Source organism: Bos indicus, chromosome 26 (genome assembly GCF_029378745.1).
Source record: "Bos indicus isolate NIAB-ARS_2022 breed Sahiwal x Tharparkar chromosome 26, NIAB-ARS_B.indTharparkar_mat_pri_1.0, whole genome shotgun sequence".
Classification (NCBI taxonomy): domain Eukaryota; kingdom Metazoa; phylum Chordata; class Mammalia; order Artiodactyla; family Bovidae; genus Bos; species Bos indicus.
Window position 1 is genome coordinate 24,923,238 of NC_091785.1, and position 1,153,433 is coordinate 26,076,670.

The 1,153,433-nt window shown below is 41.7% G+C and overlaps 1 protein-coding gene, 1 long non-coding RNA gene and 1 other non-coding gene across 9 annotated transcripts; 2 read left to right on the forward strand and 1 right to left on the reverse strand.

Moving 5' to 3' along the window:
• Window positions 1–8,239: 8,239 nt before the first annotated feature.
• LOC139179975 (uncharacterized) lies at window positions 8,240–115,058 on the forward strand. Of its 5 annotated transcripts, none has more exons than XR_011564276.1 (4): window positions 8,240–12,880; window positions 25,097–73,021; window positions 75,262–109,704; window positions 111,517–115,058. It is a non-coding gene; the product is annotated as an uncharacterized lncRNA (long non-coding RNA). The 5 variants fall into 5 exon arrangements; XR_011564277.1 differs by having other exon boundaries at window positions 75,262–88,959; XR_011564278.1 differs by having other exon boundaries at window positions 75,262–78,960; window positions 109,609–115,058.
• Window positions 115,059–143,147: 28,089 nt separating this feature from the next.
• Window positions 143,148–775,980, forward strand: SORCS3 (sortilin related VPS10 domain containing receptor 3). 3 transcript variants are annotated; one of them, XM_019953194.2, is made up of 27 exons: window positions 143,150–144,490; window positions 338,127–338,194; window positions 423,655–423,754; window positions 474,074–474,232; window positions 549,730–549,803; window positions 600,164–600,228; window positions 616,154–616,272; window positions 650,746–650,835; window positions 660,674–660,853; window positions 672,975–673,121; window positions 675,024–675,126; window positions 681,289–681,365; window positions 684,378–684,469; window positions 692,366–692,473; window positions 718,779–718,896; window positions 719,865–719,998; window positions 731,781–731,894; window positions 735,533–735,704; window positions 738,129–738,315; window positions 744,579–744,712; window positions 756,139–756,262; window positions 757,881–757,993; window positions 762,371–762,502; window positions 764,229–764,328; window positions 765,279–765,384; window positions 774,760–774,920; window positions 775,703–775,980. In XM_019953194.2, the coding sequence occupies exons 1-27, from the start codon at window positions 143,864–143,866 to the stop codon at window positions 775,765–775,767; spliced, it is 3,669 nt and encodes a 1,222-aa protein (XP_019808753.2). In that variant the 5' UTR covers window positions 143,150–143,863; the 3' UTR covers window positions 775,768–775,980. The 3 variants fall into 3 exon arrangements, with proteins under 3 accessions (XP_070636899.1, XP_070636900.1, XP_019808753.2); XM_070780798.1 differs by lacking the exon at window positions 474,074–474,232 and having other exon boundaries at window positions 143,148–144,490; XM_070780799.1 differs by lacking the exons at window positions 718,779–718,896; window positions 719,865–719,998 and having other exon boundaries at window positions 143,149–144,490.
• A 285,283-nt stretch (window positions 775,981–1,061,263) lies between these two features.
• On the reverse strand, window positions 1,061,264–1,061,335 carry TRNAA-AGC (transfer RNA alanine (anticodon AGC)). Its single transcript has one exon. It is a non-coding gene; the product is annotated as a tRNA-Ala (tRNA).
• Between the last annotated feature and the right edge of the window lie 92,098 nt (window positions 1,061,336–1,153,433).

Sequence of the window (1,153,433 nt, forward strand, 5' to 3'; positions counted from 1 at the left end):
CCCTCCATTCCAGGTTGCCACATAACATTGAGCAGAATTCCCTGAGCTATACAGTATGTCCTTGTTGAAAAAACCTACTTTTAATATAAAAACACGTGTATATTAAAAATAAATGGATGGAGAAAAACAGACCTGGCTAACACTAATCTTAAGAAAGCAAGAGTAGTTATTTTAATCTCAGAGCAGCTTTCAAACTAAGGAAACTTAGCAGGGTTGAAGAAGGACATTATATAATAATTAAAAAGTGGATTCTCCAAAAAGAATTAGCATTCCTTAACAACTGCTTCATAACTTAATAGAGCATCAACCCACATGAGGCCTAACCCAATAAGTATTGCAAAGAGAAATAGATGACTCCACTATCAAAGCTAGAGACTTCAACACTTCTCTATAAGAAATGGACAGATCCAGTAGGCAGAAAACCAGTAAGGACAGAGTTGATCTCAACAGCACGTTCAATCAACTGGAGAGGAAATATATATACTACTTCATCCAACAACAGCAGAATACAGATTCTTTTCAAGCTCACACAGAACAGTCACCAGACAGACCATATTCTGGGCCATAAAACAAACCTTGACACATTTAAAAGAATAAAAACCACACAATGTCTACCTTCAGACCACACTGGCTTTAAACTAGAAATCAATAACAGAAAGATACACAGAAGTACATGGAGACTAAATACCAACTTCTAAGTAACACAGGGTCATAGTAGAAGTCTAAACAGAAACTTAAAAATCTTTTCAACCAAATGAAAATGAGAACATAGCCCTAACAAAATTTGTGGAATTCAATGAAAGAAGTACCTAGAGAGATATTTATAGAATTGAGTGCATATATTAGAAAAGACGAAAAAGTAAAATCTATCAGCTATGTGATTCTAGGAAACCTATGAACTTCTAAGAACCTGGAAAAAGCAGAGAACCTTAAATCCAAAGTAAGCAGAAGAAAGAATAAGAATTAGAGCAGAAGTCAATGGAATGGAAAACAGGAAATCAATGCAGAAAATCAATGAAATCAAAAGCTGGTTCTTTGAAACAATCAATAAAATTGATAAACCTCTAGCCAGGCTAACTAAGAAAAAAAGAGGACAGAAATTACTAGCATCAGAAATGAAAAAGGGAATATTAATATACATCCCAGGACATTAAAAAGAATAGCAAAGCAATACTATAAGCAATTCAAGTGCCCCCAAATTTGATAACTTAGATAAAATGAACCAATTCCAAGGGAGGCGCAATTTGCCAAAATTCACAAGGAAGAAATAGACAGTCTGAACAGGCTTGCATCTATTAAATCACTTGAACCGATAATTAATAACCTTCCAAAACAGAAGCACTGGCTCAGATGGGTTCACCTAAGGATGGAATTGTACCGCTTCTCTACAGTCTCTGTCAGAGGAGAAGCAGAGGTGACAGTTCCTAACTCATTCTGGGAGGTGCTGTTCAGTCGCTCAGTTGTGTCCGACACTGCGACCCATGGACTGCAGCACACCAGGCTTCCATGTCCTTCACTATCTCCCAGAGTTTATTCAAACTCGTGTCCATTGAGTCGGTGATGCCATCCAACCATCTTGTCTTGTCATCCCCTTCTCCTATTGCCTTCAATCTTTCCCAGCATCAGGGTCTTTTCCAGTGAGTTGGCTTTTTGCATCAGGTGGCCAAAGTATTGGAGCTTCATTTAGCATCAGTCCTTCCAATGAATATTCAGGGTTGATTTCTTTTAGGACTGACTATTTTGATCTTCTTGCTGTCCAAGGGACTCTCAAGAGTTCTCCAACACCACAGCTCAAAAGCACCAATTCTATGGCACTCAGCTTCCTTTATGGTCCAACTCTCATATCCATACATGACTACTAGAAAAAGAATAGCTTTGACTATATGGACCTTTGTTGACCAAGTAATGTCTCTGCTTTTTAATACACTGTATAGGTTTGTCATAGCTTTTCTTCTAAGGAGCAAGTGTCTTTTAATTTCATGGCTACAGTCACCATTCACAGTGATTTTGGAGCCCAAGAAAATAAAGTCTGTCTCTGTTTCCATTGTTTCCCCATCTATTTGCCATGAAATGATGGGACCAGATGTCATGATTTTAGTTTTCTGAATACTGAGTTTTAAGCCAGCTTTTTCACTCTCCTCTTTCACTTTCATCAAAAGACTCTTTAGTTCTTCACTTTCTGCCATAAGGGTGTCATCTGCACATCTGCAATAGTCTGAGGTTATTGATATTTCTCCTGGCAATCTTGATTCCAGCTTGTGCTTCATCCAGCCCAGCATTTCACACACATGTCACAGGTACTCTGCACAGAAGTTAAATAAGCACGGTGACAATACACAGCCTAGATGTACTCCTTTTCCAGTTTGGAAGAAGTATGTTGTTCCATGTCTGGTTCTAAATGTTGCTTCTTGACCTGCATACGTGTTTCTCAGGGGACAGGTCAGGTGGTCTGGTATTCCCATCTCTTTAAGAATTTTCCACAGTTTTTGTCATTCACACAGTCAAAGGCATTAGTGTAGTAAATGAAGCAGAAATATATGTTTTTCTGGAATTCTCTTGCTTTATCTATGATCTGATGGTGATCTCTGGTTCCTCTGCCTTTTCTAAATATAACTTGAGCATATGGAAATTCTTGTTTCAAGTACTGTTGGAAGATTTTTAACATGACCTTGCTAGCTTGTGAAATAAGTGCAATTGTGTGGTAGTTTGAACATTCTTTGGCGTTGCCTTTTGAAAGTGAAGTAGCTCAGTCATGTCTGACTCTTTGTGACCGCATGGACTGCAGCCCACCAGGCTCCTCCGTCCATGGGATTTTCCAGGCAAGAGTACTGGAGTGGGGTGCCATCGCCTTCTTCGTTCTTTGGGATTAGAATGAAAACTGACCTTTTGCAGTCCTATGGCCACTGCTGAGTTTTTTAAATTTGCTGGCATACTGAGTGCAGCACTTTAACAGCATCATCTTTTAGGATTTGAAATAGCTCAGCTGGAATTCCATCACCTGCACTAGCTTTGTTTGTAGTGATTCTTCTTAAGGCCCACTTGACTTCTCAATCCAGGATGTCAGGCTTGAGGTGAGTGATCACACCATCGTGATTATTAGGTCATTAAGACCTTTTTTGTATAGTTCTTCTGTGTATTCTTGCCACGTCTTCTTAATAACTTCTGCTTCTGTTAGGTCCATACCATTTCTGTCCTTTATTGTGCCCATCTTTGCATGAAATGTTCCCTTGGTAGCTCTAATTTTCTTGAAGATATCTCTAGTCTTTTCCATTCTATTGTTTTCCTCTATTTCTTTGCATTATTCACTTAGGAAAGCTTTCTTCTCTCTCCTTGCTATTCTTTGTATCTCTGCATTCAGATGGGTATATCTTTTTTTTTCTATTTTGCCCTTTGTTTCTCTTTCTATCTCAGCTATTTGTGAGGCCCCCTCAGTCAACCATTTTGCCTTTTTGCATTTCTTTTTCTTGGGAATGATTTTGATCACTGCCTCCTGTACAGTGTTACGAACCTCCATCCATAGTTCTTCAGGCACTCTGTCCATCAGATCTAGTCCTTGAATCTATTTGTCACTTCCACTGTATAATCGTAAGGGATTTGATTTAGGTCATACCTGAATCTGTGAGATGGTGATCGCCCTAGTTACAAAACTAGACAAAGACATTACAGGGAAAGAAAACTACAGAACATTATTTCTCATCAACATAGATGCAAATATCTTCAACAAAATAGTAGCCAAGAGAATCCGACAATGTTTAGAAAGAATTATACATTGTGATCATGTAGGAAAAAGTATTTTCAAATGACACCTCTGACCAAGGACCTTTATCTGAAATATGCAAAGAACTCTTAAAACTCAGTAATAAGAAAAGAAATGAACTGGTTTTAAAGCAATTCAAAGATCTTAACAGACAGATACCTTATCCAAAAGATATATACAGATGGCAAATAAACATATGAAAAGATATCCCACTGCATGTCATCAGAGAAATACAAAATAAAACAACTAAGAAATACCACTCTACACCTATTAGCATGGCAAAAATTTACATTGATAATACCAAATGCTGGCAAGGATGTAGAGCAACAGGAATTCTCATTCTTTGATAGTGGGAATATGACATCGTATAGCAACTTTAGATGACAGTTTGATGGTTTCTTATAAAACTGAACATACTGTTAGCACATTATCCAACAACTATGCTTTTTGGTAATTTACCCAAAGGAGGTAAACATTTACGTTCACACAGAATTCTGCATACAGTTGTTTATAGCAGCTGTATTCACAATTGCCAAACTTTCAAGCAACCAAGATGACCTTTAGTAGGTAAATGAATAAGTATACTGTGGGACATCCAGAAATGAGCTATCAAGCCATGAAGGGATGTGGAGGAAACTTGAATGCATATTACTAAGTGAAAGAAATCAACCTGAAAAGGCTACATCCTGTATGATTCCAAGTGTAGGACATTCTGGAAAAGGCAAAATTACGGAGACTATCAAAAGTTCAGCGGCTGCCAGGAGGGACATAGGAGGAGTGCATAGGTGGAGCACAGAGAATTTTTCAGGCAGTGAAAATCCTCTGTATGACATCATAATGATGGATACTTGTCATCATACATCTGTCCAGACCTATTGAATACACAACACTATGAATGGACCATAGCGTAAACTATGGACTTTGGGGGATGATGATGTGTCAATATAGGCTCATCCTGTGTGACAAATGATATACCTCTCTAGTAGGAGCTGTTCATCGTGAGAGGGGCTATGCATGCGTGGGTTCAGAGGGTCCGTGGGGAATCTGTACCTTCCCTTCAATTTTGCCAAGAACCTTAAAGTGCTCTAAAAAATAAATGTCTTAATACAAGAAATATTAGGGACACTATCATTGACTAATTCATAAGAATCTCAGGGATAAGCTTGGGGAATTCTTTTTTCAAAAATGTTGCCTGAGTGATTATAAAATACAGTCAGGAGAATATCACTGGTCTTTAAAAAATCTGAATTTGCTTTAATTTTCCTTGATTATATTGATTTCCTTATGTAAACCAATGAACTTCCAAGGGTTTGGTTTTCCTAAACTTCTAGTTATTGTAAGAAGACTATCTAAATAGGAACTTACAGGTCGGTATCTTCTAATTGGTTTGTCTTATTAGTTAGAAATATGTTGGGTTTTCTAATTTCTTACTGAGAAAGGAAAATGAGATGAGTGGTAGGAAGAGTCCTCACCATTGGCCAGTCTCTTGCTGAGTATCCAATGTCTGTGACCTCCATTAATTATCACAAGAACCCTTTGAAGTGGGCCCTATTGTGAGGATAGATGTTAGTTATAGATAGAAGAACACGTGGTGAAGTAAGTCTCCAGACGTTGGCAGAAATGCTGGGAGCGGTGTGGTTGAGAGGCAGACTCCTATGGCTCAGACAGAGCCTGGTAGGTAGGGAAGGGATGGAGCCACCTTTTAGGAGCCCAGGGGGTGTTTGCTCAGCCCTCCAGATTCCCATCCAGAGTCCCATCCAGGTGTGAGGAGAGCACAGTTGGCTAATTAAGCTGAAAGTAGCATTGAGGAGTCCAGGGAGGAAATCAAGACATCTGTTCCCCACAGCTCATCAACTCGCTCCTTTGTGTTGCATTTTTGTAAGGATGAGCCCCCCTCCTCCCAGTTGATGGTCAGCACTGGGGGCTGAGTGAGGACAGTTAGCAAGGAGCTGTGAACTTTTTACTTTTACTTTTTACTTAACATCTACCTTGGTGGAGCCGGTCCCATTTCGATTTGTGAACAGCGTCCATAACCGATTTTCTCTGAACCCAGTGGACACAATTTACAGCATCTTCCTCACCCCTACCCTGCCTTCCTCCCTGCTTTATTTGTTTATTTTTATCCTGTAAGGAGAGGGACTCCTACTGCCCCATCCAGAGGGAAATCAAGGCCATGATCTGGGCTATCAAGGGTGATGAACAAAGTGAAATGCTAATGAAACCCCTGCATGTGGCCTCAGGTGCCTGGATAATGGATGCAGGCATCATTCAGCTCTTCTAAGGGACAGCTGGTGCAAAAACCAAAGGGAGTTCAACATCATTGGTTTCTTTGGTTTGCAGTAAAGTCACTTTGATGCATATATTCACTAACATTCAGTGTGTTCCTAGCCCCCTTCTGTCACCTGTTTGGGGCCCGAGAGAGGAGGCCAGAGAACAGGTAACTAACTTTTGTATAGTGAACATATAGAAAATACTATTCAGTGAACAATAAGTTCTATATCTTCTTATTTGTGTTATTGTTCTTAATAAAAGCTAGTATTTACAGAGTGCTTCTATCTTCCAGGCACTAATCTAAGTACCTTTTAATTCTCATTTATTTAAAAAAAATTTAAGTATAGTTGATATATATTATTATAAGTTATAGGTGTACACTATAGTGATTCACATTTTAAAGGTTATACTCTACTGTTATTATAAGATACTGTCTATATTCCTTATGTTGTACAATATATCCTTGCAGCTTATTTTACTCACCCAAGAGTCTGAATTTGCATCAGTTCTGTTATTCCAGAAAATGTTTAGCAGTCCCAGTGCCTAGAACAGTTGCCCGGCTGGTTAATTGTCTGTTGGATGGTGAATTTCTGCTCTTCTGCTCAACTATAACCTTTAGGCAGGGCTGTCCAGGCAGGAAGGTGGTGCAGCCTCCAGGGGGCCGTCTGCCCATGTCTGCCCCAGCATCCCTGTGCCCTGTGAGACTCTCCCTCGGGCAGGTTCCAGACCTGACTTTTCTTGCCTGTAGTATATCTTTCAATGTGGAAGATGTGCAAGGAAATAAGGATATGTAAATGAAATAAAAGCTCACCCAAGCTTTGTGAATGTTAATCTTCAAAAATACTTGGAATCCACTATAATTTAATGTTTCCAACAAGGTCCAGAAAGGGTACAAATATATTTATTAAAACTAAATCAGTTTTTCACAATCAGTAGGCTTCTGTGACGTCCTGAATCACGACACTTTTTTTTTTCTAATTTTATTTTATTTTTAAACTTTACATAATTGTATTAGTTTTGCCAAATATCAAAATGAATCTGCCACAGGTATACATGTGTTCCCCATCCTGAACAAGAAAGAAACATTGAAGGAAATGAAAAAGAAACCTTTAATTCTTTGTGTAACCCAGTGTCCATCACACCTGATCATTAGGGGAGCAGACAATTTTTGTTTGTTTCAGGGCTTCCTTAAGCTCTGTGGTTGGCTGTTCAGATATCCCCATCCTGTTTGGACCTGCTCCTCTCTGAGTCTGTCTACCGTCTTTTTCTGGACATCATCTCCCTCTGCCTGCCTGGGTTCCCTTGGTGCTCCCTGGGAAAACCAAGGAAGAACTGAGGAGCCTAAGTGCTCTCCTACTAGTATGAACAGTGACTTGTGTTCTCCCAGCTGTCTTCTTGAATGGAATGGTGGAATCAGAAACCCTTAGTTTATACTTGTAGCTCAGTCATGAGCTGGGTGAGCTTGGGCAAGGCGTTAAGCCATTATTAGTATTGTTGTTAAAGGTTTTTAAAATATTTAGAATTTTAAAAATTTCTTAAAAGTTATCATGTGCATAATAGGAAATCAAAAACAACACAAGAAGCAAAACACGAAGTCATTTGTAATCACACTTTACTGTCTGATGTGTCCTTCTAGGTCTCATTTGTGTACTTTCACAACTAAGCATGCATTTGTATATAGTTAAGATCACACAGCTATTGTTTTTAATTTAAGGAAGAAATTCTGAAATCTAACCTTCAGAGTTGCTTTACGAGGGCCGAGTCCACTGACATACCCTCGCTGACAACATGCCCCAGGAGGGTCTGGGAGTACAGCTCTAATTTTAAAATCGTCTCTTTATTTTAAACATTTCTGCAGGGTTTCACTATATTCTAGTCTATTCATGCCTGTTTTGCTATCCACTGAGCATCTCTGCCCCACACTTCTTTAGACAGAGAGCTGACATTCCAGGATGATGGTATATTGTGCACACGCTGCAAAGCCCTGTGACGTTTGCCATCAGCCGCCTGTCCCCACCACCCACTCCCCTTTCAAAGGCATGGCTGTCCGAGGCAGCACAAGCACAGGGCCTGGTGCTTGGTAAGGCTTCCGTGATATTGCTTGAAAACAACCTCTGGAATTCAGGCTGAAGAGATCAGCAGGTAAAGGGCTCTTGGGAGAGCGCCCGTTTGCCCTTCTCCTGCCCGGGGACCTGCTGCCCTCTGCTCCTTCACGTGGCCAGCCTCCCACTCCCCCTGGAGCCTAACACTGGCTGCTTATTGAGTCTGTCAGCATTTCCTCCGTGGAGCTCAGACTGACTAATTAGTCTTCCCCTCCTGATGACTGAAGCCACAGGGCATAGACAGGCCAGCACTTCTCCACAAGGCATCTGCTGAGGAAAGGCACGGCCGAGCCCTTAGGCTGGTCTTGTCAACTCTGCGTCTACGGGTAGGTCTTTTGTATGGGTGCCTGTGAACCTACGTGTCGGTGAATGTGGGAATATACTCCCATGGCTTGAGGGCTATGGAGTGTGAGTTCTGCTCATGGAGCCAGTAGATATTTCCCTGGACAGTCAGGGCTGATTGGCACTCTTGGAAAGACTTTAAGTCAATGATTCTCATCAACATGGAGGATAATTTAGGGTGAAGCTGGCACTGGGTAACTGAAACTATTACCCTCATTTTGATGCAAATTTTATTATTATTATTTTTTTGCCATCTCACTTGGGCTTTTGGTTTCAAAGAAGTCATGATCATTTCAAAAAAAAAAAAAAAAAGGTCAGGATGGATATCAGATGGTTCTTTCTCTTCACATGCATTTAATGTGAGTTTCCTCAGGCCATTGCAGCCTAAGGTTTAAAGTGGGTCAGGTCATCAGTAATCCTCTATGCTTTCCTAGCTCTCACCCTCTCCTGCTAGTGCAGAAACCTGATCCTTGCCAAAAGCCCCTCTGGTGTTCCTGGTGTGTGCAGGGGGTGCTCTGTGAGAGCTCACAGGGGAGCTTGGTCAGCTGCTGCAGGCTTCTGCTGTGCGCTGCTGCCTCTGGCCAACTGTGTGTATCTGTCTTTGCTGGATGTCACCACATCCACAGGGCACTGACCCTGCTCCCCACCTCTGCCTCATTCCCCACGGAGAGCCTCTGCGTCCCTCTGCGAACACATGCCCCCGCCCCCCACGGTGTCACTAAGGCTGCAGGGAACTTTGGAGGTGCTCATGCATGGCGGTCCGGGCACAGTTGGAGGGAATTGCTGTCTCCACTCTGTGCTTCCCCCAAACCATCCTGCCCACAGCTGCTGCTTAAAGAGTGGTCAGGCATCAAACATTTCAATGTTTATTTAAGGTCCTCTCTTCCGAGGGAATCAGGATAGCGTGAGGTTAGAATCTGGGCAATGGGTTCAGACTGACTGGAGTTTAAAACCTGACTCTCCAGTTCAGAAGCCGTCCATACTAGAAACATTTCTTTCCTTCTTTGAGCTTCAACACCTCCATCTGTGCAACAGAAACAGAGCAAGACCTGGTGGCTCAGCTGGTAAAGAATCTGCCTGCAATGCGGGAGACCTGGGTTCAATCCTTGGGTCTGGAGGATCTCCTGGAGGAGGAAATGGCAATCCACTCCCGTGTTCTTCCCTGGGAAATCCCATGGACAGAGCAGCCTACAGGCTACAGTCCATAGGGTCACAAAACAGTCAGGTGTGACTGAGTGATTGGGCACACAGCTCCTGACTTGGGACTGTTTAAAGGCTGAATAAGATAATGCATGCAGAATTCAGTGTATGTAGTGATGCTTGTAATGTTAGCAGATCAGTTCAGTTCAGTCACTCAGTCATGTCCAACTCTTTGTGACCCCATGGACTGCAGCACACCAGGCCTCCCTGTCTATCACCAACTCCCGGAGTTTACTCAAACTCATGTCCATTGAGTTGGTAATGCCATCCAACCATCTCATCTGTCATCCCCTTCTCCTCCTGCCTTCAATCTTTCCCAGGATCAGGGTCTTTTCAAATGAGTCAGTTCTTCACATCAGGTGGCCAAAGTATTGGAGTTTCAGCTTCAGCATTAGTCCTTCCAATGAATATTCAGGACTGATTTCCTTTAGGAAGGACTGGTTGGATCTCCTTGCAGTCCAAGGGACTCTCAAGAGTCTTCTCCAACACCACAGTTCAAAACCATCCATTCTTCAGCTCTCAGCTTTCTTATGGTCCAAATCTCACATCCATACATGACTACTGAAAAAACCATAGCTTTGACTGGATGGACCTTTGCTGGCAAAGTAATATCTCTGCTTTTTAATATGCTGTCTAGGTTGGTCATAACTTCTCTTCCGAGGAGTAAGCATCTTTTAATTTTATGGCTGCAGTCACCATCTGCAGTGATTTTGGAGCCCCCAAAAGCAAAGTCTGTCACTGTTTCCATTGTTTCCCCATCTATTTGCCATAAAGTGATGGGACCAGATGCCATGATCTTAGTTTTCTGAATGTTGAGTTTTAAGCCAACTTTTTCACTTTCCTCTTTCACTTTCCTCAAGAGGCTTTTTAGTTCTTCTTTGCTTTCTGCCATAAGGGGGTCATCTGCATATCTGAGGTGATTGATATTTCTCCTGACAATCTTGATTCCAACTTGTGCTTCATCCAGTCCAGCATTTCTCATGACGTACTCTGCATATAAGTTAAATAAGCAGGGTGACAATATACAGCCTTGATGTACTCCTTTTCCTATTTGGAACCAGTCTGTTGTTCCATGTCCAGTTCTAACTGTTGCTTCCTGACCTGTATACAGATTTCTCAAGAAGCAGGTCAGGTGGTCTGGTATTCCCATCTTTTTAAGAATTTTCCACAGTTTATTGTGATCCACACAGTCAAAGGCTTTGGCATAATCAGTAAAGTAGAAATAGATGTTTTTCTGGAACTTTTTTGCTTTTTCAATAATCCAACAGCTGTTGGCAATTTGATCTCTGGTTCCTCTGCCTTTTCTAAAACCAGCTTGAGCATCTGGAAGTTCATGGTTCACATACTGTTGAAGCCTGGCTTGGAGAATTTTGAGCATTACTAGTGTGTGAGATGAGTGCAATTGTGCGGTAGTTGAACATTCTTTGACATTGCCTTTCTTTGGGATTGGAATGAAAACTGACCTTTTCCAGGTATAAATTAGCTAATAGGCCCAAAGGAAACAACACAAGGGTTGGGCAAGAACAGGGCCCAGTGACAGCTTCTATGTTATCAGCAGAATCAGGCCTCAACTCTCATCTTGAGGGTTTGCTATGGGGTGATTTTTCCTTCTCTCCCTCTTCCTTTGGGAAATTTGCTGCCAGGAATCTTTCTCAGTCTTTATGTGGTGCGTGTGTCCTCAGTGACGTCCAATTCTTTTGTGACCCCTTGGATGGTAGCCCGCCAGGCTCCTCTGTTCATGGGATTCTCCAGGCGAGAATACTGGAGGGGGTTGTCATTTCCTTCTCCAGGGATCTTCCCAACCCAGGGATTGAACCTGCGTCTCTTATGTTTCCTGCATTGGCAGGTGGGTTCTTTACCACTAGTGCCACCTGGGAAGCCATCTATCTATGCGCCTTAGCAACTATATATTATAAGTAGCTGTTTGTTGTATGTATGTGTGTGTAGAGCTATTTGCTGTATATATATGTCTTTATGTGCTGTGCTGTGCTTAGTCTCTCAGTCATATCCAACTCATTGTGACCCCATGGATTGTAGCCCACCAGGCTCCTCTGTCCATGGGGTTTCTCCAGGCAAGAATATTGGAGTGGGTTGCCATTCTCTCCTCCAGGGGATCTTTCCAACCCGGGGGTCGAACCCAGGTCTCCCACATTGCAGGCAGATTCTTTACCATCTGAGCTACCAGGGAAGCCCAAGAATACTGGAGTGGGTAGCCTATCCCTTCTCCAGGGGATCTTCCTGACCTAGGAATCGAACCGGAGTCTCCTGCATTTCGGTGGATTCTTTACCAGCTGAGCTACCAAGGAAGCCTCATATATGTATATATACATACATATTTGTGTGTGTATTCCAACATACATGTACACACACATATAATTGCAGCTACTGAGTGCTTTGACTCTGTAGTTTAAAAATCTCCCCTGTGAGCAGGTATGTAGCACACTCTGTGAGAAGATACTGATGAAGGACTTGGTTCCCCAGGCTCAGGAAGACTTAGCTAAATGGGGCATTAGTGAACATGAACTTAGAAGATCTAGTCTGAGAATAAAAGCATAATCTAGTTTATCATGGAGGAGAGAGGTTTTCCAGAACAATCTGTGAGAGCCAGTGCAAATATACTGATGTTCCCTGAAAGCAGGAGTCTCCAGCAGACCCATTTTGGCTTCAAGTTTCCTGTCAATGAGCACGGTTTTATTCTGTTTACTTCCCCAGTACCTCTGCCAAATGGCAGAACTTTATATCATTTAAATGACCTATGATGTTAATTTAAGGAATTCACTGGCTCAGGTTAATAGCAAACCAGACGAGACAGGACTTTGGTTTGGGGTGTGGGATTTTGGTATCTGCTGGGGTTACTGGTGTTTTGGAGTCTTACGGAGACTAGGTTATGGGATATAAAGACGACCTATGTCTCTTCCTACATTTTATTCTGCCTTTGCCTGAAGCTCAGCTGCTGACTTACTTGTGGAGGTTGACAGTTCTGACTGAGGTCTGGTCCAAGTTGAGAATGGTCCAGAGACATGCGTGTGTCTTCTAAACCCATTTCCCCGCACCAGACTGACGCCGCCTGGCTGCTTGCCGCTCTCCTGTAGGCATGCTAGATGAGACAGGCCGTGGTGTATATGGCATATATGCCATGCTGTATATGCATGTCCTTTGGTTCTACGTGCAGTTCCATTCCTTCTCTCTTATTCAAGGAAGTATGTGGGTAAGTGTTCTGAAGAATCCTTGAGAAAATTCTATGAAGGACTTTAAATCCCTGGCAATGGCCATGTGATGGGTTTTTCCTTTCTAAAGGGTACAGAGGATACTAATAAATTATGACCACTGTTCTTAATCGAGATAACCTGAGGCTACTGCATCCTAAAATTTATATGCCTGTCTGCTTCGTTGAGGGAGAATGGAAAATCTATACACATCCTAAGCTTGGGTTTCATGTTTCAGCAAAATTTTACACATGCACATATATGGGCACATGTGCTCACATACACGTATCTTTGAATAGATTAAGAAAAAGTAGCCCCTTTGTACTTTGATTTATTAAAAATTTTTTTCACTGTTTTATTTTACTTTTATTTATGGATGTGAACAATTATTTTATTTTTAAATTTACTTTTAATCGAAGGATAATCGCTTTACAATATTGTGTTGGTTTCTGCCATCAGTTCAGTTCAATCACTCAGCCATGTCTGACTCTTTGCAACCCCATGGACTGCAGCACACTAGGCTTCCCTGTCCATCACCAACTCCCAGAGCTTGCTCAAACTCATTCCATCAAATCAGTTATACCATCCAACCATCTCATTCTCTGTTGTTCCCTTCCCCTTCTGCCTTCAACCTTTCCCAGTATCAGGGTCTTTTCCAATGAGTCAGTTCTTCCCATCAGGTGGCCAAAGTATTGGAGCTTCAGCTTCAGCATCAGTCCTTCCAATGAATATTCAGGACTGATTTCCTTTAGGATTGACTAGTTTAATCTCCTTTCAGTCCAAGGGACTCTCGAGAGTCTTCTCCAACAACACAGTTCAAAAGCATCAATTCTTCAGTGCTTAGCTTTCTTTATGGTCCAACTCTCACATCCATACATGACTACTGGAAAACCATAGCTTTAACTAGATGGACCTTTGTTGGCAAAGTAATGTCTCTGCTTTTTAATATGCTGTCTAGGTTTGTCGTAGTTTTTCTTCCAAGGAGCACGTGTCTTTTAATTTCATGGCTGCAGTCACCATCTGCAGTGGTTTTGGAGCCCCCCAAAATAAAGCCTGTCACTGTTTCCATTGTTTCCCCATCTATTTGCCATGAAGTGATGGGACTGGATGCCATGATCTTCACTTTCTGGATGTTGAGTTTTAAGCCAACTTTTTCACTCTTGTCTTTCACTTTCCTCAGGAGGCTCTTTAGTTCTTTGCTTTCTGCCCTAAGGGTGGTGTCATCTGCATATCTGAGGTTATTGACATTTCTCCTGGCAATTTTGATTCCAGCTTGTGCTTCATCCAGCCTGGAATTTCACTTGATGTAGTCTGCATATAAGTTAAATAACATAAATAAATTCGTGTCGATGTACGGTTTCTGCCATGCATCAACATGACTAAAGCAGAATGTTGTACTATAAGCTCACCATGGAGGGTGCTTTCCTTTAGAGGCCCATAATCTTTTCCTGGGAGCCCCAGTTTGACTGTCCACAGGAGCTGTAGAGAGGACTGTTGTGTGAGCCAGACTGTGATAAGACACTGGAGTACAGTACACATTGCATGTCTAAAGGCAGTAAAAGTCAAATGGTAAAAAACCCGCTGGCCCATATGGATGGCTTCTTCTGAACAGGAAGCCACCAGGCTCTCAGCCCCTGCCTTGCCCTACTGCTGGGCACCCCTGGCCTCTTCTCCCCTGTTCTCTCCCTCCTCTACTCCAAAGCTGGATGTTTGCAGGGTTCTGATTCTTTCAGAAGTACAGTTGCTCTGCTCAGTTAGGCTTTGACCTCTTCAAATGCTGGGGCAGACAGATGTGGACTTAAATTTCACCTCCACCGATTCCTGGCCATGTGGCTTGGCTATGAAATCTGAACGTCAGGCTCCTGATATGTAAAACTGGAATGTAGTATTGGGTTGGCCAAACGCTTCATTTACGTTTTTCTGTAAGCTGCTATGGAAAAACCTGAATGAACTTTTGGGCCAACCCAATATCTTCTTCATGGGTTGTTTAAGAAAACAATGATAATATAATTCATTTAACACAGTGTCTGGCATATTACAGGGCTTCCCAGGTGGCGCTAGTTGTAAAGAACCCACCTCCCAATGTAGGAGATGTAAGAGACGCAGATTTGATCCCTGGGTTGGTAAGACCCCTTGGAGAAGAAATTGGTGACTCACTCCAGTATTCTTGCCTGGAGAATTCCATGGACAGAGGAGCCTGGTGGGCTAGAGTCCATGGGATCACAAACAGTTGGATATGACTGAAGTGACTTAGCATGCATGCCTGCTGACATATTACATGGGTTTAATAAATGCTGGTTATTATTGCTGTTATTAATATTTACCATTCATTCATTCATCACACATGGTCCTCTGTGTCCGTCCATCCCTGTTCACTGACTAACAGCGTATGTGAACAGAATGAATCTAGTGAAAGGGAACAAATTCCTCCTGAGGTCTTGGGACATGCTATGAATTAGCACTCATCTACCTGGGTCAGAGGGAGGATCAGGCTTGGAGTGTCCAGGAGGGAGCTGGGGTTTGGGGAGCAGGTATCAGGTAGGGTTAGCTAGCAGGGGACTGGGCTCACTTGGGTCCTTGACTTCATTCTCAGCTCCCCCATGGGCTACTCTCAGATCACAGAGGACTCTTTATATCCATGCATGGGCAGGGTCACCTCTGCACACCTCTGTGCCTGCAGGGGGGCTGTCACTTAACCCTGAGCCTAGGTTTTGGAAGACAGAGATGGTGGCCATTTAAATGCTCTGAGGGTTTTCAACCTGTTGTCTACGCTCGTGGAACCCCCAGGTGGACTGGGGCCGGCCAGCTCTCGTGTCTTCTGTTGTGTCTCTCACTCCCCTGCAGAGACCCCCCCAGAACTGACTCCAGTGGCAGTGCCCGCCTCCTTCTGAGCAGCCTTCTCTTGGCAGCTCGATACCTCTATCTTTACCCTTCCCTCCTTTTTCTTTCTCCACTAATGATTTTTGTAGTTAATGAGATTTCCACCCCTGTACTCTAATTACATGACTCTGGGGTCAGTTCAGTAACCATCCAGCTCTTTGTTTATATACCACTGGGCTTCTCAGCTCTTCCTCCCAAAGTCCCTCCATGACCCCTTTATTTTTCACTGCTGCAGCAAACAAAGTATGTCTCAAAGTAGATGGTTATTTTCCTAATAAGGTGTCTCCGTAAGTGAAGAGACACTGCTGTCAAATGTGAATAATTAATAAAAATATTGTTGGGATCCTTGGCCTTAAAAGCAAGTATTTGGCAGCTCAGTTAATGCTCATCTGAAGAGGTCTAATATTCTGTGGGGCTTTCTCACTGTTAAAATGGAACCTAACAGTGACAATGGCTGCTAGGAATAGTCCCTTCTTGTCAATCATATTGATCACTCACACTGCATGTCAATCAATTGATTAAGTCCTTCTCGAACATTTGTTGAACTCAGTAGTGTGCTGTTTTCTCTAGGGAAGTGACTAGGGGAGCTCTAAAAGAATAGATGCTTACTCCATCCCAGGGTCTCTGAGCATCCAAGGTTACCCACCAGACTCTGCTGATATGCAGACACGGTTGAGAACCATAACTCTGGGAAAAGAAAGGAGACTGTGTTTTCCTCACCTTCTGGAAGCTTAATGGTATTCAGAGAGTTTCTGTTGTGTGCTCCGCAGTGCTGGGCACTCTTACAACTATTATTTCACCTTCTTAGTTCTTTATCTGGACTGATCTCTCTAAATTCTAAGCACAGATGCAGATTCTGAGGCTCAGCATCAAAGTTAGACAGTCAGGGAGTGGCAGGAATAGCCTCAAGCCTAAATCTCTCTGGCTACAAACCTCATAACTTTTGCACCCTCTCAAGCTATTTATACCAGGAAAAGACACAAGGCCATGTATAATAAATGCCACATCCTTGATTCTGGTTCATTTAGAAGAAGAAGAGGGGGAGATGAGTACAGTTTGGAGAATTCAGCCATGATTTTGCTGAGGAGGAGAGATTAAAGCGGGACTTGACAGATCCCTGTGATGAACTTGGAAAAATAAACAATGCTTCTTTCGTTCCTGAGCACAATGAGAGCAATTTCCTAGGTCTTTCTTTTGTTTCATTATAAACAGGTGTGTGATGTGGGGAAGACGGTGGAGGGAGTGGACAACTTACAACCCAGGCTGGGCCTCCTCGCATCTGTGATCCTCTAGGGGGTTGCCTTCGTCCTGGTCTTGCAGGTTTAAAACTTTCTGTATGGGCCAAGCATTGAGATTAGGCGATATGAATTTGCTGTGGGTTCGAGACCTGTGATGGAGTGTGATGTGGATATTTACAGCAGAGGGCCCCTCCAGCTTCATGTACCTGCAAGGGATATTGCCTCCTGGGGTGGGTGGGGAGCAGTGCTTGAGAAAGCCCCTACCATAAATCTGAATATTGCCTGGGGACTCCAGAAGAGAAGCAAAGGGAGTCGTATATTCACCAGGAATATTGCCTCCTATTTAACCTGAAGATACTTTGGCTTCATTCAGAAGTGTCTATTGTTAGAATGAGAGCAGGCACTCAGCTGGGCAGGGATACCTCAAAGTATGATTTCTTTTTTTTTTTTTTTTAAAGCATGATTTCTTTTGCCTTTCTGAACTTCATCTGATACGTTATGACAGCTTAGTCAAGGCCATATGTAATGAAGCTTATCTCCTTCATTTTTTAAATCTCCTTAGTAGGTTTTTATTTTTATTGTGGTAAAATTAACCTGACACCGACTTACGATTTTAACCATTGTTAAGTGTACAGTTCCGTGACTTTAAGTGCATTCACATTGTTCTGCAGCCATTACCATCATCCATCTGCAGAATTTTTTCATTTTCCCCAGCTTAAACTCTGTACCCTTGACATGCTAACTGTTGGTTTCCCCCTTTTACTGGATTTGAGATACCTGAGGAAATATCTCAAGTATATAGAAAGCTGACTTGGGAGGGTATTTAAATAGAATCCTAGACCTCCCCTTCATAGATTTTGACCCTGCAGGTCTAGAGGGAGATCTGTGAGCCTGAGTTCCTGTGATTCTGATACAGGAGGCCTGTGGATCTTAAAGTCTGAGGATGTTCAATTAATCCTGATCCATCCACTGACACCCCCCAGCCCTAAGAACCCCCTTCCACCTAACACTCTTCCTTGATTAGTGAGTAATCCCTTCCTGGGCAAGGGATCCAGGGTTATGATTCCTCTCTCTTCTCTCTAGACGCTCCTTGGTTTCTTTCTGGACACATAAGGAATGTCAACTTCTGAAGCTGTGAAATATTTATCCTCTCTTCTCTCTCCTTTACAACCACTTTGCTGCAAGGCTGTCTTTTTGACAGCCCCTGGAGAGCTGTAGTATGGGATAACTTAAGAGGACTTAAGTATTTCTATTGACTAAAATTTGGGATAATTCTAGGAAAACCGGAGCTCCTTGAGTACACGTGTATGGATACAGATGTTCACATTTATATATCTACTCTGTTCAGTCACTGGTTCTCAGAGTGGGGTCCCTGGCCCAGCAGCTTGAGTGTCACCTAGGAGACTGCTGCAAGTGCAAGTTCTTGGGCCTCATGCCTGACCTACTGAAACACTGGCATGAAACCTGGAAACCTATGTTTGAACCAGTCCTCCAAATGGCTCTGATGTGTGAGAACTGCTGCTTTAAATGCATTGTCTAATTGAACCCTCACAAGAACATAGAGAGAACCTCTACCCAAGAAAAGACAAGGAAACTTAGCAAGGCTAAAGATAAGAGGGTTGACTATATCCCCTCAAAAATCCCGGTGCCAGCAGATCTGGAGACTCTGGGGGTCCTGGGAAGGGTACTCTTTTACAGCTCCTTGCATTTCTAGCCAGCAACTGCTACCTAGAGAGAAAGGATCCCAGGCTTTTGCAAATACAAAGGACAAAGAGGGCAGAGCTTGCAGATGGGAGTAAAAGGCTTGGTGTCAGGGGGCTGTCTGTGCAAAAAGCAGCCAGGAAGCATCTTTGCACACAATTTCCCCTGTCCCGCATTTAGCCGACTGGCCCACTCCAGAGGGAAACCTTGGCTTCCTTTGGCGTCAGCAGCTGGCTGTGCTCTGCAGGAGGTGGGGAAGTGTCATCACTCAGGGCAGCGTGAGGGGGGCACAGGAGGCCAGCTGTTGGCTCTGGACCTGCAAAGATTGGTGCCATTTGGTCTCGGCTGTTGCTTCCCATGACCCCAGGGAACTGCTGCACTCGCAGCTTGTAAGCCAGCTGTTTGGGGCGCCTCTGAACAAGCATAACGTCCTCAATAGCTGTTTTTCTTATTCCTTTAAAGTTTGCTTTGATTAGCATGAAGTTTGCTAATGGAAAATCAACGTGTCTTTCTGACTCTGGATCTGGCAGCAAGGCTGCAGGCATTGGACTGTTGTCTTCCATTTTCTCCTGGTCCAACCTGAGGTTCAGATGAGCAGGGATGAACTCACCCACCAATTCTCAGGGGCTTCTGCTCTAGGCTGGGTAAGGTTCTACGGGGTAGGGACACAGTATGCAGACAGATCCTCCCCTCATGGAACTTGCCTTCTAGAGGCAGAGACTTCCTTGTTTATTTGTGATAGATGGTATGAAGATAGTGAGACAGAGAGATATGGTATCATGTGTCCATTGCTGTGTGATGTGTCATCCTAAGACTCTGGTTTAGAGCAATACTTATTCAGGTGAAAGCGTTAGTTGCTCAGTCATGTCTGACTCTTTGAGATCCTGTGGACTATAGCCTATCAGGGTCCTCTGTCCATGGAATTCTCCAGGCAAGAATACTGGAGTGGGTAGCTATTCGCTTTTCTAGGGGATCTTCCCAACCTAAGGATCAGACCTGGGTCTTTTGCATTGAAGGCAGACTCTTTACTGTCTGAGCTATTAGGGAAGCCCTATCAGGACTGAACTCATCAGGGTGGCTCTTTTGCTTAGCTTACTGATAGTCCCTGTGTGTGACTGCATTTGGTTGACAGGTTGGCCATGTCTGGCATTAGCTAGATCAGCTGCCTGCTCGCCCGCTCACCATGTGGCTTCAGGCCATCTCCTGCCTGTGGCTTCTCCATCTAGGATATCTAGGAAGAGGCCTGGATTTCTTACACAGGGGCTCCAGCCTTCCACGAGCACAGAAGCAGAAGCTGTCAGGCCCTCTTAAGGCACAGCATCACCTCTGCCACATTCTTTGGTTAAAACAAGTCACAGGACCAGCCTAGATTGAAGGGAATATGACTGTAGAAGGTACAGGTACCTGGAGGCATGGTGGACTGGGAACCATCATTTAAAGGGCTATCCCAGAGACCGAGATGAGATGGTGTGGGGGTCACACAGATGAGGTGCACGTGGGGATGGTAGGTGGGCTGGTGGGGGCAGCCCTCTCTGAAGAAGAGAGCTTTGGACTGAGGCAAAGGTCTGAGGGATGAGCATTCTGGTCAGCACAGTATGACTTTCTCTACCATAAAAGTGCCCTCCTCACCTTATGCTCCCCAAATGGAGCTGTGTGAAGACCCCCTTTATTGACAGGGATGGGAAAACGGATGGAAGGAACTGGAGGGAGGAAAATGAGGTGCTTCACAGTCATGGAGCCAGTCATGAGTCAGCCAGGGGGGACCAGGAGACTAGGACTGAGGGAACGGCCTGGGGACAACATCCCAGCTGGCTTCCTGAGCGCTTCTAGAACGGATGAATGGAACATGGGGCGTCGGCTCTGAAGAAGTTCTCTGCATTCTTTTGGAGGCACCAATGTTGTGGCAGCAGCTGTTGCTTTGCTTCTTGGGAGGGGAGACCTCTGTGGAAGGTTTGGGAATCGTTTTCAAATGTCAAGTGTCTTGACAGGTGTCTGAAAACAGCTCTTAGGGCTTTTTTTTTTTTTTTTTTTGTAATAGTACAGATAGAATGAAAAAGGATTGAACCAGTTTTTCTCTGAGTATGATCCACAGACCAGCTGCCCCAGAATCCCTGGTGAGCTTGTTAAAATGCAAATTCTCAGTCCCAATTTCAGACAGATTGATCAGAATCTGTGGGAGATAGACCCTAGGACTGCACGTTTTATAGACAACTCCCCCCACCCACAATGATTCACATGTCCATAAAGGCTCAAGAAGCACTGCTTTAAACTTCCATGACCACAGACAGTTACAAGTGAATCGCTTGGAAATGACATAGAGAATCATTCTTTGAACTCCAGCTCAAACGTTACCTCCTCCAAGAAGCCTTTCCCAAATTCCTTGAGATGAACCTGCTCGCACGGGTACTGGGGTGCTTAGTGCGCATCTTTGAGATGGTCTGGTGGCCCATCCTTTACTCTTGGCAAATCAAGAGCTCTTGTTGGTGGGAACAAAAGTTAGAAGGCTACAGGGGGGGTTGTCCTAATTTGTTAAGAAAAGGCCTCCTTCCCTACTCATGAAAGTGGGTCTTACAAGCAATTTCCTGGGCTCTACCTCCTGGTTCAGTTGGTCCTGGGAAGGAGTCCAAGAACTTCGTGCACTAGAGAATACTTCGTGCAATCCACTCCATCTATGAATGAAGACTTGAGTACCTAAGAGGCAAGGTGACTAACTCAAGGGCTCAAGGCCAGCTCGGAGTGGTACCCAGGTTTTCAGAGTCCCCGTCCAGTGCTTATTCTTCACATCCCAAGCTGACTTCTTCCTTCAGGTAATGGACATTTTGGTTTCATTTAGAAATTAAACCCTGACCATTTTCCTGCTCTCCTCCCATCTCACTGTGCGGTGTGGAAGGAAATTCGCACCTGAAGCAGCTCTTCCTTTGCTGTCCTCACTCAGGCCAAGCTGGGCGCAGAGGCAGGGCTTCTGCTGGAAGTGTCCTGAAGAGCACCTGGTCCCCCAGCTCCAGCAGGGACAGGCTTCCTCTGCCCCAGACCACCCCACTTCATTTTTCAGCCTGCAAATCCCATTTGGTGAACATCCCCTGGGGCTCCTTGCAATGAAGGTCAATGGCTGCTAAGGGTGCCTCCCTCTTCTTTGTGGGCAGCAAAGGGCTTGGGGTGGGATTTGCATATTGCTAATTACCTTTGATTCCAACTTCGGAGAAAAATCATTGATCCGTTTCTAACTTACAGTAATTTGCAAAGCAATTACCTTCTGGCATCTTCTTTCTTGCTAAAAATGTGTCATTATTTTTTTCTTTGAGAGAAAACTGATCTGGGTGTTATCCACGAAGGACCAGGCTCTCTGGTGCCTGAAAATCCTGCCAGGCTGGAACCTCATAATCTTTAAATCTCATTGGGCACCCACACATAGTAGGTGTGCAATCAGTCACTGGCTGAAAGAAGTGATTAGAAACACTGTGGGGATCTGCCGGACCATAGGACCTTCCTGTCTCCTCTGATGGGTGGTGCAGCGGGGCAGGATAGAGCCCCTGGGAGCAGACTGTCCAGGTTGGAATCCCGTCTCTCCTCTTCACTGCCTTTGTGACTTTGGACAGACATAGCTTTCTGTACTGGGCATTTCTTGAAATGGAAAGGCTAGCACTACCTTGCTCCCTAGATTTGACATAAAGATCGAATGAGATGATGTGGGTAGTGTACCCGGTCCATGGTAAATGTTAAATTAATGTTAGTGATGACCTTTTCTTGGTTTGACGAGTTGTTCGTTCTGATTCGATAGGTGAATTGTCATTTTCCGACTGGACACCCAGCAGACAAAAGAAAGGCTCTCTGGTGTGGACCGAGGGTGTTGGCAGACAGAGGGCAGTGAAGTTTTCTGCATGCATGGTGGGAGGCTCTCATGGTGGGGGATAGGCTCTGCCAACCTGCCTGAAGGAATCTGAGTGGTGGGAAAACAGGGGTACCAGAGGGTGTGAATCTGGGGAAATGGGACTTAGTGGAAAGAGTCATAGATGTGGGAGTCAAAAGTCCTGTGTTTGAGTGATGGTTTTGCACTTACTTTGTGATCTTGGGCAAATCACTCCACATCTCTGAGCCTCAGAGGGAAGATAAGCATCCCAGTGCCAGTCTTACAACCAGGGCCAGGATTAGAGTAAGGAGAGTCAGGTTTGTACCTTGGGTGCAAAATTTAAGCAGGAAGGGCACCAAAACCTCAGTAATCAAGATGAATAATATTTTAATGTAACATTAAAAAAAAAACTCTAACCTGGGAAGAGACAGTCTTGCTTGAACTCATCAAATAATGGAAAAAGAATATCCATCTCCAAATGTGGCACTCCACCAGAGACTGCATGGTCCCTTACTCATCTGACAAGGGTGGTGTGGCGAGCAGAGCAGGGACACAGACCCAGGTGTCCCTGGGTCTGAAATCCACAATACTGTGACAGTGCTTCCCTCCTTTCATCATCCTACTCGTTATGCAAGAGAATTGAGTGTAACATGTTTCTTCTGATAAACCACCTGGAGGGGGGACGTCTCTCTAACTATTCAACACTTTGCATCACTCTCAGCACCGAGCAATGTCTTGCATATGGCACATACTAAATAAGAACAAATCAATGAATCCTCCTTCTAATTTTGAACTCTTTGGTCTGCTTGACTAATTCCATCTTATTCACTCATCTTAATAAATTTAATAAAGATAAAGGGAACCCAACCAGTGCATCCCATTCTGCTCATTTAGACAGCCCTGAGTGGGCAGGGGGAACATGATCCTCTCTTGAGCCTCCCTGTGTGGAAAGTGAAAGTCAAGTCGCTCAGTTGTGTCTGACTCTTTGCGAGCCTGTGGACTGTAGCCCGCCAGGCTCCTCTGTCCATGGGATTCTCCAGGCAAAAATACTGGAGTGGGTTGCCATTTCCTTTTCCAGGGGATCTTCCCAACCCAGGGATTGAACCTGGGTCTCCTGCATTGCAGGCAGACGCGTCATCCTCTGAGCCACCAGGGAAGAACTTCTATCTAGAGAAGTAGTTCTCACAGCATGGCTGGCACCCAAGGGCAGCATTAGTGCCACCTGAGAAAGTTCTTGGGCCCCATCTCAGGGTCTACTGAACCAGGAGGTAGGGCCCAGGAAATTATGAGTGAGATCCACTTTCATGAGTTGGGAAGGAGGCCTTTTCTCTCCAGATTAGGTCAACATCCCTGTAGCCTTCTGATGCTTTTGGTTTGTAGGGAAAGTGTCTATTTTCTAAGGATTTACAAATGACTCCCTCTATCTTTCTGGCCTCTTGGACACCTCCCGCCCTTCCCACCCTAGTTAGTGTGTAGAATTTGTAACTTGCTTTTCTTTTTTCTTATCTTGATAGTATGGACATCCTTCCAAGTCAGTATTTATAGATTGATCTCATTCTTTTATTTTTAACAATTCATATAATTAAGATTCATACAATTTTCACACAACAGTAGGATGCAAATTCTATTCAAGTCCCCATAGACTATAAACTAGGAGACAATGGAACACATCCAGGGACATAAAACAAGGTGCAAACATTTCATGGTCTAAAGGTATTGAAATCATACAGAATCTGTTCTCTTATCACCATGGAATTATGTTAGAAATCAGTATCAAAAGATATTTGAAAATAGCCCATATATTTTCAAGTGCGATGTGATGTTTACCAAGAGAGATCTTTGACTTAGCCATTGAAAACCTCAGTAAAGTTGGAAGACTGAAAAAACAGAGGGTGATTGCAGAGAAAAAAACATTAAATGAGAAATTAATATCAAAGATAGTTAAAAAGCCCCATGTATTTGGAAATTAAATGTCCACTGTTAAATGATGGGTGTATCTAAGAAGCCATAACAAGGTACATATTTGTAATGGAATGAAAACGAACAGAGAATCTACCAGAATTTGTTGCATTTGAAGCTGCTCAATGCAGCTGAATACAATGTGGAATCTTGAATAAGGTATGAAAACAAATAACTGACACGCATAAAATTTTGTGAAATTTGAGCAAAATCTGTACTTTAGTTAATACTGTTGTTGTTCATAGCTCAGTCGTGTCCAGCTCTTTGTGACCCCATGTACTGCAGCATGCCAGGTTTCCATGTCTTTCACCATCTCCCAGAGTTTGCTCAAACTAGTGTTCATTGAGTCAGTGATGCCATCCAACAATCTCATCCTCTGTCATTCCCTTCTCCTCCTGCCTTCAGTCTTTCCCAACATCAAGATCTTTTCCAATGAGTTGGATGTTTGCATCAGGTGGCCAAAAAGTATTGGAGCTTCAACTTCAGCATCAGTCATTCCAAAATAGTAATAAAACAATGAATATGACTAATACTGTATCACATGTTAATTTTCTGTTTTTTATAATCTTTTAAAAATTTATGTATTTATTTAGCTTTGCAGGATGTGGATTTTGGATGAGCTGGAAATAGAACCATTTCCTTCTAGCTCGGAGTTGCAGGGAGAGAAGGTATGATACAAAAGAATTTTCTCTGTTTCTCCAGGCTTAATGCTGTGCTCAATTGTCTTTAATTTTCTTGTCAGAACAGACAGGTTAAATATCATATCTCCTTCGCCCTCTGCCAGCATCTCCTGGCCTGCTAAGCTTGGGCTGTAGTTAAATACATTTTAGCAGCAGCTTTTTTGTTTCTTTTCTTTTAAAAGAGCCAAGTAAAGAGTAAACATGTTGTTTCTTTGCTTTCCCATTTAAGTAAATCTCTCTCTTTTTCATTTCTAAAAGTCTCTTCGCTCTAGTGGATTTGGTGCTTACATGAATCTCATCAACTCTTAATGCATGCATTTTTGGAAGAAGCATTAGAAAATAATCCCTCTGCCTCTTTCACTCTGCCTGAGCCCCCAGCTAGTCTAGCTAAAAAGCCATTTCTGCATAAAAATGCCATCATCCTTTGGTCAAACACATAGCTGAGAGAGTGTTCCGTGGTTAACTTGTAATTGGTTAATTTGTATTATGCGAGTTCCATTCCTCTCTCTGTTGACAAAGGCAGCTTTGTCTACCAGTAGCACTGCCCCATGGATGGAAATGTCCTGCATCCCTGGTGTCCAGTATGCAGCCGCTGGCCACAAGGTGAGCGCTTGAAATATATGCCTTGTGCAACTGAAGAACCATTTTCAGCTTTATTTAATCTTAATTCATTGAAATGAGAAAAAGCCATATGTGGCTTTTGTGGACGTGCAGGTCTATGAACAAGATCGCTCTTGATTAGAAGGGAATAACTCCTGCCCTCTCCCCCGTGTGCTGCTCTACAGACCACCTTGAACGCCTGGCGAGGGCCCCCTGAGGGGAGTGGGGTGGGGTGGTTGGCTTCCTGAACTGCTCCGGACTCCTCTTCCACCAAGCACACCACTGCTGTCAGCTCTCAGTGGTCCCGGAGTACATCTGGAAATAGGGGGGATGGTAGGTCCCACAGCAGTGGCAGAGCCTGAGCTACAGGTGGGGAGCTCTTAGACTGTCAGTTCAAGTCCTGAGACCACAAGACCCTTGAGCTCCTTCCTTAGCCGCTTGGGGTCATTGGTCCCTCTTCTGGAGCACAGGTCCACTGAGGAACTGCACAAAGAGCAATGGACCAGAGATGCTTTGCCTCCTAGGCTTGAGATGCTGACATAACCACAGGAGCTGGTGTCAGGAGACAGGGTTCAACAAGGAAAACAGACTCTGTGAGTTTTTACAATGCTGGACAGTGTAATGCGATGGAAAAGTCTAAGCTGAAAGGGATGGTGAGGCAACCCAGAGATTAGCAACCACAGGATGTAGTTGCCCCCACCCGCCACCACACACAACCCCCCATCAGGCTGGAGGATCAAGCTGTGTCTCCTTCCTCCCACCCTCCAGTCTCCTACTAATGTTTCCCATTGGGCCAACCCAGTCGGAAGGCAATTCACACAGGAGTCTGGGAAAGGTTCCCCCAAGTATGCTATTACAGAGGACAGAGCAGGAGAAGGGTGAGGACTGGCCCAGAGTCTACGTGAGTGTGTTTAAAATATGAGCCCTTACTGTTTCCCCCAGTGCACAGTCATGGGGGGCAAGAACCATTCCCCTGCTTCCTGCCCAGGCTTCCCCTCCCCTGGCGCCCCCTCCCAGTTCACAGCGCACTTTGGAAGGACTGACACTGAAGCTGAAGCTCCAATACTTTGGCCACCTGATGCGAAGAGCCAACTCATTGGAAAAGACCCTGATGCTGGGAAAGGCAGGAGGAGGAGGGGACGACAGATGAAATGATTGGATGGTATCACTGACTCGATGGACAGGAGTTTGAGCAAACTCTGGGAGATAGTGAAGGACAGGGAAGCCCGGTGTGCTTCAGTCCATGGGGTTGCAAAGAGTTGGACACGACTGAGAGACTGAATAACAACGCAGCACGCCTAGATGGAGTGTCAGGGGTGTTGATGGACTAGTCCTCTTAGAAAGGATGCTGTAGAGTGGGGTTAAACAATGGTGGTGATTCGGGCTTGAACTACATTAAAACATTTTTTTTGAGTTACTTTTAATTAAATTTTTAAAACTTGATCACAGTTAAAAAAATCACATAACATAAAATTTACCACTTTAGCCTTTTTTCTAAAGTTCAGAGGCATTAAATTTATCCACACTGTTGTACAACCAATTTCCAGAGCTCTCTTCATCTCACAAAACCCATCCGTTCTCCCCCAGCTCCTGACAACCACCATGGAGCTTTCTGTCCTTATGAATTTGACTGCTCTAGACACCGCTGAACTGAATTATTTTTGAAGTGGCTGCCAACCTGGAGATTCTGTGGTTCAGGCTCAAAAGTCTGTGTAGTACAATGTCCCTGTGATTTAAAAACAAAATGAAAAAGAGCATCTGGGTGAGATTGGCGGGGGTGGATTCTTCCCTCAGAAAAAGACAGACAGAAATTCAGAAAGGCCTGATGCTGGCAGGGTAGGCTCCTTCTGTGTGGAGTTCTCCTGGTGGGTGAGCTTCATTCCTGTGAGATCTAAGTCTATTAGATTGCTGCCTTTAACCATTAATAATCCATTAGCCAGGATTATTGACCAGAAGAGTGGGAGAGTGCCCAAGGTACCTAGTGATTATCTGGAGTTCCAGACATAATTTCTCTAGCCCTTGGTGAAGCAGCCACCCAGTCTCCCTTTGGATCAGTCCCCTTCCCCGGCTCAGTCGCCCCAGCCCACCCACGCTTGAGCCCCCTTTTCTGCCTGCTGGTTCAGCAGTGTGACAGGTGGTTCTGCCTCACTGACTGTGTCTGTGACTGAGGTTTAGGACACGAGAGTGAATCTATCCCAGGTCCACCTGGTTTGAACGTGTGTAAAATGCTTGGTTTTGTTACTGTTGGTTGGTTGCACAGTATTCATAGCAGCTTTATTTGGAACAGTCAGAAACTCTGTAGGAAGAATTCTAAGATTCCTGGCCCTTAGGATATATGTGCCTTTCCCTAATTATTCAAGAACTAATCTTGCTATGCCTGTGAAGTGACTTTGCAAATGTTAGGAAGGTCTCAAATCAGTTGAGTTTAACATAGGGAGATGATCAGCTGTAGTTTTGACCCGAAGCACACAAGCCCTTTAAATTTGGATCTAGAAGTCGGAGACTGGAGACGTCAGAGATTTGAAAGGTGAGGTAGGAGATTCAAGCATGAGAGTTTTTCCACTGTTGGCTTAAAGATGGAGGGAGCCATGTGACAAGGAATGAAGGCAACCTCTGGGGGCCGAGAACAGCCCCTAACTGATAGCCAGCAAGGAAACCTAACTTGAGTCCTACAACTTCAAGGAGCTATTTGACAATGGATTTGTTCTCAGAGACACCAAAAAGGAATGCGTTATGGCTGACACCTTGACTGCAACCTGCGTTTCTCAGAGCAGAGAAACCCGGCCACCTGGGCCCGGCCTTCAGGCCTGCGGAACTAAAAACAAACAGATAGATACTGTTTGCAGTAGGTAAGGTGGCAGTAATTTGTTATGCCTAAAATGTTTAGTTTTCAATTAAAGTAAGAGACTGGATTTAGCATAAAGTTCAGCTCTCTTTAAGTAGAAAGGGCTGTTGTCTACTACCTAACTGAGTTCTTAAATCATCATTACAGGTTATGCAGTTTGGATATGGATACAATTAATTACATAGTTAATTGTAGAATTAAAACTAATTCAATCTATGAGGAAATTGAGTCCCAGTGAGGATGATTGACAAGCCCAAAGCCCCCATCTTATTAGTGCCTAAGTGGGGGCTGGAGTCTAGAAGTCTCCTGAACTCAAGCCTGATGCTCTAGTTACACGCCCACATTCCTTTAAAACTATTTTGAAGTTTCAGGAGTCCATAGGAAGGGCAAGGTATGGCTGTCCCTTCCTGGGCTTTTTCTAGAGGCATTAGATGCAGCTAGAAGGCAAGCAGGGCCTTTGGCCTGTCTGTATGGGGAGCCTGGTTATCTTGACTCCATTCCTTGGTGGGGAAGCCACCACCAGCTGCAGCTAAGGAGGCTCTGGGCAGGTGTCTGCAGGAGATGTCGTGAAGGGATCAGGTGCTGCTCCAGCTGGCACCTGCTACCTTTATTTCTAAGCCCGACAATCAAGGTGCTCACTGGCAGAAATGGGTGGAGGCCCAAACAAGGGATCCTTGAGGGAGCATCTTCAAGACATCTGTTCTCATCTGTTTTATTCAAAGAAATTCCTACACTAGACTGTCCCTGTTCCAGGTGATTACGGGGGACCTGAAATCAGCCCCAGGCCGTGACTTAGATCTGGGCCCTGGAGTCTCAGAGATGGTGGAAGTAGGGCTTTGAGGATTTAAGCTGCGATTATTGAGAGTGAAAAGATGAAGGCTGGGCTCCCTCCTCGGACACCAGTCCACAAGTTCCCCCATTGCAGGTTCTGACCCAGGTAGTGTTGCTCCTTGGGGGCTCCCTTTATGTGCCTCAAGAGCCCTGGAGTGCTCCAGCTGGAAAGGACCCAAGAGATGGATTAGTCCAACCCTCTCACTGTGCAGGGGGAAACTGAGGGTGCTGTGGGCGGGTTGGTGGAGTGGGGCCAAGGTCACCAGATGGCAGAGTCAGGACCCGAACCTAGTGTCCTGGCAGATGGAAGACAAGCCATCTGTTGGGGAGAAGCTGCACTTCTGAAAGCTGTGGGCAGCCCTGTCTCTGTTAGTCTGGAGACAGACTTTTAGACATGCCTGTCTATTTTGACCTACTTACTGAGAATCTGCAGAGTTTTGAACATGGAACCCACAGACCTTGTTGAGAAACAGGTTGAAATCAGTAACATAGACCTATAGATAGTTAACACAAGGAGAATGCATTTGCCTAGAGTAGATTTGGCGTCAGACTAAACTACCTGGATTAAAATCGAACTCCACCAGTTACTAGCATATGACTTTGACCTATAGTCTTACTGGGCTCTATTCTCCTCATCTATAAATTGGGGATTTTAACAATTATAACTATCTGCTACTTAGAATTGTTAAATGAAGTCATTTAACAACACCTGGCATATTAGGAACACAATGCACTGAGTGTTAAGTATGACGAGTCTTATTTATGAGTATTAAGTATGAGTGTCTTATTTGTGCGGGTCAGCTAATTGTGAATTTGCAGTGATCTGCCTCATTTAACTTATCAGAGTCATTTGATTTCTTTGTGGAAAATACTTATTATAGTTAAATGCAAAACTGGGCAGCGTTCACCATCCCCTCTTACCTCCAAAGCTTTCTGAGGTAGTGAGATATTTTAAACAATTATCAAGTAATTTATTAAGCACCATTACCGAAACTTCAGGAGGTAGTAAGGGACAGGGAGGCCTGGCGCGCTGCAGTCCACGGGGTTGCAAAGAGTCGGACACGACTGGGTGACTGAACAACAACAGCGTGCTTGGCTCTGGGTTAAAGTCTATCCATGGAGTAGAGAAAGGGAAGACCTGGTCCTTTCCTTAAGAAACTTGAACTTGCTGGGGGCACTCACTGCATGGCGGCACGAGACATATCTGAATATGTTCTACCCTGCGAGAGGTATGTGCTGCTGTTTCAGGGGTGGGGTGGGGTTTGGGACCCAAGTATTTCTATTAGCTTTTTTTTTTTCCCTTTTTTTTTAAATTTTATTTTTAAACTTTACAAATTGTATTAGTTTTGCCAAATATCGAAATGAATCCGCCACAGGTATACATGTGTTCCCCATCCTGAACCCTCCTCCCTCCCCATACCTTCCCTCTGGGTCATCCCAGTGCACTAGCCCCAAGCATCCAGTATCTATTAGCTTTTTAAAAATACACTTTTAATTCTTAGACCACTTTTAGACCTACAGAAAAATTTCAAAGATAGTAATACTCCTCACCCAGTTTGACCTATTATTAAAGTCTTACATTAGTACAGTATGTTTGCCCTATGCAATGAAACAATATTTATTATTAAAACCGAAGTGCATGCTTTATTCAGATTTCCTTAGCTTTTTGCCTAACGTCCTTTTTCTGATTCAGGATTCCATCCAAGGTGCCTCATTTAGTCCTCATGTCTGTTTAGCCCTTCTTGGTTGTGACAGCTTCTGACTTTCGTTGTTCTGATGACCTTGACAGTTTCAAGGAGAACTGGACAGATGTTTTGTAGAATGTCCTTTGGGGAGAAACTAACACAAGATGCCTTTTGCTGATGGACTGAGATTGAAACATGAGGCTGCTGGAAAGAGACAGTTTCTCCTTCCCACATAGTAGACGGAAGGATGTAGACGTTGGAGGAGAGTTGACTGATGAGGGCTGTGGAATCAGGGGTGAAACTTGGGTGGGGTAGACTTAAGGTTTGGGAAGGAAACTCTAGACCAGTGGCCCCCAACCTTTATGGCACCAGGGAAAGATTTCATGGAAGACAGCTTTTCATGGACCCAGGGGATGCAAGTGATGGGGAACAGCTGTAAATAAAGATGAAATTTTGCTCACTTGCCTGCCACTCACCTCTTGCCACATGGCCCAATTCCTAACAGGCCACGGACTGGTACTGATCTGTGGCCTGGGGGTTGGGGACCCCTGCACTAGAGGGACCATCCTGGCATTTCCTCAAAGACATAGCCTATTTCCTGATATGGCATTGGTAACCACATTTTGGAGAATGTGATGGCAATGGATTGCCTCACACTGAAATGTGTGAAATGTGTGTGTTTCTAGGGTGGGCAGGACAGGAGGTCACTAGCTGGGGCTCAGAGCAGGCTGCACGGGGCTTGGCATGACCTGTGGGGGCAACTCAGAGGGACAAGTTGCTGAGGGCCTGCAGGCAATGGCATTAATTAGGAGGCTGACGGCTGTGGCCTCCTAATGTTTGGGGTGTGGCACTGGTTGTCTTTACATTATTTACTTTGGTATCTCAGTCAGTAAAGAATCTGCCTACGGTGCAGGAGACGTGGGTTTGATTCCTGGGTCAGGAAGATCCCCTGGAGAAGGAAATGGCAACCCACTCTAGTATTTTTGCCTGGAAAATCCTGTGGACAGAGGAGCCTGGCAGGCTCCATAGGTTCTCAAGAGTAGGACACGACTTAGTGACTAAACCACATAACATAAGCAAGCGAGAAAACTAATCAACCTGCCCCTCTAGACTTTGGGTTCAGCTTGGCTGGAATAACTGAGCTTGTGAAGGAGGAAGGAAAGTCAAGATTCAGGGTTAGTTTGAAGGGACTAAGGAGCCAGAGAAATCTCAGGATTAGGCAATTCTATCTGTATCCACCCATCCATCCATCTACCCATCCCTCCCTCCATCCATCCTTGGTCTGTGTGTGTGGGCAATGGGCAGGCCGTGGTTTCAGCATACAGGGAGACAGTCTTTACCTGGCCAGTCCAGCAGGTGAGTTTTCTCACCCACAGGCCCCTTCTGCCTCTACAGTGAGCCAGTCAAACACCTCTTGTTTGAGTTTTCACCCTGTACCAGTCTTGAGCCAGATCCCAGAAGGGATCCACAAGAAGATTAAAGACAGTCCTGTTCTTGTAATTACAGAAGAAACTGTCCCTGTAACTGAGAAGAGAGCACGTCCACTCTGAAAACAGAAGGTGCGGTTGGTATACAAAAATATTCAGTGACCCGTCTGTAACACTTGTCCTTTTCCAGCAAAGGAGGAGATGGGAGTGAGGTGGGGGTACTTGGGATATGATTATTTCTATTGCTGAGAATAAGCAGTGACCGTTAAAAGACTGTCTTCAATCCCAGCTGAGTCTACTGCAGGCTCCATGAGAGCGTCTCTAGGATGTCTGTCCTGACACGGTACCCTGGTTTCATCCTTACATGAACTGAGACTTCCTGAGATTGTTTCTCTGGTTGTTGCATGAGCCCAGACCTTCTCTTGGTCTGACACCTCCTGGGGCAAATCCCTTGTGAACCAGGGTCTCTGAGGACTTCCCCGTGGCCCCAGAGTGCTGTAGCAGCCCTGCCAAGCAAGGCCTCCCTGGGTTTTCTTGGGTTCCCATGAGAAGCCCAGTCTGACCCCTGAAGGGAGCATGTACTTCTGCCGTGTTCGTGACTTAAAATAATGAGGCAGTTGTCTTAGCAAGAGGAGGCAAATAAATCACTTGGAAGGGTTTTTCACAGGTCAGCAGGTTTGGGACTCGGATACATTAAGATGGAAAATTGCTTTTCCTTCTGAGAGGGGGGCTGGGGATGGGTGGGGTATGACTTGCGCTTCCCTGTCTAAGTCACTTTGTCCCACTTCCCAGAGCCCTTCCTTGGGACAAGTGGGGAGTCAAAGGCTCAGCACACCCGGTCACTCTTGACCCTGAAGTCTGTCACACACTAACTCTGAGACCTCCTGCCACTCCTTACTGCCCACTGCAGGGGCTTTCTCTAGCTCACCACTCAGGGTCTACTGGTCTTTTCACTCTTCCGTCTGCTCCTTCCATTCATGTCCCCATTTCTGTCCTCTGAAGAGTCTCTCATCTCAGCTCACCTCCTCCCAGAAGCCCTCAGGGATCCCTCTTCTATAGGCATCGACACTTGCCTTCACCCCTCACTGTGGACCTTCTCCCTGGGCTCCTCAGATGGTTTTGGTAGCTGTCCTGTCCCTCAAATGAGGCCAGACTTCCCTGAAGACATGGAACTTGCCTTAATGCCCAAGAGCCACTGGATCTGGGGTTAGACATGTCTGCCTTGTGCTTTTATGACAGTTCTTTTCACTTTCTGCCTTGTGGGGTGGGGCAGGATCCTATTAGGCACAGAGAATGAGATTTGGAGTCTGGATCTGGGCAGCTCTGAGTTCTGTCACTTTCTGCTTCAGGAACTTGGAGAGGGCACTGAACCACGCTGAGGCTCCTTCTCCATCCATACAAGGGGAACAAGTTCAGTATTATCTCATCAGATAGCTGTGAGGACAAAGTGCTAGGATGCCTGTCAAGTACTTAGGACAGCTCCTGGCGTCTTCCTCTGCACACCTTCCCGGCTGGCACAGTTCTACTTCAGCTGATTAGTTAAACCAACTGATATACTCACAGGCCTTTGTGAATGAGTCCCTCCTGTTGGAAGAACTGAAGTCTGGGTCTTCCAGGGCCGCCTGTGGGTGAAGCATCTCCATGTCGGGGTGGGACTCCTGGCCTCACAGGCATGAAGCTACCTTGTGGCTCTTAAATTCTCCTTCCAGGAGTCTGCACAGTTGAGGCAAGGCTAGATTTTCAAGTAATACCTTCCCAAGTTCTCAGGGTGTCAACAAGATGAAGAGAACTGAATAGTGATGGAAAACAGCAGAGGGTTTGAGTTTGATGCCCATGGCACTGGTATGCTGCCCCCAGCTCTTTCCCTACTGGGTGGAGGGACCCAGACCATCCGGGGTCAAAGCCGGGCTCGGCTCTGTGTAAGCTGTAGGCGCTCAGGCAGGAGGCTATGACGTGCAGTCTCTTCACGTGCACGCTGGGGACCCCACAGCGTGTGCCTCAGAGGGCGTGTGCCTCAGAGGGCGTGTGCCTGTGGCCACAGTGAGACAAGGCAGGCTTGGTGCTCGCTCAGCACAGACAGTGCATGCTCATGAATCAGTCCCTTGTTATTAACAAACGAGATCTGGTTTCCTCACCTTCAGCTGTGGCTTCCCACACTGGGACCTCTCAGCTCCTGCTTTCCCTCTTCAAGAACCCCTTCCCAAGACAGCTCTGCCTTCAGGAGCTGAGACTGAAGAAATCTAGGCTTCCCATCCTCAGGTTGATACCCAAGAAGACTTTCCCCAACCCCAGGGGCCACTCATACCTCCTACTCCAGCCCAGCCTCCTCCACAGGTCCCCTCAGGATAAGCCCTCAGGAATGCCACATGGTAATCCCGTATCCCTGTGTTCCTTCGGGGGGATGGCTTGAGGTGAGGAAAAGGAAGGAAGAAAGAGGGGTGTAAAATCATTCTGTTATAATGTCAACAGCCTCTCCTGCCATCTGGACCCCAAACAACACCCCTTATTGCAGAAATGTATCAATCTCTGGGCTTTTTGAAAGAGCAGAGGCACTTAGAACAATGTGCTGTGAGCTGTAACCACAGGGGGAGGGGCCCACTGATGGCGCCTCCTCACAGCTACCCGCGCTTCTGAGCGAGGCAGTGTTTATCCTCACAACTCCAAGGGTGAGTGCTGCCATCATTCCTGTTCCTCGGGTGAGAGAACCAAGGCATGAGAGGACCTAACCCTTAAGAACATCATTCCTCTGCATTGCTTTCAGGATGGTTACCTATACCCTATTTGAAAGGAAGGGAAATCACAGTTCAGAGACTCAAAGACACCTGCCCAAGGACACACAGTTAAAAATGAACAGAGCTGTGTTAGGATGCTGGCTGCCTAGCTCTAGCCTACCCTGGTTCTGTTTCAGAGTCAGGATGGTCTGCTCGAGCCCCTGAGCCCTGAGGCAGGTGAGTTGGGTGGGTTGGGGGTGGGGCGCTCTGGTCTGGTTCTCCCGCAGGGTCTGCAGGGAGATGCTGATGCTGGCAGCCTCGGCTGCTGCGGCTGAAGATGAAGAGGATGTGATACGGGGCCAGCCCCAGCCTGGGCGTCCTGCCAGGGCTGCTGACACTAAGTTGCATTTTGTCGTCTGCTCCCTCTGCCTGATTTAATACAACCTTAAATAATAATGGGGCCGGGGGAAGGGGGAGCAAGGGAGAAACAACCCAGCCAAGATTCTGTGTAACAATCTCATCAGGCCTGGCGTTTTCCCTTTGCTACTGGAAGAGCAATTTCTCCTCTGATGTAAACATTTTTTTTTGATGATGATTCCAGGCTGAGCGGCACCAGGAGCTGCTGCTCGATGCTTTCCTCCAGCTCCCTCTGGTCCTCAAATGGAGGCAGAATGGGGCCTGTAACCATGGCAATTCTCTAATGTTCTTCTTCCGTAAACTGTAAACATAGGGGAGTCTTCATTATGGCTTCTTCAAGGAGAAAACAAAGCTTTCCCTGACTGGGGCAAGGCAAGGTGGCAGGCAGAGGGGAGGAGAGGAGAAGAGACATCTTAGATTTTTTGTTTTCTTTTGCCACAGAGATGAATTGCCTCAAATTGGCTCAGTCCAATGCATGGTTCCAGCAATTAAAAAAAGATGCAGCCCCAGAGCCGGGCACAAAGGAGGTGCTTCTTAAATGTCTGTTGCAAGCTGGAAGGGAGGGAGACAGGGACAGAGTAGTGTGGGTGAGGGGACAGGATTTGAGGAATCCGAAGGAATAAGTTGGGTGACCAGATGGGCCCATATTTTGAAAGGGTTTCAAGTTTTGCTGACCTATCTAATAGGTTTCTTGAAAGAGCAAGATGATGTATGGATTGTCCTCCCTGAAGGCTGGCACGGCATCTTATCTTGCTTGTATTCCCTGGGCTAGGTACCTGGTCTCTGAATTGTCAGCATCAGTGTTTGTTGAATAAATGAAGGAGTGGGCCAAATTTTTAGACTTTTTTTTGAAGGTGTACTGAGGATTCTACTGAGGATAATTGTACTGAGGATATAGATTGATGAAAGCTATGAATTCTTACTCCAAAATTGTAGTCATGAAAGCACGCATTTTATTGGTTATTTCAGGGTGCTTACAGACTTACTCATCACCATCCTTAGACTTCACAGTGAGAATTCCTGGCTGCATTAACCTCTAGATGACCTTGAGCATTTGTTAGTTTGGATCATCAGCAAGAGAAGGGTCTACTATGCTGCCTTGGTTTCCCCAAAGTAATTGAGAACAGATGGATCTGAAGAGATAATCTTGCTCCTAATTTCCAAGTTTTGGGGAGACAATCATGTTTCACCCAAACTCTTTGGAGCTCAGGGGCTTCACAAGAAATTCTACTCCAGACACTTACAGAGAATTCAGATCCTCTTCCAGGGAAATGTACAAAGTGTAGACCTTGACCTGAAGCCTCTTAGCAAATTTCCATTGTCCTTGAAGCTGCCACATTAGTGCTGTCCTTGTGGTTTTGTGTTTCATGTGGTTTTGGTGTTGCAAACTGGTTCTATTAATTTCCCACAATCATAAGCCACACACCTGCACACGTGCAAACATCTCTTATCTATTCTGAGAGTCTTAAAGACTGCCTGATCTTTAAGGCAGGGTACTGTGTCTTGTTCATCTTTGGATCCCCAGGGCTTAGTAGAGTTTGGGGGTGCTGATGCAGGTCTTAGTTTAGGTGACTTCTAGAATTCTCTTCAGCCTGATCAAGTTGGGAACCCAACACCCCCTGCACCCTTAGTATCCAGTACTATGAAAGCAGTTTACAGTATAAAAGAACACATTAGGCATTGTCTTTGATCTTGGATTTCTTGTTCTTGATTGGAGAGCTAAGAGTCCTTGTTTTTAAATCCATCAAAATCATTCTTGTACCTAAGATATTTCCTCTCCTACAAAGTATTTCTTGACTTTCACAGACAGAATATGTCACTGCCACCCCAAGTTCTTTGCTTCATATTCCAGTGTTAACCTCTTTATGGACTTACTTCTTTTTTTTTTTTTTTTTTTATTAGGTTGTAAATTTCTGGAGGGAAGACTGAATGGAGTTCAACTAGGTATTCCATGGTGCCTTGCATATGGTAGAAACTCAGCAAATGTGGGGCTTGGTGAATAGCAGATACTTTACTTATTATGGGGAGGGGATTACCCCTCTCTATATCTGTTCCCCATGCTGTGTCACTTTGCAGTCCCTCTCACAAAGGTGGATTACATGTCCCTGCTCTTCAATGTTGGGCTTGGCCTTTGGACTTGCTTTGGCCAATAGGATACTAGGGGGAATGATGCAAGCAGAGGCTTGGGATGTGCTGATGCAATTGACTTGCACTCTTGTGCTGTGACCATTGCTTGACTCACCCCAACCCCAGGATAAGAATGAGAAACACGTGAAGCAGCACTGCCCAGCCAACCTGCTGAGTGACACATAAGTGCCTATTGTTGGGTGCCCATGGGATCGGGGTGGGGGGGTGGTTCATTCCTCAACAACAGTTGTTTAACACAACTGCTAACCTAAAATATAGATTGAGAAACATGGAAGGCTTTGAGGTGAGTTGTTTTTAATCTTTTAGAAAGAATGAAACATTGAAAAGTGACTTGAAGTGGTTGGTTGTTCCCCAAATGTAAGACTGAATGGAGGTGGAGGAGGTGTAAAAATTTTCTCAAACATCTTCCTTTCTTTACTGAGTCTGTTGCTATTAAGACCTGAATGATGACAGCTCTTGTGGGAGGAAGAAAGAAACTGAGCTTCTCTGAAGAGCAGTACTTTCCCCCAGAGTTACAAAAGGTGTTGTTTCCCACCCCTGACTTCCGTGAGCAACTCTGCAGCATAAGATAATGTGTGTGTGCATGTGAGAGTGTGTGGATCTCCAATAAAGTCTGACTTCGGTGCTTTTTAGAAAATCGGACTTCCCCATCATTCTGTCATGGGGTTTCCCAGTCAGCTCACTGCATTACTAGCGGCAGAAGGGATGATGGGACACAGGAGGTGAGGGAGCCTAATTGGGTTTCCTTGCTTGTCTGTGACTTGAGGGTTTTCACACCGTGCACTCTCTTCTTCTGGAGCATCGTGATGGCCATGCCTCTCATCCACTTCTAATGCACAACCGTTCTTCTAGGTACTGGCCTCCCTGAGCGCCTGCTGGTCCCCCGGAAGCTTTCACACTGTTGTGTCTTTTCTCTCACTGCTTCAGTCACCCAGAGTTTCCTTTCTCAGTGCCGGCTGTAGGCATCCTTCTCACCTTTCATGTTCCAACTCAAATACGATCTTTATTGGGAAGACTTCCTTAAATAATCTGTGGGATAGCATGTTGTTTCTGTGTTACAGTCCATGTCTCTGCACTTATTTTCTTGGCTGTTTTTCTTTCTAGGTTGAGTTTGGTGTCTTGCAGTGTCTTTCTATCTGAGGTCTCCCGTAAGTAGTTACTGCTGTCCCAACTATAGGCAAGAGAACGTGGGGTTCTTACATGGAAGGTGCTAATTGTCTGGATGAGGAAACCACAGACAGGTGCATAAAATGCCACGAAGAACAATCAGCAGTGATAGAGACGCGAAATGGTGCAGAGACAGTGGAAAAGCAATATGGTGGTTCCTCAAAAAATGAAACATGGAATTATCGTGTGCCCCAGAATCCCACTGCTGGGTGTATATCCAAAATCATTGAAAGCAGGAAATCAGACAAGTATTATACACCCACGTTCATAGCAAGATTATTCACAATAGTCAAAATGTGGGAACAACCTGTGTCCATCTATGAATGAATGCATAAACAAGATATGCTTATACATGCAATGAAATATGTCTCTAAAAAAGAAGGAAATTCTGATACATGCTACCAGATGTGTGAACCTTGAGGACATTATGCTAAGTGAAATAAGCCAGTCACAAAAGGACAAATATTGTATGATTCCACTTATGAGGTATCTAGAGTCATTAAGGAGAAGGCAATGGCAACCCACTCTAGTACTCTCGCCTTGAAAATCCCATGGATGGAGGAGCCTGGTAGGCTGCAGTCCATGGGGTCGCTAAGAGTTGGGCATGACTGAGTGATTTCACTTTCACTTTTCACTTTCTTGCATTGGAGAAGGAAATGGCAACCCACTCCAGTGTTCTTGCCTGGAGAGTCCCAGGGACAGAGGAGCCTAGTGGGCTGCCGTCTATGGGGTCGCACAGAGTCAGACACGACTGAAGTGACTTAGCAGCAGCAGCAGCAGAATCATCAAGCTCATTGAGGCAGAAAGTAGCATAGTGGTTACCAGCAGCTAGAGGGAAGGGTTATTGTTTAATAGGTATGGAGTTCAGTGTAGAGTGATGACAAACTTCTAGTGATAGATAGTGGTGTGGTTGTCCAACCATGTCAAGGTACTTAATGCCCCTGAAGGATGCACTGAAAACTAATTAAAATGGTAAATTTTATGTAATCTGTATTTTATCACAATGAAAAAATGAAAACAATAGCAATGACAAAAATTTAGCATGTACAAATAATGGTCTGTATACAAATTGGTTTCAGGCTTAAACGTTTTTGGCAGGGAATGCTGAGGTGGGTTTAAAGAGTGGGGGTTCCAGCAGGAATGTATGAGCTCTTTGGATTCTACCTTTGGGAGAAATGGGTGAAGGGTCTTCTGACATCGTGTCTCCTTGATTGGAGGTTCCTTACTTGAGTCCCAGAGGCTGACCACTAAGGACCACTCAGCTGGAGTCCTCCATTTCCCAGGTGCGTCTGGCCAGTGTGAAGGGCCAGCAGGTGGGAGGAGAGCAACAGGTCGATGAGGTCAGGGACTCTCCTGCCAACGTGGCAGTGACTTTGGTCCTTTACTGCCGTCACATCTGTGTATGAGCAGCAAATGGGAAGAAGGAAAGAAAAGGAAGGTTTCCTATACGTTTTTCACATATTTCTGCTCCATTTCATGTGGTCAGAACCCAGCTGCCTGGGGAGAGCAGGGCATATAGGCTTTATTCCTAGAGATAGTTTGTGGGAATAGGTGTCAGAATTCTGTTTCTAAGGAAGAAAGCAGGATGGACACTGGAGTGCCCTGGCTGGCTCTGCCATGGAGCTGACCAGAGCCCACTCATGACTGGGGTGGACAGGGTCAATGTGCCTTCTTTCCTCTCCCACTGTTGGGTATCTAGGCTTTGTCTGCTGGCAGAGTCTTAGCCAACTTGGGCCCCTTCTCTGTGCTGCATGTAGAGAAGGTACCATGTGCCCTGCCTCACAGGGAGAAGTTAAAGAACCAGAACAGATCCATGGACAAGCATTTTAGACCAGGAAGCTGTAAGTCCAGTTTGCACGCTTGTTTCTCCCATCTCTCAGTCATCATGGGACATAGGTTGCTATGGTGACAAGATGAGGGAGGGTCTGCTTTCACTTATACATAAAACTTCATAAAGTTTCCTCTGAGGAGCTGGACTCCAGATAAGGCAAAGCCTGCCCCTGGGTGCCAGAGGGCTCGAAAAGTTTTCCCAGATTTCTGTTCACCAAATGGATCTTGCAGGAAGCCAATGCTATAAACTGAGTCCAGAAACATCCCAGGAAGAGGAACGATTTAGTGCAAATCCTAAAGAACTGGAACAAGCTGAAAGAGCGCTTCTGCTTTGGAGTTGAGAGTGGGCACAAGGAGAGAGGTGGTCAGGACTGCAGCCTAGGAACCATTTCCCACCCCTCTTCTATCCCTGCCCCTCACCCCATATCTGGCCATCTGCACTCAGCATCGGAGTGCTGGTGGGGGTGTAGGCTCTGGCATCTCCTGGGCTTGAGTCCTTCTCCATCAATTTCTAGTTATATGACCTTGGGATAATTTCTTTCACTTTCTGAGCCTCTGCTTCCTCATCTGTAATAAGTAGGTAGCACCAGATTCAGAGGGGATTCCATGAGGGAATGCACACAACATGCTTAGCACAATGTCAGACTGGTGGCTATTTTAACTGGTATTTCCAGATGAGGCTTCCCAGGTGATACTAGTGGTAAAGAACCCACCTGCCAATGCAGGAGATGTAAGACAGGGGTTCATCTACGGCCATACCACCCTGAACACACCTGATCTCGTCTGATCTCGGAAGCTAAGCAGGGTTGGGCCTGGTTAGTACTTGGATGGAAGACACGGGTTCAAACCCTGGGTCGAGAAGATCCCTTGGAGAAGGACATGGCAACCCACTCAAGTTTTCTTGCCTGGAGAATCCCATGGACAGAGGAGCATGGCAGGTTATAATCTACAGGGTGGTAAAGACAGACATCACTGAAGCAACTTAGCACACGTGCACCCATTTCCAGGTGACCAAATTTCTGAGCGCTTCAGTGTGCAGAGATTTACAGTCTTTGGGGTAGAATTAAAAAGCACCCCGGGAGTGAGGAAGGGGTCAGGTTGGAGGAGGAGTGCTGTGGCAAGCAGAAAAGGGGACTCCTTTGTTCCTGAATTATTCATAGAAATAGGCTTTGAATAATTGGAGGCCATTTTTCATTATCATTATTTTCCAGAGAAATGACTCCATTGCTAAAATCTCAGGTGAGGAGGTACACTCAATTCGGCTTAGATTGCTTTCTTAAAAACTGCTTAGGGATGGCCCCAAACCAGAGGCTCATGTGGGGAGGTATGAATGCAAGGGTGGATAATCCCTGCCTTTTTGATTACTTCCCAAAGTGAAAGAGGAGGGGGGAGAGGGAGAGAGAGGGAGAGGGGAGGGAGGGGTACGAGGTAAAGAGGGAGTGGATTGAAAGGCAGGCTCTAGAATGTGTTCAGTCGCTCAGTCATGTCCAACTTTTTGGGACACCATAGACTGCAGCACGCCAGGCTTCCCTGTCCTTCACTATCTCCTGGAGTATGCTCAAACTCATGTCCAGTGAGTCGATGATGCCATCCAGCCATCTCATCCTCTGCCATCTTCTTCTCTTTTTGCCCTCAGTCTTTCCCAGGATCAGGATCTTCTCCAGTGAGTTGGCTGTTCGCATCGGGTGGCCTCAGAGGGAGTAGGGTTGAGAGGCAGACTCTAGAAGGATCTGACAGATGTGGGGTCAGCCTGGATCAGGGAGTGGTTCTGTGAGTATGTGCCTGGTGGGGCTCTGAGGAGCATGTCTTCCCATCTGTCCCCAACCTCCCTGCGATATTTTGTCCCCATCCAGGTATAGGGTATTGAAAAGGGGCAGAGCTGTTCCACCATGGGATGACCTTGGGCAAGCCCTGTTCCTGCCTCCACGCCCCAGTTTCCCTTTCTGAGAAATGAGGCTGGGAATGTGTCTTTTGCAGAATTGTTATGAGGGTTGAATGATGTAATGGATGTGATTTACCCAGCACTGTGTGTGAGTTACAGGAGGTTTATAACAGCTGTTAGAAAACCCATCTCCCTATCATTGAGTACTTCCTGTTAGAGACCTAGTCCTAGGGGTTCAGCATTGATCGCCCCTTTTCAAATGCAGAGGCAGATGCCCTTGGTGAGGGGCATGCCTTTAATCACAATAAATTACTTATCTCTGGGGCTGGAAAGGCCACTGGTTCTTAAGTGCGTTGTGGGTGGGCAGAGAGGAGGCAAGGGGAGGGGAGGCAGAGAGTGCCGAGGGAACAGGGAGAAGGTTGGCAAAGGCCAGTCTGAAGAGGCACACGCACACGCACACTCAAGCGCGTGCACACATCTGCCTGCTCTGAGTGTCACGAAGCCTTCTTGAACCCCTCACCTCTACCTGCCTGCTCTAGCCCGGCTGAACCTGCTCAAGGCAGATGCATTCATATTGGGTGGATGAGACATAAGTAGAAGTGTCACATGTCAGTATCTGGGAGCCTTCCTTAAGACAAGTGGCACATGCCCTTGGTTGTAATTTAATTGCCATCTGGGAGGTTTGTGGGGATTGCATCCGCCTGTCTAATGAGTTAGAAGCTCTCAGCAAAAGAAATACTTCTTCTGTGTCACGGTTCCCCCACTCCCGCCCCACCCATCTTGCCCAGGGTCAAGCACAGGGCTCTGGGTGTCATTAGCCTGCAATGCCCCACAAGCTGTTGATTGATGGCTGGCTGGATGTAAGCTGATACCACCTAGTGACACGTTTTGAACCTAACTGAGAATCCATCTGGGGGACCAATCTGAGTGGAGAGAGCCTAGTGCTGAGGAGAATAAATGAACCAAATTTGACAAAGGAAGATAAGCAGGGGGCCCCCTGTCGCCCCACTGGCAGAAGAAGCCCTGTACCTGGGGATCAGTTTCCCTGTCTATGTCAGTTCTCTTCATTCCATTCCGTGTGATAACTTCTTTTCGAAGAAGAAGAAGAAGAAAGTGCCGTATGTGTAGTAACACTGGTCTTGGCCATTTGGTGTTGTTCCTAGAGGGCAAAGCCTCAGGCAGCAGGATGGATACGAGGGAGGCAATAACCTCCTTAGGTCCTTTCTGGAGCCCCTGCTCTAGAAAATCACACAAGGGCCTCTGTGCTTGTGGTTTGTCTGGTGTGGGGACAGAGGGCAGCTCTGACTCGGCCCAATGAGTGCTAGCCCTGGCACCTGTGAGCTCCAGACCTGCAGTAAAGCTGCTTATTGGGGAGGGGAGTAACACTCACTTCAGTGATGTTCCTGGGTAACCCTGAGGAAGCCCGTGACAAGGCTCTCCACTGCGGAGGGACCCAATCCAGACAGCCAGCTAAGATGGTTCATCAAACCAAGTGGACATCTGAGCCTACTGGACCATTCCTGTGCAGGGTAAGCAAAGATTCTTATGAATCCATTCATTCCATCTGTGCAGATTTTCTTCCCTGTGATTTGCTTGCTGGCTTTGGCCAGTAATTTCCAGATATGCCTCATTCAGGGACAGAGATAGAGAGATAGGAGATGAGAAGAGGGAGATGAAGAGAGGAGATTATGTGAGTGTATTTGCTGTGTGGAGTGACTGTGGAAGAAGGCTGGAGAAGGCATGGCAGGGACTGCAGAGAGCCGCTGAAAGAGCGCATGAATCCTGTCATTGTAAGTGAAGATTAAACAGTGGAGAGAATGGGGCTTCACTGCAGCCACTGGATTAACAGCTTGTAGATTTCAATAATCAGTTTAAAGTTGAGTTTATCACTCATGCCAGGAAATGTAGCTCTTTAAGATGAGCTATGCTGTTGCTGCTGGAAATGGTTGAAAGTCAGGGAGGCAATTTGCAGCCTGAAGATGCTGCCTCTCAGAGAAGAATCACCCACCCCTGCAGCAGCAGCCCACTGGAACGAGAGATCCTGTCAATTCCTTAAGATCGTGAATTCGAGTTGAGATGCCCTGAGAGCAGGTAGATGCTATTTCTAAAGGTGACTGGGATCAACTGGCTCAAGAAGCCACTGCAGTGCCCCAAGGCCAAAATGTAAAGCTCTAAACCTTTGGCCAGAAGACTCAGCCTTTGCTTGGGGCCTCCTGAACCCATTTATGGCCCCTTCCTAGGTGCTCCTTCTCATAGGCCTGTCCTAAATCCCAGCCCCCATAATTCTTGATCAGCCTTCCTACCCAAAACATTCATTCTTTTCCACCTGTCTAAACTAGCCCACTCACCAACTCCAAATAGAAAATAGATGCCTCCACAGAAAGGTCTCTGAAGCCCTCCTCTCTCCCCAGGTGGGAAGACATGCCCCTGCTCCTGTAGGCCCCAGCACATTTTCCTTGTTATAATAGATAGGTCGTTGGAACATGGCCCCTGGCAGGTTGTAAGCTCCAGAGGCACACAGCTCATCTGGGCTTCTCCATGTGTCCTGTGGCTTGTACTCTGCTTGGCAGAGTAACTTGCCCATGGCTATCACATCAGATCCTATCTATTTATCGTGACTTTCCCATTACATTCTTTCACCTGCCGTAGCCAACTCACTGTCCCACAATGTACTGTGAAATTTCACACTTCTGGGCCATTCACTGATTCATTCATTCATACCTTCTTCCTTTCATCATGTATTTTTTGAATGCCTACTCTGTGCCAGACTACTCTACTTCCAAGACCCAGGGGTGAGTGCAAGACCCAGGCCTGGCCAATCAGCATTCCCTTTTCTTAGCCACAGGAATGGTTACAGATGGGCAAGTGCCAGGGTCCAGCCCCGGCTGATCCAGGATATTCGAAGGGGAGACGGCTTCGGTGACTATTTAAATATTCATCAAAGATATAAAGAGTAATAGAATGAGGATAGCTCAGTAGGAAAATTCAGTGGAGAAAAGAGGCTGAGTAGCTTGATTTACGCGGGAGACCAATAAAACTTCAAGACCAGAAGCTTGCACCACTTACGTAGGCCGCAGGCGTCCTTCCGTTCTCCCAAAGGAGAGGAGACACTGAGGCCTCCCCGGCGGATCTTAGAAGCCCAGGCATAATTAGTAAGCATGGCGGGTTCCGTGCTCCTGATGGAGACTCAGCCAGAGTGAGAGAGAAAGCGACATGGGGAGACCAGTATTTCGAGGAACTGATCCCAATTCTTTATTTTCCAGAGTCTGTTTTTATACACTGAGATGTTATACAAAAGTCACGTGGGGACAGCAGTCCTGACTTCTATTAAAGTCAGGTGCTTCATACAAATGTATACAGAGGTCTTAGGGGTGTTACATCATCTTCTGGCCAGGGGGGCCTGCTGACAATTTATGACCCTCTCCTTGTGACAGTGGTCAGTCAACCAGAACACTTTTTTCTCCAAGGGTGATTATTCTTAAAACAGATGCTACCCAAATAAAGTTACATTCCTATAGGGTGAGGGTGTAGTGGGTTTTAGTTAAGGAAAGAATTTACTTAGCCTAAGGTCTAATGTGATTTATATCAAAGGTTAATACTTATTTCTTCTATATATTCATTAATGTGTGTAAGGGCAGGGGATGTGGAGACTTAGCAGTAAACATTGGCTCAACAAATGAAAAACCCTTCACCAATACAATTTCTAATCAGCCCACTATACTTATACTAATAATTTTCTAACTTCTCTAAAGAACCTGTTTTTAGAAGGTTTAAAGCATCTCATACCTCTCACGGTTGGGAGGCTGTGAGCAATCACATGTGGCCAGACAAGCCTGTCAGGCAGGCTAAAGAACCTTCAGAAGAGTTTGTAGGTTGAAACACTCCTATCATGCCCAGGAATTATTATTAACTAGAGCTCTAAGTTAACCCCTTCTCTGAAAGAGGTGGTGGAGGCCAGCCCCCCGTAAAGTCAGAGGTGTAGGGGAGAGCACAAAGTAGTAAAGTAGGCAGGCTCTGGTTATGGGGGTAGATGCTCAAGAATTTCCAGGGGGACTCCTGAGGCTCGATCCCGTCTTTGTGTATGTCGAGCCTCCTTCCTCATGACCTTTGTCATGGGCGGAGTGCCTCACGCCGGCCCCCAACAGGCAAGTGACACAGGTCATCCCACTGAGACTCAAATCTAAGACTCCTTCGGGAACTTTCATGTACTTTCCTCTGGAGTTGCCTAATAGCAGGTATCAGCCTGGAGCTGCTGGGGACCACTCATGAATAGTGAGAAGATAGTCCCACCAAGGAAAGCAGATCTGGGAGGCAGAGAGTTAGAGATTCCTGGGGACCTAGATCAGTCATGCCTGACCCACCCCTGGACTTCAGTTACATGAGTCAGTCAGTCAGTCCCCTTTTCTGCTTAAGCCTGTTTAATTTTGACTTCCGTAACATTCAATCAGTGTTCTCACTAAACTAAAGGTAGAACATGGGCCTTTAAGGATAGGAAAACCAGTTCTTTGTTTTCCTGGCTGTTCTATACCTGGGTTTAGACTGTCTTTGCTTTCTTGCTGCCAATAAAGTGGGTGGGTGGGTGGTGGGTGATGGTAGAGGAGTTGTTGGCTTGTCTGTTGTCATCTATGCCTGGCCTTAAGGCCCCACTTGGTTGTAACTTCCTGCTCTGTCTAGAAACGAGCCTGAGATTCTTGCCTTAAGAATACTTTGGCCACCTGATGCGAAGAAGACTGGTTGGAAAAGACACTGATGCTGGGAAAGAGTGAAGGCAGGAAGAGAAGGGGATGACAGAGGATGAGATGGTTGGATGGCGTCACCAACTTGATGGACATGAGTTTGAGCAAGATCCAGGAGTCGGTGATGGACAGGGAGGCCTGGTGTGCTGCAGTCCACAGGGTTGCAAAGAGACGGACATGACTGAGCGACTGAACTTAACTGAGCCTGAGATTGGTCTCCTCTCACATTTCCTGGAGTTCATGCATTAATAGCACACACAGATTGAATGATAGGTGCTGGATGATGGAAGAGAACGGGGACAGAGGTCACAGTTCACCCTTGTTCAGCTTGATTAATAGTTAGGTGTTGCTGCTGCTACTGCTGCTAAGTCACTTCAGTCATGTCCGACTCTGTGCGACCCCATAGACCGCAGCCCACCAGGCTCCCCCGTCCCTGGGATTCTCCAGGCAAGAACACTGGAGTTAGTAGTAGGTCAAATTAGGATTTGAATATGAACAGAGTTTTTTGGTATCAGATATCTATATTTGTCATTCCTGTTGTTGTTTTTATATTGAATTTTACTTTAGCTGCCATTTCACTTGTGCCCCTTGAGATCCTGAGGTCCCGTCATTGCCCCAGGGACTGAGAATGTTCCTGCACATTTAACGAAGTCAGCAACGGGTATATTTTTAGTTGGCTTGTTTGCATCTGTTCTCTCCCTGTTCCTTGCCTGATTGACACCCACTGGATGAGAGTCACAGGAGCATAGTTTTGCCATGGGAGCTACAGGTTACAGCAGCTGGCTCCATGGCACCCTCTGATTGTGTCTAGCCTGCACAGAGGCATGGAGAGTTCCATTTCTCTTAGCTTGCTTGATTCCTCTCTTCAAATGACCATCAAGGAGGTGAGCTGGCCTTATGGACCACCTTTCCATGGCTAGTGCATAAGAGACCCAGGATGCTCAGCTGTGCCCATTACTGTACCCCCCAGTGCCCGGTTCAGGCTGGACAGCCTGCCTGAGAGAGGTGTTTCCAGACTGTGCCTGTCTCTGGCTTGGAGTGGCTTCTCAAAATGTTTGTTGTTGTTGTTCAGTCACTCAGTCACGTCCGACTCTTTGAGACCCCAGGGACTGCAGCACGCCCGGCTTCCCAGTCCTTTGCTCTCTCTCTCAGAGTTTGCTCAGACTCATGTCCATTGAGTTGATGATGCCATCCAACCATCCCATCCTCTGTCACCCCCTTCTTGTCCTGCCCTCAGTCTTTCCCAGCATCAGGGTCTTTTCCAACATGGGTGATATTCAATACAGCCCTGCTGTCTTCTGGAGCTCCCTGGAGCCCTTTGCCAGTGGCAGAACCAGGGGAGCAGTTCAGGGTCCTGGCATGAAACAGATGGTACCTTCATGGGGGGTATAGAAGAGAGTTTAATAAAGGGACTGTTCACAAGTGTAGGCATGTTTGAGGGAACCATTCAAGGATGGGAAATACCTCTGAATTAGTAACAGCAAGAAACTTACCACACTCGCCCCCCACCAAGACATGAAGCACTTACGCACTCCAAGAAGACTGAAGAAGGGGCACCCAGCAGAGCAGTGGTTTTTCAGCAAAGGAACACAGCTATCACAAGCCTGGGGCTGGGCTATGAGGGAGCTGGAGGAATGAGGAGCCTGACCCCTCTCTCCTCCCACCCTCTGGTGACTTGATCCTTCTGTTGGCTGAACCCAACTAGTAAGGGAGTCTGATTTGCTGTACATGGATGCCAGCCTCCTGGGGGCACTGTCTAGTTTTCAAGTGCTGTCTGCTGTTTCAGGCGGGGGTCCCTGGGACAGAAGGAACAAAGCCACCCATGGTTCCTTCAAGGAGAAGTGAGCAGGCAGGGCACTGTTTAAGATGCCCAGGGAGGCTGTGCATGGGTGCCACATGGGATGGCAGGAGACAGATGATCTGCCAGGCCCCTCCCCATGCCACGCTTGGCCTTAAGCCTCATGGGAAAGAGATGATGCTGTCAGGACTAGAGCACAGTCTAACACAGCTGGACTTCGCATTATTTGTAACACTTACAGACGCCCCCTCCGAGTACAAAGTAAGGCATGTTCGTTGCAGCCAAAGGACACAGAGACCTGCAACGGAAAAGCCAACTCCCTCCCCCAACCCCACCCCCCAGATAAACATTAGCAGTTTGGTGTATGTTATTCCTTCCTTTTCTCTGTGCTCACTCCAAACATATTTAAATGTTTATAAAATATAAATTTTTTTTCTTCAAAAATAAGATCATAGGATGTGCATAACCTACAACAGTTTTTTCCACTAAAAGTATAATATCACCCTAGGTCAATCAATATATATGGCCCCAACTCATCGTTTTTAATTGCTTCCTATAGTACTCGTGCCTGGAAAATCCCATGGACGGAGGAGCCTGGTAGGCTGCAGTCCATGGGGTCGTGAAGAGTCGGACACGACTAAATGACTTCACTTTCACCTTTCACTTTCATGCATTGGAGGGGGAAATGGCAACCCACTCCAGTGTTCTTGCCTGGAGAATCCCAGGGACGGGTGAGCCTGGTGGGCTGCCATCTATGGGGTCACACAGAGTCGGACACGACTCAAGTGACTTAGCATGTCATAGTATCCTTATATAAAGATTTTTTGAGGAAATCACACTTCCCTTTCAATTAGCCAACACAGAATTCTTGGTGACCTACAAAGTCAAATTACTATAAAGATTGTCTTTTGGTCTCTAAGTATTAATACTCCTGGTCTAGTTAGGGTTGTAACTTCTGGACATGTGACAGAACTTATATTTCAAGATAACCCATAAATGGCACCTAGGTGACTTAGACTCTGGACACTTTAGAGAAAGTTGTTGGACTGAGAAGTCCTCGAGGGTCTCATGCGGGAGCAGGAGAGGGGTGACGTGAGCTGGACTTTAAAAGAAGGAGACAGTCACTATCACAATTTTAAGCACAGGTGGCAACACCAATTGGGGCTTCCCTGGTGGCTCAGTGGTAAGGAATCCACCTGCCAATTCAAGAGACACAAATTCAATCCCTGGGTCAGAAAGATGCCTTGGAGTGGGAAATGACAACCTACTCCAGTATTCTTGCCTGGAAAGTCCCATAGACAGAAGAACCTGGCGGGCTACAGTCCATGGGTCATGAAAGAGTTGGATACAACTTAGCGACTAAACACCACCACCAGCCACCACCACCAATTGGTGGCTGACAGAAGTGTTATGTGGCAGAGTCTGTCGGTCCTCTGAAGTAGGGAGACAGCTGTCACGCATAAGTGACACTGTTGAGATGCAGACAGAGGCGCTCGTGTCATTCCAAGTTCTTGAAATCTGGTTGCTTTTCTCCAAATAGGTTAATCATCCCTCTAGCCCAGAATTCTTTCACACTCTTGATTTGCAGAACACACTCTTTTTATTGAAAGCTCGCATGTCAGTTCGAGTCTTGTCTGTGTCTGCACGATCATGAGTTTGAAATAGGGCATGTTTCTGTTAATGAGATTTGACGTGATGCCTGTTAGCCAGTGAACAGCATGGGGCTCCGCGGTTCTGTATCAGACCTCAGGGGCCTCTTGGTCCAGGTTGCCATAAGCTTCCTGCAGAGGGAGAAGGAGCCCCTACTCTCTGGGTGGAGCAGGAGGGCAGCTGGGAAGAGCAGCTCCCCTCCTTCTGGTCCCACACCAGGGACATTTGCCTTTGTGCTTGCCTCCCTCAAGTGCTATTCCCTGATCTTGGCCATTGCCTCCTTTCTCTCCCCTCTCCCAAATCTCTGAAGGCATCTCCTGGGCTTCCAGGTGGCCAAGCATCCTCTCTGGCTCCCCAGTTGGGCCCCTCCCCCAGGCACCCCGGGAGCGTCTTCTCTATACTTTCTCTTAAGTTTCTGGCCACCTCATAGGGACATGGCCCCCGAAGGTGCTTGTCTAGGGCAGCCACATTTTGATCTGGCCTCCATTCATTTCCCAGAGCTCACAACTTAAGGACACAAGCTTTCCCATCAGACCCCTGCCCCAGCTCATTTACTCCTTGAACACCCTGTAATTCCTCACCCTTTTACCTCTCTGTTGCTGTAGCTTTGGACTCTTCCAAGGTTTGGGGTGTAACTATTCACCGTTCATCTCCAGGGCAAACTTAGTGCTTTAAGACTCTTCATTCAAAAGATTTGAGGAATCATTACAAACCCCAGTGAGGAAGAAAGAGACACACAACTTGATACTATCCCCTTTAAATGGGAGAAACTCCCAGTTATGAACCATATGGGGAGGCAGATTCTCACCTTGAAGAAGTGGTGCTGGGAATTGCTTTTCCTCTTCCAGCACTCTCCGAGCTGCTGAAATATCTCCCCTCATTATTGGGAGCCTATATGAAATCTGGTAAACTTTTATTGCAGGCATATTATAGCTTGACTTTAAAACATTCCCCCCACCCGCCCCTACACTTGGTAGCACTGAGGGATGGATTTCATATGAAATTTGCAACGGTCATTCAGGCCCTCTTTGACCAGGGATGGCAGTGGGGGATAAGTCTGGGAGCCCCCAGGGCCTCAGACAGCCTCCTCTGCCCCCAGGCCCATTCCCCTCGGTGTCTATTGCTGAGCCTTGCCCTCTCCAGGGGACTTAATGAAGGTCACAGAATTACCTGCACAGAAGGGATAGAGAAGGTCTTCAGGATGAGAGAGTGGTTCCCAGTCATTCCCCATTTGGGTAGCTGCATAGAAGGCTCTGGAGAGAGCTGAGACTGGCCAGGATGGCCCGGTTGAAATGGGAAGGTGTTGAAGAGGAAAGGGTCCACCCTCTGGACTTGGAGCCTCACAGAAATGAGCCCTCGATCCCCTTAAGTGACTCAGGGTTTGGAATCTAAGGCAAATGGGAAGTAGGGGAGGGGCAAGTGTGGGCTCTGATGTTAAATTCTTCTCGGTTGTCATCTTGGTGTCCACACTCATCAGCTGCATCTCCCTGGGCAAGTGACATCATTTCTCTGCCCTGAGACCTCTAATGTTTTAGTATAAGTAATATTCTATTGGAGAGGAGTGATGAAGACTAAACACAATCACATTTGCAAAACTCCCAGTGCTGGTCCTAGCTTAAAGTAAATGCCTTATTGATGTCGAGCCTCTCCTTGTATTTGATTCAAGCTGCTTCTACTGCAGTCATGGTTTCCCTCTGTCGTTAAGTTCTCAGTGGTCCAATCTTGTTGTTTTCTATGGAAATATGTCTATCAATTGAAGTGTTATGTCTCTTGCAAGGCCAACTCTAAGACTCCATATGTCCATAGTTCTCTACTAACTTTTCATAACTGTTCAACTTCTTTCTTTTCCTTTTGCCTTTTCTTGATCTTTTCTACGTTCTCTAGCTAGGACTACCCAAGCTCTCTCCCGAAGGGTTATCTGAAATAAAGGCCAAAGTTGAGGTTCAGGATAATGAAAGGATGATTCACATGTCTTAAATATCCCTTATATCCAACAAATTTGTGTGCATGATGGTAAAGCATTACCCAGTCCTGCCTAAAATGATTCAAACTGGCTCTCTAGATCAGAGGTCAGTAAACCACAGCCTATGGGAAAAATCCATCCCATCAACTTTTCTTATAAATAAAATTTTATTAGAACACGGTCACACTCATTTGTTTAGAAATTGACTATGGATGCTTTTGCATTATGGGTCTTCCAGGTGGCTCAGTGGTAAAAAAAAAATCTGCCTACCAAGGCAAGAAATGTGGGTTTGATCCCTGGGTTGGGAAGATCCCCTGGGGAAGGAAATGGTAACCCACTCCAGTATTCTTGCCTGGAGAATCCCATTAGAGGAGCCTGGTGGGCTACAGTCTATGGGGTCACAAAGAGTCAGACGTGACTGAGCAACTGAGCGTGCATGCCTTTGCATTACCACGACAGAGTTGAGCAGTTGCAACAGAAATTGTATGGCCTGCAAAGTGTAGAATACTATCTGACCCTCACAGAATTTTGCTGACCTCTGCTCTAGGTCATCTTCTGTTGATGTGTTCCATGGCTCCTGCCTCAGCTTCAAGGGGGCATTGAGGAATTAACTCTGCCATCCATTAGGTAAGCTCACCTGCTGAGCTACTCATTTATGAAGAAACGTTGCATATATATTGCATGACTCATATGTTGAGTAAGCATTTTAGGCAGTTTGGGCCTATCCTGACAAATGAATCTTAAGATTTATTTCAAGGATAAGGCCAATCCTGGATGTGCCTAGGAGGGTGAGAAAGATCTGAAAGGCAGTTAACTCAGCTGTCATCTGTCTCTGATGCTGATCACAAGCACTACTTGGGTCCAATACCTTAATAAATAACATCTTATGTTTATTAAACATGTAACTGTTTCAATAAAGGTCCATATAGTCAAAGCTATGGTTTTTCCAGTAGTCATGTACAGATGTGAGAGTTGAACCATAAAGAAGGCTGAGTACCAAAGAACTGATGCTTTCAAATTTTGGTGCTGGAGAAGACTCTTGAGAGTCCCTTGGACTGCACAGAGATCAAACCAGTCAATCCTAAAGGAAATCAATCCTGGATACTCATTGAAAGGACTAAAGCTGAAGTTAAAGCTCTAATACTTTGGCCACCTGATGCGAAGAGCCAACTCATTGGAAAAGACCCTGATGGTGGGAAAGATAGAAGGCAAAAGGAGAAGGGAGCAGCAGAGGATGAGATAGTTAGATAACATCACTGACTCAATGGACATGAATTTGAGCAAACTCTGGGAGATAGTGAAGGACAGAGGAGCCTAGCATGCTGCAGTCTGTGGGTTGCAAAGAGCCGGATGTGACTAAGTGACTGAAAAACAACAACAATCATTGTTTCATAGGACTCTAATATATGTATATATGTTTTTTTCCACTTGATTCTACTACCATTTTTGAGAGGTATACTCTGTTTTGTATATGTTAAAGGCAAGACCTGAAAGTGTTTCAGGACTCTTTTTACGCACCATGATTTATCTGTATTTTCACAATTACAGCCTTATTTTCAACCTCTCATTAAGCCTCATTCTGCTTTGCGTGTAGATCTGGACAGACAGCCTTTGAGGAAATGACAAGATCTTTGGCTTTATTCTGGCATTCATCTTGCCCAGATCTACGCTTGACTCAAACTCATTAAGTTTTAGGCCAGACTCTCTGCTACTTTCTTTCCCCTGTCTGCCATCCCTGTGAGAATTTGCCTTCTCGTGCTCAACTTCTTGCCATTCACTCAACATTGGACAACTCGCCTTCTAGGTAATATACTCTCCAGACAGTAATGAAAGTCTCCAGGTAATTTGTAAATGTTCATCTTCTTTTATAATAGATAGTTGGGAGGTTAAGGATATTTTGAAGAGAAGCAATGTGGTCTTTAAAGTCCCATGGAACTCAGCTCCTGACTTTCCATTTTGAAAGATACTTCAGGGTCTTTGGACAAAGGTAGGCATGCCATTTTTGCTTCGTTCACCATCTAGCTAAAGCCATAGCCTCACTCCCAGGCCCTTGACTAATTCTTCTTTTGATAGTCGCATGTAATGTTCTGCCACACGCAAGTGCCCAGGTGTGGAGCAACACATGATTATATTGCTTCCTTTAATAAAACCAGCTGTACCCTAGTGATGGGGCTATAGCTGTCTCATAGAGTGCCAATAAACAGTTACTCAGCATAACAGATTGAGGTAGGTGTGGGGAGAAGACAGGAAAACCAATCAGCAGATCCAGTAACCAGAATCTTCCTTGAGTTATAAAGAAGTGAAAGGGTCTTTAGTGATCACATACCTAAGTTCTCCATTTTAATAGTGAGAGAGCTGAGGCTCTGAGAGCAGAAGTAACTTGTCCAAGGTCTTTCTGGGAGTTAGTGGAATAACAGATATTAGAATTTAAGGCTTCCAATTTATCTTATGCAGGTAGTTTTCTAAGGGTTCAGAGACAGTGTCTCAAGAGACCCTTCAGGAGGGAAGGGGATGATGGGACCAATTTTATCTGTTTGATTTATTTTAATGGGAGTATTTTGCTCCCTAAAATGATTTGAAAGTCACAGTAGCAAAACATGCTGACTCTTGCTTGGAGGAGATTGAAAATCCTTAAAAGAAAACTGAAAAGTCATTATACAATTTGCTTCCATTGACTGTCTATTGTGTTCCATGTACTTGATGCTCAGTGGTTCACTTAATCTTAATAATATTCCTAGGAGGTAAAAGCTATGACCTATTTTAAGTGGGGAGACTGAATGTCATGCAGTTTAAGAAACTTGTCCAAGATTCATATTTGAAAGTAAGTGGAGTAACTGGAATTCAAACTGAGGTCCTTCTGATTTTTTAAAAAAATTTTATCTGAATATAATTGATTTCAGTTCAGTTCAGTCGCTCGGTTGTGTCTGACTCTTTGCGACCCCATGAATCTCAGCACGCCAGGCCTCCCTGTCCATCACCAACTCCCGGAGTTCACTGAGACTCACGTCCATCAAGTCAGTGATGCCATCCAGCCATCTCATCCTCTGTCGTCCCCTTCTCCTCCTGCCCCAATCCCTCCCAGCATCAGTCTTTTCCAGTGAGTCAACTCTTTGCACGAGGTGGCCAAAGTACTGGAGTTTCAGCTTTAGCATCATTCCTTCCAAAGAAATCCCAGGGCCAATCTCCTTCAGAATGGACTGGTTGGATCTCCTTGCAGTCCAAGGGACTCTCAAGAGTCTTCTCCAGCACCACAGTTCAAAAGCATCCATTCTTCGGTGCTCAGCCTTCTTCACAGTCCAACTCTCACATCCATTCATGACCACTGGAAAAACCATAGCCTTGACTAGATGGACCTTTGTTGGCAAAGTAATGTCTCTGCTTTTCAATATGCTATCTAGGTGGGCATAACTTTTCTTCCAAGGAGTAAGCGTCTCTTAATTTCATGGCTGCAGTCACCATCTGCAGTGATTTTGGAGCCCAAAACAATAAAGTCTGACACTGTTTCCACTGTTTCCCCATCTATTTCCCATGAAGTGGTGGAACCAGATGCCATGATCTTCATTTTCTGAATGTTGAGCTTTAAGCCAACTTTTTCACTCTCCACTTTCACTTTCATCAAGAGGCTTTCGAGTTCCTCTTCACTTTCTGCCATAAAGGTGGTGTCATCTGCATATCTGAGGTTATTGGTATTTCTCCCAGCAATCTTGATTCTAGCTTGTGCTTCTTCCAGTCCAGCGTTTCTCATGATGTACTCTGCATATAAGTTAAAAAAGCAGGGTGACAATATACAGCCTTGATGTACTCCTTTTCCTATTTGGAACCAGTCTGTTGTTCCATGTCCAGTTCTAACCGTTGCTTACTGACCTTCATACAGATTTCTCAAAAGCAGGTCAGGTGGTCTGGTATTCCCATCTCTTTCAAAATTTTCCAGAGTTTATTGTGATCCACACAGTCAAAGGCTTTGGCATAGTCAATAAAGCAGAAATGGATGTTTTTCTGGAACTCTCTTGCTTTTTTGATGATCCAGCAGATGTTGGCAATTTGACCTCTGGTTCCTCTGCCTTTTCTAAAACCAGCTTGAACATCAGGAAGTTCACGGTTCACATATTCTGAGGTCTGGCTTGGAGAATTTTGAGCATTACTTTACTAGCATGTGAGATGAGTGCAATTGTGCAGTAGTTTGAGCATTCTTTGGCATTGCCTTTCTTTGGGATTGGAATGAAAACTGACCTTTTCCAGTCCTGTGGCCACTGCTGAGTTTTCCAAATTTGCTAGCATATTGAGTGCAGCACTTTCACAGCGTCATCTTTCAGGATTTGAAATAGCTCAACTGGGATTCCATCACCTCCACTAGCTTTGTTCATAGTGATGCTTTCTAAGGCCCACTTGACTTCACATTCCAGGATGTCTGGCTCTAGGTGAGTGATCACACCATCGTGATTATCTTGTTCATGAAGATCTTTTTTGTACAGTTCTTCTGTGTATTCTTGCCACCTCTTCTTAATATCTTCTGCTTCTGTTAGGTCCATGCCATTTCTGTCCTTTATTGAGCCCATCTTTGCATGAAATATTCCCTTGGTATCTCTAATTTTCTTGTAGAGATCTCTAGTCTTTCCCATTCTATTGTTTTCCTCTATATAATTGATTTACAATGTTGTATTAGTTTCCACTGTACAGCAAAGTAAATCAGTTATACATATACATACATCCACTCTCTTTTTAGATCCTTTTCCTTTATAGGTCATTACACAGAGCATTGAGAAGAATTCCTGTGCTAAACAGTAGGTCCTTATTAGTTATCTAGTATATTTTATTCTTATTTTAAAATGCATTCTTTCTTTTTAGATTAAATTAGAGTATCAAATACCTTCAAGTTTATTGAGAATATACCCTAAGGGACCACAGACTCAGCAGTGGCCACAGGACTGGAAAAGGTCGGTTTTCATTTCAATCCCAAAGAAAGTCAATGCCGAAGAATGCTCAAACTACCACATAATTGCACTCATTCACATGCTAGTAAGGTAATGCTCAAAATTCTCCAAGCCAGTTCAACAATGTGTGAACCATGAACCAGATGTTCAAGCTGGTTTTAGAAAAGGCAGAGGAACCAGAGATCAATTTGCCAACATCTGCTGGATCATCAAAAAAGCAAGAGAATTCCAGAAAAGCATCTATTTCTGCTTTATTGACTATGCCAAAGCCTTTGACTGTGTGGATCAAAATAAACTCTGGAAAATTTTGGAAGAGATGGGAATACCAGACCACCTGACCTGCCTCTTGAGAAATCTGTATGCAGGTCAGGAAGCAACAGTTAGAACTGGACATGGAACAACAGACTGGTTCCAAATAGGAAAAGGAGTACGTCAAGGCTATATATTGTCACCCTGTTTGTTTAATTATATGCAGAGTACATCATGAGAAACGCTGGACTGGAAGAAGCACAAGCTAGAATCAAGATTGCTGGGAGAAATATCAATAACCTCAGATATGCAGATGACACCACCCTTATGGCAGAAAGTGAAGAGGAACTCAGAAGCCTCTTGATGAAAGTGAAAGTGGAGAGTGAAAAAGTTGGCTTAAAGCTCAACATTCAGAAAACGAAGATCATGGCATCTGGTTCCATCATTTCATGGGAAATAGATGGGGAAACAGTGTCAGACTTATTGTTTTGGGCTCCAAAATCACTGCAGATGGTGACTGCAGCCATGAAATTAAAAGACACTTACTTCTTGGAAGAAAATTTATGACCATCATAGATAGCATATTGAAAATCAGAGACATTACTTTACCAACAAAGGTCCGTCTAGTCAAGGCTATGGTTTTTCCAGTGGTCAAGTGTGGATGTGAGAGTTGGACTGTGAAGAAAGCTGAGCACCGAAGAATGGATGCTTTTGAACTGTGGTGTTGGAGAAGACTCTTGAGAGTCCTTTGGACTGCAAAGAGATCCAACCAGTCCATTCTGAAGGAGATCAGCCCTGGGATTTCTTTGGAAGGAATGATGCTGAAGCTGAAACTCCAATACTTTGGCCACCTCATGCGAAGAGTTGACTCATTGGAAAAGACTCTGATGCTGGGAGGAATTGGGGGCAGGAGGAGAAGGGGATGACAGAGGATGAGATGGCTGGATGGCATAACTGATACGATGGGTATGAGTCTGAGTGAACTCCGGGAGTTGGTGATGGACAGGGAGGCCTGGCATGCTGCAGTTCATGGGGTGGCAAAGAGTTGGACACGACTGAGTGACTGAACTGAACTGAACTAATGCTGGGAAAGATTGAAGGTGGGAGGAGAAGGGAACGACAGAGGATGATGGTTGGGTGGCATCACTGACTCAATGGACATGAGTTTGAGTAAATTCCAGGAGTTAGTGATGGACAGGGAGGCCTGGCTTGCTGCAGTCCATGGGGTCGCAAAGAGTCGGACACAACTGAGCTACTGAATTGAATTGAACTGAACTCTAAGGGAATAATTGGTGTAAAGAGTCAAGTATCAGAGGGTATTGCTTTCTTTGAAACATGAGGTGCTACCTTAGACCAGGCCTAGATGATGTCCGTGGGACAAACTGGACATGCAGGGGTCACGTTCACTGAGTGGGCGCAGGGGAGACATGTGTAATGAGATGGGTCTAGAAGGAAGGGGCAGGGCAGGAGCCAAAGGCAGAAACTAATCACTAACTTTTATTGAATATGTAGTGTGTACTGGTGGCTTAGATGGTGCCTGCAATGTGGGAGACCCAGGTTCAATCCCTGGGTCAAAAGATCCCCTGGAGAAGGGAATGGCAACCCATTTCAGTATTCTTGTCTGGAGAATTCCATGGACAGAGAAGCCTGGTGAGCTACAGTCTATGCGGGTCTCAAATAGCTGGACATGACTGAGCGATTGACACTTTCACTTTTTCACCAAGAACTCACTTATGCATTAGCTCTTCTAATCCCAAGACACCCTTGTGGTATAGGCATTATTATTACTATCTCCCTTTTATTGATAAGGATCTTGTGGTATAGAGAAGTTAAATAGCTTGCTTTAGTTATCTAGTTAAATAGCTGAAAAGTGCCAGAGTTAGGATCTAAACACAGGTAGTATCACCCCAGAGCCTGCATTCTCCATTTTTTTTTTTTTTTTTTTGGTAGAGTTTACAAAAGCAGGACTGTGAAATAATAAATATATGGAAAATATCCATGACTCTAAAGCTCTATTTGAGGCTTTCTCATCATACAGGATGATATAACACTTTATACTGCACATCTCTTTACTCTCTGCAGAGTATATTAACTTTATTGGATGGGCTGGAGGTGGATAGGGTCTGTGGATTGGCTGGCCAGAGCCTTTGGAGGGTGCTATATGAGAGGGAACATCTTGACTATGGAAACCAACCCTGCAGAGTGTTAGCCCTGCTCCATAAAGCTTCAGGCAGGGGTCCCACCCCATATCTTTAAGCCTTATTTTCTGCTTCTCTCCCTCTGTGGTTTAGCATTGAATGTTGGGACCACAGAATTTTCTTCCAGAATAAAGGGGCCCCAACGTACTCACAGCCAAACCAGACCTAAGTGAGGGTTTTGTTTCTAGAGAAAGTTTTCTAAAGTCATAGTCTGATAATTTGGGGTACCAGCCTAGTCTCACTTGGTCAATCTGGGGAAGTGAGTATGGACCTCCATTATGGATCTGGGGTCTGTGTTGTTACAGGCCTGGCTTCAGTCCTTCCTTGTTCATTTGGTCAATCATTTATTTTTTTTTTTAAAGGGTTGGAGTGTTCCTTCTGAGCCTGGTCCTGTGTGAACGTATGCAGGAGATGGGGCAGGGGAAAGATCCGTCTCTGGCTTCAAGAAGCTTCCAAGTCCATTGAGAAGAGAAGGCTCCCACTAGAAACAGTTGATCTACATCTGGAGCTTTGGAAAAGGAGAGGGTGAGAGGAGAGGGCACGGTGAGCTACTGTATAGCACAGGGAACTCTGCTCAGTGTTAGGTAACAACCTAAATGGGAAAAGAATTTGAAGAAGAGATACATGTACATGGATAACTGATTTACTTTGCTATATGCCTGAAACTAATGCGACACCATTAATCAACTATACTCCAATATAAAATAAAAAGTTAAAAAAAAAAAAAGTGAGGGGCGAGCTGCCCAAGAGTGACAGGACCCTAGCTGCCTATGCAAACTCCATCCATCCTGTGTCACTCAGCCCAAAGCCTCTCTTCTCTCTGAAACCTTCTGTGCTTTTGTGGTTATGTATATCTCTCCCCTCTGTGGGCTCAGCAGCATTTTTTTTGTTCTCTTATAAGACTTAGCATTGTTCTTTTTTTGACTTTTTTTTTGGCATTCCTCATCTGGCCTGTGGCAGAGCCCACTCTTATTCCCATCTTCTCTACTCCCTAACAGTACTTTAAAAAATTCATTGTGGAGCTGAAGCCCCAGAGAACTTGTTAAAATGCAGATCTGAATCCAGTTACTCTTGTGTGGATCCCAAGATTCTGCATTTCTAACAAGCTCCCAGTTTGTCAGATGCTGAACCCAATGGTCGTGGACCCTCGTTTGAGTAGCAAGGTTCTACAGTGTTAGACACAGACAGTACCTATTAAGTGAACTTGGTGATGTATTGAAGTGGTTAATGGGGGCATGTTATAATGGGGGCTTCCTTTCTCTAGGTCTCTCTTTACCTATAATCCAGAAAAGGAACTTTTTAGGCTTGACAGATGCTAAGGCTTCTGTACCCCCATTTTCCTCTCCTGTATCCTTAGCTGATATTGAAGTTAAAGATGGTATTCTTTCCCACTGAACTTGGAAATGTCCTCTTGAGAAGGATTTTCTCAATATAGTGCCCCAAAGATTCACTTTTGGTCCGACAGAGTTGGCTTGAGGATGAATCCTACCTGCTACTCTGGCCAAGATGTGCCTTAAAGGCGTCTTCTAATGGAATGATTTGGAATGTGTGGGGAAGCTGGGTGCTACACAGAGATGCTCCAGAATACAGTGTCCACTCTGGGAGATGAAGACTTTGCTACCTTCAGAGCCTCTCATGCTAGAGAAGCCCCACAGTCTGGGTTTGGGAAGTGAGAAGAGGGGCAGGAAGATGGAGAAGAGGTGATGGATGGGAATGATGAAGTCAATGGTTCTCCCTTCTTACACTGTTGGTGGGAATGTAAATTGGTGCAATCTCCATGGAAAACAGTATAGATTTTCCTTTAAAAACTAAGAATAGAATTACCACATGATCCAGCAATTCCACTGCTGGGCATATACCTGGACAAAATTCTAATTTAAAAAGATAAATGCACCCCAGTGTTCATAGCAGCTCTATTTACAATAACCAAGACATGGAAGCAACCATCAACAGATGAATGAATAAGGAAGATGTGGTATATATACAATAGAATATTATTCAGCCACAAAAAAGAAAGAAATAATGTCATTTGCAGCAACTTGTATGATGGAGAAATTATTATACTAAGTAAAGTAAGCTAGACAGAGAAAGACAAATATATGATTCCATATCTAAGTGGGATTGAAAAAAAAATGATACAAATGAACTTATTTGCAAAGCAGAAGTAGGCTCACTGACAAAAAACAAACTTACTGTTAACAAAGGGGATGAGGAAGGGGAGAGAGATAAATTAGGAGTCTGAAATTAACATAGGCACAAGTTTGGAATTAACATAGACACATTACTATATATAAAACAGATAGCAAGGACCTACTGTATAGCCCAGGGAACTATATTCAATATCTTATAATAAGCTATAATGGGAAAGAATCTGAGAAAGAATATACATATCTATATCTGAACTGCTTTGCTGTATACCAGAAACTAACACAACACTGTAAATTAACTATACTTCAATTTTAAAAAACGATTATAAAAAAAAGTCTGGTTCTCAGCCGAGATTGCATATTAGTAATAGAATCATGAGAAAGCTGTAACACGTAGTGATGCCTGGAGCCACTCCTAGATACTACATTTAATTGGTCTGGGATAAGACCTGGGCATCAACATTGAAAAATCTCCCAGGTGAATCTAATGTGCAATCAGGGCTGAGAACCACTGATTAAGCCCATATGTTCGTGCTCAGCAAGTGGCAAGGGATCAAGGAGCTGGGCTCACTTTCAATCCTGAGCTCCAGGAGAAGCAGAGTCCTGACCTCCCTCCCCTAACTCACCACTCCAGGGCTGGGACCAGTAAGCTCTTGGAAGCAGCTCCAGTTCAGAGAGCCTTGTGGTTAGAACTGACCCTGTCTCCAGAGGCCGCACCAAAGGTCAAGGGTTTGAGGAAAGATAGTGCCTTCCAGCCACCTTTTTTTGCTTAAAATGGATCCATCCTCAACAAAATGAGGTAAGGGAACGCCTTCTCAGGTGCCATATTTTCATGAGGGCATGTTGCTGTTATTACTGCTATTGGCTCTAGGTTGGCTTTTCTCCATGTTTGAGTTTTCTGCGGGGACCTCTTCTCCTTCCTGGTTGAGGGCTGGGGGGTAGAAGGCCGCCCTAGTCATCCTTGTCCTCCCTTGAACCCCACCCTTGAGTGTTGCCCTTCTCTTCTCACTTTCCTCCAGACACACACACCCTGTCTCCTCCATCTCCCAATCCTGTCGGCTCAACTGTTTGTTCCGATGAGAGACTGAATCACTGTTAACCTACCAAGATGTAGACGACTGATCCCTGCTCTCTTGGATTTGAAGAGTCTGCTCACTGTCCTAAAATGCTTTTAATTTGTGGGATTGCAGATCATGAATGAGGAGAACAGGAAGCATTTTCACAACTAGCATTAGGGGAGATTGGGGGGCTTTTGGGGGTGGGGTGTGGATGGCATTCCTATACTCTTCTGTGTAGATGTTTCCTTCAAAGGTGAGAACGGGGCATTGCTTGAGAACAAGCCAGATACCTGAGGAGGAGCAGTTTGTGCCTCTTCCCTCTTTGAAAAAAAATGACAAAAAGGGGTCTGCTTTAGGCAGCTTCAGCATATTTCTAATTTTAGTGCCCATTTGTAACCAAGACTTTGGCCTTCCAAGAAGACTTGATTACTACATTCATAATTCATTGGCAGCCCGTCTAGTCCTGATTCAATGATTTCTCCAGTCAGGGACAGAATCTTGATCCTTTAAAAACTGATTTTTCACTTTAGAAGAGCAAAAGCAATTAGTTTTATTTTTAGCTCAGTTAAGCAAGAGCTCTAATGAAGCTGAAAGGAGGTTTTTTCTTTTCTCTCTTCCCCCTGAGGTGCTTTGTAGGATTCAACCTAGATGTTGGCCTGCTGCTGCTGCTGGGTCTGGGTGAGATGCTTGTGGCTGGTGGAGGAAACCTGGAGTGCGGAGTTTGTGAGGGTGGAGGGTGGTTTTCAGAACTTTGTACTTGGCCATGTGTTTCCCGAGGCCGAGACTCCTACCTCGACTCTCGTCATGAAGAAGGGGGTGGAAGTGTGTGCAGGGCGAGCTTGGCAGCCTTAGTCCCTAAACTCTATGTTGTATCTGGAGTTCTTGGCATGAAAAGCGGAGAATAATAGTACTTGGCATTCAGGTCCTTTGTTCCAACAGTACTGGCTCAACTTGCCATTCCCAGGCTTGCCTCCCACCAGCTCCCCTGCACAGGCCCCCAGTCTGGCCAGAACGGTTTACACATGGGCCCCAAGCAGGACCACACACGTCTCCCACCTTTCCTTCACCATACACCCTGCCCCCTCCACCTTTCCCAACATTCTGAACTCCCTTTCCTCTGAATTCCTGGGAGTCTACTTGTAACTGTAAGTGTGAATTCCTAGATAGTGTTGGGCATGTGCAGTCATTATAAGCCACAAGTGAATCTGCTCAGGCTTATTAACCCATTCAGATGGCTCCAGGGTCTGGAGGGGAGAGGGGTGGTTGGCTTAAAAGAGAAAAGCTGACTGCAGTGTGAACTGTGCTGACCTGCAGAGCACAGGCCCAGTCTAAAGGCTGGAGCCATTCTTCAGCTACAAAAGATGGCTTTCATGCTGAGCTTCTGGTCTGGTGTTGTCAGATTTCCTATTTTTCAAGAGCAGCTGGAAATCCAGAGTTTAAAATGTAAAATCTCTTAATTTTTCAATGTTGGAAATTTGAGTTTCTTTAGTACCTGTGTGGACCAAATCCCCATGTCTGGGATCACCATTTTGATTCCTCAGCTTTAGGTTTTAAGAGCAGAACCTATAGACCCCAGCTGAGAGCCACCATTTTAAAACATCTTTGAGCCCCCTCTGCCTCACAGTCTTATAGATCAGGCAGAAGAGCCGGCCCTACATGCAACAGGCTGAGTGGTCCAGGGGGTTCCCAGTTACCACAGGGACCTTCACAGGTCCTTCGGGCAAAGCCAGCATTAACTTGTGGCCTCCAGCACAGAATTCTTTCCATCAGTTTCACACAGAATGTGTGGTGTGGGGTCAATTTTTGTAGCATCTTTACTGTTGAATCTTAATGGTAAATGAGGAAAACGCTCTTCCCTTGGAACGAATTAGATGAGAGAAAAGAATATAAGACTTCATTCCTGTTGAATTCTATGTCATTTTTTGCAGGAAAGATGCTACTAAAATTGAGCATTGAAAAGTGCCATTGAGGCTGTGCTGTGTGCCGGGCACTGTGAAACTACAGGGCAGAGTGAGCCACTCCCAGACCTAGTCTCTGTCCTTGGCAGGCTTAGAGTCGCAGGCTCTGGTCCACAGAGCTCCTAGAGCAGAGACTTGGCCGCAGTCAGCTGTACGTGTCTCCCAACCCTCAGCCCTCTGCCCAGCACATCAGAGGGACTTAGCAAATTAAAGACATGGCAACCCAAGTGAGGGACAGAAGAGAGAGGCAAAATAAGGCTTCCAACTAAAATACAAGACTGCTTCATCTTGATCTGAGGATGTTCCTTCTCGTAGGAATCAGATTTTGGCATCCTTTTCTCTTGGCGAACAACTGCTTGTTGTGACAGACTAGTGTCTTGAATTGATAACTGAATGATATACAATTATTCCAAGTGACATTCCCTGGAAAACCTGAGATGTGGCTGGGGGAGGGAGGGCAGGTGCTCTAAGGGTTAAAGGCTATGGTTCATGCACTTCTTCCAGGTCTTTCTCTCCTTTCCCCATCTTCTTACTCTATCCTGACTGCAGCCCCTAAGATATTCCCAAGGAAAAACGGAGCATTGCTACAGGTTCCCTATGTCCAGCGCCTGAAAAATTGCCTGCCATTCTCAGGGAGAAGGTGTACAAATTGGACCCCTGTGGAGGCCAGCTCAGGGTATTAGATGAGCCTCCGACAGAGGATGTGAATCTTGGCCCCGGATCTCTGTGAAGGATGGTGGGGCTGACAAGCCAACATCAAACACGCCTCTGTTCTGGGGGAGCCATCACTCACCCCCTGCGCTCTGGCGGCACATGCTAATGAGGGCCAGCTCGTATACCATCCCTGCCAGAGGCTGGGGGTGGGAGGGGTGCAGCCTCCTAGCAGATTGGAAAGGGAGCCCTTGGGGTTGGGAAGGAGACGGCAGTTAGCTCTACCCCCTCTCCTTTCTGGTAGTCCCCATCTGTAGCAGCCCTTCTGTTGTCTGCCCCTGCCTCAGTTTCCTAGTCACCCATCCTTCCTGAGGCATGGACTGCTTTCTCAAAGCCTGAAGAATTGCGTGTGTGAGTCATTCTCGGTGGCTTTTCTGTTTTCAGGAGGACCCCAGGCATAGGACAGATTCTTAACCTCAGGACCAAGTGACTGACTAGCCACTTCAGGCACCTGCTAGGAGAGGGTCTTGAGAGAGCCCTTGTGAAAACAGGTTCCCTTTTTATCAAGGTGGTCCTGCCAGCTCAGGGGGCACTGAGGACGGATGATGACAATGAGGATGACACAGTGGCTTCTCTGGTGGCTCAGACAGTAAAGAATCTGCCTGCAACGCAGGAAACCCAGGTTTGATCCCTGGGTTGGGAAGATCCCCTGGAGAAGGGAATGGCAACCCACTCCAGTATTCTTGTCTGGAGAATTCCAATGACAGAGGAACCTGGTGAGCTACAGTCCATGGGGTTGCAAAGAGTCAGACACGACTAAGTGACTAACACACACAAGTGCTTGCCGTGTGACAGAACTATTAAGAGCTTTGCACGTGTAAGCTCACTTAATTCCTCCCATGAGCTCTGTGGTAGGCACTATTGTTATTCAGAAAGTGAAGAAACTGGGGCTCAGAGAAGTTAAAAAGAACTCACCTTTGTAGCTAAGAAACATTCTTGGGACATGACCCAGAAATCCTGCCTTTCTGTAATAACGAATGTGGGGGCTTAGTCTGCTCTCATGCTACTTCCTGTGTGAAGCAACTGCCAGTCCCTGCCAGTTCCCCAGCGGTGCAGAATTGAAGGGAAATGACCTAAGGCTTGACTTTGAATTCCCATCTTGGACACTTAGAAGCGGCGTGATCTCAGGCAAATTTTATAACTTTTCTGAGATTGCGTCCCTCTGAGGTTGATGGGAACAACGTCATTTGGATAGCTGTGTGGGTTAAGTGTGTGGAGCCCATTTAACTGGCTTAGCCGTGCTACTTGAGCCCCCAGTACAGGTCTGCCCGTCCTTGGCACATGGTGCTACCCCTTCTCTTACAGGCAGCCTACCTCCTCCATCTTGCTATTTTATGCATATGCGTGTCTTCCCCATAAGGCTGAGTATCTGGGGGCAAATTCCATGTGTTATTCATCTTTGAAAATACTTCCCTTGGAACTTGACTTAGTTGACTAGAATTGGAATAATAATAGCAACCAACTTTTATGAAGTGCACACCTCATGTTATGCTTCATTCTAAGTCCTTCCAACCGCCTTGCTGTGTGGTCCTGTTGTGATGCTCATCTCTGTATCAATAATTGGAGGAATTATGACCCAGATAACTCAGATCTCTGACTTGGGATCCCACCATCAGCAGGTGGTGGAAGCTGGAAGTGGACCCAGGTGGTCTGAATCACAAGCCCTTAATCACTCGCCTGTGAGACCTTATCCTTTCCTCCAATCCCCATTCCTTTTAAATAAAAAGTTTCAAATGAGTGGAAACTCGAGGCTCCCAGAGGGTGAGCTGCTCAAGCTACGTCACAGGGCTAATTCGGTAGCCGGGCTGGGGCTGGAGTGAGCTCTCCCCACTGCCAGCCCAGTGTTCGTCCTCAGAGGTATGCCCTGTCATATGGTGCTGTGATTAATTGGGAGAGAAGCTGTAGGTGGTTGACATTTTCCCAGCCTCATCTGCGTTTGCTGCCCACACGCCAGGCCTTGAATGTCAAAGCCCCCCACGCTGCTTTGCCCGGTGGGGGGAGGAGGGAAGCCCACTCACTATTATTAAGCAATTAAAAATAAGGGCTGAGCAGATGTGGGGCGGCCGCCTCTCCTGACGTGTCGGGCAACAATTTAGCTGGCTCCTCTCACTCACGCTGAGAGACATTTAAGCAGCTGCTCTGAGCATTCAGGGGAGGCGGCTCTGAGCACTGCTGACTCAGTACCTTTCCAGCACAGCCTCCCCAGCAGCCTGCCGCTGGGGTGGGGTGGACCCTGGGAGAAGCCGGGGCTCAGGACTGTGGTCAGTAGTCTCCAAAACACCGTGGTTATATCATTATATCCATAAAGAGAGACAGGGTCTGAAAACTTTCTCTGGGTCCTTGGGTCTGTTCCCAAGGCTGATGCATTCCTTACTCCACTCCCCTACAGCAGTCTGGAACCTCAACAGTCAAGTTCATGTCAGGTTGGGCCCAAATCATTTCCTATTTTTCATTTCCACCTGTAAGGATGAGCCCAGGACCTAATCTGTTAGAAGAGGAAATGGGGACTGAGGTGGGTCAATCAATACCATGGTCTGATTGTTTAAAAATTTTTATGTTGCAATCCTCACCCCAAGGTGATGGTATTAGAGGGTGGGGCCTCTAGGAGGTGATTAGGTCATTAGGGCAGAGCCCCGATGAATGGGATTTGTGGCCTGATAGGAGAAGGCAATGGCACCCCACTCCAGTACTATTGCCTGGAAAATCCCATGAACGGAGGAGCCTGGTAGGCTGCAGTCCATGGGGTCTCGAAGAGCCGGACACGACTGAGTGACTTCCCTTTCACTTTTCACTTTCATGCATTGGAGAAGGAAATGGCAACCTGCTCCAGTGTTCTTGCCTGGAGAATCCCAGGGACGGGGGAGCCTGGTGGGCTGCTGTCTATGGGGTCGCACAGAGTCAGACACGACTGAAGCGACTTAGCAGCAGCAGCAGGAGAGGCCTGAGACATCTCCCCTACCCGCTCTGCCAAGTGAAGTTACATGGGGAAGATGGCTGTTTATGTATCAGGAAGGAGGCCCTCGGCAGATATAGAACCTGACCATGTCAGCACCCTGACACCAGACTTCCAGCCTCCAAAACTGTGAGAGACATTTCTGTTGTTTAGAAGACACCCAGTCTGTGTTAGTCCAAGGGCTTCCCTAGTGGTTCAGACAGTAAAGAATCTGCCTGCAGTGCAGGAAACTGGAGTTTGATCCCTGGGTCAGGATGATCCCTTGGACAAGTGAATGTCAACCCACTCCAGTATTCTTGCCTGGTGAATCCCGTGGACGGAGGTCCCTGGGTTGCAAAGAGTTGAGCCTGACTGAGCAGCTAACTCTTTCAGTCCATGTTAGTTTGGTTATAGCAGGTGGTGGTTATAACCCATTTGTCTGAATAGGTTGACAGTTGGGGAAAAAGGCTTCCTTTGTGTGAGACCTAATGCTCTTGATAGAATCTGGCCTTGGTACTCAGAAATGAGAGCAGAGGACGGTCTCCACAATTCTTTGCTTTTAGATACTTCCGTATCTGATGAATTGCCTTTTTCCATTCCTTTAAAATGTCTGTCATCGATCCTGACCTTTGCTTTCTGCATGTCTATGGCTGGATACACATCTCGTGGATGGAGAAGAAGCTAGGTCTCCAGGTGAGTCATGGGAGGGGGTTCAGGCCCTTCCAAGAAGGTTCACTTACTCTATGTTGTAGAAGGAAGACTGTAAGTGAGTCGCTCCCCACTGCTCCACAGTGCGTGATGCTGGGGTTTCCAATACATATCTACTGAATGAATGAGACACTTATAGACGGGGTTTGTGGGAAGTCCTTTATTTTTTGCTACCTGCAATTGATAATGACAAGATTTCAACTTCACTAATACTACAGAAATATTGAGTATGGCTTGATGGTTTGACATTTATATAGTGTAAGTGGAAAAATCACTTGTTTTAGAGTCAACATATACACATGCACACACTCATACACACACAACTTGGAGCACACCACTGCCATCTAAAGTGATGGAAAAAAATGTTAAGCACAAGTTGGGTCAGAGTTGGAGTGAGGACATGGAAGGGGGAATAAATCCTCTGAAATGCTTACCCCTGCATGTCGGGCCCCAGCAAACAGAAGGGATAAGTGGGTGGTTAGGCAGATTAAGGGAGAGTAAGGCCTCCCAAGTGGGTTAAGCATTTGACCAATGAGACTAGTCCTGCAGGTTCCTGTGTCAGGACATAGTTAAGTCTATGGGAACAAAAATTTCAGCAAACTACGGGCTTCCCAGGTGGTAAAGAACTATGGGCTAGTGGTAAAGAACCTGTCTGCCAATGCAGGAGACATAAAAGACACAGGTTCCAGCCCTGGGTCAGGAAGATACCCTGGAGGAGGCACAGCAACCCATTCCAGTATCCTTGCCTGGAGATCCCATGGACAGGAGCCTGGGGGGCTACAGTCCACAGGGTTGCACAGAATCAGACATGACTGAAGTGACTTAGCACGCATGCGTCCAAGATGGAATATCTTGGAATTTCAGCAAGAGCCCGCCCTCCACTGGTCATTCACCTCTGAGCCCAGAAGCTATTGGCAGCCATCTAGGTCTCCTTTGGGTTGGGCTTGGGTGTTCCTACCTTTGTATCTCTAAAGGAGCTTGAAAGATGTATCTTTCCCTCTCTCTCTTTCCAGATAAATAGAGGTGAGGAGAATAAGGAACAGCCAACACATCTTTTTAAATCTTTTATATTGAATTTTAGGCTTACAGAAAAAGTTGCAAAATGGTACAGTGTGTCCATGGCGAAGGAAATGGCAGCCCACTCTAGTATTCTTGCCTGGGGAATCCCATGGATGTAGGAGCCTGGCAGGCTGCAGTTCATGGGGTTGTAAAGAGTCAGACGTGACTGAAGCGACTCAGTATGCACACACAGTGTCTCCACGTACCAGTTTCCGAACATCCCCTAACATTAATGACTTCATAACCTCGGTGCAATGATCGAGACTAAGACATCAACCTTAGCACAGAACCATCTCTGCTGATATCCTTCTTGGGTTCCGGGGTCCTATCCAGGCCTCCACATTGCATTTGGTTGTTTTCCTGTTCATTTTCTGTACTCCCTAACAATTCCTTAGTCGTTCCTTGCCTCTTAAGACCTTGACACTGACAGAGTGTTGTGCTGAGGGCACATCTTCACTTCTGTGCAAAAATACGACTTGTGCATTTTTGCCAAAAATGCATAGCCTCAGTCTGATCATGAGAAAACACCAGACAAACCCAAACTGAAAGACAGTCAACAAAACGCTGGCCAACCAATACTACTTGAAAAAACCTTGAGCCTCTGTTTTGTAGTCTATTGGTCCCCAAATAGGGACCAGTGCTTGCTCTGGTAGAAAAATAGGACACTGAACTGGAATTTTAAACACGACCTCATGAGGGAGAGGGCGTGCTTCCGTGCGGCTCTGGCGATAGTCCTGAGCGGTTGGAGCTGGGGATTCTGATGTCAGTTCCCTCGTGTCACTCAGAAGCCTCCCAGATGCCTTTCTAAGACGTGGCGCTACCTCCTCTGCCTCTCCCAAAGGCTGGACTAAAGACTCAGTGAGATTATGTAGAGGGGCTTATCAGTTCTCTTGGGATGATTCCCAAGAAGGGACTGTTATTTCTAAACTTCACTGGGGACACAGAGAAATGAGAAACTGGTAGCTCCAGGCAGGCTAGAACCTTGTCAACTGGTCAACTCCCAACTCTTCCCGTGTGTGTGTGTGTGTGTGTGTGTGTGTGTGTGTGTTAGTTGCTCAGTTGTGTCCAACTCTTTGTGACCCCATAGACTGTAGCTCACCAGGCTCCTCTGTCCATGGAATTCTCCAGGCAAGAAAACTGGAGTGCATTGCCATTCCCTTCTCCAGGGGATATTCCCGACCCAGGGGTGGAACCACTTTCCCTTATTTAGCTGTAATCTTCCTGGGGAACCACGACGGAGAGGAAATATACCAAATTTATACCCCTAACTTTTTCTAGAGGGAGGTGACCTTTACAAGAGGTCCGAAAAGGGGAGATCTTGTAGAACTTTATATATGATATATTCTCATATGATCACCTATTATGTACTGGCCAGTATTCTGGATGCTGGACTTATGTCAATGAACAGAGCAGGCTAAAATCTCTGCCCTGTGGACGTAACATGCTGGAGGCGCAAGGGGCAGACACTAAGAAAAATAAGTAAATACAGCTATGCTTTGATATCCACGAGGATTGATTCTAGGACCCTGGTAGATATCAAAATCAGTGGATGCTGAAATTCCTTGTATAAAATAGTGTAGCGTTTGCATATAACCTATGCACATCCTCGTGTACTTTAGACCATTTAAAATGTACATAGTTGCCAGGTTATGGCAAATTAAAGCTTTGCTCTTTGGAACTTTCTGGATGTTTTTCCCGCCAAATACTTTAGAGCAGTGGTTGGTTGAGTCAGCAGATGCAAAACCTGAAGATAGAGAGGGTTGATTGTAAATAAGTAAATGTTTGGAGGTGATGGAATGCTATCTGTGAATTAAAAATTAAGTCAAAATAATCCTGGATAAAATTTATGTTGGGAGGTAGACAGTCTCTGCTAATAGGCAGGGGTGGTTATAAAGTAACGAATAGCATATATTAGGGGAGGGAAAATGGGTGTTGCCAAATGTCTCAACTGCCTAAGTGTTCTCATTTAAAGTTTCAAATCGGACTCCTCCTTTCTGTAATTAGGCAGTGCATGGAGCTGTTGAAATTCATACCTTTGACCTGGGAAGATGCCTCCTTATCATTCTCTCCTGATCCCCGGCATCCGGGGGAGGAGATGGACGAACAGAAGATCACAGGAGTAATTCGCTCTTGGAATACTAATACCAAGATGATAACTGAGATATGAGTTGCACACATCATTTCATGAAGAAAACTTGTAAGTGTAAAATACACACAAGACTGTTAATTAATAGCCGGAACCGGTGTTTGTGAGAGTGCAGAGGCCGCAGTGCTGAAGTGTGGGGTGAGCAGGTGGTGGAAAGGCTTTGCATACTTTGGTTGTTGGCTTGTAGAAACCAGTGAGTATTGCTCTTGTGGTTGGAAAAAGAAAATCTAAGGAAACACTTAAACAAATGAAGAAAGCAAGGAGGATATTAGGGAATTTCTAAGTCTCCATAGTTTATGTATATATTTTCTTCAGATTATTTATTCATTCAGGCAAACATTGATTCTTGTCTTCGTGCGACAGATAGTGCTAAATATCAAGGGGTGAGGGCACATAAAGGTGAGTGAGATTCGATTTCTACCTTCCAGTAGCTTTGTTTTTTAATAAACTATTAAAAATTCAAAAATTGATTTATCTGGTTTACTTTTTCTTTTTAACTGAGCTGAAATGTACACAAGATAAAAATGAACCATTTTAAAGTGAAGGATTCAGCGGAATTTAGTACCTTTACAATGTTGTGTCTTTACCACCTGTTTGTCATTCTACAATAGTTTTATCACCTCCAAAAGGCAGTTAACCTCCATTTCCCTGTCCCCTCCAGTCCCTGACAACAAAGAATCTGCCTTCTGTTTCTTTGGATTGAACTATTCTGGATATTTCATATCAATGGAATCATACAAGATGTAATATTTTGTGTCTGGCTTCTTTGGCTCAGTATAATGTTCTCTGGGTTCATCCTGGTTGTAGCATAAATCAGTACTTCATTCCTCTATATGGCTCAATAATATTTCATTGTCTACATATGTCACAATTTTGTATGCATTCATCCAGTGAAGAACATCTGGGCTTCTACCTTTTAATGGCACTGTTATGAACATGGGTATACAGATATTTGTTTCAGTACTTGTTTTCAATTATTTTGGATCTGTATCAAATATCCATATCCAAATTTGAAGGGACTTACTTATTTACATTGTAGCTCTAATTAACTTTTTGAGTAACCACCAAACGGTTTTCCACAGCAGCTGAATGCTTTACATTCCCACCAGCAACATACAAGGGTTCCCGTTTTTCCATATCTTCACCAACATTTGTGATTTTGTGTGTATGTGTGTGTTTTTTTTTTTTTAATAACTACCCTAGTGGGTGTGAAATGGTATCTCATTGTGGGTTTTGTTTATAATTCCTTAATGACTAATGATGTTGATTACCACTTCATGTGTGTGTTGCTGCTCATTTCTATATATTCTTAGAGAAATGTCTACTCAAGTCTTTTGCCCACTTTTTAATTGAGTTGTTTGTCTTTGAAAGCTATTGGATAAATAATCTACAAATACTCTTTCCTGTTCTGTAGGTTGCCTTTTCACTTTCTTGATGATGCACTTTGAGGCACAGAGTTGTAAAGTTTTGAAGTCCAATCTATTTTTTTCTTTTTTGTTCATACTTGCACTGTCATATATAGGGATCTATTTCTAAATTCAGGGTCTTTAAGATTTATCCCTAAATTTTCTTCTAAGTATTTTAGGTTGTTGACACATTTTGATAATATTTGTATATGACGTGAGGCAGAGGCCCAAACTCATTCTTTTGCCTTTGGATATCATGTTGTCCCAGCATGATTAAAAAAATATATTGAAGTATATAGTTGATTTACAATGTTGTGTTAATTTCTGCTGTATAGCAAAGTGATTCAATTAAATATATATATATATATATAGTCTTTTGTGATTTATCACAAAGTATTGAATATAGTTCCCTATACTGTATAGTAGAGCCTTGTTTATCCATTCTACAATATATACAATAGTTTGCATTTGCTAATGTCAAACTTCCAGTCCTTCTCTTCCCAACCCTGCTCCCCCTCGGCAACCACACATCTATTCTCTACGTCTGAGTATATTTCTCTTTCGTGGATACGTTCACTTGTGTTGTATTTTAGATTCCACATGTAAGTAATTTCATATGGTATTTGACTTTCTCTTTCTGACTTACTTAGCTTATGCGGTAATCTCTAGGTCATTCATGTTGCTGCAGATGGAATTATTTCAATCGTTTTTATTGCTGTGTTGTAGTCCAACGTGTATATATGTATATATGTGGCACATCTTCTTTATTCATTCATCTGTTGATGAACACTTAGGTTGCTTCCGTGACTTGGGTATTGTAAGTAGTCATGCTGAGAACATTGGTGTGCGTGTATCTTTCTGAATTAGAATTTTCGTCTTTTCCAGGTGTACGCCCAGGAGTGAGATTGTGGGATCATATGGTAGCTCTATTTTTAGTTTTTTAAGGAACCTCCATATTGGTCTTCACAGTAGCTGCATCAATTTACATTCCCACCAATAGTGTAGGAGGGTTCCCTTTTCTCCATACCCTTTCTAGCACTTATTATTTGTAGACTTTTTTGATGATGGCCATTCTGACTCGGTTTTAGAAAAGGCAGAGGAACCAGAGATCAGATTGCCAACATTTATTGGATCATTGAAAAGGCAAGAGAGTTCCAGAAAAACATCGACTTCTGCTTTATTGACATTAACAAAACCCTTGACTGTGTGGATCACAACAAACTGTGGAAAATTCTGAAAGAGATGGGAATACCAGACCACCTGACCTGCTTCTTGAGAAATCTGTATGAAGGTCAGGAAGCAACAGTTAGAACAGAACATGGAACAACAGACTGGTTCCAAGTAGGAAAAGGAGTACGTCAAGGCTGTATATTGTCACCCTGCTTTTTTAACTTATATGTAGAGTACATCATGAGAAACACTGGGCTGGAAGAAACACAAGCTGGAATCAAGATTGCCGGGAGAAATATCAATAACCTCAGATATGCAGATAATGCCACCCTTATGGCAGAAAGCGAAGAAGAACTGAAGAGCCTCTTGATGAAAATGAAAGAGGAGAGTGAAAAAGTTGGCTTAAAGCTCAACATTCAGAAAACGAAGATAATGGCATCTGGTCCCATCACTTTATGGCAAATACATGGGGAAACAGTGGAAACAGTGACAGATTTTAGTGTTTGGGGCTCCAAAATCACTGCAGATGGTGACTGTGGCCATGAAATTAAAAGACACTTACTCCTTGGAAGGAAAGTTATGACCAACATAGACAGCATATTAAAAAGCAGAGACATTACTTTGCCAACAAATGTTCATCTAGTCAAGGCTATGGTTTTTCCAGTAGTCATGTATGGATGTGAGAGTTGAACTATATAAAGGAAGCTAAGCGCTGAAGAATTGATGCTTTTTTTTTTATTTCTAATATAATTTTATTTTTTATTTTTTAAAAAATATATAAATTTATTTATTTTAATTGGAGGTTAATTACTTTACAGTATTGTATTGGTTTTGCCATACATCAACATGAATCCGCCACAGGTATACACGTGTTCCCCATCCTGAACACCCCTCCCTCCTCCCTCCCCGTAGTACCATCCCTCTGGGTCATCTCAGTGCACCAGCCCCAAGAATTCAGGTTCGATGCAGGATACAGAATTGATGCTTTTGAACTGTGGTGTTGGAGAAGACCCTTGAGAGTCCTTTGGACTGCAAGGAGATCCAACCAGTCCATCCTAAAAGAGATCAGTCCTGGGTGTTCATTGGAAGGACTGATGTTGAAACTGAAACTCCAATACTTTGGCCACCTGATGCGAACAGCTGACTCATTTGAAAAGGCCCTGATGCTGGAAAAGATTGAGGGCAGGAGGAGAAGGGGATGGCAGAGGATGAGATGGTTGGATGGCATTACCGACTCAATGGGCATGAGTTTGGGTAAACTCCAGGAGTTGATGATGGACAGGGGGGCCTGGTGTGCTGCAGTCCATGGGGTCACAAAGAGTTGGATATGACTGAGCGACTGAACTGATTCTGACTTGTGTGAGGCAGTACTTCATTTTAGTTTTGATTTTCACTTCTCTAATAGTTAGCAATGTTGAGCATCTTTTTATGTGCCTATTGGCCAGCTGTCCTTTTTTTTTTTTTTAATTGACCTGTTTGTATAGTTTGGAGATTAAGCTCTTGTTGGTCTCATCGTTTGCAAACATTTTCTCCCATGCCATAGATCGTCTTTTTGTTTCATTTGTGGTTTCGTTTCCTGTGCAGAAGCCTTTAAGTTCGATTAGGCTGCATTTGTTTCTTTTTGCTTTTATTTCCTTTTGGCTTGGGAGACTGACCTAAGAGAACATTGCCCTGATTTATGTCAGAGAATGTTTTGCCTATGATCTCTTCTAGGAGTTTTATGATGTCATGGCTTATATTTAAGTCTTTAGCTATTTTATTTTTGTGTATGGTGTGAGGGTGTATTCTAATTTTATTGCTTTTCATGTGACTCCAGTTTTCCAACACCATTTGCTAAAGAGATTGTCTTTTCTCCATTGTGTTTTCTTATCTCCTTTGTTGAAGACTGATTGACTATAGGTGTGTGGGGTTATTTCAGAGCTGTCTATTCTGTTCCACAGATTCATAGTTCTGTTTTTGTGCCCAAAATATATGCTGTTTTGATTGTGTATGTTGTTACACTTATGTTTTCCACAGATTTGTTAGGTTCTGTTCATTTTTCTTCATTATTTTTTCCCTACTCCTCAGACTAGATAATTTCAGTTTACCTATGTTCAAGTTCACTGATTTCTTTCTTTTCTTTTTTTTTTTTTACTAAAATCTATGATTAAAACCCTGTAGTAAGTTTTTGGTTTCAGTTATATTATCAGTTCCAGAATTTGCTCGGCACCTTTCTGTGATGTCTGTCTGTTCCTTTTGAAACCTACCTGTACGGAGTGTCATGGACAATAAGAATGCACACAGCTCATGGTTGCTTTTGAATTTTGATAAATGCACACGGCATTGGTACTCTCTTTTGAATGGCGACCACAGTCCAAATGGATGTGACCTCTGTGGCCCTGATGTGATACAGCCTGAAGGACAGCTAGGTGCCCCCTGACCTCCGGTGGGATGAGCATCCATCTAAAATTACAGCCAAGCCTTTGCTAGTGTCTCAGGAAGAAGCACCTCTTTATAGCTGGTCATGAGCCTTTAATATATTACCCTTAAATCATTTAAAACTGGACTAGCCTGAGCAGCAGTGAATATGCCAGTGCAGCTGGGAGCAATCTCGGGCAGGCCCAGCGAGATGGCCGAGATGATCTAATAGATCTTGCTTCCTTCCAACAGCCTATCACCCCGCCTCTCTCCTCCTTATTAAACCAAAGCTCCCCACTCACAGGAAATAAAACGGCTACCCGATATTTATATATCTTCAGAGTGTAGTGTAATTCAGAAACCAGGGAGAATGGTTTAAAACTATTTATTGAAAAGGAGACTGTTTCTTGCATGAAATAATCTTATTGGAAAAGTTACCTTTTCACATCCACGGCACTCGGAAAATCTAGATCATTTGTAAAGCAAAGGGCACAACAGAAATTGATTTTTGTTGGCATGAGGTTGGTCTTTGTACTTTGATTAGTGGCTTGAAGCTGGTGAGTCATGTGATGTTCTGATATTTTGGGGGAGGGTATTCAGACTGAGATCATAAGCCTTTTTGACCTTGACTTTGAGCAGAGTATTGCGGGAAGTCTTATGTCACCCCTAAGTCTCTGGCTGTTTGCAACCTTATGCTATCTTTTGGATTAATCTCTTGCATTAAGCAGGCCTCTTCCCTCCCTCACTGTGACATTCCTAGACTCTACAGTTTTGGATGGTTTTGTAACATCTACAGGGGAAAGCCCACATCCGTCATTCTAGCCTTCTTGCTCCTCTAAGCTCTAACTGGATCTGACTTCACTTTCAGCCTTCTTGCTCTCTTGCCTCCATGGTGTGAACCCTCTGCTACCTTCACCCTCTCTCGCTGCTCAGCATAACTCTGGGCACATCTCACCTACTTCAGGATTCAAGCTTCTGTGTGGCCTGTGTGCTCTGAGATATCTACTCCTTTTCCAGGTATGTGTCCAAGGTGGTCTCAGAAGCTCCACCCTACCCCCTGTTGCCTACCAGTGGAGCTTCTCAGCTCTCTACAAGCTCAGTATCCTCTGAAATTGACATTGTACCTGCCATCAACTCAGCATAGATCAAGTACCCGAAATATCTCATGTTGATGGTGTGTACATTGACCTCATGGAAATTCAGTTTTACCTGCTGGAGAGAGGGAGAAGAGGAGAAGGATGGGAAGAAAGGTTTTGTGTGTGTTAGTTGCTTAGTTGTGTCTGACTCTTTGCAAACCCATAGACTTTAGCCTGCCAGGCTCCTCTGTCCATGGGATTTCTCAGGCAAGAATACTGGAGTGGGTTGCCATTTCCTTTTCCAGGAAAGAGTTTACTTACCCCCAAATTTATATATTGAGGCCCTAACCACAACACCTTAGAATTTGACTGTATTTGGAGATAGGGCCTTTAAAGAAATGATTAAGATAAAACGAGGCTGTTTAGGTGGGCTTAATCCAGTCTGACTGGTGTCCTTACAAGAAGAGGTAATTAGGCAGACATCTGTAAGCTAAGGAGAGAGGCCTCGGGAGAAACCAAATCTGCCAACACCTTGATTGTGAATTTCCAGCCTCCAGAACTTTGAGAAAATAAATTTCTATTATTTAATCCACCCAATCTGTAGCATTTTGTTCCAGCAGCCTGAGCAGACTAGTACACTCACTGCCCTCTCTAAATTAGTTCTCCCAAAGCAGAACCATCTCCTACTCATCCAGGTTTCCCAGGGAGTTCAAATGCAGAAGCTGTCTCTGGCTTCTGTGGTCACTTGAGATATGGTCATCCAGGGAAAGAGGGGAGAACCAGAGAGAAGAGGCTTGGAGAAGAGGTTGCATCCTCCATTTACATGGATGGAGGAAGGGAGCAAAGCCAGAGAGGCTGAAGAAGAACCAGGAGAAAGGTCTCAGAAGCTAAGGAAAGGGTTTCAAGAACAACAGGGAGATCATCAACGCCAAGTGCTGCAAAAGGTCAAGCTGGACAAGACATGAGAAAAGGCTTCGGGATAGGTAGGTAGATGGCAGGTGGGTGAACCCAGGGAAGCAGGGCTGGTTTGGTTGCCAGAGGTGAAAAGAGAGTGAATGGTGAGAGAATGTTGAAATGGCTGTAGACCAGATTCTTAGTCTTGACCCTACTGACATGTTGGACTGGGTAACACTTAGTTGTGGGGGGCTGTCCTGGCTATGGTGGATGTTTATCAGTATCCATGGCCTCAGATCATCAGATGTCATTAGCAACCCGCCCACCTCCAGCTGTGACAATCCCAAAGGTCTGCAAACATTGCACAATGTTCCCTGGGGGCAACATTGCCCCTCAGGGAGAGGTTGAGAATCACTCTGTACACCGGCCTTCTTCCAAATTAGTTGCCCTGGAGATGCTCCTGTGAAAAAAGGCTGCATGGTCATTGTCAAACACAGGTGGACAATGCTGGCGGAAACAGGTGCATCCGCTGTAGGAACACTCAGAGCCTTATGACACCAAGATGCACTGTAGCTCTCTTTCACACTGTGAAAGACTAGCTTGGAAGCAGGGATACCTGAACATTTTTATAGGACAGTGTTACATGGACCGCAAGGAGTGTTCTGGCGAGTATACTTTGGGAGACACTACTACAGACAGTGTTTAGGGGAAGAAGTGACCTAACGTGCCCACCGTCACTCAGGTAGTCAGCCCTGGAGGGCAGAGCGGGGCCTAGACTGTTTCTGCGGTCAATCCCAGTGCTTCCCTCTCCACTTTCACTAGGAGCTCACAACCCCTGCCGGCCCCATCTCGCAGCACAGGGCACATTCACCCCTGACTCCGCATGGGCCAAAGCTGAGATGGTTTCCCTTCACCTCTTCTCAGGCACTCAGAGGGCCTCAGGCTCTCCACAGGCGGGTTACATTCAGGGGTCTCTCCAGCTCATCGAGCCAGGGTGACACTTAGGAGCGGGTTCCAGCGAAACCTGTAGGCTCAAAGGACGGAGCATCTGAGCAGGAAGGCTGCGTCCCCACAGGGCTCTCGTTTGGACGGGGCACCGTCGGGGACTCACGGCATGCTCTGCGACAGGGCTGTTCTGTTTGCCACCGAACCAACGTTTACTGAAAGCCTTCTCTGTGGGGTCTCCCTAATTCTCTGCCTTTCGATTCTCTCTTCTAGCAAAGAAAAGGGTTCATGTAAGAATCTGTCAGACTCTGCCCAGCAGCAACTTCTGTTTTGTTCTTCCCTCTGCAAGGGCCAGGCGAAGCCCCATCAAGGCAGTGATGTCAGGGAACAGGCACTGACAATGAATGAATGAGTTCTAACCAAAAGTTCTGAAAGAAGAGGGGGATCCAGCCTGGATTTTTCTCTCTCTTATCTTATGGGTTGGCTTTTAATGAGGGATTGCTTATTTGCTCTTTGGGAACTTTATTTATTATGAGTTCTGTGTGGCAAGCACTTTTTGAGGACAGTGGGGAAAGCAGTGAGGATGAGGGTTGAGGGTGAGGCAAGGGAAAGTCGAGGTCTTTTGAAAGCATAGATTACTTCTCAGCAGCTCGCAGGGATGAGCCCTCGGAGAGCCAGGGTTCACTGCTGTAACTTCCCTCCATTATGGACTGAGAGTCCTCTCAAGGCCTCCGCTCTGTGTAGGGGCACCCCAGGGTGACCAGCTCAGAGCACCTGCTTGACTCTGGGTGATGCAGTCAAGGTGAGTGCCACTCTGCCTTCTGAGGCAGCACCTCCAGGTTCCTGGCCTGCAGATCAGAGCATCCTGCAGGGAGTCCTAAAACAGGCCTTCTCCCCAGTGTCTCTGTCAGACACAGAGAGGCAGCTTGACAATTCTCCCATCCATCTGTGACAAGCCATTGGTACCCTGTGCCTGGGGTGGACTTCTGATCTCAGCATGGGGCTTACTGATGATCCGAAGTCTGCCGTTCTCACCAAGAGCCAGCGGGACACGGTCAGATCACTGTTTGAACATGACAAAGGGATGATCTGTGCTCATGCTTATCCCGTGGTTTCAAAGGCAGCCGTCTAATGTGTAAGAGCGCAGAGACATTACAGAGAACAAACGATCTGGTGGAGACTAGAAGTGATGGGCACCACCATGATTTGCTACCTAGTAGACAGACTTTATTTTTTATGGCTCAGGTGCATAGCTTTAAAAGACTCCGAAACTGTAGGTAAGATTTGGAAAGTCTCAACTGTGCTCCACATTTGTGAAGTAGTCCCCTATGCTGGTGACATTTTTGTAAGAAGATGGTCTCCTTGTCATCACCAGATTGTCCCTTAAATTAGTTGAGGCCTGGGGGCCTTAAATTAAAAGCAAGAAATTACAACGCAGCAGATTGAATTTAGGTTCATGTGCTGTGTTTGAAATACATGAGCGGCTGTTGAAAACATAATTTTAAATGAATAGTGGGTTCCTTATGCAGCACCCCCCAAATGTCAGATTATTTGCATTGCAAGCCCAGTTTCCACCCAGTTAGTGCTGTGAAAAGAAGGTCTTTCCGTCCCTTAACCATTACCATGGCTCTCTGTCCAAGCCAGCTGGACCTGGCAGGGCCACCCTGGAGCCTGTGCTGATGCCAGTCCACCTGCTGGAAACTATTCCTAAATTCCTAAGTCAGACAAGGCAGATCTAGCCCTTTGGGGTCCCATCCCCCTCTTGGCCATCAGCAAGAGAGGTGCTCAAGGAGGAGTGAGAACTGGAAATCTTTACCAGCCTAGGGCTCAGGATCCTCCCTTTCTTCCTGGTCCGAGTCTCAGGGTGCTTGGAAGGCAACATTAAAGCCTACCGCTTCATCCTGCATTGTCAGTGAGGCTGTGCTTTCTGGGCAAGGGTCCACTCCTTCATGCAGCAATTTTTAACCCTGGATGCATATCAGGGGGCTTCCTGGGTGGTGCCAGTGCACGAGAAAAAGAGATGTGGGTTCAGTCCCTGGGTTGGGAAGATCCCTTGGAGGAGGGCATGGCAACCCACTCCAGTATTCTTGCCTGGAGAATCCTAAGGACAGAGGAGCCTGTGAGCTGCAGTCCATAGCGTGGCAAAGAGTCAGACACGACTGAAATGACTTAGCATGCACACATGTATATTGGGAGCTTTGGAAAAATACTGATGCCCAGGCCCTTACCCCTAGAAAGTTCAATGTAATAGCTCTGGGATGGGTCCTGAGGACTGATTGTGTGTGTATGTTTGTGTGTGTGTATGTGTGCATAAGCTTCTCAGTTTATTCTAATGTCCAACCAGAGTTAAGAACTGTTGGTTTGAGGGAAAAGGTTATCCATTTTCACTGTTGGAAGCAGGCATGTTTTCTTTATTCAGTTTAAGCAATGTGATGGGCAGACAATGCAAAATTAGCTGTGCACAGAGGGATTTCAAGACTCTAGGCACTTACGACAAAGTGAGCCATGACCTTTTCCCACTGTAGTCAAAATAAGAGAGATGAAAAAGCTCAGGCTTACAGAGGACAAGAATAGGGTCTTCAGGGGCTTGGGCAGGACTAGAAAGTAAGCAGCTTCAGAGCTAGAGGCTTGTAGAGTTGCACACATTTCCTCAAAATCAAATTCACTTATTCCTTCAAATTCACTCACTCTCAGTCATGCACTGCCTATTTCTTAAGTACCTGTTGGTGTCCAACAGTTTAATAAGTTCCAGGGGTGCAAAGAGGAATATTTTAAAGTTAGGGGCTCTAGACGTATTGGAAACACAGGAGATTAGGGTTAGTTTTCTTAATCACAGATTCTTGGCTTTTCATCTGGGCAAATGCCAGAACCCAACATCTGCCCTTGAATTTCCCCAGGACGGTGACAACACCACCCGCCCCCGCCCCCCGCCCCCAACCACCACGACCTTTCTGCTTCACCACTTGCAACAGCTTGCTGCTGACGTTTTCTCCAGGACGTTTCTGTATGACGATGAATGGCATATGGGCACCTCTTTGTCAGACACACATCACCCCCAATCCATCCTCCTCCCCATCCTGCCTGACTCATTCGGTGATTCCAGAAAACTCGTATGAATAGCAAGGGTGTGGGGACAGGAGAAACGTTTAGAATGTATCAAGGTTGAATGCTGGAATATATACACACACACACACACACACACACACACACGCATACATACATATATTCAGTAGATCCAGTACTCAGTCTCCATCTCATGGTTACTTCACACTTACTTGGGTGGTTGGGCTGGAGTTATTACCCTTATTTTAGGAAACAGGAATCTGAGACTCAGATGCTGGCTGGAAAGGATTTTGATCTGGATTCCTCCCCCTGTGGATGGTGGATATATATATATCCACCATAGAGATCTATCTATCTATCTATATCTATCTATCTATCTATCTATATCTATCTATATCTATCTATCTATCTATCTATCTATCTATCTATCTATCTATCTATCTATCTAGGATTGGTACCTGAAAGTACTTCCCTCCCCAGCTTGAAGCTCCCCATTGTAGAGACCCCAGAGCAGCCTTCTCCTTCTCCAAAAGCAACAGAAAAGCCTACCTTCTTATGGGCACATCTCAGCCGGCTAACTAGCTGTGACCACAAGAGGGCACCAAAGAGTTTCCATTACTTCCGCCTGCCTTACTTTTCTGCTGCGTAGTGAATAGGGACACGGTTAGAAAATACCGTGAATTTAGAAAAAGGGATGATGTTGGGAGGTAAGGCTTAAGCCCCAGGTAGAAAACGTGACTAGAGAGCAGAGATGATGCACTTAGTTTCTGCTTTGGTTGGAGAAGTGGGCAAGTGCTACTGGGCAGTGTAGATGTCTGATCACTATCAGGACGACTGTGAGCACGCGCCCGGGGAATGCTTCCATTCTTCCTTAAGAAGCACAGGAAGTTGGAGAGTAACATACAATATATGAAGGAGGCATTTGTTCATGGAGAGTGTGGTAGGACGTTAAGCATGTAGGGTGAGCTGAGGATTAGCAGGACTACGTGGATCACAGGAGGGAGTCCGGATTTTATTTCAAGTGCTGGGAGAGTCACTGGGGACATCAAGCCAGGGAGGGAGTGGTGTACTTGTTCCACTGTCTCCTCTGGAGGACGGGAAGCTGGGGCCATGGGCATGGACACATCAGAGAGGCTGATTCCGGAGACACTGGGGTGGGGAAGAGAGCACGTGCACGCGGGACCTCTGTGGGAGTCAGAATCTGCAGGATTCACTGGTGGATGGTCAGGGGGATGAGCGAGCGCAGGGCGTCAAAGATGACGCTGCCGCCTGGGTCTGGATCTGGATCTGTGCCCTGGCTGGGTGGGTACTTAGTCCCTCAGTCGTGGCCAACTCTTTGCGACCCTATGGACTGTAGCCTAGGCTCCTCTGTGCATGGGATTCTCCAGGCAAGAATACTGAAGTGGATTGCCATGCCCTCCTGAAGGGGATCTTCCAAACCCAGGGATCAAACCCAGGTCTCCCGCATTGCAAGCAGGTTCTTTACTGACTGAGCTACTAGAGAAGCCCTGGCTGGGTGGGGATGAGATTTATTGTGGAGAAGGGCTGTGGGAGGGTGAAGCTGGGCAGAATGTGGGGCTTATGGCTGACCCCTGGGGTTGCAGACAGGGCTGCCAGGTCCTCTGATCAGAGGGTTCTGGGTGGTTCTGGGTGCAGGGAATGGGGGCTGGAGTGTGAGTAAAGGCAGGACAGAAGGTCTGAGGGGCTCATTAGCGGCTAAATGTGGTCATGAGCTGAGGATCAAGAGGCTGAGCGAGGGGTCTTATTGAGAGGAGAGACCTAGCTGGAGGGAGGAGAGGGGTGCAGACAGAGTGAGGCAGGTGGCTATAGATTGACAGGGAGGTCTCCCCAAGGATAGATGGGGAACCTAGGGAAACCTTCCTGGGGCCCTTTCGATGGGCAGTGTTCTCTGTCCTCCTCCCAGACTGGCCCTTCTGGGGCAGAATAATCTCACATGTAAGCACTTGAAGGGGGGTCTGGAAGCGAAGCTTTGCATCTGCATCTGATTTGTTCTGGATGACCAACCAGGCAGCTTTGGACAGAGCAGGGATCCTCTTGGATGGTGATGAATTCTAACTCAAGTAGGTGCTAAAATGCTGAACCTGCTTATACTTCAGAAAAACAGGGTGTGAGAACAGGAGGCCTAAAAGGAGGAAGCCAGAAGTTATTTCTGGGCCCTGAGATTTGCAGAGTAGCTTCAGAAAAAGGAAGGCACAGGGTTGTTCTGTTCAGACAGAAAAAAAAGCCTAAAAAGAAAATAGGATGGGAGATTATGTGGAGATGGGCGTGTTAGGGCCTCCTTAAACCAGACCCTGCTAAAACCTGTCCAGTCAGCAGGAAGGACACATCCACGGGCTGCCCAGGCTCACCCTGTGTGTCTGGTGGAGTCTCTGTTACTCTCCATTCTGCAGAAGTCTGCTGGCCTTTGTTCCTTAATGTCTGTGGGTGAGGAATAAAATCAAGGTCCCCATCAGAGCCTGGGCCCTGAATGGCCCTCTGAGCACTTAGCTATCTTGATCCCCTGAGTCAGTGGTGCTGGCCCTACCACTGCAAGGGTGATTTCAATCTGCCCATCTCAGCTCCTTTCTTGGGTGGTTATGGGGCTGCTCCTTGTGTTCTTCCTTTGCCTTACCTTAAATCTGTTGGGGAAAACCACAGTCAGAAATTGGTGACTCAGGCAAGTAAAGAGTCTGTGTGTAATGTAAGAGTCATGGGTTTGATCCCTGGAGGGGAAGATCCTCTGGAAAAGGGAATGGCTACCCACTCCAGTATTCTTGCCTGGAGAATCGCAAGGACAGAGGATCCTGGCAGGCCATAGTCCATAGGATCACAAAGAGTTGGACATGACTGAGCGATTAACACTTTGACTTATCCTGAGAACACTTGGTAAGATGTGAGCAGGAAGCAGACCCCTGGGAAGTGGGAAGTGGATTTAAGGTGCTGTTTCAAGCAGGGAACAGGGACTGGGATAGGGGCTCCAGAGGAGAAAGCAGAGCCACCGGCAGCTTCCTAAGGGGTCAAAAAGCTGGGGTGTCCTCTGTAGGTACCTGGGAGGGCTGTCCTCTCCCTCCTACTAAGGTCACCTTGAAGCAGGCTGTGTTTTGCCCACCTGAGTGGGACAGAGATGGAGAATGAAGAAGGACAGAGGCATTTTGCACCCGAAGGATGCCCCAGGGACTCTAAATAGCCATCCTGTAGTGATGTCGGCTGCTCCCAAAATAACGGAGTGCACACATCACTGCAAAAGACGTTTTTCAGGAGAATGTCATCTCCGTTCAAGCTAGCTAGGGCCATTGTGTACCCAGAGAGGAAGCAAGATAGATAAATATTTGGGGGAATGAGTGTGTGGGAGAGATGAGCTGTCAGGGCGAGTGAACATTAGGTAGAATGGATTGCGTTTTCTTTCAGCTTTCCCCTAGCTCAGTAACAAGATCGCTCCTGGGTCTGGGTTTCCTGGTACGCATCTCCCCAGTGCCATTCATATTCATTGAGTTCCTTCCAATCATTGTCACTTGGGGAAGGAAAGGTGGGCAGAGAGCAGGGGAGCACATTTCCTCTGGGGAAGCGGGGAGAGGAGGTGGGTCTTGCCTTAAAGACTCATGATCTGTCAGTTGTCCCAACATTAGACACAGAGCAGACAGGTGAAGGGAAAGAGTGTGCAAGTCAGTGAAAGTTTCAGCTGCCCAGTCATGTCCGACTCTTTGCGACCCCGTGGACTGTAGCTCTCCAGGCTCCTCTGTCCATGGGATTCTCCAGACAAGCATGCTGGAGTGGGTAGCCAATCCCTTCTCCAGGAGATCTTCCTGACCCAGGGATCAAACCTGGATCTCCCATGTCGTAGGCAGATTCTTTACCGTCTGAGTCACCAGGGAACCCCCGTGTATGTCAGGTGCTCCTTTTATTTAAAGGGCACGAGGAGTCGAGAATGTTTGAGTCAGATCGTAAGTCTCAGACACATGGGGGATTTCAAACCATTTGTTAATCTTTGTCAGGTAACCTTTTGGATCCTTGCTAACTTTCCTGGCCTGGTTATTTATTTTCTTGTTGCTGGTGTTTGGTCATTAAGTTGTGTCTGACTCTTCCAAGTGCACCCCGTGGACTGCAGCACACCAGGCTCCTCTCTCCATGGGATTTCCCAGGCAAGAGTACTGGAGTGGTTTCCACTTCCTTCTCCATTGTTTATTTTTATTGATGTCTAATTCACACACCATAAAATTCACCCACTGTGCATGTACAATTCAATGAGTTTTAGTAAATGTAGAGCGTTGTACAGCTACCCCTGCAAACCTGTTTCAACACAATGTTGTTTTCATCATCTTGTTTCTCTGAATGATTACCTCCCCAGATTATTAAAGGAGATTGTAAGGTTTGGGACAAAGCTGCACAGCCATTCTTAGGAGAAGAGTGAACCTAAGCCATGGAGGTGGTGGAGCAACATGGATGGAAATGTTCCCTCTGGGAAGGAACAATGTGTTTGAACCTTATCACAGGAATCATCACATCAGCAGTAACTCAGTGAGCTGGGTGGCCTTGTTATTCCCGTTTTACAGATGGAGAAAACGGAAGAGGCTGAGTCGCTTGTACAAAGTGTCACTGCCAGGGAGTGGCTGAGCTGGGATTTGAACCCGTACCTGTCTGCCTGCAGAGTCTGCATGTTCAAACTGCTATAGTGGGGGGCATTGAAGACTCCAGTCTAGAGCATAGACTGAACTGTAAGATGATGACCTAAAATGCATCAGATCCTGACTGCACACTCAAAACCTCTAATTCTGTGACTCTTATCCAAGTTGTGTCTATTAAAGAGGAAAATGAGCTTCTGCCCCTAATTGATTCTAATTCTCCCCCACCCCCGGGTTCACTGTCATTTTGGCCACACTTGGAAAGATGAACACTAACCACTAGAATTTGCTCTCTGAGGATCCTGCTCTGACTCTCAAGCGGGAGAAGGCACCCGATGTCTGGTTCCTTCGCCTGCGCTGAGGAATAAAGGAACCTGAAAATACACTGCCATTTCAAAAAGAGCCTGCCTGCCACAAAGGTAATAGTGTTTGATGATGCCACTATCTTTCTTTCTCCCTTTCAAAATCAATCTTTAGATGGTCGGCCTGAAAACCAAGAGCCACCATCTTCTAAAGGTATGCCAGGGGTCAGAAACAGGATGCTACACAACACTTAGCATGTGAAATATGAGTTATCTGTGCGGGCATATATGAAAAGAAAGGAAAACCTAACAACAGCCGTCCTGTTGAGTTTTGAAATGTAAATGTTTGCTAATGGTTTGCCGAAGAAGACAGCTTCACTTGGGCTGAGAGCTGTGTGTAAAGAAGCATTAAAATGCATCATTTGCTCAGGGCTAAAAGTCATCAGCTTGTGATATTAATGCCCTTTAAAAAATAATTTGTCGGCATGAAATCAGAGCATGCCTTGTGCAAAGCATTGGCTCTTGTCAATTTCCTCATGGATCTACTGAATTGTAATTGCATTTAGATCTTGCCCAGAATGAAAGAGTTCTCTCTCTCTCTTTTTATTTTTAATCTCCACCTCTTTGTGTGTGCGTGTATGTGTGTGTGTCTGCTGGAAGACAGCCAAGGAGGTTAACTAATTTCATCTAGGGTAAAGGACCCCTGCCCTGCAGGCTGGAAACGTGCTGGGCAATAGATGGTCACAGGTTTTTACTGCTGCTCCTTCTCCATCCTCAGCTCTCAGTTTCCCAGTAGGGCTTATGGGGGTGATTGCTGGGAAACGATAAAGGCTTAGGGGCTCCTGTGACGGCATCCACACAGATCGGCTATCTTTATTAAGGCTGCTCTGGCTACAAGTGACAAAAACCTTCCTCAAACTGGCTGAGGCAGCAAAAGAGGACATAGGAGTGTGACTCACGGCGGCCAGGGACCCAGGGACAGGAGGTGAAAGTTTATCACACCTGGAAACAGGCTCAGTGGTACCAAGACTCTTATCTCTCTGGGGAGTGTCTGGATTGGGCTGTGGCCTCAGACTGCTCCTGGTATGGGGGCTGCATGGTGGTGGGGGGGTGGAAGGGGAAATAGAGGGGCAGATGAAGAGGTTGATTCTATGGAGCACCGCCTCATCTGAAGCAGCCCCACTTCTCCTGTGGCATGCCATCTGAGATAACGATTCTGTTATGAAGAAAGAAATTGAAGATGACTGGGGCAGTTAATTCCTTGGCCTCCTCACTGATGCTATGGTTTTGATGCATCAGCCTGCAGGAGACATCCGTGAAAAGCATTCCAGTGACATAATATGAGCAGCAGACACCTGCCCCACCAGACAGTCACCTCTCCACTGTGTGGTCGTTCGTGCAGCTGCCCCGAGCACCTCTGAGGTGCTGACCTCCCGTGAAGTGCTAGGGTAACACAGATGAGTCACAGCACCGGCCATCACGGTGCTTCTTATCTAGTGATTCTGGAAGCCTGCGTGTTCCTAGGGGTGAGGTTTATCACCTAGGGCAGCTAGGCTTTTCTGTTTTCTTTCTTAATTTTTTTTTTTATCAGGTTCCTTAAAATATACCCCTGAGTCAGGGAAGATCCCCTGGAGAAGGGAATGGCTACCCATTCTGGTATTCTTGCCTGGAGAATTCCATGGATAGAGGAGCCTGGCGGGCTACAGTCCATGGGGTCGCAAAGAGACACGATTAAGCAACTAACATTTCACTTTCAAGATATGTATACACATGCATTTATTTGATTCATTCTCTTAACACATGTTTATTGAGTGCCTACCAGAAGTTCTCCTATCTGTGGATGGAGCAGTGAACAAAATAGAATCCAAGCCTGCCCTCATGGAACGTGTGATCTTGCTGGGGAGATGGTAGTGACTGCTCTGCTTTTGGTCCCATTGGGGGGACAATAGGAAGTCTGCAGAATCAGCCTTGGAAAAACAATATGTCCAGGAAAACGAGGAGACCTGTGGTTTCCAGCAGCCTGGGGAGGACAGAGCCATGTGTGCTGGGCACAGGTGGACATGGGGTTTACCCTGCTGCTGGAGACTGGAGTCCCACTGCCATTCTGGAGTCCTTGCGTCCCCAGGTCCTGGGTGAGGTCTGGTGTGGGTGCATCTCCTGATGGAGCTGGGGTCACCTGTGCAAGGTCCTGTAGCCTGGAGCCTAGTGGAGTGTGCATGACTCCAGGTTCCTGTAGAGGAAATGGTGCTTTCTTATCCAAGAATGCAGTGTAGAAAGTGATGGGCAGCCAAAACGTCTGACCATTTCCCTTCAGCAGAGCATGTTTCCAAGATTCTGTTTGTTTCCAGAGCGTGTTCCTGGGGCTCTGGGTACCCTCTCTAGACCCTGAGCAGTAGAGGAGTTGTAGATCAGGGCAGTCGTGTGTTACCAATTCTGGTTCCATCTCCCAGGCACTTCTGTCTTTAAGCCTTGGTGGTTTAGGGTTGTCGTCTGTGTGTGTGTGTGTGTGTGTGTGTGTGTGTGTGTGAGTGAGTGTGACTGGATGACAAGCAAGGTGCATGGAATACAGAAAAAGGCAAGGAGAGTCTTTTACACTCTTGGGTCTGCCTTCTTTCCTAGGTGAGGAGTGGGGAGGAAGCTTAGTATAGTGCAGGAATTTGGAGCTATTTCTAGAAAGAGCAGACTAGGGTCCCAGTCTTGGGTCTGAGCTTTGCTTCCCTAGAGTTTCTGGGTAGGAACCAGGTAGTCACGTCAGGGAGCCCTGAGAGGCAGAAGGGAGACAGAAGAGCTTGCTGGACCAGGGCTCTTCATCCACTTAGCAAAGTAGGCATGTTCTATGCCAGTGGTCCCCAACCTTGTTGGCACCAGGGACCAGTGTCATGGAAGAAAATTTTTCCACGGACTGGGCCGGGTGGGGTGAGGTTGGGATAGTTTGGGGATGGTTCAAGTGCATTACATTTGTTGTGTACTTCTCTTATTATTACATTGTGATAGATAATGAAATAATGATGCAATTCATCATAATGCAGAATCAGTGGGAGCCCTGAGCTTGTTTTCGGGCAGCTAGACGGTCCCATCTGGGGTGATGGGAGACAGTGACACCTGAAGTGTGTTGCTATGTCCAGGCTACTCTGTAATCTCATTGCTGTCACTGCAGAAAGCCCTGCTTCACAAAAATCGGATGTTGGAAGTGGAAGCACGCTTTTCAGTGCTTTTGTGGCAAGCTCAGGATATTCCGCTTTGACTTTAATCTGTGGAGATTTGAAGCTGTCTCAAACACACCCTAAACCTAACCCTAATCTGCTGTGTGACTCGGTTCCTAACAGGCCACCAACTGATATTGGTCCATGGCCTGGGGGTTGGGAACCCCTGTTCCATGCAGCTGTCTCCACAATGCTCTCTCTCATCTAGTTTTTCTGGTTCAGAGCAACAGGTAGGCCTATGGAGGGGTAGGAAGAATTTGCACGTGGCTTGAGATGTAATGAGCTGTAAGACTCTCCCTTTACTGCCACCTGCCAGAGCTTTCCAGCTGCTGCTGCTGCTGCTGCTGCTGCTAAGTCGCTTCAGTCGTGTCCGACTCTGTGCGACGCCATAGACGGCAGCCCACCAGGCTCCCCAGTCCTTGGGATTCTCCAGGCAAGAACACTGGAGTGGGTTGCCATTTCCTTCTCCAATGCATGGAAGTGAAAAGTAAAAGTGAAGTCGCTCAGTCGTGTCCGACTCTTCACGACCCCATGGACTGCAGACTACCAGGCTCCTCCGTCCATGGGATTTTCCAGGCAAGAGTACTGGAGTGGGGTGCCATTGAGCTTTCCAGGGCCAGTGCTAAATCCCTTGTGGTGATCAGGGAGCTTGGGGTGACCCATTTGTTAGAGTTGGTGATCACGGCGGTTGGAGGTGGGCAGGAAGGTGCACCCCCCCTCCTACTAGGAAAAGGCAGTTACTAATAGAAGTCCCAGAAGAAAATCATGGATGAGAGGGTCTCATGGGTGCTGGAACTGGGGGACAGACAGCTCTCAATCAGAGTAGCAAGGCTGTGGGCTACTAGAGGGTGGGCACCTTATCTGACTTATCTGACTGCTTCTCTGACACATGGCAGAGTGCCTCACAGGGTGAATGATGGATGAATGGATGGCCACAGCATACAGGGCACCCGCCCAGTCAGGCTTCTGGCTCCTGCTTCCCCTCCCAGGACCCTCTCCCTCACCCAGTGAACTTACGCTAATAATACCTGGTGTTCAACCTGCAGGAAATTGCCTACTTAACCAGGGCGCCCATGAAGAGGTCCTGCTGAATGTATTCTTTTTCTCAAGGGGGTTTGAGTTTTTAAAGATGATAGTGAAGAGAGGGCAATGCTTTATCCAGGTTGGTAATTTTCTAATGCAATTTTCTCTACCTGTTTCCTCAAGATTTTAACTAATGTTCTGTAAAACTTTTGATTAAATCTTTTGTCAAGTGAATTTGAAAAACCTTGGCCATATCTGCAGCTCTTTCCTGAAGATTGAAAATGTACCAAAGGCTCTGAAACATCTTGTGGTTTAAGAATAACCCGTTTAATTGAAAAAAAAAAAAAAAAAAAAACAACAACAGTATTCTTGAAGTAGGGTTTACATGCAATAAAATTTGGTCATTTTAAGAGTGCAGTTGAATGAGTTTTGAATATATATACTTACTAACCAGTAGCACAATCAAGATATAGGACATTTCCATCAGTCGCCGAAGGTCACTCATAACCCTTTGTAGTCAATCTGTTTCCCCAGCTCCCAACCCTTGGCAACCAGTGGTTTATTTTTCTTTAACTATAGCTTTGCCTTTTCTAGAGATTCACATAAATAGAATTGACAGTAAGTAGTCTTTTGTGTCTTTGGTTTCCTCCCCTTAGCATAATGCTTTTTGAGGTTCAATCCTGTTGTGTGTGTTGGAAATTTGTTTACTGCCAAGTAGCAGTCCATTGTACGGATGTATCTTTGTTAATCCACCCAGCAGCTGATGGACGTTTGGGTTATTTCCAGTTTTAGGTGGTAAAAAAGAAAAATGCTGTGGATATTTGTGTACAAGGGCTCCTGTGGACATACATTTGTTTCTCTTAGGTAAACACCTAGGAGTGGAATTGTTTCATTTTATTTGCTCTTCTAAGAGCAAACTCAGCCCCTCCCCATCTCTGTCATCTCTGGTCTGCCCACAGCTGGCGAGCAGCGACTCTGGTCTGGAGCCAGGCTCTGAGTGCCCTCTCGCTGCTTCAGAGCCCAGACGGGACGGAGCCTCTGTCGCTGCTGTCACGAACGCCATCGTTGTCATCAGCAGATGGTGGAGGAGAGAGGCTAATTGAGAACTCCCGTAGCATAAAAAACAAAAACCAGCCAAAGGAACCCGCAAGGGAAATGATAGCATTATCAGGCAAAGTAAAGGAAGTAGCACCTGTCCCTGCCAGAACCCGAGCTGGGCTGCTGGGGAGGTGGCAGCTCCCAGGGGCGAACCTTGTGGGGAGGCGTTCTTCACCCCGCTCCGAGGGAGCTGACAGCTCGTCACAGGCTCCCACCGACCTCACCTGGAGAGAAGACTGCAAGCGTTGGACCAGGGCTAGACTTTGAATGCTTAGGGAGCGACCCAACTTCCTTTTGTTTACTGCTGTCAGATTATCATTACAGACTCTTGTGATCAAGCTTGTTGACCAACAGAGTAGGAAAAGGCACGCCCCGTATCCCACCCCCTGCTTTGTGTGGGGCAGGCACCACCTGGGATAAGCGTATGTGGGCGGCCAGCTTCTCTGATGTGAGGACTTGGGCTGCGGGAGGCACATGCCATTTGTAGTCAGAACCAAGAATTTAGACTCCTTCCCTCCCACTTAGCTCCACTTGGCTCTTAGGCCACGTTAACATCTGGAGAAGAACAGGGAAGAGACAGCTGAGTTTTGTAGCTGCCTTTCATGGGCATTCTGGGGTTTTGTGAAGAGAGCACAGATTTCTGAAATCAGACAGACCCAGGTTCCTGTCCTGGCCCTGTCACTGGCCGGCTGAGGTCAGGCCTCTCTCCTGTGACTTAGTTTCTTTGTCTTTAGAGTGGTGTTGGGTGGGGAGTATGCCTGCTTCTGTGGTGTTGAGAGCGGTTTGTAAGACACAGCATTTCCTGTGGATAAATGAGTGCCCAGGGGATATCAGGTGGAAATAGGAGATTGTAATCCTGAACTCCTGGGCCCACTCCCGTACATCCTCCCCCCAGCAACAGTGTATACCTGGCCAGAAGGCAAGAGAAAGAGGGGAAGGAGGAGAGTGTTTGGGGGAAAAGAACCTGTGGTGAACCCCCTCTTCCAAACACCACACTCAGAATCTTGGAATCCGAAAACCCCAGGCTAAGAAGTTGCCTCAAAGGTCCTTTAGTCACCTGTCCACTCCATGCTGGAAGTGGTTTTTCAAAGTCCGTGCTGAATGGCCCTATGACTTTCCCTGGACCGTCTTCAAAACAGAGCAGTGGGTGAGACCAAGGTCTCCATCACTTTCTCATCCTCGGCCTTGGGCTAGGTCCTTGCCCCCTGCCTGCCTGGGTTTCCTCATCTGTAAAATAGGAACGCTGACAGTACAGACTTAGGCTGCTCTGAGGATGAGGTGGTCTGTATAAAGGGCCAGAAGTGGCCCTTGGTGAGAGGACCCCCTCAAAACACATCACCTTTAAAGACTTGCCTTACTGTGTATGATGTTTTCGGGGATGAAGACTTGATATGGCCAGTGATACCCACACTGCCCCCTGGCACCTCAGGGTAGCTTTTGGTCCAGGAAGGGAAGGTCTCCCTGTTCTACTTGAAATTTCCACTTCAGAGAATCTATTTATTATCCTCCTCCTCAGGCTTTCAGTTTTTCGTTTTTGTTTTTTCCTCCCTTAGAGAGCGATTATCTGTCCTCAGGGTCTTTTCCTTGGTTACAAGGAACACCTTATACCCAAGAGATTATTATTCAGTTCAGTTCAGTCGTGTCTGACTCGTTGTAACTCCATGGACTGCAGCATGCCAGGCTTCCCTGTCCATCACCAACTCCCAGAGCTTGTTCAAATTCATGTCCATCAGGTCAGTGATGCCATCCAACCATCTCATTCTCTGTTGTCCCCTTCTCCTTCTGCCTTCAATCTTCATCAGGGTCTTTTCAAATGAGTCAGCTCTTCACATCAGGTAGCCAAAGTATTGGAGCTTCAGCTTCAGCATCAGTTCTTCCAATGAATATTCAGAACTGATTTCCTTGAGGATTGACTGGTTTGATCTCCTTGCAGTCCAAGGGACTCTCAAGACTCCAGTTCAAAGGCATTCATTCTTCGGTGCCCAGCTTTCTTTACGGTCCAACTATCACATCCATACATGACTACTGGAAAAATCATAGCCTTGACTAGACGGACCTTTTCTGGCAAAGTAATGTCTCTGCTTTTTAATATGCTGTCTAGGTTGGTCATAGCGTTTCTTCTAAGAAGCAAGTGTCTTTTAATTTCATGGCTGCAGTCACCATCTGCAGTGATTTTGGAGCCCAAGAAAATAAAGTCTGTCACTGTTTCCGTTGTTTCCCCATCTATTTGCCATGAAGTGATGGGACCAGATGCCATGATCTTAGTTTTTTGAATGTTGAGTTTTAAAGCCAACTTTTCCACTTTTCCTCTTTCACTTTCATCAAGAGGTCTTTTAATTCCTCTTTGCTTTCTGCCATAAGGGTGGTGTCATCTGCATATCTGAATTTATTGATATTTCTCCTGGTATCTGGATTTCAGCTTGTGCTTCATCTAGCTCAACATTTCACATGCATATTATTAGCTCAAAACATATGAAATTGCCATTTTGTATTTCAAGAGCTCCTGAATGTCAGCAAGTTCATATGGTCTCACCTAACATAAAGTTGGTCTTCCCTGGTGGCTCAGTTAGTAAAGAATCTCCTGCAATGCAGGAGACCTGGGTTCAATCCCTGGGTTGGGAACATCCCCTGGAGGAGAGCATGGCAACCCACTCCAGTATTCTTGCCTGGAGAATCCTCATGGACAGAGGATCCTGGAGGGCCACCGTCTATGGGGTTGCAAAGAGTTGAACATTACTAAGCAACTAAGCACTGCTGCTGCTACTGCTAAGTCACTTCAGTCGTGTCCGACTCTGTGTGACCCCATAGATGCCAGCCCACCAGGCTCCCCCATCCCTGGGATTCTCCAGGCAAGAACACTGGAGTGGGTTGCCATTTCCTTCTCCAATGCATGAAAGAGAAAAGTGAAAGTGAAGTCGCTCAGTCATGTCCGACTCTTAGTGACCCCATGGACTGCAGCCTACCAGGCTCCTCTGTCCATGGGATTTTCCAGGCAAGAGTACTGGAGTGGGGTGCCATTGCCTTCTCCGAACTAAGCACTGCACAACATCAAGTCACAGAAGCAGCACTGCTTTTGGGATTTCCTAGTCACTTTGGGCACCTGATTCTGGGCCCTATCCCAGATCTGAGTGGGTGCCCAGGAATCTGCTTTCCTAATGGTCCACTGATACAGTGGAAAAGATCCTGGCCTGGGAAACAGGACAGCCAGGTTCAAGGAGCCATCCTATGTCTGGCTGGTCATGCAACCTTGGGCAGGTCACTTTATGTCTCTTGGTCTCAGCTCTATTACCTCCACACAGAAATCTCCAGAGGGTGATCTCTAAGATCACTCCCAACCCTGACCTTCTATGGTTTGTGAAATATTTACTGGGTGTCCACTAGGATTCAAAGGTCACCAAAAATTACATTCCAAACCTGCAAGGGGTTTACACTGGTTGGGGAGATCCAAGGCCATGAGATGGAGTAATATCACATGGAATATAATACAGTATGATGATGGAGGTGATGTCACTCTTCAATCAAGGGTGAACCATAAATGTCCATTACTGATATAGAAACTCATAGGAGGATGGGGCAGGCTTCCTAAAGGAAAGGTGGAGGGACTTTGGCAAGGGTTTGGGCTGAGAAGGAAGATCACCTTAATTTCATTTCTCTGGGTATTCCCAGCTCACCAGCTCCTAAAATTTCCGTAGCCTTGAGTTACTTCATTTTTTCCTTTACTTATTCATTCATCTGTTCATTCACTGTATCCATAGATACATGTTGGGTGCTTACGTATACTGAACAAGATAAATCAGTTGTGGCCTTTATGGAACCTAACCGTGTAACGGAAGGACCCAACAAAAATGAACACAGCTCAAAGCAGGAGATGCGGCATGAGTGAAGATAATGGAACTAGATGAAACAATAGTGAGCGTGGTATCTTGGGCTGGGGGAGGTCAGAAAAGGCTCTCTGAGGACATGACACTGAAGCTGAGATCTGCAAGTCAAGAAGGAGCCGGCAGGATCTTCCAGAGAACAGAGTGCCCTAGCTAGAGAGAACTGCTAATGCAAAGGGTCCGTGGTGGGGATTAACTGGAAGAAAGAAAAGCCCGGTAGTGCAGGAGGAGTGAGGGGGGAGATGGGCGGGTGGTACAGATATATCTGGTGACGCAGGCAGCGTCAGAATGTAAAGGGTTTCATAAAAAAGGATGAGGATTTTATGGTTTATTCTAAGTGCAACAGGGAGCCACTGAATGGCTCTAAGTAGAGGAACATAATTTGACTTATATTTTTGAGAGCTCTCTCCAGCTACAGGATGAAGAATGATGGGAAGGAGGCAACAACGAGAATAGGAGGCTGGGTGAGGTTGGTGGTCCAGAGGAGTGATGGCGATGTGTAGACTAGAGCAATAGCTGGAGAGTGGGGTGCGGGTGTTAAATACTCAGGGCAGGGAGAGTGGGGTGAGAGATGCCAGGAGGTAGGGGAAGGTCTCAGTCTTTACAGCAGTATTTCTCAAAGTCTTCTTCCTGTCCTCGAGGGCGATGTTGTGTATATGCATCAAGAATGTAAACACGGTGTCGGTTCAGAAGTGATTCTCGTCTTGGTTTCCCTTGGAAAGTGAACTGCACATTGTTGCTGGAGGAATGTGGGGTACATGCTCTCCTCTACCGATGGACACAGGATTTTTGTGTCCTGATTATTCTACAAATCCTGACTGTGAGGGAGGGTGGCTGCCCAAGTGATAGGCACCATGTATAACTACAGCCCAATGTGACCTACTGAATGCTCATTCTTGCTATTTTGACCCCCTAAGGACATTTTGATTCCATGTTTATAAATAAGATCATTTTAATTGGAATTTTAAAAAAAACTATTTTTCTCCACACTCTGTGTCTCATATAATCTTAGTTCCATCATCAGAGATCAAACCCAGGCCCTTGACACTGAGAGCGTGGAGTCCTAACTACTGGACTGCTAGGAAATTCCCCAAATTTAGCTTCTTGATCATCTTTCGCTATCCGATAATATCTGAAAATTTCCAATAATTTGGCTTTCATTTCCATTTCATTATGAGAAGTTCTATTCCCTATACATTGTACAATAAATACATATTTGATTTATTAGGCAGGGTTTTTTTTGGACCATTTCAAATGTTCTTGCCATAATAATTTTATTCTTTTCAGGTCCAGTTTTCTCAGGGCCAATTTTGTAAATCTAAATTTGGTCAAGGAGATAAGACTCTTCAGTTGTATTTTAATTATAAGGAAATTTATCACGTGCAGCTTGAGCTGCTGTCTGTTTTACTTTCTGCTCTTTTTCCCCCAGTTCTAGTCACTATAAACTGAGGAGAGTTAATAGTTGTATTTGTATTCTAGCTCGTCTACGAGGATCTTGCCGGCTATTGTCTCAGGTATACCAGAATTGTTCTTGTACCTCAGCAGTCCCGGTGGGCCACGCGTATCCAGGCCCTGGAGATAGGCTGACCGGTTACAAGCCCCAGCTTCACCACCTTCAAGCTGGGTGGCCCTGGGCCTAGTTTTGTCACCTAAAAATGGGAGTGATGGTGGGAGTGTCCACCATCTAGGTTTCTGCTGCGGTGAGATTCGAAATGTGAATGTGCAGCAAGCACCTGTCACTCTGCATCAATCAATGAACCCCATTCATTGTTCTGGTGAAGGCAGGATCTAACCATGTGTCAGGAAGGCCAGAGTGGGTGCAGGGTACGTCAGCTGCCCATGTCCCCTTGGTATCATTTTCCTCTATTTTACTGTCAGTTTCCATCACCCTCAGAAGCCTCTTGGGCTCTCATTCCCACTGGGTTTTTCCAAATGGGATCTACAACCTGCAACAGAGTCAAGTGGAAAGTCTTTAAAGTGCAGATTTCTGTTGAGCTAGAATCTTTTATTTCTAGCCCATAAATCTGCATTTTAACATAGTCCCAGGTGTTTCTGATGCACACTGGGATATGCAAGAGATTTAGACCCTTATCCCTAGACATCCTCTATGGCTGAAGAGTAATCTGCTCTGCCTGTCAGACCAGGTGTCCACCTTCAAGGTAACCCTGAATTGCTCTCCGCCTAAGGTTTTTAGCAATAGCTTCTAACTTGGAAGCACTCAAGAAAGGCCAGAAGAACTTGACTACCTTTCCACGGCTCCTAGGGTCTGAAAGCTACCATCTGTGTCAGATCCATAGGCTTCATCTTACCCATAATTTTAATTGCTGCCGAATAGAAGCAATTCTATCATTGTTAGCATTCTAAGGTACAGTCCAACAAAATTATCAATGAGTGTTCTGGTTTCACATCAATGGTAGTTTATTGAATGGAAAACAAATCAATGTACCCATATCCAGTATGAATATATCTGAGGTTCACCCTCTCGATTTGCAACCAGTCAAATTTATAGTGCTTACAACACAGGAGTTTCTGGTCCCATGACCCACAAAGGACAATGTGGATTCTTTAGAAGGTCAAGTTGGCAGACAGGGAGAGAAAATGTTTGACAAGGTGCTATGTTCTCCTTTGCCTCCATGTAAGGCTGACACTGCTAATCCATTACTGCCCAGTTCCCATGAACCTGATGGACAGCCAGAGCTGATACTTTATATATAATACTTTACCTGTAATCATACTTTATATGTAATCATCTTCTGCGTCAGTTGGTAAATAGTTGCTGCTGGAGGAAAAGGGGACGACAGAGGATGAGATGGCTGGATGGCATCACTGACTCCATTGACGTGAATTTGAGTGAACTCCAGGAGATGGTGATGGACAGAGAAGCCTGTCGTGCTGCGATTTATGGGGTCGCAAAGAGTTGGACATGACTGAGCGACTGAACTGAACTGAACTGAGATTATTTGCTTGGACCTCCCATAACTGACCTAGCAACTGAAGAGTTAACATCCAAACTATCAAGGGGCCAAAAAGAGCTGATTGGTGGGTTGTTAAATATTTTGAATACCCCCCTGGGGAACAGTTTTAGACTCTTTCTCGGTAGAATACTCCAGGCAGTCATTACCAATTGATCAAAGTTGGTAGTTAAGATAAAATTTATTTACCATCCAGGGATTACGGTCTTATCTCCCCCCAGGGTATTTGGTTTTATACAGTGTGCTCTGGAAGTTAAAGAACAAGGCTTCCAGGACTGGACCTCTAATGCTGTAACTTCAAGAGCTGGACGTGAATGGACCTGGGGGCTGACAGCCTCACGTTTCCTTCTCTGACCTAGACTGGTTTTGACCCTTGAGCGTGAGATAGGGCTATAGAATGTACCTCAAACCCTCAGCCCTACCAAGGCTTCCAGCAGAGCAGAGACATCTCTTCCAGGTCTGCATTCAGACTCAGCATGCTCCAGTGTAGAAGCCAGGACATCAGCAGTTTCTCTGAAACACATTTTGATTTTTAGGGGAATGAAGGGACCTGTGCTGCCTACAGATGGCAAAGGTAGCTTAACATCTAAACAGTGTAACTTGTGCCCTTAAAAATCCTTAGTAAAAATAATTCTGCCATATTACATCATTTTTCTTTTCCATAAGTAGCAAAGTGCCCCTTGGTTTTAAGATGAATATGGTCATGTTATCCCCAGTGACAATCTGTGAAGAAAAGAACTCTTAGGGATATTAGCAGAGAGGACATGAGACGGGACCTTTGGCATAAATGACCATATCTGAATTAGATGGTCCATGGGAAGAACCCCATGAAGGCTGCTGGTGCTGTTGGAGTGGGATGGGTGGGAATAGTTACTCTCTCCAGGACCTCTTTGTTTGCATGAAAGACTTACACTCGACACAACCCTCATTTCATCAGTGAGATGACTGAAGTCCAGAGGGGTTCACTGACTTTTCCAAGATCACACTGCCTGGCCAAGACAGATGCAGAATCAATAGCGTCCTGACCGTGCATTCCGTTCACTTAGACAACATGGCAGTAATTTATCCTTTTCTTGATAACCCAGAGGTATCATTAGGAACACTAATTACCATATAACATTGCAATATAGGACTGACTGGGGTATGTGGCTCTGGTTGCTTCTATACTAAGGGGGCTTATTTGGTGCTATTTTGGGGTCTTGGTACTTTTTGTGTCTGTCTTCATCATCATCAATCTCTCATTGTGGCTACTTCAAACAAATCATCTAAAGTCTACCCCCCCTCCCCAACATTGTTGATTGCAAAAGTACAACAGCAATTTAATTTTACATAATAACACTCCCAGCATGGCTGTTGGCGATTTCCCCAGTTCAGTTTGCATTCTTCACGTTCTCAGCACCTCTCTCGGGCACTGCAGTGTTCTTGGAGGAAGCCTTTCAGAATTAGGGAAAGAGCAGGGTTCAATCCCGCAACTAGCAGTGCGACTGTGGGAAAGTTTCTCAGCTTCACGAGCCCTGGATACTCCCTTGGTCTTTCAGGAAGAATGTGAGGTTCGAATACCTGCATAGAGTTGTCTTTTAGCAAAGACTAGTTTCCTTTCTTCATTAGAGGCATGTTCTGCCTTTGCCTTTTATTAAGGTTGGTTATGGGCATATCTAGAGAAGGCAATGGCACCCCACTCCAGAACTGTTGCCTGGAAAATCCCATGGAATGAGGAGCCTGGTGGGCTGCAGTCCATGGGGTTGCTAAGAGTTGGACACGACTGAGCAACTTCACTTTCATGCATTGGAGAAGGAAAAGGCTACCCACTCCAGTGTTCTTGCCTGGAGAATCCCAGGGATGGCAGAGCCTGGTGGGCTTCCATCTATGGGGTTGCACAGAGTCAGGCATGACTGAAGTGACTTAGCAGCAGTAGCATGGGCATATCTGTCCTCTTTGGTAGAATTCAGGATCCTTGAGGTTGGTGACCTTGTTTCCTAAATCTGGGTTCCCCCCTTCCCTGCCTCTCCCACCACCATGCTTGCTAGGCTTGGTTGCTGTTTTTGTTGGTTCAGTTGCTAAGTAATGTCTGACTCTTTGCAACCCCATGAATTGCAGCACACCAGTCTTCCTATCCTTCACTATCTTCCAGAGTTTGCTTGGACTCATGCCCATTGAGTTGGTGATGCCATCCAACCAACTTATCCTCTGCTACCCTCTCTTCCTTTTGCCTTCAATCTTTCCTGCATCACTGTCTTTTCCAATGAGTTGGCTCTTTGCATCAGGTGGCCAAGGTATTTGAGCTTCAGCTTCAGTCCCTCCAATGAATATTCAGAGTTGATTTATTTTAAGATTGACTGGTTTGATCTCCTTGCTATCCAAACAACTCTCAAGAGTTTGCTGTAGGCTCTCCATTAATGCTGGTAGAGAATATTGTAGGTCAGTAAGTTCTGTGGAATGGCTGTGTTGTCTCCTGCAGGCTCAGGGATACAGGCCCTGGGGAGGCCTTTTCCTCTTTTCTGTGTCCTGGGAGGTATAGTTCCTGGAGCTCTGACCTCCACATATGTGGGACGTCTCTGAAAGTTTTGATGAGAAAATTTGACCTCTGTGTACTGGTGCCAAGTCAAATCTTAGAAACAGAGTTTTGGATCAAATAGAAAGGAATAGCTTTGTTGCTTTTCCAGGTAAAGGGGAAAACAATGGGGTCATGCCCTCAAAAACTGTGTGCCAACCCAGGAGGATTTGGTGAGAAGTTTTATAGCAGTGGTTCAAGGGTAGGGTTGCGAATGGGGATCAGGGTGCGTATGGAGCCTGTGTCCCTTTAATCTGGTTTCAGGCATTCTGAGGAATGTCTGTGATTCTCAGAATTATCAAACTGTGACCTTCTCTCTGGAATGTAGAATACTTACTCAAATATTTAACATCATCCATTTGTTGGGGGTTTTAGTTCTGCAGAAGAGCTCAAAGACATTGTTATGTGTATCCCTTGAAGTGGAACCAGGATCTTGTCCTAAGGCTTCTCTATTATCAGATATGCAGATGATACCACTCCTATGGCAGAAAGGAAAGAACTAAAGAGCCTCTTGATAAAAGTGAAAGAAGAGAGTGAAAAAGTTGGCTTAAAAGTCAACATTCAGAAAACTAAGATCATGGCATCTGGTCCCATCACTTCATGGCAAATAGATGGGGAAAGAGTGGAAACAGTGACAGACTTTATTTTTTTGGGCTCCAAAATCACTGCAGATGGTGACTGCAGCCTTGAAATTAAAAGATGGCTGCTCCTTGGGGGAAAAAAAAAAGTTATGACCAACCTAGACAGCATATTAAAAAGCAGAGACATTACTTTGCTAATAAATGTCCATCTAGTCAAAGCTATGGTTTTTCCAGTAGTCACGAATGGATGTGAGAGTTGGACTGTAAAAAAAGCTGAGCACCAAAGAATGGATGCTTTTGAACTGTGGTATTGGAGAAGACTCTTGAGAGTCCCTTGCACAGCAAGGAAATACAACCAGTTCATCCTAAAGGAAATCGGTCCTGAATATTCATTGGAAGGACTGATGGTGAAGCTGAAACTCCAATCCTTTGGCCACCTGATGCAAAGAACTGACTCATTTGAAAAGACCCCGATGCTGGGAAAGATTGAAGGAGGGTGGAGAAGGGGACAGCAGAGGATGAGATGGTTGGATGGCATCACCGACTCAATGGACGTGAGTTTGAGTAAACTCTGGGAGTTGGTGATGGAAAGGGAAGCCTGGCGTGCTGCAGTCCATGCAGTTGCAAAGAGCTGGACACGACTGACTGAGCGACTGAACTGAACTGATTGTCTCTTGACTGCCCCTCCCTTGTTTTGGCATCTCCTCCCTTCCGTGATTGGCAACTGTTTGAAACTGCCCTTTGGAACTCTGGAAGGTCTTGGGGACTGAAGCCTATTTCCTACAATCAAGAAACAGGGGATACAGAAAAGTGTCCATGCCCAGGATCCCCACAGGGTCCTGCTTGGTTTTTTATGATCTCTCTTTGGAAAGTGGCCCCCTTGCAGAGAGTCCTTCTCCTCAGGGAGAATCAGACTCAGAGGACCAATTTCAAAGCCTTTGTAAAATAAGCCAGGCTGCTCCTTCCCTGGGGGCACAGCAAATGGGGCACGGAAGTCTCCAAGGCAGTTAGTCCGTTCTTCGGAGGTAATGACTTTGAGGACTCTGCGAGTTTCTTAGGCTTCAGCCAGTCTCTTCATTCCTTAGCAGCAGGTTTAGTAGCCTAATAGAGAGCCCTGCCCATTCTATGCAGTGCTGGTTGTGCAGATGCAGAGGGGGCTGGTGGAGGGACTGAGATGAGGTAAGAGAAGCCTCAGAAGAGAGTTGAGAGAGCAAGACTGGGGGCATTCCAGAGAGACGGAGAGATAGGAGTCTGCCGTTCTCCCTGAACCTGGGTTCCTCAAGATGCTGCTCTTGACAGCAAACCTCTCTCCTCCAGTCATTTCCAGTGGGCTTTCAGTTGAGTTCAGTCACTTGGTTGTGTCCTATTCTTTGCAACCCCAAGGACTGCAGCATGCCAGGCCTCCCTGTTCATCACCAACTCTCGGAGTTCACCCAAACTCATGTCCATTGAGTCGGTGATGCCATCCAACCATCTCATCCTCTGTCGTCCCCTTCTCCTCCCACTTTCAATCTTTCCCAGCATCGGGGTCTTTTCTAATGAGTCAGTTCTTCGCATCAGGTGGCCAAAGTATTGGAGTTTCAGCTTCAGCATCAGTCCTTCAAATGAACATTCAGGACTGATCTCCTTTAGGATGGACTGGTTTGATCTCCTTGTGGTGCAAGGGACTCTCAAGAGTCTTCTTCAACACCACAGTTCAAAAGCATCCATTCTTCAATGCTCAGCTTTCTTTATAGTCCAACTCTCACATCCATATATGACTACTGGAAAAACCATAGCTTTGACAAGACGGACCTTTTTCAGCAAACTAATGTCTCTGCTTTTTAATATGCTGTCTGGGTTGGTCATAGCTTTTCTTCCAAGGAGCAAGGGTCTTTTAATTTCAGGGTGCAGTCACCATCTGCAGTGATTTTGGAGCCTCCCAAAATAAAGTCTGTCACTGTTTCCGTGGTTTCCCCATCTATTTGCCATGAAGTGATGGGATCAGATACCATGATCTTAGGTTTCTGAATGTTGAGTTTAAGCTAGCTTTTTCACTCTCCTCTTTCACTTTCATCAAGAGGCTCTTTAGTTCTTCTTCACTTTCTGCCATAAGGGTGGTGTCATCTGCGTATCTGAGGTTATTGATATTTCTCCCAGCAATTTTGATCCAGCTTGTGCTTCATCCAGCCTGGCATTTTGCATGATGTACTCTGTATATAAGTTAAATAAGCAGGGTGACAATATACAGACTTGATGTACTCCTTTCCCAGTTTGGAACCAGTCTGTTGTTCCATGTCTGGTTTTAACTGTTTTTTCTTAACCTGCATGCAGATTTCTCAGGAGGCAGGTATGGTGAACTGGTATTCCCATCTCTTGAAGAATTCTCCACAGTTGTGATCTACAGAGTCAAAGGCTTTCAGGACCCATTATAAACAGACCCCAGCTAATTTCTTCTTTGAATAACCTATGGGTCATGTGGCAGATTTCCCCACTTGTGCACACTACAGGGTGGGGCAAGGAAGAGATGCTGGAGGGCTAGTAGGTGATGTTTAATGACTGATGAGCTTGGGTGGCACCAGACTGGGCATGGAGATAGTGTTTGCCCACAGAAATGACAATACTGCTTGGACATTTTAGGGACAAAAAGCCTGTATATGTGTATATTTATGAGTCTGGTCCCTTAAACATATCATTTGACATAGTTTGCAGTGGTTTTGCAAAGGAAAATCCATTTGAATACAGTATTCTCAGATTGCCCTGTTCACTTAGTAATTAAGGTATATTACCCTTGTAGATTACTTGAGCCTTATAGTTTTTGGGTTTTCAGCTCTCTCCAAAGCTCCTTGAGACCCCTGCCAGGGAGATGTGTGGGGAAGGTTGTAAATGCCTTTGCTGCATCTTTCTGCCTAAGTATTTGCAGCAGATTTTATGGAGCTTGTAAATAGGAACTGATTTTCTTTTACATATGTGAGTCAGCCTTATTTGGGTCTAAAGTGGACTTTATGAACCTGCACGGATTAGAATAAACACTGTGCCCAGCAATCAGTTCTATATTTAGTTCTTAAATAGGCTAGGCTTTTTTGTAAGTGTGTATATGTGTATGTGTATATGAGAACTGAATATTAAGAAAAAAATCAAGTGTGAATACTGCTGGCTTGTGTGAAGCTGACTGATCTGAGGATGGGCCTGGGAGAATTCCTGGCCAAGTGGAGCCACAGCCAACAGCTAAGGGATCTTTTTTTCCCCTGGAAGTCATTGTTTGTTTACCTATTAAATGGATAGCATGGGTCTCCACAAAACCCTAGGATGGTTGTGCAGATCAAAGAAAGCAGGAAAGCACAAGGATCTAGCAAAGTGCTGGTGTCTAGCTGGGACTCGGTAAATACCTACTACTTATGAAATCTCAGCCTGGAAGGGACTGGAAGTTTCTGGAGGAGGAAGACTTGTGTTTTCTGCTGTGTCCCTGACAGTCTCCAGGAAGTCCAGGGTCAAAGAAATAATAATAGGTTTTTACATTGAATGAAAGCATCAAAGTCCTGCTAAAGAAAAGCTCCCATTCAAAACTGTTATTCTGGATCATGATCAGTAATAGAGGAGTGAGATGGGGAGATAGGAGGGATGGTAGAGGACAGGGCCTCTCAAGCCAGACTGCTTGGGTTTGTGTCTCAGCGCAGGCACTTGAGGAGCTGTGTGACCCTGGACATGTCATTTAGCCTCTCTGTTCCTCAATCTCTTCACCTGTAGGATGGGTATAATCAATACCAATGTTCTAGCGATAGTGTATGGACATGTATTATAGTTACAGATGTAACATGCTTAGTGTGCCTGACACACAGTGTTTGTTATTATTATCATTATCTTTATCTGTATTAATAGTGGTTAAAAAAGGGGATTTTGTTGGTAGACGTGGACTTGAGTCTTAGCATTGCCACTTATCAGCTCCGTGACCTTGGATAATTATTCAACCTTTCTAAGTCTCTGTTCCCTCATCTGTTATTTGGGATGTCTCTTCTCCTGGGGTTATTAGGAGCATCAAATGAGATAAGATGTTTAAAGTATTGAGCCTTGTGCCTGTCATAGAAAAAGCACTTAATCAATGTTATCTATTTTATTATCTCAAGAACTACTTGAATTTAATACCATTCATTCAACAAATACCGATGAAGCTGGTGTGGAGTGTAGGCCTGGTATGGAATGAGGTTTCTTCCTTCTCTAATGAGGGAACATGGACATCGTTTCTGTTTTGGATGAATATTTGCTTCTTCCATTGTAGTTAGAACATTGTAAGATTGCACGAAAAAATCTGGAGAAGAGACTAAAGGTGGGGCAACTTGAAGCCTCAAAAGGCAGTTTGGCTCTGAGAATTAGTGCTCTCATGGGGAGACCCAGGAACGAAGCAGTTGCACGTCAGGAACCTGGGACTTCCAGGGTGACCACCCGTCCTCGTCTTTGCCACTTACTGGTAACTGTGTCCCCTTTCACTTGAAAACTCCTAGGTTAGATGTTAAATTATCCGATTCCTCATACTTGAGCTACTTAAGAGAAACATCCCCCTGTATCTCAAAGGGGTGTGGCTGGAAGCACCAAGAGGCCCTGTCTGACTTTGGGAAGGCAGCCTGGCATTTTGTTGGGTCGAGAGGGTGAGGGGGCTTCTCAGGCGTGGCAGGGGAGGCCACAGGAGGGGAGACCGTGGAGAACCCATTTCCTTCCCTCACCTGGAAGCATATGGATGTTTCCTTTTTCCTCTCTTTTTCCAGGCCAGCACACATTATGGGAACTTTGTCATCTTCCTAGATTCTGAAAGTGAGTGGCTACTTGCCAGAGGGAGAGTGGTGCAGAGAGGACAAATGAAAATGACAACAGAACAACAAAAACCCACATAAAATAAATAAGCCACTAGCTCCAAGGAAGAAACTTCTGGGCTTAATTTGCATCCTGTTCTCTCCTGATTGTTTGTTGCCAAGGTTGTCATTGGGGGAGGGAAAGTGGTTGCTGGAGGGGTGCTCGCCTGCCCAGCTCTTGAGTTCTCACTTCTGCTTTTCAGCTCAGTGATGAGGACAGCCTGGATGGAGGGGGATGGGACCACGGGAGAGGAGGCATTGGCTAAATATTTTAAAGTAGTGCTCACTGAGACTCTTGTTAAAAAATAATTACATATAAATAGCAAACTAGAGATCCCCCAAGATTTCTGCAGTGCTGATGTGTTACTTTTAGTAGCAGGACAAAAAAAAAAAAATAGTTTTTGAAGACTAATAAGATCCCCTGGAGGAGGACAGGGCAACCCATTCCAGTATTCTTGCCTGGAGAATCCCATGGACAGAGGAGCCTGGTGGGCTACATTCCATAGGGTTGCAGTCGGACACGACTGAAGAGACTTAGCATGCATGCAAGATTAATAGTAAAGCTTATATAATGATAACAGTGTGCCGGATTTTCATCAGAGTATTTCACATGTGTTTACTTCTCTAATCCTCACAGCAAACCTCCAAGTTGGCCATATCATCATCCTCTGTTTCCAGATGTGGACCCTGAGGCACAGAGAACTTCAGTAACTTGCCCTAAGTCATATGTCTGGTCAGTGGCAGAGATTCTACCTGGGCAGCCAGTCTCCAGAGCTAAGTTCTTAAGCAAACTCTGTATCACCTTCTCGGAGAAGGCAATGGCACCCCACTCCAGTACTCTTGCCTGGAAAATCCCATGGACGGAGGAGCCTGGTGGGCTGCAGTCCATGGGGTCGCACAGAGTCAGACACGACTGAAGTGACTTAGCAGTAGCAGTATTACCTTCTGGGCTAAAAGTCAGGCTGAGAACTGGAAACTGAGGCACAGAAAGGTGAGGCTTAAGTTACACAGCTAGGAGGTGGGAGCAGGACCGAAGCTCAGCTGTGCCATGCTCCAGAGTTGTTAATGCTTAGCAGTTATTAATGCTTTTTCTCTTTCTCATTGGGTTCCCCAAAGGATTGTTGTGAAGGTCAAGTGAGACACAGCACGTGGTACGTAGGTGTGTTTGTGTGTTAAGCTGCTTAGTCGTGTTCGACTCTGTGCGACCCAATGGACTGCAGCCCACCAGGCTCCTCTGTCCATGGAGATTCTCCAGGCAAGAATACTGGAGTGGGTTGCCCTGCCCTTCTCCAGGGGATCTTCCCAACCCAGGGATTGAATCCAGGTCTCCCACATTGCAGGAGGATTCTTTACCGACTGAGCCCCCAAGGAAGTCAGTTGTAAAGTACCAAACAAGCTGTCATTCAGATACTAGATCTGAAGACAGGGGGGAAGACACTTTCCTTGTGTCCAGGGATGGCTTAGGCAGAGGCTGGTGGAGAGAAACGTGCACATTGGCAGCAAGTGGATCCAGCAGTGGAGATATAAGGTGTGAAGGAAAATCGGGTGGGGTCCTAAAACCAGGCAGACTGGAGGAGGGGAGTGTTCCTCTTCTAATGCTAGATGATGGAGCCAAGAGATCCAGCCCTCTCTCATCTGTGCCCGTGGCTCAGAGAACCCAGGGATAATAAAGCAGCATCACCATCGGGGACAATGACAGCAACTTTCTTTTAGCCAAAGACATTTGGTCTCCTCCCTCTCACCAAACTGTCCTTTCTTCAGGCTGTTTCCAAGCCTCTCCCCAGGTTATGAGCTCTTTGCAGACACCTCTGCAGTGGGGTCCTAATTTGCATCTTATATGGACATCTTTATCTTGAGCTACAGGGCTCCTCTGAGATGCAATCTGCCTACAGAAACACACTTACTGTGGATCTTGAAAGTGGCACAGAGACTGATGGCTCCTTCCCTCCTCCCTTCCAACCTTTCCACCCCCCCCACCCCCACCCCTAGTTTTCCCAAATCCTGGCGCCTGCTAAAGGCTCAGTTGTTTCCCAGGGGGGCACATACGCCTGTCTTTCTCTTCAGGCTGACTTACTGTACATGCCTTTCATCTGCTCAGAATCTGATTTAAATATGAATCCATAGAGCCCGAACACCCAGCCCTTAGAAGAGCTGTAACTTTGTTATATTTTATTTTGCCCAATCACAGCAGTTATCTTATTCTCCTCTGCAAGGTCCTGTCAAAAGGGACTAAATGACAACCTTTGGGAAGAGAGCAACCTTAATCACGTGAAAGTAATTTATTTTTAATCCACCACACTGCAGCTGTCCCCTAGTTATTTGTGAATATGTATCAAGCCCAAACTTTGAAATTTTGATAATTGGCTTCTTGCCGCTTCATTATTTCTCCTTCTCTTCTGGGTCTGATATGTGTGAAAAGTTTCCCAAGAATATATCCAGTAAATGCATCCTAGACTGAAAGATAGGCACAGTAAAGTGCAGTATAGTAAAGCCTCTGTTATTCACCTATTTAATGAATGTTATTTGAACGTCTTCATTGTTTCAGGTACTGGATGAGGTGCTGGTGACGCAGTAATAAGGAAGGTCAGCGTCTCTGGCCTCACAAACATACTGGCTAGTGGAGCAGAAGTCAATGGAAGAGCAAATAAAGGCATTTTACACATTGTGATAAATTCTGGGAGTGCAGCAAGTGGAGATATTATGACACAATATGGCTGTCCCAGTACAGAGCATGGTGAACTGATCAATGTCTCGTTTCCAGAAAATATAATTCTCTGAATGCAGCCTAAAACTGCATTTGTGTTGTTTCTTTTTTTATTAGCCACCTTACACTTTTTATCTGTATTGAGCCAAAATAAAATTTTTATTATACAAAGTATTTTCAGTAAATACTTATTATACAAAGTGACTGCAGCAAATGTGTGAAACAGAAAGAAGAAGGTGACCTGTATTATCACCACTGAGAGTTACTGCTTGCTACCTTTTGGATCTTCTTCCTATTAATAACTATGTTTATGTATGTGTCTTATAATTTTATAAACTGGTTTGATCCACTTACGAAAATGTTACATGTTATTTTCCCCCACGTCAGGAAGTATCCTATATTATCATCCATCGTGGTGACATGATACTGCACTGTGTGGTCAAGCGAAACACCTCATCACTTTTGGATGCGAAGCAGTTAAACCAGGTCTTCCTCCTTCTGTACTTGTGTAATGTTTTTTTTCTAACCTAAATGTAGGACTTTACATTTTTATTAAAAAATCGTATTGTTGCTTTTAAGATAAATTATTAGTCTGTTATGATCTTTTAAGTCATGATTTCATTAACCAATCTCTCCCAGGTTGATACGATTTTAAAATCAGTAAGGATCAAAATCACTGATACATCATTTTAAGTAGGATAGAGCCTCATAGCATTCCCTTGGAAACCCCCCTACAGTTACTCCATTGATCAAACACTGTTTAGTTCTGATCAATTAATACTTTTAGCTGTACTATCCTGTGGCTTGTTTCTCCATTGGAAAATAAGAACTTTCAAAAACAAGAAAAAATACTGCCAATCACTTTACCATTTGGATTCGTTATGTCTGTCATATTCCCTTTTATGCTCATCTTATAATTTTATTAATAACAGAAGATTGGTTTGGTACTCCTTGTTCTTTTTGAACTCATGCTGTTGTTCTGGAGAAAAAGAAATTGGTCAAATACTAAAATCCAATTCAAATTCCTTGTCATTCTTGAATGTATAGATTGGGCTTAAAGGTCTTAATCTTGACACATTCCTCAATTTGGAGATTAAAACTATTTTTTTCAGACTAAGGTGTTTGTTATTGTTGTTTCTCTTGTTATATACAATTGCTGGTGAAAAAAATGGGCTAATTAGTTCCTTTAAAAAATATTTAATTTAAGAAATGAACACATTTTTCTAATGTGTTAAAAAACCAACTGTTTAATTTTTCCAAGGATTAAATACAACTCACTGGACTGTAAATAATAAAATTCATTAAAAAATCCAGACAATTTTTCAATTCCTCACAGTCCTTCAGAGAGCATTCCCTGTGGCTTGGCATTCTTTAAGGCCTGTAAGCACACTTCAGTGTAGCTCAGGTGAGCCAAGCAATGTGGACTCACTCAAGGCAGTGGAGAGCTGTCTTCCACCTCCTCATTTATCTCAGATTTCTGAGCCCTGACAAAACATTTGTTCTACCCTCTCCATACGATGTTTACTTTTCTTGAAATGATAGAGGCAAAATACAAGTGGAATAATTAGTTGTGCTTTTCTACTTCCTCTTCCAATAATATCATCAGCTTCAAATATGGAACCATTTATTTCCTCTCTCAATTGAGAGAGAGGAATTTGCTCATCTTGAGATTCTCCATGGTGCCCAACACAACGTCTAACTTGTTATGGGTGTATTAGGTAGAACCTTTTTGGGTGCAAAGGATAGAAATCCAATACAAACTTTCTTAAACCAAAACATAGAAACACACACAAACGTGTGTGTGTGTGTGTGTGTGTGTGTGTGTGTGTGTGTGTAGGGGGGTTGTTTTCAATGAGGTCTAAATGCTGTGTTTAAAGCAAGGGCTTAGAGTACAGAAATTCTATCATGGAGGTGCTGAACACAGAAAGTTCTACGACATGTTGGGAGTTACGAGCAAAAGAAGTATTAAACTGAATCCCCAAAGTATAAAATGTAGCCAGGTCTAGACACCATGTTGTATCTGAGTAATTTTTGTGCCAATAAATGATATCAGGATTTAAAAAAAAATTAGAGTGTTTGTTCGATATATATATATGTATTGAATTGGCCAAAAAGTTTTTGCCATCCCAATGTATTTCAACAGCGCATTAACTTAACAGTAACTGGATAAACAGATGCAAATTATAGCATCAGGACCTGGATTCTCTCTCTCCGTTTTTCCTCAGTGCATTTCTCTTTGATTTTACTCAGAGTTTCCCTCCAAGTGGAAATTCCAGGCTTGCATCTTCACACCTCTAAGCTGTGAGAAAAACAAATTCTTTTTTGATTGCTCAAAAGTCCCAGGATTAGCTCTATTTGACCTGATTGGCTTCAGTTCAGTTCAGTTCAGTCGCTCAGTCATGTCTGACTCTTTGCGACCCCATGAATCGCAGCACGTTGGCTTGGATTAGATCATATGCCCATTTGTCAGTCAATCAGTCATCATGGCCACGAGCATTGATGCTGATTGGCCTGACCTGAGTCACATGACTCCCCAGGGTACTTGGGATATAATCTGCTCTATATAAAGGGCAGGCTTCCCAGGTGGCAGAGTGATAAAGAATCCTCCTGCTAATGTAGGAGATGTAGGCTAGGTGGGTTCAATCCCTGAGTCAGGAAGATCCCTTGGAGAAAGAAATGGCAACCCACTCCAGTGTTCTTGCCTGAAAAATCCTATAGACAAAGGAGCCCAGCAGGCTACAGTCCAGTGGGGTCACAAGGAATCAGAACTGAGCACTCACACAGGCATATAAAGGGCAGTGGGAGAGTGAGGCACTGGCTTCCTCCAGAGGAAAATCTGAGTATCATTGTCAGAAGAATTAAGGAAGGATGAAGGGTAGGTAAAAAATAACACAGAATCATGACAAGTTTTTCAATTAGATACTTTTTGAAGTAGCTAATTAGTCTTATTTTTTTCTACCAATGATTGTACATGACAAAGAGAAATAACAACAAAAAACTTTGTCTAAAAGAAGGTTAGTTTTAATCTCCAAGTGGAAGAATAATAATGAGATATCAGGATTAAGACCTTTAGGTCCAACCTATATATTCACGAATCATAAGAAATTTGAATTGAGTTTTGTATTTGACAAATTATTTTTTAGTATCTGACCAATTTTTTTTTCCAGAATATATGAATTCATTTTTCACTTTATGAATTTCCTGGAAGCAAATGCAATACTTCCTGCTGCTGCTGCTAAGTTGCCTCAGTCGTGTCTGACTCTGTGCGACCCCATAGACAGAAGCCCAACAGGCTGCGCTGTCCCTGGGATTCTCCAGGCGAGAACACTGGAGTGGGTTGCCATTTCCTTCTCCAATGCATGAAAGTGAAAAGTGAAAGTGAAGTCACTCAGTGGTGTTCGACTCTTAGTGACCCCATGGACTGCAGCCTACCAGGCTCCTCTGCCCATGGGATTTTCCAGGCAAGAGTACTGGAGTGGGGTGCCATTGCCTTCTCCACAATACTTCCTACTATCTGCCATTTAAATAAAAGATTTCTTTTAACTAAAAGAAAATTTGTTACAAGACTACTGTATACATGGCATCACCAACTCGAGTGAACTCTGGGAGTTGGTGATGGACAGGGAGGCCTGGCATGCTGCGATTCATGGGGTCGCAAAGAGTCGGACACGACTCAGCAACTGAACTGAACTGAACTGTATACATCAGAAAAGATAGTCTCCCTAGCTTGTGGTGGCCTTGGTAGAGAGTTGGGGGGTCTCAAGGACATTATCATATTAATGCATTGCTCCATAGTTTGATACTACCCTCTATGGTGCAATCAAGAAAAGGAGGCTGGTGCTCTGATGATGAGGTCATCTGAGACAGCCAGTATCCAGTCAGAGAAACAGAGTACATACTAATACTCTGTACAGTTAGTCAACAGAAGGAATTAAATATGAAGGATAGATTATAAAGGTGTTGGGAGAGTTGAAGAGTCAAACAGGACCATGAGGCAACCCAGAGATAAACAGAAGCAAGAAACCTCTACAAACTTTAAGATATAGCCAGTAAAGGGAGAAGATGGTATGACCAGAGTCAGAGAGCTGGAGTTCAAACTATTCAGCAGGGTCTGGGTCTACAGTAGACTGCCTGATGGGAGCTGGGACCACAGAGGAAATGCTAATCAAAGCAGAAAGAAGGGGGAGGAATACTCTGACTTCTCCCTCTTTTCTGCCCAGCAATCTCCCAACATTTTCTCTCATTGGCTAACCCAGAAGGCAGCCTGCAAGGAAGTCAGAGAAATGCATTTTTCCTGGGCAAAGGATAGGAATGCATCTGAGACAAAAGGGAAAAATGGGTGACACATGACCTGGAGCAAGATATGAAGCTTGAGGCCGTTTTCACGTGGAAAATTAACAGCTTTATTCTTGGTTCATTTCTTTTCTGTAGTAAGAGGATTTGAAGCCTTTCTGCTTAGAGGAAAGAGAAACTCATATCTGCTGACTCTGGGCAAAGGACAACCATGGACAATGAGGACCAAAGAATAGAAGAAGTGGGGATTTTTCAGAGGAAAGAATTAAAAGAAAATGAAGTGATTCACTGTAGGCAAAATCTTGGTGAAGCAGTGGGGAGGATGGAGACTCTCCTTCACAGAGAAAATGTAGGGGGAGAAAGAGAAGAGAGTGTTGTCTATGGCATCCGGATCAGATGGGTCCTGCTTGTTACTTCCCAACATTGCTAAAAAGTGTGTGATGTATCTGGACTGTTGAAACCACAGACTGCCTTGCAAAAGGCCCCTGAGCCCCAGGCATAGCATGAGACTGAAAGAAGACCATTAAGAGGGTCATATTTGGAGGGACCAGGAGTCATTCTCAAAGGGCAGATAATGATAGCTGACCCTTCTCTGGTTCTGTGGAAGATTTCATTGGTTGGCTCCTCACCTGCCTAGGGAGAAGTGCTCAGTAGAATCACTAGATCCTGCTCTCCTCTCCACCTACCAAGTGTGGGCATAGCCACCGCCCAAGAAAATGAGGCTGCAGCTCTGAGTACTTAGTGTGGGTACCGAGTTTGTACACTGTGAGTTTAGATACTGAGTTCAGATAACATGAATACCGAATTGCCTAAATCTTGTGAGCTTCTGGGCATGGATAACAAGAGTTGAGATAGTGGTAGAATCCTAGTATTTCAGTATTTTAACAGCTGGCACACTCGTGTGTCCTAATTGAAGAGCACCTCTGCCTATAGTCCTCTCTTCTCTAGGAAGACCTGGGGGATTATGGTCACTCATAGACATTCTTCCGGATCCCAGGTTGCTCCGTAACACAGTTAGGGCAGAATTCCTTATTGAGATTTCAATTTGTCCTTTTTATTGTAGTTATAACCCACAACACAGCTTCCAAGAACACAAAACATAGACAAAAATTTGAGTTCCTTTGCCTCAGGAGCTTTTGTGCCTGCCAAACTACAGCAGACTTTTCCTTTGTGTTTGAAATCTCAGGCTTTCTGAGACCATTTGTGTCTTACACAACTCGTCCAGGGCTGAAACCAGTGAAGAGCTATGTCCCATATGCCCTGAGCAGTATCATTGTGTATATGTATCGCGTGTGTGCGTGCACACACATGCATGCTCAGTCATGTCCAACTCTTTGTGACCCCATGGATTGTAGCCCGCCAGGCTCCTCTGTCCATGGAACTTTCCAGGCAAGCATACTGGAGTGGGTTGCCATTTCCTACTGCAGGGGATCTTCCCAACCCAGGGATTAAACCTACATCTCCTGCATCTCTTGCATTGGCATTTTAAATCTGACTGTTTTTAAATTTTTTAAATGAAGAAATTCTGTATACAAACCCAGATTTTAAGATTTTCCCAGAATATTAAGTGCCCAGTCCATACTGGCTCTGCATTTTAAGGGCCAGCAGTGACCTTGTCTGCTTTAGAACACCTGGCTGGTTAGCTACAATCCCTATAACTCTGTCTTGTCTTCCTCACCGAGACTTGAGAGTCAGTTGCCATTTTATAATCTCCCAGCTGGTAGATACCACTCATTTGTCCAGGTACCTGCTGGTCATCTTAGGTATTTAAGTTTCTGACTTGAGCTGGAGCAGGGCTTTTGCAGGAGAGAGACAGAGACAGCTGGAGGGGAAGTGGAGTTGAGATTCTTCAAGGTTAGGTGATGACTGACTTTCATGGGTTCTGTGAGGGGAGGAGACTGGCTTCCCACTTTGGGGTGATTGTGAGGTGAGTTTGCAGATGCTTGGAAGTTGAATACTGTGGCTTTGGTCACTGGGTTGGGAGATTTCTGGACTCTGCCTCGAATCTACCACCTCAGATGACCAGACTAGCTTAAACCAGGATCACCTTGTTGTAGCCACGGGGACTGGAGACAGGATTTTCCTTTGAACATTTAGAAGGTACAAGAACCCTGGGACTTCTGAACAGCACTAAAAGGAAGCCCCACAGGATTATAGAACTGAACATCCTCTGGTGACGTGGGAGAGAGTTCAGAGCAGAGTACTGATTGAGTGACAGACATCAGCAGTTTTGTATCAGCTTTGGGGAGTGTGGCTGTCCCCTCACGTCTCCCTGTACTGAGAGCTGTGATGAATCCCATTCTCCTCTCTGCAGGGCTGGATTAGTGTGGTTTGCTTCCGTGCTCTCACAAGGAGGGCCTTCTCTTTGTTTTGTCATTGTGTGAAGTTGCACATCTGAAATGATGTGGTGATGATTTTTCAAAGAGCTCCAAGCACAGAGCTCAGTATTTTTTTTTTTTCCTTTAAGGCAGCTGTTCTAATAGTCTGTCTCCTGTTTCATGGAATATGAAGGAGATGACTGAGCCATCACAGATTTCTGAGCATCAGTTAATCTTCCTGTGGGATATTCTGCTGTTATTCAGTCACCCAGTTGTGCCCGACTCCTTGAGACCCTATGGACTGCAGCCCACCAGTCCTTCCCTGTCCTTCACCATCTCCCTTGTCTAGTAACTTCCTAAGCAGTCTCCCACATTCTGCTTTCCCTGTTGACTCCATCCACTAGCTTCAGGGTCCTTTTCCCAGCTCCTGGGGCTATTCTGGCTACACTCACTCTTTCACAGTCCATTTCTGCATCCCAACCCACTCCAGTGTTCTTGCCTGGAGAATCCCAGGGACGGAGGAGCCTTGTGGGCTGCCGTCTATGGGGTTGCACAGAGTCAGACACGACTGATGGGACTTAGCAGCAGCAGCAGCAGCAGCACCATACCTTCATCTGGTGCCACAGTGGTAAAGAATTCCACCTGTCAGTGCAGGAGACTCAAGAGATGTGGGTTCGATCCCTGGGTTAGGAAGATCCCCTGGAGTAGGAAATGGCAAACCACTTTAGTATATTTGCCTGGAAAATTCCATGGACAGAGGAGCCTGGTGGGCTACAGTCCATGGGGTCCCCAAAGAGGCAGACATGACTGAGCATGCATGCACACACACACACACACACTCACTCTTTAATATGGCTTTCTAGACTCTTCCTGCATATTCAGCTTCATCCCTCCACCATCATGTGCTCCTCCCAACTTCCCGAATACTCTGTTCTCTGCTCCTCTCTAGACCTCTTGCATATTCTGGTCACTTAGCCTGAAGTGCCCCACCCCCCACTTTTTTTTTCAACTTTGCTTCTTAAACTTGTGTCAAACTCTTGTATTCAAAGCTCCCCTTAAATGCTGCTGCCCCCTTCCAAAGTTATTTCTGGCATTTCCAGAAGCATCACAACATTTTGGATCTCTGTCCCAGCACTGTCCCTAAATTACAGTGTTCATGGCCCCCTTCACCCCTCTAGTCCAGAACTCCATAAGGGCAGAAGTCCAGTACCCTTAAAGAGAATTTGGACATAAGGGAAATGAGGTAAGTCTTCTGAGAGTTAAGTAATAAAATCAGTCTATTAGGCCAGAAAAGTCAGATAGAAAGACAACTTAAGTAGTCAGAATGATTTCTGGTTCAGAATGTGATTTGATGGAAACGATCTTGAAAACAGCATTCAACAAACTGTGATCTGGGGGTTGGTGCGGACAGAATTCATTGTCTTATTGTATCTTCCTCTGGGTGGTTTGCATCATGATTTGCAAAGTCAATGTTCTGGGAAGTCCTGTAGTAATGAACCCCTTTAAATTTTGCTGAATCTAGTATTTTTGAATTAACACGGCTCTTTTATTTTTCATAGAACATTATGAAACGTAATTTCTTTATAGAACATTATTAATATCTGCTGGGCTAAAGAAATACTGTGCCAATCACAAGGAGAATTGTCTGTATTAAATATGGAAAAGGGACTATCAGATGGCCGGATGCCATCAGTGTCCATCCAAAGGCCACATGAAGGGGCTGATATCTTGGCTCAAGGTCTGGGCTGTTGGGTTCTGGCAACTGGTGGGTAGTTTCCAGGGAGGTGAAGGCAGTGTGCTCCCTTGACCTGATACCATCAGATCATTTGAGTCAGGTAATTACTTTCCTTTATTCTCACTTTACACTCACAAGATACCTGATTATACTTTATTTTCCAAAGTAAATTTCTTACATGGAGGAAATAATCTGGTCTGAGGACAGAATGTTTAACCACTTTGCAGTTTTATTGTGATAGTAAATTGTCATTCTGGCTTGCACATCAGTCCTTTGTGACCTCGATCAGTGAGAGAGTCCATCCCCGATTTACTGAGTCATTCTTAGTGGAATAAAACAAAACCACATTTTAGAACCTGAGAGGCTGTGGATGATATCCTAGCAAAGTCAAGACCTAGCATTCATGAAGCACCATTTCAGTTACCTGTTGTAATAAATCATTACTTCGTGGCTTGAGTCAAGAACAATCATTTTACTGTTTCATACTGTTTCTGTGGATCAGAAATCTGGAAAGATTCAGCTGAACAGTTCTGGCCTGGATTGTATTTGAACAATGACCAGAGAAATTCGGGGTTGACTGGCATTTCTCTCTTTTCATATCAATTCAGGACCTCCCCACACATTCTCTCCATGTGAACAGCTCAAGGCTTCCTCATAATATGTTGTTCCCAGGGCTCCAAAAGCAAGGTTCTCAGTGAACCAGGTGGAAGCTCTAACAACTTAAAATTTTTTTTATTTATTTAGTTTTTTAAATTGAAGCATAGTTGATCTGATGTAACCTCGAAAGTCACGTCACCTCCAATTGCCTGCCATTTGTTATAAGAGAGTCAGAGGTTCACCTAGATTCAAAGGCAGGGGAAATAGACTCCCTCCTTTGATAAGAAAATGCCAAGTGCAGTGGGAAGTAATATTGTGCCTTTATTTGAGAAAATACAACTTGCCACAAGCACTTACTGTATTCAATGCCACTGCTAAATATCCCACCCCCAACACACACACGTATTTATTCCTCACAATAAATCCACGAGATAGTTCTTACAATTCCACATTTTTATAAATGATGAAACTGAGTCTTACTGATGTTAAGTAATCTATCCAGGGACTTGTCGTTGGTTAGCTGTAGGGTTGCATTCTTAAACAATATGCTCCCCACTTCCTGAGGCACCAAGGTAAATGCTACCTGGAGAGGTTCCTGGCAGCCTGGCAGCCAGCCTTCCCAGTGACTCCCACCTTGCTGTGCATGCTGAGTGTGGTGGGAGAATAGTTCAAAGTGACTTCTCCCCTAACCGCATTTCTCGACTTGAGCCCTGAGGGTCTTTTCCTCAGTGGAAACCTAATCTACTTCCTACCACCTCTGCTGCTGCTGCTGCTGCTAAGTCGCGTCAGTCGTGTCCAACTCTGTGCGACCCCGTAGACGGCAACCCACCTCTGGTCACCCCTTTATGAAACCAGAAAATGAAGGCTACAGAGACTTGTCTATAAAGTTTCCAAGCTGCTTGTTGACTAGATAAAAATGTCCTAGTGTTACTGACAGTGTTGGTGCTCTGCTCGGATGTCTTCGGATCCCCTTTTACCATTTGTGAAAGTGAAAGTGTTAGTCGCCCAGTCACGTCTGACTCTTCGTGATCCCATGGACTGACTCACCAGGTTCCTCTGTCCATGGGATTATCCAGGCAAGAATACTGGAGTGGGTTCCATGCCCTTCTCCAGGGAATCTTCCTGACCTAGGGATTAAACCTGGGTCTCCCACATTGCATGCAGATTCTTCACCATCTGAGCCACCAGGTAAGCCCTTTCACCATTTATGGTCCCCCCCCCCCCCCCCCCCCCCGCCCCCCACCCCTTGTCCTTTAGCTCCCAATAGATCCTGTGGCTCCTTTTCAAAGACCTGCCCTTGGCCACCTGGCACTCATTCTGCTCAATCATATGAGAAGGTAGAAGGGCCTGGGAACTTATGTGCCACCAGCGCATCCTGAGCCAGTGACTGCAGGCTGACACTATGAAATCCTAGCCCCCATCCTCTGGTTGGGATAAGTCCCAGCGGTGACTTACACTCAGGAGCATCCCTCCGGGATCATGATGAAGCTACCTCCCATGGGATTTTTCATGAAATTGTGCCCTTTTTTGGCTTATTCCCTGTTCTTCTCCTGTCTCTTCCACTTCTCTGGGAGGATCACCTATAAAAATCACTCAAAAAGTCAGCTTCTAGAGAACCTGAGCTAAGTCACCTAGGTTGGGAAAGGAGAGAGGGGGGAGGAACTAGAGGAACTTCTTTAATACAAGCCCTGTGTCTCTCAAGATGCTACAGGGAAGCTGGGCCAGCCTGGCCTTTCTCATTGTCCTTCAGAAAGTACACCGGCCTTCGCCCCCAGGCCAAATGACAGCAACTGGCTAGGCTGCCAGTCACAAGCGCATGTTCTGGACTGGAGCCTCTCCTTAGCTCTCCACCTAACTTGCCTTCTCTCACCCTGTTCAATGGGACAAGTCCCTCTGGAATGGAGCTTGAAGGGTGGTCATCTAAGGAAAGTTGTTCCTAACACCCTCTCCCTCATACCTGACCAAGGTGATACTTGATGGGACTTGTTCAAAACCTGCCACCAATCCAGGGTTGGAACCACATTGAACTGTGAGTTAGAATGATTGAACTCTAGTCCTAGCTCAGCCCCAAACCAGCTCTGTGACCGGTGTTTTCCCATCTGCAATGTTGTCTCTGAGATCCCTCCAGTTCTAAATGTCTGTTCGCTCAGTATGACACGTTCGATGCCTCCCAAGAGTTTATAATCTTGTTAGGGAGACCTGACACAATTAGAGGGCTGTATATGACAGACAGTAGTACAAAGCTGAAATCAGTCCAATTAAGGAGGAAAATGTCTGGTGTAGAGAACAAGTGCAGCTGATTAGTATGGGAGGGTTTCTGTGGGGCAGAGTCTTTAGGAAACGGTTGAAGGAAGAGGTTGAGAAGGGCCTTAGAGGTTGACAGTGACTTGGATGGGGTTAAGGGGAAAAGAAGCCACCATAGTCCTACGCATGTGATTGTTACCTGGCTGTGAAATGAGGATAGAGGCGAGGGAGGGCAGAGAATGCGATCCTGGTTATCATTTAATTGCTATTCCAACTCAAAGTGATTACAATACACACACTGCTCCAGTTATAATATGCTAGTTATTTACAAGACTGTATTTCTATTCTCCCAGGCTTAACAAACATCATTGGAAAGCTGACATTCAGAATTGCCTTTTCCGACCCCCTAAATTTTAATTAAAGTAATTATGTTACTAACAGAAGCTGTAATTTATCTTTTCCTTGCGTTTACAAAGAGGAGAGAGGCAACTTTGGCCAAACACATTTCCTCTGTATATTTTGTCTGATTTGTTCCTTTTGTTGGTGGGGATCAGGAGTGGGTGTGTCTCTGGTCTGGGTGGTCCAGAGACTATATTGCTCATTGCTATCTCCTCACTGCTATATAGAGGGCCCTGTTCAGGCTGTTTGGAGTAACTTTGCCACTGAGAGCCTTAAAATGGGTTGATCTGTGTCATTCGGAAGCAGCATCTGAACTAAAGGACAAACCTATCTTCTGACAAAACCCTTTTAGCACAGGACTCTGTGTGTGTGTGTGTGTGTGTGTGTGTGTGTGTGTGTGTGTGTGTGTGTGTAGGTATGTGTTTTAGGCACTGGTGGGAATAAAGACACTCTGATTTAGCTGAGAACTTTCCATGCAATTAATTTCCTCCAGACTACAGCAGGTGCTGATGGGAATCACTGGGCAGGTCTGCTTAGTAAGGACCCATCCCCAGATGTAAAGCAATTCAATGGAAATAATTACACCAGGTCAATTAAGCAGAACTCAGACCTCCTCCTGTTAGCCTGTTAGAATTTTTTATTTCTGTGAGCCAGGTTTGCTCAGGATGTAAGCTGCTTTATACCTCTGGAAAAGGCGACCTCTGGGCAAACATCAATGGTTTGTGTGGTGGTTGTTATTGCTAAAGTAGATGGTCCCACTTCTCAGGGAAGAGTTCTTGGCCTCATTCAGGCCTGGGCTGGAATGCTGGCCCCAGTACCTAGGAGCTCTGTGACCTTAGGCAAGTTACATAACTCTCTAAACCTTAGTTTTCTCATTTGATAAGGGGGTGTGAGAGGGCCTATAACCCCATTCTTTCATAAGGATTAATTGAGAAAATGTTGGTAAAGTTCTGAAAAAGGGGCCTGAGTATAATAAATGCCCCATGAGCTGCAGCTACTGTTATTACGATGAATTATTATCAATGGGAAAAAATAGGTATTATTATAACTGTGCCACCCAGGATGATCCAATGGAAAATCTCTATAAAGTTCAGCATGTGAGCACAAGAATTAATTACGTTCAACTTCCAACATACAGAATTCAAAGAAACCAATATGTGAGTCTAGAAAATGGAACAATTAGGGGGTGATGTAAGGGCTTGACAAAAGAAGGAACACCAGAATTCAATGAATTCTAAAGACCTTTGGCTGCACTGACCACCAGTCCATTTATAGATTACCGATGGCCTGTCACAAAGGCTGAGAGGGAGGCTGAGAAACTAAGCTTTGGGGACAATTGTCAGGTTGAAAATGAATCAGAAATGAAATGACATCACCTTTAAAATGATAAGGAGAATCAGTGAGAAATGCAATCTAACTGACAAAAATTCAGGGTATTTTTTTTTGCCCAGTAATAGTATTTATTGAGAGCTTACAATTTGACAGAAGCATTTTTCAGTGCTTTGTGTGGATTTCTTATTTAATCCCTACCATAACCTGGAAGGTTGGTTCTATGATTATCTCAATTTTACAGATATATAACCCTTCAGGGATGTACTTGCTAAAGAAAATGGAAGGCCACCTACTTCTTGGAGGCCCCTTTATAGCCTGGGCAAGCATGGACCCACAGAAAAGCTCACATGTAGGATGAAGGGCTTACTTAAACACTGGCGAATTTGGATTTGGTTGTATACATACGTTCATTGAAGATCTATTACTCTGTGCCAGGAACTGAGTTTGGTGTTGAACATATGAGTACAGTCACTCAGTTGTGTCCAACTCTTTGTAACCCCATGGAATGTAGCCCCCTAGGTTAGGGTCCTCTCTCCATGGATTTTTTCTAGGCAAGAATATCGGAGCAGGTTGCCATTTCCTACTCCAGGTATCCTCTCAACTTGGGGATCGAACATGCATCTCTTGGGTCTTTTGCATTGGCAGGTGGATTCTCTACCATTAGCATCACCTGGGAAGCCTGTTGAACATATGATGATGAATAAAAGTAGGTGTGATCAGCTTCTGGGAAGACGAAGTAGCTGTACTTTTCTTATGCTTCCTGCTATGTATTAATACAACAAACCACGTGATATTATATCTAAAATAAATATAATAAGACTCTGAAATATGGAAATAAGGCAGATCAGCCAGGGACCTGAGACTCAAGGAATGATGGGGTGAGATCCCTGGATCTTCTTGCCTTATGTGTCCCAGACTTGGAGATGAAGAAACAAGAAACCTGGAGATACCAACAGGCAAAGACAATAAAAAAAATCCTCCTCTTTCTAGCCAAAGGACCAGGAAAGATGAAGCTTGGCAAGACAAAGAACTTTTAGACAATGATAAGTCTACTGTGTCCAAATACCACTAAAGAAACTGTGGCTTCACTTCCATCTAGACTTGCAAAGGCTGACTGAAGATCCTAGACTTGCACCCTTTTGTGGTTTTAATATGGTGCTCCAAGCCCCTGCTACAGTTATGTTAGAGGAAGGCCAAGTATAACAGGAAGCCAAAACTTTGATCTACTCCAGGCGGTAATGAGGCTTCCCCCATCCCTATCTGTGATGTCAGTAGAAGCCATTTCTGCCCTGACCCTGCTGGAGTGGTGTCAGAGTATGCCTAGTGGACAGTCAGGACTTTAACCTCTGCCCAGGGGTAATGAAGTCGTATCTCACCTCCACATTTTTGTGTTAATGGAGGCCACAGTGAAGCAGTAATGAGCTACAGTCCTACTCCTCCTAGCCAGAGAAGTATCAGTGGAGGTTAGCTGGGGATAGGGAACTCAACCTTTGCCCAGCCTCACACCCCACTAGGTGTCAATGGAGGCCAAGTAGGGAATGTAGACTCATACCCTTACCTGGCAGTAACAAAATGATATCCCTTCCCCTTCTGCCAGAGCTATATCAGAAGAAGCCAGTTAAGACAGGGGTTCAAATAAAATTCAGCCTCATATATAATATTCATAATTCCAGATTTCAGTGAAAAAAACCACTTGTCACACTAAGAATCAGGAAGTCTCAGATTGAATGTAAGAACACAATCAGTAGACGCCAGCACTGAGATGATGGGGAAGTTGAGATTCTCTGACAAAGATTGAAAAGCAGTTGTAAAATACTTCAACAAGTAATAATAAATATGTTTGAAAGAAATAAAAACGTAGAAAGTTTCAGCAAGGAAATAGAAGATATAATGAAGAAACAAATGGAAATTTTAGAACTGGAAAGCATAATAATTGAAAAAAAAAAAACTTCCTCAAAGGATAAATTCAATAGCACAGTAGAGTGGACCGAGAGAAGAATCGCTGAACTTAAAGGTAGAACAGTAGAAATTATCCAACCTGACCAGCAGGGAGAAAATTGAAAGAAAAATGAACAAAATCTCAGGGTCCTGTGGGGCTGTAACAAAAGATCTAACATTCATGTCCTGGGACTTAAAGAAGGAAGAGAAGGAAAAGAAGGAAGATAGAAGGAAAAAAGAGGAGGATAGAAAAGTACTTGCAGAGATAATGGCTGAAAGCTTCTTGAATTTGGCAAAGGACATACCTACATATTCAAGAAGCTGAGTGAACAGTCAGAAAAACAACACAAAGAAATTCACAGCAAAATACATCACAATCAAACGTCTAAAAACTGAAGACAAAGAAAAGTCTTGAAAGCAGCAAGTGAACTACATTAGCTATAGGGGAAAAACACAATTCAAATGACAATAGATTTCTTATCAAAAATCATAGACATCAGAAAGAAATGACATGGCATTTTTTCAAGTGCTGAAAGTGAAGAAATGTCAACCCAGAAACCCATAGCCAGTGAAACTATCCTTAAAGAATGAAAGGAAAATGAAGTCATTCTCAGGTGAAGAAACGCTAATAGGATTTATTATTAGCAAACCTACCCTAAATGAATTACTATAGGAAGTACTTTATTTTAACGTTTAAAGAATTAAGACCAATTCTCCATAATGTTTTCCAGAAAACAGAAGAAGAGGGAACATTTCCCAATTCATTTTATTAAGTTAGTATTATCCTGATACTAAAATCAAACAGTAACAAAAAAGGGAGGGGGAGAACCACAGACCAATATTATTCATGGAGACAGACACAAAAATGTTTAGCAAAATATTAGCAAATAGAATTCAGCAATATACAAAATGAATTATATACTATGATCAAGTGGGGTTTATTGCAGGCTTCTAAGACTGCTTTAATATGAGGATATCAATCAATATCAATAAATTAAAGAAGAAAAATCAACTGATCATACCAATCAATTCAGAAAAAGCATTTAACATGTGAATTCCTATCTGCCAAAAAATGAAAAAGCATTTAACAAAATTTAACACCTATTTGTGATTAAAAACTCAGAATGTTAGGAACAGAGGAGACCTTTCTCTTTGGTAAAGAGTACTACAAAAAGACAACAGGTGAAATTGTACTTAATGGTGAAATACTGAATGCTTTCCCCCTAAGTTCAGAAACAAGGGAAGGATGTATACTCTTACCACTTTTATTTAGCACAGTTCTACAAGTTTAATCCTGTGCAATAAAGTAAGAAACAAAAATAAAAGGCATTATAGACTCAGTTCAGTTCAGTTGCTCAGTCATGTCCGACTCTTTGGGACCCCATGAACCACAGCATGGCAGGCCTCCCTGTCCATCACCAGCTCCTGGAGTTCACCCAAACTCATGTCCATTGAGTCGTTGATGCCATCCAACCATCTCATCCTCTGTCGTCCCCTTCTCCTCCTGCTCTCAATCTTTCCCAGCATCAGGGTCTTTTCAAATGAGTCAGCTCTTTGCATCAGGTGGCCAAAGTATTGGAATTTCAGCTTCAACATCAGTCCTTCCAATGAACACCGAGGACTGATCTTTAGGATGGACTAGTTGGATCTCCTTTCAGTCCAAGGGACTCTGAAGAGTCTTCTCCAACACCGTAGTTCTAAAGTATCAATTCTTCGGCGCTCAGCTTTCTTTATAGTCCAAATCTCACATCCATACACGACTACTGGAAAAACCATAGCCTTGACTAGATGAACCTTTGTTGGCAAAGTAATGTCTCTGCTTTTTAATATGCTGTCTAGGTTGGTCATAACTTTCCTTCCAAGGAGTAAGCGTCTTTTAATTTCATGGCTGCAATCACCATCTGCATCGATTTTGGAGCCCCCCCAAAATAAAGTCTGACACTGTTTCCCCATCTATTTGCCATGAAGTGATAGGACCAGATGCCATGATCTTATTTTTTTGAATATTGAGCTTTAAGCCAACTTTTTCACTCTCCTCTTTCACTTTCATCAAGAGGCTCTTTAGTTCTTCTTCACTTTCTGCCATAAGAAATAAAGCTATCTCTATTTGCAATATGACATGATTATTTACTTAGAAAATCCAAAGGTATCTATAAAAGTAATCCTGGAATAAACAAGTTCAGCAAGGTGACAGGATTCAAGTAAAGATAGAAAAATTAATTGAATTTCTATATGCTAGCAATGAACTCATGGGCACCAAACTTTAAAAATAAATGCTATTTAGGGAGTTCCCTGGAAGTCCAGTGTTTAGGACTTGGCACTTTCATAGCCACTGACGGGGTTCAATCCCTGTTCCAGGAACTAAGATCCCACAGGTTACACGGAATGGTCAAACACCCACACCCACACCCACACACACATTAAATATTGTTTGCTGCTGCTGCTGCTACTAAGTCGCTTCAGTCGCGTCTGACTCTGTGTGACCCCATGGACACCAGACTCCTCTGTCCATGGGATTTTCCAAGCAAAAAATGGAGTGGGTTGCCATTGCCTTCTCCGAAATATTGTTTATAGTGATTCAAAAAAGAAATATTTAGGTGTAAGTGTAACAAGACATGTGCTAGAATTTTATGCTAAGAGCTACAAAACGCTGATAAGAAAAAGCAAAGGAGATATAAGTAATTGAAGAGACATACTGTGTCCATGAATGGGAAGACTCAATAATTAATATTAAAGAAATCTGTTCTTCCTAAAGTGGTATACAGTTTTAATATCAATTCAAAATCCCAGCAAGATTTTTTTATAAATATGCACAAGATTATTCTAAAGTTTATATTAAAGATAACAGTTTACATCAAAAGTATTAAAATAGGTAAAACAATTTTGAAAAGAGGAATAAAGTGGAAGATATCAGTCTATCTGATTTGAAGATAATATATAGCTGCAATAATGAACTCTGTGTGGTACTGGCAGAAGAATAGGCAGATTTGATTGATCAGTTGAATAGAACAGAGAACTCAGCCCCACACAAACCTGCCCCACTTATTTTTGATGGAGGTACAAAAGTAATTCAGTGGCGGAAAGATAGCTTTTCAACAATTAATGCTGGAGCAGTTGGATATCTATAGCTATACAAATGAACCTCAAACTATCTCATACCTTATACAAAAGCTAAATAAAAATGAATCATGACACTTACGTGAGGAATGTAAAATATGATGCAGGTGCACTTATCTATAAAACAGAGGGCAGGCTTGTAGTTGGCACAGGGAAGAAGAGGTGCCATAGGGATGGACTGGGAGTTTGGGATTAGCAGACAGAAACCATTCTATGTGGAACAGATAAGCAACAGTGTCCTACGGTATAGCAGAGGGAATTATAGTCAATATCTTGCAACAAACCATAATGGAAAAGAACATGAAAAAGCATGTTCAGTTCAGTTGAGTTTCTTAGTCATGTCTGGCTCTTTGTGACCCCATAGGCTGTAGCATGCCAGGCTTCCCTGCCCATCACCAACTCCTGTAGCTTGCTTACGCTCATGGCCATCGAGGCGGTGATGCCATCCACCCATCTCATCCTCTGTCGTCTCCTTCTCCTCCTGCCTTCAATCTTTCCCAGCATCAAGGTCTTTCCCAGTGAATCAGAAAAAGCATGTGCACATATGTAAAACTGAATCACTTTGCTGTACAGCAGAAACTAATATAACATTGTAAATCAACTGTACTTGAATAAAATAAATTTTAAAATGGATCATGAACTTAAATGTAAAATGTAAACTGTAAAACGTTTAGAAAAAATCATAGTAGAAAATCTTCAAAATCTAAGGCTAGGCAAAAAGTACTAATGACATTAAAACTATGATCCATAAAAGAAAAAGTGATAAATTGGACTCCATTACAGTTGAAAAGTTCTGCTCTGTGGAAGATCCTGTTAAGAGGATGAGAAGGCAAGCCATAGACTGGAAGAAAACATTTTCAAACGACATATCCAGCAAGAGCAATCAAGAATACATACAGAACTTTCAAACCTCAACAGGCAAACAAACTAATCCAATCAGAAAATGGGCAAAAGATATGAAGAGACATTTCACCTGAGTGAACATGCAGATGATAAACAGGACATCAAAAGATGTTCAACAGCATTGCCATTAGGGAAATGCAAATTAAAGCCACAAAGTGATTGCCTTAGCCACCCACCAGCATGGCTAAAATGAGAGAAACTAGGGAGAATACTAAATGCTGGAGAATATTCTGAGAAACTGGATCCCTCACCCATTGCTGGTGGGGATGTAAAACAGTACAGCCACCCTGGAAAACACTTTGGCAGTTTGTTTAAAAAAAATAGGAAAAAAATCCCCCCAAAACTAAATATGCAACCACCATGCTGCTGCTGCTGCCGCTAAGTCACTTCAGTTGTGTCCGACTCTGTGTGACCCCATAGATGGCAGCTTACCAGGCTCCCCCATCTCTGGGATTCTCCAGGCAAGAACAATGGAGTGGGTTGCCATTTCCTTCTCCAACGCATGAAAGTGAAAAGTGAAAGTGAAGTCGCTTAGTAGTGTCTGACTCTTAGCGAGAGTCATGGACTGCAGCCCACCAGACTCCAGGCAAGAGTACTGGAGTGGGGTGCCATTGCTGTCTCCAACACATGAAAGTGAAAAGTCAAAGTGAAGTCGCTTAGTCGTGTCTGACTCTTAGCGACTCCATGGACTGCAGCCTACCAGGCTCCAGGCAAGAGTACTGGAGTGGGGTGCCATTGCCTTCTCCGATGCAATCACCATAGGACTGAGCAATTGTACTTTAGGCATTTATTCCAGAGAAAAGAAAAATTAACTTTCACAGAAAAACCTGTACATGAATATTTATGGAAGCTTTGACCTTATAACCCAAATCTGGAGAAAACTCAAATGTCCTTCAATAGGTTAAACAGATTATGAAACATCCATTCCATAGAGTACAACCCAGCTATATAAAAGAATAAACTACTGACAAAAACAAATAACAAATTGCATGAAGCTCCAGAGAATTAGGCTAAGTGAGAAAAGCCAATCCCAGTATGATTCCATGTATATAGCATTCTTGAAATGACAAATCTACAGTATTGAGAACAGTTTAATGGTTGCCAGGGGTTAAGGAGAGATTGGAGACAGGATGGAAATGGGTGTGGCTCTCAGATGGCAACTTGAGGGCCCTGTGGTGATGGAAATATTCTGCAGCTTGACTGTTTCAGCATCAACATGTTGGTGATGTTACAATGTACTTCGGTAAGATGTTACCTTTGGGGGGACCTGGGATCCCTTTCTGTTATTTCTTACAACTTCATGGAATTCTACAGTTATCTCAAAATTAGAAGTGTAACTAAAAATGTGTATGATCCTTTTGCTGATGGGGTTTACAGTATTCTGGAAGAGAAAAGCATTAATTTAATCTCTATACAAACACAGCAGAAATTCAACTATGCCTGCCTGCTCAGTTGCTTGCGGTAGTGTCCGACTCTCTGCGACTCTGTGGACTATGGCCTGCCAGGCTCCTCTGTCCATGGGATTCTCCAGGCAAGAATACTGGAGTGGGTTGCCATGCCCTCCTCCAGGGGATCTTCCCAACCCAGGGATGGAACCCAGATCTCTTGCATTACAGGCAAATTCTTTGCCACTGAACCACCAGCAGAGCCCAAATTCAACTATAATAATGCTTTAAAGAAGAGGCAGATAGTTCTAGGAAAGCCTGTAATAGGCAGGGTGGGTGACCACATAATTTATTGCTCAAACTGGGACACTTCTGAGAGTAAACAGGGGTACTATTACTAATTAGGCTGGGAAAGTGGCCTGAGCTGGGGCATGTGGTCACGCTAAGGAGAGGGGAAGGGGCTCCTGAGGTCAGGGGAAGCTCCCTGAAGGAGGTGAAGGTTGACCTAGGATCTGAAGGAAGATGGAGAGCATACTAGGTGGACAGGGAAGGGATGAGCAGTGCCAGCAGAGAACCTGCGGCAGAGTGAGCCTGGGCCCCTGGGCACAGGAGCAGCTCGGGGAACACCCTGCGTGGTCCTCAGTGGGGGAATCTCACCTGGACTCTGGTTTCTGTGACCTCCCCTGTGGTCTCTGCTGGGCTGTAAACCACATGTTTGTTTTGAGGCTGTATTTATTTTCAGCTCTGCTCTCTCTGCCACACTTGAACAATTTCCTCAGAACTGCCAGCTCTCTTAGGGCTCAGGCTGGCTCCTGATTCTGGCTCTGGGATGAGTGAAAGGGTCATGACCCCTGAGTGTGGGGCGGGAGGACCGCAAGCCATCCGCCGTACATCTCCTTCTGGTCTCATCATCGATTCTCAAACGGCCTCAGGTCATCCTTGAGGGTTTCCTGTCCTTCTGGGTGATGCTTCTGAGCTGCAGCTTCGTCTCTCTTTCACTGTTCAAACTCTGGGGGGGCCCTTCCCCCTTGGTTTCTCCACCCAGACCACTCTTTCTTGCTTCTCTTGGACCCAAATTTGCTCTAAGAGAAAATCTCCCAGTCCTCCCTCTTCTTAGCTTTGGAGGGTGGGTTTAAGTTCTCTGAGCGTTGGGGGTCTGGATCTGACCACCTCCCAGGACTCTGGGAGGAGGTGGGGTGCACGCCATTGTTCAGAGTCACAGCATGGAGGTAGCCCCTGAGGCCTTTTGTAAGAGGTGATTTGCCCTCTAATTCTGCAATCTCATCATGGGAATAAAAGCTTTGACTTCTCAAGAAAGAAATGATCATTGGGCAGATGGAACATATGTTTTGGGGGGGATGAAGAGGGGAATTAGAGAGGGGAGTTAAAGAGGGTCTAATAGTAATTTATAAAGTTCTACTTATGTGTCAGGCACTATTTAGGCATTGTCTCATTGGATCCTCAAAAACTCATTGAGATAGGAACTATTGACATCTACAGATGGAGAAACTCAGTGTCACACAGCTAGAAAGGCAGAACTCGGATTTGAACTTGTTTGGATCCAGAATCCTTGCTTGCCCACTGGACTCTCCCAGGAAATCATGTCCCATCTCCAGGACCTGAAAGCTTATCTGTTTAGTCTTTTTCTCCCCAATATTCCCACTACCACCATCCAGGGACCTCGTCTCTCTCTCCTTTTCTCACCCTTCTCTTGTCTCCTCTTTGCTTTTCCATTTCACCTCCAGTCCTATTTTCTTCCCTGCTCTCTGGGCCTGAACCCAACAGTGGTCTCGCTGGGGGACAGGACAGCTCTGCTGGGATCTCACTGTCACTGCTGCCTGGATTTCACCTGGTGGTCTATTCCCCTTGTTAAACTTGGTAAGCATCTGCTGGTGTCTTTTTAAAGGCAAATATCACACTCCCTAGAGAAGGCAATGGCGCCCCACTCCAGTACTCTTGCCTGGAAAATCCCATGGATGGAGGAGCCTTGTAGGCTGCAGTCCATGGGGTCGAAGAGTTGGACACGACTGAGCGACTTCACTTTCACTTTTCACTTCTATGCATTGGAGAAGGAAATGGCAACCCACTCCAGTGTTCTTGCCTGGAGAATCCAGGGACCGGGGAGCCTGGTTGGCTGCCGTCTATGGGGTCGCACAGAGTCGGACACGACTGAAGCGACTTAGCAGTAGCAGTAGCAATTATACACCCAGGAAGGGGACAATTAAGACATCAACATTGAAGGATGAATTAGATGCTCTTTCTGTATAAAATTCTTTGGAGAGCACAGAACTATAAGTCATGGGAAAAGAAAGGGAGGCTGAATGCCACAAAGACTTTCTGTAAGCAAATACTGGAGAAGGCAATGGCACCCCACTCCATACTCTTGCCTGGAAAATCCCATGGATGGAGGAGCCTGGTAGGCTGCAGTCCATGGGGTCGATAAGGGTCGGACACGACTGAGTGACTTCACTTTCACTTTTCACTTTCATGCATTGGAGAAGGAAATGGCAACCCACTCCAATGTTCTTGCGTGGAGAATCCCAGCGATGGGGGAGCCTGGTGGGCTGCTGTCTATGGGGTCACACAGAGTCGGACACGACTGAGGTGACTTAGCAGCAGTAGCAGCAGCAGCAAGCAAATACTGGATTCTAGAAATCTGAAATGGGGGTTGTCTTGGATCCAGTCTAAAGAGATGAGCTCTGTAAGTACGTGGATGTCACCTACAACAGCAGGCCACACCTTTCCTTTTATGTCGCTCTGTAAGTTTGCTTGTTGCTTCCTTGTATGTTCTTTCCTTTAATCCTCAAATTCAGTGAAGTGGATTTTCTTTCCTCTGTCATAACCAGGAGACTTGTTAAAATTTTCTCAGCTAGCACTGGGAAAGCCAAGACTACATTTTAAATCCTTTCATAGCCTCATCTCCACCTCTCCTAGAAAATTCCCTGCCTTTCTACTGTGAGATATTCTACTTCAATTACTCAGATCTCCTGTTTGTCTTCTGTTCATTCATTCAATTACTCTTTTATTCATTTTACAAGCATTTAAGAAGAGCCTGTTAGGTTCATTAGGCACTAGGTTAAGCTTTTACATATATCATTCAAGGACTTCTCAAAACCACCCTGTGGGGATAATGTTAGAATACCTTCTTTTAGAATGAAAAGCTGAATAATGCCTAATTGACCAATGCCCCAGCAGTGGCGCTCTAAAATCCATGACCACATTAGTGCCCAAGCTGTGTTTCCCAGAGGCCGCTCCAAGCCAGGGCCAGGTGTGGCATGGGTACCATGGCAGGCCTGCTTCTGGGAGCTAGAGAACTCCTCAAGGAGTGACTCCGACTTGAGACTCCCCTCTGTCTTGCCACACTTTCTAAGGATGCACAGTAACCAAGATTCTTTCACCCAACTTTCCTTCTTCCCTTCCCTCTTTCCTCCATGCATCTTGGGCTGGTGGCTTTCTCAGCCACTGCTCCTGGCTCCCTCTCGTTTCCCCTTACAGGGCTTGCAGGTCTAATCCTGTTGTGTCATCTGCTTCTTGTAATACCTAGATCAACACACTTGCCTTAAAAAATACATGTCTGGTCTTTGTGGCTAAGGTCAGAACTTGGGTCAGGAGGCTGCGGTGGAAGCAGGTGTCCTCCTCCTGGTCCCCTTGTCTAGGATGGTATTTGAGATCCAGCAGGATGCAGTCTGTTCTGAGCTTGGGGGCTTGTGAACTGACCCAGGAGCACTTGGTAACACAGCCCACTCTTTATAAAACACTCATTTCCCTTGCTTCATGATGCCATGCTCTATGGATTCCCCTCCAACCTCTCAAACTGTGCTTTCTCAGCTTCATATGCTTATTCTTCTGGCTCATCCTCTCACCAGTGCCAAGGGTCTCAGTTGGAAGCTTTCATTTTCCATGTTGTTTTACAGAGACCACCTTTTCTTTAAGAAAGACAGCATTACTTTTAGAGCAATGGGGAGAATAAAAAAAAAACACCTTTTTTCCTTCAAATCTTCTTTCCCAATTGCATTCACCTCCTTAGATTTTTGCCCTTTTGCTCTTTTCTTTTGGAGGCATGACATTGGGGAAAATGTTGACAAAGTTGCTGATGACTTTCTGTAGCTTAATGGGTATGTGCTTTCCTGGATGTTGTTCATTTCCCACTGTTGACTTGACTTCTTCAAACCTGAACTCGCTACTTGAATGCACGCCTGGAATTCACTGACTACCATAATCACTTCCTTACTAGGGGGTGCCATTTAAAGACAAGAACACTACCAACCAAATCACTAGCCTCTTCTTAAATTGCTAGGCATGTTATAGGAGCCATATGCTCAGTGAGTATCAGCTACCAGGTTAGTCCTCATGGTGTGTGCTTGGGTGGGAAGACAGGTGATGCAGCAGAAAGAGCACAAAGCTTTGGAGCCAAATAGACCTGAATACAAATATTTTCTAGGGCATGTTATGTGATCTTCCTGGGGTAGGAAGACAGTAGAGACCACTGTGCAAGAGCTTAGCCCTTATGTCAAACAGATCCGGATTCAAACCCCTAGTTCTGTCGCTCACAAGGTATGCTACCCAACCTGTCTGAATCAAAGTTTCCTCATCTGTAAAATGGGCATAAAATACTGGCCTTCACAGACTATTAACAAGAGTAAGGACATTTATAGCCAGACTTAATAAAGCACTGTATTGGTACCACACCTTGTTTAACTGCTTAATGTTTAATGTATGTACATTAATTCATTTAATGTTCACTACGGTTCCAAACAGGAAAAGGAGCACGTCAAGGCTGTATATTTTCACCCTGCTTATTTAACTATCATGAGAACTGTTGGGCTGGAAGAAGCACAAGCTGGAATCAAGATTGCTGGGAGAAATATCAATAACCTCAGATATGCAGATAACACCACCCTTATGGCAGAAAGTGAAGAGGAACTAAAGACCCTCTTGATGAAAGTGAAAGAGGAGAATGAAAAAGTTGGCTTAAAGCTCAACATTCAGAAAACTAAGATCATGGCATCCGGTCCCATCACTTCATGGCAAATAGATCGGGAAACAGTGGAAACAGTGTCAGACTTTATTTTTTTGGGCTCCAAAATCACTGCAGATGGTGATTGCAGCCATGAAATTAAAAGACGTTTATTCCTTGGAAGGAAAGTTATGACCAACCTAGATAGCATATTAAAAAGCAGAGACATTACTTTGCCAACAAAGGTCTGTTTAGTCAAGACTGTGGTTTTTCCAGTGGTCATGAATGGATGTGAGAGTTGTACTGTGAAGAAAGCTGAGTGCCGAAGAATGGATGCTTTTGAACTGTGGTGTTGGAGAAGACTCTTGAGAGTCCCTTGGACTGCAAGGAGATCCAACCAGTCCATCCTAAGGGAGATCAGTCCTGGGTGTTCATTGGAAGGACTGATGTTGAAGCTGAAACTCCAGTACTTTGGCCACCTCATGCGAAGAGTTGACTCATTGGAAAAGACACTGATGCTGGGAGGGATTGGGGGCAGGAGGAGAAGGGGACGACAGAGGATGAGATGGCTGGATGGCATCACTGACTTGATGGACATGAGTTTGAGTAAATTCTGGGAGTTGGTGATGGACAGGGAGGCCTGGTGTGCTGCGATGCATGGGGTCGCAAAGAGTCAGACACGACTGAGCGACTGAACTGAACTGAACTGAAGATTCTATCAGTAAGAATTTTCACTATCCCTATTTGCAGATGAGCGACTGAACAACAATAGAGGTGCAAAGAGGTTAAGTCATTTGTTTAAAATCACACCACTGGTGTTTGGCATGGTGGAATGTGAACACAGAAATTTAGCTCCAAAGTCTGAACTCTTAAATCACTCTGCTGGAATGCTGATGGGTCCTTACCACACATCTGGTTCAGAGTTATCTCATCATATGTTAATGCTCATCATTACCATCACCATGACCACTTCTCATCACTGCTTCACCTGTATACATTTTTGCTTCTCAGTCTGTTGATTGGAACTGAGAAAAATGACTTTGTCAGAATTAAATGAAGCAGTGGGCATAGAAGACCTAGAGCCTGATGTAAAGAAAGCCTGGGCTAAATGTCGGTTTTCAGGTTGTTCTTTCCTGCCTTCTTTCCTCTGCTTTTCTTCTTTCTTTTCCACTTTCCCTCATCATAAAATTTTTGGTGCCTTTTGAGGCAAGATTCCTAATGTACTACCTACACCTGTGACTGCTGGGCAGATGGTCACCTGTGGTAGGGAACAGTGTTAGTCAAATCTCCGAGTTTTTGCTTCTTTAGAAAGTATGCATATGCTAAAAGCAAAAGATCTGTAGTTGCAGCAGAAGTGTTATTATTGACATTCACCTGTTTTATCTTTTATTGCACATTTATTGAGGGTCAGTGCTTTGCCAGGTATTGGGCCAGGTGCTTGAAGATAGAGCATTAAGCAAAACAGACAGTTCTTGTTTTCTGCACAGTTCTTCCTACTATTGTGTGAAGTCCTGATTTCAGTGGTCTAACTGCTTTCATCTGCATTTCAGGTTTTGCTTTATAATCATTTCCTCTGTAGAACTCCAGAGTCACAATGTGGACTGTTGTTTTGATGTTAATCAATTAATTAATTTCCTATTTAGTTCTTAAAAGGATATGAAGTGGCTTATCAACAATGCGCAAATATAGTATGACCAAAGGATATCAAACAATAAAAACAAACAGTATTTCATAAAAGGGGAGCAGAGGATAAAGATCTTGTTCTGAAGACTGTTAGAGCAAGAAAACATGATACTCAGCCTGCCTAGTGGGACAAGAGGACAGAGTGAGAAGACAAAGCCATTTTAAGAAAGCCTTTAGGAGATGTTGGTATGTCAGCTTCACAGGAGAAATCCAATTTTTTCCTGGCTCTGAGTTTTATGAGGAATTTGTCTTTAGATCCTCAAATGAGTGCTGAACATGTTGTAAAGTATGAGAAATACGCATAATTGCGACGCTTCCCTATATGTGCCAGCTGTGGGTGCTGGTGGCAAGATATTTGTTAGATTATTAAGGGGTTGGAAGACTGTGTGTGAGCGTGTGCACGTGTGTACATTTGTGATGGGAGAGAAAGTGCAATTTCCCTGAGTGTTATTGCACTGTGATGGTTAAAAAAAACAAAACAAAACAAAAAAACCCCTGAAAGAAGCCATATTAGGGTGACGTTTAAGGTACTCTCATGGATAACTTATAGCAAACACTTTATTTTCTCCAGTTGTTTGTAACAGGCTAGAAACCCAGAGGGAAAATGTATTCCTCATGAGGGCTTCTTTGCTGTCCCCACTGGGACTGGGTGAGGGCTAATCTTAGCTCCCAACCTGCCTTTCTCAGCTGCAGTAGGGATTATGCCAGCAAAGGACATAGGAGCCCTCTCTTTTAAATTCCAGATAAATATTTAACAACTCCCATCTTAGAGCAGGAAGACAAAGAATTTGGTGATGATGACGATGAAGATGATGCATTAATGATAATAATGGATACAGTATGAGGCATTATGGGATAGTGGGGGCTGGGTTCATGGAAGAGTTGGCATTTAAACCAAACCAGAACAGAAACTGTGGCAGAGGACAGATTACAGGCTTAAGAAAGACAATAATCAAGTTCCTGGAGGTGAGGGAATGCCTGGACTGTTGGGCACCATTCTAAAAAGTTTGGACTTTGTGGACAATAGTCGACAATCAATTTTTGAGGACAGCAATCTATGACATCATCTTCCTTCTGTTTAAGAGTGTATTTCCGCCAACAGCATGGAGCTTGGAACTGTGCTGTCTAAAACAACAGCCATTAGTCACATGTGGTTACCGAGTACTTGAAATGTAGCTAGTCTGAGCTGGGATGTGCTATAAGTATAAAACGGGACTTACCTTGTGACTTAGCTGGTAAAGAATCCATGTGCAATGCAGGAGACCTGGGTTTGATCCTTGGGTTGGGAAGATCCCCTGGAGAAGGGAAAAAGCTACCCACTCCAGTATTCTGGCCTGGAGAATTCCATGGACTGTATAGTCCATGAAGTTGCAAAGAGTTGGACATGACTGATAGACTTTCACTTTCATAAGTGTAAAATACACACTGGATTTTTGAAGACTTAGTACAAAAATATGTAAACATACTTCAATACTTTTTCTGTTGATTATAAGTTTAAATGAAAATATTTTGGATATATTTAGCTCATTGAAATATATCATTAATATGAATCTCATTAGTTTCTTCTTACTTTTTAAAATGAGGCTACCAGAAAATTTTAAATTACCTTTGTGGCTCACATGTTTATACTGGACAGCACAGATGGACAGTGGAGAGGTTGGCTTGGAGAAACAAAGTGCTGAAGAGCAGGAAAAGACAGGAAACTATAGCAAAGTCCTACAAGAGATGATGAAGTTCAGATCTAAGGCAGTGACCCTGGGAACAGAAAAGGACAGGTAAAAAGGTTTTTTAAATAGGACTTTGCAGTGATTCTCCTGGATGTGGGGATTAAAAGAGGGAAGAGCTAAGGTTACATGTTAAATGTCTTGTCTGCATAACTGAGGTACTGGGGATGGTTTTTAGAAATTGATGTGGATGGTTTTCAATGTGGACATGCAAAAGGGAATTTGGATAGGAAGCTCACAGGAGAGGACGGAGTAGGGTTGTATATTCAGGAGTTAATGCACTGGTGATTGTTAAAGAAGCACAGAAATGGATGAGAACGTGGGGCTTACTCATGGAGAGAAGGTGGAATGAGAACCAGGTACAGAGAATTAGGGAGATGATGGAGATTGAGGCTCCACATTTAAGACGTATAAGGAAGAAGAGAGGCTGGCAAACTTGACTAAGGTTGGTCAGAGAGAACCCAGAAGGACCTGGGTACCATGTAGACCAAGGGAGATCTTTCCAAACGGAACACATTTGCAAATGCGCGAAGCAGAGGCTGCTGGGCCCGCTGTCTCAGGGAGCCACTGGCGGTGTATGTTGGGATAGGGCTTTGATGAGTCACCTGCAGGCAGATGTCAGGTTGTAGAAAGTCCAGCAGAGAGAGGTTGGTGAGGAAGGAGAGACCTGCAGAGGTCTGGACACTAGAGAAGGCTGATGGGAAATGAGCGGCTGCAGAGGGAGGGGCAGCACAGCGCAGAGGGCAAGGATTGTTAGGCAAGGGGTGAAGTAGGGAGAGACAGAAGATAGGAGAGGCTGTGCTAATGAATGGAGGAAGCCAAGAGGAGGGACTGGTGCAGGAAAAGACATGAAAATGTTGCATCTGGAGTCTATTATCCATTTTTTCCCAAACAAATATTTCAAAGCCACGTATCCACAAGTCCACCTTGAGGATGGGACCTTTCTGTGGGCTGCATCTGGGTGGGAGAGAAAGATGAGAGACACCAGCTTTGCTCTTGCAGACAACTGCCCTCCACGGGGGACCGCAGGAGGCTTGGACAGCCCACCTCCCCTCTGGGCCTGGGGCTTGGAAGGCCGGACCCTCCCTGGGTTATGTGCGTCTCTGGTCCGGCAGTCCTATCTAACAGTCCAGACCCAGCTCTTTCACTCTGACATCTACCAGCTTTGCTCAGAGCCCAAGCAGAAGGGAGGCTTCCCATCCCCCCGCAAGTCCAGAGCTTCGGCTCCCGCTGCAGTGCCAGGCCTTTCCCGGCAGGGGCGCTGGGAACCTGCGGATTGCCGGCTCGGGTCCAGCGCCTGATTCTGAGCCCATCTCAGCCTTCAGTGCCGGAACTTTTCTTGGGGCTGCGGATCGCCGTGGTCTTTGGAAACCCACAGACTCCAAGGACCAGTCTCATTCTGAGTGGGACGTACGTGGTCATCGGTGTGGTTCTCTGGCCTAGCCTCCTCGGTTCCCAATTTCCATTTCAGCTCCTGGCGGACGGGCGTTAAAGCAAGTTCACAAGGGGTCTGGTGGTGGCTCCTGGGAACCGCAGGTTGTCTCTATCCTTGGCAGGCTCTGATCCCAGGCGCCTCTGTCTTCCGCATCCCTCTTGACTCTCCTGTGGCTCTCTTTTGCCTCTTCTTTGCTCTCCCCTTTCTTTTTGCAGCAGTATTTCGCCTTCTCTCCACCACTTCGTCACCTCCCCGCTGTCTCCGTCTTTGTCTGCAACCCCCCTGCCCCTCCGCCCTTTTTAAAGCTTTCCTTCCACCTTTCTTTCCTTCCCTGTCCTTGCAGCCCCCTCACCCCCGCTTTAACCGTCTCCCACAAGAGAACTCTTCTATCGATTCCAGAAGACTCCCTCCATCCTACTCCTTTCTTAATAGCCCCTCCTCCCGTTCCACGCATCTAGGTCTTTTCAACCCCTAGAAATTCCCGGAGCTCCTCGCAGCAGCCGCTGCTATACTTCTGGCCCCAGGGCCTGTAAACTACATCTTCAGGTTATCTTTGGGTCTAGCTTCCTCTCTCCAGCTCACCCCGAGTCTCCCCTTTCCTTCGGTCGGGAAGAGTCCCAGCCCAGGCTGAGTTCCACGCGGCCCGGCTGTGCTTCTGCAGCTGGGGACAGTGGGGACTGATCCCCAGGCCTGCGCGGCGCTGGCCGGGACCCTCTAATTGGCAGCCCGACACTTTGAGAGAACAACCGAGCCCTTTTAGTAATGAATCTGGGGAGATGAGGGAGCAATCTCATAATTGCAGGCGGAAAGATGGGCTCTCGTCCTCCGGGTAGGAGCAACCGTTCTGGACGGCTGTCTTTCCCCAGCTCCAGCTGGGATCCTGGGAAGAAGAGCTGGCGAATCGGGGAGGAGCTGGCAACCCCCAGACCGGGCTGCCAGCGCCTCCTAGTTCTCTCTTCCAACCCTCCCGGAGGTTCTAGCAACAATCAGCTTACGTCCACAGGCGATGGGGGCCTATGGGTGAGCGGGGCGCCTTGGAGGAACGGGCGGTCCAGAACCGCCCGCCTTACTCTCAATATTGCCTTTCTGACGACTCACAGGTTCATGGAAATGCAAACACAGCCCGTGCCTGATCCACACGTGCCCACAGCCCGAGCGCACCCCTCCCTGCCCCCACACTCCATTGCTCACACTAACACGCACAGATACGCGTGCAAACGCGCACGCACAGAGTCGCACGCCCCCGCACACCCAGGCACCCCTGGTTCAGCCAGGTACCCCCACCCGGGTGCCCGCCCGCCAGCCTCGGGCGCACCCCTAGCCTCCCCTCACGCACGCGCACGCACGCACTCCCCGCGCCCCTGCACCGGGCGGAGGCACTGGGTAGAAGTGGGGGTGGCGGGAAGGATAGGCTGGGGAGCCCGGAGCGGAGTCCCCAGTCCATCCCGCGCTCGGCTTCCGCAAGCTGCCTCTCTGCACGGACTCCGGGCTCCCCTTAGGCTCCCCAACCTGAACAGTTGGCGCTGAAAACACTTTACTCCTCCTCCTCCCGCGAGAACCTCCCCCAACCTTCCCTGCGCGCCATCTCCCGCCCCCACAGCATGCCCGAAGAGTAACCCCCCTAAACGCGGCCAGAAGCGGCTCCCAACTCTTCACCGAGAGCAGGTTGGAGGCTGGGTTTCAGAGAGACTCCGGACTGGGGTCCGTCGCCAGCCTCTCCTCCTGGATTGGGGTTGCTTTTCATATTTTAAAAGAGGATTTTCTTATTACCTTTGAATACTCCTTTTGACAAAATTTCTGGAGCAGCTCAGCGGGGAAGATTTTGGGGGAATCTTGTTTTAAGAAAATGAAAAAGCACCTACGGGGTATTTATTAATTTTTCTCGGGTTTTGGAATCACCCTGTGGAGGAGAGAGCCAGCTATCGAGAGCCAGGAGCGAAGAGTGGAGAGGACCAGCAAGGCGCACCAGGCCGAGCCACCTCCTTCCCGGCCGCCCCCTCCCCACTCCCCCGACACACACTCATTTTGCTCGCTCGCCGGCGCGCGCAGCGCACACCCCCCCGCGCCGGACCCGCACCTCGGCGGGCGCCACACACTTGCCAGCCCGAGCCGCGGCAGCCGCAGCGGGATGGAGGCGGCGCGCACCGAGCGCGCTGCAGGCTGGCCCGGGGCGCCCCTCGCCCGGACCGGGCTCCTGCTTCTGTCGACGTGGGTCCTGGCCGGCGCCGAGATCACTTGGGACACCACGGGCGGTCCCGGGCGCCTAGCGGCTCTGGCTTCGCGGTCCCCCGCGCTGCCTCGTCTCTCACCGCTGGCAGTGGCAAGCCAGTGGCCGGAGGAGCTGGCGACTGTACGGAGAGGCGCCGCACTGGAGCGCCGGCCGGGACCAGAGCCGCTGCCCCAGCCAAGCAGTGGCAGCGGCGGAAAGAAGCAAGGAGAAGCCGGAGGGCTGTCTCCAGCAAGCTCGCGGTGGGGACCGGGCATCTCGACTCCTGGCAAGCCTAGCGGCGTGAGGAGGAGTCGTCGGGCGCAGCCCCCCAGTGCCCTGGAACACGGGGATGCCCGGGCTACTGTCTTAGCCGATGGTTCCAAAGGAAGCCGCCCTCTGGCCAAGGGTCTCCGGGAGGAGGTGAAGGCACCACGGACCGCGGGTTCAGCGGCTGAAGAGCTCCGGTTACCCAGCACCTCGTTCGCGCTGACCGGGGACTCGGCTCACAACCAAGCCATGGTGCACTGGTCGGGACACAACAGCAGTGTGAGTATCCACCCGGCTGCGGAGCTCACTGTCTCCCGACAGCAAAGGAAAATGGGGGGTGGGCTGAGGTGGGGTGGGGGGGGGCTGGAAGGAGGGGCAGATAGTTGACCTGGGTTGAGGTGAAGGCAGGAGCAGGGGGCTCCTCGGCTTTTAGTCTGGTGCATCCCGCTTTCCCCACGCCCCCAACAGGTTAGCGGAGTTTGTTGTAAGACTGTGTGAATTTGTTTACCTAAGACCCTTCCAAGACTCTAAGATTGGGGCTGTCTGGAGGGAAGAGGGGAAAAGAGGTGCCTTATCGGGATCAGTGATCACTTTCTCTGGTGCTCGGCTTGGGGAATCAGTTGTCCTGTGAGGTGTGGGTGTGCGCGTGAATTTTTGGGCGGGGAAGTATACCGATTTGGGGAAAGAACCGCTGGACAGGCTGGCTGACTCCTGCGACTGCCCGGGGTTCCCCTCTCTCCTCCAACCACAGGAAAGAACCAGGAGATGGTGCCATTCGGACTACTCCTGCCCGCCCCACTTAGGATGCTGCCCTGGGCCCCAGGCACACTTTGTCCCAGTCTTAGCGGGAGGCTGGGCCAAGTTGGCCCAAGTCTGGGCCTTTCTTGACATCAGCTTTCCCCTTCAAAACCCAGGCAGCTGCCCTGCAAAGCTATAGGAGAGGCAGGGAAAAAAAAGTTTAAAGTGTGAAGTGAAATTCAACACCCGTCCCGCACCCCTTGTTCTCACGCAAGCAGAAGCACACATAAGTCACTGAGCACATAGTCGCCCCTGCCGCTGCGTCCTGCCACTGCACACTGGCCGAGTCGAGTTGCCTCCCCGGGCTTTCTACGCGCCTCTCCACGCCTTTCTCTCGGCTGCCAGGTTACCCTGGGAAGCTGCTGTACCGACAGGTGGCGCCCTGGAGTCCACTCCGGCGGCTCCAGACGCTCCGGGCGCCCGCGGCGGGCCTTAGGGCGCAGAATACAGTCTGCCCCGGCAGCTGCTGCAGCCTCAGCGCGTGCCCGGAGGGGCTCCCCACCCCGCCCCCAGCTGGCCGCCAGCGCTAGCAGTCCAGCCCAGGAACCCTGCGGGATGGCTCCGACCATTTACCCCACTCCCCTGCCTTCCTCGGGCCCAACTTCAGCCAATCCTGCAAAAACCCTTTCCTCGTCTCTGGCTTATAGCATCAAATCAGAACCGGGGCTCTGGGCAGAATCTGGAGGATGGTGGATGTCCCTACCTGCAGCTTTGGGGAACTCACTCGATGGGAAAGCACTGCCTCCACTCCCTTTGTATTTCTCTTCGTGACTGACATTAAAGATTTCCCTAGGAAATTCTCGCCTTATTTTAACGGCGCCTGGGGGGTGTCGCAGGGGTGACTAGTGAGTAACAGGAAACCGAGGAGTGCATACCGAGCACAGATTTCCTGATTCTTATAGACATACAGCACCAAGCAGGCAGCCCAACCTGGGTTGGAAGCATTTGGGCAGAGCAGCTCCTCAGCAGCGCGGTGGTGGCTTCATCTCAGCGAGGGCCCCCCACACCTTCAGAGTGGTCAGCTCTGGGCTTAGGGGGTGGACAGGTAGGAGGGATGGGTGATCGAGGACTTGCAGGTGCTGGGAGGATTGTGTGTGTGTGTGGCAGGGGGAGGTGGAGAGAGAGACAGGGCGACTTGTAATTCTCTGACAGCAGGGTTTTTGATTCTCAACTTCTCTTGGTTTGAGAATGAGCAATCGCGTGTATGTGCGTTATTTTGTTCATGTTCTTACTCAGTGAGGAGGATGGACTGGATGTGTGGAAGCAAATGTATCCCTAGGAGGAGGAGGAGGAGGAAGATGAGGAGGAGGAGGAGGAGGAGGAGGAGGTGATGTCCTTCGATTTTAGCGTGCCACACTGGGACGATATAAATTCACTCTGTCGAAAGAGTTCTTTTATGTTTCTGCTTTTAAGGATGATTTCTGTGTGTTGATAAATTCCCTGAAGATGGGACGTTGGAGCATGCTTTCTGCAGATGGTAGTTACATGTGCATGGCCTTCTCTGACCATCTTCAAGGAAGTTGTACAGCAGAGGAAGTGAGGGGGCAAGTCTAGCCCTGGGAAATGGCTCTCCAGTTAAAAAGATGAGTCCAAAGGGCCTGAGGAGCGGACCAGTTGGCCTTGGAGTTCTTAGCGACAGCGATGAGATTTGGGCAGTCTAGGAATACCGCCTCGGGGGTTCATTGGTTGTGCTCCTGGCCAGACTTACTGTCTGAGCAAAGGACATGGCAGCACAGGTGAGTGTGGGGACCCCATGTGTCTCCTCTCTCTGCTCCAGAGAAGGACTGCCTCTTTAGACCATGCTTCACAGGCACTTCCAGTGGAAAAGCCTTCCTCAAGGGTCCGTCTGTTTTGCCCTGAGGAAAATGAGCAAACAAGCTAACCCAGTCCTGCCTCTGGGAGACTTCAAGGAAACAACCCCTGGCGGGGAGTAGCTAGAAAACCAGTTTCTGCAACATTACCCAATCAGTTTCTTTCTTTCTTTCTTTTTTTAAATCTAATCAATTGCTTTCTCCCCTCCTCCTTTCCTGTTAGGAAAAAAAAAAAAAAAAAGCCAGGGTAAAGAGTGATGGAGAGGATGTTCCTTCTGGAAGGTCCCTTCATCATTGGTTGGAGAAGTCCTCAAGACAGAGAACATGGATCTTTGTTTCAAGCTCTTTTGGCACGAAAAGAAAGTTCCATCTTCCCTTCTGACTTGAGTGTTAACTATGTCCTTCTCCAGGAAGGCCACCAGTTAACACACTGTGGGGTTTGCTGGTCTCCCTCAACTGCCTCTGGTGAACCACATTCCTCCTGTGAGTTCCTTTTGGAGGAGAGTTTCCAGTTACTCCATATATCTGAAAATTGAACTCTACTGTGGCCATTTGTGGTCAGGCATGAGGAGATGGCGGAGAAGGCGATGGCACCCCACTCCAGTACTCTTGCCTGGAAAATCCCATGGACGGAGGAGCCTGGTAGGCTGCAGTCCATGGGGTCGAAAAGAGTCAGACACGACTGAGCGACTTCACTTTCACTTTTCACTCTCCTGCATTGGAGAAGGAAATGGCAACCCGCTCCAGTGTTCTTGCCTGGAGAATCCCAGGGACGGGGGAGCCTGGTGGGCTGCCGTCTATGGGGTCGCACAGAGTCGGACACGACTGAAGCGACTTAGCAGCAGCAGCAGCAGCATGAGGAGATGGGGCTTCCCAGGTGGCTCAATGAGTAAGGAATCTGCCTGCAATGCAAGAGACGCATGAGATGTGGGTTAAGTCCTTGGGTTGGGAAGGTCCCCTGGAGGAGGGCATGGCAACCCACTCCAATATCCTTGCCTGGAGAATCCCATGGACAGAGGAGCCTGGTGGGCTACAGTCCACAGGGTTGCAGAGAGTCAGACAAGACTGAAGCAACTGAGCGCATATGCACGCACATGAGGAGATGGATATGCAAGTGAAGGGTCTCCACTCCCTTCCCCACGTGCCCAGCATGTGCCCAGGGGCTGAGAGTCTCATTCCAGGCTTGAGTCACATATTCACTTTGGTCCCAGGAGGGGCTGGCAAGACTTGGTGGGCAACAGAGGAAGTGCCCAGCAGGTTTGAGTCAGGAGGAAATGGTGTCTGGGTTCCCCTCTGGCCTTTCTTGTCCTGCCACGTATTTCAGCGGAGGGGAGAGGAGAGTGAGCTTGGGCTTGAAGCCTGTACTCTGGAAGAGTGATTTGCCTTTCTCTTTGGTTGTCTCCAGCTGGGATTCTGGTGATTAATGGGCTAGAAAGTGTTTCACAAACACCCAGAGGGAGTCCAGACCCTGGGGCTTACAGGGATACAGAAAATCACATCAGCCTGCTCTTCTCTTTTGAAAGAAGAAATACGCCTTCCTGCTTGGTTAGTGAGTTGGCAAATGACTCTGGAGATTGGGAGGCTGTGAAGACAACAGCGCACTTTCCAGGCCCCCTGAGCATTATAAAGCCTTGATGGGGGAATCCCTCGTTTGTTCATGGTGCTGAGATGCGAGAATGCTGCCTCCTCCCGTAAATTGATCCCCATGCCTTTCCTGCGGTTCAGTCAGTGTGCTGCCCTGCAGTGTGTCTGGTTGGGATGCCTTGCCAGATAGTCTTTAATTCGTGTGCCCAATGCTGCACCTTGGTGAAGAAAAACGAGAAGATGCTGATAACTCGAGGTCCCTATCCTGCCCTGAGCACACCAGCAGGTGGAACACCCAGATGCTCCCAGGCATGGTTTCGTGCTCTTAACTAATTCAGCTGGACAATGCTCTAAAATATTTACTCCTAATGTGCAAAATAGTGACAGATTTGATCAGATTAATTGTGTCTCACTCACTGGAGCATCTAATTGTGGCTCCCAAACAGATTTTTCAAATAGCTTTTGGCTGGGATGTCTAGCCTTCTCGTCCCCGCTCACTGTACCCGTGTCACAATATCTTAATGCATTTTGTCTTCTCAGAGGCTTAATAAAGAAGCCTGCCACTGGAGCCATTCTTCAGGGGTTTGCCAAAAAGAATCTGTTTTTAATTAATATTACAAGGGAAGCCATCTCAGTGGAGACAGAGCTGAGAAATGCAGGGGGACAGAGCAGCACTAATTGCTCCCGGTCACTTACTGTCAGCCTGGGGGCGGGAGGGGGGAGTGGAGTGGCCACACACAGGCTGTTTGTCTGCTCTGCGTTTTCTCTGATGGCCCAGTTGGTTGGTTACAGGGCGTGATTTGCTTCTCAGATCCTGCAGTGATTTCCAAGGTGAGCAGAAGTTGCAAACTCCTTAATTGGGAGGCCTGATTTAATGATTGCAGAAATGCAGCGGTTGGAACTCGCTTTGTAGTTGGCAGAGAAGGCACACAGGAAGTGGCTTCTCTGACTGTGTTGGATTTAAGGGGAGGGGATGGTGACAAGAAGGCTCAGGGGGCAGAAGGGAGAACTGCTTCTTCCTCTGGCTGGGTAAATCTCTTACTGTAACTGGGGGGACTTTGGAACTGGATTCTCTGTGGGCCCTGAGTCATCCTACAGGGTGCAGAGAGGTGTGACAAAGCTGGATGCTGAAATAGGAGGTTGTGTCTGAAGGGTTTATCCAAGGCCAGGTACTCCAGGGCCTGGGGGCTTGATTTAACTGTTGATTTCCTGCTTCCTTTGACCTCTTGGCTCACTTGAAGTGTTAGTTGCTCAGCCGTGTCTGATTCTTTGTGATCCCATGGACTGTAGCCCACCAAGCTCCTCCATCCTTGGAATTTTCCAAACAAGATTACTGGATTGGGTTGCCATTTTCTTCTCCAGGGGATCTTCCCTATCCAGGGGTTGAATCCAGGTCTCCCGCGTTGCAGGTAGACTTTACCATCTGAGCCACCAGGGAAGCTCCTGGCTGGCTTGAGACACCTCCTTATGAGAAGATGTCAGAGGATTAGTTTGCAGCAAGTCTAGGGGGAAGCGGTCTTGTGAAGTTGGAAAGTGTAGCATGCCAGTGCCTGGTGGGCCACTTTGGGTAAGTATCACTGGTACTGTGGGATAGATGGCCTTCAGCTAACCTTGGTCATTCCTCTGGGTGGTGGGTTACTGAAAGGTCTGGATGCTGCCCTGACTTCATTGGTAGAGAGTGGAGACAAGAGATCTCTGCCTTGTGTGCAGTAGAGAAACTCAACTGGGTTTGACTAAGTCAGTGACTGAGTGAGTCCCAAGTCTCACTGAGCAGAGGCTATGAAGGAATTGGAAATCCTTGTCCCTTGGGATAGCAATAATTTTCTCAGGTTGTTCATAACTTGACAGCTGCTATATCCAGGAGCATTTCATCCAGTAGGTCTCCATTCTAGCTTGAGAGCCTTTAGCTTCTTGAATTTGCATTTAAAGTCCTTTAGCCTGGCTTTCAAGGCCCCTCACTGCATACGTCCTGGGCCTGCTTCTTCAGCTCTGCATCTGACTGTTCCCTGATAGACCCCTTCACTCTAGCAAGGCAGTGCTTCATTGTCCCCATCCCTTTCTTCACTCCAAGCCTTTGCTCTTGAGGTCTTCTCCACTCAGGATACCCCTCTTCCTCTATGGAGACACACACATTACTTATGGTTCAGTTTAAGATCCAAACATGATTAGAACCTTTCCTAGGTTCATTTATTTTCCTGTTTATAGGATTTACAGAGTGTACCACACTCTTGATTATGTTTAGGTTATCACTTGGTTATTTTATGAGTGTTTCGAAGGTGAGGGATGAGGGCTGAAATACTTGCTGCGGCACCCCACGTCCCACACCTACTGTGAGTTCTGCTTTTCTCACGTGTTCTTTGTGGTCCAGTGCTTGGCACATAGCTCAGTCCGTACTTGCTGAACTGACCCTGGGAACTGGACAGTGCCCTAGCTGGTCGGGGAGGACAGCTGACACTGTTTCTTAACAGTGCTGAGTTTACGCACTTGGTTTATTATTTTATATATGACTTTTAACAGAAGATGTAGAGACGTCTCTACCCCACTTAATGAGAGGATGGAAATAGGTACTAGTCAACAATCCTGGCTTTTTCTGTATGTACTTGAGAGATCAGATGGACTCACGTAAGATAGTCAACCATTTGCCTAGTGTTCACTGGGAGTGTGGCATGGTTCTGGGGACTGAGGAGTTGGTAGGACTGTGATGGAGAGACAAAGAAGGATAAGACGGCATTTGCCTCAGGGTCCTTCTAATATGCTTTGGGTATGAGGCTGCTCTTCTGTAAAGTTTAATAACACATGGCAACAAAACAGATGCCACGGGGTGATGTTTGATTATTTGTCAAGTGATCGTTTCAGGCTGTGAGCTCAGAGGAGGTGCTGTGGGCACCTTAGATCAACAGGATGTCAAGGCTGGCTGTGCTCTTGGGAACGGTCTTCATCACATCATTCAGCAGTGAGATGAAGGGTATGAGGCTCAGATAGAAACGTGGCACCCTACAGGGTGGACTCTCTCCTGGTCTTTCCTTCTATAGCTGTCCTCCGCACACTCCTGCTTCTCTCTCTCTCTCTCTTTTTTTTTTGTTTTTTGCTTTTACAGACCATTTTCTGTTATATTCACTCAAGTGAGGTAGGGTGCTGCCCATTTTATAGGTTGGATAGAGTGAGGTGTAGGATGAGTACACACAAGGCTAGCCGGAGAGACTGAGGAATAGATTCCTCCCTCTTGCTCCCTGGCTGTATCCTGTGGCCACCCTGCCTACCCACCGCAGTGACTGCAGACAGTATGGACCAGCTCCTTACTGGGAAGTCTGTGTCTTACTAACCATTGTTAATGGGGACCTCTTGTGAGACACCTCATCATTTGAGTTAGTGAGTGAACCAAGTCTGGTTGCATCACCAGGAATATTTTGCTCGTTTGTTTTGATCAGTGTAGTTTGGGTTTAATTATTTATGGAGATGCTGTTCTTTATAGTATGCTAATGAATGTGCTATAGTAAATTTCCAAAAAGTAATGGAGTCTGAGAACTTCAGGATTGCACAAGTAGCTTCCTGGTATGAACTCCTTGCTGGGGAGCAGAGGAAACCATCCCTACTAGGTTGGGGTGAGAGGACCCGGAGCACAGTAGGGCCAGCTGTTCAGGGCTGTTGGTGACCAAATCTGTGCCCTTTGGTAAGCAGGGGCCTGGTACTTGACCTGTGCTGGAAGAAACCTACCTTAGGGGAAAAGCTGACCATAGTTATATAGGATCATCAAGGCTCCTGTTAGGTTGTAGGTTATTTAGCCTGGATATGACTGTGTGACTTGTGTGAATGCATACTTGAGAGTTTTCATCATGAATGCAGTCAAGATTATACTTTTCAGTATATACTAGGAATAGAAATAAACTAGGAGCAAGAAACAGCCATATAGGAAACAGGAGCATAAGCTCTGAAGCCAGATGCCTAGCTTTGAATCCTGTCTTTGTTTCTCTCTCTTTCTTGGGTTAAGTTTAACTTACTCTCTTTAAAAATTAGTCTACAGTTGCTGTACAGTATTATATAAGTTACAGGTATACAATATAGTGATTCACAATTTTTAAAGGTTACTTTCCATTTATAGTTATTATAAAATATTGGCTATCTTCCCTGTGTTGTATAGTATATCCTTATAGCTTATTTTATATCTAATAGCTTGTCTCTCTTACTCCCCTACCCCTATCCTCCTCCTTCCCACTTCCCTCTCCTTATTGGTAGCCACTCGTTTGCTCTCTGTATCTGTGAGTCTGGTTCTTTTTTGTTAGAGTTACTAGTTTATTATATATTTTTATTTTTTTTATATATTTTAAAATCCTACATATAAGTGACATCATACACTATTAGTCTTTCTCTGACTTATTTCGTTCAGCATAATGCCCTCTAAGTCCACCTCTGTTTCTGCAAATGGCAAAATTTCCTTCTTTTTTATGGCTGAGTAGTATTCCATCGTGTATATACACATACAGACACACACCACCATCACCTGTTCTTTATCCATTCATCTGCTGATGAACAGTTAGGCTGCTTCCACTTCTTAGCAATTGTAAATAATGCTGCTATGGACATTGGAGTGCATGTATCTTTTTGAATTAATTTTTTGTTTGGCTTTTGATATATGCCCACGAGTGGAACTGTTGGGTCAGAAGATGGTTCTATTTTCAGTTTTTTGAGAAACCTCCGTGTTGTTTTCTGGAGCGGCTGTACCGATGTACATTCCCACCAGAAGTGTAAGAGGAGCCCCTTTTCTTCACATATTGCCAACACCTACTTCTGTTCTTTTTGATGATAGGCCTTCTGATAGGTGCGAGGTGATATCTCACTGCAGTTTTGATTTGCATTTCCCTGATAATTAGTGGTGTTGAGCATCTTTTCACGTGCCCATTAGCCATCTGTCTGTCTTCTTTGAAGAAATGTCTGTTCAGTTCTGCCCATTTTTAAGTTGGGCTGTCTACCTCTGTCTCTTAATAGCTGTGTGATGTTAAGTTGTCACCCTCTCTTGTCTATTTGTTAAATCCATAGAAGGAGTGATAAAATAGTACCTCTCACAGTGGGCTGTTTTAAGAATTAAATAAGATGCTGTGCTTAGCAAAGTGTTGAAAAGAAGCACCTGACCTGTAGTTAGTCCTCCAGATATTTAATTGGTTTAATTGTTACTCTTATATTGGATGGGGCTTTCTCTTCATTTTCAGAAGGAAACATGGAAGCAGAGAAAGGAGGTAGATGCCCAGTTCCCAGTGAGCTGATCCCTAAGCCTCGGCTAGAACCTAGTTCTCACTGAGGCACTTGTTCAACTGCCAGCCCTAGTCCACGTCCCGACTCAGACAAGTCAGTGTTATCTGCCTTCTGTGTCATACTGAAGGAGACAGTGAGAGAGAGAGAGAGAGAGAGAGAGAGAGAGAGACTGGCTGAGGACTTGGCTGCTTGAAGCTCATACTCAGAATTTTCTTAGAAATGATTGTAATCAGATGGGTAGGGTCAACTTAACGATTGCACTAATAGATAACTAACAAGTAGAACATTTATTTCAGGGCTTTCATTGAGTGGAGTTTTGAGAAAGGCATCCAGAAAGATGCAGAGTAGCTTCTCTTGGCTTGGGCATCCATGATTGTACCTTGCAGCTAATTATGGAAGACTTCCTGAAGGAAGTGAGTGAAACGTGTAGCTTTAAGAAAAGAGGACGCAGGGCTACTGGAACTGGCAGACAAGGAGAGTCTAGAGTGCCACTCATTCCATCCAAGTCATGGGGTGGACCTTGATGCTCTGGGTTTGTTTTTCCTCTCTGTCTTCTCCTATCTCTGCTCTGTGCCTGGCATGAGATGGGAATATCTGTGGCTGGAACTTGTTGCAGAATATCTGTAGCTTCTTTCTCAGAATTATCATATTGGCCAAACCCATGAATAGTTTGTGGTGATCCACACCCATCGAGGTGCAGGCTTGAATTCCCTTTTTTGTCTGCACCCTGTGCAGCAGGAATGGGACCTGAGATCCCTACACAGACACTAGAGGGAGTGTTGCCCTGGGAAAGAAGTGAAAATAAGTAGAATGAAATAATAAAACAAATACTGCATGAGGAATTGTTTCAAAGGAGTGAGGAAGAGCCGTAGTAACCTGCGAGTTCATTGTGGGAGGGCTTGACCCGTAGATAAACATTTCATTAACAACCAAGGAATTGAGTCCTGGGGGGCTGATCATTCAGTCCCTTCCTGCAGAAAAAAGGGTATGGATGTTTTGTAAAATGTATCCATTCTGCAGTCCATTCAACCCATAAATGACTCAACTAAAACTCTAGATATAAATTAATCCAGAAGTGATGCTCAGGCTTGGTTCCCCCATCTCTTCTGCATTTTCTGACTTGGTGCCCCTCACTTTCTTGTGTATGGTGGTCAGTTAATAGAAGCTTACTGAGCTGAATGACATGAATCAATTCTTAAATACGTAAAACTACCTGGGTAAAGAATGACTGTCTTGGGAATAGGGAAGAGTCTGATTTCTTCTTGCTGCCTCCAGGCACAGGATCTACCCCCTGAGGCCATCACAGTCCTCTCCCCTTGGTTGTCAGGCCCCACACACCTGACTCAGTCCTCTTAAAGCCTTCTTGGCGTCTATGGTAAGGGAGGCGGTTTTTCTTCCAGATGGTTAGAATCAGGTTAAAGATCACACTGCTGCATAAGAAATGAACTTTTTCCTTTTAAAATCTGTTCTCAGTGGGAAATGGAGAACAATTACAGAGTTGAACATTTTTTTTTTTTTTTTTTTTTGCAGTACTCAAGCTGCTGTATCTGAATGTGATTACACGTATGGAGGGAGCTTGTTACAATTTGGAGGCGGTGGTACTGGAGATGCAGAGAAGCTTGTGTTCTAGGCTAGTGGCAGGTAGAGGAAAGAATCTTTAGAGGCAAAAGAGTTACTTACATCACTATGTTGTTTTCAATGTTATTCATGCTTGAAAGAAAACTTTTCACTGGACGATTTCTCAAAACTCAGATTTTTTTTTTTCCTCTTATGAGAAGGTACCCAAGCAGCAGTGATTCCAAGTAAGTCTCTGAACCTTAGTTTCACTGGCTGTAAGATGGGGATAATCCTGAACTTATAGGGATGTTGTGAATCTTATAGGTAATACTGTGAAGGGGTAGTGTTATAGATATTACACTGGTTAAAGATGTTAGCTCTCATTATCACTTAGGCAGGAGATGGGGTGGATTGAGTGTCTGTCCTTTTGTAGCAGATCTGTTGGTACCCTGCTCTCTGCACCTGCCATTGGTCTTCGAATGGGACTGACTTCTGACCACCAGCACCAGGGACTGTGTGCTGCCTGGAGCTTCGATCACACAGGCCCAGGTTGGAAGCAGGGGGTTGATTTCTATCAAGAAGTAGGGAGCTGCTGCTGCTGCTAAGTCACTTCAGTCGTGTCCGACTCTGTGCAACCCCATAGACGGCAGCCCATCAGGCTCCCCCATCCCTGGGATTCTCCAGGCAAGAACACTGGAGGGGGTTGCCATTTCCTTCTCCAATGCATGAAAGCGAAAGGTGAAAGTGAAGTCACTCAGTTGTGTCTGACTCTTAGCGACCCCACGGGCTGCAGCCTACCAGGCTCCTCTGTCCATGGGATTTTCCAGGCAAGAGTACTGGACTGGGGTGCCATTGCCTTCTCCAGAAGTAGGGAGCAGCCACCTGATAATGACTACTGGAAGTTGGTGGATAAATACCCCAGCTCCCTTTCCCTTTGTGGTGGGGTAACTCTGAAGCTTGTTTCCTACACTATCTCCCAGAAGCCATCACTGGGATTAAGTGCCAGATGCTCGAGGTGGTAATTTGCTTGCCTTTTATTGGCAACCTTCCCATTGCGCTCTGCTGTCTCTAGCTCAATCAGTATTTCCTCGCATCACCTCCCAAATAAGTTACATTTGACCCTTCAGTAATGTGGGGATTAGGAGCATGGCTCTCCATGCAGTTACAAATCTATGTATAACTTTACAGTTGTCCCTCCGGTATTCAAAACTCCATGTCTGTGGATTCAACCAAGCACACAGATCCTGTAGTGTATGTTTACTGAGAAAAATCCAAGTATAAGTGAACCCATGCTGTTAAAACCTATATTGTTCAAGGGTCAACTGTACTTGAACTCAAGGCTTTGTTTCAGAGTATGTTTCTGGAGGAAAAGGAACTAATACCTTTAGTTATTTCTGAGTGTGTTAGCCTGGGTCTTCAGTGAAACAGAACCAATAGGATATATTATCTCTCTCAAAGTAAACCTTTTTATATATTTGTATATATATCTGAGAGATTTAAGTAAGGAATTGGCTGATACTGTCATGGAAGATGAGAGTCCACAGCCAGCATTAGCAGCTGGAAATCCAGGAGAGCTGATCCTGTAATTCCCATCTGAGTCCCTGTCTGAAGGCAGGAGGAGGCTGGTGTCCCAAATTAAAGACAGACAAGGAGAAAGAATCTCTTCTTACTCAGCCTTTTCATTCTATTCAGGCCTAGAGGGGGTTGAATGAGGCCCACCCTCGCTGGGAGGGCAATCTGCTTTACTTAGTATACCAATTCATATGCTAAGCTCCTCCAGGAACCCCTTCAGTTCAGTTCAGTTCAGTTGCTCAGTTGTGTCCGACACTTTGTGACCCCATGGACTGCAGCATGCCAGGCCTCCCTGTCTATCACCAACTCCCAGAGTTTACTCAAACTCATGTCCATTGAGTCGGTGATGCCATCCAGCCATCTCATCCTTTGTCATCCCCTTCTCCTCCCGCCTTCAATCTTTCCCAGCATCAGGGTCTTTTCAAATGAGTCTCCTTCACAGGCACGTTAATATTTTGTTGTTGTTTTTGTTCACTTGCTCAGTCCTGTCTGACTTTTTGTGACCCCATGGACGGCAGCATGCCACACTTCCATGTCCTTCACCATCATTTGGAGCTTGCTCAAACTCATGTCCATTGAGTTGGTGATGCCATCCAACCACCTCATCCTCTGTCATCCCCTTATCTTCCTGCTTTCAGTCTTTCCCAGCATCAGGGTCTTTTCTAAGGAATCGGCTCTTTGCATCACGTGGCCACATACTGGTGCTTCAGCTTCAGCATCAGTTCTTCTAATGAATATTCAGAGTTGATTTCCTTTAGGATTGACTGTTTTGATCTTGCAGTCCAAGGGACTCTCAAGAGTTTTCTCCAGTGCCACAGTTCAAAAGCATCAATTCTTTGACAGTCAGCCTTTTTTATGGTCCAACTCTCACATCCATTCTTGACTACTGAAAAAACCACAGCTTTGACTGGATGGACTTTCAGTATATTGTTTGTCAAATATCTGGACACCCCACAGCACTGTCAGGTTGACACTTAAGATTATCCTCAAGTGTTTCCCTTACCCTTTTAAAGTTCTGCATCCAGCTCCACCATGGTACCGACTCGGTACCGAGAGGGAGATGGAGGCACTGATCGTGGTTCTGAGAGGGTCTTCCTTTTGGGCTGGCTCCTTCCACAGGGAAGAAGCCCAGGTTATACTGAGTGGCAAGAATATGGTGTTGGGGGTTTGAGGAGGGGATGCATACCTCCAAATTAGCTTTCACTGTTACTTCTCAGAGCTAAGGAGCCCCACCCCAGCCCAGGGCATAGGTTGCTGCTGCTGCTGCTTCTTTTTTTAATAACAATGTTGTGATAGTATCGGGTGAATAGTGAAGGGACTCAGCCATACATATACCTGTATGCCATGGACTTGTTCTTCATGATGTGTTGTTGTTCCGTCACCCAGTCGTATCTGACTCTGTGACCTCATGGACTGTAGCCTGCCAGGCTGCTCTCCCTCATATTTGGACCCGTACCTGCTGGTGCATGATCTCTGGCCTAGGAATAAGAAGTGATTCTTTTTTCTTGGACTTTGTCAAGATTTTGGCAGGAAGCAGCTGAGCTTACAGTTGGTATCTCCCCATCTGAGATATCCTTAGTGTGGGGCGTCTTGAGAGTCTGGAAAGAACACTGGCCTGGGAGTTGGGATGTGTGGCTGCCTTCTGGTTTACATTTACTCTGTTCTGCAAGTCACCTGTTTTTTAGGTGTAAGAGAATGAAGACCCTTCCAGGTGTAGTAGCTTATTTATCTGTGAATAAAACAAATTTTAATGGGTATATTAGTAAGGAAAGGGTCTAGAACTATGATTTAAAAAAATTGGAAGATGCTTTTTTAAACATGTATAAATTTGGTCTTATCCACAACAGATATACTTTCATTCATTCATCCATTCAATAACTTGTTTGCTTAGTGTGATGCTAATTAAGTTACTTGCTTATTCTGGGATCTGGTTTTCTTATCTATAAATGAAAGAGTTATGCAACTCTTGATGCAGACCCATATCACCACAAGCTAGATGTAGTATCAGGTCAGTCACTTCTTTATGTGTGAAATGGGGACAATGCTATTTGCTCTGCTTATGTCACAGTTAAATAATGAGCTACTGCAGCCTTTTGAAAAGAGTACTTTTCAAAGCGCTGTTAACAGGGGCAATGTGATCTCATGGTGTTAGTTCACATCACCTCTCCTTCATTCTTTGAGTAGCTGGAGGTCCTTATGCAGCAGATTTGAAACCACACATTTCTTTTGCCTTCTCCCATATCTCCCAGCACAAATGAAACACTTTCATTAGCATGCATACCATGCTGCTAAACAAAAACAAAAACCTTGAGATTCTTATTCCAGGCACGATGTACAATTTATTTCAAGTCACATCTGATACCATAAAATTCTCAGATAGGAGTGTAATTTGATGTCTTTGAAAAAAACAGCATTTGTTCCAGGACTTGACCTGTATTGATTGCTTTATACTTTTCAGATAATATGAAGTGTTTGGGAGGGTGTCTACTATAGACCTAGTGATGCAGGATGTGCAGAAAAGTGTATGATGCCGACTGGATACCCCACAAGTTTATGGTCTTGTGTGTGGGACTCACATATTAGACAGATATTGCAAAGAAATATGTGAGCTCATGTAAAATCTGTGCTAAATTTGAGCATTCTTAGGAAATACACTGAATGTAATCAAGACCGCAGTAAATGGAAACTCATAAAATGTTTAAAATATTATGATTGTTTTATTATCTACAAAAAGTTCAGTAGCATGATTAGAAATAGATATAATCCTAATGACTAAATCTGTGTCCCTCGATGAGAATGTTCCTCATAGGAAGACAAAAGAAACATCTATTTTTTCACCATAGTGCTAAGATAGTCCAGCTTCTTAATTGTATCATTAATGGATATTCTAATTTGAACTGATTTCTTTCTAGGCCTGCCTCCTTGTTGTCATCTTGATATTTCTATTTATTTCTACTCCTGGATTGGTGCCTCTGTTTCTTGAATTCCATTCCTCTTTTTTTTTGGATTACATTTCATTTTTCTGTGGTAGATCTTCAAGTGTTCTTTCTCAGAGAATGCAGAGGAATGTCCTGACTTGTTCCTGTGTCCTGACATATATATTACTAGGTTCCTTTTAACTCTCAAATGATCCCACCTCGGATGGTATATTATATAGTCACCCAGTGCTTGAGTGATACTTTTATATTCATTGTGGATATGTCTAAAATTTATTTTTATCTCACATGGCTTTGATGGCTCATCTGGACATAGAAATGTAAGATAAAAAAAAATTCCCCCTGGGTCTTTGACATTCTTAGGGTACTTGCTGATTCTGCATAGTTTGCTGTTTTTGGATGATGTGTGTTTTCCCCCTCAGGGAGCTGATGAGCATGGGGAAAGGGGATGCCTAACATGGGACATCATGGCTTTGTTCCTATTGTTGAGGCCCAACTGTTTAAGGGAACCTCATGCATTAAAACCACATTTATACAAATCAGCAGTGTGGTGTGGGGAAATTAAATTCTCTTTGAAGCAATTTGCCATAGACACATTATCTGAATGTCTTTAGTGTATAGCACAACCAGATGAGGTAGTCTTCAGTTCAGTTCAGTTGCTCAGTTGTATCCAACTCTTTGTGACTCTATGAACTGAAGCACACCAGGCCTTCCTGTCTATCACCAACTCCCGGAGTTTACTCAGACTCATGTCCGTTGAGTCAGTGATGCCATCCAACCATCTCATCCTCTGTTGCCCCCTTCTCCTCCTGCCTTCAATCTTTCCCAGCATCGAGTCTTTCAAATGAAAGTTCAAATGAAGTTCTTTGCATCAGGTGGCCAAAGGATTGGAGTTTCAGATTCAGCATCAGTCCTTCCAAAGAATATTCAGTAGTAGTATATATTCAGATATATATCAGCCAGTATTCCTTTAGGATGGACTGGTTGGATCTCCCTGCTGTCCAAGGGACTCTTAAGAGTCCTCTCCAACAGCACAGTTCAAAGCATCAATTCTTCAGCGCTCAGCTTTGTTTATAGTCCAACTCTTATAGCCATACATGACTACTGGAAAAACCATAGCCTTGACTAGAAGGACCTTTGTTGGCAAAGTAACGTCTCTGCTTTTTAATATGCTGTCTAAGATTGGTCATAACTTTTCTTCCAAGGAGCAAATGTCTTTTAATTTCATGGCTGCAGTCACCATCTGCAGCCATCTTTTATTTAAAAATAATTAAAATAGTTTTAAGAAATGTTGTTGATATTCAACAGATATTTGTGGTGTGCCATCTATGTGCCAGGTGCTGCTGGGCTCTAAGTACATAATGGTGAGCTCTGAAGGAGAGGTTCATCATACTGTCACAGGTTCACCAATGACGTTTACCTGGGAGAGGGCAGAGAGGCAGAAGCAGATGAGCACAATCAGTTAGATGAAGAGGAATGGGCAGAGTGTCTTGGATACCCAGCTTCTGTGGCATGAGGGACTGGGGTTTCTGAAAGGAACATGAAGGACAGAGTGACTGGAGCAGAGGGCTTGTGGGCTAGGGGCTGGTGGGAGATGAATTGAGAAAGACAGGCATGGGTTGGACCAAGAAAGACGATATAGGCTCAGTGGGAGGAGTTTATTCTTTATCCTAAGAGCAAAGGGGTAAGCCTTGGGAATGTTCAAAGTAGGAGAGTCATATAATTAAATTTGACCACCCTGTGGGTTGAGTTTCCGAGGTGGTTCAAATGGTAAAGAATCTGCCTACCAGTGCAGGAGATACAGGTGGGAGATGCAGATTCATCCCTGGGTCGTAAAGATACCTTGGAGGAGGAAATGGCAACCCACTTCAGTATTATTTCTTGGAAGATCACATGGACAGAGGGGCCTGGCAGGCTACAGTCCATGGGGATGCAAAGAGTAGGACATGTCTTACCAACTGACTGGCTGACTGAGGGATTGGAGGGAGAAAAGGCTGGATTCGAGGAGACCAGAGTGTTGCAATGGCTAAAGAGGATGGTGGCTTGGGTGGTGGCAGCGTAAGTGGTGAGAAGAAACCAACTGAAGAACTATTTAGCAAGCGTGATTGATTGTGTTGTTGGCTTCTCTCTCTAATTCTTCACTCTCTCTCTAACTCCCTTAGTGTTGGGCTTTTGCATTGCCCTTTCTCTATGGGTGGGACCTTCTTCCTCATCTCCTAACCTTGAGTTTGGCCTTGTGACTTGCTTTGGCCAATAGAAGTACTGCTAGTTCTAAGCTTAGTTATCAGAAGGTATTGTATATCTACCTGCTGTCTTGTACCTCTGCAGTAGCCATGAGAAAAACATGTCCAGGTTGGCCCACCAGTCCTGGGTAGAGAACAGGAGACAAGTCGTCTGTAGCTACTTCCATCCAAGCCCAGCCTAGATCAGCCCAGCCCTGCCCTGCCCAGCCCAGCCATGGGCAGGAAGACTGCCCAGCCAAGCCCCAGCTGCCCTGTATACTTATGAGAATAAATGACTGTTGTGAGAATAAATGATTGATTGATTGATTTATTTTTGGAAAAAGATGGAGATTTGAGTGATTTGTTCTGCAGCACTTTTGCAGCAAAAGCTGATACAGCAGATAAAATCAAGAACTTGATAGACTGGATGCAGCAAACACGTGGGACCATGACTACAGGGTTAAAGGGAGGCTTGCTTGTATTTCGAGACCATGAGCCTCATACATGTTCAAGGCTATATTTTAAGTGTGTCTTTTTGGTGGTTTCCTGCTACTCACCTCTCTTTATAGTTCATGGCTTCTTTTCCTGGAGCTGAATGAAGTAGGTCAGATTCATGGTTCAAAAGAATTCATCTTCCACTCTTTTTCTTTCTCCTTTCTCACTCTTTTTCCAACAGCTTGGCCAGATTCCAGCAGAGTGTGTGAGCTGAGCAGTCCTCAGGTCCTTCCATGAGGGCCTTCCAGCCTTGACACTCAGTGTGTATTCTGGATAGAGTCAAAGTCAATTTCTCCTCTAGCCAGAGAGATGGGGTTTCACTTAAACAGGGGAGTAATGTGGGGCCAGGGATTTTCTTGGTCTTGATGGATTATTTAAAATATATTCTGATAAAATATTTAGCTTTTAAACAACAAATTTAATACAGGGAATTGTGTTTTATTTATTAATGGCAGTTGCAAGGAGATTGGTAGGAGTTGTGCTAAAGTACACTGTTGTGATTTTGCAAAGTATAGTAATTACTGTAATATTTTGTTGAATTATTAATACCTACTATGCCTGCAGGAACATATGCTTCTTCAGTCGAATGGATTTCAAGATTGCCTTTTCCCTCTTCTGGTTTTGTTTTGTGTTTTTCTTTTCTTTTTTTGCACACTTATGAATTTTTAAAGAAACGGAGTTGGGGCAGAGCTGATGATATGGTATGAAACACCACCATGACAACCATGTAACTGAACATAGGCAGGCAGTAGAGAAGCATTGTTGCTCCTTGACGATCCCCGGCCTCAGCCAGCCTCTTCACAGTTTGGACTGAGGGATACTGAAAGAATCATGTCTGGGATAAAATACTTCTCAGTGGGCCTTTTCAGGAGTAGAGGTAAGGAGAGAAAATTGTGGGGAGGTCATGCGTGTGTACATGTGAGTGTTAATGTGCACATGCCTTTAAACAGAGCTGATCTGACCTGGAGATGGAGTTGGCAGATTTTTAGGTGGTACTAGCATCCTTTATTAGTTATTTCAACAACTATTACTTAGTGTCTATTATGGCCTCAAAAGAGATTAATGGGGATGATGATGGTCATAGCTTAGTGGTTGTGTGAACAGGCTCAGGCTGCAAGAGGACTCTGGATCCAAGTACAGGGTACCCTCAGGAGCATCCCTTTTGCTTGTGACTAAACTGGAACTGGAAAGCCAGTCTCCATATCATCTTCTACCAGCTTTATGAAATGGTCCAAATCAGTCAACATCAGACTCATTTTCTCATCTGTGTAATAGTTGGAGGGATCAAAATGAAATCATATGTTTGAAAGGGCATTATAAACTATACACTTCCAGACATGTGTGAGAGAGTTCTGTGGCTACCAAATCATAAAAAAAGTTGCTCATACTTGTGATGTGACTTTGGGAGGCAGAAGAAAGGATTCTGTGCTCAATGATTTTTTTTTTGATGGGGGCAGAAACTTGACAATTCGAGTCATTCCTTTGGGTTAAACATGGTCCTCTCCAAGATTCTCTAAGAATATAAATAGTTCAGAGGTCATATTTTAAAGCTAGAAAGAACACTTAATGATATAACCATGTCCTTTTCCAGGTATGAAAAATATGGCTAAGAGAAACTGCTGCTGCTAAGTTACTTCAGTCGTGTCCGACTCTGTGTGACCCCATAGACGGCAGCCCACCAGGCTCCCCCGTCCCTGGGATTCTCCAGGCAAGAACACTGGAGTGGGTTGCCATTTCCTTCTCCAAATAGAAACTGCAGAGTGTTTAAATTCACCAAGATAGTGGAGGAACCCATACTAATGTCTGTCTAGCTGATTCCTAATCCACTGATCTTTTTTGGCACCTTGAGGTTCTTGTTTCCCATTAAGTTCTTAGTACAGTCTCGGGCTTTTTTATTCCAGTAGGATGGAATGAATAAATTAGATGACTTATGGGGAGACAGAAGCTGGGGTGTTTTAGGTGGCAGAGTCATGCTTAGGTAGATGGACCTCACCTTGATTCTTAGCTCCATCACTGACCAGCTCTGTGACTTTGGGCAGTTTCTTTTCTGAAACCTAGTTGTCTCTTTTATTTAGCTGAATTATAATCCTTATTTTGCACACCAATGTGGGGGTTTGGTGAATGTGAAATGTTTGACAAGGTGTGTGCTTGAAAATGGGGGTGATTATTAGGTGATAAGAGGTCCTGAAGATTAGCTTGGTCTGCCTCCTGGTTGGGGCTTGCTGGGTGGCTCAGGTGGTAAAGAATCCACCTATAGTGCAGGAGACCTGGGTTCAATCTCTGGGTCAGGAGGATCCCCTGGAGAAGGGAATAGATATCCACTCCAGGATTCTTGCCTAGAGGATTCCATGGGCAGAAGAGCCTGGCGGACTACAATCCATGGAGTCACAAAAAGTAGGACACAACTGAGCGACTAACACTTTCACTTTCACCTCCCGGTAGATCTGCCTCCTGGGAGCCGTTTTTGCCACTGTACAGATGTGTGTTTTAAGGGGAGGAGAAAGATGCCACTTCCCTTCCTCAGGGTTGGGGGAGGAGGGACTCATGAAATGCTCCAGCAGAGAAAAGCCCTGCACAGTGGGAAATGATCTTGTAATGGCTACAGGGGTGAACTAGGACTTATCAATAGCCTTCTCTTTCTCTTTAATCTCAGATTCAACCCTATTTAAATTTCTCCTGAAGGGAGTGGAAATGGTAAGAGTGTAGAGATAAGTGTCTTTAAAGAACGGCAGGTGACCCTGAGGATGAAACACTTGTATCCACCTGCTGCACAGCTGTTTGGTGGAACTCTGTCTTATAGCCCCCTCTTCTTGTTTTAAATTTAAGTGGCTTCCTAAAAACAGGCTTTTAGAATTTATCCTGCTTTTAACAAGTCTATCCTGAATCCTTTGTGAATGGATAGGACCCATTGTAACGTGTGAATTTTAATATTTAAAGTGGGGTCAACCCCAATGGCACCCCACTCCAGTACTCTTGCCTGGAAAATCCCATGGATGGAGGAGCCTGGTAGGCTGCAGTCCATGGGGTCGCTAAAAGTCAGACACGACTGAGCGACTTCACTTTCACTTTTCGCTTTCATGCAATGGAGAAGGAAATGGCAACCCACTCCAGTGTTCTTGCCTGGAGAATCCCAGGGGCGGGGGAGCCTGATGGGCTGCCATCTATGGGGTCGCACAGAGTCGGACACGACTGAAGCGACTTAGCAGCAGCAGCAGCACCCTATGGGTTAGCACTTGAGTAGAGGATGAAATTTCCAGGGGCAGGAGGAGATCTCAAATGCCCCAGAAAGTGAAGTTGCTTAGTTGTGTCCTATTCTTTGTGATCCCATGGGCTGTAGCCTACTAGGCTCCTCCATCCATGGAATTTTCCAGGCAAAAGTACTGGAGTGGGTTGCCATTTCCTTCTCCAGGGGATCTTCCCGACCCAGAGCCCCTGTCAGTCTCTCAGGCCTGGGGGCTGGACCAGTGTTTATTAAAGAGAAATAAGAAAAGAAAGTGATGCTGGGAAAACCACCCTGGCTCTTACCCTCTCCTCTGCCCAGCACTCTCCATGTTCCTCACTCTTCCTGCTCTGAGAGAACCTTCTGATACTAGTCCTTTATTCTTCCCTTCATTTTCCTGAGATATGTGCATTTTATTTGATTTTCCCCCAGCTGGAGGTATAATTGACAAATAAAGATTGTACATACTTAAGGTGTGCAGTGTGATGTTTTGATGCACATGTACATTGTGAAATGATTACTAGGATCAAGCTAATGAACAAATCCATCACTTCACATAGTTACTCTTTCTATGCTGCTAGCAAATTTCAAGTTTACACTACAGTATCGTTAACTGTCCTCACCATGTGGTACATTAGAACTCTTAACTGAAACTTTGTATTCTGGCCAACATCTACCCATTTATCCCACCTCCTAGCCCTCGGCAACTACCATTCTACCCTCTGCTTCCGTGAGTTTGACTTTTTGAGAGTCCACATATAAGACAGAGCATACGGTCTTTGTTTTTCTCCGCCTGCCTTATTTCACTTAGAAAAAAATGTCCTCCAGGTTGCAGATGGTAGGATTTACTCTTTTTTTAAGGCTGAAAAATTTTTTGTTATATATAAATACTACATTTTCTTTATCCACTCATCAGTTGACACTTAAACTGATTATCTTCTCTGAATTCACTTTGGTATCTGAGCAAGTAGGCTTCCCTGGTGGCTCAATGGTAAAGAATTCGCCTGCAATGCAGGAGGAGTCTCAGGAGATGTAGGTTCAGTCCCTGAGTTGGGAAGATACCCTGGAGGAGGGCATGGCAACCCATTCCAGTATTCTTGCTGGGAGAATCCCATGGACAGAGGAGCCTGGCTGGCTACAGTCCATAGGGTTGGCAAAGAGTCAGGCATGACTGAAGCGACTTAGCATGCATGCATGCATCTGAGCAAGTGTTGAGACTTGCAGTTTGTTTCTCTCTTCCGCTTTCTCCTACCCCATCCCTAACTCTTCTTTCCTCTCCTCTCACTGCAGGGGCCAGTGGAGCTGAGAGATGGGCTCTGGCAGCTGCTGGCCACCCTCCCTCCTTGCCCTGGGTCTGTTCTCTTTCCACCAGCAGGACCTCTTGCCTGCGCCCTCCTCTCTACTGTGAGCTCTGTGCAGGAGCGGCCTCTCCATCATTAGAGGAAGCAGTGGGGTTCTGCTGTAATTAAAGCAAGCCAATGGGAGGAAGCAAAGCAGAGCAGGGAAAAAGCAGCCACCAACAAAACATCTCATTTCCCACACAAACTCCTCAACAACTGCTGTCTATTGGCTTTCATGGGAACCTGCTTCCTTTAAACACAGCAAAACGAAACCCCACAGGATGGTGTGGGAAAAAAGTTATCCTCAGGCTGCTAGAGTGGAGGTTTAGTCCTTTCCCCCACTCCCTACCCTGCAGAGCAAAACGATCAAATGTTAGAGTCGAAAGAGACCTCAAAAGTTATTTAGTTCAACTTCTTCCCCAAGCCTGGGGTTACCTTCATCACCTGCTCCTCCTAAGATAGCATCTCTGACGCATTGTTCCCTGCCTCCCACTCTTCCCAGCTCCCTGAATTTGCTGGACCAAAGCAGAGACAAAGATCGAAGGTACTTTACTAGCAGAAAACTGGCCACCCAAGCCTGTCGTCATTTATGGCACTGGCTCCGGAAATGTCTAATTAATTCATTTATCCAATTAGCCCCTTGCTCTCTGAAATGCTTTTTCTTGGTTGCTGGGCAACTGGGATAGACTTTCAACACATGCATGCTGCTGGTGAATGAACCATCAGTTTTTTCCTTCACCCTGGCACCCCCACTTTTCTTTCTCCTTTTATTTGTCTAATGCACAGTAATGAAGAACATCTCCACCAATCTCCAGTTTTCTCACCTTCCCCAGGCCTCTGGATATACTTGCTGTCTGCCTTAACACATTTCTGAAGGTAATTTTTATGCCAGACATTTGTCATGGACGAGGAGAGTGACAGAACATACAGGTACACAGAGATGTGTTTGCAAAATAATGGAATTAGCCCTGCTCACGCAAGACTTGAGGAGAGCTTGGCTGGTGCCTGGGACCTGGCCAAGGTTATGCTCAGAAGTGTTTGGGCAGGGTGGGGAGACTCTCTTCTGGTGATGTGGCATTAACAAGGGCAGTGGTTCCATTTGTCTTTATGGCCTGCCCTTCCTGGGGAATTGTCATCCGTCTCCAGCCTACAGTGTATTGTGAGCACTAACTAGGAGGCAGGACTTTAAGAGAGACTGAAAGAGACATCAGGAGGGCAGTACAGTGCCTTGAGGAATCATCCTTGAAACATAACATGCTCTCGTTGCAGGATGTGGAAGTGCCACATGCTGCTTCAGGGAGTTAAAGTGTTAGAACTGGACTTTGAGCTGAGGCTTCCACCCTTTTCTGTCTTTACAGATGAGAAATTGGAGGATAAACCTTCCGGAGGATATACCATTTGCTTGGTGTCTCAGAACCAGAGTTTGGGGTTCCAGAGTCCCAGACCTTCTCATTGGACTACCCTGCTCCTCTTTGATCTTATGGAACTTTGTCCATAAAATTAGTCACTGGAATCACCAAAACTCGATTTTAAAAATCGACTTTATTTCGAAGTTGGCAGTGAAGATTTGCAGAACTCAAGGGTCTTGGTTCTTGTTCCCCCATCCACCTGGGCATACGTCTATTGCAGAGGCTGGAGCATGTTTTCAGTATGAATAAGGAATGGTTCTTGCTCTCAAGAGCCCCTGCTTGTAGGAGAGGAGATGGCAGTGAAGGAGGGAGGGACTCCTTCTTGGAAGGAAACATTCAGAAAGGAGGATCTGGGCTGTTTGACTAGAACACAGATCTTATATTTGAGGGGGCTGTGAGGGAGGAATGGGGGTGAGGGACATTCTTTGGCCAAGAGGGCAGCATGGGCCAAGCTTTGCAGGCACGAGAGATTATGTTTGGGGACTGGAGAGTGGCCTGGAAATAGGGCCCTCAGGCCACTTGACTTTCTCTGAGACAAGATAACTGGCTCGTTGCTGCCCTTACTGACATCTGGAAAGCATGGCCTCCTCCTATCCAGAATAATAAGCAAGCAGAGTTATCTGAACTACATGCATACGTGGGTATAGGAAAGCATATGTCAAGTTTCCTGGATGGATATGACTTCCCTTTGAATTTAATTCATAAATAATGATGAAGGTCATAAAAGTACATGCTCACGACACATGTATTTAGCTACTGCTGTGGACCCAACTTGCCAGGTGCACAGCATTCAGGAGAACCAGCTGCCTAGAGAAGGAAAAGGGGACTCTGCAGTGGCTAAAAGCACTGGCTCCCAGAGCCTACTGTGGGACCAAGGGAAACCTTTAATTGAGAAGAGCCCTTTCCTTGGCACTTACAGTTGTGTCAGTCACTCAATCTGTAATTTCAAGGGATATGCACAGAGGGACCTGGCCTTGACAATGAGCACCCTGACCACGTCTTTCCAATGCGACCAGTGCTTCTGTACTTGCAAGCGTTGCTCTTCTGGGTAAAGGTCTCCTTCTTTCAGCTGTGCAGACAAGACGGGGCTTACTTTTGCAGAACCTAGAGATGGCATTACAGAATGTTCCTTTGAATAAAATCTCCTCTGAGAATTTTCTTAATAAGATGATTTGAGTTCCTCTTAGGAATTAAGCTGACGTTGGCTGCTGTTTTTCTGGTAAGACTTTTTACTTTCAGAATGCGTGCTGGGCTGACGATCACCATGGTCTGGTTTTGGAGCAGTCAGACTCACATGACAGTCGAAGGTTCTGGCAGGGAAGAGTTGGTAGCTTTTTACTCAATAAACAGTGTGGTGGGCTTTGGTGGATGCAGCCTCGTGAGCTTGGGTCTTCCTAGACCAGAAGGTGGAGTCTCCGGTAGTTGCTGCTTCTTGTTCGTTCCTTTTTTCTTTGGCGAAACACGATTCTTGTCTTAGTGAGTTCTGTTAAATCCATTCTTTTCCAAATGGGGCTGCTATTGTGTGGAAGGGATTGGAACTTTCTCTCCCTCTGGTCATCCCTTGCCATCCCTCGGGTGATTCGGTTTCCCATTTTCTGAGATGTGTCCACGGGCTTGTCCCCCACCCCCGCTTATATAAGGAGGCAGGGTGCATCTGGTGCCAGATTTCATTCAGCCCTGTAACAATCCCCCCTTTATGACATCACTGCTCATCACCATGGAAACAGTCCCGAGTCACAGAGACTGGATTGTAGCATCATAGCATCAGACAGGACGAGGGGGAGAGGAGAGGAGGGAATTGAGACTGTCTGGAGAGATGAAATTCCAATAAAATACCATGTGATGGCAGGATGTGGGATTTTTCTGTTTGGATTCCTGCACAGAAAGTCTAGCCATGGGTTGCCAGAGTAAACCTCATCTAGGATAAGGAGGAAGAGCTGTTGTGGCATGTGGACTCTGGACTCTTTGTTCTTGCTCGGTAATAGGTGAAGTTGATTAAATTTAATGAGTGCTCTGCTGTATTTTATATGTATTTCTCATTTGAGCCTCACAAAAATCTCCATGCACTACTGGATCAGAGAGGTTCAGTAACATGACTCAGATTACTTAACTGGAAAAGGCAGAGCTGAGATTTAGAGGCAGAAGTTGTGGTCTGTGCTCTCATGAAGCTTACAGATTGTGTGTGTGTGTGCATATGTGTGTGTGTATTGGAGACAGTTATTAAGTAAATAAAATAGAAAGAGTTAAAATTGTGCTACAGGTAACATGAATGCATGGTGCTTCAGTGAGGTGGTTTTGGCGAGTGAGTAGAAACGGACTTATGTTCATGTATTATGAGATTTGGAAACATGGTTCTGCGTATAAGAGAAAGTGAAAGTCACTCAGTCATGTCTGACTCTTTGTGACGCCATGAACTGTAGCCTACCAGGCTCCTCTGTCCATGGAATTCTCTAGGCAAGAATACTGGAGTGGGTTGCCATTTCCTTTCTCCAGGGGATCTTCCCGACCCAGGAGAGAAAAGACATTCTCCTCTAATATAAAACATCCCTGGCTTGCCCAAGGATCAGGCTAGAGTATCTCCTGACCATAAAGGAGTAGTGGCCTTTTTTTATAGGAGAAATAAATAATGGCTAGATTTTGCATGATTAAAAAATATTCTATTTTAGACGTGTTAAACTCTGGCTGATAAATGAATGAACAAGTAACAAATGAACATTAAAAGGGGAAATCCCCCAAGGAAATGGTCAGTCATGTTTAATTCAACAGCTTGTTTCTTGTTGTGGTTTGCATGGTTCCCAACAATTGCGATTGCCTGTTGTAGTCATGTGGTCTGGCCATATATTCTCTTAGTGAAATTGGTTCAAGTCTGTAGGACTGATTAGCTAAGTCCTTCTCAGTGTTCCAAGGGCTTTGAGGCCTTCATTACGGATCACTTCTGGGTGCTGATGTCTTGGTGCACCCCTCCCCCCGGCAGATGGATGGGTCTAAGGAAGCCCATTCCTCTGCATTCCCGCCACCCTGCTGAGCTGTCAGGAGTGTTGGTGCCCTTCATTGCACCCTGGGACTTAGAGTGGACAGCTCTCTCTTTGGTCTCCTGAGTTGAGGTTGCCCATCTCGGCTGAGCACCTTACTGGTTGGAGCTCTGCTATTATAATTTTGCAGTGGCAGGCCTCTGCGTGTGTGGCTGTGCATGTGTACAGATTTTAATTAGTAAGCCAAATGAAGTGCAATTTACAATCCAAGCTTGTTCTTTGTAAGACCTAGAGGATGCCAGTCTAACTGCTTACGTGGCCCTTCTGGACCTATGCTGTTGATTCTCTCTGAACCATTTATGACTGACTGGCACATACAGAACTAAGTGGCTTTTTTAAAAGTCATGCATGAAGAGTCATATAATGAATTAATTAAGATCACAGACTTGGAAAAGACTCTGATTCTGGGAAAGATTGAGAGCAAGAGAAGAAGAGGGTGGCAGAGGATGAGATGGTTAGATAGCATCATTGACTCAATGGATATGAGTTTGAGCAAACTCCGGGAGATGGTGAAGGATAAGGAAACCTGGCGTGCTGCAGTTCATGGGGTTGCCAAGAGTCGGATATGACTTAGTGACTGAACAATGATAGATTTGGGAGCAGCATACATAGCAGTTTGGCCTCACTTAGTTGGGCCTCTTACTAGCCAGATAATCTTGGGCCATTTACTTATATTCTTTACATATAATGTCTTCATTTACAATGTCGGTGTGAATCTTAGTTCCTACTTCAGAGTGTTGGGGTTCAGATTCAGTGAGATGTATCTCTAACATCTGATTATGATGTCATTCTCATCAAAATCAACTGTAATTAAGTGTGCCAAATGTACCCTTTATGTTTTCCCCCAATAACTTGTTAAACACTTTTTGAGCTCAGCGCAAAACTTGGGCTGTTACCCAGATCACATCTAGATTTTCTCAGATTTTGAGTTTGAAAGATCAGAATAATTGGCATTTTTATTGTTCATCATTTTCAGGCACCATAGGTGAAGAGGGCCCAGGAAGTGTTACTCCTGGTATGGAACTGATTTCTGAGAACTTTGTCAAATAACAGAGAGACTTTCTGGAGTGTAACCTTGACCTTAGTGCTGGAGGAGCACATTACACAGGTATAGCCTCTGCCTCTAATTGCGAACAGTTCTCTTCACATGGAACTGCCAGAGGGAGAATCCAGCCAGCGGCATGTGTAAGGTAACATGCACACACTGACCATATGAGAGAGGCTAACCAGGGTTAACCACTCAAAACTAGCTCTCTGACCTCAGGAACTCAGATCATCTTTTTATATCCTCAGATATAGAAGGAAGAAGATAGTGGCTACTAGATCCTTTAATTTTTTTATTGGTGTGTAATATACATGCACTAGAGTGCACAGATTTGAATAGTACATCTCAGTGAATTTTTTTTTATGTGTGATTACACTGATGTTACCCCACCATGTAAGTGAGATCAAGATATAGAACATCTTTAGCATCCCAGACAGCTCCTTCATTTCTCCTTCTCATCAATAGCCTCTCCCCATGGAAATAATCAATATTTTGATTTCTATCAAGATGTGTCTGTTCCTGAAATTCACGTACATGCAATAATGTGTGGCAGGCAGCCTCTCAGAGGGTTCCCAATCATCTCTGCCTCTTGATAATCATGCCTTTGTGTGATGTCCTCCCTTGGATGTGGGCTGGACCCCGAAGCCTGCTTCTGATGAATAGGATATGGCAGGAGTGATGGGATAGCACTTCCAAGATTAGGTTCCTCAAGGCTGTGACTTGCATTTTGCTTGTACTCTCTCTGGTTCTTCTAGTTTGCTCTGACAAAACCAGCTACCATGTTGTGAGCTGCCCTCTGGACAACAGCTGGTGAAGAACTGAGGCACGTGGCCCAACAGCCGTAGAAGTGAGCCTGGAAGCAGATATTCCCCAAGATGAGGCTTGAGATCACCATAGTCTGACTGATACCCTGATCAGAGCCTTGTGAGCAGCCCTGAGCTGGAGGACTCAGATAAGCTGCACCTGGATTCCCAACCCACAGAGTGGATACAATAAATATCTGTTATTTTAAGCCACTGAGTTTTGGCCTAATCCATTACATAGCAGCACATATGTGATATGTGTAGTATGTTCTGGTTTTTTTCCACTTAACTTTATGTCTGAAATCTATCCCTATTTGACGTATATACCATTATTATTTAAAAAAAAGTTGTCTAGTATTACAATGTAGAAATGCACCCAATTTATTTACTCATTCTATAATTGATGGACATCTGGTTGTTTCTTTTTTTTTTTTTTTGATTGTATGAACATTCTTGTACATCTTTTTGGTGGATACATACACTCATTTCTCTTGAGCGTATGCCCGGGACTGGAATAATTGGATCATAGAATTCAGTTCAGTTCAGTCGCTCAGTCATGTCCGACTCTTTGTGACCCCATGAACTGCAGCATGCCAGGCCTCCCTGTCCATCACCAACTCCTGGAGTCCATCCAAACCCATGTCCATAGAGTCAATGATGCCATCCAACCATCTCATCCTCTGTCATCCCCTTTTTCTCCTGCCCTCAATCTTTCCCAGCATCAGGGTCTTTTCCAGTGAGTTAGCTCTTCGCATCAGGTGACCAAAGTATTGGAGTTTCAGCTTCAGCATCAGTCCTTCCAATGAACACTCAAGACTGATCTCCCTTAGGATGGACTGGTTGGATCTCCTTGCAGTCCAAGGGACTCTCAAGAGTCTTCTCCAACACCACAGTTCAAAAGCATCAATTCTTCGGCACTCAGCCTTCTTCACAGTCTAACTCTCACATCCATACGTGACTACTGGAAAAACCACAGCCTTGACTAGACAGACCTTTGTTGGCAAAGTAATGTCTCTGCTTTTGAATATGCTATCTAGGTTGGTCATAACTTTCCTTCCAAAGAGTAGAATAGACTTTAGTAGATACTATCAGACGACTTCCCAAAGTTATGCCAACTATACTCCTTTGAGCAATGTTTGATTTGCATTTGTGCCACTTCCTTGCAGAGGCTTATGTGGTGATATTAACATATCTCATGTGGTTTTAAATTTGATAACTGATGGATGTTGATCATTTTTTTATATGTAGCATGGCCATTGGATATCCTTTTCAGTGAAATGCCTGTTCAAATCTTTTGTCCATTTTATGTTAAATTCTGTATTTTAAAAATGGAGTTATGGGAGCTCTTCATATTCTGGATTTAAGTTCTTTGTCAGATGTATTTATTGTAGAATATCTCCTTCCAGTTTGTAGCGTCAGGTGTGTTTATTGTAGAATATCTTCTTTCAGTTTGTAGGCTGCTTTGTTATTCTGTTAATGGTGCACTTTTTATAAAGGGATGCTCTTAATCTTAACGAAGTACAATTTATCAGTGTTTTTAAGCTTATAAAATCTTTGCCTGTTCCTGTATCAGGAAGGTTTTAGTCTATGTTTTGTTTTTATTTTAATTTAATTTTATTTTTAAACTTTACAATATTGTATTAGTTTTGCCAAATATCGAAATGAATCCGCCACAGGTATACATATGTTCCCCATCCTGAACCCTCCTCCCTCCTCCCTCCCCATACCCTCCCTTTGGGTCGTCCCAGTGCACCAGCCCCAAGCATCCAGTATCATGCATCGAACCTGGGCTGGCGACTCGTTTCATACATGATATTATACATGTTTCAGTGCTATTCTCCCAAATCTTTTACACGTTTTACTGTTTTAACATTCACCTTTAGGCCCATAGTCCATCTGGAATTTCTTTCTTTCTTTCTTTTTAATGTGCAGAATTCTGAATAAGGAGGTCAAATTCATTTCCTTTTCTCATATGGAATTTCAAGTGACCTAACACCATTTACTGAAAATATATCTTTGTTGCAAATCAAGTGTCTTTGTGAATTTTCTGTTTGGTTCTGTTGGCCTCTTTTTCTATCCTAACACCAATGCCACACTGTCTTAATACTGTAGGTTTGTAATCCATCATATTATTTGGTAATTCAATTTTGTTAACATTTTGTGTTTTCTTCTTGGCTCTCAGCTCTTTGCATTCCCATGTATATTTTAGAATCAACTTGCCAATTTCCACCAAAAAAGCCTGCTAGGATTTTTGGCTAGGGTTATATCAGTTGGTCATTTGGATGAAAATTGATGTTATTTGGTTTTCCTTAATTTCTTTCAGCAGTGTTCCACAGTTTTCTGTGAAATTGTCTTGAAAATCTTCAAATAGATTTATTCCCAGGAGTTTGATGCTGTATGATGCTATTTTAAGTGGAAATTTTAAAAACTTTCATTTTCTAATAGCTGATTGGTAGTATTTAGATTCTTTTGTCTTTTTTTTTAATTTTATTTTATTTTTAAAATTTACATAATTGTATTAGTTTTGCCAAATATCAAAATGAATCCGCCACAGGTATACATGTGTTCCCCATCCTGAACCCTCCTCCTTCCTCCCTCCCCATACCATCCCTCTGGGTCGTCCCAGTGCACTAGCCCTAAGCATCCAGTATTGTGCATCGAACCTCTTTTGGATTTTCTTTTCACACCATTATATCATTTGTGAATGGGTGTTTTGTTTCTTTTATTTACATCCTTTAATTCACTTTTTTGTCTTATTAACCAAATTATAACCTCCCAAAAGTATTGAATAGAAGTGGTAATAGCTGACATCTTTCTCTTATTTCTGAATATAGGGGAAAAGCTTTCAATATTTCACAGTGAATCACTGTGTTTGCTGTAGGTGGTTATATATACTTTTTATCGTATTAGGGGTAAAAAAATCTTTTTCAAGTGTAACGTTTTATGATTGTTTTTGAATGCATCACTTTTTAGTAAAAACTAATATATAGAAGGGAATGATAATGATGATAATATGAGTAAGAATAAGAGAGACAAGAGAGAGGAGGAGATGAAGAAGTATGCTAAAAAGGAGAGGAAGAATTTCCTGGATGCTTCCTGTGTACCAGGCACTCTGAGGGTTGTAGGAAGTTATGATCAACAGGTCACATGGCTAATCAAGGCTGGGGCTGAGTGAGAATCCAGTTCTCCTGGGAAGCAGGAGAGAGTGCAAATAAAAAGGAAGACCTGTGAGGAAGAGAGCAGTCATTGCAGTCCTCCTAGGGCCTCTGTCTTTACTGTGTCTCTTTGTATCTGATTTTTTTCTGTCTCTTTTTCAATCGTTATCTTAAAAAAATATTTATTTATTTTGGTTATGCTGAGTCTTCATTGCTGTCCTGGCTTTCTCTAGTTCGGGCGAGCAGGGACTATTTTTCGTGGCAGTGCACTGGTTTCTCATGGCGGCGGCTGCTCTTGTTGTGGAGCACAGGCTCTGGGGTGCATGGGTTTCAGCAGTTGCAATCTGGGGGCTCTAGAGAGCGGGCTCATTAGTTGCGACGCACAAGCTTAGCTGCTCTGTGGCATGTGGAATCCTCTCGGATCAGGGATTGAACTTGTGTCCCCTGCATTGGCAGGCAGAGTCTTAGCCACTGTACCACCAGGGAAGTCCGATCTATCTCAGCCTTGATCTTAATCTTGGGCTCAAGCTCAATCTCCTTCTTCTTCAGTGGAGAATGGTGGTGGGTACCTCCTTTCCTCCTCCATCAGGTGATGTGAAATCCCTTTTTCTAGACTCCTTATTTTAATTCAGTTTTGAGATGCCCATAACATAATACCAGCTTACCTGAGTCACTCAGATTACAGTGTCTGGGGCAGGAGATGAATGGGCATGGCTGGTGCCTCCTTGGTGTCTCAGTGTCAGCTCTCTGCGAATAATGGCCATCCAACAGTTAGTGGTACACACAGAGAGAGATGGCCACGATTCAGGCTGAAGTAAAGCTGCAACCACCCTCCTCATCCCAGACAAGCCCAACTCCTGTGGCGACAAGCCAAGCTCATCTCCTGTGGGCTGAGGTCTTTGTCTCAGACTGACCTAGGGATGTCTGTATGCCATGAAGTGCTGTGTTGCCTGAGCCCTCTGCAGCTGGCCTGGTTCTCCTGTGGGTTTTGCTTTCTCTTTTGCAAAGTCTATCCTGAGGCTATTGTTTGGTTTTCTGGTCCTGACTGAATTAGGATGGTTTCATTTATGGTGAAAACAATAGAAAACAATCACAAAAAAGCGCTGAAGAAGAAACAGAATACAGAGCGTTTTTTTTACTCTTTGAAGGATGAATGCAAACCTGTTTTGCAGTGTTTTAATACGCTCAAGATGCTCCCTCTCACGTTAGCCAACCTCTCCCCACCTACCCGGGGAAAGCTGGTGTGTTTGTCATGTATGTGTGTTACTTGTTGAGTTGTGTTCAACTCTTTTGGACCCCACAGATGGTAGCCCATCAGACTCCTCTGTCCATGGGATTCTCCAGGCAAGAATACTGGAGTGGGTTGCCATTTCCTTCTCCAGAGGATCTTTCCAACCCAGGGATTGAACCCAAGTCTCCCACGTTGCAGGCAGATTCTTTACCATCTGAGCCACTAAGGAAGCCTGATTGTGGTGTGGCAGGAGTTTACTGGGGGAAGAGGCTGAGTTTTGGGCTAAGCAGTTGCCTGCGTGAGGGCATCATCATTTCACCATCACTGAAACTTGAAATACCACTGGTCCCAGGGATGGTCATGAGGGCTTGGTGCAGGGGTGAAGTGTGGTGGGAGTGAGACCATTGTTATCACCTTGCTTGGTACAGCGACCCCAGGGCTACAGCCAGTTTCCTAAGAGTGGCCAGTTGTCTCTAAGCATGACTTCTGGGGAAAGTGTGGCTCGTTTGATACCATCCGTTCCCCATTCCTGAAAACAAACCATGCAGTGCGTGTGTATTTAGCAAAAAGGACCACTGAAATTGCTTTCATTGCTGAGATTTTCTACTTTTTTCTCTCTTACACAACATTTTCAAGAGGGATGGTTCATGACCAGGCATTTGTTTAGAGCAATAGGCACTCTTATGTCCTAGGAACATTCTAGGAGCAATAGAATTGATGTCAATGGTAGACACAACACGTGCATGGTCTGAAAATAGAAAATCGTGAAGATGCCAAAATTAAATCTCTTAACTGAGGATAGAGCCCTTGAGAATAGATACTTTGAGAGTAAACAAGGAGGAACCTCAGCATTTCATGTCTTCTGCCTCCTGCCTTCAGGTGGTGGTGTGCTTCAATGACCTGCTGCTAAGTCACTTCAGTCGTGTCTGACTCTGTGTGACCCCATAGATGGCAGCCCACCAGGCTCCCCTGTCCCTGGGATTCTCCAGGCAAGAACACTGGAGTGGGTTGCCATTTCCTTCTCCAACAATGACCTGAGGCTTTAGTAATAAGCCTTGTTAAAGTGAGGTGACACCTCATATTTGGAGTTGATTAGTTGGGTGGCCTAGACCTAGTGCACACAAGTTATTTCCCGAGGCAGAGAGCAGAGCTGCAAAGGCAGTTACTAAGTGAATTCACAGGTGCATAGGAAGTATTCCATCAATGTTAGTGTGTACAGTTATTATTGCTGGGCCATGTCTACAGTGATGCCTTCAGGTCTGGATGCCCAAGATAAATGAGAATATCATTTGCTGAGAGAGAACAGGATGGGGGAAGGATATTGGAATCCTCTTGTAAAAGAAACCGTGGAAAATATTAGCTTTGTTTAACCTGGGAAAGTGATGACTTGGGGGATGGGAGCACCAAATATTTGAAGGAATTCTATGCAGAGAAGGAAAAGAATTGTTCTTTAGAACCTTAGAGGGTAGAAAGTAGACTGGAGATGAGAAATTGCAAGGAGGCTGATTTTGTGGCACTTTGAGGAGGAACTTTGCCTGGGGGGAGACATAGGTGGAGCCTAAGGCAGCTGCAGAGGGGTGTGTGGAGGACTTTGGAATGTATCTTCCAATTTCCTTCCAAGGTATAAATGAAATGAGATGAAACTGGGTTCTCTTGCTTGTGGAGAAGGAAGGAAAAGCTGTTGGAGTGGCCCATGTGGGCCAGCCGTGGCTGGTGAGAACTTTATCCATCTTGAAAGAGAAAGGAAGGATCCATCATTTATTGAGCACTATGTATCAGGAGCATTGCCAGGTTCTTTTCTTTCTCCCCTTTCCTTTCTTTATTCCTTCATTCCATTATAGGCTATTGTAAGATGTTGGGTATAATTCTCTGTGCATGCTAAGTTGCTTCAGCTGCGTCTGACTCTTTGTGACCCTTTGGACTGTCGCCCACCAGGCTTCTCTGTCCATGGGGCTCTCCAGGCAAGAACACTGGAGTGGGTAGCCATGCCCTCCTCCCTGAAGGCGATCCAAGCCGAGTCTCTTATGGTTCCTGCATTGGCAGGCAGGTTCTTAACCTCTAGTACCAATTCCCTACACAGTAAATCCTGTTTTATGTGTAGCAGTTTGTATCTGTTAATCCCATACCTCCAATTTGTCCCTCCTTCTTTTCCCTGTGGTGACCATAAGTTTGTTTTCTAGGTCTGTGAGTTTGTTTCTGTTTAGTATATACATCCATTTGTATTATTTTTTAGATTCCATTTATAAATGATATAGCATTTGTCTGTGACTAATTTCACTAAGGATAATATTCTCTAGGTCCATCCACATTGCTGTGAATGGCAATATTTCACTTTTTAATGGCTGAATAATATACAGTGTGTGTGTCTGTGTGTATCATGTCTTAATCTCACTGTCTGTTGATAGGCACTCGGATTGCTTTCATATCTTGGTTGTTGTATATAGTGCTGATATGAACATTGGGGTGCTTGTATCTTTTTAAATTAGGTTTTTGGTTTTTCCATATATATACCCAGTAGTGGAATTTCTGGATCATATAGTAGCTCTGATTTTAGGTTTTTAAGGAACGTTCATATTATTTTCCATAGTGGCTGAACTAATTTACATTCCCACCACAGTGCCCAGGGGCGCCCTTTTGCCAGATGCATTCTTTACATGACTGACTTGTCTCAGAACACCTTCAGTTCAGTTCAGTTCAGTTGCTCAGTTGTGTCCGACTCTTTGCGACCCCATGAACTGCAGCATGCCAGGGCTCCCTGTCCATCACCAACTCCTGGAGTCCACCCAAACCTATGCCCATTGAATTGGTGATGCCATCCAACCATCTAATCCTCTGTCATCCCCTTCTCCTCCTGACCACAATCTTTCCCAGCATCAGGGTCTTTTCCAGTGAGTCAGCTCTTTGCATCAGGTGGCCAAAGTATTGGAGTTTCAGCTTCAGCATCAGTCCTTCCAATGAACACCCAGGACTGATCTCCCTTAGGATGGACTGGTTGGATCTCTTTGCCATCCAAGGGACTCTCAAGAGTCTTCTCCAACCCCACAGTTCAAAAGCATCCATTCTTTGGTGCTCAGCTTTCTTTATAGTCCAACTCTCACATCCTTACATGACTACTGGAAAAACCATAGCTTTGACTAGACAGACCTTTGTTGGCAAAGTAATGTCTCTGCTTTTTAATATGCTGTCTAGGTTGGTCATAACTTTTCTTCCAAGGAGTAAGCGTCTTTTAATTTCATGGCTGAAGTCACCATCTGCAGTGATTTTGGAGCCCAGAAAGATAAAGTCAACCACTGTTTCCACTGTTTCTCCATCTATTTGCCATGAAGTGATGGGACCAGATGCCATGATCTTAGTTTTCTGAATATTGAGCTTTAAGCCAACTTTTTCACTCTCCTCTTTCACTTTCATCAAGAGGCTCTTTAGTTCTTCTTCACTTTCTACCATAAGGGTGGTGTCATCTGTATATCTGAGGTTATTGATATTTCTACCGGCAATCTTGATTCCAGCTTGTGCTTCCTCCAGCCCAGAACACCTTCAGGCGAGCAGTAAAGAAGGAAGAAACACTCAGGCAGCTGAAGTGACAGTGCCTTTCTTCATCTTCTCCTGAAACTCTGTGCTCTCAGTTGGGTCCTTTCACACCAAGTCCACTTTTTCCTCATCTAAATAGATGACTTCTGGGTAGAACAGCCCTATTTTAAACCCTTTTGGAACTTTCTCTGGGGGCTGGGATGGCCCTCTAAGCACACACTTTTGCCTTGTCAGCTGAGATTCCTGCAGAGTCCTCACCCAGGGCTCCCGATCACAGTGTCTATTCTTCCCCTTCCCTTGGGAGAGAATTCCAAAAAGCTTTCTGTTGACCTTCTTTTTTTTTGTTGTTGTTGACCTTCTTTTAATTGCCAATAGTTATCAATAACCTAAGATATGCAGATGATACCACCTTTATTGCAGAAAGTGAAGAAGAACTAAAGAGCCTCTTGATGAAAGTGAAAGAAGAGAATGAAAAAGTTGGCTTAAAGCTCAACATTCAGAAAACTAAGATCATGGCATCTGGTCCCATCACTTCATGGCAAATAGATGGATAAACAGTGGAAACAGTGGCAGACTTTACTTTTTTGGGGCTCCAAAATCACTGCAGATGGTGATTGCAGCCATGAAATTAAAAGATGCTTACTCCTTGGGAGAAAAGTTATGACCAACCTAGACAGCATATTAAAAAGCAGAGACATTACTTTGTCAACAAAAGTCTGTCTAGTCAAGGCTATGGTTTTTCCAGTGGTCATGTATGGAAGTGAGAGTTGGACTATAAAGAAAGCTGAGTGCCAGAGAATTGATTCTTTTGAACTGTGGTGTTGGAGAAGACTCTTGAGAGTCCCTTGGACTGCAAGGAGATCCAATCAGTCCATCCTAAAGGAGATCAGTCCTGGCTGTTCATTGGAAGGACTGATGCTGAAGCTGAAACTCCAATACTTTGGCCCCTGATGCGAAGAGCTGACTCACTGGAAAAGACCCTGATGCTGGGAAAGATTGAAGGTGAGAGGAGAAGGGGATGACAGAGGATGAGATTGTTGGATGACATCACTGATTCAATGGACATGAGTTTGAGTAAACTCCGGGAGTTGGTGATGGACAGGGAGGCCTGAAGTGCTGCAGTCCATGGGGTTGCAAAAGTCCGACATGACTGAGCGACTGAACTGAACTGATTCAATTTATATAGCCCAGAGTGATAAATATTCATGCATAGCACAGTACATCCAACATTTTAGCCTTTTTGTTTTTGTTCAGTATCTAAGTCGTGTTCGAGTCTTTGTGACCCCATGGACTGCTGCATGCCAGGCTTCCTTGTTCTTCACTATCTCCATGAGTTTGCTTAAAGTCATGTCCATTGAGTCGGTAATGCCATCCAACCATCTCATCCTCTGTCGGCCCCCTTTCCTGTCTTCCATCTTTCTCAGCATCAGGGTCTTTTCCAATAGGTCTTTAACCTGTTGTGTTTTTTAAATTAAACGGAAACATTCAGTTAAATTCAATAAAAGGGAAAAAAGGGAGAGCATCTATATGTAGCTATTTTAGTCTTGCTGTGGGACTGGGTGGGAGGCAAATAGGAAATGACCCAAGTGTCATAATATTCTATCTGAAAGTTCCCTAAGGAGACACCTGAAACATCTGGACCTGCCCACCCTTGTTCATTTGTGCTCTCGTCTACTTATTAACTCCCTCAGCACAGAGTGCCTTTCCATGGGATGCGAATAGACTAAACAGAGCTTCTGCAGCTCACAGCCTAGTCCCGGATGAGACAGACACATGATCAGATGTGCCAGGGTCACCAGGGAAGTGTAAGGAACGTGTGAATTCTGGCGTTCCCAGAGGAGCACAGAGGACTTGCTGGCACAGAGATGGGACCCCCATCAGGACCATATCGTTTCCTGGTCCTGCCTCCAAGGCATCTATTCTCAGTGAAGTGAGTCTGACCTTGGGGCCGGTCCTTGAAGGACTCGAGTCAGACTGCTGCGGTTCATATCCCAGCTCTGGCTCTTACCATGAATGAACATGATCCTGAGTGAGTCATGTAACCTCCCCATGCCTCAGTTTCCTTATCTGTATAGTGGGGATAATCATAGACCCATGCCTCAGTTTCCTTATCTGTATAGTGGGGATAATCACAGACCACACCTCGGAGTTGTTGTGACGGCTGCACTAGTGTGTACCCGTGAGGTGAGGAGACACGGCTGAGCTGAACTGCATGACCTTGGCTGCTGTTGCTGCTTGCTCAGAGGCCCTGATCTGTGAATTCCTGGGGCTTCCTTGTGCTGTCAACCTCTGGGTTCTCAAAATGTTCTTGTGAAGTTTTGCAGTGTGAGGAGGCAGGCACACCATGGGGGTGCTTGGTTTCGAGAACTGAACCCTCCTGAGAACCTACTTGAGAGCCTTCAGGACACCTTCCAGAAGCCAGCACGCAGGTCAGGGAGGCCAGTAGGGCAGGCACCTTGGCAGTGGAAAGGGAAAATAGCAAACCTTCCTGTGACATCCCTGCCTCTAATGGATTCCCTCTTTTGTGGGAGGAAACCTGCTCACACGTAGGTGTGACAGTGTGACACATACTGCACCCCGTGGGTGTGTCCCTGCTTTACAGTGGGAACTAGGAGCTCTTCCTGTGTAGTGCACACGTGAGGAGATGCTCCTGAGCCCGGTAGGGATTTTCTCCAATAGAGCCCCTTTCCGGAGAGGGTTTTTATTTTATTTTTTTAATAGCCGAGGAGAGAGAAAGCTCACCGTCACCAGAGGTTCCTAGCACCTGGCTCCCTGTCTCTTCCCATTTGAGCCACCAGGGAAGCCCGTAGCCCTGTGTGGCTTTTAACAAATCACCGGCCTGAGTCTAGTTGTGTCATCCATCATGAAGGGATTGATCAGATTCAAGACGCCATGACTGGTCCTTGTCACTGCCCTCACTTCGTGCTTGCTTCCTTGCTTCACTTGACCCAGCAAACACTGAGTTCTCTGCTCCCCAACACATGAGCAGAGCTCCTGCCTCAGGGCCTTTGCACTGACTCTTCTGCTCTCTGGAAAGTGCTGTCTCCAGCTCGCTGCATGGGTCACTGTCTTATCTCCTTCTGGTTTTTGCTTAAAGTTACTTTTGACTGAGGACTACCCTTGCCACCCACTCTAAAATTACGCATCTGTCTGATTCAGCTTCCTTCCCTGCTCTAGTTGTCCTCCTTGTAACTGTCTTGCATATTATGTGTTTTACAAATTCATCTGATTTATTGTCTCTCTCGTCATGAGAATGCAGGCTCCCTGAAAACAGTTTTGCCTGTTTTGTTTCCAGCTCCCACACAGTGCAGGGGAGGAGGATCCTCGAGGTGGGGAAGCTTAGCAAAGCAAGGTGGGAGAAACACTGTGATTGCAAGCTCTCCGGCTCCCCTTTATCTCCTGAGCTGTGAAAAGAAATGGCCTCTCCAGAAGGCAGTTTGTTTACTTGGAAGAAATTCTATCTGGTGCCTAATAGATATTTGCTGAATGAATGAATCCGAGGCCAGGCCCTGGGGCTGTATGGCCTAGACTCCTCCACTTAGCAGCTCTCTGAACTTGGGCCTGTTCCTTAGCCTCCCTGACTTTGGTTTCCTTTCTTGTATAAAGGGGATAATGGTGTAATTACCTTGTAGGGTTGTTGTGAGGAATCCATGTGAGGCTGAAGAATGATTGAATCTAGTGAGTGTTCAACAGGCCAGTGGTTATTTTTTTAATGTACTTTCAGGTCTGATATTTTAATTGCAGGCATAGGAACCCCTCCTTGATGGAACTTGGGTCAAGCATTCAAGAAATGACTCTGTAGACATGGGTAAGGTGGAGGCCTCCTGCCTCCAGTCTGCCCTGGGAAGGAGGGTGGGGGTTACTGGACAGGTTTCACGGGGAAAACTGCATCCTGTGTTTTTATGTTTCTTTTGTCTGCCGCCTCCAGCCCTGGCCCACCTTCCACACCTCTGAGCCCTTCTAGAAACGTCCCAATGCCTGGCAGTTCGGTGTGGCACTAAGCAATATTTTAAAAATAGGGGACACATTGGCTTTGGTGGGCAGGGAAAACGTTCTTTCTAGTACCAGACTGTCATGGGCATGGCCGGACTTAGCGTCCCTGCTTCCAGTCCGTCAGGTCAGTGTCGTTAGTGTTCTCCCTTCTGGGTCCTCGTGTCTTCTAAGAGATGGCACCACCCCCCGTGAGACTCACTGGAGTTGAGGTGGAGAAACTTTGTTGATGTTTCTGCCTCTCTGGGATTGGCTGACCCTTCTCTTGGCTGACCTTTTGCTGCTTATGGTCAGGGGTCAGTGAGGCCCAGCAGCCCTGGGGTGAGGAGGGGGGAAGTACAGGGAACTCGGGAAGGCAATGCATACGGAGGGAAGCGAGGTAAGAGCAGGCAGGGCAGGGGCGCAGGATCTCTCTTCAGGGGCCGTGGGCTCTGATTTCTCTTGTAGACCCTTGTTAGCTTCTCAGTAGTGAGCGGAGTCAGGCAGGAGGCACCGCTGTCTGTATGGAAGGCAGGCTCTGAGCAGCGTCTGGCTTCTCCAGGCGCAGGCAGACAGGGGCTCTGTAGGCATGCTCTCTGGGTCTCAGCTGTTTTAGGGGCATCAGTAGCAGTAGTGAGTCCCTTGGGGCTGGCAATGGGAGTTCAGGTGAAAGAGCTGCCAACTGCTGCAGACTCAGACTGCAGCGATGGCAGCCTTACTCACCCCCTGCACCAGCCTCCTGGATGAATAAAGTGACGAGTAACCAATCCTCGTGAGCTCTAGAACACCCACACTCAGTAAATTGCAGAGATGAAAAGCTGAGGTCCCCACGGGGACATCTGTACCTTGGTATAACAGCCTGGAAGGTTCAGGAAGCTTGTGAGGGAGCCAGTTGAATTCAAAATGCCACCCACCTTTTCCTTCTCCCCTATGCTTTCATTCCCCACTTCCTCCCTCCTTACCCCTTCCTAGCTAGCCTGTCTTTTTCCCTTTCTCCTCTCTCCTTGTGTTTAATCCTTTCACTGTACATTATGGAAAAGACCCAGGCTCCCAGGAGGAGCCCCATGCGGTCAGTGGTCTAAGAATCACAAACCCACCTCCCTCAGTTCTGCATACATTCAAACATCCATCCACCTGTTCATCCATCTGCCCACCCATCCATCCATCCTTCATATACCCACCCACCCATGTATCATCCATCTACCCATGTATCAATCCATCTATCCGCCAGTCTACTCACCCATTCCTCCATTCCTTCAGTCTCCATCCATCCTCCAGTTTCCCACTTACCTGTACTCATTCATCCATTCATCCATCCAACCAGCCTTGCCAAAAATCTTCCATCCATCATGAGAGTTTTTTCTCCCCAGCTGGACAGTAAGCTCTCTCAATTAGAGCATGACACTCAAACTTATAAAAAATCATCCAGCCAGTCTGGGCTGGAGGATAAGGTACTTCCCGAGACACTTGGAATGTCTCTGGGTCCCTTGCCTCTTCCTGCTGCCTCCAGATAGGGTTTGGCTGGGTGAATGGGAAACCCCTTTCCCAATACCAAATACCAGTGATTGAGCTTCCTTTCATGGTGAAGATCTTTATTATTAATGCTTAACAGAGATGACTCTAAGTTCAAATGTCTGGTAGAGGTCACAGCATATGTAAGTGCACACTAAGTGTGAATGACTGCTGGAGTTCTTCCCTGAGTGTGGCTGTGCACTGAGAGCAAGGGCCAGGAGGGAGCCCGGGGCTGTGGGTGGGTGGGTACCACATAGTAGAGCGTGGAAGGAGAAGTCTCTTGGGATTCTCTGGCTAAGTGATTTCAAACCAAGGTGTAATAACTGAGCAGCTGAGCACACAAGAACTCTTTGGCTCACTGATACCTCCTGTGTGTCTCAAGATGTTGGTGGGGAGCTTAGGGCATAGGCTCTGAAGTTTGACTCTGATGTGTCCAATCTTAGCTCCCACTTTTCTGGCTGTGTAGGCTCAAGCAAGATCTAAGTCTCAGCTTCTTCATCTGAAAAATGGGGATAATAATCATACTGATCTCATAGGGTTGCTGTGAGAATTTGATGAAATAAGACATGTACTTCTTTTTGCACGGTGCCTAGTACCTAACAGCTCAAAAATGTTAGCTGTCATCACTGACGTCATTGGCATCATCGTCATCATTTGTTGTTTCAGAGAAGAATTTGGAGCAAAAGGAAGAGGAGTTTGCCTACCTGAACCATCAGTCATTGCATTGCCAGATTTAGCAAATATAAGTCCAAATCAATGTGTTGTTTATCTGAAATTCATATTTAACTGGTGTATTTTATCTTTAGATCTTAACCAATTGAACCTTTTAGAAGCAGGATCTGGATCCCCTAGGTCAGTCCCAGAAATAGGGAGTTCTTGGAAGACATGGGGGCCAGGGAGACAAGAGGACCTGTCCAGGCAGAGGCTGTGTGTGTGTGTCTGTTTATGTGTATATGCGTGTGTATATCTATGCATGTGTGTGCATATGTGTATATGTCTCTGTGTATATATATGTGTGTATATGTGTGCACGTGTGTGCATGTGTATGTATATGTGAGTATGTGTGTATAGGTTTGTGTGTATGTGTGCGTGTGTAGGGGGCACTTGGGGGAGGACGCAGATGTGTCACAGAAGCTGCATGCTTGGTGGATGTGGAGGGTCTTGTGAATCAGAGCGCGCAGACTGGGCACCTGCCAGCAGGCCGTGGGCAGGGAGAGTGGCAGCCTGCGTGGAGAGACCACGCTGTAGTTCCCAGCACTGGGGACGCAGCGCAGGGGACCGCTTCTGTTTTCTTCTTGAGAGAAACAGCCAGGGCACTTGGAGCTCTCCCAGCCCGGGGGGTGTGTAGCCCCTGCTCCAAGCCCTCCTGTTCCTGCTCTTTTCGCCTCCTCCCTGTCTTCTCTCCTTTCTCTCTTGTTCTCCTTCTCTCCTGAATCCCCCGCTTACCAGCCTTTCTGAGAGAGCTGGTGTGGGTGGGGCTCTGACGCATCCTTATCCTTGGGTACCTGCTGTTCCACACCCACGGGCTTCTGCCCTGCCACGTGCTGACCTGTCACCTCCCCAGCAAGGCGGGCCTTTGGCAGCAGGGCCCTAGATCCCCTGCAGTGAGGAAGTGCCCCATTCTGAGTGTGGCTGGGAGTGACCTGTTACCCAGTGTACATTTTCTTGCTCCATCTATTGAGGAGTCTCCTCCTCCTTCCTTCTCCTTGCCTTGGCACACAAGACTCTTCATGATTTAAACCCTTGGATCTGTTTTTTTTTTTTTTTTTTTTTTAAAATGTGGACTGTTTTTAGACTCTTTATTGAGTTTGTTCCAGTATTGCTACTGTTTTATGTTTTGGTTTTTTTGGCCCCGAGGCATATGGGATCTTATCTCCCTGACCAGGGATCGAACTTGCGTTGAAAGGTGAAGTCTTAACCACTGGACTGCCAGGGAAGTCCTCTTTATCTGTTTCTTGCTTCACCTGTCATCACTCCTTTCCTACCACCTGAGGCTCCAGGAGCTGCTTGTGGTGCAGGGAAGCTCTGTGTCCCTCACCCCTCCAGCTCTCTGTACATTGTGTTTCTCCTGCCTTGGCAAAATCCACTCATTTCTCAAGATTCAGATCATGTACCTCCTCCTCCAGGAAGCCCTCCTGACCAGCCAGTGCCTCGCCACCTTGGCTTTCAGGGGCTCCTTCCCTTCTCATTTTGGTTCTGCTCACTTTGTTCTCTGTTATCTTATGAACTCATGGTTGGTTGTTTGCATATCTGTCTCTTCATCCAGATAGGAAGTTCCTTGAATTATTTGTTTTTGCCTTAGGCCCTTCGCACATGCTGTTGGTGCATCATGAACACTGACACCCTCTCACTGTTCGTGAGACTGACCCCACGTCATCCTTTACATGTCACCTTAAATGTCACTTCATCAGAGACACCTGCCCTGACTCTCCTTCCCCTTAGAGGATTATTCTGTTTAATACCCTGTTTCCTCTCACAAGAGTTTATTACAACTTGGAATTTAATTTCTTTCTCTTTCATTAGTCTTCACCACTGGGTGATAACTCTTGTGAGGCAGGGGCCTTGTTGCTGGTTCTCCGTTGCCCCCCACTTCCCAGCCCAGGGCCATTTGTGGATAGGCTGCAGAGTGAGGTGTGTGGAAACAGTGAAGGCCTGGAGCAAAGGAATTATGGATCAGGACTCCCTAGATGTGTTTAACAGAGAAGGGCTGTGGGGGCAGATTCTGCTGTAAACCCTACCTTGCCAGCTTGCATATGGCTGTACTGGTTAAATTTGGAGCAGATACTTCCACTCTTTGACATCGTCACATTCCCTTCTTTTGCGTGTTTTAGTTTTCAAGTGAGTTTCCTTGGAATTCTTCAGTTTGGTTGCTGTGTGGCCAGTGGAAGGGATCTTTGAACAGTATGTGTATGTTTGACAGGAGCAGCTACAGTGCCTGGGTCAGCTCTGAGTTCCCACCCTCCAAGGAGGGGCTGGAGTAGCTCTTATCCTTTGCCTGCAGGTGGGAGAGTCCTTTATAAATGCCTCTGCCCGGGGGTGGCAGTACTACAAAGGCCTGATCTTAGTGGTGAAGCCCTTTGCTGGCCTTGGGACTCCTTGGGGCAGGGGATGGGACATGAATTCGAGGATCCAGTCCTCTGTAGCCTGGTTTCTGCTGCTTTGCTTCTCTGAGGAGGGTAGACTCAGAAGTCCCATCCCAGGAGCCCCCATTAATAGTGAAGTCTGGCCACTTGGGTGGGGCCCAGGGAGATGATCTGCTCAGGACTAAAATTCATGGAGAAGAAATTCTTTGCCCAAATCACAGGGTTGAGGCAGGATTAGAAACCAGGTCTTGTCTGGGGTGCTTTGCCGTCATCAGAGGTGGATGGACCCTCACATAACCCGTGTTAATTCAGAGGTGTGTGCATCTGTGCAACAGGAAGTTTATTTTTGTTCTCACTGTACAGAGATGAGTCTTTTCTTCTTTTATGTCCCTCCTTCTCCCACTTCTCACCTTCCTGAGAACACTGAATGAAGGCCAGGTCTTGGGTTCCAGGATAGAGGGTGGGCAATAGCTGTTTCCGAGTGATCTGTGATCCAGACAGTTTACTGCCCACCCTGGGTGTGCCTGTAAGGGCCAGGCAAGATTTGTGCTAAGAGTTCCACCCTGTTATGGATGACTCCATGGTTCCTTTACGAAACAGAGCTCCACATGTGTTCAGAGCACTTTTTTTTTTTTTTTTCAGATACAGATCTTAAAAGGCTGTTTCTATGTAGCTAATCTTTTGAGGGGTTTCCTGGAAAACTCTTCTGCAGGGTGCAGGTGTGTGATTGCCGCTGGCTCTGACCACTGGGTCCTTTAGAACTATGTCCAGGGAGATGGGCTTGGCCAGCAGCCTGTGGGCAGTTATCCTTCAGTGCTGTGCCACTCTGACATGCAGTGAAGGATGGAGAAGGAAGGATTCCATGGTAACAAGGCTGGAAAGTCCTAGCTCCATAGTGTCATAGCAACCAAATGGAGGAATTCCATCCACATAGTGACGGGGGACCCCTGGACCTGTCAGACTCGGGCTGGCCCACTGCATTAGCAACCAGGCTGTGATGTAGTGGTGGTGGGTGGAGAGTGAAAATGACTAGGGTGGGAGGGTTGGAAGTTGTTTTGTGTGGGTTTAGAAAACTAAAAAAATAAAAAGAAACAGAAATAGGGAAGGCTCTGCTGGATCAGTACCAATAAAAGAGAAAAAAAATCACATCCCCTAGGATGTATTTCCTGATTCATCCCCCTCCCCACTTGGGCTGTTTAGTTTTCCTATTGCTTGTCTGGTCTGGAGCAGTTGACCTCCGGCTTTGGGACAACACTCACCTATGGTTTTCCTCTTCTCTCTTATAACTTCTTTGTTTCTTTCTGCTTACTTCAGATATGGAGTAAATGCTACAGTAACAATCGTTGACTGCTCTTTTCCTCACCCTGTATGTCTTCATTGCGTGCCTTATGATGTTATCTCATGGGTCCACTTTGCAAATTAAATGGTCTGTGGTGTGTGTGTTGGATTTCACCTTTATACTTGACCTCCCATTTTGGACAAGTGTGTGATTTCTCACCCTGCAGTGTGGACACATGATGACATTTGTGAGCTGACTGTGATTTGATTTAAGGGCAGGTGCTTGGCTCTTGCGGCTGGTGTCTTTTAGTAACCTGGCAATCTTTATGAGGTGGGACCACCTCTATATGGGGCTGGAGGAGGAGTTGAGTCTTCATCCACCTTTCTCATCATTTGGGGAAGAGCAGGGGAATGGAGGATATGGGAGGCCTTAAGGAGAAAGAAGAGAAGGAGGGATGGATGGCAGAGGAAGGTCTGTGTCTGCAGCAGCAGAGAAAAGAAATCTGGACATTGGCCTTCTAGAACCAGGTCTGGATGAAAGGTGCTTCAGGGGTCAAGGGCAGCTTTAGATGCAGAGTGTCTCTGAAGCCTTAGGCCACAAGGTGGCTGGAGTTGGATGTGTATTCACAATGAGCTCCTGAAAGGTTGGCCCATGGCTAGACCTCTCTATATCCTGTGGCACCTGAACATGGATGGGCACCCATGTTTGGATGCCCCATATTTATTGAATGAGTCCTCATTCTTATTCTTGTCAAAATTGCACTCTACCTGAGATAACAGAACCTCTCTCCATGGATTGCTGATCCCCAGGGACATCAATAGACCACATTTCCAAGTATAATAATGGTTTGCTGACTGCTGAGTGACTATTTAGGACATATGGAGCCAGGGAATGAGGAAATTAAAAAGAAAAGTCATGATGATGTAGACTGTAAAGTATAACTGTATTTTAGCGGCCTTCAAACTTTCAGTTCAGTTCAGTTGCTCAGTCATGTCCGACTCTTTGCGACCCCATGGACTGCAGCACGCCAGGCCTCCCTGTCCATCACCAACTCCCAGAGTTGACTCAGACTCATGTCCATTGAGTTGGTGATGCCATCCAACCATCTCATCCTCTGTCGTCCCCTTCTCCTCCTGCCCTCAATTTTCCCCAGCATCAGGGTCTTTTCAAATGAGTCAGTTCTTCATATCAGGTGGCCAGAGTATTGGAGTTTCAGCTTCAGCATCAGTCCTTCCAGTGAATATTCAGGACTGATTTCCTTTAGGATGGACTGGTTGGATCTCCTTGCAGTCCAAGGGACTCTCAAGAATCTTCTCCAGCACCACAGTTCAAAATCATCAGTTGTTCGGTGTTCAGCTTTCCAGTCCAATTCTTACATGCAAACATGACTACTGCAAAAACCATAGCCTTGACTAGAAGGAACTTTGTTGGCAAAGTAATGTCTCTGCTTTTTAATATGCTATCTATGTTGGTCATAGCTTTTCTTCCAAGGAGTAAGCATCTTTTAATTTCATGGCTGCAGTCACCATCTGCAGTGATTTTGGAGCCCCCCAAAATAAAGTCTGTCACTGTTTCCACTGTTTACCCGTCTATTTACCATTAAGTGATGGGACCAGATGCCATGATCTTAGTTTTCTGAATGTTGAGCTTTAAGCCAACTTTTTTACTCTCCTCTTTCACTTTCATCAAGAGACTCTTTAGTTCTTCTTCACTTTCTGCCATAAGGGTGGTGTCATCTGCATATCTGAGGTTATTGATATTTCTACTGGCAATCTTGATTCCAGCTTGTGCTTCATCCAGCCCAGCATTTCTCATGATGTACTCTGTGTATAAATTGAATAAGCATGGTGACAATATACAGCCTTGACATACTCCTTTTCCTATTTGGAACCAGTCTGTTGTTCCATGTCCAGTTCTAACTGTTGCTCCCTGACTTGCATACAGATTTCTCAAGACGCAGGTCAGGTGGTCTGGTATTCTCATCTCTTTCAGAATTTTCCACAGTTTATTGTGATCCACATAGTCAGAGGCTTTGGCATAGTCAATAAAGCAGAAATAGATGTTTTTCTGAAACTCTCTTGCTTTTTCAATGATCCATTGGATGTTAGCAATTTGATCTCTGATTCATCTTCCTTTTCTAAAACCAGCTAGAACATCTGGAATTTCACGATTCACGTATTGTTGAAGCCTGGCTTGGAGAATTTTGAGCATTACTTTGCTAGTGTGTGACATGAGTGCAATTGTGTGGTAGTTTGAGTATTCTTTGGCATTGCCTTTCTTTGGGATTGGAATGAAAGCTGACCATTTCCAGTCCTGTGGCCACTGCTGAGTTTTCCAAATTTGCTGGGATATTGAGTGCAGCACTTTCACAGCATCATCTTTTAGGATCTGAATCATCTTGAAATCTGTTTAAATATGCAGCTTCTCATCTAAACCCTAGAGATTCTGACTCAACAGTCTTGGAAATCTGCTTTTTAAAAATTATTTTTATTTGAGTGTAATTGATTTACAGTGTGTGTTAGTTTTAGGTGTACAGCAAAGTGAATCAGTTATACATGTACACACTCTTTTTTAGATTCCTTTCTCATATAGACCATTACAGAGTGTTGAGTAGAGTTCTTTGTACTATATCAGCGCAGTTCAGTTCAGTTCAGTCGCTCAGTCATGTCCGACTCTTTGAGACCCCATGCATCACAGCACGCCAGGCCTCCCTGTCCATCACCAACTCCCAGAGTTCACTCAAACTCACGTCCATTGAGTCGGTGATGCCATCCAGCCATCTCATCCTCTGTCGTCCCCTTTTCCTCATGCCCCCAATCCCTCCCAGCATCAGAGTCTTTTCCAATGAGTCAACTCTTTGCATGAGGTGGCCAAAGTACTGGAGTTTCAGCTTTAGCATCATTCCTTCCAAAGAACACCCAGGGCTGATCTCCTTTAGAATGGACTGGTTGGATCTCCTTGCAGTCCAAGGGACTCTCAAGAGTCTTCTCCAACACCACAGTTCAAAAGCATCAATTCTTTGGTGCTCAGCTTTCTTCACAGTCCAACTCTCATATCCATACATGATCACTGGAAAAGCCATAGCCTTGACTAGACGGACTTTTGTTGGCAAAATAATGTCTCTTCTTTTCAATATGCTATCTAGGTTTGTCGTAACTTTTCTTCCAAGGAGTAAGCGTCTATATAGTAGACCGTTATCAGTTATCTATTTTGTACATAGTAGTGCGTTTATGTCTATGCCAATATCCCAGTTTTTCCCTCCCCACCCTGTACCCCTGGTAACCATAAGTCTTTTTTTTTTCCTATATTTGTAACTCCGAGAATGAAAACCTGCATTTTAAGCAGGTTACCTGCATTTGTGACAGGTGTCTCTGGCTTGGTAGATTCCTTTTATCACTGAATTCAAGAATTCTTTTCTTCCCTTCGTTTTGGTGGGAAATGGCTGTTCTTACTGCACAAAAGATCAAATTTGAATGGTGAGCTGCAGACCAGAAACTACCTTTCTCTGAGACAGAGGCTCCAGGTGGGTAGATGCTTGGTTTGGGGAGGCAGCATGGCATTTGTTCAGTTGCTCAGTCACGTCCGACTTTTTGTGACCCCATGGGCTGCAGCACGCCAGGCTTCCCTGTCCTTCATTGTCTCCTGGAGTTTGCTCAAACTTGTGTCCATTGAGTCGATGATGCCATCCAACTCTCTCATCCTCTGTCGCCGCCATTAGGGAAGGAGTTTTGGAGGAAGGAATGCCACGTTGCCACCCAAAACCATGTCTTGCACTGGTGATTTGATTTCTGTTGCCACACCCTCATTTCTGGAATGTGGATTTTATCATAGCTTGTGTAGTAGATGCTGGGCTGCATTGTGAAGACGTGCCCTTTCAGGATGAGTCTTCATCCCCCCAGCTTCTGGGAGTGTTGGCAGCTGAGTCCTTCTTAGAAATGGCCCTCAGCCTGAGAGCTGCCTAATCCAAGGTCATGCCTGCTCCCTTGAGGTAGGCTGTGTCCATGTCAAAGGTGTAAAGGTCTGCCGTCCTGATGCAAGGGGCGATAACTCCAGAGCTCCTGGGGCAAGCTGAGGGAGGCCTCTGTCGTGGCTGCATCATCGTACTTTTCATGGAGAAGGGACTTGATTTCCCTCTGCCGAGTCCTGCAGCCTTCCCTTCCCCACGGGTGTTCATCTTGAGCTTCCCCTTAACTACCCCCTGCCCCCCAAACCCTCCCGCATGCAAATCTTAGTTTGTAGAGACCTAGGGTCTCAACCTAAGAACACCTGTCTTGCAATAATTACTTGAGATCATTGATATAAGTGCTTAGTGGAATGCTTGAAAAACAGTAGGTCCTCTGTAAATGTAGCTTTCATTTTATTAGCTTTAAAACTTTATAAAATATATAGCTATAAAATTTCAAGGAAGTTTTCTGTATTTGGGGAACATATTGACTACACAGTCATGATTGGGGCTCAATAAATTTCAGTGGAAGTAGGAATGCTTTGAGCTATGAAGGAAGCCCTCCTGGTGATTCATGTCAAACTTCGTTATAAGATGTGGTCTGTGCTATTCAGATCTGCTTTGTTTCCTGGAATTTTATCATTGCAGGTCTTTAAAGTTTTGCTGGAAATCATAGGCTCTCTCTCACAGACTCAGAGAATGAATTTATAGTTGCCAGGGGGTGGGGGAAGGATAGGGTGAAGGGATATTTTGGGAGTTTGGGATAGACATGTACACGCTGCTATGTTTAAAATGCACTACCAACAAAGACCTACTGTATAGCACAGGGAACTCTGCTCACTGTTATGTGGCAGCCTGGATGAGAGGGGTGTTTTGGGGAAAATGGATACATGTATGTGTATGGCTGAGTCCCTTTAGTGTTCACCTGAAACTATCACATTTTTACTTGGCTATCGGTTCAGTTCAGTTCAGTTCAGTTGCTCAGTCGTGTCCGACTCTTTGTGACCCCGTGAATCGCAGCACGCCAGGCCTCCTTGTCCATCACCAACTCCCGGAGTTCACTCAAACTCACATCCATCGAGTCGGTGATGCCATCCAGCCATCTCATCCTCTGTCGTCCCCTTCTCCTCCTGCCCTCAATCTTTCCCAGCATCAGGGTCTTTTCAAATGAGTCAGCTCTTCGTACCCGGTGGCCAAAGTATCGGAGTTTCAGCTTCAACGTCAGTCTTTCCAGTCAGACCCAGGACTGATCTCCTTTAGGATGGACTGGTTGGATCTCCTTGCTGTCCAAGGGACTCTCAAGAGTCTTCTCCAACACCTATACCCCAATACAAAATAAAAAGTTAAAAAAAAAAAAGGAAAGAAATCATATGTTCTGTGGAGGACCTTCACAAAGATATTTTCACATTTAGGAAGAACTTAAACTCAATGTTTTAGTGAGGAATTAATGAGGAAAAGAAGTGTTGTAAATCTAGTAGAAGGAAGAGGGAATGTATTATCCTTCAAGCCGGGTCTTTCAGTCTTCCAAATTGTGTGTGTGTGTGTGAGTGTGTGTGTGTGTGTGTGTGTGTGTGCCCGCACATGTGTGTGTGTACCTAAGAGTGTATTTGTGGTTTCTTAGTGTTGGAGTTAAGGAGCTTAGGTGATGGTTACCAGTGGGAATGGTTATGCTGCTAGAGAAAACAGTTTAGTACACCATTTAAAAAATTGAAATACAATTGACACATAACATTACACTGACCCTCGAACAGTGAGGGTTTGAACTTTCCTGGGTTCACTTATCTGTGGATATTTTTCAGTACTTTAATACTATACAGTTATGTGATTGATTGAATCTGCAGATGCAGGGTAACCATGGATACAGAGTGAAAAGTGAAAGTGTTAGTCACTCAATCATATCTGACTCTTTTCAACCCCATGGACTGTAGCCCATCAGGCTCCTCTGTCTATGGAGTTCTTCAGGCAAGAATACAGAGGACTGACTATAAATTATATTCAGATTAACCCCTGCATTCTTCAAAGGTTAACTGTATATTAGTTTCAGGTGTACAACATAATGATTTGTTACTTGAGTATATTGTAGGATGATCACTACAATAAGTCTAGTTAATAGTGACTAAGCACAGCACAGCACATACATAGTTACAAGTTTTTAGTATACCATTTTAAAATAACATCTTTGTTGGATAATTATAACAGAAGTATAAAAGGAATGGAAAGAAATTCAACATTACTGAAATGTATAATATAAAAAGTGAAAGGCTCTTCTCCATCTCTGGCTCTCAACACAAATTTGATTCCTCCAGGGTAACCACTATCACACATTTAGGACATGTAGCCCTCTACTTTGCTGTATACATGTATGATCATATGTATACAGATTTATAGCAACATATGTGTGTGTATATGCATGTATATATACTGAATAAGTAAGATCCTATTATTGAAATGCTGGGCTGGATGAAGCACAAGCTGGAATCTAGATTGCTGGGAGAAATAACAATAATCTCAGATACACAGATGACACCATCCTTATGGTAGAAAGCAAAGAAGAACTAAAGAGCCTCTTGATGAAAGTGAAAGAGGAGAGTGAAAAAGTTGGCTTAAAACTCAACATTTAGAAAACTCAGATCATGGCATCTTTTTCCATCACTAATGGCAAATAGATGGGGAAACAGTGGAAACAGTGAGAAACTTTATTTTTTTGGGCTCCAAAATCACTGCAGATGGTGACTGTAGCCATGAAATTAAAAGACTTTTGGTCCTTGGAAGAAAAGCTATGACCAACCTAGACAGCATATTAAAAAGCAGAAGCATTACTATACCAACAAAGGTCCATCTAGTCAAAGCTGTGGTTTTTTCCAGCAATCATGTATAGATGTGAGAGTTGGACTATAAGGAAAGCTGAACACTGAAGAATGGATACTTTTGAACTATGGTGTTGGAGAAGACTCTTGAGAGTCCCTTTGACTGCAAGGAGATCCAACCAGTCCATCCTAAAGGAAATCAGTCCTGAACATTTGTTGGAAGGACTGATGCTGAAGCTGAAACTCTACTACTACTTTGGCCACCTAATGTGAAGAACCGACTCCTTGGAAAAGATCCTGATGCTGGGAAAGATTGAAGGTGGGAGGAGAATGGACGACAGAGGATGAGATGGTTGGATGGCATCACTGGCGTGATGGACATGAGTTTGAGTAAGCTCCTGGAGTTGGTGATGGACAGGGAAGCCTGTCATGCTGCAGTCCCTGGGGTCACAAAGAGTAGGACATGACTGAGAGACTGAACTGATTATTAATTCTACTGTGTATTGCCTTTTTTCACTTACTGTAGTTGAGTATCTTTTCAGATCTGCACATATAAATCTACTTCATTCTTTTCTGCTTGTGCATAATACTCTCCTGGCTTCCCAGGTGGCGCCAGTGGTAAAGAACCTGCCTTCCAATGCCAGAGATGCAAGAGATGTGAGTTCGATCCCTAGGTTGGGAAGATCCCCTGGAGAAGGAAATGACAACCCACTCTAGTATTCTTGTCTGGGAAATCCTATAGACAGAGGAGCCTAGTGGGCTATAGTCCATGGGGTTGCAAAGAGTCAGCTGTACATGTACACAATACTCTACGGATGGTTGCAGTAAAATTTATTTTATGATTGGTGGATATCTGTGTTGTTTCAAGATTTTCAATATAGTAAGTAAAACTTCAGTGAATAGCCTTTGTTCAAGCACCCATTATACCATTTAAACATATGATCCTCAACTTGCACCAGTTTGAGTACACAATAGGGGCTGAGTCATCAATGGCTGAATGGAACTGAAGGCAAAGTATAGCTTGATGAGAGATTATAGGTGCATGACTCTCCTTGGCACACAATTCGGCACTGATTTTTCAGAAGATATTGAACATCATGAATACATTTGGACAAGGATTCTCTGCTGTCCTTCTTGGTGAAAGTTTGTTCTGGCCAGATTGTCTGGGTCCTGCTGGCCATTCCTTTTTATGTCACAGAGAACTTTTCCTGGTGGTGTGCTTTGCCTGTGTGCTGAAGATAGGGTAATCCTTTTCTTCCTTTGTAGTTTTAGGGTATGGACTTTAATCTGAGCCCATTTGCAGATTATCACAGGGCTGCTGCCCAAGTCTGTTAAAATGTTCACAGGTGTTTCAGGCTTCACACAACAAGGGGGCTATTCAAAGAGAACAGGTGCCTCACGGGGTGCTAAGCATCCAACATGTAAGTAAGCATCAGAAAGGATCCTCTGTGAAGAGTTAATTTTCAGATGCAGCCAGGACACTCTCAATGATGTAGTAGATGATCTAGCTCTATTAGTGTATCTAGTGAAGGGTCTAGTTAAATGATGCTGTTCAGTGTGTTCACAGTCCTGTCTGTGGTTTAATTCCTTCACCCAGAAGTCTGAGCGAGCCCGGTGTCTCCAGTGTGTTCTAAGGAAGGTCAACTTTTAAAGGGTTTTGTGCACTATGTTGCCTGGAGTTCAGGGGACCTTGAGTTCATGAGGACCATTAACTGGAGCAACCCATGGGTGATGCAGTTGTGGAGCAGGGCAGGCACTAGTAGCCCCATTTTAAAGATGGAAATCTGAGGGTTGGAGTTTCCTGGCTTATGCAAAGTCATGCTGGACCAATGATCAGACCAGGATCTAGACTTCTTGTTTTGTATGAAATTTCCTTTCAGTCTCTTTCTACGAATAACCACAGGATATCTCAAAATTGTGTCCACACAGTCTGTGTGCGCTTACATACATCACTTTGAGCACCAAACTAAATCTGTATGTGCTAATTCCTGGGTGATATTTTTTAGGATTTTGTTTTGCTTTTGATTGTCAACAGGCCTTGACTGTGTCTCCACCATCACAGTGAACCATCGTCACTCCCGTGGTTCAGCCTATTGTTGGTCATTCTCTTTAGCAGAGGTACCCGTATACCCTCCTTTGTGTCAGCTTTCCCAAATTAGCTACAAGCCTTTTAGGAAGGAAAAGGAGTAGTTTCAGTATAAGGCAACGTAATTAGACTTCTCATTGAAAAAATGTCTATTGAATGCTTACCTTGTGTGACTCTGGACTGGACAAAGGGAAGGATACCAAGCTATGGAAGGAATTGTCCCTGCCTTGGGGAACCTGCAGTCTAGTTGAGAAGATGGGAAGACAATTAAATAACACAGGGAAGCATGTCATTGGTTATCCATCATGGGCCATGAAAGTTCTCCTTTCAGTATGATTTTGGAGAAAGTGGGGTCACTGAGGTATGGGGAGACAAGGAAACAGCATGGGTCTTTTTATTCTCACAACAGAAGGGTTTTGGAGGCTGGGTAGCACTTGGATGAAGGGAATGGGAAAAGGAACAGTCTTCTGGGATCTTTTGAACTCCAAGTGTTTGAGGTTCAGTGAGAACTGTTGGGTCATTGTAAGCAAATGTGATCCATCTTGCTGCTTTGAGTCCTGTTTATTAGTTTCTAGAATGCTGAAATCACTGGTTACTGGGACCCCTTTGCATAGGAAAGACCCAAGGGTTTGGGTATAAAAGGATAAAAGCCTGGACTCCCAAATTATCTCATAGGTGGATCATTTGGGCTTTAGCTTTGGTCTCTGATTACCTGGTCATCACGCCTACGTCTTCATCATCATTATCACCACTGGACATGTGTGCAGAGCTCTTGAGGGAAGGTCTTGGTGGTGTGGAGGGAAGACTTGTACTCAGGAGCCTCCTCAAGACTGTAGAACTAATTATGCATATGGATCACTGTTCTACCAGATATCTATAAATGTCAGCTAGCAGTCAGGTACACACTCAGAGATGAGAGAGTTAACTGGGCTAGGATGTCTAGTACTGTTTCAAAGATGACATAAGACCCAACTGACTCTTGAAGAGAAGCTAATCTTGGGATCTCTAGATGAATGAGTGGAAGGTGAATGGATCAAGAGAATTGTCTGTTCAGATTCAAAGCAGCAGGAATGTAATTGTCTGTCTGGGATAAAGTGGACTGGTTTTTCTGGAAGGCAGGGTGCTTATGGATATCAGGTAGAGGGAGCAGAAAGGGGCTTTAATATGGGAGTCTTTCATATCAGTTTAAAGGCTTTAAGAATTTGGGTGCAAAGTATTAAGAAATTATAATCAAGAAAGGCAAATAATAAAGATAATCAGGAAATTCATGATTATCAGAAAAAAGTAAGAGCTAATAGATTTTTAAAAACATAATTAAAAAATAATTTTAATTGGAGGATAATTACTTTACAATATTGTGGTGGTTTCTGCCATACATCAACATGAATCGTCCACAGGTATACGCATGCCCCCTCCCTCTTAAAGGATGAGTGTTTTACTCATTAGGGTAATTTTATCTGAATGCAGTATGAGCTTTATTCTAGAACTAATGTATTCTGAGATACTTACAAATTATTTTCTCACTCAGTTCTAAATGAAAGTGTAATAAATACCCATTCAAGCGGCTGTTGACAGATTGCAAACATAACATGCCATGAAACAGAACGAAGTGAAAGTACTGCTTTAGGTGATTTCAGGGGTGGGATGGTTTGCCTGAGCCACCCACAGCCTATCCCTTGATCCCTTTGTGAAGGTAAATGAGGTGACTTGAAATGTACATTCACCATACTGGTCAGGAAGCTTTGGGTGGAAGCTACATAAACTAAAGTCAAAATTAGTTTAATCCAAAGTGTTTAACCAGACTAAAAACTTAACCTTAATTAAGGGCTCTGGAGTGGATGTGGCTTTCAACTGAGGTTAGATCTAGTGGTTCAGCGTGGTTGAGTCTGTCTTTTCTTCTCTCTTCTTCCAAGTCTGGTTTCCTCATTCTCAGCTTCTTTGTTTTGTAGGAGGCACTCTCCGTGAGGTAGGAAAGATGGAATTTTAGAGCTTGCGGTGACTAAAGGAGAGAGCGCCTCTCTGTTCCTTCCCCTCTTGGTTCTCTTCTCCTTTTCTTTATTTTTGTCTATGAAAAAGTTGCTGTTTGGTTCATGTATCCCACCCACTTGAAGAGTCAGACTCTCTGATGGACCTCCTTATCAAAATAAAATAGAACGAGAGGAACAGTTTTAAAATGGAAGGGGTGTTGGCCAGACCAGAGAGAGATATAGAGAGACTGGGAGAGGGTGAGGGAGAGGGAGAGGTTCAGATCAAGGTAGTACCAGATGATGCTGGCATCTTGAGGTGGGACTCTCTGATCCTATGGCCTTAGATGTTCTCTGCTCCACACTGTCAGCCATGGATTTCATCTTGGCCTGGACTGCAGCAAAGGATGTGGCCATCAGAGACAGGGACCTATTGGATCTCACAGTCAACCACAACCCTAGCCCTTTAAGGCTGGAGAAAGTGACTTAACCCTTTGAATTTCCATCCCAATTTCCAGAAAAAGTTATTCATCCTGGTAGAAAGCAACAATTGCTTAGCCTTTGGAAGATGAAGATGCTGAAGTTCCTTTCTTAGAATTTACCAGAAAGTTTTCTTCTTGCATTCCCATGCTTGGAGTAAGGTGGGAGATGAGTTGCTAGGTCATTTGCCCTTTAATCTCTGGCATTTGTTCTACTGCATCATGTTTGCATTTGCTTAGTTCCACCTCCCTGAAAAACAACCTGGGCTTGGAGAGCACACACGTAGCAGCTGTTTAGCATTTACCTGAGAAAGTCTTTTAAAAAGCTCATAATGAATGCTGTCTTATGCATCCTTTCTGAACTGCTGGTTAGGAGGAGGCAGATAAGGGGTAGAAGATGGATATGATCTTCTTCATTTAATAGTTGTAGGAAAGAAAGGCATAGGGAGGGTTAAGTGGTTTACAAGGGAATATCAGTGGCAAAGTCTAAAGATAGAAAATCAGTTCAGTTCAATCACTCATCATGTCCAACTCTTTGCGACCCCATGGACTGCAGCACACCAGGCTTCCCTGTCCATCAGCAACTCCCAGAGTTCACTCAAACTCATGTCCATCGAATCGGTGATGCCATCCAACCATCTCATCCTGTCGTCCCCTTCTCCTCCTGCCTTCAATCTTTCCCAGAATCAGGGTCTTTTCAAATGAGTCAGTTCTTTGCATCAGGTGGCCAAAGTATTGGAGTTTCAGCTTCAGCATCAGTCCTTCCAATGAATATTCAGGACTTATTTCTTTTAGGATTGACTGGTTTGACCTCCCTGCAGTCCAAGTTACTCTCAAGAGTTTTCTCCAACACCATAGTTCAAAAGCATCAATTTTTTGGTGAATTTAAAATCAGTCTTCCTAACAATTGGTCTTCATCATTTATGGTTCCAATATGCTATTTCCTTTCAAAAGAGTAGCATCTTAAACATTCCACTTTCACTGGAGAATCCATTCAGATCCATTGGTGAGCACAAAGGATAATAGCCAAGAAATCATTTAATGAGATCTAGAGCATTTTACAAGGCATGCTGAGTTTCCATTTATTAAAGCATTGCATTCAACATGCACTTTTCTTATTTTTTTCTTTTAAAATACAGTAAAAAAGTTTGCTTCCTAAGCTTCTCCACTGATTGCTGATCCTAAATATAGTCAAACTGAAGGGAGTAGGTGTCTGGTTCAAAAGCTCAGGCAAGAGTAGATGTTATTGACAAAAGGCTTCTAAGTATCAAGGATGTGAGAATGTGGATTTTATTTTTTGGTGTCGGGTAGAAAAATGATGCTTCCAGCTCTTTGAACATCAGTAATATTTTATTTCATTTCTTCTGCTGCTGTTGATTCTCATGTTGCTATCTCATGAGTCTATACCAGGAGCTGGCAAACTTTTTCTGTAACAAGGCAGATAGTAAAGATTTTTGGTTTTGTGGGATATAGGATAGACTACTTGACTTTGCTGTTGTAATGTGAAAGCCCCCATTTACAATATGTACATGAATGGGCAAGCCTTTGTTCCAATAAAAATGTATTTACAAAAACAGATACCCACTCCAGTATTCTTGCCTGGAGAATCCCATGGACAGAGGAGCTGGGCAGGTTACAGGCTATGGGGTCGCAAGAATCAGACACGACTGAGCGACTAAGCACACACACACACATACACACACACACACACAGAGGGAGGGAAGTTGTTTGCAGATTCTTTGTGTACACAGTCTGCTGGAGTCTATGTGGACTCCTCTGCCTGACACAGCTGAAACACACTGTACTTTCAGTATTTCTAGAGCCTCCATCATGATCCATTTCCTTTTCCGGCAGAGTTCTGTTACAGGATTCAGTTTTAAGTGGTATTTCCAAAAACCCCTTTTCCAGTGTCTTAATTTCCATCTTAAGAGCAGTGGATCTTGGACTGGACTTAGGGGCCTGATTTCAGCTCTGCAGAAGCAAAAATCTTCCTGTTCTATTGGTGGAACATGCTGGAATATGGTCTAGTAAAATGGCACCAGACACATGTTGATGGAGTCCTCGAAGAAGGGAGCCTAAGCAAATTGCTTCACCTGAATGAGTCTATCCTCAACTGGGAGAACATCCACCTTGCTCATCCTGCAGAATGGCTTTGAGGATTACCATTCATTCAGTTTCTCTGTACTGAGCACCGGCTTCTCACTGTATCTTTTGCTTGGCATTGGAGATGTACTGGGCTTCCCTGGTCGCTCAGGGATGGTAAAGATGGTGAACAATCCACCTGCAATGCAGGAGACCTGGGTTTGATCCCTGGGTTGGGAAGATCCCTTGGAAGAGGGCATAGCAACCCACTCCAGTATTCTTGCTTGGAGGATTCTTGTGGATAGAGGAGCCTGGTGGGCTATAGTCTATGGGGTTGCAAAGAGTCGGACACAACTGAGTGACAAGTGCAGCACAGGGGATGTACTGGTAAACCAAATGCTTACCAAGTTTATCTTCAAGTGATCCAATTCATTAGCTCCAATACTTTGGCCGCCCGATGTGAAGAGCCGACTCATTAGAAAAGACCCTAATGCTGGGAAAGATCGAGGGCAAGAGGAGAAGGGGGTGACAGAGGATGAGATGGCTGGATGGCATCACTGACTCAATGGATGTAGTTTGAGCAAACTCAGGGAGATAGTGAAGGGCTGGCATGCTGCAGTTCATTGAGTTGCAAAGAGTCGGACACGATTTAGGAACTGAGCAACCACATAGAGAAAACTTCGTGTTGATTGATTTTACACGAGTTTAGATTTTGCTGACCTTTTAAAACAAAGATTGTCCCAAAGACCGAGGGGAAATTTGGTCTCTTTATTTAGAAGCTGAACTCTCAAGAAAGCCAGTGGAATAGTAGCTTAGATCAAATGATAAAGGGTGAGGGCAGGCAGAGAATGAAAACAGAATGTTTAAGAGTAGCCTGATGAAGCTGCTTTCTACCAAACCTCACTTCTGAAGGAAATCAAAGAGATTTTCTGCTCCATCTGGGCTATAAACCTTACAATTAAAGTCAGCTAGTTGAGGGTAAAAATAAGAGTGTAGGAGGATTCATTTTGAAACGTTGTCAGCAACCAACTGGAAAAAAATAGCAGCTACTCTGATTACTAGGAAAGTTCTTGGAGGGTGTAGAGGTGTATCACATAATCTAATCTCCCACCTATTTCAGTGGCTTTTGGGTGGTTGGATAAGCATTACAGTTTAGAAGGAAATAGCACCAGCGGAAAAGAAAATAAGACAGTTATTTGCAATTCTGGCTCCTGTTGGCCAGTGTGAATTTATTGTTGGTCAGATGTGATAGCCTGTCCAGGTTCATTTTGATGGTATTTGCTGAGGAATAAGTTTATGCTCTGCATTGCCTTGGAAGTCAGAGGTGGGGTAGAGGTGTGTGTGTGTGTGTGTGGTGGTGAGAGGGGGGTGAATGGGACCGAAAGCAGAGGCAGACCCAGTTCTAACCTTCTGAGGATCAGATTTCTGGAGCGTGTACATAAAAAAGCTTTGTGCAGTGTGAGGGATCCACGTCTTCATAGAGCGACAAGATGGTATGTTCTACGAGTGCAGATCTTAGTACGGTGCCTGGCAAACAGCAAGTGTGGAAGGAATCACCTTTGCTGCCACATGTTCAGTGTTCCAACCAAACCAACTCACCTGGAGTCCCACACATGCAGCACATGCCTTACGGGTGCTGCTCTGTGCGCTTGGAATACCTTTCGCCTCCACTTTGCCTTCCGAGCTCTTCTTCAAGACTATACACACAGGTTCCTTCTCCCTGAAGGTGTTTCCTTTTCCTCTTTCCTTCTTCCCACCATAAGCCTGGTTGAGATTCTCCATCTTCTCCCCTCCCTCTCCTACTCCGCATGCCTCTCTTAAAGCCCACACTCACTGGATTGTGGTTGTTTGTATCTTACAATGGAGACCAGTTGCTAGTAATTGAAACATTTGTCTGGCATTTTGAGGAAATCACAAAAAATAAAGTTCATATATCGGCTGAATATATTATTTTAACTGAAAACTGAGAGCTGTATGTTCATTGATCCATTATTTGATATAGGCAGGCTCTGTCTTAGAGTCCTAAATCATGTTTCTCTTTAAAATCATACCTCTAATACATGATCTATAATTTCTAGTTTCTAATTTTTGTTTTTCATGATGTGTGAAGACTCTGGGAAAGCCATTCAAACATACTAGGTTCTTCCCCACATCCAGTATTTTTATTCTTCTCCTCCTCACATGTAATTAATCTGTATTTTTTAGTGACTCACCTTTATCAAATCTTTGCAAAACATTCAAATAAGTATTTATGGAGACATGGATTTTGGGGTACTCTTTTCTGTTGATTTACATACTATTAATTAAATAATATAATAACAAGTATGACAGCTATACAGTTTTGAGAACAAGCACAGTTAGCTGTTGCAAACACATATATTGGCTGGTGGGAGAAGCAATGGTTGAGTGATAACATGTGACTCACTTATTAGGTGGGCATCGCAGAATGGAGAATGGCAGTTAATCCAGCAGGTTGGTTAAGAAAAACTCAGTTGAGGGAGCATATACTTGGCATATACTTGGTTGCGGAGAAGGCAATGGCATCCCACTCCAGTACTCTTGCCTGGAAAATCCCATGGACGGAGGAGCCTGGTAGGCTGCAGTCCATGGGGTCGCTAAGAGTCAGACACGACTGAATGACTTCACTTTCACTTTTCACTTTCATGCATTAGAGAAGGAAATGGCAACCCACTCCAGTGTTCTTGCCTGGAGAATCCCAGGGACAAAGGAGCCTGGTAGGAGGCTGTCTATGGGGTCGCACAGAGTCAGACACAACTGAAGCGACTTAGCAGCAGCAGCAGCATACTTGGTTGAGCTGGTCCAGTGGCTGATCAAACATATGTTGAATAATTTGTTAAATGGATGTGTGAACAATCCAGTAAGAGGAGAGAATTTTGATGGATATGAATTTTTCAGGATCACTGATGCTTGAACTCATAGTTGGGCATCTCCTCTATAGGGAAAAGTGTGTTAGTTGCTTAGTTGTGTCTGACTCTTTGCCACTTCGTGGACTGTGGCCCCCCAGGTTCATCTTTCCATGGGATTTTCCAGGCAAGAATACTGTAATGGGTTGCCATTCCCTTCTCCAGGGGATCTTCCCAACCCAGGGATCAAACCCGGGCCTCCTGCATTGCAGGCAGATTCTTTACTGTCTGAGCCACCAGGATAAACTAGCTATAGGGATGCTGGGCCAAATCAAAGGGCTGGAACTTTCTCTACTGTTTGCAGAATATAACTGTGAAGAGATATCTCTCTCCAATGAACAGGGCACAGATTTCTGGATAAGCCTGCCAGCTGGCTCCCCAAACCCCTGCCCTACCTTCTGACACAGCTGCTGTCTTGCTGATGAGCAAACGATAAAATGTCTCCTGCACTCCCTTAGGGACCCTCCTTGCCATTGCTTCTTATTTCAGCCGCTTCTACTTTGGCTCTGAAACCTGTGAAATGTTCAGGGACTAGAGTTTCTAGAGAGATAGACCACTGAAGGACGTCATTTGTATTAAAATTCTGTATATGTAAATCCCTTTAATGAATCTGGCTTCACTGCAGCATATGGTACGTCAGCTGGTAAGGGGTGTGGTGTATACATCAGGGCCCCATCTCTGGTGTAGTCTCTTTTCCCTGTAGAGAATTTTACCTTACCTGTATGGAGACAGTAACAAGAAACTGACGCACATGCATACGAATGTGCACTTTATTTTTATATATACATTATGTGTATATATATATTTACTGTATGTATTTACTATATACCTTGTATATAAAGTGATTTTTTTCCCCCTAAACATGAGACAGATTAGTGCGGGCACATGGAAAATTGCTGTGGATATAGGGTCAGCTATTGCAAAGGAAGGATTATGGAGAGAGAGAAAGAGAAAGACTAAAGCTGTGTGTGTGTGTGTGTGTGTAGTGATTAATGAATTAATAGAAGGAAGATCTGTCTGACCCATGGCACCAAGACAGGCCACTCAGGGGCTTATCCACTAAGTGATGCAGTCTGAGGTTGGATCGAAGAAGCAGAAAATTTGCATGATGCGGTGGCTAAGAGCATATATCCTAGTTGCAGATAGGTTTTGGGTTCAAGTCCTGGCCCTGGTACTTAACTCACTGTGTGTTCAGGGAATGTACCCTCTTGCTTCCTTTTTAGTTCTTAATAAAAGAGTGATAGGACTGCCTTCACTGAGCTGGTGGGATGATTAGATTTTTATTTGGAAAGTAATTCACACAGTGCCTGCCAAATGGTAAAACACTTTAAAAATGTGATCTTCTCATAAATATTCATTGTACTTCAGGACAGCACAATCTTGTCCTGCTATGGGGGTGTTTCTTTGGGTTATTTGGGATCAGAAGGCCTTTATTGAACCAGACTCTTGCTGATTAACACTGGGTGGTACAAAGTGTAGTGCTGGGTACTTTGGGGGTGGGAGGATCGAAAGAGTAGATTTCAAGATTGCTGTGATAGAGGTTTGTAATATAATAGGAGAGAGAGGCCTAACATCCCCAGAGGAAGACAGAGTCACAGTCAGAGAAAACATACATGACTGTCACTGATGAGCTTCCGTCCTGAGCAAGGATCGAGATGCTTTGGCCAGTTTGTTTCCTCTGCTTTTAATCATTGAGATTCTTAACACTCAGGGGCTGAGAGCTGCTGAAGATGTAGCCGCTTCATGTTGATTTCAGAAACCAGACTAGAACGCCTGTTGCTTCCCCTCCCCCCTGCCCAACCCAATGCAAACTTGTTCTGCTTTATCCCTTCTATTAGGAAGGATTCATCTATGACAGTCCTGAGACCTAACATCAGGCGCACTTGGGATGCTGTTCTTTTATTGCTGACAAGGTTGTGACTTTCCACGTGAGAGGGGGTTGAGACGAATGAGTTTCCACTGTATTTATAGAAACTCAGTGCAATATCTCCCAAGGTATAAATAGAACAATGAAGTGTTGACAAAAGGGCTGGTTTTTCTGTAACTGTGGAAACCCTGCAATTATTCCTAGAACTATACTTATTGTTTATCTGCATCTAAATTTTAATAAACAGGGCTCTTGCTGCTTATTCATGAATTTTCAAATGGAAATATATCTCCCATTATTATCCCGTGAGTCAGGCCCCAACTTGCAAATTTGCAGCTGAGTAAATAGAGGGATCATTAGCAGCAATTAGATAATTGGTGCCCTGGATAAACCCGCCCACAGCTGTGAATGAATATGGACCCAGCCAGTGTCACCTGGTGCGGTCTTTGCGTCCCACCATAGCCTTTGCACTTGAGCATAGAAGTTTACCAGCCCAAGTCCTGGCCCCTCCTCTTCCCAAGAGGCTCAAGGGAGCAAAGTAAGGGAGTTTCCCTATAGTTCACGTGAGCCATTGTGCAGTAAAAGATGTATGGCTAGAGAATTTAGTAAAAAGGGGAGAGTGAGTCCACTTATCTTTGCTCCACTGGTTGCTAATTTGCTTATGATAACTTGTTTGGTGCATACAGCCAGCAAAAACTAATGCTTGGATTCTGAGCTGGGGAAAAGGTTTGGTTCTGACTTATGCTTTTTGGTAAATCCCTCCTGCCCAGCCCAAACTTGCTAGCTTTGAGATGACCATTTTTTAAAGTCCATCATCAGTTTTCCTCCCCACCTCTGAATGACTTGGGTTTCCTTTAGTCACCATATTTTCAGTGGTTCCCAACCTTTTTGGCACCAGGGGCTGGTTTCATGGAAGACAGTTTTTCCACAGACTGGGGGGCAGAGAATGGTTTTGGGATGATTGAAGCACGTTACATTTCTGGTACACTTTGTTTCTGTTATTATTGTGTTATATATAATGGAATAAATATGCAATTCATCATAATGCAGAATCAGGGGAAGCCCTGAGCTTGTTTTCGGGCAGTTAGATGGTCCCATCTGGGGTGATGGGAGACAGTGACACCTGAAGTGTGTTGCTATGCCCAGTCTATTCTGTAATCTCATTGCTGTCACTGCAGAAAGCCCTGCTTCACAAAGATAGGATGTTGGAAAAGGAAGCAGGCTTTCAGTGCTTTTGCCGCCATCTCAGAATATACGTCAAGGCTGTATATTGTCATTCTGCTTATTTAACTTATACGCAAAGTACATCATGAGAAATGCTGGGCCAGAGAAAGCACAAGCTGGAATCAAGATTGCCGGGAGAAATAACAATAATCTCAGATATGCAGATGACACCACCCTCATGGCAGAAAGTGAAGGAGAACTAAAGAGCCTCCTGATGAAAGGGAAAGAGGAGAGTGAAAAAGTTGGCTTAAAGCTCAACATTCAGAAAACGAAGATCATGGCATCTGGTCCCATCACTTCATGGAAAATAGATGGGGAAACAGTGACTGACTTTATTTTCTGGGCTCCAAAATCACTGCAGATGGTGACTGCAGCCATGAAATTAAAAGACGCTTACTCCTTGGAAGAAATGTTATGACCAACCTAGACAGCATATTAAAAAGCAGAGACATTACTTTGTCAACAAAGTTCCATCTAGTCAAGGCTATGGTTTTTCCTGTGGTTATGTATGGATGTGAGAGTTGGACTATAAAGAAAGCTGAGCACCAAAGAATTGATACTTTAGAACTGTGGTGTTGGAGAAGATTCTTGAGAGTCCCTTGGACAGCAAGGAGGTCCAACCAGTCCATTCTAAAGGAGACCAGTCCTGGGTGTTCATTGGAAGGACTGACATTGAAGCTGAAACTCCAATACTTTGGCCACCTGATGCGAAGAGCTGACTCATCTGAAAAGACCCTGATGCTGGGAAAGATTGCGGGCAGGAGGAGAAGGGGATGACAGAGGATGAGATGGTTGGATGGCATCACCGAGTCAATGGAGATGTTTGGGTAGACTCTGGCAGTTGGTGATGGACAGGGAGGCCTGGCGTGCTGCAGTTCATGGATTGCAAAGAGTTGGACACAACTGAGCAACTGAACTGAACTGAACAGAATATTGTGCTTTGACTTTAATCCAGAATGTGTGGAGATTTGAAGCTGTTTCAAATACATCCTAAGCCTAACCCTGACTACCTGCTGTGTGGCTTGGGGGTTGAGGACCCCTCCCTGTTTTAATTTTTCTTTATTTGGGAGGATTATATTTCTCCTGGATGGAATAGGATGCCTTTTCCAGCTCATTCCTTACTCCTGTCCCTCAGGCAATCATGAAGCCCTTTAATTGCTGGTGACTCCAGGGAAACAGAGTAAAATCACAGAGGGAGAGTGACAAGAGGACTTGCCCATCCCTTTGAATCACCACGATGGGGACACGTTGGAGTGCAGTGGGCTCACCCACCCGTCCTCCCCCTCTGTCCCACCCTGTCTGGCCTGGGTCCTCACTTTTACTTTGGGGCTGAGAGCAGTTCTGTCTAGACCTCGAGTCTCTCACTCCTGTCTCCCTGGATGCTTTCCTAAGTCCCTTCTTTCTTTCTTTCTTTTTTTTTAATTGCGTACACCTTCTGTGGGTTTGGAAGGAGGGGGATGGGGTGGGAATGGGGTGTAACAAGAGTGGGGAGGTTTGGGTTGGGTGTGTGGGTCACTGAATGAGTCACGTGGAATCCATTAGTCTCTTAGGGATCACTCCAGGCCATCTCACTGTGTCCCCCTTAGAACAGGAATGTCACAGTGGGTCTTGAACAGAAAGGCTCTAGGAAAGCTCAAAGAGAACTATAGGCCCTGATGAGATTTCTTGCCAGATCTATTCTGTGTTTTGATATGTACCATCCCCATTTATAAACTTGAGAAAAATTACTTTTATGTTTATTATTGATATCATTATTTTTTTCTGGTATTAATGGTATTGATATAATGATAAAAGTGTATTTTACATTTTGAGCACCTACTTTGCTTTATGTATCTGTATACATGCTAAATTGCTTCAGTAGTGTCTGACTCTGTGTGACCCTTAGCCCACCAGGCTCCTCTGTCTGTGGGATTCTCTAGGCAAGAATACTGGAGTGGGTTGCAGTGCCCTCCTCCAGGGGATTTTCCCAACCCAGGGATGGAACCCGAGTCTCTTACATCTCCTGTATTGGCAGGTGGGTTCTTTACCATTTGCCTCACCTGGGAATCTTCATGTACAATTATACATTATTTAACAATCCAGGAGATTAAGTTTATTATCCATATTTTATAGGTGAGGAACTCAAGGATCAGACAAGTTAGTATATATCCCAAGGCCACACTGATAGTAAGAGGCTTATCTAATTGTAAAACCCATATTCTCAAATACCATGCTAAAATGGTACAACTCAAGTCATTTGGGGTAACAATTAATGTCTGAATTCTGGTCTTGAGAATGAGATGTTAACTGGATAGCCTGCATTTTAGGTCCTTAAGTCATAATCATTTGCACATTTTGGAGAAGACATTACAAACACAGACTTGGGTGGCAGTGGTTGCTGTTGTTGCTTTTGGTGGTGGTGGTGGTGTATTTTTAGTTTTCCTTATTTTTTTTTTTTACCTTTCCTAAATCTTCCCTTCCAGCTAGAAACTAGTTTTCCCAATGCTTCCCTCTTGGTTCTCACTGCTGCCAACACATCAAATGTATCAACCACCTGAAACTGGGCTGCAGGGGTAGAATTTGTTTGCAGATATTTTAATTTCCCTGGTGATAAGAAATTAATTTTGTTGCAACTCTTTAACTTTCTAAGTGAATGATGGAATGTCACGGCGTGTGTTTTCCAGATGAAGGCAGTCAGAGTCTTCCTGTCCACCTGAAAGAACTGAGTTGGGACCTGGGTTTGCAGGTTCCCTTTGCCCTACAACCCAGCCCAGCCCATCCTTCTGGGCTTGAGAAAAGTCATTTGGCAGAAGGGTGTCAACTCTGCAGTCCTGCCTGGAATACTGGTGGTTATGTCTGCCAGGAGAGGACCTCTCCTTCTTTCATTCACTGAGCAAATATTTCTTGAGCACCTCCTGTGTGTGTGTCAGGCACTGTTCTAGGCTCAGCAGAGAACAAAACAGGTGAGTATCCCTGCCTTTCCCTTGGGGAGGAGGCAGACGAGAAATTAATGAGCAACTGTCATGTAAAATTCTATGAAGAAAAGCAAAGCAGGATAATGGATGCAGAATGTTGGAGGATTTAATTCAGAGGGTGTCTCTTGGGAGGTGACAGCTGAGAAAAGCCTGGATGAAGTTGGAAGATAATTGAGCCGGAGGGAACAGCAGACCCATGAGTTTTATCTTTGGACCAAACTACTTCACTCACACCCCATTTAGAGCAATGAGTTGACCCGACTCGGATCTTCTGTGGCTGCTTTTTCTTGTGCTCATGCAGCTTCCTCCAGACCAGGTCCTTTGGAGACTGCTTGTGACAGCGGGTTCTCCCTTTCACAAGAAGTTGATGAAGAAGTCAGTATCAACACCAAAAGGCAGCATGTGAAGCGCAAGGTGACAGCACCATGTCTGCCTCCATTGACTTCAGTTCAGTTCAGTCGCTCAGTCGTGTCTGACTCTTTGTGACCCCATGGACTGCAGCACTCCAGGCTTCCCTGTCCAACACCCAGGACTGATCTCCTTTAGGATGGACTGGTTGGATCTCCTTGCAGTCCAAGGGACTTGCAAGAGCCTTCTCCAAAACCACAGTTCAAAAGCATCAATTCTTTGGCGCTCAGCCTTCTTCACAGTCCAACTCTCGCATCCATATATGACCACTGGAAAAACCATAGCCTTGACTAGACAGACCTTTGTTGACAAAGTAATGTCTCTGCTTTTTAATATGCTGTCTAGGTTGGTCATAACATTTCTTCCAAGGAGTAAGCATCTTTTTATTTCATGACTGCAGTCACCATCTACAGTGATTTTGGAACCCCCCAAAATAAAATCAGCCTCTATTTCCACTATTTTGCCATCTATTTTCCATGAAGTGATGGGACTGATGCCATGATCTTAGTTTTCTGAATGTTGAGCTTTAAGCCAACTTTTTCACTTTCATCAAGAGGCTCTTTAGTTCTTCACGTTCTGCCATAAGGATAGTGTCATGTGCATATCTGAGGCTATTGGTATTTCTCCTGTCAGTCTTGATTCCAGCTTGTGCTTTATCCAGCCCAGCATTTTTCATGATGTACTCTGCATATAAGTTAAATAAGCAGGATGACAACATACAGCCTTGATGTGCTCCTTTCCCAATATGGAACCAGTCCATTGTTCCATGTCCAGTTCTAACTGTTGCTTCCTGACCTGCATACAGATTTCTCAAGACGCAGGTCAGGTGGTCTGGTATTCCCATCTCTTGAAGAATTTTCCACAGTTTATTGTGATCCACACAGTCAAAGGCTTTGGCATAGTCAATAAAACAGAAATAGATATTTTTCTGGAACTCTCTTTTTCTGTGATCTAGCAGATTTTGGCAATTTGATCTCTGGTTCCTCTGTCTTTTCTAAAACCAGCTTGAACATCAGGAAGTTCATGGTTCACGTATTGCTGAAGCCTGGCTTGGAGAATTTTGAGTGTTACTTTGCTAGTGTGTGAGATGAGTGCAATTGTGCAGTAGTTTGAGCATTCTTTGGCATTGCCTTTCTTTGGCATTGGAATGAAAACTGACCTTTTCCAGTCCTGTGGCCACTGCTGACTTTTCCAAATTTGCTGGCATATTGAGTGCAGCACTTTCACAGCATCATCTTTCAGGGTTTGAAATAGCTCAACTGGAATTCCATTATCTCCACTAGCCATTGGCCTATAGACAGATTTTATGAGTAGATGGAACACACCAATGTGGGGAGATTAGAAGTCCCCTGAATCATTCCCTGAAAATGTTGACTAATTTCCTATTATGTGCTAGTGCATGCGTGCATGCTAAGTTGCTTCAGTAGTGTCTGCCTCTTTGCGATCCAATGGACTGTAGCCCTCCGGGCTCCTCTGTCCATGGGATTCTCTAGACAAGAATACTGGAGTGGGTTGCCCTGCCCTTCTGCAGAGGATCTTCCCGATCCAGGAATGAACCTGCACCTCTTACATCTCATGCATTGGCAGGAGGGTTCTTTACCACTAGTGCCAGTATGGGCTAAGGCAGGACTGTTTTGGGTTTTAAACACCATCAGCAGTCATTTACTACTATTATTATTTATTTTTATTAAGCAAATATTAGCTATTACAATTGAGTACTTACAGTGTGCCGGACTCTGTTCTAAGCACTTTACATGGATTAATTACATTAATCCTCACAACATACCTAAGAAATAGATTCTTTTATTGTTCATATTTGATTGAGAAAACACAAACACAGAGAAATTGATAATTGATATATCCTCTGAGTGTCCTATGGATGTGAGAGTTGGACTGTGAAGAAGGCTGAGTGCCAAAGAATTGATGCTTTTGAACTGTGGTGTTGGAGAAGACTCTTGAGAGTCCCTTGGACTGCAAGGAGATCCAACCAGTCCATTCTAAAGGAGATCAGCCCTGGGATTTCTTTGGAAGGAATGATGCTAAAGCTGAAACTCCAGTACTTTGGCCACCTCATGTGAAGAGATGACTCATTGGAAAAGACTGTGATGCTGGGAGGGATTGGGGGCAAGAGGAGAAGGGGATGACAGAGGATGAGATGGCTGGATGGCATCACTGACTCAATGGACATGAGTCTGAGTGAACTCCAGGAGTTGGTGATGGACAGGGAGGCCTGGAGTGCTGCGATTCATGGGGTCACAAAGAGTCGGACACGACTAAGCAACTGATCTGATCTGATCTGATCTGAGTGTCCTGTCTGGGTTTGGAACCTGGGCAGTCTTTGAGTAAACACATACAGTTTACCATGACATGGGACAGGCACCATGGGATGAGTTACAAGCAAAGGGCTCTTGCCCATCCTCATAGGAGAAAGCAGAGGCTGAGAGCCAAGCCTCTAATTCAAGGTGACATAATTGGGCAGCTGTGCAGAGGCCAGAATTTAACACGGGTATCTCTGACCTGAAATCTGTGTTTCTCACGGCTCTTCTAGGCTGGCCCTCACATGGCAGCCCAACTCAGGCCACACCCACTGTGTAGGGTGCAGCCGTAACCTAGGCCAGTGGCAACCTCGGACAGGTCTCCAGCATCGAGCTGTGCCTCCTCTTCACCCCAGCAATCCTCCAGAAATTGGGATCCCAGGTTAAGACTGTCCTTGGGGATGACCGTGGACTTGTACTGGAAGCGTTTTGGAAGCATCATGGGCTTCTGAGCTCAGAGAATCTCTCTCAAGTCCGGGTGCCCAGGTCTGGCTCTGGGATACCTGATGGTTCAGAGATGAGGGTGTTTGAGCCAGGGCGCTGCCTTGTGAGTTCTGGGCTTAGAGGAGATGAGAAGGGAAGTGGGAGGGAGCAGATCTTTGTGTTTCATCTGCTTTCCCAGGCTTGTTGTGATGGGCCTGTCATGCAGTTCAAATTGCCAAGTGACCATTCATGGCTAGGTTTTTGATCTCCCTGCATCTCCTATACTTAAATTCCCCCTCATTCTTTATTCTTGTGGCTCTTCCCAATAATAACAATCATAAAATAGTAACAAATCAATTTGGGGAGTGCTTCCCATGTCACAAAGCACTTTTCATATGCATCATGTCCTTAAAACCAGATAACAGGCTTGTGAGATAGCATTATTTTACTCCTCTATTAAAGATGAGGACGTGGAAGGTTCAGAGAGGTTGTTTGTCCTGCCAGATGCCACACAGCAAGTACTGTATAACTGTGCCAGAATCCAGTCCTAGTCGCTTGACTCTCCCCCTCCACTGTGCTTCACCACCTCTTCAAACAACTTCCTGGTTAGTGTGTTTAATGGCTGTCTGTCAGTCTAGCTTTGGGTGGCTCAGAAGGTAAAGCATCTGCCTGCAATGCAGGAAACCCGGGTTTGATTCCTGGGTTGGGAAGATCCCCTGGATAAGGAAATAGCAACCCACTCCAGTACCCTTGCCTGAAAAATCCCATGGACAGAGAAGCCTGGTAGGCTACAGTCCATGGGGTCGCAAAGAGTCGGACATGATTGAGCGACTTCACCACTTCACCACAAAGACAAGCTTCAGTGAAATCAAATGATTTTGCTGCTGAATGAAAACATTTGCAAAATGCAGTTTTCTAGGCCACCCTCATATATGGTTCTTTGAGCTCAGTAAGCCCGGTTGGGAAGGGCTATAGAGGCTGAGGAGGGAGAGGCTGTCTCCTTGTCCCAGGTGAATTGGTAGCAATCCCAGAGCCTGGTGGCATGCTCCTTGCAGGACGAGTGAGTTTAGGGGTGCAGGAGACAAAGGAAGCATCTATTGTGCCATAGGAAACCTTCCTCTCTGAGAAGATGCCCACAGCTGCAAGATGACTGCTGCCCTGCTGTGTTCAACCCAACACTTTCACAGTGTTCTTGGCCCCTGAGTAACCTAAAATCCCTGGAGGCCCAAATTGATTCATTCATTCAGTGAAATCAAGCACCATGTGGTGACAATATAACAGTTATTAAAACAGCAAAAACCCTGGCCCCATGGAGTTTCCTCTCTAGTGGATGATAGTCAGCTAGAAAGTATATTCATCGTACAGCATGTTAGAAAGGGACAAGGGCTGTGGAGCAAAAACAGAGAAAGGGTGTGGGATGTGTGATGGGTGGGTCTCCAGGGAAGGGTTTTATCATCTCAGCTCCCTTTCCAGCACTGCATGTCAATTATCGTGTTATCATTTCAACATATAATCAATATAAAATATTAATGTTTTTATATTGTTTTCTTCCATACTAAGTCTTTGAAATCTGGTGTGTATTTAACACCTGCAGCCCATCTCAGTGCTGACTAGACACATTTCTTGTGTTCAGTTAACACACATGGCTATTGTATTGAACAGCTCAGATCTAGAAGAGTATCTTTCTCTAAATCCCCATTCTTTAATTTCTTCATTGATAAAAGTGTCACTTGGTTTTGTGTGCCCTTTGTACTTGAGTGTTTAGTGTATATGTGCCCACATGTGGGCTGGTTAATTTAGGTTTTAGGTTTTTTCAGTGTGGTGGAATGTAAGTAATTTGAGGCTGGACCTGCATCCCTTTACTTCTGTAAAGGTAAGCTTGTTGGCAGCAAGAAACCGTGGGAATTATACTCATATTGAGATTGGAGGAGTGTGTTTGCATGTGTGTTGGGGTGAGGGAAACACATGAAATTGAATCTTAATGTCCTTAGGGCTGGGGAAGTCATGTCTCACAAAAGATCTCTCTTTTCCCCTCTTGTGCGTAAGACGGTGTCAGAAAGATAATCAACCAGCTGAGCTCTCTGCACAGAGAGGTTTTTAGAGTAGCCAAGCCTGGCAGTTCAAGCCAGCAGAGGCCAGTTTACCTCCCTCAGCGCTCAGTGGTTCCCAGTTCCAGGAACTCCTGCAGTGTGGAGAGTGCCTTCCTCTTGGGGACTCTTAGAGCACCACCTGGTCTGGTCCTCTCCCGAGCACTTGTGCCTGGTGTTTCTTCATGACTGTGAAGGCACTTGCTGGCAAACAGAGTTTTACTTTCTTAGACAGTCTGTTTTTGCTGGGAATAAAAACACTTATTCATCCAGACTCTTGCTTTCTGCAAATGTGAGGTGGTGGAGGCCGGGCGTGGTTTGAGAATGACAGCTGACATGTGCATTAGAAACTGTGGAATCTGATGTAACTTAGAGCAACTATTTTCCATGTTTTGCATATAAATGGCCTTAGTACCATCCTGCCACACACTTCCCCTAAGACGGACTCTCCCTTGGGCACCTTTCTGAGAACTCACCTTGATTCCTTCTCTCCTCTAGTTTGCCAGGTGGACTCCTGCCCAATTATTATTCCCAAATTGCTACTCCTCTGGTTGCCAGATGGACTTAACGTCCATCTCCTCTGACTAGACTTTGGAGTCATCTGAAGCTTGGCTTCTATTCACCTTTCCTCTAGGTGGGCTGCCTTCCCTCTACTGAGAAAGCTTTGCCTGACCCCTTTCTCCTGCAGAGAGCATTTCCCATTGCGGGTTACCAGTTGTCTCAATTCTCCTGGGCTGTGGGACTTTTAGTGCTCAAGCTGGTGAAGTCTTGGTGAACCAGGATGGGTTGGTCATCCACCCCCTACACCATCTCCATCTGTTGGAATTCAGCCCATTTTAAGGGTGCTGCCCAGTTCCCTCCTGGGTCTGTGAGCACCAGTATTTGTCTGTATATTCATGTGGCACTGATGTTTATAGTGTCTTTTGTTATAGGTGTTTGTGTTCACTATTGTTTCTTCAGCAACAATAGTTGAATAATTGGAGACAAGGGTCATGTCTTATTCCTTTGATCGTTTGGGGACAGGGCCTTTTGCAAGGTAGGTGTTTGGATCTCATTTGCTGAATGAATGAATGGAGAATGAATTATATCCTTGAAGTGAGAGGATATGTCATAATTATGCTGGTGGGTTTTTATTAATTTCAAAGTAATAAACGTCCATTTTGTTTTTACAGAAAAATGTGTAAAAAATAGAAAGGCAACACTCATGTTCTTGAAAACCCACTATCCAGAAATAGCTACTATTAATATACTTTTTGCCTGTCCCTCCAATGTCTCCTCTTCCTCCTTTCCATCTGTCTCTCCAGTCATCTTCTTTCTGTCTATATATTGCTTTAAGATCTTATGTACATATTATTTTGTAATCTGATATTTCCCTTTACAATATATCATGAACATTTTTCTCATGCAATCAAATATGCTATGATCAGAATCCTTAAAGGTTATATCCTTATATATCATATTTATCCTTATATATCATCTGTCTATCTACATCATTCCATTTGTGGCTGTACGAATAGTTGTATTTTTTTTAATCAATCCCCCATTCTTGAACATGTAGATGTTCTTGAAACAAAATTTGTTTCATAAATTTTGTTCATGTGGCTTTGTCTTTTTTTTTTAACCATCTTTGATTATTTCCTTGAAATCCTTAGGAATAGAACTTCTGAGCCAAAGGCTTCTGAGTGATTTTAAAAGTCAGGGTGCAGCTTGTAGTTCTCAGGTTACCTCTGAAAGAGAAAGTGAACAGTAGAGGTTAAACCTTGCTTAGATCTCAACTTTAGCCATGACCTCGTGCTTCTAGTGGTTTTCTTAGACTTGAACAATGAAAGTTTGAGAGGACTGAGTTCTGTTGCAGGACTGAGAAAACCCAGGCAAGGCAGAGAATTCACTGTTTATGGTGGATCTGGATGTTGGGAGCATGTGTACCTGAGATGATAATATGAAGATGGCTGGAACCAGAAAAGGATTTGGGAGACAGGTTAGAGCAGTGTGAGGAGTCAGACTAGGTCAAATCAGGTCACAGACCCTTGAATTTGGGATTATGTTACACTGCACATGAGGACCTTCATACAGTGAGAAATACTACCCCAGGCAGGAAGCCTTTTACACCTGTCCTACCAGAAGTCAAGGACTGGCTTCTGTGATGGGGCTCTCTTGAGGCCTGTAGGCTCAAAGAATGTCTCAATATAAGCCCTGGAGAATCCTAGTATCTGGCTGATCTTTCCTAGCTCCAGCTTGTCTGAGCTTAGCAAGTGACAGCAGAAGTCCAGGCTCAATGGAAGACAAGTCCTGTGGGTCACAAGCCTGGGGTAGATCAGGACTGTTAAGAGTAGGCCACCAGCCCTGGTGATTCGATTAGAATAAAGCTCCATCTGCTTAAAATGAGCTCAAGTCTCTTGATCTCAAAAAATCCTATCCCAGGTTAGATGTCAAATTTTGGTATAATACAATATTGCTGGTGATATTTGAGGAAATCATTGCAGAGTGGGAATGTTCCAGAAGGAGACAAGCAGTTATTCATATTTTCAAAATGGTCTGTATAAGGTAGTTTACAAATTCATGTGCTAGTTGAAAGTCCTGGGCAAGATTCTAAAATTGAGTATTTAAAAGAGGGATTGTGTAACCTTGGAAAAACAAATAGTAATCTCTAGGAATAATCATGTGCTAACTGAGGATTGAGTCTTTTTTAGCTAACCTCTTTCCTTCTTTGCAGTAGGCATGGTATGTCCTGATTTCAGTAAGGCATTGGGAAGCCACTCAAGGTACCTTGAGCTCAAGGCAGAGGGCTTTGGGCTGGATCAGTTATTCATGGAATAGTACGCTCAGAGTATGTTTTTTTTTTTTTTTTAATTTAGTTTTTTAAATGGAAATATAGTTGATTTACAGTGTTGTCCTAATTTCTGCTGTATAGCAAAGTGATTCAGTTGTACATGTATATACATTCTTTTTAAAAATATTCTTTCTATTATGGTTATATGTGGAATCTAACACGTGGCACAAATCAACCTATTTACAAAACAGAAATAGACCTGGAGACATAGAGAACAGACTTGTGGTTACTAAGACGGAGGGGGAGGAAGAGGGATGGACTGGGGTTTTGGATTAGTGGATGCAAATTGTTAGCATTTGGAATGGATAAACAAGGTCCTACTGTATAGCATAGGGAGCTGTATCCAATCTCGGGAATACTTTTTAATGAAGCAATTCTTAAGCCAGAGGCAGGTTTCTAGAGTCAGGAGGTTCTAGTCTTTATCCTGTGTTGTTAACATTTCCTTTAATCAATGACAAAGAAAGATGGGAGAGATAATAGATATGTTTGATGGAAAAATTCAGATCTAAAATGATCAGGTTTGGAAAAGTGAACCTGATTTAACTTAAAATGATGGTTAATAGGGTCATATGCTGGGTTTTAACCTTGCATTAAAAAAAGTGAAACAGCTGCGCAAGGCCAGGATAGGGAGGTTTGACTACTCATATTTCAGAAGATATAATTTCAAGTTCAATATGTGTCAAGTGGCATGAATGGAACTACAGAACCTGTGATGAAGCTGGAAAAAGTCCTTCCCTGTCACTGGCTCTGTAACACTTGGAATGAGGTGGCTCCTTCTGGGCACAGCACTTTTGAGAGAGAAGAAGGGCTGATGGCATGCTAGAGGGCAAAGGACGTGGTGACTTCCCAATCCGCCAGTGACAGGCTATGTGGACCTTGGGGAATGTGTTAATCTCACTGAACCTCAGTTTCCTTATCTGTAAAATGGAGCAATAAATGGCTATCTCTATCACATTTTGTGAGAACAGTATACTTCATGAACATCAGTTAGAACAGGTCTTCATTCAGACTTACTGCTTGGCACATCTTGGACTTCTTTTTGTTGTCCTTGCTATAGGAGAGTGGTCAAGATTCTAAGAGTTGAAATTCATGTCAAGCCCAGATTTGCAGTCTGGAGAAGAGTAGACTTGGAGGCATGAGAGATGAACAGGTACTATCTGCCAGATATTGTTCAGAGGGCTTTACTTGGATTATCTTATTTGCCCTTAGCCCTGTGAAGGAGGCAACATTTTTTTGGCATTTCACAGATCAGGAAACTGAGGCTTAAGGAAATGTGTTTAGACCAAGGCTCCATAGCTAGGAAGGGATGGAGTTGATCTGGAACCTGACCTTCTGCTTCCCTGTCTAGACTGCCATGTTGCATCTCTTGCATTCTAGAGTACTGATACTTGGCAGGGTGTCAGGGGGGCATGCTTTGGGGTCAGTGGAGAAATCCATCTGAACTGGGTGCCAGGAGAGTCTGAGTCCAAGACCAGCTGCAGACAAGCTAGGTCTTATCTCTAGGCACCTCATCGGCCTCCCAGTTTGCTCAGCAGTTTTCCTCAGCAGCTCTTTATTGACTGTCTGCTGGACAGTCAATAATATCCTTTCCAGATAGGAAAAAAAAAAAAAAAAAGTGGTGAGTCCAGCTATCTGTTCTACCCAGTAAAAGGGTGATCCCAGGGTCAAGGGGCCAAGACTGAGTTGGATGTGGTATGTTTTCATCATGATTGGGATGGCAGTGACTAGATGGGCTTTGAGTGAGTGAGTGCATTCCCAAGGCAGCTGGGTGCTGTCTGGTTGTCTGGTAGAGCACCCCCTTTATCCTCCTCATTCCTTGGCTCCTGCTGAGCTGACTGCATGGGAAAGAGGCCTGGAGGGGGCTTGGAGAAACATCATCACAATCCACATATTCATTTCTGCCACCATAATAAGTGGTCCATGGGAGCATCATGGCAACCTTTTCAAAGGGTTTTCTTGGGTCCCAGCCAGAGACGGAGATGCTGATTGATGTATCTTCTTAGTCCGTGTCTTCATTTACTGAGTATTGTTTATTTTGGGAGAAGGAGCAGGGCTTGGGGTCTAATCCTAAACCATCTCCTTCCCAGGAGTCACTGCTCAGGATTTTTCCAGAAAAGGCCACCTAGTCCCCGAGTCTTTCTCAACTCTGGCACTAGGAGCCTCAGTTTCCCTGTCACCTTTCATCTATGAACATTCCAGCCTCTAGGACTTGGCTCCCACTGTTTCTCCCACTGTGATCCCTTACACCTTTGTAGTTTTCCAAGTCTTACCCTGGAGTCTTCCCTCTTCTGTGGACCTGCCCGGGTCACTAAGCCTGTACAGATTGGCTGAACTGAGTAACTGAAGGGCAGGGACATTGCTTCCTGTATCCAGAATGTGGCTGGCACTCTGAAGATGCTCAGTAGATATTGTAAAAGAATGAATGAGAACAAATGAAGGGATGAATGCTGGCTAGCACCTTTTAGCCCTTCAGAATTCCCTGGTTGCTTCATGTTGGTGCTTTACTGATGCTGTCTTCAGGATGTGGGCTCAGAAGTCAGAGGCCGAATTCAAATCTTAGCCCTTCCACTAACTTGGGTACATTAGTTAAATTCTCTAAAACAGTTTCTTCAACATTGGGGAATGTCTCATAGGGTTTTAAGGAGATTTAAATGAGAGAATGAACGTAACACTCTCAACTAGTTGCAACAAGCGCTCGAGAATCCTAGCTTACACTAGTGTATATATCTGGAGGGCAGGACCCTGACTTATATTACTACTGCTGATTTGGTGTTGCCTTGCCCCTTGGTGAATCCATCTTGATTGCTTACTGGATAAGGACCCTAGGGGTCAGAGACAAAGAGAGCAAGAAGGGACTCTGCATAGGGGTCTGATACACTTGCAATAAAATAGGATATTGTTTTGCTTTAACGGTATTGTGCTAGCTCAGAGGCTTAATAGCAGGCGTTATGGCTACAGAGAGACCCAGAGGAACATGACGTCAGGGCCATTGTTACATCAGTGTTCTCTGTTGTCTCTGAACACAGTGTTCCTAAACGGTGGCACTTGTGTTTGAAAGGCGAATCATTCACTCCAGGAAGACACTGCTTTTAAAGATGGTGTTAGATGCCTGTGAGACAGGAACGCAGAGAACCAGCTCCACTGCAGGAAGTTAAACACGCCTAGTGCCAAGTATCTCTGCGGGGGCCCGGAGGAAAGAGGGTATCAAATTACTAGAAAGATCAACTCCAGCCTCAGTCTCCTTAACTTCGGATCAACCTCTGCTTTTGCACACATGCTGCTGTTGGCTGCTGTTTAGATTTTATTTTGGGCTAAAATGTCATATTGTAGAGCAGAGATATTTCTCCGCTTCCCTGAGAATAATAGCTGTGGAATGAGCAGGACACACAAGGAAGAAGGGTTACGGCAGCACTTTGACACCCAAAGGAGCTGTCAAGCTGGGAAGCTTTGTGTAGGCATTCTGCGCACAGCCTGGTGTAATCAGAATGGAGGTGGGTAAGGGGTCGGGGTGATGGACCCCATGCAGGCGGGGCCTACAGGGGAGAAGAAGAGGCCCCTCCAAGCCCTATTTCTGGCTCTAGTGTCTGAAGGTTGAGGGGCTGAGCAGCAAACAGCAGAGGAGAGAGCCCCGGAGCCAGAGTGGGAGCAAGTCAGGCTACCATCAGCCTGCAGTAAACAGGCTGATTAATCAGGGATGAATTCAATTTCCCTACAAGAGCAGCTATGGACTGGCATGGGAATCTGCAAAAGAATAATAACAGCCCTTGAACTTACAGAATGCTTTATGCTTCTGAAAATGCTCTGGAGTCCATGAACTCCTCTGCTGCTCCCAGGGGTCCTGACAGGTGGGGAGGGCTGACACTGCTGCCCACTCAGCAGAGATGTGGAGGGCAGAAGGGCTTGCTTAAGGCCACACAACTATACCCTAAAGAACTGAACCCAGTGCCTCCCTGATTTCTATAATTCATTCATTCATTCAGCAAATCTCTTGCACATTTCTGGTGTCAGGCATTGATTTAGGTTTAATAAATATGGAGATCTGAGACTTGCCTGCAGATAATCCCAATAGTTTATGCATTTCAATAAAGCAGCTTTGCAGTGTGTCCCCATCAGTTTCTCTTGGGAGGCACCAGACTTGGTGCTTTGCTGTAATGTCCAAAGGTTTCGATTTTTTCAATCCCTGTTTTGTAGTGGGGGAGGAAGAGAGGAGCCCCCTCTTTTGAGAGAGCTTGCAAAGCTAACACCATTTACATGGGCCTGCTCTTTGTTTTTAGCATCTCCTCAAAACCAAAGGGGGCTTCCCTGATGGCTCAGTGGGTAAAGAATCTGTCTGCAATGCAGGAGACACAGGAGACATGAGTTCAATCCCTGGGTCAGGAAGATCCACTGGAGTAGGAAATGGAAGCCCACTCCAGTATTCTTGCCTGGAAAAGTCCATGGACAGAGAAGCCTGGCCGGCTAGAGTCCACGGGGTCGCAAAGAGTCAGATGTGACTGAGCGACTAAGCACACAAAACCAAAGGACTGGGGCTGTGATGTCCCCTCAGTGATGCCTAGATGAACGTCTGTCCCCAGACAGATTATAAATTTCTTAAGGATCCTAGTATCTTGCTCATCTTGGTAGCCTACTTTCATGGCTCTCACTACAACAGTATGCTCTCAGCATATACTAACTGGATTGAGTTGGAGTACAAACATTACTGTATTTAAGTTCATGTCTCTCTGTGTGCCTGTGCACATGTGTGTGTCTGTATGAATATGCATGTGTTAGGTTTGCTTAATCTGAAGTGTGGAAAAAAAAATGTTTACTGCTGTAGTTTGTTTTTATGGATGCTAGAAAGATCTCTCCCCTAGAAATGTATTTTTTTTCCTAGTCCAGCATGCAATGATAATTTTTATCATTAGAAATATACTTGTTTATTATGAGGATGAACATCTGCAGTTCTGTGCACTTGATGTGAGTTAGTCAGTGGTCTTTTCTTTTAGCTCTAGGAGCAATCACAGCAGTGAGCATATCCTGCAGCCCTTGAAGGTGAAGAGGAGACACGAGAAGGCTAAGAGCAGAGAAAGTGGAGAAAGTTGAGGCACAAACGGCAGGCTGGTTTTTCGTAGTTCAGTTAAGAGCTGACTGTGGTCCTATCTTCCCAGGTAGATTGAAAGAGCTTCAGAGGCAGAGTATGCATTTCTTCCTAAGAAGCAAAATTATTAAGAAGCCAGAGCAAAAGAGACCCCGTGCCTGTGCACAGGGCCCCAGGAAGATCTATTGTTCAGTGTGTGGGTTGCACCCTCATGCAGGCAATGATGTTCTTAGCAACCATCACTGTGAGAATGACACCTGAGGATTCACATGTGGGCAGAAGGGTTCACCTCTGTTGACTCTCTCCATCGCCTCTACTGATCCCACTCAGGACCCTTTGACAGGAGAGATGACATTCTTCAATGGAAAGTACATCCATAGGCTTTGAATGAAGCTGCTGCTGCTGCTGCTAAGTCGCTTCAGTTGTGTCCGACTCTGTGTGACCCCATAGCCGGCAGCCCACCAGGCTTCCCCGTCCCTGGGATTCTCCAGGCAAGAACACTGGAGTGGGTTGCCATTTCCTTCTCCAGTGCATGAAAGTGAAGTTGCTCTGTCATGTCTGACTCTTAGTGACCCCATGGACTGCAGCCTACCAGGCTCCTTCGTCCATAGGATTTTCCAGGCAAGAGTACTGGAGTGGGGTGCCATGAATGGAGCTAGCCGGGTTTAATCCCAACACAGGTACTTTTGAAGCTTCCCAAGTGGTGTTTGTGGTAAAGAACCTGCCTGCCAATGCAGGTAGATGTAAGAGATGTGAGTTTGATCCCTGGGTTGGGAAGATCCCCTTGAGGAGGGCACAGCAACCCACTCCAGTATTCTTGCTTGGAGAATCCCATGGACAGAGGAGCCTGGTGGGCTGTGGTCCATAGCGTCGTAAAGAGTCGGACGCAACTGAAGCAACTTAGAACACATGCACACAGGTATTTTTGAGCTTTATGACCTTGACTGAATGATTTAACCTCTCATCATCAGAGATAAAAACAACAGTGACCTTGTACATGTGATAGGAGTGTTAAGTGACATAACATATATGCAGGGTCTGTTACTAACTTATTAATATGCCTGGCAAGTTAGATTTCTCTTTCTTGAGACTTTTTTTTTTTAATATATATAGTTAGTAGAAGAATCTGCCCCTTTAAGGTTGTCAGTTTTAAAAAAGTCTTTCCCCAGAAAGGGTGGAGTACAAATTTAAGAGTTGGTGAAGAACATCAGGAAAGAGCAGGGCTCCCAGAGGGGGCTGTCCCCCTGCAGGTTGCCTTTCACTTGGCCCTCCTGCCTGGTGAATGTCTGCGGCGGGCAGGGGGCCCGGCAGCTCTGGTGGAAGCTGTGCCACTGCATTGTTCTTGGCACTTATGCCAGCCATTCAGGGCTCTCAAAAAATTGGCTTAGGAAATAGTTTGAAAGTTATTGCTCGGGATTCGGGAAACTCCAGGTGGTTTTTGAGAGCTGCCCCCGAATGCAGCTGGAGATGTATCCTCAGCTGTTCATTTTCAGGACTTTCATTATTTTTCATGTTTATTTCTGGCTGGAGCCAGAGCTGGGGTATTCATGAGCTCTCACTGTCTGCTTTTTTTTTAAACCCATCCCTTTGTTTCTTTGGGAGAGAATGAAGCTTGCTCCCCAAGCCCCTCTGCCCCACTGCAGGGTTCAAGGAAACTGGCCCTTATAATTGTAAATTACCTATAAAAAAGACAAAGCCTTCAGCTCTCTCCCTGACTAAAGCTTCAGAGATCAGTGGTGATGGTGGAAATTGATGAAAGCCACAGCTGAGTTTCTGGCCTGTTGATGACTGCTGAGATGAAAAGACAGCAATTGAAGCTGGCTTTGGGGATGAGCATCCCAGTAAGGATTTCTTTTTGGGACGCAATTATTACATGTGCTACAGACTCCAGCTAGGCCCCAAGTTTCTTGAAACCATTTCTGATTTGCTCCCTAATAATGTTTTCTTTTCTTTCGAAGTGTGGCCTCTAATCTGACCACCCCCTCCCTCAAGGAAAAATACAGTCTTTGAAACACAATACAGTCGTAGCTCAAAGTCAAGTCAAATACGTCTTGCTTTCTCTGTTTCTTCTCTTTAATAGCAGAATGAGGCTTGGTTGAACTCCTTTTCTTTTTCATCTTGGCTTATCCCCTTGGGCTGGTGTTAAACAGCTGTCATACTTGGGCTGCCCAGGAATCCACTTATGAAACAAACCAGTCAGCCTTCCTAATTGTCCTCCTGTGACTGGACTAAATTGTCATCTTAATTTTTCAATGCTTGAGTTCCTGGGCCTCGGGCCTGTGAGTGTCATCTCTGAACATGGCCAGTCATTTGCCCCCAGCCAGACCCTCCTGTGAATTGATAGGGTGGAGCTGAGACAGCCTGGAGTTGGGGGTCTGACTTCAAATGAAGAAGGAGGAAAAGGAATAAGGCCACGGGAGCGGGGTGAGCTTGTGGAAAACAAAGCTATTTCTTGTTCGTGTGGAAGGGTTGTTTTCTTTATAATGTTCCGTATCTTCCTAAGAGAAGTTAACGCCCAGGTGTAAAGAACACCCTCTAAGTGGGACATGCCTGTGCCCGGGAAGACACATCCTGGCACCTGTACACAGGTATTTGGTTGCAAGTGAGGGCTTCATTCTAGAGAGCACACTGAGGCTTCATTATTCTGTCAAGATTTAGAAACATATTTTAAATTGACTTTGATGAATTCAGCATTCATGTTTTTGGTTATTATTGGCAGCATCCTGAAAGAGCTTTGGCATTATAGTAATTTTTATGACCTTGGTGATTTTGTAGTTTATTCTGTTAAATAGTTGTTATATTCTCTTTTGGGGAATGAGTCCTTCTGAAGACTGTTTCCCTTTTGAAGACTGTTTGCAAGGGAAATTTTTCTTTTAAAATGTTCCCCTCTCTTAGTCTTCTTTTGACTTTTTAAATTGGAAACTTGCTTTACTATTGGTTGTCTTTCTTGCTTGGTGTTCAGGCTTTTAATGTGATGACTTTCTCTTTGTTCACAACTCATCCACACATCTATAACTCATCCCTGCGTCTGTAACCTTTGACAGCGTTTCAGCCCAGGCGCTCTCCAGAAGCAGGTTCATCCACCCTACTTGCACTGACAGTCATCCTCGTATCTACTGACTGCATTGTGCATTTCTGGTTTGCAGGCTGGGCAGTATCCTTGTGATTGCTTTTCTCCTGTGCTCCATTCTGGTGGTTTGGTGGCTCCATTCTTATTTTCCAAGTTTCCTTCTTTGATCACTTTTTATTTTCTGTTTCAAGAGCTTCCTTTAGTCCTTCTTTTGTAGTAGGTCTACTGGTAAAAAAATTTTTTTAGTTTTCTTTTCTTGGAGAATGTTTTCAATTACCCTTTCATTCCTAAAAGATATTTTTGTTGGATAGAGACTTTGGGGTTGACAGTATTTTATTCTTTCAGCTCTTAGAAAATGTCATGCCACGTTTCCTGGTGTCACTTCTCATGAAAAATTCACTGTCATTTAAACGGTTTTTTCCTTGTAGGTAAGGTGTTTCTCTTGCAACTTTCTAGAATTTTTTTTCCCTTTATCTTTAGGTTTCAGAAGTTTGTGATATGTCTTGGTATGTGTTTCTTTGGGTTTATCCTATTTGGAGTTTGCTAAGTTTTTTGAATCTTTGCTGCTGCAGCTGCTAAGTCACTTCAGTCATGTCCGACTCTGTGCGACCCCATGGACTGCAGCCTATCAGGCTCCTCCATCCATGGGATTTTCCGGGCAACAGTACTGGAGTGGAGTCCCATTGCCTTCTCCCTTTTAGGTTTGTGTCTTTTTGCCAAATTTGGGAAAATTTTAGTCCTTATCATTTTTGTGGTTAAAATATATTTAGATTAAAAAATCAAATGATTATAAAGCAAATATTAATAATCCCCACTACCCTCATCCACTACATATATACTCCTATCCAATCCCACCTTCCTTTGGTAACCAGTAGTAGCATTTTGGTAAGTTTCTTTTTTTTCCCATCTTTACTGAAGTGTATGTAATTGGTATATGAAACACTGCACATAATTAGTTTATACAGTTTGGTGAGTTTGGGCATATGTATATACTTATGGTACATCACCACAATCTGGGAAATAAACATATTCATCACCTCCAAAGGTTTTCTTGCATCTCCTTGTTTTGTGATAAGCATACAGCATGAGATCTGCCCTCTTAACACATCTGTAAGTGCACAGCACCATGTTGCTGACTATAGGTACTGTGTTGCACAGTAGAACTCTGGACCTTGTTCCTCTTGTGTAACTGTAACTTTATACTCATTGAGGTACAGCTCCCCACGTCATCTTCCCCCATCCATGGGTAACCGCCTTCTATTGTCAGCTTCTCTGTTGCACTATTTGAGGTGACTCGTGTAAGAGGAACCGTGCAGTGTTTCTCCTTCTGTGACTGACCTATTTCACTTAGCTTCATGTCTTTCCAGCGCATTCCTGCTGTTGCAAATGGTAGGATTTCCTTCTTTTCTAAGGCCCAATTCCATTCCACTGTGTGTATAAACCACATTTTCTTTATCTCTTCACTGTCATTGGACCCGTGAGTTGTTTCCAAATCTTGGCTGTTGTGAATAATGCTGTCATGAATATGGGAGTGCAGATATCAGTTTATAAGATCCTCATTTCTTTTGGATACAGACTTGGAAGTGGGATTTTCTGGGTTGTACAGTAGTTTTATTTTAATTAGTTTAATTAATTTTAATTTTTTGAGGAATCTCTGTACTATTTACCACAGCAGCTGTACCACTTTACGTCCCCACTAACAGTGTACAAGTGTTCCAGTTCTTTTTCACAACCTCACCAACCCTTGCAATCTTTTGATATTTTTTAATTTTTAAAATTAAGCATCTGCCATATGCCCATAATCAAGGTTGGGTATGGAAAAGCCTTTTTTCTTCAAATGGCCTCTCCACTCAAGGGTGTCCTGCTCTGGGGTGAGGGGGAGGTTAAGCTTAAAGTTTCAATGATGTAGTTGGAGGCAAGGCAGCAGATGTATTGTGAGGCATTCACCTTGTTCTGGGTTTCTTGACCAGGTGCCTCACCACGGGGATGGGGAATCCAGCAGGAGTTGGGTGCCTTATAACCTGTGTCCAAGATGTTCTCTTCAGTACATCAGTATTACTGAGAATGGGCTCTCAGGAAGTGGTGGATTCGATTCTCACTTCCTGAGAGGGGATGCGTTTGTTCTGAGGTGTCTCTGTGCTGTCCTAAGTCCCTTTGAACTCATGAGCCTGCTTTGGTGAGGTAGCAGGCTAGGGCTGAAAACCACAGGAAGTCTGCCAGGGGTGTACAGATGTAGAAGTGGAGGCTTGGAAGAGAGGTTAGGAACAGGACAGTGAGAAGCATCCTTTATTCAGGCAGAAAGGCTAGGGCTCCAAGAAAAGGATCTCAGAATGGGCTTGCCTAAACCTTCATTCATTCATGGTGATGATAATGATGCCAATAATAATAGTAATAAAATCTGATCATGATGCTTTCAACATTACCCGTTTCATCACCTCATTTGATCCTCACAGCACTGTGAGACAGATATTATCATCTCCATATTACAAATGAAGAAACCAGCTCTTAAAAGCTTGATGGACTTGTGCATGGTGGCTGGCAGAGAGTTATGGGGCAACCTCCTCATGCCAGTGAAAAGTGAAGAGAAAGTGAAGTTGCTCAGTCATGTCCTACTTTTTGTGACCCCATGGACTATAGCCCACCAGGCTTTTCTGTCCATGGGGATTCTTCAGACAAGAATACTGGACTGGGTTGCCATTTCCTTCAGTGCTCCCCTTTGCCCATTTCCACCCTGAGCTCTAAACTCAAACCCTAAAACAGTTTTATTCAAAAAACCCCCCAAACAAAAACTGAAAACAGTCAGAGTTATCTTTGCATTCCCTTCCCTATTTCACTTTTAGACCTCTGACATACTGGACATGCCTGGAGGATATTTATTTATGCTGGTGCTTCCTGTCGAATGAGATTCCTAGCTGTAATAGCAAATTTTCTATTATAATTATGGTGATTGTTATCAATTATAATAACACTGCTTTTCTATTAAAGCACAAACCATTTGCTGAGAATAGTGAAGTATTTACTTTTTCTTATTAATCCTTACAACTATCCTATGTTATCTCCACTGTTACAGATGAAGGAGCTGAACATTAGGGAGATTGATTGACTTGCCTAAAACAATACACCAGCTAATAAGGGGCAAAACTGGGGCTTCCTTGGTGGTCAGGTGGTAAAGAATCTACCTGCAATGTGAGAGACCCAAGTTCAATCCCTGGGTCGGGAAGATCCCCTGGAGAAGGGAATGGCAACCTGTTCCAGTACTCTTGCCTGGAGAATTCTATGGACAGAGGAGCCTCTTGGGCTGCAGTCCATGGGGTCACAAAGAGTTGGACACGACTGAGCAGCTAACATTTTCAAGGGGCAAAGCTAGGATTTGAAACCAGATCAGATTCCAAGCCCAGTCTTTAACCCCCAAATTCAATTTTCTCCCACATTGATGTGTTCTAATGATGCTGGGAGGGATTGGGGGCAGGAGGAGAAGGGGACGACAGAGGATGAGATGGTTGGATGGCATCATTGACTCGATGGACATGAGTCTGAATGAACTCCACGAGTTAGTGATGGCCAGGGAGGCCTGGCGTGCTGCGATTCATGGGGTCGCAAAGAGTCGGACATGACTGAGTGACTGAACTGAACTGAACTGAACTGAATGCTATGTTTGGAGAACTTGAACTCTGCCTGCACCCCGAGAATGCATCATTCTGAGAAGGGAAAGACACTTAGAATCTTCTTCCTGCAATGCCTCTCTTGACTTTTGCTTTCAGCAGGCTGCTACTTTGCCTGGGACCCCTTTTTAAGGCTGTGCTGTCTCAAGATGTGAGTGGTGTATTAAAACTGAAGACTCCTTGTTCACTTCACAGGCGTTAATCAATGGCAAATTAGAATGGAATTGATATATGCATATGACATGCACATTAATTCCAAATGTGTTTATCGTAATTAGTGCTATTACAATGAATGCCAAAGGAATCAGGAAATGATTAGCTACACTTAGTATTTGTTACGGTTTGTTTAAAAAAGTTAAACATAAAATTAGTTGTGGTTTGAGGACTGATGTTTCATTTGCTCAGTGAACATGGCTACAAGCCTTTGGTTTTTGTGACGAGAGGTTTCAAGGGGTCTTCCCATGCAAGATTTTACAGTAAAATAAATTAATGAGTCTATCATCCTCAATTAATGATGTGGTTTTTCTTTTTAATCATTGCTGTCTCCTAGCTGTTCCCTATTGTCACCCTTGCATTGAAAAGTCTACTAACTCAGAAAGATGAAAACGAAGGAGATAGAAAAGTAGATCATAAAACATCTAGAAGGATCATTGTATACTTTTAAAAGATATGTTGTATTCACTTGGGGTGGGCTATTCATATTTATTGATCTCTACTGTGTTCCGGCACTTTCATTTGTGTGATACCCATTTAATCCTCAAGATGATTCCCTAAAGTGAGTATTCAAGTGAGAAGATCAAGGCTCAGAGAAGTTTGCTTGTTCACAGTCACCCGTGTGCTGGGCGGAGATGCAGGGTTCACCTCTACGTCTGATGCTTGCTCTGCTGAGTGGGGCACTTCACCCTAAGTGACTGAAGACCTAAACTTGTGAAGCTAATGCTGTGAGTGTGATTCACCGGGAACCTTGCTCCGTGGTCCTGTGGCTCAGCTGCACCAGGCATCTGGCTGGCCACGTCCCAGTGGGGAAAGTCATCAGAAAGAAGACAGGAGGAAAGAGAACAACTGGTTTAGAACAAGCTCAACTCTGCCAAAGGACCAGCTGCTCAGAGCGCTTGTCCTGACATGACTTTTGTTTCCAAAGGATGGCCTTCTAGAGAGGTACTAGGTCACCCTGAGGAGTCCATTCATACAACAAACATTTGTTGAGCACCTCCATATGCTGGGAATTTTTCCCAGCGCTAGTGAGGCAGGTGAATAGCACAGTCATATGTGTAAATAGCTTATATTGTAGTGGGCTGAACAGACACACAGATATTTCCAAAGCACTTTGGGAAATCTGTGATAGAGACACAAGGTCCCTAGAGAATTCATGAGGGGTGCTAACATACCTGGAGATTGTAAGAAGGCGAGAAATGCTTCCCATGTGTTGAGCATAGGTTATTTCTCGAAGATTAGTGAATGCATACTTAGTAAAAGGTATTGCACTGAATATACTGTGCCCGTAAATAGACTGTGCAGACATGTTATGACTCTGTGTGTATGTGTGTGTACATGCTTGGTCATGTCAGACTCTTTGTGACCCCATAGACTGTAGCCCCCCAGGCTCCTCTGTCCATGGAATTTTCCAGGTAAGAATATTAGAGTGGGCTGCCATTTCCTCTTCCAGGGGATTTTCCCCACCCAGGTATCGAACCCATGCCTCTTGTGTCTCTGGCATTGGCAGGTGAATTCTTTACCACTGCACCACCTGGGGAGTCCTGTAACCCTGGGCACCATGTTTTATAAGGGAGGTGTCACTGGGACTGTTCTCAGCACCCAGCACAGTGCCTGGCATGTAGGGAGCATCAGGAAAAACCTGCTGAGTGAATGAACAAGTTCACATGGATAATGTCAGACAACTCCTGCCAGAGAGTTTCCTCTTTTTGCCTTTACATTTCCGCACCAAAAATGCCAGCATCAGCAAGAATGCAGTCAGCTTGCAAGATGGCCCACTGCCATCGTTAAGAGCACTGGGTTTGAAACCTCCATCTGCTACTTTTTAGTCATGAAACCTTGGGAACATCCTTTACCTCTCAATCCCTGAGTTTCCTTCTCTTTAGTAGCTCCATGTCACAGAGTTGTCATGGGGGTGAGTTTACGCACATAAAACCACGTGGGGCAGTGGCTAGCATATAGGAAGCACTCAGCCAGCGTTGGCCCTTATTTTGCCACATAATTTTGATTAATCTTCTAAGAAAAATATCTCTCTTGGAAAATTCTGGCTTTTTTCTGATTTTATGTGATCTGAGTCTAAAGTCTACATCTCTTATGGATCTTGAAGATACATTTCACTACCATGATTCCATAATCTCTTTCCTAAGTTCCATTCATTCTGTTCTAACACATTAGTAAACTATTAGATCTTGTTTTGGTTGTTTGTATCCATCAAAAGCATCTGTAGCCATAGGCAAGGCCAGGCTGATGGTGGAACTGGCATTCTTTCTCTTCATTTTCCTCAGTGTGTTGGTTCTGTTTTCATTTTTAAACTAAAGGCAACAGAAGCCATCTGGAATTCACTTAAGCGAGAAAATGAAATTCACTGGAAAGATACTGTAGTACTATAGGCATTTCAGGGAATGACCAGACTTGAAAAAAAGGGTGGGGATTAAGCAAATCCAAGGCTTCAGAGCCAGGGGTTTGCAGGCCCTCCTTCCATATCTCCACCAAGAGTGTAAATAAATTCCTAACAGACCCTCAGGAGAGAGAAGCCAGTTTTTACATCTGTCCACTCATGGTGGCCAGGTGTCCACCATGAAACCTGTCTGCTGTGGTCAAAGGGGCAGGGTTATGCAGCAAAAACATGACTGCAGGGAGACCACCTCATGATGTGGGCGAGGTAGTTCCCAGGGAAAGGGAACCTGGGTATATAGCTTGTCTACTACAGTTGGAAAGCAAGGAAATCAAACCAGTCAATATTAAAAGAAATCAACCCTGAATACTCTGAAGAAAGACTGATGCTGAAGCTGAAGCTCCAATACTTTGGCCACCTGATGCAAACAGCTGACTCATTGGAAAAGACCCTGATGCTGGGTAAGATTGAAGGCAGAAGAAGAGGGTGACAGAGGATGAGATGTTTGGATGGCATCACTGATTCAGTGGGCATAAACTTGGGTAAACTTCAGGAGATGGTGAAGGACAGGGAGGCCTGGCGTGCTGCAGTCCATGGGGTCACAAAGAGTCAAGACACGACTTGGTGATTCAACAACAGCTGCAGTTGATTTGTGTGTAGCCTGAAGTGTTGTAAATTTACGTCTTGTTTTCCGACTCTGAGGAGCTCACTGCTCAGTCAAGCATGGTTACTTAGCACTTGCCATGCCCCTCACTCTGTGCAAGATATGGCTGTGTATGTGTGTGTGCATGCACGTGCATGCATGGTGGTCACAGAGAAATGTATTTCAGGGACCTTGTCCTTTAGGAAGTTATAGTGCAAGGCCAGAACCAGACAGATATGACCTTATTAATTTGAACATGATTGTGTTTTCTGTGTCAGCTGTTTTCCTAGTTTCTTTTCTCCTAAGCTATTTATATCTACCTCATATTTCATGCTCCTTAAAAAAATGGGGCATCTTTGGCTCAAGTAGTCAATATTAAAAGTGGGTTTTAAATGGGACCGTATAATATACTGTGCAGTTAGTGAGTGCTTGTTGTATGTCAATAACTGAACAAATCGATTATTTCCTCTTTTTCACTGACTCCTCCAAGCCCCTTAAGTGGGAGGCACAAAGATTATCCATATCTCACAAATGAGGAAGATAGGGTCTTGAAGAAGTAAGTATCTCAAGATTACACACTTAGTGTGAACAGAACCAAAGCAGTTGAACTCAGCTTTGTTAACCCCCAAACCAATGCTCTTAAGTATTGATGCTGTGGTATCTTAAGTAAATTATAAATTATTTTGCTGATTTTTATATATTTGATACTGTCTGTTTTCTTTCTTTGATTTCCACATGGAAAGATTTTTATTGTGTTTTAAAACATATCTTCATTGGTATTTCCTGAGCCTGAACTAATTATAGGTCCCTTGCAAAGAAATGAGAATGAATATTGTTCTTTGGAAATCAGCAAATGACAAAAATTACATTAGTATGTGGCCATATAACTTTATTTTGTCTTGATCAGCATCAGACATAGATTTTAAGCAATATGTTTGAAAATGTGTTCAAAGGCCAAGTGTGTGTAATATATACACGAGTGGGTGACACTGACCTAAAATAATCATTTAGAAGGCCAAATTTTAGAATATTTTATAGTTAAAAAATACACAAGGGCAAGAGTGAGATTTTTGTAAATATTAGGGCAGAGATATTAAGGAAGTTATGGATGCCAGGGAGAAAGCAGAGCACATCAGTTTCCACTTTAATTTTGCCTTCTGGGTCAAGGTAAATGTCTGGACTCAGTGGTGTAGAATGAACATGTGTAAATTAACAGGGAAAAATGAGAAAAGCCATGTAAGGTATGTGAAGAGACTGGTAAAATATTATATTGATTTAAATAAATCCAAGTCTTCTATCATGGAGCATTTTTATGCCAGTGCTCTGAAAAACATTACCTTGGAGATCACTGTTAAAGACTGACTAATTTCAAGCATGAGCTAGACAAATGTCAGATGATGGATGTCACACTCTGGAGCAGTGGGCCTGAAAATGACCACAAGCAAGATTTAGAAGGTTATATTAAAATAATGAGGAGGATTTGATGATAACCAGGATGCTGTGAGGGTCTGATGCAAACAGTCAGTTTTGCTTCTTTTGTAAGGGTCAATAATCTATTACGTGAGGAAAAAAATAACATGAGCAGAAAAGATCTCAGGAACATATTTGAACAACCTCCTTGTGATATTTTTGTGATTAATACAGATTTTTAAAATTTTTTTACTTATTTTAATTGGAGGATAATTGCTTTACAATGTTGTGTTGGTTTCTGCCATATAACACCACCAGTCATCAGTTCAGTTCAGTTGCTCAGTCGTGTCTGACTCTTTTCAACCCCATGAACCGCAGCACGCCAGGCCTCCCTGTCCATCACCAACTCCCAGAGTTTACCCAAACTCATGTCCACTGAGTCAGTGATGCCATCGAACCATCTCATCCTCTGTCGTCCCCTTCTCCTCCTGCCTTCAATGTTTCGAACATCAGGGTCTTTTCAAATGAGTCAGCTCTTCACATCAGGTGGCCAAAATATTGGAGTTTCAGCTTCACCATCAGTCCCTCCAATGAACACCCAGGACTGGTCTCCTTTAGGATGGACTGGCTGGATCTCCTTGCAGTCCAAGGGACTCTCAAGAGTCTTCTCCAACACCACAGTTCAAAAGCATCAATTCTTCAGCGCTCAGCTTTCTTTATAGTCCAACTCTCACATCCATATGTGACTACTGGAAAAACCATAGCCTTGATCATAACTGTATATACACACACACACCCTCCCTTTTCATCCTCTCTTCCACCACCCCACCCATCTCACACCTCTAGGTCATCACAGAACACCAGGCTGGGCTCTTTGTGTTATATAGCAGCTTCTCACTAGTCATCTATTTTACATATGGCATTGTATATATGTCAATGCTACTTTCTCAGTTTGTCCCACTCTCTCCTTACACCACTGTGTCCACAGTCCGTTGTCTATATCAGCATCTCTATTCTTGCTGCAAGTAGTTTCATCAGTACCATTTTTCTAGATTCCATGGGTGCGTGCATGCTAATTAACTACCCTTCAGTCATGTCCAACTATGCGACCCCATGGACTGTAGCCCGCCAGGCTCTTTTGTCCATGGGATTCTCCAGGCAAGAATACTGGAATGGGTTGCCATGCCTTCTTCAAGGAGATCTGACCTGAGATCAAACCCACATCTCATATATCTCAAACCCACATCTCATATGTCTTCTGCACTGCAGGTGGGTTCTTTACCACTAGTGCCACCTGGGAAGCCCCTAGATCCCACATAGATGCATTAATATACATATTTTTTCTCTTTTATGGATTTATATTTGTATCTAATGGAAATTCTTCAAGCAGTTGTTCTCAAGGGATATTGACCATGGTTGTAAGTTAACCTGGAGATCACCCAGTAGCGGGCTGTAAGCTGCTGTCCTTGGTCCTGCCCTCTACTCTGCCTGACATGCAGGCATCATTTCCCTCAGCTTGGGGAAGATACTGGTGGCAAATTCATCCAATGTGCAAATAATACAAAGGCAGGAGAGACAGTGAATACTAAGACAGAAACAGGATATAAAATGATATTTATAGACCAGAGATCTGGGCCAACTCTAACAGAACAAAATGTAGCAGGGATAAATGTAAAGTTCTACAAATCCCAAAATTAAACTGCACAAAATCGGATGAGGGAGATGTTTCACAGAATTAGTAGCACGAGTAAAATATTATCAAGTGGCTTGAAAAACAGTAAGCTTATGGTTCACTATGAGTCAACTCTGATATAATAAGCCAGAAAGCTCATGAAACCTTAATCTCTGTTATAGATGTATAATCTACAGTGAGAATAGGGGTGATTTCTTTGTACTGTGCACATTTACGTTTGGAATATCGTGTTTGTAATGGTTCCATTTAGAATAATTTTCCTATTTTGGTGGATACATAATAGGACATGGACAAATTAGAGGACGTGTAGGAGGAAAACCCTATGTCCAAACTTCAAACCCATCATATAGGGGATGTTTGAAGAAACAGGGGATTATTAATATAGAAAAGAGAAAGAGAAGGCAAAGAAGAGCTATGATAGCAGCCCTCAGATGTTGTAAGAGTATCAAATACAAGAGCTATTAGGATTGTTTAATATGGTATCAAATTGCAGAATTCATGCTAATCTCTGGTAGCCATAGGGAGACAGATTTGGGTTCAAAATAATGAATACATTCCAAATAGAAATGCCTGGTCATGAGATGAGTTTTCTTGGGAGGTTACGGAATTTCTGTTATGGGAAGTTACCAATCCTGGGTTGGAAGGCCACATGGGGTGAATCTCAAAAGACATTACTGTAAGATTACTGGTGTGTCCTGCAATGTGGGGACTAAGCATTCAAGTGACAGGGACTCTTAACACCCTGTAAGAGGTATGCTACCATGCAATCAGGGAGACTAATTAGGAGGCTATTTCTAATTTTCCAGGTGATACAAAACGCGGCAACTGAATGTAAAGGTTAAGTAGATGCAGAAGAAGTAGGATATATCTATTTCTCCAAAGCCCATATAAAGCAGAAAGTAAATAAGATGACTGTAGCTTTCTGTGTGATCTAGGGCAGATCATTAAATGGCTGTGGTCTTTAGCTTCCTCAGCTGTGAAATGAGAGGCAAGAATCAGGATCTCTTTCATTCATTATATCCCTGGGTGAGAACAAGCTACAGTAATCCCGTTTTAGGTAAAGTGCATTTTCACTTCTTTGACTTCCCTCTTAAATAACGTGAGATGAGGAGGGACCTGAAGGTGGCTCCTTCACAGGTAAATTCACTCAAATTCTGGAGTGACTTTATACAAAAATTGGAATCTCATCCTTCACGTTTTATTCCATTGAACTAAGTCCTCATCCTCTTTCTTTAAAAATGTTCTCATAAAAATGCTAATGGAAGGTCCCCATGTTAAACTTCAATTGATAGAGAATTAGGTTTTTCATTAATTTCCTATACAAGTTCCAGCTAAACACAGGATTCTAAGAAATTGTTGGTGTTAAGGAAAGGAAAGATCATTTTCGAGCATGAGGATGTTGGGTTGCAAAGTTGAGTAAAGTTCAATAGTTGGCAAATGTAGGGGGATGAAGAATCACCCTAAGCCTTGTTTTTTTTTTTTTAAAGTTGAAGGACCTCAAGGACACATTTAAATTGTTTCGCTGTGCTGTGGCCTGGGCGTGCTCGCTGGAAGGATCACAGATTCATTTAGTTACCTTTTCCATTTTTTTTTCCCTTTTCCATTTCTTTGAGAATAAGATCTCAATGGTATTAGGTGTGTTCCATTGTGATTATTCTTATATCTGTTCAGTGATTGAAATATACTTTCCTTTCACTAGTACTTGATTCCTTTGCTGCAGCTGCTAAGTTGCTTCAGTCGTGTCCGACTCTGTTCGACCCCATAGACAGCAGCCCAGCAGGCCCGTCCCTGGGATTCTCCAGGCAAGAACACTGGAGTGGGTTGCCATTTCCTTCTCCAATGCATGAAAGTGAAAAGTGAAAGTGAAGTCGCTCAGTCGTGTCCGACTCTGAGCGACCCCATGGACTGCAGCCTACCAGGCTCCTCCGTCCATGGGATTTTCCAGGCAAGAGTACTGGAGTGGGGTGCCATTGCCTTCTCCGACTTGATTCCTTTAGATGGAATTAATTACTCGCATTTGAATATTTCATGTTAAAAATAAAAGCTCATAACGTGGAATGGGGCAGGATATAATAATGAAGTTTCTCTTGGGTTTCTGATAGTTACTGTGGACTTTAGAGAGGTTATATATTTTCCATTGATCTTGAATGCCTATACTGTTCAAGGGGTTCTCAAGGCAAGAATACTGAAGAGGTTTGCTCTTCCAACAACACAAGAGAAGACGCTACACATGGACATCACAAGATGGTCAATACCCAAGTCAGACTGATTATACTCTTTGCAGCCAAAGATGGAGAAGCTCTATACAGTCAGCAAAAACAAGACCAGGAGCTGACTGTGGCTCAGACCATGAACTCCTTATTGCCAAATTCAGACTTAAATTGAAGAAAGTAGGGAAAACCACTAGACCATTCAGGTATGACCTAAATCAAATCCCTTACAGTTATACAGTGAAAGTGAAAAATAGATTCAAGGGATTAGATCTGATAGACAGAGTGCCTGAAGAACTATGGACAGAGGTTCCTGACATTGTACAGGAGACAGGGATCAAGACCATCCTCAAAAAAAGAAATGCAAAAAAGCAAAATTGCTGTCTGAGGAGGCCTTACAAATAGTTGTGAAAAGAAGAGAAGCAAAAAGCAAAGGAGAAAAGGAAAGATACACCCAAAGAATAGCAAGGAGAGACAAGAAAGCCTTCCTCAGTGATCAGTGCAGAGAAATAGAGGAAAACAATAGAATGGGAAAGACTAGAGATCTCTTTAAGAAAATTAGAGATACCAAGGGAACATTTCATGCAAAGATGGGCACAATAAAGGACAGAAATGGTATGGATCTAACAGAAACAGAAGACATTTAGAAGAGGTGGTAAAAATACACGGAAGAACTATACAAAAAAGATCTTCATGACCAAGATAATCACAATGATGTGATCACTCACCTAGAGCCAGACATCCTGGAATTCGAAGTCAAGTGAACCTTAGGAAGCATCACTACGAACAAAACTAGTGGAGGTGATGTAATTCCAGTTGAGCTATTTCAAATCCTGAAAGATGATGCTGTGAAAGTGCTGCACTCAATATGCCAGCAAATTTGGAAAATTCAGCAGTGGCCACAGGACTGGTGGCCACTGGTCACCAGGTCAGTTTTCATACCAATCCCAAAGAAAGGCAATGCTAAAGAATGCTCAAACTACTGTACAACTACACTCATCTCACACACTAGTAATGTAATGCTCAAAATTCTCCAAGCCAGGCTTCAACAGCATGTGAACTGAGAACTTCCAGATGTTTAAGTTGGATTTAGAAAAGGCAGAGGAAGCAGAGATCAAATTGACAACATCTGCTGAATCATTGAAAAAGCAAAAGAGTTCCAGAAAAACATCTATTTCTGCTTTATTGACAATGCCAAAGCCTTTAACTGTGTGGATCACAAGAAACTGTGGAAAATTCTGAAAGAGATGGGAATACCAGACCACCTGACCTGCCTCTTGAGAACCTATATGCAGGTCAGGAAGCAACAGTTAGGAGTGGACATGGAACAACAGACTGGTTCCAAATCGGGAAAGGAGTACATCAAGGCTGTATATTGTCACCCTGCTTGTTTAACTTATATGCAGAGTACATTATGAGAAACGCTGGGCTGGAAGAAGCACAAGCTGGAATGAAGATTGCTGGGAGAAATATCAATAACCTCAGATATGCAGATGACACCACCCTTATGGCAGAAAGTGAAGAAGAACTAAAGAGCCTCTTGATAAAAGTGAAAGAGGAGAGTGAAAAAGTTGGCTCAAAGCTCAACATTCAGAGAACTAAGATCATGGCATCTGGTCCCATCACTTCATGGCCAATAGATGGGAAACAGTGGAAACAGGGACAGACTTTATTTTTCTGGGCTCCAAAATCACTACAGATGGTGACTGCAGCCATGAAATTAAAAGACGCTTGCCCCTTGGAAGGAAAGTTATGACCAACCTAGGCAGCATATTGGAGAAGGCAATGGCACCCCACTCCAGTACTCTTGCCTGGAAAATCCCATGGACAGAGGAGCCTGGTGGGCTGCAGTCCATGGGGTCGCTAGGAGTTGGACACGACTGATCGATTTCACTTTCACTTTTCACTTTCATGCACTGGAGAAGGAAATGGCAACCCACTCCAGTGTTCTTGCCTGGAGAATCCCAGGGACGGGGGAGCCTGCTGGGCTGCCGTCTATGGGGTCGCACAGGGTCGGACACGACTGAAGTGACTTACCATAGCATAGACAGCATATTAAAAAGCAGAAGCATTGTTTTGCCAACAAATGTCCATCTAGTCAAAGCCATGGTTTTTCCAGTAGTCATGTAGAGGTGTGAGAGTTGGACTGTAAAGAAAGCTGAGCGCCGAAGAATTGATGTTTTTGAACTGTGGTGTTAGAGAAGACTCTTGAGAGTCCCTTGGACTGCAAGAAGATCTAACCAGTCCATCCTAAAGGAAATCTGTCTTGAATATTCATTGGAAGGACTGATGCTGAAGCTCCAATACTTTGGCCACATGATGTGAAGAGTTGACTCATTTGAAAAGACTCTGATGTTGCGAAAGACTGAAGGCAGGAGAAGGGGACAACAGAGGATGAGATGGTTAGATGGCATCACAGACTCAATGGACATGAGTTTGAGTAAACTCCAGAGTTGGTGCTGGACAGGGAGGCCTGATGTGCTGCAGTCCATGGGGTCAAAAAGAGTTGGACATGATTGAGCAACTGAACTGAACTGAACTGAATGCCTACAGACAGCTGTTTGATTATTAATCAATCTTGGAAACATCTTGCTGGTGGGATTCAGTGAGGGTTTTTTCCTTTAAACCTTCATGGAAACAGGGAGTTTGACTCCAAAAATAGTTTATTAAACTCTTTCTAGCAATTAAATGCTCAAGCAAGAGTATGTCCACTCCACTGACTGACCTTCCTTTAATTAAATGCTGTACCTGGCTAGGTATCTTTTAAGAATCTGGCATGGACTATAGACAACCATGGGGAATCTATCCAAATATGATTTGCTTGGTTCTCTCCCACAGAAAAAGGTTTAGGGCACCTTCTAATATTTTAAATTAAGAGTGAGGAATCTATTTGATGGATGGAACCAGGGCCACCTTCACTGTTTGAGAAAGGTTAAATGATATTTACCAGCAAATTTTCTTGCCAAGAAATAAGTGATCTACATTCATGTAGAGTGACTGGGTTGAGTTATGTCAAGAGGAAAAATTAAATGCTGAAGTCTTTCACACCTTTCCTTTAAGGCCAAATTCTGAAAGGTACTGTGAATACTGAATGTATGTAAAAAGCAAGAACAGAAAGAGTACAAGCGCTTGCTGAAGGAATGCAAGTGTTTGCTGATAGCAACACTTAGTTTTAGTGAAGAACCCATTTCCTAATACTATACAGATGATTAACCGTGATAATACAAGTATAAGAACCATTGTAATGTGCAACTTTGTTGATCTTTTGGTCTTTATCCCCTCTGTTCCCTTTGCTACTGCTGCTGCTAAGTCACTTCAGTCGTGCCAACTCTGTGTGACCCCATAGACAGCAGCCCACCAGGCTCCCCCGTCCCTGGGATTCCCCAGGCAAGAATGCTGGAGTGGGTTGCCATTTCCTTCTCCAATGCATGAAAGTGAAAAGTGAAAGTGAAGTTGCTGAGTCGTGTCCGACTCCTAGCGACCCCATGGACTGTAGCCTACCAGGCTCCTCCGCCCATGGGATTTTCCAGGCAAGAGTACTGGAGTGGGGTGCCATTGCCTTCTCTGTCTGTTCCCTCTAAATGTGGCTTTTAAAGATACTAACTTTTATTACTCTGTTGTAGACATTTTGAAGGACTTTCTTGCACGATCTTATTTTCAAGTATGACATTGTCCTTGGAGTTTATGTTATGGTCTCATGTTATGAATGAGGCTGCATCATTATGACATTCTTCAGAGATCAATGATCTAAAAGTCCAAGGCTGTAGCAGTGGAATTCTGTGCTAGCATTATGGTGACTATATTTTAAAAAACCCCAACTGTACTTTATTCTCATTGAGAATGTATGTATGTGAAATGATTAAATCATACTTACATCCTGATACAGAGCTTTAATTTGATAGACCTAATATGATTTAGTGACATTTGGACTGACCAGACTGTCTGACTCTCTTTGTGGGCAGTTTCTATTTACAAAAGTTCTGCCACAGGTGCGGCTCTACACTGCTAGTTTTGGGAGTGTTTTGTGCTTAAAAGCCTACAGCAGCTTTCTGAAGAAACTTCTCTTACCCAGAAGTTAATTAACTTCTGCCCCACTTTGCAGTATATGGTAGAGGTGAGACTTCATCCTAGACCTGCCTGACTCAAAATCACATTACACAGTGTTTCCATGTGTTTACCAGTCTATCTAATAGGTTGGTTACTTTAGAGCCATCTGGGGGCTCTTGTTAAACTTCAGATTGTCAGACTCTACCCGAGACCCGCTGAGTCAGAATCTCTATAGCTGTTGTAAGCTCTCCAGGTGATTTGAACGTGTGGCCAGGTTTGGGTCCTCTGTGCATTATTGCCTGCCTTGGATGTAACCCTGTAGAGCAACGGTCCCCAGCCTTTTTGGCATCCAGCATCAGTTTCACGAAAGACAAATTTTTCTGTGGGTTTGGGATGGTGGGGATGGCTTCAGGATGATTCAAACACATCACATTTATTGTGCACTTTATTTCTATTATTATTACATCAGCTCCACCTCAGATCATCAAACATTAGAGCTCGGAGATGGGAGACCCCCTACTGTAGAGAGAAGGACTTTTTCTGTCTTATAGCTATCAGCATATTTTAGAGATAGAGTTCAAAATAGTGGGGTAAAACTCTTTTCTTGTGGCATTTCTGGTTTTAGGTGCTGTAAAGGGAGAAGTCAAGAGACACTGTAAGATAGATAAGCTTCCCTGGGCTTGGTGGTGAGAGCAGTGTTTGGGCTCATGGCCTTGTTCCTATACATGAAAATTTACCCAGAAACGGTTCCCATCCAGACCACTTGTAACTTGGGTTATTCAGAGAGGAGTGAAACTGATTACAGAAATCAGTCTCTGCTGGGGCCCCACCAGGCTGGACCCTGACCTCCATGCCCATGTACTGCCATCTTGTTTATTAGCATCAATAAAGATTTATTCCACTCATTAGAGGATGGCAATTTGAACCACTGAATTATACTCTTTTCCTGCCAGCTCATTTACTCATTTTCTCCTTTTCCCCAAGCACTAAAACGAATCCAGATGGAGTCAGGGCAGGATGGAGGGGGATGCCAAAGAAAAAATTAAATTAGAAGAGGTGCTATTGAAATAATCTGGCTGATCTTAGCAAAGATCTGTGGCTAATGCATTCTAGGTGAACTCATTCTGGTTGACCCAAAAGAGTATCATGCCTCCCTGAGTTAGTGTATAATGGGGAGGCGAGAAGAGCAAGAGGATAGATTTATTTGGAATTCTTGACAAATAACTGAAACCTGACTAGTTATAGGACACATTTATTTGCTTGCGCCTTTATTCTGCAAGGAGATATGCTGATTTCTTGCTGTGTATCTGAGAGTTGCCCATATGTGAATTTTCTTCAGAAGAGAACTTGAGACCTACTATTAAGGACTTTTGAAAATTTAGGTCAGTATTAAGATTGCATGAGAGTTAAGTAAGGACGTAAGAATTGGACAGGAAATACTATCGAGACAAAGCAAGTGCTGCAAAAAGGAAGTGGTAAGGTAGTTAAGGAGGGCCTGGATGAAAAGACTAATCCTAAAGGTTTAGGATTCAATTTGAAGCTTGGGTTTCTGAGATGTATTAAATTTACAGGGGAAGTGAGGACATTTAGGATGAGGAGGGTGGGATGGAAGGAAACCTAGAAGCAGAGGTGTGCTGGGGACTTTGGCAGATAGTCAAGCCATTCAGCCTGTGTTCACAGGGAACATACTGCTGAGCTGAGAGACATATGGAGTTTCATTTAAGAATCTAGAATGATACTCCTTTGCCTTTTCTCTGTCATCTCACTTTGTCACATGGAGTCATAATAATCTGGGTTCCTGTCTGTCTTCCTCCTTAGATTGAAAGTCAAGAGCAAGGACTGTCTTTTTTTGACTTTCAAGTACTGTTACTTTACACACAGCTGGGAAATAGCATGTACCCTGGTAGTGTGTGGGGACTGAGCAGAGATCTCTCTGGATGAAGGTGAGGAACCAATCTCTCCTCCCTGTCTTGTTGCCTGCTGCCTTTAGGACAACAGCCAAAGTGGCTTGCTCTTCTATAAAGTTATTAGGTTGTTATGTAGCTCCTCATCAGTGGGTTAGAGGAAGCCAAGGTCACTCTGAACCCCATAGTACTCTTACTGGAGTTAGGTCATCAGTGCATCACAGAGGAAAAGGACCAGTGGTGGGCAGACATTTATTAAGGATCTACTTCCACGTATTCTTATGTTAAATGCTCTGTGGTTATATAAAAGATGAATGTATAGGATAATGTAAGAGCTTTGTCTTTAAGATAAATAATAGCGTATTAGACCCATGAGATTCCCATACATGAATCCAAAATTAACAAAAGGATGTCTAGATTAGCTAGGTTACCTGCTGGGGGTTTGGTTGGTTTATTTAATTATTTTAATTTTGTTTTTCTTTTTTGATTGTGATATAGTTGATATACAAGGCTTTAGTTTATTTTTATCTATAAATTTGGACTGGATGATTCTAAATACCCTTTGGGCTTGGAATTGACTGAGGGCTCAAAGAGTTCAGCAGGTAACTCACTGTGAAGGGCTGCTGCTGCTAAGTTGCTTCAGTCATGTCCGACTCTGTGCGACCCCATAGACCGCAGCCCACCAGGCTCCCCCGTCCCTGGGATTCTCCAGGCAAGAACACTGGAGTGGGTTGCCATTTCCTTCTCCAATGCATGAAAGTGAAAAGTGAAAGTGAAGTCACTCAGTTGTGTCCGACTCCTAGCGACCCCATGGACCCACCAGCCCACCAGGCCCCTCCGTCCATGGGATTTTCCAGGCAAGAGTACTGGAGTGGGGTGCCATCGCCTTCTCCGACTGTGAAGGGCAGGTGATGCTTGTTCAGCGTCTTCTTCATAAACAGGGTTTGCTGGTGCATAAGCAGGGTGGGGAGGGAAATGAGATGGAACTTAGAAGGTACCAGGAGGGGTTTGACTGGAAGAGGAGGAAGCATTCCAAGAGTGGAGAGCACCAGTGAAGAGTTGGAGGCTGGAGATAGCAGGCAGAATGGAGCATGCTGTGAGTCAGAGTGGACCTCACCTGGCACCAACCCTCTGAGAGTGGGCAGAGTGATACTTTTAAGGCAGATCCCTTAGGAGCTTAAGCACCTCAGTTTCCCAAGTGGTTGGCAGTGCATTGGCTGAGCCAGGATGTTCATGTCCTGTGCTGGTACCTGGGGAATCCTTCCCAACTTTCAGGTTAGTGATATCTGGAACTCAGTGCTGAGGACTGGACCTCCTAATAGTTCCACCTGCTTTCAGGATTCTTCCTGAGATAGTCTCTTGGCTTCTAAAGCTGGAAGGTTTGAATCCAAGTTCAAGAACAACTTTTATACCTTCACACCTCTCACTCACTCCAGCACTGAACAGCTGCTGTTGTCCAGGGTGAGGTGTTGGAGCCCAATGACAGTTCACAATAGTCTGTGCCTGCTCTGTCCAGGTGGGTCTGCCAGAGGCCCAAATGGTTTGTCCCCACATCACGTGGCAGCAGAGCCCGATTACAAGTGACCAGGGGAGCGACAGACTTAATTTTATGCGGTTAACACCTAACCCTTGGTTTTCTTGGCAAAGCAAAGGCGTTGGCCTTTTGGCCTCTGCTGGTCTGCTCAGCAATTACCCAGTTATTAAAACTCAATAATTGTCATTAGCTCTCGTCCTCTGGGCCTGCAGAGTCCCACTGCAGGCTGCTTTGCATCTCATTTGCAAATCTCTCTGAGGCAGGACTGGGCACGCTTGTCCTTCAGACCCCAGGCAGGTGCAGCAACAGAGCTGGCTTCCGGGGCCCACTTTCTCTGGCCGCTTTTGCTCTTAGAGATTGCGCCTCTTGTTTGCACTTCAGCTCTGGCTGCACTGCCTATGTGTCTGTGTTCCTGTGTGTTTGGAGGGCTGCAGCTCATTTTCAGGAGAATCGACTTTCCTCTTGCTTTTTCTGAGCTGGCTTTTGCTTTGTGGTGGTGGTTTGAAATTCAATTTGGCGGGATGCGTGGACTCTCTCCATTTCTTTCTCTTTCCCTTTTTTCTTTCGCGTTTCTCATCTCTGAAGAGATTTCTCCTCTTAAACTCTGGCATTAAAGGGAGGCACTTTCATTTTCTGTGGGCAAGGTCTCTCCATACAGGTGTCTGCCTGCTCTCTTTACTGGCAGTTGTTTTTTTCCTGCCACCTTGATGCTGATCGCAGTTGTCTGAAGTACAAAGGGAAAGTTAAGATTACAGGTTGTCCTTCTCTTTGAATGTATTCTTGGCTGTGCCTTCTCAGTCCTTTGCGGGAAGAACTCACATTAGGCTGGGATGTGGAAGCAGGAGAATTCTTGGCCCCAGAAATAATATAATTACTTCTTGGACTGGATTGTTTGGGAACCTCAGCACTAATGAATGGATTGAGACTAAGCCCCTGGAACAGACGGGTCCTGGTTGGGGATAAAAGGTCTGAGATCTGTGTTTTGAGGCAAAGAAAATTCTGGCTAGACCTATGTGTATATGTATTCAGAAGTCTAATTAGACCCTGGGTGTGATTGCACTGCTCCGTTGCAGTGGCTACGATATTATTTGATTTTTAACTACTTCCAGAGGGCAATGATCTTTACCCCAGATTTGTTTCTGGTCCTTTCTTTTTTATTTGATTGAGGTTAACCACTGATGGTTGTTGCACCTTATCCTTATCGTCTTGCCTCTGGACTCATTCATTTATTCCTTCTGTCATTCAGCTCTTTGATAAATGTTCATCAAGGGCTGCCAGGTATAAAGTACACTACAGCCTGGAACCATCGACCAAGACAGCAAGAAGGGTCCAACCTTACACTTCGTGTCTATTTCCTCATCTGTACAGCCTGTGTCCAAGGTCCAGGCTCTGGGACCTCTTATCTCCTGAGTGTCCTGGACCTCATCACTTTAAAATGACAGCTCGGACCTCAAGGGGCTTTTAAGCTGTTAAGAGAAACAGCCTGGTACTCAGGGGACTGTGGGTGTGAACAGAGCTCACATCCATCCTCCAGGTCTTCCCCCGGGTGGCTCCTCAAAGCCAGGGGCCTGTTGGCTTTGTGCTCCCTGCTTAGTGGCTTTGATGGCGCTAGTGGTAAAGAATCTGCAGGAGACACAAGAGATGTGAGTTCGATCCCTTGATTGGGAAGATGCCCTGAAAAAGGAAATGGTCATTCACTCCAGTATCCTTGCCTGGAAAATCCCATGGACAGAGGAGCCTGGTGGGCTAAGAACCTTAGGATCACAAAGAGTTGGACATGACTGAGCATATGTGTGCGTGTGTGTGCAATCACACACACGCACACACACACTCTCACACTCTTAGTGGCCTGACAAGGCTAATATGCCTCCATAGGGTCCCCGGTTGGATCCCAGACACGTCTTCATCCTACAGAAGCAGACCCTGCTAGGGAAGCTGGTTTCCAATCTGAGGTTCTGCCGTGGGTTGAATTGTATCCTCCTAAAATATATATATGTTGAAGCCTGAATGCCCAGCACCTTAGAATGTGACCTTATTTGGAAATAGGGTCATTGCCAATATGATTAGTTAATGTAAGGTCATATTGGAGAAGGGTGGGCACCTAACCCAGGATGACTGGTGTCCTTATTGAAAGGCAGCTTTGGACATAGAGAGAACTCCAAGTGAAGATGAAGGCAGAGATCAGAATGACGAAGCCCAGGAACACCCAAGGTTGCCAGCAAACCACCAGAAGTGAGGGGAGAGGCATGGGACAGATTCTCCCTCCCAGCCCTCAGACGGAATCAATCGTGTCCACACCTTGATCTTGGTCTTCTAGCCTCTGGAACTGTGAGACAATATATTTCTATTGTGTAACCATGCAGTCTATGGGACTTCGTTCTGGCACCCTGAGCTGACTAATCCAGGCTCCATGTGCAGAGTGTGTGTGTGTCTGTTTGTGTGTGTGTGTGTGTGTGTGTGCTCGCTCCACTTTGAGAAGGGAATGCATCACCCAGAGGGAGATGGTGGTGGAGGGGCTTCATTTTCCTTATTGCCCATCCAGCAGTGTGGAGGAGTTTGGGGCAATATTTAAATCATTAGCCTGAGATTTTGTGGAGGGGTTATCTTAATATATATTTTTAGTACGTTTATTACATATATTCTTTTTATTTAAAAAAAACTTTTTATTTTGTATTGGGGTATAGGTGATTAACAAAGTGATAGTTTCAGGTGAACAGCAAGGGGACTCAGCCAAACATGTTCTTGTATCTATTCTCCCCCAAATTCCCTCCCATCCAGGCTGCCGCATAACATTGAGCAGGGTTCCCAGTGCTATGCGGTAGGTCTTTGCTGGTTATGCCTTTATTGCATGTGTCCTTTGGTCCGGAATACCCTCAGGCCAACTCAGATATCACCTTGAGTTGTCTTTTCCTCCTTCCAGGCTCGGGTGGGTATTCTCTGCTCTCCTTTTCCAGAACTTACCCTGCTGTCGTTTAACCATTTGTGCTGCTTTGCTGGGTCACCAGGTGCTCCGCAGAGGGCCTGGTGCTATCCTGGGGAGCCTGGGCTGCTGGCTGACACCGCGGAGGCCCTTGTGCTGGGGACACTTGTGCAGAAGTGGGCCAGGTAGACACACAGGATGTTACTGGATGGGATCATGTCAGATCATGGAGGGTTCTATGAAGAAGATTGTTTTTGTTGTTTATTCACTAAGTTGTGTCCCCATGTCCCCAATTCACTAAGTTGTGACCCCATGGACTGCGGTATGGCTGGTTTCCCTGTCCTTCACCATCTCCTGGAGTTTGCTCAAGTTTGTGTCCATTGAATTCATGATGCTATCCAATCACCTCATCCTCTGCCGCTCTCTTTTCTTCCTGCCTTCAATCTTTCCCAGCATGAGGGTCTTCTCCAAAGACACGGTTGTTTGCATCTTCTTTGTGAAGAAGATAAAACCCAGTAATGTACTAGAAGGGGGCGAGAGGCAGTTGGAGATGGGACTGTCAGGGAGGCCTCTCAGGTAGAGTGATTGCTGAGTGAGACCTGTGAGCACAGGAGGAGTCAGCTATGCAAAGACCTGTGGGAAGAGAGTCCCAGGGGAGGAAAAAGAAAAGTCTGGAGACCCTCAGGAGGGAACGAACAGTCCTGGTGTGTTCAAGCTGCAGTGGTTGGAGAATGGCTGCTGAGTAGGAGAGTGTGGATGGGGTTGACAAGGAGTAGACTCCTACTAGACTGAGCTCACGTGGAGAGGATTCTGTACCTTTGTCGAGACCATATCTAGCACACAGTCAGTGCTTTATACACACACATACACACACACACATGCTGAAGGAATGACTAAACACCTGTATGTACACATGCTAATAAAAAAAAATCTCTAAACAGTAACACGTTTATCTAAACAGTAACACGTTTATCTAAGTATTGCTTCTCAGGCAAATGCTACTATCCAGGCTGCATCAGGAAGCAATAAATAAATAATCGTGGTTCATCAGATCAGATCAGATCAGTCACTCAGTCGTGTCCGACTCTTTGCGACCCCATGAATCGCAGCATGCCAGGCCTCCCTGGCCATCACCAACTCCCGGAGTTCACCCAGACTCACGTCCATCGAGTCAGTGATGCCATCCAGCCATCTCATCCTCTGTCATCCCCTTCTCCTCTTGCCCCCAATCCCTCCCAGCATCAGAGTCTTTTCCAATGAGTCAGCTCTTCACATGAGGTGGCCAAAGTACTGGAGTTTCAACTTTAGCATCATTCCTTCCAAAGAAATCCCAGGGCTGATCTCCTTCAGAATGGACTGGTTGGATCTCCTTGCAGTCCAAGGGACTCTCAAGAGTCTACTCCAACACCACAGTTCAAAAGCATCAATTCTTTGGCGCTCAGCTTTCTTCATAGTCCAACTCTTACATCCATACAAGACCACAGGAAAAACCATAGCCTTGACTAGACGAACCTTTGTTGGCAAAGTAATGTCTCTGCTTTTTAATATGCCATCTAGGTTGGTCATAACTTTCCTTCCAAGGGGTAAGCGTCTTTTAATTTCATGGCTGCAGTCACCATCTGCAGTGATTTTGGAGCCCAGAAAAATAAAGTCTGACACTGTTTCCACTGTTTCCCCATCTGTTTCCCATGAAGTGATGGGACCGGATGCCATGATCTTTGTTTTCTGAATGTTGAGCTTTAAGCCAACTTTTTCACTCTCCACTTTCACTTTCATCAAGAGGCTTTTGAGTTCCTCTTCACTTTCTGCCATAAGGGTGGTGTCATCTGCATATCTGAGGTTATTGATATTTCTCCTGGCAATCTTGATTCCAGCTTGTGTTTCTTCCAGTCCAGCGTTTCTCATGATGTACTCTGCATATAAGTTAAACAAACAGGGTGACAATATACAGCCTTGACGAACTCCTTTTCCTATTTGGAACCAGTCTGTTGTTCCATGTCCAGTTCTAACTGTTGCTTCCTGACCATAGATGTCATACATCTATGAGCTCAAGGTCATACAACTTACACAGCCAACACTGCCTTTGGCCCTCGCTTGGAGCCTATGAACTCTCTTTTTACATACTATTGTAATGATGTTGGTTGTTAAGTTTCCCAATTCCTAGCAAATTTAGAGCAATGAATTATCTGGGAAGCAAGTAGGGGTGGGGAATTGACACTGAAGGCAAACAGAACTCATCGGTGTGAAGCAGTTATTTTGGGGGCAAGCAGCCCTAAGTGTGACGGTAAGCTGGCATCATGTATTAGAGCAGGGTGAAAGTACAAGCTGTTTACAATGAGGATTCTGGAGTACATTTTGCTTCATGTATTTTGTCTGAGAAAACAGGGAAGTAGGTACCATTCTGAAATTATTTGCATTTGAAATGGTTAAAATTCAAAAACAAATCCAATGCTTAAGGATAAGCTTCATTTATCTGGAAAAAATGTACATCTATGGAATTCTACCTCCTTGAATGATGCCCCATAAATGAAAATGTGATTGTTTAGCCCTTTGATCTTCAAAAGCCTTAGTACAAGTGGTAGATGATTTCCTGCAACCTCCCAATCAGAGCCAGGAATTATTATTTCTGTTTTTTTCCCTCCCTAAGAGTCAGGTAGAAAATGACGAGCAAACAATGACATTATTGCAGTGGCACTTTAATGGGTGTTCAGGGTTTAAAAAGTCAGCTGAGGCACCATATGAAATATTCATGAGTATTTTTCCTTTTTCTCACCTTTCCCTTCTCCATCACCGCAGTGAAAACATCCTGGACAGAAGTTCTGAGTACAGGAATCCTGCAGAAATGGCTCCTGCAGGATTGTCCCTGACCTTTTGCGGGAGGGATGGATAGACAAAGCTCTTCCCCTTCCAGTTCCAACGTTATCCTGTCCCTTATTGGAGATACTAAATTTTGGCCCACACCCCAGACCTACTGGATGAGCAATGAGGAGGAGGAGAGTTAGACCAGCAAACTGTGGTTTAATAAGCCCTCCAGGTGATTCTGATGCATGTTAACTGTGAGAGCCTCTGTTGTATGTCTCCTGAATCTTTATTAGAACTATAGACAGTTATAGGCACACAGCTGCACCCAATCAACACTTGTTGATTAAAATCTATTAAGGAGTACATTTTCATGAAGCAGGCTATTTTTTCCCCTTTTTGTGACAGGATTCAGTGCAGAGTACCTTAAAATAGAGTTTCTTCTTGCACACTGAGTCATGTGGCTCACAAATATTCAAGGATCTAACACTTAATGTTCATTCAGCTGTGCAGAAATGTACCATTATATGAAAGAAAAGCACAATGACATTCATTCAGTTGTTCATTCAACAGATATGTATCACTGGCTAGAACCTCATGCTAGGTGTGAATAATGTTTTATTAGTCTGTCTTTCCTTGTGATGGTGGTCAGCATCGCGAAAAGCACAGACATGGACATTTGTGCTTAGTCTGTCACTTATGAGCTGGGTCATCTTGTGGAAGACCCAACTTCTCTAGACTTTAATTTCTCATAGTTAATTAATATTTACATCAAGATTTCTGCTTTAACTGATACAGGATAGCTGTCAAAAACTTCTAATAAGCATCATAAAGTGTTAGTTGCTCAGTTGTGTCCAACTCTTTGCAATCCCATGGACTGTAGCTCACTAGGCTTCTCTGTCCATGGAATTCTCCAGACAAGAATACTGGAGTAAGTTGCCATTTCCTTACTCCAGGGGATCTTCCCAACCCGGGGATCAAACCTGAGTCTCTGGCATTGTGGGTGGATTCTTTACCATCTGAATAGATACCTTCTCATTACAATCCGAGCAAAAATAAGGAAAGCTTTTACAATTTCTGTTTTTTTAGTAGGTGGTAGTGCAATGCTTGGAGAAGGCAATGGCACCCCACTCCAGTACTCTTGCCTGGAAAATCCCATGGATGGAGGAGCCTGGTGGGCTGCAGTCCATGGGCTCGCTAAGAGTCGGGCACGGCTGAGCGACTTCACTTTCACTTTTCACTTTCATGCATTGGAGAAGGAAATGGCAACCCACTCCAGTGTTCTTGCCTGGAGAATCCCAGGGACAGTGGAGCCTGGTGGGCTGCGGTCTATGGGGTCTCACAGAGTTGGACACGACTGAAGTGACTTAGCCGCAGTGCAATGCTTGGGCTTCCCAGCTGGCGCTAGTGGTAAAGAACCCCTTGCAATGGAGGAGACATAACGAGACACTGGTTTGATCCCTGGGTCAGGAAGATCCCCTGGGAGCGGGGCATGGCAATCCACCCCAGTATTTTTGCCTGGAGAACCCCATGGACAGAGGAGCCTCGCAGGCTACAGTCCATAGGGTCACAAAGAGTTGGACGTGACTGAGATGACTTAGCAGGCCCAGAGCAATGTTTCTCTCATTTTAATGTGCATGTGAATCACCTGAGGATCATGTTAAGTGCAGATTCTGAGAATTTTAAGATGGAGCCTAAGATTTTGCCTTTTCAGCCAGCTTCCAGGGGAGGCCAGTGCTGCTGGTTCATAGGCCATACATTGAGTAGTGAGGCTCCGAGAGTCTGGCTGGTGCAACAAAATAGGAAAAAGAAAGGAGGGGCATGAAACTTGTAAAGGAAATCACTTGCAAAAATGATTTCCTACTTAAAAAATTTATGAACCACTAAAACTGCTAAGAATTTAATGCTTTATGCATTTACAAGGTGCCCAGCTGTCTGGTGAGGTAGTTTTGTGAGTAAAGTGATGCTGCTTTGTAAATCATAAAACATTCTAGAAGTTTAAGCTAAAAAAGCAAGGACTTACTAGTTTCTCGGAGCACAGCTAATTGGGCCTGCATTGCCTGGCCCCATGGGGTGGGGTGGTCTTTTTTTTCTGTCCAGAATTTTTAACCACGTTCATCCAGCAGGTTCTAGGAATGTATATTTTCACTTGCTTCCTCTGTCCTTGTCATTTCCTTAAGTAGATTGTCCACACTTTAAAGACAGGGGACTTCTTTGACTTCTTTTGGCAGCATGGTGAATAGAAGGAATGACAAATAGATTTTATCTAGCAGTCAACTCTGATTGATTGGCAGGGCTTCCTGGAATCTGAAGGCTGAAACTCTTTCCAGGCCTAAAGGCATGAGTGCTGTGATCGATTATTGATGTCTGCCTTTGACAGAGGACAGGGTAAGTGGTGGGCTGGTCCTTAAAGCCAGATTGACTGAAGTTTGAATCTCTACCAAGAATCAGAGACCTTGCCAGAAATTCCTCTCATGGAGCTCTGGGTCTTCTTTCTAGGCTCCCCAACTCCACCTCTCTTTCCTTATGGCCCCATGGAGCCTAGTCCTTTCTCTCTACCTTAGTGACACTTCCTCCATCTTCTGCGATTTCTTTCTCTATAGATTTGGACAGAGAGGAGGGCAGTCTCCCCACCTCCACTCTTCCTTAGAAACCCCATTCTCTTGTGGACCCAGCTCCTAATCTTCCTGTGGAAATAGAGGAACAAGGACATGAAGCAGTTAAGAGGTTTATGGACCCTTACAAAACCAGAGAGTCATGGAGCTAGTCTCTAGTTCCTAAATAGGTCAGAGGGATTTCTGAACCTCTGTCTCCTGATCTGTGAAACTGAGGAGAATGATTTTGATGTCTCAAGGCTGTTGGGAGATTGAGTGGTGTATAATGAATGTATGTGGGAATACCCACCCCAGTGGGTGGTGCACAGCTGGCATTTAGTCAATGCTGGCTCCTTCTAGCTGACACTTTGCATGCAATACATATTTCTTTTTTTTAACAGTGTTGACATAGCACGAGGGTTATGTCTGGACTTAACATGGAGTCTCCGATAACCTTCATACATGCTATTGGATGGGGAGAAAGAAGGTCTTTTTTAACGAAAACTTCCAAGACTCTTTCTCTGTGCCAGCTGTAATTCAAAGTGTATTATAGATATCAATTCACTTAATTTTCATAATAACATTGTGAATTAAGTACTGTTTCCCAGATAAAGAAGTAACCACTGAGATACTAAGTATGTTGCCCAAGATCCTCCAGCTGGTGAGTATCAGAGCTGGGGTTCCCACCTAGTGAGGATGGCTGTGCAGTCTGTGTTTCAGCCACCACTCCAAGCTGCTTCGTCTAGCCCTGCGAGGGGGGACACCCTAGTATCCACAGCCATTAACTTCCCATTTGAGTTCATAGGTGTTAGAGATTTGCTTTGTTTCCTGGAGGATTCCTTGTCTTCTAGAATTTCTGGAAGCAGTACTTCTTGATTCTGGTGTCATCCTGCTGATTTCAGGAGAAATGACCCAGGAAATAGTCCAGATGGGAGAGAGGTGAGTGAGATGAAGCCTGGGGGAGGACCCCCTAATGCTGTAAAATCAGACCAGAGAGAATCTCGAAGGTGAGATGTGGTCTGATTGTCGTGGCATCCATGAGTGGAGCTGAGGGTGGTCAGGAGAGTGCTGCTGGAGTAGATACTCTCCCCAAATCTGGTCAATATTTGCCTCCTTAACACAACTCTCGTGTGTGGAGTGGTGCTTTGGGGCAGTGAGTGAAGCAGGGCTTTACAGGCCTCTGTTCTAGTACATTGCATTCACAATGCTCGTTCACTTGTCTGTGTCCTGTCTGAGCCATGTGGGAGGAGCTGGGGCTGTATCATCTTGTCCCCTCTTGCATGTCAAGCACTGGAATAGGGCAGGACATGTAGCTGCTATATGAACCATGAATGAATGAATGATTGCAGGAAGGGCCCTTCATACTGCTGACTGTTGGAGGAGGCTTTCCTCCTTCATGGTGGCAAGTTGAGTGCTCACCTTGACTTTCTCTTGCTGCTGCTGTAAGGACCATGATGGAGTCAGGATCTGGGGAGGTCAATGGTAGAAGGAGGAGTAGATGCTGCACAATGGGATCAAGAAGTTGTGGGGCCGTAGTATATAAAGAACATAACTCTGCATTGTGACTTGAATTATTTGCTGGAAGGTGGCTACTTCCTTTCTGTACTTTCCTCAAAGGAGTGTCTTTGCTTTTTGTGACATGTTCTCTCATTATTCCATCTACCATGACTGCCTGCATGGGTTTGATGTAATGTCAGTCAGTCAGTCAGTTCAGTCGCTCAGTCATGTCCGACTCTTTGCGACCCCATGAATCACAGCACACCAGGCCTCCCTGTCCATCGCCAGCTCTCGGAGTTCACTGAGACTCACGTCCATCGAGTCAGTGATGCCATCCAGCCATCTCATCCTCTGTCGTCCCCTTCTCCTTCTGCCCCCAACCCCTCCCAGCATCAGAGTCTTTTCCATGTAATGGAAAAAGCGTCAGAGTCTTTCTGATGTAATGTAAATACTCCCTATACTCCAGTATTATGGGTAAGACCCATTATTTCCTAGGTAATGACTATCAGGTTTCTAGTTTTTCTGGGTTTAGAGGAAAAATGCAAAAAGTGGCCATTCCTTGGATTCATGTTCTTCAGTATTTTTGGAGAATAGTGTCCCTGGGTCCTCCCTGACCACTGATTAAATGTGATTCTGACTCTCAACATCTTATTTCCCAACTTAAGTGTAAGTCTGCAGAGAGCTGGTTCCATGCCTTGTTCTGACACAACCCAGGATTTTTACAGAGGAAATGATGCGTAAATACTTGCTGAGTTAATGGGCAATATTTGTATACTTCCTCTGCTCTGGAGCAGCTAAGAAAATGACCTTCCCCAGAGGCTGACAGGGTTTGCTTTCTGAATCACTGGGTAAATGAAAAACTCTGAGGAGCTTCGGGATCTCAGGCCTACACCCTTGGCATGCTTGATGAAATCCCACCTTGAGATACAGGTGAAACCCCATCTGCCAGCCCTGAGGAAATAACACCCTTTGTAATGCTGTGTCCAGAGGACTGGCCTGTGGCCAGCTTTTAGGTTCTGCTCTGAAAGTTGAGTGTCACTACTTCTCTTTAGAATTGTGGCCCTAGGGGCGGTCCTAAGATGGCGGAGGAATAGGACAGAGAGACCACTTTCTCCCCCACAAATTCACTGAAAGAACATTTGAACACCGAGCAAATTCCACAAAACAACTTCTGAATGCTGTCAGAGGACATCAGGCACCCAGAAAGGCAGCCCATTGTCTTCGACAGGAGGTAGGATAAAATACAAAAGATGAAAAGAGGGCCAAAAGTGGTAGGGACGGAGATCTGTCCTGGGAAGGGAGTCTTAAACAAGAGAGACGTTTCCAAACACCAGGAAACACTCTCCTGGCGGTTCTGTGGTGAGCCTTGGAATCTCAAGGGGGCAAAATAACCAGGAGGAAAAATAAATAAATAATTAACCCCCACAGATTACGTGCCTAACAGCAACTCCCAGTGGAGCAGCAGCCCGGACGCTCGCATTACCCACTACGGGGAGTGGGGACAGGGAGGTGCAGGCTGCTTTGCTTAGGGTAAGGACTGGGCCTGATTGCCCCGAGGGCAATCTGAGGGAACTAGCTTGAGATAGCAATCCAGACTGTGGGATAGCTATCCCGCGAAAAGCCCTAACCTAAGACACTGCCAGGCCCACTCACAGAACAAAGGACTGAGCAGAGCTAGCCAGCTGTGGACGGGCACATCATGCAGGCAAGGGCAGCCAGAGCTGGAAATGGACAACCGCGGCCCCAGAGAGGCATCCTATACCAAACTGCAAGCAGGCTTCGTTGCTAACCAAGACTTCCTGGGATTCTGTATGGTCGACATCTGCCAGGAGGGCCACAGCCAGAGATCAGCTCCCCAGAAGAGACACACGGCACACCTGAGAAGGCGCACCCGTTGTACACCCAGAAAACCAAGCAGCTGGGACGGGGGAGGCGATAAGTCGCAGCCTTCAACTGGGGGCGACAGCACTCGCCGAGCACCTGGTCACCTGAGCTCCCTGGACCTGGGAAGGACACAAAACGCAGGCCCAGCCAAGTCTGCGCCTTTGTGGAGTACCCGAGAACCTGAACCTGAGCGGCTTAGACCTGGGGAGTGCATGCAACCGGGGGCCAGCATCAGACAGTTCCCGGCAGAGCAACCTAGAGCCTGAGCAGTGTAGACAGGGAAAGCACACACACTGTGAGCGGGGGCAAACCCAGTGTGGCCGAGACGCTGCGAGCACACGCCAGTGTTATTTGTTTGCAGTGTCCCCCCTCCCCACAGCACGACTGAACAAGTGAGCCTAAAAAAGTGTCCACCACCGCCCCCTTGTGTCAGGGCGGAAATTAGACACTGAAGAGACCAGCAAATAGAATTGTGGCCCTCTCCTCTTTCATTTTTAAAAATTATTTACAATAGTAGAACTTGGCTGTAATATAAAAGATGGTCAGTAGACACCGCCCTCTGAGTCATTTTATTACTCATGACGAGCCCATCAAAGCGCTTGGCATTCCAGGGCAGGACAGATTCAGGGAGCTAGCACCGAGGGGTTAAACTAGATGAAGCAGAATTAGCACTTACATCAAATGTTTTCTGAAAATAAACGTCTAAATATGTTCTCCTTGACCTGGCTCGGAACTGTTATTTGAGGAGAGCTTCTCCAGGTGTGACTCAGAGAATTGCCTCAGAATTACCTGCCTTTTTGTTATAATTATGGTTCCCTGAGCTCAGAAGCAGAAGCATAGAATCTGAGTCTGTTGGGAAGGCACTCTGAATCCATACTGTTTTACAACCTCCCCAGTTGATTCTTATGTGCATTAAAGTTTGAGAGTCATTTAGTGCAGGCTCTCTTCCTTCTTCTAGGGGAGGGAAGTAGGCACGCTGGATTGGAGTTAAGTAGTGAGGAGGTGGAGAACAGGCAGTTTTTGAGAACTCTGAGAGTGTTATATTAAAAAGCTCAGCAGCCTACTTTTTCTGTTGGTAAATTATATTTTATAATGCAAAGAATATTTAAAGAGAAGTTGTGCTTGAGATGGGGCTAGGGGAAGTGAAAGGAGAGGAGCTCTTGATACATAGGAAGGAAAAAAAAATCTTTTTGCTTATTTAATTTTCTATTTTGTTCGACAGTGTGGTCTCCATGGCCACCAAACAGCATCTATATAATAAGTCATTGGGGCGCTTGAAGGCGATGGTGTTTAGTTCTCTTGTGGTGTTTGTTAGCCATTCAGTGCTTGTTGAAGCTTCTGGTGATGGAGAATTTGCTATTCAGGAGCTTCATGAATCAGGAGTCACCTCTTGCTCCCTCCAATCCAATTTTCTATGCAAGAAGCATCTTCTTCTCTGCCTAATTGGAGGCTCTCCGGCTCCTGAGTGACACTGGAGTGACCTGACGTGGAGGCAAAATATAAGTGCACAAAGCATGTAGATAAGTGTGTAAGGACTTGGGCATAGAGGAGGTGAGGGCCGAGGGCAGCTCGTAGATTCCTACTGACTGTGCAAACAGAATCCACACATCTTGAGAGAGTGTCTCAGCCTAAGGAGACACTCAAGTGTGGAACCATGACCCTGGGCTTCACTTTGTCACTTCCTTGCTGCCGCATCTCCTGCCTCTCTCCCTGCCCAGCTTCCAAGCCTCCCCGCTCTCCCGTTTTCCTGAGTGACAGGAGGGTCAGAGAACCACTAATTTACTTGCAGTTAAGGAAGTGGATCTCTCCGGGGGCGTGAGAAACATTGTGGGTTCACCAGGAATGAGGCAGTCATCAGCTGCAGGCTTTTTACTACTCCACCAGGAAGAACAGAGAGAGTGGGAGCAGTGACACTCTGGGGGTCTCTCCATTGCCACCAGCATATAGCTAGAGGGAAAGCCGGGGTGAAGCCAGTTCACAGAACTGGCTCCAGAGGCCTCCCTGGGCACTGTGCCCACAGGGTTGCTGCCGGCTATCTCTACTTTTGGAAAGATTTTTAGAACATTAAGTGTCTGGTGGGGTATTTGGAGTGCTGCCATGGACATTCCTACCCCAAGGAATGATGCCGGCTGTGGCCCTTGCGCTGGGGAGTGTGCCCAGGTGTGGTGAGATGCCTGCTGAGGAGCTGGGGCTGGCTGTAAGGTTCAGCACCTGATGGGAGAGACTGGCAGGCATTACTGGGGTTCCGGTCTGGTGCCTAAAGGGAGCGGGGGCAGAGGGAAGGGTGGCGTGGTCCTCCAAGACAACTTGCCAGAACTGAGGGAGGTCCACCAGGAATTGGAGCCAGCCTCCAGCAGGGCTGGGGTCTCTGGTCAGAGCCAGAGGGGTGTTGGCTGCAGGGGTCTGAGGCAGGGCTGCGAGAAGTAACCACTGATTCCAAGTCTGATTCTGTCTGTGTGTGTGACTTAGGATAGGATTGCCCTTCTGCCGTCTCAGTTCCTTATCTGAAAGATGAAGGGATTGAGCTTGGAGAGCCCTCAGTCCTCTAGATTTTAAGAGGTACCGTTTGGTCAGATGGCTTTTCTTTGGGGGGCCATTTGGGATAATGATAATGCTGGTATTATCACCAATTGGGGTAAGGATTGTTACAAGAGTATTAGCTGCCCCATAGTGAAGCTGGCTGCCTTATAAGGTGATGAGCTTCTTATTTTTAGGGGTAATCAAGCAGCAGTCAAAGGATTCTTTCTGGTGATTCCAAGGTAATGTCATAAGAACCATCTGATTATTAAAAAATTGATTCCTGGATCCTACTTCCAGAAACTCTAATTTGACAGGCTTGGGATGGGACCTGGGAGTTTACCTGAGAAGTCTGAAGCCATGTACTTCTGTAGAGAGAGCAAGTAAGTCTGGGAAATACTGCACACCAGACCCTTTGTTCTCAAGTGGGTCTTGTGACGTTCACAAAGCAGAGGAGCCAAATAAAGGTTCTGGGGAATCTGATGGAGAAGGAAGCAGTTTGATTTTGATTAACTTAGTGTTTCCAGTGGAGAAGGCAATGTCAACCCACTCCAGTACTCTTGCCTGCAAAATCCTGTGGACGGAGGAGCCTGGTAGGCTGCAGTCCATGGGGTCGCTAAGAGTCGGGCACGACTGAGCGACTTCACTTTCACTTTTCACTTTCATGCATTGGAGAAGGAAATGGCAACCCACTCCAGTGTTCTTGCCTGGAGAATCCCAGGGACGGGGGAGCCTGGTGGGCTGCCATCTGTGGGGTTGCACAGAGTCGGACATGACTGAAGTGACGAAGCAGCAGCAGCAGCAGCAGCAGTGTTTCCAGAGTGGAGTGTGGGACTTTATTGGATATGGGAGGAGAGGAGTACACTCCTCTGATGAAGCCGCAGAAGCACTTCCATGGATGCAGTTTCCTAGTAATTACGTTTAGAATAGTAAAAAATGGGTGAAATTATTTTTAATAATTTATTTTACTTAACCTAATCTATCCAAAATATTATTGTAACGTGTAATCAGCATAAAGTTATTGAGATATTTTTTGTCCTTTTTTCCTACTAAGCCTTCAAACTCTGGTACAGATTTTGGACTGGCCACAGTCCAGACGTAGCTGGCGGGGGCCCTTTTGGACAGTGCACATCTCTGAGATCTGTGTCACGCCACGGATGGTCCAAAGGCCAGCAGCATCAGCGGCACCTGGGAGCCTGATAGAAATGCAGAATCTCACACCTGAGCTATGAATCGGAATCTGCGTTGAGTTATTGGAAAGAGGATATCCCCTATTCCTATTTATTAATCCCCTATTTCTGGGGATTCTGTACACCTTAAAGTTTGAGAAGCTGTGTTAGGTGACTTGCCTTCTAATTCGAAGATTTCCTGTTTCTCAAATTCTGTGAGTATACAGTTAGCTAATAAGCACTGCTAATGTGAGAAGTGGGGACCCCGTGTGCAAACGTGGATGCAGTTTGGCTCAGGCCCCTGACCTCTTGGGGCCCTTGGCTGGGGGCCCTGGGATCCCTGGGTGGAGGGCAGACACATCATATCATAATGAACGGGTTGTAGTTTGAATCATGGTGCTGTCGGAGTGCTTTCCAGGGAGACCTGGTGTCAGGCAAGGCTTTCTTGAAGAAGCAATGTTTAGAATGAGAATTGAAGGGGCTGCGGGCTAATCAGTAAAACAGCATAGTTGTGAGCCTGGAGGCTTCTGGAAGGAGGTGAGGCTGGAGAGGTGGCAGGGGTCAAGTCCTGCCAGTCCATGGAGGCATAGCTTTTCGCCCCAGCACACCTCTCTCCTGCACAGCATCGTGTGTGTTAATCTGTCCACATCCTCCTGATCGGGCCGTGGGCTCCTTGCAGGCAGGAGCTGCACCCGGACACCTCTGATTCCTCCTCAGCAGCAGTGGTAGCTGGTGCCGAGTGGCTTTGGGAGCTGAAAGTTACATTTTGGGAAATTTTGTGAGCTGGTTAATGCACATGGATGGTTTGAAATTGGCCACGATGACAATATTTACACTATGAAAATTGGTGAATGCTATATAAATCAGGGTTCTTATTTTTCCTCTCAGTGAGCCTGTGTTTAAACATTTCCCAGCACACCCCTGCCAGCTGACTCAGGGTTGGGCATAGGCATACAGAGCAGGAGGCAGCAGCGGGGGAGAAGCTGGAACTCAGAATTGGGAGATGGACACCAGCTGTGTGTCACCAGTCAAGTAACTTAGTCTCTCTGAGCTCAGTTTCCTTATTGGTCAGATGGAAATTCTGAGACAGATTTGAGAGGCTGGCTACCAGAAATGTGTCCCACGAAGCATCCTTGGTTCAGGGCAGACAAACCAAACCAGGCTGGTTTCTCCTATCTCTCAACAACTGGAAATACCTACTCTCTTTTCCTTTTGCATTGTTTTTGATTGTTCTTTAAACTTTTTTTTTTTTTTTTTTTACTTTGTAATATGATATTCTCTGTGGTGGTTAATTTCACAAGCCATCTCCCACCCTTTCGAAAGAAAGTGGGATGTATACCTTCCTGTACAGGGTAAACTCCAGGAATAATTGTTCTGTTGGCTTATGTCATCCCTCCCCCTCCCCACCCTGGCTCTCAGTGCTCTCAGTTGGAGATCATTCTTCCCTTTTGACTAGACAGACTGGCCCAGCTTCTCCATCACAGCAGGACAAGGGCTGTCCTTCTCCTTGGAGGCTCTCTGAAACTGATGACTGGATCTTGGAGGCTGCACTGTTACCCCCTGGCCTCTGAGTGGGTGGCAGTGAGCAGCAGCCCCTTCTTTCTCTGCAAGCTGTGCTGATATCAGCGTATCCTCGGGAAAAGAGGAAGACAGTCTTGTGCCTTGAAGGGTATCTGCTGTGTGTTGATTATTTGAGGATAATATTTCTGGCCATGGGGCAAACGATGTGGGAAATGGCTTTTGCGGGTGATTAAATGCTGGGGTGATGTGGCAGCTTCCATCTGTGGCTGTGAGTCCCAGTTACCTGACCACAGAGAGAAATCTGGCCAAGAGTCCATCAGCAAGCCTGGATTCTGAGGGTGGTAGGCAGTGAGCAGTCACACTCAGGATATTTAAAACTTCCCTATGACTTAGACGGTAAAGTATCTGCCTGCAATGTGGGAGACCCAGTTTTGATCCCTGGGTCCCCGCTCCAGTAATCTTGCCTGGAGAATTCCATGGACAGAAGAGCCTTGCAGGCTACAGTCTGTGAGGTCACAAAGAGTCAGACACCACTGAGGCATGAACACATTCATTCCCAGGGCATAAAGGGAGCCACGAGGGACCATTCAGAATTCTGGTTCTGTCATTGCTTCACCTTGACATGCTATGACATTGAGCCAGTCATTTTCCATCTCTGCCTCCGTGTACCTTTCTTTAAAAGAAGGGTGGGCTTGAACTAGGTGATCTTCTAGCTGAGGTCCCCCTCAGCTCTGAGGTTCTGTGATTTTATGAACTTCATCAACAAGCAGAGGCATTCCTATTGAGGCTTGTTTTATGTTCTAATTCCCAAGGACGTATTTCTAATGGACTGTACTCCAGGGACTCTAATTATTTCTTGTTAGCCAAGAATAATTTTAACAAGCAGCATAAGCTGTGAGGAGCCTGGTCTGCGTGTGTGTTCCATTTTAGAGTGTTCTGGGAATTGAGTTTAACTCAACAAGCATTTATTGAACGTCCTTTCTTGGGATGAAGTATGGTACACTGGAAGCAACATAGGAATTTGAGTTGGAAACCTGGATTTTAATCTGCGATTTGCTGTTTGTTAGCTCTGGCCTTGGGCATGTACTTAAACTCTCTGTGTCTCAGTTTCTCCACCTATAAAATGAGGAAATAAAGAGTTCCTTCTTCTTTGAGGAATACATGAGAGAATGAGTCTAGAGCCTATAACATATCATGCTTGAGACACAGAAATGCCGATAAACGTGCCTCCTTTCGCTGTTAGGTGCCAGGCTTTGATTAGGTATTAGGAACAAAAAGATACATGCAGGTCAGGGGTTTCTTGCCTGCAAGACACTGTCTGAGCTTCAGGCAGACAGACACCCAGTCTGTGATGGGGCATCCATCAGCACTTGGGATACGAATGCAGTGATCAGGACCTCAGAGTAAACGTATTCAACTTCTGGAGTCACGAACACTAGCCAATGGCCAGTGTGCTCCTGGTGATAAGAAATAGAGCACAATGCAGCCAGACCAGCTCCGCAAATGCAGGATGATAGGCTTCAGTGCTTCCTCGGGCTTGGGCGTGGCATTAGGCCATCTCTGTCTTGGCAGCACTGAACTTGAAGTCTTTCGGACAGAACAGCGTCAGTGTCCATGTTTCCAGTGCTGGGCTGGCACCAAGGTGGTGTGGTGGGCTTCTTTCTACAGGTGAGAATATACAGCCCCTGAAGCCAGGAGTCGCTGCTTAACTGGGAGACAAGGTATGCTCACCTGAATAGCAAGAACCTAGAGGCAGAGACACACCATGGCTTTTCCGACCCCAGCAAGTGCACGGTCATGTAGCCCTTTCCCTCCTGGCAGTCTTTCCTTCCTGTTCTTTCGTAGAGTAATTAGACATCGAACACTTGCTAGTGTTGTATGCTATGGGTCTTTGAGCGACTGAACCTGGTTCTTGCCTCTGGAAGCTTCTAGTCTGAAGGGGAGGCAGACATATAAGCTACTGTGCTCAGCAAAGTGTTGTAGGTACTAAAGATGCTGAGACAGAGTATGGAAGCCAGGGTCGGGGGGTACGAGGTGACAGCATGCCTGGATATGCAGGGCATGGGCTGCACCAAGATGTATGAAGGAGTTCATGGAAGTCCATGGTGGTCGGGGGAGGTTTTCTGGAGGAAGAGAGCTCTGTGCTATTTCTTCAAGTCTTCTTTCAGGCCATAGAGTACCAACACTCCCCAAGGTTGGGGAATTCTCCTGTCTATTTTGAATTCTTTCTGTTCATCCTGCTCGAATGTTGCCGGACAATGCAAGGATAGTTGCTGTTGGCATGAAGCCCTCATCTAAAAGTCAATTGCATTTGCCTTTTGAAAATCACACATTTTTGCTTAATAATTTGGGTATTTTTGTTGTTGGCTGCTTTTTAAAAACTTTTCTTTCTTTTTCAGGTCACACTCTGCTCATGAAATATTAATTTGAAATGGAATTAACTGTGTTCCATGCAGGACACTCTTGCCAAAAACTTATATCAAATGTAGTTTGCAGGGAACGTTGTCTTTTTATCTTTTCTTAAAGGGCAGTCCAGGATCCAAACACATACCCGCCTCTAGAACCAGCCTGTTCTTAGGTCTTTCTACAAGATTGCTGTCTCAGCTCACCCCTCTTTGAGATCCTGGAGCAGGCAAAACTGTAATAATCTTACATCTCAGGCCTCAGAACTTTTCTGTATGGTCTTTGCTGGAGGTATCAACTATAATAAAAATAAAAGTACCTGGGCTTATTCCATAGCAAAGGGAAAAAAAAAAAGAGTAAAGCCTTGCAAAGCCCTGCATTGTTCCTCTTTGTTATATGGCAGTAGAGACAGAGAGTCAGAGAGAAAGACCTACAAGGTCGGAGAGAAATGGGGGTGGTGGGGAGTGGGGCTGTTTCTGGTTCATTGCACGTGCCCAGGTCACAGTGATGAGCCCTGGGTGGGTCGGTGGGATGAGAATTGTACACTTGTGATGCCCAGGTGCTGCACTTCCCAGTGCCTCGTCCTCACTTGAGCTGACCAGAGACCCCACATCTCTGCAGGCAGTGACTTTGCTGTCATAACCATTCTTTTTGCCATCACCCTTGCCCTCATCACAGTGGTTTTCAACCAGAGGCAATTTTGCCTCCCAGGGGACTTTCAGAAATGTCTGGAGACATTTGTCGTAACCGAGGGGAGAGGGTTGCTGGTATCTAGTGGGTAGAGGCCAAGAATGCTGTTGGGTATCCAGCAGTGCACAGGACAAAATCCCAGAAGAAAGAATTATCTGGCCCCAAACATCGGTCATGCTGTTGGTGAGAAACTCTGTGTATCTAATTTTGTGTGTAAGTGTGTGTGTGTGGCAAGGAGTTGTATTTAAAAGAGATGACAGTTTCACTGTGACTGCACGGAGGACACTGATATTATTTTGGGGGTAAACAGTTATTGTTTAGTTGCTAAGTCATATATGACTCTTTTGCAACCGCATGGACTGTAGCCCACCAGGCTTCTCTGTCCATGGGGTTTTCCAGGCAAGAGTACTGGAGTGGGTTGCCCTTTCCTTCTCCAGGGGATCTTCCCGACCCAGGGATCAAACCCACATCACCTGCACTGGCAGGTGAATTCTTTACCATTCAGTCACCATGATTAGGCTCCTGTTTCACAAATTTGCCCAAGCATCTAAATTATACATCTAGTTTGTTAAAAGATATATTCTAGGCCCCACTCAATGTAGACTTAGTCAGAATCTCCAGGATTGGAAATTTTATTGCTACTCTGTTTCAAAGGTGATTCTGACCCAGAACCCATTTCGATACATAGTGGGTTAAGTAACAGTATTGGTCAAATATTTATTTTTGCCCATTCAGATAAATCTGAATCTTAACCTCAGCTCTGCATTTGTCAGCTGTGTGACCCTGGACATGTCACTTCCTCTCTGAGCTGGTATTATCTCATCCTCTGAGGAGGGGCGACCACATCCATCTCAGGGTTTGCAGTGAGCATGAGTGAGATGAGGTGTGTCAAAGCTCATGGGGGACAGTGGGTGTTCGGACCTGTCTGACGCATAGACTGTGTTGGATAATAAGAAGACCTAACAGTCAACAGCTGCTTACCATCCAGACATCATGTTCAATGCTCTTATCATATCTTTTCCATGTAGCTTCATAGAAACCTCTTTTTTTTTTTTTTTAAAATAGCTGGGGCACTTTCTAGGTACTCTAAGGATGGTAGGCTGAATACTAGCTTCCCTCCCAAGATGTTCATATCCTTATCTCTGGAACCTTGTAACATTACCCTACATGGTGAAAGGGATTGTTGTTGGTGTAACTGGGTAAGGATCATGAGGTAGGGAAATTATTCTGGATCGTCTCAGGGAGGGTGATATCACAAGAAAGCAAGAGATGAGAGGAAGTAGGAGACGGGACTCTGGAAGCCAGAGGTTGGAGTGATTTGAGGAAGGGTCATGGACTGAGGAGTGCTGCCATCCTGAAGCTGAAATAGGCAGGGAAGTGGTTTCTCCCCTGGAGCCCCCAGGAACCAGCCCTGCGAGACCCACGTCAGGCTCCTGGCTTTCAGAACCTTAAGAGAATACATCTGTGTTATTTTTAAGACTCGAAATGTGTGGTCATTTGTTAGAGCAACCATAGGACAGTTATATACTCAGCATGATCTTCTATCCAGAAATTCTTAAAATTTTTTTATTAAAATAAATTTTTGTTAAATTAAAGTTCATTTACCATTTTATACTAGCTTTGAGTGTGCAACATAGCCATTCAATAGTTTTATGGGTTGTACTCCATTCAACAGAGAAGGCAATGGCACCCCACTGCAGTACTCTTGCCTGGAAGATCCCATGGATGGAGGAGCCTGGTAGGCTGCAGTCCATGGGGTCGCTAAGAGTCGGGCACGACTGAGCGACTTCACTTTCACTTTTCACTTTCATGCATTGGAGAAGGAAATGGCAACCCTCTCCAGTGTTCTTGCCTGGAGAATCCCAGGGACGGGGGAGCCTGGTGGGCTTCCGTCTATGGGGTCGCACAGAATCAGACATGACGGAAGCGACTTAGCAGCAGCAGCAGCAGCAGCAGCTCCATTCAAAGTTATTACAGATAATGGCTGTATTTCTCTGAGCTCTATCTATACGCTACGCTACGCTAAGTCACTTCAGTCGTGTCCGACTCTGAGCGACCCCATGGACTGCAGCCTACCAGGCTCCTCCATCCATGGGATCTTCCAGGCAAGAGTACTGGAGTGGGGTGCCATTGCCTTCTCCAGAGCTCTGTCTATAATATATCCTTATTGCTTGCTTATTAATATTTTCTACATAGTAGTTTGAATGTCTTATCTTAATCCCATATCCCTGTCCCCATCTGATAACCATCAGTTTGTTCTGTGAGTTTGGTTCTGTTTTGCTATATACATTTGTTTTATTTTTTAGGTTCCAGCTGTAAGTGATAGCATAGAGTATTTGTGTTTCTCTGCCTGGCTTATTTCACTAAACATTACTCTTCAGGTCCATCCACATTGTTTCAAATGTAGAAATTGAGTGGTAAAAGGGAGGTCAGACGTCTGACGTCTAACTGGTTAGAAGAGAAAAATGCACAACTGAAAAAGGAGGGGGATTTGCATCAAGGAGCAAATACTAACATTGGAGAGAAACAGTTGAGAATAAGAGGTTCCTTCCCATCTGGTCCTGGTACTCTGGGGGAACCCCCAGGAGGAAGCGGGAAGGCGGCTGCGCCCTTGACATGCGTGTGCATCTGATGTCTTGTAAAGACGTTGTGGTATCTTGGAAAGAAAACCATCTCTCTTGCCCAGTGATCCTTTGACCCTTAGGCACTGAGTCTTCCATCTGATCTCCTGCCTTCTCCTCTTCCCACATGTCACAGTGGCTCCTGCTGCTGGCTTCTGTCTCCCCCGTGACTCTGATTAGATAGGATGGCATGTGAGGTCCCTCTTCATTTCCCGTCTGTGCCATGCAAGCCTCCACTCTCCCCAGCCTCCACCTGCACTACCCCACATCAACTGATGGGCTGTGTAAGTGCTGACTAACATGGTTATTAGAAGTATGAATTATTTAAGGAGATGTGCACATCATTAACCTGTTGTTCATTGGAGGAAGTCTTGACAGGCATATTAACCTTAAGCACAGTGCAGTTTTACTTGTGGGAAGGAGGAGGGAGGCAGGGTGGTACAGAGAATTGGCTGTATTGTGCAGCATTGGAAAGAGTTGCCCTGAGGAAAGAGGCAGATTAAAAAAAAAAAAGAGCTGAACGTCTTCTGAGAACGGAGTATTTTTGGCTCTGGGACACTATGAATTGGAAATGCAGGAGAATTAGCACGTCACACGTTCAGAGGCATCTGTGAGCGTATGTACCAATATGATCACTGTAATTATAATAATAATAAATGTTCTGTCGTGCTGTGACTTATGGAGGTCACCCTGAAATGAGAGAGAGAGAGAGAAGAGGAGGGATGGAAGAGAGGGAAGTTATTAATAAATCTTAGGCCCAGCCCCTCATGTTCTCACCTCTTTCCCACACTGAACCCTTCCCTGAATAGTCCCCTCATCCAGACTGGTGACATGAGCCTGCTTGGTTTAGAGACATGAGCCCTCGCTCACTGACCTTCTTTCCAAAGGGGCCATTTCATTAGATGAGGAGTCCTCTTCTGCTTCTGGTCCCTGTTTGGATCTGGAAGGGCTTCTGAGCCCAAAGCAGATTTTCCTTTTGTGGGGTAAGGAGATTTGAAACTGGATTTCTGGGTGTGATGGAGATGAGAACCATCTCTGCTGGAATCTGCTGTGCTCAGGCTCTGAAACCAGTTTCCTTTACGGGGAGGCCAGGCCAGAGCCTGCTGAGATGGCGTCAACCAGGGTTGCCTGTGGCTTTTGTCAGTCATCAGACAATTGCTAAATGTCTGCTGGGTGATCCTCATCTTTTGGGGACACAGAAATGTCAAATAAAGCTTCTGTTCAGGAGCTCACTACCTTCTTAGAGAGGGAATAATAACACATTATAGAATATAGAATATTCTAGCTATAGACTACTGCTGTTACCAATGCTGCTAGGAAATATATTGTTCTCTAACATCATAGAGCAGTTTATAATTTTTATGAGATAAATTACATTACATAGCTTTTTCTTATGTGCCTACCACTGTTAGCTGGACTTTCCTGATGGCTCAGTGGTGAAGAATCCTCCTGCCAATGCAGGAGACTTGGGTTCGATCCTTGGGTCAGGAAGAAACCCTGGAGAATGAAATGGCAACCCACTCCAGTATTCTTGCCTGGAAAAATCCTATGGACAGAGGAGACTGGCAGGCTCTAGTCCATGGGATTGCAAGAATTGGGCACGACTTAGCAACTGAACAGCAGTAACAACCACTATTAGTAGCAATGAATGGAGAGCACTCTTATACCAGTGAGATATATTTTGGACATAGAATGAGTACCACTGGGGATTACAGAGCAGAGAGCTCTAGAAGCAGCTGTGGTAATACTAACATCTAACATCAGGATGTTTTATAGTTCATGGGTGTTCAGCTGCTCAGTTGTATCCCGACTCTTTGTGACCCCATGAACTCTAGCCAGCCAGGCTCCTCTGTCCAAGGAGTTTTCCAGGCAAGAATACTGGAGTGGGTTGGGTTGCCATTTCCTACTCCAGGGCATCTTCCTGACCCAGGGATTGAACCTGAGTCTCTTGCGTCTCCTGCATTGACAGGCAGATTCTCTGCCACTGCACCACCTGGGGAGCCCATCTTTATATCTCACGTGAACTTCACAATGGTCAAGTGCATCCCGAAGAAGTTAACTGGCTTGCTTATATCACAGCTGGTAAGTAGAAGAGCTGGGGTTTGAACCCCTTGTGATGCTGAGACCAGGACTGTCCCCACCCACCACAGCTGCCTGCCCCGTGGAATCGTGTGTATTCCTGTGCTTCCCCGTGCCTTATACTTCAGAGTCCTTCCACATCAGTCACCTCCTTTGATCCTCACAGAAAGGCAGCATGTGAGGAAGAGCTGGGTTTATTCTGGGCCTTTCAGAGGCACCAGCTTGTTGGAGGACATAGCTTTGAGTGACTTGTCAGCTTATGTGTGAGGAGGGTATCGTGACTCCTGGAGAAAATGCAAAAGTCACACACACACACACACACATACACACACACACTCGTACACACACCAAAATGAAAAGATGAAAAACATATGGAGCAAACAAGATAATAATAGAAAGTGCAAACCTGAGGAACTTCTGGCTGTCACTGTGCCTCCCTCGTTGCCAAATATCAGACGTCCTTTCCTGCATTCCCAAAAGGCTGAAGCTGAAGCTCCAGTACTTTGGCCTCCTGATGCAACGAGCCGACTCATTAGACGATATCTTGATGCTGGGAAAGATTGAGGGCAGGAGAAGAAGGGGGAGACAGAGGAGGAGATGGTTGGATGGTACCATCGACTCAATGGACATGAGTTTGAACAAACTCCAGGAGATAGTGAAGGATAGGGAAGCCTGGCATGCTGCAATCCACAGGGTCACAAAAAGTCAGACGTGATTGAGCAACTGAACAACAATAACATATCCTTTCCTAGATTCCAGAAAAGCAATAGAAAATGCTGACAGGTTCACTGGGTGCCCCTGTTTCCTCCTGCTAATCATCAGGCCCAGGTTGGCCATCTATAGCTATGCCATGCTTTGGCATCAATCAGGGCGGGTCTTCCTGCCTCTTTCCTGGCCCACTGGGTCTATCTCACTTCTCCACCATCACTTGTCTCCTTCAGGTAGAAGAACTGAGTTGGAATAAGGATACAGTTACTGAGTTTTGCAGACACAGTGCCAGCTTTGTTTCTCTGTGTATTGTGAGGTGCAGGTGTGTGTTTGTGCCTGTGGACTCACACACACACACTCACAGGGATGCCTCCACACTCAGTAATCTGGAGCAGGGTCTGCCATCGTGTGCATGGATCATTCGTATTAGCAGTTCCGAGGCAGCTTTATTATTTTAAACCTCTTTTATGATATTTCCTGTGATTGACAGTCGCTGTCATATTTCTGCCTGATACACACTGAGCCTGGAGTTGTTGACTTGGTTTTGGGATGTGTCACCTGGCTGTCTAGCATCGCTCACCCACGCCGAGCCCCACACTGTTCACTCCAGCTGGCCTGCTTCCATCAAGAGGAGGCAGGAGCTTGGGAGCCAGATGGGATGGGCAGTGATTGTGGTCACTCTTTTCTCTGGGGCTGTGTCTCTTCTCTAAGAACAGGCTTCCCCACGCACCCTGCTGCTAATGACAGGGAGGACAGGGCAGTGCTAGTGAGACTTTAAGAAGAGATTGCAAAGATGTCTAATTCATCTTTCACATGAAAGATTCGCAGTGACCTTACAAATGGTCATCAGCTATTCTTGGATACTTGCAGAAATGAGGTGATCACTGCATTCCAAGGCAGCTTGTTCTCTATTAGCACCCACCTCAGCATGCAGGGAGACGGGAGGCGTGCTGAGCTCACCCAGGTGTGAACCTGGGTTCCGCTCCTGACTCTCTTACCCGGAAGCTGGGACCTCGGGCAAGTGTCATTGTCTATCTGGGTCTCAGTTTCCTCTGGTTGTGAAGTGGGAGGGGGAGGGACTGTGTTTCAGATGGTGCACCAAGCAGCTTGGGGTTTCTGGAAGGTTCTTCAGGGGCTGCAAAGAAGGTTGAAATGGGGGTTAAGTGTTGGCAGGGACACAGTCATGCTAAAAGAGAATTGTTATGATTTTGCATTTTGTGTTTTTGGCTTTGAATAAATGACTTTTATAGATAAACACATTAAAAAAATAGAAATAGAGGATTCAAGGTTCTTTCTAGCTCTAATTTTTTATGGTCATGGAAATCTGTAAAAATTACCATGAGGTCTGTTTAGTAAAATAATACTATTGTAAATCTGTTTTACAAAAACAGTTCAAACCCCTCTTACAAGATAACCTTCCTACTGTCTCCCATCTTTTTAAAGTCCACAAGAGCACGTTGTGATTATTGCATCAGAGAGAGCCCTGGCCAGAACAGTGAACTGAAAGAGGTTTGTTCTGATGTCCTCTTTCCTTCCTTTCTTTCCTATGTTACTTTCTTTTCTACTCTGAGTCCCTCTGTGGTTTCCCATTCTCCACAGACCATTGGACCCAGCCAGCTCTTACCATTGGGAAATTCTCTGATAATCTTACCCTGCTTATGAAGCATTAGCTGAGGATGTTTTAATAGCTTCCAAAATATTTGGCACTTTTGAAGCCTGAAAATCCAAACCTGTTCTCCAAAAAAAAAAATGAATGTCTAATGATGGAGTCTGGGGTTCTAAGATAAATTGCATCCCGGAAGTCATGGTTTGTGCACAGCCTGCTCTCTCCATCTTCAGCTTCCCCACCTCCTCCTCTGGGTGTGTTTGCCTTAGAGGTATATTTCCAATTTTGCCTTACAGAAGTGTTTCCAAAAGTAAATCCCCCAGAATACTAATCCTGAAGGCTCCGAGATAAAAGGATTCTGCAGCCAAATGCCTTTGGGAGAATGCTGGGTATTATGTTTCTCTCTTATAGATTCACGGTGCACCCTGATCTATTTCAGACTCTGAGAAATCCATCATGGAGGAGTCCCGGTTTATCTTCGTTTAATCCAGTGTTTCCCAGACTGTTTGACCACAGTATCCTGTTTTCCTCTAAGTAACAGCTGTTAACATCCCTCAGATCTGATGTTCCCCAGGACCCAGTGGGAGCACCGGTTCTCACTGTGGGTGATGTTGCTCCCTGGGGGACTTTTGATAAAGTCTGGAGACGTTTGGGGCTGTTACAGCTAGTGGGCAAAATGCTTCTGGCATCTACTGAGTAAATACCAGGGATGTTGCTGTTATACATCCTAAATGCACAGGCCAGTCACCGCAATAAAGAGATATCTGGACTCAAATGTCCATAGGGCCGAGGTGGAGAAACTCTGTTCTAGAGATTGGCAAGGATCAGGTCTGTTTAAATGCAGGGCAAGATGCTGTAAAATCTGATATTCAGCCAGGCATTTTATGATGAGGGATGTTTACTGGACAATGCAGAAGGAGATGCACCCAGGTAATATTTCCCTAACACCACCGAACAAATCCAGAGCTGAGCACTCCTCCATGCCCAGAGGAAGCACTCAGCTCCCCCAGTTCCCCCGTGTGGGCAGAGATGAAAGACGCCTTCTCACTGCTGAGCTTCTGGGATCTGAGCTGACAGGGCGCATCACCTGTTCTTGTCCTGCCTTCCAGAATCGAGCGATTTAGCACCATTATAGGATGAGCCTATTTTCCCAGCTTGCAGATTGTGGTTTATTTATTTCTTTAATCTTGCTCCAAGTTTCTTTTCTTTTTCTTGAACCGACAGGGCTTGGCTGCACTTTTTGGAGATGTTGACTTGGTGGAAGAAAATGTGCTTGCTGTCAAGCACAAGAGCATTCCTGGGACTGAGCTTCTTTAAGTCCTGGTGATTTATGTGTTTCCATAAAGCAGAGCAATGATGCTTGTTAGTCAGCAGAACTCACACCTGCAGCCTCCCCTGCTCCATTTCCCCCCCCCACCCCCCTCCACATCAGGCGGGGCAGAAGACTGCTCCGTGCTTTCTGATTCTGTAAGTCAGTGAACAGCAAGCACTTTGGGGATATGGATCCCGTTGAGAATCTAATGGAAACAAAGGAACTTCTTGCAGAAAAATGCATACAGATGCATATATACAATTTTGCATGTGATTTGAGGTGGTGCATGGTGGTCTGTGTTTACAAACTCAGAATTGGACATGCTTCATTTTGGGGACACTCCTTAGAGATGGTGGCTACTTTTGTGGGTCTGCACTGAGCCTCATCACTGAGGTGTACAAGGACAGGAGCACTTCAATTCCTCAGCTCAGAGAGCTGCTATTCTTAAGGAATCATAATTTAACCGAGTAAGTTAGTAACGCCTATTGTTTTAGCTCATTCATTCATTCAACACGTATTTATTTTGTTTCCGAGGAACTAAATACCACCTACTGGGAATTCAAAGATGAGAAAAAACGCTCTTCTTTCTCTCAGCAATAGGGTACATAGGAAAGGTCACTGGTCTAAGGTCCAGCTGCTGGGATGGAAGAATTGTGCAGGGTTGGCAGGGTCTGCTTGATGCCTGGTATTTTATTCTGGACTCACGCTTGACCTGAGAAGCACTTTAAGAAACTGCCCCCAATCTTCCAGGGCCCCAGGGCAGCACTGTCCATTTTCCCTTTTCAGTGTCCTCTGCTGAGTTGAATCCACTTGAGTGACTTCCCGTAGTTGTTATAGGCAAAGAACAGAGGACAAGGGTCTCACTTTGAAGTTTTAGAAATTGGCTCACTGGTTATAGTCCACAGCCCCACAGCTCCTACCAATATATTTGGTAGGGGTTGAGGCTGTCTTTTCTGATCACATGTCCTTATTGATGGAGTCACTGATGTGTGAGTCTTTGTAGAGGGAGAACTTTGCAGAAAGATGAACATCTTTGCAGTGAATCATGTTAATGCCAGTTACCTCTGTTTCCTGTATCGTTTGGGTTCCATAATGAATCTAATAAAATGCTTAGCTTCCTTCTTTCTGGCTAGGGCATGTACTCTAGGCATCCTGGGAGGAAGAGGAGTTGATCTGTTTGTTTGAGCCAGTGAGTGCTTTGAACTCAGCTATGATGCAGCCTAGCCATCTGACGCTCTCACAGGACAGGCAGGTGGGGTTTCTTTTTCCAGAAACAATGTGTCTGCACAAGGTTGTGATATTCTCACCTGAAGAGGAGCAGTGAAGGCCACAGCAGTTGAATTCAAAAGAAGAAATCGCTTTTCCATAATTGGTACCTTTTCATTCTCTTTTTCAAAATGCCCAGCACCACTGCTGCAGCTCTGAATTCCCAGTGAACCACAGGGTAGGGGAAAAGACCACACGGAAATTGCAGTTGTAAGCAGGTAATGAGAAGCAGCTACAAGCAGGCAGCTCTGCCTGTGAGAGTAGGGGTTACAATTACAGATTCATATGGCTCCATTTTCTGCTTTCAGAGTAGCTGTTGAGATCTCAAACTGAGAAGCCCATTGCTGCAGCCTGGGCAACTTCCTTGCAGCTCTTGTGTCAAGAGAGATTTATTATTCTTACAGGTTCTCCTCATAGCAACTCCCTCCAGATGGGTCTTTGGAGGGAAGATTTCATTTTGCTAAGAACCACAGCTCTGCAGAGACTTTGTTCTGTCTCTCGGGTGAGGCTCCTGAATCTGGGTGAAGAAGGTAGAGAAGTTGAATTGGGCAGTAGCTGCATTGAAAGAAATGAAAATGGAGCCAAAAGACCATTTATTGCTGTACTGTGGGAACAGAAGACTGGAACAATAACCATAATGTCCATCAGTTGGTAAATGGCTGAATCATTTATGGTCCATCCATAAAATAGAATAGTATGCAGCTGTTAAAAGGAATGAGGAAGATTTGTTTCCACTGATAAGGACTGGTCTCCATGATACAGTTTTTTAAAAAAGTTTCAATACATTGTAGATAGCATGCTACCATTTGTATAAGAGTGATCTCTAAATATGTACCTTACATCTACAAGGGTGATTTCTGAGATGACTTATAAGAAATTTATAATAATTTTTTCCACTAGGGAAGGATTTTATTGAGAGACAGGGGAAGCAAGAAAGCTGGTTGTAGAAAATCCTTTTGTGCTTCTGGATCCCACCCCCCCCCCCCACCATATGCATGTATTACTTTCTCAAAAATCACTTAAAGCTAAAAAATGATTTTCAAATCTAATAATGCTTAGCAAGGTTTGCTTTGGGAAGGATGAGCAAATTGTGGTTTGAATGTGACTAACCAAAGCTACCCAGAAATGAAAAGTTGTCTCCAGGAATTCCCATTATTGTGTGGGATTTATCACTGCTAATGATAAGTAAGAACTAGAACCTGTCAGGTGAGGTACGATTTTACCTTCATTTATGGGAATGAATTGAGTACATTATGGTCCACATAAATTGCATTTATACCACACCAATTTGTTATGTGCCATTTATTAGAAGCTCAAGCTTCCTTCCTAATGACATCATTGTTTCCACCACCCAGGCTCACTGCCTCTTCTGTCCTGCTGTTTTTCAGCAGGTGTAGGGTGGGTGGTCTATTTCTTGGGAGCTCTCAGAGTTTCTTTCCTGTGAATCAGGGGTCAAAGAGGTAATACAAATGTTTGGAATGGCCAAGTCGGAGGCGGTAGAAGTGGCTAGGTCTTTGGCAACCAAAGTGGCATGCCCCTCTTGGATCAAATTCAGCTTGAAAAAATCTGCAGGTCGTATCTTTTCAAGGTCTGGGGGATTCTTCATTCCCTTTGCTAATGATTGACAGAAGCCTTTCTAGTCAGAAAGCATACTCCTGGGTGTTGGTGTAGAGTCCATAGAGGAAGATTGACCAGACAGCCAAGAAACAATCTGATTTCTGCCTGTCTGTGCATTCTGCCCCAAGTTGTTGAAGAGGCATCTTGTTCTTGTATTGGACACCAGATTCCTAGAGATTGAGGACTTACTCACCTTTTAATCAGGGCAGAGATGAACATATCTTGCCCTGGGCTGTTCTTCAAAAACTTACATCATGCAGGGTTTTACTGGTTTAAAACATTGCAACTGGGAGGCTTTCTTCTCAGGGTGTATTTCTGTGACAGGAAAAGTGAAAACTAGAACAAGATTGCTGAGAAAATGAAATTAACAAAGGAAATCATTCTTAGTACAGTGTGTATTCAGAATAAGAACTTGATAATCATTAAGAGCATGATGACTGCCCTTTGAAAGTGTAGTTGTAAGTGGAAGTGAGTACTTTAGATGGTCCCACTCTGAGCCTTCTGCTGCCTCCTCCATGTAATGAATATCTGGTTCTGTGGCTTTTGGGGTGATGTTTCTTCTGTCTGGCTTCCTTTGACTAGTGGGAACCTTGGCTGTCCCAGTGGTCAACTTTGTCAGATAATTCAGGACTTTCTCCCTTATCCTGTCTCTTCTTAATGGTTTGGCGTGACTCAAGGGATTCTGTGCCAATGCTGCCATAACTCTCCTTGGTAGCTCACCCATACAGGAGCTTTTCCCTCAGAACAGGAGATCAAGAGTCCGTCCAAGTTCCATATAATACTGCTTCTCCCTCCCGCAGAAGACCAGTGTGCAGACTAAACCCGAGAACCACATGCAGTACTAAATAACACAATGCAGCAGGCAGCAGGTGCTATAAATTACTGAGAACAATGCTGAAAAGACAGTAAGGTGCATAAATTTAAGTGTTTAGCCAGAAGCCCATTAACTTAGGGTGGACAAGAAGAAAATTAACAAACCACTTCCCAGTAGGAGTTTGCAGTGGGTGGGGAAATAGGAGAGGGTAGCAGAAAATAGGTCATACTGGAAAGAAGTCCAGAGAAAAGGAAAAGAAAAAAAGGACATAGATCCTTTTCAGGACTGTGAGAGAAAACCCTAAGGTCTTGAGTTGTAATCCCCAGGTAGACTGATTACCATCGGAGGATCCACCCATTGCCTTATTGGCACAGCTCTTCCCTATCTTTGCAGTCTAATGGTTTACTCATTCAGTGGCTCATATGCCACCTCCTCCCTGAAGCCTTCCCTGATGTTCCAGACGAAAACAGCTTTTTCTCTTAGGATGTAACTCTGTTTCAGTACTCATCTCTTAGTTCTGACCTTTTATGGTGCTTATTTGTGTCCATGTTTATATAAGATCTCAGAAGGAAGGGATTATGACTTGCTGAGCAACAGTTTAGCAACTGTTTTACTGAATGTTTATTATATACCACTCCCAGTGCTAGTGGGGAATACTTTACATAAGAAAAATATGGTCTTAGCACTAAGGCAATTACCTTTAGGAGAATCATGTGTGGGTCTTTGCACTATGTATGTGCAATCCCTATTGAGTGAACGAGACTGAACCCTCTCTGACCTGTTCTAAGGATTAGGAAATTGAGGTCCATGACTACTTGACCTTCATAAGATGACATTCCTAGTTTGCATAAAGATTGAAACTCAGGCAACTGTTTTATTGCTTGGTTTTATAGTCTACAAACAACATCATTCCCTTGGCCAGTCATCTCATAGATGAATAAGTAGGGTTTGGAGAGTCTGGCAGTAGCCCTGGCCCCTCAACATTGGGTATGGAACTCCTACGGTGCACTGAGAACTAAAGAAAGAACATGCACGAGCTATTCAAAGCAAGGCCAGTGGAATGGTAGGTATGTCTGAGAAAGGCTAAGGAAATATTGAACCTGTGGAAGGAAGGAGGAAGCCCATGGTAGAGTGAGAGAAATGAGACTTGGGCTAGGTAGATCTTTTTTAACTGGTTACTTTGCATTTGGAAATGGTCACTGGAGGCAGCATGGACTCAGAGCCCCGCAAACAAATCTATGGGCATCCCAAATTAGTTTAAATTGGTCCCTTGTCAAACTTGAAAGCCAGCCTTTGCTTTTCTTGGTTGCGAAGCTGGTGAGTTAGAACTAGAATGTATGTCAAGAAGCTATCTGATCCAGTCCCTTGCCTTCATGCCAGTAGGATATTAGCTCCATTTCAGTTCAGTTCAGTTGCTGAGTTGTGTCTCACTCTTTGCAACCCCATGGACACTAGCACACCAAGCCTCCCTATCCATCACCAGCTCCCAGAGTTTACTCAAACTTGTATCCATTGAGTTGGTGATGCCATCCAACCATCTCATCCTCTGTCGTCCCCTTCTCTTCCTGCCTTCAATCTTTCCCAGCATCAGGGTCTTTTCAAATGAGTCAGTTCTTCACATCAGGTAGTCAAAGTATCAGAGTTTCAGCTTCAGCATCAGTCCTTCCAATGAATATTCAGGACTGATTGGATCTCCTTGCAGTCCAAGGAACTCTCAAGAGTCTTCTCCAACACCGCAGTTCAAAAGCATCAATTCTTCGGCGCTCAGCTTTCTTTATAGTCCCACCTCTCACATCTATACATGACTACTGGAAAAACCATAGCTTTGACTAGATAGACCTTTGTTGGCAAAGTAATTGTCTCTGCTTTTAAATATGCTGTCTAGGTTGGTTATAACTTTTCTTCAAAGGGGCAAGTGTCTTTTAATTTCATGGCTCTACACATGGACATCATCAGATGGTCAATACCAAAATCAGATTGATTATATTCTTTGCAGCCAAAGATGGAGAAGCTCTATACAGTCAGCAAAAACAAGACCAGGAGCTGACTGTGGCTCAGATCATGAACTCATTTGCCAAATTCAGATTTAAATTGAAGAAAGTAGGGAAAAACCACTATACCATTCAGGTGTGACCTAAATAAGATCCTTTATGATTATACAATGGAAGTGAGAAATAGATTCAAGGGATTAGATCTGATAGAGTGCCTGAAAAACTATGGATGGAGGTTTGTGACATTGTACAGGAGTCAGGGATCAAGACCATCCCCAAGAGAAAGAAATGCAAAAAAGCAAAATGGCTGTCTGAGGAGGCCTTACAAATAGCTGTGAAAAGAAAAGTGAAAGGCAAAGGAGAAAAGGAAAGATATCTCCATTTTTCCGGTGACTTAAGTGAGGCTCAGAGGGGCTTAAGGGTCTAAAACCGCTCAGAAGAGATCGCTGCTTGATGGGAGCCCAGCGGTGATCCTCAATGTGCAGAGTGACCATTTCATGAACATTCTTTCTGATGAAGGCGCTTCATTCAGTTGAAACTCAGGTCCTCAGGGACTGACTCTAAAGCTACTCCTTTGGCCTTCAACTTGGAGCATGGGAATGTTGGTGGCTAAGCCTCTGAATTCTGGCTGCTATGCTTGGGTAATGCAGGAGGACTTTGAGGGGGGTGCCCATGCTGGTCTGAGAGGGTCTGAGGCTGGAGCAACCACAGACGCACAGACTCCAGAGTGTCTCCTTAGGCCTTCTGTCTTTATTCATAACACATGAACTCTTCTGTTGATAACTGATGGATCATCCAGAGTTCTCTAAAACTCTGGGAAAACTGAAGATCTTTTTGAATTGGGAGTCTTTTGGTGGCTGTGGTCAGAACAGATATTTATATTTTTCACACCTTGTTTCCATAATACAACCAATGATGAAAATATTTTGTTGAGGCCAGAGTGTTATATTTCTGTTTGAGAATCAAATAAAAAAGAAGGGAGGGAAATAGATCAGAGGCATAAGTATAGAGGGAAGCCTGGACTAGTGTCTACATTCCCTGTAAAAAAAAAGCTCATGTATGGGGACTGGTTCTGATGTGAATTCGAAACTCAGGGATCCAGAAAGTCTGAGTTATCCTAAAACATCATGGGCCTGTCCTCTTAGAGTTATCTGGGCAATATGGCTCAGTGGGAAAAAGAGAATGTGTGATGGAACCTCCATACTCACACTCCTGGGGCTGCCTATTTATCCAGTGTAGCTTGATGTTATTTATAGTCTCATCTTCCTGTGGCATGTGGTTAGTTCTTCTTCTCAAATGCATCCCATTCTGCTTTGCTTCACTGGTTAAGCAGGTTAATTACTTTGTAAGACCGTTTGGTCCTTGAAGGCATTGAGTATTTTATTTCCCTTGGATTGCATATAGCATTTATGCTGTTCCTGGCAGTTAGAAGAAATGCAATGGATGTTTAATACTATGGTTTTTGCAACAATTCTTGCTTTGGAAAGTGAACTTCTAAATATTCTTGGTATCAGAATGGCTACAGTTCTTCAGTTCAGTTCAGTTCAGTCGCTCAGTCATGTCCAACTCTTTGCAACCCCATGACTGCAGCATGCCAGGCCTCCCTGTCCATCACCAACTCCTGAAGCTTGCTCAAACTCATGTCCATCAAGTCAGTGATGCCATCCAACCATCTCATCTTCTGTTGTCCCCTTCTCTTCCTACCTTCAATCTTTCCCAGCATCAGGGTCTTTTATAATTAGTCAATTCTTCACATCAGGTGGCTAAAATATTGGAGCTTCAGCTTCAGCATCAGTCCTTCCAATGAATATTCAGGACTGAATTCCTTTAGGATTGACTGGTTTGATCTCCTTACAGTCCAAGGGACTCTTAAGATTCTTCTCCAACACCATAGTTGAAAAGCATCTATTCTTTGGTGCTCAGCTTTCTTTATGGTCCAACTCTACATCCATACATGACTACTGGAAAAACCATAGTTTTGACTAGATGGACATTTATTAGCAAAGTAATATCTCTGCTTTTTAATATGCCATCCAAGTTGTTCACAGCTTTTCTTCCAAGGAGTAAGTGCCTTTTAATTTCATGTCTGCAATCACCATCTGCAGTGATTTTGGAGCCCAAGAAAATAAAGTTTCTCACTGTTTCCACTGTTTCCCCATCTATTGGCCATGAAGTGATGGGATGGACCAGATGCCATGATCTTAGTTTATTGAATATTGAGTTTTAATCCAACTTTTTCACTCTCCTCTTTCACTTTCATCCAGAGGTTCTTTAGTTCTTCTTTGCTTTCTGCCATAAGGGTGGTATCATCTACATATCTGAGGTTATTGATATTTCTCCCGGCAATCTTGATTCCAGATTGTGCTCCATGCAGCCCAATGTTTCTCATGATGTACTCTGCATATCAGTTAATAAGCAGGGTGACAATATACAGCCTTGACATACTTCTTTCCCAATTTGGAACCAGTCTGTTATTCTATGTCCGGTTTCTAACTATTGCTTTTTGACCTGCATACAGATTTCTCAGGAGGCAGGTAAGGTCACCTGGTATTCACATCTCTTTAAAAATTTTCCACAGTTTATTGTGATCCACACAGTCAAAGGCTTTAGCATAGTCAATGAAGAAAAAGTAGATGCTTTTCTGGAATTCTCTTGCTTTTTCTATGATCCAACAGCTGTTGGCAATTTGATCTCTGGTTCCTCTGCCTTTTCTAAATCTAGCTTGAACATCTGGAAGTTTCTCAGTTCACATACTGTTGAAACCTGGCTTGGAGAATTTTGAGCATTACTTTGCTAGTGTGTGAGATGAGTGCAATTGTGCAGCAGTTTGAACATTCTTTGGCATTGCCTTTCTTTAGGATTGGAATGAAAACTGACTTTTTCCAATCCTGTGGCCACTGTTGAGTTTTCCAAATCTGCTGGCATATTGAGTGCAGTTCTTTCTCAGCATAATCTTTTAGGATCTGAAATAGCTCAGCTGGAATTCCATCACCTCCACTAGTTTTGTTTGTAGTGATGCTTCCTTCTCTAAACTCCTACAGTTTGTAGGTTGTGCATTATCCTTTTTTTTTTTTTTTCCATTTCTTCTAGCTTTAGTAGAATGTGGGATCCTTGGGTCTTCCACAAGGGCTGTGTCCCTACTTTGGGACTGCATGATTTTTGGATGACTTAAATCCCAAGTTTTATATCTTAAGAAGGAGTTTCAGGGCTTCCTTAGTGGTCCAATGGTTAAGAATCCACCTTGCGATGCAAGGGACACCAGTTCAATCCCTGGCCTGGGAAGATCCTACATGCCATGCAGCAACTAAGCCTGTGCGCCATAATCACTTAATCCTGTGTGCCTAGAGCCTGTGCTCTGCAACAAGAGAAGCCACCACAATGAGAAGCCCGAGCACCTGAAGGAAGAGTAGCCCCTCCCACTTGCCGCAACTAGAGAAAGCCCACACTCAGCAATGAAGACCCAGCACAGCCAAAAATAAAGTAAAGAGATAAATCTTTCTTAAAACAAAAAAAGCGTTTCATGGTATCAGTATCTTGTTGGGGCAGATGAGGAGAGGAGCCTTGGAACTTCTGCTCTAATATAGATAGATAGATATAAAATGTATATGCGCATATGATATATGTTTACATAAATGCATATGCATATGAGCATATATGTTTATGAATATATGAACAAATGTGTTATATGATATATATACTCTGCATATATATTTTTTTTCTCTTTTAGTCCTTAAAACAGATTTATAATAACATTGCTAATATCTGTTTTTAAGAGAAAAGAGATTCCTATCACTTTAGAAGCGAGTTGCTTTGAATGTCAGACAACATAACCCCATCACATATGGGTGAATTTTTTTTTTTTTACCTCAAGTAGATGAATAGGAAGTTGAGCTCTATGTACAATAAACACAGGCTGTACAGTTAGAATAATTAAAATAATGAGTCTGCACTCTCATTCTTGCCCAAGGTCACAGAGCCAGTAATCTGTGAACCTGTTATTTAATCTCAGATCTGCCTGATTCAAGTGCTTCTAGTTCTTCCTGATTGAAAGGGAACAATAATGGAAGGCTGTGTTTAGGAATTTGGATTCTGTACCACAGGTGACCTTTGAATGCTTGATGAGGGCCCAAGTGTGAGATTTGACAATATGTTTTATTAGGACATTCTTGTTGGAAGGTTGAGAGATGGGTGGGAGGCTGTGAGAAGGAAGTAGAATCAGTTAAAATCCATGCTATTACAGTATTCCAGGTAAAAGATGATAACAATCAGGATGGAAATTGTGGGAACACAGAGGATGTGATAACAAATTATTATTGCCAAGGTAGTGTTGTTAGGACTTAGCAATGATTAAGTAACTTTGGGGAACAATTCAATCAGTAATATGACTTTAAGGTTCCTGCTGACACTGTTAACCCAAACATGAATGCAGATAGAGGAACAGGAATTTTCTTTAGCAAAGGTGAGGGAAGCAGAACGTGTATGATTTTAACATGTTATGATTGAAGAACCAGTGGTTCACCAGGGCTTCCCTGGTGACTCAGTTGGTAAAGAATCTGCCTACAATGAATGAAACTGCCTGCAATGCAGGAGACCCAGGTTCAATGCCTGAGTCAGGAAGATCCCCTGGAGAAGGAATTGGCAACCCATTCCAGTATTCTTGCATGGAGAATCCCATGGACAGAGCAGCCTGGCCGGCTACAGTCCATGGAGTTGCAAAGAGTTGGACATGACTTAGCAACTAAACCACCCCTAGTCGTTCAAAAGTTTGGAGGTTTCAGGAAGGCAATTGGGTTATAGGACCAAGGAGCAGGAGGGCGCTGTGGATGAAAGAGGGAGTTTTTGGATTCATTGGAAGTTAGGTGGTAATGAAGCAGAGTGGATTCAATTTCCCAGGAATAGAGTATGGAGAGAAAGGGATGGTTGAAGATGGGACTCTGGCAGTGACAATTTAAGGGGGTGGAGCGAGGCAGGTCAGCAGTGACAAAGCTGGAGCAGTTGCCCACAGAGTGTTAGAAATGCAAGGACTGGGCCTTTGGCTCATCTCAGTTTCCTGGCCAGAGAAAAGTAATATGCAGTTCTGTCTAAAAACTTCTGAGACTTCCCTGTCAGGATCACTCATCCCTGAATTTCTGAAACAGTCACGATTCCAGATTCTTTGTTCTGTTGTCAGAATTCATGCCCATATTTTTGTCAGAATTTGTGTCCAGGTTTTTGGTCTGGAAAATGTTGTACATGTATTGCTCATCAGCTCTATGGAGTGAAGCATATGATATTCTCCAGTGCCCTGACTTTCCTTCAGAGGTTGATGGTTGGGACATTTTCTTTCACAAAGCCAAAGTGGTAAAGAGCCAAGTGGCTGCTGTAGATGGGAAGGACAAATAGAAATACAGGGAGTTCTGGGGCTCAGAGTAGATGCCTGTGGTTTGAGGTGGAGAGTCTTTTAGAAACCCAGAGGGGAAATAGCTACAGGAATCTAAGGGGAAGTTGACATGAAGAGCCTCCATCAGAATGACTTAAGCAAAAGTTTAAGGAGGGATGTCAAGGTAGATTGTGTGTGTGTGTGTAAGAGAGAGAGGTAAAGAGGTGGGAGGGGGCAGAAATTGATTAATTATTATCCAGCATAGCTGAAGAGGAAAAGATTTGGAAAGTTACTTCAATAGACAATACATACCTACATATCTTATTCAGGTTTTGCTGCCAAGACAAGGAGAGTCCTGGGGTAACAAGAGGATTCAGGAGGGACCACTCTGATGCTGAATTCCCTGGCAAATACACTGTCCTGGATGTCATAGCTCAACACCCACTTTGGGCTTAGAGAGGATTAAGAGCTTGCTTTTCTCTACCCTCAGGAAGGCTCTTGATGGGCTCAGTGGGGGACATGGAGATGCTTAAAACACACCGCGGTGGGCCCGATGTCTGAGAACAACATTCTCAGGCATATCAGACCTAATTTCCCTTTTTGTAAAAAATATTTTGAAATCCTCGCTTTACAGTACTGAAATGAAATTCAGAGAAAATATAACCTGCCTACCCACATAATTAAAATCAACATAATGCCCTAACTGTAATATAAAGGAGAAATAGATGGATAGAGATTTATAACAAAACAGTGTGTGTTTCACTAATTCCTGAGGTATGACTATGCTGGAAAGTTTAATGATATCATCACAGAATCACCACGAATAATACAGCTACAAAAGCAGTCTGACACAGGTGTGTGGTATTGGAAATTCAAACACTATAAATGGTGTTTCCATTTATTATGATGATTTAAAAAAAGATGCATAATTTGGGTAAGTTCTTTATGAAACAAAAGGCTATCTTCCCTCAACCTATAATGTAGTTATATACCTAGAGAATTTAGTCTATTGATACTGTACAAAAATATTTTCTTCTTATAGACGAAAAGAATTTAGGCTCTGGACTTGGTTAATAACCAACAGAGTCTTCTCTTCAAGAATGTCCAGTGACTGTTTTCTATTCAGGGATATGGTATAATTTTTCCATGGTACAGAACAGTGTAGAGTGATTAGCTTTTGTGCCTCTGTCCACTAAATCCAGTATTGCCCATCTCCCACAAAATTTTCAAAATACCTCCTAAGGGTCAGTAGCTTTTCTATTGGAATCATTATTTTAGACTTGGTGGGATCCAGAAAAGACTCCCATTTCTGCTGGGAACTGAAGAACTCCAGTTATTCTGTATGATTAATGCTTGGTACCACCGAGAAGCTGTCCATGGTCCTGCTTAGTCTTTGATTACTATGAAGTGAAGTGTTGGTTCCTTTGTGGCCCCATGGACTGTAGCCCACCAGGCTCCTCTGTCCACGGACTTCTCCAGGCAAGAATACTGGAGTGGGTTGCCATTCCTACTCCAGGGAATCTTCCTGACCCAGGGATTGAACCTGTGTCTCCTGCCCTGGCAGGTGGATTCTTTACCACTGACCCACTAAGGAAACCCTGATTACTATGAATTTGGTTAATTTCAAGTCATATTTCCACTATGACCCTTGTTTCATTATGGATTCCTGATCCAAGGCTCTAGTTACCAAGTTTAGTTTTACCTGCAATAAGAATTATGTCTGCAACAGCCAGGCCGACAGCTAGATCTGGCCCTGCTTTGAACTGAGAACCATCCTGATCAGTGGTATTGCTTTGGCTGAACCTTATTGGTGTTATAAAAAGGGAGGCAGGATATTTACTTCTAAGATGTTTCACTGGAAAGTCATTGAAGAAGGATTTCACTAGTTGTCCACCTTTTAGCTGGGTAGAATGCAGATATTTTCTCAGATTTGGATTTAGTAGGGTCTGTGATTTCCATAGCTGGTTCTGTATTTGTGAAAAGCCTGTCAGTGTGATGCTTTCTGTAGCCAAAGTGCTTAACAGTATTTCCCAAAATGTGATACTTGTAGGGGTTCATTTGGTACATGGATGTTGCAGTAAGTAGCATTGGCTCATTTGGTAAGATAATTAATCCTTTCTCAATTTGCTTTCAATCCCTTTAGGATATCAAGAAGAAAATCTCAGTTTGGGGCTGGTGTGTCTTTAACACCTTTCTAACACTTGATAATCTCTTATTTTAACAAAGAAAGGGCAGGCTTCAGGCTCAGAGCCCACAGCAGGGGACAGTATTGACTAGACTTTAATGGCCATGTTTTCTCTGCTTTGTAATTATTTTCATGATTACTCCACATTTATGGAAGGTAATCCTGAATTTCCATTTTGGTAGTAATACCAAATTTTCTTTCAAAATCCATTAATTTTAGTAAAAAAGAAGGACCAGTTTAAAGAAGTACATTTAGCACAGGTGTTACACAGATGTAGTTTGAAAAGAAGGTGGTGTGTGTAGAATTGAATTTTAGGAGGTATTGCCATCTTGTATCAGTTGAGGGGCTGGTGCCTGGGTGTAAACCAAGTTCAGGAGCAGAGGCAAGCCATACTCTCAGGATATTGGCTGGTTGTCAGTCCATTAAATTACTGGTTTCTTCCACAGACTCACTCCAGATTATTTACTATTCTTGTTGCTGTCTTTGTCTCTGGGTAGGGAAGCAGCATGTTAATGCCTCATATAATCGGTGATGGATGGCCCCAGCCTGTCAGTCTCTGACACTTTGAGTGTTCAGTAATTTCATTATCTCCCCATTTCTCTACTCTTTGCAGCCTAGCACTTATGACAGGGTGGCATCCATCCCTAATGACATGGGATGGGCTGAGATTCCCAAGAATCATTCTGGCTTAGAAGAGGTAAATTTCCATGAAAGAAGGCATTTCCCATTCCACACCCACTCCCCCCCCACCCCAAGCCCCGGTCTAGAACAAAGCAAGAAGCTGGACCAAGAGTATTTGCTTCTGTAAAAAATAAGAAGAGAAAAATAAGTAGCCTAAGTAAGAAGTCTGTAAATTGAAACCTTTAGTGACTAATGACAATGATTGAGGTAAATGTTTTCTAACTCAGAATGAAGCTAAAAGTGTTTTTTCCACCAAATATGTTTTTGTAAAACAACAAATCTCAATGTAGATCAGATGCCCACCAAATAAATAAAATCAAAGGAGCTGCATTTGCCATTGGTTTGATGGAGCCAAGCTGTTTGCTAAGCCAACCTTTGCCAACTTTTCTTTTCTGAGAAAGCTCTGAATCAAACCTGATTTAAAAAAATATAGAGAGAGAATCTGAAAATGTGTTGGCTGTAAACATTTGACTAATTTCTATGTGCCATATGCATTTATCTCACCTAGTCTAAATAACAAACTGTAACTTCAGAGAGCTTAAGCCTCTGAGAGTTTAAGGTTAATGGCTCGAAATCACACAGCAAGCAAGGTGAGACAAGGATTGGAATTTCATATCTCCAGCTGTTGTCTCTACATCCAAAGTCAATGCATTTTGGACTTAGTTGCCTTTTTCTAGCCTGTGTGTAAATATCCCCTTCTCCCTTTAACTGTAAAATTCTCTCAAAGACAAGAGAAGATTGTCACTTGGGAGATTGCAAAAAAAAATCATCTTAGGTATTTTTTAAAAAAATAAGAGAATGAACATACACAGGTTTCTGAGTCCCAACTCAGATCTACTGAATCAGCATTTCTAAAGGTCAGGCTTTATCTTTTTTTTTTTTTTTAATTTTATTTTATTTTTAAACTTTACATAATTGTATTAGTTTTGCCAAATATCAAAATGAATCCATCACAGGTATACATGTGCTCCCCATCCTGAACCCTCCTCCCTCCTCCCTCCCCATACCATCCCTCTGGGTCGTCCCAGTGCACTAGCCCCAAGCATCCAGTATCGTGCATTGAACCTGGACTGGCATCTCGTTTCATACATGATATTTTACATGTTTCAATGCCATGGCCTTATCTTTTAAACAAACTCAGCTAGTGCTTATAGTCATCAGGAATGCTTGGGAAGCAGTGCATAATCTCATGGGACAATCCCGTGGCTGATATTAGTTGATATTAAAAATATTCAGTGACCAGGGAAAGGCTGTGCTCTGCCTAATCAGAAAGGACCTTTGCTATAGCTGAAGTGGAATCTTAGAGATCCTCTCATGCCAAGCCTTAGTGACTTAGTTATAGGATGTGAGTAAAGCTGAAAGGTCTAAGCAGCATGTCTGGATGGTAGCTTGGAGCAAAAGCTTTTTAACTAATGGGGCTGAGAGTATGTCAATATTTTAACAGGTGTGGCTATACCAGTGAGTTCCTGTTGAGTAGCAGCCCTGGTAACCTTCATATAAGAAAGTATAAGCAAATGGTAAGGGCTTCTTTTTCTATAAATTCTGTATTTCTCAAAACGTTGAGCCATCTGCATGTGAATCACAGGGAAGCTCTTTTTAAAATGCAACTTTGAAACCACTACACACCTATGAGAATGGCAGAAATCCAACGGGCTGACAACAGCAAATGCTGGTGAGGATGTGGAGCAACAGGAACTCTCGCTCATGGCTGGTGGGGATGCAAAGTGCTACAGCCACTTTGGAAGACAGGTTGGCAGCTTCTTATGAAGCTAAACATACTCTCACCGTATGATCCAGCAATCATGCTTCTTGGTACTTAACCAAATGAGTTCAAAGCATATGTCTACACAAAACCCTGCATATGCACATTTATAGCAGCTTTGTTCGTAATTGCCAAAACTTGGAAGCAACCACGATGTCCTTTAGGAGGTAAATGGATCAACAAACTGTGGTACATCCATACAATGGAATACTATTTGGCATTAAGAAGAAATGAACTACCAAGCTATGAAAAGACATAGAGGAACCTAAAATGCATATTACTAAGTGAAAGAACCCAGTCTCAAAAGACTACATACTGTATGATTCCAACTATATGACGATTTGGAAAAGACAAAACCGTAGAGACAATAAATAGATTGGTGGTTGCCAGAGGTTAAGGGGAAGGGAAGAAGAAAAGATTTTTAGGGCAGTGAAAGAATTCTGCATGATATTATCATGGTGGGTACAGATCATTACACATTTTTCAAAACCCAGTGAATGTATAAAACTAAGAGTAATGACAAGCTATGGTTTTGAGGTTAAACTGAGTCAATCGCTGAAGGAACCTGAGTATGTAAATTTCCTTCATCACTTCTGGTTCCCCTCATGGCTGTGTTAATCATCCCCTCATGCCTTTACTATGAAGCCTTCCCTGATTCAGCTAGCCAGGACTGACTTCTCCCCTAATTTTAGAAATTAGTGACTCTTTTATTACCTCCCTTCACCTCGTATTCATGTCTTTTCACTTCCTTTAGCATACAGAGGCAGCTTTAATGAGGCGGTGAGGGGCACGGTCAGATGGCCTGGGTTCAAATTCAAATTTCATTTCAACCACTTGTTGGTGTCAGCTTGGGAAATCACTCAGCCTGTCTTCTTCATCCCAGGCTTCCTCATCTGTAAACATGGGGGTATTAAGAGGGACTGTCTCATATGGAGCTTTAATTAGGGCAGATCAGCTTGTATTATTCTTTTTCCACTTTCCCTGCTCCCTTGGAAGAAGATAGAGTAGGACAGAGGATAGGCTGTGAAACTTTGAGGACCTTTGATTTTGATCTTAGAAAAATTAACCTTTTCAAATCGTAATTTTCTCATTTGTAAAATGAAAGAAAAAAGGCCTACTTTGTCATGTAATTCTGAGGGTGAAAAATACCACCCCTGGCTCTGCCAGCACAATTTTTCCTTTTCTGTTGTCACTCATGCTGCCATAAACATGCCTGTGTGAATGAGTGAATTACGTATTGCCGTGCAGCACAGAGGGAATCTTTGAGGGTAAGATACAAATCTGTTGTGAACATAATTTTTACATCTTGGAACTTTCCTCTGGTCATGTTTGTTTTGAAGCAGAGCCTGAAAGGAGCACCTAAAACGTTAAGGGATGCAGTTAGTTCTAATAGCAAAATTGTACATGAATTTACAAATATGTAGAAGTTTACAGAGTCAGTGTGGTATATGTCAAGGGCAAGCTTCAGACACACTTAAAAAATTCAAAAGTTTTACCACTTCTGACGGTCTTAAGTTTAAACACTGATAAGAATAGACTTTACAATGATTTTGAAAGATCCTGGCTGCTTTGATGCTAAAATGGGAATTGTATTCTCTGAGATCTACTTCCCATTGCCAGCTCACTAAAGTAATTGCTCACATTCTCTCTTTTCACTCTATTATATTTTAAGACATTTTAAATATTTGGGTGAATCATTCTTCTTGGTAATTAGATGTAGTATTAGAATAGCTCTTATATTCCAATGTATTACATTTCCTTTATATACCTCAACATCATCATTTTCAGTAATGACCTAGTATTTAATGGTGATTTCACAAAGATTATGGATTCCTGAAGCCAAGAGAGGGTGTTGGAGGACCTCACATCTCCTTATTCTGCCTTTGCTTTACAATTGGATCATCCAAGAGGAGAAAATAGGAAAGAAGAAAACGAAAACAGCCTCAGCAGAGATAAAACCTTATGGGGTTTCTCAACATCCTGTAATAGTTCTTAGAATTGAGATGGCACTTTTCAGTCTGAGCTGATAGATCACTTTGGGATTTAAAGAACTAGATACTAGGCTGTGGTTTCCCTCAGGATGTAATAGCTCATCCTGAGAATAGCCTGGAAGCAGCAGTGTCAGGAAATGGAGAGTGAGCAGGACTGTGAAATCCTGGTTCCAGTTCTGAGGAGCTGAGTGAAAGCAAAGGCGGGAAAGGAAGTCTGTGCTGTCATAGCCCGGTCTAAGGATCCTGTTGGGATCTGTTGTGTATTTTCAGAATATTTTTCCCTGAATAATGAAGCATAAGCAGAATCTGCTACCATTTAAAGCTGCTGACAACTTCTGAAGGTCAAAGAGGTAACCATTTTGGTTTTAGGGCTGGGAATCATGTGCTCAGAGAAGATCTTGGAGGTGGATAGGAGGCACCAAATTGAGTTTTTGGTGCCTGGACCTGGTTAGGTCTTGCAGACCTGGTTAGTTAGATCATTGGCACCTGTTACCATGGTACCCAGAGTACTGAGGCTCGAACAAGATGGAGATTTCTCTCCCATGTCCAGGAGTTTGGTGGTTCAGGGAGGGGAGACGACTCTGACCACAAAGTCATAGATACCCAGACTTTTCCCATCTCGTTGCTTTACTGGCCTCTCTGTCTTTCCCACATGCTTGAAGTTAGCTACTACTATGTCCGTATTGGTGGTGAAGAAGAGAGCTGTCCACTTGTTTTTGAGGAACTAACTCAGAAATTGCACATGTTACTTCCACTCTCATTCCCTTGGCAAAAAAAAGAAAAAACTTAGTCTCGTGATCACTTCTAGTTGCAAGGGAAGCTGGAAAATAAAGTTTCTAGCAGGATAAAGGCTAAAATGTGGAGGAGGGTCTCCAGTACTAAAAGGAAGAAAGGGAAGCACGTTGGTGGTGGTGTTACAGATCTCGTCCCTTATTCAGTTAGTGGCCATCTAATTCTGCTGTCACATCTCTCAGGGTTCCTCACATTCCTCACAGAAGCTACCTAAAGGGGAACAGAGAAGCTGTGGGATTGAACCTTCAGGCTCCAAACCCCTCCTCAAATGCCTCATCTTGATTTTACTTTTTTTTTATGCTTTGGATTTTCACATCAGTTTCCTTTAAAGAGAGATTTCCTAGGCTAAAATATTTCTGAAAACCTCTACAGTAAGCACTTTTCATAACCCTCTGTACTACCCATCACTAGCAATTTTTCCCCTCTACCTCATCACCTCTCTCCCTTTCTGGGTGTCTCTGGGTTGCTGTTTGTGAAGAATGCATTTCTGTTCCCCTGTGAGTCCCCAGGCTCATTTACTCACTCAGGCACTTACTGCAGGTGAGTGACCCCATTTTTGCTTCTGGATTTTCTTGAAAAGCAGTATTTTTCTTCCCCATTAATCCTTTTCTCCTCCAGCTCTTCCTTGGAGGGTCCTCTGCCTCCTTCAGGACTCAAGGTCTCCCTCCTTGACTAAATTTACTGCTGTCACAGAGGTCTTCTCTAACTCCTGGCTAAAGCCTGTTTTAAACTCCAGGGAAAGAGCCATTATATCATTATTTACCACCCAATGCTAGGACCCAAATCAATGCCAAGAAATTGCTTTGGGATGTCAGTCCCCAAGTTGCTGGGTATACATCACCCATTTATTTCTAGTTATCTGGCTACCTTGTAAGGGTAAAGTGTTTTTCTATTTTGGTAATGATACTTTGAAATTGCTTAGTGCTTTCCAATTTCCACAGCTTTATTTTTTTCTCCCCACGTGAAGTATCTCGTGTGATTCTAACAAGCACCTGGAAGGTAGGATTTTCATCATCCTCAGTTTAAAGATGACTACAGGTGGTAATCAAAGGTCAAGGGACCTGGCCCAAGGCCTCAAAACTGCTAAGTGGCAGAATCAAGATTTGAATTCAGTTCTTTCAATCTCACCCTTCATGTATATGAACTCTTGGTAATATGGATTATAGAAAGGATAAAACAGCATGTTGAAAGTTTCTTTCATGATCCTTGCTCCAAAGGAAGAGCTCAAAGTAAATTTTAGTTTCCCTCCTCTATTATTATACCTGATGCTTTTGTAAAGTGACCTCGCCTACATTATTTCATATACTGTTATAGCCCTGGCAGTGGACAGGGGTGGATACAGCTCTGGATACAGAGGCTAAAATAGATGAAGTGACTCTACTGTTGTCATATAATTAACAACAAAATCTGAAGCTTAGTGCACTCCCTTTCCATGAACTGCATCATGGAAGGCGGCACATTAATGCATATCTTTTCAATGTTGACGTTCAGTCTTCAGATTGTAACGGAGATCCAATCTTCTCTCTACTGGAGATCCCGGTAGAGATAGGATACGATTTGAACACTGATATCATTTCCTGAAGCCAGAATAGAGGCCAAATCATATGAACTGGGCAAATTTATTTGATTTCTACCAGAAATGGGCAGAAGGGTAGGTGTGAGCTTCTTGTGTGCCTTAGGAAAGGTCTGAGTCTAGACACTCTGCAGTTTCATCCTTTCATTTGTACAATGATTTATTCATTATTCATTCATATAAGTAGGGTTTAGATAAGTAGAGAGATAGGGAGAAACAAACCCTGAGTATCACCCTTAGCTGGTTCTCAGGTGCTATGTGGAACTGTTTTCCAGGAAGTCCACCCAGATGTAATAAGCACCTACTCTGTGAGTGATCAGGGGGCTACAAACTTTGGTCCTTGCACTTCAGTTTCTTACCCTTGAATATAAGGAAAGTGACACGTATACACAGAACTAATACAACTAGAATGTGATTTCTTTATAGAAGAAGCAGAAATGAAATTGTGCCAAAGCATGGAGGACAATGAGATTAATTCCAGTGAGAAGGTCAGGGGGAGGCTTTCTGGAATAGGAGCGATATCAAGAGGGAACACGAGCAAGGCTCAAAAGAGGAAAATGCAAGGAATAGTCAGAAAAATCTCAATTTTCCCAATGTTGTTTCAGAGTGGTTTTGGCTAGAAGACATTGGTACCAAAGATGAGTTGGGGTCCATTTCAGGAATTTTGAAGTGGGCTGAAGAGTTACCCTAAGTGGGTAGGGCTTCTCTTGGAGCAGTAGGGAGTAAGGGGTAATGGGAGGTGAGAAGGCTCTAAGATTGAAGCCAGTCACAATCACTTTCTTCTGGAGGGTGGAATTTGGGTCAGGGAGTACACAGAAAGGACCTAACATGATGGATGAGCACAATGCCCTTCCTTCTAGCTGACACTCCTTTCCCATCGCCTTCCACCCTCCACATGGCCATCATCCTTCAGTTTTTGCAGCCCAGGGCACCCCCCTCTCTCCATGCCCTCTGCACCCTCACCCCAAACTTCTCTCTCTTCCTCCTGGTCCCTCTTCCCTCTCACCATTCAACCTTTTCTTCCTCTCTCTTTTTCATGAGTAAACGTCAGACTTTTTCTTTTAAGCCTCTGTCTCAGATACCCTGCTTGTCTTACTGCAGATGATCTCAGTCTTTATTGTAAAGGCCATCGAATGAGGGTGGTAGTTGGGAAAAAAAGTTATGAACATTTGCAGAAGAATATGATAAATATTTTTTTTATCACTTTTAAACTTCCTGTAAATTAGGTCAAGTTGTCTTTAGCTTCTGGGTGAGGGAACTGAGGCATAGAGAGGCCAAGAATCCTTGCTAAGATTGCGCAGCTAGTTATTAGTAGCATTAGGAATCTAAGCAAAATATTTGTGACTCAATCTCATGCTAGGTGTTTCTTCCATTTTAGGCTGTTTCCTCTGAGTCAATTTCCTATGTGCCCAGAGGGTAAGTCTAGGCATAGAGAGGTGGGAAGCTTAGTTACAAGTGAGACAGTAAGATTATGAATAATAACCTCAAATAACTGCAGCATGATGTCTCTGACTGGCTAACGGTGCTGTCAGCTCTAGAGCCCTCTTCAGTAACAGTGAAACTGGAATGGTCTTGCCGGTAAAACTGTAAATCAAACCAAGTATTTTGGAAAGCAGCATGGTAGGGTATACCCAAAGCTATAACATGAATAATGACCTTTGATTATGATTAAGTAATATCACGCATTGGAATTTATCCTAAGGACTTGTCTGACAGTGAAAAGATGCTAAATGCATGAAAAAAATCACGTTTTTTAAAAAAGGCAACATACTAAGGTATGTTCCCTGAAAATAATAGTGATCATTATGAAGACTTTAGGGTTTCCCTGGTGGCTCAGATGGTAAAGACTCCATCTGCAATGCAGCAGACCTGGATTTGATCCCTGATCGGGAAGATTCCCTGGAGAAGGGCATGGCAATCCGCTCCAGTATTCTTGCCTGGAAAATCCCATGAACAGAGGAATCTGCTGGGCTACAGTTCATGGAGTCACCAAGAATTAGACACGACTGAGCAGCTAACACACACATGAAGACTTTGGTTAGGGCAAAGTGGGAGTATGACAGGTTAGGTGAAAATGCAAAGATAGCTGAAAATGCCATGTGTACTTGACCACAAGTCAGTGCAAAGGTGTACATCTCATCTTACCAGAAGAGAACATAGGGATAGAAATAGGAAGGGGCTAGTGGGCTTATGTGGAGAAGGCAATGGCACCCCACTCCAGTACTTTTGCCTGGAAAATCCCATGGGCAGAGGAGCCTGGTAAGCTGCAGTCCATGGGGTCGTGAAGAGTCGGACACGGCTGAGCGACTTCACTTTCACTTTTCACTTTCATGCATTGGAGAAGGAAATGGCAACCCACTTCAGTGTTGTTGCCTGGAGAATCCCAGGGACGGGGGAGCCTGGTGGGCTGCCGTCTATGGGGTTGCACAGAGTCGGACACGACTGAAGCGACTTAGCAGCAGCAGCAGTAGCTGTGTGCTTATGATGCTGGGAAAGATTGAAGGTGGGAGGAGAAAGGGATGACAGAGGATGAGATGCTTGGATGGCATCACCAAGTCGATGGACATGAGTTTGAGTAAGCTCCAGGTGTTGGTGATGGACAGGGAAGCCTGGCTTGCTGCAGACCATGGGGTCGCAAAGAGTCAGACATGATGGAGCGACTGTACTGAAGTATGCTTATGGATATTTTTTTTCTTCCTGAAATTGTCATTGGTGTGCTGTGGTTTTCATAATGAAACATATGGAAGAAAACTAAGGGTTTAGGGTTTGCTCAGAGCTGTTGAGATGAGCTTAGGTCTCCCTTTCTATGTTGGATGTTGACAAACACTGGAAAAGTCCTCTAAACCTCAGGAGCTTTTGGGACAGATCCACGTTCCACACAGCTGACATCCTACACCTTTTATTCTTCTTGCATTCTGAACACCTCTGTGAAAATCTCATATCATATGCATTCCCAGGAAGCATTTTCAGACACTCTGAATTGTTGCCCTTGAGAAACTATCTCCCACTAATAACCTTTTAGCTAAGTTTCCTCCACAAAGAGTGTGTATGTGTGAAAGAGAGAAAGTGAGATGTGTGTGTGTGTGTGTGTGTGTGTGTGTGTGTGTGTGTTATGTGTTTGTTGCTCTGTTTGGTGTTTGGAGACTTCATTCTACCACTATTTATTCCTTCAGCCTCAGCTGATGGCTAACATAGAACAAATTCTTTTTTCAAGTTACTTGGTCCATAGAGAGGCTTTAGGGAATTCACAAATATCCTATTATTGAGTAGAAACTTTTATGTGAAGTGAAGAAAATATTTATCATTTAATCATTTTCTCTAAAAGCTCCTCTTTGAGGCTTTAAATTTAAGAGAACTGAATTGAAGTCATCATGGCAAGGACAGAAAGAGCTGCCTAGACCAGAAGGAGGAGGGCAATGAGTAACCTTCTGAAAGTTCAAGAATCACATGTTGGGAGCATCTCCAGTTGTTTTGGTGGGAAGCAGTCCCTGTCCTCCAAATGCTTTCTCCATTTCTTCTCTCTCTCACTCATTTTTTCACTTGAGGTTGATTTTTATAGCTGAACTTTTTGAATATGAGGGTGACAGCCCACAAGTTAAAAACATTCTGTGGCTCCCAACACTTGCTGCTCTCCCAGCTTGTAACAGATGGATTTATAGCTATTATTCCATAGAATATGATGCATGATGAGATTGTCCTCACACAAGAAAAAAAAGCTTTCATAATTTACCTTCAAATCGGAGTTTGAGTGAGTGCTGGGAGGCACAGCTCTGCCATGGTGTGAAATGGATTCCTGGGAAAGGGTATGGCTCAGTTGTCTGACCTTTACAGAATATTTAAATACATATTCTGGTGTTTAGGGTAGTAAATAATGCAGCTAAGGTTATGTGCAGAGGAGAGCGGAGGGAAACATTTGCAGCAAAGCTGTGGGCTGCCCTGGCAGGGAGACAGGCAGTTGGCTTTGAACTGGATTTTGGAATCTGGGTGGGGGAGTGACAGCAAATATTTTCCACATGGATGCCAGCTACTTTGGCACTGAAAGGACTAAGAATCCCGAGGCAGAAGTTGGTTCTGTTGATTCAGGGTAGGTTTTGCCTTTGTGAGCTGGTGGCAAGAGTATGAGTGGATTTTCATTTATTTGTTCATCCATTCAACAAGCATTTATTTAGCACCCACTGTGTTGTTATTGTTCAGATTGCTCAATTGTCTGATTCTTTGTGATCCCATGGATAGCAGCACCACGTCAGTCTTCCCAATCCTTCACTATCTCCCAGAGTTTGCTCAAACTCAAGTCCATTGAGTCGATGATGTTATCTAATCATCTTATCCACTGTCACCACCTTCTCCTCCTGCCCTCAATCTTTCCCAGCATCAGTGTTTTAACATATTGTATATTGGGTACTGTCTTACGTGCTGAGGATGTGAAGACCTTGCCCTCTGCCTTGAACTAGCTTACAGTAAAGATGGGTGGGAATGAGTAAGTTATGATAATGTACAATTCAGTAGAAGCATGTATGGAACACAGAGATAACATATAAGAGGGACTGATTAGAGGGACTGACTAACTCTACTAAGGGCTCAGGGAAAGCTGAAAGTATGGGGGTAAAATATGGCTTGGGTTTTAAAGGATGGATAGGAGTTCACCCGTGATAGATGGTGGGGTAGGACATTCCAGAAAAAGGGAAAAGCATGTGTAAAGGCCTGGAAGGAATAGAATAATTAGACACGGGTGAAGATGGTTTGCTGTTGCCTTCATGTAAGTAAGATGGTGGGAACGGTCAGTAGATAAGACGACTGAGGCCCTTTATAAATGGGCACTGTATGATATATTATTAAGGAAAATAAACATTTACTGAACACTTACATTATCCTAGGTTTTCTTTTAAGTACCTAGATAATCTCACTTAATCCACACAGCAGCCTCTGAAGTAGGTGGTAGCATTATTTTCATTTTATAGTCAAGGAACAAAGGCTCAGAACAGTAAAGTGACTTGTCAAAGCCACACAGAAATGAACTGATGGTAACTTGAAAAAGTGTTAATAATAAAGACCGAGAGAAATAAATGGATTTGAGAGGTATTTAGGTGGGAAAATCAACAGAACTTAATGATCAGTTGGATATAGAAGAATGTGGAGGAGGACAAGGAGGGATTTGAGGATGATTTATAGATTTTCATCACTTGTAATGAGAAGGCTAGTCATGACATTCAGAGAGTACTAGAGGTCCTGGGAGAAAGAACGTGAATTATTTAAGAATGCGTACCTTTAAGGTACATAAATGTAGAGATTTAAAAGCAGAAATGAAAGTCCATTTGTCATTCATCTCCTGACACTTCATAGCTTAAGAGAACATTTAATTGCTTTAGGATTCTGTGAGTTGGCAGGCTGGGCTGGGCCAGGTTGTTCTGGTCTTGGCTGAGCTGGGTGGCTCTGTTCCTGATGGGCGGCTGGCCCTGAGTCCCGTCCCCAGGTAACCCAGGGTGTCCTCAGGGGCCAGGCAGTGTTCTTAAGGAGCATGCAACGTCTGGAGACCTGGGCCCAGAACTGGAACACTCTTCTTCTGCCATAGTCTTCTTGGGCACGCAAATCACAAGCCACCCCGGATCCAAAGGCCGGAGGGGTAGACCCTGACTTGTGACGGGAGAAGCTGCAGGTCACAACTGGAAGTGAGCCTGGGTACCGGCAGGTGTGACAGTTGCGTCTCTTGCTGCAGGCGTTTGGCCACAAATGTGTCCTCCAGGGTAGCAGGTCTACTTTATAGTCTCAGATTGCATCTCCACTCCTCCACCTTCCAGCGTTCACTCTTGTCTTGCTCATCCTTGTGTAACAAGCGTTATCCGGTGGTCTGTTGCGGAGGCTGCCACTCTGCTGGCTGCTGTGAATACAGAAGTGAATGAAGCATACTCCCAGCTTAACTTGAGGTTAAAGGAAGTTGTGGTTCTTTTAGTGGTGAAGTTACTGCACACGTCCCCAACCCTGCCTGGTGTTCTTCATCTGACATCGTCCTGATGTAACGACTGTTGAAGCCTTAGTCCTCTGGGACAGAGGCTGCTTCCTGTAGGTGTGCAGAGAATGTGTCACCCACCAGTGGGATGGGCTATTTCTGAACACGCTTCAGAGAGAAAGCACGTTTTCCTGTAAGCACAGCCATATGCCACATCTTGAATGTTAAAATTTAGCCACCGCTGAATCATCTAGAGATGAAATAAAGGTTATGAGTTTTTTTAAAGCAGAAATAAAGGCCTTTCAGCTCTATTTTTATAACTTCCTTCTGATTATAAAAGAAATAAGAGTATCTATTATAACAAATTTTAAAATCTGAAATGTATGATGAAGGAAATAAAAATCACCTATTGCTCATGAATGGTTATATCAACATAGTTGTGCATTAATTTTGTAAAATATGCTTGACACTTTATATAAAAAATTTTAATTTAACATTGTCATTATATACACTGTACACATATGCATATATTTAAAAAACATTTGTTAGTATTATGTATTATTTTATAGAGTGTATTTTGTACTTAACACTATACAGTGACATACTGTATACAATATCATAAAATAATGTTATGGAGATGTGATTTTATCTTATATGGAAATATCACAGCTTAATTAACCTTTCTGTATTGTGCAGTATATACAGTGTTTCAGATGGTTTGCTACTATAAATAATGCTGATATGTCCTTCCTGTGGGCATCTGATTATTTACTCTGGACATAGTCTTAGAAGTAGAAATACTGGGCTGGAGGGTATAAGCACTTTTTAAAAGATTTGTAATAGATACTAAGAAATAGTTTGCAGAAAAGTGCCATAGCAGTTGTAACCTCATTTTCTGAATTTTCTTTGATTCAAAACCTATCTGGGTGGCAATTATGGAAACTTTCCCAGCAAGCATTTGTTCATTGTTTCCTTGACTCAGTGATTCATTCATTTATTCAGCAAACATTTCTAGAGAGATAAAGTACCCAGGAGGAATAGGAGGAATAAAAATGTTTAAGGTACTTAACACAACTTTATGCATTTGTCAAAACTCATAGAACTGTGCACCAAAATAAGTTAATTCTGCTGTATGTAAATTAAAAAAAATAACTTTTAAAAAATGACTAAGACATGCCCATAGCTCCAAGGAACTTAAAATTCAGTGAAAAAGATAAGACATGCATATGATAATTACAGCACAAGACAGCATATTAAGATACCATAGAGGAAGGGAAAATATGTATCGGCATGTTTTATGCCCTAGGAGCTGGGCCAAGTGTTTTACACATTCTTTCCTTTGTTTATTTCCTGGGAATACAAAGATGAAGAGCCAGAGTGCCTTTTCTCTAAGAGACCCCAGCAGCACGAGAGTCAGACCTGCAGTTACCACCAACATGGTAATTATTGTAACATGCATACTTAAGAGGAAAGTGTCTGCCTGGGGGAGTTGAGGTTAAGAGAGAGTTTGATGTAAGACATGAAAGAAAAATAGCCTCATTTACTCCTCACAAGTGCCTGGAAAGGCAGGGGCTTCTTGCTTGGTCTACGGGGGTGGAAAAAATTGAGACTTTCAGAGGTTCGGAAAGTGGCCTGAGGTTATCCAGCTTAGAAGTGGAGTCACAGCATCCATTTGGATCTGTGCTCACTCTCCCAGTCACTGGATGTCTGGAGAGGCACTGGAAGTTGGGATGAGCCTTATGGAGTGAGGAGAAGGGAGAGCTGGAATGACCGAACCACAGCATTTCCTGGGAAGAGCTTTGGAAGCGAGCTTTGGGTAGGAGACCTGATGTTCATTTGGGGAGTGATGCAGGGAGGTGACGGAGCCAGATGTCAGAGGGCCCTGTGTTCTAACCTCAGGGCTCCAGGCCTTAGTTGGCTGGTAGAGAAGCCATTGATATTTTGAGAACAAGGGAGTTGCCTGCTGGGAGGTGTGCGTCAGAAAGGATTAATCCCAAAGTGACACCTTCAATGATTAGATGAGGGGTAGGTGGAGACCCCGTTCCCCCTGGAGAGCTCTCCTGCTTCCAAAGATGGCATTTCCATGTGAAAGGAAGGAAGCTGGTGCAGATAGCCCGGTGCTCAGTTCTTGACTCATTAGGCCCATTCCTAGTTATTCCAGGGTTTTGTTGGCTCTAGCAATTCTTTGGTCGATTCAGTCACAATAGTAGAAAAAACTCTGACCTAGATTTTGTTATATTCTTTCAGTTAAAATAGCAGATAAACAAAACCTCTCTGACTCAAATATTATTTCCTTTCTACATTCTATCTCTACTCTCAGTTTGCAATTCCAAAAATAAAAGGTTTGTTTTCTTAAATAATAACAGCACTCAATGTTGAAATAGTCCAGTGAGTGATGTAGTAGTACTAGTACCGTGAGGATGGGAAAGAAGGGGACCTGAGAGGCCCAGCCCCCAGCCAAGGCTGTGCTGGTGGGAAACAGCTTTCCCTCTTTGATGGTCTAGCTGCAGCTCAGGCCCGTAGGTGGCTTGTGGGCAGGGGTCGGGTGAGGTGGTAGCAGGGAGCACTTCGGAGCTCCCTGCGAATCAGCTGGGAAAGGGGAGCTTGTAGAGCCTCCCAGAGGATGAACAGAGTGGTATTTGGGGGAGGTATGGGCCAGTTCAACTTCCATTTCCTTTTGATGAGGGTGTTATAGGTGGGTGGTGGATATCTGAATTTTATGTCTCTATCTGTCTATCTGGCAACAGAAGGAAGAGCCCATCTCTTTCTTTCCTACAGAACCATGATTATATTCACCTCTAACTCCAAGACACCGATCCTTGGTCTTTAGCTCCAAAATCATCCTTAGGATAGTTTTCTTTTTCCGTGTCCTACACGGCCTCTGCCTGCCTCACCACCTTCTTAACTCCAGCTCACACTTAACTGCCATGCTCCAGCCTTGATGACTTCCTTTTTGATTCTTATCCCAAGGCATTGAGTGTTTTGAGCCTGAGTCTTCACCACCAGTGTTCCGTGTGAGTTCAGTGATTTCCCTTCTTTCCTTCTTCAGATGGCTAGCTACTTCTCATGATTCATTCACTGTTTAGAAAGAACATTTCTGACCTCACAATGTGAAAGATATAAAGATAAATGTTTATTTTATAATTCAGAGAACATCATTATAATTTGTGATTACACATTCATTTCTTTGACAAAGGCAGTGTATTTTTTATATATATTAATTGTATATATTTATATAGACATATTTATGCTCCCCTGGTAGCTCAGTTGGTAAAGAATCTGCTTGCAATGTGGGAGACCCCAGTTTGATTCCTAGGTCAGGAAGATATGCTGGAGAAGGGATAGTCTACTCACTCCAGTATTCTTGGGCTTCCCTGGTGGCTCATCTGGTAAAGAATTTGCCTGCAATGTGGGAGACCTGGGTTTGAACCTTGGATTGGGAAGATCCCCTGGAGAAGGGAAAGGATACCCACTCTAGTATTCTGGCCTGGAGAATTCCATGGACTGTATATTCCCCAATTCCATGGGTTCACAAAGAGTTGTACATGACTGAGCCACTTTCACTTTCACATGTATTTATATATGTGTGCTCAGTTGCTTCAGTCGTGTCTGACTCTTTGGACTCTATGGACTGTGGTCTGCTAGGCTCCTCTGTTAATTGGATTTTCTAGGCAAGAACATTGGAGTGGGTTGCCAAGCCCTCCTCCAGGGGATCCTCCTGACCCAGGGATCTAACCTATATCTCCTGCATTGCATGCAGTTTCTTTACTGCTGAGCCCCTTGGGGAAGCCTACATATATTTATATGTATATACATATATATACATATATATATATATATATATATAATACACATCTGACTCAGGGGCTGGAACATAGAAGAGGGTTCATTAATATTTACTGAATGGTCAAACCTGAGGTGTCCCATTTCTGTGGCCTCATCAACACGTTTCCAGGGTGAATTGGGTGTGAGCACACCACATATCCTGGGGGTAGGGAAGCTTTCTTCTCTTCAGGGTTGACTGTGTCAGTCCTTTCTATAATCCTTGGCTCTTTCCATGAGTCGAACTGATGGCCCCAAATGAGAATATTCCACTGATGATGCTCTGGGTAGGAAGAAATTTCATTAAAGATAAATAATTCATCTCTGAAACAAAATGAGTAATCAGGACAACAGCATTTTGATGGGTTTGCTGAGAAGATAATTTTCTTCTATCATTGTCACAAACATTTTAGAAATCTTAAGTTATTTCTTTGTACAGGAAAATTCTCTCACTGATAAAGTATATTTGGGGGAGTCAATTTTTTTATTTTTTTGGTTTCTAGAATTAATTTAAGAAAACTTAAGATTATTTTTCACTGTGTTCCAGAGTAACTTTGCAACTTACCAGGTAGAAATTTGTATATGTTCTCTCCCATCTTAATCATGTAACACTCCACTAGAACATCTCGTATCTGAATGGCTTCTGAGTTGCTAGTTCTTCACTGCAGTGGGAGTGGCAGGGTTTTGAGTGTCCCAGCATGTTGGGGAAGTGGAATCTAGTTTCCTTTAGATTGGAGATGGGGTTCAGAAAGTTCTCTTTCTGCCTAGCTGCAGTGAGGTGTGTCACTTGCTGTATTCCTTCCTTTCCATCTTTCTGCTCTCCTTTCCCATTCCTAGGACACATACTACCCCAAATAATCAAGCAAGACCCTTCTCAAAAGCCAGGCTTTTGTAGTGACGCAACCTCAGCTGCCCTAGACTCAGACCCTGTGTTTGAGATCGATTTGTTCTTAATCGTCATGCCTCTGCCTTGGCAGGCATTCTTCACTTTGCCTGGAATTCTGCGCTCATCCTATTCTTCCACCACCCTCCTCCCTTCCATATCTCCCTCTCCTTAATCATCCTCTGGAACTCAACCCAGATATCACTTCTCCTCCTCCTGGATGCCTGACCTGATCGCCCTTCTCTGTTCACTGACAGCTCCTCATGCTGCTGCTGCTGCTAAGTTGCTTCAGTCGTGTCTGACTCTGTGCGACCCCACAGACGGCAGCCCACCAGGCTCCCCGTCCCTGGGATTCTCCAACAAGAACACTGGAGTGGGTTGCCATTTCCTTCTCCAATGCATGAAAGTGAAAAGTGAAAGTGAAAAGTCGTGTCCGACTCTTAGCAACCCCATGGACTGCAGCCTACCAGGCTCCTCTGCCCATGGGATTTTCCAGGCAAGAGTACTGGCTAAATAACCTCTATTAAAGACATCCTCTTTTGATTACTATTTTGTGTTCATGTATCTAACTCACTAGTTGTGAAATACTCTGGAGGAGGGCAGGACTGGGTCTAATTTATCTTTGCATCACTAGGGAATACTAGATGCTGCTTATTAATTAATGGATATAGAAAGCATTTTATTTGTTTCAAGTCCTATGCCAAAATAAAACACAGCAAGTTGCTTATTTGTAGTGAGATCCTATTTTTAAGTCTCTAACAGTATTATAGCTTTAAATACAGCTGATAATTATGGTTCTTCCTTTTCTCTTCCTCTTCATCATTGAATTCTAACTGATAATCCAGTCTGTGAATGAGAACTTCAAAGATGCTCTCTATGGATACACTTGGAAGAAGAGAGAAGACACAATCCTTATTTATCAAAAGCCTGCAGTCTGAAGGAGGAGGCAGGACAGACAAACAATATTAACAGACGAAGGATACGTGTACACAGTTATTGCTGGTGCGTCTGCTAAGCCTCAGGGATTAATAATAACTAACCACAGTAGCAAACAATAATTTAGAAGTCGGTCATTGGGTATCCTGGAACATAACATACTTGAATACACTAAGCTATAAATAAATAAAGGTTTCAAATTAAGATTCAAAGTACAGTCATCTTGATCCTAATGATCAAGATGTTATTCTGATTATCACTTCTGGCCATGTATAAAGGAAATATATTAGCATTTCCCCAGTTACATGTTAGTTAGATCTCAAGCAAATCAATGCATAAAACAGAAACAAATTTTCAGTACATATATGTGCGTGCATGCTAAGTTGCTTTAGTCATGTCTGACTCTGTGTGACCTTATGGACTGTAGCCCACCAGGCTCCTCTGTCCTGGGATTCTCCAGGCAAGAATACTGGAATGGGTTGCCATTTCTTCTCCAGGGGATCTTCCTGACCCTGAGATCAATTCTGTGTCTCTCATATCTCCTGCATTGGAAGTGAGTTCTTTACCACTAGCGCCACCTGGGAAGCCCATATATATAAATGTGTGTGTGTGTGTGTGTGTGTGTGTGTGTGTGTGTGTGTGTATGTGTGTGTGTATGCCTTTATAGAATGTAATCTCATTGATACCAAACACCGGCTTATCAGTGGATATACATATCTGCATATAGCTCTAATAACCCTGAATGCACTCTTTGGTCTAATTTGTAATTTTAAGTATGTTTCTACCTTTTCCACCTGTTTTAAAATAGACCATGTAGCTTTAGTTTTTAATTTGTAATAGCAATGTGGAATCCATCATAGAATATGCTACTAATTGCTTGAATACGTCTGTGCTATTGGGTATTTAGGTTAATTGTTGTGTGTATTTTTGTTTCTTTTTTCCTGTGATGGAGAGCAGTGTTGTGAACATTTCCATACAAATAGCTTTTTTTCTTTTTCTTCCTGAATGCGTTCCTTGGAATATAAGAGTATATTACCCGAAGTGGAATTAGCTGGTTAATTGCATAAATAGCTTTGTCATTTGGCTAGAACGCTCTCTAGCAGGCTGGGCCAGCATCCCCAGGAGAGTTTGTGTGCTCAGTCATGTCCTACTCTTTGCTACCCTGTGGACTGTAGCCCATTAGGCTCCTCTGTCCATGGGATTTCCCAGGCAAGAATACTGGACTGGGTTGCTATTTCCTCCTCCAAGCCATCTTCTTGACCCAAGTATTGAGCCTGCATCTCCCGCATATCCTGAGTTTGCAGAGACGACGAGACGGCACCTAGCGTGCTGAGTAGCTCTAGGCCCACCCATTCTCTCAGCTTACTTACAAAGGCCACTCCCAGGGCCTTTAGCCCATCTTCCGGGAGAGCAGGGTGGGTGCTGGAACCCACCTACCCAGACCCTGCTCCAGCACTGCTTGTCCGAGTGGCCCTCAAGTAAGCGACTCAACCACCTCTCAGCTTCCATTTCCAAATCTGTATGATGGGGGAATGATAACTAACTCATCCTAAAAGGTTCTTGTGCATTAACTCATTCCAAGTGCTGAGGCCGACCCAGACAGAGACAACTCAGTACTGCCACCGTCAACTGTTATCACTCAGGTTGGTGTGTGCTGAATTTTGTCTTCTGGGTTCAGGAGGATATTCTTATACTTTGTAAATTCAGAATTAATTTTCGCTAATTCAAGTGGTACCCCAGCTTTTCAGAAGTGAGTTAATTTGCTCTTCTAGAAATCTGCTGAAGATGGTCTGCTGGGCACTTGCTTTTCTTCCCTTCTAAACTACCTGTTCTGTGCTTTCAGGCATCTCTGTCTCTCCCTGGTATCCATAAGCATGACTTCCAGTCTTGGACCAGCAGATGGTTATCCTTTCCAATATAAGGAGAAACAACCAAACTTCCTCACTGTACTAGTCGTTTTCCTTGTTCCTCTATTTGCTCTTTCCCTGACAGCTTGTTTTCACATTATAGGAATGACAGCTAATTGAAGGCAGGGAATTGGTAAGTTCAGTGGATTCCCAACTGTGCCCAGGGGGCCAGGCAGGACCTGGTTCTCCTCAGGTCATCTTCTAGACCCACCAGAGATTTTTAAAAAACACACTGAGGAAAGATCAATGGCCTTGAGGTCCCACCTGGACTTGAGTCTTGACTCTGCACTGTGTAGCCTGGGGAGATTTCTTAGCTTCTCTGAGCCTGAGCTTCCTCAGCTGGATGATGGGGAGAACAGTCCTGAACTTGGAGGGTTTCTCTGGAATATCTTCTCTCCTCTACCTCTTAAGAGAACTGGGACTTTCTGGAGCTACTTCTAATGCCAGCTAACATTGCCTAACTTCCTTCTATGTGTTAGATGCTAGGTTCTGATCGACAGTTTTCTTCTTTATTCCTCACAGCAGCCCTATGAAGGCTGTGTGCCTGTGTGCAGAGGCAGAAAGGGAGGCTCTGGGGATTAAATAACTTGCTCAAGGATATGCAGGAAGTGGTGGTGCTGGATGTAACCCAGGATGTAAGCAAACCCAAGGGTGTTTACTTTCTGTGATTTAGGGCTTGACTACTATACACTATACTTTCTGTGATTTAGGGCTTGACTACTATACACTTTAGGCAATGGCACCCCACTCCAGTACTCTCGCCTGGAAAATCCCATGGACAGAGGAGCCTGGTAGGCTGTATGTAGTCCATGGGGTCGCTAAGAGTCGGACACGACTGAGCGACTTCACTTTCACTTTTCACTTTCCTGCATTGGAGAAGGAAATGGCAACCCACTCCAGCGTTCTTGCCTGGAGAATCCCAGGGACAGGGGAGCCTAGTGGGCTGCCGCCTATGGGGTCGCACAGAATCGGACACGACTGAAGCGACTTAGCAGCAGCAGCACTACACATTGGGGCTTCCCTGGTGGCTCAGATGGTAAAGCATCTGTGTGAGGTGCAGGAGACCTGGGTTTGATCCCTGGGTTGGGAAGATCCCCTGGAGAAGGAAATGGCAGCTCACTCCAGTACTCTTGCCTGGAAAGTCCCACGGACAGAGGAGCCTGGTAGGCTACAGTTCATGGGGTTGCAAAGAGTTGGACAGGACTGAGTGACTTCACTTTCACTTTTCATTTTCTACTATACTTTAGTTTCTTGGGTAATTCTTCTCTGTTAAATAATATCTATCCCAGGAGCTCATTAACCACCTGTGACTTTGCTCCTGCCTTCATTCAGCCAACTTGTTTGTTGAGTATCTCTTTCATGCCAGTCCCTGGTCCAGGAGCCAGGGTACAGCTGTGTCGTGATGACGGGCTTACCTCCTCCAGACTGGCTGTGGGAGAGCCTAGGACTTAATCCTGAGAACTCTGTCCTCCTCAGCATGCAGGGGGCCTCTGCAGGCCTTGGCTGCATGGTGGGAGTGAGCTCCTTTGGTGGGGCCATCCACTCTCAGCACAGGATGTATCATCAGTGGTGGCTTGTAGGTGTCCCGTGGCTGCGTCCTGCCATACTGGTTATCTGATGTGACATTTCCGCTGCTCAGGGCTGGATTAATTAGAGGTTACTGGAGAATTTGAGTGAGGCTCATATATGTGAGAAGGGAAGCTCCTGGCTGAACCAGAGATCTTGACTGCATAAAGGCCATTAAAAGGGGGATTCATCTTCCTTGTTCTGGGCCCATTGGGAATAAACATTAAAGTCATTATAAGACTCCCATCACCTTGGCCCTACTCTGGTATTTCCCATATCTCCCAGCCCCAGTATCTTCTGGAAGGGCTGTTCATGTATTAATAATTCTTGATTGTCTTGAGTTACTATAGGTCTAGGAACAAATCCAGTTTCCCCAGAGGCAGTTGTGTCCTCTGGCCTCTGGAGGCTCCTGCAGACAGTTAGGTCTGTGTGGGAACAGAGCCCTGTAACAGCCTGCAGCATAGATAGTTGCTGAGGAAAGGCCTCCCCCAGGCACAGGTCAGCCCTAGAGGCACTCAGCTGTCAGAGTTGCAGAGCGGTCAAGCCTTCAGCTTGGGTACCAAGATGTCACATTGCCCAGATTGCAGGTGAGCATCTCTGTATGCACCTTCATGGACCCGTTTCCCTGCCTTTGGGTGCAGCGTGTGTCCATTGCCCCCAAGCCCAGAGGAGGTTTGTTATTTCTGCAAGAGTCAGTCCGCTGCTGCCTTGGCTACAGACATGGCCTGTGAAAGGCAGATGACCAGTCCCAGCTCTCAGAGATGTTACTCGGTGTAGAAAGGGTGGGATCCAGAATCTGTATATTTGTAAGTTGCTCAGATAAGTCTGATTCATATGGTCCCCAAGAAGACCCCAAGTCTCTAATGGTCCCCTTAGAGACCACTCATATGGTCTCTAAGCCACACTTAGAGAGGTTCTTACATGTTATGTGTTGTACACAGGTGTGCACACACACACATATGTACACCTGCTTCTCTCTTTCTTTCTGACCCTCTCCTGCACATTCTCCCATCCCCAGCCTTCCACTCGCTCACCTGTGTTAGTGCGCTCTCTGCCTCATAGGCCTACAATACCTGAGAAGCTTGTGGCATGTTTTAGGTATTGGGCACCTGCCAGCTGGTTGAATGATATCTCCGCTGTGATTCTGGGTTAATTTCTGCTTGAAGCGGAGCTGCACACCGTCCACCTGGACCCTTCAGAGTCCTGTACAGTGATAATAGGCACACCCCTTCCCTTTCCCCAGGTCACCTCCTACTCACAGGGAACCTATTCTCTTGAGTCAACGTTCCAACTTTAGAAGAAAAACCAGAGCCTGAGCCCGGGTAGGTGGCCTGGAGGAAGAACCTGAGCATGGGGTGTGAAGCAAAGTTTAGGGTGGAGCTTAGGTTTCAGGAGAGTGGAGAGGTGGCCAGAACTGTGGAAGGAGTGTCAAGTTCTCACTCCTGAAGAGCTGAGCTTGCTCAAACAGCTCTGGAAGCCCACTTGCCAGTTCCTGTGTCTTCCTTAAGCACTGAACTTGGAATTAAGAGTTGGCTTGAGGTTGACTTTGTGGCCCTCTCTTGAGGATTTCATTGGGTTTACTTTGAACTTAGTCTTGCAGAGATTCAGCCAAGGTTCGAATGTACCCCAGCCACCTTGGGAACTTTAGTGGCACTGATATTGCTGAGTTAATTGATGCTCTTAATCAGGAAGGAGGTGGAATATAAAACATTGGGAGGGAACAGGGCTAGATTTTTCAGAGGAAAGAATATACCGGCACTACCATTTATGTATTGTGGGACTTTACTTAGTTATTTAATCTTTTAAAGACTCTGGTTCAGGACTACCCTGGCAGTCCAGTGGTTAAGATATCACCTTCCAGTGCCAGGGCTATGCATTCAACCCTTGCTCATGGAGCCAAAATACCACGTGCCTCATGGCCAAAAAACAAAAACATAAAACAGAAGCTACATTGTAACAAATTCAATGACTACTTTTAAAAAAACTCTGGTTCATCCCTGAAAAAAATTGGCAATAGGGGTAGTCGCATTTCATAGGGTTTTGAATATTAAAGGTGAAAATGGGTGTGAATATTGACTTCTATTTCTATTATTATTATTAATTGAAATTTGTCAGTTGACTACTATTTGTCCTATATTTACTTGTTAACAGACATTTTAAGCATCTATTATGTATCAGGTAGGGTTATGTTAGGGTTTAGTTAGTTAGTTTAGTTTATTTATTTATAATACTGATTAAGAGGCTCAAAACTTGCTCTCACATGTTTCATAATATAGAAAGAAAATAAAATATCAGTAATACAATTCAGTGAAACATTGATGTAATATTAGGATGCACTGAGGGACATATAAAAGAATGAGTAGCAGAGTCTGCTGAAAGAGTCATGGTAGGCTTTATGCAAAAGATAACTTTGATTTGAGGCTTAAAATACGAGAGTAGTGTTTCAAGTATAATAGTTAACAAAATATGTGGGCTGAAACAAAAGGAAGATTTATTGACTGATGTAACATAAAACGCTAGAGGTCAACAGCTTCAGGTCAGGCTTGATCCAGCAGCTCAAATGATATTATCAAGGAATTAGGTTCCCTTAGTATTTTTACTCAGAGAAGGTGATGGCACCCCCACTCCAGTACCCTTGCCTGGAAAATCCCATGGACAGAGGAGCCTGGAAGGCTGCAGTCCATTGGGGTCGAGAAGAGTTGGACATGACTGAGCAACTTCACTTTCACTTTTCACTTTCATGCATTGGAGAAGGAAATGGCAACCCACTCCAGTGTTCTTGCCTGGAGAATCCCAGGGACGGGGGAGCCTAGTGGGCGGCCATCTATGGGGTCGCACAGAGTCGGACACAACTGAAGCGACTTAGCAGCAGCAGCAGCAGTATTTCTACTGGGTTGTGCATTGTTGGCTGATTTTACTTTGTCTTCCTTCAGCAACTTCAGAAACTCCCTTCAAGACAGCAAAATGGTTGTAGTTATTCTAGAACTCATTTCTTTATTCAATGTTATCAAAAGAAGTGGGGTTGTTAGGATGTTTCCTGAAAGAGAAGTCCCAGCAAGACTCAAGCTGAATTTTGTTTCATTCTAGTTAGGTAACATATTTTTTTTCCCCCTAAGCCAACCACTGTGCCATAGGAGTGGAATAGAGCCAAACAGAGCCTACTCCTTAAACTTAGGATGGGTCAGTGCATGGTCCATACCATCTGAACCACATGTCTTATCATGGGGAGACTTGCTTCCCCAAAGTGATATTGTTCCCATGAGGAGAGAGCATGGATTCTGGGCAGCATAGAGAATCTTACTGTTGCTTAGTCGCCAAGTCGTGTCTGACTCTTTTGAAACCCCATGAACTGTAGCTGTCCAGGCTCCTCTGCCTTGGGATTTTCCAGGCAAGAATACTGGAGTGGGTTGCCATTCATTTCTCCAGGGGCTCTTCCCGACCCAAAGATCGAACCCACATCTCCTGCACTGGCAAGTGGTTTCTTTACCTCTGAGCCACTGGGGAAGCCCACAGAGAATCTGGCTATCTATTGTATCAGTAATTTGGACGAGAAAAAAAGTGGGGGGCAAGTGAGAACAGAGTATAGTTGAAGAACAATTCTTAGCTGAGAATCTCTAGAGCTTTGTGCAATGATGGAGATATTCTGTAATCCACTATTTGCAGTATGGTAGCCACTGGCCACGTGTGACTGTGGAGTGCTTGAAATGTGGCTAGTGTGACTGAAGAACGGAATTAGTAATAGTTACTTTTAAACTTTATGTGATTGCTATGTAGCTAATGCCTATAGTGCTAATTGGAAAGCACAGATCAAGAGTCTAGATAGGGTTGTGAAAGACGATTGAGAGAGAGAGACAGAGAGAGAAACAGAGAGAGATAGAAATAAATGAAGCCAGAATGCCCTGGTTATGTATTATTTTGGGGGGATAATTGAAAAAGTTTCAGAAATAGTTTTCTCCATTCTGTGGTTCAGAGTAATGCAGAGAGTAGAAACCAAAGTAAAGAGCTGGTGACAAAAAATGAGGATAGAGACCTAGGCTGGGCAAGGTTGAGAAGGCCTTTGTGCCATGCTGGTCACTTTACATTCTACCCTGTAGGCAGTAGGGAGTCACCGAGGATTTGTAGAAATGACACGGTCTTACCTGCTTGTTGGGAAGGCAGCCTGGCACCTTGTGGAAGAAGGACTTGTGCAACTAGAGACAGGGATACCAGTAAGGAGGCAGATAAAACAGAGCTCATGAGAGAGGATGAGAATTTGAACTGGGGAAGGAGTGGTAGCCACGCATGGAAGAGTGAGATACAAAGAGTAGGGGAAGAGTAATGGAGTGGGTTTGCATGTGGTGTGCAGAAATATATAGCAGGATTCCTGGACTTTTGGCCTGGACAACAGAATGGGTGATCATGCCCTCTCTGAGATGTGGCATTCCCAAAGGAGGGGGCAAGTCTGAGTGGTTCTTGATGAACATGTTTTAGGGCAGGTGGTATTTAGTGTACCCATTGGAAGTTGGCTGATAGGGTCTTAATCTGTTCTCTTAAGGAGTTTACATTCTATCTATGGAAATTAGATCTACATAACTTAAGTCATTAGAAAACTAATTCCACATGCATAATGACTGGAAGCCTTAAATGCTGCACGTGGTTTATGCATGTGTTCCAGGCACTTTTTCTGCATGAAAAACCACCCCAAAATTTAGTAGTGCAAAAGGAAAATATGTTCATGAACAGACTACGTTCATGATTCTGTGGGTCAAGGGTTTTGACAGGGCACTAGGTAAACCTTGTCTGAAACCTCCACTGGAAGGAGCCAGAACTGAGGCTGGCCCAAAAGGGGAGGTTGCAGGCTCTGAAGATGTCCCCGCTCAGAGCTGGTGGCCGATGCCTGCTCTTGGAGGTCACTTAGCACCACTTCCCCTCTACTCTGTTGGTTAAGGTAATAACAAAGATAGGTCTGCTTTCAAGGGAGGGACATGAACTCCCTCTACCACTCAATAGGAATGTCGAGGTCAAATTGTAAGATAAACATGTAGGATGGGAGATCCCGGGAAATATGTTGACCATTGATGGAGAGATGAGTGGGGACTGGGGTAAGGAGGGATGGCTCTCTGCTGGGGGTGAGGTTGGAGCTGACACTTGAGGGTAGGTAAGGGGATGCTGGCAGGGAGAGAAGGATACATGCATGTTGTTGGTGACAGCAGAAAGGATTTCTGTTTCTTTTGGGGCTACGCAGGGACAGAGGAGCCTGTTGGGCTGCCGTCTATGGGGTCGCACAGAGTCGGACATGACTGACGCGACTTAGCAGCAGCAGCAGCAGCAGTCAGTGTTATTAATGCTGAGGGCAGCTGAATAGGCTGAAGAAGAAATCCTACAATGAGATAAAGCCATCTGTAGCAAATGGCTTCCTTCTAGATATCCATTCAACATATTCCACTTCAAGTTTAAAGATCCCTGTGTCCACACAGGTTGCTCAATCTTGTTAAAATGCATGCCATTTCTCTTTATTTTTCCCAGGATTTTTTGTTGTATTCTGGAGTAAGAAGAGCCACTGCACCATGGAATTATGAGTCACAGAATTTTTTGAGTTAGTGCAATAAGTAGTACACTAGAAATCACATTAAATAAAATGCTTACTTGCCTTTTTACCCCCTTCCACTAGATTGAGAGTCTCTGGAGGAAAAACAAACAAACAAACAAACAAACAACTGTGTGTAACCTATTCCAGCTTGTGGAGCAGAACCAGGCACATAGTAGGTGCTTAGCAAAACATCATTTGGAAGGAATAATCTTCCAAAGCAGGGGCTTCCCTGGTGTCTCAGTCAATAAAGAATCCACCTGCAATGCAGGAGACTGGGGTTTGATCCTTGGGCCAGGAAGATCCCCTCAAGAAGAAAATGGCAACCCACTCCAGTATTTTGCCCTGGGCAATCCCATGGACAGAGGAGCCTGGAGGGCCACAGTCCATGGGGTTGCAAAAGAGTTGGACATGAGCAACTAAACCACCACCACAAGATTATTTGGATGAATAACCTTCATTCAAGCTTATGCGAAAGTAGTGCTGAATATCTGGGCACTTTCATGCTGCCTGAGTCTCACATGGGGTCCAGACTTGTTTCTGCTCCTTATTTTGCATTCTTTCTCTTTGTCTCAAGGTCCAACCCATTCCTCTGTGCTCCTTGTGCTTCTAGAGCAATAATCTGATCTGGCACTGATATCTGTTTGTGTATCTGATGGTCCCTGTCCCAGAACTGAAGCTTTAATTTTCAAGCACACCTTGTGTGTGGGAGGAAGATTGTTTAGAACAGGGTCAGCACACAAGGAGGCTGCTGGCTCCTTTTTCGCTTTTCCTTGGCAAGCCTCTCTGACCTGACTCTTCTGCTGTAGCTAAGATATGTGAGGAACTTATTTTTTTACAGAGATATTTTGTGAAAGATAAATTTCTCAGGACTGTGGCCATGGATTCTTAGCCAAAGGAATGACAAGGAGATATGATCAAATGTGTGCTGGTGAATCAATACAAATAAATTGTGTGTTCTTTGTTATTATGTCCTAGGCTACACACAAGAGGGCTCTTAAATCATCCACCATCAGCCGTTGGAGGTTCTGCTCCTTTCCAAGGTGTTATATGGAGACGAAGTCCAGGCTGGTGTTATTTTAGGCAATCCAGATAACTTTCTAGTGGGAATATTGGTTTGGCTGCTAGAGGAATGTTGACCACTACAGGAGACTGGAAGAGAACAATTCTTCTCTGGGTCTGGCATGGCCCTGATTATACCCTAAATATTTTTTACCTCTAATGTCTGGGATTTATGAGCATTCTCTTTCCTGAGTGGATGGTCCTTTTACTATATGATTTAGAATGCTGGGGTTTTGATCAAGTGCTTGTCCAGGAGCTTGAACAGATTAAAATCAACACCCCCTCCTCATTTCCCACCTCACAAATGCTACAGTGTTAGGTCTTGGTATTTGACTGCTGTGGTCCATTCTCTTGACAACCCATGGGTAAGATCCAGGCAAGCAGTCTGCCAAAGAAGCTCAAGAGGTAACCAGCTGTGTGAGTGAGGCCAGGAAATGTTAATTGAGGGAAGAAGATTCTCAGAAGCTCGGGCATTGAGCAGATAGTAATGAACAAACATGCCCTTCAGTCCCCTAGGCAGATGAGCAAGAAAAAGGTGAGGCAGAAGGAACAAATTGGTCATAAACTTGTTTCCAACAAAGAGAGAATGCATAGGTGCAGGGAACTAAGCTGAAAACCCATTCAACCAAGCAGGGGCATGAGAGGGTTAGGCCGTGGGAACATATTAGATGGTCCTCCTGAAAGTGCTGGAGCTGGATTTCAAGCCCAAGCCTTTGAATTAAAATGAAGCACATTAACTTCTTGAAAACATCAGAGGTATCTATGACTCGATGCTTTTTTATTGTGCTCTGTTTGCAATTTTTAGCAACAATTTTCCTAGGGCTCCCACCCACTACTTTCCCTCTTTCCTTTTCTATCACCATTGTCTTAGTTCAATTCTCTTATCTCTTATATTGTGATATCCTTCTCACCTGACTTTCTGTTTTTCATCTTCACTGATTTACCCTTCATATTCCTGACTGTTTGGTTTCCAAAATGCAGGTGCCGACTGATTTTTTCACCTGCTCAAGCACAGTAGACATTTGTGTGTTATTTCCTGAGAAGAGTTGGAACTCTTTAACCTGATGTACTAGGCAGAATAGTGTCCTCCCAAAAGATATCCATATCTTAATCCCTGGGACCTTGGATTACATAGCAAAGGGGAGTTAGGACAGTAGATGGAAATACGGCTGTAATCAGTTGAGTAAAAGATGAAGTGAGTATCCTGGGTTATCTGGTTGGGTCTAATGTAATCAGAAGGATCCTTCAATGGGGAGAAGGAGGAAGAAGAGTCAGAGTGAGAGTGATGCAATGTGAGACTCAACCAGTCATTGCTGCCTTTGAAGATGGACGGGGACCAGGAGCCAAGGAACACATATAACCTCCAGAACCTGGAAAAGGCAAGAAAACAGATTCTCCCTTAGAACCTCCAGAAGGGATATAGGAATACAGCCCTGCCAACACCTTGGTTTTAGTCATTGAAACCCATTTTGGACTTCTGATTTCCCAAGCTGTAAGATAATACATTTATGTTGTGACTCTTTAGAGTCCCTTGGACTGCAAGGAGATCCAACCAGTCCATTCTGAAGGAGATCAGCCCTGGGATTTCTTTGGAAGGAATGATGCTAAAGCTGAAACTTCAGTACTTTGGCTGCCTCATGCGAAGAGTTGACTCATTGGAAAAGACTCTGATGCTGGGAGGGATTGGGGGCAGGAGGAGAAGGGGACGACAGAGGATGAGATGGCTGGATGGCATCACTGACTCGATGGACGTGAGTCTGAGTGAACTCCGGGAGTTGGTGATGGACAGGGAGGCCTGGCGTGCTGCGATTCACGGGGTCGCAAAGAGTCAGACACAACTGAGCGACTGAACTGAACTGAACTGAAGTTACTTTGTTTGTAATAATGTGTTACATCCAATTGGAAACTTACATACCTAGTAGTTAAAAGAATTGTTGTCTGACTCCAACCTGGGTCTCCATCTTCTTCTCCACACACCTGAGGCCCTAACCTCAGCAGACCCCCTGCCCTGCAAATTCCCACCCCAAGCCTGGAACATGACAGGAAATTTCAGCCCAATTGAATCTTCCCATGCTTATCCTTGGCCTGAAAAGCTCATTGCCTTCTTCACCTACTAAATTAAGCCAGTCCAAATAGTATTCTTGTAAAAATTTTCACACAGGATAATCCTCTACATCATCCCTGTTAGGAAATCACTCATTTCTATCACATATCAACCTTGCAGGTTTAGTGTGAGACTCCCATGAGACAAAAGGTGAAATGACTTAAAACCAGGTGCAAGTCAGAGTGGTTGCAACTTTCACTGAAGGTGGTTGTATAAATGTGTATCTCCTGTTGCACTAAAAGTGTCAGGAACATTGTGTCCTTCATCCCTACATCCTCCACAGCATTTAGTATGGTACACTGACCATAAGAGGGCTTCCCAAGTGGTAAAGAATCTGCCTGCCAATGCAGAAGCCACAGGAGGTGCAAGTTTGATCTCTGGGTTGGGAAGATCCCCTGAAGGAGGAAAATGGCAACCCACTCCAGTATTCTTCCTGGATAATCCCATGGACAGAGGAGTCTGGAGGGCTACAGTTCCTGGGATCACAAAGTGTTGGACACAACTGAGCAACTGCACATGCACACATTGACCATGAGAGACTATGTAGTGATGTGTCAGGTTGAGTAGGAGATAGGTTGTGAGAAATATCAGATATGGGATTAGATGGTAGGTCATTCATTCCACCCTTCTATATGGGGAATCTGGGACGTGTCAGGTACTGTCCCAGTGCTGAAGATATTGTGAAAAATAGGACAGACCATTGTGTTGCCCTGAGGCATTTTACAGTCTAGTCAAGTCCCTACTCTGGGTCTCTTGGGCTGTTAGCTACTTCCAATCTGGGGACTTTCTTATCCCTTGAAAATCCCCTTGGTTCAGCAGCTACAATGGTTTGGCTGAAAGCTCTTTCAGTTCCTGAGCTCTAAGAGGGAATGATGCCCCTTGACAGGAATGGTGGGAGGAAGGGGAGTGTGCATTCCTGTAGGCAGGAAAAGCAGAGACAGACTCTGAAATGGAAAGTGACAAGTGGGTAGGATCACACAGTAGGCAAAATGGACTTGATGGGCCTGTGATCTTCCCATTGCTGAGGCTTTCAATGCATGTCCACTCAAAGTAAGCACCAGCACCCAGGGAGTGCTCCAGGCTTTCATCTCTACATCAGTGAGAGGCCTGGTGAAATTGCTCTTTATTTTCTGAGCTTCAAGTTGTCATCACTAAAGAAGTGACATGTTCCATTTTGGGGCATGCCATTTTCCTACTCGGGTGGGCAAATGACCTGGTTTGCTCAGAGATGAACCTAATGTGTACTGAGGCCTGACCATGTGCCTGGAACATAATTCTAATCCTCACATCAATCCAGTGAAGGGAATGATACTGGCTTCATTGTCCAGATAAGGACACTGAGACTCCATGGGGCAAGCTACTTGCCTTAGGTCACACAGAGAGTAAATGGCAGAGCCTGAACACTACACTAAGACTGTCTGGGTCAGAGCTTTTGGTCTATTACCAAGGTAACAGATTGCTTATATTTTCCTCTGTATTCACGCCAATGGCTTTGGAGCCATGGTTTCATCTTTCGTCTGTTTACACCTGTTGCTGCCCTTGGCTTCCTCATGAGAGTGGTGCTGGTGGTGGTTGGATGGAAGGAGTGATGGACATGTAGGAAGGTGTGAGCTCAGAGTCCTAGTTAATGTTACACTTTGAGCTAATGAACTCTAGTTCTGGTGATCTCTCATCATGAAATACGGACATTGGCAGAGAATTCTGGGGTCATTTTGCCCCACCCCCTTACTGGGCTGCATGCTACCTAAATCATTTCTAAGAGATGGCTGTCTCCTTCCTTTTCAGTGTCTCTTAGGAAATGAAAGTGAATGGATTTTTAATTCATTTTTAATGGCTCGTTACACAAAACCAGGACAACCTCCCACTACTCAACAGCCATTTTTCACAAGCTCCTAGTTTCAACAACGCTGCATTCTGCTTCCTTGATCTGCCACTTGCCTTGTTCAGCTGCCACATGCTGCAAAGTGCTTTCTTAACAATGGTCCCATTTTAATTAGGGATGACTAATGCTAAGTCTCGTCAGTCATGTCCGACTCTGTGTGACCCCATAGACAGCAGCTCACCAGGCTCCCCTGTCCCTGGGATTCTCCAAGCAAGAACACTGGAGTGGGTTGCCATTGCCTTCTCCAATGCGTGAAAGTGAAGTCACTCAGTCGTGTCTGACTCTTCTCGACCCCATGGACTGTAACCTACCAGGTTCCTCTGTCCATGGGATTTCCCAGGTGAGAGTACTGGAGTGGGGTGCCATTGCCTTCTCCCAATGTCTATTAATTTCTCTATCTTGTATCCCTTTCTTGGATCATATAGGAATAGACAAACCTGTGTTTGGGTGCTGACTCCTACCTCTCCCTGGCAGCATGGTCTGGACAGTTTCTTCATCTGGACTATGTGGATGGTGATATCTGCTCTTCACTGTGGTTATGCTTATTACCTGTGTAATGCACACAGAACACAAGCACAGCGCTTGGCATTTTGTAGGTGCGCAGGATATACTAGCATTGCCACTGCTACCTTTCCTGTGTTTGTTCTTCTTTTGTCTAAATCACTCAGTCATGTTTCTGGCTGTAGACATACTGTTTTCTTTCATTTACATCCAGTCAGGTATAGGTATGTATCTTTGTCATCTTTAGAAATCCCTAGAGAGTAAAATCGCACTAAAACTTAATTTAGTCACAGGGATATCCCTGGTGGTCCACTGGTTAAGACTTTGTCTTCCAATGCAGGAGGTTCGTCTTCGATTCCTAGTTCAGGGGTTAAGATCCCATATGACTCATGACCAAAAAAACCAAACCATAAAACAGAAGAAATATTGTAACAAATTCAATAAAGATTTTTTAATGGTCCACATCAAAAAAGTCTAAAAAAAAAAACCAAACAACTTCATGCAGCCATATAGGAAGGTTGCTTTCACAATCTTCCCTCCTTGGCTTTGTGTTCCTTCTGTTTTATCCTCTGGACCTTCTTGAAGTTCTTTCACAGTCGCTTTGAATTCTTCCTTTTGGGGAGACTTGGCAGACTAATTTATCCAGGAAAAAGATACCTTTGAAAAACTACATGAGATACTCTAGAAAGAAGACATCTGGGAATGTCCACTTCCACTCATCTATTATGACCTTACTTATGCCTCTCATCCGTTATGAGGACATCTTGATCACCCCAGTCCAGACTCATTTACTCCTCCTTTGAATGCCTATGGCAACACTTTGAATTCACTGAATGCATCATATCTCTGTTGGCTAATAGGCAGCATGCTAATGAAGAGTGTGATAATACTCTTGTAGTACAATGATGAGAAAAACGATGTCTGTCCTCAAGGAGCACATACCCTTATGGTGGAGATACCTATGCAAATAGACAATTATAACCCACTGTGAGGAGCATAGTTGAAAGTATGTGCAACAAGACAAAGGAGCATGGATGGGAGCAGAGATCTGTTCTGTCTTGCAGGACAGGTAAGACATCAGAGTGTTGATGGTATTTGAGCTAGGCCTTGAAGAAAAAGATCCTCAGGTGAAGAGTGAGAGAAGAGCTTTCAGAAGACGGAAAAGAGCTTGTGTGAATGTGTGGGAGCATGGAACAGGGAGAAACATGGGTATTCTGATGTGGCTAGAAGTTAGATGTTGTTTTGGGAAAGTGGCTCTAGAGGGGGGTTACAATGTCAATTGGGGCCAAGTTGAGAAAGACCTTTTATGCTGTGCTGGGGAATTTGATCTGAAAGGCGGCCTGGAGCCACTATAGATCGTTTGACAATGTATAGGCAATGGAATTCAGCCTCTACTTTAGAAAGGTCATTCTGGTGTAAGGATGTAAGAAGGGGGAGAACTTAAGTCAACTAGTTATTTTGAAGGCCCCTGAAGTCAACTAGTAGCTAATCCAGTGGTTCATCTTCCTTGCACATGAGGTGTCAGCAGCATTTCACATGGCCGATCACTCCTTCCTTCTTGAAACCCATTCTTTGCATGGCTTCCAGAACACACACTCCCCTGAGTTTCCTCTAAGCTCGAAGCCCATTCTGTGTCAGTGAGGGTCCCTGACTCTAGGTATTTCTAGAGAGAAGTCATCAAATACAGGAATTAATTGCAAGTGTACCAGCAAGACTGGAGGAGCAAGAAGGAGAAAATGTAGTTGCTCAACTCTGCAGAAACTATTAACCCCCCTGCCCGGGAGGAAGAAGAGCAGTACAGAAGGCCAAGGGTCTCTCCCACTGAGATTCCTGTGGGTATGCTGAGCTGCACAAGGAGGGCCCAGGAACCTGCCTCACATGTCACTGGGACCCAGTGTTGCTGCTGGTGTCCTGTTGCCTACAGAAGTGTGCAGGGAGTAGCTTCTCCTTTGTCTGCATGTCCGCGCAAGTACCCCTAGCCCCATGGCAGAATCAGAAGCCACATGACAGGAGGGTCTTAGAAATACAGTTCTCAGGGTCCTGGTTATGTTCTATAATTAGGCAGGAAAGTGGGCTGAGCCGAGAGGAAGCAGCAGCACAGTTCACGCCTTTAGCTACTGTAAGTGTGCATCTTCATCCCGTTTGTAAGTAGCCTCCTCTTTTCCTGTTGGTTCACTGGTAGCACGTGAAGCTCAAAGTTGCTGAGTATTCAGTTCAGCTTCCAGTTCAATGGGACAGGTGTTCTCTGTTAACTTATTGACAGAGCCAAAAGTTGTGGGGACATGAATAAAACATGCTGTGATGGTTTATGTCGAGGAACAATGAGAGGAACACTCCCACTTTTGTCCCTTGGTTCTCAAACCTTTGTATCCGAATTTTGGTTTATTTTCTAGTTACATTCACATCCTAGAAGATAGCGCCACAACCTCACACAGTGCTGGCTTCCAGCTAGGACTTGCTGTTGAATCTTTGAAAGTCCATTCAATCCGTGTATCAGGTCAGCTGCTTCTGGCTGATGAAATTTGCAGGAAGACCAGCAGATTCCATCAACATGTCCATGACCACACTTCATTTGCTGGGAAATGCGTTCCTTTGTTAGATGCAATTGTGTGGGAATCCATGAGAGTGAGTAAGGTGCTCAGAAATTTAAAAATTTTGATCTAGTATATTCGCTGCAGGCAAAGAAAAGCAAGTTCAAGGAGAAGAAATTGCTTCCTCTATGTGATAGGAGTGAGACGGTGCAGTCAACTTGCCACCAGGTGCCATATTGAGTGTTGGTTTCTGAGGTTGTCAGGTTGGGGACTCAGCAGTAGTGATGCCTGTGTCAGCTTTGGCGAGGGGAAAGTGAAGTGAAAGTTGCTCAGGTGTGTCCGACTCTTTGTGACCCCATGTACTGTAGCCTGCCAGACTTCTCTGTCCATGGAATTCTCCAGGCAAGAATACTGGAGTGGGTAGCTGTTCCCCTCTCCAGGGGATCTTCCCAACCTTGATATGGAACCCAGGCCTCCCAGATGGCAGGCAGATTCTTTACTGTCTGAGCCACCAGTACATGGCAAATGTAGGCAAAGGTTCTGTCTCTGCCACAGTAGCCACTGTACACAAGAGCCCATGGAGCAGATGGGGGCATTTTGGAGAGAAAGGCTTACTGGCTTCAACAGAAGCCCATCTTGTTCCATCTACTTATTGAGAGATTCTTCTGTAGTAAGTTCCATTTGGTGAATATTCATACAGGACACAGATACTCACTGTGCCAATTTCAAAAGGTTTAAAGCACATACTGGTTTCCCTTCTTCATTTCCCTAATCTCTAAATGCTGAAATGCCCCAACTTTCAATCTTCATCTCTCTATTCAAACTCCATGTCCTGGCAATCTAACCTAGTCTCATGTCTTTAAATACCATCTAATCACTGACAACCGAGTTATGACCAACCTAGACAGCATATTATAAAGCAGAGACATTACTTTGCCAGCAAAGGTCCGTCTAGTCAAAGCTATGTTTTTTCCAGTAGTCATATATGGATGTGAGAGTTGGACTATAAAGAAAGCTGAGGGCCAAAGAATTGATGCTTTTGAACTGTGGTGTTGGAGAAGACTCTTGAGAGTCCCTTGGACCGCAAGGAGATCCAACCAGTCCATCCTAAAGGAGATCAGTACTGAATATTCATTGGAGGGACTGATGCTGAAGCTGAAACTCCAATACTTTGGCCACCTAATGCGAAGAACTGACTCATTGGAAAAGACCCTGATGCTGGGAAAGATTGAAGGTGGGAGGAGAAGGGGAAAACAGAGGATGAGATGGCTGGATGGCATCACTGACTCGATGGACATGAGTTTGAGTAAACTCCGGGAGTTGGTGATGGACAGGGAGGCCTGACGTGCTGCAGTCCATGGGGTCGCAAAGAGTTTGGACACGACTGAGCAACTGAACTGAACTGAACTGAATCACTGACAACTCCCATATTGATATTTTTAGCCTGGACTCTCTGCCCTGAACTCCAGACTCATTAATCCAGCTATTTGACTCATCCACTTGAATTCTCTTAGGCATCTCAAACTTAATGTCCAAAACTAAACATCTCAACTTTCCTTCCAACCTCCTTCTGCTGTAGTCTTCATCTCATAAAATGGCACCTCTATGCTTCCAGTTACTTAGTCCCAAATCTGAAGGTCATTTTGGACTCTTCTCTTTTATTCACACCCCATATCCAAATTTTCACCAAATCTTCCTGGCTTTACCTTCAAAGTATGTTCACACCATGTTTCTTTTCCTGTCCATGCTTGCTTGGGCCATTTTCACCTGGATGGTTACAACACAATCCAAATTCGCATTTTCCCCCACCCTGCCTTTCTTAACACCACAACCGGAGCCACCCTGTGAACACTGAAGTCCTCTGACATAATCCTCCAGTAGCTCCTCGTCTCACTCAGTAAGAGCCAGGATCTTCACAGTCCTTCACAAGTCCCAGCAAGATCTAAGCCTCCCCAGATCTCCCGGACTTCATCTCCTTCTGCTCTCCCTTGTCTCTCAGCTCCATCCTCATTGGTCCTCTTGATGTTGATTGAATATGAAAGGCCTCAGCATCTTTGCGTTTGTTGTCTCTTACATGGCTTCATCCCTCATCTCATTCAGGATTTTGCTCGAGTGTCAGTTTTTCATAGTTTTCCTGGGCTCCTTTTATTCTGCTGCAGCTGCATAGCCCTGAACTACCCTGCATGTTAGGACTTGCTCTTCTCCTTTTGTTTATCTGCCTGCCCCTCCCCACCCCCACCTCTTAACACTCACCATCATCTGACTACTGTGTTACTTACCTACCTGTTTGTTTATCTTCCTTGCCAGAATGTAAGCTCTCTGAGGGCAGAGAAGCTGGTTTGTTTTCCTCACTGCTGAACCCATAGCCCTTGGCCAGTGGGAAACATTCCATGCATATTTGCTTAGTGGGTGAATGAAAAAATTATGAGAATCAGAAATTGGATGATTCAGTGGACTATCATACATTTCAGAAGATTTTGTGTTTGTTTGCTGTATGTGGGATGAGGGTGGGATCAGGGGTCATGCTGAGGTTCTTTCTTTTTTTTTTTTTTTCATTTTTTTTCTTTCTTTTCTTTTTTTTTTCATTTTTTTCCTTTTAAAAAAATTTTTTTAACTTTACAATATTGTATTGGTTTTGCCATATATCAACATGAATCCGCCACAGGTATACACGTGTTCCCCATCCTGAACTCTCCTCCCTCCTCCCTCCCCGTACCATCCATCTGAGTCATCCCAGTGCACCAGCCCCAAGCATCCAGTATCGTGCGTCAAACCTGCACTGTTCAAACACATGTCCATTGAGTCAATGATGCCATCCAACCATCTCATCCTCTGTCACCCTCTTTGCCTCCTGCCCTCAATCTTTCCCAGCATCAGCTGTGGACTACAAATACTCAATTTCTGTTCCCTGCAGGGAGTGCCCCATGAATTGGGATGAGGACTCCAGGATTTAGACACTGCTGAAACTGAAAAATATACTCTTGTGTACAGTCCCTGAGGAGTATGTTTTAGCATCCTTACTACATTACCACTGTCGATCACTTTCACTAAAGGTCATGGTCCCTATTTTAATTGGCTGGAAACAAAGAACTATCAGGTAGGGGCAGGAATGTGGTGGTGAGACATGAGGGGAACTTCAGGGGGCATGTATAGAACCTGATGGATTTAAAGACACCAAGGTTTCAGGAAGGTTTAATGAACTAAAGTAATTTTCCTTCAGAGTAAAATTTTACAGGCATTAAAGGTCCTCACTTCACTGAATGTGCTCACGGGCGAGAGCGTCCCAGTGATTTATGAATTTGCAGATTATGCATTATCCTTTCAGAGGACAGGACTCCCCCAGGGCTTCCTGCCTTCCTTCTGAAGCTGAAGCTGAAGCTGAAGCTGAGTAGAGGAGCCCAGAGAACACACCACGTCTGATTTGTAGCCTCCTGTATCACAACTGGGGTCTAGAATGTGTGGGTATTTTTCAGAGGGAGCTTAGCAACTCTAGTGTCTGAATCCTCCTTCTCCCCCATCAAATAAGGATAACTTGGAAGCCTTGCCTCCTGAAGAATAATTATCATACTAATAACTCATATTTGCATAGTACAGCTTCTAAAGCAGGTCAACTTTCCTTATTTGATTTGATTCAAAAACCCTGTGAGGTTGGCAGGGGAAGGAGAATCATTATCCCCATTTTAGGAAATTGGAACAGATTCTGAAAACGTAAATAAGTTGCTCAGGCTCGCCCAGTAGCATATGGTGAGACTGGGTGTTGAGTGCAGCCCTCTAGTTGTAAGTGCTCTTTCCACGCTGCCAGGAGAGCCCCATCCAGGAGGCAGACGGCTGGACCCAGTGGGTCCTGGCTTCATGAAATATGTGATCTTACGAAAGGAAGAGCCATTTCTCTTCTGATCACTTTATCACCAAGAATCTTATGTTGTGTTTGGCATAGTTAGGAATAGAAGAATGGGGAGAGGGGATGTGACAAATAAAGACATTAGTTACTGGCACTCTGTGTATCCAAAGACCAAGTAGTTGGCTGAGGGCTGGTCTGAGCATCTGGGGGCAGTAGAAGTCATTAGATTCCTAGAGACAAGAAGATGGGGGGTGGATGGTCAGCAAGGGCAGCACCAACTGATTTTGTCAGAGGCAAGCCATGTTCCTTATGGTCAACTAATTATATGAGTCTCAGTATTTTTGCCTGGAGAATCCCATGGGCAGAGGAGCCTGGCAGGCTGCGGTTCACAGGGTCACAAAGAGTTGGACATGACTTAGTGACTAAACAACAGCAACATATATGTATGTATATATATATGTGTATATATAATATGTGTATATATAATATGTGTATACATATACACACACATACACAGTAAGTCTCTTGTTATACTTTAGTCATCTAATATACATTATATATTAATATTATATATGTTATGTGTTTATACATAGTAAGTCTTGTTATAGTATAGTCCCTCTATGTAAACACCCTCTTCATTTTTATCAAACTTTATCAACCCATAGTTGGTGGTAGGTTGGACTTCCTCTGTCCCTCATGCATGATTCTATCATCCTTTGTCCCATCTTTCCCACCTTTGTGCAGCTTGACTGTGTCTCCAAGTGGCTGGTGCCCCCCTAACATTGCACTCAACACATGACTGCTCTTGCCTCTAATGGCCCATTCAGCTCTACCTTCATGCTGTCTTTTCCACTAAGCAGGGTTAAAATGGCACCTTACCACCCTGCTTTCTTCTATCTACTGCTGTCCAATTAAAACATGAAGGAAAGAAAGAGAGGGATGGGGAAATAGAGAGGCCAGACAAGCAAGGGAGTGAGCTTCATTTCTCTATATCCAAATTCTTGATACTTCGAGTTCATATAATCTTTAATCTAAGATTAGATTAAATCATATAATCTTTCCCTCATGAAGACTTTGCTGACCACATTTTCTGATTTAATTGCTTCCTCCTTTCAACTCTTATAGCACATTATCTGTACCTCTCAGATACATTTATCTTCTCATCCCTCCTTTTATTGTCATTCATTTATAATTCATTTGCCGGACCTTGGATAGCACCTGCCATGTGTCAGGTGGTATGCTAGGCGTTGGGGGTGCAAAATTGAATGAGACCTGACTTGTGACCTCAAAGAGGTCACAATCTAACAGATGAGACATATGGAGATGTCACATTAATCCAAATTGATAAAAACTATAAGAGATGTATGAGCAAATGTTCTTCCGGAGATTGTGTCTGATGCTAATTTAAGGTTATATGTGCCTGTACACAGGAGCTTTTATTTAGGTGGCTTTACTACTCTGTGTGTGTCTGTATGTGTGTGGCTTATATTAAGAGAGAGGTGCTATTTACTCATGAATAATTCCAATTTATTTGAATTTCTCCTCTGTCTAAAATGCCCCTAGCATTGTAGCCTGTTGGTCACAAAGGACATTTTTTTTAAATTTATTTTTTTATTGAAGGATAATTGCTTTATAGAATTTTGTTGTTTTCTGTCAAACCTCAACATGAATCAGCCATAGGTATACATATGTCCCCTCCCTTGACAAAGCATATTTGACAAACCTGGGTCTCTCAACAATTTGTCTTGTCATTTCATTACACATCTCTGTTTCCTATTTCTTTCTCCAAAAGCAAAGAAAACAAGTTACTTTCATCTGTGGGCCTTGAGCTCTGGATCTTTCTCTGATTCCCTGAGTTCAGCAGGTGTCTAATTCACATGAGAGGAGCTCAGTAAATATTTGTGGAATTCATGATTGAGTGATAAACTCTTTGAGGGCAGGAATGTGTTTTTCTCCGTTCACTTTGCCTGCTCATTGCCTTGCACACAAAAAGCTCACATAAACATTTGCTAAATGGAGGATGCATTGTATTAGAGCAGAACAAGCATGGATGGCAGAGTCTCATAGTCCTGGGTGGGAATGCTGACTTGGTCTCTTGCTAGCTGTGCACATTGGGGAGCAGACTGCTTAACTCTTAGGACTCACTTTCCTCATCTGTAAAATGGAGTGCTAACTATATTATATCTTCTCAGTCTCGACAGTTTGTTGTGAGAATTGAGAAGCACCCAGTGTAATATTTAGCACATAGTAATGGTTCAGTTAATCTTTGGTCCCTGCTTTTTCTTCTTTGAATTGGACTGGCACCGCTCATCTGGGGACATCTGCTGGAGAGGAGTCAAGTCAAGCTTTGCTGTGGACCCCAGGCTAGCTCCTCCATCCTTCTTCATCTATCCACTGGTGATTCTTTGGTCACACTCACTTCTTTCTGATCTGAGTCCTCTCCCAGGTACCCTGGGGCTTGTTAGTGGGTTTTCTGCCATCTGCTTTCAGTTTTCTTCCCTGATAATTCCCTTCTCAGAGCCTTTGGAAGGCTTTGATTGGTGAGAGAAGCAAGGGTTTGGTGGGCTTTCTTTCAGTCTTGGTTTTCTTTGCTAGGCACAGGATATCTTGGGCTAAAGGCTACATTATCATCTCTTGGTAACTTGATTCTTGTCCTTCTATGCCGGCTCCAGGGGAAAGGAAGCTTCTGGTCCTAATTCTCTGTTTGGACCTTTCCTCTGAAGGAATGCCTGGGTGATTTTGTTGGGAAGCATCCTCCTCATGCATCTCCTATGACCTGTTTTCTTTGTAAAATTCAGCTCAGTTTAAAGGCAGGAATGCTTTTCTAGATCAGGAATCCACCACACTGGAAGGAAATGTCACTGCAGCCCAAACTTGGGAGAGGAATCATGGTGTGATGGAGTCTTTCTCAAAGCTTGGTCCTCTAATAGCCACAGGAAGATTTCTGGGTCCTCCCCAAGACTCACCAAGTCACACTTGCAGGGAATCTTCATTTAGCAGGCTCCCCAGTGACAGTTAGGCTCCAACTTTTCTCATAATGTGGGAGGAACAGTGCCCTGGGCCCTTGACCAAGGCCACACATTGTTGGAACTTTAACTTGAGTCATTTTGTCTCTCTTTGTCTGTTTCCTCATCTGTAAAACAGGGATAATAGACTGGATTGACACCATCCCCTTCTGAAGACTATGCTTTACAGCTAAGACACCATTATCTTCCACTGACTCAAAAATAATGATCTTTGGGAACCTTGATGTACTGAGCCTGTCTCTTTGGAGATAGGAGTAGAAAACGTGAAGCCTGCCTCACAGTGTTCAGAATCGAGCTGAGAAGGCAGATCCTGTGACATCCAGAAGCTATCTAGATAGTGTTTAACTTTGTGGCAAATTATGTAATGCAATTTTGAATGTAATAGGACTTCAGGCTACTTGAGGGAGATGGATCCTGAGCTGTTTCTTGAACAAAGGTAGACACATTCAGGCAGTAATGAAAGGACTGTTCACAGGCAATGACACCACAGGACAGCTGGAAAGAACGAAAGCAGAGACGTGAGAATGGATTTCCTTACCTGCAGCACCTTGGGAACTTGGATTGTTAAAGCAGAGGGCAGTTTCTTGATATCCATGGAAAAGTGCCTGGAGACAGTATGTGGGTCAGACTATGGGGTGCCTTACATACCAGGTAAGGAATCTGGATTTCATCCTTAGGCAGAGGATCCAGTAAAGGCTTCTAACCAAAAATGTATGTGTATTAAGAGCAAAATTGAAACTATCTATTATGAAGGCAGAAGTAAAATTCATGGAGTTGTGGAAGGATGTATTTATTTGGATCCTCCGAGAAGCAGACACCAAAAAGAAATTAGATATGTAAGAAACATAATAAAGACTGAGAAGATGGAGGGAGGGAAGGAGAGTGGTCTAGTTCAATTCAGTTCAGTCGCTCAGTCGTGTCCGACTCTTTGCGACCCCATGAATTGCAGCACGCCACGCCTCCCTGTCCATCACCAACTCCTGGAGTTCACTCAGACTCACGTTCATCGAGTCAGTGATGCCATCCAGTCATCTCATCCTCTGTTGTCCCCTTCTCCTCCTGCCCCAAATCCCTCCCAGCATCAGAGTCTTTTCCAATGAGTCAACTCTTCGCATGAAGTGGCCAAAGTACTGGAGTTTCAGCTTTAGCATCATTCCTTCCAAAGAAATCCCAGGGCTCATCTCCTTCAGAATGGACTGGTTGGATCTCCTTGCAGTCCAGGGAACTCTCTAGAGTCTTCTCCAACACCACAGTTCAAAAGCATCAATTCTTTGGTGCTCAGCTTTATTCACACTCCAACTCTCACATCCATACATGACCACTGGAAAAACCATAGCCTTGACTAGACGGACCTTTGTTGGCAAAGTAATGTCTCTGCTTTTGAATATGCTATCTAGGTTGGTCATAACTTTCCTTCCAAGGAGTAAGCGTCTTTTAATTTCATGGCTGCAGTCACCATCTGCAGTGATTTTGGAGTCCCCCAAAATAAAGTCTGACACTGTGGTCTAAGCACTGGGTAAAAATGCTGATAGAATGAGAACAGCTCTGGGTTCTTAGAAGGGTTCTCAGATCCAGTTGTTTGTTAGACCTTGTATTAAGTAGTAGGACTCTAACCCTCAACATCTCTTTTTTCTCCCCTTATGGGCTTTGCACTTTTTGGAAATTGCTTATGCTAAGTCACTTCAGTCGTGTCCGACTCTGTGCGACCCCATAGACGGCAGCCCACCAGGCTTCCCTGTCCCTGGGACTCTCCAGGCAAGAACACTGGAGTGGGTTGCCATTTCCTTCTCCAATGCATGAAAGTGAAAAGTGAAAGTGAAGTCACTCAGTCGTGTCCGACCCTCAGCGACCCCATGGACTGCAGCCTTCTAGGCTCCTCCATCCATGGGATTTTCCAGGCAAGAGTAGTGGAGTGGGGTGCCATTGCCTTCTCCGGGAAATTGCTTGGTGCCCCAGAAAGCTTGATATCGGAAGACACTAAAGTAGTCTGACTTGCTCCGGCAGACACTAAAGGGGGCTCTGACCTGTTTCTAGAAGAACGTAGTTTTGAGTTTCTCCAGAATTTGGGATGGTCTACACATAGCCACTCATGTTTTTACCTAGTGACTGTGAAAGAATGATTTAGTCAATGAAAGCAGTAAAATGAAGAGAAATCTGGTGTGTATGCATTTGAATTGATTTAACAAATAGGAATTATTGGCACATTGCTAGGCATTTGGTTGGAGAAGGTTTGGACAAGTCCTGTCTCCATTAGCCCCTGAATTTAACAAATGAGGAAGCAAACGGGAAAGGCATGGAGTGCAATACTTTGCATAGGATACATGCTCCTTGCTTTTGTGCTGTGCTAATAGTGTAATAGAGTGGGGGCGTGTGCGGCCCTTAGCACATGGCTGCTTCTGGTTGCCATTACCTCAAGACACATTACCAGGCAACGGTTAGTTATCTAATTACCAGAAGACCTGTGGGAGCTTAGAGTGGCAATTAGAGGTCCCGCTTAGCCATTGGTCAGCACCGCAGTTTGCCCCTCCCCCAAGCAAGCAACTGTCAATGAGCGACTCTTGGTGGTTCTACTCAGCCATTGGTTAGCACCACAGTGGGCCCCACCCACAAGTGGCCAGTTGTCAGTGAGTGACTGTTAGTGGGTCATTCAGCCAACTGTCAGTGGAATGGTGGTTGTCAGGTGGAGAGTGAGGTAAGAGTTGGATCCAGCCTTCTCCGTTAGTGCCTGCCAGCGCTCCTGGTTGGGGGTCAGCAGGGAAGCTGGGGGGTCCCAGGGAACAGCCTGGGAGCTGTGTCCCACAGGGCTCCAGAGCCCTCGCTGGGGACACCCATTGGCCTCATCCCAGGCCTTGAGGTGACCATGAACCCTCTCCCCCATCTCCACCTCTGCGACCTAATGGCAGCAGCTGTCCACATTGGATGCAGTCTAGGACCTGCCCCCGCTGTTGGGGTTGCCTGAGGAGCTAGACGACCAGTTGGGTTATGGGTGCCTGGCTCCCTCAGCAATGAAAGCTGGGCAGGGTCTGGTGACCTGGCCCTGAGGGCGTCGCTAACTGAGATCTGCCTCTTAGCCAGGACTGGGACCTCAGGGGGCAAAAGCTGTGCCGTTTCTTGTCAGAATAGAGAATAACATTCGGTAGAGATTTACAGGAACATCGTTACCTGACCATGACCTGACGTCAAGAACAAAGGATCTAACACCAGAAAGTTTGCCACAACTAACCACACCCTTTCTTCACCTTTGCCAGAAAAGCTAGGCTTTGCTGAAAGCTTTTAGCGAGTTCAGAGTTTTTAGGGCATAAGCCACCTGTCTCCTTGCACGGCCCAGCAGTAAACCTTTCTCTGCTCCAAACTCTGGTATTTTAGTATGTTTGGCCCCATTGTGCGTCGACCACATAAACTTGCATTTTTGGTACCAATAGGTCAGGTGGTTTGGTAGATTCTACTATTCTTAAAATAGTTGTGTCTTTGATGTTCTTCTTGGCTTGGCTGTTTCTTTCCAACCTACGACTCCTCATCACAGGACAAAATCTGGGAAGAGACCTAAAGAACCCTCTAGTCATAACCTTGCAGAGAAGTTGAAGGTTCCAAGTCAGGTTTTTCAGGGACTCTCTCTGACCCATAATGGGGTCATATCCTTGCCTCTAATTTTTTCTTAGTTTACATAAAAGAGATGGAAACGGTGCTGACCGACCCCATGGGGTGCTGGATGAGAATAAATCTCAAAATGAGTGTCTTGTAGTTGGTTAAATGCCATAAAAATGTTCAATATAATGGCTGATTATTTTTCTTTAATCTTAAATGGATACCTAGCATGCAAAAGTCCTATCTTGGTAGCAGAAATCCATTATCTTGGAAAGAGTTTAATGGCTGCTGTGCAAATGAACTGAAGGAAGTTAAATTGTGAAATGGGAAGGAGTTGAGAAAAGTGAAATGAGTTGTGCATTAAATTTAGATAAACACAATTATCTGTAACTGGATTATCACGTGTGCAGGCAAGGCAGGCGCTGTATATTAGGCACCTGTGTTTTGATTAAAATAGATTCAGGTGCATGTACTTTGCATCCTTGTAGATATGGGATTGTGCCTTAGCCATTGTCCAGGTGCATGAGGGGGCAGCAGGGAAATGGCTGAGATCCAAGTCCTCAGCTGTAAAAGTTTAAGGGGACTGGGAGTAGTCTGGCCAATGGATGTTCATTTCAGAAAACTGCTGACCCTATTATGGGCTGTCCAGCTGTTTTTCATGTGCAGCTTTCTTCTGGGTTTCTTTTAACTGGAGTCAGGAAAGTGGTCCTGGAGTCCGGTGGAGTCTAATGTCTGCTTTCTCCATGGATGGGACACAGAGAAAGACAGATGACATCAGAGAGCGTTGGCAGCTGGGCTTGCCTGTTGTTCAAGATTTTATGGTTGTGAGGTGCTAGCGGTGGGGTGGGAACATGAAATCTCTTTGAACCCCTCTGTAGACAGACAGAATCAGGCCCAGTTCTTTCTTACCCTTTTAGGTCCATGTCCGTAAGTCAGAGTCATCTCTAGATCAAAGGCAAGCCCGTCCTCTGATCTCTGGGTGGCCATCTGAGTGAACAGAGCTAGCCAGCCTGTGCCTGACCTTGAAGGAGGACAGATGTGGGGAAACAAGTGTAGATATCCAGTTAATCCCTGTTGCCACGTTTTATTTCAAGTGCAAAGCACTGTCAGGATTAAAATAAATGCTACCAGTTATGAGGTAGCATTAAATTAATAATTTTTCCCCCATGCTTGATCCTATAATACCCCTCAACTCAATGGATAAATTCTAAGTCCTCCTCTGGGTGATTTGAGATGCAGTGAATATTGTTGCACAAACTAAAGTTGACTTCCTCTTTTTTTTCCCCCTCTCATTCCTCTCCTGTGCCCTTCTCCACATCCCTCTCTCAGGTTATACTTATCCTGACGAAGCTGTATGACTTCAACCTGGGGAGCGTGACGGAGAGCTCACTTTGGAGGTAAGTGGATTAGAGGTCCTTCACTAGCTTCTCTGGTTGGGCTCACGTGAGAAGCACCAACTGAGCAGCTGGAGAGCATGTTTTGAAAGGAGCAGAAGATGCTCCTCTTCCTGGATGCCCACTTTAATGCCCCGGTGGCAATGATGGTCTCTATCTGTGAATTCCTTAGCACTCTGCTGATCTTGCTTGGGGCCCATCACACATTCTCCTTGGCATTGTGGTTGCTTCTGCATTCATGCTGTGTCTCCTTTGGCTCGACAAATGTGAATGAAAGATAGAGAGATCAGAGCATGTCTGATGCAAGAGGAGACTGTGGATAAGGGAGCCTGATATATGAAGGATGCTAGCCTTGGCGTGAGTCTCAGCCTAAGGACTGTTTCTCATTGTCCTTTGCTGTGACTCTTGAGAAGCCTGTGCTTCTGGGCACAGACACACATGAGAATTGGATCTGTGTGATGACTTCTGAGGTCCCTAGCCTTCCTGGACTCCTTCTTTCATAAAATAATATTAAAAATATACTTTACAACTACATTGGAGTAAAAACAAATATATTAATATTGTATATTAAAACTTGTTTTCAGCCTAACATGTTCATTCTTTGGTTTTGACTTTAAAAGAAATGACAGCATTTTTGTGAACCCTAGGCTCTATGTCTCTGTACCTGCTGAATAAATCAGCCCTGACAAGGAGCTGGGATGGGGAGAAGGATGTGAGTGGGTTAAGCCAGAGAGGGCTTTAAGGAAGCCACGAACTGACAGTTTCTCTGGACAGGAGACACCACACACTCACTCTTGCATATATCTCCTCACATGCAAGTTCACTATTCCAGCCATGCTGCGGGCAGTCACACAGGGCCCCAGTGAGTTTCATCAGCCTCTCTGAGTCGGCACTTCATGCTCTGCTTATTGCATCCGTGGGCTTCAAGAGGGCTGTGTGTCTATCCTGTTTACTCTGTCATTTGTAAACACTGGAGAGAACACGGTCACAAAAGGCCATTCACTTGGTGGTGTCTTTCATCTCAGCGCCTGTCCTGAGGGTCTCTGGAGTCTTGGAGCAGAGGGCTCTGGGGCATGAGTATCTGTGAACCTGGCTGCTTCTTTATCTGACCTGTTTGCAGAGGACCAGCCAGAGCCTCTCTCCTGGAAGGGGAGCAGTCACAGCATCTATTAAATATTTAGGGGTTAATTGCTCATATCTGCGGGGCTTGCCTTCATTTGCACAGGATGTCCAAAACCTAATTTGGTGCTCAGTGGAAATTGGCAGAGGTATAAGTAACCAGGCTGCCTCTTGTAGATGAAAGCGTGCCTCTTTCCACTCACACAGGACTCCTGGGGAACGAGAGGCTCAGAAGCCATCCCCTCAGGCCCTATCACAGTGATGCTGTGGTGATCCTTTAAGCCTGACTCCAGTGCTGTCTGCTTGGTGCAAATAATGAAATAAGCCAGAGAATCCTGTCCTTATAATGAGAGACAGCTATACCTGGCAGCCTATATCAAATTTCAGGAAAGGTTTGGTAGTTCTAAGGGTGAACCAGGCAAAGCCAGGGAGCCAAGGCCAGATGCTTAATGCTGGAGGCCCAGTAAGTGATAGAGTGTGTGCTCCATGGACATAAGAGTCAGTATATTCACTAGTGTGTGTCAAGGACAGCAGATGGCCGAATGGCCCTAAGGGCACCCTGATGTCCCATTGCTAGGATTCAAAATCTAGCTTGTCCACCCAAAGAGCTCTGTGGCTTTGGGCGCTTTATCTAACTTCTCTGGATCAGCTTTTGGGGATGCTGGAATCAAGGACCACAGATTGAGTGGCTGCAAACTGCAGAAATGTGTTCTCTTCCAGTCTGAAGGCCAGAAGTCTGAAATCGAGGTGTCTTTGGGGCCCTCTCCCTCTGGAGGCTCTAGAGAGAATCCTTCCTCACCTCCTTCAGCTTCTGGTGTCTGTCAGCATTCCCGGGGCTCCATTACTGCTCTCTCTGTCTTCTCCTCTTCTCTCCCTTAGAAGGACGCTTGCCAGTGGACTTAGGGGCCAGCCCCATAATCCAGGATGCTCTCATTTTCAGATTCTTAGTTTAATTACATCTGCAGAGATGCTCTTTCAAGGATAATTCCGTTGTGGGTTCTGGGGGTTAGGACATGTTTTGATAGGGGCAGTGCCATTCAACCGACTTCGCTCTCATAAATCTCAGTTTCTCTGAATGTAAATTGGAGACAGTACAAATCCGACTTTTGTTCCAGCCACATTGTCCTTGCTGTTCTTCGCACAAGCCAGCATCTTCCTCAGGACCCTTACACTTGGCTTTTTCTTGGGTCTGAGCTTCTTCCTCTCTGCTCACCTCATCAGTGAGGCCTTTGTCTCAGGACTTGGCATTTCATTACTGGGCTGCATTTTCCTCCCTGGAACCTGTCACCCTCTAGCTGTTAAATATTTACTTATTGATTTATTTATGTTCAATCTACATCCACTAACATCTAAGCTTGTAAAGATAGAAATTTTTTTTTTTCCATTTTGCTTCAGTGCTGTATCCTCAATACCTCAAATAGTATCTGGCACACAGGAGGTACTTAATAAATGTTTGCTTGATGAATAAATTCATGGATGGACTGTAAGGACTAAATTAAATATTAAATGTGCAAACATTTACGACAGTTACATGTGGAGAGTGCTCAGTTAATTGTAATAATTAATGATTATTGTAACCCTGTGTATTTGTGTAGTTTTGTTTGTAAGAATCCACTAAGGCAGGGATCCATGGGATGGAAACTGTAAGTGCATGCAAAGGGTTGTATTCCGTGCTGTCTAGGAATTACCACAGACCTTCCGGGGTGTTGGCAAGGGGATAGGGAGGGGAGAACAGTGATTTATGATGTTGTTCCTCATGCTGACTGGGCAGGGGGAATTGGAATAGCAGTTTCTACCTAGTTGGAGACGTTATTTTGTAAGAAAGATTCTCTGAATGGCTGTTGGAGTGATGGGTGAGCTACAGTTTGGCAAATGGAAGGTGGAAAAATGTCCCTCGCACAGGGCAAAGGCCAGGCAAGGCAAGGCTGTAGGAGATAAGGGGACAAGGAAGGAGGTAGGGAGAGCAGCTGGGTGCTGGATTAGGTAGGGAGGAGGGTGGGAGGACTCATCAGGTTCACAGGAGGGGCCAAACCAATGGGGGTTACTTAGCATAGACTGTAGATAACAGAGTATATATGGTGTGACCCTTCAGGGATTTGAAACAAGCTGGTAGATGTTATAGGCATTCCCTATGGATACGCGTTATGTGAATATGTATTTGTGTTATCCGGAGGGTTCACAGGTCAGATAAAGCCCAGCTTAGGAACCCCTGCAGAGGGGGCAGTTGAGAAAAGGGACTGATCCTAAACTTTGTGGAGACTTTCCAACTTCCTGGGCCCTCACCGTGTGTCTTCTGACTTCTTATTGTTATCTTTATCCCTAAGGATCCGTGCCCCTATCCTCTTTTCTCTGCTGTTAGTGATGTATTTTACAGTTAGAGCCTAGAGCACTATGATCTTCCTTACTAATACAGTGAGCACAGAAAAGAAACTAAATTAAACACACACCTTTTCATTTCTGTGATTTGGTCCAACATGCTTAACTAAGTTGAAATTGAATTTGGTGATTCTTCTTCAATTTTCTGTACAGCAGAGGCGCCTGGAGCAGCAGCTGTCATGACAAGATGATGCGCCCTGCCAGGTTGCAGTATGACATAATTATTTGTCTCACTGAATTAATAATTCAGAAGCCATCTACTTCTAAATAGACAAAAGGCTGTTTAAAAGCAGTCTGTAGCATGGCGGTAGTGTGTGTCCTTGGTGACACTCTTTCTGGAACTCCTAGGTGCCATTATACTGGGGGTGGTCAAAATATTTTCTCTCCACCAGCACAAGAATGGGTGCACAAATTGGTCATTTAGCACAACCATCTGTTGGCATCCTTTAGTCAAAGGACATTTTACATATGGAGTGTCAAGCCTGTAGAATTAATGAGGCTGGGGAGTGACTTTTTAAAAAGACCCAGGGATTTGTTTTTAGGGTGTTTTCAGTCCATAGTGTGTCAAGCCTGGAGGTTGTCCATATGTCAGGAGTGATACTAGAGATCGACTCTATCAGACTTTATAGAGGCCAGACCCAAGGAGGAGCAATGAGTCCAGATCAGGAGGCTCAGATCTAATCAGCTTCCTCCTCATCAAGGTAATTAAAAGTGAAGCTCTGGGACTGATGGCCTGGTTACAAGTCCACATTCCTCCCCTGAGCCACTGAGTCATCTTGAACACGTTCCTTCACCTCGCTGTGCCTCTGTTTTCTTATCTGTACCAGGAAGGTTATATCCACACCTACCACATAAAGTTGTTTTGAAATTTCATTGAAATGAACTATGTCAACTGCCTTGAAAAATACCTGCCCTGCAGCACCTATGCATGGGAGGTGCTCGGAGAGAGTTAGTTGTCATCGTATGATCTGCAACTTGAGCTGCTTCTGTCTATGAGTTCCTATACCTAAGCTGTCTTGTTCTATCTTTTGTGAGAAAGTTGAGAGTCGGGTATCACTGGGCTCAATTTACAGATGGGAACATTGAGCATTGCAGAGGTTAAACAATATGCCCCAGATTGTGAAACTAAGAAGTGGGGGGAATCCTACTGAACCCTGAGCCTGTGCTTAGTCCACCCTGTGTGCTGGCCCTGATGCTGGGCAAGAGTGGACTCATGGAATCTTCCAGAATAAGATAATTTTTAATGAGTAGAAGATTGGGATGATATGGAAAGTGGAAGAGGGAGAAGTTCTCAGAGTGGGAAAATTGCCCTCGAGTGGTTGGACTGGGATTTCAACTTCTAGAAATATTCCTTCTGTAATTGAGATGGATGTTCTCTAATCCAGCACTGTCTGATTAGAAATATATAGGAGCCACATAATTTCCCAGCAGTCAATAATGTGAAAAGAAACAGTGGAGATTAATTTTATTAATAAATTTTCTTTAACCTAGTTATATAGAACTATCATTTCAATAGACAATCAATAAAATTATTAATGGGCAATTTTGCATTAGATTTTTGTAGTAAGTCTTTGAAACTGAATGTGTATCTCACACTTAAGGGCATATCTCAAGTTTACATACAAAATGCAGCCACAGTTTGTTTAATAGTTAAATATGGCTGTTGGATACTATAGTGCCCAGTAGAGGTCTAGTAATCTCTCTTTCAAATATTATCAGTTCATTGGGTGAGGTGGGGGTGGGGAGCAGGAAACTTTTTTCACCATAGAAATGCATGTCTGTTTCATCAAAGGACAAAATGTAAAAAATTCCACCTGTTCTGGAAGGAAATTATTTTATAATGTTATGCTAGTTGGAATATGGGCAATGTCAAGGGCTAACCTGATCCATATTAAAACTCTGGTCGTCTAAAATGAAACGAGGGCTGTGGAAATCTGTCCACAGAAATGGAAAAGTCGTCACCAGAACTCCTAGGTCTTTGAACTGTGATTCTTGGTAATTCTGAAATAATCATGGCTATTGACCCTAGAGTCGAAGAGACTTGGGGTGAGAAAGGATCATAGCAAACATTCTCCTTGAGCCCCGGCATCTTTTCATTTCAAAGATAAGGACGTGAGTTCAGGGAGAGGAAGACACTTTGGCTGAGTTTCTTGGATAAGAAGTCTAAAAGTGTTGCCTGGCTCCTCTATTACGCAGAGTGAAGTAAGTCAGGAAGAAAAACACCAATACAGTATATTAACACATATATATGGAATTTAGAAAGATGTTAACGATGACCCTATATGTGAGACAGCAAAAGAGACACAGATGTATAGACAGTCTTTTGGACTTTGTGGGAGAAGGCAAGGATGGGATGATTTGAGAGAATAGCATTGAAAGGTATGTATTATCATACGTGAAATAAACCTCCAGACCAGGTTCGATGCATGCGACAGGGTGCTCAGGGCTGGTGCACTGTGATGAACCTGAGGAATGGGATGGGGAGGGAGGTAGGAGGGAGGGTCAGGATGGGGGACACATGTACACCCATGGCTGATTCATGTGAATGCAAGGCAAAAACCACCACAATATTTTAATTAGCCTCCAATTAAAAATAAAGAGGGTTCCCTGGCTCCTGATCTCCTTCCATGAACACACACATCCCCTAAATGGAAACCCTGGAACTGGATAGACAGCCCTCTTCTTTTTTCTTTCTTTTTTTTAATTGAAGTATAGTTGATTTATAATGTCGGGTTAATTTCTAATGTGTAACAAAGTGACTTGGTTTTATGTATATATGTGTATATATATCTCCTTTTTCACACTCTTTTTCATTATGGTTTGTCAAAGGATATTGAATATAATTCCCCGTGCTATACATATGACTTGTTTATTCTATGTATAATAATTTACATCTGCTAACCTGAAATCCCACTCCATCACCCTCCTCCCTCCTTTTTCTACCCCTTGGCAACCACAAGGTTGTTCTCTCAAGTTTGTGGGTCTGTTCGGAGAGTCTTCACATCTCCTCCATTGTCAACTGAGAATAGACCATTGTTGCATGGTGTGCAGGCATCATACATTCAGAGACTGGTCATATTCTCACTTATTCCTATGACAGTGGCATGTAGCACATGCTTTGGTGTCTTCTTCATGCCCCTCTGCTGAGCTTGGTGGCATTCCTGGTCCTTGATTTGGGAGCAAGGGGCCACTTTTCTTTGAAAGTGGTCCCTGTGAACAGACTGATTAAGCCACTGCTTGAGGTTTTGAGTCTTTAGTTTTGAATATAAGTCATGGTAGGGATTTATGTTTCGGACTGGCAAATTGCTTCTTGGACTCAGTTCTCCATGTCCTAAACATTAACACTTGGATTGATAAACACATTGCCCTCTCCTCCAAAAATTTGTTTTTAAGGTCCCATTTTATGGAGGTAGATGAGCTAGCATGCAATCCCCCAGCTTCCGTCGGTCCGTCCCAAGCACTAGTCTCTGGCAAAGGTCTGTGAGTGGCCAGCTTCTGATTGGGTGTGAGGTCCCCACACGAGCTTTCATCTTGAATTCCTATTGGATTAGGGGTCCTCACAGAGCTAAACAAATTTGAAGTTTTCTGGGCATAAGAGGAACCAGGAATCCTTTGCAGTGGATGGTCCTCCGGTTTGCTACTTCCCCTCAGTTTCCTCTTCCCTTCTCGCTCCATTTCATCCACCCCCAGCCCGGCAGTGTGAGAATCAATATGCTCTTGGAAAAGCAACAAGTATTCTCAGCCCTTCCTGCTATGTGTTTGGTCTCAGGGCCCACACAACAAGGGGACTTCAGATGAAGGGGCCCCTGGTTAGGGTGTTTATGCGCCCACTTCCTGGGCACATCCTCCTGGACACCTTCCTACACCTTCCTGGATACCTTCCCTCTCCTTCCTCCCTGGGCCGGGTGCCTCTCCTCTGCTTCCCACTAATGTCTCATCCTTACATTGTGTTCCCAGCCTGGAAGCCCAGAACAGGGACCAGTGCCCTTTCTGTTTCTGGATCTACAATGTCAGCACTTGGGCTACACTAAGTAAAAGCTGAAAGATTTGAACTGACGTTCCAATTGCCCCAAACCAATCCCAGCCCCAGCCTTGCCTTGTCCTGTTGCTCTCCTTGTATTGAGTTGTCTTATCCCCCTGCCACTGGGGAATCCTGTGACTTTTCATCTGCTTTGCAAGCTGTTGTCTGGACCATTTATTTTCTCCTCTAATTGTTCTGTCACTGACCTTTCTGGGGGATGCTGTTTTTTTTAATAGAAAGTGGAGACCTTTGAATTTATTAATTTTTTTGTTTGCCAAGAAAACCCTGATAATAATTGCCAAGACTTCCCAGAAGTTATTAGTTTACAAATTTTAATGACACTCATGATTTATTTATGTACTTCCCTCCCTCTACAGCTGTTCATCCCAATTCCTTAGTGGAATTCCTGCTGAATCTGAGTGAATTAATGGAAACAAAACTGCAGAGTGGAATGACTTTTTTCTGGCTAGGCTGTTAATTAAAAGCTTTCCATCCTATTCGCTAGGCTCTTCATATGTGAGGTCCTGAAGACTGGGTGGATATAGGCTGTGAAATCCTCCCTCTAGAACTGGGGTCTTTTTCTGTTTGTTTTCAGTGGTAATGAATCTGGTGAAAACTCCTGTATTGGTCACAGAGCATTCAACTGAACAGATATTAATTGAGCATTCATTATGTAAGCATCCCTGTGCTCATTGCTGGGGGATGCAGAATAAGTATGTCATGATTGCTATCTTCAAGGAATATTTAGTTTGGTTGAAAGATAAGATTAATGCATACAGGGAACAGCGTCAGGCATATACAAGTATATATAGGTACATGCAAAACACAATGTATTCTGTGATGAGTGGCCCTACTGTAGAAGTACTTATATTTTTATTATTATCACACCTCACTCTATGAGGATGTAAAGCAGTTCTAGGAATGAATTAGAGGGATGATCAATGCGGTTCATATATTTTGTTTTGCTGTTTAATATAAAACGTCTTATTTCTCCATTCAGTTCAGTTCAGTTCAGTCGCTCAGCAGTGTCTCACTCTTTGCGACTTCATGAACCGCAGCACGCCAGGCCTCTCTGTCCATCACCAACTCCTGGAGTCCTCCCAAACCCATGTCCATTGAGTCGGTGATGCCATCCAACCATGTCATCCTCTGTCGTCCCCTTCTTCTCCTGCCCTCAATCTTTCCAAGCATCAGAGTCTTTTCAAATTAGTCAGTTCTTTGCATCAGGTGGCCAAAATATTGGAGTTTCAGCTTCAACATCAGTCCTTCCAATGAACACCCAGGACTGATCTCCTTTAGGATGGACTGGTTGGATCTCCTTGCAATCTAAGGGACTCTCAAGAGTCTTCTCTGACACGACAGTTCAAAAGCATCAATTCTTCGGTGCTCAGCCTTCTTCACAGTCCAACTCTCACATCCATACATGACCACAGGAAAAACCATAGCCTTGACTAGATGGACCTTTGTGGACAAAGTAATGTCTCTGCTTTTTTAATATGCTGTCTAGGTTGGTCATAACTTCCAAGGAGTAAGTGTGTTTTAATTTCATGGCTGCAATCACCATCTACAGTGATTTTGGAGCCCATAAAAATAAAGTCAGCCACTGTTTCCACTGTTTCCCCATCTGTTTGCCATGAAGTGATGGGACTGGATGCCATGATCTTAGTTTTCTGAATGTTGAGCTTTAAGCCAACTTTTTCACTCTCCTCTTTCACTTTCATCAAGAGGTTCTTTAGTTCTTCTTCACTTTCAATGAAACTAAATTTCTCCATTAGGATACGAAATTTTAAGAGGAAAGACTGCTTCATATGAGAACTAGTAGTTCCCATAGTTCTCAGAAACCCCTGGTCACAGATGGGATAGTGCATGTGTAGTGGTTAAAGGTTCTGATTTCAAATTGCCTGGGTATAAATTTGAGATCTACTGCTTGCTAACTGTACCACCTTAAGCAATGTCTTCATTTCTCTATGTCTAGGTCTACTTATCTATATAGTAAGATGACAGTAAGACAGATCTCATGGAAGCTTTGTGAGGATTCAGTGAGATAATGCATGGAATGCAAAAATACGTACTATTTAGTTAGTACTTTATGTAATAATTATTGTTTGTTCGTAGGCCCATATCCTCCTAGCCCAGCAGCTTCTACCAGCTCCAGAAGACAGTTGTGCTAATACTTTTTAGGAGGTTGGGGTGCAGGACATACCTAGAATCCTAAGCATGTGGTGCCTGGAAATGTTACATTTCTTTTGAGAGAATGTTCTGGAGTCTTTTCCTTCAGATATTCATCTGTGCTTGGCACAAGGGGGAAGGTTAATATATTTATTGGTTTTTCTACATCAACTATTGCTGCTGATTTGGGGTGTAGGATGCAAAGCACAATCTGATTTAAGTTCCCTTAACATAGTGTTGAGTTAACTCATCCGTTGCTGGTTATTTTCTTTTTACTGCAACTATTAGGGGAGGTAAGCCTCTTGAAGAGCTTTCTTACCTCCTACGTAATTAATATGGAAGGCATTTTGGGGTCATCCGTGTTTCTCAAATTTGGTGTATCCTCAGAATTACTTGTAGACTGTGTTAAAAATCTAGATTCTTGGCCCCTAACCAAGGGATTCCAGTTTGGTAAAGCTGGAGGTTACTCAGGATGTATACTTTTAAAAGCCCCATGATTGTTTTTGATTTTCAGGTAGGACTGGGAGCCACTGGGCTCAGAGGAAGCATGGGTTCTAGGCCTGTCTCAGTTGCTAATTAATCATCTGCTAATTAATCAATTCATGCCATCTTCTATTTCCTCATAAATAAAGATATTAGATGAAATGATCTCAAGTCCCTTTCCACTCCAGGTCCACAGATGCTGTCAACCTGGGAAGTCAAACAAGAAACACACACAGGATTTATGATGGCCAACAGGTACCTTTTAGGGAGAAGGCAATGGCACCCCACTCCAGTACTGTTGTAATCCCATGGATGGAGGAGCCTGGTGGGCTGCAGTCCATGGGGTCACTAAGAGTCAGACACGATTGAGTGACTTCACTTTCACTTTCCACTTTCATGCATTGGAGAAGGAAATGGCAACCCACTCCAGTGTTCTTGCCTGGAGAATCTCATGGACGGAGAAGCCTAGTAGGCTGCAGTCCATGGGGTTGGACTGCAGAGTTGGACACGACTGAAGCGACTTGGCAGCAGGCAGCAGGTACCTTTTATGAGCTAACATTGTGAGCACAGCCATCCCCCTTAAGGAAAACTAATGTGCTGTTCATGGACAGATAGTAGCCAGGGGGCAGGTGTTAGCCAGAACACCTGCTCTAACTACTGTACTTAAATTCATTAAACATAAAGAGCATCATCCAAGCTATAAACTCTTTGCTCCCCCAAAAAACATGAAAAAAGAGTTTGCCCTGAATATTGAAACCTTAGACATCTTAACTTTGCTGGAGAATAGGGCAGTGTGAACACTGGAGAAACAGATCTGGTTTACTGATTTAATATTTTCCTATTTATTATGGGAAAAAGGTTTCTTTTTACGGCCTAGTCTTTTTTCTTGCATCTTGACATGTGTAAATCTTGATTTTTGTCCAGTGGCTGAGAGAACGCAATCCTTTCGTACGGATTGTGCCTGTTGATCGTTGTTTTCCGTTGTTTTCCCTTCCTTCCAAATGTGGTGCTGTTTTATCACAATCATAAATAACCTCACCATTGGGAGAAGGGGTGTGAAATTCTGCCCGTCCCTCTCCTCACCCTGAGCTCCCTCTCATTTTCTCAGCAGTAGATTCATTAGCCTTCTAATGAAGTTAATAAGTAAACAGGATCAGACAGTTCCTTCTAAAATAACATTTATAAATGGATTTTTTTCTCCAACTCTCTCAGGTAGTACCTTAATTTTTTTCCTGCCAGATGTCCACATGTGTAAAGCTATGATGGGTGGGCCCTTGGGATGTGATTTGAAGCCCGCCCCCCCCACCCCGCCAATAAAGGGAAAAATTTCAATTCACACAAAGCCTATCTATTTTCAAGTTTATAGGAGAGTGAATTTTTATATACTCCATTCCTGCTTATATATTGATATATAATGACTATAAAGATTAGGTCGTCAAGCTTTCATAGTTACTTTCTCATCCTTTGGAAGCCAATTACTTTATTGGACATGGACTGTAAATGTCATTAGGAGGCTTCTGGCAACTTCTCCCATGAAGACCACTATCCTAGACTTTATTTGGGGAGCCATAAACTGGTTAAAAAGACCTCTTCTTTATGTTATGTGTCTGTGAGCTTTCTTTTCAGAAATCGCTGAACTTATAAGGGAAACATTTCACTGCTTACTTTTGCTTCCAAATGGTTTGTGCCAAAATTAAAGCTAAAATTTGAAGTCAGAAGGAGAAAGACAAATATCTTATATTAATACATTTATATGGAATCTAGAAAGATGGTGCTGATGAAACTATCTGCAGGGCAGCAGTGGGGACATAAACAGAGAACAGACTTGTGGGCAAGGAGGGGAAGTAGAGGGTAGAATGAATTGAGAGAGTAGCATTGAAACATATACATTACTGTATGCAAAATTAGATAACCAGTGGAAATTTACTGTATGATGCAGGGAGCTCAAATGTGGTGCCCTGTGATAACCTAGGGGTGAGATGGGGTGGGAAGTGGAAGAGAGTTTCAAGAGGGAGGGGACATACATATATCTATGACTAATTCATGGTGATGTATGGCAGAAAGCAATACAATATTGTAAAGCAATTATCCTCCAACTAAAGACAAATTAAAAAAAATAAGGCAATACATAGTTATCTTTTAAAAGATCTCCTTTTCAATGGCTCTAATATCTTAAATTGGTATAATATTTGTAGTCATTGCCCACATGAATACATAGCATGTCTCATGTTTCTAGGAGGAATGGGAGGCCTGTGTAATTTTACAGATGGATTAACTCAATTTCTTGAGTAGGTTGGTGGTCAGTGATTGCAAATCTGGTACCCAGATCTAGGTCTCCCAGTTCTCAGCAGCCTCATGATCTTGCTCTTTCATTAATAATCACTCTTTCCTGGCCCTTCCAGCTCAGCAACCATTCACATTTCATAAGAGAGCTATGACCAAGGGACTACTTTGGGGACCAGAAATGGGTTTCCTTGGACACTTGTCTCAGTGATTTTCATTTCTGGTTGTTCATGAGAATCACCAGGGAAATATAAGAATGTCCAGTTTCCTGGGCCTTATTCCAAACCTACTGAATCAATTTCTGGGATCAAGATCTAAGAACTTATGGTTTTAAAGAGCTCACCACTTGATTTTGATATGACCACTGACCTAAGAGACTCCATAGCTATTTTTATTTCTTAAATGCTTATGAAGACTTATTTTTCAGAATCTTCTCCCCAGCCCTCTTGCCCTCTTACCCATTTTTCCTTCTGGCTGGCTCAGAATGACAAACGCAATCATTCATGCAAAAATACATAGTTGTGCCCTCATCTTCATAGATGACAACCATAAAGGTTAGTAATGGGAATGAGCCTTGGCACTTACTAGTTAGCTCACATTCTGTCAGCATCAGGCTTCTTAATTGGGCGCTCGTTTCAGAGATTGGTGCTATAGGAGAATGGTTATAAGGTGCTGCTCTCCATGGAGTTGCATTGAGATAAATCTCTAAGGGTGAGTTGGCAGCTACAAGTCTAGGCTTTCTGAGGATCAAAAAGTGCAGCAAATGGGGGATGGTTTTCAGGCAACTTTGCAGTAGAAATCATCACTGGCTTTGGGCCACATATAGGATTTATAGGAAGCATACTGGTATAGCTCAACATTTGGAGGAAGAAATAACAACAAAACCACAGGAACAGCAAAATCCTAGGCATCTCCAGGGACCATAGGATATCATGGATCTGTACATTTCCAGGCACCATGACAACTGGTTTTAGCCATTCCAGTAGATGGTCTGCTGCTGCTAAGTTGCTTCAGTTGTGTCCGACTCTGTGTGACCCCATAGATGGCAGCCCACCAGGCTTCTCCATCCCTGGGATTCTCCAGGCAAGAATACTGGAGCGGGTTGCCATTTCCTTCTCCAGTGCATGCATGCATGCTAAGTCACTTCAGTCGTGTCTGACTCTGTACGACCCTATGCACAGCAGCCCACCAGGCTCCTCTCCTCACAGGATTCTCCAGGCAAGAATACTGGAGTGGGTTCCCATTTCCTTCTCCGAATAGATGGGCAATAATAGCTTTTTATAGTTTTAATTTGCATTTCCCTGATAGCTAACGATGTTGTACAAGTTTTCATGTGCTTTTTTCCCCATCTGTATATTCTCTTTGGTGAAATATCTGTCTTTTGCCTTTTTTTTTTTAACACATGAGGAAATATGATTGAAAATAGACATATTTAATGTATACAACTTGATGAGTTTGGAAATAAGTGTATATCCACAAAGCCATCTCCATAATCTATGCCATAAACATATAGATGACCTCTGAAATTTTCCTATACTGCCCTCTTTATTTTTATTTTCTGTGATGACAACATTTAACATAAGATATACCCTATGCCTTCCTCAGTGATCAATGCAAATAAATAGAAGAAAACAATAGAATGGGAAAGACTAGAGATCTCTACAAGAAAATTAGAGATACCAAGGGAACATTTCATGCAAAGATAGGCTCAATAAAGGACAGAAATGGTAGGGACCTAACAGAAGCAGAAGATATTAAGAAGAGGTGGCAAGAATACACAGAAGAACTGTACAAAAAAGATCTTCATGACCAAGATAATCATGATGGTGTGATCACTCAACTAGAGCCAGATATCCTAGAGTGTGAAGTCAAATGGGCTTTAGGAAGCATCACTACAAACAAAGCTAGTGGAGGTGATGGAATTCCAGTTGAGCTATTTCAAATCCTGAAAGATGATGCTGTGCAAGTGCTGCCCTTAATATGCCAGCAAATTTGGAAAACTCAGCAGTGGCCACAGGACTGGAAAAGGTCAGTTTTCATTCTAATCCCAAAGAAAGGCAATGCCAAAGAATGCTCAAATTACCGCACAATTGCACTCATCTCACAAACTAGTAAAGTGATGCTTAAAATTCTCCAAGCCAAGCTTCAGCAATACGTGAACCGTGAACTTCCAGATGTTCAAGCTGGTTTTAGAAAAGGCAGAGGAACCAGAGATCAAATTGCCAACATCCGCTGGATCACAGAAAAAGCAAGAGAGTTCCAGAGAAACATCTATTTCTGCTTTATTGACTATGCCAAAGCCTTTGACTGTGTGGATCATAATAAACTGTGGAAACTTCTGAAAGAGATAGGAATACCAGACTACCTGACCTGCCTCTTGAGAAACCTGTATGCAGGTCAGGAAGCAACAGTTAGAATTGGATGTGGAACAACAGACTGGTTCCAAATAGGAAAAGGAGTATGTCAAGGCTGTATATTGTCACCCTGCTTATTTAAGTTATATGCAGAGTGCATCATGAGAAACACTGGGCTGGAGGAAGCACAAGCTGGAATCAAGATTGCTGGGAGAAATATCAATAACTTCAAGTATGCAGATGACACCACCCTTATGGCAGAAAGTGAAGAAGAACTAAAGAGCCTCTTGATGAAAGTGAAAGAGGAAAGTGAAAAAGTTGGCTTAAAACTCAACATTCAGAAAACAAAGATCATGGCATCCAGTCCCATCACTTCATGGCAAATAGATGGGGAAACAGTGGAAATGGTGGCTGACTTTATTTTTCTGGGCTCCAAAATCACTGCAGATGGTGATTGCAGCCATGAAATTAAATGACACTCCTAGGAAGGAAAGTTATGACCAACCTAGATAGCATATTAAAAAGCAGAGACATTACTTTGTCCACAAAGGTCCATTTAGTCAAAGCTATGGTTTTTCCAGTGGTCATGTATGGATTTGAGAGTTAGATTATAAAGAAAGCTGAGCACTGAAGAATTGATGCTTATGAACTGCGGTGTTGGAGAAGACTCTTGAGAGTCCCTTGTACTGCAAGGAGATCCAACCAGTCCATCCTAAAGGAAATCAGTCCTGAATATTCATCGGAAGGACTGATGCTGAAGTTGAAACTCCCAATACTTTGGCCACCTGATATGAAGAAGTGAGTCATTTGAAAAGACCCTGATGCTGGGAACGATTGAGGGCAGGAGGAGAAGGGGATGACAGAGAATGAGATGGTTGTATGGCATCACTGACTCAATGGACATGGGTTTGGGTGAACTCCGGGAATTGGTGATGGACAGGGAGGCCTGGTGTGCTGCAGTTTCTGGGGTCACAAAGAGTCAGACACAACTGAGTGACTGAACTGAACTACCCTTTTAGCAAAAATTTAAGTATACAGTATAGTATTGTTAGCTATAGCTCTGTGCTGTAGAGTAGATTTCTTTGACATAATCATCTTGTAAAATTGAAACTTTAAACCCTTTAATACCTCCCCATTTCCCATCTCCACCAATAACCCTTGACAGTCACCAATATACTCTCTGCTTCTATGAGTCTCACTATTTAGATTCCTCATGTAAGTTGTATTAATACTATGTAGTATTTATCCTTCTGTGTTTAGCTTATGTCATATAGCATGACATCCTTCAGTCTCATTCAGTTTAAGGCTGGATAATATTTCATTGTATAAAGGGTATAAAGTTTCACATTTTTAAAACCCATTCTTTTGTTGATGGACAATTAGGTTGCATCCACATCTTCATGGTTGTGAATAATGCTACAATGAACTTGCGAGTACAGATACCTCTCTGATCCTTTCAATTCCTTTGGATATATACCCAGAAGTGGTATTGTTGAGTATATGGTAGTTCCATTTTTAATTTTTCGAGGAACCTTGTTGCTCTTCTCCAAAGTGGCCCTAGCAGTTTACATTCCAACCAACAATTTGAGTGTTCCCTTTTCTCTACATTCTCACAAGCATTTGTTTTCTCTTGTCTTTTGGTAACAGCCATCCTAACAGTGTGAGGTGCTATTTCATTTTGATTCATATTTCCCTGATAATTTGTGATGTTGAGCATATTTCCATGTATAATGTTGTATATCCTCTTTGGGGAAATATCTATTCAATTCCTTTGCCCATTAAAAAATTTTTTTTGCTCTTGAATTGTAGAAGTTCCTTATCTTTTGAATATTAAGGCTTTATCATTCTGATATATGTTTTTAAAGTACTTTCTACCATTCTGTAGGTTGCCTTTTCATTTTGTTGATTGTTTTGCGGTGAAGAAGGTTTTTGATTTGATGTAATCCTGCTTATCTATTTTTGCTTTTGTTGCTTATGCTTTGGTGCCATATGCAAGAAATCATTGCCAAGGCCAACCTCAAGAAGTTTTTCCCCTTTTTTCTTCTAGGAGTTTATAGTGGTCTTACATATAGGTCTTTAATCCATTTTGAGTCTTTTTGTGTGTGTGTGTGTGTTCTTCTGCATGTGATATCTAGTTTTTGCAACACTATTTGTTGGAGAGACTGTCATTTCCTCATTGTGTGTTTTTGGCACCTTTGTTAAAGGTCAGTTGACTGTGTTTGTGTGGGTTTATTTCTGGACTCTCTATTCTAATTCCACTGGTCTTGTGTTCAGTCGCCAAGTTGTGTCTGACTTTTTGCAGCCCTGTGGACTGCAGCACGCCAGGTGCCCCTGCCCTTCACCATCTCCTGGAATTGGCCCAAATTCATGTCCACTGAATCAGTGATGCCATCCAACCATTTCATCTTGTCACCCTCTTACCCTTCTGCCTTCACTCTTTCCCAGCATCAGGGTCTTTTCCAATGATTTGGCTCTTCGCATCAGGTGGCCAAAGTATTGGAGCTTTAGCTTCAGCATCAGTCTTTCCAATGAGTATTTAGGGTTAATACATGCCTGTTTTTTTGCCAGTACCTATTGTTTTGAATACTGTAGCTTTGTAATATATTTAGAAATCAGAAAGTGTGATTCTTCCAACTTTGTTCTTTTTGTTCAAAATTTCATTGGCCTTTCATTGGCTTTTCAGGGTCTTTTATGGTTTTGTATGAACTTTAGAATTTTTTTCTATTTCTATGTAAAATGCCTTTGGGGGTTTGATAGGGACTGCATCAGGTCTGTAGATCATTTTGAGTAGTATGAACATTAACAAAATTTGGGGTTATAGAAATATAACCCCAAATGGGGTTAGAAAGATATGTTTAGAAAATATAATTTAGTTGGGAAAAAAGTATAGGCAAGGATGGTCTATTCTGAGACTGCTGTGACATTCTTATTGCTTTTTACCTCCATCCATCCATCCATACACACATTTGCTTCTGTGCTTATTTATTTGCTTACCTTTATAGAATGCCCAATGATCTAATGGTATTTATGGATCAGGAATGAGGAAGGCAGAAAACTGAAATTTAAAATCCCTTTGCCTGAAGGAAACCAGAAACTTTCTCTTCATCCCCCTGAGTGTCTGACTGGCTTTAAGCTATATAAACATAAGTTCTATACAATTGAAGTTAGAATCCAATGACTGGCTTATCAAGTTCAACCTGATGAAGGGCCATCAGGAGCTAGGCATGCCTTACTGGCTTCCTGTACTCAGACAAAGTTCAAACTTTTGCATTCTGGAAGCATGGGGCAGAGGACAAAGGAAGTGATTGACTGCCTAAGATTATTATTCCATTTCATAACTTACTGTTGGGGATATGGAAGACTGGATAGTAACAATGCAAACTGCAAAGAATTTAGAATTGGACCAAATTCTGATTTACTCTGGTGCCTTATATTGGCATTCTCTTTTAAAACATCTGCCTGAATTCTCTAGGACTTGAGTATAGAATTGTTATACAAGATTTTGTGTGTGGCCAACAAGGAAGAAACAATAAGCCTCCTAAGCTTCTATTTTTTAAAAAATAGTTTTTACATATTTAAATTTTCATGCAATAATTTCACTAATAAAATATTTTTCAAAACTTAAAAATGAAGAGTACTATAAAAATACTATATACAATCCTGTTTACAACCATTGTTAAGTTTTAGCATATATACTTGGCCATTTTTAACCTATACAATTTTATATAATTGTGATTTTCTTGTATAAACAGGTTTGTTTCTAATTTTCATATAACATTTGACTAAGCATTTTTCTATGTTATTCAAAATGGTTTGCAAACATAATTTTAATGTTTACATAATAGTGTATTATATTGCTTTTTTGTAATTTACTTAACTATATTCATTTCTCTATTTCTAGAGATTTAGATTGTCTTATAGTTCTTCACTATTTAAAAATGTTGCCATGAATATCTAGATACATAAAGCTTTGCTTTTGTCTGCATTTTAGATGATTTTCTTAGGGTAGACTTCTAGAGGAGAAATTATAAGTTTTAGCACACTTGAGTTGTATTCAGAAAAAGGTGTATTTCTGACACTCTTATGCTGAAAAAGAAGCCTCTGAAATTTAAAGAGAAAAGTTAACACAGTTACAGGGTGCATATATATGTATGTAATATATGAATATTGCATATATGTGTTTACTTGCCTTAGGTAATTAGTGTGCCTAAATTATTGTAAAATTATTGGAATAAGACTGGGTAGTAAGATCCTGGGAAGCAATGTATCCCAGTCTCCAAGAAGAATATACATGTCCCTTGCTCACTGAGCGTATTCAGGCCCATCTGCATTGATAAGATGAAAATAGCAACCACAATAAGTAGCTACTCATTCTTAGCACTATGTGTCAGGTACTGATTGAAGTGCTTTACATATGTTTAACTCAGCCTTATAAAAATTTGGTTAGGTAAAGAGTGTTCTCATCCCCATTTTACAGCTCAAGGCCAGAGAATTTAAATGACTTTCCCAAGTCATGCACTTAGCAGATGGTAGAGCTGGGATTTGGATCCAAATGCTTGGATGCTAGAGCCTGTGCACTTCATCCTAGTCTAGACAGCCACTAAGGATGACCTGACTGAGGCTGGAAGTTGTTATAGAGGTTCCAACCAGTCTAAGATTTATAATGTTCTTAATGCAAGATCTTGGTGCAAGATTCATGTGGAAGAGGGAGACTACAGGGAGTTCCAACTGGATTTTACCTACAGCTCCTCCAATTCAGGGTGTGATCTGGGATGGAATCATCAAGGGTGGGAACACTGGAGGGCCTAGTCTCTTCCTTTCTGTAAAGGTTTGAAATAGGTCTCAACTCCACAATTTTCTTAATAACCCTTTAGGGACTTGCTGAGCAGAAACTTGTATGTTCTGTTCTGTCTTTCCTATTATCTGTACCTGCTTACCTATATGTTCTTGAGAATCACTGTACGCAGAGGTTGAGAGCACAGACTAGTGCATACTGCCAAGGTCCACGTCTCAGCTCTTTCTAGCTGTGAGCTTCGGGCAGTAACTTCTCTGGGCCCCACTTCTGGGCCCCACTTCATCATTTCTGAAGTAGGAGTGACGACGGTACCTACCTCACTGGGCAGCCGAGAGCCACCATGAGTTACTCGTGGTGAAGTGTTTGGAAGAACACTGGCTCACAGCACATGCCCTCTGTGCGTGTTCAGTCTTGGACCACTCTGCCTTTTGTCCTCATCCCTCAATCCAGTCTCCTGCCTGCCAGGGCTTATTTGCGTGTTTCCCAGGCAGTCAGCAGATACGTGTGGGGTGCGCCACATGCACGATTCCATGGGTGGAAAGGGAGCAGAGTGGCCTGCTGCCTGCTCCTTTCCTGCTTTCCTCCAGTGTGGAGGCAGACAGTGACCCAGGATTCTCCAGAGGGTGAGAGAAAGCACGGGCTCCCTGAGGCACTGCAATGGCAGGAGCTGCTCCAGGGGGAAGGATCGTGGAGGGCTTTCCTAGGGCCGCTGTAACAAATATCACAAAGTAGGTGATTTAAACCCCAGAAATCTATGCCTCATAATTCTGGAGGCTGGAAGTCTGAGAACAAGGTATTGGCAGGGATGGTTCCCTCTGAGGTCTGTGCGAGAGGCTCTGTTCCATGCCTCTCCCCTACTTTCTGTGATTTTCTGGCAGTCTTTTGAGCTCTGTGGCTTGTGAAAGCATTACCACCCCATCCCTTCCATCATGCTTACACGGCCTTCTCCCTATGTGCATGTCTGCATCCAAATTTCCCCTTTTTATAAGAATACCAGTCATATTGGATTAGTCCCTCTCCCCTACTCTAATTTGACCTCATCTTAACTAATGACACCAGCAACAAACTTGTTTCTAAATCAGGTCACATTCTGAGCTACTGGGGAGAGGACATGAATGTGTGCATCTTTGTGGGGGATATAAGTCAACCCATAACATCTGGGAGGTGCCCATAGCTGGGGCTGAAAGATGAGGCAGAATTAACCAGGAGCTGAGGGGTTGGAGAGGAGAGAGGGGAAACATTCCAGGCAGCCCTGTGCAAAGATTCTGTAGTGGTTGGGGGCTTCCCTTTTCAAGAAGCCAAAGCAAGCCAGTGAATGAGTGAGGAGTGGCCTATAAAATGCAAGGAGGTGACAGGAGGCACACCTGTGGTGTCTGGTCAGCTGTTTAAAAGCACAGGTTTTACTTTGGGCATACGGAAGATACCTAGAAGGCTTTAAGCAGGAGTGTGCCATCATTTAATGAATACTTTGTGTGTGCGCTCAGTTTCTAAGTCATGTCCAACTCTTTGCTACCCCATGGACTGTAACCCACCAGGCTCCTCTGTCCATAGGATTTTCCAGACTGGAATACTGGAGTGAGTAGCCATTTCTTTCTTCAAGGGATCTTCCCGACCCAGGGATTGAACCCAGGTCTCCTGCACTGCAGGTGGATTCTTTACCACTGAGCCACCAGCGAAGCCCTAATGAATACTATTATTATTGGAATTTTGTTTAATTTTTTTTTATTACTGATTCTGTATTATTATTATGAGTGGAAGTTTTTCTTTGTTTTGTTGTTCACTTGTAATCCCTTATGCATTTTTCTTTTTATGCATTTTGTGTGTTTATCTATTGGTGGATTGTTTGCCTTATCCTTTATACATCTTTTAATACAATATATAAATGGAAAACATTGTTGAATCTTATGCCAATATTTCCCCCATCCTGTTTTTTCCTGTTATCATAGTTTTGCTTTTCATGAACAAGTTTTACATTTTGTAAATAATCAAATCTGCTAATCTTTATTAAAAAATCACATTCCTTCTTACTTTTATTAAGATTGAAGAGCTCTTACCTTTTTAATCTATTCTTATGAAAGAGCACATCCATCTCTTATTTAGGAAATGTGTGCTAAAAATGGTTGAATAAGCTGTGACATTCTGTTGGGGAAACATCTGCTTGTTTTGTGCTCAATTATCTCATCCAGTCCTTCACCAAAATTTATGAATTAGGGACTATTATTACTTTTCTTTTTTGAAGGTGGGGAAACTGAGTTTTTAATAAAATGAGTAATCTGCTTAAGTTCACACAGGTGATTTTCACTTTTAACCAAGAAGAACAGACTCATGACTTATTCATAACTAAGTTTTTCCACTACAAGCTTCGAGTGGTATCTTGGGTGGCCTTCACCCTATCACTTCAGAGCTTAGTACCCACTTCACAGATGGAAACTAGGAAATTCCCAGCAGAGAAAATGCTTCCATGGATTTTGTTCTAGCCAGGTTACCACCTCATTTCCCAACAGCCCTGCCTTTATTTACGCCCCGTCTGTTCTGGAATTCCCTTTTCTCTCCTGCTAACCACTTTCAGGATGTATGCTCTGTTTTGTTGAGCACCCTAGCCCGGCATTCTCTTCTGTCTTGAGTCCCTTAGAATCTACTTTTCTACCCACTTACCTGCTACTTGGTCTTACCATGTATGGCTTCCTAAGACTACCCACAGCACGTGGCTGTGTGCTCTGAGTGTCTGTGTGCTGAACAGATGTCTTTTGGGTAGTCAGAGGACCAGGGTCCACCTGGGTGTACTTGATATTAATATGGGTCTTTTGAAAACCTGGCTGCGTCCAGTAGCCTCAGGTCCTGCAGCGACTCCCAGTGCCAGGCAGCCCCTGGCAGATATTAGGTTCTTGGTGCGTCTTCTACTGTCATCACCGGCTTTGTAGTAGCAGTGTTTTCTGCTCTGGAGCCTGTCCTTTGTCAGTTAGGTGCTGTGGGATGGGATAAATGGATATTTTGGAGTGACAGCATGTGTTGGAAGCCAGCCAGCTGAAAACTGAGCATGCCACACACAGCAGGCCACAGTTATAAAAATTCACTGGCCCTTTTGAGGCAGTTTCCAGATTGTTTCATCGGGCTTGACAAAAGGAAAGTTTCCAAGAGAGTGGGGGATTCAGTGGGGACGGCGTATGTTTAGGGGCTGTTTTCATATATGTTAAGATATCTGAAGGCTGCTGTGCACCAGGAATAGGTACTTTCTGATATTGTTTACAATCTAAACATCTTGATGGCAGGATGTGTAGAGAGGTGCGGGGTGTAGTATGAGCTGAGCAGGATGCTCTGTGTGTATGGGAATGGAGTTCTGGGTTTGCTATCCTGCTCAGAGATGTCAGGAATTATCACATGTTTATAAAAGTCTTAAGTTTAAAATTTTTAAAAAAGATTTTCCCCTGCTAGGAATCTGCAGGAGTTGGGAAGCGCTTAGTGTTTACTGCAGCCACGGCCTCAGAGCCCGAGCAAGCATGGCCTCCACTGGCTGGATGCAGCACAGAGGGGCCTGTCCAGTCTTGGGTACCTAAGCAAACCCCAGTGGCGTTTCATACACACTGGTACCAAAGCCACATTCAGTCCCTTCAGGGTTCAGCTCACTCCCGTGGCCAAGACATCCTGGAACGGTGAAACATCCAGGAAGTTTGTTGATAAGGATCTCTCTGGGCTGTACTATCTTTCATGCCCTTTGGTGTATGTTATGATGGGCAGCCTCAGCCTGTGAGGGCTGGACCAGGGTCCTCCCAACATCTTTGCATCAGAGATATTATTGGACCTATCATTTTGCTCCTCATTGTCCACTGTTACAGCATCAGTGATAAAATATGAATGCACCAAGTTTTTCTAGACCTTAAGAGCAATTAGTGAAGTGATAGTGAACACCGCCCCATCTCACCACAGGCAAGCTGGTGCTTTCTCAGATACTTTAGAACAAAGCATCCTTCTTCCTGCCTGGGGAGTTCACATCTGTCTGGAAAATACTGTCATTTTCCTTCTGCTTCCAGTTACATTTTTTGCAAGGTCTAGTTCTTCTTCACCTTTTATTTATTCAATCTGAGCATCTCTTCTCCAGAGAGATGTTACTCGGCCATCCTCTAAAACAGGTTTCCGATCTGGCCCGTCTCTATTATACAACTTCATTTTGTACAACATAATTTGATTTTATGTCTTATGTAGCGGCAATTATTTTACTTTTGTGCTACCTTTCACACTGAACAGAGGTTCACTGAGAGCAGGAGTGTGTTTGTATCATACCACATTCTCTCTCACTTCCAAGCGTTGTGCTTGGCATGTGATGGGAACCATGTGAAAGGAGGGAAGCAAGAAGGCAGACGGGAGGCAGAAGCCAAGGCAGACAGGTTGACATGAGATTCTCAGCTCCCTGGATGGCAGTTCTTGATATAACTCCTCATAGATCTCTTCCTTTATACATTCTCTCAACTAGATTGCTGATACTTCCTGTAGGAGAAAAATATCTCGTTAAGCCTTCCCTCCTGAATGTGAGGTTCAGAGAAAGGAAGTGACTTACTTCATGTCACTTGGTTGGAGCAAGACACTGGACCAAAGCTGAAACCAGCACACTGTCAGGAAGGCAGACAACCCTGTAAGGTCTTAGGAGTCCAGTCTTTAGGGGTTTGTGACTAAACCCTTTGCTTTTGGATAGAAGTGGGAAACTGAAGACATGGAGGTAATCAAATGCTGGGGCTTTCACCCAGGAGGAATCTGTGGGTCTGAAAGGCCTTTCTCTGAGAGCATCTTGGCTTTTTTTCTTTTCCCTGAAGTGAAGCTACAAGCTGAGCACACTGCTCCTAACAATGAGAAAGTCAGGCTCTGTCTTGGAATTGACCAGGTTGCAAGGCTCCTGCATCTTGCACCTTCTCTGCGGGCCTGTGCTCACACTTAGAGGCTGACTGCACTGCTCCTGTCCTTGGTCACGAGTCTTCGTGGAAGGCAGATGTGTAGCATGAGTGCATGCTTAGTTACTCAGTCCCGTCCTACTCTTTGTGACCCCATGGACTGTAGCCCGCTAGGCTCCTCTGTCCATGGGATTTTCCAGGCAAGAATACTGGAGTGGGTTGCCATGCCCTCCTCCAGGGAATCTTCCCGACCCAGGGACTGAACCCTTATCTCCTGCACTGCAGACGGATTCTTTACCACTGAGCCACCTGGGAAGCCAACAGATGGGTAGGGATCAAACAATAGTTCTCTGCTCACTTTTGACATTCATCAGCTTGTGGTTGACACCTCATATGTATTATCCCTGAAATTTAAAAAGGGAAGGAGCAAGAAAATACATGTAAAATACAGCTAAAACAGTGAACAGTGAATTTGAAAAGAAGTCTGAGAAGGAAAAGGGACACAGTTGTTAGTGTTTTCTTTTGAGGGAGTTTGACCTAACTTCATGGTTACCTAACTTCATGGTTACACAGTTGTTAGTGTTTTCTTTTGAGGGAGTTTGACCTAACTTCATGGTTACTTACTTAAGGCAGAGAGCTCTGATCAAGAAGAAACAGATACAGATTAAGGCAAGGGAGACTTATATAGTAGAAGTTCATGGAAATTATGGTGGAAAGCAACAGATATTTAAAACATGTAAAAATATATATACTTCCAAAAATTTTTATATCTCATCATGCCGACTGCTCTTTCAGGATTGGATTTATTGATCCAGGAATTCTTTAGAATAACCAGAGTTAGGAACAGTCATGACCAGCTGTGTGTGTATACTAAGTTGCTTCATTCCTGTCCAACTCTTTGTGACCCAGTGGACTGTAAACCTTCCAGGCTTCTCTGTCCATGGGATTCTCCAGGCAAGAATACTAGAATGGGTTGTTATGCCCTCCTCCAGCGAATCTTACAGACCCAGGCATCAAACCCATGTCTCTTACATCTCCTGACTTAGGAGGCTGGTTCTTTACCACTAGGGCCACCTGGGAAGCCCATGACCAGCAGAATTTGTTATGTTTACACCTTGAGTCCTTGAAGTTAGATCAATCTACATGCTTTTTGCAGCCATGTGAAAGAATAATTTTGGGAACCTGAATCTGAACACTGCACCTCAGTTATTCTCTGTAAAATCATGGACAGATTATGTAACCTCTTTAATCTTCATATTCATGTCCTTATCTGGAAAATGGGAACAAAGTTTATTTCACAGGGCTAGTGGAGGTGATGGAATTCCAGTTGAGCTATTCCAAATCCTGAAAGATGATGCTGTGAAAGTGCTGCATTCAATATGCCAGCAAATTTGGAAAACTCAGCAGTGGCCACAGGACTGGAAAATGTCAGTGTTCATTCCAATCCCAAAGAAAGGCAATGCCAAAGAATGCTCAAACTACCACACAATTGCACTCATCTCACACGCTAGTAAAGTAATGCTCAAAATTCTCCAAGCCAGGCTTCAGCAGTATGTGAACCGTGAACTTCCTGATGTTCAAGCTGGTTTTAGAAAAGGCAGAGGAACCAGAGATCAAATTGCCAACATCCGCTGGATCACGGAAAAAGCAAGAGAGTTCCAGAGAAACATCTATTTCTGCTTTATTGACTATGCCAAAGCATTTGACTGTGTGGATCACAATAAACTGTGGAAAATTCTGAAAGAGATGGGAATACCAGAACACCTGATCTGCCTCTTGAGAAATCTGTATGCAGGTCAGGAAGCAACAGTTAGAACTGGACATGGAACAACAGACTAGTTCCAAATAGGAAAAGGAGTTCGTCAAGGCTGTATATTGTCACCCTGTTTATTTAACTTATATGCAGAGTACATCATGAGAAATGCTGGACTGGAAGAAACACACTGGAATCAAGATTGCTGGGAGAAATATCAATAACCTCAGATATGCAGATGACACCACCCTTATGGCAGAAAGTGAAGAGGAACTCAAAAGCCTCTTGATGAAAGTGAAAGTGGAGAGTGAAAAAGTTGGCTTAAAGCCCAACATTCAGAAAATGAAGATCATGGCATCCGGTCCCACCACTTCATGGGAAATAGATGGGGAAACAGTGGAAACAGTGTCAGACTTTATTTTGGGGGACTCCAAAATCACTGCAGATGGTGACTGCAGCCATGAAATTAAAAGACGCTTACTCCTTGGAAGGAAAGTTATGACCAACCTAGATGGCATATTCAAAAGCAGAGACATTACTTTGCCAACAAAGGTTCGTCTAGTCAAGGCTATGGTTTTCCCTGTGGTCATGTATGGATGTGAGAGTTGGACTGTGAAGAAGGCTGAGCACTGAAGAATTGATGCTTTTGAAGTGTGGTGTTGGAGAAGACTCTTGAGAGTCCCTTGGACTGCAAGGTGATCCAACCAGTCCATTCTGAAGGAGATCAGCCCTGGGATTTCTTTGGAAGAAATGATGCTAAAGCTGAAACTCCAGTGCTTTGGCCACCTCATGCGAAGAGTTGACTCATTGGAAAAGACTCTGATGCTGGGAGGGATTGAGGGCAGGAGGAGAAGGGGACAACAGAGGATGAGATGGCTGGATGGCATCACTGACTCGATGAACGTGAGTCTGAGTGAACTCCGGGAGTTGGTGATGGACAGGGAGGCCTGGCGTGCTGCGATCCATGGGGTCCGCAAAGAGTCGGACTCGACTGAGCGACTAATCTGATCTGATCTGAATGTGAGCATTAATTGAAATAATCTTGAAGTACTTATTATAAGTGACTGTTCATTGATTATTTTCTTTCCTGTCAACATTTTGGGAAAATGTGACTCTAATGCTTGGGGAGTTCATATTTTCTGAATTGCTCTTTACTAACTCAGGTGCTTCTCCCACCCTAAGTCTCTCTTGGAGTATTTCAATTTTGTACATGGACCCACACCACTAGTTCCTTCTGTAAACTTTAATATGAGAAGAAAAAAAAAAGGATTTAGGAGGGTTTTGTTGGGTTGTCTAGAGTCATTGGATACCATTCTCTTGGGAGGTTTTAACATTCTTGTTTTATTCCCATTTAGCACATACATTCCCAGCAACCTCCTTACAATGTGCTGGACACAGCGAGGCAATAGGGACTCCTGGCAGGGGTAGAGAAGACAGATATACCATGTCCTTGCTCTCATGGAGTGGACACAAGAGTGGGGACAATAGGAAGTAGATGCATAGCAGTGATAACTGAATACGGTGAGTGCCACAGGGGTGTGTGGTCAGTGGGTAGAGGGGAGGAGTAGTGAGGGGACCAACTAAAGAATGTTACTCACCATCAGCTTCTATGAGAAGTAGTTGCTAGTGACTGCATCAGTGACCTTTAACACACCCTGAAAGAAGATCAGGGTGGAGGTCAGGAATGAGATACTCTGTGTTCTGGAAAAAACTGGCAGGATAGGCCTTCAGATAGTTATTAATACTTTCAGGAGAAAATTTTATGAATGCAATTTCATGCATCTCATACCTAGAATATCTCTAAGATCAGTCACAGAGACATCTGCTCCTCGTAACTAGCAGTAACCTTCTACCATGATGTGTGCTTGGTTGCATGTATCCTCTTCACTAAACTCATATATATTGGCCTCCCCTCTTACCTCTTTGGAGCACTTCCTCAGAGCTATCTGAGAGGCTGTCTCCCAGGCTGTAGTCCTCAGTAAGCCCCAAATAAAACTGAACTCACAGCTGTCATGGTGTGTGTGTGTTTTCAGTCAACAAGGGGCACTTTTATTAGAATGGTCAGAGATGACCTCACCTATAAGAGGGGCTGGGACTAGGATGAGACAGAAGAGGCAGGTGAGGTGCCCAGGGAGCATTATTTAAGGAGGAATTCACTTTTAGGGTCCTGCATGGGCCTCCTTACATTTTGTGCCCTAGACACCCTGCTTGCCTATCTCCTGCTGGTCCCGGCCCTGCGTAGGGGTTGACATTTGAGCTAAGACCTAAAAGCTAACGAGCAGGCAAGCTTTCAAAAAGCTGCATGCTCATCAGCTAAGCATGTGAGTGAAGATTGCTTTTGCTGTGGCTTATTTCAGTGTGGTGCAAAGATAGCCGCGTAAATCCTATAATTGCCAAAATTGACCCATCAATGTTAAAGACCCTTTTTAAGTGGATCATTTTCTTCCTTTTACACAGCCATCAAATGCAGCACTAATGAGGGGTGGTATTCATCTTGTTTTACAACCCAAGCTTCTCTGAATTCATTAGCTCTCAGGGATCTGGCCCTATGTGGTTCTTAGAAACACCACCCCGCTGCCCCCACCCCATCCTAGTCTCCTCTTTTCATATATGGTTGCTTTTAATTGCTGAGGAGCCTTGTGGTTCAGCTTAGGTGGTTCCATTCATTTTCCCTTTACTCTAACTTCAGAATGCTCCAGGGGCTTGTTCTCTGACTGAAGGAAAATGTCTTGGCTGCTTTCTTGGAGAAATATCTCTTTATAAATAACATGTGCAGCTAGAGATCATTAATTAAAAGCATACCAGTGATATTAACACATCATTGAGAAATGCCACATTGCAGTATTCTAAAACTACGAGGAAAAAGTTCTAACTCCTGAGCTCTGTCTGATGTCTTACTCTGTCTGATGTGGACTCTGTAGGAGTTCATCCCCCAGTAGACTCTCCTGCTGTTGTAGAGCTGTTTTCTCATGGGACTGCCCACCTCCCATGCTTCATGCAGTTTGCCAGGGATGCTCACTTGCATCTTTCACTTCATATAGAGGTCCCTTTAACCTGGCTAGTCCATGGCCATGGCTTCCAGGACAGATTTTGCCCAAACAGTCCAGCGATCTTTCTCCTGCCTCTGATTTCCTGATGAATCTCTCAGGCCCTTCTAGGCAGTGCTACCCGCAGTCTGTCCTCAAACCCGAAGCAGAACATACCATGTGTCATGTTTGAATGTGTTAGATTGAATGTCTGAACTCAGAACTGAGTTGGGATATCAGGAAGCATGATCACCGCACATATTGCGTAGTGCTGACTGCCGCAGTGCTCTTGCTTGGCCTCATTATTAGCTGCATATCCTTTCCCATTGTTGGATTTTTGTGTCCTCATCTGCAGAATGGGCATAATGATAAATGCATCAACTACATAGAGCTGTTTTCTGAAGTAAATAGGGAGTTCTTGTTAATACTGCCTGGCACATCAAAAGAGCTCTAGTAATGCTATAGATTCTTGTCATTGTTATCGTTGTTGTTAATGTTCCTATTATTATTACTGTTGATGCATAGTAGATGCATGTTCTAAGTCTCAATAACTCTCAAAGGATGGCATAAATTTTACCCTATTTTTATCTTTCAGATAAAATATGTATAAACAAAAGCACTCAAATCAATTACTATTTATTTTTTTCCATATTAATCCTATCATCTGCAACTCTCCTTCTTGGCCAATCTAAATCCTTGGGAAAGAGAAGCACTGAGCCACCTTTAGTAAGTGGCAGTGAATGGGAGCCATTCATTCATTCACTCATTCATGCATTTATTGAACACATATTTGTTAAACCCCACTATGTGCCAGGCTCTGTGCTATCTCCTTGATGAAACGGATGGATCATTATTATATTTAATAAATATTTTTGTTCTTCTTTAAGACGATATTAATTCAAAGAAAAGTAATACCTATAATTGCTGTCATCTCCTGGGACCTCAGCATGAGGGAAAGTTTTGAGGCCCTTCCCCACTACTCTGGGGAAGGTGTGAGGATTCAGGCTACCTTTGTCCTGGGGATAGCAAAGGGCATAGGACAGCTGGCTGAGAGGGCAGACCTCAGAGTGACCAGAGGAGCAGAGGAGGAAACAAGTTCACTGTGGGGAGGGTTAAGCTGGCCATAGTGGAGATGGTGTCTGCCATGTTGAGAGTGGCCTGCAGGGCTGTGCCCAGCTTGATTTGGATGAGGCATGCCTGTCCCACACCCATCTTCTCTAGCCACTGCTCCTCTTACCTCCCCTGGATGTCTGACTTGGAAGGAATCTTGCAAGGAGCCCACCTCTAAGGCATCCTTTTAACTGTATTGCTGGCCTGTCTTCTGAGCAGCTTATATAGTGACAGGCCAAAGAATTTAAGGCTGCTAACCTTCAAGGAGCCTAGAGACCAACACAAAGCACAGGAGTGAGCAGAGATCAAAGTCAGCAAAAACAGCCCTGCATGCTCAAGGGATCCTCTGTGTTCTTAGGGACAGGAGTAGTCAGAAGAAGTGAGCCAGTGTTGGCCAGAGGAGTAAGAGGATAAAGCAATAGTTGCATCTATTGAGAGATGACTATGTGCCATGTGCTGTTCAAAAATTACATGTAGATTAAGTTCTCACAACAGTCTGAGGAGATGACTACTCTCATGATCCACATTCTGCAGATAAAGAGATAAAGGCACAGAGATGGCTTCACAGAGAACCCAGCTCCAGTGTGGATTAGGCCTTGCTGGATGGCTAGGATTTAATTATGCAAAGAGATTGGTGAGAGCTTTCGAGGAAGGGAGGGGGAAAGACATGCAGTCTGTGTATGTTATCCCCTTAACTAAACTGGTAATGCCAGCTGATGTTCAGAGTCAGGATTCTTTGAAGGTGCAGTGTCTTCAGTAGAGTTTGGTTACTTTAGAAATGTGGGGCCCTGCTCTCACTCCACTGTATGTGCTGGCTGCGGGCCTCTGGCAATGCAGGTGGACCCTCAAGTGCAAATCGCCAGGAAGATGAATGAGAATTGGCAGCTGTATTTAATTATGCAGCCTTCTGCAATGTGCCTACAACAGACATTTTTCTTACGGAGAGTAATTATTCTTACCGTGCCCATCTGAGTGAGATTATACTTTGGTAATTGGTTTTGAATCCTTGATCCATTTTTATTTGAGCCATCTTGCTGGAATCCTTTCTATCAGTGTTTGTGAGCTGAAGCCCAGATGCTCCTGCCCCTAAGACACAACTGAACTGGAATCTTGCTTCTGCTCTTCCTGGAAACCTAGGGGAGGGAGTGTAGGGAGTGCCCAGGGATGCGCAGACTCTGGATTGTGGGATATGCTTGCTTGGCACTCTCCCACCCTGCTGAGAGGTCTTTATTTTATTCTTTTGCCTCGTATTTCTGATCAGAGTCTTAACTGATTGGAACACAGTTGTACTTTAGGCAAGGAGGTGACTTCTGCTCTGTCCCACACTAACTGCTCTGCTTACTGACCATTTGATTCAAATTCAAATCATTCACATGTAGCCAGACACTGGTCTACGTGGCTGAATAAAGCAAAGTTTATACACTGGTCAGCCATATCCTTCTCCAAGTCTCTGTACCCAAATGTGTCATATAAATATAACTCCTGCATGAAACTCGTAAGATGCCATGAGCAATGCATGTGATGGTAATTGGTAAAGTGCTCTTAAATTATGTGTTAACTTATAAATGGCAGAGATGTTGCCAACCTGGCCTGAACTCCAGCAATGACTCCTGTGTGACCTTGGGCAAGTTGGTTTTCCTTCCTGGATTTTGGCTTCATTGTCTGGAAAATGAGGGGACTGTGTCTGATGATACTCCTGCTTAAATATTTTTGAGAATATATCTGCGTGTTAGGGTCTTTTGTCTGGACAAGAAAATAGATGATTGCTTTTCAAATTGAGTGTCCATCAGTATCATCTGGCCATGACAGACCATAATCTCGCTAAGATTTCTACCTTCTCACTCCCATCCTCCAGGGACTCTGGTCCAGTAAGTGTGAAATTGGACCTCAAAATCCTCATACTTTTGCAAAAATCCTAAGGGGTTAGTCCACAAGTCATCATTTGGGAACCCCAGAATAGAAAAATAATACAGGAGTGAAGGAAACAGCTAATTGCATGGACACCTCCTTTTGGGGTGTCTGGGTTTCTGATGAGTGTCCTTTCTTTAGCTCCATTTCTTTGTGTGCATCTCATGTGCTTGCCCAAATGTGCAGGCACACGCCCACTCCCATGCACTATTACAAACAATATGGGTTGAAAAGTTTGTTTTCTGAAAAGCACAATATGCTGGAATCTTGGCAGAAAGAAAATTGTGTTATGTGTTGAAAGCATCATCATTTGCCTTGTGTGAGAGCTTATGGCTCGAATGGCTTGAAGGACTGATATTCTGTTTGCAGAACGTGATTTATAATCACATGCACACACAGGCACGCAGACACATACACTTGAGTATGCTCCCACACAACAAATGTGGTAAGGAAAAAGCAAAGAAAAATCCAAGGAATCTGTGCCCTCTGCAGCAGGGAGCAGGGGATGCCAATGTGTCAGTCATTTTCACAAGAAGGGCTGTTGCTTCCTGTTTTCAAAACTAAAAGAAAATAGGAAAACATAGCAAGGGCTTCTTCTGAGGCAGAAATGCAGTAAGGGGGGTGGAATGCTGGATGTCTTTTTCTCCTAGACCACTTTCCCTCTGTGGAATAAGACCCCTGGCTTTCCGTTCTTCCTTAGTTGCTGGGAATCCATTAATTCCTAAATTAACTTGACAACCTCCACTTACTCCAAGGTGCCCCCCACTGAACAGTATAGGTTCTGAGCAGTGAGATCCAGTTCTGAGCACAGAGTAGAGACAGTTAAGAGCCCCGTTTGACTTTCACCTGACTGTCTTTAGAAGAAGTACTGTTCTGCCTATTCAGAAAGAAAGTGTGCCTGAGAAGTAATTTCCTCCCTTTTTTTCTTTAGAGCAGAAACAATTGCTTTTTGCAGGTAGGGCCCCAGCATTCTCTTTTGGATGCAGTAGTCATACATTCACCGTTTGCAGATGCACAGTCTCTCATTTTTATTATAATTGTGGCATATCTTTAATTTGCATGGCATAATGCACTTAATCCATAATTCTAAAATATGTGACTAGCCCTTGGCCTCATCCTGCTCTCCCACCACAGAGGCAGCTTGGTGTATTTATTAATATAAATTTGTACAAGCTAACAGATTGCCATAAAGGAAAACAGAATTTCTCAACCAGTTCGGCTAATAGCTGTGTTCCGGCAAAGGGCCCCGTGGTACGTGTTGAACAATAACCACCTCTCTCCAGCACTGCTTGCAGCTTCTAATTGAATTTCTATCCCGTGAATATCATGTTGCACCTATTCATCTGCTCCACTAAGTCTTCCGATATTAAACAAGTTCTTCCAGGTTATTACTGTAATACAAATACTGTTAGACAGTTGACTTGCATTAAAAATTCACTGCCGTGGTGAGGTGAACACAGCAATGGGAGCTTATCCTGAACAAGGCCACTCAAAGAAATCACATTAATAGGGGTGAGGATGCCATGGGCTTATCTCATTTGCTTCCTCCAAACCTTCCTTCTTTGTTTGAGTGAGAGCGTTTGGCCATGCTGACAAATTCTGATAAACGACAGAATACCAGACATTTCCGTATAGTTCCTGGTTTGGCTGTAGGTATCTGCCATTCTGATCTGCCACTGAGGGGCACAAACATCCTGCTGAGTTTCTCTTTTACTTCCATTTATCCTTTGCTATCTTGTCTCCAGCACACACAGGTCTTTTCTGGTGACTCAGACGGTAGGGAATGTGCCTGCAATGCAGGAGACAAGGGTTGGGAGACTGATCCTCTGGGTTGGGAAGATCCTCTGGAGGAGGAAATGGCAACACAATCCAGTATTCTTACCTGGAGAATCACATGGACAGAGGAACCTGGTGGGCTACAGTCCATGGGGTCACAAAGAGTCAGACATTACTGAGCGACTAACACTCCAGCACATGTTGCCATTCTGGTTGATGTTGGGAATATCTGCTGCTGAGGGCTATTTTAAAGGTCTTACTGTTCCCTGGACTGTGTATCTTGCTCCCTTTCCAATGTTTATTACCTATACTTTTTGACTACTGTAGGCTGGCTAATTCACCAAAGTTTGGGGGCATCAAAACTATGGAGGCCTTCTAAAACTCCCAAGAGGTAATTTTCTTAATAAATGAAAGCAGCTCTGATGTGTAATTCAGACAGGTGAAATTAGGAACGGCTACTGTCTATTCCAACTCTGTGAAAGTGTCATAATGGAGGACAACTACTGCCTGCTGACCCTTTAGGTTGTAACAACCTCAAGTCTGCTTTGCCATGCTCCTTCCCATGTTCCTGGTTACAACTCTCCTTCTCATCATTGTCCCTTGATATCTACCCTCTGTGATGACTTCTCCATTCATAATGGAAGTCACTGTCAGTGCTTTGACCTCATAGTCTTAGCTCTCTCTTTCAGCCACCTGCTAGCATTACCAAATCTTGGTTCTCATCATCATTTGGAGCTGCCTTTTTTATAATAATGTGAACCCTGAAATTTGCCTCTCTGACCACATTCTCTTTCTTCTACAATTTTCTCATACTTTTATGTCTGCTGAATTTGTGTTTTTATTTGAATACATGATGTCTTTTATTTTTTCAACTCCTCCTTACCTTCAAGTTCTCAAGGCACATGGCTTATCATGCTTAAGACACTGTCTTCTTCAAAGGCAAGAATCATGTTTTCTACATACACAGTACTTTGCTTAAAATAAATGATCAATGAATGTTTGTCAATATGTAGATTTTTTTCCCCAGGAAGTCAAGAACATTTGACCAATCAACAAAATCATACCCTATCTTGTATTTTGGGATGTACATTGGGTCAAGATGCCATCTTGGCATGTAAACCATTATTTGCACTTTTTTTTTCACAACAGTGGTCTACATGAACAGTCAATCTTAAGTCCTGGCTCTGCCACTGAATAGCTGTGTGACCTTGGGCAAGTTACTCCTCTCAGCTTAAACCTTCCCATCTTCAAAATGAGGCATATTTGGAACCTGGCTCTCAGAGACACATTTGTAACAATTCCAAATAATTGCTTTTGAAGTTGGATTTTTTTGTTTGTTTGTTTTTTAGGATAAAATTAGGACAGAAACAGGTATGCCTCTTTGGATACATTTGTGTAATTTAAAAGAATGTCATCAAGCTTTTGGGTTCTCTGTAGCACATGATTATCCATAAAGGAGATGCAGTGTCCTTCCTGAAATCATTATGTTTAAAATCTTTTTAAGTGTGTAGAGGGATGGGATGGGGAGAGAGGTGGGAGTGGGGTTCAGGATGGGAAACACATATACACCCATCATGGATTCATGTACAATGTATGGCAAAACCAATACAATATTGTAACTAGCCTCCAATTAAAATAAATAAATCTATATAAAAATAAATAAAATCTTTTAAAGTATGTAAATAATACAGAAGCTTTGGTCTTATGTATCTTAAGTACAAATATCTGCACATTTTTTGCACATTGGATTAAAGTTATTTCCATCAGCAACAAACATCAGTCTGTTTTTAACCTATAGTAAAGATTTTCAGACCAAATGTTTATGTTTTTGAAGTATATTTCATCACTGGCTACAGTTTTAAATGGAACTTGACTACATTTTCATAGCCATAAATGGAACTATAAGTGCTGTTCCAATTCTGAGGCCTGAAACTTCTTTTTAAATATTTCTTTAAGAATATAGTGAAATATTAATAGCAATGGTTGTTTGACTTATGTCCTGTAATAAAGTATTAATTCTTTTAGAATGTACTATCTTCCAAAAATGTCTACTTTTAAAATGTATTTTTTGTTGCTAGGATTTTTTAAAAAAGATACATTAATTGCATTTTCTAGCTCATTGCATTAACACTTATTGTGAGATAAATTTTATTTTTTAAACTAGTGTATGTGTTATGCTCAAGATTGTAGGATGAAGATGGTACCTTTTTAAGAAATTTATTAATTGGTAAATGTTTAATTTAGTTTAAGACTAATTTCTTTTCTTAAAAGTTAATTATTTTCTCCTAAAAGTAGTCCTATCATGGTGTTTATATACTATTTATAGAAGGGGAACTGATTGTCGTTCCTAGACTGTTTTAACCAAAGCAAAGGAAAAGTAATTTAACGTCTGTGGATGGCTACTTCAGCAAATCATGTTTGAGGTCTTCATTTTTGTGTATAAAAGAATATATGCTGCTGTCATTCCTGTTTTCATTTTTTCCTAGCAACCTGTCACATACCTAGCTTTCTCCCCAAGCGCATTTTCTATACTGTCTTCATCATGGTTGCAAATTCCCTGTGTGGCACTAACCCTCATTCAAACCACATAATCACGGTGGTACCCCAGAGAGAAAACTTAATTATCACCACTTTATTTGCATCATGTAAATATGTGTCATTTGTCCTATTTTGCATGAGAAATATATTTGTGTTGTAATTAAAAAAAATGACACATGATGATAGGGTCCACCTTGTAAATTAATTGTGTTATTTACATTAATAAATATTTGTAAAGTGGTTAGCATAGCTCTTGGAACTTAGTAAATTCTTTAAAAAGTGTTAATTGTTATTACTAGAAGTCACTGACCTGCTCAGTTTTCAAATCAGGGTTTGCCTAGATGCACCTCTGAAATCTCAGATTCAGCTCTCAAGTGTTGAAGATGTTTGAGGCTATAAATTGTGGCTGAGACCCAGCTGCTCTAATGAAATTCCTAGTTAGTTATTGCTACTGGCCTGCCCACGTCCATGAAAAAATAGATGGTCTCATGAGCTCAATGGCGCATATTAGAAATGTTTCCAAATTGTAAAACCTACATGCCTGTCTGAGTGAATAAGTGCCAGGCTGAGGGTCAATGCAGAACTTTACAGTGGACATAATTATTAGTGTTTTTGAATTTCTAGACACTATAACAGTGATGGGAACACTTTAGAATGGCTAGACTCACGTGGCAAAAGGAAAGTGGCTGTTTTTCACACAACACTGCCAAACATACGCCATAGACTCCTCAAGTTTATTGGGGAGTTTTTGAGCCATGTCTTTTCTCATTAGTATTACTCCATGCATCAAGGTCAAATGCCAATAAGTAGCCGATTGTATTTCTCACCTTAATGTTGTTGTTAGACCTGACATTTCTTAAGAAAAACAGCAAAGCTGCTGATGAAGGAAGATGTGGCTTCAATTGTTTTAAGTCACAAAGAGCAGGCAACATTCCTGAAAGGGAGTGTGTTCTAAGGATTGTAATCATCTCCTATTGTAACCAGTTTGTCCTGGAGAACATTATCATCAGATGTTAGTTACTTGCTTTGATTTTCCTGGTCACTGGGGAGTGGTGCTTATTTTCTTAAGGTTATTCTTTGTCTTTGGGTTTCTGCATTTTCTTGTACCTATTAACAAAGCAAGTCAGGTTCTAAAATATTTTTTTAGTTATGTGCCCTTCAAATTAATCTGTCAAATGATAGAAATTGCATGTCAATTAAAAATCTGTTTCTATGAGCATGATACCAGATACTCCAAAAGGCCTTCAGGTCCTTTTAGAAAATAATAATACTTTCAGTTTGCTGTAGAAGAAAGAGCCTGAGTTGGAGGTTAGGAGGCTTGGGTAGAGCTTTCCATGGCTCTGACCCTTGCAGATTGTGGAATGAAAAGGATGCCTCCTCTGAATGCCACACAACTCTGCATGGCGGTTGAGTGCTGGCGTATAAAATGCACACCACACCCCCGTCCGGGTCTAGCTGTACAGTATCTACAATTTCTCAGTAACTCTAACGTCTGCTTCACCACCACCACCCACCCCCACCATCCAGCATGCCCTGTAGTTTCCCACATTATTGTTGACCCTGAATATCTCTCATTCCTTTGTCTTTTTCACTTTCTCCATATTTCAATGCCTAGGCGCACTTCTTTCCAACCCATAGTGATATGTGTGACCTTGGACAATCTTATTGATCCCTCATTTCCTCATCTATAAAATGGAAACAATTTTATCATACCTTTTATGAGGATTAAGTCAGTAGTCAGTACACAAGTATTTGACTCATTATAGATATTCAATATAAATAATTTCCTGTCACTGTTAATTTAGCTTATTGTCATTTATTCCCTCAAGTCTTGTGTGTAGGGACCTGAACTGGGCACAGGGGATAAATTATGATCTGAACACATCTTCAAGAGGCCCAGAACCAAAGAAAGAAAGATGTTCACAAGTAATTTCAAGGCAAGACCTTATAAAGAAATGCTATATAAGGGGCAGAAAACAGGCTAAGAGAGGAGAGGAAGGCTAATTATACAGGGAGAGGGCAAGAAAATCTCCTGGGAAGGAATCAGATACCACACAGGATGTGCTTGCTCTATTGTTATCTACAGTCTCCAGTTTCAAAAGGTAATTTTGTCATTATCATTGACTTTGAAAGTCTTCTGTAGTCTCTGTGTTATAAAGTTAGTTTTCTTAAAAAGAGGTCTCTTTGGTAATAACATTTATATTTTGACAATTTTTTCCTTGTTTATAACTTGCCATTTTTTCAGAAAGGACTTCAGATGACCTGATAGTATCTTGACTGTCATCAAGATAGTCATGTTGAATCTAGCTTTTAAAGAAATATACACAGTTTTTTCAGTTATGTATGTCCATGAAATACTTTTGTCTTTTTATTGAGCACTAGCTTAGGGACAAGGGTATATAGCCCTGGAGATTTCCATGGAGAACTGTATTTCTTTATTTACTTTACAAGTATGTTGTGCCTACACTCTGTTGCTGCAACTGGGCTGTGCTTTTAAGGTGATGTTAGAGTATTCATGGTCTGCCCCTGGCAAGCCAATGTGCTGGTGAAGGAAGCATGTAAAAATCAGGTAAATTAATAGGCAATATAATGAAAGCTGGTAGTAAATGCTGTGAAAGAAATGAAAAGGTACTTTGATAAGGAAACGGATGTGGTGTGGGTACGGCTGTGGAGAATTCCATTATATGAACATTTTGAGCAAAGGACTTGGTACTTGATGTTCAAGAAGATTTACTTAAAACCTATGAAGAATTTGAACAATTGCCTCTTGTGTTTCTCGTCTTTAACTATAAACATCTGTGTGTGTGTCTCTGTGAGTGTACACATGTATGTATTATTTAGGAAAAGATGTTCACAATAGAAAAGGATGAGGATTCTCAATTAAAATGGTTAAACAACTTATTTTATATAACATGAAATATTATGAGGCCATTTAAGTGATTTGACAAAGGGTTTTAAATAATGATAAAATACTTGTGTAAAAAAATTAATAAAACCATATGGGTTAGAATGTAAATGCATAAAATTTGCCTTCCTCATTCATATTTTAGTCTCTGTGGAATACACTCTATGAGTTACAACTATCAACAATTTTCATACAGAGAATTGGAGGGGTTTACACAACCTGTTGGAAGTGCTTAGGGCAGGAGGAATTGGTCAGAGATGCTACCATGAAACCCTGACTGCAGCACCATCAGTTCAGTTCAGCTGCATACGACTTTTTGCGACCCTATGGACTGCAGCACGCCAGGCCTCCCTTTACATCACCAACTCCCAGAGTTTACTCAAACTCATGTCCATTGAGTTGGTGATGCCATCCAACCATCTCATCCTCTGCTGTCCCCTTCTCCTCCCACATGCAATCTTTCCCAGCATCAGGGTCTTTTCCAATGAGTCAGCTCTTCACATGAGGTGGCCAAAGTATTGGAGTTTCAGCTTCAGCATCAGTCCTTCCAATGAATATTCAGGACTGATTTCCTTTAGGATGTACTGGTTGGATCTCCTTGCTGTCCAAGGAACTCTCAAGAGTCTTCTCCAGCACCACAATAAAAGCATCAATTATTCTTTTTCTTTATTGGTGCTCAGTTTTCTTTATTGTCTAACTCTCACATCCATACATGACTCTTGGGAAAACCATAGCTTTGACTAGGCAGACCTTTGTTGGCAAAGTAATTGTCTCTGCTTTTTAATATGCTGTCTAGGTTGGTCATAACTTTTCTTCCAAGGGGCAAGCGTCTTTTAATTTCATGGCTGCAGTCACCATCTGCCAGTGATTTTGGAGCCCCCCAAAATGAAGTCTGTCACTGTTTCCATTGTTTATCCATCTATTTGCCATGAAGTGATGAGACCAGATGCCATGATCTTAGTTTTCTGAATGTTGAGTTTTAAGCCAACTTTTTCACTCTCCTCTTTCACTTTCATCAAGAGGCTCTTTAGTTCTTCTTCACTTTCTGCCATAAAGGTGATGTCATCTGCATATCTGAGGTTATTGATATTTCTCCCAGCAATCTTGATTCCAGCTTGTGCTTTATTCAGCCCAGCGTTTCTCATGATGTACTCTGAGTATAAGTTAAATAAGCACTGTGACAATATACAGCCTTGACATACTCCTTTCCTGATTTGGAACCAGTCTGCTGTTCGATGTCCTGTTCTAACTGATGCTTCCTGACTTGCATACAGATTTCTCAAGAGGCAGGTCAGGTGGTCTGGTATTCCCATCTCTTTCAGAATTTTCCACAGTTTATTGTGATCCACACAGTCAAAGGCTTTGGCATAGTCAATAAAGCAGAAATAGATATTTTTCTGGAACTCTCTTGCTTTTTCCATGATCCAGTGGATGTTGGCAATTTGATCTCTGGTTCCTCTGCCTTTTCTAAATCCAGCTTGAACATCTGGAAGTTCTCAGTTCACATACTGTTGAAACCATGCTTGGAGAATTTTGAGCATTACTTTACTAGTGTGTGAGATGAGTGCAGTTGTGTGGTAGTTTGAATATTCTTTGGCATTGCCTTTCTTTGGGATTGGAATGCAAACTGACCTTTTCCAGTCCTGTGGCCACTGCTGAATGTCCCAAACAGCACTTTCACAGCATCATCTTTTAGGATTTGAAATAGCTCAACTGGAATTCCATCACCTCCACTAGCTTTGTTTGTAGTGATTTGTCCTAAGGCCCACTTGACTTTGCATTCCAGGATGTCTGGCTCTAGGTGAGTGACCACACCATCTTGATTATCTGGATCATGAAGATCTTTTTTATATAGTTCTGTGTATTCTTGCCACCTCTTCTTATTATCTTCTGCTTCTGTTAAGTCCATACCATTTCTGTCCTTTATTGTGCCCATCTTTGCATGAAATGTTCCCTTGGTATCTCTAATTTTCCTGAAGAGATCTCTAGTCTTTTGCATTCTATTGTTTTCCTCTACTTCTTTGCATTGATCACTGAGGAAGGCTTTCTTATCTCTCCTTGCTATTCTTTGGAACTCTGCATTCAAATGGGTATATCTTTCCTTTTCTCCTTTGCCTTTTACTTCTCTTCTTTCACAGCTATTTGTAAGGCCTCCTCAGGCAACCATTTTGCCTTTTTGCATTTCTTTTTCTTGGGGATGGTTTTGATCGCAGCCTCCTGTACAGTGTTATGAATCTCTGTCCATAGTTTCTGGCACTCTGTCTATCAGATCTGATCCCTCTCGGAGGGCACAAACTAAACCTTGTGTGCACCAGGACCCAGGAGAAAGGAGCAGTGACTCCACAAGAGACTGACCTTGACTTGCCTGTGAGTGTCCAGGAGTCTCTGGCGAAGTTGTGGGGTGGTGGCGGCTTGCTTCAGGGTTGGGAGCACTGACTGTAGCAGTGTGTGCATGGGACATTTTGAAGGCAGTCACTATTATCTTCATTGCCTCCACCATAGTTTGGCCCCAGGTAAATAACAGGGAGGAAATACAGCCCCACCTATCAACAGAAAATTGGATTAAAGTTTTACTTAGCACGGCCCCACCCATCAGAACAAAACCTGGTTGACCCAGTTTCAGTCAGTCTCTCCCATCAGGAAGCTTCTATAAACCTCCCATCCTTCTCCCTCAGAGGGCAGAGGAACTGAAAACCACAACCACAGAAAACTAACCAATATGATTACATGGACCACAGCTTCGTCTAACTCAATGAACCTATGAGCCATGCCTTGTAGGGCTACCCAAGACGGACGGGTCATAGTAGAGAGTTCTGACTAATGTGATCCACTGGAAAGGGAATGGGAAACCACTTCAGTATTCTTGCACTGAGAACCCCTTGAACTGTTTGCAAAGGCTATAAGATAGGACACTGAAAGATGAACTCCCCAGGTTGGTAGCTGCCCAATATGCTACCGGAGATCAGTGGAGAAATAAATCCAGAAAGAACGAAGAGACGGAGCCAAAGCAAAAACAACACCCAGATGTGCCTGTGACTGGTGATGGAAGTAAAGTCTGATGCTATAAATATCAATATTGCATAGGAACCTAGAATGTTAGGTACGTGAATCAAGGTAAATTGGAAGTGGTCAAACAGAAGATGGCAAGAGTGAACATCGACATTTTAGGAATCAGCAAACTAAAATGGACTGGAATGGATGAATTTAACTCAGATAATTATTATATCTACTACTGTGGGCAAGAATCCCTTGGAAGAAATAGAGTAGCCATCGTAGTTAATAAGAAATTCCAAAATGCAGTACTTAGATGCAGTCTCAAAACCGACAGAATGTCTCTCTTTGTTTCCAAGGCAAACCATTCCATATCACAGTAATCCAAGTCTATGCCCTGACCAGTAATGCTGAAGAAGCTGAAGTTGAACGGTTCTGTGAAGACCTACAAGACCTTCTAGAACTAACACCCCAAAAAGATGTCCTTTTCATTATAGGGGACTGGAATGCAAAAGTAGGAAGTCAAGAAACACCTGGAGTAACAGGCAAATTTGACCTTGGAGTACAGAATGAAGCAGGGCAAAGGCTAATAGTTTTGTCAAGAGAATGCACTGGTCATAACAAACACCCTCTTCCAACCCCACAAGAGAAGACTGTACACATGGACATCACCAGATGGTCAATACTGAAATCAGATTGATTATATTCTTTGCAGCCAAAGATGGAGAAGCTCTATACAATCAGCAAAAATAAGACCCGGAGTTGACTGTGGCTCAGACCATGAACTCCTTATTGCTAAATTCAGACTTAATTGAAGAAAGTAGGGAAAACCACTAGACCACTGAGGTATGACCTAAATCAAATCCCTTACGATTATACAGTGGAAGTGAGAAGTAGATTCAAAGGGATTCGATCTGATAGAGTGCCTGAAGAACTATGGATGGGGGTTCATGACATTGTACAGGAGGCTGGGATCAAGACGATCCCCAAGAAAAGGAAATGCAGCACCATAATGGATATTTTTAAGGGCTCACTCTGAAATGATGACATACGTTTAGGAACCTCTGGGAAACGCCAACCTGTGCCATCAGTTTGCATCGGCAAAGTTGCTGGTTTTCATGGACAGCTGCATGTTGCAAAAGACTGTTTGGGACATGTTTTTCCCAAGACTTCTGCACATTGTGACTCCTGAGAGTCCCAGTGAGAGTTTTAGGATAGGTAGACTATAATGGATCAAGCTTATATTAGTTAACGTATTGCTGCTATAACAACTTAACACAAATTTAATGTCTTCAAACAACAAATGTTTATTATGTTCACAGTTCTATGGGTTAGAAGTTGGAGACAGATCTCACTGAGCTAAAAGCAAGGTCTCCACAGGCTGCATTCTATTCCAGAGGCTCAAGAGGGGCAGCGGGGCATCTGTTTCCTTGCTTTTGCAGCTTCTAGAGGCTGCTTGTATTTGCACTCATCTCACATGCTAGTAAAGTAATGCTCAAAATTCTCCAAGCCAGGCTTCAGCAATATGTGAACCGTGAACTTCCTGATGTTCAAGCTGGTTTTAGAAAAGGCAGAGGAACCAGAGATCAAATTGCCAACATCCACTGGATCATCAAAAAAGCAAGAGAGTTCCAGAAAAACATCTATTTCTGCTTTATTGACTATGCCAAAGCATTTGACTGTGTGGATCACAATCAACTGTGGAAAATTCTGAAAGAGATGGGAATACCAGACCACCTGATCTGCCTCTTGAGAAATCTGTATGCAGGTCAAGAAGCAATAGTTAGAACTGGACATGGAACAACAGACTGGTTCCAGATAGGAAAAGGAGTATGTCAAGACTGTATATTGTCACCCTGCTTATTTAACTTATATGCGGAGTGCATCATGAGAAACGCTGGACTGGAAGAAACACAAGCTGGAATCAAGATTGCTGGGAGAAATATCAATAACCTCAGATATGCAGATGACACCACCCTTATGGCAGAAAGTGAAGAGGAACTAAAAAGCCTCTTGATGAAAGTGAAAGTGGAGAGTGAAAAACTTGGCTTAAAGCTCAACATTCAGAAAACGAAGATCATGGCATCCGGTCCCACCACTTCATGGGAAATAGATGGGGAAACAGTGGAAACAGTGTCAGACTTTATTTTTCTGGGGTCCAAAATCACTGCAGATGGTGACTGCAGCCATGAAATTAAAAGACGCTTACTCCTTGGAAGGAAAGTTATGACCAACCTAGATAGCATATTGAAAAGCAGAGACATTACTTTGCCAACAAAGGTTCATCTAGTCAAGGCTATGGTTTTTCTTGTGTTCATGTATGGATGTGAGAGTTGGACTGTGAAGAAGGCTAAGCGCCGAAGAATTGATGCCTTTGAAGTGTGGTGTTGGAGAAGACTGCAAGGAGATCCAACCAGTCCATTCTGAAGATCAGCCCTGGGATTTCTTTGGAAGGAATGATACTAAAGCTGAAACTCCAGTACTTTGGCCACCTCATACGAAGAGTTGACTCATTGGAAAAGACTCTGATGCTGGGAGGGATTGGGGGCAGGAGGAGAAGGGGACGACAGAGGATGAGATGGCTGGATGGCATCACTGACTCGATGGATGTGAGTCTGAGTGAACTCCAGGAGTTGGTGATGGACAGGGAGGCCTGGCATGCTGTGATTCATGGGGTCGCAAAGAGCCAGACACGACTGAGCAACTGATCTGATCTGTATCCCTTGGCTAATGATCCTCTTTGCCAGTGTCAAAGGCAGGAATGGCAGATCAAGGCTTTCTCATCCTCTGTTACTCTGAATCTGCCACAGCTGGGTAAAGTTCTCCTCTTTTAAGGACTCATCTTAGGTTGAGCCCACCTGAGTAATCCAGGATACTCTCCTTATCTCAAAATCTGTAGATACATCTGCAAAGACCCTTTTGCAGGTGATGAATTCATGGATCCCAGGGATTAGGGCATGGACAATTTATGGACCATTATTCTTCCTACCACAATGTACATGCAAAGGATGGTAGGGCTAGGCCACCACTGTCCTATCGTGTAGCATACACATTTGTCTACTGTGCACAAAGTTACTTCCTCTAGCTGGACACAGCCCTTTGGTAAAAAAAAAAGACAGTGTGTGCATGTGAATTGGAGAAATTCCTCTAACCTTAACCCCACCCTGTTCCACTGAACAGGTTCACAGCCTGCCTAGCAGAACATACACTGGGCCCACTCTCCCTTGGCACAGTGTCCTTAACCTGCCAAACACTATACAGAGACTGTAGGCAAGGTCAAAAGATGGAGACATCCAGAAAAAAGTGTTCAAGTCCAGTGAATTTTACCTACTACTTCTTTCTCAGGACAGCGGTGGTTGTGGTGGTTAACCAGGGTGATACCTTGGGGCGGGTGAGGAGTCCACAGCTCAGATCCTCTACCCCAGGGCCCAAGCCACCCTGGATTCACTCACTCATAGTTCATCTATACTTTTAAATAATTTTATATCACCTCTCCAACCAGGCTGGAAGTTCTTGGAAGGTGGCATGCCTTCATTCTCTTCTCCTTGCATTCACTGTAGCTCAACCTCATTATTAGATACTTAATGACATCGGTGGCCTAAATGAACCAATGGCTGAGATAAAATGTGGTGGGACTTGTTAAAGACCTTTGAGACTTACCAACACATGCTGTCATTATCTTTTTCTAATGGCAACACGGAGAAAAATGTGTCAGACCACAGAGCTTATCTTCCTTCCTTAAACACTCCTTTTCTCTGTGAGATTTCTCTTCCTCTGGTTTGGGTGCTGCATACTCTCTGCCTTTTCCTCTGTCAAAATCTGCTAGCAGTTACTGAGTCTATCACTGTATCCTTTCAGGAATGTGTGTTTGATGCTTAATTACAGGATTCAAATTTTTGCTTTGTGTTAAAAGTTTTGTCAGAGCAGGTGGGAAAAGCGTTCTGGGGTCAGGGGCTTCTTGGTGCCTCCAACACCTATCCCTGTGGTCCTCACCTCCTCCACCAATGCTTCTAGCAGCCTTTCCCCCTCCACACTGCCCCTTCACCCGCCATGGGGAGAAAAGCCTTCCTCCAGAACACTGAAGCACAGTCTCCAATCCCTTATTAGAAACCCCATTTTCCACCGCCTGGCCTCCCCGCTTTGCTCTGTAATATTGTAATGCAGATGAGCAGAGAGGTAGCTCATGTTGATGGGGTCATTACTAAGCGGATCTCCAATTACATGCTGTCCATTTTGCAGTGGTAATGTCAGGATGTGAACCACAATTGGATTTCAAAACCACATGTTTGTCACTCTTCATACAGGGGAGAAAGAGATTAATATTTTAAAATTCCTGACATGGTTCTGTGTATCTGACTTGTTAAAATATATAATCTCTGTAGTCTGAGAGATAATGCCTTGAAGTTGAAACTGTGATTATTTATTTGCTCCAACTTCAGCATCATTTATGCAGCAAAGTCTGAAAAAAGAGTTACACTTCATAATCACATCACTAAGCCCATTTTTAATGCAGATTTAAGTGGAGAGCTGCTAGTTTGCTGGTCCCCCTGATCAGTATAAACACACAGAGGTTCAGCAACTGTGCAGCTGTGTGCAGAGTACAAAAGTGATTTGAATATGGGTGGGTGCATATAGATTGTGGTTTAATCTGCCAAAATATTTCTACTGATCAATTACTATAGCATTGTGATATGTAAATTTCCCCCTTTTAAACCAAAATGACCTGCCTATTTGTGAACTCCAGCTCTGTTCTTTGCTGAGGGAAAGAAGTGGGAAAGAAACATGTTAAAAATGCATAGAGCAATACTTTGTAATCAGAATATTAACATTTTGATTGAATTGATGGAGCATTTAAATGGAAATATTCAGATTCAAAGACCAAGCTTGGGAGGGAACCTACAATATGCAGACAGATTCTGAGCCTTTTTCCTTGATTAAGGAGAATTCTTTTAATAGAGAAAAAAGTAACAGACTAAAGAACTTCATGTTAAGAATGGAAGGATGGGCAGTGTTCACTTTTTCAGTTGCTTATACATATATATATATATAAGTATGCACATTGACAGCTATAAAGGCAGAAGCTTTGCTTCACTGGTGATTGAAGAAGAGTGTTGTAGTTTTGTAAAAACAAACAAACAAACAACAACAACAAGTAGAGTAGCGTAGCAGAAAGGTTATGGAATGGGTTTTATCATCAGAATGCATGGTGCTGGATGCACCTGAATGCCAGATCTACCTCCATCCCTAGCTTGCTCTGTGACCTTGGCCAAGCCACCACACTGTCTGGGCTCAATTTTTCTCATTGGTAAAATGGGAGCATCAATACTTATCTTAAAGAATTCATATGTTTTTCAGGTATATTTAATGTGATAAAAGCTCGTTGCCTCTTCAGCAGTCAGCAGGTATCTCTGTTTCCCATTGGGAAAAAACGTGAGTTTCCATATGGGATCTGAAGCCACAGGTGATGCACAGTGGGTGCACAATGGAATTTGGTAGGTAGATTTCCCTTTGAAAATTTTAGGTTCTCCTTTGAAGAAGTTTAACCGATTACTGTCACTGATTAATACACTAGTTTTGTAGAGTTAAAGGAAAAAATAATCTGAATTTCCATTTGCAATAAAGTGTGGATACAAATCCACCTGATTTACTTTCCATCTCTGCTTTATTCTCAATATGACCACTCGTGAAATGCCCAGATTTATCATAAAAGTGGTTCCCAAATCACTGTTTTCAGTTTGGCTTTGATGCAAGATTGAAAGTGTGACTATGTCCTGAGTCAAAAGAAACCTCCTGGCTTCAGACACTCTTGGGCAAAGCTTAATATTTGGAATAAAGGAGAAATGAGTATGAGAGCATCAGCTAATGAAGCAAGTATCCTCAGAATGCTATGATTTTGCAGGGAAATCCTGATAAATATGACCTCATTGTTTGTGATGGTAAAGAGCATGGCCTCCCAGAACTGTAGAATTCTACAGAACCATTTTATGAATCAGTATACTGAAGCCTGAAGAGAAAAAGCCCATTGGGAAATGTGTTCATGGATCTGACTCAACCCTCCTATTTAGAGAAGGAACATCCAGATCAAGATCATGCTCGAGATCAAGAGCATCTCCCTTGTCCATAATATACATTGTGATTTGTAAATTTCCTTGGACAATCTTCCAGTTTGGTGCTGCCTAGTCCCAAATTATAGTTGCCTATAAAAACCCATCCCAATAGCCCTATCCACTGCCCCCTCCCAGCCACAGCCTTGAATGAGAGAATCTTTGCCAATATCACAAAGGCCAGTGAACAGTTGGACTAGAGAAAAGAATGCTAATTCGCCGTTTCATTGTCACACATCACTTACCCTGTTGACCCGTCTCTTCTACTTCAAAGAGAATGCTGCTGATTTACAGTGAAGTCAAGAAGAAAGCATCGGGTCCTCAGGAGAGCAACATCACAGAATCACAGGGAGGAAGGGCACACATTTTAAGTTTACAGGTGGCTGTGCCATCTGCTTGGTTCATTCTCAGCAGAAAAAAGGAGAAGTTTCCTTTATCTACTCCAGATCAGAACAGTGAGTATGGGCAAGTTTCCTGGACCTCATTCAAGTTGCTTGCTATAGGGCCTGGGGAGCCCAAGAGTCTCCACTTTTGGGTGAGTGGGTTTGACAGCAGAGGCAGAGCGGGAGTCTATGGGAAAGAGTTGCTTAATTAATCATAACCTATCAGAACCTGTCGACAGACATAGTCTCCGAGGTCTTAATGACACCCCTCAGTGATGTTAAAAACCAGCTTGGTATGACTTCATTTTCTTAGAGACACATGATTGATCTGGCTATTGGTGAATGGAGACACAGCGGCTTCTCTCTGTAGACAGTGTCATTAGATGAGAAGATTAAGTGCCTTTGCGCAAAGGCTATGAGAAGACTGTTAAGGATTCATCGGCAATGAAGGGAAGATAAGAAAACTCTGAAATATGTATTTTTAAAGGCAAAACCTTAGACTCTACCTCATTTATTAGTATCATAAAAAGCTTGGTGGAGAATCTGAACTGAGAAAAATGGCTCTTTGGGTCAAGTCTTGCTGAGATATTGCACAGAGCAGCCAACTGGGGCAGGAATGTATGGGGGGCATCTTATTTCTCTTTTTTAAACTTTTCATTTTGTATTGGGGTATAGCTGATTAACTAACAATGTTGTGATAGTTTCAGGTTAACAGCCAAGGGATTCAGCCGTACATATACATGTATCCATTCTCCCCCAAACTCACCTCCCATCTGGGCTGCCATGTAGCATGAGCAGAGTTGCACGTGCTATACAGCAGGTCCTTGTTAGTTATCCATTCTAAGTATAGTATTGTGTACATGTTGATCCGAAACTCCCAGAAATGTCTTATTTCTTATTGGTGATCCTACAAATCATTAGAAGACTCTAAAAGGAGGTGGACAGCTTTTTACTTGGGGCTTCTCAAGTATTAGAGAGCCAGACTGGGTCAACTCAACTTCGATTCCTCTGAGAAAACTGGGAGTTGGGTTTGTTACTGTAGTCCCTGAGACCAATGCTCCTCTATCCTGAGCTTCCCTGAACTTCTTAAAGAAGGCATGGCTTCTTTCCTGTGAGCAGCCAGTAATTATACCTTAAGTTCCTTCTGTTTATGAATCACAGCAGGGACCAGCCTCTACTTTTGTAGATCCAGCTGCCCAGCTGGGGATAATGCTAGCACCACTGAACTATTAAATGCCTAACAGCAGGCCATTACTGTTGACTTTCAGATTGTTTAAATGCAGTAGTATGTGAAAATCCCTGGAACAAGTTCTGGCACATGTGAATTCCCAATAAAAGTCGGTTGTTGTCATAATTCAAGAGTATATAAATTTGAAGTCAAATATTGCAGAATCAAATATTCAGAGGGGAACAAATGGATAAATCAGAACAGATAATAGAGGAGGGTGGAGCCTGTGGTCAACAGGAACATTTACATTCCCCCTGAAGTCATTCAGGTTCTGATTTTTAAATACTTCTTGGCAGGCTAAATCAAGCACAATCAGGAAGACTTAGCCCATAAGCTTCCAGTTTGCAATTCCACAAGTGATACAGATCATCAGAAAAGAGAGGAGGTATTTAACACAAGTATGCTTTGATGACTTAATTATTTAATTCATTCCTCAGACATGGAGGGCTACCACCTGCTAGGTTACCCTGGGTCAGATAAAAAGATAAATGAGATGTAACAAGTGACACAAAGCAATCTAACATCTAGGATCTGCAATGTAAAAATCAGTATGTTCTATCAGAGACCTTTAAATACTGTCAAGTTCAGAGAGAAGCTAGGATGGTGAACTTGGGATAGCAGATTAAGGAAGTAGTCATCAGATTTTGGGAGAAGGCAATGGCAACCCACTCCAGTACTCTCGCCTGGAAAATTCCATGGATGAAGGAGCCTGGTAGGCTGCAGTCCATGGGGTTGCTAAGAGTCAGACATGACTGAGTGACTTGACTTTCACTTTTCCTTTCATGCATTGGAGAAGGAAATGTTCTTGCCTGGAGAATCCCAGGGACAGGGGAGCCTGGTGGGCTGCCATCTATGGGGTCACACAGAGTTGGACAGGATTGAAGTGACTTAGCAGCAGCAGCACAATTTTACAACCTGATAGGCTTGTTCCAACTTCACTGCATCCTTGCTAACCCTTGCTATGTCTCACTATTTGATATACCCTAGGGTTAGTTCTCTACCCCACTCCAGTACTCTTGACTGGAAAATCCCATGGACGGAGGAGCCTGATAGGCTACAGTCCATGGGGTCTCAAAGAGTCGGACATGACTGAGCGACTTCACTTTCACTTTTCACTTTCATGCATTGGAGAAGGAAATGGCAACCCACTCCAGTGTTCTTGCCTGGAGAATCCCAAGGACAGGGGAGCCTGGTGGGCTGCCGTCTATGGGGTCGCACAGAGTCAGACACGACTGAAGCGACTTAGCAGCAGCAGCAGGAAGATCAGAAATAGAAGTTAGGAAAAATAATCAGGTGATACTGTATGAGATGCATGTAATAGGTTGGTCTTAGAAAAGAAGGACTAGGGTCCATTGGATATAGACGAGAGGTGACCTTTTTGAGAAATAGAATGGAACAAAATCCATCACACTTAATGGGACATTTAGGTATAAGGAAAAGAAAACATTTCCAAAAAGAAGTATTGAACTCCTGTAGGTATCAATTGAGGAAAAAGAAGGTGCCCATCAGTAAAGCTCTCCAGAAAATGGTTCCATATACATTTCTAGGTTTTCTTTCTTCCACATTCCTCCACAGATCCTTGCTACTAATCATAGTAGACTTGCACTAGGTACTTGCCCAGCACATCTCTTGTATTTCTTGTTTGTAGATTTTCTAATTCTATTTCTTCTGTTTCATCAAAGTTGGTAGGAAATCAGGAAATTGTAGATGGACTAGTAGTAAATTTCCAAGTTAGTATTTTAACAGAGCTTCTGAGAATCCCCCAAGTTCTGGGAGCTGGGAATACATTGAACAGGCTAATCTCTGCTCTAAAACCCGGACCATGAAAGGGACCTGAACTGCTGCTTGCCCATGCAGAAAGCATCTCCACGTTCCATTATGGACGCTCATAGGCACAGCCAATGCACTGCTGTCTCCTATGGAAACAATGTCTATTATTGGACATTTTGGAACCAAAACCGTTGCCTTTATTAGGGTCATGTAAACAAAGATCTCAAGGACAACAGATTTCAGTTTATGCTGCCAAGGAGACCTAGATTTCTGAGGGCACACACTTATGTCTCAAGTGCCCAATAAGCACTTTAAAGATGTTCAAAACATTTCTTTCTATTCCAGAGACCATGCTGTATAGGTGGTCCTTGTGGTAATATGGTCTTTAATACTCAGCAGGATTTTATTTTTTGAATTTTGTTGGACTTAGAAAAAAGGTTAATGGTCATCATCTTTTAAAATGCTTGCAGGTTATTAAGGCTTAGGAGAAAACATTCTCCCTCAAAAATAAAATGCATAACCAAGAAATTACTTTTTGGTTTGTTTCTTTCTACTTCTTTTCCACTCCCATACCAGCCTACTTACATGAAGTGTTTGCTATAAAGCAGATGCTCCATCAAATTTGACAGAACATAAATAGGATGGCTATCCCAATACCCTGGGAAGGTTTTGAATGCAACTTAATTAATGCAAAAGTATTTCAGCTTTAGGATTTCTACTTTTTTTCTCAATATTCCCAATAATTTTTCTTAGTTCACATGATATGAAGTGAAATAGCAAAGACAGCAATGTCAGCAGAATAGTTAGAAAAGAGAGAGCATAGCTATAGCTAGTCTCTGTGACAGGTGATTTGGTAATGTTCAAAGTAAAGCAAGAGCCTCAGAGTCAGAAAAGACATCACAATTCTTCCTCCTGTTTAACAGACTGGGAAACTGAGAATTCAGAAATATCAGGCGATGATCTCATAGATTCCTAGCTAGATAGTAGTTGTGTAAGGACGTTTATGTCTCTTGGCTCCCTGTTCCATAGTCTTTAAATACATCGTTATTTTTTTTCCCCTAGTAAGAATTACTTGATCCAGAGTTTTATATAATGGATTGGGGGTGGAGTGGAGGCTTTTATTTTGGGGATTAAGATACATAATGATTGGTCATCCCTGTATGGAGGCAGCAAAATCTATTTGGATCCCCTCGTTCTCATCAGCAGTCCCCAAATTCTCGTTAAGATATGGCTTCTCTCTTTTCAATATTCTTGGAAATTGAATTTAAATATCTTTGTCACAATGATAAATGGTGAATTCATTCCACTTACTTTATGGACTTAATTTTATATATATTTCCATTTGTTCAGAATAGGCACCTACACAGAATGTGCCCTGGCACCATATAAGTAAAAAATTGCATATATTTGTGTATATGTATATTTTATACAATAATGTATGTGTATATGGTGGTGGTGTGTGCTCAGTCGTGTCTGACTTTGCGACCCCATGGCTCCTCTATCCGTGGGATTTTCCAGGCAAGAATACTGGAGTGGGTTGCCATTTCCTTCTCAAGGGGACCTTCCCAACCCAGAGATGGAGCCTGGATCTCTTGTGTCTCTTGCATTGCAGGCAGATTTTTTTTTTACCAATGGTGCCACCTGGGAAGCCCAAAAAGCTGAATTCATTCTGATGGTGGTGTATATATGTACATTTTTTCTCTAGATATAGATTAGGAATTATAATATTTTTTGCATTAGAACTCAGGACAGTAGTTAGGTATCAGCTAGAAATGACGTCAGATAGAGCCTGTTTACTGTTGCGCTATTTGTTTAAAATAATATATAAAATTTGTAAGATAGTGGAGAAAATATTTCTCCCTAGATTTCCTGAGTTAAAATGTTTACACTTTTATCTATGGTGATAGCTTTCAGTCCTGCTTAGAGTTTTTTTTTTGTTTTGTTTTTTTTGTTTCCACAATTTACCTACCATCTTCTTGGCCCAACTTTTTGAGTAATCTGATTGGAATTTGTAATATATGATTTTTTTTAAAACTTTCCTATCTGTGAGTTTAGGAGATGCAGTGCAGGTTGACAGCAGAATTTTCCAAAAGTAATATTTAGCTGGGGACATCTGGGTAATCCTAGATATTAAAATTTCTTCATTTTGCAAGTAATTTAATGAATATCTCCCTAAACATAGTAGGGAAAATTATTTATTTTAGAGTGTCTGTTTTATAGGAATTTATGATTTAGTTGGGGAGCTAAAAAATTCACATAAGCAGTAATTATATGCAAATGGAAAACATCTATGAACAAATGGCATAGGCACTTTACTGTTTGTAAATCTAACGGACTTCAGAGTAAGAAGCAGTCATTACAGACTGAAGTGCTTGGGAAAGGGAACTTGGGTGGGAGCAGCTTGAGCCAAGGCAGAAAAGATGGCTAGGAAAGAGCTGGACATGGAAGTCATGGTGGGTATTCTAGAAAAAGATTCGGCGTGAGAAAAAGCTTAGATCAGAAATGAGCATGGCTTTGTGGTTACTTGGACTCACTCATTCCTGCTGGTGTAGAGAGGGACTGCAGAGGAATAATCAGAGACATGGTTACAGACATGGAGGTGGGAAGATGTAGGTGCTAGAGGGCTTTAAAAACTCCACCAAGGAGCTCAAGTTGCTCCTGTAGGCTTGTGACATGGAATGCAGCCCCTAAACAAGAGTCCAGGGATAGGAAGGGCTAGACTTGCCCCTGTGGGTTAGGTGATGGGTGCTTACCTCAGCATCCTCCCTGCTCCAAGATCTCCAGGTAGTAATGGTAATGTTGATGACATGCAGCTTTTGTTCAGAAAATTACCTAGATTTCATGTGAACTGAATTTTTTTCAAATGGTACTGCTTTTGAGAGTTGTGCCTATATCTTCTGAATCTGTTACCTTATTGTTTTACTTGTGTTTCTGTGTATGTTTTAAGCTCTGCTGCTTCTATCATGATGTACAGTGGCCAGGTCTGCATGGGGTGTACAGGTACAGATGCTTGCACATTTAGTACAAGCCAGGCTCTCTCTCCTATCTCCTGTGCCCTCCCAGCAACATGGAGAGGAGTGAGCCCATGGAGACAGCCTGAGACCTGTATGAGTGCTATTAAGAGTTGGGAGTTTACGCCAAAATTGAAAAAGACACATGCATCCCATTGTTCACTGCAGCACTATTTGCAATAACTAGAACATGGAAGCAATCTAGATGTCCATCAACAGATAAATAGATAAAGAAGTTGTGGTACATATACACAATGGAATATTACTCAGCCATAAAAAGGAACATATTTGAGTCAGATCTAAAGAGGTGGATGAACCTAGAATCTATTATACAGAGTGAAGTAAGTCAGAAAGAGAAAGATAAATATCATATTCTAAAGCATATATACAGAATCTAGAAAAATGGTACTGAAGATTTTATTTACAGGACAGCAATGGAAAAACAGACATAGAAAATAGACTTATGGACATGGGGAGAGGGGCCGAGAGGGCAAGATGTATGGAAAGAGTAACATGGAAACTTACATTACCATATGTAAAATAGATAGCCAATGGGAATTTGCTGTATGGCTCAGGAAACTCAAAAAGGGGCTATGTATCAGCCTAGAGGTGTGGAATGGTGAGAGAGATGGGAGGGAGGTTTAAAAGGGGAGGGGATATATGTATACCTATTGCTGATTCATGTTGAGGTTTGACAGAAAACAACAAAAGTCTGTAAAGCGATTAATCCTTCAATTAAAAAATAAATTAATAAAAACAAAAACAAAAAAAGAGTTGCGGGTTTATGGTCATCTTTTCTGGGGTGGTTGGGAAGCTACGCTTTTCCCCAGGCCTCTTTTCTTCTTGCTTACAGCATTGAGACATCATAGATTTCTTTTAGAGAGCGCCGTAAAACCGTTCCCCTCACTTTCACTTTTTAGAGTCTCATACGATTGTAACACTTAACCTCTTTTAAACGATTTTACTCTTTTATTCCCTTGGTACTGAGAATAAAACTGAGAATTAAATGTTGAAATCAAATGCATAAATCCCAGAGCAAAGTGACAGTCTGGGTGGTTGGGCAAAGGGACTTATGTGCTGGTTGATACCAAGAATTGAGCTGAATTGTATTTCCCTGCAGAGCATCAGACCTTGTCGTGTTTAGTGAGAAATGTGAAATGGAGGAGGCCCTTGTTTCATGTTTCTCTAAACTTGTATTCTACATATACCACCAGTGCAAAATAAAGATGCCCATTCTTGTTTCTTTGCTCTAATCACCCCTTCAGCACCTGCTCTTTTCTCTGTGGTGAGTCAACTTGAATACATGGAGTGGTAAAACCTTATAAGTGGCAGGAAATTTGGATACTACCTTTATCTAAGCTCAGAAATTATATTTAAAATACTAAATCAGAGTAGACAGAGGCAATAGGGTTGGAACAGGGTAATGAGGCGCCATGTGGGACAGATGTTCCTCTTGTACAGAATTGTGGGAAGATCTTGGGGAGCTGCAGGGACGGTTGGGGGTATTTAGGGGCCTTGGGAAAGTCATTAATTTACCAAATTCCATTATTTTAACATTATTATGTTTGAATATTAGCCCTGTTTATGCCTTGTTATGCTTCATCCATTTTGAAATTCTATTAGGAGGTGCATAAACATAGGATTGTTATGTCTTCTGCAGAGATTGACTACTGTATTATGATATAATGGCCCTCTTAATCCATGGTAATATTCTTTACTCCAAAACCTACATTTCATGATAATAGTAAATCCACCCTGGCTTTCTTTTGATTGGTACATCTTTTTCTATCATTTCCCCTATCGTTAGCTTTTAACCTATTTGTGTCCTGAAAGTATTATCAGTCAGTCAGTTCAGTCACTAAGTCATGCCGACTCTTTGCAACCCCATGGACTGCAGCACGCCAGGCCTCCCTGTCCACTAACTCCTGGATTTTGCTCAACTCATGTCCATTAAGTCAGTGATGCCATCCAACCATCTTATCCTGTCATCCCTTTCTCCTCCTGCCTTCAATCTTTCCCAGCATCAGGGTCTTTTCCAATGAGTCAGCTCTTCGCATCAGGTGGCCAAAGTATTGGACTTTCAGCTTCAACATCGGTCCTTCCAATGAATATTCAGGACTGATTTCCTTTAGGATGGACTGGTTGGATCTCCTTGCACTCCACGGGACTGTCAAGAGTCTTCTCCAGCACCACAGTTCATAAGCATCCATTCTTTGGCGCTCAGCTTTCTTTATGGTCCAACTCTCACATCCATACATGACTACTGGAAAAACCATAGCCTTGACTAGATGAAACTTTGTTGACAAAGTAATGTCATTACTTTTTAATATGCTGTCTAGGTTGGTCATAACTTTTCTTTCAAGGGGCAAGTGTCTTTTAATTTCATGGCCGTAGTCACCATCTGCCAGTGATTTTGGAGCCCCCCAAAATGAAGTCTGTCACTGTTTCCATTGTTTTTCCATCTATTTGCCATGAAGTGATGAGACCAGATGCCATGATCTTAGTTTTCTGAATGTTGAGTTTTAAACCAAATTTTTCACTCTCCTCTTTCACTTTCATCAAGAGGCTTTTTAGTTCCTCTTCACTTTCTGCCATAAGGGTGGTGTTATCTGCATATCTGAGGTTATTGATATTTCTCCCAGTAATCTTGATTCCAGTTTATGCTTCCTCCAGCCCAGCATTTCTCATGATGTACTCTGCATATAAGTTTAATAAGCAGGGTGACAATATACAGCCTTGACATACTCCTTTCCCAATTTGGAACCAGTCTATTGTTCCATGTCCAGTTCTAACTGTTGCTTCCTGACCTGCATACAGATTTCTCAATGGCAGTTCAGGTGGTCTGGTATTCCCATCTCTTTCAGAATTTTCCACAGCTTGTTGTGATCCACACAGTCAAAAGCTTTGGCATAGTCAATAAAGCAGAAATAGATGTTTTTCTGGAACTCTCTTGCTTTTTCCATGATCCATTGGATGTCGGGAATTTGATCTATGATTCCTCTGCCTTTTCTAAATCCAGCTTGAACATCTGGAAGTTCACGGTTCACATACTATTGAAGCCTGGCTTGGAGAATTTTGAGCACTACTTTACTAGCATGTGAGATGAGTGCAGTTGTGCGGTAGTTTGAGCATTCTTTGGCATTGCCTTTCTTTGGGATTGAAATGAAAGCTGACCTTTTCCAGTCCTGTGGCCACTGCTGAGTGTCCCAAACAGCACTTTCACAGCATCATCTTTTAGGATTTGAAATAGCTCAACTGGAATTCCATCCCCTCCACTAGCTTTGTTTGTAGTGGTTCGTCCTAAGGCCCACTTGACTTTGCATTCCAGGATGTCTGGCTCTAGGTGAGTGATCTTTCTTCTGCTTCTGTTAGGTCCATACCTTTTCTGTCCTTTATTGTGCTCATCTTTGCATGAAATATTCCCTTGATATCTCTAATTTTCTTCGGTCAGTGTAACTATGAATTTCATTTCTTCTGTTATAACCTGCATAATACATTGTTATTATTTTTGCTTTAAGCAATCATTTATCTATCAAAGGTATTTAAATAATAAGAACTTATATTTATCCATGCATTTACCATTCCCATGCTCTTCATTCATGTATATCAAGATTTCCACGTGGTATAGCATTTGTCGTTGTTGTATTTAAAAATACTGCTGCACTTCCTTGTCATTTACATTGTTTCTAACAGAAGATCTGCTAACATCTGTATCTTTGTTCCTCTCACTGTGACATACCCTTTTTCTGTCTTGCCTGTGTCTTTATTATTGGTGTTAAGCAATCTGATTATGATGAACTTTGATATTGTTTTATTCATGACTTGGGATTTTTTTGTGTCTCTTGGATGTTGCTTTATAGTTTTCATCAATTTTTGAAAATACTCAGCTATTACTTCTTCACATGTGTTTTGTTCCTTGCCTCTTCAGGAACTCTTAGTTACACATGCTGTCCTCCAGCACACTGATGATACCTTTTCCCATGTTCCTCTTGGGTTTCCTTTGTGCAGTTTGTTATTATGGTTTTACTTTCACTTGCCTTTTCGTCTGCATTGTCTAATTTGCCATTAATTCCATTTAACATACATTAGGGTCAAACATAACAGTTTTTCTCTCTGAAAGTTTGGTTTGTATTTACTTTTTATTTTTTGCATGTATATAATTAACATATATAATTTTTCCTCTAGCTTCTTGAACATATGCAATATAGTTTTAATAACTAATGTCCTTATTTATTCATTCTATAACTTGTATCATTTCTGAGACGGTTTTGAATCATATTTCCAACACTAGTAGTAGTGACATCTTAGATTGGCTAATTTTTTGGTTTTGTTGTTGTGGTGGAATTGCCTGTGTATCGTAGGGTATTTAGCAGAATCCCCGTTTTCCATTCACTTGATGCTAGTAACATCTTCAGTCTTGACAGTTAGATGCTTCTCATCATTGACTCATGTTCCTTGATTGCCAGATTGGAGAGTATAGGAAATCGCCCCTAGTTAAGAGCTAGTAGTTTAGATTGGTTAATGTTTCTCTTCATTATGAGCATGTTTTTTTCTGTTTCTTACAATGCCAGATAATTTTATTTAATGCCAGATACTAGGATTTTTGTCTTACTGGTTGCTAGATATTTTTGAATTCCAGTGAATATTGTTGAGCCTCATTCTGGGACACACTTAAGTTACTTGCAGGTGTTTGAATTCTTTCAGGTGTTAATTTTAAGCTTTATAAGCTGGGATCAGAACTTCATTTTGTTTAGGATTGATTTTGCCCCACTACTAAGGCAGAACTTCCCTGAGGTATTCATTCCATGACTTATGGGGGTTGCCACTCTGGCTGGTGGGCACAGTGACGGTTATTGACGTTGTGTAAACGTCTAGGGTAGCACTAGTGGTAAAGAACCTGTCTGCCAGTGCAGGAGAAGCAAGAGACACAGGCTCAATCCCTAAGTCGGGAAGATCCCCTGGAGGAGGGCATGGCAGCCCATTCCAGTATGCTTGCCTGAAGAATCCCATGGAGAGGAGCCTGGTGGGCTACAGTGCGTAGGGTTGCAGAGAGTTGGATGTGACTGAAGCGACTGAACACAACGAGCTTCTGGGTTTGCTCCTTCTGGTCCTTTCAGGTGATTCTTTCTCCATTCTTTGGATTCTTCATTTTCGTGAACCGATTACCACTCAGCTGAAGACTTGAGGGGAGCGGGTGCTCTGCATCGCTCTAGAATTCTCTCTGCTTCTGCAGCTGTCTCTTCTCTAGTACTATTTCTTGCAAATTCTAGGTACATTTGCCTGACCAGATCCCCCATTTCATCAACTCAACTTAGGGAGATCACTGGGCTTCATATGAATACTTTACTTAGCATATAACCATATAGCCTGGAAACTTTTTCCATGCAGTGATCCAGGGAAATCGTAAGACTTACCTCATTTGTTTCCAATCTCTTGGAGATCCCTGGTTTTTGTTGCCTGTTATCCAATGACTTGAAAGTAATTGTTTTGTTTATTTATTTTACCTTACAGTCATTTCATGTGAAAAGGTAGATTCAGTTCTGGTTACTCCATCATGTTCAGAATCAGTAATGCCTATACCTTAGTTTGGAGAAGGCAATGGCAACCCACTCCAGTGCTCTTGCCTGGAGAATCCCAGGGATGGGGGAGCCTGGTGGGCTGCTGTCTATGGGGTCGCACAGAGTCAGACACGACTGAAGCGACTTAGCAGCAGCAGCAGCATTTTTTAGTTTATACTGATAAATGAACCTCCAGAGAGGTGAATGGTACTTAAGGTTTATTCAGCTAGTCTAAAGGCAAAGCTGACTTTGGATCCCAGATTTCTTTCTTCCATATTTCTCCTCTTTTACTCATTTTACACTGTGCAACTGTTACCTCCAAATGTAATTATTTGGCCACTGGATCTTGAATCGTCTAAGCTTGAAATCCTAGACAGAATCTCGTGGAATTCCTACTTCTTTGATTCTTGTTTGTCAAACACACGTTTCTGTAGACAGGGTTGTGATTCTCAGGAAGAATATGCAGATGGTGTGTCAGCGGGAATATTTTGTGATGATTCTTGTTTTAAGTTTTACAGCTTTGCTTGATGTTGTGAAAATACGTACGTGTTGTTGATGTGTCCCTTCAAAAACTTTCAGTTTGATGTTTAAGATATATCCATTCAGGGTTCTGTCTATCACTGTTGCTAAGAAACTTACATTTTAAGTGTATAAAAAACGTAGTAAAACTGTGTTTAAGGAGAGGCATCAGGGTAGTTGTGATTATTATTTTGCCTAAAGGTGCAAAATGAGATTATGTCTTATCTACACGTTCTTGCCAAACCAAGACCAATGAAAACATCTCCATTGTGATTGACTGTGTCCTTTCTAAAAGCTTGTGCAGGCAAAAACAGAAACCATAGTTGAAAAATACTTCACCCCACATAGAAGACATAGAAGGCAATCAATACATGTTATTTTCTCCAATTTTGTGTCATCCCGGGGTGGAACATGAGATGGGACAACAAAGGCACTTCTCTCTCCCTTGCTCACTGTGCTCTGGCCTTACTGCCTCGCTTTAATTCCTTAAACTGGTCGGCCTCCTTCCTGCCACAGGACCTTTACACATGCCATTCTCACTGTGATGCTTCTTCTTCCACACTTTGCTTGCTTTTATGCTTCAGATCCAGCCTAAATGACATTTCCTCTTAGAAGATATTGCCCCCTGCTGGTCTGTCTCTCCCTAGTCCCTCTTCATTTCTTCAGCATCCTTCATAATCTTAGCTTTTGAATTTGTTTATTATTATAGTGGCTTGTTGTTTTTATTTTAGATGGTGAGACTGATGAGAGCTAGGATCTTATTTGCTTTATCACTCCTGGAGTGGTTGATTTAGATGATGAGACAATGGGAAAATGTGTGGTTTCCACTTGTTGGGATTTGTGTTTATAAATAACGTTGTAAAGGCTGATGGAGATACTCAGTAGGAACTTGTGGAATAGAATCTCCAAAGGCACCACTGGGTACAAAGCATAACCTCATTCTGGGTATAGAGCAATCCAATCCCCACACTGTCTGCACTGTCAGCTCTGGCAATCAGAACAAGGTAGGGCATAGTTCACTCCAGCTGGATGTCACTCATTGTGTGATTTTCTGGTTATCAGATTTTTTCTTTGGTTATCAGATTTTATCAATGCTACCTACCAGTTGTTTCCAATGCCTCTGACACATGACAAACCCTGTGTCCCTCTTTTCCCCTTTTGTGTCTTGTCCCATTTTGGTTGCCCAGTCTCCCGGTGTGAGGCCTTTAACAGGTACTTCTGTGGAGTCTGTTTCTCTGAATTAGGGCTCCTTTCCTTCCAGGTGCCCAAGACGCCTTGCCGTACCTGCTCTGCATGCCGAGAGGAGCCAGCAGTGTCCATGGCAGGATGAATGGCTCTGTGCTCCCTCCAATTATTTCCTTCTCAGGCAGGCCCTGTCAACTTAGCAGTCTGGTCAGCCTTCTGCTCTTCAGAGACACTCCTTCACCCATTCTGATAAAGACTTCGGGTTTTCTCCCATGGCAAATTTATGCCTTTCCTCCTGCACCTGTCCCCTCCTCCCTTCTTGCAACACTCCTCCCCGACAAATTCATTTCGTTGTTTAGCTACATCTACTCCTCATCAATAAATTACTTCTCCTCACTCACCTGGGACCTTCTGTTTTACTCACAGATCTTTTGGGGGTCTTGCTCTTAATTATTTGATCTGTTTACCAACGAGGCTGCCTCCCTGTTATTTGTCATGAACTCTGGTGTAGTCTCCTTTTTTTCATCCACCCTTTGCTTTCTTATCATTGTTTTACACACTTGTAACTGTCAAGTCAGTTCAGCTTTATAAGCCACAGGTCCTCTCAGCAGCAGCATTTCTCCCAAATGGTCGTGGAGGAGAAGAGAGAAAGCATTGCTGTTCTGCATATTGTCCATCCATCAGACGTCATCAGGCAATTACTGAGATTCAGCTGTGTGGAGCCCCTAGAGTTGGGGTGAACAGTGGTGATGGAGGGTGACACAGAATATTGAACCAGAATTATAGTTTATAGTAACTAGAAACCATGAGGTTAATGACTGTGCCTATAACTACGCTGTAGGAAGGTAGCCTGGACACCACTGGGGACCCTGGGCTGAGGAGAAAGATGTGTAGAGGTGGGACAGAGATCTGGTGGAGCATTACAGCTGCCCATGCAGCCCATCCTGTTAAACTTCGGTTGTTCGGAAAGAGAGAGAGAAGGACCAATGCAAGAGAAATTTCTGAAGCACAGTTAACAGGACTTGACAGCGATTAGAGGAGAGTGAGGAGGAGAAATTGTCATGATGATTATAAGCTTTCAGACCTGGGAGGGTTTGGTCCCATTACAGAAGTGGGGAATGGAAGAAGAAAAGGAGGGAGGAAGTGGGGAGGGGGAACAGTGTTATGGTGGAGGAGTGCTGAGCTCAGTTTTAGCATCCTGGAACTGAAGTGCCAACGGCTCCTTGCACAGCATTTGGAAATGTGAGACTGGAGTTCACAGGAGAGGCTGGAGCAGGAAAAGTTTTGGGAGTCCTCCAAACAGAAGTGGCAGGTGAACCAGGAGAGCAGTTGTATGCACATTAAAAGGTAGCTAGTATTGCAGGCAACAGGTGTGGAAGCCTAGTGTAGTGTGAGTAGGTCCTCTGGGCTGTGGACACTCAGTGGATGGAGCCCCATGGACAGAATCTTCAGGGAGGATTTTCTCAAAGAGGTGACCTTTCCTTTGCCCCACTGTGCCTCTTGTATCCTTTTCCATGCTTTTCAATCCCTTTTCATATCTGGCCACTCTTCTCATTTGTATTAATCATCTTCAGCCTCAGTGTTTTCCTTTTTTCTGTTTGTCATCATTCTGAAAGGGGAGGGTCGAGCATGGAGGAAGTGAAGGCGTCCAGTGCAAACTTGTGTTGGTTCCTTCAAGGCGGTGAGTGATTGCCTTTCTGTAGAGCATGCTGAGCAGCAGAGATGGAATCAGAAATTTCTGCTTATTTCTCACTAACATGGAGAAGGAAAATGATTGAACAGAAGTGTAGTAGAGAGCTGTGTGTACTTTGCCTTCCTGAGAACCCTCATGTGCTGTGCATCCTCTTTACTTGTCCAGAAGACTGGTTGCTCCTACATCGCTTAGCCCTCACCCTCCTTTCTGGTCTGTTTCTCAGTATCCCTTTCTCTAGCCTGTGCTGGGATAGAGAAATGAGCCTGTCCTTCTCAGCTGAGCTCATCAGCTGCTTGCATTCCCACTACACTACATTGTGGCTTTTCTGGTGATGGAAGGGCTCCCTCTGCTCTCTGCATGCAGGCCTCCTCGCCTGTACACGCTTACACATGTGTCAGAGGAAGAGTTTGGGATGCACTCTCTGCCTACTAGCTTTGCCAAGACCATTGAATTAAGCAGGCAATTTCCTCTCACTTTGTCTCTCTGTAAATTTCCCAACCATATGGTATGAGAAGAGTTTTTGGATTATAAATAAACAACACTGCTCATAAATCTCAGGGTTTTTGTTTTTCTCTCCAGTGGGAATAAATAGAAACCATTGATTTGTAACTTCAGAAAAATGTGTTGGAGAAGAAGATAATGTCTCTCTCTCTCTATGGATATAAATATTTTCCCCCCATTTCTCCTTATGCAGAGTCTCTTTTTTACTGAGAATCATCTCTCTGGCTGGGTTCCATTTATATTTTTATTGCTGCCATTTTCCAACCTGGAGGTAAACTGTTGCTTTAGGCAACATGAGTTTAGCCGCATGGGCCTGGCCAGATTGCACTGACCAGATGGGTTTGGTGCATCTTTTCCCCTGCAGGGGTTGTCACTTCCCCTCTTCACAGGACACATGCTTCATCCCTGGGCTTGTGGCAAAGAAAGGGAGGTGGTGGATGCTTCCCATTCACTTTGGGAAGAACTCCAGCTTGGGCAGCCTGCATGTTGGTCCACTGGGTAAGCTGCAGCTTGGCCACTCTTAACATGCAGGTCTTTTGAAGGCATGAAGAAGCACAGCATTTAGCAGTCCTTTTCTTTGCTCTCCCACTACTAAAGCTAGCACGAACCAGATGAGCATTCTAGCCACCATGGACGAAGTCCAGGATGGTGCCCTGGGACTGGGGTGGTTCAGGCAAGGCACGCTCGGAGAAGGCATGGCTTCAAGTATGTGTGCAGATTTTGGTCTAGGAGGTAGGCTGAGTGTTGGTGCTTCTAGGTCAGCAAGGTGTTAGGGAGCTAATAGTGGGGAGGGGGCAAGAAGGCAGGGGCCAAAGGCAGAGGTCAGCAGACTGTAGCCCATGAACCAAATCCTGCCTCCCTCCTGTTTTATGTGTAGCCTGTGTGCTAAGTACAGCTTTCACATTTTTAAATGGTTGAAAAACAGAAGAATATCGAATTTTGAGTGGAGTAGCCCCACTCATGCCTGCCAGCTAAGCTTTGGGGACACAGATTTAGATACCTGCAGCCTATCCTGACTTCTCACCCTCAGTTCAGCTCATTCATTTTCATGGAGGTGGAGAAGAGAGGGCAAAATCTCCCTGGTTACACATATGTTCCTTAGCACCATTGAGGAGGTGATTTAGGATTGGGTTGCAATGGCCTCTTTTTAAGTCATCTGCCAGTCTCTTTGGCTCAGAGAAGAATGACTTGTGTTCTAAAATCAAGCAGACATGGTTTCAAATACCCACGCTGCTTAGCAGACATGTGAACTAGAGCAAGCCACTTGGTCTCATTGAGACTAGTTTTTTTTTTTCCCTTTCTTTCTAACGAACATTTTTTTTTTTATCGTGGTAAAAATATACATAAAATTTACTACTTTAGACATTTTAAAGGCATAATTCAATAGCATTACAAAGTTGTACAATAATCACCACTACCTATTCCCAGAACTTATATAGATTTTATTTTTTTAATTTATTTTTTAAATTTTATTTTTATTTATTTTATTTTTTAACTTTACAATATTGTATTGGTTTTGCCATATATCAACATGAACTCGCCACAGGTATACACGTGTTCCCCATCCTGAACCCTCCTCCCTCCCCATAGCATCCCTCTGGGTCATCCTAGTGCACCAGCCCCAAGAGCACAGGTTTCTAACTGCATGGGAGATCAAGTTTGTTGAATAATTTTATTATTATTATTGGGTCAGGACACTTAAATTCTACTCTCTTAGCGAATTTAAATTGTATAACACATTATTACCAGTGGCCATAATATTAGATACTCAGACTTTAAGACCTTTCAGTCTTAAAATTGAAAATTTGTGTCTTTTTGCAAGCCTCTCTCTACTCCTTCACCTACAGCCCCTGACAACCACTATTCTACTCTATTCCTATGATTTTGATTCTTTTATTTTTTTTTAGATTCCACATGAAAGTCATATCATGCAGTATTTGTCCCTGACTAGCTTATTTCAGGAGAAGGCAATGGCACCACACTCCTGGAAAATCCCATGAACAGAGGAGCCTGGTAGGCTGCAGTCCATGGGGTCGCTAAGAGTCGGATGACTAAGTGACTTCACTTTCACTTTCCACTTTCATGCATTGGAGAAGGCAATGGCACCCCACTCCAGTACTCTTGCCTGGAATATCCCATGGACGGAGGAGCCTGGTGGGCTGCAGTCCATGGGGTCGCTAAGAGTCGGACGACTGAGCGACTTCACTTTCACTTTCCACTTTCATGCATTGGAGAAGGCAATGACACCCCACTCCAGTACTCTTGCCTGGAAAATCCCATGGACGGAGGAGCCTGGTGGGCTGCAGTCCATGGGGTCGCAAAGAGTTGGACACGACTGAGTGACTTCACTTTCACGCATTGAAGAAGGAAATGGCAACCCACTCCAGTGTTCTTGCCTGGAGAATCCCAGGGACGGGGGAGCCTGCTGGGCTGCCATCTATGGGGTTGCGCAGAGCCGGCCATGACTGAAGCGACTTAGCAGCAGCAGCAGCAGCAGCTTATTTCACTAATACCCTCCAGCTTTATCCATGTTGTCACAAATGGCAGTATTTTTTCTTATTTAAGGCTAAATATTGTTTCATTGTTTACTTCTGTGTGTGTGTGTGTGTGTGTGTGTGTATATATATATATATATATATATATATATATATATATATGAAATCAAATGCTGATGGCTCAGATAGTAAAGAACATGCCTGCAATGCAGGAGACCTGGGTTTAGTCTTCAATCAGGAAGATTCCCTGGAGAAGGAAATGACAATCCACTCCAGTATTTTTGCCTGGGAAATCCCATGGACAGAGGAGTCTGGTGGGCTACAGTCCATGGGGTCTCAAAGAGTTGGATATGACTGTGTGACTCACACTATATAATATATATGTATATATATCTGTGTGTGCGTGTGTTATTGTTGTTGTTTAGTCACTCAGTCATGCAGAGGATGAGATGGTTGGATGGCATCATTGACTCAATGGACATAAGTTTGAACAAACTCCTGGATATAGTGAAGAACAGGGCAGAGCCTGGAGTGTTACACCTCATGGGGTCACAAAGAGTTGGACATGACTTGTGACTGAACAGCATTCTTTCCCTTAAACATAGTCACATGACTGAATCCTGGCCCACAGAGAGAGAGGCTGGGAATGATGGATGCCACTTCCATTCATAGTAAAAACAATTCTCACTCATTACTCTTTCCACCAGTTCAACTGAGAATTCCTAATACATCTAGAAGATAGCAGAATTTTGATATAAGAGCCCAGGTTTCTGAATCATGGTGCAGAACAAGAGCCCCTTCCTGCCCGCACCTCACTGCTGTCTGTAATAGACTATGACGCGGATCAGAAGTACACTAACACAGTTTTAAGTCACTGACATGTTGGTGGTGTTTGCTATTGCAGCTAATGCTTCAATGTATATACTCTCTGGAATGCACATCCAGCCTTTCTATTCCTGTATTCATTTTTGTTCTTTAGCCAGAATGTCTTTTTACTATTCCCAAGATATAGGGTATCTAGCATAGTGCCTGTCACACTGTGGGCATCTGATAAACATCTGTTGATTTCTGGGTCAAAGACTGAAGCCCAGCTTCCTGTAAAATGCAAGCATGCTTTCTGTTAGATCTTAGTTTCAGAGGAAATATACTTTTGGGGGTGGTTCTCTATTACAGGATTTAGTATACAGCTCTTAAACAGAGAGTTCAGCTTAACTGGAACATTAAAACTAACTTTAAATGTATACACAGGCGTTCGGGGAGATTCCTACCACATACAAGGAAAATCCAGCCATACAGAATTCTAGATGTGTTAGAGCAGCATTTGCAGATGGGCTCCATCCAGAGGAAATGGTTCTAGGCCAGGATATATGAACTTGAAGAGAATGTTAAGGGCCCAGAGGTTTTCCCATTCATATTCAAGTGCTTAAAATAGAAACAGTCTATCTTTCCTTCACTTTTAGAAAGCCTCCCCTAGCTTTTCTTTCATGCTTTTGCACCTCTGATGAATTGTATGACTGATGTTGAAACTCTGGAGTATGACAGCTCCTAGGCTATCTGCTGCTTACACAAAGCAGGGCAGAAAATAAAGGGGAAGTGATATTCTCAGATGGAAGTTGTACAGAGGCAGAGGACTGTAGTTGCCCAGTATTGTTTTCTTTCATTCATCAAGTTTGTTGGATATCTCGCCATCATTTCAACGCTAACAATCACAGTAATGATAGAAGGCAATTGCTGAGAGTTACATGCTAAAAGGCCTTAGGTTAAATTTAGCTTAACATTCCCTTTAGGCACCCATCAGCTTCAAGATGTGATGACTTCCTCCAGAGGTCACCACTTCCTACATCTGGGATGGCCAATAACTGGCTGGTGTGGAGCACAAAATCCTGGCCCCTTGCTTTAGAGTGGGTCAAGTCTGTGGAGAGAGTTACCCATTGGACCCCCTGTGGATCAGGCTTTACCTGGAACCTGAACCCCGATCTTGCCTCCCTCTCTTCCATTAGGTTTTGCCTACAAGCATTTTCTCAGTCAGGGCTTCCCTGAGAGCTCAGTTGGTAAAGAATCTGCCTGCATTGCGGGAGACCCTGGTTCAATTCCTGGGTTGGGAAGATTCCCTGGAGAAGGGATAGGTTACCCACTGCAGTGTTCTTGAGCTTCCCTTGTGGCTCAGCTGGTAAAGAATCTGCCTGCAATGTGGGAGACCTGGGTTCGACCCCTGGGTTGGGAAGATCTCCTGGAAAAGGGAAAGGCTACCCACTCCAGCATTCTGGCCTGGAGAATTACACGGACAGTCTATGGGCTCGAAAAGAGCTGGACACGAGTGAACGACTTTCACTTTCACTATTCCCTCAATCATTCTCAAGCTTCTGCTGCTGCTGCTGCTGCTAAGTCGCTTCAGTTGTGTCCGACTCTGTGCGACCCCATAGACAGCAGCCTACCAGGCTCCACTGTCCCTGGGATTCTCCAGGCAAGAACACTGGAGTGGGTTGCCATTTCCTTCTCCAATGCATGAAAGTGAAAAGTGAAAGTGAAGTCGCTCAGTCGTGTCCGACTCTTTGCGACCCCATGGATTGCAGCCCACCAGGCTCCTCCGTCCATGGGATTTTCCCGGCAAGAGTACTGGAGTGGGGTGCCATTGCCTTCTCCGTCTCAAGCTTCTAGACCCAGTCTTAGGCTCTGGTTTTAGGCAACTGAGCCTAGGATGTTTTTCTGTTTTCTCAAAAACACTTTATAAGCTGCTCCAGAGATGTCAGCTCCACTCTTGTTTCCGTCTGTGGTAACGCTATTCTCTTAGGCACTCAGGCTTGGAATCTTGAAGTTGTCTTTACCTGTTTCTTCTCCTTCATCTCTGCCCCAAGCGAGTAAACACATTATGCTGCTTTTGTGTCCCTCTTCATTTCTTACACCCTGCTGTCATCAAGCTAGTGAGATGGATTCCTAATAAGTCTTTCTACCTCTAGAAGAACATGCTTCATCAGCCCATCATATCCATCAGCGACCAATTAGTCTTTCCAAATGGACTTCTATTATGTCTCTGCCAGATTCTAGAACCTTGGGGGCCCCTGTTGTTTGTAAGATAAAGTTCAAGCTCTTTAGCAGATATTCAAGACCCTCTACCAAATCTTATTCTACTTATAAAAACTTATGCTCATTTATGCCTGTGTAAGCACATTTCTTTCAGATCAGGCTCATTTCCTAATTATTTTCTGAAAATATTCATGTATTTTAGGTTCCAAGCCTTTGTCTTCCTCTGGACTCCTGATTCTCCATCTTTTCCTTCAAAGCTCACCTCTTCAATAAAATCTTCCTTCCTTTTTCTCTGAGCCCCCTAGCACTGATGAATATCATTATCTGCATCATTTTCATCATTACCATCATATGCCATCATCAATATTAAAAACCTAAGTAATAATAAGCCTAGGGCTTCCCAGGTGGCACAGTGGTGAAGGATCTGCCTGCCAGTGCAGGAGATATAAGAGATGTGGGTTCAGTCTCTGGGTTGGGAAGATCCCCTGTAGGAAATGTCATCCCATTCTAGTATTCTTGCCTGGAAAATTCCATGGACAGAGGAGCCTGGTGGGCTACAGTCCATGAGGTCTCAAAGAGTCAACGTGACTGAGTGACTGAGCACACACACACGTATAATAAGCCTGACATTGCGATAAATGTTTTATGCGCTTTTCCTCACTCAGTTCTCACTGAGTTCTCAAATAACCCTGTGCGGTGCTTGGTTTAGTGTGCTTCCCCAGCGGCTCAGCAGTAAAGAATCAACCTGCAACGCAGGAGCCACAGAAGATGCAGGTTCAATCACTGGATTGGGAGGATCCCCTGGACGAGGGCATGGCAACCCATTCCAGTATTCTTGCCTGGAGAATCCCAAGGACAGAGGAGCCTGGCAGGCTATAGTCCATAGGGTGGCAAAGAGCCGGACATGACTGAAGCAACTGAGCACACCCACTTATAGATGTGTGTGTTTGTGTGTGTGTGTGTGTGTGTGTGTATTAGTCACATTTGACTCTGCTGTGTCTCCGACTCCAAAATGTGTTCATTTAACAACACTGTTATCCTATTGAATTTGTTCTAACTGCTTCCTACTCATTTGTCCTTTATTCATTTATTTATTGAAAATAGTGATTGAGGGCCAAGGGAGTGGATACTGGGGACTTAGTAGGACCTTTGTCCTCACAGAGTTTTATCTAATTGCTTTTTTGTATCCCTTTACTAATTGTCCCTTTCTCTGAGCTTCTGCCTCCTCTCTAATCTTTCCAGGAGAGGGCTGTATCAAAATTTCACTGATACGCTGTTATTTTGCCTATCATTTCATGATGATTCAGATGTTGTGTTTAAAATGACACATATTATCCCTTGGCTTCCAAGACTGACTCATGCCATGCTTTCTAGTTATTTAGTGAGAAATAGTCTTGTCTCCCCAAGACCACATGACAGTTTCTGAGAGCATTCCTTAGTTGTCTAGATTAGGTGATCCATAGGCTTGTAGACGTTTGGGAAGCTGAACACTTATTCTAGGGACATGCCTGACCTCAGGCAGTTTTTTGCAGGACCTCAGTGGCCCTTGGTGATGACAGATTTGCATCCTTAGAGCATAGATCTGCATTTTGAAAGCAAGCAGAAGCCATTTGGAGCTTGATCAGATGCACAGAAATTTGGAGATGGCAGGACCTTTGAGATCATTGATTTCAACCCTCTCATTTTGTAAAAGAGGAAAGTACTCAAACTGTGGATCATTGTTTTTGGTTAGAAACTAGGAGTGTCGATAACCACAGGATTCTGGAAACCCAATCGACCATAACTTATGGGACTTGCTGAATGCTGAAGTTTGAGCCGCTGGAGATAGTTAACACACTGTGTTGCTGCCAGTCCTAGTATTAATGGGCTGGGAGGCACTGTTCCCAACCTGGCCTCTGTCTCCTGTCAGCATCTTGACCTGACCAACTGAGCACTACCTTTTCCCCAGAGAAGCAACCTGTGTCAGGAAAGGTACTGAGTTCCAGAGACTCCTAGGGCACATGAGCTTGAGGGATCTATGTGTATGTTGAGAGGAGTAGGCTGGCTTCCAGAGCTAAGACCCATATAGGCTCTCACACGGATTGGCAGTGAGTGTCTGTTGGTACAAAACACCGTCCTTTCTTTCCAGTGATGCTTTTGGCCTGGAACCTTGTGTTCCAAAGACTCCAGACCCAGGTGTCTGGGATGAAGTATTTTCCTGTTTAATAGATTGCTTAGGCTCTAGGCAGTGCCTATCTTCATTTCATGAAATCCTTCTTGTTTTCCAGAGGGGAAATAAGGGATGGTGATGAGATGGTTTTAGGAAGGAATGGAAGTATATCCAAGAACTAAGCTGATTCTTGCACTGTGCTTTATGTAGATTTTCTCATTGGATTCTCTCAACAACTCTGCCTGGTATCAATGATTATGCCTATATTAGAGATGGGGAAAGCGAGGCCTAGAAAGCTAAGGAAATGTGCCAGTGTCATATTGCTAGTAGGTGGGAGGATAGGAATTCCAACTTAGTTTTGACTTCAAACACTCTTGTTTTTAATACTTGTGTAGTACCTCCTCTTGGGAATGTCTTTGGAGTTCCTCTGAAAGGATGAGTCTGTGAAATCTCCCCTCTGTGACACTTTGTGGGGCTCAGTCACCACTGCTGCCAGTTAGTAGCCAGGCATCAGAGTAGCGTGCATGGGATCTGGAATCTGTTGACCAAGGTTCAAGTTTCAGTGTTGTCATTTGCTTTAGTCACTTAACCTTTCTCAGTCTCTATTTCCTCATTTTTATGACAAAGATAAAATGTCTATGTCAAAGGGTCCTTGTGAGAATTAAATAAAATATCTCAAGAGAAAGTGTTCTGTGTAAAGTACCATGCAAATGTTAGTTCCTTAAATGCCACAGTGACTTAGAGCAGCTCTCTTCTGAGAAATCAGTCATTGAGCCCAAGTGTGTTCCAACAACTTGATCCCTGACCTCAAGAAGCTTATAGTTTGGGTGGGGACAAGAGGCTATGAAAATCAGAGGGCGTAGGCCAAATTGTTCTGCAGTGATATAAAAGCAGTAAAGAATCAGAGAAAGGGAACATCACTGAAAGGCAGGTTAGATGAGAAGGCTTTATGCAGGAGATGGGATTTGAACTTTACAGGGTCGGGTGGAAGAAGAATGAAGTGAGAACATTTGCAAGAAGTCCATCAGATCAGATCAGATCAGATCAGTCGCTCAGTCGTGTCCGACTCTTTGTGACCCCATGAATCGCAGCACGCCAGGTCTCCCTGTCCATCACCAACTCCCGGAGTTCACTCAGACTCACGTCCATCGAGTCAGTGATGCCATCCAGCCATCTCATCCTCTGTCGTCCCCTTCTCCTCCTGCCCCCAATCCCTCCCAGTATCAGAGTCTTTCCCAATGAGTCAACTCTTCGCATGAGGTGGCCAAAGTATAGCTTTTATTAAAATTAGAAACGATCTCTTTGTAAGTTGCAGTCCTCCTGGGACCCAGTTGTTTGGCATAGAGCAGGAGTTCTCAAAGTGTGATCCTGGGAACCCTGGGGAATGTCCATGATCCTATCAGCAGATTAATGAAGTCAAAGCTATTTTTAAATTATAATAAAATGTTATGGGCTTTAAAAAAAATTCTCATTCTCAAATGTACAGTGGAATTTCTAGAAGTTGTATGACATATGTGATATCATAATGATCAAGCACAGATGTAGATATAATCCAACTGTTTTCCATTAAGTGAGATATTAAGGGACTTGGCAAAAAATGTAAAACAGTGCAGTGCTTTCTCACTAAATTATTTTTGCTTGAGAAACTCCAGTTTCTTTATCATAAAAAAACTATTTATTACTTTAAAATAAATTCATAAATATTGTAAAATTTTGCCAGATGTAATTTCTAAAATTGCAAATTTGTGAATGTAATGTATGAATTAATTTTTAAGAGTATAAAGGAGTCCTGAGTCATAAAAGTTTGGGAACCACTGTTAAAGACAAAGCATTTTAGTGTGAAGACAGGATTAAGGGCTTATATTTTTGCAATACATGTTGCCAACACACCTATGTCTGGAGATTTTAAAATAGTTATGCCTAGTGTTGGCCAGTATTCCCTGAAATCGGCGCTTCCATGTACTGTTAGTGGAAGTGCAGATTGACCAGCATATTTATGTCATATAGAATATTTTATAACAAGAATGTTAATGATAATTTTTACCCTTTGAACTAATAATTGCACTTACACGAATGTACTTTAAGGAAACAAATGGAGATGCACATAAAGATTTATGTAGAAGAATACACACTAAAGTTATTTAATGTAAACATTTGGCCAGAAACCAACCATCTGACCAAGAAGGCAGTTAAAGTAATTTATGATACGTTTGTACATTGAGATGCTGTAAGGCTTTGAAAATTATTTTGGAAGGCTATGTCGCAGCATGGGGAGATATTTAAAATGTTAAGTGGAAAAGTAGGACAGCAAACTGTATACAGAGAATGACTCCCAATTTTGTAAACATATACATACCCACAGATCAGAGAAAAAAAATACTAAAATATTAAGTGGATTTTTCTCTGTATAGCATGGCTATAATTGATGTCTGTGTTGCACATTATTCTTTTCTATATTCTATGATATTTCTATCATTGCTTTTCAGTCCTTTTATATATATTCTAAAAATACCCTAGAGTATGGCATTCATTTTCCCTAAAGCCATGGGCACCAGTTTGATGAGGCAGTCCATGTCACCTGGACTTAATGAACCCTGCCTCGGGTCTCAGAGGAGCGTTTCTTTAAGGGCCACAGGATGGTTTAAGAAATACTCTGTGACTTGGGAACAAACCCAGCTTCTGGCTAATTGCTTATTTTTCTTACTTAACCTTTCTAAGGAAAGCTTTAAAAAACTGAGATTGGTTTTCAAGCCCGATAGCTCTGATCTCGTGTCAAGTGCATTTGGAATGTAGAATGTGCTCAACAGGGCAGTGTTTAAATAATATATAGGGAGCATAGCCATTAACATATAATTCTTTTAGAAGAAGAGATAAGTGAGATTTCAGATTTCTGGGCCCATGAGGAGATGGAGTGCCTATGGTTCCTGAGATCCACTCTTGGGTATCTGGGAATTTCCTTTTCTTCCTTGGGCTGGGCAATGTCAGGTGCTGGCATAACTTTAGTCTTCTTTCTTCCCCAGATGACCAGTAAGATAAACTGATAGAACCAGCTCTGCCTGAAGGAACATCTGCTTTGCTGTTAGTCTCTCCCAGGAGAACCTTTCATAAGCAGCAGCGAATCTGAATGTGACTATTTCAGTCCCTGGAACACATTTGCTCAGCCTGAATATCTAAACTGCATGGCGTTATTCAGCATGCATTATGGGTTAAAAAAGACAGGCAAGAAGCTCCTTGACCTCAGAGGACTTATTCTCTCTGGAAAAAGGAACCTCATGCACAAAAAGTTAAATAATGACATAAAACAACAGCAGAGGAAAAAAGAGGTGTATCCCTAGGGAGTAGGTACAGCGCTCCCTGAGAGTGACGCTGATGCTGAGTGCTAGGAAACCAGAGGCAGGAAAGATGAGAGGCTTCTCGGAGGAAGATGGAAGCAAGAGGAACCACTGTCTTCTCTACAGGGCTGGTTATTCAGAGGAGAAATAGACCATTTTGATGGATTAATTAATGCCTTGAGTGCTTACCACATAGAAGGCATAATGCTTATGCCAGAGAAGAAAACGATTTACAAATGAATGAGGCACAGAGCTTAGCTTTTCCAGGGTAGAGAGATGGTCTGAAGGCTCCCCATGAGTTCACATCTCTCCATTAGGCAGCTACCCATTTTATCCTGGGGCTTTCTAGTTGTGCACAGACAGACATAATTGTGTGCATGTCATAGGGACTCAACTGGCTGCATGTAATTTTAAAGGGAAATGGTAAACATCTACTCCCCAGATAGAAATGCCTTGCTAAAACTGTCCAGAACCTTCTAGTTGGTGCCTCATTATTTTTTTCCCCAGGAAAACTTGCTGAAAAAAAGTGAAGTCTGTTTTCCCTAGACTTTAATTTCTACCTGCTGGAGGCTATCTCTGATTATGCGTAGCAACCCCTCCATCTTCCCATGTGCCTTATGTTCGCTGATTGCTTATATGGTGGGGATGAGATGGCCTTAGCCTGCCCACTGGTGCTTATGTAACTACAACTTACCTTCTATTTGCTGAGAGATGTATGAGACAGTTTCTCCTCCAATGATCACATTATTGTTCCACCATGAGGTCTCCCAACAACTGACAGTGAAGTGAACTGCATGATATTAGGGCTATTTAAGCTTCATGGTAATCCTGTGAAGGCGATATTTATATTCCCATTGAGCAGATATGAAATAGGAGACTTATGTAATTAGTCTAAGGTTGCACAGGCTGGATTTGAAACCAAATCTGCTTGACTCTGAAACGAATCCTCTTATGGTTATGCCAGGGCTGTCTTTTTGAATGCAAATGCTTATCTATAATAGAGTTCCTCACAGATGTGTTAATTTACTGATCTGCCTTGTAACTGTTCTGTAACAAATCACTTTATTGTGATTATTTTTAACTGCATGAGTGATACATGGATATATTTTTGTTTTGAAAACATTATAACGTTACAAATAAACTCTAGTTCTTATAGCCAACCAACCCACCCTGAACCCCTAATCAGAGGTAACTTCTATTACCATGCATTTGTGTTTTCCTCTAGAAATTTTAAAATGCACTTGGATACACACTTCTAAACCGAATGGAAATATATCGGTTTGTTTTGTCTGGGTACACTGTTTGTGTCTTTAATGCATTATTATTCAGCAGCCTTTTTCATTTAGTCATGTCTTAGAGACGTTTCTAGGTCAATAATCTTGATATTACCTGCTTCTTTAATGCTATTGTATAGTGTATGTGTATATGTGTTATATAAAATACACTATATTCATGTGAATAATGGAGAAGGCGATGGCACCCCACTCCAGTGCTCTTGCCTGGAGAATCCCATGGACGGAGGAGCCTGATAGGCTACAGTCCCTGGGGTCGCTAAGAGTCGGACACGACTGAGTGACTTCACTTTCACTTTTCACTTTCATGCATTGGAGAAGGAAATGGCAACCCACTCCAGTGTTCTTGCCTGGAGAATCCCAGGGACAGAGGACCCTGGTGGGCTGCCGTCTATGGGGTTGCACAGAGTCGGACACGACTGACGCGACTTAGCAGCAGCAGCATGTGAATAAAGGTGCAATCAATGGGATGCCGCCTCCTCTCTGAGGTCTGCTCATGCTGTTTCCTTTCTCTGGAGGACTTCTTTCCTCCCTTCACCCATATGACACAAACAGGCCTCTTGGCTGATAGTGTTGAGGTCTTTTGTCATTTTGAGTCCTCAGAATAACAATCCAGCAACCCTATTTTCTGAACTGAGATTCTTCAGTGAGAATTGAAGTGTTCATACTTCAATGGGAAAGACCAAAGATCTGAATGTTCTGTCTAACTCCCCACACCCCATCCTTCCCTCCCAGATCTGAGCTGGAACGGTGCTGCTGGTAGGTCTACATTTTATTTTATATAAACTATGAATTCTGCATGATCTGGTCTGCAGAGTCAGGTAACCTTCAATTCTCTGTACTTGGAACACTATGGTGGCTCTCATTCAGATAGCCAGGGCAGGAGAACATTAATTATTCTGTATCATTGTGTCTCTCTTTGTGAAACGAGATAATGAGGCTGTGGAGTCAGATGACATGAAGAATTGTGGAGAGCTGTGTGAGCTTTCGCCTGGGCTTCAGCCTGTCTGTGGTTTTTCCGAAGTAGGGGATAGGGCCAATACCCACATAGGAGGGAAGCTATTTAAATCACTGGCCTTTGGTGTGCAGTCTGAAATTAGTTTCCTGGCTGGTTATTTGTGGTCAGGTTGGGCTTCTGCCACTGCAAAGACATGAATTAATGTGGCTTTAGACACTGGCCCTAAGACTGGGAGTGGAACAGGCCAGAGGGGAGCATCAGTGATTTTCCCATTTGGATGGTAAAGACTCTCTGGGCAGCCAGGGGTCTGGAGCTGCATTGTGGAAACTCGTGACCTGTCTGCAGAGTGGGCTGAGGTTCACTGCACACTGGAGCCCCTCATTGCCTCTGGTGTTTGATTGTTGGCTGTTCTCACTGTAGTGTAGGTCAGTGCAGCACACTCAGGGGGAATGGTTGGGGGTCTGGCACTGGGAAGCATGGGCCCTCCTTTTGATTCCCCAGCAGCTGGGCCATAGTGTATTTTCATGGCACAATTGGAAACAGTAGCCAAAAATTCCTTAATGATTAATTGGGCATCCATGTGCCTCACCTCCTAAGAGTAAGGAGTTTATAAATCAAGGGAAAAAAACAAGATGATTGTCCTTGAGAAAAAGACAATCTGGGTGAGTAGTCATAAAAATGACAGCCATACACATTTATGCACAAGGTTTATCAGATGCTAAACTGAGTTTCTCACTATTCTCTATGGAGTACTTAAAATAGCGACCCTACTGTTCAGAGAAGTGAAGAGCACGTGGTCTAGTTTGCCCAGTCCTGTGTATAGTTGTCTTTGCCCTGCTTCTGTCTTCCTTGTTTTCTCTATTTAGTGCTCTGCACTTTTGGAGTTTCAGAATATATTTATTTTATTTGTTATTTTTCTTTTAAGGAGCTTTTAGTCATTGCTGAAGAGAGCACATATGCGTATTCAGAGAATAAATATGGAACTTCTAATGCTGTTGATATATTCAGAGGAGAGTGTGGGCTGAAGTTGTAGGAAAAGTCTCCGCGATGTAGTTAGTACTAGAACTGGGAGTCAGAAAGGAGGAAATCCGGACACTTGCCAGCCGTAATCTCACTGGGAGAGTGGGAAAGGGGAGGAAAGAGGGCAGACTACACACACCTGAGTGCCAGGCTGAGGCAGACACCTAGACCTGATGGCAACCGGGCAGGGAATGGTGAGACAGGGCATCAGATACCTTGTCTGAAATCTTGGAAGCTGTCTGAGAGACAAAAGTGAGGTGGAAGCCTGGCTGTTGCTAGGGATGGTAGGGGTTGATATTGCAGTCAGCTAGACTAGTGCCCCACAAGTTATGCCCTGCATGCTCTTGTAAATATGCTTTATTGCAACACAGCACACCCATTCAATCGGGTATCCTGCTTGGCTTGTTTTGAACTACAAGAGCAGAGCTGAGTAGTTTTGACAGAGATCATCAAAACCGAAAATACTTACACTCTGGCCCTTTTACACGAAACAGCTCACTGCCTGTGCTAAACCACCTCATAAGTGCCCCTGACTTGGGTGCAGCAGAGGGCAAGCCCAGTATCTAGCACATAGTCAACGCCATAATACAGAACAGACAGATATGCATGAAGAACTAAGCAACATAAAATAAAACTGCTAACAGGAAAAGGAACTATCAGGACTGAGGTGGTTTACTAATTTTAGATAATATCACAGAGAAGGGAGTCCACCGGGAAGATGAAAGACGTATAAGAGAATCAAAGAGTGAAAGACTTGATATTTCGTAGTTCCTTCTCAGGGACAAGCCTTGGAGGGGGAGGGGGAGCTGAGGAGCACAGGTGGGAGACAAGGGGCAGGCAGCTGGCAGGATTAGGAAGGCCGTGCATCTGCCCATCCTGAACATCTGGTGGCCCCATAAGAACTGGCAGCATGCCCTGCAGAGCCCTCTCACCTCTGGCAGGAACGTGGTGCTGGGAATGCAGAGTGGGCTGGGGTGGAGGTCGGGGGGTGAGTACTGAGCTCCAGCTCAGTTCTAATAGGAAGCCGACTTGGCTGCGTTGGCTGGAAGTTTTTCTTTTCTTTCTTTTACTTTTAAAATAGCAGCCCATATGTTTGTTGCCACCAGCCTCTCCACTAGAAGCTCATCAGAGGAATGGGAGCTTGCTGGGTGGATGAAAGTATACTACATTCACAACTCAGCTCTGGAAATTGTCATTGAGAAAGTGGCCTTGGGTTGCTACCTGGGTTATGACAGGTTAGGTTGGTGAGGTAAGGCGGTGCTCCCAGAGTGTACTGGCCCACATGGAGGTCTTCTGGAGGCGCATAAGGATGGGACAGGAGCTCCTAAATAGTTAGAGGGCTCAAACCAGGAGTCCTGGGGGAGTTGAAGAGGGTAGACATCTAGTCTACCAGTGAGCCTGGGGTACCTGGGGAGGAGTGTGAGTAGTTGGCAGCTGGGAGGCTCAACCTGACAGCAAGCAGGTCCCTGGCAGGGTGGAGCCACAGAGCAGATGCCCAACAGTGATGCAAATGGGAAAACAAGAGATGGTTGAGTCTTGAGGCTAGGACTCAGGGTCCAGCTACTAACTGGATTCAGTTGCTCTGAAACTGAAGATTTTGGACACAGAGAAAGCTGTTACAAGACTGGTCAGGAGCTGTGGACTCAGGCCCTGGCAATAAAGAAGGACTCAGTTTCTGGAGCTGGAGACTAAGGGAGTGTCTCTTTGAAGGTACAGCCCCCTTAGAGAAAAATTTGTCAATAACCAGCAGAGAAGTTATGTTTAGGGTATGAGAGTTGTGCATGGGGTATGAGTTGTAATTTCACATCAAGATGTCTCTCTGGAAAAGACTTGTGTAAAAATGGTGATTGAAATATTTATCATAGCAAATTTTAAAAGACAAAACATTTATCAGGGTTTGAAAGGATAAACAGACAATGGTTTATTGGTAAACTACAATGCTCCGCAGCAGTTAAAACGAATGGATTATGGCTAGGTGTGTCAACATGCATAAAATCCTCCAAACTGAATGTTGGACAAAACAAACTAGCTGCAGAACATATATCCTGTGGGATAACATTTATGTAAATGTAAAAACACTTGAAAAGATAATCAAGTATTTGTGTTGATGGACAACATATACATCTAGTGGTAGATTTATGGTTGGCATCTTGTAGTTTTCTGTGTGTTGGAAATAATTCATAATGAAAGACAACAGAAGAGCAAGAGGTACACACACACACACACACACACACACACACACACACACACACACACAGCAGTGGAGTAACCTTCTGGAACTGGAGGAATCTGAGCAGAGACACAGAAGCTGGGAGCGCTGTGGCTGGGCACCTCTCACACGCTGCCTGCCAGGTTAGCTGTGTGTTCTGAGCTGTTCCAAATGGTAACTGACCCAGGGCCCAGCCCATGGCAGGTGCCCAGTGCATGTGTGGCGTCTCCAGCTTGCTGGACATTTCAGCTTTAGGAGTTTAGCATCAGGATTTGGGAAGTTAGCTTTAAAATAGGGAAATGAGCCTGCTTCCTCTAAGTGACCCTGCCAGCAGATGTCTAGAGTCACGAGGTGAAGGATGATCTGCTTTTTTGTCAAAGTGACTTCTCCAGGCACTGCTGTCTCTGGCAGTGGTGCAGAGGCTTCTGCCAGCTGCCCCTAGCCCAGGGGAAGGAAGCCCACCACACTCTGTGGTCAGCGCAGTGTGCAGTGACCATGCTAGAAAGGACAGAGTCTAGGCCTCCTTTGGTCCAGGGCCCACTGGCTCCTTGAGGCACCCTCACTGAGTGAGACTTGTGTCTATGTGCCTGCTTGAGCAGCTGCTGCCCCAGAAGCAAAGGAAGCTGAGCCATGGCATATCCTTTGTTGGGAAGCTCCTACCCTCAGCAGCCACTTTTGGAAAAGAACAAAGTCAATGTGAGTTGGTTGTGCAGCTTCCAGAAAGAGAAACTATGCGTCATGTTAAGTACACTACCTTTGATGAGGATTATTTGGATTCTGGAAGGAAGTCTGTTGTGACACCAGTCATGAAAGGAGACCTGAGAATTTCGCTCTTACAAGCAAGATGTTTGCTATATATAGCATGAAGAAAAGTTTTTAGTTGGAAACAGCTTAGCGCTGTGTTGGTGGGATAATAAGATTTAAAGTCCAGAAGGGGCCTTATGATTATCTGAGTTAAAACTCTTGTGTTGAAGATAGAATGGGGCTTGGCAAAGATTCTCTTCTTGACCAGGCTCTAGTCAGAGTCCTCTGAGCTCTTTTCACCTAGGGCCAGTCCTTAGATATGTCCTCAAGAGCCCATTTTTAGCAACAATCCTGCTAAGTGAGTTTAGCCAGAGTCCCCACCACCCCTCACAATATCTCATTGCACTCCATATCTGATGGAAGTCCTCATCCCCAACCATAACCCAGGTGACATCTGATCACCCCAGCCTGCCTTCAGCAAGAATCTTGTCAGTCAGCAAAGAATTTCCATACCTTCTTAGTAATGTTCTATCCACTGATTCCCCACCCTTCTCTTTGGCTTTAAGTTCCTACTTTTTCCTTGGTGTATTCGAAGTATGGCCTAATCTCCCTTCTCTATTTCAAAACCTCATTACTGTGGTCCCTATACCTGTTGCAGTAGTCTTGAATTATGTCTGCCTTGCCATTTTAAGAAATGTCAGGGTGATTCATTCTTTAACAGACGTAGAGAAGACTTTTCCAGGGTAACACTTTGAGTACATTTCAGAGTCAGTTCTTTACTCTAGATTCCAAGTTCAATGTTCTTTCCCCACCTGGTGCTATCTTTGTGCCTTCAGGACTGTAGAATCAAGAAGCAGTTTGTTCTATAAAATTTTTTTATTTGTATTAATAAAAATATACTATTGATAGTCTCTCAAGATTATGATGTGTCTTCTCCCCTGCCCTGGATAGGATAGGAGATCAGAATGACTGGTCATTTAACCTTACTTCTGGTGTCATTTAACCTGATGCTAGGTCCTTCCCTGGTACCAGATGCTAAAAGACTTTACCATTCTGCAAATTGGGCCAGCATCTGAAGTATCAGGTATGTTTTCTAGGTGTGGCTCTCTGTTGAGTTGTCATTGGACATCAGCAGGTGTTTGAGAACATGTGAGTAGATTTAGACAGATTCATATATTCATTAACCCTTGAAAATAAAAACAAAGCAAAACACTACAGTAATCAGTGGATTTTCAGCACACTTAGTACCATGTATGGTGCAATGCATTGGGCTGTTATAAGAAATGGCTTTTTGCTCTTGCAGAAGTATAGTTGAGGAAAAAGTTACAGAATAAAAATAGTATGATCACAACAATAGGATAAACACTAGAATAGTAGAATGTGTGAGGTAGTACAAGCACACAAAGGAAATGGAGATTAATTCCCCAGTGAGAAAGTTGGAAGGAGGGTGATAATAGAGTTGAGAATAAAGATTAGAAAGAAATTTACTAAGTAAAGGAAATAGGGGGTAGAGATAGCTCAGACAGAGAGGAATGCTGTGCCACAAATGTAGGCAATAAAAATTCAGGACATTCAGGAGCTGAATGAGGCTGGAGAGGAAGGGGCAGAGGAGCCAGTGGCTGGAAATGGGTCTAGTAAGGGAAGTTACACCCAGACTTTACAAGACTAAGCTTGAAAGATACAACTTCACTGTGTGTAGGCAGTGGGTGATTACTACCAGGGAGTACGGTGGACAGACCTGTGTGGTTGACATATTGCCTGATGACAGCATGGAGATTGGTGGGAGGGGGAGAAGTTTGAAGAAAAGCATCTGATTGGGGGATTGTTGCAAAAACGATAATGCACTAGCCACTGCATTGGAATGAGCATGAGACGATCAGGGGTCTCAGTTATTTAGGAGATAGAATCATTAAGACCCGGAGACTGAGCTGGGTTCGAGAGATAAAGGCAAGGATTGCTCTCATTGGCAGTGATTCCTAGTGCCTAAGGTAGACAGGAGACAGCAGATAAGAATTCAGTTTTTGGGGGATGCTGATTATTAAAGTTAGCATAACCAATGACCATGTGGGGCCTGTAGCCTAAGGAAGGATTAGAAATACTGACGTTTGTTTATTCAGTAAATGTGCCAAGTGTGCATGATGTGTAAGATGTTCTGTACATTTTGAAAGAAGACATGAAGGTCCTTTGTATTTTCATTTATGTCTATTTATTTTTTGACGTTTCGGAATGCCTACATCCTGTTAGGAAGTTTCCAACATGTTGTATTTTTTATCCTCGTAAATGCCCTGTAAGATTAGATTATCCCCATTTTTTTGAGTAGGAAATTTGAGGCTCCAGCAGGTGCAGTAACCTGCACTTGGTCCTGAAACCAGGGATCTGCCCATCTAAGAATGAACTAGAGTTTGCTGTGCCCCAAGTTCATGCTCTTTCCTCTTCCCATAGCATTCCCTGAATTTCCTCGTCCTTGAGGACCTTATGTTGTGGCGAGGGAAACAGAATATAAGGAAACTAATCATGACAATATCAGAAAATCAAAGAGTACATTTCATGCACAGTATGTGCCTTGGGTGTACAACAGATGGGGAACTTTGTACTTGTGCAGAGGAGAAATGAGCAGCAACCAGGGAGAAGGCCAGTGAAGCCTTACCAGAGGGTGGGTACTTAAGCCAGGCCTGGGACACTTGGCTTATAAAGCTAAGCTGTGGGCCAAGGCAGAAGCAGATTAAAGTTAGAAGGTGGGTAAATCGAGGGAGATTAGATTAGAAGGTAATCAAGGAAAAGGCAAGGGCAGGTAGTTACTGTTACCAAGAGAGCACAGGGCCAGAGTTGGAATGCAGGTACCCCTGGGGTCACCTGATGGTAGAGATGGTGAGTAGTCCTCTGTGGCTTCCTGAAGCTCCAGTGGGAGAGATTTCCTGAGTCTAGCTAAGGAAGGTGATGGCAGACAGAATGAGAACCTGATGATACAGGTCCTGAAAAGGGAGGGAGGTGTGTGGGGTGGGGGTGGGGAAGCGAGGCGGGAGCAGCAGGAAGCTCGGCTTCTTGAATCCACTTTTGGGTACTGGCTCTCCCTCCTCCATGGAAAGGAGAGAGGCGGGATGGAAAGGAAGGAGCCTGTGGATTGGTTGGCCTGCCTTTGTTCTCAGAGCCCTGGCTCGTGGTCTTAGTCAGAGCACCCAAAGGAGGAACAGGTAGCCACAGGAAATTGGCATGGAGAACGAATGGTAGCCGCTCAGTGTTGCTGGCTCTTCCCCTGATGCACCATTGCTCCTGTGGGAAGGAAGCATCGGACTCTGCTGCGTGTGGCCGGGTTTGGCTGTTGGATCCCGTGAGGCTCCTGGATGCAACACTTCCTGCCCCTCTGAGGGTCTCCTGGTTTCAGGCTCAGTAGAGGGGCGTGAAGGTGGTTGTACCTCAGAAGGTCTGGCCTTTCTCCCTGTTGCTCCCCCAGCAGGGACTCAGGCCTCTCCCCACAGAGCTCTGGGAGGATAGAGGGCTGAGCACCGGAGGCAGCCTACCTCCACAGCTCCTGTCACCGCACCACTTCACAAAGGGCAGGAAAGTAGGTCTCTGAGAAAGTCCGGGAACAAAGGGGAGCAAGCTTAGGTAGTAAGCAGATGCATTAGTCTAATTGCTGTTCTAAAATTAATGGGGCCTTTTATCTCAGAGGAACACTTTCTAAGCACTCATGTAATTTGGGAACAAAGATGCAGGTTGGGGTAGAGCTGGGCTCCCCTGGAAACACAATCCCCCATTTGGTAAAACAATCTTTTCCTTTCTTTCTTCCTCTTTTACCTGCAGATCAACAGATTATGGCACCACCTATGAAAAGCTGAATGACAAAGTGGGTTTGAAGACTGTCCTCAGTTACCTCTATGTCAACCCCACCAACAAAAGGAAGGTGAGAAGGGGGATCATTGGGTCCTGAGCACTCCCTGTGGAGTGGCAGGGAAGCCAAAGGCCAAGAGTTCAGAAAAAGACAGTAGCCATGGAGTCACTTGCAGAACGTCTATTTTATATGTCAAGAGCACCATGGACACTGTAACTCAAACAAGTGCCTTGAGATAGTAGTGACAGTAATAACAACCACAACAATGGTAAAATGATGTAACTATTTTAGGAGCTTCTCTGTGCCACGGAGGGCTTGTGCTGTGTGCTTTACACACTTTATCTCATGTGTCCTCACAGTGAATCTCTAGGGTACAAATGATTACTATCCCCATTTTACAGAGGAAGAAACTGAAGCTCAGAGAGTTTAAGTAACTTTCTACCTTAAAGCCAGACAGTAACAGATAGTATGGTGATTAACAAATCTGGGATTTGAGAATGGGTTGGCTTGACTCTGGGTTTCCCAGGTGTTGCAGTGGTAAAGAACCCACCTGACAATGCAGGAGACATGTAAGAGATGTGGGTTCTATACCTGGGTCGGGAAAAATCTCCTGGGTGAAATTGTATAAGGTCAGACTTTGCTCACAGAGACCTCTTGGAAGAAGGGGGCCTGGGTTCCACAGAATGATGGATGATTATAGAAAATAAGTGCTGTATGATCTATTGGCTGTGGGGAGATGTGATATTTCCCAAGCGAGGGAGGCACTCCTTCCTATTCAGAAACTTAGGCAGGCCTGGCCCCAGTAGATACCCCACAGATACGAAAGGCCATTTCAGGGTTTCTAATTTGCCAACAAAGGTCCATCTAGTCAAGGCCATGGTATTTCCAGTGGTCATGTATGGATGTGAGAGTTGGACTGTGAAGAAAGCTGAGCGCCAAAGAATTGATGCTTTTGAATTGTGGTGTTGGAGAAGACTCTTGAGAGTCCCTTGGAATGCAAGGAGATCCAACTAGTCCATCCTAAAGGAGATCAGTCCTGGGTGTTCATTGGAAGGACAGATACCGAAGCTAAAACTCCAATACTTTGGCCACCTTGTGCGAAGAGTTGACTCATTGGAAAAGCCGTGATGCTGGGAAAGATTGGGGGCAGGAGGAGAAGGAGACGACAGAGGATGAGATGGCTGGATAGCATCACCGACTCAATGGACATGAGTTTGGGTAAACTCTGGGAGTTGGTGATTAACAGGGAGGCCTGGTGTACTGTGATTCATGGGGTCACAAAGAGTTGGACACAACATCCCATCACTTCATGGGAAATAGATGGGGAAACAGTGGAAACAGTGTCAGACTTTATTTTTTTGGGCTCCAAAATCACTGCAGATGGTGACTGCAGCCATGAAATTAAAAGACGCTTACTCCTTAGAAGGAAAGTTATGATCAACCTAGATAGCATATTCAAAAGCAGAGACATTACTTTGCCAACAAAGGTTCGTCTAGTCAAGGCTATGGTTTTTCCTGTGGTCATGTATGGATATGAGAGTTGGACTGTGAAGAAGGCTGAGTGCCGAAGAATTGATGCTTTTGAACTGTGGTGTTGGAGAAGACTCTTGAGAGTCCCTTGGACTGCAAGGAGATCCAACCAGTCCATTCTGAAGGAGATCAGCCCTGGGATTTCTTTGGAAGGAATGATGCTAAAGCTGAAACTCCAGTAGTTTGGCCACCTCATGCGAAGAGTTGACTCATTGGAAAAGACTCTGATGCTGGGAGGGATTGGGGGCAGGAGGAGAAGGGGACAACAGAGGATGAGATGGCTGGATGGCATCACTGACTTGATGGACATGAGTCTGGGTGAACTCCGGGAGTTGGTGAATGAACAGGGAAGCCTGGCGTGCTGCAATTCATTGGGTTGCAAAGAGTCGGACACGACTGAGCGACTGAACTGAACTGAACTGAACTGAAAGGACTGAAAATGGCATTGCACTGCCCAGCTCTCCCCTTGTCATCTGATTTTTACTCCCCAGTGGTTTTGCAAACCTTTTCTTTAGTGAGGTAGGTGCAGGGGTGATCTTAAACCCGTTGTTCAGGTGTCCCTGATTTCTGATTCCAACCTGGCAGAGTCCAAGCTGTGACTGAGAACAATGATTGCCAGTGCTACTCAAAGCAGAGTGACTTGGACTCAAACCCTTAGCATCATAACCCAGAGCCAACCCTTCTCCTCACTCCCACCTGGCTATTCCCAGTGAAGGGCAAAGCAGAATTGGTGACTCACTCCTGGCTCAGCATTGGTGGCTGTTGCCCAAAGATCCAGCAGCTCCAGGGGTGCCCACACCTGGGAATGGGCAGGCGTGGGCACCAGCCAGGTGCCAAAAACCTGATAATCAGGATGACTGTGTACATGCTTGTTCCTGGTTTTAGCTGAGTAGTTTCTCTTTTTTAATCCCAAAGAGTTGTCATTTTTCCATTTTTCAATATTGTTGTTTGAATTATTGAATGTTAGACCTGGGAAGGATCATAGATTTCATCTGAACAAGTGGTTATTGATGGTTTTTGAACTGCAGCTCCTCAGCAAATATGTTTAAAGCTCTAGATCTCCTCTTAGACACATACCCCCCTCCACAAAATTTTTCTAAGAATTTTTGGATGTTAATGAATATCCTTAATCCCATCTCTTGACCCAGGATGTCCATGGAGTCTTGGTTAAGAATCTTTCATGTATAACAATAGTCTCAATTTCCAGATGAGAAACTGATGCCAGAAAAGTCCCCAAAGCCAGGTTTAAAAAAGGAGCCAGAGTAAGAGCCGAGGGCTCCTGATGCTCAGTCCAGGTTTTCTGGCTTCAGACCACGTTTTGCTCCTTTTCCTTCCATATGGTCATAGCGCCAGGCTCTAAAATTGATGGTTTAGTCCGGACCTGGGAGCTTGAGGCAGCTTGCTTCATGATCTGGAATTTAAGCTCAGTGCCATGTCCATGATATGGACACATGATTAAACTTGACTGAATCAAGTCAGCCATGATCCATCTCCACTCTGCCTTATCCTTTTATTAAGAAGGAAGCTGAGTGCAACGGAGGACAAATGTCCTTCCCATGTCGCTCAGATAGTCAACGGCAGGATGGATAGTTTGTTTTTGACTCTCAACATAAAGCTCCTCCCACCCACACAGTGACTTGGGGTCAAGTGAAATCACAAGGAGTGTCTGCACTCTGGGAGAAGAAAGAAGTAGGTGTTTGACACATGGCAGATGTCCTTCAGCAATGATCTCTCACCTATGACTGGACCACAACAAAAGTAATCATATCTTCATGGAGATGATAGATCAGCTGTCTTTTCTAAGGATTTTCCCAAGGGGCATATGAAGAGTCATGCCTGTTTGCATCCATTCTGGTAGTCATCTGTCACATATGTTTTCCATTAGACTCCTACTCATAACATATCTTTCAGTCTTCTGCCGTTTTTCTCTACTCCTAGTTTGTCTCTTCTTAACTAGTATAACCTATAGGTGGTCAGTCGTGTGGGAGACAAAGAGAGGATAAGACAAATGCTGAGGGTTAGAAAGAACGTAAAGCTAGGCTTTGATGCCCACTGGTGCAGAAGGCACCTCCATTTCCCCATCCCAGAGATGATGTTCAGACCATGGGCTCTCTGGAGCAATTTCTCAGAGGAATTATTGCCCAGTTAACAAACGTTAAGCCAATTATAGGCTTCCCAGGTGGTGCTAGTGGTTAAGAACCTGCCTGCCTGCCAATGCAGGAGACATAAGAGATGAGGGTTCGATCCCTGGGTCAGGAAGATCCCCTGGAGAAGGGCATGGCAACCCTCTCCAGTATTCTTGCCTGGAGAATGCCATGGACAGAGGAGCCTGGTGGGCTATAGTCTACATGTTTGCACAGAGTCAGACATGACTGACTAAGCATGCACACACGTGCATATGTTTTAACTTCATAAGAAACTCCCAAACTCTTTCCAAAAGGCCATTTTGCCTGTGTTTTCAGAGAAACACCACCAAAAATGCAGTTAAATCTCATGTAAGAGGCACTGCCACCCAGAAAGCTAAAAGTGCAGATATTTTCTGCACTCAGATCAGGAAGAGACAAAAAATAGGCTAGTGCCATGGATTTGCTGGTTTATTTATTTTGGAACTAGCCATAGAAATTGACTTCATAAGGAGACTGAGTGATCCTGAAGTGCTTTCTGAATCATTCAAGGAGGGATGAAACTAAATTCTGTTTCATTTTATTGTCCAGTGTTTTTGATTGTATCCTGAGCCTCAAGATGTTGGCAATGCACAGATATTCCAAGTGGTGACTTTCTCTTAACCAGAATGTTTAAGTTTACTAGACCTATACTTCTCAAGCCACTCAGGAAAAACGATAGATATAAATAAAATACCCTTGTATGCTTCTTTACTGGTGTAGTGATGTGTGGGTCATTATGACCTTGTAATACAACTTTTTAAAAAGGTCCTGTCTTACATGTATCTCAGAGTTTAAACCAGTGGTCATCTGAATTCTCATCTGTCTCAATTAAGCAAGATTCTTTTGATTCTCTCAGCATTCAAATTATCTGTAGCTCCCGATGTTCATCAAGCAGCTAATGGCAGTAGTCTCTAGCAGATTTTTCAGTTAATCTTGTTGAAGTAGTGACTTTTCACCTAATGAGTTACTTTTGTAACAGATGGCTAGTGCTTTCCCTGGAGGCTGTGAGTGCATCAGAGTTCTGTCACCCTTAGCAAGACAGTAAAGTGTGCTCACATTTATATAGTTGTTCCCAAAGCTAATTGTTGATGTCTTAATACTTTTTTGACAACATAAAATTTCTCAGTGTAGAAAGCTAATAAGCTATTAGGTTGAAAGTAGAAATGTTGATGTGTGTAGAGTCTCCTACTAGTATTAATCTTAGTTAGCATTAATTGAGCATCTACTATGCTCAGATTCTTTTTAGGATTGTTATCTGTATAAATTGCCAGTCCTCCCAACCACTTTAGAAAGCAGGCAAGATAAGGAAAGAGCCTCTCTGTAAATCACACCACGCTTGTTACACTTGTAAATGGTGAGTCTTCAAGAGTCTACCCAGGTTTATTTATAAATAAAGGTTTATTTGGGGGACGAATTAGGAAGCATCTGGCAATGCTGCTGCTGCTGCTAAGTCGCCTCAGTCGTGTCCAACTCTGTGCGATCCCATCAACGGCAGCCCACCAGGCTCCCCCGTCCCTGGGATTCTCCAGGCAAGAACACTGGAGTGGGTTGGCATTTCCTTCTCCAATGCATGAAAGTGAAAAGTGAAAGTGAAGTTTCTCAGTCGTGTCCAACTCTTTGGGACCCCATGGACTACAGCCCACCAGGCTCCTCCGCCCATGGGATTTTCCAGGCAAGAGTACTGGAGTGGGTTGCTATTTCCTTCTTGAGGGGATCTTCCCAACCCAGGGATCGAACCCAGGTCTCCCACATTGTAGGCAGATGTTTTACTGTCTGAGCCACCAAGGAAAAATACTCCCTTAAGGAAGCTGCAATTTGGAGTGCTACTGCTGCTGCTGAGTCGCTTCAGTCGTGGCCGACTCTGTGCGACCCCATAGACGTCAGCCCACCAGGCTCCCCCGTCCCTGGGATTCTCCAGGCAAGAACACTGGAGTGGGTTGCCATTTCCTTCTCCAACGCATGAAAGTAAAAAGTGAAAGTGAAGTCGCTCTGTCGTGTCCAACTCTTAGCGACCCCATGGACTACAGCCCACAGGCTCCTCTGTCCATGGGATTTTCCAGGCAAGAGTACTGGAGTGGGGTGCCATTGCCTTCTGCAATTTGGACTAGTTGTACCTAAATAGAGTATAGATGTGAAATGCTGGGAGCTACTTGAGTTGAAGTTGTTCTAGGCCATCCTGTGGTGGCATCAGCACTGTTTTAATGGCATTGATCTGCACTAGTTGTATTTGATGTGATTCTGCATTTCTTGCTGTTTTCCTTTCTCTGATCATTTCCTGGGTGATGTCTGAGCCTGGCACTTTGAGCTTGAGGACCAGTGCATTAGTTTCTGATGCGTGTGTCTGAGGCTTGCCTCTGGAGGAGCCCTCTGTTCTGGTGGCATCTGAGCTCCAGCTCACAGCCTACCCTTCGCTTTGTAGGAGATAAACATCCCTGGGTTCCTGGAACTCATTACTGTCAGCTGACTCTGTCCACAGACCCATGCAGAATGACACATGTCAAGGTTAAAAGCCTGCATTTACCGGCACTGTGCTTCGTAAAACAGGCTAAAGTCTTTGTGCCTCAACAAGAGAGGGGCTTAGCTATCATGGGTGTCTATTTAAGAACAAATCTTTGAGTGAATGGAGAAATGCAGGTGGGTTATGGCCTAATTGCTCTGGCTCGAAAGCGGCTGCCACCTGCAGATTTGGAAACAGTGTTTTGGAAATGACATAGAGCACAGAAAGTCCTGACTGCCAGGGAGTGTGATCAAATTGCTGCAGGGTAGAGGTGTGTGTGCCTGTGTGTGGGGATGGAGTGAGCGGGGGGGTGGTGTGGGAAGACAGTAAGCACTGATATCAGAAGAGAATGAGGACTTTTTAACACTGAGCTCCTAATAAGTTCTGGGCACTGGGCTAAGCTCATTTCTACATTCAGTTTTTAGTTTCTCTCTTAATCCCCTGAGCCCTGGTAGTTTTATTCCCCTTTGGCAGGTGAAGAAACTGAGGCTCAGGCAGATGAGCCATTTGCTTTCTCTAAAGTAGTTGGTAAGAGGGGGTTCAGGATCCCTGCTCACCTCTGTCTGACCACACAGGCCATGCTCTCTACTCTGACCTGCTTCAGCTTGGCTGCCCATGCCACAGATACAAAGACCAGGTTGCTTTCATTCCTGGATGCGTAGTCACTCTGTTGCCTGGAGCTTTCTGCCCATTACTGTTAGAGGATTATCAGTTTCTTGGAGGAGGAGAGGAGTGTTAGATCTTCCTTTCCTAATTGATTTACCAGTGAGAAGGATAATTACTTCCAGGCTACCCTGCAGAAATACAGTGGGAATCACCACTCAGATTTCTCTGATGAGCCGGCCGTCTCTGTCAAGCTGTTAAGAGGCATTGTGTGTCTGATCAGATGTTGGTTATTTCCATGTCAGCCTCTCAATACAGCAGCATAACCCTGAGCTCTCTTTGACACAATGGAAAACCTCTAAACAAAACACAGAATCTTAAAATCTTGCACCCGCTGCCTTCCCTGACCATGTCTCCTAAGATTGCTGGAGGGTCAGGGAAAATCAGTTCTAAGGTATCTGTGAATACCTTAGAATATCAATTCACAGATATTAAAATCTCTTACACGAAAGCAAAGCAAAAGAAGAATGCAAAAAAAAAAAAAAGAAGGATAATTTTAGGCTATTAAACCATCTGTTAAGTGTCTTGCTCTGAGCAAAGTGTTTTGGATGGGAGGTTCCTGCTTTCAGAAATATGGAGTCTACTCAGCCAGACAGGATGCACACAGAAAACAGCTGCATGCATAGACCTAGAGTCTCAAATGTGAATGCAGACAAGGACCAGACAGATAGTGCCCGTGAGAGGTGTGGGCCAGGTGGGGACTGCCGTGGTCATCTAGGCTCCTGGTGACTGTCCTCATGTGAGGAGAAAGGCTCAGAGCAGCCACACTGTCATTGTCCCTGTTTCCTGATTTCCTTAAGAGATTTTTCTCTGCCTATTTTCTTATAAATTTATTTATTTTGAAATGTTTTAGATAGGCTAGGATGTGGAGTTCAGCGTGTGGGACCTGGCAGGCTGTCCCAAATTTGCTTGAATCCCTTGGACCCAATTGGCCTCATGTGTCATATTCTGAGTAGTAAGTCTTCAGATAAAAAGCTGGTATTTAGTGTGGTCCTTGGGGCAACAGGATAAGGATGACACATAGAAGCTGCTCTTACTGGGGCCCTGCGGTGCTGCTTTTATGATCTGTGTGAGAGAGAAATTAAGCTGAGCAATGCTCACAGAGCACTCCCTTTGACTCAAAGGACTCACATAGTAGGTTCTGCAGTGCGGAGGGACCTTTTATATCAGGTAAGGGTAAGACCATTAAGACAGGTGGAGGAGGCAGACATCTTCTTTATGGTTCTGGTTCTCCACTTGGGTTACTGAGTGTTCTTGAATAAGTGAGCTTCCTCGCAGAGCATCCATTTCCTTATTTGTATAGTGGCTAGGGTGGGTCCTAAACTATTTGAGGTTCCTTCCTGCTTAGATGGCCTGGCTGGCCACCATTTGGACTGTGCCTCTCAGAGGGCTACACGGTGATATGTGATGATCTGTGGACTTTGGGTTTGGTGGCAGTCAGGTGGGTAGTCCTTGGAAGGTGTGATCCCCATAACTCTTGGATTTATGGCCATGTATTCAGGAAGATGCCCTAGAGAAGGGAATGGCTACCCACTCCTGTATTCTTGCCTGAAGAGTTCCATGGACAGAGGAGCATGGTGGGCTATCGTCTGTGGGCTTGCAAAAAGTCAGACACGACTGAGTGGCTAACACTTTCTCTTCATTGGCCAGCTAAGCCCTGTCATTCAGGTCAGGTCTTCTGCAGAGTTCCTTGTTCGGAAGGTGGCTGATTCCCTGCAACAACTGTCTCTGCTGGTGGAACTCAAAACGGCAGCATCTTCCATGGCACAGTTGAGGAGCCCCATCAGCATGAGCTGATGCAATTCCCATGAGCATCACTTTCTCAGCTAGGCATGCACAGCCCTCCTCCAGCAGGAAAGGGAGCTGGAGAAGCTGTTTGCATCTGTTCTGGCAACCCAGGGGTGAGGACACCGCATATCAAAATAGCAGGCAAGGGAAGAGCTCTTCTGTGGCATACTTCTTCCATCATAGCCACCTACTTCCTGCAGTCTCAACCAGGCATTTCATCTCTGTTGACCCTGCTTTCTTCCTTCAGAAGAAGAAGCATAATAAGCTATATTTAAAAAGCAAATAAGAGAAATCCTTCTTAGAGCTAATATTTGTTTCTGTTTCCAAAGAGTCTAAAAAAGAATGGATATATATATAACTGAATCACTTTGCTACACACCTCAAACTAAAAACACATTGCAAATCAATTATACTTCAAAATAAAATAAAAATTTAACAACAGTAATAACTTAAAAAACAAAAGTAACAAGTGTTTATGATAGTAATAAAATGGCAATAATGATGTTGACGACAATGATGATAAGAAGGTGAAATACCAGCCAGCAGCTTTTGAGAAGTTTCACTATGTGCCAAAATTATTCTAAATGCTTCATATAAATTAACCCATTTAATACTTCACCAGCAACTGTATGATGTTGGTACTATCATTAGTCCATTTACAAACAATGAAAGTTTGACACCAAGAGGTCAGTGACCTACTCAGATTTGATTGCTGATGGTCACTTACCTTGGTCTAATGTGCTCAGTAACTCACTTTTACTCATGCTTAATTCTTAGACTCACTGTGTATCAGGGATAAAAGGGCCCTCAGAGACTGTCTAGGAAGGCTGTCACTAAACAGAAGAGACCACTTGGGGACTTGCCCAAGGTCATGAAGTCATTTGCAGCAGAGCCATGTTCTCTGCCAAGCCCGGGAGCTCTTGACAGCTAGAGCGCATAGATCTGATGGAGAACCCTGACTGGGTTCCACGGTGGGTGCAGGTGGGGAGCAGTTGGGAATATGTACTTCCTACCCATCTCAGTCAGTGTGTGTTACAAACTATAGGCTTCATCCAAATATCTATAGCTTCTCACGTCTCTGGTCTCAAAGCCTGAGGGATATCTCAGCTGGAATTCTGTCTCAAATGAACCTGAATGAGAAATCAAGGGTCTGGAATCCAGGCTGCCTCTAGCATGTTGGAAGCACAGAATGGTTGAAAAGTATGCCCAAGGCAAACAGTTATCAGAGAAATCAGACTGGGTCCTTCAGGGCAGAGTGTCAGGAAAAAAACAGATCGGATTTCTGGTTTAGGCCTCTCTCTGCAGTAGCTGGGGAACTTTGACCAAGTCACTTAAATTGCTGAGCCTCTGTTTCTTAAGCTGTAAAGTGGGGATAAAGACTGTTTACTTGTCCCCTCCTCCTAGGACCATAATTAGAGTAAAATGAGAAAAGTAGTATTGTTTTGGAGGAAACCAACTACAGAAAAGGACCCCTGAGAAGAAGCTGCCCCCAGGACCACACCCTGGAATCCAGGCGCCCTGTGAGCCAGCCATAGGGCTCTTGGACCTCCACTGCGAGGCTGCCTGCTTCCTGGCTTCCTGTAGGGAGGAAGCAGACCCCAGAACCTGGGTTTTTTGAAAGCCTCACATCCTGCCCTGTTCAGGAGGCACACCACCACCTGTGTTTTTTCCAATCATCTTCCCTGTCTTTTAAAACCAAATCTGCTGCCTGACTGAGAGAGATTGATTATTCTGCTGATGGAGAGAAATGGTCCCACTCTTGTTAATTCACAACCAGCTCGTTTTTCTTGCTTCATAAATTAACAGTTACTGAGAGGCTAGAGCAGTGTTTCAGGAGATGAGTTTAGGGGAAAATGTGTGAAAGGAAGGAGTGAAAAGAGGAGGAGAACGGAACTTGGACCAAACTGTCTTCATTTATAACTGATTCCAACTCCAAACCTTTCTTTTCTCGGTATGTTCAGAAAAAGAACCAGAAAGTAGAACCCCAAGAATGAAAGTGGCTAACTTCAGGGACTGAGAAATCAGAATAAAGGAAAGATGAAATCAAAAGAGAGGTGAATCAATGAGGGGAAAGACACTGGTTTACAGGTTTCCATTTGCCTTTGCAAGTGTGACTCAGCGATGGGGTGGATGTGAAGTGTGGTTCAATTCAAGCTAATCACTTAAAGGAAAGGAATCGAGAGTGATTCTTGGAAATTCACTCTTTAGTCACAAAGTCCCTTTCTCAGCAAATATATGCATGTGGTCCCCTGTATAAATTACTGCAGTGTGCTCTAGCCAAAATTTTATTTAAAGGCTCATTAAAATGATTACTAGTTTTTTTTTTTTCTTTTGCATTTTATTTGAAAATGGGAAGAATATAAACCTATAGCCTGGCTTCTCTCCAAAGTGCCCTTTGAGGTTTGCATTGAGTATATCATATTTTTTAAAATAAAGATGTGATTTGTACCAAGATTATTCATGCATTTAAGAGGAATAATAAAAATTAGCTCTTTACTGTACTTCATCATGATTTATGTTTGCCTAACCTGTTTTTTTGTTTTTTTTTTTTTTTGTAATTTTATTTTTATTGGTTTTGGGTTTCTTTAGATGCATATATGCATCTATGTGTGTATAGAAAATGTTCAACAAAGAACATTATGCAAGCTTTAGAAATAACTGGAAAAATTAATACTGTGTCAGACTTGAAGAAAGATGCTATCCTGTGGCATAGTCTGAGCCAGTGAAAGATAGAGGTGCAAATCAGGCAGACTTTTGGAATAAAGCTTGGGATTTGAAGAGGAGAGAGATGACAATCTCATAGGGGAAAGAGGGTTTGGAGGTCTTTAGAGGCATATTGTGTTCAGCAGTGGCAAGTCTGGAGAGGGATGGGTGGGGCTAGATGTTGTAGACCCGTCGAAACTCAGGAATGGAGTTAGAACTTGGTGCAAAAGGGCATGGGGAACCATAGCAGACTTCTGAGCTGGGGGCTGATAGCAAGAGAGCTGCACATGAGAAGAACCTCTTGGGCTGATGAGGTGCCCATGTCGGGCATCCTACTCCATCTCTTCTCCCTGCCCTGTCCTCCTCGGACCTTCTGGGTATGTTTTCTGAGCATCACGGACAAGAGACAATTTTGCAGAGAGTCTGGGAAGCCAGGGCGATATATTCTTCCTAATGTTCTGATGCACAGTTACATAGCAAATGGGTCTCACTGCCCCTAAGGTAGAGATGCCTGTGACAAAAACAGCCATCACCACCAGTGAAAGAGATGACTATCGTTTTCTTTCTTGGTGAGCTCAGCCAAGCAGAGAGATTGCTCCTGGCACACGTGCCTTGCCTCCAGCCCGTCCCGCCATTACCAGCCCAAGGTCAGAATGACAGACGTCAATGTTCAGCACACCCTCAGCTGGCAGGCATGTCCGGGTAATGAGGGGTGAGCATCCTGGGATCCTCTGGCTGCCAAATAACTCCAGGGCAGATTTGGAGGCTGCGAAGCCCCACCCCCGCAGTTGGGGTCAGACCAGCCAGTGCATATGAGACACTGATCTCAGTGACAAATGGGCACCCAACTTCTGCTGGCACCTCCACGTGGAGAGCCCTGGGTGCAGGAGCAGACAGACAGCCTGTCCCTCCACAGCATGAGTGTAACCCTGAGGAGTGGCCCAGGATGTCCTATGATGACCAAACTGAGGAAAGAAATGAACCAGAGAGGACAGAGGTGCGAGAAATGTAGATGACTATCTCCCAGCTGTCAGAGAGGGTCAGCATGCAGCTTGGTTTAGAAACTCACTCACTGTTCCTGTTCCTCCCTAGTGCCCAGCGAGGAGCTCTGATGTGGAGAAAAGGGCTTCAGAGTACACTGCATGCCTGGCTGTGTGACCTTGGGTGCACTGTTTACCTTCTCTAAACCATAGCTTTCCCATCTGTAGATGGGGCTCTCAGTGGGGTCAAAAAAGCAAACCTAAGAATGAATGAATTTATATAGAGTGCAAAGAGTAGATGTTCAACACTGCAACCCCCTTCCACCACCACTCCACTTAAAGGAACCTCAATTTGGCTTCCCCTCTGCTCAGCGATGTCTCCCAGTTTCCAGGTAGCCCATCTCTGATAGCTGATTTTTTCATGGGAAAAGGAATCTCTACCTGTCTCAAGCCAGCATTAGGCAAAGTCTGTTCAACTTCCAAAACAACAGTAAATGTTGTCCCCTCTGCATCCCTTCTATTTCTCCCTCCATCCAGCCACCTGTCTTGTGTACTTTCTCACTGATCCATTGATTGCTTCTATCTCTCTTAATGGAGTATAAATTAAAAGCGATGGTTGCCAGCCTTGGGCAGTATGTGCAGAGCAAGTTTCCACCCATTATTACCCAAGCCCCATTAGGCACATAGAGCTGGTGAAACAGGGCTTTGCATCCAGGTCGGCCTGGCTCCAGAGCCCCAGAGAGCCCTCCAGCGTTGTAACCCCACGGAAAGCCATCTCCATCTGTGCAGATGCGCACACAGTCTCATTGCTCCCTCTTGGTGGTGCACAGACGATCTGTCTCAACACTGTGTGTCTGGGGAGCTCCTTGCTTTGTGGGGGCTCTGTGCCAGGCCCAGGGAGCACACAGGCACTTCAGGCCTGGACCCCACACAGGCAGAGATTGTATTTAAGTGGAACTTTCATTTAGGACTGAGACTTGGGAGAGAAGTGGGTGGTGTAAGACCTCAGGAACTGCAGTTATGGCAGCAACAGCTAGAATGGAAAATTATCCCCATTTTATGAGAAAGTTGGGAAAGCAACAGAGTGAGAATGAATGTGGGTGTTCAAAGGGGGAGAAAGAGAGAGAGAAGAGAGCACATCGAAGCAAAAAGACAAAGGTCTCGCAGCTGCAGAGAGGCCAGTCCAGGCTTCAAACCCAGATTGTCCAAATTGGAAACATGAGCTCTATAATACAATGGCTTATTGGCCTCCCTTGGCTTAGATGGACACTCTGACCTTCCAGAATCATCTCTTAAACACATCTAAAATAGTATCGATATGCAGTGCCATGGCCCTGTGCTAAGAAGTTATGGAAAACATTTCCTGCACTGAGGAGAAGTCAAGGAGTGCAGGGGTGCTGAATTTCCTTCAAAGTCAGATGACAATAGACCAGGGAGAATGGAGTGGCGTGTCACCTGCAGAAGATGCCTGAGCATTCAGTAGTTCCCAGGAGTGAGCTGCAGGGCTCTGCTCTGGCATTCCCACGAGGAACCCCCATAGGGCAAGGCTGGCTGGTCCCCACGGGGCTGTTTGGTCAAGAAGCCACTTTGTGCAAATCCTGGCTCTGCCTCTCAGCAGCTGGTGTCTGGGGCACATTATTAACCATTTCTAAGCTTCTATTTCCTCATCTGTGTAATCATGATATGCAAGTACCTACCTCATAGGCTGAGAGGAGGAATAAATGAAAAATACTTGCAAATGCTTAGCCAGTAACTGACTCCAGGTGTCAAAGTCAGTAAATCCTACTACTATTACTCTTATCATCTCCCTGATGTCAGGACAACTGATGCCTATAAACAAGGGGTAATCCCATGATGGGGCTACCCATTGACAAACGGCCCTTGTCCTAGCTGGGTACTCAGGGTCTTCTTGGGCATCACGTGATCAGTTTGGAGCAGTGCAGAGCTAGTAGGTGATTTGAAGGTTCAAGCCTCTCATGAAACTGATGAAGAAACTAAGTCCCATTAGAAGACTCTCATATACTCAAGGTTACCCAGCTTCTTAATGGCAGAACTAAGGACTTCCCTGGTGGCTCAGACAGTAAAGCATCTGCCTGCAATGCAGGAGATGAGGGTTTGATCCCTGCGTTGGGAATATCCGCTGGAGAAGTAAATGGCAACCCACTCTGGATTTCTTGCCTGGAGAATCCCATGGACAGAGGAGCCTGGTGGACTACAGTCTATGGGGTTTCAAAGAGTTGGACACAGCTGAGCAAATAATGCTTTCATTTGCCCGGCTTTGGACATCAGAGTTCTAGCTTCAAACCCAGTTCTCTTCTTGTGAAGTGGCACAGAAGACATTGCCCAATGCCAACAGATCTAGGTAGATGGGTGGCCAAGGAGGATGCAGACAACTGGGAGCTCCAGTTGAGGTTCTTGTGTGTCCAGTAAACTTAGAGCCTGCAGGGCACTGGGATCAGAAGGGGCCAAGTCAGTCTTTCAGACCAGGGTGACTCAGGTGGGGAGTCTCCCAAGGGCATCTGGCTATGGGTAAGGTCCTCATGGTCATCTTGGACCTAGAGCAGGCCAAGGCAGAAAAATCAGAGTCTGAGACAAGGCTGAACCAAGAGGGAAAAGGTCCAAGTTGGAGAAAGAAGGTGTGCTACAGTCAGAGGGTGAGAAAAGACGCCTAATGGAGAGACCAACCTGAAGGGAAGAGAGCTGGAGGAAAGGGGTGCAAGGCAAGCCTGGGCACAGGCTCCTGAGACTGTGAGGTTATCGGCAGCCTGTTTTCATGGGGGTCCTTTTCCCTTGTTGGGGGATGGTAGCAGGAGAGGCACTTGACTGATTAAAACAGTCAAGCCAGGCCAGACAAGAAGGACGGACACAGAAGAAGAGTAGCGGAGAGATAGGATGCAATTATCCAAAGTGGTCTTTGGCCTGAACCTCCGATCTTTAATCATCCCTGGGGAGACAGTGACAGGAGATATATGCATGGACGATTTCCTGACGCCACTCTGGACCTTTGGAAAGGAGTGAGTTGATGTCAGAGAAGACTCTTAGCACACAGGTTAGCTCCAGAAAGTCGGCTTGGAATGATAAAGCGCTGGCTTCCTGGTCTCAGCCGCCCTGTCTTGATCCCAAATCACAGTGCATCAGCATTCCATAGCTCAGAGGAGAGCAGTCTTGGAGACGCAAGGTTGTAAAAAGTTATTTCTTGAAGAAGATTTCCTCAACAATAATAGCTTCATGACACGGCTGTCTGGAGAGCCCGTCTTGCCTCCGCTGGACCCTAAGACAGCTATAAATGGTTTAAAGTACTCTGCATCACCCTCTCCTCTCAAGCAGCTATAAAGATGCTTTCCTTAGAAACCCCCAGCTGCTTGTGTATGAACTCACGCATGCTGAGTTTACCCTGAACTCCTCAGGTGAGTACTTAGGGTCCGAACCATCAACCTCTAGAAATGATGGAGGGAGAGGAAGTGGTAAGGAAGGAGACCCTTACCCCAGTCATCCTTTCAAAAAATGATACCAGTCAGAATGTGTCATTTATTTTTAGGAATTGTCACTTTGATCATGGCATTCCTTACTCAGAAACTTCCACGACCTGCTCAGTATCACTGGGCAGAAGTCTATACCAATGTGTGGTTTACCTTTGCAGGTTCTGAGCTCACCTGTCCATGCTTCTCTTTGTCCTGCTCAACTGCATCAGTTCTTTGACCTGGGACAAGTTTTTAAATGCATCAAGAATCACTGGTCTAGTTGGAAGAAAGAAAAAATCATTTATCTATTGAATATGTTCGAGTGTGTTTCTTGTGTCCCTGGCCTTTGCTTTCAGGGAGACTTGTCCAGAAGGGTGATAGATGTTCTGGGTCACAGAGGAAGGAGGTGCTGGCTCTACCTGGCAGGGCAGGAGGGCTCATAGTGAGCCTAATATTGAAGCCAGGTCAATGTATCAGGAAGGGTTTACTGAGGACTCATGGTGGGGGCAGGTTGCAGGGGGTTTCTGGGCCGAGGAAATAACATGCGTGAAAGCTTAGATGTATGAGAGCGTGAAGTATGTTCAGGAAGCTCCAGGTCTTTGCAGGGGGTAGACTGAAAGCCCATGTGAGGAGGCGGCAGAGGAGGAAAGAGGTGGTAAAGTGCTGCAGAGGAAGGGTCTCCTGTTCCGGGCTAGGTAGTGGAGTGTTACGTTTTGTTCTTAACAGAATACAGAGTAGGGTGTCATTGGATCAGATCTGTTGCTTAGAAAGGTCACTCCGGGAGGTAAGGGTGAAGGATGGTGAGAGTGACATCAGAGTCCAGTATGATATTGCCTTATAAAAATTATTATTAAAATGATTGCTACTATTGAAATAATTATTTACAAGATTAGAAGTCATCTGAATGCCCAACCACGAGAGATTTATTAGTCAATTAAAATGCATTAGTGTGGTAGAATATCATGTAATAATTAAATATTAGGTTTGTTGATATGAAAACTTCTTCATTATATATTAGAAACAAAGAAGTTATAGACCTATGTATTTGAAATAGAGCAAGTGAAACGCTAGTGACTGACATGGTGCTCTGGGCAAGGGATGCTGAGGGCCTGGACTTCTGCAGTGGTGGAAGTTTGGAGAGGGAGGTTGGCTTTGAGAAGGGCTAAAGACATGGAGTCAACTCAACTTAGAGTTTATTTGGATGTTGCAATACAAAAGATTTTAGGGTGGTTCTCAGGATTTCAGCTGAGTAGATAAATGAGTGGGGATTGGGGATATTACTTAGACATGGATGAACTACAGAAAAAGAACAGGTTTTGGGCAAAAGATAATCAGTTTGGTTAGGGCATGTTGAGTTTGACCTCATGGAACATCCAGGTATGAAAGTTTTAGGCAGTTGGGTCTAGATCTTAGGAGACAGGCTTATACTTAAGAGCACACGTAAGTCTTGGCAAACAAAGATGAATTCAACAATAAAGTATGTTTGCAGTTCTTGTTGTTGAACATAGGATTAAGAGCAAATAAACCCAGTGTGGCATCAAAAAAGCAGACATTTATTAAAAATTTACTCTGTGGTTAGCACAGTGCCAGGCACAGGAATCACCAAGATGAACAAGACTTAGTCTTTGTCCAGGGAAACACATTACGATAGAGGTGTATTAAGTGCTTTGGTAACAAAAGAGGAAGTGATTAAGTCTACTGAGAGTGGTTAGTAGAAGACGTGGAACCGAGGTCATGTTTGACTTAAGTTTTAAAAGATGAGTGAGAATTTGTCAAATGGATTAGTGGTTGTAGTTGAATTTCACTTTAGAAGTCATGTTGTAGAAAAAAGTAGGTATTAATTTGAATCCCAGGAAGCTGAATATTAAATCCATTAGAAGCTTTCACTATAAAATTCAAGTTCCATTCTGTGTGATTGCTAAAACTGAATACGTGTTTTGTAAGTCAGTTTAAGTTCTCTCTGACTGAATAGCTCATGTAACCTTCACTTACCATGAGGCAAAGCAGCATTGAATACCTGAATACGGATGGTGCCTGTGATATGTTTTCCTCCTGTTCATCGCAGCCAAGTCAAGCATGGGTTTTGGATGGACAGCCCTTCCCTAAGCTCCAGGCAGATGCCCCTGGTTGCTTTAATAAGAACGGGTGAATGCACCCTTTCTCACCTCTCAGGGGGTTATTGAAGGTCACTTAGCAAAGTGGTGGCGGGATCCCACTGCTGCATGTACCTTGCCGCACCACCAGGCACTTCCAAATGATGCTGCCCACATGTTTGGTCGCTGTCCTCTGGCAGTGCTTGTGTGCACTTCTGCCTTGAATTATGAGGCACAGCAGTAAGGACTGGTTCACATTTGACCACCAGTGGGGATGGAAGCCAGCCAAATGGTAGATGCTTGACCTGGTGGAGGATGACTGAGTGGCAGAGTTTGGACTTCCATCTTACCCTTTGATTTTGCTACATTTTACTGTGTTTTCTGTACTTCCAGGGCTTCCTGTGCTCCGGGAACCCACTCAACCTCAGCTTGCTTCTTTCTCTACTGCTATTAGTGCCTTGCATTTTTGACTGGGAAATAAATACAGTGCAGAGACCAAACCTTCTCAGGCTGATATGACTCTCAGTAGTTGGCAGGTAAATTTATAATCTGAGACTAGGCTGTGCTTTGACATCTTGCAATCGGATGGTGTTTATTGGGCAGGGAGGTCTGTTTTCCAGGGAAAAATATGATGTAAGTTAATTTGCTTTTATGTAGTCCCCACCCTGCTCAAAATCTGCTAGCCACTGCACATTGCTTCAGGATTCAGGCTAATGTCCATAGCAAGGGATTAAAACTCCTCCCTCACCTGGTGACTCAGATGGTAAAGACTCCACTTGCAGCACAGGAGACCTGGGTGAAATCCCTGGGTCAGGAAGATTCCCTGGAGAAGGGAATGGCTACCCACTCCAATATTCTTGCCTGGAGAATTCCTTGGACAGAGAAGCCTGGAGGGCTATGGTCCATGAGGTCACAAAGAATTGGACATGACTAAGTGACTAAACACACTTACCTGCACCAGATATTTCCTCCTGCCCACTCTTCTACCCTCATAGAATTCAGACAGGCTCCACGTTCCCTTTCGTTTCTCCAGCGTCCTGTGCTTGGGCTCCCTATGTCTTCTTAGAAGTTCCTCCCATGCTCTCTCTACTTACTTGGATTCCAACCATCTTCAGGGCCCCGTACATCTCCTCCTTGAGACCTTTACTTGTCAACTCACCCAGTGTTTCCTCTTGCACTGACTGGCCTTTCCACTTTACATACTGTTTTTAATGTTTCTATCTGTAGAAACATGGCTAGCTCTTTTGGGGCCCGGCCTGAGTTTTCCCATTCCTGTACCCGTCAGAATGCCTGATACAAGGTCTCCAGTTCTCAGAAAACAGCATTCCTGTTGCTGCCTTGAATAGAAACCATGGTGCAGGTGTTGAGGACATTACCAGTATAGCTGGATCCAAGTCACCTGTCGATGGTTCTCAGCCTTTCCCTGGGCATGGCCTGTGGAGGGTTAACTAAGCAAGAGGTCTTCTGCTTCAGGTTTTATCTCTTCCCTATCTGCTTTCCTGATCCAGATGGCACCTGAGTTGGGCTGCTTCATCCTGGACTCACCTCCTGTGTTCAGCCTTCTGCTGGCCTCTCCTGTCATTGCATTGGGACTAATGGCTTCCAGCTGTTATAGCTTATGATCTTTGGCCAGCGTCCTCTGCCAGAATCCAGAGCCTAGCACCTTCTGCTGGGGGCGGGGGAGAGAGACGAGGAAGGGGAGGGGAACATTTGTGGTGGAGTTGTTTACTCCCTCCCTACTGCTTTTACAGCATTCTGTTTCTCCTCTCCTAGCATAAATCTCCCTGTAGTTTAGCCATTCACCTGTCTGTCTCCCCTGATAAACATTGAAGACCCCCAGGGCCAGAACCAAGCATTATCTGTCCAGGCTTCCTGGTGCCTAACACAGTGGGTGGCACTGCATTGACATTCATTTTAACTAAGCTGAAATTAATAAGCCATTATGGAGTGAAAATAACCTCAGAAAGTGCCCAAACAAAGCAGATGAACCATCCAACTTCATATCCCATTCCTGCTGCCACTCTTCGCAACCTACCCTGCAACTTTAGGGGACATCTCTGTCCTTTGGGTGGAAGTACTCCTGGGGAAGAAGGAGGTCAAGGCAGGCCAAACCATCTCTGAGGCTCTGTGAAGTGACTGCCCACACCAAAAACCTACTTAGAAAATTAATTTCCTGGTCAGTTTCCACAGTGACCATGTTCCAAAATGTCCAAAGAAATACAGGCATGGATTCCCCTTGTTCCATAACACTTGGAGAGTAAAAGATAGGAAACATTAAACATATAAAAGTTTGTTTTCATTGAAAAATGAAAAAAGAAACTGGGGACTAGAGCCCTTAATTACTACAGTTATTGATCTATTTCATATCAGTTATTTCAGGCTCCCTCCATCCTTGGGTCCTGTAAAAATGCTGGCTGTCACACAGCCCAGGGAAGGGTGGGAATGGCTTTAACGTCATTTGGTGATGGTCTTCACTACACTTGGCCCTTGACACGTGTCTGTCTGGCCCATTCAGACGCGGCTCCCTCCAAAGCCGTCTTCACTCCCTCTGTGTTGAATCAAGTTGTGCACACCTTCCGAAGGCTTCGTTCATAGTCTATATACAGTGGGTAGTCACAGGCAACCCCATGTGAGTAGCTGCCATTCTGAATGTTGTTTATCTGGCTAAGAGAACAACAATTCTTCTTACTGTTATTGAAATAGACTTCAGTGATTTGGACTTTTCTGTTTTCAACTAGAGTACCAAAACTTCGACGAATCTGACTAACTTCCCTGGACTGGTCTAGACCTTGGAGAAACAAGCAAAGATGATTTTAGCACTGACTTCCAAGTACAAGCCTCTTTCTCTTCTCACTCTGGCTCTGAAACACAGTAACAAAAACGCTGTGAAGTCTCCTTTTGGGGAAAAGAGAGTCCAGTACTTGGAAACCAAGCGCTGGCTGCCTGTCTGGAAAAGTTTACGTGGGGAATTGGGACCTAGCCTTTGTTCCAGCTTGATGAGTCTGGAGCGTTGAGAAAGAAGACACAGTGTTTCTGTCTTAATAGGTTATCCTGCTGTGTTAAATTCTCAATAAATCAACCTACTGCAAGGACAGGGATTTTCTTTTCTTTTTTAGTGATAAAAGCATATTGTATTCATCAGAGAGGCAATGCTGAGATAGGATGAAAGTCAATAAGATCAGACTAAAAGATCAGGACTCAGGAAGGAGAGTCTGACCAATGTGGAGGGAATCTGACCGTGGGATGTGTTGGAGCATTTTCTGAGAACTCTTAGGAGTCAAATACCATAGTTTCTTAGAGAAATTGTTGAAATATTTTGGAATACTGAAAATTTGAAGAGTCCAGTGTCTATTGGAGAAACTGAATCAATGATGAAAAGTCTTCTCACCAAGAAGTCACCAGGCCCAGGTGGCCTCAGCAGTGAATTCTTCCAGATGTTTGGGAAAAAACAAAAGGAATATTAGAGAAATTCTTCGGGGAATAGAAAAAGGTGGATGTCTTTCCAGCTCATTATGAGGGCAGCATAACCTGAATATCAAGACCTGAGAATGACATTAAAATAAATAAAAAATTACAGATTAGTTCCTCTTGTAATCATAGATGCAAACATCTTTAACAAAGCATTAACTAATTCAAGCCAGCAAAATATAAAGAAGATAATATATTATACCCAAGTTGGGTTTATTTCAGAAATGCAGGGTGATGTTAATATTAAAAATGAAACATAATTCACCACAATTACATAATAAAGGAGAAAAATCATATGCTAATCTCAGTTGATGCAGAACAAATATTTGATAACACTTAACACTCACGGGGTTTCCCTGATCGCTCAGTTGGTAAAGAATCTGCCTGCAGTGCAGGAGACCCTGGTTCTCTTCCTGGGTCAGGAAGCTCCGCTGGAGAAGGGATAGGCTACCCACTCCAGGATTCTTGGGCTTCCCTTGTGGCTCAGCTGGTGAAGAATCTGCCCGCAATGCGGGAAACCTGGGTTCGATCCCTGGGTTGGAAGATCCCCTGGAGAAGGGAAAAGCTACTCACTCCAGTATTCTGGCCTGGAGAATTCCATGGACTATTCAGTCCAGGGGGTCACAAAGAGTTGGACAGGACTAAGCGACTTTCACTTTTCAACATTCTCAACACTCATTCATATCAATAACCCTTAGCCAACTAGAAAAGAGAATTTCCTTACTATAATGAAGTATATATATATTTTTTTTTTTTTTTTAAAAATCAATAACACTTAATGGTGAAATTTTTAATGTTTTTTCTGCTAAAATTAACAATTGAATAGGATGCTCACTTTCTCTTTTATTTGGCTTTATATTTGAGGTTCTATCAAGTGCCAAAGATAAGGAAGAAATGAAATGTATGAGGTTTGAAAAGAAGGAAATGATAGCGTCATAGTCTATGTAGAGTATTCAAGAGAGTCTATAAACAAACCACTAGAATTAATGAGTGAATATGGCAAGATCACTCAATATAATGTCTTTATGTGTGTGTATATACCATTTTTCTATATTTACATATTTATATAAAATTCTATGTGATGGTAAGCAAATAGAAAATAAAAATATTAAAAAGGTTCTGTGTAATAGCATAAAATAATATCTGATAAATGAATAGGTAACTATAATGAGGTAATGAATAGAGTGTAGTACACAGTGAACAAGATTTTGATTCAGAAGACTGTGAAATATTGTTGAGAGATAATAAGAGAGACTTAAATACGTTGGAGATAAAATCAGGTTTATGAATAGAAAGACTCAATATTATGAGCATGTTAATTTTCTCCCATACTCATCTATTAATTCAAAACAACCCCAATAAAAATTCCAGTGTACTTTTTCTGTAGAATTTGACAAACTGATTCTAAAATTTACAGAAAAATATAAAGGGCCACGAGTATATAAGACAATCTTGAAAAAAAAAAAAGAAAAAACACTGGAGTAATTACACTACCAGATATCAAGACTTATTTAAAGTTACAGTAATTAAGACAATATGATATTAGCACAAAGATAGAAAAATAGACCAATGGACTAGAGCCCAGAAGTAGACATATATATATATATATATATATATAGTTTCTTGATGTATAACAAAAATAACAGTGAAATGCTATGATAAAGAGGATGTTCTTTTTTAAAAAATGTAACTTGGTCTATTGACTATCCTATTATTTTTAAAAGAAGATTCTGAACTCCTATCTTACTTTTACAAAGAGTCATTCCTGATAGATTATAGATATAAATGTGAATGTTGAAATCATAAAGCTTCCCAACATTATTGTTCATACCAATAAAAGCCACCATCTGGAACCAACTCAAATGTCCACTGACAGAAAAATGAACAAATAGGTTGTGGAATATTTATACAATGGAAAACTGTACAGCAAAGGAAAGAAGAAATCACTTTGATAAGCAAGCAACAAAATGAGTTAATCTCATAGAATGTGGAGTCATACCAACAAGTGTAGTTTTTGATACAACATTTTAAAAATGCTCAAAACTAATGAGTTTGTAGAAGAAGGAATATGGGTTACTTTGGGAAGACAGTGGGCACATGGTGGTTTTCTGAGTGGCTGCTAAATGTTCTTTTTGTTTATGTTGAAAGTGAATATATATAGCACACTCCCCTGTGAAAATTCACCAGGCTGCACCCTAATGATCTGTGAACTCTGTGTATATTGACTTTAATACTTTACATAATATTATTTTGTGATGTTAAGGAGACATTTTGATTTAAAATGGGGAGCATGGCTGCTCTGTTGAGCAACACACAGTTTTTTTTTAAAACATTTGCCACACATACCTTTTCCCACCAAAAAGGAAAGGGTGTTTGCTTCGTGCTGTGTTTTATCTTCACCAGTGAATCCTCAGTCATGTTGGGAAAGTTATGTGGCTTAGGAGACCCGATTTGGGGCTATGGGAATGGGACATTTTACAGCTATCCAGTGTGGTTTTTAAGACCCCAAGCTGGCATCAGGCAGACTTGAGTTTTAGGTGCTACAACTTATTATTACCAGTGTTATTTGAATGAGTAGGTTGAGTTCTGAAAACTTCAGTATTTTTATCTGTGAAATGGGAATAATATTAATACTTACCCTCTAGGGTGTTATGAAATGAAACAGCTCATGAAAATGCTTCACACAGTGACTGGCATATCATATGTACTCAAGAATTGACAGCTTTGGTGGTGGGGACCACAAGTTCTTTATGTACTACTGGCTATGAAGGGAATAGGGGGCTGTGTAAGACGCCTGTAGGAGATTGAGAACAAAGAGTTGCAAACCCTGGACTGCCAGGCTGGTTCCTTCTGCTCTCCTGCTCAAGGCCCCTTTCCCCTGCTCTCTCTCCTTTGGACGCCCCTCCCCCTGCCCCACTCCTCTCCTGTTTCACAGCAGTTTAGTGAATTCCAGCCACACTGCCCCCTGCCTGGGTCACATGGTCCCTCCCTTTCTCTGAGTGGTAGGTATGGTTATAATGGAAGCAGTCTGTTTCTCATTTATCAGCAGAAACCAAAATCATTCGATAAGTACTTTGTGGTATTTAGACAATCACTGGGCTTTGACGTGGAAATGGGACATTCAGAGTTCTTTGTAAATGCTGGGAGCCCTCTTCTGCTCAGAGGTGAAGTTGGCTGCAGATGAGTAGCTTTTCTGACTCCATGGTTTCTCTGTTTCCCCTAGCAGCGAGCACTCCCACGTCCTGGGATCTCACAGCCCATTATCCTTCCCCTCTTCTGCGGGAGAACCAATCACATGTGGCCCAAGCAGTGAAGGCATCAGAGCAGCTTCTCTTTGTTTGGAGTTAATAGTTTTATCCTTTCTTGGTGGGGTTTCTGCATCCTAGAGAAACTGAAGCCCTCTCTCCCTCTGAGCTCTCCGCCTGTCCCTTTTGTGTGGGAATAGGCGAAGGCAGATGTAGAAGGAACAAGGATTGCAGGGAACAGGAGCCTGTGTTGAAGCCAAACTCACTTCTTGGGGTGACAGGTTGGGGTTGTCTACAGCACCTGGCATGGGAGGTGGAGAAAGGTGATGGCCACTCATGTTTTAGAAAATGCCACGGTGTGGCCTGTTGAGGTTAGCACTGATACTTAGTCTAATATGCCACCCCCATCCTCACCATCACATTGCTTTTTCTTTAGCTCACATGTAAAGAATTCCTCTGTTTCCTCTTCCAGGAGGGAATGTGATTGACCAAGGAAAGGCTGTTGGAGAGAGGTGCACTTTGAAAAATAAAGGTTCTCTGGCAGAGACGAGCAGGATGATCCATGCTTGCTGTAGTTTTCATCGATTGGGGAAAGTTTTTCCTTCTCTATCAGTATTTGAAAGAAGAACGGGTACGATTTGGAATCCCGTACTCCAGCCAGGACTGAGGGAGGAATAGGAAATGCTGGGTTTTGGAAAGAAGAGCTTTGTCTCTCTCCTCTTGAGGGAGGCTCAGTGATTCTAGAAATACTAAGGCTCTCTTGGAACAGGGATGCCATCCCTCTATGGACAGTGAGGCTGACGTACTTAGTAACACGTCTATCCCATCAACTCAAGAGTTGTCTGCCCCATTTGCTTGCTTACCAAGACCCACTTCCTGACCCAACGCTGTCTTTTATGGTTTTTAAACACCTTGAGCATAAGCATTTGGAAAATAAAACTGCTTTTGTCTAGACACCAGATCTATTTTTGTCATTGTAGAAGTGAGTGAGAATGTTTAAAGAACTCCTTATAGAGAACTCCCAGCAGGACCAAAAATGGGCTTGGCATTAAGAAACAAATAACACATATATAGGCTGCATGCTTTTCCCACATGGACATTGTCCACCTCTCTGAATGATCCAGGATACTGACCCCTGTCCAGCCCTGTCCTGAGTGCCCCTGTGTTCTGCTTACTCCCAGAGGTCAGCTGTGTTCCCCCTTAGCATTTAAGTTCATCCCCAGGGTTCTACTATGCCTGGTGGAAGTCACAAAGAACAGTGTGCAAAGCCCAGGAACGAGGACTTTACCAAATTAGTAGATCATTACCAATGAACTGAGATGTGGGTGCATCATACAAGATAAAGAAATCAGCATCAAAGATCTGGGAATCCAAATTCAGATATTACATGACATCCAACTGGACATGAAAATTCTAGAGGCTGGGTGGGTATGGAAGTGATTTATATGGAATGGGCAAGGACAGCGTGTGCAGTTCAGTGGAGTAGAAGGAGGGACCTCTCATGAAAGAAGTGATCCAGCTGGGAACTTAGTTGATGTGGATTAATTCACTTCACAACGAAGAAAACTAGGCAAGGAGAAAAGGCAGCCGTAAGAATGGGAGAAAATAATAGCAAATGAAACAACTGACAAAGAATTAATCTCCAAAATATACAAGCAGCTCAATACCAGAAAAATAAATGACCCAATCAAAAAATGGGCCAAAGAACTAAACAGTCATTTCTCCAAAGAAGACATACAGATGGCTAACAAACACATGAAAAGATGCTCAACATCATTCATTATCAGAGAAATGTAAATCAAAACCACAATGAGGTACCATCTCACGCTGGTCAGAATGGCTGCCATCAAAATGTCTACAAACAATAAATGCTGGAGAGGGTGTGGAGAAAAGGGAACACTCTTACACTATTGGTGGGAAGCAAACTAATACAGCTACTATGGAGAACAGTGTGGAGATTCCTTAAAAAACTGGAAATAGAACTGCCATATAACCCAGCAATCCCACCACTGAGCACACACACCGAGGAAACCAGAATTGAAAGAGACACATGCACTCCAATGTTCATTGCAGCACTGTTTACAATAGCTAGGACATGGAAGCAACCTAGATGTCCATCAGCAGATGCATGGATAAGAGAGCTGTGGTACATATACACAATGGAATATTACTCAGCTATAAAAAAGGGCATGTTTGAATCAGTTCTAATGAGGTGGATGAAACTGAAGCCTATTATACAGAGTGAAGTGAGTCAGAAAGAGAAATACCAATACAGTACATTGTGCATATATATGGAATTTAGAAAGATGGTAATGTCGACCCTATATGCAAGACAGCAAAAGAGACACAGATGTAAAGAACAGACTTCTGGACTATGTGGGAGAAGGCGAGGGTGGGGTGATAATGAGAGAATGGCACTGAAGCATGTATATTACAGTATGTAAAGTGGATGACCAGTGCAAGTTCCATGCATGAAGCAGGGCAGTCAAAGCCAGTGCTCTGGGACAATGCAGAGGGATGGGGTGGGGAGGGAGGTGGGAATGGGGTTCAGGACGGGGGGGCACATGTACACCCGTCACTGATTCATGCTGTATGCCAAAAACCACCACAATACTGTACAGTAATCAACCTCTAATTAAAATAATTAATTAAAAAAATTCATTTCATAGCATCTTCAGGGTGCCAAGCCTGGGGACATAGTAGTTAAAATCGTAATATAGCCCTGTCCTCATGTTGTTGACTTTCCAGTTTGGTGTCTATCAGTGACTTTCCTTTTCTTTGACCTGACATGCCTCATGAGTCCAAAGGGTCTCTAATGAAAGAAACCTCGTCAAGAGGAAGGACACATAGGAACTGAATGAGTGAAGATCAAATTTGCCTCTTAGGAGTTAATAAATGGCACAGACAACTCCATTACTGTAATGTTGATTATTCATAGTTGTGTCTCTATGCGAAGTATTTAATGATAGGCCACTCTTCACCCCGTCCCATTTGCTACCACCCTCATTCCTGCCAACCACCCACTAAATATTACTTTGTCAAGGAATGCAGATCCATGCTAATAGTAGCCCAGCTCATTCAAGCTAATTTATTGCAGAAAGGACCACCATCCAGGACACAAATGCTTTAATTAGTCACGGCTTGGGATCACACCCTTCCAGGTCTTCTTCACATTATGAATAACCAAGCTTTGACAGTTACAGTCAAGTTTTTTTTTTTTTTCTTGCATGTTTAAAACATCAGCAGGTTCCTTGAGCACACATAATCCCCGCCCCACTCCAGAGGCAGAAAATTGAGAGTTGGCTTTATTTAAAATTGCTATGTTCACTTTGTTTCCAAATTGCTATGTTTTCCACAGATACTATATTAGTGTTTGGGTGTCAGTGGGGAGACACGGATGGTGGAAGGAGCTTTTTTGCTTACATGCCGTAGGAAAAGTGAAATAGTTTGGAAAGTAATTCAAGCCTGGGAAGTCAGGCTTTTAGTTGGAATTGGCAGTTCAGGAAAATGATAGATGAACTGATTTATTTTTCCCAGTAAGACAGTGAAACATTTTAACAGAGTAGGCATTCTCTAAGGGGTTCAAAGTATAGCATATTAAGAAAATAAGTTAAGTATGACTTCCACCTTCTACTTCTTAGGGAATTTTACGCTATCTCTTGGAACTTCTTTCAGCCTTTCATAAATACATTCTATTTTTATTCCATATACTTATGTAATAAAGAGAACCTTAGAGCAGTCATCTGGCATGGTCCAGATTTGGGGCCTTTGTTCATTGTGACTTTTTGAGCAGAACCAAATGTATACTTAAATTCATGTTCCCTTTAAGAAAACCCACAATATAAATATTTTGAATATTAAAATAGGTGGGCTTTGAGTGTGTGTGTGTGGAGGTTGGAGTGGAGGAGCAAATAGTGAACTTGCTGGTCAATGCCTTGGTATAGTTCACTATTGATTCACAGATCATTAGCTACATGGCAGAGAACCTGAAAGAAGCTTTAAGCCGGTGGAGGAATAAGATTTGACTTATGCATTTAATTTTTTATAATTTTTGTTTTAGACTGGACTATGGTTTGTAATGCGTTAGTTTCAGGTGTACAGCAAAGTGATTCGGATATACACATACTATTCTTTTCAAATTCTTTTCCCATTTAGGTTGTTAAAGAATATTAAGCAGAGTTCCCTGTGCTATATAGTAGGTCCTTGGTGGTTATCTGTTTTATCTATAGTAGTGCTATGTGTCAATCCCAAACTCCCAGTTTATACACAAGTTTAGTTTGTGTGCAGTTTTTGTTTAAGCTGCATGAGACCACCTGTACAGGTGTCTGTTACAGGTGTGAGTTACAGTAAACATTAGTATAAGATTTAGAGGTAGAAGCCAGGGCAATAAGAGACGTAAAGATGGAACAAAAATAAAAGCAACAACAAGCAGAGTAGAGAAACCAGGGCTGCTCTGGGCATCCCCCACCTTTACACACTGTGCTCTCTTTGCAACATTCTCTGTTTCCTGTTAACTTTCTATCCCATTCAAAACGTCACCATTTGAAATGAAGCCCTGTGTGATCACTAGCCACAACCAATGAGATACTGCCTATTGCCTTTTTTGACACCCCTCCCCCCCACACACACACCAAATACTGATTTTAGACTAGTATACAATAATAAGTTTAAGGGTTAAAAATATAAAATTTTTGTTCCTGCAACATTACCTCCTAGCTGTACAATCTTATATGTTTCCTCAAATTGCTGGACTTTTCTCTGAAAACTGGTTAATGAAGAATGTTAATTCCTAGAGTCCTTGTGAGGGTTAAGGGAATGCTGCATGTAAAAAATTCTTAGCATACATTTTGGCACATTGCAAGAGCAAGGAATATTAGCTATTATGATTGTGATTAAAATTTTAAGGCTATTTTTATGGATCTGGTTTAGTTACAAAAATGTTTTATAAATCAGTTTTGGAGAAAACCCGCTGGAAATTTCCATTTGAAATAGCAGAGCTAGTTTCAGTGCTTGGGGAAAACCAACATTTTTCTTCAGCTCAGCCTGGAGAAATGGTGTCTTGGAAAAAAAATGGGGGCTTGGGAAGTTTATGTTTTACCTCAGAACTTCAGAATCAGCATCTCCAGAGCATGTAGCATGGGATGCGGATGGTCTTTCAAAATTGATATGTAAATCCTGTTCTGTCAGTGGTCTCATAACTGAAAGGTTGGGTCTTAAATATAAACGATTTCAACAAAGTAATAGTGTAATAGGAGTATCTTAAGTGGAATGTGTTTTTGAAGAAAGTCTGCTTTTTGGACCTTCCTATCTATAGAGGAACAGCTGTTCCTTTACTGAGCCCTTCAGACATCTACAGAGGACACTAGCAGTATTTCCATTTTCTGGTTATTTTTTATTATTTACAGATAATTTACTTTCTAGTCCTCACTAATTCTACTCACTGTATTCTTTGTTTTGCATATTCCCTGTGAAATGTCTCACACATAATAGACCAAATTCTTACTACTTGGGACTGCATGTCCCCTGTGAGATTGCACGTTTCTTGAGGGTACAAACCATCTTGCTCAGTCCCCAGTCTCAGAGGCACCTTTCACACTGCCTTGCATCAGTTCAGTTCATTCTCTCCGTCGTGTCTGACTCTTTGCGACCCCATGGACTGTAGCATGCCAGGCTTCCCTGTCCATCACCAGCTCCTGGAGCTTGCTCAAACTCATGCCCATTGAGTCGGTGATGCCATCCAATCATCTCATCCTCTGTCAGCCCCTTCTCCTCTTGCTTTCAGTCTGTCCCAGCATCAGGATCTTTTCCACAGAGTCAGTTCTTTGCATGAGGTGGCCAAAGTATTGGAGCTTCAGCATCAGTCCTTCCAGTGACTATTCAGGACTTATTTCCTTTAGGATGGACTGGTTGGATCTCCTTGCAGTACGAGGGACTCTCAAGAGTCTTCTCCAACACCACAGTTCAAAAGCATCAATTCTTCGGCGCTCAGCTTTCTTTATAGTACAACTCTCATATCCATACATGACTACTGAAAAAGCCATAGCATTGATTAGACAGACCTTTGTCAGCAAAGTAACATCTCTGCTTTTTAACATGTTGTCTAGGTTTGTCATAGCTTGTCTTCCCAAGAGTAAGAGTCTTTTAATTTCATGGCTGCAGTCACCATCTGCAGTGATTTTGGAGCCCAAGAAAATAAAGAACAGTCTACATATCAGAGGTGGAAGGTCAGACATGGGCAAATTGAATCAGGCACAATATATAGATTCATGATTATCTTGACTCCTGGGCAAAGCTGGCTTTTGATGTGAAAGCTTATCTTGGTGAAGCCACATCCTGGGATAGTCTTATCATTTAGACATTCCTCCTTCTGTCTAATCTTGACAACCAGAAGGAAGTTCACTGTTGCCTATTGTTGAGGGGCTAACAAATTATGCTCAAAATTTTATGTATGTTATTCATTTATTTAACACCCATTCAAACCAACAAACCAACCCATAGTTATTATTATTCGCTTTTGCACCAGGTTCTGAGAGCTGAGAGAGTTGGCCCCACAGTGATGTTTGAATCCAGGGCTGCCAGATTCTATGTCTAATGTCCTTTTATACTCAATACTTCTAAAGTGTGATTCCTGAACCACAGCATCAGCAGCATCTGAGAACTTCTTAGAGATGCAAAATCTCAGACCTCCCCCGCTAAATCCCTGAATCACACTTTGTGATGTGGGGCAGCAATCTGTAGTTCCACAAGTTCTCCAGGGGAGACTGATGCACACTGAAGCCTAAGCACCACAAGACTACACCAGTTGTATCTCAGAGTCCTTACTTCCTCTAAGTCCATATTAGTCAAGGTATGATCTGTTAGACCTGGATGCATTGGCTTAAGTTAGGAGCTTGTTAGAAGTACAGAATCTCATACCCATCACTACACCCACTGGACCAGAATGTGTATTTTAATACAATCTTTGGTGATCCATGAACATATTCAAGCTTGAAGTTCACTGCTCTCAACTATATCTTTTTCTCCCCTTTGACTTAAATTGGCCCTTCCTAGTCTAGATGTCCAGGATCCTTAGGGTCTGCATTAAACCATGGGGCAGGAACAAAGGCTGAAAGTCCCCTTGCTTTCCACCTTGGAACTGAGTTGAGAGCTGTGCTTACTCTATTCTGATCAAATTCAAGTTTGCATCCCCGCATCCTTGCCTCTCCAGCCTAAATGAATACACACAGTGACACCAAATATTATGTGTTTCCCTTTGATGTCACCTTAAGCTAGTCACGACAGCCAGGGAGTAGCTCAAGTTGTGTTAACATGTTGTAAATTAGCAGGGATGGCAACTATTGCCTATTAATGAGGAGAGAAGCTGGCTAATTCCTGCTCATTTCTAGTCCAGAAACTAAATGTAGAAAGCAGCTCATTGCTCCACAGTTGATGCTAATTTCTTTCCAGTTCTGTAAATGGGTAATGTTTAGAAAGCCGAAAATGTAGGCTCTTTAGGGGGGAAGACATAGAGTTATGAGGGGGGGCGGTTTGGGGATTGCACCTCTGACAGATGAGTGAGAGTCACTCAGTTGTGACTCTTTGCAGCCCCATGGACTATACAGTCCATTGAATTCTCCAGGACAGAATACTGGAGTGGGTAGCTGTTCCCTTTTCCAGGGCATCTTCCCAATCCAGGGATCAAACCCAGGTCTCCCGCATTACAGGCGGATTCTTTACCAGCTGAGCCACCAGGGAAGCCCTGTGACAGAGTAGTGGGGGTTAAAGACTAGTCAGGGGAGGATATTAATCATTGCTGCCATGATTCCCTTGCTGTGGTTGGTTCTGCCCCTGGGCCACCTCCTTCTCATCTGCAGCCCTTGGTTTTCCATTGAGTCCAGAAACTCTAACCCGTTGTACAAAGGATGCCTCAGCATTTCATGATCCATTTTAATTTGTGTGAGTCCTTCAAACTTTCCATGGCCACCCCCTTAATACAGGGCTATCAGGCACTAGCAGTTTACTTCTGTTCTGTAAGAAACTGGAGGAAAACTGATATTCTTGCTGCAGACACTCTAAAGGGGAGATGCTGACACGTGTATGCATTAGAATAATCTCAGTGTTTGTCATAAGGTCAGTTCAGGGGTCTGCTTCCTGAATCCGAAATCCCAATTTGGGGTATCTGTGGTAGGATGTAGGAAGATGTAGTGTTTAACAGGGGTTTCAGAGAATTCAGATGGTCTTTTCCATGGTGCCACTGTTGGCTAACAATTATATCATTGACAACTGTAGGATTTTAAGAAGAGTGCTGTATCTTTCATGTGCTCTCAACTGTGTGTTGATATAGTTGTGATTGATGATCATACTCTATGATAGTTTTCTCAGAGTTAGTTAATTATTATTTTACTCACATATAGCTATTAGCATCTGCAACATACCAGATACTATGCTGAATGCCAGGGATAGAAAGGTAAGTCAGGTGTCACTGTTCTCAGAGATGTCGCAGTCTGCTAAAGACACAAACATACAGAGTAATGGATGACCATAAGCAAGCTAACTCATATAATAGCAACAGGACATAGGATTCAAGAGGGTCCAGAGGTGGGAACCGTGACATAAGTTAATTCCCGCTGTGTTCTGACAGTTCTCTATGTTGAGTTCTATAGGGGCATCTACAGCAAGGGGAGTCACGAGTCATAGGGAATTCTTGGCCAAATGCGAAGGGCAGGGCTATGCTAAAAGCGTCCAGTCTGATGGAGAAAGCAGATTCAAATATTCAACTAACTGATTTTCCTCTGACTGATACGAGATTTGGTCTCCACTAAAGTAAAAATAAAAAGAACTGTTAAGAAAATTCATGCTGCCAAAAGAGAATCTCAAAGGGGACTCTGGGAATTTGTGTCATTTCCAGGAAATATAGTAGTCCTGTTATTAAAAGCTTAGAAGAGACGTGGTTCAGTCCATTGCCTGGAGGTTTGAAGGCTATCTGTCCCATTTTTCATTATCCAATAATAAATATCATAGTGAAAGTCACCTTTAACACTTAAATATTGCTAGGATTTTATGGGATTGAAATGAATGGACTGCCATGGTATAGAAAAGCCATATGGTTGAGGTGGTTTTATAACACATGCTTCATAAAGCTATATAAAGCAAGCACCTGCACACCATCCTCTAAAAAGAGAGCATTCAAGCATGGTGTTTAGGCATGAAGGAGCCTCTGCTTGTTAATTAAACCTGGTGGCAATGTTAATTTTCAAGAAATAGGAAGAGGAGGCTTGAGACGATTAGAATGGGATTTGTTCCTGGGAGTGGTCGTCAGCCTGGAACTGTTACTAACATCAGCAGGACACATGAGTTCTTCGTGTGGATTCTTCAGCCTGAGCTGCAGCTGGGCATCGTGGGAAGAAAGCAGACCAGTGCTGAGACTCACAAGCCAGTCGTGGAATCAGGGTTAGTGTAGCTGTTCAGGCTTTCCTCATGGCAGTGGGCTGTGGGAGCTGTTTAGACCAACTATATTATTATTAGTTTTCATCAAGGAGAGGGGTTTGTTAGGCGACTGGTTACTTTACAAGCCAGATGGGAGTCAGTTTTGTGCTTACTAGTAACTTTGGTTTAATATTGTCATCCTAGTTTTTCTTGGCCTGCCCAGGGGAGACTGGAGACACCCAGTGCTGCCCGTAGCTCTTTTATTGTATTTTTATTGAGGTGAAATTCACATAACATAAAAGTAACCATTTTAAAATGAACACTTCAGTGATATTGGATACCTTCACCATACTGTGCAACCACCACCTCTATCTTGTCCAACACATTTCATCACCTTCCCCTAAACCCTGTAACTATTAAATTGTCACTTCCTGTTCCTTCCTAGCCAGTCCTTGGAAACCAGCAACTTGCCTATCTCTAGGGACTGGCCTTTTGTGAATATTTCATACAAATGGAGTCATACAATATGTGACCTTTTTTGACCAGCTTCTTTCACTAGCATAATGCCTTTGAGGTTCATCCATATTGTGACAGGTTATCAGTACTTCATTCCTTTTTATGGCTGAGTAATGATCCATGTTGGAGAAGGAAATGGCAACCCACTCCAGTACTCTTGCCTGGAAAATCCCAGGGACGGGGGAGCCTGGTGGGCTGCAGTCCATGGGGTCGCTAAGAGTTGGATGCGACTGAGCGACTTCACTTTCACTTTTCACTTTCATGCATTGGAGACGGAAATGGCAACCCGCTCCAGTGTTCTTGCCTGGAGAATCCCAAGGACAGAGGAGCGTGGTAGGAGGCCGTCTCTGGGGTCACACAGAGTCGGACACAATTGAAGTGACTTAGCAGCAATGATCCATGTATATGTACCAGAATTTGCTTATCCATTCGTCTATTGATGAATGTTTCTGCATGTTTTAGCTACATTCTGTGCATAGTGCTGCTGTGAGCAGGAATGTACATGTATCTGAGTATCTGGTTTGAATTTGTTTGGATATATACCTGGGAGTGGAATGTAGGTATATTATTTGTACAAGTTTTTCCTTGCCTCAGTGCTGAGGGTGGTCACAGGGTAAGACAGCACAGCTCTGGTGAAGTTGAGGGGGGCTGACTTTACGGGGCTCCTAAATGGAGGGGCCTCAGTTAAGAGAATATTCCCATTTATCTCTGGTCCCCCTTCTCTGGACAGACTTTTGGGTGCAGGAAAGCCCTTGGACTGATCCTTTTGAAGTACACTGTCAAGGGCATTTTCTGGCCCTGCGCTGTGGAATTAGAGCTCTTTGAAAATCATAGCTAGAAAAGCTGGGGGAAAGTGAAGAAAGCGAGCCGAAATGTAATTTCCTCTTTAATACAAACTGTCATTTAATCTAATGTTATAGAAAATGATTAGATCTTAAAAACCTATAAATTATATTTGACAACTCTCCGGCCTGCCTGTGCTCTCGCTTGGCAATTAGACACCACAACAGTGGGCTGTGGCTGAGAGGAGCGCTCCTGGTGCCATTTGTTTATTGGCTCTTAATGAGAAGCGATTAATCTAAATCACCATAGGGGTGGATCCTTTGCAAGCTTTGGAATCTGAGGTGGCAGTTGGACCTTTTGACAAATGTGCTGCTTCATCCTTAACAACAACCTAAAGTTTGTGAGGGTGTGTGTGGTGCTTTCTTTCTTGGAGCTATGGGGAGAGAAAACACACACAAGCTCACTCACATGCACACACATACACAGAGTAGCGGTCACTGGGGCAAAATATAAAACCACAACCTTTGGACATCTCCATCCTCTCTCCACTTCAGTTTTTCCTCTCTTGCTTTTACGCACTCTCCCCGACTGCAGCAGCTGGGTCTCCTCATTATGCTGTTACCTGGAAGACCCTCTTCTCTGTTTATTACTGTTATTGTGGCTCTCTCTCCCCTGCCTGTCTGGGGACTGCCCAGCACAGGATGATGGATCATTACAGAGAATACCTGCCTGGCAAAATTGCTGCCTCTTGGTCCCCTCCCTTCCTGCTTCATGTTGGGAAAGAGAGGAAACCCCACCAAACAACCCAACTCCCTGAAAACCCAAAAGGAAAAGAAAAATACATTCTGCCAAGGGCTCTTTTGTTTGGGAAGAAAGGGGTCAAATTTGCAACTGACGGGGTGGGAACCAAAGCGGGGCGGGGGTGGGGGGAGTTGGGGGTGGTGGTGGACAAAGGCCTAAGGAGTCTCTCCAGCTCTGATTCCTTTCTGCTCCTGTGTCGCACTCACTCTGTTCCCTCGCTGCGTCCTTTGGCTTTCCTTCACGTGTTACCAATACAGAACAGCAAGGACAGAGCTCTCAACTTGGGAAAGCAGGTTCTGAGTTTGAGCCCCGTTTTTACAGATGTGTAAACCAGATGTGACCTTGGGCAAGTTGCTCATCACAGGCTCCTGGTTTCCTTGCCCCTAGAAAGGGACGTGGTTGGCCGCCTGGAAAAATCCCAATCCCTGGACTGTTTATATGTTAGGTTACATGATAAAGGGGGATTCAAATTGTAGGTGGAATTAAGGTCGTTCATCTGCTGCCCTTAAAAATTTGTACTGTCACTGTGGCTTTATTTCCCCTTCCTGTCTGGAAACTGCCTGACTTAGGATGGTGATGGTTACAGAGAGTACCTGCCTGGCTCAGTTGCCAGGGGAGCGCTCTGGAAAGGTCCTTAGAAGTGTGGACAAAGGCTGTCCCTGCCATATCAGTAAGTAAATGCGGTTGTGACCATCAGGCTGCTGCTGTCAACCCTGGCTGTGCACCCTGAAAAGATTCAGGCAGGAGAAAAAACAGGATACTGGCCCTGGAAAGGTAGGTTTCATCTCAAAGGAAGGATTTCAATGAACCCAGACTATTGCATCTTCTCATATATAGAATAGCGCTAAATTCATTAAGGTGAGATGTTTGAGTTTTCTTTAATTAACAGTAGTCTTTTGATGTTCTAACTACCTGGTTTTGCTGCATAAACTCCTTTGCATCCTGGCTCCTGGCTTGCCTCTTTAGAGCCATCCCTCAGAGCTATCTGAGAGAATGCGTCCTAGGCTTAAGTCCTCAGCAATTTCACTGAATAAAACAGAATTCTCAGCTTTTAGGTGGTGCTTTTTTTAGTTGATAGTTTGTAAGAGGGAAGAAGAGTCAGAGTGTTGTGATGTGAGAAAGACTGGACTGGCCATTGCTGGCTTTGTAGATGGAAGGGGGCTTTTAGACCAGGGTTGGGAGTAGTCTGTAAAAGCTGGACAAAACAAGGGAGAAGAGTCTCACCCTAAGCCTCCAGGACAGAAGGCAGCCCTGCTGACACCTTGACTTTGGCCCAGTGAGACCCATTTTGGGTTTGACATCCAGGACTGTTAGGTAATAAAATTACATATTTTTAAGCCATTAAGCTTGTGGTAATTTGTTTCCAGCCACAGGAAGCTAATAAAGTGGGTAACAATACCAGCCCTGCCTTCCTCAGGGAGCAGACTGAGGAGAAAACAGCTGTGGAAGGACTTGGCAAAATATAAAATGTGATGCCACTCAAAGGCCTCGATACGAACTCCACTTGAAGGTGAAAGAAGGCAGAGCAGATGTCTTGAGCTAGAGGTGGAAATCACAGATCAAGGGCCTCCAGCTCCTTGCAGAGCCTGATTCTTTTTCATTTTCACTCTTTCTGGAAGCTCAGTGTCTCTGGTCTGAGAGACTGGACCCAGTGCCACAGTTGCCTTTCTTAGGATGGTTCCTGCACTGCTGAGGGACAGTGAGGTGCCCACTAGCTGGGACAGACTGGCTTTTAGGTGGTCATTGGCCCCAAGGGCTGCTCTTCAGAAAGTCACCTTGCTCCCTGTTGATCACATCCAGCAGTTAGCTGTTTGGGAGCCCGTCCTATCCCTCAGAAGCATAAATGGTGATGGGGGTGAGGAGTTGAGTTCTAACTCGTATTCACATGCTTCTCATTCTTGTTGGGTAAAGAAATTAGCCTCCAATTAAAATAAATTAATTAATTTTTTAAAAAGGAGGTGCTTTTGGAATGGAGTGATTTGTTCCTGATGCTAATGAAGCTCTCCATAGCATAGTTTCTTCCAACTAGATCAGGACATAGGACATTTCCAGGCGTATTTATTCCCCTAACTGTTTTCCTTGGCATAAGCTAATACTTGTCTTGCCTCTTTTAACAAGAATAATTGTTCCCAAATTGCTAATCCCAGTAGGATTAAGTCCCTGAAAATTGCCTAGGTTTTGAAGGCTCCTCATAGGAAGAATTCAAGATCTGTTGGGAAAAATAGTTTAGCAGGTCTCCCTATTTTTTTTATAGTGTTCCCAGAATGAAATACTAAAGCTACCATACTAGATAAATACTGTATCAATGACAATCTGCAATTTTAAAATTAGTCATAATGAGTACTATGCAATTAATTTCCATTTACCATCCCTTGTGCCTTAGAGTGTTTTCAGAATCTTTCTCACCCATGGCTTCAACAAGATGCTTATACATTAGGTGTGTTTTGTGGTAGATGGTAGATAATATGCGGGCTGGTGAGCATATTTTCTTTATCTCTTCATATAGTCATTGCCTTTCTGATTTTAGGATTTTGAACAGTGATTCTTAACTCTGGGGCCCCACTGTGGTCCCAGATGTGCACAGTAGCAAGTTGGAGGCTTGAAACAATAACTAATGTGGATGATCTTAATTCAGCTAGTTGGATATTTCTCAGGATCTTCTGGTTATGATTGATGGCTGTGTAAACACTGTACCAAATCCTTTGCCTTCTAACCTGTGTCTCAGCACCCTCCCTCTGATCTCAGGTGTGCGTGTCTGGTTTTGCATCTTTCTTTAGTGTTCCTAAGATGGAGAAAGACCAAACAAGCAGACCAAAGACCCTCAAATCAAACCATAACAAAACACTAAAACAGTTTGACAAAAGGAATGAAAATGACTTCCAACCCAATCTTACAGATTTCAGGTTTGTTTTTTTTTTAATTGTGAAACTTCTTTTTTCTTCTCTTCCAGGGATAAAATTGCTTTCTTAAAAATATTGGAATTAAACATCTTGCAGAAAAATAAAATGGCCATCAGTTTATTAACTAACATGGCCATCAGTTTATTAACTAACATGGCCATCAATTTATTAACTGATCTGCATTAGACTTTGACAAGAGGAACCAGAGTAACAGATTACTGCCCTGAGAAATCGTTGCCGCAGGTGGGGCTGGGGCAGGGTGGGCTGCCAGCGGACAGTGCTCTCTGTAAAGATTTGCTGACTGCTCTTACTGAGATGAAGCCGGCTTCTCTGGCCAGGGCATTGGTGAATCACAAATCCAATGTAGTAAACATTTGGTCAAGCAAACTTAGAAACTCTTGAGTGACCTTCACTCACCACACATCAGATATTTATTATGTGCTTCCCTGAACCCCAGAAGGACCAGGACATGTGACATTCTCTGTCTTTCAGGAACTTAGCATCCAGATGGCACAGTGAGATGAATACAAGTGAAACAAAATTTAACTAAGTCAAAATACATGAATATATTTATAACTTTTCACATATTTTAAACATGAAGCCATAGTTCACTGTGACAATGAATTTGCCAGTGGAGTTGGTGGAAGGTAGAGATCATTCTGCTGAAGCATTGGAGAAACTTCATGGAAGGGAGAGAGTTAAAATGGGCCTGGAAGGAAGGTACGGACGAGGGAAGATGCTGGGCTTTCTAGGTAAGGGAAGAACATTAGCAAAGACAGGAATGTTAGAGGAGTGGGATAGTGATTGGGGGAAAAAAAAAAACTTTTAGGGAATTCCTGGGTAGGGTTTATGGCTATGTTGTAGAGATCAAGCTTGAGAACAGCACAGGAACCCACTTATACGATGTCTGAGGTGCCAGATTTGATTTTCATGACCTGTTGAGGTGACTGGAATTTCTTATGGTGAGGAAATGCCATGGTCAGGATCAGAGCTGTGCTGGGGGGAGCCATCATGCAGTGCAAAGCAGGTGGATGGTTTAGAGCGTGGGTGGGGGCAGACACCAGGGATTCCTGCTCCAGGGAGGAGATCAACTCTCTGAGCTGGGAGGTGCTCTTGTTGCTTCTACAGTGAGGTACTGTCTCTACCTGACCTTCACCCGGGCCTGTTCTGCTCTCAGAACAGTGGTCACAGTGTGCACACATATTTGTCCAGGTTCTCAGTCTTTCCAAGGGCAGACAATGGGTAGCATAACTCTGTTGGGATTCTTGAAAGGGTTAGTGGGAAAGAGTGAATGTGTGAGTGTGTGTATGTGTGTATGAATATCTGCATATGGGGAGGAGCATAGAAACATTTCATCATTATAAAGGTAATTGCAGAATATTAGAAAAAATAGGAAAGTATAAAGAAAAAAATGACTCATGATCATGCTGCACAGGAATAACTACTGTTAAACATGCAGTGAGTTTTTCTTTCCAGTTCTTTTGTGCATATATATGGGCATGAGATAGAAACCATTTTTAACAAATTTGCGATTACGCCTCATATGTTTTCAGCCTGCTTTTCCTGCACTGCTTCCACATATGATTATTTTTCACATTTCATAAAACTATTTGAATTCATACTTAATAGCTGCATAATATTCCATTGAGTGGATTTAGCCTACTTTAATTATTCTATCAGATATTTGAGTTGTTTCCAATGCTTTATTGTTATAAATAACACTGAGATGAACACACAGGTGCATAAGCCTTTTATTGGGTCCCTGATGGTTTCCTTGGACAGAGTCCTAGAAGAGAAATTATAGGGTCAAAATTATGAATATTTATGAGTCCTGTTCCCTCCTGACACATTGCTTTTCAGAACAGTCATGCCAGTTTATATGTGCATCAGCACTGCCTGCCTGCTTCACTCCTCTGCCTTTGCCGTGGTCACCAGCATCCCCCGCATTGCTAGATTCAGTGGTCAGTTCCCCAGATTTCATCCTACTGAACTGTCAGCTACATTTGACAAAGGTGAACAACTCTCTTTTCAGATATACTTTCTTCCCTTGGTTTCAAGGTGTTGAGGACACAACACACTCTGGGTTCTCCTCTTTCACACACTCCATTTCTGGCCCCTCCTTATCTCTTTGACTCTTCCGAAGCATGCTAGAACCCAGTTCTCAGGCTCTTTTGTATCTTTATCATGTCTCCCTGGTGTCCAGATTCATATTTTTAAATGCTGTTCAAACACTGATGTCTCCTAAATTCTTATCTGCAGGCCAGCTCCATCTCCTGAAAATAAGCCTTGTATATCTACTGTCCCTTTGGATGGCTATTAAGCATCCAAAACCTAGCCTTTTCAAAATCATACTCCTTATTTCTACAGCCTGCAATCTACTCCTCCCATGAGCTTTCCTGTCTCATAAAGGCCAGTTCTGTTTTCCCACTTATTCAGACCAAAAATCTGCCTGATCATTTGAGTTATTTCTGATTTTTGATCATGATAAGCAACACAGAGATGAACATACAGGTATACAAGTATAAAGCTCTCTAATGCACTCTTCGGTTTCTCTTACTCCCCACAGCTCATCTGTAAGAGGACTTTTCCTTTATACCCACAGACGGACCACGTCTCAGTAACTGAGCTGGCCCTGTGTTGACAGACTCTCCCACTTGGATTCAGTGCCTCCTCCTGGTCTCTCGGATTCTGTCCTTGCTGTTCCCTGCCTCTCACAATGCTCTATTCAGCCATGGTCAAAGGATCAAAACACAAGCCGTAGGCTCCAGTGCCTAGCTGGAAGCCCACCGATGCTTTCCACATCACTGGGATAAAGCCAGGGTGCTTGTATCACTTACTGCCCCCCACGTTCAGCACTCTGCCGCCTTTGTTCTGTTCTAGCTCTCTGGACTCCTACATCCTTTCTGAATTGTCACCTTCTCGGTGAGGCTTTTCCTGACCCTGCTCTTCACGCTTCAGACCCCCACCCCCCTACTTCAGCACTTCCTGTCTCCTTTCCTGATTTATTTTACTCTAAAGTACTCATTACCATCTGATAAGCTATATATTTTACTTATTTATTTACTTATTTTCTGTTCTCCCCTCACTTGGATGCAAGCTTTCTGATGGCAGGGTTTTCATTTGGTTTGATTACTGCTCTTATCCTGGACCTTATAGTAGAGCCTGGCATAAAGACTCTGGAAATAATGGTTGAATGAATAGTGTTTATGTCCGATTAGTTTTCAAGTTTTCTCAAACCATTGTTTCATCTCATTTCATATCTAATTTCGTGTTTTAAATTGTGGTAAAATACACATACCACATAGTTTAACATAACTGTTTTAAAATGTGCATTTCAGAATTGTTAAGCACATCCACATTGCTGTGCGGTCAGTCTCCAGAGCGCTTTCTATCTGTAAAACTATGCCCATTAAACAACTCCTAATTTTCTGTTTCCCCCCAGCTCCTGGCTGTAATTTTTTTACTTTCTCTCTTTATAAATTTGACTAGTGTAATTACTTTAGTGGAAATCATATAGTATTTGTCTTTTTATGACTGGTTTATTCTATTTAACATAATGTCTTTAAGTGTAATCCACATTGTAGCATGTGCCAGAATCCCCTTCCTACTTAAGACTGAATAATATTCCAATATAGGTATATACTGCTGCTGCTAAGTCGCTTCAGTCGTGTCCGACTCTGTGTGACCCCATAGGCGGCAGCCCACTAGGCTCCGCTGTTGCTGGGATCCTCCAGGCAAGAACACTGGAGTGGGTTGCCATTTCCTTCTCCAATGCATGAAAGTGAAAAGTGAAAGTGAAGTCACTCAGTTGTGTCCAACTGTAAGTGATCCCATGGACTGCAGCCTACCAGGCTCCTCCGTCCATGGAATTTTCCAGGCAAGGGTACTGGAGTGGGGTGCCATTGCCTTCTCCAAGGTATATACTACATTTTGTTTATTCTTCCATCAGTAGACACGGGTTGCTTCCACATTTTGGCTGTGGTTAATAATAACAATATGAACATGGGTGTGCAAATATCTCTCCAAGATCTTGCCTTCAGTTCTTTAGGCTATATATCCAGAAGGAAAAGGCTGGATCATGTGTAATTCCATTTTTTATTTTTTGAGGAACTATGATACTGTTTTCCAGAGCAGTTATACCATTTTAAATTCCCATCAACAATGCACAAGGGTTCCAATTTCCTTAAATCCTCATCAAAAATATATTTTGTATTTTTTGGGGGGAAAATGTTTATTGAAGTCCTTTGCTCATTTTTTAGTTGAGTTATTTTTTATTGTTGTTGATTTTGTTATTTTTATATATTTTTTCCTGATTGAACTCAATGATTGTTGCTTTACTGGAGGTGCTTGAGTTAATTTCTGAAGGATAAGTACAAATATACTTAATATAATGGGTAGGGCTGAAAAGGTGGGGAGTCTAATCCTGGCAAAGAGAATGGCATGTATAAATGGTAATGAGTGAAAGGGACATGCACATAAGCATAAATATGCATTGATGTTCTATCTGAAGACTGTATATGTAGTTTACATATTTTCCGCTAAATAGGATATATATAATATACACATGCATATGTGTGTGTGTATATATACACACACACATATATATACATACATACACTTATAAATGCACAAACTTGGTAACAAGTCTTCTCAGTAGCAGCACTATTGACATTTTGGCCTAGGTAATTATTGGTTGTCCAGTGTTGTCCTGTGCGTTTTAATTATTTAGCAGCATACCTGGCCTCTACCCACTAAATGCCAGTTACTCTCTTCCCTACCCCGCAGTTTTAACAATTAAAACGTCTCCAGGGATGGGAAATGGATGAAATAAGCGAAGGGGATCAGAGGTACAAAGTTCCAGCTATAAAATGATAAGTTATGGAGGAGGTGAAGTGCACATGAGGATCGTTGTCAGTAATATTCTAATAACTTTGTATGGTAACAGGTTGGTATCTGGTCTTACTGACGCAATTTCAGAATGTATAAAAATATACCATGTTCTACACTTGAAACTAATATAATATTGTATGTTAATTTTGATTTACATGAAAAAAATGTTTCCATGCATTGTTGAATATCCCCTGGGGGCAACCCCTTTTCCTGCCAGCTATAACCTCTGCTATAAGGGGAAATGTTAGAGAGGTAAATAGACAGAGGGTGGTGGGGGTGGATACTGGTAGTATATTGTTATGTTGTGATTAAGAGCCTTATCTGTAACAGGCTCTATTTGTGTGTAAACCAATATTCAACAACATATTGATTATGTCAGTAGGTTTAGGGGGTCAGCCTAAAGAATGTCTCTTATACTCTTTGTGAGCTTGTATTGATATTATTGTTATTTCTTACTGAGCTCCTGAGAGTCTCCCATTAGGACTCAATTATACAGTAAATTATAGCATTTCTCCTTTTCTATTCAGAGGAAGTCTGCTTACTCCTATTCAGAGACTGTTTTCAAAGCATTGAACTACAATTTGTTTCCTTTGCATTTCTGGAAACTCTGGCAGAGTGAGAGGCTGAGAAACCTATAGCTTTCATCCCATTTTGTAGACCATACACAGGAGGAAGAGAGTATGGCAACTGAATAAAGTGAACATATTCATTAATTTTATAATTTGAGTGCTTTAAGACTTACCCAGCAGCAGGAAGGTACGCATTCTAGAAAGATTTCTGGGGAGAATTTTATCATTTCCAGTACTGATTTTGATTGACTTAGACACAAACAAGCTTTATAGGCTTTTGAAAATCTAAGTTAGTGAAGCAAAATCTCTGCCTGATTCATGACTTCCACCTGTGTCCCTTGTAATTTGCAACCCAGCATTAAAATTAGGACCACCATTATTCAACTTTACCAGGAATTTCCTACTAAAAGATAAAAGGACCATATGTATATTGATAAACTCTAAAGCTTGTTCATCTCTAATCTGAGGTACAACCCATGTACAGGGAATAATCCAATTCAAAGAGATAGGTTGTATGAGGTTCTTACTCCTAAGGAATGTTTAGTTATGTTCTTACCCCTAAGGTATGTTTACTTCCTTCATGGGCCAGAGCCTCCCACTGAGGAGACGAGAGTGGTCATTCAAAGTGCAATTGTGTTTACTGAGTTGACAATTACTTACTGATTGTTCATTTTGGTGGTGTTTTATATTTGCTAATAGAGTATGCTTTTCTTAAAATGTTGCCAGGAATATAAAATGCATGTAAAATAAGTGTAAAATGTAGTTTTGTTTCCCCCCCATCCTTTCACATTTTTAAAAAAAAATTGTGATGATGCACAATGTGAGATTTATCCTCTTATCAAACTCTTCCAATTGTGCATTGCAGTATTGTTAACTCCAGGTACGATGCTGTTCAGCAGATCTCTAGAACTTGGTTATCTGGCAGGCCTAAAACTTGATGCTCATTGAACAGCATTTCCCCTATACCTATACCCCCACCACCCATCCCTTAGGTTTTTATCAACAAAATTCTGGAACGAGGGGTGTCGTGACAGAGCAAATAATACCTAAATCTCCAACCTGTTTGGCATTACTTCTGCCTTTGCTGCTGCTGCTGCTAAGTCGCTTCAGTCATGTCCGACTCTGTGCGACCCCATAGACGGCAGCCCACCAGGCTCCCCCGTCCCTGGGATTCTCCAGGCGAGAATACTGGAGTGGGTTGCCATTTCCTTCTCCAATGTATGAAAGTGAAAAGTGAAAGTGAAGTTGCTTAGCCATGTCTGACTCTTCGCTACCCCATGGACTGCAGCCTACCAGGCTCCTCTGCCATGTGATTTTCCAGGCAAGAGTACTGGAGTGGGGTGCCATTGCCTTCTCCGACTTCTGCCTTTAGTTATGTTCTTATTCTGGGTAATTTATAGATAAACATTTATGTTTATTTAGCAGTTGTGGCCCTATGCTAAACTCTTTAATCATTATTTCATTTAATCCTTTCAATACCATGGTGAGTTAAACATGATTATTATCAGTATTTTTCTTAGATGAGCTAACTGATTGGAAAAACTGGGTAATATCCTCACTTTTACACATAAAGTAGCAGACTGGAGATGTGAACCCAGGACAGCTGCCCCAGAGCCTATAGCATTGATAACTCTGTTCATGTTTTAAAGACCCCCTTCTCTTCCAGCATATGTGTATAACCAATACATATCTTGTATCAGGACAAGCTGGAAAAAGAATCGAAGCCAAACTGGAGCAAAAGCCAAACAAAACAAAACAAAACAAAAATCTCTAGTGGGAGCTCTTTCCTGCTCATTCTATCAAAATCATATAAATACAGAATTCACAGATGTCTGAACCTGTATTGCCATAGGCTTTCTACATATACACCTACAATTATGGGTTCAAAGGCAAGGTTTGTAAATTTCTTTGTAGGATGAAACTCTCATAACTATGCCAAGAGTCACATGCCTATATCACAAATTTAGTCCACAGAGGATATTTAATGTGAGTATAATGTTTTTGGTAACAATCTCATTTTAAACATTTGAAGGAAATGTGTGCACTCTCTATGTTGACAAAGTACTTACTGCTTCTTGTCTTGCTTTATCTGCTTTGCTCACTTAGTTTACCTGCTTTGTCCTTGTAGGCTTTTCTTTACCTTTGAAATCCCTGCTTCCCAGTAACAGTTTGGGTGGACGTGGAGTGATTTTCATTATATATGTAGGTATAGAAGTTGTTATGTAGAGTCATACAAAATATACATATTTTACTCTGAGGCTTAACTTCTACTGAGGCTTTGCTTTCTGATTCCATTTATGTTAATATTATGGTTCCTTCTTTTTCTTTTTTTTCACTTTTTCTTTTTCAAGCACTAACATTCTATTGTCCCTTTGGATTCCTATTCATTTAATTCTTCATGTCCTCTTGACCAAAGTTGAATGAGTCAGAGGAGGAAAGGGGCTTTCCTGAAACTGCTTTTTTTGTGTGTAGATTTCTTGTTGTTGTTGTTTAGTTATGAAGTTATGTGCAACTCTTTTGTGACCCCATGGACTGTAGCCCTCCAGGTTTCTCTGTCCATGGGATTTCCCAGGCAAGAATACTGGAGTAGGTTGCCATTCTCTTCTCCAGGGTATCTTCCTGACCCAAGAATTGAACCCACGTCTTTTTCATTGCAGGCGGATTCTTTACCAGTGAACCAGTTTCTTAAAGATGCTTAAAAAAAGACTAAAAAGCTGCTTCTCTGACTTCCCCTTGTCCCTTGGTAAAGATGACAAAGTGCTTTTCCGGGTGTAGCAAAGTATTAGCATTAGTATGTGCGTATGTGACTCAAGGTGGTGACATTTGAGTCTGTTAGAGAGGGTAATAGGCAAGTTACTTTCCTCCTCTGAGCCTGTTTCCTTACCTGTAAAACACAAATAATGACCCATCACATAATTTGTTTGAGGTTTCGATAAAATATCCTGCAAAGTACCCAGCGTAGGTCAGAAATCTAAAACATATAGGTTTCTACATCCCTCCTTCCATTCTTCTCAGACACTAGATTTAATATAGACACTGCCAGTGATATCAAAGTATATAAAAGGATTTCAGAGAAAGATTGCAATAAAAATGTACTCTTGCCAAAAAGGGTCCCCTAAAACCAGCTCACAATGTCAGTGCACCTTATATATAATTGCTTTTCTGTACATATGTATGCATAAATGTGCCACAGAGGTGTACGTGTAAGCATATGTGTGTACACATACATGTAACGTTTGTGTTGTGCAGATTAATGTGCTTTGTGTATGCAAGTATGGAGTGTGTGTACAGGAAGAAACAGGGCTAGAGGAAGAGAGTACATTGCACTAGATATTTGATGGTAACCCTTATTGTAACTCATGGTATATAAAATAAAGTTCATTTATGATGTTGGTCTTATCTTCTAATTAAAATCATGGGCATGAAACTTCTTTATACCTGCATAAAAGAAGCAGTTTAATTTCTCTGCACCAGGGGAAAAATGATTTCATTGCCTGTTATGTAGCCTATCAGTACTTGGTGAGAAGTGAGGGAGAGTAGTTAGGAAAGCCTCATTCTTTCCCAGTATATTTGTCCTCACAGTCTTCAAGGAGCGTGGATGCATCCTCTGAGGTTTCTTCAAGGTCAGCAGGGGTGCTTTTTCCAGTAGTCCTTACCCTTCACAGTGCCAAGGGAGGAGACAGCTATTCTGTCTACGAATCTAAGAGCTTTCGTCCTAGATTATTCACACATGAATTAAAAAAAGAAAAAAGAAACTAGACTGCCTGTACTGCATCTATTTCTCAAAAATTTGCTGATAACTAGTAATAACTTATTTCAATGAAGCCAAGGCAAGTATTTGAGAAAAAGAAAGTAAGCTTGTCTTGGAAGTTATATAGGAACAAAAAAGGAAAATGGCTATGAATCTTAGCAGTTAAAGGCATTGAATTTGTGTAAAGCTTACTTTATAATACTGATATATACTATTGGTAAAATTTTAAAACTCTACTCTTCAAGAGTTTCATTTTAGAAGCATAAGGAAATGTTTCTTTGACTTTACTTGGTACTTTGGACCCCACGGTACATACTGTGTGTAGCTGTAACCCTAACAGCTAGTGGCAGTACAGCCCAAGACAGGACGAATTACGAGAGGAAATAAACTCATTTGCTCATTAAGTCACTTAACAAACATTAGGAACTCAAGGAAGTTGGGTTGAGCTGGATGATAAAGGTCAAAAGAGCTGTGCTAATGATGGAGCGAAACAAACACAAGGGGCAGGTTATGTCAACCCATTTGAAGAATTTTAGGGTGTAGGAAAATCAAAGATAAGTCACTGAATGGTTTTAGATTATTCTGGCCACAGTATACAAAGGGAATTGGAGGAATACTGGTTGAATCTGTGAGATGGACTAGGGGTATCTTACAGGAATCCAATACAGAAATGGTCACATTTCAGACTAACAGAACCACAATGGGCAGGGAGAGAATGGATCTGATTTTAGAGTTAATTAGTAGGTAAAACATGCGGAGCTTAGAGACTAATTAATTATAGGAGGTGAATGAGAAAGCAGAGTTAGGGATGAACCCCGGGCATTTGGCTTCACATGGGTGGCTGGTGGAAACCCTCACTGAACCAGGAAACACTAGGGGTGGGGACAGGGGCTTGGATGAGGTATCCTGGGACATGCTGAGTTTTAGGTCTTGTGGGATATTCAAACTGAAGAAAGTGCCAGAACACTTAGTGTTCAAGTCTGAAACTGGGAGGAGACCTTAGATTAACTTGTAATTTATGAAGTGTAGCCAGAAAAGTGGTAACAAAAAAATAAATAAAAATGAGAGTGGAAGAGGTCACTGAGGAACAATGTGTCTAGTGAAAAGAGAAGGTCAAAACTGAGGGTTGAGCAATGGTTATACTATAAGGATAATCACAGAAAGTTAAGTAATCAAAAGAGGTAGAAAGGAAAACCAAGATAAGTATGGTGTTACAGAAGCCCCTGGAATAAAATGCTTCCAGAAGGATGGAGTTGTCAGTGGCCACAAAGACTGCAAAGGGTTTAACTAAGGGAAAGATAGGTCTGAGTGTCTACTGGATTTAAATACTGAAATGTCACTCACACATTTAGTGAGACCAATGCCACTGAGGTCCTATGAATAGAAGACTTTTGACTCCTGAGAGGTTGATAGTAACCATAGCTATCACTTGTCATGAATATGCATTATGCCAAGCATTCAAAGCCAGTTCTGGTATCATCAGACTCAGTTATTGTTGAGGAAACCGAGGCCTCTAGAAGTTAAGTAATGCTCCAAGGTGACAGTATACAGAGAAGTGTTGAGACCTGGACTTGCTGTCTCAGATGTCTGTTCACTACACCACTCTGTGCATTCGGCTTGGGAAGGACAGACTTTCTTGAGCATCAGTATTTGTCAAAAATGGCCTTCAGGGATAAGTGCTTTGGAAAACAACTAGAGCAAAGGGATCATGAAACCACCTAAATCAATTAAATCTCTAAAACTGTTCAGAAGGAACAAAACAGTGGGATCTTTTTCATGACTTAAAAGCAAGAGAGTGATGGAGAGTGATGTGGAGAATTGACAGAGGGAAGACGAAAAGACAGAGGTGTGATGATCCCAAGGTCAAGGGACAGAGGACCATAAGAATAAACTTCCAATATGTACAAGTATAAATATCAAAAATGAAAGTATTTAGAAGATGGACATCAGAAAAATGAAGCCTCATTTGTATGCAGACCTAACCTTGCACAGTATTTTAGCTCAATTCACCAATAAAGGACTGAATCAGGAAAAAAAATACCAGTATTTCATCTAGAGACCCAGATGCCCTTTTCTGTGCTGTGATATATAAGTAGAAATGACTTTATATTTATGCTTTAATTTCTTGTATTTATTCTCTGCTACTGACTCTGTCTATATTTTCTTCTCTTTCCTTTCTTTAGATCATGCTTCTTAGTGATCCTGAGATAGAGAGCAGCATATTGATCAGCTCAGATGAAGGGGCAACCTATCAGAAATACCGGCTCACCTTCTACATCCAGAGTCTGCTCTTTCACCCCAAGCAGGAGGACTGGGTACTGGCCTACAGTTTGGATCAAAAGGTGAACACATTCTGTTTTCATTCACATCCTGTCACCCAGGTACCACCCGTGAAAAGCACTTGCCTATTTACTCAGTCCATATACACGAGGGTATTCAATGACATTGCATTGTTCCAACTACATTGATTGTGTCTGCAGCATCTAACTTTCCTTTCTGGTCTTTAATATCAAAATATGCAGGCGGGTATATTTCATTAATGACTATGCCATTTGTCATTTCACAGGTTTAAAATGGTTTTTTGTGTGATTTTACTCATTTAACCTTTAAAACAAACCCTGTGCTATAAATGGGAAATGTATATTCAAAATAATTTTATGGAGACTGAAGTAAGCAAAGGTGCAGAAAAGCCAAGGTACTTGTTCCAAACCACTCACCTGGTAGCTAGAGGAGTCAGAACTTGGAAGCTTATTGTCAGACTTCAAGTCTAGGCATATTCTATCACACCATGCTGCCTTGAATTGGAATATGCCATTGTTCTCAGTTTAGCAAAGGGAGGAAAGCCTCAAACATGTCCATCTCATTGTTTTCTAAAAGTACATTCAAGATAGAGTACCTCAATGAGTCCTCCCCTTTGAGCTTCAGATCCATACCTATATCCAGCTGTGTACTTGACTTGTCTACTATATGTCTCAGAAGCCTTTCAATTCAACATATTCCAAAGATGAACTCTTGATCTTCCCACATCTAAGCTGGTTCTCTTCCAGTATTCCCTAATTGTATTCACTCAGGTGCAAAAGTCAGAAACCTAGGAGGTAGCCCTGATAGTTCTCACAGTATGTGTTCATCCTGTAACTTGAACTATGTATTTCCCAAATGTAGATCTTTTGATTTCATGCCTTTGCTTAAATTCCTTCTGCATCTTCTCTTTGCTCACAGATTAGTCCAAAGTCCTCAGTAGGCTGCAATAGCACCCGCTTGGTCTGGTCCCTCCTTCTGTCTTCTAACTCACTGTTAGTACTTCAGTGACCATCTTCAGTCCCTCCCCACAGCTGTCTCCCTTGCTCTCTTTCCTGGGCCTGGGATCTTCCATACAGTAAACCTCTTCACTATCAGATCTCAGACATCACTTCCGCAGGACATCGTCCCTAAGCTCCCTGACAAAGTTAAATCCCCCTTGATGTTCTTTCTTACAAGGCTATGCACACTTCCCTTCAGAGTACCTGTCATGGTTGAGATTTTCCTGTTGATTGATGTGCACTTGGCATCATTTGCATTTCTCTCTAGATTGCAAGTTCCAGGACAGCAGGGTTGTGTCTACTTTTACTCACTGTTGTAGCACCAGTCTCTAGGACGGTGCCTGCCATTTAATAATGATCAGTAAATATTTGCTATATTTGAAAGTTTGGACTTCCATGGGCGCTCAGACAGTAAAGAATCAGCCTGCAATGCGGGAGACCTGGGTTCGATCCCTGGGTTGGGAAGAGCCTTGGAGGAGGGCATGGCAACCCACTCCAGTATTCTTGCCTGGAGAATCCCCTATGGACAGAGGAGCCTGGAGAGCTACAGTCCATGGGATCGCAAAGAATCAGACACAACTGAGCTACTAAGCACAGCACAAATATTTGTTAAGCAAATGAATTAGTGGATGGATGCATTGCTATGGTAATGAGCCCTTTATAGTTGATCAATTTATATCTATGAGAAGAGAATTTAGATTGTTCTTTGTATTTCCTGCTTTTTCCAGAACCTTAGTACAGTGTGTGATGGCAAACTATTATGTCACAATGTTGTGGAATCAATCAGTGAAAGGGGATGGATGCTTACAAGTACTGTCTTACATAGAGTTGTCTACAGAATAATGTTGTTAAAATAGCTTCTTGTCTCTGTTCTCTCAAGTCCTGAAACAGTTGCTCCTCACTATATGTTTGAATCTGTAATTTGTAAATGTGAGTGTGTGTGTATGAGGTGTCAGCACCTTTAAACAATAGTTTCAACATAACCTTTATATCTCTCATTAATAGAGCCTCAAGGTGGGCATCAGGTGCTAAATGCAGTCCCCTAAGGACACCCGCATGACATTTGCAGAGCAAAAACCATTGCAAATACATTTCTTTCATGGCATCAGGTGGATATTGTATGAAAGACTTAGCCAAATGTCAGATAGTCTCTGTTTAAATGCTTAGTATAGCCAGGAATTTTGAATATGTGTTGAAAAAAATAAATCATTTAGATGTTACTAAATGGCTGTATGATAATTTATTTAGATGAAACTCAGAAGTCTTAAACCATGTTTTTATTTATGCAGAGACAAGCTAGGTTAGACCAGCTAGGCAGCAGACATCTCATGCCAAGAGGTTGATAAACCAAATGCAATATAGAAGTATTCCTTTTCTCCAGCTCCACAGCACTGAGAACATCTACAGCGTTGCTCGTGAAGTCCCTTACAGATAGAATGCATTCAAGATAGTTTCTGACTCGATGGTTGCTTTTTCACCTGGTGAAAATCTTTGCAAATGTGGCAGTGGGCACTGATGGATTTTCCTAACCACACTGAACATTTCTGGATGCATTCTTCCTTAAGTTCTCTTTCTTGTTGACATCTTTTGTGTGAAGTGGCTGAATGTTCTTTAGGCCCATAAAGTTTCTAACTGGTGCCCTGACACTCTTAAATAAATGGTGTGAGAAGGCTGATGATGCCCCCGGCAACATTTGTCGAGATGCCATAAAACATCATCCAGGCATTCAGGTTACAGCAGAGTTTTTCTTTATTTGGGGGTAATTTATTGGTTTAGAGTCAAGGAGAGGGATGCTTTGGAGCAGCAAATGAAGATGCAAGGGTAGCCGAGACTGATATACAGATGTCTCGTTTCGGACTGCAGCCTTCTCTGACATGCATGCATTGAGGCGCGGGCTTCTTCCAAAGAGAATGAAAAGTGCTTGTATTAAGGTAACTGCAGCATCAAAGGGAGATGTTTGTGGTGAGGAGAGAATCGATGTTTCCATTTTTGTGCCTTTGATGAAATGCACTAGCAATTTCTTTGGAATCTGTAAGGCTATCTCTTTACCTTGTATGTATTACAAAAGACCTAATTGAATGATATTTTAAAAGGACAATATCCAATTGCTCTACCTTCCAAATTGCTACCCCAAAGCTGCAGGAAACTTGCCAGGAGCTCTCACTCAATAAAGGCACTGCTGGAGAATTAAGGAAATACCTTCTGGATAGAACAAAATTCTGTCTAGAAATTGAGAGTGCACATAATCTTGTGTTCATTGAGATATTGGCTGGCAGCTTGTGAATCCCCTGGGAAACTTGGCTACCTTGTGCTGATCAGGGCCAGGTTGGTGGTGAAAGAGAGCCAAGCCTTCCAACTTCCAAAGCGATGAAAGGGCGTGGAGGTAGGGCAAATGCACCTTGCACTTGACCCTGTGGGAGGATCATGCCTCTCCAATTCTGATGCGTCCCAGTCTCACAGAGTCTTTCTGTGTCCTCCTCAGTGCGATGTGGGCCTTTGATCAAGTCCTGTTCTGGCTATACTGTGGGTCCTATTACCTCCTATGCCAGCTCCCCTCTGCCTTACAGATCCTCCTGCCATCTTGCATTTTAACATTAACTGACTCAGTAAAGATGAAATTCTTTCTTGTGTACAAGAATCTTGGAGATGTTTTTATAAGAATCTTGGTGGTTTAAAAAAAGCACAGCAGAAATAATGTTATGGTTGACCAAATTGGAAATAATAAAAGAAAAGCTACTTCTCTCCTCTCAGAACCAAAGCTCTAGAACATCTTAGGGCAGCTGCGTATTTACCAGTTATTTAGAAGGCAGGATTCTCTTTTGCCTCCATCAGACTGTTTCCTTGCTAACGACTGAAACAACTCACTTTGTGATATTTTGAATTAGCTGGAGGGCTCAATAATCTTACTGAAACCGAGAAGTTTTGAAAAGATTTTGGGATCGGTTTTGAGGACATTGCAGTCCTTTAAAAAGTTAGGTGTTATTCTCATAGTTACAGAAAGCTGATGTTTAAAAATAATCCCTCATTTTGACAAGGAACTCGATAGTTTTTCGAATGGGCACATGCTCATGTATTCACAGATGCATGCAACGTGGACACAGAGATGCAGAGATGCAGAGCTGATAATAGCTGTTTTCCTGCATGAGAGGTGGGATTGCAGGGCTCTCTGTTATCATTTGTCTTCTTGGCAAAATGAAACTTTAGCACACCTAGCTGGCTTTGGCCATCAGAAATGAGAATCTCAATGGGATTTCAGACATGATTGTTTTTCAGACGCTTCTGGGCTAGACTAGTCTAGAATTGCCTGAAATTTCAATGTAAAAGCCACTTTCTGAAACACTGGCACACATAATGAAGGGTTGCTATGTGGTAATTTGGAGGGAGGGGGGTGTGCAGCTATGGGTGTCTTGTTTTTATTGCTGGCCATCCACCAAGCTCAGTAGCAGCTGACAGAGTGACAAGCTGGTTAAGAAACTGATGCGGTCTTGGGAATTGTTGTTTAGTTGCTACGTCATGTCTGACTCTTTTGTGACCCCATAAACTGTGTAGTTCACCAGGCTCCTCTGGGCATGGTCACTGGCCAAACAGGGTCTGCAGTGGAGGGGGTGGGCTGCCACAGTGAGCAGGACACCAGTGAGTTAGGGTGTATCTAGTGTGTAGAAGGCCTGAAAACTCAAAGGGAAGTTTAAATTTGTACTTCTGGAATGCTGGTACAAATGAAGACATTTCTTTCGTTTATATTCTCATGAAAACCCTCTGATTAGAAATGTAATTGTGCTCAGAGCCTTCAGGATTAGCAGGAGATGGGAATTTTCCTCAGCAGCCTTGACAGAAAGGCTTCATGGCTCCCCAGCTGGTGAGGACGGGGCTGTGGGGAATTACCTTGGGCTGGCTGTGGTGTTGAAGCCTATTCCCTGTGGAATAAGACTGGGACAAAAGGTATGTTTTATTTAGAGAGAGACACTGCGTTTTCATCGGGTCCTCTTTCATGCCTATAAAATCACTTGTGTAACACTGAAGAGGAGAACGGAAAATCCATAGCCCCACTCACCTAGGGTGAGCCCACACCGCTCTCACAGATGTCTCATTCATACAATAGAAATATGCTGTCTCCATCACCATAGAAACACCAGTTTCCAGGAGGCCACTTCCTGAAGGTGAACACAGAAACAGTGGACTGAGAGAGAATAGCCCTATTTTGTATTAAAAAAGATGGCACAACCACCATGTTATTCAAATGTTAGCATTAACCTATTTGAGCTGAGTTCTGAATGACAAAACTGATTTAATGCACAATATTAACTTGCATTCAGTGAGGGTGGTGCAGTGAGAATCTCTAGTCTTCGCAACATTGCTCTAAGGATGCTGGCTCAAAGGAACAGACGTCAGCAAAGTCTTTATCTTCCCAAGCCTGCCTTTTCTATACCATGTCCCAGACTTCAGGTCCCTGCCTCTACCTTCTAGGTGTCCCTTTTGGTAACCTGACACCTTTCGGTCAGGAAAAGAACATTTGCTAAAATAATTAATGGAAGATGCAGCATATATATGTATTAAGAAGGGTATACAGGTATTTCTTCTCAACAACACCTTTCCTGAAGCAGTTATGCTCTCATGATAGAAATTCAGGTGTGGTAATCCTTTGGTGAAAGAGGTGACTATAGGAACAGGAATAGGAAGAGGTGGGCAAGGGCTCGTGTGATGCAGCCTCTTCTGGTTGCATGTAAGCTTCTCTGTGTTCCTCCACCCCTTCCTGTGTGGAGTGACCTTACCTTCACATATGTGCTGGTACTTTGTGCCCACACTGCTGCCCAGTGTCCCTAACTCTCATCCCTTTGCCTAATTCTGACCCTAGGTTTCCAGTTTTCCAGTTGAATCTAGGAGTTCTTCTGCTTATTCCTTCCTTTGCAAGCCTCTCTGGGCTTATGATCTGGCTGATCTAACATGGCCAAATCTCCTATCCTTCCTCCATTCTCTGCCTCTACCATGACCCACCCCTCTGGTACCTGACCTTTTAAAGTCAGGGTCAGTCTTTAAATGTTTTAAATCAAAGTATAATATATATACAGAAAAGTACACATATCATGAGCTCAATGAATTTTCATAAACTGAATGTACCTATGGAACCAGCACCCTGATCAAGAAGCATAACATGATTGGAATCCCAGCAGCATCTCTCTTATGTACTTTTTCAGTTATTACCTTCCGCCCCAAGTCCAGCTGCTATCAGTGGGATCCTTAGCTTCCACCCCAAGTCCAGCTGCTATCAGTGGGATCCTTACCTTCCACCCCAAGTCCAGCTGCTATCAGTGGGGTCCTTACCTTCCACCCCAAGTCCAGCTGCTATCAGTAGGGTCGTTTTTAATGGCTGGCTAAACTGGTGAAGAAATAGACTCAAAATGAATTCCTTTGAAGAAAGGTTGGAAGATAGCAAGTGAGGTAACTGACAGAGAAGGAGACTTTAAAAATATTAGCATTAAAGAATTAGTGTAAGCCAAAGGCAAGAATTCATTGACATTCAATAAGTCTAGTTAATCCAGAGAATTCACAAGGAAACTTTCCAAAGATGCTCATTTAAAATTAATAAGTTTTAATTTAAATATATTTTCCTTTCTGTGCCATAAGGAAGACACCTAGTGTTGACAAAGTTTTGGTGAAACTCATTCTGAAATTGTACTGATGGTCATGCAAATGAGTTTTCCTTCCTGAAAAACATCTTGGCAATGTATCAGAAGACAAACACGTTTTCATAACTTGATTCAGCTACTTTACTTCTGAGACTGAACCAAGAGAATAATACCAAAAAGATTTAGGCATAATAAAGTTTATCAAAATCACTCATAAAATCTGGATAGAAATTTGCTGAGTGTTCAACACTAAGGGATTTTAAATCAGGGTATATACATTTGCCCGAATATTATGCAGCCATTAAAATGGTGATTATGATGACCATGTAGCAACATGGATACATATTAATATCTATTTAGTACTTGTATATCTCATAGACATTATATATATATAAATTAATACATGATTCATAGAAAATTAAGTAGTACGCTTTGAGTATAAGTATGCAACAAATAAAAGAAGGAAGGAAGGAAACAAAGAGGGAAGGAAGAAGAAAAAAATTAAAAATAGTAGAAGATATTGCCAAATATTACCTGAGTTCTCTTAAGATGATGGTATTGTTTTTAGGGTTTTTTTTTAATGCCACTTATTTTTTAGATTTTGTATTATTTCATTAGATTACTTTTATGATTCAATTCAGTTCAGTTCAGTTGCTTAGTTGTGTCTGACTCTTTGCGACCCCATGGGCTGCAGCACACCAGGCCTCCCTGTCCATCACCAACTTCTGGAGTTTACTCAAACTCATGTCCATTGAGTCGGTGATGCCATCTAAGCATTTCATCCTCTGTTGTCTCCTTCTCCTCCTGCCTTCAGTCTTTCCCAGCATCAGGGTCTTTTCAAATGAGTCAGTTCTTCACATCAGGTGGCCAAAGTATTGGAGTTTCAGCTTCAGCATCAGTCCTTCCAGTGAATATTCAGGACTGATCTCCTTTAGGATGGACTGGTTGGATGTCCTTGCTGCCTTGAATGTTTAGTCCCAAATATAAGACAGTGATATTTAAAAAAACAGTTTAAGTGTGAATAAGGTCAATTTAGGTAAAATCACTTTAAGTTATAATTTAACTACATTTTCAAGAGGTGGTGTGGTGTACAGGAAAATTTCCCTGGACTGGGAATATATCAAGTCTGAGGTTTTTCTTTTCTTTAGCTTTGCTTCTCACTATATGGTCTCTTTTTAACTGTGAAACTCAAGGAACTATGTTTTTTTCTAACAAAAAAATCTTCTTTTTGGATATAACCTCAAGCCATATTATTTACAACTCAGTGATAGATATAGGTTTTATTATTTAGAAGCACCCACTATAGTTAGATATTAAGAAAGTGATTTCTTCTGGTGGTTTTTCAGATGAATTTTGTGACTATATCCTAAAATTGACTTGGCATTTGGTTATTTGATTTGACAGCTTTAATGGAAACAAATACTCTGGAGCCAAGAGGTATAGACGTATGCAGTGAATTGGTATTTGTGCTCAGTAACTGTTATATTCCTCATGTTACGTTACTTGGTATTGAACATGTAAGTGCTTCTTGGAAACAGAGCAAATATGTCCTTAGGTATCCCTGTGTATGGGCACCAATGGGTGCTTTTATGTACATGGTTACATTGAATTCTCATAGGGATCTGCCAAGTGGGTATTGTTATTTCCAAGTTATAGGTGAGTATGTGACTCCTGAAAGCAGTATCCATTTGCTCAAGGTCACCCCGACAGTGAGGGGACTGGCCTGCTCTCTGCATCTGGCTGAGACCCTCAACTACGACCATCACACCTGACTCTGACTAGTAGATGGACAGACTTTCTGCCACCTGGGGCAGAATCCCATAGGGGCCAGTTTACACTGAACCTTAGCCTCAGAGAACACCGAACCAGTGACACAACAGACTCAGCCAGGCAGAGACCAGGTCTTCAGAGGAATCCAGTTACTGCTAGCACATGCCTCAGCTGATGTCACTTACCAAGGTGGCGCCTTGAATAGGAAAGTCATCACATTGCTTCCTGATAAGTCATAGGACTGAATAATTTCCCCCTGGCAGAAAATAAACAACAAAGCAGTTTTGTGTGTGTGTGTCTCAGGTTTCATGCAGTTTTGCTCACTTTTCCCATCCATTTGCTCCAGTGTTTGAGTTAACATATATAGATTAAATAAGTCTTTGCTGTTCAAATAGGTAATACTATAATCTGGTTTTTTTAAGGAAGTTTATAGAGACATCTTTAATATGGTAATGAAGATAGAAGTTGAAATCATTTAACTTCATTTACAAACCATGAATATGTATTATGCTTTAAATGAAAAGAAAGGCTAAAACAGATATAGTGTTTGTTCAGTTTGCTAAAGAGAAGACAATTTGTCAAGATTTTTTCCCCAAAACTCAAGCAATATGCAAATATAGGAAAATCAGACCCCCATGTTAATTCCATGGCATGATGAATATTTTTATAATCCTAATTAGTACCAGTCATTTAGTCTAGCAATTTCCCCCAATCTAACCAATTTGAAATTAAAATAGATGCCTTGATTACAAAACTCATTAGCAAAGAAGCACCCTTCTCACTAACCAGTTCATTTAAAATGCACAAACTGAATGAAGTGTGGAATACTTGTGTTGTCAATTGGCATAAGTGAAGTGAGTCTTAATTGGGACCATTGTGAAGTATTTGTATTGCTGCATGTTTCATTGCAGTATATCATTCATTAAATGTAACAAAAGCAGCTTTTAAATGGTTTAATTAAGCGAAGTTAGTGTGCTTGGTAATTTTTATAAAGTCTAATGTCACAATTGTTTGCATTTGGAGTACTGATAGGTATTAATGTCAGGAAGATGAAGTCTGACTCTGAATTTATCACTCAGATTACACAAAGAATGGCAGGTTTAATGTCAGAGGAGAAAATTAAATTATAGAACATTGACTTCTTACTGAAAAGTACCCACATGCATTTTGTCCTTGTGCATTTGGACATGGAAACTCCAGAAAGGCCTGATTTATGGCTGAGAATGGAGAGGAAGGGCTGAGGACTTGGGAGTGAAATGAAAGGAGAAAATAACAGTTGGAGATTTTTTTTTTGGTAATTTCTTTTTTAATTTTCTTTTTTTAATGAAGGGAGGAAGTAGTAGGTGGAGGGAAACTCTATCCAATATATTTTTGTCTACTCAAAAGAGCAATAGAGATGTGCAGCACTGCGGATTGATGTTCTGTCTAAGCCAAATGTGGGAGTGTGAGAGGAGGGGGAAACTGGCTTTGGACCAGGGAAATACTGGAAACAGGGCTCTACAGAAGTCCTGAATGGGGGCCAGATGACAGTGAGTTCAAGGCTGGTTTTTTCAGGGACAGAGACTGTACGGTGAGTTGCAGCCGCGGCAGGTTTATAGGTATAAGACAAGCACAGAAGTCACTTTCTGTTGTTGCTGCTTCTCTGTGCAATCCAGGTGTCAGCTGTTACCTCGTATTTATGGGCTACTTCAACCCCATATCAGTAAGGATGGAAAAGTCAGCCATGTCACTGGTTTCCTTGAAAAACCTAATTTTAACAGTCCTGCCCATATCCATTTGGTGTTTCCACTGTAAAGGAAATGGTCCCATTGACTTCTGATTGCAACATTTGCATTTCTTTGCTGGAGGGCTTTCTCTGAAGCCTTTTGAGGCTACTCAGTCCATTTCTATAGAAGTGCCATGTAGTTAACATGTTGGAGCAGCCCTCAGCCAATGACCAACAGAATTTGGTGTAGAGATAACATAGTTTCTTCTCTTCTCATGTGGAACAACTCCAAAGAGTTTTATACTTTTTTTCCAGAATGTCCCAATGGAATGAAGCTCTAGTTGCCCAGAGTTAGCTGACTTTATAACGTATCATTTCTACACTCCATTGGCTATAATTTCTGTGCTCCCATGCTATTTCCCAACACACCACTTAGTTCTTATCTCAGTTTCTGCTCCTGGGGGAACTCGAACCAACTGCGTGACAAGCGTGTTGTGATTTTGGTAGTGGTATCTGAAGAATTCTAAAGGGAAGGACAGGGGACACAAGCAAGTCTCCTTTGACATCTCTGTGTTCTTAAGTCCCTTCTGGGCTGACCCTCTCGTTTTCCTCATTATTGTTAACCAAATAATATCCTCTCCCCCAACATAATGCCCGTCTCTGAATCCTCAGACCTGTAAATACATTTCCATAAAGAGCAAAGGGGGACTTGGTGGATGTGATGAAATTAAGGATCTTGAGATGAGGAGGGTATCCTGCATTACCAGGTGTGCTCAGGGGTTTGGTTTTACAAGAAGGAGACAGAAGAATAAGCATTTAAAAAGGAGATGTGACAATAGGAGCAGATGTTGAAATTATGCTTTCTGAAGATGGGGCCACAGGCCAAGGGATGCAGGCAGTCTCTAGAAGCTAGAAAAGACAAGGAAATGGGTTCTCCTCCAAAACCTCTGGAAGGAAGACAGCCCTGCTGACACTTCGGTGTTAACCCTGTCAGACTCATTTGAACTTCTGACTTCCAGAAATATAAGATGATAAACTTGAGTTGTTGTAAGCCACTACCTTTGTGGTAATTTGTTACAGCTGTGAGAGGAAGCGAACACACTCACTAACCTTCCCCCAGCTTCAGTGCATCCTCTGTCTGACAGCAGGCAAAATCCTCTAGTTACCTGGCTCTGCTTCCTGGAAGCCCAGGTATCCAGAGTTCCAGACACAGGTCATACGTTTGACTTCTCTTAACATTGTTCCAGAGAAGGCAATGGCACCCCACTCCAGTACTCTTGCCTGGAAAATCCCATGGATGGAGGATCCTGGTGGGCTGCAGTCCATGGGGTCGCTTAAGAGTCGGGCACGACTGAGCAACTTCACTTTCACTTTTCACTTTCATGCATTGGAGAAGGAAATGGCAACCCACTCCAGTGTTCTTGCCTGGAGAATCCCAGGGACAGGGGAGCCTGCTGGGCTGCCGTCTATGGGGTCGCACAGAGTCGGACACGACTGAAGTGACTTAGCAGCAGCAGCAACATTGATCCATGCCATCTTGAAATAAGAAAAGTTCCTCCAAAGAGGAATTATGGTGAAAAGAAATACAAACCTGTTGCCCATCTTGTCACATATTGTATTAGTTTTAGGTCTGTTGTAGCAAAGTACCACAGACTGGGTGGTTTAAAGAGCAGAAATGTAAGGTCTCACAGTTTTGGAAGCTGGATTAGATCAAGCTGTCAGTGTGGTTGGTTTCTTCTGAGGATGTTGTCCTTGGCTTCTTGATGGCTGTTCTCTTGGTACTTCATGAAATCTTCCCTCTGTGTGTTTCTGTGTTCTAATTTCCTCTTCCTATAGTAACATATTTCTTTAGGGCTCACTCTAACTCTTTAAAAGCTTCATCTCCGTATGTAGTCATATTCTAAGGTACTAGGATTAGCATTCCACAAATGGATTTGGAGGAGATACAATTCAGCTGATAAATGCATGTCCAGATTACTAAGTGATAAAAATCTTGTTGTGCTTTGGGTCTGTGCTGACCTGAAGAGTTTCCTCTGTGTAGCACGATTGCTTCTGAGGCAAGTGGAATGTAACCAGCCACCAGGAAGAATGTGTTAGGAGGCTGGGGTGGGAAGTTAAGGAAGTAAGGGTGGGGTTTATCCCTGGAATGAAAACCAAATGCTCATGAGAGTTCCTGAGACTAGTCAGGAAGGTCTCAACCCGGTCTTTGGCTTTGACTCTGGGTTAGGGAATCATGGAAGGTATGAGAGGAAAGATGGTGCTAAGGCCATGGAGAACATATGGGAACAGTTTGAAAGAAATCTCTGCTAGAAACTTATTTTTGAGAATCATGGCTATTTGCTTGTATAAGCTAGATTTGTTGTGTTTGATTTTTGGTTTTGATGTCTGAGATTTTTATTTACTCTTTGCATTTGAAAATGTCAGTAGATCTCAGAGAAAGAGGTTTAAATGACCTGAAGGTGTTGCACATGCTGTTTAGTCGCTGAATCGTATGCAAGTCTTCACTACACCATGGACTGTGGCCTGCCAGACTCCTCTGTCCATGAGACTTCCCAGGCAAGAATACTGGAGTGAATTGTCATACCCTCCTCCAGGAGATCTTCCCAAACCAGGGATCAAACCCACGTTTCCTGCATTGCAGGTGGAGTCTTTACCACTGAATCAGCAGGAAAACCTACACATCTTCTTAAATTCGTCATTGTAATATGTTTCTCCATAGCTTGGAAGATAAAGTCAGCTCAGCAGAGAGATCACTGTAATTTGAAGACTGTCTCATTTTCTAACCCTTTCCCCAAGTCTTTTGTTCACTCATGTAATAGGGAAATATATCCTCCTGGTTCAGCCCAGAATACCTTGGCATAGATACTTCCCTCTGGGAGTCCTTTTCTCCTTTTTTATCTAGTTATCTATCTCTCTCTTTTACAACTCAATGCTAATATGACTTCTGAAATAAAGCTTTCCCTGGACAACCTTATCTATGGAATATAACTATCCTGACTTTTAAGAAAAATTTAGAAAAAAAGCTATTTTAATGTTAGCATACGTTTTGATTTTATGGTTTTACATACTTTAAGTACATGAGGGGTGGAGAGGCCAAAATGCTTCTCAGTATTTAGGACATCCAAAGATCTTAAATTTTAAGTCCCTGGACAAGAGATAAAGAAGACCTGAGTTAAGATAATAATTGTGGAGTGGAAAAGAAAGGAGACAAATTATAGAGAGATTTGAAAATAGGAGCAAACTTGATGATTGTGTAGTAGTTATAGGAAGGAGGGGTGCCTGATAACCCTGATGTGACAGGAATCAAAGGGACATCATTGATCTGATGGTCTAATTGTCTTCAAAAATATCTAAGGCCATAGGCTGTGCCCATAGCACATTTCTTTCCTGACCAAGGAGATACTTGTTTCTCAAACACACTGAGTGGAGAGGGAAGACCCTGGTGGGCATTGCCACCAAGATGTAGCATGGAAGGGACAAAGACCTTCTTTATTGGTTGCTTTTCCGTTCAGCTGCTTTTCTGACATGTTGCCCGTTGCCTCCCTTGGCTGCACTGAGCACTGGAGGCAGCATCCAGCAGTATCTGTCTGAGAAAGTTATTGAAACAGTCTTTTTAAAATGAAGACTTTCTGATTTGAAGCGCTTGGTAGAGATAGCAGGGATCGTAATTCAGAGCTTTGTAATAAGCAGCTGGGGAATGAGTGAGGGAGAAAAGATACATTAACTTTTCTCTCTTCCAGTATTGTTGTACTAATATTGGATTTGAGTGTTTTCATAATTGAGATGCTGGAAGGTGGCTGAGGTATCTACTGTCTCCTTTTTTTTTTATCTCAGGCAAGGATGGTTTCTGGAACCTTCTAGCCCAGAGGCTCCAGCCCTTGAAGGGAGCTTTCCAGTTTAACTAGTAGATCATTACCCTTGATATAATCTGTTTACCCTCAGGTTTTTACAATCTCTTCCCTTTTTTGATGCTGAGAAATACCACTTTAAAAATCAAGTAAATAACTGATATTATTCATCTAATCACCATTACAGGTATCACAACTTAATCATTAAAAATAACTGAAAAGTATGCCATGATGTATGTCTTTTTTTTTTTTTTTTCCTCCCAAGTAACGTATTAACTGATACCAGGGCCTAACAAATTCTTACAAAGATTCATGTTTTCAGTTCAGTCCAGTTCAATTCAGTTGCTCGGTCATGTCTGACTCTTTGCGACCCCATGAATCGCAGCACGCCAGGTCTCCCTGTCCATCACCAACTCCCGGAGTTCACTCAGACTCATGTCCATTGAGTCAGTGATGACATCCAGCCATCTCATCCTCTGTTGTCCCCTTCTCCTCCTGCCCCCAATCCCTCCCAGCATCAGAGTCTTTTCCAATGAGTCAATTCTTCGCATGAGGTGGCCAAAATACTGGAGTTTCAGCTTCAGCATCCTTCCTTCCAAAGAACACCCAGGACTGATCTCCTTTAGAATAGACTGCTTGGATCTCCTTGCAGTCCAAGGGACTCTCAACAGTCTTCTCCAACACCAGAGTTCAAAAGCATCAATTCATGTTTTAGAATCTTGAAATAATTTTTTTCTCAAATGAATATTGACGGAATAAATGGGAAAATGAAGAAAAGTTTAGAAAGCAAAAACTATCTCATATTTTTTAGTATAATGAAAGTATCAACAACCTCCTTCTTAATCACTCAGATAACAGGTCAGAGATATTATATTCCACAAGTACTTATTGAGCACATACTGTGTACCATGACATAGGGATGCAATAATGAAGGATACTGATACTATCTCACCTGTCATGGACAGAGAAGCATTGATGAAATGAGTAATTGATGGCAATGATGATAAGTCTACAAAATAGAGTTCTAGGTATTGAATCTTTTCCCTACCTTCACTGCAGGCAGTTTCACTGCATAACTAATTGACCATAAGATAATTTGCTGTAAAAGATAAAATAATGAAAATAAAACAAGGGCATTAAAAGAACACAATGAAACATGGAAAAATAATAAAATTAGCAAAATATTTTATTGTGAAAAATGAAACTATAAAAAATATTGAATATATTTAAAATGTGTACACTGATGCTTATCATCATATTTGGGTGTATCTTAGAGAAAACTATAATTAATTTGTTTCTCAAAGTTGATTGTTAAGGCTTCAGGACCTAATGTTAGACATAAATTCTTCATGATACAGAAAAATCTGCTGTAAAACTCTTCAGATTTCCCTGGAAGGAAAACAGAGGAGGGATGCTGTTATTTTTCGTCAATATGTGTAATGTACATAACTGGCAGAACATATGTGGATTTCAGTTAAATGTTCCATCACATGCCCAGTCATATTTCAGCAAATCATCAAAGCCAATTTCCATATCGAATGCTGAAATTCTGTTGGCATCATGTTGTACACTAACAAATAGCAAAGAATTTTTGTCATTTTCAAGAAACTTAAGTTCATCAGGAATCATGTAACGTGTCTTTGAGGGGGATGGGGGAGCTTGATTTTTCTTCCTTGCCTTCAGTTTCTCGTGTTGCGTGATAAATTTGGTAAAGATGACATGAGTGAACAAGCTATTGTATCTAAATCAGCCAAAGACTCCATAATTAAAGCTCCCAAAGCCTGTTGTGAATCATAAGCAACCTCTTTTTCATTTGCCGTAGCTTGGTTTTGACGAGTGGGAAGGTGGCTGGGTTTCCTGAAAGATTTGCAGACTGTTTTGTTATCATTTTCTAGTAGTGTACAGACTGGCTTTATACTTTCTTGCCTCACACTTCCTGTAAGTTTTCTTAGTGCCATATTTCCAAAGACTAGAGTTGTTATCTGCTAATTTAAGGCCATTGTGTCCACTCATCACAGTATAGACCATATGAGACCTAAAATTTATATAATATAAAAATAGGAGCAGCATGTCAATGATGAAATGAAACCAAATTGCCAACCAATTATTTTATCTTTTATGTCAAAATTGCTTTTCAACTAATTATTGTACTGAATAGTTGCACTGTGAAATTGCTTGTCCCAAAGGTGTTTATGGTGAAAATGCTAGGCATGACAAAAATAGAACTCTAGATCGTTATGAAAACATATTTAGGGAAAAGGTCTGAGCTAGCTTCAAAATGGTTTATTTGGCATTTGAAGAGTGATATCTTGAAGATATAGGTATTGAAGAGTTAAGATGTTCTTCTGGAGTTAAACATTTTTAAGTACTCATAAACATTACTTAAAGTAAAACTAAGGTCAGTCTATGAATTGCTTTCAGATGTTTATAAACAACTTTATTGAGGCATAATTGATGTGTAATAACTGCACATATTAAACTGTACTAATCTGATAAGTTTTGACACTAGCATGCCCATGTGTTCATAACTGGAGTCAAGAAAATCAGCATATTTATCACTCCCTTACGCTCCTTTGTAATTCCTTCCTCCCACCCCTCACAGTGTTCACAGTTGGGGATTTGCTGACAGTAACTATAGGTTAGCATACATTCTCTAGAATTTTGTATAAAAGAAACAGGATGTACTCTGTTTTTGCATGGCTTTCTTCTCTTATCATAGTATTTTGAGATCCATCCATGTTGCACGTATCAGTGCTTTATTATTAGTTTTTCTGGGGAGTATTCCATTCTATACCAAAATCGGTTTATCCATTCACGTATTAATGGATTAATCTAGGTTTTGGCTATTGTGCATAAAGCTGCTATGACCACTTCTGCATAAGTTTTGCACAGATATATGCTTTTATTTCTCTTGGACACCTACTTAATACTGCAATGATTGGATCATATGATAGCTGTAGGTTCAAATTTTTGTGAATATGCCAAACTGTTTTCCAAGGTCCTCATGCCATGTTACATTCCCAAGAGTAGAACATGAGAGTTACAGTTGTGCCACCTCCTCATCAACACTTGTTATAATTAATTTTTAATTAATGAATTAAATTGAACTATAATTGACAAAATATTATGTTAGTTTCAGGTATACTGCATAATGATTTAATGATTTGACATTTGGATATGTTATGAATGAACTTTTCAGGTGGCACTAGGGGTTAAGAACCCACTTGCCAATGCAGGAGACATAAGAGACATAAGAGACCCAGGTTCAATCCTTGGGTGGAGAAGATCCCCTGGAGGAGAGCATGGCAATAAGCTCTAGTATTCTTTCCTGGAAAATCCTATGGATGAGGAGGCTGGCAGGCTACAGTTCAGTTCAGTTCAGTTGCTCAGTTGTGTCTGACTCTTTGCAACCCCATGGACTGCAGCACACCAGACCTCCCTGTCCATCACCAACTCCTGGAGTTTACTCAAACTCATGTCCATCGAGTTGGTGATGCCATCCAACCATCTCATCCTCTGTTGTCCCCTTCTCCTCCTGCCTTCGATCTTTCCCTGCATCAGGGTCTTTTCAAATGAGTCAGTTTTTCATATCAGGTGGCCAAAGTATTGCAGTTTCAGCTGCGATATCAGTCCTTCCAATGAATATTCAGGACTGATTTCCTTTAGGATGGACTGGTTGGATCTCGTTGCAGTCCAAGGGACTCTCAAGAGTCTTCTCCAACATCACAGTTCAAAAGCATCAATTCTTCGGTGCTCAGCTTTCCTTATAGTCTAACTCTCACATCCATATATGACTACTGGAAAAACCATAGCCTTGACTAGATGGACCTTTGTTGGCAAAGTACTGTCTCTGCTTTTTAATGTGCTGTCTAGGTTGGTCATAACTTTTCTTCCAAGGAATAAGCGTCTTTTAATTTCATGGCTGCTATCACCATCTGCAGTGATTTTGGAGCCCCAAAAAATAAAGTCAGCCACTGTTTCCACTGTTTCCCCATCTATTTGCCATGAAGTGATGGGACCAGATGCCATGATCTTAGTTTTCTGAATGTTGAGCTTTAAGCCAAGTTTTTCACTCTCCTCTTTCCCTTTCATCAAGAGGCTCTTTAGTTTTTCGCTTTCTGCCATAAGGGTAGTGTCATCTGCATATCTGGGGTTATTGATATTTCTCCTGGCAATCTTGATTCCAGCTTGTGCTTCTTCTAGCCCAGCATTTCTCATGATGTACTCTGCATATAATTTAAATAAGCAGGGTGACAATATACAATCTTGATGTATTCTTTTCCCTATTTGGAACCAGTCCATTGTTCCATGTCCAGTTGTAACTGCTGCTTCTTGACTTGAATACAGATTTTTCAGGAGGCAGGTCAGGTGGTCTGGTATTCCCATCTCTTCAAGAATTTTCCACAGTTTGTTGTGATCTACACAGCCAAAGGCTTTCTGGAACTCTCTTGCTTTTTCAATGATCCAATGGTTGTTGGCAATTTGATCTCTGGTTCCTCTGCCTTTTCTAAATCCAGCTTGAACATTTGGAAATTCACGGGTCATGTACTGCTGAAGCCTGGCTTGGAGAATTTTGAGCATTACTTTGCTAGTGTGTGAGATGAGTGCAATTGTACGGTAGTTTGAACATTCTTTGACATTGCCTTTCTTTGGGATTGGAATGAAAACTGACCTTTTCCAGTCCTGTGGCCACTGCTGAGTTTTCCAAATTTGCTGGCATATTGAGTGCAGCATATTCACAGCATCATCTTTTCAGATTTGAAATAGCTCAACTGCAATTCCATCACCTCCACTAGTTTGTTGGTAGTGATGCTTCCTAAGGCCCACATGACTTCACATTCCAGGATGTCTGGCTCTAGGTGAGTCATCACACAATTGGGGTTGTCTGGGTCATGAAGATCTTTTTTGTATAGTTCTTCTGTGTATTCTTGCCACCTCTTCTCAATATCTTCTGCTTCTGTTAGGTCCATACCATTTCTGTCCTTTATTTTACCCATCTTTGCATGAAATATTCCCTTGGTATCTCAAATTTTATTGACGAGATCTCTAGTTCTTTGTACACTTTGGATATTGACCCCTTGTTGGATATATCATTTGCAAATATCTTCTCCCACTGAGTAGGCTGCCTTTTCATTTGTTGATAGTTTCTTTGCTTTGCAAAGACTTTTTAGTTTGATATACTCCCATCTCGGAGAAGGCAATGGCACCCCACTCCAGTACTCTTGCCTGGAGAATCCCATGGATGGAGGGGCCTGGTGGGCTGCAGTCCATGGGGTCGTGAAGAGTCGGACACGATGGAGCAACTTCACTTTCCCTTTTCACTTTCATGCATTGGAGAAGGAAATGGCAACCCACTCCAGTGTTCTTGCCTGGAGAATCCCAGGGATGGTGGAGCCTGATGGGCTGCCATCTATGCGGTCGCACAGAGTCGGACAGGACTGAAGTGACTTAGCTGCAGCAGCAGCATACTCCCATCTGTTATGGTTATTTTTAAAAAATTTTGATCATTCTAATAGGTGTGTAGTGATGTAGTGATTTTAGTTTTCACTCTCTTAGTGACTAAGGATATTTTGATCATCTTCTCATGTGCTTTTTTGCTTTCTATATTATTTATTTGATGATATCACTGACAAAATATTTTGCCTATTTAAAAATTCAGTTGTTTTTGACTTATTATTGAGTATTGAGAATCCTTCTGTATTCTGAATGAAAGTCCTTTATCAGATATAGGATTTCCAGATATTTTTCTCCCATACCATAGGTTGTCTTTTAATTCTCTAACAGTGTCTTTCAATGAAGAAACTCTTGTCACTTTGATAAAGTGTAATTTTTCAGTTATTTGTTTTTGGATCATATTTTTGGTATAATATCTAGGAAATCTTTGCCAAAGTCAAGTTTACAAAGATTTTTCCTCTGCCCTTTTGTACATGTTTTATAGTTTTAAGTTTTATATTTAGGCCTTATGATCTGTTTTGAGTTAAATTTGCGGATGGTGCGAGGTATAAGTCAAAGTTTATTATTATTGCATGTGGATGCCAAATTATTCCAGTGCCACTTATTGAAAAGATCATAACGTCTCCATTGAATTTGCCTTTGAACTTTTGTCAAGAATCAGTTGTCCATATACATACAGTTAAATTTCTGTACTCTATTCCATTTCAACCATTTATTTGTCTGACACCAATGCTACAATATCTTGATTATTGTAACTTTATAATGTCTTGAAGTCAGGGAGTAAGTCTGTTAAAGTTCTTATTTGTCAAAGTTGTTGTCATTCTAGGTACTTTGAATTTCCATATGAATTTGAATATCAGCTTGTTGATTTCGCCTCGCCAGAAAAAGATTCTGGAATTTTTTATTAAGATTACAGAAAGCCTATAGGTCAATTTGAGTATAATTGGCATTTTACATATATTAAGTCTTCTGATTCATGAACATATTATCTTTATTTATTTGGGTTTTCTTTAATCTAACTCAGCAATATTTTATATAAATATTTTATAGGTCTTGCATCTCTTTTTGCCAGATTTATCCCTAAGCATTTCATAATTATAATTTTAAATGGTATTTTAAAATTTAATTTTTGATTCTTTGTTAGTTTATAGGACAAGTAGAAAGAAAAATCAGTAAGGATATAGAATTAAACAACACAGCAACTTAGTCTAACTGATGTTGATAGAATACTTCATCCAACAAAGCAGAACACATTCTTCCCAAGAGCACGTCGAATACTTACCAGGGTTGGCCATACTGTGTCCTCTGTGACTGAGCATACTTTGTACCTCTTCACTTGTGAAATAGAACTATTTTAACTGGTTTCAGAAAAGTGAAATTACCTAGTGTAAGAGAAGATGCTCTGAAGCTATTAAAGGGACTTTGAGAGAAAAGAATTAGTAATAGAGAAAAAAAATATCCTTACTACTAAAACATAACTTTAAAATGTCAGGTAAATACAAATTTCTGCCCTCACATCCCAGTGAAGAGATGAAAGGAAATACTTCAGTATTTCAGTGAAGGAAGATGCAGCCAAGGTGTGTGGAAAATGAAAAACGTGGCTTTTTTTTCCAGAGATGGTCCCTGGAAACTCAGATTACCACACAGAGAAGATATTACAGGTGATAAAAAGGCTAAGTAATCTTGTGAAGGTGATTTCTTCTTGACATAGTTCACCTGGAGGTTGGAAACTGTCTGTATTAAAATAACAAAGGCTATTTGAGTGCATCAGTTCTTTACCATAAACTATTCAAAACCTAGAGATAATCTTTGGGGAAGGCAATGGCAACCCACTCCAGTACTCTTGCCTGGAAAATCCCTTGGACGGAGGAGCCTGGTAGGCTGCAGTCCATGAGGTTGCTAGGAGTCAGACACGACTGAGCTACTTCACTTTCACTTTTCATACACTGGAGAAGGAAATGGCAACCCACTCCAGTGTTCTTGCCTGGAGAATCCCAAGGACGGGGGAGCCTGGTGGGCTGCCGTCTGTGGGGTTGCACAGAGTCGGACGTGACTGAAGCAACTTAGCAGCAGCAGAGATAATCTTTAGTTTTGCCTTTTATCAGCTTCATGTAGACTTTCAGTTTTGTTTAGAATTTAGTATGTGTACTTTTCTGTCCAACTCTGTCTCTCTTGGTGTGAGACTTGGACTTTCCATCAATAATCATATCAAGAAATCCAGTCTTGATCAGACAGTGACCTGTCTTTATAGTCATAGGGAACAACCCTTTGTTGATGCTTCCAATCTCTGAGAGGAGAGAGCACATCTGGAGCTGGAGGTGGGAGAGGTATATGTGTGCTTTTTGTTTTCCGGGGACTCTCCCTTAGGGATTATCTCTGCAGTAATTAAAATCTGGGATACAGAGTGTAGCATGTAACGATCTTTTCTTCAATGTCTGTTTCATGTGTACAGCTTGGCTCTGTAACAAGACCCTCATTTTCTTATGCCGGAGGTTGCTTTTCCATTCTACAAAACTTCACTGAGAACTTGAAAGGTTTAAATAATTGTATACAGTGCTTATGTGGATATAATGATGAATCAGACTCAGACCTTCCCTGAAGTAGCTCAGTCTAATGAGAGAGAAAAAGTAATGAACTGTTAATCACGTATGTTGACATAGGAATCTAAGAAACTAATGACTTTCTGAGACCACCAGCAGGGAAGGGATTGTGGAGACTACAGAATATTGGGGGAGGGAGTTAGCTGGACTTTGAAGGATGAGGAAGATTTCACCAAGGAGGGAAACTCACTGGGGTACTTATTAGGTACTTGACACATGCTTGGTGACAGATCTGTTATGGAAAAAGGCTCAGTTAAGGAAACAGTTTAGAGGACAATTCATAATTAATAGTCAGCTGAAAGTTGACCCTCTTGAGGGACACAGAGTTAGGCTCTGGAGAGAATTGAACTTGGACTCAAAAGACCTGGGTTTATAACTCCATGCTTCTCTTTTTTCCCAATGGTGAGACCTAGAGTATGTGACTTTACATTTCTGAACTTACTTCATTCTATGTAGGTGAGAATCCCGATATAAAGCTCATGGGTGTACCATGAGAGTCCTGTGGGTAAAGGATCCTTCAGTTCAGTCCAGTTCAGTCGCTCAGTCATGTCCAACTCTTTTCGACCCCATGAATTGCAGCAGGCCAGGCCTTCCTGTCCATCACCAACTCCCAGAGTTCACTCAGACTCATGTCCATGGAGTTGGTGATGCCCTCCAGCTATCTCATCCTCTGTCGTCCCCTTTTCCTCCTGCCCCCAATCCCTCCCAGCATCAGAGTCTTCTCCAATGAGTCAACTCTTCGCATGAGGTGGCCAAAGTACTGGAGTTTCAGCTTCAGCATCATTCCTTTCAAAGAAATCCCAGGGCTGATCTCCTTCAGAATGGACTGGTTGGATCTCCTTGCAGTCCAAGGGACTCTCAAGAGTCTTCTCCAACATCATGGTTGTGCTAAATCCTTTTTCAGTGTGAGCTCTCTGCTTGGCCCTGCAGTCAACCAGATGACACTGATCTCCATGTGATTTGGCCTCTGATTGTCCTTATCCTTCTTGGCAGGTTTTTTTTTTTTTTTTTTTTTTCTGTTTGTTTTCTTATTCTGCATTTTTAAAAAATTATTTTTTTACTATCTTGAGTTTTAACTTTTTTAGGACTTCAGAGGATATTTTCTCTTGAGTGAAGTTACCTCCCAAGGTTCTTTGATCCTTCAATCTCCTTAATATCTATTTCTCCAGACTCAAAACTAGAAAGGCCAGAGGTCTTAGGCCAAGGGGGCCACTTGGGCAATAGTTGGATAATAGGACCATATATCAGTAAGGAGTTTCCCAGGAGAAAGCATCAGCCCTTGGTTAGCCTGGAGTGTGGATGGCCGTGACTGGGCTATCTTTGCCCCTTAAGCCACAAGCTGGGATTCTGACTCTATGCATCAGGGCCCATGTTCTCTAATTACAGGGTTGAAGACAGCAGAGCTTGATCTAGCTCTTTCTCATGGAAATATACACAGAGGAGGGAAGTGATGACAGCATGGGAACTATGACATTTTTAGCATTTCAGTTGTGCCCATGTCACTTGGTGCTGTTCCTTTGGATTGCATATAGGAATGAGTACTCACCCTCTGTTATGAAACAGGAAAAAGGAAGAGAGGGAAAACACTCTTATTATCATTTATTTAATTAAATTCTTTTAGTTTTCATTAATACTTCTAGATATAGAATTTCTTTTATATATTCTCATTGGTAAATATTTTTGCAGTGTGTTTACTGCTGCTTTTAACCTTTTTTCTTTGCCTTTTATCTTCTTAGGGTCTTCTCATAGAATCTGTGAGCTGGACAGGTCTTTAGTCCAGCTCCCAAATCCTTTGTATATTAGCTCTGACAGCAACCACAGAGCTTCTGTTTACACATTTCCAGTTTCAGGGAGCTCATTTTCTCAAAGCAGCCAATTCTGGTTTTGGAGAATTCTAATTATTAGCTAGGGCCTTATCACATTAAAGTAAAAATATACCTCCTTTACTCTTCTATCTACCGGAAATAATTTCTCTTTGGGTACCACCTCATTCAAACACTGTTTTCCAAAGCTCAGAAGTCCTCTTTCTCTCCTTGTAAAAACCATTTAAATAGGTGGCACAGCTTAGTACTTGCTCCAATTACTGTTGTCCCCTCCAGAGTGAACATCTCTTGCTCCAAGAGTAACTTCTGAAAACCCTGAATGTAGCCCTATTATATAATCGGGGATCAGGAGGATTCATTCTTCCATGGTCCAACTCTTGGCCTTTAAAACACACACACAAAGTTTGGAAGGATGCTTTTCGCTCCTAAGCTTGGGGACCCAACCCATTAGAATCCACTAGTGGCATGAAGATTCCTCAAGTGGCTCCCTGCTCTATCCCACTAGCTCCTTCTCTCATATATATATTTTAACCACATGGCTACTCTCTTGTAGGCAGATAGATTGCCTTTCCCTTGAACTGCCTGCCTCTGTCTTGGTCCCTGGTTCTCCATTATTGCCTTGAATTCTTTTATTCCTTTCTTTGCATTGGTGTAGGAATGCAAAATTAGGAAGTCAAGAAACACCTGGAGTAACAGGCAAATTTGGCCTTGGAATACGGAATGAAGCAGGGCAAAGACTGATAGAGTTTTGCCAAGAAAAGGCACTGGTCATAACAAACACCCTCTTCCAACAACACAAGAGAAGACTCTATACATGGACATCACCAGATGGTCAACACCGAAATCAGATTGATTATATTCTTTGCAGCCAAAGATGGAGAAGCTCTATACAGTCAGCAAAAACAAGACCAGGAGCTGACTGTGGCTCAGACCATGAACTCCTTATTGCCAAATTGAAGAAAGTAGGGAAAACCACTAGACCATTCAGGTATGACCTAAATCAAATCCCTTACGATTATACATTGGAAGTGAGAAATAGATTTAAGGGCCTAGATCTGATAGATAGAGTGCCTGATGAACTATGGAATGAGGTTCATGACATTGTACAGGAGACAGGGATCAAGACCATTCCCATAGAAAAGAAATGCAAAAAAGCAAAATGGCTGTCTGGGGAGGCCTTACATATAGCTGTGAAAAGAAGAGAGGCAAAAAGCAAAGGAGAAAAGGAAAGATATAAGCATCTGAATGCAGAGTTCCAAAGAATAACAAGAAGAGATAAGAAAGCCTTCTTCAGCGATCAATGCAAAGAAATAGATGAAAACAACAGAATGGGAAAGACTAGAGATCTCTTCGAGAAAATCAGAGATACCAAAGGAACATTTCATACAAAGATGGGCTTGATAAAGGACAGAAATGGTATGGACCTAACAGAAGCAGAAGATATTAAGAAGAGATGGCAAGAATACACAGAAGAATTGTACAAAAAAGATCTTCACAACCCAGATAATCACAGTGGTGTGATCACTCACCTAGAGCCAGACATCCTGGAATGTGAAGTCAAATGGGCCTTAGGAAGCATCACTATGAACAAAGCTAGTGGAGGTGATGGAATTGCAGTTGAGCTATTTCAAATCCTGAAAGATGATGCTGTGAAAGTGCTGCACTCAATATGCCAGCACATTTGGAAAACTCAGCAGTGGCCACAGGACTGGAAAAGGTCAGTTTTCATTCCAATCCCAAAGAAAGGCAATGCCAAAGAATGCTCAAACTACCGCACAATTGCACTCATCTCACACGCTAGTAAAGTAATGCTCAAAATTCTCCAAGCCAGGCTTCAGCAATACGTGAACTGTGAACTTCCTGATGTTCAAGCTGGTTTTAGAAAAGGCAGAGGAATCAGAGATCAAATTGCCAACATCCGCTGGATCATGGAAAAAGCAAGAGAGTTCCAGAAAAACATCTATTTCTGCTTTATTGACTATGCCAAAGCCTTTGACTGTGTGGATCACAATAAACTGTGGAAAATTCTGAAAGAGATGGGAATACTAGAACACCTGATCTGCCTTTTGAGAAATTTGTATGCAGGTCAGGAAGCAACAGTTAGAACTGGACATGGAACAACAGACTGGTTCCAAATAGGAAAAGGAGTTCATCAAGGCTGTATATTGTCACCCTGTTTATTTAACTTATATGCAGAGTACATCATGAGAAACGCTGGACTGGAAGAAACACAAGCTGGAATCAAGATTGCTGGGAGAAATATCAATAACCTCAGATATGCAGATGACACCACCCTTATGGCAGAAAGTGAAGAGGAACTCAAAAGCCTCTTGATGAAAGTGAAAGTGGAGAGTGAAAAAGTTGGCTTAAAGCTCAACATTCAGAAAACGAAGATCATGGCATCCGGTCCCACCACTTCATGGGAAATAGATGGGGAAACAGTGGAAATAGTGTCAGACTTCATTTTTCTGGGCTCCAAAATCAGTACAGATGGTGACTGCAGCCATGAAATTAAAAGATGCTTACTCCTTGGAAGGAAAGTTATGACCAACCTAGATAGCATATTCAAAAGCAGAGACATTACTTTGCCAGCAAAGGTCCGTCTAGTCAAGGCTATGGTTTTTCCTGTGGTCATGTATGGATGTGAGAGTTGGACTGTGAAAAAGGCTGAGTGCTGAAGAATAGATGCTTTTGAATTGTGGTGTTGGAGAAGACTCTTGAGAGTCCCTTGGACTGCAAGGAGATCCAACCAGTCCATTCTGAAGGAGATCAGCCCTGGGATTTCTTTGGAAGGAATGATGCTAAAGCTGAAACTCCAGTACTTTGGCCACCTCATGCAAAGAGTTGACTCATTGGAAAAGACTCTGATGCTGAGAGGGATTGGGGGCAGGAGGAGAATGGGATGACAGAGGATGAGATGGCTGGATGTCATCACCGACTCAATGGATGTGAATCTGAGTGAACTCTGGGAGTTGGTGATGGACAGGGAAGCCTGGCGTGCTGTGATTCATGGGGTCGCAAAGCGTTGGACACAACTGAGCGACTGATCTGATCTGATCTGATGAGTCAATTTGGTGGTAGCACAAAGGACAGTCTTCCTAAAGCTCAGGTCTGTTCATGGGCTCCTTTGCTGAATGAATGAATGAATAAACTATAACAAAAGCAAAAATAAATGTCCCACACAAGGAGACAAAGGCAGACTTTTGGAAGCAATATTTAGGATATAGAAGAAAAGAGGGTGGGGAAATTGAACCTGTTGAATACCTGATATATACTAAGCATTGTTCTGTTTTACTTATACTAATTTAAATATTCTAGCCTCTTTCTGACTCATTTGTTAATTCCATTAATTTCAGATATCATAGAGTTTTATTTGTGTGTGTGTGTATGTGTTTTGGGGGTGGGAATTATGTATGTGTTTTAAGTAATTAGTTCATCTTCACATGGAGTTTTCTATTCTGAATTCTTACGAGGTTCCTTGGCTTGTAGGATATCCCCCATAGGTGGTTTTGCATTTGCCTCTGTTTGATCCCTTAGCATATGAATGGATATGCCGTATCTATCTATCTGTATGTCTATTTGTCTGTCTCTCATGCAGGTCATATGAATTCAAACTCCAGATCCATAGCAGTAATGGGCCTGTGATTTTGTTTCCTTTGGTGGCTATTCCCACACACCCTAATCCAAGACTTTGATCAGTAGGCAATTTGTTGTTGCTTGTCCAGACACTGACTAACATATTTTAAGGCTCTGTCTCATGTCTGATAACACTGCAAACTTTTAAAATGAGCTGTTTCCAACTATTTACCTTGTAGGATACAAAGATTTCTCTTTTCCTTGAATAAATCTTAGAACCCACCCCTCAGTTCCAAGAGCCTGTATTTACCGTTGATCATGACTGAGACAGCTCCTGATTATAACTTTAATTTTGAGTTTTCAGTTTGATTTTGACACCTTGGAATTTCCTTCTAAGCTGGGAAACTATTTAAGATTCTGAGTTTTATTTTATTTATCATGTAAAAAGTCTTGTTAAGAGATGAAATACCATCTAGTTATGGACTATTTCTCCTATATAATCTTCAAACTAACCTTCTGAGGTAGGTATCATTTTGTTGATTTTGTGGATAGTGGTATCAAGGTTCAGGATGGTTAGGTTAGTTTTCAGAGGTCACTAAGTAACCTTAGTGGGCAGTAAGTAGCAGAACAGAGATAACAGCAGCCAGCCAAGGAGACAAAGGAAGAATGTTGAATGTTCCTGAGGCAGGAAGAAAACCAGAAATGCACGATGCCATAAGGAAGGAGAGAGGTTCAAGGTTTCGATGAGAATCAAATGCTGTTAGAGGGATAAGAGCTGAGAAAGCCATTGGGTTTGGAGATTTTCTGAACAGAACAGATTGTGTCTAAGTGATCTTTTGAAATGTGCCTAGAGGGCAGGACTCTGTGGTCTTGTCCTCTTCCTTCAGTACTGCTTAGGAAGAGGCACTAAAGTGCTTTTTGATGGTGATGGTCATTATCCAAAATTTTCCCTGAAATTGCTTTTGCCATTTGAAAATTTATGCAAAAATATGGATCGGGTCCAGCATTATGCTCACTCTTTGAATATTCTTTTTCTTTGAAAAGTTGCCTGTAGAATCCCCTCAAGGGAAAAACCTTGAAAGGAAGGATGGGCTAGTGACAGGCCGATTAGAGGAGGCGTTTGCCATAACTCCAACCTTGCAGGGCGATGTAGAACATTGTTTCTTGAACAAGTACAACACATTGGGCGTTGCGCTAAGCTCTTCATACTCGGCCTCTCTTTCCACCCTTTGGGGAAGGGCCCTGTTGTTCCCATTTTAAAGATAAGATGACTAAGGTTTTACAGCATCAATAGACTCAACACACCCAAGCTAGAAACAACAGAACTGGGATTCAAACAGAGGCTGCTCAGACTGCATGCTGAGGTGTCTTAATTTTTCAGGTCCCAGATAGGATATAAGTGGACTCTAAGTGCATTTTAAAAGTTCTCTAGGCACATGGAGAGATACATCCACCAGAATCAAAATGAGAGATCAGTGCATTCCAAATTCTCCTCCAGACACTCAACTGTATGCCCAGGTAGAGACCAAGTGACCAATAATTTATGGCCTCTGAATCTGGCCACGTGTTTTTCCTTAAGAGCAGACAAAGCCTGAAAGGCTGCAGGTTGAGTAAGGGGTCTTCATCATGACAGAGCAGGGGAGACCAGGAGACCCTCCTTGCTTCACATGGAGCCATTTTCGACCTCACTGAGGTGGCAGTTCATTTATTTATTCATCCATTTTACAGACATTTATGGGATCATCTTAGTTATATAACCCCTTATAGAGGATAGCCTTGTGAAGACCCTAATGTCAGGAAGGTGGGGATAAGGGTTTATATCTAAGAGAGTGAATGGAGTGCCTCCCATAGGTCAGGTACTAAGCTAGGTGTAAAGACTCCACAATGATAAGGTAGTGAAAAGGTCAGCTATTCCATACAGTAGTCATTACTCAATAAGGCTATAAATTACTTACAAATAAATAAGATTAAAAAACCCACTCCCCAGCTGCCCTTGCCACATTTCATAGTTCTCAGTAGCCACATGCAGCTGGTACCCAGCGTATGCGTTAGCACAACTGTAGGCCATTCCCACCGTCACAGAATGTGCTATTGGACAGTATCAGTGAGAAGGAATGTTGGCTCTGGAAACGGAAGGCCTGGGTTGGAACCTGGCCTTGTTGTTTAGCAGCTGGGAATCTGTGTGTGTCCTTGAGCACATTTAAAAAATATCTCTCTGCCTTTCTTCCTTTATCTACAAAATACAGAATATAATTAACAACAAAATAGGGAACATCTTAAGAGCGCTTGCTATGTTTTAGGCACCATGGTAACTGCTTTATTTGATTATTACTTAATCATGCAACCACCCTAGGATATAAATGCCATCACTGCCATTTCATAGATGTAAAAGCAGGGACAGAAAGCAGCTCTTTAATAGAGCTGGATGTGAACCCAGGATATAGAATCTGTGCTCTCAATCTTTTAAATTCCTAACAAGTGCATCAGTCTCATAGTGATGTTGGGAGATTCAATCATTTTACTCCATGGAGATCTTAGCATCTGACTGGCATAGAGGGAGAGCTGACAGAATGTTAGTTATTATTATTCTGGCCTTCAAAGAAGTTAGGAAAACTCGAATTTGTATTCTCTTTAAGAATTTGGTACTGTGTTCTCCTTGTGAGTGGAAAATAGAAAAAAATAAAGCAGGAAGAAGACCTAGTGGAGACTGGGACCCTTAGACCTTGCTCTTCCCACTATGGACATATCATTCCCCTCCTCTGCTTTGGTTTCCTCACCTAGAACATGTAGGGTTTACTAGAATGTCCCTGGACTCTTGTTTCTTTTTCTAAATTCTCCGATTCCTTGATAAATGGGGCCTACTTTGCATTGCACAATTACAAGTCATGTATAAATATTAGCTTATGCAGCTGGTTAATCACTTAATGTCAGATAAACGTGCAGAGCAAGGTCTTAATATGTTTACATAAACTGTACAAACCGCTTTGTCATTAATTGTGCTTACCCAGCGTCCTAGCTTGAGTGGGCAGAGGCAGGAACCCAGGCTGGGCACCTGTCCCCCACACTGTTCCTACTGCCCAGGCTCTATTTGATGCCGAGGGCTCCCTCCCGAGAAATTGGGAGCTGGGGTTTGGAAAATGTTTATGCAAACAGTGTGGCCCTCAGAACTGGAGGCCCACGAGACATTATCTCTGTCTTCAGATAGCCAAGCACCTCCAGGGCACTTCAGTTCTCATCCAGTCATGGAAAAGATGGGAATTACGGCTTGCTTACACCTGGATGTCAAAACTTCTTCCTTCTTTTTCTTTTATTCATCTCTTTAAGTTTTACCACAGGAGATCCAGGACAATTTCAGGGCAGTTATGGGAAATTTCTCAGGTGTGATAAAGATTCTCTGGGTTTTTGTTCCATTGATTTTTATGGGACTGTGGATGGCTGTAAAACCAGAGTGGGCATGGTACAGTGAGCTGCCTGACAGCCTGGGCTGTGCAGGAAGATGGGAGGGGCTGGGGCCAGAGCAAGATAACACCGAGAAGGGGTGTGCTTTGACCTTGTATCAGCCAAGGTTCAGGCCCAGAGGAGGAGGTTGGCCCTAGCTAGAATTCCAGGGAGAATGGAGTGAAGGGACTCTTCGGAGGGGTGTGCAGCACAGCAAGGCCCTAAGACCAGCAGTAGGAAGCAGCTGTAGGAAGCTGTCAGACCTCGCAGCCTGTAGGAGCAAGCACACTTGAATTCCTGGAGTGAGCTGAAGTGGTCTGGGGGAGCATCCAATAGCTGAAGTCATAGGAGAGGGAGTGCCTGCTGAAAATGTAGGGCCAGGCAGGCAGGAAGGAAGTGGGAAAGACAAATCCTGCCCTCTTTGTCTTCCTACCTGCCAAACTCCTGCAGGTGCCTTCCTTTGGCTGAATCCACCTGGAACGTGAGGAAGCCAGGTGGGCTGATGCAGTCCACGTGGGTGGGCCCTGTGAGATCATAAAACAGGCCAGAGGATGGCAGAAAGTGGCTACAGAGGAAGGACAAATGGTGACCTTTTGGCATAGACAGACGTGCAGTGTGTAGTGTGTGAGGTGGTGAGTAAGTAAAGGTGGAGAACTTGAGAGGTATGGGGTAATGACCGGGAAGATGAGGCTTGAGCTTAACAAGTCTCCTCACTTCTTCTTCCATTTGTAATTGACTACTTTCTAAACAGACCAGCATCAAATACTAACGGAACTGCTATGGTGTAGGGGCAATATGGAAAGGGCATCTGCTTGGAATTAGATAGACTTGTGTTTTCTTTTAAATCCTGGTCTAGTTGCTTATTAACAAGGTGGCTTTCAACCAGTTACTCAGCTTTGTCATCCTCAGTTTTCATGCCTGCAAAGTGGGAGTAATTTTGTAAACATCACAGTATTGCTATTACATTGAAATTAGTTAATGAACATTGGACCCCTACCCAGGAGTCTGATGTTCATTCTTGCATTAATTCAACAATTGCACCCTGGGGTGGATGGGATTAGACCGTGCACTTGCACGCAGAAGGCTTCCCTGGTGGCTCAGATGGTAAAGCGTCTGCCGGCAATGTGGGAGATCCGGGTTCAATCCTGGGTTGGGAAGATCCCCTGGAGGAGGAAATGGCAACCCACTCTAGTACTCTTGCCTGGACAATTCCATGGACAGATGAGCCTGGTAGGCTACAGTCCATGGGGTTGCAAAGAGTCGGGCACGACTGAGTGACTTCACTTTTCACTTGCATACAGATAACCGATAGTCCAATTGAAGGAGGATATTCATTGTGGTATACATGTAAACGAACATGGAATGATACAAATCGTCATATCTAATTCTATTAATAAAGACATGTGCACAGACTCATACCCAAAGTGTTAAGAAGGCAAAGACCAATGTGATGTGATTACTAGGGAAAACTTTATATTGGGGATTAGAGAAGTCCTTTCTGAGAAATTAGTATGAAGACTGAGATTTGGAAGATGGATAGAAGTTATACAGCAGTGCCAGTCAAAAGTGTTCAGTAGGAAGAGGAGTGAGGGGTGGCGGGGAATTATATGGAAGAAGGAACACTATATCTTCTCCCTCACTGGCTCCTCCATATCAGAAGCCTTTATTGATGCTACCTCATCTTTCTGACCTCTTAAGATACTGAAGAGCCCTTGGGCACAATTCTTGTACCTCTTATGATCTTGTACCTCTTATTATGATCTCAGGCAGGCTCATGATTTTAAATACCATTTATTTATCCTAATTATTAGCCCAGATTTCTCCTCTGTACCCCAGATTTGTTCATCGCCAACTGCCTACTTAACTTCTCAATATAGGTGTCTCATAAATGGGCCAAATATTCCATCCTAAAATAAGCGTATGGTTTCTATTCATTCCCCTTCACAAATTTGCCCCTCTCACCATTTCATTCTTCCAGATTTTCAGGGAAAATACTTTAGAGTCTTGGAGCTTCTCTTTATTTCATATTCTACCATCCATCACTAAGAAAGTCATCTTGGCTCTATTTCTGAAACATATCTAGAATCCCAGTGCTGCTCATGCCCTCCTCCACTGCTCCAGTCTGCTCTGTGGCACCATCATCCCGCCTCACATTCTCTTCCTTTGTTGTCCATCTACCATCAATTTTGGCTTCATAAAGCAGCCAAATGATCTACTAAATGTAAGTATTATGTCATCCCTGATTAAAAATCTCCAAAGAATATAAAAATACTGATTCAAAAATGATATATGCATTATTTACAATAGCTGAGTTATAGAAATGACCTAAGTGCCCCTCAGTGGATGAATGGAAAAAGATGTGGTATTTATACACAATGGAATGCTACTTATCCATGATGACAGCATGGATGCATCTTGAGGGTATTACACTAAGTGAAATAAGTCAGATGGAGAAAGACAAACATCTTGTGATTTCATTCATGTATGAAATATAAAAAAAACAAATGAACAAACAGAAAAAAGTCATGAATACACTAAACCAAAGAAAAACAAACATTAAGGTATAGATAAGAGAGTAGTAGTTACTCGAGTTTAAGGGGCCAGTGGAGGGAAGGCTGAAATGGGTAAAGGGAATCAACGTATGTGATGATGATAGATGGAAATTAAATTTTTAGTGCTGAGCATGATATACGGTATACAGAAGTAGAAATATAGTATTATACACATGAAACATATAATGTGATAAACCAACGTTACTTCAATTAAAAAAAAACCACAAACTCCAGTAGATTCCACCTCACTCAGTAAAAGCCTTAAAGTCTTTCATGGCCCGGGCACCATATGTAGTCTTCCCTGTGTGCCTGCCCATCCCCTGCCCTGGGCCCATCTCCGTCTCTCAGAGCCCCCATGACACAGGCTTCCATTGCCGAGTACAATCCTAGCTCAACCCTCTTTTCTGTCACCCTGTTTGGGTTGTAGGGTATTCACTTGACTTAGGTTCTTGTTGCCTTCAAGTCTCTGCTCAAATCCTATCTTTTAAAAAATGCCTTCCCCAACTGCCTTATGTAAAATTCAGGTTCCTTTTCAGTTTTGCACAGACACAGCTTCATCTTAGCATCTACCACTTCATATTATAAACACTCTTTCTTTTATTTATTTATTTTTTGCATAGACTGTGTGTACAATGGAGAAGATCCTTGTCCCTTTGTGAATCACTAGTGCCCAGCATATACTATATACCCAATAATCAGTTCTTGGATGAAGATCTGTATTTTCCTGTATTTCTACTGTAATTTCCAGTAGAAATTCCCCATGGAGACATTTTTTTTCCCCATCAGCAGTCCTGAATTTATTCCAATCTGGATGAACTTGAAGGCTGTAATAGTATTATGGGTGCATCTATGCTTCTGATGTATTTTTTAACTATCCTTTGGTACCTGAATCATGGTTTTTGTTGCATTTGAGTTATCAGAAGAGGCTTGTGGTGACTACTTTATAGCCAGTGTGTTTTTAGAGGATGTTGTCCATCTTGTTGAACATTACTGAGAGAGTAATGGTGAGTAGTTTTGAGAAGTTAGGATTGGATCAAGTTGTGACTGCATAGTTTTTCTTTTTTCTCCTTCTTCTTCTCTTTTCCCTTGGACTCTAAGGGGAACTGTAAACATAGACACACGTTGTTTTGTATTCTTGTGTCTAACACGTGTTTATTGAGCCCTTGTTATATACTAGGTACTGTGCTAAGTGCTTCCATGTACTTTTTATACCACATTTACCTGGTGAATTGGTAATTTTTTTTACTTTTGAAATTGAAGAATTAAAAATAAGTCATTAGAGAAGTATGTGATTTGCCTCTATACTGAAAGCTAGTGAATGCCAGAGCCAAAATGACAAATTGACTTTATTAGGGGAATCTGAAAAAGAAAGAGGAGCTTTAATTGTGGAAAGACAAATTCAAGAAGCAGAAGAACATACTAAAAATGTCTATTAAGGCTTTTAGTGTTACTAGTAACAAATAATAAATACTGAGGCACATGTAAAGACGTGTTATTTAGGATCTCTGCCCTCAATAAGCTCACAATCCAGGTGGAGAGAAAAAGTATTCAAGAGGTGCAATATTTGCCCTAAAGAACAAAAGGATAAACTTTCTTCTTTGTAAAAAATCACAGTGAGATAATATATCAGCATGGAAATGTATAGATGTATGTTGAGGAGACCTGTCAGAGATTATGAGGGAATGAAAACAGTTGCTCTATTGGGGTTAATTGACTAATAACTGATTTTTTAAGATCTGATATTTTATGATGGTATTTATCTCAGTATATTTTAGAAAAAGGCAGGAGCAACAGTGAAATAAATGCTACCTTTTTTTCATGCTGCTGCAGAGCCCTCACAAGGAAGAAAACTAACCATTCTCCTATAATCATGAAATAAAACTCCCTTTTCTCTGGTTTCCCATTTCTCAGTTTATGAAAGAATATTTAAGAGACTATTAGAATTTAAGAATTAAATGGATGTTGAAATATCCCCTCTGATTACAGATAAAGAGACTAAAACCCAGAGAGGTTCCAGGATTTGTTCTAAAGCTGGTCATGACTCATGGCAGAATCAGAGCAGCCACCTTACTGCCAACTCTGTGGTGGTGGAAAGAGCACTGGCCTTGGAGCCAGTGGGTCTGGCACATCTCTGCTGTTTTCTGTACCACCTGGGTACCTCATTCACCCTCTGCCTCTTTAGTTCCACAGTCAGAATGGGAGGTAATAACACTTCACAAGCCCTTCAGGAGGAGTTCTCTATAAACCATAAAGTCACATGGATGATGGGAGTGTTAGCAATATCTCTATCTCATCTTTTGAAGATTGTAGAAACTGTCTAGCGTCTGCCCTTTCTCTGTCTGGTTCTGTGTTTCTTCTAGGGGTGAAAGATGCAATCTCGGTGAGACAACAAGATGAACCACATAAGGTTTTTGGAAATAAACATTGTTTTTTCAGAAGAGACCTATGCAAATTGATAGAGAGCATCTCATCACAATGAGCCACAAACTCTGAAGATTATCTGCCTCTTAAAAGCTCAAAAGATCAGGGAACTATAGCTTTAAGTTGCACTCTAGCTAATGTGTGAGTTTCCACTGCATTGCCCTAGCTACTCTTGCGTTCAATAAACATGAGGAATTGCACTGTAATAGCAACCAATGCACCCAGACACACACTTTAATTAAAGGAATACATCACACAATAAAGTGCATTTAAATGAAAAATCTTTCTATTGGAAGTACACTTTCTTTCTTTCTTTTTTTTTTTTTTTCATTCTGTGGTACTTTCCTGATCTTTAAACACTTCTAAGAGGACAGTAAGGTGAGGCTAGGGTCAGGGTGAATCTCTAGGGAGATGCTGGGGATTATGGCTGCCTTGGTTCAAATGGAGTGTTGGCTAAACCTCGTATGGTGACAAACGGTACAAACAACATCTAGGGTGGCCACACAGGTACTGAGGTGGAAGGAGTGGAACTGTGCATGCTGATATACTTTTTCAGGATTTCTTCATATCAGGAGGAGGAGTGATGGCTAGAAAGGGGGGAAGGGCAAGTGAGAGAAATAATTGAGATTGCATATTGTAGATATCTGGACTGATGATTATACAGAGGTCTGGTGGCTGTTGTTCTTTGGATAGAAAACCAAGCTAAAGAGCCATCTGCCTCTCCCTGTGCTAGTTATGGTATTCTTTTCCTTATTGACTTTATTGAAAAATATTTTCTGTCTAATAAACCACATTTACTTAAAGTACACAGTTCAATGGGGTTTGACAGTCATAAGCTCCTATAAAGCCACTTCCAAGATGCAGAGCATTTCCATCACCTCTGCCAGAGATGTCTCGTGCCTCTGTGCAGTCCATTCCTCCCTCCACCTATGGCCCCAGGCCAGCACTCCTCTGCTTTTTATCACTGTAGATTAGTTTGCATCTTACACAAATGGGGTCATACAATGCCCACTTCTTTTGTGTGCCTGGCTTTTTTCATTAAGCACAGGGATTCTCAGATTCCATCATGTCACTGTGCATATCCGTAGTCCATTCCTTTCTGCTGCTGTCTATTGATTTTGGTGTTTTAAGGTTAACACAATTCTTAGACCTTTAAATGGCTATTCTTGCTGGTTGTGTACTTGGGAAACTCTTTATGCATATCTGAGCTGAGATCATTTGTCTCCACATTTTAGGAATATAGACCCTGCTCTAGTGACCAACAGTGGTGGTCAGCATGTTCCAATCCAGGTTGCACAGTGAGAAATGAAGGCCAACTTCAGACATGACTGAGCGACTTCCCTTTCACTTTCCTCTCCTTACCTCCCTCATTCCAGTGTCCTTTTCTCTTTCCATCAGTATTCATGGCACAGTGACTGTGTCCCAGGCACTGCTCTAGGTACCTGAGTACATTAAGGAACAAACAAAAAGCAGACAAAAAATTTCTCCCATCATGAAACTTTCCATGTGTGTCAAATTAAAAATAAAGTGCTATATTTATTGTTATTGTTGGTTTGTATAGTTGGCCAACTCTTGATATACAGTTGACCCTTGAACAAGGTGGGGGTCAATCCGTGCATAATTTATTGTCAGCCCTCTATATCCTTGGTTCCTCTTATCTATGAATTCAACCAGCCACTGATTATGTAGCCCTCCCTATAGTATTTACTATTGAAAAATATCTGCATGTAAGTGCACCTGGACAGTTCAAACCTGCATTGTTCAAGGTCAACTGTAGTTGGCTAACTGTTGTTGGAATTGATCTAACAATAATATGTGTTGTTAATTATTGTCATAAGTGCTATAAGAAAATAGCATAAGAAAGATTAGGGAGAGTCAGGGTGGGAGAGCTGCAAATTAGGGTGGTCAAGAGAGGGCTCCTCAAGACAATGTGAGAGAAGCAAAGTTCCAGAGCAGAGATTCCAGTCAATTCTGTGGATCTCCAGCATACCATTAATGCCTAGAACATGATCTCTTGAATACGGGCAGGCTTTTAACAGCACAGAAGGGACAGAACCCCTTGACACCCATTCTTGAATTTTCCAAAGCATTTGCCTCCCTTGACCTAGGTTCTTTCCAGTTCATTTGGGTTCTCTATGGTGTTTGGCTCTAGTGATGGAATTTAGAAAAGGATGTGGAGTAACTGGAGTAGGTTGAGAAAACATACATGTTCAAAGTGAAAGAAAAACATAACAGGAGATCTGAATTAATCTTTGGACATTGAATGGTTTGGTGAAAGCTTGCCAAAAGCTTCATTTTCAGTGAATGTCTTTTGTATTGAACGATTGACAATGGTAAAGGTTCTGATGAGGAAGTGTGTAAGTGCAGGTGGGCTTGTATAAATAGGCTTGATAGATACATAAATCTATTAATACATAAATGGGAAGGAGATGAGGTCCTTCCCTTCCTATTAAGATGGTAACTTGATAAACTTAGAATCATTCTCTATAATAGACCTAAAAGACATTTTAGTCTGCATTTATAATCTATCCCTCTGGTCTTGGAGCATGTTAATGCCTGAAGTTCAATCATTTTTTCCTCTTTTTACACTCAGACATCTAAAAGGTTGATTTTCAAGGTCCATCAGTTTAATTACAGCCTGTTTAATAAACAACAGTTTAATCAGCCTGTTGGATCTTACTGTCTCAAGAGGAAAAAACTAGACTAGTGGACACTATGCAAATGTATGTTGATGCACGTTCATGAGTTGTAAACTTCAAAGGATCCAAAGAGTTATGGCAGATGGTTAAAATCTTGGAGTTTGCAACCAGACAGGTTTGAGGGCAAGTTCTACCTTTACCCTTGATCATATTACTACTAAAGGACACTCTGTAAGGAGACTGTAAAGCACCTACTTCACAATGTGAAGATTCAGTGGGACAAACTGAATCTAGCAGCGTATGCAAAAGAAAGTGTATTATTCTAAAATATAATTTATTTTTAGGATGCAATATCATTTAGTATTAGAAAAATGAAATTACCTGTATTAAAGGTTTAAGGAGAAAAACTGCATTACCATTTCAGTTGACTCATGAAGATTCTTGAATAGAATTCAACATCCACTAGGATTTCAAAACAAAAACAACAAAACAAACAAAACCCTTTAGCAAATGAATAGAAGATGAATGCTTCTCTAACATGATAAAGATTATCAATGAGAAAATGTAATGAATGTTATTTTAAATTGCTAAGTATTAAAAATATTTCTTTTAAAATCAGGACTAAGACAAAAATACCTACTTACTATACCTTTGAATTAGTGTTGCATTGGGAATCTTAAGCATCATAATAAGGTAAGAAAAAAAAAGTCATCCTTTGATAATGATCTCTACATTTAAGACTCAAAATCAACTACAGACAATATATTAAACTTAATAAAGCTTATCAATATCAAATGGATTTTTATTCCTCCACAATAATTAGTTAGAAAACATAATTAAAAATATAATTTACACTGTGTAATGTGTTTCACTTTCCAATAAGAGTAAAGTTGTGCAAGACCTTTATGGAGAAAACTTCAAAACTTTAAAAGAAAGCAAACTAAATGGAAAAATATACCATGCACACTTAATAGAAGTCTCAGTAGCATTAAAAAAGGCAATCTCTTCAAGTTGTTTTGTTTTAATATAATTTGATCAAAATAACAACATATGCTTGTAGAAACTTATTAAGTTGGTTTTCTAATACATGAAAAACAGCAAAGGCCTAAAAATAACCCAAATTCACCTAAAGGAGAATAAAGTGTATGTTGTTGGGTTATCAGATATCAACAGTTTCAGTTTTATTCTGTGTCCCTGTTCAGTTTATACATGCATACACACACACACACAAACACACATACATACATACACACAGAGACATAGGCATATTGACGAGTGGTTACAGAACATAGAGCTCAGAAAAGAGTCATGCAAAACATATGGCAAATTAATAATACCAGTGTTGGCAAAACAGAACAGTAGGTGTAGAATGAATTGTTTAATGATTATGGCACAACTGTTTATTCAGAGGAAATAAATATATTTGGATCTGAACTTCTTAACATACATAAAAATAAAATTCCAGATGAATCTAAGAATTAAATGTGAAAGAAAATATTAACCTTTAACAGAAAATTCTGAAAGTCTTGTTTTACACTTTATTACAGGAAAGGGCTTCTTAATTAAGACCCTAAAAATGCTAACCTAAAAATAAACACATTCAAGTTATATTAATTAATTATGAACATATTAATTAAAGTTCATAATAATGAGGAATAATTTTTCACTAATAAATACCAAAAATGGTATGTGAAAATACAAGCCACAAACTTGGAGGAGATATTTGCAATTTTTGTAATATCTCTATCAAAGGATAAGGATCTATTTTATATAAAGAAAAAGTGCAAATTTATAACTGAATGACAGGCAAATTAACAGAATAATTGCCAGAATAAATGACAAGGCATAACATTTAAGGGGATACACTAATGGAAAATAAACATGAAAAAAATGCTCGACCTCATTAGTAACTGGTGCAATGCTAATTAAGATGGCAATAAGATAGCATTTAATACCAACCAAATGGGCAAAATTATGACATCTCATCATTTCAAGTATGATGGTGGTTGAAGTTCATTGGGAATCCTAGTGCATCCTGGGTAACAGCTTAAATTTGAATAATCACTTTGGAAAACAGTCTGGCAGTAGCTTTGACACCAACTACATGCAAAGCCTATGACTGAACAATCAACTCCTGGTGTAAACCCTGGGGAAACTCTTGCCAGGAGACACACACATGAATGTTCATACGTAATTGCTTTTTACAGCAAAAAACGCTGGAAATAAGTATCCATCGATAGGCAAATGGACAAATAAATTGTGTTACACTCACACAATAGAATATTATTCAGCCATGAAAATCAACAAACTAAAACTGCATCAAACAACATGCATGGATGGATCTTGGAAAAATATCCTGGGTAGAAAACAAATCCTATCAAAGTAGATTTTAAACAGTAATGACTTCATTTTTAAATTTCAGAAAGAAACACGGCCTAACAGTGTTGTGTTTAGAGTTACATACTTATGGAGTAGAATTACTTCTAAAATCAAGGGGACAATAAAACTCCAATTCTGGTGACTGCTTACCTTCGGGGTTCAGGGGGAGTGCATAGATAATTTCAGTGCAATAGGTGAGGTTCTAGTTTTTAACTTTTGGTAGTAAGGAATCACAGGTATTTATTCTGTTGTGCATTAAAACCTACATTTATGTTATATAATTGCATATTATAAATACTACATATTTTATAAGAAGAGAATATTTACAGGATTTTTTAAAAAACTGAGAAATAGCACTGGGAAGAAACTGTAAAGCAAAATAAATTTATTTATTTATTTTTTTTTTTCCAGTGCCACACTTCCTTTTTTATTTTTTTACTGAGGTTATAGTTGATTTACAATATTTCAGGTGTACAAAGTGATTCAGATATACATATGTATCTTTCTAGATGCTCAACATCACTCATTATCAGAGAAATGCAAATCAAAACCACTATGAGGTACCATTTCACGCCAGTCAGAATGGCTGCGATCCATAAGTCTACAAGCAATAAATGCTGGAGAGGGTGTGGAGAAAAGGGAACTCTCTTACACTGTTGGTGGGAATGCAAACTATTACAGCCACTAACTGGAAATAGAACTGTCTTATGATCCAGCAATCCCACTGCTGGGCATACACACTGAGGAAACCAGAAGGGAAAGAGACACGTGTACCCCAATGTTCATCGCAGCACTGTTTATAATAGCCAGGACATGGAAGCAACCTAGATGTCCATCAGCAGATGAATGGATAAGAAAGCTGTGGTACATATACACAATGGAGTATTACTCAGCCATTAAAAAAAATACATTTGAATCAGTTCTAATGAGGTGGATGAAACTGGAGCCTATTATACGGAGTGAAGTAAGCCAGAAAGAAAAACACCAATACAGTATACTAATGCATATATATGGAATTTAGAAAGATGGTAACAATAACCCTGTGTATGAGACAGCAAAAGAGACACTGATGTATAGATCAGTCTTATGGACTCTGTGGGAGAGGGAGAGGGTGGGGAGATTTGGGAAAATGGCATTGAAACATGTATAATATCATGTATGAAACGAGTCGCCAGTCCAGGTTCGATGCACGATACTGGATGCTTGGGGCTGGTGCACTGGGACAACCCAGAGGGAGGGTATGGGGAGGGAGGAGGGAGGAGGGTTCAGGATGGGGAACACAGGTATACCTGTGGCGGATTCATTTTGATATTTGGCAAAACTAATACAATATTGTAAAGTTTAAAAATAAAATAAAATTAATTTTAAAAAAAAGGAGTTTGGGATTAACAGTTACACACTACTGTATATAAAATAATCAAGGTCCTAGTGTACAGCACAGGGAACTATATCCAATGTCTTGTAATAACCTATAAAGTAAAAGAATCTGAAATAAATTTAGCACCGTGTATTTGACTAGTTGCTGTCACTTTTATTATTTTAACTATTTTTGTTTAAGTAGTCATCAGTTTTTTTGTGCTCCCTCTTATATAAATTATTATCATAAAAGATAAACCTTCTGAGGGCTCTATCATGTTGTCTGGAAGGTGGATTCTGACTGCAGCCAGTGATATTCCTGTCTGCCACTCCAATTTCTTGACATCCCTGGTGAAAGTTGTGTTTTCTCTTCACTCAGCGTGTTCTCTCAAAGCTCAAAAAATAAATGTTATTTCAAGTTATGGTGGGGGTGGGGCAGGGAAAGTTGTGTAGAGCAACATATACACCTGCTATTAATCTTGAAAACTGTCTCAAGGAAGAGATTTTTGAACCAGTTTGACTCTTGGAATCAGGAGAGCAGTGTTCTCATTTGGAGAACAATATTTTTAACAATGACTTTGATGTGGTACTAGAAATTCCATTATATCTCATTTAAAGATTAAGTCGCTTGTTTTCTTGTGCTGGTAATATTTTCTTTCTGCCACTTCTGGATAATTATCAAGCTTATTTGTTGTAATGAAAGGGACTTTTTTGAGAGAGCCCTCTGCTTCTTCTGCTGGTCTCTGTGTGAAATCGTTGTACTGCTAGGGTGTGTGTAGCCAGAGGCAGGGTAGGGGCAGTCATGATGGCAGTGGTAGAAAGGTCCTAACTTGGATGAGTATAGGGTTCCAAGAAGCAATCAAGCAATAGGAAGATAGTTAGTCACTGCTGTCTATGGGGTCGCACAGAGTTGCACACGACTTAAGCGACTTAGCAGTAGCAGTAGTCATTTCTAACTACCAGAAGTGAAATGAAGAGTCTTTGCAGACTCAGGGGAGGAAAGAGGACAGATTAACCAGAAAGGCCAGTTGGATTAGCCAGGCAGCAAGAGGTTGCTAGGTAGTATAGCTTACTGGTTAAAGCACGGATTTTAGATTACATGGTCCAGTCTAAACAAAATAGAGGAAGCGGTCATGGACTTTATGGCTCATATTATTATTATTACTGATGCTTTTGAGTACAGAACTACAGAGATAGTAAATATGAGAAGTTTTAGCACACAAAATGTTGCTCAATAAATGCTTCATTTGAAAAAACACCAGTCCTCTTTAATTTCACTTGTCTCACAAGGATGGGTCCTTCTCCATTAGATTCCACTCTTCATCTCCTTAAGCTTTGTTCACTCATTTGTTGAATTTGGCATGCAGCTGTTTCCTACATGAAATCATGAGGCCCCCGATAAGCAAAAGCTGCACTGAGATAATTTTTTATATTCCCTTCAGTGCCATATAAAAATGTCATTAGCCAAAGCACAGCAAACCAACCTCTAAGAACTGGCCTTTTGCACGAAGTATTCACTGACTAGCATAGCCTACAGAACATACAGACTTAGTTTCTGTATGATGCAGTGTTACCTATGGATATATATTATATATAGTAAGGAATATTTTGTTTGGAAGTGATGAAATCCCATCTCAAACTGACATAAGCAAATGGAATTTGTGGAGTAAGTAGGTATGACATTCAAGAGAAGATCAGATTTCAACTGTGATTGAGTCTAAGAGATCAAAACATGCTGGCAGTGCTCTCTTTTCCTGTGTCTTTCAGCTCTTCTTTTTTCTGACTTCATCTTTGTTCATGAGAAGTAAGCTTGCCCCACAGCCATGCCTCTGTCCTAGTCTCTCACAACCTTGGTGGAAAGAGTCTTTAATATTAGCTCCAATTGCTTCTGGCTGTGCCATGCACCTACCCCAAAACTAATCACCAAGGCTATTACATTTGGCTTAGGTCTAGATCACATGTTGACCCTGATATCCAGGTGAGAATGGGGGAATAGTCACACACAACTCTCATGAACTAGTTGGAGGACAGGTGGTGCCAGGGAATTTCAGGGTTACTGGAAACTGTACAGATGAGCAGAGTAGCAAAGCAACAGACACAAGTCTTTTTTTTTTTAAGTTTCTTTTTTTTAATATAAATTTATTTATTTTAATTGGAGGTTAATTACTTTACAATATTGCATTGGTTTTGCCATACATCAGCATGAATCCACCACAGGTATACACGTGTTCCCCATCCTGAACCCCCCTCCCTCCTCCCTCCCTGTACCATCCCTCTGGGTTGTCCCAGTGCACCAGCCCCAAGCACCCAGTATCATGCATCGAACCTGGACTGGTGATTCATTTCATATATGATATTATACATGTTTCAATGCCATTCTCCCAAATCATCCCACCCTCTCCCTCTCCCACAGAGTCCAAAACACTGTTCTATACATCTGTGTCTCTTTTGCTATCTCGCATACAGGGTTATCGTTACCATCTTTCTAAATTCCATATATATGTATTAGTATACTGTATTGGTGTTTTTCTTTCTGGCTTACTTCACTCTGTATAATAGGCTGCAGTTTCATCCATCTCATTAGAACTGATTCAAATGTATTCTTTTTAGTGGCTGAGTAATACTCCATTGTGTATATGTACCACAGCTTTCTTATCCATTCATCTGCTGATGGACATCTAGGTTGCTTCCATGTCCTGGCTATTATAAACAGTGCTGTGATGAACATTGGTCTTATGTTGATTTGGCATTTTTCTCTACTACATTTGGAGGTTATTACATGTGAGGCTGTATTTTCCTCTTTTATCTCTTCTAATTTTGAAACAGAATATACAGTTTTGATATAATACAGACTCAACACAGTTGAGTTGAATTGCTTCTCTTGGTAGAGTCTAGAAGAGCCATAGCTATTCATCTAGATTCTCCCTTGACTAATTACTGTTACTATAAACTCAGTTTCTTTCTTCTTCTCTCTGTATCTTAAACTTCTCTTCATGAGAGCACCAAGGAACTATTTAATTCTTCCACCTTACCTGCTGAACTACAAACTTAATTTTGTTTCTTTTCTTCCCTTGTTCTACCAACGCCCCATACATTCTTCCTGTTGCTTAAGTTTGGGGCTTCTCTCCCATGTCACCCATGTTAAAATCATTGTATCATACTATCTTCTCATTATCTTCGCTTCTTTTCTATTGCTACTGTTACCACCTCAGTTTTTGTCTTTGTTTTACAACACCTATAGTGGCTTCCTAATTTTTCAGATGTCTTTCAGTGTCTCTACCTGTTTCCTATGCACTGACCTAAGTTAAAGTTCCTATAGAATAACATATTTGATCATTCTTTAGAAGTCATCTCTACCCTTTCCTCATTTTACAGGTAATAAAACTGAAAAGAGATCAAGATAACTGTAGAGTGTCATGAAGTCAGTGTGTGGTATTGTGCATATGTCATATGTCATTCCCACACAGAAGAATAACCAGTTGTTCTCCATTGCTCATATTTTGAATTAGCATTCATGTCTTCCATTCTAGACTGCACCTTCCATCTCTACTTTTCCTCTTCATGTCACATTCTAGACACATATGGGTTCTGTTCACCTCTGTAAAATTTGTTGTTCTGCCTCTTTCCCTCCCTTCTCTTACCTCTCCAACCCACATGCTAATCCTTGAGCAGATGCCATTTTCCCAAGTGCTTCCTTTAGTCATCCAACAGAAAGTGGTCATGCTACTTCTGAGTCTTGATGTTCCTTCATCCTTTCGTCTAATACCAAGGGTAGCTATTTATCAGGTGTGTACTTTGTGCCACATCCTGTGTCAAGCCCTTACTTATTTCTACCTTGCTCAAAGATGCCCACTCCTATGTTGTATCTAATAACCGTGCTGGAGTTAATCCATCTTATCATCTTTGTTACTTTCGCATTACTCAGAATAATACCCAGCATGCAGGAGATCATCAGTGGGCATCTGTTGAATGGATGAAAGAGTCAATAAATGAAGGAATGCAATTATTTCTAAATTAAAGATCAGCTTGATGCAGGGGTCCATTATTCCTGATGAAAATGGCAGATGATCTTTCTGTTCTGTGTCAGAATGGGACTAGTTACCATAGAAATGCATTCCTTTCTCTTACCTGAATTTTGCAGAAGCACCAACAACTTGCATTTCAATGTCAAGGCCTTAGAGCTCTAATACTTCTTGACTTCACCTAACTCACGTGACTAACGTGAAAGTGAAAGTTGCTCAGTCGTGTCCAACTTTTTGTGACCCCATAGACTATACAGTCCATGGCATTCTCTTGGCTAGAATACTGGAGTGGGTAGCCTCTCCCTTCTCCAGGGAATCTTCCCAATCCAGGGAGCAAACCCAGGTCTCCTGCATTGCAGATGGATTCTTTACCATCTGAGCCACAAAGGAAGCCCAAGTGACTAAACCAGAGCTCAAATTTGCTCTCTTGGAAAATCCACAGTTTTGTTTCAAATACATTGTATCCATGGTCTTATTGCTGTACCAGACAGCTTTCTGGATCTGCTATTAGAATCCACAGGGTTGCTCATACTTACTTGTCACTGGATGTCTAGGATATGGGATTTGCTCTTTATGGAATGAGAATTTTTTAAGACAAGGGTCTCATAAAGTTTGACCATATAAGATAGTTTCTTCTAAATGAAATTGCCAAATCTCGAATGGCTCTCCCTTGCTGTCAGGGTGAAGTACAAGTTTGTAACCACAGAATTCAACCTTTATGCAGTTTATAACATATATGCATTACCCTCTGCTTCTTTCTGCAAACCCTATTCATTGGACGTATCTTGGATACACACTAAGTATGGAAAGATCATAGAAATAACAGTTCTGGACTATAGTAAATTGGTGTGAGCATGCTCTGCTTAGAGATAGTCAAACTCATTAAAGAGCTATTTTAGCAAACAAACAAATAAACCAAAGCAACTCCCTTTCCTCCCCCAAAACTCTCCACATGAAGTAGCAAAAGCTGGATTTGGATTACAGAGTTGGGGGCAGGGCACCTGATCTTCACCATTTCCCTCATCCTCTTTATGCTGTCCTGTTACTATACCCTTGCTTATGTATGAGTTTCTGCCCTTGCTGAAGAGCTACTAGCTCAGATGTCAGTCAGTCAGAAAGCATCTCCCTTGTCTGAGCTCCCATTACACTCATCTGTACCTCTGTTACTCCAGCACATAATATCCAACATTGTAGTTAATTATTGCAAGCAACGCATTCCCCCAGGAGATCATATGCTACTAGAGTGCAGGGCGTGTGTCTTAGACATCCATATGTCCAAAGTGCATTGCACAAAGCCTTGTCATTAATAGAGTCTTGGGTAACACCCATTGGCTGGTACTTGATCCATCAGTGTGTGTGTACACTAAAATAGAATTAACCAACCAGTTGCATGACTGTCTCTCTGTGCTGTTTTACAGAGCTCAAACACTCTTTTATTTTCCCACCTGAACTCTGACACATTCTCATTTTAATAATGAATAATTCTAATAACTGGTAATTGTAATAATGTTCCCTGAGATGGGATAATTTCAGTTGACTCACTTGACATATCTATAAACACACTGGATAATATAAAATGCATCTTTGTGAATTTGCCCTTAATAATGTTAGGAAGCACTAGGCTTTTGTTTGATTAGTTTTTCACGGTGTCCCCAGTCTGGTTCAGAGCTTACAGTTAAGAGAAAGTTGGGAGACATTTATGTTTTCCAATATGTATAAGCCAATTTGTATAAGCTACAAATCATAATGTATAATTCCAAATATATGAAATTCTGGAAAAGGCAAAGCTATGGAGACAATAAAAAATCAGTGGTTTCCAAGGACTAGGGAGAGAGGAAGGATGAAAGAGTAGAGCGTGGAGAATTTTTAAGGGCAGTTGAAACTATTGTGTGCCACCAGTGGATATATATCATTCCTTCTACATTTGTCAAAACTCATAGGATGTACACAAAGAGTAAAAACAATGAGCTTTAGTTAATTATAACCAATGTACCACACTAACACAAGATATTAATAATAGTGAGAAAAAGAGAGGCTGTCTGGGAATTGCCACGTTTTTCAGCAACCATTGCTCCAGAAAATAATCAGTAATCATTAATTTGAATAATTAAGACACTAAAATATCCCAATTGTCAAGAGATGACTTCTTAGATATTTTACCTAAAACAATTCTTTTTGGTCAACGTGGGAAGTTAGAGAAAGGCCATTGCAAGGATTTCTATGGTTAAGGAGATGGAGAGTAGACTGCTGCTGCTGCTAAGTCGCTTCAGTTGTGTCCGACTCTGTGCAGCCCCATAGACGGCAGCCCACCAGGCTCCTCCATCCATGGGGTTTTCAGGCAAGAACACTGGAGTAGGGTGCCATTGCCTTCTCCGGGAGAGTAGACTAGGTAAGCCAAAATGACAGTTAATTCCCTTGAGTACTTTTTCCAAACATAGAACTTTTAAAGCAATTATTTCTAAGATGTCATGATCATTAAGTCTGTAATAAAAATACTTTAGAAGAGACAGGATTCAAAAAAAATAATAGAGCATCTGTGGGTAGTTAGTCCAAGAATGACCTTGTATTTACAATGCTCCTTGTTCTACCACCCAATGAAACATATTGCAGTTCCCTCTCTCTCCCCCATTCCAGGTTCACTTCTGGAAGGAGCACTGGGATAAGCTATTTCTACAAACCCTCCTGTTGAGTGAAGCACTATCATGGAGTTGTCACCGGTTTCGAATTGACAGAATAAAAGTGAAACCAAAGCTAGTAGATAAATGGGTCTATTTGTTTTTATTTCAGTTACTGCTTTCATTTTTTATTATTATTACTGTGAGTAAACAAGGGCTAGAAATAGAAGCACATATGCAGATTTATTTTTTTATTCTCCCGATTCCTGTCTGCTGGCTGCCATTCCTGAAATTGCTTGGCCCGTACTGGTGGCTGCCTCTAAGCTCCTGCCAGAAGAAAGAGCAGAGCGTTCCCAGTGTTGGAGAGAGGACAGTTGCGCCGGGGCCACTTTTCTGACTTAGGAAAACAGCCCCTGGTCTTTCCGTCTTTGAGACTGATGGATTGAGTCTTTGTTTTTGGTGCCGCAGCTTTTTTTGTGTGTGTATGCCTGAGGCTGTTAGCAGAAAGCTGTTTGTGTCGGAGGCTGTGTACCGTGCCATCTTGGCAATTCTGTGTTTTCAGCATTTCATCAATGCAAACAGTAAGATAAATTGTAATTGAGGCTGCCTTTCTATAAATCATGCCACAGAGAATGAGCACATCCAAGTGATGGGTCCAGTAGGAACTTCTGTCCCTCGCCTGGGGACAGTGGTGGTGGGAGCACAGTATTGGAAAATCAGTCTGAAGTATCTCGGTAGTTGATGAGCAATGATGCTGCTGCTGCTAAGTCACTTCAGTCGTGCCGACTCTGTGCGACCCCATAGACGGCAGCCCACCAGGCTTCCCGTCCCTGGGATTCTTCAGGCAAAAACACTGGAGTGGGTTGCCATTTCCTTCTCCAATGCATGAAAGCGAAAAGTGAAAGTGAAGTCCCTCAGTCGTGTCTGACTCTAGCGACCCCATGGACTGCAGCCTACCAGGCCCGTCTGTCCATGGGATTTTCTAGGCAGAAGTACTGGAGTGTGGTGCCATTGCCAGTGGGGAAGAAATAGAAAATAAATTCTAGGTTTCCTGGCAAAATTATGAATGCTGAACACTGATAGGACTGGGAGAGCAGGGGGCAAATAGTAATAAATTAGCAAACCATAAAATCCAGTTTCAAATGAGAGGAGGCGCTCACAGGCAGGGTAGTTCCTGTGTGCTTACCTGGGCAGACAGGAGCTGGGCAATCTCCAATTCAAGGAGTAGCCAGCCTTCTCTTTTCCTCATTATTTTCATTATTGTAATTTGACCATATCATGACAACACTGTTGGAATTTAGTGTTTTTGGTGCAATAATGTTAAAATCAAAAATAAAACAAAAATGGCATCTGTATATTTGGCTATGTGATATACAGTGGCACAAAACTAACCTCTGGGTGAGCGCTCATTGCATAGCCCCTTGTGTAACTGGTTTTCCTCAAAGCTCATACAGACTTTCTTGTTCTGGTGTCTTCTGATGTAGCCGAGAATGCATTTGACTGTTGGTTGTCCTTCACTGTTCTTTGAGTACAAAATGTCAACAATGGAGGGGTTTTGGGGCCACTTTACCATCAGAAAAAAATATAATACGCCCATCCCTGGGTTCACAGGGTACTCCTGCATGGTTCCAGCCCTGAAATGCAAAGTTTTCATGAAACAGGATAGGGGCAGGAGAAATGGTGAAGAGGGGATCAGGTCTTTACCTAACCCCTGTCTTAGCTGTCTTATGTTTCAAGGAATCTGAGTTTTGCCTTGTTCATTCCCCTTGAAGGGGGGCTTCAGCATTCTTAATACCCACATATTTTCATGCTTCTGGACTAGAGTAAAAGTTGCAGGCATTATCTAGAAAAGAAGTGGTCAAGGAGTGTGTATAAAAGCGTGTGTGTGCGTGTGTGTGTGTGTGAGCAATAAATAGAGCCATTTTCTAAAGGTAGAACTTTCAGACAGAATGTGTAACAAAACAGCCTGTGTGCCTGGTAACATTCTTAGTTATCATGGGGTTAGGAACCTCTGCTGTGGGAGTGCAACGATTTCATGGCTTTTATATTTTCTTTGTTTATTTCCCTTTTGCATTGCTACCGTAAGTTCTTTTTGAAAATTCTGGCCTCTACCAGCTGAACTGTGGGGTCTAAGGGAAAGGATTGTGTCTTTCAGTTTGGTCTCTGTCAGCACTGAGACCAGAGAGAAAGATAGAAACATACTCGGAGGGAAAAGAATATGGCTTTCAGCAGAGCTTTTCCTCAAGAGAGCTTTTTTTCCCTTGCTCAAACTTTGGAGGAAATTGTATTTTGTTTGGTTATGGAGGCATTTCCCTTGCTTGAGGACTTTGAGTTTTGTTGGCATCTCTCTCCAAAGGTTGCTCTTGGTTACATATTAAAGGCAACAAGCTCAGCAGGTGAATGAATGAACTTGGGGTTCCAGTTCTGGGAGCTGAGGCTGCCCTCTGAGCAAGGAGGCATTTATGTGCCACTTGATGTCATGGCAACTATTGGCCTGCCAGGGTTCTCAGAAGCCTTTTCCCGAGGAGAACCTAGTAGAAATTTAATCAGCAGCTGAGCTGTAAACTCTTCACTATATTTATGAGACTAGCAAAGTCATTATTTCTCTGGTCTTTCTTTGGATAACTTGGTGTTTCAGCAGATTAGGATTTTTGAATCTCCAGTGTTCTTTCTGTGTTGCTCTGGGCATTGCCTGTCATTCTCTGGGTTTAGAACCTTTATTGCAAAAAAAAAAAATTATTAACAGAATAATCATCTGTTTACTTGTCTGTTTCCCCCATAAAATTTTGAGCTCCTCCATGGAGGCTGTATTTTTTTTAAGCCTATCCCCTGGAGAAGGAAATGGCAACTCACTCCAGTATTCCCATCTGGAAATCCAATGAGCAGAGGAGCCTAGCTGGGTACATTCCATGGGGTCACAACAGTCAGACATGACTTAATAACTAAACCGTCACTACCATCCCTAGTAATTAGCAGAGTATCAGTTCAGTTCAGTCGCTCAGTTGTGTCTGACTCTTTGCAACCCCATGAACTGCAGCACACCAGGCCTCCCTGTCCATCACCAACTCCTGGAGTCCACCCAAACCCATGTCCATTGAGTCGGTGATGCCATCCAACCATCTCATCCTCTGTCGTCCCCTTCTCCTCCTGCCCTCAATCTTTCCCACAATCAGGGTCTTTTCCAAAGAGTCAGCTCTTCGCATCAGGTGGCCAAAGTATTGGAGTTTCAGCTTCAACATCAGACCTTTCAATGAACACCCAGGACTGATATCCTTTAGGATGGACTGGTTGAATCTTCTTGCAGTCTAAGGGACTCTCAAGAGTCTTCTCCAACACCACAGTTCAAAAGCATCAATTCTTCAGTGCTCAGCTTTCTTTATAGTCCAACCATCACATCCATACATGACCACTGGAAAAACCATAGCCTTGACTAGACAGACCTTTGTTGGCAAAGTAATGTCTCTGCTTTTTAATATGCTGTCTATGTTGGTCATAACTTTTCTTCCAAGGAGTAAGCGTCTTTTAATTTCATGGCTGTGGTCACCATCTGCAATGATTTTGGAGCCCAGAAAAATAAAGTCAGCCACTGTTTCCACTGTTTCCCCATCTATTTGCCATGAAGTGATGGGACCGGATGCCATGATCTTAGTTTTCTGAATGTTGAGCTTTAAGCCAACTTTTTCACTCTCCTCTTTTACTTTCATCAAGAGGCTCTTTAGTTCTTCTTCGCTTTCTGCCATAAGGGTGGTGTCATCTGCATATCTGAGGTTACTGATATTTCTCCTGGCAATCTTGATTCCAGCTTGTACTTCCTCAAGCCCAGCGTTTCTCATGATGTACTCTGCATATAAGTTAAAAAAGCTGCTGCTGCTGCTAAGTCACTTCAGTCATGTCCAACCCCATAGATGGCAGCCCACCAGGCTCCCCTGTCCCTGGGATTCTCCAGGCAAGAACACTGGAGTGGGTTGCCATTTCCTTCTCCAATGCATGAAAGTGAAAAGTGAAAGTGAAGTCACTCAGTCGTATCCGACTCTTAACAACCCCATGGACTGCAGCCTACCAGGCTCCTCCGTCCATAGGATTTTCCAGGCAAGAGTACTGGAGTGGGGTGCCATTGCCTTCTCCGGTTAAATAAGCAGGGTGACAATATACAGCCTTGATGTACTCCTTTTCCTATTTGGAACCAGTCTGTTGTTCCATGTCCAGTTCTAACTGTTGCTTCCTGACTTGCATAAAGATTTCTCAGGAAGCAGGTCAGGTGGTTTGGTATTCCACAGTTTATTGTGATTTACACAGTCAAAGGCTTTGGCATAGTCAATAAAACAGAAATAGATGTTTTTCTGGAACTCTTTTGCTTTTTCAATGATCCAGCAGATGTTGGCAATTCGATCTCTGGTTCCTCTGCCTTTTCTAAAACCAGCTTGAACATCTAGAAGTTCATGGTTCACGTATTGCTGAAGCCTGGCTTGGAGAATTTTGAGCATTACTTTACTAGCGTGTGAGATGAGTGCAATTGTGCAGTAGTTTGAGCATTCTTTGGCATTGGAATGAAAACTGACGTTTTCCAGTCCTGTGGCCACTGCTGAGTTTTCCAAATTTGCTGGCATATTGAGTACAGCACTTTCACAGCATCATCTTTCAGGATTTGAAATAGCTCAACTGGAATTCCATCACCTCCACTAGCTTCCTAAGGCGACTTGACTTCACATTCCAGGACATCTGGCTCTAGGTGAGTGATCACACCATTGTGATTATGTGGGTCGTGAAGATCTTTTTTGTACAGTTCTTCTGTGTATTCTTGCAAACTCTTAATATGTTCTGCTTCTGTTAGGTCCCTACCATATACCATTGGGTATAGCAGAGTATACCCAATAGGTAATTTATACACATTTCTTGGGTACCTGTTACTTCTTTATAATTTTCACTCTTCTCTTTCTCTCTGTCACACACACACAGAAAAATCCAAAGAATAGTTAAGTTAATGCATGCAACTCAACACCCCCCACATACTCTTTCCTTTTCCAGACTGGAATTTTAATAAATGACATTCCTTTCTAAAGGCTCAACATTTAGGAATTGTCTCTTTCTCTCAAGCTTGGCTCTAGTACAACAGCAAATCATGTAATGTCTACCTGCAAAATATATCCTGAATATGATCATTTCGCTCATCTTCCTATACTACTCAATTGGTAGGAGTCCAAAATTTTTGAGTTGTCTGTGATGCCTCTTGTATTCTCAAATCTCACAACCGTACTATCACCAAATCTTACTGGTTTATCTCCAGAATATTTTGCAAATCTCTCACCTTCCCAATTTCACCACTCACAGGCTAATTTAAGGAAATGTCCCTCTTCCCTGAGCCACCTCAATAGTCTCTTCTCTGTGGTTCCTCCACTTTCTGCCAATGCTGTTTAAAACTTTAATCAGATCTATGGCAGATTGTTCCTGAAATGCTTCCGTACACTTCCATCATGCATGTAAGACCCCAGATCCTATTAAAGACAGACATGCCTTATACATGAAGTCCTCCCTGCTTCCTCTCTGACTTTGTCTCCTGAAGCTTCTCTTCTGTGCTCACTGTTCTAGATACACTGGGCTGGATTGTTCCTCCCACATACCACCACGTTCCCACTTCACGACCTTCACCCTCACTCTTCTTCCATCCTAGGTCATGCTTCAGATGTTCATATCACCTGCTTTTTTGTTTAATTCAGGTTTCTGGTCAAATGTTAGCTATTTGGAGTGGTCTTCCTTGACCGCCTTCACAGAAATAGTACCGCTTGTCTTGCTTCATCCCCTTATCCCGCTTTGATTTTCTTCTTAGCAGTTATCTTTGTATGATGTCAGACAGCTATCGTCATTGATTCAGATTCTGAATATATGAATTCATCTACTCACTAAAATTCATTTCTAACCCCCAAATCAATACTCAGAATTTTGGACATTTGGAAACCTGTGCTGAGTGGCAAAAAAATTGAGTCATCTGATATACATGTTCCCAACAGAGGTGGAATAAGGCAATGCTCTGCCTTCTTTGAACTCTCGGAGTATAAACAACTGTTTTGTGCCATTTTTTGTGTGTATTTTTGTGCTTTTCTTTGGTGGTTTCACTATTTATAATGGAACCCAAGCAGAGTACTGGGGACCTGTCTGCTGTTCATAGCACAAAAGGCTGGTGACCCCTCATATCATGGAGTTTACATGGTAGCAGAAACAAATGGGCAGCAGGTGGGTAAAATATGTTTAAAATATATCTTCGCATGTAGGAGCTTATATCAAGGATTGAATTCCCACTCGCTGCAGTAGAAATGTGGATTCTTAACCACTAGACCACCAGGGAAGTCCCAGTATTTATTTTTTAACAACTGTGTTTTCCAGCATCTTGTTCTTTTCTGAATCCTTAGAATATAGAACCACACATGGTTGAGGTGAAGTGTTCACTAAATTACCGAGTGATTCAGTGGATGAAGATAATTAGTGAAATATTGTCAAGAATCTCTCCAGAAAAAATTTTGACAAAAATTAGTTTTGGTCTTCCAGACATCATTTTAGTAGGCATGGATCATGCTACCCCTAATCTTACCATAACTCTGTAAGACATGTATTCTTAGAACTGCCCTACCTCTTCCCATGGAAGTAATCTGCCCAAGCTCATGCTGCTGTCTGGATCAGAAGCTCCACGTTTCCATGTTGTGAATCTTGGCTTGTGTGTTTATGGAGCACAAGGGCCATGGAATCAGACAGCCTGGTTTAAATATGACCTCTACACTTACTCTGTGTTTTCAGACCAGTGACTTAGTTCTCTCCAAAGCTCTGTTTTCTGTTCTGTAAGATGATGTTAACTGGAATTCCTCTCAAGGTAGTTGTAGGGTTTAAACACACTGATGCAAACCTAATCCCTGACATATAAGTGCTTGTTGGACATTAGTTGTTATTTTTATCATCATGTACTTCGGGCTCTTGGTGTTGGAAAAATACGATTAAAGGGTGTGCAACCAAGGTGAGGGGCACTCAGGATAAAATTTCTCTGTTGGGACCTCTTAGCCCATGTGGAAGATCAGTACCTAAGAGCAGTGGTCAGCAGAGGGTTGAATGGTAAGTGTGTTAGACGTTGCCAGCCATGTGATCTCTGTTGCAACACTCAACTATAGACAAATGAACGTGGCTGGGTTCCAGTCAGACTTTCTCTGTGAAAACATGTGGATCATGGCTTGCCAATCTGTGCCTTAGACCAGTAGTATTCAACCCCATTCACACATTAGAGTTACTTGGAGAGCTTTAAAAATACCTTTGCCTAGCTAGTCTATTCCTAGAGATTCTGATTTAAGTTTTCCAAGATGGGGCCCAGGTATTAGTATTGTTTAGAACTTTTAGGCAACTATAATGAAGAGCTGAGAACCACTGACTTGGGTCACTAAAGCCAAGAACAGAAAAGCATCAGAGCAGTTGCTGGCTTCTGGCTCTATCCCAGCTCCTTCCTCACTCATTTTAGGACCCAGGGATTAGCATTTTTCTGTGCACTCTGGGAAAAGGTTGACTAGACTGTGGTAAGTCCCCTTTGCTTAATGCCCAGATTGTATGACTTTTGAATCTAGAAGGAAATCTAATTATCTGTGTAATAAATGCACTGTACTTTCAGGGCACACAGTCCAGCTGTTACTGTGCATTTTAGCTGGGGCTATGCTGTTTGCTGTTTAATTGTGTTCCAACACTGGCAGTTGGACAGAATCATTTTGAGTGGAAGCAGTCTGCCCATCTCCTTTTCCAAGGCTCTGGTTTCTAGGATGGCATTAAAAGTGGGTTTCCCAGGAGTCAAAATGTGTCAGGCTTTAGGACAAATCACTCTTCTCTAATGGGCCATAGAGTAGTAGTGACATTCCTATTTCTGAGGAGCTCCAAATATTCAGCTGGGCATCATCTACCTGCGATGAAGGTAGAGGTTGACTGAGACAGCCCAATGAGCTTAGTTACAAATGTCCAAGCTCACGTAAGGAAGATCTAGAACAGAGTTTCTCCATGTATCATTCCTCTGCATTTATGTTAGAATCATCTAATATCTTGTTAAAATGCATATTTTTGGGCTCCACTCTTGGCTCTCTGAATCAGAATTTTTAGGGGGTGTGCAAAATATACTTTTTTTAACAAGACATCTGAGTAACTTTGCAATTTGAGAGCTGCTATTGTGGAGAAAGCTCTTCGTTATATAAGAACATTGAGATTGAGAGATTTAAAGTCTTCTTCAAAATAACTCAGAACATTGAGATTGAGAGATTTAAAGTCTTCTTCAAAATAACTCAGTCCGTTGAGAAAGCCAAGGCCTGTATCAAAGTTTTGTGGATCAGGTAGTTAATGTTATGTAACCAACTCTCCCTAAACTTAGAAGTTTTCAACAGTAAACCTTCATTATTACTCACACCTCTGTGGATTAGTTGGGTGGATTTTTTTTCTTTTTTTGTGTCTCAGCTAGATTCATTCATGTGTCCATGGTCCACAGTGGCTAAGTTCATCTTGGGTGGGCTTTCTCTTCTAGTTAGTGCTCAGCTGGCTGTATGCAGGTCTGAGATGGCTGCAGACTGGGTTCTGTTCTATGTGGTCCTACATCCCCTAGCAGGCCAGCCCAGCTTTTTTCACCTACGGTGGCAGCATTCTGAAGGATTGGAAATGTTCACAGCTTCTTAGGGACCATGCTCAGAACCAGGACCATCATTTCTACTGCATTCTGATGCCAAAACATGGGGTGAAGAAATAAAGACTAGTTCTTGAAGGGAAGAATTGAGAATCCTTTTGCAAAGGTTTTAGAAACAGGGAGGCTGAATGAATTCATCAGAGCTGCCACACAGTGTTCTGGCCTTTCCAACATTTGAGTACCTTTGAAAAATGGTCCTCTGTCAGCTTTTACTAATGTTTAGGGAACATCATAAATGAATATTCCCTTGGGTTCTCTTTCATGATTTTGCTCATAAAATAAGAATCAAAAATCATGAATCTAAAGGGACCTAAGAACTCATTGGCTTAAACCCCATCTGACACTTTAATTTTCTGATGGTATCACTTTAATCCAAGTGCTCATCCATTTTCTACTTAAACACATCCAGTAACTCCCTGGAGAACTTGTTGCCATGCGAGACAGCTTCTTTCAGCACTAGGGAGTTCTTTCCATTAAAATATTATTTCTTATGTCAAGCCAACACTTACTTCTGTCTAGATCACCTTCTGGTCCTACTTCTGCCCTTTGATACAGCAAGAGAAAGTCTCATTGTCCTTCCACAGAACAACTTTTCCCCATATTTGAAAACAGTTATAAACCTCTTTGCCCCTTGGTCAGTTTTTTGTGTCACAAACCCAAGTTCTGACAACTTTTCTAGGATAGAGTTTGCCTCCTTGGTCAGTTTTTTGTGTTGCAAACCCAAGTTTCAAAAACCTTCCAAGGAAAGAGTTTGAGTTCTCGTACGATTCAGGTTGTTTCCTTGATAACACTCATTTTCCAATGGCAGTATATGTTTTGGAATGAACACTGGTTTTGGAATCAGATGGCTTGGAATTTACTTTGGGATCTTGAGCAAATCCATTACACCCATGGGGCCTCCATGCCGTCCTGCAGGAAGTATGGAGAGAAATAAACATATAACAGTATTTATTTTGAATCAGTCAGGCTGTATACAAAAATACTTGTCAGGGGCAGATCTTCCATAGATGTTGGTTTATTTTTGTCTTTGTTATTATTTTTCTGAAAGAATACTTTGAAGTACACACTATCGTTCCCTTTAGTGTCTTGAGTTTTAATGAACTCTTAGATTTTCTGGCCACATAGTAATACTAATATCATGAACATCTTTAAATAGTCCACCTGAAAATATATTTCAAATGGTGTTTCATATGGTAGGTATAGTGAAGTCTTCATCTCTTTCATGTTGAAAGCAGGTATTATTGTTTTGATACTTAAAGAAAGCAATTTAAATTAAATGACCTGAAACTAAATAATAATAATAATATGTTCTTCCCATCTCTTTTAGATTCAGGTTTTGGGGAAAGAAAAACAGATTTGAACTTGGAAAAGAGTTAAAGACAAATTGAATGCAGTGAATAGCCAGGAAAATATGTGATAAACAGGATATTAATTGTAGGATGTGATGTGAGACCAAAGTAGATGAAGGAGAAAGAACACAGGTACAAGAGGAGGGTTGTGGGTCAGAACAAATAAAGTCTGTTAGAGGAGGAATATCAACATTTGTGTTCAAAAGGTACTGCTTAAAATGAGATGTTTCTGAATCATAATGCATAAAAATGAATAGAATCTGATTGCAAAGGAAAATGGTCAAGAGAGTAAGACTATGGAGACAAAAGAATAGATTTTGGTAAATAATATGTGAATTGTTTACAAGATTTTCTTATATGATTGTTAGCTCAGAAAATACTCTTCAGCATAAAAGAGGATAAAATGAATTGTGAAAATGATTTGTAAATAAAAGCGCTGAATAGATTCAAGGCACAGTGTCGTTCATGCATGGTATACCCAAATGAGCCATCATTCCTGTGAGGTTATGAACACTTGTTTTGCTCTTAGATTAAGCAGTTACCGCCCCCCCAACCCCGCCCCCCGCAAAAAAGATAATACAGCACAGTAATAAGAGCATTGGGTTGGGAGTCAAGAGCCTGGGTTCAGATTCCAGCTTCACAACTAGCTAGCTATGTGTCACTAGACAAGTCATGTAGGTTTTCTGAGCCTTAGACTCTCCATGTGTAAAAAGAATTGGGCACTCTCAGCTATAAAAATATTATTCTCTGATTCTGTGCCATCAAGCAGCTCAGTAGAAGTTTGTTTACAGGGATCATGATTTCAGATGGCTTTCTGTCAGCCAAGGGCCTCTAGTTTATTTGAAGAGATTGCCTGAAGTTATGGTGCATTAAGTGAACAAATGACCAGATTAATGGTCGGATGGATTACATAAAAGCAATTTGAAAGCTTATAAGAGAAACCCGTTACTACCATTTCCTTCTCCAGGGGATCTTCCTGACTCAGGGATCAAACCTGTGTCTCTTATGTCTCCTGCATTGGCAGATGGATTTTTTACCACTAGTGCCACCTGGGAAATTCCCAGATTCCTGGTGGGATGCTTTATTCCCTTTGGCCATTAGAGGTGTTCTGATGAAAAACTCTGGAAAGCATTGTCTTAAACTGTATATAGGACATCCTGTGCTTTCCTCACTGATTTCTTAGAGTAATGAAACTTATGAACTTGCTTTTAAAATAGTCCTTCATTTTTGCTGTTGTAATCTTACCTCTTTTAAGTTTCAAGGGAGGATATTTCAAATTTGATAAGAAAAGTGTGTATCTACTTACATCTCTCTGCTTTCATAGCCTGCACTCTCACAGCCCATCTTCAAGTCTTCATTTTATTCCTCACACTCACTCTTCTGGAATTGTTTTCTTCTCTTCTTCTTGAATCTTTTACATGACCTTGTTCAGCTCCTTTTCCATCTCTGCTTTCTCCTTTGAGATGTGACAGCTAAACCAATGTACACTGATCCACAGCCAAATGAATTTTACTTTTGTAAGAGGATGAGATAATGTTTGTTTTATTTCCAACATCTTTTCTAATGTCCAGAAATCTTCACCTTTGTTAGCTGCAATGTTTTGGGGGGAACTTATCCTTCAGGCCAAGTCCTACTCATCTATTCTGACTCAGCTCCTGGCCTAGTGTCAAGTCCAGCAGAACTGACCACTCCTTCCTTTGAGTTCTCCTAGCTCTCCTCTGCTTCCACGGGCAGGAGTCTCCTTGTGTCATGATGCACTTAGTTGTTGAACGTCCATCGTATCTTCCAGGCTTTGAATTTCACAGGATCAGGGAACCTTGGGTTATTCACCTTGGTATTATCATACCTGGCACTGAATTTAGCACATGCTAGTACTGGAGAAGGAAATGGCACCCCACTCCAGTACTCTTGCCTCGAGAATCCCATGGACGGAGGAGCCTGGTGGGCTACAGTCCACGGGATCTCAAAGAGTCAGACACGACTGAGCGACTTCACTCACTCACTCACTCAGTACTCAGTTGACATTAAATAGATAAAGTGAAATGGTTTGAATTAGTTGATTACAGGGAATATTTATAATAATTTTGAGATTCTTTTATTCACTTCCCCAGTGGCTCAGATGGTAAAGTGTCTGCCTACAATGTGGGAGACTTGGGTTTGATCTCTGAGTCAGGAAGATCCTCTGGAGAAGGAAGTGGCAACTTATTCCAGTACTCTTGCCTGGAAAATCCCATGGACAGAGGAGCCTGGTAGGCTACAGTCCATGGGGTCGCAAAGAGTCAGACACGATTGAGCGACTTCACTCACTTTATTCATTGGTGGCATCCAGTGTTCAAGAGTAAATAAGCCCAATGTAAGGGAATGCATCTTATAATCTAGACTTGTAGAAATGGAATGGGTGGGACTTCAAGGTTATATTGTCAGATAAATTATAGGATACACAATTAAATTTGATTTTCACATAAATAACATTAAAAAATATGCATATCCTTAATGTTACATTGTGTACAGTTACACAAAATATTTGTTCATTTTTAACTGAAATTTGAATTCTCTAGGCATTCTATATTTTTATTTGATAAATCTAGCAATCCTACTCCAAGGTCAAATAGTCCTACTCTCTCCTGCAGGCCACTCCAGTATTCTTGGGCTTCCCTTGAGGCTCAGCTGGTAAAGAATTCGCCTGAAATGTGGGAGACCTCAATTCGATCCCTGGGTTGGAAAGATACCCTGGAGAAGGGAAAAGCTACCCACTCCAGTATTCTGGCCTGGAGTCCATGGGGTCGCAAAGAGTCAGACACGACTGAGTGACTTTCACTACTGCAGGCAGTTGTAAGTCCACACTAAGATTCAGCTCACAGATTGGCATTCCTCAGGCAGCACCTGGTCACTTGGTTTAAAACATATCTTATTTGTCCTGTGGTACATTTTAAATTTTTGCCAAAATTGAAAAAAATATGGAAATTTCCCATTAAAAATATCAGAATTTTCAGGTTCTCTTAAATGTTGTAAAACCTGAACACATTGGCCTAGCACTTCTGTCCAGCTAGGGAGTAACTGAGCCCGTTTTCAGATGGAGTATGAGCTCTCAGGACTACCTGCTTCTCCCCAGGATTGTGGGGAAATGTCACCTGCCGAACATCACATATGGTGTTTTTCTTAGAGTTAAGAGGAAAGTGATAATGCTCAAAATTCTCCAAGCCAGACTTCAACAGTACATGAACCGTGAACTTCCAGATATTCAAGCTGGATTTAGAAAAGGCAGAGGAACCAGAAATCAAATTGCCAGCATCCGCTGGATCATTGAAAAAGCAGGAGAGTTCCAGAAAAACATCTGCTTTATTGACTATGCCAAAGCCTTTGACTGTGTGGATCACAACAAAATGTGGAAAATTCTTATAGAGATGGGAGTATCAGCCTACCTTACTTGCATCCTGAGAAATCTGTATACAGGTCAAGAAGCAACAGTTAGAACTGGGCATGGAACAATAGACTGGTTCCAAATTGGGAAAGGAGTATGTCAAGGCAGTATATTACCACCCTGCTTATTTAAATTCTATGCAGAGTACATCATTCAGTGTGTCGGGCAGGATGAAGCACAAGCGGAATCGAGATTGCTGGGAGAAATACCAATAATCTCAGATATGCAGATGGCACCACCCTTATGGCAGAAAGCAAAGAAGAACTAAAGAGCCTTTTGATGAAAGTGCAAGAGGAGAGTGGAAAAGTTGGCTTAAAACTCAGCATTCAGAAAACTAAGATTATGGCATTTGATCCCATTACTTCATGGAAAATAGATGGGGAAACAATGGTAACAGTGACAGACTTTATTTTGGGGGGCTCCGAAATCACTGCAGATGGTGACTGCAGCCATGAAATTAAAAGACACTCCTTGGAAGAAAATCTATAAACAACCTAGACAGCATATTTAAAAGCAGAGATGTTACTTTGCTGACAAAGGTCCATCTAGTCAAAGATATGGTTTTTCCAGTAGTCATGTATGGATGTGAGAGTTAAAGAAAGATGAGCACCAAAGAATTGATGCTTTTAAACTGTGGTGTTGGAGAAGACTCTTGAGAATCCTTTGGACTGCAAGGAGATCAAACCAATCAATCCTAAAGGAAATCAGTCCTGAATATTCATTGGAAGGACTGATCAGATCAGATCAGTCGCTCAGTCGTGTCCAACTCTTTGCGACCCCATGAATCGCAGCACGCCAGGCCTCCCTGTCCATCACCAACTCCCAGAGTTCACCCAGACTCACGTCCATCGAGTCAGTGATGCCATCCAGCCATCTCATCCTCTGTCGTCCCCTTCTCCTCTTGCCACCAATCCCTCCCAGCATCAGAGTCTTTTCCAATGAGTCAACTCTTCGCATGAGGTGGCCAAAGTACTGGAGTTTCAGCTTCATCATCATTCCTTCCAAAGAAATCTCAGGGCTGATCTCCTTCAGAATGGACTGGTTGGATCTCCTTGCAGTCCAAGGGACTCTCAAGAGTCTTCTCCAACACCACAGTTCAAAAGCATCAATTCTTCGGTGCTCAGCCTTCTTCACAGTCCAACTCTCACATCCATACATAACCACAGGAAAAACCATAGCCTTGACTAGACGAACCTTTGTTGGCAAAGTAATGTCTCTGCTTTTGAATATGCTATCTAGGTTGGTCATAACTTTCCTTCCAAGGAAATGATGCTGAAGCTGAAACTCCAATACTTTGGTCACCTGATGAGGAGAACTGACTCACTGGAAAATACCAATGAGCTGGGAAAGATTGAAGGCAAGAGGAGAAGGGGATGACAGAGGATGAAATGGTTGGATGGCATCACCAACTCAATGGACATGAGTTTGAGAAAGCTCTGGGAGTTAGTGATAAACAGGGAAGCCTGGCGTGCTGCAGTCCATGGGGTTGCAAAGAGTTGGACATGAATGAATGACTAAACTGAACTGAAAAGATAGCTGTAAGAGTGTCAAGGGTTTCAATAAAAATGTGAAAAATCTTCTTTGATAAGCAAAGAAATTTCCTTAGTGCCTTAAGTGCCAGCAAAACAAGCCTGCATCTAAAGAATACAAGTAATGGTCCTGTTTTTCTTACACCTCCCCTCACATATTCACACAACAGACTTGACAGCATTTGAGTTCTTGATCTCCACTAGAATGTAAGATTCCTGACAGCAGAGACTTTTTGTCTTTTTGGTTCACTAATGTACCTTAAACCCATGGATCAGGACTGGCTCTTAATAGGTATTTGATCAATATTTGTTAACTGAAGAAATAGATGATATAAACCATTTGAGAGAGAGAAAACCTTTGTGGCTAGAAGTCTTCAAAAAGTGAAGAAAAATGTTGCCATCTCCAATAGAATGGCATAACTAGGTGACTCTCTCTCTCTCTTTTTTAATAAATACGCCTATGGTGTAGATGCCTTGTACCTGCCAAGGGCAAAGGAAAATGGTTGCTGAGGACAAAAGTTCTTGTCTCTGTCCCCAGAGCTTAAAGGGACATTAGGTGGAATTATCCCCTCTGAAGAAGGAGCCAGGGCACATATTGGAAAGTGCTGTCTCTTATTATGAGATCCTGGTTTCTCTCCTGTCTCCTGCAATTATTGCCACAACCCAGGAAGGGGTGTGGGGGGGAGCATTTCCTGTAGCTCTTTGTAGCCCAACTAAGCCCTCCCACTCGCTCTGTGATTACCAAGGATATAGACACAGAGAACTTATTTTGAGCAGAAACCAGTCTCATTTTATTAGAAAGATCAGGCTGTCATGACTACAATTCAGCAGAATGCTATACAAACTATATGAGTTTTAAAGAAAAAAGTCAGAACAGTTACATAGTAAGTTTGAGTTTGCCTATAGACTAGAGCTTTTGTGTAAATGTATTCCAAAGCATCCTTCCCTGTACATGGAAGATCTGCTGGCTCTAGGGAATCTGGCTGGAATACCAAAGGCTGCTATAAAATGTATGTTTTGTTGCTTCTTCTTATTATGTCTGGTTACTGCCATATGGTCATTATGAATTCAAATATATTCTTAGAAAATACCCTTAAGGGTGTGGTAAAGATACACAGGACAGAGAAATATAGGCAAATTAGACTTTGGCTTTCAACCACAAACAATCTGGACCTAAACAAAACTTCTGGCCTTACAACTAAATACCTAGTAGTGGAGACAAGAAAACAGCAGAGAAATGTAACATAATCTGTCATTATTACCCCTAGTATCAGGTGTAAGAGGCTGCTATAATAAAGTGTCACAAACTGGACGTGCTGGGGCAATAGGAGTCCACTGTACTGCCATTCTGGAGACTAGAAGTCCAAAATAAAGTTGGTAGCAGGATCATGGGCCCTCTAAAACCTATAGAAGAGTCTTTTATTCTTCCTGTCTTTTGGTAATTTGCCAGAAGTTTTTGGCATCCCTTTGCTTGTAGATACATCACTAAAACTCTCTGTCTTTACGTGGTCTTCTCTCTGGGCATCTTCTTGTCTTCCCTCTGTGTCTGTCTGTGCGTCCAGATTTCTCCTTAGGAGAATACCGGGTTAAGGCCCATCCAGCCTGACCTCATTTTAACTTGATTACATCTGCAAAGACCTTATTTCCATATAAGGTCACATTTTGAGATACTGAGGGTGAGAACTTTGACAGACCATTTTGGGGGAGGAGGAGGATGGGGCATAATTCAACCCATAACCTCCTAACACAATCATATTATTCTTTGAGCTTAAGCTTTCTGTATACAACATGTTGTTCTTCTTAAGGAACATTCCTTAACATTGCTTAAATTGCCTTTTTAGTTCTTCAGCTATCAGATGCTTTTCCCTGACAGGCTGATGTAATTAGGAAACGAATAACTGAATCAATAAGGAAAAGAGCGTGCTCTTTCATATTTTCCAGCTGTGCTGATGATTCATTTAGGTCGCTGTGTGTGTTGCTACTGAATATGTGCTTGTTATGAGAGATGAGACCATGTCACATAGTGAAAGAAGGGAGAGAAGAGGAGCTGGATTGTTCTTTGGTAAAAGTCAGGAATGACATCGTTGCAGGAAGGAGACATCATAAGGCAAGATATGGAGAACACAGTCTCATATGTAACTTTGTATAAACAAGAATGTTTTAAATATATTTGCTGTTTGGAAAATACATTTTATTTTAATGTTGCATGAAACACTTTGGGTTGAAGCCATGCAGGACTATATAAACACTAATATGTTGCCTGTCCTAGGAAGGATTCACCACTATCTGTGATAATGTCTCTGAAATACCACTTTATGGAAAATCCCATATTGCTCTGTCCAATTCCAGTTCCCAGATTGCAATTTTAATCCTTGGTCTTTTGAAAAATAGACAAATATATACATTATAGATAGAAAATTATTATAAAAATAGAAATAGAAGAAAGTACAAGATTATATTACTATTGAAATATAATATGTATCTATTTTAAAGAAATTTAAAAATGATGGGAAACTTTAAAAAGTATGTAAATTACCCATCATTCCACAATTCAGAGATAACTGCTGCTAATATTTTAGCATATTCTCTTCAAATATATTTCAAGGTATGCAATATTTTAAATATAATTAGCATCAATATATGCATGTTTTATAACATTTTAAATAATATATTATGGGCATTTTTATACTACTAAAAAATCTTTTAGCACCATCTATTGAATGATTGCCTATGTACTTTGTCTCTCAGTGTTAGAGCTTTTATTCTTTAAATTACTAAAGTAATAGATGTTTGAAATAATTTTGAAAAATCCCGGTAACCAAAAGAAGACAATATCAATTGCTCACAATCTTACCATTGCAGAGGTAATTAGTATTAATATTATGACATATAATTCATAGCAGTGTAATTGTCTGAATTTCTGTCCTCCACTGTCCATGATATTTTTAATCTTTGCAATCCCAGAATTTAGTTCAGTGCTTAAAGCATAGTAATTGTTTGAAACACTTTTAGTGAATGAATGAATGAATGAGTGAATGAATGAATTGGAGAGGCTGCAAAGATCCAGCGTGTGGGAGAATAAAATTCGTTTCAGACTCAGCAACTTACTGTAGATTGCGAGACAAGGTAGATAACCCAAGGCCCTTAATGAATAGGAGCCTACTGTTTCTGTTCATTCAAATCAGCCTTGAGACAGAGAATTCAATTTAATTTTTCTCCCATCAATCAAAATGAAGAGCTGAAAAAGCAAAACCAGAGATGGGAGGCAGGAAGTGGAACAGGCTTAGATGAGGAGATCGGCAGCTGAGCTCTTGCTCTTTCTGTTGGGAAGAGCATGGGATGAGAGGAGTCATGCTTCTCCCAAGAGTATACCCAAGCAGGAGCTGTTGGGGGGTTGCATTCTGCCATGTGCAGGGTCCCCTGTGATGGAGGGGCTGATGATTTCCTGGGGGATTAAGACTCCAGTGGCATCAGTGTGACCTTCAAGGTTTTTCCCTGACCTGTCACTAGATTTTGCAGCAAAGGAAGACATAATAATGCTGGGTTTTATTTGAAGGAATTTGGGGTTCTATTTTCTCTGTCTGGAATCTGTTTTGACAGAGAGTCTGATTGATATCTTTGGATAGAAGGCACCAACTGAAGTCTCTTCTATTTTTAATTGAGAAACACCTGTCTTAAGTTTGAGCAATGCCATGAGAAAGAGGGTGATCACATTTCTTAAAACCCTGCATGGGATACTTGGTCCTTGCAATAAATTATGTAGGTGCATTCTTCCCAATGGGATGGTTGGGTCCTCACAAACCCTCTCCTTCCATCCAAACACCTCTCCAATATACGGATTAGATCTGATTAGATATGATACATGAGTGGCTGAAGAATTATGGACAGAGGTTTGTAACATTGTACAATAGGCTGTGATCAAAACAGTCCCCAAGAAAAAGAGACACAAAAAGGCAAAATGGTTGTCTGAGGAGGCCTTACAAATAGCTGAGAAAAGAAGAAAGGCAAAAGGCAAAGGAGAAAAGGAAAAATATACCCATTTGAATGCAGAGTTCTGAAGAATAAAAAGGAAAGCCTTCCTAAGTGAACAATGCAAAGAAAAGGAGGAAAACAATAGAATGGGAAAGACTAGAGATCTCTTCAAGAAAATTAGAGATACCACAGGAACATTTCATGCAAAGATGAGCACAATAAAAGATAGGAAAGTATGGACCCAATAGAAGCAGAAGATATTAAGAAGAGGTGGCAAGAATACACAGAAGAACTATAGAAAAAAGATCTTCATGACCCAGATAACCATGATGGTGTGATTACTCACCTAGAGCCAGACATCTTAGAATGTGAAGTCAAGTGGGCCTTAGGAAACATGACTATGAACAAAGCTAGTGGAGGTGATGGAATTCCAATTGAGCTATTTCAAATCCTAAAAGATGATGCTGTGCAAGTGCTACACCCAGTATGCTAGCAAATTAGGAACATTTAGCAGTGGTCACAAGACTAGAAAAAGTCAGTTTTCATTCCCAAAGAAAGGCAATGCCAAAGAATGTTCAAACTACCACACAATTGCACTCATTTCACACGCTAGCAAAATAATGCTCAAAATTCTCCAAGCTAGGCTTCAACAGTGCATCAACCAAGAACTTCCAGATGTTCAAGCTGGATTTAGAAAAGGCAGAAGAATAAGAGATCAAATGGCCAATATCCGTTGGATCATAGAAAAAGCAAGAGAATTCCAGAAAAACATCTACTTCTTCATTGACTAAAATAAAGCCTTTGACTGTGTGAATCACAACAAACGAAAATTCTTAAAGAGACGGGAATACCAGACTACCTTACATACCTCCTGAGAAACCTGTATGCAGGTCAAGAAGCAGTAGTTAGAACCAGACATGGAACAATGGACTGGTTCCAAATTGGGAAAAGAGTATGTGAAGGCTGTATGTTGTCACCCTGCTTATTTAACTTATATACAAAGTGCATCATGTGAAATGCAAGATTGGATTGAATCACAAGCTGGAATCAAGATTGCTGGGAGAAATATCAATAACCTCAGATAGGCAAATGATACCACCTTTATGGCAGAAAGCAAAGAGGAACTAAAGAGTCTCTTCATGAAGGTGAGAGAGGAAAGTGAAAAGTTGGCTTAAAGCTCAACATTTTGATATTTGGCAAAACTAATACAATTATGTAAAGTTTAAAAATAAAATAAAATTAGAAAAAAAAAAAAACTAAGGTCATGACATCCAGTCCCATCACTTCATGGCAAATAGATGGGGAAACAATGGAAATAGTGAGAGACTTTATATTTGGGGGCTCCAAAATCACTGCAGATGGTGACTGCAGCCATGAAATTAAAAGACACTTGCTTCTTGGAAGAAAAGCTATAACAAACCTAGCTGCTGCTGCTAAGTTGCTTCAGTCGTGTCCAATGCTATGCAACGCCATAGATGGCAGCCCACCAGGCTCCCCCATCCCTGGGATTCTTCAGGCAAGAACACTGGAGTGGGTTGCCATTTCCTTCTCCAATGCATGAAAGTGAAAATGAAAGTGAAGTCACTCAGTCGTGTCTGACTCTTGGTGACCCCATGGACTGCAGCCCAGCAGGCTCCTTCGTCCATGGGATTTTCCAGGCAAGAGTACTGGAGTCGGGTGCCATTGCCTTCTCCATAACTAACTTAGACAGCATATTAAAAAGCAGAGACATTACTTTGCCAACAAAGGGGCTTTGACTATAGTTAAAGCTGTGGTTTTCCCAGTAATCACGTACGGATGAGAGAGCTGGACAATAAAAAAGCGAAATTCCAAAGAATTGATGCTTTTGAACTGTGGTGTCGGAGAAGACTCTTTAGAGTCCCTTGGGTGGCAAAGAGATCAAACCAGTCAATCCTAAAGGAAATCAGTCCTGAATAGTTATTGGAAAGACTGATGCTGAAGCTGAAACTCCAGTACTTTGGCCACATGACATGAAGAACTGATTCATTGAAAAAGACCTTGATGCTGGGAAAGATTGAAGGCAGGAGGAGAAGGGGACAAGGATGAGATGGTTGGATGGCATCACTGACTCTATGGACACAAGTTTGAGGAAGCTCTTGGAGGTGGTGAAGGACAGGGAAGCCTGGTGTGCTGCAGTCCATGGGCGAGCAAAGAATCGGATACAACTGAGCAAATGAACAACCACCACAAAGGTAAAGACAGAAATAGGTGAATGGATGAATAGGGAGGCAGACAAATAGACAGTTTCCATCTGCTTTTTGCTAGCAACTGTCATCATGTCCCTTACTTCTCTTAAAAGCTCCCCAGAACCCAGCCCGAGACCTTCGCCATATTCACACCTTTGTTCTTAGTGTCTCACCTGGGAAAATCTTGATCTAACTTACTCTTTTCTATATCGCCTATTGCCAAAGGCCTAGCTCAAAGTGCATTTCTCCAAGAAGCCTCTCTGTTCCATTTCTACTCCAATTTATCTTTCCTATCTCTCATTTACTAGTGTGTTAGCCTTTGCCCCATTTTCCTCTTTGACATGGTTCAGCTCAGTTCAGTCACTCAATTGTGTCCAACTCTTTGCAACCCCATGGACTGCAGCACCTGGGCTTCCCTGTCCATTACCAACTCCCGGAGCCTACTCAAACTCATGTCCTTCAAGTCAGTGATTCCATCCAACCATCTCATCCTCTGTAGTCCCCTTCTCCTGCCTTCAGTCTCTCTGAGTATCAAGGTCTTTTCAAATGAGTCAGTTCTTCACATCATGTGGCCAGAGTATTGGAGTTTCAGCTTCAGCATCAGTCCTTCCAAGACTATTCAATACTGATTTCCTTTAGGATGGACTGGCTTGGTCACCTTGCAGTCCAAGGAACTCTCAAGAGTCTTCTCCAGCACCACAGTTCAAAATCATCAGTTCTTTGGCACTCAGCTTTCTTTATGGTCCATCTCTCACATCCATGCGTGACTACTGGAAAAACTATGGTTTTGACTAGAAGGACCATTGTTGGCAAAGTAATGTCTCTGCCTCTTAATATGCTGTCTAGGTTGGTCATAGCTTTGCTTCCAAGGAGCAAGCATTTTTTAATTTCATGGCTACAGACACTATCTGCAGTGATTTTGGAGATCAAAAAAAAAAAAAAAAAAGTGTCACCATTTCCATTGTTTCCCCATCTTTGCCATGAAGTGATGAAATCAGATGCCATAATCTTAATTTTCTGAATGTTGAGTTTTGAGCCAACTTTTCCACTCTCCTCTTTCACTTTCATCAAGAGGCTCTTTAGTTCTACATTTTCTGCCATAAAGGTGGTGCCATCTGTGTATCTGAGGTCACTGATATTTCTCCCAGCAATCTTGATTCCAGCTTGTGCTTCATCCAGCCCAGCATTTCACATGATGTAGTCTGCATATAAGTTAAATAAGCAGGGTGACAATATACAGCCTTGATGTGCTCCTTTCCTGATTTGGAACCAGTCTGTTGTTCCATGTCCTGTTCTAACTGTTGCTTCTTGACCTGCACACAGATTTCTCGGGAGGCTGGTAAAGTGGTCTAGTATTCCCATCCCTTGAAGAATTTTCCACAGTTTGTTATGATCCAAAGTCAGTACACTTTGGCTTAGTCAATAAAGCAGAAGTAGATGATTTTCTCGAACTCTCTTGCTTTTCTGATGATCCAGTGGATGTTGGCAATTTGATCTCTTGTTCCTCTGCCTTTTCTAAATCCAGCTTTAACATCTTAGTTCACATAGTACTGAAGCCTGGCTTAGAGAATTTTGAGCATTATTTTGCTAGTGTGTGAATGAGTGCAATTGTGTGGTAATTTGAACATTTTTTGGCATTGTTTTTATTAGGGATTGGAATGAAAATTGACCTTTTCTAGTCCTGTGGCCACTGCTGAGTTTTCTTAATTTGCTGGCATATTGAGTGCATCACTTTCACAGCATCATCTTTTAGGATTTGAAATAGCTCAATTGGAATTTTATCACCTCCAGTAGCTCTGTTCCTAGTGATGCTTCCTAAGACCCACTTGACTTCACATTTCAAGATGTCTGGCTCTAGTTGAGTGATCACACCATCATGGTTATCTGGGTCATGAAGATCTTTTTTGTATAGTTCTTCTGTGTATTCTTGCCACCCTTAATATCTTTTGCTTCCGTTAGGTCCATACCATTTCTGTCCTTTATTGTGCCCATCTTTGCATGAAATATTTCATTGGTATCTTTAATTTTCTTGAGGAGATCTATAGTCTTTCCCATTCTATTGTTTTCCTCTATTTCTTTGCATTGATCACTGAGGAAGTCTTTCTTATCATTCCATGCTAGTCTTTGGAACTCTTCATTCAAGTGGGTATATCTTTCTTTTTCTCCTTTGCCTTTCATTTGTCACTTTTCTCAGGTATTTATAAGACCTCCTCAGACAACCATTTTCCTTTTTTGTATTTCTTTTTCTTGGGGATGGTCTTATTCAATGCCTTCTGTATAATGTCATGAACCTCCATCCATAGTTCTTCAGGCAATATGTCTATCAGATCTAATCTCTTGAATCTATTTGTCACTTCCACTGTATAATCATAAGGGATTTGATTTAGGTCATACCTGAATGGTCTAATGGTTTTCCTTACTTTCTTCAATTTAAGTCTGAATTTGGCTATAACGAGTTCATGATCTGAGGCACAATCAGCTCCTCATCTTGTTTTTACTGACTGTATAGAGATTCTGCATCTTTGGCTGCAAAGAATATAATCAATCTGATTTCGGTGTTGACCATCTGGTGATGTCCATGTGTAGAGTCATCTCTTTTGTTGCCGGAAGAGGGTGTTTGCTATGACCAGTGCCTTCTCTTGGCAAAACTCTGTAGCCTTTGCCCTGCTTCATTTTGTACTCCAAGGCCAAATTTGCCTGTTATTTCAGGTATCTCTTGACTTCCTACTTTTGCATTCTAGTCCCCTAAAAGGTCTTGTAGGTCTTCATAGAACCATTCAGCTTCAACTTCTTCTTTGACATGGTGGAACTGTGTATATTTGAGGGCCAGATGTGGTTACCCTTTTAGCTTCCTGAATAATTAAATGTGGTTGAGTGCTCTTATGGTGTAGAGCTGCTGTTGTTGTTCAGCCACTCTTTGTGGCTGAACTCTTTGTGACTCTGTGTCTGACTCTTTGTTACCCCATGGACTACAGTATGCCAGGCCTCTGTGTACCTCACCATCTTCTGAAGTTTTCCCAAGCTCATGTCCATTGAATCATTTTATTCACCACATTGGTGAATGAAGAAAGAGACTCGGAGCAATGGGACAATAGTTTTGCCCATTTTTCCATGTGCACAGTTGGACACATATAGTATTTGGCACTTCTTGGGTTGGGAAGATCCCCTGGAGAAGGGAGTGGCTACCCAGTCCAGTATTCTGGCCTGGAGAACTCTATAGTCCATGGAGTCACAAAGAGTTGGACATGACTGAGCAACTTTCACTTTCACAGAGTGAAAGCCCAGTTTGAATAAAAACCATGAGAGCTGGTGGAGTTGCTGTGGTATAGTATTAAACCTGGAATCAGCTCAATCAGCTTGGATATCCTGGCTTTCCGTATTGTTGCCACAGTCCCTTTGTAGAACTGAGTTTCAGCGTCTTCAGTATCTTTCAGTGTCTTCAGGTTTTCTATATATATAAAACATCACACAAACATATCTGTTAATTACCAGACCAAAAGAAGACTTCCAAAATGTAGTTCATGGTGACAATGTTCAATGAATATTTGCTGAATGAAACATGGTGACAATGTTCAATGAATATTTGCTGAATGAAACTGAAATGGGACCAGGCTTCTCCAGGCCCCTCACAACTTTTTTGAGATTACCAGAAGTTCCTACAAAAGTTAATTCTGTATGCACTGTGAGATTATGGGCTCACAGTTTACAGGTGGAAACGTTGCTGGGTGTGGTACACTGGAGAGCACTGTGGGTCAGCAGCTACTGGGATTACATGTGTGGCCTTCTCCTGACCCCATTCCCGTGAACTTGAAGGCCACCTACCTCTGCCTTACTCAGTTTCCCCATTTGTAGATGTTTGTGGAAAAGTGTAAACATGATGGAATTCTCCGTATAAATTAGGCATTGTGATTCCATGGAAGGAGATGTGAGCTAGGGCCTCCAAAAACCTAAATCCTATTGATAGTTCATTTGACCAAAATGTCATTTCTCTAGGACTGTCTCATTAAAACAGCTTTGTGTGTTCTTTGGTTATATACCAGGCATTGTGTGACCACAGAGGTGAATAAGGCATGATCACTGCCCCTCTATTGACTCTCCGTCTAGGGAGGGGAGAGCTAACCAGTAATGACTAAGTGTGAGCAGCTTCTTGGAGGCAGGTAGTATGTACAGTGATGACACTCTGAGGAAGTGGTTAACTGTGCCTGAGTGGATCAGAGGATGTTTGAGAGCAGGGTTTTCCATCAGTAATAATTGTCTTGCCTTCCCTTCCATGTCCTTGTAAGGCTAAAAGGTATGTGAAAGAGCAACACTGTCAGACATTAATAATAATAATACATAAATAATAATAAACATCATTATTATTCCATTATCAGTCACATTCAGATATTATACTTTTAGGTATTCAATGAAAAATAAACTCCACACTCCTGGTGAGTCTCTTACAGGGATGTTGAGTTTTCCCTTTTGTGTTATAAAGGGTCAGACTCTGCATTCATAAATAAGAGAATGTGCGATCTGAGTCATTTGGCCTTGCAGAGGGTTTTTGTTGTTTGTTTTTTTTAAATTCCAAAGTCGTGGGGCTCTTCTGTCGTTGCTGTTGTTTTTTCTCATTCCATGAGTTGATACCTGTCTTCACCTACCTGTTTTAATTACTGATTTAGACGATACATACTTAGTGAACACTTTGTATGTATTCAAGGAGCATAAATACAATTAAATAATGCAATCAAATCTGAAAGACATGCTATATTTTACCCATGATAAGTGCTCAGTGGAAATAAATGATGAGTGCAGTGAATTGAAAGGGAAGAATAGTGAGTGGGCTCAGATCAGAAGATCAGATCAGTAGATCAGAAAAAGCTTTGGGGAAGAAGCCACACTTGCACTGGCCCTGCATGCACTCTGAGGCACAAGAGTGGTCTTATCCTTGCCATCTTACGCAGAGATGAGAGTGTGAATGAGCCTGATATCTTGAGTGGCATTGAAAGGTCCATTTCATTTAGGAAAGATTCATAAAGTAAGAGATAAAGCTGAGAGTACAATATTTTGCATGTAATATTGGCTCAGGTATCAGCTGATGAGCATTTTTACCCATGTGTCTTATTTTTCCTATGAGCACAGAATCTACCTCTTTCTTATCTTCTTATCTATCAGAGTGCCTTTCATGTAAGAGTTGTTCAGTAAATATTTTAAAAATTAGTGTTGCTGAGTTATTTTAGATATAGCTAAAGACTTCATGGAATTTGAAGAAAATAGGAAGATATAATTTTACTAAAGGTTTTACCTCTAAAAGTGGGACATGGATAGCATCAGAAATAGTTTACACTCAACTCAAAAGCCTCAGCTGATTGGGTATATATTGAGCTAGAAGACCCCATGATAAGCATAGCACAGTCATGTTCATAATATTTTTATCTGGATAGGATGCATGTCTACTTGAGTGTGTTAGGCACTCTGGTGGGTTGGATTGTTCATCTCCAGAAGGATGGCACATATCTTTCTGTTAAACAGTGTCACTTGACGCTTATGCTCTGCTCACTTCCTTGTTTTGCAGCTCTACAGCTCCATGGACTTTGGAAGACGGTGGCAACTCATGCATGAACGCATCACACCCAACAGGTTTTACTGGTAAGCCCCATCCACAGTCTCACCACTCTCTTGGATAGGAATCAGGCAACTTGGCTCTCTGGCAATTTCTGGACACTTTCAGCACTTGAGGTCATTGTGTGTCCTAGCCCTTTGCTACTCATTTTGGTTCATGGACTGGTAGCATTAGCATCACTTGGGAAGTTTTAGAAATACAGAATCTCAGGGCACATTGAAACTTATTAAGCAGAACTCTGCATATAGCATAATCCCTGGTGATTTTATATGCACATTGAAGTGAGAAGCCTTGGACCAGAGAGCTTCTTGAGAAGGTCATGACTGGGTGCTCTTAGCTATGTATTAATCTCCCCTCTTTTAGTAAAAAGTAGATATTTTATGAACCTATTCTAAAAAGCAAGCATTTCCTAAAACGTACTATGAAGAACACTAGCAGTGCTTCTCCTTCCAAAAGCATTTCTACGGTCACATAATTTTAGGTAACAGTTATCCAACTCTGGCCTCGTGGAGACTCAGGATTCACATTAGGATATTAGAGCCTCTGGAGAAATGCAGAGTAAAGGAAGCTGCCAGACATGAAGTCACGGATTCCCAAACTCACTTTACTCCAGAATCCCTTTCTCATGTCATACCTGATCATCCTTTAGAACAACTTCTGTGGAGCACATTTTGACAAGTTTTTCAAGGAGTGAATACGTTTCAGCTGGAAAATTAGCCCTTTCCCCTATTCAGAAAGTGTTATTAACTGGTATTTTTTATACACGAATTCTATTGTTAATTTGATTGTAGCAGAGTAAACTTGGTTTGGTATAAGGTTTACTTTTTACTCTTCCTAGCTATATGAAATGCTTCTAACATGTATCATGCTTTCATTTCTGCAGAAGCGATGGCCAAATATATCTAGGAAGGTATGTAGGAAGCATATACCAAAGTGTATAATATGCTTAATTATGTGCTTAATTAGAAACAGAAACAAAATTAACAGTACTTAAAAGTAGTACATATTCCATGTCTCATATTAATACCTTAGTTCAGCTCCCTTAAAGAGTCACGAGATGACCCTTCATGCCTTCCACAAGTTAGGGGTGGTGTGGAGGAGCAGTGGGGGGATGTACATATATGCTTCTTTGAACATATATATATATATATACAACCAGCATCTTTGGAAGCAACATTTCACCCTATCCCCTCTGCACCTACAGAACTATGTTCAGAGTTAAAATGATGATTGCTGAAGCACACTGTGAAAATCAACTATGTCTTATTATATACAAAGTACTTGGAGAAAAAAGAGAACTGGTAGTACTGCTTTACCTCAATGCCTGGACTATTCCCAGTCATTTTTCCCTTTGCAGACCAATTATTATTTGTTCTATAACTACTATTTCAATTATTATTTGGTCTGTATTTAGAATTATATTAAGATTTTTTCAATAGACTGAGACAGAAAAAGGAAATATTTGTTTTTCTGATGTGCTAGTTATATAATTACTGCCTTTTGCTCAGCTAAGATGGACCAGTTTCTCAGTGTCAATTCAGTTCAGTTCCGTTCAGTCGCTCAGTCGTGTCCGACTCTGCGACCCCATGAACCGAAGCACGCCAGGCCTCCCTGTCCATCACCAACTCCAGGAGTTCACTCAAACTCACGTCCATCCAGTCAGTGATGCCATCCAGTCTTCTCATCCTCTGTCGTCCCCTTCTCCTCCTGCCCCCAATCCACCCCAGCATCAGAGTCTTTCCTAATGAGTCAACTCTTCGCGTGAGGTGGCCAAAGTACTGGAGTTTCTGCTTTAGCATCATTCCTTCCAAAGAAATCCCAAGGCTCATCTCCTTCAGAATGGACTGGTTGGATCTCCTTGCAGTCCAAGGGACTCTCATGAGTCTTCTCCAACACCACAGTTCAAAAGCATCAATTCTTCGGCATACCATCACTCAAAAAGAAAGTGGAAAGTGAAAGTTGCTCAGTCATGCCCGACTCTTTGCAACCCTGTAGAATAGTGCATGGAATTCTCCAGTCCAGAATACTGTAGTGGGCAGCTGTTTCCTTCTTCCCGGGATCTTCCCAACCTGGGGATCAAACCTAGGTCTCCCACATTGCAGGCGGATTCTTTACAAGTTGAGCCACCAGGGAAGCCCAACCATCACTCAAAAGTCCCTCAAAAAAAATAAATAAATAAATAAATAAACAAAACCCTCTACTGTTTCTGAAACAAATTCTTGAGATGGTAAGGCAGTTAGCTGACTAGGAAGTCAAGTTGATGAAGAACGGAAGTACAGTAGACTGGATAAGCCTTGTCATCATTCCTGAAGGAAATTAAATTAAGTGGATGAAGGGTAGCATTTTCCTATTTGCAGAGGGCAAGAAGGGAATGTTCCAGATTCTGTCTGCCTTCCCCCTTCTTTTATAGAGCAAAAAGAGTAAATCCCCAGGTCCTGTAATTATGTTTCATTTCTTTTCCACCCTGTGCTTCTTTCATATATGCCCCCATGGGGAAATATAAAAGTTAGTGCCTGTGCTGGCTAGCCAAGTAGTAGCTGAAAATTCCATTTTTGTAATTATCACTTCTCTGTTTCTGATATATAATTGCCACGATTATTCTTTTAGGTGTCACTGGAGTTGTAGAGAAAGACACATAGACCTCCCCCCCGCCCCCGCCCCCATTGATAGAATCATGATTGTGGAAAGCTCTTATGCTGAAAAGACTTGGCTTGTATGGGTTAGGCATGGAAATATTGACTCGATACCTCCTTGAGGAAAGACAAAGTGTGCATTTGTCAGGGTATAGAACACAGCTTTGGTTAAGACAGAGCCTCTCGGGGGTCTGGTCTCTGAATCCATATAAATGGAAACGGTATTCTTCCTGTTAACTTCATATAGTTATTGAAAGGACAAGATACCATCCTTTCAGAATTGGACTCTTGGCAATTTTATTTCTCTGTTTCAGATTTATAATTTGTAAGTTATGTCTTTAAGTACTATATTTATTAGTAGTTCTGAATTTATTCAGTTGCTCAGTCTTGTCTAACCCTTTGCAACCCCATGGACTGAAGCCTGCTAGGCTTCCCTCCTGTCCTTCACCATTTCCCAGAGCTTGTTCAAACTCATGTCCACTGAGTCAGTGATGCCATCCAACCATCTTGTCCTCTGTCGTCCCCTTCTCCTCCTGCCTTCTATCTTTCCTAGCATCAGGTTCTGAAGACCATAACATGTAATTGATTGGTCATTTTTTCTGGGATCCAGAAAATCCTATGCCCGGTGAGACTTTTCCTGTGTACATCTAGTAACAATTGAATGGGTCCAAGAAGCCACATCTCAACCTAACTTTATTGTCCTCACTCTTTCTTGAGTCTTGATTTTTCTGAATGTCATAAAAACAAGACAAATCAACAGCCAAAAGCCTTAAAACTGCTTCTTTTTGAGGGATGATGCAGAGTGAAGTGGTATTGGGGCTGACAGAGATACATGAAGGGAAGGGCAGTCATGCCCAAAACAAGAAATTGAAGTAAAAGACTTATCTTGCAGTAAGTAGACAAATAGAGTAAACATGCAACCCAGACGGAATATTGCCCAAATACTGTTGTCTATAATTTGGAGATTTTCAAATTTCTAGGGATAGATCCTTCATGAATGCTAGGTTTCTTCTCCTATACTGCCTCAGTTGGTGGAAAGTAGCAACCTAGAGGGGACCTGTGGGGAAGAACACCGTGATATAGAAATGATTTCTGCCAAGGGTGCAGAAGAATCAACCATCTACGATGACGATCAGTGTAATGGCTGTGAAAATGCATCAAGAACTCTAAGGGGTATCATGATTATTCATTTCCTCCTTTGTGGCCTACAGTGCCTATGAGTTAGACAGGGCATGGGCCATAATTTTCCCATGGGCCATAATATTAGCATTAATAATAAAAGATTCATTAGAGGTAAAATTTTCTTTATGAATTCCAGATGTTCTAATGCCATCAAGAGAGGTCACCTAGGAATCTTGCACTATGGAGTGACTCCACCATCATGCCCTGAGCATCAGACTGACATGTAGACTCTTTTATGTGTGACCCTTTCACTCATTTGATATGTGGTTAACAGGCAGATTACTAGCCCTGTCATGCTCCTCTTCATCACCCCAGTTGCTTTAGCAAGTTTAGTTTGCAGGGAGAACACAGGAGGAGCTAAGTATCCTACTGTAATCTTTCTCTAGTCTCTTCTTGGGCAGGGGTATCAGAGGGAAAAGTGTTTTTTTTTGTTTAATAGCCTACTGAGCTGCAAATGAATAGTACCTCCACTCTTCCGCTGGGAGATATTTAACAGGCAGGCACATTCTGCAGTGGGAAGATTGTTTTCATTGCACATCCAATTTGAATACTTGTTATGGTTCACAGCTTTACCTCGGTGGCCCCTCAGTCTCCCTAGGTGTTCACCCTCCTCTGGCTTCTTTTCTGATGAGGGGACAGGCATCCTAGGCCTTGCTGAGTTCTCTGTGTAACTGGGCTGGCCTCTAAGTGCCTCTGATCCCTGATAGCATTTGTTTGTGTAGTATCATGAACAAGAGAAAGAATGTCTCCTATGTCTCTTTCTTACTGACTTCCCCTTAATTGTTCTCTCTCCTGAAAGACCAGGGTCCCTTTGTTTTTCCTTGATGTCACTGCAGGAGAATGTCTGATAAAGTAATACACCCAAAGCTGCCAGGAACTTAAATTCTTACCCCTTTTTTGGGGTCTTTGGGCTGTAAAAATGGACTGGTCTTTAGAGTAGAAGAAAAAAGAAAGCCCTATAAGAAGTCAACAGGTGTGGAACAAGCTCTAGATCAGCCCACTTCAGGGCGCTCAAGGAGAGGAGGGTTCCTGATGGATGGCTCTTTGAAGCTGTAACAGTGCCTGGCTGCAGGCTGGAGTGGATGGCATGCAGGGACAGTCAGTATGGGCTTCACATCTCCTCTGTCCTTTGATTTAATTTGGCTTACTCTTTGTAGATTTCTAATGATGGTTGTGCCAGCAGCTTCTATTTTCTTCTTTCAGAAAGGTCATTAGGGAGGGTAGGAAAAATGTAAAAGCAAAACATGTCTCGTCTGGTGTGTAGAGCTAGAATGTCCTAGGAATATATCTTTTAAAGAAGAAAGGAAGGGTATGGACTAAAAACTCCTTTCATCACAATATTTCCTTTCCAATCTTCCATTGTTCTTGTTTTTTCCAGTCTCTTTGTATGCATATGCTCTTTTATACATAGCTTAAATATTTTGCACATGAATTTTTATAATCTGCCTTCTCCCCTTTTAATGTTCTATTATAACAATTTTATGATATTATAAAATCTTTATAATCATTTTAATTGTCTATGCAACACTTCATTATGTAAAGAGACATACTTTATAACTCTGTTTTTATTGACCATTGGAAATTTTCATATTTTTCATTGTCATAAATAATAGTTTAATATTTTATGCATATTTCCTTAATATCTAGGATTTTTTCCTTGGACAAGTGTCCTTGGTAGCCCAAATAAAAACGTGTGTTTTTTCTCAGTCTCAACAGACTGTCACATTCAAATGGAATGACCAAAATTCAACACTGAAGCATTTTAGGGAAATAATGTTTTTTATTGAACGTTTTCTTAAAAGAGTTGCAAAGCAGCATCACATCTCACAGCACACAGCAAGCTTTTATAAAACTTCCTTTGTCCATATCTAACAGTCCAAGATCCTGATCATCATGGTAGTTACTGTCTCATCTTTTCCTTCTCTTTCCATGGGCTCTAAAACTATTCTCAGTCACAGAAGTTCATTGTCCACAGCATGGCCCCTTCCAGAGAATACCTTGTACCCCACACACCTTCCTCCCCAGGTATCATCAGCTTTTCTTATATAGAAAAGCTCATCTCACCATCTGTCACTCTTACCCTTCCCTCCAGGAAATCAATCTTTGCTGCACAGCCCTTAGAAAACATAGGAGGGGGAGCAGGTGATTGTTAGAGTCCAATAACTTTGGTTTAATCACTACTAAAAGGAGAATAATTACATCAAAATATATACATTTTGAGTATCTTTAATACCTTTCTTTAAAGATGTCTGTTGTGTGCTGTTGTATGTTCTCACCTAAAACATATGCAAGTATGAGTCTCCTTGTAATTAACATTGACTTCATTCTTGGGGCAGGCAGCTTCCGGATGGTCCCCAGTGCCCTCTGTCTTCTGGGCACCTTCTCACTGAGTTTGAACTCCTTTTAGTGACTTGCTTCTGGTGACTAGAGCGTGGCACCAATGGAAAGATGACACTTCAGAGATTCATCTTCAAAAGTTTTTGTCTTAGGGACCTTGTGATTGCTTTGTGAGCTGCCCTGCAGAGAGGCCCATATGATAAGGAACTGAGGGAGGTTGCAGTCAGTAGTCAGTGAGGAAGTGAGGGCCTCAGTCCAACAGCTCAGTTCTAGTGAGAAATGGCTGAATCCTGCCAACAATCTTGTGAGTGAGCTGGGAGGTGGGTCCTTCTCCAGTCAGGCCTTCAGGGGAGACTGCAGCTCTGGCCAGCACATCAAGCCTGTGAGAGACCTAGAGACAGAGGCACCCAGAGGAGTCATGCCCAGATTCCTGACACACAGGACTGTGAGACAATACACATTTGTTATTTTTAGCTGCTAGGTTTTCTAGTGAGATTGTCTGAGCTTGTTTCATTATATTCTGTTTTACTCTGTTTTGCATTCTGATGGCATGATTTTGCTCTCTGAGTATACTCTTTGATGCCTGTGTGTGTTTGTGTGAGGGTGAGCCCAGTGTGCAGATTCCCATTCAGTGAAGCGCTAATCTTACTTATAAAAATCCCATTTATCTCAGTCCTGGACTTACCTAGCTCAGCCTAGTAGTGGCTGTGAGAGTGGAAGACAGAGCAGAGAAGCAGGAGGTGAAAATGGGACATGATTACCTTGAGATAACGTGGCTAGTGAACCCTCTTACATCATTACTTCAATTTAAACTCTGAGATCTCACCTGTTCTGGAATGTGTTCTGTGTTTTGCTTCAAGGATAAGCTCCTAAACTATGGTTCCTGAGGAACTGCACGGCGAGTCATCCTTTGTCTGTTAATACATTACCCATGACAGAAGGAGAGTTAAGGGATAGGCAGAATGGCCTGAGATTGCTTCCTGGAAAATCAAGGTCTTTTCAAACAAAGTTACCATTATGGGCGGAATTTTTGAAGCAGCCTCTACAATTTTGCAAACACAGTCATTTGCAATCTCGAATAATGGGATTTAGGCATCGACCTGATAGAATCAGATTTAGAGGCCCTTTGCAAACCAGGGTATGCCACAAATAATATTTAATTCAACTTTCCTTTACATTTTTTAAATGGTGCAGCAATTTAAAAATGCATTACATTCGGAATAATACACGCAAGGTCAGAAGGGGAGATGTGAAAGCTCAGCTCGCAAGGAGAAATCAGTTTCTACTTTGCTGATGGGGCCACCCGTATGCTATATGTCTGGTTGCATCTTGGCCTTGGAAGAGCTATCTTAGTGCTGAGAGCAAATGCAGCACTTGAAAGCTATTCATGGTTCTCAGCCAGTGCACTGAGGAAAACAGAAAGCTCAATCAAGACCTGTTGGACTCATTCATAATTATCCTAAGCACAGATGGGTTCTTTGAAGGAGGGTAAACAAGGAGATGTAGGTAGTTCTAGACTTGATGAACTCTTTACTGTGAAGAGAAGGTGTCATATTTGACCCTGCCTTGGGAACTCTGAAAAGATTTGTGTGTCAAGCAGAGAAGTCAAACACTGAATTAGGTAATGTATCCACTTACCTAACCCAGTCTATGAAAAATTCCAAGATACAAATGGGAAACATAATTTCTTCTTTTCCCAGCTTCTTGGATGGTTTCTCTGGAATTAGAGACACATGGCTTCCAAATGCTTCTTCCACCCCATGACTATGTGGAAAACACGAGAAATAGTTCTTCAGCTCAGAGAAAGGGGAATCTCACTGATAAAATTTCAGAGGGTATGAAATGTGATTGTTCTCACAACGGGTGAGATTTCAGAGGTTACTGTCCTTTGAGGAGAGGCCAGGAGAGACCCACGTGGAGTAAAGCACTTAGACTGCTCTAATCTTCCTGAAACTCAAATTGTCCATTAGAGCTTCTTCTCCCTATATGAAGAAGTGGGGACGGTGGACCACTGATAGTAATGAGCTGCGTTTAGTGGCCTTGACTAGGGAATCTGAGAATTGGAGGGTCAAGGAGAGGTCTAGAGAGAAAAGAAAGAAAAGGATATTGAGCTGAGCAGCTCAAGGAGAAAGTATCCAACTAAAGAGTTGAAAGTGAAAGTGAAAGTGAAGTCGCTCAGTCGTGTCCAACTCTTTGTGACCCTGTGGACTGTAGCCAACCAGGCTCCTCCATCCCTGGGATTCTCCAGGCAAGAATACTGGAGTGGGTTGCCATTTCCTTCTCCAGGGGATCTTCCCAACCCAGGGATCGAACCCGGGCCTCCTGTATTGCAGGCAGACGCTTTATACTCTGAGCCATCAGGGAAGCCCCAGCTGAAGGGTTGGAGGTTGTTTAACATGCAGGTTGGAGACAGTGTTACAGGCAGGAGGAATCACCCTTTTCCTCGCTGAGGAAATCTAAGCTTGCTCTGTTTCTGGTTGGGTTAAGAGTGTGTATTAACCTGAGGCTACCATAACAAACTGCCATAGAACTGGGTGGCTTCAACAGTAGATGTGTATTTTCTCCTGCTTCTGGTGGCTGGAAGGAGATCAGGGTGCCAGCATGGTTTCTGGAGAGAGCTCTCTTTCTGGCTTGTAGACTTCTATCTTCTTGCTGTGTCCTGTCATGCTTTTGCCTTTTATAAGGACACTATTGCCATGAGGAGGACTCTACCCTCATGACTTCATCTAACCCTAATTACCTCCCAAAGGTCTCCTCTCAAGATAGCAATGCCTAGCATTGCCTTAGGATCTGCCTGCAATGCAGGAGACCCGGGTTCAATCCCTGGGTCAGGAAGATACGCTGGAGAAGGGAATGGCACCCACTCCAGTATTCTTGCCTGGAAAATCCCATGGACAGAGGAGCCTGACAGGCTACAGTCCATGGGGTCACAAAGAGTTGGACATGACAGAGCAACTAACACTTTCACTTTTACATTAGAGGTTAAAGCTTCAACATGTGAATGAGGATGAGTTGGGAGTGGGGAACACAGTTCAGCCCACAGCTTGATAAAGCAGGGAAGACATTGAGAAGAAGTGCAAAATTTCCAGAGAACTTCTCACCTGAGGCAGAAGTGCCTCAGGCTTGTAGGAATAGATGGGAAGGAAATACCAAAAATTCAAAAACAATTTTTAAAAGGTACAAACACAATATACTTCTTTTTTTCTGATTGTAGCATCAACCAAAGCTTATTGTAGACATTCAAGAAAATGCAGGAAAATAAAAAGAAAATAATTACTTCTAATTTCACTGCCCAGAAGACATCACTTTAAAAAAATCAAGTACTTTTCCATAGACTTTTCCTTTATTATAATGTAGTATAATTTTCAATATACTTGTTTGTTTGACAATTGAAATCATGCTGTTTATGAAATTTTGTATCTTATTAAAACATACTTGAACATTTTCCTGTACCATTCTGTACTCTCTCTAAACATAATTTAAAATTTGTATTATTTGAGTTGTATTTTAATTGGTGGCTATATAGTAATTTAATCACTCTACTATTATTTTACATTGTTCTTGCTTCTAAACATTTACTATTAAGGAAGTTACTGGAATGTTATTTTGAAAGCCTCTAAGTAATTATCTTTCCAAGGTTGGTTTATTATGATTTTTAAGGATAGACTACCAAAACAATATATATAAATATTAGCATGCCAAATTGTTCTCTGGAAAGTTTATACCAATTTCCACTCAAACTAGTGAAATGCCATTTCAACACCTCATAAAAATTTAATTTAAAAAAGTAATCTAATTTAATGCAAAAATGGATTTCCCTTGTTTTAATTTGCATTTCTTATCAGACTGGTGAGCTTAGACAAGTTTTCATGTATTTATTAGCCATTGTATCTCTTTTATGTGACCATCTGTTTTTGCTTCTTCTTTATTATAAGTTTTTTATATAGTCTCTCATTTTGTTTCAATGTTGTCTCCAGTTTGTTCTTTGTATTTTAATTGGCTTATGATATCAAACATACTTTTAAAAAAATTGCTCAAATCTTTTTATTTTTTCTGTTATATCTCCTATTACTTTATGTGTAGATTATGCCCTCAACTGTGATCATGCAACTATTAGCTGGACTTTTCTGATTTGCAGTGCTCCTTTATTAAACAGTGTATATAATACATATATATTATACATTAGATTATATATATTAAAAGACTCTGTATTCTCCTATATTATGCTTCAGAAATCTCATTACTGATAATTGTCTATTTCATCTTGTGACTGTATTATAATTTAATCATTTTATAATTATTTTATCCATATTTTTAGAATTTAGATGGATATATATTTTTAGAATTTGTAGGATTTTAATTTTTTTAAGTAATTAAAATCTACTGAACATCTTCCTACTTAATTCTGTGCCCATATTTCTGACTACTTTCTCTGATGGTCTCCTGCAGGAGAAACTCTGACCAGAAGTTAGGGACCACTGAGGTTGGTAACATTTGTCAACAGCCTTTATCCTGCTGGCTTGGTCAGTCCTCTGTGCCCTGAGTCAGACCAGACTGTGTTCAGTGAGTGTTTATAACACAGCGTAGTGCCTAACTGGGCAAGTCTCCTCTCTTGCAAAACATAAAACAAAAATAGAACCTTTTCTTCTCTTCCCAAATATTCCTGGGCTTATTTTACTTATCTGTCCATCCAAATAAATTTAGAATCACTTTGTCATGTTTCAAAATGTCCTGCTTCCCCCCACCACTATAAAGCAGCTATTTAGGTTATTGGTTAGAATTGTGGCAAAGCTATAAATTCATTTGGCAAGAACTGAATGTTTTTCAATATCCAGTTTTCATTTTTGGCCATATGGTTTGTCTCTCCTTTTATATTACTTCTTTGTTTCTCAGTAAAAATTGTATAGTTTTCTTTATATCAGTCTTACATATTTCTAGTTAATATTATTTCAAAGAATTTTCACTTTTGGTATTATTATAAGTAAATATATTTTGTATGTAACATCTTTATTCAGACTGGCATGACTGAATTGGGTAACCAATTCAGTTAGAGGTGTATATATAATTTGTATGCATATAAGAAGTGTATCTATAATCTATAACCAACAGAGGTATATCTGTAATTTGCCTACATGCATATTTAGTTGGTGCCCTAAGATTCTTTATATTATAAAGAAAACGTGTTTAAGATTTTTAAGTGATCAAGAGAATGTGATATAACTACAAATTCATTCCTGTGGGAGTTTAGGAATTAAAATAGGAGGAGAGCTTTGCCCTTAATAGCTGTATGAGATTGGGCAATGGTAGTTAATCAGCTGGTGTCCTTTCTGGCTGGTGGGACATCAGTATACCCTGCCATTGCCTCCTGGCTAAATGTCAGTCTTTTTAGCTTGGAACATGGTAAGTGCTCAATAAATATTAGATAGAAAATTAATAATAAAACAACTTATGAGAAGATAATTGGAAGAAATGACCATCCGCATTAATTTACTGGCAGATAATACTTAGCATCTCTTTGAAACTGAGCAAGGTTGAGTGCATCTGCATATCTTATTTTTATTCTATGTTCAAATCCCATTCATTACCTAATAGTCAGTGTTCATATTTCTGATCTGTTTTCCAGCTTTCAGGCTATGTCTTATTATTATACTTGTTAAAGCTATTTTTAGAGAAAATATTTCTAGCTTGATGTTAATAAAATTCATAAAACCATAAGCTAAAGATTATATTGTATCTTATCCTGTGTACTTTAATAGATGTGATGCAAATGTTGAGACATGTCCGTGCAGATTGTGAATGGAACATGGCTAGAAATGGGAAGCACCAATAGAATATGAGTAAGAAATGTCATGATTGCTCAGAAGTTGAAGGGCACAGGTTGGTCTGGTATACCAAGTGAAGATTTCTTAGAGGAAATGGGATTAATGAACCTTGAAGAGTGGGTTTACTTGGCGAGTAAGAAAGGGAGACAGGTTTTCTTGCAAAGGGAAGCTGATTAGAACAAAGCTGAAGTCATGGGATATTTGGAGAGCAGTTAGTATATCTGCTGAAATAGCGTTTCTCAACCTCAACGTTTTTACCATTTTGGTATGAATAATTATCCTGTGTGTTGTGAGAGGTTTCGTTGGATCCTTGGTCTTTATTCCATAAATGCTTACAAGTATCCCTCTAGTTGTGAAAACCAGAAGTATCTCTAATATTCTCACACTGCCAAATGTTCTCTGAGGGGCATCTTCACCCCTGACTAGGAGACACTGTGCTAGGAAGATAGGATTTGTGTTGAGGGGCAGTGAGAAATGAAGCTGGACATATAGACTAGATTCAGACTGTGAAGGGCTTCAAATACCGGGTAAGTGGTTTAGACATGTCGCTCTGGCTAATGGAGGGAATTCATCTTTTGTGCAGGGAAATGACATGATATTCATATTTTATGAAGATTTATTAACATTTGGCACTTTCCTTGCGATGCTTAAGTGCATTCTGCACAGCTCTCTGTCAATAGATAAGCTACTGATTTTTCTCAAGACAGATGCAGCTCCTTTAACGTATCTTGATCCCAAGTTTCCTTCTCCAGTGGAAAAAGTATGGAATTGTGGATTTTTAAAAATATAAACCTAGTATATATTCTTTTTTTTTTTAGTATATATTCTTAAATAATTCATTTCTGTTTATACTTTAATCAATACAACAGCATTATAGATTTTTATTGAACTAATGATGCAATCACTTTAATACACGTTTTATTCTTGTCCTCTTCTAATTTTTGTACACATGAAAGTAATTTTTCACAAAAATACAGTTGTAATAGGTTTCCACATTTATGTCTTTTTTTCACTTTTTCCTAACCTAAACAATTTTCTGTATATAGGCAGAGTATTTATAATTATTATATTCATGGTGGCAGAGTATCATACTGAATTAATAAACTCTTTTATACTAATGAAATATGGAAAAGTTAGAGTAGAAAGGACCCTAAAAGATCCAGTGATTTTAGTCTAGTGTTCTTGGAAGTTCTAAGAGGTGATTCTATCTCTAAGGTGATTAGACATCTAAGAGGTGATTAGGCCAGGACTAATCACCCTGATCTAGTGATTTCTTCACTAGTGCTCTTGGGAGTTCTAAGCGTGTTCTGATAAATTGCCCTAGTCAGTCAGTTCAGTCACTCAGTTGTGTCTGACTCTTTGAGACCCTGTGAGCTGCAGCACACCAGGCTTCCCTGTCTATCACCAACTCCCAGAGCCTACTCAAAGTCATGTCCATCGTGTCGGTGATGCCATCCAATCGTCTCATCCTCTGTTGTCCCCTTCTCCTCCCGCCTTCAATCTTTCCCAGCATCAGGGTCTTTTCAAATGAGTTGATTCTTCGTATCAGGTTGCCAAAGTATTGGAGTTTCAGCTTCAGCATCAGTCCTTCCAATGAATATTCAGGACCGATTTCCTTTAGGATTGACTGGTTGGTTCTCCTTGCAGTCCAAGGGACTCTCAAGCATCTTCTCCAACACCACAGTTCAAAAGCATCAATTCTTCTGCACTCAGCTTTCTTTATAGTCCAACTCTCACATCCATCCATACATGACTACTGGAAAAAACATAGCTTTGACTAGATGGACCTTTGTTGGTAAAATAATGTCTCTGCTTTTTAATATGCTGTCTAGGTTTGTCATAGCTTTTCTTCCAAGGAGCAACTGTCTTAATTTCATGGCTGCAGTCACCATCTGTAGTGATTTTTAGGCCCTCCAAAATAAAGTCTGTCACTGTTTCCATTGTTTCCCCATCTATTTGCCATGAAGTGATGGGATTGGACGCCATAATCTTAGTTTTCTGAATGTTGAGTTTTAAGCCAACTTTTCCACTCTCTTCTTTCACTTTCATCAAGAGGCTCTTTAGTTCTACATTTTCTGCCATAAAGGTGGTGCCATCTGTGTATCTGAGGTCAGTGATATTTCTCCCAGCAATCTTGATTCCAGCTTGTGCCTCATCCAGCCTGGCATTTCACGTGATGTACTCTGCATATAAGTTAAATGAGAAGGATGACAAATTGCCCCAGGAACTACCTGATATACAGAGAAGCCTTAGGAGTGCTTAGTGATCAGTTCTTTGGCTCCATCATTTTTACTCAGTCAGAACTACTCAGCTTTTAATGTTTTATATATTAGGCTATGCATAAGATCTATTTTGAAGATAGAAGACCATTCAATAAAGAAGCAAAAATATTTATAAAATCACTGATCTAGATTGATCTTTTCATTTTACACAAGCTGCCTACTGGTATAATAGTCTAAAGGTTATCCTTCCTTAGTGCTTGCACCACCCTGAAGTGTTCAGTTCTGTAGTGCAGACACTTATTGAATGGTTAAAATTTTGCCAAAGTACCTAAGTTACTGTGCTAATGAGGATGCTGTCTGGTGACCCTCCACTCTATCAGTGGGCTCAACGTATTTTGGTGAGAAGACAAAGGTCCACATTCACTTGGAAATGATTTTGACGAGTTAAGTGATAATTCATAGAGCCAGATGTGAGAGTGGGTGAAAGACTGGTGACTGAATTGGAAAAAAATGTATACTTTCATTTACTTGGTGGTAAATGGCACTGAGCCTAGGTGTTGTGACTACACCGTGAAAGAGAAAGTGAAGTCGCTCTTTGCAACCCCATGGACTGTAGCCTACCAGGCTTCTCCGTCCATGGGATTTTCCAGGCAAGAATACTGGAGTGGGTGGCCATTTCCTTCTCCAGGGGATCTTCCCAACCCAGGGATCAAACCCGGGTCTCCCTCATTGCAGGCAGACGCTTTACCCTCTGAGCCACCAGGGATGCTTAAAACAGGAAATTCCTTTAGTCAGTTAGGCTTTTTCAGCTGTCAACAAATTGCTTTTCAAAGGCAGCAGTTTTCCTCTCATGTACATGTTTGTGTATTTCTGAATCCAGCAACTAACATATGCTACCACCTCGATCCCCTTTGTTTACAAATACAGTGAGGGACAGAACTGTCATTCAGTTCCTCAGTTCCTCCCAAATCTGCCGGGGACCAGCCCCGGCTGATCCAGGGTATTCGAAGGAGAGACGGTGTAGGCGAAGATCAGGAAACAATTGCTTAATTAAATGTTAATTAAGGATATAAAGAGTAATAGAATGAGGATAGCTCAGTAAAATTCAGTGAAGAAAAGAGGCTGAAATAAGGATAGCTCAGTGAGGAAATTCAGTGGAGAAAAGAGGCTGAAATAAGGATAGCTCAGTGAGGAAATTCAGTGGAGAAAAGAGGCTGAAATAAGGATAGCTCAGTAGGAAAATTCAGTGAAGAAAAGAGGCTGAATAATTCAGCCAGAAGGTAAGAGAAAGAACGACACGGTGAGACCAAGTTTAGGTGAACAAGGCCCCCGCACTTTATTTTCCAAAGTAGTTTTTATGCCTTAAGTTATGCATAGAGGATAATGGGGGAAGGGGTAGAGTCATGCAGCAAGCCAGGCTTTCTTCCTGCAAACTTATCATATGCAAAAGCTTAGGTGATTTGCATCATCTTCTGGCCCGGAGGCCTGTTAACATTTTAAGACCCTTTCTTCAGAAAACTTATTTTTCTCTAAAGGTGATTGGTTAGGAGCCACCCTCCAAAAGCATTAGATAAAGTTGCATTCCTACAGAGCAAAGGTATGGTGGGCTATAACAAGAAAAAGAATTAACTCAAGGGTCCCAGGTTACAAACATTAAAGCTACTACTTAGACCAATTATATTAATCAATACACTGCCAGGGACACAGCAGGTAAGGGATATGGAAACTTAGCAGCAAACATTGGCCCAACAAGTGAAAATCCCTTCACCAATACAATTTCTAATCAATCTTTTAACTACTCAAAAGAATCTGTGTTTAGACAGTTTAGAACATCTCCTGCCTCTCACAGTTGGGAGGCTCTGAACAATCACATGTGGCCGGAAAAACCTATTCAGGCAGGCTAGAGGATTTCCAAAGGAGTTTGTGTAACTGGAGCTGTAAGCTAACTCTTTTTTCAGAGAGGTAGTGGGGGACAGCCCCCCGTAAAGTCAGAGGTGTAGGTGAAAGCACAAAGCAGAAAGTAGGCAGACTCTGGTTTTGGGGGTATATGCTCGAGAATTTCCAGGGGGACTCCTGAAGCTCGATCCCACCTTTGCGTATGCCGAGCCTCCTTCCTCATGACCTTTGTCATGGGCGGAGTTCCTCACTGGCTCCCAGCAGTGATAGAATTCCAGTTGAGCTATTCCAGATCCTGAAAGATGATGCTGTGGAAAGTGCTGCACTCAGTATGCAATATGCACTCAATATGCAATATGCCGGCTCCCGGCACAAATCAGAACACATTCTCCACCTCCAGGCCTCTTACTTGAATCTGCTCTTTGGAAAGAGGGTCTGGATGATGGATTAAGGGCATGCCCCGCCCCTTTTCATCTCCCCACTGGCCAACCGTGTCATATTCAGACATTCCAACCTTTTCCCTTCACAGTGTTGCAGACAAGCTGTCAAGTAATTTGGGCAGAAACGTGCACAGTGGAGGCAGAGAGAGAGAGCCCCAGGGGGATTCCTGCTCTGCCCACTCAGCATTTCATATGGATGTGGGGAGACTGAAGCGTTGCAAAGGTCAGACCCTGGAGTGAGTCTGATCTATAAAAAGCACCAAAGTGTGCAATAATTGCCAAGGAGCTGGGCCAGAAGCACTGGGGGATTTAAAATGGGTGGTCATGCACTTGTCCAAGTGATGCTGGGAATGAGAGGTCCCGGATCCTGAGTCATAACCTTCCTTAGCATCACCGCCCCCGTGTTTAACATGTGTTGCTAAAAGAAGTGGCAGCAAAATAGAGCAAATGGAGTTGGGTTTTATGACTATTTTCTACTTTCATGGAAGAAGAGATTTGAAACATGTATGACATAATAAGGGGAGTAACGCTATGTCTCCTTTTGTAATTTCTTTTCTTTTTAATTCTTTTAATATAAGATTTCTTAGGATTTTCCAGAGCTGAGAGAAACTCAAGACATTAGGAAGAGCAAACCTCTGACCTGTGAGGTGTAGTGGAAAGAGTCTGAGAAGGAGTCAGGGCTCCTGAGTATAATTCTATTTCTGCCACTGGGTAGTGGCCAAGCCTGGGGTGCTCATGGGATTCCTGTGACTTTCTGCATATTAATCTGTAAAATTCAAAGAGCTGAAGGTCTTGAAGGTTTGGTTCCATGCTTTCTTCCTAGGCATCAATGATCCTCTTGCAGCCTGAGTGTTGATCTCCAACATTACGTGGTGGCAGGAAAGGAGATCCCGTCAGTCCTCTGACAGAGCTAATTTTGCTTCTCAGATGGTAGTCACGGGAGAACCTGAAGTGCATTGAACTAAGCTGCTTATTCAAGCACAGATTCTTGGGCCCCACCCTGAAACCCTCAGTTGAAAACAGTAGACCCTGGCCTCAGGTATCTCTGTTTCAGCACTCTTTCCCAGCAGTTTCTTTGTATATTAGGTTTAGAAACCAGAGGAGTTCGTTAGGAAGTTGTTTTGGAAACAGAGAGGTTTGGTAGTGGGGTCCTAGGTGTTGCGTTCTGAGTCCTGCAGACTGGGATTGCCAAAGCTCCCTTACCAGACCCTCTTTCCTTTCTCCTCAGTACTTGCCATCCACAGCGAAAGAGTAGTTGCAGCCAGTGAAGACATTGCCACCTCCAGGCATCTTTTAAAAATGCATACACTCCCTGCTAAATGAGATAATACATTCAAGTGTGCTTGAAAGCTCTAAGGCATTATTAAAATGCTTTGTAACGGTAAAGTGCTGTATAGATGTTAGTCATTATTAAAATAATGCCTCTAGTTTTTGTTAACACTGTGGCATAAATGAGATTATGGATTTTATCTACATCCATTGTACTTACTAAGGACTTCTATTCAAGAGACTATTTGGACTCCCTAACTCTGTGCATCGTGTATTCATACAAAGGACATCTCATATTATTCTTTTAATATGAGATTTCTTAGGATTTTCCAGAGCTGAGAGAAACTCAATACATTAGGAAGAGCAAATCGTTGACCTGTGAGGTGTAGTGGAAAGAGTCTGAGAAGGAGTCAGGGCTTCTGAGTATAATTCTATTTCTGCCACTGGGTAGTGGCCAAGATTATAGATGTGGGTTATTGTTTCAATGTTTAATTACCTCTTAAGTAATAGAATTGTACTTCTAAACTCGCTGCCATTTAACTTTATGATGCCTTTTGACTGTACACAGCAGGTACTTTTTCAGCCTGGCTGTGGCTCATCTATTTGACATGTGTTGACAATTTAGCAGATGTAACACAGCAGAAGCTTTAAAGTGCCTTCCTGGTTGGGGTGTGTGTCTTTTGCGTCTGCCATCCCCTGGGAGCTGTGACCCTCTCATTCCAGGTTCCATAATGAACAACAAGAGGCCCACCCACACCTGTACCTCTGTGCAGAGCCCAGCTCCTCCCCAATCGCTAGTTTGGAGCAGAGCCTTCTATGCAGCCCAGTCTAGACAAATTCCCCAAGTATCCCCTGGATGTATGAGCAAAATATATCATTGCTGTTGTAAGCCATTGCATTTTAGCATGGGTTATTATGCAGCAAAAGCTACTGATACAGTAGAGCAAAGAAAAGTTGTGGCAAATAGACAAGCGCCTGGTACAAAGGACAGTGGTGAAGTGGGCAACAGAGGTACCACCTGGGACTACTGGACAGTGGTGAAGTGGCCAACAGAGGCACCACCTGGGATTACTGGACAGTGGTGAAGTGGACAACAGAGGCACCACCTGGGACTACTGTGGCCAGGGGAAGCGGCATCAGTCGAGTCTTCATGGAGGAGGTGGCATTTGAGGGGAGCCTTTACAGATGCTTCATAGGCAGACCTATGTTTGTGCTTATGGGCCTTCTAGTGTGACGTAACAAAGGCAATGGCACCCACTCCAGCACTCTTGCCTGGAAAATCCCATGGACGGAGGAGCCTGGTGGGCTGCAGTCCATGCGGTCACTAAGAGTCGGACACGACTGAGCGACTTCACTTTCACTTTTCACTTTCATGCATTGGAGAAGGAAATGACAACCCACTCCAGCATTCTTGCCTGGAGAATCCCAGGTACAGGGGAGCTTGGTGGGCTGCCGTCTATGGGGTCACACAGAGTCGGACATGACTGAAGCGACTTAGCAGCAGCAGCAGCAGTGTGACATAATAGTGGCATTTCAGGCAGAGAAAGGAGCAGGAGGAGAGTCTGAAAGTAGGCGAGCATAGGGTGTGTTTAAAAAATTGTTAATAGTTCAGTCTGTCAGGAGGTTCAAGGTCTATGCTTATGAGAGAAGAGATGCCGATAAGGCTGGGAAAGAAGATTAAAGTGATAACTTAGAGATTTTAAATGCCAGGTTGCAGTTAATACAATTGAAGGGCTCTGCTCAGTGATGGGCATACTCAGATTCAGCCTTTAGGAAGGTCATCCTTGCAGTGGGATGAAGGGCAAATCATAAAAGGGAATGTTGGGGACCAGGTGGCCTATTAAAAGGCTATTACTGGGAGTAGCAAATACTGGAAAGAGGAGATGGAACTTCAGGAAATTCTGGAAGATGTGCTTTGCAATTAAAAAAGAAAAAGAACATCTTGAAGAATAGAAAATTAATCTAACTCCTTCTCCCATTCTAGAATGTTGTTTCCTGTCTTTATAATATCTAAAAACTCAAGTTCTACTTGGAAATAAATCAACAAGTTATAGTGACCACAGATTCAAAGACTTTACAGATACCTTTTTAATGAGTATTTAAATTCAGCATGATAGTTGCACACTTCATGGAAAACCATACTCTGGACTTGGGTATAATTTCCCCTAGTGTAAAAAGGCACTGAAGCAATATTCTCTGTTGTTTTTGTGTTTGTTTTTTGTGTAGTTTTTTTTTTGGGGGGGGGTGGATGTTATAGGCAGTGCTCCCTTGACAGCTAGACTTTGAGTCAGGAATTTGTGGCAGGAGGTTTACTGGAGCTCAGGAATAACACCCCGTTGAGGGGTGAGGGGAGCAGTGTTGGTCAGGGAAGAAGTGTACTGTGATTCAGGTACAGTTGCTGATCCCATGAGAGCTGTGGAGCTGGGATGGCCCTTCAGAGATGTCCAGCCTTGAGCCAAGGAATTGAGCCTTCCTACCTCACATTGACTGTTCATAGATGTGGGCTACCAGTGGGGAAAAGTGTGACCTTGGTGAAGTGTTGTCATCAGCTGTATTATATTCCAGACAGTGACTCAGCTGGGAGTCACCAGCCATTCACACTTCTAACACTGGGGAGTGAATGCCTGACGAGAGTGGGGTCCAGATAGCACACCACTGTATCCACTACAGCGGGGGCACAGAGGTTACTCCAAATCCTGTCCTTGTTCCTAAAGGGAAGTGAGTGTTGATAATAATAGCAGTAAATAACAAGGCAGTCATAAACAGCATTGTGAAACAAGTAACAATGATAATCAGAAATGATCATTTATTGAGGACTTATGCTAGGCCAGTAGTGTGCTTCATCCATGGCCCCTATTACTGCAGTTTCTCTGTTAACAGGCATGCAGGCAGAACAGTGCAGTGGGCCAAGGTGGGGCCACTGACTGACTGCGGACGCCCAGGTTGGAATCATGATTGTGCTGTATATTAGCCGTGTGTTCTTGAGCACCCAGGGCCTCAGTTTCTTCCTTTGTAAGATGAGATCAGTACCAGTAGTCTGTATGGATGAGTGTTATGAACTAGGAAAGGGTGGAGATGATCTTTCTGGGTTAAAATCCCACACTGTCAAGTTTAATTTTTGGTACTTGTGAGGATAGGCCAAAGATGGATGCCATAGCTGGGACCTTGCTCAGTGAGAGGGTGTTTGGCGTTTGTGGAGTGGGAGGGTCAGGGCTAAGAGGGCTGTGTGATGGCAGGAGACTGCTGGAGATGGTCAGCTCACAGGGTCTACATGCCTTTCCCACAAAAACCTTGCCCCTGAAGAACGAAACCTAGGGAGTCAACACTTTGTTCTTTTGTTTTGAACATTAGCAGTGATTGTCTGAGGGAGTTCCATGTTTTCTAACTTTCCCCCATGCCACGGAATGCGTCTATTTGTTACTAAATGCTTTCATTCAGCCCCATTATGGCTCCAAGCTTCTTTGGACAGTTTTTGATGCAGATGAAGACTTTTTAGGCTCATAAATCCACCCTGGTTATAGAAAGAGCCTTGTCAGTGCTGGTGTGATTGCTGGACTGGCAAGTGGGTAAGACCAGAGGGAAACAGCGTGGGGGGAGGTGACCACGGAGAAACTTACTGTGGTATGTCATTAATCACTAATTGCTGAATGATTTTATTATACAGCAGCCATAAAATATCACTTGAGATTTTACAGCCAGTTCTTGCTTTAAGAAAACAATTTCTTATGTCAAAATGACTATTAAATTAAGTGATTCCGTATTAAACATCCTTTGGACTCCAGATGATTGATGGGGGTATGTAATGAATAAGAACCTTTCCTTCCGCCTGCTCAGAAGAGATCAGCAGTCATTTCTGAAACAGCCATCGACCTTGGGAACCCAAGTGAGACATACTGGTTTCCAAGATACACCTGGACAATTAAAGCAGAAAGAGAGTCTTGAGAAAGCAGACTTAGCCTACAGATAAGGAAACTGAGGCCCAGAGAGGTAGAGACTCACTGAGAATCATGGTGTAGACAGTGGTGTGGTGACGCTGTTACCTCATACCATGGTTACTGTTAATTATATATTGTTCTCATTATTCCCAGTTGGACTAACTGTCCCCATTTTATACATGACAAACCGAGGCTTGGAAAACTCCCTTGTCATTACCCCAAGCACAGCCACTTCTGAGATAGATTGTGTTGCCTTCCAATGACACTGACTTGCATTTTGCCCTAAATTTGCTTGTACATGTGCTAGGTGATGGTAGACTCAGTACAGTGACCTGAAACTAAGTCATTTTGGCCTTTCTAGCTATTTCTACTGAAATATTCACGATTTCAGATTTGAAGTACTCTGGGGAGAGTGACTATATACCAGCCACAATCCCTCCTTCAAAAGCTTATAATCAACTGAGAGGCCTGATCATCAGGTGTTGAATGCTTCAGTGTTCACCTGTACTGAGCTGCATAATCTGTGCCTCAGGAAACTAAAGGGTGGGGTAGGTCTCACAGGTGGTGGCACTTGAGCTACATCTGGTGAGGTGAGATGTAGCAAAGCCAAGCGAGGGAGAGTCTTTCAGCCAGAGGCACAGCAGGAGCTGAGGGTTGGAGACAGAAATAGGGTGATGTTTTGGAACTTTGCACTTTCTGATGCACGCCGAATACGCCTTGGCCAAGTAGTATGCCATCTGATTGTGAAGGGCTCAGGACCTGCGCAGAGGAGTTGAAATTCCTAGAACTCATGTTGTTTTAATGTTTATCTTTGCTAATGTTTCTCATCAGCTGATCGTTTGCACTTCTCTCTTCCCCCATCTATATTGTAAACTTGCTTGGCAGAGGTCTTGCCAGATAGTTTATCCCTGTATACATTGCCTCACACTGATAAAGAAATAATTACAAGGAGGAGAGAAGGAAGAAATGAATTGGTAAAATGCCACTTGAAATAAGCCTGGAGAAGTTGCTGGGCATGAAGAACTAAGCTGCCCTGGAGAAAGCTTGGCTGAGCTCAGCTCTGAGCTGTCCTAGAGCCCCTGTGGTGGCAGTTCTGGGCATCCTGCTAGCTCCTGTAGTGCCTGCAGGTGGCCCCAGAGTGCCACCCTAGCATGCTTCGCTACTCTGATGAATTCTTTCAACAGACGTGTTCGTTAGCTGCTCCAAGTCAAGCACTGTGCTAGGCACCAGGCTGTGATGGTAGGCAAACAGACATGGTCTTTACCCTCTTAGTCTTCATAGCCTAACAGAGAAAACAGATGGTAAGGAAGTGATCAGATAAAGATGTAATTGCTTACTCTAGTAAAAGCAGTGAAGGACAAGTAAAGGTTGTAATGTGACGGTACAACTGAGAGACCTAAGCTAGTCTGGGAGTCTGAAAAGCCTGCCTGAATTGTGTACATATAACAAGGAACCCGAACTTGTCAGATAAACAAATATATTTAAAATCAAACTATGTAGGGTGCAGGGAATGAGGACTCTTCGTGTAGGGGTCCATCTTTCTTGATCTCTGCGTGAGTGAATATGAGAGATGCAGTAGTTCTGGCTAGCTTTGGCCCTAGCCTGGCTCTCCCGCAGTGACATTCTATGTTTGTGGTTAATTGCCTCTTCCTCTTACATTTCAGCTTTCTTATGCACATGAGGAAGTTTTTACCAGCATCACTGCTACTCAAAGTATAGTCCAGGTACCAGCACTGGTCCACAAACTGCTACTGATTTGTGATCAGACAAGTAAAGATAAGCACATTCATCGTGAATCTTCAGAGACATACAGCAGTTTGATGTTCTGTGATATTTTTTTTTATTGCATTTATAAAAATATCATTTGGTAATAGTTCAGGAAAATCTATTCATTCACAAGTGGTTTGAAAACCAACTCTACATGATGTCCTCTGAGGACCCTTCTGGCACTGAGAGCCTTTGATTTTAATTGGACGAGGGTAGAAACTTCTAGATCACTGTTATAAAATATCCAATGTGAGTTCTGGAGCCTGGAGTTGAGTGATTATGAATGAGAAGATGTTATTCTAGAAAGAACTCTCCTTCAGCTAGATCTCTCAGACATTAGCCAGGCCAACTCCAGAGTAAAGAAGACATGATATCTCTGGAGGCGGGAGTTGGTGGTTTAAGAAGACAGTCACAACATGTCCTTCTCTGGCAACATACTTGATTTCCAGGCCAAAGCTCTGGTCTCAGAGCTAACTCAGAGTGTCTTCACAGAAGAGGTTAGAAGTAAAAATTTTGAAAAAATCCAATAAACTCAAATGACCCAGTATGTTTGCTCTTTCTTAATCCATTTCACTCCCATCTAACTGCTCAAAAGCTACTTGGATTTATAAATGGAATTTAGGAAGTGAGTAGTTTGAAACATAAGCAATTTAAACTTTGAAAAGTAGCTCCCATGAAGCAAAGTAAAGGTACTTAAAGGATTTCTATTTCCCAAGACCCTGGAAACACAAGGAAATAGAGTGTCTCTGTTTAACTACTGTTATGGATGGTCCCCTGGGTAAACATTGTGCTTTATAAAAAGCTAATACTCAGAAAAGGTTTTTAAAAATTAATATTCAGGGACTCTTCCAGTGGAACCATCCACTGCTGACATTTTGTGACCATGTTGCACAAAAGACCTACATTATTACTAAAAAGCAGCTTCTCCCTGCTGCCCCCTGAAATTTTCCCTATGAACCTCAATTTCTTGGCTCTCTTCTCCAATGCTTCAGGGCGTGGGGGATCTATTCTAGACTTATGGTCTTGCTAGGAAACAGTGGACTTGAGTAAGTTGAGATGGACAATAGAAGGGTCTAGGTTTAGAGATTGGAAGAGCTGGGGATAAATTAAGGACAGCCTGGGGCTTCATCTCATTGGTCACAGAAGGCTGCTTTTTCCTTGCCAGGAGCAGAGCTGGCATGGGGTTGTGGATTTGCCACCTCACGCTCGGATCATTACTCCTAGAGACCTAACCAGCTTTGTCATTATTGTCTGTCATTCACTTGGTAGGCACCACTGCATGTCACTCCATTCTTGAACAAAGAGAATTACAATAGCTCAACACCACCCATGACTTGCTTCCTTCCACTCCTATTTGATTAGCCAAACAGCCCCTGCTCTTGCCACAGAGTATTTTTTAATTTACTGTTCTGATGTGGATTTGTCCAACTCTCTACCATGCCTTCACCACTCGCCTTCATTCCTGTCCTTCCCTGTCCCTTACTTTCAGCAATCGTTGAGCCTTCTGTTTCACCAAAAGCTAGAGACGACTGCATATAAATGCATCCTGCTTTCCTTTGCCCTTCTCCCTGAAAACTTTTCTCTTTCTCTGTATTTCTCTGCTGTGTTAACAGTACCTTCTTAGTGAACTTAAATTTCAATTACACCTTTAATCCTGTCTCTTCCAACCTGTTAGGAGTTTTACTTCAGCAGTTACTCTCTGGGTCCAGTATCTTCAAACTCTTTATTCCCTTGCAGTTAAGAAGATCCTTAATTCTCCTCTATCTAAGAAAAAAAAGGAAACAGAACTGTCCTTTCCACTCAAGTGACTTTTCTATTTGTCTCTTTTCTCCATTGCCAAATTTTACGAAACTATGTATAGTTAATGAGTGTGGTTCCTCATCTTCAAATCACCTTTAAACCCACTCAGTCAGGTCTCTGCACCAGTACTCCTTGGACCATGATCCTTGGGGAACTCTTAGTGTTGAATCCTGTGCTTTCTTTTCATTCCTCATTCTTCCTCACTTCTGCAATATTCTCACTGGTGTCAGCTTCCTTCTAGAGTTTGTCCTTCCTTGGTCACTGTGATTTTCTTCTGTTTTTTTTTTTTTCTGTCTTTCTGACCATCCCATTTTTGTATTTTGTTGGCTCCTCTTAATCTGGGGACCCCACAAATGTCAATCTTCCCAGGATGTCCTCACCATTTTATTGTTTGCTTTTAAAAAGATTCATTTCCCCCAAAAAGCATACCCACTATTTTCAAGATGGTTAGTTCCTATAACGATTACTAAATCCTTCCCCTACTCTACGCTTTCCAGAATTTTGTGCTTCCCATGTCCCACTTAGACATCTCTACTCTGATATTGTTCGGACACTGAGGGATAGCCCTAGTGAGATATTCCTCATAGACCTCAAAGTCGAAAATCTCCATGACAAAACATACTGCCTTCCTCCGTCCCCCAAGTTAGTTAAAATCATTCCTCTTGAGTTCTTGGATTATCTTAGTAAGCAATCTCACCGCCCATCTTTTCCAACATGGAAATCTCAAATCACCTGGACTCCATTCATTCTCTCAGTAACCCCCAGCCTCTTGAACCCATGCCAGTTTACGATACTTGTAAGATATTTTTTTTCAGCTGCGTCTTTATCATCCCTATGGGCATTTAAAAAATATATATATATCCTCATCATCTTTCACCTAGACCAGCTTCCTTTCTGTCCTCTCTGCCTTCCAGTTTTGCTCCTCTTGAGTAAGAATCTTAATGTTGCCTTGTAAGTTTTGAAATGCAGACAAAATGATGTTATCCTTTTGGTTAAAAACTGCTGTTGAAATTAAAAGAGATATGTAAAAGAATTTAAAATAAAAGTGTAATGACACCCTGGTGAGTCATGATTACATGAGAAGTGTGTCACAAAAATTTTGTGACCAATAATAAAAACTGATGTTGATGAGTTATCACTTCTTCATTTTTTTTTCTTTGGTAAATTTGAGGCAATTCAAGGTTACCAGTAACATTATGTCATTCTTACATACTTGCACTCCTAAATGAACAAAAATCAATTGAGTGACAGCTAATGTGTCCCCAGTCATTTCTGTCTTACTGCCCATAGTAATCTGCCTTTTTGGACAAGCCATAAAGAGATGCCATAAACATGAATCATTGTTGGGCAGTATTTTACTAAAGATTATTTGAGATAGTCTCAAAATCAAGGTGTACCCACCAGATTGTGTCTTATGTGATAAACATAACCAGGGAATCAAGACTGAGAAAAACTAGCCTACAGATTTGCCTGGAGAATCCCAGGGATGGGGGAGCCTGTGGGCTGCCGTCTATAGGGTTGCACAGAGTTGGACATGACTGAAGCGACTTAGCAGCAGGAGCAGCAGCAGAGATTTTTTTATTGAAGTATAGTTGATTTACAATATTGTGTTACCTTCAGGTGTATACAAAAGTGACTCAGTTATATATATATATATATATATATATATATACACACACACATGTGTGTGTGTATGTGAGTCACTTCAGTCGTGTCTGACTGTTTGCAACCCACTTGACTGCAGCCTGCCAGGCTCCTCCATCCATGGGATTCTCCAGGCAAGAATACTGGAGTGAGTTGCCATGCCCTCCTCCAGGGGATCTTCCTGAGCCAGGGATCAAACTCGTGTCTCTTATGTTTCCTGGATTGGCAGGCAAGTTTTTTACCACTAGTGCCATCAATTCATGTCTGACTCTTTGCGACCCCATGGACTGCAGCACACCAGGTCTCCCTGTCCATCACCAACTCCTACAGCTTGCTCAAACTCATGTCCATCAAGTCAGCCATGCCAACCAACCATCTCACCCTCTGTCATCTCCTTCTCCTCCTGCCTTCAATCTTTCTCAGTTTGTTGGTCTTTTCCAATGACTCCTTCACAACAGGTGGCCAAAGGATTGGAGCTTCAGCATCAATCCTTCAGCATCAGTCCTTCCAATGAATACTCAGGACTGATTTCCTTCAGGATTAACTGGTTTGATCACCTTGCAGTCCAAGGGACTCTCAATAATCTTCTCCAACACCACAGTTCAAAAGCATTAAATTCTTCAGTGCTCAGCTTTCTTTATAGTCCAATTCTCACATCCATGCATGACTACTGGAAAAACCATAGCTTTGACAGACAGACCTTTGTTGGCAAAGTAATGTCTCTGCTTTTCAATATCCTGTCTAGGTTGGTCATAGCTTTTCTTCCAAGGAGCAAACACCATTTTAATTTCATGGCTACAGTCACCATCTGCAGTGATTTTGAAGCCCAAAAATAGTCTTTCCCGGTTTCCCCATCTATTTGTCATGAAGTGATGGGATTGGATACCATAATCTTAGTTTTCTGAATGTTGAGCTTTAAGCCAAATTTTTCACTCTCCCCTTTCACTTTCATCAAGAAGTTCTTTAGTTCTTCACTTTTTGCCATAAGGGTGGTGTCATCTGCTTATCTGAGGTTATTGATATTTCTCCCAGCAATCTTGACTCTACCCTGTGCTTCATCCAGCCTGACATTTCTCATGATGTAGTCTGCATATAAGTTAAATAAGTAGGGTGACAATATACAGCCTTGATGTACTCCTTTCCTGATTGGGAACCAGTCTGTTGTTCCATGTCCAGTTCTAACTGCTGCTTCTTGACCTGCATACAGATTTCTCAATAGACAGGTCAGGTGGTCTGCTAGTCCCATCTCTTGATGAATTTTCCAGTTTGTTATGATCCACACAGTCAAAGGCTTTGGTGTAGTCAATAAAACAGAAGTAGATGTTTTTCTGGAATTCTCTTGCTTTCTTGATGGTCCAGTGGTTGTTGGCAATTTGATCTCTGGTTCTTCCGGCTTTTCTAAATCCAGCTTGAACATCTGGAAGTTCATGGTTCACATACTGTTGAAGCGTAGCTTGGAGAATTCTGAGCATTACTTTGCCAGCGTGTGATGCTGCTGCTGCTAAGTCACTTCACTTGTGTCCGACTCTGTGCGACCCCAGAAACGGCAGCCTACCAGGCTCCTCTGTCCCTGGGATTCTCCAGGCAAGAACACTGGAGTGAGTTGCCATTTTCTTCTTCAATGCATGAAAGTGAAAAGTGAAAGTGAAGTTGCTCAGTCGTGTCTGACTCTTCGTTACCCCATGGACTGCAGCCCACCAGGCTCCTCCATCCATGGGATTTTCCAGGCAAGAGTACTGGAGTGGGGTGCCATTTCCTTCTCCATTGCTAGCGTGTGAGAAGAGTGCAATTGTGTAATTGTATGGTAGTTTGAACATTCTTTGGTATTATTGCCTTTCTTTGGGATTGGAATGAAAACTGACCTTTTCCAGTGTGTGTGTATAGTTTTTCAAGTTATTTTCCCTTATAGGTTATTACAAAATAATGAATATAGTTCTCTATGCTATACAGTAAATCTTTGTTGGTTATCTACTTTATATTGAGTAGTAAGGATCATAGGTAGCACAGTTTTAAAGAATCTGCCTGCCATTGCAGGAGATGGAAGAGATGAGGGTTCAATCCCTGGGTCAGGAAGATCCCCTGGAGTAGGAAATGGCAACCCACTCCAGTATTCTTGCCTGGAAAATTCAGTGGACAAAGGAGCCTGGTGAGCTGCAGTCTGTAGAATCAGAAAGAGTCAGACACGAATGAGCATACGCACACATATATGTTAATCCCAAGCTTCTAACTTCCCTGGTGGCTCAGAGGTTAAAGCGTCTGCCTGCAATGTGGGAGACCTGGGTTCAATCCCTGAGTCAGGAAGATCCCCTGGAGAAGGAAATGGCAACCCACTCCAGTATTCTTGCCTGGAGAATCCCGTGGACGGAGGAGCCTGGTGGCCTACAGTCCACAGGGTCGTAGAGTCGGACATGACTGAGGGACATCATTTCACTTCACTTCTAACTTAACCCCCACTTTCATCTCTGGTAACCATAAGTTTGTTTTCTCTCTGTGTGGATCTATTTCTGTTTTGTGTATGAGTTCTTTTTTATCTTTTTTTTTTTTTTGAGATTCCAAGTGTAAATGATATATGATATTTATCTTTGGCTTACTTCATTTAGTGTGGTAATCTCCAGTTCCATCTATGTTGCTGCAAATGGCATTATTTAATTATTTTTATGGCTGAGAAGTATTCCATTATGTATATGTACCATATCTTCTTTACCCATTTATTGTCAATGGCATTTGAGTGGCTTCCATGTCTTGGCTAGCCTAGAGATTAAATTCCAAACCCTTTAACATGGTGTAGACTGCCTTCTCACACCAAATACTTGAAACATCTTTCCAAACTCACATTCACCTACTGACTTACATTCTACACCTATCACTCATCTCATACATACCAGGAGATCATTTACCTCCAGGTCTTCAGTTATGCCTTCCCTTTGCCAGGATAGTGGAGGCGGAACGTTGCAGTTCCAGACAAACTACTTAATATCTCCTAAAATTCTGCTCAAAAGTTACCTAACTTTTGAAACCACCTGAACTCTTTCCCATTTTATTTTCAGACACGTTAAGGGGTTTCTTGAGCTAGGCATCTTGGCTTCTCCATTAGAAAAGTTCTAATATTTGGGGCCATTTTTCTAAGCCTAAGTTTCTTTGTCAACCTAATGATGATAATCATGCTGTTCTCTACCTTATAGAGTTACTATGGAGATGTGTCAGGTAATTAACCACTCCTGGTTGGGGCTGGGTATCTTCTGCAGTCCTTTTACAGGTTCAGGTTGTTTAACATCTGCAGCTCCTTCAGACAGTACATGGTAATACTATGCTCATCTGGAATCAACCTCACTTTGCATCTCTCCAAAGCACCTTAAGTGTGGAGTAAATTAATTTTCAGCATGTTAGATGCAGTCTCAAGGTAATTTTCCATGATACTTCCCAGCAGGGAGGCTTTGAAATAACATCCTTCTTCTAATTAGTGCTATGTACTATGCTGTGCTCATCAGCAGATGGGATTTACCCTTGCACATTTGGACTTGACAGAGGTCAGCCCTCAACTCTCTCTACATGTCCTTGTATGCTCCTGACAAGTTGGCCTCTTTCCTTTCCTTCTTTCCCAGCCCTTCTCATCATACCCTACCTCTTAGTCTAGCCAGATCCTTAGCTCATTGGCTGAAATTAATTATGAGCCATATTTACTGTCCCCAGACAATAGAGGACATGGGGACAGGGACCTTCCTAACCTTTTCTCTGCCCCTTAGAGCCATTCTTGGGTTCAGTTTCATTAAAAAAAAAATAATGTAACTAGGATTAATAGCATGAACATTTATTACTATCACTAGCATCTTTGCCTTTCATGTCATTATTAGACCTCTTTCACAGAAGAGAAAACTAAGCTTGAGAGGTTAAGTAAGCAGCCCAAATTCACACAGTTCCTAAGTGTCAGCATCAGAATCCAACCTAGGCTTTACTCCAGAGCTGAGATATTAACCACAATTCCTATACCACGTTTCTGTGTCAGATGGTTATCTCCTTCAAGGTTATTTTCAGATTCAACAGGAAGGAGATTTCTGGATCAAATAGACCTGAATCAGAAATACCTGACATCTTCACAGGAGGGGAGAAATCCCAGGACCTTTGTTTAAGGGCTTCCCAGCCTGTGATCGAGGAGCTTCACATCATGTCTTTCAATGGAAAACCTCCATCCCCAGCCCTTTGGAGAACCCTGCATGGGAGGGAGGCAGCCCGTATTTTCTCCACAAACCACAGGACCCTTCCTTGATGGTTACACAGGATGATCTCAGCAAAGCTGACAAGATGTTTCCATATTTGTTAAACAAGAACCATTTGTTTAGCTCAGGAGCATCTGTTAAATAAACAAGATATCTGATGTGCCATTTGCTCATTGGAAATTAACAAACCCTTTAAAAAATGGCAATTTGTCAGGAGTTATATGAGGCAGAATTCATTCTCAGCAAGTGCACACATTGAAACTTCCTTCCTGAGCTTTCTAGAATCCCCCAGAGCTAGTTGCACAGAAAAAGTTCAGTTTAATTTTACCATCATTAAGGAAAATATGCAGACATGTTGGGGGAAGTGAGGCAAGTGTCCTGTTAAGGAAATGAAGGACCCTGGAGAATGTGTCCTCCAGAACAGCTGGCGGGAGCTAGCCCCCTTCTGGTTTGTTTTTCCATTCGGAGAATGTATGTCCTCTGGTTGGGAGGCACTTTTTTTTTTCTTTTTTTCCCCTTCTTCCATGCTGTTTCCAAGAATCATTTGGTAAACTTGTCATTAGCCAGCATCATTCCTGCATGTGGCTACCTGGGAGGGAATGGAGGAGGGAAGGGTTTAACTTACTGTAAGGATAAAGGAGATAGGGAAAATAGTGAAATGAAAAGCTGTCACGTCTCTTAGGGATGTAGTGCCTACTACTAGAACACTGGCTAAAGTGAAGTCTGAGTATAATCCTATTTTTCCCGTGAAACACAAATGATTCACAGTGTTGGCCCATTTTGAATTCATCCTTGAATGACCGCAATGTGCTGGCCCCAGGTGCCCCAAGCAGAAGGGACAGTGAGTGATAGTTAGCATTTACCAAGTGCAGGTGCCATGCTAAGCACATTACTGGCATCATTTAGTTATATGCCCACAAACCTGTACTGTTACTCCCATCTACAGATGAGGAAACCAAAGCTTAGAAACAGGTAGAAATGGGATTTAGACTCACATAGTCTGAATTCCCATTGATGTGGTCATGATGTTGTATTGTCTCTGTTAGTCTGAAGAATCAGGGTCCCTGGGATGCTAGGTGTGAAGACTGAGCAGGGCAGGCTCCACGCTCAGGAGCCCTGCTCTGGGCCAGAGCAGAAATATATTCAGCAAGATCTTCCTGAGATTCCTGGGAAATGTTGGCTGCCTTGAGGCTCATAAGCTGTTCTTTGGTGCTTAGTCACTCAGTCATGTCAGACTCTTTGTGACCCCATGGACTGTAGCCACCAGGTTCCTCTATCCATGGGAATTCTCCATGCAAGAATAGTGGAGTGGGTTGCCATGCCTTCCTCCAGGGGATCTTCCCAACCCAGGGATCGTACCTAGGTCTCCCACATTGCAGGCAGATTCTTTACTGTCTGAGCTACCAGGGAAGACCAAGAATACTGGAGTGGGTAGCCTATCCCTCCTCCAGGGGATCTTCCCAACCCAGGAGTTGAACTGGGGTCTCCTGCATTGCAGTCAGATTCTTTAACAGTTGAGGTACCAGGGAAGCCCCAATTTTTGCTGGATTACAATTCAAATTCTTTATTTAGAGGGTCTTTGTGGGTGGGAGGGGCTATTGAACCAGGCGAGTTCTCAGGCTTTATATAAGTGAGTCCCTCTGGACTCTAGTTAGAAGCTAAGGAATTAGCTGACTCTGGGCCCAGAGCAACTTGCTGCCTCATCTCCTCACATTAGCCCTCTTAGCAATTGATCTTGTAAACTTTCTGAATCAGAGAAATTAAAGATGAAAAAGGGCCTATTAACTGATGTTGCTCCAGCCCTGGACTAAGCAGAATGGCTCCCAGGAGAGGAATTCAGAGCATCTGGTTCAGTTTAATTGTAATTGTCCCAGAGGGTCTGACTTCTTGCTCTTCCCCCAGGCAGCCCTTCTCCAGGATGGCAGATGCAGGTGTGAGCGATGTCGCAGGGGAGTGCACTGTCCTGTGCCAGGGCTCCGAGTCCTCACCTAGGTCTCAGTTTCTAGGGAGTTTTCATGTGTTGCCTCTGGAATGTGCTGGGGTTTTGGGGGTAGATGCTGCTGCTGCTGCTAAGTCACCTCAGTCGTGTCCGACTCTGTGTGACCCCATAGACGGCAGCCCACCAGGCTGCCCTGTCCCTGGGATTCTCCAGGCAAGAACACTGGAGTGGGTTGCCATTTCCTTCTCCAGTGCGTGAAAGTGAAGTTGCTCAGTCATGTCTGACTCTTAGCGGCCCCATGGACTGCAGCCTACCAGGCTCCTCCGTCCATGTGATTTTCCAGGCAAGAGTGCTGGAGTGGGGTGCCATTGAAATAGCTCTAACTCCTAGATAGAAGCTGGTGATTTTACCTGTTTCTCCTCTTAGCCAGGAGATGTGCCTTCAGCAGTGTCTATGCAGGTAAAAGGGAGTGTGGGGGCTTGGAACAGAAGTGGGAGTCAAAGACTGACAATACACTGGGAAGACCTGGCATGAGTTGTTGAGTATTCCTGAGCCTAGGAATGTCTTACTATCAAAGACTTACTATCACAGACTTTGATCCTCACAACAAGACTTAGAAGTAAGTATGTTATTATTCTCTTAACAGAGAAGGGGATTTTGAGGCTCAGAGAGGTCAGATGAGTGTCAAGGTCACGTAACTTGGTGGGGGAGCTAGAATCAGAGAGAGCTTGGACTGCAAAGCCCCCTCTTGTCCCTGCTTCTTAGTGAAATGCACTGAACAAGATAGAAATGCGGAAGAGGAAGAGGCAGGAAGGGACTGGTGCTGACTTTGAGTTGAAATGGCTGATACTCAGATCAACCAGGTTTAGTGTCCTGAACTGGGAAGCCTGGGCATGTGGCATGAGCTCTCTGTGCAGGTCTCAGTTGCAGAGATCTTACAGTGTTTGCAAATCTGTTAGTATGTAGGCTGTGTTCCCTTCCAGGCCTAGGAAAGCGGGTAATTCACTCATGTATCCTCTGCTTAGAGAGTGAGGCTGCTGGGCAAAGGTGTTTAGTGACTGATCCTTGCATCTTAAGTGCAGCTGGTTAGCATTCATTGGCTCTGCTGCCCCTCCCTAGATCTCCTCACTTGTTACTGAAGATCTTTGATTCTTTCAGTTACTTTTTTTGGGCTGCTATTGGCTGAGGGTCTGGACATTGCCATGAGCTGCTGGTGGTTGACTTTAGGTCCCAGGATATTATTCAGGAAGGGCAGGCCTATGTAGATAGATGAGTGTCTTGGGTCCTGGCACACATGCAGGGTGAGAAGCATGAGTGAGACCCCTGAATGTAGAAAGCAGAGAAGTACAGAGAGGGAACTGGGGATCGGGGATGGGGGTGGGAGGGGTCATCAAAGAACTGCCTGTGCCACAGTTTGTCCCCACGTTGTCCCTAAAAGAGTTGTTTGAAGGAACAGGAGACTGTACACTTCTATTTTCCACCCATCCATGCCTTGTGTTTCTAGGATTAGTTTGATCTGTGTCACTGTGTCACTCTTTGGGACACATGCAGTAAAAGGAAGCTCTGTTGAGGTTAACTAATGGGATCATCTGAATCTTCTCTCATCTCCTTTTCCAGCTGAGGAATCTTGGGTAAGCCACTTAAATTCTCAGGATCTCTATTTATGCATTTATTTTTTTGGATCATGTGGTAGCTCTGTTTTTAATTTTTTGAGGAACCTCCATACAGTTTTCCATAGTGCTGGCAATTTTTTTCCCAGCAGCAGTGCAATAAAAATTTCTTGTTCTACATCCTTGCCAACACTTGTTATTTCTTGTCTTGTTGAAAATAGACATTTTAACACGTGTGAAGTAATGTCTCATTGTGATTTTGCTTTGTGTTTCCTTGATGATTATTGATGTTGAACATCTTTTTGTATACCCTTTGGCTTTCTTTATATATTTATGCATTTTCAGTTTTGGGCAATACATGCTTCATAGATTTCTTCTTAGAATTAAATGATGTAATGATGTAAAGAAATGAGGTGCCTGGAACATTGTAGCTGATAAACACGTGTTGGCCATTTTCTCACCTCCCTCCTCCTTTCTCCAGTGGAGAACGGCAGGCTCCATGGTGCATCATAGAATGTCCTCCAGGGCTGAGTCCAGTGAACCTGGGTTTAAATCTGAGAGCTGCCACTTATTAGCTGTGATGACTTAGACAATCCACCAACCTAGCTCCTCTGAGCCTATAGTCCCTGGCTAGTGAAATGCAGACAAAAATTAGAAGTTTTGATCATTGGTTGAATTTCATGATTAGGTACCAGCTTTATGCTAGGAAGTGGATTCACCATAGTGGACAAAGCAGGCAAGGCCCCCTCCCTTTAGGAAACTTACATTCTCGAGGAGAGGCAGGCATTATTCAAATAACCACACCAATTATTATGTCTTAAATAGTATCCCACACACTAGCTATCAGTACCTGAGCATCAGTGATGCTGTGGTTACCGTCTTCTTTATGAGGGTCCCATGTGATTACAGCCTCTTTCCTCACATAATTTCCTGTTGTCTTCCAGACCCATTTATACACATGAACCCATGTGTATAAAGCAGAGACCCTTTTCTCTAACTATTCCTTTCAGCCCGGGTTAGGTCTGGCACAGCCATTAATTAGTAATGGCTTTCCCATGAAGTGGTTGTCTTTGTAGGCTCTGAGCAAGCATGTCCATGCTACCATAATGTACCAGAATGTGTGCCCCTAACAGTCCTGAGGCAAAGATCAGGAAATTCTGTTTTTATTCTCTTCAGAGCTAAGATACAATTAAAAATGTTACCACAGTAATTGGCAACATCCATTAACTTGATGAGAATTGCCAGAGGCAGCACATTTTCCCCCTCTTCTGCACATTATTAGCCTATAAATATACCTGGTTCCTTTCTCTTTCTTCTCTAGAATTTCTACAAAATATCCACCCAAGCTGTCTCCTTAATGCCCTTTGCCTTTTAAAATTAACTCTCTCAGTTCCTCCAGTACTTCCAGTCCATACCACACAATCTTGCATCTAATTACATGTGCTGATGTACGGGGAAGCAGCTGGGGAAAGCCCACAGCACTGAGAGCTCTGGGCTCAGAGTCAGCAGAGTCTGGTGGGAACCCCAGCTCCACCTGGTTATCTTGAGTGACTTTGGCTTGGGGTTTGATCATCTGCAAAATGGGAACAATACCTGCTAGAAATAAAACAGTGAGATTACAGGAGGATGATGGGAAGGTGCTTTGTAAACTCTTGCATGTGGGGCCCTCCAGATCATTGGTCCCCAGCAGTAACTTTGTCTTCCTGCTCCCTCCTTGGTCTTTTGGTCCCCATAGAGGTGCAGGGCAGATGGGATTTGGTGGCACAAGACTGTTGAGAAAAGCCCTCTTCAGCTGCAGCTGCACCCTGCCAGTGGCTAGCAACACCTCAGGGACCTTTCCAGCAGGAGGTTCCTCTCCCTTCTGATGCACTCACTTGATTAGAAAGATATCCCACCCCTGCCTCAAAGAAGTAGGGCAGAGCAGGATGGAACAGGGGCTTAAGAACAGTCAGTGCAAAGGAAGAGCTCATGTACCTCCATCCTCCACAGCCATAGAGCCTCTCAATGCCAGAGAGCAGAGGGGGAGGGGATCCCGGCATCACCCACCCCACACCTGTGATTTGCAGAGAGAGGAACCGTGCCCAGAGGGGTCAAGTGACGTAGCCAAAGCCACAGTGCTAGACTGTGACCAGAACTAAGGTCTTTGCCCCAGCCCAGTGCTCTTTCTTCTACACTCCAATGCAAGTTTTCCTTAGACACTTTTGAAAGGTTGTTGTTGAACCATGTAAAGATGCCGGGATTCTTGGCCTCCAGAGGAGAAGAATTCAATCTGGGGCGAGAGACGAGGCTTGATCGCTCAGAGCTTTTGTGTAATAAAGTTTTATTAAAGTATAAAGGAGATAGAGAAAGCTTCTGACATAGACATCAGAAGGGGGCAGAAAGAGTACCCCCTTGCTAGTGTTAGCAATGGAGTTATATACTCTCCAATGAATCCAAAGAATGTCTGGAGGTTGTAAAGACCTCACCAGACCTACTCCCATAATTTAAATTTTAAGATAACAGGATTAGCCAGAAGGTTTAATCCAGAGACTATCTTCAGGCAGGATACATTATTGTTATACAATCCTAAGGAATGTCGAGGAAAGAAAAGTTTGTCCTTTCTTCCTCTTTGAGAATTCCAGACCCCTCTCTCCTTGGGGACCCCTAGACTTCTTATCAACCTGCCTAGGAAATGACTTTCTCACTTTCTACACAATCAGTGGTATTCAGATCAGTGTATGTCTGTGTGCACATCTTTGTGTGTGTCTGAATGTAAGATGCCAGGAACCATTGGGAATATTCTCTAAATATGTGCACATGCTATTTCATGTTCATCAAGACAAAACAAGGAAGTTTTGACTCTTATGGAAAATTATAGATTTAGAGAGGTTAAGTAACTTGCTCAAAGTCACACAGCTAATAGAAATAGAGCCAGGATTAGAACCTAGGGCTGATGATTCCAAAGCTCCTAACCACTGGACATAGAAGAGACAAGTTCTTGTCCTAAAAACAGACTATGGGTTGAAAATAATACCTAGTGTGATCGGGCAACCCCAATAAACACTGACTGTGTCATCCCAGACTCCAGTTTAGGAAATGTGGGGCAGTGAGACTTCTTTTTTTAATAAGATAATGTGATTTTTCTCATTAAAAAAAATTATTTACTTTTAATTGAAGGATAATTCCTTTACAATATTGTATTGGTTTCTGCCTTACATCATCATGTATCAGCCATAGGTATGCATATGTCCCCTCCCTCCTGAACCTTCATCCCAGCTCCCACCCCATCCCACTCCTCTAGGTTGTCACAGAGCCCTGGTTTGAATTCCCTAAGTCACACAGCAAATTCCCACTGGCTATCTATTTTACATATGGTAATCTATATGTTTCCATGCTACTCTCTCTATTTGTCCCACTCTCTCCTTCTCCAGTACCCCAGCCCGCAGGGAAGCTTTTGTTCCTTCCTAACTGTCTTTGAGCTCTTTCAAATCCTAAAAGATGATGCTGTGAAAGTGCTGCACTCAATATGCCAGCAAACTTGGAAAACTCAGCAGTGGCCATGGGACTGAAAAAGTCAGCTTTCATTGCAATCCCAAAGAAAGGCAATGCCAAAGAATGTTCAAATTACTGCACAATTGTACTCATTCACACGCTAGCAAAGTAATGCTCAAAATTCTCCAAACCAGGCTTCAACAGTACATGATTGGTGAACTTCCAGATGTTCAAGCTGGTTTTAGAAAAGACAGAGGAACCAGAGATCAAATTGCCAACATCCACTGGATCATCAAAAAAGCAAGAGAGTTCCAGAAAAAACATCTGCTTCTGCTTTATTGACTATGCCAAAGCCTTTGACTGTGTGGATCACAATAAACTGTGGAAAATTCTTGAAGAGATGGGAATACCAGACCACCTTACCTGCCTCCTGAGAAATCTGTATTCAGGTCAAGAAGCAACAGTGAGAACTGGACATGGAGCAACAGACTGGTTCCAAATTGGGAAAGGAGTACGTCAAGGCTGTATATTGTCACCCTGCTTATTTAACTTATATGCAGAATACAGCATGCAAAATGCCAGGCTGGGTAAAGCACAAGCTGGAATCAAGATAGCCTGGAAAAATATCGATGACCTCAGATGCACAGATGACACCACCCTTATGGCAAAAAGTGAAGAAGAACTAAAGAGCCTCTTGATGAAAGTGAAAGAGGACAATGAAAAAGTTGGCTTAAAACTCAACATTCAAAAAACTAAGATTATGGCATCCAGTCCCATCACTTCATGGCAAATAGATGGGGAAACAATGGAAACAGTGACTGACTTTATTTTTGTGTGCTTAAAAATCACTGCCTGTGGATGGTGACTACAGCCATGAAATTAAAAGATGCTTGCTACTTGGAAGGAAAGTTATGACCAACCTAGATAGCATATTAAAAAGCAGAGACATTACTTTGCCAACAAAGATCTGTCTAGTCAAAGTTATGGTTTTTCCAGTAGTCATATACGGATGTGAGAGTTGGACCATAAAGAAAGCTGATCACCAAAGAATTGATACTTTTGAACTATGGTGTTGGAGAAGACTCTTGAGAGTCCCTTGGACTGCAAGGTAATCAAACCAGTCAATCCTGAAGGAAATCAGTCCTGAGTATTCATTGGAAGTATTGATGCTGAAGCTGAAAGTCCAATACTTTGGCCACCTGATGTGAAGAACTGACGCATTGGAAAAGACCCTGATGCTGGGAAAGATTGAAGGTGGGAGGAGAAGAGACGACAGAGGATGAGATGGTTGGATGGCATGGCCAACTCGATGGACACGAGTTTGAGTAAACTCTGGGAGTTGGTGATGGATAGGGAAGCCTTGTGTGCTGCAGTCCATGGGGTTGCAAAAAGTCAAACACGACTGAGTGACTGAACTGAACTGAATTGTTTTTATTTAACTGATCTCTATTCTTTATTATATATTTATACCCTATTTCTCTCTCAAATTATATCCTACCCCACTTTCTAACCCCTCCACTACCTCTGGCTCCTGACCCTCATTTTTCTGCTGGGGTCCATGCTGCATACACAAGAAGCATTTGGGAAGTTTCAGGTATTGGCTCAGGACCTCAGTGAATGAGAACATGAGAGGATTCCCACAATGCACTGCCATTTGGGGGTCACACAACACATGTTGTGATATGTTAAGCATATCCCATAGAAACCAAAAATAAATAAAGATAAAGCAACATTATTAGGTTGTTCTAAGTTTTAAAAAAATTGTACTGGAGTACAGTTGATTCAGTTGTCCCTGGTGGCTCAGATAGTAAAGAATCTGCCTGCAATGTAGGAGCCCCAGGTTCAATCCCTGGGTCTGGAAAATCCCCTAAAGAGGGGAAAGGCTACCCACTCCCATATTCTTGCCTGGAGAATCACATGGACAGAGGAGTCTGGCAGACTATAGTCCATGGGGTTGCAAAAAGAGTCAGATGTGACTGAGCGACTAACATTTAACTTACAGTTGATTTGCAATATTGTGTTAGTTCTTGCTGGACAGCAAAGTGAATCAGTTACACATATACATATATCCTCTTTTTTAAAAGATTCTTTTCCCATATGGGTCATTACAGAGTATTGAGTAGAGTTCCCTGTGATGTAGAGTTCCCTGATTCTTATTATCTATTTTATTATACATAGTAATGTGTACATGTCAGCCCCAATCTCCCAATAAAACATTTTTAAAAAGTACAGACTTTCCTAAGTAACAGTTTATAAAAGATGTTTTAATAGAAATTAACTTCTAAAGAAACAGAGTGAATGTACCTACAGAAAGACAGGAATTTGTCCAACGTTATGGAATGTCACAGATTTTAGTTTGCAGGAAGCAATTCATAATTCCTGGCATGGTGGCTTTTCACTGACTTCAGATCCTTTCTTATTCTGTCTCCAAAGTGGTCTCTTATGACTACTGCTCAGTATTCTCCTCCCCATCATGTCTATTTGCACCATCACACCTTGGGTCATATCATCCCTCTCTCCCTTCTGACTTTCCAATCCCACACATTCTTCAAGCCTGCTCCTTGTTTCCCCATCGCTGTGAAACCCTACCTGATCCCCTGCACCTTTCCAATAAGACTGAAATTCCCTCTGTGTGTTACCCCATAAATACCTATTAAAGGTACTCTCAGGAGATAGGTAGTGGGGTCTGAGAATGAACATTCCAAAATCTAATGGCTGGGAATAAGAGCATTGCCTGTTCTCTGCAGTCCCTCTACAAATGAGGCAATGTGCTTGGTCTGTTTAATAGGATCAAATAGTTTTCTATGAGCAACCTTTCCTTAAGCTGTGATCATATGACATGATCTTGTTTTCTAGAGCTATGCTAGTCTATAGCCCATATGTATGTAGAAAACAAATGGGCTGTGTGGTAGACTGGTTGGCAGCTTCCTAAGTGCTCACACATAGTGAGTATTCAGTAAGTACTTGCAAAGGGATTACTGGTTATATTCCTAGTAGACCAGCTGTTCAGTTGCATTCAGGGAAAACCTCACGGATTGTCACTATATTAGCACAATCACAAACCCCAGTGACCAAAGCTTAGCTTCAAATTGCTACTGCCAGCATGAGCATGATATTAGCTATGGTTCACTGAGATTCTTCATTTGAGTTCAAACTCCTCATCTGTTGCAAGTGACCTCCTGATGTGTGTATGCCTTGTCCTGAAAATAGTTCATGTGACTGCTGAATTTCATTCTAGCCATTTAGAATTTAGAAAGGTATTATATTAAATTAGACCATGCGGTTTCTCTTTCCTTCCTTCCTCCCTGGCCCCTGCCTTCCTTCCTCCTTCCTTCCCTCTCTCTTGCCGTTCCTCCCTCCCTCCCTTCAATACTGCTTCTCTGGTAAGGAATACTATACTTGTGTCCCTGGATAAACCTATATCTTCTTATATATCTTTACATGTTATGAAAAATACTTAGTCTACCACATGAGATGCTCTCTGATACTTCCATTCCATATTTTATAAAAAATAATTGGGGTTTGATCCGCTAGATGTATTTTACAATCCACCAGTAGAACATAGCCTATTGTTAGAGACATACTGATACAGTAATCAGTAGCCCTTTTAATTTTCTGGGAGAACCAGAATGCTGAAGGGACAGTAGCTAACCCTTATGTCCAGAAACGGCTCTGCACATGCTGAGCAACTTTTAGAGAGCATATTAATGATGATTCTGGGTATGGGAAACAGTAACTAATTTTGTTGTTGTTCACTTGCTCAGTCATGTCCGACTCTCTGTGGCCCCATGGACTGTAACGTGCCAAGCTTCCCTGTCTTTCACCATCTCACAGAGCTTGCTGAAACTCATGGCCATTGAGTTGGTGACGCCATCCAACCATCTCATCCTCTGTCATCCCCTTCTCCTCCTGCCTCAATCTTTCCCAGCATCAGGGTCTTTTCCAATGAGTCAGTTATTCGCATCAGGTGGCCAAAGTATTGGAGCTTCAGCTTCAGCATCAGTACTTCCAGTGAATATTTTAGGTTTAATTTCCTTTAGGATTGATTGGTTTGATCTCTGTGCTTATTGAGAGAGATAAAGAGAAAGAAAGAGAGAGAGACATTATTAGAATCCCAGAAAGGGAATGCATTTAGACCTCACAAAGGTCCCTATCCCATAACCTCACAAAGTGCCTTCTTTCTTTCTGTCTTTTTTTTCCTTTCATCTCTGCTTCTCTCTTCTTTCTGGCTGAATAGTTGAAGGTGTCCAAGACAAGTTTCTCCGAGTCTCATGCTACAGTTTCTCAAAGCAGTCCTAAAGTCTGGGAAACGTGTCTCTGAACCAGCTTTGGTGAGGATCTCCCCTGGTCTAATCGGCTATAGACAGGAACAGAGCCATGTAGTACAACATGGGCATAGGGTTCTACACCTAGACATCTGTGGATCTGGGAGGAGCCAGCGGTTGACCGAGGCAGGGATTATTGTGATGCAGGAGAGCTCCCAGAGTGCCCACTAGAGGAGCTGTATTCATTTGAGCTAGATAAGATCCCTGGGTTTTTGTGGCCCTAGTGTTTTCAAAGGATGGTCGTGCATTTGCCAAGCAAATCACAGATGACTGTGTTTGACAGATCCAATATTGCTTTGAGGATAAATGGTGAAAATAACAGCATAATAATGGAAAATGAAGACTTTATTTACTTAATTGCCTAGAGATTAATTAAACAGATGAAATCTGTTCCACCATATTATGGAACCGTTTTCAACATTTATCCTAAACATACTGTTGGGGTTATTACTACTTTCGTTTCTGTGTTCATCTATCTACTCAGGCGATATTTAATAATACAGAGCAAGAAGGCACAATGGTAGGTGCTAGTGGAAAAATAATTTAATCAGATCTAAATCGTATCTTTAGGGACAGTACAATAAAGAAGGAGAAAAAAAATTGAGGTACACAGATAATTGATGGTGGCATAAAATGAATTATGTGTGAATCTGAGATCCATCTCTTTCTCACTCTGTACCAATGATTAGGCAATTTGCCATCTCAAAATTTTCATTTCCTCATCTGAAAAAAAATTATACTGCCAATTTCAAAAGTTTGTTTAAGAATTAAGAGAGACAACATATTAAATTAATAATAAAAGGGGCCTTTCCTGGAGGTCCAGTGGTTAGCACTCTGTGCTTCCACTACAGGGAGTGTGGGTTCGATTCCTGGTTGGGGAACTAAGATCCCACATGCCACATGGCCAAAACAAAGATGATAATAACACTTTTGGTACATTAGATACTCAATAAATATTACACTTAAAAAGTATTAGTTCCACATAATGTGAGCTGTATATTAGTAAGCATTACATAGAGTTAGTTGTTGAAGTATGCCTCTATTTGAAATGTTTACATGCATTCAGTTCTCATAAAAACAATGCAAAGGGTGCTATTATGATATCCCCAGTGTGCAGACTAGAAACATGCAGCAAGGAGATTGAGTTAATTGCCTGTGATCCCAAGGCAACTGAGTGATGGAGCCGAGACTTTAACTCGGAGTGCCTGATTCCGGACTGTATGCTTTTAACTACCCCACTGATATATAAAAAGGAAGGGATATTTCAGCTTGGTTTGTGAAGGTTGCATTTCAATCTCTAATGAGTGATTTTCAACTCTGACTGCACATCCTTATCACTCATGAGCATCTAAAAGCTATTGATTCCTGGATGATACTCTAGGGTAGTGGTTCTCAGAGTGTGTTCCCTGACCATCAACATCATATGTTTTATGTGTTTGCTAAGAATGCAAATTGTTGAGCCCTACCCCAGACCTCTCAAATACAAAACTCTGAGGCTGAGCCTAGCATCTGTTTTAATAAAAAGATTCTGATGTAGCTAAAATGTGAGAGGACGATTGCTCTAGACCAATGAAACCAGAATTTACGGGATTGGGACCTGTGCATTGGTATTCAGTATTTTTTAGAAAGTTTCTCATAGCATTATAATGTTTAGTCAAGATCAGGAGGCTTTCATGGAATGTGGTATTGAGTTGTACCATAAGTGGGGATGGAGAAGGAAATGGCAACCCTCTCCAGTGTTCTTGCCTGGAGAATCCCAGGGACAGGGGAGCCTGATGGGCTGCCATCTATGGGGTCGCACAGAGTCGGACACGACTGAAGTGACTTAGCAGCAGCAGCAGCAGCAGCATAAGTGGGGAATATGCAGAAGGAAATTTCCAGGTGGAGGGTCAATTTGAGCCAAAACACCAAGGACGAGAATGTTGGTGGTGTGAGCTGGAGAAACATGTTGAGACAAGGTTATCTTGAAATTTAACAGTCTAGCAAATCATTTAGTCAAGCATTTGTCCTTTGTCCCCTCAATACCTCCCTCATGTACACACCAATATCCAGTGTTCTTATTTCTGGGGAAGATTTTTCTCTAGAATTCACATCCACAAGGAGAGAAAAACAGACCAGAGTTTAGCTCTGTCACTTCCTCACAGCAGCCCAGGTGCTACAAAGAGGCTGTCCTGAGGTTCTGAACTGGGTTTGAGAGCCACATGACACTGGCTAATAACTGTGTGTCTTTGGACAGTTGTGTGAAGCTCAGTTTTCTCATCTGCTTAGTGAAGGGGCTGAACGAGATCATGGGCTCGCAGTTGTTGCGCCCAGCTCTCTTGGGCATGGTTGTCTGGGTGAGCCGTTCCTGATTCCTGATAAGTTCCTGTTTGATCTATTGCACGTGTTAGAACTTGGAGACTGTATATGAACAGAGAATTCAGTTGCTAAAAATAAGTTTGAAAGCCACTTGGCCTTTTGCAGGTACTTCCATCAGTAACAGCTGCACTTCCGTCATAGCATCTGTGAGCATGTGGTTCTGACATAACATCTGTGAGCATGTGGTTCCAGGCGCCACATGAAGTTTCAGTTTCTTCCCTGGAGGCTTGGCCGTGGCTTCTTATGTCCTTTCGTCCCCTGTGTCCTTGGTCCTTGCTCAGATCAAGAACTCTCAGTTTTGGAGAAGAATCCCTATCTTTCCCCTTTAGGGTTTCAAATGATCCTTGTGTGCTGATGCTGAGTTTGGTAATTGTTATAAAACTAAATATTGTAAAGTTTAAAAAAAAAAAAGAATAAAAAAATAAAGATATCTTTCTTTCACTGAAAAAAAAAGAAAAAAAAACTAAATAGCCCCAGGAGGAAACCACTTCACACGTTACTCAGGTCTGTGTAGATTCATTACTGTTTTCTCATCAGTTGAGTAATTTTCATGATAAAAAAATGATCTGGGACATAGACAGGAAACTGAGATCTTGTTTGAGCCTAAGAAAAGTTTTCTTTAAGACCCAAAAGTGAGCTCAGGGCTTACTTGGGGCCTTATGAAGTTTTGCCTGAGTGAAAGTGTTATAATCATTTATTCAAAACATATTTGTTGATGGTCTACCAAGGATGTTACCAAGGATTAAAAAAAAATCGAATCCTACTTCTTTGAAATTTGTATCTAAGTAACGCACTGGTCATAACAAACTCTCTCTACCAACAACACAAAAGAAGACTCTACACATGGACATCACCAGATGGTCAACACCAAAATCAGATTGATTATATTCTTTGTAGCCAAAGATGGAGATGCTCTATACAGTCAGCAAAAACAAAACCAGGAGCTGACTGTGGCTCAGATCATGAACTCCTTATTGCCAAATTCAGACTTAAATTGAAGAAAGTGGGGAAAACCACTAGACCATTCAGGTATGACCTAAATCAAATTCCTTATGATTATACAGTGGAAGTGAGAAATAGATTTAAGGGACTAGATCTGATAGACAGAGTGCCTGATGAACTATGGACGGAGGTTTGTGACATTGTACAGGAGACAGGGATCAAGACCATCCCCATAGAAAAGAAATGCAAAAAAGCAAAATGGCTGTCTGAAGAGGCCTTACAAATAGCTGTGAAAAGAAGAGAAGTGAAAAGCAAAGGAGAAAAGGAAAGATATAAGCATCTGAATGCAGAGTTCCAAAGAATAGCAAGAAGAGATAAGAAAGCCTTCCTCAGTGATCAGTGCAAAGAAATAGAGGAAAACAACAGAATGGGAAAGACTAGAGATCTCTTCAAGAAAATTAGAGATATCAAGGGAACATTTCATGCAAAGATGGGCTTGATAAAGGACAGAAATGGTATGGACCTAACAGAAGCAGAAGATATTAAGAAGAGGTAGTAAGAATACACAAAATAACTGTACAAAAAAGAGCTTCACGACCCAGATAATCATGATGGTGTGATCACTCACCTAGAGCCAGACATCCTGGAATGTGCAGTCAAGTGGGCCTTAGAAAGCATCACACGAACAAAGCTAGTGGAGGTGATGGAATTCCAGTTGAGCTATTTCAAATCCTGAAAGATGATGCTGTGAAAGTGCTGCACTCAATATGCCAGCAAATTTGGAAAACTCAGCAGTGGCCACAGGACTGGAAAAGGTCAGTTATCATTCCAATTCCAAAGAAAGGCAATGCCAAAGAATGCTCAAAGTACCCCACAATTGCACTCATCTCACACGCTAGTAAAGTAATGCTCAAAATTCTCTAAGCCAGGCTTCAGCAATACGTGAACCATGAAATTCCAGATGTTCAAGCTGGATTTAGAAAAGACAGAGGAACCACAGATCAAATTGCCAACATCCACTGGATCATCGAAAAAGCAAGAGAGTTCCAGAAAAACATCTACTTCTGCTTTATTGACTATGCCAAAGCCTTTGACTGTGTGGATCACAATAAACTGTGGAAAATTCTGAAAGAGATGGGAATACCAGAGCACCTGACCTGCCTCTTGAGAAACCTATATGCATGTCAGGAAGCAACAGTTAGAAATGGACATGGAACAAAAGACTGGTTCCAAATAGGAAAAGGAGTACGTCAAGGCTGTATATTGTCACCCTGCTTATTTAACTTCTATGCAGAGTACATTATGAGAAACACTGGGCTGGAAGAAGCACAGGCTGGAATCAAGATTGCTGGGAGAAATATCAATAACCTCAGATATGCAAATGACACCACCCTTATGACAGAAAGTGAAGGGAACTAAAAAGCCTCTTGAAGAAAGTGAAAGCGGAGAGTGAAAAAGTTGGCTTAAAGCTCAACATTCAGAAAACCTAGATTATGGCATCCAATCCCATCACTTCATGGCAAATAGATGGGGAAACAGTGGAAACAGTGTCAGGCTTTATTTTTTGGGCTCCAAAATCACTGCAGATGGTGAGTACAGCCATGAAATTAAAAGACTCTTACTCCTTGGAAGGAAAGTTACGATGAACCTAGATAGTATATTGAAAAGCAGAGATATTACTTTGCCAACAAAGGTCCATCTAGTGAAGGCTATGATTTTTCCAGTGGTCATGTATGGATGTGAGAATTGGACTGTGAAGAAACTGAGCATCGATGAATTGATGCTTTTGAACTGTGGTGTTGGAGAAGACTCTTGAGAGTCCCTTGGACTGCAAGGAGATCAAACCAATCCATCCTAAAGGAGATCAGTCCTGGATGTTCATTGGAAGGAATGATGCTAAAGCTGAAACTCCAGTACTTTGACCACCTCATGCGAAGAGCTGACTCATTGGAAAAGACCCTGATTCTGGGAGGGATTGGTGGCAGGAGGAGAAGGGGACGACAGAGGATGAGATGGCTGGATGGCATCACCAACTCGAAGGACATGAGTTTGAGTGAACTCTGGGAGTTGGTGATGGACAGGAAGGCCTGGCATGCTGTGATTCATGGGGTCGCAAAGAGTTGGACACGACTGAGTGACTGAACTGAACTGATAGAAGACATACAAGGGCAATTGCATAAGTAATGTGATTAAACCATGCAAAGCAGTGATTCTAAGACTTGGCTGTGCATGGAAATCATCTCGGAGTTTAAGACATGCAGATGCCTTGATCCAACCCCAAAGGTTTTGATTTCATTGGTTTGGGAAGGCTTCAAGACTCTGGATATTCCAAGGTTCCCCAGTGACTCTTACAGGCAGCCAAGTTTGAGAATCACCAAGGTAAGGAAGCAGATAAAGTTCTTCTTTATCTGCTGGAGGGAAGAGGCCAACTAAGCAGTGAAGGAACGGTAAGAGGTATCTGGAGAAGAAAAGGGGCAGGGAGAGAGTTGGATACAAGGGCACTGCAGGCAGAAGGGATAGGAGTCAAGACAGCTGCTCTAGATGGAGAACTAAGTCAGTCAGTCTGTCTAGTTCTGGCCTAGTTCCTGTGTCATCTTAGACACATGTCCATTGCTCTGTGCCACAGTTTCCCATTCACTCAAATATAACTAATGATAACTGTTCTCCTTACCTTAAGTGTTTTGCTTTAAGGTCAAATGAGATGAGGAAAAATTAAAAGATAGTATATTGATGATCATTAAGCAAAAAATAAAGCACTAGAGTAAAAACCTCTTTCATTCAGCTTCTTTGGGGAAAGAACTATTTCGCATAAATGAGCCTTGTCTGTTGCTGAGCACAGGCTTTCTCCAGTACAGTGAATGGGGGCTACTCTCTAGCTGCAGTGCTTGGGCTTCTCATTGCAGTGGTTTGTTATGTTGTGGAGCACGGCCCTAGGGCGCGGGGCTCAGTAGTTGTGGTACACAGGCCTAGTTTCCTGGCAGCGTGTGGGATCCTCCCAGACCAGGGATTGAACTCATGTTCCCTGCACTGACAGGCGGACTCTCAACCACTGGACCACCAGGGAAGCCCGCATAAATGAACTTTTAAGTAACTGAAGTTTAGCTATTCAACAAAATGCTGCTGCTTCTGCTAAGTCGCTTCAGTCATGTCCGACTCTGTGCGACCCCATAGACAGCAGCCCAACAGGCTCCACCGTCCCTGGGATTCTCCAGGCAAGAACACTGGAGTGGGTTGCCATTTCCTTCTCCGTTGCATGAAAGTGAAAAGTGAAAAGTCGCTCAGTCCTGTCCGACTCTTTGAGACCCCATGGACTGCAGCCTACTAGGCTCCTCTGTCCATGGGATTTTCCAGGCAAGAGTACTGGAGTGGGTTGCCATTGCCTTCTCCATTCAACACAATAATCATTAACAAAAATCATTTTATTTTTCCTAACATAGGTCATTTGCAGCCCTATTTTCTTAAACTGAGTTAACTGATATCATTAGTCCTCTGCTTCCTGTTTTCTCTGCCTGCAGCCTCTTGGCACAGATGTCAGATAGTGAACTGTGATATAATAACAGTTAGGGCCTTAGGACCAGAAGATGCATAGTAGATTTATGGTGTGGAAGATTGGGTTTTGGGTTCTTTGGTCTGTTTTTCATAAGTTTTCTATTTGTCTTGCTATCTGGGTACCAGCTGTTGATTCTCATTGTTTTAATTTGACTTTTCCTTTCTAACTTGCTGCCTCTTATCTATTCAGAACTGAAAAAACAGAAAACCAATCTTTGAATGAGACTGAAAATAAGTAGAAAGACTAAGTGTCCAATTTTGCTGCAGAGAGTGGGTTATGCGATGTCTTTAGTATGTGAATGTTTTCATGTCTGTGTTGCCTTTCTAAGCTGACTTTCTGGGTCCTACTCTCGCCTGGCTATCTTATGCAAGACTGGGCTCTATATGTGGAAGGTTGGAGGCCCACAGGCATTAGATTGTAAAGATTTCTCAGCCTTCCTTTTTCTGGCTGTTGGCCTTAGAATTCTCAGGTTCCCCATTCCTACCACCAGAATTGTGTCCTTGTCAGACCAGATATTGAATATTTGTTACCATATTTATTGTTTACAAGGTAGAGGTAAGGGAAGGCAGATAGGTCCAAACTCAGGAGGGCAGGAGTGTATGGAAGCAAACAGCCAGAAGGGAGGTTTAACCACTTTCCCCAGGGAGAAGAAAGTGGTATGGACTATGGCACCTCAGGTGGAACGGAAGTCATAGAAATAATCAGGTGCGACATGGCAGAGGGTCCGTGACAGAAGTTTAGACCAGCTTTACTATGGGGCACATTATTCTGTGCTCTTTTTGTTTCTATGTTTTTGAGAGTTAGTGACTCCCTGGCAGAGCTCCAGGACACCTGAGTTGTAACCATTACAGGTGGCAGCTGCCAGAGGCCACCACTCTGCAGGGCCTGGGAGTCATCATATTCTGTGGATCCTCAGTACAAGACAGGCCTCCTTTAGAAAGCAGCTTTCTGAGTAACAACCCCAGATGCCTCCCCACATTGTTGTCAGCTGTCCTTGTCACTGAGCTTCTGACTCTCCTTTCCTCCCCAGGTCAGTGGCCGGACTGGATAAGGAGGCAGACCTGGTGCACATGGAGGTGCGGACAGCGGACGGATGTGAGTGCTGTGGCCGCTGGCGGGGCGGGGAAATCTGCCCGCGGGCCTCTCCTCCACCCCCACCAATTTGCATTTTAATGACTTGGGAAGATGAAAAGCCCTGCGCTCCCTTACTGCCATATCCATCTTTATTTCCTAGAGTGGGGGAGAGGCCTTCAGTCCCCAGGGAGACGTTTCATTGAAATAAACTCTCAGGAATGAATTTTCTGGGGATGGGAGTTAATGAGATGAATTTTGAGGCTCCTGTTAGTAATTTCCTGGCATCTTCAGTGTAATTCAAATAGGAATGTCCATAGCTCATCGTGGTATTTTGCATTCACGTGGTGAATTGCAGGGATTGCAAGCTTTAAAAAAACTAAACCTTTACATAGTCAAGATTATGAAAAAAATGTAACTGGAAAAATTATTTGCAAAACTATTTGTTCATCCGTTCAGCAAATATTTAGAAATGGCCTACTGTGTGCCAGGCAAGTTTCTCAGCCCTGGAAATACCATGCTGAGCAAGACCTCTATTGTCCCTGCAAGTTAGCAATGGAATCCAGGATTTCACTCCTTAGTCCATCATGCACCTATATGCATCTTAAACAGAATTTGACTGATAAAGTATCATTTTGTACCAGCTTAAGACTAAACTGAAATTGAAAGTATCCATAGGGGCCTTTCCTGTCCAATAAAAAAAAGATCAACTTAAAATGCATTAAATATGTGAATATATATGATATACATGAAATATGTAAAATATATGAAAACTAATTAGCATATTCTAGGTCATAAATAGACCCAAATAATCCATGAAAATAACAGTGATCTAGCAGTGCAGCAGATCAAAGTACCATACTGTGAGTTGAGGTCCTGGATTCTGCTACCCATTAGCTATGAGACCGAGACCCCCTAACCGCTCTGTTCTCCAGCTTCCTATTATCTGGGGACACTCATCCTTGCCCTGCTCACCTCAGGGTTATGGGTTGAATGTACAAACATAAGGAGATTGTGTTTGGCCTGTATGCTGACATTAGGATATCATTCAGGATACATTAAGTAAAGAAGCTGCGTAAGCTGTGTCCTTGGGAAATCGACTGCTTTTGAGGCCAAACACAGATGTATGATAAAAACATGTGCTTTGGGGAATATATTTTATTTGCTTTGTTTTTACTTTTAAAAGAGTTAGAAGGCAATTGACATGTTACTCTATGCCTGTCAGTCTACTGAGTTCCTTCCTTCCTGCCTTTGTTCCTTTTTCTTTTTTGATTCTTGAATAAATGTAAGTCTCTGAAGCATCCAAGGATAAGGGATGACCCACACTGTTTGTACATTTTTTTTTTTTAACAGAAAAGCTATTTAAGATTTAGGGAGATAATGCCACGTATCCAAATTCAGTGATCATAAGTGTGGTGAAACCTGAATTCTAAATTACTCTTACTGGTAAGGAGAAAAAAAAAACAAAACAAAACTGGAACACTGGAGGAAGGATGAGATGGAGGGGTTTGAAGGGGTGTAGTAGAGGAGCCAGAGGGGAGAAGACAGCAGCTCTCAGAAGGTGAACCACAGGCCAGTTTTCAGGACAAAGCTGGCCCTGGCCTTGATTGCATGTCAACCTTTTTAAGCCATATATGTGACCTGTGGTATCTGCCTGTGTGACCTTCTACCTGATACAGCAATCCCTTCACCAACAACCCCTTATAGTATGTCCTCAGGTTCCATGAGCTCAGGCTTAACACATATCCTTTTTTGTTGCTGGACAAATAGCAAAGTTTCTGTCCCTTTTAAAAAAAAGTAATTTCTTACATTAAGCTTAAACTTATTTTCTGAAAGTTCAAGAATTCTGGTCCACATTAGAATAAGGCCTATAGTGCAGGATTGCTGTGGAATTTTATAAGATTAAAAATGCAAAACACATAGAAAAGTTCCTGGCCTTTTGTCAAAAATTGAAAAAAGCAGAGTCAACTTAAAAAATAATCACAACTTAAAGTTGAGAGTTATGTTTTATTTGGTGGGAATTTTTAGGACATCACGCCTGGGAGACAGCATCTCAAGTAACCCTCAGAGAGCTGATCTGAGGAGGTGGGGGAAGTAGTCAGGTTATATAGAATTCTGCAACAAAGGGAAGGTAGTCTGAACATCAAAAGTATTTTGTGAATTAAAGAAAAGCCAGATATCCCAAATTAAAGAATACAGCACTTTTCTTCATATGGGAAGATGCAAGAGTCTGGGCTCACTGAAATCATTCCTTTCATATCTGGGGCCAGTATTCTGTGCTTTTCACATCCTGAGTTCCTCAGTGCTCACCATAGGGAGTGGCTGCAGCCTGGTGCCTGCCAGATCACAGGTATTCTCCTCCATCCTAAGTGCTCTTAGGGCTCAGGAATTCACATTTGGAGGGCTGGAATTGCTGATGATGTGAAATCGTTGTTATAGCAGGAAACACTCCATTTCTCAGCAGACAGAAATATAAATAGGGATAAATGTCATGTGCCACACTTATGTTAAAATATGGTATATATTAATTCTGTGTGATTTTTTAGGTTTTATAAAATCGATTTTTCAACAGTTCAAAGAATCTTCTTTCAACCTAGTGAATTGGCTCTAACCCCCCCTTTATTTAGAAAGTGCACAGAAGACTGAGCTGAACTAGGGATGTTTTATTTTGCATACACTAATGAAATGCATGATTTCTTTCTTCTTTGGTGTGTGGTGAATGCTTTCTTACACACTCATGCATACACATACATCTCTATCTTTTTGATCATTGTAACATGGCACAAAATATATTTCCTTCCCCCTCACCCTGATGTGGTAGTTTAAACTTGAATTTGACTTAGACTTGAATTTCAGCAAATTCACATGGCTAGCCTAGTGAAAGAATAAAAGCATGAACACAAAACTCTCAACACATTACAAATGAAAGAGAACTTCTAATAAACTATGAAATATCCAATCCTAACATCATATTTAATACTGAGATGTTGAATGCTTCCCCTCATAAGTGTAGGAAAAAGGCAGGGATGTTTACTATTAACTCCTCTTTTCAACATTATGCTGAAAGTCCAGTGAGTGCATGAAAAGTAGGAAAATGAAATGTAATTCAGATAGATTACAAAGGAAAAAACTGAACTGTTTTATTCTCATTGACATGATTCTCTTTATAGAATATCACAAGGAATCTGGGGGGGAAAGCTTCTAGAACAAATATGTAAAGCAGGGTTATAGGATACAAAACATTCAGTGGAGAGAGGATAATAATTTTTAATGAATGGCTTTGGAAAAATTTGGGCAACCATATGGGAAAAACAAACCTTTACCTGTGATTTACAACTTATACAAAATCTAATTTAAAATGGATTGTATTTCTAAATGTAGAATATAAAATTATAAAGCTTTTGGAAGAAAATAGAGGAGACCTTAGATTGACACCAAGAGAAAAATTGATAAAGTAAAAGACTGATAAATTAGACTTCATCAAAATTTTTAAAAAATGTTCTTCAGGAGACGCACTAAAGACAGTGGGAGAAACTATTTGTAGGTCGTATAACTAACAGAGGGCTTATACCCAGAACACATAAAGAACTTTTAAAACATGGGAGTAAGAAACAACCCATTAAAAAATAGGAAAAAGGTTGGACAGAACATTTACCAAGGAAAATATAACGGTGACAAATAAACACAAATATTTGTGTTTGTATATTAAATAATACCTAGATCCCTTGAGTCCTTTTGTAATTCATATATTTAAAAGAAAAATAATGTCTCTAAGAATCTTAAATCAGGTGAAATAGTGGATCTTAGATAATTATATTTTTTTAATTCCTCAGACTTTCTTTCATTATACCACTTCTATTGGCATATTGAAAAGTCTGCTCATTAATCAGCCTGTTTCAGACCCTTAACCCTATGTTATACATTTGCCAATTGCTGTTTTGAAAATTATAGTCAAAGGGATCTTGAGCAGTAAATTCTATTTCTCTTCATCTTCTTTCATCTCAGTTCACATGGCCATTTTGCTCAACAGGTAGCATTCATGACCATCCTCTGGTGAGCAGTTTTCATTGAAGATTCTTGGGGTCCCCCCAGAGGTTTTGCTTTAAGGGGTCTGATACAGGACCTGGGAGTCTCCATATTATGAAGCACACACTCCCAACGTGATTTTCATCCAGGTGCCTATTCAGGAACACTGCTGTGTGGATCCTATACCTTGCACGGTACTGAAGTCACAGCCCAGGGGCAGTTGTCCTCAATAAGCCTGGAAAAGGAGCCTTGGAACTGGGGTTGGGAATTACACTTCTCTGTAGCACCTGCAGAGCAACACGGCTGAAGTGACTGAGCACGGCACAGCGTCTCCACTTGTGTGTCCATTGGACAGCACTGCCCTGGAATGAAGGGACTGCAGGTGTGGCATTAGGGCATGTGGCTCTTCAGTGCCGTGGTGTGGCACTGACAATCCTGTTTCTAAACTTGGCTCCAACACTCCTGAACAAATCCAACATGAATAGGCCCCTTTTCTTCTTTTGCTGTAAGAATCTCCACTCTTCCCCAGTCCTGGTCCTCCTCTTTGGAAGTCAGATTTCCAGATTAAACTAAAACCATTGAGTTCTCTCTTGCCTTGGCACAGTTTAAACAGGGCAAAGCCAACCAATTTGGTTAATAACAGTGTAAAGCCTGTTTCTGCTGTGAGATTAAAGATTCAAATGGCTTTTTCTCCCATTCTCTTCTGGAAATCATCTTTCTCTGAATGTCATCAATGTCCCCTGTGAATATTTCTGTTCATGTTCTTCTCTTTCTTTCTCCTTCACACACTTACTCAGTCACATACACATTCCCCATCCAAGAGACAACTGAGTATCAACAGAGTATTAATGTGGTACCCTAGGAGTTTAGGGCTTCCCTGGTGGCTCAGCTGGTAAGGAATCTGCCTGCAATGCGGGAGAGCTGGGTTCGATCCCTGGGTTGGGAAGATCCCCTGGAGGAGGGAAGGACTACCCACTCCAGTAATCTGGCCTAGAGAATTCCATGGACTGTATAATCCATGGGATTGCAAAGAGTTGGACACGACTGAGTGACTTTCACTAAGAGTTAAGTTGGGGTCTGTTTGACCTTGGACAAGCTTTTCTAACCTTTCTGTGATCTTCCAGTGTTTCACATGTTTGAAAACACAAATATAAGGGATATTTTTTTGGTATCATTTTTTCATCAATTGTCTAACAAGGTTCTTACATGGAATAAAATTTACAATGAGCAGATTTCAATTCAGTGAACAAATGTGTAACCATTAAACCAACCCCAAAATGATGCTGACTGCTTTGTGAAGTAGTGAGTTTCTCTTGATTGGAAATTCTCAAGCATAAGCTATATGTGTGCCTTATAGGACTCTGAAATAAGTGCACCTGTACATGAGCTAAGGGTTTTGAAATGTCTAGACTTCACATTTCTAGAATCAAAGCCCATATCATGTGTAGTACCATTCCTTGTCTTGGAACCATTATCAATTCTTCATGAGTTACTGTACCTTCTGACTAAGCCAAGATTAAACCCACTACATCTTAACAGAGCATTCAGTCATTAGTAAGGCAAATAATTTTGCCTTAAAGAATCCACCTGCAATGCAAGAGAGACTGGGTTTGATCCCTGGGTTGGGAAGATTCCCCTGGAGAAGGGAAAGACTTCCCATTCCAGTATTCTGGCCTGGAGAATTCCATGGACTGTATAGTCCATGGGGTCGCAAAGAGTCGGACACGACTAAGTGACTTTCACTTTCACTTGATAAAGGATCTCAGAATTTAAAAAAAGAAAATAGTTGGACTGTATTTGAAGTTTTCAAATTGTATCACTTTCCAAAAAGCACCAAGATATGTAACAATTGGCCCAAGGTCACACATAGATAGTCGGTGACAGGGAAAGAACCAGAATTCTGGTGGATTCTGGTCTGATTCTGATTCTGGTCTGATTCTCAGCCTGGTTTTCCTTTCACAGTTTAAATACACAGTGGTTAGGATTACTGGTTCTGGTGTCCAATCGCCTGGGTGCAAATCCCAGCTCTGTCACCTTCTAGAGCCATGGAATTCAGATACACTTACTTAATCGTTGCTTAAGTTCCCTCATCTATGAAAAGGAGTCATAATAATTGTAACTTCTTATCTGGATTGCAATAATTCCTGCATGGCTCTTAACATTCTTGTAATAATCAGTTTAACACACATATTTTTTATTGAACCAGACAACAGAGTGAAGGCTCAAAAATGTTACTTATCATCATCATCGTTACCACCTAGTCATCATATTCACAGTGAGTGTATGTAGTGGGTGGAGCAGAAAGAGCCTTGAATGGAGCATTAGGAATCCTAAGGCATTCAGAATTGCTATGATTTCTAAACGTCTATAACTCTATGAGATTACCCTCATGCCATAGGAAGGAAAAAACACTAGAATTTTCCTGTGGGTACAAAGAAGTTTCACCAAAACTCTAAATCCATAAGCACAATAGAAAGGAATGGTAACTATCTTTTCTTTTCTTGCTGTTTTGTGGTACCTACCTTGTCTTGGGTACTGTATTGGACACTTTTTTGAAAATGTCAGTCTCTGCTGTTTCGCACTATGCCTACAAATAGGTTAGTCCGACTCCCCAGGCGAGAAAAGGGAGGCTTTTGGGAGCTAAATATTTTTTCAGAGTTTCTTGGAATCTGCTCCATTTCACTTATTTGCATTTGAGAAGGCAATGGCACCCCACTTCAACACTCTTGCCTGGAAAATCCCATGGATGGAGGAGCCTGGTGGGCCGCAGTCCATGGGGTCGCTAAGAGTCGGACAAGACTCAGCAACTTTGCTTTCACTTTTCACTTTCCTGCATTGGAGAAGGCAATGGCAACCCACTCCAGTGTTCTTGCCTGGAGAATCTCAGGGACGGGGGAGCCTCGTGGGCTGCCGTCTATGGAGTCACACAGAGTCAGACACGACTGAAGCGACCTAGCAGCAGTAACAGTAGCACTGTTATTTAAAATAAATAGCTCCTGAATATTTCTCTAAGAAAAGACCCGAAGAGCAGAATTTGCTTTTTGTTCACAATTTTAATTCACTTTTTAAAATTTTGACAATATGAGTATACCCAAAGGGATGGAAGTTGAAAGAATCATGGGAAGTTTTTTTTTTTTTTTCCTTCCTCTCTGAGATGGCAGGAGGCATGACATTTAGGATAGTTTGAATATTTAATACTCTTAAAAGCAAAACATACTCGTAAATCTGAATGTAACAAAAATGTAATGTAATTCAGTTAAGCTTAACTTGCATTTCAGTTCAGTTCAGTCGTGTCTAACTCTTTGCGACTTCATGTACTGCAGCACACCAGGCCTACCTGTCCATCACCAACTCCTGGAGCTTACACAAACTCATGTCTGTTGAATTGGTAATACCATCCGACCATCTCATCCTCTGTTGTCCCCTTCTCCTCCTGCCCTCAATCTTTGCCAGCATCAGGGTCTTTTCCAATGAGTTAGTTCTTTGCATCAGGTGGCCAAAGTATTGGACTTTCAGCTTCAGCATCAGTCCTTCCAATGAACACTTAGGACTGATCTCCTTTAGGATTGACTGGTTGGATCTCCTTGCAGTCCAAGGGACTCTCAAGAGTCTTCTCCAACACCACAGTTCAAAAGCATCAATTCTTCGGTGCTCAAACTTTCTTTACAGTCCAACTCTCACATCCATATGTGACTACTGGAAAAACCATAGCTTTGACTAGATGGACCTTTGTTGGCAAAGTAATGTCTCTGCTTTCTAATATGCTATCTAGGTTGGTCATAACTTTCCTTCCAAGGAGCAAGCATCTTTAAATTTCATGGCTGCAGTCACCATCTGCAGTGATTTTGAAGCCCCCCAAAATAAAGTCTGTCACTGTTTCCACTGTTTCCCTATTTGCCATGAAGTGATGGGACCAGATGCCATGATCTTAGTTTTCAGAATGTTGAGTTTTAAGCCAACTTTTTCGCTGTCCTCTTTCACTTTCATCAAGAGGCTCTTTAGTTCCTCTTCACTTTCTGGCACAAGTGTGGTATCATCTGACTATTTGAGGTTATTAGTATTTCTACCGACAATCTTGATTCCAGCTTGTGCTTCATCCAGCCCCGCATTTCTCATGATGTACTCTGCATAGAAGTTAAATAAGCAGAGTGACGATATACAGCCTTGATGTACTCCTTTCCATATTTGGAACCAGTCTGTTGTTCCATGTCCAGTTCTAACTGTTGCTTCCTGATCTGCATGAAGTTTTCTCAAGAGATAGATCAGGTGGTCTGGTATTCCCATCTCTTTCAGAATTTTCCAGAGTTTGTTGTGGTCCACACAGTCAAAGGCTTTGGCTTAGTCAATAAAGCAGAAGTAGATGTTTTTTCTGGAATTATCTTGCTTTTTTGATGTTCCAGTGGATGTTGGCAATTTGATCTGTGGTTCCTCTGCCTTTTCTAAATCCAGCTTGAACATCTGGAAGTTCACAGTTCACGTACTGCTGAAGCCTGGCTTGGAGAATTTTGAGCATTACTTTACTAGCATGTGAGATGAGTGCAATTGTGCGGTAGTTTGAGCATTCTTTGGCATTTTGCATTTACTGAAGCTTTATAAAGTCAGTGCTAGGAGAGAGGAAAGATGACAAGACTTTAATTCAGGCTTCTAAGGAGGTGATCCTTTTGGAAAGGTTTGACAGTGAAAAATGCTGGACTTCTCTGTGAAACTCATTGATGTAGATGGATGAGAAGCTTGCCTTACAAAACTCCTGGTGGAGATGCAGCCTTTTGGGAAGACTAAGGATGCTGGGGTATCTTCTTCATACTCTTTCAGAATTCCTAAGTTCTCTAATTAGCGTCTCTGTAGCACAGATCCCAAGGCATGTTCAGTTGTGTAAATATTCTGTCTCTGTCACTGGTCTGGGATTCCTCTGAGGGCAAGAATCAGACTTATATTCTCAGGTTTCTGAAACCTCAGGGAGTGTCCAATGCATGCAGCTTCTCTATTCACCTTGACCAAATACAAAAGAAATGAATCAGTGAATCTAAAGTCACCCTTTGTCACCAAATGAGACCCTTGGCCTGCCATCTGCTAGATGGGGAGGCATGAGGCTGGCACAGTGGTGTGATGGTACCACCTTACAGCTAGTCAATAAAGTTATGAAGCAGATCTCTATTCACAGGGCAAGGAACAAAGCCTTTGACTTTTAGTTTTTGTAAGTTGAGGAGTGACTGTACCAAATCTTAGAAATACTTTATAAGGGCATTTGATATTTAGAAATACACTAGTCATGAAGATTATGTTGCTATCAACCATTTGGGAAATCCCTCTCAGGTTTTACCACAAGAGTAACCAAATGATAATTTCATTCAGTCTAGTCTTTCTGGTTTTAAGTTCAAAAATAAGGATTTATCAATGTCCACCAATTATTGTGTAATTATATAATACCTTCCAAGGGCTTTCCCTACCTAAACATCCACATACAGTTTTTACTCTCTTTCTTAAAAATTCCCTTCTCTCATAGAACACTTCTCCATCCAGGCTAAACCCAAGCAATCTCTCCTTCTTCAATTAGTCCTCCTTGATTATTCCAGCTCAGGCATGCTTTTTCTTCCTTGTCTGAACACCTATAGCATTTAGAGAAAATAAACAGTGATATCAATCCACAGTATGACTTTACTAGTAGGATTTGTGCTATCATGGTCTTTTGATTCTCCACAATAAAGCACAACATTACTTGCTATTAATTGAATGTATGAAGGATCAGATCAGATCAGTCTCTCAGTCGTGTCCGACTCTTTGCGACCCCAGGAATCGCAGCACGCCAGGCCTCCCTGTCCATCACCAACTCCCGGAGTTCACTGAGACTCATGCCCATCAAGTCAGCGATGCCATCCAGCCATCTCATCCTCTGTCATCCCCTTCTCCTCCTGCCCCCGATCCCTCCCAGCATCACAGTCTTTTCCAATGAGTCAACTCTTTGCATGAGGTGGCCAAAGTACTGGAGTTTCTGCTTTAGCATCATTCCTTCCAAAGCAATCCCAGGGCTGGTCTCCTTCAGAATGGACTGGTTGGATCTCCTTGCAGTCCAAGGGACTCTCAAGAGTCTTCTCCAACACCACAGTTCAAAAGCATCAATTCTTCGGCGCTCAGCCTTCTTCACAGTCCAACTCTCACATCCATACATGACCACAGGAAAAACCATAGCCTTGACTAGACGAACTTTGTTGGCAAAGTAATGTCTCTGCTTTTGAATATGCTATCTAGGTTGGTCATAACTTTCCTTCCAAGGAGTAAGCGTCTTTTAATTTCATGGCTGCAGTCACCATCTGCAGTGATTTTGGAGCCCAGAAAGTAAAGTCTGACACTGTTTCCACTGTTTCCCCATCTATTTCCCATGAAGTGGTGGGACCGGATGCCATGATCTTCGTTTTCTGAATGTTGAGCTTTAAGCCAACTTTTTCACTCTCCACTTTCACTTTCATCAAGAGGCTTTTGAGTTCCTCTTCACTTTCTGCCATCAGGGTGGTGTCATCTGCCTATCTGAGGTTATTGATATTTCTCCCGGGAATCTTGATTCCAGTTTGTGTTTCTTCCAGTCCAGCATTTCTCATGATATACTTTGCATATAAGTTAAATAAACAGAGTGACAATATACAGCCTTGACAAACTCCTTTTCCTATTTGGAACCAGTCTGTTGTTTCATGTCCAGTTCTAACTGTTGCTTCCTGACCTGCATACAAATTTCTCAAGAGGCAGATCAGGTGGTCTGGTATTCCCATCTCTTTCAGAATTTTCCACAGTTGATTGTGATCCACACAGTCAAAGGCTTTGGCATAGTCAATAAAGCAGAAACAGATGTGTTTCTGGAACTCTCTTGCTTTTTCTATGATCCAGCAGATGTTGGCAATTTGATCTCTGGTTCCTCTGCCTTTGAAGGATACTGAGTGTTAAATCCCCTTCTTTCTCTCTTCATAATACAAAAAGAACTAAATTTTTTTTGATTTTTAAAAATGTATTCAACTACATAATAAGCATGCTGCTGCTGTTGCTGCTGCTAAGTCGCTTCAGTCATGTCCGACTCTATGCGACCCCATTGACGGCAGCCCACCAGGCTCCCCCGTCTCTGGGATTCTCCGGGCAAGAACACTGGAGTGGTTGCCATTTCCTTCTTCAGTGCATGAAAGTGAAAGGTGAAAGTGAAGTTGCTCAGTCATGTCCAACTCTTCACAACCCCATGGACTGCAGTCTACAAGGCTCCTCCGTCCATGGGATTTTCCAGGCAAGAGTACTGGAGTGGGATGCCATCGCCTTCTCCGACATACTAAGCATATTTCATCAGTTCAGTTCAGTTCAGTTCAGTCGCTCAGTTGTGTCCAACTCTTTGCGACCCCATGAATCGCAGCACGCCAGGCCTCCCTGTCCATCACCAACATACCTAATCTTATTTAATCCCGATGACAGTCCTGAGAGACAAATACTAGCTTGTTTGCACTTCACAGATGAAAAGGGGTACCACTGCTTAACCAAGGATAATCAGCAAGTAGCAAATTCAGGATTTGAATTTTTCTCTTTTCCTTATAGCATGTTAAAAAGCAGAGACATTACTTTGCCAACAAAGGTCCATCTAGTCAAAGCTATGGTTTTCCCAGTAGTCATGTTTGGATGTGAGAGTTGGACCATAAAGAAGGCTGAATGCCAAAGAACTGATGCTTTTGAACTGTGGTATTGGAGAAGACTCTTGAGAGTCCCTTGCACTGCACTGAGATCAAACCCATCAATACTACAGGAAATCAGTCCTGAATATTCATTGGGAGGACTGATCCTGATGCTGAAACTCCAATACTTTGGTCACCTAACTCAAAAGAGCTGACTCATTAGAAAAGGCCCTGATGCTTGGAAAGATTGAAGGCAGAAGAAGGGAACAGTGAAATGGTTGGATGGCATCACTGACTCAATGGACATGAGTTTGCGCAAGCTCCCAGAGTTGGTAAAGGACAGGGAACCCTGGTGTGCTGCAGTCCACGTGGTTGCAGTGTCAGACATGACTGAGCAACTTAACAACTTTCTACCTCCAAAGGCCTTTGTTTTACACCACAATATCCTTGAGAGATCTGGACCTCTTCCTTTTTATCGGGCATCTTGTGTTATTAAAACATACAAAAGTGCCACAGGCATGGGACTTCCCTGGTGTTCCAGTGGTTAAGAATCTTCCTGCCAATGCAGGGGACATTCCACATGCCACTGGGCATCTAAGCCCTTCTACTGAGCCTGTGCTCTCGAGCTGGAGAGCCACAACTACTGAAGCCTGCACACCCTAGAGCCCGTGCTCTACAATAAGAGAAGCCACTGCAGTAAGAAGCCCTCACACCACAACTAGAGAAAGCCTGCATGTAGAAATGAAGACCAGTCCAGCCTAAAAGAAAATAAATGAATAATTTTTTTTAAAAAGTGTCATAGTCATTAGAAGCCTATTTGGGAATCTCAAGTTATATGATAAATATCTGCTTTCAGTTTCATCATAGAATCTTTATTCAGCCTCATTTGGAGATAATGTCCCAAGTCCAAATTTAAGACCTTTGGCAAATTAGAGGCTTGAGCCAAGTGGTGACTCCTGCTCACCTATGACACCCACAATGTGCTGTGACCTTCGGTCGTTTTCACCTGGTAGCCTGGCCTGCCTGATTCCTTCCTCTCCCCAGGCCCCCCACTTTGGGTTCTCCCCAGACAGCGGGTGCAGTAGCACTTATAATCGTGTCTCTTTGTTTTGGAAAATAAAAGTATTGAGACTTCTCAAATATGAGTCTGACCAAAAACTACAAGGCCCCTGACTTTTAAAATTCAGTTCAGTGCTGCTTTCCTGTTGAAATGGACCTTTTGTTCCATGCTGGGCAGTGGTAAGCAGGGTGGGAGCCAGCAAATAGGACGTTTGGCACAATAGCTGACCTACTAGGGTCCAAGGTTTAGGTAGGTTTTAGTTTTGTTTGGGGTGGCCTCGAATATACCTGATTCTTTTTTCAAAGTGTCCAAGTGTGGGAGTAAATAACAAATAGACAGGGAGGAAATGAGCCCGTGGGAGGGATAAACAGATGTCCTCCTGTGCACACCTTTGATTACTGGTATAAGGAGCTTTCCAGGGCACTGGCTGGCAAGAAAGAAGCGGGTTGTCATGTCAACACTTGTGGTTTCTTTACATGTATTTACAGCATTTCGCTGGGTTTTAGTGCTTTATTCTAGGAACAAATTACTCAGGCAGTGTGGAGCCAAGAATATTCCTGGTGGACAGGCCATGTGTTCCAAATGGTAGCCTGGGCTTCTTGCCTTCCCTGTCCTTCCAGCCAGACGTGCAAAGCCAGGCCACTCTTGGCTTTCTGTATGGATGGAGACAAAGAGGAAGGGGCCTGCAGGCTGTACTCAGGGAACAGGAAGCAAGCTGGTCTTGCTAATGCTTCAGGCATAGGGGGATGGGGCACTGTCTTTTCTCTGGAGGATAGGGAGGGACTAAATCACAGAATCAAGATGCAAAATGAATGGCTCCTGGGCTTGTTTGGGCTGTAGGTTTGTTTTGTTTGGCCTTGTACTGTTTGGCCTGCATCATATTTTAAATTTAAATTAGCTGTCAATTTTTTAAACATCAGGAAATTTCACATTAAAAAAGTTGGGACCTTTACCTTGATGTAGAAATTCAGAACATCTTATTCCTGCATCTCAATGATGACTGATGCAGAGAAGCAGCTCCCCCATAAAGAGGCAAGTGTTGGCCATGTTACTATAGTCCCAGCTGATCCACAGTGATCCAAGACACTGAGGCCATGTGCCAGCTGTCATTCATCATCTTTCCCAACTCAGTTTCCTCTTATGTTATTCGCCTGGCCCCTTAGACATTTGATTTCAAAGGCTAGTTTTAAAAGACGTTCTATTTCACAGAAAAATATCTGGGCTTGTCCCCTGTCAGTCGGAGCTGTTGATGGTTTTTGACCCAGGAGGGATTAGCTGAGGTTAGGGTTGAGAGACGATGCTGGCTCCTTTCCTCAGGTTCAGCCAGGTTCCAATCCATCCTGCACTTGAGTAGCAGTTGTGAAACGGAAGGCCTTGTTGAGGCAAGTGGCAAGGGTCATGGATAGAAGAAGAGAGATTCTGGAAGCACTTTAGGGACAGAATTCAAGGTTTGGACCAGCTGGGTCGTCGCATGTCATGTGGAGGAAAGAAAAGTGAAGAGGCTTGAGCTGCTGGGCAGATGATGAGACTGCTGATGGAGAGAATGAAATCAGTGTTTGATGTGTCTGGGTGTAGGATACCAAAGCAAACTGACTTTGCCCAGATATAGACATTTGAAAAGTAGGACTGTCACATGTAATGAATTCATTTCCTACCAAAACATGTTTCTTTGTTAAATTAGCATTGTGTTAATTAATAAATGTGTGTAATAGCTAGCTACAGATATGTGTGAACCCCTTCTTAGACAGCAGGGCCTTTCAGAATAGAAAATCTCTGCCTCACTCACTGCCATATTCCTGGTGCTTTTAAAATAATATCCACTATGTTATATATACCGAAGGAGTACTTGCTGGATCATTCCATCAATCACTTAATTAAAGAACACGAATTAGGGATAGTTTAAAGTACCCTTGTTATAAACTCAGTTATTATAAATTTTTGTTCATTTAAAGTTTTGCCTTCATTTGTCTCTGCTGCTTACCACGCCTTCCAATGTCGCCTCCAGTACTCATGCACACCTGTGTACATATTTAAGTGGGCAAATGCATTAGATGTATGTAGTAATGCATGTCATTTTAGACAATAACAAAGAATTCTCTTCTCTGCTTTTAACCCTAAAGTGATCTCTACTTTTTACTTTGACCCATTTATTTTTAAACACCATTATTTTTAAAGCAGGTGTATGCAGAGGTTTCTTTATAGAAACACACCTGTGGACTCCTGGATTTCTCATTCACTGCATAGATTTCAGGGGTTGATTGAGGAAGATTTTACAAGTATATAATAAGTAAATATATTCTTATTGTAGACAAAATAAAGATGTGTATAATATAAAAAGGAAAGGCTCCACTTTAACTCTGTCTCCTTAAGCCCATTCCTTTCCCCAGAATTAATCATAGTTCATTTGTGTAGGTATTCTTTAAAACATTTTATTTCTATGCAGTTATGGCACAAACCTATATTTATAAGGATATCTTTATTTGATTTTTTTTTTTTTTTTCATCCATTGGATCATGCCGTGGGTGATCGTGTGTGCTCAGTCGCTTCAATTGTGTGTGACTCTTTGCAACTGCATGGACTGTAGCCCGCCAGGCTCCTCTGTCCATGGGATTCTGCAGGCAAGAATACTGGAGTGGGTTGCCATAGCCACCTCCAGGGGATCGTCCTGACCCAGGGATCGAACCTGCGTCACCTGTGTCTCCTACATTTCAGGTGGATTCTTTACCACCATCTGGGAAGTCTCTTTTTTCGCAGTGTGGTGCTTTGTAGCATCTGTACCTTTGATTATTTAAATGTTCCTTAGTTCACGGACATTTAGCCGGCTTCTGGTTTTTCATTGCTGTGAACAATACCACAATGAACATTTTTGCCCTTGCCTCTTTGTGAAGATATATGAACATTTCTCTAGAAAACATCGCTTGAGTTAGCATTATTGGTACAAGATATGTACATTTAAAATTCTGATAGATATTTCAAATTTGTTCCTCCAGAAATCTGTACCAATTTCTCTTTAACTGGTGGGATATAAAATTAACTCTTTCCTGCTCCCTTGCCTGAACTAGATATTCTTTTTAAAAAATTATTACAAATTCTGTGGACAAGAAAATGCAGTAGAATGGTTGTTTTAAATTGCATCCCTGTTTCCAGGAGGTAAAGCTCTGTGTGCTGAGAGCTTTGCTGACCATTTTCCCCTGTGTCTAAGTGTCGTTCTTCCCTCCCCTTTCAGATGCTCACTACCTCACCTGCAGGATCCAGGAATGTGCCGAGACTACTCGGAGTGGGCCTTTTGCCCGCTCCATCGACATCAGTTCCCTGGTGGTCCAGGATGAATATATATTCATTCAGGTGAGTCCAGATGCACCATCACTGGTAGAGGGAAGATGCACGGGTGAAGTCCAACTGATCACTAGGAATATGAGGATGGCTTTCCAGAGGCTGTAAAGATGTGGAGCTGGGGTGCTGTCCTTTCTTTGCTTTGGGTACCCAGTCCCCTGGGGAAACCCCAGACTTCTGGGGTTATGGGTCATTATTGTTACAGGGAACTTTAGTGGCCCTCTGAATCCTGTGGTGAAATTGCCGTTTTATTCTATCAATGGGATGTTGAAATGACCAGGACTTGGGCTGGGGTTTGAGATTACTTGGAATCAAGTCTCATTAGAAATGAGTAATCAGAGATGAGATAAGTAATTTATCAAAGCCACATTCTATTTCTGTCCAAAGTGACTTGTCTAATGTGGGAATGAAAATCTCCAAGAAATGAAACCTCTCTAGGATTTTATTTCTGTGAAAATCTAGGTCTCACTAAATCTTCCCCTTCCTTTCCAGTGCCTACTACCCCCTCAAATGTGAAGCCCCAAGTTCTTGACTCCAAGAACTCTATGACTCTTAGAGAAAACTGGATGTAACTAACACTTTTAGGCAGGCAAGGGAAGGCTTGGTTTAGATTTTGAGTTTCACTGGAAGGAGGTGCAAAATAGATTTTAAAATGAGGGAAAAGAAAAGAAGATGCTCTACTGAGTGATGGACTCTGTGTGTGTGTGTGTGTGTGTGTGTGTGTGTGTGTATGTTATTGAGATAAATCATACTTGGATTTGAGTGCAAGTTTGATTCTCCCAGTCCCCGCCTTTCCAACTTTCTCCAGTCCATTGTTTTCCAGACTGCTTCCTTTAGGAACCTTTGCCCTTTGAAATTTCCCTGAGTTTTCTCTGCCTCACTCCTGGCCTCTCTGTCCATAGCAGGACTATCTTCTCTGTGAGACCTTCTGTGTATTTCCAAGCTGGGTACGACTCTTCCTTGAAATTGTGAAGCTCTTATTATCTGCTGTTCCTCTAGCACATAGGCTATTAGGCATTGTTACTTCAGTCTTAGTGGAGTTGTCTATTTCCAAATTGTGTTTTGAACTCTCTGAGAATAGGGACAATGTTTTATACACACATTTTACACTGAACTTTCACCCTAACAAGATGTCTTTGCAAATCAAGGATGCTCAATGACTACTTGTTTTATTGATTGATTCTACACGTAGAAGTTACTTTTTTTTTTCTTTTTTACAAATTAGCTGCATAGATTTTTGAGGTCTAATATGATACAGGAGAGGTTTCACAGGTGGCACTCATGCTAAAGAACACTCCTGGCAATGCAGGAGACATAAGAGGCACCAATTTGATCCCTGGATCAGGAAGGTCCCCTGGAGGAGGCCATGGCAACCCACTCCAGTATTCTTGCCTGAAGAATTCCACGGACAGAGAAGCCTGGTGGGCTATGGTCCATAGTGTCGCAAAGAGTCAGACACGACCGAAGTGACTTAGCACACATGCATGCATGACACAACAAAAGTAGCCAGCCATTCAAAAACAAACTTGAAAGAGGGAGTAAAAGAGAGATTTTTGTGTTTACATACTCACTGGTTTCTCAGCTTAATTAAAAGCCAGAATTTTAGGAATTTTTTTTCTAAATTTTGTCAGGTCATTGATACTATAGTTTTCTTATTCATAGACATTTATTGAATACATACAATCCACAATCCACAGCAGTAGGCACTACACTTGGTGTTCCCTAGCTTTCTGCTTTGACCTTCTTCACCACCACCAGCTCCACCAGCACCCACCCCTTCCACCCCGCCCGCCTTCTCCATGTTCTGATAACTCTTAAGTGAATGTGCTATGACCTCTATCATGTACAGCAGACCTACATATCTAACAGCCGTCTCAGTGTAGCTATTACATAGGTAAAATATAATTGCCATGTCCCCTTTGAATTTCAGCTACCCTCAGGATAGGGTAGTTGGTGGTTGAGTTGAGTTACTCTGCCAGATCATTCAAGGCAGAAACCTGGATGTCATCAGTTAAAATCAAATGAGCCCACAGCCTCTGCTGATGTCACTGTTAGTCATTTCTCAGGTGTTTCCTTTCATTCTAGTCCCATTGTTATGGTCCCCAGTTTAAGGCTTTATTATTGTTTCCTCAGTGTTTACTTTTTTAAGGTAAAAGCACAGGGGTGATTTATGAATTTACCAATCTTTTTGCCCTTTCCTTAATGCTAATACTGCATAAAATGATGAACATGGCAGAATTGTTTCTGGGAAATATGACTTAGAACTTAAAATGTTCAGTTTTTTGGGTTTCATTTCCTTGTATTGCATAAAGTTTTCTGTAACTGCAGGCCAATATTTGTTTTCTAAATGTTCTGAAATACTCTTTTTTAAAAAAATATTATTGTTCTGGAAACCAATAGAATTTTTTTCTCTTTGATCAGTATTAAAATTTCTTTTGAAAGAGATATGAGTTCCATTATTCAATAAAATTTATTGATTCTGTACTACATTGCAAACCCCCTGTTTTAAGTGCTGGGGTAAGATATTAAACACAATAGAGTTCCTGTTTTACATGCTAATGGGAGACAGGAAAAATATGTAGATGATGTGTGTGTGTGTATATATATATATATATATATGTATGTATATATACACACACACACACACACACTAATATGAAAGGCCATGAAGGGTAGTGGCTAATGACCTGTAGTTTAGAGCCTGACAGCCAGCATTTATTCTGCTGCTGCTGCTAAGTCATTTCAGTCGTGTCCGACTCTGTGCGACCCCATAGACAGCAGCCCCTTGCCAAACAGCTAAATGATCTTTACCTCATCTATAAAAAGAGGAAAATTGTATTATCTACTTCATGGGTTGCTAAGAGGATGACATTTGTCAATCAAATCTATAAACCACCAAAACAATGTTATACAAATGTTGCTTTCTCTTTATCTATCTTCTATACCATCTATTAATTTAGTTATAGAATATATCAGATAATGGCAGTGCTATGGGTCAAAATAAATGAGGGGCCATGAATTTTGGGGGTCTGTAGATACTTCTATTTAGGATGACCTGGGGAGACCTCTTTGGTTGGTGATCAGGGAGAGAATGGCCAGAGTCTGCAGTCAGAGGGGGAGGAGGAGCCAGGTCTCTTGTGCTCTGTGTTTTCTTGAGCCCCTGATGCAGATGTGGGGTAGGCAGGTAGAAATTTGAGGCTGAGTTTAGAAGCAGGAATGGTGGAAAGGTAGGGGCTGGGGATATAAATTGGGAGGGTGTCAGTGCATTGATACTTTTGAACCACAACATTGAAGTCACCAAAGGAGTAAGTGTTGATAGAGAAGAGAAGAGATCTAAAGACTGGGCCACTGGGTACTCCAATATATAGAGCTCAGGGAGATAAGGAAAGTGGCAAATGAGACTTGGAAAGTTTAGAGATGACATCAGAAAGGCATAGGCTGGTAGATTCCACAGAGTCTTGAAGGGTTTTTAAGGGTTTATTATTATTACTGAATAAAAAGAAAGAAATGGGAAACAGTAAAATAACAATGCTCCAGATGTCACGCGAGTATATGTTCCTCGGTTCTTTGTCTCGTCACAACAAAGATTTGGAGCAACGGACATTAAAGCCCTTGGCGCGTCACAGCTCTCGGGTCTTGGACAAACCGTGCTACAGCTCTTAGGCAAATCAGTGTTACATCTCCATTTCATTTAGAAGATAGCAGGAGACAGAGAGAGAGAAAGAAAAGAGCACATGCACACGGGAGAGAGAGTCCGTGAGAAAGCGCTTTGGCTCCTCCTCTTATATGTTTTTCCTCCACCTGGGCCTGCCCTATGCAAATTGGGCTTAGCCAGAACTGCTGTTTGTTCTGCCTGAAGTCTTCACTCTGGTCCTCGGACCTTTCTTTGACCTTCCTTGTCTTCTAGCCACCGCCATTTTGGACTCCTTTTCCCTATTCTACTTCCCTAATACAAATAATACAAAAGACCAGTGCTCTTGAGCAAAACATTGAATTTCATTAATAATGAAGTAAACACAGATTAAATGCTGTTATTTCCAACTATCAATCAGGTAAGATGAAATAAAATCAATGAGTTGCAGGTAAACAATAATACATACTGCACGTACAGATGTAAGTAGGTTGCCCATCAATACTTAATCAGAGTCCTTTCCTCCTCATAGGTGGGTTTGAGGGTTGATTTTGACCAATGTGAGAGATATATCTTAGTTCTGACAGTGTATGCTTAGTTTTTAGTTATAATTGTTTATTTTTAAAAAATTATATAATCTGTTTTCTTTGCTTCCCTGCATATGTATTTCTTTGAGGATTTTGAATATTTGTTCTAAGATTTATGAATATGATGTTATAGAGTATAGCATATCTTCTATTTTGTATAATCTATTGATTTCCTCCTGTGAGCAGTTTAAAAGTTAGTGCATTGCCATGCCTTTCTTCCGCTTTCTCTTTAATTCCTCTACCACCCAGTTTTGATTGGTTATATTATCTTTTAGTGTTTGCTTTCCTATCTTGAAATGCAATTTTCTATTAGTTTAAATATTTTATTAAGCACTGTTGAAAACAGGTAGAAAAAATAGTATGTGTGTTTATGATCGCCTTCTATCTCCCTTCTATACAACCTCAGTTTGCTAATTAAATCATTTGGAACATTTATATTCTGCTCAACCCAGAATTCCTGCATTTATTTTTATTTTAATTTTATAGGTAAATGAATTCAGTGCTCACCATCAGTCCTTTTACTAGAGTTTCCCATTTATCTCTTGGTTGTCTGAAATTTGTCATTTAGTAAAGTCTTCAATAAAGATGAATTCTTGAATGCCAAACATATGATTGTTTATCCCCTTTATGCTTTAATATTATCTTTTAAGTATAAAACTTATGTGTTATTTACTTTCCATGAGAACTTTGTTTTGTTAACTTATGGAATGTTACTGTCTGGGGCTAGTCTCACATTTTTGCTTTCTATGCATCTTTATGTATTTTTCACCCTTGATATGTAAAGATCATATCACTTTTCACTTTCATGCCTTGGAGAAGGAAACGGCAACCCACTCCAGTATTCTTGCCTGGAGAATCCCAGGGACAGAGGAGCCTAGTGGGCTGCTGTCTATGGGGTCACACAGAGTCGGACATGACTGAAGCGACTTAGCATATATATATTTGCATACTATTTTATTTTATTGGTGTATGTTTTATGGTTGGTAATACTATGCTGATTCTTTCTGCTGGAATATGTCTCATTTAATTGGCTCAATTTCTCCTTCCTTTTTAATTACTCAAAAGTTTCTGTGTTTTGGCTCTCTTTCTTCTAGACACCTAGAATGTGTACAATGGACAAGAAAAGCAAAGGGGAGACATAGATTTTTTTTCTTCCAGTGTGAGAAAAATGAGATTTATAGAAACAGTTTTATTCATACTATCCTTGAATGAGTATTTAGCCATGTCCAGGCTTCCCTGGTGGCTCAGATGGTAAAGAATCTGCCCGCAATGCAGGAAACCTGGGTTTGATCCCTGGTTTGGGAAAATCCACTGGAGGAAACTCCCCCATTCCAGTATTCTTGCCTGAAGAATTCCATGGAAGAAGAGCCAGGAGGGCTACGGTCCATGGGGTCGAAGAGTCAGACACAACTGAGTGACTAGCACACACAGGCTTCTCTCTCCCTGTTTTGCTGTTGTTGTTTTTAAGTTTTTTTCATGTGCTTTGCCAGCTTATATTTTATCTATTTTTGTTGTCTCAACATATCTCCCCTGAGCTCTTGTATTTAGGCTTTGACCTCTTTTCTTATAATGGTGATCTCATCATGTGAGTTATTTTGAATCATTAAAATTAACCAGTGTGATCACACATTTTTTTTCTATATCTGCTCTGTTTTTCTTTTTCCTCTCTTCTTTAATTTTGTTGTTTTATAACCTGTGTTTTCTTCCATCTCTATGTTTTTTATTGTTATCTATTTTTTAAATGATATGAGCTCTTGCAGTTGAACTATTTGAAGAGGTTCATCTTGGGGATCAGGGCTCTGATCAAGGTTCTTTTTCAGCTTAATAAGAGTCCCCTTTGGTTCTCAGTGAGTTTGTATAAAACTAAATTATTCCCCATGGACTATACAGTCCATAGAATACTCCAGGCAGAATACTGGAGTGGGTAGCCGTTCCTTTCTCCAGGGGATCTTCCCAACCCAGGGATCAAACCCAGATCTACCCACACTGCAAGTGGATTCTTTACCAACTGAGCCATCAAGGAAGCCCATAAAACTAAATAGTGTTAGTCTTTTAGTGGGTTTTTCTTATAAGGTAAAACCACCTGAGTGTTTCTCTATCCAGCCATACCTCTCCAGCTTCTCCTTGTCACCAACCAGTTCCAGGAACGTTTCCACTGCCAGTTCCTGGGCTACAATTCCTTTGTTCCAAGTAATAGGTTGTTAGTTTTGCTCCTTTGAAAATATCTTTAGAGAACTCTCTCTCTAGCTTGATCTAAGACTGTAGCTGCAGGCATTTTTGCTCTGGTGCCTGCCTGCACCCTGTTTGTCCTTCACAGCCTTTGGCTTCATTTCCACGTATAGTGTTTCAGGGTTATATTTTCCTTAAGTATAGAATTTGTGTTTTTCTTTTTGCATGTTTTCCTTGTTGCTCCAGGATGATTTATGAAAGAATAGGGGGAAGCATCTTTATTACTTGGCTATTAAAAACCATTTATAAACCCTTTTATATTTTCTGAAAGGTTGCAGTAAATGATTTTCTTACTCCCAGATCAGCACACCTCCAATCAGTTCACAACACTACTTCCAAAGTAATTTATTTAAAATAAAAATCAATGTCCTTGCCTTCAGTGGCTTCTCATCACCTATAGGTTAAAATCCAATTTCCTTAACATTGCCTGTAAGGTCTTCTATGATCTGGATCCTGCCTACTGCATCAGGAATGAATCAGGTGTGAATTCCTTTCCCACCACTGTCCCCCATGTACTTTCTTTTTCATATTTTACACTTCAGTAAAAATAAACTATTTTAGTCTCTATTCATGCACCATGTCATTTTTGCACTATGTCATTTCTTGCCTAATATGCTTTTCTTGTTTTGTTTTCCCCAGCTTGGAATGTTCCTTTATCAGACAAACTCAATCTTTAAGATTCAACTTGGGCAATGCCTCCTATAGGTATCTTCCCTGACACCCTCAGTCAGATCCTATGCTGATTACTTATCTATGTGCGTTAAGCCTCCTGCAACAAGTTCTGTAAACTTTAAGAGGAATGAGACTATGTCTTATTCATCATTGTTTTTTCTGCACTTGGCATAATGACTGGTGCTTAATAAATGTTTGTTAAACTGAACTGAACTGAGAAGATAAGACACCATCCTCATTCCCAGGGAGTGTAGTTAGTTATCTTTTTAAAAAGCAAGGAAGTCTTGTTTCTCCGACTAACAACAGAAGACAACTTAGGGTAATTGGCAATTGCTCACTGCATAAGAAATGACCATTTGTAGAATGTCTCTGTATCTTTATAGAACTGCTGTCCAGGAATTATCCATTATGTTATTCAGTGTCTTTTTTATATTCATTCATTTAAATGTATGAAAATACATTCAGCCCAGTGGGGAAAACAGACAATGAAACAAATATAATCGAGTGTGATAAGAGATGTATTTGTGGGAAGCACATGTTGCTCTCAGAGTGAGGAAGAGCTCTTCACCCTGCCCTGGGTCAGTGCAAGCTTCCTGGCAGCTGGGCTGTAAGTATCAGTTAGACAGGTGAAGGACAAAGGGCATTGCAGGCAGGGGAGGCAGGGGTAAAATGAAGGAAGTGAGAGACCACAGTGTATCAGGACCTCTGTCTAAGGACAGTTGTAATTGTGGGAGGAAATGAAGTGGCTGGAAAATAAATTAGAAAACTGTCCTGGAGAGGCAAACCTTTTCTGTTTCCTCTCATTAGACACTGGTAGTTTTGTTTTTCCCTCTTCACAGCTGCTAAAAACTTCAAAACTAATTGTTGTGTCTGTTTGAGCAGCTTCCAATTAAGCTCTATGATATTGTTTTCCTTACCACTGGTCATTTTTGATGGCTTGGCACCTCTCTTCTATTTATTCAGTTTTTTTTTTTTTTTTTTTAACATTTTTGCTTGATAGTTGGATAGGAAGGGCTTTGTGGAAAAGGTAAGATGTGCACTTTAGTGAATGAATATCAACCTCTGAGGCAAGGAAAGAGCAAAGATTTCTCATTCTGTTTGTTGAGATAAAGCTGCTACAGAAGACCTTTTTGTCAGAGCAGCAAACCCTCAGAGACCACCAGCAGCCTCCAAAGTTTGAACGCACAGATTTGTATCTGATCAAACTATCATGGGTTTGGGATAGGTTGTATTCTTCCCACAGTGGCTAGAAGTCTGCCAAAGAACAGTCTTGGGAGAAACAGCTGTAGCTCACCCAGGCTTGGGTCCAGCCCAGCGCTCATGGGTGCCATCCCCGTGGAGTCTTCCTAAGGCAGAGCTGGACACTGAGGATTATGCTGCCACTGACGGGGTCTGTCCTCCTTCCATATTTGACTTCTGAAGGGGAGATTTGTAAAGGCAGATTATTTACTTTTATGCCAATGACCTGAGGAGCTAAATAACAGCAGTATGGGTGTTAAGTGGCTTTGGTTTTTCACAATTCTAAGGGACTTACCACTCAAATTTGCTAGCTTTTTAAAGTATTGATATCTTACATTTTGTTTTGTGCCACCAGAGGTAGAACTCCAAAGGGGGAAAGCAAACAAAGCCTTGATGAAAAGGAGACAAGTCTACCCCTTCAGTCTTTCATACCTTTATGTGCCCAGGTGTTTCTTGGTAGTTTGTACATTGGCTCTTAGAAAACTTCTCTTGATGCAAACAAAAATGGAAGAGGTTGTCTGGGAGGGTGGGATTCCAGGACTCCTAGTCCCTCCTTAAAAGTGTATCTCTGCTTTTGTTTGCTCTGTGTATCATGGTTCTTAGTACATTTATTTGGCAAGAGGAATCTGCCACTTAGAAATGTTTGAAATCCACTGATGTTTTTGTAGCTGCTGACTGTGTAGATCCAGGTCAGGTGTTTTTTGTGTGAGGACAACTGAAGCACTAGGAATTCAGGTAATATCCAGGTCTGCATCTGTCTCTTCATATTCATAAATGAGGTGCGTGTTTTTGAGGCATAATTATTTACCCACAAGTGAATCATTATATACATTATATACAAATGTACAGACATTTGAGAGAGCGGGTTGAATAACCCAAAACCTAGCTTACCTCTTCATAATGTACTTCTCATAATATTAATTTTGCATAAAATATTCACCCTCTCTCATATGCCCCTCTACAGGCAAACTTTCCATGCCTTTTTGTAGACACATTATTAGCATTGATCCTGTATTTTGTATGGAGAAGGGTCCATGTACTTACTCACTCATCTCCTACAGTTTCGAGAGACCCCAAACATTCTGCCTCATCTTTTACTGTTTCATCGACAAAGAGGTAAAGGTAGCCATCTTGATGGTTTTGCTTAGGGAACCTGCTGTGTGATCTCCTGCTGTTGGGGAAGCTGAGCTGGAGATGCACAGGAAGCTGTGAAACGTGTTCATCGGTCAGCACCTTTTCTGTGCAGGGGGCCCAGGGCCTAGGGTTTTGTACTGAAATCAAAAGGAGTTAATCCTTCCCAGAAGAGCCCTTGTTTTAATGGGAAAGTGTCGGCCTGAAATGCCTTAGTTCCGCATGGATAAAAGAGAAATCAGTTTTCCTCTGTCGGGGCGGGATAGAGAGAGATAAGTTGGTTTCTGTGTTCTGAGCCAAGATGCTTGGAAATCCTGTCTTTTCTCCTTATGGAATAGATTTTCTGGAGTTTATCTTCGAGAACAGGTAGCTCAGCAGTGGTTAGCAGTAAAATCCCTTCATTGATATGATTCATACCCTGGCTCTTAGGGAGTGTGTTAAAGAAACAGGAGCCACACCCTAATAAGTCATCCCAAGAGATTTGTATGTTTCTTAACTAAGCTATATGAAGCCTGGTCCTTTCCTCTCCTGGCACAGGAGGTAGCCCTGAATGTAATATGAATTCAGCCACTCATTGAATGCTTTAATTTTACATGCAACTGAATTTAAAAAAAGAATGTATGATATTGACCTATCTTCAAATGTCTAAAGTATAAGATAAAAAAATCCATAATTAAGATACAAATAAAGTACTCTATAGGGGTGGACAAAGCCAAAAATTCAAAGGAAGGAAGGCCATCCCAGCCTGCCAGGTCCTTCTCCATATCCACAAGGAAACCAGTAATTTAGTGTAGATCTTTCTGCTACTTAATGCCACTTTCATCTGCTGGTGACATTGTGTAGAGAAGACCCCTCCATAGCAAGAAAATCTGAGAGTGGAGCAATGCCATACATACGGGTGGTTCTCATATAATCCCAATAGTACAATGAAGCCAGCAGGTAGTTTGGATATAAGTTGCTGTTAGTTTTTAAGAGTTCTGTGTATAAATATAGAAAAATAGCACCATTGTATTATTCTCGTGTATTATTTGAGATAATCCAGAAGTATTAGCAATTAACAAGTACAAGTAGCCAAATCACAGATGTTTGTTGAGCCACTAGAAATAAAAATAACGGAGCATGTAAGAGACAGAAGTTGTTGTCCCTCCTCTCAAGTACTTAATGATTTGAAAGCTGGTGGTCTGATGTGGGGAAGTGAATCCTGAACTCAAAGACCTAGGTTGTAATCAGGAATCTGCCACTTACTAGTCAGAGAACGAACATTGGGCAAATCACTTGGATGATCATAGCTTTAATTTCCTGATCTTTGTAGAATGGAATCATGCTAGTTGTTCTGCCTAAATTGGGAGGTTGTTGTGAGGATCAAGCAAGATAATAATGGCTTTGAAATCCTTTGAAAACAAGCCCTGTAAAATGCAAGGTTCAAGAGACTAATCTACATACAAAAATCAGCGTCACTATATTTTGTGTATGCACCTCCTCAATGAAGCGTTTTTATAAGCCTAGCATATAAAGATTACTAACCTTTTCCTCAAATTCATCCTTTAATTATTCATGGTTTCAACTCATATATGGACATGTGTGCATGATAAACTCATCCCACATACCTTCCATACCCTTATCAAAGAAACCAACTTTTGTGTATAGATAACTGTAGATATTCTGGGACTTAATTGTCTTTCAAGATTCTTGAGTACCTTATTGTAGCATCTTGGTCCCCAGATTGCTTGGGTTTTGATACTTTGTTTAAGACCCTGCTTTATACACCCACATGAGTGGTAGAAAAGCCTCTATGATGTGGCTACTATATCCCTAATAAATTTTTATCTTTCTGAAAGAAAAAAAAAAGCCCTGAGGCAGAAATTAATAGAGTGTAATCATTCAAAGAGAAACTATTTGGCAATACTTTAAATGATGTTAATTTTGTCTTAATGGGAGAGATTTTGAATGTTAGATAAATAGCAATTTCTTCATTAGGGATACATTTACAACACAGGAGTTTAAAGAAAAAGGAAAGAGTTTCAGAGATGATCTTCAAAAGAAATCCAATAAAGACATGGTTCAGTTGCTCAGTCATGTCCAACCCTTTGGACTGCAGCATGCCAGTCCTCCCTGTCCATCGCCAACTCCCAGAGCTTATTCGAACTCATGTCCATTGAGTTGGTGATGCCATCCAACCATCTCATCCTCTGTTGTCCCCTTCTCCCGCCTTCAATCTTTGCTAGCATCAGGGTCTTTTCCAATGAGTCAGTTCTTTACATCAAGTGGCCAAAGTATTGGAGCTTCAGCTTCAGCATCAGTCCTCCCAATGAACTGATTTGATATCCTTGCAGTCCAAGGGACTCTCAAGAATTTTCTTCAACACCACAGTTCAAAAGCATCAATTCTTTGGTGCTCAGCTTTCTTTATAGTCCAACTCTCACATCCATATATGCCTGTTGGAAAAGTCATAGCTTTAACTAGATGGAACTTTGTCAACAAAGCAATGCCTCTGCTTTTAAATATGCTGTCTGGGTTGGTCATAGCTTTTCTTCCAAGGAGTAAGCATCTTTTAATTTCATGGCTGCAGTCACCATCTACAGTGATTTTGGAGCATAAGAAAGTAAAGTCTGTCACTATTTCCATTGTTTCCTCTCTATTTGCCACAAAGTGATGGGACTGGATGTCATGATCTTAGTTTTTTGAATGTTGAGTTTTAAGCCAGCTTTTTCATTCTCCTCTTTCATTATCATTAACAGACTTTTTAGTTCCTCTGTGCTTTCTGCCATAACAGTGGTGTCATCTGCATATCTGAGGTTATTAATATTTATCCCAGCAATCTTGAATCCAGCTTGTACTTCATCCAGCCCAGCATTTTGCATGATGTACTCTGTATGTAAGTTAAATGAGTAAGGTGACATTATACAGCCTTGACATACTCCTTTCCCAATTTGGAGCCAGTCCATTGTTCCATGTCCAGTTCTAACTGTTGCTTCTTGACTTGCATACAGATTTCTCAGGAGGCAGGTAAGATGGTCTGGTATTCCCATCTCTTCAAGAATTTTCCACAGTTTGTTGTGATCCTCACAGTCAAAAGCTTTAGAGTATTCAATTAAAGGCTTTAGCATATTCAATGAAGTCAAAGGCTTTAGCGTATTCAATGAAGCCAAAATAGATGTTTTTCTGGAACTCTTTTGCTTTTTCTATGACCCAGTGGATGTTGGCAATTTGATCTCTGGTTCCTATGCCTTTCCTAAATCCAACTTGAACATCTGGAAATTCTTGGTTCACGTACTTTTGAAGCCTGGCTTGGAGAATTTTGAGCATTATTTTACTAGCATGTAAATGAATGCAATTGTGCAATAGTTTGGACATTCATTGGCATTGCCTTTCTTTGGGATTGGAATGAAAACTGACCTTTTCCAGTCCTGTGACCACTGCTGAGTTTTCCAAATTTGCTGGCATATTGAGTGCAGCACTTTCACAGCATCATCTTTTTGGATTTGAAATAGCTCAACTGGAATTCCATCACCTCCACTAGCTTTGTTTGTAGTGATGCTTCTAAGGCCTACTTGACTTCACATTGCAGGATGTCTGGCTCTAAGTGAGTGATCACACCATCGTGATTATCTGGGTCATGAAGATCTTCTTTGAATAGTTCTGTGTATTCTTGCCACTTCTACTTAATATCTTCTGCTTCTGTTAGGTCCATACCATTTCTGTCATTTATTGTACCCATCTTTGCATGAAATGTTCCCTTGGTATCTCTAATTTTCTTGAAGAGATCTCTAGTCTTTCCCACTGTATTGTTTTCCTCTATTTCTTTTCATTGATCACTTAGGAAGCCTTCTTATCTCTCCTTGCTGTTCTTTGGAACTCTGCATTCAGATGGATATATCTTTTCTCCTTTGCCTTTTGCTTCTCTTCTTTTCTCAGCTATTTGCAAGGCCTCCTCAGACAACCATGTTGCCTTTTTGCATTTCTTCTTTTGGGGGATGATTTCAATCATATCTCCTGTACAATGTCACAAACCTCTGTCCATAGTTCTTCAGGCACTCTATCAGATCTAATCCCTAGAGTCTATTTGTCACTTCCATTGTGTAATCCTAAGGGATTTGATTTAGGTCATACCTGAATGATCTAGTGGTTTTCCCTACTTTCTTCAATTTAAGTCTGAGTTTTGCAATAAGAAATTGGTGATCTGAGTCACAGTCAGCTCCCAGTCTTGTTTTTGCTGACTGTATAGAGCCTCTCCATCTTCTACTGCAAAGAATATCACCTTGTCTCAACTGCTCTTTGGACCTCTTGTTTTTTGTCCTAGGGCTGATTTGTTCCTAAGTAGGAGACTAATGAGAGACCCCTTAGTCATTCTGATGCCGGTGCCTACCTTGAATTGTAAGGGTGTCAAGGTCCTCTGTAATGATTTGACCAAGCAGAGTCATGGGCCAGTGGATAAGAACTCCTCTCTTCCTGCATCAGAAGGGCAATTCTGAGCTTCATCCTGAGTCTTTGTAGAGTGCACAGTAGAGCAGCCCCAGTGGCTTATAATAATGACCTTGGCATGGCTTTCTCTCCCTCCTTGTCTCCTGCTTTCTAGTTCTACCCCTCCCGTTCCCTAGGAAACTTTCTGAAAAACAAATAAAACCTAAACAATCTCCACAAAAGCCTTTGTATCAGGCTCTAATTTTGGGGGGAACCCAACTCAGGACCACTTGGAAAGACTCTCTTTGAATCCCTACTATGCATCTAGGTCACAAAGAGTCGGACATGACTGAGCATCTGAACTGAACTATCCATCTAGGATTGCAGATCAGGTGGATGATACAAGACAAATAGAAAGAATCACCCTCATTCCTGTATAAAATGTCTCAATCCAAACACCCATTCTCATCTCTTCTAACTGTTCAGGGACCTGGATTTATTGCTGATTTGTCTGTTCCCTCTAACTGTAGCTTATTCATTCCTCTTTCTGATTTTCCATCAGCATTTAAATATTTTAAAGTATCTACCATCCTTAAATTAAAACAAAACAGAACAAGGCTTTTTTGAACTCTATACTCCTTTCTATAAATGACCCATCTTTCATTCACAACCAGATTACTTGAGCTCCGTCTACATTCATTATGCCTTTTTCTCATTTTCTTTTTTTTAAAACCCACTTGAGTCTGACTTCTGCATCTGCCACTTCATTGAAATTACCTTTGCCAAGTTCATCAAAGGTAGTTTAGAATGGAATCCGGACAACACCCCTCAATAATGACATTGGTGGATTCATCTGCAGCTTTTTAATCTGACGACTCCTTCCTCCTCGAAGCAGCCTCTCTCATTTGCCTTTTTGATAATGTGCAGCCCATCTCTTCCCCGTACCCCTTCAGTCTCTTCTCCCTTTCCTACACAGGTGCCTCTTCCTTTGCCCACCTTTTAAGTGTGGTCTTTTCTCAGGGCCCGCACTAGGTTCCTTCTCTCTGCTCACTTCTTCCCTGTGATCATTCCCTCCCATCTATTCCTATAGCAGAGCATCAATTACCAACCAGATGTTGATGATTCCCCAGTGTCTCCTGCTGAGACAGAGTGGCTCTGGGGAGGGTTTCTTTATTTTCAGGATGCCCATCAATCTTTTTGGCATGGCGATCTCTTCACTCTATTCAAAGCTTTGCTGTGCCTGTCTCTAATAAGTGAATCCAGTTTGCTTCTTCCCAGGAGATCTGCTGAGGCTTCTTGGAAGTTATTAAATACAGTGCTGGTTGCTTGCTAGGCCAAAATAGCAAAGAGTGTTTTTCCTTAATCTCAGAGAATTGTTTTGTGATTAGCTATGTATTAAAACCTAAGTATTTGCCTTTTTAGTAGTACATGGATGGGATATGTCTGGTTTAGGGGCGTCAATTTTTTTTTTTCATTGTATGTGTTACCTCTGAGTAATTGGTGATAGCTGCATAGAAAACCGTGTTACCGTGATTCTGTAGGAAAGACTGATTTTGTTAATTAACAGTATCTCCGTGGGCATGAGAGGGAGGGTGGTGACGTGTCTGCTGGGCAGTGCATCTTACAGGGAGAGTGGCAGTCGGTGTCTTACTATCCAGGAGCCTCACGTGGCTGCATGCAACCTGTGTGTTCTGGTCTGGAAGGTTGGTATACTGTCCAGGGCCACAAGCACTTCTAAATTCAGCTCAAAGGAATGAGATCAGCTCCACAACTTTCAAATCTCTTCTGCTATTTGGAAATTTGCAAGTTCCTATTTCCAAAGCAGTGGTTCTTCAGAATGATTTCCCACCGAGCCACCGCACCATTTTTTACCCACCAATCAGAAAATTAGAAGAACTGTTCTCTTTGTTGGAAAAGGATCTCATGCTTATTTAGTGCCAAGTTCCTACCTGGTATGTGTGCATTTTATTTTACTTTATTCTACTTTATCTTCATAAGATCTCAGTATGGTACCTAGCATCATCTTTATTTTGCAAAGGAGGAAACTGAATTTCAGGAAATTTTAGAGTCTAACTCTCTGTTGTATAGCTTAATAAATGGTAGAGCGAGGAGGATCTGACCTCAGGGCTGCCTGGGTTCATAAAGGGTGGCAAAACCAAACCAGGATCCTCTCATTCGTGTCTCCAATCTGAAGATCTTCACATTAGCACTGAGTATGCTGGTATTCTCAGTAACTTTTCTGGATGACTGTAAAGGTGAAATAGACAGATGCTGCCCTTGTCTTGGTAGATAGCAGTGGCAGGAAAACCTCATTCCACTCCTAGTTCAGTGGCCTGTTTGTCAGGATCTGTTTCAATTTTGCTTCAGATCAGAAAATTTCTGCATCATTAACCAAAGAAAGGTTTAATGGAATTCAGTACAAGGTAATCATGCCTGCATCTCTGAGAGTTGTCCCTCAGATACACTTAGAGGATTATTCAAATGCTCATCACTGGGGTGCCAAGGGGGTGAGTGACAACATGGTTAATCATCATTGCCACCCCAGCTCCACTCTTCTCCAGCCTTCCCCACTTGCCTTGCGCCTTTCCGATGCTTGATCCAATCTCCATGATACATTTCAGGAAACTGTGTCTCTCGTATTCCATTCCAGGGTGCAGAAGAACTGTGGAATCATGACCCGATCAGGTCTCCCTGTTATCCTGCCCTTTCAAGTTGCTGCAGGTCTCTGCCACACACTCTGCTAAGCCCAGCTCCCAGGAGGATCCCTTTTCTGGGGCCTTCTATTAAAGATAATTGCACTGTTGTAAAAACAACAGTGTTGATAATGAAGGCAGTTGGACTGTTGACTGAGAAGCAGACTGTTAAGTCCAGTTCTCTCCCCATTACCATTCTAACTAGAATATATATTTCAGAGGTTCCGTGTTTAAAAATTTTAATCGCTCTTTGTTTTAACTCCTTTGCTAGCTAATGGGGTAAACAGACATTTTGGATTTCTGCAAGTAGCTTTTAAGACTCAGATTCTGAAAATCCTCAGGGTCAGCCAGAATAAGATCTTCTTGAAGTTTTGTAGTAGTGGAGCCAGTGGGTAAGCAATCAGCTTGATTGGATTGAATGCTTACTATGTACCCAAGGCTATATGAGACTGTAGTGTTGTTTGGTAGATCCATTCATTCATTTTCATTCAACAGTCATTCACTGAGCACTTAAGATGCTCCTATGACTGTGCTCAATGAAAGGGGTATAATGGTGGACAAGACTGACAAAGTGGCTGTCTTCAGTTTTGTTAGTTTAGATGAAGTGGTAGGACTGGATGGCCTGACAGTCTCCATGAATGATGCTCAAAGCAGCTAAGGTATGTAAGGCTCCTTCCCAGAGAGAGAAAGACCCATGAGGCGTGATATGATCAGGGGCATTTCCTAGAGAATGCAAGGCTCAAGCCAGTTCCCAAAGAAGGAAATTGATTTGAGGAGTCCATCTTCAGGACCAGCCAGTGCTCCAAAGAAAAGAAACGTTTCATGGCAGGAGACAGTGTCCATGGTATGGAGTAGGCGGCTGGGGAAGGGGTGGCAAGTACTCCTGCCTTTAAGTCTGGTCTCACCATAACTCACTCTGTGATCTTGGGCCATTATTTTTCCTCCCTGGAACTCAGTTGCCTTATCACAAAATGGTAAGATGGCATCCAAGTAGAGCTTTCAGACTTTTTGTTGTTGCTGTTCTTAACAGTGGGAACCACTTTTCAGACAACAGTGTTCAAGGAATTCCAATGTGTGAAACAGATGCAGGAGGAATGGATCCTGTTCTAAGCGAGTGAAGAGTTATATCAGCTCTCTCATCCACCCAGCCTCCTCTTCACCTTTTTACAGACACTCTTAAAGTATCTTTGTAGAATTCTAGAATGCCATAGAATGCAGTTTGGAAGGCAGTGGACTGTATGATATGACTCCTGAAATTCCCTTCTCTTGGTAAAATTCCACAAGACTGCTCACTCTACCAGGCGGTCCATTGATTCAGACACAGAGAAGGGACTACTATTTGGAGGTATTTCCCAACTCATTTCTCCAGTGTCAGAAAAAAAAAAAATTAAATTGGGATGCAGCTAATTCCTCAACAGAGTTGCTGAATCATCCTTCTCTCTTTCCTTTCACATCCATTCACTGAGGGCTCAGTATGGAGATAGTGCAGCAGATCAAAAATTAAACAGCAGAAAAACCCAAAAGTTCCTGCCATGGGAGGGTTTGTATTTAGTGGGAGAGAGGGAGATAATACATAAGCAAAACAATAAAGAAGAAAAATAATTGCAAATGTGAGAAATCTGGGCAGAAATAGGCATAACTGTAAGAGCCAATAATAGCAAGGAGCGGACTTCATTCTTTTTTTAATTCTATCAGTCCCTCAACACATTTTTCTGCAGTTACTACTACTCACAAATCACGGCGCCCCACTGTAGAGATGTTATAGTGGACACAAGACCGACCCTAGTCTTATGGGAGCTTACGATTTAGATGGATTCTCATCTCTGATAGTCATTAGGAGGCAAAAATAAAATAATGTAAAAGTATAAATTAAGAAAAATTGTGTATGTGTGTGCTTGTGTGTGTGTATAAAACATTCCCTGGTTTTGCTTTTGAGGCTGGGACATGTCAAGTGTTTTCATGACAGGCGGATTCACGCATCCTCATTCTTCCCCCTTCCTAAACTGGGAGTCAGAAGGTCTGAACAGAAATCAATTCCTGCAATTTATTTTTAACTTCTTTCTCCTTAGCCAGGATTGATTTTTGTCTTTGTGATCAATGGCAGAGAGAATAGCTCCATGGCCCGAGCAGCTGTTCAAGCAGTCAGTCTGGTCGACCCCACATCTATTGAACGGAACTTCAGAAGCTGATTATGAAAGTAATAGGATGAAGATGTTTAAAGGATGGGCCTGATTACCCCTGCCTTCCTGGAGAAAAATGCCTTCAGGTGGGGGGTGGGTAAGGCAGCAGGACACCCTGTTATTCCCAGCGGGTAAAACCTATCAGGGTGAAGCTGGGAAGAGGGGAGGCCTTGGGGATCAGCTTCTTGTTTGCCAACCTGACTCTCTCCCTCCCTTCCTTTTAAGCTCTTTCCTTTTCTTCCTCCTCCTATTTCATCCTTACTACATCAACTGCTGTTAGATTCAGAACTGCAAGCAAAACATCTGTTGTAAAAAAAAAAAAAGGAAATTGATTGGTTCTTCTCTCACTGTGTTTCTTGGGCTTTAAAATTGTCTGATTCTTTAATCTCCATTCTCTCCTCTTCCTCCCTTGTTTTCTTCTAATCCAGCTTGTGTGTAATGGGAGCATGAAATTAGACACTTACCCTCTCTCCCTCTAGCCTTGGAAACCTCTCGAGGCTGGGCTAGATTGCTTCCACTTTCTTCTATGAAAAATGTTTTTGGAAGGCATGCGTACCTTGTGATCCTGTGTGGTGGTAATTCCAGTGAATGCAATTAGAATGGAGAGGGAGCCATACCCAAGGCCTTCTGTCTGGTTCTCCAGAATAAACGCCTGCAGTTTTACTGCCTGCCCCAGGTGGCAACTGCTTCCAGACTGCAGTGTGGAGAAATCATCCCAGGGCTCTTAGTACGTTGTGTTTATTATCTCAGGGCGCTGTGTAATTGCTTCTTAGGTGTTTGTGGGGGCAGGCAGGGAAGGTGTAGAATCCATGACTTTCTTACTTCCTCTGAAATATCTGAGATGAGTCCTGTGAAGCGGACTGAACGTACCTCTTCTATGTAAGCATTTTTTCTCTTAAGATTTGTCCTCACCCTTCCTCCACAAGTTTTATCTCTTATGTAATTTTCTCTCGTATTGAATAATCTATAGTTCTTTGAGAAACAATTGTATATAAAGAATCAGCTACCATTTCTTGAGAGGCTAGTATGAGCTAGGAATATTGTTAATGAATTTAATTGTTATGACATTGTATTTGGAGAGACCTGCCCTTAATTCCATTTCACAGAAGAGGCACAGAGCAGTTAAGTCATTTTCCCAAGATCACACAGCCAGCAAAGAGTGGAACAGAGGTTTGACCTAGGCAGACTGACACCAGAGCCTTCTTTCTCAATCTCTGCTCTTGTTCTGCTGTTCAAATAAGAGTCACGAAGTAAACTTCCTTGTTTGCCTGAAGTAAATTGGATCAAGAACTGTGTAAGGGGGCATGAGCAGGCATGGAAAACTTAACACAGAGTAGATGCTTAAAACAGGTTTGTGGCGTCACTGAATGACGACAACAAAAATAAACTGGGATGACCCAGAGGGATGGGGTAGGGAGGGAGGTGGGGGGGTGGTTCAGGATGGGGAACACATGTACACTCATGATGGATTCAAGTCAATGTATGGCAAAACAAATACAATATTGTAAAGTAAAATAAATAAATTAATTAAATTAAAAAAAAAAAAACTGACAGCAGGGGGCAAGGGTGGGGGAAGGGACAGTGAGGGAGTTAGATCACATGTCCACACTGCTGTATTTAAAATAGATTACCAGCAGGGTGCCCCTGTATTTCACAGGGAACTCTGCTCAATGTTATGTGACAATCTGGATGGGAGGGAGTTTGAGGGAGAATGGCTATACACATACATGTATGGCTGAGTCCCTTTGCTGTCCACCTGAAACTGTCATAACTTTATTAATTGGCTATATGCCAAAATAAAATAAAAATTTAAAAAGAAAGAAACTGACAGCATAGGATCTTCAGTTCAGTTCAGTCGCTCAGTCATGTCCGACTCTTTGCGACCCCATGAATTGCAGCACGCTAGGCCTCCCTGTCTATCACCATCTCCCGGAGTTCACTCAAACTCATGTCCATCAAGTCGGTGATGCCATCAGCCATCTCATCCTCTGTCGTCCCCTTCTCCTCCTGTCCCCAATCCCTCCCAGCATCAGAGTCTTTTCCAATGAGTCAACTCTTCGCATGAGGTGGCCAAAGTACCAGGAAGTGAAATGAGGCGCACAGAGATGTGACATTTTTGAGTCTCTGCTTTTTGTCAGATGTGTGTTGGGCCTATATTTTGAGTTTTTTATCTGCTTTGAGGTGAAACTGAGGTGTGGGGCAGTTAAGTGCTTTTTCCTAAAGAATCCTAATTGCTGATGGGCTGGGGGAAGTTTGGCATCCATGTCTGAGCTTCTGCTCTGATGTTTTTCATAAATTTTCATAACAAAGAACTAAGTCAGTAACCCCAAAAGATGCAGAAAGATAAAATCCCTGATAACCCAGCTGTAACTCTTGGATGTTTCCTTGAAGTGGAATCACATTCCTGATGTGAACCACCTCTGCAGAGATAAACAAATAAAATTTTAATAAGATTATTGAGCAGTGTAGTATAGACTTTTTATTGAAAGTGTCAAGTAAAAATGAAGCAGAGTGTTTATGTCAGATATTGAATGGCAAAAACCCTTAATAAAACCTACACACACCCACTGTTTCTTGCCCTTCTCCCAAAGTGCCTCTTGTGGAACCAGTCAAGCACCATTGATCCACTCACGTGGATCTCCTGTCCTGCTGCCTCTCCAGCTCTTCTGGCCAGGTTCACCCCATCTTTACTCTCCCCATCTCACTTTGGTGTGTAGGTCAGTTCAGCTGTGACCTGGTTTCTCTAGTTTTCTGTCCTCAAATCCATCTCCTCATTCGGCAAAGATGTCCTTCAATGTGAGAATCCCCTCTCCTCCTAAGGCAGTGGGAGTGTAAATAACTCTTAGATGGTAAAGAATCAGCCTGCAATGAGGAGACCAGGGTTTGATCCCTAGGTGGGAAGGATCCCCTGGAGAAGGGAATGGCTGCACCCTCCAGTATGTTTGCCTGGAGAATTCCTTGGACAGAGGAGACTGGTGGGCTACAGTCCATGGTGTTGCAAAGAGTCAGACATAACTGAGCAACTAACACTTCTACTTTTCATACACTTGTTATTGGTGTGTATGCACACACATGCACACCACGCTGTGGAGGGTGATACAGAAGGCTTGTGCCTGCCTCTCTGGAGTCAGGCGGATATGAGCTGCAATCCAAGCTCAGGCCTCTTCCAGCTGTGTCCCTCTTCCATCTCCATGTATTAGTCATGTTATCTATAGAAGGATATCGGATGAGTATGGACTCCACAGTGCCCAGCATTGAGTTATTGTAATTCTAGAAGGATCATGAGAATAAGTTGAGTAAACTGGTGTGGTTCTGGGGTAGGGGTGTTGTAGCCACGTGTTCCGGGAAACAAACTCACTCAGAAGGACAATAAAGATAGCAGAGTGCAGTTTATTACACCAGCGGGCCCAAGGCAGAGTCTCCTCTTAGTTAAGGACCCCGACCAGTTTTTGTGAAAACCTTATATACCCTAAAGTGTACATGCTCAAACCCACCTCCCCAGATTCTCTGAAACTAGTCTGAAAAAGGAAAAGAAAGATACAATCAAAGTTAACCCATGATTCATATGCCTTAAACCCGTGATTCGTATGCCTTAAGCCTAGTTAGTTAACAGTGTACAATTATCAATAGGCCTGTGGTCATACCCCAATAGCATAATAGAATTTATGATTGTATTTGGTTACACAGATAATTAGGGTATTTTTTAGGCGATGGAGAGTCTAGGTACAAGCCCTGGGGGCTCTCCCATCCGGGGGTCTAATTTTCCAGTTTGTATGTCGTTTCCATAGATACAGGGCACATAGCTCAAAGTCCACAGTCCAGCCCAAGATGGAGTCCTGCTTTCAAGATAGAACCTGTTTTGTCTGTTCCTCCTTCAGGGGTTTCTCTGCTTTATACTTCTTAGCTTTTGCTATGCTCAGAGTACCATGGCAGTGGCATTCATTCTACATTGCCGTTGATACATCTTACATGTTTGGCTTATTTTTACAAAGAAATGGTGAACTCCATGAGGTCACAGCCCATGACTCTAACACATCCTGGGCACAAAAGTGCTGAATAAGTATATACATTGATTGACTGATCAGTGTTACATGTAGTAGAATTGGGGCTGATATCCCTAATGAGATGTCTGAATGTGATTAATGGTTGAGGAACGATGTGAATTTGGCCAGACCTTTAATTAATCTGTGGTTTCGGCAGCGGATAGGGAAAAACATCTTGTAATCTGCTGCTTCTTGTCCCACAGGAAAGCAGTCTTTCTTATGGCCCCTGGTTTTCCATGTTGTGGTGTTGCCAACCACTCAAAGGAGTATTTGATGTAAAATCAAGACCCACTTGTAGAAATCCATGCAATTATCTCCGCTTTGCGCTTGTCTAATCTTGATTTAGTGAACACAGAATGACGCAGCCTAGCAACATGAAAAGAGCTTCAAGTCAGAAGTTCGGGGGTTGGCTGTGAGCCCTACCTTTTAGCAGCAAGGTGATCTAGTGGGGCCTGTCTGGGCCTCAGGGCCCCTGAATTCTAACATGGGGATCTATTGATAATTAGACCTCCCTGGCATGCTTGTGCTCCAGCCAAATGAGATTCAGTCCAGTGATGAAGACAAATGGCACAAAGCAAAATGCTCTACAAATATGAGTTGTGCCATGGGTGCCAGGTACCAAGAGGCAGTCAAATGGGAACAGGACATATTGTTTCCCCTCAAAGATGATACAAGAGACCCTCTTCTAGTAATCTCCTCAGCAGCTGATAAGTGCAACAAGAGAGCTACAGAGAGCCCTGAGAATCAGAAAAGAAAGGCTGCATTCCAGCTGGGAAATCCGGATGGAGGACGATTCTTTGAGGAGGTAGCTTTCGATGTAAGCCAGTGTGGATTTCCTTAATGCTGGTATTTCTAAGGATCTGGGTCAGGATGAATCCCTTCAGGAAATTGGTCCTAAACTAGCTATTCTTTGGAGAGGCTCTGCAGTAGACTTGTTCAGGGTTGCACAGGGTAATGGGCATTGTCAAAATTTAAAGACCCAAGTCCAAATCCAGGCTCTGCTGCTTTGAAGCTGAGTGACCTTATGTGTATCATTAACTTTATCAGTAAAGCAAGGCTGTACAGTATCTCTCCACCAAGGTTGCTGTGCATGAGGGCGGACAGTGCATAACAAGAGGTGAGCACCAAGTCTGACTTTTCAACAGTGATGCTTCTGCTGGGGGACGATAGGACAAGAATGACAGACAGTACAATGAGGAAGCTCCAAGAAATAGCAGTTGGCATTTTACGAGTATTCATGGCTCCCTTGGGGAAGTGGCGGTGTTTCCTGAAGAAAACAGGTTGACAGATGGTTTAAATCTATCCACTGCTGTCCCCAGATTCACTCATGAGGGATGCAAATCCCATGTTGGAGAAGTTTGGCTGTTATATCTAGCAGCCTATGTATCTCCAAGTCTGCCTAGAAATCCCATATCTCAAAGACACATCCCTGCTTCTCTAGAAAATTAATGGCTTTGTTTGCCTTGCCCTTTAAGTTCTTTAAAATACTGGGAACATACCAATAAAATTAGTCATTCTCTAAGCAACTATGTGCACCTGCCATTTATCCCATGTGGCTGAAGACACGTCTGTTCTATAGCTCTGCCTGTCCATTTCTTGCTTCTAGTCTCATATTCCATACTGCCTCTAGCCTTTCAGTCTGCAGATGACTGTAACCCCACAGGGTATATGCAGCTTCTGCCCCAGTGGCAAATGTTCATGCCCTACATAGTCTATAGACTGGGCATGTCTGGATCATCAGCTTGGGTTCTGTACTAATGCTGCCATAAGAGCTGTAGACTGAGTGGTTTATGAAAACAGAAGTTTATTTCGCACAAGTCTGGAAGCTGGAAAATCCAAGATCAAGGCACTGACAGATTTGGTGTCTGTTCATAGATGGTCAACTTGTTCCTGTGTCCTCGTGTGTAGTATGAGAGTGCCCTCTGGGGTTTCTCTGGTAAGAGCACTGGTCTCATGAGGGCTCCATCCCCATGACCTAATCATCTCCCAAAGGCCCCACCTCCAAATACCATCACAATGCAGTTAAGGTTTCAACATATGAATTACAGAGGGATACAAAAACTCAGTTTATAGCAATTTGTCAGTGAAAATACTTTTAAAATCTTTGAGTTCCTGGATACATAAACAGGTCAATCATTACATCCTATTCATTGTACTCGTAGAATAATTTATAGATAACATGAAAACATTTTACTATCTTTATCTCATTTACTTCCTGTAAGAGAAGAGTAACTATTATTTCCATTTTACAGAAAAATAATCTTGAAACTCCAACAGACTATTTACTATGCCTAAAATTGCATGTCTGATACATGCATGCCTGATACATGATGGAGCTGAAACTAGAATCACTAATGTTACAGATACTGGTACCTTTTACTTTTCTTCCCCCTCCTCTCCCACTCTTTTGTTTTAATTTTCTGAAATTCTGGAATGTTATATAAAAGACAGAGGCTAGTGTCTGGATTGGGAATATTTTAGCCAATCAATTGACCTCATAATATCTACCAGTATAAAGGAACTAGCCTATGTAATATCTCAAAAACTTTTATATAAATATAGGAAGACTGTATAAGCTTGACTCCTTGCAATATCTTTTCAAGCCCTTTCTCAGTCTATCTTTTATGAAACCATACTACACTCAGAGTGTACAAGGAACATTTGTGAAAACAGAAGTTGGGCTCTTTTGATAGTAAGTTGTAATATTTGTCTTTAAGGTTTCCCTAAGTAGTGTTTCCTTTTTCTGTGAAGCTCTGGCATCCTGATTTAGAACACTCAATGTAGACTGACTGAGTTTTAGCTTTTTTTTTTAACTATTACTATATTAACCGGGAGTATTCAAATGCTCCCAAATTTTGTACTCCAGGATAACAATTCAAATCCATATCAATTTGTTTTATTGCTGCACTAACCATCTTTGCCTTTTCATCCACCAACGAAACTAGGAGAGGAAAAGCAATGAACTTCCATTTTTATGGGTAAAGTGAGCATTCCAAGAACTTCTTTCTTTTTTTTTTTTAATTTTATTTTATTTTTAAACTTTACAATATTGTATTAGTTTTGCCAAATATCGAAATGAATCCGCCACAGGTATACCTGTGCTCCCCATCCTGAACCCTCCTCCCTCCTCCCTCCCCATACCTTCCCTCTGGGTCGTCCCAGTGCACCAGCCCCAAGCATCCAGTACCGTGCATCAAACCTGGACTGGCAACTCGTTTCATACATGATATTATACATGTTTCAATGCCATTCTCCCAAATCTCCCCACCCTCTCCCTCTCCCACAGAGTCCATAAGACTGATCTATACATCAGTGTCTCTTTTTCTGTCTCGTACACAGGGTTATTGTTACCATCTTTCTAAATTCCATATATATGCGTTAGTATACTATATTGGTGTTTTTCTTTCTGGCTTACTTCACTCTGTATAATAGGTTCCAGTTTCATCCATCTCATTAGAACTGATTCAAATGTATTCTTTTTAATGGCTGAGTAATACTCCATTGTGTATATGTACCACAGCTTTCTTATCCATTCATCTACTGATGGGCATCTAGGTTGCAAGACTTCTTTCGCTCTTTTTAAATCATAAAAGCTAGAACATGAAGATAAGATTTGTAACCATTATTGGTCAAATATGTGGCACAAAGCACATTGGGTTGGCAGTCTCTATAAGTGAATCTTCTCCACAAAGCCACCCTTGCTGATGGCTAGAAGAATTTCAGTCTTCTATCCCTGGTTGATTTTGACCAGGAAGCCCATTTGGCTGCCTCAGCACTTCCTGAAGTCCTCCATTTGCATGTCAACTGTCACCATGGTCAGTCACCATAAACCCTCCAATATATTAGACTGATACAGGCACCTATGCCTCTATTTCAGCAGGGACAGGTAATATGCATCGAGTACTTAGCATGTGCCAGATTAAATTCTTTACATGCCATGGTGGATTCAATCATCATGATAAAATATCAAGAAAGTTCCAGAAAAACATCTATTTCTGCTTTATTGACCATGCCAAAGCCTTTGTGTGGATTACAACAAACTGTGGAAAATTCTTCAAGAGATGGTGATACCAGACTACCTAACCTGCCTCCTGAGAAATCTGTATGTAGGTCAGGAAGCAACAGTTAGAACAGGACATGGAACAACAGACTGGTTCCAAATTGGGAAAGGAGTACCTCAAGGCTATATATTGTCACTCTGTTTATTTAACTTACATGCAGAGGACATCATGTGAAATGCTGGGCTGGATGAAGCACAAGCTGGAATCAAGATTGCTGGGAGAAATATCAATAACCTCAGATATGCAGATGATATCACCCTTATGGCAGAAAGCGAAGAAAAACTAAAGAGCCTCTTGATGAAAGTGAAAGAGGAGAGTGAAAAAGTTGGCTTAAAGCTCAACATTCAGAAAACTAAGATCATGGCATCTGGTCCCATTACTTCATGGCAAATAGATGGGGGAAACAGTGACAGACTTTGTTTTTTGGGGCTCCAAAATCACTGCAGATGGTGACTGTAGCCATGAAATTAAAAGATGCTTGCTCCTTGGAAGAAAATTTATGACCAACATAGACAGCATATTTGGAGAAGGCACTGGCATCCCACTCCAGTACTCTTTCCTGGAAAATCCCATGGATGGAGGAGCCTGGAAGGCTGCAGTCCATGGGGTCGCTGAGAGTTGGACACGACTGAGCGACTTCACTTTCACTTTTCACTTTCATGCATTGGAGAAGGAAATGGCAACCTACTCCAGTTTTATTACCTGGAGAATCCCAGGGACGGGGGAGCCTGGTGGGCTGCCATCTATGGGGTCGCACAGAGTCGGACACGACTGAAGTGACTTATCAGCCTCAGACAGCATATTGAAAAGCAGAGACATTACTTTGCCAACAAAGGTCTGTCTAGTCAAAGCTATGGTTTTTCCAGTAGTCATGTATGGATGTGAGAGTTGGACCATAAGGAAAGCTGAGTGCCAAAGAATTGATACTTTTGAACTGTGGTGTTGCAGAAGACCCTTAAGAGCCCCTTGGACTGCAAGATGATCAAACCAGTCAACCCTGAAGGAAATCAGTCCTTAATATTCATTGGAAGGACAATGATGAAGCTGAAACTTCAATACTTTGGCCACCTGATGCAAAGAACTGACTCATTGGAAAAGACCCTGATCCTGGGGAAGACTGATGGCAGGAGGAGAAGGGGACGACAGATGATGAGATCGTTGGATGGCGTCACTGACTCAATGGACATGAGTTCGAATAAGCTCTGGGAGTTGGTGATGGACAGGGAAGGCTGGTGTGCTGCAGTCCATGGCGTTGCAAAGAGTCAGACACGACTGAGCGACTGAAATGAACTCAACATTAATATCTCCATTTTCCAGAAGAAGAAATTAGGAACATTAAATTACCTGTTCAAGGTCACCAAACCAGCATATGACAGAAGCAGGATTCAAACACATGTCTGAGATCCCAGCTGATGTACTATAATGCTTAACAATCAGAAAAGTTTTCCTTGAAAATAGATAATTGGAAACTTATCAAGTCTAACCCCTTTATTGTATCTGAAAAACAATCTCAGAGAACTAGGCCTCCTGATTCTTATTATAGTGTTGTGTGTGGTCTAGACATGGTCTTTGTAACATGCTTTTCTAACTCACCCCTGTTCTGCACCTTGCTGGCATTCCCCATAGCTGGTGAAGGCTCCAAGAAGTCTCTTGGCAGGGCTGGTGACTGGGCACTTGATTTGCCAGTAGTTTTTTGGCCAGTTGTGTGGTGGACATGCCTTTCCTCCAACACTGCCCCTCTGCATGCATGTGTGCATGCACACTCGTACACAGAGCAATACTGGCTTCATATCAGCCGTCTTATCCCAAATCTATTCTTGATGAAGCTATTTTTGGGGGCTACGTTAGGGCCCCCATAAAAAATTTTTATGGGAAAATCTGTTTCAAAAATGTTCAGCCTCAGCAGAAGTGTTGTTAGGCATTAGACCCACTCCTTCTAGAAACAGGCAGATAAAACTGCATATTTCATTAGTAGACCAGAGCCTCCAGGACATAAAACAAGCAAACACCAGTTTGACAAACATTAAATTCAACATCAAACAGTCTAGTAGGGGAGATGGCTTGCTGATAGGTGTCTTGTTGTTCCAAATGCCGTACCCAATTCTGGTTCAGATACACAGTGCAGTGCCTTAGCAGAAAGCTTTCAGAAATGAGCTCAAGATGACAGAGGTGATGTAACCTACCATGTAGAAGCTCCCAGGCCAGCCTGACACATAGAGCCACATCCTAATGAGACCAGTGGCTATTTATTGACTCTTGTGACCTGGTAGTCAGAAGCCTGTTTCTTTGTTCTTGAAGAAGAACTATGATCTTTAAAGGAATTATGTAGGAGGAGAAGAAGAGAAAGGTCTAACAATGTCAAAATGTATTTTAAATAATCTGAATAGAATTAATGAGCAAAGAAATTGGAAAAGTTAATTGTGCATCTTAACAACTTGACTGTCCCCTTTCATTTTTTAAGAAGGAGGAAATAATGCAAAGGCTTCAAGAGAAATAAGTAATGTATGCCCATAAAGGTAGTCATTTCTCTTGTCTTAGATTCTTCACACCATCCTGGACCTAGCAAAGTCCTCTAGCTGGAAAAACTTCTAAATGTCAGCTCCTATGAAGGTGACAGCTCTTGTGTAAGCTGAATTTATTTCCATTATCCCTCTTTATTCACCAATTCCAATAGCAACACCATTGACTCCTATGCAACAATAGAACCTTGATTTCTCAGGGATAGGGAACTGACATGAAAGGTCTACCTTGTTGGTGGGTATCTTACCTGGGAAATTGGGAGTTGAGTGACCAGGATTCATTCTTTTCCATGGAGGGGTATGGAAACCCACATAGTCTGAGGGACCAGAATAAGCTTTGCAGTCACATAAACTTGGGTTCAAATTCCAGTTCCAGCATTTACTGGCTGTGTGTCTTTGAGCATATGGTAGAAGTTCCCTATGCCTCAGTTTCTCACCTGATTATAAATCAGAAAGCTGGTTCATACAGAACAGTGCCTGGCATATAATAAATGCTCAAAAAATTTATCAATACTTTTACCTTGTAAGGGTACTAATAATGGTTTTAACAATAATAATAGTAATAGTAATATTTATTGTGGATATTGAATAGTAAAATGAATCTGAAGCACTCATTGCATGATAGGTATTTGAACGTGTTAGTTTCTACTTCTCTTCTCAGAAGCCATGTGTCCACTTATGAATTCTAGAGACATTACAAGTTTTCTTCTCTCTGTGACAGAAAAAGGTTCAATATGACTCAAGGCCTTCTGGTTCCAATTTTGAGGGGCAGATTTCTCTCTCTCCTCCAAGACAAGTCATCATCCAGAAGCAAGGAGAAATGGAAAAAATAAAGGATATGTCGGTTTAGACTTGGTTACAGACGCATGGGAACAAGTCAGAAGAGACAGATGTGTTTAGTGGCCAATGCATTTGTCCAAAGGAATCATTTTCACTGGCCAGGAGCCCAATTAAACCTGTAAAATGGAAATCCAGAAAATCAGATTAACGAGCCAGTCATTAGTGAGGAAAAGACCCAGCTAATTCTGTGTTTAGCATGACAGATGGGCCCAGAGCAAATAATTGGATGACATTCATCAAATGTAAAATAAAAGGTGTCACTGAAAGGGAAAGTGGTAATAATCTCTGGGATTTACAGTGCCAGCAAATTTGCTTGTAAGGAAGAGAAAAGTTCATCAAAATAGATTAATAGTTGCTAAACTTTATTCCTTCCTTGTGTGATTGCCAGAGAACCACACAAATAATAGCGGAGAGGCAGCGAATGCACTAGGCTAGTATCACTCATTGCTGGGAGGACTCTGCTCCCCAGGGAGGCGCTAGGACCCCTGTGTGGAGGTGAATCCCTGGGACCAGCAGGCACTGGGCAGGGATGGCGGCTGCTTCTGTAGCCACCGTTCGTTAGCCACTAAACAACAGAGAGAATCGAATCTGAAGGCTCTCCAGTTAAGTGAATGAATCACATTTCATTGTTCAGTTAGTTAAGTACTGACCTCCTGCCCTATGCCTGACATTTTTGGGGATGTGTTCATTCCTGGTTATATGTTTAAGCATAGGCTGGAATTGTACATGGCTGGGTCAATGAAGGGCTGTATGTTGTTGGACAAATTAGTGACCTCTTAGCCTCTACTTCCTTACTTATAGAGGCTATATCCTCTATGGGTCAGGAATATATAATATAATGTGTGTGTGTATATGTATATATGTAAATAAACTATGGTTTAGAAACTGCTTACTGTAGCATCTTCCATGTTATAAGTTTTCACTGCATGGTAATCATTGCTCTTCTTGTTTTTATTAACTTACCACTTTTCTAAGAAGGCATCATTTTTAAGATGTAGCATCAATGCCATGACAGATTTTCTGGGAATGTAAACATATACACACATGTCAGTTACAGAAATTTAAAAGAACATGTTTTAAAGACATTGGAATCAAGGAAATGTAGTGCTGAAATTACAATACAACTGGTGACATGAATAAGATGAAGAGAGGATTTGTCAGTCACAGGAGGAGGAGAGCAGGTTTAGAGCCAAACTTCAGTAGGTTCCTACTTGTCTTATCTTGGGCAAGTCATTCCATAGACTCGGAAGGGTTGTCAGTGGGGTTAAACTATTAATAGATAATTTATATAAGGGCTACGTGCAGTTCTGAAGCATGGAAGATGAACCCAGTTGATGACAATTTTATCATTATTTTTATCATCATGCATCCACTGATTGCCTGCCATGAGACGAGCATTATTTAGGAATTAAGAAGTTATAACCTTATAATAAGCCATGGAGGGATCACTATAGGTATATGTACACCACAGGAGTAAATGTTGAAAGTGCTGTAGAAATGGAAATAACAAAATTCAGGAATTAAGAGGAGGGAGAAGTTAGAATGGTACTATCCACACCAAGGCCCGTGAACTCCTGGGCCTTACATGAGGTATGGAGTCTCAGGTTGGATCCTGCAGAACAGCCAGTGGCATGACTGGGACAGAGGGAGGGCTGCAGGAGCCCCTGGATGTCTCTGGGGGGTGCTGTTATGTCAGAGGCAGCAGATAGCCTCTGCACTCCTTGGGCTTTGTGCAGCCGTTTAATACTTTAGATTATTCCATGGTATTTCTGAAGTGTAGTTCCATCTTTATGATATACTTAAGTGCAGACTCTCCCAGGTGGTTTGTGTGAGCTTAACAGAGAAGGTAGGGGGGGAGTCTGTGCTTGAAGAGGGCTATAGCAGGCACAGCTGGCCTGAGTTCCGGGTCAGTGGGACTGAACACACACTCAAGGGGACCACTTTGCTTTCCTTCAACCCTCGGCAATTTGGAAACCCCACCAGCCTTGCTCTGTGCTACTGATGAGAAGTCTGGCGGTGCTGTCATCTTGTTCCCTGTGGAGGTGACTGGATCTCCTGGGGAAAGGCGTTTTTAGTTGCTGAGTTCTGGCCGGCGTTAGTGCTGGGATTTGCCTCTTCTGATGCTGGGCTCATTCACTAAAAGTGAGGATGGTGAGGTTCAGGATGTCTTGTAGAGAACTGATTTTTAAGCATTTGATAGAGGATGTATTCTGGGGTTTAAAAGCTTTATCACTGGGCAGATGGTCTTCTTGTGGGGGTGATAAAAATGATTTAGAACTATAAGAGGTGGTGGTAGTGTAACACTGTGAATACGCTGAATGCCACTGAATTGTACACTTTAAAATGGTGAATTTTCTCTTATATGAATTTCACCTTGGTTAAAAAAAAAAAAAAATTATCATCACTAAACACAAAATTCAGGAAAGAAGCTGCATCTGAGAGGGAGGCCGGGTTCAAGATAGGTGAGGAGCAGAGAGGCACAGAGCTGTATGTCAGTTGGCATTAAAGTTCTGCTTCTGTGCTGCTCCAAGTGTGGTCCCCAGACCAGCAGCATCAACATCATCTGGAAACTTAATTAGAAAAAGCAACTCTTGGACCCCACCCAGACTGATTGATTCGGAGTCTCCATGGGTGGGGCCCAGCAGTCTGAGTTTTAACAAGCTTTCCAGGTGATTCTGGTGCGTCCTGAAATTTCAAAACTACTGATCTGCTTCTTGGGTTTTGCAGGTATGTTTGCATGTGTTGGTTTTACAATTAAAAGTAAAACCAAATTAAAGAAGCAAATAAATAGCAAATTAAAGAAGCAAATAATTGCCAGGATTAATGGTGACTGTGTTTAGAACCAAGGGTTACATTTTAACCAGATTCTATGCAATTGAGATTTATTTAAAAAAAAATTCTCTGCAACTCACTGATCTTAATCTGTCAACATCCCACCTCTAAGCCGACATAGAACAACATAGATTTAGAACAGATGTCTTATCCAGAAAAAAAAAATAAAGGTCTTGGAATACAAGACAAGAGTGATTCTAGTTAGAAAATAGAGATGTGAGGATAGCAATGACCATCAGGCAGAAAGCTGGTCTCTCCTGTTGGTTTCCAGCCTAAGTCTTTGCACCAGGTTTTTTTCACAGCTCTGCCCTCACACTGACTCGAACATCTGCTCTCCCTGGCAGCTTGTGGTGCCTGCTTTGTGGGCTTCCAATCTGCAGAGGTTAAGGAGGAGCCACAGGAGATGCCATGCCTCAGAGTGAGGAGCGATGGGTGGCTTTCACTAGAAATGTAACAACCTCCTACTCTCAGCAGCCGCTATGGATGGGCACCAGGGTTGGACCAGATCTGGGGGACTGGCCTGTCTCCAGCAAGTGCTGGGGTCTTAGTGAGCACAGAGCCTGTGCCCCTAGTAATTGCCTCCTCAGCACAGAAGCCCGGTTGCTATTGTTTCCCTGCTGTTTTCTCTGAACAGGCTACGTTGTCTTCTCCTGTGAATATTAATCTCCCCTGAGTTAGGGTAATTGGACCAAGAGCAGCCATCTGCAGAGCTATGCAATTTGGCAGGCTTTCCAGCAAGTGCAAGCCAGAGGACCATTTCTTGCTGTGGTTTCTGGGTTCCCCTAAGAAGCCATCTTTCCTCTAGTGAGGTTTCAGACCTTGACATCACCAGTCATGAACTAGTAGAACTGAGATTCAGGCTTCAGATTTCTGATTTTCAAATCCAGAGTTCTTTCTTTGACTTTTGATGCCTTTAATTAACTTGCATATGGAAAGAATCAACAAGTATCTGTTCACTGCATGGATTTGTAAAAATAAAGGGAAATTGTGCTCAAATGGGAAGTGAAATTAATTGCAAAGTAACAAGAGCTTTGAGCAATAGTAATTATCCAGATTCAGAAAAATAGTTTCTTTGATAATCATGTCATCATTGCAATGGATTAAAAACTGTTAAGAAAAGAAGAATAGAATATGTAGATCATAAGTATAGCCCATATCAATAGTTTCTCTGTTTTCTGTTGAAAATGTTTATTGTGTATGAATTCAGAGCATAGTGACGAAGTAGAGAGTCCCTGCTCCCCCAGATATCACCAGCCATGGGGAAAGACTGCTGGAATTGCTCATTTATCGTCTAAGTGCTGTGACATGGGAGTAACTTAGGGTGCCGTGGGGTTGGAGGATCAAAGGCAACAGGAGAGGCTACTACTTTCCACCTTGCACTTCATCTGTAGCCCCATCTGACCTTTCTGTGTTTCCCTATGATCCAGGTAACAACTGGTGGAAGAGCCAGCTACTACGTGTCCTACCGGAGAGAGGCCTTCGCTCAGATAAAGCTGCCCAAGTACTCGCTGCCCAAGGTATTCATCACCTGCTGCCCTGGGTCCTGCCAGACAAAGCAGCAGGGAAAGGCTGTCTTGTTGGGCTGCGGAAGGTTTGATCCCTTTCTGGGAGACAGCAGGCATTCAGCCTGACTTACCACTGGGGGTTTGGCCTCTGCTCAAATGGCAACCCACTACAGTGTTCTTGCCTGGAGAATCCCAGGCAAGGGACAGGGGAGCCTGCTGGGCTGCCGTCTATGGGGTCGCACAGAGTCGGACATGACTGAAGCGACTTAGCAACAGCAGCAGCAGCATGTCAGTGAATCTGGGTTCTGTGTTCCCCTCCCAGCAGGATACCCAGGCAAGAGTTTTGATTTCCTATGACTCAAATATACAGTATAACCTTGGGTCGTTTCCCAGGACTGGTAGTGAAAGGAACACTAGCTTTGAAATCTCTTCTGTGGGTCCCTATCTTTCACAAGGGCCTTATTGATGAATAGAAGGCCAGACTCAGAATGGCCTATGTAGAAACTTTATATGCACACACACATATATGTGTGTGTGTGTCTGGGTGTCTGAGAGAAAGAGAGAGAGAGACTGTAGCTGATGGGTACATCAGAGAAAGAGAGTGTGTAGCTGATGGGTACATCCTGCAACTATGATCCTATACAATGGTCCTATAAAGTCAATTACAGATGTTACAGAAAATGAGAAATTAATGCCCATGGCCCCTGGGGCTACATACAGTTATATATATGTAAGGTGCACAGGTGAGTCCCATGTCTTTCATGCTTCTCTCTACATTTTAATGCTAAATATAAATGCACTGCTTGTACTTCCACTCCCTTCTGCCACAATGAGTAATTAAAAAGGAATAATTTACTATAATGTTAATATCGAATCATGGCATTTTAACTCCTGTTTTGGAAAATCACAACACTTATTCTGTGGACCTCATCCCTTGTAAACAGTGGCTCCTGGGAGGAGATGGATCTTAGAACCTCAGTGTGAACATGGGCAGGCCTTAATTGCATTAAAGCCTTAATTGCATTAAAGCCTCAATTGCATTATTGGGGCTGCAAAGAAGCAAAGTCTCAGGTTGGACATATATCAAATGTAAAGTTACAAAGACTTAGATCTCCAAGCCGGTGCTAGGAAGCATATCATGAAAAGTGAAATGAGTACAGAGGCAGATGGGATTATGAGATAAGAAGGTAGATAACCATCTACCCCTAGTTGCTTTTACCCATTCATTTATTCACATAATCATGCACATATTCATTCATTTTTTTCCTTTCTTTATTCACCCATTGATCTTGTCTTTCTTCCATTTAGGTTTTTACTCAGTGCCATGCATTGAGCTAAGCTTTGTGGTTAGAGTGGTAAATAAGACAGACATTCCCTACCTTCATAAAGCTTGTATTCTGGTAGAAATGGTAAACAAGGAATTGTGGGTATGAGAGGTGTTCTAGGCACAGAAGTTCAAGGTCCACTGTGACATGATAGTTGAAGCTCACCAAATATGGGTTGTGAGGGCTAGTTTTCTAAAGAAAGTGATGCTTAAGACGATTCAAGGAAGATGAGGAGTTAACCCTGAAAATAAGTGTTTAGGAAGCTGGTAGAAAATACATACACTGGCCCTATTTTAAGAGAAGGCTTCCCAGGTGGCGCTAATGGTAAAGAGCCTACCTGCCAGTGCAGGAGATGTAAGAGATGTAGGTTCGATCCCTGTTCGGGAAGATCCCTTGGAGGAGGAAATGGCAACCCACTCCAGTATTCTTGCCTGGAGAATCCCATGAACAGAGTAGCCTGGTGGGCTACAGTTCATAGGGTTAAAAGAGTCAGACACAACTGAAGTGACTTAGCATGCACACACGTGTGCACATTTTTAACAAACTAGAAGGCCATGTTAAGGGACAGGGTTGCATAGAAGAGCTGGAGACGTTGGCAAGGATCATAGTAAGTAGCCCCAGGGGCCACAGGCATTAATCTCTCACTTTCTGTAATATCTTTGTGATTGATTTTATAGGACCATTTTATAGGATCATGGTTGCAGGATGTACCCATCAGCTATTCTAAACCCAAGCAGGAAAGAGGTCTGCTTCTTGCAGAACATGAAGAGGAAGTTCATGATCATGAGAATGACCTTTAGCAGCAATCTGGTGATTTCCATGTATTGGCCCAGGAAAAAAGTTTCAGGAACTTTCTAAACCACATTCTCCATGGAGCACCTATTTTGTTTCTTCATGTATGCCTATTTTATGTATTTTTAACCTTCTCAGGAAAACAAACAGTTTGCTCCCCTGGGCAGTATGGCTGCAGGTGGGAACAAATGAAGCCTGGCATCGATCACAACCCTAGAACACTCCATTAATGATTAGCAGCCCCATGGCAATTTACTGTGATGGACTACCATCCATGCGGCTCCTTTGATAGAACTTCATCCAGAACAGCTTCTCATTAATATGAGGGCTGCTGTGAAAATAGCTGGATGGTTATTGATCCCCTTTATTAGTCGGCATTGACCCGGATTTTTGTAACCTCGGACTAGGATGTGAGGGCAGAGTGGGCGGAAGGAGACTGGTTCTTTCCATTGTTTAAAAATTGAAATGGCTTTTAAACAAGTTGCTGCCATTCCACGTAGTGCCCAGCTGCTGCTGGGCATCTTGCTTAAACACAGAAACACAGAAAAGCTCCCTGTCATCATTGCCTTCACACTTCTACTCCCAGTCTGTTCAGAATATGCTCTCCTGGGGCACTCCTTGGCTTTGGAGTGTTTTGCAGGGAAGGAAATGAAGGCCATTACTAATGAGCAGCATTACTAGGGGCAGCAACCTTGTGCTGAGTCCTCCATAACCCAGCCCCTGGGCATCGAGTTGGTGCTCTCAGGCCACTATCATGAAAAGCATGCACCAGCAGGGGGCTTGGAGCCAGATGATGGGAGGCCTGGCAGCCTCGGGAAAAGACAATGGAGCTCATGAAGAGGATGAACAGAAACCAGGACTTTCATTCCAGCTCTGCCACCTGCTCATATGTGAGCCCATGTCTTCTGATCTGTGAAATGGGTATCATAATACCACGTGGCAAAGTTGTGAGGATGCAGCAAATGACTTGTTTTTGGTAAAGCATAATGTGCTGGGCAAGTCTAAGCAACACTTGTCATCAGGGGAAATACTACTGATGCTCTTAACCTGCCAGGTGAGTTCCTGATAGGGTCATATCCCAGGCTTCCCTTGCTTTCAAAGCTGCTTGCCTCACTGGACTGCTCTGAGTCTCATAGACCTCCACTTGTCTCTTACATTCTGAACATTCTGCTCTTGACTTCCCAGTCTAACAGTCATTTCTGCAAGAGAAAAAATTGTTTTTTGCTGGTTTATTTTTACGTGGAACATTGATGACAATGTTGAACTTGACTTGAGCTCCAGATTCCTGGAAAACAGCAACATTTAGGAAATCCTCCTACCCTTTTGTGTTCCTGAACATGGTTTACTGCAAACCCCCCACCCCTGCCTCCTCTTAAATGTTCCTTGTGTTTACCTTTGGCAAGACCGGATTCTTGTCCTTTTTCTCGTAAATGATTAGCTGAACCATTTATCCCCACCGACCAATCTGGATAAAATGCTTGTTAATTCAACTGGACCAAACTTAAGTCTGACTTTTCTTCTGAGAATCACCTGACCTTAAGGAAAACAATTTCCTGTCCACCTATTCACCTCACTCCCCACAGGGCATTCCAGCCTTACTTTACTTCTCCCCAAACAAGTGATTCTTTTCTGCCCTCACTATGGGGGTGCTTGCAGGTATTTTGATCAGAGTGCTTTCCCTATTACAATAGTGTTTTCAAATAAAATCTCTCCTTACCTGAGTCTAGGTTTGTTTCTGACAGTAGAAACCCCACTTTTTTTTCTTCTTCTGGTTTTCTTTCCTGGATCCCGTTCCCTTGCCATCCTTAAAATGTTGATGTTCCTGAGTTCTGCTTGCATAAATCCCACAGTTAATCCCACTTTGAATAATGAAAGAGGAGGGGGGAAATAAGTTTCAGATAATTTATTATAATGATAGTGATATTAACCTTTTCCTTAATTTCCTTAGGAATGTTTTCCTTAATGTTTGCATTTCCCCAAATGCTGATTTCGCCTTCCTTGCTATGTCACAGCCTTACTTCCTAAAGAGTCGTCTGTAGTTCTAACCTCTTTTCTCACTTTCATTCACTCTTGAACTTGCTGCTAGTTTTCCTCAGCTCTCCCATATCCATCTCTCCACTATTGCACTAAAAATCTGTTAGCCATTGTTACTGCCTACATGCCAAATCCAACCAGACATCTCCATATCTTTATCTTTTTTTGTGTTTTTAAACCTCTCTGGAGCATCTGACACTGGTGGGAGAAAAATTAATAACTTGGTGTGTAGATTCCCTTTGGCAATGTTCCCCCTGCCCCCCACCCCCCCCCCCCCCCCCCCCCGATTTCCTTTCCTGGATCCCCTTCCCTTGCTATCCTTAAAATGTTGATGTTCCTAAGTTCTCCTTGCTTCCTTCATGGTTCCAGAGTGACCTCATTCCTTCTCTTCATACTGATGAGTTCTATATCCACAGCTCCTATGTGCATCTGTGCATTAAATTCTGAACTGCATTGTTAACTGCCATTTAGATGAACATCCCCTTCAGTTCAGTTCAGTTCAGTCACTCAGTTGTGTCCGACTCTCTACTACCCCATGAATTGCAGCACGCCAGGCCTCCCTGTCCATCACCAACTCCCGGAGTTCACTCAAACTCACGTCCATTGAGTTGGTGATGCTATCCAGCCATCTCATCCTCTGTTGTCCTCTTCTCCCCCTGTCCCCAATCCCTCCCAGCATCAGAGTCTTTTCCAATGAGTCAACTCTTCGCGTGAGGTGGCCAAAGTACTGGAGTTTCAGCTTCAACATCAGTCCTTCCAAAGAACACCCAGGACTGATCTCCTTTAGAATGGACTGGTTGGATCTCCTTGCAGTCCAAGGGACTCTCAAGAGTCTTCTCCAACACCACAATTCAAAAGCATCAATTCTTTGATGCTCAGCTTTCTTCACAGTCCAACTCTCACATCCATACATGACCACAGGAAAAACCATAGCCTTGACTAGACGGACCTTTGTTGGCAAAGTAATGTCTCTGCTTTTGAATATGCTATCTAGGTTGGTCATAACTTTCCTTCTAAGGAGTAAGTGTCTTTTAATTTCATGGCTGCAATCACTATCTGCAGTGATTTTGGAGCCCAGAAAAATAAAGTCTGACACTGTTTCCACTGTTTCCCCATCTATTTGCCATGAAGTGATGGGACCGGATGCCACGATCTTCGTTTTCTGAATGTTGAACTTTAAGCCAACTTTTCCACTCTCCTCTTTCACTTTCATCAAGAGGCTTTTGAGTTCCTCTTCACTTTCTGCCATCAGGGTGGTGTCATCTGCATATCTGAGATTATTGATATTTCTCTCCTTAATGGTCCCATTTAACAACTGAGCTCAGAGTCTCTCCCTTTGGTCCTTTATATCTCCTCCTCCTCACATGTTTACTTATTTACTTCATTTATTTACTCAGTAAGCTTGTGTTGGATGTCTACCACATGCTAGATACTCTGGTAAGTGCTAAAAATAAACTAATAAAAAAGAGAGACATAGCTTCCGCTCTCTGGGAGCTTAGAGTCTAATGAGAGAGGCAGACATCACACAAATAATTATAGAAGTAGATTATTAATCTTGATTGTAATGAATACTCTAAGAAAAAATAGAAAATTTTGTAAGTCAGATATCTGAGATATTAAAGATATGGCCTTCTGCCTTAGCCCCTGTAGATGCCACCTCCTTACTACTTTACCAGTTCATTCCATAGGGTTTTTATAGAGAATCTACTTCCTCAGTTCGGCCCTTGTACACTCCTGCCCAGAAGGTTGCCATGACCTTTTAAAACTTCTCCTTGCCTCTAGCATTGCCCCATTTAAATCCACTCATCACATTGCTTCCACACTGAATATTATCATGTAAAGAACTTGATCATCTATGCATTAACCAACTCTGATTTTCTCCTCCTGCTTCAAATCTTGTGTCAACTTTGTACTTCAGGGTAGAACTTCACTGTGCCATACAGAATCCCTTGTAATGTGACCACTCTCTATCTTCATCTTCCTCAGCAGAAAATTGCCTTCAGGCTCTTCTAGGTTCCATGCATTCCCCTGAATGCTCCACCCTCTCTCTCACCTCTAAGCCTTTGTACTCCTTTCACCATTTGTGGGATGTCTATTATAGTCCTTAGTCAAGTTCACAAAAGGCTACACAAGTTTGTGATGTCTCCACCACCAAGTGGAAGTCAGGCCCCGTGTTTTGTTCTTCTCTGTATTTATTATGGTGTTTGGCACAAGAATGAAGTTATACTGGGCCCAGATTAAATAAAATGTTTCAATAATGCAGAGGTATTTTTATTATTGTTCACCTAGGAAGTTGTAAGCTTAAATTTTTTGAAAAGCAACTATGATTCTTCCTATTGACTGTATTGAGAAGGTGTAGGGGGAATGTTATTTATAATCATTTAAATAAGGAAGTGACACATGCTTTGAAATTAGATTGGGGTAGCGAGATGAAAGAAATAAGTTTTATTGTCATTCAGATTCCTATTGGACCAATTTTAAGTAACAGTGCTTTTTTGTTGTTGTTTTTCTGGAAGATTTAATATTCTGATTCTTGGTTGACCCCTGTTCAACTCTTAAGACTTGTTAGGAGAGAGGACACATCATTCAGAGTTTTTCAAGAATTGACGCCCCGAATTGCATGCACCATTATCATCTGGAGGGTTGTTCAGGTGGTGGAACCCAAGGTTCCACACCAGACACACTGAACCAGAACCTCAGGCATTGGGTCCCCTGAGTCTGCATGCTGTCAGGAGCTCCAGGTCATGCTGATGCACACTGCATTATACACCCACTGGTAAGGGGTTTAACTTCTCTAGGTAGTCTTAGGCTCATATCTTAGTAATGTACTTTATTAGCTAAGTGACTTTGATTAGCTAAGGAATTCTCAAGCAGAAATCCCATAACTCTATATAGTAGAGAGTAGTCGCTCATCCTAGAGCCTGGAATTCCTGCTCACCAGGTGACACAGTCCCAGTACAGGTCTAAACTAAGATGCACTCACAGCAAATCTGGCTGCTTCTAATCCTGACCATGCCCCAGTGTTTTAAGTTGCCCCCCCCCCCCCAGTTCTTTTACATTAGTTTAGTCTAAAATAACTTAGCTCATTCATTTTTATGACCAAAACATCTGGGGAAAGCCAAGCATTTCTATTGCATTTTTAACAGGGTAAGTGAATTTAATCCGAATTTCCTGCAGCTGCTATTTCCCCTCCTACTGGGTTCCTGGGCTTTCATTCCACACCAGCACAACATGACTTCATCAGATGGTTTTTAAGAGTAAGCCTCATTTCCATTTTCAAGCACCTCAGCAGGAACCTGCAATTCTACAAGGTGTGTAAACACAAACGAGCAGAGCAGGTGAGGTCTTAGTCAAGGTGACCTCGGAAGTCCAAGGCTAGAGGCTGAGATTTCACAGAGGATCTCCAATAAAAGAGATCCAGAACTCCTTTTCTTACTTTCCCCACCTCCCAGCTGTCCAAATCAAATGAGTTCGCTTTTTAAAATCGGCTCGGAGGAGCTCTCCATGGTTCGATATTATAGACATGGCTGCTCCTGTTTTTTTGTTGAAAGCATTTCTGGGAAAGGTTGGTCTAATAAGGTAAAGGCTAGATCCACCCTACGTGTTCACTTACTGTCACTTCCCTTGCCTGTGTCCCTGTCACCAGTGCTTTCTGCATCAGTGACAAGGATGCCTCTCTTTTGCTTTTCCAGCGTGCTATTACTCCTTGGCATATGCACTTGTATACTCATAGTTATTCATTTTAAAAATTACTCTTGTGTTGTCAAATGTTTATCCAGGTCAACATTTCCTTCTGACAGTATAAGTTATTTAGGTAATGACTTGAGTTTGTGATAATATGTGTACAGTTCCTAGCCACATATGCAAACTGGGTTTTGAAAACTATTTTGAATTCTGAACTATTAGAAATGATTTTAGAAATGACCCAGTCATTTCTAAATTCAATTAGAATTAGGAATTAGGAGTACAAATCAAAGGGGCTTGAGGGACCAAGAAGGTAACGTTAATATATATAGGCAGATGATCGGAGAAGGCAATGGCACCCCACTCCAGTTCTCTTGCCTGGAAAATCCCATGGATGGAGGAGCCTGGGAGGCTGCAGTCCATGGGGTGGCAAAGAGTTGAACACGATTGAGCGACTTCATTTTCACTTTTCACTTTCATGCATTGGAGAAGGAAATGGCCACCCACTCCAGTGTTCTTGCCTGGAGAATCCCAGGGACGGGGGAGCCTGGTGGGCCACCGTCTATGGGATCACACAGAGTCGGACACAGCTGGAGTGACTTAGCAGCAGTAGCAGTAGCAGTAGCAGGCAGATGATAGGAATCTTTGGGTGTGGAAGGCTAAGACTTCAATGAGTACTGACTCCATCTAATATACTACACTTTCAGGTATATGGTAGAGGCTTTGGTCAAACCAAGGGCTTCCCTGGTGGCAGAGAGGTAAAGAAATCCACCTGCCAATGCAGCAGATGTGGGTTCAATCCCTGGGTCAGAAAGATCTCCTGGTGAAGGAAATGGCAGCCCACTCCATATGACAGAGGAGCCTGGTGGGCTTCAATCCATGGAGCTGTGAAAAAGTCATATAAGACTTAGTGACTGAACAACAACAACAATAATAATCAGACCAAACAATTATGATTCATATTCATTTCATGGGTCATTCATTTGCAACTTCTGGCTTAGCAGTTATGTATACAACTAGTTAGAAGCTAACAATTAGGTTAAAATCATGTCACAGAGGTTCAAAACATGGTTTGGCTACTTATGAGTTATATAATCTGAAGCAAGTTGGTAAACCTCTGTGTGCCATATTTAATTTCTAAGTAAAATGGAAATAATCATACTACCTCCACTGTAGAATTATTTGGATTTTTTAATTGAAATAATGCATTTAGATGACTTAGAGTATGCCCAAATGTTAGCTATTTTTATTGGTAGCTTAACCTCTTCACTCTGTTCAGTGAGAAAATTGGAAGCTCAGGGAAGCTGACACATCCAATATCATGCAGCTGACTTATACTAGAACACTATTATGACCCAGAACTCTGAATTCAAGCTTAAATATCCTTTCCTCTATAATCCATGGTTTTCAAATATTATTCTATTAGCAGTAGAACCCCCCCCCCCCACCTTTTACTCCTAAAATATTACACAGAACTCCATGATATAGCAAATCTAAGTAGTGCTGGTATGTTTGAAACAGATGTGGAAACCCAGAGCCCCACCCACTGGCTCTGCCTCTGGGCCACCCTTCTTTCAACCCCATCTGAAGATTCCCAAGAAAGGCATGAAAACCACTATCCTAGAAATGTTGAAACCATAAATTAAGATTGAGTGAAGGGAGAAGCCCTGTCTTTTTTTCATGTGTGGGTTTCCTCACGCAAGGTTGTATGTCTCTGTTAGTGCTAACACCAATTTTCAGTTATAAAAATAAAAAATGAAAGTGGATAAATCCCTTGAAGCCATGGAAAATGATACCCACCAAAGCCCCTTACACCCATCTTACTGTCACTTAGCAAGGAGCAGAAATCATGAAGCTCATAATTTATAGCCTTGGCCCAACACAGAATTGTTTAACATTGCCTATAACTCAAGCTTTTCCTCAGCCATTTCATAAGTCATGGTAATTACTCTGGGTCCCAGTGGGCAAGGAGATACGGAGATCTGCTGCCTTATGGGCTTTCCATCTTCTTACAGGACATGCACATCATTAGTACCAATGAGAACCAAGTGTTTGCAGCCGTCCAGGAATGGAACCAGAATGACACGTACAACCTCTACATCTCAGACACACGTGGGATCTACTTCACCCTGGCCATGGAGAACATCAAGAGCAGCCGAGGTCTGATGGGAAACATCATTATTGAATTGTATGAGGTATGTAGCCAACATTATCCTGCACTTGAATCTGCCTCTCTTTTTCATGAGTTCTAACAATATGAACACAAGCATTGGAGTCATAAAGTCCTGAGTTCAGATATCAGCTGTGCGCTTAGCAGTTGTGATTTGGGGCAGGGGACTTAACTTCTCTGTGCCTCAATTCCCTCACCTGTAAAATGGGGATAAAACATCTATCTAATAAAATTATTGTGAGAAAGAGGGATAATGTTTGTAAAGCACCTTGTGTGGTAGTTGACTCAATAAGCCTTCAACAAACGGTAGCTCGAGTCGATGTCTTAAATATAGCATGATTGCAGGCCAGAAGTGAAGGTACGTGACGTCAGTGATCTCTTAAGTACCCTTTTCAAATCTGTGCTTCTTTCTATGAAGTCTAGGTGGAGGGTTTAGTACTATCTATATGCTTTAAATTATTTGGAAAATCATGTTTTATGAGCAACTTTATAAGAGAAGAAAGCAAATATCAGTGGTAAGAGTGAAGGTTCCTCTAAAATGCCGCCAGATGCCAACACCTATGTGTGGGAAAGAACCAGCCTTGACTTAACATTGAAATTTTCTTATTTTTAAATACGATAACCTTTGTTGAGTTTATATCTATCTATCTATCTATCTATAGATATACATATATACACACACACCAGTTAAATAATAATTTATCTAGGAAACCAAGTGACCCCATTTAGAGACTATATTAAGAAAGCAACCTAATTGTTTCAGTAACCCTAATGATATATTGTATGTCTATATCTCTAGTAACATGTATGTGATCTTTCTCAGTGAAAGTACTTGACTGACTACTTCAACTAGATGGATTGATTTTAGCAAAGTAGGTGTGTCTCATTATCTCCCACATTTACCAGTAACTTGTGGTCAGACCCATAAATACTGTGCTGGTGGAGGTCATTCATTCACCGTTGCCTCTTGCAGAAGCTACTTCCATGTGAGTTTTCCCCTTTGAACAGTGGGAGTGGCTGTCAAAACAGAGAGATGGGTACATGGACTTCTGCTTTACAGTGGTCTCTTCTGAGCTTCTCATGTCAAAGTTCCAGTATCCCCTACTCTGGTATCTAAGTTGGTTGCTCATTTACTAACAGTGATGGAAATATATAAGATCCCAATTATTTTACAAGGTAGAAGGAGGATTGCAAAAAGGCATGGGGTGAATGGAAGTATATAAAAAGAAGGAGAGACAGGAATGTCAGGGAAGAAATACCCTGATTTTCTAGGAAGTAGACTGGTGCTGAAATAATTCACTTAGCAACAAGATTCCAGCTTGGGAAATGACCTAGATTTCTTCCCAAAGTTGTAAAGACCAGTAGAGATGACTAAAGAGTGTAAATGGCTTTGAGAAGCTTACATTTTCATGCCTCTCATCACACCAGGAGGCAGAACTATATCTTTGTTATTGTGCAGTAAGTCGCATCTGTGGGAAGGTTTCGATGAATGTTCCCAGGATGGAGGCCATTCCTGTTTGCACAAGTAAGCCTATAGAGGTAAGAGGATTATTCATGCTCCTGTGGTCAGAGCCCATTAAGAGAGGTAGACGTTGCTGCAGATGACCTTTAGTTGAGAAATCCCTGTTTCTCAGACTCTGCTGATATGGTATGGAGTGCATTTTGCCACTGTGCTGTTCCTTTTCCTTAAAAAAAAAAAAAAAATGTTCCTGAAACTCCTTGGTCATTTAGAACAATGAGACATTCTGCTCTGGAGTATGAATCAAAATGAAGAATGTGCCAAGATACATGTGATTTTTTTTTTTTTTTTTATCTTGCTGAAGTTGGTCTTGTTGAGGGGAAAAAACTACATAGTGTCATTGCGTTCACATAGAAGCAAGATATATCAGGCAAGGTAACTTCTCTAGAGCCAATTCTGTTGTCCTTGTTCTTCCTTCACTTTTATCAGGGTTGATTGTGTCCCTGTATTGTGCTCAAGTCCATGAGGAAAGCAGGAAAGACAGGGGCCCTTCCCCTCAGGGAGCTTGCAATCCAGTTTGTTGGGCTTTGAAGGGGTCCGTAAATGAATTTCCTCTTCTTCCTGCCCAAGAGTGAAAACAATTGAGATAGAAGCAAATGGTGAGACAAAAGGAGATCAGATCCCAGCTTTATTGCTTTTAAAAGCATGAAGGAGGAAATGTTCTTGGTAATACTGCTCCCCAGAATTGAACCCATCCATCCAGTCTCAGGCAGAAACTGTGAATCAAAAGCTCTCTTATGGAAGCCTGTCTCCATAACACCACAACCTTGTGATACAGAGGATGTGATCTTTGCAGGCAGGTTCCAAAAATAGTTGAGTTAGGGATGCACTGCACCAGAATGTTATCGATCTGACTATCAGTATGTTTGCTGTCAGGAGGAAGAAGGGAAGAAGTGGAATGTCAAGAATGACAGAAGCCAAGAGTTAGAGAGATGGTATAAATTTTTATGTCCATGAGCTAGCTAGTCTAATTGTGCAGAATTGGTTGTCAAGTACAAGAATGAATGCTGGATAAGAAGTTGGGGTTCAGATTCTAAAAGGTGTTTAATACCAAGGGAATAAATTGTATCCTGACACTATCTGGACCATGACCACATTGAAGATTTTTAGAGGGTGATGCTGTTTTGCACCTGGATATGCATTCTGTGATTTGGAGATAAAGCTCAATTTAATTGGTCTCTGGGGATCATTAGACTTTAACTTTCTTCACTGGAGATTCTCATAGAAACTGAGATTGTGTACCATATGGCCAGTTAACAAAGAGACTATAATTTTTGTGGACTCTAGATGCCCTTGAGTAATACAGCTGGAAAAAAACAGCATGCTTTTACATTCAATTGCATTTAAATTAACACACTTTTGTGAAGTGTATTTTGTTTGATGAGGCTGGTGCATAAGACCATCTACTGGAAAGATGTAAGTGACTCTAATAGAGTTGTGATCATGGTCTAATTTGTGTTAGAGGTATAATTCCTGTATGTTATAGAATTACTGTAAGAGTAAAGCTAATTCTAATTTGATGAATCTGGGGAGTCTGGCAGATGCGTAGGTTTAAATGATGAATTATTAGAGCATGGGAGTAAGGCAGGCCTGAGTCCCAGCATGAGAAGAGAACCAGAGTCTGATGAGTAGAGGTCCATTTTATTAGAATATGAGATGACCTTGGAAAATAATGGGGATAAAAATTTAAAGATGCTAGGAAAGAGCTTGACTAAAGAGTTGGACATTTATTCTCCAGGCTACTGTATCTCTGTTTTCTCTTTACATCTAGCAAATAAATATATGCACGATTTAGTCCCTGTGCGAAGTTAATTCAAAGATATACATTCTAGTGTAACAGGGTGTCACATCTGTTTTTCCTTGTCTAAGATACGTATAGTTAACACAGATGTGAAGTGGCCTGAGCTGACCGTGGCCACTTGAAGCTACTGGTGTATCATTCTGTCTTCTACGTGAACCTCTTCTTGACATTGGAAAGGGAACAAAGAAAGTAAGAATTTATTTGAGAAATTAACCTTCTAGTCTTTGGCACTAAGAGACCTTGGAGATCAATGGGGATCAATCTCACCCAACTCCGTAAAATCTAAAGGGAAATATTGTTTATTTCCTGGTCTGTTGGAACAGTTTACTGCTAAAGAGGGACTCTTGTCCACTCCCTGCCTCAGAGTGCAGTATTGTTATGGCTGTAATTATACAATCAGGGGAGAAAATACTTCTTGAAGGCCAAATAATAATCTCTTCTTTAAGATAACAGAGCCCATTCCATCCAAGGTCAATGTTGACAATGAATGTAGTTCATTAGGTGTGCTCACCATTACTCTTACAACACTCTTTTCATGGAGAGTTCTGTTGTTGTTTTCTCATATCTCTAAATATAAACTACATTTCTTCTTAGCTGTTCTCCACTGATAAATCCGGTAACAAATATTATTTCCAACAGTCTCAATTGTATTATGGAAACATGCTTTGAGCTGCTGCATTTTCTTCAGTATTTTCCAACTTGTAAATCTGTACAGTAATAACAATGGGATACCAAATAATTCCTTAAGTGCCCTTGTTGAATGAATATATAACACAAGCTACACAGGCATTTTTACAATCCAGAAAAAGAAGTAAAAAAGAAACAGGTGAAATTAATTATAATGTTAAATGTTATTTAACTAAAAATGTAAAATACTATCATTTAAGTATATACTTAATATGAAAAATTACTAATGAAATATTTTATATTTTTGTCATACCAAGTCTATAATATCCTGGGTGCATTTTACACTTTCCAAGGATCTCAATTCATATGCTAAATTTTCAGCATAAACACTTCATCAGCATTTACATTTCATAAAATTTATAGTAGAAAAGGTAGATTCACATACCCTGGTGATTCCAAGCATATTTAGAAGTTTGCCAGTAACTGAATCCAATATCAGTTTTAAATTTATATTTAAATTGGTTAAAATTAAATAAAACTAAAAGTCAGTTTCTCACTCCTACTGGCCACATTTCAAGTGTTCAGGAGCCCTATGGCGCTAGTGGCTATGGTATTGGACAGCATAACCCTTAATGATATATATATATATATATATATACACTTTTTCTTATTTATCTATTATAGCATCTCCATGTGGTAGATATTATTCTGTATTGTGCCTGTGAAAGTACAAAGATGCAGAAAACTTGGTAACTTGACTCGGGTCACACAGCTAGTAAAAGGGAGAAGCTATCTGTGAACCCACTTATGTCCATTTGACCCAAAAGTTCAGCCTCTTCCTATTACACTTTTTTTTTTTTACATTCATTTTTTTTTAATTGAGGTATAATTCATGTGCAGTAAAATTTAACCTTTTTGGTTCTATGAGTCTTAACAAAGGTATGTACATCTACCACCATAATCAAGATATAGAACACTGAATATATAGGATATTGTCCCAAAGCATTCCCTCTTATGGCCCTTTTGTGATCACTCTCCTCCCATCCAAAGTCACTGGCAAGCCGGTATGATTTCTCTCCCTCCAGTTTTGCCTTTTCTACATTTTCATATGAATGAAATTGTGCAGTAGGGAGTCTTTTGAGTCTAGCTTCTTTCACTTATTATTTTGAGATCCACCCATCTTATTGAATATCAAGAGATGTTCCTTTCTTTCTATTGCTGAGCAGCACTGCATTGCCTGCATGTGTTCTTGTTTGTTCATTCATTTGGCAGTTGAAGGTTATTCAGGTTGTTTCCAGATCTGTGTGACTATGAATGAAATTTCTGTAAACATTCGTGTGAACATAAGTTTTTCTTTCTCATGGATAAATACCTAGAAGCAGAATTGCTAGGTCCAATGTGTGTGTGTGTTGTTGTTCAGTTCTAAGTCATGTCCAACTCTGCAACACCGTAGACTCCTCTGTCCTTCACTGTCTCCCAGAGTTTGCTCAAATTCATGTCCATTGAGTCGGTGATGCTATCTAACCATCTCATCATCTGCTGCTTCCTTCTCCTTTTGCATTCATTCTTTCCCAGCATCAGGCTCTTCCCCCATTGAGTCAGCTCTTCACATCAGGTAGCCAAAGTATTGGAGCTTCAACTTTAGCAACAGTTCTTCCAATGAATATTCAGGATTGATTTCTTTCAGGATTGACTGGTTTGATCTCCTTGCTGTCCAAGGGACTCTCAAAAATGTGTTTATGTTTATAAAAAGCCACCAAGCCATTTCTTAACTGGCAATATCATTTTGTTCTCCACCAGAGATGAAAACAAGTTCTAGTTGCTTCACCTTGGTATTATCAGGTGTGTGTGTGCATGTGGGGGGGAGGTGGGGAGTGTGTGGCATGCGTGTGTGCTTAGACATTCTTTCAGAGGCCTAGTGGTACTTTGTTAGTTCTATTTAGATTTCCTAATGACTAATTATATCTTGACCTCACTATACTTGGTTGGATGGATAAAATGAAACTCTGAGCCACCCTTAGTGTTCTGGCCTCTTTGCCCATATTATTGACGTTTCGTTGCTTTCCTTGTCTCCGGTGACTGCCCTCCACCCACTGCTTTATCTTGACCTTACATTACCCTTCTTTGGACAGATGGACAACTACTTACAGACTCCGTGGGGACATTTTACCCAAACTAATCTTCAGCTCCTCACCACAGGTCCAACTCTAGGGACAGCCCAAGGCACACCATGATAATTGCTTTTCTCAGCAGAACCCTGGTTTCCTTGTCCTGAGGGCCCAGGGGAGTGAGCGACAGATGAGCATGCCACCTGGACTCAGTGCTCTGCCAAGGGGCTGCTGTCAGTGTCCCTTTGCACCTCAGACTGATTCCCGGGGGAAACTGGGTCGTGCAGGCCTGGAATCTTGTATCAATACTACTCTCTTCTTGGGGACTACCACAAGCTGGTACCTTGCTCCTTGAGCTCTCGGGGCCAACAGCAGCAGCTATGCTTCTGATTTCAAACCACAGTGGCCCATAGCATGTTTAAGTTTATCAGATTCTAAATGCCTCCTTGAATGGAGAAGCTAAAATGTGTGTCTTATTCTCCAGTTTCTTTATACTGCATGTAGTGAAGGCAAGTAGTGTTTCATGGAACTTTTGTTTTGGATATATATATATATATATATAGCTACATGTGTACACATATATGCATATATGGTTATGAGTCTACTAGGTGGCAATGGAAATGGATTTCATACTTGGGCTGTGCTTGGAAAGTTTGAAAGCTATTGGCCTAGGATACAGAAAGCAAAGTACCCTCCAAACTTGCAGCCCATTTATTCAAGAGATGGAGCCAAGAAGCAATTCAGCAGCAATGATGGGGCTTAGAAGAATCCAAATACAAATGGAAAGTGTTCCTTTTTGCCCCCAGACAAGACTGAGATTTCTTTGGCATTATGTGCAGCTGCAGGAGGAACACCCTCAGAGATGCATCTGGGTTCCCTCAAAATCTCTCCTTTCTGTATCTTTTCAGTCTCCATTCTCATGATTTTGCTCTCAGACTAAGTGAGGCACACAGAAAATACCCACCCGAGTTGGGGGGTTCTTAGGGGAAAAATGCTAATGTAATATTGGCATATATTTTCCAAGCATACTTATCCAGAAGAACACAAGAAGCAGCAGAGTGGCTAGTAATTCATGCTGGAATGCATCAAACTAGGAGGCAGGGTGTGCAGGTGACAGATGAGAGTCTGATTCTGACCTATTTATGTTCTAGAAATTAGATAGCAAGGCCTCTGGTGCACGATGGAGAGGGGCAACCGGCATGAGAGAGAGATATGGCGTTATTAACTGGTAATACACAAGAAAAGGTACCAGCCCTGTGTCTAAAGAGAATAACAAAAGGCCTGCATTAGGCAGAAGGTTCTAAGGAAACTCAGATTCGATTCCCTGTGAGGAATTATCAGTAACTGGGTTTGAGACAGACACCTTTGCAGTTGGTTTTAAAGACTGAGGTGATTGCAGAGCCTCACAGACCTTGGATGAGTATGTGAGGTACCAGCCTTCCTGAAACGGCACTGTCTCTGAGCAGCTAAGGCAGGGAGGGTACCACTGGGAAAGGGCATAAGGCTGACACCACTGTCCCTCGCCCCACCCTGGCTTCTGTCCTTTCCCACCCTCTGTTCACAATAGGATTCTAATCAATTCCACCCTTGGCCCTTTGTCAAATTCCCCTAGTGGTGTCCTTCCCAGTCTGTTCTCCTCCAGACATGCCCTGTTCGGTTTTTGTTATTTATTTATTTATTTTGTATTTGGGTTGGCATTCTTTATTCTCTTTCAAGGTCAGTCAGGTTACTTAAAAAAAAAAAAAAGCACTTCTCATTTCATCAGCTAAATTATGTCATTAAAAATCAAACAAACAAACAAACAAAAAAAACAGAAGAGCTGACTTCTATGAAAGTCTTTCCCTTTGCTCCCACTGGGATCCTCTCAGAACTGCAATACACGTCAATTCACGATGACCCTCAAAGAATGGGGGTAAGGATGAATACAATTAAAATTTTAATAGTGTTATCTAGAAAATCTGCTGAAGTCTTGTTTATATGTATCTAAACAATTTGAATTACCTTTCCTTTGGAACTTAAATGGAAAGTCAAGACAACATAGATTGCTGTCATTCTAAATATCTCTTCTTATTGCTCAGATGTGGGCAGAGAAGTAATAAAAGTGAGTTAAATCTGTGCTTAGTCTTGAACCGTTCTGGATGATAAATCTCCTCAGTCTGTAGCTACTTGTGGTGATGCTCTTCTTCCTTCAGAATATCAAAGGTATGCAAATCCCAATACATGGGGAACTCTGGCAAGAGTGGTCTACATTATCTGTGGTATCCTTTGCCAACCAACAGAGGAAAAAAAGAAAGGGAAGGGCTTATTCCACATTTTTTAAAGTGACAATTGGCTGAGACCCAAGATAAAATAAGAATTATCCAAAGTCCACAGTGACTGGTGTGACAGCCGATGATAGGGGCCAGGTCACCAAGCTGGGTCATCTGAGATAGAAGACATCTCAGTTCAGTTCAGTCACTCAGTCATGTCCAACTCTTTGCAACCTCATGGACCGCAGCATGCCAGGCTCCCTGTCCATCACCAACTCCCAGAGTTTACTCAAACTCATGTCCATTGAGTCAGTGATGCCATCCAGCCATCTCATCCTCCGTCGTCCCCTTCTCCTCCCACCTTCAATCTTTTCCAGCATCAGGGTCTTTTCCAATGACTCAGTGCTTCACATCTGGTGTCTGAAATATTTGAGTTTCAGCGTCAACATCAGCCCTTCCAATAAATATTCAGGACTGATTTCCTTTAGGATGGACTGGTTGGATCTCCTTGCAGTCCAAGGGACTTTTAAGAGTCTGCTCCAACACCACAGTCCATAAGCATCAATTCTTCAGTGCTCAGCTTTCTTTATAGTCCAACTCTCACATCCATACATGACTACTGGAAAAAACATTGTTTTGACTAGATGGACCTTTGTTAGCAAAGTAATATCTCTGCTTTTTAATATGCTGTCTAGGTAGGTCATAAATTTTCTTCCAAGGAGCAAGTGTCTTTTAATTTCATGGCTGCAGTCACCATCTGCAGTGATTTTGGAGCCCAAATAAATAAAGTCTGTCACTGTTTCTACTGTTTCCCCATCTATTTGCCATGAAGTGATGGGGTCAGATTCCATGATCTTAGTTTTTTGAATGTTGAGTTTTAAGCCAAACTTTTCACTCTCCTCTCTTTACTTTCATCAAGAGGCTCTTTAGTTCTTCTTTGCTTTCTGCCACAAGCGTGGTATCATCTGCATATCTGAGGTTATTGATATTTCTCCTGGTAATCTTGATTCAAGCCTGTGATTCATCCAGCCCAGCATTTCGCATGATGTACTCTGCTGCTGCTGCTGCTGCTAAGTCGCTTCAGTTGTGTCCGACTCTGTGCGACCCCATAGACGGCAGCCCAGCAGGCTCCCCCATCCCTGGGATTCTCCAGGCAAGAACACTGGAGTGGGTTGCCGTTTCCTTCTCCAATGCATGAAAGTGAAAAGTGAAAGTGAAATTGCTCAGTCGTGTCCAACCCTCAGCGACCCCATGGACTGCAGCCTACTAGGCTCCTCCGTCCATGGGATTTTCCAGGCAAGAGTACTGGAGTGGGGTGCCATTGCCTTCTCCGATGATGTACTCTGCATATAAGTTAAACAAGCAGGGTGACAATATATAGCCTGGACATACTCCTTTCCCAATTTGGAACCGGTTTGTTGTTCCATGTCCAGTTCTGACTGTTGTTTCTTGACCTGCATGCAGATTTCTCAGGAGGCAGGTCAGGTGGTCTGGTATTCCCATCTCTTTAAGAATTTTCCACAGTTTATTGTGATCCTTTATCCTTAATTATCTTATTGATTAACTTTTTAAGAGAACATCTTCCTCACTACTAATCAGGACACTTCAACTTAGCACCATTACAGATTATACCTTGATGCCTTGAAAACCTGTCTACAAACCCCCTCTGAGCAAAATCCTATGTTCTCTGTTTTTATTTATTTTTTAATTTTTATTGAAATATAGTTGATTTACAATGTCAGCAGTGGCCACAGGACTGGAAAAGGTCAGTTTTCATTCCAAAGAAAGGCAATGCCAAAGAATGCTCAAACTACTGCACAATTACACTCATCTCACATGCTAGTAAAGTAATTCTCAAAATTCTCCAAGCCAGGCTTCAGCAATACATGAACTGTGAAATTCCAGATGTTCAAGCTGGTTTTAGAAAAGGCAGAGGAACCAGAGATTAAATTGACAGCATCCGCTGGATCATGGAAAAAACAAGAGAGCTCCAGAAAAACATCTATTTCTGCTTTATTGACTATGCCAAAGCCTTTGACTGTGTGGATCACAATAAACTGTGGAAAATTCTGAAAGAGATGGGAATACCAGACCACCTGACCTGCCTCTTGAGAAACCTATATGCAGGTCAGGAAGCAACAGTTAGAACTGGACATGGAACAACAAACTGGTTCCAAATAGGAAAAGGAGTACATCAAGGCTGTATATTGTCACCCTGCTTATTTAACTTATATGCAGAGTACATCATGAGAAACACTGGACTGGAGGAAGCACAAGCTGGAATCAAGATTGCCGGGAGAAATATCAATAACCTCAGATATGCAGATGACGCCACCCTTATGGCAGAAAGTGAGGAAGAACTAAAGAGCCTCTTGATGAAAGTGAAAGAGAAGAGTGAAAAGGTTGGCTTAAAACTCAACATTCAGAAAACTAAGATCATGGCATCTGGTCCCATCACTTCATGGCAAATAGAAGTGGAAACAGTGGACACAGTGGCTGACCTTATTTTTCTGGGCTCCAAAATCACTGCAGATGGTGATTGCAGCCATGAAATTAAAAGACACTTGCTCTTTGGAAGGAAAGTTATGACTAACCTAGACAGCATATTAAAAAGCAGAGACATTACTTTGCCAACAAAGGTCTGTCTAGTCGAAGCTATGGTTTTTCCAGTAGTCATGTATGGATGTGAGTATTGGACTATAAAGAAGGCTGAGTGCTGAAGAATTGATACTTTTGAACTGTGATGTTGGAGAAGACTCTTGAGAGTCCCTTGGACTGCAGGGAGATCCAACCAGTCCATCCTAAAGGAGATCAGTCCTGGGTGTTCATTGGAGGGACTGATGTTGAAGCTGAAACTCCAATACTTTGGCCACCTGATGAGAAGAGCTGACTCATTTGAAAAGACCCTGATGCTGAAAAAGATTGAGGGCAGGAGGAGAAGGGGACGACAGAGGATGAGATGCCTAGATGGCATCACCAACTCAATGGACATGGGTTTGGGTGGACTCTGGGAGTTGGTGATGGACAGGGAGGCCTGGCGTGCTGCGGTTCATGGGGTTGCAAAGAGTCGGTCACGACTGAGCAACTGAACTGAACTGAACAATATTTCAGGTGTACAGAAAAGTGATTCAGTTATATATATATATGTATATATATATACACACACATATGTATACATTTATACATATATGTATATGAATATGTGTATTCTTTTTCAAATTCTTTTCCATTATTATAAGTTATTGTAAGATACTGAATATACTTCTTGGTGCTATGCAGCAGGTCTTTCTTGTTTATCTATTTTATATATAGTATATGTTGGCTAATCTCAAATGTTCTCTAGGAGTAACTACTTGGGTTGCTATCATTCACTTCCACCCCAGAGGAAATTTTGGTGGTTAATTAAGGATAAAAAGTTAATTAAGGGTAAAGTCCTCTGAACAAAGTACAGAGATGTGTAGAGTGGGGCAAAGAAGATGAGTAAGAGGAGGATGGAATATCTGGTTTGTGGCGGGAGGTGGTTGAGGGAGTGGGGGGGTTGTGTAGAGGCCAGCAGCTGCTGATGCTGCTAAGTCGCTTCAGTCGTGTCCGACTCTGCGTGACCCCGTAGATGGCAGCCCACCAGGCTCCTCTGTCCCTGGGATTCTCCAGGCAAGAATAATGAGCTTAAACTTCTCCTGTAGACCATGTGGAATGTGACATTTCTCACTATGCTCCTCCTCTTTTCCTCTTGTGTTCTCCAACACACTGTGGACAATCCTAGGGGATTTCTCCCTAGGCTTCTCCAAAACTATAAGCATTTTGGCCCAACGTCGTTCTCCATCTTTCGCCCTTTTTCCTAGGTAGCCGGTATCAAAGGGATATTCCTGGCAAACAAGAAGGTGGATGACCAGGTGAAGACATACATCACCTACAACAAAGGCAGGGATTGGCGCCTCCTGCAAGCTCCAGATATGGACCTGAGAGGAAACCCAGTACACTGCCTGCTGGTCAGTGTCCCGGTCTCATGTGAGACGACAGGGCAGACTACTTACCTGGGGATGCTCCATCAGGGGCCTTATTCCACCAGAGAGGCCTTAGGAAGGTGCCTGGTGCTGGGCAGGGATTTCCTACAACTCCTAGGGCATTGATCTGTGGACTCAGACTGCCATATCATCTGGATGGAAAGTTCAGTTGGATTCCACAAGCTTTTACTTGAGAATATACTATGTGCTACAACTTCTAGTAAGAGAAAGACTCATAGGAGAAAGCCTGTGCCCAAGGGTCCCAGGCAGAGCTCAGTAGTGGTAAATACCTATTAGCTGATACTGATATGATGCCATTTGATAAGTGCTTGAAAATGGGTAAGGTAAGTAAAAGCTGCATTAGAAGCCCAAGAAATGCAGGCTGGTATGTCCACATGGACAAGAGTTAATCTCTCAGCATTCCCAGGGTTCCAGCTGTATGGGATATTGACATAGGCACATGGAGGATCTAATGTGTAAGACATGATCTCTGTTCTCAGGGGCCGCAACTCCAAATGAGGAGGGAAGCCATATCATTAACAATGAAATTCACAACCCTCAGTGCCCTCTTAAAGAGGACAAATGTGAGAAACATTTCTACAGTCCCAGAAATGATTATGTTTCTCCTTTGCAAAAAAAGTTGCTTTTCACTACTTACTGGATATTCCAGACATTATGTTAAAAACTGGGAGTATGGTGGTAAATGGGATTAACATGGCCTTTTCCTTTTGTAGTTTTCAGTCCAGCTCCATGTTTTTGGCTTGAGGTACTAGGAAGGTCAGAGACATATGCCTGCCTGTGTCCAAGAACTGGTCACAGCAAGAATTCCCCACTCCCTAAATCTTACCCATGGATTCATCTTATTTTATTAACCTAATTTTCTCCTTTCCCCAATTTCACAATTTTTTTATATATATTTTTTATTATGTGTCTGCTGCTGCTGCTGCTAGTCGCTTCAGTCGTGTCCGACTCTGTGCGACCCCATAGACGGCAGCCCACTAGGCTCCTCTGTCCCTGGGATTCTCCAGGCAAGAATACTGGAGTGGGTTGCCATTTCCTTCTCCAATGCATGAAAGTGAAAAGTGAAAGTGAAGTCGCTCAGTCATGCCCGACTCTTAAGCGACCCCATGGACTGCAGCCTACCAGGCTCCTCCATCCATGGGATTTTCCAGGCAAGAGTACTGGAGTGGGGTGCCATTGCCTTCTCCTATTATGTGTCTACATCTCTCTAAATCCCTAATCCTTTTAAAGAAACTCAACTAGGGATAAATAAGTAAAGAAGACAAACTTATACAAATTTCAGATAATGGCTTCAGACAATTTAAGTGAAATTCAAAGTAAAATTATAAACAGGAACCAAACACATGAAGCAGAAAGAGGGACCATCTGATTGAAGAAGAGGGTAGAGGGTCAAGACTGTCTCTCTTCACTTCCCCCTCCACTGCTCCCAGTGGCCCCCACAGAGCTCCAAGAAGCAGAGTGTGATGGCCATGGTGAAAGATGGGAGAAGACCAGTGTCATCCTGTGGGTGGGAAGAAATGGTCAGGAGGCTTCATGAGGCTGACCATGAACTGGACCTCGATAGATAGAGTCAGGGTGAGAAAGGGGAAGCATACAATTGTGGTGGGAGCAGGGACAAGAAGGGGCCTATGAATGGTGCTCAGGGCAGGTTCTGATGTGATTCTACCAGCTGTTCAGGGAGAGATGACTCCTGCCCCAGGTCATCTCTTGGGGCAGTGAGTAAGTGACTCACATCTAACCCTTGCTGTTCCTAGAAGGTGGGCACCTGCGAGCCCTGTATCTGGTGGGGCAGGGGTGCATGTCAGGAGTTCCCTGACAAGAATGAAGTTCCCAGGAATGAAACTACTTTCTTTTTCTCCATTTTAGCCTTTCTGCTCCCTACACCTACACTTGCAGATCTCCGAAAATCCATATTCCTCAGGAAGAATCTCCAGCAAGGAGACAGCTCCAGGGCTCGTGGTAGCCACAGGTAAGGAAGACTGAGCTGCTTCTTACTGAGGGCTTCTGGCACGTGTCATGAGCTCTTTGTAACCATTTGAGCGTCAGATAAAAGCTGTGGGCATTCATCCCAGGAAACAGGCAGAATTTGTGGAACTGCAAGGCCAACCTAATAACCCAGGCAAAGAGCTCCAGAACCTTGTAACTTTTGGTGAATGCAACATTTCACGTGGTCATAGCGCAGTCCCCTGTGTTAGCTAGAGGCCAGAGTTCCTTTTCAAGTCATCTAACTGATCAGAAAGGTTGTTTGCAATAGGGAATTCTCACTTTGAGAAAATGTGATATATGAGCTTCTTAGCTCACCAAGTATAAGTTTGGGGTAGTTTTCTCTTTGCACAGAGGATTCTTTACAAAAGGTTCCACCCCAGAGCTGTTTTTAATCAGGAGGTCTCTGGTGCGTGTAAAGATTTGTTTACACATGGTTAACCACTTGGCTGAGGGCCTGGGGGAAAGGGCAGAGAAGCTCCAGGTTGCATTGTTGGAACCACTGTCCACTGAACATCGATCAGAAATGAAGATAAAACAACTCCGAGATGAAAACGAAAGTCTCCTGGGGAAAGTGCTCTGATTAGCATGCATTTGATTTCCATACACCTTTTCAGGAATACATTAATGGCATAAAGCAAAGCAGGCCTCTAATCTTCGAAGTTAGAGCTCTGGTGTGAGGCAGTTTTTTTCTAATGAAAGTAGATAAATTCACAGAGACCCGCCGAGATGATAAACTCATCAACCTGAAGCTCCAGGCCCTGGAGTTACTGCTCTGCTAGCCATGACTTCCTCCTCCAACCCTTCAACTGCACGAACTTTTAAACACCACCAGTGACCATCCACTCGAATTGGGGTGACAGCTAGCACAGCCTTCTGAAGACACCTCAGTCAACTCTCCACCCATAGAAACTGGATCCACCATATTTAACACCACTGGCTTCAGGGAGCCCAGCACAGTGAGTGTTGAAGGCAGGCTCTGGTACTATGTTCCTGACGGGGGGAGTGACCCCCACACTCCATCATCCATGCCTGTTAGGCCTCCCAACTGTGGGACTGCTATACTTTGCCTCTCCTCCAGGCCTACAGGAGGCCCTGGACTGGAGTGGAAGGAACACTGGAGAACAGTAATCAATAATAAAAGTTACAGAGCACAGACTTTGGGTTCCCTGTGGGATGGAGTAGAAAGGGAGGTGGCAGGGGGCTTCAGTAGGGAGGGGACACATGTATGCCCGTGGCCGATTCATGTTGATGTGTGGCAGAGGCTGTCACAATATTGTAAAGTAATTATCCTCCAATGAAACTAAATTGTAAAAAAAAGGAAAAAATAATAATAAAAGTTATCATTATGTAAATGCTAACTATGTAGCCAGGATTTCTTTCTGTGGCTTAGCCACTCTAAACATTGGTGTTTTCACTGACAGCGGAAAAAAGAGTACCGACATAATGGAACTGGAGTATTAAACAAAGTGATGGGTTTCAAGCGTTCAAAACAGTGCCTAGGAGATATTGAATGCTCAACACATGATACCTTTTATAATATCATCATTAATATTACAGAAATTTAGAACTGCTCTTATTGCACCAGAAGAACATGATTTGTACACGTCTTTCAATAGAAATCCACAAATAATGTGCATTCAGTGTGCATCTCCAGAATGAATGAATGCACTTAGGAACTCTGCAGGCCTGCTTTCCAAGCTGAGCTCTGACACTTATGAGCCTTAAGAATTTGACCAAGTTCTTTAACCTCTGTGCTTCATTTCCCTCATCTGCAAATCAAGTTATCTTTCCCTGCCTTGTGAGGGTGTTGTAAGAATTAGAGATTGGAGAGTGTGCCTACAAGATCCCGCTGAGGGCTCAGAGCATAGTCAGGAGGGTTAGTTGTGGCTGATATCACCTACAACCATCATGGGGCTTGAAATTACTCTAACTAAGTCTTTATGAGCTAACAAACACATAGGCATTCAAGACTGGATTCTGAAACTTCTTTTGCCCATTTCCATGAGAATTTACTAATATTCTCCCCTTGTAACTCTTGTAACTTTGCATAGTGCATCAAGAGGGGCATAACACAGCTGACAAGATCCTCATGAAAAGCCTTTACTGGGTCACTGACAGATGTCTCCTTGTTCCCAGCTTCTCCTTACCCTGCTTGCCAGTTCTCCCTGAAGGTCGTTTCACTATCAGAAAAATAATTACGAACTTAGCCGAGGATGCCTTCAGTGGTCTGGATGGACCTGTCTCTCCAGAAGCCTTTTCCAGATCCATGCATGTCTCCTGCCTTCAGGTGTCAATGGCCCTGGTCCCTCTCACCTTCACTCCTCACTGCCTTCTCCTATCTCCCACTGAGACCAGGGGTCGGGGAAGTGGCATGGATGACAGTGCCTGCCGGGATTCATCTCTTATGTCTGTTGAGACCACCTCCAAAGGCAGATAGAATTCCAGTCTGGAGAGTTTGGCATTTGCTTTTTAGCAGCAGAAGCACCAGAGTACTAAGTATCCTTACACTGTGGTTTCAAGCTGGTCACCGAGACCATACATCCTTCCAGGCTCTTAAGGTGTACAGAGCACTTTCCTGCTGTGATTGCAAATGGCCCTATGATTTATGGGTGAAGAGGTGGAGGGCAGGAGGAACAGGTATCTTGCCCTCACTCACACTCCCTCTGCCTCCAAGTCTAGTCCATCCAGTAGCCATTCGGCCAGACCTAGTCCCGAGCCCCTTTACCTGCCAGCCCCACAGCTACTCCAGGCTCCCTGCCATGCTTCCTGTACACTCTGAATGTTCATACCCTTATGTTGTCCCTTCCATGGAGGTGCTTTCCTGTACTCTCAGCTTCCACTTGCATTTAATTACCCTGAGTGGACATCAGTGGTGGTGAGAGAAGCATCTCTAACCTCAGAGCATGTTAAGATTCTCCCCCTGTCTCTTTGTGTTTCTGTCTCTTTGTGTTTCTGTCTCTCTCTCTTTTTTCCAGTTCAGTTCAGTTCAGTTCAGTCTCTCAGTCGAGTCCGACTCTCTGCGACCCCATGAATCGCAGCACGCCAGGCCTCCCTGTCCATCACCGACTCCCGGAGTTCACTCAGACTCACATCCATCGAGTCAGTGATGCCATTCAGCCATCTCATCCTCTGTCATCCCCTTCTCCTCCTGCCCCCAATCCCTCCCAGCATCAGAGTCTTTTCCAATGAGTCAACTCTTTGCATGAGGTGGCCAAAGTATTGGAGTTTCAGCTTTAGCATCATTCCTTCCAAAGAAATCCCAGGGCTGATCTTCAGAATGGACTGGTTGGATCTCCTTGCAGTCCAAGGGACTCTCAAGAGTCTTCTCCAACACCACACTTCAAAAGCATCAATTCTTTGGCACTCAGCCTTCTTCACAGTCCAATTCTCACATCCATACATGACCACTGGAAAAACCATAGCCTTGACTAGATGGACATTTGTTGGCAAAGTAATGTCTCTGCTTTTGAATATGCTATCTAGGTTGGTCATAACTTTCCTTCCAAGGAGTAAACGTCTTTTAATTTCATGGCTGCAGTCACCATCTGCAGTGATTTTGGAGCTCAAAAAAATAAAGTATGTCACTGTTTCCACTGTTTCCCCATCTATTTCCCATGAAGTGATGGGACCGGATGCTATGATCTTCGTTTTCTGAATGTTGAGCTTTAAGCCAACTTTTTCACTCTCCACTTTCGCTTTCATCAAGAGGCTTTTGAGTTCCTCTTCACTTTCTGCCATAAGGGTGGTGTCATCTGCATATCTGAGGTTATTGATATTTCTCCCAGGAATCTTGATTCCAGCTTGTGTTTCTTCCAGTCCAGCATTTCTCATGATGTACTCTGCATATAAGTTAAATAAGCAGGGTGACAATATACAGCCTTGACGTGCTCTCTTTTCCGGGAGTGTCTAAATAAAGCCTTAGGTAGAAAGGTACCTTGGGAGGACATGAGGCTAAAAGCATGTTGTTGACAGCTGCCCAGATGGGCCGCAGAACCCGTGTGATTGACCAGCTAAGCTGTTGTTGTGAGGAGCTCCCTGTTTTCCATGGCTCTCCCCATTTCTCCTATCACACCACTCCAAGGGGGACCAGCTGCCTCTTCCTCTAGCCTGGCCTGGGGCCACACTGGGAGCCCTCATCCAGTTTCACTGTAACAAGTGAGGCACAGCATTCAGATCTTCCTTCTCTCACACCGTAATCCAGACTCTCCCTCAGAGGTTTCCTTCCTATAGGTCCAATTGGGGATGGAATGTGTTCAAAGATCAAGTCATCCTGGACACCCCCTTTTCTGTCCTTTCCTCTGGGAACTGACTTTTGGTCTGTAATCAGTAGCATTTCTTTCAGGGATCCTTTCAATTGACCCAAGATATTTCTAAAGCAAGCTTCACTGGGAGCCTTGGATTCTCATCATCACCATGCCTCCAAAATCAGTCTCCTTGAGCTTTGCAAGAGAGGTTTAAGATATAGGCAGAACCAGCTCCTAAAGAGGATGTAACAGATGCTAAGCCCTTACAGGGCTGGCAGATTCTAGCTCTTGGGGGGCTATACATACACCTGCCTCCCTGTCTGTCTACCACCCTTGGTAGATGTTACTTATCGGTCACCAAACTCTGCTCTGTTGAAACCAAACATGGGCTCAGAATATTTGGCACAGTGCTCCAGGTGGCCATAAGTAAAGGACAGGTTGACATTCTCTGTCCCGTCCCTCTTTACTTTCTTCATTTCTGTGTCTTCCAAAACCTGCATCTGAAGAGTTGAAGTCCAGATTCTAGACATAGATCCTCAGAACTGTTCACCATGTCACTACCCTCTCCACTGGTACTGACTGCCTGAGCCCTGAGCCCTAGGGTTATTTTTGGAAGTCTGAGTGTCAAAACAAGTTGGCTAGCTGTGTGCTCCCTGATGCTGATGTGAGCTTGACAAGCTGTAGCCTGGCTTTAATTTCTCATTTTGAAGCATTAAATGTCAGGAGCTCAATTAACATTTTCATTATTGCATTTTTATTGTGCTCTTATTTAGGCTACAGATGTGTGGGAGCTAACATTCCCTTCCTGCTATTTTTAAAGAAAAAATATCAGCCTCAATGATAAATTCTTACATGTTTAGGGCACTCTCCTGCTTCTAAAGACCTCCCCAAATGCACATCAACATCATAACATAATTCAATCACGTGTTTCCTCATTCATCTGTTGTACAATTATTTATTGAGCAGCTCACTTTTAAGTTTGGGACATTTGTTCTGGGACCAGAGGGTTTGTGGGTAAACTTGGGCAATATGGATAGGCTAGAAAATCTTAACTACTTTCTTGTTTTTACAAATATAACCACAAGGTGATGCAAAGGGAAGAAAAAGAAGGGGAGAGGGAAAAGGTGTGAAGGAATAAGACAGGAATTGTGGTCAGTCTAGGTGTAATCCAGGTGACTTCTCCCACCGTGCTTGATGACCATGGCTTAGTCGCTAAGTTGCTAAGTCTTGCGACCCCATGGACTGTAGCCCACCAGGCTCCTCTGTCCACGGGATCCTCCAGGTGAGAATACTGGGATGGGTTGCCATTTCCTTCTCCAGGTACTTGACGACCGCGGTCTGCTGAATATTGTCATCTTCTTCTGGAAACTCTATCACTTTGGTTACATATTCTGTACCGTTGGTTTATTCAATGGCCTGGCACACAAGAAATATTTTGACAGGTTTAACTTGGAAACAGATACACATATGTGCACACACACACATATACATACTCACACATACACCAGTTTTTCTTAACATAAAATTACGTATGAGAAGGAAGGTGTTCCTAGGCTAGCATAATTGTTTACTCTTCTGGTCTTTGCCATCATCAAGATCAATTTTGGAGAGACTGATGGAATACAGAATGAATAGTTCCAGAGATCCAGGCTAATCGATATTTGGTCTTTGGGTGTTGTCTTTTAAACAGGCGTCCCTCTTGTATTATTTATTCATTTGTTGTTTTCCATGTTAGGTTATCTTCCTGCTGGGGTTCTAATGTGACACCAAGGAAAAACTGCATAAATATATTCTAAACATAACTTGGAAAACCTGTACTCTCTGCGACCCCTTTCCTCAACCCCAAGCACACGTAATCTGTAAAGCGCCTGACATTTTCAAATAATCTGCTTCTGTTTTAGGCAACATTGGTCCGGAGCTCTCATATACTGACATCAGTGTGTTCATCTCTTCTGATGGGGGCAACACATGGAGACAGGTAACTGAGAGATTCGGGAACAGGGAAGAGATATTTAGGGCAAATTCTGCCAATATTTCTCTTATCAATGGATTCTCAGGTTCATTGTGACTTTTTGTTTGTAAAAAAAAAAAAAAATTGAAGCAGCAATTCTGTTTGGTCAAAGTAGCTGGAAGAATCGATGAGCAATGGGGTAAAATGGGAAGAGCTGGGCAAGGAATAAGAAGAACTGGGGTTTCCCTAGTTTTTTCATTCTTTCATTCAGCAAATGGTATGGAACAGTCACCAGATGCTTAATTACCATGCCTGTGTGAGGGGATACAATCAATAAAACAATTTTGTATCATTAATGTGCCACGGGATCTTGGCAAGCAGGTCTCTCTACCTTTCTAGATCTGTTTCTTTATCTACAAGGTGAAGGGTATAGAATACTAAGACCAGCAAAGCCACAGAAGTGGCTTAAGCCATCTGTGATGGCTTAAATAATATGTGGGCCCAACCTTAGTTAAGGATGAGACTGCTTAATAGATATATGACCATATGAAAAATTAACTCAATTGTACAAACATTTTTGTTTGTAGTGCTGTCCAATAGAACTTTCAGCAATAAGGAAAATGTGCTGTGTGTATGCTGTCCTTTATGTTTGTTGCACACTTGAAATATGGCTAGGGTGACAGGAGCGAATTTTTAATTTTATTTTAATCAATTTAAATTTAAATTGTTTCTTGTAGCTACTATATTGGATGACACAGACTTATACAGTGTCAACTAGGTGTCAAGTATAAACCTGATGAGGCCATTGAATACTTTTGAGTCCCTTTTCCCATGGAGCTCAAAATTAAGTAGAGGAAACGGGTTCATAAATAATTGTAGCTTAGATTGTGTTATTTTAATGTCATTATCAGCTTGCAGAGAAACGGGAGGAATTAATTCTACTTGGGCAAACTGGGAAAGACTTCACGAGAAGAGTTGACATTTTACTAAACCTTAAAGATGAGGTTTCTATCTGAGGAAGAAAAAGGATGAGTATTGAATGTCTTAATGATGAAGATGAAGCAACTATCTGAAATCTGCTTGCACAACTTTCTGTTTGGGTCCCTTGGTGAAGATTATCACCATCACCAACATCATCATCATCGCCACCCCCATTGCCATCACTTCCACTACTACCACTTATCAAAAAAAAAAAAAAAAAAATTACCAAGGACATGCTAGACACAACTCCTATGTTAACTACTATAAGGTCTACTCCAAAGAATAAATGAAGATTCCTGCCCACAAGGGAATCAACTAGATGAGGAACAGACACATAAATAAGAACATACTTTCAAAACATAAGATACTCTCTTATAAGTGCCAAATGGGGTAGAAATTGGAACGTAAATTCTTCTGGTCCAGAAATTCACAACAGACAAAATATTGTCCCTGAATACAAGAAATAGCTCACCTGGCCAGGTGGCCACTGCAACATTCCTTCCTTGTGTTGTCACCACTTTGGTTTCCTTGTCTCTTTTCCCAAACAACTAAGCATTCCAGCTTCCACTACAGTGCTGAACAGGGCAAGAGTTAGAAGTGGCCAGAATACTATTTTAGAGAGGATAGTATGAAGAAAAATAACTTCTTTTCCTCAGTACTGAGAATCTTCTTGTAGTCCTTACTCTCAGACTTTGATCCAGTGCTTCTATTCATGGAGTCCACTTTTGAACTCAGACTCAGAGTCTATGTTTATATCTGGAATATAAAAAAACACACCATTAGTGTGGACATTTAAAGGCAAATATAAGAAGAAAACCAATTGAAAGGTTTAGGCCCGAGAGTCCATTTGCTTTTCTCTATGGTGTTCTCTGAGTCATATTTACAGGGGACACCATCCCTCCTATCCCCTCCTTTTTAACTCTGCTTATATCTTTTTACCCCTTCTAGTACGTCTCACTTAACCCACCACCCCAACTTCTCCATCCAGCTTGTAAGAGCCACCATTAGTGGTTAAGAACTGGAGGAATTCTCTAATTCCACTTTCCTCTAGAAGACCTAGAGGAGAGAACTTGTTCTTTGGTGGAGACAATTTTTTCTGTCTTAGGTTGAAGACTTAAAAGTTATAAATTGTAGAAGTGTTGCTGTATGTGGAGTTAGGTCTGAGCTAAGGCTCTGAGACTTGCGTCATTGTAGGTGCTTAGTAAATGCGTATTCAGATGGATGGATGGATCACTGAATAAATCGATGAGTGAGTGGAAAGATTGATAGGTAATGGACAAATGAATGAATCAAAGAATGAGTAACTCTGCATCTCAGGAAGCATGGTATCCCATTGAACATTTAGCGTAAGGATCCCCAAGCACTAAACTTAAGTCTTCATTCAAGCATGGGAAATTAGGATGCGGTGGCTAAGTCTGAGAACTCAGTTATCATGTAGACTTTAATGTCCACATGTCTAAAAGGGATTGTCCTTTAAGTTCCTAGAAAGTTTATAACCCTACTATAAGATACATCACGGACTCAATGGACATGAGTTTGAGCAAACTCCGGGAGATGGTGGAATATAGGAAAGCCTGGCATGCCGCAATCCAAGGGGTCGTAAAGAGTCTGACATGACCGAACGACTGAATGAGACAGAGACCATTTATAAATTAGCAAACGTCTCATTTGAAAAGATGAGAAAGAGAAAGCTGACTAGTAACATACTCAGATGAAAAGATGAAAAAGTTTTTCGAAGCTATGTTTTCCATTGGGTTATCTAGTTGAGCATGGGTCTTGTTGCCTGAATTTCTTGTGGCACACTGACTCACAGTACGAGGGGAAAGAACCCTGGAAATGCCATTTGAGTGGATTAGGGACAGTTGACAGTTATTTGTTCTCTGCTAGCCCATTTTTTCATCTGTTAAATGAGGATGACATTGCTTGTCAAACTTCTTGATAAGATTGTTGGAAGCTCAGAATCTAGATGAAACAATATATGTGAGAAACTTGGTAAACTTTCAAGCACCATGCAAATGTAAGGTGTTGCTATGATTGTTGTTGTTGTTGTTGTTCCAGATCTTTGATGAAGAGTACAATGTCTGGTTCCTAGACTGGGGTGGCGCCCTCGTGGCCATGAAACACACACCTCTGCCAGTCAGGCATTTGTGGTAAGGACAGCTTCCTACCCTATTAATGGAAAACTTTTCAGTGGAAAATATTGGGACAAGTTGCTATGCATGGTTTTATACCCATTTTACCCATTTCTTCATCCATTTCTTTATCCACCCCTTCATTTAATGTACATTACATCATCCAACTCCTAGGTAACAGTAGTAGACCAGATGATTTAGATGAGGAGGTATAATGAATAGTATTAAAATGCAAGCATATTAAATACATTACTCAGCTACACAGCTAGTACCTGGAAGCACCAAGTTGGGTTTCTATCACCAATATGCTTCTCTTTTACCTGCTCATTTTCCAGATACTTTAATAAGTACACAGAGTGTCATTACATGGTCTCTGTCCTCTGGGAGATCATAATCACGGTAAGGAGTTTAGATGGTCCACATATCATCAGAAATCTAAGCAATGCCTGGACAAGGATGCTGACTCTGCATTGCTGGAATCCTGAGGCTGGATGGAGCCTCCACACCCCCAGTGTGTGAGCAGGGGTGGGGGTCTTCATACCATAGGTGGCATGAGGGCTGATCCTTGAAGAAAGGATGCCAGGAGCAGGAGTAGAAGTGATGGGAGGAAAGCCAAGGGATGAGAAAACTCTGACCAAGCCTGGAATTCAGGAGATGTAGGGAGTGCTCTGAAGACTGTATTTGGTTGGAATCAAGAAAGTGAGTAAGTAAGGATGGGTAGGATTCAGAAGAACTAAAACACAAGTTTCAGGCATTTGGGTTGAATCCGTAGGTAATTCCTTCTAGTACCAAGACCTCTCTCTCTGTAGTAGGAAGAGCTCTCTCTGTTGAGGACTGAGTAGGGCTCACACTTCTACAGAGGACAGCTTGACTCATAAGTTCATTATTTTTTTTAACCAAGAAAAGTAACATCTCTTAGCCATTATCATTGTATTCTAAGCATTGCTATCCAACTTGGGAAAATTATTTAATATTCACTCAGGAAAATGTAATAGGATCAAATATTGCTTCTCAAGTTCATTAATACAAAGTTTGATAGTTCCCTATTCCATGAAATATTTTTTTGTTGTTGGGAAAATAAATATTTATAGAGCTCAGAAAAAAAAAATAGCTACATTCCTATTGAATTTTCTTTTATAATAGTAACGATAATATTACCCCAATTTGTTCACCTTGTTCACTTCAATTTACAAAAGATTAAAGATGATTGTTCAAACTAAGCTCTTGAAACAAAATTTTTTCCATTTAGTGGATGTTGATACTGTCGTAAATGCTACAAATATTTCCCTCGAGTTAGTTACCACCTGTGGTGTCTGCTTACTCGTCTACTAATGAATGCCCTTCTCTGAAATAGTCCCTGCACTGGTTAAATGCCAGCTCCTGAGTGTAACTCACTCACGAATTCTTTGCACTCCTCTTTCAAAGCTGAGTGAGTGTTTTGTAAAGGCCTGACCTTATCATTATCGTCAATATTTCCTTATAAACTTCTTGACTTTGTCTCTGGCTGGCTTATGAGTTGCAAGTTTGTGAAACTCAAATGCAATTTCTTCATCACCAGTAGCTTCTAATTAAGTTACAACCTTCAAGGTAAACAAATAGCTTATTTTAAGTGGAAGAAAGGTTAAGTAATCAGTTCATTGTTCTTTTCTGTAGTAGGTCTCAGACTGACATTATTTTGGCAGCACACACAGATGTATATATATTTGCATAAGAAAAAGACATTGGCCTACCCACTCTCCTGTATAGTGGCTCTTGAATTTAAATAATAGCTATATCACCTTTCAGAAAAAATTGGAACCATAATTGAAGAGCTGGGGAAACTTTAGCTCAGCTAACAAGGCATGCTGTTTCCTATAAATTGAAATGATAGGTAGCTAGACATGCATGGAGACAAAACAGCATACAAATGAACCCATCCATTTGTGACTGTGTACACTTAGATCCATTGAGATTAGAATTTAAGAGCTATTTCGGGTAAGCCCTCCATCCAGTATTATTAGTATTACCTTTGTACCTTAGAAGCATTAGAGTGAAATGAACAATGGAGCCCTGTGGAATGCAATGCTCTAATGAAAACTTATAATAGAGTTACTCATCAGCGAGTAGACAGGGATCCCACTGTTTGCTTAGCCCTGACAAACTGTCAGTGTCTCCTTTCAATGGAATGTTCTTGGAAACTGAAAACAAAACATCACCTGGCCATTTGTGTTCCTTTGCTCTTCTGTAAGTGGTTATGAGCACTGGTGTTTTTGTTCAGAGAAACATTCCCATGAAAACAATAGTTGCAACCAGTCTGTGCCTCTGAGAAGTGAAAGTGCATGTGCTGTTCTTAAGGACTTCCATGTAGATTCATTGCCATCACCTTGTGCATTTGGGATAATGTAAAATGGAGCAATACACCTAACCGAAGGGAGGAACGTTGATCATCGATGACCATTTTAACTCTATTTCTGTGCTAGAGTATTCAGGGGAGGACTCTGATTGTTGTTGGAAGATTTCATTTCTTTTAGTGGCTCTCATCTCAGTATGATAAAGTCATCAATGCATGGAGTTAGGAAGGGTCTTGAGGAGACAGTACAGCAGATACCTCTCTGACAACTCTTGAGACACCCACCTTACCAGGACAGCACAGAGCTGACCAACTTACAGATGGATTCCCACTTTGTACATCAGCTTTAGTTGTTAGAAAGTTAGCTTTGTGGCGAACAATAATGAATCTACTTGCAATTTCTGTCTGCCAGTCCTTGTTCTGCTGCCCAGACCTATGCAGAGTAAATCTGTTCCAGAAATGGGTGTGAATTTTAGAGTCCTACACTTGGAAAGGCCCTAAAGAGATGGCTCGGTCTAGGCTTTCTAAGGTGTGGAAAGTGATCAGATATGCAATTCAAGACTGATTCCATGCCTTTGTTCATTTATTTCTCACATATTCACTGAGCCTATACTGTTTCTCCAGTATTAGTGTAGGGATTGGGATATGCCAAAGGACAAGACAGAATGCTCATTTGTTGTTCAAATATTTGACTTTCTTTTTTAGAACAATTATGAGAATACAAATCTTTTCTACCTTATTCTATCTGTTTTTAAACTGATATTTTCATACATCTATCCACATTCTAATTTCATTCACAGATATTACCCCTTTTCTGTAGGCAACAATTATTTTTGTGTGCTGAACTATTTGGATCTTTCTTACTTAGAAAGTTAAAAGGTGATGGTAAATTATTCAGCTCTTATTCTTCTTTCCCTTAAGCTTGATTCAATTCATAGAACCTGTTTCTAGAACAACTGTTTCTTAATTTTAATCACATTGATTGTCAGTTTTCTACAATGATTGAAACTGAACACTGTGTTTAGGATCTGGTGAAAGGATAATTTCTTCTCTTGCATATGCTAGCTGTCTGTGAACACACCCTAGACTCACAATGACTTGATTATCACAAAAGTGACCTTGCTGGAAAATATTTATCTTGTGATTGACAATCACCTAAGTTTTTTTTTTTTTTTTCCAGCTTGCGCTTCTCCTGAGAGTTATTGTTTTTCCTTTCTCTGGCTATGGCAATCTTTGCTTTTTTTTTTTTTTTTTTTTAAATAAAGTATTCTGCTTTAAGTTGGTCCTATCTTATAAGTGACAGCCAATTCTACATCCCTGGCTTTGATCTCTCTCCATAAATCTGGATGCATCCATCCAAAGGACTTCTTGACAGTGTTACAGCATGGAAATCCAAAGCACATCTCAGCCTAGGTGGACTGAGCTAGGCTCCAAACAAAACAACAGAAAGCTTTGCTTCTCCTATTCTTCCCATTTCCCTACCTCAGTTGCTTACCCCCCCAAATTCATGTTGTCTGTGATTTCTTTTTGTTCAAGCAAAAGCCTATTGATTTTATCTGTAAAAATATCCTGAAAGTCTTATTGACTTTACCTGTAAGAATAGCCTCAATCTCTCCATCTCTTTCTATATCCACTATTATAACCTCTGTCCAAGCCCCTTCTCTTACTTGGTCTCTTACAATTACCCGACCTCCCCTTACCCCCAACACCTCCCCCGCCACCCCCACCCCGCCAACACATGCTGATTCATTTCCCTACATCCTGTTTGGGCCCTGACAGTCCACTCACCACAAAGAAATAAAAGTTATCTTGTAGTGGTTAAATCAGATCCTCTCTCTCTCATTTCAATTTGAAAGCAAAGTCTTTTGTAATCTGCCCCAGCCTTATTTTCTTGACTCCATTTCCTCCTGTCAATCCCTCTTCCACTAATCTACAACCACCTACTGGCCTTCTATTCTTCATTTCACACCAGATCTGCCCTCCAGAATGGCTCTCACCTTGATCTTTGCATAGTAAATTCCTTATTATCATTCAGATCTAAGTTTAAATGTCACCTCCTCAGAGAGGACTTTCTTAAATTTTCAATGCAAAGTAGCTTTACTCTCTATCATATCACTCTTTTTTAACTGCCTTCATGACACTTATTTTTAACATATATTTTTAGCCCATTTATCTACATGTTGTTTGTCTCCTCAAACTAGAATATGATCCCAGTGAAACTAGGGCGTTTCTTGTTCACTGCTGTATCCCTACACATAAGCTACTGCCAGACTGGGCACATAATTAAATATTTATAGGTGAATTCTATGTTTTATGGTCCTGCCTTGTCACTATTTAGAGGTCAATGGTAACTTTACTCCTATCTCCCTGGTACTGGTGATCTTATCATTTCTGCGTCACCTGTAGGCCTAAAGGAATTCCCAGTTCCTTTGTCTTGCCCATTAATGAGCTATGAATTGGGAAGGAGAAGGTGGGTCCCGTGGGGTTACCATTCAGTACTGTTACTTCAGAACATTAAAAGCTCCTAGTTATCTGAAAGAGTAGCTCTCACAAATGGCAGACCCAAATTTCTGATACTCAAGAGATTAACTTTTATAATGTTGTATTTTGTGGATTTTCTTTAGGAGTTTTGGTTTTAATAATTATCTCAGTTTGAGAAATTTGGGTGCTGGAAATTACTGACCTCAGAAAGTCACTTGAATGGCACAAACTTGGGCTTCCTAGTGATACACAGACCATAAATTATAGTCCCAGCATTCATCCCTCAGCCTGGCTCTGGAGATTGTCTCCTTGTCTGTGCTCATTTTATATTATCTGTAGACTTTGGTTATTGTCTGTGTTAGTCTTCCCACTTGGATGTTGGCATTTCCTAGTTTTTTTGGCTGATCCTATCCTTCCATTTAATCCATGCTTTTGCTCCTTCATGTAGATTCGGTTCATGCAGCATGCTTTTATTTTCCAGCAACCTATTTCTCCACCTTGGGCTCAGTTTTTCTTTGGAACTTCCATCTCAGAACTCAGAGCTCAGAAGGCTGTGAATGGTCCCTCTGTTTCTACTTTGTGGTATCTTATCTTCATGTATAAAGTAAAGACGGCTGTCCTCTGCCCTATTAATGGCAGTGATGTGAAGGCTCCTCCTTCCCTGGGATGCTGGTGGCACTCACTGCAGTTTTTTTCTGCTGACCTTCACCATTAAGGAAACTGAGAATGAGACCAGGACAGAGGCCTTTAATAACCACTTTGACTTCTTCCTATCAAGACAATAATCAATCCAAAGTTGTCAAAATAAACCAGGAGCTAAATAAATACATTTTTTTTTAACCTCCTGTACTTATTAGACAGAGTTAACTAGTTAGCGGCCATGACATATTTTGAAGCACCTGTGATTCATTAGGAATCAAACCAAGAGGATACGTGGCAGGAAAGGTAAACCCATTCCTAATTATACTCTCACTTTCACTTTTAAAATGAGAAACTCATTTCCATGAGAAGCAGTTCAGATTTGCCCAACTTCCTCTGGTTCCACATCAATGATTATTTAGCCTCAGCCTATTAAAAAAATAAGCCAAGTCCGTAAAAGTCGAAATAAGATTAACTGTCATCATCATGCTGTACATTAGATCTCCAAGAACTCATTCATCTTGCATAACTGAAACTTTGTACCTTTGACCATTTCTCCCTCCTGCCCATTCTCCACTTCCGCCCATTCTCCACTCCCACCCTCTGAGAGATCAGCTTCATTATGACCAACCTTTCACTATATCTCTATCTATCAAAGTATCATTTTACACTTTAAATATGTACAATTTTTTTAATGTCAAAGATATCTCAGTAAAGTTGTTTAAGAGAAAATAAAAGTCAAGACTGATGCTGATGATTTAGGAATGATAGAGGATGACATGGCTGGATGACATCACCAATTCGATGGACATGAGTTTGCGCAAGCTGCAGGAATTGGTGATAGACAGGGAAGCCTGGCATGCTGCAGTCTATGGGGCCGCAAATAGTTGGACACAACTGAGCAACTGAACTGAAACATTTTTATGTCCACTGTCTGATTTTGTTTATAAAAGCAGGTCTAGGTATACCAGAAATATAAAACTTGTTTCATGACAGACTAGTTTTTCTAGCTGAGTAAAGAGATTGACTTTCTTATTTTTAAGATCAGTTTATTTGGGGAGAGAGGATAAGATAGAGACATATTTGCAGAGACTGGACTGAGTAGGTTGACTAGTAATGGGGACAGAGATTTGTATCTAGTTCATGGATGTTAGCATAAATCATGCTTGAAAAGTGCCTGGATAGATTAGAAGAGTTTTCTTAATCATTCCTTTTTTTAAAAAATTTATATATTCATTTAACATTTATATAGTACCATGTGCCAATGTTTCTCCTAATTGCTAGGAATGCAAAAATGAATAGTATGGTCTTTGACCTCAAAAAGATTATAGTTCACTGAGAGAGTCAGACATATGTTTTAAAACTGTATGTAGTATCAGGTAAGAAGCATTATAATAAAGGTGTGATATCAACTGGGTGGCAGGGCGGGGGTGGTCAGACAATGAACATAACCTATGTGACCCCTGAATTCACACGATTATAATGTTGAACAGAGGGATTTCAGGTAAGTTAAGAATTCATCACTCAGCACTATGATAGGGAAAGGCATAAATGTTGTAGGAAAATAGAGTTTCTACATTTGAACTCGGAGAACTGTGTGTTGTGGAGTCAGAGAAGAATTAAGAACTAACCAGGAAAAAGGATCGCAGAAAATGAAGCAAGTAAAGCTGCTTTTGGGAAGGAGGAGCGTTGAGAAAATTTTCTCAGAGAAGATGATCTTTGAACTCTGTCCTCTGGTTAAATCAAGCAACAGTTGGGAACTCCATAATATCAAGAAAGGGATATTATTAAGGAATTGACCGCTCAAGATTACTCAACTCTTGTTCACTAAGCAGCATCCTTTTAAAGAGTTTCAGATGCTGTGTCCACAAAGGGCCAGGCCTTCCTCTTCTCGCTGGTCTAAAGACGGAACAGTGTTGCCCAGAACGTCTCAGGCACTCAGTACTTGTTCCTAAAAGCCCCTTAGAGTGGCATCAGGGAGGGAAAATGATACTTCATCCATTCTGAACAAATAGGAAATTGCTATTTTTGATCTGAAAGACACACACCTCCCTTCCCATAGGGTACACCCCACACTACTCAATTTATCTGTGTCCAAAAGTCCAGAGACTGAATTGATTGTGCTGTAACTGAACCTCAGGTTTCATTCTGAGTACTTGAGATGTGACACCTCATCCACTAAGCCCTCCTGCCTGGCTTGTTTTTTTTTCTTCCCCAGTTCTAAGATGTTGAAATATTTTTTTTTTTTTTTTTGCATTTCTTGGGGCTGTCTCTGCTTGAGCCAGGACATGCCGTTTTTATCAAATCTCATAATAATATAGAGAGATGTTGAAGATTAATGCCTATTGATAATCCAGACTGCCATAAAATGAGATAAGAGGAGAATTTAATAACCTGAAAAACAGTTGTGAAAGAGTGTGGTTTTCTCTTCAGCTGTCTCTTCCATGTTCTTGTTTCCAACCCAGGGTGAGTTTTGACGAGGGCCACTCCTGGGACAAGTATGGTTTCACTTCGGTTCCTCTCTTTGTGGATGGGGCCCTGGTGGAGGCAGGAGTGGAGACCCAGATTATGACGTGAGTACTTCTTTGTGGCTGAGAGGAATCCAGGGGCTTGGTTTCTGCTTCCACGGAGGCCGTGGGTTTTCCCCAGGGAGGCTTACACTGAAGCATTTCAGTGTCTGGGCCAAAGTTTCCTCATCTGTAAGATGCTCACAGCCACCAATTCAAATGGCTACTGATGGGATTACAGAAGCTGGGCTTCTAACAGAAAAGTTAAGGTTTCTCATAGAATTACAGTATTGTAACAACTTTATCCAAAACCCAAGCAAACAGAAAACTTAAGGCTTCAGATGTGTTTTCTCTTTCCAAAACAGCCCAGTAAAGGAGTAAGGATGGGGACAGGGGATAAAGCAGCCAACTTACTGAAAACAGGGGATGTTTAAAGGGAACCGCCTGGAGTCTGAGAGACACATACACAGAGTTACTGTTGTTCCACTTCAGATTCATTTGCTGTGAAAAGTTTTCTGTAGTCCTTTACAGTGAGAATAGATGGTGGGGATATATATCTGAAAGCTAGATAAAGCCCCTGAGTACTTTCTGAATATTAAAGAAGATAACTTGATGTTTTCTAAAAATATATCAAAATCTAATTCTCAAAAAATGGATGACCCATGTGTGTGTGTGTGCGCTTGTGTAAATAGAGGAGTGTGGGGGAATAGTTATGTTAATACTTCACCAGTAATACCAAACCACACCTCACCTCATCTTCCCCGGTCCCGAGACTGGAATACTTCACATTTTAATTATTCACTGGACAGAATGAAGGGAGTCTTCTGAGCAAGATTAAGGGGAATTTGCTGTACTGTGGAGTTGTCACAGAAAGGCTTACAGAATGCTGCTGGACTGGTTTGGGGGAAGGTTGTCTTTGTACTGTAAGAGAGACTGCTGTTCTTTTAACCTTTGTGTTCATTAATTTCTTTAAGCTAGAATCAGTCTTCCCAAAGAGACCGATGAGCTTTGAGGAGGAGGCAAGTGGCTAATTCCTATGCTTTACTTTTCCCCCAGAGTGACGTTAAAAAATTATTTATAACTGTGGATATGCAGTTTTGATCAAATGTTATAATCTAGCCCCAGACTGGACCACTTTTACCATGTTCCTCACCTCCACTTCCATCCTCATATCCAGAGAGTTGTCCAGCCACTTCTCTGAGCTTTCAGAAATACAGAAAGAACCCAGCCATGATGGAAAATGGTGCACAAATTGGGGAAAACAAGCAAACAAAACAAATGGACAAAAGTCCAGTCCTAAGAAATTCAGCAGAAGCACTACAAAGGGGTTTCTTGTCTACAGCAAGAGTCTTATAGGATTCTCAATGTCCTCATTATTTAAAAAGTGTTTATAACAGAAAATTTGGCTTCACAGTATGTCTTTAAAATTATTTGGAACAAATGCAGCAAAGAGCGATTCTAAATTAACTTTCTCTGAATTTTCCAAATTGCCTGTACAGACTTCTCTCAAACTTCAAGGGTTTGTGCAACGTGCCTTTTAAAGCCTTTTAACACTCATTTTCGAGCATGTTGTTTGTGTTTGGCACATAGACTCTATGGTTGGAAAGTGAAAGACATGATGTCAAACCCTATGAGGAACTACTATAAATCTTCCCAGTGGGTGGGTTTCGTTTGTAACTGGCGTCCTTAGGTGCAAACCTTTGCCATGACAGGACTTCTCTAGACAATTCTGTTGTACAGTTTAAGGATTTCCTGTAGAATTTGTTACTCAGGAAGTACAGCTTTAATTTGAGTTTTTCCAGCAATTTCTTTTCATTCTCCTAAAATATCCTCTAAAACAGATATCTTACCATCTAAATTTCTGATTAAAGTTACTATGATAACAAGTGAACTGTGTGGGTAAGCTGGTGAGTCACTTGATTAATTAAGAGTTAACAATATTGTATGCAAGTTTAGCTGTTCAAGCCGTAGACAATATTTAAGATATAGATGTTATTAATGCTTAGCCATTGTGGAGAAGGCAATGGCACCCCACTCCAGTACTCCTGCCTGGAAAATCCCATGGATGGAGGAGCCTGGTAGGCTGCAGTCCATGGGGTCGCTAGGAGTCGGACACGACTGAGTGACTTCCCTTTCACTTTTCACTTTCATGCATTGGAGAAGGAAATGGCAACCCACTCCAGTGTTCTTGCCTGGAGAATCCCAGTGACAGGGGAGCCTGGTGGGCTGCCATCTCTGGGGTCGCACAGAGTCGGACACGACTGAAGCGACTTAGCAGCAGCAGCAATGCTTAGCATCTAAAGCTTCATCATTTGGTTAATACACAAGGACTAAATATTCAAAGACACTATCATAATACAAATTTTATGTCTAAAATATAAATGATTTGAGAAATATGTAGATATATTTGTATAGTGAATATGTATGTGCAAGTATTTTTGTATATAGACATGCAGACATATACAGATACACATAGATACACATGTATATATGGAGAGATTTAGACAACAGAGACACGCAAATGAGAGAGAAATTCCAAGGATCTAGGATTGTGGCAAAACTTTTATAAGGTTATACTACTAAAAAACGAGTGGTACCTTTTTGCCAGATACTCTTATTGATGAGCAAATCAAGAAGAAACCCCTGTCCTTGTGGACTTCGCATACTTGTGCATTAAATAAACATGGAGCAAATGACTCTGTCATGTTATGCAGAATACTCTGCCGAGAGATTAAAATATTTTTGTAGGAACTCCAGGAAGCATATCACAGAATACTAGGAATACCACCTTCTTTTTTTTTGTAAGCTGACTTTTGCAAATTATTTCCCATACTTTGTCACTAGCTATGAAAAGAATGCCTTCCTTTCTAGAACCTCCTGTAATACAACCACTAAAGAGTTTTAAGTTATGAGTTCCAAGTTCTCTAAGGCAAAGGTACTTACACTCAAGAAGATTGTGCAATCTGCTTTGAATTTATCAAGCCAGATGTGGCTTTTCAGATCTGATCACAAGCCCTAGAAAATTGATAACAGCTCTAGAAGATCGGGCAGTGACAATACAAGTGGTCCTAAGGTTAGCTTTTCCCTGTTTATGTAGCAAAGAGGTACACCAGTCCTCCTTTTATTCTGTGTTCTCATCTCTTTATGTGATATATCCTGCATGCTCCCCTATGTGGCCACTCTGAACTCATCTCATGCTTCTCTTGGGCGTTACTTTGAATAATAGTGCTTATACACCAATCTGTACATGACCTGGCACTTCCCAGTGAGTTTAAGGCCATAGTTAAATTCTGTATTTATCTAATCATAAACGGTAATACTTTTTTTTTTCTTAACTTCAGATGGGGTTTAGTTGATCACATGGATATGAAGGAGGTTGATCTCAGGGCTAAACCATTTACTGAAAAGACAATATAGCCCTTCTGTTTTCCTTTCCTCCCCAATAAGACTCCAAGGAGTGTGGTAGAGTTTGTCCCCCTTCTACCTTGCTTATCAAGATCTTTTAAATGGTTAGTAAGCAGAAAAGGAACTAGAATAGTGCATAAGTTTCTTATATGGGATTTGAGACAGGCAGGTGTTTGTCTTTAATGGAATAAAGATGAGTTTTGGAAGCAAACACCCAACTGACTATAAACAATTCAAGCTTCCTATTTTTAAGTTTTCATTAAATCAAAGTTTCTGTAGTATGAAAATGACCCAGGGCCCTTTAGATAGCAGAAGGGTAGTCTCTGGAATGATTGCCAAGAGGCAATTTCTGTCTCGATTTTAGGTTTAAAAAGGACTTTAAAACCAAGTGACCCACTAGGATGACCACTGCTTTTCTTCAAGGAATGGCCATGCAGAGACTGAAGCAGGAGTTCAAAAAATTTTATATATCCCTTATGAATTTCAAGGACAGGAAATTCATTTGGGGATAAGATTACTTAACCTTGCCGTTTAAACAGAAGCTTACTAATGATGTAATTCAAATAATGATGTTGATTATTTGAATTCTGTATCTTTCCTCTTTCTGTTTAACCCTGACTCTGATACTCAACTAGAGTCAGGCAGAAGTAAAAGCAAACTCATTCACACTGAGGTTTTATTGCCTTATCCTGTTACATTCATTTAAATATTTATAAGTTTGTGATGGTTAATGTTATGCGTCAACTTGACTAGGTCATGAGGTACCTAGATACTTGGTCAGACATTATTTTGGATGCTTCTGTGAAGGTGTTTTTGGGTAAGATTAGCATGTAAATCAGTAGACCCAGTAAAACAGATCGTTTTCCCTAATGTGGTGGAACTTATCCAATCAGTTGAAAATCTAGATAGAACTAAAAGGAACTAAAAGGCTAACTCTTCCCTGGGCAAGAGAGAATGAAGACTTCTTGCCTGGCTGCATTTGAAATGGGACATGGCTTTTTCTTGCCTTTGATTACAACTGAAACTTCCACTTTTCCTGAGATTCAAGCTTGGGATTCCACCACTGGCCCTCCTGTCTCTCCAGCTTGCTAAAGCACTCTGCAGGTCTTGGGACATGCCAGCCTCCATAACTGTATGAGCCAGTTCCATATAGTAAGTCTCTCTCTCTCTTTCCCATCCCTATCTCTGTGTCATTTTCTATTGCTATTGCCTATTCACTCTGTTTCTCTAGAGAGCCCTGACTACTACATAGTTAATTAATTCAAAAACATTTAATGAGATTCTAATATATTTTAGACTCTTTTAAGGGGTCGGACACAACGAGCGACTTCACTTTCACTTTTCACTTTCATGCATTGGAGAAGGAAATGGCAACCCACTCCAGTATTCTTGCCTGGAGAATCCCAGGGATGGGGGAGCCTGGTGGGCTGCCATCTATGGGGTCGCACAGAGTCAGACACAACTGAAGTGACTTAGCAGCAGCAGCAGCAAGGGGTATTAAAGAGGTAAATATAACTGTTTCTATCTTTGAGGAGCTCTCAGTCCAGTGTATTGGTGTGGGGGGAAATGAGATACACAATCTTTAGGAAATCCTAGTTAGAAAGCCAGGATATAAGTAGAAGAAAGTAAAAACTTCACATATGTGAAAGGTGACAACTGAGTCAGTCTGGAATTTTCAATAGCAGTTCACCAGTAGAAAACTGATTTATAGGTAATAGAATGTAAGTTCAAAGAAAGCACACATTTTTAATAGTTTTGCTGAGTACTGTAACTGCAGTGCCTAAAATGGGAGTAGATGCATAGTAGAAATCAGTAATTATTGGTTGAAAGAATGAGTGACTTCAAAACAAAGGAAAGAACGATGAGAGCATATGCCTGAGGTTACGTGATATTAAGCAGTAGAACCAATGAAGGGTCTTAGGTTATATTTAGGAATTTGACTTATATTCAGAGTGTTCTTGAAATTGAAAACATGGAAACACCACTCCTCTTCTCAAAACCCTTCTTCAAAACTCTTCTCCAAAGTGGAAGGCTTTCCATTGCCTTTCAGATAAAGTCTAAACTCATTGAATGGTCTACAAATACCTTCACTGAGTCCATGTCTAGAGCTCATTTCTGGCCCCCATGCTCTAAACTCCCTTTTCTGATTCACTGGTACCTTCCTGCCCCGGGGTCTTTATCTGTGTATCCATCTGGAATATGCCTGTCTTCCCCACTTGAATAACCAAACTTCTAATTAAGTATCTTTCAGGTCTCAGCTTATGTATTAGCTTTTCTGGCACATCTTCCTTTAGCCCACCAGAAAAGGTTGGGGCTCCATGTTATATGTAGTCCTACCTCATATATTTTTTGCTTCACAACACTTTAGGCAATACATATTAACAAAAGTGGCAGTTGGTTTAGTAGCTTCCCCTGCCTCTTCATCTACCCTTAAGATACAGAGATATGTGTATACATGTAAACACACACACAGGCAAACATGCACACAAGTGCACACACACACACAGACTTTAAGTTCCCATGAGGGAAGATCTCTGTGTACCTTATTCTTTGACTACCATTTGCATCATTTTTGTACTAGCACTGAGGAGTTAACCATATATATGTACTGACTGATTGAATGCAGAAATGAATTTTATAGACCCCAGATATTCTGAAGTGCTCTATGTGATCAGAATCCAGGAGTTGCAAATTATGGGAGCCTGGAGTTGGGGAGGAATCTGAGCGGTGCATGTCTCTGTGCAAATGTGTGATGATGAAGCAGGGGGTAGAATGGCAGTGGGCACAGAAGGGCAGTTAGAAAATAAGGAACATCCCAGGAATTTCTTATTTCCTCCGCCATCCACAGACTCTTTTCAGCTTCCACTTCTACCAGAAGCCAAAGCTAAGGAACAGGCAACCCTCTAACACCGTGGTTTTATAGAGGAATTTGTGTGGAGGAGATAGTCCCCAGCTTGCAGGCATGGGATTTGCTTGCTTTTATTGCTCTTTTTCCCACTGTCCCTTCAAAGGTTATTATTTCAACATTCTCCAGGTAACCTTGACAGGAACCATCTAGTCTAGTCTAATTCACAGTGAAATGTGACCATTCCTATTACTTAAGGCTGAGAACGGCGCTGGGTGATTGACAAGCAGGAGGGCCTATTGCCATCTCAGGCAGAGGCTTTCCAGTCAAAGAGATGGCCCTGGCTGTTAGAGCATTTGCGTTTCTTTGGTTCCCTGCTGCTGCTGCTGCTGCTGCTGCTAAGTCACTTCAGTCATGTCCGACTCTGTGCGACCCCATAGACGGCAGCCCACCAGGCTCCCCCATCCCTGGGATTCTCCAGGCAAGAACACTGGAGTGGGTTGCCATTGCCTTCTCTTTGGATCGCTGCTGCTGCTAAGTCACTTCAGTCGTGTCCGACTCTGTGCGACCCCATAGACAGCAGCCCACCAGGCTTCCCCGTCCCTGGGATTCTCCAGGCGAGAACACTGGAGTGGGTTGCCATTTCCTTCTCCAATGCATGAAAGTGAAAAGTGAAAGTGAAGTCACTCAGTCGTGTCTGACTCTTCGAGACCCCACAGACTGCAGCCTAGGCTCCTCTGTCCATGGAAGTTTCCAGGCAAGAGTACCGGAGTGGGTTGCCATTGCCTTCTCCTATTGGCCCCAAAATTAGTGCTTTAAGGAGAGCTCTTTTTTGCTTGGCTCAGATGTGGCATCAGATTCTGCAGTCTCAAAGCAACATTTGAAATTCTTTCTTGATATGAAATATTTTAACCAATTGGCTGTGATTTAGTTGATCCTTTACAGGGGCCAAGGAGAACCTGGTAGCCTGTCACAGGAAAAGAAATCCCCAAAGGGAGGGGTTCAGCTTCCTTGGAAGAAAGCAGATACTCCCTTGGAGGAGCAAGTGTCAGCCAGCTGGCATCTGCTCTGCTCCTTCGTGTCAGCTGTCGTGCTGAACTCTCCCTCAAACTTGATTTCACTGACGTCTCACAGTAATCCCACCAGGTAGATTGGATTATTGTCCTTGGGCAAGGGAAAACACTGAAGCTCAGAGAAATTAAGTGCTCAGCTCATACATTCAGTAAGAGGAAAGCAGAGCAAGGAATGTGAGTTTCAAACTTTAGGCTCAGAACTGAAATTTGAAGAAAGGTACTAGAGTTCTCCAAGGATTGTTCACTAAAGGATCATGGTGTTTGCGACAAGAAGGGCAGGGATGTTATTCACCAAGAATTTTAGCCACTGTGCTGCCAGATACGAAGTCACAACAGACCTATTCAGACACAACCTATCTGAAAAAATATGACAAACACATGAAAACTAGAAAACAAGTAAATGGTAAAGGGTTGGGACAACTTGCAGTTGCTATTAAATATCAAAGAAGTGATTAAAATAGAATAGATACGGCTTTGTATCTCTGCGGAGAGGGAGGAGCAACGATATCCAGGTGCGGGGAGAGTATGAGCAAACACGGAGCAATAGGAACTTGTTTGGCCTGAAGAGGGGAAAGCAAGAAATGGGAAGGGCCAGAGGTGCTCTCAGCAAATTGTCTAGGGCCAATTGTCTCGCTGAGTCCCTGTATAAATCCATTTCTAATTGGCATAAATCTCTGATCCATTGTTCCACCAGCAGAACTAATAGCTGAAGTGAAGGGGAAGAGATAACATTTTTGTAGAAAATTATGCAAACCCCAAAGCTGCAGAGGTTTTAAAGAAAAAAAAAAAGCAAAGACCTTCTTTCTACTTAAGAAACTGTGACTGCATGCTTAGCAAGAAACATGTTCTCAAATACAGCCCTGGTGAACACAGAGACCCAGCCCTGAGCTTAAATGTATTGTTTAGCCTCTAGTGACTGCATCCGATAAAGTCATTGGAAATTAACCAGCACTGCTTCCATTGATCTGTTTTTCAATTCTCTGTTGTTTGCTGGAAGAATCTGATTTTACTTTGCCTGAAGTAAGTCATTCGAGTAATCAGCAAATCCAGTGGAACTCTTAAATCATCGCCTCTCAGGCTGGTTGCTGGATTCAGATCCTTCAGGTTGTCACCAGACTTGCCATCCATTCAGAGGCCTGCTGAGTAAGAGCCAAGGAGTACGAAAGCAGAATTCACGCCGACATAGGGGCTTTGGATGATACTCCAAAGGGCTTTGGATGATTACAAAGCCCTTTGGGAGATACTGGAAGCTGGCAGTAGTCTGGAAAGAAAAGGCTTATGTGGACCAGTAGATAGCTGCGTGGGATGAGTGGTGACTGAGAGCATAGATTTTGTAGAGTCATACTCCAGGGACAGGTCTCAGACCGCCACTTACCATCCCTCTGATCTTAAATGTCTTACTTACCTTTCTTAGCTTTGGGTTCCACGTGTGAATGTGAGAATTAAGTGAAATAACTAACATTGAGTGACATTTGAGATGCTTTCAGTCTCCATAGTCTAATGATCAAGATATGGGCCACCTGCAGGAAGAACTTTAGCCAACTAGGAGAGAGGTGAGCAGACTCTCCGTGTAAAGATTTTAGAGTTTGCAGGGACTTCCCTGCATCTGCTTGGTTCTCCTGGTGCAGTGTGAAAGCCACCACAGACAATATGCAGTGAATGGATATGCGATATGGAAGACAGCATGCAGTGTCTTCCAATGAAAATTCAATTATAGATGCTCAACTTTGAATTTCATACAATTTTCACGTGGTATAAAATGTGATTCTTCATTTGCCTTCCCCTCCAACCATTTAAAATAAAAAATTGTTGTTTGCTTATAGGCCATCCAGAAGAGGCATTGGGCCAGATTTGTCCCATTGGCTATAGTTTGTTGACTCTGAACAAGAGGGTACATGCAGTTTAATCTTTTGTGGCTATTGTTACAAATATTGAATTTTTGAAATGATTTACACAAGCTTCCCCTATCCATAAACTATTTTAGTTGCTTATGAAGGAAGTGATCTCTTGGTATCCACTGTGATTGGTTCCAGGACACTGCTTACCGTAGTGGGTACCAAAAATTCACAGATGCTCAAATCCCTTATATATAATGACATAGTATTTGTATAATATCTTTCTACATACTTTAAATCATCTCTGGATTACTTATATAATATTTAATTCAATATAAAATATATATAAATAGTTCCCAGTGTATGGCAAAGTCAGGTTTTGCTTTTTGGAACTTTCTGGAATTTTTTTTTTTTTTTTAATGTTCCATGGTTGGTTGAAATCGTGGATGTGGAACCGGCAGATATGTTGGGCTAACTATATTGAATTGACAAATCATTGGAAATGATTTCCTCATTTCCTTATTGAGGAAGTTTCTTCATTTCTTATGTTAGCCATACAGACAAATCTCACCTCTTTCAGGAAGCCCTCCACAGTTCTTCCAGCTCTTATTTTCTTTCATTAAATTCCTATGTTAAGCTTCTGCGTTTGGACCACAGATAAATTGTTTGGTCTACATTTTTCTTAATGGAACTAAAATTTTCAATCAGAAGCATCTTGTGGCATTGAGCCCAAATGCCCATCATCCTACAGGCTGCTGGAGCTATGTGGAAGCTGCCTACTTTCCACTGGTTGAGCTGATTCTTGCCCGCCTCTCATCTGATGTGTACATCTTCTCCAGCTGTATCAGCTTACTCATTGTTCATTTAAGTTGACCCCCTGGCTCCTGTATGATTTTGGGTTTGTGATTCCCAATATCGACCCCACATGCTTAATTTTATACCTTTATTTTTTTCCTAATAGTTCTTTTTAGAAAGTTTTTAAAATATAGTAAAGCACAAAGAATAGTATTACGAACACTTGTGTGCCAACCCCTTGGAATTTAATAAATACTAACATGTTACCATTTTAGCTTTATATTTCTAAAATAAATATGCAGGGTATTCTAGGTACACTAGCCAAGTAATGCTCAAAATTCTCCAAGCCAGGCTTCAACAGTATGTGAACTGTGAAATTCCATATATTCAAGCTGGATTTAGAAAAGGCAGAGGAACAAGAGATCAAACTACCAACATCTGCTGGATCATCAAAAATCAAGAGAGTTCCAGAAAAACATCTACTTTTGCCTTATTGACTACATCAAAGTCTTTGACTGTAGATCACAACAAACTATGGAAAATTCTTAGAGATGGGAATACCAGACCACCTGACCTGCCTCCTGAGAAATCTGTATGCAGGTCGAAAAGCAACAGAATTGGACATGGAACACAAGGCTGGTTCCAAATTGGGAAAGGAGTACAACAAGGCTGTATATTGTCACCCTGCTTATTTAACTTATATGCAGAGTGTATCATGCAAAATGCTGGGCTGAATGAAGCACAAGCTGGAATCAAGATTGCTGGGAGAAATATCAATGATCTCAGATGAGCAGATGACACCATCCTTATGGCAAAAAGTGAAGAAGAACTAAAATGCTTCTTGATGAAAGTGAAAGAAGAGAGTGAAAAAGTTGGCTTAAAACTCAACATCCAGAAAACTAAGATCATGGCATCTGGTCCCATCACTTAGGGCAAATAGCTGGGGAAACAGTGGAAACAGTGAGAGATTTTATTTTGGGGGGCTTCAAAATCACTGCAGATGGGAACTGCAGCCATGAAATTAATAGACACTTGCTCCTTGGAAGAAAAGCTATGACCAACCTAGATAGCATATTTCAAAGCAGAGACATTACTTTAACAACAAATGTCCATCTAGTCAAAGCTATGGTTTTTCCTGTGGTCATGTATGGATGTGAGAGTTGGACTATAAAGAAAGCTGAGTGCCGAAGAATTGATGCTTTTGAACTGTGGTATTGGAGAAGACTCTTGAGAGTCCCTTGGACTGCAAGGAGATCCAACAGTCCATCCTAAAGGAAATTAGTCCTTAATATTCATTGGAAGGACTGATGCTGAAGCTGAAACCAATACTTTGGTCACCTAATGTGAAGAACCTACTCATTGGAAAAGACACTGATGCTGGGAAAGTTTGAAGGTGTGAGGAGAAGGGGACGACAGAGGATGAGATGGTTGAATGGCATCACTGACATGATGGACATGAGTTCAGGTAAACTCCAGGAGTTGGTGATGGACAGGGAAGCCTGGCGTGCTGCAGTCCATGGGATGGCAAAGAGTTGGACATGGCTGAGCGACTGAACCGAACTGACCCTAGGTAGAGTTGGTCTCCTTGGAGTTGCCCATTTCCAAACCCCTTCCCATTGCTTCCTACACTAATCAACCACTGCTGTGAATTTGGTGTATATCCTTCTAGTAAGGGTATTGATACTTTTAGTACATATTTAATTATCCATATAAATATATGTAGTATTCTTTTGTTTTTAAAAATGTCTAATTATCTAAATGCTATTATTCCTCTATGTGTCTGTCACTGAGTATTACCTGTCTTGGGACAAATCCGTCTGATACAGACACATAAATGCTGTGGCCTTCTATTGTGATATGAATATGCATAGTTTATTTCTCCATTCTCCTACTGATGGACATTTAGTTTTTTTCCTGGTTTGCACTATTGCAGACAATATTGTCCTGCCTTTATATGTGTCTCCAAATGCACACACAGAAGTTCTCTGAGCTGCATACCTAAAAATGGAATTGCTGGCTCATGGTGAATTGGTGTTGTCACTTTTATTTTTCACCGTGTTCTAACTGTTTTACATATTGGTCATCTCTGCAGTTATAGTCTGAGGTCTTTTTTAGTCTGAAAGATTCATGAGGTTGGCAGCTGTCTTATTTGTCATCCTCCACAGCCCTGAATGTGGATGCCTGTCCATAATTGGGCTCAGCAGATATGTAAAGAGTGAGTAATACTCTTATTGAACTGAACTGCACACTATTTAAGGATAGGAGCTGAATTTTTTTCTGATTCTTTTTACTTCTTGGTTCAGGATTTGACACAAAGTAGGAGACTGAGAAATGACAAAGGAAAACCAGTCCCTCTTTACCGTGTTCTCTATGGCTTATTTGATTCCCAGATATTTCCTCGTCTCTAAGATTTCATCTCGAACATCCATCTTCTCCCTTTTGGTTCCATCTCTTAGGTTCTCCTTCATCACCAACTCCTGACTTACCTTTCACAGGTTCATGGAACACACTTCCAACATTGTGGACTTTAAACATTCAAGCCCATTGAAGGAGCTTATTAAATTTTGAGAAAGAGTCAAAGTTGTTTGGACATTGAATGATTTCTTTCAATGCATTTAAAAATCAATTTTCTTTCCTTTGCCTCTTCAGATCCAAAGCCTTTTAGTCTCTTTCTCAATCTTCCCTTCTTCTCTCCCGGTACTTACTTTCAAACCTTTTAATCCCTGCCTGTTTTCACCATCTCACTCATCATCATATTGTGTAACTAACACAAGGCTTTGCATGCAGGATTCCTTGCTGCTGCTGCTGCTGCTAAGTCGCTTCAGTCGTGTCCAACTCTGTGCAACCCCACAGATGGCAGCCCATCAAGGCTCCTCTGTCCCTGGGATTCTCCAGGCAAGAACACTGGAGTGGGTTGCCATTTCCTTCTCCAATGCATGAAAGTGAAAAGTGAAAGTGAAGTCACTCAGTTGTGTCTGACTCTGTGCGACCCCATAGATGGCAGCCCACCAGGCTCCTCTGTCCATGGGATTCTCCAGGCAAGAGTACTGGAGTGGGTGCCTTTGCCTTCTCCGTCCTTGCTGCTGATCTTCTGTCTATTTCTGTTAAGGTCTAGTTTGTGTCTCACTTTTACTCAGTGCAGTTCCTCTGTAGCTGCTGACCTCCTTTACCACTAATCCCTCTGCTCCCTAATGGGAAGAGTATCAGGTGGCATGGAAGCACTCAGAAAGTCAAGGATGTGGCCTGAATTTCTGGAGACCAACAACTGCTGGCCTCCAAGCCTCACCTTTCTAGGGCACTGCTCTTTCTGCTTTGATGTGAAATTGGTCCTTGGCAGCTTCCTCCATGGAGGCAGAGAGGAGGGCTTATGGAGGCAGGAGGCAAAGGAGGTGAGGGAGCCTAGGTCTTTCAGAGAGAACTGAACTCTGTAGGAACCCCTGAAGAAGGGCACAGGAATCCACCTGTCTCAAGTTGCTCTACAAGAACATTGATTATTTCTTTATTCAGTGGTATGTACTGAGTACCCACTACAAGGTAGACGTTGCTCTAGGAGCTGAGCTAAGGCATAAACAGTACAGTCAGGGTCTCTGCTGATGGAAAGGTGCTATGTTCTATAGGCTCTTCTACACCCTATAAAAGAAAGCAAATTTGTATGAGGCTTATTTCGGCACTAGTATTTATGGAATATTCTCCATAATCAAATTTTAAATGGTGGTGGTGATAGTGGTGGTAGCGGTGGTGGTTGTATGTATGTGTCTGTGTGTTATAGAAAGAGAGAAAGGCGGGTAGGGAGAGAGAGATTGCAGGATTACTTCTGATTTCCAAATTTAACTCTAGTTGAGAACTGTGATTATTGCTTATCTCTTAGTCTGAGAAAGAAGAACACTGTCAGTGAATGGAAGGGAATATCACAGAATATTAAAAGTGGTTACGTCTAGTGAGGTTTTTATGTTCCCATCTATAGATTTTTATAGTTTTCAATTTTTATAATGAGAATGCATTCTTTTTATAATGAGAAAATGGAAATCATTTATCAAAATGTACCCATGAAATAAAAGTAGCTTCCAGATAATGAAAGAATAGAGGTTGCATTTAGGCATGTGTAGGTGATTGTTTGTGTCACACTTACTCTGCCTTTGAGGTCATGACCTAAAGAAAGGAAGAGTCTTAACTACCCACCATCACTCCTCAGTGCTAACTAGTGCTCTGAGTAAATTAGTACTAAGTCATTTCAAATAAGAAAGCTGCTGCTGCTGCTAAGTCACTTCAGTCGTGTCCGACTCTGTGCGACCCCATAGATGGCAGCCCACCAGGCTCCCCCATCCCTGGGATTCTCCAGGCAAGAACACTGGAGTGGGTTGCCATTTCCTTCTCCAATAATAAGAAAGCTACTAGAACCTAATCAAAGACAATAAGGAAAAAAGATAAATCCTATTTGTAAAATAAAAATTCAGGAAATTACTAGATAGTGGCTTTGGATGAAGCAGTGCTCTAAATAATTTTTTCAAGGTCATCTGGTTAATTTATGCTTCATTTGTAAGTTATTGTGTATTTTAAAAATTAATGAAAGATTTAATTATAGCAGGGTTGCCTGTGACCTTTTGTGAAATGACTTCATCATAAATCTACAGGTATTTCAGAACTGTTTTCCAGGTTTCTAATAATTTGCTCTCAAATTAATGACATCCAGCCAGTGAAAGGCGTCAAGGCAGGGTAAAAGGTTTGAGCTGGGATTTGCGGTTTCCTAGCAATGGCTAATTCTGAATCCTGGACGGAGGTGGCATAGAAGATGGTGTGTGACTCACCAGAATCCACAGCTGGTTTAATTGTTTACTTAGAAGAATGAGAAATAAATCCAGTGTGTCAATAGGGGAAATTTCAAGTAGCCAGACTCATTGCAGAGCCTTTGACTTGAAGTGAAATCAAAGTCGTTCGGTCGTGTCTGACTCTTTGTGACTCCATAGGTACAGTCCATGGAATTCTCCAGGCCAGAATACTGGAGTGGGTAGCCATTCCATTCTCCAGGGGATCTTCCCAACCCAGGGATTGAACCCAGTCTCCTGCATTGCAGATGGGTTCTTTACCAGCTGAGCCACCAGGGAAGCCCACCTTTGACTTGGGGCGTATTTGTCTACATGTCAGTGTGAAGGCAACACCTGGACCAATGGAGCATCCTTCTTCCCTAGTACCTACAAAGATTCTCCCTCATTTGTGAACTGAAGGTTTATGCCTTATTTCTAGCCTGCCGACCACCCATGAAGTCCAATTTAGATTCCGTCACCCTCCCTAGTATCTCTGACCTTCACCCATCGTAGGAACTTGATGAGAGCAGCTAAACTGTCTCTGGAGTGGGGCTCATTTCCCAGAGACCAGGATACATCATTGTCTATGTCATTCTGATGACTCACTTGATCCGTTAGACTATGCAGAGGAATGCTACATCTTAGCACATCAAAGATAATGCTCTCTTAGAAGAACCTAGTAGCTCAGTTTATAGTTCCAGAGTTGCAGGCTAGAGTTTGGAAAACCCAGAACTCTCTAGATACAAGAGCCTTAAGGAAAAGCCAGCAAAGTGTGGAAAGTGGGTCTTGGCTAAAGCCTTCCCTAGTCAACCATAGCTCTGGATGTGATCACCTTCCTACCCTGTGTTCCTCCAGCAATTACTCATGATACTATTGTCATATATGATGTTGCACGACTCATCCTGCAAGATGCAGAGGTTTCCATGAAAAACAGTCAGCCAGGAGAAAGACTTGGGGCTCAGGTGACTTGGACTCCACTCCTTTATGTTCGTGAGCAGACCACTACCTAGGCTTTGGTTTCCCCAGTTAGCAGGTGAAGGGTTTCAGCCAAAGGTTTATCCCTAAGGACCTTTAGTCTTGAGCACTAAGACTTTATAGCTTGGTTTGTTCATTTTCCTACCCTAGGGACTTCCAACTAGAGGCCAAGCCAATGAAGATTGTCATAGTACACATACAGGTAGATAATTCTCCATGTAGAAATGCTTTAGACCTTGAGACAAATTGGGCCATAACTGGAGTTCTCTAGATAACACCTTCTCTGCCTATTTCTCTTTTCTATTTACAGCAACTGTGCTTTCAGTTTTATATATTTCATGGTGTTTCTGTCTTTTATTTAAGCAACCTAATAGACCCCCATACCCATACGTCTGTGCCAAACAGTGCAGTCAGATGATTGCTAATGAGTCACAAAATGCTTGACAAGGGATATGAAGTCTTGTTGAAAGCACAGTGCTGAGAATCATATTATAACATCAGCAGCAATCACGTCAATTGGACTCCTGACTCCAACACCTATTCACTGCATAACCTTTTTATATGAGCTATTTAGCTTCTTTGAGGCTTAGCTTCCCTATCTGTTACATGGGAATAATAAATGAGATAATTCACACAAAGTGGTTAGCACATTATAAGTTTCAATAAATGATCACTAATATTGGTGTTTTTATTATTATTGGTGTTATTTGATGGACTTCTGCTAGAATACCTACTGTTTGCAAGGTCTTAAAGTAGAGATAGTGGGAATATAAAAGCATAAGATGTACTATCTGCCCACAAATCCTCAGACATCCAACAAAAGATATGAAATGAATTATCATATTTAAGTCCTATTATATAAAATATGATAGGTAGTTTAAAGTATTCATTTCTTAATTTCTACTAAATATTACAAATATACAACACATTTAAACCTCAGAATTCTTCTAGGTCATGCTGTTATCTTCATTTTGCACATGAGAAATCTGAAGTCTAATTAATATGTATACAGAACTTCCCATTGGTCCAGGCCTGGGGCTCACATACTGGCCCATATGAAGTCAGCATATTTTATGTTGGGCCATTTCCCAGACAACACATGGTACTGCGCAAGGCAAAATTTGTGTAAGTTGAAGACTTGTAAGAGTTTAAAATCTAGTGAAGGCAATACTATATATAGGGACATATTTTATGAATTATGATACCTGTTGGAAGTGCTAAGGATGATACTCACAACAGAAAAACATGCTACAAAAATTCAAAGTAAAGAGATCATTTTTTTCTTTATAAGAAAGGAATAGAGGAAGAAGATATAGAGAGCAAAAAGTTAGCCTTTAAATTAAAATGAAGAAGAATAATCCATGAAGAAGATAGAAAAATCTCAAAATCTGTAGAGTGCTATGTTTACACAATATAAAAACCTACAAAGACTTGAGGAGAAATGGAAGATTTAAAATATCATAGAGGAATAGTTTAATAAATTTCACACAGAGCAAGCAGTCCAAAAGTTCATGTGATTTTGGATATGAATGACACTATTAAGAAACCTGATTTAAAAGAACTGTATACGACCCTCCATACAACAAATAGAGAATACATTTTTAGAGAAAACATTTAATATATCATTTAATTGACTACATACTGGGCCGTATAGAAAGGCTAGACTAATTCCAAAGAGCTGATATCATTGAGATTATATTCTCTTTAAACATTACAAATTGATCAAAATCTTTAAGTGATAAGAAAATAAATTTTAAAACCTTCATCTGTTTATTTTTGAAAAGAGAAATCAATATGGTCACTACAAAATACTTAGATTTGAACAGTTTTCCTCCCCCTTAATCTCCCTCCGAAGAAACACTGCATATTATTTGCCTTGGGACTTGCAGAATGGGCAGGAGTTGGACATATAAGATGTTGGGGGAGGCATCCTAGGCAGAAGAAGAGCAGGCACTAGGAAGTCATATTTATTTTACTGGAACAAATGGAATTCTGTCTGAGCATGAGGAATACTATGAAGTAGCAGGACATAATACTACAAAGGTAGATAGGGAGGCTCTTATATCAAATTCACAGTTCTTAGTGTCATATTCACGACTAAATCTTGTAAGAGTTCAGGAACAAGAGTAGGTTCCTTGGGAGTTTTCTGCATAGAAGTTCAAGTTGAAAAGATGAGTGTCATAGAGGACATTAGGGGACCTCTTGACCCACATGTGAAGCACAAATGCCAAGTGTAGGGATAGAGAAAAAGAAGGCTTACGTTACCAGCACAGATGTGAAGAGGAGGGGTGAGGAGAGAAGTATACTTAGAGAAGAGGGAGGTGGAAAGTATGGTGTTTGAAAAACCGAGGAAGCCCTCTGCCTGGAGGAGAAGATTACCATCTGTTCATACAGGAAGTCAAAAGTTTAGAAGAGAGATCCTTTAGACTTTGAACACACTTTTAAGAGAAGGTGGCCTTTAAGTCAGAGCTTGTGTTGGTTTTAGAGCAGGCAAAGACTATAGGAGGCTATTTCTAATGAAAAACATGGAAAAAACAAGCTGTGTAATCAGAAGTATATGTGGGTGTGTATATGTATGTGTGTATATGTGTTTGCTAGAGACTCTGATAAGCATTCCACAGCTATTATTATCAGCACATGTTTGTACACACAAACACAAGTACCTATGTAGAGCAGGCACCTGTAGAAAGGGAAAGAGACCAGTTTGGCTAGGACAGAGAGGGTAGAAGGAAGAAAATTTGGAAAGGAATATGATGGAATGGCATAGGATGAAATGCTCATTCTAGGAAGTGGTCCCTGTTCTATAACCTGCAATTTCTGAGCAGGTGTGTAGTGTCTGAGCAGTGTGTAGAGCATTGAAATAATGCTCTAAGACAACAGTCTGGGAGCAGGTGGGGGACAGGTTTCTTGAAGATGTAGGTGTAAACTAGTGAGGCAGGAGGTACTGAGAGCCTGAAATATCGTCTTCAGAAGGAGGAAGCACAGCCAGTAAGAGCTTTGGCTTCACATGAATGTCAGCTTGATTCCCAACTCAGTCTTGACCTTGAGCATGGTCCTAGTGCCACAGTTTTCCTCATCTGAAATGGCTGTGCCTAAGATTCTCAGGTATTTTGTGGAGGATTCAGGATGATAATAGCTGAGGAACATTCAGCAGAGTCCCTGGAGTCTGACAAGCATGCCGTCAGTGGTAGCCATCAATGGTAGCCATTATTAGTTATCAAGGCGTAGGAGTGGAATTACAGAAGTTGGTGGATGTGAGACATTTTGTAGAAGTATAAGAAAAGGATGGAGTGCCAGGCTAGAGTTTAAGAGCGAGGACAGGCTGAGGGCTAAGTCTCTGCTAATGCAGCGGTTTCTAGCCTAATATTAACAGAAAGAGGAAAATTAGGAAGAAACTGACAGAGTCAATTTTGGCCTTGTTCTCTTTCTTGAGGCAGATAGAGATGAGTGAGCTGGTGGTTCCAAGAACTCAAGGTGCTTGTGCTGGAGTCACTGAGGAAGATAAAGGAAGGGAGTCCTGGGGCAGGTTGATGACAGCATAATATTCTTAGTTGAGTTCGATCAAGTGTTTCCTCAAAAGTCAGTCTGCAGTGACATGCCTGCTAATCTGACTCCCCAAGAACTGTTCTTTCATTTACGTATTTCCAGTGGTTTCCTAATAATGAATTCTTGTCATTTTCCTCTTGGAAGAATTGTGGTCAACCAGTCTCTTCTTGAAATTTCGTTCAGCTTTCACAACTGTATATAAAGTTGGTGCATTTGGAAGTTGAAAAAAGCACCCAGTTACTATGCAGGGGCGAATCAGGTGACCCAGAGTTGCTCTCCAGTAAAGAGGAAAACATCCTTACAGAGCCTGCTCCTCTAATTACACTTAGTGTGGCATTGTTTCCACCTAAATTATAGCAATTATATACCAAGATCCCCTTTAAAATCATTTAATTAATGTGTAGCTAACCCTCTGTGTGAATGGAATTCTAATGAAGTCTTTTACTTTTATAAACTACCTCCCTCCCTCAAATTAATCACTTCCCTCCCCACAAGGCCTACTCAGGTCTGGATAGTGGATTAGAGAAGGTGTGTTATTTAGGGTCCCAGCAAATCACAGATGTTTGTGGGAATCCTAGCGCAGTCCGTGATAACAAGAGGTAGAGATACTGCTGCTATTTTTCCTGAGATTGTTTTCATTTAAACCCCAAAGGACATACAACTCAACCATGTTCTTTGGCCCAGAAATAAGGCGAGATAAAGCTGTCACCCCAATTTTGGAAGAAGTAGACAATTTTGATAGATTAATTCTACCCCGTAATCAACCCAGAACTATTTATTGAGCATCTGTTATATGAAAGAATTGCCAGTGGAGACAAAGATTAGTGACTCTAATTGTTAAATCCTTTGTGTATGGGGTCACCAGGAGATAGTTCGTTCACCTCAAAGTAGACATAAGGATTAAAAGAAAATAAACTCTTGGAAATTGTTTTTAATGAGCCATGTTTCATCTAGACAATTTTTGCATCCTATCCTTTCAGTATATGTGTCACTGAATAAAAATGTTGTGTAAGGAAGCTGAAAGCTTGAGAGATGAAGTGATTTGCTCAAAGTCACCTAGCTAATTTAGTAGTAGACAAGGACTAGGAAAAGCCAAGTCTTCTATTCCCTTACCTGGTATTGCCATGCCCAGACTACCTGCATGTTAAAAGGTAAACAACCACACAAGAGCTTAGGAGGGCACTTTGTTACCAGAGTCACAACAGAACAGACAGAGCAACAGAGGAGGTTAAAAGAGGATAGAGATGCTCTCAGGTTTGTAAAGCCCAAGAAGAAGGTGAATCTTGAGTGGAGCCAAAAACTCTCATGAAAAAAAAAAAAAAATACAGGTGACAAGGTAAAAAGAAAAAGAAAAACAAGTAATAAATTTTAATTGCTTTTCCCTGAAAATCCATATTGTGAGAAATGGCTCAGAGAATTCATTTATTTTGTTCTGTGGTTGGGAGCAACTTCTTCAAAGGAACTAAAGAGTAGCCTACCCTTTCCAGACAGTCATCTGTATTTTTGTATGAGTTATCTACTTTCTCCAAGGCTGTATAGAAGGAAAAGACACCCAAAAGACAAAGAAGCCCTGCATTTGAGGTTAGTATTTACCTTGGAAAGGGAATTTTGAGCCAACCTTATTGAAACCTCTTGATGAGCAGGGCCTTGGGTATGAATCTGTGGGGGTCCCAACAATGAGAATGATGGGGATAGGAATGAACACTTATTATCCACTGGGATTTTCAAGATATTTCCATACATTATCTCAGGGTTTTGATTATGTTGATGAAAATATGCTTTGAGTTAAGGGGGACTAGGAATACATTTTTGAAAAAAAGAGGTCAGAATAGTTTATCTGATAATGGCAAGAAAGTATGGCTGTGGATGACCATGGTTTGGCTATGCTAGGAATTGGCTTTTTTTGTCAGACTTGAAAATGAAGCCATGCTCTAGAATTGCTTGTTCCACTATTTACTCAGGAGTCAGCCATTCTTTGTCAAGCAACTACAATTGAAAGGCTTTATGTGATCCAAAGAAGTACAATAACGTTCCCAGCTTTATGGAGCTTTCTAACTCATTGATACAAATTTGACCAAAAATACAAGAAAATTAAATACAATTAAATTAAACTTTTTGTTTCCCAAAAAGTTACCACAAGTGGGATGAATATGCTATTCCTAGTTTATTGGTCATAAGCTCAGGGCAACATTTCCCTAAGGAGATGAGTTTTTATCTGAGAAATTTTATTCTTGTACTATTATTTAAAAGCAGTCTAGACTTTCTCTTTCTCCAATCCAGGACCAAGTAGATCTAATTAGTGTTTATCACCCCAAAGTGAGGGGCTTGTTTTCTAATCTCTCTGATTTCTCTACTGGGTTCTCACTTCTACAGATTCCCGTTGTGAATATTAACATATGTTCTAAGGTTAGATATGAAAAGGGTTGAGAAATGCTTGAAATTAAGTAAGTCCTTATTTTATCTCCTACTTAGTTTGCTGTGTTTCTGTCATTTCATCTTCCACGACTCTAATCAGAATATCAGTGAGTGAATTCAATATTGAACAGAGTTAGGGAAGCCACATCTCTGTAAAAGAGACACTCTGTATCAGAGTCAGTCATGCCCCACAGGAAGGAGTCCACCATGAACTGATAATGGATAGAGAGATGGGAAGTACATCAGTGTCTGAAAGTTGCCAAGAGATTTTACCCTACTAATATCAGTTGGGGTCCAGTGAGAAAATGAACAAAGCTAGTAATGCTAGCATTAAATGTTTAAAATTTTGCATCTGGCACATGAAAGTGACCCCATGGGAGAAGCAGACTAGCCAACTTTCAAATGGAAATATTAGCGAGTCAATTTAGAGTTTGGGGAAAGACCTAGGAAACATGGTACAGGGAAATCTGTCATAGAAATCAAAGACATGTAGATGAAAGGAAGTGACCTGCCAAGATTGCGGAAGAGAAGAATCTGAATTAGTCCCCAAGTCCTGACTGGGCACCTATTGTGTTCAGTTCTGAAATGAGCACCCTGGGATCAGAAACAGATTTCCCAAAGAGTTGGGAAGACCAACACCGTGGACCTGCTTAGAGGCTCAGCGTCAGTTCAGCTGTGTACTTGGATGTTCCCTGCATCTTCCTCAGCATCAGCCCTGGGAAATGACGACGTCTGAGGGTGAGATTCTCTGGTTACTAACTCTTGAGCTATTCCTTTCCTGTGTGGGCAACTTTGTCTATTAGAACAATCTCTCCTATTTTGTAAACTTCTGAACTTTTATTTCCTGTTATTTTTTAATACTGTAGACATCTCCCTGGAGCACCTGTTTATTGGTCTTCACTCCCCTGACCCTTCCTAAGTCATCTCCAGGTTAACCAGCCATAGTGTTTACACCACTTCTTGGATTGGTAGCTGAAAATTGGCCTCGAATCATAGCACCTTTTGTATTATTTCATTTTATTTATTATTTCTTATATTTGTGCCTCCTGTAACAGATTTCTACAAACTGGGTGGCATTTAAGAATAAACCTTAATTTAGATGAAACGGAAAAAGAAATCGAATTCATTCTAGGCTTGTTCCATCTTTCGGCGGCTCCAGGTGTTTCTTAGCTTATGTCGTGTAACTCGTCTTCACCTCTGTTTTCACATAGGCTTCACATCTCTGCATGTCTCTCTTCTTTGTATCTCTTATAAGCATGCTTGTCATTGGACTTAGGGCCAGGATGATTTTATCTTGAGATTCTTAACCCACATCTGCAAAGACTTTTTTGCAGTTAACCTGTCACATTCACAGGTTACAGGGAATAGATTGTGGTCATATCTCTTTAGGGATCCACTATTTAATCTAGTACATCATCTTAATCCTCTTTTTTTCAATGGTCCTTAAACTTTGGGAACTGTGAACCCTTTTGAAAATCTGATAAAAGATATATAACTTCTCCATGGATAAACAAACACATCCCAATAAATGCATATTTTTATTTAAAATTTCAAGAGATAAAAACTCCACCACCACCACTACCAAAGCCCCCAATTCTGGAGGTACTCATTCTATTCTCTGCATTAAAGCTGACACTCAGCACTAAGTAAAATTTTCCTTTGTGATCTAGTCAATGTAAACCAGACCAGGACACTGCCTCTTTGTTCTAGGCAATATACAAAATTCTTCATTCATTAATGCATTCTAAGATTATCTTAAGTATTTTTGGTCTCTGAAGTGTTTACTTATGTTAATCACATTGTATATGAAAATTCTTAAGCTAGCATCCTCATTGTCATCATCATCATTATTTATCCTGAGCTGCAACAAGTCACATTTCTTTTATCCAATACTTATGTAGTTGCCAGGGAAGGACCTGACAGTTTTTTCCCTGTTACGTCACATGTTATTAAATTCAGCCTGTCTGTTTAATCTGTCAAGAGCTTTTTGGTTCCTTATTCTGCCATCAAGCATATTGACTGTTTCTTCCAGTTTGTGTCATCAGAAAATGCAATTTTCAATGATGACCATTATTTCCATGTCATAAAGTCATTAATAAAAATGATGAACAAGGAAGAGCAGACAGCTGCAGATAGCAGCTGACTACACACCCCCTCCCTCCTGGTTGATTTTAATGCCTTAATTGGGTCCTGTTCAGCCACATAATTTTACCAGCACCTGGCTTATATTTTTCATCTTTTCTTCAAGACTGCAGCAGCAGACTCTGTAGATGCCTCATTGATATCCGGGTAAACCATGTGCCTCATATTTCCTTCTTCTGTCTGCCTAGTTATCTTACCATAGAAAGAAATGTGATTAATCTGACATAATGTATTTTGTGATCCATACAATAACTGTAAACTATTCAGAGTAGGTAGAAGTGTTTATTTTTTGTTTAGCATCATTAATATCCTGTTACTCAGGGTACTCCAATCAGGGAAGACTTTCTAGAGGAGGGGGCATTCGAATGTGGGAGGATTTAGATAGGTTGGATAAGGAGGGAAGAAGACATTCCTCAAAGTTTCTCGCACTGTTTGTTTGTTTTTTGATGAGCTCTTACCCTTATTCTCCTCTTTTAAAACAGATAGAAACTTTTTATAAAAAAGAAGTGTTTTGTTAAAGATTGAAATTTGATTGACTCATGACCTTTCCATGAACTGTATCAGATCTATTAGTAAATGGTAGAAATACCTTAATATAGACTTGGCATGGATATAGTATATTTGCTACTAAATGTAGCAAGAATGTGATGGAACAGAAGGGATGGCAGACCAGGTACCCCACATAGTACTGGCCACACAATCTAGGATATTCTAACCCCTCAGCTTCTACTAGTCAGGAGTGAGGTAAGGTTCATGCAAAGACCATACAGTTTTACTAAAGGAGAAAACCAGTCTTTCCCTCGAAGTCTGTTTAATCTTTTTTTCCTCAGACAAGGATCTAAAAAGCTTTATTTAATGTGTAAATGATTATTGTTGTTGCTGTTCAGTCTCGCCCAGTGGTGTCTGACTCTTTGTGCTCCCATGGACTACAGCACACCAGGCTTCCTGGATCTTCACAATCTCTGAGAGTTGGCTTAAGCTTATGTCCATTGAGTTGATGATGCCATCCAATCATCTCTTCCTCTGTCGCCCCCCTTCTCCTTCTGCCCTCAGTCTTTCCTAGCATCAGGGTCTTTTCCAGTGAGTAGGCATTTTGCATCAGGTGGTCAAAGTATTGGAACTTCAGCTTCAGCATCAAGCTGAAGCTGAAGCTGAATATTCAGGGTTGATTTCCTTTAGCATCTACTGGTTTGATCTCCTTGCTGTCCAAGGGACTCTCTATAAAGAGTCTTATCCAGACCATAGTTTGAAAGCATCAATTCTTTGGCACTCAGCCTTCTCTATGGTCCAACTCTCACATCAATACATGACTACTGGAAAAACCATAGCTTTGACTATATGGACCTTTGTTAGCAAAGTAATATCTCTGCTTTTTAATACATGGTCTAGGTTTGTCATAGCTTTTAAACATTAAAAGTCATTTCCTACAGTGTATTTTAAGTTATATAATCTACAAAACAATTTTTACTGCATTTCACAGGTTTAATCCACTCCACCCCTCCCAAAGCTTCCTCATCTTTCAGAAAGCAGAAGGAAATGTCTCTTGAGGGGAGTTAGTATTTTAGGTGTCACCATAAGAATATTTGAATTTGGGAAAAGGAGAATTCAGAGCTGGGACTCTGATTAGGTCTTACTGGGATGGAAGCCATCCAGTTCCTTGAAAGACTTCAGTGGGTTTTGGTTCTGGGCATGACTGGTCTCTCCTTTACATCACTGTGATAGATGCCTTGCGTTGTAATTATAAGACATGCCACCCGAGTGGAGTATGGGTGATCAGTCTTCTTTTCTATTTTTCTAGAAACGATTGATCATTCATATTTATAGGGCTATCAACTGCTGGACTTTGAAAAGGTCAGTATTGATTATCTAAGTCATGCAGACAGTGTGCTTCTTTGATTTACATAAATATGAGTTCTTTTTATGAGATGACTGATTTTTCAGGGAAGAGGGAGAGAAGGTGATATTCATGTGAGTTAAGTGATGAGAATTTCAACTAAAACATGCTTAGATTCAGTCAGAATTTTGGAGTTGGCAGGATCATACTTTAAATTAGCTAATCCAACCCCCACCCCCAAAAGAAAAACACACACATAAAGTTTACTTTACAGATGAGAAAACTGAAGCCCTGCCTTTGGACATCAGTGGATATAACAGTAGTTGCTTGTATTAAGAAGAAGGCTGGCTATCAAATTAATACCTGTGTAGAAGATTGTAGACAACCGGAAAAGTTTTTCCTTCTGTATACCTTTTTATACTTCATATTCTTCCTATAAAGCACATATATTAATTTTGCAAATATATACATATTCAAAAGCAATTATATATATATGATTTTAAATCCACAGTGAATACCGTGTCAGTTGGCTGGAGTTGTGTGGGCAGTGGACTTTACCATCAATGGACTTCCAACACTTGGTTTTGGAAGAATCTTTAAAATCCAGGCTGTAATTCAATCCTCTCTCTCTCTAGTCTTTGCATTTTAGTGACTGACTATGGGACTCTCTGCTTGTCTTTCTCCTTCCTCCCATAAACACTTAGAGTTTTTGGCCACTTCAGCCTCCGCTCGGAATGGCAGTTGGTGAAGGTGGACTACAAATCAATCTTCAGCCGACACTGTAGCAAGGAGGACTATCAGACCTGGCACCTGCTCAATCAGGTACAACACCGGCTTGGAATCCTGGCTCCTGGAAACAGGGGCCACTGCAAGCCCTGTTTGGTCCTGTTGGGTCTTCCTATTTGGAGGAGGGAAGTAGTGGGCCATCTGGGGAAAATGGTGAATTGTGGGGGTGGGATTGGAATTCACACACCAGGTTGAGCAAGGGCATATGATATTTTGGAACTGCTGTGCACCCTGAATCCTGATCTACTCATTGAAATCACCGAGCAGCCTGGAAGAGAGGCAGCAGTGATGACCTGGGGTTTTAGTGCTACCCGTGGCAAATGAAGCCCAGAAAACCAGCACACCCTCTAACGGTTTGATCATCTTACCTTCTAATGGAAACAGTGGGAGCATTTCTCAGGCCATCCTGAAGTCAGGGCCCAGGAGCCCTGGGAACAGGACAACAAAGAAAGCGGAGGGTGAGGGACTCTAGCAAGGCAGATATTTAGTGCTAGTCAACACAGGCAGAATTCTTTTGTCTTCAGAACCATTGAGTCCTTATAATTCGTACCAATTTCTTCTCTTTTTGTTCTTGACTAGGAATAAGGACTCGGGCATGGTTGTTTATCATAGAGAGGGAACATATCGAGTCCACTTCAGTTTCGCTCTGAAGATGATGTGAAAAAGATGCCAACAGTGGATTACTTTCCACTGGAATTTATGGCAATTGAGGCAATTGCCAAGCGGTCTGTGGGGATGACTGGAATGTTTGCATTCTCTGTAGAGGTGGAGAAGCAGACATCACTGGCCAGGTTGGGTGGAGGGACAGTAATAGGCCAGTCTCCCACAGTGTTCCTCTTGCCTGGTAGTAAAAGATCAGTCTTTTAAACTTGAATACTCCTGAATGGTTCCTAGGAGGGAAATTTCTGCATAAAGTGACCAAAAGAGAATGCAAAGACTAATGCTGCTTATTTCACTGTCTTTTGTGTTTTTCTGTCTCTCTCACTGTGGACTTTCTTCCTAAGGGGGAGCCTTGCGTCATGGGAGAAAGGAAAATATTCAAGAAACGCAAGCCAGGAGCTCAGTGTGCCCTGAGCCGAGACTCCTCAGGGACAGTGGTCTCAGAACCCTGTGTCTGTGCTGACTGGGACTTTGAATGGTGAGTCTCTTTATGTCTCATCAGCAGTTCCAGCTGGACACTGACTAGTTTGGGGGATGAGAGTGAAGAAGAAGTTGAGGAGGTAGGCATGACTCAGCTGGCCTGCCAGCCTGGCTGCCTAAGGTCCTGGCCAGATGGGATGTCTACAGCCCCAGAAGGAGGAGGGGGAAGCTTTTCACAGGGAAGATCATTGTCCTACCAGAGTGGTGTGTCCAAGGGGACTTCTCGTCTTCAGTTAGCAGCTGTCCTGGAAAGTCCCCAGGAGGAGGGGCTGGGCATGGAGAGCTTAGAGAGCTGCCACCATGGGCAGTCACCTCCACACATGTGAGCTCGAACTGTGCTCTTTCCAATGAATTCTCTTATCACCATTTCTTTTTTCCTCCCTCTAATGACAGCCAGAGAGAATGAGTTTGGATCTCATCTCTTAGCTAATGACTCACAAATTTCCAAATATTTCCCTCCAGCTCCAGCCTGTCTCTCCTCTTAGATGAAGACATTTGTGTCCAACTGTTTACTCAGCATCCATCTTCCCTTGAATTGGTAACAGGGATTTCAAAGTTTATGTTGCCAAGCAGAGTTCTTCCTGAATGCCCACTATTAGAAGCAGTTTTTCAGCTTCTCTTGAGCCCCCCAACCCAGACCAGGTTTTCCAAATTCAGTAAAACACATAGACATCCATTCAGTCCAAATCCCAAGAGAGCTTAATTTTTCCCTTTACCCTCAGGTGCAGGCCATCCAGAAGTCCCTGCACGTCTCTATTTCCAAAACACATTCCAACACAAAGCACCGCTACCCATGTCCATGGCATCTGGATCACCTCAACCATTTACTAATTCACTCTCTATGTCCATTCGGGTCACCTTGAAATCCATCCTTGTTGTTCAGTCACTAAGTCATATCCAATTCTTTGTGAATCCATGGACTGCAGCACAGCAGGCTCCCCTGTCTTTCACTATCTCCTGGAATTTGCTCAAACTCATGTCCATTGAATCAGTGATGCCATCCAACCATCTCATCCTCTTTCACCCCCTTCTCCTGCCTTCAATCTTTCCCAGCATCAGCCTTTTCCAATTAGTTGGCTCTTTGCATCAGGTGGCCAAAGTATTGGAACTTCAGCATCAGCGTCAGTCCTTCCAGTGAATATTCAGGGTTGATTTCCTTTAGGATTGACTAGTTTGATCTCCTTGCTGTTCAGTGGACTCTCAAGAACCTTCTCCAGCACCATCCATCCTTAGAAGAAATAAAATTATATTTTAAAAACCCAAGTCAGATCTTATCATTCCTATGCTTTAAATACTCCAGTGGCTTTCCTGCTCCCTTAAAATATAATATAACCTTCTTTCTTTGCTCCACTGCAGATGATTGACCCACTAGCACTGTTCCTTAACTTCTTACTATTCCCTCTTCATTCGCTGTTTTGCAGCCATACAACTATCTCCTGCACCTTAATTAACCCAGACTCATTCCAAGCAAAGGAAACAGCAAGAACAGATATTTCTTTCAAATCTCAGTATGACTGGCACTGTTGGAGCACTCATACTTCAGCAAAAACCGCAGCTCAGAAATGCCTTCTGAGACCATCTAACCTCACCCCTACCCTGGCAGTCTCAGGCATATCACCCTGTTCAATTGTCATCTTAGTATTAATCACAAATAGAGAGATTGTGTTTTTTGATTGCTTTATAATTTGCCTGTCTTTCCCAAGTAGAATGTAAGTGCTGTGAGTGCAGGAATTTTTGACTTTCTTTATTTTTGTATGCTTAGTGCCTCCCCAGTGTAAGGACAAAACAGTTGTACAGTGTTTCTGAATGTTGTTTCTTTTAGGAGAGGCAAAAACCTTCCCAAATGTGGGAATGAGTGATCTCATTAGTAATTGCAGAGTGATTCCATGCTCATCCCAATTGGATGAATTCTTTCTCTGTGTCATATTCAAAAGCTGAAGTTCAGTTTATATATTTTCATTATATTAATTATAGGTTAAAAGACAAATCTAAGGGCTTGGGTAACAGCCTATAAACATGGAAGGGGCAGGACTATGACAGAGGTGCATTAGGGTTTTGTTATTGTTGTTGTTTGGTCACTAAGTTGTATCTGACTCTCTGTGATCCCATTGACAGTGGCCCACCTGACTCCTCTGTCCATGGGATTTCCCAGGCAAGAATACTGGAGTGGGTTGCCATTCCCTACTCCAGGGGATCTTCCCAACCCAGGGATCAGACCTGTGTCTCTTGCATTGTGGGTGGATTCTTTACCACTAAATGGTGTCTAATAGCTAAATTAAGTCCATATAGGCACAGAACAGCTGCCCCTGCCCAACAGCCTCATGTCCTTCATTCTCATTTCATCCAGCTTGTTTCTTGATTATGTTTGGGAATCCATCTTTCATTTCCTGCTTTCTACCAGGACTATACTGGTAATAGCAAGCAAAGTAGACAATCATGACTGCTCCCAACCTGCTCTTCATCCCTGCCTTGAAAAGCTTGACTTCAGGAAGAATCATCTGAATGGACTGTGCTAAGTTGAATTTAATTTGAATGGCAGGATCCTATCTGTGGTATTTTTGACCCTTTGGAAACAAAGGCTATTTTCATACTTGGGAAGAATAATTTTAATTATTCACCATAATCCAGAAGAATAGTCATAGCAGTATATACAGTGGCCCACTCAGATTTATGGTACATGACATATTGATGTCATCCTGAGTATTCAGAATGTCAACGTCAGCCTTTCTTGTGTCCTTCTGCAGACTGACTCCACATCTTTCTGTATGTCATGCCACATTTTCTCCTGTGTCTCTCTGAGTTGTTAGACCCTCACCCATTTGGGGGAAACCTCACAGTTGAAGGAAGAATTGTAACATAAATATTTTTCCTTCAGCAATTACTTTAATATTTACTAGTCTGGAAAAAAAAATATCCCAGCTCTGATGCTCAATTTCTGACCTTAGGAAATTTTTTAATCTCTACAACTTCACATCCTGGGCTATAAACTGCAAATGAATAACATGTATCTCATTGGGTCCTAGGGAGGAATAAATGAATTCATATTCATCGTTAATGTGAATAAGGAATTTATCCTAATGGTGTACATAGCTTTTGCTGTTGTGGTTATTCTTAGTCTTATACCCCAGGGTTAAGTGGTCCCCATGGTATTTTTAGCAAGTAAACTAGAGCTCATATATCCATATAAGCACTATGTTCAGAGTTGTACCTTTGAGTGTTATCCATTTATTTCAGTGGTGATGGCTTTGCTTAAACTATTTCTAAATGCTTCTTTGGAAACTGCCGTCAAAATGTATCTATAAGTGAAGAAGTGGAGGAAGGGAGCCCTGCTCTATGGTTCTCAGCTTGCCAGTGCAAGAACCACCTGGACCTAACACGCTGTAATGTCAGTGTCATTACTATGATATTTTAATGAGAAGAAAATTAGCATCTGGAATATAAATTACTTGACTGCGATCACATAATCTGGGAGAGAAAGAGATGAGGAGCAAAAGCAAATCTAGCCAAATTCCACATTCTCTTCTCTATATTATGCCATTTCTCAAGAAATCAAACAAGTCTTTGTTATTTTAGATTTACTTTATTTTTCAAAAGAAAGAGTCCCCAAATTTGATTATTCTAAAATTGAAACTCATCCTCAAATGATTTAGGTTAACTCCTGGTGATGAGGTTTAATATAGAATGTGCCATTAACTCTAAACCAATGCCAAACTGAATAGTTTGGGCCATTGGTACTAGAATTGTAAAGTCCATGGAGTTGCAAAAGAGTCAGACTTGACTTAGCAACTAAACAACAATAATTAGAATTGTAATAAGTATATGGCATTCAAGAAGACTTTATAGAATTCTAAGAGGAGATATATAAGATATTATACATTTGCCTTTCTATAGCCAATCATGCCTCATTAAAAAAAAATTTTTTTTTATTGAAGGATAATTGCTTTACAGAATTTTGTTGTTTTCTGTCAAACCTCAACATGAATCAGCCATAGGTATACATATATCCTCTCCCTTTTGAACCTCCCTCCCATCCCACCCCTCTAGGTTGATAGAGAGTCCCTGTTTGAGTTTCCTGAGCCATACAGCAAATTCCCATTGGCTATCTATTTTATATATGGTAATGTAAGTTTCCATGTTACTCTTTCCATACCTCACCCTCTCCTCCCTTCTCCCGTGTCCATGAGTCTATTCTCTATGTTTGTTTCTCCACTGCTGCCCTGTAAATAAGTTCTTCAGTACCATTCTTCTAGATTTCATATATATGTGTTAGAATATGATATTTATCTTTATCTTTCTGACTCACTTCGCTCTGTATAATAGGTTCTAGGTTCATCCACATCATCCAAACTGACTCAAATGTGTTTCTTTTTAAGGCTGAATAATATTCCATTGTGTATATGTATCACAACTTCTTTATCATTCATCTGTAGATGGACATCTAGGTCGCTTCCATGTTCTAGCTATTATAAATAGTGCTGCAATGAACAATGGGATCACACCTTATATTAAAAAGAAAGTAGAAGAACTTGAGTCTGAGATAAGACAAACAAACACACAAGACTTCAGGCTGGCTTAGTTGTCATAATCTAAGAGAAAAAGCAAAAAAAAAAAAAAATCATGTGACCTAATAAAGTATTTAGGCACCACTTTTGAATATGGCAAAGAGAGTTTGCTTTCTGAAATTTCTGGGGTTTTTTGCTGTTATGATGACATCTTGGACAAGGGGCTGAATATTTATTTTTTCTTTTCAAGTCAACTTCAGTAAGCATAAGTGTTAGTCATAAGTACAGTTTTTCCATCAAAAATAGTTTGTCATTAATGATTGTGCTGGAAAATCCATGTATGGCAATAGTTTCATAGTCCTGCTTCCTTCTCAAGCCTCCTTCCTACCAGGAATTGTTAGCTAAAAAATATGAAAAGCCCAACTTGGTTAGCATAAGCCTTTATGCACATTCTACCTAGCTGTTTCCCTAAATCAGATCAGGTAATGTTCACTGGACTGGTCCAGGCAACTTTTAAATCTGAGAGACAGCAGGGAGTGGAGACTTGGGAGGATGCCAGTGGATGCCAAGGATGGAGAATGCCTTGATTCTGGTGAAAAAGTTAAGGAGTGCAGCCTGGATTCACAAAGCAAAGGTATTTTCCACTTGTATCCCTCCTCTACTTGAAGAAGAAAGGCTTTATAGATTCTCAGATGTAGTTATTTGTAGGGAACCATTACCTGGGTTCAATCCCTGGGTTAGGAAGATCCCCTGGAGAAGGAAATGACTACCCATTCCAGTATTCTTGCCTGGGAAATTCCATGGACAGGGGAGCCTGGAAGGCTACAGTCCCTGGGATAGCAAAGAGTCAGACATGACTGAGTGACTAATGCTTTCACTTTTCATTGACTTTTGCTACTCTCACTTCTATGCAGAGTGGGTATCAGTAATAAGTATGCAGTTTACATAAATATGGATGTTTCTACTTAATAGCCTCATAAATCCCCCAGCCTCAGGTTTACTGTAGAGAACCACTCTAAAGCATCCTCCATCGTGGTACTGGTGAGGGGCCAGGGGCAAATCCTCCCTGAGAAGTAAGCAGACTAGTGGGTAGTCAGAAAACAGAGAGTAAGAGGTCTCCTCTCAAGTCTTACGGAGTCTCCTAGGAGGTAGTTGACCCCTGAGAGGTCCAAGTGCATTTGTTCAGTGAGAAACCCGTGTGGACTAGAAATTATGCCTCACTATTCTCTTTTATTACTCATTCATCCAACCACTCTCACAGCAGAAGTTTTGCTGAGCATCTACTATGTGCCAAGATTTTTAGATGGATAATCTCACTTAATTTCTCAACCAGAAGGAGAGTCTGTTATTTTAGACATTTTATAGGTGAAGAGATGGAGATACAAAAAAATGTTAATATATTTACTCAAAATTATAATAGTCTGACTCCAGAGTCCTAAGTCTCAGTATATCTTAGTGTTTATCTTCCATGCCCAGAAGGTTCCAGATCCACAGAGTGCACTTATCAAGTGGAAATGTAGACGAGTGAGGGGAAGAGTCTTGGATATGCCATTGTACATAAATTCAGTCATGTCTGAAATCTACTCAACCTTGTTATTCTGCGTATAGAGTCCAATCAATTGTATTTTTTCTATAGATAGCACATTGTAGAAAAATCAAAGATATATAAAGCAGAGTTATTGGATGCAAAAAAGCATGACAGCAAATAATAAAGAGTATAATTGGGTGTTGAATTTCATGATCCAGACCTATGCTGTACAGTATAGTATCCACTAGCCACATGTGGTTATTTGCATTAAGATTAAAAACAGCGAAGTATTCATTTCTTCAGTTAGCCATGTATTGGGTGCTTAATGGTCACATGTGGCTAGTGGTTACCATATTGGATAGCACAGACAGAAAGTTCTTTAGGACAACATTGGTCCTACCTGAAAGTATTGGGAGTATTCAGAACAAAGAGCCCACCAAAGACTGGAGTAATGATGGAAGGCTTCCTGTAGGAGGTGGTGATAGAGCTATGTAGACTTGCTGTTAAGTAAGTATGAGGAAAATGAGCAGCGTATCTAAGAAAGCAGTTACATGAAGGCTGTTGATGCATAGAGGGGTAAGGGCAGATAGGTAGCTTGGTGTTAGATTAGGAGAAATACTTGAGCCATGATTGTTTGGTTTTTCAAACCATTTATGAAAATGGTTGGGATATAATTATCTTTCTATTTCTCTGGCTGTATTTAGGCTTATGCATTACAAAATGATTTGTTTATTAGTCCATTGTTTTTGTTGTGATTGCTTCTCTTTGCTGAGTGTTCATGCTGTGTCTGCTAAAAACCTCTATCTGACCCCAAATCAACCACACTCTATTGTCTCCTAAAATGAGACAGACATTTGTGAAATACTCATCCTAGAGCCTTAAATCCAAAATGGGAGACTGGAAGAACTGGGGATCAGTGAGTCTTGATGGGACTGTGCATGGTCTGAGAGTAGGATACTCCCTACCCCTGGGCCAGCAGAGACCATGACTTCTTGGCCAGCTCCAAGGGGCTCAGAATGACATCTGGCCTCAAAGCTGGCTTAAAACTCAGCATTCAAAAAACTAAGATCATAGCATCCAGTCCCATCACTTGATGGCAAACAGATGGGGAAACAATGGTAACAGTGACAGACTATTTTCTTGGGCTCCAAAATCACTGCAGATAGTGACTGCAGCCATGAAATTAAAAGGTACTTGCTCCCTGGGAGAAAAGCTATGACCAACCTAGATAGCATATTAAAAATCAGAGACATTATTTTACTGACAAAGGTCCATATAGTCAAAGCTATGGTTTTTCCAGTAGTCATGTATGGGTGTGACAGTTGGACCATAAAGAAAACTGAGTGCTGAAGAATTGATGCTTTTGAACTGTGGTGTTGGATAAGATTTTTGAGAGTCCCTTGAACAGTAAGGATATCCAACCAGTCCATCGTAAAGGAAATCAGTCCTGAATATTCATTGGAAGGACTGATGCTGAAGCTGAAACTCCAATACTTTGGCCACCTGATGTGAAGAATTGACTCATTGGAAAAGACCCTGATGCTGGGAAAGATTGAAGGCAGGAGGAGAAGGGGATGACAGGAAATGAGATGGTTGGATGGCATCATCGACTCGATGGACATGAGTCTGAGCAAGCTCTGGGAGTTGATGATGGACAGGGAAGCCTGGCATGCTGCAGTTCACGGGGTCGCAAAGAGTCAGACATGACTAAGAGACTGAACTGAACTGATAATTAAATGCCTGTTTCATGGGCTTATACTAATGCCAAGCCAGGGGTCAGGAGTCTCAGTTATCACCTTTGATTGACATCCCAACAGCTGTGTACAATCTTTAGCAAGTCATTTTTTCTCTTTTTCTTCTCCTTTCCATTCTGTGAACTGAGGGGATTGGGTCCAAGTAATACTAGTGTCCCTTTTCTGACATGCAGAAACTGTTTGGTTTCTGAGCCTTTCCTTATCTGTCCCCTCTCTGGATTGTTTGAGGCTTCTCTCTGGGTGGGATTTTGAGGACACACACGCCCCTGGAAATGGACAATTTCCCCCTAAACTTTTAGAAGTTCTCAACCCATTTACAGTCAAAGAAGACACAGAGGTGACTTACTTCTTAAAGAAAATTACATGTGTGTTTGCAGAAGCTGTGGCAGCTTCCTTTCCTGAGGCGAATTGAACTTTCTGGCACATTCTCTCCAAATGTCACAATTCAAGAGAAAAACACGTTTCCCTAGGAAGCTGGAGCAGCAGCTGGCCCTGCTTATTTGCTGAAATCATAAAAACTTCAGAGCTGGGAGGGGACTTGGATAGGATGAGAGATTTTATTCAATAGTATACATTTAGCAGAAGGTAGTGAAGAAAGCCACAGCTTGGGGGCAGCTAGTGATGTTTCCATTAATGTTATTAAATATTAATGTGGTGCTTTTTCTCTTTGGGGCAAAGCAGCATGGCTGATGCGCCTTCTTTAATTACTGCATCACTAACAGGTAGCAGAACTGAACATTACTGCTAAAGATGGTTACACTGAGCAAGGAGCATATGACATTTCTCTCCCTCATAAAGCTGCTTAGGAGAGCACCCTTCCTTTGAAAATTACAAATATTTCTGGGATGAACAGGACATTCAATAGATTTACCACATAAAGCTATCAGGGGATTTTGTAGTAGTGCAGGCCCATCACAGCCCAAATCCTTCTACAGGTAAATAATACTTTGAAATCAGATATTCAGTACTGTGCTGGAAAATATTTAACTACTGGCTCTCTGGGCTTCCCTGATAGCTCAGTTGGTAAAGAAGTCACCTACAATGCAGGAGACCCTTGTTCGATTCCTGGGTCGGGAAGGTCCTCTGGAGAAGGGATAGGCTACCCACCCCAGTATTCTTGGGCTTCCCTTGTGGCTCAGCTGGTAAAGAATCCACCTGCAATGCGGAAGACTTGGGTTTGATCCCTGGGTTGGGGAGATCCCCTGAAGAAGGGAAAGGCTACCCACTCCAGTATTCCAGCCTGGAGAATTCCATGGACTGTGTAGTCCATGGAGTCGCAAAGAGTTGGACACAACTGGGCAACTTTCAATTTTCTCAGGAACAAAGAAGTAAATAAGCCCTTATTAGTAGTGATTGGGGATTGCTGTAAATATCCTCATGATATATGATTTCATGCTGCCAACATGACATCACTGAACGAAGAATTAGGAAACACAACATGTATTTCTACCATACACAGGTACACAGACATAAATGATTTCAAGAGCATATAATGATTATATCATGACATCTTATATGTAGTATTTATTGCATATAGTAATAATAAATGCAGCAAAATAATGGGGGAATTTCTGTGTTTTAGGTATTATCTTTTGAATATAAGTACAATTTTGTATAAAATTTAAATCATTATTTAAACTATGTTTAACAACCTTAACTAACTCACAAAGTTCCTGGAATTTTAAGTAGGCTCTCATGGGCTGTTAGCAGCTGGCACAATACTAAGTCCATATGAACTCTCAGGGGGCAGATCTTCAATCATTAATTGGGAGGCATGGCAAAAGATTACCTTGACAAACATGTCCCATTCTCCTTTTCTTCCAGTTTCATTTAAACTCGCCTATTGAAGCTGGTCTTGCGCTTCACCTTTTTGTGTAGCCATCTGCAATGACTCGAGCTCATACTCACTCCACAGACATGTTTGGAGCTCCTGGATGCTTTGTGGTACACACTGGGAAGTTAACCATAGGCTCACAGTCTCCCTGCAGAAATAGACCAATGCAATGGGATAATTAGTGTGATTATTTAAAAATGCAGTGAGAGTACCATTTACCCACTAAATATTTATTCAAGACCTGCAGTGTCCTATTCTAGAGCCTAATATTGCTGAACTAAAACAACAGAAGTAACTGCCCTTTTTTAGCCTCAATGTTTCCCCAAATGGTAGAGCCACCAACACTTGGTTTTAGAAAGCAAGGATGGCTTCATCAGGCATAGCTATTGAAGGATGTTTAGGAAACTGCCTAATACAGAAAAGGGTAGAGTGCTTCAAAAGCTCCAGGGAAATACCACATACAAAGACAAAGAAGGTTGAAAGATTGGTCTGAGTTTGGTTTGGAGGAAGGTGGTGAGAAGTAGGGTGGGATCAAATCCAGCAGATATTTATATAACCTCATCAGTCAATTGGTACTTCTAAACTGTACTGCTTCATACTGTGTTACATTGTACTCTGCTTCAGACTGTATTCCTGCCCTTTTGTTGGATTGGAGGCATGGAGTCTTCCTCTCTCCAAAAGACTGAAAACCCCTTGAGAATAGGAATGATGGCTCTTCTTTCACAGGACAGGGCACATACTGAATAATAAATAAATGCAGAATTAAACTTTTCTTCCTCTCTTCCTTTCATTCCTATCCCAGGTGCCCACATAGACAATTTGCCTCTATTTTCACTGATCTTTAATTAAATCATGTCTCAAAAAATATGGGAATAGAAAAAGAAAGGGAGAGTGAGTCGGGAAAGAGTTAATTTCCTATTGTTGCATGTTTCATTAACACTCAGTGAATCGATATTCAAAGGTCCAGATTGTCTGCCTTGTCTTTGGGTTTCAGGAAACCCTTGGATGCTTGACTTAGAAAGACATGACTTCTGCCAAGTGAAGCCACCTTCAATGACCTGGAGTTGGTTGTAGCAATAATGCCTACTTTCTTATTCTTTTTCTACCTTGGCATTTACAATTCTTGGCATTTTATAAAACCTCAAGAAGTAAGGCAACACCATTTACATTTCCAATGGGAGCCCTCTTCTCACACCACACACTGGTCTTTGACTCCCTCATTTTGGAGTGCTGAGGGAAGAGGAAGGGGATCATACCTGACCTTTCTTCATTTTATTATGGCTCGGCTTTTACAAAAACATGGAGAAGAGCTACGGTTTAACTTTTGTGGGTTTTTTATTTGTTTCCTAAAGGAAACGGGGCTTGTGTTATAAATAGTTGGGGAAAGTTTGAAAGTGAATGCAAATGTGTATATGTGTTTGAGAGAGAATTTCAAAAAATATGAAGATAAAATCAATGAAATCCATTTTGGAATAAAGTATGGAACCATATCACATAAATAAATCTTTACTTTTAAAATCATCTTCTTGATTGTCATCCAGTTATTTCAGTAAATCCACTGTGACCCAAAATAAGCTTTTAAGCTTATGACATCCCTCACACCCACCCAACCTAGTGTGCCTTACGCATTCACACCTTTTTAAACCTGGACTCTCCATTTCCTAATCTACTATGTCTGGAGAAGGCAATGGCACCCCACTGCAGAACTCTTGCCTGGAGGATCCCACGGACAGAGGAGCCTGGTAGGCTCCAGTCCATGGGGTCGCTAAGAGTCGGGCACGACTGAACAACTTCACTTTGACTTTTCACTTTCATGCGTTGGAGAAGGAAATGGCAACCCACTCCAGTATTCTTGCCTGGAGAATCCCAGGGACCGGGAAGCCTGGTGGGCTTCCATCTATGGGGTCCCACAGAGTCAGACATGACTGAAGCAACTTAGCAGCAGCAGCAGCAGCAGCAGCATGTCTTCTGTACACTGGACTCCAAATGACTGAGTCTGAAAATCTATTTTCAAAGCATGAATTTTGCCCCTACTGGGAATATTTAAAGAATGTGTTTGGCTTTGGGGATGGTTAGAGAGATATATTTGTGTTTATATGTGTTTGTGGATATTTTCACATTTGTGCATCTACAGCAGTATTCAATGTTTATTTTCTGGACAGTGACTATGGCTATGAGAGACACGGAGAGAGCCAGTGTGTCCCTGCTTTCTGGTACAATCCAGCGTCTCCATCTAAGGACTGCAGCCTTGGTCAAAGCTACTTTAACAGTACTGGGTAAGTAATTTACCTGAAGGAACCCCGCTCACCGCCTTCCTATTTCACTGTTCACTAAGTTGGGATCAGAGGAGCATTGCTAGTGAAGCAAGAAAGAACATAGAGTCTGTTTACAGCAGGTGGCTTCTGAAGAAAGTTGAGGGGTTCTTTAGCTGAGCCTAGCTTTTTTGAACATAGAAGAGATTTCTGATTACCCAGATTTCAATGCCTTTTGCTGTTTGCCTCTGAAATATCATAGCTATTATTTTAGTCAGGTCTTCTCTTCTGGAAAGAGATGCCACCATATTTTCCAGACCCTGATGGAAATAAGTTAACACAAGTGGTATGCAGATATTATGGTTCTCTTTAGTGAGAGATGAGCTGACGCTCTTGTGGACCAATGATGGAAATGGAATGAAAAGTCAAAGTCCCATCCTGGGAACCCCTGGAATAAGAAGCTCAAGGCGCACTTTCTGTAATTGTCAAATTATGTATATTTCTCTTTTTGTTACTTATTACTTCCTCAGATGCTTGAAAAAAAAAAATTTCCGTGATTTGTTGTCATTCCCCTTTACTTTGCCACTTCGGTGACCAAGTACAGATTTGGAAAGCAGATTGGTGGTTGAAGACAGTGTTTTTACAATTTTATGTGCTATGAATCACCTGGGGATCTTGTTAAAACGCAGCTCCTAATTTAGGCGATCTGCAGTGGCACTGAACTTCTTTATTTCAACAAACTCCCACACATTGTTGTCTTTGCTGGTCCCAGCACTCATCTTTGAGTAACAAGGGACTAGAATCCAGTCTCAACTCTTCCAGTGGATGGATCTTCTAACGTCTCACACAAGTTACTCACCATCTCAGTATTTTTACTTTCAGTTCAGTTGAGTTCAGTCGCTCAGTCGTGTCCGACTCTTTGCAACCCCATGAATCGCAGCACGCCAGGCCTCCCTGTCCATCACCAACTCCCGGAGTTCACTCCGACTCACATCCATCGAGTCAGTGATGCCATCCAGCCATCTAAAATAGTGGCCAGAGTACTATCTACATAACTGATGTCTAGAAAGAAGAAAAAACATGATGGAAGAGATGTATCGAGTGGTCTGAGATACTCTGAGAAGTATACATTTTTTTAAGCCAAATATTTGGTTCTTAGAGAACTATTCTTGGGATCTGAGCTGAAGTTTAAGCACTGTTGACATAATTTTATTGTAGATGACTGTCTTGGGAGTTAAGTCACTCAAACTACAGATCCTGCAGACTGAAATTTAAAGACCTGAGGTGTTAGAGAATAAAGTTTGAGGTTTGAGAAAGAGAAATGTAACAGGCATATATGACCAGCTAGGCCAGGTCTCAGCCAGAGCACACCTGGACAGAGCAAGCAGGTAATTGCATTAGTGCTTCTCGTATGATCATGTGATATGTGGACCCAATTTTAGGAAGTTCAGTGTGCCAAAACCGCTAATAGCCAAACAAATAATTCAAGAAGATAAAAGGGAAAAATTACTCTTTTTTTTTTTTTTTTTTTAAAGATTCTCTAAAAATGCCTATACATACCTCTAGGTTATTTAAATGTTGGCTTCTGTTACAAATCATCCACCAGCTGGCCATAGTTAAAGAGCAAGAGTGGATGATATCAAGTGTACATTAAGATGTGACATCCTCTAAAATGTCTATCACATGTAAAGCTCAGTATATTCTAAATGAATAAAGGTCAGCAAGAAGCTATAGATTATGAAAATTTGATTATATAGACCAGTGCTGACTGAAAGAACTATACTATAAGCCACATCAGTTCAGTTCAGTTCAGTTCAGTCACTCAGTCATGTCTGACTCTTTGCGACCCCATGAATTGCAGCATGCCAGGCCTCCCTGTCCATCACCAACTCCCGGAGTCCCACCCAAACCCGTGTCCATCCAACCATCTCATCCTCTGTCGTCCCCTTCTTCTCTTACCCTCAATCTTTCCCAGCATCAGTTTCAGCTTCAACATCAGTCCTTCCAATGAACACCCAAGACTGATCTCCTTTAGGATGGACTGGTTGGATCTCCTTGCAGTCCAAGGGACTCTCAAGAGTCTTCTCCAACACCACAGTTCAAAAGCATCAATTCTTTGGCACTCAGCTTTCTTTATAGTCCAACTTTCACATCCATACACGACCACTGGAAAAACCATAGCCTTGACTAAACGGAACTTTGTTGGCAAAGTAATGTCTCTGCTTTTTAATATGCTGTCTAGGTTGGTCATAACTTTTCTTCCAAGGATATATAACTTAAAAATTTCTAATTTCCACACTGAAAAATATTTTTAAGTGAAATTAGTTTAATAATATATTTTATTTAACTAAACATTCTTATCATTTCAACGAGCACCACTAACCACATTTTAAGTGCTGAGTAGCCACAGGTGAAAAGTGATTAACATATTCGACAGGGCAGCTCTGGACCCACTGTGAACTCAGTTGGCAATTAAAATAATATGTGTCTACAAGAGGATATATTGTAAGTTCACATTAGCAGTAACTACATATAACATTTGCTTGACATCCTCTTGAGATCTCCTGATGAAGATGTTGGGCCAGTAGTTCAGCAGTACGTGGGGGTCAGGGAGAGACAAAATACCAGGTATAATGGAGAACATATATCATTCATATAGAAATTTGCTTTCAAGGCCACTAGAAGAAGGCAACATGGAGAGACTGGTTAATTACTCCTGACACACAGAGGGAAAGAAGATGTGATGTGATGATGACGATGATGGTGGTAGTGGTGTCTGGGGTGCATTTATTTTATGTGGTTTTACCAGAACATTGATTTTATGCAGCTTTACGGATAGTGATATGCCTGGAAATAAAGTCTGTCATGCAGGTCAGGGCTGTGGGCAAGCTCTCGCCTTGGCTTCACATGCTTGGGTCAGCGGTCAAGAGAGATGCATGTCATCACCGTGCCCAAAGATGCTCTTATCTTAGACGGTCACAGTGTTTATGGGGAGATTTTCCCATGCAGGCTTCTTCTCTGAGACAGTTTTACCACAGCAGGATCAAACAGGAGTTTCACACGTGTGCTTCTGGTCTGGTGTTAGTGATGAATGGGAAATGAAATGTTAGCAAGGAAAGAAAATCTGCTATAAGAGTCCAGTGGCTCCAGAGTAAGAACTAGTAGGTGTTAGGGGATGCGGTGGTGTCCTGGCGGTCAAGGGAAGACAGGAAGAGGCTTCCTGAGGAATCAGAGTTAGAAGAAGGCTGATCTTCTAGCTGCTTTCTGGCCTCAGGAAGGTAGAAACAAGTCTGTCTCTCACAGGGAGAAGAACCTGCTTTTCTTGCTTCCCTAGACCAGTGGGTCTGCCACCTCCTGCCTCGTGCGTGAGTCAGACATTGATTTTTCTTGGCTGGTTTAGACACTGATCTGATCCGTGGTTCACCAGGTAGGATCGATAATAGTGTTTAAAGAGCTGCTCTTCCTGAGATGAAGGGATAGTGGCTTCTCAGCATTTGTTTAGCTTCCTAAATGGCTGTCTTCTCTGGGACTCAGACGTCAGGTGCAACTGTGTGGAATCTCTGTCTCGCTCTTGCTCTCTTGCACACTCTACTGAACGTGCTTCACACAAGCACACACACATGTGATAAACCACACCACTGACAACGATCAATACCCCTTAGGTACCGGCGAATCGTGTCCAACAAGTGCACAGACGGCCTAAGGGAGAAGTATACCGCCAAGGCCCAGATGTGCCCTGGAAAAGCCCCACATGGCCTCCACGTGGCGACGACTGATGGGCGTCTGGTGGCGGAGCAGGGGCACAATGCAACCTTCATCATCCTCATGGAGGAGGTAGGGGACCCCCTCCTGGGCCTCTGAGGTCAGAACTCACAAATGGGTCATGTCCCACATCCAGATGGGAAGAGAAGAAAGAGCTTGTGTTCCCACTAGTCCTTAAAACAAAGTCAATGGTGAGAAGCACCACTTGTGTGATAAGATGGAAGGCGTGAAAGAGGGCTTGGGATGTTTAGGGACCCTGTTCCCTTCATCCCACAATACAGACCTAGGCCAAAGGGGTCCCCTTGTGTCTGAGCAGGCGCAGATCTGAATATATTCTTTGAGGTACCCCTTTAGGGCCTGCGTTAAAGGACTCTTAATTATCATTAGACTGCATACTATAAACATTGCCAGAATGGAATTCACATTTTTTCCTGTTTGTTTCAGGATCCTTATTTTTTTTCTTTTACCCTTAACCCCACTAATTAGAAAAGCCCACAAGATTTCTAGAGAGTCTTCAAAGTATGAGTGCTTGAAAGTATGAGGATGTGGGAGGGTGATCCCAATCCTCTAAACTTATTTTTCTAAAGAATGTCAAAGAATGTCATATGAGTTGACTTTCCATCAGCTGCCTGCTCCATTAGTTCACATTTTAGGTCATTTGCAGTCTGGGGAGTAAAACCAGACCAGATTCACTCATTCTGGATAGAATAGCTCTGCTGTGTGCTTCTTTGCTTCCTATATGAGTTGTTTCATCTGTTTCCAAACCAGGGAAGTTTTCAGGCACTCCTTGCTGAGGCGCTGGGGCAGGGAAGTTTGCCTGATTCACAAAGCCATCTACGTTTAAATGCAAATTACTGTGTGCTCTTGAGATCTTGGAAAGAGAGCAAAACAGGCCAGGAGTGTGTCCCCATGCCCCGCCTCTGCCCAACTGTGAATACTTTAGAAATCTTTAAAGTCTGGCCCATACTGACAGGACAGTGAGGGCTCCTTATCCTGGGTCGGCACGTTCTTTAGCCTTTATCCACACTGGGTGCTTAAATTAAAGAACTTTAATATTCAGAGGAGGTCATCATCGCATTCCCACTAGGGAGTTTCCAGGATCAGCTCTATTAAAGCCTTCTCTTGAATGGATGTGAAGAGCCGTGATCTTATCCATTTGAATTGCCTTCAGTTCATTTCCACTTTAATTTATATTCATAAACTCAAGGGTAGTTGACATTGTGTTGGGGGCAAGGTAGCACCTATCAATATTTTACTCACATCTGGGTTGCCATGGCGGGAGAGACAGTGAAACTGTGATGAATGCACAGTCACTGGGCAGGAGAATTGGCTCATAATTCCAAAATGATGTATTTCTCTTCTTTCTTCTCCATCAACAATCTTTGTAAATAAGCAGAGAAACCTGATTCTTCTTTTTTCATCCAGAACCCTTATCTTATGGTTAGGTTCAGTTGAATTTATCCAAACTGTCAGCCCAATAAAGTGGGATGAAATACAAGAAAGTTCAAGTACAATGTACAAGTACAATGAAGTACAAGAAAGGATGGGGTTCAGTGTTAGCTCTTAGGAAGCTAAGGATCGACTTGGGGTGGTAAGATGCACTCAACTAAACCACTGACATCACCTCCTCAGGTGGGCCCAGGTGGCTCTTGGCATCCCTCGAGGCAGAAATACCTGTGAGCTGAGATGGTCAAAAAATGCTTCAGGGAAGAGGGGGCTTAGGCAAGTTTAGGGAAAGCCAAGATCGACAGAGCACAGGTATATTTTCAGCAGGTATGTAGTATTTATCTGTAGAATGGAAATAATTATCCTATCTCACAGAGTTATTTTGAAGGTGGTATTATATAAAATGTGTTAAGCGATTAGCATCATGCTTGGAACCTAGTGATAAATACTAAAAAATAGGAAAATTTTAATAATAGCATGGTGGTTGAGAGTACTGACACCAGACTACTTGGGTTCAAAACTTGGCTCTTCCACTATTGGCTACAGAGACTTTGGTCTAATTCCTTTAATTCCTTTATTTGTGTCCTCTTTGCTAAAGTGGGAACAGTAATACTGTCTACGTTTTAGAGTTATGAGGGGACTAATTCCTTGGAACTGAAAAGAAGCTTTATCAGTGTTAGCTGTTACTACTATTATTATTATCATGAAACAAGAGAGGAACAATTAATGTCCATGAGCGATCGAGGGAGGCCCTTGGCTTCCACATTTCAGAGGTTCATAGAGGCTCTACCTTCTCCATAATTGCTAATATCAGCCACATCAGGCTACCTGAGTTTGGGCATAGAAGGGCAATAGACCCATAGTACCTGTTCACAGTGCCCAGTAGCTATCAGACAGAGTCTGATGATTGTGTTGAGAGTGTTTCAGGAGGGTGTTTGAGGGAGATTCAGGCCTCTAGGGGTGATGCTGAAGGCAGAGGACCAAGCATCAGAGAGGAGTCGGGCTGGACCATGCAAATGGGCCCAGGCCAGCTGCTATTCCCCTTTGCAGGGTGATCTCCAAAGGACAAACATCCAGCTTGACTTTGGGGACGGGATTGCAGTGTCCTACGCTAATTTCAGTCCCATTGAGGACGGCATCAAGCACGTGTACAAGAGTGCAGGCATCTTCCAGGTGACAGCCTATGCGGAGAACAACCTAGGCTCAGACACAGCGGTCCTCTTCCTGCATGTGGTTTGTAAGTAGCTTGAACCACCCCTCCCTTACTCTGCTCCCGGTTGACTACTTCTTCTGTTCAGGCTTCCTGAGATCCCTCACTGAGCTGGAATTGGTATGACTACTACCACAAATGATAACCCCAGTCAAAAGACAGATGTGAGTTCATCTATGTTGGCGTTTCGTGATGCTAAAGTAGACGGATTATTTTGAAAATTTGGAAAATGTTACCACCTAGTCTCTCCTTTTCAGCTCCACTCTGTTCTGATATAAGTGTGCACATGCAAACACATATTCGGGTAAAAGTCCCTTGCATTGGAGGCTGCTAAAATAGAGGGAGAGAGGAACCATCTGGTTCACAGCCACAGGCTCATTTTTAAGTTACTCTGAGTGAAGGCAGCACAAATCAAAGTAAGTTGTTCTTTCCACTGAAAGAGCCAAAGAAGGATTAAAGAAACACGTGCCCAAATTGTTTTATATGTAGAACTGAACACGTAAAGTAACTTAATTCTTACACCCAAGGTTACTTCAAGTTTATCCCAGATGTAAATAATTCTAAGAACTCCCCAACAGTTTTGTTGTCCTAGAATTTGTTTCATGGCTGTTGGCTGTTGCTTGAAAAGTGAAAGTGTTAGTCACTCAGTCGTATCTGACTCTTTGTTACCCCAGGGACTGTAGCCCACCAGGCTCTCTGTCCATGAAATTTTCCAGGCAAGAATGCTGGAGTGGGTAGCCATTCCTTTCTTCAGGGGATCTTCCCGACCCAGGGATTGAACCCCCGTCTCCCACATCACAGGCAGATTCTTTACTGTCTGAGTCACCAGGGAAGAAACCACCAGTTGAAGTTCCAAAGTAGTGTGTTAGTCCTGGATTTATTTTGTGTCTTTGATATCCTGGAACTTGACTTAGATAAATTGAAACCTAAATATGATTTAAAATGTTGGGTTAAGGAAATGTTGTTTGGGGACTGTTATTGGTTTCCTGTACTTTGTAGTGACAATCATGGGTCTAAGGACTACTGTAGTTTTTACTTATATACCCCACAAGAGTTCAGAGGCTATGCTATATCTGATGGTCTTCCCAGGTGGCTCAGTGGTAAAGAATCCACCCACCAATGGAGGAGTCACAGGAGATGCAGTTTCGATCCCTGGGTTGGGAAGATCACCTAGAGGGGGAAATTGCAACAAAACTCCAGTGTTCTTGCCAGAATAATCTTATGGACAGAGGAGGCTGGTGGACTGCAGTCCGTGGGCTCTCAAAGTTTCAGACATGCCGAGCGATTGAGCACACACACTCATACATGCTACATATGGTGAAAATTAAATGCTTAAAAGAACCTAGGTGAACATGAGACACTTTTTCTATTAACAACTCAGTAAAAATATAAAAACCCTACACTTAAAAAGTCCGTGGCAGACAGTGACTAGCTGGTCTCCTAGCATTCTGGTTACACTAATAGTATAAGGACCAGCAGCGATGAGGGAAGTGCGTGGAGAAAGGCCTGGATGATACATCCTTAAAGACACCAAGCTAGTGGACCATGGGGTAAATGATTTCTTCTCTAAAACTTCTGAACTTCAGTTTTAAAATGGCTTAATTCTAACTGGTACCTTGCTCCATAGGTCTCTTGCAACAATAGTAAATAGGAATTACAAATAACACATCCAGTCATTCACTATTTTATTCAATGACTATTTGTTGAGTTCTTAATATATTGCTAGATACTGGGGACGCAGTATAGAAAGATGGCCCCCCTCTTGCAGAGTTTACATTCTGGTGAGGGAGGAAAAAGACTGCTAGAAATGGGCCATCAATAGCCCAGTGGTGATAATCACACCACACCGTCTATAATCTTTCTGTGCCAGCAGCACCAGGTGAGAAACCCAGGTGGGTGGTGTGCAGGGTGTTTACAAGCCAAGTTTGGAGCAAAAAAGACCTGTATTTGAATACTGATCATATCCTTTTGTGAAATGTTTGATATCTGTCAACTTTCTTAGTCTTTACAAACTTCTGATCCCTCTCCTGTAATATTTAGATTATAGTGAGGCTCTGAGAATCAAATTGGATTATGTGTATGTGTCAGGGTCCCCAAGACATCCTCTCCCAGGTTTAGTGATTTGCTGGAAGGACTTGCAAGTCTCAGCATATAGTCATACTTCAGACTTTGATTCATTACACTGATTAGCAGAGAGAGATCAACAAAGAGAAAAGGCCTGTGGGTCAAAGTCTGTAGGAAACAAAGTGCAAACTTCCAAAAGTCCTCTCCCATGGAGTCCCACAGAACATGCATAATTCCTCCAGCAATGAGTTAGAGCAATGCGTATGAAGGGCTGTTTACCAGAAAAGCTCATTGCAAACTCAGTGGCCGTGGCTTCTACTGGGGACTGATCAAATAGCCATCCTCTGCCTAGTGTGCACAAAATTTCCAGACTTCCTGAGGAAAATACTTTTTTCAGAATAAACCATGTATGTGTGTGCGCCTAGTCTCTCAGTCATATCCGACTCTTTGCTACTCCATGGACTGTAGTCTACCAGCTCCTCTGTCCACAGAATTCTCCAAGCAAAAATACTGGTATGGGTAGCTGTTCCCTTCTCCAGGGGATCTTCCTGACCCAGGGATCGAACCCAGGTCTCCTGCATTGCAGGCAGATTCTTTAACCAGGGAAGCCCTAGAATAAACCATATCATTGCTTAAAAGAAGAAAAAGAATTCTAGGCAGAGTGAACCAGTCCTATCAGCTAACTGTTGACTGGAAACACACTGAGAGCCAAGTTCCCTTATGCCAGAAAAGGGCCAGTCTTACACACAGGTCTTTTTAAAAAACAAATTTACTTTCCTCTGTTCCAACGACCTGCCCCACCCATGTTCCTAATTCTCCCAAGAGTGGACCTTGTCTGCTGGGCACAAAGACCAGTGTACTTCAATGGCAAAAACAACAACAGTGAGGAACAGGTTTATATTGTGGGTTATGTGCGTGAAGGAGGAAATGTTCCTTGAAACTTTTATCGTGCTCATAATTCCCTCCAAATCAATCATGGCTGCATTTACCAGACAGTTATTATAGTGGAAACTGCTCTTGGCCTCACCTTGAGCCATTAGCTAACAAAAGTAGCTGTTAGCCGCCCATAATAACCAATCTCGCACAGATTATTAGATTTTTATTAAAAAGAACACTCTTTGACAGTGAGGATTTTAGGAGTTTCCTGTATTCCCTTCTGAATCCTCCCGGCTCTCTTCTCTCCAATCCAAGGTTTATCTGTAGGTAGAAGCCTGGAGTTTCTGGCTCAGGTTCTTTGCTCTAAAAAGCTGTTTAGTGTTGTTCCTTGAGATTATGTTTACTTGTCCTGAAACTGGCATGTATGTGGCTGTGGTTGATGATGTTCTAATTCATGGAGGCTCCACCCCTTTTGTGTTTGGCATGAATTTGGTGAGAAGAGGGCTTCCCAGGTGACGCTAGTGGTAAAGAACTCCCCTGGCAATGCAGGAAACGTAAGAGATGCAGATTCAATCCCTGGATCAGGAAGATCTCCTGGAGTAGGAAATGGCACCCCACTCCAGTATTCTCGCCTGGAAGATTCCATGGGCAGAGGAGCCTAGCAGACTATAGTCCATAAGGTCACAAGGAGTCAAATAAGACTGAGAGACTGAGCACAGTAGGGAGAAGAAGGTCTCATTTTATATTTGGGGGCATCAAAATGCCCCACAATGTAAGTCTTAGATGAGTGGAGATGTCTGAGTAACAGAAAACTGAGAAGCCTGTCCAGTGCTGTGAATCATAGCAATGTGGAAAAAGTGCAGGGTTCTCATGAGCTGGCCAGCAGGATGGGCTCTGCACATTTTGAAGGAGAGAGCTAAGAATAGGAGCGTTATCTAAAAAATAGTACAAATGAACTTATTTACAAGACAGAAACAGATTCACAGACATAGAAAACAAACTTATGGTTACCAAAGGGGAATAGGGTGAGGGTAAATTAGAAGTATGTGATGACAGATGCACACTACCATATATAAGATAAATAAGCAACAAGGATTTACTGTACAACACAGGGAATTCTATCCAATATCTTATAATAACCTAGAATAGAAAAAAGAATATATGTATGTATGTAGGTAGGTATGTATGTATAACTAAATCACTTTGCTGTATACCTGAAACTAATGCAATATTGTAAATCAACTATACTTCAATTAAACAACAAAACAGAAGCATTGACCTTGAGGATAAAGGGACTCCATTCCCATCACGGGGAGAGTGAGAAATCTGAATGTGGGCATGAAGAAGGACTCAGAGGTGTTAAAGTAAGACCCAGGTTTCTCATCTCCCTCCCAGGACATGGCCTGGTCAGGGACCCCTTCCCATTGCCGTATTTCTTCCACAAAGATCAATAAAGCACAAACAGCAAAGAGAGTTTAACCAGATGAACTCCTAAAATTGAGTAAAGAAATGAAAACTAGCCAGTATTTTCTCACACCTGTATTTTTTAAATTCTAGCCCACAATCAAACCATACAAAAATAATTAAACAGGCTCACAAGTTGAAAATAATTAAGCCTTTAGCCAAATGTGTATCTGAAGTGACAGGTTTGAAACTGTTTGTTGGAAGAAATCTTGAAATGCTATATGCCTGGGGTCAGCTGAGAGAGCTGTAGGCAAAGAGTGTTTTCGCACTGTAGATACACAGATTCTTGAATACTTTGTTGATTGTTCAGAAAAATACCATCTGGACAGTGGCAAGCAGGTCTGGCTGATCTCCTCATCTGATCTCAGTTCCTGTCCAAACACCTTTTCTCCCAATATAAATTTACCTATGACACAGGAGGTACGAATGAGATTCACAATAATGCCCACTCTTGTAAGAGAGACTTTAACCCAATGATAAACAGGAGCCATGATGGTGTGGTAGTGGTGGTGGAAATAGTGTCAGCCCATAACTAATTATATGATACTTTTAATATCCCCAGATCACCTTCATATGTTCTTATTACTGTAAGGAAGGCAAAGGACAGTGTAACAGCCTGTGTAGGGTCAAAGTTATGTAAAATAGAAGAAAAGCTCATACAGCCAAAATTAAATAGGAGCAGAAGTAAAAAATATCTTTCTGCTTTCTTCCCTTTAAACTGAGCCATCTCCAAAATAACCAAGGATGTCATTAGTGAAGGCTTGGTGGCCTGGAAAATGCCCCACTCAAGAGACGAACTCAAGGTTCCAAGGATAAAGAGATGTCCTTGCTACAGCTGTGACCTTTAGTTACTTTAGCTCATCAACATCATCGTGTTGGAAACCAGAAAATGTGTTCCAGCAAAGTGTGGGCAGATAACTAGAACATTTTAGTTGGATCTGGTGAAGTAGAAAGGATGTAAGAAAGGGAAAAGTGGAGGAAGGGAGCAGAGGGAGGAAAGGCAGTGGGTAGGGAAAAAAAAAGAAAAGGAAAAAGAAAAGGGTAAGGGTTGGGGAGAAAAGCCCACAGAATTAAAAAATAACATATCTGCCCCACAAATGCAGTGCTGACTCATTAACATTTTTCTTCAGCGTTTTCCTCCTCTCATGTTATTTTGAAAATGAATTAAATTAAAATTCTCACTTATGCATAGAATGGATTCCAGTCTATTCTCTTACATGCTAGTTTAGAACTTGAGACTGCTTACATCAGTTTTCTGAGGAGCAAAAAAAATGTTTGGTCACCTTTTGGCAAACAGCTTTTAAAATTATTATTATTTGTGAACCTGGCATTTATTTCTCTTCAATTTAAGGAGACAGGCTTTTTTCTTTTCATAATACAGCCCTGCCAGCTTCTGAGTGACACCCACTGAGTGTTGCAGATGACAGGCACAATGGCCGATTGTTGAACAAGATGGAACCAATTAACAATTGAGGATAATGGCAGAGCCCTCCATACAATGCACCAACCCCCAATCACGATACAGGCTAATCAGCAGCTATGCAAGAGATTGCTTTTTTATCTTCCTATTTTTTGGCTAAGTGTCCAGTAAACTAGCTTTGTCCTTAGATTTGAGGTTCATAAGCATTTGTGGTGGGATCATCAGACGGAAGTTAAGTTCAGATGTCACTCAATCTGAAGCCCAAATTGAGTTCCCTGTTGTTTGCAGTGCTTCATTTCAAGCATACACACACACACACACACACACACACACACACCTCAACATCTGTGAGTTTGCGATTGTTGTTTTATTATAGATGATGGTAAAGATAAAAAGAATCTGGAAATGTGAGCTTTTGTTTATTTTGGGAATAGAAACACTGACATTGTTTTCCTCGTTCCCCTAGGTCCTGTGGAGCATGTTCATCTCCGGGTTCCCTTTGTTGCCATAAGAAATAAGGAGGTCAACATCAGTGCAGTTGTGTGGCCCAGCCAACTGGGGACTCTTACGTATTTCTGGTGGTTCGGCAATAGTACAAAGGTTTGGCCCTTATCGATTAGTATCTGCTTAGATTTGACCCTTTCTGATTGGTATCTGCTTAGATGATCCCATGTTCTAACTTCTGTTTGATGCTGGGAGCACAGGGGGATGTGGGCAATAACGGATACTCAATGAAGCTTGGAATCCATGTCAATGAATATGACATACCTTCCCACACCAACTTCATTGCTATAATAGGGGAACTTCAAATATCCTAAGGAAGAAAAGATTATACAAACCTGGTTGTTCTTGCTCCTCTGATCAATTTTTCTAATACTCATTTTGCTCTGTTTTGTTTTAATCCTAGCCTTTCTACTCATTAGGTGTATAATATCAAGAAAGTCATTTAATGGTAAATAATCAGCCTGCAATTCTAGGTGACCCTGGTTCAGTCCCTGGGTTGCGAAGATCCTCTGGAGAAGGACATGGAAACACATTCCCACATTCTTGCCTGGAGAATCCCATGCAGTGAGGAACCTGGAGGCTACAGTCCATGGGTCGCAAAGAGTTGAACATGACTGAGCAACTAACACACACACACACACACATTGAGAAAGTCACTTCAGTTCAGTTCAGTCGCTCTGTTGTGTCTGACTTTGTGACCCCATAGACTGCAGCACACCAGGCCTCCCTGTCCATCGACAACTCCTGGAGTTTACTCAACTCATGTCCATTGAGTCAGTGATGCCATCCAACTATCTCATCCTCGTCATCCCCTTCTCCTCCTGCCTTCAATCTTTCCCAGCATCAGGGTCTTTTCAAATGAGTCAGTTCTTCGCATCAAGTGGTCAAAGTATTGGAGTTTCAGCTTCAGCATCAGTCCTTCCAATGAATATTCAGGACTGATTTCCTTTGGGATGAACTGGTTGGATCTCCTTGCAGTCTAAGGAACTCTTAAGAGTCTTCTCCAACACCACAGTTCAAAAGCATCAATTCTTTGGTGCTCAGCTTTCTTTCTGGTCCAACTCTCTCATCCATACGTGACTACTGGAAAAACTATAGTTTTGACTAGATGGACCTTTGTTGGCTTTGTAATGTCTCTGCTTTTTAATATGGTGTCTAAGTTGGTCATAGCTTTTCTTCCAAGGAGCAAGTGTCTTTTAATTTCATGGCTGCAGTCACCATCTGCAGTGATTTTGGAGCCCCCCAAAATAAAGTCTGTCACTGTTTCCACTGTTTCCCCATGTATTTACCATGAAGTGATTATGATCTTACTTTTCTGAATGTTGAGTTTTAAGCCAACTTTTTCACTCTCTTCTTTCACTTTTACCAAGAGGTTCTTTTTGGCTTTCTGCCATCAGGGTGGTGTCATCTGCATATCTGAGGTTATTGATATTACTCCTGAAAATCTTGATTCCAGCTTGTGCTTCATCCAGCCTGGCATTTCTCATGATGTCCTCTGCATATAAGTTAAATAAGCTAGGTGACAACATACAGCCTTGACATACTCCTTTCCTGATACCAGTCTGTAGACCCATGTCCAGTTCTAACTGTTGCTTGTCGACCTGCATACAGATTTCTCAGGAGGCAGGTCAGGTGGTCTGGTATTCCCATCTCTTTAAAAATTTTCCACAATTTGTTGTGATCCACCCAGTCAAAGGCTTTGGCATAATGAATAAGATGTACAAAGGCAAAATGGCTGTCTGAGGAGGCCTTACAAATAGCTGAGAAAAGAAGAGAAGCAAAAGGCAAAGGAGGAAAGAAAAGATACACCCATTTGAATGCGGAGTTCCAAACAATAGCAAGGAGAGATAAGAAAGCCTTCCTCAGTGATCAGTGTAAAGACATAGAGGAAAACAATAGAATGGGAAAGACTAGAAATCTCTTCAAGAAAATTAGAGATACCAAAGGAACATTTCATGCAAATATGAGCACAATAAAGGACAGAAATGGGATGGACCTAACAGAAGCAGAAGATATTAAGAAGAGGTGGCAAGAATACACAGAAGAACTGTACAAAAAATAAATACTCAGTTGCCATGTAATAATTCCTTTTTAAAAGGAACAATGCCAGTTTTGTTTGTTTGAGATGAACAAACAGAACTTCAGATCTTGCATGATAAGAGTAGAATATGATTCATTCCTGCTCTTATTTTCAAGTAAAAAATGTTTTTTATTGAAGTAGAGTTGATTTACAGTATTGTGAGTCCTGCTTTTGTTTAGGGAAACAGCATTATATGGTGCTAAGTAAAATGAGGCACCATATAATGGTGCTTAGTAAGAAAGCTAAGATCATTGAAAAAGCAAGAGAGTTCCAGGAAAACATCTACTTCTGCTTTATTGAACACTCCAAAGCCTAGGCTGTGTGGATCACAACCAACTTGGAAAATTTTTCAAGAGATGGAAATACCAGACCAGCTTACCTCCTGAGAAATCTGTATGCAGGTCAGAAAGCAACAGTTAGAACTGGACACGAAACAACAGACTGGTTCCAAATAGGGAACGGAGTACCCTGCTGATTTAACTTATATGCAGAGTATATCATGCAAAATGCTGATATGGATAAAGCATAAGCTGGAATCAAGATTGCTGGGAGAAATATCAATAAGTTCAGATACACAGATGACACCACCCTTATGGCAGAGAGAAAAGAACTAAAGAGCCTCTTGATGAAAGTGAAAGAGGAGAGTGAAAAGGTTGGCTTAAAACTCAACATTCAGAAAACTAAGATCATGGCATCTGGTCCCATCACTTCACGGCAAAGAGAAGCGGAAACGATGGAAACAGTGAGGGACTTCACCTTTGGGCCCCCAAATCGCTGCAGATGGTGATTGCAGCCATGAAATTAAAAGACGCTTGCTCCTTGGAAGAAAAGTTATGACCAACCTAGACAGCATATTAAAAGCAGAGACATTACTTTGCCAACAAAGGTCAATCAATAAAAGCTATGGTTTTTCCAGTAGTCATGTATGGATGTGAGAGTTGGACTATAAAGAAAGCTGAGTACCAAAGAATTGATACTTTTGATCTGTGGTGTTGGAGAAGACTCTTGAGAGTCCCTTGGACTGCAAGGAGATCCAAAAGGAAATCAGTCCTGAATATTCATCGGAAGGACTGATGCTGAAACTGAAACTCCAATATTTGGCCACCTGATGCGAGAAACTGACGTGTTGGCAAAGACACTGATTCTGGGAAAGATTGAAGGCAGGAGGAGAAGGAGACGACAGAGGATAAGATGGTTGGATGGCATCACTGACTCAATGGACAAGAGTTTGAGTAAACTCTGGGAGTTGGTGATGGACAGGAAGTCCTGGTGTGCTGCGGTCCATGGGGTCGCAAAGATTAGGACATGACTGAGTGACTGAACTGATTATATGGTGTGGAGAATATGTACTGTGGGTTCAGAAAGAAAAGGGTTAGGTTTCTAGCATTGCTGCATGTTGTTTGTGTGAGCTTGATCAAGTGGTTCAACCTAACATTTAATGCACTTAACTGAAAACTGAGAGACTAATGCCCATGTCTTCTTGATTTTTGTGAAAACTAAGTAAAATAATCTGTATTTCCCTGGCATAGATTAGGTACTCACTAAATGATGCTCTTTTTTTTTTTTTTTTTTTTTGCATAAAATATGGCAGTTAGGATGGGTTGATAAAAGACAATTAGATTTATGGGACCCCAAGGACAATTTTCTGTTTGTATCCTTTGTGCTGTGGACTTTTAATTTCTTAGTATAGGCTACGATGCTTTTACATTTCTAGTGGTATTGTGCACTGGGACATTAGGTAAGGAGGTTAGTTAATAAGATGCCCCTTTGGTACATTAGAGTCTTGAAGCTCCCTATGTGAGATGAGCATTCTAAAGGCAAACATCTGGTTCACTCTTGAGCCAGAACCCAGGTGTCCTCACTCCCGTCTATACCAGTACCATTCCCAGCCCCAGGATGCTTTCTTTGCCTCACTCAGTTTGTCTCTGGGAGCTCACGAAGTGCAGTGAAGTGAAAGTTACTCAGTCATGTCAAACTCTTTGCAACCCCATGGACTATACAGTCCATGGAATTCTCCAGGCCAGAATACTGGAATGGGTAGCTATTCCCCTCTCCAGGGGATCTTCCCTACCCAGGGATCGAACCCAGGTCTCCCAAATTGAAGGCAGATTCTTTACCAGCTGAGACACAAGGGAAGCCCAAGAGCTCATAGACCCTAAAATTCTGCTTCAAACACTAGCAGACATAAACATGGTGAAAGAAAAAGAAAAAGATTTCTGGGAGGAGAACATCGGAAAGAGAGGGACTTTAAATTCATTTCACCTCAGAGGATGTGAGGTCTGGGCTGTCCAGCCAGGGAGTTCTTTTCTCTAGTGTTTGTTCACTTGTGGACTCGCCAGGGAGATGACTGTGTACAGAGGGCAGTTCTTGGCCATCATAAGCACAATGATTTACTCAACTGCTCACAAGGAACTGAGGACAGTGCTTCTCTGTGGCACCAGTTTTTTTCTTTGTGTGTTGATTCTGTGACCTGAAATACCAGACAGTGTCTAATAAATATTTGATCAATGGAGAAGTGGACAGTGTGATTGGAGAGTCGTTTCTATTTCTCAGATAATCATCTGTGTTAGTTTGAAGCTCAGTGTACTTTTCTCTAAGTCAAGGATAAAAACATCTAATCCATGAACATCACTGAGTTATTATTTGAAATTATCTGCCTCTCTAATTTATATTGTGCCATATTATGAGGGGGGAATTTTAAAATTGCAGAAAGCCATTATAGTATTATTTTTTTGACAATGACCTTAAGTATTCCTTTGGTTAAGAATTCTACTTATAATGAGCATACAGTGTAAAAATACTTAGATATCAAAGATTCTACTGGTTGGTTTTTGTTTCCAAAGAACCAAGAGAATGAGAGTACATTAGAGGCGTTCAAACAGAGTGGTATTGAAATGAGACAAGCCTGGATTAGGGTCCCTATACAGGTTCTTCTTTGTTGTATGTCTTTGATCAAATCAGGTAATTGCTCTGTGCCTCAGTTTTGTTCATTGTAATGTCAGAGTAAGGATAGCAGAGACTATATTCTAGTATTGCTTTGAAGATTAATAAGGAAAGGTACTTAAGTGCTTAGAACATATCTAAGCACTTGAAGATATCAGTCACTGTTGTGCTTAGCCATTGTATCAGTGGGATATACCTCTTGGGGGGGCGCAAATCTGACATGGTTCCACAGATTTCTCTCCCACCTCTAAGCATGGTTATTCTGCTAGTTAAAAAAGGTGTATTTTCAGTGCTTTTGCCAGCATCAAGACAGAAAAACATTAAGGTGGCCATAGTGTTGAGAAGTTGATCCAGTGAGAATTTTCCTGGCAAATGAGTTTCTTTGGGTGGTTGTTGAGTGCTCTGAGTGTCGAGCTAGTTGGCTGCCCTTCATAAACAAACTGATCTGTGAAAGGGGCAGATATTAATTTTGAGCATTTATTTCTACTATTGTCTTTATATACATTATTGTATTTAGTCATCAGAATATCACTGATGAAAGAGAAATTGGCTTGTGTGTGTATATCTGTGTGTTGTGACCAGGTGAATTGGACAGTTTCACCCCAGTGGTTGAATTAAGTCAACCTCCCAGTAAGAATCAGTTGAGGGTCTTCCCTCATGGTTCAGTGGCTAAGACTCCTCTTCCCCAATGCAGAGAACCTGGGTTCGATCCCTGGTTGGGAAACTAGATCCCTTATGTACAACTAAGAGTTTACATGCCACGACTAAGACCTGGCGTAGGCCAAATAAATAAATAAAATTTTATTTAAAAAAGAATCAGTTGACATCCCCCCAAATATTTACAGTTAACCCTCTGTTTGGTGCCCTTAGGAATAAAAGAGCACTTTGTCTCTACCTTCAGGGAAATTACATTTCTGATAAGAAGGCACGATGAATACACACACAGTTATTGGTGCTCAAGTATGATGATGTATACATAAATGGAAGAGATCAAGTGTTCCTAAAATCCAACTGTAGGCCCGTATACCTTCAAACCTATTAGCAGATGTGAAATTATATCAGGAGTTCCATGAATCTTTCTCAAGAACTTGTATTTTGTGCTAGCTGTTATGAGGAACACAAAAACAGTATAAATTTCATTTGTTCCCCTTAGTGAGTAAAGTCACTCATTTGTGTCTGACTCTGCGACCCCATGGACTGTAGCTTACCAGGCTCCTCCATCCATGGGATTTTACAGGCAAGAATACTGGAGTGGGTTGCCATTTCCTTCTCCAGGAGATCTTCCTGACTTAGGGATCGAACCCGGGTCTCCCGCATTATAGGCAGATGCTTTACCATCTGAGCCTCTATTTGAGGCTCAGATGGTAAAGTCCTCTATTTGAGAATATGAGGTTAACATCCAAGAATAGATACTATAAGCTATGGTAATAGGAATATAACCTTATTGGCCCAGCCAAACAGCTTAGGGGGTGATGGATGCAGGGCTTCTTGGTCTTAGAGCAAGTTGTGTATGGAGCTGGTCCTAAGCTGATATTGAAGGAGCAATAGAATTGGGACAGAAAGGAGGGAAGGGATTTGTATGCAGTGGTAAGGCTTTGGGTATGTTTTTGTTCTGTGTAGATTGAGTCTACCAAAGTGGGATTCATTTGGGATGAATTGCATAACAACTAAAATTGGAGTGGATAGGTGACCAATGGCTTTAGATGACATAAATGAATACATTTTCTTTTGTCATAGAAATTCATATTTAGAAGAGGGTATTGTAAGATAGTGGGCTTTCCAGGTGGCTTAGTGGTAAAGAACCCACCTGCCAGTGCAGGAGACTTAAGAAAAGTGGGTTCGATCCCTGGGTTGGAAAGATCCCATAGAGGACGGCATGGAAGCCCACTCCAGAATTCTTCCCTGGAGAGTCCCATGGACAGAGGAGCCTGGCCAGCTGCAGTCCATAGAATTGCACCAAGTCAGAGCTGACTGAAGTAACTGAACATACATGCACATGTTATTGTGGAATCTGCTAAAATTTTTAAGGGAGATAAGCGTAGTGATTGCATAGTCTGTCTAATTTGGGAATGGCATGTTTTTATCAGGGTATGCATTTAAACTGTGGACATTTGATAATATTCTATGTTGATTTACTGTGTTTGGGAAAATGGTGTAGGCTTCATCCCTACATTTCTGTGAAGCTCCCGGATCCATTATTCAGGGGGATATCTTCTAACTATGTAGTCGCTCAAGAGCTTTGCTGATGTCTTGCTGGGTTTACTGGATAGGATGTGACCTGTTGCACATAAGGGACTCTTTGTGGGCAGGGATGTAACCCACAGCCTACACAGGCCATGAGCCTTGCCCTGGGCTGCCTGTGCAGCTTGGACAAAACACAGAGAAGTCAGTTGGCCGCATGTTGGATTTGTGGGGCTCTAAAAGGCCAATTTGCTGGGATTAACAGAGGTCTGGCTTAATAAATGTGTCTGCTTGCCTAATAGATTTAGTAAATGAACCTTAAAATACTTGATTTAATTTAGTGTTGTGCACTAGACATGGGTGGCCAGTGAAGAACTCAAGAATTCCGTGGAGTGTTCCAGCTTTGCAAGGGAGGTGAAATCAGCCATGATGCCATAATAGCTGATGAAAAACAAAAGCAATTTGAAAAACAAAATTAGCTTCTGCCATCTCTCTAGCGTGGAAGCTTGTGGTCTGCTGCCCTGGAGGCCAAGTGTGCTCATTTGACACAGTTTGCTGTGGCTCAGAGCCCTTGACTGGCTGGTGGGATGGCATGCTCCCTCCCACCTCAGCTGGCATTTCCTTGCTTGGTTCCTGGATCTGCTAGGAAAGCAGCCAGAGGGGAGAAAGTCAGATCTGCTGGAGTGGGAGGAATCCCTCTCCTTTCAGGTTTCCCAGCCCAGTCTAAGACAAGAAGAGTGTGCAGAGAAAGAAGAGTGGGACCACATAGACCCCTGAGTGCTGAGGATGATGTGGGAGTAGCGCAGATTCCTTAAAAAAAAGTGAAAGTAGCTCAGTCGTGTCTGACCCTTTGTGACCCCATGGACTATACAGTCCATGGAATTCTCCAGGCCAGAGTACTGGAGTGGGTAGCCAGATTCCTTGAAGATAACACCATTAGGGGAGAAAGGATCCTGATGGTGAGAGGTGGGAAGAGATTAGAGACAGCTGAGGGCAGTAACCAAAACAGAAGGGTAATGTGATATAGTTATGGTCAGAGAGAACAATTTATGGAAGCAAGAGAAACTAAAAACACATCAGTTATTCCTTTGCTGTTTTGTTTCTCTCCCAACATTTTATTATTAAAAACTTCAAACACAAATTAAAAGATGAAATAATTTTACAGTGAATATCCATATACCTACCACCTGTAGTCTTATCATTGGAAGAGGGCATGGCAACCTACTCCAGTATTCTTGCCTGGAGAATCCCATGGACAATATAGTCTATATTAACATCTACTCTGCTTGTTTTATCATGTCTATTTATCTGTTCATCCTTAGTCTATCATTAACACATAGTCTATCATTAACATCTACTCTGCTTGTTTTATCATGTCTATTTATCTGTCCATCCTTCTATCCAGCAATCAACTGATCTTAATTTTTTTAAATTCATTTCAGAATAAATTTCAGACAGCTATATACTTTATCCTTAATGCTTCAGGCTACGAATCATTAGCTAGAGTTCTTTACTTGTTTGCACTTTTTCCTCCATGGAGGTATGAAATGTATCAATCACGAAATGGACAGATCTGAAGTCTGTACTTCCTGAGTTCTGAGAAATACACATACTTATAACCCAAACTCCTCTCAAGATGTATATTATTAGCATTGCTTCCAAAAGTTCTCCATACCCCTTCTCAGTAAATTCCCACCCCAAACCCCAGAACCAACCACTATTTTTTCCCATCATGAATTAGATCTATCTTTTCTATTAATAGAACTTCATATTCATACCATATGAATTCTTTTATATAAGGTTTCTTTCATTTCTTATGGTTTTGAGAAGGCAATGGCACCCCACTCCAGTACTCTTGCCTGGAAAATCCCCATAAGTATGAGGACGGAGGAGCTTGGTAGGCTACAGTCCATGGGGTCGCTAAGAGTCCGACACGACTGAGCGACTTTACTTTCACTTTTCACTTTCATGCATTGGAGAAGGAAATGGCAACCCACTCCAATGCTTTTGCCTGGAGAATCCCAGGGACGGTGGAGCCTGATGGGCTGCCGTCTAAGGGATCGCACAGAGTCGGACACGACTGAAGCAACTTAGCAGCAGCAGCATGGTTTTGAGACTCATCCATACTGTTATGTATATCAATATTTGCTTTTTGATTTTGTTGAATGCATGCACTTTGGCTTGTTTATTCATTTTCCTATTGATAAATTCTTCTAGGTTCATTTCAGTTTTTGACTACTATGAATGTAACTGCTATGAGCATTTTCTTCTGTTTGTGGATACATGTTTTCTTTTATCTTGATTAAATTTCCCAGACTGCAATTGCTAAGCTATAAATATAAAATAGCATGATTATCTTGGAAAAATTATTACAATTTCTTATAAAAGTGAACTTTTTCCTGCATAGTTGCACCATCATACATCCCATCAAAACTGTATGAGAGTTCTAGTTGCTCCACATCCTCAACAATATTTGTCATTATTTTTAAATAAATTTTTGTCATTCTGTTGGGTATACAGATGTATTTCATTTTCCTTCCAAAGATTATGACTAAGGTAATGAAACAGTTGAAGGCATTCTGACAGACAAGCCCTAATGGGTTGACTAGTAGGAACTAGAAAATTAGCCGAAAGCTCTAATTCTGTGTGTTCTTATTGCTGAATAAGTTCTTACAACTTTAAGCTAAGGCCCACAGTGGGGACAGACTTTTCCCAAGGTCATTCATTAAAATAGTAACAGAGCCAGAGTTTCAAGTCTCTGTTCTTGTTATACCAATGATGGCAACTCAGTGGCATACAGTTTTCCTTTATTCCATGTCCATGGCCAATATTGCCGTGTTAAGCCTGACTTGACTTCTCAACACAGGACACTAAACAGACCACCATTGATCTGTTGGAGTTGATGTCCATCACAGAACCTACTTGTACCTCATTTGTGGCTTAATTAATGAGTTCACATCCTTGTGCATATCATCACAGAACCATAAGTATGAGGAAGCATGCTTAGACTCTGGGCTTACCCTTAGTTAATAAAAAAGAATATAACTTTCCACACCCACTTCCTTCTTTCATTTAGCAAACAGAGAAGAAAGGGTGTCAGGAAGCTTAGGGCAATGTCTAATCCTGTCTGACTCCAGCCATCAGCTTGGTCATAAAATAGAGCAATAGAATTTTAAAGCCAAGAAATCAAATTATTGTTTCAGAGGCCCAGGTGAAAATTCTGAGCTAGAAAGGGATTTCAGTTTTGCAGAAGGGACGCTATACTCTGAATGCTGCATCTCTGAGCCTCTGCAGCATCCAGGTGCACAGATGTGCTGTGTGAACTCTGGCTGATATCCACATTCTTAAAAGGCAAGTCTATGCATCCTCACAACTGGTGACATCACTGCTCTATCCTATTGTCATCCTAACCCACAGAGAGGAGATGGGGTCTGCTCATCTGCACTTGTGACATCTATTCATGAGCTGCCTTAGAAAAGCCTTACCTTGCAAACACCAGATAGCTTCAGAGGACGTGGGCCTCAAGATAACCACTGAATAATGACACTTTAATCTCAGAATCTGCATTCTCTTCTCTCCAATAAACCCTTGCTTCTACTGAGATCCTAATTTCTAAGGGAAAGCATGTGCTTATTATCTTTCTCTATCTATCTTTTGCAAGTCCTATCTGTTATGATCAGGGGAAGACAGAAAAATAAAAAAAAGATTAAAAAGTGAGCACAGATATGCATGTTTCTCTGTTTCCCAGCTTATTTAAATTTTTAGAAATGCCTTGCAATGAAACACACAGATCAATAATATGACTGTATATACAACTTATATATGGATTCTGCTAGATGTAAGACAACATGCCAAAGGCAGGTAGGTGATTCAGAAAGAAATAAAATATGGTCACTTCTCTGAGAAATCTTGCAGCCCAATGGAATACATGATGAAAATATAAGTCGCACAAAATATTAGAGGAAAAGAGAAAGTGATCAGCTCTTCCCAGAGTCACTAGGAATAGATTATAAAAGGTGCTTCTACTTTGCCCCAGGAGAAGTAACAGAATGATGGACAAAATCCATGGTGCCCAGTCTTATCTTCATCTCTTAGAATTAGCATTTTACAGTGTATTTCAAGTATATTAATATGCTTCCTGGATACTAGCTATATAATTTAGAAAGCTGTGCAATTTTTTTCTTCCTTCTTCAAGTTAGGATCCCTTGGGGATATGCAAATGCTATGCAGATTGGTGACAGTCTGAGATTTACAGGAAAGGAGGGAATCTAATATTCCCATAAAGGACTAAGTAAGTGTTTCGGCTTCTCTCTTTTAGCCCCTCATCACCTTGGACAGCAGCATTTCCTTCACATTCCTAGCAGAGGGAACTAATACCATCACTGTCCAGGTGGCCGCTGGGAATGCCCTCATCCAGGACACAAAAGATATCGCTGTTCACGGTAAGCCCTGTGATGCCCCTTTCTGCCCAGTGATCCCCTCCAGCCACCCGAGTGGCATTCACTGACTGCTTTGGAAATTGCCCAGGCCGTGGGAAAATTATGTGTGTCCACAAAAGGTATCTAAAGGTACTTCTTTACTTGTCCTGGAGTAGATACTGAGATTGTTAGAGAAGTAAGTGCAGATAAGCATTGTTTGTCTTCCGTGATATGTCTGCATCACAACCTGATGGTCTCATTAGATAGGGATAAACCATAAGTTGAAGAGATGCTGAGCTAAAAAGACTATCATTGAAGCATCTTGATCTGTTGAACCGCCAAGGTATCTATAACACACAGGTAGCATCCATTCTTTGTGAGGTGTGAACCAGTAATTTCAAAAGCTGGAGGAGTTACAGTATCTGCTCTTGAGGAACTCATAGCTTAAGTACTGAGATGAACTATACATAACCGATGTGTTTTGTTTGTTGTTGGAGACTGTAACATCTTTTGCTGCAAAGGATAAGAATAAGGCTAAGAATATAAGGATAAAACAAGGCAGGAGAGTGGTAAACAGAATCACCATTCTGTTCTCTATCCTGGAGGACCATTCTTAGTTATTAAGTTAATTTTCAATCAAACTGCTTTTATCACCATTCAGTGAACCTCCCTCAGACCCTAAAAACAGCCACTGTAGAAAAAAAGAAAGCCAAAAGAAAATCCTAGAAAACAGGATTTTCTGGAAAGTTATACTAGGGTATGTGACTTTAAACTATAAACTTTAAACTATAAACTTTGACTCAGTTTATATCTTCCACTTCACCCCAGATGAGCGCCTTTTCCTACAACTCTGCAAACTTGAGGTTCAGGCTCTCTCACTGGGCACCTGGAAGACTTTAAACATTTTTATTGGAGTGCAACTGGGAGTTTGGGCTTTGTAGATGTAAACTATTACATTTTGAAGGGATAGACAATAAGGTCCTACTGTATAGCATAGGGAACTATATCCAGTCTCCTAGGATAAACCATAATGGAAAAGAATATAAAAAAAGAATGTATATCTGTATAAAACTGGGTCACTTTGCTGTATAGCATAAATGAGCACCACATTGTAAATCAACCATACTTCAATTAAAAAATTAAAATACAGAGAAGTACGCAGATAATGTTTCAGCTTCATGAATTACCACAAAGTGGACAGACCTGTGTATCTACCAATCAGATCAAGAAACCAAATGTTACCCATAGCCTAGATACAGCAGTATCGATGGAACAAGAAAAAGCTCCATTCTAATCTAGCTCAATTTATTAATGCTTCATTGTTGCCTCTGCATGACTACCTGTAGCAGCAAAAGTCTCCTTTTCCTCGAGTTTCACAATTATCTTGCATTTTGGATGTTTATTTACAAGAAGAAATTCTTAAGATTAAAAAAAAAAAAAGTGGTAGGAGCACAAACCTACTTCCAGTAGGTGACTTCCAGTCACCAAATCCCACTTCATTTAGAAGCCAAGAGACAGGCTGAAAAGACAGAATTAGAGATGAAGCCACATGGAAGCCCTTTTCCTAAAGCACAAAGATGGTGGAGTCTCCCCACCTTATCGCAGCCTCTCAGCCTCACTCACACATGCTCTCTCCTTGCAGAATACTTCCAGTCCCAGCTCTTATCTTTCTCTCCTAATCTGGATTACCACAATCCTGACATTCCAGAGTGGAGGCAAGATATTGCCAATGTGATCAAGCGGGCTCTGGTGAAAGTAAGTTGACTTTATCTTTGCTTAAATCTTCTTGAATAAAGAACCAGATGGTGTGGTCCCAGAGGCATTTTCATGATTCAGACCACCATTCTACAGTTAAATAAAGATTATTGCTCTGTAAAAAGAGAGAGAAGGGTAGAGAAAATGAAGGATGGAAAAGAAAGATGGAGAGATTCAGAAGAGAGAGATAAAGACAATTAATCCATGTTTGAGGATGGGAAATTGGCACCATCTTTCTCCTGCATTTTTCTAAGACAGGAGATTGAGCCCTTTAATAAAATGATTGATGGACCACTGCTTAAGTATGTACTAATGTCACTCACTCGTTTGGCCCACCAAAGTTTAGAGAGCTTTTGTTTGTTTGTTGTTTTTGTTGCTGCTTTTTAAAAAATTTATTTGTTTTTTAATTGAAGGATAATTGCTTTACAGACCTTTGTTGTTTTCTGTCAAACCTCAATATGAATCAGCCATAGGTATACATATATCCCCTCCCTTTTGTTGTTGTTTTTAACCAGACAATCAGACTTCAAGATTTCCATTGACCATATGTCGCAGTCAGAAGGTGACAAGCTAGGAATTAGAGCATGCCAGCAGACTCTAGGGTGATAGCACCAAGCCTGGCATTCTGCAGTCTGTGGTGTCACAAAGAGTCAGACATGACTTGGCAACTGAACGACAACAGCATATTTTCCTTAGAGCAAGTTGAAATGGTTTTGTTAACCATTTGCTCAGACCTAGGCACTAGAGTATAATGATGGATAAAACATGGTCAATTCAAATTTAAGTCTAATGTGCAACTAGTTCTATGAGAGAGGCATGGCCAGCATTTCAAAGGAGCATGGAGAAAAGTGCAATTCACTCTATCTAGAAAAGTTCAGGCTTGACACATATTTGTGATTCAGTAAATTCTTGTGAACTAGTGGAATAGTCTTTGGAGGGAATACTTGAACTCTGTTTTAAAGGATAAACGGTAGTTAACAGAGACAGGATGATGTCTCTCAGGTACAGTGAAGGCGTGTGCAAAGCCATGGCCTATGGTAAGTACAGCATATTTGATAAATGACAGTTTATTTTAGCCAATCTATAAGTTATAAGGGCAGGTGTGACTGATGTTATGCTGGGATGGATTGATCACTTTGTGAAAGGTCTGAGCAGCTAAAAGGGGTTTTGACATACTTCCTGTAGGTTCTGAGAAGTGTGAAATGTGTTCTTTCTTTATTATTTAGGTTAAAGAAATACTTTATTTATTTTGCTAACAAAGCAAGAGATTTTATTGGGAAGTGGTGCCTGGGTGGAGAGCAGTAGGGTAAGGGAACTCAGAACCGCTCTGCCACCTGGCTCACAGTCTCAGGTTTTATCATGATGGGATTAGTGGCTTTATATTTCAGACACCCAATCTTGTGGTAATACAGAGGATGGTCTCTAGAGGTGGGAAATGAATAGGGTAGGGGATGATTTCACAGGAGATGACCTGTTAAAAGACTACGGCACTTGTCTAAACCAGATGTAATAATAAAATCCTGAAAAGGAAAGATCCAAAGGCTAACTTAACCTGTTGAGAAATAGAACTGGTGACTAATAAAATGTAGTGTGAATGAGAGGGAAGGAGAAGCTTTCTGATTATAAGAGTAGAAAGGAGAGGATTTTCCTTGCCATTGATCAAGATGGCAACTGTGTAGGAGAAACATACTTGGGGAACAATGATGATTTGGTCTTTTATATGAGTCTGGAGTATCTGAGAAACAACTGGGTAAAGATAAACAAGAGAGTTAAAGATATGATTGGAGATCAAATGAGGTTTCTGTAGGAGGTAGTGAGGCTGGAACTGAGGCCATGGAGGTCTTTAAGTCTGCCCCCTCCCCCCAACCACCCTGAAAGGGAGAGGGGGCAGGGCAGAGATGGATGCTAATGCTCTCCAAGGTAAAGGAGAAAGATCCAGGGAAGGACACGGAAAAGAAGCTGCCAGAGAGGAAAAATAGATAAAAGATAATAATATAAGAGCATTCCCGTGAGGAGCTGTCTATAAGAACTATACTTCATATCTGTTTACAAAAACTTGTTCAAAGAGAGGGATGAAAATGAAATTGATCTTGTATGCCTTTGACTATGAGACATCTAGGATTGTGCTGGATTTGTATGATTGGAGTTAGTTCCTTCCACATTCCCTAACTGAGTGATGCACCCTGCGACCATTCTTCCCTGGGACACGGGGTCACACCTGCCAGGACACTCCTGGGCTTATCCCATTTTCTCCATTGGGTGATTATCTGACCTCAGTCTGTTCTCTGAAAATTACTTTCCCTGCCTAGTTAGAATAAATCCATCTTGCCTCCCAGCAGGGAACTGAGGCATCTGGCAAAACCTTGTCGAGCTCTCTGGAGATGCCTCCCCACTTTGGGGGGGCTTTCCAGACTTCTGACTGCCACTTACTAGTTCTCTGCAGGATGGCACTCTCTTTTCTTCATCACATCCCTGAGAAATAACACCAGTCTCTAGTTCCAAATACAAATCGGAGCTGAGCTAATGGGAGACAGCCCCTCCACTTATATTCAGTCCAGTGTTTATTTATTCTTTCCTCACTGTCAGGCATCATTTGGAACAGTGAGGTAGCCATAGAGACCATCCCCTCTCCTCCGAATATGGGCAGACATACAATAAGAACCTATTAGAGAAAAGACTGTGGCAGATAGGCATACCTTACTGTGGGCATGATCTAAATTCCTTTCGTGGAAATCTGAAGTGCTAGGAGCAAGAGGCTGACATGGAACAGGTCAATGAAGGTGAGATAGTCAGGGGAGACTTCTAGGAGATGGGTATTTCTGCCAAGTCAAAAACTGTATGTGAGAGTTGGACTGTGAAGAAGGCTGAGCGCCAGAGAATTGATGCTTTTGAACCGTGGTGTTGGAGAAGACCCTTGAGAGTCCCTTGGACTGCAAGGAGATCCAGCCAGTCCATTCTGAAGGAGATCAGCCCTGGGATTTCTTTGGAAGGAATGATGCTAAAGCTGAAACTCCAGTACTTTGGCCACCTCATGCAAAGAGTTGACTCATTGGAAAAGACTCTGATACTGGGAGGGATTGGGGGAAGGAGGAGAAGGGGACAACAGAGGATGAGATGGCTGCATGGCATCACTGACTTGATGGACGTGAGTCTGAGTGAACTCCGGGAGTTGGTGATGGACAGGGAGGCCTGGCGTGCTGCGATTCATGGGGTGGCAAAGAGTCGGACACAACTGAGTGACTGAACTGAATGGAACTGATATCATATCTGAATTGACAAAAGATTAGTTCTGGATAAAAGACTTTCAGGACACACATAGGAAAGAATAGGACTACCCTTTACAGAGAAGAATTCAGAGTTTTATTTTCCTGAGGATTTTACCCTCAAATGGAAGCTTACATTTAGTTTTTATCGAAAAGCAGTATAATCCTTTTACTAAACCCTCAGGAATAGAAAAATTCATTTAAAATTTCAGCATCTTAACTCAACTTTTAGTGTCTTGTTTTATTTGTCATGTGTATACATTTTTATTTTTATAGAATTGTAGCCAAGGAAATGTAAAGAACTAGATCAGAATACAGCTCTCATTAAGCATTTTTCCATGTTGTCTCACTGTGCTAATTATCATCTTTATGGTAGCATAAACATTATTTACTTAACTTTTTAAAATATTTATATTTTCCCATTTATTTGATATTATAAGTAATGTTATGAGTGTTTCTTTCTCCAAATGGCTTTTCCTATATTTTGGATTATTTCTTTAGGACAAACACTCCAAGTTACAGTTTCTGAATGAAGGGTCTGAATATGTTTATGACTTTACAGTAAGCCTTTTGAAAAATAAATTGGCAACATGTATCAATTTTTAGTGCTGCCAGCAACAGTTGAGGAAACCTCTTAATTGAAGCTGCACCAATATTAGCTATTTTAACTTAATAAAAAATCCTGCTTTAGTAAGTGAAAACAAGAACTGCTTTGCTCTTTTTTAAATTTGCATTTTCCCGTGTTTGTTTATAACTTCTTATTCTTCATTTGCAGCCAGTCTGTTCATGTTTTAGCCAGAAGCTTTAGTCTTCTTAGTGTAGAAAAAATGGAAAATGTGGGAGGAGCTTTTGCCAATGTTGCCAGCAAACAATACTTTGCAGATCATTCATAGTAGTATTTCAGTTTCATGAAAGGTGTATGTAAGAGCAGAGGAGGTAGAGAAACTAATTCTCTGCTTAGCAGTTCTAGGGAAAGCAAAAGGAAAGCCTGAATGTATATTGGAAACTGTGCCTTAAATGCTGTATTAAATATGCATAGTCAATATCCGTGTTATTGACTTGGGGAAGGCTGGATCCTCCAGGACCCCACTCTTCAGTCAAAATGTCTTTGCAGGTAACCAGTGTCCCGGAAGACCAGATCCTCGTTGCCGTGTTCCCTGGCCTCCCCACTTCTGCAGAGCTGTTCATCCTTCCCCCCAAGAACTTGACAGAGAGGAGGAAAGGCAATGAAGGGGACCTGGAACAAGTAAGTGAAAGAAACCTTGGCTAGGACACTCTTCTGCACCACCCTCTAAGGGAACACAAAGCATTTCTAGCCCAAAAGGTAGACTGAACCCTTTCCTATTTGTCCATCAACCTGTCACTCATTGTCTGGCACCAGGGCTTTGGAAGCAATCAGCTTTACCCAGAATAAACACAAATGCACAAACACTGGCACATTTAGCCACACAAGAAAGAAAAGCGCTCCTGAAATCATTCATTCCAAGAGTTGCCATTCTTGCAACTTGCTCATGTCTCCCAGCTAATGAGTTGTCCTGGCAAAAAGGGATGGAGTGGGGGGAGGGGAGGGTTGTGGGGGATGAAGAGAAGGATTTGAGTTTCCCTGTCTATTTCTCAAAAATGTGCTTCCTGTCTTGAAAGAGGCTGGTCAACAGAAGTTCTGCTTCTAGGAAGAAAATGAACTGCTTTTAAACGTGTGTCTTTGGAGAGAGATGGATTCCCTCATCTTGCTTTGACTAAGGAAGCAGCATTCCCCAAAGGGATCATGATTTACTGCCTTTACCAAATGGCATATAGCTCTTATGATCTGCATACCTGCCTAGAATGAAGGCAGCAGTGGTCCCATGTCTCGCTCTCTCACTCCCTGCTCTTGCTGGGGTCTTACTTGACTGGGCTTTGCTTTACCTTCCCATGCCTTCCTGTGATGAGTTAGAAATAAGTGAGAAAGGAGCTGCTAAAAGCCAGCAGGAATCAAATTCCCTTTTGAATTAATCAATGTACAGATGTCTTCCAAGTCCCTCTGCCACTCACCTAGCTGCCACCCCATCCCACGTTGGGCACAGTCCACCAAGGGCTGCACAGATGCCATCATGGTCAGTTTCTCTGGAAATGAAGTGGATCCTTGCATTACAGGGCTGCATATTGAAATCGGCCAGATATAAATTCAGCTTCTCAATGCATACATCACTTTTACAAGACCTCTTTATTCTGAAATAGCAAGTGGCATGTGTGAACTATATTTGGAAGCTACAATATCCATCCATTTAGATAAATAGGTAATTACGGTGATGAATAGCAGCTGTGATATTAAGGCACGTACAGCGAGATAAGAGTTAGGGACAACAGCCTCAGTCTGCCTCAGCTTTCATGTGGGAATTACACAGTGATTAAATCGATGTTATGTGTTCTGAGACTTGCTGGGGAAAAGTAAAGAGGAAAAATTATCCCATAAAAAGGAGGCAGCTTCTGCTTTGATGTTTGCCTCCCATTGTCTCTAACAGAGAAACAGCAGAGGAGTGGGCTGTGGTGTACATGCCTGCTTTAATCCTGGCAGGGGCCTCTATCCTGTGTGTGTTGCTTGTTCACATTAAAGAACTAATGGTGGTTGACTTTCTTTCATTGGGATCCATAACACGTCTCTCTATGGAAAGTTATACAGGCTTGGATGAAAAGACACTGAACTGGGAGTTGAATGAAACATCTATGTCCGTTGTCAACTCAAATTCCCTAGGTGACTGTGGACACACCTCTGTCTCATTCTCCAATAATAGCAAATAATACCAACTTGTCCTTGGCTTCACAGGGCTCTAGGGGCTGGGAGAACCAAATGGATAAAAATGTTCCAATATCCTGTCCTCTCACTGAATAGGTTATTTTTTTGCCTGTTGACCCGGGTTTCTTTCTCCATGAGGGGGCACCATCACATGACATTACTTCCCATGCAGCTTCTCTCTCTCTCTTTTTTCCTCCAGATTGTAGAGACTCTGTTTAATGCTCTAAACCAAAACTTGGTCCAGTTTGAGCTGAAGCCAGGGGTTCAAGTCATTGTGTATGTCACACAGCTGACCTTAGGTAAGTGCCCGAAGGCATATGGGGTGGGGAGATGGGTATGGTGATCTGATATCCTGGAGATAAAACAGAGGAGATGGTTACCAAACGCTTTCCAATAAATGCTCATAAATGGCTTTGTGTAGTGATGGCAAAGAAAGATTAATTACATCTTTCTTGAGCCCTCCTGTTAGGATGGCAAGAAGACATCTTTAGAAGTGGCTTTGCTACTGAATTCCTGGATGATCTTCAGGAAAACCTACAATTTCTTTGGGCCTTGACTTTATTATGTTTCTTATGTATAACAGTTTCTTATCTATAACGTAGTTCTCAATCTCCCTTAATTTCTACAGTTATCTGATTCAATGAATCTTGATTGGGAGACCAGATCAAATAACTTTAAAACTCCCTTCAATTTATAATGTTTAAATCTATTATGTTTAAATCTAAAGTGAAAAGAGGGACTAGCTCTGGGTGGTTGATTTATGAAAGAAATTCTAAAAAGGCATGTCCCATTGAACACCCACCTTTGGCTCTCTGGAAAAGCCTATTTGCTAACTGTTTCTAATTAATGAAAGCTTTTCAGATGCAGAGGTTCCACATGTGCCCATCCAGCCATGTTTTACCAGAATCAACTAGAGGAAGAAACAGAAACACTCGATCACCTATAATCATGTTGACAAGCACTCAGGTGTCTAAGAAAAGCAGCATTCATACCCTATTCCTGCTCCCCTTAGCTGAGTACAATTTACAGCAGGAACAGCAGGTTTCCCCAGGCAGAGCGAGGAGTTTACTTTCCCTAAGAAGCTGTGATCAGGGTACCATCATCATTGAAGCCAAGCTTCCTCTGCCAAGATAGCATGCAAGGCAATTGGAGGCTGTATATAAGGTTGGAGACCCTCTGGCCTCATTCTCCAATGGATACTCCCCCAGCTAATAGCTTCCGAATGAGCAAGTCTGTTCTTTCCTCCTAGCTCCGCTGGTGGACTCTGGTGCTGGGCACAGCAGCTCAGCCATGCTTATGCTCTTGTCAGTAGTGTTTGTCGGCCTGGCTGTGTTTTTGATCTACAAGTTTAAAAGGTATGTGCTGCCATCACTCAGTTTTATGCATGGGGCTAGGTTCCTGGGGGCTGATTCTTCCTGTAACTTACATTGCTAAACTCATCCCACATATGTGATATTAACTTTCCCTGAAGCTGTATTTGGCATTGGGAAAGAACAGGAAATGTTTTAGGGTCAGAGAGTAAATGGACTTAATATGAATCTCTCCAGTTTATAATTATGTTGAATTGGGAAAATGAAGTGGCTTAGATGGTAAAGAATCTGCCTGCAATGGGGGAGACCTGGATTTGATCCCTGGGTCAGAAAGACCCCTTGGAGAAGGGAATGGCAACCCACTTCAGTACTTCTGCCTGGAGAATTCCATGGACAGAGGAGCCTTGCAGTCATCGTCCATGGGATCACAAAGAGTTGGACATGACTGAGTGACTAACACAACACTAGGAAAATGAGGGGCAGCCTATGAAGCCAGTTTATTTTCTTGAAGAAAGTTTCAGACGTCATTTCAGAGAAGGCAATGGCAACCCACTCCAGTACTCTTGCCTGGAAAATCCCATGGATGGAGGAGCCTGGTAGGCTGCAGTCCATGGGGTCACAAAGAGTTGGAGACAACTGAACGACTTCACTTTCACTTTTCACTTTCATGCATTGGAGAAGGAAATGGCAACCCACTCCAGCATTCTTGCCTGGAGAATCCCAGGGATGGCGGAGCCTGGTGGACTGCCGTCTATGGGGTCGCACAGAATCAGACACAACTGAAGTGACTTAGCAGCAGCAGCAGCAGCAGCAGACCTCATTTAAGTTTCTACAGTAGGGTCTCAAATATTTAGGAGATCTTTTTCTACAGCTTACCACTCATTTAAGGTGACTAAGTAGAGAAATGCGTGTGTGTGTGCTCAGAGGTATCGGACTCTTTTCTACCCCAAGGACTGTAACCTGCCAGGCTCCTCTATCCATGGAATTTTCCAGGCAAGAATATTGGAGTGGGTTGTATTTTCTCAGTTCAGTTCAGTTCAGTTGCTCAGTCGTGTCCAACTCTTTGCGACCCCATGGACTGCAGCAGGACAGGCCTCCCTGTCCATCACCAACTCCCAGAGCTCACTCAAACTCATGTCCATTGAGTCGGTGATGCCATCCAACCATCTCATCCTCTGTCGTGTCCTTCTCCTCCCACCCTCAATCTTTCCCAGCATCAGGGTCTTTTCAAATGAGTCAGCTCTTTGCATCAGGTGGCCAACGTATTGGAATTTCAGCTTCAACATTAGTCCTTCCAATGAATATTCAGGAATGATTTCCTTTAGGATGGACTGATTGGATCTCCTTGCAGTCCAAGGGACTCTCAAGAGTCTTTAAACACCACAGTTCAAAAGCATCAATTCTTCAGCACTCAGCTTTCTTTATAGTCCAACTCTCACATCCATACATGACCACTGGACGAACTACAGCCTTGACTAGATGGACTTTTGTTGGTAAAGTAATATCTCTGCCTTTTAATATGCTGTCTAGGTTTGTCATAATTTTTCTTCCAAGGAGCAAACATCTTTTAATTTCATGGCTTCAGTCACCATCTGCAGTGATTTTGGAGTCCCCAAAAATAAAGTCACCCACTGTTTCCACTGTTTCCCCATCTATTTGCCATGAAGTGATGGGACTGGATGCCATGATCTTAGTTTTCTGAATGTTGAGCTTTAAGCCAACTTTTTCACTCTCCACTTTCACTTTCATCAAGAGGCTCTTTAGTTCTTCTTCACTTTCTGCCATAAGGGTTGTGTCATCTGCATATCTGAGGTTATTGATATTTCTCCTGGCAATCTTGATTCCAGCTTGTGCTTCCTCCAGCCCAGCGTTTCTCATGATGTACTTTGCATATAAGTTAAATAAGCAGGGTGACAATATACAGCCTTGATGTACTCCTTTTCCTATTTGGAACCAGTCTGTTGTTCCATGTCCAGTTGTAACTGTTGCTTCCTGATCTGCATACAGATTTCTCAAGAGGCAGGTCAGGTGGTCTGGTATCCCCATCTCTTTCAGAATTTTCCACAGTTTATTGTGATCCACACAGTCAAGGCTTTGATATAGTCAATAAAGCAGATATAGATATTTTTCTGGAACTCTCTTGCTTTTTCGATTATCCAACAGATGTTGGCAATTTGATTTCTTGTTCCTCTGCCTTTTCTAAATCCAGCTTGAACATCTGGAAGTTCACAGTTCATGTATTGTTGAAGCGTGGCATGGAGAATTTTGAGCATTACTTTACTAGCATGTGAGATGAGTGCAATTGTGGGGTAGTTTGAACATTCTTTGGCATTGTCTTTCTTAGGGATTGGAATAAAAATTGACCTTTTCCAGTCCTGTGGCCACTGCTGAGTTTTCCAAATTTGCTGGCATCTTGAGTGCAGCACTGTAAAGCATCATCTTTTAGGATTTGAAATAGCTCTACTGGAATTACATCATCTCCACTAGCTTTGTTCATAGTGATGCTTTCTAAGGCCCACTTGCCTTCACATTCCAGGATGTCTGGCTCTAGGTCAGTGATCACCATGGTGATTATCTGGGTCGTGAAGATCTTTTTTGTACAGTTCTTCTGTGTATTCTCGCCACTTCTTCTTAATATCTTCTGCTTCTGTTAGGTCCATACCATTTCTGTTCTTTATCTAGCCCATCTTTGCATGAAATGTTCCCTTGGTATCTCTAATTTTCTTGAAGAGATCTCTAGTCTTTCCCATTCTGTTGTTTTCTTCTGTTTCTTTGCACTGATCACTGAGGAAGGCTTTCTTATCTCTCCTTGCTATTCTTTGGAACTCTGCATTCAATGTGTATATCTTTCCTTTTCTCCTTTGCTTTTCACTTCTCTTCTTTTCACAGCTATTTATAAGGCCTCCTCAGACATCCATTTTGCTTTTTTGCATTTGTTTTTCTTGGGGATGGTCTTGCTCCCTGTCTTCTGTACAATGTCATGAACCTCTGTCCATACTCCAGGGCATCTTCCTGGCCCAGGAATTGAACCCATGTTTCTTGCATCCCCTGCATTGGCAGGCGGATTCTTTACCACTACCCCACTTCACATGTTTAATAGAGAAAATGTAGCTGAAATCTGGTTACACACATACACATACATACTTGTATAGTGGTTATTATCCAGTCAGATCAGATCAGTCGCTCAGTCGTGTCCAACTCTTTGTGACCCCATGAATCGCAGTACGCCAGGCCTCCCTGGCCATCACCAACTCCCAGAGTTCACTCACACTCACGTCCATCGAGTCAGTGATGCCATCCAGCCATCTCATCCTCTGTCATCTCCTTCTCCTCCTGCCCCCAATCCCTCCCAGCATCAGAGTCTTTTCCAATGAGTCAACTCTTTGCATAAGGTGGCCAAAGTATTGGAGTTTCAGCTTTAGCATTATTCCTTCCAAAGAAATCCCAGGGCTGATCTCCTTCAGAATGGACTGGTTGGATCTCCTTGCAGTCCAAGGGACTCTCAAGAGTCTTCTCCAACACCACAGTTCAAAAGCATCAATTCTTTGGTGCTCAGCCTTCTTCACAGTCCAACTCTCACATCCATACATGACCACAGGAAAAACCATAGCCTTGACTAGACGGACCTTTGTTGGCAAAGTAATGTCTCTGCTTTTGAATATGCTATCTAGGTTGGTCATAACTTTCCTTCCAAGGAGTAAGCGTCTTTTAATTTCATGGCTGCAATCACCATCTGCAGTGATTTTGGAGCCCAGAAAAATAAAGTCTGACACTGTTTCCCCTGTTGCCCCATCTATTTCCCATGAAGTGGTGGGACCGGATGCCATAATCTTCATTTTCTGAATGTTGAGCTTTAAGCCAACTTTTTCACTCCCCTCTTTCACTTTCATCAAGAGGCTTTTGAGTTCCTCTTCACTTTCTGCCATATAAATTTGCATGCAGAAGTATACATTTTAAAATCCTCCTCCCTATTTTTCCTGTTTCTAAAGGTAAATAGATCAGAAAAACCAAACCCCACATGTATTCAAATTTTATTTTTGAAGACCAGAGGAGGGGTGATATAATAGGATACTCATTAAAAACATGAAATTGAAATCAATAATTCTGTACCATTATTTACATAATGTAATGCATCTACAAAGCATATACTGGTTAAGAATGTGAACTCAAAAGTCAGACAGACTGTTTTAACATTTAGCGCTTACAGACTTAGGCAGTTGAATCTGCCTCTAAGCCTTCATTTCCTCATGTGTAACATGGAAAAGCAATAATACTTTATAGGTTTGCTACATGTTTTCAAGGCAAAAATATCTATATCCAGTACATAATAAAAAAAAATCATGAAAGCTAAGCTATTTTGAATAACAGCATGCCTCTGGAAGGTGCCTCCTGTGTCACAAACTGGCACATAGTAGGCTCATATGTATCAGTGGCATAGAAAGATGCTTCACAGGAAGTCTGTGTAAAGTAAAAGTATTATCATTTACTGTCAGATGAATTTTGAAAGTATAGCTTTGGAATTTTTCTAAATTTAGATTTTGGAAGAGATCAGTGGTAAACATGCTTCACTGTACCTTCCCTTCCTCCAGCCCCTGTCAGCTCCCTGCTAGTGGATTTCTCAGGTTAAAAAAAAAAAAAAAAAAGTTTTACTCAGTGTACATCTAAGCACTGGCCAGACAGAGGGATCCTTCAACACTCTCCACTAGAAGGGCAAAGTGGGGTTTACCGTCCTTCTCAGTATGTAGACTAATGCTTGAGTCCCTGTCTTTTTGGATCATGATGTGTCAACCCACCACTGTGTTCCCTTTGAAGAAGGGAAAATCCTTCATATCCAATTAGCAAAGATTCAGTATATTAATAGAAATGGCCTGGTCAGAGCGATACCCATTTATGGAGATACTTCAGTTACATACAAAGCACATTTTCATTCATTCAAGGATTTGGTTTTGGGGATGCCTGGTGGTTGCGGAGGCTTGAAGATCGGCTAAACCAAATTTATCACCTTCTGGTTCCTAGAACTCCACATTTGCTAGAACAGGGGCCAGTAGAAGTCCTGCAAAGAGGTGTTTGTGTCAGGTGTCTCTAAATCAAGGCCAGAGGTATCCTGTGACTTAAAAAAACTTTTTCTTCTCTTGTGAGTGAAGTGAAGTCGCTCAGTCACGTCCAACTCTTTGTGACCCCATGGACTGTAGCCCACCAGGCTCCTCCATCCATGGGATTTTCCAGGCAAGAGTACTGGAGTGGGGTGCCATTTCCTTTTCCAGAGGATCTTCCCAACCCATGGATTGAACCCGGGTCTCCTGCATTATAAGCAGACACTTTACCATCTGAGCCACCAGACAGTCATCTTATTCATGTAGCTATCTCTTAATGTGTAGACTTTAATACTTGAATCTATGCCAGGTAATGGCATTTCTGAATTATTCTACCTCTGTAGAATAATTAAATACCAGCCAACCCTTTCTTAAATACCATTCAGCCCTTTCTATGTCCCTGACACTGAATTAGGATACAGAAAACAAATACTAGTTAAAATGGATAAACAATTTGAATCAGTTAACTTTTCTTTTCTAGTCACTTTTTCTGGAAGCTTTTCTTCCAGTGCCCAAGCCTGTTGGCTGAGGTCCTGTTGGATCTCCCTTTATATCTTTGTTCTCCTTTCCCTCTCACTACCTACCTGGAACTCCAATGATGGCTATATGGAGGGTACCTGGCCTGCCGGCAAGTAAAGGTCAGGTTCTTATCCATGGTTCCCAGAGTCTCCTTTGCTTCTTTCATTTCTGTCCAATAGAACATTCTGCAATGATGAAAATTCTTCATGATCTCTACTGCCCAATACAGTAGCCACCGGTATGGTGAAAAAACTGAATTTTCAGTTTTATTTAACTTTTATTAATTTAATGTTAAATAGCTATAGCTGACTAGCAAACACTTGGACAGCATAGGCTAGGGGAAGTGTCATTCTCTTTCTGTTTCTAGATCACTCACCAGGCTCTGTTTTCAGACCCCAAACTTTCTCTCTGCCATCTCCAACATTAATTCATTAAGCCAATAATTCATTCAGCAAACATTTATTGAGTGCCTGCTCTGTGCCAGGCATTGTCTACAATCTCAGCATCCCAAGTGGTCACTTAATAGAAGGGGAATCGAATTGTTTAAAGGAATCTTGGAGATCAAAGTAACTCTTTCCTCCTTCCTCTGTTAAGGGACTATATTTGATCTTATTCTTCGATAGTGACTGCTATTTTGTGGTATCTTAGGCAATATAATAAAAAATCATTTTGTGATGGCTTTTATTTTCTGAAAATTCTGCCTAATAACACCTTCTTTCTAGACTGTAGATTTGTTTTTTTCTTATTGTCCAAGAAAACTTTTGAGTTGTTGTATTTTCTAGTCTTTTTTTTTCCAGTAAGGCTTTCATGATAGTGTGACGCCTACTTTGCTTCTTCTAAATTCTTCTGACAAACTTCTAACGTTTAATAATAGTTGGAACAAACAAATAAAAGCTGAAATTAATATAGATGATTTGGATTGATCCATCTTACTCGTCTTATTAAGATCCTCTTATTAAAACTTATATGAATGTATAGCTCAGGGCGTGCCTCTAAACTTCATTTCTCACCTTTCTTTTCTGCAAAGTGGGGTTTAGTCTTGACTTATAGTCCCACTCCAGTACTCTTGCCTGGAGAATCCCATGGACGGAGGAGCCTGGTGGGCTGCAGTCCATGGGGTCGCTAAGAGTTGGACACGACTGAGCGACTTCACTTTCACTTTTCACTTTCATGCACTGGAGAAGGAAATGGCAACTCACTCCAGTGTTCTTGCCTGGAGAATCCCAGGGATGGGGGAGCCTGGTGGGCTGCCGTCTATGGGGTCGCACAGAGTCGGACACGACTGAAGCAACTTAGCAGCAGCAGCAGCATAGTCTCAAAAGTCTTACAGGTAGATGTGTTAAAAAATGAAGAGCAATTTGAAAAAAAAATTTAAATGCTGCCAAATTGTGACATAAAATTCATTCTCTTCCAACCATCTATTAAAAATATTGAAAAAAGTGTGTTTTCAGAGATGCAAATAAGGTGAACAATCTTTATAAGGGCAAGTATATCCAAATTCTTACAGGTATCAATCATTAAAAAAGCAGGAAGGGGGAGACAGTGATCTCTGGCTGAAGCTCTGAAGTACCCAGACTTGTGTGATCAGGAGTGGTTTGACTGCCCCAGCACCTAATAAATATTACAGTTGATCCCAACATTCATGAGTAATATGTACTTTTATGATTAGAAGAAATCTAAATCATTAGGCTGCCTTTCTATTTAGATAAGAAGAAAGTAAGGGCTAGCATGAAATTTTAATTACTCACATTTAGAGAGCCTGTGGCCTGCTGCCTCACACATAATCTATTCATTTAAGGTTCTTGTAAATTATATTAAGCTAGATTAGACCAGTAGGAGTCAAGGGACACCTCCCTTAATGTATGGAAAGCAGCCATTAAAAACATGAAAATTGGATGTCAATGGAAGGTAGAAACTGTCCGTGTTTCAAACATGTTTTGAGGGCTTTCCAAATTAGCTACGGGAGACCTCATTAAATGCCCACATTCTACCTGGTTGTGGGGTTGAAGCAGGGAAGGGAATGTAGATGCTTAAAAATACAGCTGGTTGGCACTAGGGCAGCAGAGTGATTCTGCTTCACACTTTCACAGAATGTTCTGTATTGGGATGGGTGTCATATGTCTTGAGTTTTAATAACATCTATGCCAGTAATTAACTTCATGAAATGTCTGAACTTCAGACCAATTTCCCCACCATTTAATGAGGTAAGACAGGACTCTTCTACCTATAAAATTCTAAGATAGAAGTGTGGTCTTTTTGTTTGAGGGCATAATAAATGAAAATAGAGCATTAGCTTTGAGGTCATTTATCTGTTTATTCAACAAATACTTACTGAATATAAACCACATACCAAGCACTATGTTAAGTGTATAGCATTGAAAATGGAAAATGTTGACCTTGCAGAGATGGGGCTTTAGTGGGAGAGAAAGACAGAAAACAAGTCCACATACATGGCCTATTCCATCACCCTAAACCAACACCCTATTCATTTCTTTCACAGACACCATCCTGTTATTACACATTTATGGTGGGCGAGTTTGGGTGGTCAGGAGAAGCCTCTCAGAGTGGCCTATAAGCCAAATTCTGAAGGGCAAGAAAGACACTATCACAAAAAGAATAGAAGGTGTGTTACAGAGGGAACAGTTTATTCAAGGTCCCCAAGGTGGGGACGAGCCTGATGTATTAGAATCTTGAAACTCAAAGATTGGGTTTCAGACTAGCAGGATCAGCACCAGCTGGGAACTAGGTAGAAATGTAGAATTTCAACCCATCTTGTTCAGACCTCTAGAACAACAAATGCATTTTAATAGGAACCTGGTGAGGCATAAGCACATTGAAGTTTAAGGAGTGTGGGATTAAAAGAAATCAAAGGAGGCTACAGAAGCTGGTGCACAGTGGGTCAGGAAATAACAGAGATGAGTCAGGAGATAAGTACTCCTATAAGATTTCAGTCTTAACCTGCCTGCTGCTTCAACCTCGAGTCTGTCTGCCTTGTTTACAAACCCACTACTTTGGTGTCTTTGAAGGAAGTTACTTCTCTTAACCCTTACCTTAGATAGCATCACTGACTCAATGGACATGACTTTGAGTGAGCTCTGGGAGATAGTGAAGGACAGGGAACCCTGGCGTACTGCAGTCCATAGGGTTGCAAAGAGTTTGACATGACTTAGTGACTGAACAGAGAACAGCAATCCTTGCCTTAATCCTCTCCACAATCCTAAGAGAAAGCTATTGTTATTCCTATTGAACAGATGAGGAAACTGACTATGGAAGTATTTATGATACTTGGTCCATGGATGGTGTTCTGAAAATAGTAGCAGTGGCTATAAGTCTTTTATCTCCTCTCCTATTTATAAAGGAAACCAATGTGAGTTAATTAAACTGATGTAAACTTAGAAAAAGCTGTCTTTTCACTGTGATGCCACCTCATAGTCTCAAAGTTCAGCTCCTTTATAAGTGTAATAACTGGTAAATATTTTAAGGGTTTTACTGGCGTGCTGCGATTCATGGGGTCACAAAGAGTCGGAAACCACTGAGCGACTGAACTGAACTGAATGCACAGCTGGTCAATAGTATTGCCCTTCTCTTTACACTTGCTGGTTTTGCCCCAGAAAAAGGTGAATTCCTTGGGGAGTTCTGTGGTTTACAACTCCCCTGGGCATCTGGGTCCCTCCTTATGTTCTTTGACCTCGTGAAGACAGTATTTGATCCTATAGCTTCCTCCTCCGCATCATCACCCAGGATTTCCAGTTGCCTCAGTGTGGCATGCTCTGTGATTATAATCTGATTTTGCTCCTGTCCCATGTAGGAAAATACCCTGGATTAACATCTATGCTCAAGTCCAACATGACAAGGAGCAGGAGATGATTGGGTCAGTGAGCCAAAGTGAAAACGCCCCCAAAATCACACTCAGTGACTTCACCGAGCCCGAGGAGCTGCTGGACAAAGAGCTGGACAGCCGGGTCATAGGTACGTGTGCTGGAATCCCCAAGCTCCTGATCCCTCTGTCTTCCAGACACTGAGTCAGCCAGCCCACGTGGCCTGTCCTTCAGGTAGAGCTAGTCTGGAGGGTGGGGAAAACCAGCAGTTGCCTCAGTGACATAAAACCTGACATAACCGGGTTTTAAAGTGTCTGCCTCCTCTGACCACATGAAATTGGCAGAACTTTTTCTCTTAAAAGTCGATCAAGATCCAAAGTGCTGGAGTCTGAGTGGGAGAGGGCTGAGACCAACTATCCATTACTATTGGACTTTTTTTTTTTTCCTTTAAGGCAAAAACATTATGCATCCTAATAATCACACAAATAGGGATTCTGCCATCAGAGAGCCCTGGATTCATTTTCTTGCTCTGTCAGTCTGCTAGTTCTGTGGTCTCTCTGTGCCTCATATTCCTCATCTGTGAAATGGGAATAACATTACCTGCCTTGTAAGATTGTTGTGATCATAAAGTGGCGTATGTCATTAGCACAGTGCCTGCCACATAATAAGTGTTCGATTCCTATTGGCTAGTACTATTGCGATTACAAGAGTATAAGATGGCAAGGTATTGATGCTTCCTTGTGTGCTGGCGTGGGAGAGGGCAAACATTAAACACAGATTTGATAAGGCAGTGAATTGATAGGATAGACCACCCAGCTGCCCTGTTTGATAAACACACAACAAGGTGGCTTGGTATTTAGCAGTAAATAAAGCAAAGATCCATCCTCCTGTGACATGCACATCTCACCTTCCTGTGTCTTCTCTCCCCTGCAGGAGGCATTGCCACCATTGCAAACAGCGAAAGCACAAAGGAGATCCCCAACTGCACTAGTGTTTAACACCAACAAGCCGCGTGGGCAATCGCCTTTCTGACTTTTTATTTTTGATGATTCCTATTACTCTTATTATGGAAAAATGAAAGTGTCTTTTTTACCTATTGTTTACCAAGGGCCCCATGAATAGCAGGCAGATGCTTAGCTTTGGGAGGCAAAGCATACTTAGCTGATTATGAGCCACGAAGAATAAATGGCTGTTTTTGTGCTAAGGGCAAAGGATGCGTCTTCCCATGGCTTTCTTACTTCATTCTGCCATTTATAGTGCAAGAAATCCTGTTTCCCCTGTGATCTGTCTTTTTATTTTTTAAGTTGGGTTGGTTTTCCACTAACCTCCCATCCTCTCCCTGCCCTGTACCACACCAAACCACCAGTACCCAGCTCCTCCCTCCCAGCACACCCACCTAAAACAGAAACCATTTCCCAGCTAGATCTGCAGAAGGTAGGTTGGTGGGGAGTGAGGGTGGCTGTAGAAAGTACACACCTGTCAGAAGAGACCCTGCCTCGTGCATGTCCATTGCGAGGCTGCAGATGGCTTATTGTATATAATTACAATGTAAATAGCTTTTTATTTCCTAAGAAATAATTTAATGTTTAGTAAAAAAGAAAACTGAAAAAAGAAAGATGCGTCTGTTGGCTTATGCACTCAGCTTTGGAGCTGACCAACCCCAGGCCTGCTTGATGTGTTGGGTTCTGGATGCTCCCCAGTTGTCTGTCACACTTAACTCTTGCATCTCTGTGTCCCTGCCATCACTGGTTTCTATTTATGTGTATAAAGTGGGGAGGGGGAGTACTTCTTTGAAACAAACAACTGGTAAAGGGAGGACAAGAGTGACATGATAGAATGTGTGAGTTTTTGGTCCCATCCGTGATGTGGGAGAAGTTGCAAGATGAAGTCCACTAGAGACTTCAAACTGAAACCCAGATGGGCAAACAAGGCTTCCCCTCCAGAAGAGTGAGGTTGAGGATAGTTAACAGTCTGAGGTTTTCTCTAAAGAAGCCAGGCAATGGATCTTAAAAAAAAAAAAAAAATGGCATCCTGCTTTCTGGTTGGATTCCATGGAATTGTATAATGCTTACAGGGAATTCTCTGAAAAGACCCTTGGGCACTAGGTTAAGTCCAGTGAGGGCCTCAGCCTGGGAGAAGTTAGAGGTGGGAAGGGAGCCGGCACTTGTGGAATCATGTGACCGTGCAAACCCTGCAGGCTAAGTAGGGGTCTAGCCTTTAATGATCTTCGTCAAGTTGATTTAGCAAAGCTGTGCTACTTGCTTGTCAGATGTACACAACTTCCTCACAGTCAGATGTCTGCCTTCAGTTCTCTTAAGATAGTTCTTGCATCTGGGGCGAGTAACTTTCAAAGCCAGTGTTCTCCCGCACCCCAGCCCTTCACACATTCCACAGGTCAATTCCTTTTAGGAGGGTTGCTTGAAGCCATGCTGTAGCATTGTTTTACTTTGGACTCAGCCTGAGCACACTTGTTTTAAAGAAAAGGTATACTGTATATATATATATGGGAGGAGAGGCTAAATTTTGTACCTGTCCATTTTTGTGGGATATTGTTCACATCCTTCTCTGTGAGACATTGAGAGAATGTGACCTTGAGAAACTGGACTGGCTACAGCATAGAATTAGGACTATTTCTAAAGATCCTGCTTTTTCATTTCAAGGGTTAAATGGGGCAGACAATTGCAATACTTGTACTAAACACTGGAATACAAATGCATGAGTCATATCTATATATACAGTATATGTACATATACTGTTCTTGGTTTTATTGTTCCATTTGAATATTTCTACTGTAAAAAAAAAAAGACAGTGGTTTTGAAATTGTTGAAAATAAATGTATTTTTGTACATCAAAGCTATATACCTGGCTGAGAGTTCTCTCTTTGGGCCGTTGTCTTTATCTATTGTATCATTCAACTATCGCTGCAATAATTCTCCATGGGTAAAAGAATCTGACAAGTATATAAGAACAGATATTGATGTTTTGCTTGTGAGTCTTCAGGTTGGCTGTGATTTGGCTGAGCTCACTTGGGGTTGACCAGGCTCTCCTGAATGCACCTTTTAGTTGGTTCAAGTCTGCTTATCATTCTGAGACCAGCAGCCACCCAGGATGTTATTTTCGTGGTAGATCACAGAATTCCAAGTGAGACCAGCAGCAGACGCTATCCTCTAAGGCCTTGGCTCAAAATGGCCCCTCTATTACTGTCACTGACCTTCCATTAGTTAAAGAAAACCATACGGCCATGTTCAATATTAAGGGGCTAGAGAAATAGACACTGGTGCAAGGCATTACTGAATTACATGACAAAAGATGTGGATATGTAATTCCAATCTAGGGAGGGTAAGAAGAATTGAGAACAATAGTTCAATTTAGTCTACCTATTCATTTTCTGTGACCCCATGGGGAGCTTTCATTAGATGGCCCATTTGAATCAGGATCCAAGTTTCCTATCCCAAATATTTGTGGCCAGGACTTTTGAGCAGAAGTCTTATAATCCCAAGGCCTTTGAGTCTGACACAAGCTCCCAGTAAGTAGTAGAGGTGGGACTCCACCTCAGGTCTGAAAGATTTCAGCAAAAGTAATGAAAAGAGGAGAGGAAACCAATAAGATATATATCCTTTTAATTTTTTAAAAAAATCGGAATATAGTTGCTTTACAATGTTGTACAACAGAATAAATTAGCTATGTATGTCTATATCCATATCTATCCCCTCCCTCTTGGCCCTCCCGCCCACCCATCTAGGTCATCACAGAACACAGGCATCCGTGTTCACTGCAGCAGTGTTTATAACAGCCAGGACATGGAAGCAACCTAAATATCCATTGGCAGATGAGTGGATAAAGAAGATGTGGTGCATATATACGATGGAATATTATTCAGCCATAAAAAGAATGAAATTGGGTCATTTGTAGATATGTGGATGGATCTAGAGTCTGTTATACAGAATGAAGTAAGTCGTATATCCCTTATTAAAACCTTGTTTATTCTGACTGATGCATCAAACTAGCAACAAATCTCTTTCCCACACTGAGTGAGGAATTTGGAAGGTGGAATGAGTGGCTCTCCTGCATATTAGGTAGTAAGGAGTGAACCAAAACCTAGAATAAGGGCTATAGTTAGATGTTTTAATGTTTTAGTATTCAAAATATGAGATAAATTTCCATGGATCCAAGAAACCCAAGAAACCAGAAGTTTTGGTCAATAGTATCCCATATTTTGGATATAAGTGACTATCCTGGAATTGTACTTTCTGAACTCACTTGAAGATGTAGGATAAAACAATGATGGTTTTCTTTTGTTCTGTGAATGCATTTAAAAATTATGTATTATTCTTGCTATAACTTTTCTTGAGTTATACACACCTTTAAAAAATTAACAGATATTGAGAATGTCATTTATGGTACCTCTAAAGAAGTGGTGGTTTTGGGTCTAACCTCAGTGGTTCATAACATAAAGTGGCCTCCATCTTTAAGGGATTTTTAATGGTTTTGAACTTCTCCAATAATGTGGGGTGTCTAATAGTGCTATCCTAAGTCAAAGGAGAATTTTCTAAATGAATTGGCTTTTGCTTTCCATGAGATTTGAGTTCTTCCCATGTTAATTTTATGTCCTGGTTGATGAAATTGCCTCACCAGATCAAAGAGGATGAAAATGAAATACAGTGGTAAAACAGAATGAGTCAATTGGTTCATTTGAGCAAAGTCATGCTTAGAATATAGCCTCCATACCCACCACCAGCATGGGCCTGGCAGATTGCTCCGTGGTAGACAGAGAAAGGCAGACGGCAGACAGTGTGACTGGCTTTGTAGTGAGTTCTATGCAGGATCTCTCACTAGTGGTGAGGGTTCTCTGTGCATGGGAATTGTCTTCTCTAAGGCAGTTCTAGACCAGAGAAGTAAGCCTACAGAAGCCTTCTGGAGCCGGAGCCCCAGAATCAGCACCATAAAGCGATTCTCTGAGGATCCTCATGTGCACTGAAGTTCGAGAATCACTGGTCTGTCTACCACTAAAATAGCTTAGCGAGAGTAAGAGTCACTGGGGTAAAAGTCGCCTCCCCTAGCCCCTGTTACCATGGTACAAGGCATCTTGGCCTACAGAAGTGAGAACAGTTTCCAAATTCGCTCATTTTCTCCTGGGCAACAGCTGCAACTCTGGGCAAGTTCCTGGATTGAGTTACCTAAAGCAAATCACACCGTGAGTCAGGGTGGTGATGGATTGTGCCCTGCAACAAATAGTAAGCCAGGAATTAGAAGAGCTCTGACCATCAGCAAGTCATTCTAGACCACAATTTCTACATTTGTAAAAGGAAAACACCTTATGGTCTTCCTCATTGGCTAGTTTTGATTTCCACAGATGTGAAAAACACACTGCTAGTTCCACAGTTATCAAGAGACCGGTGCTCAGGAGTGCTTAGGTGAACTCTCTTCTTCTGTAGAGGGATAAACTGAGACTCAGAGAGGAAAGTGACTTCTCTAAGGCTACACTACAGATGAGTGCAGAGCTGAAGATAGAATCGATATCCTCCTTATTGTAGGGCAGTATTATTTCTGTCACATACCTCCTCAGCAAATGCAGAACGGATCCAACTGCCCTTGTTGAGAGCCAGCAGAGAGCCTGATTGGGTATGCAGTGTGGCCCCCATATTCATAATGTACAGAATGCTTTAGAATCTGACTTCCCAGGTGGGCTCATCATTCAAGGGCTCATCTCCACTTGCCATTTCCCTGCTGCCCCACCTGTTTAGCAGCCTATGGCCTGCTGTCCTTGCTTCCCTCACTGGACTGAAGGAAGGTTGCTCAACAGACAGCTACCAGGCTCCAGCTTCACACAACCTGCTCCTTGCCTTGCAAAGCATTTGGCTTTGTTCAGATGGCCAGAGAGCAAACATAAGCAGTGAGGATGCCTCATCCGGACACACATACCAGATCCTGCCAAATTCTCTTGCCCGGTCCAATGTTACAGCCAAAGGGGACCAGATGTGGCCCAACAATTACCTCCCAAAGTACCTGCATCACCAGGTCCTTAAGCTTAGCTTCTTTACCATTAACTCCACAGTAGCAGAGTTAAATTGCTCTTTGCCTCTGTGTTTTCAGACCATATTATCATTATGAAATATCAGTTCATTCAAAGAGAAAGCAATGGGATGTTGTGTACAAAACAGGAGAGTCTGTGCCAGTGTTCAATTTATTCAGAGACTCAAAATCTCAAAAAAAAAAAACCAAAAAACTTGACAGCACTGCTTTAAATTATCTCAGACCTGGAGGGGTAAAATGACATCTTTAGAGTCTGGTTTCCCTATCTATAAATTGACAATAATGACGTCTACCTCGAAGTGCTGGAACAGTGATCAAGTAGAATGTTGGAGTGCTCATGCAGAGTCATTAAGTCATGTCTGACTCTTTACAAACCCCATGAACTGTAGCCCTCCAGGCTCCTCTGTCCATAGGATTCTCCAGCAAGAATACTGGAGTGGGTTACCATTTGTTTCTCCAGGGGATCTTACTGACCCAAGGATCAAACCTACATCTCCTGTTTGACAGCAGGGTTCTTTACCACTGAGCCATCAGGGAACCAATAATTGGAGTAAACGCACCTGAAACAACTGGACCTTAGCAGAAAGTAATTGAATCTGAGAAGCTCTGGTTGTATCGTGCTAGATCCTTCTCCTCTGTCATTCCTGGCCTCAAGTTGTAAAAGTTAATGACCAGTCTCTTGCCAAGAGCCATTCTGCTAGAGAAAGAATTCAGAATTCCTCGACATGTCATCATCCCCAGCTGAAAGGAAGAGATTTTTGGTTAAAATCCACTATTTACACCTTGATCCCTAAAGTCACTGCTTATTTTATTGCTTTTTGTTATTGCTGTTAATATAACTGATCTAGTTTTACTTGGACTATATGGTGGGGACAAGAAATGGAAATTTCCAATCAGGACTGTCAGAAATGCCTCATAAAACTGAAGACTGGAGGTTTTCAGGTCCTGCGCCATGCTTAGACTTAGAGAATGCAATGATGCCCTGGAGAGAGCCACTCTACTGGAGGTAAACCATTTGGCCATGCTTGTTTATGGTTTAGACTCCAACCTTTATAACATAACTTGCTTCTTATTTATATTCTCTTCACATACAAAGCTTTTGTGGTCTACATTTCTAGGTCCTGGTGTCCCTCGAAGCCTCTCTGAGGGTCACTGATTGAGTTTATCTCCATGCATTGAAAAATAATCAGATAAAACAATTATCTGTAAAAAACATACCTTTTATATAAATGGAGGTACCAAAGAAGTGGTTTCTTGCCTTTGACTCTGGTCACAGCTTAAGAAGAGCTCTTTCAGAGAGTGAGCACAAGAGACAGATTCTTCCCAAAATGTCAGCAAAGATGGAAGAAAATAGATCATGACAGGCACATATGCCATCTGTCATTATGGCTTAGTCTCTGGGGAAAGGTGCTGTTTGCAGCCATTAGAAATGAGCTAGAGAAAGTGGGGCCTCCAGTGATTTGCTCCTGAGAAAGCATGTGGTCCAGTCTGTGAAGAACAGAAACTTCCACTGAAATGTCTGTGGCAGAGTGCCCCATGTGCTGAAGGCTGCTGGACTCCAGGGGTTTCGCCGCACCAAGAAAGCCCTGCTTCTCCTCCTGGAGCCTCTCCTAGAAGCCTCTTCTTACACAGCAGGGTCTTTTCTTGCATATTCTCTTTTGCAAAGGGTTGCCCTGGGTGCCTGCCATTTACCTCTACAAGGATTAAATCATGTGCTGCTGCAGCTGCTGGCCTACAATACCCCCTGAAAGGCGTTCAGGATGGAGAGCAGGAATGAGCTTGTCTGTGCTCTGGGAAAACCTGGCAGAACAGGTCTTCAGATAGATATTTTCAGAAGCTGATTGTGTGGGCCCAATTCTTATACTGCCTCATATCTAGAAAAGCACTAAAATCCTTCATGGTGATGACTGATCCTTGTGATGAGCAGAAAAGCCCTGCCAAAAAAAAAAAAAATGTGTGCTCGAGTGCATGTCCTCCCCCTTTGCCAAAGTCATGTACATACTAACCTTCCCCTGTCTCTTTGGAAAAGTTTCTCAGAGGTATCTGAGATGCTGTCCCCAGGCTAACATCCTCATTTGACCCCAGATAAAACTTAACTTACAACTTCCACGTTGAGAATTTTTTTTTTTTTTAAGTTGCAGGGTTGTCACTGCCCATGGTCCAGGACTGGCTGCTGTTGAGAGTGTGTTCAAGCATGGTGGGTATGAAGAGAAAGCAGACCATGCAAAGAAACAGAGACAGAACAGAATTGTTTTTCTTGTCACTAATCTGTCTTTCTTGGTTTCCAGCTACAACCACCCGGGCAGCACATAATTGTCTCCATAAACAACACACCTGGTCCTTGGAACGCCAGAATGGTTTTCTTACACTGACCTTCCAAAATCTTATGGTTCAATTAGAGAATTGCTGGGCTTCTTCCATTGGCAGCTGGGATATTCTGAGGGTGGGGTGCCAAGAGAAGAAGAGGAGAGAGATGAGGTGAGAGAAATAAAGTTAATCTTTGTCAATTACAAAGCTCTCCTTGACACATTCTCATTTCAACCTGTCAATTTCAGATTCTCCTCTGTGAGGGGAGAATACAGATGCTCCCCAGATTTCTAATCTATTTATAATGGTAACAAGACAACTCTAGGCAGCATGTGCTCATCACAAGCTAATCATCCTCTGCTACGCCTCATGCCTCCTAATTAGTGGCATGTTGGTTGCCTACTGATCAAGTCGGAGCCTCATTCAGGCGATAGGGAGGGCAGGTAGGGGGAGGAACAGCTTCAAGTCTGGTGGAACTCAGATCTTGGTAGGCTATTTAACAACGGGCGGGCTTCATACCTTCTCTTCAAATGCATCCCTTTGAAAGAGGCAGCCATCACATCCATGGGTGCTAACAGGTCTCCAAACCCGTGTCTCCTTACATTCTTGTAAGTATTCAATTTTCTATAGCACTTTATCAGGGGACAAAATGCTCTGATAATTTAGAGAGAGTTAATAGAGTGATGGAGAGGGGTAATCTGGCCATCCGGAGGAAGGATGGTGGTAAAAACTGAGAAAATATTAGCAAAGTAAATGGCATTTACACTAGGCATTAAATATGTTGGTCTTTGTTCACATTTTTCTGTATGTAGCATGTTCCTTTCCTTTCTTTCTCTAGCAAAGTGATAGCGCTGTAAAAGTTGAGGAAGTAGCAGAACAGGAGGATGAATGGGTATCGGGGAATGGTAGGAAATTGGCTAGAAAAACAACTAGGAAATAACAAAAAAGTCAGAAGTTTAGAAAAATGTTGACCTTATTTGCACAGAGGAGTTTGTATTTTCTATATGAACTTCAAATGTTTTTGATGAGTGTATGTTCACTTCATAACTTAAAAAAATAAAGAAGAAAGTGCAAATCACATTAAATGTTTTTTAGAAGTTTTCAAGATCTAGTAGATTTCCAGGTATTTCATTAGAGTCCTTTTTAATACACTTTTTAAAAAATCATAAGAGATTGTTCTTCAATACTGATCATTAAGCATAATTAAAGTAAGAACATTTATAGGTCAAAGATGCACAATAATTTCAAGAGACTTGTGGTAGCATAATATCTGTGAGAGAATGGTTTATTGGTCTTTATAAATGGAAAAAGAAACTAATTACTTAGGTCTTTCACAATGAGTATTAAGAAGATACAGGAAATCATTACTCAAGATTCTTGGCAAAATAAATGGGCTCTTATGTTGCTCTGTCTTACTCTTTTGTCTTATTCCTTTCACAAAAGTAAAAAAAAACTTTTTTGTTGAGCAATTTTGCTGGCACTGTCCCATCTGTAAGTAATTTGCCGTTGTTAACAAATGTTGGAACCAAACAACACCAATTAAGGTTTTAAGTGGCTATCAAACATGGTGAGGGATTCTGCGTGAACTGTGAGGTGAAGAACTCAGCTTGAGGGAGGCATTGCCTAGTGCTAGAAGACATTTTGAAAAGAAGGGAAACTTGGAGCAAATTTCCTCCTTGAGATTTAGCACCCAGCTGACCATCTCATACAAGGGTGAAGCTAGAGGTTCAGCACTGAAGCTCTAGAAGCCATGGACCTGGATGCGGTGACCCACAGGAGACATCAAATGGAAGGTTAGCACGTTCAAACTAGCCCAGCAGCTTTGGGAGATAGACTGCTCTTTAAACAACTTTTCATTTATAGTGTATGTTTTTTATGAGCATTTATCAGTGTATCACATAACTTCCCTTTGTTAAAATGAAGTGAAAGTCACAACAAACGTTTATAATGATTTTCCAAATCTAGCGGATTTCTGAATTCTGAGCTCCCAGAATTCAGAGATCGTGTCCACCGCAGACATGGCTAGGGCATTGCCTCCACATTTGGGGGCAGACTCATGATGCTATCAGAAGGATTTAGCCTTTGAAGGGCTTCCATGTTGGTTCAATTCCAGCTTCTGCCTTTCCTCCCTGTGTGGTCTTGGGTGAGATGCTTATCTTCCCAAGCCTCAATTTTCTCCTTTGTCTTATGAAGAAAATGAAATAGGACACATCTAGAGTATGACAGTTTGGACCTAAGTGAGCATACCCTCTGCCCTCACCCTTCTCTGCTTTCCTAGGACACATGGCATCTGGTCCCATCACTTCACGGCAAATAGATGGGGAAACTGTGGAAATAGTGACAGACTTTATTTTCTTAGGCTCCAAAATCACTGTAGATGGTGACTGCAGCCATGAAATTAAAAGATGTTTGCTCCTTGAAAGAAAAGTTATGACCAACCTAGACAGCATACTAAAAAAGCAGAGACATTACTTTGCCAACAGGGGTCCGTCTAGTCAAGGTTATGGTTTTTCTAGTAGTCATGTATGGATGTGAGAGTTGGACTGTAAAGAAAGCTGAGAACCAAAGAATTGATGCTTTTGAACTGTGGTGTTGGAGAAGACTCTTGAGAGTCCTTTGGACTGCAAGGAGATCCAACCAGTCCATCCTAAAGGAGATCAGTGCTGAATATTCATTGGGAGGACTGATGCTGAAGCTGAAACTCCAATACTTTGGCCAGTTGATGTGAAGAACTGACTCATTTGAAAAGACCCTGACGCTGGGAAAGACTGAAGGCGGGAGGAGAAGAGGACGACAGAGGATGAGATGATTGGATGGCATCACCGACTCAATGGACATGAGTTTGAGTAAACTTCGGGAGTTGACAATGGACCGAGAGGCCTGGTGTGCTGCAGTTCATGGGGTTGCAAAGAGTCAGACACAACTCAGTGACTGAACTGAGGATACCTGCACGACAGGACGCAGGGCTCCTTGCTAAGGTAGAAGCAGTGCAGGAAGGCTCAGACCCCCAAGGAGTGTTCCTCAGTCCCCTCGGCCATCAGGTCCCCGCTGCAGCCCATTCGTCAACCCAGAGCTGCCTCTCCTCCCTAGTGTAGGAAACAATGGAAAATAATTAGAAAAGACAGCCCCTGACCCCACACCTCACCTGTTCTTTTGTCCAGTCGCAGAAAAGAGCCAAGATAGCAATAATTTTGTAGAGGTAAACCGAGGGCTAGGACAGCGAAGCAGATGAGCAGCCCTGCCAGTGAGGAGGCTGGTGGGCTTTTGGAGGATGAATGCTGCATTTCAAATAACAGCCCTGCCTGCCAGCTGAACAGCTCCTTCTCTTTATAAAAAATCTGAGACCAAGTAAGGGCCTTCCAGGAGCCTATCATTAACTTTGTTATTATGGTTATTATCAACAATGTGCCAATTTTCCTGCATCTTTTAGGATCTTTCAATTATGGCATGCTGAGTTTTTTCCCTCCCCTTCTTTCTCCTGGCCTCTCCCCTCCCCCTCCGCCCTCCCTCCCTCCCTCTTCCCCAAATGCCAAGGTTTCTTTTCTTTCCTCCTCCTAAATTGTTCTCCTTAGAAAAGAATGGCAGTGACAAGGCTGAAAATTCAGCAGGATTTGGCATCTCTCTGACTGTGAAGAAAGAAATATTTGTATATTATTCAACGTCCTCCAAGTTATTCATCAGAAGTTTCATTTTTCACTAAAGTCTTTTCCTTATCTTAAAGCCACTGACATGAATATATATCATGAAGTTTAAAAGATTGAATTACACTTTGCTGGCTACTGCTAAGATTCATGGATGCTCCAAGCCCCAGCTAGTCCCTGGGTGTACCAAGCTGCTGCATTTTACATCTGCCTTTTTTTTTTTTTTTAACTTGCTCAGCGAGCACACACTAACAGGGTTTGTCTCTTCACTGTGGTATGAGAATGATGGAAAATACACTCAGCATTGCTTGATGAAAGACCTTTGCCAAAAAGGAGAACATCTCTGTTGTTTGAGTATATTTCCCAGGGGGCCCTGAGAAGTGCTTGAGCTGGGTTTAGTGGGATATTTTGGAGCCCCAGGGCTGCCTGGGGGCCAAAGCCAGAATCTGGTGCGTCAGGTGGCTGGCCCTAGAGGAACTCTGGAAGCCCCCCCACTGTGGTGTAGGTTACAGTGCTGGTTGGTAAGCTTGTTTTCCGATGGCTGGGGTACCTGAGCAAGTAGCATCCTGGCGGTTCATCCATCCACCCACACCATTGTTACTAAGGATATTCCCACCAAACATCACCCAACTGGCTGTATTCCTCTCCTTAGGGCTGCTCTAACGGGTTATCATATACCAGGTAACTAAGGACAATGGAAATGGATTCCCTCACGGTTCTAGGACCAGAAGTCCAAAATCAGAGTGTGGCAAAGTTTGGGCTCTTTCTGGAAACCCTGAAGAGAACTTCATCTCCTGTTTCCTGGATTCTGCTGCCTGCTGGCAATTCTTGGCATTCTTTGGCTTGTACCTGTATCTTGCCAGTCTCTTCCTCCACCTTCACATGACTCATTTGTGTGTTCTCCCTTCTGTCTCATAAGAACATCTGTCATTGGATTTAGGGTCCATCTGATTAATCGAGGGTGATTAATCTCATCCAGAGATCCTTAATTATATCTGCAAAGATCCCTTTTCCAGCTAAGAAACCTGTCACATTTACAGGTTCTGCACGGTTATGTCTTTTGGAGGGTCACCATTTCAACTCACTACAAGACCCATTCCTAAAAATAAAGATGAACCAAGGTGTAGGTAGAAGGAGGAAAGTTGGGATAGGCAGAATATCTGTGTAGAAACTCCTAGCACCCAATACCAGGCCCTGTGATCTACTTCTTTCCTCTAACGCTTCCTTTCCCATCAAAACTTACCATGCCAGGGTCCCTTTGGCTTTCTAACATGAATCCAGGCTGTCCACTTGGGTTTGTTTTTCTGATCTGCATGTTGTGAACTATTATAATCACCTGGCGTCTTAGCTTAGCCTAGTGGTTTCTCATTGACAGAAACTTCCCATTGATTTCCCTGTCCCTGCAGCTGCTGCTGCTAAGTCGCGTCAGTCGTGTCCAACTCTGTGCAACCCCATAGACGGCAGCCCACCAGGCTCCCCTGTTGCTGGGATTCTCCAGGCAAGAACACTGGAGTGGGTTGCCATTTCTTTCTCCAATGCATGAAAGTGAAAAGTGAAAGTGAAGTCACTCAGTCGTGTCCGACTCTTAACGACCCCATGGACTGCAGCCTACCAGGCTCCTCCATCCATGGGATTTTCCAGGCAAGAGTACTGGAGTGGGTTGCCCTTGCCTTCTCCACCCCTGTCCCTACTTCTCTTCAAAGAAGGAGAGAAAGTGGTCTGATTGTTCAGATTCTAGAACACAGGTTGGTTGAACTTCCTTGGTTAATTTTTGGGGTCACTGTGCTGCTATGAGGTGGCTGGTCCTCAGCAAAAAGTTTTCTTTTGTATGCATTCTTGTAGTTTTCTATATTTTCATAAAATAGATTGAGCCATTATATCCTGTGATTTCACTGGTGCTTATAGGAAAGGTTGATAGAGAGGCTTCATAAATATCAAGGCTAAGTCACAGGTATCACTCAGGTTTCTTAAAACATGCTGCATTTAGAGTTTGTGGCCCAGGTCTTAGGTATAAGAAAGTAATAATTGGTTTCCCTTTGTCTTTTCCCATGAGACTCTTGGGAACCTCTAAGGTAGGAATGTTTGAGACAAGAGTGGGGCATTTTTGATACACTGTCCTATTTTACACCATCTTATTTCTATAAAATCCTGCCATGGCTCCATAGCATCTGCATCTTGACTTAAAAGAGCTTTATTCCTCTTTATTTGGTGGAGGAAAGCAATTTCATGCAACTCTCCACCAATGTGGGACCAATTATTCAGGAGTTAATGCAACCAGAAACTACAGCTGAATTTAGAAGCTAGAAAAGGGCATGCTATGGGTACCTAGATAAGTGAGAGGAAAGACGAGCTACAGCACTCTTCCCAACACATACACACAGCTGAACGATGCTTCTGCAAATCTAGCCCTTCTCTAGAATGATCCACATGCCATACCTCGGATGTACCCAAGATTGTTACAGTCTCTGGACTACCTGAGTCTGAGAAGCTCTCAGACTCTATCCATCTAAATCCAGCCCAGTTGTGACTCCCTCATCAAGCCTTCCTAGCAAGTCCAGCTCAATTTTCCTCCACTCTCCCCGTGTCCCAAGTGTTTGCTCTACAACCTGGAACTGTACTACCACCACTTTACTCTCCCCGTTCACCACGAGAGGGGCAAGAGACAGAGAGATGCAGCAGAAATGGACAAGGGACTGTCAGATGTCCTAGATTCTAGTTCCAAGTCTTCTCAAACTCTTTGGTTGTCTTTGGCTAGTTATTCCATCTATCTGGGCATATTTCCTTTTCTATAAAAAAGGATTCAGTTTTTGAAGAGAAATGATGTCTGCCCTTTCTGTCTTATCAGGCCATTGTTTGTACCAAATGAGACACCCCATCCTGTAATGAATTTAATATACTAGCTGAGAGCTGCTATAGCAGTGAGCTGAGTATGAAAGCAATTTCCTGGCTTTTCCCTGGGCCTGTTTGCACTTCTTTGACCACAGCAGTGCACCCAGCACCAGCCTCTGTGAGTGTTGGCTGCTAATGCCTCACTGTTGCTCGTGCCCCAGAGGGGTCACCATCTCTCTCTAACACCCCAGCCTCCTCCTGGATGGGGCACATCTGTGGTGTAATGGCCTATCACAGCAACAACCCTACCTCTGCTAGGAGTTTTCTTCTGTGGCTGCTAAGCCCTCAATCTCAAGAATGATTACTGACCACACAAGCTGAGCTTTCTTGAAAGTGATTGTTTACTGGGAACATCTGGTGTGTGAATGGAACACATATTTTTTCTCTTCCCTCCCTCCAGTCAACACTAAGTGATACTTTCAAAGGCTGCCCTGCTTCTCTCCCAAGGATTGGAGACCTGCTTCATTATTTAACTCCAGATTTTCATCACTGCATAAATTGTTTTTGTGGAGCCCTTGTCTGGAGAGAGGAGGTATGGCCCAGAACTTGAGAGGTTTTCCTGTTAATTAAGTTTCCAACATCTCTGTTTGCCAAAGAAAACACTCCCATCTTACCTTGTTCAATTACTGCTAAGTAGGACCAGCTCATTGTTCCTGACAGTAATTGTTATAAGACCTGTGAATTTCTCTATTTTTGCATCAATAGGTCTGAATATATATTCATACATACATACACACCCAGACTCATATGTTTTTACATATATACGTGGAAGATATTACCTGGGACCCTTATGTTATAAAGAAATTATCTACTCATATATTATCTTTTACTTAATTAAATCCAGGCTTTTCTAGGTTTTTCTTTGCAACTGGTCTCTCCAAAGCCCATAACTACTAAGAGTGTGATTGGTGAATACGTAACTTTAACTACTGATTGCCCTGCTCTTGCTGGCAGTCTGGATCAGTTTGGGTGGGAGGGGAGTCTTCTGTATTACGTCTCTCCTTGATGTAATGATGAAGACCACAGAAATAGAACTGGGTCCTATCTGTCACCTTTGGCTGGTGACTTTGGCAAGTGAATTCACATCACTAAGCCTTCATTTCTTTTCGGCTCAAACTGTAAATAATAATAATAGTAGGTGTTCCATGGTACGATTTGAGGATTATATGAGAGAATTCTTGTACCCTACTTAGCTCCCACTTATCAAATACTAATCTGAGTGCCTCTGATCTGTACATTATTCTTGTGACTTGGTTTGGAACTCTCAATGAAGAAAAAATATATTTACATTTTATAGAAATTATCCAGACCAAATCAGTATATCCCTCTAGTTATAACCCAGAGGTAGTGGACAGACTATGGCTTTGTAGCAGAGATAGAAACCAGCCTTCCTGGTTTACTTCACTCTGTATAATAGGCTCCAGTTTCATTAAAACATGTATAATATCATATAAGAAACGAATCGCCAGTCCAGGTTCGATGCAGGATACAGGAAGCTTGGGGCTGGTGCACTGGGATGACCCAGAAGGATGGTATGGGGAGGGAGGTGGGAGGGGGGTTCAGGATGGGGAACACGTGTACACCCGTGGCGGATGCATGTTGATGTATGGCAAAACCAATACAATATTGTAAAGTAAAAAAAAAAAGAGCCTTTTAAGTAGGCTAAAATATGTACACCGCCTATAGTGATGAACCAATGATTAGAAAGAGGTAAGCTGCAAGCACCCAGTGGTCATCCATGGGAGTCCAAGCTGCCCTTGCTTTGCTGACAGAAAATCAGGCTGCCCTTCGATTATGGCAGAAATGCTCTACCCCCAAACTATGACTTTAGCTGCTGTTTATAATTGTTTTCTCCCATTTGCAATGAACCCTTAACACAAGTTTCTCTCTTCTTTTTCCCACTCTGAGAATTATTTGGGGACCGTGAAAAGAGGGTCTTAATCTCTATCATCTTGCATCTCTGATTTCCTCTGCCTGCTCTTAGCCCTCTCTATTTTCACTTGCTTTTCCAGTGCATGCTTCTCCAACTGTAAGGGTCCTAGAAGAAAGTTTCTAGCTCCTGCAAGCTAAGAGTCTTAGAAGGAAGTTTCAGATAGAGGGAATCTTGTTATTGCAGTTTGTTTTTTTGAACCAGCCAGGTACTGTCTTTGTGCAGATTTTGAATGATTGTCCAACTCTAGCCCCGTCAGCTGAGACCTGGCTAGTGGAGTATTGTGATGCAGAGATGACCATTCCTCTGGTGTAATAGAGATGAGGCAGTTCCTCTGAGAAGGTGGTGGGATGGCTACTGCTAGACAGACCATGTAAGTTTCATACTCTTCTTCCTCCCTGCCCCAAGCCTGCTGCATCTTTTATGAGTTAAAAATGAGCAGAGAAAATATTCTGTCTTTAAGCACATGTTCATGGGTAAGGGCGAGGTACTCCCTAAGCATGAAATTTAGCTTCCCTTCCGAGCCAAGAGCTAGGAAAAAGTCAACATGCAGGAAATGAAATTAGCCATCTGTAGAAAAACCTACCCTAAATGATAAGCATTCGAACTTCCAGGTTCAATTATTTGGGCCTCATCCATCTCAGGAGAGTATGGTTGCTTAGCAGAGCTAAAGTTGATGCTTTCTGCATCCTCCATATAAAGATGGAGTGTGCTAATAGAGGGCAGTTTCTGCATGAAGACAAGGGAACGAGGGTCCAAGCGGTATCTTGGAAGAAGACTATCCAGCTCTGGCCTTTCCGGAAGGGAAGGGCTTCTCATCAGACTTGAACTCTCTGGTTTGTTACCCTTGCTATTTGTACTTCCACCTCCATCAACTTTTGACTTTTATGCATCTAACTTTGTTCCCCATTACTCTTTGAAAGTGCTTTGTCCAAGTGTATCACCTCATCCCAGGCACCAAAATACCTGGACACTTTCTAAACTGAACAATAATTTTAATAACAGAGCAAAGTAAAGCTCTTCCTTCCGGAAATGCCTTATTACACTTTGCTTTGTAAAACTCCTTCCTGATACTTCAAACCAATGTGTTCAAATCTCTTTGCCTTGCCCTTGTCTTTCCCTTTCTCCTCCTCTAACCACCCCCTGTTTCGTGTGTGTGCGTGCATGTGTGTGTTTTAACCTCTTCTCAATCTTCTGCTTTCATCACTCTGCCCTGGGCTAGTGTATTTATCCCAAGACTTTTATTACCATCTGTATTCTGTTAACCTGGAAACTTCACTACAGGCTCTAGAATGCTAGGAAGTCACAGCCTCTCTCTGGTCTGTGTATCCATCCTCCGCTCCTCTACTCAGTGATGCACCAGTAAATCTTTACCAACCATCTCTGATAGGGAGAGGAAAGACGTGCTCCAGTGTGAAGTCTGCCAATTTCCATGACATAAATATACTGATCATGGTTGATTTTTAGCTACCAACTGACATCAACCAGCTCACAAAATGACTGAAAATTAAACAATTGGCTCTCAACTGTTAGACATCTCAAACTCTACCTGCTGCTGCTGCTGTTGCTAAGTCGCGTCAGTCGTGTCCAACTCTGTGTGACCCCATAGACGGCAGCCCACCAGGCTCCCCCGTCCCTGGGATTCTCCAGGCAAGAACACTGGAGTGGGTTGCCATTTCCTTCTCCAATGCATGAAAGTGAAAAGTGAAAGTGAAGTCGCTCAGTCGTGTCCGACTCTTAGCAACCTCATGGAGTGCAGCCTACCAGGCTCCTCCTTCCATGGGATTTTCCAGGCAAGAGTACTGGAGTGGGGTGCCATTGCAAACTCAACCTAGTCAAAGCTAAATGTCCTGTGGCCTGTGTGACTGTTTTCCTCCCAAGTAGCAACCTGGATTATCAGGAGTGACACTGTAATCGCCATGACAGCAGTCCCTTTGCTGCTCATATTTTCTGTTTTATCCCCACCGTCTAGGACCACTCTGGCAACTAGTACACGATAAATGTTTGTGGAATGGATGAGTCAGTATAGCCAATGTTCCTCTCTGTTTTTTGGGTCTACTTAGCTTTAAAATAATGAATTAGAATGCTTACTCGTACATCAGATTCCTGTGCACTTAGAAAATTGTTTTCTAATGAAGGATAAAATTGAGTTCTGAACCTAAAGGCTGAGAACCTAAAACTGCTACTGCTGCTAAGTCGCTTCAGTCGTGTCCGACTCTGTGCGACCCCATAGACGGCAGCCCACCAGGCTCCCCCTTCCCTGGGATTCTCCAGGCAAGAACACTGGAGTGGGTTGCCATTTCCTTCTCCAATGCATGAAAGTGAAAAGTGAAAGTGAAGTCACTCAGTCGTGTCTGACTCCTAGCGACCCCATGGACTGCAGCCTACCAGGCTCCTCCGTCCATGGGATTTTCCAGGCAAGAGTACCGGAGTCGGGTGCCATTGCCTTCTTCGGAACCTAAAACTGGATCATGGGAATTCCATGAAGGCCTGTGCAGCCAGATGTCACCTTACTGTTTCAGTGCCCCAATAAATGTCCTAGAGAAAATAACATGAACTTGTTTACAGAAATGCTATAAATCAAGAAGCATCACCATATAAAAATCACTTGAAAGAGACTGACAGAGGTGCCTGATAGAGTGAAAACTGCATGGATTTAAGATATTTCTAAATTTGTGTCAAATTTTTAAACTGAGAGTTTGGATGAATTCCTTAACCTTTGTTTTGCCGACTGTAAAATGCCTATTATAATACCTATCTTGCGTTATGAGAGAGCAAATCATGTCTGTAATACAGCTGGTGCAGGAAAGTGTTTCAAAGATGGCAGGTTATAATCTTAATGATGTAAAGAATTCATTGTTCCAATTTCTAGCAGATCTAGATTTTAATTTTGTTCCCTACTAATCATTCCTGAGTGACCTATACAAAGTAGGTATCCATTAACCATTTATTGAATAAATGAATGTGAAAATGATGGGGAAAATGACGAAGTGAGAGGTTAATGAGTTATCCTACTTCAGAAGCAATGAGTTGCTTTTTCTGGAGACTAAGGATTTCTTGAGGCAAACAGGAACAATGTCACATGAGGACCCTTATCTGAGGTACCTGCTGATCTGGCTGCCAAGGACAGAGAAGAGATTAAGTCCTCTTGTTTTCCCAGCTGGTACTGCTTCTGTTAGTGGAGGAAGGATCAACATCTCTGCAGCTGGCTGTTCTCTGAGCCAGGGCTGAAGCACATTGCAGGAAGGATGGAGACTGGTCTGCCTTGCTCTGCTGCAATGCTTCTATCAGGGGGAGGCAGATTCTCCCTGGCACTGACAGTTCCTCGGTTTCTGTTCAGCAATCAGCTATGCCTTCATGGGACCCCTGAGTTGAGAAACTATCCCTGCCAGGCAGAAACAGCAGATACAAAGGCCTCTAAGTAGGCTCTGGCATAAAAAATTCAAAAGATGTGATGAGAGCAATTTTCTTTCTTTCCCAGATGTGATAAAGTCCTCTTGTTGCTCTGGGGCTAGCTAGAAAATTCCTCAGGGAATTTCCTTTATCTTTTAAACCGAGGAAGTCCCTGAAATGTGACTCTAGTTAATTCTAGGTGGTTTGTCAGCCACCACTAACAAACTCAAAGGCAATGCTTAATAACACCAGGGGCCCAGATACAGTCTTCTAGAATCCTAAGGACTAAGTCCTGTACTTGAGAAATCCCCCTGACTTCGCAGTACCTGGTGCTGATTAAGGTTCAGTGGCTCAGGACAAAGTGGGTCGAGGGAATCAGCCAGAGCAAATAGTTTTTTAGGAGGCTAATTTTTCTTGTTACCTATAGAGATGGAGAAGAGGAGATCCCTCTTTTCCCACCTGCTTCTCAGAGGTATCCCAACTTGGATCACTCTGTGACAGAATCCTAATTATCGCAGTGTCCTTCTGACTTTTATCATGTTCTGAGAATTTAGACGATTGGACCACAGCCAGGCCTCTCTGGCTGGAAGCTGTGCTTTGTGGGCCATATAATTGTTTAAACTGCTTTATGGAGACATAATTGAAGTATAATAATTGCAAATGTTTAAAGTATACAGTTTGATAAAGTTTGACATATGTATATACCTGTGAAACCATCATCACAATTAAGGTAATAAATATTTCCATCACTCTAACATTCCTCATGCTGCTTTATCATTCTTCTCTTTCTCCATCCCCATGCTCAGGCAAGCACTGACCTGCTTCTGTCACTATAGATCTGTTTGCATATCATAGAATTTCAGGTAAATACAATCTGACATGATGTACTTTTGGGGAAGGTCTGGCTTTCTTTACTTAACATCACCCTTTTGAGATTAATCCATTTTGTTGTGTATATCAATAGTCCATTACTTTTTTGAGTAATTGCTGAGTAGTACTCCATTGTATAGATATACCATAATTTCAGAATTAAAATCCATTTACCTGTCAAGGGGCATTTGGATTTTTCCCCTAGTTTTGACTATTACCAACAAATCTTCCATGTATGTTTGCAAACAAGTTTTTGTATGAACATTTGTATGTTTTCAATTGTCTTTGGTGAGTATCTGAGAATGAAATAGAAGGACGGTAGTTCTCTGTTTATAAATGTATGAACATTTGTATGTTTTCAATTGTCTTTGGTGAGTATCTGAGAATGAAATAGCAGGATGGTAGTTCTCTGTAGTGCTTTCTTCTTTTCTAGTAATGTATAACTATTCCACTTATATCATGATCTCCAATCCATGGCATGGCTAGCCTTTTGAACTGCAGCCATTTTAAAGCATATTCAGCAATGTCTCAGCATGTGTTTGATATGAATCTTAATGAGTCATGATGTTCAACATGTTTTCATGGTTTTGTTGTTCATTTACATATTGTCTTTCATGAACTCTCTATAAAATATTCTACTTAAGTTGCTTTTTAAAAATTTTTATGTATTTATTTTATCTTTGACTATGCTGGGTCTTCACTGCTGCATGGGGTTTTCTCTGGTTGCAGTGACCAAAGGCTGCCCTCGAGTTGTGGTGCACAGATTTCTCATCATGGTTGCTTCTCCTTTGCAGAGAGTGAGCTCTAGGGCACATGGGCTTCAGTGGTTGTGGTTCGCAGTCTCTAGAGCACAGGCTCAATAGTGTGGCACACAGGCTTAGTTGTTCTGCAGCATGTGGGATCTTCCCGGACCCAGGTATCAAACCCACGTCTCCTGCATTGACAGGCAGATTCTTTACCACTGAATCAACAGGGAAGCCCAGTTCAAACTTTAAATTGTGTTGCTTGTTTTCTTATTAATTGAAGGTGTTCTGCATGCATTCTTGATACAGGTCTTTTATTCAATTTATGTCTTGCTACTATTTCCTTCCTCTCTGTGGCTTGTCTTTTCACTTCTTAATGGTGTCTGTGTTCGCTTTCTATTGCTGTGCAGCAAATTGCCATGATTAGTGTGGCCTTAAACATCACCCACATATTAACTCTCAGGTCTGTAGGTTATAAGTTTGGCACTGTGTGACTGGATTCTCTGCTAAGGGTCTTACAACACCAAAGTGTTGTCAAGGCTGTGTAGCTTTTCAGAAGCCCTGGGGAAGAATCTTTTCCAAGTTCACTAAGGTTATTAAAATTCAGTTCCTTGTGGTTGTAGGACCGAGTTCTCTGTTTCCTTAACACATGGTCCTATCCATATCTTCTGACCGGCAACATTAAATCATTCTTGCGCTTCAAATTTCTCTGATTTTTCCCTTTGCTTTTCTCTTCAGCTTTTAAGGGTTCATGTGACTACACTTTGTCTATGCAGAAATTCAGGATAGTCTGCCTATTTTAAGGTCTGTTGATTGGTTAACCTAATTTAGAAACTGCAATGTTCCCTTTGTCATATAAGGTAGAATATTCACAATCATTCTGGGGATTTAGACATGGGATTTTTTGTTGGGGATTGGGGCATAATTCTGTCTGGCATTAATTATGATGAAGTTCAATCTAAAAGGATATTAATTATGATGAAGTTCAAACTACCAAAATTATTTTGTTTGTTCTTTTGTGTTCTTTGAAATCCTTGCCTACTTCTAGGTTGCAAAGATTTTTCCTTATGTTTCCTTATAGAAGTTTCTTATAGATTTAGGTTTTGCATTTAGGTAGGTCTATGGCTCCAGAGAAGGCACTGGCGACCCACTCCAGTACTCTTGCCTGGAAAATCCCATGGATGGAGGAGCCTGGTAGGCTGCAGTCCATGGGGTCGCTAAGAGTCAGGCACGACTGAGCGACTTCACTTTCACTTTTCACTTTCATGCATTGGAGAAGGAAATGGCAACCCACTCCAGTGTTCCTGCCTGGAGAATCCCAGGGACGGGGGAGCCTGGTGGGCTGCCGTCTGTGGGATCACACAGAGTTGGACACGACTGAAGAGACTTAGCAGCAGCAGCAGGTCTATGACTCACTTCAAGTTAATTTTTGCATGTGGTGTAGTGTGGCAGGCAGTTTCCTCCCCTCTCCCGTATAGATCTGTGGTTGTTTGGCACTATTTGTTGAAAATACTCCCCTTTCCCACTTGATTGGAATTGGATTGTTTGTTTACTATTGAGTGGTGATAGTTCTTTACATGTACTTGAAATAGATGAGTTTTTTCAAATGTTTTTATCCCAGTCTGTGGCTTATCTTCTAATTTTCTTCATAGTAACTTTCAAAGAGCTTTAATTTTAATTTTATGATGTATAATGTATCTGCTTTTTTCTCTTATGGTTTATGCTCTTTGTGTCTTATCTAAGAAATCTTGATCTAATACAAGGTAACAAAGATTTTCCTCTATGTTATTATGAAAAGTTTTATATTTAAGACTATAATTCACTTTGAGTTAAATTGTGTGTGTGAGCTGTGGACTCAGTTTATTTTCTTTCTTTCTTATTTATTTTAATATGGATTTCAAGTTGTTCCAATGTAATTTCTAAGTTGAATTTTCTTAACTCCTTTGTCAAAAATCAATTGAACATACATGTTTGGGTGTATTTCTGGACTCTTGTATGTTCATTTAACCTATGTCTTGATTACTGTAGCTTCATAATAATCTTGAAACTGGATAGTGTGAAACTTGCAACTTTGTCCTTCATGGAAATTGTTTGGCCTATTTTAGTTCCTTTGCTATCCCATGTAGATTTTAGCACATTCACTTCTAGGTGATTGCAATTGCTTTAAATCTATTTATCAGTTATGGAAAAATTGACATCTTAACAAAATTAAACTTCCAATCCATTATTGTTTAAGTATTCTTTGATTTGTCTTAATAATGTGTTATAGTTTTTAGAGTAAAAATATTGTATGTATTTGGCATATTAACACCTAAGTGTGTGTGTAAGTCACTTTAGTCATGTCTGACTCTTTGAGACTCTATGAATTGTAGCCTGGCAGGCTCCTCTGTCCATGGGATTCTCCAGGCAAGAATACTGGAGTTGGTCCCCATCTCCGGGAGATCTTCCTGACACAGGGATCAAACCCGCATCTCTTATGTCTCCTACTTTTTATGCTTTTGTAAATATTACTCGCTTTAACTACAATTCCCTGATGTTTTCCAGTATAAATGTATATGTAGCTTTTGTGTAGATTCTTTGTAGCTATCTGAGCATAGCTCCCTCTTCCTTTCTGATAGCTCACACTGTATATTTCAGCCTTCTTCTCTCCCCCAAATTCTGATCTCTGCCTTTGCAACTAAAAGGACTGTGACAGCCTGCCTTGACTCCAACCCTCTGTACATGTCAGGAAATTATCCTCAGGTAGAAAGTTGGACAATCTGCCCCTCACCTTTTTAGTTTCCCTTGGCTTAGGAATACCAAAATTATACGGTTCATTATCTAGTGCTCAAAAATATTGCCTCATGTATTTTGTATATCCTTTTAGTATTTATGTTTAGAAAGTTAGCTCATACCAGTTACTCCATCGTGGCTGGAGGTAGATGTTCCTCCCATAGTTCGCTTAACCAGGTGCTATATATATGCATATATATATATATATATATATATAATATATATATATTAAGGTAGGAAACTATATACACACACGTGTGTGTGTGTGCATATATATAGTTTCCTACCTTAATTTTACCTATGTTTCAATGAAGGTCTTATGTTGTACATATGTGAGTTTGTCTGTAAGATAAATGCATAAGAATGGAATTGTCAGAAATACTTAATTTTTACTTGATATTGACAAATCACTATATGCATTTGTAATTCCACAATCGTCATAAGTGGGCACACATTTCATAGCTCCCTGCAGAAGTTTGTGGATCTTTGCTTAATGGAACAAAATATACTCATAGAAAAAGAAATGCAAATGATTCTCCAACATTTGAAAGGTGATCTATCTCACCCATATATTTACATACTCTAAAGATACTATTTTTCACTTATATAAGATTAGTAATATCATGTGAAGCTTTCATATAAAAAGAAAAGTCTGCATATAGATGTAGAAACAATAAGCCAAAAAAAAAAAAAAAAAAAGTAGCAAAGTCTAGACAGACTGGGGGAATGAAAGTTCCATTTTCCCCTGCCATGTGCTGCTAAGAGTTATCTGAGAGGAACAGTAACCATAGCCAAAGTACCCCTCAAACCTCTCTAGGTTGCTGCCAATCCTTGGCTGCCCATTCAGTACCATTGTCCCTTACTGCATTCCAAGAACTGACTTGTGTCACTGGCATTGCCAAGCGCAAATGATGGATTGCCTGAACTGCTTCCACCAACAAAAAATCTGCAGAGCAAAAACAGAACCATGTCCCAGGCCAAATTCTCAGCACACTTCTTAATTACCCCATTAAATCTTGTGCAGGGCTGTGGTGAACTCGCTCTGATCCTGGCAGCCAACTACTAGAAGGGAGAAAACCTTTTGGGGGTTTAGAAATTGTGTCTTATTTTAGATAAGGGAATTTGGAGTCTTTCCACCTACTGGTTTTCAAGGTCGCTGTTTGCCATTAGACATGTTACGCTCAGTAGAACACAAAGAAGTTTAAACTCATAATCTGCAAGGTAGACGGTCCTTATCCTAAACATAATTATGCATCACCAAATATCTATTTAGATTAGAGGGTCCAAAAAATATTTTTTAACAAAAATATTAGCTTTTCTTATCTCTTATCTCATAGAAACTTGGGAACCAAGACTAGACAATCTAGATTTGGGAGACTCTAGAGTCATCATGCATACATTTGAATCTCAGCTCTATCCCTAATGGGTACATAAGCTTGGGTATTTATGTATCCTTCTATGCCTCAGTTTCTTTATAAAAGAATATTGAATATTAATAAATATTAATAAGTAAATATAATAAACACCCAAGATGTTGAATAGTAATAACTTATTTATTTGAAGTTATTATCATTATTTTTGTGATTATTATGCTTTGATAACTATGAGTAGAGACACCATGGAAAATGGCCCCAAGAACAGAGGACAGTGACTGCTTATATATTAGTAAGTTAGCCAAACATTTTGAATGGCAACTATATCCTCAGTACATTGCTAGTCTGTGATCCTCAGCTTTGTGTGTTCAGTGGTCCATTTAAAATACAGTGGCTAATATATGTGAAGATCTGATGAAAGGATGATATCACAAAAATATCACTATTGTTATTAATATGTGATAATTCAAGAACCGCATTCTTAAAACAATCAACAAAGAAGTCAAGAGTAGGTTTACACTGAAGTCTGTGTGTTACTTTGCTGTACTTGGACTGTTTTAATAGACTCATAATGTCCTTTGGAAGGAATTAAAAGGGCAAGGCTTAACTCGTATCTTCAGCAAGATCCTACTCCAATCCATCCTACTGCTCAGGTTGACAGATATGTCCTCTGAAATTCATGTCTAATCTTGTCAACCCACACTAAGCACCTTCAAAAACTTAGCAGTGACTTATATGACTACATTTAAATTTCATGGCATATTTTGTGTTTGTCCTTCTGCATTCTTATACTTCATGCTCAACCTACATCTTTCTCATGTTAAACCAAACCACTCACTGTTCCCCTGGTAAGCTGGTGTCAAATGCTACGAATCTTACATCAGACGAAGTTATTTTGCTTCTATCTGAACTCTCACAGCTCCTTGCCACTACACATGACATTTAAAAGATAAAATGTCACCATACATTTTCCTGCATGACTGTATACACATATATACATGCACACATAAGTGCCTACATCTAACACAATTCAAAATGTTATAACCTAATGGTCAAGGCTTTATTTCTGGAGTTAGTTCTGGGTTTAAATCCTGTTTCTGTCACTTACTAATAATGTCGCATTTAATGAGTAAAGGAAAGAATATGGTTGATAATACGTGCTCCAGACTGTAAAGTTCTTTGAATTCAAGGGAAAGAGCAGAATGTGGACTGAAGGAATGGGAGAAGTCTTTCTAGAGCAGTTGAGAGAACAGAGTTGAGTGGATGAGAAACATTAGACAAAAGGACAAGAATAATGGAGACAGTGTGTTTTGCTTATGAAGAGAAAACACAGAGGACTGGAACAGTCCTGAATCTTTGGGTGTGATTTGGCTAAGTGAAGCAAACAACATTCTTTAACCATACAAGACTCGTACTCCACACTTGAAAAGCAGACTAGCTACAACAGCAGCTGTGGGTCCCAATTTAGATATTTCTCAATGAAAATGGGAATCTCAACTTGAGAACAACTTTGCTCCCTTGCAAAAGCATTGTCATTGCAGTAAAGTCAGAAACCTTGAAGGTCATCTGGGATTTTTTAGGTTGCAAGTCAAATCTTAATTGGGTGAAGGGATTTGGAGTGAAGTAGATGGAGTCCTGGATTGAGTGGCCCATTATTCATTACCTGGAGACTTTTTAGCAAATTACCTACCTCTCTATTTCAAGTTCCTCAGCAAAATAAAAGGATAATATCTGACCTATTTTCACTGCAAGGTTTTTGTTTTTGTGGTTTGTTTTCATTTTTAGTATTTTAGGTGTAAATACACTTGAAATAATTAAAACTGCAAGCTTATTTGAGGTGATAGTGTGGGGGAGTGGTACTGTATCATTCAGAGAGCAGAAACAAAGTACTGTGGTCAGCACCTCTTACAGATGCTAATGCTGAGGAAATACCTGCACTGGCTGTGTTTCCAAAGGTCTTTTAGGCCATTGTTAAAGCTAAGAGGTTGATACAGAGTCTATTCTTATATCTGAATGTCTATGTGTTTAATTGTAGAGGTGTCCCTTATTAAACCTCAGATCTCTTTGAAACCACTATGGAAAAGAATGCTATTATTAAAATGTATACGTATTATTAAAATGTCAGTGTATTGGACTGAAGGTGCTCATGCTTCGTTCACATTCTTCTCATTAAGAGGTGGACCTATTTTTCTTTCCCTTGAATCTGACCTGGCTTTGCTTTGACCAAGAAAGTACAATAAAATTAAAGTGATATTGAGCTTTTTCCAGGTGCAGCCTTTAAGAGAACTGCCAACGTCTGTCTCAGGCTTTTCAAGTCCGAGGTCTTCATGTAACAGATGGACTCCCTGCTGGAGAGACCAATGAAGAGACCAGAGATTGAATGGAGGATGACTCAGCTGAGCCCAAACTTGTCAGGGTTAGATAACTTTGACTAAGCACTGAGCATGTTTAAAAAAAAACAACAAAAAAAAACATGGCTGACTCAAATTTTCAGAGCCTTTCAAGCACCAGCTGACTCTATTCTGCATCATGTGCAGTAAAAGAATTTCCCAGTTGACCTATTACCAAATTCCTGGTCAAAAAATTATAAGATATGATAAAGTGATGGTGGTTAAAGCCACTCAATTTGGGGATAGTTTTTTCTTTTTTTAAATGAAGGCTTCTTTCACAGAAAGATGCATGCAAAGAAACTCATATAGCAAAATTAGGAAGTGACAGACCAAATAGATCAATACCCTGGCCATATCTGTAATTAGTAATTGAACCATCAGTGAAAGATTAATGCAGTTTTAAGTTAGAAGTTTGCTTTGTTAATTCTGAAGATCATTTAAAGTGACAAAAAAGAGAGAACATATCATATAACTCAATCAATGCCGGTTTCTGACAATAGTTTTCTTGTTAAATTTACACCAGATAATATCATAGTATAAGGAACATATCATGCCCAGATTCCACTTTGAGGCAAAGGTAAACGCAGAACTCTTTAAAAATGCTTAATAATTAATGTCTACCATCTTTGCTCTAACTTGCCCCTCGGAAGCTGTACACATCTAGATTGATTAAGCTTCAGAATGCCTCTGTGATGCGGAAAAAGAATAACAAGGAATCATTTTACCCAGCACTGAAACACAGTCACCTCTTGGGTTGAACACAACAGCTGTTTAGCAGCTGTAAGGGAATCCTGAACTGTCATTCTGGGCAGTCATGCTAAGGAGGATAACGGATCTGATTGAAATTGCAAAGGAAATTTGAGTAGACAGGATGCAATTACCTGAATTGGAGCCTAGCCAGATCACCAGGGCTAAGTGGCAAGTGACTGGAGCTGAAGAGCATGTCTTCTGCATACTTCACCAGATTTCTGGGACCATTCAGCACCCTGTGTGGACAATAATCAGAGGCTGTGTAAGCCTGTGATCCTGAACCTGCATTACAGCTCCACAAAACACATTTCTTTCTAGAACAATATGGCTATTCCGTTAAATCTATCTGGGAACCACAGTTCATATGGGCACTGAACATAAATGTGGACAGCCAAAATTAAGCAATTGGATGTTACACTGTTAAATCACTCATCGTAACACAGTTTGATGCACATATTTTAAGGATCTGAAAAATAATAAAGTGGTTTCTGCACTGATATACTTACAAATATATCAATATGATGACTATTTTCATAAGCCATAAGTATACAAGATAAATGACATTTGTATTTAAATTCAAGAGGCACTGAGAATCACATTTCCCTTTAAAAATTCAAAGAAAGACTAAAATAAAGGAACTAACCATAAAATCTAGTTTTTACAGGAAAAACAAGGGTTTTTAGATGATACACATTCTAATAACCTGCTCAACCTAAAATCTTGTAAGTCTCTGCGTCTGAAGAGCGATTGCTGGCTTTTCTTTTTTTATTTATTTTTATTTGGACATATATTTGATTTACAGTGTTGTGTTGTTTCAGGTGTACAATCATGGTATTTAGTTATACATATATATATTCTTTTTCAGTTTCATTTCCCATGTAGTTTATTACAGAATATTAAGTACAGTTCCCTGTTCTGTACAGAACGTCCTTGCTGCTTATCTTTTATATGTCAATTTCACCCTCCTATTTCATCCCTCCTCTCCACCTTCCCACTGCCCCATTCAGTTCAGTTCAGTTGCTCAGTCGTGTCCGACTCTTTGCCACCCCGTGAATCGCAGCACGCCAGGCCTCCCTGTCCATCACCAACTCCTGGAGTTCACTCAGACTCACGTCCATCAAGTCAGTGATGCCATCCAGCCATCTCATCCTCTGTTGTCCCCTTCTCCTCCTGCCCCCGATCCCTCCCAGCATCACAGTCTTTTCCAATGAGTCAACTCTTTGCATGAGGTGGCCAAAGTACTGGAGTTTTAGCTTTAGCATCATTCCTTCCAAAGAAATCCCAGAGCTGATCTCCTTTAGAATGGACTGGTTGGATCTCCTTGCAGACCAAAGGACTCTCAAGAGTCTTCTCCAACACCACAGTTCAAAAGCATCCCTTCTTCGGCCCTTAGCTTTCTTCACAGTCCAACTCTCACATCCATACATGACCACAGGAAAAACCATAGCCTTGACTAGACGGACCTTTGTTGGCAAAGTAATGTCTCTGCTTTTGCATATGCTATCTAGGTTGGTCATAACTTTCCTTCCAAGGAGTAAGCGTCTTTTAATTTCATGGCTGCAGCCTGACCTATTAACATACATTGTTATCTAAGTCTGTGTCAGTTTCTGTTTTGTAAATAACTTCATTTGTATCATTCTATTTTTTAGTTTTCACATTTAAGTGATATTGTATGACATGTCTCTTTGTATGACTTACTTCAGTTAGTATAACACCCAGCTCCACCCATGTTGCTACAAATGGCATTTTCATTGCTTTTTATGGCTGAGTAATATTCCACTGTATATATGCACCACACCTGCTTTGGCCCATTCCTCTGCTGATGGGCATTTAGGTTGCTTCCATGTCTTGGCTATTGCAAATAACGCTGCAATGAGCAATGGGGTGCATGTATCTTCTTGAAGGATGGTTTTCTCCAGATACATGCCTAAGAATGGTATTGCTGGATCATATAGTAGCTCTAAAGGCTCTAGTCTGTGGGGTCACAAAGAGTCGCACACAATTGACCACGTGCACACACACACACCACACACACACAATAGCTCTAGTTTTAGTTTTATAAGGAATCTCCATACTGTTCTCCATAGTGGCTGGCTTTACTTGAGTAAAACAACTAATTTTCTGAAAGCATTTTTAAGCAAAGTCACTGATTAAATAGTATTAATGAATTAAAATTAATTTACTTAAAATACTGAAAAAGTTTTTAAGCCAGCCAATCACAGGACCCTTATGCCAACATCAGAGAGCTGGGGTTGTGGAATTCTGTACTTGACTTCCCATGTAATATAATGCACTAATACTCTAATGAAAAAGGCCCCCTGCTACTGCTGCTGCTGCTAAGTTGCTTCAGTCCTGTCTGACTCTCTGTGACACCATGGACTGCAGCCTACCAGGCTCTTCCATCCATAGGATTTTCCAGGCAAGAGTACTGGAGTGGGGAAAGGCCCCCTACCAAGTGCTTAGAGGAAGTGAGATGAGAAAACAAACAAGAGGATGGACTTAAAGGGTCATCCTACTGAGTAAAGGTAAATCATATGTTCAATAAAATAATCTTTGAACTTTTCTCCTTCTTCCTGTAAAAGATGAAAAATAAAAAAATGTTTTATTATATCTATTCAGCTTTCTCACATAAAGTCTGGATGCACTAAAGCACTTTTTTACTCCAAATGTGGTCCACAGACCTGCAGCAGTGGTATCACATGGAAAATTCAGAATCCCAGGTCCCACCAAGACCTATGGAATCAGAATCCAGATTTTAACATGATCTATAAGCAATTCACAAGTACATGAAAGTTTGAGATGCTCTGCTTTAGCATATTATGTTTTTGAAGACTCCTACACCCATATACATCATTTAACCTTGTTTGACTCAGTACTTGTCTTTGAATATCATCAAGGACCTAGACCTATATATATAATTTAATTTATCCCTCATCATATTCAGTGGAGGCTTCCTTGGTGGCTCAAATGCTAAAGAATCTGGCTGAAGTGTAAGAGGCTCAGGTTTGACCCCTGGGTCAGGAAGATTCCCTGGAGAAGGGAATGGCTACCCACTTCAGTATTGTGTGCTGGAGAAGACTTTGAAAGTCCCTTAAACAACAACTGAGCTATCAGGGAAGCCTCAATATGCAGATGACACCACCCTTAATGCAGAAATTGAAGAACTAAAGAGCCTCTTGAAAGTGAAAGAGGAGAGTGAAAAAGTTGGCTTAAAGCTCAACATTCAGAAAACAAAGACGATGGCATCTGGTCCCATCACTTCATGGCAAATAGGTGGGGAAATGATTTTTAAAAAATGACAGATTTTATTTTCCTGGACTCCAAAATCATTGCAGGTGGTGACTGCAACCATGAAATTAAACGATGCTTGCTCCTTGGAAGAAAAGCTCTGACCAACCTAGACAACATATTAAAAAGCAGAGACATTACTTTGCCAACAAAGGTCCATCTAGTCAAGGCTATGGTTTTTCCAGTAGTCATGTATGGATGTGAGATTTGGACCATAAAGAAAGCTGAGCACCCAAGAATTGATGCTTTTGAACTGTGGTGTTGGAGAAGACTCTTGAGAGTCCCTTGGGCTGCAAGAAGATCCAACCAGTCCATCCTAAAGGAAATCAGTCCTAAATATTTACTGGAAGGACTGATGCTGAAGCTGAAGCTCCAATACTTTGGCCACCTGACGTGAAGAAATGGCTCATTTCAAAAGATCCTAATGCTGGGAAAGATTGAAGGTGGGAGGAGAAGGGGACAACAGAGGATGAGATGGTTGAATGCCATCACCAACTCGATGGACATGAGTTTGAGTAAACTCCAGGAGTTGGTGGTGCAGGCCAGCCTAGTGTGCTGCAGTCCATGGAGCTGCAAATAGTTGGACACAACTGAGTGACTGAACTGAACGGTACAACAAAGAGATCAAACCAATCAATCCTAAAGGAAATCAACCCTGAATATTCATTGGAAGGACTGTTGCTGAAGCTGAAACTAAAGCTCCAATACTTTGACCACCTGACTCGAAGAGCCTACTCATTGGAAAAGACCCTGATGATGGGAAAGATTAATGGCAGGGAGTGAAGGGGGCAACTGGGGATGAGATGGTTGGATGCCATCACCGACTCAATGGACATGAGTTTGAGCAAGCTCCTGGAGATAGTGAAGGACAGGGAAGACTGGTGTGCTGCAGCCCATGGGGTGGCAAAGAGTTGGGCACAACTGAGCAACTAAATAACAAATATTCAATTAATATTTTCAACAATTATGTACTGTTCATTTTTTTCAGGTAAATATTGGAATAATTATTGTTGATTTTTCGGGGTGTTCTATTTAAAGATATATTCAAATTACAAGTAATAGCTTTGAAAACCAAAAATTCAATAAACTGAAGACGCTTTTTGCTCTGATTTCAATTTTTCAACCACAGCAATTATTTCTCTTATGCTAAAGGACTTACATGTTTGTGATACATCACCATGTTATGTAGGCCTATAGTGGGTTGTAATTTTACATAAACTTATTCCATTTAGCTTAATAGTATTCATTTATAACTCAGTTTATAAAACACTCTTCACTCGAGAGTAATAAAATTGCATTTTGTTAACAAAACATCTGTAATTTGGTTTTGTTACTGAGTCATATTAGCATCATTATTCAAAATTAGTGAGGCTTTACCATGTAAGTCATGGCTGCAGACATCAGCCACAATTGTGTACATAATACAAACACTGATTTTAAGATGTAGAATTTGTTTAGACGTGGCACTCTCTAGGAGTACACAAAGCATGCTTCTTCAAGCCCAAAGGACCTGATGAACTCTCTTGGAGCCACTGTGTCTAGAGTATAGAGTAAATCTGATTCAGACTCTTCTTTGGGCTGGGCTTCTGCATCAACTGTCATTTTAAGAAAGCATTCTGTGTGAAGAAGTTTGAAAGTTACTCATTTTTTGTCTAGTTTACCATCCACCAAGAACACGCCTTGGTGAGCAGAGACAGTGACTAATACAACTGGCAGGAAAACTAAGATTATTCATCTTAAATTTGTGACAGACATGTTTTTAAAAAGAAATGCAATAAGTATGTCACTCCAAGGAGAACAAGTTAGAATAGATGTTACCAATGAAAAGTTTAAGAAAATTGAATCTGGAAAACTTGTTTAAACCACCATGACCTAAAAGATTAACAAAATTTTAAGACTTTTCTGATGAGATCTGTGGTGATATTATTGAATGAGACTCATTTGATACTTTTTGATGAAATGTGTCTATATTTAGAATATCTTCATTACTCAATGATCCAATATTTTCCATTCAAAGGTATAAAAGGAACTACCAAAATGTATGGTAAACTAGTTAGCTGATTTTAATAGAGTAGTAAAAGTTCACTAATATAGCATCAGATTCCACATTGTAACTAATTTTTAATGTGTGTGTGCTCAGTGATGTCCAGCTGTTTGTGGCCCCAGGGACTGTAACCTGCCAGGGTCCCCTTTCCATGGAATTTTCTAGACAAGAATACTGGAGCAGATTGCCATTTCCTACTCCAGAGAATATTCTTGACCAGGGATCAAAGATGTTATTTTAAAAAAAAATAAACTACCACTTCTCTAGTTTTGATATAGTATCAGAAAATAATATTCACCATTAGCCAAAAGACTATTAAAATACTCCTCCCATCAATATGTGGCAATTTTTTCTTATATTTCAATCTAACAATATATCATGCTAGGGTCCAGCCCCGGTGGATCCAGAGAATTCAAAGTGTGGATGGTGCCGGTGAACTGGATACAATAGCTTTAATTAAATATTAATTAGAGATATAAAGAGTAATAGAATAAGGATAGCTCAGTAGGAAAATTCAGTGGAGAAAAGAGGCTGAATAACTCAGCCAAAAGGTGAGAGAAATAACAACATGGGGAGACCAAGCTTCGGTGAACAAGGCCCACGCTTTATTTTCCAAAGTAGTTTTTATACCTTAAGTTGTGCATAGAGGATAATGGGGGAAGGGGTAGAGTCAGCAGTAAGCCAGGCTTTCTTCCTGCAAGCTTATAATATGCAAAATTTAGGTGATTTACATCATCTTCTGGCCCAGAGGCCTGTTAACATTTTAAGACCCTTTCTTCAGAAAACTTATTTTTCTCTAAAGGTCATTAGTCAGGCGCCACCCTCCAAAAGCATTAGATAAAGTTGCATTTCTATAGGGCAAAGGTGTGGTGGGCTATAACAAGAAAAAGAATTAACTCAAGGGTCCAAAGTTATAAACATTAAAGCTACTACTTACACCAATTATATTAATCAATACACTGCCAGGGACACAGCAGGTAAGGGATATGGAAACTTAGCAGCAAACATTGGCCCAACAAGTGAAAAACCCTTCACCAATACAATTTCTAATCAATCTTTTAACTGCTCAAAGGAATCTGTATTTAGACAGTTTAGAACATCTCATACCTCTCACAGTTGGGAGGCTCTGAACAATCACATGTGGCCGGAAAAACCTATTCAGGCAGGCTAGAGGACTTCCAAAGGAGTTTGTAGGTTGAAACACTGTCACACCCAGGAACTCTATTAACTGGAGCTGTAAGTTAACTTTTTTCAGAGAGAGGTGGTGGGGGACAGCCCCCCGTAAAGTCAGAGGTGTAGGTGAGAGCACAAAGCAGAAAGGAGGCAGACTCTGGTTATGGGGGTAGATGCTCAAGAATTTCCAGGGGGACTCCTGAGGCTGGATCCTGCCTTTGCGTATGCCAAGCCTCCTTTCTCTTAACTTTTGCCATGGGCGGAGTTCCTCACGCTGGCTCCCGGCACTATCACATCAGAAAAAGTGCAGAATCAGATATGAGTCTGGCTGTCTTCTGTTTAGCCAAACATTAAAGTGATTTACAAACCTGTAAGAATGTCACTCATCTTACTGCTTTTTGTTCTGTTTTGGAGACGTATAAGAAGAGACATAGAAGGAAAAACAAAACAAACAAAAACAAGTGTCGTTAGGTATCCTGGAAACATCAGCTGCTACCCAGTCCATGTTGCCATCTTTGGTTCAGGTCCTGAAGGTTGTCAGTGATGAGACTTCTCAGGGGAAGGGGTGGCCCCTGCTCAGAGATACTAAGAGATGGAACTAGCTTTCCTGAGAGGTAGTGTGTTTTCCATCACTGAAGATATCCAAAGGCCTGTGGGATGACTTAGACCACAGACCTTAAGAATCAGCTGGGGGTCATCTTAAAATGCAGATTCTAATTCAGTGATCTGCCCTGGTGCCTGAGATTCTGAATTTCTAACAAGTCCCTAGATGCTGATGCTGCTTCTGGTCCATGGAGCACACCTGAGGGCTTTCAAGTAATTAGGAAAGATGAAGCTGAAGCAAGCTTTCTATGTTATAAGAATCACCTCATATCCTTGTTAATCCAGCTTTCTAGCTTCCTCCCCAGGAGAATGTGACTTAGTTGATTTTGGTGGAAGTCTGGAAATTGTGTGCTTTAAAAGGAAATTCTTATGATCAGTTCAATTGGAGAACACTAAGTAGATGATCTTCCATGATCTTTCCACAGTGTATTTCTTCTGTATTTCCCATAAGGCTAGCTATTGATTTTATATCTACATTTTTTGTTAGTTTTTGCCTTTTGCTTTTGTCTTTTTTTGTCTCAGAATCAATAAGATTTCTACTGGAGGGAATCACCCCCTTTTATCTTTAATAACCAAGCACAAGCTCTCCGTATGTGAACCTGCTCTCATGGTTCGGTGGTTAAGTGATTTGGGAAAGTGTTATAATTTTATTTGTAAAACAACTCTGAGTTTCATATTAATACCTTCATTTGTGTGGATTAAAAACTTGATAGAAGCCAAGTGACTTGCGCAAGGTCATACATATGCAAGCAGTCTTGAAGTCAGGATTTGGTTCTCATCTCAGTCTGTAGCCTGGTTACTCAGACACTAGACCCCTGATCACCTGCAGGGCCATCTCCCTCTCTGTGCTTGCAAGTCACAGCGCCTGTGCACTGCTCACATCCTCTGCTCTGTCCTTACCACAATGTCTCCTTTTAATTTGGCTTTACTTCCGCTCCTCAGGACTTTATGTTCTTGTGTTAGTCTTTGCTCTCCCCAGTCTCCCAGCCCAGAATAAACACCAGCCCTGATTCTGGGGGTCAGGGTCGCTCTTTCTAGTCTCTCTCTCTGGTCTTTATGAACATACACATTCATCGGGGTCTGGACAAAAGGCCAAATTGTGATGCAGTGAGGTTCTGGTGACAGGCTCCTCAAAATGGCAGTAAAATGCATTGTCTGAGCTCTTCTTCAGTCAGAACCAACTATCCTGCCTAGAGCTATGTGGTGGGCTTGGTAGGATGGGGGAAATTAGCCCTCATAGGTGGCTAATAGTGACTTTGGCTAATTTTCTTTTCTGGATCTTGGTGATAATTGGTATAAATTCCATGGAGCTCATTTTTTTTTATTAACTTAATACAGATGCATTGAGCACCTACAATATGCCAGGCACCATCTGGTAGCTGGAGGTACAGTACTGTTCTAAAGCAGACAAGGATGCTGTGCTCATGAAGTGATGATCCAATGAGAGTCAGATTTTAAACAATAATCACAGTAATGACAGTGTAATTACATGCCAGTAGCAGAACCAGGAAGCAAAGGAATCCTGTTCCTTGAGTTATAACTGTGGAAATGGAATTAATTTAAAGGCTCAGAAAATAATAATAATAGATAAACATATATACCTGGTGCTTTACTACATGTCCTACACTGTATTAAGTAGCTTTTAATCAAAATGTATTATTAATATTTTATGCAATTTATAAAGATTACTTTCCATTTGCAGTTTGGACTATATTCCCTATGTTGTACAGTACATCCTTGAGTATCTTACTATGCCCAATAGTTTGTACCTCTCACTCGACATTGAATGTGAGTGATCTCAGGCTGTCCTAAAAACAGCTATATCGGTAAGTTACCTCATATTATTGGTGAGAAAGCTGAGGCTCAACAGTAAATGCTTAATCTCAGTATGTGCTTCCACTGACCACTAAAGCTCCCTGCTGGCTACTCATTCCATCTGGTCAGAACAGAGAGAAATCCTGCAGGATTTAGTGTAGAACAGACTGCTCCATCCTGCTCCCATTTGAGGTTCTCTGCCAGGGTTCCCAAGTGCTAGTTCTCCTTGAGGCTAAAGGTTGTTTATCTGAGATTTTTAAGGCAAGGTTTGCCTGGTTTGAAATTGTGTGTAGCACTTGCTACCTAGGAATTAAGAGGTCAGTAAGACTGAAATATCAATAACCTCAGATATGCAGATGACACCACCCTTATGGCAGAAAGTGAAGAGGAACTCAAAAGCCTCTTGATGAAAGTGAAAGAGGAGAGTGAAAAAGTTGGCTTAAAGCTCAACATTCAGAAAATGAAGATCATGGCATCCGGTCCCATCACTTCATGGGAAATAGATGGGGAAACAGTGGAAACAGTGTCAGACTTTATTTTTGGGGGCTCCAAAATCACTGCAGATGGTGATTGCAGCCATGAAATTAAAAGACGCTTACTCCTTGGAAGGAAAGTTATGACCAACCTAGATAGCATATTCAAAAGCAGAGACATTACTTTGCCAACAAAGGTCCGTCTAGTCAAGGCTATGGTTTTTCCAGTGGTCATGTATGGATGTGAGAGTTGGACTGTGAAGAAGGCTGAGTGCCGAAGAATTGATGCTTTTGAACCGTGGTGTTGGAGAAGACTCTTGAGAGTCCCTTGGACTGCAAGGAGATCCAACCAGTCCATTCTGAAGAAGATCAGCCCTGGGATTTCTTTGGAAGGAATAATGCTGAAGCTGAAACTCCAATACTTTGGCCACCTCATGCAAAGAGTTGACTCATTGGAAAAGACTGTGATGCTGGGAGGGATTGGGGGCAGGAGGAGAAGGGGATGACAGAGGATGAGATGGCTGGATGGCATCACTGACTTGATGGACGTGAGTCTGGGTGAACTCCGGGAGCTGGTGATGGACAGGGAGGCCTGGCGTGCTGCGATTCATGGGGTCGCAAAGAGTCGGACACAACTGAGTGACTGAACTGAATTGAACTGAAGATTGAACCATTTTGTGCAAAGGAGGTGGGAAAGGCAATGGGAGCTGGTCTCTAAATCAGTAAAGGCTAAGCCTTGAGGAAATTTAAATGCAAACTAAAAATGTTTAGCACCTTGATCCCCAAATCCAAAAATAGTAGCACTACCACTGAACCAAATCGCCCCACTTCAGTTTGTGGGGCCTGCTCTGCCTTTGTTCATTCTGAATCATCACAGGAAGATTATAAGTCAAGTCCACTTAATACTAGGTACACTTATATCTTCCTAATTCTTTAGTTAGTTTTCATGAAATGCATAGCTTTTCATTTGTATAAAACTTTGATGTTTTTCTCAGTGGGTTTGCATGCTTGCTCAGTAGCTCAATCGTGTCCAACTCCTTGCGACTCCATGGACAGTAGCCTGCCAGGCTTCTCTGTTCAGGCAAGAATACTGGAGTGTGTTGCCATTTCCTCCTCTAGGGACTCATCTCGAACCAGGGATCAAACCCTTGTCTCCTGCACTGGCACCTGGTAAGCCCACTTCAATGGGTTTACTTAGGGTAGAATCTGATACCCTGAGTCTTGTGATTATGACTTTACATATTGTAAATCTAAGCTGCTGAGGACTGAAAACAGTGGATCAAAATTCCAAAACTCACATAGCCCATCAGTAACCTAGCTAGGATTGCCACAGACATTGGGAGTTTTGATCCTGTGTACTTCCTTACTAAATAAAAGACCATCATTCACTGTAAATCAATGAGACCATTTTATTACCCAGAACTAGCTTATGCTGTAGACTTGCTTGAAAATGCAATAATTGTATATATGGTTTTAGGTTATAAAATATCAACAGAATATGTAACAGAATGATCCATCATCAGATGGATTTCAATGTATGTCAGGGTAAGTTGTGTTCACTGATATAAACAACTGCTATTCATTGACCTTGAAATATCAGACTAACCAATTTTCCTGTCCTATGAGTAGTATAAAGTAGTATCATGCAGAATATTACCTTAAACTTAAATATGTATGACCGTGTGCTTCTATACCATAAAGGTGCCATGTTTTAAAAAATAAGCACAGTTAATGCAACAAATGGAGAAGGCAATGGCTCTCCACTCCAGTACTCTTGCCTGGAAAATCCCAGGGACGGCGGAGCTTGGTGGGCTGCCATCTATGCGACCCCACAGATGGCAGCCCACCAGGCTCCACCATGGGACACAACTGAAGTGACTTAGCAGCAGCAATGCAACAAAATTAACCATTAATTATTTCACTTTTAACTTAGATTTCTAGAATATCATGCAAGTGAATCATAGTCCCATTAATATCACTGAAAACTCCCCGTGTCACATTTCTACTGAACCATTCTTTGAAAAAACACAGCCCTCCTGCCTTTTCACCTAATTATCCACTACAGATATTGCAAGAATTGATCTAGGGCATCAGAGTTCCCTCTCATATGGTGAAATTAGAAAGATAAAGTCTAAGCTCAAACAACCTAATTTAGGACGGGAAAATAGCTGGGATCAGTACAGGCTGTTTGATTTTTTTTTTTTTTTTACCATCCCAAGTATAATTCAGGTGTCCCTGAGCATAGTGCACGGCTCTATCTGATGGACTCCAGGGACTCAGCGTGTTGGATAGTGCTCTGGGTGAGAACTGAGGGAGAACAGGTTGGCCGAGGAAACCCACTTGCATTCAAGTTCAGAAACATCTAGAAATAGTGATGTTGAAGACCTTCTCAATATTTCGTAGCATTTGCGGCATATTTCTCCTGCCTTCATTCTTCACTCATTAATTCCCCAAAAATGGATTGTACTCTAAAGTAGCCAAAGCTCCTTGTGAGATACTACTGGGGGTGTCTTGAATAACTGTGTCTACTCCTTGATGTCACCACCCCAGTCAGTAGAGGGTCTGAGACTTTCTGTGTTTCCCACTGGTCTTCTTGTGGACACTTCACCAGTCCATGCTCACTAGATAGGCGTGTGCTTTGAGTGGTCTCTTGTAGGAATGTAGCATTTTCTGAATTACAAGTAGTTAGATCGTCTGTTCTCTGTTTTGTTTTTAAGCTGCCTCTTAATTTCTGTTTCTATCCTTGTGACCATTTTTTGATTATTAGCATATGCTTATCAGAATTCCCAGGGGCAAATGCAGGTTACTGTTTAGAAATGCCACTGTTTAAATTCCAAAGGATACAATTAAGCAACCAGCAAGAACCGAAGCACAGGGCTCTTGTCTGGTTAGAAGCCTGTGCCTGTGTGTGTGCTCAGTCATGTCTGATTTTTTGCGACCTTATGGACTGAGTCTGCCAGGCTCCTTTGTCCAAGAGATTCTCCAGGCAAGAATACTAGAGTGGGTTGCCTTGCCCTCCTTCAGGGGATCTTCCCAACTCAGGAATTGAACTCGTGTCTCCTGCATTGTGGATGGATTCTTTACTGCTGAGCCATGGGGGAAGGCCTGGTCTTAAGTCTTTAAATCTCTGTAAATCATCCAACATGACTGACCATTCTGGTTTGCCCTGGACTGGGCAAGGCAGAGCAGGATTGGGGATGGATAGTCATTGCAGATTGAGGCACTTGCTGTGATAAAACTGGGACAATCCCAGGCAAAGTGACTTGATTGGTCAAAATATAATTGGCTGCAGTTATCACAAAGGGCCCTAGGCTAAATTTGTCCCTGCATAGTTCTCATGTTTCTGGGAAGAGGAAGTTGCTTTTTGAAATGTCCTGGTTCTGCTTCCTACTCTGGCATAGTCACTGCAGACCAGAGGGGATCTGCTCTTTAAAACTGTTGGGACTCTAATAGCGGTCCCTGCTCTTTGCTTATTGGTCCTGTGAAATTTACCATGTAGATTCTTATTTACACAGAGGAATCCATGAGAGAGAAAAATGCAGGTCAGCTCATGCACCAACTAGTCCAAGAAATCATAGTCCCTACTGCGGAATGCAGACCACTGTAGGGACGTTGCTGGAAATCTCAGGGAGAGGTAAGCTCAGCGGATCATAAAGCCCATTTTCCTCATCTTTTTAGACTTGAGATTGAGTGTGAGCCCTCCCTTCCCTAGACACAGCACAGATGCAGATCTCTAGCACCTAGACCACCGAATTTTCATCCTGACTCGGTCACTCTTTATGTAACTTGGAGCAAGTCACGTCTCTTGGGCCCCTGTGTCTTCATTCATCAGATGAGGATGTTAAAGTAGATCATTCTTAGTTTATGTCAACTCTGGACTTATAGCTAAGACTTTCATGGGATCAGGATCCATCTCAGTACTTTATATGTTTTAATTCGTGTAATTCTTGCAACTGCTTTCAGAGGTAGGTACTATTATCATCCCAATCTGATAGATGCACATTGGTTTTCAGATCCACCCTCTATAATTTCCCATTCTATTGGAATACTTGGAAGGCCAACTTCTGTGAATGCTGTTCCTTCTTTCAGGCTTCTGTTTCAATTCTGCCACCAGGGAGCAGGAAATTGTAGGATAGGGAAAGAGTGAGGTTGGAGTACTTATTCTCCAGCTCCCTCACTGTGGGGTCCCCTTTGGATGGAGGTATCTCTTGACTGAAACTTGCATCTTCTGCCAGCCAGCCATCCCCACACAGCTCTCCTCTCTCTGTGTGTTCCACCTTCTCCCTCTTCAGCCCTGGAGAGGGAGCAGATCCTGGCACTGTTAACAGTTGAGATTAACAGTTGAAAAACTCTATTATTAAACTCTCCTCAAATTCCCTAGTCTTTATCCTAAGTGGTTGAAGTAGGATTCAAAATCCAAGGATGGATTTCAGAACCCGTGGGGGTAACGTCCATGTTCTGTTGCCCTATAAAGTCAGTGATTACTTGATGTAGAACCAGGTTTAATTTATCTCTTAGTCTTGGAAACTGTTCTGACACTCTGAAAAGTAACATTAACACTTCTGGGGATTGTATTAGATCCTGCCTATATATTAATCTTGTACCATTAAGTAATTCATACAGAAAGTAATCAAGAAGGAAATGGCAGCCACTCTAGTAATCTTGGAGAAGGCAATGGCACCCCACTCCAGTACTCTTGCCTGGAAAATCCCATGGATGGAGGAGCCTAGTAGGCTGCAGTCCATGGGGTCGCTAGGAGTCGGACACGACTGAGCAACTTCACTTTCCCTTTTCACTTTCATGCATTGGAGAAGGAAATGGCAACCCACTCCAGTGTTCTTGCCTGGAGAGTCCCAGGGACAGAGGGGCCTGGCAGGCTGCAGTACAGTCCGTGGTGTTGCAAAGAGTTGGACACGACTGAACACGCACAGAAAGTGAAAAGTGCTATAGGCTTTGGAATCAGACAAACCTACATTCTAATCCCGCACTCACCTAAAGGTGCTGCTGCTGCTGCTAAGTCGCTTCAGTCGTGTCCGACTCTGTGCGACCCCATAGACAGCAGCCCACCAGGCTCCCCCATCCCTGGGATTCTCCAGGCAAGAACACTGGAGTGGGTTGCCATTTCCTTCTCCAATGCATGAAAGTGAAAAGTCAAAGTGAAGTTGCTCAGTCATGTCCGACTCTTAGCAACCCCATGGACTGCAGCCTACTAGGCCCCTCTGTCCATGGGATTTTCCAGGCAAGAGTACTGAAGTGGGGTGCCATTGCCTTCTCAGACCTAAAGGTGAGGTCATGGTAATTTACTTAATGCAATTAAGCTTTTCTGCTCAAAAGATCTGCAGAGTTTAAACTCCTTTTTTAAACAAAAATATGATAATGTTGAAGCATCCAGTTGGACAGGGTAGGGGTTCAGCAGACGTTCATTGCTTTTCTCTTCTCCTAAACTTTTATTCCTGAATTTCTTAGTAGGCTATCATTATGCCCCATTTGAGATTTTTGCTACTATTCTTTTTGGGTTTCTGCATTTTCCCATCTGAAAGCAAAGACTGAGACATTTCTCAAACTGCTTGCTGAATAAATACATAAATTAATTTTTACACAAGGCTTCTTTTTTTAAAATATGTGTCTCTCTATTTGTCTGCACTGGGTCTTAGTTGCGGCATGTGGGATCTCTCTTAGTTGAGGTGTGCAAACTCCTAGTTGTAGCATATGGGATATAATTCCCTGACCGGGGTCCAACTCAGACCTCCTGAATTGGGAGCATGGAGTCCCAGCCATTGGCCCACCAGGGAAGCTCCTTGACAAGCTTTCTGACCAGTATCCAGATCTCAAGATTTCCTAGGTCATCTTCTTTTCCAGAAGGGACTTTTTTTCAAATGAAGATCACTGATATATTCCTCAATGTATTCAACCCCTGCCCCCCCTCCCCGCCCCCCGCCCCAACTATGGATGTCTCTACTACAGCAGAGGTAGGAGAAAAATAATATGTTCTTACATGTACAAAATAGTCATTTGACATACAAACTTGTTTGTATTTCAAGGCTTCCTTGATGGTTCAGTGGTAAAGAATCTGCCTGCCAATGCAGGAGACAAAAGAAATGCAGGTTCAGTCTCTGGGTTGGGAAGATCCCCTGTAGAAGGAAATGACAACCCACTCCAGTATTCTTGCCTGGGAAATCCCATGGACAGAAGAGCCTGGCAGGCTGCAGTCCATGGGGTTGCAAAAGAGTCGGACACAACTGAGTAACTAAACAATAACGTGTTTCTACAAACCACTATTTCATACCCTGAGGCTATGGACTGATAAGAAAGAATGAGACAAATTTCAAGTCAGGTCATCTGGGTGGCTGCCATTTTTCATCTTATTTAGAAAAGGCCTCTAGAAGGTTGCAATTTGGTGGGGAACTTTTTCATCTCGTATTTGTTGGTATGCTGATGAGAAACCCTTCAAAATCCTTGGCCTTTCCATAACTATTGTCATAAATGGGGATTGCACATCTTGTTTTGTTTCTAAGTAGATTAAATTATTTCAAGAATCAGTGGTTGTGTACTCCTAATTTACTCTGTTCATAAATTCCCCAAATTTGGGGTGTTATAAAGGCAAACTGAATTAAAGAAAATATAAAATTGAAAAAAAAAAGTAACTTGTGGGTGAATCAGTGTATCACTTATCTCTTTATGGTGACTATGGAATTTATGGACAATAAAAGTATAAAGAAAATCTCTCCCAATTTACTTACAGTTTGATAATGTGTGAACTGAGTTACCCTGTTAGAGTGTCAGTTTCCCTTTATAAAATGCAGGAGTTGCATTGAATGGTCTATAGCATTGTCCTCAACTCCCATTTGGAGAGCAGATGATTCTGAGATGCTGCCCTGAGTGAATTGTTAGAGTACCATTAAATAAGCATGATGAAGGCCCCCTACCAACTGGCTCTGTAGATTAAAAGAGCCTCAGCAGTAACTTTCCTTGAAAAATGTTAAACATTTAAAATAACCACCCTTGTGAGGAGAGTTGTGTGGCTCTGTGATTAGAGGCTGGAGGGAAGAAATCAGACCCCCTACAAGCATGAAACTGCTCTCTGCAAGAGAAAACCAATGGTTGTTAACCATTACTGTGATCTTCGCTCTTAAGGCACACTTTTGAGTATTGAGGCAAGGTTAGGACTTTTAAAGAAACCTTTACTTCTTCTTCTTCTCTCCCCACCCTCCCAACCCCCCCATCTCAAAGCATCTCATACTCGAGCTTCTAATGAGAAAGTTAATGTTTTTGCAAGCTGGTGGCATCTGACATGTAAAGGTTCCACTGAGGATGTATTTCCAAATCCTTTACGACCTTAGGGAGTGGTGTGTAATTGTTGCTATAAAGTAAGGTGTGACAGTAACCTTGGGGATTTAAAATCACTACAGGAAATTGAAGAGTAAATTCCTCTTAATAAAGCAGTGCACAGCAAGATGCCAGGGAGCAAGAAATTAACTCACATGGCAGCTGTTGCTTAGGAGGCAAGAGAGAGTTCTACTACCAGGACCCATCCTGGGAGGCTCAAGATATTTTTTTTACGAACAGTCCTCTGCCCTGTTTCAGAAGTGGCCTTATGACATTCCGGATGAAAAATGCTGAAAGGAAGATGATTCCTCTGGCATAAGTAGCAGAGGCAGCAATCTGGGGAGGTGGGTATGGGGCAGCAGGGGAGATAACAGCCTTGAGAAGCAGAATCTTAGTTTAGGGCTTTCCTCTATGACTTGGTCTTTGATATTGAGGACTCAAATCATATCTCACCAGCCTCAACTTCCCCAGGGCTAAGTCTAACATTAGAAAGCATGGTGACTTTTATTTCCCCAGCACCTGGAGGGAAAGATAATGTTTGTTGCCTTGAACATGGAGACGTCTACAAGAAAGAAAATATGAGAAGCTTGGGCAGGGAGGCAGGACATCAATACAAATTACAGTATCAGTATGGCAGCCCTGCTGTTCGAAGCACTTTGCATCGTGTTAGTTGTTAATGATTTCTTTTCATTAAAAACTCATAGGTTGAATGTAGACAACCTATCAGGGCAAAAGACAGTGAAAACACCACTCAAGCCGAGTGATATTGCCCTGAAAGGACAGAGATGTGGGGTCCTGCTGGATACAGGACCTTTGTCAAAAGACTTGATGTGGTGAAAGACCCAAATTCAGGGAAGGTTGATATTAGCTGGAGTTGGTTGTAGCCATTGCTTTCCAGGGACTATCACTCTCTTGATTATTCTAGTAACCCATGATTACTCATATTATCACTCCCCATCCAGACCCCTGCATCTTCACCCCAATATCTTACTGCTGCTGCTGCTGCTAAGTCGCTTCAGTCATGTCCGACTCTGTGCGACCCCAGAGACGGCAGCCCACCAGGCTCCCCTAGTCCCTGGGATTCTCCAGGCAAGAACACTGGAGTGGGTTGCCATTTCCTTCTCCAATGCATGAAAGTGAAAAGTCAAAGTGAAGTCGCTCAGTCGTGTCCAACTCTTAGCGACCCCATGGACTGCAGCCTACCAGGCTCCTCTGTCCATGGGATTTTCCAGGCAAGAGTACTGGAGTGGGGTGCCACTAGAGTCTGCCAATTGCTCCCCAAGATCCAATACCTCTCTTTTCCTAGGCCTGCTGTCCCTTGCTGTCCTCCCCCAACCTCTTGGTTTTCTCCTGTTCTAAACTATATTAGAAGTAGCAAGGTGAAAAGACAGCCTTCAGAATGGGAGAAAATAATAGCAAATGAAGCAACTGACAAACAACTAATCTCAAAAATATACAAGCAACTCCTGCAGCTCAATTCCAGAAAAATAAACGACCCAATCAAAAAATGGGCCAAAGAACTAAATAGACATTTCTCCAAAGAAGACATACAGATGGCTAACAAACACATGAAAAGATGCTCAACATCACTCATTATCAGAGAAATGCAAATCAAAACCACTATGAGGTACCATTTCACGCCAGTCAGAATGGCTGAAATCCAAAAGTCTAAAGCAATAAATGCTGGAGAGGGTGTGGAGAAAAGGGAACCCTCTTACACTGTTGGTGGGAATGCAAACTAGTACAGGCACTATGGAGAACAGTGTGGAGATTCCTTAAAAAACTGGAAATAGAACTGCCTTATGACCCAGCAATCCCACTGCTGGGCATACACACTGAGGAAACCAGAATTGAAAGAGACACATGTACCCCAATGTTCATCGCAGCACTGTTTATAATAACCAGGACATGGAAGCAACCTAAATGTCCATCAGCAGATGAATGGATAAGAGAGCTGTGGTACATATACACAATGGAGTATCACTCAGCCATTAAAAAGAATACATTTGAATCAGTTCTAATGAGGTGGATGAAACTGGAGCCTATTATACAGAATGAAGTAAGCCAGAAAGAAAAATACCAATACAGTATACTAATGCATATATATGGAATTTAGAAAGATGGACAGTAACCCTGTATATGAGACAGCAAAAGATACACTGATGTATAGAACAGTCTTGTGGACTCTGTGGGAGAGGAGAGGGTGGGATGATTTGGGAGAATGGCATTGAAACATGTATAATATATATGAAACGAGTCACCAGTCCAGGTTCGATGCAGGATACTGGATGCTTGGGGCTGGTGCACTGGGACGACTCAGAGGGACGGTGTGGGGAGGGAGGAGGGAGGAGGGTTCAGGGTTCAGGATGGGGAACATGTGTATACCTGTTGCAGATTCATGTTGATATATGGCAAAACCAATATAATATTGTAAAATTAAAAAATAAAATAATAAAAAAAAATAAAAAATAAACTATATTAGAAGTAACAAAGGTTTGGGTATTAGTATAGCCTCTGTAGTCTGACCAGATATGGCCGAGTCACAATTCTGCTTTATATAAGCAAGTTACTTCATCTCCTCCAGCCTCATTCTTCTCATCTTTCTAATGGAAAAAGGATTGCTAGGAATATTAAATGAGTCCAGGTACAGAAATCATTTAATAGAGTGGCTGGTATAAAATCAGAGCTATGCATTTTTACCTATTATTATTTTTGTTGCCAAGTACTTTTTGTACTGACTCTTGAATTGTTTTTTGACATTCTCCCTAAAAAGGTTTACCTACTTTATTCTCTGTCTCTCTTGATTTATCCAGCATGTCCTTAACTCTGAAACTTTCTTGACCTCTGTTTTCTCATCTGTAAAATGGAGACTAATAATAGTTATTCTTTCATGGTTTTGTCTTCCTGTGCCCAGGGATCTCATCAATAACCCCTTTCCCAAGCCCCAACTTGATGTCATGCCACCTCTTCCAGGAGAATCCAAATGCTACAGACAGCTCATCAGTTTTCCTGAGTCATATCTGCCCTGGAGTAAAAACATAGTTTTATTTATTCATTTGTGTTTTAACTGCTCCTCATATGACACTTTTTCCTAGCTTTTAGCATTCTGGCTTTTCTCTTTTAAATGATATGATTGGTTCATATGTAACCAAAGACATGTGGAATACATTATTCCATAAATGGTCAGCTTGGGTAAAGCAATGCTGTCTCTGATAGCCTTTATTTTTCACATTTTTTCCCTAAACTTTGCACATCTCAGAGTAAAGCACAGATCTCATAAAGTTTTTAGATGCCACCTTCTATTGTTTCCTCATCTTGAGTATCCTACCCACAAAAGCTGATATCCCTAACTCAAAAGGCAAGGCCGCACTTACATTTGCATTAAATATCACATTTAATGTGAAGCGCATTTAATGAGATGCAGACCTTCATTTCAGTTGGTGGGAATTTTTGTATATACTAATTTTGTCAATCAACATATTAACTCCCAGCGTTTTTTCATCCATAAATGTAATGAACCCTCACCTTTCATATGTTAACCTAGATCCAGTGATAAAATATTTTAGGGCCAAGATATTACAGGTGGCGCTAGTGGTAAAGAACCTGCCTGCCAGTGCGGGAGACATAAGAGACGCAGATTCAATCCCTGGGTCGAGCAGATCCCCTGGAGGAGGGCATGACAACCCACTCCAGTATTCTTGCCTGGAGAATCCCATGGACAGAGGAGCCTGGCAGGCTACAGTCTACAGGGTCGCAAAGAGTCAGACATCACTGAAGAAACTTAGCATGCACACAAGATATTACAAACCTTCTTCCTATTTGTTAACCACCCAAAAAAAAAAAAAAAAATCATCTTTGGTTCTGTTTTTTCAACCAATGGTTCATCTACCTAATTGTTCTTATATCTTGTCATAATCTTTCCATCGTGGGTTCAATTACTATATGACACAACTTGTTACTGTTCCTATTGGCTCTCAATACATCACATCATCATGTTTCCTTAAGGCAGTAACTAATCCACAGTTGTTTATAAACTTGAGCACTGGAGTCAGGTAGACTCCTGTTGAATTCAGCACCTACTACTTACTAGCTGTATGACTGTGGGCAGGTTATGTAAGCATTCTGTCCAAAAGTCATAAAAGAAGAAACTGAAGTGAGCAGGGAATGCCCTATTTTGTACGGCTAATATGGTATCTGTTTGGATATAATATGATAAAGCATATCAAGTACTTATAAGAAGCTACTTGCATACAATAAGGACTCTATAATTGTTAGCTCTTTTTACATATATAAACATTACAACTTCACTAAAGAGGATAAAGAAAAAATGAGGTTAGATCAGATCTTTAGATTATCAGAGATCTCAGATTATCAGATCTTTATGTCGGATCAGATCTGATCTGATCAGATCTTTGCTGATTTCTACCATGTTTGTAGACTTTATGTCTGTATTCCTTTCCTTATTAGCCCTGGTCTCTCTTTGTAATCAGGGGCTTCCCTGGTGGCTCAGAGGATGAAGCGTCTGCCTGCAATGAAGGAGACCTGGGTTAGATCCCTGAGTTGGGAAGATTCCCTGGAAAAGGAAATGGCAATGCACTCCAGTATTCTTGCCTGGAGAATCCCATGGACAGAGGAGCCTGGCGGGCTACAGTCCACGGGGTAACAAAGAGTCAGACACGACTGAGCAACTTCACTTTCTTTCACTTTCTATTTGTAATCACACATGGGTTGTTGTGATTAATTATTAGGCTGTGCCTGGCTTAGTTGCCGCATGTAGAATCTTTAGTTGTGGCGTGTGGGCTAGTTCCCTGACCAGGGATCGAATCCTGGGCTCCTGTATCAGGAGCCTGGAGTCATACCCACTGGACCACCAGGGAAGTTCATATTGTGCTTATTTAATTACAATTATCTTCCTCCATGTCAGCTGGGCTCAGCCCTGCATCTCCAAGTACCTTGTACAGTGTCAGGCAGGTGTTCAATGTATATCTGTTAAATGAATGATCACTGTGTAATTTGTACTAATGATGACAGAGGTACAGAGAAGAATCAGCAATAGTCATCATTAACCACCTATGAGGGCTAATTTCCCCATCCACTAAGCCCACCACATGACTCTGTGCAGGATAGCTGGTTCTGATTAAAGAATAGCTCAGACAATGCATTTTACTGCTGTTTTGAGGAGCCTGTCATCAGAACCTCACTGCATCACAATTTGGCTTTTTGTCCAAACCTCATGAATGTGGATGTTCACAAATACCAGAGAGAGAGATTAGAAAGAGTGAATCTGATCCCCAGAATCAAGGCTGGTCTTTATTTAGAGCTGGGAGACCTGGGGAGAGCAGAGGCAAAGGTAGGAACATAAAGTCCTGACAAGGAGACATAAGCCAAGGTAAAGGGAGACATTATATTAAGGAGAGAAGAGCAGAGGATATGAACAGTGCAGGCGCCGTTCATCGCTAACAGGCAGAGGGAGATTGGCATTGAGTGTGATTAGGTGTCTAGTGTCTGAGTGTGACCAGCTTCAGACTGAAATGAGAGCCAAATCTTGACCTCACAAGTTCCTACATCTGTATGATCTTAAGCAAGTCATTTGGTTTCTATCAATTTTTTAATCAACACAATGAGAGAAATAATATAAACCTCACATCTACACAAATAAAATTATATCACTGAATGAAATAGCTTACCCATCAAATAATGAAAGTGGATTCACATATTGGTTGCTTGTTTTGGTTATTAAAAATAAAAGGTGGTGATCCTTATAGAAATGTGAAGGTCCCTGAAGCAGCACATCAAGAGAAAGATGGAGCTATGTATCCACTGAAAACTAGTCTAGAGCTAACCCTACGAGGAACATAGAGAAGCAGGATCAGGGAAAGTCACTGTTGAAACCCATCGTAAAGATTATTTAGTTATTATTTCCCCCAATTTGCTGATTATAACAATCACAAAGCTGAAACAAAAATTCCAGACTTCTTGTAAAGACCAATAAGGCATCATCCCCAGGGCAGGAGCCTAGATATTGATGTTAAGAAGAGTACCAGGTGATTCTTACGAAGATGAACTTGGTAAATCCTGCCTTTGATAAATTGCCTTTGATAATTATTTGAATTTCTTTAAGCTTTCTCTAGTCAAGGTGTGGCCCTTAAATCAGCAGCATCAGCATCACCTGAAGAGTGTAGACCTTTGTAGAATCTCAGATCCCAGCCAGACGTACTTCATAGAAATTTACAGTTTAACAAGCCTCTAGGTGGGTTGTACATGTGTTAAATTGTGGTTGTGCCTGCCTAAGATACCTCCACCTCCTCTTTGACCCAGTCAGGAGCAGGGTGATCTCTTTGCCAGGAAGGTTTTTGCAACCTCCTGGCACTTCTAACTGTTTAAAATATAGCAGCCACAACCTCCCTACAGAGTCAACATCATTGAGAGAGATTTGGGGTCTGAGACAAAGGTTGCACCATAGGCTGATAAAAGCTGACAATTCCAGACACCTAAAACAGGTAGGTAGTAACTCTCTCCTACAATATTAATGCTTAGATCAAAAAGGTGTTTGTGTTTCCGGTTTGGGAGGGATTTTAAAAATCTGGTAAAAAACATATAATGCAAATTCGCCATCTTAACCAATTTTAAATATACTGTTGAGTAGTGTTAACTCTGCACATAGTCATGTAACAGAGCTCTAGAACTCTTTGCATCTTGCAAAACTGAAATGCTAAGCTCATTGAACAGGACTTCCCTTTCCCGCCTCCCCTAGTCCTTTGCTGTCTTTGAATGAGTTGTCCTATTTGGACGGGGCTGTGACAGGCCACCTGACAATGAACTGCAGGTATCTTCCAAAGGCATACAGCCCAGCGACACCCTGATGGCAGTCTTGGGAGGCCCCGTGTTGTATATTGTGTGCCATTTTAAGATACTAAGTTTTTGGGAATTCCCCGGTGTTTCAGTGGTTAGAACTTGGCACTTCCACTGCTGAGGCTTTGTGCTCAATCTCTTGTAGGGGAACTAAGATCCTGCAAGCTGCATGGCACAGCAGAAAAAGAGGAAAAAAAAAAAAAAAACATATCTGTGGTAATTTGTTATGCAACCACATAAATCAAGTACATCTGTGAAGTGTTTGCTTTTTGGAGTAACACTTAAAAACTGTGTAAACGTCCCATTCTCTAATTTTTTATCTAATGATTTTATTATCTTATTTCATTTACATGAATGTTGAAAAAGTTATTCTACTTTCTTTTTGGTTTAATTTTGTTGAAGTATAGTTGATTTACAATATGTTACTTTCAGGTGTAAGTAAGTGATTCAGTTATATATATATTTTCAGAATATTTTCCATTATAGCTTATTATAAGATATTGAATATAGTTCCCTTTGCTATACAGCAAATACCTGTTGTTTATCTACTGTATGTACAGAAGTTTGTATCTATTAATCCAAGACTCTTAATTTATCCCTCTTAATTTATCCCTCACCCCTTTCCCCTTAGGTAACCATACATTTGTTTTCTATGTCTGTGAGTCTGGCTTTGTGTTGAATATAGATCTATTTGTATTATTTTTAGATTCTACATATAAGTGATAACATATGTCTTTCTCTGCTGACTTAATTCATTAAGTATAATATTCTCCAGGTCCATTCACGGATGGAAATGACAATATTTCATTATTTTTATGGCTGAGTAATATTCCATGGAAACCCACTCCAGTATTCTTGCCTGGAAATCCTATGGACAAGAGTCTGATGGGCTACAGTCCATGGGGTCACAAGAGTTGGACATGACTTAGTGACTCAACAACAAAAACATTCCATCATATATGTATGTATATATACGTATATATACACATATATCCCACATCCTCTTAGCCAATTGTCTCGAGTTTTACCTTCTCTGTACCACAATCATTATTACAAATTGCACTTTGATCATTGAGGTCTCAAGGCTCCGTTTCCCTTGAGTTCATGCCCTGCCCCAAAGGAGGTGATTCCAGAAGCAAGTGAGGCCCTTGCCATCACAGGGAACCTGTGTAGCGGTCCACAGTTCAGCCTAGAAGCAGCCCAAGATTGCATCCCTTTCTCTGTTGTGTTTGTTCCAGATCTAGTGTAAGCCTGTGGTGTGGAGTAGATGGGGGCTGGGGTGCTGTGGCTGCAAGAATTGAGGTGGCTGTGCTGTCACCTGGGATCAGGGCTCTCTCTGCCACAGACTTCTCCCAAGACCTGTCTGCCCCAGGTCCAGCATCAAGCTGTGGTGTGGAGTGGGTGGCTCCAGGGTGCTCTCACTGGGAAAGGGATTGCTGAGTGCTGCCCAGGGCCTGTCTGCACTTAGCCCCTGTGCATCCCTGTGGTGCTGTGTTGGTAAGCACATTGCCAATGTCTCCCATGGCTGGACTCACTGCCACCCTGCCTGTGTGCATTGACAGTGGGCTCCGGCCCTCCCTGATCACACCCCAGGCCCTCTGGGTCATCTCTGAGGAGCTGGACTGAGTCCTCTCCTAGGGCCTGTCTGCTTATGACTCAGCGTTTGGCCACCCGGGTTCTGTGGTGCCACCTGCCTGGTGTGCACACTGACAGTGCTTCCCCTCCCGACTCGCTGCGCCCGTGTGTGCTAACCACGGTCCCCACGATTCCACCTGGATCACACTCCAGGTGTCCCTGTCCATCTCTGTGCTACTGAACCAAATCTTTCCCTGATCTCCCTCCAGGCTGTGATGTGGAATGAGCAGGCTGAGATGTTTGCCTGTTTGGATTGGGAAGCGTGGTGAAGAGGCAGCTTCTAGTGCAAGGCTTTTTCTGCCTTTGTTGTTGGCAAGCCAGCATGGGGACACTCCTTGCAAGTAGAATCTAGGCTTCTTCAGCCCTTCTGCTGGTCTCACTGGATTTCCCAGCAGGCAAGTAGGCTTACCTTCTCTGTACAGGATCCCCGGACTGGGATGCCCAGATTATGGGTCTATTTGGTCCCTCCCCGAGGTAAGGGTCCACCTGTGTGTACCTTCTGTTTCTTACAGATCCCTGCCAAGGGTGCCAGTCCTGACCTGATGCCTTTTTTGCTATCCTACCTAGTTATGTGAAGATCATTCTTTTAGCCTTGGTTGCATAGGGGATCTTTGCCAGGTTACAGTTATTTTTCTGGGAGAATTGTTCTATATGTACATGTACTTTTGATGTATTTGGTGGGGGAGGTAAACTCCATGCCCTCCTACTCTACTATCTTGACCCCGTCTATGTTCTTAATTGCCAATTTTCAGTGTGGAGTTGATCGGTAGTCATCTCCAATGGCAGTAACTGCCTATTTCCTTTCATTGTTACTACGGACTCATGGGTTTTTAATCCACTAAATATATTGCAAATAGTCATTCTTTTTGTTCCACATAGCTTTTGAAGCATCTTAATTTACATGATACATTTATTTAAAGAAAATTGTAATTGTGCATTTTGTAAATTAAGCCAAACGTCTTGCACTAATTTCTCATCTTAGAAGAGAATAATGCACATTTTCTATTATTTAGGAACTCCAAGATTCTGGGCTACGTTTGATCTTCCAGAACTCTTCTAAATACAGGCAGACTTTTGGTTGATTTAGATGTGAATCTGGCTATTTTGCATTTGGTAATGCAATCCTTAGTGTTGTCTTTTGAGGAATGTGAATAACTGTGATCAGATCATCTATAGCAAATCTATAGGTTAGAAATTCTTTCAACACTTGTTTGTTACAGCAAAAACATTCCTACCTAGATTTATGAAGCATAGCTTCACTTTCAAACACACAGTAAGTTGAGGGTTGATTCCTGTAGTACTGAACTTTCCAGGGTTTTCTTTTCATAAGAGCCTCATTCTCAAGCCCTGTGTGGGTGCATGTTTTCTGAAGGATCTTCCTTAGACTCTTATAAACACTGCCTTCCTTAAATGCACTCTCACCTGCTCTTTCATGAAACCGATGAACCCTTTGTTTTTGTGCGCTCTGTCCAAGGAAGTCCTCCGTGCTGGAAAAGGGAGAAACTGGAAAACAGAAAACTCAGCATTTGCAAGTAGACTAGAAAACATCATGAATCATCAGTGCTCAAAATGCAATAGGCGATTTTGCACCAAACTCAATTACCACATGCCTTGGGAAGCAAGCCTATTCTATTGTTAAACTAAGAAAGCATTCACTTCTAGTTTCTATGGCAGTAAAAAGTAAACACTCTACAGGCTCAGAAGAGAGAAGTTTCCAAAGAGATCTGAGAAATGCTTAGAGAATAGAGAAAAAAAAAAAAATATATATATATATACACATACACACACTATCTTCACAAATTGTGAAGTCATTAAGAAAATGGAAAAGGACATTCTTGTGACATTTAAGAGATTTGTACTTTCTTTTTTCTCTGAAGTGCAAAGAAGTTTGGAGACCCAAAGAGCTCAGCAATGCTCCCACTGTTGACTAACTCTTCTAAGAAAGAGTAGAAACGGTAGAAGTTATCCTGGGCTGTGATCTAGGGATCTTAGTCTGAGCCTTGGATTCCTATCTCTAGTTTGGTATTCCTCTTTTTGTAGAACAAGATTATCCTTTCTTCCCTGTTCATTTTCATAAACCCACATGGAAGTTATTTTGCTACCCCTGTCACGATAGTAAAGCAAACAGAATTTACTGTGGAATAATAAAGCATTAGAACTAGAAGAATTCTAATAAATCCATGAGTCAAATACTTGATTGCTATTGGTGTTTTAATAAAAAATGAGTGAAGCAGCTTGGTTTATTTTATGGTGGCCACTTAAATTATATTACTTCATTGCCTACCTACACATATGAAAGTGTTCTTTATTTCAGAGACATGCTGAATCTGACTTTTCTTGAAACATATGGTCACTCAGACCTGCTTTAATTTTCTTTCTTTGAATTGACTTCTGGGAAAAGAGCCAAAATACCTTCCCTTGTATTAAATGGCCATTGGTGTGCAACCTCAGAGTCTAGGAGACAATCAAGGCACAAGATACGAGAAACCTAGAACGCAGGAAAAGTAAAGGGAACAGCAGCCTCTTCTTAGTTCAGAAAAGGATAAAAATAGAGCCATAAATCCAATATGAGTATAAGAAGGCCAGATTTTAAAATGTTGACAAGTATCTCACCTTTTAAAGACACTGGATAGGCTAAACCTGCTCAAACTGGATCCCATCCAAGGGCGGTTAACTAGTCATCTGATTTAATTTGTAGGTTATTGTTCCATTTCTGAAAAGGAAATGTCCTAAACCAGTTAACTACAAAACTTAAAGCAGAACCTGCTTCTCCAAACTCTTCCTGCAGGAAAGTGTGTGAATACAAATGCCCCATCAAAGGAACCAAAATAAACTGCATCCCCCTGGACTCTAAATTTTGCTGCTAATTTGTTCGTCCACTTTCATTGTTGTTGTTGTTCTGAGAGATAATCTGGTCAACCATGGAGCAGAGCTTTTATTCTGTTTTTAAACTTTAATGTTGGTTAAAAAATAATAATGCATCTTTAAGGCATGTGTTATGGTGGTAAATATTTAAAGTCTCATAAATCCACCATGATGGAGATTCCCAAGTCAATAAAAATGGAGAGCAACACTGAAGCGTGCATGTTACCTTTGGAAAGGTTATCTGAGAATGGAATGTACTCTCTCCAAATCCTCCTTTCCCTTTGCCTTAGGTCAGAATTCCTCATTTTTCTAGGTAGAAACAATATTGAATGTTCATAAGAAAGCCTCCTGCCATTTAAATTGTCCCCAATTTATGGATTTTTTTTTTCATGATGAAACATAGTAGGTGAGGCATCTGAAATATAATCCACAGGAAAGATTGATAGTCATAAATTGCATTTCCCCTTATCCTTTTCATCTGGACTGAAGGACACTCAAAAAACCTTTCTGCCTCTTTTCAAAACATTGATCTATATATAGGTTATGGTTTACTTCCATTATATCTTTGCTTAAGTTAAAATGAATATTGTGTATATATTATCAGTTCAGGTTAGTTCAGTCTCTCAGTCATGTCCAACTCTTTGCCACCCCATGAATCGCAGCACGGCAGGCCTCCCTGTCCATCACCAACTTCCAGAATTCACCCAAACTCATGTGCATTGAGTCAGTGATGCCATCCAGCCATCTCATCCTCTGTCATCCCCTTCTCCTCCTGCCCCCAATCCCTCCCAGCATCAGAGTCTTTTCCAGTGAGTCAACTCTTCACATGAGGTGGCCAAAGTATTGGAGTTTCAGCCTCAGCATCAGTCCTTCCAATGAACACCCAGGACTGGTCTCCTTTAGAATGGACTGGTTAGATGTCCTTGTAGTCCAAAGGACTCGCAACAGTCTTCTCCAGTACCACAGTTCAAAAGCATCAATTCTTCTGTGCTCAGCTTTCTTCACAGTCCAACTCTCACATCCATACATGACCACTGGAAAAACCATAGCCTTGACTAGATGGACCTTTGTTGGCAAAGTTATATCTCTGCTTTTGAATATGCTATCTAGGTTGGTCATAACTCTCCTTCCAATGAGTAAGTGTCTTTTAATTTCATGGCTGCAGTCACCATCTGCAGTGATTTTGGAGCCCCCAAAAATGAAGTCTGACACTGTTTCCCCATCTGTTTCCCATGAAGTGATGGGAACAGGTGCCATGATCTTAGTTTTCTGCATGTTGAGCTTTAAGCCAACTTTTTCACTCTCCTCTTTCACTTTCATCAAGAGGCTCTTTAGTTCCTCTTCACTTTCTGCCATAAGGGTGGTGTCATCTGCATATCTGAGGTTATTGATATTTCTCCTGGCAATCTTGATTCCAGCTTCTGCTTCTTCTAGCCCAGCGTTTCTCATGATGTACTCTGCATAGAAGTTAAATAAGCAGGGTGACAGTATACAGCCTTGATATACTCCTTTTCCTATTTGGAACCAGTTTGTTGTTCCATGTCCAGTTCTAACTGTTGCTTCCTAACCTGCATATAGGTTTCTCAAGAGGCAGGTCAGATGGTCTGGTATTCCCAACTCTTTCAGAATTTTCCACAGTTTATTGTGATCCACACAGTCAAAGGCTTTGGCATAGTCAAAAAAGCAAAAATAGATGTTTTTCTAGAACTCTATTGCTTTTTCCATGAGCCAGTGCATATTGGCAATTTGATCTCTGGTTCCTCTGCCTTTTCTAAAACCAGCTTGAACATCAGGAAGTTCACGGTTCACGTATTGCTGAAGCCTGGCTTGGAGAATTTTGAGCATGACTTTACTAGCGTGTGAGATGAGTGCAATTGTGCAGTCGTTTAAGCATTCTTTGGCATTGCCTTTCTTTGGGATTGGAATGAAAACTGACCTTTTCCAGTCCTGTGGCCACTCCTGAGTTTTCCAAATTTGCTGGCATATTGAGTGCAGCAGTTTCACATCATCGTCTTCCAGGATTTGAAATAGCTTAACTGGAATTCCATCACCTCCACTAACTTTGTTCGTAGTGATGCTTTCTAAAGCCCACTTGACTTCACATTCCAGGATGTCTGGTTCTGAGTGAGTGATCACATCATGGTGATTATCTTGGTCGTGAAGATCTTTTTTGTACAGTTCTTCTGTGTATTCTTGCCACCTCTTCTTAATATCTTCTGCTTCTGTTAGGTGCATACCATTTCTGTCCTTTATCGAGCCCATCTTTGCATGAAATGTTCCCTTGATATCTCTAATTTTCTTGAAAAGATCTCTAGTTTTTCCCATTCTGTTGTTTTCCTCTATTTCTTTGCACTGATCACTGAGGAAGGCTTTCTTATCTCTTCTTGCTATTCTTTGGAACTCTGCATTCAGATGCTTATATCTTTCCTTTTCTCCTTTGCTTTTCACTTCTCTTCTTTTCACAGCTATTTGTAAGGCCTCCTCAGACAGCCATTTTGCTTTTTTGCATTTCTTTTCCATGGGGATGGTCTTGATCCCTGTCTCCTGTACAATGTCACAAACCTCCGTCCATAGTTCATCAGGCACTCTGTCTATCAGATCTAGTCCCTTAAATCTATTTCTCACTTCCACTGTTTAATCATAAGGGATTTGATTTACCTGAATGGTCTAGTGGTTTTCCCTACTTTTTTCAATTTCAGTCTGAATTTGGCAACAAGGACTTCATGATCTGAGCCACAGTCAGCTCCCGGTCTTCTTTTTGCTGACTGTATAGAGCTTCTCCATCTTTGGCTGCAAAGAATATAATCACTCTGATTTCGGTGTTGACCACCTGGTGATGTCCATGTGTAGAGTCTTCCTTTGTGTTGTTGGAAAATGTGTTTGCTATGACAAGTGCATTCTCTTGGCAAAACTCTATTAGCCTTTTCCCTGCTTCATTGCATATTCCAAGGCCAAATTTGTCTGTTACTCCTGGTGTTTCTTGACTTCCTACTTTTGCATTCCAGTCACCTATAATGAAAGGACTCTTTTTGGGTGTTAGTTCTAAAAGGTCTTGTAGGTCTTCATAGAATCATTCAACTTCAGCTTCTTCAGCATTACTGCTTGTGGCATAGGCTTGGATTACCATGATATTGAATGGTTTGCCTTGGAAACAAACAGAGATCATTCTGTCATTTTTGAGATTACATCCAAGTACTGCATTTTGGACTCTTTTGTTGACCATGATGGCTACTCCATTTCTTCTAAGGGATTCCTGCACGCAGTAGTAGATATAATGGTCATCTGAGTTAAATTCACCCATTCTAGTCCATCTTAGTTCGCTGATTCCTAGAATGTTGACGTTCACTCTTGCCATCTCCTGTTTGACCACTTCCAATTTGCCTTGATTCATGGACCTGACATTCCAGGTTCCTATGAAATACTGCTCTTTACAGCATTGGACCTTGCTTCTATCACCAGTCACATCCACAACTGTGTATTGTTTTTGCTTTGGCTCCATCCCTTCATTTTTTCTAGAGTTATTTCTCCACTGATCTCCAGTAGCATATTGGGCACCTACTGACCTGGGGAGTTCCTCTTTCAGTATCCTATCATTTTGCCTTTTCATACTGATCATGGGGTTCTCAAGGCAAGAATACTGAAGTGGTTTGCCATTCCCTTCTCCAGTGGACCACATTGTGTCAGACCTCTCCACCATGACCCGTCCATCTTGGGTGGCCCCACACGGCATGACTTAGTTGCATTGAGTTAGACAAGGCTGTGGTCTGTGTGATCAGGTTGGCTAGTTTTCTGTGATTATGGTTTCAGTGTGTATGCCCTCTTGCAACACCTACCGTCTCACTTTGGTTTCTCTTACCTTGGAGGTGGGGTATCTCTTCATGGCTGCTCCAGCAAAGCGCAGCCGCTGTTCCTTACCTTGGACGAGGTCGCCCCTCCTTACCTTGAACATGGAGTAGCTCCTCTTAGCCCTGCTGCGGCCCTGCAGCCGCTGCTTATTATATAAACATACAAATATGATTTATATGTAGCTTATATACTTGCATATGTTATTTGTAAACATATGAGATACGTAATAAAAATTTACATATTTGCCTTGGTTTTCCTGTATCGAGTGCACGCTGTGTGTTTTTGCAGCATTTTCAGTACCAGTGTGAATGTCGTGGTTGTGTCCTCTGTTCATGGGGATTCTCCAGGCAAGAACACTGGATTGGGTTGCCATGCCTTCCTACAGGGGACCTTCCCAACCCAGGGATCAAACCCAGGTCTCCCACATTGCAGGCAGATTCTTTACCAACCGAGCCTTAATGGAAGCCCAAGCATACTGGAGTGAGTAGCTTATCCCTTCTCCAGGGGATCTTACCAACCCAGGAATCAAACTGGGGTCTCCTGAATTGTAGGTGGATTCCTTACCAACTGAGCTACCAGGGAAGCCCAAACATATGAGATATTTAATATATACTTATATATTTTGCTCTAGTTTACCTGTATAGAGTGCATGTCAGTGTGTCTTTTGTAGTATGTCTCCAGGTCCAATGTGAACTGTCATGGTTCTGGGGTACACTTAAGGAAGGGATATTCCTTTCTGGCTTATTGGCTTTCATACATGGTTCTGTACATACTTAGAATCTTCTTGGAAGGTAAAGTTATTAGAAAATAGAAGTAAATGTAGTTGTTGCAGACAACTTTTGAGATATCTGTGAAGCTTATAGAAACCATCTTCTTAGAAAAACAGTCCTACCACACCCTGAGTCCATCTCATCTACCAACAGGGATGAATAGGTGCAGCCATATACATTGGCCATGAATGGATATTGAACCAAGCTGTTAGAGAATTTATCACTTTGGAATTCTGAAGTGTGCTTACTTCAATAGTAACTATATATCCTTGGGATCTGTACAGCATTATTCTCCACCATGGTAATGGAGGAAAGAGAATAATGAAGCAGACACACAGAAGCACAGACCAGAGACCCAGATGTGAAGCTGAGAAGCTGCTCCAGCTTGGTTTATGATATCTTTTCCATTCCATGTTTTTAGTTATTTGCTTAGGCCAGCAGTATTCTTTGTCCTTGGTCTTCGTGAGATAATCCCTTTATCTTTAACACATATGCACAAAGTCTATTTATTTGCTTAAACTTCTTGAAACCACTTCTTCATTTGCAACCAAAAATGCATTAGGCAGAAATTATTGTATATACTATATTTTATTTTTTAGGCCATGAAGACTATAGACTGTCATTGCAGGTATTCATATTGGAATTTGATAAGTATTCAGAACCTTGCCCTTTCAAAAATGATATGAGTTTAAGAAGAGGTGAAAATATGCTGGGAAAGAACATGATATCAATTTAATATTTATATCCCAATGTGTGGCTTAAAAAAAAAAACTGTCTAACTCTTGATATCAATAACCTCAGATATGCAGATGACACCACCCTTACTGCAGAAAGTGAAGAGGAACTAAAAAGCCTCTTGATGAAAGTGAAAGAGGAGAGTGAAAAAGTTGGCTTAAAGTTCAACATGCAGAAAACTAAGATCATGGCATCTGGTCCCATCACTTCATGGGAAATAGATGGGGAAACAGTGGAGACAGTGTCAGACTTTATTTTTGGGGGCTCCAAAATCACTGCAGATGGTGATTGCAGCCATGAAATTAAAAGACACTTACTCCTTGGAAGGAAAGTTATGACTAACCTAGATAGCATATTGAAAAGCAGAGATATTACTTTGCCAACAAAGGTCCGTCTAGTCAAGGCTGTGGTTTTTCCAGTGGTCATGTATGGATGTAAAAGTTAGACTGTGAAGAAAGCTGAGCACAGAAGAATTGATGCTTTTGAACTATGGTATTGGAAAAGATTCTTGAGAGTCCCATGGACTGCAAGGAGATCCAACCAGTCCATTCTAAAGGAGATCAGTCCTGGCTGTTCTTTGGAAGGACTGATGCTGAGACTGAAACTCCAATACTTTGGCCACCTCATGTGAAGAGTTGACTCATTGGAAAAGACTCTGATGCTGGGAGGGATTGGGGGCAGGAGAAGAAAGGGGCGACAGAGGGTGAGATGGCTGGATGGCATCACTGACTTGATGCACATGAGTTTGGGTGAACTCTGGAAGTTGGTGATGGACAGGGAGGCCTGGCGTGCTGCAATTCATTGGGTTGCAAAGAGTTGGACACAACTGAGTGACTGAACTGAAGTCTCCATTCTAACTTTTAAGTGTTCAAAATAGTTATTTCCATTATATAGCGGAGAACATTATGGCTCAAGGATGTTATGTGAATCCCACTGCATCATAGCTGCCTCTGCACAGGGTCTGATACAGAGAGAGGGTCAATGTACACTGAGCAAATGTCTAGCAAGCATTCTGTATATTAGGTAGTTTATTGCTTTTTTCAGGGCTGGGGAGGGTCAGAGGTAAGATGATGTTACTCAATGGTTTTATTGGCAGAGAGTCAGATACAAGAAATACACAAAGTAGCAAAGAAAGATTCTTCTAAAAAATCCTGTAGTGCATATCTATTTGTAAATCAATAACTAATCAAATAATTAAAGAAAATGTAAAAACTTGTTTTTCAATTACTTGGTACAAGGTCCTGTGTGCAGAAAACCCCTTTAATAGTCACAAAAAATAGTAAAACATACACGGCAGCATAGGTTAAACAACATAGCTGAAGACAGAACCCGGGAGTTGGTGATGGACAGGGAGGCCTGGCGAGCTGCGATTCACGGGGTCACAAAGAGTCGGACACGACTGAGCGACTGAACTGAACTGACTGAAGACAGAAATAAAAAGTTACCCTACTTCAGATACACATATATCTTTCAGTGCATAGCATTGTAAGTGTAAATTCAGGTGTTTTCAAAATAGTGTTAAGTCTGTCCAGTGCATATGCTTAGATATGTCCTTACACAGAATTTGCTGGGAAATCCAGTGTTCTTGTATCTTCTTTATTTTAAGTGTAAGGGATAAATTAACAACTGTGTGCATGTGAACGAGGATGGGCCTTTTCTGGCAATGTGGCTTTGGCTCTGAGAATCCATGTAAGTTTTTTGGAAGTCTCTTTTTTGATGTGTGGACTCCATGTGCTTCAGCCAGCCAGACATTCATTTCTCTGAAAATAAAACAAAATACGAAAAGTACCTGGTTATGTTTGAACAGTGTGGAAAATACAGTGGGCACTTAAGTATTCAGTAAGAGCAGGTTTAATCCAAAAGTAATGGCATTGAAAAATGTATAATATCATATATGAAACGAGTCGCCAGTCCAGGTTCGATGCACGATACTGGATGCTTGGGGCTGGTGCACTGGGACGACCCAGAGGGATGGAATGGGGAGGGAGGAGGGTTCAGGATGGGCAACACATGTATAACTGTGGCAGATTCATTTTGATATATGGCAAAACCAATACAATATTGTAAAGTTAAAAAATAAAATTAAATTAAAAAAAAAGTAATAGGAAAAGCAGAAGGAAAGGAAAATGACAACAATTAAAAAAAAAAAAAAGCCCAAAGCACAAGTAGGAATGAGTGAGGGAATATTATATAATCTATGTTGTCTTCCGCATAGTAAACACCAACTGAGAGTCCAGGAATTTGAATTAATGCTCTCTGTTTCCCAACACACGTGCACACACACACACACACACACCCCTCCCCTAAGAACTCAGCGTGTGTATGAGCTTGTGTGTGTTCTTTGAAACATGGCTAACATAAATTGCAGGGGCTCTGATTGTGGGAGAAACATGGTGGTAGGAATAAAGGTAGGAGGAATGCCCAAGGATCCCATCAAGTTGACGGGACATGGCTTAGAAAGGGAGTAGGGCAGAAAACGCAGAGTGAGAAAAACCTCCATTTCCTGGGCAAACATAGATTCTCTTACATGGTGGAGAGTCTGAGTTGGAAATTGATGTCTTTGAAGATATTTTTCTAAAACCAAGCCCTCTACCTATTTGAAGTTGAGAGATTAATGGACTCTAGCAAATAAAGTTAAGGATCCCATTAGATGAAATGATATAGCTTGACAATAAAACATCTCTCAGTCAGGATTAATCTTGTCCCATAGGTTTGTGGTACTTTGCACTTGTGTTATAAAATTTATCATAATCTGCCATGTATTATGGAGAAGGAAATGGCAACCCACTCCAGTGTTCTTGCCTGGAGACTCCCAGGGACGAGGGAGCCTGGTGAGCTGCCGTCCATGGGGTCGCATAGAGTCGGAAGCGACTGAAGTGACGTAGCAGCAGCAGCAGCCATGTATTATATACAAAAATGGAACTGTTATTTGTTTGAGAGATGGTGATATATCCTGCACTTTCTTATATTGTCTCATTATAAGTGACTTGTAATACAGGATATCCTGTTTTATAATTTGTATTTTACAGATAAAGAAATTGAAGTGTGAGAGGTTAAATAATTTAATTAGTAAGATTTCCTTCCAAACTTTAATTCAGATGTGTCCATTCCCACTGTTCTGCATATGCATACCTATCTAGAAAGAGACAATTCACATCTTTGTCAGCTTAAGTGAATTACTGTGCAAAGTAAATTCTCAATAAGTCTTGTAAAATCGACTCCAGTGAACACACAGCAACTAAGTGTGCCATTTTTCAAGCTTAAGACTCAAATTATAACCTTTATTCAAATTGCAATGCAGCAATGAACATCAAATTAGGGTCAGTTCATTTTTGAAGAATAGAAAAATTTCTGAAAGTTCACAAGAGAAATAATTATTCACAACTTCTCAATATTTAAATCAAGAGTGAACTTGCCTTATAGATTAACAGGTGGAATACGTTTCCTAGTCACTCTGATAAATTTTTGAAATGTTTATCTGTCTCAAGTTCCCTTTATCTCTGACCCGAACACCAGTGGAATGCCTAACATTTCCACTGTCGGAGCTAATGCCTTATGTAAAATTATAGTCATCCAAAGACTTCAATTAAATTGCTCATCTGCACTAGGAATAAATGAAAGTTAAGCCTCCATTTTTTTTCAGGCAAGGATACTGGATTGCGTTTGCATTGCCTTCTCCAGGGGATCTTCCTCACCCAGGGATTGAATCTGTGTCTCTTACATTGCAAGTGGATTCTTTACTGTGTGAGCCACCAGGGAAGCTCCACAGTAGCACACATATGCATAAATCAAAAGATTAATCTACACTAAAGAAGATCCAAGGATCAAAGGAATTCTACATGCAGATTTGGAGGGGAGAAGAGTGAAAGGGTTAGACACCAAAGAGAAACTTCTGAACCTCATGATGTTGCCCAAGGCTGGTTCTGAATTAGAAGTACATTTACTATGTCTCGGAAAAGGCAATGGCACCCCACTCCAGTATTCTTGCCTGGAAAATCCCATGGATGGAGGAGCCTGGAAGGCTGCAGTCCATGGGGTTGCTAAGGGTTGGATACGACTGAGCGACTTCACTCTCACTTTTCACTTTCATGCACTGGAGGAGATGGCAACCCACTCCAGTGTTCTTGCCTGGAGAATCCCAAGGACGGGGGAGCCTGATGGGCTGCCGTCTCTGGGGTTGCACAGAGTCGGACACGACTGAAGTGATTTAGCAGTAGCGGTTACTATGTCTGAATGATGTAACTAAATAGAAGCTAAACCAATATGACTAACATAAATGGTGTTCTGTGCCTCCTATGTAATATAATCAGTGTGCTCGGCCAGGTGTGTCTCAGGGCTGGAAGACCTGTTGGGTTCCTGAGTCATCTTTGGGCTGGAGAATCTATTGAGAAGTAAAGCTTTGGAGGTTACTAAGAACTGGGACCCTCAATGTTTCAGTATTCAGCAAGTCTGCTTTGCATCTGATATCCTAGCAAAGGTCATAAACAAATAAAAAATTTGAAAGTTGTGAGAGAGGAAATAAAGGGAGAGACAAAAATAGCCCTGAATTTGAGATATAATCTAATTTGGAACAGACAGAGAGTGAGTGAGAAGTGTAAACAATATCGGGACAGCACCTTAAAATTGCAGGATTCGTCTATGTTTCTTCATTGGATGTTTGAAAGAACCTCAAGAGAAAACTATTGTTATGGCAGAAAACTAGATGCAGAGAAGTCAAATTCATCCAAGACGAACAGCTAGAACATGGAAACCCAAAATACACTTTCCCCTCCTGGGTCTACACATCTCATACTTCTGGGGGCTTATGCTTGCTGCTGCATAGGAATGAAGAACAGAGAACATTCTCTAATGTAGGTGCTCATTCTGTCATGTGGAACATGGAAAGGACCAGAGTTGTCAAGACTGTCTACTAGGAAAAAGTGAGATTTGAGTTGGCTTGTGTGGAAACTGGGGTCAGAGGATGCGATGGTTGAGAGTGGGGCTTTAAAACTACCCAGCTTGAATTTTTACCTTCACCACTGCCAATTTGCAGCTGTATGAACTTGGCAGATTAATTAACTTCTTTGTACCTCAGATTTCTCATCTATAAAGTGTGGCTAACTACTGTTTGCAAAAATGGCTTAAGATTGGTAAGTGTGTAGATTAGTTTCTGACATTGCACACACTCCAGAAATGATAGCATCATTGCTGATCTCTAAAGAGAGAGGCAACTCCTGAAGGAAAATGTTTATCCACCCACCCAATTCTATAGTATTTATTGAGAGTTCCCCTGAAGGATTTCCCAAGTGTTGCTAGTGGTAAAGAACCCACCTGCCAATGCAGAAGACATAAGAGATGCAGGTTCTATCCCTTGATCAGGAAGATCCCCTGGAGGAGAGCATGGCAACCCACTCCAGTGCCCTTGCCTGGAGAATCCCATGGACAGAGGAGCCTGGCGGGCTACAGTCCATAGGGTGTCAAACAGTCAGACACAACTGAAGAGACAGCATGCATGCACGCATGCACTTGAAGGGTAGAAAAGCACTGTCCATGGTACTTTACTTACTCTAGGTAGGGTTAGGATTGTGTTGTGTGCATGTTCAGTCATGTCTGACTCTCTGCAATCCCATGAACTGTAGCCACACAACAATACCATAGAGTGTGTATTGGTCTCACAATTTGGAAACTGAGGCACAAGATAATTCAAAAACTTGCCTAAGATCAAACAGCTAATAAGTGAAAATTTAGGACTCAAACCCAGGTTGTCTTGTTCCATAAACTGCACTCCCCATCACTAGATTGCCACAGCCAAAGGACCTCTTGGATATGGTACTAGCTCATAATCAGGCTACCTAATATAGTGTGATTTAAATCTTGATTTTAGTCTTTGGTTTTCTAACTAGACTGCTCCCCATCCCTGCCCTCGTGAGTATTCGCTGTAGGACATTCCACTATCTAGGACTAGGCAGAGCATGGGTGCGCAACGTCATAATGGATAAACCAAATTTCATTTCTTTAGCATTCTGAGAGAAGACTCAACTGTCACAAGTGTAGAACCTTGGAACGTCAGGGTGAAAGTGGACTCAAATGATACATAGGCCCTCTTCTTTTAACATGAGAACTAAGTTCCCAATAGGCACAGGAACTTATTCAAGATTATGTGGCAAGTTAATGATACAAATTTGGTGAGAGCCCATGTTTTGTGACTTGTGTACCAAGACATTTCCCCACAGGGCAGAGTCAGATATTCTAGATACTAGTTTAATCCTTAATCCTAAATTTCACTGTTAAAGAAAAAAGAACTGTATCATCCATCAATTTCACTTCTGGGTATGTATTCAAAAGAATTGAAAGCAAGGTCTCAAAGGGATATTTGTTATATCTATTTTTTATAGCAGTGTTATTTTCAATAACCGAAAGGTAGAAGCAGTGCAAATATCCATGGATGTGTGATGGAAAAACAAAATGTGGTGTGTACATACAATGGAAGGAAATTCTGACATGTGCTATTATACAACGTGGATGAGCTCTGAAGCTATTATGCTATGCCAAAGAAGTCAGTCACAGAAGGACAAATATTATATGATTCCATTTATATGAGGTACTTAAAAGTAGTCAAATTCATAGAGACAGAAAGAATAGTGATTGCCAGGGACATGAGTGAAGAGGTAATGGGGAGTTACTGTTTAAAAGATAGAGTTTAAGTTTTGCAAAATGCTAAGTGTTCAGTGGATAGATGTTGGTAAAACGTGCGCAACAATGTGGATATACTTAATGCCACAGAACTGTGCTTTTAAAAAGGACTGGGATGGTAAGTTTTATGTTACATATGTTTTGCCACAACTTAAAAAAAGAAACATACAAGACTAGGAACTTCAAAAATGTTAAGGCAGCTTAAAGTTAACACATTTCAAGAGTGTAGCCACAGTCAACAATAAGAATTCTGGCTTTGTCCTGTTATCTTACCTTGATTGCATTCAATTGCATCACAGAAACAAAGATTCTATGTTGAAAGAACTATGAAAAGTAATTCAACATCTGTAGAATACATCTGCCTTTGGTCATCTCTAGCCTGAAAGCTAATATGTTACCTTTTAACAAATATCTACAGGCTTTCAAAGGTAATTTTTTCCATTAACTGGAAGTCACCCCTTCTCTTTTGAAATGCACTCTTGGGAAAAGTGTACAGATAGACATACAAAACCATATTGTCTGTTCAAAATCCTCAAAATGCTACTTAAAGCCTTCTGAATCTTTTCTGAGAAACCAGAAACATTCACGATTACTTGCCCCAGAACAGGGCACTCTCAGCCTGCCCTGTGCCTGCATTAATCTTCTAATTTATTATCGGCATGTTTGCTTCAATAATTACACTGTGTGCTCTCTCAAAGTAGGTACTATCTTTCATGTCTGTATCTCTTGCATTTAGAATATTATAGCTCATAGAATTAGTCTTAGCAAATTCGTTGAGTGACTATATGAAGGAAAATAAATTCTGAGGCTGGGCATTGCATGTCTCCTTAACGTCTGGCACTCACAGCTCTTTAAAAGCTCTTGTCCCTTGAATCAACCCACTCATGTCAGTTGAAATTGTCTTAGACATCTAATAAACCCAGCATCCTTCCCTGGGCTTACTCAGTGCTGCCTTCAAATATGTAAAAATGTCACAAAAGATGGCTTGCTCTTCTGGAAGAGGATGGTTAAGTGCATAAGTAAAAATTGATGCAATTTTTTCTTTGATGCAACAGTATTTTGCTGTTTCTCTCTCTGTAGCATATAAATGGAGCTGAACACAGAAAATTGATTGGTTCCCAATTGTTGGCATCCTCTTCCCTCCTTTTCTATGCTGGAAGTAACAGAGACCTTGATTTCTATCTCTTCACTTTTGGAACGAACCCCGCAGTTACTGGTTTGCAAGATCTCTGCTAAAGCACAGGCTTATTCTGTACATGAGATGTGACAAGCATTATGTTATTGACAAGCCTCAAAGAGATGGACAAGCTTCTCAATGGGCAAGGTAGAAAAAGCACAGTTTTCTGTCCAGGTAGCCCTAATTTTTTGCAAATAGGTGTTTTTATAGTTTAAAACTGGTCAATCAAATGATGGAAATAGAAATCCCAATCATATAAAAATGTAGTAAAGGTGGGATCATTTAGGCATAGACATTATTATTAAGGGGTTTCCCAGGTGGCAGTAATGGTAAGTCACATTCCTTCTGATTACCACCTATGTTTTCTTCTTCAAGACCAGGTTTTTACCTACCAAATTCTTTTAAAAAATAATATTTTTGGCTCTTGGAATACTCTAAGCTAGGTAGGCAGGGAGATGGAAAATAAGGGGTGGGACCCAATAAATCATTACAATGAAAAAAGTAATATTGGGATTAATTGCAGAGGTTGGAACCTGGCCCATGGGATTCCGTCAGTGAGCTTTACATTCATTGGCAGCATGGGGTTTCCTTCCTGCCTGCCTACCTTCCTCCTTTCCCTCCTTCCCTTCCTTCCTTCTTGCCTTTTGCCTTTTCTCTTGATCACATTTTTTTCGGTCTATGTGTGTTTTAAATATCCTTCAGACATGAATTATCCATGTTCATCTCATGCTGTTTGTATAAGAAACTAAATGAAACACATAAAATGGTAGAAAAATAGAGTTAGACCTTAAGACGGATAACTCCAAATCTGGACAGATTTTTTTATGACTCCAGAAAATGTATGTAACCCTTTTAAGCCTCATTTTCCTTCCCTGCCAACTGTTGAATTCCATCTTCCTTGCACACATGATGGGTTTTGGTGATAGTCTCCATCTGAGAACACAGATTCCATGGAAGCTGTGATCGGGTGGCTGTGGCAGAGGAAGGGGCAGCACTTGCATGTGGGAACCTCAGGAAATGCTTCACAGGGAGACCAGCCGGGGAACTGGGCTTTCTCTGGGGGTGGCGGTCAGCTTAACAGAGGTGAAGGTAAGATAGGGGAGCACACTCCAGGCACTGGAAGAGGAACTTAGGACACTGAAAGTAGGCAACTTAGGAGGATGTTTGAGAAAAAGTTTTTAAAAATTCAGAAAAGGATGCTATACATATTTGCATGCCAATTTTTCTTCTCATCTATTAAAAAAAAACCCTCACTGTAGCTATGAAAGAATATCAGGCAGCTTTGTTATTAGTTCAATGTATAAGGAGGAAAGGAAGAATGCAATTAAATTGTCAATAGAGCCCTCCCTACATTTGGCCTTTGACTACGTCCCTCCCAGGGCCGCCTCCCTCGGCAGCATTGATTGGGTATTGTTAACCTTTATCTATCTCTTGTTTACGTTTCTCTATTAGAGCTAAACATCAATAGGAAGCTTTTAGAGAGGACAGCTGCAACCAACAAAGAGACATTGGGAAAAGGTCAAAATCTTGGAGATGAGGTGGGCTGTTCTCAGCCAGGCCTGGGAAAACACGCTCAGGCTGAGAGAGCAAGGTCAGGGCCCAGGAGTTGGCAGTGCTTTCGGGAAGAAGTACCACAGGCAGTAATTATTAAGGCCTTCTCCATCGGGGCAGGTATCAGAAGCAAATGCCCAGCCTAAAGAAGAGGGCAAGGCAAAAAGGATTCACTGTCATGAATGGATGTGAAGGCAGTGAGAACATTGGATGGGGACTCAGGATTGGCGAGGCGCAGCAGGTGAGCCGTGCCCACCACTGCCTGTTGCTTTACCTCTGCCCCGCTTCAGCCCCCACCCAGGCTCCGTTCTGCAAGGCTGGAATGCCAGTTGTCATTTCAAACAGGATGAAACTAAGGCCGTGAGAGATTAGGAGACTCATGTAGGCCCAAGGCAGCAATGCTACACTTAGGTTTCTATTTTGAGAACAGACATCTGCATCTGAGAAACACAAGAAACACCTCCCCTTCTGCAAAATCTGGTCTGTGCAGTGTCTCCCCAGAACTATCTTTTCCTTATGCAACTTTTGTTGCTGTTCAGTTGCTAAATCATGTCCAACTCTGAGATTTCGTGACCATGTGGACTGAAGCACCCCAGGCTTCCCTGTCCTTCACCATCTCCCAGAGTTTGCTCAAACTCATGTCCATTGAGTTAGTGATGCCATCCAACCACCTCATACTCTGTCACCCCTTTCTCCTTCTGCCCTCAAATATTCAACCTTATTAGGGGCAAAAGCATCCCTTTGCTACATGGCCTTTGCTGAGACGTTTGCTGCTATGGGACCATGCCTTTGTCTGCTAAGCCTTCCTGTGTAGCTAACAGCACACAGCCAGACTTGTGTGTCCAGGGTCTAATCCAGTCAGATAAAGGCAGCTTCTTTACCTACATAGAGGTACAGGAGAATCCCATGTCCAAGCCTTTCCAGTAAAGTCTAGATTTCAATTATCTTGCTCCTGTGTCCCATAAACCCGCTACTTGTCAGAAGGCATGGTCTGATTCTGAGTTTGTCTACATTCATGGTTGCAGTGATGGCACTTCCTGGTAGGTGGCCTGGGCCATCAGAGGACCATGTGTTTGGTTACTGAAAAAAAAAAAGAAAAATTGATCAAGAAGAGCTTTCCCTCCAACCCTTACCTTATATGGACAAATTTCCAAATACATCTCATAGGTGTATATTTCAAGTAGACAGGGGTGTGCTACAGCTTGGTAACTGGCTTCTTGATCAAAGAAGGAATAAAAGAGACTGCTTATAGGCTTTTTATGAATGTTCTGACTTACAAATTATTTTATCCTTAAATGTCTTGGGGATAGGTGGGGTTATGACTGCTTCATAATCTAGAAAGATACAGCTTATAAATGCTGAACGCTGAAAAGCCACCTTCATATACCCATTTTTTTGGCTAAGGCACTGATTAAAATGCAAATATCTTTAAATGGAAAAATGTAATAAACTGTGCTGGTCATTAGCAATTTAATGCTAATGTGGCTGTGAGATTACCTTTTCCTTTCCTTACCTAGACAGCCAGCTGCCATTAGATTTCTATTAGGAATAAGACATATATCAAGTCTGATGACTGTGAGGAAGAGAAAGTGAGAGACCAGAAATTCAGCCCTGACTGAGAAGCTCTGTCATGAGCATATTGATAGAGTATCCTGAGACAATATTAGAAGGAAGAACATTCATGTTATTCATGTTTTTATCCAGATTATATTGGTGCTAAAAAATGTACTGGTCTCTCTCACATCCATCTCTACATTCAATATGTATTTTTTAGTATTCTTAGTTACTATGTTGGTCATAATGCATTACTTCATTTAACCTTCACACTAGTTCTATATGGTAAATTTTTAACTTCATTTTTTTTTTTTAACAAATAGAGACATCCAGGCCCAGCTAGCATCCATAGTTATAATACACAGAACTTCTATTCTTTAATTACGAGACCCGTACCATGTATCAATGAGATTCCTAAAATTAAAAGGCCAATAAGACAGAAAGTCTAACTTTGAATTAATGATATACTTGCCTCTAAATGAATACTTGATCCTCTCAATCTCTGCTTTAAAGAGGACAGTGAAAGGGAACTAGAGAAAGGAGAGGAGGCCGAACCAGAAAGAAGAGGGGTCATCTAAGGTCATCATGATTCTTTAGTCCTAATGATAATCTTAATGAAAAATATGGACAAAGAGAACTTACCACTACTCATCTTGGTGCAGTGTCTCTTAAACAAAGAACACGGCAAGATCACATTTTCAAAATGTCACCGATTCCCTAACCACCCTCCCTTTGGCAAGAGCTTTGCTATTTTCCTTCATTTGGAAAGCTAATTTCCTGATTGGGGCTGGTTCCCCTGCTTCTTCATCTTCTCAGCTAAAGGGGCCAGGGGAACTGCCCTTTCAAAGTCCTTGAGATAAGGATTGGAAGGAGATATCATTTCTATCCTTGACACAAAAGACATTGATGCAGTAAAGGGTTCGAGAGTGTTCACCTGCCCCATGAACTACCCCAGACCAGGCACAGGAGGCTCTATACTGAAGAGGTTTTGCTGAGATCTGCCCAGACATCTTAGGGATACAATTTCTCTCTAGATTGTCAAGAATCAAGGGTCCGAAGAACAAATAATGCAGAATTGCTCTAAGAGGATTTGGGAATCGTAAGGGAAGGAAACCTGACCTCCCTTCTCTCTGAACTCAAAGGAAGCCCCATCCTTGTAAATAGCCCTGTCTTAATGGCTACTGATGGGGAAATGGGATCATTCAATCAGTTCTTGCTGACAGAGGTGGGATGGCAATCCCAGTCTTTATGTGACTTACTGGCTAGTTTCTGCTATGTGCTTCCTCCCCAAACCAGCAGTTTGCCAAGGGTGCAGTTTTACAAATCACAAGTAAATAAACACAAGACTTTCATCCAGGAGGCCGAACAAATGGAGTTTGAGGATGGTGACACCAGTTACTGTGGACTTGCAGAGCTTGGTCCCACCCTCTTCATCACAGGCACAGATCAGGTTCCAGGCAGGAGTACTGGGGAAGCTCAGCTCTCACCCCCCACCCACCTCCCACCCCTGCCTCATTGTTGCTCTATTGTTCTGTACTGCAAAAAGTCATGAAACAGGGCGAGGAAGCTCATTTTTGTCTTCCTTGAGCCTGACAAAATCACCTTGATTGCGAACACATCTAATAATTGTTTTAAATCATAGGAAGTCAGTCTGACAACTGCAAAAGCAATTAAATATCAGGGTTGAGGCATCTTCATAAAATTATGGGAAGCAGTTTTGTGCTACCCCAGGCTGCTGGACATACTTAGGAAGAATGTCATGCTCAGCCTGGTGCTTTTATTAATGATAACATAACAACATCAAATACAATACAGGAGCCTACAAAAAGGGATCAGTGTGCAGGGTCTTGAGGCAAATGGCTAGACAGATATTGCTCTCTTTGATTTCCTGAGTACCATTCTTCCCTCTTTATTTCCAAATCCCAAATCCAATTAACAGAGAGGCAGAGGCAGCTGTTGGGTGGAAATAATGGAAGAGGCAAGAGCAGTGACTAAGGTATACATAGTTACTTTCTGACATCATGTAGAGGTGGGGCTATGTCCGCCTGAGATGAGAGAAAACATGCAAAGATTGATGATTTGGTAAAAGAGAAAGGGGTTGACTATTGAGCAGATAAACCATGAAAGAAGGCTGCTTGCCTCTGGTTTCTCCTGATCAAACAAAAACATCTTGCTAATGGGGTTAATACTAGATTTCTCTCCTAGTGCAGAATTAGAAAACAGGAAGTTTTTCAGGCTAAGTCAATGTTTGCAAAAGTCATGAATATAAACACAATCAGATTCATAATGCATTGAATATATATAGCCCTTTTATTTTGAGGTGCTGTATAAAGTCACAGAGAGTGTTTCCTTAATCCTTCTTTCTCTCTTTTGTGAGATGAGGTGATTAGCAGACACAGGGCAGAGAATTGAAGATCAAGCCAGTGGAGGTGTCAGAGGAGGAGTCATCACTGCCTCCACCTCCATGGCAAAAACAACTAGAAAAGTGGTTATTCTGGGTTTTGCACTTTTGCCCAACATAGGAAGCACTTGTATTCATGCCTCAAAATAAATGCATTTGCAGGCATATTTCTCCTGTCCTATCATATTTTCGTCAAACTGTAGAAAATGGAATAAACATATTGCCTTATAAACTATAAAATTCTAGCATTTCATGAATAGGTTCTTAAATATATACAGTGTTTCTACAATAACCAAGGAAAATAGTCCCTAAGTATTTCTTGCCATAGAATGACAAATGTACACCTTTCAAAGCTTGGAGGCTTTCTTCCCACCACTTCCTAAAAGAATGTTTTTAAAAGCTTTTTAAAGAATTGGAACTGGTATATCCTGAGAGTCAAGATAAAAAGAGATAGGATTACTTGACACAAGGGAAAGAAAGATCGGAGAAATGGTATAGTGTAGATCTTATGCAGAAAAAGATCTTACAGAATTAAAAGTAATCAGGAATCCTTTATCCTAAAGGGAGAAGAAGAAAGATTTTTTCCATAGCTGTATAAAAGACTCAAATAGCAATGAGTTTTACCACTGTGGTTATTAACATTAAGACTGTCCATTTTGTCCATCACCACTGAGACATCCTGAAGTTTGAACCACCACCATTGCTCTCCTGGATTGCATTAACCTGATAACTGGCCACTAGATTTTCAGTTTTTTCCTTTTCCAAGTCAGTTCAGTTGCTCAGTCATGTCTGACCCTTTGTGACCCCATGGACTGTAGCACGCCAGGCTTCCCTGTCTATCACCAACTCCCTGAACTTGCTCAAACTCATGTCCTGTCCATTGAGTCGGTGATAAATAGCAACTGGAATTGTCCTTTGAAAACACAGATCTAATGATTTTTTTTTTCTTAAAATCCTTTAAGTATTCAATTATTTTCAGTGCTTGGGCCAACTTGTTGAGTTACACATGGCCTGTAAGATTTGATCTGTGCCAGCATCCTCTCCATCTGAACCTAGCACTTTCCTCTACCCTTCTTCTCTGTGCTCTAATCAGATTGTGTTCAGTTCCTCAAGTATATCATGAACCTTCCTTTTTCAACTGCTTTCCATATGTTGTTCCTTTTTCATATAATTCTCTCCTATTTTTCAACTGACCCACTGCTGCTCACCCTTCATAATCCAGATAGACTTGATATTCCCATCATATGCTCCCATTATATTCTTCCATAGTATCCTACATTTATCTTGTCTAACATTTATCATACTTGTAATTACCTGTCCAATTAAGTAGAAGTGACTTGAGGGCATAATTGTCTTATTTGCCCCTATATAGCCTTAGAATTTTGGTTGGTGTCTTGTCTCAGAATATGATTTTAATCATTATTTAATGAATCAAAAGGTGAGTTAATTGTTGCCCAATAAATATTTGTGAAATGAGTGAATGGATTAAAAAATGAGATTAAAAAAATTTTTTTAATTAAAAAGAATAAATAAAATTAAAAAAAAAGTGAGATTAGCAGAGAGAATCACAAAAAATCAGATCAATTGGATAGCCTCCAAATATGTGAACTTGAGGTCATTCTATCTAGTTCTCAGTCATATATTTCTATCCCAAATTCTGCATATGGGGTTCAACGTGGGATGATTACTGGGTATAATACATAACTGAAAAATAAATTTGCAGTAAAGCTACATTTGCATCCAAGTACTGCATTTCAGACTCTTTTGTTGACTATGATGGCTACTCCATTTCTTCTAAGGGATTCCTGCCCACAGTAGTACACATAATGGTCATCTGAGTTAAATTCACCCATTCCAGTCCATCATAGTTCACTGATTCCTAGAATGTCAGTGTTCACTCTTGCCATCTCTTGTTTGACCACTTCCAATTTGTCTTGATTCATGGACCTAACATTCCAGGTTTCTATGCAATATTGCTCTTTACAGCATCGGACTTTGCTTCTACCACCAGTCACATCCACAACTGGGTATTGTTCTTGCTTTGGCTCCATCTTTTCATTCTTTCTGGAATTATTTCTCCACTGATCTCCTGTAGCATATGGGCACCTACTGACCTGGGGAGTTCCACTTTCAGTATCCTATCATTTTGCCTTTTCATACTGTTCATGGGGTTCTCAAGGCAAGAATACTAAAGTGGTTTGCCATTCCCTTCTCCAGTGGACCACATTGTGTCAGACCTCTCCACCATGACCCGTTCGTCTTGGGTGGCCCCACACGGCATGGCTTAGTTTCATTGAGATAGACAAGGCTGTGGTCCATGTGATCAGATTGGCTAGTTTTCTGTGATTATGGTTTCAGTGTGTCTGCCCTCTGATGTCCTCTCCCAACACCTACCATCTTACTTGGGTTTCTCTTACCTTGGAGGTGGGATATCTCTTCACGGCTGCTCCAGCAAAGCGCAGCCGTTGCTCCTTACCTTGGACGATGTTGCCCCTCCTGACCTTGAACGTCAAGAAGCTCCTCTCAGCCCTCCTGCACCCGCGCAACCGCTGCTCCTCGGACGTGGGGTTGATCCTATCGGCCAGCACCCCTGACCTCGAGTGTGGGATAGCTACTCACAGCTGCCGCCCCTGACCTTGGACGTGGGGTAGCTCTTCTCAGCTGCCCTTCTGCACTGTCCGTCGCAGTTGGCGTGCTTCTGCATGGACGGTTGTGCAGAAGAGTCTGACATGCAGTACTTGAATGCAATTTCAAAAATGACAGAATTATCTCTGTTCATTTCCAAGGCAAACCATTCAATATCACAGTGATCCAAGCCTATGCCCCAACCAGTAGCACTGAAGAAGCTGAAGTTGAATGGTTCTATGAAGACCTACAAGACATTTTAGAACTAACACCTAAAAAAGGTATCCTTTTCATTATAAGGGACTGGAATACAAAAGTAGGAAGTCAAGAAACACCTGGAGTAACAGGCAAATTTGGCCTTGGAATATGGAATGAAGCAGGGCAAAGGCTAATAGAATTTTGCCAAGAGAACGCACTGGTCATAGCAAACATCCTCTTCCAACAATACAAGAGAAGACTCTACACATGGGCATCACCAGATGGTCAACACCGAAATCAGATTGATTATATTCTTTGCAGCCAAAGATGGAGAAGCTCTATACAGTCAGCAAAAACAAGACCGGGAGCTGACTGGCTCAGATCATGAACTTCTTATTGCCAAATTCAGACTTAAATTGAAGAAAGTGGGGAAAACCACTAGACCATTCAGGTATGACCTAAATCAAATCCCTTATGATTATACAGTGGAAGTGAGAAATAGATTTAAGGGACTAGATCTGATAGAGTGCCTGATGAACTATGGACGGAGGTTCGTGACATTGTACAGGAGACAGGGATCAAGACCATCCCCATGGAAAAGGAAAAAAGCAAAATGGTTGTCTGAGGAGGCCTTAAAATAGCTGTGAAAAGAAGAGAAGTGAAAAGCAAAGAAGAAAAGGAAAGATACAAGCATCTGAATGCAGAGTTCCAAAGAATAGCAAGGAGAGATAAGAAAGCCTTCCTCAGTGATCAATGCAAGGAAATAGAGGAAAACAACAGAATGGGAAAGACTAGAGATCTCTTCAAGAAAATTAGAGATACCAAGGGAACTTTGAATTTCATGCAAAGATGGGCTCGATAAAGGACAGAAATGGTATGGACTTAACAGAAGTAGAAGATATTAAGAAGAGGTGGCAAGAATACACAGAAGAACTGTACAAAAAAGATCTTCATGACCCAGATAATCACCATGGTGTGATCACTGACCTAGAGCCAGACATCCTGGAATGTGAAGTCAAGTGGGCCTTAAAAAGCATCACTACGAACAAAGCTAGTGGAGGTGATGGAATTCCAGTTGAGCTATTTCAAATCCTGGAAGATGATGCTGTGAAAGTGCTGCACTCAACATGCCAGCAAATTGGTAAAACTCAGCAGTGGCCACAGGACTGAAAAAGGTCAGTTTTCATTCCAATCCCAAAGAAAGGCAATGCCAAAGAATGTTCAAACTACTGCACATTTGCACTCATCTCACACGCTAGTAAAGGAATGCTCAAATTCTCCAAGCCAGGCTTCAACAATACATGAACTGTGAATTTCCAGATGTTCAAGCTGGATTTAGAAAAGGCAGAGGAATCAGAGATCAAATTGCTGCTGAATCATGAAAAAAGCAAGAGAGTTCTAGAAAAACATCTATTTTTGCTTTATTGACTATGCCAAAGCCTTTGACTGTATGGATCACAATAAACTGTGGAAAATTCTGAAAGAGATGGGAATACCAGACCACCTGACCTGCCTCTTGAGAAACCTATATGCAGGTCAGGAAGCAACAGTTAGAACTGGACATGGAACAACAGACTGGTTCCAAATAGGAAAAGGAGTATATTAAGGCTGTATATTGTCACCCTGCTTATTTAACTTCTATGCAGAGTACATCATGAGAAACACTGGGCTAGAAGAAGCACAAACTGGAATCAAGATTGCTAGGAGAAATATCAATAACCTCGGATATGCAGATGACACCACCCTTATGGCAGAAAGTGAAGAGGAACTAAAGAGCTTCTTGATGAAAGTGAAAGAGGAGAGTGAAAAGGTTGGCTTAAAGCTCAACATGCAGAAAACTAAGATCATGGCATCTGGTCCCATCACTTCGTGGGAAATAGATGGGGAAAAGTGGGAACAGTGTCAGACTTTAGTTTTTGGGGCTCCAAAATCACTGCAGATGGTGATTGTAGCCATGAAATTAAAAGACGCTTGCGCCTTGGAAGGAAAGTTATGACCGACTGAGATAGCAAATTAAAAACCAGAGACATTACTTTGCCAACTAAGGTACGTCTAGTTAAGGCTATGGTTTTTCCAGTGGTCTTGTATGGATGTGAGAGTTGGACTGTGAAGAAATCTGAATGCCAAAGAATTGATGCTTTTGAACTGTGGTACTGGAGAAGACTCTTGCAAGTCCCTTGGACTGAAAGGAGATCTAAACAGTCCATTCTAAAGGAGACCAGCCCTGGGTGTTGATTGCAAGGACTGATGCTGCGGCTGAAGCTCCAATTCTTTGGCCACCTCATGCGAAGAGTTGACTCATTGGAAAAGACTCTGATGCTGGGAGGGATTGGGGGCAGGAGGAGAAGGAGATGACAGAGGATGAGATGGCTGGATGGCATCACCAACTTGATGCACGTGAGTTTGGGTAAACTCCGGGAGTTGGTGATGGATAGGGAGGCCTGGTGTGCTGCGATTCATGGGGTCACAGAATCGGATACGACTGAGCGACTGATCTGAACTGAAAGCTACATAAATTTCAAATTAGCTAGTTCAAATTTTGTGATGATCTCAGCCATTTCACCATTTGTAAAAGGAAAGTTTTCTGGAGGGTTTCATGGACTGTAGCCCACTAGGCTCCTCTGTCTGTGGAATTTTCCAAACAAGAATACTGGTATAGGTTGCCATTTCCTTCTCCAGGGGATCTTCCCAACCCAGCTATCAAATCTGAGTCCCCTGTGTCTCCTGCATTGCAGGTGGGTTCTTTACTGCTGAGCCACTGGGGAATCCCAAAAGTTTCATTAATCAGGCCCTTTAATAAACTGCTGTTGGGAGTTTGGATTAGGGATATCAACAGCATTAAAGAAGTGGAACCTGATAACCCTATTTTGAGGAAGCTTTCCTAGTAAATATCGTAATAATAAAAATGTATATAAAGATTTTCACATTATTGTGCTCAGTGTAACCATTTTTACAATGACAAAAATGTTGAAACCACTGAAATGTCAAAGAATAGTGGGTTTTTTGAGTAAATTATGGCACACCCACACTGTGATTCTCAATAAAACAATGTATTTAAGTAATTTTCAAAGATAGGGAATGTTTATGATACAAATATTAAGTGAAATAAGAATGCAGCATTATAATCAGAAAGGCTTTGACACTGCAAAAATTATATTTGCAATCACAGAAAATATTTGGAAGGAGATATACCAAAATGCTTATATTTGCGTGGGAGTGTTTATGGGTGCTTTTGACTTCTTGCTTTTAGATTTTCCTGTCTCCACTTGTCAACTCCCACACCAGCCATTTCCTGACAACAGAAATTTGAAAAACGAATACCCTGTGTCTGACACTGATGGAAAACCATCTGTGTTAATGTACCTCATCCTGACCACACGCAGCCTGGTGCATACTAAGTGCTCAAAACACAAGTGTTGAACAACATATTAGAATATGTATCATTATTATCCTTCCTTTAAAAATGAGGAAACTAAGCAGAGTTTAGATTAATGATATACAGCAAATGATGAATTTGGCATTCATAGCCAAGCAGTCATATTTAAGAGCCTACTCTTGGAAAAATGTGGTGGTTAAAGAAGTTATTAATACAGAGGTGAATATCATTTGGCGAGCTTTTTACTACTGCAGATTCAGGGGTCTGCACAGAGGTGCTGATGAATGGGTCTAGAATGGAGTGTGATAATTTGTATATTAACTAGTCCCTTCAAGTGATTGAGAATCAGCCAATCTGTAGGACTAACATCTGAAAGCAAGAGCACTGGTTTGGGACTTAGACAGATGCAGGTTTAAGGCCCAGACACTTACAGGGTGATGGGGAAGATGGCATAAATTTTCTACTTTTAGATTTCTCACCTGTAAAATGGTGACACTAACAAACTCTTCTAGAGACAGTGTGAGGAGTCAATGAAAATAATGTGTTACTTACTTAGCACAGTATCTTGCCAGTAGCAGTAAATAAATGAATTATCATAGAAATAGATGCCATACTGATTAAAATCTGTATTGTTAATACTAATGATAAATTATGATTTGTTTAGGTATAGTTAATGTGCTATATTATATAAGTTATACAACATGGTGGTATGTCATTTATAGTTATTATAAATTTTGGCTATAATCCCTGTGTTGTATATCATTGTAGCTTACTCATTTTATACTTAAGTTTGTGCCTTTTAATCCTGTACCTGTGTCCTGCCCCTCCCCCCTCCACTACCCACTGATAACCACTAGTTTTTTCTCTGTATCTATGAATCTGATTCTTTTTTGTTATATTTATTAGTTTATTGTTTTAGATTTTACGTATAAGTGATATCACGCAGTAGTTGTCTTTCTCTGTATGACTTAATCCACTTGGCAAGATACCCTTCAAGTCCATCCATGTCGTTGCGTATGGCAAAATCCCACTCCCTTTTACGGCTGAGTAATATTCCATTTTGTGTGTGTGTGTCTTCTCCATCCACTCATCTGTTGATGGACAGTTCCATCATCTGTTGCCTATGTATCTTGGCAACTGTAGGCAATGACACCACAAACATTGGGATGCGTATATCTTTTTGAATTAGTGTTTTTGTTCTGTTTTTCTTTTTCAAATCTATACCCAGGAATGGAATTACTAGATCATATGGAAGTGCTATTCTTAGTTTTTGAGAATCCTCCACATTGCCTTTCACAGTGTCCATACCAATCAGCATTCCCACCAACAAGGTATGCAAGTTTCCTTCCCTTCATATCCTCACCAACACCTGATGGTCAGCAACGTTGATCATCTTTGCATGTGCCTGTCAGCCGTCACATGTCTGCCCTGGAAAAATGTCCATCCATGTCCTCTGCTCATTCCTTAGTCAAGCTCTCTGTCTTCTTGCCCTTGAGTTGCATGAACTTACATTTTTTTTTTTAATTTTATTTTTAAACTTTACATAATTGTATTAGTTTTGCCAAATATCAAAATGAATCTGCCACAGGTATACATGTGTTCCCCATCCTGAACCCTCCTCCCTCCTCCCTCCCCATACCATCCCTCTGGGTCGTCCCAGTGCACTAGCCCCAAGCATCCAGTATTGTGTATCGAACCTGGACTGGCAACTCGTTTCTTACATGATATTTTACATGTTTCAATGTCATTCTCCCAAATCTTCCCACCCTCTCCCTCTCCCACAGAGTCCATAAGACTGTTCTATACATCAGTGTCTCTTTTGCTGTCTCATACACCGGGTTATTGTTACCATCTTTCTAAATTCCATATATATGTGTTAGTATACTGTATTTATGTTTTTCCTTCTGGCTTACTTCACTCTGTATAATAGGCTCCAGTTTCATCCACCTCATTAGAACTGATTCAAATGTATTCTTTTTAATGGCTGAGTAATAGTCCATTGTGTATATGTACCACAGCTTTCTTATCCATTCATCTGCTGATGGACATCTAGGTTGCTTCCATGTCCTGGCTATTATAAACAGTCGTATCATTTGCACTTATTTTCTCCCATTCAGTAGGTTGCTTTTTCACATTGTCAGTGGTTTCCTCTGCTGTGCAAAAGTTTTCAAGTTTAATTAGGTCCCATTTGTTTGTTTTTCTTTTGTTTGCTTTAGGAGACAGATCCAAAAAATATCGCTATGATTTATGATAAAGCGTGTTCTACCTATGTTTTATCCTAGGAGCTTATGGTTTCTGGTCTTACATTTAGGTCTTTAATACCGTTTTGAGTTTATTTTTGTATATGGTGTTAGAGAATGTTTAACATCTTTTTACATGTAGCTGTCCAATTTTCCCAACATCACTTATTGAAGAAACTGTCTTTTCTCCATTGTATATTATCTCATCCTTGTGGTAGATTAATTGACCGTAAGTGGATGGCTTTATTTCCGGGCTGTCTGTTCTGCTTTATTGATCTGTGTGTCTGTGTTTGTGCCAATACCATACTGTTTTGATTGCTGCAGCTTGTACTACAAGCTGAAGTTAGGGAGCACGATTCCTCCAGCTCTGTTCTTCTTTCTTAAATTTATGTTGGCTATTTGGAGTCTTTTGCATTAAAATTTTTTTTAATTAAAAAATTAATTTTAAATTATAAATTAAAATCAAAGTACATACTTTAATAATAAAAATCTGTTTCTAAAAATTGTCAAAACAAGTAGTAACAAAGATCGCTGATCACAGATCACCATAACAAATATCATAATAATGAATGAGCTTGAAATATCATGAGAATTACCAAAATGTGACAATTTAAAAATTATTGTAAATGTAATTTACAGTCATGTAATTTTAAAATATACCAATTTTAAGATTATTTGTTCTAGTTCTTTTAAAAATGCCCTTGGTATTTTGACAGGGATTGCATTGAGTCTGTAGAAGGCCTTAGGTAGTATGGTCATTTTAACAATACTGATTCTACCAGTCCATGAACACAGTATATCTTTCCGTCTGCTTGTGTCATCTTCAACTTCTTTCATTAGCGTCTTATAATTTTCCAAGCACAGGTCTTTTACCTTATTAAGTAGATTTACTAATGATGAATTATTAATCAATACTAATTAACATTATTAGTAATAGAATTTCATTTACTATAGACATACCTCATTTGCTGCTCTTCATTTAATTGTACTTCTAGATATTGAATTTATTATGAATTGAAAGTGTGGCTTTCTGTGTTGAGCATATCCATCAGAGTCATTTTTCCAATAGTACATGTTTACTTTGTGTCTCTGTGTCACATTTTGGTAATTCTCATGATATTTCAAGCTTGTTCATTAGTATGATGTTTGTTATGATGATCTGTGATCAGTGATCTTTGTTACTACTTGTTTTGACAATTTTTAGAAATAGATTTTTATTATTAAATTACGTACTTTTTTTTAGACAAAAGGCTATTGCACACTTAATAGACTACAGTATGGTATAAACATAACTTTTATATACACTGGGAAATAAAAAATTCTGTGCAATATTTGCTTTACTGTGATGGTCTGCAAGGACCCCAGAGTCTCTGAGGTCTGCCTATATGTCAATTTATCATTATTATCATTATGATTAATGTCATTTTTACCTTTGTGAAAGCCAGCTATTGGCTCCAAGTGTCTGTGGAACAGGATTCTTATAACAGTGACCTGACCTAGCTTAAGTCCCAAGGAGCACCCCAGAAAATTCAGTCTGCAGCAGAAATAACAGAAGAGCCTCTCACTTGTTTACTTACAGCCCATGTAGCAGGCTGCCAGCGCAACCTCACCATTATCAATATGGATTTTGAAATCACCCAAGGCTAATAGCCCAAATTAATAGCCCTGGGGTGGCTCCAGAGCAATTGAGAAAGAAAATCCATAACTTCACTAAAGATGCCAGCAGCTGTTCAGGGAGAGAGGTCTATATTAATTAAGAGCTATGAACACTGTAAAAAGTGGTGCATTCATGAGCGAGAGACAGACAGTTATAATTAACCAAACACAAGAATCCCACAAGCCATCCAGGTTAGGAAGCAGAGGGAGCCTCCACTGGAGAGCCTGGGCTGGAGGCAGCCCTGCCACACATGGCAGGAAATCCCCCCAGGGAATTAGATGCCTTCTCCTATTAGCCCTGCATCCCATTGCTCACAGCAACTCTAGGGTAAGCCTGTCCTTCTAGCATCAGCAACAAACTTTAGGAACATTCAACTGTGGGATGTGTGTAAAACTCTTTGGTCCTTTCTTTCCGCAACAAAATCATTCAGCTGCAATGGCCTCCTTTCTTGAGGTCCCTCCTGGGTACTTTGCACGGCGGGGGACTTGGTGTGGAAGGAAATGGGCTGAGGATGTTAGAGCAATGATCCTTATCCTTCAGCAGCCTCTCTCAGATGCTTTGCACACAGGGGGATTAGTACCTAAGAACACTTCCCAACTCAGGTGAGAAAATTACACACACTGAGGAGAAGCTGGGGTGTCTGGAGCACAGAGGGATCAATGTATTTACACTGGAGGAGTGTGGTCGGAAAGCAGGTGTCTTGGATTTGACACTCATCTTGTCGTTTCCTACTGGAATTAACTTAGATAAGTCACTTGACCTTCCTGCATTTCTCATTTGTAAAATGAGATGCATATCACTTGCTTTGCAGAGATAATGTAAGATTCCTTAAGCTAATGTATATTAAATACATTATTCACATTTTAATTATATTTTCTTTCGAAGTACATTTCCCCCGTGGAATCTTATTTTGTGATAGCTTTAAACACTATTAGTGTTCTAAAGAAAAGCCATTTTAATTTCTTGCCAGGACCACTCTCCTAAAAGGCAGACTATAAATAACCTTGTTATTCAACACCTCCTTTTTGATATCTGATAAGCATATCAAACTTAACATGTCCAAAACTGGGCTCTCAAATTCCATTCCCCATCACAGATGGCTCAGGCCAAAAACTTGAATGATCTTGTTTCTTCCCCTTTTCACAGCCAGTCCACCAGCAAATCCTATCATCTGTCTTCAAAATATGTCGAAAGCTGACTCCTTTTTACCACCTCCATCTCCACCCCTCTGGGCCAAGCCACCTTCATTTCTCACGTGGATCATCACCATCACTTGTTAACCAGATACCTTGTTTTCTGCCTCCACCTCCTCCCAGTTTGGTAGTTTCTTCTCAGCACAGCAACCATGATGAGCCTATTGAAATGTTAGATTCTGTGATCACACTGTTCAAAACTTTCTGGTGATTTCCCAAATGAAAGTAAAGGCTTTGACCTACAAAGCCTCAGGTGATCTTCCTGGCCTCATTTTCTCTTACCTGTTCTCTCTGCCTTCTTTATCTTCCTTGCACAGGATAAATAAGCTTCAGCCTCAGGGCTTTTGCACTTGCTGAAATAGTAATACTTCCTGGAATGTTTTTTTATTCAGCTAAGTATATAGGTTAGCCTTTTGTTGCTTTCAAATTTCTGCCTAAATATATCAGAGAGATAGGCTTTTCCTGACCCCCTGTTAAAATAGCACCTTGACGGTCTCTCCTGCATTTCTTTTCGCACTTACCTGCTTGCTTTTCTCCATGGCATTTATCATCATTAGCCATATAATTAATTATTGACTCAGGGGTTGAACCTGCGTCTCCCACATTGCAGGCAGATTCTTTACCGTCTGAGCCACCAGGGAAGCCCAATTAATTATCTTGTCACCTCCCAACTAGAATATGAGATCCAGGAAAGTGCTGCATTTCCTGTTTTGTTCCCCTACTGTAATCCCCCATACCCAGAGCGGGCTCTGGTCCCTGAATGATAAACAATCAAAACATAATTCAAAATCAATGAATGAAGGAATGAATGACTCTTATCATTTCAATTGATTTATCCATGAAGTCTTTTGGGAAGTTCTTACAAGTCCAGAAGTACTGAGGATGCGTATACTATGTATTTGTTTTAAATGTTTTGTGTTTATTCTTGCTTGTTTACCTGCTCACATAGTGGGGGGTCAAGATGAGGGGAGAGAAGTACAAGGCATCTTGTCAGTGTACTGGAGTGAGGAACCTCAGCACAACTCTTGAGAGACATGTCCCACTCATTCAGAGTAAGGAGGGAAGCCAGCATTTTTTTGGCCAGGGCTGGGCCTGGAGAGGATGGAGAAGCCAACTGTGCCATTCACCAGGAGACTTGCTCTGGACCCAGAGGACTTTCTGAGCAGTGTCGTACTCAGACACCCTCAGTCCTCACAAGGTAACCTGGGAAGAGGGACTCCACATCACGCCCCTGTGAATTGTACACACAGGCTTCATTTCTGCAAATGAAGCTGTGTTACCTCTGGCAAATTATTATACCTAACTCTTTAGGACTTGGGCTTTTATTTGTCAAATGGAGGTAATGCTAGATTATAATAAAGTTAGTTATAAATGGAGATCATGCATGCATAGCGTCTAGTTTTAGGTCAGTCACATAATAACATGCTCAGTGTGTTTATTTTTGATCTGATCATCTCCATTAAAAAGATGCCTAAAGTCCTTGATATCTGAATTGACTCCCAGAACTTCCTTGTGAGGCATAATTTAGATTTATAACTCAATATAATGCCCTTTTTTTCTTGAAATGCTGACCTATAAAAAAGATAAGTGATAGAGTTACAATTCTAAATTATTTCACAAGAAAAATTTAAAATATATATGTATATATATATGCATATACATATCAGTTCAGTTCAGTTGCTCATTCGTGTTCGACTCTTCGCAACCCCATGAATCGCAGCACGCCAGGCCTCCCTGTCCCTCACCAACTCCCGGAGTTCACCTAGACTCACGTCCATCGAGTCAGTGATGCCATCCACTCATCTCACACACTAGTAAAGCAGTGCTCAAAATTCTCCAAGCCAGGCTTCAGCAATATGTGAACCGTGAACTTCCAGATGTTCAAACTGGTTTTAGGAAATGCAGGGGAACCAGAGATCAAATTGCCAACATCCGCTGGATCATGGAAAAAGCAAGAGAGTTCCAGAAAAACATCTATTTCTGTTTTATTGACTATGCCAAAGCCTTTGACTGTGTGGATCACAATAAACTGTGGAAAATTCTGAAAGAGATGGGAATACCAGACTACGTGACTTGCCTCTTGAGAAATTTGTATGCAGGTCAGGAAGCAACAGTTAGAACTGGACATGGAACAACAGACTGGTTCCAAATAGGAAAAGGAGTACATCAAGGCTGTATATTGTCACCCTGCTTATTTAACTTATATGCATATACATATATACACACATATTTCTGCCATAACATCTTCACTAGTTACCTCTAGTTGCCTCAATAACACCCTAAATAAATATATCCCAAACTCCATTCTTTCTAAAACACAGAGTTGCACATGGTGATTAAGAGCCTAGGCTCTGAGACCTTAAAGAACTTGTCCTGTGTCACATCACTAGCTGCACAAAATTTAATTTCCATGTCTGGAAAATGTGGTAACCTAATGGGCAGGACCAGCTACATAATTTATGGAACTTAGTGCAAAATGAATTCAAGGTCCCTTGTTCGAAAAGCAGGATAAACCCTTAAAGATACTAAGATATAAAACTTTCTTTTTTTCTGCAGTCTGTCTCTTGATTTGTCATGGCAGCATTTTTGTATGTTTTTTATTTTCTGTTTTGCTCTTTCCTCTCATGCACCCTCAGGGATGGAAGTACACAGATTCTCACACATGGCCTGGGGCCCCACCCTGTGAGGGCAGGTGGTAGTGGGTCCAGACCAAGGCAATATACCCCAGTCAAACACCGGCCCAGGGCCTGCCTTCCTAGCCCTGGGGCCATGATGACCTCCAAACGTTTTCATTCTCTGCCAAGATGTGCTTGGTGCCTGGTCTGGGGGGGATGAGGGCCTTGTTTCTCACCCTTGAAGAACCCCATGGTGCTGCCAGCCCTGGACCGTGGGCAGGGACGGCCACTTGTGCCCTGGCTCCGTCCTGTACTCATGCAGAGGGGAGGTCCCTGCTGGGGGCAAAAATGATGGTGAAAAGCAGGCCTTTCCAGGTCAACATGACCAGGCCATGGCAGTGGTCATGGGGCAGCGATGGAAAGAGGGAGGCCTGGTGGGACCAGGGTGCCAGGGGGCTGTGAGAAGACAGCTGAGAGCCCATCTCAGAGAGGCAGAGAGGCCAGAGGAGGCAGGACTGTGTGAGCTGAGGCTCTAAGCTCCAGGCATGTTCCATTGTCCCATCCTTACATCCAGTCACACAGAGATCAAATTATTAGGGATTTCAAGACAGACGCCACAGAGCCTTAAACCCCCAGAGCAGGGCTCTTCTGACCTGTTGTCCGAGCTGGTCCTTTGCAACATGCCTACAAAACCAGTCTATCCCAGCCACAGAGTGAGGCAAAGTGAGTTCAAAGACATCAAGTGCATTGCCTGTCATATAGAGTGCTCTCGATACAAACCATCACCAAGATTATGTTCCAATAGCCCCTAACCGGGCTCTTCTACCTGTGACCTGTTCTCAAAAGAGGGCATCTTTTAAAAAGGCAAATCGAGTTGTGCTATTCCTCAGTTTTGAATGTTGAAGTTGCTTGTCTTTCTCTAATAATAAAGCTTGAATTCTCCATGTAGTCTGTGGATCCTGGTGTGGTCCTCATGAGACCCACCCTCTCACCTCAGGCTCTTCCCTCCTGCCTCACTGTCCTCTAAGTTTGCTACTCTTCATTCTGAGGATCAGCCTTCTTCACACTTAGGTTCTTGGCCATAATAAGGGAAGGGAGGAGTCCCGGGCAGAGGGAACAGCCAGTGCATAACCTCACTCAGGTTTAGGTTTGAAAATATCACTTTCTCAGGAAGGTTTGTTTTGAAATTTCTGGCTAGCTAAAACAACCTCCACCCCATGATATGCTCTATTAATATCCTGTAGTTTTTCTTTATAGAACTTCTAACAGTTCTAAGTAGAATAAGCTATTAAGAGATTATTTAATGTGTCTCTTTCTAATTAAACTTTAAGCATCACTCAGGCAGGTCCCATATATCTCTTGTTCACTGCTATATCCTGGTGCCTAGATGAGGGCCAGGCATACTGTAGATTCTCTGTAAATATTTGTTGAATTACTTAAGGCAATGGCACCCCACTCCAGTACTCTTGCCTGGAAAATCCCATGAATGGAGGAGACTGGAAGGCAACAGGCTATGGGGTCGCTGAGTGTCGGACACGACTGAGCGACTTCACTTTCACTTTTCACTGTCATGCATTGGAGAAGAACCCACTCCAGCATTCTTGCCTGGAGAATCCCAGGGGCGGGGGAGCCTGGTGGGCTGCCATTTATGGGGTCACACAGAGTTGGACACGACTGAAGTGATGCAGCAGCAGCAGCGGCAGCGCTTAAAAAGGATAGATTTGATAAATAATGATCTTTTATACATTAGGTTTTAGAAAGAGGGTTATCTTGGTTTCTTTTGATTCTTGCTTGCTCTCCTGGACATTCTAGATGTCACCACTTTTGGTATTAAAACCTTGTCTTCAGCTATTTCCCAGTACCGTTTTCCCCAATCCCCTGTATTATCTTTCCTCAGCAAAAGATACGTATGTGTTTCTTCTTCATAATCTTCGATTCTCAACTTCTTCCCCCTGTCATTTATCCAGTCACTGCTGCTGCTACTGCTAAGTCTCTTCAGTCGTGTCCGACTCTGTGCGACCCCATAGACGGCAGCCCACCAGGCTCCCCTGTCCCTGGGATTCTCCAGGCAAGAACACTGGAGTGGGTTGCCATCTCCTTCTCCAATGCATGAAAGTGAAAAGTGAAAGTGAAGTCTCTCAGTCATGTCCGACTCTAACGACCCCATGGACTGCAGCCTTCCAGGCTCTTCCGTCCATGGGATTTTCCAGGCAAGAGTACTGGAGTGGGGTGCCATTGCCTTCTCCATATCCAGTCACTAACCCCTCCTTATTTATTCAGTTGGTAATGACAGAGAATAAGATGGTTAGATAGCATCACCGACTCAGTGGACGTCAATTTGAACAAACTCTGGGAGACAGTGGAGGACAGAGGAGCCTAGTGTGCTGCAGTCTATAGAACTGCAAAGATTTGCACATGACTTAGTGACTGAACAAAGTGTCTTTACAACAACATTTTCTATAATTTTCCTGTAAACTGTCTTATATTATTTTGAGGTAGAAGGGGTCCCATGATGCAGCTTTTAGAAGAATCTTTATAGAGGGAGATAGTTTCATAAATAAAGAAATATACTGTTTTTTTTTTAAATAACTATGTCATATAAGCACAGCTGAATTGTGAGTTTCAACTGTCTATATTACACAGTTTGATAATCACAGAACAGGTGCAGAAAACAAGGCCCAGGATACACAGCCACTGAGTTTCAGGAGTATTTTGAGATGGTCCAGAATATATTTGTCATTGTCTACAGCCTAATAGGAAAATAAGCCTTCATTTTTCACCTCTTATCTTATCACTGTCTATAATAAAGGGATGTGTTAATTTCATCTGTGAATACAGATATGATGGTTTTATCCTATGGCTATGAATGATGCTTTCAAGTAAAGAATAAAAATGATAAACCAGTATAGTAATTTACCATAATTACAGCCCTGAAATATTACTTGGAATTAGTCATGGCAGTAATACATGGCTCGGGAAGTTTTTGTGAAATCTGGAGAAGTGAGAGAGACTCAAAGATGGGAGGAAGCAAGATTTGAGGACATGCAAAGTTTGTAGCCACTAATCCAGACAGTTGGGGGAAATAAATCCAAGCTGGAGGGCTCTGGGAAAGCTCTGCCCTGGGAGGAAATGCCCTTGTTTTCTCTGCAAAGCCCGCCAAGTTTAGGAGACTTGCCACAGTTTAATTAAAGTCTGCAGCTGGTGTGAAAGCAAAGGAGAAAAGAAATTAGGGCAGCACAAAAACTAATGAAAGTCTAGGATCTCATTTTAAACTTTTCTCTCCATTATGAAAGAAATATGACTTGTCAGCGGTGGCCCCATTCACCGTGACAAAGCCCTCAGGGAAGGAACGTTCTGGACGACAGAGAGAAAAGACCTGCAGTCAGGTCTCTTTGGACTTGACTACCACTGCTTTTTTTTTCAGGAAAAACTCATCAAAATCCTTTGTTTGGTTTTTTGAAAAACAAATTAGTAAAAGAGGGCAGTGCAGATTGAACAGCTTTTAATGACAGGCAAGTCCACTGAAACTCCAAAATGAAGAGCTAATCCTGACAATCAGAGATCGATTCACATTCAGGCTTTATCAATGGTATTAGTCAGGGTCTCCAAAAAAACAAGCCCAATAGGATATATCCTATTATGGGGTTTATGAGTTCAAAATCCATATGGTAAGCCTGTAGGCTGGAAACAGGTGAGAAGTGACCTCGTCTTGAGTCCAAATTCTACAGATCAGGCCAGGCAAGCTGGAAACTCAGGCAATTTTTTTTTTTTCCTTTAAATTATTTTTTAAATCACTTGAATTCATATTGGAGGATCACTTCACTTCAGTTGTTCAGTTATGTCTGACTCTTTGCAGCCCCATGGACTGCAGCACGTCAGGCTTCCCTGTCCATCACCAACTCCCAGAGCTTGCTCAAACTCATGTTCATCAAGTTGGTGATGCCATCCAACCATCTTGTCCTCTGTCGTCCCCTTCTCCTGCCTTCAATCTTTCCCAGCATCAGGGTCTTTTCCAGTGAGTCAGTTCTTTGCATTAGGTATACAAAGTATTGAGTTTCAGCTTCAGCATCAGTCCTTCCGATGAATATTTAGGACTGATTTCCTTTAAGATTGACTGGTTTGATCTCCTTGCAGTAAAGGGACTCTCAAGAATCTTCTTCAACACCACAGATCAAAAGCATCAATTCTTTCGCACTCAGCTTTCTTTATAGTCCAACTCTCACATCCATACATGACTATTGGAAAACCATAGCTTTGACTAGATGGACCTTTGCTAGCAAAGTAATGTCTCTGCTTTTTAATATGCTGTTTAGGTTAGTCATAGCTTTTCTTCCAAGGAGCAAGTGTTTTGTGTGTGTGTGTTTTTTTTTTTTTTTTTTAAATTTCATGGCTGCAGTCACCATCTGCAGTGATTTTGGAGTCCAATAAAATAGTCTCTCACTGTTTTCATTGTTTCCCCATCTATTTGCTATGAAGTGATGGGACCAGATGCCATGATCTTAGTTTTTTTAATGTTGAGTTTTAAACCACCTTTTTACTCTCCTCTTTCAGTTTCATCAAGAGGTTCTTCAGTTCCTCTTCATTTTCTGCCATAAGAGTGGTGTCATCTGCATATCTGAGGTTATTGATATACTGGAGTATAATTGATTTAAAATGTTTTGTTAGTTTCAGGTATATAGCAGTGATTTATTTATACATATACATATATCCATTCTTTTTCAAATTTTTTTCCCAGTTTGGGTTATTATAAAATATTGAGCAGAGTTTCTTGTGCTGTGTAGTGGGTTCTTGTTGGTTATCTGTCAAATATAGTGGTGTGTGTATGTCAATCCCAAGCTTATAGTTACCAAAGGGGAAAGGTTGGGGAGAGTGATGAATTGGGAGTTTGGGATTGACTTCAAACTGGGTTTCTATGTTGCAGTCTTGGGGCTGAATCCTTTCTTTTTTAGGAAACTTCAGTCTTTGTCTTGGCCTTCAACTGATTGGATGAGCCCACCCACGTTATGGAGAGTAATCTGCTTCACTGAAATCCTACTGATATAGATGTTAATGCCTCCATAGCAACCTCTAAAAAATAACCTCCATGCATCTAAAAAATACTTTCACAGTATCTAGTCTGACACTTGACCAAACAAATGGGTACCATGGCCTAACCAACAACCTAATATTAATAATAATATACTAATTTAATATTTGTATAACACTTTCATTTGGCCAGGCACAATGAACTCATTTAACTCTCAAAAAACACTATGATCTGGATAATACCATTATTCTCATTTAATGGATGAGATAACTAAAGTAAAGGGAAAGTTAAGTAACTTCCCAAGTTCACAGATAATAAGAGGCAGACATGGAATTTGAACTCATGTAATCTTACTCCAGAATTTGGGTTCTTAAGCACCACAATATAATGAATCTGGGCAAGTTAAATAACTTCCTTGAGTCTTTGTTCCTTTATGAGAAAACACATGTAATAGCAGATAATGTGTGGTTTGAGGGTAAGATTAAATTAGAAAATGCATGTAAAGTTTCAACCATAATATCTAATAGAGACTGGCTTCTCAATAAAACTTAGCTTTCTTCCCCTGACCTTAAAGTTGATTGCTTTTATATTGTGTCTTAAGTTTAGAAATCTCTTCATTCTAGAAAGCCTCAATAAACATTGAGGTCTTAGTGTTATTTGTTGATTTTTAGTCGCTAAATTGTGTCTGATTCTTTTGCAGCCCTCTGAACTTTAGCCCACCGGTCTCCTGTGTCCATGGAATTTCCCAGGCAAGAATTCTGGAGTTGGTTGCAATTTCCTTCTCCAGGGATTTTCTCATCCCAGGGATTGAACCCACATCTCCTGCATTGGTGGATGGATCCTTTACCACTGAGCCACAAGGGAAGCCCGTTAGTGTTATTACATGTAATTATTTTTGTAATTATTTGTTTAATATTAGTTTTTCCTGGTAATTCCAAAGATTCATTTAAGCTAGAACCTATGTTATCCCATGCAGTTCTTTAGCACTTAACTTGACACTTGGCATATAGTAAAGTCTTCAATTCATGCAGTAAATCAGTAGATAGATTTAGAAATTAATGTCTTCTATTGTTAGTTGACACATAAACTGAGTCACAGGGTGATTGAATAATGTGCTCAAGGTATGTGCAATCTATAGACTGGTATATCCAGTTCTCCAGAATTCTATCATTTTTGTTTGTTTCCTTTCAAAAAGCAGTGTTGGATGTAATTAGAGGCATATGCAATCTTAAGGTTCATCACCTCCCTGCCCAATTGGCATATGAGAAACTTTAAGTAATCCCCACATCTGCTTTGGGTCGTGATCAGTATCTGAGAGTTGTTGACACTGGGGGACCTTATTTGGAGTGGGCTTCTTCTGATCAGGCAGATGAATAGCTTTAGAACTCAGTAATCAAGGGGTCAGTGATTCACGCAAAGTGTTCTACAGTTAGACACAGATAATTTGCCCTTTGAAAAAGAGAGGAAACCCTCACCTTTAACCAACTTTCATTCCTCTTGCTCTCTCACTTTCCTGGAAACCGATGAGAAGTACCTCTGTAATTTAAGCCTAATGACAATTAAAATGCAAAGTCATTACCTACTTTTATTGAATTGTCTTCTCTTTTACGGACTAACTGAAGGAGTGACACATTGCTACAGAAAGCTGTGTGCTCATCCCCCACCCATCTCAGCTTTCTTCTGGCTAGGAGTTGCTGTCTTTGTTGTAGGAGACTGATCTTGGACTTGAAACACAGCAAGGGGACCAGTTCTGGTTTGGCCCTTTATACTCCAAGTGGCCTCAAGTACATGACTGAAGCTCTCTCTGCCTCACTTTCCCAGCATAGAAAATGTGGGTGATAATTTCTACCCTAATCCCTTCATGGATAAGTGAGATTTCAATGAGGTAATCTATGTAAGAGTCTTTTAAATAAGACAATAAAACCTATAAGTAAAAGCAGAGTATATAAACATAAGCTATTATTATCACCATGGATTTTTTGAAAGGAAAATACATTCTACTTGGTATTGTTTCCTTTACACTGTAAATTCAATGTCCAGATTTTAAGTTCAAGTAAATAGATGAGCAATTCACAATCCTCCAAGTGTTACTATCTTCTAGTCATTCTGAATTCTTTCAAACTACCAATATTCCAGTAATTCTTTATTTTTTGATCTTCTGTAGAGCCTTGATTCCTATTATTTTATACTTTCTTTCACATTTCCATGAACAACATCTCAAACCAAAATCTCATTGTTTTATAATAGATATTTCTTTTTTCTTTCTTTCCTAAAATGATCTTCATGATGGCTTTCCACTTGCTGGAGAAAATTCCAAACCCCTTTGAACTCTACAATTCTGAACTGCTTTGTGTTTTCAGTTTTCATAAAGAACTGCTCTGCCCCCAAATTTGCAATATTTTCACAAAACTTCAATGTGGCTTCTTAGAGTCCTTCACAGATTCCTTCATATCTTAGCCTATAAACTATTCATCACACTGGGGTCTTATTCATCAAACTCTAGGGTCATCATTTCTCTCCCTCTCCTAAAATTTCTGTAGGACCACACTGTCTTTAGACCAATATCCCTGAGAGGATCTTAAAGGTCTTTCATAATGTTCTTTGTGAACGCCAACCCACAATTCTTCCCCAAACAAGACATTCTTACCAAATTTGAACATCCTTCATTTCCTGATACTGCTCCTGATCTTTTCCTGATTCAGGTTCTCTTCCTGCCCCTTCTCTGTTTATCAAAATTCCAGCAATCTTTATGAAAACAGCTCATGTAAAAATCTCCCCGCAAAATTTTCTCTGTTGCTACATGTTTTCTTTCACTGACCTCTCAGAATACAGAGGAGGTAGGATTGTGTAGGAGAGGCAATAAGGTAGTCTAAAAGTAGAATAGCATCTAGGGTCACAGAGATCTAGAGTTGGAATCCCAGTTTGGCCTTTAATATTGGTGAGTCCTTGGGAAAGTCACATAATTCCTTGAGTTTTCTTTTCCTTATCTGTAAAATAGGAATAGTAATTATAACCTTACTTGGATTGTAGTGATTGAATGAGGCAATTTATATAAAACATCTGCCATGTAATAGTTATTCAGGAAGTGGTAGCTACTATCGTTATGAATACTGCCTCCGTTGCTCATTTGGCATCTACCATATGCCACCTCGTGTTATTGCTCAACTACTTTATGAGTTTATATCTGTCTCCTCTTAAAGTGGCTTTCAGAGACGTGCTGTGTATTCCACTTATTTTGAATGTCCTGGAGGGGTAAGCAGAGTGATGATATCCTCTCATTTATTAGAAATCTAAGAAGCCCGTCTCTTGAAAAATTCATTTCAACAGTATGCCTTGCCATTTTAAGTACATACAGTTAAATGAATATTTACCAATGCTTATAAAGAGTTGCTAGGTGGAAATCCATTTGGGTTCTTTTGGCATGTTCATTAAGCATCACTTTGTAGTCCTATCGTCTTGTTGGGATGCCATCATTTGAAGCTTAAGAAGGGACTCAGACTATCCCTTGGGATGATGACAGATTATTGAGTCCCCTCACTTCAACCGTGCTGAAGCAGAATGTTTTATAGTTTATATACATAATGAACACATTGGGTGCTTCATAATGACTCTGACCTCTGAGAGCTTTTGATATAGCGGAAGCTGAGTAGTTTTGAGCCACATTCTACCTCTCTGAAACTTAATTTATTTTTTAAATGTAAAGTATCATCGTTCTTCCTCATAGAGCTTGCAACAGAGAAGCTCTTAGCCTATTGTCTGGTATGTAGTAGCTGCCTATATCGAAAAAGCAAGAGAGTTCCAGAAAAATACCTATTTCTGCTTTATTGATTATGCCAAAGCCTTTGACTATGTGGATAATGATAAACTGGAAAATTCTGAAAGAGATGGGAATACCAGACCACCTGACCTGCCTCTTGAGAAACCTGTATGCAGGTCAAGAAGCAACAGTTAGAACTGGACATGGAACAACATACTGGTTTCAAACAGGAAAAGGAGTACGTCAAGGTTGTATGTTGTCACCCTGCTTATTTAACTTCTATGCAGAGTACATCATGAGAAACGCTGGGCTGGAAGAAGCACAAGTTGGAATCAAGATTGCTGGGAGAAATATCAATAACCTCAGATATGCAGATGACACCACCCTTATGGCAGAAAGCGAAGAAGAACTAAAGAGGCTCTAGATGAAAGTAAAAGAGGAGAGTGAAAGAGCTGGCTTAAAGCTCAACATTCAGAATACTAAGATCATGGCGTCCGGTCCCATCACTTCATAGCAAATAGATGGGGAAACAGTGTAAACAGTGGCTGACTTTATTTTTGGGGGCTCCAAAATCACTGCAGATGTTGACTGCAGCCATGAAATTAAAAGACGCTTACTCCTTGGAAGCAAAGTTATGACCAACCTAGACAGCATTTAAAAAGCAGAGACATTACTTTGCCAACAACAGTCCATCTAGTCAAAGCTATGGTTTTTCCAGTGGTCATGTATGGATGTGAGAATCAGACTATAAAGAAAGTTGAGTGCTGAAGAACTGATGCTTTTGAAGTGTGGTGTTGGAGAAGACTCTTGAGAGTCCCTTGGACAGTGAGGAAATCCAACCAGTCCATCCTAAAGGAGATCAGTCCTGAGTGTTCATTGGAAGGACTGATGTTGAAGCTGAATCTCCAACACTTTGGCCACCTGATGTGAAGAGCTGACTCATTTGAAAAGACCCTGATGCTGGGAAAGATTGAAAGCAGGAGGAGAAGGGGACAACAGAGGATGAGATGGTTGGATAGCATCACCGACTCAATGGACATAAGTTTGGGTAGACTCCAGGAGTTGGTGATGGACAGGGAGGCCTGGTGTGCTGCAGTCCATGGAGTTGCAAAGAGTCGGACATGACTGAGAGACTGATCTGAACTGAACTGAAAAAGATGTAGCTATTATTATCCTTGTTATGTTGGAGGCTGTGATGACTGCGTACCCAGGAATGTGGCTCATGCTGTACCAGCTATATCCTTCTCAAAGACTAGTCTTGAGCCAGAACCGTGGATGTTCTTAGAGAGTATAGCGTCTCAGGCTCTCTGACTGAACAACTGAATTCAGATCTGCATTTCAAGAACTCCAAAGTTCTTGGAAGGTACATTGAAGTTTGGGAAGCCCCGGTCTAGATCAGATTCTGAACTAGTAGGTGTAGGAAGGGCTCCAGCACTCTGCATTCCTGACAAGCTTCCAGCTAGTACCAGTGCTGTTCATTCCACACAAGTTACCCATTTGGATCACTGATCCCAAACTTGGCTTCACATTAGAACCATCTTGGGAGTGGGCTTTGGAAATATGGATGACTGGTCTTCACTCTCAGAGGTTTCACTGGAATGAGATGCAGCCTCATCCCCCAAAGTTCTAAAATGAACTAGTATATTCTAATATATGGAAAAGTTTGAGAATGGCTGCTGTGAATTAATTTCATTGGAACCTTTTTTTCATACATTAATCAAAAGCACCATTTCAACCAAGATACTGCATAAATCAATTATTTTTAAAAAATCCATCACTGAGATTTTACTAGAGATATTTTTGACATAAAAAATGTAAACATGTATGTGTACTAACAGGAAGACATATAGATCAATTTAAATCTTTTTAACTTGAAACTTGTTCTTGCATGACAATAACAAAACAAGGTTGAAAGGCTGTGAAAGATACCATGGCAAGACAGAGTTAGGATGTGGATTGAGTTGAAGGATTTTGGAAGAAAGCATCATAGAGCACTTGAAACATTAGAGAATCTGGGCGAGGTATTTCTGCCAGCTTTTCACTTGTCAGTACATCAGAATTAAGGTTGAGCCGCATAAATTGTTGGCAATGTCAACTTTGATTGTTGCAGTATGTTCCTAATCATGGCTGCCAAGAGTGGATCTTGCTGACTTTTGCATCTTCCTTCCCAAATCTTGGAAGAATGATAGATGGAGACTTTCTTTCCAATGTGTAATTGATACATTTGTTTAGAAACAAGTGATACTTCAGTGGGAGGACTTGTGTGAAAATATTCCACCTACCGATAAGACCTGTGAAAAATCTTACTGGGAGTTTCATCTTTAGAAAAGATTGTAGTATCTCATCAGGCTAGATACATTTTCCCAATTTTTTTCCAAAAGTGATACATTTTAAATAAATCTATTAGATGCATCATGACTCTAGACATTTCAGTGCTTGACAAAACTCCAGCTATGCCTCTCATGTTAAGAAAACCTTGAAGTTGAAAATAAGTCCCTAAATTTTGTTTATTCACATTAACTAATACATCAGAAGCAAGAAAGTGAAAGTGTTAGTCACTCAGTTGTGTTTGACTCTTTGTGACCCCATGGGCTATAGCCTGCTGTCCATGGAATTCTTCAGGCAAGAATACTGGAGTAGGTTGCCATTCCTTTCTCCAAATATACCAGAAGTCAACTTTGAATACATATAGTATGTTTTCACTCTTTAATAACTTAATTGATGCTTGCTGCTACTGCTGCTGCTAAGTCGCATCAGTCGTGTCCGACTCTGTGTGACCCCATAGATGGCAGCCCACCAGGCTCCACCATCCCTGGGATTCTCCAGGCAAGAACACTGGAGTGGGTTGCCATTTTCTTCTCCAATGCATGAAAGTGAAAAGTGAAAGTGAAGTCATTCAGTTATGTCCGACTCTTCGCAACCCCATGAACTGCAGCCTACCAGGCTCCTCCGTCCATGGCATTTTCCAGGCAAGAGTACTGGAGTGCGGTGCCATTGCCTTCTCCGAATTGATGCTTATACTACAGGGAAAAAAAAGCAAAATAAGTTGTAAAAAATATTTAATCTTTGGGGAAAGCACACTGGAGTGAGGTTTAAGTTGTAATTGGTAAAGAAGCAGTGTCACTCATACAAGGCTGGGGTAGAGGAGGGGTGTTTGGCATTTTGCGGGTTATGAGGTAGACTTATCTTGTTGGCATACATACAAAATTGTAAAATGACCTTGTTTTGTCTCATTTTGTATTGGTTTCAGAGTTATTTTTCTGGTGTTGGTGTTTTGTAAGATTGTTTACATCCAACAGGTCACTGACCTGGCCTAGCTGTGAGCTGGATATCCAGCCAGATCCCACGCACACAAAGGCCCAGCTGTCTCAGACCAGTTCCTGCATGTTGAGGGCTGGTTTGTTGTTGTGTAGTTTTGTTTTCTCAATAGTGTATTGAGATAGGTAAGATCCCTCAGTCCTAGTTCCTGGTATCTTCAGGGCAGCAATGTATTGGGTTGGCTGGAAAGTTTGTTTGTTTGGGTTCTTCCATAAAATGATATGGAGAAACCAGGGTGAACTTTCTGGCCAATTCAATAAAATAGAACAGATCATGTGTCTAATTCCATGCCTGGTAGAGAATAGAGAATCATCACTGGGCCTGTGTCTGTGTGTGTGTGTGTGTGTGTGTGTGTGTGTGTGTGTGTGTCTGTGTGTGTGTGTGTATGTGTGTGTGTGTGTGTGTGTATGTGTGTGTGTGTGTGTATGTGTGTGTGTGTGTGTGTGTGTATGTGTGTGTGTGTGTGTGTGTGTGTGTGTAACCTACTACACTATGGGTATAACTCAGAGAATGAGAGAGAGAATGTCACTCACCAAAAGCAGACAGAGACCAGAGAAGGTCTATTATTTCCAGAAGGACTGAGAACTGTGAACAGTAGTGCTTCAGGAATGCTTCTTAGATCAAGTGGAAAAGACTTGAAACCTTAAAATGGGAAAGAATCGTTGGGAAAAGCACAAACAGATCGATTGCTTAAATTCTTTTCCCTTAAGTTTGGTTCTTCAAACAGCTCTACTTCCATCCTCAAAAGAAGGGACTGGCTTATCCTTTTCTCTCATGAGCCATTCAGCTAAGCAGTCAACAAGTTCTGTAGCATCTACCTCCGCTATAACTCTCATGGATGTAATGATGAAACTATAAAACATACATAAATGCACAGGAATAGTGTAACCAACAAAAAAGTCTCCATGTTTTAGTCCCCCGTCTAAATATATTAACCTTCTATACATAAAAATATCTACCATTTTTCCCCTTCAAGTTTTTTTTACTTTTTCTAAAAATTATTTATAAATATAGAACACGCAAATTAAGAATAAAAAATACTGTAAAACTGTCACAGAACACTTTCTCTTTACTAGTCCCCACTCCGCCTCATTCCTGAATCTCCTGTTCTGCAGAGTCAATTACTATCAATGATTATATATATATATACATGCATATACACCCATATTTCTCCTTCCAACTCTTTATCTCTATCTCTTTCTATATAAATAAAATTTGGGTTGATTTCCATATTTCTAATAGTATCCACGATGCTAATTATGTTAACAATTACAGTATCTATGATACTATTAGCAGTTGTTGACTTGTACTTTTGAGCATTACTTCTTCACTTGATAGTGTAGTAAATAAGGATTTAACATCCTTAGACCCTGTCTCAGCCCCTCCAACACCTCCGCTTCCCCTCTTCTCTTCCCTCCATTTATAAAATATAATTACAATCCAGTTTTGGTTAAATACATGTTGATGTGTTACATTGTATGATTATGTAAGTATTATTCAATAGTAGGGTACTATGGCATCACTTTCTAGATTAGAGTTATTGATTGCTTTTATAGAAAAAATTGCTTGCTTTTCCATACATAATCATTTTTTTCAAACTCTACAAAGGATGTATAGATTCCTTTAGAATACCTTTTCCTACACCAGCTGAGATAATATTTATTTAGTTATTTTTCTTTGAAATAGTCTTCCCTCCTGGGCCCTCCGTCCTTCACTTCTACTCCGACTGGTTGCGTTCTGAACTGCACAGATAACCTCTTGGGACTTTTCTTCACTCGCCTTTTGGTTGAACTAATATTTGTCTTTCTTGGTCTATTTCCTTGTTTTGGAGAGACACAGCTTCATGTCATTTTCTGAGAATGAGATATGAGAGGAAATCATGAGACTTTGTATTTCTGAAAATGTAATTTGCTTCCCTCATACTTGATTGATACTTTGGCCAGGTATGGCATCTTATGTCAGAAATACACTTTCCCTTAGAGTTTTGAAGACATTGCTTCATTTTCATTCAGCTTCTAATGTTGCTACTGAAAAACTTATATCATGCTAAGTTTCAGAAAGATAGAAGATCGTGAACAATAGTGGTTAAGGAATGCTTCTTAGGTCAAGAAGAAAAGACTTGAAACCTTAAAATGGGAAAGAAGCTTTCCTGTTCCTTTGTGGGTAATCTTGTTTGTTTGCCAGCTAGGATATTTTAGGAACTTATTTTTACCCCTGGTGTTCTAAAATTTATATTAGAGAACAGCCACTGAATAGTTGATTAGGAGATCTGGAGTGGACATCATTCAGTGATTGTTTAGTCTTAGAAATTGCACTATGGGGATTTCAGTGCCTATATTTTGAATCTTCATTTTATGTATTCCTTTTTTGAAAAGAGAAAATAGCAGCTTTATCTTTAGCCAAGTCCAGGCTGAGGGTTTGGTGTGGATAGCTGATTGTTAGATAGGGGAGTCAGTGCCAGCATTCTTGGGAAAAATTAGTTGTGGGTGATGGCTGGGGTCACTTCAATTCAACCTTCTTCTTCTTCCCATTACATGCTGTGCCTCCTGCCCCTATAATGGAACTTCTCTGGATTATATTCCTTTATAGAATTAAAATGAAGCACCTGCTGGGGTGAAGAAAATGTAGTTGCCTGACTGGGTAGAATAGATCATAGATCAGGGTGCTGACTCCTACCAACATCTCCCCCTTTTGTCTCTTCCAGTGCTGCTGTGATTGATGCTGAGTTCTGAGTTCTAATTGGCTCACACCCTACAGGCCTTCCTCTGCTAAAGAACTCAGGTTTCTTAGCAAAACTGATTCATTCATCCACTTGCCTCATTCCAAAACCTTCTCAAAATCCCCTCTCCTTGCTGCTCCTTTTATGTGTTTACAATTTATTTTTATTTATTCTCTTATATTTTTATGGAGTTCCCTGGGGGTACAAAGATAATTCATATGTGCAATTAGAAGTCTTTAAGCTTCTCCTATTTCTCAATTGTTGTTTGTTACATAATTGTCCAGCCACATACACAGAGTCCTTTACACTGATGTTAGTTATAGCACATATAACAGGATATATTTTAAGTCAGTAGAGAGAATAGTCTGGTCATTACCAATAAAAGCCATCTCATCACAGTACATAAAATTTCACTAATGATAAGCTCATTTTTTTTTAATCATATAAGCTTTTCTAAAATAGTCTACTGCTGGTCTCAAATGTTTTGTGGAATATGTAGTAGGGAATATATAAATAAATAAATATTAAATATATAAACAATAAATGAATGTCTGTTATTTATTAATATAATACAGTAGCAACAACAACAAAAAATCTCCCAATCAGATGCAGTGTGGTCTTTGGACCATCTGTTTGAGAAATAAAATTTTTTTGACTCCAAGGCTTTGTGGAGCCTGTATTCTCAGAATGTTTAAATAGCTTTGAAAACTGACCAGAATGGAAGACCCACTGGTGTTTTCCACATTTAGTACTATGAAATTATCATACAATATTGCAAAAATGAGGCTGGATTTCTCAGGCTTCTGGGCACAGTTGAGTTTTGACGGTGGTATGCAGGAAAAATGAGAAACAGAATGAAAAATCCCCATGCACATAGCAAATATTCATCCTGCTCGAATCTGCCACAGAACCTCTGGATTTCTCCAGTATTGATAGCCCTCTTTATCCGAGTGAATTCTGAAAGCTGTCTCATTAATGCACTGAATGGATAGTGGTGTTTAACTGATGCCATTTTCCAGGTCTCTCTTATCAATGCATAATGATCCATCACGGAGGTCAATTTCATTCCTTGGCATTTCTCACAGCAGAATGTTTCTTCTAGAAACCAAAGCTGCCCTTCCATTTCCCTTTATCATCACTCTTCCCCTCTTTCACAGAGGAGTCGCTCCTGCCCTGTCTCTCTTCCTCTCTCCCTCTCTCTGAATTAATACCCTCTGGACTCATCTTTATATCGCTTATGATGTGTTTGACAATCACCAATTCCTCCCTGGGCTTCAGCTCACAGGGTAAGCGATGGAAGGAATGAGCTTTGCTGACAGATTAGAAGGTGCTTTGTAACAGGGGGAAATAAAATCAAATGCCTGTCTTCAGGAATTCCAAGCTATGTTGAAAGGCAGAAAGAGCAAGAGAGAAAAGGAATAGCTGGGACCAGGTGAAAATACAGTCTAAAATATAAGAAGCAAATACCTGAAAAATGGCATCAATTGGTAAAACAAAGGAGACACTGCTCTAAGGCTGTTTAAGGATGTTCTCAACTTCTTGGTAACCCACTGAATTCCAGCAAGAAAGCTATGCAGATTTAGAAAACGGAGAAGTGGTTAACAAAACGGGAGGCTCACCAATGGCAGTATCACTAGCAGTCATGTATGGATGTGAGAGTTGGACCATAAAGAAGGCTGAACACTGAAGAATTGATGCTTTTGAATTGTGGTGCTAGAGAAGATCCTGGAGAATTCCTTGGACTGCAGGAGGTCAATCCTAAAGGAAATCAGGAAGGCCTGTTGCTGAAGCTCCAATACTTTGGCCCTCTGATGCAAAGAGCTGACTCAGTGGAAAAGACCTTGATGCTGGGAAAGATAGAGAACAGGAGGAGAGGAGGACAACAGAGAACGACATGGTTGAATAGCATCAACCAACTCAAGAGACATGAGTCTGAGCAAACTCCAGGATATAGTGAGGGACAGGGAAGCTTGGCATGTTGCAATCCATGGGGTTGCAAGGAGTTGAATACGACTTAGAGACTAAATAAAAACAACATCACCAATCAAAGGAAGTTTATGCAGCCATTAAAATATTAGCTATGAAAAAGCATCATAGTATGAAAAATGCTTATTAAATTGTGATAAGTGGAAGAGTGGTATAAAATTACAAAAGCAGTGTGACCACAGCTAGGTAAAACTACTACACAGAGAAAAGGATGAATCTATACCAACAAATTCAGTCTAGCATAGTTAATCAGTAGAAATTCCTATATGTTTCTGTTTTAAATTTTTCTATATTTTTCACAGTTATTAAAGTACATGCCACCCTAATTCTTTGGGGGAAAATGTCTATTTTTCATAAGGAAGAAGTCTAAGCTAGCCTCTGATCCTAAAGGAAGAAATTCAGATGACAAAAGCATGAAGAAATACAATTGAGTGTGTTAGCTATTCTGGGCCTTCTGTCTAATGAAAATGGAAACAAAGAAAGAGTTAAAATTGATGAGAGGGGCAAAGACCCAGTAGAGGTTTATAGGAATAAAGTCTAAAAGCTAATGGAGTAAGTTAGATGGCAGTTCATAAAAAAATATACATATAAAAGAATCGAGGGGAAAAACCTCTTTGAATGTCAGAAATATATGATCATTTTAGGAAAATCATTTTCCTTTAATTTTCATTTTTATTTTAAAAGGTCATAGGTGCTCCAGAAACATGGAAGGACCATAGAATATATTGAAAAGGGTCTAGGAACCAATTTGGAGTAGGAAAATGTATGGATAATATATCTATCTCTTAAGTAAGAATTAATTAAACCATGATACATGAAACTGTTAGTGGTATACACCCATAAAAATGACAAATGCCAAAATTATAGAATCATGAAAATGCCTACAAAAGATATAAATAAAAATGCCAAACAACTGTATGTAAACACTGATTGCAGCGATGTGAAATTTTATGTGTATACAGAAAAATGTAAATAGTTATGCTAAGGGAGATGAATCTTTATAAAGTTTTCTTCTGTACAACTGTTTCATATTTAACAGTTTTATTTTGTAAAAAAGATTATGGATATAGGCTAGATGCATACAAATACTGAAGCTCAAATTATTTGCCCCTAGAATGGCAAAGGAATCCAAATACATCATTTTGGAATATTTGGGATTACTTTGAGGATGCTTTAATTGTGGGACATGTAGCAAATGACCTGAGGATATTTGCTTTGTTAGAAGATATGGAAAAGAGGGAAAGGAGCATCTTCAAAATACTATGCTATGTCCTGGACATAGGAATATATCACCTACTTGAATCCATTGGCTGCAGCTAGTTTGCCCAGCCTGTATCACTTTCTTAAAATTAACTTTTAGTGGAATATAGTTGCTTTGCAATATTATATTAGTTTCTACGGCACAGCGTAATGAATCAGCTATACATATACATATACATATATCTGCTCCCTACTGGACTTCCTTCCCTTTCAGGACACCACAATGCACCCTTTGCTATACAGTGGGGTCTTGTTAGTTATCTATTTTTATACAAGTAGCAACAGTGTATATGTGTCAATCCCAACCTCCCAATTCCTTCCACCTCCCCTTTCCCCCTTGATTTCTCTCCATTTGTTTTCCATGCTTGAGTCTCTATTTCTGCTTTACAAATAAGTGAAGTCGCTCAGTCGTGTCCGACTCTTTGCGACCCCATGGACTGTAGCCCACCAGGTTCCTCTGTCCATGGGATTTTCCAGGCAAGAATACTGGAGTGGGTTGCCATTTCCTTTTCCAGGGGATTTTCCCGACCCAGGGATTGAAGCCGGGTCTCCAGCATTGCGGGCAGACGCTTTACCGTCTGAGCCACCAGGGAATCTCTTTACAAATAAGATCTATACCATTTTTCTAATTTCCACATGCATGTGTTAATATCTGATATTTGTTTTTCTCTTTCTGGCTCACTTCACTTTGTAAAACACTCTCTAGGTCCATCCTTAAGAAAGTTCTCTAGCTTCAGTAGGTCCATCCTTAAGAAAACTAAAAATAGAACTGCCATGTGGCCCATCAATCTAACTACTGGGCATATACAGAGAAAACCATAATTTAAAAGGATTCATGCACCCAAATGTTCATAGCAGCACTACGTCACTTTTGAATGCTCTTTCAATACTGCTGGGTGCTGTCCTCCCAACTTGAGAAATGTTCCTCTAACATTCAATTAAAACATCAATGTCTTCCCATGTACCTTTGAATGACAATCACACTTTATGTCACCAGCTTGCAAGTTCCCACCTGATGGGGTCCTGGTGCCCTTTTGACTCATCTGAGGCTCCGTCTTCTGCCACCCCCCATTCACTCTCCTTCCAAGTTGTCCCCTGCTTCAGAACTTTGCTGTTTCCTCTGCAGGTTTTGTTTCCCCTGGTTCTTCATGGCTAGCTCTTCATCTTTCAACTCTATTCAATGTCATTTCTTCAGAGAGGTTTTTCCCGTTATCCTCTCTGAAATATGCCTCCATCCATCCCCATCCATCTACTTTGCTGTGATATTCCCAGGTACCACTGGGTTTACTGTCTTTACCATATTTATCATGAATAGTACATACTTTATTGGCTGGTATCCATTTATTTATTTACTTGTAGCTCCTATTTTTGTAGCTTGAGTTCTTTAAAGTCAGGGATTTCTATTGTTGATAACCATTTTATCTGCAATGCCAAGCAGAACTCTGGCATATAATAGGGCCTCAATAAATATTTTTAGAATTAATGACTTCCTAATTGATAGATTAAATGAATGAAATGAAATATTTTCTCCCTTCCCTTCCATCTCATGAAGTGTTTGTTAGCAAGTCTTGTGCCTAGAAATACCACGAGCTTTCTGAAACCATGAAATGACATGTCTATTATTTGTAAGTTATTTGCATTTTCTCTGGATATCTGAAAGGCCAAGATAAGGCAAGATAACAGGTTTAGGTCACGCAGATATGTATTCAAAGCTTGTGTTAGTTGTATGACTTTTAGTTCCTAAAACATCAACTGGTCTCATTCACCAGTAGTTAATGGGTTATCAGTAAGCACACAGTATTGTAATAAATGATATTATTATATGGCCAATATTATTCTTCCAATACAGCTTCCATTTAAAAGTGACCTCAGGTGATGATTGACATAATTAGTCTATGTGGGGTTACTTTTATTCATATAACTGCTTGGTATAGATTATAGTCAGATTTTATTATATTAGTATATCAAATACTATCAAATTATATATAGTATATCAAATATACTATAAGACTATCCAACTTTAAATTCCACTCAAGGAGTTTCATTATGTGAAAACTCAAAGCATCTCAAATAACTTTTCTCAAAACACAGAACCCAGTAACAACACTGTTGTTGTTTAGTCATGTCTGATTCTTTGTGACCCCATAGACTGTAACCTGCCAGGCTCCTCTGCACATGGAATTTCCCAGACAAGAATATTAGCGTGGGTTGCCATTTCCTTCTCCAGGGGATCTTCCCCACCCGGGGATTGAATACACATCTCTTTCATTGGCAGGTGGATTCTTTACTGCTGAGCTACCAGGGAAGCCAAAAAAAACTTTTTAAAGTTTTAAGTTTATGTAAAAGAGTAGGAAAGGAGAAACATGGAAAAATAAGAAACCCTAACCTGGAATGAACTTGAGTGTTTCTATCTCAGTGACAAGAAATCGCACAAACTTCATGCTAACACAGTATCAGATTTAATCCCAAGTAGGTCTTAGCTTCTGCCCCACCCATTCACAAACAGGAAAGGTCAAATATTCTTCTCTTATTATGGAGGAGAGGAGGGAAAAGGTAGAAGATAGATGGAGGCCTGAGCATCTCAGTTATTCTTGCAAGAATTCAATGCCACATCTGATGAGGAATTTTTTTTGGATATCACTGATGGATAACAGATTATTACTGTATTAATGAGAAAGATTGGCATTCACCTCTCCTGAATGTATGTTGCAAAAGCCACACTCTTACATTAGCCCACAGTCTTCTAAGACAATCATCTAAAAAAATGATGACTGAGCATCATTTTCTGTGTAGTTGTGGCTCTTTAGTCTGCTTTTAAGAAATGATAGCTCTGTTAGCTTTGGCATAGCCATTTGAAGTTTATTGCAACTGGTTTGTGTTAAGATAGTGTGACAATCAGGACAGGCTATATTATGCTGTGATAACAAGTAATACCCAGACCTCTGTGGTTTTAAACAACAAAGGTTCATTTCTTTCTCTCATGACACAAAGTCAGTTGGGGCTCTGCTACTGGATTGCCATTGTCATCGCTTTGAAGTAGAGGCAGACAGGGCGGCTGTCATGAGAGAGAGAAGAAAGAGAATGTGGCAAATCATGCACTGGCTCTTACCATTTCACACAGGAGTGTCTCACATCTGTTTCCTTGTATTTCATTGGCTGAGGCAAGTGACACAGTCAATTCTGACTTCAAGGTGGCAAGAAAGTAAAATCTTCCTACAGAAAGAAGAACTAGATCATGATAAATATTAATACAGTCTACCAGGTTGTTAAATGGATGTTTGGAATCCTAACTCCTGGGCTTCATTTGTGAAGCCACACACACACACATACATGAATACATGTACGTTTGTATATATATATGTGTGTGTGTGTGTATGTATACATATATATATAATATGTATGTGTGTGTGTAAATCCAAGTACATTCCCATGGCCGAGTGAGCAATTTTATTGCTATGTATCTTCTTTTTGTGTATCCATATTTTTCAAAATTTTCTATAGCATAGCTTTATTGTTTTAAGTCTTTAAAAAGTTGATTTTGTTATTATTTCTAAACAACTGGTTACATAGTTGAAGCCAAAGTCTATCAGCTCCCCATAACTGAAACTGATGGGCCATGCAGTTGCTAAGATACAGCCATGCAGATGAATCAGATCAGCACCTCACAGGATCAGCCATCTTTGAAATAGATGTCTTTCCCACACAGGGCAAGAGGCATTTGTACAAGCTTGGTTCGAATCAGGTCTCTTAACCCAGTTTAAGCCGTGTACTCTGGGGAGTTGCTACTAATGGTTGCTCAGGTTTCTACACTCTCATCATACACCCGAACAACCAAACAAGTGTAACAAGGAGGAGTAAATAGGACAACTGCAAAGTTGTCTGGAGAGAGATGATCACATAAATGAAAAGTGGTCATCATATTACTTACTGTCATTGCAATCTCTAGATCTCAGTCTCAAGGTCCATACTGCTAAGTGGAATGAACTTTGGAAATGTGGTTTACATTAACTATTTTTTACTTATCTGTTGATGACAAACTGGACTCCTGGCAAATCTTCTTCCCTGCAATGCACTGCATGCTAATTGCCAGCTAGGGTTAGAAGTCTCTAGTAAAGAAGGTATGTTTATGACTGTAACTCAATTCTGGCTCATTTTCATAATGATATTTTATGATGATGCAGCTGGATTAAAAAAAAGTCTGCTGCAGATAGGAAATGTATAAGAAGTGCCAGAGCTGCAATATATTGTTACCTTGCCACCTTATATTTGTATAACATATGCACAGCATAACAATAAAAAGTAAATTAAAACTGATGAGACACAAAATGAAGCAAAATGAGGCAAAAGGAAAATAAGTAAAAATGTCATATGGAGCCACTTATAGGTTGGTCTACCGCACACATGCCTTCTGCACATCTGCTAAGCCAGCTTTTGAGCTGGAGCTGTTTGTGCACCAATGGGAAGAGAAAAACAAACCCATTTCATAACGTATAGTGAACAAAGTGGGTTTCCCAACTGGCTAGTGGTAAAGAACCTGACTGCCAATGCAGGACACTTAAGAGATGTGAGTTTCATCCCTGGGTCGGGAAGATCCCCTGGGGGAGGGCGCAGCAACCCACTCCAGTTTTCTTGCTGGACAGAGGAGCCTGGCGGGTTATAGTCCATAGGGTCACAAAGGGTAGGACACGACTGAAGTGACAGCACAGCACACAGTGAACCAAGCATTAAAAGCATTTAGGAGTCAAGTTATTTCTGGTAGAGGAATACAAAGAAGTATCCATCATGGATTATTTTAGACACTGAGTTCATGACGTGTTTGCAAACATGAGCCCAGGAGTCAAGCTGCTTGGGTTGGAAACTAAACCTCGAAAATTTCTTGGCTGTGTTCTCTTGGGCCAAACTATACAAACTTCTTCAGGCTCTTTTCCTCATTACTAATTGTGAATAACAGCACTAACCTCATAGGATTGTTTTGAGAACGTGTTGGATAAGCTATAAAAGAAATTCAACATTGTGCCTATTCACAATAGTAGCTAAACGTTACTGTTTTTCAGTCACTAAATTGTGTCCAACTCTTTGTGACCCCATTGACTGTAGCACACCAGGCTTCCCTGTCCTTCACCATGTCCCAGAGTTTGTTCAAACTCATGTTCATTGAGTCGGGGATGCCATCCACCCCCTAGGGAGTTTATTTTTAATATACGCAAAATTTTTCACAATTTTCACAATAATTTTTGCTAACCAAAACAACATGATTCAAAGTGCATGTGTATATTGTGATGGCATCAAGACAGATTTCAGTTTAGTGACTGTGAAAGTTGCTCAGTTATGTCCAACTCTGCAACCCCATGGACTGTACAGCCCATGGGATTCTCTAGGCCTGCTATTTTATAGAATAGTGGGTGAGTGGGCAACACAGCAGGTAAGAAGTTTTGGGTGTATAAACTAGGAGCATATTTAGGAATAGCTGGAGAAGCAGTTCTGTCCTGAGTATAAAACATCAGGTTTGGCTTAAAAAGACTCCTTACAAAATAGATTGGGAAAATTCTAGGTTAGTAAGTCAAGGCGTTTTTCTTTACTTCACAAAATCTCATGTATTTTTGTACACTGCTGTGCACTCTGAATCAATGGAAGGGATTATATGTACTATTTGCCAAACCTGGTTGAACAAAGAATTCTTTCTTCACTGGACATCTTGTAGATTTATGTCCCAAAAGACACAGGAAATGCTGATTGAAGGAAGTGGCAGATTTGCACTTCATTCAGGCAATGGGTCATAAATACTGTTCCTATAAGCTGAGATTTTGAGCTTGAATTTAGGATTTGGGCACAGCTACCATCTGACTCTAGTTAAACATGTCATTTCTCAGCCTAATTGGAAGAAGTGATTGACATTCTCCTGTAAATATTGAAGAAACTAAGGAAGATGTGTCATTGATTAATCTATACCATTTTAAACCAACAAACTGTTTTTTGTTAGATCTATAAATCACTTCTCCTCTCCTCTCCTCTCCTCTCCACCTCCCTGCCTCTGTGTTCTCTGAGATTTCAGGTAGAATCTTATGGAACTGTGAGATTCATCCATCAGTCAGTTCAGTCGCTCAGTTGTGTCTGACTCTTTGCATCCCCATGGACCCAAAGCATGCCAGGCCTCCCTGTCCATCACCAACTCCTGGAGTTTACTCAAACCATGTCCATTGAGTCAGTGAGTTATTTCTCCACTGATCTCTAGTTGCATATTGGGCACCTACTGACCTGGGAAGTTCATCTTTCAGTGTCCTATCTTTTTGCCTTTTCATACTGTTAATGGGGTTCTCAAGGCAAGAATACTAAAGTGGTTTGCCATTCCCTTCTCCAGTGGACCACATTCTGTCAGAACTCTCCACCATCGCCCGTCTGTCTTGGGTGGCCCTACACAGCATGACTCATAGTTGCATTGAGTTAGACAAGGTGAGATTCATTACTACTCTAATGTTTCTTGTTAATGATATACATCTATATAAGTTTATGCCATGAATACATGCAACATATGCTAACTGTAAAAAATAGTCCCAAATTTTGCAGTATAAGAAGAAAAAAGCTAAAAAAGAAAACTTTTCTTTTATTAGGCCTTGTAATTTTTCTGTCCATTCCTTTAACTGAATGAGTATATAAACATGTACTTTAGAAAAAAAAAAAAAAACGCAGAATTGTATGGTATATATCTTTCTATACTTGGCTTTTGGACCTTGAAATATTTCCTGTGAATCTTTCTTTGTCTTTGTCTCTTTATTTCCTTTGATCATAGACAAAAGAAGACCCGTGGAACTATAAAACATGATTTCATAAGGAGAAGTTTGCATAGGGAGGCCTGAGTTGAATAAAATTCTGGCTTGAGGATTTGGGGGTTTTATAAGAAATGGGAGTTACCAATAATTCCTAGACTGGCAAAAAGCATTAAGCAACAGCATTTTAGATCAGTCTGGCAATGAGAGGTGAGATGAAATAGTATTTGTTATGATACTTGTTCATCCTTTTATGCACCGAGGATTGTAATTTTTAAAAAATAAGTAAACACAGTTGTAAACTGTGATTATGGCCATGAAAGTCACCCTTAAGTTTTGGTTTGTTTCTGGGAAAATTTGGGAAAATGCTCTCAGTTTTGAAAAACATCAGAAAATAACAAACTTTAATGTTCTCTGGAAGTTAGCTACCATTTCAGTCTTTTCTACAAGAGAAAGTTCAGCTGGGGAGTTTTCTGGGAAAGATCTTACTCTTCCTGGACCAATGAGTCCCCTGAGATGTCCAGTATGTTTACAGATGTTTACCATCTGAGTTCATGCTTTGGGGAAGTAATACACTTACATTTTTTCTGCTTATTTGACCTCATCCAAACATTAGGACGTTTTGTCCTCCCCAGTGCTATTTGTGGCCAATCACATTTTCTGCCTCTCCAGCCTCTCTCCATATCTCACTGCCTGTCATTCCTGATGAACATCAATAAAGGTAATGCCTTGTGTGCTGCGTGTCATGTTTGAAGAGGTGTATGTTACTCTGGTTACCTCTAACTGCGGAAGGGAAAGACTTGTGTGCACACCAGCTAATTGGTGTCAAATCACATCAACTTGCAGTGTGGAGACAGGCACTGATCAGAGTGGCCCAGGATGGTCCCAGTCTCCATTCGACCAGAACCCAGCTGGTATTTCAAAGTTGCCACAATTTAGCATTGATGACCCCCACCCCCAGCTCCATACCAAAACAAATTTTGCTTTAAATTGCCTTAATCTTCAGATCAAAAACATTTCAGGGACTTGAACAACTGAGTCTATCTAATTACTGCAGATACCTTCCCCTTTTTGGCAGCTGAGTCTAGGAGGAATTGTGCCGAATGTCGAACTTAGCATGAAGGTTAATCATGACCCCAGAACAGCTGTGTCCCAACGGAGTCCCTTTCCACTGGCATATTTTTGTTAGGTGCCTTGATCCTCATGCACTCAAGCTACTTGTGTCTTAAACTTACAAGAAAAGAGGATAAATAAGTCACTTTGAAAGCAACCTCTTCATTTCAGAGTTTCCCTGAGAGAGCCTTGTGAAATTTCTACTTAGCACTCTCGGAAAATGTGATTTCTTATTGAAAAGAATGTCAAAGAATAGAGCCAGTGGTCTCAAGAGACAAATAATTTCCTCTCGAATTCTTGGAGTACCATCCCAGGAGCCTTTCTACCAGGAACACTTTCTCTAGGTTTTTTGGCTCCTTCTTAGGCTGCACGTCTCAGTTCCAAAGCACTCCTGACCAACTCCATCCTATCTAATGCTCCTTTTCTTATCCTCTGCCACAGGAGAAGATATGAACAAAATAAGAGGGTTCTGCTTTGCTGCTTCATAGCATGTGTACAATCTTTAATTATTTTTGTTCATTCATTGTTCTAATTGTGTGTAATCTGTTTCCTTCACTGGGATGGGGAATTTGCCTGTATTGCTAACCATGGACTGATCAGGGCGAAGCCAATGGTAAGTCGCCAATTAATGTTTAAGTAAAGGGGAAAAATAGTATAACTCAGCTCAGGTCCAGAGACCTCAGGCCAGGAGAGCTGGTGTAAGCTGCAGTCCGAATTTGAAAGTCTGAGAACCAGGAGAGTCAATATTTGAGGGCAGAAAAAGAGGGATGTCCCAGCCCAACCAAAAAGAACAAACCTGCCCCTCCCCTTCCTTTTTATCCTATTCAGTTCCTCAACGAATTGGATGATGCCCACCCCTAGCTGGTGATGTGGATCTTCTTTACTCATCTACTGATCCATATGCTACACTCTTTCTGAAACACCCTCTCTGACACACTCAGAAAAAAATGTTTTACCACCTCCTTGGGCATCCCTTAGTCCAGTCAAGTTGACACATCAAAGTAGCCATCATAACTGATGTCAATGGAATCTCAGGACCCCTTCCTCTTCTGATGCAGGCAGTCCTCTCTGCTACCATTGACTATGCCTTTATCTGGTTTTGGATGATGAGATTAGGTGCAACTGTTCATGCTGTTAGGCTTGTGAGTGGAAAATGGCCAAGCTTCCTTTTTATTGCTCAAGCATTTGTCATAAGTTTTATATAACAGAAAAAAAAAAAAAAAAAAGCTAGCTGCAGGACTCAGGGATGAAGCATCCAATAGGGAAAATCTTGGCAGCCAGTCCTGTGTGTGTGTGTTGAGAGGTGAAGGAGGGGGCAGAAGAAAAACAGGCTGGCTCTTCTTGAGCAAAATAGTCTAACTTCTGTTCTAATTTCACCATCGATGTGCAGCTTGCTGCATGGCCTCCTGTGTCAGGTTGGCTGCCAGCTTTAAACACCAGCTTTAATTAATTTAGTCAGAGATTTACAAGAAGAAAAATGAAAGAGAACTAAGCCAAGTGCTTAACTTTAATTCAAAACGAATTACCTGATTTCTTTTAAGGAAAAGCTCCTTAAGCTTCACAGAAGCATTGGCAGCTTTTTCTATTTTCAAAGAACATCTTAATACATGGTTATTTCCATGTGACTTTTAGAAGCTACAATTCCTTCAGTGTGAGCCTAAAAAGCTTGCATGAGGACTTTTTTGTTTTTAACTGCTGTGGAGATAGGAAGTGCTTCTTGGAAATACCAAAAATCCCTGTTCTGAGTAAGTGTTGCTTTAGGGCTGATGCAGCATGTTTTGAATTCTGTGTATGAGATGCTGGAATGCATTCAGATTAGAATCTACCATGGCAACCCCGAAGAGATGGTCTGAAAGGTACCTATCCAGTTTGCTCTGAGATGATCTGGAGGTACTTTGCTAGTTGTGGCATATAAAACTTGCTTGAGATACTTGTTGAAATGTAGATCACTTGGTCGCACTCCAGGAACTCTGATAGAGTACGTAAGCAAGGGCTTCCCAGATGGCGCTAGAGGTAAAGAACCCATCTGCCGATGCAGAAGACTTAAGAGATGCTGGTTAAATCCTTGGGTCAGGAAGATCCCCTGCAGGAGGGTATGGCAACCCACTACAGTATTCTTACCTGATGAATCCCATGGACACAAGAGCCTTGTGGGCTACAGTCCATGTGTCAGAAAAGTAGGACATGAAGCAACTTAGCATGTGCAATGTAAATGAGGAAGTCCCCAAATTTTCATTTTTCAATATGTCAGAGCTTCATGATATGATGTATTTTAGAAACATTGCTCTTGGAGGTTAAAAGAAAACAATATGATACAATCCTTAGTGTGCTTAAATGTAGTAAGTGTATTACTGAACCTGCCTTCTAAATGGCCCCCAGTCAGGCAACTTCTCAACAAGTGGACTTTGTCTTTCTTCGACTTAAGACCTTCAATCACTCCCAACATCATTCAAGATTCCTTTCAAATGTCTTTGCTCAGCATTTGCTCTTCATTGTCCAGAACAATGACAATATTGTCACCCTGCTATATATTGTCACCCTGCTTATTTAACTTATATGCAGAGTACATCATGCAAAATGCCGAGCTGGATGAAGCACAAGCTGGAATCAAGACTGATGGGAGAAATATCAATAACCTCAGATACCCAGATGACACCACTCTTATGACAGAAAGTGAAGAAGAACTAAAAAGCCTCTTAATGAAAGTAAAAAAGGAGAGTGAAAAATTTGACTTGAAACTCAACATTCAAAAAACTAAGATCATGGCATCTGATCCCATCACTTCATGGCAAATAGATGGGGAAACAGTGGAAACAGTGACAGACTTTATTTTGGGGGGCTCCAAAATCACTTCAGATGGTGACTGCAGCCATGAAATTAAAAGATGCTTGCTCCTTGGAAGAAAAGCTATGACCAGCCTAGACAGCATTTAAAAAGCAGAGACATTACTTCACCGACAAAGGTCCATCTAGTCAAAGCTATAGTTTTTCCAGTAGTCATGTATGGATGTAAAAGTTGGACCATAAAGAAAGCTGAGTGTGGAAGAATTGATGCTTTTGAACTGTGGTGTTGGAGAAGACTCTTGAGAGTTCCTTGGACTGAAAAGAGATCAAACCAGTCAATCCTAAAGGAAATCAGTCTTGAATATTCATTGGAAGGACTGATGCTAAAGCTAAAACTCCAATACTTTGGCTACCTGATGTGAAGAACTGACTCATTGGAAAAGAACCTGATGCTGGGAAAGACTGAAGGCAGGAGGAGAAGGGGACAACAGAGGATGAGATGATTGGATGGCATCACTGACTCAATGGCCATGAGTTTGAATAAGTTCTGGGAGTTGGTGATGGACAGGGAGGCCTGGCATGCTGCAGTCCATGGGGTCACAAAGAGTCGGACACAACTGAGCAACTGAACTGAACTGAAACATCCAGAACACTGCTTTATAAATAGAGTGTGTTAAATCTGCAGATTACTGGCTACACTGAATCATATTTCCAGGACCTGGCCAAGAAACTTCCTTAGTAAATTCCCTAGGTGATTTTGATGTATATCAAAGTTTCTATTTGAGATTTTCTCTGGTCTGTTTCCCACAATTGATTGCATGCATTTTCTGTAGCAACCACACTAATTAGCTTAACATTTCTTCAATATCTCAGACTGTTTCAAGTCTTCTGGGATGTCCCACCATAACTCCCAACCAGGTAATTCTTCATGTCATTCACAAACTGAGCTGAGCCCCCCATAACCTCCAGGAAGACTTTTATGCCTCTCCAGTCCGAAATCCATGCATCTCTTCTGTGTTCTCATAGCACCCTCTAAATATCTCCAGCTAAAACTTATCCTATTGGATAGACATCATCAGTTTACTCAGAATTCCTTGAGATCCCAGAGCATATATCATTTACATGTATCTGAATCACCAATAATCAACACAGAGATTGTATGCATATGCAAGTGTTTAGTTTAATGGCTGTGAAATGAATGAACTATAACTATAATGCAGAACAGGAGACCAATAGCTATACATAGAAAGGTGTAGTTTTACATATAAAAATTATTCTTGACTGTAAAAGTATTTTAATAGGATGGAATTGATTGGAAATGATTATTTGAAAGTGGTGCACATCGAGCCTGACCTTGACCAAAGTATATCATGAGAAGAAAAGGACCACTTGGCATAATCAATGGGAGGAAGGTTGAGGAGTCTAGCATGTGGATATCCCAAGAGCTAAGTTTAAATAAAGTAGAGAGGTCAGAATTTGGAACAGAGAGTCAAAGGTCTAGAAGACTTTATTTAGACCGTGGATGCTGAGGATGCTGGTTTGCTTTAGAAGTCTTAGTTTCTGCTCTGAGAATGTCATCTGAAGATTAGCCTTATCTGTGCAGCCTTAGCTCACAGGGTACTTCACATGAACTGTATGATTCCTGGGCAGAAATCGGTGACAATGATCTATTATCCTATAAATCTTTCCTTTTCCTCTTGCTCACCTTGAGGTAACTCAGCTCCATGATTTATAGCTGCTTTTTCTGTAGAATGTCAAGGAAAGATGTCAGACTATGATGATTTCAGTTTGTTTATACTGTAAAGAAAGCAATTATCTTGTTCAGAAAAATGAGAGAGGGATTGGAAGAGAGATGGATAGGAGAGGCAGAGATAAAAGTAATGAGAGAAAGAGAAGTTTAACAGACTCTCAGCAGTATTTATTTTAAGCATGTTTACTTCTTAAAGAAAATTACGGGTTCATGTCTTTCACTTTTCATTGAGAAACCCAAAACTTTGAGATGATAAGTTTGAGAAGGAAAGAGTAGATTTTGAAGAAAGAAAAAAGTACAGTAAAGATGATCAAGTAAATTAGCAAGTGAATCTATAAGTTAAAGGTGGATTATTTCCCATTTTTCTCATTTCTTCTGTAGATCCGTGGTACCATTCTGCATCTTTGATTGTGTACCAACTTAAACTGCTTGATTTCTTGTGCCACCCCCTCAAATTCTTCATATCATTGTTTCTGCCTTCTCTCTAGGATTTCTTCTGCCAGGATCTCTCAATCAAAGCTCTACATCAGACCACTGATAGATCACACCGTTCTAAGCAGCACTGATTATTTGGACCTAACCTTACTGTTGGGCTTCCCAGGTGGCTCAGTGGTAAAGAACCAGCCTTCCAATGCAGGAGACATGGGTTCAATCCCCGGGTTGGGAAGATCCCTTGGAGAAGGAAATGGCAACCCACTTTAGTATTCTTGCCTGGGAAATCCCATGAACAGAGAAGCCTGGGGTCACAAAAGAGTCAGAAATGACTTAGCGACTAAACAGCAATGCAAAACAGCAACCTAATTTTTAGATTAGGTCTTAGTTTTAGATTAGATATAGCAAAACTGAGATTTCTGAGGGTCATAAATGTTGAATTTCATGATAATTAGAAGATTAAGAAAAAAATGAGATATCAACTAGCTTTAGCAAATAATCCTTGAAATTCTGCAGTGCTGAATGGAAGACCATCCGGCTTATAGAATAGACTTATAATAGGTAATGGGTTAATATTCCTTTTCAAGCCTTCTTCTATATCTTGATTCCAATCTGTCATTCCCCTGTTCATCCTGGTCTGAAAACTTGAAATCCATTTTGGTATTCTGTTAACCTATCCAATTTGTCACTCAGTTTTGTCCCTTTCAGCCTCTCCAAAGCTGTTCAATTCAAGTCTCTCCTCTTCCCTTTAGACTTTCATTGAGGTCAATGCAGATGCCTTTTGACAGTTCTCCATGCCCTCTGTTCCTCTGCCTCCACTATTCCTTTCCCCCCACTGTTCCTAGACTTATATTTATTAATATATAAGTATGATTATGCTATAGCTTTTAATGTTTTCCCATAATAAGCCATTTTCATGGTCTTAAATTTTAGTCTTGAGGATCTAGTCTTTGTACCTACCCAGCCTCAAGTTTCTTTTTCCTCCTTATCACATACCCTCCTCTTTGTGGCCAGAACTACCTACAGATCTTAGACTGTCACAGGCTCTCTTGTCTGCGACATTGTCCTCATGCTGTTACAATTATTTGCAATGTGCAAGTCGATCCTCATTTGGCCAATGCCTAGGCATCCTGCAGGATTTAGTTCCTCCCGGAATCCTTTGGGTAACACCACCTCTGATTGGCTTTCATCTGTGCTCCAAGGGTACCCTGAGCTAAGAATATTCAGAAATTATCACATCAAACTAGAGTCGTCTTTTGTCTGCTTCCTTTACTGTCTCCAAGTTCCTTACAGGCCTGTCTTTCCCCTCTGTATGCCCTGTGTCTAATAGAATGACTTGCCCGTTTGTAGTGTGTTGCCTAGAATCCTTTCTTTCAGAAATCACGTAGGTATCATTTTATATGATTCTGGTATGTCTGATCTTGGGCCCTTTAAATTTAGTGATGGACATAAGACCAGGCCAGGTTAATCAGTTGCTTCCCCAAGACTGTTATGAGAGGGCTTTGGAAAAGACATGCTCCTCTTCTAGACTCTAAAGGTTTAAGGACATCTAAGCTGAACCTCTGATGGCTATTTTCCCCTTTTGAATGGAGAAAACTGTCTTTAATAAGACAATGAGGCCCATACTCCAAAATAAATAGAACCTGCAATCACAGGAGTTGAGAGAAACAGAAAGAGACAGAGAGCATTTGAGCTTTTTATTCAAGACCCTATATGGAGGCATAGATGAGATTATCCCATATCCCTATTTGTCTTAGTTATATAAGCAAATAAACACTTCAAATACTGTAGTTAGAAAACAAAATAAATGAAGAAATCTATTAATGTTTATAGAATGGATGAATTAAAAAAAAAAAAAACTATCATAAGGTGAAGGGAGGGGAAAGACAGAGAGGGTTAAGAAAGATTAGGGCATCAGAAAGCATATGGTAGTCAATTAGGATAGAATCCACACCCTAGGATAGCTTCTAACATAGGCAGAAGGATGGTGCACACACAGAGGGAAAGGACATGCATAAATCAGTGGCTCATGGACTGAGGATTTATTGCTGAAGAGACCCAGAGCAATCTGCGCGGCATGAGGTTCTGGGCATGAGGTTCAGTGCTTACAAACTGACAAGTCAATCATTCTTCTGAAACAGGGAAAATTAGGATTTAGCATCATAAAATGCAGTTAGTTAATTTATCTCATAGTTTCATTTATTGCATGTGCCTAATTTAGGGTTAAATTTGTAACGTCTCTGTAGAAGTGTATCCTGACAGATATATATGCAGAGTCGCACTTTTGGTCAAAGGACAAAGTGATGAAACCCGCCAGGAATGGGCTCAGAATACAGTGAGCCTAACCAGGTCCCATTGGGCACGGTGAGGAAAATGTAAAAAGGGGGCACAGACATTACACTCAGAAGCTAACTTCAGTTTCTGACCCTCTGTGACTGAAGACAGCTGAAGGAAGGCCATAGCCACAGTGCAAGTAAGGGACAGCACCAGCCATGGGAACTGTGTCCTCTGTCTGCCCTCCACGTGGCAGTTCTGGGAATTCATATTCACTCCCTGACTGTCAGCTTAGATTCTGTACACACAGAGGATAGGAAAACCCTTTCCCCCCAATAAAGCTGACGATAGATAATGCAAATGAGTTGGTTCTAGCAGATTCTTACTCTGCATGTGGAAGTCAGTTTCTATCTTAGGACAACGATGTGAAATGTGCTTACAAATCACATAGGGATTCTAATTCTAACCATGATTCGCTTGGTTACAGAACTAGTTATATGACTAGCAGAAATACATATCTTTTCCACTAAGAACTAATCATGCAAAAAGGGGATATCTCTGAGGGACCAAAAAAAAAAAAAAAAAAGGTAGTTCCATAAGTAAAGAGCAAATTAATTCACTTTTAAAAATCATAAAATCTTCCATCATCAGCTTGAAAAACATAGTAAGGAATATGAGCATTTGTTTATTAAAAGGGAAAAGAAATGTGAATTTTTCTAATGTATGATCAGTTGATCCAATGAGGAAGAAAGAGGGTCCTGAAACAGAAAAATATTTGAAATTTGTCAAAGTTTTAAGTGACAAAGGTATAGCCATTCCCTTCTCCAGGAGATCTTCCCAACCCAGGGATGAAACCTGGGTCCTCTGTATCTCCTGCATCGCAGGCAGATTCTTTACTATCTGAGCCACCAAGGAAAGTGCCATTAAGTATCTGACACTTGTCTAGTATCACCCATTTCCTGGGGGAGAAAAACAAGCCAAGAGTAACAACCACTACTCCACAGATGAAGTAAAAATAAACAAAATTTTAGCATACAAAGAGAGCAAGTATTTTATTTTCAAACATATTTTAACTTTTCCCTAAATTTAAAATCTGTAACTATTTATTATTTTCATATTTTCAAGGGAGAAAAACAAAATGTTTTCCCATTTACTAAAATATTCTACAATATATACAGTTGTGAAGATAAAGTTATTTTCTCATTAGGCAATCCTTGCGTCTTATAGAATTTTTAGGATCTTAGCACAAAAGACTCATTTCATTATTATCATCCATGGGTGTAAATGGTTTCACACACTTGTCCATCACCCAAATGACAGAATTTTGAGAACCACAATGTTGATATCTGTCTTGTAAACTGAAGGGAGTAGAAGGGATCTCTTGTGATGGTAAAAGGCCCCTACCACTCTCCAAACAGCACCAATTCAGATCTTTTCAAATTCTTTCTCTAATGAGGTACTGATCATTTAACTTGCAATTTGTTCTTCATAAAAATCTCTTTATTTTGCAGATGTTTGGAAAGCTCTATGTCATCCTCCTTCAGGGAAATAAGGTTTGGAAATTTACTGCTAAGTGTAGATAAAAAACTCCTGGAGATTTTGCTTTCGGATATACTAGTGCTTGGAAGGCCAAGTCTGTCTTGGCAGTGGCTGCATTTAGTAAAGCTTCACTTTTCCCAGAAGGTGACTGTGCTCTGAAGGAGACATTAGACAAAATATTTTTATAGCATCACAGTGTGCATGTATTTCTCATACATTGGTCCCTTCCTATCTGCCACTAAGATAACACAAGATCTGAACCCCACCCAACTGATATTATCTGTTACTCCTCCCTATGAGACTTCCCTCACAGCTCAGTTGGTAAAGAATCCACCTGCAATGCAGGAGACCTGGGTTCAGTTCCTGGGTTGGAAAGATCCCCTGGAGAAGGAAATGGGAACCCAGTCCAGTATTCCTGCCTGGGAGATCCCATGGACAGAGGAGCATGGCATCTATCCTTGGGGTCTCAAGAGTCAGACACGACTTAGCAACCAAACCACCACCACCACCTCCCTACCTGGAGGAGGGCATGTCATCCCACTCCAGTATTCTTGCCTGGAGAATTCCCATGAACAGAGAGGAACCTGGCAGGCTAGAATCCATGGAGACTGGCAGGCTACAGCCCATGGGGTTGCAAAGAGTTGGACACGACTGAACACTAAGCACAGCACAGCACCACCTCCCTATGAAGATTTCTTTCTGTTCACTATTTTAACATGTGAACACCACCTCCAGTCCTGTCATTTTCAAGCCACGGAGATCTGCCTTGCCTTCTGAAGAGTTCAAAATGTGTTAGATGAATGCTAAAACAACCGGAAAATATTTAAAAGCTTTCTGTGTAGGTATATGTACATGGAGCGTGTGTGTGTGAGGGGGCGGGGCTGCTTCAATTCTCTCTGCCATTTAAGTCATTGCAACCTTTGAATGACAGCTAGAAGTATGACAGAGAACATTTGCTAGGAGTGAGAGCTGAATTACACTACTTTGTGGGTAGAGTTACAAGGCACAGGACAATCATTAGAAATCACTGCAAGGTGTGATTTTTAGGTGTGTACACATAAGCATACATGGTTTAGCACTGGAGCTAGTTGGCATTTACCTTTATTCCATCTGCATGTGTATTTTGCTCTGTAGGAAACCTGGAGGACAAAACATTACCACTAATTTGTTAACGTTATTGTGATTCGTGCTGCAATACATAGAGTGAGAGCAAGTTTCATTGTTGAAGAAAATTCATCATTTGTACAACAGGTGTTTGAAGAAAATTCATCATTTGTACAACATTTGTAACAAGAGGTGCTCAAGTTTAAGTGCCCAGAGCCATAAGCTGAAGGTAGATCCTTATCTCTGGTGTGGGCATAGCCTCTCCCTTACCACATAAATGACCACTAACTGTGTCCACCGCTTCTTCTCTATTCATGGTCACTTCAACCCAATGAGGGACTGTGTGGCTGGATTATCTATCAAAAAATCCCTAACTGTTTTTTTTTTTTTAAGATGTTGCCTTTATGAATAATCCCAATAAATATGCCTTAATAATTAATTTTCAGCCATTTAACATAAAAAGATGTCATTAAAATTAAATTAGATGTCTAGCCTCAGATCTTAATGGAGCTTATTACCCCCCAAATGCAAAATCCACTTTCAATTAGAACACTTTGCAGCTATAAATGTAATAATAATTGCACCACCAACCCACTTATATGTCTCTCCGATCATCCTGAACATGTCTCTCATCTTGGCACTGTAGGAAGTCTTTGTGTTGGCAGGATATTAGCGAAGCGTGTTGCAGTTAGCACTAATTAATTCATGTTGGTCTCTTCACGATCTAATGAAACAAAATTAAACCTGTATTTTGTTCGTTTGGTTCACAGTTTCCAAATGAGACACCCAATGGAGACTTTGTGAAGGGCATGCAAACTCTGCATAGTTAGTTCTTTGTGGCTTCTCTAATTTTTCCAAAGGGAAAACTCTAAATACCATGCCAAAAGCAGTGGTAATGATTATATAACAAAAGCAGAATGAATTGTCAGAGTGGCTAAGATTTTTCAGAACCTGTTTCTAGCTATGAATTTAGAACGAGGCAGTAGTTTCTCCTTAGAACTGACATTTAAGGAATTAAATTAAAGCACACAAATTCTTCAAGGATTGTGTCTTTGTATAATATGGGAAAGGTAATATCTACACTGCCAAAATCATTTGGAAAATGGAATAATTATTCAAGTAATTTAAAAATCTGACTTTTATTGTGAGAATTTGCAAACTTCATATACATTTGGACATCACGAAGGCAATATTTGCCATTTTTATTTGCTTGGTTTTTCATTTTTATTTGGTTAAGGGAGAACTTTCTTGGAAATATTATTTCAAATATTTAGAATATTATTGGGTATTGCAAAAGTTAAGTTGGTTATAATTTTATAGATTTACATACACATTAGATCCTGCAAAATGTAGTCAAAAGACAAGTTAAAGTCGATTATTTTTCCCTGTTTATTTTTACCAAGCATAATTGTATATATAGTTTGGAAACTGCTCTGTAATATTTCCCAAGTCACTTTCTGGCTATATTTTTCTGCTTTTTCTCATTAAAAATGAGCATGTTGATTACATGATCTCTTAAGACTAAAGTTCAAAATTATATAATTTAAAATGCAGCCAAATAATAAATAGCCAAAATTTTATTCAGAGGAAAATTCATAATCCTATAGGTTTAGCACTTGTTACTAAAGGGCATAAAAATTGCTAATATTTATATCACATTTATTGTGCATTGATAAGAAATTTCTGATTCTATACAGAAATTCCTTTAGACAAGAAGAGTAGGCTGCTTCTTAAACCACAGGCCCAAGTGCAATGCCCAGACAGTGAATCAAGAAGAAAGAAAGGAAAAGATGGACGATGGACTATCATCTGAGATGGTTGGAAATAACCAGATTTAAGCAAATAGTGCCGATTTTGAGGCCTTGTCCCTGGACAACTGTCAAAAACTTGTATATAAGATAATTTTTGCCATCAAAAGTCTAAACATTATAGTGTATAAACATTGACTATTTTCTAGAAATAAGGATGTGTGATATTCATATTGCGTAGAGAGTTCAGAATATTATTGGGTATTGCCTATCACCTCCAGTCAAGCACAATCCTCTATATTTTTTATAATGAGTCCACCGTCTTATTCAGTGTAATGACATTACTCCCTTCCCATGACTAATGTAGGAAGTCACAAAGTTATTTTTGCTTCTTCTTTTTCTCTAATTTCTCACATCTCATCACTCACCAAGAGCTTTTGTCTGTATAGACATTTTAACTTCTAAATCATTTTTATGACAACTTCTATCCTGTTTTGGTCTCAAAACTTTTCTGTCATATAAGAGATCAGTACTGGTATTGTTAAATATTTAATTGCTCATAAATAAAAATAAGACTCTAAAATGTAGTGATTTGTGTCATATCACATTTGATATCAGATAAGAAATTTGGATCCAGGCTGCAAACTCCTTATGCATGACCTGAAAAGGTTTCTAATGCTTTTTATTTCTCCCATCTGCTAACCTACAATTGCTAGTTTTCCTGGGACTCTATTAAGAACTTCAGATGCTCTGAGAATAGGAACAAATATAAGGCCATAAGTAATTCAAAACAAAAATAAAACCAAACCATAAAATAAGATGAAAGAAGGCAAATATAGACCTAAGCTTATCTAGGAAGTTTTAATGCTTAAAATATTGAATATTATATTGTTTTTATCTTTGCCTCATTTATTTTATATTCCTGTTTTACCGGTACTATAAGAACAGGGTTCTTGCCTGGAAAATCCCATGGATGGAGGAGCCTGGTAGGCTGCAGTCCTTGGTGTCGCTAAGAGTCGGGGATGACTAGGAGACTTCATTTTCACTTTTCACTTTCATTCATTGGAGAAGGAAATGGCAACCCACTCCAGTATTCTTGCCTGGAGAATCCCAGGGACAGAGGAGCCTAGTGGGCTGCCGTTTATGGGGTCGCACAGAGTCGGACACGACTGAAGTGACTTAGCAGCATATATATATATATATATATATATATATATATATATATATGTACACATACATACATACATACACACACACACATACACACACACACACACACATGTATGTCTTCCCAGGTGGCACAGTGATAAAGAATTCACCTGCCAAAGCAGGAGATGCAAGAGATGTGGGTTTGATTTCTGGGTTGAGAAGATCCCCTGGAGTAGGAAATGGCAACCCACTCCAGTATTCTTGCCTGGAAAATTCCATAAACAGAGAAGAAGCTTGGTGGGCTACAGTCATTGGGTTGCAAAGAATCAGACATGACTGAACACACACACACACAATACATATTAATATGTCATTATTTTATATATTATATGTGTACATGTGTGTATGTAAGAAGTTTTTACACATATGAACTCCTTTGATATCTTCTGTATTTCTCTCTGACTCTCTCTCTTCCCCCCTCTCACACATAAACACAAAAACAGCATGCAGTTTACCAGTATGTTTTGTCAAATTCTCAGGTGGCATTTTCAAAGCCACCGAATTCCTTTATCATCACTTGTCATATATGTTAAGAAAAAGTCTTAAGTCCCTAGAGAAAGAAGCCTTAGACAGCTGGATTTTCCTAAACAGAAAAGTTCTGTTGGAGGTTGGTCCAATTCAATATTTGTACTGCACACTCTCCAAGGACTTAATTTTCACTTAAAGATAGAAAAGGTTTGGAAATTTCAGTCTCAGTTGCTTCATCAAGTGTATGCATTGCGTGCTAAGTTGCTTCAGTCATGTTCAACTCTTTGTGACTATATGGACTGTAGCCTTTCAGGCTCCTCTACTCATGGGGTTCTCCCAGCAAGAATACTCGAGTGGGTTGCCATTTCCTCCTCCAGAGATCTTCTGACCCAGGAATCAAACCCTTGTCTATTGCCTCTCCTGCATTGCCAGGCAGGTTCTTTACCACTAGCGCCTCCTGGAAAGCTTCAAGTAGTTGCTGTTAATTTCCAGAGGGACGGTTAGAACTAATTTCCAAAATTCAGCAGCTCTTTACTGAATGCCTTGGGTATCCAGTACTGTGCTGAACATGTTGATGGGTAATGAAACAGGCAAGAGCTCTTTTGGACTTACAATACAGTCATGGAAACCAGATTTCAAGCAAAATGAAAACAGTAGAAAGCAGTGAGAAATAAAAAATGATAATCATCATCATAATCATCATCAAGAAATAAAAAGTGATAATGATAAATTTTAATTATATTGACTATTTTACTAATATGAATTCAGAGAAAGAAGATGCTAGGGATTATAGTTAGTAATCAAGGAATCCCTCCAGAAGGACTTTTACAAAGGCAGCCACGCTCACTCTTGTTCCTGCACAATATACTGCAATTATAATAAACCAGGTATTTTAAATTGTCTATTTGTGCAAGTTACTGTGCACACTGGATTTGATCACCATCATTATAGAATCAGTATTACTACCCACATAAAGCAAACACCAATAGAAAAGTATTTTGCAAATCATCAAATAAAGAATCTATAAAATTATGACCTCTAGGTCAAGTGATATTCCTTGAACCTTCAGACTAGATGGTTTTCATGACCCGTAAAGGTCCTTCTGTATGGCCAACGAGTGTGCCTGTCTCCCTGGTAGGGGACCAGCTTATTACCATTGCTCAGATTTCCATTTACACTCTGAAGCAGAAGAAGTACAGATGATCAGGCTGGCTACTTCTCATTGAGTGGGTTCCATCTCCCCCGATGTCTCTAGCAGCCTGATGAACTGAAATGTAGATGCTTGAATAGGAGTCTGGGAAACCAACTACATGAGAAACGAATTCAATTCTATTCTATTTGACGGAACTGACTTCACTTATCTATGGAACTCATCTCAGATGTGGAAACAGGAATTGGTCAATTCTGCCATCTTCAAATAGATGTAAAGTTATTTCATGCAACCAAATGAAAGAGAGTAGAGGGTTGTGGTGCTGGCCAAATGCTCCAGGACCTGGATTCCAAGTGCCTCTGGTTTTCACTGTGTGGTTAATCTAAATAGGAGGATGTTTATCACCTGAGAACTTACTAGAAGTACAGACGTTTAGATTCCACTTCACCTCTATTGAAACAGAATTTGCATTTTACAAAATCCTCAAGGATATTGTATGCATGCTTAGGTTCCAGAAGCCCTGCACTAGTGAACATCTAAACCCATGCCTTCATGAACTTACTATCTAGTATGGAATATGGACAAGAAAAAGAGTTATAAGAATACTCATAACAATAGCTGACATTTATTGAGCAATGATTATCAGGCATTTTTCTAAGCATTAAATTTTTGCTCATTATGTTAACATGTTTAGCCTTTATTTTAAACTAATGGTATAGTACTATCATTCTCATTTTACAGGTAAAGAAATTGAGGCAATTATATTTTAACCAGGGGTAGGGTTAGTAGCAAATGATGATGTCGAGGTTAAAATTGAGGATTATTAGGTACATAGTGACCTCCTAAACTCCTACATTCTATTACTAATTTCCTAGAGAACAAAATCAGGCCTTTGACTGAAAGAACAAATAGCTCAGGCTTCCCAAAGAGGTCATGAGTAAGGTGAGATACAGGAATGAGGAATAATTAGCCAAAGCAGCAGTGTCCCTTTGACAGGAACCAGTCCTTCCTTTGTTCTACTGACTCAGTTGACCAGTTCCAAAGTCTGTCCCTTAGCCACGCCAAGGTCATTTCTCTTACATCTTCTCTTTCATCCTCTCTACTTATGAATAGGACCACCCTTTTCTCAATCTGTCCCTCTTTTCTCCTGTCTTCTCAGGAATGCTTGTTCCCAGCATCAGGATAATGATTTAAATCTCTTAAGCATGTGCAATCTACGTCTGTGAGCTTTCAATTTTACCCTGGCAATATTTACACCTTTGAATGAGAGAACCCTTTCAACTTAAATGTTGGCCCGACAAGGCACATCTCTAGACAATGATCAATGAAATGTACTCACTGCTTCTCAGATTAACATGCTTTCCTTGTGAGATCTGCCTTTTTTGGAGTAATCAATAGTTTGTTTAAAAAGGAATAAACACATTTTATATTAGCACTCCCAGAAGGAATGCCTCCAAATGAGGGAACTGAAAAAAAGAGAGCTGTTTGCTGGGATCAGATCCTGGGTCACAATGGCTCAGAGGCCTGTCTTTTACACTCTGGCCTTTCCTTTAACAAGTCTGACGTGCCTCAGCCTCTTCTGATTACAATAACTGAAATTGATCTGGCTTTAAAAATGAGTGATTCCTACAGACATGTGAGAATTGTCCTCAAAATAATTCGGTTACTATGGAAAGGCTTCGTTTCTCTATTTACCTTCTCCCCCCGACCCAGATCAAAGGAACTCTAAAATGTGCTCACCCAAGCCCTGTCTTTCTCTTTCAGCATGTTACATTGGGTTTAATGTCCTTGAGAACTTGAGGTATGCAGAACATGCCAGGCACATAATTGTACTCAGTGAATGAAAGCTTGTGCTCATCCTCATGCAGCCCAATAGAACACTCAGCCTTGGTTATCCTTGCCAGCCTAAAAGAGTAAACCATCTCCAAGTGATCCTTCCTTGGATTCACACGGCAACATGTTAGTGTTTTTGTTGTCATTACTGTTGTTGGTTCACTTTGTGAATAAAGTTTTCTGCCTTAGAACATAGGCCTATATCCAGGCTCCAAATCCTAATAAAATAGGAAACTGACCGGACAATAAAGATTGGTAAGTTATTTCATATTAGCAGGGAACTAATTCGTCAGTAAATATTAATAGGACAATGGATTATCAAATTATAAATAGGGTGATTTCTAACTCATAACATAATCTAGAATTATTTTTAAAAGTTAAAAATAAAGCCTCAAATGAACCAGAATAATAAAATACAGATAGCATTTATCTGATTTCTGGGTGGGGAAGATTTTTAAAATAATGTATGCTAAGGGAAGGTATGTGAAGATAAAGTCCAAGAATAGGGGTTCTGGCTTCAGACAGATCTTCAGAAAGCCAGACCTACCTCCTATTGACTGTACAACATTGGGAGTGACTGTTTAGTCTTTGTAATCTTAGTTTTGGAATTAGTAAGATGGTGCTATAATAATATTAACTTCATGTATCTCTTTTTTTTTATTTAATTGACCTATACTTGATTTATAATGCTGTGCTGATTTCTAACATACAGCAAAGTGATTCTTTTGCACATATATTCTTTTCCATATTCTTTTCTACCATGATTTATCACGGGATACTGAATATAGTTCCCTGTGCTCCAGAGTAGGACCCTGTTGTCCACCCATCCTGTGTGTAACATTAGCATCTGCTAATCGCAAACTCCCAGTCTATCCCTCCACCACCCCCACGGCCCCGTTGGCAACGGCAAGCCTATTCTCTCTGTGTGTGAGTCTCTTCTATTTTGTAGATTAGTTCATTTGTTCTATTTTAGACTCCACATATAAGTGATACCATGCGGTATTTGTCTTTATCTCTCTGACTTAGTATGATAATCTCCAGGTTCATCCATGTTGCTGCAAATGGCATTATTTCATTGTTATTTTATGGCTGAGTGATAGTCCATTGTGTGTATATGTATCTGTTGTGATATTCCATTGTGTGTATATGTATCTGTTGTGATAGTCCATTGTGTGTATATGTATCTGTTGTGATAGTCCATTGTGTGTATATGTATCTGTTGTATAAAAATCTTCTTTATCCATTCATCTGTTGGTAAACAGTTAGGTTGTATCTATGTCTTTGTTGTTGTGAGTAGTGCTGCTATAAACACTGGGATGCATTTACTTCATGTATTTCTTACAGTTAAAAAAGTAAAGCATGTAAACAGTTCAGTACATTATCCCACATATAGTGAATGTAAATAAATATCACTGTCCCATCTCACTTTTTAAAATGATTATATGTCAGTTTATCTAAAATTACTAAGAATAATTCAAATAATTCAAGAATAATTCAAAAACAAATGTCAGCTAGGCATGGCATTTGATACAGATCATTTTTCAATGTATATGCCTTGTATTTTTTCTTTTTATGCTTTAAGGTTTTATACTTTCCAAATTTTACTCAGTCTTTTTAATCAACATATAAGACTGAAGATTATAGCATAAACATGTTGCCCTAGAGAAGCTTCATGCAGATAAGAAAGGATTGTGCATAATCTTACAGTGGGAAAATCGTTATCTGGAATGAAATTTAATGATGTTGACCTTGTCTAACACCAATATTCTGTTTGAGGATCTTTCTAGTATAGATCATAGAGTTTTGAGAGAGGGTGGGTTGTGAAATCTCTAGTTTTTGCAGATCTACAATGTTTGCTCCTCTTGGTGGTGACCTCTAATATAAAGAAGGATTGGAGAGTCATATAATGTACAGCTGGAAGGTGTCTGAGAGATCAGCTTTCTCATGACCAGCTTCATTAACAGAAATTTATTTTCAGGACCTCTCATTCTTTATCTGAAACTGTCCCCATGCCTAACACACTGACACAAGAAAGTCACTCAGTAATAATGCTGAATGATTCAATAGAATTCTTTCCTTCAGTGGCATTTGTCTATAGACTATTCTATTAATATTTTCCCTGGGCTTCCCAGCTGGCACTAGTGGTAGAGAATACACCTTTCAATGTAGGAGGCATGAGAGATGTGTGTTCAATCCCTGGGTTGGGAAGATTCCCTGGAGTAGGAAATGGTACCCTAATCAAGTATTCTTGCCTGGAAAATTCCATGGGTAGAAGAGCCTGGCAGTCTATAGTCAACGGGGTCACAAAGAGGTGAACATGACTGAGCACTGTACTTTCCCCTGAATATGTTGAAATCTGCTTTTCCCAGATGTCGAATATAGATTTGTCTCCTTTAGTTTTTTCCCTACCTTTTTATGGTACTTTCTCAAAATATCATACCTTTACCTCTGAAATCACCAGCTTGTTCTTTCCTGTTAGTCAAAATTATGAGGGAAATAGCAGCTAACTCATTTGCTTATCAGATAATTTATTCACCAAATGTATCCATTGTGTCCTGACACTTTGCAAATGGGTAAGAGATGAGACTAGGTGTTAAGACTAAAGTATAGGCGAATATACATATATTTAGTAATTATTAAAATATAGATGGTAATTGAATATAAATCTTGTACAATTAGAGGAAAGGATGCTAAAGGAAATACAATACCAGAAAAATTAAATGCTCAGAAATATACATTTTCTATACTACTTGTTCATTCTTAATTATAGAGATTAGAATTGGAAGAAATATATCATATTTTCCAATTTTCTGTTTTGAACAAGTAATGTGGTCTTGTGTTTCTTGGTTTCTGTTTCATCTTGTTTCCTTAAGTTTTTAAATATTTGTTTGTTTCTTTATTATAGGCACTTCCAGGACAAAATCTTGTGATTTATTATAATTTCAACAATTTTCAATATGGTATTGTACTGATAACAGGTACCCATAAAATAGTTGATTGCTAATTAAATGGATCAATTGTATTATATGTCAGGATTCCTAGAAAATCTGGAACACATTTGTCTTTACCCATATCTCATACCTATGTGGGCAGACAAACATTTCCTTGTATATTTTTAAACCAGATTATAACAGTGAGTTTTCTGCCCAAATGTCTTCCAATGCCTCTACCTCAGAGATAATAGATACTGTGGGAGTAGATGAATATTATTACTAGAGGTAAAATAAAAAATATTAGGAGTATCTTACGTGAAGAATCTGAACAGGTTATTGCTTTCCTTCATTACTAGTGGGTCAGAAATCCAAAGATGAGGATATCGTAATTGTAATAGTCTAATAATTGGTAAGTGGGAGGCACTTAGAAAAAATAGACTAAAAGATTCCACTTTTAGCAGGGAATTAAAACAACAAATGAACCTTTAAGGAATAAGCAAGTTAAAAAGCCAGAAACTGTGTCTTTTTATCTTAGACTAATATCCTATGATACATTTACCAAAAGGAAAAAGTCTTCTGGGATATTCCGGAGCACAGTGCCCTCCAGCATTTAGTTTTACTTGTAGTCAAGTCAGTAGATCTAATTATTGTTCTTTGGTATTTTCAGATGTAGTGGAATTGTTTCTAATACTTTCACTGTTACATAAAGAGAGTAGCATTTAGTGCCATTCAATGCTTTGAAAATAAGGGTTAAAAATGTATTTAAATGAAGTGGGTTTGAACTAACCCTCTCAGAGGAGCTGTGCTATTTACAAATGTTTCAGCTCTCTCTTCACTTTTATTATTAATAATATTTTCTGCTTATATCTTTTTAAACCTCTTATAGTATTTTAAAAATGTTAAATTTCTAGCTCCCAACATCCTTATATTTATTTTATATGTTTTAACCTGAAGCTGCTGGAAATGAATAGAATAAATATTATAACACTTCAACACAGTGAGGAGAAGGACCAGATGCAAGAGGATGACGTCCTTATCATTGCTGCATGATTTGACATCACCTTGTTCAGAATCATTCAAAAATGACAGAGAAACTCCAGACAAAGCACTAAGCCCAAACTAAGCATGGGAAAATGTTTGGGTACATGTATAGGCTGACTCTGGGACAATCTGGGAAAATAAATCCCAATACCATAATTCTTGTATTTACACGGAAGGTCTTCAGAGATAAAGGAAGAGTTTTGAGGCAAGCAGAAGCCTTGGATTACTGGATTATTTTATCAAAGGGCTAAGAATAGCCATACCCACTCCAGTGTTCTTGCCTGGAGAATCCCAAGAATGGGGAAGCCTGGTGGGCTGCCGTCTATGGGGTCGCATAGAGTCAGACATGACTGAAGTGACTTAGCAGCAGCAGCAGCAAGAATAGCCATGAGCTTCTGAGAATAAGAATGTGTAGTTTTGATAGAGTTCTAATGTTGTCATCTGAAATCAATAGGATTGGAGATGTCTTGGAATAAGGCATTTTTCCTGATGCATGTGTTGGAGGCCGATGAACTCAGAGCATCAGTGAATGTTTGGTAGCCAATACATTAATGACTGCCTCTATGAGTGGTTTCAGTTCAGTTCAGTTCATTTCAGTTCAGTCACTCAGTCGTGTCTGACTCTTTGCGACCCCGTGAATCGCAGCATGCCAGGCCTCCCTGTCCATCACCAACTCCCGAAGTTCACTCAGACTCACGTCCATCGAATCAGTGATGCCATCCAGCCATCTCATCCTCTGTTGTCCCCTTCTCCTCTTGCCCCCAATCCCTCCCAGCATCAGAGTCTTTTCCAATGAGTCAACTCTTTGCATGAGGTGGCCAAGGTACTGGAGTTTCAGCTTTAGCATCATTCCTTCCAAAGAAGTCCCAGGGCTGATCTCCTTCAGAATGGACTGGTTGGATCTCCTTGCAGTCCAAGGGACTCTCAAGAGTCTTCTCCAACACCACAGTTTAAAGCATCAATTCTTCGGCGCTCAGCCTTCTTCACAGTCCAACTCTCACATCCATACATGACCACAGGAAAAACCATAGCCTTGACTAGACAGACCTTTGTTGGCAAAGTAATGTCTCTGCTTTTGAATATGCTATCTAGGTTGGTCATAACTTTCCTTCCAAGGAGTAAGCGTCTTTTAATTTCATGGCTGCAGGCACCATCTGCAGTGATTTTGGAGCCCCAAAAAATAAAGTTTGACACTGTTTCCCCATCTATTTCCCATGAAGTGATGGGACCAGATGCCTGCAGTGGTAAAGAATCCTGCCAATTCAGGAGACTCAGAACACACGGGTTTAATTCCTGGGTCAAGAAGATCCCCTGGATTAGAAAATGGCAACTCACTCCAGTATTCTTGCCAGGAAAATCCCATGGACAGAGGAGTCTGGTGGCCTATAATATAGTCCATAAGTGAAAGTGAAGTCTCTCAGTTGTGTCCGACTCTTTGCGATCCCATGAACTGCAGCCTACCAGGCTCCTCCGTCCAAGGGATTCTCCAGGCAAGAATACTGGAGTGGGTTGCCATTGTCTTCTCCAGGGCATCTTCCCAACTCAGGGATCAAACCCAGGTCTCCCACATTGCAGGCAGACGCTTTAACCTCTGAGCCACCAGGGAAGCCCAATATAGCCCATAGGGTTGCAAAAGAGTCAGACATGACTGAGCACACACATATGCACACATTTCTTCCTTCCTATGAGTGCTGGCTCTATTGGCTTGGACATTTAGAAGAATTAGAAAGCTCAGTTATATAAAGCATCCAAAATAAATGCCACCTATTCTGGAATTTAACTTTATGAACCTTGATTCTTTTGTTCCATAATCTTCCTTGCATCAAAGAACCCATGTATCTGCCCAAAATTTATTTGGAATTTTCTTGAGTTCTCAGTTGACAAGTGGTCTTCAATCATTTCATAAGTTTTTACTTGCCTTCTTTGATAGAGTGCTGCTGTCAGTGCTCATGCTTATGATGAACTTCCCTGACTTCCTGTTCATCATAAATAAAAGGAAGGTGAACTAGCCTTTTAGCTGCTGCCTCCATATTTCCATTTGGTGAGGATCTTGAAGTGACCTTAAGTACTCTTTTACTCCTAAATAAAAGAAAGCCTTCATCTTTAGGTTGATGATCATCTTCTTGAAACCATCAGCTACTGTTTCCTCTATTGGAAACATTTTCTCACTGTTTTCTCTCACACTGAAAAATTCCTGCTTATCTGGTAGAGCTCAGTTCTAAAGCTTCCTCTAGGAATACCTGTTGGATCCTCTCTAGAGTAAGTGGTATACTTCTGGTCTTTCATCCGTATCAAGCCCCATCATAATTCTTATCACGTTTTACTATTACTGATAATTTAATTGATTTATGCCTCTTCTTGCCTTTAACTCCTGAAGGCAGACATATATCTACATTATCAACCTCTAAGTCTCTGGTACCTAGTTCTCATCCCTTGGTATATATTCAGCAAATACTTATTCCAAAAATGAGTGGATGGTTGGACAGATGGATGAATACTGGATGATTTAAGATACTTTCACTTAGCAGACAATATGAACAAAGTAGAAATAATGCCTTGGTTTGTGACCTAAACTTTACATTGTACATTAATTAGCTTCCTAAATCTGCAACTTTCTGGATACTGGGAACTTCTGAATAGTAGGCCCTGAATATCTTGGATATTTAGTTTGGACTCAACTGTCTGGATCTACCAGACTATATTGGTTAGTGAAACTCTCTTTTACAATTATTATTAGATTTTCGTGATTAATCTGGTCACATTGCTTGTATATCTTAAAGGGATAATAAACATATTTCCCCCCAAACCTCACACCTCCTCAAAATATGAACTGTTTTTATTTCAAAAATAAAAATATTTATGGCTTTTACTTTTTTCTGTAGTGTTTTTCCAGCATACATTTATCAATTATCTAAAATATTCTTGTCTAAATATTATGAATATATGGTTCTGACCCAGTGAAACTTATGTAATGACCAAAATAAAGCAAATATAGATATTATAACTGCTAATTAGTTGTTGTTTTTTAAATCTTATTTTAAAAGTTGTGTATAATACCATTGTGAAACTACTTGATTTAGCATGAACCAAACTAGAAAGGAAAGACAAATCCTTTCTTCCCACATGGCTAAGAAATAAGTAAATCATTTTAATGCAATATGTAGAATTCTAAATCTTATATTATAAAATAGTAATCTAAGTCAAACCAACCACTCGATCAATATTATTTAAACTAACTCAGTTTTTTAAAGAATCTCCACACTGTTCTCCATAGTGGCTGTACTAGTTTGCATTCCAACCAACAGTGTTAGAGGGTTCCCTTTTCTCCACACCCTCTCCAGCATTTATTGCTTATAGACTTTTGGATCGCAGCCATTCTGACTGGCGTGAAATGATACCTCATAGTGGTTTTGATTTGCATTTCTCTGATAATGAGTGATGTTGAGCATCTTTTCATGTGTTTGTTAGCCATCTGTATGTCTTCTTTGGAGAAATGTCTATTTAGTTTTTTGGCCCATTTTTTGATTGGGTCATTTATTTTTCTGGAGTTGAGCTGTAGGAGTTGCTTGTATATTTTTGAGATGAGTTGTTTGTCAGTTGCTTCATTTGCTATTATTTTCTCCCATTCTGAAGGCTGTCTTTTCACCTTGCTTATAGTTTCCTTTGTTGTGCAGACGCTTTTAAGTTTAATTAGGTCCCATTTGTTTATTTTTGCTTTTATTTCCAATATTCTGGGAGGTGGGTCATAGAGGATCCTGCTGTGATGTATGTCGGAGAGTGTTTTGCCTATGTTCTCCTCTAGGAGTTTTATAGTTTCTGGTCTTATGTTTAGATCTTTAATCCATTTTGAGTTTACTTTTGTGTATAGTGTTAGAAAGTGTTCTAGTTTCATTCTTTTACAAGTGGTTGACCAGTTTTCCCAGCACCACTTTTTAAAGAGATTGTCTTTAATCCATTGTATATTCTTGCCTCCTTATGATCCAGCAATCCCACTGCTGGGCATACACACTGAGGAAACCAGAAGGGAAAGAGACACGTGTACCCCAATGTTCATCGCAGCACTGTTTACAATAGCCAGGACATGGAAGCAACCTAGATGTCCATCAGCAGATGAATGGATAAGAAAGCTGTGGTACATATACACAATGGACTATTACTCAGCCATTAAAAAGAATACATTTGAATCAGTTCTAATGAGGTGGATGAAACTGGAGCCTAATATACAGAGTGAAATAAGCCAGAAAGAAAAACACCAATACAGTATACTAACACATATATATGGAATTTAGAAAGATGGTAACAATAACCCTGTATACGAGACAGCAAAAGAGACACTGAAATATAGAACAGTCTTGTAGACTCTGTGGGAGAGGGAGAGGGTGGGATGATTTGCGAGAATGGCATTGAAACGTGTATAATATCATATAAGAAACGAGTCGCCAGTCCAGGTTCTATGCACGATACTGGATGCTTGGGGCTGGTGCACTGGGACGACCCAGAGGGATGGTATGGGGAGGGAGGGAGGAGGGTTCAGGATGGGGAACACATGTATACCTGTGGCAGATTCATGTTGATATATGGCAAAACCAATACAATATTGTAAAGTTAAAAAATAAAAATTAAAAAAAAAAACTAACTCAGGTGTTATATGCTAGGTTTTACTGTTTTATGTACTTTTTAGTACAGATTTGGTTGAGAAATTTTTCTCCCCAAGTATAAGCTTTAATTCACTTGAGCCTTCTGTCTTCATGCCTTTTCCCCTGTCCTCACACCTTCCACAGAAGTTCACTGCAGGCAAATATTTGTTAGACACAAAATATAAATTTCTTTATTAATTCATAGATTTTGGTACCATGATTTTGCAAAGTTTAGAGATTTTGGGACCAGAAGACTAATTCCTGGAGCCTTTAATATTTCAATACTGTGGAATGTGAGACGGCAAACCATGAGATTTCTTGTCTGTGAAACTGCTGCTGCTAAGTTGCTTCAGTCGTGTTCAACTCTGTGGGACCCCATAGACGGCAGCCCAACAGGCTCCCTCGTCCCTGGGATTCTCCAGGCAAGAATAGTGGAGTGGGTTGCCATTTCCTTCTCCAATGCATGAAAGTGAAAAGTGAAAGTGAAGTTGCTCAGTTGTGTCCGACTCTTAGTGACCCCATGGACTGCAGCCTACCAGGCTCCTCCATCCATGGGATTTTCCAGGCAAGAGTACTGGAGTGGGGTGCCATTGCCTTGAGACTGCACAAGTGTAAATTTACAAGACAGAAAGACTTTGAAATTATGAGAATTTGAAGTTCTAGATGTACAAGTAAGAGCCCTAATTCTACTTTTTAGTTTTGCCTTCACGTTTGCTTACCTCTCAAAAAAAAAAAAAAAAAAAAAAATTCCCTTGTAGGATAATTACTTGGAGTGAATTTATTTTTGTGTTTGATTGCCAATCTATAGTTAATACCTGTGTTCATCAGAAGTTCTGTCACGTATAGACTTTCATCTCTCCTGCAGTCCCCCAACATTAGTAACTTGCCCCAAGCATAAAAATGCCCTTTGTCTTGCTCAACCTGGAAAGACTTCATCATTATAAACTTCAGTTTTTTAGATTCTTTTTGCTCTCTGATCTGATCTTTCATGGTTCTAAAGGAAAGCATGATTTTTTTTCCCCCCTCCTGTTGATTTCTTGACAGTTTGGTGAGAATGAAGGTCTTTATTTTATTTTATTTTTTTTTCTTTTTGAATGAAGGTCTTTAATCTTCTATCCTCTAATCAGAAGTTGAACTTTCATTGAGTTCTTAATTTCAGTTAGTATGCTTTTTAGCTTCCATTTTATTTGCTTTCATAGTTGCCAGTTATTTGCCAAAATTCCTCCATTTAAATTCTTGACTAGATGTTTTAAAATTCACAAATCACAGTTATTTTAAAATAATCGCTTCACAACTCCAATATCTGGATCCCCTTTGATTCTGTTCTTTTGTCTGCCTTTTCACTTACTCTTGATCAATCATATTTCTTTGCAAGCTTGTTAAAGAAGTTACTAAACTATAATTTCTCAGTCTCCTAACCCATTATTCTCTACCCTACTCTGAGGAGGGAATCTGAGAAAACTTGGCTGATTTGGCCACTTTCTTCCTATTAGAAGACCTTAGGGGGAGATAGTAAGGTTGCAGGGAGAAGGGAGTTTCTCCTGCACATTTGCATCCTGTTTCTAGCAGTATCATCATAACAGTGTTTCTTCAGTTTGGAGTAGGTGTTTCTTAAGTAGAAGCAATTGGTTCCAGTTTCTAACACTTCAGATGAAGAACCAGCCTTAATATTGCTGCTCAGAGACTCCAGCCCTGGCCAGGCATTGTTACTTCCTAAGAAGTCTGAGTCTCAGTTCCACAGGAGTCCTCCTCCAAGCTCAGAGATGATGCTAGCCAAGAAGCATGCATGTGTGCTCAGGCACTCAGTGGTGTCTGACTCTGAGGCCCCACGGACTGCACTGCAACAGGCTCCTCTGTCCATGGAACTCTCCAGATAAGAATACTAGAGTGGGAAGCCATTCCCTTCTCCAGAGGATCTTACCAACCTAGGGATCGAACCCAGGTCTGTGCACTGCAGGCAGATTATCATTTCAGCCACCAGGAATTTAACAGCAACCCCCTCCTAATGTCTTGGTTTCTCTCTTTGAGGGGCTTCTCTTCCAATCTTTGTTGAAATATTTCAAACTTCTTTTTTTCTGTTCATCCAGCTGTAAATAAGATGGCTCCTTCCATATCTGCTACCTTTGTGACACTCTGACATCCTCCTTTCTGCTTTCCAGTTCTTACATTTCCATTAAATCATTTCTACTGAATACACTGTACAGTTTTTGCTTCCAGAATGGACTGTATCATAGATACTCAGTTCTGGGGGTTTTGGGGGCTTTTTTTTTTAGTGGACACTAGACATTTTGCATTACATGGTTTAGAGATGAAAGATCAAGAAGGCCTTTTGCTAGAGGAGCTCAGTTCAGTTCAGTTACTCAGTTGTGTCTGACTCTTTGCCACCCCATGGACAATGGCACACCAGGCTTCGCTGTCCCTTACCAACTCCCGTAGCTTACTCAAACTCATGTCCCTCGAACTGGTAATACCATCCAACCATCTCATCCTCTGTCATCCCCTTTTCCTCCTGTCTTCAGTCTTTCCCAGCATCAGGTTCTTTTCCAATGAGTCAGTTCTTTGCATCAGGTGGCCAAAGTATTGGAGCTTCAGCTTCAGCATCAATCCTTCCAATGAATATTCAGGACTAATTTCCTTTAGGGTGGACTGGTTTGATCTCCTTGCAGTCCAAGGGACTCTCAAGAGTCTTCTCCAACACCACAGTTCAAAAGCATCAATTCTTCCATGCTTAGCTTTCTTTATGGTCCAACTTTCACATCCGTATGTGACTACTGGGAAAACCACAGCTTTGACTAGATGGACTTTTGTTGGTCAAGTAACATCTCTGCTTTTTAATATGCTGTGTAGGTTGGTCATAGGTTTTCTTCCAAGGAGCAAGTGTCTTTTAATTTTGTGGCTGCAGTCACCATCTGCAGTGATTTTGGAGCCCAAGAAAATAAAGCTAGAGGAGCTAGTTTAATCAGGGTTTGAGCTTATTCAAAGCTGAACTTCAGTCCTTATAGAGTGGGTCTAGATCTGGTTCACACTTAAATTAACAAGGTGGCTTGACAAATTCCCAATTAAAGTCTCATTTGTGAATAAGAGCTCCTCCTTACTGATGGCTCCTAGACTCCATGTGTGCCCCAAGACCTGTGAGACTGCCAATCATTTTAGCTTTGACTTTATGCTCAGATTTCTTAGCTTCTCAGTTGCTGATTTTTGAATTAGCAAATGCCTCAGAGGAAAGCATTACTGGATGTTGGACTCACCATTCTGGGCTTTCCTGCTTTCTGAAATGTTGGCCTAAAAATTCTGACTTTCTTGGTAGCTCTATTATAACTCCAGAAACTTAAAACAGATTATTGAAGTTGTATATTTTTTCTCAATCACAAGTTTAGCCTAAAACAAAATGACATTTCTTTCCCCTTTTGAATACCAAAGGGGATTTCACCAGTCCTTGTACTTTCTTTTGACTGCCCCCAGTCCTCTGTAATGACATTATTTTTCTAACAGTGCTATTAGGTGAAATTTAAAGATTAATCCTCTGGTCTTGTCATGATTTCCTAATGTTTCATTTTAAATTATCATCTCCTTAGATAAAGCAATCAAAGGAATCCACCTAGATATCAAATGTAATTTGAATTGGACTGATAGAATATAGGTTAGTAATTCAAATTCTCTTTATTTTTGGACTAGGGAAGATATCAGGCAAAGATATTGGATTGGCCAAAAAGTTTGTTTGGGATTTTCTCTAAGGTCTTTTGGGAAAAACCGAATGAACTTTTTGACCAATCCTACACAGCAGCAAACATCATCTTTGTTTTTATGGTGTAATAAATTATCTGCTGCTGCTGCTGCTGCTAAGTCACATCAGTCATGTCCGACTCTGTGCGACCCCATAGATGGCAGCCCACCAGGCTCCCCCGTCCCTGGGATTCTCCAGGCAAGAACACTGGAGTAGGTTGCCATTTCCTTCTCCAGTGCATGAAAGTGAAAAAATAAAGTGAAGTCGCTCAGTCGTGTCTGACTCCTAGCGACCCCATGGACTGCAGCCCACCAGGCCCCTCCGTCCATGGGATTTTCCAGGCAAGAGTACTGGAGTGGGTTGCCATTGCCTTCTCTGAATAAATTATCTATTTCAGTTATTTATGCTGCTGCTGCTGCTGCTAAGTCCCATCATTCGTGTCCGACTCTCTGAGACCCCATGGACTGCAGCCTACCAGGCTTCTCTGTCCATGGGATTCTCTGGGCAAGAACACTGGAGTGGGTTGCCATTTTCTTCTCCAATGCATGAAAGCGAAAAGTGAAAGTGAAGTCGCTCAGTCGTGTCCGACTCTTAGAGACCCCATGGACTGCAGCCTACCAGGCTCCTCCATCCATGGGATTTTCCGGGCAACAGTACTGGAGTGGGGTGCCATTGCCATTGCCAAAACTTCAAATTGTAAATCCCAAAGTGACATTAAATTACAAAGTCTGCATTTATCTATACATTGTGCCAAACTAAGTAGCTTTCTAAAATGATGTTTGAAGAAAATGTTTAAATTGTACCAGCTTAAAATGGAAACATATTTTGGGTAAATGGTAGGAAATGTAATATACCATAAAAATCTCAAATATGTTTTAAAATTGTAGAACAGACTAATTGGCTCTGAATAAAGAAGAGAGTATACGATATTATTTTTGACATTGCAGTACTTGTCTACAGTTTCCCGATACCTATAATAAGCATGTATAACTGTGATAATCAGAAAATAGTTTTAAAGGGTAATAAGAAAAGGGCAGAAAATGGAATGGGTAATTGCCAGGATCGGAGGAGGGGGAAACAGGAATTGTTATTAATGGATATATAGTTTCCATCACGAAAATGAAAAGTTCTAGAGATCTACTCTACACACTGCATTTATCGCTAACAGTACTATTGTTGTTTAGCTGCTAAGTCGTGCCCAACTCTTTTGCAGCCCCATGGACTGTAACCTACCAGGCTCCTCTGTCCATGAGATTCCCCAGGCAAGAATATTGGAGTGGGTTGCCATTTCCTTCTTTAGGGGATCTTCTTGACAAGAGATTGAACCCGCATCTCCTGCATTGGCAGGAGGATTGTTTACCACCGAGCCACCTGAGAAATCCCATAGTACTAAACCGTACACTTCACAATTGTTTAAGAGGGTAGATCTCATGCTACTTGTTTCCTTACCACAATAATGAAAAATGAAATGCACTGTGTAAATACACATGTGTATAGACCAAACTACTATTTTTCCAATTCTATTTTCCTCTTTAATGTCATTGTAAAGTGGTTTGTCCATAATCATTTGAGACAGTTGCAATGAACTTATTTCTAATGTGGAAAAATGAGAATGAGAATGAGACCCTCTTCAAAGTGTTAATTAACAATCTACTTAGCTTATCTGATTTCCACCAACCTCATTAATAATTATAATATCCTCTCTGCATTCACACATCATACAGCTAACTCTACCCCAATTGCTTCTCATTGATACCTGAGCCTTTGTCAGACCATTTGCATTAAGTAGATTCAACTGCATGTCTGCTGGAAATAGACAAGGCAAGCCAGTTGTAAAGGTGGTATTTGTTGGTGAAAGTAGACAGCACACACTCATTGGGGGGGAGTATGGAGCAGTGTGAGAGCATCATGGCAGTCACTTCAGTAAATTACATACACAGATAATCTGTGACACGACCATCTATGCTTTACACAGGTTCATATGGAACTATGGGTCAGTATATTTAGAGTTGGAGGCAATCTATTATTTAAAGAAAGGACAATTATAATGTGGTGAATGCAAATTTTGGAATATTTTATGGCAAGTAGAAGAAAAATAATACATACACAATAAAAATGAATTATCTTAAAAACAGGGCTGAGTATGAAAAACAGATAAATAGAAATAATTCTATTATATGATATTATAATCATTAAAAATTCATATGAGAAATATAGAAGTTAAGCATATAGATATAAGGATAAAATATTTTAAAATAAATTAAAATTTTAAAATATCTTCTAAGTGAAAGTGACTCAATCTTGTCTGACTCTTTGAGACCCCATGGACTATAGTCCATGGAATTCTCCAGGCCAGAATACTGGAGTAGGTAACCTTTCCTTTCTCCAGGGGAACTTCCCAACCCAGGGATCGAAACCAGGTCTCCCTCATTGCAAGCAGATTCTTTACCAGCTGAGCCACAAGGGAAGCCCATGCATTTTACAAAGTTACATACAAATTTACAATATATTTGAAAAACATTAAAATAATTGTCTGTAGCTTGGAGAAAAATACTATTCAGGATGGCAGTACATGGGGAAAAGAAATAAGCAGGTTAAAAATGGAGGAATCCAAAGATGAGAGTGTTCTGGGGTAAGGAATCTAAGTAGCTTTTCATTTGCACTTTTTAAAAAGAAAAAGGAAAAAGAAAACTTAAACGAACAAACCGAAGAGAAAATAAATTAAGGGAATTTGTCACATTACAATTCTCATTAGGCTGAAGGCAAGCTAACTTTTTTTCATGATTTTGTCAACTCATTTCATATTTGGTTCCAGAGTTTGGTTGTCTTAACTGAAACATGTTCCTGCTATTTTGAATATGTTAGGTAAAGATATGGGGCTTAAATTGTAGTTTAGTTTTTTTAAGTGACTAGTTCCTCTCAATCATTATGAGCGATAGCTTTTTTTCCAAATTGCCCTTGGATATGATTTTAAAACAATTTTTCCAAGCAGCAGTCTAAGTCACTGAGCATACTATCCAATAGTGTTTTATTATATTTATTCAGAAAGAAGTTTGATTGCCATTTTCTTTGACCTCTCATTTTCATGACACAGCGGGCACAGAGCAAATACAAGTTGAGACTAGACTCAGTCTTCAGTATTTATTAAGTTGTAGCCAAACCAATCCTGCTCTCCCCGATTATCACTGCAGTGTCAGGACCATAGCCCAGAGTTGTTTAGCGTGGGTTGTTTATTGTTTGAATGTGCACAGCCAAGAGAGTAGTGAGGACTGAAATCCAACCTGCATCCTGCTCACCTTGTTGAGTGCACACAGGCTCATCCTCTCAGGGTGGAAATCCTTTCTCTAGTCCATCGAAAGGAGCCGTATGAGCAGCGTCTGTATAAGTGCCTTTCTCTAGTTCATCGAAAGGAGCCGTATGAGCAGCGTCTATAAGTGCCTTCTGTCACCCCGTCTCTCTGTACCCTTGTCCCTTCCCACCACTGTTTAGCTCCCGACTGGGGAAAGGAAAGAGCATCTAAAATACTTTTCTTCTCCGTGGAGGATGGAGGTTTTTATCTTCATCCCAAATGAAATGAGTGGAGCTTGGAATGGCTACATGAGAGCGCGCTCAGGTCTTACTCCCACCCTGGTAGGGTGTTCAATTATGGAATTCTCAGGCACTGGGAAGGAGAGGAAAGAGTTTTAAGTTTTTGGTAGAGCCTGACACTTGTTCCCTAGAGTTGGGGAGAATTCCCAAAGAGACAAGGGACTGCATTTTCCCTGGAGATGCTTGAAAGCTTAATCGCCCAGAGCAACAGAATAAGTTGGAATCCTGGATAGTGTGCTTAGCATGAAGGGGATAGGGACTCATACCCAGCCTAATTCTCATGGGGAAAAGTTAAAGGTTAATTACCCTAAACCAGTCACAGTCCAGTTCTATGGCAGAGATTGAGCAAATCCTGCCCAAACCCAAAGCACCTAGATGCTACACAATGATGTGAGAGGAACTGTTCCCTGAAGGAAAACCTGGGTGATGTCAGCAAGAGGATATGGGTGGAAATGAATGCCAGGGGGAGTGCCAGGGCCCTGTACTTATAAGGTTTGGGTTGATATATGAGCAGCACCTTGTGCCTTCAAGTGAGTTGAAATAAGTCTTGAATAGAGTCAAGGCTTATGAGTCAAGACCATGTGAGGTGGTCTACTTGGTCTCCAAGGTTGGAGGGAACCCACCTACAAAAAGGAATGGATATGTGGAAATTTCAGAGCTGACAAAAGATACAGCTGTTCCTCTCTGTGCCCTCAGTATTGGAGGAGCCAGAGTGAAAGAACATCGGCCTCAAAAAACCACTCACATATTTGCAAAAATCACTATGTTGGTGGATATGCCAGCAACAAATGGAGTTAGCTGAATCATGGTAAGATTGTGGATACCTTCTTGCCACTTATACCCTTCCTTCTTTTCTACTCTTCCCCATCCCCTGCCCCTGCAAGGAGGGGCTAAACACAGAGGTAGGAGGAGAGAGGAGGGATTCCAGAACCAGCTCTGTATCCTCCATCCCTAAAATATCGGAATCTTCGTTCAAAATCAAACCACAGGTTCCATTCACACTCCAAGTCCTCTACAATGAGGCCCATTGAAAGGGAAGGAGGAGTTGATATTTGAAATGCATTTGAGACAAGAGTTTTAAATCTATCCAGGATGAGTGTTTAAGGGGCCAGAAATTGTTTGACAGAATATGGTTGAACACAGGGAATTAGAAAAGGATAATTAAACCATTTTATTTTTATACTCAAATTTCAAAATGCTCAATAAAATTGAAAATGCTCAGTATCAGGTAAACCTGTAAATATAAATACTTCCACTTGAACCTTAAGAAAAGACACAGAAAAACGAAGGTGCTTTAAATTTGAAGGCTATGTATTACGTTGGAGGGTTTTTCTGGCCTTTAAAAGCTTTCCCATCAGCTGTTTCCCTGAAGAAGGTCCTTTACAGGATTGATGTAAGGGGAACATGGACCACTTTTCAATCCTTCTGTCACTTGTTCATCCAACAAGGATTTTTCATCACTGTGTGGGCCCTGGCAATAGATATCCTGTATGTTGAAGTAAGGACGAAATTCAGTATGGTAGAATAAAGCTGTCATACAAAGAGACTGGAGTTCAAAAAGTCAAAACTGAACCAAAACTCAGTTAGTGAGCAATAAACAAGTTCTAAATGGCAAGAGGAGATCATGCCACTCTTGTACTAAAGCATTTAATAACATCCAGACGCTTTTAGAATAAATGCACCCATGGTGCAATTATCTTGAGTGATCTGGCCCTTCCAGCCAGACATCTAATTTGTGTCCTTTCCTTTTCCTGTGTTCATTCTGCAGTGCTCTCATGGCACTTCTTAGGAAATGTTTGGTTCTTTTCTGCTTTAGCATTTTGTCCTCAAAGTTTACTCTTCCCCAAACCCTCTTTGCTGGCTTCCTCAGATGATCAGCGCAGCTTAAAGTTTACATAGAGTGGCCAACTCATCCTAGTATGGCTTGGACTGTACCAGTTTTAGCTCTCAATATCGCCCTCCCTAGAAATGTTTCTTAGTCCAGGGTGGTTGGTCATCATATGTATCTTCAGGTCTGTCAGACCTAATGTTACCTCCCCAGAGACACATTTCCTCAGCACCTTATCTAAGATCAGATCAGTCGCTCAGTCTGTCGGACTCTTTGCGAAAATAGCTTCTAAATAAATCTGAATTGATTTCATCATAATAAAACAAAGTGTCCCATAAAAATTCACAGTAACCAAAGCAAAAACACAGATGATGTAGTAGGTGGAGGGGGGGAAAACATTGGCAACTTTTGTCATAGGTAAGAGTTACTAATATTTAAAGAACTTCTAAAAAGATAAAAGATAGTTTACCCTGTAGGATGATGAGCTAAGGAAATAAACAGAGTTTATGGGAAAAAAGCAAACTGAAAATAACTCTTAATCACAAGAAACCATACTCAACCTCACAGAGAAGATGCAAATTAAACTTCAGTCTGATGCAATTTTTCATGTATCGGCTAGGATTCTAAACTTTGCCAGAATACCGTTTTTGAGGTTATGCTGATGATGATGCAAAATGGTGTAATACTTACGGTCAGAAATTTGGCAATATCTAGCAAAATAGCATATTTATTTCTTCTTCCACCTGTTGATGCCACTTTTAGGAATCTATTCCTAAAATAAGATGAACAAAAATATAAATCCTAATTATTGAAGGACTGTCAGTAGCAGCAAAAGCTTAGATACAAAGGTGAAGCTGGTAATTAAATTGTTGATCCAGCAATTTTTGAAAGTAAGTATCAGATATAATTCCTGAAACATTTTTCAATGAAAACAGCAGTCGTTGATTAGGTTAGGCTACCAATGCATGTGCAAGCTGTGTGCCCAGTCTTGTCAGACTCTTTGTGACCCCACTGACTGTAGCCTACCAGGCCCCTCTGTCCATGGAATTTTCCAGGCAAGAATACTGGAGTGAGTTGCCATTTCCTACTCCAGGGAATCTTCCCGACCCAGAGATCAAACCGCCGTGTCTTGTGTCCTGCATTGGCACACAGATTCTTTACCATTGTACCGCCGGAGAAGCCCAATGTTATGGCAAAAACTAAACAGTGGATAAGAAAGTGGAAATTTATTTGTGTACAGTCTTTTGCATGCTACCAGCTGGAAGGAGGAAGACAGGGTCACTTTTAAAGCACAAGGAATCTTTTCATTTCCACTGAGTGAAGCAAGACATTCTAATGTATGATAAAATGAGAAATAGAAATTTCTTACCCAAGTCTTCTTCCATTTCTCCCTTATATATGCAGAGTTAAATATAATGTTCAAGCTAAATGAATCCATCTCAAGAGCAGGGGAATTACTGGAATATTAAAACTGGAAGGGAACTTAGACGTTATGAAGTGTTTTATAACTATTTTATAAAACCATTAATTGTATAGAAGGGAAAATTGAAGCCCAGAGAAGTCAAATACTTTTTATAAGATCATACAGCTAGGATTGCAGCCAGATGTATTTAGACTGAATCAACTGTCAGTGAGCATTTTAACTACCAGTTCTACCTGATGTTAGGAGAAAACTGAGAAACAGAAATAGAGCAAAATAATGAGAAAGTGGGTGTAGGCAGAGCTTGAAAGGTCACCAAAGATGAGATCACTGGCCTCATCAGTTTATTTCAAACTACTTCTTGTCTGGTTCCCATTCTCTCTCCCATTTAAAATCTCGAGTTTATAGAGAACTAATGTACATTTACAACCCTCTTAATCCTCAACTGTGGACTGTATCGCCTATGTTCTAGATCTATGTATAGCAGCCTTTAGGCTCTACTCTATTTTTGTTCAATGAATGGCTCATGTGGAGGTATAATAGACATTCACTTGTGACCTTTCCAGGTCACATTTTCATTCACCTCCATTTTCAACAACACTCAGATTTTCCTTTGTGGAATGACTCCTGCCCCTAGCACCTCTTGTTTGTGTTTGGTAAGATTTACTCTGTGCTGACGTCAGAACTGGACTCATTGCACTAATGCAGTCAACAATAATTAATTTGCCCTGCTGCGGCTACTGCTAAGTGGCTTCAGTCACGTCCGACTCTGTGTGACCCCATAGATGGCAGCCCACCAGGCTCCGCCATCCCTAGGACTCTCCAGGCAAGAACACTGGGTTGCCCTAGTGATTGGTAAAGATAAATGGGCATTAAAACTAGTTGAAATTAATCAGTACATGGTAGTGTCTTAGTCACAGTCCTTGGGTAAGAAAAGTACATTTAAATTACATTGGCCCGTTGGAACTAAGCCAAGGGTTTGTGTTTGCAACGTTCTCTTTATGTTGTAGTTCCTTTCCTCTCCTCCTGTGGTTATCTTTCTCTCCCAGTAGTTATTAATAATTATGCTGTGATATAGTGTGAAACATTCTTAAACAACCCCCCCCCAAAAAAAAATAAATTACAAAAAGAAAGTGAAAAGATAGGAAAAAATTAGGTGATATTTCCAAACTACTAGATTAAACCAACCAACCAACCAACCATCATACCCATCTATCTACAGTTGAACTTATGATCTACATAAACCAATGCATTCTGTTATTATTTAAGTCCATTTGAATTCAAGTTTCAGTTATATGAAACTAAAAGCATTGAAACTGATAGTGGAAGCGATATGATTTAGGGACAAGAATTCTCATCATATCCAGATTCCACGCTAGCAACTGACTATGTGACCTTGGGGTAGTCATCATAGCTTTCTATACTACATTCTCCTTAGCTGTAAATTTGTAATGGAATATTTCTCTTGCCTGATATTGTGAAATATCATGAACACCACATGAAATACTGATTTTGAGTGGGAAACCTGAAAACTCTGTGCAATTCAATTGTAGGTGATCTTATTACCATCAGAAGATCTTGCAACCACAACACGCTTATTGTAGAACATTGTTTCTTTTTTCTACATTGCTGGAGACAGGAATAATTTATCAAGATTTGCACTTCGACAAAGCACTTGATGAAAACAAGAGTGGAAGTTTCTAAAGCAAAGCGGATTTCATTAGGCTGCTTAATATGGGTATTTATAGCCAAATTGTTTCCCAATTGACTCTGCAGTCCTCATTTGTGATTCATAATTCTTGGTGAATAATTGCAATTATCAACTGTTTAATGAGACTGATTCCCTTTCTCCCCCATCTTTATTTTCCTTTTGGTAAAAGCTTGCATTCAATGCTGTGTAATGTCATAGAGAGTCAGTCCATTAGGAAACTGAACCCCTGCCAGATACACAGAACACCAGGCCAAGAGGCAGAAGAAAAGTTCCAAGCATGAAGCAGGACAATGCATATCAATTAATCTATAAGTGATGTTCCTCCTTTCAGATACATACACTAGCAAAATTTTTTATGACTAAACTGAGTACAGAGATGTCTATATTTATGATTGAATATATGTGTTCACCCACCCCAAATTCATGTTGAAACCCAGTGTGATATTTTTGGAGGTGGGGTGTTTATGAGATAATTAGATCATAAGGGTGGAGCCTTCAAGAGTGGAATTAGAGGTCATATATATGGACTTCCCTGATGGCTCAGATGGTAAAGCGTCTGTCTACAATGCGGGAGACCTGGGTTCAATCCCTGGGTCAGGAAGATTTCCTGGAGAAGGAAATGGCAACCCACTCCAGTACTCTTGCCTAGAAAATCCCATGGATGGAGGAGCCTGGTGCAGGCTACTGCCCATGGGGTCGCAAAGAGTCGGACACGACTGAGCGACTTCACTTTCACTTTCACTTTCATATGTACTTCTAGTGGCTCAGATGGTAAAGAATTGACCTTCAGTGCAAGAGACCCAGGGTTGATCCCTGGGCTGGGGAGATCCCCTGAAAGAGGGAATGGGTACCCAGTTCAGTATTCTTGCCTAGAGAATTCCACGGACAGGAGAGCCTGGTTAGCTATACAGTCCATGTGATCACAAAGAGATGAATATGACAGAGCAACTAACATAAGCATCTGGCATATTATAGGTTCTAAGTAAATGGTCTACTTTTATTCAACCACAAACAAGTGAGCAGCTCCTGTTATTAAATACATAGCCAGGAAAAGGAGATGGAAGAGCTAATCGATGATTCATTTCAGAGACTGATTAAACTCATAACTCATTCAGCTAAGATGATTCAGCATCATTATCATACACAAGCCTTAAACAAGGTGATTATAGGTTTGTTTGTTTTGCTTTGCCAATGAACAGAAGAATGTCCTAGGCCAGAGAACTAATCTACCAAGGAAACTGGTCAACCACCTTGAAACAGTCAGTGATGCGTCACTTTACTTTGCTTATTGACCTAATAGAGACATACAGTCATAAGTGAAAGAGCTGGATTTTGATCTTCCTCAGTAAGTTTCGTAAGTTGTATTTATTCTTAAACAATGTTACTTCCATTACCTTATCTGAGGTTTAGTCTCCATAGACTTTAGGAAAAGCAGTACCCCAAGCCCCTTTTCACAGATAAGATGAGACTCAGACAAGTAAAATGTCTGGGTCGGTCTCCCAGAGCTGGAATCCTCACTCCCTTTCTCTTTGTAGCTCTATACTATGCTGTCTTCTTGGAAAAAACTCATGTAGTTCTGCTTAGAACAGGGATTCCCAGGTGGCACTAGTGGTAAAGAAACCGCCTGCCAATGCAGGAGACATGAGACATGGGTTTGATCCCTGGGTCAGGAAGATCCCCTGGAGAAGGGCATGGCAACCCATGCCAGTATTCTTGCCTGGAGAATCCCGTGGACAGAGGAGCCTTGTGGGCTACAGTCCATAGAGTTGCAAAGAGCCAGAAACAACTGATGCAACTTAGCACATACACATGCTTTTAACAGCCAGAAGGAATTGATTAATCAAACAAAATTATACTAGTGGCAGATGGAATGAAATGGCAAAGAAAAACCCACACAAAACCCCTATTTCATTTGTGAGAAAAGGAAAAAGAGAATCATTGTAAATTCTGATTGTGAGAAATAGTTGAAACAGCTAGCATTTATAGGGAACTTGCTATGTGGCAAATATGTTAAATTTTTTTTGATATTGCTACTTCAATAAAATCATACCACTATATATTGAAAAAAAAAAAAGGAATCCATTACGATTTCTTTACACTAGGTCACAAAGATGTTAAAGTAGTTATCCTAAGTCACAGGGCTGGTCACTGAAAGAGTGTAAATTTTAACCTGAACTACCCATCTCAAGAACATTCATTCTTAAACATTCATCCATTGAATAGATGATGCCATCCAACCATCTCATCCTCTGTCACTTCCTTCTCCTCCTGCCTTCAAACTTTCTCAGTGTCAGGGTCTTTTCCAATGAGCTGGCTCTTCACATCAAGTGGCCAAAGTGTTGGGGCTTCAGCATCAGAATCAGTCTGAAGTATTCAGGGTTGATTTCCTTTAAGACTGACTGCTTTGACCTCCTTGCTGTTCAAGAGACTCTCAAGAGTCTTCTCCAGCACCACAATTAGAAAACACTAATTCTTTGGCCCTCATCCTTCTTTATGATCAAGCTCTCACATCTGTGGGTTATTCCAGGTGGCGCTAGTGGTAAAGAACATGCCTGCCAATGCAGGAGACATGAGACACGGGTTTGATCCCTTGGTCTGGAAGATCCCCCGGAGGAGGACATGGCAACCCACTCCAGTATTCTTGCCTGGAGAATCCCATGGGCAGAGGAGCCTGGTGGGCTACAGTCCATAGTGTCTCAAAGAGTCAGACATGACTGAAGTGACTAACACATACACACACACACACTCACATCTGTATATGAATACTGGAAAAATCATAGTTTTGACCGCACAGACTTTTGTCAGCAAAGTGATGTCTCTGCTTTTCAATACACTGACTAGTTTGTCATAGCTTTACTTCCAAGGAGCAAGTGGCTTCATTTCATGGCTGTAGCCATTGTCTGCAGTGATTCTGGAACCCAAGAAAATAAAGTTTATCACTGTTTCCATTTTTTTCCCATTTATTTGCCACGAAGTGATCAGATGATGCCATGATCTTAGTTTTTTGAATGTTGAGTTTCAAACCTGCTTCTTCACTCTTCTCTTTCACCTTCATTGAGAGACTCTTTAGTTCCTCCTCACTTTCTGTCATTAGGGTGGTGTCAGCTGCATGCTACTGCTGCTGCTGCTAAGTTACATCAGTCCTCTCTGACTCTGTGTGACCCCATAGACAGCAGCCCACCAGGCTCCTCTGTCCCTGGGATTCTCCAGGCAAGAATACTGGAGTGGATTGCCATTTCCTTCTCCAGTCAGCTGTATATTAAGGGTTATTTTTATTTCTCAAAGCAATCTTGATTCCAGCTTGTGCTGTATCCTAACTGGCATTTCCCATGATGTACTCTGCATAAAAGTTAAATAAGCAAGGTGACCGTATATAACTTTGATGAACTCCTTTGCCAGTTTTGAACCAGTCTGTTGGTCTATGCCTTGTTCTAACTGTTGGAATATGAGGTCACCAAAAACATGCATTGAACACATACAGGCTCACGTACATGCATCTGACTTCCTCGTGGCACAGTGATAAAGAATCCACCTGCCAATGCGGGAGATACAAGAGAAGTGGGTTTAATCCCTGGCTTAGGAAGATCCCCTGGAGTATGTAATGGCAGCCTATTCCAGTATTCTTGCCTGGAAAATTCCATGGACAGAGGAGCATGGTTGGCTACAGTCCATGGGATCACCAAGAGTCGGACATGACTGAGCATGAGCACAGACGAATGAACTTGAGGTAGCAAGGGCAAGCACTTAAGACAGCTCAAACTGTGATCAACTTTCCCTACTGGTTTGGTCAACACTCATCATTAGTTATGACCCAGACTGAACATGGTTTTGTGAATCTGAATCTACTCTCCTTGTTGATTCCCTTGGGCCTTTGGTAGGCGAAAACCCCTCTCCCTTTATCTATTATTCCAAAGACAAACATTTTATTCACATAAACTGTTTTACAATTAAACTAACTACTGTACTTTTTCCCAAACAGTTTCAATTCCAATCTTAGATGAAAAACCCAGCATTGTTTGAGGTATTTTTTTTATGTTTATTTGAAAGAATTATAGTTTCAGAAGAAGTTACAAAAGTAGAAGCCCCAAGTCTTCACCCGGTTTTCCTCCATGGTTACATCTTACCTAATTATAGCACAGTATCTAAACCATGAAACTGACATTGGTATAACAAGTGTCATTTTATCACATGTGCATTTGTGTAACCACCACTGCAATCAAGATATATAACTCTTCCACAATCACAATGACCTCCCTCCCTCTGCTCCTTTATAATCAGGTTTTATGGTTTGGTTGCCCTAACGCTTGGCAACCACTGATCTTATTTCCACATCTATAATTTTGTCATTTTGAAAATGTTAAGTAAATGGAATCATAGAGTACATGACCTTTGAGATAGGCTTTTTTCACTCAACAGTGCCTTTAAATCCATAAAAGTTGCTGCACGTGTGAAGTGTCCATTCTTTTTCATTGCTGAGTAGTATTGCATGTTAATGTTAATCACGTGGTGTCACATACTATGTGAACCACAGGTTAACCATTCACCTAAGGAAAGATACAAGCATCTATCTTGTATAAGCATACTATTCCAAAGAATAGTAAGGAGAGATAAGAAAGCCTTCCTCAGTGATCAACCCAAAGAAATAGAGGAAAACAACAGAATGGAAAGACTAGAGATCTCTTCAAGAAAATTAGAGATACCAAGGGAACAGTTCATACAAAGATGGGCTCGATAAAGGACACAAATGGTATGGACTTAACAGAAACAGAAGATATTAAGAAGAGGTGGCAAGAATACACAGAAGAACTGTACAAAAAAGATCTTCATGACCAAGATAATCACGATGGTGTGATCACTCACCTAGAGCCAGACATCCTGGAATGTGAAGTCAAGTGGGCCTTAGAAAGAATCACTATGAACAAAGCTAGAGGAGGTGATGGAATTCCGGTTGAGCTATTTCAAATCCTAAAAGATGATGCTGTGAAAGTGCTACATTCAATATGCCAGCAAATTTGGAAAACTCAGCAGTGGACACAGGACTGGAAAAGGTCAGTTTTCATTCCAATCCCAAAGAAAGGCAATGCCAAAGAATGCTCAAATGACTGCACAATTGCACTCATCTCACATGCTAGTAAAGTAATGCTCAAAATTCTCCAAGCCAGGCTTCAGCAGTACATGAACCGTGAACTTCCTGATGTTCAAGCTGGTTTTAGAAAAGGCAGAGGAATCAGAGATCAAATTGCCAACATCTGCTGGATCATGGAAAAAGCAAGAGAGTTCCAGAAAAACATCTATTTCTGCTTTATTGACTATGCCAAATCCTTTGACTGTGTGGATTACAATAAACTCTGGAAAATTCTGAAAGAGATGGGAAACAGACCACCTGACCTGCCTCTTGAGAAACCTATATGCAGGTCAGGAAGCAACAGTTAGAACTGGACGTGGAACAACAGACTGGTTCCAAATACGAAAAGGAGTACATCAAGGCTGTATATTGTCACCCTGCTTATTTAACTTATATGCAGAATACATCATGAGAAACATTGGGCTGGAAGAAGCACAAACTGGAATTGAGATTGCTGGGAGAAATATCAATAACCTCAGATATGCAGATGACATCACCCTTATGGCAGAAAGTGAAGAGGAACTAAAAAGCCTCTTGATGAACGTGAAAGACGAGAGTGAAAAAGTTGGCTTAAAGCTCAACATTCAGAAAACGAAGATCATGGCATCCGGTCCCATCACTTCATGGGATAGATGGGGAAACAGTGTCAGACTTGATTTTTTGGGGCTCCAAAATCACTGCAGATGGTGCCTGCAGCCATGAAATTAAAAGATGCTTACTCCTTGGAAGGAAAGTTATGACCAACCTAGATAGCATATTCAAAAGCAGAGACATTACTTTGCCAACAAATGTCCATCTAGTCAAGGCTATGGTTTTTCCAGTGGTCATGTATGGATGTGAAAGTTGGACTGTGAAGAAAGCTGAGCACCGAAGAATTGATGCTTTTGAACTGTGGTGCTGGAGAAGACTCTTGAGAGTCCCCTGGACTACAAGGAGATCCAACCAGTCCATTCTAAAGGAGATCAGTCCTGGGTGTCCTTTGGAAGGACTGATGCTAAAGCTGAAAATCCAATACTTTGGCCACCTCATGTGAAGAGTTGACTCATTGGAAAAGACTCTGATGCTGGGAGGAATTGGAGGCAGGAGGGGAAGGGGACGACAGAGGATGAGATGGCTGGATGGCATCACCAACTCGATGTACATGAGTTTGGGTGAACTCTGGGAGTTGGCGATGGACAGGGAGGCCTGTTGTGCTGGGATTCATGGGGTCTCAAAGAGTCAGACAAGACTGAGCAACTGAACTGAACTGAACTAAGGGTCATTTTGGTTGTTTTCAGTTTTGCAAACTGGTTCAAAATTTTGTTCATATGTTCATTGTTAGTATATAGAGGCAAATGATTTTTGTATGTTTATTTCATATCCTGTGACCTTATTAATTTTAGGACTTTCCTTTTGGTAGATTTCTTGGAAATGTACACCATCTCCATATTACAGTAGAGTGCTTCTTGGCCCAGTTAAGCTTGTGACTTGGTTGGTCTGAAAGGATTCATTTCATGATGGACAGCTGTGGCCCTGCCATCATTTGATATCTCATGTTCAGAAGCTCAGTATCTGTCAGGGCCAAGCAGCATGCCTTGTACCTTTTGAGCAGTATGTATTTCTTTGGTGCAGGAGGGGATGATCACTACATTGGACTTGATTAATTCTACAGTAACATCCTTTCCCATCTTATGACCCATACTGCATTTTGAGAGCCATATTGGTGAATTAAATGAAGATATGACAGGGACTAATTTCCTTCCTTCTTTATGTGTTTGAGTGTGGCACAATACATGCCATTTCACTTATTGAAACCGTGCATAATAATTAGACAAATCTGTTTCACCTGCCTTTACTAATAAGGTTATTTTAAGATCTGCATTTCTGAGGGGCACGTAACCTAAACAATAGATGTTTGCCAAGTTGTTTTCTAGGAACCTGGAGTCAGCCACCTCTGGTTCAAGCTAAATCGCTTGAGACTGACTAGGACCACTGACCCTTCAACTGGGCATGCGCCAGTGTCCTCTGGGTGACCTTTTGAATATGCGTGTGCCTGTAGATTAGTTACGCCTGCGCAGACGATTACCGCACCTGTTCCCAATCACCTTTCCCCATGCTCATCATGCTTCAGACTGCCCTGCTTCTTCCAAGCCCCTTGCCTTCTGGGAGGCAGGTTTGAGGTTGTTCTCCACTCCCTACACTTGGCAGCCTGTGGATAAACATTTTCTTGGCTACAAACCTCGGAGCCTCCGTGTTTTCTCTTGCTTTGGATCCAGCATAACGAAACTGGTTGAGTAACACTATCATTTTTGAATTATTGTCTTTTTTGGTGGGTGGGTGGGCGGTGCTACATACCGAAAGTATTCATTTAGTCTACCCAGTATAATACTTCTTACCCTGTCTAGAAACCATTATTAAGATTCTTTTTTTAAAAATTAATTTTGATTGGAGTATAGTTGCTTTACAGTACAGTGTAGGCTCCTCTGTCCGTGAATTTTCCAGGCAAGAATATTGGAGTGGGTTGCTGTTTCCTACTGTAGGGGATCTTCCCAACCCAGGGATAGATTTTGTGTCTCTGGTGTCTCTTGCATTGGCAGGTGTCTCTTGCATTGGCAGCTGGGAAGTCCTGTTAGTTTCTACTGTACAGTGAAATGAATCAGCCCTACATATACTTGTATTCCCTCTCTTTTGGATCTCCTTTCCATTCAGGTCACCGCAGTGCATTAAGTAGAGTTCCCTGTGCTATACAATGTCTTCTTATTATAGTCGTGGTATCGATGCATATACACTGTTGGCACTATGTACAATATTAGGATTCTGACAACTGCAAGTATTTCATTTCCAAAAATACATTTAAAGACCAAGAAAATGATCACCGAGTTTGTGTGTGGGCACAGTGGATCCATTGTGAGTCAGACCTGGCCAGAACTTCATTACCTGCATCCCATATGATCCCACTCTAACTGGGGGTCATGGGTATTGATGTCCATTCAGATCATGTGTCTAAGAATCCATGTGTCTGAATATTAGTCTAGTATATGTTCATCTGAGTAAGTGACCAAAGAGGTATCTGAGAAATTATTACTGCATTAACTTGTAGCACTACTTTAGAGTCCTTAAAAAACGTCTTCTCCTTCAATTCTATGGGTTCTAAGTATGAAAAATGGCTCAGGTCTGGATACTGGTTAAAACATCATACATTTTTACTTGGTGTGTCTACCCTCAGCCTTAAGTTTTCCATTGTGACTTCATTTGATTGTATAAATTAAGCTGTGTCCTTCTTGAATGGTCATCCAGGTTGCCTCTAGGTGGATCATATTCTCTAACCATCTCCATAGTTCTTGTAGGTTGGGCATATGTGCCACTGATCTTGGTGAATATTGAGATCATTGTAACCACTTGATTTAGATGGTAAGGCACTGCTTTGTTGCTTAGTCACTGAGTATGTCCAACTCTTTTGCTTCCTCATGGACTGTAGCATGCCAGGCTCCTCTGTCCATGGGATTTCCCAGGCAAGAATACCTGAGTGGACTGCCACTTTTCTACTCCAAGGATCCTTTCTGTCCTAGGGATCTAACTCTTGTCTCCTCCATCAACAGGCAGGTTCTTTACCACTGAGTGCCAGGGAAACCCGAGGCACTCCTACCTGGCCTCTCTTATTTGGGGACTTTATCGTGCTTTATTGCTACTAGGGTACCCAGTTATGTGACAGAATATCATACCAGCAGCTCTTCTATCAGTGAGATTCTCAGTATTCTGATGCTCCTCTCATTAACACAATCATTTTACTTTGGTAAATAATACATCTTCTGAATTTTCTCACAGAGTATCATCAGCTGGTGTAGTATACAGTTGGCTCTTTGTATCCATGGGTTCTGCATCTGTTGATCCAACCAACCACTGATCAAAAATACTAGGAAAACAAAATTTAGAAAGTTTCAAAAAACTATACTTAGATTTGACACACACTTGAAACTATTTACATAGCATTTACATTGTATTAACAACTATTTACATAGTATTTACATCGTATTAGGTATTATAAATAACCTAGAGGTGATTTAAAATAGAGGAGAGGATGTGGTTAGGTTATATGCAAATGCTGTGCTATTTTATATAAGGGGCTTTTGGTATTCACTAGGGTCCTAGAACCAATGCCCTGTGGATACCCAAGAAAGACTGCATATACTGTAGAATGGTCACTTCTCTGAGAATTTTGCTGTCTTCTGTTGTCAGTGAGGGGTTTCTGGTAAAGAATCCTGCCAGCGCAGGAGACTCAGGAGACACAAGTTCATTCCCCGAGTCAGGAAGATCCCCTGGAGGAGGAAATGGCAACTCACTCCAGTATTCTTGCCTGAAAAATTCCATAGACAGAGGAGCCTGGCGGGCTAAAGTCCATGGGGTCGCAAAGAATCGGACTTAACTGAACTGACTGAGCATGTACTCACCATCAGTGATGGCTTATAAAGCGCTTGGTCTAAATAAAGCCTCTCTTTATTCTTCAAGGAAAAGAAAAAGTGAAGTTGCTCAGTCACGTCTGACTTTGCAACCCCATGGACTATAGCCTATCAGGCTCCTCCGTCCATGGGATTTTCCAGGCAATAGTGCTGGAGTGGATTGCCATTTCCTTCTCCAGGGGATCTTCCTGACCCAGGAATCAAACCTGGGTCTCCCGCATTGCAGGCAGACATTTTATGGTCTGAGCCACTAGGGAAGCTTAATTCTTCAAGGAAAAGAGAAGCTACTGTCTTTTAAGAAGATGTTATAATCCATTTACTTTTTGTTTTGTAAACAAAAAAAGAGAACCACTTCAGAAGACCCTGCAGATTGAGGGTAATCCTGGAGTTAAAACCTCTGAACTTCATCTTCTAATGATTTTAGGGTCCTGATATTGGTATCAGGGACTTGGCAGGTCTTAGAATTCAGCCTTCTCTGAAGCTCTATTACTCTTAATATTATGCCTTGTTCCTGATTATGGGGGAAAATATTCAGTCTTTGAACATTATAATGTTAGCTATCGACTATTTTTTGTAGATGTCTTTTATCAAGTTGAGAAAGAAAGAAGAAAGAAAGAAAGTGAAGTAGCTCAGTCGTGTCCGATTCTTTGTGACCCCATGGACTATGACCTACCAAGATCCTCTGTCCATGGGATTCTCCAGGCAAGAGTACTGGAGTGGGTTGCCGTTTCCTTTGCCAGAGGATCTTCCCGACCCAGGGATCAAACCTGGGTCTCCCACATTGTAGGCAGATGCTTTACCGTCTGAGCCACTAGGGAAGCCAAGTTGAGAAAGGATCTTTTAATTCCTAGTTTTCTGAGAATTTTTTTTATAAGAAATGAATGTTGGATTTTACTAAATTTTTTTTTTTCTGAATCTATTGAGATGATCATATGCCATTTCTTTATTTTGGTGATAAAGATGAATTGTGTATTAAACCAAACTTGCCTTTCCAGGATAACATCTTGCTTAGTCATGATGTACTATAGTTTTTAAGGTTTCTCATCAGTTGACTTTCATTTTTTAATTTTTATTGGAGTAAAATTTTCATATATTGTTAGAATTGATTTGCTAGATTTCAAAAGAAAATTACTGAGTCTGAATTCATGAGGGACACTGGTATTAAGTTTTGTTATATCTCTGTGGTATCAGGATAATTCTGGTCTCATTAAATGAAGTGGAAAATGTTTTAAAATCTAATTTGGAGAATAATTTATCTAGATTGTCATTATTTCTCCTTAAATATTTGTTGTAATTCACCAGTGACGCCATCTGTGCCAGTGTTTTCATTGTGGAAAGATTTTTAATTACTAATTCAATTTATTTAATAGATATATGGCTATTAGTTTATTTCTACTTGATTGAGTTTCACTAGTTTATATCTTTCAGTGAACTTGTCCATTTCATCTAAGTTGAGGGCTTCCCTAGTGGCTCAGCAGTTAAGGATCTGTCTGCAATGCAGGAGCCACAGGGGATGTGGGTTTGATCCCTAGGTTGGGAAGGTCCTCTGGAGGAGAAAATGACAACCCACTCCAGTATTCTTGCCTGGAGAATCAGAATCCCATGAGCAGAAGAGCCTGGAGGGCTACAGTCCATGGGGTTGCAGAGTCAGATAGGACTAAAGTGACTTAGCAGGCAACTTGTCCATTTTACAGATGTTAGGTTATTTATAACATTGTTTTATTATCCTTTCTACATCATAAGATTCTTTAGTAATAGCCCCCCTCTTCTTTATGTTGATATTGGTAATTTGTATTGCTTTTTTTCCATTCCTCATAAGTCTGGCTATACATTTATCTATTGTATTGATTTTTCTCAAAGATATAGCTTTTGGTTTCTTTTATTTGTCTCTGTTTTAATTTATTTTTGCTCTTACCTTCTAATTTATCTTTATGTTGTTTACTTTGCGATTAGTTCTTTTTTTTTCTAATTTCTTGAGATAGAAGATTAGTTCATTGCTCTGCAGTTCTAGTTTATACAATAGGCAATTAGTGTTATAAAATTTTCTCTAATTGCTATTATACTTGCATCTCATAAATTTTGATATATTGTGTTTTCAATTTCATTCAGTTCAAAATATTGTCTATTTTAATTTCCTTTTTGACTCAATAGATATACAGACATATTTGATTTAGTTTCTGTATTTGAGGGATTTTCCAAGTAGTGTGCTATTGATTTCTAATTTACTTCCATTACAGTCAGAATATACTTTTCTCATTTAGGTTATGGTTATGATTTGATTCTATTTTGGTAGAATCCTGAACATTTTAGATTTTATGTTAGGATATTCTAAATCTTATTTAAATCTTCTCTTTTAGCAAGCAGAAATTCTGTTTAGTTTTAGCAGATATGACATCTCACTTTTGTGTTCTATAGTTTCAATGACAATTTGGTGTTGAACCCTTCCTGTGTTATCATGGTCTGTTTTGTTCTCCTGCTGCCTCTGGGGCTTCTGCTTGATCCCAGCTGATGCTGCCCGTAGAGCCTAAGTGCACTTATCTGTGCCCGGTGCTGCCTGGTGAGGGGTAGGAGGTGCCTCACCTGTGTTTCAAAGGCTGCTTTCTTGGGTCAGGCTAACTAGGGGTAGGAGATGCCTCACCTATGTTTCAGTGGCTGCTTTCTTGGGTCAGCCTGCCTAGTGCTAATGAAATTTATACTGCTGGGACAGAAGGTGCTGACTTGGGTCTCTTTTTTTCTTTTAGGGGCAGGGAGCTCAGGTCATCCTCTGCTCTTAGATAGAGGGCCAGGAAATGTCACAATGTGACATCCTTCTGCCACAGTGTGAAAGGAAGCGAGATGGAGGTATCTGCTGTTTACCATGCAGGTATGTGTGCTTAGTCAACTCTGTCATGTCCGACTCTCTGATTCCCATGGACTGTAGCCCACCAGGCTCCTTGTCCGTGGGGATTCTCCAGGCAAGAATACTGGAGTGGGTTGCCATGCCCTCCTCCAGGGGATCTTCCCAACCCAGAGATTGAACCCAAGTCTCGCACATTGCAGGCTCATTCTTTACTACTCCCACTTGGAGGAATTTTAGGGAATGCTCTTCTTTCCTGGCAAGTTGTTTGTTGCTCTGCTGGTGTAGCTGTGGTGGGCCACTGGAAGGGGCTGAGCAGAGAACAGGGAAAAATTAGCTATGTCATCTTCTCTGAGATCAGACCTCTAGGTTTCATTTACAATTTTATTTATTATGAAACAGTATATTGTTACTATTTTTGCTTTAGACATTTAACGATGTTTAAAAATAAAGAGAAAAGTGATATGTTTAGTTACATATTTACCATTTCTGGTGATCTTTATTCCTTAATATGGATCCAGATTTCTATCTGAGATCTCTTTTCTTTTGCCTTAAGGATTTCCTTTAATATTTCTTGTAGTGAAATCTCCTCGTGGTACTAGTGGCAAAGCACCCGCCCGGCAATGCAGGAAACATAAGAGACACAGCTTCTATCCCTGGGTTGAGAAGATCCCCTGGAGGAAGAAAGGTCAACCCACTCCAGTATTCTTGCCTGGAAAATTACATGGACGCAGGAGCCCCGAGGGCTACAGTCTATGGGGTCACAAAGAGTCAGACACAACTGAAGTGACTTAGCACGCATGTAGTAAAATCTATTAAATTCTTTCAGTGTTTGCATATCTGAGTATAGAAGTCTTAGAATTCTAGGTTTGGAGGGTTTCTTAGTTTCTTTTTCCAGCAGAACTTTAAATTGTTCTCACTGTCTTCTGGTTGGCATTGTTTCCACTGAGAAGTCTGATGTCACGTGCATCTTCGTTCTTTAGTACATATGTATCTTTTCTTCTCTGGATCAGATTAAGATTTTCTCTTCATTACTGGTTTAAAGAAAATAGATTATAATGTTCCTTTGTATAGTTTTCTTTTGCTTAGAGTTTCTTAAGCTTCTTGATTCTGTGGGTTTATATTTTCTATCAGTTTTGGGAAACTTTTGGAATTAAATTTTCTTTCCTAATCCTTCCTGTTCACTCCCTCTTGGATATCAATTATATAGTTTGGGATGCTTGAAATTGCGCCACACTTTGTTGATCTCTTGTACCTTTTTAAGTGTCTTTTTATTCTGTGTGTTTTAGTTTGGATCATTCCTATTATTATGTACAAATTCATCTTTTCTTCTTCAGTCTTTTTCTTCTTTGCTTTTCACTTATTCCAATGTACTTGTTGTTTCCAAAATGTATTTTCATCTGTAGAAGTTCAACTTGTTCTTTCTGTTTATATTCATATATTCATATAGTCCTTTCAGTGCAGTTCAGTTGCTCAGTTGTGTCCAACTCTTTGTGACCCATGTACTATAGCTCGCCAGGCTTTCCTGCTGCTGCTGCTGCTGCTAAGTCGCTTCAGTCGTGTCCGACTCTGTGCGACCCCATAGATGGCAGCCCACCAGGCTCCCCCATCCCTGGGATTCTCCAGGCAAGAACACTGGAGTGGGTTGCCATTTCCTTCTCCAATGCATGAAACTGAAAAGTGAAAGTGAAGTCGCTCAGTTGTATCCGACTCTTAGCAACCCCATGGATTGCAGCCTACCAGCTCCTCCATCCATGGGATTTTCCAGGCAAGAGTACTGGAGTGGGGTGCCATTGCCTTCTCCCAGGCCTTCCTGTCCATCACCATATAGTCTTTTACTTTTTTTTTATATGCAGTATATAGTTATGTAACTATTTTAATGCACTTCCCCATTAATTTTATCATCTGTGTTATTTCTGATTTAGTTTGATTGATATAGTTTTCTCCTCATTATGGCTTATATTCTCCTGCTTCTTTTCATTCCTGTTATTTTTTTTCTAGATAGTATTATGAAGTTTACATTGTTGAATCTGGCTATTTATATACTTATTCAAATATTTTGAGGTTTATTCTGGAATATAGTCAAGCTATTAGAAGAATGACTTATGAGATTTGCTTTTAAAGTGGCAACAGAGCAACCTATAGTCTTGAACTTATTATATCTTCATATGAGGATTATATTAAGCGTATATATATATGAGATTATATTAAGCATATATATGAGATTGTATTAAGCCTATATATATATGAGATTATATTAAGATATAATAAGTCTTGAACTTATTATATCTTCATATGAGGCAATATTCTTCTGAGTATTCTACCTAATGCCCACTGTGTTATGAGAATTTGATAATATGTCTGGTTGGAACACCAGTTATTCCTCTCCCTTTGTGAGCACTGTAAATTTCTTTGCCAGCTTTTAACTGATTGTACTTTCCCAAGCCTTGAGCAGTTGCTTCAAATACATGCTCCGATCAGTACTTATCTGAAGACTTATAAGTGGGAGGTGGGTCATCTGTATATCTTAGAATATGATTTGTTCTCTCTCTTTCTCTCTTTGCATCTCTCTCCCTCTCTCTCTCTCTCTCTGCATCTCTCTCCTGCCTGGTACTCTTTCTTATGATTAGTCTTACTCTATTGACCTACTTGGAAACCCAACATCAGTACTGAACTCAGGGAGGCCAACAGCCTCTGCCCACATTCCTGTTCCCTGCACTTCAGCCTATAAACCCTCTCTAGGTGTAAGCTGAGGTGCAGTTATATGTCTTACTTCATTTGTTGTTCCTCACCTGGGGATCTCTGTCCTGTTTTCCAAAAAAGCTGCCTGTTTTCCAATACTTGAAAATCTTTGTCTAGTTTTTTTCCCCCCACTCCAGTTTTCATTATTTGGCTAAGACAATTGGGTAAATACAGTTCCAATTCCTTTTTCTTAGCTGGAAACCAGGATTACAATTTATTGTTTTCTTTTGAACACCTTGAATGTTTCTTTGGCTGATGTCTAGTTATTGCATATGTCTTATTTTACTGTGAATAAGAACTCATTTTTCCATTATGCTCCTTGATTTGTTATTACTGGCATAAAGGAAAGGCTATTCATTTTTCATGTGTTACTTTTAAATCTGAGTGTGCTGTGCTTAGTTTCTCAGTTGTGTCCAACTCTTTCTGACCCCATGGACTACAGCTGGCCAGGCTCCTCGGTCCATGGGGATTCTCTAGGAAATAATACTGGAGTGAGTGGCTGTGCCTGCCTCTAAGGAATCTTCCCAAACTAGGAATCGAATCCAGGTCTCCCACATTGCAAGAGGATTCTTTACTGACTGAGCCACCAGGCAGGCCCAAGAATACTGCATGGGTAGCCTATCCCTTCTCCAGAGGATTTTCCTGACCCAGAAATCAAACTAGGGTCTCCTGAATTGCAGGCAGATTCATTACCAGCTGAGTTACCAGGGAAGCCTCTGGATAGCTTACCAAAATAAACTTCTTCATTACTCACAGAATTTTTCCAATGATCCTCATAGGTTTTCTGAAGGAGTGTGTGTGCTCAGTCATGCCCAACTCTTTGAGACCTTATGGACTGGAGCCCACCAGGCTCCTCTGTCCATGGAATTTTCCAGGCAAGAATATTGATTTGGATTGCCATTTCCTCCTCCAGGGGATCTTCCTGACCTAGGGATCAAACCTGTGTCTCCTGCATTGGCAGGCATAGTCTACCATTGAGCCACCTGGGAAGCCCTTAGATTTTCTAGGGCAATAGTTAATATTATTTATAGAATATACATATTGCTACTTTCTAAAAGTATTATATTATCTCACATATCCTTTTGTTTCATTGACAAGATTATTGTTGTTGAATGATAGTAATTTTGGGCAAAAAAAATTTTGTCCTTGATTTTAAAAATCCAGTGATTTTTCTTCAGTAAATATGATGTTTGCTCTAGATTTAAAGAAGACATTATTAAGTTAATAGTGTTTTTCTGCTCCTAGTTACTAAAAATTGGTGAATTTCATCAAAATATTTTAAACATTATTTGGGTTGTCTTATGTTCTTTCTCTTTTAATCATTAATACTACAAATTGCACTAATAGATTTGCTATCAATAGCGTATATTTGCTGTTGTTGTTCAGTCATCCTGTCAGACTCTTTGAGACCCCATGGACTGCAGCACACTAGGCCTCCCTGTCCCTCACCATCTCCCAGAGTTTTTCAAGTTCATGTCCATTGCCTCAGTGATGTCATCCAGCCATCTCATCCTCTGATGCCCTCTTCTCCTTCTGCCTTCAATCTTTCCCAGCAACAGGGACTTTTTCAATGAGTCAACTATTTACACAAGGTGACCAAAATACTGGAGCTTCAGCATCAGTCCTTTCAATGAATATTCAGGGTTGATTTCCTTTAAAATTGACAGTTTTGACCTCTTTTCTGTCCAAGGGATTCTCAGGAGTCTTCTTCAGGACCACAGTTTGAAGGCATCAATTGTTTGGTGCTCTGCCATTTTTATGGTCCAGCTCACAACCGTATGTGACCGCTGGGAAGACCACCTTGATTATAGGGACTTTGTCAGCAGAGTAATGTCTGTTTTTCAACACACTGTCTAGGTTTGTCATAGCTTTCTTGCCAAGAAGCAATCACCTTCTGATTTCATGGTTGCAGTCACCATCTGTAGTGATTTTAGGGCCCAAGAAGAGGAAATCTGTCACTACTTCCACCTTTTCCCCTTCTGTTTTCCATGAAGTTATGGGGCTGGATTCCATGATCTTAGTTTTTAAAATTGTATTTAGTTTTATTCCAGCTTTTTCACTCTCCTCCTTCACCCTTAACAAGAGTTTATTTAGTTCCTCTTCTCTTTCTGCCATTAGAGTGGCGTCATCCACTCTAGGTTTTTGATGTTTCTCCCGCCTATCTTGATTCCACCATGTAACTTATCCAGCCCAGCATTTCTCATAACATGCTCAGCTTATAAGTTAAACAAACAGGGTGACAACAGACAGCCCTGTTGTACTCCTTTCTCAATCTGGAACCAATCAGTTGTTTCATACAGGGTTCTAACTGTTGCTTCTTGACTTGCATGCAATTTTCTCAGGAGACAATAAGATGGTCTTGTATTCCCATCTCTTTAAGAGCATTCCACACTGTAGTGTTGGAGAAGACTCTTGAGAGTCCCTTGGGCTGCAAGGAGATCCAACCAGTCCATCCTAAAGAAAATCAGTCCTGAATATTCATTGGAAGGATTGATGTTGAAGCTGAAACTCCAATACTTTGGCCATCTGACGCAAAGAGCTGACTCATTTGAAAAGACCGTGATGCTGGGACAGATTGAATGCAGGAGGAGAAGGGGACAACAGAGGATGAGATGGTTGGATGGCATCACCAACTCAATGGACACGAGTTTGAGTAAACTCTGGAAGTTGATGATGGACAGGGAGGCCTGGTGTGCTGCAGTCCATGGGGTTGCAAGGAGTCGGACTTGACTGAGCGACTGAACTGAACTGACAGTTATGATCCACACAGTCAAAGGCTTTAGCATAGTGAATAAAACTGAGGTAGATGTTTTTCTGGAATTCCTTTGCTTTTTCTATGAGCCAGTGATATTTACCTTCTTTGTATAAAAATCCTTATTAATCATAATATGTCACATCTTTAAAGTATAGTTGGATTCAGTTATATATTAGTTATCTAGAATATTTGCATATGTATTTATATGTTACATTGATTTCTAACTGTGTTTCACAAACTGAAACCCAAGGATACCAATATTCTATAGATTTAGTCTCATTGTAAGATACTTGCATATAGTGCCCTGTTTTGATAGCATTCTCAAATTGTACACATCAGCTGAACTGAACTGAAGCATAATGTTATGTGGGTTATGTGGGTCAGCACCCTACAACTGAGAACTTTTATCAAGTCCAATGCCCTACTTTGCTTTTGTGCTTAAGATGGCATTCTCATCAAGGTTAGATTGAAAACTGACAAGGTGTACAGGCAACAAGGGATATAAAAAGGTGAAGAACTGGGCCATTAAAGAACAGATTAATATGGGCATATCACACCCAGAAGAATTTAATCATGACAGTTAATGATGTCTTAAAGTTACATGTATATACATTGTGTGATTAGGAAGCCCCCAGCACTTCCTATACAGTCTTAGGCCTGACTCTAGATTAAACAGAATCCATAAAGTTGGGACTTGGACATCAGTTTTGTTTTTTGTTTTATGAATAGTTCTGAAGTGCAGCCAGAAATGAGAAGCACAGATATAGTCTTTGCCTCAAACTATTAATTTGTAAAAGTAAATGAAGTTATAAATAAGTGATGAAGATTTTATCTACTTCTATTCCAGCAATAAAAGATAAAATAGCCATTTAAAGCCTGCTTTCAAAGTGCCACAATGCTAATTTATTTTCAAGTGAATTTGGCATATCTACAGACTTGTTGTATGCCACCTGATTAAAATTGATGTTTGAAGAGAGTGAAATTGCTCATTAGCAGAATTTTTGAAAAATTATTAGTTCTGATGATTTGTAACTAGTAAACCAAGCCTTGAACTTCTTAGTAATTAAAAAAAAAATGTATGTGAACAGGCATACTCATTATTGGTTTTATTAAGCTTAATGTCTAAAAAACAGAAAAATAGGCCTTTCCTCTATCAAGTCCTATGCCACTTATTTACCTTAATGTAATAGTTGAAACTGGGTAACTAGGAATACATTCTATAATCTTTCATTTTTTGTAGGTATGCATTTATGTGTATTTTTTAAGAGTTTAAGGTAAAAAAAAGCTAAAACTAATATGGAATTGGTGACTCAGATGGTAAAGTGTCTGCCTGCAGTGCCGGAGACCCGGGTTCAATCCCTGGGTTGGAAAGATCCCCTGGAGAAGGAAATGGCAACCCACGCCAGTACTCTTGCCTGGAAAATTCCATGGACGGAGGAGCCTGGTAGGCTACAGTCCATGGGATCGCAAAGAGTCAGACACGATTAAGGGATTTCACTTTCACTTTTCAACCTACTTTTAACTTGTACATATATAAGTAATATGTGAATCAAAATGTGGTTCTATAAGATATTTTTCTGAAAAGGGGCTCATATATTAGTGTTCATATGATTTTTCCAAGCTTATCTTTGACTAAAATTCTTTCTGAATTTTACTCAGTTACTATAATTTTAAATATTACAAAAACCGGGCCATCCTTAATGCTATGTGTTGCGAATCTCTGGTAAAACAAACTGGGCCTAGTTCTTTTGATGGAGTGTGCTGAAACTATCTCTATGACATCCCTATATTTATCCATTCAGGTTTCTATCTTCTATTGCAATATAGCCTCTAGATTTTCTAGATTATAAAATGTAATTCAGTATCTACTTAAAATTTTTCAAACAGCTTATGAATCTGTAGTCATATTTTCTTTATTATTCTTAATGTTATTATTTCATGTTCTTGTTCCCTTTTTTCTCTCTCTCAAACCATTTTTAGGAGGTGGATCAGATTTCCCAGTTTTATTTTGAAATATATAATCTGTATAACTAGGTCATGCTTTATTTTAAATGATTTTTGTCTTTTAATAAGCATTTTTTGTATGTACATGTTCTATTATACACATTACACAACAAATATAAAATGGTATTTATCTTCTTTTGCTTTAAGTAAGCTCTCTAATTATTAGATTTGTAATGTCACTGACTTAATTTTATGGGATTTACAATAGTTACCCTGATATCTGTATTTAAAGAAGAGGAAAAGGATGAAGGAGGCAGATACAGATGGAGATGTAATATTATTACTGATCAGGAATGCTTGGTTAAGAGATGTGGAAAGAGAACCTATAGGAATATAAAGTTGTAAAAATGAAGTAAAACATTAGGAAAAATAATGCACTTATTCTTTATTTGTTCGAGAGCCTTCTTAAATGCCTACCATTGGTGGATGGTTATATCAAAAAGCCTTTAGACGAATCTCCATCATGGTAAGAAATTTATAAAGTAGGATCACTACAGACAGTGATTGCAGCCATGAAATTAAAAGACACTTGCTCCTTGGAAGAAAAGCTATGACAAACCTAGACAGCATATTAAAAAGCAAAGACATTACTTTGCTGACAAAAGTCAGTCTAGTCAAAACTATGGTTTTTCCAGTAGTCATGTATGGATGTGAGAGTTGGGCCATAAAGAAGGCTGAGCAGTGAAGAATTGATACCTTCAAACTGTGGTGCTGGAGAAGACTCTTTTTTTAAAATTTTATTTTATTTTTAAACTTTACAATATTGTATTGGTTCTGCCATATATCGAAATGAATCCGCCACAGGCATACATGTGTTCCCCATCCTGAACCCTCCACCCTCCTCCCTCCCCATACCATCTTGAAAGTCCCTTGGATAGCAAGAAGATCAAGCCAGTCAATCCTAAAGGAAATCAGTCCTGAATAGTCATTGGAAGGACTGATCCTGAAGCTGAAACTCTAATACTTTGGCCACCTGATACAAAGAACGGACTTATTGGAAAAAACCCTGATGCTGGGAAAAATTGAAGGCAAGAGGAGAAGAGGGAGACAGAGGATGAGATGGTTGGATAGCATCATCAATTCAATAGACATGAGTTTGAGCAAGCTCTGGGAGATAGTGAAGGACAGAGAAGCCTGGTATGCTGCAGTCCATGGGGTCATAAAGAGATGGACATGACTGAGTGAACAACAACAAAATTATATTTTATTTGCCAAAATACACCAAAATTGGAATACCAGAATGATATAGTTTTGGAATACAGAAGTGGAAAGTCAGTTTGAAAAAAAAATTGCAGTTTTCATAATTAGAAAACATTTGGGAAATATTAGGAGTTATAGGTATATATATTTATACATATTTAAAGGAAATACCAGGGTTCAATATAATTTGAATACCAAAATACCCATCTGTGTTTTTCTTTAACAAATTAATTATTATGAATTGATTTACAAATCCTATGTGCCACATGAATACTAAGTGATTAAGCTCAAAAGTAAAAGTAGAAATATCAGTATTTATGGGGTTATATAACTTAGAATATTTATAGGGTTGGAAAAGAAATTAAAAGTGCCAAAATGACAACCAGTTGAAAGTTTCTAAATATCTCTTTGATCTGAAAACAATAGAAAGTTTGGGTGCTGTATTTAAAAAAAAATCATTTTGTTTGTTGGCTTTAAATATCCTGGGAATTTAATAACACTTTAATGCCCCCAAATGGCCCCACAAGAACTGAAAAACACAAATATATGATCACTCTTGAAGAGGCAAAAACTGATCCAGTTTATTATTACCTTTACAAATACTTGCACCTGTACATAACTCTACACTAAGTACTAAACTAACATTGTTGATTAGATTGTTAATCAGCAAGGAACAGAGTTCAGACTACCAGAAGGGTCATCTGTGTTTCTAATTGTTTCCCTATAGAGAGTAACCTGCAAGGATTCCTAGGAGTCCCTGATCTTATTTTGAATAAATTGATCAGATTGTGTTTCTCTAGGCTAGGAAAGCCAACTCCTAAAACTATGCCTTGCATAAAATAGGCACTTGATATATATTTACTAATAGATGAGTTCACTGATGCAGACAGTAGGAGAGGTCTATTAGGACAGCTATTGAGGAACAGCAGAGAATACCAATTGCAGGAAGGAATTTCACTCTTTCTGTGTATCTCACAATTGAAGTTTGCTTAAAAAATAAGTTGAGATTTGACTTGAGAATTATTTTCCACTAGAATGAGACAAAATTCCTGAGGGTCTATCTCCCAATTTTCCACCACCCTTTGGGTGCTTATACTTAAGTTTAAAAAAAAACACATAGTAGCTCAGAGCTTCATGAACCTTTGTATAGTTTCTCCTAATGATGAGGAAACTTTGGCCCAGAATTGGTGAACTGACCAAGTTCACAAAAATCAAGCTCTCTGATGTCCTTTCCACTGCACCTATAAACACACTCTGTCAATCACTGATCTTATCAATAACCCTATCTCAGCCTAAAATGTTAATGATTTTAATACAAGGAGAGCATAAGTATCCAAAGAATAAAATGACTTAAAATTGCCCAGTTAACTCTTTCCCTGCTTATTGTACAGATGAGGAAACTGAGGGCTGGAAAAGAGTAGCAATTTCCCCATGGATATATAATAATTTAAATGGATAATGATGCAGTCATCAATGAAAAGTGAAATTAAGATCCATGTAAACACTTAACTAAGGCTGGGATGTAATACATTTTAAATTAGTGTTCCCATGGGTCAGCTATAGATTTAGAAGTTTTTATTTTCCTATCATGCAAAGGCTTAATTATTCAGATCAAGCTACCCTAAGAGACACGCAACAAATAATAGATGGCTGACCTATTCATTGAGGAAATTACTCAACACAAAATTGTTTTTCAACAAATCTACAGTGAAATAGCAATTCAATTAAAATTACTAGTGAAATAGCCTTAAAAAGCTGAATTTTCCATTTTTTTCCATCAAAAGCATTAAACACTGTACACTTTAGACACATTTCTTCTCTAGATAGCAAGTTTTTCCTGAAACCTTTCAAATAACAATAGCAAAATTAGCTCATTGTGTAATTTGTCCACTTTTTTTCAGCTTTATTTCAGTCTTGAGGAATCACTCTTTGACTCAGATTCATCAATATCCATTTCTTTTTTTTACAATATCTTCTTTGTGCCATTAAATGTGTTAATTAACAGTGCTCCATTATTGTCTTCCACATTTTTTCTTTGTTGCTAATATCTAATCATTAAATTCTGGTGCTGGTACATTATTAGAAAGGGATAGTGCAAGGTTTTTAGACGATATCCATTTGTTGGAAAGCCAACAATATACTCCATCTTCACATGATCCTTAAATAGCTTCTTGACTGACACGTCAAGAGGTCTAGTTACATCATAAGGAATTTTACCCAAGTCTGTACATGCCCAGTCAATGACTGCCAGAATTCTGTGACCTCTCATAGCTTATAGAAAATATAAGATTTCACCCAGAATTTTTAAGATGTTCGTATTTGAAAGAGGAGCAAATGATCATCTCTGAACTGAGGAAATACCCTGCATTATATCAGACATCAAACCATCCACTTTCTATCCTCTAGTAAGGAGAAAAACAATATAATGAAAGCAAAACATTCTCTTTTTCACCCTCTACCCCCTAATATCCCTCGTGCTTGTTGAGTCCAGTGTGTGCCCCCTGCTTCAATTTCCATGAATTCAAGGATGGACAGGTTTTTTGTGTAATTTTCAAGTAGCCCTACATTAGACTTTTCATTTGAATCCAATTTTATGAACTGCATCAAGGCTTTTACTCCAAATTTTCAGTCGTCTTAAGGTCAATGCTGTGTCTAAAAAAACCGCCTGTACATTAACAGTGTAAAGTACTCTTATCCACAGTTCACCAGAGGTGAGGTTCTAACTAATTCTAAAAAATGGCATGATTTTTTACACTTGCAAGCTCCAGGCAATACAATATCCTCCCCATTCCCCCTACCCCCTGAAAATTACAGAAAGCTCCTTCAAACCCGAGGTTCAGTTCAGTTCAGTTGCTCAGTCATGTCCGACTCTTTGCGGCCCCATGAATTGCAACACACCAGGCCTCCCTGTCCATCACCAACTCCCGGAGTTCACTCAGACTCACGTCCATCGAGTCAGTGATGCCATCCAGCCATCTCATCCTCTGCCGTCCCCTTCTCCTCCTGCCCCCAATCTCTCCCAGCATCAGAGTCTTTTCCAGTGAATCAACTCTTCTCATGAGGTGGCCAAAGTACTGGAGTTTCAGCTTCAGCATCAGTCCTTCCAATGAATATTCAGGACTGATTTCCTTTAGGATGGACTGGTTGGATCTCCTCGCAGTCCAAGGGACTCTCAAGAGTCTTCTCCAACACCACAGTTCAAAAGCATCAGTTCTTCGGCACTCAGCTTTCTTCACAGTTACTCTTTGCTATAATCCAAATGCACCCTCCCTTTGCCCTTGAAATGGCAGTTCTAGAACCCTCTGACTCCTTCAGATAAGCTGTTGATTGGCCACAGAAGGATCCCTGACCTGGGACTGAAATAGGCTTAGTGGTGAGAGGACAGAGACATTGACAGACTATATGTACAGTGTCTGTTCATTGCACATGGTGCATAGACTGATGAGATTTATAAGCCCTGTTCTAACCATATATATTCCAAAAAAGTGTCTCTTCTCTCTGCCTTCCCGGTTCATTTATTCGGAAACTTTTCTGGCATTCAGCAGGCTCAATTTTACTCTTTTCATTTGCAGAATATGGGGGAAGGGATTAGACAACTTGATTCTGTGTTAACAGTACGTACTTCATATTTTTTTTTTTCATTGAATCACTGAGTGATTCATTGTTAAATTATTCCATCGTCCTTCAATTAGTGGAACATGATTACTGAATCTCCACTAATTAAAATGGTTTTTCAGGAAATGGATCCTAAACACAACACCCAACTTATATACATTTAGAATAAAAGACAAATGAACATGTGGGAGGAGCCTGGGACCAAAAAACAAGCATCCTTTTGGGGGGACGAATTTCATTCTTCCTCATGGATGTTTCTGTTCTTTGTCCCATTGAACTGCTTACAGCTTTGCAAACTGGCCACATTTCCTCCCTGTGGCTACCATACCATTTTAAGCTCTATATAACTTCAGTTCCCAAATTTACTCCTCCTTGTGGTTTACACTTTTCAAAATTACCAATGTACCTCCCTGACCGTGACTGAAGTGACTTAACATGTGCACACCTCATTGACCTCTGTTCTTCCATAACTCTCCCATGTAGACTACAGGTTACTTGCATGTCTCAATTCTCTGCTGTGAATCTTTAATCATTTTCAGATAGAGATCTCTATTCACCATCCCCAACCCCTTAGTGATAGGCAAAGTACTTAGGATCAACATAGTTTTAGAAGACACCTGCCTATTCTCAAGTAACTAAAAATACAGATTGTTAAAAACACAGATGATAAGTTGTATCTGACTCTTTTGACCCCCTGGACTGTAGCATGCCAGGCTTTCCTGTCCTTCACTATCTTCCAGAGTTTGTTGAAACTCATATTCGTTCATTTGGTGATGCCATCCAACATCTCATTCTCTGTCACCCCCTTCTCCTGCCCTCAATCTTTCCCAGCATCAGGGTCTTTTCCAGTCAGCTCTTTGCATAAGGTGGCCAAAGTACTGGACCTTGAGTATAAAATATATCATAAAACAGAAAAAGTGAGGTTGTACCAAGTTGTAATTCTTCAGTTGGCTCTACTGAACTGTTTTATTTAAAAATTTTTATGGCTAAATATATTTTGGAAATACTGCACTATTATATTTTGCTTTTTCACATTCACAGTGTACATTAATGTATTAAAAAACCTAAGAAATGCTTTCTTATAAACACCAAATTAATTTGAGTTATTATCTAACTTTTGAGTCTGTTTTTAATGTGTGCTGTGCTGTGTTTAGTCTCTCAGTCATGTCCTACTCTTTGCAACCCCATGGATTGTAGCCCACTAGGCTCTTCTGTCCATGGGGATTCTCCAGGCAAGAATACTGGAGTGGGTTGCCATGCCCTCCTCCAGGGGCTCTTCCCAACCCAGAGATCAAACCCAGGTCTCCCGCGTTGCAGGAAGATTCTTTACCAGCTGAGCCACCAGGGAAGCCCGTGAATACTAGAGTGGGTAGCCTATCCCTTTTCCAGGGAATCTTCCTGACCCAGGAATCAAACCAGGGTCTCCTGCATTGCAGGTGGATTCTTTATCAGCTGAGCTACCAACTGGTAATATTTGAGATAATAGTCATATAAGAGAGCTTTTCAGAAATACTGTGTGTAATATATGTCTTGTACTTTTACAGAATTACTAAAATCTAGAATGCCTCCTTTTCATAATAGTTAGGTTGCTCCCTATCATTTTCTTGCTGCCAACTACCTTTTCAGGCTCATCTCTTACTCTACTCCTGTCTTTATGTGTGTTGCAATTCATTCTCATTCCTGCACATCTCCATCATTCCATCCCACTTCAGGACCCAGGATTCTTTTTCTCTTTTTTGTAATTCAATAGGAATTTTATTTATTTACTTTTAAAATTTTATTTATTTTAATTGGAGGTTAATTACTTTACAATATTGTATTGGTTTTGCCATACATCAACATGAATCCACCACGGGTGTACACATGTTCCCCATCCTGAACCCCTCTCCTTCCTCCCTCCCTGTACCATCCCTCTGGGTCATCCCAGTGCATCAGCCCCAAGCATCCTGTATCTTGCATCAAACCGGGACTGGCGATTCGTTTCTTATATGATATTATACATGTTTCAATGCCATTCTCCCAAATAATCCCACCCTCTCCCTCTTGCACAGAGTCCAAAAGACTGTTCTATACATCTGTGTCTCTTTTGCTGTCTCACATACAAGGTTATGGTTACCATCTTTCTAAATTTCATATATATGCATTAGTGTACTGTACTGGTGTTTTTCTTTCTGGCTTACTTCACTCTGTATAATAGGCTCCAGTTTCATCCACCTCATTAGAACTGATTCAAATGTATTCTTTTTAATGGCTGAGTAATACTCCATTGTGTATATGTACCACAGCTTTCTTATCCATTCATCTGCTGATGGACAACTAGGTTGCTTCCATGTCCTGGCTATTATAAACAGTGCTGTGATGAACATTACGTTACACGTGTCTCTTTCAATTCTGGTTTCCTCAGTGTGTATGCCCAGCAGTGGCCTAGAGAACATAGGCAAAACACTCTCCAACATACATCACAGCAGGATCCTCTATGACCCACCTCCCAGAATATTGGAAATAAAAGCAAAAATAAACAAATGGGACCTAATTAAATTTAAAAGCTTCTGCACAACAAAGGAAACTATAAGCAAGGTGAAAAGACAGCCTTCAGAATGGGAGAAAATAATAGCAAATGCAGCAACTGACAAACAACTCATCTCAAAAATATACAAGCAACTCCTACAGCTCAACTCCAGAAAAATAAATGACCCAATAAAAAACTGGGCCAAAGAACTAAACAGACATTTCTCCAAAGAAGATATACAGATGGGTAACAAACACATGAAAAGATGCTCAACATCACTCATTATCAGAGAAATGCAAATCAAAACCACAGTGAGGTACCATTTCATGCCAGTCAGAATGGCTGCGATCCAAAAGTCTACAAGCAATAAATGCTGGAGAGGGTGTGGAGAAAAGGGAACCTTCTTACACTGTTGGTGGGAATACAAACTAGTATAGCCACTATGGAGAACAGTGTGGAGATTCCTTAAAAAACTGGAAATGGAACTGCCTTATGACCCAGCAATCCCACTGCTGGGCATACACAGGACTCAGGATTCTGAGCTATACAGGTGACCCCAGCTGAGCTTCCAAATGGGTTTGGCCAGCAAAGAAATATCAGAGTACTGGAGGCTGGGTCATTGTTCCATGAACTGTCTGTCTCTGTTAGGCTACGTTGGCAATGGGGTTATTTCTCTTCCAAAGGCCAAAATTCCTATCAGGTTTTTTTTTCCCCCTTGCCTCTTCCTGTTTTAATTACTTCCTACTATTTCTGTCATGGCATGTTCTATAATTTCATGTAACCCTTCCAAATGGCTTGCAAAATCCCCATTAGACTCTCTTTAATTATACTTTTAGCCTGTTGAAAGAAACTATAGGCCCTGAATTAAGTCACTTGTGCTGAGCCCCATATTAGCAAACCAATACTTAATACCTAACATAAGTGCAAACTTCACCTTCTACCAAGAATACAGTGTTAACCCAGTCAGTCTGGAATTTCCTGGTTAGCAGTAATGAGGTAACCCACCTGAGTCACCGCTTCCATCCCCTTTTCTGTTTGCTGGGTTGGATCCTATCCAATTCATGAATCATGGCTGTTGTTGTTCAGTCACTCAGTCATGCCCAACTCTTTGCGCCCCCATGGAATACAGCACACCACGTTTCTCTGACCTTCACAAATGCTCAAACTCATGTCCATTGAATTGGTGGTACTATCCAACCATCTCATCCTCTGTCATCCCTTTCTCCACCTGCCTTCAGTCTTTCCCAGCATCAGCATCTTTTCCAATACGTTGGCTCTTTGCATAAGGTGGCCACAGTATTGGAGCTTCAGCTTGAACATCAGTTCTTCCAATAAATAGTCAGAGTTGATTTCTTTTAGGATTGACTGGTTTCTCCTTGCTGTCCAAGGGACTCTCAAAAGTCTTGTTAAATAGAGTTAACTCAATCTTAATTTTACTTGGGTGAATTTTGCCTGTTTTTTGTTTCCTTCTAGGACCATACTTGCAGAATCCCAAACTGTTATGTTATCATTCCAGCAACCACACAAATTTTCACTTCTTTCTTCACACTGGTCTCTGAGGTTGGAATGCCATTTCATTCATCTTCTAATAATAGGCATCCTCATAATCAGTCAAGGTCTATTCTGACTGCTGTTTTTTTCCTTTCAGTTTTTCCTTCTTTTGAAAATTACATGTACACCTTGTTCCAGATCCCACTTAGTCTAACTGAACAGACTGTCCCAGTAGCTTGTAACCTCCCCATAAGTTCAGTTCAGTTCAGTCACTCAGTCATGTCCGACTTGTTGCGACCCCATGAACCACAGCACACCAGGCCTTCCTGTCCATCACCAACTCCCAGAGTTTACCCAAACTCATGTCCATTGAGTTGGTGATGCCATCCAACCATCTCTTCCTCTGTCATCCCCTTCTCCTCCTGCCCTCAATCTTTCCTAGCAACAGGGTCTTTTCAAATGAGTCAGCTCTTCACATCAGGTGGCCAAAGTACTAGAATTTCAGCTTCAACATCAGTCCTTCCAATGAACACCCAGGACTGACCTCCTTTAGGATGGACTGGTTGAACCTCCTTGCAGTCCAAGGGACTCTCAAGAGTCTTCTCCAACACCACAGTTCAAAAGCATCAATTCTTGACCACTCAGCTTTCTTTATAGTCCAACTCTCACATCCATACATGACTACTGGAAAAACCATAGCCTTGACTAGATGGACCTTTGTTGACAAAGTAATGTCTCTGCTTTTTAATATGCTATCTAGGTTGGTCATAACTTTCCTTCCAAGAAGTAAGCATCTTTTAATTTCATGGCTGCAATCACCATCTGCAGTGATTTTGGAGCCCAAGAAAATAAAGTCAGCTACTGTTTCCACTGTTTCTCCATCTATTTGCCATGAAGTGATGGGACCAGATGCCATGATCTTCGTTTTCTGAATGTTGAGCTTTAAGCCGACTTTTTCACTGTCCTCTTTCACTTTCATCAAGAGGCTCTTTAGTTCTTCTTCACTTTCTGCCATAAGGGTGGTGTCTTCTGCATATCTGAGGTTATTGATATTTCTCCAGGCAATCTTGATTCCAGCTTATGCTTCTTTTAGCCCAGCATTTCTCATGATGTACTCTGCATATAAGTTAAATAAGCAGGGTGACAATACAGCTTTGACATGCTCCTTTTTCTATTTGGAAACAGTCTGTTGTTCCATGTCCAGTTCTAACTGTTGCTTCCTGACCTGCATACAGGTTTCTCAAGAGGCAGGTCAGGTGGTCTGGTATTCTCATCTCTTTCAGAATTTTTCACAGTTTTTTTGTGATCCACATAGTCAAAGGCTTTGACATAGTTAATAAAGCAGAAATAGATATTTTGGGGGGAACTCTCTTGCTTTTTCCATGATCCGGCGGATGTTGGCAATTTGATCTCTGGTTCCTCTGCCTTTTCTAAAACCAGCTTGAACCTCTGGAAGTTCACGGTTCATATATTGCTGAAGCCTGGCTTGGAGAATTTTGAGCATTACTTTACTAGCGTGTGAGATGAGTGCAATTGTGCGGTAGTTTGAGTATTCTTTGGCATTGCCTTTCTTTGGGATTGGAATGAAAACTGACCTTTGCCAATCCTATGGCCACTGCTGAGTATTCCAAATTTGCTGGCATATTGAATGTAGCATTTTCACAGCATTGTCTTTCAGGATTTGAAATAGCTCAACTAGAATTCCATAACCTCCACTAGCTTTGTTTGTAGTGATGCTTCCCCATCACTGAGCACTATATATTTTAGTTAGCAAAGTCGCTATGTGGGTTTGTTGAATTGAATAGGAGGTGAGACATTGCGTAGAGCTGCTAGAAGGAAATATATTAGTAGATCTAACTTAGGTTTTCTCACATTTCTTAACTCCCAACCATGTGGGTTCACTTTGTCAGTAAAGTGTTTGATGAGAACAAAAGTAAAAAGCCCAAACTGTTTGTCATTTAAGCACTTGAGAGAAGCAAATGTATGACTTTCTCAACAACACTTATTATATAGCAAGATGACTACCTGTCAGCAAGAGATGGGTCTCAGAAGCTATCAACACCCTGCTGTATAAATACAGTGTACTTTGGAGAGCCATTCTTCCATCATTCCATAGTAGTCACTTTCAGTCCAGGTGATGATGTTGTGTATGCTACTCTTTCATCTCCATCTAGGTTGTAGGTCATTACACAGGAGAGGACTAGCCAGTTAAATCAGTCAATTACAGTGGGCACAGTGATGGTTCAGGAGTGGTCATTTGACTCAAACAGGACTATCCAAGATGTTGCTGAAGCTATTGGGGAAAATATTCTCTTGCTCTAGGATTGTAAGCTAGAAGGCTGATATTCTTCATTTTAGTTAGGAGAAGAGAGGTAATGTTAAAGTAACAAAATCCACCAAATAACCTGATAAACTAATCAAAGATTTATTTCTATATAACTCTTTCTCACTGAGTCCATGGTAGTAGCGAGCAGCTCTCCTTGTGGTGACTCAAGTGTTCAGTTGGATTAAACATTCCATCTAAGAGTGGCACCATCCGGGACTCATGACCTTGTCTGTCAATGTTGCAGGTAGAATGAGACTGGGAAGGCTTGAGCATGAACTTCCACTGGGTCACCCTGATAGTGTCATATCACCACTCTTTCAGCATGCCATCCAGAACTAGTGACAGAACATGCTAACTGGAGGAAGAAGGTTGGTGAGTGTTACTACCTCTACCAGAGCTTCTAACTTTGGAACCATCCCAAATCTATGTAGAGATGGTGTGACAAGGAAGCCAAGCTTCAGTTAGCAATGTCCAGAGTCATAGATTAAAATTTCTGATGAAAACAGTTGAAACTCGCTCCCACAGAGTATCCCAAATGGCAAAAGCTATGCTTATGTATATGTGTGTGTGTGTACATTTGTCCTATACACATTAAGCATAGAAAATAGACATGCACCCTATGGCAGAAAAGTCATTTAAAAAAAAAAGAATGACTGAGAAACCTAATTTAAAAAATTGCCATGGAATTCACGCTGCTGCTGTAGAAACTTATCTACTTGTAGCTTTCTGTTCTCTGCCATGTGGGTGAATAAGCAAGGCAGGTGACAGGAAAAGTAGACCTTTATAGTTAATTAGAAACTGGAAAAGCAAAGCCAGAATTACCCTTAGCTTAAAGCTATGAATCTTCTAGGGAAACAAATAGGATGTGGTTTGTTGAGATATATGATAAGCCGTCAAAAGGAATTTATCAATAAGCTGTTCTCTGCCTTTGAAACCAACTTAAAGAGTGTTTGAATCTATGTAGAATCAATCATGGACTCCCCTAGTGGCTCAAGTGGTAAAGAATCTGCCTGCAATGAAGGAGTTGTAGGTTTGATCCCTGGGTCTGGAAGATCCCCTGGAGAAGGGAGTGGCTACCCTCTCTTTATTCTTGCCTGGAGAATCCTATGGACAGAGGAGCCTGGAGGGCTATAGTCCATGGTGTTGAGAAGAGTCAGATACAATTGAATGACTAACACACACAGAGTCAATTGCAAAAGGAGTTTCTAATCTGTAAACTCCAGTAATAAAACGTTGGCTTTTACTGAGCACCTGCTGTGTTCTAGGCGTGTGCTAAATGCTTTACTTAAAGTATATCAGCTTGCATTTATAATAACACCCTGAGTTTGATAAGATTATTGTATTATACAATTCAAAATATGGAGGCATAAGGAGGTTTTCTAATTTATAGAAAACTGATGAGAAATTCTGACTTTACTGAAACAAAGTAAGTATTTGTAGGTAAAATCAAATTATCTCTAAGTATTTATATTTTAAAAGTCTCAGTGTTTATCATGTGTTATCAAGAGCATTTCAAAAATACCTTTTTGAAAAGATTATTCTTGAATTTTTAAATGCAGAGTTCTAATTTTTTTTAAATTTTGTTTTATTTTTAAACTTTACAATATTGTATTAGTTTTGCCAAATATCGAAATGAATCTGCCACAGGTATACCTGTGTTCCCCATCCTGAACCCTCCTCCCTCCTCCCTCCCCATACCATCCCTCTGGGTCGTCCCAGTGCACCAGCCCCAAGCATCCAGTATCAATTTTTTGAAATAAGAAAGACAGTGACTAGAAACTGTAATTTCTTCCCCAGATCCAACCCAGTGCTGAAGTCTTATAATAAATTCTAATAGTGAGCAAAATACCAGAAAACGAAATAAGTAATTTACTGTCTGCTAAACTCTGCAAACCTAACAGATTCAGACTCCACCAGTATTAAGCTCACTCTGAGAGAGGTTTTCTTGGCCTGAGGTTAAACAGAAGATATTTTGAGTTGAATAGCCTGAATTTGAATTCTGGTCTACCCATCAATTAGCTACAGGATCTTTGGCAAATTAGTTAACAATTTAATCCTCAGTTTTCTCACCCATAAAATAGAAATGATAATAATACTAATAGTATATCTCCTTTGGGCTTACCACAATAAAGAGATAAAATGACTCATGTAAAAAGGATTATCAACCTACCTGGCATACTACAGGAGTTTACAAAATATGAATTATCCTCATCATTAATGTCATCACCATTCATTGTCATCATCAGAATTGTCATTATCAGCCATAACCTATTTTTCAGTTAGGTACATTGAAACTACTAACTTGGGTCAATGATCATCTTTTCAGTGATCTTTTTTCAGTTTCTGGAGGCTGCCTGAATTCAAATTCACTTTGTTGTCAGTTTTTTGTTAGCTAATTTTATTTCCTTTCTTAACTTTATAATTAGGGACTGAAAAAACAGTGATTCAAAGTTAAGATACTTAACACTAATAAGATATAATTACCATTTAACAGGCAGAAGTTAGTGCTTTTTGAGTTTCAAGCACAGGATAATTGGAACACATGATTCAGAGTTTGGACAGTTCTGTTGCATTGAATAAAGAATCAAAATATAAGGGGGAAAGTTTTGTGTTATTTTCTATCAACAGAAGGGTATTTAATGTTGTTTACAGGTATGCTTGAAATTTCAACTTTATTCAACTGCAAATCTACTTATTTGTTTGGAGGAAAGAATTCAGTAGGCAATTAAACACAAGAAGGGAAAAAAAGTAAAACATGGCCATGATAAAATAAACAGCAATGAATTTACAGGCGTAAAAGTCGCTTAGATATCAGTAAGTTATTTCCTTGGAGATAGTCTTATGCTGAGATGTTTTTATAGCATCCTTGCCTTCATCTTTGGTTTCTTCTGCCATTTCTCCTTCTTCCCTCCCTAGTTCCCTTCATTACTGAGCAGGACCCAGTCCGATGCTGGGGACACATATATGAGCATGAATGATACAGGTCCTCTTTGCTGTCGGTCATGAATATTTATGTAGTGAAGAACACAGAAAGTGAATCGACAGTGACAAAGCAGATGAAGTGAGGCAAGTCACTGAGCACATAATGGAGTTATAATATCCAAACTTAGATGTACGGGAAAAGCCTTCTGGAGGAAGCAACTTCTGCACCCAAACTAGCAGGATGAGAAGTTACTTAAATTGTGTATAAAAGCGAGGAAAGGGAGATTTTAAAAGGTGAGCAAATAGCATGTATGGAAATAGGAGACCCTAGATGTATGCTGAGTTCTTGACATCACCTGTAACTGTGGGAACATGGAGGCTGGAGATAGATCAAGTTTAGAGAGGTGTGGAAAGCATTGGCAGGTCTTAAGTGTTGCTCTGTCACGATCACAGTTATGTTCTAGGAAGATCACCTTAGCTATACTATGGAGAATGATTTTGAAGGATGTGAAGCAAGTTCAGCAATAGCAGAATCAATAAAGAAGCTATTGCAGTGATTCAAGTGACATTATGACCCAAACTAGGATAATAGAAATAGGGAAAAGAAACATATATAGAGTCAAGAAATGACAACGACTGTAAAATCAACAGAATTTAGTGGTTTCTTGGTGGGAGAAGGGGTCATTTTTGAGTAAGAAGAATAAGACTTTAAGGAGGCTGCCGAGGTTACTGGCTTAAGGAAATGGATGGACCTATTTAGGGAGATCAGGAACCCTGGAAGAAGCATAACACTCATAAAGAAAAAAAAGTAGAACTTCAAGGATCTCTCATAAGGATGAAAAACAGGAGCTCACAAAAGAGACTGAGAAGGAACAGTCAGAGGCAGGAGGTAAAGCAGAAAACCATTTTGCCATAGTTTCCAGGAAAAGAGAATGTTTGAGAAAAGAAGCTTGTATGTGGGTGAGCATATTGGGAGTCAGGGTTTTAAGACATTTGCTTGCTGAGGGGCAGAGTATGAGCAAACAGAGCAAATGAGTACAAATGTCTCTTTCCTCTCTAATTCTATGTGGTATGTAACAAACAAGAGATGTCTGCCTCTGCAGGCTATAGTCAGAGTTGGGGGCCTGTCCTTCCCAGCAAGACTCAGAGAAACTGCGAGCTCTTTGGAGGAAAGATAAACAGGGATTACTTAAACCTAGTATCAAAGTTCCTATTAATAATAAATATCTATGTACCCAATCTATGATAGAGACAGAGGAAGGGAGAAGAGAGAACAAGTCAGGACTGAGAAATGTAGTTGTGAATGCCCATGAAAATATTCTTTTCAATCAAATGACTGACCACCCTACTGGCAAAGTGGCATCTTTTTCCCAGTGGCAGAGTAATGCCACTTGATTTGTTGCTTTAGGAACTCAGCATTGGGATTGGCTAAAACCACTTGAGTGGTTAAGGAAAGCTAGACAAAGATGCTTGGAGAAGGCAATGGCACCCCACTCCAGTACTCTTGCCTGGAAAATCCCATGGACGGAGGAGCCTGGTAGGCTGCAGTCCATGGGGTCATTAAGAGCCGGGCACGACTGAGCGACTTCACTTTCACTTTTCACTTTCATGCATTGGAGAAGGAAATGGCAAACCACTCCAGTGTTCTTGCCTGGAGAATCCCAGGGACGGGGGAGCCTGGTGGGCTGCTGTCTATGGGGTCGCACAGAGTCGGACACGACTGAAGCGACTTAGCAGCAGCAGCAGCAAAGATGCTACAGAGATGTCTGTTCTTGTTCCAAAAGCATACAATTGGTTATAACAACAGCAATAATAGTCATACTCATATTCCTAATAAATTTTAATGATAATATTTATTAAGTGCAGTATTATAAATCAGACTCCGAGCTAAGTGTTTTACTTGCATTAGTACTTAATGCTTATAACTATCCAACAAAGTTACTGTGATTAGCCTAGTTTTAAAGATGAGACGATAAGAAACTGAGATATCAATGAATGTGCCTGAGCGCACACGTCTGCTGCATTGTAAAATGAGGACTTGAATCTAGTCCATTCTGCCTTTTCACCTTGAATGGTAATGGGAAAACCTTGATTATTATAATAAGAACACTATGAGACAACTCAAAATTGCATAACAATTATATGGCTAAGTGCTTTATTGTTATCATTGCTTTTAATCCCCACAATCACAGCATGAGCCAGGTACTACTGTACACCCATTTTATTATTTTTTGCAATTTTTATTTTATTTATTTTTTGGGGTACACTGTGTTTTATTTGCTACGTACAGACTACTTTGTCTACAACTTTCTCTAGCTGTGGAGAATGAGGGCCACTCTTTAGTTGCGGTGTGCGAGGTGGTATCTCTTACTGCAGAACATAGGCTCTAGGGTGCATGGGCTTCAGTAGCTGTGGCTCATGGGCTCAGTAGTGGTGCCTGGTGCACAGGCCTTGTTGTCCTGTGGCATGTGGAATCTTCCCACACCACAGATTGAACCCATGTGCTCTGCCTTGGCAGACAGATTCCCGACCACCGGGGAAATCCTGTATACCCATTTTATAAAAGTAAACTCAAGTCAGGAAACTGTTGAATGTTACAGAGTTAGTACACTGCAGAGCAAAGACTTTATCCAAGTTGTCTGACCTTATTAGATCCTATGTACTCAACCATCTCCCTGTTGCTTTTTAGCCTATGATACATATCAAAGATGCCTGGATCTGAACTGGACAGAGGCAGAGTGTAGTAGTAATAAAAAAATCGATTTTGGCCTTCATTTTTTGCCTCTCTGAAAGGTGACATACATTTGGTGCATTGTTTACCTCCTTAAAAGAAATAAAGTGTGGTCACAACTCATCTGAGAACCTGTAATCTATTGCTAAGCCTATTGCTATTCTTTTTAAGAAAGATGAATCAGAGAGCTCTGAGGGGAAGAAGGGGCACTACACTTTTTAAAAACAATTCAGAATAATTTTCCAGCTGAAGATGTTGTGAGATAAACTTAGCATCCAGTCCAGAGGCTGCCAAATCGTATCTGTTCAGGGTTTGATCCTACAAAGTGAATGTCTGTCTGGATTGGCAATGGGGACCAGGGAAAGGCTTGAGACATCCTTTCAAGATTATTTTCCTTCACTGAGTTTTAAAGAAGGGCACTGATCTCTTGATCCTCGATCAGGACATGTTTCCATCATGAAAATGTTATCTGACTAGTCCTTACCACTCGAGAAGAAGAAAAGGAAGCTAGAATTCCTCTAAAATCCCCACAGCTTGCCGAGAGCTACTAGAGCCAGGCAAGAAATGCTTTTTATCTCAAAGCTGAAGCCAGCAGGAAAAGCTTTTAAAAAAGCATCACCATACTATTTATACCAAATAATGAATGTGCAGGGGATTCTGTTAGGAATGCATGTTAGAAATTTCATTAGCTTTGTTACCCGGGATTTCTATGGATATAGCCCATAGATATTCCTTCTATAAATAATAGTGGCTTCCTGTACCCATCTCTGCTATATTACCACCTCCACATGATTCACAAGAGACATGGGCATAGGCATTCAACATGAATGTAGACTGATTTTTCCTTGAACTTCATACAAATTCACATACACACACACACACACACTCCTGCCCCAGGTAAAAGTGAAAAAAGTCCAAACAAAAATAACTTTAAGGACATTTTGTCACACTTTCTCCTCATTTGTTTTCTATCGTTCATATAAAATTTATTAAGCATATTCTTCTCATCAGGTACTCATCAGGTGCTATGGATGATAAAATGGTGAATACGGTATGGCACTAAACTGAAGGAGTTCATAATTTATTGAGGCTAACTGTGGAGTATACACTTCATAATAGTAGAAAGCAGACCGTGCTATTTGTTACTGTAATAAAGATACAAACAACATTCTTAGGGGAGCACAGAGGAGGAATAAATACAATTTGAATGGAATAGTTGGTTGCATTAAGCGTTTTGATCCCGTGTCTCTAACCACTTTACTAGTTCTGTAACTGTGAACATGTCCTTGGCTGCACAAAACCTCGGTTTTCTCATTTGTAAATTGAAGATAATAAGAGAATGTTTTCTTGAAGATAATCTGAGGAACAAGCAGTCAATTATTATTAGGCATTGCACTTATAAAGGGGGTGGTGGGGAAGGCATTTCTGGGGTGGTGACATTTCAGTTGACTTTGGAAAGAGTAGTGTTTTTAATAGGGAGGCAAGCCTCTCACAGGAGGCTATGAGAAAGATTTCCCAGCTGAGGGGCAGCATGAGCAGACTGCCAGTTGTGATCACCTGCAGGTAAACAAGTCAGTACATTCTCTTATTTCTCCTGCCCTGCCTGGCATTTCTCACCATTAGGATCGCCTCTTTGGATTTGTGCAAAGGAACTACTTCCAATGACCAGAATCAAACCTGACATCTAATGTCTAGATGTGTGGAAGGTTTAGTGCTCATTTTTTAATTCATTGCTAACCATTAATGCTCAGTAATTTTATCCAGTTAGCCAACAAGAGCCTTAGGAAGGTGAGTTTGAGGCCAAGTGGAAGCATTCAGGACAGCGCTGGGATGCAGGCAGTGCCCTGAGGGCACCCCCAGTGGTGTAAGGCCGCTGCAAAGCTGGTGGGCTTGGTGGAAGGGCCAAGAGTAAATGAGCTGCCTTGACATTCTCCTAAAGGCAAGTTCAGGCTGTGTCTATCAGCCTTGTCTAAATGGACGGAAAGCGTGAGGAGGAGGGTGAGCTGGGGAGAGCTGGTACTGAAGGCCAAGTCCTTAGCCACAACCACAAATTACTTTCACTGACTTTCAGTTGAATTTCTCTTATTCTGATGCTGAAAATCAGCCCCAAGGTGACTAATACCCGTATTTCCTTCTCATTGTTGACTATTTCATCACAAGAGCTTTCCAGTCTAGCTGTGGGTATCTAATTGTGCCTTTTGGCTCATGTTACTCATTAACTTGGCATACTGCATCCCTCTTCTCATCTATGACAAGCTGAATCATCCTTTCTTTCCTCTAGGGCTGAACTTCACTAAGACTCTTTCCCTTGTCCCCTCTTTCTCAACTTCTAAACTGAATGTGCTTGTCACTTATTGGGTTTGAGGATACATTACCACCTAATAGAGGATATTACTTGTTTACCTTGGAAGCTCTGTTCCATTTCTTTTTTTTTGTTTGTTTGTTTGTTTGTTTGTTTTAAATTTTATTTTATTTTTAAACTTTACATAATTGTATTAGTTTTGCCAAATATCAAAATGAATCCACCACAGGTATACATGTGTTCCCCATCCTGAACCCTCCTCCCTCCTCCCTCCCCATACCATCCCTCTGGGTCGTCCCAGTGCACTAGCCCCAAGCATCCAGTATCGTGCATCGAACCTGGACTGGCATCTCGTTTCATACATGATATTTTACATGTTTCAATGCTATTCTCCCCAATCTTCCCACCCTCTCCCTCTCCCTCAGAGTCCATAAAACTGTTCTATACATCACTGTCTCTTTTGCTGTCTCGTACACAGGGTTATTGTTACCATCTTTCTAAATTCCATATATATGCATTAGTATACTGTATTGGTGTTTTTCCTTCTGGCTTACTTCACTCTGTATAATAGGCTCCAGTTTCATCCACCTCATTAGAACTGATTCAAATGTATTCTTTTTAATGGCTGAGTAATACTCCATTGTGTATATGTACCACCGCTTTCTTATCCATTCATCTGCTGATGGACATCTAGGTGCTTCCATGTCCTGGCTATTATAAACAGTGCTGCGATGAACACTGGGGTACACGTGTCTCCTTCCCTTCTGGTTTCCTCAGTGTGTATGCCCAGCAGTGGGATTGCTGGATCATAAGGCAGTTCTATTTCCAGTTTTTTAAGGAATCTCCACACTGTTCTCCATAGTGCCTGTACTAGTTTGCATTCCCACCAACAGTGTAAGAGGGTTCCCTTTTCCCACACCCTCTCCAGCATTTATTATTTGTAGACTTTTGGATCGCAGCCATTCTGACTGGTGTGAGATGGTACCTCATAGTGGTTTTGATTTGCATTTCTCTGATAATGAGTGATGTTGAGCATCTTTTCATGTGTTTGTTACCCATCTGTATATCTTCTTTGGAGAAATGTCTGTTTAGTTCTTTGGCCAAGTTTTTTATTGGGTCATTTATTTTTCTGGAGTTGAGCTGTAGGAGTTGCTTGTATATTTTTGAGATGAGTTGTTTGTCAGTTGCTTCATTTGCTATTATTTTCTCCCATTCTGAAGGCTGTCTTTTCACCTTGCTTATAGTTTCCTTTGTTGTGCAGAAGCTTTTAAGTTTAATTAGGTCCCATTTGTTTATTTTTGCTTTTATTTCCAGTATTCTGGGAGGTGGGTCATAGAGGATCCTGCTGTGATGTATGTCAGAGAGTGTTTTGCCTATGTTCTCCTCTAGGAGTTTTATAGTTTCTGGTCTTACATTTAGATCTTTAATCCATTTTGAGTTTATTTTGTGTATGGTGTTAGAAAGTGTTCTAGTTTCATTCTTTTACAAGTGGTTGACCAGTTTTCCCAGCACCACTTGTTAAAGAGACTGTCTTTAATCCATTGTATATTCTTGCCTCCTTTGTCAAAGATAAGGTGTCCATATGTGCGTGGATTTATCTCTGGGCTTTCTATTTTGTTCCATTGATCTATATTTCTGTCTTTGTGCCAGTACCATACTGTCTTGATAACTATGGCTTTGTAGTACAGCCTGAAGTCAGGTAGGTTGATTCCTCCAGTTCCATTCTTCTTTCTCAGGATCGCTTTGGCTATTCGAGGTTTTTTGTATTTCCATACAAATTGTGAAATTATTTGTTCTAGCTCTGTGAAGAATACCGTTGGTAGCTTGATAGGGATTGCATTGAATCTATAAATTGCTTTGGGTAGTATACTCATTTTCACTATATTGATTCTTCCAATCCATGAACATGGTATATTCTTCCATCTGTTAGTGTCCTCTTTGATTTCTTTCACCAGTGTTTTATAGTTTTCTATATATAGGTCTTTAGTTTCTTTAGGTAGATATATTCCTAAGTATTTTATTCTTTCCATTGCAATGGTGAATGGAATTGTTTCCTTAATTTCTCTTTCTGTTTTCTCATTATTAGTGTATAGGAATGCAAGGGATTTCTGTGTGTTGATTTTATATCCTGCAACTTTACTATAGTCATTGATCAGTTCTAGTAATTTTCTGGTGAAGTCTTTAGGGTTTTCTATGTAGAGGATCATGTCATCTGCAAATAGTGAGAGTTTTACTTCTTCTTTTCCAATTTGGATTCCTTTTATTTCTTTTTCTGCTCTGATTGCTGTGGCCAAAACTTCCAAAACTATGTTGAACAGTAATGGTGAAAGTGGGCACCCTTGTCTTGTTCCTGACTTTAGAGGAAATGCTTTCAATTTTTCACCATTGAGGATAATGTTTGCTGTGGGTTTGTCATATATAGCTTTTATTATGTTGAGGTATGTTCCTTCTATTCCTGCTTTCTGGAGAGTTTTTATCATAAATGGGTGTTGAATTTTGTCAAAGGCTTTCTCCGCATCTATTGAGATAATCATATGGTTTTTATTTTTCAATTTGTTAATGTGGTGTATTACATTGATTGATTTGCGGATATTGAAGAATCCTTGCATCCCTGGGATAAAGCCCACTTGGTCATGGTGTATGATCTTTTTAATGTGTTGTTGGATTCTGATTGCTAGAATTTTGTTAAGGATTTTTGCATCTATGTTCATCAGTGATATTGGCCTGTAGTTTTCTTTTTTTGTGGGATCTTTGTCAGGTTTTGGTATTAGGGTGATGGTGGCCTCATAGAATGAGTTTGGAAGTTTACCTTCCTCTGCAATTTTCTGGAAGAGTTTGAGCAGGATAGGTGTTAGCTCTTCTCTAAATTTTTGGTAGAATTCAGCTGTGAAGCCATCTGGACCTGGGCTTTTGTTTGCTGGAAGATTTTTGATTACAGTTTCAATTTCCGTGCTTGTGATGGGTCTGTTAAGATTTTCTATTTCTTCCTGGTCCAGTTTTGGAAAGTTGTACTTTTCTAAGAATTTGTCCATTTCTTCCACGTTGTCCATTTTATTGGCATATAATTGTTGATAGTAGTCTCTTATGATCCTTTGTATTTCTGTGTTGTCTGTTGTGATCTCTCCATTTTCATTTCTAATTTTATTGATTTGATTTTTCTCCCTTTGTTTCTTGATGAGTCTGGCTAATGGTTTGTCAATTTTATTTATCCTTTCAAAGAGCCAGCTTTTGGTTTTGTTGATTTTTGCTATGGTCTCTTTTGTTTCTTTTGCATTTATTTCTGCTCTAATTTTTAAGATTTCTTTCCTTCTACTAACCCTGGGGTTCTTCATTTTCTAGTTGCTTTAGGTGTAGAGTTAGGTTATTTATTTGACTTTTTTCTTGTTTCTTGAGGTGTGCCTGTATTGCTATGAACTTTCCCCTTAGGACTGCTTTTACCGTGTCCCACAGGTTTTGGGTTGTTGTGTTTTCATTTTCATTTGTTTCTATGCAAATTTTGATTTCTTTTTTGATTTCTTCTGTGATTTGTTGGTTATTCAGCAGCGTGTTGTTCAGCCTCCATATGTTGGGGTTTTTAATAGTTTTTCTCCTGTAATTGAGATCTAATCTTACTGCATTGTGGTCAGAAAAGATGCTTGGAATGATTTCTATTTTTTTGAATTTACCAAGGCTAGCTTTATGGCCCAGGATGTGATCTATCCTGGAGAAGGTTCCATGTGCGCTTGAGAAAAAGGTGAAATTCATTGTTTTGGGATGAAATGTCCTATAGATATCAATTAGGTCTAACTGGTCTATTGTATCATTTAAAGTTTGTGTTTCCTTGTTAATTTTCTGTTGAGTTGATCTATCCATAGGTGTGAGTGGGGTATTAAAGTCTCCCACTATTATTGTGTTATTGTTAATTTCTCCTTTCATACTTGTTAGCATTTGTCTTACATATCGCGGTGCTCCCGTGTTGGGTGCATATATATTTATAATTGTTATATCTTCTTCTTGGATTGATCCTTTGATCATTATGTAGTGACCTTCTTTGTCTCTTTTCACAGCCTTTGTTTTAAAGTTTATTTTATCTGATCTGAGTATTGCTACTCCTGCTTTCTTTTGGTCCCTATTTGCATGGAAAATCTTTTTCCAGCCCTTCACTTTCAGTCTGTATGTGTCCCCTGTTTTGAGTTGGGTCTCTTATAGACAACATATGTAGGGGTCTTGTTTTTGTATCCATTCAGCCAGTCTTTGTCTTTTGGTTGGGGCATTCAACCCATTTACATTTAAGGTAATTACTGATAAGTATGATCCTGTTGCCATTTACTTTATTGTTTTGGGTTCGAATTTATACACCATTTTTGTGTTTCCTGTCTAGAGAATATCCTTTAGTATTTGTTGGAGAGCTGGTTTGGTGGTGCAGAATTCTCTCAGCTTTTGCTTGTCTGAAAAGCTTTTGATTTCTCCTTCATACTTGAATGAAATCCTTGCTGGGTACAATAATCTGGGCTGTAGGTTATTTTCTTTCATCACTTTAAGTATGTCTTGCCATTCCCTCCTGGCTTGAAGAGTTTCTATTGAAAGATCAGCTGTTATCCTTATGGGAATTCCCTTGTGTGTTATTTGTTGTTTTTCCCTTGCTGCTTTTAATATTTGTTCTTTGTGTTTGATCTTTGTTAATTTGATTAATATGTGTCTTGGGGTGTTTCGCCTTGGGTTTATCCTGTTTGGATTTCTTGGTTTGGGTGATTATTTCCTTCCCCATTTTAGGGAAGTTTTCAACTCTTATCTCCTCAAGTATTCTCTCATGGTCTTTCTTTTTGTCTTCTTCTTCTGGAACCCCTATGATTCGAATGTTGTAGTGTTTAATGTTGTCCTGGAGGTCTCTGAGATTGTCCTCATTTCTTTTAATTCGTTTTTCTTTTATCCTCTCTGATTCATTTATTTCTACCATTCTATCTTCTAATTCACTAATCCTATCTTCTGCCTCTGTTATTCTACTATTTGTTGCCTCCAGAGTGCTTTTAATTTCATTTATTGCATTATTCATTATATATTGACTCTTTTTTATTTCTTCTAGGTCCTTGTTAAACCTTTCTTGCATCTTCTCAATCCTTGTCTCCAGGCTATTTATCTGTGATTCCATTTTAGTTTCAAGATTTTGGATCAATTTCACTATCATTATTCGGAATTCTTTATCAGGTAGATTCCCTATCTCTTCCTCTTTTGTTTGGTTTGGTGGGCATTTATCCTGTTCCTTTATCTGCTGGGTATTCCTCTGTCTCTTCATCTTATTTAAATTGCTGAGTTTGGGGTGTCCTTTCTGTATTCTGGCAGTTTGTGGAGTTCTCTTTATTGTGGCTTTTCTTCGCTGTGTGTGGGTTTGTACAGGTGGCTTGTCAAGGTTTCCTGGTTAGGGAAGCTTGTGTCGGGGTTCTGGTGGGTGGAGCTGTATTTCTTCTCTCTGGAGTGCAATGAAATGTCCAGTAACGAGTTATGAGATGTCTATGGTTTTGGGGTGACTTTGGGCAGCTTGTATCTTGAAGCTCAGGGCTGTGTTCCTTTGTTGCTGGAGAATTTGCTTGGTATGTCTTGCCCTGGAACTTGTTGGCCCTTGTGTGGTGCTTGGTTTCAGTGTCGGTATGGAGGCGTTTGATGAGCTCCTGTCTATTAATGTTCCTTGGAGTCAGGAGTTCCCTGGAGTCAGGGTTTGGACTTAAGCCTCCTGCTTCCAGTTATTGGTCTTATTTTTACAGTAGTTTCAAAACTTCTCCTTCTATACAGCACCATTGATAAAACATCTATGTTAAAGATGAAAAGTTTCTCTGTGAGGGTCACTCAGAGAGGTTCACAGCGTTACATGGAGAAGAGAAGCGGGGGGGGGGGGGGGGGGCGGAGTTAGAGGTGACCCAATTGAGATGAGGTGGAATCAATAGTGGAGAGAGTGGGGTAGCCAGTCGTCACTTCCTTATGTGCACTCCACAACTGGACCACTCAGAGATGTTCACGGAGTTATACAGAGAAGAGAAGAAGGAGGAAGGAGACAGAGGTGGCCAGAAGGATAAAAGGGGGGAATGAAAAGGAGGGAGACAGATCCAGCCAGTAATCAGTTCCCTAAGTGTTCTCCACCGTCTGGAACACACAGAAACTCAGAGAGTTGGGTAGAGTAGAGAGGGGTTAGGGAGGAGACACAGGCAACCTGGTGGAGAAAAAGGAGAGTCCAAAGGGAGGGAGAGCAGTCAAGCCAGTAATCTCGCTCCCTAGTGAAAAATGGGTCCTGAGGATTGGGTTCTTAAAGGTACAAAATTGGTAACAAATACATAAAAGCAAAAATTAAAAATCTAGAGTTTGGAATTTCAAAAATACGATGTTAAAGAAAAGAAGAAGGAAAAGAAAGAGAGAAAAAATGAACAAAGAAAAACAAACAAGGTCGTGAAAATTATAAAGAAAATACAGGTACAAAATTGATGTCTAATACCAAAAAGCAAAAATTAAAAATCTGGAGTAGAGTTTGGAATTTCAAAAATACAATGTTAAAAAAAAAGGAAGAAGAGACATAAAGAGAGAAAACAATCAAACAAACAAAAACAATGTCACAAAAATTATAAAGAAAACACAGGTACAAAATTAATATCAAATACCAAAAAGCATAAATTAAAAATCTAGAGTAGAGTTTGGAATTTCAGATATACAATGTTATATAAAAGAAGAAGAGAAAGAAACAGAAAAAAAAAAAAAAAAGTCACAGAAATTATAAAAAAAACCTATAGGTACAAGATTGATAACATATACCAAAAAGCTAAAATTAAAAAACTAGAGTAGAGTTTGGAATTTCAAAAATACAATGTTAAAGAAAAGAAGAAAAGAAGAAAAAAAAAAAAAACAAGGTCAAAAAATTATAAAATATATATATATGAAGTTTGCTGAAGAAGAAAAAAATAGGGTCTTTTTTTTTTTTTTTTTTGCAAAGTAATAGGTTATAAAAGTGAAAATTAAAGGAACAATAGAGGACTTAAAAAAATTTTTTTTTCCTAAAAATTAAAAAAAAAAAAAAAAAAGAAAGAAAGAAAGAAAGAATGATCGTAAAAATAGTAAAAATATATCTAGGACTTTTTCTGGTTTTGTTGTGAGTACTGTGGGTTCAGTTCATTTTTGGCTAGTTCCTTGGTCTGACTTATATTTCTCAAGATCTATAGGCCCCTTCCTATGTAGTCCGTTGTAACCACGGGGTTTTAATCTATTGCCTGTAGCTTCCAAGGCGTTTCCCTGTTATAGCTTCTTCTGTTTGCTCCTCTCTTCAGTGTCTAGTTACTGCCCTGACGCAAAGGGGACGGTGGGGGAAACTTTTTTTTTTTTTTTTTTTTTTAGGCTCACTTGTTCAGTCGCGCTGTTGGGAGGGAGGAAGGGATGCTGCAAACAAATAACACTGGTGTACACTCGCAGTGCCTCAGCCACACTGGGTCTGCCCCCGCTCACGGTGCGTGTAGCCTCCCTGCCCACACTGCTCGGGCTCTAGTTTGTTCCGCCGGGAACAATCCGAGGCCAGCCCTGGGTTGCATGCACCTCCCAGGTCCAAGCCGCTCAGGTTCAGGCACTCGGGTAGTCCTCAGAGGCGCAGACTCAGTTGGGCCTGCGTTTTGTGCTCTTCCCAGGTCCGAGCAGCTCAGGTGATGAGGTGTTTGGCGAGTGCCAATGCTGCGACTTATCGCCTCCCCACCACACGGTTATCTGGGTGTAAAACCGGCGCACCTTCTCAGGCAGATGTTGACCGTCCAGACCCCCAAGAAGTTTTAGTTAGCAAAGAAGCCTGCTTACAGTTTTATAGATAATGTCTCTCTGGGGCTGCGATTGCCCCCTTCCGGCTCTGGCTGCCTGTCACCGGAGGGGGAAGGTCTGCAGCCGACTATCTTTGTTCAGTCCTTTGTTCCGTGCGCGGGCCTGGCGGTGTCTTAGGTTGGGGCTGGCTTTTCGCGTGGTAGATATCCCACGGTCTGGTTTGCTAGCCCAAATTATTTCGCTCAGATAGTGCTCAGGGTATTCAGGCCAGATTCTTAACTCTCAGCGATGCAGCCCGCGCCGCCCCTCCCTGCCCAGCCCCCGCTTGCTAATGGCGTGTGCAGGCGTCTGCTCTGCTTCTCCACTGGGGGAGTTACCTTAGGGCTCGCAATCTGCGAGTTTTAATTGTTTATTTATTTTTTCTCCCTGTTATGTTGCCCTCTGTGCTTCCAAAGCTCGGCACAGATTCGGCAGTGAGAAGGTTTCCTGGTGTTGGAAACTTCTCTCTTTTTAAGACTCCCTTCCCGGGACGGAGCTCCGTCCCTCCCTCTTTTGTCTCTTTTTTTTGTCTTTTATATTTTTTCCCTACCTCCTTTCGAAGAGTTGGGTTGCTTTTCTGGGTGCCTGATGTCCTCTGCCGGCATTCAGTAGTTGTTTTGTGGAAGTTACTCGACATTTAAATGCTCTTTTGATGAATTTGTGGGGGAGAAGGTGTTCTCCCCGTCCTACTCCTCCGCCATCTTGGCTCCTCCCCCTGTTCCATTTCTAATGTTGGAATCTGAGTCTCTTGAAGAGAAAAAAGGGGCAGAGATCTGTTTTCCTGCTTATAACATCTAGCCTAGAGCCCTAGGTATGTCCTTTGAAGATTTGCCTATTAATTACAAATATGATAAAAAAGCACAGTAAGCAAAATTCCATATCTTCAAATCCTATATCCTCCCCTTCATTATCCCCAATATATTTTATATTTAAAATATTTTCATGCCAAGCTATACCTATCTCCATTAATTTAGAACTCTTTCTCTTGTTTCTCACAAAACCAGAAAATGAAAGAAAATAAATTAACAAGAAAATGCTAAGGTAAATGAGTGCCTAGGTCATGCCTGTCTTCTGCATGTAGAAAGTTGTCCATGTATGAACACCCTGATTTGCTATAGCCCATAAGGTTTTCAACTAGCATGCATGAAATATGTTCCAATATGTATTTCCTCTATTAGGAAGGAGAAAACAAAGTCCAGAGAGGCTCATTAAATGACTTAAAACAATTAAATTACCACAGCTGAGCCTGCAATCTAGACCTTTCCAACTCCCATTTCAAGGTTCAACCCATTATGCCTTTAGTAAGAAAGGATGGCATTGGGGACAATGGCAATGTCACAATTGACAGAGTAATTCATCTATTCTGTGAATAAACCTCTCTTTTCAGCCAGATAAACAGGAACAGTAACACGTGCTCTAATACCAGATTCTCAGAGAAAATTCTCTTTGATTCCAAAGTCGAAGCCCCAGTGTGCACACACAGCCTATTCTTTCCTTCCTAAACAGCCTCACACACACTGGTTGCCAATTAAGGCTTTGTTGCCAATAGGGTAGTCAAGACCTAAAATTAGCCCTTCACTTCTTATGACTCCAGGGGACTCAGCCAAAGGGATATTTATGACTTACAGACCAGTGAACTAAAGACAGCCATGACATAGAGTGAGTCAAAACTGCTCCTTGTTCTGGAGATGCCTAAGTGAAATGAACTCTCTTGAAATAGATGAAGAGGCTCTTCACTCAATTCTTATCTCTGTACACTCAGAGGTAATTATGAAAGACAAATAATGAAGATAATCATTGGTTTCATATATTAAAACTTGTATACATGGTTCTATAACTCTAAAACAAAGCTAGCATATTTTTTGACATTTATCATGTATCAAGTCCTTAACAAAAGGTAAATAAGTATGTATTGTTATTTCTATTTTCTAATAAAAAAAAAAAAAGCAACATTAAGAGGTTGAATACTTGGTGAAGGTCATAAAAATTGCTGAGAGGGCCTGCACCCAAACCACTTCTGTCTCCTAATGTCATGCCTTCCCTGCCCCTCTCTATTGCAAAGACCAACAGATTGTCACTCTGGTCTATGAGATCCCATAAAATTTGGTCAAGTTCTGTATTATAAAGACTAAGATTATTGTATTATTTTTAAACATTCTCTTTGCATAACTGTCTGCTTCCCTTGAGAATTGTGGAGCTCTAACTTCTGGCCATGTCACTTATGAGCTTTAAAAAGGTGGCCAAATCATTGGATAATTTTGTACCACACTTTTCTTGTCTATAGAACAGAAATTTAAGTTTCCATATCATAAAGTTTCTATGAATAACTAAATGAGTATTCAACTTGCTATTCTGTAAGTGCTCAAGCAGTTATCATTATCCAAGGGCCTAAAGAGAATGAGCAATTGATGGCAAATCATGGATGTTCATTGTGGGCAAAACCATGACTCTCTTATGCACCACTAAGATTGTACCCAGTTCAGTTCAGTTCAGTCAGTCAGTTGTGTCTGACTCTTTGCAACCCAATGAATCACAGCACGCCAGGCCTCCCTGTCCATCACCAACTCCCAGAATTCACTCAAACTCACGTCCATCGAGTCAGCGATGCCATCCAGCCATCTCATCCTCTGTTGTCCCCTTCTCTTCCTGCCCTCAATCCCTCCCAGCATCAGAGACTTTTCCAGTGAGTCAACTCTTTGCATGAGGTGGCCAAAGTACTGGAGTTTCAGCTTTAGCATCATTCCTTCCAAAGAACACCCAGGACTGATCTCCTTTAGGATGGACTGGTTGGATCTCCTTGCAGGCCAAGGAACTCTCAAGAGTCTTCTCCAACACCACAGTTCAAAAGCATCAATTCTTTGGCACTAGACTTTCTTCACAGTCCAACTCTCACAACCATACATGACCACTGGAAAAACCATAGCCTTGACTAGATGGACCTTTGTTGGCAAAGTAATGTCTCTGCTTTTGAATATGCTATCTAGGTTGGTTATAACTTTCCTTCCAAGGAGTAAGTGTCTTTTAATTTCATGGCTGCAATCACCATCTGCAGTGATTTTGGAGCCCCCCAAAATAAAGTCTGACACTGTTTCCACTGTTTCCCCATCTATTTCCCATGAAGTGATGGGACCAGATGCCATGATCTTCGTTTTCTGAATGTTGAGCTTTAATCCAACTTTTTCACTCTCGTCTCTCATTTTGTTCAAGAGGCTTTCTAGTTCCTCTTCACTTTCTGCTGTAAGGGTGGTGTCATCTGCATATATGAGGTTATTGATATTTCTCCTGGCAATCTTGATTCCAGTTTGTGCTTCATAGAGCCTGGCGTTTCTCATGATGTACTCTGCATATAAGTTAAATAAGCAGAGTGACAATATACAGCCTTGTACTCCTTTTCCCATTTGGAACCAGTCTGTTGTTCCATGTCCAGTTCTAACTGTTGCTTCCTGACCTGCATATAGGTTTCTCAAGAGGCAGGTCAGGTGGTCTGGTATTCCCATCTCTTTAAGAGTTTTCCACAGTTTATTGTGATCCACACAGTCAAAGGCCCAATAAAGCAGAAATAAATGTTTTTCTGGAACTCTCTTGCTTTTTTGATGTGTATCCAGCAAAGAGTAAATATACACATATATATTGGTTCACTAAAGAGGTGAGCAAATCATTTGAAGTTCCGAATAAAGTAGATATAGCCTTGTTTGTTGTTGTTTGGTCACTAAATCACGTCCAGCTCTTTGCAACTCCCATGGAATGTAGCCTGCAAGGCTCCTCTGCCTATGGGATTTTCTAGTCAAGAATACTGGAGCAGGGTGCCATTCCTTCTCTAAGGCATAGCCTTGATGGTTCTCAACCCATCAACCATGGACCTTGAGGATTAGCAGATCTACTGTGAGAGATCTGTAAAACAGTATCTGCTAACAAATAAGTCCCACACATAGAAGCTTTGTTATTTTCTAACTATATATAGGTAGTCTTGTGATTTCTGAAATACAAAATTGTTTGAAATGTTACTTATATCTTAGGAGTTTCTTATCATTTATTTTTCCATTCAGTGGCTAATACAATTATGACTATATGATTGGGGGAGATGTCCATAAAGTTTTGTAAAACAAAGGAGAAAGGCATATACGTTAAAGATTAAAAGACACTCTACCAAGACATTCAAAATTGCTTGCCAGTAATAGTTATGGTTCCTTCAAACTGGAACCACACAGAGTGTGTCTACAAAGAATTTGATTTTTTTCTCATAACATAGAATACGCATTTAAACAAGGCAAGAGTAGAAAGAACCATCTCCATTTTCTGTTAAACTTTTCCTTATTTGCTACTTTTCTTTATGTCATAACAAAAGAGTATGAATGTGAGCTTGGAAAATATTTGATACTTAAGAAATAAACATTTCCCCCACATCCATAAGAGTGAATGCCTGTAGCCTTGTTTTGCCTACATGGTCCTTTTCCTTTGGCTGTGATTGGTTGCCCATAAGAGGCTGGGAGCACTTTATCCCAGGCTAGGCCAATCAAATTCTCTCTTCCAGAAATTTGGAGGTTGAGAGAATCTAGTAGAGTTCTTGTTCGGAACTGAGGTAATGAAAACTCAGTAATCACACATTGGATCAGTGAACATGAGGCCTCAGTGTTGGGAGGTAAGTGACACAGAAAGAGGACAAGAAGATCATGTAAGAGAACCAGTGAATCCATAAAGGGAAGCTTTCTAAGCTCCTAAGAGCTTCCTAGACATTTTTAAATCCTGGATTTACGTCTTATGTTGAAGTTCCATGGAACATGATTGTATCTTGATTCTTTAATTCATTGATTACTTACTGAACATTTGCTGTGTCCTTTGGGGCTTCCTTCATAGCTCGGTTGGTAAAGAATCTGCCTGCAGTGTAAGAAACCCAGGTTCGATCCCTGGGTTGGGAAGATCCTCTGGAGAAGGAAATGGCAACCCACTTCAGTATTCTTGCCTGGAGAATTCCATAGACAGAGGAGCTTAGCAGGCTACAGTCCATGGGGTCGAAAGAGTTGAACACGACTTAGTGACTAAACCAGACCAGATACTATTCTAAGCACTGTGGATACAATAGTGCAATAAATTAATGAAAATCCATGCTCTTCTGAAGTTGATATGCAAATGTAGGAAATACAAAATAAACAAGGTAAATGGTTAAAATCGACAGTGATATCTACTGGGAGAAAATTAAGTGTGGTAACTGGTGTTGTGGGTGGAGGTTCACTTTTGGTTACGTAGCTAGTTGAGGCCTCAGAGAAGGTGATATTTGAGTGATGTGAAGGGGATGAACTTCACACTAGGACAAGTTCAGAAGCAAACCTATGAGTATGGAATGGAGTAAGAAGGAAGGGGGGTGAATAGGTAATGAGATTTGAGAGATGGTGTTCCAGATTATGTATAATTTTACAATCATACTAAACTCTCCTGCTCTGTTCCACTTTGAAAGTGTTAGCCATTGGATCATTTTGAGCAAATGAATGACACAAACTATTTCAGTTTTAACAGGGTCACTTTTAGAAGCCAACATTTTCCATTTCTTCAATAAGGTTAACATGTGCTGGTCCTTTTTGCTTAGAGTACATCTAGAATTCTTAACTACAACACTCTTCGTCTGTGTAATTTTTGAGGCAAAAAAATAATAATAATAATTGGTAAAGAGATCTGATAGAGTGCCTGAAGAAATATGGACTGAAGTTTGTGACATTGTATAGGAGGCAGTGATCAAGACCATCCTGAGGAAAAAGAAATGCAAAAAGGCAAAATGGTTGTCTGAGGAGACCTTACAAATAGCTGTGAAGAGAAGAGAAGAGAAAGGCAAAGTAGAAAAGGAAAGGAAAGATATATGCATTTGAATGCAGAGTTCCAAAGAACAGCCAAGAGAGATAAACAAGCCTTCTTCAGTGATCACTGTGAAGAAATAGAGAGAAACAATAGACTAGGAAAGACTAGATATCTATTCAAGAAAATTAGAGATATCAAGGGAACATTTCATGCAAAGATGGGCATAATAAAAGAAAGAAACAGTATGGACCTAAAAGAAGCAGAAGATATTAAGAAGAGGTGGAAGGAATACACAGAAGAACTATACAAAAAGATCTTCATGGCCCAGATAATCATGATCTGTAATCATGAGGTGTGATCACTCACCTAGAGCCAGACATCCTAGAATGAGAAGTCAAGTGGGCTTTAGGAAGCATCACCATGAACAAAGCTAGTGGAGGTAATGGAATTCCAGTTGAGCTATTTCAAATCCTAAAAGATGATGCTTTACAGTGCTGCACTCAATATGCCAGCAAATTTGCAAAACTCAGCAGTGGCCACTGGACTGGAAAAGGTCAGTTTTCATTCCAAACTCAAAGAAAGGCAATGGCAAAGAATGTTCAAACTACTGCACAATTGCATTCACCTCACACACTAGTAAAGTCATGCTCAAAATTCTCCAAGCCAGGCTTCAGCAATACGTGAACTGTGAACTTCCAGTTGTTCAAGCTGGTTTTAGAAAAGGCAGAGGAACCACAGATCAAATTGCCAACATCGGCTGGATCATCAAAAAAGCAAGAGAGTTCCAGAAAAACATTTATTTCTGCTTTATTGATTATGCCAAAGCCTTTGACTGTGTGGATCACAATAAACTGTGGAAAACTCTGAAAGAGATGGGATTACCAGACCACCTGACCTGCCTCCTGAGAAATCTGTATGCAGGTCAGGAAGCAATAGTTAGAACTGGACATGGAACAACAGACTGGTTCCAAATTGGGGAAGGAATACATCAAGGCTGTATATTGTCACCCTGCTTATTTAACTTATATGCAGAGTACATCATGAGAAATGCTGGGCTGGGTGAAGCACAAGCTGGAATCAAGATTGCTGGGAGAAATACCAATAACTTCAGATATGCAGATGACATCACCCTTATGGCAGAAAGCAAAGAAGAAATAAAGAACCTCTTGATGAAAGTGAAAGAGGAGAGTGAAAAAGTTCGCTTAAAACTCAACATTCAGAAAAGTAAGATCATGGCATCCGATCCCATCACTTCATGGCAAATAGATAGGGAAACAATGGAAACAGTGACAAATTTTATCTTGGGAGGCTCCATAATCACTGCAGATGGTGACTGCAGCCATGAAATTAAAAGACACTTACTCCTTGGAAGAAAAGTTATGACCAATCTAGACAGCCTATTAGAAAGCAGAGACCAACAAATGTCCATCTAGTCAAGGCTATGGTTTTTCCAGTAGTCATGTATGGATGTGAGAGTTGGACTATAAAGAACATGAGTGCCAAAGTATTGATGCTTTTGAACTGTGGTGTTGGAGAAGACTCTTGAGAGTCCTTTGGACTGCAAGGAGATCCAACCAGTCCATCCTAAAGGAAATCAGTCCTGAATATTCATTGGAAGGACTGATGCTGAAGCTGAAACTCCAATACTTTGGCCACCTGATGTGAGGAACTAAGTCGTTGAAAAAGACCCAATACCAGGAAAGATTGAGAGCAGGAGGAGAAGGGGACGACAGAGGATGAGATGGTTGGATGGTATCATGGACACAATGGGCATGAGTTTGAGTAAACTCTGGGAGTTGGTGATTGACAGGGAGGCCTAGCATGCTGCAGTCCATGGGGTTGCAAAGAGTTGGACACAACTAAGTGACTGAACTGAAAGAGAGCTTGCCTCTACACCTTGAACAAACTTCTTTTTTTTTTTTTTGATTGGTGTTTTGCTCTCTGGTTGTCTTATGCTCCTGGTGATACTCAGCAGCACAGAATTTGAAAGAGATTAAGGAGCAAATGAGTTAACCTTTAACAGCAGTGGGAAGACGATATTTGTAGTCTCCCTCAAAGTCCACTGGGTTCATAGGAACAGATGATATAGGAAGAAATTACATTTAAAGATTTACAAACCTTTCAGCAGAACAAAAATCTCCAACATGTAGCTATAAAATATCATTAGAGAGCATTAATTAAGTCACAAGAAAAAATAGAGTTGACCGTTGAACAACAGGGAGGTAGGCGTGCTGACTCTCTACCCAATCAAAAATCCAAGTATAACCTCACAGTTGGTTTTTGGTATCCAAGTTTCCTTCATAACCTCAGCTCTGCATCCACAGATTCAATCAGTTGCTAATTGTGTGGTTCTATGACATTCATTTCTTGAAAAAAATTTTAAAAACATGTATAAATGGTCTCATGCAGTCCAAGCCCATATTGTTCAAGGGTCAACTGTTTAGCTTGCTGGAGAAAAATCATAATTCATTTATGGAAACTCGTACCTTCAATTATCTATTAAAACAAATTCCTGAGTCAAATTTAAATATCTCTGAGCAGCAACAACTCATTTTATGCTGGATAAGATTTTAAACTGGATAAATCTTTAATATTATACATTTGAAGTATTGCAGAGGGATTAACTGCAAGAACAAAATATTCTGTCTTTGTTTCTTAACAAATTCCTTTGAAGCACCAATGCATGAACACAAATAACTTATCCATATAACTCTAGCTCATTGACTTTGGGATTAGAAGGCTGAAATAATCTCCCAGTAAAAAAGATATGATAGCTTCTTTGAAATTATGATGAATAATTACTAAAGGGTGACATGCATGTTAAATTGGAAATGGTTTAGGGGCCATCGGATGATTTTGCTTTACAGACAGAAAACCAAGTGAATATTGCAGGAGGGTAGCTGGGGAACAGACAGGTTGTGACTCTACTTGCTTTATTATTTTATCCAATTTGATGCCTGCTTCTTTCCTTCTCACCTGGGGCCCTCCACTGTGACGTGTGCAATTTTAAAGAAAACTGAAGGGTAAAATGAATCAAACGAGGCTTTTGCTCCTAGGACCCTGATCCACTCCAACTGAGAAGTCACAAAGGGAATTTAGTCTTATTAAAGGGCAGTGGGTCAGACCACAGAATCCACAAAGCTGCTCTTAAGGCTCAGTGTTCTTGCTGGGTATCATTACCATCAAAACCAAATAACTATGCAGCATATCTGTTGCCAGAAAACTGTAGTAAATTGGGTTGCTGGGATGTAGAAAATTTAAAGCATCCAAAGAGACAGTGCTGTTGTTCAAAGCAGGTCTCTTTGCCCTTCTCTATCATCTTCATTTTGTACTTTGTTTAATCTTTTCCTCCCATGAGTTTTGCTACCCCAGACTGAGCCATCATGTAGATGTTTAAAATTTATACCATTTCCTTAAACCCATGCTCAGTAGTGACCTCGTTCTAAAGCATGGTTTCTCAGTGTTGGCAGAACTGACATTTGGGGTAGCATAGTTATTTGTTGTCAGGGTCATTCTGCACATGTAGAATGGTTAATAGCATCTCTGAGCTCTATACGGTTGATGTTGGTAGTATCCCTGAGCTCTGATAAGCAAACACATCTCCAGACATTTCCAGATGTCCCCAGGTAGTGGCAAAACCACCCCAGGTAAAGACTCACTGCTTTGGAAGTTGAAACTGCTGGACCCAACAACTCCCTATGCAAGACAAGCTGATGACAGCTCAGGCTAGCCACTGCTCCAAAGCTTTTCTTCAGCAACAGAAGAGGAAACATAAAATAACTCGCACAGTATCCCAGGCTTAGAGAAACTCCATTAATTAATGTGGAGGTTTGACATTGACATGATGGATTTATCTGCTTGGGAAGCATGTGGTTTAGAAGTTGGACCTACTGTACCAAACGCTCAGTCTGTAGTATGGTTGTAGGTATGGTATATGGTTCCTTGATTCATTGGGTGACTTGACAATGCCTCAGTCTTCTCTGTGTCTGCAAGATGCCTAATGCCACATAGTGACACAAAACAATACTCATAAAAGGGAATCAGGTGTCGTAGATGCAACCATGGCTAGCCACCTGCCCAAGCACTTCAACCTGTTAGCAGTAGAGCAAAATGAATTCCAAGGACGTGATGTATTGAACACTTGTAATGTGCTGGACTGTCTTCTGTACAGTTTACTTGTATGAACTCATTTTATCCTGATAGCAATACTGGCTGCATTTACTATTTAAAAATAGTATTTGAAGCAGTATTAGAAAATTATTATTTCCTCCCATTTCACAAGGAAACTGGGACACAGAATGATTAAATAACTTAACAATGTCACATTGTATCAAGTTTTAGAGTCAGGACACAGTCTTGCCAGTTGACTGTTAACCTACAGTGCAAATGTTAAATCAGTTAAAAAGTATTGTACTCTTTCAACATGCCAGGTGGTCTGCTCAGTGTTGGACAACCACAGATGAATGTCATGTTTCTGCTACCAAGTTGATGACAAGCTAGTGTGGATTCAGTTGCATAAGTAAAGCATTTCCTACAACAGAGATCAGTGTGATGCTCTTAGCATAGCAGCAGATGCAAAGCAAGCAGAGAAACAAAGGAGGGATGATGACCTTAGCCCTGAGAGGAGCAAGGAGACTTCAGAGAGTCAGTGGAGCCAGAGGAAAGTCTTAAAGGATAAATGAGAATCCACCTAAGAGAACTGATGTGTGAGACTTCAGAGAGTCAGTGGAGCCAGAGGAAAGTCTTAAAGGATAAATGAGAATCCACCTAAGAGAACTGATGTGTGAAAGACCCTTGGGAAGCGGAAAACAGCCTGAGTGGTCACCATCAGTCTGTCTGCCTTGGGGTCCTAAGTGCCCACTGTAAACTAGCCCATTCTTCAAAGTTCAATAGCTTGCTATCCCCTTCATCTGAGGTCTTTTAGAATACACCTATGCTTATTCCTGTTCCAGATCTTGATTTTCATTTACTACCTTCTGTCCTGTGTTGGTTAGTTGAATTCACATCATTCTCCCTGCCTGACTTCAAGCTCCCTGAGGAAAATGAGTCTGTTCTTATTCTTTGTTATGTAGGCATGGATGCTCAGTGTCGCTTTATGAACAATGAAAATTAAGTGGTGAGATGAATGAAACTTATCTGTACATAACGTAAATGTCATATCAAGCAATTCATCCTAACTATGGGCAATAAATTAAAATTCTTCCCTGAGGATTTTCAGGTCTTCATGAATGGGGTGAATGGGAGTGGGGCCACTAATTTCCCTCTGGGTGAGAGAAAAAGCTGGTGTCTGAGAGGAGGTAGTGACTGAGGGAAAGCATGAGCTATTTTCAAGTGAGGGAGGCGTTTCTGAAGGCAGAGTCGCTCTGGAGGAAATTACAGCTGTGGCTGAAACTCCAAAACTGGCTGGTTCTTAACTGCTATTTGTGGCTAATCACTTCCAAATAACAAATGAATAGCATAGTAAATGTTAGCAAGATAATTTTCTATTAATCAAGAATAATGAGTGAGTAGACTAATTCCCTCTTCAAACATCCCTAATTTTAATGCTGTTGCATGTTGCTGCTTCAGATTGATTACATGGTGATTTAGAGGGAGCGTAGAGGTAGGAAGACTCAAAATAAAAGGCAGATTATTATTATTTCCTGCTATGTTCATGAAGAATATCTCCTCCCCCACATGCATCCTTATAGAAGATGAACACTGCCTTTCTGAAAATGACCTCAACCTAGAGACATGATGCCCAGATTTAAGCTCATGTGTATGTGTATGTGGGGGTAGGGGTGGGGGGGACAGGGGAGGAATTGAGAAAGGGAAGGAGAGAAGAAGGAAGTGTCCTAACCAGAAACAGACAAAACCTAACTGCATAAAATCTGGAAGAAGTCTAAGTGTTTTCTCAACTCCATTCACTGTGAAACTTTGGACAATTTGCTAAATTCTTTTGACATTTCATTTATATACTCAAGGTAAAGAAACATTCAGAGTTTGGTTATTTCACATTACATTAGACTGACCTCAACGGTCTGGGTCTTGATCCTCCACAACAGCAAACTTTCAAAGAAATTATGCAGCCCTTCCAGGAGTGTCTAGTGTGGGAAAATCACCTACATATGAAACAAATGTAATGGGTTAGAATGTGTAATCAACCTGCAGTAGAGCGGGGAGAAATGTGTTTCTTGTTACAGTAGTTCAAAGAAAGAGGGACTGGTGACAGTTTACGGTGAACGATGTTGGGTTCGTGATCTCTGAAGAAGAAGATTTGACTTCGGGACCAGGGACCAGGCTTGATCACGCAAGAGTTTTTGTATAGCAGAATTTTATTAAAGTGAAAACGGACAGAGAAAGCTTCTGACATAGACATCAGCAGGGGGATGGAGAATGCTCCCCTTGCTAGTCTAAGCAAGGGATTTCTATAATTTTTTAATTAGTTATTACATCAAATCAAAAGAATGTCTCAAGGTTGTAAACATTTTACCAGACCCACTCCCACAATTTACATTTTAAGGTAACAGGATTAGAATGTAACAAGAGAAAGATCTTACCAGACTCACTCCCATAATATTTTACAATAACAGGATGAGTCAGTCAGGAAGGAGACACTGTCCTCAAGCAGGATACATTGTTGTTGTATAATCCTTAGTACAGGATTTAAGCTGAGTTGTTTGGTGTGTGATCATCAATTCCAGGGCTTAAAGAAAAAAATGTTTTATGTGAGTAAGACTAATGAATGTAGAGAGAGAGAAAAAAAAAAGGCATTTGTCCATTCCTCCTCCTTGAGAATTCCAGACCTATAACTCCTCCTGGAGAGCCCCAGACCCCTCTCTTCTCTTTGGGGAACCTGGACTTCTTATTAACCTGCTTAGGAATTGACTCTCTGATTCCCCTCTTTTCTTTTAGGAGAATTATGTTGTCAAGGAAAAAGGGTGTCATTTTCATTCTGTAACTACTTCCTGCCGCAATGGGGCACTGTCCTTACATTGTTGAAGCAACATATTCTCCTAGTCCTCATATTGAGGGTCTCTGATCCTGGGGCCCTAAATAATAGTTGGAGGAGGTTGTGGCACTTATAGGAGCCTGGGCAACCTTTTGTAACTTAAAAGCTTTCAGACAGTTAGAAACAAACCCCATTATACAGTCACAGATGTAAGGCAAAATAGTCATTAAACCAAGTTAAAACATATTAAAAATTAAAAGTTACATTATGTCCATAGTTACATCAGTCCATCTTAAGATTGCTAGGTGTCATTAGATCAAGAAGAGGCATCACGTATGTTTGCTGTTGGTGAGGGTATTCACAGAGCTGAAGAAAGTCCTTTCCTTGAAGCAGAGAAACCCACCATGGGAAGCCTCCAGTTGATGAGGAGGTTGAAAAACTGAAAGCTGAGTCACAGTTCTAAGGCTCTGGGATCTATGACAATATCTGTGCACAAAAGCGGTCTGTCATTGAAATAATCCCATTTGGCGGGGGGGGGGGGGCAGTTTGAGCCCTCATTAAAGGTACAGGTAAAACTTTAAACCAACTCTCTTGAGTTTCCTGAGTTAGCTTACACAGATGTCTTTTAATACTGCCATTAGCTTTTCAACTCTTTCTGAAGATTGGGGTCTCCAGGAACAGTGTAAGTGATATTCTATTCCTAGAGTTTTCTACACACCTTGAATTATAGCAGCTTTCAAGATGGAGCATTGTTGCTCTGAATTTTAGAGTTTAAGATCCCACTTACATCATGAGAAGTCAGTAGAGTAAAATTTCATTAGTAAACTTATGAGATTTAGGTATTAGCAAAACAATAGTAACAATTACCCTTAAGCAATGTGGCCATAGCCTGATTTTTTTTTTTTCAGTAACAAGCAAACTCTGATCCTTTGAGCAAGCTCAAAACAGGAGCCTGCAAGAGAGCAGTTTGAAGAGCCTTAAAAGCCTTTTGAGTCTCTGGGGACCAAACCAGCTTGTTGGTTTGCACCTGCTGAGTCTCAGTTATAAGTTTATATAAAGTCCAGGCAAGTCCTCATAACCTGGAATCCAAATGCAGCAATAGCCTAAAATGCCCAAGAATCCTCTCTGTTGTCATAAAGTCATAGGTAGAGGATGATCTAATATGGGTTTAACTCTAGAAAGCATCCTTCAAATCAATGATTGAAAAATATTTGGCTTGTTTAGGAATTTCACACAATAAAGTATAAGGATCAGGCACTTATCATTTGTATATCTTGAACTAGTCTCCATTTATCATTTGATTTCTTTATACCCAAATAGGTGTGTTGCATGGATTGTTACAGGACATTAATAGCCCCTACTCTTAAATTCTCAGTGATGGATTTTAACCCTTCCTTAACCTTGGGTTTTAGTGGGTACTGCTTTTGATGTGGAAATAGGTAAGGAACAGCATTTTGTGCTCAACCCAGAGTTTTTCCATCAGCCCACACTTTAGGATTTACATTTTGCTCAATTAAAAGAGCAGGTTCCATATTCATGAAAACATAGGCCTGGACCTTGTTCAGTATATCCTCTCCAGAAGGGGTGAGAGACTCCGGAACTAATGGAAACTCATGAGAAAATAGTACAGAGTCCCAGTTGCAGCTTAAAGGATGACTGAAATAATAACATGTGGCTCATCCAGACAGTACCATTATAGTAGTGGATCAGGAGGAAAGTGAGCCAGGGGCTTCAGTTAGGACAGAGAAAGTTGCCCCAGTGTCCAAAAGAAAATTGACTGATTGGCCCTCCACAGTTATTAATACCTGGGGTTACTCAGATGGTATTAGGACAGGGGCTCGTGTGGGGACCCCAAGGCACCTTCAGTCCTGATTGTCCTGAGAGTCCGACCCCTGGGGCCTACGCCTCAGAGGGCTGTCTCTTCTCCAGTGTGATCCTTTACAGACCAGACACGGAGCCAAGGGTGGCTTAGATGCCTGAGGGCAATCCTGCTTGAGATGCCCCCCCACCCCCTTTCCACAGTAATAACAAGTCCGTCCCTTTTCACCTGGTCCCTCTGGGTATTCTTCTCAGGCTGTTTCAGAGCAGGTCTAACAGCAACGCTGGAGCTTCAGTTTTTCCCTGGTCTTTTTTTTTTTTTTGCCTCTTATTTTCCTCCTCATATTCTGTACCATAATATACCATCTGAACCAGTTGCAACAGTTTTTTTAAAGACTGATTTGGTCCAAACGCCTGTTTTCATAACTTAGGGCAGATATCTGTAGCTGACTGAGTGAGAAATCTATCTTTTAAGATTATTTCTCCTCTGCACTTTCAGGATCAACATCAGTATACTTGTCGAGAGCTTCCTGTAGTCTATCTAGGAATTTACCAGGAGTTTCCTTCTCTCCCTGTTCTATGTCAGCCTACTAAGCATAGTTTAAAGTCTTAGTGTGCACTTGCTTAAATCCTTCAAGAATACATCCAGCAAAGCGGCTCTGTTATTGGAGTTGCTTGGCTTCCAGTAGGAAGGAGGGCTATTTTGTGTTCCCTCTTTCCCCTTGTCTCACGTTCAAGCCATTCATCTCCAAAAAGTAGTAGCTTCCCCCAAAACTCGAGTTCTCAAGTCAGGAGTCAGCATCTGTCCCAAGAGATACATTACATCTCTCCAAGTAAGCTCGTAAAGTAAAGTTAGTCCTGTAAAGGCTTCTAGGTACTTTTTGGATCCTTTCAATAGTCTCGACCACAATTGGTACTGTTTGAATTTCTACCAAAACAGAGGCAACCCCTCCTGGAAGGGTGCCCTAATTCTCAGCCTGTTCAGTTGGGAGCCCCAGATACAGGGGCAAAGTAAGAGAACAGGAGGAAGCTGAAGGTTTCACACCGAAATCTGCACCCGTAGGACATAAGTCTGGCATGTCTCACAGAGAGATAAAGAGCAATATATATATGGTACTTCTAGCCATTTCTCTTGTTTTCTACAGAACTGGTCTAATTGTAAAACAGTATTATAATTGAGACCCTTCAGCTGGCCAGTGTTCCCCATCTTCCAAAGGATACTGTGGTCATTCAGTATCATAAAGAAGATCAGGCATGTATTTTTAAAATTCTGAGGATCAAACATGTCCCAGTTTTTTAACATACATTTTGAAGAAGTGGTCCTGGAACTGTTAGCTCCCATCTGTAAGAGAGAAAAAAGTGGCATCTACAGATGTGGCTTCTTTCCACCAGCGGCTTCCCTCCCTGCTCTAGATGGGGGTGTAGGCAAACTTTACATCAGAGCTCTCCTTCCCTGGTTGGACTTAGTCTGTCCCTTACTGACACAGGCGCCATACTCATCCCTCCTGGCTCTACCACCAAACGGGGTGGAGATGCACCAGGGATAGGCCTGATGGCATCTCAGACTGATTTTCAGTTCCTTACCACCAAGACCTTTGTTTGATTTGCCCTTTTCTCTGACGCCCCCCGAGTGTAACAGAGTAGCTTTCCAGAATATTTCCCAAGCTAGGACTGCTAGGGGAAACATCCATCTCATGTGTGCCCACGCACAGTCCTGAGTACAGTCCTGGCCACAGTAGAACTGGTGAGTCATAAAGGGATGAACAACAACCTAGATGTCCCTTTTGAGTGTCACTACACCAGTATAGCAAAAGAGGTGGTGGAAGGTTGGCCAATGAGGAAAAAGTGATTTTTTTCCTCAAGCTACTAGGGCCAATGCTTCCAGTTCATTCCCACAGATTCCACAAAAGGAATATCTAAGGAGTTGAGAAAAAAGCCACCAGCAGCCTCCTCTGGTACACAAAGAGCCAGTGCTACCAAAGGAAGAAGTCCACGGCACTTCCAATCTGACCAGATCCTGCAATTCCCAATGTGTCCTCAGAAACCCTATGGTCACCAGCAGTGCTTCTATCCACATAGACTGGAGGCACAGCCATGATGAAGACTCACTCTAAGGACTCTGGCCCCTGAGACAGGCAGCCAAGAGAGTAATCTCTAGCCTGAGAGACGTTCCTGAAGCTAGAGTTCCATCTAGTTCCCAAATGTGCTCTTGTAGCTTTCGGCTCCTAGCAAGGCTAGGTGCTTCCATACATGGGGTCTAAGTAAAAGTACATATTAACAGCATGGATCACAAGTCCCTTAAAAGTCCATCATCTGACAGATTAGGTTAGTAGTTCTAATTCCCCATGAAACTAGAAATGGTCAAAGAGACTAGGAAAAGATGACGGGGAAAGAAAAGCTGGGTCCACACACTTCGCCCATTTCTGGCTGCTCCCCTTACAGGGATGTTGGGTGTCTCTTGGCATTGGCAGGTTGGTATAAACTCTAACAAGTCTCCCCTTTTTGGGACTGCCTTCAGTTATTACAAGGCACTGCAAAACTGCAGAGCAGGGCTCATCACTTGCTTCGTGCAGGGCATGTCACTCATTAACACAAGCACACCATAGAGTTAGTAAAGTGAAGCAGAAAACGTGTATATTGAGAAAACAAAGAGGCTACAGCTCTGAGTGTTCTTACCTTGTACTGAAGATCCCAGAAGAGCCTACAAGGTGATAGCTTACAGTGAACCATGTCAGATTTGCGATCTCCAAAGACAAAGATTTAACTTCTGTACCAAGGACCAGGCTTGATTGCTCAAGAGCTTTTGTATAGCAGAGTTTTATTAAAGTAAGAAATGGACACAGATAGCTTCTGCCATAGACATCAGCAGGGGGACAGAGAGTGCCCCCCTTGCTAGTCTAAGCAAGGGAGTTCTATAATTTTTTAATTAGTTATTACAATAAATCAAAAGAATGTCTCAAGGTTGTAAACATTTTACCAGACCCACTCCCACAATTTACATTTTAAGGTAACAGGATTAGAATTTAACAATAGAAAAATATTACCAGACCCACTTCCATAATATACATTTTACAATAACAGGATGAGTCAATCAGGAATAAGAAACTGTCCTCAAGAAGGATACACTGTTGTTATATAATCCTTAGTACAGAGTTTAAATTGAGTTGTTTATTGTGTAATCATCAGTTCTAGGGCTTAAAGAAAAAAATGTTTTATATGACTAAGACTAAGGAATGTAGAGGAAAAAAAGACATTTGTCCATTCCTCCTCCTTGAAAATTCCAGACCCATATCTCCTCCTTGACAGAAGCAGAAGATATTAAGAAGAGGTGGCAAGAATGCACAGAAGAACTATACAAAAAAGATCTTCACAACCCAGATAATCACCATAGTGTGATCACTCATCTAGAGCCAGACATCCTGGAATGTGAAGTCTAGTGGGCCTCAGGAAACATCACTACGAACAAAACTAGTGGACATGATGGAATTCCAGTTGAGCTATTTCAAATCCTAAATGATGATGCTGTGAAAGTGCTGCACTCAATATGCCAGCAAATTTGGAGAACTCAGCAGTGGCCACAGGACTGGAAAAGGTCAGTTTTCATTCCAAACCCAAAGAAAGGCAAGCCAAAGAATGCTCGAACTACTGCACAATTGCACTCATATCACATGCTAGCAAAGTAACCTCAAAATTCTCCAAGCCAGACTTCAACTGTACGTGAACCATGAAATTCCAGATGGTCAAGCTGGATTTAGAAAAGACAGAGGAACCAGAGATCAAATTTCCAACATCCACTGGATCATTGAAAAAGCAAGAGAGTTTCAGAAAAATATCTACTTCTGCTTTATTGACTATGACAAAGCCTTTGACTATGTGGATCACAACAAACTGTAGAAAATTCTTCAAGAGATGGAAATACCAGACCACCTTACCTGCCTCCTGAGAAATCTGTATGCAGGTCAGGAAGCAACAGTTAGAACTGGACATGGAACAACGGACTGGTTCCAGATTGGGAAAGGAATACATCATGGCTGTATATTGTCACACTGCTTATTTAACTTATATGCAGAGTACATCATGAGAAATGCTAGGCTGGAGGAAGCACAAGCTGGAATCAAGATTGCTGGGAGAAATATCAATAACCTCAGATATGCAGATGACACCACCCTTATGACAGAAAGCGAAGAACTAAAGGGCCTCTTGATGAAAGTGAAAGAGAAGAGTAAAAAAGTTGGCTTAAAACTCAACATTCAGAAAACTAAGATCATGGCATCTGGTCCCATCACTTCATGGCAAATAAATGGGGAAATAGTGAGAGACTTTATTTGGGCGGGGGGGCGGGGTGCTCCAAAATCACTGCAGATGGTGACTGCAGCCATGAAATTAAAAGACGCTTGCTCCTTGGAAGAAAAGTTATGACCAACCTAAACAGAGACATTGAAAAAAAGCCTATTAAAAAGCAGAGAAATTACTTTGCCAACAAATGTCCATCTAGTCAAAGCTATGTTTTTTCCAGTAGTCATGTATGGATGAGAGAATTGGACTATAAAGAAAGCTGAGCACTGAAGAATTCATGCTTTTGAACTGTGGTGTTGGAGAAGACTCTTGAGAGTCCTTTGGACTGCAGGGAAATCCAATCAATCCATCCTAAAGGAAATCAGTGCTGAATATTCATTGGAAGGATGATGCTGAAGCTGAAACTCCAATACTTTGGCCACCTGTTGCGAAGAAATGACTCATTTGAAAAGACCCTGATGCTGGGAAAGATTGAAGGTGGGAGGAGAAGTGGCTGACAGGATGAGATAGTTGGATGGCATCACTAACTCAATGGAAATGAGTTTGAGTAAACTCTGGGAATTGGTGAGGACAGAGAGGCCCGATGTGCTGCAGTCCATGGGGTTGCAAAGAGTAGGATGCAACTGATCAACTGAACTAAACTAATCTCCTGCTTGAGAGCCCCAGACCACTCTTTCCTCCTCAGGGAATCTGGACTTCTTATCAACCTGCCTAGGAATTGACTCTCTCACTAGAAATGTTCCCTTATGTGGGTCTGCTAGATATAAATTGACGACAAGGTGTATTGGATATTGTATTTGCCCCTCCCAGATTCACTCTTCACCCTCCTTTATCTGTTTCTGATAAGAGGTTGATCTGTCTGATCATATTAATGAGCCCCTTTGCCGTCCAGCCTCCTATGGCTTTTGCCCAGTGAGGAGCTTACGAGGAGATCAGAGGGAGGGAATGTGAATTTGGACACTCATCTTCCCTTTTCTTCTAAAATTTCACTTGGTAGCTTTCTCCCTTGGATGTCATGGCTTCTTTTATAGATGTCCTCTCCATTCTCTCTCTCTCTTTTTGGCTTTCAGGGCCACTTCCTCCCTTCTCCCTTTTCACCTGGAAGTGATGACATAGGTGGGGCACCACTCACACCCTTGGATTTTCCCAAACACTGCCTACACATTTGTAAATAGTCTCTAGCAAATTCTGCTTTAATTATTCCACTGTGAGAGTGTCATCTGTTTCCTTCTGAGTTACTGGCTAAGACACAGACTGAGAAATGGGAAGGTGGCCATATCATGCAGTGGGAATAACTGTGAAGACACCTTTAATTACAGCCAGTTTAGATAGTAGAAGGTACTAACTCTTTCCTATATAGAAAGTCAGTGGCTAACTTGAAGGCAAATAAGATGTAAAATCAATTAATATGTGGTCACTGAGATGTCACAGATGCATAGTTGCTAGATTTGAACCTGTCTTAGCTCTTTTTTTCCAAAACAAGAAGAGAGGAGATATCCCTACTTAAAACTTTTGGCTTGAAAAGAGGTGATGGCAGCAAGAGTGTTGGAAAAGACCACGAGACCATCATAAAAAAGAGCCGCATCCTTTTAAAATTTTCTGTTCACCTAAACAGTCCTACTTGAGCCCAAAGTGTGTAATGTCAGCCTTCCTCTCCTTGCAACCCTAGAGGGTATGAGAATCAAGCAGAAGTTCTCATTAATGAAAGTTACTCTACTGCTTACCTTTCAGCAATGTTTATTTGGAGATGAAAGCAAAGGAAATTTTCTGAGGTCCTGATGATGTATTTACTTATTTCTTTATTTACTCCTGTATTTATGCATTCACGTATGTATTAAGGAACTCATCTAAATGAAGTTGCATGTGGCGATGATACCTATTTCCTCCAAGGTCAGGAGGATGATAAGAGTGTGTTTAGGGGTAGACAAGTCCATTGTTTTCCTCCAATAGTTCTAACAAATTTGTTTAGCTTGATGGACAGAAGCAAGGTGATAACTCCCTGTCATATTTCTCAATAGAAAAAAGAAAAGTTGATGAATGAAAAAAGGAAAGCCCTTGTGTGATGCTAAGCAATAGGAAAATGTGTAAAACTAATTGCAAAAGGAAGGTCAGGTTCAGCAGCCCCAGCATTCTCTGAGTTAACTCATACAAGATATCATTGTGAGTCAGGCAGATTCCTCACATGGAAAGGTTCAAATATTTTCTACTTTAATTTTTTTCCCCCAAAAGTTTTGAGAACTTTGACATCTTGATCCAAGAGTTAGATTTTCATTTGAGTAAAATAGATCCAGATTAGAATCCTAGCTTTAAAATGTTCTCAATTAAGATGCGTTTTCCACTCTTTAATTTTTCTCATGTGAAAAATGGGACAATAGAACAATCTTTCAGGCAAATGCTAAGGACTAAATGCGGTCAGGTTTATAAAGTACTGGGCAAGCCAGGTATAATGAAGCATAGAGGCAACTGCTGATGTCACTTTTTGAAACAGATATACATGCAGCTTGTAGTGATCTGACCACAACAATGGTAGCAAAAAGAGACAAACACAGGTCGCAGATATGAAAGATTCTGCAGAAGTTCAATCTTCATTCTCTGGGGACTTCTCTGCTCTGGTGGGCTCTGGCACCTATTTCTGGTGATAGAAAGGTTTTGACTCATTCAGCCACTGATGGAATTTTTTTTTTTTTTTTTAGCAGTTCTAGGCATGAGAGTGTTCTTAGAGGTTATAGAGATAGAATGATAGGAAGAGAAGAGTATAAGTTTTAGAGTCAGTCATAGACAGATGAATATCTGTTACACTCTTCACTGTCTGAGTGGCCACTGCAAACAAACCCATAAACATTTCTAATGCCTTTCTTTTCCAAGTGTAATATGACAACTTTTAAGGGCAAATGAATGAGATAAAATATCAAAATTTTAAGTACAGCTGTTCACACATAATGGGTACTTAATTTTTTTTTCCTTCCTTCTATTGAGGCAAAAGCTGCCTTCTTGTATCTCAGTCATTTATCTTTCATCTAGCTCTGGATCCATATAGGTTATGTTGGGGTCCTCTTCCATAATCAGACAGTTATTCTATTATTTCTCTCATTAATGGTTAATAGCTTTTGAGTTCTATTCCATTCCTGTAGGACATGATTTTGAGAGCTCTAAGGGAAAAAGCCTGGCGTGCGTGCTGTAATTCACGGGGTTGCAAAGAGTTGGACATGACTGAGCCACTGAATTGAACTGAACTGAAGGGAAAGAGATGCAGTGTCTGTGTATAATTAAGGAATAGAAATGGATTTCAGATAATATTCAAGTATCAAGGTTTGGGAGGCAAAGGACCTTTCAGTACCCTTTTAGCAACGTATCTCTGTGGCCTGTATTTGCAGAACAGTAGATATCACATTAAGATGGAAGAGAATATAATTCTAATTCTTACAATAAATCTTTCTTATGTAACTAAAGCTCCTTGGAGCACAGGCTCTAAAAGACAACACGTCAGATTATTATTATCTGCCTTATAAACAGTGCAGGCTAATTTTAGTGACTCAATTTGTCTGTTTTCATCCTCCATTTGTATACTTGGCCTTGCAGATAGAGTAGCTGAGTAAATATTATAGCTATATTTATGGGTATTCTTGTTAAGTGCTTCTCTTGGTGATACATTACTAGACATTCAGCATAAACCACAGAGAGGGAGTTGTTTATCCTTGTTAGCCAGGCAAACAGATAGTTCTTTTTACCCACTATCCTGGACCAGGAGGAGCCTTTGTCTAAATCTATGGCAACACAGAGAGAGGAGTCCTCAGCTGATGAACTGGGAAGTTATGCAGAAACAATAATTTAAAAACCTGTGTGTGATGGCTCTTAATAGCAATGTTGAGAAGAAACGTCTTGGCTGCCAATATGCTGATATTTACTGAGTGCCTACACTATGCCACAGGCTTCCCTGGTAGCTCAGTTGGTAAAGAATCTGCCTGCAATGCAGGAGACTCCAGTTCAATTCCTGGGTAGGGAAGATCCTCTAAAGAAGGGGTAGGCTACCCACTCTAGTATTCTTGGGCTTCCCTGGTGGCTCAGCTGGTAAAGAATCTGTCAGCAATGTGGGAGACCTGGGTTTGATCCCTGGATTGTGAAGATCCCCTGGAGAAGGGAATGGCTACCCGCTCCAGTATTCAGGCCTGGAGAGTTTCACGGACTGTATGGTCAATGGGGTCACAAAGAGTTGGATATGACTAAGTGACTTTCACTTTACACTATGCCACAATCTAATTGGATAATTCTCATGTATAATATTCTACAGCATATAGATATATAATGTGATGTTTAATTGAAAGATAGGTGTTACTACACTTGTTTTGTAGATGAGTAAGTGGAGGTTCAGAGATGAAGGGCTTTGACTGAGGACAGGGAATCCACGGCAGAGTTGAGACTTAACCCTGGATTTGCATGAAACAAAGTCCATTTTTGCTGTAGTAGCTAACTTTGCAGTGCCAGGTGGGCAGAGAGAGCAACATTAGGTATAAGTGAAGACATCCCTGCATCTGTAGGAAGAACTATCTAGAGGCAGCAAGGGCCTAGTCTGTAGGCTTCGAGAGAACTTTATCCCTCAAAAAAGGGGATACTTCCCTGGTGGTACAGAGGTTGAGACTGCTTCCAATGCAGGGAGCATAGCTTCGATCCCTGGTCAGGGAACTAAGATTCCACGTTCAACACAGTGAGTCAAAGCAAAACCAGAAAACAACAGCATAAAAGGGGAAGGAGGTCTCCTGGTAACCCCTGGGAGTTTATGGGAAGAAATAGAAACTGCCTATGTGTACCACTGGAACCATGACAAGAACAAAGAATGGGAGGAGAAATAATTCTTCAGGGGCAAGTAGGGGAAGGAAATGGAGGATGAGAGTGAGAGAGGAAGATGATATTGAGTGAAATGGGGGGATAGAATTTATTCTTTTTCCCAGCGCTTCTGTGCTTTGTGTGTTGTTTGCTCTAGAATGATGTGAATGATGATTTTTATCTTTGCAAAACAAAGTGTTCACAATGCCTCTCTGATCATTTGCAGCATTTTTAAGATCAGTTTTAACGTGAAAGTGTGAAAGTGAAAGTATTAGTCCCTTAGTCGTGTCTCTCTTTGTGACCCCCATGGACTGTAGTAGCCTGCCAGGCTTCTCAGTGCATAGAATTCTCCAGGCAAGAATACTGGAATGAGTAGCCATTCCCTTTTCCAGGGAATCTTCCTTACCCAAGGATAGAACCCAGGTCTCCTGCATTTCAGCCAGATATTTTAATGTAGGCCATGTCTATTAAGAAGGAAGAAAGGGAGGGAAAGAGACAGGTTTAATAGAATACTAAAAGATTGACATCAGACTAATGGCTAAGCTATCTTATAAAGGCAAGCATGGAGCTTTATATACAGCCCTAGTCCTCGTGCCATGATGAAACCATGCTTTGCTGAAGACCTATGGAAAGTAGAGTCATAGATCTCTGCTGCTTCTGTCTGTAGCTTTGGAGCCATTCGTTACCTGTCATCTATTGTTCATGTCTATAGTCAGCACCTCGTCATGTCTGAATAGAAAGGAAAATTCCACTTCTGCCTGATCATAATACATCACCAGTAAAATTGAATGTAACTCCAACATTCAAAGAAAAGTAGTCAATAAATCCATGCAGAACTCCTGGTTAAAAAAAATAAAATAGCTTCTGGTTGTTACTTTTTCCTTCTTAACAAGTGCAGTTGGTCCATAATGACACTAATTCCAATGTATTTAATTTCTTAATTCTGTCTATGATTAGTCATCCCAGGAGATAATCACTAGAAAAGTAGCTTGGGATTAGGTTTCTCATTAGGACATTAATGCATGTTGTGAACTCTGAGAGGCTAATGCTTCCATCTCCAGGTAACCCACTTTGCTCATTCAGCTCTTTTTATGGTCCTGCCGGTCTGTTCGCTAGTGTTTGTGTTGTCGCTGTCTCCCTCATCTACAGCTCTATTTCACTTATATTTGGCATTTGGAAAGCCGGTTTGAGACTTAGACTGCCTCATTAATAATTTTCCTATTCAGTCATATTCTATAGCAACTGCCACTTAACATAACAGTGACTCCACCCCCCCCGACTTTTTTTTTTTTTTCATGTTCAGACTGCATTATAATTAATTGGCAGGGATAAGGGTCAACTCATGTTTTTTTCTGCAGTTGTGGTTTTCTCTCATTCTGAACTCATTTGAATCACTGTAACTCATTAAATCTTGCAGAAAGAATTTAATACAAATTTTGGGTGTCTGTGTGTATGTTTGTGCATACACTACTTTAAAAAAAATATTTGCAATGCTTATTTTACTAAGAATCTATGAAAGTACTATAAAAATCTAGTATAATTCATAAGTGGGCAGTATATGAAATGTTTCTCAACTAGATAAATTTAGAAAAATAGAATGTTTTTTATACATACTCCTAAACATACTCTTAATTAAAAACATTGAAATTAAAATCAAAATGAGATAAACTTTTTCATTTATTCAACTGGAATTTTTTGAATTTTATAATATCGATACTGAAAAGATGAAAAATTATGAATTTTCTTCAGAGGAAAATAAAAAGCTTAGTGCTTAAATTCATTAATTCTGATCTCTTTATTTATACCTAGAAAAGTTGGTTTAGTTACTAGAACTAGAAAGTTCACCACAGCTTTGTTTATGATACATCTGTGCATAGCCTATTGACAGATCAAATTTACATATCTGTCTTGGCTCAGGAAGAAGATCCCCTTTCTATGTGTTTGTATGGTATTAGTAATATCAAAGTTTCTTCAGTCTTTATTCTAAAACTAAACCACTATAACTTGATTAGCCCACCACATACTGGCTTCTTTCTGTATAATCTAGAACAGTTTAGTAATTTTGGAGAGACTATTCTGAAAAGCTATTGTTATCTTTCTGGATACTGGGAAGTGTGTGTGTCGGGATTAGTAATACAGCTGCTTCAATAACAAGTAAACTCTGAAATCTCATGGCTTAACCAAATTAGAGTTATTAATTCTTGTTCCCATTAAGTCCAATGTGAATGTTCTAGATTAGGCAGTTTCCTTGGCAGCCTCAAAAGCAAGAACTCTGAGATCTGGGACTCTTCATCTGCTCTATGAATTCTGGGCTCCCCTGAATCTTTGGAGTTCTTCCCTGGATCCTTTCACCTGTGTAGCCAAACTGGAGGTGAGAAGGGAGGACAGGAGAGTGGAAGAGAAGAATTCTGTAAGAGAATTCTGTTAAGTAGAAGAGAAAGATTCTGTAAGAGATTTTAGAGGCTGTTATTGGTGGAACCATGCTATTATACTGGCATTTCTTAACCCATGCCTGAGTCACACTGTTAGGTCACTTGCAAAGGTAGCTTAGCTGTGTGCCCAAGAGGAAATGAAAAGCTATGGAGGGTACAGAGCCGTGTTTCAGCTATGCTGTTCCCATGCATGGGACACATTTAGCACCACCCCAAAGGAGACACCCCAGAATTCCATCCAGCAGATTCCCTAGGTAATGAGCTGCTTTCTCCATCTCACTAGAAGTGGCTCTTTGAGGTCTAATAGCTGTGACTTACAGAGACAAGCTATTTCCTTTCTCCTCATACAGTTAATGTACCATGTTAGAGTAGGGACAGGCTAATCATGGTGATATTGGCATTTGGAAAATTAGAGAAGAAGAGCACAGAGAATTTACTGATTCACTTTGCTTTGTTCTCCCTGTCTCTTCCCATGGGCTTCCTTCTATACAATCTGTCAAAATGTCCTTTTCCTATAAGAACACCCACTGTATTGGATTAGCATTCACCCTAGTGATCTTGGCTCAACTTGTTATCTCTGTATATGCCCCATATCAAATAAGATCACATTCTGAGGTAGTGGAAGCTAGGATACCAACAGATGAATTTAAGGAAACAGTTCAGCCTGTAACACTGTAATTTTTGTGATTATTATTAGTTCCTGATGCCAGCATCACCATTCAAATTTCTTTTCTAAAGTTAATTTCATATCTACATCATCTGGTGTTTCCTCAAACTTAAGGTTTTCTCACCCAAGACGAGAGCTGTTAGGGCTTGAGTGAAAAGTCAAGTTAAGATGACTCTTAACTTGATAGTCGTCTTTATACATTTTTTTTTTAGACATTTTATTCATCTGTTTCATTAGGTCTCTGACCTTTAAAACCTTTTTAACATTCCATGTTTTATTGTTTTTATCTAGAAGCAAATAGCTTTTCTGAAAATAAGGCCATTGCTTTCTGACTTTTTCTATTTCCTTTTATTTCTACTTGCAAGCCAGCCAGATTTTTCCTGAGTTCATCTCTTTCTTGCAGTGTCTGTCAAGGCAGCCAACAGTATCCAACACACACTAACAGTTCAGTGCTTTTAATTGCCAGGGGAGCTGCTGGCTCAGAAGGCATGTGGTTGGCCGTCTACACTATCGTGGGCGAGAGTATGCCAGGTACATGGAAACTAAATGACATGTGTCCCCATCTTTGGAGCCTCTATTATCAGTCTCCTTACTACCTATCACCCAACTTTAAAACAAATGCTACATCTTTAGACTTTGTATTACAGCAGCATCTTTTTTTCTAGCTAACAACTGCTACATTAGGCTGGTTAAATAATCTTAGCTTCTGCAGCAACAGTAATGAAATCTTAGTCCCTTAGCATTATTTAACTTCCTGTATTCTTCATGTAAAAGTTATCATTGGATATAATTACCATCAGCCTCCCTGAGTGGCTGTCCTCCACAGAATCCAGGCTATCTTCATCCAGTGGAGTCAATAAACTATCCTCTGGATCCTCTCCCTCTACCTGACCAATGAGGAAAGAGTAAGAGAGAGAGCTTACATGTGAGAGTTTCAAGGGTGAGCTCTGAAAATGGCATGCATTATTTCTGCCCACATTTTATTGACCGTAACTTAGTCTCATGGTCTGACCTAACTCCAAGGGTGTTGTAAAATACATTTCTCTTAAAAGGAATGATTTGGTGAACACATAATTCTAAGACACAGGAGAATTACATAAAATAACATGTGTAGAGCCCTTGGCAGGGTGTCTGACATGCATAGGAGGCATTCAATAAATATCGGTTACCAGTAGAGAAGGCATTTTATGTACTGACTGATCTCAATAAACCCGTGAAGAATCTCTATCACATATCTGCATGGCTTAATCAAATATATCATTAGAAGTAGGATGACATTTTCACTTATTGAAATTCTGACAGCTCATAAATCCTAAAAATCAGGATCTGCTGTGAAGAGCAAAGAAAGTGAGATGCATTCTTTTTTATGTGTATCTGCTTTCAGACTGGCATGCAGTTGCACACATATGCACATATGCTGAAATACCAGGTAAGAAATTACCCTAATTTTCTTTCATTGCACTATAGTGAGCCTCTCTAGACACATCTTTAGTTAACTGTGTGATGCTGTTTTTCAATTTAGACTAGAGACAGGTAGATGTGACATTCATGAAAGGGCTCTTAATGTCCTCAGATTGAGGAAGACTTAGTGTACAGAGATGAAGGCATTTCTTCCTTCTCTCCTGTTCTAAAACATTTGTGAGCAGTATAGACTGTCATGGCAAACATGGCTAACTCCCTCTGCCTGGGTTTGGAAGAACACAGTCTCTTGACATCTACTTGATCTACAGGAGGTTGTGTTCACGTCCTCATGTGGGGTTCCTGTGTGGTAAATGTGTGTACAAGAAAGAAAATTTTTTATCTTTGGAACAAAATGCCATCTGATATTTACAGAATGAGGCAGAGAACAGAGTGCCAACCTAAAGCAATAATAATGTTAATGAAACCAATGGTTGTGGATAAATTCCTAGTGAATGTCAGTCATGAGGGAAAATGTCAGAAAGCAATGTTAATTCTTCCCTTACAGAAGAAGCCTCAGATGGAATTGGCGTTTGAAACAGCTGGCAAAGGGCCAATTTTTCCTATGATGCTGTTCCATTTAAATCAGTCTGATGTAGGCACACAAGTTATCCTAAAATGTTCAATCGAGTTCCCTACTGATTTCCAAACTCAAGATTCTAGGTTAAGTTAACATCAGGTGTGCAGCAATTTGTTCTAAATCCCAGGAAAGAAAGAGATGCCAAAGAGTGTTGCTTGCGTCTAGAGGTTCTTCCTCATGTAAATATCAGAACATACTTCTGCTTTCTTAGAAACAAGGCATTTGACTCTGCTTCTTTTGTTTTCATTTGATTCACTTCATCTCCTTCTGTTCTTTGCTTTGTTTCTTTTGACCTTCTGATCCTGGTTATAACCCATTCTCTTTCTTCATTTTGACTCCTTTCCTGATGCCCTGAGTTTTATTGATCTCAAGCAGTATTTGTGATTGTCAATCAAATGGGAAAAAAAAAAAAAAACTATTCAGAGCATTTTTAGTATGCAACCAAGTTTCTGAATATTGGATGGTCCCTCTGTACTTCTCAAGGCACTGGCTTGATGCCAGCCATAGTCTTCGTTATTAAAATTACTGACTTCAATCCATCAAATGCCAATAGGACCTCCCCAATTTAACAACTGAAAACATCTCCAGATAGTACCAGATTGCCTCCTAAGAAATAAAATTGCCCTTGTTTGAAAAACACCAACTTAAAGGAATTTTATTTTCCCAAAAGGGAATTGCTGGACAATTCCTTCCTTTTTTCTCAGTGTTTTTATGAAATTCTGTTTTGTCCAAATAGGTTCTTTTAACTCAGTTTGCTACCACAGGTCACCATGAACTAATTTGTAATTTTCTTCTCCATTTTCTAATGCCATTTTCATGACTTTTTCCCCAAAGTTACCCCATATTCTTTCTCCCAACCATCATTTAAGATTAAAATATCTTTATCGCCATATCCCTCCTATAGTTGTTGTTGCTGTTGTTTTCATTACAACTAACTAGGCTTTTAGTCCTTCTCTACACGATGGCAGCCAAATCAATATTATATCTGATGGAACCTCTCGGGTGTGTCTGGTCCAGTATAGAAACTGTAACATATCTTTATAGAAACACCAGTCACCTGAGACTGATCAGTTCCCAGACCCAGATTCTTGTGTGACTGAACTCTAAGAACATGAGCAGTCTTCTGAAGAATTCAGTGCCACATTCCATGTTCCTACAGCCAAGTACTTTGTCTTGGCTCAGGTTGTCTTCATGTCATCTTGAGGGTCTAATTGCACATTTTGCCTGATCCACATGCATTTTGTACTTAAACCTTCTCTCTACATAATCTCAACCTTTTCCTACACAGGCTTACCTCAACCCATATTCAGACCTGCTCTTGGTCTTCTAAGTATTAAAGTTGGTTTTTTTTTTTAATTTATGTAGAATTTTATCAGTATTTTCATTAGCCTTGCTACTTTTAGTTCTCTGGTTACAAAGTTGCCTAGGTTATGCAAATTTCCCCTGTTGGTGCTTGAGCCTGCAGAATGTGAGGAATTCTTTCCAGAAATATACTTATCACTTTGTAATAGAAATGTCTGAACCTGGAAAACACCTAAAAAGTGATTTCATCTAACTCATCTCCAACTCATTTTGTAAATAACAAAACTGAGACCCACGGATTATGATAATGACACAACTTGTTTCCTGTTTTGCTCTGTAGCCATGGAACTCATAGCAGCATTTTTGCTCCATTACAACATATTCTCTCAGCTTAGATTTGCTGCTATAACTTTTTTTTTTTTTTTAATCTCAGGTTATTAACCTCATAAAAGAATTCTGATACATTAGTGGTTTTTATTGAAAGCCACCTCTAATCTGTTTTGGAAATAGGCAAGGTATAAATAGTAAATAAATAATGAACCTAGGAGCAGAGAGGTTTTACAGCTTGCTGGCAGCAGAGCCAGACCAGCCCCTCTCCATAGCATTCTGTCTCCCCATGCATTGGTGGATCTCCCATTCTATGGAGAGCTCCCATTTTATGGAGAGCTCCCATTTTATGATCATGGCCCTGCAAACTCAGTAAATGATCACCATGTCATTGGCAGATTTACTCCCAAATGTTTCACTTACATGCCAAGTTAGGCCGAAGTTTAAAATCAGATATCTGTGTCACCATCTTTTGGTAAACATTATTAGCTAACCTCTTAAGCTAAGGTAACCATCTTAGGTTAATTTTGTCAAAAAGTATAGGTTATATTGGAGAAGGACGTGGCAACCCACTCCAGTACTCTTGCCTGGAAAATCCCATGGATGGAGGAGCCTGGTAGGCTACAGTCCCTGGGGTTGTGAAGAGTCGAACATGACTGAGAGACTTCATTTTCACTTTCCACTTTCATGCACTGGAGAAGGAAATGGCAACCCACTCCAGTTTTCTTGCCTGGAGAATCCCAGGGACGGAGGAGCCTGGTGGGCTGCCATCTATGGGGTTGCACAGAGTCAGACACGACTGAAGCGACTTAGCAGCAGCAGTAGCAGCAGCATAGGTTATATAATACATGGTGATTCACAATCTTTTCAGATCTAATTAGAGACACATTTATTCATTGAAAATTTATATAAAAATAAAACTTTTAAGCTGGATTTTATTAGCACCAAATTCTAATCTGCCCAAGCAGAGGAACCCCTTATAGATTAGTCCACATATAGCTCTCTCCCCATTAATGTTCATTAGTTCACACTTGCTGAAAAAATATTTGGCAAACAAAATGAAGAAGGATTCAGAAACATCTTTTTTTTTTTTTTTCTTTTTAAAGAAACCCAAAATCGTAGTAAGAGTCCAAGAAAATAAAATCAATGAGGAAAAAATATTGCAGCTTGCCCTGAACCAAGCTAAACATGACAAAAAAATAGGAGAAAAGTAATAAAAAATGAATAATCATAGATCAAACTTTTTAAACATGATCACTTCAGGCAGAATGAGGACCCTAGTTGAGCTTTGCTTGGTAGGCATAGAGTTGGCCTGCAAAGACTTCATAAACTTGAACGATAAATGATATAACCAGAAGATTTCACATAATCATCTAAATTTTTGGCTGTTCTTAAAAAGTATAAAAAAGTGTACACAAAAGCCCTCACTTTCAGCATGACGACTGTTAGCTGAAGCTGAACACGTGGGGTGCCTTCTTGAAAAAGCACACGATCCAATTTTCGCCCGCTTGCTGATGGCTCATTGCATCCCAGTAATGGTTTTTTTTTTTTTTTGGATCCGAATGTGTGTTTTGGGTAATGGAGGTTTCTTGGATTCATTAGAGATGTGCTTTCTTAGTGTCTTATTCACCTACACAGTATGTCAAATGTTAACCTATAATTATATGTAGAAGTCCAACTTCCAAAGATTAAACCAAAAGTTTTAAGATTTACTCTAGTTCATAAAGGCTTTCAAAATTTTACCTACTACTCCCATACATCTTGTTACTTTCCTTTGATAAATCTCTTACTGGCCCTGAACTGAAACATGGAGTGCCGTACAGCACAGGCAAGGCTATAAATTTTTACTCAAGTGATGGGCTTCATTTGAACTTGTCCTGACATCATTGCTGCCAGCTCCAATTCCACAGCCTGGCTTTCATTTCTTGATATAGGGGGCAAAATTTTGAGACTAGTTTAACAGTTATCATTAAAAGGGGGGGAAAGCTATAGAGAATAATTTTAATACATCATTGGAGATACATTGCTTTTAAAAAAGAATGTTTAAAAAGCCTCTTAAGAAATTATGGTTAAATTCCAAACTGACTTTGCAAAGTTGGGTTATAAAACTGCATTTAACTATTTGCAATTTTAATTATACAAAGCATCCTCTCTGGTTACCTTTGATTCTCAAAACTCTTCACTTTGCTGCTTTTACCACATTTGTTTTAGGTCACAAAGGTGGTCGATTATTTCAGTTTCTTTCCTTTTTAAAAAATTGCCTTTCTGGTCTCTATCATGACTCCTTTTAGATCCTGCAAAGATTTTGCTGACTGTTGGTGAAGTCATTGATCTGTTGCTGTGTTGGCATTTTACGCCTACATTTTTTTCCCTAAAAATTGTGCTTGTTTAACTTTTTATTATGGAAATTTCAGAAGTATACCAAAGTACAGAGATTAGTATAATAAATCCCTAGGTGCCTATTATCCAGCCTCAACAATGAACAATATATGTAGCCAATCTTATTTTGTCAATCTTAGATTATATATAACCTAGTTTTATTCATCAAACAGATATGTGATTTTATATTTCCAAGAGACAATGACTCCTACTAATTCTATACCATCATCTGATTGTTAATATTAACAACATAAATTATTGCTAATTTTACTAGAAAGCATTTCAATTAATATCAAAACTAGGTTTAAATTTCAATAAGTATCATATAAAAGTTCTTAAAAATTAAGATGTTTTCATTTCCAGCTTTAATCAAGCAGCTTTCAAGACATTGTAAGAACATGTAACATGAAACCTACCCACTTAATAAATTTTCGTGTATGAGCTACGATTTCACTAACTATAGGTACTATGTTGTACAGAAGATCTCTAAACTTTATTCATCTTACAAGACAGAAACCGTACCCATTGAATAGCAACTCATCACCTCCCCCTGCCCTAAATACCTGGCAACCACCATTCTAGTCTTTATCTCTATGAGCCTGACTATTTTAGACATCTCATATATGTGGAAACATGCATATTTGTCCTTCTGTGGCTGGCTTATTTCACTTCATATAATGTCATCCAAGTTCATCCATATTGTCACATATTGCAAATTTTTCTTCTTTTTAAAGGCTGATAAGATTCCGTTGCATGCATATATGATGTTTTCTTTATCTATTCACTTGTTGATGGACACTGGGATTATTTCTCTGTCTTGACTACTGTGATTGATGCCACAGTAAACATAGAAGTACACATCTCATCAATTCTTGCTATTATATACCCAAGAGCAGGATTGCTGGATCACATGGTAGTTCTATTCTTAATATCTTGAGAAGTTGCCATATCGGTTTTTAATAGAGGCTGCACCATTTTATATTCCTACCAAACATGTACATGGATTCCAGTTTCTTTACATTCTTTCCAACTTGTATTATCTTTTGGTTTTTTGATAATGTCTTTTTTATGGTTGGGTTGAATGAGAATGTACACACTGCACTTGGTTAATGTTCGTTATTTATTTTGCACTGTGACTGTCCTTTTTTTTTTTTTTTAATCTCTTTGCAGATATTATGTGGAAGGACCTGAATTCTGTAGAATTTCCTATAGAGAATCTTACAGAATTTCCTACATTCTGAATTTGACTGAAGGCATTTCTGTGATATTATAAAATACACTTATCTATCTCTGTATTTTGTGTAAATTATTAATTAGATATAGAGTCTTGATAACAATAAGCCTTGATTTTGGGGGTGCTGTGGGGTAAAATATAGCATAAGCCATGCTAGTTACTGCCTATTACACGACAGTAGTAAAAGCAACAAAGTTTGACCAGACAGGAGATGAGTGGCATCTAGGGGTAAAAGCAATATTATATGCAGAGGTCCCGTGCAGGAAGGAAACTGGTCCATCAGCGGAGAGCGGATAAGGAGAGTGTTGAGTAAACTAAGGGTATATTGGCATAATTATGACAAAACATGTAAGACCATGCACTTAAAAAGAAAAAAAGATTCCTAATAGAAAAAAGAAGCAAGCAAGAATTTTAATGAACATGACTTGGTGTGATGAAAACAACCAGAAAAGTCGTATAAAGAATCACTGGGTGTAGAGGGTAGGGTGGGGAGGGATTAACTGAAGTCAACTAAATGAATAGCAGCCAGGGGATTATTTTGACATCAGACAAAAGATCACGTTGGAATTCTTTAGAAACTTATTTCCTTGTTGGGGAAATCTGCTTTGGACAAATGTAACTCATAACCAATAATGAATTAAGGTAGAAAACATGGTATTATTCAAATAGGAGAGGGCTTATTATAAGAAATATCAGTGAGAATAATTTGAATCTAGTGAGCAAAATAGTATTTCTGAGTCCTAAGCCCTTCTAAACTTTCTCCAATGCTTCCCAACATGGGAAATTATCTTTTTATGGTACACTGGAATGAACGGAGGAGTCTGCTGCCAGGTAGAGAAGATCTACTCCAGGGAACTTAGATTTCCTGGGCCCTCCTGGCAGCTATAGGGAATCAATACCTTAGCACATCTTTGAACATGTGTGGCACCCCACTTGCAAGACTAGATTCAGCTGGGTCGGACTAGATGGACAAATGAGTGAGTGAGAATCGCTTAGTAATGTCCGACTTTGTGACCCTATGGACTATACCTGCCAGTTTTCTCTGTCCATGGAATTCTCCAGGCCTAGATACTGGAGTGGGTAGCCATTCCCTTCTCCAGGGGATCTTCCCAACCCAGCTCTCATGCATTGCAGGCAGATTCTTTACCAGCTGAGCCACCAGGGAAACCTACTATTAAGAAGAGATATTTGTAAGTATAAAGACAGGTCCACTTAAAAAGTATCAGCAGATACATGCTTGACTTATCTTATAATCTATAGACAATTCATTAGAATATGTAATGAATCCGTACACCTTTTCCAAAGGAATACCCAAGATAGAAGTAGCAAAAAGTTATAAATGACAATCATCAATCAGATGAAATAATTTAGGTGAAGCTTATCTCTCTCAAAGAGATGGGGACTGGGAAAGTGCTCAGGAAGGAAATACAATGTGCTTTCAACTATGCTTGAAAAGGAGAGAGTGATTTAGGCTAGCTCTCAAAGTGTCCATTAGAGCCCTTTTGCTCTCAGTCTCTGGGATTGCCATGGTGAAGCTGACTTGATCCTCCAGTTCCCATATAAACACCATTTCTATTGGCTATTTTATTTATTGTGTATCAATATACAAATGCTAGATTTTATGTGAAAAAAATATTAAAAAATATAAGCTACTTGTCTTATAGAAAAACCTTAGGTCTAAAATGGGGAGGTTTGATTGCTTCTCTTAATTTGCCATTAAGGACTGGAACATTCAGTAAGTCACTTACCCCCTGGGATTTCAGTTTCTCCATCTGTCCCACTAGGATTGCATATCTATCCTGCATAGCTTGCAGGGTTGCTTTGAGAACCCAGAAGTGTAGCAGTTTCAAAGTGTTTTGTACAACACAGATGCAAGCCTTTTTTCCCCCCTTCTTTTAAGTTATAAACATTGCTTATAACACAGAAGCTTAAAGAGCATCAAAAATCACTTAGATATCCCTGGAGAGAGAATGTGCTATTAAGGGCAAAGCTGATATTAGACATTAAAAAAATAATGAAAACAAGTTACTTTGCAACTTCAGTACATGATAGTAGCTAAATACATACTTCTGAGGAAATGTGTGTGTTAGGCTGAAATCTGTGTATATCTACAAGGATCTAAGGACAAGACAAGACTTTCATTAAGAGGGTGTGGCATATTTGTTTCTAGTTAGTATGTGGCCTGGAGAAGGCAATGGCACCCCACTCCAGTACTCTTGTCTGGAAAATCCCATGGACGGAGGAGCCTGGTGGGCTGCAGTCCATGGGGTTGCAAAGAGTCAGACATGACTAAGCGACTTCACTTTCACTTTTCACTTTCATGCATTGGGGAAGGAAATGGCAACCCACTCCAGTGTTCTTGCCTGGAGAATCCCAGGGACGGGGGAGCCTGGTGGGCTGCCGTCCATGGGGTCGCACAGAGTTGGACACGACTGAAGCAACTTAGCAGCAGCAGTATGTGGCTCTCGGTGAAGAGCTCTGGGTTCCTGAATTAGACAGTGTTTAAGAGCAAAATTATATAATTGCTTTTACCTGCAAAGTCCAGGAGGAGAGACACTCAGAGCTTCCCTTGCTGTAGGCCATTAGGATGGGAAACTGATAATTTCAACATTGTATTATGTAACAGAAGTTTTGTGGGCTTCATGAAGGTTTCAGCTCAATGTATTTCTCTTTCGATTGAGCCCAAACCCTTATCCCCAAAGGTCATGCCCCCCACCAAAAGTTCTCACGGTATTCCAGAATTTATTAGAATGACCTTATCAACTTATTTCCCACAATTTAGCCCATGAGTAGAAAGAGCAAGTTATCCAGGTACCCCATTGTTGTTGTTGCTGTTGTTGCTTAGTTGCTAAGTTGTGGTCAACTTTTTTGTGACCTCATTAACTGTAGCCCACCAGGCTCCTCTCTCTGCCAAACTATGAGTTTGGCCTCCCTCTCTGTTCCTACCTGTCAAATATTTAGAAATAATAATCATATTATGTGATTATGAAATAGATTAAAAAAATCATCATCATCTATCTAAAAGAGTAATTGAAAAGATTAAATGATTGTTTTAAACTGTAAAGAGCCCTATAATGTACCATACAATTGAACTTATTTCTTATGCTAGCAAGGTAATGCTCAGAATCCTTCATGCTAAGCTTCAGCAGTGCATGAATCTAGAACTTCCACATATACAACCTGGATTTAGAAAAGGCAGAGGAACCAGAGATCAAGTTTTCAACATCTATTGGATCATAGAAAAGCAAGGGAATTCCAAAATATCATCTACTTCTGCTTCAGTGACTACACGAAAGCCTTTCTGTGGACCACAACAATCTGGAAAATTATTAAAGAGATGGGAATAATAGATCACTGAGAAACTTGTATGCAGGTCAAGGAGCAACAGTTAGAACCAGACATGGAACAACAGACTGGTTCCAAATTGGGAATGGAGTACTTCAAGGCTATGTATTGTCACCTTGCTTATTTATATGCATAGTACATCATGTGAAATGCTAGGCTGGATGACTCACAAGGTGGAATCAACATAGGGGGAAATATAAACAACCTCAGATATGCAGATGATACCATTCTAATGGCAGAAAGTGAAGAGGAACTGAAGAGCCTCTTGATGAGATGACAGGGGACCTTCAACTTTAAGGGATCCAATATGTTGCATTTTCCTTTGTGTGCCATTTCTCAAGGACTCTCTGTTCCTTATCAGTTCCTGGAGTACAGGAATGAGTAGAGCTGCATGCAGTTCTCAGGACTGAGATCATGGGAAAGAGCACCTGCTTGGATTCCTTTCAGTGACTCCCTTCAGTGACTCCCTTCAGTGACGCTCTTCAGTGACCTTGTATGTATTAGATTATCCATTTTGTTGCAACTCGTGGAATTTCATTCTTTGTAATGTCTGAGTAATCATTTTACTGAAGATATATAAGCATGCAGTTCTGCTAATAAAATACCCTTGTTCCACTAGAGACTTAGATCCCCTGTGTCCTTCTTCCTGTTTCATTCTTTTCGGAGCCTGGAAGCCTACTGAGCTCACTTTCTCGCCCGGGCTTTCAAGACCTCCTTGAGAAGATGCCCTGTGCCTTCGTGAGCGGTACAAGTTCTGTGCATGGGCTTTATTGGTTTTCCACATAACCCGAGAGATACTGCTCTCTCTCTGTCTTCGTCGACTCCAGTCCCCAGGTCCTGGTCTGTAAAAGACCGTAACAATGAGAGTGAAAGAAGAGAGTGAAAAGGCTGGCTTAAAACTCAGCATTCAAAAAACTAAGATAATGGCATCCAGTTCTATCACTACATGGTAAATAGATGGGGAAAAAGTGGAAGCAGTGACAGATTTTATTTTCTTGGGCTCCAAAATCACTGTGGATGGTGATTGCTGCCACAAAATTAAAAAATGCTTGATCCTTGGAAGAAAAACTATGACAAACCTAGACAGTGTATTAAAAAGTAAATATATCACTTTGCTGACAAAAGTCTGTATAGTCAAAGCTATGGTTTTTGCAGTAGTCATGTATAGATGTGAGAGTTGGACCGTTAAGAAGGCTGAGTGCTGAAGAATTCATGCTTTTGAATTATGGTGAAGACCCTTGAGAGTCCCCTGGACAGTTAGGAGATTAAATCAGTCAATCATAAAGGAAATCAACCCTGAATATTCATTGGAAGATCTGATGCTGAAGCTGAATTTTCGATACTTTGGCCACCTGATGCAAAGAGCCAACTCATTGGAAAAGACCCTGATGCTGGGAAAGATTGAGGGCAGGAGGAGAAGGGGGTGACAGAGGATGAGATGGTTGGATGATATCACAGTCTCAATGGACATGAGTGTGAACAAATTCCCAGAGATAGTGAAGGACAGGAAATCCCGGCATGCTGTAGTCCATGGGGTCGCAAAGAGTCAGACACAACTTAGCAACTGAACAACTACAGTGTTCCATACCAAGGCTGTTCCCAGATCATGTTGCCCTGCTTTTGGAAGGTGCTAGAATATAATATGAGTGTGTGTTGCTCTTTTGTTTAGTTGATCCTCATAATATGCTTTTATTATACGAGTGTATGTGATTACAGCTTGACTATCTCATTTTCAGGAAAGAAATTAATGTGCCAGGATGAATCCATGAGGGAGATGGAAAATATGTAATAAAGGAACAGCTGGAGATTCATTTTACAGTTTTGAGGGAAATGAGCACCAGGAATGCCTTTTTTTTTTTTTTTTTTTTAATCAAGGAATACCTTGGAGGGGACTCCTATAACTTACTTTTCTCCCAGATGCTTACATTTAAAACACTTATTTTGCCTGTTTCTTTCCAGTCATTTTTTAAAATTAATTTTTATTGTAGTATAATTGCTTTACAATGCTGTGTTAGTTTCTACTGCACAGCAAAGTGAGTCAGCTATACATATACGCATATCCCCTCTTTTTTGGTTTTCCTTCCCAATTAGGTCACCACAGAGCATTGACTGCTATACAATAGTTTATCATTACTTACCTACTTTCTTTAGGAAGTTCATTCTCCACCATGCTAATCAAGTGTCTTCTGGGGCTTCAGATACTGTTCTCAGACTAACTGCTGCTTTTGGGAACCAGCCCTGGCCTATCAAAGACCATACTCAGATCACAGGATCAGTGCAGAGTGGGCACATACTTTAAGTCAGCAATTCACGTTTTCCCCAGTAGACTTTGTTTTGGCCTCAAGGAAAGGCACCATGCCTTTAGGACTATACTATTAGGGATATACAAATAGGGGACTGAACAAAGTAATCTTCCCCACAAGTCATTGGACTTGCAAAACAAACACACAGAAAGAAGAGGAGGGTGAGGATCAACCCTGAGTTTGTACACTGCTGTGGCTGCTGTCACTTCAGTTGTGTCCAACTCTGTGTGACCCCATGGACTGTAGCCCACCAGGCTCCTCTGTCATGGGATTCTCCAGGAAAGAATACTGGAGTGGGTTGCAATGCCCTCCTCCAGGGGATCTTCCCGACCCAGAGATCGAACCCGTGTCTTCCGCAGCTCCTGTATTGCAGTCAGATTCTTTACCACTGAACCACTGGGGAAGCCCAGTTTGTACACTAGTTTTGCCAAAAACAAGATCTTGCCTTACATTTTCTGCTTTCAAAATATATTAACGCTTCTCCCCTTTCAAGCTGAGCCTTTCTCTTATAACCAGAAGAGTCCTCAGTAATCAATTTCTTCTAGATAAGTATCAATATTAAATGCCAAGAAACATGCTCTTATAATTCTTACACACTGATACTTTTCAATATCTTATATATACATATTGATTTTAACCCCAAGCATCTGATATGAAATGGGGAGGGCAGGAGAGAATAAAGGCAGTTGACAAAAAAACACACAATTAAAAAATAGAGTCATTATAAATTATAAACTCACTTTCAGTCATATCTGTAAGAACTTTAGCCTCTATCCGGTAAGAAAAGACCTAATGCTTAAGATACCTGTGCTCATCATAAAATAGAGGTCCAACAACCTGATTTGGAAGCTCTGTTTCCTTAGAGGATATTATTTCATTTTGAAATCAGTCAATACATACATGTATGCTGTGATTCTTCCTTTCAAAAATAGCTAAAGGTCTTTATCATTTCCTAAATACTTTTCAGATACAGTCTCAGATTTTATTTGCAGTCCTTATAATTAATTCCCATAAATCTAAAGAGGAAGGGATTTGTTACATGGCATTAAATAGTTTATAGCATTTTCCAGGATGATGAGGGAATTGTGCTTGAATGATATACAGATAAGAAGAATAACTAGGGGAAATGGGATCCTAGGGGAATACCACTGTCCCCCAGTCTGCTGCTCAGAGCCTGTAATGCCCTGGATCAGATGACCTAGAACCTCTGCTACATCCCTAAGTGGATGTGCTTGTACTCCCCTGCCTTGCAAGAAGAGACCATCTGCTCTGTGAAGCCACTGATGCCCACTCCTTGCTTCTTCCTTACTAACCTCATATAAGTATACCATGTAGCAGAATGTAAGCTGTATCTTCAGGCTAATCTGCAAAGGAGTCTCTGAAATAAAGTTTTTGATTTCCCAGCTCTATGGTATCCCCTCATCATCCTGTAAAATGTTATAAACTATCTAATGCCATGTAACAAATCCCTTCCTGTTTAGATTTATGGTATTGGAAGCCTGTTAGAAACCATTTAGATATTGGACATACCAATCTGCAGTTTTCCCAGGTGGCACTAGTGGTAAAGAAACCCACTGCCAATGCCGGAGATGTAAGAGATGGGAGGGAGTTTGATCCCTGCGTTGGGAAGATACCCTGGAGTAGGAAATGGCAACCCACTCTAGTATTCTTGCTTGGAGAATTCCATGGACAGAGAATCCTGGAGGGCTACGGTTCATAAGATCACAAAGAGTTGGACACAACTAAAGCAACTTAGCACGGACACGTGCATACCAATCTGCAGCATCCTCTGCATGTTGTATCTGATTTTTGTCTCCTATCAGCCTTGTGACAGAGGTATTTTGATTCCTATCTTAGAGCTAAAAAGGCTAAGACTCCGTGACAGTGGGGTTAGAATGAGAAATTCTTTTATCCTTAACTCCTATTGCTTCCACTTGTCCTCCTACAATACTTTCCCTGATCATTTCTGGAACTTAAGTACATGTTCTATTAATATTTCTTTCCATTACCACTTCAACATAGACCAAGATTGTTGTCAAAATTGTCACATTTGAAAAAGCACTTATCATCCACATTAGCTGCTGTTCAGAGATTAATGTTTTAAGAATGGAATCAGCAACTGGGTGAGATCTGTCTCAGCTCTGTGTTTTGGGGATTTTCTTAAATGATGTCTTCTAGGACTGTATGCCATCCAAAAATTCTTCACGGTTGTCCTTTGAATGAACCCAGTCTGACATTTTCAACAGGCTTATTGTCAAAATAGTTAATACCAGCCATATTCTTCAAAAATGTGATGATATATATATATATATATATATATATACACACACACACACACATATACATATATATGTATATATACAGTTAATGGCCTACAGAATATCATGTAGTCATGTACTATGATTTGGTGCTAGAAAAAGAGCCACAGTTTTTTTGAAAAAAGGATAAGTAGAAGGCACATAAGACAAAAAAACTGATTTACATGACTGAAAACCAGCTTCTCATACATTTACCCTTTAAATAATTCACCCACAGATATATAGTTAATACATGATCACAGAAATCTCTAAGAAATTGGGAGAATTACTGGAAGAATTGGCACGTAGCAGAATTTCACCTAGATTCAGCCTTAGCACCAAATTCCTTGGGTTTAAAACTGCCCCATGGAAGGCGGGGAAGGGAAATAGGAAAATAAATATCAAACAAAAAGTCTAAGGATTGACAAGCTAGAATCTATATGTCGAAAGTCAAAATTTAGCCTTTAAATAAAGCTGGCAACATTTGTGATCTTAATTTGAATTTTTGTTCCTAAGAATAAAAGATTACTAAAATTTAAGGGAAGGATTGTGTAATAGATTCAGCCTGAATCTATTAAAATGCTATCTGTTGGCAGGGATCAGAAGGAAGAATACACCATAATTGTTTCAAAAATCTATCAATTTCTATTCTAAATGTCAGGACACCAGCCATGACTTTGGAAAGATAGTCTGTCAGCAGAAAAATAGTGGATTTATGGCTCTGAATAGTACAAAATATTTATAACAGGGTATACACAAGATTAAATGAGAGGAGTTTATGAAGGGATTGATACAAGCTGTGCTAATTGTGTGATCATTGTTTAATTGTCCTGCGTGAGTGCTAATAGGAGTACATCATGATCGTAGTGAGTTAGACATTTTATATTCTATGGTTTATCTACTTGTCCTCTGCCTGTTGGCTGTAAACTCAACCACTGACCTTCTTCACACCAGAGAACCCACATATGGGAGTTTGCTGTTGAGCAAATATCAAGTTCTTTTGGTGATGGTGATTGAACTCCAGTGTTGGGGAGGGAGGATTATTATGTCTAATAAAGCAATATGTTGAGCAAATCTTGAATACCCAACATCCATTAGAAAACTGGCACTAAAGTACAACCTGTGCTGTATGTCGGCAGTTCCAACTCTCGGCCCTGGCATACGCACCTTGCATAGAAATCTCTTTCCAAGGTGGACACAATGAACTCTGATGGCAGAATCAGCTATCATGGTAACAGAGCTAAGTGGCAGTGTCATGGATGAGGTAGAGGGAACTGAAGCCAGGAAAACCCCAGAACTCGCATTAACTCACATTAACACCCAATGAACTTTGCTGGGTCCTAAACTTCGTAAAGATTGGTAGAGCTCATGCAATCTATCTAACCAAATTCTAGGTTCTAACATCATTAGGCTGATTTTAAAAACTCTCTGGTGTGAATTTGGCAAAGACACATGAAGCGCCAGGTAACCACGTCTGAATGTATCAGTTCCTGCTCGTGGTAGTTCATTTGCTACTTAAAAACCCTTGGAGTTCCTTGAAGTTTGCATTATTGATGAGAGTTCAGGTTTTAACTAACTAGCTCAAGGATATAGATGAACATGTCACAGAGTGCAAACAGGTCTCACTGTTTATACACATTTATTTTTAAAGTAACTTAACTGCAGACAATATGACACAGACATACATCTTCCTTTGTTGCGTTTCTGGAGTTGTTCCTTCATGTCCAGAATGCTTGCACTGTCTCCTTCTAGTGTAATAAAGACTGATCTTCACCATTAAGGCATTGTTCCCTTGCCCTGGAACCCATGGAAAACTCTCTTGAACATCGACCACTGACTACCTTTTATGGACACTCAACACAGTCAAATGTTTAGATCTTGTTTCCCCAGGTTGAGAAGGGCCAGTTATCATTCCTCTGTAGCCCTTTATTCATCTACTATAGGGCCAACTTGGATACATTAAAAGTATGCTGAATGGATACCTGCTGAATAAATGAATGAATGATGATATGAAGTAACCACTAAGGAAGGCTCCAATATGCCTTACTATTGTTTTTATATGGAGAAGATGTGCTCATTTTAACTTTGTGATCCAGATTTCTAGGGTAGAAGATGTAAATGATAATATTTGATTCTGGTAGCAGAGTTACTTTGAGGCATCCATTTTGATGGCTAAAAACAGGTGTCTTAATGTTTCCCAGCTGTACCCTGCAGCAAACGCCACCATGAAAAGGCTGATGGGGACTGCGTTATGGAAATGTGTTATGAATCTTATGCTCTAGGTGTCTGCCAACCCCCATTCCAACACACGCACATGCACTTGCCACATACACATACACACCACACACTGCCCTCTGATTTACTTTGTGGCTTGGCATTTACACAGCAGCTGATGTGCTGTAAATAGACACGCAGCACCAGGGCTGGCATACCAATGAACCCAGAGGTGAGACATCTGGTAAAACAGATGCAGCGTGGCAGGGGGACGCAGACTGCCCAGAAAGCGCTCATCTCCCAAGATCGGTGCCAAGGGTTTGACCAGTGCCTGCATGGGCACTGTGCCTTCCAAACAGATGGGAATAGATTTGAGCAATAAGAGTCTATGGAGAAAGTCGTTAGCTCACCTGTAAGTTGGAGAAGGCCAGTGACAGAAAAGTCAGAGCAGCCCTTTTCTTTTAAAAGTCAGCTCTTCACTGTCACCTGGGCCCCACACATTCATCATGCACTGTCAAGCAATTTTTGCCCAAGTTTCACCACAGCAGAGTGAGCTCTTAAATAAATGCCTTACCTTGTTCACAGAGATGACAAGAGGATTAATTAGTTAATGTTAGCTATGCTCCTACAAGATCAATGAATGAAAGAAAACTCACAAAGTGCATTATTAATAATGGAATGAGGTCACGCTCCATGAAAGCCCTGTAGAAAGTCCCGTTTTCAGGATAGAGCAGGCATTTTGTATTAAAGTCTCACTTTTTATTGAAATATTTAACAAGCATAATGCAATGTAATTTGTGTTCTTAACTAGGAAAAAAAAAAGTATATACAGGAGAAATGTTTGGGGAAAAGCAATGAATCCACTTGTTTTTTACTTCTGTGTGGTTTAGAAGCAAGGTCATTTTTCCCCTGAAAGGATAAGCTCACTTATTCATGGCTTTAATACACTTAATCTTTTGCATCCATTCCGTTAACTTCTATGATAAAAAGAAATAAAACTAACTGTAAGGAACATCTGAATTTTCAGATATGCAAAAATAAGGTGTTAGATGTTTTGCTGTAAAATAAAAGCCCTGAATAAATATAAATCTCTTATTCTCAGGTACATTTGGCACCAGAATGAGGCAAACGAAGTTATGTCCAAAGTGGAAGTCTCCAAGGGGTCTGTATTCAATAGGAGCAAACGTGAGACAAAGAGCAATAAACTTAGATATAGGAATTTGAAATTGGCATAATTTCTTCCACTGAAAACTCTCTTTACTTCTAACTTCCTAAGTCTCGACTTTCTATCAGTGCTCCTTGAACTTCATCCCTTCATCCTCCTTTGTGTGACAGACCAAATCATGTTAATCTAAAGCTATCTTGCACCTTACATCCATTACCATATCTTTTAGTGCATTTGCAATTTTTATCATTGTATTTTATTTAGGTTACATATACTTTGTTTTACCCAGGTGATCATAAATTCATATTCTCCAGAATCTCAACTACATGATGTCAATGTAGCATGTCCTTCAACCAATACCTGTTGATTGATGCTTAAAAAACGAATAGAGATGATATAAATAAGCACTCTTAATGTGCCAGCCATTGCTCTAACTGCTTTCATGCATTGTCTCATTCTAGTCAAGGCTGAGAAAACAGTGGCACCCACCTTGGGGAGTGTTGTGATGACTGGAACAGACAAAGATGATGAGTCTCAAACATGTTCAACCTAGTTGCCTAAACAAGTAGAGCTGGAAATATGAAGGGCCAGGACTTGAATTCAGTTTGGTTGAATCCAGCTATCCATTATGTTATATCACCTCTAAAATTATTGCATTCCTTGGAACAATCCCCACCCTCTGACAGTATATCACTGAACGTTCAGTTAGAAAACTTTTTATTGCATAATATCTTGCCGATAAACTCCAGTTTCTAAAATTAAGAAATAAAAATAGATGAGGACACACTCTACTATTTGGCCGGTGAATATAAGCTAGACACACTGAGCACAAACACACAGAGGTCTAAGAGGGAGAAGATAGAGTGAGTGAGTGAAGTCGCTCAGTCGTGTCCCCATGGACTGTAGCCTACCAGGCTCCTCTGTCCATGGGATATGAGTGAGTGAAGTCGCTCAGTCATGTCCGACTCTTTGCGACCCCATGGACTGTAGCCTACCAGGCTCCTCTCTCTATGGGATTTTCCAGGCAAGAGTACTGGAGTGGGTTGCCATTTCCTTCTCCAGAGGATCTTCCCGACCCAGGGATCCAACCCGGGTCTCCCACATTGTAGGCAGACACTTTACCATCTGAGCCACCAGGGAAGCCCTAAGAGAGAGAAGATAACCTGCTTTTTTAAAAAAACATAGTCTCACTCATGCATTAAAGCACCCATGATGATGTCTCTCTCCGAGCCTTTTCAGTTGCCTCTGCTCCCAACCTAGAATGCTGTGGGGACTAATTAGATATCGCCTGTAGAGTGTAAAGTAATAATATAATGATGATGGGCCATCTCTGAGCTCTTCTGCGATTATGAGATCGTTTGAATACAGCCAACTCTATGGTCCAAAAGCAGTAAATAACATACAGCCAAATGGCTTTGACATTCAAGTTCCAGGCATTCTAATGCATGGGATAATTCAATGCTCTCTAATAGCTTGAACTAGAGACTGGCTTTCTTGATTGACTCTCTATTAATGGTGAATTGCTCAGTTAGTTAACAGGATAAGTGCTGGAGAATGGGAAGTAAAATCATAATGGCATATGTTTGAAGAAAATGGCTTCTCTGTAGTAAAGATTTATAACCTTATGTATTCATTTATTCAATAAACATTTTTTTTCATCATTATCCCTGTACCAGCCATTTTAGGAGCTGCAGTTACTGACATAAACAATACAAATTTCCTGGTTAGTTAGACTCTTGTAGGCAAGACACACAATGTATATATTTAGCTACCTTATGGCAACCACTCCAGTATTCTTGCCTGGAGAATCCCATGGATGGAGGAGCCTGGCAGACTATACAGTGCATGGGGTCACAAAGAGTCAGACATGACTGAGCGACTTCAGCCACCTTATCACCTAACTTCAACTAGTGATAATTTAAAAGGAGTACAATATGAGTACAGAGAGGACAAAGAAGGAGATAGATGGCCAGGAAAGGACTCAGTGAAACTGACATGAGCAGATTTCTGAAGTTACAAAGGAGCAAAGAATGAAAATCTGGGAGAGAGCTCCAGGAAGAGGGAACATCAAACAGAAAGACACTGAAGTGGAAACAAAATTTATCTGTTTGAAGAATAGTAAACAGCCATGTTGGCTACTGTAAAAGGAGTGAAGAGGAAGTTCCAGATGAGGAGATTGGAGAGATAGGAAAGGACAAACCAAACAGAACCTTAGTGGCCATCTTTAAATTTGAATGTGAAGCCATTTAGAAATTGTAACAGAGGAATGACATGGTCAGATTTACAGTTAGAAAGACCACATTCACTGCTATGCAAATAGTCTCTATTGGATGCAACAAAGATGGGAGAGAGACCAGTTAAGGGAGTTGACAGTTTTTTTTTTTTTTTTTTTTTTTTTAGAGTATTGTTTAGGGAGGCAGAAAATGAGAATATTCAGATTCAGGATACATTCTTAAAGCTACATCTGTCAGGATTGGGGGTTAAATAGATTATAGTATTTGAGAATAAGAGCAGAATCCTATATTCAAGGGTTAAAAAGAGACTTAAAATGCTAAAATACTAGAGACAGTTTTCACAAATTGTTCTTTCTTCTCAGCCACATTTCTGTAGTTTAATGGACTATTCCCAGTGGGAACTCCTCAGAATAGAACAAAAAGCTCTTACTCTTTTAAAGCTCAAAAACTAGTGTGGTGAAAAATCCTTGGGACTAGTCATCTAGTCCAAGTTCTGCTGTTAATTATTACTGGTGACCCAGAACAGGCTGCCCTAACTCTCTGCTCCTCAGTTTCCTTTAATTTGAAAAGAGTAAGTGAGAAGCAAGAATTAGAAAATATCGAAAAATACTTCTATCTACATCCTTTAAGCAAATGTTTAAGCTTAATAGGTTTCAAGTTTAATTTAACATCAATGAAAGTGAAAGTCGCTCAGTTGTGTCTGACTCTTTGTGACCCCATGGAATAGTTCATGGACTTCTCCAAGCCAGAATATTGGAGTGGGTTGCCATACCCTTCTCCAGGGGATCTTCCCAATGCAGGGATCAAACCCAGGTCTCCCACATTACAGGTGGATTCTTTAACAGCTGAGCCCCAGGGAAGCCCTTCACATCAATAAGCAGCCTAAAATCAGATGCACAGTACTTTCTAAAACAGAAAATTATCATTGAAGATAGTCCTATCACTAAAGTTAGAACAGATCCTAGAAGCTGATATGGTTCGGCAAATACAATCTGAAGAATGAAAAGCTATACCTCTAAGAGTCCTGGAGAAGGAAATGGCAGCCCAGTTCAGTGTTATTACCTGAAGAATTCCATGGACAGAGAAGCCTGGAGAGCTACCATCCATAGGATCACAGAGTCAGACATGACTGAGCAACTAACATATACCTATAAAGAGCAGAGTCAGTGAGTCTTTGAATTCTTCTGATGAACCTACTTTAATTTGGAATCTTTGCAGTGAAAATATTTCCCTTGAAGTTAATCCACCATAAGTACTAAATCTACAGAACTACTATGCACTCTTCTTCCATAAAAAACTGTTGTTGGGATAGAAACATCTCGACACTAAAAATAATTGTCAAACCATACAGTTTTCAGTTAGATTATAATGGTCAATGCCTTATATATTTGAAAATCCTTTACTTTTTAAATCAAGAATATGAAAATAAGAACAAATATTCTAGATGAAAGAATCTCTTAAAAATTGGAACACTTCAAATCTAAAATAGAGTAAGCTTTTGAGAGGGAATGTTAATTTTAACATTCTCTAATTGATCTCAGAAAACAGAGTCTGAGCCCAAGGCTTATATGTCACTAGTATTTTATTAAGAAATAAAATTAGAGAGACAGAGATGAGCAAAAAGGAGGGGGAGGCCAGCAGGAGGGGAAGCCAATTCAAGGTGCTTTATTGAGCTGGTACCATTGAAAGTGACTATTTGGTCTTGTGGAACTATGTACAGATAAGTTGCATAAACTTCATCTTAGGTGATTTATCTGGAGGAAGACTTTATCCATCAACACCGGTACCCTATTGGTCAAAATTCATTGCATAAGGTATTAACTCCCTCACATTCCTGACTTGCATAAACAAGGGGACCAAGTGAGACCCATCCCTCCATGTCAGTGGGGAAATCCTAGGGGAGAAGGGAGAGACAGGGGCACAGGTGAGATGCCCTTGGACTCAGCTGACCTTCAGGTGTAAAAACCTGCACAGCAGCAGCTGCAGGCAGTGAGTGTCTCAAACAGTGCATAAAAGGCGTCTGATTCAATATGTTCCCCCATTAACTGTCCAAATGCAAAGTAGAGGGAAGAATGTCTCATTAGCAAAACACATAAGAATGACTTAGGAGACTCAGCCCACAGTAAAAGGAACAGGAGTTAACTATGTGATACATCTACCAAACAAAATAAAACAAGACAAAAAAACAAAAAACAACAACAAAAAAACACTTCCCTGTTGAGCAGCATTAAAAAGAGCAGAGTGTCTAGAAATTGGTGGAAGCTGATACTATTCTACTCTGTACTGTTCCTTTTCCACATAAAGCATAATATGATCAAAGGAGGTGTGTATAATAACTAAGAAAACTATGAGTTGTGCTTAGGAAAGAGTCATAGATAAAGGAATAGGACAATTATAGAAGAAAAAGACATAACAGTGCTACTTATTCTATAGCCTAATACTGGGAGCCGTTATCTTCATTATCTCCTCCATAGTTTGGCCTCAGGTCAAATAACAGGGAGGAAATACAGCCCCTCCCTTCAACAGAAAATTGGATTAATGATTTGCTGAGCACAGGCCCCCCACCCCATCAGAACAAGACCCAGTTTCCCCCTCAGTCAGTCTCTCCCATCAGGAAGCTTCCACAAGCCTCTTATCCTTCTCCATTAGAGGGCAGACAGACTGAAAACCACAATCACAGAAAACTAACCAATCTGATCACAAGGATGACAGCCTTGTCTAACTCAATGAAACTATGAGTCATGCCATGTAGGCCCAGCCAACATGGATGTGTCATGGTGGAGAGATCTGACAAAACATGGTCCACTGGAGAAGGGAATGGCAAACCACTTCAGTATTCTTGCCTTGAGAATCCCATGAAGAGTATGAAAATGCAAAAAGATAGGACACTGAAAGATGAACTTCCCAGGTCAGTACGTGCCCAGTATGCTACTGGAGATCAGTGGAGAGCTAAATCCAGAAAGAATGAAGAGGTAGAACCAAAGCAAAAACAACACCCAGTTGTGGATGTGACTGGTGATGGAAGTAAAGTCCAATGCTGTAAAAAGCAATATTGCCCAGGAACCTGGAATGTTAGGTCCATGAATCAAGGCAAATTGGAAGTGGTCAAACAGGAGACGGCAAGAGTGAACATCAACATTTTAGGAATCAGCAAACTAAAATAGACTGGAATGGGTGAACCTAACTCAGATGACCATTATGCCTTCTACTGTGGGCAAGAATCCCTTAGAAGAAATGGAGTAGCCATCACAGTCAAAAAGAGTCCAAAATGCAGTATTTGGATGCAATCTCAAAAATGACAGAATGATCTCTGTTCAATTCCAAGGCAAACCATTCAATATCGCAGTAATCCAAGTCTATGCCACAACCAATAATGCTGAAGAAGTTGAAGTTGAACGGTTCTATGAAGACCTACAAGACCTTATAGAACTAACACCCAAAAAAGATGTCCTTTTCATCATAGGGGACTGTAATGCAAAAGCAGGAATTCAAGAAATACCTAGAATAACAGGCATATTTGTCCTTGGAGCACAGAATTAAGCAGGTTAAAGGCTAACAGAGTTTTGCCAAGAGAATGCACTGATCATAACAAGCACCCTCTTCCAACAACACAAAAGAAGACTCTGCACATAGACATCACCAGATAGTCAATACTGAAATCAGATTGATTATATTCTTTTGCAGCCAAAGATGGACAAGCTCTATACAGTCAGCACAAACAAGACTGGGAGATGACTGTGGTCAGATCATGAACTCTTTATTGCCAAATTCAGACTTAAATTGAAGAAAGTATGGAAAATAAGTAGACAATTCAGGTATCACCTAAATCAAATCCCTTACAATTATACAGTGGAAGTGAGAAATAGATTTAAGGGACTAGATCTGATAGATAAGAGTGCCTGATTAACTATGGTCAGAGGTTCATGACATTGTACAGGAGACAGAAATCAAGACCATCCCCAAGAAAAAGAAATGCAAAAAGGCAAAATGGCTGTCTGAGGAGGCCTTACGAATAGCTGGGAAAAGAAGAGAAGCTAAAGGCAAAGAAGAAAGGGAAAGATATACCTATTTGAATGCAGAGTTCCAAAGAATAGCAAGGACAGATAAGAAAGTCTTCCTCAGGGATCAGTGGAAAGAAATAGAGGGAAACAATAGAATGGGAAAGACTAGAGATCTCTTCAAGAAAATTAGAGATACCAAGGGAACATTTCATGTAAAGATGGGCTCAATAAAGGACAGAAATGGTATGGACCTAACAGAAGCAGAAGATATTAAGAAGAGGTGGCAAGAATACACTGAAGAACTACACAAAACAGATCTTCATGACCCAGATAATCATGATGGTGTAATCTCTCACCTACAGCCAGACATCCTGGAATGCGAAGTCCTGTGGGCCTTAGGAATCATCACTATGAACAAAGTTAGTGGAGATGATGGAGTTCCAGTTGAGCTATTTCAAATCCTAAAAGATGATGCTGTGAAAGTGCTGCACTCAATATGCCAGCATATTTGGAAAACTCAGCAGTGGCCACAGGACTGGAAAAGGTCAGTTTTCATTCCAATCCCAAAGAAAGGCAATGCCAAAGAATACTCAAACTACCACACAATTGCACTTATCTCACACACTAGTAAAGTAGTGCTCAAAATTCTCCAAGCCAGGCTTCAACAGTACATGAACCAAGAACTTGAGATGTTCAAGTTGGATTTAGAAAAGACAGAGGCACCAGAGATCAAATTTCCAACATCTGTTGGATAATTGAAAAAGCAAGACAGTTCCAGAAAAAACATCTACTTTTTCTTTATTGACTATGACAAAGCCTTTGACTGTGTGGATCAAAACAAACTGTGGAAAATACTTCAAGAGATGGGAATACCAGACCACCTGACCTGCATCTTCAGAAATCTGTATGCAGGTCAGGAAGCAAGTTAGAACTGGACATGAAACAACAGACTAGTTCCAAATCGGGAAAGAAGTACGTCAAGGCTGTATATTGTCACCCTGCTTATTTAACTTATATGCAGAGTACATCATGAGAAATGCTGGGCTGGATGAAGCACAAGTTGGAATCAAGATTGCCAGGAGAAATATCAATAACCTCAGATATGCAGATGACACCACCCTTATGGCAGAAAGTGAAGAACTAAAGAACCTCTTTAAAGTGAAAGAGGAGAGTGAAATTGTTGGCTTAAAACTCAGCATTCAGAAAACTAACATCATGGCATCTGGTCCCATTACTTTATGGCAAAATGTGGAAACATTGGAAACAGTGAGAGATTTTATTTTCTTGAGCTCCAAAATCATTGCAGATGGTAACTGCAGCCATGAAATTAAAAGATGTTTGCTCCTTGGAAGAAAAGTTATGACCAACCTAGAAAGCATACTAAAAAGCAGAGACATTAGTTTGCCAACAAAGGTCCATCTAGTCAAATCTATGGTTTTTCCAGTGGTCATGTATGGATGTGAGAGTTGGACTATAAAGAAAGCTAAGCACCGAAGAATTGATGCTTTTGAACTGTGGTGTTGGAGAAGACTTTTGAGAGTCCCTTGGACTGCAAGGAAATATAACCAGTCCATCCTAAAGGAAATCAGTGCTGAATATTCATTGGAAGGACTGATGCTGAAGCTGAAACTCCAATACTTTGGCCACCTGATGCGAAGAACTGACTCATTTGCAAAGACCCTGATGCTGGGAAAGATTGAAGGTGGGAGGAGAAAGGGACGGCAGAGGATGAGATGGTTGGATGGCATCACCAACTCAATGGACTTGAGTTTGAGCAAACTCTTGGAGATAGTGAAGGACACAGAAGTCTGGCATGCTGCAGTCCATGGGGTCCCAAAGAGTTGAACATGACTGAGTGACTGAACAGAACTAAACACTGGAAGCAATTCTAATGGAAGATCATTGAGACTTTCTCTGTGAGGTACACTCTAGAAATAAAAAGAATTGGTTAAGTCATTGGAGGCACAAAATTTTAGTAGTAATTAAGTGAAGTGAAGTGAAGTGAATGTTACTCAGTTGTGTCTGATTCTTTGTGACCCCATGGACTATACAGTCCATGGAATTCTCCAGGCCAGAATACTGGAGTGGGTAGCCTAGCCCTTCTCCAGCAGATCTTCCCAACCCAGGGATTGATCTGGGGTTTCCTGCATTGGAGGCAGAGTCTTTACCAACTCAACTATCAGGGAAGTAGTAATAGCTGTTCCCATATTGAATGTGTGTCTTGGAATGAGGTAGAAAAGCACTATAAATGTTAGTGTACCTTAGGGGGATGGAGAAACTGAAGGGTTTTTTTTTTTTCTGTCATGGGATATGTGTTTGCATATAAATTCTCACATTTCCAGTTGGGTGATAACTGACAATTTCCCTGGCATCTCTGATCTGTTTCCTCAGAAGAATAATAGCAATATTCTCAGGCTTAATACCAAAATTATTATATATAGGCTGGGAAAATGGGGAGAAGTTGCTTAAAGGGACACAGTTCAGTTATAAGAGAAATAAGTTCTGAAGACCTAATGTTCATGAGTGTGACTATATAAAATAATACTGTTTGCATACTTTAAATTTACTAAAAAATTAGATTTCAAGTGTTATCATAAAAGGTAACTATGTGAAGTGAATAAATGGAAGCATTTCACAGTGTATAAGAAATCATTACATTGTATACTTAATTTTATTTATAAAAAACTTTATTGTGATATAGTTGATTCACAATGTGTTAGTTGTGGTTGTACAGCTAAATAAGTCACTTATACATATACGTATATACATTCTTTTTTAGATTCTTTTCCCATATAGGTCATTATTGAGTACTGAATAGGGTTCCCTGTGCTATACAGTAGGTCCTTATTTGTTCAGTTACTCAGTCATGTCCAACACTTTCTGACCCCATGAACTTTTGCACACCAGGATTCCCTGTCGTTCACTATCTCCTGGAATTTGCTCAGACACATGTTCATTAAGTCGATGATGACATCCAACCATATCATCCTCTGTCACCCTCTTCTCCTGCTCTCAGTCTTTCCCAGCATCAGGGTCTTTTTCAATGAGTCGGTTGTTCACATAAGGTGATCAAAGTACTGGAACTTTAACTTGACTATAAGTCCTTCCAGTGAATATTCAGGACTAATTTCCTTTAGAATTGACTGTTTCTATCTCCTTTCTGTCCAAGGGACTCTCAAGAATCTTCTCCAGCACCACAGTATGAAAGCATCAGTTCTTGGCCCTCAGCCTTCTTTATGGTCCAGCTCTCTCATCTGTACATGATTACTGGAAAAACCATAGCTTTGACTATTTGGACTTTTGTCAGCAAAGTAATATCTCTGTGTTTTTAATGCATTGTCTAGGTTTGCCCTAGCTTTTCTTCCAAGGAGCAAGCATCTTTTAGTTGTGTGGCTGCAGTCATGGTCTTCAGTGATTTTGGAGCCCAAGAAAATAAAAGCTGCCAGTGTTACCACAGTCTGGCATTTTGCATGATGCACTCTGCATATAAGCTAAATAAAAAGGGTAACAATATTTTGCCTTGACGTACTCCTTTCAAAATTTGGAACCAGTCTGTTCCATGTCTGGTTCTAACTATTGCTTCTTGACCTGCATACAGGTTTCTCAAGAGGCAGGTAAGGTAGTCTGGTATTGCCATCCCTTTAAGAATTTTCCAGTTTGTTGTGATCCACACAGTCAAAGGCTTTAGAGTAGTCAATGAAGCAGAAGTAGATGTTTTTCTGAAATTCCCTTGCTTTGTCTATGATGTATTGGATATTGGCAATTTGATCTCTGATTCCTCTGCCTTTTCTATATCCAGCTTGTACATCTAGAAGTTCTCAGTTCTCATACTGCTGAAGCCTAGCTTGAAGGATTTTGAGCATTACCTTTCTAGCATGTGAAGTGAGCATAATTGTATGGTAGTTTGAACTTTCTTTGTCATTGCCTTTGGGATTGGAATGAAAACTTACCTTTTCCAGTCAGGTTGCCACTGCTGAGTTTTCCAAACTTGCTGCGTATTGAGTAGAGCACTTTAACAGCATCATCTTTTAAGATTTGAAATAGCCCAGCTGGAATCCCGTTCCATCTACTAGTTTCATTCCTAGTAATGCTTCCTAAGGCCTACTTGTCATCACACTCCAGAATGTCTGGCCTGGATAAATGACCACACCACTGTGGTTATCCTGCTCATTTAGACCTTTTTTGCACAGTTCTTCTGTGTATTCTTACCACCTCCTCTTAATCTCTTCTGCTTCTGTTAAGTTCTTGCTGTTTCTGTCTTTTATTTTGCCTATCTTTGCATGAAATGTTCACTTGGTATCTCCAATTTTCTTGAAGAGCAAACATCAACACTTTAGGAATCAGTGAAATAAAATGAATGGGAATGGGAAAATTTTAATACAGATGACCATTATATCTACTACTGTGGCCAATAAGGAGAAGGCAATGGCACCCCACTCCAGTACTCTTGCCTGGAAAATCCCATGGATGGAGGAGCCTAGAAGGCTGCAGTCCATGGGGTTGCTGAGGGTCAGACACGACTGAGCAACTTCACTTTCACTTTTTCATGCATTGGAGAAGGAAATGGCAACCCACTCCAGTGTTCTTGCCTGGAGAATCCCACGGACGTGGGAACCTGGTGGGCTACTGTCTATGGGGTCGCACAGAGTCGGACACGACTGAAGTGACTTAGCAGTAGCAGTGGCCAAGAATCCCTTAAAAGAAATGGGTAGCCCTCATAGTCAAAAAAAGAGTCCAAAATGCAGTATGTGGGTGCAGTCTTAAAAATGACAGCATGATCTCCATTTGTTTCTAAGGCAAACCATTCAATATCACACTAATCCAAGTCTATGTCCCAAGCACTAATGATGAAGAACGTGCAGTTGAGTGGTTCTATGAAGACCTACAATCCTTCTGGAACTAACACCAAAAAAAGATGTCCTTTTCATCATTGGAGATTGGAATGCAAAAGTAGGAAGTCAAGAGATACCTGGGAGAGTAACAGGTAAGTTTGGCCTTGGGAGTACAAAATGAAGCAGGGCAAAGGCTAGCAGAGTTTTGAAGAGAGAATGCACTGGTCATAGCAAACACCCTCTTCCAACTACACAAGAGATGACTCCACACACGGACACCACCAGATGGTCAATACTGAAATCAAATTGATTATATTCTTTGCAGCCAAATTTGGAGAAGCTGTATAGAGTCAGCAAAAACAAGACTGGGAGCTGACTGTGGTTCAGATCATGAGCTCTTCATTGCAAAATTCAGGTTTAAATTGAAGAAAGTAGGGAAAACTACTATACCACTCATGTATGACCTAACTCAAATCCCTTACAATTATACAGTGGAGGTGACAAATAGATTCAAGGGATTACATCTGCCCCAAGAGAGATTTGTAACTTTGTACAGGAGGCAGTGACCAAAACAATCCCAAAGAAAAATGATATGAAAGAAGGCAAAATGGTTGTCTGAGGAGGCCTTACAAACAGCTGAGAAAAGAAGAGAAGTGAAAGGCAGAGAAAGGGAAAGACATACCCAACTGAATGCAGGGTTCTAGAGAATTGCAAGGAGAGATAAGAAAGGCTTAAGTGAACAATGCAAATAAATACAGGTCCTTAATGGTTATCTATTTGATATATAGTAGTGTTGGACTTTCCAGATGGCCCAGTGGTAAAAATCCACCTGCCACGCAGGAGACGCAAGAGACATGGGTTTGATCCTTGGATCAGGAAGATCCCCTCGGGTAGGAAATGGCAGCGCACTCAAGAATTCTTGCCTGGAAAATTCCATGGACAGAGGAGCCTGGCAGGCTATAGTCCATGGTGTCACAAAGAGTCAGACACTGCTAAGCAGACACATCACACATGCAGGTGGTATGTCAATCCCAAGCTCCCAATTTATCCCTCCCCTCTTCCCCCGCTGGTTATATACTTTAAATATATTATGATTTTTTTGTCAATTATATTTCAACAAACCTGGAAAGAAAACAAGGAAGTTGCTCAGCAAAGTAAAAAAAAAAAAAATACACGATATAATATATGGCTGCATATGAATCTCTAGGAGTATTAAACATGATATACTAGTATCAATATTTACTTTCATTGTTGAGATCCAGGAAACATATGAAAAGAAAAGAATGGAAGGAGAGTTTCTAGGTTAGAAGGGTGAACTTTAGAATCCCACACATGGCTGACACTCCCAAGTCCATAAGCGGCATGCACTTGATGAAGAAAAGTCTGTGTTATCCAGAACCAACACTCAATTAATGGCAAGAAATGCAGCATTTTAAAATGGGGCTCATTTGAATGGAAAGAAAGAAGCTCAAATTGTAATAAGCCTCCAAGGCATTTTATAAAATTCTCATTAGAAAACAACACAGCCAGCAGACTGTATGGGTACCAAATCTAAGAACAAATAACATGAATGAGATGCTAAATGCTTTTTTGTTGTTGCTGTTTAAAAGCATAAATTCAATTGGTCATATTCCAAATTAAATGTAAGACTAATAAAATATTACCATAGTAGAATATACTATTAGAAATTAAGCAAATGAATAAACATACCCCCTCTGGTGAATATTTGTAGTAATTATTGAAAATTTTTGCAAGCATGTGGTATTTTACCAAACCTTAGCATTATACGATGTGCAATTGTAACTGAGCAAGCTCTGAGAATTGGATGGTGCTCTGGCCTTGTTCCTAATGAGAGGTAAATAAATAATGTACAACATCAATTTGGCACACAGATGGTGCTAAGGAATGAGCAGCACAAACAGCCAGCTCTTCTAGGCTGGGACAGGTGACCCCATGTGTAGCAAGTTTCTGGATACTAATGAGAGGTTAGGCTGTCTCACAACATCATAAGGTGTAGACACTTTAGAGGAGACATCACTGCAATTGGCCTGCTTGAGAAAAATCAGTATTTGTTTAACATCATTAAAATCAGCTTGGAACCAAAAAAGTTTCGAATGCACTGAAATTTGTTTGATATCATCTAAAAACTAACTCTTATATTTATCCAAAACCATTCATCATCTATCCAGCCAGCCAGCCAGCCATTCATTAGGCATTTAAAGCAGGGGTCCCCAGCCTCTGGGATCTAATGTCTAATGATCTGAGATGGAGCTGATGTAATAATGATAGAAATAAAGTGCACAGTGAGTGTATTGTGCTTGAATTATCCCAGAACCATTCCCCCACCCCAGTCCATGGAAGATTTGTCTTCCATGAAACCGGTCCTTGGTGCCAAAAAGGTTGGGTCCTTGGAGCTCTTCTGCCTGGTTTCTGAATCCTGAGCCTCAGCTTAATAACAATATAACCTTGAACACATTATTTCACCTCCCTAAGCTTCCTTAGTTTCTTCATGCATAAAATGGATCCCTCATAGATTCCCCATCATGAATTAGAGTTAAAATTTAAAACTCCAAGCACTGGGTCAGGAACATAGTAAGTGCCTGGTTTTTGTTAGAAGTTTTTATTTCATTCAAATTTGAATCACACGCCTGCTGCTGCTGCTGCTAAGTCACTTCAGTCATGTCTGACTCTGTGCGACCCCACAGACGGCAGCCCACCAGGCTCCCCTGTCCCTGGGATTCTCCAGGCAACAGCACTGGAGTGGGTTGCCATTTCCTTCTCCAATGCATGAAAGTGAAAAGTGAAAGTGAAGTCACTCTGTCATGTCTGACTCTTAGCGGCCCCATGGACTGCAGCCTACCAGGCTCCTCCGTCCCTTGAACAGCAAGATCAAACCATTCTATCCTAAAGGAAGTCATCCCTGACTTTTCATTGGAAGGACTGATGCTGAGGCTGAAGCTCCAATACTTTGGCCACCTGATATGAAGGGCCAACTCACTGGAAAAGACTCTGATGCTGGAAAAGATTGAGGGCAAGAAGAGAAGGGGGTGGGAGGGGATGAGATGGCTAGAGAGTATCATCCAGTAAATTGACATGAATCTGAGCATAATCTGGGAGATAGTGGAGGACAGAGGACTCTGATATGCTATAGTTCATGTGGGTCACAAAGAGTTGGACATGACTAAGTGACTGAACAACAAGAAGTTGACTGGAAAGACATAGACTAGAAGCCAGCTAAATGCTGGAGGGCTTTAATTGCCAAAAAATCAATCAGCTCAGACAAAAAATTATTTGACCTGAGTTAAAAGAAGCTTTAGACCACCTTATCTTCATGAATAAGAAGCAGACATTATAAAGCTATACAGTCTCAAAGGGAGACCTGCTCTCCCACAGTCACATCAATATGATCATGAAAAATAATCAGGAAACAAGTACCTGATGATGAAGCCATAAAGAAAATATTGACAGAGGTGCCCATCCCAGAGCAGAGAACCAGAGCTTAAAGGAGGAACGTCTCCCATTTCTAGGCCTTCAGGCTATCTTCCCAGCAGGATTTTAGAATCACTAGACAAGTCATTTTTTTGGTCTCACATTCTTACCTTTTTCAAAAAGAGGCATCTTTTGTGGTTATGTTGACTATGTACCACACTGCCTTTGGAGTATAGAGGGAGCAGCTGACTTGTATTTTTAGTTTGTTGGTCACTAAAAACATGAGAAGCCATGAATGAACTTGACAGTATTGACTACACATCTCTGAGAGGTCTTGAACCTTGACTTGGATGCAATGATGGGTTGGGGCATTAGTAGGGGTTATAGGATGAAGATGGCCATAAATTCTTTACTACTCCAGGTATTGAGAGGTAGAATTTATCCCTCTGCCCTGAATTTTGGCATATTTAATGATGTTCTCCACCAGTAGAATCTGGCAGAAGTGATGTTCTTAGACATCTGAGGCCAGGCCATAAATGTCTGATGAGACCTCTTATAACACTCACACCTAGAGCCCTGAGCTTCCTTATAAGTCTGCCTACTCTGAGACCACCATGCTATGAGAAGTCCAAGCCTCCTGCAGACACCATGTTGAGAGGCTCTAAGACCACATGGAAGCGGAGAGGGATCAGGCCAAACCTGGACTACCAGAGATTGGAAGGCATCAGCACATTAAACAAGTTTTCTGACCAAGCCATCTGCTGATCTGAGTGATCCCAGGGGAAGCCGTCAGAAGCACAAAACTGCCTGTGAGCCTCTTCTGAATTTCTGACTCACAAAGTTGTGGAATGTAAAATATTGATTCAGTTCAGTTCAGTCACTCAGTCGTGTCTGACTCTTTGCGACCCCATGAATCGCAGCACGCCAGGCTCACTGTCCTTCACCAACTCCCAGAGTTCACTCAGACTCAACGTCCATCGATTCAGTGATGCCATCCAGCCATCTCATCCTCTGTCGTCCCCTTCTCCTCCTGCCCCTAATCCCTTCCCAGCATCAGAGTCTTTTCCAGTGAGTCAACTCTTCGCATGAGGTGGCCAAAGTACTGGAGTTTCAGCTTTAGAATCATTCCTTCCAAAGAAATCCCAGGGCTGATCTCCTTCCGAATGGACTGGTTGGATCTCCTTGCAGTCCAAGGCACTCTCAAGAGTCTTCTCCAACACCACAGTTCAGAAGCATCAATTCTTCAGCGCTCAGTCCAACTCTCACATCCATACATGACCACTGGAAAAACCATAGCCTTGACTAGACAGACCTTTGTTGGCAAAGTAATGTCTCTGCTTTTGAATATGCTATCTAGGTTGGTCATAACTTTTCTTCCAAGGAGTAAGTGTCTTTAATTTCATGGCTGCAGTCACCATCTGCAGTGATTTTGGAGCCCCCAAAACTAAAGTCTGACACTGTTTCCACTGTTTCCCCATCTATTTCCCATGAAGTAGTGGGACCAGATGCCATGATCTTCGTTTTCTGAATGTTGAGTTTTAAGCCAACTTTTTCACTCTCCTCTTTCACCTTCATCAAGAAGCTTTTTAGTTCCTCTTCACTTGAGAAAGTAATAATTACTACTGATCAAAAATCAGTAATTAAAAAAGAAACTAGCAAAACCCTGAAGTTTTGAAAATAAAAAAAGCTAACTTCTAAATAATGAATGTCAAAAAGAAATAATAAAATGAATTAGATTACTTAGACTGAACAATAACAAATTCTGTTCCTACAACACATCTTGAGATGAAAATATAGTAGTTCTCAGAGGGAAATTTATAGGCTTAAACACTTAAATCTATATTTTGAAAAAGAAGATAGGTTTAAATTAATATACCAAACACTAGATTTATAAAGTTAGAAAATGAATAAAAGGAACTAAAATAAAGTAGATGAAAAGAAGTAATAATATTAATAGAAATTAATTTTAGAAAAACCCTTATAATAGAGAAAATAAAAAAAAGACAAATGTTTGTCAAATTGTTGGTTTTGTCTCTGCAGGGGACTGCTCTCCTGCAAGACTGAGCAATCAGGAAAAAAGGCACAAAGTTGATATTAAAAATGACAAAATAGATATACCTAAAAATACTTGAATGGAATAAAATGTCAGCTTGTTTTGAAAACAATTTTACCTCAATAAATTTGAAAACATAGAAAATCAGAAAGTTACTAGACAAGTAAACCTTACTTAGCAAAGCTGACCCAAGAAGTGATTAAAGATAAAAGCATCTTGTGATAGGAATGTAAATTGGAATACTTTAGAAAGCATATTTTTAGAAAGACATGCTTTAGAAGGGTGAGGGTGCCCACGCCTCCCATTTTCTTTGGGACAGTTCCAAGTTACAACCGCTGTCTATGCCTAATCACGATGAGCACTCCCTTTCTAATGTTAAGTGATTCCAGAATTCAAGTCTGATGGCTTTCCGACAGCCTCAAAATTCTGCTCTCAGCTATTCACCCTGAACATAATTCTTGACTGGTAAGAAGGAAACGTGTAGAGGAATATCATAGCAACATCATAGGTAGGAGAGAAAAAGAACACTGGTACCAAATGAACTCTTCCTCTGAGGCATTTTCTGTGGAATATGATAGAAAACCATGCCAAAGGGAGAAAGAATGATCTACCACTCCATGAGTCAATGTAGTTGAGCTTAAGGAAAACAATGTTGTGAGGAAGGAAAAGGAAATTCATTGCAGAGCAAATCAATATGGTTTCATTTATATAATGCCACTTAAGGATACACACACATGTAGTTAAAGAAATCTTTAGGGAATATAACAGGGACAAAAACTTCAGGACAACAGTTATCCCTAGGGTAATGGGAGAATGAAGGTTGGAATCAGTGAGAGAGCTTCCAAAGTGCTGATTAGTTTTCTGTTTCTTCAACTCTTGTTATCCTTTGTATCATACATGAGAAACTTGCTTGTAGTAATACCAGTTGGGGCTTCCCTGGTGACTCAGTGAAGAATCTGCAAGCAATGTGGGAGACCTGGGTTGGATCCTTAGATTGGAAAGACCCCTTGGAGAATGGCATGGCAACCCACTCCACTATTCTTGCCTGGAGAATTCCATAGAGCAGCCTGGGCTACAGTCCATGGGATGGCAAAGAGCAGGACATGACGGAGCCACTAACACACACACACACACACACACACACACACACACACACACACACACACACCATTTATTGAGTGCTTACTCTGAGCCAGGAATTATTCTAAGAGCTTTATGACTCCTAGGCACAAGAACTTTAGTTTTCATCACAACTCTGTGAAGGAACCATTATTTTCTCTTTTTAGAAATTAAAAAAAAAAAAAAAAAAACCTGATTCATGCACAGGGATGTTACTTAAAATACAGGTTAAACCTCTCATAAACGACAGTACCAGGGTGTTTTAAACACTGTGCTCAAATGCTTCACATAGCCTGGCTCTATAGTTTTACAGTTTTTCTGCAACAACTATATATAATGCTTATATGCAAAACAAAACAAGCATTATAAAACAATCATCAGCCTGGCTACAGAGCTTGAATTAATTTAGGCTAAGTTAAAGATGTTTTAAAGTATAACTGGAAGAACTTTGAAGCACATTAACAACTTACAGGGCAATGCTATTTACATTGAGCTTTCAATTTTAAAAGCATGTTGCCATAAGCCTTCATAAATGCCTAGTAAAGTAGGTTTATATCATCATTTGCATTTTATGGGTATGGAACCATGTCATGTGACTGAGTCCTCATCATGGACACAGACATTTTATCTGTCACTTCTAAGTCACAGTTAGTCACATGATATGTGTCGCACTGGTCCAGCGTACTCTTTTATCTCAGTAATGATTGTAAGGTATAGTCTCTGGATTATGCCGCCCTGAAGACTTCACTCTTCTTCAAGGAACTGGTTATGAATCAGTGGTGCTCAGAGAAAATTTAAAAGAAAATTAAAGTATTAGACTGTGTCTGGGAGGAGATAAGATCTCAAGGCACATACACTTTTATTAAAGTGATGATTCTGTGCACATCTATTATTTCCCATAGGCTGGACCTGGTTTAGGTGATGGTTTAGTGTGCCTACCTCTTCGCAAAAATGTGAAGTTGACAAAGTTCATCTCTCAAAATCTGTTCTCTTCCTTTTCATTTATTTTATTGCTTTTGATTTCATATTCTTCGAGCACCTGGATCCCATCCCTGCCTCATTCTTTTCTTAACTAACAGATCTCTAGATTAATAACTGATGAACCTGGTATTTTACAAAGGAGGCTCATGTAAAAATCATTAGGCAAGATTAGTGCCAATCCTTCAACTAACTCACTCAGAAACTTGAGCATTTCATCCATCTTCTCTGGGCCTCAATTTCTCTGTTTTATAGAGGATGAACTAATGAGTTCAATAGAAGAGATGCTGTCAAAATCCAACAGTTTCATTTCTACAATGTGTAATTAGAGAACTACTTTAGCTATTACTCCTTCTGGAAATATTTTCAATTATAAAGAATATATACTTCAAATCTCATTGGTTTATTCAGTCTCTTATTATCTCTTACAGATGACTCTTCACACTCCAAATCTTCCTTACTTTAGCCATCCTCACCTCCAATCTATTCTAAGTGCTATTGCTAAAATGTGCTTACTAACTAGTAATATACCTACTCTGCTTCTTTCCTGAATTTCTTCCTCTCATCAACTTGTTGGACTTTTGATGAACAACAGAAGTGTAGTCTATGTAAGTTAACCAATTCGGCAATGGATACATATTGACTATAGTATCAAGAATTTCCTGCTCATGTTTAGTACATTCATTTGCATTTTAAAAATGAGTCCAAATGGTATTTCTTATTCATTTGTAATGCACCAACCCCTTTCAAAATACTCTAGTCCTTCCCCTAAGGTGGAGTTAACTGGACCACACTTTGCTCTCACCTTGGTCAGTGTTTTTGTTCTGTTTTGTTTCCCCCATTACAGTATTAACGTGGGCAGAAAGTGCTGTTGATAAAACAATAAGCATGTGAACCGTGGGATGGTTACCTGCTTAAACTTTCAACTCATTTCACTCTTGAGCTCATAGGGATGTAAATATCTTGTAGTTTTCCCTTTCTTGTTTTTGACAAGGTCTTTCTGATTTAACATGTTCCTCTAAATTTATATGTATTTTCTAAGTTTAAGGTATTTCTCTCTACCAACACCATGGAATTCTCTTCTTTGAAATACAACCCAAGTTGAACATATCAAGTCACTCATTAAATTTTAATGGCTTCTCATTGCCCTTAGAATCAAAACCCAGAGTTTCATAAGCTGGCATTGGAAACTTTTTACAATCTGTCTCCAATTTAGCTTTCATTCTCATCCCACTTTCCTCCCTATCTTCTTGTCATCCAACATCCTGAATTCTATTGAATAATTAAAGCTAGTCACCTCTTATCACTCTCATGAGATAATCTGATTAATAGTATGGATCTTTCAGAATTTTTTTGTGATGATTTAAGTAGTTTAAACATGTAAGGGCCTAGAAAAATTTAGACCACTTGTAAATGATTTATCAACAATACTTGAAAAAAGAAAAGATCCTTGCTGTTATTTGTTGTGGCCTTTATTTGTATTTGTGTCTTTGCTCATGCAGTTTCTATAGGATACACTTTCTTTCACTATTCTCTCTATTTGTTAAAATTTCCTTATTTTTCAAAGGTCAACTCAAATGCTACAAATCTGGAAAGTCTTCTGTTATAATCAGGGTTAGAATTATTTGTTCCCTTTTGTGCATTGTCAAAAAGCTTTAGTCTTCTTAAAGTTAGTTATTTCTGTCTCCACAATAAGATTGTAAAGTTAATGAGGGCAGCGATGAAGGACCATTTGGTACTCTTCTCCATGATCCCCAGAGTGCCTGTGACTGATTATTCAGCCAGGAAGTACTTCTTAAAGTGAACTTGGAAACTGAAAATTCTTCAGGCCACCAGGAGATAAATGATAATTACAGAACAATGGGCATTTAAAAAATATTTTGGAGCAGTGGTGGGAATGGTCACCGTTCCAAAGTCAGCTATATACATTTGCTCTTTTCAGAACAGCTAGACAAAATTAGAATGTGGGGACAAGACAGGAATTAATAATGATATCTATATGCTTATGTTTGTTTATAGTGCCATTGCTAGGAATTATGTAAATATTAAGATGATATGCACTGACAGTCAAAGAAATTATATACTAAAGAGAGCAATGACATGTACAAACTAATTATAATTGAGGACAAAAGGTAATGGCTCTAATGATGATAATGATAAAAATTTTTAATGTTGATTGAATGATTCCTCTGTGTAAGTGTTGTCCGCATAACTTTACATAAATAAACTCATAAACCTTCAGCTAACGCCTCTGAATTGGTAGATAGTATTGTTTTTCCTGCTTCACAGATGAAAAAGTAGATGATGATGAACATGAAGGTTGAAGAACACTTCCAACTCAGTTTGGGCTGCTTTGTAATAGTAACTTCCTTCTAGAGAGCAAGAGTGTGGAAAGAGGATAAAAGTTACTCTATAGGTGGAGAAATCTAACAAGCGCCTATCTCAAGCAGGTAGTCAAACGTAACAAAAGCAATATCATGTTGATTGTATGTATCCTTGAGTGTTGTAATTAAAAAACACTTGTGGTCTTTCAAAGATTCTGTGATCTCCCTCCATAAAACCTATAACCCAACTCTGTGAGAAAAATGTCAGGAAAATTTTGACAAAAGAGACTCCTATATTTTTTTCCTACTCATACTCTTCAAAACTATCAAGGTCATCAAACATAACGTCACAAGGACATAGTCATAGTCAAGAGGAGCTTGAGAAAACATGACAGTGAAATGTAATGTGATATCCTGGATGGGATCCTAAAACAGAAAATAAAAAAATATTAGGAACATTAGGACATCAGGACAAAGGAAATCTGAATAAATGATGGACCTCAGTTAATAATAATATATTCAGATTGCCTTTATCCTGATGAAAATTATAAGAGGCACAGACACAGAGAAAAGATGCCGTGTGAAGACGGAAACAGAAATTGAATCGATGTAGCTATAAGCCAAACAAATTCCAAGAATTGCCAGTAATTGACAGTAGCTAGGAAGAGTTTAAGGGATATTTCTTCTCTAGGGTCTTTAGAGGGAGCTTGATGCTGCCAGTGACTTAATTGCAGATTTCAGCCCCTCAGAACCCTGAGACAATTTCTATTGTTTTAGGCCACACAATTTGTGAAAATTTGTTGCAGTAGCCCTAGGAAACTAATTTAGTAGCCTACTACTATAAGACATTAATAATTGAGGAAATGTATGGTCAAGGGGTTAAGATGGAAATTCTCTATATTAACTGCTCAGTTTTTCTGTACTTCTAAAATAGTTGTAAAACATGAAGTCTGATAATTAAAAACAAGCAAGCAAACAAAAAGCGATGAGCTATCAGTTCAATTAACAAGGGTGACTAAAAAAAAGTAATAACAAATGTTAGCAAGGATGTAGATAAATTGTGTGTCTCACTGACTGCAGATGATAATCAAAAGGGATGTGACTATTTAGGAAAATTTCTCAAGGGATTAAATAGAACTGGATGGCCCAGCATTTCTATTCCTAAATATATACCCCCCCAACTGGAAACACATGTCCTCACAAAAGCTTGCACATGGATGCCCATAGAAGCCAAAAAGTGGAAGCAACCCAAAGTCCACTGACAAATGGATAAACAAAAAAGTGGCTCAGCAGTAAAGTATCTGCCTGCAATGCAGGACACAGGAGACAGGAGTTCAATTCCTGTGTCGGGAAAATCCCCTGGAGGAGGAAGTGGAAACCCACTACAATACTCTTGCTTGGGAACATCTCACAGACAGAGCAGCCTGGCAGGCTACCATCCATGGGGTCGCAAAGAGTGGACATGACTGAGTGAGAACGCACAGTAGACCCTAAATGGACTGTTATTTAGAACTGATAATGCTACAGTATAAATGGAATTTGACAATGTTATATTAAGAGAAAGAAGCCAGTAACAAAGGAATATATATTGAATGATTTCATTTATATGAAATTTTCACAAAAGGCAAATCCATAAAGACAGAAACTATGTGAATAGTTGCCAGGGACTGGGGGAGGGGTGGGAGGAAATGGCCAGTACGGCTAAGGGATACACAACTGGGGTGGAGGTGATAAAATATTCTAAAATTTATTGTGGCAGTGGTTGTACAGCTATCAATATACTAAAAAACATTGACCTATAAACACACATGGATAAATTATGCTATGCAAATTATATCTTGACAAATTCTTTAAAAGTGTATCAGAAATAGAACGATGAACTTGTCCAAGTTCCCATAGCTATTAGATGGCAGAGTCAGGATTGGAGCCCAAGATGTCTCACACTAAGGGTGTGAAGTCTTAGCTGCTCCATGCACTGCATCTTTTGTAGAGGTGTCAATGATATTATATAAAAGTATCAAGAATGCTGAGCCTAAGATGAAAGAGAAAACCATCACAAGGGTGACTTTCCTAGGTTGCCTGGCTCAGAATAGGTCCTGGTAACAGACAAGGGAATTTTTGGAGGAGATATGTCATTGAAGTCCTGATTACATGCACAACCTCCTGTAGAGAAAGAGGGAATTTTTTCTTTTGCCCTTTCCAATTCTCAGAAGGGTTATCTTTAGGGGAGCAATGGAGATTCATTCCAAGCCATACGGATAAACCCATTCCCGGTACCCACTGAAGTTCTTCAGATGCATGACAAAAAGTCTTTTAAAACCAACTTAAAATGAGCTCTTCTGAGGCAGTGTTGCCTTCCATTTCACAGCTTGTTGCACATTTGCTTTTCTTTCCTGAGAGGTGCTGTGTGTCTGTCAAGCAAATATGAGAATTTTCCCCCAATTGCTACAAATTTGTGCATATATGATATTTTGAAGGTATATTCTATATTACCATGATTTAAAAAAAAATAATAGAGGGCTGACCACCTTGATCAAGCTGCACTGCCAAAGTAGGCTTCCTTAGGCCAGTGTACTAGCAGAGGGTCAAGGTTGTTCACTCTTCTAATTCCTAATGACAGGCTAACCTTCCAGCCACCAAGCCTGGGGCAAACCCCAAAGGCGGCGGAATCCAGAGGAAGACAAAATCTTCAGGGCCTATTTAGTGGAATGAGTGGATGTGGAGGAGGAGGCCTGAGGTGTTCAGAGAGGCAGGATCCCAGTAAGGAATTTGTGCATTATCTGCAGGCCATGGAGAGCCTCTGAAGGGATATTGGAATGGGGAAAACATGTGATATTCGAAAGTTCTTTCTGGTTGTGTTAATGGAATTCTGATTGGAGGGGACAAGAGAACCGTATAACCTAAACAAGCTGCTGCTTATCATCACCTTATTTGTTGTAGAGCTGTACAGTTGATTTTTTTTTAATTTTTATTTTTAATTGGAGGATAATTGCTTATAGTCTTGTGTTGATTTCTGCCGTACAGCTATGTGAAGCAGCCATAAGTACACACATATCACCACCCTCTTGAGCCTCCCTCCCAAACCACCATCCTGCCATCCCACCCCTCTCGGTCATCACAGAGGACCAGGCTGAGCTCCCTGTGTTGTATAACCACTGCCTACCAGCTATCTATTTTACACATGGTAATGCATATATTTCATGCTACCCTTTCAATTTGGCCCCCCGTCTCCGTCCCCTGCTGTGTTCACAAGTCCATTCTCTATGTCTGTGTCTCTATTCTTCCCTTCAAATAGGTTCATCACTACTATTTTACTAGATTCTGTACATATGCGTTAATATAGATTTTTTTTTTCCTCCTTTTGAGTTACTTCACTCTGTTTAACAAGCTCTAGGTTCATCTACTTCAGTTCAACTCATTCACATTTGTTCTTCTAATGGTGGCTGAGTAATATTCCATCGTATATATGTACCACAACTTCTTTATCTAGTCATCTGTCTATGGACATCTAGGTTGCTTCCATGTCCTGGCTATTATAAATACTGCTGCAATGAACACCGGGGTACATCTGTCCTTTTCAATTATGGTTTTCTCAGGATATATGCCCACTAGTGGGATTGTTGGATCATATGGTAACTTTATTCTTAGATTTTTAAGGAATCTCTATGCTTTTCTACATAGGGGCTTTATCAATTTACATTCCCAACGATAGTGCAAGAGGGTTCTTTTTCTCCACATCCTCTCCAGCATTTATTGTTTGCAGATTTCTTGATGATGGCTATTCTGACTGGTGTGAGTTGATGCCTCATTGTAATTTTCATTTTAATTTCTCTAATAATGAGTGATATTGAGCATCTTTTCATGTGTTTGTTGGCCATCTGTATGTCTTTCCTTGGAGAAATGTTTGTTTAGGTCTTCAGCACATTTTTTGATTGGGTTGTTTGTTTTTCTAATATTGAGCTACATGAGCTCCTTGCACATTTTGGAGGTTAATCCTTTGTCAGTTGCTTCATTTGCAATTATTTTATCCCATTCTGAGGGTTGTCTTTTAATCTTGTTTATAGGCTCCTTTGCTATGCAAAAGTTTTAAAGTCTGATTAGGTCCCATTTGTTTATTTTTGCTTTTATTTCTGTTACTCAAGGGGATGAGTCAAAGAGGATCTTACTGCAATGTTTTCCTGTTTTTTTTTTTTGTTGTTGTTGTTGTTGTTGTTTTGTTATAGTTTTTGGCCTTATATTTAGGTCTTTAATCCATTTTGAGTTTATTTTTGTGTATGGTGTTAGGAAGTTGATCTAATTTAATTATTTTACATGTAGCTGTTCAGTTTTCCCAGCACCACTTATTGCAGAAGCTGCCTTTTCTCTATTGTATATTCTTGCCTCCTTTGTCAAAGATAAGGTACCCATAGGTGTGTGGGTTTATCTCTGGGCTTTCTGTCTTGTTCTATTGATCTATATTTCTGTTTCTGTGCCAGTACCATACTGTATTGATGACTGTAACTTTGTAGTATAGTCTGAAGTCAAGAAGATTGAATCTTCCAGCCCCTGTATAGTTGTACAGACTGTCAATTACAAAGGCCTGAGTTCTAATTTTGACTCTGCCTCTGACAAGCTATATGAGTGTAAACACTTTTTTTTTTTTTTTTTTTTTAAGATCATCAAGGCTTAATTTTCACATCAGTGGCTCAGATGGTAAAGAATTAGCTTGCAGTGCAGGAGACCCAGGTTCAATCCCTGGGTTGGAAAGATCCTCTGGAGAAAAGAATGGCAACCCACTCTAATATTCTTGCCTGGAGAATCCCATGAATAGAGAAGCCTGGTAGGCTACAGTCCATGAGTTTGCAAAGAGTTGAACCCAACTGAGCAACTAACAGACAAAATAAGAATAAAATGAAACTCTTTTCTCAGGGCTTGAATGAAAGCAAAATTAGATCATGTTTATATAAAGATATATATTTATTCCTTATTATGTATTTTAATAAAAGAGAGAATTAGGCAATGTGAAATGTTCTTATTTGTTCCTAAGGAGTTAGGTGCTTGATGATAGAGAATCTAATGATTTATGGACCTGTGAAATGACAGAATTGAATTCCTCTTGATGACCTTCATGATATCACTAAAGAATTTGTGAGGCACTAGCAAGTGTAGAAATGCAGTTCTTTATGTGGTTATATCATGATGAACTGGAAAATCCCGGAATTCCCAGCAACCTCAGAAATCCCTAGAATACCAGGAAAGTACACTGAGAAAGCTCTTTCAATTCACTCATCAATCAAATAGGCCTTGGCATCTTATTTGGTCTTTATTCTCACAAATTTTCATGCAGTCCCATTTGGTTCTGGGCAGTAGTAACAGATGATGAATAAACAATGAGCAGCCAAGACTAACTTTGGAGAGAAAGTGGGATGCTGGTCAGTGGGGGAGTCTGAGTCAAGACTCTGAAGGAAGAAATTATGAGGCATGATCAGGAATAGTGAAAATGTGTGCTGGATAGTAAAGACATACATGCCTAGAAAAATAAACTATGACCCCAAATGCCAGCTTGTAACTTTATCTCATGTGTAACATAGGTCATTGAGAAATATTAGAAAAATCAAATTTCTAATGGAAAAACTACTTTATTTTTTGCAAAAGTATTCAGGATTGGAAGAGGTGATCACCTGAGCCAGGGAGTTAAGCAGTTATTGCAATGTTTCAGGAGTGACACTCTGGGGACATAAACTAATGCAATAGGAATAAAAAGGAAGAATCTGTGAAATTGAGTACAAAGGAAATACTGATATGTCATGAGAAATTATTTTGTAAACTATAAAGGGTTAGGCAAATGTATTAAAGTACACACATTCTTTCATTTTTTCCAGTGAAAAAGATACACTGGTGTAAAACAAAATACAGTGGATGCAACTTATCCTTCTTCAGAAATAACATCTCATAGAGGTCAATCAATTTGTCCAAGGTTATACCACAGAATGACAGTTAGAACTTGAATTTGCATCGGTTCCTCTTAATACTATAGTGCAGGTCTCTATACAGGTGTCCTTACACAAGATCTACGGATGAAACAACGCCAGTGTTGGTGTCACTGTGCACCGCGGAATTTGCCTTTTTTGCCAGAGAGCTCCCTCTGAGAATACCTCATGCATTTGTCTTCTTTTGTTGAACATGTAGTAATAATCCAGAACATCTCTTTGTGATGTTAAGAGGTCTCAGTTGCAAGTCTCTTGAAGATATTGACATACTATGCCCCCAAATTTGGAAACATAGAATGTGTTTGCTATCCCTGTGTACCAAAAAGTGGAACTCATTTAGGAGTACTAGTTACTGTAACCTCTCCCATAAAACGTTTTGTTTCTTGGCATTTATGTATTTGATAAAATAAGCTCCCTGAAGGTATACAACTTTATTTTATTCAGTGACATATCTCAAGTGCTAGAATGGGAATTGACATGTAGTACATACAAGATAAAGACTTATTTAATGTATGAATCCCTTTCTTCTGAATAACAAAGATGAAAAATACTTAAGGAGTTAGGGGCTTAAAGAAAGTGAAAGTGAATGTTGCTCAGTCGTGTCCAACTCTTTGCAACCCCATGGACTGTAGCCTGCTAGGTTCCTCTGTCCATGGAATTCTCCAGGCCAGAATATTTCAGTTATTCTGGAATACAGTTCCCTTCTCCAGAGGATCTTCCCAATCCAGGGATCGAACCTAGGTCTCCTGCATTGTAGGCGCATTCTTTACTGTCTGAGCCACCAGTGAAGCCCTAGGGGCTTAAAAAGCAGTGTATTTCCCTGCCAGGAAGCAAACTGAGGCTTCTTCATTACTATATCACTCTGAGTCTTTATAACCAGAGAATCACTGCAAGACTATTCCAAGCATGGCTCTTGACTTTATTTGCAAGGACTTTCTTTACTGCTTGATTCTCTAATGGCAGAAATGGGAACATGAGCCGAAAGACTCTAGGGCTACTTGAAAATGAGGGGAACTCTATTCTCTCCCATTCCTCTCTATTATCATTATCAGCCTGAATGATTTCTGGGGAAGGGCAGCATGGTGTGATGAAAAGAACATGAACTTGGGTCTAGGCAACCCATCCTTTGAACCCCAGCCAACTCTTTATGAGCTGTATAACCTAGGACAAGTGATTATACATGCCCGAGTCTGTTTACAGCATTCTCATCCAGAAAATTGAGAATAGAAAATTGCTAGAATATCTGCATTAGCTCACTTCTGTTGTGAAAATTAAAGATACAACATAAAGATCAACATAAAGCAGATATCTAATAAATACTGTTTTAAAATGTTTTTTACATATTCTTTAAAAAGAATATGTTTATTCTTTCTCTTTGCCCCTGTATCTGTGAAGATAAAGATGAAAGGTTATCTGGGAGGAAGAATCATGTGTCAGCATCTTGTGGACTCAGGGAACCCAGGAGAACAAATGTCTGGTGGGAAAAAGAATCTTCTGGTGTCTCTTTGGGTCTGTTTAATGAGTCCTGGACATGGGACCTTCAGGCTGCCTCCCTCTGTTCATTAAAGCCCAATCGTGTGTAGAATCCTAGGCAGGGGTGAACAGTCAGAAATTCACCTTTAAAAATAAGATTTGCTGTGATTCCCCCCAGGGACTGTGGCCTGGGGAATAAGCTGCCTGTTCTTGGGGCTGCCTGCTCTGTGGGAGAGTGACTGTCAGTGACTTTCAGCTTGTAAAATACATTTCTTAGCCATCAGTATTTACTCCTGAGGGAGCCACCACTGGGAGTATCAGAGCAGAGAGAAGTTAAATAGACCATGCTGGTTTTGTAGCATCACGGCTCACGCAGGCCCAGCAGGAAGCTCCCCATTCCTGGAATTCACAGGTGGCATCCTCTGATTCTAAGTGTATCCTCAACTCCTTCCATTTTAAAACCCACTGGATTTAGCTGCTGCTTAATTCATGCCAACTTGGTGGCCTGCACTGGCATGTACACTAATGTTGGCTTTTACAGCCATCCAGTGAAGAGGGGATGAGTGAATAATTTGAATCTAAAGAGAAAATTGAGGTTCAGAGAAGTTAAATTACTTTCCCATAACCACACAGAGAGTTTTGCAAAACAGGATCCAAACCTACACTGATTTATAGTGCTCTGGGTGAAAATCATCAGCAAGGGAGGACGATCTGAATTTAGGGGTCTGAGACCTCTTTATCTAACATGTTCTCAGGCTCATCCTGGTGCTAAGCACATTCACTCTTTCTGCTTCTTTTGGTCTCTATAAAAAGCTTCTCTGATCAAATCTGTTCTGTCCACTTCCCACTAAGTAGATAGGTCTTATTTTGATTTTTTTTTAATTGGAGGGTAATTGCTTTAAAATATTGTGTTAGTTTCTTTTGTACAATAAGTATACACATGTGTAGATGCTATATGTATACATGCTATATGTATACATGTATCCCCTCCATCTTGGACCTCCTTCCAACCCCTCCATCTTACCCTTCTAGGTCATAACTGAACATTGAGCTGAGCATCCTGTGCTACCCAGCAGGTTCCAACCAACCATCTATTTTATACATGATAGTGTATATGTGGTGGTTTAGTTGCTAAGTCTTGTCTGACTCTTCTGACCCCATGGACTATAGCCCACCAGGCTCCTCTGTCCATGGGATTTCCCAGGCAAGAATACTGGAGTGGGTTGCCATTTCCTTTTCCAGGGGATCTTCCTGACCCAGGGCTTGAACCGGGGTGTCTTGCATTGCAGGCGGATTCTTTACCAATTGAACCACCAGGGAGGTCCTAATAGAGTATATATATTAGTCCTAATCTTCCAACTCTTCCCACCCTCCTTTCCACCCACAAACAAGACCAAGAAGTGTGCAATGGACAAATATAACTTGGATCCCATTCACCCATACCCATAGTAATAAGAAACAGAATCTATGGAACACCTACTCCACATCTGGTACATCTGTTCCCATTCAAAGTTGTTTATATATACTGACTCCTTAGAGCCTCACAATAGACTCAGGAAGTAGATATTGTTATCTCATACTTACAGATAAAAAAAAAAAAAAAAAAAGAAACAGAGATGATACAACTTGCTCAAGACTGTACAGCTAATAAACAGCAGAATGAGGATTTGAGGCCAGGGAGATTGATTCTAGGGGTGTGCCTAATGATGAGCCAGACTGGCCATATTTCTATACTGTCTTTTCAACAACATTAGAAGGAGAAAGGCACATAAACAATAGCCTTTTTTCAGTTTTTAAGAGAAGACGGTGAGCAAAGATGTAAGTAGGAGGAAAATACCTTAGAAGCTCATTGTGACAATGGAGTGCCCGCCAAGGAAAGGTTATTGAGGCAATATCTCTGGAAATAATTTTAAAATAGATTAGCAAAGCATATTAAGGGAAAAGACAGAGAAAGGGCCTGAAAGAGCTGCCAGGAGTCATGTTGATTATGCCTAGAGGCTTCCATTTTAAAGGCTTAGGATACAGTGAATGATGTACCCTATCTCTGATATTGAGTGCATGCCAGGGAAAGAAAAAAAAAAATGCAATGATGAGAGTCAGAGCATGTACTAGAGATACCAAACAAAGTGTTCATATGCCAAAGAGTGTCCTTGAAGTGCAAATTCTTCTCTGCCATTGGGCCAGAGGTCACTGAGTCATTACTGAGATGATGAGCTTGTGTTGGTAAAAACCCCAGGGGTAACCAGCATTTCTCTTGCTGAATCACATTTACTCACATCTGTATTTTGGTTCAGGAAGCAGAAAGTCTATAGTTGGGAAGGAAGGTTACATTCCTTTATTTGCTCACATATTGAAAGGATAAATACATTCATGAGAGCTTGAGATAAGCTTTTATGGTTTCAGACAACGTATGTGTGTATAAAGAACCCAGAGGAATTTGTTAAATGTAAATTCCCAGTCCTCCTCTCCAAAAAATACAATCCTGAGGGTCTATAATGAGGCTTAGGGATCTCCACTTAATAAATCTGCTTAAGGCATTTCTTTTGCAAGGGGGTCTTCGTATCTCACTTTAAGAAGAACAGTTAGTGGTTCTTATTGAGACTTGGCTTAAAGTTGCCTGTGGATCTTTACAAAACTGCTTGTCTGCGGGGTCAAAGCCACTAGGCTCAGAATTCTGTGGAAAGAGGCCAGTTGTCACAGACTGGGTTTCGCAGGAAGCTAAGTCTGAGACAGAGATGACCTCTGAAAAGAAAGAGATTGGGCAAAGAAAATGAGCTGCAAGGCATTCTCAAAGGAGGCCTCAACTCCTCTGAGAGACTGAGGTGCTAGGATGCCTCTGCAGTGGTACCCTTATGTGGCGTGAGGGAGCTGGGACTTTGTATCCCCAAGGTGCATGATTCTTGGATGCTGGCTGCCCTAGGGGGAAGGAGACCTGAGCCATTAGTCTTGGCGTTCCCTATGGGGTTTCAGGGTGGAGAGTCATCTGCCGGCCACCGGAGAGCAGATCTGGGCAGTGCCTCACAATATCCCCCAGGCTGAGTGGGCATTTGATTTGGTTTGGTTTTCTCTCAGTTCCATGGGTAATGATCACGCACTGCCAAGTTGAGAGCTAGGAATGTGACATGTCACTGGTTATGAAGAGAAGGAAAGTGGATTGTTTTCCCTACAGGGCAAGCCCTATTGCTACCTCCCAGAGAATTCTGACTCATCCTACAGAATTCTGATCAAGTGTCATCTACTCTTTTGAAGACTTTTTGACTGATTCAGGCAGAGTTAATCACTCAGCTCTCAGAATTATCACTTATATGAACTTCTATTATAATATATCTTTCCTCCCTGTTAGCCTGTTTATTTCACCATATCATATTCATTTTTATATCCTAGCATCTAACAGGGTCTACACATAGTGGATGGTGAATGAATGAATGGATGAATAAATAATTTGCTTATTGGTACCTGAAAGGTTAGAAGAGGAAGCAATGTGGAGATAACACTCCTAATAAGTATCTCTTGGTAGGGTGGCTCAGTGGTAAACAATCAGCCTGCCAATGCATGCAAAATGGGTTTGATTGCTGGGTCAGGAAGCTCCCCTGGAGGAGGAAATGGCAGTCCACTCCAGTACTATTGCATGGAAAATTCCATGGACAGAGGAGCCTGGTCGGCTAGAGTCCATGGGGTTGCACAAAGTCGGACATGGCTGAGCATGCAAGCACATGTCTCAAAAATAAACTTTGAGTAGACTCAATAATATTTCCACCTTCTTGTGATATCACAGCACCTCTCAATCTGCTTGATAATCAGGGATTATTTGGAAAAACTTTTAAGACCAACCTCTTGAGTGAATTTCACTTAAAAAAATATTTTAAAAGTGGGACAAATTCTAGTGTGATCCTATATACCTTCTTTGTCTCTCTAGGACTCATGGCAGCCTTGTCACCTTCTTGCCTGTTAGAGGAGCAGGTGTCAAGTGAATGGGATGATATGATAAACTAGCCAGCTGGTAGCAGATTTCACAAAGCCTCTGTTTAGCACTTTTTAGAAGACTATGACTTTCTTCCCCTTCCCCAATAATCCAAATTCCCAGTAGGTTCCCTGAGTTATCCAGTATCCTATGATGTATACCACCAAGGGCAGTAGATATCCAAAGCCAAGTAAATTCTCAGCCAAGTAGCCCTTAGCTTGATTAGATTGCAGCCTGTGCTCTCTCCAGTCACTTGCATGAACAACCCTGAGGCGGAACCACCTGATCAGCCACAAAAACAGGTCACTGAGGACTGGGAGGAGAAGGAAAACACAATGAGTTTCACAAGTTCCTTATCCATCCTGAGAAATGCCTGGGGACACAAGTTGTTTGAGAGCCCAGTACCATTACCAGCTCCTGACAGTTTATTTTAGATTTGTCCTCAGGGACAGAGTATCAAAATTTCCTACTGATGGCTTGAATAGGTGAATGATGCTGCCAGTTGATCAAGCAGAAAAGAAGAGTTTAGGAATATAATAGGAACTTTGGTTTCCCCTCAGTGCCTCTACAGCTGGAAGTTTTCTAGTGTTTTCTTGCAAAATCCAGTGCTTGAAACCTTCAAGAGATGGCGCAGAGAGTAGAAAGGCATTCATCCCAGATCCCCCATCCTACCTGACTTCAGCATAAATGATTGCTTTGCTTCAAGATAGCATTTTAATACAGCTGATTTTCTGAGAAGAAACCTTAACCGTTTTGGAAGTCCTGTGGATACCTTATAAGTACATCCACAGGAAACCCTTAATTTTTATGAATGTAGGTAACTATGAAGACACTAAAGCTAAATGTTAAATATGAGTAAAATCATCTAGATAGTTGCACTAATGAGTACTTCAAGGACAAAGGATAACTGGCAATAGGAAAAAGGAAGCTAATGTCTCCTAAATACCAAATCCCACACACCTATCTCCTCACCTTTCCCTGCAGTGGAATGATGGCCCACTATGCTTTAGAGATGAGGAAACTGAGGCTCAAAGAATGAAATCAGTTACCTGCTGTTGCACCTTTAGTGAGGAAAGATACCAGGTTCCTGCTCAACCTTCTCATCTCTGATGCTTCCTGGTAGACTTGAGAGGAAGAGAAACTAGAGAACAAAGAGGAGGAAGAACACGATGGAAGATGGTGGCAGTTGTATTGGGTTGGCCAAGAAGTTCTTTTGGGCTTTTCTGTATGAAAAAACTGGAACAAACTTTTTGGCCAATCCGGTGAAATGGATTAATAGATTATATTCTGGAGTAGTATCATTAGAATCACCCAGGAGCTTGCTGAAACGGTGACTCTTTCATTCCCTATTGATGCATAACACACCGACTCCACAACTTAGTAGTTTAAATAAAAACAAGGCATTATTTTTTTCATGAGTCTGTGACCCAGTGGGGGCAGTTCTTCTGTCTCAAGTGGGTTTGGCAGAGGTCCTGGGTTGTCTAATAGGTCCCCAAACGGCCTCACTCACTTGACATTCTCTGCCAGCGGTAAGCTCAGCTGGGGCTTTCAGCGACAGGTCTCAGTTCTTCCTGAGAGCATCTCCAAGTAGCCACAAGGCTTCTTTACAGTTGGCAGGTGGGTTCCAAGAAGGAGCACTCCCAGATAACAAGTCCCAACAGATAAGCACTTCTCAAACTGTTGCTTACTTCACATAATGCCTCACCAGCCAAAGTCAATCAAATGGACTAGCCCCAACTTAGGGGAGAGACCTCTACAAGGGCCAGGAGACTGACTACCTACCACAGAGAGGTCTTCTTTCCCTGCTCTATAGATTTTCTTTTTTTTGCTTGAAAATCAAAAGAGGTTGTATGCAGGCATCTATTTTTAATAAGCTTTCTAAAGTGTCCCTATACTCTATCTTCCTAACTTTCCTTATCTACCACCTACTTTATTTCTTAAAAACCTTCTTTTTGCTGAAAATCTTGGTTAATTCATTAATCTACAAGGCAATAGGTTTATTGATTGTGAGAGAAAGAGATCCATTGATCTGGAGAGAAAACAGCAATAACAACAACCACAAAAATTCCACTAAAAAAGCAATTTATAGTCACCAAGGACCTCCATGTCACTATGAAATGAACATTTTTCAATCGTCATCTTTCTTAGTTCTTTACCAGCTCTCAATATTGTTGATTGCACCCTCCTTCTTAAAATACTCTCTTCCCTCACCGTGTGTGATGTATCATGCACACCTCCTTTTCTTCTTTTCAGTTTGCTACTTCTAGTCTCTTTCTCGTCCACTTTTTTCTTTCTAACTTCAAATGTTTACATTTTTCAAGGCTTGGTTCCAAGTGCTTCTCCCCTCTCAACCTCTATTCATTCTCTAGACAATATCACACCCACCAAAGGCTTCCATCATCAACTATCATGTACATGCAAATGACTCCCAAGTTTATGAGACTAGTCTGGATCTTTGCACTGAGTTAGCCTATAGGCAGTTTTATACCTCCAGCTATTCCCCCCCTCCCCCCGCCCCCCCCCACACACTTCTCCTAGGATGTCTCAAAGGAATTCAAATTAAAAATGTCCCAAACTGAATTCAATCCTCTGCTCTGTCTAGTGTCAATCTGTTCTTCTTCTATTGTTCATTATGTTAGTAAAGCGTGCAATCAACTAGGTCATTCTTCAATGAGAGTTTGAAGAGTAATTCTGTCACTTCACTCTCCATCAACCACCCACACACCTCTTTCAATCTACCATGACTTTTTCATCTTACCTCCTCTAATATATCAGCTTCTCTCCAGCTTCTTCTACTATAGCATCCTCAGACACACTGCCATCCTTTCTCATCCAGAAAGCAAATTTTTAAAAGAGCTTTCTAAGTGGTCCCCAGAATTATCTCATTCCATTTCCTTCCACCTTTATGACCCACCATTCTTTGTCCATGTGTCAATCACAGTAATCTGTTTTTTAAAAAACCACAATGTCTAATTATGTCATTTCATTTAAAGCATTCATTATTTTCCCAATGCTTTTAGAATAAAAAGCAAAATCTTACCATGATTCACAAGATTTTGAATGATCAGTTTCTGCTTCCTATCCAGCCTCTTGTCCCAATCTCCCTCCTCTTTTCTGTAGTTCACATGCCCTGGCCTTCTTTTCATTTCTCAAATGTAGAAATATCTCCTACCTGGCAACTTTGAATGCCTCCTCAACCCCATTTTCTTGCTGATTCTTCAGATCTCAGTTCATACATCTCCTTAGAGAAGTTGGTGAGTATTCACCATACCCAGCAGGCTACATCAGGATTTCTTATCACACTCACAGACCCATGAATTTCTGATAATTAAAATTAATCACAGTTCATGATGCATCTGTTTGTGTATTTAATATGTAAATGTCTCACCCATTAGATAGTAAGGTCTATGAGAGCAAGAAGTACATTTGTTTAATTCATTATATCCATAATATCTGTCAAATAAAATACCTTAGCATGTTTTGGTTGAGTGAGTAAATGGAGGGAGGAAGGAAAGAAGATGCTTTTTAGGACTGTAGTCTTGCCCAAGACTGCCACCTTTAATGTAAATTGCCTGCTTCTTTGAACCGTTTTTGTCACACACCTCTCATTTTCTCTAGTAGACTACTCCTGGCCAGGATTGCTTCATTTTGTGCCATGACTTTTGTGCTGTGTGGTTAGTCTCCCTCAACACCAGCATCTGGAGCTTCCCTCCCTGGAATGAACCCCACTTATTCCAGGCATGTCCTAGTCTCATACTAAGTACTAGTCCTTGGAGTCTGCACTTGCTAGAAATATCCTGGCTCTGGTGAGCAAAGTCTCAAGATTACATAATACCTCTCAAAGTTGGCTGCATGAGATATATATATATATATACACACACATATATACATATACATATACATACACATAAAGAAACGAAACCTGTGTGCCAATGCTAAGATGAAATCCACCTATCACTGGATTGAATGATAGCCGAAGAGTATAGCGGATTGTTGCTAAGGGAGACAAATTTCTGCAAGTAAACTGATAATACTAGGATACACGCATATGCATTGTGTGACATCTGCAAGGTACCTACTTCCTGTTTCCAAACAAAGCTTGCCCTTGAGAAGTGTAAGTTTGTTTGGTTTCTCCACTCATTTGAATTTCTGACAAAACAGGCTATGGTGCAACCAATCAGACCAAGCTGCTTTGACCCTCTGGGGTGCCTGAGGCATACTGAGGGCAATCGATCAGACCACATTACTATCCATTCACCTTCAACTAATCCATTCTGCCTTGACCTACTCTAGGGAGGATTACTCAGAAATTTGGTTTCTGCCATTTGTGAGAGTTGAGAGTTAAGTTGTAAAGGCTCCTAATCATTACTGCACTTTGCACTTTTAATGAATATTTTCATCTTGGTATTCACTTTTCCTCCCCTCTGCATACCCTCTGAATTGATTTGTGTATAGACTAGCTTTGCACGTTGATGAATTGGAAAAATGGTGCTCAGCAGTTTTGCATTGGGAAAATTATCTGTATTTCATTAAGGATGAAAATGGTTATTAATGGTTATTTAAAGGCGAGAGTTCTTAGAAAGTTTTCCATAGGGTCCTAGTGGACATGGTTAGTTCATTTGATAACTGACACATTAACCTGTCTCCAGGAAGGCCTCTTGTTTGCTGAGTTACACTAACCTCTGGAAAGACAGATATTTTGCAGACATTTTTGCAATTCATGGACTAGAAATTCAAGTGTTTTGCTTTTTTTTTTTTTTCTTCCTGATTTTGACAATAGAAAATGACCTCAAACATCTCACATTTAACATACACCAAAAAAAGATGACTGGTGATTTTTAAAAAATGTATACTCATCCATCCATTAATTAACCCATGTTCCATTCACCTCCTTATACAAGGAATGTGTATTGCACTTGTACCATGTCCTACTGTTAAGTTAGATACTAGGGATATATTGATACATAGCATAAAAAATTATAAAAACAAAACAATATGTAGTTCCTGGCCTGTGGAGCTAATGCTTGTAAAGAAATAGAAATCAAAAAATCACAGACCAGATGTGCAATTGTTTCTATGACCACTGCCATGAATGAGAGCTATGTTATTTCTATGTAAGCATATAGTATAGCTTATACCACATGTACAAGTAAAGAGTAAGATTTGCTTAACCTCTGACCTCTCACTACAGTCTATTAACTACGGAGGTATTAAAAATTTTGAAATAATGCCCATAGTTATAATGTTCATAAGATTTTGCTACAGTAGATGTGTTTTGATAGTTGAAAAAACTTCCTTTACTGTTGTATTCCTGGGCTATATCTCCTCTGGTTCTTACAGAAAGTTGCATTACCGCTTTAACACACAGGCTTGCCTTATCTTTAGGTGGAACTTACAAAACAAAACAAAAAACCTTATAGTTAACATAATTTGCTCATATACTGTGAGTATCTCATGTGTATTCCTGTCTTGCCTTTGCTCTGTTTTCTTCACCTAAAGGTCCACATTTCTTTAGACATTTATTTCTTCAATAAATTTAAAAGATTAAGAATCATATATAGTACATTCTCAGACCAAAATAGAATAAAATCAGAAATAATTTCCAGGAAAAAAATTGGAAAACTCACAAATAAGAGGAAAATAAACACTTCTAATTAACCTATGGATTATAGAAGAAATCAAAACAGAAATTATAAAATACTTTGAGATAAATGAAAAGGAAGATTCAGCATAACAAAACTTGTGAGATATAGCTAAGAACTAAGAATTAAGCAGTTCCTAGAGGGAAATTCATAGTTGGAAATGCCTGTATTAGGAAAGAAGAAATATCTCAAATAAGTAACCTAAGCTCTACATTAAGACACTGGAGAAAAAAGTAAAACTAAAACTAAAGATGACAAAAGAAAAGAACTAAATATCAGAGTGGAAATTACTGAAATAGAGAATAGAAAAAATAAAGAGTATAGAAGAAATAAAGAAAATAAGTGAAACCAAAAACTGATTCTTTGGAAAGATCAACTAACAAAAAATTTTAGTTAGATATACCAAAAAAAAAGAAGACTCAACTATAATCAGAAATAAAAGAAAGAACATTAGCATTTCATACAAATACCAGTTGTCTAGAAATAAAAGGGCTATAAAGTGAGTACAGTGGACAATTAAAAGGCAACAAACTGTATAACTCAGATAAAATGAACACATTCTACAAGGACATAGCTAAAACTGACTGTTGAAGAGATTGGCTAAATGGATCCTATAATAAATAAATTTAATTAAAAAAAAATAACTCAAATATTAACTAGACCTAGATGTCTTGATTATTAGATTTTATCAAATATTCAAGGAAGAATTAATCTCAATTCTTCACAAACTCTTCTCAAAAATAGTAGGGGAGGAAACACTTCCCAAATTATAAGACCAGTGTTACCCTGATACTGAGACCAGGGAAAGATAACACAAGAAATTACAGAATTAAACCCTACCTGACAAAATAATGTGGAATATATAATGATGCTTCTATTGGGAAGTGAGTACCCTATGACATTCAGCTCTATAGGCAAGAAAAACGGAAGGGCCAAGTTTAACAAGATCACAAGAACAATAAAAATCTTCCCAAAGAAAGTCAATTTATTTTGATGACTCTTCTGAAAGAAAAATATTGTCTCCAGTTCAAAATAGGTTTTCATAATTCAAGGAGCTCTAGAGTCTCCTTTTACATTTTATCATTTGAGATTTGATTAAATCTGAATATTTTTACACTTATATATTCTAATCCTCTAGCCACTGAATAGTCTACCTGTATCTTGCTTTCTGTTACAACAGAGAAAGTGCCACTCCATCAACACTCTAATATAGCAGTCTTGTGCTGCTGCTAAGTCGCTTCAGTCGTGTCCGACTCTGTGCAACCCCATAGACAGCAGCCCACCAGGCTCCCCCATCCAGCAGTCTTGTATACATACACAATTATTATATGACCTCTCAGTGGTATGTGTATGTGTGATAGCCTATGAATTATATACAGTATATACATAAGTAAAATGCCTGCACCTCTTTGAAAATTCTTTTGTTGGCTGCAACTCTACACTTAATGAGAAAGACATGAGATTTTCTCTAACCCTTAGTCACTCTTTCTAATGCCAGCATGCCAAAGGCTTTGGTGTCAATATAAATCCACTAAAAATGCTGCTGAGGCTACAGTGCCAGTACTGTTAGCACTGTTCTGAGATCAATGATCCATGGACGTTTAGAGAGAGATTCTTTCAGCATTTTCCTTTTTCTGCTTTCCTTTCTCTCTAGGCAAATGTCCCCAGTGGCTAGACAACAGACTATTTACGTGAAAAGTAGTATGCTCAACTCAGCCTCACCTGCAATAATAAACACAGCGCAGTAGCTACAGATCACTTGCCCTAGGAGGAGTTCCTTCCAGGAATTTGCTTGGACCTCCTCTAAACAGAGTTCTGGTGATGTGACATACACATGGCCAGCTATAACCAAATCCCTGGACCTCCCCTGAATAATCTCAAGAAGGACTCTTGTTAATGACATTAAATCATTTAATTGAAAGGGAGTAGAGCATGCTTCATAAACTTTCGTTTGTTTCTCTAATTAAGATACCATTTTAATTAATACAGTTACTTTAAAGTTCAGGTATCATTTGCCAGTTTGCCAGGGAGTCAAAACCACATACACCAAAGGACTAATAGGATACACAGGAATCTCACTGAACATGAACAAAGACTTGCTCTAAAACCATACCTACCTATTTACCTTAGATATGTGCCACTGCTTATTTGGCAATGCTACAGAATGGCAATAAGGACACCTCTTTGTGGTATTAACCCTTTTCTCCATCGGAATCAAGTTCTCCACTGTAGATCTCTCTTGTTCTGACAGCAAATTCCAACCATACTCATTCAGCTGAGAATTTTCAAAATTTCACTTTTGTTCATTAGTGTCACCCCATGTGCATTTTTTATCAAATTCTGAACCTGTCTGATAGGCATCTGGCATTTCTTGATCCTTCCCATCTTAGCTAGTCTACCGAAATAGGTTGACCAGCTGTCTGTTGTTTTTTTTTTTTTTTTCCTTGATTAACATTCATCTACATAATTGAATTCAATACCTCTGATCCTTAATAATAGATAAAATCCTCCCACCATACTAGGACCACCTAGTGCTGTCTTTCTCTGTTCTATTAAGGCAGGACATCTTTTCTCCTTATATGGTCTTGGCTCCAAACAATGGACAAAAGAGATTTGATGACCTCCTGACTTGGTGCAGAAAAATCAACACAGAAGTTCTGGATTCTGTTATACATAATTGCTTATGATCAAAATACAGTGTATGTTTTTCGCTTTAAAGAAGGCAGCTAAACTCTAATAAGCATGATTATTAAGTCTGAATATGTGAAGATGAAGTCAATAATTGAAAATTCCTGTATGATGGTATATAAAATAGATGAAGCATCAAATAAGGTATGAGATATAGCAAGTGTAATCAAATGTATTTACTGTTGATAATTTTAATTAAGGAAGTCGTTAATGGAGTTGTGTATACTCAGGAAAGATTTCATGACTTTATTTTTAGAAGTACACATTCTCAAATTTGCAAGTCATATGAATTAAATGAATCCAATGATCTACATGTAATTGAAAGCTGCCCTTCCTCTTTGCGACCCCACGGACTATATAGTCCCTGGAATTCTCCAGGCCAGAATACTGGAGTGGGTAGACTTTCTTTTCTCCAGGGGATCTAGCCAACCCAGGGATTGATCCGAGGTCTCTCACTTGCAGTCAGATTCTTTACCAGATTCTTTACCACAAAGGAAGCCCAATAATACTGGAGTGGGTGGCCTATCCTTTCTCCAGAAGATCTTCCCAACCCAGGAATCGAACCCATGTCTCCTGCATTGCAGGCAGATTCTTTACCAACTGAGCTATCAGGAAAGCCCTAAGATTTTATTTGGCTGCCCTAGGTCTTAGTTGCAGTACGTGGGACCTAGTTCCCTGATCAGGGATCAAACCCCAGGCCTCCTGCATTGGGAGTGCAGAGTCTTAGCCAGTGGACCAGCGGGAAAGTCCAAGGTGGAGGTACTGGGGATTGAACTCAGGACCTCATACATGCTAAGCACGCACTCTACCACTGAGCTATACCCCCAGCTTGCTATTTTATTCTCCAGTGGATCTTTCCAACCCAGGGATCGAATCCGGGTCTCCCGCATTGTAGGCAGACGCTTTACCGTCTGAGCTACCAGGGAAGCCCTATATAAAATAGATGAAACATTAAATAAGTTATGATATATAGCAACTGTAATCAAAGGTATTTACTGTTGATAATTTTAATTAAGGAAGTTGTTAATGGAGTTGTGTATATTCAGGAAAGATTTCATGGCTTTATTTTTAGAAGAACAGATTCTCAAATTTACAAGTCATATGAATTAAATGAATCCAATGATCTACATGTAATTGAAAGCCATCCTTCCAGTGCCAGAGGATAATTTTAATTGCAAATGTTATTAAACTGTCCTTGTGAATTTATTTATGTGAACAAAGTCCCCCATAACAGTGTTAGTATTTGGTTGTTTTAATGTGTATCCTACAGTACTTACAGGTCTCCAGAAGTTAAAATAATTATCTTTCTCTTTCATTTATTTCTTAAAATATTGATATTCACTTCAAATCATTTCCCTGAAAGCTTACAATGTGGGTTGGTGATGTTTTTGTCTTAATGACACCAACATTTATTTTTGTGAGGGTTTAAGTTCTTCAGTAAATGGTAATCTGAGATTTTAAAGAAAAATGGATCACCCAAGTTCAACGTAGTACCTATGTATAATAGAGAGTAGAGGAACTCTGGTTTTCAGATCCATATATGTCCATCGACTTCATTTTTGCTTTTGGATAAAATGCAAAATGATACCCTCTTTAACTTGAATAATGCAGGTAACATTTTAGGAGGAAAAGTTGGAGAAAAATTTGTAGTTAGCTCTCTTTGAAATCATTTGTTCATTTTCAGAAAGGTCAGAGAAGATGTGAACAAAGATTGTAATGCTGAGCTGAAGAAATCAGCCACTTATTTATTTTTTCATTCATGTCATATATACATATTATGTGACTGTATAAATCTTGTTTTTCATTTTCTGTCTTTTATGATACTTTAACATCTTAGGAACTTGGCTGACTAGGAAAAGAGGGGCTCTGCCATGGCTAGCTAATTCCTAGAGACAGCAAATTAGTCCCTTTCATGTGCAAACCAATGACCCAAAGTTCATCTCTCTCAATCACCTTCTTTATTGAATGTTTACATGTGAAGCCGATATTCCTCTGACCTGACCTGATCAGCGCAGGCCTAGGTACCGGACAACTCGAGACAGCCCCTACTGAAATTGCAGCCTGATGGAGTTATTCACATTAACCAATTCTCATCCTGTTTACCTTGCTTTACCCATTTCTTGCCTTAAAAACCATAATCATTTTCCCCCATACTTTTCTCAAATCCCTTCTGCCTCTTGACCAACCTTGGTGCTACCCTGTGTGGCCGTGCATGACATGGCATGTCAGTTCTCTTAAGAGCTGGAACAAACCATATTTTCAATGGCAATTAGAATACAGAGTTCTCCTCCTCCCACACTGTGGAGCTTATAGTAGTTAAAATGATATGCACTTATCCATATACACAGGTTTCCTTTGGAGAGTTTGTGATAACAGTTGCATAATGAAAAATACACAATGTATAAATATCCCTTGTCTCAAAGAAAGCACAAGACCTTTCTGCTCCTATCAGTAATATAACACAATCTTCTCACTCTTAGCAAAAAAAAATTTATAAGAAAACTTGGAAATCATTAAAAATCAATGATCCAGAATTAAAATGGCATATATTTTTAAAAGCTTTGTTTATCTTTCCTCATTAAAAATATCTTTACAAAAAGCAGTAATCCTGATGGTATGAATTAATAACTGCATTTTGGAGTTTCATTGCTGTTCTTGTTTTACTCGTGGTTCACCGGTTTCCTGGGCCTGTTTTGGGTACAATTCTATTTATGTAGCCACTGGATTATTATCTGTCTTCAAAAGTGACAGCAAAACTCTAGGGCTTCAGGGAGCAGTGAGAAGATTGTTTGCATATAGAAAATGTAATTTTTTTTTAAGGAAAACAGATTCCAGACAGTATGAAAATCAGGGTCAAGAAGAAACAAGGACAAAATGATAGAAAAGTACAAGATAGGGGGGATCAAACGCAATTTCTTTTAAAGTAAAACTGTGAGAAACAAGCCAGTATCAGATTACTTCATTCAAATCACTTCTTCAGTTCTCAAGGGACAAGGAGGATATTTAATAACATATATGCTCAGAAAGGCCACATGACACCCAGGAAGGAACAGGAAATTGGGACCTATGTGGATAAGGGCTGGAATTCCAGTTTAGTGTCACAGATCCATGAGCAAGCTATTGTCTTTCATTTTCTCATGCCTAAAATGGAGACTGTAATACCTACCATAGTGGGTAGTTATTAGAATTAAATGAACGTGAAAGAACTTAGGTAATAGTTGGAACATGGGAAATGTCCCTTTTTCTAAATGGGACATGTAGCCTAATAAGTCTGGGACCTGTCACTGCACTACAACGGATTTCTAGTTTTATAAAACTATGGTATTGTGTTTAAGTCAATTAAATGAATAAAAATCTGGCTGTTGTTTTCAGGAGGGTTTGTATTTTAAGATCTTCTTAGTTGTAAAGTTCAGCTTAAAAATGAATAATGCATATGAAGGGAGCTGCTGTATAACTCTTTCTAGAAGGCAAAATTGTGTATTGTATTTAAGCATGCTTTGAATATTGAAGAGTTTTTGGTTAAGTCGTGGGAAGACAATCCCAAGATAAAATATAAGAAAAGCAACTGAAATGGTCTTAAGTTTCTATTGAATTGGGGTTCTGAAATATATGAAGGATGCTTTTCTCTTTCTTTGGTTCTGCTATAATCACCTGTGTAATGGTCTTGCCATCAATTCAGACCCTGCTGTGCTTAGAATCTCTTTCTCTCTGAGAAAACATCACTCTGATATATGCATAAAAAGTTTTGGAGGATAATTTTGTTAGCCCATTTGACTTTGTCTAAGATGGGCCTCTTGAAACTTTGTCCAGCACAAGATTCATCTTAGCTGCTGGAAATCATGGTGCTTCATCACAATTCTGACTTGCATTTTCTTTGAAGGCAGACTAACATTTCCAAATGTGGGATCACCCAAATAAGACCCTGAGATTAAAAATCAAACTCAGTGCTCTGTGTGTGTGTGTGTGTGTGTGTGTGTGTGTGTCTGTCTGTGCCTATTTCAAATTACTTTCAACCACTTCCCAGGTAGCTCAAAGAATTCGCCGGTCAATGCAGGAGACACAGGAGATATGTATGGGTTCAATCCCTGTGTTGGGAAGATCCCCTGGAGGAGGCAATGACAACCCTCTCCAGTATTCTTGCCTGGATAATCTCATGGAAAGAGAAGCCTGGCAGGCTATAGTGCATGGGGTCACAAAGAGTTGACATGACTGAGCAACTGAGCATGCACGCACGTACATCCTGAAAAAAAAACCTCAACAGTTTTGTGTTGTAGATGTGCGTAATCTTTTGCAACACAAATTTCTACCAAGAAAGTTCTTCACTAAAATTCTTTTTCATGATGAGAGAGTCACGTGCTGAATGGAGTAAAGAAAATGACAGGATGGTGGGAATCAGTCAAAGCTTAGAAATAAAACATGTTTAGCCCCTCACTTTCACTTTCAACATGTGAGAGCAAAATCTCTCCGGATTTCTGAGTTTGTTTTAGATTACATTTCTTCCAGTTGGGAAAAGATGTCAAATAGCAAATGTGTTAGTTAAAATATCAAGTAACTGGTTTCAATGGTCTAATTCAATGTTATGCTTCTGACCTGTTTCATATAAAATTCTAGTTCTTGCCTTAATGGCTACAGAATATATATTCTGCCAACTTGCAAATTCTAGCTCTAATGCAAAGGCTTCTTTTTTTTCCTCAAAAAGAAGGATGAGGACAAAGGAACTGTCACTGAGAACCAACTAAGCCCCCAGCTACCCTGATGTTTAAAAGATGAACCTAACATCTTGCTTAATGCATTCTCAAGAAAGTGTCTGGTTTATGGAGCTTAATGTGCACTTAAGATATATCTGATTTGCAAAGCTTTCTTGATTAAAAAGGAAGCTTTTCTTGGTCCATGATGATAGGTTTGTAAAACTCAGATTACCCACTAAGTGCAGGCTTTCTAAGGAAAATGTGTACTCTGTGGCACTTAAGAGCCCAGTATCACACAAAACTCATCTTGTGGCCTGTCCCTCATTAGCTGTGTGGTCTTGGACAGGTTCTTACATCCTCTAAGCCTCAGTTTCTCTTTTGTAATATGAGAGTAACAATGATAACTACCTAATAGGAAGAATGTGAGGATTCAATGAAATATTGTTTCTGAAAACCTTTGCAGAGATTCTAAACCATATTGTGGGTTCAATAAATGATAGCTGTGTTTTAGCTGTTATTAATCCAATGCTGTTTTACATGCACACAGAGAGCAACCACAGGAAGGGGAGCAACCGTTCAAGGAAGGAGAAGATGACCTTCCCACCTCAATTTTTTCTGCCTCAGATTATCCCCAGCTTTTCAGTCTTTCTCCCCCTTTCTTTCCTATCCTTTTCTCTCTTATCTCTTCTCTTAACTCTCTCATTGTAATTCTCTTCTTTTTCATCCCTAATTATTTTTATTTATAATAGCACAATCTGCTGAGGATCAAATGCTTTACCTGTGTCATTTATATCCCTTAGAAACAATACAAATGTGGATATTAATTTTCAAATGAGGAAATTAAGTTAAACGTTCCCCTAGCCTAATCATTGGCATGCTACAGCCAGAATGTGAGCACCAGCTGATTTAACTCAAAAGCTAATTCTATTTTTATTATTGGACATATTTTGGTTAGTTATTTCTGCATAACAAAGTACCCCCAAACAAAATTGCTTTAAAAAGCTCCCATGTAATTGGCTTATGATTCTACAGTTTAATGCTTCAAGCATGGCTCAGTGAGCTGATTCTTTTGGTCTGGGATGGACTCATTCAGTCAACTGCTGTACGCCATGCGTTGACAAGGCAGCTCTGCTGGTCTTAGAAGGCCATTCTCATGTCTTTTCAGGTTGGGTTGTTACAGGATGCTTTGAAATAGCCTTAACTGGAACTGCTAGGGTCTCCTCCATGCCTTCTCTCACATCCCCACAGAAGAACAGACATGTTTGTGTTACCGTGGCCGGGTTCTGGTAGAATACAGATTTTAGACCATGAGACCTGTTGATATCTAGGCTCATCACTGGCTCCCTATATTACTGTTGGTCTCATTCTATTAAAGTACATCACAAAACCCACATTCAAGGATTGAGGAAATAGTCTCCAACCTCTGATGAAAGGAACCGTGAAGTTCATATTGCAGAGGAAATAAGTATAGGGAAGGATGAAAAATTGAGGATGTTTTTGCAATCAGTTTCCACACCAGATATTCTGGTACCTTGGTTTCTTCCCTGCACTTTGAGTGCCTAGTTTATTTTCATTTTCCTTAAATTCTGAAAAGCATGACAGAGTATCAAAGTGCTTAGTCACCCACTAATAAAAACATCTTGCCTTTCTTAAGGCAAAGGATGCCAATTGGTTCTCAGGAGAGCAGAAAACTAATGGCAAAATCTCTGCTTAAGATGAGTACAATTGAGTATCTATAATAGTTGCATTGCAAAAAACCCAAAACAGCAAAAAAAAAAAAAAAAAAAAAACCTTCAGGATTATTTCCTTGCCATCTATCTTTATTTTGCTAACTGACTCTGTTGACATCCCCAGGAAAGCCATGCATGAGGTAGCAATGGAAAAAAAAATCCACAAAGTAATTTACAAACACACATTTCTATTTTTTTATGGCCTAAAGAGGAATACAGTTTGGGTTGCATAGCCCTATGGCAACAGAGTGCAAAGCCATAGCAGGTACCCACTTCCAAATATATCTTTGCCTAGAGTCCCATCTAATTTACTTTTAAGTATATTTCACCAGGATGCCCAAAGTCAAAATGTTATTTACAGCATGAGGCTAGCAACAGAACACACTGCATCATTTTTTGCAGAAGAAGGGAGCCCAGAAATCCATTCTCATGAAGGCAGGAAAACACAGTCCCCTTATTTACTTATTTACAGCCCTCTTCCTCCGGGAAAAGGGCTTAAGGTAGCTGACACAATTGGTTGCAAGTTAAGCCACGTGTGTTTGGAAATGAGAAATCAGTTCTTTTGTAACAGTTCTGCTTTGATAGAGCAGCATCTGTATGTTTAGGGAGAAGAAGGAGAAAGATTCAGCAGGTATTGATCCCAAAGTCATTATCACCGGTGTTCCGTGATAACAAACCAGCTTTCTGTTTCTACTGAGCATTTGTTTGAATCAACCAGAGTACACAGATTAAAAAGCCTAGTAGTTCCATCTGTAGGGAATCTTAGCCTAGACCATTGAATCTGGATCTTCCAAGTACTCACTTGTTTCTCTAAATTACACTAGGATCCACATACAGACACAATTAACCAAGGAAATTCTCTTCATCATTGCCAAGTGGTTAGAGTTATATGACAAAGGAATTCAATCTTGTCAGAGGCAAGGCTCTGAAGTTGCAAAAAGCTGACTCTGAATACCAGTTTTTAAATTCTTCATTTTCAGTAGCTACTCAATAAATGTTTATTAAATTCCAGCAGAAACCTGATGGAAGTTTTACTGCACACAAAGAGGTGTGTATGATAAGTATTCTTAAATTTTCATACTAAGAAATTTGAGTGTAGAGAGAGAGATGAGTCATAATTTTTTTTATAGGCTTCATTCTGACCTACAAGAAAGAACCGGTTATTAATGTAAGTTCAATAAATTGCTTGTTGAACACCAAAATGCATCAGACACAATCCTAGCTGCTATTGATCATATCAAAATGTAAAATTAGATACTATTCCTGAACTCAAAGACTTCTCAGAGTGGCTTAGAAGATATGGGAACATGAGACATAGTGCTGATGCTAAATATCACTGCTGCTGCTGCTAAGTCGCTTCAGTCGTGTCCGACTCTGTGCGACCCCATAGACGGCAGCCCACCAGGCTTCCCCGTCCCTGGGATTCTCCAGGCAAGAACACTGGAGTGGGTTGCCATTTCCTTCTCCAATGCATGAAAGTGAAAAGTGAAAGTGAAGTCGCTTGGTCGTGTCCGACTCTTAGCGACCCCATGGACTGTAGCCCACCAGGCTCCTCTGCCCATGGGATTTTCCAGGCAAGAGTACTGGAGTGGGGTGCCATTTCACTAGAGAAGCAGAATCCAGATACAACTGAGCTCAGAAGAGGTAACATTTGCTTCTGAGTAGGAAAGCAGAGACATTACTTTGCCAACAAAGGTCCATGCAGTCAAAGCTATGGTTTTTCCAGTAGTCATGTATGGATGTAAGAGTTGGACTATACAGAAAGCTGAGAACTGAAGAACTGATGCTTTTGAATTGTGGTGTTGGAGAAGACTCTTTAGCGTCCCTTGGACTGCAAGGAAATCCAACCAGTCCATCCTAAAGGAGATCAGTTCAGAATATTCATTGGAAGGGCTGATGTTGAAGCTGAAACTCTAATACTTTGGCCACCTAATGAGAAGAACTGACTTATTGAAAAGACCCTGATGCTGGGAAAGACTAAGGCAGGAGGAGAAGGAGACGACAGAGGACGAGATGGTTGGATGGTGTCACCAACTCAATGGACATGAGTTTGAGTAAGCTCCAGCAGTTGGTGATGGACAGGGAAGCCTGGTGTGCTGCCATCCATGGGGTCACAAAGAGTCAGACATGACTGAGTGACTGAACTGAACTGAAATGAGGAAAAACCAAGAAAGACTTCATGGAAGGGGGGTTATTTGAACAAGTCGTCTTCTGGACATGGTTAATATCAGTATTGCCTACACTTGTTGATTGATATGGCTCTTTACATATCATATTGAGGTGCCTTGACTTACCCAAAGTTCTCCTACTGTGTAAAGTATGGCTACTATTACTGTCTTTTTTTACTTTGGAATTTCCCTTAACTACCCATTCTTGCTGTGATACATCTCTTTATGAAGAAGGTCTTAGTGGAATTGTACTTAAGTGTTGCCCATCTTAAAACCAAGGTGGGTAGAAATAGGTGCAGGTTAAGTACAACTTTCACCTTTACTCTCCTGTATTCAATTACAGACTTATATTTCCCATTTTTTTTTTACTCTCCTATATTCAATTATAGACTTATATTTCCCATTTTTTTTTCAGATCTCTAGATGGAGCACCCAGATTTGTTCTCTTTACTGTAAGATAAAGTATAAACGCATTTTTATTGTATAAAGTGCTGTTTCGGGTGTTTTTTGTTGGCTTGTTGGTTGTTTTTTGTATCTAGCTTTTTCTGAGGAGCACACCAATATATCAGGCTTTGATCCCCAAATAAAATAAGAGAACTATAATAATAGAATATAGGCATGTCCCCATCATACTTCTGTCTCTGTGCAGGTACTATAAATGTTTTAAAACTCATACTTTATGGAATTCAGTATTCTCACAGAAACTTCCAGGATTAGACTGGAAGCAAAACCCCTTTGTATCTACTACAGCTACCAAATAATCCACAACATTTCCAACTAACAACAAATGTTCTCCTTAACATTTTTGATGGAGGACTCAAAGTTGGATGAGTTGTTTCTATACTGTAACCCAGAACAGGAAATTCTTCCAAATTTCAATATTTATTCAAAGAGAGTTTAGTAAGCTATTATTTCATTTCATAATGCTTCAAACCATCTTCACCAGGTGCTTGTTTTATGGCAGATGCTATGCTGAAAATGGGGTACACACAAATGAGTAAGACAGGAAACCTGCCTTGGAATAATTCACAGCCTTGGTAGTGACTGCAGTAAAGAAGTACAAGAGATTGTGTTTCGTGCTATAACAATGGATATAAGTGGAAGTTACAGTTAGATCATAGAGGAGAGAGCTCCTAGTTCTGCATGGGAGGGACAATCAGAGAAGCAATGGTGACTGATTTGCTTGAGACAAAAATAGGAGTTTGATCATGAAAGGCAGAGAAACTTGTCCATGAAAAAAGAGGGATGCAAGAATGTAGCATATCCCTTGGAGGTTAAATAGTACACTATTACCAGTACACAGGACAGAGAAAGAGCATGTTATCAGAAAACATGAAGTTAGAAACTGGGACCACATTTTGAAATGAGTTATTAAATGTTAGTTTAAAAAATATAGAAATGGAATTAAATATCCAAGGAGAGCTTGTTGAGTGATGAGTAGGTGGTGATGGAACTTCATGAATACCCACACTGAAAGAAGAGATACTAGAGAGAACCTTAGGAGGTAAAAGGAGAACCATAACCGATGATACCATGAAAGTCAAGGATGGAAAGAACTTGACAAAGCAAATTGTGGTTAATGGGAAAAAATATAACAGGGAAAGCAAGGGTATGTGAATTAGATAAAAGTATGTGAATTAGATAAAACCTGGATTCAATAGTTTAAAGTCATTAAGCATATTTTGGGTGGGCTGTGAAGGCAGATACTGGGTTGAAGTGGGTTAGCTAAGAGAATGAGTACTCTCCTCCATATGTATTGCAGGAATGTAAGCTTCCTATATCATGTGACAGTGCCATCATCTCTTGGATCTAGCCCCTTTATCCTCTGAATTCAGGCAAAAGCAAGGCAAGAGAGATTATAGGATCAAGCAGGAGGTTTTACAGGAGCAAGGTCTGAAATCACGAACATCACATCATTTACATTCCAATGGCTTGAACCTAGCTGCATGGCCTCCTTCCTGCAACTGCCGCTAGAAAATAAAACATAGATGTGCACACAGGAGAAAAGAGAAGTAGGAATAGCTAACACTGTGATGGCAATCATTTTGGAATATATGATTTTATCAAATCAACATGGTATATATTTTAAACTCATACAATGTTGTATGTCAATTATATTTCAAAAACCTGGGAAAAACCTGATAATAAAAAGAGCCATAGGAGTAGTGAATACATATCAGTCTCTGTTACAGCTGTTTTTTCTTATTCTTTCATAAAAATACAGAAAAAAATAGTAACAAATAATTTCTAAGCTAAAGAGACATTTACCAGAGGATTTTCAGTCTTTGCATTTCTTCTTCCTTATTGCAGCTTATCTCTTGGGAGAGACACAAAAATCTTTCTTCTTAAGAACAGAAACAGTCAGTTTTTTAAAAATTCCATTTGCTTTCCAGTTTGAGGGAAAATCTTTAACATACGGCTGTCAAGAGTCTCAGGCCCTGCACCTGGTATGGTGTTTGGATAAGGTTAAAAGTAGATAGAAATGGACAATGAAATCACTAATGATGATTACTAATGGACATTCTGACCAGGGGAGGAAAAAAGTAAAAGAAAAAAACGAACATTTCCAAAATACCATGGTACTAGCAGACATCAGTTATACACTTATCAGCTGGAAATCTCATCCGAATCAAAGTGAGCATCCGGCAGTGTCAGAGGTAGAGAAAGCAGTAAATGTAACTGCCCTTCTGGATACAGTTATGAAAGATGGAAGAATGGAATTGGTGCTCTGGAGGCTATGAGAACCCTGGGAGAAAGTGACCACACCAGGGAGGACTTTATAATAGGTAACAGGGAGAGGTAGACCAGATTTCAAAAGATTCATAGAAAAGAAGGATTTTTAAACTAGTGGCTCAGAAAGGATGTGGCTCAAAAGGGATAGGAGATTAAACACTGAAAATCTGACCATACACTCCTTCGCAAGTATTCCAGAAGGGCAAGGAAAGGGGATATATCAACTAAGGAAACCAGTGTTGCATCTTGGGGTGCTGACAGGGAGCTCCATAAAAAAAAGAGGGGGGAATTATGTGAGATGAAAGAGGCCCAAGCTAAAGAAAGGCCTAAATCAACTGGGAATTTTGAAACAGGTAGGGCAACTAACGTGTTCGCAATTCAGTGAAAACAATCAGGAGATAGCACAGCCCTTTGGGGCAAATAGTATATTTACTGTAACAAACCTGCACTTCCGGTTTTTCCAGTCTTTGCCAAGTACTTCTGTCCCGGTTGAAAAAGACAGAACAAGCATTGCTTCTCATTACCAAAAACAAAACAAAAATTTTAAAAGCCCCAAAGTCCAATGTAGAAGGAGCAATACATTTTATTTTCAGCAATAGTCAAATGAACTTGTATCTCTACACCCAGGCAAAGTTAATTCAAGGGTCTAGAGAAAAATTAATAGTTTCATGTTGAAACCATCAGTAACCTTTGAGAAATTTTAGAGACTTAAAGAGAAGCCCCAAAATTTAAAATAGAAAAAAAAAATCTTCATTAATAAAGAATCAGAAAAATACATTGTAGGGGAGAAATACCAGTTTGCTAACAGCCTGCTGCTAAATTGTATAACTTATAAACAGATGTTTGTATGTACCTGAAAAAGTAAGTCACACCCATTTCAATATAGCACAGTTGTATTCAGGATAATATGTGCTAAACTATCTTCATTTCAGTTAAGTAGTGCTAATAGCTATTGTGGTTGTGTTAACCATACAGAAGTCTAGTATGCAAACAGAATTTTCAGGGCAATTTCCACACACGTGGAAAATGTGCTCTCTTTTTTTGATTTTTAAATTTAAAACAATTTATCAATCAAAGAAGGCATGAATATGATTTTGTTGAAAAAATGTATATTACACATAAAGCCAGAGACCACTTAGACTACCTCAAGCAATTCTGTTCTCCTCTGATCCTTCCTGAGGATGACCACTACTGTTACTCTTTGTGCATTCTTTCCAGACCTCGTCCTGTTTGTTTATACATGTATACACATACACACCCATGCAATGTGTATATACACAAGTGGAGAAAGCAAATATTCATAGTTTGAGTATATTTCCACCATAGAAAACATTCAATTTCCTTAACTACTCTGAATATTTTATTCAAAAATGCTAACAAATATGTCTCAAGCCATATAAAGATCTATCTTATTCTTTTATTGAGAGCTTCAGAATATTCCATTGTATAAAATACCACCATTTATTTAGACAGAATACTTTACAATTTATTTTTTAATTTTCTTTTTATGTGTGGAATTCAAGATTAGATAATTTTCTTCAGACAAACTAGCCTCAAATAGCCCAGTGTTTATGTTTGCACGATGGTGTTCCATGTTTCCTTTGGGAGCGTTTAATTGCTTTTCAATACACTTGCTAGGTCCTATTCTTAGATTGATGGTCCTCAGTTTTGAATGTAACTGTCTTCTTTCTCTCTCTCCTAATCTGACACAGATATTATGAGGAATATTCACACCAAATTTAGAACACAGATCCCTTTGATTCCATGAAGTCTAGGATGGCCAAAAGCTTCCCAAATTCAAAAATTCAGAAATGCAGTTAGTGTTTTCATAGGCCAGGGAATGCTAGGGATATGGTAATACTCTGGAGCCTGCCTTTTGTTCATTTGTGCAAGAATCCCTTCATTTAACTGATAGTATTGATGGATTACTTTGTGCCAGGGGCCATTCTAATCAATGGGAATGCAGTCATGCAGAGACAGAAGTTTTTATGACATTTACCTGTCAGGTTGAAGGTTATTGAAAATCAACAAGTAAACAGGGAATGGCAGTGAACAGTAATTTGAGATAATATTATAATAATGCTTTGAAGAAAATAGGTAAATTTGTTAGAATGACTGTGAGGAAGGAAAGCAAGAGTTCAAATAATAACAATAATAATAGTGGTAATGATAGAGTTGACTATGGGAAGTTACTGTTCTAAGAGTATTATATTTTAAATCATTTAATGCCCAGAAAAACTCACTGAAGGAGGTAGTGTTTTAGCTTTCTCTCCTAGAGGAGGAAACAGAAGCCCAGAGACATGAAGTTGCTTTCTAAACCCCACAGCTTGTAAGACACAGAGGAACAGTTCCTTGAGGAGGCAACATTTGAGCGAGACTAGGCAATGGCAACCCACTCCAGTACTCTTGCCTGGAAAATCCCATGGGCAGAGGAGCCTGGTAGGCTGCAGTCCATGGGGTCTCGAAGAGTTGGACATGACTGAGCGACTTCACTTTCATGCATTGGAGAAGGAAATGGCAACCAACTCCAGTGTTCTTGCCTGGAGAATCCCAGGGACGGGGGAGCCTGGTGGGCTGCCGTCTATGGGGTCACACAGAGTCAGACACGACTGAAGCGACTTAGCAGCAGCAGCAGCAGCAGAATACAGTGAAGAAGTCACCTATGGAAGCCCCAGGAAACATCAAGCTCAGATTTCTTATGTTTAACAAGCGTGACCTATTTGTGGAATTGAAAGACCAGTGTGAGAGGTTTCTGATATTTTCTTTATCAAAATGTATTCCATTGAAGCAATTTGGGGACAGTTCTTCTTGTATGAAGTTCTGTGGGAAAATGTTCTGGTTTTCTCCATGAAGGCTTGCAATGCTGCAGGACCACAGGTAGGGGAGAAAGACAGATCCTGGAAACAGTTGTGCTTTGTTCTGAAGATTCAGATATTAGACTAGAGCACCAGGAAAATTCTGAGTATCCAGACTTCAGCAAAGTGCGCTATGCTCAAAGAACAGCTGGGGAAGTTAGGGCACATTCTGAGTATCCAGACTTCAGCAAAGTGCGCTATGCTCAGAGAACAGCTGGGGAAGTTAGGGCACATTTAAGTGGTGTGGACTTAAAAAATAATCTCAACCTAAAATTTGAGAGTTATGTTTTATTCAGTGGGAAATTTGAGGACTTCAAGCTCAGGAGATAACATCTCAAGTAACCCAGAGAGAACTGCTCTGAGTCAGTGAGGGGAGGAGCCAGGTTATATAGAAGTTTTGTGACCAAAGGCCAATAGTCTGAACATCAAAAGATTATTGTTAAAGAAAATCAGATATCCCAAGTTAAGGAATTAAACCAAATATATATTTATTATAAATCACAATATCACAGATGGTATGCAGCAAATCTCTCAACTGGGTCTACTGTAGTTAGGCCAAATGATTGAGGCAGCCCTTTACATTATTGTATTATTTTATGCAAAGTCAGAAGGAGAAATGGTGGGGAAAGAAGAAAAAAGATGTGAGAGAGACTGAGAGAGAACTCAAGAGTGAAAGAGAGGAGAGCCACTAGGGCATGAGGACAAAAAGAAAATAAGCAAAAAGCATGTAAGTAAAGGAAAGTTACTAAGTGTCCAAGAGATGTTTGGAGCAAACAAGACTCTAAGTGTTGGCTCCACATTTCATAAACTTATAAATAACAATTACAATTAAATGAGGTGTATCCTGGGCAGCTGTCTTGATGCATCAGGCAACCAACTGGAAGAATGAAAAGAGTAGATTTCTTCTGTTTTAAAAAATGACCACCAACTCCTAAAAGTTGTTGTCTTAAGGATCTCAAATCAATTTAGCTGAAGTATTTTATTAAAAAAAAAAATCAAACCATGTGTGGCCCAGGATGGATTAGTCTGATCTGTTTCTATGCGTTATAATTACATAACAGTTGTGTGCATCACTTATTCTCCTTAATAATAAAAGCCACGAGGGCAAATAGGTTTAACTTCTTTGTTCCCCTTCTTTGTTTCTTAGGCAGTCCTTAGAGGACTCAGCTGTCTCTTACAACCAAACCACCAAACTATTTATCTGTGATGTTTAGAAGAAAAAAGCAACTGTTCTGTTTAGAGGCTCTGAGATGATGAAAACCTATACAGATTCACAGAAGAATGGGAGGAAAAGGGAAGAGATGATTTCCAAAGTTCAGTTCATTTCTCTCCTGTGTCTTCCTGCTGCACATTTTTGAAAGTTCTTGAGCTGAAAAGCCATAACTTCTGAGTTTGCTTATTGCCTCTCCTCTTCACCTCTCTAAGATAATCATGTATTAGAGAGAGAAATACATTGAATGTTGCTCTTTCTGACATTTTCCTAAATTACAGTTAAGATTTCCTTAAATTCTCATCATATGTTGGGGAAACTTGTTAAAAAAAAAGATGCACCCCTGGGTTCCCTCCTTAGATTTACAAAAGCAGAATGTCATGGGAGTGTAGCCTGAGAGGTGTGTCTTAAAATTTAGTAAAAGATTCTAATGTCCATAGATATGTGACAATAATATAGAGCGACCTTTTGTTTAGACAATGTTCCAAGCTTCTGTTAAACAGATTGGAATAATCACAAGTAGCAATGTGCAGGAGAGTTAGAGGATGTCTATTTTTGGTTGGTTGCTGCTGAGAGCTCTGGAGGGAATTCCCAGTTTTCAGTGTCCTTGGTAAATAAATTGATTGCGATTTGGTAGGCAGTGGAGAGAGGAAGGTAAAGTTGTTTCATACTTAATAGGCAACTTAGTATATTCATGCTCTGCTTGATTGCCAATTATACCTACACTTGTTGGAAAAGCTTGCTCTAATGCCACCCCAAGGGTGACCTGGGAAAAGCTTACAGCATCTCTAGTCGTGCCATTCAGGGAAGAAGAGAAATGTAGGTTTTTCTGGGCAGGGAATTGAGTACCATTCAGCAGTACTGAAAATAAGAAAGAATTATGACACAGGTAGTAAAGCATGATGGATGGTTTGGGAAAGGTTGGTTGGCGTTTTTATTTACCCTTTCCCATAACAGAACAACAAGAGGGCACTCATTCAATTGGGGAAATCAAAAAGCAGCACATTTAAAACAAATGAAACTTCACAGCCTATAATGAATTCCAGATACTGTGGCCACAGATTGCCAAGGAAGATTACCAAAGCAATTAAACACTTGTGTGCAAATAACGATAGTGTTTTACAACCTAAATAGGTAGAAAAATAAATCCTGTCCTTTTAGCTAAAGTTAGCTTCTTTTTCTTTAAGAGGTATCTGTCTTTCCACTTGCAGAAAAAAAAAAAAAAAGCTGATCTTCAGCTGGATACAAAAAGTGCTGTTTCTTTCTTTAACAAGTGATGGGATGCTGCGGCCCAGACTCATTAAATCTATGAGAAGAATGCGGCTGTGATGGAGGTCTCTAAGACAGGATGATCCTCAAGTATGGAGGCTAGTTGAAAAGAACTCTTAGACTCAGCATGTTGGTGTACTCATACCTAAGATTTATTACAGCAGTATAGTAGTAGTCAGGATATATAGCTGTATCATAAAGGGGGAAGACACAGGCAGAGTTTGCAGGGGTCCCTGTGTGGGCTTCCTTATACTCCAGTCCGTCTATGAAGGGTCACAAAAGCACATTCTTTACCAACAGTGTATGTGTGTGTGTGATGTTTCTGCCCTTAAAACCCATTAGAGAATGAGCACTCAAGGTTTTTACTGGGGCTGATCACATAAGCACTGCTTAACGTATACCAAAATTCCAGGCTCTGAAATAAAGCAAGTATTTGTCATAAACCATATTGTTTCCAAAAACAGTCAGGTGTAGTGATCCACTCTTCTTAGTGACCTTTTGACTTGGAATATTCCAAGAGCTAAGTTCTCAGATCCAACCAAGGGCCAGCATGACAAGCAAGTGCTTCTGAGAAGAGCAGTCTCAGACCTCCTGCATTAAGTCTTCTTCACCAGGGCAGATGACGAAGTGGGGGTGACACTGGTGTTAAAGGGACTTTCAGATCTAAAGTAAGCCAATGGCAATTACTATAGATTTCACACCATGGCAAAATGAATCACTGAATGATCTAAGGGAGGAAATCCCTTTATGGTATTAAGGTATGGATAAACACGTGATCAACCATTTCTACAAAACTTTGCTTCCTTATCTTGACCTTTATCAGTTGGCTGATTCATTTCCCTTCATAAAACATTCATAATCTGAATCCAAGATTAATTACACTAAAAGAGTTGGAGCCGTTCAGTAACTCCAGAAACCTGGGGCTAATATTTGTCCACTTATTTGTTGCTTCCTTATTTTAAAACTAATATGAAAGGTGGCCTTTAAAATTGCTTGATATGCTATCATAAGCACAGAGATAAAAATGCTTCATAAATTTCCACTTTCTAAAAGTATCCCAAATCTTCAGGTCTTGGTATTTAAGTCAACTATATGCTGTACTCCAGACTGGAAGATGAATACAAGGGAACTGGAGAATTGAGGATAGAAGTGATAATGCATTACGTCTAAATATAATTTGAATGGTGACATTGCACATTGAGGAATAATGCTTCATTAAATACTTTAAAAATAGCTACATCTCAATATAAGCAGTCACCTATAGTTACAAATATATTTATCTGAATGAAATCAGGAGCACCACTTGGAATGCCTTATTACCTTGCATCATGACTTAAACATAGTTACTGTACTTTGGAAACTAGTATATTTGAAATCAATGTATGATTTGAAAAAACATTTTTTTCCTATTTTTCACACTTTCAGTTCTAATTCAAGATCTGGATGCCTCAAACCTCGACTATTCCAAAAGCCAAGTTTATAATCTTCCTTCCTCTAAGATCTACCCATTCAAAATATATCATTGCCAAATGAGTCTTTCCAAACATTCTGCTGTTATTCTTTGCCCCAGAATCTGATTGATTTCTTTCAGCTTGAGAAGTCTCTAAAACTACCACCATCACTAATTTGGTCCAAATTTAGCTAATTTAAGAATGAATCAATTATATCACTATGGCAGTCATGTTGGAATTGTAGATAGAGTTTGTTCTGTTGTGCCTCCAAGAGAAACAAATAGACTACCTTCTTCACCCTGCATTAAAATCTTACACACTCTAGGTGCGTAGATGATTGAGGTCTTCCATCATGAATGCCTGTGTTCTCCCAATTTGATGGTTAATTTTATGCATCAGTGTGACTGGGCAAAGAGATGCCTGCATAGGTAGTAAAACTTTATTTTCGAGTGTGTCTGTGAGGGTATTTCTGGAAGAGATTAGCATGTGACTTCAGTAGGCTGAGTAACGAGATCTGCCCTTACTAACATCTGCAGCATTGCTAGTCTGTTTTTTTTTTAACTTTTTATTTTGTATTGGGGTATAACTGGTTAACAAACAATGTTGTGATAGATTCAGGTGAACAACAAAGGGATTCAGGTAAACATATATATGTATCCATTCTTTTCCAAACTCCCCTCCCATCTAGGCTGCCACATAACATTGAGCAGAGTTCCATGTGCTATGCAGTAGGTCCTTACTGGTTATCCATTATAAATATAGCAGTGTGTACATGTTAATCCCAAATTCCCTAACTATCCCTGCCCACCATCCTTCCCCCCTGGCAACCATAAGCTCATACTGTGAATCTGTTTCTGTTTTTTTAAGTGAGTTCATCTGTATCATTTCTTTTTAGATCCCACATATCATATGTCATGTGATATTTTTCCTCTCTGCCTGACTTATTTCACTCAGTATGAGACTTTCTAGGTCTATCCATATTGCTGCAAATGGCATTATTTCATTCTTTTTAATGTCTAAGTAATATCCCATTGCATATATGTACCATTTATCCAATACCCTAGTCTGTTTTCAAAATCCTGAATAAAACAAAAAGGCCACTTCTTTCTTTCTTCTTGCGGTGGGCACATTTTACCTGCCCTTGAATTTTTAGTTTTTGAGCCTTTGAATTCTAGAACTTAATCAACAGCTGCCTTTGTTCTCAAACCTCTGGATTTGGATTGAATTACACCACTAGCTTCCCTCATTCTCCTGTTGGAACTGCAGACTGTGGGACTTCTTGACCTCAGTAACCAGAAGAACCAATTCCTACAATAAATCTCCTCTGTCTCTCTCGTCTCTGTCTCTATCTTTCTATTTCTCTTTCTATCCATCCTAGTGATTCTGAGCCTCTGGAGAATGCTAATACACCCACCAAGTTTCCCAAGTGCTTTAATGAAAAATGATGTTTGTAGGGTCTTCTAGAGAATCTTGCAAAGTGTTTTTCTCTTCTCAGGTAATCCATTCTAATATTCCCACCCCACTCCCTGTGCTTTCTGACCCATTCTTAATACTCTGCCAAGGCTGGTGCAATGTCTCCGCCCTATCTATTGTACAAACCATCACCCCACTCAACAGCAACAGCATGTTTGGATTGATTCCAGATGTTGTTGCTGTGACATTAAATCCTGAATCATGAAAGAATGCTGCCCTGGAATAGTCTTCCCTCTTCATCCTTGTGACCCACTCCCACACCTGTCCCTCTAGTTCCTTCTTATATACATGAGCCTAGTTCTTCAGTTATTTGGGGGAGCAAACTATTCCCATTCCAAGTAGAGATTATAATGTCCTATTCAGGTTATGTTGGAAACTTGTCCATAATTATTGGCCTGAATGAATATCTTGAGTAGCAGCAGCAAAACAGAATATGTATCATCTTGAAAGTAAGATGCTTCAGGTGTGGTCTTTTGCAAGCCTTCTAAGCAAAGTAAGACCAATTTTCTCTGGCATGGAAATAAAAGCTGCTTCTGCAAGCCTCCTGTTTTCAGAGAAGTCTATAATTCAAGATTCTCAGGCTTGTCACCCAAATGTTCTGAATTCAGATCTCAGGTACTGTGCCCTCCTATTAGATCTCTAACTTTAATATAAGGCCTGTTAAGTTTGTATGTTTAGTATCCTTTGCAGATCTGATACCTTTACAATTAAATCCTGGTGTGAATTTTAGCCCAGTCTATCCTCTTGCTGTGGGAGATAAGGGTCACTTTAAAACCATCACAGAGGCCTTTTGACTTCCCTTGCTTGCCATTTTTCAAACTGAAGATTTCCAAAGCAAGGGCCTTGGAATTAAGTCAGTGCTCTTCACAATTTTTTCAATTATTGGTATCCTCAAAGTGTTTACATAGCTGATTTACTAGTACTTCATCTTCCATTGGTATAGCGTGCCAGTCCATCATCAATAAGAGTCAATAACTTGGTTTCTCTGGCTCACCAGGAGTTATCAGGAACCTGGAGGGCAAAAGTCCATGGAGTCGCAAAAAGCTGGACATGACTGAGCCCTCACACACATGCATACAAATATCTAAAATAAATATCTGTGGAAAACTGATTTTACACTGAAACTGATAGTGGGGGAGGAGTTTTATACATAATCTCTGAAATGGGGATTCGTGAATATTCGTGAATACCAAATATCAACACTAATATTGTCTTTGTTGCTACATAACATTAAATGACCCTTTTCCAGAATCCCAGGACTAAATAGACTATAACTGGCAAAATTTAGAAAAATGCAGGAGATATTTTGCTCAATCTTGAATCATTGAATATTTTCTGCAAATAACAGTATCTCCTTTTTTTTTTTTTGCATAGTAGATGCTCCATGAAAGTTTATATTGAATAAAATAAGACTCTGTTATTTGCTGTCCACTCTGAATTTTCATGGGAAAGCAAACTCAATGATTTTATATGAAAGATGATTTCCAAAATAAATATTCACAAAATATTCATGAAACCCCATTTCAGAGATTATATATAAAACTCCTCCCTCCCCCACTATCAGTTTTAATGTAAAATCGGTTTTCCACAGATATTTATTTTAGAGTCAGATAAGATTTTCAGAAACAAATCTTAGATAGATATATTTGTGTGTGTACATGTGTGTTCTCAGTCATGTCCAGCTCTTTGTGACCCCATGGACTGTAGCCCGCCAGATTCCTCTGTCCATGGGATTTTCCAGGCAAGAATTCCAGGCAAGAATGGGTGGGTTGCCGTTTCCTTCTCTAGAGGATCTTCCTGACCAGGGATTGAATTCCGATCTCCTACATTGGCAGACAGATTCTTTACTGCTGACTACTAGGGAAGCCCCAGATATATTTGGAGCCCCTTTCCTCATTATTCCACTTTTGTTCATGAAGTTGGAACTCTACTTCTATAGGAAATATTGAAATCTTACTTCTGTCCCCTTTTCAATGACTCACTCATCTCTGCCCAGAAGAGGAATGGCTTATGTGGTAGGCAAGACAGGGAAAAAAATCTGAGTACTGGCAGCATATACTTCTTGCTTCTCTATTTGAGGTGGTGGGTTGGAGGATGGGCTGGTTGGGGAAATGCGGCAATTTCCCACTTTATGAGCCTGTGACTGAGGGTGACTATGTCACCTAAATAGACCAACTGACTCTCCACTTGAGCTGGTCCCAATATCTAGATTACAATGTGCCAGAGCAGATTGAGCTTCCATCTTTTAGCCAATGAAGTTGTATTTATAAACTGTATTTATAGAAGAGGAAAATGCCTTTCAACATACTTCTAATTTTATTAAGAGACTACACAGACTTTTTTGCACCTGTTTGAGATAATGAGAGCTGGATACTGACGTTACAGAAATTTAATTATTACCAAGGTTTTGGTTAGTAAAATCAACTTCTAAAGATGAATATAGATGAAAAATGTAAATGAATATATAGTTTACTTCATAAACATTTTAAGAGACCTTTGATGAAATTTTTAATCTTAAGTTTATAAATCAATGGTACAATTACACGTGTCTTTTTCTGTTCAAACAAACCAAGGTCTTTGTATTTCTTAGTCAACAATCAGAGAGAAATATATTTATATTAAGTAAATAGAAATTTATCTGAAACAGACTTGTAAGTATATGCCAACCTTTCCTTAATTGATCTAACAATATACTATACCAGCTGTGTATTTGCTTCCCTAAGCACCTATGTTAACAGTCTCCCATTCTTTCCTGGCTTCAGTAACAGCTTCTAAGCCAAGAATTGAATCACTGATTTCAGATATATTTTTATCCTGGAGATAAATTTTAAAATATTGAGCTCAAAAATTTCTGCTTTTACAGAGGCAGCCTGATTTTATTAGCTATTTTAAATAGCATTTCCCAATCCAGGATTTCGAGCAATAAAGACTATTTCTTAAATGTTAAAAATTTCCTAAGGAATGGGGGTCCGATTAGCAATCAGAGAATCTATTAACATGTTTCTCATAATAATAACAACCAATGCCTCTTTCACTAGAGAACTATCTCATCCTAAGTAATTCTCGTTATTGAGGTAGCATAGTTGTATAGGACTTGGAGAGAATTTCAGACGTTTGTGACATTTTTAAATGTGTGAATTTATCTCTGCTGTTTTCGCTTTATTGTTCTTCCCCACTATGACTTTTGGAGTGGGAACAAGTTTCTGATTTGTAATGATATGTCTAGTGATTACATTTTTCTCCATGGGGATTAGAAAAACTAGGAAATAGAACTACAGTGTTGTGGATAGGTGTCACTAAGTATAGTTAGGAGGCAAACTTCTTGCAGTTATAACTTAGGACTGTAAAATAGGGTACTTCATGTACTTCTAAGATTGTACACTGAAGTTATCCTGTTACAAGTAGGCTGGTATCTTAAAGGTAACAATGCCTTTGCTGATAAGTTCAAGTATACTAAGAACTAGAGAGTGTGGCCAAAATAGCAAAGTAGGAAGACCTCCTTCCACAGGCACAGGAAAATCATAACAATTTTCAGAGCAACTGTCTATGAAAATGACCTAAGACTAGCAGAAAATATTTTCCACAACTAAAGGCATAAAGAAGGAACCATGGGGAGACTGGTAGGAGGGGTGGAGACAGAATAAATAGGACCCACATACTTGGGCATACTCTCCCTTGACTGACAAGGGAGAGGATGATCACATTGCAGAAGTCGATGATCACATTGCAGAAGTCTCTACATGGAACAAGGGTCTGAGCACCACATGGTTGCCTAGACCTAGGGGTCCCACATTGGGAAGACTGGCTTTGAAGACCAGTAGTACTCGCATTGATGAAGGCATGGAAATACAGCATTCTTGCCTGGAGACTCCCCATGGACAGAGGAGCCTGGCAGGCTAGAGTCCATGGGGTCGCAAAGAATAGGACATGACTGAGTGACTCAACCCAGCACAGCACAGCATAGGACTTGCATTAGGGGAGGCAAAAGGCTGTGGGAAATAGCTCTTAAGTGAAATATCCTGCCTTAAGGGTATTAAGGTATTACCTACCTTAAAGGTCTCCCTGGTGGCTCAGGAAGTAAAGAATCCACCTGAAATGCAAGAGACCTGGGTTTGATCCCAGATCAGGAAGATCCCCTGGAGAAGCAAATGGCTACCCACTCCAGTATCTTGCCTGGAGGGCTACAGCCCATGGGGTTGCAAAGAGTTGGACACGAGTGAGCAACTAAGTAAGCAAGTGGCATACACAAAACCCCAGATGCTCCAAGTCCCAAAGTAGAGGCAATACTTTGAAAGAGGCCCAAGTCAGAGCCATTGGCTTAACTTGGAGAGCCTCTCAGAGAGACAAGAGGAGATTGGGACTCCCCCTAGGGACACAGATGGCTGGTGGCAGCCATTTTGGGGGACCCATTTATCACAGGGTCACTCTTTTGGAAACCTTCCTTTAGCCTATTAGTCCCGAGAGCTTACTCATCTACCAGTGGGCCAGCACCAGCCATGAACACCCTGTGCAGTCAGTTGTGCCAGGACTGGATCTTGTCCACCAATGGGCTAGCAGCCACCACTTGAGGCAGCGTCTGGCAGCCAGCTGGACTGGGGGCTAGCCCAGCCAGCCAGTATGACCACATTAGTCAGTCCTGCCACATCAGAAGCTCCCATACAACTCACAGCGGGGGCACCTCTGGAGCATACAGTTCTGGTGACCAGAGTAGAGTACACTGTTGAATCCCATAGGACATCTCCACATAAGGCCTGTGTTCAATAAATTAGTTTCCTTCTTAAAGTTCTTTGCCTAAAAGGACTCCTTAGTAGCTACCATACTTACAGACTTTGAGAATGAATGTGTAAAGATATAGAAAACACACAAATGCAACTTTTGTGGGTTTCTGGGTGTGTCTAAATTGAGGACCTAGGATGATTATGTTATTAACAGTGAAGTGAACTCAGGAGGCAAGCTTGGATTGGGAGGGACTATCTTGGTTCTAGGTCCTCTGGCCACAATGTGAAAATGAACTGTCTTTCCCAAGGCCACTGCCAGGAAACACATGCTCTGGGCCTGATAATATTGGGTATCTGCTTTCAGTATTTTGACTGAGAATAATAAGCAAGGTTAAATTTCTCATGAAGCTATGAAACTTAAGCATTAGAGTCCTTGAATGGCATCGACCCCTTCCAAGACCCTCAGAAGAGTACTGACCACATAGTTACAAGATCATTTACTTCTTTTATAAAATCTATAAACATAAGATACTTGAACTGTTAGGTGAAGACCACTGTATTTCTCCACTCTGATTCCCTTCTCTCATATCCACTTTCTTCTCTCACCAGTTAGTTTGGAATGACCAAATGAGAATGAGACTTTGGGGGATCTAATTAAGCTAGGAAAGTTGAAATGAAGGTATGTTTAGTTTTATTTTAGTGGGATACATCTATGAGGGTTGCAGTTACCTGTCTTTAACTATCTCTTTGCTGGTCATTCTAGTCTAGGAATAGCCCTACCATCTGCTATGGCAATAACTCTATTCTTGTGAAATGACTGTGGATAGCCAGAGGCCATATAGTAATGTAACAGTGCTTTTGCTATTTGGCTGTGGAAACACATTTATAGTAAAAGAGAATCAGGATTTGAAATACACAGGTCAGAAACTAGTCTGTGGAACATTCTTCTGATCTTTATGCATTTTAAAGTATAAGTGATAAATTCATCTTTCAAATGTTCTCATTTATGAAATATAAACTCAAAAAATGTAGACAATATGCAATTATAAATACATCTTACTTGTTACTTTTATTGGAGTCACATGAAATAAAAAATCAAAATTTTGTGTCTATTAGGACATGAATAGTATGAAAGCTAAGTATATTTATATATATTCACAAGTTTTATGCATCCCAACATATAAGACCTTGACTAAGTATATCTGATATATCTTGTCTTGAAGAGAATTCTGGTGGTTTAAGAAGAGGGGCACATGACATCACTAGCAACATGGGGGATATGTCTGAAAAAAACACATGCATCTTTACGGAATTTCCACATATGTTCATCAGTAAGTCAATGTACATAGCAAGAGGATCATTTGGTTATGCAATTATGTGGTTCAATGCTATGTAATGACAATTTTGAATGCATTTGCATTGCTTTTGTGTGCACCTTATAAAGATTAAAAAAGAAGTTTTCAGAATAATTGAATGAATAAGCTCTTGAAGTGTTTGATTGTTCAGTTAATAAAGAGTGAAACATAAAAATACATTTGAAAAAAGCTTACATGTCTTGCTAATTTTAAACAATTATTGATGCAAAGTTAAGATAAAATGTATAATACATTATGACAACCAGATGTCACTGACAAATTGATTAGAGTGATCATTTTAAAGATTATTTAATATTAGTCACTCGTAAGAAAATTTGAAGTGACCTAAAATCTCATAGGTCATATATGAAAGAAGCTTGATAGTAATTGTAAAAGTGGACATGGGTTTTAAATCTGAAAACACCTTTTTAAGTCTATCAATGATAGTAGAAATGTAGTTTGATCAATCGTGATAAAGGAAAGAGTAAATTATCTGTCTATTCTTCCTGGAGAAATGATATTATAAAATAATGACCATACAAGAAGAGGTATTGGAAATGCAGCCAAAGTAGAGAAAATTATTATGCATGCAGGAGACAGTAGATTAATGAAAATATTAACAGCTTTAAGGAATACTCCCAGTGAAATGTCAACTTTGAAAAAGTTGATTGGTATTATTCTGATTTATCTTCTCAACAGTCACATTTGTACCAAATATAGTTCAAACTTTGTTTTATCTTTCTTTTAAGAAGGGATCCCCAAAGTATTTATTTTAATACTCCTAAAAATTAAATATACAGTGTGACAGTGTATTACTCTTCAATAGATATCCTGGGGAAATTCTCATACAGAGAGAGGCAGAGTGCCAGTCATGTGTGCTAGGTGACTGACAGCTTCTTGTAAAGCTGATGATGCACACACTCAATCCTGGATCAAATACAAAGCTCTGATCAGATTCTTCATTCCACATGCTTGTGCCTCATGTGTCATCTCAGTCTTTAAAATTTCTATACTTTCATTTGTTTGTAATGTTAGGCTTTTCTTATAAGCTCCTTCAGTACTCTCACTGCTTTTACCCTTATCAGACATGATGGTCTTAATAAGATTTATTCTTAAAAGAACCTAAAGCTAAGCATAAATTCAGCAAACACCCAATAAATTAACAATAAATTGACTGAGACTATGATTGCATGACATGCAATGCCTCCCATTAATCATAGGCAAAGAGGATACCCTTTAAGCAAAACTTGAACTAATTTTTAATAAATATTAAAAAGTTAAAAAAATATGACAAGGAGCTTTTCATTATTTAGGTCATGTAAAATGAAGCATCTGTACATAAATTCACTCAACCACTGTAGTATCTGCTTTAGGTTATCTGAACCTCTGTTTACTTTCATCATTGACTATGTTCATTTTTTTCCTGTAATAAGTATATGCCAGAGAATATCTAGAAGGGTAGGGAGGAAATTATTCTGGATTAATGGGGATCAATATAATTAGATATCATAGAAGAAGCATTAGCTCATGCAACATAATATACATATACATGTGTATGTGACATTTCCTCATTTCTCCTTTTAAAAGAAGACTCCTAGATTCTTCTCAAAACCATTTGAAAGAGTTAAACATTAGGTTGACTTTCATCCTTTCAGAACTTTGCGCAAGCACATTTAGTGACAGTTCTTAACTCCTGAGATTGTCAACGCTCTTCATGTAGTAGGTAGCTTTGGGAGGGTGATATGTAGGAGGGAGGGAGATGCTATTTTCAAATTTGAGACAGGAGTGCACTCAGATTTAGGTATCGTATTAAAGGGATAAAGATACAGGAAAAACCTGAAATAGATACAGGGGGTTGACAGTCAAACCAAATTTTATTTAATTTGCCTCTAATTTTACAAAAGGACTTTTCTTGGACTCTACTTCCCCAAATCTTTTTTTGCTTGCCTAGTCACATCATCCAAGTCTCTGAACTTTTCTCTACCACCTTCAACTGTGGACCTCTTCTCTAGATTTCTTTTACTATATTTTACTTAGAAATGTCCCTTTCTGAAATTTTGTATTGTTATTATGTATATTTAATTTACAATATTATGTTAGTTTCAGGTATACAACAAAGTGATTCAGGTATGTACATATTTTTCAGATTATATTCAATTGTATATTGAATGTAATTCCTTGTGCTATATGGTAAATCTTGTTACTTTTCTAGCAGTAGTTCATATCTGTTCATCTCATCCTCTTAATTTTTCCCTCCCTCTCTTTCCCCTTTGGTAACAAGAAGTTCATTTTCTATGTCTGTGAGTCTTTTTCTATTATATATATCAATTAGTTTGCATTATTTTTTAGATTCCACATATAAGTGATATCATACTGTATTTGTCCTTCTCTGACTTACTTCTCTCATTATTAAGGTCCATCCATATTACTGAAAATGGCAATATTTAGATTTTTATGGCTGAATAATATTCTGGTGTGTGTGTATGTATGCATATGTATGTATATAGAGTGTGTATGCATGTGTATGTATACACACACACACACACACACACCTATATGTGTATATATACACACACATACACATCTTCTGAGGCCAATCATCTGTTGGTAGCCACTTGGGTTGTTTTCATATCTTGGCTATTACAATAAAAATCTTCAAAAATGTGTTTATTGCCTATCTCCCTTACTAAAATATAAACTGAGGACCAGTTTTTTTCTTTTGTTACTATACTGAGTCGTAGGATTGTGCCCAGAACATAGTAGACGGGTTGGAAATGTTTTTAGTTCTCACAAATTCTTAAAGTTTAACAACTTGCTGTTTTAGACACATAGATATGCTAAAGACTCAATATATGTGTTAAATGCTATAGTTCAAAAACATTATCATTTATTGTAGACAGAGGCCAAAAATGCTAAAAATATAAAATCAATATTTTACATACAGAAGCATGTTACACTCCTTCAACATAAATGTATATCACTGTCCTAGTTTCAAGTGTGTTTTTTCTAGCATCACTAATCACCAGACCAGATCAGATCAGTCGCTCAGTTGTGTCTGACTCTTTGCGACCCCATGAATCGCAGCACGCCAGGCCTCCCTGTCCATCACCAACTCCCGGAGTTTACTCAGACTCATGTCCATGGAGTCAGTGATGCCATCCAGCCATCTCATCCTCTGTCGTCCCCTTCTCCTCCTGCCCCCAGTCCCTCCCAGCATCAGAGTCTTTTCCAATGAGTCAACTCTTTGCATGAGGTGGCCAAAGTACTGGAGTTTCAGCTATAGCATCATTCCTTCCAAAGAAATCCCAGGGCTGATCTCCTTTAGAATGGACTGGTTAGATCTCCTTGCAGTCCAAGGGACTCTCAAGAGTCTTCTCCAACACCACAGTTCAAAAGCATCAATTCTTTGGCGCTCAGCCTTCTTCACAGTCCAACTCTCACATCCATACATGACCACAGGAAAAACCATAGCCTTGACTAGATGAACCTCTGTTGGCAAAGTAATGTCTCTGCTTTTGAATATGCTATCTAGGTTGGTCATAACTTTCCTTCCAAGGAGTAAGCGTCTTTTAATTTCATGGCTGCGGAAATGCTAATCAAAATCGCAGTGAGATGTCACCTTACATCTTGCAGAATGGCTATTATCAAAAAGACAAAAGACAACAAGAATTGGCAAGAATGTAGAGGAAAAGGAACCCTTTTGCATTTTTGGTAAGAATGTCAATTGGTAGAGCAAATAGGAAAAACAGTGTGGATGTTCCTCAAAAAATTATAAATAGAATTACCATATGACCCAGGAATCTCACATCTAGGTCTATATGTGAATGAAACGAAATCAGTATCTTGTAAAAATATCTGCACAGTCCTCTTCATGCAGCATTATTCACAATAGCCAAGGCATGGACACAACTTAAGTGTCACTCTGTAGATAAATGAAAAAAAAATACATGTGATATATAAAATCTTTTGCAACAAGAGGATCAACCTTGAAGGCCTTGTACTAAGCAAAATAAGTCAGACAGAGAAAGACAAACATTGTGTGATCCCCCAAAGCCAAAGTCTTAGAAATAGACTAGAACAGTGATTGCCAGAGGCTGAGAATGGTGAAAATAGGGAGATGTTAGGTGAAGGGTAGAAACTTCAATTTATAAGGCAACTAACTCCCGGGAATCTAATGTACAGTGCAGTGATTATAATTGGCAATGCCATATTTTCTACTTGAAAGTTTCTAGGAATGTAGATCTCAAATGCTCTCATCACACACACACAGACATATGCATGGGTGTGTGCTCAGTGTCTCAGTTGTGTCTGACTCTTTGCGACCCCATGGACTGTAGCCCACCAGGCTCCTCTGTACATGGGATTCTCAGGCAAGAATGCTAGAGCAGGTTGCCATTTCCTCTTCCAGGGGATCTTCCCGACTCAGGGATGGAACCCACATCTGTGTCTCCTGCATTGGCAGGCAAATTCTTTGCCACTGAGCCATTGGGGAAGCCCTCATAATTGCACGCACGTGCACACACCCACACACACACAAATGGTAATTATTTGAAGTGATAGAGATTTTAACTAACTTCCTTTTGGTAATAGTTTTGCAATATATATGTATATAAAATCATCTATTTCTACACCTGGAATTAGAACAAGGTTATGTGACATTTATATCTCACTAAAGCTGGAAAGGAAAGGATATATTGGCTATATATTAAACATTTGAATTTGTGGGTTTTAAAAATAAGACTTTTTAATGTTTTATAATATGAATGAGTTTAAGTGACTTTGCATTGTGTTTTTTATTTTTTAAAGACAGAATTTAATCCTTATCCTTCTGAGATAAAAGCTACATATAGCAGCTCCTTACTGATACTCACTTGTACTTGATCCCATGTTATATTATCAATTTAATCAAAATCAGTATTTTGACAAAATGCTGATACACATTTTTTTCAATTAAACACAGCTGGATCCTGTAAAATGATTAATATTAATACAGGAAATTAAAACATGAATGAAATGGGGAAAAGGGAAGCAAATGAAATAAGTGCTGAGAACACAGAGTGTTTACTCAGCTAATAGATTAACTTTTCTTACACCTAGAGGAAAAGAGAAAGAGAAATTTTAGGCATCACTGGGGAGTCACCTGACATGGCAGAAAGTGAATTGGAGTAACTACTCAGAGGTTCTAATAGTCCCAGCTATATATAGCATTAATAGCTGTGAGATTATGTTTCTTTGGCATCTGGCCTTCAATCTTTCCATTGGAATATTTCTTTCAACTCTGATTTTTTGTATAGATCTCAAACCTACAGATTATATTTGATTGCTCTATTTTTTTCCTTGTGTCCTACATCAGCCGAGGATTATCCCTTAGCTTTAATTCCAACATATATCTTGAATACACATTCTTTTACCAACTCCTCTGCTGTCAACTTAGTCTAACCCATGGCTGTCTCTCTCCTAGACTTCAAAAATAGTATCATGAATGGTTTTCCTGCTTAAAATCTCACTATTGTCTATAGTTTTTGTCCACATAGCAGCTGGTATACTTAAAAAAAGTGAACCTCTCCAATGTATTTCAATTATAATTGGAATAAAAGCCATGTTCCTTACTTTGCATTCAGAGCCTTTTATGCCTTAGCATCTGCCTGCCTCTGACTCTTTCTACCATAACACTTCCATTACTGACAATAACAGATTCACACAGGTCATCTTTCTAACCTCCAAACACATTGGGAATATCCTATTACAAGTACTACGTTGTCCCATCTGCTGAGAACACTCTTTCCCAGGACTTCAGCTTTTTATTATGTCACTATTACCACCAGGTCACTTTGTCAGACAGATTTTCCCTGATCACACAATCTTATGTTGCCAGTTTTACTTCCCATTATACTCTAACCCATAATCTCATTTGAGGTCCCTCATGGCACTTACCAGTATCAGATAATAATCTATGTGTATACAGGTTTATTTTATTCTCTCAACAAAACAAGAAACTCATTGAGGACAAGAAATTCATTGTTCACTATTAGCCTCAGTGTCCAGAATGATTGCCACATGACAGATACTCAGTGAAACTGTTCTTGAACGAATAGTCAATGAATCAGTAAAGAAGACTGGTAACAAGTCTTTGCTTAGCAAGAGATTTCCTTTTAACACTCAGAGACTTTTCTATTATCTAGCGAAATATAACATGTCTTGACAGGACAGTCAAGATTCTTTTCAGTTCAGTTCAGTTGCTTAGTTGTGTCTGACTCTTTGTGACCCCATGGACAGCAGCACGCCAGGCCTCCCTATCCATCACCAACTCCCAGAACTTACCCAAACTCATGTCCATCGAGTCAGTGTTGCCATCCAATCATTTCATCCTCTGTTGTCCCCTTCTCCTCCTGCCTTCAATCTTTCCTAGCATCAGGGTCTTTTCAAAGGAATCAGCTCTTCACATCAGCTGGCCAAAGTATTGGAGTTTCAGCTTCAACATCAGTCCTTCCAATGAACACTCAGGACTGATCTCCTTTAGGAGGGACTGTTTGGATCTCCCTATAGTCCAAGGGACTCTCAAGAGTCTTCTCCAACACCACAGTTCAAAAGCATCAATTCTTCGGCGCTCAGCTTTCTTTATAGTCCAACTCGCACATTCATACATGACCACTGGAAAAACCATAGCTTTGACTAGATGGACTTAGGTGGCAAAGTAACGTCTCTGCTTTTGAATATACTGTCTAGATTGGTCATAATTTTCCTTCCAAGGAGTAAGCGTCTTTTAATTTCATGGCTGCAGTCACCATCTGCAGTGATTTTGGAGCCCCCAAAAATAAAGTCTGTCACTGTTTCCACTGTTTCCCATCTATTCACCATGAAGTGATGGGACCAGTTGCCATGATCTTAGTTTTCTGAATGTTGAGCTTTAAGCCAACTTTTTCAGTCTCTTTTTTCACTTTCATCAAGAGGTTCTTTAGTTCTTCTTCACTTTCTGCCATAACAGTGGTGTCATCTGCATATCTGAGGTTATTGATATTTCTCCCGGCAATCTTGATTCCAGCTTGTGCTTCATCCAGCCCAACGTGTCTCATGATGTACTCTGCATATAAGTTAAATAAGCAGGATGACAGTATACAGCCTTGACATACACCTTTCCTTATTTGGAAACAGTCTGTTGTTTCATGTCCAGTTCTAGCGGTTGCTTCCTGACCTGCATACAGGTTTCTCAGGAGGCAGGTCAGGTGGTCTGGTATTCCCATCTCATTCAGAATTTTCTGCAGTTTATTGTGATCCACACAGTCAAAGGCTTTGGCATAGTCAATAAAGCAGAAATACATGTTTTTCTGGAACTCTCTTGCTTTTGATCCAGTGGATGTTGGCAATTTGATCTCCAGTCCTCTGCCTTTTCTAAAACCAGATTGAACATCTGGAAGTTCACAGTTCATGTATTGCTGAAGCCTGGCTTGGAGAATTTTGAGCGTCACTTTACTAGTGTGTGAGATGAGTGAAATTGTGCAGTCATTTGAGCATTCTTTGGCATTGTCTTTCTTTGGGATTTGAATGAAAACTGACCTTTTCCAGTCCTGTGGCCACTGCTGAGTTTTCCAAATATGCTGGCATTTTGAGTGCAGCACTTGTACAGCATCATATTTCAGGATTTGAAATAGCTCAACTGGAATTCCATCACCTCCATTAGCTTTGTTCGTAGTGATGCTTCCCAAAGCCCATTTGACTTCATATTCCAGGATGTATGGCTCTAGGTGAGTGCTCACACCATCATGATCTTCTGGATCATGAAGATCTTTTTTGTTCAGTTCTTCTGTGTATTCTTGCCACCTTTTCTTAATATCTTCTGCTTCTGTTAGGTCCATACCATTTCTGTTCTTTATTGAGCCCATCTTTGCATGGAAAGACGCTGATGCTGGGAAAGATTGAGGGTAGGAGGAAAAGGGGATGAAAGAGGATGAGATGGTTGGATGGCATCACTGACTCAACGGGGATGAGTTTGAGTAAACTCCAGGAGTCGGTGATGGACAGGGAGGCCTAGAGTGCTGTGGTCCATGGGGTAGTGAAGAGTCAGACACGACTGTGTGACTGAACTGAACTTGCATAAAATGTTCCCTTGGTATCTCTAATTTTCTTGAAGAGGTCTCTAGTCATTCCCATTCTATTGTTTTCCTCTATTTCTTTGCACTGATCACTGGGGAAGGCTTTCTTATCCCTTTTTGCTATTTGGAACTCTGCATTAAAATGGATATATCTTTCCTTTGCTCCTTTGCTTTTTGCTTTTCTTTTTCCACAGCTATTTGTAAGGCCTCCTTAGACAGCCATTTTGCTTTTTTGCATTTATTTTTCTTGGGGATGGTCTTGATCCCTGTCTCCTGTGTAATGTCATGAACCTCCATCCATACTTCATCAGGCACTCTGTCTATCAGATCTAATCCATTTTATCTATTTGTCACTTCCACTGTACAGTCATAAGGGATTTGATTTAGGTCATACCTGAATGGTTAGTGGTTTTCCCTACTTTCTTCAATTTAAGTCTGAATTTGGCAATAAGGACTTCATGATCTGAGCCACAGTCAGCTCCTGGTCTTGTTTTTGCTGACTCTATGGAGCTTCTCCATCTTTGGCTGCAAAGAATATAATCAGTCTGATTTCGGTGTTGGCCATCTGATGATGTCCATGTATAGAGACTTCTCTTGTGCTGTTGGAAGAGGGTGTTTGCTATGACCAGTGAGTTCTCTTGGAAAAACTCTATTAGCCTTTGCCCTGCTTCATTCTGTACTCCAAGGCCAAATTTGCCTGTTACTCCAGGTGTTTCTTGACTCCCTACTTTTGCATTCCAGTCCCCTATAATGAAAAGATCTTTTGGAGGTGTTAATTCTAGAAAGTCTCGTAGGTCTTCATAGAACCATTCAACTTCAGCTTCTTCAGCATTACTGGTCGGGGCATAGACTTGGATTACTGTGATATTGAATGGTTTGCCTTGGAAATAAATAGAGATCATTCTGTTGTTTTTGAGATTGCATCCAAGTACTGCATTTTGGGCTCTTTTGTTGACTATGATGGCCACTCCATTTCTTCTAAGGGATTCTTGCCCGCAGTAGTAGGTGTAATGGTCATCTGAGTTAAATTCACCCATTCCAGTCCATTTTAGTTCGCTGATTCCTAAAACGTTGACGTTCACTCTTGGCGTCTCCTGTTTGGCCACTTTCAGTTTGCCCTGATTAATGGACCTAACATTCCAGGTTCCTATGCAATATTGCTCTTACAGCACCAGACTTTGCTTCTATCACCAGTCATATCCACAACTGGGTGTTGTTTTTGCTTTGGCTCCATCTCTTAATTCTATCTGGAGTTATTCTCCACTCTTCTCCAGTAGCATATTGGTTACCTACCAAACTGGGAAGTTCAACTTTAAGTGTCCTATCTTTTTGCCTTTTCATACTGTTCATGGGGTTCTCAAGGCAAGAATACTGAAGTGGTTTACCATTCCCTTTTCCAATGGACTACAGTTTGTCAGAAGATTATTTTATAAAATAATTAATCCAAAATTTATCCCTGAAAATATATCTTTTGAATTGTTTCCTTACATTACAATTTAGATATTGTCTCTGTATCACTTCAAGTGTAAAATCATAACTTTCTAATTACAGTAAGTATTTACAAGCAATCACCTAGATTTTGGGGAGCTCACTCATTTTTCTCATACTTCTTGCCATTTTCTACAGCATTCAGTGCAATTTTCTCCATTTCTGCTCTTCAGTGACTCACAGTATCCTTCTACCTTAAATTTGATTTAAGGTGATGGCTATTAAAAGAAGATAGAATTTGTTAACAAGTTTAGGACAGTCCAATAATTGATCTGCTTTCACTTGAAAACTGAGTCTCTCCTTTTATACAATGAAAAGGGTGAGAATTAGGCACAGATTACAGAAAAGGACAAGGTGACCTAGAGTAGAGAGATGGATTACGATTCTAGATATAACAACTTTCAGACAGGAGACTAGAATAAGCTTTAAGACCCAGGGCAAAAGAAATCTCTTTAGATTTCTATCTTTTGGCCTAACTCTAACTTGGGTCTCTGAACAATATATACTGGTCTTTCTACAGCTCAGGCCAGGCTGTGCTTGGATATAGAATCGTGCCTATATTTAGAAAAACTGTGAGGATTTATCTGTATTGAGTATCTACTGGTTTAAGATAAAGGAACTTAGACTTCATTGTGCACTAATGGTCTTCTTATTCTATTTATCCCTGCTGCTGTTAAGTCACTTCAGTTGTGTCTAACTCGGTGCAACCCCATAGATGGCAGCCCACCAAGGCTCCGCAGTCCCTGGGATTCTCCAGGCAAGAACACTGGAGTGGGTTGCCATTGCCTTCTCCTCTATTTATGCCTAGGAAAGGGGAATAATTTCAATGTGAAAGCTGGGTACGAAAGGGGCTGCAGTGTCTTACTCAAAGAACTATCAAAATCTATCCTGCTATGACAAAAACCTACTCTAAAATGAAAACCAAAATAACCACATTCTCACTTCCTTACATGGTTTGATAAAATGACAATTTATACTTATGACCAAATTATTTCAGAAATAGTCCTTTGGTAGAGACAGACACTTGAATTCTGTTAGAACACAGTCCATCCAGGACAAATTTCAGTGAGCTTTCATGTTACAAGCACCGTTTTTCTCACAACAGATAGGGAATTTTTCATAAAGCTGTTAAGGTTTATTGAGTAAATAATGCCTGCTTTACTATGATTTTAACTACATATTCATTTGACAAATAGGAATATAGAGGGGCTGAACTACATTTTGGTAACAGTCTTCAAAGACATCATTCTTCCAAGAAAAAATGCATTGAGACAAATGTTCCCTTAATATTTAAGTGCTTATCATAAATTTTTAAATTCAATGACATTTTGCAAACAAAATCTTTAAATAAACTTTAAAATAAATTGAGTGTGCACAGAATGGGTAAGAGTGAGTGGCTTGAATATGCCACATGCTTATTTTTATATCATTTTTATGTTAAAATATTGATACAATCTTCTAAAATAGGTGTCCCCTATGCAGTTAGAGCTAGCCTAGACAAAGAAGTTTTCTACCTTAATTAAAATTAAGAAGAAGTTGATGAACTAAAGAATTCAGAAAGGTGCTAAATGCTGATTTAACTGTAACATCCTTAAACATCTCATATGGTAAACTTATACTTGGAATTATGGAGTTCCCTGATGTAATTGGTGTCATATTTGTAGTCATCACTAATTTTCTTATGCAGTTTGGGTGGAAAGTTTAGCTTTCTGCATCTGCTAAAAACTGCACAGTGCTTAGAATGACACAATTTCCTCTGGATTCACAAATTCCAATTTATTCCTAAGTGACTTTGCTGTGCACAATCTGAAAATATAAGCATATGAATTCATAGGCACAGTTGACAAATGTTGGGATAGACTAGCAAGCATATGCACAAACACAAAAGCAATCAGCGTCATCTTACTGTGCCCGAAGGTGGCATGCATGAACAAGGGCTACACAAATTTATTAGCAGTTACGCATCTCTACAGACACTTTGCAAGTAAAACGTCTTGACTGTTCTCTAAACCATTATTGTATTGCTAGTAGTCTTTGGCAACTAGTCAACTACAGCAATTTCATGAATTAATGCCCCATGTAAGCAATATTTCTATCTAGCTTCAGAACTGATAATGAAAAGCATGCCTGATCACAAAATATTGGTTTAAAAACTTTAACGATGGTCATGATTTATTAATGCACTTGTCTACATCTGCTAGAGGGAGCTTTCTGCATGCCTCAATGGAAATCTTGATTTTTCTAATGTGAACTGAGGAGAAAACAGGCGTGTAAGTTATTGCTTTCTTATATGTCATCCTTATAATGTCTTAGGGGAGCTATGGCTTTGCTATTCCCAGGTGAATTTGGCCTTTCCGTATAACTTAATTAGTGACCAAAGCAAATACTCCTGATGTGATTTACTTGGGATAAATCCAAGGCTTGTATTTTATATGTACAACAGTCTTTACAAATTTATGTGAGGCTTATTTTTATAGTGCTATCATTGATATAGGGATACTGGCTTTATTTATGCATCTCCCAATTGCATGCATAGTGAGCAACAACTGTGACTCAAGGCTCAGCCAAGACTAATTACATTTCCAAATTCATTTGACTTTCTCTTCTCTTTTCACTGTAGTAAAAAATGAATAAAAGGGCACACACCATAGACATTGTTAATAAGTAACTTCATTAGGTGATGTAGTCATGAGGTTGTTGCATTTTGCAACATACAGACACAGAAAAAAAAGAGAATTGACTCTCCATTTTCCTCACAAATGAGGATACAAAATTCCATAGTAATTTTTGGTATGTCTATGCAGAAACCATAAAAGGTACCAGAAACCTCCTTGGAACTATTGGGAATAACTACAACAAAATTTAACAAGACACTTGGACATTTTAATCCAGAAAGAACAGATGTTCACTCAACTGGTAACAACTCAGGAACTGGTTCCTGAGTTCCATTTACAAATAAGACTATTTAATTGTTTTAAGAATGACTGAAAATGCTGAGTGGTGTGAAAGATTCATCACAGAAGAAAATTTTTTATTCTCAACGTATGATTTGGTTGTTATTGAGGCACCTGGAACTTCCATTTCTAAAGTGAATTCTACATAATTAACTGTCTTATAAGTATATGTCATGAAAATATTTCACCTTCTCACTTTGAAAATCCAAAAATTGACAATAATTATTTCCAAGAAAACATGAGGGCTTTGCCATTTATTTTTGTCTTTGATAATATAATGCACTACCTAGATCTCCTTTTAGTACTGAAGAACTCAGCTTCTGCTGCCAGTTCATTACAGAGACTGCTTCCGAAGAAGGAGCTGTCTTACCCAAGATCCTGCTCCATTACTAAGTAGCCCACAATCAATGACTGCATGGCATGGGAGTATAAAAGTGTACTCCTGTGTCCCACTCTGAATAACTCTGAAGGATAGGCCTTAGAACTCCTTTCAGGATTTGCTGAATCCTCCTTTAATACTTCCCCACTTGAAAGAAGGCAAAACACCCAAAGAACATAAAGATGGGAAAAAGCTCTAAAATAATAATTGCATAGAAATCAAGATGGTGAATTAGGAAGATCTTTTGTTCACTTCCTCCCACACACACTTCAATATGATAACTATTTACAGAGTAACTATCTCTGAGAATAACCTGAAGACTAAGCAGTAAAGATTTTCCACAACTAAAGATAGAAGAAGGAACCACAGTAAAATAAGTAGAAGGGGCAGACATGTGGTCTAGTCAGGACCCAATCCCCAGCACAGGTGGGAAACATTACCCACAGAGATTCTCCCCTAGGAGAGAGGTGACTGATCTCCACATTGGACTTGCCAACCTGAGTGTTCTGTACCAGGCAGATTTAATTCCCAAAATGTCTGGCTTTGAAAACCAGTGGAACTTAACATTTGTGAGAGTCAGAGAGCTGTCAGAAGCTAAGACTCTACTCTTAAAGATGCTTTCAAAAGGTCTCTTGCTCTAAGTCCCAGCACAGAGATGGTAGCTTGAAAGGTACTGGGGTCCGGCCAACTTACTTATGTTAGAGAGCCTCCATGAGTCAGCTCTCCAGGAACTGGCAGAATCCACTTTTGTGATCTCATTCGACTGTGCTGACACCAGTACTGGTGGGTGCCATTTTGTAATCTTCCTCTAACCTGTTAGTGCCAGGGGCATGCTCTATCCAACTTCATGCTCATAGCCATCTCACACCACCAGGCCTCTTGGTGGGCCATGCCAGAGGTCTGCTCCCACCAGCACACCCACAGAAATTGCGTAAAGCATGGTCTCACAGTCAGCCAGACTGGTAGTCAACTCTGGATCCCAGAGCACCCACAGCACTCAGCCTTGCCAAAATAAAAAGTTCATGCAGCCTACATAGAAAATACCCCTGAAACATCTGACTCTGATGTCCAAGGGGTGTGTGCTGCTTGGCCCCAAAGAACTTTTCCTCTATAAGGCTAATTCTCCAAAATTTGGAGATGTAATAGACCTATCTAATACAAAGAAATAAACACATAAAATTTGTCAAAATGAAGATATAGAGAAATATATTGCCAAAAAAGGTCTGTCTAGTCAAGACTATGGTTTTTCCAGTAGTCACGTATGGATGTGAGAGTTGGACTGTGAAGAAAGCTGAGTGCTGAAGAATTGATGTTTTTGAACTGTGGTGTTGGAGAAGACTCTTGAGAGTCCCTTGGACTGCAAGGAGATCCAACCAGTCCATTCTAAAGGAGATCAGTCCTGGGTGTTCTTTGGAAGGACTGATGTTGAAGCTGAAACTCTAATACTTTGGCCACCTCATGCAAAGTGTTGACTCATTGGAAAAGACCCTGATGCTGGGAGGGATTGGGGGCAGGAGGAGAAGGGGATGCCAGAGGATGAGATAGCTGGATGGTATCACCGACTCGATGGACATGAGTTTGGGTGAACTCTGGGAATTGGTGATGGACAGGGAAGCCTGGCGTGCTGTGATTCATGGGGTCGCAAAGAGTCAGACACGACTAAGCGACTGAACTGAACTGAACTGAACTGATTCCAAATAAAAGAATAAGACAAAAACCTTTGAAAAAAAAACAACTAAAAGAAACAAAGATAAGCAATTTTCCTGATAATGATTTCAAGGTAATCATAAAAATGTTCAGAGAACTTAGGAGAAGAATGGATGAACACTAGGACTTCAAGAAAGAGTTAGAAAACATACAAAGAATCAATCAGTGCCAAAGAATACAGTAACTAAAATGAAAGTACACTAGACGAATTCAACAATAGATTAGATGATATAGGAGAATGGATTTGTAATCTAAAAGATAGAATAGTGGAAATCACCAAAGATGAATTTTTAAAAAAAGGAATAAAGAATTAAGATAAAAGAGGATAGTTTGAGACCTATGGTACAATACCATATTACTAACATTTGTATTTAGGAGTCCCAGAGGGAAAGAAGACAGAAAGGAGTGGGTAAATTATTTGAAAAAATATAGCTAAAAATTTTCCTGGCCTGGGGAAGAAAATAGACATCCTAGTCCAGAAAGGACAGAGACTCCCCAACAAGATGAACCAAAAAAAGTTCATGTAAAAACACATTAAAATTAAAATGTCAAAATTTAGAGATATGAAGAGACTCTTAAAAAGCAGAAAGGGAAAAACAATGAGTTATATACATGGGAACATACATAACACTGTCAGCTAACTTTTCAGCAGAAACTTTGCAGGCTAGGATGGAGTGGTATAATATATTCTAAGTGCTAAAAGAAAAAAAATCTGTAAACAAGAATACTCTTGTCTGATAAAGATATCATTCAGGCTTAAAGGGTAGGTAAAAAGCTTTGCAGACAAGCAAAAGCTGAAGGAGTTTATCACCACTAAGTCAGTCTTAAGGAAATATTAAATGGCATCTCTAAGTGAAAAAGAAAATATCATAATCATAAGCAAGGAAATTATGAAAGAAAAAAATTACCAGTAAAAGTAAACATATATTAAAGGTAATGGATCAACCACTTATAAAGTTAATAAGATTAAAATACAAAGGTAGCAAAATAATTTGCATCCATAATATGTAGTTAATGCACTCACAATCAAGAAAAAAAAAAAAAAAAGATGTAAAATGTGATGCCAAAACTATAAAATTGTACAGGGAGTAAAAATGTAGGGGTTTTAAAATGTTTTTGAACTTAAGCAATCAAGTTAAAATATATAGCTATATACTTACTTTATTATGTATGAACTTCATGGACATCACAAACTAAGAACAGATGCACAAAAAATAAAGATAAATGAATTTAACATATCATTAAAGGAATTCATCAAAGTACAGTGGAAGAAATCAAAGAAGACAGAAACAGAACTGCAAAAGCAACTAGAAAACAGTTAACAAAATGGCAATAAATACATATCTGTCAATAGTTACTTTAAGCATAAAATGATTCAAACAAAAGAGATAGGATGGCTTACTGGATTGAAAAAAAAAAAAAAAAACAGCAATAGATCATATCCCTAGTGGCTCAGATGGTAAAGAATCCACCTGCAATGCAGGAGACCTGGGTTCAATCCCTGAGTGAAGTACACCACTGTAGTGTACGTGCCTGGAGAATCCTCATGGACAGAGGAGCCTGGTGGGCTACAGTTCATGGTGTTGCAAAGAGTTGCAAAGAGTAAGATACAACTGAGTGACAAGGCATAGATAGCATAGAGACTCAATTCAGATCTAAAGACACACACAGACTGAAAGTGAAGGAATGAAAAAAGATTCTCCATGAAAGCAGAAGTAAGAAAGTTGAAAATATGCTTTAAAACAAAGACCTAACAAGAGACAAAGGGCATTGCACAACCATAAAAGGATCAATCAAGAAGCAGGATATAAAACTTGTAAATACGACATGTGTGTGTTAGTTGCTCAGTTGTGTCTGACTCTTTGTGACCCCAGGGACTATAGCCCACCAGGCTCCTCTATCCATGGAATTCTCCATGCAAGAATACTGGAATGGGTTGCCATTTCCTTCTCCAAAATACAACATGCTGCTGCTGCTAAGTCGCTTCAGTCGTGTCCAACTCTGTGCGACCCCAGAGACAGCAGCCCACCAGGCTTCCCCGTCCCTGGGATTCTCCAGGCAAGAACACTGGAGTGGGTTGCCATTTCCTTCTCCAATGCATGAAAGTGAAAAGTGAAAGTGAAGTCGTTCAGTCGTTTCCGACTCTTAGCGACCCCATGGACTGCAGCCTACCAGGCTCCTCTGTCCATGGATTTTCCAGGCAAGAGTACTGGAGTGGGGTGCAAAACACAACGTAGAATACATAAATATATAAAGCATATATAGGCAGACATTAAAAGAGAAATCAACAGCAATACAATGATACTAGGGGGCTTAAAAGAACCAATTGCATCAATGGATATATTGTCCAGACAGAAAATAAAAAAGAAATAGTAGCCTTAAATGACACATTAGTTCAGACAGACTTAAAAAATACCTATAAATCATTTCATCCTTAAACAACAGAATTACACTCTTCCAATGATCACAGGATGATCTCCAAAATAGACCACATGCTAGGCCACAAAACAATTCTCAATCAATTTTTAAAAGATTGAAATGATATCAATCATCTTTTCCAATCACAATAGTGTAAGATGAGAAATCAATTACAAGAAATGAAGTGGAGAAAAAACACAAATAGAGGCTAAACAATATGTTACTAAATAATCAATGGTTCAATGAAAAAATCAAAGAAGAAATCAGAAATTACCTGAGACAAATGAAAACGGAAACACAATATATAAAATCCAAAGGATGGAGAAGCAGTAGTAAGAAGGAAGTTTATAACAAATGCAGGCAGGACTGCCTCAAACAACAAGAAATATCTCGAATAGTTTAACATTATATCTGAAAGGACTAGGAAAATAAGTACAAACAAAGCCCACAGTTAATAAATAAATAAATAAATAAATTAGTGTAATATAGCACTCAGTCGTGTTCAACTGTTTGTAACCCCATCGACTATAGCCTACCAGGCTCCTCTATCCATGGAATTTTCCAGGCCAGAATACTGGAGCAGGTTGCCATTTCTTTCTCCATGGGATCTTCCCAACCCAGGGATCAAAACTGCATTTATTGTGTCTCCCATATTGGCAGGTGGATTCTTTACCATTAGCCCCACCTGGGAAGATCAATAAAGATCAAAATGGAAATAAAAGAAATGGAGATTAAAAAGGCAAGACAAAAGGTCAATGAAACTAAGAGCTTGTTCTTTGAAAAAAATAAAACTGATAAACCTTTAGCTAGACTCACCAAAATAAAAATAGAGAGAGCCCAAATAAACAAAATCTGAAATAATGATGAGTTGTAACTAACAGACGAGGGATGAAGAGGAAGCCAAAGAAGAGTGTGTGTTTTATCAACCAAATATCAGTGTGGGCAAGGGGAATTTACTCTTACTAGGGACCTATAGGAGAGAGTGTAGAAGATGTATCCAGAGTAGATTCAGTCATTTTTTTAAAGGCTTCTGCTAGATGTATTAATCTCGACTTCCAGCCTGCTGTGTTTATATATGAGTGTGTGTTTAGGGAGTGGGGTGTTGACCAGCTCTAAAGGTCAGAGAAAGACCCTCATGGAAAGGACAGAAATAGAACCAGGTGATTATGGGTGGAATACCAAGAGCTTTTGCCCTATTCTAATACCCAGATGATCAATTTTTAGATATATATCTTAAAAAATGCAAAAGTGGACTAAAAGTCATGTGCAAGCATATTTATAGCAGCAGTATTTTAATAGCCCCAAACTGAGAAAAATCCAAATTTCCATAATAGTAGCATAGATACATAAATTATATTATTTTATAATGGAATATAAACAAGGAGAATGAATGAACTACTGCCTTATACAACAATATGGATGAAATTTACAAACATCAATCACATTGAGGGGGAAATATCTAACAGAGAAGAATATATATGTATACATGTACATGAAGGCAAACTCAGGAAAAACTCATTTGTGATACTAGAGCTCAAGATAACAGTTGTTGCCTTAAAGAGGGTGATGTGTGTAATGGTCAGAGACACCAGGACACCATTTCACAGTGCGTGAAAGTTCTTTTGCTTGATGAGGGTAGTGATTATGTGAATTTCCAATCTTCATAAAAATTCATTGAATTTTCCATTTACTATTTGTGGTCTTTCAGTATGTATGTTAGCCTCCAATAAAAAGTTTACCTCAACAAATATAAATCTTAACCCAAGAACTAATGGCAACATTGATTTCATATTTCTTCAGAGAGATTCTAACTCCTTTCAGAAAGTTAATGCTGGGGACTTTAATTCCGTTTTTCAGCAATTCTGTTGCAGGGTGCTAGAGGATTCAGCACCTCTGTCTGTGATTAGAGGAGAATACTCTGGAGAAATGACTAGGACATGCCAAATGTTAAATCTTCATTATCATATGTTCTCTTTTACAAGTTCCTAGCTTCAAGTCTATTTTTATATTTCCGTTAACAGTTCCATAGTTCTGAGCAATTGGCTGGTTTTTGTGAAATCCATCTCATTATGAGACCAAAAGAAAATGTCTTTATTTCTTCTGATCAGTTCAGTTTTTAGGAATCCTTTGTGCACCCATCCCACTCCCCGACCCACCACACACACACGCACACACACGCACACACACACTTTTTAAACATATTAAACCTTTCTCCAAATACTGATGTCTAGCCAACTATGGCTGCGCTTCTCTCCGTTTTTATAGAAACATAATATATGTTTTGTCCACTATCTTATAAATGGATATGTCCTTCATTATCCTCCTTACAGCAACCCTAGACAGGATAAGCAGACTCATCTGGGTGCAAATAAAAATGGAGACAGAGCTTAAGTATTTTTAGAAATGTAGTCAAAGCCAATAGGAGCTGCTTTAGAAATGCAAATGAGAACTGCATTGCCAGAAGGCAGATGTTGTAAGAAAAAAAGTACGGGTATGTAGCATGTTACCCTACCAGAGGTCACATTTGTGATTTTTCTCTTTTCTGAGAGAGGGGTAGTGGAAAATCTTTTTAGACTAGTGAAAGTGTCCTTTCATCACACTCTATAAGTCTTTGAGTTTTTAAAGAGTTTCATAGTAGTTACATATATAATTGCCAGTCATCCTATGGTCAAGTACAGATTTCCACATTCCTTCCATAACAAAATGGGCTTCCCTGGTGGCTCAGCTGGTAAAGAATCCACCTGCAATGTGGGAGACCTGGGTTCGGTCTCTGTTTTGGGAAGATCCCCTGAAGGGAATGGCTATCTATTCCAATATTCTGGCCTGAAGAATTCAATGGATTGTATAGTCCATGGGGGAGAAGGCAATGGCACCCCACTCCAGTACTCTCACCTGGAGAATCCCATGGATGGAGGAGCCTGGTGGGCTGCCGTCCATGGGGTCATTAAGAGCTGGGCATGACTGAGCGACTTCACTTTCACTTTTCACTTTCACTTTTCACTTTCATGCATTGAAGAAAGAAATGGCAAGCCACTCCAGTATTCTTGTCTGGAGAATCCCAGGGACAGTGGAGCCTGTTGGGCTGCCGTCTACGGGGTTGCACAGAGTCAGACACGACTGAAGCAACTTAGCAGCAGCAGCAGCATAGTCCATGGGGATAGCAAAAAGTTGGACACAACTGAGTGACTTTCACTTCACTCCATAACAGAATACAATAAAGATTAGCAAGAGTATACATATAAAAAGGGAGTAAGCAAAGTAAGATCAACCCATTGATGAGAGAAGATAAGTCAGAATAAATAGTTTGTGTGTATAGTGATAGAAAAACCAGGGCTGCTGGTCTACAAGAATTCTTTGTCTTTAGCTGCTATGAAGAAAATCAAGCACTGAAAATAATGGATAGTCAGCAAGGAAGTCAATATGAAACTTCTTGTTATTTAATCCTGCACAAAGCTACTCAAAGGTCATGAATGTCTGTGAAATTAATGTAGCTTTGTGGTTTGTATTCCAGTATAAGCTAATGATTGACATTGTTAAACATGAAATCATCTTGTTTGTTCTAAATGCTGGGAATTGTTCTAAATAAAAGTGAGAAAGTAACTTTCATTGGAAAGACTTGGAAAAATAAGAGGGAGAGGTAGGGAGAAAATTGACTTCAGGGAGTGACTTTTCGTGGAGATTGGTTGGATTTTTCCACTTATGATTTTATCTATTGGGGGATATTTAAATGTGCAACACTGTCTCTTCTTTTTTTCTGATGCAGGCTCACTTAAAATTTTTCTTTTAAAAGAAAAGGGAGAGGTAAAATGGGAGCTTTGCAAAAGAGATGAGATGTAGACATTTCAAAAAAAAAAAAAATGCATAAGGTTAAAGTAATTTGTGGTAGCGTTAGGGGAAGCACACTGATTGAAACCGCCCACCCTGGCCAGGCACCATAGTAACCATTTGCATGCGTTGTTTTATGACAGGAGGTCCTGATAAGGAACACGGAACTAATAAGCCACCACCAACTGGAAGAGTTCGGGAAAGGTCAAAAGGAGACACCGCATGTCCGTCCACTTCCCAGAATCCCTCTAGTTAGCATCCATCTTGGCTGAGCGATGCGTGCGCCATCAGGAAAGACTCTGAATTAGAATGATTGGCCAAAGACCACCTGGAAACTAATCCCATCACCATAAAACCCGAGACTGCGAGCCACGAGGCAGAGCAGTTCTCCTGGGTTCCCTTACCCTACTGCTCTCCACCCGGGTGCCCTTTCCCAATAAAATCTCTTGCTTTGTCAGCACATGTGTCTCCTCGGACAATTCATTTCCGAGTGTTAGACAAGAGCCCAGTTTCGGGCCCTGGGAGGGGCCCCCCTTCCTGAAACAGTAGTGGTCCAATAAAAGGTAACTTTTAGTTCCTCCCCTGGGCAATGCTGGGTGTTCCCATCTGTCAACTGAGAAAATCCAGAAAACAAAAATACACAGCATAGAAGTTGAAAGTTATATTTTTGGAAGACCCTACTTAGGACTAAACCTGGAAGACAGCCCCTCATATAGTTCTGAGGAGTTGTTCCAAAGGGGTAAGAGAAGAGCCAGATTACGTAGGAGTTGATGCTGAAAAAAAAAAAAACATGTAAGACGAATCTCAGTGGATTACTGTTAATCACAGAAAAACTGGACACTCAAGTTAATAACTTGAATACTTTTCTATATATGGAAAATACAAGAGTCTGGGCTCACTGAAATTGTTGCTTTGACATGCATCTTAACAATCTGGGGCCAGGAATCCTGTTCTTCTCAATTCTAAATTCACCTCAGGGTGCACCTTTGGGGATGGGATGGCTTGATGGTGGACAAAATTTGTTGTTTGCTAGAATGGCAGGCAACATTCTTTGCTCACACATCTCAGGTGGTGGAAATAAGAAACCAAGACAACCATAAGGGCTCCTCCTCTCAGTTTGATTAAATTTTAAATGGGTTTCTTCCTGACTCTAGGCCCCCAACTCCCTGTTCTTAGAGCAGTTACTTTAGAAACTTAGAAATGTAAATTCTCTCTTTGCTCCTTTGAGATGTAAATCTTCTACCAACTTAGAATGTCAATGTCGTTTTCAAGGGCCTGGGAGCCATCCCTTTGAAATGTAATTATTAAGAAAGATAGCACCCCTATTTTCCAGTCTCTGTGAGAGGGTTGGAGCCTAACTTTGATAAGTGCCAATTAGCAAGTATAGCTGGCTTAATCACATAGACCAACCTCCCTCTAATATCCTCCAGCACTTTTCCACAAGCTCATCTCAATGCTTAAAAATTGGATTTGAGTTCAGTCTCCTTTCCCTATTGCAATAGTCTTCCTTGCCTTTTTAAATGGTCAGGTGCAGTTTGTCTTTTACAGAACCTTAGCAGCCACTGCTGTTAGAATGAGCGCATCTACAGAAAGCAGCGATTTTGCAAATTCTGCAGTTGCCGTGCACGCTGGTATTGGAGATCTCCTCCCCCACAATGTTTGTACAATGCAGGCAAGGGCAACATGCAATAGTTAGCAACTCCTAGAGCTTCAGAGTGGGAATTCCCTAAAGTTCTGGCCAGAGATCTGTCTAGAATTTATACCGCTGACTTCAGAAAAATGTACTAAAGAAAGGAGCAACTGTCTATAACTGAAGTAGGTCGAGAGCAAATTTGGCAAAGGCTTTTTGATTCAATAAATGAAGCCAATTTCAAGAGTTGATTCCTTCTAGAAATTCAAATATCTCCCCTACTACTTGCATCAGTATTAATAGCCCATGTTCTAATCGCTTCTTTCATGTACATGGAAAGAAGCTGGTCTTCAGTCTTACTTGGTCTTCCCATATAACTCAGAGTCCAGTCTTAATCTTTCTCTTTTTTTCACATTAAGAATCCTCAGAAACACTTTTCCATCTATCAAAGAAATAAAAAAAAAAAAAAAAAAAGAGCACAAAGAAGGTGTCTATTTCACAGTATCTTGGAAATGGTCTACAGGTAATGAATATTTATTGAATAAATGAATGAATTCCACATTTGAATATTCTCAAATTGGTTTTATCCTTTATTATTGGCTAACATAATTGTCAATTCCTTAAATTTTCAATTGCTAAAAGCATTTCATTTTAAAAAATGTACTTGTTGGGTTTTAAATAAGCTGTTATTGCATATTCAAATAGGAGGTTGTCTTTTCAGTAGAGGGTAGGAATCTGTTCCATCTCACTTATTTTCTACTCTTCCTTCCACATCTTATTTAAAAACCACACTGAGAAGAAAGGTCTTTTAAGATTGGTGATGCAACTTTCATCTATAAAGGAGAAAGTTAATGGGCTCATAAGAGATGAGTCTGAGTTTAACTCTATCACCAATGAGCCTGTAACAACAACAGAAGCATTTAAAAGACTGTTGACTATCTAGTTGTTTTTTCTCTCTGATCATTGAGAATGCTATTATTATGTACAAATACATATATATATCACACAAAAATTTTCACACTCTCAAGGTATGCTGTATTGTATTTTTGTAGCAGTTGGATTGTGTTGGCTGGAATATCAGAAAACTCCACTACATTGATTAAATAATAGCAGTATTTTTCACTCATATAGAGATAGATAATCTAGTGTTACTGCAGTAGCTCAATGATCTCATCAAAAAGTCAGACTCTTTCAATCTGCCTTCTCTGCCTTTCTTGGTATGCAGACCTCTGCCCTCTTACCTCTTCCTGGTGACTGAAGAGCTACTTCTCTTGGCAGTATAGGCAGGAAGAAAGAGAAAGGGAAATGAGAGAGGTGCAGGCCAGTCATATATATCCATTTTAATAAATTAGAAAAACCTGTCCTGGATGCCCCACCCAGAGCCTCCCACTGACCATCATTGCCCATTCCTACAACAGTCAAAGGCAAAGTATTAGGGGAGCAACAATCCTGGATTAAAGCATCATGGTTTGTTCCCTGGGGCAGTGATGGAGTCCTACCATCCTGAGATCAAAAGATCTTGGTAACCATCTGAATAAACCTGGATTTTGTTAGAAGAGAAAAATGAGAATGAGGAAGTTTGGATCTTGTTTAAGCAGTGGATACTGTATATTATGACTTTTCTTTTAAAAACCAACATCAACTGGGAACTCACTTTGTATAAGGTATTATTAACTCTACCTGAATTAATTTGTCTAATGTGCAAAACAACTCTATGAAATAGATACTTGTATCATTTCCACTTTACATATGAGGAAAATGAGCTGTAAAAGCTCCAGTAATTTGTCCAAGGTCTTACACCTAGGAAAGAACAGAGCCTGGACTTGAACTCTAGCACTTCAGCTTAGTGCCCACCAGTTTTCCATGTCAACTAGTCTTACTCTAAATTTATTTGTGGCTTAATAAAACATGTATAAAGTCTAGGCTAATTTTGTGTTACATGATTTTATTGAGGACTATTTAGGGCTTCCCTGGTGGCTCAGTAGTAAAGTATCCGCCTGCCAATGCAGGGGACACAATTTCGATCTCTGGTCCAGGAAGATCCCACATGCCGTGGGACAACTAAGCCCCAGCACCACAACTATTGAGTCTGTACTCTAGAGCCCATGAGCCACAACTACTGAAATCCTTGCACCCTAGAGACTGTGTTCTGCAACAAGAGAAGCCACTGCAATGAAAAGCCTGCACACCACTACTAAGAGTAGCCCCATTCCACTCAACTAGAGAAGCCCACATGCAGAAATGAAGACCCAGCACAACCAAAAATAAATAACTAAATCTTAAAAAAAAAGAGTGCTATTTATAACAGAGAACCCAGCATCTTGCCAATGTAATTTTGATTTCTGTAGCACCTGATGGAAATTTTAAAACATCATTATGTATGAAGTGTTCCTTCTTGTTAGTTTCAAGTGTTGAAAAATCCCAGATCTAACATACATCTCTTGGCTAAATTGAATTCTACAAATCTTTATGGACTGCCCACAAAGAAACCATAAATTTGGAGCTTGATGATACAAATACTTTGGTCAGAGAGAGAGGCTCATAAACACATAATTACAATTATGACATGATAAATGTTATCAGAAAGAAATGTACAATTACACTAAGGTCAACAGATTTGCCTAAGGCCACATGTGGGAGTCAGGGAATGCTATAAGAGGAGGTAATTGAATTGAGTTTTGAAGGAACACATGTATGAAACCCACTGGAATCAGAAAAGATGATCAAGTTTTATAGAAGCAGAATCTTAAAAGAAAAAATGAAAGCTGTAGTAGGTTTAGATACCTTTTAAAGCATGGGCATATTCAGTTCACAATCAAAGAAAATTGATGTAAATGTCATGATGTACAATGAATCTTTTGATTTGCAGGAAAATTATCCAAACATGAATCACTATCAGCATCAGAACTTCAGTGCTAAAAGCTACTCCCCTAGAGCTTTAACATTCCAAGCTTTGAATGCAAAATGTATATATAGTTGGATGATCAAATTTTATTTAGCTTGAGAAAAGAGTTGGAGAATAAATGCATTATAAGCTCATGCAAATATAATTGATTTTAGAAATACGTTAAATTTTGGAAACACCACTATTTTATGTGATCTTCAAAAATTAATGCAATGGATAGATAGCTAGATATGTGAGAAAGCATATATAACAAACTGTCAGTTGTGGAAGTACATGATGGGTATATGAATGTTCATTATATAATTCTTTCAAATATTCCTCATGTTTGAAAAGTGTCATAATGAAATCTTGAAAAGATAAAGCAGTGCAATATGTTTCCTCAGGAAAGCTGTGGGTTACCAGGATACATAATTTGGCTATATAGCCCTTGCATTGAGGCAAAGCTAAATGTTTTTCTGGCTCTAGGACTGTAGATCAAGCCACTTGGCTCAGGTTTAAATTAATCAGACAATCCAATCTCTTAGCCATAGTTATTGGCTATGCAGTAAAGGACATGCATACAAAGATGGACTATCAAAATTTGAGTGAAGTTTGTTGAAGTCCTCTGAGGAAGGAGGCTTCCTCAATCTTTTGAGAAACTTCTGGACCCATCTGTCTCTCTTGGGTTGTGAAAGAAGTCCTGCTTAGAAGAATTGTTGAATGTCATTTTTTAGTGACCAGGGTAAAGTTGGCAGAAGAGTAGGTTCTTAGAGCTGCTGAATCAAATCTTCTCTGTATGTTTTCTTTCCAGTTAAACATACATATAAATCCCTCTTTAATTTATTCCAGTGTACATTCTGTTGAATGCGTATAGTTACAGATTTCACATGTAAACACAGTGCTTGAAATAAGGAGACAGAATAATGATGTTCACATTTTACAAGGATATAGACGTGTGTGCATTATATGTGTATATTCTAATGTGTTCAAATGCATAAGTCTTCAACTGTAAGAAATATCCATACAGAAAATGGGTAACTCCGAGTATATATCATAAGTTAATTTGATTATCAATGACCACTTTTTAAGCTTAGAGCATTATATTTAGGCCTAGTTTTTTGGATATTTCTAGAATTATCTTTCTGATGGTTCTTGCTTTATTGAAAACAAAATAGGTAGTATCCATTTATTTCAGAAAACTACTGAAATTTTTCCTGGTCACACAAAACCACACGTTCACACATGTTCACACATTTATATGTACACACTCATACATACATACACATATGTTTGTGTGTGTGTGTGTATTACTATACTTGGGTTTCTATATAGAACACCATAGACTGGGTGGCTGAAATAGCAGACATTCATTTTCTCACAGTTCTGGAGACTGAAAGGCCACAATTAGGTGTCAGGAAGCTTGGTTTCTGGTGAGACCTCTCTCTCTGATTTGCAGGTGGCTGCCTCCACATTGTGTTTTCAGATGTCCCTTCCTCTGTGTGTGAGGAGAAAGAGCTCTCTGGTGTCTCTTCCTCTAAGGATACCAGTCCTTGTGGGATTAGGGTCCCACCCTTTTAACATCATTTGGCCTTAATTGCCTCTTAAAGGTCTTACTTCCAAATACAGTCACATAGACTGTTCGGACTTTGACATATGAATTTCGGGGAAAACAATTCATACACTATACACACATACATGCACATAAACATTTATATTTCCATCATCAACCATGGTAAATGTGTGACTTTTGAACTGAAACATTATAAGAGATGAGTGAACCTAGTGTTATTACTCCACCACGTGCCCACTTCCTCTATCCTCCACGCTCCAAATGGCTACCAGAGAAATAGCTCAGAAACAGTAATGAATAAGGTTGCCTGATTTAGCTAGAAAAAAAATAGAAGATGCCAATTGTATTTTAATTTTAGACAAACAAGTATTGCATAAACTATATTAAAAGACTATCGCTCATCTGAAAATCAAACTTAACAGGGAGTCCTGTGTATTATATGGATAGAAGTTTTTTTTTTTCATCATTGTTCTTGATGGAAGGACTGTAGCATTACTTTTACACTCAAAAAAGAAGTGCAGTTTTTGATTCTGCTCAATTCTTCAAGTCTTACATCCTGACCAATTCTGGGGGAACCTCTTGCTGACTATATGGTATTACATTCCTATTTGATATTTAATTTCAGGAATGTCAAATGATGTTCTTGGTATGGTGTCAAATGGGTGGCTGAGTGACAGGATGCAAACACCGTACAAGATAAGACACAGGTTCTAGTTTTAATAAGCATATACTTCTGCAAACATCTTGAGAGCAATACGTGTTTAGTAGAGACCTCCATTAGTGCTCAACAACTATTTAACTGGCAGTTGATGTCTTTGTACTGTTGATTTTCAATAAAGATTGTGATGTAGTTGATTGTATCCCCCAAAAATCCATGTCAAGGTCCCAGTCCTTGGTGTCTCAGAATGTGGCCTCACTTGGAAATAGCATATTTGCAGATACAATTAGTTGAGATGAGATCATACTCGACTATGAGGGTCCCCTACTCCAATGTGACTGGTGTCCTTATAAAAAGATTGCCATGCAGAGACAGACATACACTGGGAAAGCACCGTGTAACAACCAAGGCAAAGATTGGAGTTATGCAGCTGCAAGCCAAGAGCATCAAAAATTGCTGGTAAACCCCCAGATACTGGGAATATACAAGGAAGTGTCTCTTTATATGTCTGAGGGAGCACAACCATGCTATAACCTTGAGTTTGGACTTCTGGCCTCCAGAATTATAAAGCCGTACGTTTCTGTTATTTGCAACAGATTGTTACAATCACTTGTCATCAGAATAGCAGCATATCCAAGGTTTAAGATCTATCTTGGAGCCTACTTCCATATGTTGGGAGAGAATCATCAATTGGGAGAAAAAGTCTAACCCTATAGAAAAGAGGACACTTTAACTATGGACAACTTAGAACTTCTTTTTCTTTCTTTTTTAAGAAAAAAAAGCAATTTAGAGAAGAAAAATTTTTTTCATTTTCTTTATAGTACTCCTTATTTCATTTTACTGCAACAATCTCAATGAGAAGTGCAAAAGGCTTTTTATTGTCATATCAGATTTACATGGTAAAATTTAATGTACTTCTTGTCAGCTTTAAACACTGGAAATATGAATAAAATGTCAAATTATATTTGACTTCGAACCCAAGTGGTTATAAAAATGCAATACAAATTTACAATCATTTAGTCTTCCCTTTTTCCCACAATAAAACACCCCGTTTTATTCTTTATGGGAAACTAAACTTATTTTGCTCAAAGCTGGTAATTTATTAGAGCTTACATCAGATCTAAAGTGTGTTTCTCTTAGAAATCAATGGCAGGCCTGGAAGTAGGACCAAACTTTTTAATTATGGCTTTGAAGTAATGTAATTGTGGTTTTTAATGTGTCGTACATCTGCTTGAAGGGTTATATGAGTTTGTTCAAAGTTCTGGAAGCAATAAACTTAATTTTTTGGACGGTGAGCTAGCAAAGGGATACCAGTGATGCTAATTGGAGTGTACAGGATAATATCTCTTAATGCATTTTGTGATCTATCTCACACAAGGAACATCTTGCCCAGAGTGTCAGCAGGATCCGCATCAAAGGAATTCGGTCGGCTTTCTGTTCCATCATTTCCTCCTTTTTCCAGGTTCCTGGCTTTGAAACAACTCACCCTCCCTTCAGTGAGAGATTCAGTGGCATGCAGCTGATTAATGTTATTGAGGATTTGAGGCCAAGCCTGTTTAATAGATTTGGGTATGAAGGCAAGGGCTATGTCAGTGATAGGGAAGTGTAGTCATTGCTTTCAAACCAGCCCAGCTAATTACTGGAAGTTAATTGTAGGACAGGAAATTCAACAGAAGTTGGAGAAAGCTAGAGAGAGCAAAGAAGGAGAAACCCTTCTTTGAGTTTCTGTTCTGGGACTTTTTATTGGATTCCCCCCTAAAAAACATTTATTTCCTAGTTCAAGATACTTAGATCTCCGGATCATAAATTTCTCAGAATTAAAATCAAACTTGAGCCTGTTTCTTTCCCATACTTTCTTCCCCTGTACACATATATGTGTCTCTTTCCTTTATTTCAATTTTATAATTATGTGGCATCATGTACATCCCTCTAAAGTCTGTTCAGTTCAGTTCAGCCGTTCAGTCGGTTATAGCAAGATTATTGCGACCCCATGGACTGCAGCATGCCAGACCTCCTTGTCTATCACCAAAGCTAAAGTCTGTTAGCTTTCTCTAAAAAACTCTCTCTTATCTTTGTGCTTCACAAAGTTAAGGTGTACTTTGTGTATAACTTAGGTTGGTCTGTATTAAAGTAAACATAAAACTTAAAAAATTTGTAAAATTGTTCCTCTGGTTGTGGTGCTCGATTGGAATCAGCTCTTTGACTTTCTGCAAACTTCTGTTTCCTTGTTTGTTTCTCTGCCTCTTGCATTTCTCCCCAGTGATGGCTCCACTCTCCTCGGCCATCTGAGCCCACTCTTCCACGTTCTTTCCTTCAATCAATGGTTTGACTTCAAGTTGCATGAAGAAAAGAGAAACTATCAAAAGACAGCTTCCCCCTACCACTTATGCTTAGAAATTGTATTCTGGTAAGCATCGTTTTTCAGATGAGGGAGACCTAGTCTTTGATTATCCTTTTTCTCATGTTTTTAATTTCTTCCTTTAAATGACTCATCAGTACTTTTATTTTTGTACCCAGCACATAAAGATTTTGGTGGTGGGAAGAATTATGCCTTTCCCAATATCTGTATCTTAATTCTTGAAACTTGTGAATATATTAGGTTATATGGCCATGAGTTTACCTAGCAGATGGAATTAAAATTACTAATTAGCCTACTTTGAAATGGGGAGATTATCCTGGATTATCCAGCAGGCCCAGTACAATCACAAGGGTCATCGAAAAAGGACACAGAAGGCAGAAGGGGTCAGGGTGATATACTGTGAAAATGACTCAATAAGCGTTTGCTAGCTTTGAAGATGACGGGAAGGGACTCTGAGCCAAGGGATATGGGCAACCTCTAGGAACAGGAAAGATAAAGAACAGATCATACCCAGAATCTACAAGAAGTAAAGCAGCCCTGTGTTCATCTTAATTTTGGCCTGATGAGACCCAAGTCAGATACCTTACATACAGAAGCTAATACATTAAGATATACTAGTTTGTTAGTTTATGACATTAATTAGTTGATTAAGTTTGTGGTCATTTTTCATGGCTGCAAACAGAAATCACCTATCAAACCAATAAGACCAACTAAATGAAATAAACAAACTCAAATACAGCCAAATGAATGAATGTTCCCAAATACCAGGTATTGTTTACTCTCCCCCACCTCAGTCTCTCCCTCAGTTGTCTCTTAATCTCAACCTTTCTCTTTCCTTCTCCTTTTATAATTAAATTGCTCAAAACAACTGTATGAACATACCCACCCTGTCTTCTCCCTCTCATGCCTGTCTTCTACCTGTTCTAAACATGACTTCTGCCCTCACTATGGCACAGAGTCAACCATTGCTAAAATTGCCAATGACACCCAAGTTACCAAGTTCAGGAGACCTTTATTCCTCATCACAATTTAATGCCTTTGCTTCAAATCCCATATTGAAATAGTGCTTTCTCTCAACTTCCATGACACCAAAAACTTTAGATTTTCATTCTCTTCTTGGACTTTCTCCATGCCTTTTCTTGCTTTCCTCACCTCATCTGATTTGTGTGTATGTGGCAACACCTGTATGCTCAAACCTAAACCTTTATCATGAGCCCATCATAAAACAGATACCACCATAGCTAACTTGGTCAAAGAAAACTTGGTATATTGACTTGATTACACAGATGATAAATAAAAACAGAGGAGCCAAATGGAGGAGGTCAAGGCAACCCAGAAACTAGTAACAGTGAGAAGCTGCAGTCATTCTTCCAAGATCCTAATGCATAAAACACACTGCCTGCCTTCTACCTAGTCTTTATATTTTCCCTGAAAATAATTTTTAAATGTGACAAATTTTCTGGATTCTCACAATCATTATTCTGGTACAAACCACCATCATCTGTTATGGAACCACAGAAATGCATCACATTTTTCTATTCCTTTGCCAAAGAACTATTTTCTAAATGCAAACCTGATAGGTGTACCCTGTTTCCAAATTATAAATTATATTTACATGTAGGCTACAAGAAAAAAAAAAATCTTAACCTAAAAGGTACTGGTATGATCTGGTGTAATTCCCTACTTGGCTCTCAAACTACTATTCATCCATCATAACTGACTTTCTCCAAGGAATCTTCTTTTTCTTGCCAGCTCCTCATTTTTCTTTCCCTGGAATGATGTTCTGATTGCTTCTGTTGCCTCACTCATTCTCTCCTTGGAGTGAAAGATGTGTTTATCTGATTGGTAAATTTGAGAGAAAAAGCTGGACTTGTGTAGTGTGACTCAACCATTCTTTCTGCCTTTATCTTTTGGGATTTACCCGTTAGTAGAGGCCACAGACCCGTTTTGCTCCATCCACCGAAACACTGAGCTGTAACCATAGTACTGAGGCCTGTAGGTTTAGGATTTTTCTAGTATTTAACATGACTTAATTTTTTTTTTTTTTTCATTTTTCCAACTCTTAACCTCCCTCAATTGCACTTACTCTCAGACACAGAAGGGAGAGGTTTTTATCTAGGGTGCCCACTAAAGGCACAATGTCCAGTTTAGTTACACCTCTCTTTCCCAAGGGTCTCTGTAGAACCCTTCTCTCCCCCTCTCCCTCTGCTGGTGCATTTGTCACAATGGCCATCTTTCATTATCTGAGTGTCATCTGTGAATGGTCTCTTGGCCTGCAAAAAGCTGTACTCTGTGAAGCAGAAGCTGTATCTTTATCACTATTGTATTTCTAGTGCCTATCATGGAGCCTGACAGAGAATGAGCAGTCTGAAATGATCGTTGATAGAATCCATGGAAAAGCTTAGTCCTTTATACAAGAATGGCCAGGGAGGTGTCAGAAGGCAGCCGCTACAGGCAGGCAGTATCCCAAGAGGAACCCTGATGCTTTAAGGCACAGAATAAAATTCATTTCCCAGCCTTTTACAGAAAAAGAATATATATAAAGACATTATTTTCTAAGAAAGGTTTTGTGAATTTTATTTGTAATATGACAGCAAACTCTTTCAAGTGTATGAGAACAGAAAAAAAAAAAGCCAACAAAAGCTGAGTGAATGAAGTACCTCAGACTGAAAGTGTGATTTCTGGGCTTTAGTCTGGATTTTCTTTTACTGTATATCTCAGTATTTGATTTACCACTTGTGATATTTAGGATAGATATATTCGATCAATGAGCATTTTTAACTATCTCCGATATATAGTAAACTTTTAATTTTAGAGTCCTCATGGAGTTAGTTTATGGGCTTCCCTGAAGGTGGCTTAGATGGTTAAGAATCTGCCTATAGTGTGGGAGACCTGGGTTCAATCCCTGGGTTAGGAAGATCCCCTGGGGAAGGAAATGGCTACCCACTCCAATATTTTTGCCTGGAAAATTCCATAGACAGAGGAGCCTGGTGGGCTACAGTCCATGTGGTCTCAAAGAGTCGGACACGACTGGGCAACTAACACTTTCACATGGAGTTTATGATCATAGCACGTACCTAATAGCAGGCAGTATGCTTTAAATGCTCTGGGCTTTGTTGTTGTAAATGTTTATTTCTTTTATAAATTACTCTGGCTGGGCTTTCCTAGAGTTTTCTAGCATCTATTTTTAAGGTTTAGTGTATGCTTTTAACCACCTAAAACACTAGGGGCAACATACAAGAAAAATGAGTTCCTCCTTTGGGGACTCTAGCAATTCTATTACAACTTGCCAATTCTCATGGGGGAATTCTTCACTGGAAAATAGCTCATACATCAGTATTATAATACAGTGAGACTGGGCTCAAGTCACAGTTCTGCTCCTCAATTGCTATTTGACCTTGGTTAAGCCTCTCAAACTTTTCAGGCTCTGTTTTCATAACTTTAAGTGAAGGAAATAAAAATGACATGGAGTATTTTTCTGACTTTTTTCCTTAAATAATTTTTTAAAAATTTTGCAATAATTTTAGATTTATAGAAAAATTATAAAGAAAGTATGGAGTCCTATATATTTGTACAGATGGTTCCCCTGTTATTAACATCTTATATTACTATGGTACATTTGTCACAATAAGTTGGTTAATTACAATTATTAATTACTGTTATACATTATGTGCATTATACATACAAACATACACTGCTGCTAAGTCACTTCAGTCGTGTCCGACTCTGTGCGACCCCATAGATGGCAGCCCACCAGGCTTCTCCGTCGATGGGATTCTCCAGGCAAGAACACTGGAGTGGGTTGCCATTTCCTTCTCCAATGCATGAAAGTGGAAAGTGAAAGTGAAATCGCTCAGTCATGTCTGACTCTTAGCGACCCCATGGACTGCAGCCCACCAGGCTCCTCCATGCATGGGATTTTCTGGGCAACAGTACTGGAGTGGGGTGCCATTCATACATTACTAGTAACAAAAACCTATACTTCATTAGTAGTTTCTTAGTTTCTACCTAAAACTCCATTTCTGATCCAGGATCCTGTCCAGGATACAGCATTACCTTTAGTCATCAAATAGTTCCTCTTGACCGTGATATTTTCACAAATTTTTCATGTGTTTTCTGTTTTTTTTTGTTGTTGTTGTTACTGTTTTTAGGGATTATGGTGAATACTATTGTCTTCCTGCTATCTGTTCTCTCCTTCCTTTCAAAAGGTGGTAGTTTAGAGTAAGGGCCCTTTGTTCTGCATCTTCCTCATTTATGGCATGGGGATAATAGTAGCAACCTCCCAGGATTGTTAAGAGTATTCAGTTCAGTTCGGTCACTCAGTGATGTCCGACTCTTTGTGACCCCATGAACCACAGCACGCCAGGCCTCCCTGTCCATCACCAACTCTCGGAGTTCACCCAAACTCATGTCCATTGAGTTGGTGATGCAATCCAACTATCTCATCTTCTGTCGTCCCCTTCACCTTCTGCCTTCAATCTTTCCCAAATTTCAGGGTCTTTTCCAATGAGTCAGCTCTTCGCATCAGGTGGCCAAAATATTGGTTTCAGCTTCAACATCAGTCCTTCCAGTGACCACCCAGGACTGATTTCCTTTAGGATGAACTGGTTATATCTCCTTACAGTCCAAGGGACTCTCAAGAGTCTTCTTCAACACCACAGTTCAAAAGCATCAATTCTTCTGCACTCAGCTTTCTTTATAGCCCAACTCTCACATCCATACATGACTACTGGAAAAACCATAGCCTTGACTAGATGGACCTTTGTTGACAAAGTAATGTCTCTGCTTTTGAATATGCTATCTAGGTTGGTCATAACTTTCCTTCCAAGGAGTAAGCGTCTTTTAATTTCATGGCTGCAATCACCATCTGTAGTGATTTTGGAGCCCCCCAAAATAAAGTCAGCCACTGTTTCCACTGCCCTATCTATTTCCCATGAAGTGATGGGACCGGATGCATGATCTTCGTTTTCTGAATGTTGAGCTTTAAGCCAGCTTTTTCACTCTCCTCTTTCATATTCTTCAAGAGGCTCTTTAGTTTTTCTTCACTTTCTGCCATAAGGGTGGTGTCATCTGCATATCTGAGGTTATTGATATTTCTCCTGGCAATCTTGACTCCAGCTTGTGCTTCATCCAGCCCAGCATTTCTCATAATGTACTCTGCATAGAAGTTAAATAAGCAGGGTGACAATATATAGCCTTGAGGAACTCCTTTTCCTATTTGGAACCAGTCTGTTGTTCCGTGTCCAGTTCTAACTGTTGCTTCCTGACCTGCATACATGTTTCTCAAAAGGCAGGTCAGGTGTCCTGGTATTCCCATCTCATTCAGAATTTTCCACAGTTTATTGTGATCCACACAGTCAAAGGCTTTGGCATAGTCAATAAAGCAGAAATAGATGTTTTTCTGGAACTCTTTTGCTTTTTCCATGATCCAGTGAATGTTGGCAATTTGATCTCTGGTTCCTCTGCCTTTTCTAAAACCAGCTTGAACATCTGGAAGTTCACTATTAATCAAGGTCATAGTTCTAAAGCACCACAGCAGTGCCTGGAACACAGTCAGGAGTCCATTGTGAAGAATGGGATGATGGAGGGATAAATACCTTTCCAATCTGTACTCAGGTGCAGTTGTGTGAAAAGGGAATTGGTGAATCAAATATGTCAAACAAAAGTCACTCTAGTGGATACCAGTCTCACAAACTTGAAATCAAGGTGTCACTCAGAGCTATGATCCTTGTATAAGATCCTTGTCCAAGCCTGTTACTTATTAGCAGAATAATTTTTTTTATTGTTGTAGGAGCTGAGCCCTCACCAGGGACATCCACTGTCCCCTAGAATGTGAACCTTTTCACAACAGGGCAACTCACTCCTTCAAAATGAGCAAATGAATTTCTGATCCTTAAATTTCCCCCTTCAGGAAGAGCCCAGGTCTTTTGAAGTATTCACCTGATTAGGCCAGGCCCACTTGGAATAATGACCTCTGATAAACTCAAAATCAATTGATTTGAGACCCTAATATCATTTGAAAAATCCCTTTACTATTGCCATACAATGTAACTTAATCATAGGAGTGAATCTCATCCTTTCTGTTCTACTTGCCCTTGAAGGGCAGAGACTATACATGGCAAATATATCAGAGAACAAGCATCACTGGGTCCATCTTAGAATTCTGCCTACTGCCGTGTGCTCTTCAGCCCTTGGAGAGCATCACTGCAGGGTGAATAGAGATCTATCTGGCTCTGGCTGTAATGTTAAGGACTTACTAGGCAGTGCGTCAAGCAGGAATAAAAGTTGGAAGGATAGTGCCATAGTGAAAGATGATGATGGCTGACAAAGGTGGTGGCAGAGTGGGTGAAGAAAAGTTCACAGTTTTTAGATATATTTGGAGAAAAAAAAAAATTCAGGCCTTGACAGAGAGGTGGTACATGAAAGTTGAAAGAAAGGATGAGTAATGGATGCTGTTTTATTATTTATTATCATGTAACAAAATTTCACCAAATGTATCAGTTTTAAAAAACAAACATTTGTTGTTTTGATCTCTGTATGGCTTAGGGATATTGATATAACTTAGCTTGGTTGCTATTAAGATGTCAGCTGACATTTCAGACATCTGAAGACTTGACCTGTACAGGAGGATCTTTGTTCAGGGTGGCTCACTCACATTCCCATTGGCAGGAAGCTTTCTATTTCTCAGTATATGGACTTTGCTTCAGGGTTGCTTATGTGTCCTCACAACATGACAGCTGCTTTTTCCCAATAAGTTATCTAAGAGAGAAAGCAAATTAGGAGCCATATTTTCTAAACTAGTCTCAGATTTCATATGCTGTCACTTTTGCCATATTCTATTCATTAGCAATGAGTCACTGAGTCCAGCATGTACTCACAGGGATTGGAATATGGTTCACTATTTGAAGAGAGGAATGTCAAAGGATGTGACTATCAACACCTTTGTGTAAGAGTTTAGAGAAGAGACAGGTGGGTATGAGCTGATATGGCCATGAGAGATATAAATTTGAGTTAGCCATTGACTAAAGAGTAGGATTTTCATAGGGAGATACAGAATAGTTATCCAAGTAGAGAAACCAGAACAAACAAGAGCATGGAGATAGAACAGAGAGAGATCCCACTGAAGCCAAACATTTGATTTGAGGATCACAGGAGAGTGGACAATATACGTTGGAAGTCACTTCATAGAGGGCCTTAGGCAACTTCATGCTAAAGAGTTTGCATTGACAGTTTGTGATAGTTTTCAAAGAAAAATAAAATTGTTGACAGCACTTTGCCCCAGCACAAACTTGGCACAGCCAAGTGATATTTCTGCTCCAGATCCAAGGCTAGTTCCTCAAACTCAGTGATACTCAGGAACCTAGTATTTTGTGCATTGAAGGGACTGATTGTGAGTCAAATTATTCATCAGGTTTGGAAGGATTTATTGAGGAATCCTGAAGGAAAAATCTCCTGTCATCAAAGCAAGATTTAAACCGCTTAAGTGCACATAAGTCAAGCAGAAATTATGGTAATTGGACTTAAACCTGCTTCCCTTTCTGCATACTGTAAATAAAAGCAGACAGTTTAAACAAAGGAGTAAGATGTAAATACAAGAGTGAGATCAAAGCAAATCTGGAATTTAATTCTGCACGGAGAAAACAAAATCCAAGATATACGACCAGCACTTTGTAAAACATTTTGCAGCAGTAAAAACTGACAGCCTAAAATATGATTTGTTCAGCATGCCTATGCAGAGTTCGCAGAACAATTTAGAATTCACCCTTTTTTGGTATTTCCCAATTATCTTGTATTTAATGAAGTCATTTACGAATTCTTCATTGAAATATGCACAATGACTATTGTATTTGCATACAAATGGACTACCCCCTTTCCTAACGTTTTCTTTATCACTGAAATCACCCATAGTTGTGACCTTTATGTGTTATTTTCTTTAGTAATATTGTAATTCTTTTTGAAAGCCAATGAACTAAATGAAATGAATGGACATTTTTAGGTGCGGAATTAGACGATGATATGATTGCTTATGGAATCACTAAACTTTATCAATTTATTCTAATAATGAATAATTTGAAAGTAGGTCTTCAAGTAAATAGAGCTAAGAATAAAGACTTTTTGAATAAGGTAGTAAGGATGATGGGAAAGTTTAAGGCAATATTGGGGCAAAAGAAAAAGGCAAAATTGAGAAATGGGTCAGGAAAATAAATTGTGTAAGGACAGGATGCTAACACAATCATTACTAATTTATCATTTTTAATCAAGACAGTGACAAATGTGCAGAACTAGTGTTTGCCATTTCCTCCTTGATAAGTTCTGGCCAAGTGTTCCTAAATAGAAATTTCTCTTTAGATCACAAGTCCCTACATGAATAGCCTACATTCTGAATGCAAGCTGTCTTGCCTCCAATGGGGTGAAAATTGGGGTGAAATGTCATACTTGTTTTATGTTTAAAACATGGATACACATTCAGCACCTAAACAGATATACAGTTTATCTATGGTATTTAAATTTTATGAAGGGAGCAATTAGATTAAAAAAAAAATCTAAACGGTTCTATATATGTTTGTTGAAGAGGGTCATGAAAAAAAAAGTTGACAAATATTGTTTTATATCCCACTTCCCTAAGTCTCATGTAGAGCTCCACTAGAGTTTAAGCTCCTTGAGCATATGGATTTTTCTAAATTAATTTATTTATTTTAACTGGAAGCTAATTACTTTACAATACTGTGGTGGCTTTTGCCATACACTGACATGAATATGTACATGTGTACATGTGTACATGTGTCCCCCATCCCAAACCTCCCTCCCACCTCCCTCCCCATGCCATCCCTCAGGGTTGTCCCAGTGCACCAGCTTTGAGTGCCCTGTTTCATGCATCGAACTTGGACTGGTGATCTATTTCACACATGGTAGTATACATGTTTCAAGGCTGTTTTCTCAAATCATCCCACCCTTGCCTTCTTCCACATAGTCCAAAACTCTGTTCTTCATATATGTGTCTTTTTTGTTATCTTGCATATAGGGTCATCATTACCATCTTTCTAAATTCTGTATATATGCTTTAATATACTGTATTGGTGTTTTTCTTTCTGACTTACTTCACTCTGTATAATAGGCTCCAGTTTCATCCACCTCATTAGAACTGATTCAAATATGTTCAGGAAAATAAATTGTGTAAGGAAAATTTTATAACAGTTGAGTAATAGTCCACTGTCTATATGTACCACAACTTTCTTATCCATTCATCTGCAGATAGACATCTAGGTTGCTTCCATGTCCTAGCCATTATAAACAGTGCTGCGATGAACATTGGGGTACACACATCTCTTTCAATTCTGGTTTCCTCAGTGTGTATGCCCAGCAGTGGAATTGCTGAGTCATGAGCATACAGATATTTAAACATCTCACTGCTGCATCCTCAGTGCCTAGAATTGCCGGGAGCCAGAGTGAAGAACTCCACCCGTGGCAAAGGTCATGAGGAAGGAGGCTCGGCATACGCAAAGGTGGGATGGAGCCTCAGGAGTCCTCCTGGAAATTCTCGAGCATCTGCCCCCAAAACCAGAGTCTGCATACTTTACTGTTTTGTGCTCTCACCTACACATCTGACTTTACAGGGGGCTGTCCCCCACCACCTCTCTCTGAAAAAGAGTTAACTTACAGCTCCAGTTAATAAAAATTCCTGGGCATGACAGAAGTGTTTCAACCTACAAACTCTCTGAAGGTTCTCTAGCCTGCCTGACAGGCTTGTCCAGCCACATGTGATTGTTCACAGCCTCCCAACCGTGAGAGGCACGAGATGCTTTAAACCTTCTAAAAACAGATTCTTTTGAGAAGTTAGGAAATTATTAGTGTAGTATAGTGGGCTGATTAGAAATTGTATTGGCGAAGGGTTTTTCATTTGTTGAGCCAATGTTTGCTGCTAAGTCTCCACATCCCCTGCCCTTATACACATTAATGAATATACAGAAGAACTAAGCATTAACCTTTGATATTAATCACGTTAGGCCTTAGGCTAAGCAAATTCTTTCCTTAATTAAAACCCACTGCAACCTCACCCTGTAGGAATGTAACCTTATCTGGCGCCTTCAGAAGGTGGCTTCTGTTTTAAGAATAATCACCCCTGGAAAAATAAAGTGTTCTGGTTGACTGACCACTATCACAGGGAGAGGGTCATAAATGATTAACAGGCCCCTTGGCCAGAAGATGATGTAACACCCCTAAGACCTTTGTTTACATTTGTATGAAGCACCTGATTTTGATAAAAGTCAGGACTGCTGACCCCACGTGACTTTTGTATTACATCTCTGTGTATAAAAGCGGACCCTGGAAAATAAAGAGTTGGATCAGTTCCTCGAAAGACTGGTCTCCTCATGTCGTTCTTTCTCTCACTTTCTGGCTGAATTCCCATCTGGACCATGGAGGCTCGTCAAGCCTACTAACTTTGCCTGGACTTCTAAGATCCGACCGGGGAGGCCTTAGTGTCTCCCCTCCTTCGGGAGAACGGAAGGACACCTGCGGCCTGCATAAGTGACATAAACTCCTTGTCTCAGGGTTTTATTGGTTTTCCATGTAAACCAAGTTATTCAGCCTCTTTTCTACACTAAATTTTCCTTACTGAGCTATCCTTACTTAACTACTCTGTATATTTCTAGTTAACATTTAATTAAGCAATTGTTTCCTGACCAACGCCAACGCCGTCCCCTCTTCAAGTTCCCTGGATCCACCGGGGCTGGACCCCAGCAAGTGGTGCCTGAACAGGGACATACTTGACACACAGGAGGTATTTATTAAATATGTATTACATAAATGATTCTTCTTACTTACAACAGAGACACCCAGAGTGATGATAGCAGTACCTGATATCAATTGCTTTTATGATCAAAAAAGAGCAATCTAATACTTGGTCCAGGCCCTGGCCACATGTCCATTTCCATCAATGACTAGCACCTCCTTTAAGTGACTTGAGTCCTCCACCCCTTGCCCCACACCGAGCATCTTTTATATAATGTTCTTTCTACTCTAAATTGTCCCACTTGCAGCATAATCAACTCCAACTCACAGTTCACTGATGCTCTTGACAGACTCAAATGCTTTCATAGCTCCCTATATATATATATATTTTTTTTTTCTCCTCACAACATTTAACTTAGGGACACAGTAGCATGTCCATGTGTAACATATCAATCATGCCTGTTTTCTTGCCAGACTGTAAGGTCCATCATGTCTGTTTGAGCTCATTGTTTTATCCTTTGCACATAGCACTTTCCCTAGTACGATGACAGTAGGTGTTGCAAGAGGGCATCAGAGGGCAAACACACTGAAACCATACTCACAGAAAACTAGTCAATCTAATCACACTAGGACCACAGCCTTGTCTAACTCAATGAAACTAAGCCATGCCGTGGGGCAACCCAAGACGGGCGGGTCATGGTGGAGAGATTTGACAGAATGTGGTCCACTGGAGAAGGGAATGGCAAACCACTTCAGTATTCTTGCCTTGAGAACCCCATGAACAGTATGAAAAGGCAAAACGATAGGATACTGAAAGAGAAACTCCCCAAGTCAATAGGTGCCCCGTATGCTACTGGAGATCAGTGGAGAAATAACTCCAGAAAGAATGAAGGGATGGAGCCAAAGCAAAAAGAATACCCAGCTGTGGATGTGACTGGTGATAGAAGCAAGGTCCGATGCTGTAAAGAGCAATATTGCATAGGAACCTGGAATGTCAGGTCCATGAATCAAGGCAAATTGGAAGTGGTCAAACAAGAGATGGCAAGAGTGAATGTCGACATTCTAGGAATCAGCAAACTGACATGGACTGGAATGGGTGAATTTAACTCAGATGACCATTGTATCTACTACTGTGGGTGGAGTGGCCATCATGGTAAACAAAAGAGTCCGAAATGCAGTGCTTGGGTACAATCTCAAAAACGACAGAATGATCTCTGTTCGTTTCCAAGACAAACCATTCAATATCACAGTAATCCAAGTCTATTCCCCAACCAGTAACACTGAAGAAGCTGAAGTTGAACGGTTCTATGAAGACCTACAAGACCTTTTAGAACTAACACCCAAAAAAGATGTCCTTTTCATTATAGGGGACTGGAATGCAAAAGTAGGAAGTCAAGAAACACCTGGAGTAACAGGCAAATTTGGCCTTGGAATATGGAATGAAGCAGGGCAAAGACTGATAGAGTTTTGCCAAGAAAATGCACTGGTCTTAACAAACACCCTCTTCCAACAACATAAGAGAAGACTCAATACATGGACATCACCAGATGGTCAACACCTAAATCAGATTGATTATATTCTTTGCAGCCAAAGATGGAGAAGCTCTATACAGTCAGCAAAAACAAGACCAGGAGCTGACTGTGGCTCAGATCATGAACTCCTTATTGCCAAATTCAGACTGACATTGAAGAAAGTAGGGAAAGCCACTAGACCATTCAGGTATGACCTAAATCAAATCCCTTGTGATTATACAGTGGAAGTGAGAAATAGATTTAAGGTCCTAGATCTGATAGATAGAGTGCCTGATGAACTATGGAATGAGGTTCATGACATTGTACAGGAGACAGGGATCAAGACCATTCCCATGGAAAAGAAATGCCAAAAAGCAAAATGGCTGTCTGGGGAGGCCTTACAAATAGCTGTGAAAAGAAGAGAAGTGAAAAGCAAAGGAGAAAAGGAAAGATATAAAATCTGAATGCAGAATTCCAAAGAATAGCAAGAAGAGATAAGAAAGCCTTCTTCAGCAATCAATGCAAAGAAATAGAGGAAAACAACAGAATGGGAAAGACTAGGGATCTCTTCAAGAAAATCAGAGATACCGAAGGAACATTTCATGCAAAGATGAGCTCGATACAGGACAGAAATGGTATGGACCTAACAGAAGGAGAAGATATTAAGAAGAGATGGCAAGAATACACAGAAGAACTATACAAAAAAGATCTTCATGACCCAGATAATCACGATGGTGTGATCACTGACCTAGAGCCAGACATTCTGGAATGTGCAGTCAAGTGGGCCTTAGAAAGCATCACTACAAACAAAGCTAGTGGAGGTGATGGAATTCCAGTTGAGCTATTCCAAATCCTGAAAGATGATGCTGTGAAAGTGCTGCACTCAATATGCCAGCAAATTTGGAAAACTCAGCAGTGGCCACAGGACTGGAAAAGGTCAGTTTTCATTCCAATCCCAAAGAAAGACAATGCCAAAGAATGCTCAAATGACTGCACAATTGCACTCATCTCACACGCTAGTAAAGTAATGCTCAAAATTCTCCAAGCCAGGCTTCAGCAATATGTGAACCATGAACTTCCTGATGTTCAAGCTGGTTTTAGAAAAGGCGGAAGAACCAGAGATCAAATTGCCAACATCTGCTGGATCATGGAAAAAGCAAGAGAGTTCCAGAAAAACATCTATTTCTGCTTTATTGACTATGCCAAAGCCGTTGACTGTGTGGATCACAATAAACTGTGGAAAATTCTTCAAGAGATGGGAATACCAGAACACCTGACCTGCCTCTTGAGAAATTTATATGCAGGTCAGGAAGCAACAGTTACAACTGGACATGGAACAACAGACTGGTTCCAAATAGGGAAAGGAGTATGTCAAGGCTGTATATTGTCACCCTGCTTATTTAACTTCTATGCAGAGTACGTCAAGAGAAATGCTGGACTGGAAGAAACACAAGCTGGAATCAAGAAGCTGGAAACACAAGCGGGAAAATATCAATAACCTCAGATATGCAGATGACACCACCCTTATGGCAGAAAGTGAAGAGGAACTCAAAAGCCTCTTGATGAAAGTGAAAGAGGAGAGTGAAAAAGTTGACTTAAAGCTCAACATTCAGATAACAAAGATCATGGCATCCGGTCCCACCACTTCATGGGAAGTAGATGGGGAAACAGTGGAAACAGTGTCAGACTTTATTTTTCTGGGCTCCAAAATCACTACAGATGGTGACTGCGGCCATGAAATTAAAAGACGCTTACTCCTTGGAAGGAAAGTTATGACCAACCTAGATAGCATATTCAAAAGCAGAGACATTACTTTGCCAACAAAGATTCATCTAGTCAAGGCCGTGGTTTTTCTTGTGGTCATGTATGGATGTGAGATTTGGACTGTGAAGAAGGCTGAGTGCCTAAGAATTGATGCTTTTGAACTGTGGTGTTGGAGAAGACTCTTGAGAGTCCCTTGGACTGCAAGGAGATCCAACCAGTCCATTTGAAGGAGATCAGCCCTGGGATTTCTTTGGAAGGAATGATGCTAAAGCTGAAACTCCAGTACTTTGGCCACCTCATGCAAAGAGTTGACTCACTGGAAAAGACTCTGATGCTGGGAGGGATTGGGGGCAGGAGGAGAAGGAGATGACAGAGGATGAGATGGCTGGATGGCATCACTGACTCAATGGACGTGAGTCTGAGTGAACTCCGGGAGTTGGTGATGGACAGGGAGGCCTGGCGTGCTGTGATTCATGGGGTCGCAAAGAGTCGGACACGACTGAGCAACTGATCTGATCTGAAATAGCAAAACATTATTAAGTCTTCTGCAAATCCCAGAATTAAATAGACACAAGTGTCTCAGGTGTGTGATCAGGATAAAATAAGAACCATTCTAACATCAGTTAACATAAGAAGCAGATATTTTCTATCAATTAGTCCCTCATTAGCCACTTGGATGTGAGAATGATTTAACCAGTGGATAATAATTGAGATATTACCTTCTGCCCAGCATTGTACTAGAACCTATATTTAATCAGCTTCTTAGTGTCTCTACATATCAGAAACCTGGTTTGGCATTTGTTAGAGTGTGAAGTTCAGCTTAAGAGAATGCTGTCTGAGGGTTGAACTCTCTGATAAGGATTTTCCATTATCTAGAGAAATCAGATGGGAAGGGTCCAAGCAAAACAAACTCTTTGCTCAGCACTTTGTGACTGAAACATTGACAAGCACTTCACATGCAGTTTTATTTGTTGTCATTGTTCAGTCACTAAGTCGTGTCTAACTCTTTGCAGCCCTATGGACTGCAGCACAACAGGCTTCCCTGTCCGTTGTCTCCTAGAGTTTGCTCAAATTTGTATCCATTGAATCGATAATGCTATCTAACCATCTTGTCCTCTGCTGCCCTCTTTACTTACTGCCTTCAATCTTTCCCACCAGCAGGGTCTTTTCCTATGAGTCAGCTCTTCCCATCAGGTGGCCATAATATCAGAGCTTTACCTTTAGCATCAGTCCTTCCAATGAATATTCAGGGTGGATTTCCTTTGGGATTGACTGGTTTGATATCCTTGCTGTCCAAGGGACCCTCAAGAGTTTTCTCCAGCCCCACATTTCAAAAGCATCAATTCTTTGGCCCTCAGCCTTCTTTATGGTCCAACTCTCACGTCCATACATGGCTATTGGAAAAACCATAGCTTTGACTATATGGACTTTTGTTGACAGTGTGATGTCTTTGCTTTTAAATATGCTGTCTAGGTTTGTCATAGCTTTCCTTCCAAGAGCAAGAGTCTTTCAATTTCCTGGCTACAGTTGCTGTCGGCAGTGATTTTGGTGCCCAGGAAAATAAAGTGTGTGAACGCTTCTACTTTTTCACCTTCCATTTGCCATGAAGTGATGGAAGTAGATGCCATGATCTTAGTTTTTTGAATGTTGAGTTTTTAAGCCAGCTTTTTCACTCTCCTATTTCTTCACCCTCATCAAGAGGCTGTTTAGTTCCTCTTCACTTTCTGCCATTTTAATCCTCATTAAATCTACAAGATAGGTTATTATTATCCCATTTTAAAGATAAAGAACTTTTGGTTTAGAGTGGTATTTTGACCTAGTTATCCTCTCACGGAACAAGGAGAGTTCCTTTTAGGTAAAGTCCATAGCTAAAAATAAATACATAAATAAAATAAAATTTAAAAAACCAATATGGCATTGTCATACTTCTATAGAGAACAAATGAGGGACAGTAAACAGAACTTCTACAGCGAGGATTGGTAATCTATTTCTGTAAATGACTGGATAGTAAATATTTAAGGCTTTATGGGCCATAGGGTATCTGTTGCAACTACTCAACTCTGCCATTGCAGCTCAGAAGCAGCTACAGACAATTTCTGAACCAATGAACAGGTTGAAATAAATGATCTGTGAACACTGAGTCTGAATTTCATATAATTTTTAATTGTCACAAAATAATCTTTTCATTTTTTCCCAATCATTCAAAAATGTTGAAATTATTTTTAACTCATGGATTATACCAAAATGAGCAGTGGGACTGTTTTGACCCATGGGTCATAATTCATGGACCCCTGCTTTGTATAGAAGTAGCAGTGTTAGTAGTTATAGCTAATACTTATTGTCTCGGTACTATGTCCCATGGACTATGCTAAGCAGCTTATGTAAAAAAGTATTTAATATTAGCATATCTTATCAGACAGATGACAATAATATTAGTCCTACTTGCTCAAGATCACATAGCTATGGATGATGAAAGAATCAGGATACAAACTCAGATCTTTTATATTTCAAACTCTAAGTTTATAATATATTTATGAATAAAAATGTATTTATGCAAATCAGAAATATGACTGAGTCTGAATTTATGTAGCACCTAGTATACATAATAGGAGTTTGGGGATGAATAAATCCAGAGCAGTGGGAACAGAACATGGAAGAACTGAGCCTTAAATTTGGCCTTGACAGAATTAAGATTTTTTTTATCTACATTTTAGTAAGAGGTAGTGAGTAGGGTAGGGATAGCATAAACAAAGTGAAAAATAAATTCAGTTTAGCTTTCATACAAAGCTTGGTATAATTTCATGTGCATTCATATAATGTCTGGAGCTTCACAGTGTATTTTTAAAAGATTTTGAAAAAAGTTAAAGCCATTCAAATATATCAATGTTGTTTCTTAGTTCTAACAAACGTTAGACTAAGATGTTAACTTTAGATAAGAACAGAGCATCATTCACCACCAAGTACTACAAAGATTAAGTCATTTTAAAAATGTATTTTAATTTTTAAATTTTTACTGAAGTATAATTTACAATATTGTATTAGTTTCTGCTGTACAACCAAATGAATTAGCCATGCTTACACATATATCTATTTTCTTCCAAATTCTATTTGCATATAGGTAATTACAGAGCACCAAATAGAGTTCCCTGTGCTATATAGTAGGTTATTTGTTAAGGGTTAAATCTTAGCTCACTACAGTCTCTGATTAGCAGTGCACTGTGAGAGGAAATTAAGATAACAGAATGAGGTGCCCTGTGCTTTGACAAGCAGGACACTTAGATATTTAGATATGTATCTTAAGAATTTTAATGACCCCATATTCTTGCATCTTTTGTACATAGAAAAGTACTAAAATTATTAATTTGAGGTATCTGTTCTTAGTGATTAGCAGTAGTCTTTACCAAGAAGTATGCTTGACTGCATCTATTCCCTAGCCAAAAATTATGCATAAACTGGCTTCTCCCTAATCTCTTTAGGGCAGTTTTCTTTGAGCTAAATGGTCTCACCAGCTATAGTTTTCAGCAAGACCGAGAATAAAGCTTCAACTCACAACACGTGTGTCATGTGCCTTACTTTAAGTTCACAGGGGAAAACTTGGTGAGGGGTTTCTAGAAACTCTACATGATATTTGCAACTTTTTCTGAATCTAAAATTATTAGAAATTAAAAAAAACATGACAAAATACTCTGATAGTTTTCAAATGCAACTTTGAGAAGCCTACCAGTTCAGAATACCTCCCAACTCAAAAAATTTATTCGATTTTCTCTGTATATGTCCTGGGCTTAATCTGAGGCTTTGAGTTTCCCACAGCTAGCCCTGATTTATTTCCAGAGGAGGAAACCTTAGAGTGATTTAGAGATGAGCATTCAGGATGTAATACTCCATCTGCTCCTGCTGTCATTCCAAAAGTTTCTGATATCAGATCCATGGTATGGCAGCTTTTTGATGTTGGATCGATGATATAAACAACAATCTTGAGTGACAGCTTAATCAAGTTAAAACTCCAGCAATAATACTTCAGAGGTACAGAAACATCTGCTAGAGATCTACTGAGAATCAAAGAATGAACCTGAAAGAACTTAATTTTATAAAAAAGGCTTCCCAGAGGCCTGCTCTCCAAAGGGTTTCTTTTCCGTTAGAGAAGATTGATGATAAGTGAACAAAAGAAAAGCCTTTCTCTTTGAACCAGGTGAGTTTGATGGTAGTGAGGTATTGGAAGGGAGTTTTGAAATTATCTCCTTCTACAGTTTCTTTGGCACAATAAATATAAACAGTCAAACATTACTTAACCATACCCAGAATCTACTCAGGGAGAAGGCAATGGCACCCCACTCCAGTACTGTTGCCCGGGAAATCCCATGGATGGAGGAGCCTGGTAGGCTGCAGTCCACGGGGTCACTAAGAGTCGGACACAACTGAGCGACTTCACTTTCACTTTCCACTTTCATGCGTTGGAGAAGGAAATGGCAACCCACTCCAGTGTTCTTGCCTGGAGAATCCCATGAACAGAGAACCCTGGTAGGCTGCAGTCCATGGGGTCACACAGAGTCAGACATGACTGAAGCAACTTAGTAGTAGTAGTAGTAGTAGAATCTAGTCAACTGTTTTATAGTATTGCAGTGCCCATTGAAAGGAAAGCCATTGAGTAGAGATCCTTTAATTCAAGTGAGTAAATGAAGTAATAAATTAACTGTATTTTCATTGGCTATAATATGCTCATATTTTCACGTTAATTCATTTCTCTGGAATTAGAATGTGCCTTAAGATTAGCAGTATCTTACAATTGCTGCCTGCCTTCTGCCTGAATTGAAATTGTTTTGTTTTTTTTTCAGAGAGAATTTACAGTGGCTTCTGTCAGTCCCTTAGGTTGGCCACTACCCACCCAAGAGATGTCTTTAAATTAAATTCAGTCTTTGGAACTACACTGTTAGTCTTTAGACTTGAATGAATATATACTTGGCTAGAAAAAAATATTCAGAGGAGATTTTCCTTTCCTACATTTGAGACATGCAGGCTTCCTTGTGGTCTCTTTCTGCATGGTAGGTTTCCTGCCAGTTACTCTTTCAAGGAGCATAAAGTCCTTTTATAGTATGGTTTTAAGCACCATTTCTTACTAATCTCCCCATGTGGGGCTGTTTGGGTTTTCTTCCTCAAATATACAGAACACTGGTGCATCTCAAAATCAATGTCTTCTCTTCAGTGGAATACGAAAACCTCTCAAGTTTGAGTATTATTTGTACTAGCTGCTATGGTAAATGTTTACATATATTATATCATCAAATGCTCCCTAAAACTATGAGTAGCATTCCTTGCTTTGTAGTTCATCTTTTCTTGAACGTGACAGTACAGTATTATGTGCATATGTATGTTTTTGATATTATATGTGTGGCTTCTTTTTAAGCAGCAACTTGGTTTCTTTAATTTCAACAGGAATTCATACTCTCAGAGTACTGAGCTAACCATCTAATCAGGAAGTGCATTACTTCAAGCATTTTTCTTATTCATATTCCAGCAGAAAGCAAATGCTTCACTAATGAACAATTTCAGAAATAAATTTTATTGATTAAATTGCAAACTTGTTAGAGAACATGACAAATGTTAGAGGTGGGCTTTTGTTGATGCCATTAAAGATTTCCACATAAGTGATTGTTAAAGTATAGAAAGTCTCCCTTCTTTTGCACAGCTGGGTGTAGAAACCTGATAGATCCTCCTCTATCCCTGGTGCTGGCACCTGAGAATTTAGGCAGAACTGTGCCATTGGTCTGGAGAATTTCCATCTGCCTGATGCCAAATAATAGGAAAACAGTATCTTGCCTCTAAATATTGCTTTATCCATCTTGAATGAATATTTCATGCAAGATATGGTTGGAACATATAAAAGGAGAGAGAGGTAGACTACTGGTTCTGTTTCTCTGGAGAACCCTGATGCATACATTAGGTTTAGATGAAGTCATGAGGGTGGGGCCTTCATGATGGTAGTAATGCCTATATAAGAAGAGATACCAGACTGCTTTTTTCCTCTTTTCTCCTTCTCCCTCCCTCACGGAATGCCTGGGATCCAACCCAGACTATACCTCATAACATCTATATAATGTTAGCTTAAAACTGTTTCCTGATCTGTAAATGGGCATAGAAAAATCACTGGTCTCATAGGCTGCTGCTGCTGCTGCTGCTAAGTCGCTTCAGTCGTGTCCGACTCTGTGGGACCCCATAGATGACAGCCCACCAGGCCCCACCATCCCTGGGATTCTCCAGGCAAGAACACTGGAGTGGGTTGCCATTTCCTCCTCCAATGCATGAAAGTGAAAAGTGAAAGTGAAGTCGCTCAGTTGTGTCCAACTCTTAGCGACCCCATGGACTACAGCCTAACAGGCTCCTCCATCCATGGGATTTTCCAGGCAAGAGCACTGGAATGGGTTGCCATTGCCTTCTCCTAGGCTAGTGAGCATTAAAGACTGAAAAATCACATACAGCACTTAAATGAGTGCCATGAAGACAGTATGTACTTAATAATGATTATTGTCTTTATCACCACCATCATCATCAAAGGAAGCAGATGGCATGCATTTTGAGGATAATCTCACTTCTGATGCCATTTTACTATACTATATTATATAGCTATATACAGGGCCACGTTTTATGTTCACAACATGTTAGCATCACTACCCAAGAAGGAAGGAGATGAGACTATCCCACTGACTTACATAAGGTAACATTTTTCACTACTTTGGACCAACGTGGAAATAAAGGTCACTTTTTGCATTTACTAAGTGGACCTCATGAGTTGAAGTTCAACTGTCTTTTCCCCAATATTTATTGCAATTTTTATTGGCTCTAATAGGCGATAGATTAAACTTACTTGAGGTATGATAATTATAGAAGGCATAACAGGTATAGATTTTAGAAGCAAAGGCTCTCTGAGTCTATGTCAATCACAACAGGGTCCTGGAAATATCCAGGGCAAAATGAGAGCAGGAAAAGCGGCCAAGCTTCAGAACTTGTGTTTGTTAAATATGAAAATAAAAAATAAATCAAAGTCACTTAGGAAGCAAATAATTACACATCCTCCCTCCTCTCATTGTACCATACTGAGAAATATTAATTTTCCTGCCTCTTCTAAGTGGTGAGTTGTCATTTGACTTAGCTCAGGCTCAAAGTTATCGTAGACTCTTGCTTGGAAGAAAAGTTTTGCTGAGTACTTTAGTATAAGTGATATTGTATAGAGATATATTTAACCCACTGAAAGTAACCAACTATTTTTAAGGATTCAAATTCACTAATTAGTTGTGTACAAAGTACTGTTATTTATAACTAGCTATCAAGTAATTAGGATCCACCAGGATTTTACCCAGAAATATTTGTTTAAAGTTAGTTACTATAGGTTTTTGAAAGTAATAATTTTATTTTTTTTTATGTTTTTGAAAATAATAACTTCAAAATTTATTTTATAGCTATTATTTAAGTCTAGTCACATATATCCAAAGCAGTGAAGCTGATACTGATACTTCTTATAAACTGGAGAGTTTCAGTAAATGTTGATACTTATAGCAGGGAACGTTTGAAGACATTTGAGTTTTGCATTTAAAAAGAGTGTGAATTCTCTGAAACCACCTTATCTACATTATTATCTGCATTATTCCTCTAATTTTTCTGTTCACTGATGATTGCTTAATTTGCTTGTGAAAGCTGCATTTTACTTAGTAAATCTCAATGATTTTGATTTAACAGTTATATTCAGAGTTTTTACTGAATCTTAAAAAAACTTGATCATTACACCTTTATTTGTAATACTGAAAATAAGCAAAAATATATGTAGCAATGCATTCTGGGATACTGTATAGCCATTAAAATAACCATTACAAATTTATAACAGACTAATGTCTGCAAGATGGCAGACTGGGAGGTGTAAGCCATTCTACTCCCATAAAAATGACACTTGACTATTCACAGATGAAAACAGCTCTGAGAATGCTTCAGAATATGATTAAAGATGGAGCCCAAAACCTGAGGTTGACCACACAGAAAAGTGTGGGAAGCATTTTACCTACGTCTTTAAGAAGAGGTAGAAGATACTGTGTATCATGTTCTTTTTGCTTAAGCCTTGATGGAAATTCTGCTAGTGGAAAGTTCTCTTTGCTTTTCTATGGCAGGAACAAGTTTTTTCTCTCTCTCTCACACACACATACACACACACATTCAATTATAAGTACCATCTCCAAGTGTTCGACAATCGGCTGAAGGCTTTTGCCTGTTGTCAGTACAGGTTTCAAACTCTCCCCAGGGATGCCCTTTACTGAGCAAAGCATGAGGAATGAAGAATGACTAGCTGCCTTCCTGCCAGTGGGGTGGGGGCAGCAATCGTCAGCTCAAGTACTAAAGAGCCAGACCGTCCTTCTGGGTCTCAATTTTAACTAAATGTTTCTTCTCTAATACCTCTCAAAACTTAATGAATCCAAAGCTTCTAGGAATGGTGCCACAGAATGAATGCTACAGAAGGTCCTGACAGTATTTCATAGTATTCATCAACGTGTGTGAAAGAGCTCTTTTATTAGCTCTTCATCATACCCAAGGGATAACAAGATAATTCCATGGGAGTGGGATAAAGCCAGATTTGGCTTTTAGGAAGGCACAGAACGTGGGATGTTGCTAAGAAAGACGTGCGGATCTTTCCGTACGTGAATGATGCAGCTACAGGGGTGTGTATGTGCATGCATACAATCACACGCTTGCACTATCGCAAATATTGGGTAGCATATATTCCCGGTGAGTATCTCTTGACATGGGTGATAGGATGGGATGGGTGTATTCATGAAAAACAGGAGGTAACCAGAGATGCTTTCTTGGATTGCCTTCTTCATCTAGTGCTGCCTTATAGATCAGTGGTCTCAGACCCTAATTACTATACTCTCCCCCACCAATGCCATTCCTCCTTTTTACAGAATACTCTATATCCTTCTTCCTCTGATTGTAGGAGGGAAAAAAACAACTTGTAAGAGTTGCAATTGTATTTTATATGCATCTTAAGAACAAAAGCCATGACTTTTCACATAGAATGAACTTGCCCTGACACAATGAAATATTGAAAAACAAGTCATTGAAGCTGTGTGTCTTGGTTTCTAGTTAGCACATTTGCCACCCAATAATACATTTGTATTCTTCCTATAGGATTATTGGAATAAGAATTACAATAATGCTAACTTAAATACTTGGGTATACACCAAGGTTCTGCTTTTCTCAGGAAATAAAAATTTGAGAAAATTTGTAAAAATTAACATTTAAAGAAAGAAAGAAAGGAAGTTTAGATACAGAGATTGTGGTACCTTTAGAGCATCCTCCTTGGCCTATCAAAGAGCTTATTTTCCACTTGAGATTTTGGCCATTATCCTTCAACTTGATTATAGCTTAGCAAAGGTGCTAATGATTTCATTCACAAATGGAAAGGTCCATCTGGAGTTTGAGGAAGTGACTGAAGGTGGGAAAATACCAATTAGAATTTTTACTGATGTTGTCTCATAGCCCACATCTCAGGATTGGGGAGTGTGTGCTCCTCCCTGGAGGAGGAACAGCCATCTGGGGCTTTCTTCTCTGATTTTATATGAAAGTCAGAGAGATTAGCAGTGTGGGCAGAGTCGTAATAGGCTGGGCTGCTTATACTACTATTAAAAGTCCACTCAGGTCAAACTACAGGGAAGTCCACATACAGAGAACAGTGGCTACATACATGTAATACCCCCTTTCAATGTATATTGGAATCTGATGACTTAGGTTAAATTTTGATGCAAAGATCCCTAGGAACAATGCATTTGATAATAATCCTGCCCACAGAAGGACATAGGTCGTTGGTACTTTATCATGTCAAACTTCTGGAGACATCATAGATACAACAGATTAGTGGACTATCCAGCTATTTGAAGCTTCAAAATCTTGTTATTATGATTTTAAAGTTTTTATCTATAATCTTATTTTTAGTAAGTAGAATGTACTGAATATAGAGTTTCCCCCATCTCTATAACCAGTCATTTTATGGATATAAAAGAATAACTATGTCAAGGAATTTTCTCTCTCTCTTTGCTTTAGTTCTATCTTTCTCTGCCTCTCTCTATTTCTATCTCTCTGCCATTCAGTTCTCTTTCTTCTTTGGACCTAAAAAGGGAGGGATTGTGGAAATGATTCCCCAAGTCCCATTCAGCTCCAGTGTTATATGATTCTCCCATTCAAATCCCACCCCACCCCCACTCCTCAATACATGTACTCCATCCCTGCTTCTGCCCTTAGAAATGCAATGACAGCTTATTAGATATAATCCCTCAAAAAACTCAAAAGCAATACTGTCACCCTGGGAGATTTTCTCCCCAGAAAGCTGTTTAATTTGATGGTTATCATTTGTCAAAGCCCACTGTTTGTGCAGATTAATTAAAACCTGTGGTTCCAGCTGCTGCATGGTAGCCCTCCTTGTAACAAAAAACAATTTGCAGTCCTAAATACACCAGTCTACATCGGATCCCCTTGGAAAGTCTTTACCCTACTGTGTAAGACAACATCACTCAACCTGCCCCCAGACCTGTGTCAGTACATGGGAAAACGGAATCCTTTAATACGTGTCTTTTCTTGTTGAAATCTTAATGCATAAAATTGTTAGAGATGCCCGCCCCCACCAAAATTGAGATCAGTAAATTGAAGACCCCAGATGAGATCTCAATTAGACAACAGGAAGTGAAACTGAGCCGCTAAATCCGAAACTCATTTAAAATATCATGTTCTAGCAAATGATATTTTAAAAAATGTTTTGCTGTTTTGATTATCAAGAGTCCTTATGTGTTATGGATTAGCAGATGCTATCATTTCCCAATAAATAAAGATACTTAATAAGAAATAGCTATTTGATGAAATGAACCTAATTTATTTCCGTTTGTAAAATCTGCTGAGACCAAATACTGTTACCTGCAGTCAAGTTTTGCTTATCCAAAGTAATCTCCATATAATTGAAATCCCCAAATTTAAAAGTTTAACCGATTCACATCTATAATATTAAAAATTGGTTTCCAGCAAACACAGACCTGCTGAAGCGAGGAGGAAAATAAAGAAGTTATTTTCCACCTATATTTTAAATTGAAAATACATCTTAAATCCTCTAAAGCAGCTCATTGTTGCACAAATGAATTCAAACTACTCCAGAGAAAACCATGGGCCTCTAACACTTCCAGATATTCACAGCATTCCAACTTTGATGCGAGAGAAGTGTGAAATATATAAATTATATATAATGACCAAAAGCCTTCTCCATCGTGATTGCTGTTGGCAACAGTTGGTACTGTCGTTAAACTACAAGGCTATTTAGAAGAAATTTCTTAGTAAAATCCATGTATATGTTCTAAGGTTGGTTGGTGCAGTGCTTTTTTTTCTTCTTGTTTTAGCTAGCCTGACTAGCTACCTTAACTTTGTATTTGCTTCCATTCTCCTATTTCGGTTTCCAGACTAAATGGACCAATGACTTTACTACCTGAAATGGTTCATTGGTTAAAATAACTAAACTAGGTCTATGCCTGGGACCTACTAAAGCAAAAAATGTTTAAAGCAAGATCTCAACTATGACCCTAAAACTAGGAAACAAAAATAAACCCACATAATACATCAGTTATTATTATTATTATTTTTTCCTTGTGGGCTTCCTAGATGGCTCAGTGGTAAAGAATCCACCTGCAGTGTGGGAGATGCAGCTTCAATCCCTGAGTCAGGAAGATTCCCTGGAGAAAGAAATGACAACCCACTCTAGTGTTCTTGCTTGGATGAAATCCCATGGGTAGGGGAGCCTGGTGGGCTGTAGTCCATGGGGTCTAAAAGAGTTGGATGTGACTTAGTGACTCGACAACATGACAACACCCTTTAATCCGCTGCCCTTCTTAAGTCTGTTCTTCTAAATGCCACTTCTAATACTACGGCAGGTCTCCTGTCCCTACTTCATCTTCAGTTTTCACCTCCAATCTTCCCTATATAGGGCTTTGGTGTCCTTTACATAATTCATTAGGAAACTAATCTGTAAACACTGACTTTGGGAGGAAATATATGTCGACTGAACAACAACAACAACAAAAGCACATCCTAAGCGGTGAGAATTATGTTTTATTTAATGGACTTGCTGAGGACTGATGCTCAGGAGGCAGCTTCTCAGATAGCCCTGAGGGACTGCTCAGAAGAGGTAAGGAAGGAGCCAGGATATATAGGAATTTTCACAACAAAGATCATGTAGTTGGAACATCAACAGATTACCATTAATTAAAGACAACCAGATTTCTCAAGTCAATGAATTTAGCACTTTCCTATTTTGGGGAACATACAAGAGTCTGGGGTCATTGAAACCATTCCTTTGATATGCACCTTTGCCATCTAAGGGCAGCATTCTGTTCTTTCCCATCCTGAATCTCCCTGGGGCCGACTATCAGGGTGACTGTAGTTGCTGACTGCTGCAACATCCTTTGTTTACTGATATGGCAGGCAACATTTGTAATTCACATATATAGATTAAACAAACTTAAAATAAGTCCCAGCATGCTTTGATTATCGTCTTTTCTTCTAAAGAACACCTTGATTAGCCATCTTTATCATCCCATAAAATTGGATTTATTCTGGGGCTTTATCTCTCTCCCCAGTAATTCTTCTGGGGTTTTGTTGCAGGGGCATCTTTCACCCCTTTTCAGTAATACAGAATAAATAAGCAGCATTGTCACTCTGCTCTCCCAAAATAGGGGCAGGCCTTCTTGCCTGACACATATACATCCTCATTTCATGTGGGGAGTTCATTACGGGGAATGTTGCAACCCAGCCAAGGATGAGAAGCCTGGGGCCCTTTGCAAAACAGCACTTTAAAAGAGCAAGGCAAAAGGAATGATTTTTATTTTAACCCAGGCTCTTATTCATCTGTCAGGGGTCACCCCACCTCACACAGCAGGAGAGACCAGTGACAAGTATTTGACCAGTTCAAGAGGCAACTGTTTCACACAGGCAGCTTCTCTCAAGAAAACCATTAAAGCACATCAACCCTGACAGCTGCACAGACACCCTGAGGGCTGTGCTGCAGAGACCAAGCTTTAATACATCCGCAGGCTTTCCAGGGGCCTGTGTGGCTGCTTGTTTCAGTGAGATGAGATTTCAGTTCCACACAGTGATGGGGAGACCCTGGGAGTTGGGGGTTGAGAGGGATGCCAAGGTGGGAGGGGAGAGTTAAACAGCAATTGAACTCTGTAAGATGACTTGATGACGGTTTTGAAGGTCTAATCTGTAAAAATGCATACATCTCAATCCAAAATGACCTCAAGTCTTTGTTTGTAGTACCAGGTCAATACTTCCAGGAATTGTCCACCGTGTTTGCAGAAAGTTAGAATGGGTTATGGTTACCAGCACATCACTCCACCTGTAGCTGTTTAACAGCATTTAGCTTGTTGAGAAATAATGCACTGTATCATCCAGTAGTCTGGGTATACAAATGTTAAAAAAAAAACAAAACAATGCTTACATGATAAGGCAAGGAAGCTGTTAGAGGAAGGAGGATCCCTTTCAGGGCCCGAGAACGGGTTCTTACCTAATACTCAGAAATGAATTGTCTGAGGAGAAACATGTGTTGACAGAGTAAGAGATTTCATTGGGAAGGGATTGCCCAGAGCAGCAGGGTGAGGGAACCCAAGAGAACTGCTCTTCCACATTGCTGAAAGTATCGGGTTTTGTGGTGATGGGGTTAGTTTCAGGGTTGTTTCTGGTCAATCATTCTGACTCAGGGTCCTTCCTGGTGGCGTGCATATCATTCAGCCAAGATGGATTCCAGAGAGGAAGATTCTGGGAGCTTGGTAGGACATATGGTCTGGTATCTCCTCTCTTCTTTAGACCTTTCTTGAATTCTTCCAGCTGGTGGCAGCTTGTTAGTTCTACGTTCCTTACCAGGATCTGCTACTGTTACTCATGCAAGTGGTTACTATAGTGTCTGGCCAAGGCAGACAGTTTCAGTCAATGGTTCCCCTAACAAAGGTGCTAACATTAATGATAGATTTTGGAAGTGGTAAAAGTGTTAGTTGTTCAGTCATGCCCAACTCTTTGTGACTCCATGGACTGTAGCCTGCCAGGCTTCTCTGTCCATGGGGATTCTCCAGGCAAGAATACTGGAGTAGGTAGCCCTTCCCTTCTCCAAAGGCTCTTCCCAACCCAGGGACCAAATCTAGGTCTCCTGCATTGCAGACAGATTCTTCACTGTCTGAGCCACAAGAGCAAGCTGTCCCAAATCTTACTCTTTCCCTCTAAGTCCTAACTGTGTATATCTGTTCAGTCTTTGTGAGATGTCCTGAAACCCAGGAGGAGAAAAGCCAGTTGTAATGGTCTCAACATTCTGGTGTTAGAATAGGAGCTTTGGCTAATAGGGAAGGCTTCTTCTTGCTGATATAAACTAAGAAAATGTGCACTGCTCACCCTTCATCTGACAATGGTTTGAATAAACTCCTAGGAGACAGTGGGGCATGGTAAGTCTCCAAGTCTTCTGAGGAACATGCTAGTCCCTGTTGCAGAGTCCTGCCTATTCCTAATTTAGAAACTTTCCAGCCAGCTAATGGGTAACACTGGAACCTAAGTGATAAGCCCTGGAGATGCCCAAAACATTTAATAGTATCATATTAAATTAATCATTATAATAACAATAATTTCATTCACAGGTGCACAGGTTTAACTGCCATGTATATGTATTGTCTTATTTTACCCTATCATAGCCCTATGAATAGCCCTACTTTTCATGCCACTACATAGATTAGGGGGAGAAGGCAATGGCACTCCACTCCAGTACTGTTACCCGGAAAATCCCATGGATGGAGGAGCCTGGTAGGCTGCAGTCCATGGGGTCACTAAGAGTCAGACACGACTGAGCGACTTCACTTTCACTTTCCACTTTCATGCATTGGAGAAGGAAACGGCAACCCACTCCAGTATTCTTGCCTGGAGAATCCCATGGACGGAGAAGCCTGGTAGGCTGCAGTCCATGGGGTTGCACAGAGTAGGACACGACTGAAGCGACTTAGCAGCAGCACATAGATTAGAACTTGGGTATCGAAATTAGATGAAATGGTTTGTCTATAGTCAAATACAGTAGTATGACAGGGGGTTATAAATTGTGTCATCATGTTGATTTAATTATGAATTCTGACTTTCTTGTTTATGAACTATGTGGTCTCCTTCAAGTAACTTACCTTCTGATCCATATATTAATGGTTCATCTCATAGTAGGATTATTATAGGGACTAAAAATAAGATAATAGCTCTAGTTTCAGGTAGATCAGGTTAAACAGGTAGCTGAAGGCTTGACATAGAGGAAGCACAATGAATTCAGGTTTAAAAAGTAAGCCAATGATATTATTCTCAATTTGAAGAGAATAGTTAATGAAATTCAAAGAATCTAAGGAATTTATTCAAGTCCACATAGAAGTAGATCACAGACCTGAACTAGAGACTAGAATTTCCAGCTAGTTTAGTATTCTTTATACATTATCACAAGTTCACTCTACTTTTGAGAACATGAAGATATATGTTGTCAGTGGAATACTACTCATTAGAGAAGTCAGATAAAAAAAATTCACTATACAACTTAAATCTGTTGAGCTAAGAATAATTAGAATTATTTTCCATTGTTGGATAGATGAAATGAGACAAGTTAACTTTGTAAGATTAAAAGTCAGTGACCTTCAATTTCATGAGAATAAACGTGGGAGGTCTATTGTCAGGTGGATAGATGCAAAGAATGACCTCTTAAGAGTCTTCAGTTTTCTATGATCAGGGCTAATAAGATCTTTAACTCCAGAATCCCACTTCTATCCATCTTTCTCTCTCTCAAGAAAGGCCATGGTAGAGCAGGTCAAACTGCAAGTAGAACATCTTAATTGCCTCCAAAATAGTTGTCTGACAAAATGAATTACATTTCTTCATAGATTCTCATTTATTTTCCCAACTCTAAGAAATGCAGTGAAGATATTCCTATAGTCCCAGGGAAATAAAACAGGACAGAAAAGTGCTTAATTTTTTTTTTTCAAATATTCACACACACAAAAAATAAAAACATAAAGCCTTCTTTCCAGTTTCCATTCCACAATTAGGCTTGAGTGACATCTGAGTCAAATAAGTTGTGGTTATGAATATTTTATCAGATTTTTGACAAGACATCTATCTCACTGTAGATGAGGCCTGATCTTAAATCACCTTGGACAGTTTTGGTTCCTAATTAGGTGGTTAGTACACTACCAGTTGGGAGATCTGGATTTTATTTGGGTTCTATGATTATGAGATGGGTGAGATAATTGAGAACTTGGATCTGGTCCAATTAATTCTCTTCGTAGTTTACTATCTCTTCAGCTCTGCTAGACACTTAGGCACTAACACAGCACACTGGTATTAATTGAAAGTGAAGCTCTAGAAAGGCACAGTGAAATAGCATTGTTTCCAGTCTGAACCAATAATCCCATTTAAAATGGTATTGTATCTATCTATCTATCTATCTATCTATATATGCATACTGTAAGCTCAACACAATCCATTCCTTCATTAAGACTGAAGATTTTCTACTATATTCCAACTTCTTCAAGCTTCAGTTTCATCAGAATGATTATCAATCACTAAGTTCTTGGCTGTATCTTAGAGTTCTAATTAAATTTGAGGCTTTTGTCTTGAAACCAATCGAAAATAGTTAACCACTGATTATATGTTAGTTAATACAAAACAACTAGTTTTATAATGCTTTTCAATTAAAAACTCAATATCTTATCTTCTTCAGGAAGCAATTTGGCTGGAACAAGATATACCCTGCCCTGAAATATTTGGGTCAATAAGAATACAACATAGTATACTTTATTTTACAGAAAATGTGCTTTTTTTTTTTTTTTTTAAAGGATTGAGAAGAAAAGGTATCAATAGAAATGGGCATTTGAGAGCAAAATGTATTAGAATTCAAAATACTAAATGACTCAGCAAAGTAAAATTTATCCTTTTATTAGCAAAAGGTGGAAACATATGAAGTAATTGGAGGGTAAAATGAATTATCTTATATTAATACAAGAAGAAAAAAATGACTAAAAACTCTACCATGATTCTGGTTAAAATGGTGACTTAAACAAAATGCTTTATATGTATATATATATGTATTCCATTTGATATACCCTCCAAATTACAGTTAAAAACACAAAGGTATTAACACAATAACACAAGCAGAATGGGAGAGGAGACAAGATAAGAAATATCATCAAGGTTGGTAAAGATGAAAAGACGAAAAGTAACTCATATGAAGAGGAAAACTCCATGTATGAAATTGTGAGAAATGGCTTTCCCATAGAACTCTGAAAAGCCTAGATTCTAAGTGTTTCCAAGAATCATGCTATGGAAAAATGGGAATGAGGTATTAATCTAATATGAAAAGCTTGTGGATGGGCTTAAAATTCATCCTCCAGATTTTCCTTATCATGTCTTTTAGCCAAACAATTACCCTATTCCTACCCCTCAGAAGACAGAATGTTCATTCCTTTCTGGAGAAACTGATCCAGGCAGAGTGGGGGACAGTGTGTGTGTCTGGATCACATTCATGATTGTACAACCTATATGATAACAGAGAATCTCATACTCACAAGGGCCCCTTACTTGTTTAATACTTTGCTGCTATAGTATTGAAATTCTTAATAATATTTTGTTTAAACAATGAACTGTATTATTTTTTTTTTTCTTTTTTTTCTTTTTTTTTAACCATAGGTCTCACAACTTATTGGTAGTGAGTTGTGTTGAGGTACCAGAAAGAAAATATGGGCATTTAGCAAAGCATGAAAAGTGGATCATAACTCACCCTAGCCTGTTTCTAGTGTAAGATCAGTGAGATATATTACCCACCCATTACACCGTCATGCACTCAGGCAAAAGACTGAGACATTTTCTTACGAGATATAGAACAACTCTAAAGAATGAAGATATTTGTATTTGAAGGAATTATAGTAAGAATTAGACTGGCTATCCAATCACTCTCCAGTTAAGTCCTGTAGTTAGAAAGAACTCCCCTGGCATCAGCATCTGGAGATTCTATTAGCTATTGTAATGCCTTAGTCTACAGTACAAACTGAGAGCCAAGCAGTACCAGATACTCCAGATACTCCAAGAGAAGCTTCAATAGAAACTGATAAAAAGAAAGTTGAGAAAAATTGATTCAACACAGGGAACAAAATGATATGTCAAAAATATTATTGATTTTTATTTATTTTAGAGAGCTAAGAGAACATGCTAATGACTTGAAATTAAAAACAGTGCTATTAATGGGAGTAGGGATAATGAAAATAAGCTTAAAAAAAAAAAAAAAAGGAAGCCCTTCCCCCAATCAATAAAGGAAGGCAGAATTTAAACAAAAATCCCCCAGAAAGAGAGAATCAATGAAATAAAGCCTAAGGAATTATCTAATAAGTCATAAAGGAAATTCCCATAATAGGAAGGTATGTATCTTCATCACTGAAAGAGGTCATTGGGTGAAAAAAAAATCCACACCAAGCCCCCTCATCATGCCTTATTGCAATACCAGTAGCTGAATGAAGTTTCCAAATTTTCAAGAGTAAGAATGGCATCAGACTTCCAGCATTGCATGCCAGGAGACTGCAGAGTTATGCCTGCCAAATACTCACAGGAAGTTATTTCCAAACTTGAGTTCTTCACCCCACCCACCAGCCACCACTATTGGTTCAAGGTATAACTGATATATTCTATATTGTAAAAAGACTCAGAAAGTGTACTTCCAAGCACTGTTTCTTAGAAAGCTACCAGCTAGTGCAATGCAGGAGACCCCATTTCGATTCCTGGGTTGGGAAGTTCCCTTGGAGAAGGGTTAGGCTATCCACTCTAGTATTCTTGGGCTTCCCTTGTGGCTCAGACAGTAAAGAATCCATCTGCAATGTGGAAGACCTGGGTTCAATCCCTGGGTTGGGATGATCCCCTGGAGGAAGCATGGTAACCCACTCCAGTATTCTTGCCTGGAGAATCCCATGGACAAAGGAGCTTGGTGGGCTACAGTCCATGGGGTCGCAAAGACACAATCGAGTGATTGAGAACAGCACAGTGTACTCAGCAACACAAAGGAAAAAGAATGGGACTTAGGATCTAGAGACAGGAAATTTCAACCAAATGAGAAGCGAAAAATTAACCCCATGTCCACTGAGAAAACAGCCAGTTTAGATCGAAGCAGGAAGTTGAGGAACAGCAAGAGGGTTTACTTCAAGGAAAACAATAAATGTGAACTGAGGCTGTTTTTGGAAATATTGAGCATTTGGACAAAAACATTTATAGGCATTTGACAACTCTCTCAGAATATTTTAAAGAGAAAACAAGGACAAGTTGGTAAGAGAACATAGGAAGTTAAGGGGGAAGATGGCCATTATTGAACAAAGGAAAGACAGAAAGGATTCCAGAAAGAAAAATGTAATCATATACACTCTGGTTTTGCAGTAAATGTGCGAATAATTATAATAATGAAAAATCCAACATTTGGTTAAGGCTCTCCAAAAGTGATGAAATTATATTGGGAGGATTTCAGCAGTGGTGGTACAGGAAAGACTGTAAAAAGTTTGGGGAGGTTTGAGGAATAGAACTAAAAATCCTTAGCTGTTTAACTGTAAGAAACCAGATATGTATAAAATTTAAAAAGACACTAAAAAAATCACAATAAACTATTATTATTTATATAAAGATGGGAGAGTGCAAAATAAACAGGATAATTCTACTCTAGATAGGTAAATCATCTTGATAAAAAATAAAAATTAACTTAAAACTTAGGTGATAGAAAAATTTTTGCATCATTCATTGAGGTAGTTCTTTTAACACTGACAAAGACTTGATTGCAGGATATTTTGTATGGCTTTTAAAAATATAGATTTATTGGCATCATTTTTATCTGTTGGATGGTGTTCAAATGGCCCTAAAAGAAAATGTAGCATATCTCTACTCATAATAATAATCAGATATATGTCTACAATGTTCTGTTCTCCCACAGTTGACCCCTGTCATCATGAAGAGATTAAAACTCAGGAAAAAAAAGCCCTTCTCTGCATTTTTTATCCTTTCATTGTCCTCTTGGTTAATGACTGTTTTGTTCCTCCTAGGAACTGTTTACTCCTCCTAGGAGTAAAATGAAAGTTTCCAAAATCTAAGAATATTCAAAGACTTTCTCAGAGAGAGTCAATCATGAAACAAGAGTTGCCGCAATGTGAAAATTGAACACATTATGTCTGCTATAAACTTCAAAAAGAAAGATACTCAAGTTTCTAAAAGTCTTGAAGGTGGATGTTTGCAGCATTTTGTGTTACAGTAAAAGACTTGAAAAAAGACTGATTAAAATACAGCCCATACAGTGTTTTATTCTATACCACCGAAAATAATCAGAGTGATAGGTAGGATGGTATGAAATGATGTTCAAGACATATTGCTAAGATAAAAACAAAACGAAACAACAGCAAAACAAGTATCCATACAAAGCAACCAATTGCAGAACACTGTGTATGGCACCCTTATCCCTACATGAATTTATTATAAAAGCATAATTTTGCTTGCTTTCAGATAAAGTCACTGAGGTTGGAATCCGAGAATGATTACCATATATACTACATTGCCTTAGATTTGTCTTCATATTACTTTCAATTTTATAACAACAATAATAATAATTTTAAAGAAAGAATAATTTTGAAAAAGTCAATAATATATAAATAATGCATTGTATTAGTCCATGCAATCAGTAACCTATACCTTAATTTTAGAAGATTCACTCCTATTTCAGCTCAGGAATTAGAGATAAACTGGAACATTGCCTTAGATATTTAATATGGTAAGAGCAAAGAACATGTGATTTAAGTCAGGAACTCTAATGTCATTTTCCCATGTAAAGTCTGGGCATGTTTCATCTTTTAGTCTGTTATATGATAAAATAGGGATAATAATGACCTTTCCGTTACATTGCTTGGAAGAAATACTTCCCATGTGTATTTACACACACTTCTGCATGTTGTTTTCCAGATCAGGACACCAAGAAGAGGAGAGCAAGCTCACAGCTCACTCCTGAAATGAATCCCACTTTTGAATTCTCCTGCCTGCATTTATGTGACATCGTATATTTTTGCCACTTATAGGCATTTGCACTTAAAAACGATGTTCTGGGATGCTTCGGTGACTTCTAGTAGAAAAATGCAAATAAATGTAGATTTCTGTTATTATCAGCTTCATCAAAGCAAACAGGCAGAAGCAGGAACATTATTGGAGTTTGATAAGTGGTATATTTGAATGATTTCCCCAGAGGACTGGGGAAAGCACATCTTGTTCCATTTCCTGTTACAGATGAGTCTCAGTTGCTTCATGCAGATTTACCTGCATATACCACTCTCAAACCCCCACCCTCACTTTTTTTTTTAGGGTGAGAGCTGCTCTTTTGTTTTCTGAAATGCAATTGCAATAAATGGTAGACTTGAATCAAAACTCTTAGGTAGAAGCAAGTGAGAAAATGCATGAATAACATAACAGAGCATTGGAAGAATCATTTCAGAAGGTAATGTTTATATCATAGAAAAAAGAGAACTTACAGTCTAGTTCTCCAATTAGAACCAAGTGAAAATAAGGACTTCTAGGGACCTCTTGTTGGATTTCCAGTCTAGACCATATCATTTATCTTTGGATATAGTTTGGAATATCTTCTGACATTTTCACCTGAATAAATCCAAATTTCCTGGAAGACAGAGGTCTTGTGTTTAGTTATGTATAATACTAAGCCCGGCACATTTCTATGCAGATGGAAGGCTCTTAATAAACTAATGCTGATTGAGTGACTGTTAATCCACAGCAGGGTCAAAACTGGAAATGGCCATTTGATAGCAAGCCAGTATATGTGACCAGGCTTGTTCTGAACGTCTAATTACTCATTCTAGAAAAATATATCATTTGCTTTGATGAGACAAAAAATAAAAGTCAATTAGATGATTGTCTCCAAAAATGTATAAAAGATGGCATCATTCCTAAGTGCCTATTATTATAGAACACAATGCCTAAAATGAAATGAAATTTCTGTATTTTAAGACACAGTGGGATTTCAGGAGCAATTCCGTAACAGATGGGATGCTTAAGAATGATTCCTCTAATTTTTCTTATGGACAGCCTTCACTTGGTGTTGGATTAGACTCATCAAAAGATCACTGGACAGGAAGCAGGAGCCTTGAATTCTGATTTTAACTCTGTATGTAGTTCACTTGCTGGGTTAAGTCTTTGATTTTTAGCAGAGAGAGGAAATGCTCTCAGGGGGCTGAGTTTATTCCCTAAGGCAAGTTCTCCAGATTTCATTTGCAACAGAGTCACCTGGAGGGTCGGTTAAAACTGATTTTTGGGCTTCACGTCCAGATTTTCTGATTTAGTCGATCTGGAGTTGGGGGAGGAATTTACATTTCTAATGAGTTCCCTGGTGAAGCTGCAAATGCTGACCCTGTGGTCTCACTTTGAGAACCGCTGCCTTAGGCGAAAAGGCCAGATAGGATCCTGCTAGTCTCCAAGGTTTTTCTCTGCTACCTCTTCTGTTTCTAAGCATTCGTGTTTCTTTCCGGCTGGCTCCATCTGCACAGCTGGGCTCTCTCCGAGGGCCTCTTTCCTGCAGGAGCCCCCGGTGATAACAACAATAACAGCAAGCCTCGCTTCTTCCTTGCATTGTTTCTAATGACGCCTCAAGTCTCAGGAGCCACCTTACACTGCTCTGCACAGCTCCCCCCAATCCTGGCGCAAAGTAAACTGTCAGACCTCGCAAACAAAGACAGAGTGCAGGGCCAACCCGCCGCTGAGCCTTTGCCTCTGGCGCTTCCTCTCTTTACCGCCGTTGGAAGGCTCTTTGCTCGCCTGGGAGGTGGTGAGTAACAGGGCTTGTTAGTGGGGTAACACATTCACTCTAGGGGCAGTTTCACCGATTCGCTCTTATGGGCTTGTGAAAAGCGAATTTTCTCCAGCTCTCCAGGAAGAGAACAAATTTAATGGTATCAAGCAAAGGAAAGGATAAATCTTTGTACAGGAGAAAATGGAAAAGAAGCAGTGTTCCTCGTTAGTGATGCAAGAAGAGACTTAGCTTGTCTGTTCAATAATTTAAGCTAATCGTTGAACCCATGAAGTATGGTGGAGGATGGTTTGCCAGTGGATGCCTGGTGGATGTGCCCCTTTGGAAGTGAAACGGAATAATTTGAGGAGAGATCAGCAAACCTGGCCCTGTCAACCCCTCCCTCTCACCCCTCTCCAGCGTCTTCCCTTCTCTA

What these genes read in the sequence shown, in the direction of transcription:
- SORCS3 (XM_019953194.2), top strand. Translation starts at nt 143,864, where the DNA reads ATGGAGGCGGCGCGCACCGAGCGCGCTGCAGGCTGGCCCGGGGCGCCC. An exon ending in ACACCCAACAGGTTTTACTG is followed by an intron (nt 549,804 to 600,163) that starts GTAAGCCCCATC and finishes TTTCCTCCCCAG; the next exon opens with GTCAGTGGCCGGACTGGATA. An exon ending in ATGAATATATATTCATTCAG is followed by an intron (nt 616,273 to 650,745) that starts GTGAGTCCAGAT and finishes CCTATGATCCAG; the next exon opens with GTAACAACTGGTGGAAGAGC.